Source organism: Phaethon aethereus (assembly GCF_964289735.1).
Source record: "Phaethon aethereus genome assembly, chromosome: 1".
Classification (NCBI taxonomy): Eukaryota; Metazoa; Chordata; class Aves; order Phaethontiformes; family Phaethontidae; genus Phaethon; species Phaethon aethereus.
The window spans coordinates 53939330-55049053 of NC_138575.1; the positions used below are offsets into that span (position 1 = coordinate 53939330).

The 1109724-nt window shown below is 39.3% G+C and overlaps 14 protein-coding genes across 21 annotated transcripts; 8 read left to right on the top strand and 6 right to left on the bottom strand.

Annotated features, from left to right (window-relative positions):
• Positions 1-430: 430 nt before the first annotated feature.
• SLC25A3 (solute carrier family 25 member 3) lies at positions 431-9701 on the top strand (the record flags this gene model as incomplete). Of its 2 annotated transcripts, none has more annotated exons than XM_082003775.1 (7): positions 431-578; positions 4213-4334; positions 7231-7410; positions 7528-7709; positions 8420-8592; positions 9161-9271; positions 9392-9701. In XM_082003775.1, the coding sequence occupies 7 exons, from the start codon at positions 431-433 to the stop codon at positions 9550-9552; spliced, it is 1077 nt and encodes a 358-aa protein (XP_081859901.1). In that variant the 3' UTR covers positions 9553-9701. The 2 variants fall into 2 exon arrangements, with proteins under 2 accessions (XP_081859901.1, XP_081859900.1); XM_082003774.1 differs by lacking the exon at positions 4213-4334 and adding an exon at positions 4499-4620.
• A 6000-nt stretch (positions 9702-15701) lies between these two features.
• On the bottom strand, positions 15702-16436 carry LOC309413519 (inhibitor of nuclear factor kappa-B kinase-interacting protein-like; the record flags this gene model as incomplete). Its single annotated transcript, XM_082010671.1, has 1 exon — positions 15702-16436. One exon carries the CDS (start codon positions 16434-16436, stop codon positions 15702-15704), a length of 735 nt encoding a protein of 244 aa, XP_081866797.1.
• A 2811-nt stretch (positions 16437-19247) lies between these two features.
• Positions 19248-22980, bottom strand: LOC309405701 (inhibitor of nuclear factor kappa-B kinase-interacting protein-like; the record flags this gene model as incomplete). The annotated part of the gene is made up of 3 exons (XM_082000550.1): positions 19248-20072; positions 20970-21087; positions 22787-22980. 3 exons carry the CDS (start codon positions 22978-22980, stop codon positions 19248-19250), a joined length of 1137 nt encoding a protein of 378 aa, XP_081856676.1.
• Positions 22981-26465: 3485 nt separating this feature from the next.
• On the top strand, positions 26466-60521 carry APAF1 (apoptotic peptidase activating factor 1; the record flags this gene model as incomplete). Of its 2 annotated transcripts, XM_082015431.1 has the most annotated exons (26): positions 26466-27074; positions 27363-27552; positions 28805-29002; positions 30040-30223; positions 33105-33217; positions 33756-33887; positions 34292-34530; positions 35083-35250; positions 36084-36215; positions 39727-39840; positions 40426-40604; positions 42491-42617; positions 44724-44849; positions 45451-45582; positions 47498-47623; positions 48722-48883; positions 49192-49320; positions 50088-50213; positions 51150-51269; positions 53502-53627; positions 53987-54112; positions 55761-55880; positions 56195-56320; positions 57061-57186; positions 57625-57771; positions 60378-60521. In XM_082015431.1, exons 1-26 carry the CDS (start codon positions 26937-26939, stop codon positions 60519-60521), a joined length of 3750 nt encoding a protein of 1249 aa, XP_081871557.1. In that variant the 5' UTR covers positions 26466-26936. The 2 variants fall into 2 exon arrangements, with proteins under 2 accessions (XP_081871557.1, XP_081871558.1); XM_082015432.1 differs by lacking the exons at positions 49192-49320; positions 51150-51269; positions 53502-53627; ... (4 more) ...; positions 57625-57771; positions 60378-60521 and having other exon boundaries at positions 50088-50501.
• A 20106-nt stretch (positions 60522-80627) lies between these two features.
• Positions 80628-553887, bottom strand: ANKS1B (ankyrin repeat and sterile alpha motif domain containing 1B; the record flags this gene model as incomplete). Of its 4 annotated transcripts, XM_082013916.1 has the most annotated exons (27): positions 80628-80738; positions 81921-82088; positions 89743-89880; positions 94478-94564; positions 104533-104604; positions 108723-108851; positions 114164-114238; positions 116791-116868; positions 127250-127429; positions 132778-132885; positions 249022-249174; positions 264121-264219; positions 291935-292041; positions 314925-314997; positions 317042-317625; positions 361700-361880; positions 377889-378025; positions 408935-409100; positions 436076-436216; positions 457847-458022; positions 461022-461132; positions 469516-469617; positions 471850-471925; positions 479720-480016; positions 491651-491807; positions 495968-496048; positions 553754-553887. In XM_082013916.1, the coding sequence occupies 27 exons, from the start codon at positions 553885-553887 to the stop codon at positions 80628-80630; spliced, it is 3921 nt and encodes a 1306-aa protein (XP_081870042.1). The 4 variants fall into 4 exon arrangements, with proteins under 4 accessions (XP_081870042.1, XP_081870045.1, XP_081870044.1 ...); XM_082013919.1 differs by lacking the exon at positions 116791-116868 and having other exon boundaries at positions 457850-458022; XM_082013918.1 differs by lacking the exon at positions 116791-116868 and having other exon boundaries at positions 114164-114235.
• Positions 553888-571274: 17387 nt separating this feature from the next.
• BLTP3B (bridge-like lipid transfer protein family member 3B) lies at positions 571275-628600 on the bottom strand (the record flags this gene model as incomplete). The annotated part of the gene is made up of 21 exons (XM_082013754.1): positions 571275-571400; positions 572110-572279; positions 574881-574989; positions 577146-577402; positions 581150-581300; positions 584399-584535; positions 585954-586129; positions 586576-588068; positions 590038-590231; positions 590980-591121; positions 592962-593080; positions 593179-593361; positions 599922-600005; positions 601360-601540; positions 602805-602975; positions 603550-603690; positions 606593-606782; positions 608323-608414; positions 611556-611594; positions 612692-612854; positions 628557-628600. The coding sequence occupies 21 exons, from the start codon at positions 628598-628600 to the stop codon at positions 571275-571277; spliced, it is 4362 nt and encodes a 1453-aa protein (XP_081869880.1).
• Positions 628601-634592: 5992 nt separating this feature from the next.
• Positions 634593-644396, top strand: ACTR6 (actin related protein 6; the record flags this gene model as incomplete). The annotated part of the gene is made up of 11 exons (XM_081996684.1): positions 634593-634731; positions 635333-635450; positions 637205-637273; positions 639078-639201; positions 640009-640144; positions 640235-640291; positions 640992-641090; positions 641278-641356; positions 642069-642240; positions 643167-643305; positions 644267-644396. Exons 1-11 carry the CDS (start codon positions 634664-634666, stop codon positions 644394-644396), a joined length of 1191 nt encoding a protein of 396 aa, XP_081852810.1. The 5' UTR covers positions 634593-634663.
• A 3536-nt stretch (positions 644397-647932) lies between these two features.
• DEPDC4 (DEP domain containing 4) lies at positions 647933-660925 on the bottom strand (the record flags this gene model as incomplete). The annotated part of the gene is made up of 9 exons (XM_082014346.1): positions 647933-648150; positions 650582-650660; positions 652079-652204; positions 652429-652571; positions 655270-655496; positions 657981-658167; positions 658730-658878; positions 659403-659829; positions 660835-660925. The coding sequence occupies 9 exons, from the start codon at positions 660923-660925 to the stop codon at positions 647933-647935; spliced, it is 1647 nt and encodes a 548-aa protein (XP_081870472.1).
• A 5244-nt stretch (positions 660926-666169) lies between these two features.
• SCYL2 (SCY1 like pseudokinase 2) lies at positions 666170-698974 on the top strand (the record flags this gene model as incomplete). 2 transcript variants are annotated; one of them, XM_081998880.1, is made up of 18 exons in its annotated part: positions 666170-666346; positions 673887-674044; positions 678057-678201; positions 678798-678947; positions 679543-679764; positions 680597-680713; positions 682974-683099; positions 684453-684629; positions 688217-688228; positions 688362-688484; positions 690626-690739; positions 691219-691351; positions 694668-694786; positions 695428-695528; positions 696249-696315; positions 696441-696530; positions 697607-697726; positions 698324-698974. In XM_081998880.1, 18 exons carry the CDS (start codon positions 666170-666172, stop codon positions 698972-698974), a joined length of 2802 nt encoding a protein of 933 aa, XP_081855006.1. The 2 variants fall into 2 exon arrangements, with proteins under 2 accessions (XP_081855006.1, XP_081855007.1); XM_081998881.1 differs by lacking the exon at positions 688217-688228.
• A 15447-nt stretch (positions 698975-714421) lies between these two features.
• SLC17A8 (solute carrier family 17 member 8) lies at positions 714422-744500 on the top strand (the record flags this gene model as incomplete). The annotated part of the gene is made up of 12 exons (XM_082004478.1): positions 714422-716008; positions 722704-722956; positions 725859-725977; positions 730735-730849; positions 731320-731407; positions 733756-733842; positions 734749-734888; positions 736711-736860; positions 740497-740629; positions 741914-742024; positions 743420-743547; positions 744162-744500. Exons 1-12 carry the CDS (start codon positions 715866-715868, stop codon positions 744498-744500), a joined length of 1806 nt encoding a protein of 601 aa, XP_081860604.1. The 5' UTR covers positions 714422-715865.
• A 24599-nt stretch (positions 744501-769099) lies between these two features.
• NR1H4 (nuclear receptor subfamily 1 group H member 4) lies at positions 769100-804461 on the top strand (the record flags this gene model as incomplete). 2 transcript variants are annotated; one of them, XM_081996470.1, is made up of 9 exons in its annotated part: positions 769100-769184; positions 779141-779503; positions 785622-785774; positions 789911-790044; positions 790569-790667; positions 791733-791832; positions 793327-793473; positions 802753-802866; positions 804223-804461. In XM_081996470.1, 9 exons carry the CDS (start codon positions 769100-769102, stop codon positions 804459-804461), a joined length of 1434 nt encoding a protein of 477 aa, XP_081852596.1. The 2 variants fall into 2 exon arrangements, with proteins under 2 accessions (XP_081852596.1, XP_081852597.1); XM_081996471.1 differs by having other exon boundaries at positions 785622-785762.
• Positions 804462-811247: 6786 nt separating this feature from the next.
• Positions 811248-822758, top strand: GAS2L3 (growth arrest specific 2 like 3; the record flags this gene model as incomplete). Its single annotated transcript, XM_082000267.1, has 8 exons — positions 811248-811277; positions 812259-812427; positions 812814-812932; positions 814386-814527; positions 818234-818297; positions 819002-819140; positions 820406-820513; positions 821245-822758. The coding sequence occupies 8 exons, from the start codon at positions 811248-811250 to the stop codon at positions 822634-822636; spliced, it is 2163 nt and encodes a 720-aa protein (XP_081856393.1). The 3' UTR covers positions 822637-822758.
• A 104205-nt stretch (positions 822759-926963) lies between these two features.
• On the top strand, positions 926964-1064342 carry ANO4 (anoctamin 4; the record flags this gene model as incomplete). The annotated part of the gene is made up of 26 exons (XM_082014280.1): positions 926964-927298; positions 946495-946605; positions 954778-954914; positions 961108-961266; positions 991122-991222; positions 994402-994446; positions 999131-999262; positions 1011557-1011663; positions 1013305-1013360; positions 1013884-1014005; positions 1019473-1019607; positions 1020363-1020459; positions 1020990-1021050; positions 1027650-1027732; positions 1033699-1033839; positions 1036508-1036672; positions 1041659-1041695; positions 1044267-1044378; positions 1045472-1045529; positions 1048208-1048305; positions 1052036-1052178; positions 1053186-1053338; positions 1055487-1055634; positions 1058059-1058178; positions 1061238-1061343; positions 1064151-1064342. Exons 1-26 carry the CDS (start codon positions 927229-927231, stop codon positions 1064340-1064342), a joined length of 2889 nt encoding a protein of 962 aa, XP_081870406.1. The 5' UTR covers positions 926964-927228.
• Positions 1064343-1071554: 7212 nt separating this feature from the next.
• On the bottom strand, positions 1071555-1096792 carry SLC5A8 (solute carrier family 5 member 8; the record flags this gene model as incomplete). The annotated part of the gene is made up of 15 exons (XM_082005046.1): positions 1071555-1071686; positions 1073196-1073281; positions 1075024-1075127; positions 1076313-1076506; positions 1077491-1077577; positions 1077869-1077936; positions 1079251-1079363; positions 1080416-1080504; positions 1081947-1082076; positions 1086061-1086201; positions 1087592-1087746; positions 1088616-1088683; positions 1090245-1090296; positions 1094220-1094285; positions 1096460-1096792. The coding sequence occupies 15 exons, from the start codon at positions 1096790-1096792 to the stop codon at positions 1071555-1071557; spliced, it is 1818 nt and encodes a 605-aa protein (XP_081861172.1).
• Between the last annotated feature and the right edge of the window lie 12932 nt (positions 1096793-1109724).

Consider the following 1109724-nt stretch of genomic DNA (forward strand, 5'->3'; position numbering starts at 1 on the left):
GGCACGGCCGCTGGCACAGGCGGCGACCGCCCCTTCCCACCGCGCGGGGGCGCGGTGCGCAGGCGTGGGAGGGGAAAGGGCGTTGGCCTCGGCTGCGCCTGCGCGGTAGTGCCGGTTCGCAAAGCCCCTCCGCCAATCGCCCTGCAGCTTCTTGAGATGTGGCTCCGCCCCTTGCGTCGGCGAAGGACAAAGTGACTGAGCCGGGCGCGCGGTCAGCCCCTGCACTGAGCTGCCGCCTGAGCAGCGGGTCGTGCGCGCTGCCGCCATCTTAGGAGGTGAGTCGGGGCGGTGCCGGGACGCCCGCCCGGTGGGACCCGTTGCTCGCTCCGGTGTGACGGGCCGCCTCGTGGGTGCGGGGCCATCCGGCCGGGCCCTTGGCTGGCCTCCCCGCCCCACGCCGCTCTGCTCTTCTCGCCCGCCTCAGGTCGCCATGTTCTCGTCCATCGCGCCGCTCGCCCGGCTCAACCCCTTCTACGCGCCGCACTTCCAGCTGGTCCAGGACGGGGTGAGGAAGCGCGCGGAGCCAGCGGGAGCGCCTACCACGCGGCGGAGCTTCGCGGCCGCATCCGCCGCTGAAGGTGAGAGCGGGCGGGAGGGGTCGCGGCGGAGGCGAGGCCTGTGGGCGGTGGAAGCGCCGGTGCCCGCGCTGCCTCTGCTTGCGCGGTACTGTGCCCATCGGGATGATGGAGGGAGGGTGAACGCTCAGCGGGGCCCGGCCGGGCCGGGGAGGAGCCGGTGCCGGGCCTACGCGCCCGCTTGGAGGACGAGGAAGGGCACGGGCGGGGGAGGCGCTGGCAGCCTCTTCCGCTCCCTCTGCGGGGTGTGCTGAGTGGCAGCAAGGATCCGGGGTTACTGGGAAAGGACACAGGAGCGTTCTAGTCAGAGTAATTACAGAGACCCCTGAGGGAGTCTGTCTTGGGGATAAGAGGGTGCTTTTTCTGGCTCTGCTGGGCATTCGGAGGCTGTAGGCCCGTATTTCTTTCTTCCGTGGAGAAGAGCAGCATGTGAATCTGGATGGATTTGAAAGGCTATCGCTCCCATCCTTTTTTCTTTTCCTCCTCTTTTTTTTCCCTGTTTATTCACAGCTGGACATCTGAACATCCAGACATATTAGAAGTACCTGCAGCTGTTCTGTTGAAGTTTTTTCTCCCGCCCCCCCCTTGTAGTTGTGCGCCATATACCATATAATTTTGCTGTCTGAGATGCAGTGATGCATTTTAGATTTAGTGCAAGTGTTTCCTGTACGTTTGCTTGTCACTGTAGTGAATTCCAAAGGTGGTCAGACCGTGATGATACTCCTAGTAATGAAGGTAGATGTTAAAAATTACAATTTTTTTAAGCTGTCAATAACTTAAAAGCATCTTTCTGCCTTTATTTAAAAAATATGAAGTGCTTTCAGCAAGATACCTCTTCTGAAGTACTATAATTACTTAAGTATGTTAGTGCTTTTGTGTGAATGTTCATGTAATATGTGAAAGAGAGGCAGAACTGGGTGTTGGATTTTATTAAGTTTTCAAGAAAGTACTTCTGGCTTTCAGTTTAGTAATGTTGTTGCTAGCTAACTAAAGTCCTAAATCACTCTTCGGTAAAGTAAATATATTCAGTAGGTGCACTTATTTCTTAAAAGCATTATGTTTAATCTTCATGCTGTTAGTAGACAGATGCGGTCAAAGGTGACTGGAGTTTCGTAGTCTTTGTAGTGTCTTCTGCTATATTCATTGTTTTACATACCAGTTCGTTCTTTGGCTTTTGTATTGGGAGAGTAACACGTTGCAGAAGATATCTGAGCTTGCACAAGGTCACACAAAGTCAGTACAAACCACAAGACCTTTCGAGTTCAGCTCAGGGCATCAACTATAACACAGCTCAGAGACAAAGTGTTTTATGATCAGCTCTTGGGATTTGTCCTTTTTAATGTGTCAGATCAGAAGAAATGAAATAGTTACGATGTAGCTGTCTTAATAGAGTAGAAGTGGTTTTGTGCTGTATGTTTATATTTGAGTAGCTTTAGGGTGTTTGACTGTCTAGGTATGTTAGAGTAACTTTCTTGCCCTTTGTACTACATGTTTAGCTGGTTGTCTCTTCAGGAAACAGTTTTCAGGAAATCTGACTCAACTTTTGAAGTAGAAAGTATGGGATCTACTATGGCTTTTTCCTAATATTGCTATACGACTACCGACTTAAGTACCTGTAAAGAGCTCAACCCTAATGGGTACCAGCTTGCTTTTCTTAATTACTGTTTTTGAACACCTAGCCGACAGGTCAGTATGAATACCATTGTACAAAGCAGATATGTAAAGCTCTACTTTTCTGTGGCTTCTACAAACGTCTGTCTCTGTCAGTTGAGGAGTATGACTTCTAACAGTAAATTGTTGTGAAAAAGGGAATGTGAACAAACGCTTCTGGTATCTGGGCAGCATGATAACTACTGCAGTACTGTTGTGATGCAGGCCAAAGATGCAGCTAGACAGAGCTGCCCTGTAATACAGAGCCAGAGTGTTCTCTGATTACACCTGCATAGAAAGCCTTGTGTGTGTTTATTTACAACTTGCCAGAATGACTGGTTGAACAGAATGTTACTGCTCTCTGCAAATCTGCTAGCATAACCAAGCTATTTTAGAGGTACGTGCAAGTCCTGGACCAGCATATTTAAAGTCTTGAGCAGTATCTCAATTAAAAAAAAACTGTCATAGGTTATAAGTTATTCTGTCTGTTAACTGATTCCTTGCTTTAAGTTTAGGCTTAATACAGTATCTATGATTTGGTATTAATTTTAGAATAAAGCAAAAATGACATTTTATTGTCTTGGTGATTAATTTTGAAGACTAAGGTGAGAAATGTGAATGTAAAATGCAGTGTAAAACTTGGAACATTTTGGGGAAGAAGTTCCCATATTAACTTAACGCAGGCTTATCCAGCTAGTAACTTCTAGTGTTAACTGGTGTTCTTTAGATGCTGTTGAATGTAATTGTAAATTTTTGTTGGTGTTCATGAAGGAATTTATTTCAGAAGCAAAAAGACAGGGCAAAGAAGTTCTGAATGAGAGGGATTTTTGCTGTCTTTTGAGTTTCATTAGTGTTTCTCTGGAGATAGTTCTTACTAAGTTGCTGTAACACTTCAGTGTCTATTCCATTATACTGGAGTAACACCACTAGAACTAATAGCAAAAGAACCTAGATTATCCCTTTCTATTCTGGGGAATATTTTCTACATGGTATATTGTTTTCTATATGCTTATTCAGTGTATTCTTTTACTTTTGCTTATATATTGAAAATGTTAGGCATAGTTAAGCATAGTAGCAGAACTGTGCTGCTGCTATGTTATGCTTATCTCATACTGTTGATTGTAAACTTAAGTGTTTTCTGGTTGCACCTAATCATACTCACTGTAGCTTCTTCAAAAATGGAAGAAGGAAACTGATTCTTGTTTTTCAGCTCCAGTAACTTTGCTCTGTTGGAATTTGTGAAAATCAATAACTTGCTCTTTTAAGACTGGATGGTTTTATACACAACACTGTATGGAACAGTGCAAATGAAATATCCCTTGATTAAATATGATCTGAAAGATTCTTTAACAAACCTTGTTTATGAGCATTGAATGTGATGATTAATAAAATTCTGCAGCTTCATTAAACAAGCTGTATAAATCTGAGGTTCTGTATTTGAAAGAAAAAAAAAATCTGTGTAAAGAATCCCAAAAAATTCCTGAAAATATATCTGTATAAAGAAAAATGCAACACTGATCTTATAGACCTGTGTGGTCTACGGAACTTGCACTGTCACAGAATATTTAACCAATGAAGCTTTGTCTCCAGAATACTAGAGAAGCACTCTTCTTGCTTAATTAATTCCTTGATATAATAAAATGTTAGATGTTGCAACTTTGAGTCATAATTTCTACTGACAGCTTCTGAGATTCGTTTCTATGTTTTATGTGTGCTATGAGTTAAAACTTGACTGTTTCTTCCATTGTTTTTTTGTTTTGAAGGAACAAACTCAATTCGGAAGGCCTAGAATTAAATCTTGTCCCTCCAAAATGTGTTAATTCCCTTGCTTTGAATTATTTTTTGGTATAATGTACAGTTGAATAATATAGTGTGGGAGATTATTTCAATTTAAAACTTCTGAGAAGGTAGCACTCAATTGTTTCTTTCTGACCTTTGTTACCATTTATGATTGCTCATATATATGTAATTTTTTTCAATTAACTAGAATACAGCTGTGCATATGGCTCAGGCAGATTCTTTATGCTTTGTGGATTTGGTGGGATTATTAGCTGTGGAACAACACATACAGCACTGGTACCTCTCGACCTGGTTAAATGCAGAATACAGGTTTGTTCTGCACGTTGCTATGTGGTGACATTGACAAAGCATGTTTAGTGTGGTATAATTAATCTACTAATGAATTGGAGGCATAACCTATCCCCTGGACACCATTGTCCAACAGTGCATGGAGTTTATGTAAAAGCATGGTGTGTCTTTATTTTTTGCTGCAGAATACAGTTGTGAATATGGCTCGCTCAAGTTTTATGCTCTCTGTGGCGTTGGTGGGGTCCTAAGTTGTGGCCTGACACACACTGCTGTTGTACCTCTGGATTTAGTGAAATGTCGTATGCAGGTTTGTATTAACTTAAACATTTCTTAAACTTTTTCTCTATGTAGCCAGCGTATTAAGAGTTTACAGCAGGGACACAGTCTTTTCTGCATGACAGGAAGTGAGTAAACTTGAATGCTACTTTATCAAGTCTACTGCTGTGAGACTAACAAAATACAACTTTCAAGAGAAGCAGAGGCATTTAGGATAATCTGGATGAATTATTTTTGATTACCTTTAAGGTGCATTTAACTGACTATATTTGCAAAAAGGCACCCACCACAATGTTAACTCTTTGCTCTCTGGTAGGCTATCTAGCACTATTTGTGTGCTTTTGGAGGAAGGAAATTGTATCTTTGGTGGTTTGAATATCTACGGCTTTAGCCTGGAGTGACATGCATGTATAATTTGACCCATTAACATTGTGTATGTCACTGCATGGCTTATGGATTGGACACTTTCTAATGATGCCACTTTGAATAGAATGTATAAAACTTGAAATGGTATTGGTAAGGCTGTCAGTGCTTGTGGCTAGTTCCCTTGAAGTGGTTCTTGATTGAACTGAAAGGAGTTTTGTCACATTGCACTTAATTTGTGATACCAGCTTCTGCATTAAAATAATCTAGTGAACAGCCATGGATAAAAACATACTAATGGATTTATTCAGGCAAATCTGTGCCTCAAGAATGAAGCAAATTAAAGCACACTTCTAAATTTTTGGAAATAGAGTGGTTAATGACTTCCCTGTTGCATAGGCTGACACCAATTATAAAAGTGGCGATTTTGTAATGACAGGACTCCTGAAATTAGGAGGGAACTATGAATTAGTCAGACTGACTAGACATGCTAGGAGTACTACAGTACGCTTTAAAATTTAATTTTTCTGGAAGGCCTCTATTTAGCATTCTTTACAAGAGAGGCTTTTTCACATGCTTGAGAACACCTGAAATCTTGGTCTCAAACTAGTAATTCTGTAACACATTGGACAAACACAGGGTGCATCAAATGAGGGCAACATGCTGCTTTCTGCAAAATTTGCATTGAGACCGGGCTAACCGTGTAGGAATTCCCTATTTCTACTAGTAGGGAATAGCTGTAGCTGAGTGTGTTTTATTTCTGAACATGTAGCTTAAGTGCACTCTTCTGTTGTTGCGGACTTCAGGATCGATAGCCGTGCCTAAGATTGAATTTCCTGAGAAGGAGGAGATTGATTATGGGTAAAGAGGACATAGCATCTTAATCTGACTGCAAATTAGGTTAATGGGCAGAAAGTCTGAGAGCTGTACAATGCTGCATATACAACTGAGGGCAAGGCCTCATGCTTCCCAGGCTTCAACTGCTTGGTAGGTATGTTAAGCTTGGGCTACCAGTCCTGGGCTACTTCTGTGGTAAGGGTGGTGATACTTCTTCCCCTTCCTTCTCCAGCACTTAGAGGAAGGTGCGAGAGGATGGTTCCATGTGGATTCCAGGTGTGGCCTTGTAAAACCTGCCAGCATTTATTGCTCTACAGAGCATGTTACTAATCCTTCCTAGATTCTCCAGGAAGAAAGCTGTCGCCTGCCCTCTCACGTCTTTTTAAGAGAGGTCACCTTTTATGTAGATGCTAATTAAGCATGGTTCTGACAAGAACATAGTCTCCTTTTACAGTGCCTGATTAAATACCCATTTTTCTGAAATCTGAATGTTTTAAAATTGACATGTTTAGGTGAAATAGTGCTCAAGTAGGTTGTTGCCAGGCTGCACGACAAAGTATCATTCACTGCAGGTTAGCATGCGTGTCCCATAGCTCTTTCTGAAAGCTTTGCTTGACTTCTGGTTTTGTATCTTCCTCCTTATCCCTCTGAGGAAATGTTGGATGATGTCAAATATGAAAAGTAACAGTGTGATGTGACTTAAAATTTGTCACAACGACCTGTTTAAGAATTTCTGTTAAATGGTGTCCTTTCACATGAAACAAAATTATTAAAGTTGGTCTTTTTTAATTTCTGATAAGTTATTAAGGAAATCTCACTCAGTTTTGTGTGCAGAAAATATTTTGTATGTAGCCTTTATTGTGAAGTCAAAGTACAAGCATAGAAGTTCTTGAGTACTCTTCGATCTGCTTTGCTCTGTCTTTGACTGTGTTAAGGGATCAAACTAACAGTGGACAAATAACCTTTACTGATTAAGAATCAAGTGAATTGTCAGGTTTGGTTTGTGGTGACACTTGAGTGTACATAGGTGTGATCTGTAGAGTGGATGAGATTTCTGACAAGCTGTCGAATTTTTAAAGAATCTGATCTAAACATAATTATACCCGTGTACTATTGGCGGTGTTAGAATAGTGATTTCAGTAATTCTTTTTGATATAGAAAGTCATACTGTTGATTTGGAGAATAAATATAAAGCAAAATTCAAACAGTCTGGTGGTTCCTGAGTATTGAGGAACATACTAGCTGTTAAAATAAGTTAGGATTTGAGACTAGCAAGTAGCAATTACAGTTGTTAGAGTAGCCTTGTGATGAGTACATAGTCTATCCAGGGAACCTTAGGAAGCCAGCTGTATGAGGAATTCAAGAATTTTATATTTTCGATGGGGGTGTGAGAAGGGAGATAGTGAGCTGTATCAAGCAATTAACTCCCTATTTTGTTTAGGTTGATCCACAAAAATACAAGAGTATCTTCAATGGATTTTCAGTGACTGTCAAAGAAGATGGCGTTCGTGGCTTGGCTAAGGGATGGGCTCCAACCTTTATTGGATATTCCATGCAGGGGCTTTGTAAATTTGGTTTCTATGAAGTTTTCAAAATCCTATATGGCAACATGCTGGGAGAGGTAAGCCTTAAGATATATAGCATGAGGCTATATATCTGCAACATAATAGTATGAGTAATGCAGATACTGACAAAAGCACGATTCATTAATAAAAATGTGTGTTTAAATTCACTTCAGGAAAATGCATATTTGTGGCGTACTTCACTATATTTAGCTGCATCTGCCAGTGCGGAGTTTTTTGCAGACATTGCTCTGGCTCCAATGGAAGCTGCTAAAGTTCGTATTCAGACACAGCCTGGATATGCCAACACTCTGCGGCAGGCTGTACCTAAAATGTTTGGAGAAGAAGGCGTCTGGGCGTAAGTATCTCTTGATTTTAATTTTTATTCAGGTTCTTGATGTTGAGTATTTTTTCCTAATGAAAGACTGTTGCTAAAACTAATTGTGGCTTTAGCTTGTAATACTTCTTGGCCTCTGTATTTCGAGATAACAGCTTAACATACTTCAGGGAATCTGTGCTGAACTGACTGTTAATTCTACATGCTCCTTAGATCCATCTTTGTGAGTATCTTTGTGCTGCGTTCTGCTAGATAACTTCAGTTTCTAGCAGTTCCAGTCAGAGATACTCAGCAACTTTTTGGTTGTACAGTCAAAGATGCTTGAGTCATTGGCATGTAAGAGTAATATAACTGCATGTTAGCTTTCTGTTCTGATAGAAGTGGCTGTAAATATACATGTCATTTATCACTATCGGGACTTGGCTGGTATGCAGACATGAACCTTACTGCACTTGTAGTATTAATACTGCATTACTGCAATGCATCGTTATCTGAAAAGTGACTACAAAACCAGCTGTGCAGCGTAGGGATTAGGTAAGTTATAATTTATGTTGCTGTTTTAAGGAGATAATGAAAGTTAAATTTCTCTTCTGTAGGTATTGAGACACTTAAGCCTTACAGTGTCAGTATTTAGAAGTTGTATTCCCAATAGCAACAATAGGTTTTCAAGTGAGAAAAGTACCTTAAATACTGGAGAAAATGAAACTGAGTTTGTCTGTTCTCTGTTTAAGTTTCTATAAAGGTGTTGCTCCACTATGGATGAGACAGATTCCATACACAATGATGAAATTTGCCTGCTTTGAACGTACGGTTGAAGCTCTCTACAAGTATGTTGTACCCAAGCCACGAAGTGAATGTACAAAAGGAGAACAGCTGGTAGTCACATTTATTGCAGGCTATATTGGTAAGGAATCTTTTAAGTTCTACACTTCATTAATGGACGACTGCAACTCTAGAAGCCTTTTCAAAATACGAAATACGTGTAACTAGAATGGGAGAATTTGTAACTTCAGAATATGCAGGGGAAAGAGCTATATTCAATCTTTAAGTGGAAAATGGGTCTGTAGTAGGACAGTACTCTAACTGTTTCTTTGTATTCCCAATGATAATGTCCAAGTTTAGAAACTGCAGCCTATTTCACTGAAGAAAAAAAAAAACAAACTTAGATCTTTGCTAGGCTGGGGAAAGTTAGAGGAAGGGGAGAGAAATCTGGATGGAAAGGGAATTTTCAATATACAGAGATTCAGAGGAGTTTTGTTTTAGCAGAAGGGGTGCTGCAACAGCAGAACTGAGGTGTTTTCTAATATTCACATCACGTTGTAAGTATGTATCTGCTGTCCTTTTAGGATACCAGGAGGCTTGACATAACTTCTGTGCAATTTATTAGGTGTGGTTTCAGTTGGTTGTACTTAATGTATGCAGTAAAGGTACAGCTAAACCACCACAGAACTAATGTCAAATTATTCTTTCAGCTGGTGTGTTCTGTGCAATTGTTTCCCATCCTGCTGACTCCGTGGTGTCTGTGTTGAACAAAGAAAAGGGCAGTTCTGCTTCACAGGTTCTTATGAGGCTTGGATTCAAAGGTACATCCTTACTTTCATGTATTTTGGATCAAGTGGTTGTGGTATTTTGTGTTTAGGGGAGGATTTTTTTTTTTTTGCCTGGCTTCCTAAGCTGCTCGTGCTTTATGTTTTGCTCTACAGGTGTATGGAAAGGTCTGTTTGCCCGTATCATTATGATTGGTACCCTGACTGCACTACAGTGGTTCATCTACGATTCTGTGAAGGTTTATTTCAGACTTCCTCGTCCACCTCCACCTGAAATGCCAGAATCTCTGAAGAAGAAGCTTGGTCTAACTGAATAGACAACTCATGGACTGACTATGCTGGCTGTCCCAGTGATGAGTTTCATGTAAACTTTTATATATTTGACTATGTAGAAAACAAACTATATGATGTCATTATTGGCTGTGCCCTCATCCCATATGAGGGTTTTAAATTCTACCACTGTCATTGCCTGAAATAAATGAGAAACAGAGTGCTTAGTGGTCTGTTTACTACTGCATATGTAAGCTTCATTTCATAGCAGCAAATACCTCAAATACCTCCCCCCCAAATCAAAAATTAACCTATTCTACACTTTAAGAACTAGAAAATGATGAAACAATTGTAACAAAAATAGACTTTCACTATTTCCAGAGAAGTGCCAAGACCCTATCCTTACAGAACGGCAGAAACTAACTGCAGTTCTATGCACTTTGGGCCACTGTTTTATCTGCCTGTAATAAGCTGTTACTGTAGAATAGCTGAACTCCTGAATGGCTGAGATGAGACTGCAGTCTGATGGGGTCTCCTGGTCATAGTATCTGTCTTCTCCATAGGGGTAAAAGGAACCTTATACAGATTAGAGCCATTTCTGCTTTGGGGTGGTCATCCCAATGTAACTAACTTACGCTTACTTGACTAATTTCTTCTGTTGGCTTTGAACTGCACCAAAGAATTTGGTCCTTTTGGTTGCACTGTGGAATTAAACTGTAGCTGCTACTTTAACAAAAGAAAAGCTGGTGTTAATAAGATTCTCAAAGATATCTCACCACTAAAAGCTTAGGTTTACAGTGAAATAAAAATGGCTTGCCTCTTACTGTAGTTTAACAAACTTGTGAGCTTTTCCTTAGTTTGTTGTTGTTTTCTGAATTAGTTTAACTGTAATGCTGAGTTTTGGTTGAACCAAATGCACTTCTGCAGCACAAGAAGCCTTTTTGGTTTCTTTTTTTGGCCTTACTTGATGTGAAATAAAAAAATCTAGGCTCCTAGGCATGCAAGAGAAGACACATGCAGTGTTTTGTTAAGGCAGTGAAATTGTTTTTTCCAGAATCTGTTTTTACAGAAAGGTGAGCATACTGCCTTCTATGTTTTGCCTGTTCAAGAACCCACAGTTGATAATCACATTGAGAAAAATCCAGAAAAATGCCTAATGGATTATAAAGGGTTCACCATACCCAGTACTGCTTTGTTAAGAGCTGGAGCATAAGTGTCTTTTGTGCAAAACTGTTTGGATATGCTGCCTTTCAGCATGTGAGCTGATGATGTTCAACTTGGCTTAACACTCACGTATGTTGTACTTGCTCCTTCTTCATTGTGTCCTCTAGAGTCCAAAGGACAATTAAAGTAGGTGCCATTGGAATAGCATAAAGAATACTGACTGCTGCATCTCACTGGAGTCTGATGTTCCTGATACCATTTTATGTAGTGTTGAGCATCTCGCCCCCTGGGAAAACCCTCCAATTTCCAAGATTTTGGATGGGCAGGCTAAACAAGCTGAGCCTTATTTTGAATTGCTACCTTTCAAAATGTGGATTAAAATCTAAAACTGCTCTATTGCCCTGTCTCTGTGACACTAAACTTACTCTTAGAGTGTTTGCTATCTAACTGCATTATACAGCAAAGTCAAGTTCTGTAAGTCTAAAGAAGGCATTTTTGTAAGTACTTTGGTGTTGAATTAAATCTATTTCACAATACAAGTACATACATCTTGTTGCCCTATCATGAGTGGGAAGCTTTGAAATTGTTTAACAAATCATTAGATGCTTTTAAGAGCTTCCTTGGAGAAAAGCATTAACTGTGACTTGATCTTATATCAAGACCATTGATGTTAAATGAGCTATTGAAGTTAACTTTTATGTCATTCATCTTTTTAGAAAAAGCAGTATCACTTTTGTATACTGAATAGCATTGTTTCTTTAAAGGTGTGTTTTAACTTGGTAGACTTGTCTTTTGTTTGCTCAAAACAAAAATATACAAAGTTCCTTCTAATCCTGGGAAAGTGAAACACTTTTGTCAACTTTTAAGGCTGGCAGAAGAGCGAGACAAACTTGGCTCATGCAGTGAGGTAGTCTGATTGTCAAGTAATCCAATGATAAGCTAATTTTCTCAAGACTCTTTCTTGTCATTCTATGTATGGAGCAAAATCATGCCATTTTTCTCTAGAATTGGGTTACCTTTTTGCAGCTGTTCTAAATATATGCAGTAATAAGAGAATCTTAAATCGATTTTATTACTGTTCAAGGTTAGACCTGAAACTTTTTAAAATGCTCAGATAATTTTATCTGAGATACGACTACAAAGGGCAGCTAGCTGTTCCCCTTTTCTTCTGTAACTGCAAAAGGGAAAATAATCCTTAGTGCTATTCCCAGTGTTGTGTTCCAGTGGCAAAGCCCAGAGTGGGAGAGAATTGCCTTGCAGCTGCTGACTTCATTGATGTTCAGCCATAGGCTTCAGATGCTTGAGATGAAGAGGTTTAATGTACAAAATGCTATTGCTTGAAGGGTCACCCACTGAAATGTTACATAGGCTTCAGTGGGAAAACTGTAGTATTAAAATGCATTTAAAAGGTCAACTTTGTCATGGATAACTGTGCTTTGTAGCATAATGTGTGGTATGTTTTCTGAAAGTGGAGAAGATGAGGTAGGGGAGCAGTGGTGCTATTGTGCTTTCATTGTAAGGAAATTCCCATATTGAAAAGGAGCACTCCATTTTGAACCAAATATAATCTAGATAACTCTAGACCAGTCACTAAACCCAAAAGTGCTTTGTAAAACATCGATCATGTATATGCTGCTTGTGTATATTGTTTTATGACGGGGAAAACATCCTTTCTTGCTATTACTGGAGCTGAGATCAGCTTTCTGGTTTAAAGCATACTGCCTGTATAAATTTGGAATAGCAGCTACATTCACACCTTGTTTGTATCAGATTGTACTACAGATCAAATGTGCCAATACTTGCCGAAATGCTTGTTACATATCATTTAAAAATGGGCTGTAATAATACAAATAGTTGTAATTCATTTACATTTCTACATATAAATTATGTAGTTCACAGTGAAAACAATAAACATCCTGCTTTTTTTATAGCAAAGATGAGTACCTTGGATAGCTGAGCTTAGTAGCTATGTGGCCTTGCTGCAGTATATGGTTTTTGTGACTTGAGTGATGTGGGAGAAGGATGTTGCTAGCAGAAGTTCCTTGGCTGAGGTGATGTTCCGGTGTCTAAAAGTAGATTTTAACATGTTTGGATTACCTTGCTCGTGTCACTTTTCAGCACTGATCACTTAATGCTGTTGCTGTTTTGTTTTTCCTGTGCAAGTTGCTGGCTAGAACGTAATTGGCCAGTTCTGTACCTGCAGACTAAGTTAAAAGCCAAGATGTCCTGAGTATCACTACAGGTTGGGCTGCATGGGATGATATGTTTTAAGTAGCATGACTGATTTTCATTATTACCTGACTTTCTCAGTCACTTAATAAAATTGCAGAGAGTATCGAGTACCCCTAGGAAATGAACTGAGGGGTTCTTGTTTTACTGAGCTGACACTTGCTCTGCTGCTGAGGTTGGTAGTCTTCTTTAAATGTATGGAAAATACCTTACACTGTGCCTTTTCCACTGTAGAAAGAGTTTTGCCTCTGTCCTTAGACCACTGTAATTACAAAGCAACTCTAAACATTTCATTTAATATTTTGGTACAGTGGAGGTGTGTGCTTGAAAGGCAAATGAAGATTTGTAATACCTGTGCAGGTTATGGGAGAATTACTGGTCGCTTGCCTTACTTCTGAGGACAATACAGTGTCTGTGTAAACTTTAGATCCAGATTTTTATTTTGAAAATTTTTTTTTCCAAGTAAACTCTATCTCTGTGACAAACTTTTTCTCTCTTGCTGGTAACAGCAGAGTTTCTGAAAGGATCATGATACTTTGGACCTGCACTTCCTGGGAAGGAAGGGTGGGTGGTCTGCATGCATCTATGGATAAAGTGAAATAAATGGCTCTGTAACATTTTTTGCGCAGTTAACTCCCCATGGGAACCATGAACAAGACTGTATACTTGGCTTTTCACTGGTAGATGAGTTCTAAGATTTGGAGGTTGTTCATTTGGCAGTTGAAAGTGAAACCACCAGTTGTTTATCCTGACTTATTTTCTGGTTACTGTTCCAAAGAAAGAGTGTGCTCTTTTCATCCAGAAAGATCTCTGCTGTGTCAAGACTTGTCTGATGAACTGTGGAGCATATTTTCCGCTTCTCTACACTTGTGTAGATAGTGCTCTGCTGGCTCTCCATTTCTACTTCTCCAGATTTTCACTGGTTACTGACCACAAATGATACATCATAAAGTTGAAAACAAAATAAATGATAGCCCATGATGCAGTTAAACCACTGATAACTGTTAACTGCATCATGTGGGCCATAGTGAAAGACGCATAGGATAGATTTCTCACACAGCTGTATCAGTGTTCTTTTGGTAGCCATGTCTATTGTGCCAGGTGCTCTCCTTGACGGGGCTAGCATGAGCTTGCACACAAATAAAAAAACCCAGGGATTGGTGAATTCAGTGAAATCCAGGCTTTAATATACAAATTAGATATATTTACTAGGAAAACCCCAAACTCTTACAGTGTATATATGTTTCATGTATGTATACTTTGTTTCATGTATGATAGCATGGGTGGTCGTTCTGGATGTTCTTTATTTTTTCTGTTTCCTTCAGCTGCCATTTGGTTATTTTCAGGGGCTTGCTTATGAACTCTGTGAAAGAGCAAAGGGGCACTGGTTGGTAAATAGTATCTGTGGATGCTTTGTAGGAAAACTTGCCTTTTGACAAGTTTATTCTTGCAGTCTGTCATGGGGATTGGAAGGAGGTAATAAAAAATTGGAGGTAGAAATGGACCCGTACCAAAAAGAGGAAAACTTGATGAAATGAAGCATTTATTGTTGACTGAGTGCAATGAAGCAAGGAAGGTACGGACAACTAGCAACATGAAGCAGGCCAAAAGATACAGAATGCTGAATGAGGATGACAGTAGTGAGAGAGAGGAATAATTATATCTGCCATACAATCAAGAGTCTAGCAGCTCCAAGATGTTCAGGTATGACCCACTAAACAATTAAGTTGTAAAGCCCTTACTGTCTGCTTATACTTCTTGATATCATTTCATTTATAGGGATTTTCTTAATTGCTGTATGTCCTATTTATTGTACTTTTCCCTCTTTCCTCTGCTAAACTCATTCCCATTATCTTGTTACTTCAGTCTACCACATACTGTGTTTTCAGATGTCTCAGATCTCTTAAACTCTTGCTCTTCACTGCAGAAATACTGCCAGTGGCTGTTATCAGTCTATAACCTTTTGGGACCTAAGTAGCTCCTCTTTGCTAATTCTGCAGCTCACTATAGTATTTTACAGGTTAAGAAATAATGGATGAATAACACTTCAAATTCCTGAACAGAGACCATACACTGTGAGAAAGCCATCAAGAGGGTTAGTAGGTCTTTCAAAGCATTGTCCCCATCTGTGTTTTAAAGATTAACAGTGCTGCACAGTAGTTATGATTTACAATTATAAAGCCTCACAGAAAACCTCACACAAATTATTCCATCTAAAGGTGTGACAAACTTTGTGCAGGGCATCAGCAATATTCCTGGGCATTGCTTTCTTCACTGCATTTACCTCTTTAAATATTATTTAAAAAAAAGGAAAGTGCCATAGTTTCCAAAAATCATGGCATGAATATATTGAGACAAATATTAAATTGCTACTGCAGTTTGACTAACTCTTTTTTATCTGGAAACACAATTTTATTCCTTCCTTTGGAGCAGGAAAGGAAAGCTGAAGATCTGTCAGCCTTGGGTCCTGCTTTCTTCATGAAAGCAAACTCTAAAGGTAAGAACAACATTTCAACTTAAAACTTTTATTATACAAAACAAACAATTTATTAAATACAGCATCTGTCATCCTTCAGAAAGACAAATACCTGCACAGAGACCTGTTTTTTGCTCACACTATAGCTTGTCCCTTGAAATCAGTATGACTTTTTTCTGTCCTTTCCAAAGGAAGAGGATGAATCTAGTTAAGCATTGGTGAGCTTCTAAACAAAGCCTTTAAATGTTGTCTGTCTTAGTACTACACATGATAGAGTTAACACTCCTCAAGTGCTACTATTCTTGAGGCAGTGACATTTCACAGTGATCAATTCATGTCTGAAATCTTGGTTATTTCATCTTTCATATCTTTGATCTCAGTTTGAACTTTTGTTAGATTGGCCAATTTCTCTTTTAGTAAAGCAATTTCCTTCTCCCATCGTAATACATCCTCCACTAATCTTCCTATTCTCAGTGTTAGGTCATTTATTAATGGCTCCAAGATGACAAAATCCTTTTTAAGTTTGTACATCTTAGGTTTTAAATCATTTGCAAATGTAACAGTCTTCAGAACTTTTGCTCTGTCACCTTCGAGATTCAAAAGTCTATCCGAATGCTTGTTAAAATCACTCCTTAGCTCAGATAATGCTGTCTTAATTTGCTCAATTTTTCTTGTGTTACTGGATGCCAAGCTTTGTAGTTTTGTACTTCGGTCGATGCTACTGGTAAGCAGGTCACCTATATTTTTTACTGTCTTCTTTTCACCTTTTTCTACTTTATCTTCTAGTGTTTGCAAAGAATCTGTCAACGCAGTCATATCTGAGACTAGGCCTGAAATGCGCCTTATGTCAGTTTTTACTGTCACAATAGTCAAAGTTATGTTTTTTGCTACAGAAGCTGCATTCTGTTCAGCACTTGAAACTGCGTGAAAGAGAGTTGTTAAATTCTTCTGCAGTTGTTCTTGTTTTTTAATTATACTGCTAGACCATGTTTTCATTGTATAAATATCTTTCTCCAGATGTTTAATGTGAGAAATTGTTTGAAGATCTTCCAGCTGTTCCATTAAGTTCCAAGTCTTTTCACACTAGAGGGATACAAAGAAAAATATTTTACAAGATTTCTAGCTTAACAACTCACATCAAAATTAAAGCTATACTCTAATGAAATATCTCAGTATTCTGATACTGAGCACAAACCCGTTTTAGGAAAGAAACTTCTGTTGCAGTAGAACAAAAAATTTCATTTTTTTCCTTTCAGCATACATACCAAATTCATACTATGTTTTCTATTACAACAAAAATGACAGGAAGGTGCTATATGACTTTCCAGCATGATCTCCAAAAACAGTGCCATCAAATGCAATCTTCTGATTTACTGAAATTTTTGTATTAAACCTATAACCTGCATGATCCAGAAAGACACATGTAGGACAATATTCAGAAACATTTGAGAGAGATTAAGAATTCTTAAAAATTCTCTTGTACAAAAATAATGGACCACAATAACTGATGTGTTTTTATTTGGTAATCATAACATGTATTTTCTACTCTTTTTCTATTCTATTTCATAGAAGAAAAAGCCAACAGAATTAGGCATGGTTCCCTTTTGTTTAAATAACCACCAAAATACTTTACAGGAAGAACATTACTTAAATAGTCTGCCTCCATAAAAGCTACATTAATGAAGGAACACTCATGCTACTGTTGGATTTTTGGCTAAATTTGCTAGTTCACTTTTTTGATTTTATAACAATTGCTTCTTGGTTTTCAAATTTGAGAAGAAAGGAAAATACCTGAGTGATACTATCCTGTTCAATCCCCAATAAGTCAGTGTAGAACTTGGAGAGAAAAAAAAACACTAAATGGGCAAGCTGAAACACATTCTAAGAGGCTATAATTAGTTTCATACTAATCCTTTTCTTGAAACTAATATTAAAATATTATGAAAGAAACAAATATTTTTAACTTTCTGGTAGTGTTGGTCATTTCTCACTAACACAGAACTGTTTGCTGAAAAACAAAATACCAAAATTTAGCTTGTGGAGAGTTGTACTGGTTTCCTAGTTAATGCCCTCTAAGGATGAGGGTCTCCTGTTCAATCACGTGTACTTTCAGCTTTCGGTAGGGTTGAGGTTGATGAAAGACATTAAACTGGGGAGCATACCACTGGCAATTTAGCCACCCTTCCCCAAAAATACACAAAGTAGAAACACACTTGTGAGAAGTACTTAAACATTTTTGTATAGGATAGTATTTCTTAATGGAACACTGAAGTATTTATTCTGTACCTTTTCTGGAGGAGCAGTTTATTTTTAATTAGATTATGCATCAGGACAGGGCAATCCACGACAATATATTTTTATTGTATATGACTGTAAACAAACACAAATCTATACATAAGTAATAAGTATATGAAACTGAAAGACCTAACAACATTGAGAAATGCTGGTTTAATAGCCTCTTGAATGGGCAGCATTAACTGTCTAGTGAAGATTTCAGTAGAGTTCTAGATAAATGAATGTACAAAACCAGAATAATTTAACCTAAGCCTCATTAAGTCATAAATGTTGTGGGTTCATACTGTCTCCTTTCCTGAGTTCAGAAATCAGGAACTGGAAATTATCAATACATAAGCCTGTAGACACAAATTTATGGTGGTCCCAAGATCGAAATTTTGCTGAACAGCTACCAGACCTATTAGGTACAGGTACTTACCTGTGTAAGCAGATCTATTAGACCTATGGATAAATTAGATATTCCCTGCCCCCAAGTACATAACTCCATGGCCTTCATTAATTGCTTTTACAGCTCTTGATTCACCAAGTTCCCAAAACTTTGGGAAACTGTGTCAGTGACACTTTTTTTTTTCCCCTTTGAAATGCAAAGCAGTAACAGATATGTCACGTAATGCCTAACAGAGAACATTATACTGAAGGAAAGGTTAAAACTTGTTCCTAACAGCACCATAGCAAACAAACACCCCACCACCAAAAAAACCCCAAACTAATCCAGTGACTGATCACACCAAACTTGCAAATTAAATAATAGAAGAATCTAACAGCAGTATCTGTTCATAAGAACTTCAATCTATATGTTGTCCAATGACTTCAATGGCAGAACAAAACTATACCAGTGATTTATAGAGTTTGAAAAGGCTGGAAATGAGGTCTGAGGAGGGTATTTGCATGCAGTCAAAGAAATAAACGATAATAGCAGCTGCTATGAAACCCCCTGCATGTAAATACCAGTACAAGAGAAGGTTCTCAGTAAAGGGGTGCTTTACTAGTGCTTTCTGTAATGCAGTTCTATGTAAGCTTCAGCTGTTAAAATGTACTTAGCGCTTTCCTGCACATAATAGAATATGTAGATCCCAGTAACAACACTGACATTGAGAAGTCTGTACCATAAGCACAAAAACATTATGGTATATAATACGTTAAAAGTGAGGTGCACGTATATCTGCCTAGAGATATGAACTTAATTGTTCATTGTGTTATAGTCTATGGACTTGTAATACAAAAAGTAAAAATATTTTTAAAAGTATTGAGAACTAAATATACATTTTATTCTGATGTCTCTGGTTTTGATTTTCATTTTCTTAAATCTAAATACTTTGCTTCAAATTCTGTTTTAATAAAAATGGTCTTTTAATAAATAAGATGAAAACAATCCTTGGTTAATTTAAGAAAATACTCCTTGCCTCCTCCAGCACAGTATTTCTTGTTCTCTATCCTCTTCATCATAAGTTTGCCTTTCAGTGTGATCCAATGCCTAAATTGATGACAGTATTTCAGCTACCCTTAACATATGTTGGAGTCACAGTATTTATAATAAATTAAAGCACTCTTTCATCAATGAAAATGCTAAATCCAAATTTACTTATCCCCATTCTGGTCATTTTCTAAGTTATAGCTTTCTAAAGTTATTTCTTTTGGTTTTGAAGGTACTTTTATGTCATGCACTACTTCTAAAACCACTACTTCATTTTGCATTTTCAGTATGTTGTCGTACTGTATGCCTTCAAGAACCTTTTGCATTGCCATTGTATCAGAAACAGTTTTCAGCATATCATTTTCCAAAGTATATAGCTGTGTTGTCAAGTCCTCTATCTTTTTCTCCATACTTAGCAATTCACTTGATAATCTAAGAATAGAGTGAATAGCATTTTCAATTGTTGGCAAATGGGTTTTGCACTCTTCGATTTTAGGTTCATAGCTTGCAAGTTTCTGATTCAGGTCTGTGTCCTTGGCTACCAGACTATTCTGTTGTTCTTCTAGTTTTTCAACTGCCTTTGCATGTAAGTCCAACTTTTGTTCAACTCTAGAGAATTCATCATCTTCTTGCTTTTTTAGTGTTTTAATATTTCTGGCTGTACTGTCTTCCAAATCTCTTACTCTTTCTGAAAGGGATTTAATTCTTTGGTCAACTTCATTAATCTGGGAAGTAACTTCTGTATGTATGAACTTTGCTTCAGATTTTAAACCACTACTGTTTGTGTTCATTTCATCCAAACTTCTCCTCCAGGAATTTGTAATATTTTGGAACTTCTCATTAATGGTCTCCATCTTTAGAGAGAGAGTCTGTTCATTGTTCTGAGTATCATTTATGATGTTACGAAGAGAAGATATGTCCTGCTCAAACTCAGTCATCACAGAGATGGATGAGGCAGCTTCTTGTAGGATACTTTCAGAAGACTCAAGCTGCATTTATAACACAAAACAATGTCCACGTCTACATAACAAAAGAATAGAAAACCACTCACATTTATTTAACAGAGAATAAAGTCCCTTAGAAGCCACTTTACTTACAAAGCTCCTATATCCTTTGTTTTCATATTTAATCTTTAAAATATTGTTGATTAACCTAGCATGAAAAAGTCACAGAAAAGGGTATGTTTGTTGTTGACTTTCTATAAAATACATGCCATTTTCTTTGTTGTCAAACCCTTATTTTCCATGGTGGCTTTGGGGTTGTTTTGGTTTTCTTTGTAAAATATATCATACTACCTAAATCCCATGCAACATTTTGCAATCTGAAGTGGAGTATATAAATATCCAAATTGCATCATGTATAAATGACATCAGTGCTAAACCAACATCACTGGCATAAGCTGTACTCCCATCATTAACTGTAAGATACAGGGGATAACTCAGCAGCCAGCCCAGGTTTCTACTTCATAATGTCATACATAGATAAGAAAATAAAATAGCAATGAAAAAATATTGCTATCACTTCATCACATCTTTTATAGTATTGGAACAGGTCTATGTATTTTTCTTCGAATTCTAATATGTATATTAGAATTATACACAGAACAGTACTGTTAAAATGAAGTATGTCCATAAATGTAAGTTTTAAAAAAGTTTAATGTCTAAAAAGTTAATACTGGGCTACAACCACTGTATTCACATACTTGAACAACAGTATGGATTGACATGTTTAGTCACATTAAATATTCTCCAAAGGCCTGTTTACAGGCAAGCAGAACACAATATGAAAATTTATTTTAAAACAGTCAGTTAAATTTAACTAAATAATAAATAACAACAAAGTAAAACAACAACAGCTGACTGCCCAACTAAGATGTTAATGATTACCTTTTCAGAAATAAAGTTAACTTTATTTTTCACATCCAGGAATTTTTCAGCTTCTTGCTGTAAGAAATTGTACTTTTTTTCCATATCAGCAAATTGATTTGACTGCTGAAATAGGAACCTGCAAATTACAAATAGATAAACAGTAAACATAACTACATACTTAGCATATATCAAGTGTTCCAGGATCTGATTCGCAGCAATCTGTTACTGCAGGGATTTGTGTTCACAGAATTTGCTAGATAAATACATGAGAGAAAAAAAAAAAAATTAGGATTTAATGAAGTTGTTCTGTCTTCATACTGGAATTATCTTCCAGTAGAGGTGGAAAAATAAGGAAACATCCATAGATGTGCTTTGTTTTTACACTGTATGCCATTCAAATGGGAAAAAAATCTGATAAAACTGCTGACACAGGGAGGCCATTACATGCTTGTAATGCATTGCCTCACAATACATTCTATGGATAAACTGTTATTTAACTGGTGGAAGTAAAACACAAAAAAAATAATTTGGACTTTCTTGCAAAGCATCACAAAATCACACATAGAAGCCTTTGGATTAAAAAAGGCTGGTTAACTCTAATGTTGTTTAATCGTCACCATCCAAGAAGATACAGTGCGTTGTGGCAAAACTCTAATGTTGTTTAATCGTCACCATCCAAGAAGATACGGTGCGTTGTGGCAAAGCTTGTATAGCTACTGTTATGATGATGCTAGCTTTGTGAACAGACAGTAGAGATCTCAATCCTGTACTTTTTATACATTCTAGATTCATTTACTATGAACCTGGGAGCTTTCTGTACTGTAAGCACTTTGTACAATTAGAAATGAAATGAGACAATCAAGCAAAAACCACTGAATTCAAATATTAATTTGAATCAATATTCTTTTTTAATCCCAAAACAAGGTTTATTGTAGACCATGCAGTGGTCCTCTCAGTAGTAAGTAATCTAGAACAATAAAGTTTGTTTAAAATACTTGTGCTTTCCTAAATTGGTATTTATTAGTATATTGAATAACAATTAGAAGTATCAAAAGATCTACATTATTCTGTATAGATTAAGTTAAGCAATAAAAGCTACAATGCTAGCTATAGGTAGATAAAGGCAAAACAGACATAAATGGATATACATAAAACATAAGCAGAAGCATCACCGATCATTTTATTCTTCTATGTTGTTTTGTTTCTCAGAGATTTATAAGAACAAATTTCACCTTAATTTTCAGATTTACATCTGCAGTGTAATAATCTGGACTAATTTCTTGCACTAGAGTTCTGAGAATTTAATCACACTATTTCTGCATGAAGCTCAGTTTCTGATGGAACTAAGGTACTGAGACTGCTAAGATATTCTAAAACGTCTTTTACAAAGGTATTTGACCTTTACTTGAAGACTTCACCTGATGAACAATTTACCACACTGCTGAGCAAATTATTTACAGAAAATTCTACTTTACTTCTACTGTTGAATTATTTATTACCTGCCAAATGAGCCTTGTTGTACTTATTTTCAGATTAAGTTGCTCTTCACAGTTTGATGTAGTCTCCAAAACAGCCATTTACAATTCATGAGCAAGGGACCTTTTAAACTTTCAACATGATAGAACAGAGAGCGCTTCTATAATCCCTCACTGTATACCAATGTTTCTACACTTGCAAATACTGCTATTCTTTTCTTGATCCTTCTAGCTTTAACAAGTTTCTACAGTCACTTAAACCAAACACTATATTCACATGTAACTAATCATATTGCTAGTGACTGAATATAGTATAGAACCAAAAGAAAATATTAAAATCCACTTTAGAGGGTTACCTACCAGGTCAGCACCAGGCAAGCAGCAAGGGAAATTACGATCAAGCTTGTCCGCAAGTCCATTGAAAAGGAACTCCAGTTACTGCTGGTCCTGGCACTTGCCAGCTTCCTACAATTACTGTGCTTCTCAACCTTCTGTGAACTTGCATTGGTCTCAGATGAAGAAATACCTTTTTTCCTCTGCTTAACTTCAGACATTTTGTGTTTTTAAAAAGTAGAAGCAAAAGAGAGAGCTAGGAAAAAACCAAAACCAAAAGCACTAGTTACTTCTAAACATCCCTAAATATAACCTTTTGCCTTTAGTTACACAAATACACCCCCAGAAATGTTTCCTTCAGTGGCTATTATGTTTTTTAGTTGTGTGAACTTTTGTAAAGTGTCATAATACTTTCATGAGACTTTGTGAAAATTTATTTTCTATACTATAGAGCACTGCTTTCATATTTTCTCAGACTGAACTGACTTCTCAAACTTTAGCTAATTTTACCTTTCCAGAAATATTTCATCTGTTGTACAATAAGTCCTTTAGAAGATATATTTATTTACAAAGACTAAAAGCATTACATTTCTTTTTATAGTTGATTACTGTCACAATTTCATCAGCAATTTCGCTATCCTGTTTTACCTGTAGATCTTTTTTTAAAAAAATTACTTAGTGCACATTAAAGAAAATGAATTTTCTCATTTTTAAAAATGGGATTGCAAATCAAGCTTTACTTTAGAAATAGTTCTGTTATAATGATTTAATGTCACCTGTAAAACCAGAGACATCAGTTAGTAGAAAGCCATTAATAGAAAAATACAGAAGATGAATGAAAAAATACATTTAGATAAAGGAAAAGCTAAAATTTCTTCTTTGCTAAAACTAAGGTTCAAATACACTCAGGCAATATGAATCTCCAGTTTCGAAGAGTACAAAAGCTCATATTCTACCCAAATGGAAGTAGAGTGGAACTTTTAAGCCTAAAATCTTCCACCATATAGACTAGAGCCTCGGTGGATTCAGTTTAGCACAATTTGGGACAAAAATGTTGTGCTTCTTTCTGGATCATTTTGCAGTATTGCTGCTTAGTCACATGTCAAAATATAACTCTTTAAATACTAGAGTTTTTTTTATTAAGACATACTTATATAATCACATACATGCGTAAAAGGCATTGTTTAAAAACTGAATCTGTCAGAAGAACGTGAAGCTTAGAACTGTTCGCGAGTCACGCTGCTAGGAAGCATGCTCGGAGTCTGAGGTATGTAGCAAAAAAACATCTCTTGCTCCCCTCCCAAAATAGCAAAAATGCTGTGTTGTCACTTTTAGAACACCTTTTTAGAAAGCACGCATTACGAAATTAAAATTTTTAAAAAAGAGACCTGAATGGCAGTTAGGGAAATAGTTTAATGTAGGAGCAACAACTCGGCTTTAATAAGGACAACTTCAGAGCACAACCCCGTGTACCAGAGGAACGCGTCCCAGAGGGACCTCTCGAACCGTTCCCCGTCCCTTCTCCCCCAGCCCCAGCCCTGCCCGCGCTCGGCTCGGGGCACCGAAAGTAACGGCCCGCCCCCTCCCCCCCAGGGCACTTCCACACCCCTTACCGCCCGCTGGGCTCTCAGGAAACCCCCCCAGCCCTCGGAGCAGGCCTGCGGGACGCCACCCGGTCCTGCCGCTCCAGCGGCCTCCCGTGCCGCCACCGACCCCCAGCGCTTCCCCCCACCCTCAGCAGCCCGGCAACCCCTCCGGCCGCTGCCACGCTCCTCCGCCGGGCCACCCTCCGTACCCTCAGCGCTTCCTCCGGCCTCAGCTGCAAGGCGGAGGGGGCGGGGAGGGCCGCTACCACGTTTACAGGCCCCGGAGCCCCACCTCTGGCCCGGGCCAGCACCTGGCGCCTCGCCCGTTGCAGCCGTTGGCAGCCGCTGGCAGCCGCCACCGCTCCCTCAGCCTGCGGCGCGCCACGTCAGGCGCGCGCCCGCTGCTGCCGAGGCAGCCGAGGCTGCGCGCCGGCGCAGGATCGCCAGGCTTTGTTCCGCGCGGAGCAGGCGAGGGCCGGGCCGGCCCGCTGCTCTCCCCGGCGGCCGGCCGCAGCCCGGCCCTTTTCCCACCCCCGGGCCCGGAAGGAGGAAGTGCTCGCGGCGCGCTGCTTCCCCGGTGCCGGCGTAGCGACTTCTCCTCAGGGCGAGGCGAGAACTTGTTGCTGGCGGCTCCCGGCGGCGCCGCGCTGCCCAGCAGGTGAGCGGCTGTGGCGGAGACGGGGGCAGGAGACGAGGAAGGGCCGTGCCCGGGCGGTTTCGCCGAGGCACCCCGAGGCTGACTCCAGCCGGCGGCTTGGGAGCCCTCCTCAGCGAAGGCCCTCGGCTTGCACCTCCCGCCTCGGAGGAGGGTTGCGGAGGTGGCCGGGCAGAGCCGGGGGGGTGGGGGCTGGCGGCGGGTGGCTGGTCCGAGCCCTCCGGTTTCTCTTTCGTTCTCCCGGCGGCTCCGGCGAGGCGTGTCTCGTGTGAGGTAACCCTTTGTTTCGTGTGTTTGTGGGGTGCTTTCTTTTGTGTGGATTGGTTATGTGTGGATTGGTTGTTGTTATGGTTCTTTTTTTTTTTTTTTTAACCTGAACGTTTTTCAACCGTGGAACTTTCACCTCCTCTTTCCTAAGCGGTGCCGTGGGGTAAAGGTGTGGTGGAAGACTTCCCTAACCACGTAATTTACCGTGAAAATAGGGAATTGTGTCAGCACGGCGAAGAGGCGCTTCATCGCGGGCTTAGCCAAAGGCAGCGGTTCTGCACCCAGCCGGCTCCTGGCGGAGGGAGTAAAGAGAAGGTGAACGCTTCTGCAGGCAGCTGCGGAGCTGCTCGGTGGAGGAGCTTGCAGTCGCCTACGAAACCATTGGTCGTTGTTCAGCAGTGTGATCGGAGAGATCATTTTGTTGATTAGGGACTCACAGGGGCAGTTGGTCAATACTGGAAAACCTTTACATGGTAGACCGTTGGTAGACCATGTCTACCACATGGTAGAGGTGGTCTTCACCTTCTTTTGTCTTCAGGCAATTTTTTTTTTTAAATGATATGGAGTAAGAATGCAAATTTATAGTTGTGTATCAGATGCTGACAAAGGAAAGTGTAGCGCAGTCATTGGCAGTGTTGGGTGCTCCATCTTCCTTTGTGTGTTGGGATTCAAGTATACTTCTATGGAGTCCTGAAGTTGGAGACACCATCAAGTTTATTTCATGGATCTTATTTTCTGTTATAGTTCTGCCCTGTGCTGTTGACCATGAGACCAGTCCTCTTTCTCATCCTGTTGCCCCAATCACATGATCCAAGGACTTAAAAAATTTGAGGGATGTAGTGGGCGGAGAGAAGACTTTTTCATAGAGACATTTAGCAAGTTCCTAGTATACTAGAAGCTTGCACTGACTGTGATTCTTTAGTTCTGCAGGTGTTCATAAACACAAATTCATAGAAATGTGGAAAAGAACTCAGACTTTTTTCTTTTTTTCAGAATTAGCAGTACATACCTACTTATTAAGTGAAAATTTCCATTCACATAGCGAGCACAAAAGTTTTACTATGAATCTGATTGTTAAAGATTGAAATTCTTTTTATACCTGCTTTGTGTGCCTCTAAGTGGAGCAATCAGAGAAATAATGTAGTCAGATTAATTATAATAATGCTTAGCTGGGGATTTTTATTAAACATAATAGCATATGGCATCTAAATAATATTTTAAGAGTACTATTCATATTCACAGTAGTTAGTGAAGTATTACAACCTAACTATTAATATGCCTTTTTTTACTCTGTTGAAAGGAATGATAATAGATTTCCCCAGTGTTTGCTTGATGTTACTGTAGTGTCCAGCCAAGGTAGACTAGTGAGTCACAAACAGTATAATTAAATTCATATAACAGTAGTATCAAAGTCTCTTTATCAAGACAGAAAGTAAAAAAAAAAAACCCCACCCCCTAAATTTTTTAGCTTTCTACAGTTTGTAGTATGAGCTTACCTGAAGATTTACTGTATTTTCCACTAATGTAGCTGCTCTACTATTTTTTCTGACTTTAAAAGCAAAATTCATAAGCTATTTTAAAACTTTTTTCCTTGTACTGGTAAGTTATATAAAGCTTCTGACTTGACTTTTTTTTTTTTCTTTTTTCCTCTTTTTCACACTGAAGAAATATGGATGTCAGGAGTAGAAATTACTTACTTATGAATCGCCAAGCATTGGAAAAAGACATCAAGACCTCTTACATTATGGATCGTATGATTTCTGATGAAGTACTAACATTACAGGAGGAGGAGAGAGTGAAACAACAGGTAGAATCGTCTCTCACTGTTATTTGTCTTCCTGGTCTACTCACATGTTTTATCATCCTTTTTAAACATAGCAATTTCTGTCTATCTCATTCCTGGATGCAGCAAATTCTTAAGCGTATGCCTAGCATGCAGTTTTTATTGCACTTCATAAGGTTGAGTTAAGGGCTTGGTCAAGTTGAAGGCTATTTCTGTAACTATAAACAGTCTATAATTGACAGAGTGGTAGATTAAATGATTTCTAAGGTCCCTTAGTTTTGTATAACATCCTTTTTAATGTTTTTTTTATAGACTACACAGAAAGAGCGAGCAGCTATGCTAATAAACATTATTCTTACAAAAGATAATAATTCATATAGATCCTTCTATAATGCGCTACTTCATGAAGGGTACAGAGATCTTGCTGCGCTGCTTCAGGATGGCATCCCTGCCATCTCCTCTGGTAATGGAAAGAGTTCAATGGATGGAATGACTTCATACGGTCAGTATAACTAAAGCAATCCCTGTGCTTGAAAGTAAAGACAAGTTGTGGGTTTTTTATTCCTTACTCAGTGACTGTCTATAATACCTGTTGCAATGAAAAAGGAGTAGATGGTGCATTCACTGGTTTTGGTAGTACAGTAGTCAGTATTTCTGTATTTCATGTATTTAATATGGTGGGGGAGTTACAACAGTTATGACTTTCATAGGTCATCTTGAAAATGTTCATATTTAGTAATGTTTATTTTAAAAGACAGGAAACCTGAAGCATGCTCTGTTTTCTCAAAATTGTAACATTTTTGTTGTAGGTGACAGAGAGACTCTTAATTGTATATATTAAAGAAGCGAATCTAACATAAAAAAGTTGTAGCCTCCAAAATTCTGACATTTCTCTTGAAGCATAATCTGTAATCTCTCAGCCTACATTCCATTAGTTGATCTAGTTATTAGGTTGCTTAATTCTCTCCACCAGATCTTTTAGTTGCCCTACATAAGTTCGTAACTCGCCTATGTTGTCATCAGTATCATCTTTGAATGACATGAAATGATTTGGTAGTTTCTAATGAGAAGCACCTTCTAGCTGCATATGACTAATTGCCATATTTACTGTCACTCTGCATTTTAAGAAGTGTCATAGACATGTGGAATTTTGATTACCTGCGTAAGATTTCCCAAAGCTTATCAATATTATATGGCACTGCATATGGCCAATTTGTGGACAGATAAAGTGCACTTTTCCTGCTATGATTTCCCTGCTCTATTGCAAGTTGTGTTATTCTAGCTTAAATCGTTGGACCACAATGCTGTGCTGTTAACTGCAAAGTAAAAGCCTTACACAGCATTGTTTCTTTTCTGCCACATCCATGGGGCGGTAACTTCAGACTGAGAAAATGACTTTATAGTTGGGCATAGTAATGTTAATCTCCTGTGTTTGCCACAGTTTTTACTGGAGCTCTTTATTATCTTTTCAATTCTAGGGATTGATGTAACTAGCTTGCAGAAAATGTAGTTATTAATTGGGACACTATTTTAGGTAGGAACCTAGTTACCTGTTAAGTAATTTCCAAAAAGCAATACTTTTTCAGTATTTGGTGTTGCAAATCCAGTAGTTTTTAGAGTATTTGTATGTGACATACAAATTCAGGGGGGAAGTTTTTGTGGGGGAAGCCAGTTATTTGGGATGGGGAGTTGTTTGGTATGAAGAGGCATCACATTTAGAAATTACTTTTTATTTTCTTGTTTCTTAATTTTAGTCAAGGCAATTCTCTGTGAAGGAGGTGTACCACAGAGACCAGTTGTGTTTGTCACTCGGCCAGAACTGGTAGATGCTATTAAACAGAAACTGTGCTGCTTGGGAAGTGATCCAGGCTGGGTCACAGTTTATGGAATGGCAGGTTGTGGGAAGACTGTTTTAACAGCAGAAGCTTTGAGGGATCATCAGCTGCTAGAAGGTACTTTTAGAAAAACGTCTATATTTTTATAAAAATTACTACAAATATATGCATATGGCAAAGTATCTTATGTCATCTTGTAAGTAATTTAGGATTTAGGTTTCTAAATTCCTTTTGTGCTTCTGAAATATTTTCTTGCAACTTAAAGCTTTCATAACCATTTAGTGCTCTACGATTACTAAATATTTTACGAATTTATGGGAAAAGATTCTGAATAACTTTTCACTTTGAAGTCTGCTTTGGTTTATGAGAGTAGATACATCCGTAATTAACTTGAAATTGTTATTTCTGTTAGTGCAAAATAGTCATATTTAGTTTATATTTCTCTTGGGCATTTCTTGTTAAGTCCTCAGACTCTTCCCCTTGCTATGTGAATTTAAAAAAATCTTCTTCTAACTTTTGCCTATATTCTAATAATGGCAGGCATTTGTGGTAATTACACTAGTATCACTTCAGCTTAAAGCAGATCATAAATAAAACCATTTAAGGATTTTTTTTTTTTTTTCCACACCTCCCACTCCCCCCTGCATAGGATACTTGGAGGTGAAAGTGGGAATTGGGCATTATAACACAAGGTGTAGGGATAGAAACTGCAGCATCCTCTCCTGCAGCTGACTCTTCTAGATGCCTTCTTGTTCACTGCTTTGGGATAATTTTCACATCTCAGACTCTGAACTCCAGCAGTGGTACAGGGTGAAAAAAGTAAATGCTAAGTCAGACTAGCAGGAAGATGGGTACAGAAGGGGTTGTCAAGGGACAGGCAGGAAGGTATGTAGAGGGGAGGGATGACAGCATCAGTGGCAGTGTGAATTTTCTGTGGGAACTGGCCCTACAGATCCTGTTCCTTTAAAAATATCAAATAGTGGTCTTGTAGAACCATCCTTCTGTGTTAATGATAGAGTTGCACGGTTGGCTTGCAATAGACTTTACAGTTATGTGTTTTAATTGAAATTGAGTTACTGATTGTTATTGTAAGCTGCTATTAAATATTTCTGATTTTAAATGTACAGCATAATTAATATTGCTTTTTGTGTTAGATTATTTTCCAGGAGGAGTTCACTGGATCTCTGTGGGAAAACAGGACAAAGCAGGGCTCCTAATAAAGCTTCAGAATCTCTGTAGTAGATTAGAACATGACTCTGCTCTTTCACAAAGGCCACCACTTAACATTGAGGAGGCTAAAGATCGTCTTCGTTTGTTGATGCTACGCAAATATCCCAGGTGGTGTCAGTAAAATGAAACACTATTCTTTTAACTGATAAAACTTGGCAGAGTAACTTTGATGTAATCTTCTAAGTTGTCTGTGTTGTGGCTACATGTCTCCGTGGTGTGTATTTTTTTTTTAAAACCAATTTCCTAACTTCCATTTTTTAGTCTCCCTTTTTCTGTTTTACTGTAGATAATTAGGAAGTCTTAGTCAAGGTGAAGCTAACAATACTTCTATATTTTTAATTCTTTTGTAGGGGTTCTTGTTAAAATTTCCTAAATTACTTACTTGCTTAATTACTTACTTAAAAGAATAAGTAAGTTCAGATGAGTGTACAAAAGCTGAAAGGTAAATAGATGTTAGAGGCAGATGTATAATATACATTGTATAACTCTGTCCCTGTTCAGATGTTTGTTTTTTTTTTTAATGGAGTAACTTAAGGGACGCGTTGAAGGCTTTTCCTGGATATATTTAGTAAGCTAATAAGGCTTTTGCTAATGAAATATGTTAGACACCTGTGCAGGAGTCAGATCCACTTGAAAAATTATTAGTTGTTGAATAATGAAGGTTGGGAATGAACAGTTGGAAATAAGAATTGCTTTAACTTTCAATGTTCTTCTTGTGTATGTAGAATGCCTCACTGATGTGTGAGGATCATACAGTAGTAAAAGGATGTGTATCACTGCAGAAAATTTTTCTGTTTCGGAACAGCTGGTGTCTTTTTAAAGTGTTTGGTCTAGGGTTATCAAAGTGAAAGCAGGTGTCCATGGTATGATCAGTTATCACCAAGAAGCCAGTTGTTTTCAAACCTCAGGAAAAGTGACTTGATTTAATCAGGCAGCATCTCAGTCACTGCACAGCTTTTTTCATCTTTGAGCAATAGTTTTTGCTATTTGTTGAGGATTTGATTACTCCCTGGGACAGTCTGTACTAAACTAAACAAACCTGCTTCTGAGATATCTCAGGAATAATACTCCAACCTTGTGATCTTTATAGATGACATAGAGTAGAAGAATACTGGCATTTTTGTACAGGAAAAAAAGTCTTTCTTGCAAAGAAAAGACTTGAAAAACACTGCCAGGTCCTCCACAAGAAATCTTTCATGTTTTGTGGAAGTCTTACATGAAAAGTGCAAACAAGACATTTTCAATTGAAAGTGCAGGTTTCCCTGAAGTATGTTAAGTGGTTGTCTCCACTGACACAATTCTTGTTATTTTTTTGTTTGTTAAAAAACAAAACAAAACTCTTCAGTACAGAAGAATTTGGATGTTTAATTCATGCACAACATCACAGTCTCTCCTAAGTAGAAAGGAGAACTGTGTGCTATTTCCTTGTAAGATGTATCCCTATGGCATCATGAACTATTCCAGAAGTGGGCGGCTACTGTATAGCCAAGTAACATGACAGCCTAACATGGTTGATATACTGTGCTATAACTATATTGTTTATAGTGCACAAAGTAACTTATTTAAGAGGTACTTACTGTGTTTTGTCAAAAGAGCACCTGTATGCTGAGGAAACTAAGGGGAAAAGAGAAGATGCCAGCTTTGCAAACAATTAGGCACTTGGTTTTATTTGAGGGCATTTCAATGCCAGCTGTGGCAATGTCTTCCTTATAGACTTCCAGATATCTCGTGTAGGATGCTGTTGGCCTGGCAATGTTCGTTAATCTGTTTCAAGATAAAATAACAGGTATTAGATAGGAGTACTGCAGAGAATGACTGTACCTCAAGGAAAAGAGGCAAGAATTGATTATTCTTTTGATTATTGAGAATTAAGTATTCTTGTAAACCCTCTGACTTATCAAAAGGATGTTAATAGAGGAATTGTATAAAAATGAGATGTGGGTATCCAAGACTTATACGCAACTTTGAAAACGTGGTATAATGTGTATGCATTTGTTTATGAAGGATAAAATCCTTATTTATAAGCATTGATGGCATAAGTGTCATTTAGCTGAAGAAAAATGTGGAAGTCTTGGCATGCTTCAGTGGGAATTGGACAGTTTAACCAATGACTAGTGTAGCTGAAAACTACACTAAAAAATTGTTTGCATTTACTGCCTTTTAGAAAAAAAAAAAGGCAGTAAAGGCAAACAATTTGCAGTAGTGGGTTTCAATAACTTTCTTTCCTCCACAAAACACACAGAATGCAAAAAACTGGTATTTCTTTTCATAAATCTACTTGCCAGCCAATGTTTTTTACTACTCGCTCCCTTGGAATCAACCTTTTAAAAACAGTTTTCAGTAACTTTGTCAGATATAGGCAGGTGTAGGGAAGTCTGATATTATACGTTATTCTGGTGAGATTCCATGTAGTAACCTACAAATGTGACTAGCCATAGGATTTGAATATGTAGTCACTATAAAATGTTGTTTATGTAAAAAGAGCCTCAGCATCCAAGACAATTCCTTCACAAGAGGATTAGTGTCATATAGCCTTCTTAAGATACAAGAACAAAACTGAAAACTCTCAAGTCAAAAGTTGACACTGAAATAGTTTCCCCCACAAAGCTTATCACTAGCTGGTGTCAAGCAGTGTTGTTATCTAGTCCTATACAACTTTTTCCTTCATTTATGATGTCTAATAACTTGAAAAAACGAGTAAATGTTTCTGGTTTTCCTTGGTGTCTAGTAATGGAAATGTTTCTCAAAACTATTGTTTATGCTTTAATTGTAGCTATAAAGCAATAAATGGTAAAAAATTTTTTTAGGTACTTGCATTCAGCTTTCTTGCACAGTGTTTAATGCCCTCAAGATATTTTACATGTTAATACAAAGAATTATGTAGTAATACATTGTGGATTCTGAAAATGTTCTTTCATTATTAAAATGCAATAATGTATTTAAGCACTAATAGTTCATCTGAAATCTGCAATATTTCTTCTTGCACTAGATCTCTTTTGATCCTGGATGACATTTGGGATTCCTGGGTATTAAAAGCATTTGATAATCAATGTCAGGTTCTTATCACCAGCAGGGACAGGAGTGTAACAGATGCTGTGGCTGGTAAGGAAGTGTTTCCTCTCCTGCATCACACATTCTGTGTGTATATGTATGCAATTTGTTATTGTAAACTTTTAAAAGAATCTGCTAGAATCAATGTCTTATCAATTTGTGCACAAGTGGCAAAGTTTTAGAATTCTGCTCTGTAAGACTTTATGATCTTTGTGAAAAAAATGTGATATGCTAATCCTGAAAGCTGTATGTCTATGCTGAAGAGTGCAATGATTCTTAACAGGATAAATTAACCTCTGTGACACTGCTGCTATTAGACTGAGTATCTCTATGCTATTAAGCAGTCACTGCTATAACATGCCCATAATGCATTTGTAGTTACTAGATTGTAGTCTAATTTTTTGGTCTCTCTAATACAACCTTGATTCTCCTAAGTAGAATTTATAGTCGTCTTAGTACTAAGCTTATGAAATACTACGCAAAAAATCATGAGCCAGGTCCTTTGCTCCAGATTTTGCTTGGAAAATACTCTCAATTTCCATAGGATTTTTTACATTCTTTTAAATTTTTCCCATGTTTCTGTGTCTAGGCAATAAATATGAGGTTCATGTGGAAAGTGGACTAGCACATGAGAAAGGACTGGAGATTTTATCGCTATTTGTGAATATGAAAATATCAGAACTGCCAGAACAAGCGAACTGCCTTGTAAGGGAATGTAAAGGTATACTTGCCGCTCTTTAACATACCATTTACCACCAAATTTATTTTTTTCTTCTAGGTTTTGACTTAACAGGTAGAGGAGGGAACATTCTTTAATACTGTAAGCCTTAAGTAAAACACAAGTGCTTATTAAATGCACTTTGTTTTTTTAAACTAAATAGGAGTGTCTCACATTGATTTTTGAGTATTTTTCTTCAGGGTATCTTCCCTCTACTCCCCATTACACTTAAATTTGGTGAGTTTGCAGATGTCTACATGGATGACGTATTTTGTTTGTCTGTTCTCCACACCTCAAGAATTTAATCAATGTATCAGGAAAATTACTGGATTTATTCAACCACTTGACTAAACTGTTGGATTGTGTTCCTTGAAAAACTCTAAGATTAATTTAATCTTTTCCTTCAGGTTCTCCTCTTGTGATATCCTTGATAGGTGCATTATTACGAGACTTCCCTAGTCGTTGGGAATACTATCTCAAACAGCTTCAGAATAAGCAATTTAAAAGAATAAGAAAATCTTCTTCTTATGATTATGAAGCCCTTGATGAAGCAATGTCCATAAGTGTTGAGCAACTGAATGACAATTATAAAGACTACTATAAAGACCTCTCTATCCTCCCAAAAGATGTTAGAGTACCTACTAAGGTAATAACAGCAATGCATAAATCTCATCATTTTTAGTGAGATACAAACAATAACCTTAAAGAAGTCATAAAATCTATAATTGTTCTTTATAACTTATGTGTAACTTAGTAGTAATTGCTAGGTTGAGTAGGTCAGGTCCATTATTGTATCATGACTTTTACTGTCAGTAGTGAAACTAAAAAATTGTAACTGAATAAATGTATTCATAATGTTAGTTTAATGTGCATTCCATATATAGCTCTTCAATTAGTTTGTAATTAAGCTCTCTTAAGGCTTAAAAACTGTTATATGAAATTTCTCTGCTTTAAGAAAAAGATACGATCACCATAAATCAGTACAAATAGACAGAAGCTGGGAATGACTTGTATTATCTGTCCTATAGGTTGGTATGGAAGAATTGGTAACATACTGAATTTATTGCCATTTGTAATATGTCTATATTTGTTAGTATGTATTTTGTTGTCAGTTAACTGTTAGCCTTTTCTGATATTCATACAAATTATATTACCCCTTAGTTCTGATTCTTTTCTGTCTTAATGTGCATATTTTTAGGTTCTCTGTATTCTTTGGGATATGGAAACTGAAGAAGTTGAAGATATACTACAGGAATTTGTTAACAAATCGCTATTGTTCTGTGATCGTAACGGGAAGTCATTCCATTATTATTTACATGATCTTCAGCTTGACTTTCTTACAGAGAAGAATCGCAACCAGCTTCCGGTAGGGTATTGACTAATCTACTTACTTTAAACTTTACTCTCCAAAGCTGGGCATTCTTCAGAAAATGTTCCTTTGTTAAATAGTATCCAGGGTAGTTTGATAGAATAGGTCCACAATGAAGCTAAACTAATTAAACCCAGTTGTTTTCTACTTGAAACTGTGGAGTGATTTCATGATTGGTTCCATTTGGAGATAAGAAACTAAACTGAGAGAAGACTCTATATCCATTATATCTCTGTCAAGGACATTTCTAGGAAGACATGGAATGTTCCACTGACAATTCCAAAGGCATCAAGACCCTACCACAATAGGAATTTCTTCTTTAATACAGAGAAGTGCTTTTTACTCCTTTTTTTTCAATTTAAGGCAATACTTGCAGGGAGAGGACCTGTAAGTTGGGCTGAGTAAATTTATCAGTTCTCAAGGACGGGCCAGAAAGAGTAGATAGTAAGAAAACGCAAGTTTTTAGACTTGCTTTAGATCTACATACATAAGGGTCCTTTTTTTTGGCTACCTACATTTAATGTGAAGAGTGATTTGATAGCTGTTCTCAACCTAAGAAGTAAGGTTAACAGCTTGCTTTTCTGTCTTTTAATATCCATAGAATGTTTCTGGAGAAGTTTTAAGCAATAAATTAGGTTAAGTGTACAGTTTTGGAAGGTAAGCTTTTCTTATTTCTTTTGTTGACGTATTATGATTCAGAAATAATAACATTATTCCTCAATACTATATAAAATATAGTATTAATAATATAATTGTAATTCCTCAATACTGAAACCAGTCCATACCTTGGTATAGTATTAACTGAAAGCATGTTTTGATTCGTATTGTAGGAGCTACATAAAAACATAGTAAATCAGTACAAGAAATATTACAAACTTAATACACCTGTTCCATCTCAAGAGGATTGCATGTACTGGTATAACTTTCTAGCATATCACATGGCTGGTGCCAACATGCAGAAGGTGAGTTCTGACTAGTGTCCTGTCTTTCCCTTCTCGACGCACCCTTACCCATGCCTTTCCCCCCAGGCTTTTTCCCACTTGAACCTCTCTTCTCCCAGGCTTCTGTGCAGATAGGTAAACGCTCAACACAGAGTCCCTTAGGGATTCCACTGATAATCGCTATCTGCTATGAAAACTACTTTATTTCTACCCTTGGAATCTTGTCTTTTCAACCACTTCTTGAGAATATTTTGTATCATAGTAGCTTCTGTTTTTCTGTTCCTTTTGAAGAACCTTTGATAAGAAATATTTGCTAAACTTTTTTGAAAACCCAGGCTCACTTTATTTTATGATAATACAAGTCAATTGATTTTTTTTTTCAGAGAGTTCGATTGGAGTAGTTACTTTTTTTCTACAGAAGTCTTGTCAGTTTTTTCCTCTTATGTTACACTGATTTATGTGTGAAAGTTCATTCTCTGTATTATCAGATTTCAACAGCCATAAAAAAACCTAGCAAGAGTTAGATGGACAAACCTCTTGTTTCCAGGATTGCCCTGGTGCCTTTAAAAATTGCTGTCATTTTTGCCACCTACTGTTCTTTGGGTACTGAGCTAGTACAAGATGCAAATTGTGCAGCAAGATTAATACTTCAGTAGTTTCACTTGAATGTCTTTTAGAATTTTTGCCTTGAATAGCATTTGGTCCTGGTTGCTAATTGCTTTATTTCACATGTACTCAAACCTTTTCAGTTGAACCTCTTCTGAGGCGGTTCATCTGAATCATTATATAAAATACACTTTGGGTACTTGTATCTTAGAGGAACCTTCGTAATTGTGTGGGCTACAAATCTACATTTTTTGGATCATACTTATTTCATTATCTCAGTCTCGTTAATTTCAATGTATTGGAAAAATGTTTTTATTTTTAGCCTTTCCACCTTTTGTAGAATCAGCTTCTCAGAGTTCTCATTATGACTGTATGCTTCCCAGAGCTTACGCTCTTTATGTTGCTTATTTCTCATTATTCAGACATGATTTCTATTTGTTGGAAGGCTAATAAAGACAGGAGGTATTCTTTTTCTGTTTAACCATGGTGATCTTTTAATCCTTGCAGTATTTACTGATTTTAAATTGGAATATATTTTGAGCCTGTGCAGTGTTGTCTCTAAGCAGTTTTTCTGATCCTAGCAAGTATGGGTTTTTTTTAACAAGAAGGACTTTTTAAAGGAAATTAATAGCAAGAGGAGATCTAAAGAAAACATTGGACTGATACTTGTTGAAGATGGCCATCTTACTAATAGGGATGAAAGAAAAGTAGAGGCATTCAATGATTTTTTTGCCTCCATCTTTAATAATACCGACAGACCTTGGGCTGCCTGGTCCCCTGAGTCAAAGGACTACGGATGTGGGAAAAGTGACTTTCCATTTGTGGACACTGAAATTGTAAGGGACCAGCTGTATCAGCTGAGTGTTCACAGGTCTATGGGGCCTGGTGGGATTTATCCCAGAGTACTGAAGGGGCTAGCAGGTGTTATGACAGGATCTGCCATAGGTCTTGGGAGTCTGGGGAGTCCCTGCTGACTGGAAGGTACCCAGTGTTATTCCAGTTTACAAGAAGGGTGTGAGGGAAGACCCAGGGAACTACTAACCTCAGTTCCTGGAAAAATTACGGAGAAGATTATACTGGGTAGTGTTGAAAAGCGTTTAAAGAATAATGTAATCATCTGGCACAGTCAGCATGGCTTCGCAAAGGGAAAGTCCTGTTTAACTAATTTGATATCCGTCTATGACAAGGTCACCCAGTGAAGGGAAGGCAGTGGATGTAGTTTTCTTGGATTTTAATAAGGCTTTTGATACTGTCCCTTACGGCATCCTCCTTGTTGTTGTCCAGCTGTGGGATGAGCGTGTTCATTGTGCGCTGCCTGAAGAACTGGCTGAATGGCAGGGCTCAGCGGGATTGTAGCAAATGGGGCTATGTCTGGCTGGTGACTAGTCAGCAGTGGTGTTCCTCAGGGTTCAATTCTAGGGCCAGTTCTGTTCAATATATTGATCTGGATGTAGGAGTTGAATGCACCATTAGCAAGTTTGCTGATGATGCCAAACTGGGAGATGCTGTTGACCCTCTAGAGGGACAAGAGGCCTTGCAGAGGGATCTAGATAGATTGGAGCATTGGGCAATGATGAAATTTAACAAGTCCAAATGCTGGATTCTGCACCAAGGACAGAATAATGCTGAGCGCAAGCATAACTTGGGAGAGGAGCGAGCGGCTGGAGAACGGCCCTGCAGAACGCGGTCTGGGCATGCTGATTGACAGCAGGCTCAATTTGAGTCAGCAGTGTGCCCTGGCAGCCAGGTGGGCAAACAGCATCCTGGGGTGCACCAAACACAACAGAACCAGATGGTCAAAAGAGGTGGTTATCCTGCTGTATTCAGTATTCGTGCAGCCTCACCTTGAGTATTGTGTGAAGTTCTGGTCCCCACAGTTTAAGGCTGTTAAGATACTCGAATGTGTCCAGAGGAGGGCACCAAAGCTGGTGAAAAGACTGGAAGACATAATATCATAGAATCAGTAGTTTGGAAAAGACCTTTAGTCATCAAGTCCAACTGTCAACCCAACAGCACCAGACATGTCCTATGAGGACTAAGGCTAAGGACTTTAGTTTCGATGAAAGGAGGCTGAGGGGTGACCTCATTGCTCTCTACAGCTTCCTGAGGAGGGGGAAGTGGAGAGGGAGGTTCTGGTCTTTTCTCCCTGGTATCCAGTGATAGGACATGTGGGAATGGCGCAAAGCTGTGCTGGGGCAGGGAGTGTTAGTCTCGACATTAAGGAAGCATTTCTTTACCAGGAGGGTGGTCAAACACTGGAACAGGGTTCCTAGAGAGGTGGTCAATGCCCCGTACCTGTCAGTGTTTAAGAGGCATTTGGACAATGCCCTTAATAACATGCTTTCACTTTTGGTCAGTCCTGAATTGGTCAGGCAGTTGGACCAGATGGTCATTGTAGGTCCCTTCCAACTGAAATATTCTGCTCTATTCTATTCTGTTAATTCTATTTGCAGTTTCTGATTGCCTCTTAAGTAGCTTTTTCATTTTTAAGTTAGAGGCAACTATAAGAGATTTTTTTTGCTTTCCTTGAAATTCATTTGTTAGGAAGAACAACAAATTACTATTAGCAGAGTGATCTTTGCCACACTGGACTACAAGAAGCTTTTTCAGAGTTGTATCTTAAACCAGGTCTTGTGACAAAAGTCAAGATTTGCTTTGTACCCCTATCCCTTCTCTGACTAGCTGTATCAAAGAGCAGTCCTTTGCATTAAAACAAATGCAAAGCCTTCTTAGCCTTCTATACCCAGAGTTTTCATACCTAATCAAGTTAGATGCTGGAAATAGGAAATTGCCTAAATTTTTAACTGGAGACAATTGTACCAAAACACATTAAATACCTAATGTATTTCTTGTGCTTTTCTTTTTCCTGTTAAGTAGATTCTGTTGTGGAACTCGTGCTCTAAACTTAAATTTGTATTTCTTGTAGGAACTCTGTGGTCTTATGTTTTCTCTAGATTGGATTAAAGCTAAAACTGAATTGGTAGGGCCTGCTCATCTGATTCATGAATATGTAGAATATAGCTCAATCCTGGATCAAAAGGTATGATACTGAAAGGTAAATGATCAGTCTGTTCCAAATATATTTCTCCATGTTTAATTGTATTTTGTGGCTTTTATGTATATATGGGAGATATAGTGAAAGCTTAAAAAAGCTGAAATATAAATCCAGTACCAAGTTAAACTTGGAGAAGAGAAAAATGAAGAAAACTTAGTTTTCAGTTTTAGTTGTAACTTCAGTGTGTGCCTAAATAATTGACCATGGAACTCAATAACTAAGGTGTGAACAATAGCTAATGGAAGGTACATATGGTACTCTGCTTTTGACGCGGTGCAGCATTTTGTTGGCCACTTGGAATAGTCTTTCTGATATTTCACATTGACTGCTTATTGAGTAAAGCACTGTTGCCCATATCCTTTATTTGAAAAACAGGGATAATATGCTTTCCTGAATAGGATAATGAAATATTTCAGTCTATCATACGTACTTGCTAATAGAACTAAACAGAAAAATAAAACTAAGTGCCTCTGTAAGAATATTAGCTGTAGAGAAAATTAAAGAAGCAAAGGGCACTTAAGAAAAAAATGCACTTTCTGTGTTATCAAATATTATTTGTTCTGTACATAGGATAGCACAGTACGTGAGAACTTCCAGGAATTTCTGTCTTTAAATGGGCACCTTCTTGGACGGCAGCCATTTCCTGACATTATACAACTAGGTCTTTGCCGACCAGAGACATCAGAGGTGTATCAACAAGCCAAGCTACATGCTCAAAGAGAAACAGGAGCATTTTATTTGGAATGGATGTAAGTAGCTGCAGCCTATCTGCTGATCCCTTGATCCAAGAAAATAATTTAATGTACAGCTAAATACGTTATATGGCTAATATAAATACCTTTTCAAGAGCTGCTGTGTTTTTTCTGGGGAAAGAAAGTGAAATAATTTTCAAGAACTTGTGGGAGGAGGGGAACTCTGTATATGTTAAGGCCACAAATTAGTGACAATTACATAGAAATAAATAGTGGAAGATATTTACCTCTGTACTTAATGATTGTTCCTTTTGAATAACTATACAAAGATGAAAATAAGATACTTTGAAACTTCTTTAAATACTTTTTTTTAAAGTTAGAATTGTAGTGCAAATATTGGGTATGGTACAGTAGGGTTTTATGTTTTCTATCATATATTTCTTAGCATTTGTGTTAACTAGCAAAGTTTTTGAAAGTGATGAGATGGGAAATACTAAAAGGCCTTATAATCTCTACCCAGTCTTGAAATCTCTCCTATTTAAACAATTTTTTTGCTGTTTTCATATTTTTGGAAGTTGTTAAAAGAAAAAACATACATATCTAAATATTTTTTCAGCATAGTCCGGTAGTCATCTGACCATGTAACTGTCTCTGTTAGATTCTTCTATTTGATGTTTTTTGTTCTGGTATCTGCAGTACTTGGTGGTTACAAAACATAATGACTCCGTATCAGGTAATTGTGGTAATAACTAGGCAGGTTAATCCAGGTATACTTGAATTCAGGTTTTTGAATATTTGGTTATTTTATTTTGTATAGCTAATGGAATTCTAATAAAAATGCTTGCAAGTTGCACAATTCAGAAGTGTCAATCTCCAAGTAGTTCAGGGCTTTCATATGGGTGTGGGAGACTTACGCTGAAGAACAGGGCTGAAATCAACAGAAGAGAGACTGATGTTTTTGTCTCCTATCCTAGGGGATGATTCTAAAACTGGTTTGTAGGATATGTAGGTGAATACATTTTTCTCTTGACCATCAATTTTAGCTTTATTAAAATATGAAAAAAAAAAAGTTGGCTTAGATGAGTCAGTATTTTGCAGTGAAAAATTGCTTTCATTCTAAAGTGCAGCTGCTTTGTTTGAGATGTTTTACACATTACTTAAATGCTAAGCATGAAGACTGAAACTGGTAAAGATAAAAACTTGAAGTATGTTGATTCATTTTGACTCTAAAAAAAGAATTAATCTTGTAACAACCTATTCATCACCAAAAATCATCTTATTACAGTGACAACTTTCTGTATTAAGATCTGGCTAAACAGGATGGTTATGATTGCTACTAATCCCAAGTTTTTCTTAAAGTGAGGCAAGAGTCATCTAAGGTGTGTTAGATTCTGTACTTAATCTCTGACTGAACTGCAGTGATAGTCATAGAATTTATTTAAATGTCTAGTGATAAGAATTGAACCATTGCTATGAAAATTCAGTAAATTTACTAAAATCTAAGCAAATTTATAAGTGTTTTTGAGTAAGCTTGAAAAGGAACCTGCAGGAGAACAAGAATTCTCAGGAAGAAATTTATATTTGGAGATAGCATATATCAGATCATAAAAATGTCATTAGGAAGGCTGTGTCTTGCAGTGCAACAGCTTTGCCCATGAAGTAGCATGTTAATTTCTCAGGCACATATTATCTTTCTTGATCTCTAAGCTGTAACTATTGGAGGGCAATAAAAACTCTGAGTGAAGGTTGGAATTTGTGTTTTCCTTATTACTTCAGTGTAAAGGCTGAGAAGTGAGGTACAGTGGGTTGGTTTGTTGGTTGGTTTGTTGTAAAGCTTGCTGCTCGAGATGTGAGAAAAAGTGTTAGCTTTTTATAGAGGAATTGAATAATAAAAAGGCACTAAGAAATCCTACTCATCTAAAATGAACTGTCTTACCCTGTAGAAATAAAAAATCCTTGAAAAACCTCTACCGTCTGGTTGTTCGTCCACACAGAGATGCAGTTTACCATGCCTGCTTTTCTAAGGATAGGCAAAGAATAGCATCATGTGGAGCTGATAAAACACTTCAGGTAAGATGTCTATGCATGAGTGAAAAGAGATGCTGTGTACCATTTTGATAACATTTGTTAACGGTCCCGTCACTTTTCTTTTGCTATTATGTGGAGGTATTAGGGGTCTAGGACACATTGGAGAGAAAAGATTGAAAAGAATTTTAGGTATTATTTATGTATTATTACACAGACATCAAGTTGCATGTTTAGAATAGTTCAAGTTCAAGCTTCTAGTTCAAAAGCTAAACTGTGATTTCAGGGTTTATACCCTTACTGTTGTAATACGTGAATGTGAGATGCTACAGAAGAGCTCACAGTTTAAGTAAGGCACCTAAGTATATTGAGTATTTGTTTGCAAAAATGTTATTTCCAGTCACACTAGACCTTCTACATAACTGAGAAACAGTAAGATGTTTTAGTTACAGCTTTACTATTTCTATGGAATGGTAATGGACATTATGCTACCTTGGTGTTTCTTTTGCATAAAAGTATTTACTAATTAAATAAATCTTGGGAGAAAAATGAACCCCTGAAGTTAAGGACAGTATTAGATTGGAAACGGGCCCAAAGTGCTTAGGAAGTGAATTAGGGGAGACAGAGAGGAAAGTGACTAATATAAATTTGCCAGCAGTCTGCCTGGAGGGGAGCCAGCCAGCTCTCAAGAAAACTAGCCAGCCAGCCAGTAACCTGGTAAAGTACCCATATTCCAGGCAGCCAAAGGTAAGGGAAAAGAACAACTTTTCTGCAAGCCTTTGGTATTGTTTTGGATGCTTGATAAGTTGAGTACTAAAGTAATAATATTAGTGGTGCTTAGTTGCTGTTCATTTGGCTACTTAATGTGTTGTTATTGTGTTTTTATTTATTTTATTTGCTGGCTTCCCAATGTTGTAATCATGACATCCACTTAAGGAGATGCCTAGTGGATGTACTCATTTTATGCTGTGCTGAAGTTACTGTGCTGGGCTTCTGTACTTAATAACCTTATTGAGACTGCAGATTGCTTATTTTTCTCTTCATTTTCTATGCAAAAAAAAAAGTAAAATCTGTGGATTGTGATTGCATTTAAATTAAATGTTTGTTGAAGAAGTAATAGGAAAATTAGCAATAATCCTTTTTTCAGTTGTTTAACTTTTAATTTATTCATGTTTTTTCTAATAGTGGCCTAAGCTTTTGAGGCTACTTTTACTGTTTCTGTAAAATAAAAAGATGATTATTGCTAGATTAAGAACAGATATTCTACAGAATTTACTGTAACTGTAGATTTCCTGTTACTTCAGTATTTATGTTCTTATTCGAACAAATATAAAACCATTTCATTGTCATTGGTACTCCCATGCAAAGAAAAAGTAAAGGAGAAATTGGAGACTTCACAATTGTAGTATCTTGAATGCTGCTGTAAAGAATACCTTGTGATTTGTTTTAATAATTTACAGTATGTAACCTAAGAAGGAAAAAGTTCTTTCCCTCTCCACCTTCATTGTAAAGTTAAATCCCAGAATTTTGGGAAATTGATTAATATATGACACTTTTCCCCAACTGTCATTTTATTGCCTTTGATTAGCTTAAGACTGAGACTTGTGTCATCCTGTTTGACTTTTCACTACTACTTTTTTCTTTGTTCCCTAAATCGTTAATTGCTGCTGAAATTCTTACTTTCCACAGAAATATATCACATATATAAAAAACCCTGGAATTTGTAGTTTTAAGAATAGTTTAGAATTTGTTAATAGATAGTGTTTTGCAGTTACTATTAAAAAAAACTGATAAAGGACATGGATTTATGCTTGAAGAGTGAGGGTAGAAAAAGTCATTACTTTGAATGACATTTAGAAAAATGTCATTACATGCAATGAAACACATTGGATACAGAAATCTTTTTTAAAATCAGTTTTCACTATTTCTCCCCATCACTATTTCTCTCCCCATCTCTCATCCTTACACAATTGAAGGTCAAATAAAATATTTTTATAATTATGTTATTTTCCCTGAAATTATAAATGCTTTCAAAAGTAAACCAATTTTATGAAGAGCTTATATAAAGAGAGCTGTTTGAGAGAAAGCAAACTTATATTTGTGTGTTAAAAGTGTATGCTAGTTATATGACTTTATTGTTTATTGTTTTAGGTGTTTAAAGCAGAAAGTGGAGAGAGACTCCTGGAGATAAGTGCTCATGATGACGAAATACTTTGTTGCGCTTTCTCTGCAGATGGTGAATTTGTAGCAACTTGTTCAGCTGATAAAAAAGTGAAGGTAAGGAAAAGGAGAACAATTTTTTTTTTTTTCAAATTAATAATTCTGACTTCAGTTTTAACCAACTCGGGTAGAGCAGATTCTTAAGACTAAGAGATTTTTTAACTGTCTTAAATCTTATGTGGGTAATTCACTACTTAACAGACAAACAGAAAAGCCTCACTTGTTACATAATGTAAAAGAAGCTTAATGTTAACATCATACCCCTGATTTTGTTTGTATTATCAGATGATTCTTTTAAGTAGAACATAATGTGTAAGTCCAATCCTGTCCATAACATGAGATGAATGTATCCATAATACTTTTATTTTCTGTTTCATATGAATTATTTGGAATTTTTAATTCCTCAGTATTATAGTAAAACCTTGGTGAAATTCCAGTATTTATCATATTCTAATCTGAATTATGACCTTTATCCTCATAACTTCTGTTTCTAATTGTAAAGATATAAGCTTTCCCTTTACCTTCAAAACATTTTTCATGTGTTAAGAATGTTTTAGGGCTTTATCTGTATTTCAGCGTAGTTTACAGATTTTGGTTTTTTTAAATTAAGTACTTTAAATATATTTAAAAGTCCTTTTCATTCTTCAATTCTGTCTAGATCTGGAATTCAAGAACAGGCCAGTGTAGGTGTGTGTATGAAGAACACTCAGAGCAGGTCAATTGCTGCCAGTTCAATAACAGAAGTGGTCAGTATCTTTTAGCCACCTGCTCAAATGACACTTTCATCAAAGTAAGTGGAAAAGGTTGACATTATGCTCATGCTGCTTATCATAACAGGATAATTATTGATGTATACATGTATTTAAACACTATAAATTACGGGTTTTTTTAATGAGCCTGGTAGAAGAGAGATGGCAACAGATTAGGAGTACTGACTGCAGCTCTGTAATCGGATTTCAAGAAAGCAGAACAGAAGGAGTGTTTATGCTCAGTGAAAAATGAGCAAGTCCTCTATTGGTAGAGCATGAAGGTGAGGGCTTTGGCAAGACGTTTAGAGGGTGGGATGGGAATGGGAGAGTAGGGGAGTGAAATACCTGATTAAAAACAGCATAAGAAAAAGGCAGAAATTCAGGATTGAAAATGTTAATAATGTAAAAATATGGATGCTGGAATATTTAAAAAAACCCAACATTATGGAATTCTATCAGGTACATTTTTAATTAAATAGATAGGGCGTAGTAAAGAAATGAAGGTGGAAGCCAAAAAAATAACAATAATCAAAGCAAGAGGTTAACCACTTGGCACTGTTCAGATTGGGAGGCTGTGTGTATACACAGGAAGAACAGAAACCTAGCAACTGAAGTCTGCATCTGAGGGAAGGAGGAAGACAGAAGAATCGAGTAAGACAAATGTGACAAATAAGAGTGCAATTTCACAGTACAACTAAGCAAATCATACAGCTAAGTGGCACCGGAGATGATGGTCCTGCTGCCCTGGCTGTATATTCTTGCCTTTGTTGCAGTGCATGTGCTGATCACATTCTACAGTGGTATGGTTCAAGGAGTCAACTTGACAAAAACCTCTGTTTGGTGGGATTGGTTTTCTGCTCGTTCAGTTCCCTGTAGTGGTTCTGTTGCCCAGTTCCAGTGCAAGAGAACTGCTGGGAGTAGACAGCAAGGAGTGAGATTGTTAGTGGGGGGACGCCTGTCTCTTCCAGCTGTAGCCAGCAGGATGTGAGGTGTTTTAATTGTAATGTGAAGTCTCATCTGAAGAATTCTTGCAAGAGCTTGTGCTTGTGCAAACTGGAGGTAAAATAAACTTATGGTCTGGTGTCAAGGTGGAAAGAGGAGGCTTTCCTGCTGACCTCCTGGATGTCTTAGGAGATGCATTTGCTGTCTGAGACTGACACCTTGGGACAGGTAGATTTAGAAGGGACTTGTTTAAAATGACTATTGTAAATGTGGTTAAGATTTTAGATAGTGTTTGACACTCTTGTGAGTAATGAATAACAGAACTGAAGTATGCGCAATAATTAACAGGGCCTGATTTTTTCCAGAGAACACAATACGAGTGGCTGTTCTAGTTTTGGGCTCTCACTTAAACACTCAAATGCATGATTTTTGTTTTTTATATAGGAGGAAGGGAAAGTGGATTTTGGAAACGGAGAAGAGAAGTGTGGGCTATAGGCTTGGAAAACAGTGTGTGTGAGAGGGGTGGGGAGGAGGACCCCTAAACAAAAAAAAACCACATATGGAATGTTTTTTTAAGTTTGTTAGTATGGATGTGGCAAGGGTGATATTCAGACTGTCCAAGACTAACATGAGGTGTTACATTTTTGTTATTATGTGCAAACTACATTATTCTGAACTTCAAAGGTGAAAGGGAAAGAAGCAAGAGGAAACTTTCCTCAGACTGAGGAAGAACTTTCAGTAGCTTTGTGCTGTTTAAGGGCCTTGTCTGCACTGTACAGAAAGTTTAACTAGTTCTATGTAATGCTGATGTTAATAGTTTTCATGCAAGTTAGCAGATGGAGTTAAATTGTGGGGTAGCCTCAGGGCATAGCATCAAGTTAATGAGCATGTGTGTAAAACTAATTAAAAAAAAAAATAGAGGTTTTGGTTGCCATTGCATGAGAAGAACGTGAACAATCTGTCTTTGAATAATTCATAAATATAATGATATTTATATGTTTATTTCTCATGCAGCTTTGGGATTTGAACAAAAAGTATTGTAGAAATACAATGATGGGTCATGTAAATTCTGTCAATCACTGTAGATTTTCACCAAATGATGAATATGTTGCTAGCTGCTCAACAGATGGAACAGTAAAGGTACACAATGTATTTTTAAATCAACTGTTTGTTTTGATGATGGTTATTTTTTGTACAAAATGCAAAATATGTATAAGGAAACTTTGTGTCTGCATGGTCAGTTTTAATGAATTAAGTCCTGAAACAGTTTTTTATTGGTCCCATTTTTAATGCAAGAGTTTTAAATTACTTGTCCAATACCACGAAAAAAAAGTGCCTGTCATTTTAAATAAATCCTAGCTAGCCTCATTTTGAATCCTTTACTTTTCACAAATGTACTTAATGTCCTTAATGTACTTTAAGAAAACTTGGTGGAGGGGAGTGAAACTTGTTTAAAAAAAACAAAGTAAAAAGTTTTTAGATTAAGTGAAAGTTCTGTCATGTCTGAAAATGAGTCATCAGTAGACATAAAAGTTAAAAGCAATTTCTATATGCCTTTTTTCATGTATGCACTAGTAGAGAATTGAGACATGTTTGTTTTTCCTCAGAATGTAAGTATTCTTTTTATTGCCTTTGGTTGCAACAGAACTATGCTGTTTCAGAACTGCAATTCTTAAAACACTGTTACCTTTCTATAGAGTTGCTAAATCAGGAAAGAAGGGTTGCTGTAGCTGTTGTCATTCAGAAGGAAAATTGTAGTGGAGGGAACAGAAATATTCAGTAGATTTTTGGCAGGTCCCTCAATGAAATTAGAGTGCAAAGTTAGATGTACAACAGATTTCTTAGGGTGAGTGGACCTTTGATAGAGTTGCAGAGCAGATACTATTTTTGTTTTTATTCTATTGAGAGACAGTGTTGTAGCTGGAATGATATGAGGGAAAAACTCAGGGAGAGTGTTCTGCTACAGTATAATCCTCTTTTTTGTTGTTTTTGTTCTTGGGTTTTTTTTCCCCTTTGTTTTGTTGGTTGGTTGTTTTTTCTTCCTTTCTTTCAGTCTAAACTGTCTGGGTTTGTGAATATTCTAATGCTATTTCTTGACGGGGGAAAGTAGCAAAGGCTTTTTTGTATTCTACGCCCTGCCTTCCTCTTTCCTAGAAGTGATTGGGAGTTAGCTCTCCCTGCCCTCTATCCACATTGGTAAAAAGAGGTTTTGTGTATTTCCTGTACTTTTTATTGCAGCTTTGGGAAGCACGCTCAGCAAATGAACTGAAAAGCATTGAGATAAAAGATTTCTTCAGAAATGCAGATGAGCAACTAGATGATGTGGAGGTCTTAGTAAAGTGTTGCTCTTGGTCCAGAAATGGTGACATGATTTTGGTGGTAGCCAAAAATAAGCTTTTGGTAAGTACTTCACTGCAATAATTTTTTTGAGGTATAGAATCGCAGAATCCTAGAATGGTTTGTGTTGGAAGGGACCTTACAGATCAGGTAGTTAGAAATTATAATTAAAGATAAAATTCTAGGCCATTAGGATGTTTCAGGTCCATTGTTTCAAGTGTCTGTAAAGTAGAATATATGGGGGCAACAAACCTGTCGACTGAGAGAAATACCTTCTAAATTCAAGAATGTACACTATTGAGCATATAAGCTATTTGTCTAAAGGGAAGTCATACGAACTGATGATAACTGTTATAATTATGTGTTCACAGCTTTTTGATGTTAAAACATGTGATTTGTTAACGCAAGTCATCATAAGTCATCACAGTACAATCCAATACTGTGACTTTTGTCCTGGTGATGAGTTAGTAGCAGTTGCTTTGTCTCACTGTTCTGTTGAGGTAAGTGATTGTCTTTGCTACAGTATACCAGGAAAGAATATTTGTAATATAAAATGTTACATTTGTCTTAATAATGTCTTGTATGCAGAGGTAAAACAAAATGTAGCTATTTTAGCAGCCTTTCAATGTGCTTATTCTTTTTAATTTTCATTTGCTTCTGAAACGTAAAGTATCAATTGGGAAATAATGTTTTAAAGTTATACATTCATTTTGGACAATGGAACTCATGTTTACATAAAAAGAATAGTCTTCTAAATTTATTTAAAGTTACTGTTATCACTCTCAGGAGTATTGCTTAATTCAAAACAAACCAGATGCTCTCTCCTTCTATATGCCGCTCCAGAATGCAGCAACTCGCTAAAAGGGAATGAAATAGCTAGAATAACTTTGGGACTAGCATGGCTAGAATAAGCCTGTACAAGTATCAGTTTTGGGTTTGTTGTTGTTTGGGGTTTTTTTTGTTTTTTAATCTACATGGTCAAGTTGAACTTGTATTTTTTTTTTATACTGTGAAGTGATTTTTTTTTTTCTTTCCTTTTTTTTTCCCCTTATCTTTTAAAATTATAGCAGTCAAAGAGGCTGCGGATTCAATATCTCTTATCAATGGGATAAGCAGGCACAGTTCTTGTTACATCTGATTTCAGAATGAGAAGTAAGAAAATACTAGAAGAAATAGTAATTAAGTATACTGCTTCTTGTTTTGCACTGTTTTCCCTATAAATGCAATCTAAATAAATTTGAGGTCTTCTTTCATATTTTTATTGTAGTTATGGAATATTAAATCTTTATCAAAAGTAGCATATTGCAGGGGACACATGAGCTGGGTTCACTGTGTGACGTTTTCACCAGATGGATCTTTATTTCTGACATCATCTGATGACCAGACAATACGTGTAAGATGACGTCTTTCTTTTTTGAAAAATGTTAATGTACATGTTATTAAATTACTCATTTAAGGAATTGTTTATTGTAAAAGTATTTGTAATATATACATAATATAGTTATATTATGTATTTTGTATTTATGTATGTTTATACCCAATATCAATTTCAATATTTGTTATAAAATATAAAATTACTTAGATTTATAATTTTATGTTTATTTTAATAGAGTGTGTTGTTATATTAAATTGTATAAATTACACTTACATGATTAAAATTATTACATGGGCTGGCTTTTTAACTTTATTTACTGTATATTTAAATTTACTGTATATCTATGTGATTTTTTTAAGTCCAGTGGCTGTTCAAGAGTAATTGTAACCTTCTATTTTGTTCTGGATTTTATCTGAATTGGGAATTATGAAGTTTTTTTTGAGGATCCTAGCAGACGTGATACTACTTTCATTGTTAGATATATTTGCATGTTAATATTTACGATAGATATCTATAATTGTAATGCCTCATTAAAACCTGTGAAAGTAGAACTATAGTTTGCCAAAGTAACCTTTCCTTTTCTCCCAAGTTAACACACTTGTTCTTGAAATTTTGAAAGCAATTGAAGTATAAAAATCTGTACTTGGTATTTTTTGTAATTGGATTTGAACGCTCGTCTTTGGATTAGAAAATTACGGACTTTATAGCTATGACTCCAAACATGGGGGAGTCTACAAGACAGCCTAGAAAAGATTAGTTCTGTTTCATCTGTTGGAATCACTATAGTAATTGCACAACCTTCCCCAGTAAATAAAAATAACAAAAGCATAATTTTCACTGATTTAAAAAATCTGTGTTGCTTGCAAGTTTATAAGACTTTGTTTTACAGGTACTTCAGCAAGTTTTATGTCTTGTCCTTTAATAAAACTAATGAAATACTGTGTTCTTCAACAGATTTGGGAAACAAAGAAGGTGTGCAAGTCTTCTGATGCTGTTCTAAAAAGTGAACTAGATGTTGTATTTCACAATGGTGAAGTGATGATTTTAGCAATTTACAATCAGAAGCATTTACAAGTAAGCTGTATTTCTCAATATGTTAGTACATTTGAATGTTACCTGCAAATCTCAGTAGGAAACTGAGGAAGTACTGAAAGAACTGCTTGTTCGTGGCTTTCAGCAGTTGAATCTGTAGCAGACGGTCAGTAATGATCTTAATGTATGGTAACATTTTTGTATCTAGAAACTCTGCCTAGTTTAGTAAGCAAAAAATGAAATTTGAGGGGAAATTTCCACACTGATGTTGAAACTGAAGCTGGATGCAGGGGAACAAAACTGTTTTGTCTTCACGACCGGGGCGACTGTGGGCCCTCTAAGTGGCTTAGCTGTGCACAACAATGTGTAATGTGTGCAGCATGTATAGACTAGGTGTTACACAGCATATGTATGTAATGCATCAGAACTACTGTGGAATAGCTGAAGGCATCATCTCAAATTGGGGGAATGAAAGGTGTGAGCCCAAGTTGGCCTCTCTCCTTAGGAGAGCATGGGGTCTTTTATGTCCTGAAGAAGATATTAATAGAGGATACACTCTTATTACTGTGGACCATGCCATACCTTTGGCCATGGGGTAGCTATTTCAGATGTTTAGCCCAAAGCAGCATCTGAATAGGAGCGAACCTTTGTTTTGCACTGTGAAAGCTGTGAATTCTTATTGCTGGATGTATAGGTAGGTGAGTATTGGGATAGATTCTGCTGCCCTGAACTGAGGGACACTGTGCAGATAATCTTTTTGTGTAGGGTCATGTCCTTTCTCCTAATTTGGCTGAAGGCAAACACGTAAACTATGTAATCCTGGTTAATCAGCACAACCATTGCCTTTATTTCTAGGCCTTAGGGATGCTCAGCTTTTCCTAGGCTGCTACTAGAATGAGAGCTTCCTTTGCAGAAACTGTTGTTCTTCTGTACTTCCCATTTCTCTCTTCCTGATTGTTTTCCATCCTCCTTCTTTTGTCTGGCCTGTCAACAAATTAGCCATTTCTTACTCTACTTAAAAATCCTGTTAAAAAAACCTTAAGTGGAATGGTGATGATATTTGAATAGTGGGGAATATAGATGTAGAAATAGCTAAAATGTCTCCAATGAGGCCTTGGCAATAAAATGATATTAGACTTTGAGCCAACAGAAGGCAGTCGATATTGAAACTAAAATTTATTTGAACAAATAATATGTGAGAAAAGAGAAGCTGGATCTGTTGCAGTGAAGAGATGTGAGAAACCACAGCGAATGGAGTTATACCTATTTATGTATGGGGAGCAGTTTAGGATAATTGCTACTTTTTAATCTTCCTGAATTGAAAAATCTGTAGCGACTATTATGTAATGGTGTAGGCTCTCATTTGAATTAGTAGACCTGATCTATTTATTTATGATTAACATATTTCTGTTGTAACTTTACTTGAACCATTTCCTAGAGAAAGATGGTGCTTAGATTTTCTGCCCTAAATACAATATTCTGACATCCTCTAGAGGAGCAGTTATGAGAGAAGACTCCATTGTAGAAAGAGAATAGATTTTTTTCACCCTTGGCAAGAAGAGAAATTGACTGAAAAGACAAATTGTAGTTAAGCGTGTGGACTATAATTTAACAGCATATCTCTGCTATCACAACTCTAATGGTAGTTTTTCTTGCAACTGTGATGTTTTGCCCTTCGTAATTTTTAATTTCTGAGAATTGGGGTCCTAGTCACTTTTTGATGTGCAGTATGTTCATTTTTAAACACTTCACGCTGCTGGCTTTCTAAACTTAAACTTTGTAAATCATTGTATTCTAAAGATCAATCTCCCCGCCCAGGGAATGGATTTGAGGGCAATACTGAGTTGAGATTTGGTATATTGTATGTGCTAATAAGTTTAAAGTCATGCTTAAAGGATGCACTTAAAGTATTTTATGCTGCATTTGGCATGAGCTGTAAAATCTCACTGGTAAGGTAGACTTGAGCTTGGAGCTCACTGTATGGCTTTTGAAATTTGGGAGTAGCATTTTGTGTTACTGTTTTCTGTAGTTAAACAAACTTTAAAAAGCCTTCTAATACTGAGGTGTGTTTCCTTCTGCAAACTTGTCCTGTTCAGAGAGCATTCTGAAGGTTACACTGACCTTCAAAGCAATTGGCTTATGAAAGTAACTGATCCTTATAATTCGAAGTTTGAAGTTGGTACACTGTTCTCTTCATCATTGTTAGCTCTGTATTGTAATTTATTTAAGTCTAAATTTAAAAATACTGTAATAACGTAACTTCCTATCTTGCAGCTTATCAATGGAAATACAGACAGTGTTATTATGCAGACAGCAGCTCAAGAATCCACCATTTCCTGCTGTTGCTTAAGTGAGGATCTTAAATTTGCAGCTTTTGGACATGAGAGTGGAACAATAAAGGTATTAAATCTTAAATTTTATTCTAAAAATGGTAGGAAAACACCTTTCTTGGTGCTTTTTAAAGAAAAGTAATTTGAATGGATTTGTACAATAATACTCTTCAACATAGTACTTTAAAGTTTTTACATTTGTGAGTGATGCCTAAATTACAATAATTTAAAGGTAGTGCTAATAATTTAGCTCTGTATTTCATTTTACTAAGGACTAAGCTAATATGAATTTTTTTGTTGTTCCAGTCAATTGACGGAGAATCATGTATTTACAATCTTGTGTTAATTTAAAAAGAATTTGCATGTTCTTTTTTTCCTTTTCCTCAAGTACGTGAAACAAATATAACTATTGCATTCTTCATTGTAAAGGTATTACAGTTGTTGGATGGGAAAGTTCTGAAGTCCCAAGAGGCCTACAGGACATCTGTGCAGCATTGTCGATTTACATCCGATTGTCAGACTCTCATTTCAAGTGCTCATGATTCAGTTATACAGGTTTGGAGGACTATTTTAAAAAGTTGTGACTGACTTACAGTTTATTTAAAAAGATCTTTTATACTATAGATAATGTAAATGACTACTGTATGGTGTATTGTTCCATCTTGGGGCAAGGGACTGTAGAAACTGTGGCCTCTATACTTTATATGATAGTGTGTATTACACAATTTCTATTTTTAATGCTGTGGATGGTAGAAAGGCACCAAGTCCTTTAAGATGGGTGAAAATAAAATAATTTTCAAGCAAGATAACTCAATAGTTCTGATTGCATAACTGAAGGGTTTGGGATGTGACCCAGAGCTGGCTATATATGGTACGTCTGTCAGTGGGCTTGCTTATACTGCCTGAACAAATGAGGTAGAGACCTGTCTCCGAGTGGGCTGGTGTGTCCACCTAGTCCAGTCCAGTGCTAGCTAGAAATAGAATGGCTGCACTAAATAGTCTCAACTACATTAAAAATCTCTGCCTCTCAGCAAGGTAGATGGCTACGGTGAAGCATTTTGGTGTGTCTATATTAGCATTTCAGCTCACCTCAGGGACGCACTTTTGAAGTGAATGTCCTGGTCGTTTATGCTTACTTGTGCTTTAGGTTGCACTGCAGAGAGCAGTTGCAGGCATGCTGACCGGATTCCTGAACTAGGGCATGTGCTTCAGCTCACGTGAGCATTCAGTCCACGCAACCGAACTTGAGCTGGTTTGAAGTAAAACCTCTAAAACACATGTGAGTGCTGGTCCTCAGCACTGTTTTGGTCATCAAATCTGTTCCAGCATTAGAGTTCTACCTGCTTGCTGATATACATGTAAGCTGTGCAGCATCCCATTTTGGTGTTGGTTTCGATCTGAAGCTGGCTTGAGTGCCATCACTGTGGTCAGTTAAGACCTACAGACAGCTCATCAGTTTATCGGCTTTTAGATCCTTCTTCCAGGTCTAACGTGGGTAGCTTTTCTTCTGGGTCCTCAGCTCCCTCCAGTGGACAGTGCCTCAGTTAAGCCTCCAGGATTGTCATCTGAGCACCTCTGCTTTCTGTTCTTTTTTTGATGTAGAAAACGTATTAATTTGAAAACTATAAAATCATTGCCATTTAAATTAGATTAATGCTTAATAGCTTCTATAAAATAAAATTACATTTCTTCTGTTTTCAGTGAATAGTTGAATTAAAAATGGAAGTGTCATTTTGTTATAAAAATGCAAACTAAAATGGTATTTCATTAAAAATACATTCTAAAATATAAAAGAAAGTTAATTAAGTATGGAAAATATGAGATCTGCCAGGTGATGAAGTCTATTGGTTGTAATAATCAAAGGTTTAAGACACAAAACTTCTGGGGTGCCTAGAAAATTGTTGTTTTGCTTTTTCTTTTTAAATTACCCGTGAATTTTAAGCATCAGATTGATTTTGAAAATCAGGTTATGTGTGTATTAGAGGGAACTCTTTCATAGGTTGACTATTAAATACTATGGCGTCCTTAATCTTCAGCACATCTATGATCGATATATTCAATATCTAACCTTTTAATTACTTGCCACCTCCATAAGAACTTTTTATTATTCCTGTGACTTAAAAGTCAATCAGCTAGTTCGTTCTTCTTAACTTATGTTTGCCATTAATTTTTTTTTTAAAATGTATTTCATCTTTATGATTAGGTATGGAATTGGCAGTTGAGCGAATGTGTGTTTCTGAAAGGGCACAAGGAAGCAATCAAGGATTTTAGACTTCTGGAAAATTCAAAACTTCTTTCTTGGTCATTTGATGGAACTGTTAAGGTAAATAAAATAACGTAAAATACATTTTACTGCCTTCTAACATTTGGCATTTCCTGCACTTTGTGTCGACACACATTTTATTGAATTGATCCTAAAGTGTAAGCTGACTTTTAAGACACAATTTTGTGTTTTCTGTTCATAGTAAGATTTACATTCTTGATGTATTTTAACTATACCAGTAAGTATAGCAAAATGTTTGCCATACTAGAACCATGTAGCTGAGTTTTATCTCATATATTGTTGTGCAAGATGCAGGTGTGTTAACCTTTTTACAGTTTTATGAAAGTAACCTGTTTTTCTTGTATATTTGGTAGGTTTGGAATATCACTACTGGAAACACAGAAAAAGATTTTGCTTGCCATGAAGGTGCTGTTCTTTCCTGTGCTGTTTCACCTGATGGTAGCAAATTTTCATCTACTTCTGCTGACAAAACTGCAAAGGTTCGTTACTTTCTGTACAAAGAGAAAAAATAAGGATTTGTCCTGAAATGGATGCTATATTTTTTTATTATGAGGTAACTAATGATTATTTAAGTTATACTAAAGGTGTTACACTCATTCACAATTGTTCTTGGATATAACTAGAGGCTGTCCTGATGACTTCTGTACAAATATAATCCATGTTTTATGCACAAGTTTTTGCAGAACACTTTGTGAAGTTCTCTGTATTGATTTGTTAATAGACTAACATTCTTAATTTGGAAACCTACATTAAGAAAAATTTCTGAAACTTCCAGTGAAAGTGCTGTCCATAGTTTCTGGTATTCCTGTTCAGAAGCAAGGTGCAGGAAGAAGTGAACTGTTTAATATTCTGGGGCTGCCCCACTAGATTTTTGAAGTGTCCTGTTACATTTTTAAATATAGCTTTAAGTTGATTGATGAACTCTTTTTCTATGAACAGCTTTAAACTTTCTTGTGAAGGAATGAGTTTCACTAAGGAGTATATTCCAAGGGGGAAAAAAAAAATGTACTCACAATTGATTCAGTAATTTGTAGCAAATGCATTCTTGTGTGATTCAGATAATAAAAACAGACTATAGTATAATACATACATAAACACACACACATATATGCATATATACAAAAAATATTATGTAGTTTTAAATACTAATGCCTTTTTAGAAAGTCGTAATTGGTTTTGAACTTATATTTTTCACACTTCTCTAATGTTTTCCATTTAGATATGGAGCTTTGAAAGTTCATCTGTTCTTCATGAGCTGAAAGGTCATGAAGCCTGTGTGCGGTGTTGTACTTTCTCTCCTAATAACAAGTTATTGGCCACTGGAGATGACAAAGGAGAAATAAAGGTACTGCTTTAACCTTGCTGTTTACTTTATAATTCAATTGATAGTCAGTTCAGAGACAAAAGAGTTCTCATAGTTTGTGTTCTGCGTGTCTAATTCATTAGTATTGTAGTGAACATAGGGGAGTTGAAAAGAGCAAAGATAGTTTGCCACATGAGACAGTAGCTTCTAACCATATTGATAGATTTATGTCTATGAATACTGAGGAACTGGTTCATGTGATTGACTAATAATTCTACTGTGAACTGCATGTGTGATGAATCCTCCATATATGATACAGTTGTAAGAGGAGAGTTCATTTTTTGGATCATTCTGTCACTTCAGTAGTATGTTTATTTACAAGGTTTTTTTACTTCTAATACAGAAAAATCAGCTTTCCTTACTGGAGATCTTTTTTCCCCATTAAGTTTATTTATATACATAATCTTCTCTCTCTTTTAGATTTGGGACATTTTAACAGGTGCATTACTTCACTTCTGTTCCCCAGTTACTGTAGATGAAGGAGAGCCAACACATGGTGGCTGGGTAACAGACCTCTCATTTTCTCCTGACAGTAAAATGCTGGTATCATCTGGAGGCTATCTTAAGGTAAGCCTTGAAATAATAAAGTATCCTAATATACCTAATTACATGGCAATACTCTCATAATTCTAAAGGAGAATGCAGACTAATTAAAAGAAACAAACCTGAAATGTTTTATGTAGCACAAAGCTGCTCCATTTTACATGACTGTCTAGCGCTTTTCACTTCTTTTGTTCTCAAATCTGAAAGCCTCCTGTGAAGGTCTCTTAAGAGCTGAGACTTCAGACTTGGATTTGTTTTTGAACTCCATATATTCCCTTTTTATTAGCTTCAGATTTTTATTAGCCATGTCCTTCATTAACATCTTCATATTAAAAATCCCAGTCTTTTTTGTCTGCCTTAATACCAACTCAATTTCAGCAGCTTTATAATGAGCAGAAGAATGCTCTGTCAGGCTTTTATTTTTTTAAAGATACTGAGCTTTAAATTTTTTCATAAATATAAATTCAGAAGGAATTGCAAGTGATAATTTTCTGCCTTGAAAGATGTTCTATAAGTAATCTTTGGAAGATGGCATGTTGAAACTGAGGAAATCTGTCTTCAGTCTTTCATTGATTCGGACATCTACTTGGGCATATGTTTTTTGGGAAGAGGAGGAGGTGGTCTTTCTTTCAGTCTATGAATTGGTTCTTCATAAATGTAAATTTCCCATGAGGTTTGGTTTTGTTTTGTTTTTCCTCATGCAATAGCTAATACCTATTAGTAGAAACTGTGTGTGTATGTGAAATGACAGTTTGTGGAGTTCTCATCTTACAGAGTGCTGGAGGCTAGTTGGTTGTTGGTCAATGTTTAGCTGTTGGACACGCTACCAGACTAACTCTTTGAAGTCAGTTAGTAAACATTTAACAAAGACAGTTGAATTTTCTGATTTAGCGTTGAAAACATCTTCTGACTTTCATTTCATATTACAGAACAAGACATGCATCCTGTTTCTAGCTTCCTTCCTATTTTGTCTTGCAGTTACACAGTATGGTGTTGTGGTGCTTCTCAGAGCCATAGAATGGTTTAGGATGTTAGGGACTTCAGTAACTCATCTAGTCCAGCCCCTTGCTAGAATCAGTTTGCAGAGTTAGGTAAAATTGCTTAGGGCCTTGCCCTATCAAGTTTTGTCACCCACTCCAACACAGGTGCCTCTGGGCCCTGAGAAGAGAGTCTGACTCTGTCATCTGTAACCCTCCTTTTGGTAGTTGAAGACAGCAGTTAGCTGCCTTCTCTTCAAGCTAAATAAATTCAATGCTGTGTTTCCCTCTGTGACATCTGTTCCAGGTGTCCAGCCATCTCAGTGACCAGTTCTGGACTTGCTCCTGTTTGTCAGTGTCTTTCTTGTACTCGGGTGGGGCTCAATACACAGTGACTGAACTGCTGACGACTGCTTTTTGAATCTAGCAGTCCATCCTGTTTGTCACCTACCCTGTGTTCCACCCATCCAGTCTTTATCTCTCCAGTTTGACTGTAGGGACACTATGGGAGAGGCTTGGCCAAAGTTGAGGTTAATCACACCCACTGCTCTTGCCATGGTTTTTGCAGAGCTACCGTTATTGTCAATAGAAGTCAACTGGGTGGTTCAGCATGATTTACCATTGGTAAATCTGTGCTAGTTGTTCATGATCACCTTCTTGTCCTTCACATGACCTGAAATGCTTCTAGAAAACTTGTTCCATAATAAACCCAGATGCTGGAGTGAAGATTACTGGCTTGTAGTTCCCAGCATCTTCTTTGTGAGAATTGGTATGGCATTTGCTTTTTTCCAGTCACTGGGACCAGATTCAATCACCATGTATTCTCAAAGTATTCTATTTCTACTTTTCTTTCAAGATCTACAGATGGATGTGTATGATGTGCATGAAAATGCACACATGCACCCTTTTTGTAGGGAGACGCTAGTTTTGGTATTTTGCTGCTACACTCAAGTGTTGCAAGAATAGAGAGTAGACTGCCTACTGGAACAATCAAGTAACATCTTTGTGCTTGATTGCATTTGGTTCAATTTTGCATTGGTCTACTGTTTTTTTGAGAAACATGAAATTTCAGTCTGCAGTAATGGAGTGAACAGATGGTTGAAAGTTTCTCTGTATCATAGAATCTTTGTTAGTGCTTAACGTATATTCTGAAAAAAAAAAATAATTCTAATCTCACTGAAAAAAGCCTGTTCTGCTAACAAAACTGCAAATGGTTTCACATGTGTACATGACCGATCCTCTTGTGAGTCCAGCTAAGTTTTTTTTAATCCAGCTATAGTTTCAATTATATTGTCTGGCAATGTGTTTTATGTATTCATTTGGTTATATAAAAATACATCATCTTTTACATTTTGGATGTGTTACAGTTTACATCTATTGACTGCTTTTGTGATGGGTTAGGGGAACTTATTACTTTGTATGCTTTCCTAAAATTGAACAGTTTGAGTCTTTTTGAAGTTTCCTTTCATCTGAAAGTCTTATATCTCTAGTAACTAGTCCTAAACATTTTCTACTTAAGATTGCTTCTATCTTTATTTTTAATTCTACCTCTTTGGGGAAAGCAGTCAACTGGGCTTGCCATGCTAAGCCTGTTTATAGAATTTATTCTAACCTTTCTTCAACTAACTGAAAGTGTGTTGTTGTATTTTATAGTGGTGGAGTGTAACTACTGGAGAATCCTTACAAACCTTCTACACAAACGGAACAAACCTCAAGTCAATACATGTGTCGCCTAATTTCCAAGTGTATGTGACTGTTGATAATCTTGGTATTCTTTATGTATTACAGAAGTTGTGATTAATGTGCTGAACACTGCAAAGATAATTTTTTTGAGCTGGAAACAAATCTGCCAAATGTTTGTCTGACGCTCATTAAGCTGTGAATTATATTTCATTGTTGTATTCATGATATTTTCATGTGTATGTACATTTGAAAAAACATGCATAAATGAACTTGCATTTAATCTTGTTTTTAATAACATTATTATAATCCTGAAGTCTTGATTTGCATCTTAAGTATGTTGCTTCCAATTTGGTAAGGCAATTATATTGAGATTTATTCAAATTAGTTGAAATTAGTATTAACAGCTGTGAAGAAAAAAAATAGGAATACAATACTTTGAAATTGTATTTTGTGCTAAAGCTGATGGCTAAATGCTCTCTAGCCATGAATACAACTGTGTAAGATACAAAAAAAAAAAAATTTTTTACTATGATGCAAGAATTTTTATTTAGTACAGAATGGGAAGAATCAGGGACATCCTTCATTTGAAAAATGAAACTAGATATCTTGGTGCTTGACATTCAAAACAAATCAATAGCTGTTCAGTTTACAGTAGCAGTGCCTCCCACTTGCGGTAAGAGCCTTCATGCTTCTAACCTTGTGGAGATAAAGTGTGTTGTAACACATATGAGCTAGTCTTATTAAGGGGAACGTCTTGAGTCTTGTTTTCTCAAGGCAAAATCTAAAAGGCTATTGCAATTGAAGTGGAAGAGATTGTGCCACAACATTTCCAGTCAAAGGATGAATACAGCTAAACAGCTAAACTGAGAGTGGAAATTGTTTAAAAGGTATATATTGAAAAATATAAGGAGGTGTGAATTTTAGTTATTTTTCCATCTGGAATTAGCATTCAGTTTATACTATGGAGACATTTTACTGTTGTCCGCTTTGTTTACATGGGATTCCATGCACAGGGATCTCTTGCCTGGTAATATGTGATTTTCTTTTTTTTTATTTTTTATTTTATTTTTACTGTCTATTTATAGATTCAATATAGAGTAGAAATGTTGACGTTTTGTACTAATTATACTTGATATATCTTTTGTGAATAATTAGATACCAATTTTTCTTAGGTACCTAGTAAGCCTTGTTCTAGTAAATTGCCTCTCAATTTCTATGAGCAACAAACTGCACAAGCATTAATATAATGATTTTCATATTTTTGTAGTTGGCAGTAGAATACTCCATCTAAGTACTTGATTGTAAAAAGTACATCAGCAAGTGTCTCAACTGACACTGAATAATGAAATTTTCACTTTTAGTATTTTTTGTGTGCATTTCAGAAGATTTAATATACATTCTTAGTATTTTCCTGGTTTTGACAATCACCAGTTTTTCCTTTTTTTTTTTTTTTTTTTTTTTTTAAACTTGAAATTCCACCATTTCTAAGGTGCTATTGAATACGGGTCAGTATAATCAAAGTACTGCTGGCAGAAATGTAAAGAGAAGAAATTAAAAACCCCCACGTTTTGTATTCTAAGTATGTACAGCATTCAATAAAGATAATCCAGGCAACATTGGCTGAGGTTGTAAATGAATTTGAATTCCTGAGTGGGTTTGTTTGGTTTTTTTGCAGAGTGGGTGGGAGGAGGTGTGCTGCCTCTTACTGTCTTTTATCGTGGTTTTATTTTCAATCTAAATGTAATGCTGCTTTACAAACTGCATCAAAAATACTTTGACGGGTAAGCAACAATATTAAATATGAGGATGGAGGAAAAAGTGAGAAGAGGGAAACTGAGGTCTTGGAACATGTTCTGCAACGCTCAGGACAGAGTTGCTTCTACTGTCTCGTTTGTACAGACCTCATCCATACCCTCCCTGAACAGCGGAAGATTCAAGGAGCAGGAAGCTCCTCTCAGCCAGTCCCCCGATTGTGCTGTCCTTACTGCCCGGGACCGTGTTGGTCTGAACTTAGAGAGCCAACAGGACAAATGTTTCTTACGAGGAACCAGGGCAGAAAATTGTCTTTTGTGACAACGCTAATGAAACTCTGATGATAGCAAAAACTGATCATGGTTTAATGAAGAAAGTGACCTGTGAATGGGTGGAGTTCATAGACCATTTAAATTTTGAAGTGACTAGGAAGCAGGTAGCTCAGAATGTTGAAGAAGTGTGAGATAAAGAATGCATTCTTGAATTATTCTGCAAGAAGGATGACATGGCAGCAGACAACTTGTTGCTGGAACTGAGGAAGCTGTGCTTCATGGAAGGTGGTGTTAATAGAATCAGGATGCTTGCGTTCACGTGCAAACGTATGGAGTTGGCTCTAAGTCTTTGTAGCTGAGGCGGAAGAAGAGAAATAGCAATGAGAAGGTCTGAAGAGACGAAGAATAGATACAATTCGCAGGAAGAGGATGACAAAATTTAAATTGAAATTTGTCAAAATAGGAGCCAAAACAGCAACTCCTTTAATTTAAAGTATTTAAGAAGGCTAAAGCAGTTTACTGTAATGAAAAAATAAAGTCCTCTGTCAGCAGATTTAGCTGTTCTCTTTGATGTTAGATGTATTTTAAAGGAAACAAAAGAAAGTTTGGCCACAAGCAATTTTTATGTAGATTGAACATTATCTCTTGTAATGCCAGATCAAATTGAATCAGTCTACATTTGAATTTCATGACCATTGCCAATTTTATCTAGTTCTTTAACTGAAATTGTTTCTACAAAGGCATACTGTAATTTTTAGGTACACTTCCTATTAATGATGCCTATCAGTTTCTGAAGAAGTTTTGAGTCTCTTTGCTTTGGCAGTTAGACCCACAGCTCCTTCACAAATCTTTTTTTCTTTCCTTTATTAACAAGGAATTGTTCCCACATGCAATACAGCTGCTCAAGAGGATGCTTTATATTGCCTTGAATTGTACAATTCCTTTAACTACAGTGTTCCCTTTCCCCCTCTCATCTTAACAGTTGTTTGAAATGGGACTAGGCAGTTACTGCCCGAGGTTTTTCCATGTAAAGGTTTATAGATCTCTTGTAGTGTTGGAATGTGTGGGTAGAGCTGGAACTGGTAACCTGTTGCCAGCAGAGGAACATCCTCCACCACAAAATTAATCTGCTTCCCCTAAAAAATGATGCAGTTAAACCCCTATTACAGAATGCTGTGCAAATTGCTCTTCCCCCCCCCCCCCCAGTTTTTTATTTAGTGAAGTCTCTGCATGGGACCCAGTTGCCCAGGTTGTATCTAGCTACAACTAGATCGATATGACAGGTATTATAGATACAGCCTGGTATCTATCTAGTGTGTGTGTCCTCATCTCTGCCGAGGACGCTGTCTGACTTGGGTGATGTCTTTTTGCCCTCCCAGAACAGAGCATCACAGGGAGGCCACTCTGCCCTGTCTTCAAGAAGCCAGTAAATCCAGGACACCAATAGGTCATAGAGAATTTGGGTGTATTCTTCCAATTGCTGGTAGAACGCGAATCCCTTACCGAACTGTTTGGTTGCCCTTTCTCCTTCACAGCAAGTACAGATGCCGTGGCAGTGCCGAGGAGTGCGAAAGTCAGCCCTGCAGCTGAGACCCTTCCTGGTATTTCCCTCTGATAGCACACACCCAGGTGTACGTGTCCACATTTTGCTTTTCTCCTTCTTCTGTCTACCGTGAAGACACAAATTTGTCCGGGCTCATGGATGGTGTAGATGATGCCCAAGAGCTCTGAGGACTTGGGATGCCTTATTTCTGTTGTGATGTCAAGGAGAGCAGAAGCCAAATGAACTTTACTGTTTGCAGAACAGGCAGCGTGCCAGCTACTCAGAACACTTTCAGTGTCATTTCTGTGCTCGGTTTCACTTTGCTCTTTCAAGCTAGGAACGGGACGCAACCATGGGCGCTGCCAACGTACAGCAAGCTGTTATGCTGAGACTCGGCGTGTTTGCGGCATGAACTCTGCAGCAGGCTGAGCTGTATTTTTCAGCGCTTCAAAGCTGCTGCACAGTGTGCTGCTACCTGCTTCTTTGCGTGTTGGAGTAGAGGGATTTCTTGGGTGGGGTGTGGAGAGGTGGTTTTGCAGAAGGGGTGTTGGGTTTTCTTGGGTTTTGAGATTTTTTTGGTTTGTTTTTTTTTTTTCCGAATTAACTTACTGTATGCTTTTTTTTTTTCCCCCCCTAAGGGCTTTTTTATGAGAAAGCTTGCAACTAGATTTAATAGAGGCCTAAGCTGGGGCTGTTCAGGTGCATCCTAAAAGGTCTAGTGAGTATAAAAGAGTAAGATTTTCAGTCTGCATGGGTCAGTGGCAACTTCAGCGCTTTCTGTATCACTTCCTACAGTTACACTTGCAGGATATAGCACAGCTGTGTGATAGTTGGACTAGCTGAACTATTTAAGTGCCATGTGTGTGTTTATTCAGAAGAAAGGGAAAGCTAAAGTATCTTCTAAGTGTTTCAATAGGCAGTTTCTCTCTTGGGGCCTGACTGTTTACAGAACAAATTAGCTTCCTGTGCTTGTTTCTGTTTACCAAACCATACATTGTACGTATAAAAAGTGCTTAGAGAATGGTTGGATTCAAGTCCTCCAGGCTAGAGAGGATTCTTGTTCTGTACTCAAGAGTAAATACATCTGAGTATTTCCTTAGGCTGCCACAATTAGACTCTGTGCATTTATATGTGTGGTATTTTTCATTTCTTCTACTTACTTCTTTCAGTCTATTTGTGTCCCTCTGATTTTTTTTTTTTAGCTTTGTCCAGTTTCTCTAACAACATACAAACTCAGATGAACTTTTAAAATCGTGATGTTTAAAATGACTCAAAATGAGGCAAAGACAAATTTATGCAATCCAACTGTGTAAAAGTAAATACAATGCTATTTACATACAGCATGTGTTATTCCTAATGCATAAATGCATAAAAAGTATGCTTAATATTTAACTTTTAAAAAGGTGTATTTTACGTTACTCATGTTTCTAAAGCAATACGCTCCTTTAATTGTTCTCTACTAATTAATTGTATAGAAAATTTCATTTCATTTCTATAGATAACTGGTACTTTTTAGCCCACGAGAGCGGGGATTTCCTGTAGTTCTAAAAATGACATTATTTGCCTGTAATATTCTCTAAAGATAGTAATAACTGGTCCATACTCACTGGTCAATACTGGTTAGTAATAACTGGTCCATTGCTCACTAGAGTTGAACCTAGGGGTAGGTTCAACGTGCCAGAGTTGAAATCGATAGCCCAGCTCAGGTGCATCTACACCAATGCACGCAGCATGGGCACCAAACAGGAGGAGCTGGAAGCCATTGTGCAGCGGGACAGCTATGACGTAGTTGCCATCACAGAAACATGGTGGGATGCTTCTCATGACTGGAGTGCTGCAATGGATGGCTATAAGCTCTTCCGAAGGGATAGGCAGGGAAGGAGAGGTGGTGGGGTGTCTCTGTATGTTAGGGAGTGTTTTGATTGCATAGAAATTGAAGATTGTGAAGACCAAGTCGAGTGCTTGTGGGTAAGGATGAGGGGGAAGGCCAATGAGGCAGATATCCTGCTGGGAGTCTGTGACAGGCCACCCAACTAGGATGAAGAGACGGATGAGACATTCTATAAGCGACTGGCGGAGGTCTCGCATTCGCTGGCCCTTGTTCTTGTGGGGGACTTCAATCTGCCGGACATCTGCTGGAAGTATAACACGGCAGAGAGGAAACAGTCTAGGAGGTTCCTGGAGTGTGTGGAGGATAACTTCCTGACACAGCTGGTGAGTGAGCCCACCAGGGGAGGTGCCTTGCTGGACCTGCTGTTTACAAACAGAGAAGGACTGGTGAGAGATGTGGTGGTCGGAGGCCGTCTTGGGCTTAGCGACCACGACATGATAGAATTCTCAGTTGTGAGCGAAGTAAGGAGAGGGGTCAGCAAAACTGCTATCATGGACTTCCGGAGGGCAGACTTTGGCCTGTTCAGGTCACTGATTGAGAGAGTCCCTTGGGAGACAGTCCTGAAGGACAAAGGGGTCCAGGAAGGCTGGACAGTCTTCAAGAAGGAAATCTTAAAGGCGCAGGAGCAGACGGTCCCCATGTGCCGTAAGAAGAGCTGGCGGGGAAGGCGACCGGCCTGTCTGAACAGGGAGATTTTGCTGGGACTCAGGGAAAAGAGGAGAGTTTATCACCTCTGGAAGAAGGGGCAGGCAACTCACGAAGAGTACAAGGATCTCGTTAGGTCAAGCAGGGACAAAATTAGAAAGGCAAAAGTCCAGCTAGAGCTCAGTCTGGCCACAGTCGTAAAGGATAATAAAAAATGCTTCTACAAATATATTAACAACAAAAAGAGAGGCAAGGAGAATCTCCATCCCCTACTGGATATGGCGGGGAACATTGTCTCCAAGGACGAGGACAAGGCTGAGGTACTTAATGCCTTCTTTGCCTCAGTCTTTAATAGCCAGTCCAGCTATCCACAGGGTATTCAGCTCCCTGAACTAGAAGATGGGGATGGAGAGCACAATGTACTCCTCATAATCCAGAAGGAAGCAGTCAAGGACATGCTAAACCACCTGGACACCCACAAGTCTATGGAGCCTGATGGGATCCACCTGAGAGTACTGAGAGAGCTGGCGGAGGAGCTTGCCAAGCCACTCTCCATCATTTATCAGCAGTCCTGGTTAACAGGGGAGGTCCCAGAAGACTGGAGGCTTGCCAATGTGACGCCCGTCTACAAGAAAGGCCATAAGGAGGATCCTGGGAACTACAGGCCTGTCAGCCTGACCTCTGTACCGGGGAAGATTATGGAGTGGTTGGTCTTGAGAGTGCTCACAGGGCATCTGCAGGACAACCAAAGGCTCAGGCCCAGCCAGCATGGGTTCATGAAAGGCAGGTCCTGCTTGACCAACCTGATCTCCTTCTATGACCAGGTGACCTGCCTAGTCGATGAGGGAAAGACTGTGGACGTTGTCTACCTGGACTTTAGTAAAGCCTTTGACAGTGTCTCCCACAGCATTCTCCTGGAGAAACTGGTCGCTCGTGGCTTAGACAGGTTTACTCTTCACTGGGTGAGGAGCTGGCTGGATGGCCGAGCCCAGAGAGTTGTGGTGAACGGCGTTAAATCTGGTTGGCTGCCGGTCACAAGCGGTGTTCCCCAGGGCTCGGTTCTGGGGCCGGTCTTGTTCAATATCTTTATCGATGATCTGGATGAGGGAATTGAGTGCTCCCTCAGTAAGTTTGCAGATGACACCAAGCTGGGTGGGAGTGTTGATCTGCTGGAGGGTAGGAGGGCTCTGCAGAGGGATCTGGACAGGCTGGATCGATGGGCAGAGGTCAGCTGTATGAGGTTTAATAAGGCCAAGTGCAGGGTCCTGCACTTGGGCCACAACAACCCCATGCAATGCTACAGGCTTGGGGAGGAGTGGCTGGAGAGCAGCCCGGCGGAAAGGCACCTGGGGGTGCTGGTTGACAGCCGGCTGAACATGAGCCAGCAGTGTGCCCAGGTGGCCAAGAAGGCCAACAGCGTCCTGGCCTGTATCAGGAATAGTGTGGCCAGCAGGAGCAGGGAAGTGATTGTGCCCCTGTACTCGGCACTGGTGAGGCCGCACCTTGAATCCTGTGTTCAGTTTTGGGCCCCTCACTACAAGAAGGATGTTGAGGTGCTGGAGCGTGTCCAGAGAAGGGCAACGAAGCTGGTGAGGGGTCTGGAGCACATGTCTTAAGAGGAGCGGCTGAGGGAACTGGGGTTGTTTAGTCTGGAGAAGAGGAGGCTGAGGGGAGACCTTATCGCTCTCTACAACTACCTGAAAGAGGGTTGTGGCGACAAGGGTGTTGGTCTCTTCTCCCAAGTAACTAGTGATAGGACAAGAGGAAATGGCCTCAAGTTGCGCCAGGGGAGGTTTAGATTGGATATTAGGAAAAATTTCTTCACTGAGAGGGTGGTCAGGCATTGGAACAGGCTGCCCAGGGAGGTGGTGGAGTCGCCATCTCTGGAAGTGTTTAAAAAACGTGTGGATGTGGTGCTTCAGGACATGGTTTAGGGGACATGGTGGCGCTGGATTAATGGTTGGACTTGATGATCTTAAAGGTCCTTTCCAACCTAGTGATTCTGTGATTCTGTGATACTCCTCTTCCTCACTAGAGTCAATATTCAGGTTTATGTGTGCTAAGACTTTGTAGCCTGATCATTCAAACTCTTACTCCAGCGCTAAGAAATCTTAGTTTTGTCATGTTTTGAGAGCAAGTTTTTCCCATCCTAGAGACACAATGACAGGGACATTTCTTTCCATGCTTCCCAGCTAGAACCACTTAAATTAATCTTTTATACTGTAATCAGTATTGCCTATTGTTTATAAGCCCCTTGGCAGAAGTCATGTAGGAAAAAAAAGATTAAGGAAACACTGAAAAATACACTTTTGGTTTAACAGCACTGCAATAATGCACGAGGGGAGTGGTGTATTTTTAATGTGAGATTTGGAAATGCTTTGCGTTTTGTCTGTTTAACAGTTTTTGGTTTGTTGGTTTGGTTTTGGTTGGTTTGTTTGTTTTAAATTGTAGTAGAGAATAGATGAAAGAACAGACATAAGCACAGGCCAGTGGAAATCTGTCTCTAAATACAGTCAAACATTTTGCTTTAAAGAATCCAATCTGAAGCCGATAGTCATGTCTCAGTGGTTGAGCACTCAGCATCTAGACAGTAACGTAAAATGGACTTATGCAAGTTGGTAGCTCCTAAATTTTTCCATGTATTTGCATGATTTCTTACAACGTGCTGTGACGTTCATTTATATTCAATATAGGATAGCAATTACACATTTTATATTTCCAGCTGTACAAAAGGGAGGTTGAAGGAAATGTGTGGAAGGGGTCTTATCCGTATGTGACTTGAACTTCAGAGCTGGAAAATGTGAGGAGGAACAATTTCAAAGGTTGTTAAATGTTAAACGTTGGTTAAATCTGCATTGGGTTTGCGTGGCAAGGTTTTGGTAGCAGGGGGGCTGCAGAGGTGGCTTCTGTGAGAAGCTGCTAGAAGCTTCCCCTGTGTCTGACAGAGCCAGTGCCAGCCGCTGGCCAGATGGACCCACTGCTGGCCAAGGCCGAGCCCATCAGTGATGGTGGTAGCACCTCTGCGATAGCAGAGTTAAGAAGGGGAAAAAAACCAGCACACCAGCAGCAGTCAGAAGAGAGAGGAGTGAGAATGTGTGAGGGCAACAGCTCTGCAGCCACCAGGGTCAGGGCGGCAGGAGGGGCTCCGGGCGCCGGAGCAGAGGTTCCCCGGCAGACCCTGGTGAAGCCCACGGCGAGGCCGGCTGTGCCCCTGCAGCCATGGGGCTCCACACTGGAGCAGATTTCCACCTGCAGCCCAGGGAGGGCCCCACGCCAGAGCACGGGGATGCCTGAAGGAGGCCGTGACCCCATGGGAGGTCTGTGCTGGAGCAGGTTCCTGGCGGGACCTGTGGCCCCATGGAGAGAGGAGCCCTGGCTGGAGCAGGTTTGCTGGCAGGACTTGTGACCCCATGAGGGACCCAGGCTGGAGCCGTCTGTTCCTGAAGGACGGCACCCGTGGGGGGACCCGGGCTGGAGCAGTTCGTGAAGAACTGCAGCGTGTGGGAAGGACTCGCGATGGAGAAGTTCATGGAGGCCTGTCTCCCGTGGGGGGGACCCCACGCTGGAGCAGGGGCAGAGTGTGAGGAGTCCTCCCCCTGAGGAGGAAGGAGCAGCGGAGACAAGGTGTGATGAACTGACCACAACCCCCATTCCCCGTGTCCCTGTGCCGCTTGGGAGAGGAGGCAGAGAAAATCGGGAGTGAAGTTCAGCCTGGGAAGAAGGGAGGGGCGGGGAGAAGGTGTTTTAACATTTGGTTTTAGTTCTCATTATCTCTACTCTGATTTGATTGGCAATAAATTAAATTAATTTTCCCCAAGTCGAGTCTGTTTTGCCCATGATGGTAATTGCTGAATCGTCTCTCCCTGCCCCAATGTGACCCACAGGTGTCTCGTTACACTTTCTCTCCCCTGTCCAGCTGAGGAGGGGAGTGATGGAGCGGCTGTGGTGGGCACCTGGCATCCAGCCAGGGTCAACCCACCACAAAATTTTACCTCTATTTGACTATATGTTCAACAACAGCAAGAAAAATGGTCACCTGAGTGCGTCTGAATTGTCTAAGCATTTAAAGACAGATTTTAAACAATTTGCAGATGTTGCACTCTCAATTTCTGAAAGCCCAACGGGTGTGGTTTTGTTCCCTCTAAAAATTAGAGAGCAGATAGTAATTTTTTTTTTTCTACAATATCAAGGATTCAGCTATTGAATTGCTGTTCTGACTCAGCAGCTGGTTTTTCACAGTCTGGAGCACTGGATTTCAGGTAGATCTTCTGGGTACGCGTCCATTCGAAAAGAAGAATGGTTAAGCGGACAAACTGAATCTGTGGAAGAATAGTTTATTTTTCACTGCAAGCTTGTAACAGCGAATACCTGCAGAGACAGGTACAATTTAACTGAACTACACATGACCTGGACTTTTCTTCATAGCCTATCTTGAGCATTTAAATGCAGTTAAAAATACATTAAACCCAGTAGATGGCAATAAGCTGCAAGTCTACTAATTTGATTGTTTTATCTCCTTTTTCCAGAAATATCTTTCCTCGTAGGGTTAAACTTTTGGTTATGGTAGACATGGGAAAAAAGTCTATTCCTTAAAGTTATGGTCTATTTTTCTTCTTAATCTTCTATTAGCTGTGGAGCTTTTTACACTTCGCAGTTTCTCAAGCTGCTTTACCCCTCACTACATCTCGTATTTAGTCCGTAGTTACTATTGTCAACCTGTTTTCAAATGGGGGGTTCCACTGTTCAGGGTTCTAGTATTGGTAATGTTAGGGGAATGTCTGCTGGAGCAAAGTTGTGCTTCACGATCCTTTCTTTTATCACAAAGTGGCTCTGTGGAATTGGAGCGTTTTCTCAGTGTGTGTTCTGGATCTCTCTGGTTTCTTCAGTATGTGTTAGTGAAAAAAAAAGAATGAATTTTAACAAGCTGTTAGCTAAGCGTATTATCCATCATATTGCTTTTTTATTTTTTTGCTAAAATACGATCTAGGAAATTAAGATCACCTTCTCTAAAAATGATAGTCCTTCCTATATTTTTTTATTTTTAGTTTGTGTACAAATTAAATCTCCTGCTTTTCAAAAATTAAACTACAGTGCCTCCAGCTCATGCAGCTTGTACCTCCATTTTGCATTACTTGTTTTTCTCCTTTTTTGTGTTCTGTTATGGGTTAGAAGTTATTTTAGGATAATACCATGTGTCTGTCCCTGTATTTGCTTTCTTAATTAGGAACCTATCTGGAAAATGAGAATTTGGTCACAGTGAATACTTTGAACAGTTAGTAGCAAATACAAGAGCTCTTAACTTTGATAAATTCTCCTTTCTCACAAAAACAAAGTTCAGATGTCTACACTGGAATTGATAAGTATGACAAGTAGTGAGGGGCTTTGAGCTTGGGTGCCTTCTGTTTTGAAACTTGTCTTTTGTGCAACGTTTGAGTTCTAACAAAGTGGTTTTCCCTATTGAAATGAAAGCACTGAGATATTTTTTGCTATTTCTAAGGTGACTGTCCATTCATGGCTGATGAGGTTCCTTGAAAGGAGAAACTGGAAGCTCCTAAACACAGTCGAAACTTCAAAGCAAGAACAGCTGAACAAGGTATCGCAACCCAAGGACTTGGCCCAAATGGGAGGACTGCAAAAATTCTTTCCCAGAGGAAGTAAAGACAAAATTTAAGTGACTGCAGTCGGAGATCAGTGGCACAGATAATCCAGGAGCAGTGGCAAGTTAAAGGTGTAATTGTAACAACGGTGTTTGTACAGTGAGTGACAGAAACAGTACTTTTTTTAAGGTAAGCAGTTTTTGCTTTCCATTTGAAATACAAGTTTTGCTCTTGCACATTGTTGCGCACTTTATTATACACATTGCTTTTTCTTTCTCTCAGCCAGTTTTAGAGGCTATTTTGAACAGGATATTCAAATAATTCTGGCATTTTTCCTTAAGAACTGAGTAGAGTTTGAAAACTGGGTACCTTAATTTATCATTCCCTTTCAGAGTTGTTTTTTCCTGACAGATTCTTGCTACATTAAACAAGTGAAGCCATATAACAAACATTTTGGTAATCAGGCCAACATAAAGTACTCATAAATTATCACCAGGCAGCTCTAAATCTGTCATAAATTCTTACTGACTTGTTCACAGGAATGTTTATATAATTGAAAGAAAATATAGAGAGGAAGTTAAGTCTCCTTTTTACAAGTTAAATCAACTACAGTGAGATGAAAAACACCCACATGCTTGGCTTTGGATCAGCGGAGACATTCTTGAAAAGCAAATCTTTATGAAATCTTTATTATGAAATCAAATTATGAAATCAAATTCAAGGTGTAAAAATTAGCAGTTTTCCAGGTGTCACCAATCGTACTCTGCTTGCATATTTCTTGTATAACAGGGTATCACCTCGATCAGGGAGGTACAGATTTGGAAACATTCCAGCAAAACAAATTTTGGTGTAGCTGGGAACATAGATGTAATGTGTTAAAGTTGGGAATTATTGAAAGGGGTCCAAGGAGTCACAGTTCTGCAGATGTGAACACCCCCCCCCCCCAAAACGTGCTGAATGAGATGTTATCTTACATGACATCCCTTAAAAAGAGGTGTAGAAACTGCAGTGAAACACAGATAATATATTAGGAGATGTTTAGGATATGTTAGAGTGCAATTACAAAGTCAAGTACAGGAGCGATTGATAGGGGTTTGTGCATCAACGAGGGGAATATAAATAAGCAGAGTAAATGAGAGGTCATTTAGTACTAAACACAAAGCAACTTAGTTCATTGATCACAGTGACACAGTTGTGAAATGTGATGTTGGAAAGACAGAATATTTGGAATATATTAATCAAAGGGATAGGAATTTTAATAATTTTAACAGAACAGGTGGCAAGGATGCATTTGTTCAAACTAAAGGTTTTTGAATCAGCAAGTCCAAACAGTAAATATCCAAGTATCTGAGATGGATAAGATGAAATGTCCTTTGATTCACGCCTGGTAAGATTTATCATATCTTGAAGGAATGAGAAGTTTCTAAAGGATTGTGAATTATGATGATTCTGGTATTTTGAAAGAGGTGATTAAGGCAACTATTGACCTGAAGTCAGTCCTGAGTAAAATAGTGGAATAGCAGGTTTTATGGAAAAGTAGAGTCTACTTTGAACATCACAGCATTTTTCGAGGCATCGCTGATTATTGTGGGTTTATGAGAGACTGGTTTCAGCAAACGTTACTGACAGATTTCTAATTGTTTTGTGTGTTTTTTTTTTTTTTAAACACATCAGTATTAATACATGAGCTTTGGATTTCTTTAGGCAATTTGATTTATCATCACACTGTGTTTTGATTTGAAAGATCTTTTCTATAGCACTGGTAGAGAACATATTAGACGGATTAAAATATGGGTTATGTTATTGGTATGGTGTTATTTAATGCTTTTGTCCACGGTCTATAAAACCTTTGACGATACAGCTGCAGATGATATAAATTGGCTGAAGAGTGAATGGCAAGAATAAGTAGCTATCACAAGATGATGCCTGTCTGTCTTACAAAAACATGCTGTTGGATGTTGATACCTTATGGACAAAGTACAGCATGTCATACATAGTGGACCTAAGAATGCCAGTGAGACTGTCTTGAAAATGGTGGTGTGGGAATGAAAATGGATGGTAACATCCACAGGAACTCCAAAGTGCCTGCAGTGATACGTAAACAGGGCTTGTGGGTACATAAAAAGGATCTGTTCTGAAGGAGTGAGGAAGTGATCTACATGCTTCATTAACAAGCCATCAGCTGGAGTAGTGCATATAGGTCTGATATTTGTATTTCAGGGACAAAATGGATTCAACCAAAATGTAGAAGAGGACCACAAAAAGTGATCCATAGGCTGGGCAAAAGTCTTGCAGTGTAAAGTTTGAGCTGAATTTGTTTTGCTGAATTGGAGAGAAGGCTGAGAAGTGACCTACTAGTGAGGTGTGGGAGAGAGGCAGGACATTTCAGCCTTACTGACAAGAAAATTACAAGTTCTGTTGGCTGGAAGAAAAAAACACCTTGTAAAATCACGTAAAGCAAGGGAACTAGTTCTTAATTTCTACTTCTCCACGTAAAACTGAGTCTAAACAAAGGTCTCAGAAAAACATTCAGTTTCTACTTAAATGCTGTTCTTTATGCTTCAAATGTTACGGATTATTATAAAGCTAAGATCTTTATTCCTTTGCTTTGCATTGTCTCACCTAAAAATAAGTACAGAAAGGAATTTAAGAGACCTTCTGATAAAGTTCCTTGTCTCTTGTCTGCATAGTCTGTGCTAGGAGAGTGATGAAACAGTAAGATTCGGGGGGTTTGTTGGTCATCTGTGTATCAGGAAGAACTTCATTCTTGTACTGTATAATTTGGCATTTAAATCATTTTGCCTTCCTTTGAGATTGGCTGCTTTAGGAAGTGCAGTATTGAACACAGGTGAGCTGTGCTTTCAGGTGCGACAGGTGTTAATTTTTTTTTTCATATCAATCAGCTTAATCTTCTAAGTTTGAGGTAGTTTGCCTAGGTAATTCTTGAAGCTTGAAGCAAGTATAGCTGAGTGAAATGTAATGTCTGTGATTGATAGAGCGATGGCCATGGTGAATGATTTAACATCTTTTTATATTGACCTCCAATCATATACAGCATTCCCAGATATTAGGAGATTTCAGTAGATTCACTCAACTCCAATGCAGAATTGTTCACCTAATCCGTCACTGACACCCTCCAGACACCATCTAACAGTATAAGGATATAAAGGTAAGTTAAAGTAAAAAACATTAATCTTCTTTGCAACATAAGCTCAAGAAATAACTAATGCTAGTCTCAATTATATACATTAGGATATTTTTGCTTATGACATGCCCAAGCGCTTAATTCTGCAGCCTAGCAATTACCATTATCCAATAATCACAAGCACAAGAATCAAGATTGCACTGCAGCTAATGTATCGTTAAAATTAATGTAGTCTATTTCTTTTTTCCTCATGGTGTCACTATAGGATAAAGTTAATGCTCTTTGGGTATTGTTTATACTGGAACATATTTCCATTTCCTTTGTCTCATCCTGAATTTCTGGGTTTTCTAATACTGGTTTAGAAAAGATGATAATAAATATCCTGCCTTCAAATGTGGACATGCTCTCTTCATCATTGACGCATCCTTAACATTGTGTGTGAATTTTTCATTTTGTTTTTTTAAAAGGATTTAATGTTAGAATAAATTTAGCTTTGGATAAGGATCTGGAGAATTTGAGTGGTTCTTCTAATGACTTGAAGGTAGGAATTGCCATGTTTAAAAAAATGACAAAAAGGCATGTATCTTCCTGTTAAATGAGGTTATGATGTTAAATCTGTGATATATTTTCTATGTGTGAGGAAGAAGTCTAAGGCCCTCAGTTTGGCCTAAGCTTCACATTCTCTTATGTGGTTGTAAAGTGTTTTGAATTCAGCTTTCTTGATTGATAGAAAAAGTAGTTTTCTTTTCCAAGCTCTTAGTGGCAAGAGGGAGAGAGAGCTTTGTTTCATTTACATATCAATAGTATTTTTGTCTGTCTAGTTGTTACCACTCTACCCAGACCCACATTCTCAAAGATATCTAGATACCTGACTTCCACAGCGGAGGGGTGAAAGATGTGGCACTAGCAAATACATATTCATGTTAAGTAGGACTGAAGAGAAATTTGCTTGTGGTATTGTACAGGAGTGGGGGCCAGGTATGGAGGTGGTTTCCCATTCCTGTATTTGGAGTACATCCTTCCTGAAAGGCAAGGACCATAGGCCATTTCCCTGCTTTCCCTTTCCTGCCTCTTCAGTAGGACAGCGGTGTTTGGCTAGCTGCCTTCAGGACTATGATGAGGATGAATGTGACTGTCTACTTAGTAGGAAGGAAATCGTCCACCAATTCCACAAAATCTACATCCTTGTGTGAACTCTGGCTGCAAGTGAATTGTTTCAGTCAGCTGAATTTGTGACCAGCCTCCATCTAGCTTGGGTTATCAGCTGACGGGTGTGAAAGTTAACTAGAACCAGTGCATTCAAGGCTGGACTTGGTAGCAGTATGGTCAGTTTGCTAATCTAGCAAAGAAGTTGATTCATCTAAAGTTACGGAGCATTAAACAGTTGCAGAGCTTTTCAGTAGAAGCCTGAACTTTTTAGTGAGCTGAAAATCCTGTCAATACTTCCAGCAAGTTAAGAGTCCTTTTTTTCTCCCACACTCTTCAGCTGGTCTTTTTACATGAGATAATGGATATCCCTCTTCTTAGGTAAGTGCCAACATTTAAATACTGTCTCTAATCCTTATGCCATGTCTCTCACTTACATGCTTGTCACTGCCACACAGTTCCTCCATAGCCAATTGTTCTTTAGCCTGGTAGTTTGGAGACAGCTGAAATTACTATTTCTAGGCTGTTGTCTTGATGACATCTTAGACATCATCCTCCAGTGAAGTGTGAAGCGGGACAGCTGAACAGCACACATTGGAAGAAATCTAGGGCAAGATTAGATGAGAGCTCTGCACATGGCATGAACTGCCTGTTTTAATCGAGAATGGAAGACAAGTTTATTAGTTGTCTAGCATGCTACTTTCTTTTCCAAAGGACTGACACAACCTTCTTCATGACCTTCTAACTCTCTCCATGGTAACCATTTTATGGCCATGCCAGTTCTGATGCGGAGATGTTGGGTTCAAACTGGAAGGCGTGTGTAACGTTCTGCAGGAGAAGCAGGCTCTCATAAACGTACTGGCAGAATACCAGATCCACATGTGCCGAGTGTCTCCTGCTGCCAGCTGTGAGCAGTAGCTCCTCTGGCTTTTAATAAACACCAGGCCAGGCTGGAGCAGTCACCATGTCCAGTCTCAAATACAGTATCTGCTTTAGTAAACCCTCCACCTCCACAACATAGAATTTCCCTGTTGTTTCATCGGGAGTTCCTCCAGTCTTTGAGCCTTCTCCCAGCAGTAGCTTTTTTTACCTTTTATATTAGAGACCTCACTACCCAAATAAGTACCAAAATCTTTTGTCACCCCCACTTACCTCACTTTGATTCCAACTTCCTTATTTTCTCATGTCAAATGCAATCTACTGCCACATCACCTCTTTTCTTTTGCCCGTTCTCCACCCTCCCGCTGTAAGGCAGTTGTTGCAATCAACTCCTGTTTTTGTAATAGCCAAATGCTCCAGTATCTTCACATACTCCCCTTGACTGCCTCTGCTTTCCTCTTACCTTGAGTAAAGATCAAGAACAGCAGTCTTCCCCACTTTCTGATCTTTTGGAGGTATCTGGCTTTTTCCCTACCGTACACTTTTAAGACTGACCATTGTCCCCTTACTGCCTGTACACTTCCAGCACACTGGGAACTTAACGAGAGGCCACCTTGACCAAAAAGGACTAAAGATCAAGTGGCAACTGCTTTGGGTTAGTACAGATCTGTAGAAGTCTCTTTGGATCTGAAGGAAGGAATGCTGAACCACTGTCCCATGCCAGAGGGGACCCCCATGGACTTCTCCCCAACTCACACTAGTATCAGTTAGCAAGGGAAATGTTTCCCTCTAAAATGCCAGGTTTCTGCAGATACAGAAGTGCCTTATGCCTGTTAACTCTTATCTCTCCTTCCAGTTTTAATTTGATGTCTGCTGTGGGGACTCCGGTCATTCATTGCCTCACTGTGTCCCAAAAAGTTTCTCTTCACACTCATTCCTTGCCTCACCAAGCCCTTTATCTGTCTCATCTTTCATCAGTCTTGCCAGCCGTCCTCAGACTCTTTTGCCCCAAGTCTCTCTCCCAAACAAGTTCAGCAGCTTACTGTGCCGCCTTACCTGCTTGCCATCTCTTTGATGAACCTAGATCAAATTCTTCCTGCAAGTATTTCCCTTACGCCTGTTTAGAGTTGTGCTGCCGCTCTGGTCTCATCCTTATAATTTTCGGGGTCATGCAGCTACCCGCGAGGTGCCCCAGTTTTACAGCCTGAAAATCTGGCCATTTTGTACTTTTGGTGCCTGAAGTGAACGTGCTTTAACGTAACTCCCTGTGTGACTCTTTACAGGGTGCGATTAAATATGGGAAGTCAGCAGTGCACCCAAGAACCAGTTAATTAAGGACTTTAAAGTGTGAAGTATTTACCATGTGTAAACAAAACCTGTATTCTAAACCAAAACTGCCTCCACAGCAATTCCTGGGTTTGTGCGGGACAAGATCCAAAGCCCAGTGAAATTGGGGCAAGGGGAAGACTTTTCTCTGGTTTCGGTATCCTTTGCATCAGGCCCCTTATGTCTTTTAGCAATGATAAAATGATGCACAAAGCACTGGGACTGTACAACTTCATTTTATTTTGTGTGCTTTTATAGGATATAAATAAATGACAAAATTACAAAATTTATAACTGGAAGCCCAAGCATATTTACATAAGTATTTGTTGCAGTGAGGCTACTATTTACTGTTCTCCTATACAATTTTCCTTTTGGTACCATATTTTTAGTGTTATTTTTTTACTGTCAGTTGACTACGTACATATCAACAGTGAATAGGCAAAATATGTACAAGGAACTATTTTGTTCAAGTAACTTGAATACTGTATTAAAAGTATGTATGTCATCACTCAGCGCTATGATTAGGTTTAACTAAACCATATACAAGTATCAGGTTTAAACCAAGTTCAATTATCCATTTTTTTGGAATTTACCAGCTGATGATTCTAACTGAAAACCTCAGCTGGATATGAAATAATAATTAAAAAAACATTAAGACAACCACACAATTTATCAATATCTCTATAATGAACTTCAAAATGATTCACAATTTGACTGGATAGAACAATATACGTTAAAATGTAATTTTTCTCCTATAGTGATATTTGTACTGTTATAATTTCAGTTCTACATAAATATACATCATGGTATTATACAAATACTCCACAGACATTAAAAAAATTAAAACACTTCAAAGAAAATGTAAGTAAATCTTATTTAATCAAATATTAAGCAAATGCTTAACTATTTTGTTCCATGAAAACATTTTTATTACTTTGGAATTTTTTTCTTTTTCTTGCTCTTTTTATTTAGAAAATGTTTTGCAGTAGAATTTTATCAACACTCTTCCAAATAAGCTTTCTATGACAGAAATTTTGATAGCAAAATCCATGGTTTTGACTTTTTTTAGAACCACTGAGATTATTTTTTAAAAATACTAGTAGAATTCATGGCTATAGCAATGTTGAACTGCATAAACTATACGTAGCTGTAGTAGAATGACAATTCCACTTTCATTCCAGACTGATCACACGGAACATCCAGTGCACTAACGCTACAACTCTTTTAATTTTCATAATGCTGCAATAGCAGTGTTTTACTTAACTTTAAAATAAACAATATTTGTCATAATTAATCTGGCTTCCTTCCATAAATATTCATATGTTTTCCTATAGTACTTCTCTTCCATAAAAATATCTAATAAATGTTTTCTGTGCATTATTAATACCTTTTTCTAACCATTCATAAAACTCTGATCCTTTGTTACAATGCAAGAGGTTCCTATTTCTGTAGAGGATCAAAGGACACCAATGATTACATATAAAACCAGCGCACACAGAAATCAGGGTACCTAATTTCTTGTCACTTTAATGAGCTCTTTATTCAACACAGTAATTATTAATGAATTCAGTGGTTTCACAAATACTCTATTTATTAATTCTGATTCTACTTCAATTAAAAACTGCCAAGATTTAAATAAAAAACCAATCAAATATTCTACTCATAGGCAGCATTAGTGTCAGTTTAGAGACCTTTTGTTTTTTTTAAAAAGTAGAATTCTAAAATAAGAAATCAAAGAAAGCACTGTGGCAGAGTCACAAGGGAGAACTGTGTGAAAAATAAGGTTTCTCAACTCCTCTTGTGGACTGTAATTTTAAAAGTCTTCATATAGTGTCATTCTTCTGTCAGTGCTGCAGGAAGAAGAACATCACCAGAAATGACTGTCAGCCTTTTTTTTAGTTACAAGGCCACTCATACAGTGCAGTCTTCCTCTCTGCTGGATTGAAACGTTGCCATAAAGGAAAGGCTGTGCTGTGACTGCTTGGCGTGCAAGGCACAACAGGGAACGGGGGGACAGTTTTGTATCAGAAAATGGTAGTTTCATACTTGGTATTAATGCCTCTTTTGGCTTCTTGTCCAGGTTCAACAATCCATGGTAGATTCGCAAGAGTCTTTTGTTCAGATGGATCTATCTGCTTTAAGACAAAGGCAAACATACAGATGGGTTACCATGTCTGTGCACAGCATTTCTAGCAGAAGTTTCTTCTTTAAATGAACAGAACACAGAACAAATCATGTATTGACCAAATCCTACAGCAGTGAGTGCCATGGTCTACACTACCATGTACCCACGGTTGCCCTCTTTACCCTGTTTAGATCAGAGCTGGGTCTATCCCCAAGCTATAGGTCACCATAGGTTGTTAAAGCTATGTGTAAAGCTAGACTTGATCCTGAGAAGTCCTTTTGTTACCGAGACAGATGACTACATCAGGAAATGTTCTTTCTCTAAAATTTTATGGATGAAGATTCATTCTGTGGCATTGGACAACGAAGTGTACAGCCATATTTTTTTTTTTCCCCCCTTCCTCTCATCCAGTAATTAAATATCACAGAGTATGGTTTTCATTTTATAGGCAGTAAATATGATACAGTGTGCAGTCATTTTCCCCCTTTCCCTCCCAAGTCATCCTGTGCCTGTATTCTCACTTGATTTAAAATAGTTTTCATAGTTTTTTTAAAAGCTCTGTCATAAAAGATTCTTTCTGTACACTTTAAAGGCAATTAATATGTAGGCTCCAATGAGTTTGGATTCTTAGGAGTTTGGGATTCCAAATAAAATATTGAAAAAGTACACTTTTCAAAGTTTTGGAAGAAGAGGGTCTGCTGAGGGCCAAAAAAAAAAAAAAAAGTTAGAAGTTGCTTGGTGTGACAAGATAATTGTAAACTGATTCAGATTTGTAATTTGATGAGGATATATATGCAGTGATTGTGTGCCAAGCAAGTTTTGCGCGGAGTTTATGTCTTGATAGGAGATCAGGAAAGTCCATGGAACCACACAGTTTTAGAAGTATGCACTGGCTGTGACCCTCAGCACTTAAAAGAGCACAATATATTAGAATTAGAGTGAATCAAAGGTCTGCAATTACCATAGAAGACACGCATAACACTAGCCAAGCAACATCCTAAGCTGGAGGAATCTGACATGAGCAGCTGTTTTGCAGTGCTGCAGTGATGGCTGATGAGCAGCGGTGGCAAGACGGAGACATGGACCATTTCTGACTCACCAGGTATATTTATGTATACAGCTTCTACATAAATCAACTCAATTACATAGCTGAGTTTTGGTTTTTTTGCATGCACCACTGCTTTCTACTTACCACTGACTTCCGAATACTAACACGTGGTTTGGGAATAGGCTTGGAGGGCTTATTTTCAAAGCTTTCTGGGAGGGTTGAAGAATGGCCCCCTTTTCGTGCTTGTAGTGCAAGCTGATAGGCCACCTCAAATGCTTGTCCTAGTGTAAGAATGATTTCGTAAGCTAAATTCTAGAACAAAACAGAGACAGGTAAAATTGGAGTGAGGTTGAATTACTGGCAGATACATGAAGTGGGGTAGTACTGTCTACAGAAGCTATTTGTAATGTAAATAATTAAAATCACATGTAATAATTTCCTAAAATTCTGCAGTATTTACATGCGTCATTTGATTTCTCATTGATTAAAAACAATCTAAATGTAATTGATTGTACTAAAAACCTTGAAAACATTATCTAACTAAACATGAAAACCAGAGCGGGTGAGGTGTGTCATTTCTCTTTAGAACAAGTTCATTGATCACCTCACCCTCCCAGCTCACCCCGTATCTGCTGCTGCCAAGGTCCCACCCATCGTGCCCTACGGCACCTATTTGACATTCCACCTTGTTCTATTTCGGACCTCCGCTGCTGACCCGCCCTCCTGCAGAGCCGGCAGCCCGACGCGGGCCTTCCCTGGGCGAGCGCCTGGGGATGCTCTGTGCTCCCACCGAACCGCACGGGAAGAGGATGCAGCGTTGGTGCGATGCTTCCGGAAGGACAAAGAGCGAACACCGAAAGCACGTGCCCTGCTTCACAGACGCAGCGCGCCTCCACCTGCGTGGGAGTCAGTGCTCGGCTTCAGATGCGCGTTTCAAGTGCTGGGGCAACCTTCTCATGGGTTTGTTTTCTAGAAGTAAAAATGTTTGAGCTTAAACGGGCATGCCAGAAATCTCTTCTAAGTGTGGGGGGTTAGCGTGTATGACCAAAGACAACAGGCTCTTAAGACTAAGACCAGTTTGGTGGTATAGCTTGAATACTTGAAGTTCTTGTTGCATAATGTGGAAGAAAACCTGTTGAAAGGTTTATAAAGCATGAATAAGGAACCAGGGGACGGGTATAAATAGATTTTCAGTACAGTTTTACATCAAAGCAGCTGTGAGTTTCAAATTCAACCTTCATCTAAACTGCAAGTGAATTTCTATGGTAATTTTTTTCAGGTCGGCGGGTTTGTTTCGTAGGCTCCTACTAGAGCCTATTTCTAGGCTCCTAACTTTCCAATAATGTTTTGATCCCCTGCAGGGTAAATGCAAGCCTGCAGGCTTACCTCCTTATGTCCTACAGTCTCCGTAGAATAATTCATAAATCTTTCATGTAATTCAGAAGTTACCGTCTCCTTCCTGAACCCCTGCAGCCCATAGTTGGAAGCAATCCTGCATTGCTTTGAAACTAGGCAATCCCTTAAAATTCCCACGTTTCTGATATAATTTTAAATGAGATCCCTCTTTAGCTCGTCTAGTCTAACTGTTGAGTTTGCAATAAGCCAGAAAGCAATGCAAGACGCTTGGCAGTCCACTATCTGCCCTTCAATCGTTAAAACACAGTTGAAAGGATAAGCATTTTATTTCATGCCATACACTATAGTTTCATTGTAGTCATGAAGAAATTCCATCTCTTTGTTATCATACATGTATGCTGAGATAGTATAGGCTAAATTCAGCATATTTAACTCATTATAAAAGCTTCTCACACAGGTGCCAGCTCTGGTCTCCATTAGGTCAGACAGAAAACAATTATACACCTCCACTGGGATATGCTCTCAGCCGCTACGACGGCAGTCACAACAGCAAGCTAGCCAAAGTTTCATAGCTTGTAAAATAAAAACATCTGCCTGATTTGATAGCAGCAGTCTCCAAATTGTCTCCCCTTTAACTTAAGGAAACTGGCCAGGACCAAGAAACACCGAGGATGCAGTTTGACAGTGGAGTAATAAATGAAAGACTAAAGAGACTTATAAAGCGCCCTGCCTTTTAGCAGAACACTGGCTATGGAATTAAGGCCAGAGTATAATTGTTTAAAATGTACAGAATAATATTATTTGAAATGGAGCGCGCCTATCAGTAAGACAAGAATATTATTCTAAAGACATCTTAATCGGCTGTCTTGACAGTAAGATAGCGTCATATATCATCATGGCATTGTCTACAGTGGATATTATTCTTGTTAAGGAATACATCAACCGGACAGGGTGTAGTAACGGGTTGGAGAAAAAGCAGATGAATGCTAGTGGGACTGAGAAAACGCACCATCCAGTGTGGCAAACAAAAAGGTCACTGAGATACAGGCCTGAAAATCTCTGAGATAAGAGTGGGGACAAGCAGAGAGTGTGCCATGCAGAAACTAGTAAATCTAGTCTGGGTCCTGCATCTTGTCAGAAGCCAGTATGATTTGTTTTCTTTTATAGTCTGTAAAATGAAAAAATAGGCCTGGCTGGAGCCTGAAAGCCATTGGAAACATGTAACTGTTTCTATGGTTAATAAATATTTGAAATCTAGCAAATAATAAAACAGAACATTCACTGTTCTGGTCAATATTTGAAATCTAAACTGAACCGCAACTTCTACGTATACTTCATACAGTGTGTACCGTGGTAGAGCCTTGACGAGAAGTCTGCAATGGAGGCTTTACAATTGTACCTTTGAAAATTTTAAAAAGCTGCCTGCAAAATTATATTATTTGGAAAAAACCCAGACGTAAGTGGGTTTGGTTTGAGGAATCTCTCACCTGTAGTACTGGGAGAGGAACATGAGCATCGTACGGATTCTTGCAGGGGCTATACCGGAGAGGTAAGAGCAGGGTTCCCTCGGGGCTGGGGGCAGAAAACCGCACCACAAAATCCATGGTGGAAATTCTTCCGATGGAACGAGGAGACTATCTGATTTTTTTTTACATGTGGCACAACAGGAAGGAAACAGGTCTGCCTCCCTGAAAGACACTTGGCACGGAAGTTTTAGACCCCCTGGTCACTGCAGAAGACATTGACGCTTACAGTGCTCCCTCCGGCTCCTCGGAAAGGAGGCAAAACTTTTAGGACCACGGTGCTTCTGGGGCCGCTACAAGCCCGTTCCTCGCTCGGCACAGCAGAGAAGGCGAGTGAGTATGCTAACGCCTCTGAGCAACAATTTCTGGGGGATGAGAAATTGAGGCCAATTGCCTTGTTTGCCACGTAATGTTACAATTCAATGCCCCGGTGCGAGTCTGCGTCAGGATTCTTCAGCTGCTTTAATTCAGTCGGCCTATTACAATGGCTAATTGTTCTGTGACATTTTAACCGACTTTTTTACTGTGCAAGTTGCAGCAGGCACTGCTGCTTCATTGTGTTTTCATGCTTCTGTAAAGCCATGTTGAGGCTTCAGGAATATTTTAAGAGAGGGAGTAAGATTTCTGTCTTTTGAGCTATAAAAACTTAAAATGTCACTTGCAAAGGTATTTTTTTGAAAAACTAACATTTTGCCTTTTTGGGAAATCACTTTTGATATAATAAGGATTTTACGGGTTTTTGCTTTTACGTGATGATTTTTTTCTCCCCTTCTTTAAGATCAATGTCAAATCTGGTCTTTTTTGAAGTCTGAATTTACTGAAGAAGCTTCCTTTGGAGTCTTGCAGATGATTAGTGTGAGCTACCCATCACATCAGATGTGTAGTAATGTCAATTAGACACCCTGTGTTGAAGGTACCGAACTTAAAATCGCAGCTGGCAAAATTGAACAGAAGAGAGTGTATGGAACCTTTACTTGAAAAATCTGAAAAATCCCAACCCAGTTCAAAATATCCATCCCCTGGGATGAAATCAGTTGCCTACTTCTTAGTCATACTAGAGTCTTCATATTAGAGCCAAATATTGAGGATTTCTACTATAAAAGCCTGACAAGAAGAGGTTACTCACTAGTAATGGGAGTTATGAGAGATGCAGAGCTGATGTACATACACCTTTATGCCGTTAAGTCTACATATGCTTTATCTCTCTAGACCACAAAACTTGTACATTTGGGGGGATCTGAAAAGGACGTGCATTTGTCTGTGCTCTCCAACATCAGCCTTTGTGCATTCAAGAGGAAGAAAGCTCAGCTCGCCAAAGGTGGTGTGATGAGACCAACGTGGCTGGCATTTGCTTCTAACAGCTGTGGACTCCTGGGCTGCATGAGGCTTTCATGACCAACTACAACTTAAATTCTTGATCCTTCCTCACTCTGGATTTAAAGCAATCGTGGATGGCAAATGCTTCTGAATCCATCCCTCTCTTTTAATGCGGCACAGAAAGACACCTTGTATGCAATGGGAGGGTGGAAACAGGCCTTCATGAGTGGGGCTTTTGGGCTGTTGCAAAAGCCATTGATGTAGATGTGAGAAAAGCGATTAATTTGCTCATGAGCTGAAAGCACCTTGTACCTGGGTGTGCTCCATCTCAGGAAGTTTGCCAGAAGCAACTAAAATGGTTTGACACATTCCACCTAATATTCCCCAGAGAGGAGACTGTCTGGGCATGCTGCCTCTGGGTACTGCAAAGGAAAGAAGTCTTCTGTTCTGGAGACATGGGGATGCCATGGTGATTGTACCTGGATGATCGTATGAACAGAGAAAAAGTGTATAAAGTTCCCTAATCCCCTGGAAGAAGGCAATGAACAAAACTTTGGAGACCTGAATGCATGCTTTTTCTTCTCTACTATGTATACTAGCAGTTTCCAATTCTTATCCAGCTTAAGTCTGTGCAATGAAGGACAAAAGAATACAGAAAAGAAAAAAGTCTTTGTGTTGTGCAGAGCATCGTTCTAATCCTTGGCATGAGCAAGAGCAGAAATTGTTCCAATTTATGCTGGTTGTCTTCTATTCATAGGTGCATTAGGCAATGAAGGAATATCTGATGGAAATTACTTTGGATGTCTCCCATATATGAACGAGAATTTGGTATAGGAACTGTTGGGATGGTTTCTCCAGAGGGAATCCTTCACTGGTAGTTTGAGGCCTGCTTTATAAGTGAGTAAGAATGAAGTGGATTTCAAATATTGAGTAATAAATCTCTTCCCCCAGACCTTGTCCCCTTCAATATTCTTTAATCAAGCCTGATGCTTTTGCATTTTCATTATAGAATTTTAGCTCTGAGTAGAGATTACACATACAGTCGCTCCTAAATAGTAAGTATCAGTAATGCTGGTAGCTGACAGGTCACTACACTAAAATGCTTTCCTATCTGCAAAAAAATTCTTCTTGCACACACTTCCTGAGGAACTGAAGGACTTGAGAGTGAAATTTTTTTCATGCCATTGCATATATTGTATTACCATAATATACATGATTTAAGATGCAACTTTTATACACCTTACTGTGGATTTCTGTAATTTCAAGCCTCATTTTTCTTAACATGGTTGGACTTCTATCCATTGACAAATGGGTAGGATTGTTTCTATTAGCAAACTGGAAGTGTTAGACTTTAACCAGAAAATTGAATTTACTGTATGCTTGTGTTCTGAATATCTAGCTATTTTTTATGGAGCTTGTACTTGCATCAGAAATGCTAGATCCTGAGAAATGAAACAACACAAAAAGAGAATATTTGAGTAGGTAACACCCCACTGAGAATTATGTTGCAGGAGAAAACTAAGTTAAGACAGTTAGACATTAAAGTTTCTGTATTGCTTAAAATAGCCATTTAAAGTTCTTTGGGTATTAAATGCTCCTCCTAAGGTACAGGAAGAGAGCAAGATGTTGTAACTATTCCTGGATTACCATTCTTTCCTTGCCAAGCAAGAAGAAAATGAATTTCATCTGCTATACCTGGGTCTATGTTTGTGCTTGATGATTAAACCTATAAATGAAACTGCAGTACTTTGAAACCATTAAGTATTTAAATGGATCAGGATAAATAACCACCTCCCTCAATAAGTCTAATCTCAGTCAATTCACTTATCACTAAAATCTATATAATGTAACTTCTTGTTCACCACGGTCTACCTATTTTTAACACATTTTTGAAGTGTTTTCTACTCCCTGTGGACACTAAAATGTCAGAAGAGAAGTTAAACAACAAAAGCACTGAACCAAAACGCTGAAATTCCTTCTAACCTACCTTCCTGTACATCTTGTTATTTAAACTCTCTCACATGCTATCGCTCTGCAATGTTGACTGTTTCCCCAGTCCCAAATAAAATGCCTCAGTTCAGACATCTCTTATTTTTTTGATTTAACTTATTTATATTCATGTAAGCGTGTTTCAAGAATTCATACACATTATACTATATTATAATATTTTTTCTTGAATGATTCTGAAGTTTTAACAGCATCTTAAATTTCTCTTGTGCTTAACTCAAAGGGCAAGTATTCCTGAAAGTTTTGGACAATAAGCCCTCTTATTGTCCTAAAAATTAGAGCCACTACTTATTTCACCAAATTTAGCTGAAAACAGTATGACTGATTGATATGTGTTCACGATTTCTTGAAACACTAGTAGTCTGTGCATCACCATCTGAAAAACATAAATACAGGAAGAACTTAGTAATTGTCCACCAAAATAGCAGGAGCTGTAAGGACTTTTGCTGAAATAACATTTTCGAGATTTTCAGGCAAGAAGATTGGAACAAGGCAGTAAGAATAAAAGCATTAACTTGCTATTTTCAAAATAAAGGCAATCTTTTTGAAAAGGTAAAGGTGCTGCTAAAATAAAACTTCCCCAAATTCCGTATCTGCATTATTTGTTAAGCTAAAGCTCCCACTGACATGACAGACAGCAGAACAGAGGGGCCATCGAATAATAATCATCATCTGTTGATGGTTACAGGAGTAACCTCTTACACAGGAACACAGAAAGGACAATGCTCCACACAGATCTCTGTTATCACAGATGTTTCAAATCATTCAGATTCAGTGTGGTGGCCAAATATTCCTAGGACCTCTTGAGATATGCAATTAGATATCTGTGTGGTCTCCTCTTTGTCAGACCTAGAAGTGTTTCAGTTCTCTGGTTAAAATAAATACAAAACTTTTCATACATTCTTCACACATTTGCAGAGGAAAGCCTCAGTTTACCACTTCATTCAACATAATGTCAAAAAGTCTAAACAATATTTAGAGAGAGACATTTGAGTTATTGGGACCGATCCAGCTTAACACTGAAACACTAGAAGTCATGGAACAGCAGGGTAAGAAATCTGAAGAAATCACTTACAGTGGTAACATCTGACCTCTGGTCCAAAAAAGCAGCCCACATCTGCTTCATTAAGGTGGCATGTGTCCAGGCTCAAAGGGCCCCACAAGAAAGTGTCCAACCCTCTCACCCCTTGTGGGCTGGCATGGACTGGATGCATGAGGGTAAAAACGACAAGGCTGGATCTCACCAAACCCACCTTTCCCTGACGGCACAGGCAGTACAACGCTGTCAGGAATGCAGGACGCCCTGCAAAGTTAGTTTAATCTAGTTCCTGAACCTACCTCTTAGCAGGATTGAGCACTGTATATAATGCACATTGATCCGGTTCTGATTTGTTTATTTGGTGTGTGCCGAGATGTCAGAATGGGTGGCCAAAGCTGCTTGCTACAAACTTCTTGGAAGGCTACAGCTTAGGTTAGAAGAATTACATGTCAAGACTTGTATGAAAAGCTACTTGCTAAGTTTACAGTCAACAGCTGAGATTACAGAAGTGAGTTATTTCAGATGGGAAGAGATAATAGTGAAGAAAATCCTTGCTCTTCTCCAGAAATGTCCTTTTACTATCCCATAGTAGATTAGTCTTTTCATGTGGTAAACGAATGGCCCCTTCTATTAATCATGATATACCCTGAAAATGTTTTAATAGAATTAAAGAACTATTACTATTACAAAGAACTATTAAATGAAGTATCTTCTATAAACTGACCACATCAAACGCAGTGAATACATGGCAGTAGTGGTGATTAGTCTTCAAGTCTTTAGTGATGTACGCAAATGTAGAAAGGTCCTCAGGGTCTTGTGCAGCACAGGAAATGTTACGGATTTCATGTTCAGCAATAATATTCTGTTTAAAAAAAATATTTTCAATCAATGTAGCAATTAAATTTAAAAGAGCTGTAAAAGGTGTGGTTTTAGATTTGCATTTATGTTCATCTGCTGTACTGAAGTATTTCAGGAGTTTCTTAATAAGAAGAGATTTAATACACCCCATGTGTGATCTTACACAGGTCATTGGAATTTTGACCCTCTCCAGTGATATCTAAAATTGCCAATCATCTGGTAGGAAACAATTACATTCTAGAGTCTTCCCTATGAGTCCGCTTGAGTTTTGTACAGTTTATTCAGTATCCTATGACAAAGAGACATCTTTCCTGGCATACAGCTGTAAATACAGTTTGTCAAGGCACTATATGAGCATCTTATGATGCTGCTGGTTTTCTGTATAATGATCACTACATGACATTATTTCAGTCTACTGCCAGACAGGATCTGTAAAACCCAACAGGCTCAATGTCCAGGATTTTGCAAGTGGTGTTTGATGAATTTCAGTTATACTTTTTCAAGAGAAAATCCATCAGACATCACTTATAATTGAAACCCTGAGCTCTTGAAAGGCTTCTGCTTAGTAAAAGGATAACTACAATAGGATCTGACAACTATTCTCCACTTACTGACAACAGCATCCTGTAAGAGAGATGTAGAAAAATTAAACCATTCATGCACCGAGCAACACTACTTGCAACAGCCAATGTAAGCTAGAGCATACTATTGAGATAGAGGTGGGGCATGTCTGTCTGATGAAATTAAAAAAAGCTGTCTTAAAGCTTCGGAGAAAATTATGAATATTCATTACATAAATTGCTCATATGTAATTATTGTGCTCAGGCCAAAGGAACCACGAAGCCAGAGAAGAAGATACTGCAGAGTGGCTTATGATGAGGCCTTGCTTCAGCAACACACACATTTTAAATGGTTTATTTAAACAGAAGAATGATTAATTGAATATGAATTTACTTAGTGATTAGTGTATGCGCTTTTCCGAATCGTGGCCCTGCTAGCTGTAGCTCTGGCTTATCCACAAAAAGCCAAAGTGAAGAAGCCTGCGGCAGCATGACATCGCTATCGCGCCACAGAACGCGTGACATCTGTAGTGTCCCAGTCCCTCGCAGAGCCACCGTTTGCTGCTGCCTCAGTGGCGTCTGTCCAAGTTAAAACAATCTCTAAGCATCTCTGGTTTTCCCTCACCCCTCTCTTTTCCTTCCCACCTCCTTTCATCCCCCTCTTTTATTTTTAAAGAACAGGAAATATGTGCAACTAAGTCACTTAAGATGCTTTGCCGTATCTTCTTTCATTTGCTAAGTGGCAACTTTCCCCCTTGCAAGTAAGTGTCAAATTTTCAAAAAGACGTATTAATATATCTAATTGAAGAAATCATGGCTTATGAAAAATCGTAATAAAAAGCATTCCAAATTTCAAATTATGGAAAAACCAAGATAAGGAAACTGTTACTGAAGAAATTAAATAATCCCCTTAATCTTAAATTGTTGCAACATCCTTGATTATTTCTGTTTAATGCATTATTCATAAAAATGACAAAACCAGTACTTATGTTTCAATATATGCCAATTTATAATGAGACATATAATCTCTGCTTAACAATCACTGGCTTTTTATGTTACTTTAAGCATTTTATTTTCTTTGTTCTCAAATTGATAACTTTTACCCTCAATAAAGATTTTGACGGGAATTACAGTAATAGCAAAATCAGGGTTTTAGATATCCACAGATATAGCTGTAATATACTTGCCATTAATGTTGTATTGGCAACATTGTAGTTTAGAAAGCAGAAAAAACTGAAGCTTGGAAGGTCTTAAAATCATGCGAAGTATTTATGCCAAATCATGAGCCACAAAGTAATCACCTGAATTTATGCAGTGTACGTGGAAAGAGCTCTGCTATGCTCTAACTTTTCCTAGGTGACCTGGCATTGACATGGGGCTTTGCACTTGAGTCAAAACTCACAGAGATCTTTTTAACGTTTTAACTTTAAACCAAGTTTGGAAACATACCCATATCAAGTTTGTTTTGAATAAAGGACACCTGAACTAAATCTTCTGGATGAAAATTAGTAGTGAAATAGAGCTTTTCCCTAGCTTCTATAGGATATCCTCTGTGACCTCCTTTCAAAATTAAACATGTTTTCAGTGCATGTGTTCACTGTTTCCTAGGGTCATCCACTACTCCAGCTGACTCATAGTCTTATTCTATAGAAATTGCAAGACTATGAACCAGCTCGCTGTTCTGGGTATGCTCCTCGGGCACTGACTGACACTGTAGAGTCATCGTTCTAAAAACTGTCACTCCGTTTGGCAAGAGAAACTCGGGCGCTTCTCAAAAAGCAGGGAAGCTGAAAGTCGCTTCTGGTTCTGCCAAGGAAATACCTTGGTGAGATCAGGTTTTTGCTAAGCAGCCTTCCTTTTGCTTGCCTACCTCGTGCCAGCTAATCCCTCTCCTGGCAGAAATCATCCAGAAGTTAGGGTTAGCTGTGAACCGTGAGAAAATTCTGCAAGCCTGCTTTTTGCTGAGCAGCAATTTCTTTCTGGCCTCACTTGCAAAGAAATGGTGTTATGTCAAAGTGGTGTCATGCCAAGCTTCAAGGCGCCACTGAAATAGCTGCTGTGGAACGAGGTCAGGGCCCCTTTGTCACCTGAAGCTCTGCCTGCTACGACTCGGAACACAGATTCTTAGCTTGGTGGCATAAAGGAAAAGGATGAACAGCCATGAGAGCTGAGTTTTCAAGCACATAACTGCTAGGCTATTTTTGTCATTTAAAAGTATGCATTTACTGCTAAATGGTGCCCAGCGCTGTCAACTATAAGCTCGTATGGAAGCGGTACAAGTCTGAACAGGATCTCACCTTAGCGCTAATCTGTTTTGGGTCTTGAAGGAATTGGGTACAGCACACTGTGGACAAGGATGATAACAACGCTCCTGGGAGAGTTGCAGGCTATTACCTGGTTTTTACAAAAGGGAAAGGCAGTGCAGATTTTGAACTGGAGAGAAAGCAATCTACCACTTGAGAAAAAACACAGGACTGTGGCATTATTTACCTCCATCAAATACATCTATTGCACTACTAGGCATAAGATTTCGGCGGGACTGGTCTAGAGCCAATGCAATTTGCCAAACTTCTTTCAAGTTTCCTGCTTACATAAGATGATATGCACTGTGCAAAGAGACACTGGAAGCTCCTTTTGTTCTGATTTTTTTTGTAAATCTAAGGACATTGCAGTTACATCCTTTACACTGCAGAGGAGATTTAAGAGCTGAAAACAGCCTTATCCAAGTTAGCGGTAATAGCATTACAATGTCCTGGTTTATGCCCTGCACATCAGAGAACATAAAGGAAACGAGTGTTGTAGAAGCTCAATTTTGAATCAATGGAAGAAAAAGGAGCTGACAGGAATCCCTGGCCTCTCTGCTCTGGCAAATATGCCAGACTTGACATAACAGTAATTTCACCACGGTTTTTCTTTCATGCCATCTTCTAATCCTGGATATGACTTCCGAACTCTAGCAGAAATTCACAAATCTGCTTTTGTTCCTTCATTTAATACCCAGTTCTAGTTGAACACCTTTAAAAACTGACTGATTTGGCAAGTTTGATGGATACTGGGTTAGATGTATTGTGTGGTCTGAATGTTCAGCAACACAAAGCAGTTATATTCATTATTAACATGGTCAGGTAGATGGGTTGTCAGATTTAATTTTTTATATTGCTTTAGTGAGTTTTAGTCACATAACAGAAAAGATAATTTCTTTTCTATTCATATGCAAGCAATCAGTACGGACTGTATTTTCTTGCCATTTTAGACATCCAAAGAAGGGAAATTCATGCACTACTTTACTCCTGCTCACAGAACTTGCACATTTTACTTTGGCTAAGCAATAACCCATTGCTCTATCCATCACTGAATTCTCTGATCTTTCAATTTCTGCTTTTTTTTTCTTTTTTTAAAAAAAGTGTTGGATGTATTTAATATGTAAGAAACAAAACACAGGGGCATTGCCACACAGGAAGATGAAAAAAATATGGAATAACAACTGTTAAGAAGATGCTGCAGTTCAGGGAGTTAAATGGCTAGTAGCAGGAAAACAGTTCTCAGAGAGGCTCTGACATTTGAAAAGGACACTCAAGGCTCATATTTCTTAGTCTTACAATAGCTGGCCCTGTATAAAACCTTGCATCTTTATTGTTCATTGAGACTTTTTTTTTTTGGACGAAATTATATTAATGAGCAAATATATATATATATTTTCTGCACATTTAAGGAACTGTACAGGGAAGAATATGGTAAAGGATTCCACAGAGGCTACCTGCCAAATGTCTTTTGTGATAAGCTTGCATTTTAATGGCAGAAGGTTGGACACAATGTTCTACAAATGAGCCATTAAAGCTACTTCACTTGTCCTCCAGACTGAGTTTCTGGAGAATGACAATAAGATTACATCCATTTTGGAGAGAAGAGAAGAGAAAAAAAAGAGAGGAAAGCACAATGTGCAACTCTGTCCCCTCTCTGGCCTGGTGCTCTTACGGAGCCAGCCTCATAGGTATTCCTATTTGTGAGAAATAAAGGCAAAGATTGAACAACTGCACATACCTTATTCGTTGCATCAATAAATTTGACTCCCTTGTAAGAGACAGACAGGACAATGGTTGGTACTTTCTTCATCTGTTCTGTAGACTTCTGAAATCAAAATGAAGACGTTGTTAGTGTTGTGTTGCGTTGCAAGAACGGCACTCTTTCTCCTCTTCTTCTGACAAAACACCTAAGCTAAACAAAAGGTACTTATCCAAATATTTGACTTTTACTTGAGCCACCTATACTCTGGGCTTTTGAAATAGCTGCCTTGTAGTTACAAAACTAAAAAGAGCTTTACAGTTTGCTGTGAGGATGGTAAAAATTCTCCTTTTTCCTAGCACAATGGGAAGAGAATGAAATAAGTTTGCCAAGCTTAAAAAGACCAGTCATACAGCCAGGGGTTTCCCCAAACCTGTGTGTTGAAGACATCCGTCTGATATGCCCCATTCATCGCTGCCTCCCCTCCCCTCTTCCTGCCCTTCCCAGCTGTAAAAACCAACAGCGTGGTACTTTTCATAGTACTGTTTCTTTGCTGCAGTTAGTTGTTATTTAGAAATATTTCACTCTCTTGCCGCCTTGCAGTTGTGTTTGCGACACGGGCTGTCCCTGCAGCCCTCTAGACCTGCCAGTCAATCTGTCAGTCCAGTGTTGTAACTTGTCATGTCTGACTGTCTACGCTTCCTCGAGTGCAGCTGCTACTGGGAGCTGCTTTACACATGAATTAGCACCGAGGCTTATTCTGCATTCCCTCAGTGCCAGGGTTTCCTACCTACAGTTCTTATCTTCTTATAAGGCTATTTTTTCTTTTAGGCTAGCCTACTTCTGTGTGCCTTCAATGTCATGCACACAGCAATGGTATTTCCTGCTGAACAGACTGGGCAAATATTTGGGATAGATTTAAGTTTTCTACAGAAAACCTACTGATTAGTTTACGGATTAAATTTACTAACAAAAGCAAAAACCAATCAAACAAACAAAAAAGCGGCGTAATAGTTTATAGCTAATTTGAATTCTTTTAAAGTGGAAGGCGATGACGGACAAGACTATTCTGTACAAAACTACTGTAGATAAGTAATGTAGACAAAGTTCAGAGAACACTCACTCGTGGTAGTATCTGCAGTCATAGAGATCAAGCAAACATTTTCTTGAGAGGAAAGAGTAAGTTCAGCTACAGTTAAAGATGAATAAATATCAGCACACGGAATGAGAGTGTAAACACATTGAAAGGTCTAGAATTGGCAACTAGAAAGATCATTAGAGCAGCTGAACAAAAGTAGCAGTGGTGGTTTTGTATTCTTCAAGAAAAATAAAATAGCACAGACATAAGCTTGAAAACACAGACTGTACCTGAAAAGAAATCCGTCTGAAAAATAGGTGATGCTAACACTAGAGAGCAAACCAAACAAAAGCTGAAAAGAAAAAAAACCTTGTAATCAAGTCCCCTTATCAGATCTCCTTCCTTCCAGATCAAATGAGACTCCATTTTTGCCAGCATAAAATTCAAAGCTACATATCCAGCTACATTCTGCAACTAGTGTCCTGTGCCATGAAGGCTAAAACCTCTAATTAAAGCCTCAAGGAGAGCCCCACCCTTCCGTGTAACGGAGAAGACTGTTGCATCTCTCAGTATCAAATGGCAGGAGACTCAAGATGACAACCGAGTGTCAATTTATCCTGGAGAAAGCTTCTTTGACCCAGAAGGCTAGGCATTTTTAAAAAATGAAAGTTTAAACGGTAAAACATCCTGAAGAATGTAACAAAATCTGAAGGAAGACACTAATCTGATTTGCATGTCTCTGAACCGACTGGAGAAAGAAGCATTATTCCTACCAAAAGCAGAGCAAGTACATACCTGTGTGTATGTGTGTGTGTCTCTATAATAGTTCTCAAATGATAAAATTCAATTTCAATGCACAGAGAGCACGACAGTGACTGTACGGAAGCAGCAGTACATACATCTATCAGAACAAAAAGCAACGTACCCCGCATATGCTTGCATCCAGAGAAAATATTCGCAAATATGACAACATCCCTGTAATCACCTGGCAACCCAGCAATCATCCAACTTTTGTCCCTTCTTTCTATCCCGACAGCTACTCTCAGGAGCTCTTTGTCTCCCATTTTGATTATTGTAATTATCTCCTTCCTCGCCTCCTTAGCAGCAAAATTCCTCTTCTCCTCCAACATGCTATACAAACTCAGCAACTAAGTTAATTTATTTTAGCTTTTTGTTCTAATTTTCACTATCTTCCAGCCATAAAGGTGAAGCTTCTTCCTGTTGGCAAGACCACGTTGTACTAACCATCTGGGACTCCTCTTTCATCTAGACCAGTAGTTTGTAATTTAATCATCTTCCTTACCTGCTCCACATTCACCTGGGTTTGTCTAGAGCAGACCTGATCTTTAGTATTTAATCGAGGTCGTGAACTGCCAGAAGACTGCATCTGGTGAAATAGCTCATCAAGATACTATTAAATTATATCTGCCAAATTAGGAAATGAATGAGAGACTGATGGACATTTATAATTTATTAAGCCAAACTGTCTCAGCTGGTAAGGAGCAGCGGATGTCCCTTATCAGCTTGCAATCCATACAAACCCCAGGATTAGTGTAAAGGTGTTCTGGAAGACTGTAGTCCAGCGTAGAAGCATGATTTTGGGAAGCAATTCTGCACTCATGCCCCCATTGGAACAAACAGTTGGACAGTGGAATAACATCCTTGGTTATTACGACAGAGCTATCATGAAAAACACACAGCTTGATTCCCCCCCCTCCTCTGGTTTGACTCCCAGTGATGGAGTAACTGAAGTTCACCATATAATTATTAGTTCCAAGCAGTTTCCACACTTCAACAGTTTTGAGCTGTCACGGTGAGTTCATACTATTTGCTTGCTGTTCCTTTCTTTTTAATGGAGGAGGTGGCTGCCAGGATGTGTAACGTGAGTTTTCAGAAATACAACCTGAATTACCATCCACTCAGACACTGTAACTGCTTTGGCTCTAAATTCTAGGATGTTGAGATGAAGTCCCACAGCTTTCACAGTCAGACATTTCACACCTCCCTGCGGGCCAACTGGACATTTCTGCCTGTGCCTGTGACCAGCATCTGAGAAGGTGGAATAGAGGAGTCAGCATTTGCTTTCCTTGGGCTTTTTAGGTTCTCGCCACAGTTATCAACAATGTGAGGACACGATGAAATGACAAAATATTCTTGTCCATCTGGTGCCTCTATAGGAAGCATATGGACTTGAGCCAAAGTTATAGGAGCCACAGCTGAAGGCTGGCATTGGATGTCATGTGCATGCTGACATACGGTCTAATGCTCCAAGGCATGTTCATACCATGGTAGCAGGATTAGATTTTATCTCATGTAGAAGCAATCATAGTGACAGGACCCTGTCTTTGGGTAAGTCCTCACTAGCCTGGAACTGGTCATAGTTCTTACAAACTCCATTGTTTGTGACTGCAACTTTGGCTCTTTGTTTTAATACACTTCTTTAGGAGAATCATCTGGATGAACAGCAAGCATATTCTAGGCTCGTTGCCACTGCCTGCCTCTGATCAGCTGGTCACCTACATCAGGACAGATGTGCATGCCCGGTCTCCTCAGATGCACTGCTCCTGCAGCGAGGAGTCTTAAATGCTGCAGAGTCTGCGTGCCAGAGAGACTGAGCTTTGGTCCCACTTCTGAAATACTTCCTACGGGACAAGTAGATGACTATGGGGAAATAGGCCACGTGTAACTCAAGGACCATAAAGTGGGCTTCACTGCAGACACAGGAAGATGGAAGAAAGCATCGTCATCCTACGTCTAAAGTGACGTTTCTTCAGCTTCCCCAGACCCCCAGAAAGACACAGAGCCTCTTGACCTTCAGAATAAAGAACACCAGGAACAGCAGCCTCTCCTGGGTTTTGATGCAGCTGCTGCAATGAAGCTGCTTCGCTCCCCCAGTACTCAGCAGGGAGACGCCTCCGGTGGAAGGAGGTGGAAGGCACCTCTTGCAGAACTGCCTAGTTATTCCAGTACTCGCTTTGCAATAAAGGTCGGGATTTAAGACCCTTCTGAGCTGGCATCTGAACCCACTGCTGCCATTATGCAGGACAGTGCCAAAACCCCGATTAGTGTGGGACAGGGCTGCTCCCAGTTCCTCCTTTTGAAACTGGTCATACAGGGTGCAAGAGCAGCAGTGCCAGAGAGAGAAAGAGTGAGAGAGCAAGCAAGCTTGCTTCCCATCTTGTTTATGAATTTTCTTTAGTTTCACTGAAAAAAACACCACACTCTCAAGCAGACTCTAAACAGATTTCCATAGTACAGTAGTACGGATTGTCTTAACTGAGTAAAGCATTTCCACCTGTATTTTGATGTTGAGTTGAAGGCTGTGCAGAACTGCCGGACATTTATTTAGCATATAAACTAAACTGCAAATAACTTGAGATCCGCCCAGCCAGTGTACTTAACAAATCAAGATAATTAATGATGGCTTAAGATGCAGAGGACTTTGTTCTAGGAATAAAGCAATATTCCTAGCTGTTTGTTTTTAAAAAGGCAATATATGCAAATACAAAACATATAACCTAGAGGGCCTTTCATCCTTTCAAGACAGGATTGTACTGCAATACCTTGTTCTGTGCAGAACTGAGAGCACTAATCCAACACTTCTGAATACTTCTGCAGCATACAAAACATGGTATCTCTGTGCACACACGCGCACAAAGCAGCTGGATAAGAACTTCAGGAGCACACGTAGAATGGTGTCCAAGTAAGATGCTCACATATTCACTTGATATACCGCAGCACCTGGTGTAATCCAGCCCACTCTCACAGTGCTTTCATCTCATCTATTTATCTCCCGCCAAGAGGAAACGGGATACACGGGTACTTCTTTGCCACACTGACCACTTTCATGTTCTTATATATAAATTTATAACTGGGTTACTCAGCTTTCATACAGTGGCCAAAATCAAACCATGTTCATTTTTAGGTTTTACCACATATGCAACTATACTCGATCTTGCAAATACACAGTAAAAAGATGTTATTCAACTATGCCAAGTCACTAACAATTTTGAGTACAAGTTTATGAGCCTGTAAAATCTTAAGATTTCACCTCAGCTTTTTACTTTTGCAAATGAATCTGCTCATTCTGTCCTATGCTGTTTTTTAATAGCTATCTAAAGACTGTAGCTGGCAATTTTACTATTCAATTATGTACTGGAATCCACTTCACTAAGAGAATCTGAACTTTTTCCCATACTGGTAACAGCTATTAATTCCAAATGGCATCAAACCGCACATTTCAAAATATGTATTGGTACCTACTATCATACCCATAAGTCTGTTACTTATGTAAGCCTTACGAAGCCTCATTAAACGGTTCAGTTCCTTTTGAGTGAATCACTTTGACAATATCATGCATGAGATGAAACGGAAATAAAAAGTCAAAGTTCACATTTGACCAGTTAGCTTTGAAGGCAGTTTTGAAGCTACAATCTGCCTTGTAACAACTATTTACTAACTTCTCTCTCAGTCCAAAAGGCTTAAAAATGCATCACTGACATTATTTAATACCTCTTGGAGTAAGATAGCATCTGTAATCCCTGTGGTACAAGACTGTTTACTTCTCTACAATTAGTGGATGCCTCCAAGATACATCATTAATATGAACATTGCACTGGGGATGCACCTGCAACTCATCTACTTGAGAATGAGAGGTTTTTTGCTTTTGCAGTATCTGTACACACTCATCTGCTGCTGAAAGGGCAGCGCATCCCTCCTGCACCTTGGATTCCTTTCAGCCAGAGTTCAAGGACATACAATCCTCGGAAGAACATGGGATGGCATGATGTGCATGCGCATAAGGAGTGAATATCTTTAAGACCTCCCACCAGTTCTTTTTTCTTTTTGAGTGACATCCAAGTGCCTGTTCCACTGCAGGCCCTCCTAGAGCAGAGGCCACACGAGAGAGACAGAGCCACAACTCCCAAGAGAACAGAGACCAAAAAATCTAAATTCTCAAATACAGTATTTGATCCTGACATGGTATTTGCCTGGTTAGTTTTACTAGGAGGCCTATGGAGGGCACTTCTACTTTTGGGGGAGAAATGGAGATTGAAGAGTAGACAGGGATTAGCAGAAACAAGGAGATTGCCATCTACATCCAGATCCTCTTTCTTTACGGAAGAGGAAATCAGGAAGGAATGCCCCAGACCCAGCCTGTCTTCAGTGAAAGAGTCAGCTCTGCTTCACCTTCATCTTCCTCTCCGGAGATAAGAGAAGCAGACTTGGTAACAATTCCAACTCTGACATTTTGGTCTTAAATCAGCGAGACATTTAAACACCTGCTTTGTGAATAGAATTATGTTGTTATGGTTCCCCAGAACTTTGACTTGAAATGTAAGAACCTCTTTTCTAACAAGAAAACCTTCACGAAAGATACATAATATTCAGGAAGGTGGCAGGATCCAAGAACAAAATTTAAGATCCCTACTGCTGCAGTAAATACCTGATTGCTTCAGACTGTGCAATTGGTGTATGCAGCATTAGTGATTTAACATGACTGCAAGGACAGCCTACCTGGCTGCTGTGCTTGCGCCAGTAAGTATAAAACTGGCCCCTTCCTACCTGGCTAAGGAATTCAGATGTGTAAATGCCAGGTGGAGCCTACTGTAGAGAACAAGTCCCTTCCTAGATCCAATTAAACTTTACTCCCTTTCTTTATTTTGATGTAAACACATTTTATTCTTGCTTTGTGTTCCTATGGTGATTCGAAGCGAAGGCAGTAATCTGATTAAAAACACAACTTGTAATATTGCCTGTTCCATGCTGAGAAAGATGAAAGCTCTTAAGTTCTTGAAGGCACCTCTTAAATATAATTAATAAATCTATTCTGGCCAGGACAGCAAGATTTCATCTCCAAGTAGCAAAGGTCAGTTTACAGCAGGTGGGGAACAGAGATAAGGAGACAGTGACGTTGACTGCAGAGGGAGTTTGTGACAGAAGATATCTGGAAACAAATAGGAAACCATAAAATAAAAATCCATCCTTGGAGCGCAAATATGTGAATGGAAAAATAAAGTATAATCCCTCTAAGAGGCACGGTTCTTGCCAAATATCCATAATTTTGGATGGCTGCAAGAGGCTGTAATTTGGGTGGGAACAAAAAGCATGTATAACCTTGAGCCTGAGCTGAGCTCAATATATTGCGCCTGCACGATTTCCCGCAAACAAATCCATCATCTGCCCTGCTGGAGCACAATGCTGAGAAGCACAGTGGATAGCCAAGACAGCTATTAAGACAGAAGTTCCCAGGTTTGGGGTTTGGGTTTTTGTTGGGTTTTTTTGTTTGGGTTTTTTTTTGTTTTGTTTTTACATTATAGAAGATTTAGGATCTCCCTTCACTCTTCAGCTATAAGAGAAGGAGGCTGCTCTAAGCCCCTCGGTGGAGAGAGGCGAGGGATGTCTGCGTAGCACTTCCCTGGAGAACGAACACCATCAATTGCAATAACTGAAAGCACAGGAAACATCTACAACTAACAGGGAGGGCTCTGCAGTCAGCAAACATGTCATTTTTGTTGTTTCTCTGTATCTATGAACGATTAAGGAAGATCAAGATACTTTTTTTCATTGAGAGGCTCCTTTTGTCCTTGTGCATCTGCTGGCTGGAAGACATCCAGTGAATATCAACACTTATTTGAGCAGCATTAATGATGGAGAAGCTAAAGCCAGAGTGACAGAAAAATTAGGTACCACATTTTTATACATTCTCCTTAAAAACCATTATGTGGCTGACTCCAGAAAGATTAAAAAATTGCAGGGAAGGACCTCAACATGGTATAATGTTATATATGATGTACGCTCCCCCAACATGTTTCAGATTGCAGCATGCTATAGATTTGAAATATATAAACGAAAGCAAAACAAGTAACAAACTAAAATAAAAAAAATGTTGCTCTATCACGTTAGTACAACCCTATGTAAAAATCTTACTGACTCTAAATTAGAGACTGGACAAGTGAGCAGTATTCAGTACCTGAGAGGCAGTCAAATAACATATCTATGTAAAAACACTTATTTTTTGTAAGTGAAATGACCCTTTCAGTACGTTTAAAGTAAAATGCCACATTTTCAATGACGACCCAGTGGTACTTAAATACAATAATGAACATCACAGCAAAATTTCAGGATGACTTAGGACAACCTGGACTCCCAATTCACAGACACCAACTTTCAGAACACAACCAGAAGGAGAAAGTTTGGGTAAAAGACACATTTTTCTCACCGGGAAACCTAGGCTAAACTAATAATCCGTTCCCATTAAGTCAATGGTTTTTGCTTCCAACTTGAATAGGAACATGATTAAAAGGACTACATAGAAAGAATAAATGAAATCCTGATTAAAAACCGTTTTATTCAAACCTCTTTGTACTAAAAACCCTTCAAACCAGAAAATAAACATTGTCACAGCATAATGGTTTCAAAAGAGAATGTAAAAAATATATATAGGTAATCCTCATTGCTGCATTATATAAAGTGCCCTGTATGGCACTATAGACTACTAGTGCAACTTCATAATTTTTACAGAAAAATTGTATTTCAAATTAAGTTTGTTTTCAAACACTTAATTTTTCATGTATATAATTCAAATTTGCCAAATTTATTACTTAAAATAATCTTAAAATGGCTGTAAATTATTTAGAGTGACTTTTTTGGTGTTAAGCTTCCTAGTTCAGTCAAAGAACTCACTGAAGTTGTCATATGCTACTATGGTGTCAAATTCTGCCCTAAGATCTGCACACGCATATGCCTAAAAAATTGAACCGCTAAGTCTGACAGTTTGAAAACTGGATTGGAAGATGGTATGCTTGCAGCCTCAATTAATTCCCCATAACATGTGTATGTGACTATAGATCCCTCAGCGTCAAGTTGGGGTTTTTTTAGAGGAGTTCAAGCCCAGGTAAGGAAAGATTAGCATGTAATTAGCTGCAAAGCCACAGATCTTCAGGCAATCTAGTTAAACCTGAACTGCTGACAGCCCTTAGCTAAGACAGCTTGTACAGAAGTCTGTGTGCTGCAGATGTGTAAGCAATAGGAAATGGTTGTCTGACTGCATGAATTTTACACACCTTCTAGCTTTCTAACTGGTCCGAATGCTACGTCTAGTGCTCAGAGGCCTCTTGCATAAAAGACACGATCCACAGAACTAAGGATTTCACTCATTCATCTATGTAATTTTACACGTTCATTAGATCACCAAACAATTGTATTCTTCATTAATGAATCATGCCAGACCACGATATGTTTGTCATCTCTATGAACAGGTGCACTCTTATTACAACTACAGTTGGGAATAAATCGTGTACTGGCCCGTGGCTTGTTATGAGTTTCCAGCAGCGGCATGTTTGTTGGAGATAGATAGACTGAGCCTCACTGTAATTTTCTACAAACCAATATCAAGCCAAAGAGCCACAGGAAAACATATTCTTACCAGTCTGAGGGAAGCCTAACTGCTTTTTCACCGTCAGGTGAAACTGAGTTAGTTCCCTTTTCCTCCTTCAATCAATAAACATGTAACTCACTCATAATAAATGGGAATACTCATGCGAGTAAAGGCATCCATGTGACTGTAGGATTAGACCGTACGTAAAAAACAATGGCTGTGGTGACATGTTAATATACTTACTAGCACATATTTTCACATAGAAAATTCAATCTAGATTATCATATACGAGCTATAAATTCTGTTTATAAAAGCAAAGTGATATGGGCACATTTAAAGTGTGTGGAAAGTACTTTGAAACAGATTCGAAGATTCAGGAGAAAACAACATATACATTTGCTTTTTTTCTTAGATATGACATGCAAAATAAAATCTACCTTTTAATTTTGGTATTACTTGAAATAAAAATAAAAGGTAGAACTGACTTCTTACTGAACACCAATGTAAATGCAAGGGCAATGGAAAACAAATGGGTAACAGAACATCGCAAAAGAAAAAAGGCACTGTACAAGTAATCACTAGCTAATATTAATTAATGTTATGATGACAGTGAAAGGAGTAGGTTTACTAACTTACCCTCATCTTTGCACATGCATCCTGTGTCGACTCTGTGCCTCTTAACTCCTTTACCAGCATAGAGCCTAAATACTAAAATAAAAATCCATTAAACTTAAAATTTAACTAAAATTCCAGAACAAACATCTGCAGAAATGCACTAAAAATGCATAAAAAAACATAGTGGTAGCAATCAACTTAGTATATGGCTTTAGAGGTTTTTTTTAACTCTGCAGTCCTCTGATAAATCATTTAAACCTTTGTGCTAACCTACGAAACAGGAATGCACAGCAACAAGTGTAATGAAGCAGGTAGAGCCCTTTGAAACGGTATCTGAAAGTCTTCTAGTGTATCACCTTAGCCACTTAAACAACAAGCAAATACTACAGATTCCATCTTAAAAATGCCATTTGATTAAAAAACGGAGAATCTGCTTTTTTTTTAGCTGCCATCTGCCAAATTCATATTGCTATGTGTGCAATCACATGGACGTGAAGGGCAGCAGCGATGTTAACCTCTCTGTACTCAATCTGTAGCTAATTTATGTGCAAATAGCAGAGCCCAATACCAGCAAACCAAGAAAATAAATCTGAACCGAAAACTAGTTTAAACCATTACTTCTTCCTAAGAAAAGGCTGACCCTGAACTATTCTGAAGCCTTTACTGGATCTGAAGGAGGGCTGGGTGAGAGGGAGCAGCAGGATGCTGGTGCTGGGTCCTGGCTCAGCTCGCTGAAAGCCACCGTGCTCTCAGAGGAGCCTGCTCATCTCCAAGGGTCCAGAAGACAGCAAGTGCCTTCCTGACATGTCCCCTTTCCTACCTGCCTCCTCCTCACCACGTCACTTGCTGGCATGTGCAGCCTGAGCCCTTCTGCACCCTGGCAGCAGGCTCTGCACCTCTGGATTTGCTCCTCTGGGGTCTCAGTACCTGTCTGCACCATGTCTGGATGGCGCTGCTCCTCCAGAGATGGAGCGGGCTGCACCATCCCCGCCAGTCGTGCCGAGCAGCCAGTGCTCTTGTGACGGCTAACAGGGTTGTGTGAGGGCCGTGCTCTGCACTTCCCCTATAGACACTATAGGCGTGTGCATTTGTGGATGTGCACGTTTACGTGGCTCTGTGCAAACAGGATGTTTCTGTATTTCTATATAGTGTCACATGCAAGTCTGGCTTAACTGGGGGAAGAGGACAGCAAGCTGCCCTCCCAGGCACCGAGGTGTCTCTCTTGGCACTCTCGCCGCAGCACAATGCCATGGCTTCTTCTCAGTCTCGAGTCCTAAGTGAGCAACAGGGGACTGAAAAGAAGTCACGCCGGTGGTGGGAACAGGGTAGGCGAGCTGCAGGAGGAGAGAAAGCACCGTGGGCAGGAGCCTCTTCCCAGAGAATGCTGCAGCAGCCCACCACCGCTGCCTGACCCCTTTCACTCTACCACACTGACTCCCCTTGGAAACAGCCTAAGCTGACCAAACCAGATACTGAACCAGCTCCATCTTGAACAAGAACCTATCAAAAGTAACTTCAGTTACAGCTGAACACAAGCTGGAACTGAAAAGAAAGTGTACTGGTTCAACTCTCTGGTCTCTTGACCTAACTGAGGTATTTTTTTCACAGCCTTCACATCACACTGTGTACCACAGGAGTCTCTGACCTGAAGGAAAATGCACAAACATTTCAATGTGGACAGTAGCCAACATGGTAATTAGTGAGAAATATTTTACCGGGCATTATAAACACAAGGGTGAGCAACACCAACACTACCAGATAAACACAAGCAGAAAGGAACAAATGAAGGGCATTCCTGGAGGACTGCAGATGTGAAAGATTCATAAACCAAGCAGCTGTGAGTCCAGCTGGGGGCTTGATGGTGACATGAATAAGGCTTTGGGCATTAATTTGATGGGATGGCTTGGTATCGTCCTTGCAGAAGAACAAGGAATTTAAAGCAAGCTCTGAAATTAGAAAATTAAACAAAAGCATATTGAGTTGAACTGTATCTCTCTGGATCCTGCTGTCTGACACCTTTGGCATCCTTAGCCTTCTCTGGGAAGGATGCAATCCATTTCTTCAATTTTGTTATTCCATTTTTTTTAATAGACTATGTCAAAAGAAATTAGTATTTCCTTGAATATTGTTGGAATATTCAGTTGGTCAGGCATAAGGGAATAAAAGCAATGCTTTTGAGCTCATGGCAGAACAAGAGGAAGAAAGAGAAGAGACAGGCAGCTGTCCTGTCCCATCTGCACAGCAGCAAAAAGCCTCAGCTGCAGGCATTCACAAATGTTTCCCAGCGTGGACTGTGGAACAGACGAGCAAATCACAGAGGTCCTGCCCAATTTAGTTGTCAGAAAAATCTGAAATCCTAGGAGGGAATTTTGCTTTTCTTTCACTTGCTGTACGTTTAGAAATGTTCCTTCTCAAAGATCCAGAGCATGTGGGAGCAACAGTTCAACTGAGTGATGTGGCGTGCAATGAAAGCTGCCCCTCTTATAACTTCCAAGCCAGGGTTTTACTCCGTAAGGCTGGGGTCATTATAGCTCAGGGAACGGAGACAGCACAGTGATGCACGATTCTTAGAAAAGGAAGATGTTCCCTTAATCAACAATAACTTGGATATTTTGATTTGGTGATTCCTTAGTCACCAGTAACTTGGATATTCCTGGTCATCCGAATTCAATTTCTTTAATGATCCACACACCTTCCAATCTACTACAAAGATTACATCTAATTATGAATTTACTCTGGATCAAGTAATGAGATAACAGGCACTCTTGAGATAAACCTGTTCGCTTTACTGAACACTATGAAAAATATATAAAGAGCTCGAAGTTACTAAGCTTCCTTTTCAATTTGAGTGCTGCACAGGAGGAGAGCAAGACCGAGAGCAGGCGAGCTGGACCTTGACACTGACTTGCTGAGGAAGGCAGAGGTGCTAGTTACTGTCCAGGGACAATCACTGCGTTCATGGCAATTTCTACCCCATGAAGGTCTGATGGAAGATTCAGATGCGGTCCTGCCCCTCCTCAGTGGGAGCCATGCTCACCTGCACTTAGTCTCTAATTCCTTTCCAGATACACTTTAAATCAGGCTCAGCAGCCCCAAACTCTCCCTCCAAATGCTCCAGTGTTTGGTGAAAAGAGGATTATCCTAAAAAGCACTTAAGGATCCAAGCTCCTTCAGGTGAAGAGGATCAAAAACCCATGTCCTGGACAAGTAGTTAACCTCCAGCTATTATGCTAAAGGCACTACAGCTAAGCTCGTTTTGTTCATAAAATAAGTCAGCCTTGCTTCATTAGGTGGCCACCTCCAAAGAGGACAGAGTTGTCTGGGCAGCACCTTCAGCAATTTTAACAGCACCTTTCAGCAAAGTCATAAGGGGAAATGTAAGAGTTTAAATAGGTGAGCTGAGGCACATCTTCAGCCCCCCACCCCATGGATGGGGAACTCAAGGCTTCAGAAAAGCATTTTTTATTTAAAAAACAAAGCCTTCCAATATGACTTCCTGTACTTCAGGAGACCTTCCTCTCCTTCACAAGAGTTTATAACAGCCAGAGAACACTAATCAACTTCAGCGGTAGAGTGAAGCTCTGTTTCTCCAGGGATGGGAAGTGGGAATCAGCCACAGCTATCGGGAGGTGAAAATATATATTGCCTGTCCTGAAGGAACTGACTGCTACTGGTACTTCAAGTAGTCATCAGTTTGGGAGAGATTTGCATGTGCCCTTGTCCCATGGAAGGAAAACACTACTTCAGGATGCTGATCTCCACCTTCCATAGCTCACTTCCCCAAAAACAGGTATAAAATTCAAGCAAGGCAACACTTATTTAACTACTGTGCACACAGCATTAAGGTAGGCATGAGCATCCCACATAATGTTTTACTATTTTTCCATAAGTACTAGATAGGGATTTGTGACAGATGAGAAGTTGTGGTGTTTGTGCTCACTGTCACTTCCTACAACACTTAGCCACTTATTCACAGTGTCATTTCTTGAGCACTATTGCTACATGCACTGCAATATATCACAAAATTCATACCAGAAAGTACTGTGCATCCTTGTTTCTCATATATTACAATTACAGTATTTCAGAGGAAGTGGCCTGTCTCATTAAAAGTGACTGAAAAAATACTATAAGTGAAAAAAAACAACAGTCTATCAAAATCTAAGATCAATATATCTACCACAAATCAAACCACTAAATTTATCAACACTTACAAATGCTTTATAATCGCATGACTGGAAGATGAGCTTCTCTGGATGATGTTGCCAATATTGTACAGGTGTTGATGCTGTGGCTTCATTTGGAGGTCGCAAGGTAATTGAAGGCTCTCCCCAGTCTCCCGTCTGAAAATCACAGTTGTTCGAGATGTAAGAGAAGTTCCAAGCAAATTCGCTACAAAGCAGCCCTCCATGGTTGTGCTCAATTAACAATAATTTATTTTCCACACATACAGCCATGTTACTAAAATAAGGGAATACAACTCCTACAATATTTTTTGTGATTTAATTATTAATCCAGAGTCATTTACTGTAGTGTTTAATGAGGCTTTAATTAAATCTATTTGCTTTGAGAATAAAATCATTAGGCACCGGAAATGTTCCTTAAAAATAAGTGTTTACAATACCTATATGAGGATGACAGCACTTGAAATAAATCATGAGGCACAAAAATGCCATTCACAAATTCTGCTATGTGTTTTACCAGCTTTTCTACACAGTTAATAAGTCTTCCATAATCCAGCACATACAACCGATAACTAACTTTCCTAAATGGCTAAATAACTGAGACTTTGCTTTGATCTTAAGACTTACTATAGATTCCTCAAATATATGAAGCATTCTTTAATCTCTTTATGAATATTTACTTTGATCACCTTCTCTTGATGTCTCGTTGTAGAATTACTAAAGTTGCCCTTCCACATTCATCATTCTCATTGATAGAGGTGATTTGCCTTCCTGAGCTGTCATCTTCCCTCTTTCCTCAAAGCCCTCAGAGAACATGGGTGGGACTGCAGTTTGCTGCCGAATCCCTTTGCACGACACTCTTCTCCTTTCCCGAAAAGAGCCAATGCAGGCATTGGTACAGGAATGTCCCCAGCATGGCAGTGCTGTTTTGGGTCTCATCTGCCATTGCATATTTTTTGGACATGGCTTTATTGGTCCTGGATTGACCTCTGGACCCTTGGGGACTCCTTTCACCTTGCAGGCCCATGCAAAAAGATTATTATTTATTTTTTAGATGGTATCTCCTGCTTTTGGTGCACATGTGCCCATGCTGCCCATGTCCTCAACACCAGCGATGCTGCCAAACCAGCACCAGTTCACTTGAACTGAATATGACCCATGGATGGAGTCCTGCTCCTCTTCGCAATCCCTCTTCCCTCTGTCACCACCCCCACTTCTCCCCTACCCTGTCTTGGCCTGGTCTGGTCTGTCTCTGAATTCCCCTCTCCTTCCCACCCTGGCTTTTGGGGATCAGATTTCTCCTTCCTGATCCTCCTTCCTCCCCTGCTTGTTCTCTCTCAAATTATTTTACCCTCTCCTGTGTGATTATTTCAATTTGGATTATGCTACTTCTTTCTTTACCTGCACTTATCTCTGTGTATTTTCTATGTGTGTCATATTGTTAAAGTATGTGTTGAAGCTGGCAAGGAATTCTCATCAGCATTTCACACAGAATATGGCTAGAAGTTAAGACTTTAAAAGCAAAAAGAAGTGAAGCATCAAAAACACATGAAAATATTCTTAGCGAAGACATTCAAAAGTCTGGCAAACTATCACATCCTACTAATTAAATCAGGACAAAGTAAACAAAACAAGTACATAATTTTCATGTGTCACAAAATAATGAAATGACACACATTTGCACAACTCTGCAATGAAAAGCAAGAGATAAATCTGGAAACATCAACATTACCCTGCTGATATGGTAACTTCAAGCAAGTGAACATCATAAAACAAGTTGAACCTAGTTAATGTTGGCACTATCAGCACATCTACAAGTTACACAGCATTGTAATTTCTGTTTTGCCTAGTTAAGTTGTCTGTATGCTATGGTTATGACTTCAACCTCAAATTTTGAAAGGAAAGCGGCATTAGCAATTGCTCCAATTTTTGGCATTCTGTATCCACAGAAATGAATCCTTCTGACCACTAACGTATAAAAACCTCCATCACATTTAACCAAAGTGGGAATTTGATTTCTTTAAGAAGCAGCAGTCCTCCTTATAAAATAAGGTTTCAATCATATCACAAGGGGTAAGGATCTGCATGCTTATTAATGGAGTTTGTATTTGGCTACAAGAGAAGATGGACTGCACCCATCACAAATTCTCAGTGTGCTCAGCTGTCTCTTATGAACTGTTCGAGGCCACAGCTAACAGACCACTTGACACAGTCCTTTTTTTTCCTAATGAAGATACACCCCTCCGTGTTCTGCATAAGAAGGCAGATCTCAGAAGGTACATCCTCTGCATTTAGTAAAGGTTATTACAATGGAACAGGAGTAAATCCGGGATAGAGAAGCTATAAAAGCTTTTGACCTCAGTGGAAAGACCAATGGAAGCACGGGGGTGGCCATGAGGTAGGAGCAGAACTACTATGGAGTAAGGGACCCCGGATAGTGCTCCAAGCCCTTCTCTTGCTCTGGTCTGCCAGGTCACTGTCCTCACGTGCAGAAAACGGGCAGTACTGACAAATTCAACAGGGTACGCAAGGAGTAAAATGAATACATCACCTTACAGGTTGAATCCCTTTTGCACGAAAGATACTAAAAGCATGGAGAACTGCATTGGTTCTGTCTGTAAATGAAGGGCAGTAACAAGAGGCACAGTGACTACCTCTCATATTGGTTCAATTTGATAAAGGAGCTGGGAAACAATAGTGATAATAATTAGGAAATGAGAAATAATCTTCAAGCAGGCTAATAAAACTAGCGTACAAGACACAGAGAGGGACTGTGTGGAGACCATTCATTTGTATCTGTTAATTGCTCTATAAATATATACAATCATCCAAGCACCTACTCCTTTTAAATTAGACAAAACGAAATTGATAGGATTGCTGTGCATGTCTAGGATGACCTAAAGAGGCAATACAGCTGAGGTTAAGGGCACGTGGAGATAGAGGATTTCTGCTGGTCCTGACAGACCCCTGCACCTTTCATGTATTTCACTGTGTCTTGGAGAGGGAGCAGCTACGAAGAAAAGCTGCATAAAATTAAATATTGTAGGTATATACTATTACGATAGGCGAACAAGACATGTTATACACTATCATAAAATTTTCTTTTGCAACTGTATCATAAGTGTTTTTAATATTCAGCAGACATGGCTTCTGGTCTCCTTTTGTTTCTTACCAAACTCCTTAGGTTTTTAAGCCATACTACTGCTAGTATTCATCACCTATTTAGGCTGAGTTATAACAGGGTAGTCTCCAAAGCCCATATCCGTGAAGACATTTAGAAGTGTAATTGCTATTACATATTCCCCATGCAATTTCCTTTGTTTTTTTTTTTTTAAAGGGAAGAAAAGCATTTAAACAAGATTTAGACAGCTAAATACTTTCATAAGTCTGGGCCTAAAAACCTCTACAGGAAGAAAAGAAGCTCCTCAGGTGACTGACTCGAGTCTGATACTGAAATTCTGAGATTTAGGATGTGATGATGGCGATTAACTTCAGGCAAAATACAGTGTAGGAACATCTTTGACCTAGAGAAGACTTGGAAAGACAAGTCTCAAGTCCAGAATAGAAAAATATCAATTACTAGTAGTTCTAAATCTGAGGAATTGGTGTGGACCAACTCATTGGTGATGTATTGAGATTCAGGACCTTCATAAGCACCTAAAATTCTTTCAAGCAGTACAGAAATGTTCGTGAATTGTCGTGCAGGACCAACTATGATGTTTGATTTCATTTTTAAAAACAGATATGATAGGATGAGAATTTTCCGGTTTGAATATTCAATTTGCAGTTATAAGAAATAATCAAACATTTACGCTTATGCATTTTTAATGACACAGTATATGTATGGAGATTTTTCTCTCTCTGATGAAGTAGAAAGGCAAGAGATAATTTACTCCTCGTCTAACTTTACAGCTCATCAGACAGCTGTGCAATTTAGCACATGTGTTTTGATGTACTGCCCATGTTTTAGTATTCTAACCTCCCCATGCCTTTAACCAGTGCCCTACCTGGAGATAGAAGATTTTTTGCTCCACATTTTGCAGATAAAGAGTTTAGAGTCACAAAATGGTCTCAAGTCAGGTGCCAGAGTGGTAAAGATTCAATCAATCCTTTTACAGCGACAACTTTTAACCATACAGGTCATAAAGACCAGTATCTCATGCTCTTGTAGTGCTTCATAACCCTGAAAATGGGCAGGTGTACGCTTCTCAGTGCTCTAGAAGGGGTGAGATGCTTGATGTCAAATGAGCTACGGAAGCCGGTTACTGCTGTTAGGTAATTTTTTACAGTCGTGGCACGTTTTTCTATCCAATGCCATTCTCTGAGAACTGTGTTTGACTCACATTAAAGGCACCTGGATGCAGAGGTAGTTGCGGGTAAGAAGGAATGTCAATACAACTTCTATAAAATCTAACACTTGCCTCATCTTTTTACAAAAATGTCAAGTTAAAAACCCTCCATGCTACATTAAAAAAAAAAGAAAAAAAGAAAAAAAGGCCTGGTTTTGAGTGGCTTGAATGTATTAGTTTTTAACAAGGACCACATCTTGCAACTTTTCACCTGTTAAAGCCTCATGCCTGGTTACCGTAACATGCATTAGTCACCATGACAACAATAAATTGGAGCACACATATAATGCTTCTGGCTGAAAAATTAATAATTTTCTCCCTGTAAGAATTTTAAAGTGTTCTGCGGACCAGCTAAATTTTCATTATTTGCTTGCGTTTTAAGTCCTAGAGTAAGTGAAATTTTTTTTAGCTCCTTATATCTTTGTTTTTTGAAAGAATGTAAACAGGTTTGTGGCGTACTTACATTTTAAAGGCTTCTAAAGCTCGGTGGCCAAAACAGCCCCTCTCTGGCAAAAATGCTCCAAGGAGGCAGTTACGGGACAGGAATTAGAAGGAATCTACAGCTCCTCTGAAATACTGCGCTGAATGACTGGCTGTCATCCTTAGCACGCTGCAATACGGATCACCAGGGTCGCTCTCACGTGCACAGCACATGTGACTGTCACAGCAGCGATGAAAGTTCAGAGCACCATCAACGTTACCTGCTAATTCCCCAAAAAGCGCCGCCGCGAACACGGCGTGCTCCTCGGCTAGGCAAAGCCGATCGGTTAACACAGAGAAGGCAGCACAACACATCGTGGGGGCGAAACTGTGCAAACCGAGCCGTTTACACGGTTTCTCGCTTTGGAAAAGCGAGCAAGCAACAAGACCAGGAACAGAAGTCAAAGCTCCCTCCGAGCGAGACTGCTGCCGGCAATTCCCCACGCCCCGTACGTACACCATACAGCCAACGGATGCTGACCACACGGCACGATACACGAATGCGCGCACACACGATCCCAAAGGAGGGCGGACAAGTTACGAACTTCGTCATTTCAGCGACGTGACACCCGTAGATAACACCACGGCAACAGACTGTACAGCCATAGAGTGACAACATAGCCATTTATCACTGTATCTTACATTATGAACCTGATGAATCGATGAGAAAGGATATCCTGCATTCTGGCTGGTCCAGATCTCACAGACAGAGGACTGCTAATATAAACAGAAAACTACATCTCATCTTGTAAATATTAATGCACCGCAACTGCCAAAAGGCAAGAATAATTAAGAAAAAGCTTGCAACAACATTAAAGAAGGAAGTAAAACAGCTGTTAAAAGTAATTTTTTATTTATTTGCTGACAAAATATTTTTGGACTGACTGGAAGGAAACAGCTTATTCAGAGACTTCAGAAGAGGTTTCAAACTGTGAGTACAAGAAAACAATTTAGTCAGAAGTGCTGGTGATGTAAAGCGATAAAGTTATGCAGGCATAAACAGACAATGCAGAGAGCAGAAAAAATTTGGTTACTTTCAGTTTTTGGCAGGGAAGAAGTTTGAAGTCAACATCCCAATTAAGTTTTGAGATTTGAATCTCTCTCTGTTGGAGACTTTCACAGAGAGAGAGGAAGAGAAAAATCTGGCAATACAGTCAACAGGAAAAATACATTTTCCTTGTAACAATTACCAGAAAAGAATGCATTGCAATTAAGTGAAGCAGTTGCCCATCATCTCCTTCCAACAACAGTTCCTTTGCATACAAAGATCCAGGTAATATTACCTTTGGTATTGACCATGACTCCGCTGTATAAACGAAAGGTTTCAGCCTACCCTCTACCTTATTTTATAGATAGTCTGTAGCAGCAAAGCAAAGTAAGCGTTCTGTAGCATCTCTAGCAAAAGCAACAGAACTAGACAAGCACAGCATTCACCAGCATCTTTTACATATTTCCTTGTTTGGACACTCATCAAGAAAGCATCTGTGACACCTCAGCAAAAGCTAAGATAACATTTTACAGTAGCCAGGCAACTAAAACAAAGCATCAGACGTAGGATCTGCCCACAGTATCTTCGGCAGGCAGCAACAAAAGGCAATAAACACGCACGAAAAATGCAACTGCAGCATCCAGACCAGATAGCAATTCATCTATCAGTAATTTAACAACAGCAAGAATGTGCATTGCTGGTTCTTGTCAGCAGCAGCAGCAGCAGGAATTTAGCACCAATGCTCAAAACAACCCAAAGAAGTGCAACTCTCCTTAGAAATATGACTCTCGCTCTTACCTTTTGTAGCCTGAAACCTGGCTGCCTGGCTGGTGACAGGCAACTCTGGTTACTGTCAGGGCATCCTCTGGACTGGGTACCGAGCGCTGCCAGACAGGCTGGTGGCTGCCTAATATTGTTAATTGTCCCTTATTTCCTTCATGATTTGAAATGCATGTGCACATTTCCCTTCCCCCAGCCTCAGTGATTCTTAAACTTTCCCGTGTCTGGTTAATGTCTTCTGCCCCATCTTGTTTTCGAGGTTATTTGCTTCTCCTTCGTGATGCACCAGGCTCTACATTTTGATAGCATTACCTAATAAAAACTTTGACTTTGGTTCACTGTCTTCTACCTCATCCTCAGCAACTTTCTAGAAAACACTCCTCCTCCATGTGACGAACACGTACGCTCAGTGCAAGGCCAGCAGCAAACACCGCTCCAACTACTTCTGCTGTGCCGTTATTAGGACACTGCAGGACATTGCACTAGTTGGCACTAATGACCTTTTTTTCTGTGTGTCAAGCAAACTGACTTCTGGATGCTTCAGCCATGCCCATCACTATAACGGTTGTTTGCCTGGGGAGGATTCCTGAACAGGAATCTGTGGCAGGAGGTTGTGCCTCTGCTTTCCAAGAGAAGAGTGAAAGCAAAGGCATTTCCATGCCAGGTGCAGCATCCCCAAGCATCTGGTGATCGAGAAAACATACTGCAGTGCTATGTGGACACACTTGCTGAGGTCCAGAAAGGAGTAAGGTAAGGCAGCATGGTACTGTACGCATTTCTCTCCGGTGCTGGCGACACTGGCGACGCTGTCATATCGTACAGCCGGTTCCCACCACCTTGGTATTCTGGAGTGAAAGGTGTACCCTTAAATCCTGCCCCTCCCGAGGACTTGCCTTCAGGGAAAGGCGTGGTGCCTCAGCCGGATCAGCTGTGAGCCGGTGCCTGTCCCCGCAGAAGAGGCTGCGGGGCTCTCCCTGCAGAGCTGCTGCGCCGATGCAGCCCTGCTGCTGTGACAGCCCTGCCGCGGTGACAGCCCTGCCGCGGTGACAGCCCTGCCGCGCTGCAGCGCGGGACCGTGTAAACGCACCAGATGTACCTACCGGCTGCTTTGGCGCCAAGTCAGTCGGGAACAGGTAACGCCACGCTGCAGTTAAGGGTCTCTGCAAGCTTCACGTTGCTCCATTTTAAAAAAGGGCAGGGAATCAATCTTTTCTTACAGATGCTGATGGTACCCACCCTGCCCCTCCCTCCCCAGCTCACCTTCTCCCAAACAGAAACTCACGGGTTAGCACCCTCCCGCCGGGAGTTAGGATCTCTCAATTTGATGCCCTTCTCTGACTGAGGGAATTCACACCTATGTATTTCACCTTCCTCTTTCACAGGTTAAAGCAGCAGAAGATAGGCTGTCTTCAACTCCTTTTATAAATGAAGGGAAGTCCTTATTATTTTTAATTCTTTTGAGAAAGAAGAGTGCATAAAAGCAGATGTTTGGAGCACTCGCCTGTGAGAGACAAGTTCTGGGTCCGGGTCTCAGCTCCAAGGACTGTCCAAGTGAACCACCCCCATCACACAAACCTACCTCCAGAATTAAAGGTTTGGAGGATCTAGGCTTAAGCTAAATCATCTTTAAATACAGGTGACTTGATTTATTAAGTCAATAATAAATCAAGCAGAGCAGCAGAAGCCAAGAATTTCCTGCGACTGTATGAATGCCCGGTCAGAAGGGCAGCAGTGCAAAACTCATTACTCAGTTCTGCACTCATTAATGTGTGAATGACTGAGGTACTGAAATGCAGTACAGAAGGAACATTAATTTCAAGGAAGGTAATGAATTCAAATTAAGAAACCAACCTTCCCCTTGCACCACTGTAAAAATATTTAGCATTTACAATATACATATTTTATGTCTTCAAAGTGCTGAAATTTTTTAATGAATTATGAAATTCCCAGGAGAAGTACTTAACGTCACATACCCCTGTGCTGAAGAGGAAGGAACCAAGGAAAGGAAAAAGGTTAAGTGGGTATCCGAGGCCAGAAAACAGGCAGTAGGAGGGAGAATTGGGGTTAGGCTTCAAACACTCATAATTTTCAGGTCCCAAAACGTATGCCCTCAAAAAGAAGGAAAAGAATTCAATCTGTGCATGCACTTCCACCATAACAAACACAAATACACTTGGGCACTTAATACCATTGACACAGAGGTATCTGTGAAAAAGAGAGTTTAACAAAGAACATTTTCCTAAGTAATGTGGTAAAGACGACCAAAAAAAATAGCATCAGCTATTGCCTAATTAGTATCAAAAATGCGCTTATCTTATTCTTCCCAAAAGATAAATGCTTATGAGTAACATTGCAACAAGACGATGGCATCATGATACCATTTTGGCGATAGCTATAGGTGTCCCACGCATAAAAGATTTCCCCATCTAATCACCATGGGACAGAACTCGGATGGGCAGGAAGGGCAAAGGAAGGGGGAAAGGGAACGGCCTGCACTGCACAGCTCCTGCCACCTGCTACCCGCGGCACAAGTGGCTGGTGAACGGCGCGAGAGGGAGGGAAGGAGGGAGGGAGGTGAGGCTCTGCGTTGCCTGCTCTCCACCCACCCACATCCCTTCCCTTCCCAGCAATCACAGTTCTGACATGGTCTCCTAATCGCTTTATGACTGTCGTTCAAAAGAATCATTTAAGGGCATTTTCACTTCTCCTCTGTATTTAACTTAACCTGCTTGATTTCAAGAAAACACACTCACATAAGAAATAATATTTCTTATTGTTCTTGCCAACTTCCTCCATGATAGCAGACAATAAGGCATAATTCAGACGTGTGTTGTGGTCAGCAGCCTACCAGGTTACAAAGTGTTTGCACATTCCCATCTGGTTCAAGTCTTTCTAACTGCTCATATATTTACTGGAAAAACTGTAGGACAGGACACACACAGGTCTTCAATGTTGAGGATTATGTTGGAGACAACTTAAGTGTTTCATAAGGTGAACAAAATTACCTAAGGAGAGCTTACTTTAGGCTTCCTCCCTATAGACAGGGAAGACTTGGTTGATAACCTGAAGACAGAAAGTAACTGTACTGAAAGTGATCACAAACCAGTAAGATTGACCATGGAAATTATAAACTTTCTAAGGAGAAGAAAGGAGGAAAGCAACAGAAAAGACTACCTGGATGGCATATGCAGAAGGAGCAGGAGCCGGGTGGAAGACAGTCCTGATGTGTTCAGCACAGCTCAACAAGCTTCATTCGATGGTGCTTTAGGCGATGTCAAAAGAACCTAAACTAGGAGCAATTATCCTTGGAAAGTCATAGAAGATATTGAAAGGACCGAAGAAGGGCTAAAAGAATATTTAAGATGGGAGAAAAGGAAGATTTGGAAAGTTATAGCCAGCCTAGCTGCAGGGACTGACAAGTTACTAGTAAAGTCGTTTAAAAATCCAGTCACCATCCCTTGGTCCTCGTGGCCTATGAGACCTTCTGACATTGCTCCTGGCCACCTGAAATAAACACTCAGGGACATGTGCACATATGTATATGTGTGTATATATATAACTATGCATATATTATTGGGGCTGACAAAGAAAAAGCGTGATCTTGCCTGCCATGTGTTACCTGACAGAGATTTTATGGGCCAAGAAAAATTCAAGATGTTTATAATGAGGTTGTTCAGTATGAATCATCACAGACTACATTTCCTTCCTTTCTTGGAAAACTGACCTACTAAATCAGCAGCAGCAAGGAGAAGCACAGCAGGACGTGGACACTGACTGTGCGACTCCTGATGCGGCGATGCATGACATGACCTGTACACAAACCAGCTTCAGTCAAAATGCAGTGGTAGCACAGGAGATTGATATGCGTATTTAGAGAATAATTATTCATACTGAAGCACAAGTGGACTGGAACACGCCGAGGCAATCTGCAATGACCAGCTCTATGCAGTGGCTTGGAGAAGAGCTCAGGCTCTTTGAGGAGGATCCAGAAATGAGAGACTTTCCACAACAGGGTAAGAACTAAAAATGGATTTGATGAACTGCAGAAACTCATCAGATGAAATACAGTTAGACAAGAGTATTCCGTGGGAATGTAAGATTAAATAGATAAATAAAATAGCAAATAAATTAGGAGAGCGATTTAACAGCGTGGTAGTGAGAAGACACAAAAAGATCTGAAAGTTTTAGTGTGCTTCAAATTAAATACGGCAGACTTGCAAAGGAATAAGCAAATAAATCACATGACAATTCAGGTTGGAAGAGAGCTCAGGGAGTTTCCATTCCAACCCCAGCTCAAAGCAGGAGCAGCTGTGAGATGAGACCAGGTTGCTCCGGGCTTCATGCAGTCAGGTCTTGAAAACCTCCAAGGACAGAGACCGGACAGCCTCTCTGAGCAACATATCCCCGTGGGGAGGAAGTTTCTCTTGCCATCCAGTCAGCACCTCTCCTTTTTCAGTTTTTGCACCCAAAGTCACCTTTTCTCCAGCTAGCGCTGGTCCCCCAGCCTCTCCTCAGGGGCAAGTGCTCCAGCCCCTGACCATCTTGGTTGCCCTTCACTGAACTCCCCTCTCCTAAATAAAAAAGGAGGTATTTAATAAAAGTAGCATATTGTAACACATGGGAAAGGAACTTTTCTGCCAGACACAGCCACCAGTGAGGTCTCATATGGGGCAGCATCCAGTTTTAGTCACTGCACTTCAAGGAGGATGGAGGCACACTGAGGGAATCCAGGAGAGAGTAACAACAAGAAGCAGAAGTCTAGAAAACACCAGGGCATGGCCCTGGTTAGGTAAACACGGGTCCCCAATAGTCTATTCACTCTGAGCTGGTCCGAGAAGTTTGCTGGTGACTCCTCATCTTCTGCTGCCTTCTCCATCTCTCCCCAGCAAGGCTCCTATGTCCTGGTGCCGCAGCCCAGCGAGGTGCAGGAAGGAAGGAAACAGCAGCAAGCCCCACTGATGCACGTTATCTAACTCGCTAGCTCTAATTCAGTCTAGCTCCAGAAATGAGAAGAATTTTGGATCAAATCCCAGAAAAAATCACTCTTGGCATGGTGAACAATCTTTAAAGGTGCAACAGCTGAAAGGAACAAATGAAAACTGGATGAATGGGGCTGTCTGGCCCCTTTTGTAATCGTCATTCCAAATGTTTTAGGACCGTGGGAGAGCAGTTGTGCTGTCTCAAAACACGCTGCTTCCCGTAATGTTCCCAGAACTCTGGGGAGAGCTTGTCTTACCGTCAGGAATAACTGCAGATCCTCCTTCGAAAACACGATCTTCAGAGACAGAGAGTGAAATTTGAAATTAGCATTTCTTTTAGAGAAGCAGAAATTAGAAGTAATACTTCTTATTAGAATAAGTACGTATGCTTTGCATTGGCATATTTCTTTTGCTTCTCCTGGAAATACTTTCCATGAAGATTTCCAGAAAACCCCCGGAATAGCTTTCTTGCGGGCAGGCAGCGGGCAACGGGCTGGCGCGCCCTGTCAGCCGCTCCCAGCGAGGTGTCACAGGAAGGTGCCCGACACACGCACTCCTGGGAGGCGACTGGCCCAGGACCACGAAGACTGTCCTCTCCAGCCAGCGGCAGGACGAGAAGGAAAGCCTCCCTCCCACACCACAGCCGGTGCCCTAGGTCCTGTGCGCCTCCAGCTCCTGCTCCACGCAGAGCCACGCTTTGCACATTTTCCTCCGATGAGAAGAAACTAAGAACAGCTTAGAGAAGCACCTCTCTCACCCAGCGGACGCTGTCCCTCACGCGATGGCCATCTTCTCTGGTAGGCGGTCAGTTGTCATCCAATTTCAGTCCAGTAGCCCAGGAGTTGGGCTCCGAGGAAGACCGATGGAGGGTCTTCCCAGGGTTTGCTCAGGCGACGGCTGTTCTGCCCAACTGCTGGAGGTACAGCTTTACAGCTGTGGCCCCAGGAACCCTGGTGAGCCACCAAGCTGCTTCTGATGGACAACACACCTTCTGCTGGTACTGCCAGCTACAGGTGTGCCCCAGCCTACCAGCCTTGCGCAGAGGACACAAACTTCTGGGCAAATACCACCAATAAAGATTAAGAGACTTTCGTCCCCAAACTCTAGGTACAGGTATCTACATTTTACCAAAAAACAACAACCCCAAAACCAAAACCAACTAAACAAACAAAAAAACCAAAAGAAAAAAGCGGGCTCTTTCAGAAAAGCACCCCAACTTCTAAGTACAACTTTTTTCCAGCAGCTCAAAAATGTAAGTGTTAGATATTAAAATTCAGCTTTGACTCTGAAATATTCAGATTTTCAATAAGAACAGTTTATTTGACAGTAGAAACAACCTCTTCTTCTCCATTTTCATGTAATCCTCCTCCATTTTTCATGTTATCTTTCCAATGTAGAGCTTCTAGCTCACAAGACTGAGTGTGAAAAACAGTAAATAAAGAACATCTGTCCCCATCTTGAAAGAACATCTGTCCCCTTCTTGGTGTCGTATTTATGGCTTTCGTTTGGATCATTAATACCAAATATAGAAGCAGCTTCCTTAATTCCATATGGTGAAGCAGCATGTAGGTATGATCCACATCCCACGACTTTATTTCTGTAACATTCTTGAAAAAATTGTATCTTTCTATTCAGGCAGAAATTACTTAGATTTTTCATAATGCCTTTATCAGTTTACTTGTCCATTAAATACATAATACTCAGGGGATTTACAGATGAAAGTTTACTGAAATTTACAGTTCAAGATACAGCCCTCTATGGCATTAATATCTATCTGAACTAAAAAGACAACTGTCAGTAACATCTATACCATGCAATAAAAATTGATTCAGTTAAGCATTTTTCTTTTGATGTTAAATTGAAGGTCTTCATCGTTCGGCAATCTTTCGATATTAAAAATAAAATGTACCTAAAAATAAGAACCTTAGAGCATTTCGTTTGGATTTTACATCCTTGTCTTTGAAATGGCTGTCTGTTCATCATCACAACATACACTATCTTACGTTTATAAAAAATGGAAGTAAGAAACCTTAGAAATAACAACAGAATGAAATGATCTAGACAACTACATTTTTGTATGTGTTGTTTCTTAAACCTACTAGTAAAGAAGTCTATTATTTCACCAGTAATTTCAACCACTGATAAAACCCATTCTTCATCGCTTCTTAGATAATCTAATCTTACACACCAATATTCTCCTGGGCATATTCATTACTTCATTCACCATAATCTTTAAATCCTTCCAAAGCGGAGGAGGAGACAGGAAAGCAAACAGGAAACAAGCAAATAAAAAAATGTCATACTGTAGTTAAAAGTTAAAAAATCTAAAGGTGGGTCTTATGAGACAAGAGTTTTATCTTTGGTTCCTTCAAACTTTCAGTGTCATCTTAGTCAACCTGCAACATCTCTGTACCGCCATGTTCTTCGCTGTAAAATGGAAAACATGATTTTAAACCAAATAGCCCCACAGTGCACAGGAGACTTGAATGCATTAGTATCTGTGAAGTATTTGGAAGATCTTATTGAGTTGAAGGTGTTATTTCAGAAAGCAGCAAAATAATTTCACAATTTTCCTATAAACCTGCCTTTGCTAATTCTCCTCTACTGTAGATAAAAAATCTCTGGTACTGACTCCATTTAAATGACTGTATCCTGCATATCAATTCTAACCCTGCAATGAATTACTATATCTCACAAAATAATGTTACAAGGCAGAATCCCAACAATCAGGGTAGCTTTACTTCAAGCTTACCACCCAGTCATTACAATCACTTCACATTCACTTTAAATTGTTTTAGGGGAAAACAAAAACAAAAACAAAAAAACATAAGAGCCCTCAGACCATGGGACCAAAGAACCCAGAAAGGCTTTCAAAATTAAATCTGGGTTCAGCGTCTCTGGGAAAGACCTTCTCCTGCCAGCCTTTGTGAATAATTTTTCCAACTCTCTGCGAACCTAAAGGATTTTCTTCCTTCCACCGCAGCCCACTGGGGTGCTCCCACACGGGCCACGACGAGGTTTTTCCCACCAGACAGCTCGCTCTGACTCCTCACCGTTTTTTCTCCCAGAGGCAGGCGCAGCCCGCAGCCTCCCCCAGAGCCCTAACGGGGCTCCCCGCACCCCCCTGCCCGCCTGCTGCGGGGGGACGCCTTCGGCCCTCGCTCGCGGCGCGGGGCAGGTGCAGCGCCCTGACCACCACGGTGAGGGTCTGACGGACCGCGGTGGCTCAAAGCACCGTACGTCACCGGCTGGAGCAATAGAGAGCGACAGCCTCGAGGCGGGCGGTCTGGGATGCGCTTGCAGCCAGTACCCAAAGCTTCTCTGCTGCCTGGAGAACTACAAATCCTGAAGACCTGACAATTTAACTGGTGTCTTTTAATGAACTTACCTATGCGTCCTTTCAACCTCCAAAGCTCTTCCTTGCAAATATATATTTCCCCCCGCTTGGCCCATGATTTCAGGGGTGAATGAAGAGCTCAGTCCCTTCAATGGGACTCCTCCTATTGATTTTGGTTCCAAACTCCTTAGGCTTTGCCTGTGTGATTTCAGTTCTATTTTAAAGGTTTAGGCAATCGTAAGAGCAGCCTCAGCTATTTTAAACTACATTAATTTGATCATATTAATCTACAGTTTGCAGGCTCAGAATTCAACATCCACAGTCAAAGATGACTCAGACTATTCAATCCTTTCCAGATTTTTTTTTTTTTTTGAAAACAAACCATCTCACAACATTCTGTATTACCTTTTTGGCAGCTTTTGCCAGATGTCAAAGACTTTCAAAGTTGGATGACCAACTGGAGAGTTGGATGACCAAACCTGTTTCAGTGGGGAATCTAAATTGGTTAGACTCATTGTTTATATTAGAATTTTCCCCTCTTAGGTCACAAACAGTCTGCTAGGGAACTGTGAATGAAGGTACACGCTGGCCTTGAGACAAAACCACCCACATTAAGTAAATTTAAATCAGTGCGTCCTCCAGGAAGCAAAGTGTTGTATTACTTACATGCAGATTTGATTCTGGTTTAGAGAATTGTTTAAATGTATTTAGCAGATCAAAGGAAAACCAATTTAAACTGATGTGCTCATTGTTTTAACAAACTTCGGTTCATATCTGATGCAAAGATCAATACGCTTGATGACTCCCATGTAAAGGTATAGTGAAAACACAGGCTGTAGTAAAGATGCAGACATCAGATCTCACCATTTTCTCAAAAGATCTTCAGATTTTAGATTTTAAATTGAGGCTAAAAATAGTCTTATCCTAACGTTTCTGAAATAAAATCAGGTTCGATAAAGCAATACCATGAACAAGCTGCTCTCAATACCGTGCTGGCCTCTCCCTTCAAGGCCATAAAAATACTTATTGATCCCATCAAGAACACACCTAAAACCCTTTCCAAAAAATCACAGCATCAAAGATATCTTTATGCACATCTGTCTACTACAGCATCCAGTAAACATGCAGATTCATACAGCAGCATGCAAACAGCCTAGCAAATAAAGGGTTAAGACAAAGACTATCCTCAAAGCAATTCCAATAATCCCTCTAGATCATTCTGTTTGTGAGAAGTATTCTAGTTGGAAAGCTGGACTGATATCAGCTCAAAGTTGTTGTTGATCTGACATAAGCCAAAGGAATCTCCAAACTGCAAGGAGGAAGTTGCTAGATAAAAAAACAACATGGAGCAAGAGGCTCATGTTAAGAATCAGCTGGATCTCCTTTATTTTTCAGAAATAATTATTTTACCTTTAATTTCAAAGGGACTTTGGGAGAAAAGATTGAAGGAAATAGAGTTCATTTTAGCAAAGCACATATTGCAAAAAATAAATTTAAAAACCTATTTTTGAGCTAGAATGGTTGAAGAAATCCCTGATTAGCCTCTTAATGGGGTGAGTCCCATTTTGGAAGAATGATCACCAGAGGGAGTCATTGACTCTCCCATTAAAGTCAAAGGGAATTTTACGTACATCAGGAGTACAGAATTTGGGGGCAGAGCTGAAAAAGACTCCAAACAGACTGGAGTTCAGGGACTAACACAAAACATTATTTTATGGATTTCATTTGAATCCATTTTCCCCTTTGGAGTCCCAAAGGATGACTGCTGTATTCCACAGTGAAAGTCAGAGAGAAGGCACTGAAGTCATTCATTCAGTGGGTACACACTCCCACAAAAAAAAAAACCCAAACAAAAAACCACCACCAACAAAACCAAACAACACTTAATTGGTTTTAAAGTGGTTTGGAGTGGTGTAAGTACTAACTGCTCAGTTTTCTCTTCGGATATGCAACATATTACAGTCCTTCTGGAAAAGCAATTTCTAACAGCCCAAATAAAATCTCTAGGTGCCATATAAGAGTGTGTCATACCTCTTGGGAATATCAGGACTTCAAACAGGAAACGAAAAGAGTGAAAAGGAGACAGAAAGAATTGCTAGTATTTTTGGGGTTTCTTTTCTTCAATGTTAGTGACTAGAAGAGGAAGTGAGAATAGGGAGGGATTTGTGAACCAAGTGATAAAGTGAACTAAGTAGATGAACCAGTCTACTCAGCCATGAGCAAGTGTGTATTTCACGCTCAAACACCTAAATTACGTGACCTTCAAAGAAATATTTTCATGTTAAGAACTGGGCTTCTCCTTGCTGGAAAACCTTGTTCTTGCTCAACCTTGTTCTTGCCATAAAAGCCCAGCAGACTTTGGTTTGAAACAAGCTCATTCACTAGGCAACTCTCCCCTTAATTCTGTACGGTAAGATTATACAGCAGAAATTTCGGAGATTAAAAAAAGGCAAGGAAGCAGTCCCACTCAACCAAATGCAATTTCACTTCCCTAGAAATGTCCTCTGAACAACTGGAATTCAATTTGTTTCTGTATTCCGAGGCAACGGCAGCACCTTCTTTTGCTTGTTTATTTAATTACTTCTTCTTGTTCATGCAATTAGCTGAGAGACTGCAGCCTTTTGTTCATTATGTTAACCATAACAGTTATTTGCATAGCTGTTTCAATTTTGAGGCTGAATTTTGGATAGAGGCTCTATTTTGGGCTGCGGCAGGCAGAGAACCGCTGGGAAGCCTCACACAGGGCAGCATGCGGCAACCTGCTCCTCCGTGGAGGCAGTCGCTTCAGGAACCGCACTGGCTGCCCGTCGGCTGCCGACGGCAAATCCAAGCCCTGTTTCCAACATGCACTGCAAAGCACCGCATGGCTCAAGACCCGTCTGTCTTTCACTGTATGTACCACCGAGCTCATCCGAAAGCATTTTCGCCAACAGGCTGTCCAAGCTTAACTTTATGGCCCTTTAGAACGGTACAAGACATTACTCTGGTCAACGAATGCTTCATTTAAAATTGTTGGTACTCTTATTGTGGTTGGGTGAAAAAATTTAGAGATGGAGGCTAGTTTAGGCTTTCTTTCATGAACAGGTTGATTTAACATCCAGTTGAGTCTAGCACTGTTGCAACGATCAAATGAGTTGTTGCGCAGTTAAATCTTTTTTTCAACATTCAAGATATATCCCCAAATGACAAAGTTTAGCAGAATGCTGACCCTCTCCATTAATAAATGAAGCAATCACCGCCCGCGCCCCGCCTTCCCCCCCCAGCCCAATCCTCTGAGTTTCTGGCAGTGGATGTCAGCTTATTTTTATCTAGGTTGCTCAAAAATTGAGGAATCTGCACCTTCTTACAGAAACGAGAGGCAGAGTCAGTGCCAGTGGGAGTCTGCATGCTCTGGTGCGCAGGAGGCTCCTTCATCTCAGCCTCCAGGCACCTAAACACCCTCAAAACTCTACCTCTCAGGAGAAACTGCACACTAACTTACACTACTTGAAACACAGAGAACTGGAACAGACAGCTTGGAAAAACTGTCAATCTTTGTCATTTACAATTCAGCCTTCATATATGACCCACAGCTATGGTTAGGATTAGTTCTGTAACCAGTTGGAGCAAGGTGCAGCCTTTTAATGGCATCGTTTTAACCCTACCTGTGCCATCTGCCTCTCCAGCTTTGACCGGGGAATATCATCAAAATAGTTTTCATTTCTTCTTCTCCTTGCATCGCCCTGCATGATAATGTGGGGAACGTCCAGGGAGCCACCAGTAGTGAAAGTGCTTTGGCTAAGTGATGGAGACAACTGAGGAGGAGTGTGGTTACCGCTGGGTTCCTGGACAGAGAGGAGAAAAATGCAGCATAAGAACAGCATATTGCTGACTTCAAACCACATATTTAAAAGTGTATTTGAATTATTCATACTGAAAAAATTAAGGGACAATTCCTGAAGTAGAGGTTACTGTGGATGAACTTTTGAGATTTGCTACCGAAGGTGCAGAGCCCGCATGGAAAGAAAAATAATTCACTGTCTACATGAACTAGTGGCAAATTCCCTCCGCAAAACCTCCTTGTGTAATATATACATCCTTCTAGGAATGCTAGAGAGATAAAACAGTGAGTTACTTCTTGTCAAGGCCCAAAGAAAGCCATGATTTAGGACTAGCTATTTGTAAGATGAAATACATTCTCGCCACTTCTGAGCAGCTACTCTGAGCAGTGAAAGTGATCTGAAAGTGATTTGAACTCTAGCAACATCTCTTGCTGGCAAAAAGAAAGGCACGAACACTTGCAAAATATAGGCACCTTATTCGCAATTTTTATGGGTCTTGGAGAACATCCGTTTAACCTGAAGTACTGGATATCAGAAACAAGCTAAATAACAATTCCTAGAATGCATGAAAGCATCAGAGTGCAAATATTTTATCAGGCTTTTCTTGTAATCTGTGCTGCACCGTGACCTTGAATCAGTCAGCGTGCAAATACCACAGCGACTTGATACATGAACTCTACCTAATAAACAGCCGAACGCGTCAACCTGACCATACATTTTACCAGGATCTGCCACCACACCGCTCGCAGCCAGCCACCGCAGCTATGCTTGGCAACACCTATTCTCATGCGCATCACGTCGCTCGTTCGAACGCCGGTTACAAATGTTGGTGCCCAGCTCCACCGTTCAACCCCGCCTCGGAGACGGGATCATCAGGGGCAGAGCTGCAGCGTACCGGCCAGCCAGCCTGCACGCGGACCACCCCGGCGCGGACCGCAAAACACCGCCAGAGCAACTGGATGGGGAAACATGTTCCTCTCTCACGACGTAGGTTACTGGGCTCAATTATATCTGACACTAGAGACTTCTCTGATAGTAAGTTCTCTGGAGGTAGAACGTACCCAGGAGTGTGTTTGCACAGTGTGGACCTCGTCTAAATTACCTACTGCTGTAACACTGCATTCCAATACCGAACAACAAGGGGGGACCTGAAGATATTAGAGGAAGAAAAGATCTGCTCCAGTATGCATGGAAAGTAAAAAAACCCTGGCTTTTTATTTAAAGAGAGACTTAAAAGTGGATATTTCATGCATGATTACATTGAAGCAAGCCTAATTCTGAAAAGCATCAAGGTACTTTACTCCATGCTGTTAAGAAACAAGATCGGGTGTAAGAAATCAGAGCGCTGTAATCTCTTCCAAATGGAAAGTTGCAATTCTCTGTATGTGTTCAAGTGATAGTAACAACTGATGTTAGTACCTGAAGTGTAGGAGTCTACGTGACGTTATTCCTTGCAATCACAATAATGGATTAGTATCTTCCATGTTGGTTGACTAAAACTAGGGATATATAGTTGTTTAGCAACTTGTAATTAATTGGGATTTTTTTTTTTTTGTTTTTTAATTCTCTAGCTTTCCTATGATCTGAGACAAGTACTTGACATTTCCCAGGGCAAAGAAAGGAGTGTTTTCCTCTTAGGAATAGTCTTTTCCCCTCCTTCACAAAAAACCCACCTACATTTGGCCCAGTTAAAAGCTTAAAAAAACCTTAAAAGCTCTGAAAAGCTGTAGTCTGCACACGCTCAGAAGGTTTGGTGAGGCATAATGTCTAAACCTACCCCCAGTTCTTCCACGGGCCCAATTCTGACCAGATGGTCCAGATACCTCTGCCGGCTTATCTTTATAACCTGAGTACAGGGGCACCAAATGAGATCCCTTCGAATGACTGCTACCTGCTGCTCCAGCCAGGTAGGTAACCTCTCTCTGCTCCGAATCACGATTCAGCCACTGCTAGTAGACTGATAGGGCCATCAGTGCATCAAAGTGACAGATGACCGTGCAATGGACATACAGATTCCAGCTCTCGTCAAGCTTTTCGCATTTTATCAAACTGCATATAAGGTATCAGAGCTGATAGATCAGACATCTATATTGGAAGATTGCTGGCAAGGCAATACAGACAAGAATTACAAAGTCAAGAAATAAAAGAATGATGGTGCCTGTGCATTATGGAACAGTATGTAATTGTATGATTTTATGCTATTTTCTCAAAGTCGCCCTTCACTGCACAGATGGATTTTCAACTGCGCAGCATGTTGTCATGTACTCAGCACTGTGTTATCATTAGTTACTGTGTAGTCATTATTCCATTTTCACCTTGTTTCGTGGCCCCAAACCCCTTCCTTAAATTCTATTCAAATCCTGCTCTGAAGACAGGATGACTAAAATTGTCATTTTCACGATGCTCCTAAGTGCTTTACAAATGTCAATCAATTTATTTTCACCACACCCTGTGACTTCTGGCATTTTATAATCACCATTTTAGCGTGGGGGACCTGAGACACACAGACAAAGGCCAGAAAATATCAGTCACTTTGGATGCCCAGTTACAATATCTATTGCCTGATTTTCCAAGTGCTTCTATTCAAAACTCGGCTTCTATTGATCTAATTTGCAGCATTGTGTGCTCAGCACGTGGGTAAATCAGACTCCAGCCTCCAGGCAAATATGCAGAATGTCAGTAACATACAATAAGTGACTGTTTATGAGGCAATTACCTAAATAACTTATCAAGCGTTATCCAAGGGCTTTGTGGCAAAAGCAGGTGTAAATCTCTGTTTTCATAGCTACTGCTATTGCTTTAATCATAAGACTCTCTCCCATTCTTCCTTCATCCCTCTTCCTCACTCCACACCCGCTTTCTCATCTCCTTAACAGATCTGTCGACGAGGCATGGGTGCCCGTGCAGGTGCTATCCTGTCCTCGGTACCGTGCTACGGCTAGTCACCAGGTATTCCTATCATGTTTCCACCCTGTTGTGAGTGCATGGATACATGCCCTGCAGGGATGCCTGATCATATATTTCACTATTGAAATCAGCTTCATCCCCACCTCTCAGTCCTGCCAGTCATGTAAAGCTGGAACCACACAGATCAGGGCTGGAAGGGAGCTTAAGAGATCCTTCCCCCGGCTGCCTCGGCGCATCTCATGCCTGCAGATGTTTGTCTAACTGGTTCCTAAAAACAGGAATTCTCTCTAGTGAATTAATTCTTGTGTTAAACTATCATTACTATTGTAACGCTGCTTCTCCAAGTTTTCAGCCTAAATTGTTTTCCTTCACTTTAAATTCCAGCCTCCAGTGCTGACCAGGTAAGGATGGAGGGTTCCATGAATAACATGGAAACTGGTCCTGTAATTAATGATTATAATGCACTTAAGGAAGAAAAGCAAGATTGCACAGGTAACCTGTGATCCAACGTTTTCTAACTTTCAAGTATAAAACTTTGAAATCAAACTAACTTTTCTCTAGTACACAGTCATTGTGGGAATAACATATTTTGTGGATATTTTTAATGTTTGTTGCTTTTCCTCAGTATTTAACAATTTTTTCCTTTGAAATATTTTAAAAGCTAATACAAAAAGAGCTGGAAAAGATGAAGTGTTAGCCATGCTTATGTTGTCCTTGGGACCTTAAAAGTAGACTCTTTAAAAAACATGCTACCTTTTCTACTGATCTAGAGCAACCTGATCTAGTGGAAAGTATCCCTGCCCATGGCAGGGGGGTTGGAACTAGATGATCTTTAAGGTCCCTTCCAATCCAAACCATTCTGTGATTCTATATAAATCGATCTCCTAGTAGCAGCAGACACTTTATTTAAACGAATTTTCAAGATAAAAATTATTGCAAACTACTAAATACTATGTCCTCCTTTCACATGGAATGGCATAGTAGCACTTGATGGGAAAGAAAACCTTAATCCAAACTCATGTCTTCCTCTTTAGGATTCTTTGTGAAGACTCCAATACCACGAGGTGATGAATGACATTTAGCACTTGTCCGCATCAGTAGCTGTAGCTGTGGAGCAGCAGACTGCTTTTTATCATTTTGACTACAGATGGAGGACATCCAGATTTCTCTTCACTATTAACTCAGAATATATAGTCCTAACCAATAGCGTGGGCTATAACTTTCCCACCTGCTGAATTGGAACTAATTCCCCAGTCCAGAGCACTGAATTACTCGGCAAAAATGTGCAACTTTCAAATGATTCCTCTTTCCAAGGAGTGTTTTAACACCTGCCATGCATCAGGAATCATTCACATAATACATAAAAAATAAAATACAGGAAAAATATCCACAAGTTTCTGCAATGTGCCTTGGAGTAGGACGTTATAGATTTGTGAGACCTTTTTCAACACGGCATTAGGAATAGGTTGAATTTGGGGGGTGGATCTAAAATGTCTATATGTGACATCTGACAATAAGCAGGGTGAAAACAGGCTGGTCACAGAATTTCTAAGTGTATGTAAAAATAAGCCCTCATTCTGTCTTTTTCCATTTCTCTTTACACCAGGAAATTCAACTTGGGAGCGTGGACACTCTCTGACATTTGGAAATTTAGCCCCAAATGAGATTCCAGTCAGAAATGCAGCCCCATGAAAATAAGCAGATCCAATCAAATGCAAAAGGTGTGACCTAAAATATCAAAATAGGAAGTGTTGACATGAACTCCCTTAGAGAGAACACAGTAGGAATGGGTCATCAGACCACAGCTCGGTAAGGGTAACCGACAGCAAGGAAGAAAAGGCATTGGATCAGAGAAACAGAGTGAAGGTGGTGTAACAAGAGGAGATTAAATCTGGTCAAGTGTGGAAAAAACCCAGGGCCATTGCAACAAGGTTTCTGAAAGAGGGAATACAAATGAAAATTAAAAACACGATGAAACTTTTGATACACAGAAACATCTTAATGGCATTTGTATCTCAACAATTTCAGGAGACTCACTTTTAAGAAAGCATAAAGCATATGTCTGAGAAGTGCAAGCATTTGAAAACGCGAAAGGAAAATGGTAACTCTCTTTCTGCAATGTTGATCGGCTGGGCTGGGATTCCTGCGGGCCAACGTAGATGTGTAGCTTGTACACAGCTGGTCTGGAGCTAGTTTCTTGAGCAAAGAAGATAAGTTGGTACTTCTCAGATACTACTTATCTCATCCTAAGGTAGACATCTGAAAGAGGTCAGATGAATCACCCTGTAAAAATGTCAATTTATCTCCACTGGCTATACAGGGAGGTGTGGCAGAGCAGGTCAGCAAGTTGAACCCCACTTGAAGCGGTCATCGTTTTCATGCGAATGTTATGAAACACTGGCTGACTTTTCAAGAAATGCAAACAAATTTTCATGGGGACTCACCCTGAGGGTTATTGACCGAGGTGGTTTCTGAGGAGGGTCTTCGTGAAGCCTGTCCCCCAAAGATGCCAGAACACGCTTCCGGTGGCCAATCAAGCTAATTTTTAAGACCTGAAATAAGAACAAAAATACCTCGTTAAAAAGAACATGTTGTAATCATTAAATGAAGATCCATTCAGAGTGAAGCCATTTTCTCTTTAAACCTTTTAGTCCACTTTAGTGGACTTCTCTTTAAACCAGTTTAGTCCACTACACAGGCTAAGGAGACAGACAGCAGTGTGAGGCAAACAATCAGCTGAGAAAATGAGAGGGAAGATCAAACAAAGGAAAAACCCTGTAAAATGAAGGAAGAAACCAAAGGAGGTATAGATGTGGAAAACTGGAGGGGGGGGAAGGCTCAAAAATGAGTAAGGGGGAAAGGAAAATGAAACAGGCAGAGAAGGCAGCAGAGCGAGAGAAAAAAAAAGGGAAAGGGAGGGAGGGGGAGACTGGAGAAGGAAATGTAGAGGTGCAGGCAAACAGTGAGTGATGAGTTAAAGGGATTCACAGGATGGATGAGGAAGAGAGTGAGGAACAGCCAGCAAATGCTTAGGGAGGGCAAGAAGGGAGAAAAGGAACCGCACAATGAATAAATGTTATCACTTTTAGATCTATTCACCACGCCTTTCACGGGTAATTTCCAAATGACACGTACAGTTTGCGTTATCGTGTGGAATCATCCTTGTGTAAGAAACATAGGACAGAAAAACTCTGTCCTGGAGGTCTATTACTTTGATCAGATGCAATGAAAAAATCTCTGTTGCACATAAACGTGACCATCAGTGGACAGGTTCAAATACCTTGTGCTTGTCCAAACTCCAAGAACGCTGCCAAAAAGGTGTTCCAAACTTACTGCAACTACTCCCCACTTGCATCTGTGTCCCTGCCACATACAAAACCACCACTGCTCTCAGGAAAAAAAAAAAAAAAAAAAAAAAGAGGGTAGAAGCAGCAAGTTGGAAACTTAAGCATTAGTGGGAAAAAAAAAAATAATTTTTCGATGCTATGTTTTCATGGCTACAATGGCTTCAAAGTGTAAAGCAGCCCTAACTGCAGAAGCAAGACTCTGCTCTGCAAACAGCAGTGTCCTCGCGTAACTCTTCCAGACTGTATATATGGTTTCATACACCTGAGCTGCCTCCATGCCCTCTCAGAAGACAGTACTTCCCACTATATTTAGGACCACTGTGTGTCAACACCCTTCAGTCGAGACGAATTTCTCAACCTCAAAAAAGTAACAGTCCTCAAAAAACACTGAAAATGCAACCTCTTAAGTCAACAGCTACCTCAGTTTAAGCAGTACCACAAAGAGCTACCACTCATGAGAACAAACAAACAAAAGCCAAACCACAGCAACTCCTGTACAACATCTCTTAGATCCAGTATCTCAGAAGATGGTACAGCAACAGGCCATCACTATTCTGGCGGGTGAACTCCTGCTTATCCACGGGCACGTGAATTCATCCACACTCCCTCTTGTTGGATGTTTCTGTGTTTTCTGGTACTGTTGAACATCAAGAACATCTTGTTTGCCCGCACCTACAAAGCGATGGGCTAGGACATGAAACAGATCAAGGCCCTTCTCCGAGAGGCAGCTTACAGGGTTGTTGCAGACCCTGCAGCTCAACAGTGGACCCAAGCTGCAGAGTCCCACAAGCCTGCTATGTGCTCTCCTGTTAGTCTAAATCTGGAGAAGCACAAGTGAAGCTGAGATAGCACAGCACACACAAAAATGCTGGAGGCGCGCAGGAGTCGTAGTTATGTATTCGGTGTACATTGAATGTTAAACAGAAGGGTGCACAGTTTATGAACTACAGCTGCTTTAAGCATTGCTCAGGTAATGCATTTCAGTGAACTTGCTTCTTTCATAATGCTCCCCCATCGTCAGTAGCATCCATCCAGAGATTTTTAAGCCAAGCTACAGTTCTTGGGTTGTTTCGAGGTCCTCAGCACCCTGACTGCTTTATTAGCTATATCAGACCACACAAAGCAATTCTCTTTGACTTCACAGAGCTGTTGAACAACAGGAGAGGAAAGCACATAAGTCTTGAGGGACTTCGCACGAGAGATCAGCGGATGGGTCTAAATGGTTTTATTACTTCAAAAGCTGCGCTCAGTTTGAAAGCAATACAGGTCTGTAAACACCATAAGCCCTGCTAAGCTTATTCCACATTTCGTTTTTCCATTAAAATGGTGGTCACCCCAAATCTGAAGCAGTAGTGATTTAAAGATGCGACCCTACAGAAACATATGGTCATCAGCCAACAGGCAGCTGTAGCCCGGTCTCACCTGGACCACATACTCCTTTAACTGAAGGCAGCTGTGTTCTTCTGGAAACGGACTCACCGGTCATTTTCTTACTTGGAAAACCTGTTACTCAACTTACAAATATAAAATACTCTTTTCTGGAACACTTGTATATTTGAGTTATGAGAGTTTAACAAACACCCTGAAACTCTGAAAACTTGTGTGATGGATTATTCTTGATGGTATTTATAAAAAATGTCAAATGTCACAAACATAGGTCAAAGGTGTGCAATGGTAAAGTTGCCTAAAGCAGTATCTTAGAAATACCTTAATGTTGTATACCAAATAATCGCTAAAAGTCTTGCACTTACTTAGCCCAGCAGTTAGCTCCCAATGAGTATTTTCTATATATCAGATATCAGTGAACATAGTAACACTGACATTCAATACAATGCACCTAAGTGCTATGCAGGGAAGCATTTTGTCAAATGGATTGTAGCCACACACGACAATGAAATGAGCTTTGCAGTGTGGCTGCAGAAATCAGCTACAGCATGTCATGAAACCATTACGAGTAGCTTAAGGCCCTCCACAGCCTGTTATTTTGTTACTGGGACAAAAAAACCCCCCAACAAATCATGTACATGACATGTCTCTTTCCACACCAACAGTAAAAAACTTGAGACAAAAATAATGCAACTCCTTCTCATGTATCTGCTTATATTTGATGCTGTGATAAAATTAAAGGAGAATGGGGCATGTCATTTGTCCAAAGAAATGATACATGCACACAAATTTAATCCTATTTTTGCCTCCATATTCTCCAATGATTAACATACAAAATGAAATTCCACTAGGAAAGGTAAGAAATGCACAAATGTAACCAATGTAACCCTTTGCATTTAGATTTCTGGCTTAATTGACAGATGTTTTACAGAACAAACATGTGTAGCCCAGTATCTCCCTGATGACTGTCTATGTGCAGATGCTGGAATTAACAAGTTATTCCATCTAAAACTGAGCAATTCTGCAACATCCTTCTGCCTCATCCTTTCTTCTGACTGAATAATACGATTCAGTACTGTATTTTTATAATTATTCTACTTCAAAAAAAAAAAAAAAAGAGAATCTATAAAGATTACTGAAATTCAAGACATCAATACCTTTTCTTTTGGAATAACCTGGAAAGTTACCGAATGGACTAAAATTAGTACCATAATAGCGCAAGCGGTCTGGACCTAAACACGCAGTAGCAATCAGACACTAGGAACCAGCTACAAAGTGGAAAACCAGAGAGTGATGAGAATAGTACTAGCGATTCTCTGGTAGCAGCATCAGACACTTCAGAATTTCAGAAGAAAAAATGGTAAATACAAGCCAACAAGGTGTGATCTTCCTATTTCTGCAAGCAAACGGCCCAAAACACTAGCTAAATTCAATTTTATTAGCCATTTTACCACTGGTCATATTGGAATAAGCTCCAGGCTATCTGGACTTCTAGAAGGATACATCAATTATTACCACTTTCCTGCCACAATGCCGCCCCACAGGGCTAATGCTAAAACATGGCAGTCCCCAGAACACGAAGGAAGCGAGCCCAGTCCAATGAGTACAGCTCACCTGATCATCATGACTAGTTTAACTGAAAATTGGAAAAAGGATTAAATACACTTGCCATGTAAATTCCCAGCATGGGTAATTGTTCAGAATTTTAAAATCCTATCCACACAACTGCTGTCAGTGATTAATAGTTGAAACAACAACAACAAAATCAAAAAGGCAAAAAAAACCTGTACCCCACATACTGACCAAGATCGCATGGTATAATAATTGGCGTATTTTCAAACATGAATATGCCCGAGTCAGCTGCGATATTGCATGCCCGGTGGCTTACCAATACCAGACACAGCCAAATCCAGTCCAAGCCGTATTAAACTGTTTGTTGCAACTGACTCCAAGGGGCAAAAGGATTCTTGCTTATGAACTGGCAGGCCTCATCGAGAGGGCTTTAAACTAGATGTGAAGGGGGGAGAAGGGGATAAAACTAGGCTCACTAGAGTTGAGCCTGGGGGTGGCATGCCAGAGTTGAAATCGATAGCCCAGCTCAGGTGCATCTACACCAATGCACGCAGCATGGGCACCAAACAGGAGGAGCTGGAAGCCATTGTGCAGCGCGACAGCTATGACGTAGTTGCCATCGCAGAAACATGGTGGGATGCTTCTCATGACTGGAGTGCTGCAATGGATGGCTATGAGCTCTTCCGAAGGGATAGGCAAGGAAGGAGAGGTGGTGGGGTGTCTCTGTATGTTAGGGAGTGTTTTGATTGCATAGAAATCAATGATTGTGAAGACCAAGTCGAGTGCTTATGGGTAAGGATGAGGGGCAAGGCCAATGAGGCAGATATCCTGCTGGGAGTCTGTTACAGACCACCCAGCCAGGACGAAGAGACAGATGAGACATTCTATAATCGACTGGCAGAAGTCTCGCATTCGCTGGCCCTTGTTCTTGTGGGGGACTTCAACCTACCGGACATCTGCTGGAAGTATAACACGGCAGAAAGGAAACAATCTGGGAGGTTCCTGGAGTGTGTGGAAGGTAACATCCTGACACAGCTGGTGACTGAGCCCACCAGGGGAGGTGCCTTGCTGGACCTGCTGTTTACAAAGAAGGACTGGTGGGAGATGTGGTGGTCGGAAGCCATCTTGGGCTTAGCAACCATGACATGATAGAATTCTCAGTTGTGAGCGAAGTAAGGAGAGGGGTCAGCAAAACTGCTACCATGGACTTCCGGAGGGCAGACTTTGGCCTGTTCAGGTCATTGGTTGAGAGAGCCCCTTGGGAGACAGTCCTGAAGGACAAAGGGATCCAGGAAGGCTGGACAGTCTTCAAGAAGGAAATCTTAAAGGCGCAGGAGCAGACGGTCCCCATGTGCCGTAAGAAGAGCTGGCGGGGAAGGCGACCGGCCTGTCTGAACAGGGAGATTTTGCTGGGACTCAGGGAAAAGAGGAGAGTTTATCACCTCTGGAAGAAGGGGCAGGCAACTCACGAAGAGTACAAGGATCTCATTAGGTCAAGCAGGGACAAAATTAGAAAGGCAAAAGCCCAGCTAGAGCTCAGTCTGGCCACAGTTGTAAAGGATAATAAAAAATGCTTCTAGAAATATATTAACAACAAAAAGAGAGGCAAGGAGAATCTCTATCCCTTACTGGATATGGCGGGGAACATTGTCTCCAAGGTCGAGGACAAGGCTGAGGTACTTAATGCCTTCTTTGCCTCAGTCTTTAATAGCCAGTCCAGGTATCCACAGGGTATTCAGCCCCCTGAACTAGAAGATGGGGATGGAGAGCACAATAACCCGCCCATAATCCAGGAGGAAGCAGTTAAGGACATGTTAAACCACCTGGACACCCACAAGTCTATGGGGCCTGATGGGATCCACCCGAGAGTACTGAGACAGCTGCCCGAGGAGCTTGCCAAGCCACTCTCCATCATTTATCAGCAGTCCTGGTTAATAGGGGAGGTCCCAGAAGACTGGAGGCTTGCCAATGGGACGCCTGTCTACAAGAAAGGCCGGAAAGAGGATCCTGGGAACTACAGGTCTGTCAGCCTGACCTCGGTACCAGGGAACATCATGGTGCGGTTCATCTTGAGAGTCCTTACAGGGCATGTGCAGGACAACCAAGGGATCAGGCCCAGACAGCATGGGTTCATGAAAGGCAGGTCCTGCTTGGTCAATCTGATTTCCTTCTATGACCAGGTGACCCGCCTAGTGGATGAGGGAAAGACTGTGGACGTTGTCTACCTGGACTTTAGTAAAGCCTTTGACAGCATCTCCCAGACCATTCTCCTGGAGAAACTGCCCGCTTGTGGCTTGGACAGGTTTAGTCTTCGCTGGGTACAGAACTGGCTGGACGGCCGAGCCCAGAGAGTTGTGGTGAACGGCGTTAAATCCAGCTGATTGGACACAAGTGGTGTTCCCCAGGGCTCGGTTCTGGGGCCAGTCTTGTTCAGTATCTTTATAGATGATCTGGATGAGGGAATCGAGTGCTCTCTCAGTAAGTTTGCAGGTGACACCAAGCTGGGTGGAAGTGTTGATCTGCTGGAGGGTAGGAGGGCTCTGCAGAGGGATCTGGACAGGCTGGATCGATGGGCAGAGGTCAACTGTATGAGGTTTAATAAGGCCAAGTGCACGGTCCTGCAGTTCAGCCACAACAACCCCATGCAACGCTGCAGGCTCGGGGAGGAGTGGCTGGAGAGCTGCGTGGTGGAAAAGGACCTGGGGGTGCTGGTTGACAGCCAGCTGAGTATGAGCCAGCAGTGTGCCCAGGTGGCCAAGAAGGCCAACAGCATCCTGGCCTGTATCAGAAATAGTGTGGCCAGCAGGAGTAGGGAAGTGATCGTGCCCCTGTACTCGGCACTGGTGAGGCCACACCTTGAATCCTGTGTTCAGTTTTGGGCCCCTCACTACAAGAAGGATGCTGAGGTGCTGGAGCGTGTCCAGAGAAGGGCAACGAAGCTGGTGAGGGGTCTGGAGCACAAGTCTTATGAGGAGCGTCTGAGGGAACTGGGCTTGTTTACTCTGGAGAAGAGGCGGCTGAGGGGAGACCTCAACAACTCTACAACTACCTGAAAGGGGGTTGTGGCAACGAGGGTGTTGGTCTCTTCTCCCAACTAAGTAGTGATAGGACGAGAGGAAATGGCCTCAAGTTGCGCCAGGGGAGGTTTAGATTGGATATCAGGAAAAATTTCTTCACCGAGAGGGTGGTCAAGCATTGGAATAGGCTGCCCAGGGAGGTGGTAGAGTCGCCATCTCTGTAAGTGTTCAAAAAACATGTGGATGTGGCGCTTCAGGACATGGTTTAGGGGACACGGTGGCACTGGATTAATGGTTGGACTTCATGGTCTTGAAGGTCCTTTCCAACCTTAGTGATTCTGTGATACTGTGATTTTTAACAGTGCAGGGATTTTCCTGTAGAGCCCTGACCGCCCAGCAAAGCGCAGGGCGCTCCACAGCGCCCTGCTGCAACTCTGATGGACGCATGGCGCCTCCGCCTTCCACCGCTGCAGCGGAAGCCATCGCTTGCTCTGCCTACGAAGGGACCTGTAAGAGACTTACGATTTCGTGTCATAACAATATGATGATTGTGTGTCATAACGATAGGAAATACATGCCATTATCCCCCTGAATTCACTACCCAAATGGAAACAGACGTCAGTTGTCTTGGTGACAGAATTTCACACAGAGAGATGGCTGCCTAGTAAGTCCCGTTTCTATACATTACCACGAGGAACTGATGTTTGTTTAGTCCCATCCCCTCAAGTATATAATTCAGATGCAGATCTTCAGCTTAATGGCACTGAGTAGCCGAAGGCCAAGGGTCTTCTCCAAGTAAACGTAATTTTGAATCCTGGGTTGTTACGCTCCTCTGGTCTGCATGCCAGAGCGGTGGCATTCCAGCGCTGCTCAGTCGCTGCCATCCCGGGTCAGGTTCGGGCGGGTGAGGATTCATTATTTTTTGCCAGAAGTTCTCAGGACAGCCTTTGGTATTACCGAGGCTGCTGCAATCTTTGTCCTGACTTTGCCAGACAAGCCGCTTTTGCCATTAAACTGTTTTCCAAATTCTCGTTAGTTTAAGAATTGGCTGTCTGAAAACATCAGGTGCTAGTACTTCTGGTTCCACTAAAGATGAAAAAAAGTAATTGCAATTTTGTGCTTGTAATTGATAACCCTTAAAAAATACTAATTTCATTTTTCATTTAAAAAAAACCAAAAAACCAGGAAAATATAATGAAACAAGACCTGGCCAGTCTTGAAACCTGACCACTTTACCTCCTGTCTCAGGCTATGTGCTGAACCATTTTAAAAAATCATTCTTTTTAATAAAAAAGAAGCTAAATCCAGAGCCTTTAAATAAAAATAATCACAGTTTAATGATTTTGCAAGCCTCAGATATAATGACATATATTACATATGTGCATTTTTATTACATGAGGCTCAAAAACCCATAAATCAGAAATCCTAAAAGTCTATTATACAGACTAACACAAAGATTATTACAACAATAATTACCTATTCTAAGAGAAAAGGCTGAAAATATTAGTTATGCGAAAAATAGCAAGTGCTAAGCAGGTCTGTATATAAAGTGAAAACATTCCTTCTGTTTTCACAGGCAGTAAGTGGAAAAAATATTGGGACAGTTTGAAAGGTGGAATACATTCCCAAACTGAGTCCTAGAAGACAGACTTCGACTGCTCCCTCCACTGGTGACTTGCATTTCCACCTGTGCGTTGAGCTAAGGACAGGTCCAGTCACTGGTTCAGATCAGATTCGGAAAATGAGTGGTCACAGAGACCAGGAGTACCATTCCCAGCCAACCACACCACTCTGAGGTCTTCAGTGCTAATCATACAGCACTACGAGAGCGCAACTGCCATACCAATATGTTATCCCACAATATTTTGCAGGATTACTTACATAGCAGATAAATTATAATTAAAGTTACTGGTACTACAACACATTTCGTAATGAGCTAATCATTTATTTATCTATTTTTAATATGCAATTATAAGCAAAGCACATTAATCTGTACACAAGCATAAAATATAGCTAGTGTAATGAGAAATAGGAGATAAAATACAAATCTCCATAGGAAATTTTTACAGCTCTAAAATTGATCCTTTTTCTGATCTGGATTCAATTTCATCATGGACTTAATTCCCAGCAAAAGGAAAAAAAAAAAATTCAAGTCTTTTTAAAGAATGGGACATTTGTCTAATAAATAAATAGTTTTTTTTTTTAAAGCCTTCTAATAACATACAGTAATGAATGTTTTCATAGTATCAGAAGAAGCAAACAGCCATTTGCTGCTTGGATTAATAATGGAGAGTACTCTAGCTCACTGTTAGAACCAAGGCAGTCATTAAAAGGTAAGCTCTGTAATCTGAGAATAATATCAGTTAATTATACAGATATTAATATATTGGAATTGAAAATTAATTGTTTATTTCTATATCATGCAATTATATAGTCTGATAAAAATTACAGTAAAAATAATGAAATACCTAAGATGGTGGTAAATATCTCCTCCCAAGACTAGAATTTAATGGAGGTCCTTCTATGCTTTTTTTTTTTTTTTAAATTATCAACATCTTTTAGATAGACAATGACTGCAGAAAGAGTGTCTTCAACATACAGAAAGAAAAGCCAAATATTGAACAGGAGAACCTGGACCAAGGATCAGAACAAATGTTGTTAAGAGATGTTATTCAGAGCACATTCAGTTTCCCACTATATTCGCAAGTTAACAGCTGCATGCACGAAGACCTAATTATTACCACATTAAAATTTTTTCAGTTTAATAAAATTATTTTTCTGTGTTGTAAAACGTTCACATTAGAAGCCAAGGGCTCCACCCTTGAATATCTAGTTCAAGCCCAATCTACGCTCAGAGGCTACCCATGGCTTGCACGTGGGCTGTGCTATGGAGCGGTTCGCACAGAACAGCGCACGCAGCAATCCGACATACACGTATCCCCTAAAGCATTAAATATCCCAGAGTTACAAATCTGATCCTGCGTTACCGTTCTACTGCTAGCATTAATATTTATCCACTTTTTTTAAGGGAAGAGCTGTAAAAGTATCGTAGAGACAAAAATGCTGAAAGTGTCTGTAGCCTTTGGTACTAGCGAGCGCCATTGCCAGCAACGCCAATACTCTACTAGTATGAACCGATAGCATGACGCTACGGACGCAACCCATGTCCACTCACTGCCAAATTACAGCTGAGTTGTCCTGTGAGTCTCGTGAACACCGCACGGAAATGCTTCCTTGGATGAAAGAAGAACTGCAGAAGAAAATACCAGGGTTCGGGGTCTGGCAGGAGGGGTGCTGGGCTGCGGGGCGGGAGCAGCTGTGGCAGAGCAACCTCTCAGGGACCTCACCCCAGGGATCCCCCCAGCCTTAAAAACAGACCTTTAAAAAAGGAGCAGTTCTGTGTACAGCCAGCTCCTCATCTGCTTCCTCACTTGACCACAGAAAAGCTAGCACTGGCACGAGTAGGTGGGCAGGAAAGCATGACCAAGGACGGGGGAAAGAGGAAGGGGTGGAAATCTCATTTTCGGCAGCTGCCTGTGCTTACAGTGGCGCAAGCCAAACACTAGATGCACCCACACAGTGAAATTGTAGCTTCTTTCACACTGGACCACCCAAAGGAAAAGGGCAGCTAGCATAAAAAAAAAAATCTGTAAAGAACCCTAAAGCCAACGTTTTAACAGAAACCACGGTCTACGAGTCTATGCTTTTTAGTATTCAGCAGTTACTAAATTTAGTCTGTCTGTTAGGTTTAGTTTGTCTGTTAGGTGTCTGCCATTTCATCCCCGAGGACTGGAACTAACCTGTCCGAGACAGGGTAGCCATTTAATGAAAAATGTTGTTCTTGTAACTGTTTCTGTCTTAGCAGTGATCAGTGTGGATTCACCGGACCGCAGGGTGGCTACGTGGCCTCGGCCACACTGCTTTCTCTGGCAGCATTTGGCACGCTGGATGAAGTAAAACGCATTTTGTGACGTGCTAGTATAGGTGCCGTTGACGCTATTTTGGATACCATGTGTTATGCTGTCCAGAGATGTTACCTCTATCAAGATCTTAATTTCATTACTTTACAGGAAATACGCACCCGATATACACAATATGCACCTCATATACAACATGATGTAAAGAGGGACCTCAACTATTGCTCCATCTGCTCCGTAGCTACTGCCAGCTGACCAATTTTATCACTTTTCTTTCAGCAAGGACATTACCCAAAAGAATAAACTCTGAATGACCTGTAACCTCAATACAGGTTAAGGCATGACATACAACCTTAGCATAAAAATAACAAATTAAAAAAATCCTCCAGCAACTTATTTTCCCAGTTGTCTTAAACTATCCTGGTTTTCAATCTTTGCATAAACTCATTAAAACAATTACTACAGGTTCTAGAAGAAAATCATGGCTTGAAATAAACTGTACCAGCTCCCCTCCCCAGGTTTCACCCCAACCTCCACCTTCACCAGTCTCATCCTTTAACACCAAATATAAGCTACGTATGTAAAAGCTACCAATTCATCTCAACTCCAGCTACAGTAGGTTACTGTTTTCAGGTAGTCTAGTTGATTAGCATAATTAAAATAAATTAAGAGCAATTTTGTCTAACCTACGTTCAGTCTGGATTGTGATATCTCCTGCCAGACTTTGAACCACAAATCTTGCCCATTTTCCAACTACATGATACGGCTTTAAAAAAAGCCGTTAGTTCTCCCTTATATTCTTGCTTCACCTATATCCTTTATGCTACCACAACTGTAGCCACGCTACTACTATCTTAAAAAAAGGCAATGGCCACCATGGCAGAGCAGAATCATACATCACAGGCAGAGCTGGCATCATGCTGTACTTTGACTCTTAATCTGTGAGGAGGAAGCACCGTAGGTGGCAGGGAACAGGCTCTATGAGCACAGCAGGATGGCTGGATTAGCTCTGCCAGGGGCAGCAAGGGGACAGCAAAGGCATTTCTCAAAATATCTTTTTCTTTCATGCCTTGAGCAGGAAGGAACACCGTCAAAAAGTGAGGTTACAAAAGGATACAAATAAAGTGGCAAAAATATTCATCCGTCAACAGCTCAAGTTAAGTTCTTCCCTCGTGGCTCTGAGCAACACAACAAATTCCAACAGAAAAGATTATTGTCTGCATGATTTGAGATAAATTGAAATCGCAAGGCCGTTCAGATCATACACCTTCATATGCAGATTCCTTCATTAAACATTCAACATTAGTCTGGCTTAAGGAAGAAACATTTTTGTACGTAACGAAATAAGAACAAAGCAAGTGGGCAAGCTGTACTGAAGAGCTCTCCGAACAGGAGGCTGATTTTGTACTACAGTTAAAAAAAAGGTAAACTGCACTTCACATTAACTGTGAAAACCACCAAAGTTTTGGTCATCTCAAACTTGTCCTTAAAGTTATTTTATAAATTAAAAAGAATATAGATCTGTGTATCTTTTTGGATTACACAGTTTGGGCAGATACATTATTAATGAAGTGTTCTGTCAAAACCCACCCGTGAATGGGTTATCATGGGAAAGGCTTTCTTGCTATAAATTCTATTTGAATTTTCTCAGTAAGAAGGGCTGCAGAGGACTCCTTGTACAGGGTAGCGTAGCATGTTTTCTTCACCTCTGTTCTTTCTCTCTTTTTTCTTCAGCCTTATCAGAAGTTCCTGAAAAAGGAAAGTTCTCTTCAAAGGGAATGTCAAAAAGACGATAAACCTAATCTCCATGGCTCAGCCTTTGCTCTTCTTGTTCTTTACCTTAGGCCCATCCAACCCATGCAATAAAGTCGAACGAAGAAGGGAAGACAGTGCCAAGGAGTTCATTCCCCACTTTAGCAGTCCTTATTTTACAGAGTGTGTTACATGAGCGGATTTTTGGACCTGCATGAAACCAAAATGACTTAGCAGACCCATGGATGCAGCCAACTGCAGGACAGCAGCCCCACACTGCAAGAAGTCAGAGGTCCCGAGTCACATCTATAATTATTACCGAATCACTCTCAACGCTGCCAACAATCTCCCCAATGTCTAGCCATGCCTTTTTATAGTTCTAAATATTGTAATTTAGCAAATATCCTTAATGCAATGATTAACTGTTCTGATTCTTGAATTATGTTTTCGTTAATATTTAACCTAAATCGTCTCTTCTTTAGCTCTTGTTCTGTTCTCACTGATTTATGAAAATAATTCATCATTATCTCCTTTATAACATCCACTTACATGTTAGCAGAAAGTTACGTTTGCCCTCAATCTTGTTCCCCCTAGAAGGAACATGCTCATTACACAAGGTATTTGGTTACAAGTTGAGATACAGTCATGATTTCTAACGTACAACATGAGCAAAAAAAATCCAACAATCCCTCTTCCCCTCATCTAAAGAGCTATATAAACACATAAAATTTTTACTTTAAAAATAAATAATATAAAACAGAAGAAAGAACAGTATTCCTTTCTTTTGCAAGTCATTACAATGTACATACAAGTCTGCAAAACTCTTCTACCAAGAATAACTCTCACTCATAAATTTGGTTTAACTGGACAGAAAGAAGAAAGAATCCAGCATATAAGCACATTATCCCAGCTGAAACATAAAGGGAACCGCACCAGGGGACAAAACAAGTTTTTATACACACTCCCCTTGATAGTATGCACAACATTCATCTATCACTGTTCTTCTTCTGTGTTATGCTGTTGACTGGTGTTCAACCAAATATCCAGTAGCTCTACTCCTGCCCAACCTATTCCCCCAGTACTGCTGTTCAGTAATATACTCAGAGCTCATTACATTCTCTCATGTGAGCTGTACTTCCAAAACAAACTGCTTTCACACTTCTTCAATTAAATCTTACATACCTGATTCAGCCCTTTTATGTGGTATGAAGATCACGCTCTATTTTAATCCTATTTTACAAATGTTACTACAACATGAAATAATCACCCTTCAGATCAGAAATAATGCCATGAAAATCCACATTTGTTTGGGACGACAGGTTTGCAGACCTTTAATTCTGCTAGAGCTTGAAATGTTAAAGCAGAAAAGAGATTAGTTTATATGTATACTTGTATCTATTAATTTATAGTATTAGGTATAATAGCCAGCAATATTATTGTGAAGCCAAGTAAGTTTCTACATCATCTGGTCACAAACATGCACTACAGTACAGGTCACAATAACTCACTATAACACAAGAAATCCTATCATGAACATTTTACACCAAATCACCACATGAACTATGATTAATAATGAAACAGAAGAGTAGATATATATGAATAATAAGCAAAGAGAAAAAACCCTCTTATTATGAACAATTAGAGGATAATGTAACTTACATATTTGCTATGTTCTAATATGTTCCAATATGTTCTAATATCCACTTGGGATACCTTCACATGACTTAAGACTCAAAATGTATTTCTGAGTTGTACTAAAGAATTAACTAACATTTTCGGTTTTTCAAATGAATAAGTAAGCCTAAATTTAGTCACTGTTAATTAAGTATAGTTTTAGAAACTCTACCATTCAGGTACACCTCTCATATATGCAGGATTTTTTAATTCTTCCTGTATTTGTGCTCCAAATATGGATCCAGAAAAACGTATGGCTTTTCTCATTTTAAGAACCCTGACATTTAAACTTACTTGTTTCTGCTGTAATATGAACCTTTGAATCATACAATATTTTCCATTCATGACTTGTGTTCATATTTTCTTACCAAACAGATTTCTCACAGACACTCAACATTGTAAGTAAACCAAATTTCTGGACAGAATTGAAAGTGAACGACTGTGTTACTTTAGTAGTAGGAATGAAAAACACTTAATGAGAAGGTTAAAATACACTTTTGAAATGTTATGTTTCTGTATCACATACAACAGACTTACTCAGCTGTGGGCAATTTCTTAACTTTCAGGAAACCATTCTGTGTTTCACCCTAATTTGGTCTGAGAGAGGTACAGCTGATCTTTTCTGAATTAATACCTACCACAAGGAATTTACCAAGTGCTGATGTTCCCACCAAACCCCCAGGACCCGGGTGCCCTCCCTGGCCGCAAGCCTGGAGGACAGAACCAACGTGAGCATGGTGCAGCCAGGTTCTCCCGTGGAAGTGCATCACGGACGGACCGGGAGAAATTCTCCAGATTCTTCATGCTGCGCTTGAAGATTTAGAACATTATGTAAAGTTAACAAAACTTTTTAAAAGAAAACGCTAGAGGCACTGGCACTTCAGAGATGCCCAGGACCTAAAAATACATAATTTGGTTTGGAAAACTGAGCAGAGCACGGTGCGCCCATTAGCACCTTGAAATTTCAGAATTTGTCCCCAGAAAAGAGCTCTCTGCTGGCAGAGCCCGCTGGGGATTGACTCAGCAGCCCCAGTTCAAAAGTGGCACACTGGGCAGTGGCTGGGTGAGGAGCCTGAAGCACAGCGGGATGCTCAAACGCGTGCGGTCCCCCGCCACCACCCCCGCGTGCCCTTCCCGCCCGGAGCTGCTTCGCAGCCGTCCCGCAGCCCGACTGCGGCAAACCAGCGCTGCTCGGGGTCACGCCGAGCGCAGCGCTGCATGCTTCGTCGCCGGGGCGCGCAGGCAGCAGCGAACATCTTCCGAGAGCGCTACGACCATACGATATTGCAATCTACGTTTGTGCTACGTACCGCTGTGAACCCAGACCTGGCAGAGGCCAGGGACTGCTCTGCCTCAGTGGCCAGGGAGCAACGGGGAAGGCAAATACATGATAAAACGCCGGGTGCAAATCAGAAACAGAAAAACGGCGAGAGATGGCATGAGCTACAACCAAGTCCTACCTGTACAAGTAATTATATCTGTTGAGAACTTAAAATGCAAATGTTAAATTTTATTAATCCACTTCTTAACTGCAGATACAGCCAACGCAAGCTCCTGAAATAATAAGGTAAAATGGGAATTTGGAACCTATGAGAGAGAAAATGAGTGCCAGCAATTTCAAGTGGATGAATAACACAGGAGAAGAACAGGACGACCAGAAAATGGGTCATTATAGTAATCAGATGAGAAACAGCTAACACTCTGAAACTTACATTTTACAATAAAATTAAAAGGTGACTATTTGAAGGATACCAGTAAGTGACATCTACAAGGCATCTGTGATAAACCAAAGTACATTATTTTATTTGTCTGTTCTGGCTTTTCAGATAGCTTCTCTATTTTCTTCTTTGCAAATTCAACTTCCTTCTCTCTCATCTGTCAACCTTCTCCCTCTCTCTCTTCACATCTTATTTGCAGCTCGACAGACCCGAAATTCCTTTTCCCCTTGCAGCTTTGCTCCAGATCCCTTTATTTCTTTACCACCTCTCACCCAGCTCAGCAATTTAATCTGCATTTGCAACCATATTCCCGCCTTGTCTGGCTGGCCACTACAGAGGTGTCAGGGAGAGATGACAACAAAAGAATGAGCAAAAACTGCTGACCAACGAGTACAGTAAGAAGCCCGGAAAGAAATGGAAAGGAAGCTGTTGGATTAATAATAAAATCAGATTTAACACCATCTGCTCTCCTCCATAAGCAGTGAAATAACCATGTAATAAACAATTTTAATGTGTGTTTAATGTCTATAATGTATGTATTTATGGGGAAAACCACCCAAGCTTGCAGAAAGACACCACCTCATTCTTCAGCAATCTCTGTCCTTATTTTGCACCTCTAGAATACCACTGAAATGAAGAGAACAAACACCCACACACGCTTCTATTCTTTCATAGTCTGTACAGTAAGTCTTCTGCACAAGCGGTGCTGCTAGGTGCCCTGCAACCAGCTCCCCTCAGCAGCCGTGACCTAGGATGACTTCATATACTATCAGGCATAGTACAATTGTTTAATTCTTCGTTGAGATAAAACATACAGAGAAAACAGTGTTTTACCAATAGGAAGAATTTTGCAGACAGTTATTCAATAAGGTTTTAAAGAAAGAACTGATTTTTGTGAACAAGGGCCCATGCTATGGATTTTTTTTAAATTGTGCATCTAATTTTTAGCTATTTAAAATCTTGTGGAATCTTTTCCCTAGGAGAAGAACATCTTCTTGCTGTCAAAACCAACAATTATTACAGTGACATGATGCGAGAAATACTTAGAAAATATAAAAATTCACTTCTGTATGTTACCATTGTGTTATTTTGCTAATAAATTTTGTAAGCCCCCTGGAATTGGCATATATGTTAAAATCATCTAGGGTCAGCTTTAGCAATGTACAAGCTTCAGTGGTTCAGAATTTTATATTTTTAAGAAAACGTGGCATGTGTTTGTATCAGCAAGTTTCATCCGTCATTATCCATCTTCCTCCTACACCTTTCTAGTATAAAAACCCCTTCTGCTTGCTGACAGAATACTAATTTGGCTTCATTTAAATGCTAAAGCAGCATAGTCCAGCTATCTCATTTAAAATGTGTGTAAAGCTGTGAAACAATTGACAAGCACAATGAAGAGTGTCTACCGTAAGATCCACATGGAATTATTTTTCAATAGACACTAAAAAGCCAAAAACCTACACTGCCCAGATTTTTTTCCACGCCCCTCTCTCAAAATCAGGGAAGGGAAAAGGGTATTATTTACCTGGCGGCTCACCACTTCATACCACCTGTTAAGATTGGGTGATGTATACCCAGAATATATATAAGGCCTCTATTTCTGCAAGGGCAGTCACTCATTCTTGTAACTACAACTACATTTCTATTCTGTGCGAGTAATACGAAAATGTGCATTAACAAAGCCTGCATCAAACATAAACCGAGGGCAAGTGGAATTTCCGTATATGAATAGTACAAACCCCCTAAATACAGAGCACTCTACGGACAAGGCCTGGGCTGGTATTCCCTCAGTCGTACCTTCCAGTGACTGGTGTTGACAGATCTCCCAAGCTACCCTCCTCGTAAAGCCGTACTTTTACGGCGTAAAACGGAGAGTACAACGAAACCTGGACGGCCATGATTCACTGAGCCGATGCCAAACGCTCGCTGCGCAAGTGTGGACGTGCCCCTGAAATACACACACCTTGATACAAAAACGCACGACGCGCGTTACCGTCTCCACGGACGCGCACGTGAACAGAAAGCAGGGAAGGAGAATGCGCAAGGGGCCCCGCGTACGACTGCAGAGCCACGGCGCGCCCGAGAAACCGTGACCAACAGGGCCTGTGTTTGATTAGCCTCAAGCTGCTCCACCTCAGAGCAAACCGGGAGCTGAGCCTCGGACCTCTGGGGCGCACAGCTGAAGAATCACTCGTTCAGATGAGCTCGGCGGCTCACACAGTCTGTTTCAAGTTCAAAACCAAGGCAGCTCAGCTTCCCTCCCCCCGAGCGAAAACGCAGACGCAAGCCGCTGTGCGGAAGTGGTCCTCACAATGGCAGAGAAGGTACACGGGCAAGTGATAGCAACGCCTGTTGAACCTCACAGCTGAGATTAAGATGAGAAGAAAGCAACTGCCTCTTCTCTTTAAAATCTCTAATTCCTGAAAGGTTAAAAAACCACAGCGATTTAACAGCAGAAGAGTCACTAGCAAAAACAATTTGTTTCAGGGGGTAAACATAACTTTTGTTGTTTAGATTGCAAGACAACGGTAGCTGTCGTTGGACGCCTCCGTATTTCTAGATACAAACATCTCATTTACAGTTCAGTATTTTAAAGAAACGAAAACATGGAAGACCTGATCATAGCTCTAAACCTGCTTTGTGCAACAAGACTCATGCAGGACTGAGTTAAGGAGCTGACCCATATGCTGAAAAATAGGATCTAAAATTAAATGGGAAAATGTACATCATTATTTTAACGTAGTTCAAAGTTGCACAGCTAAATCTCTGTGCAGCAAACTGAAAAGTTATCTATACACTGCAGATTATTATGCACTCAGTGAACACACAACATTTAAATAATTTTTGCTATGTTAGTGGTATTGAATTTTTCATGCATTTTAAAGTTGGATAAATGGTTAGGAAAATAATTCAATAGGTTAGACATTTCATTAACTTAAATATTAACAACAAAATCCTCCATGCAGAATAAAAATGCTTTTTTTTTTTCCCTTGCCTGTGGGCCTACGTACTTGTCCAGGGCAGCAGAACCCACTGAGAATCCTTCTCAGCTTGCCAGAAGCACCAGGGTGCTAGACATCTGGGGCTGCACAACCTATATTCCCTGTTGAAATTGTTCCTGTGTAGTTCGTAGCCGACACTTTGCCTTGTGTCTAGATTTACACGTATGTTGCCTTGTGCCCAAAGGAACCTTTGCTTTGCTTTAATTTTCCCATGTACGCTGAATATCGGCTTAGTACTATTTAATAACTTTAATCAAGCATACATGCACTAGAACTTTGATAGTTTCTACGGTATTTTCCACAAGTTTATAAATTACCTGCCTGCAGTGATCTAACACCAGTGAAAGAGGCTCTTTCAAATATCACTTGTCGTTAACAAGGATGAGATCTTGGTTTTCTTGATGTCAATGGCAAAATACCATTGACTTGCAATCAAGCCAGTGTCTCACTTGGACATGCTGTATTCCAATAAAATAGGGATTACACTGCATTGCAGAACTGAAAAGGATGAGTACAGTTAAAATGAAATGCTAGAATGAAAGCTGGCTGTGTAAAAATAGTATTTTCTTATTCAGCAGACCTACGCTACAAATATATTCAATCTCATAGCTGCTTATACTCACAGCTAGAAAAAACCCCTAAGATTACTTTTTATTTCCATTTCAGAGATGGCACATTTATCGTGAGAACAAGCAGACCGTGGTTATATTGTCTTTCATTCTTGTGATTTCATCATGAGTCTCACCAAAGTCTATCTTCCTCCCCAAACCACAAACTTTTGAATCTCAGCTTTCCTTAGGAAGACAAACGCACAAGTTCCACGACTGCATAGGAAAGCTTTGAATTATTATTGTATTGGTGGGGGAGGGGTGGCAAACACCCCCCCCCCCCGCCATCTTCATTTTCCTATGATATTTGAAGCCCTGAGGTTGACTAGCTTTTCATCATCTCTATAATCGCTAATTAAAGGACAACTGAACTTCTGAATTCTACACGCAGAACAGTCTACAGAAGCTGGAGCAGCCCTGCTGAAAATACTGCCTGCAGAATCTTTATTACCATGCAGAAGCGAGAAACACAGCCTTTCAGACATCAAATTAGACTTGCAGGCAACATGGACGCTGTAGGCAGGAGAAACCTTTTCTTTCCAAACTTGACAATTTTTACTTTGTGGTCCCTAAGACAAAATGAACACGACACTGTTACTTTCTTCAGCTTTTCACAGCACTGGGTTATGAAAGGTTCTAACTTTCACTTAAGTAAAAGGAATTTATAATATCTCAGGGATGCAAAGAAAAGCTTGAACGCAACCCAAGTGTGATCAAACTACTAAAACCAAAAACCACATGCAAAGACGAAGAAGAAAAGTTGTGCGGCGGTATTTCTCCCTGGCCGTGCTGCATAAAGGACACTGTTGTTAGCGCACATCCTCTCCTCCGAACCTGCTGATAGAGTGTGTAAAACTGAGGCAGATCTGAGACAAGCTGGGGACAACCTGCAGTTTTGACATGTCTCTCCTTCCTCTTGATCCTACAGCAACCACTCCCAGGCTGTTGGTGTCGGTGGTAAGCAAGAGCCACAGATCAGTTCATCCTAACCACAACGTTACTGATATACAAGTATAAGATGCAGATGATGGCAACTTTTACTAATAGCTGCTCTTTAACCTATATTGTCAACTCTCAACCCTTCCAGCCTGCTTTGTTAATACCTGTGTTTTACTACAGCGGAAGCCTGCAAGGAGCTAAAGTGGCCCGAGAAGAATGATGGCAATAGTGGAATGAAGGGAACTGGATGCATCCAATTTGGTAAGATTTGTCCTTGCATCTCAGGCATCCAGGACTTCTCTCACCCTATGGCAAAGTATGAGAGAAGACACAGCCCAGCAAGATTAAATGAAAAAAAAGTCTGTAAACTGAACATCAAATGAGTTTGCAACTGCAGAGAGCAGGGAACAAAGTACATGTGCTCAGACATGGCCTCCTGCTTCACTAGGTAAATACGAACAGGGTTGAGCAATGTGGTTTAAGAAGAAAATTATATGACACAGTATGTTTTATTTCACAGCATGCTAAAAAATGATTAAAGAAATGTGAAGAAGAGTAAAAGACTTGCTCTTTTAGCTTTACTTTCAACTACAGCATTATAACACAGAACCATTCTGATACGCTGCTGCATGCATCACTTCTATGCCTATTATCCAGCTGCTTAGAAAAATGAAATCCAAACCTACACATTTTATCTCAGAGCAGCAGCACAGGTTTTGTAGAGTGAGAGCTTATGAATGGTGAAAGAGGAATTTAGCACAGTGAAAACACAGTCCAAGCTCAGCGGTCTATTCTTTTCTCATTGCTTTTATATACTTCCAGTATTCAGGAAAATTATGTAGAAGCATTAAGAGTAGAATAGACTCCTGTGAAATGAGCTCACAAACAAAATTAAGAGAGGGAGAGCTGTGAATAACTGAATCCCCTGAGCCACGCTGGAGTGTCACAGGAGGATATACAACATGTGCTACTGTGCACCCTCTTTCCAGTCGACCTGTGTAATTTATGAACCTGACAGCAATGCCATACATACCCACAGGCTCTTCCTAACCTCCCTCCTGCCCATCAGCATACTTCCACAGAGAACTGCCACGGAGACTGACACAATGAAAATGCAGTGGTTTGGCTGCCTTTCAACCTTCTATATACCTTGGAGACAGAAGGATTACTTATTATTAGCAATTATGAAATTTAATCCACTATACTACATGGCATATGATCAAGCTTTATTGTACTCTAGTGAGTCTTACCATAGTATAAACATCAGATTATAAACCTATTTTCTAATGCATCGATTTTAATTTTATATAGTGTCAACTTTCCCTGTTGCAATGTGGTCACTTCATTCTGTACTGGTGATAGAGTGTAGCTCCTGAGTCATTGAACAATGTAAGTGTATGCTTCTATTGCTGCAGAGGAGGAAGAAAAAAAGAAAATTAACTTGATTTCTCATTCCTATTTTTTTTTTTAGCAAATGAAAACTCGAAGCACATGTGGATTAACTGATAAACTTAAGGTTGCAGATAAAACTTGGCATTCTAATAGGAATGAAAACCACATCTCCTAAACAGTAATGCCATGCTTTATTCACAAAATCTTCCTGGCCTCACTTGCTGTACCCACACAATCAGAATGGGTGAAACAGAGCCATAAAAAACATCCACCCTGTGTGCAGTCTGGCCAGGAACCGTTAAGAAGCGGTTCACAGTCTTCACTCTGCAAGCCTAAAATCAGATGTTCCACATTGTTTTCTTATACCGCTCTTCGTTCTCATTAACTAATGATGATATTTATGAAAATCACAACACTCTTTCTCACAGACCACTAGTTTAAGTGAAAAATGGTTATTATCATTACATAAGTGACTTTGCATTTACTGATCACAAATATAAAGGAAAAAAAATGTTCTAAAAATATGTACTCTTTGCCCAGTCAAGGATTGGATAACATTAATCCTTGTAAAACAGTAAAATATCTGATTCAAAGGAGATGAGAAAGCAAAAGTGAATTTTTAACATAGCCATCTATCATGCCACTCTGCCACCCTCCATTCCGGGTGGGAGGCGTATTTATCTGCCTTTGCTTTCCCTACCCACTACATAGCAACACGTACAATGAGGAACCCTTTCCCACGAACCGTAATGCTCTGCTGAATCCGGCTACCCTGTGCCATACGCTCTTTTCCTGGGCAGAAGACGAGAGTGCAAGGTGCTCCTGGCCCTTGTTAGTCACATCGCGCTACCGGAGGGCACTTCGCACAGTTAGGAGAGCGATACGAGGAGCTACACGCAACCCAGCAAGTGCTTTTACTTAAGCCAATATGCCACTCATCACACAGTAACGTATTTTAAAATGGCACCTGGTGATTGACACGTGCCACCAGAAGCATAAGTAACAGTGCAGTTTGCTATGGATTTGCACGTATGTCTCCACAGTCCTCCCCTTGCCTCGGACCACAACTCCTCCTTTCTCCGTACCTCTTTCTCCTCTGTATTATCTCCAGCTTTCCCAATCTTCATAGTAATTTCAGCTTCCCACCATGGCTCTACTGCTCCTTACCTGCAGTTTTTCCTACCCCCAGCACTGCAAGCCACAATATCCCCACCACAATGAGGATATTAAAAGGGTTCCCCCTCCTCACTTTCATCACAGTTGTGGGAACTTAATACTTCTGAAATAAACCATTCTTCCAGCTCAAATGCCCAGCTGGTTCTAAAGTTTGGAAGACTGACATGATAATTGCAAAAATTTCCCTCTTTAGGTTAAAAAGTATTCCCCAAAAGGAAACTTTAATGGAGTAAGTCAATGACCAAAAATTCTAAAACACATGTCTTTTAATAATAATTATAACTCAGAGCAAGGACCTCAAACCGTGTTTCTTACATAACTTCAAAATAACTGCAGTTATTTAACCATCGGTCATCTTACAAAACAAACTTGATACTCTTAATACTTTTTCTCTACAAACAAAAAATAAAGTACCCCAAATTTAGACTCAATTCTGTCCTTCAGCAGCGATAAACATAACTTGGTGAAACAAATCTAGGCTGTGCATTCATGTCTACATAAATGACATGACATTCATGTTGAGTGAATGTCATTCCACACTCACGCTAGAGCAGTCATTAATTAAGCAACTGTCTTCAGTGATTTCTCTCACCTGAACATGCACGTCCAGAATTTGTACACAGGATTCTTTTGAGCGAGACTGGAAAGAGAATTCTGCTGCTTATGACAAGCAAGCATCAGATTGATTTCTAAGCTTATAACATGCTAATACAATCATATTAAAGTATTTTGGAATGAGAAACAATCCAGTTCTTTGATAATTTCTCCAATAAGGAAAGCATTTTTATCAAAATAGCCATACAAGAAAGAACCAAGTAGTGAATCTGACTGTTCAGATAACAAAAACAGCAAGCAGGCAAATGTTGTCCTCTGTCAGAGTCCGATTCTTACAACTCGGGAATTTTAAACCAGCAGTGAAACGAATTGCACAAAGCTCACTAAAGCTGGGGAGTTAAGGGAGTCCTGTAGTCCCGGTCAGAATGCCTCTGTGTGCTAACGACCCAAGGACTCTCTAGGTGCTCCCGCTGCCAAGATAACGCACCCAGGGCAGCCGCACGTGCAGCACCAACGAGCTGCAGCTAGGCGCTGTCGTAAGAGGTGAAACTTCTGAAAGTGAAGGTGAGGATAAGCACACAGGTAGTGACCGATCATGGATGCATAAGCTTCCCTCATGCACAGCTTTCACTTGATAGTACATGAAAATGGAAAAAAAAAAAATACTTCCTCCTACTTCAAGACAATAGAATTGTATTTTCTGAAGGCCTTATCCTGCAACGGCTCCAAATACCTTCCTCTTGATGATTCACAGAAGAGTACCATCCTCATGTGTCCTTTTGACTCATGCTGAAGCATAATTGCTGCTCTTTTTTTATTGTTGCACACGTTTTCTTTCATTGTTCTGTTTTCCTTTTATTTCTTTTAATCTTCCAAATTTATAGATATAGAAATAGCTTTCTAACTTTTATTCTTTTTAACTGTCTTGTGCTTTGGCTCTTCTTTCTCTTCTGCAACTTTTCAGGAAGCCAGAAACTATGAGAGTGCCATTTTGCCTCTCTTTATTTAATCTACTCATTTCTTTTGCTGAAATGAAAGCCAAAGGATCAGGAATACTTTAGTTGTTAAGACACGGTCCAAGCCTGCAGCTATTTACTGATGAACTGATTATGTGAATGACTCTGTCATTAGAAGTCTAGGGGATAATGTCATGTACAATAGAATATAAAAGCTACAAATAAGTTTTCAAGCAGCAGTGTACTATGTTATCCACAGCTGCAAATGCTTGTTAGCACAGGTGAGGCACATCAGGATCAAGTTTGCCATCTATATTACCCTGGTTTTGCCTATCCATCAAGTCTGGCTTGTAGACTTACCTTACTCTCCATGACAGAGTGATAAACACCACTTTAATTCTGCTTAAATAAAGCAGGATCTTGCCTTGCAAAAAAAACCCAAATTGAACGGTCAGGACCATAGATACAGCCTTTTGAAAGGTAAATCCACCAGGATGAGAAAAATCAGTATGAAGAGTAACTCCTGAGTGGAGGTGAACTGTAGCTTTCTGGAGCAATGTGTGAAGGTCTGAGAACCAAGTTCAGAGTCCAACAGGTGAGCTTGCGGATTAAAAGGATTTGCAACTGCTAAAAATTGTTTGACATAGGGAAAAGGTCAATGTTTGCTCTAAAAATAGCAGAATTATACATGTGATGTACTATTAAACTTCAGTGCCTGCAAGGAGGAAAGGTGTCAAAATTTTAGGCAAGAGTGGCTTGAATTATACTTAAAAAATTCTCAGCTATACCACACTCATTTGGCTAATGCCGAAGACAACTTTCTTCTTCTTCTAGTCAATATGGCTTCCACCATCCAGAAAGAACAACTGTTCTTTAGTCTGGCCGCAGAAACCCTACTCCATGCACTCAGGCACAGTCCTCCTGGGTCCACGAACAGCAGCGAGATCTGGTTAACGCATCTCACATAAAGGACAGCGACCCGGCTAAGAGTAACCTGGCCTGAGAGGAGCATCAACACGATGGGGAACCCACCACCGCCATATATGCTTCCCTCACCCAGATAACAGCAGAACTGAACCAGAAAAACGGCAGTGACATTTTTGGTCGTGGATACAGCATCCAGCTCCACCGAGCCAGCCGCGTGCCGGGGGTGGAAGCAGGTGGCATTAGCATTTGCCCTGAAGGCAACTCTGACTATTCTGAATTTCCAGATTTGTGCAAGAAAGGAGGCAGTGGAATGGCCTGCAGACCACCTGCTGGTCTTCTTGGAGGCAGAACCAAGATGGCAGCCTGCCACCAGGAACAAGCCAACTTCTGCCCTGGTGACTGACAGGTTTGGTCTTGGTCCCTGGAGGAAAACGTATTGCTGCTGGAAAAGCAAGCCCGTCTGTGAAAGACCAAAAAAAAAAAAGGGTATGAATGGACAATTTAGGGAAATAACTACTCCTCATAAATCCCCTTTTTTCGTTAACACTTCTTGTTTTGTTTTTGAAATAACTCATTTTAAGACACTAAATAAACGATACAGATTCTGCTGCTTCACTAAGTAACTGGACATTCTGAGTAATAAGGCAGTTTTTCTACACACAGCAGAAGGAAATATTCTAATGAACTGATTATATTTTTTCCCATGGCACAGCGTACATAAAAATAAGCAATTTCAATAATCATTATTACTGCTACAGTATATATTAATACATTTCGGATAAATCATTGCCTCTACTATCAACTCAGTTACTGCTCCTGCAAATAAAGCAATACCTTGTTACCTAGCAACTGAGCAAGTCCCTGCTACGCTAGAAAAAAAAAAGAAAAAAAAAGAAAAAAAATGAATTCTATATATTTATATATCCCCTTGGTTTCACGTTGAGAGAACATCCATAAAGAACAAAGAATAATCCACTCAGCTGCCCCGAAATTCAATATTTAAATAAGATGGCTGATCCTCCACGTTTCATGAGTATCTTCAGTAGCTAGGTCTAGATTAAACAAGCATTACCTCTTACTGACAATATAATGTTCTTGCTATGCATTTCTTGGAATCTTTTTTAATGCATATATAAGTACACAGATATTACACGTATAAGTCATGACAGGCTCTTAATGCTACATCTGATCTCTGTTACAGGAATAGCTATCACAGGGCTTTTTCAAAGTCCATTTGTTTATGCTAAATCAGTTCCTTTCTCGTTTAACATAGCAACACACAGTATCACCTCTTACTGATGCAATGTCTCTTTTTAGTGTTCTGCAACCTGTACAAATTATTCCTTGTGTTGCGTAAAAAACCACCCCATACATACTACAAAACCCACCACTTCATTGCCTTATGTTTCACGTCTGCTTCTGACAGATTGCCAACACGGTGCGGGTCAAAAATGAACAAGGGTAGTTTAGAAGTCCTACTTGCGTGGAGGAGCTACTGCCCCGAGCAACACACAAATCCAGCAGCAGCATCTGAACCCTCTGGTTACCAGCGTGTGTCTGGTCCACACTCCACCCCGAGTTGAAAAAGGATTCATGGCCCCATGACCACACAGTATGAAGACATACCCTTGGCTGTGACACGGACTGCCAATAATCTTGTGCAAGAGAGAGAATATGACGTCATGAAAATTGGTGCCCTGAAGGCCCACAGTTTCTTTAGCAGGTAACTGTTCTCACATTCAATGTTGTCTAGGTCATCACACTGCCCTCAGATCCAACATGAAATACAGCTGAAGACAATGCAAATTTCACTTCAAATTTAGGAGCTAATCACAAACCACTGCTGCTAGTCACAAATAAGATGATCGCTAAAGACCACAGAAAAATTTTGAATGCTGCTCCTGGTAACAACATCTGTAGTGAAAGTATTCCTGAAACGTGCTGTTAATGTTCTCTTGAAACTTTTTAAAGTCACCTACCTCCTAGAATACAGGGATATTGGCTCAGTTAATCATAACACAAAAGCATACACAATCCATATCATGCTGCCTCGAACATCTGCTGCTGCTGTAATCCTTGATAATTCATAGCAAAAATATTCAGAAAATTATATGCTTGCACCCAAAGGCACGTCATTTTGTCTGGCTCTTACCGTTATTCTGAGTGCTATGTATTAGTTTGAAATCTTTTGCAGCTTGGTTTTGCCCATTTTTTAACGTGGTTCCAGCCTTTAACAACTAGGTACCACAGTTCACCTCCCAGAGGAATGTGTGGAGTTCAGTAAAATGCATAATGCATACAGATGGGCGAGGATGAAGTATCGGCTACTGCGGCATTCGGAAGCCTCTTGCAATAAAATTTTTAGAAGTTAGCAAAACACTACAACCTATACATCTTACAAGGATAAAGCAAACATCAGAGACCATACCCTACGGGCTTTGCATGATGAAGTCTGTGCATATCGTCTCTCCCTCTGGAACGCAGTCTTCAGTGACAGATGGCACAACCACTACCTACAGATGGCTCAAATGGGGGCTCCATAGCTTTGATAAATACTGCAATCAACTCCTAGGATAGGTATGGTTCAGGCAGCAGAGCAAACACAGGGAATAAATCCCTCAAAAACTTCTTAACTGTAGAATAATCACACACATAATATTATCCTAAACAGGCAGATGAAAGTCCTAGGCTCCTACTGAGCTGACAGAAATTCAGGACTACTTAAAAGGAGGTCAGTAGTTTAGGATAAAAGTGTTTGAAACAAGCGTCACTCAATTTCTTATCTACTTCATCCAGAAAACCATTTCCACTTTCATCACGGACCAAGTGCTCCTGGTGAAAGTATTCTTGCTTTCCAGTGGGATTTTTTATACTTTGGAGGAGCAATCAATGCTATCACTGACAGAGCTTTGGTTTGGTTGGTAGAAAAGGTCCTTGCCTCAGACGGATGATTCACTACAGTGAGCAGAAGTATCTGAATCACTATTAGAAGAAAATCAAAACTCATGGACTGATACTGGGGCTATTTGTAGCAGACTAGCATAATCTTTTCTAATCTTCTATGGAAAGCTGGGAATAACAGCAATCAGAGTGATTTCAAAAAGGAGCATTTCCTTTAGTTGAGCACACATCTCTCAGACCCTGCTCTCTCACTCCCTACCGCTGAAAAAACAGATAGAACTTTGCAATGTCTTTTGTGGCCACACAGGACTAATGATGGGTCATGCTTGTTATTTGCCTTCAGCCACTCACACTTTGTGCCATTTGGGAAAGAGTTTTCTACCAAGCGGCACCTACCAGAATGTTCTCATTGACCAAGCACTGCAACGCTATGGGCACGCACCGCAATAGAAAGTACACCAGTTCCAGAAATTTGTGGACACTCAGTTAAATAATAGGAAAATTGCATTTTCAAGTTGATGTCAGGACACAAAAGGGATGCTCTCTGAAGAAAACTAACATGCCCTTTGCTCTAATATGCCTACCCTATTATGCAGAAGTATCTTACATACCCAAGATAAATATACATAAGTATAAGAATATCCACCAGATACATTAGCGAGGATATTCTTATATATATCCATCCCCCAGACTCCATTCAGAGTCCTTGGATTACACAAGTTCCCCAGTCCACAGCTAGAGTATAATAGAAAAGAGTATCTTTGCAGAACCCTCACAAATACAGCTCAATAAGTCTTGTATCCCAGAAAGTAACATCACCCCACCCCAACGTTAACAGGCAGGATGATGTTTCAAAGCAATCCTACCAAAATCTAAATTGGAGTATGCCTACCGAATTCTTGTCTGCGAAAGAAGATACGAGAATACAAATAAAAACTGTAATAATTTAAACCTTGATTACAGTCCAATTACTACAGTATCTGGAATCTCTCCTGCAGACCAGAAGTTTCTGTTCCCTTCTGCCATCTCTATCTTGTCCAGAATACAAACAGACAACATTAAAATTGCCCATTTTCAACTACTCCTGTCCACACTTTTAATAAGTCTGCTGTCCTGAACTTCCAAGTTTCACAGCCTGAAAACGTACTGTAGAGTTAGGAGGGAGATCATTTTGTCAGAGCTTCACGAAATAGAAAAAACTGTATCAATTTTTTAAATTTATGATGAACTACCTCAACTTCTACATCTTTTTAGATTATAGAAAACTGTGACTGGCATTCTTCTTTTCAAGGAACTACAGTGTAGAAAAGGGAGACAGAGACTGCTATAGTGTCAATGTAATTTCTGAATGCATCACACAATCTTTTGTAATATGTCAAAAGTATAAACAAGAACACTCCATGTGTCATAGTCTACAAAAGGTATCAGGTTTTATAGCATAATAACGCATGACAGCTCTCGTAATTACTGAATTATCAGAGTATTATGCAACTAACTTCAAATTTGATTACACAGACACACACCCTCCCCACTAAAGTTTGAGCCAAACTCAAGACTGCTTTACCTGTGAATGCAGCAACATGAAAATTGACTGACTGAACTCAGCTATGCCAGTTTTCACACTGCTGGACTACAGCCTTTGCTCACCGCAGCAATGTGCGACAACTTGAAGTTATACTTAAGATCCCCTAATTCTCAGTTTGAACCTGTAGGACATGGAGATGCCTCAAGGCTGAGCTAAGCTTCAATCACCCGCTCCCTCCCACAGGCATAGACATGAAGACCATCATCTCATCCTCTTCAGTGAAGCCCTATGCTGAGGTGGGAGAGCCGGAATGGGAGGAACAACAGGAAGCTGGATGGTAAGATCCATCTTGGAGACCATCAGTCAAGGGGATTCTCCACACACACACACCACTAGGGCAGATCCACCTCTCCTTCACCCATGGAAAAGCACAAAGGCACCAGGGCATAAGGTTAGGATTTGTTTTTTGGAAATGGTAGATGTGAATAACGAAGTATAAGATGCGTAATATAAGTGTATAAATTTCAGACTAAAGAAACGGGGGAGAGTGTCAGAAAAATGTAAGATAAACCAAAACTGCTAAATTCCACTTAATTTACATGTTTGAATCAACTGTTTTCTTGCTACTACCACCTCTTCAGGAGCACCTGACGTGTAAGGATTTCCTACATTCCTAATAAATTAAGGCAATACCTCAGGGATGTTCCCAGCTTTTAGCTGGCCCCCTCACCCTCTTCGTTACGTCATCACTATATTAGGATCAACATAACAGGGTTTTAACCAGAACAGGTTGTGGTGGCTGAAATAAGATATTCTAAAAATAAGATTTATAAAAATGTGACACATCAGCCCCTAACAATAGCAACAATACCAGATACAGCTTCTGTATAATGCATGAACACAGGATTACTTCCATGAATCAACAGTTTTGCATTAAAGTATAAAATCGTCATCACATACAGATAACTGAAAGTGAAGACTGGTTAGAAAAGAAGAAATTTTATTTTACATGAGTATTTGTACCTCCAGTGGTATAATGAGATTATGAAGGTCAAATAACAATCCTGTTACTTAAGTTACATAACTCAAAATAGGGTGCACGTCAATGTAAGAACAACATGGAAGGAAGGTTGCTGTTTTGTATTTATTCACTGCTTTAATTCAGATTGTTTCTTTTACAGTACTTCTGTTCTAAACTGCTTTGGCAAAAGAAATTTTCTTACGCAAAGTCTGAGTTCTTATACCAAAAGGCAAGAAAGACATTTTTAAAAACAAATTCTATGCTATGCTCTGCAGAGAAAAAGGGATTCTTTCTCCTGCAAAAGTCCCAGCATAGATTGATAATTTCAGACACCAAAGAGCAGCAAGCTGGGGAATCATTTCCCAGTCTGACCAAGCTACTGTCCTCAGCCGGTGTGGTCTGACTGCTGCAAGGCATTACCAAGTCTTCAGGTACCACACATGCACAATGCTGCACCACACCAAGAGCCAGCAGAAGTTAAGTGGTAGCTTTTCTTTACTTGTGAAAATAACTGGGAGGGTTTGTTCAAAACTAAAGCAGCTTCTCAACTTTCTGTTGACTGGAGTGGTCTTCAGTGAAAATATAATCTCAATGCAGTCAACTACTTAAACAGGAAAAACTGCTGTTTTGGGGAATATGACTTGCTCTTTAGCTTATGTGTTAAATTGCATTTATTTTTTAATGAACATTATCAATACTCTTATTACACAAGTGTAGTCCTGCTGTACTATCTTTAAATACCACGACCAAAGGATTTCAACAAAATTTTTGACCTAGGAAGGTCACTTGCTTGTATATATAGTAGAATATGGCATATTTAATGAAATATAGTTCAAAGGGAAACGTAAGACTCTACAGCCAAGCTTTCCAGATTAGGACTGCCTAACATTAGTTTCCCATTTCCACAACTGGGCATTTACAGAGAATATAAACTACACTAATGCCTCCTCCAAAGGTACCTTTCCCTTTGAAAACCACATATTGAATTATAAAGTTTAGAGCCTAATTTTTATGCCACAAAGATGGAAAACATTGGTCTCAAGCTTTCCTGTTCAACATTTCATTTTCTCTGAAGTTCTAGCCAATTTATCAGTCAATGCAAATGAATAAAGTAGTAAATAAAATCACATTAAAAGATGGCATCTTTAGCAAGAGTCCATGGGGCTTCTATTAGTATTAGGGCTCTCATGCTAGTGATAGCAAAAGGGGCGTGCTTACTACCTTTAGAAAAGTATGTCAGGAGCTGCCCAAATACTTCTTCACTGCAGTTATAACTGAACTTACTCTATTGTTTGTTCTTCTTCCTAGTATCCAGGAATATTACTCCTGACACAGTATGTGGGACGCGATCTTCGACTTGCGCAGTCAATATGATCAGTGGTGCTATGACAATTTACACCAGCTGAGAACCTTGTTCAAATCTCTGAGTGCAACCACTCGGGGTACCTGATGCCTTCTTCTCCTGCCCTACGCTTCCTTGTGAGTATCATCATTGCAGAGCTACTGCTTAGTCCCAGACAGCTCTGTAAAGAACAAAAATGATGACAGCAAGCCTTGGAGAGGGAGTAGGAGCGGGCACAGGCAAATGCTAGAGGTGGAAAGAGCGTATTTTGTCCGGGTCAACCCCAAAGATTATTCTGCACTGGTAAACTCATGAAATGATGTGGATAGCACTAGATAAATACTTGTTATTACTGTGCTATGATCCTGACTAACACATCCACAAAGTATGTGAAGGACAAGTATGGAGCTCTTTGGTGGTATGCAGAGGTGGCTGGGTGAAGACAGTGGTCTGGAAGCACTCAAGTCACAGTACCACATGATGATCCCAAAATCAGTATCTTGTGCTAAGGCAAAGGGCCTGCTAGTCTCTCAAACAGGTCATAAAGATACTGTTTCAAACAACAAAAATTAGAATCAATAAAATCCAACTAGGAAATCATAGTCATAATATTTAGTACTCTTCCCATGCTTTCATGCTTAAAGAAATGCAACTTCGCAGCACTCAGACAATATAAGATTTATTGCCATTTTGCACAAGTACTTAAAACTGACATGGACAGTCAATTAAATTAATAAACAGTGGGGAAACCCCTAGATTTTCAAACCTGCGAGCACTTGTTAAGCTTAGTATTTTAACTGTGAGTTTTTAATGAAGATGAAGTTTGGAAGTCTTTGTACAATGTGCCTTGTGTAGAGCCAATCTTTGCTTCTGAGATACCTGAGCTGGGCATAACATGGATTAGGATTGAGAAGTACTCACAGAAATCCATCAGAATTCTTGAATTCTTGTTTCCTGCTAGTGCTAAGAGCAGGAACAATGTCGCATTCAGATTTTAAAGAAAAATAGTAACTTGCATTCAGTTTTGTAATGGCTTCAGTAAAAATACAAATGAGTCATACAGTACTTCCCTTAGGTTTTGCTAAAGTATTTTTCTGTGTGACAATTCACTCCAGTATCCACTTACCTCTGTGGTGGTTTATAAATATTAGTACAGAATGTTGAAGCTCTATGTATTTTTATCATATAACAACACAGGTGTTTCACAAAACAATTGGGTACTCATTAATAATCAGCTTTCTAGGTGACTGCACTATTAACAAAGTAACATTTTTCCTAGATTTTAGAATTACCTCTGAAAACATACCTGGAAAATAAAAGCATTAACAAAACATGGCAATGGTATAACAGCTCTTTGATTGCAGGATCCTGAAGGAGATAATTAGACAATTTTCAGTTATCTGAAATTTTAAGTATTTTAACTATTTGCAAACTGACATTTACCCAGTGTATTTATAATGCAATAAGTGACATTATCTAAGATTTTTTATAAAACAGTAAGAAGTTGCTAGATTATTTCTACAAGCATTTTTTATGAATCTACGTAAAATGATGAGAGCCTTAATATCAATTTCAGTGGGGAAAGATGAAGCCTAAAACCAAGTCAGATGACCATGCATGACAGCAGTAAAACTTTTACAATTAAGAAGTTATTCCTATTATACATGTATACACACATACGTTAGTATTATGTAACAAAACTTGACAAACACTGGAATCGACTTTGCATTTTCCTATATTAGGAGAAAATACCTCCAACCATTTTGGTGACTACCAATTTACCAGTGGCATTTATTGTCATTCACAAGTCTTAGAAATAAAAAGATACTATGTGTAATAAGGTTCTTGACTGAACAGATACACGAAGAAGAAAGAGATTATCTTCAGAGAGACTATGTATACCCCTGGAAAAAGAAACATATATTCTCACTGACATCTTTGCAAAAGCCTTACTTCAAAGTATACAGAACCAACCAGGGCACCATACATGCAAATACCCAGAAGGACTGAAGGTCTGGCTCCACACTGCAGTCTGGAGGACCATTCAACCAGATGAAGAGTTCAGATGATCATCCATAGTCAGACAACCAAAACAAGTGTTCATCACCTTCACATTTCACCATATTTAAATGTACTGAAAAGGGGGTACTGGTAGATTAAAAGCTGGACGTGAGCCGGCAATGTGCACTCACAGCCCAGAAGGCCAACCGTATCCTGGGCTGCATCCAAAGCAGCATGGTCAGCAGGTCAAGGCAGGTGATTCTGCCCCTCAACTCTGCTCTGGTGAGACCCCACCTGGAGTCCTGCATCCAGCTCTGGAGCCCTCGGCACAGGAAAGACATGGACCTGTTGGAGAGGGTCCAGAGGAGGGCCACAGAAATGATCAAAGGGATGGAACACCTCTGAGGACAGGCTGAAAGAGTTGGGGTTGTTCAGCCTGGAGAAGAGAAGGCTCCGGGGAGACCTTATTGCAGCCTCCCAGTACTTAAAGGGGGCTTATAAGAAAAATGGGGACGGACTTTTTAGTAGGGCTTGTTGCAATAGGACAAGGGGTAATGGTTTTAAACTAGAAGAGGGCAGATTTAGACTAGCCATAAGGAAGAAATTTTTCCCAATGAGGGTGGTGAAACACTAGCACAGGTTGCCCAGAGAGGTGGTAGATGCCCCATACCTGGAAAGGTTCAAGGCCAGGTTGGATGGGGCTCTGAGCAACCTGATCTAGTTGAAGATGTCACTGCTCACTGCAGGGGCGTTGGACTAGTTGACCTTAAAAGGTCCCTTCCAACCCAAAGATTCTATGATTCTATGATTCCCCAATGTACAGAAGCACTTTCTGGAAAAAAACTACTTCAGAAATTAAACTGGGCTAAAATCTGCTGTCAAACAGGCAAAACTCCCTGCTGACGTCATCTGCTATTACTGCAGCTACTATTAAATTTACCCTTTTTACAGCATCAGAACTTAAAATATTCTGAACAACAGAAAAACCTCTTTGGATGTTTGTTGACTGCTGAAACCAGGGACAGAATGAAGAACACAATAATTACATTTAACAAACCTCATACAAATCACCTTGGATCTCCTACATCAAAAAGCTAGAAAAACATAAGCAAAGAGATATATCTGTCCTTAACATGCCCCAGTTTCATGTTTCTAGAAAGAGCAAACTCCAAAGGCAAAGGCCTGGAAGAAAGAACTTGCATCTCAAGCTTCCTAAGGCCTTTCTTCCTGGCCAAACACTTATTTTGGGCACTGCTAATAAGCATATAGCATGTGTGGTACATTTAGAAAAAATAGGATGGTTACAATTCCTTAGTTCTGGACCAGCTGGAATTTCCAATTTGTTTTCCCAAAGGAAAACTGCCCTTCTTTTTGGTAGTTTAGCAAGGAATCATGCAAGTCTTGGAAACAAATCACGATATGAATATCTACAAGGGGGAAAAACAGGACAAATCTTAACCATCTGCAGAGTGAATATGTCCCAGTGTTGAAGACCACTTTATAATGTTGAGCAAGTGCCCTCAAGTGATATAAGAGCCAGAGACTTTACAAGATCCTCAGATACACTGTCCTCCCTCATCACCTCTTCTCTTGATCAAGCTGCATTTCAGTCATTTGACTTTAACCCAATCTCAGTTCTCAGTGCACAGATATATTGGGATTTGAGTCCTAACAAAAGAGAGACAAACACATCATTATCATCATTACACTGATAACACAGCAGCCTGTATGCTCTTGTGATTTCTCTAGAGGTATCACAAAGATACCATTCAAGTCCACAGGAATGGGCCAAGCAAGGACTATGCAAATACCATCTGTCTTTAACATAGGCATTGCAAAAACTCTCCAAGATGTTCCTCAGTCAACCGAGTTAGAAATATCCCACTAGTAGGAGGTTGAAGAGAGTACGTAAGGAATGGAAGAAGGCCAGAGATGGTCCTGGATTTTCTCCTTTGTGCTTGAACATTTCCATGACAGTAAGAACCTGTTCCACTCTGTGATCCAAGGACAGAGACAGTCTCCAGGATGTCTGCCAGCACCTCTCAACCCAGAATCACTATTCTTTTAGCAAGGAAGAAAGGCTATCTGATTTTCTTCAACACTAGTATCATCACTCCCTTACACTAGACATAATGATTGCTACTTGCATCTAACATGAAGTTGGACACAAATGCCATTTGCGATGTTGCAAGATACTTCAGAGAAATTCACTGGGGGGTGACAACATCAACAACATCCTTTCCTTTCTTTAATACCATGTTCAAGCTTGTAAGAGTGAACCTAGACCAAATTTGAGGGTTTTCTTAAATGAAGAATCTTTGGAGAGAATAAGAAATGTTTCCTAGTTGTCTGAAGAACCTTTAGAAAAATCCTGTTGCTCCACAGCACATAAACAGAAAGGCAGGGAAAAAACCCACAACAATATCGGATATCTCCTCTTCTTCTCCCAGACTACTAAGTAGTATATAACTCCATGTCAAAAGCAATATAACCACCGAAACTCTCCCAACAATGCCCCACTATCTTTACAGGTAATCCATAAACCAAGACTATCTCTGAGAGCAATTCAAACACAGGAGCAGACTGACAGTCTATAGAGGTAAACTGTTGAGAATAAGGTATGTGAAGACCTGCATCTTTGAATCTCAGTGTGCAAAATACTCAATTTAACAGGCTCAAACACTCTACCAAAATTATCACATTTTGAAAGCTTTTCCCCTCAAAGGCAAAAAATACATAAAGACTACGGATAGAGACAGCAATCAAACTATGACAACGAAATACTTTCCCTAGCTTGATTACCTTGTCAAAGCCAGGTTTATCTAAAGCATAACCCTTTGATACTTGGAAAGAAGACTACTGTCTTTTAGACAAGCTGGCATAGTTGGCACTTGGGCTGAAAGATCAAGTACAAGCAGCCCTCTGTTATTGCCTACACAAAGGGAAAAATTACATCGGATTGTGAAGAGTGCCAGGCTGGTACAATTTTCTGAAGGTGTTATTCTCCAGAATTTAACTGCGATTTCTTAAAAATAAGCTTGTAGCTCATATAACTGTGAAGACAACATTGAAAATGTGAACTAGTATAAACCAACATGTTCCCAAATATGAAAACAATCCCGACTCATATCTCTCAGAGTAAAAACTGGCCAGTTCATCACTGTTGATTTGGAAGCCTAATATAATTTTTCAACATTTAGTAAGCAAAGCATTGTGATAAAAGGATCATCAGGAAAAAAGTACAGTCTTATAAATGCAATATAGTCATGCCTGGTATTTGGCAAATGCGTAAGACTGGACCCAGAATGATACCATTCACTCTCACCACTGCTTTAACTTCCAGCCTGCATGCAGAGCAGGTCTCTCAGGACCAAGTGCCAAGAGAGCTTAAGTCCAAGGCTTGGCAGTTTCTCAGTCTGCTGAAAGCAAGGTGGAAGTTTACTGTTTGTGAAGAATATTATTCATTATGCCTATCACTAATTTTTAACAAATAAATACAAAGATCCTTACCAAAATGCCAGTTGTTCAATGTTAAAGCAAAATCTGCATCCTCCTGATTGCTGGAAATAAATTAAACTAAGCATTTCCAACACGTAATTCTGATTCTTCCAACATTAAAATGTCTTGCTCTCAGAATGTAAGTCAAATCACGACCGACCTGGGTCACAGCTCCTTCCTCAAGTTCCTCAGTAGCAAAACTCTTACCTAGAGCCTATCTGCTTTAGTTTCTTAGTTCGGTGCAGCCTTCTTTGACAGCAGCTTCATTGACAGCTCTGTTCCTAATTTTCACATTTTCTACCCTCCCTTTTTAACTCTATGTGCCCACTTCTAGTTAGAGGTGTCATTTCCAAGCCCCCCCAACTCTCCAAACAAAAATGCTAAGAGGAAAAGCATCAAGCCCTCAGCTTTTTTAATTCACTTAATTCATACTACATTTAAATGCCTTCTAAATAGGATGAATATGCATAGTATATTTCAATTTGCCTTCTTACTGGATAAATTTATCTCTTCCTGACTATCACATCTCCTTTCTCTAGAAAAAAAAATGTGAAGGAGTTCACCAATATCACAAAGCAGAGCTTACTCTGAATACATCAGCGAGTTCTTGCAATTCTCATCTGTCAACCATTTGCACAAATTCTTGAAATGGAACTTCTCAGGTGCATAAGGTTAGGAGGGTCTGTGAGCGACTGCACTACCACAGCTAGTATGAGTTATACACACATAGCAAAAAGAACAGACCTCTTAGCGAACAAGCGTCACCAAACCAAAATTCATCAGCTAAAATCACTTACTCTCCATTCTCCATTCAGCTGAAATTTTTAGGCTGCCATCAGAATGGAGTTTTAACTTGTTATGGTAATTACACACCGTAGGATCAAGGTTTTGTACTTGGCAAACAAATACCAACTTTATCTGAATGCTTACAATCGGCATTCATATTTATTCAGGAAAAAACGTCCCCGTTATCGTGCAACAACCTTCCACTGAAGTGGGTTTTTTTAGCAGATTATTATATTTTATATTTTGATGACACAATGAAGATGACACAAATCGGTTCTTAATGCGTATTCAAATGAGAAGTTACTATCTGTCATGTCAGGGTCTACTTTAACACCAGTCTGTGCCTCATTAACAGCGTAAGTTAAAATGTTCTTTAAGGAATCATTATGATGCGCTGTGTCAGTAATCCTGCCACCACGGACACCGTGGCTTTCCTCAGCAATGCCGTTGCTGCCGAGGACGGCGTGGAGCACACCTTGCTTTCCTGCATGTGGGCATAGGTTGCCACTGATCACAGAGCAAAACGAATTTTGCAAGGCACATGGCAACATGCATCAGCCCGCATGCTAAAGATCCTCAGGAAAAGCGTTTCTGCACGTGTGCAGCAAACTGAGCTCCAAATTAAATTCTCAGGTATCCTTTTTTTTTCCTTCCTCTCCCAATACCAACACTGCCTTCTCGACATACGGTAAAACAACTGTTCGTTAAGACGCATTTTTCAAACATGAGCCTTTGCCAAGATGCCGAAGCCTGAACCATCATTCTGATCTCTACATACTTCTGCTTTTCTTCTCCGCCCCCTTTTTTTTTAAACAACGGCAGCACTTCGCTCAACTAGCGTTCTTTAAATAACCGACAGGACACACAGCGCTGCCTCGAAGCCGAGACCTCGCTCGACAAGTTTTAGACCAGGGCACGTCACGGCCAAGTTACAAGACCTAAGAACGGAGAGGTCTGCAGCGCGAACGCCGGCGCGGCCCCCCCGAAGGCAGCCGCCGCAGGCCCTGCGCACCGTGCCACCGCTCTGCCGGCTGCAGCACGCGGCGTGGATCCCCACTTTCCCCCCCACCCCGAGATTCACCGCTGCTCGGACACGCACGGAGGGAGCTCCGCGGGGCAGGCAGCGCTGCCCGGGGCGCCTTCCGCCCCGCTGCCACGCCGGCCCGGTGAAAACTCACCAGCCGAGAGCGCCGGCTCCGTCAAGCGGCTCAAACTCCGGCCGCCTCGCTGCTCACCGCTGACCTGCCGCCGCCGCCGCCGCTTCCCCGCCGACCCCCGCCCGCCCCGGGAGCGGGCGCCCCGCAGCGCCGCCGGGCGGAAGCCGCCGCCGCCGCCCGCCCCAGCGCCGGCGGAGCGGACACCGGCGAAGCAAGAGCTGACATAATCCTGCGAAACCGGCAACTGCAGGCGCCGCCGGCTCCCGGCCGCCCCCCGGGGCTCCGCTGCCGTCGCTCCCCCTCCCCGGGAGGGCCCCGCGCCGCGTCCCCGTCCCCCGTGCCCCGCTCCGGGCTGCACGGCGGGGCGGGGGCGGCGCCCACTGGCCCCGTGCCCGGCCCCCCGTGCTGGCCGAGCCCGCCCCTGCCCCCCGGTCTCACCTAGGAGCGGCGGCGGCGGCGGCAGACTGAGCTGCCGAGCCCGGCGGGGGCGGAGGGGGCGACGTCTGCTCCGCAGCCGCTACCCCTCCGCGCTGAGCATCTTCCCCGCGCCCCGCGGTGAGTCAGGCAGGGAGAGCGCCGCGGAGCCGCGCACACCGGAGCCCCCGCCGCCCTCCCCGTCCGAGCCGCCGCCGCGCGCGCCCCCGCCGGCCCCCCCGCTCCCCCTCCCCGCCTTCCGCGGGGGCGCGCGCGCGCGCGCTCTCCACGCCGCGCTGCCCGAGCGGGGAGGGGGTGTGGGAGGGGCGGGGAAGCGCGGAGCGGAGCGGGGGCGCGCGCGCGCTCACCGCGGCTCGGTGCGGTCCCGGCGCCGCGCGGGCTGCGGCGGGCGGGGAGCTGCCACGGCGCCTCCCCCCTGCCCCCGCCGTTACTATGGATATGGGCCCTGCCTCTCCTCCGCGCCCACCCGCGCAGGCGGGCCGGGAGCGCGGCGGGCGGCGGGGTGCTCCCGGGGCGGGGGCCGCTGCCCCGGGCCTGGCGGAGGCCGCGGTGAGGGGCCGGCGGGGCGTCTCGGGGGGCCGAGGAAGCCGCCAGCGAAACTCTGTCCCCGCCGCCGGCTGGCGAACACCTTCCCTTGCTCCCTCAGCAAAACCACTTTTTTTTTTAACACTAGTGTCTAAATAAACCTTGGCAGAGCTCGAATTCCTGCGTTAATACGAACAAATAAGCATCCCACGGGATTGTTTACTTCAGTAAGTGCATCCCATTAAGCAGCACCCGCGCTGTCTAATAAAGGAAATAAAATACAAAAGATAACGCCCCTGTAATTTAACTTTACAAAATGCCAGAGGACAGAGTTGCACTTTCAGCCCCCCACGGCAGCTCTTATCTCTTTACTCCGCTTCCCCGAGGAAGTTATACGCTTGATGGCTGAGCACATTATCTGACAAGCTCAGCCAGCAGAGGCTAGAAGAACTATTTTACCACGTCAAAAAATTTTTACTGTGTTACGACAGCTAAGGTGATGGTGAGTATACGGTTTCTAACGCAGGCTGCGTTTCTCTGGCCTGCTCCCAGCAGACCTATCCACAGCACCAGCCGGTGAGGTGCCCCAGGCCCTGATCCTGCCTTTGGAGCTACCAAGCCTCAAGGAGAACTGGCTTTTCCGTTTTCTGTGGAATAAAAGGCTTAATAAAAAAGTGAAAGAAAAATTAAGAGTGTCACTCTCTGGGCATGGCTTTGCACAGCCAATTTACAGTGCTGAAATTCACAGTGACTTTCAGGCTCTGCAAGAGGAAGAACATGGATGAATAATGGAGAGGCTGCAGACCCAGTACACCAGCAAGGTAAACTTTCCCAGCTCACATACAAGTTCATAGTCTAAATTTCTCAGAGACCTCACACTGACTAAATGTAGAAACCTAATTCACTAGCCCTTTTGTTTGGCATGTCCAATTGCATGTGCTTATATAGAACTTCAGGCACAGATGGCTTTGTGCACCAAAATAAATCCTATTTGAGGCTCTTTTGCGTGTATGTCCCTCGGAGCTTTAATTAGGTCTTAAACTAGTGCTAAGCTGCATTTTTGCAAGAGTGGATCTTTCAAGAAGTAACCGATCGTATTCATAAATGGCTTGCCTGGTTACAAACAGTGTTGGTAACTCCGCTTCCCTGCAACAAGCACCACTGTGGCATGCAGAGAGCCACCGAGCTCCGCGACGTGGAACAGGTCAGCTGGCTTGGCTCGACTCAACCCCAGTATAGTGCTGGCTTTGAATGCACTAGTACGTGTGTGAGTAAAGGCAGTGGAGTAAGTTTGTCTGTGAATCACTAAGAGCAACTGTTGATTATTTAAGAGTTGAAAGGAATGCTTAAAGTAGTAATGCAAGCTCCTAAAGATACAGTTTTCTGTACCAGAAGTGATTTTAGTGAATTAGTCCTGCCAAATTAATGTCGGGGAACCCTAAGCATTAATTCAAAAGCACATCTTAGGATAAGGTTTGGAAAGTTATTTTGATTTGAACTGAATGTTTTCTGCTTCTCCCCACAGCTCCAGTTTTTCAATAAAATCTTACAGATGCAGTCTGGTATTTATATAGATTTGATGTAGCCCATACGGAGAAGGACTGAACAGAATACAAAAGTTTAGTTTCATCCTGAATCAGGAGAAAACAAACATTTTGCCATGTTTCCTGAATAGCATTCCAAAGACTTAGACTGTAAATCTGAAAATGACCATTTCAAAACATTCCTTTTTCATCTTTTCAAAACATGTTATTGCAGTATAAAATATTACATTTAAATTGTCAGTGTCGTTTTTGTTCTGACGTGAACAGGTCTTTTCAAAGCAGACATTTTGGCAGTATTTCCTTAAAATATCTGATGTTGCTTATGGATTTGTCTAAGCTTTTCCAATACTTTGGATTTCCACATCTTTATCCCTTCAGCTAACAAGACTTTCTGCACAGTTCCAACTCACTTTGTCCTGGATTTGGTGTTCTGCATTTGTAAATTGAAATCAGATCTGTAGTATAGGTGGGATAAGATCCATTAACAGCTTTTCTGAGTTAGGAGCAATACTTTAATGCAATTGCTAAGCCAGAGGAGGAACAAGTTAAGGGTGTCAGCATGAGCCCGATGTGATGATGGCAGAAGTGCCAGGCAGTTTCTGTACCTGCAATAAACTTCATTATTTCCATTGATTGTAACATATCGCAGACTATAGTAGCTCTGCATGAAGGAAGCAGGTGTGTAACAACTGGCAAGTCCTAAGAAAGGATGAAGGTTTCTGGCAAGATGGTGGAAGAAAGGGCTGGTTTAGAAATTCAGAAGGTCGGTGAGGAGGCAACCGTGAACCCAGATTGTTGTACTATTTTGACAGGGAAGATCTGCATGATTTCAGCAGGAGGTACATCTCCCATTCATCTTGCCTCAACGCCTTTCCAGCCGGCAGCTCTTTCTCTAAGGTCTGACCGCCTGGAGTTGAGTAGGTGTCATGGCTCTGTCAGCGGTGAGTGAGACATATCTGCACTGGCGTGCTGTCATCAGCCGAGACAGTGGTACCTGGTGCTCTCACCCTGCTCTTGTTTTGGAATTGAAGAGGAGGTTGGCTACCCTGCATCCTGACAGGATGTAAGATAAGTACAGATAAAAATAAATGAAGTGCTGGAGCATTCACCCCTGTCGCAGCAGGAACGTACATTAGAATACTTCACAGTTTGTTCTGTCAGAGAGATCTGTTACTATAAAGAGAAAAAATTTGCCTCCCTCCTGGCCATGAATGGGCCATTTCTTCAGTTAATGTTCCTGTGGTTGTTCCAGGTTGGGCAGTATTGGGGTGTGAGAAGTGGGGACTATTGGCAGGCTGCAGTCCAGGTTTGAGGGCTGTGTGGGCCACACGTGGGGTGAATGTCTCTTCCTGAAGGCAGATTAACAACTTATTTTAGTAATGGGGATCTAGTTAGAAGGGACAGGGATCCATTTAACGAGTTTTAGCAAATATTTTTCAAAGCTCCAAAATCTTAGATGTGTATGTTGGGTTCAAACTCTGCTAGTGATGGTATGGGTGGATCTGATCAGATCAGAAATAGAATCTTTTCTTTAAAATTCCCTGTGTTTTCCCTTGAACTGATCAGCAAAGTATGCTGATGTGCTGATCACAGTGATCAGAGCTTGGTCCAACACGTCATTCATGCAGTCTCTCTAGATGACTATGAGGAGCTGCTCTTGTGGCCATGGTTCTTCTTGTAAGGACTTAGGCAGCTTGCTTTCTCTTTTACAGCCACGGGACAATCCTGTCAAATTGTTCTTCTTGTGAATAGCTTCATAATTTTTTGGGTGCCATTACACTTTCCTGCAAGCTTCATCCCTTGCAGCTGATTTGTGGGCCTGGTTCTCTTAGTTGATGTGATCATAGAATCATAGAGTAGTTTGGGTTGGAAAGGACCTTTAAAGGTCATCTAGTCCAACCTGCTGCAATGAAGAAACATAGGTCCTAAAAGATGGAGAATGGTAGACACCGTGTGGTTCTCCTAACCTGGCAGTGGCTTAGGCTGAGCAGCAGTGATTCAACTAGGGCATGTTCAGTAATTTCGGATAAGCAGGGCTAGTTGTTAACATGGAAAGAGACCTACCATTATCATATTTGCTGAACGAAAAAAAAAATCTGCCCAACAAGGTAGTAAGATGAAGATGTCTCGATTCCTGTCTAGATCTAGATCTGGTTTCTTATGCTTGTTTTTGTATCCATATGTATCTTAAAATCAGGTACTTTAGGGCATTTCTCATTATTGTGGAAACCACTTCTAGGCAGAAACCTTGATGACCACAGACTCTAGATCTGAGTCATCTCTATTTAAAATAACAGAAATGTCTTATACAAATGAGATTTTAGAAATTGGAGGGTTAGATTATTTCTGGAAAAGGATCATTTTAATCTATACCAAAAAAGACCATCTTAAATAAAGAAACCACTTATCACATCCATAGCGTTAATTACATGCCAGATTTCCCAGGCTCAAACCACAGGTAAGTATCAACACACTGCTCGTTGATGAACAAGTCAAAATAGACTTAGATTTTTCACAAAATGGCCCCTGACAGTTACACATATTTTCAGGGAAAATGCAACCTGTTGGAACAAAGGGAGGAAATCTGTGTTCTACTTAAAATTCATTGTTAATAAACAGCTTCATAGTGGGAATTTTTGGTCATAGAAAACTATTGTACTTTAGCAATAACTTTTATTTCTGAGTATAAGTTGAAGCAGATTCTTTTTAGTAAAGTTTAAAAATATTATATCCTGATTGTTCAAATAACTTGTCTGAAAGTTTGTGCTAATTTTTTTTTCTTTCAACAGAGCTGAAAAGTTCTGTGTTATAATAACTTAACTTTCTGTTAGAGATAAGTATTTGCTAATATGAATTACTTTGCTGATATCCATACCCTTACTGGTTGATACTCTATCAAGGGATCTAGAAAGTCAGAACAAGATAAAATTAATTCTTGTTTGCAAGTAGGGAAGTGATCTTTAATAAAAAGCAAGACAAAATGTTCTAAAATACTTACCAGGACTGCTTTTGCAACCCTTTCTCAGAGCCAAATACATTGATTTTGAATTTGAGCAGACTGACTCCATATTATAGGTTATTATAAGTACACATAAACATAATAATGTTCAGATATTGAGGTAAAAGAATTCTTTAGGTATGTTTACTGAGCAAGCAAAATCATATGTTGAATCCAACAGATAAACAAAGAATATATTAGAAATTTTTATTAGTAAATTATACTTGCTGAAATGAGGTGCCGAAAGACCCTATAGCTGGCTAAGGGTGAATATACAGGTGAGAAAGGAAGCAGAGGAGAGGAAGAGCTGCAAACAAGAGTCGCAGAAGTCTGTTGATGCATAGTTATGTGCTGTACATGGTCCTTAAACAAAGTTAAGAATGCAGTGAAGACTATGCACTTGGTAAAATATATGTACATGATTCTTATGATATATGACTCAACAGAGACTGTAACACTTCCAACAGGGCTGTAACAGATCAGGAGAAAGGCAATACACTAACTGAAGACAGACGAAGAAGCTTTGTTGGCTTGGGTAAGAAGCAGGGACTTGAGTTTGAAGTGGGGAAGAGAAAGGAAGTTGTCATCTTTTGAACACAGAAAGCTAACAGAATGCTGTTTTAAGCAGGGAAGTCTCATGGGGAATTTACTGCCAGTCCTGCAAGCTGGCTTTATTTTCAGCTCTGGGTCAGCACTCAGAGGATGGGATCTCGCTGTATAGGACAAACACTTCTGATAACTTAAATATCCTAGAGGAGAAAAGTTAAGAACTAGAAATAAATTTAGCTATTATAGTAAAACCAGAGTTGTCTTTATACGTTTCTTTTCATTCCAATCTCATAATTAGAATCTCAAGTGCCTATGTTGTAGAATAATTCAGAATTAATTTTGATTTTTATTCTTAAAACTGTCCAGTATTGGAGATAAGTCCAAAGAAGCTGATGCATTTGGGCTACACAGTTTCTTTGGAAATCGCAGGTCCACATAAAGTTGTGTGGACATGCAGTTACTGTGGGACCATCCCCAAAGAGATAACCGGGGCCGTCATCTGAAACCGCTGGAGTCTCTGCAGGGGCTGGTGCTGTGGTGTGCTAGGGTTTGGGAAATAATTTTCACCAGCAGACACAGATTATGCTCTTTTTTTTCACCAGGACAATCTCATGGGTCTATTAAAAAAATAAACATCGATCAAAGAAGAAATCTAATATCTGAAGATCACCTGAATGGGCAAATAGCGGTGTCTGGTTCATACAGGCTCACACAACATCTGAGTCTTGCTTGCTGAGAACTAGCTAGTACCTGAGTGCCAAAAGAATGGCATCACTACAGACCACCTTAACCAGCCCTTGAGTAAGTGTCAAGAGATGAGCTGGGCAATTACTGGTGGCGGTGGTGGTTATAAACATGGAATATTTGTAAAGACAGTTTCTGTGAGAGCAGAAAGCACAAGGCAGTTCCTGAGATAGTACAGGTTTGAGGCTTTTTGGTTTTGATTATTTCACTGAAAGGACCCCAAGAGTAAGGAGGCATTACAACCCAAATCGATGCAAAAACGATACAAAAATTATTTCTAAAAGACCATATAGAATCTAGTTTGAAGCCTCTTTAATGTTTCCATATGCAATATCCACATGAGTATAAAGTATAGTCTGGTTTCAAGTAGGTTAATGATTCTTGAAATCTTTAAAAGAAATTTAGGAAAAGTACATTGATCAATTTTATTCTTGTGACCTCAATAGTTATTCTACCTTTGACTAACTAGAAAAGAAAATAAAGAGATGAACGGATAGATATAGTCTAACGTGTGACTAGAAAGCAAAGCAATGAAATAGAGTGAAAATCTGCTGTTAATCCTGACTAAGAAATGTATAAACTGGAGTATTACCTCAGAACTGCAGAACAGAGTATTTGCTTCCTAATGATTGGGTAACTAAACAGAGACCCATGAAGTGAATATATGTGAATGTTGGTGTGCAGGTTTTTACTGGGAGAAGGGAAACAATAACAGAGTATTGAAATTTAGGAGTAGAGAGACACCTGCCTTGGCCTGTTGGCTGTCTTTGTGTAGAAAAAGAAAGCATAAAATGGTAAAAATTGTTTTGTTCTACTATTTTTCCTGTAAATGTACTATTTTTAAAACCTGTAAGTCACAGAGGAAGGAATAAATGGTTCACAGAGAGTTAGAGATAGAAGCCTAGTTGACAAAATTAGTTTTGAGCTGGATGGCATAGTTAGTCCAAAAATACCACGAGGTGATCAGCTTTGAAGAGAAAGGAAACTTTCCTTGACTTTAGAAACGTGTATACGTGCTGAGGGTACATGAACACTAGATACATGGCTTCAAATGTATTTTTAACAGTACTGTAAGATGCATGTGCATGTTTAAAAAAGTGTAAATACTGGATATTGGTAATGGTGTCAAAGGCCAAGCTGCAATAATGGCTGTATTGTAATGGTGGCCATCTCGGCACTGTTCAAATATGAGATACAAACGGTCTATTTCTGAGACTCTGCAGTGTAAAGTTTGTCAATATATTATTAACAGGTTGATAGATGGATTATAAAGTAGAGTGAACAAGATACACAGTGTCATTACTAGGTAGCCTGTTTGGATATCCTAATTTACTGACAGATGTAGTTTCTTCATAATTAACATGTTCCATTAAAAATACTGAATTTTCATTTGGAAAATCTAGTTGAAGCATTTCTTCCTGGAATGGTGTGTTTTGAATAAGTAAAACAAAATTCAATATTCCATTTGAATAACTTTTTTTTTCCAAGTCAAAAAAACATTGACTGAATGTAATCAAAGACAAAACATACATTGTAAAAATACAAAACCACATTAATGATTCAGAAAATTCCTATCTTTTAGGGCCAGAAGGGATTGCTACATAATAAATGCAAAGCAAAGGTACAATGACCTTTAATTCTCTCCCCAGGACCAAGTATAAATTGATCCCATGTTAATATTTCACACTGCTGCAGAAGAGAGAAATGTGTTGTTTTTCTGTATTAAGATACTGGAATGTCATATCATGAGACAGTTTATGGTAGAGGGGATGATCTAAGGAACCTGCCTCTGCTCGTGGGAACACTTGTATGCAAGAAAGGTGATAATATACACACTCCTCCTGGGATCATCAGAACAACATCAGCTCTCGCTGTTCTGTGGTTACACCTGACTGACACGAATAAATCAGGGGAGGGAATTTCAGGCCTCTCCTGGCTGCTGCCCCTCTTAACATCACTCTTAACGTTCCCCTCAAATTGGCCTTTGCCTCCTCTGTGTTTATAGGGTTCCCTTTAGGCTCAGGTGTTATTTTTCATTCACTCTGGAAAAACACAACCCAAATACTGAGCAAGATGGCTCTGCAGTACTCAACAGTGATTAAAGATCAGAGAATCGTCTAGGGACACAGTATTTAAAAGGATGCGCTCTGGCCAAGGAAGCTGGATAGACTGGAACTGAACGGAGATGTTCAGGAAACAAGATCTATGTGGGATTATAAAGTTAAGCAAGTGGCATCCAGAGGAAAATGACATAACAGGAACCGTCTACAAATAATTAAAGGTATGTCATAAAGTAGGCCATTTTTTGGATTAATCAAAGAAGACTGAGGAACTCATTTAACATGTAGAAAGGAAAATTTAGGTTACACGGTAGGGCAGGCTGTATAATATCTGAAGAAATAAGAGTTCGTATACAAAACAGACAGTGCCATCGCTAGCTTGAAGTGAAAAACTGTTCAAGAAGTCTTTTATTTTTTGGGGTGGTTTAGAAATAATTAAATAAACCCTGTGCTTTATAAGCGAAGGTATCAGATGGCCCCCAGAGGTCATCTCAAGCCCAAGTAACCCTGTAGCTACAATAACCTTTTGTTAAAAGGCGACAAAAATATGAGGCTGATTTACACCTTTGCATTGTATACAATTACACTCTATTTTAACCACCCTCTAGGTACTTTAGACATTTACCACTACAGATGCAAACCATTCATTTTCATAAATGTTTTGCTTCAAATACTGTTGCATTATGGATGTTAGTGTAACCGTATAATATAAACAGAAAATGGTGATTTATGGGCATGAGTGAATGAAAAGCAGACTGAAAAGCCAGATTATGAAAGAATACATTTGGTTTTGTAAATAAGAAACTTTGCAAGGCTGTAAAAATTAAATATAAATTGCAGTAACATTGAATTGTGCATGACAGTGACTACTTAAGTCCCCAGTCTTGTAATATGCATTGTGTTGAGACAATCACCCCCAGTGTGCTGCAAAGTCCAGTCCCTGGCAACTGGCATTGGATGTTGCATATTTTCATCCATTAGAAAGATTTATAAGAAATTACTTTTCTCCCCTCTTCCATTTCGTATTCTTTTCTTTGGAGATCTTACAAATTTCTTTCTCATTTCTAATGAGCTTTTGTGGACAATGGGAATACACATTTTTCATTTTAAATGCTGCCTGTTCCTCCCAAATATGTATTAGTCAGCAACAATTTTAGCAATCACGTTTTTGTCCAGGTAAAATCTTGTAGATGCTTCAACTCATTATTTTTTAAATAGCATTCATTTACCTATCCAAATTATTTCTTGAATTCAGCATAGTATTAACTACAAAGGCCAGAAGGGCTGTTAATTAGCTGTTAATTAAATCTGAAGGTCTGATAGTTCTTATGAATATGGTTCCAGCATCACGTCAGCACTCCACGGTGCTCATGGCAGTAGGAATGTAGAAAGGGCCTCAAAGACAAAAATCTGTCAGGAGATGAAGATGTGACATAATTCTCTATCCCTTCATTTGTGATGGGGTGAATGCATGTATTGGCAGGTGGAGTTTTTAGAAAATGGATTTGACTGCCTGGAAGGAGACAAAAGAAGGGCAGCCATGTCAATTCAGACTTTTGTTATCAAAATTCTGCCAGATGATAAAGTACCCTCCCCACAATGAGAAAGAAAATAGAGAGGAGTTTAGCTGGCTGGATGACTTAGCTTGATTCACCTGTTTTATGCCAGTACACAACAAACTGCAAGCTCCAAGTATAAGCATGGAAAAATGTCACTCTTTGGTAATCCATTTTTCTGGGCAGTTTAATTTTATTTTTGGTCCAACAGCCTGAAATCTACCCACACCTTTGCGGTCCAATATAGCCTCACGTTCAGCAGCCACAGGGGTTGAATTCCTTTTCGTATCAGTTTTTCTCAGCCATTCTGTTGCTTTCATATTGTTTCAGGCAGAATGGGGCAAAATACCAGTTGGCTTTTTTCATTAAAGCATGGGAAGATTCACTGGTTACAATTTTCATCTTCACCTACAAATCTATAATAGCAATGGCAAGTGGTGATAATGAAACAAGAGCTTTCAGGACGTCAGAAAAGATAGCTCTGGGATAATCAGCATTTTGAAATTGTTTTCCAATCTGGAGCATGAAATCAAGCTGCTTCTGTACACCACTGATACAGGCAGTTTTGTTGTTGATAAATAAATATAATGTGTATAACCTTTTGCAGCATTTAAATAATGGATATATCAGCTGGTATTTACTCAAGTAAAGCAAAGTGTCTTATCAAATAAATGGCATCTTTTAGAGGCCAAATCACTAAAGCCAATTATAACATGAAATCAATTTTAACAATATATTTAATTTTGCTAAAATAACCTAACAAAAGACAATCTTAAATAGACATATTGAGCTCAAATAGAAAATCTTAACGACATTTGTAATGCTTTCAAATTTTGAACTATTTTTTTCTCATTTTTTTTCATAATACCTTGCATTTTTTCCACATGCACACCACTACAGATCTCAGCAAATAAAGAATAATGGAATTACAGAACAGAATAAAATTACTCTTTACCAATCTGGAGTGTAGTATAGTGATTAAAGCAAGTGGGCCATGCCACTGGAACAACACCCCACAACTATAAAATTATTCAAAAGCAAAAGACTTTTCTTAAATCTGAGCCTAGAGAGGAACAGAACCTTCCTGGATAAAAATAGAGGGGAAAATATGCTAATAGCTCAGTTAAGATGCTCGATCTGTTTTTGGCAGACAATTAAGGTAAAGAAAACTTGTTCCTGCAAAACTACTTATTTTCTTTTTAGCTTTTCTTTAGAAGTTACTGCTCTCTTGGGATTTATATAGAAATTAATTCAGCTTTACTATTTTTATATATCATTTTATAAGGACACAAACTGTTGCATTATCTGTAATTATTTTTTGCTATCCACTCTTGCATAATCAACAGTAGATAAATCAACATCTCTATTTTTTTTTCTCCCCTGTGTTAGCAACAGCTGAAATAGTGATTGGTGGAATGAAATATCATATATATTACTGGGTGACAACTTATGTTAAATTCTACCACCACTATGCTCAGACCTAACTATAATAGCTGGTTCCCAGAATTATAATTCCCATGTGAAAAACTAACTTTTGCTGATATTTTAGAAATATAAAATTAAAGTATATTTCCTTACGTCTTTTAGCAGAATGGAATACCAGTAATCTTTCAAACTTGAAAAAGTGATTTGCTGCTCCATATTTTTCATATTCGAGGACAAAAATTAAGTTCCTTTTCCACCTTTCCCTGGGTTCTTTGTTAGCTGCATTACAGTACTAGTGGCAGACTTCACATATTTCTCTACCTAGGCCTACTTCCAAGCATGCAAAAAAACCCCAAACCTGTGATCAAATAAAGTAGCCTTGTGAATGTCAGTGACACTACAAGTATATTCACAGTTACACGCTTATCTAATGTATTGGGTAAAAAAGAAATACAGAAAAAGGATAACAGCATCAGGGTAAGAGTCTGTCTTAAAAATATGTGGCCAGCCAGGGATACTTTAAATTAGGTCTTAAGCAATGACAGCAGCAGCAGCAAAGGCTAATAACATTGTCTGACTCTAAGATCTGAGCAAAGAGTTGCCAAGAGCAATAAGTCCAGGCTGGGGCCAGGGTGGTCTTCATGGAGCAGGAGATTGCCTTTCCAGGAAGAAAATAATTCAGTTAGCGAGAGAGAGAGAAGCTGGATGATTCATTTTCATGGAAATACTTTGGTTTATCAGTTTTGGAGAAACGAAGGCAATCACCAGAAATATTTACTGTTCTTATTCTCCAGGCAAGGCTGCCGAGTGAAAAATACTTCAGATCTGTTAACTAATTGCTGTTATGGTTCTCCAATGAAGGCCAATTTTGAGATAAGAAAGGAAGAAAATCTTCCACCAAGAAGGAACTTGCAGTAAGAACTTTTTGTGAAAAAGAAGTTCCTGGTCCTGATGGAAAGACTGAATCAATAAGATGATAGCTTAAATACTACTGTAAGACATTTTGGATGTGTTAAATTGTTGGGATCACCCTGCATGGCTCGACCTTAAGGAGAAGGAGCTGTGGCGTTGATCTGCACGGCTCGACCTTAAGGAGAAGGAGCTGTGGCACTGAGAAGCTGGTAAACAGCTGGATATCTGCACGGCTCGGCTTTGAGGAGAAGGAGCTGTGATAAACAACTAAGAAGAAGCGAGGAAAACAGGAACACCTGCAAGCAACAATCCTGACTGTGTGAGGGGCGCGTGGACAGCGTGTGATATTTTGTATATAGCCAATTGCAATAGTGTGTGTAACAAGCTGTAACCAATCATGAGTGTGTGCGCAGTGACTAAGCGAAAATTATGATATATATTGGAGTCAGACAAGACAATAAACGGCTTCGGAATATAACTCTCATAGAGTTGTGAAGTCCATCCTTCTCCCGCAACTGGTGACCCTGACGTGATACGATCTCTGGGATCCCATCGTTAAACACCGGTCGAGCGCAGAGGACGCCGCAGGAGAAGCCCGGTTGGAAGAATTGCAGTCAGCGGGACTGATGCAAGGAAAAAGAAAAAGGAATACGTTGCAACGGAGAAGCACCCAGCGAGGTGAGGTGAGCAACCGGGGCGGCATGGGGCAGAACACATCGCGTGAAGAAGGGGCGATAGTCAGACTCCTGCTGCACATGCTCTCTAAGAGAGGACTGAAATATGATGAATATACACTTAGAAGGCTTCTAATTTGGAGCCGAAAGAAAGGGTACCCCCCTGATCCGTCTGTGGCCTTTAAAGCAGAGACGTGGGAGGAGATAGGAAAAATGTTATGGGAGCGTATTGAGAAAACTGCCGCAGAGTTAGTGACGGCGTGGAAGTTGATATTAACCACATCTAAAGCCTTAAAGGCAGAGAGAAAAGCTGCAGCTGATGTGGAGGAGGCTGTTAAACTGCTTTCAACCAATCCCTTCTTAACCGAGTCAGAGGGTCCAGGACCTTCAGTGACTCCGACTGCACCTCCTGAGGTGCCAGATGCACCGGGTGAACTGGCCGCATTAGATAAGTCAGAGAAACAGATCTACGATGATATATGTGAGGGCAAGACGGGACAAAGCTGCCCAGAACAATGTACTCAATGTTCCTCTGTGTGCCCATGTGAAAGATTGATGGGGCGGGCTTCACCACCCCCGAAACCACCCAGACTTAACCGATCGAAAGCCGTAGTTTTGAAGCCCTCAGCCGAGCCCCTGCCACCTTTACGGCCCCCGTTGCCTGATAGCAGTGATAAAGGAGAAGAGCCTGTTGTAGAGACTATAGGGAGGCAAGAGCCTAGAATGAAAGGCGACCCTAGGGAGCGGTGGAAAGACGTTCTTTTAGGAGCGATGAAAGACGAGGAAACAGAGTTACCGATGGCATTTCCTGTTAGTGTACAGCCTCACGGGCCCAATCGCTGGGACCCATTTCACTGGGACTTGATTAAGAAAGTGCGGAAGGCAGTACAAAATTATGGCTTGCAATCACCTTTCACGCAAGCTCTATTAGATAACATATTCACGGGAATGATTCTTACACCATGGGATTGTCGGCAGATGATAGATATGTTGTTGACACCAACCCAAAGGTTATTGTGGGCAGACAGATGGTATAAACTCTGTATGCAAGAAGCCCTGAGAAACCTGGAGCGTCAAGACGGCGATCCACTCCAGAACATTACTATGGAACAAATGACAGGCCAGGGACTGTTTGTGGATGTTAGATTGCAAGCTCAGCTGCCCTTAGAAGCCTTGCAATTAGTTGGGCGACTAGCATTGAATGCGTTGCGAACAGTCCCTGAGGAGGGAAAGAGGCAACCATCTTACACTCAAATTAGACAAGGGAGAGATGAACCATATATGTCTTTTGTTGATCGTCTGAGAGACACTTTGAATAAAGTGTATACCAATGAAGAGGCAAAACTAGCACTGTTGTTGAATTTAGCGGTAGAAAATGCCAATGTAGATTGTAAAAGAATTTTCTTAACTTTGCCAAAAGAAGCAACGTTAGTACAAATGGTAGAAGCCTGCAACAGAGTAGGCTCTGCCACGCATCAGGCAGAAACACTCGCAAGTGCCTTTGCAGCAGCAATTAAGCCATTTATAAATAAAAAAGGGGAGAAAAAATGTTCTAATTGTGGAAAAAGAGGACATTTTAGAGCTCAGTGCAAGGCTACAAGGAAAGGACCTAGGCAGATTGAGACAGGTCATAAATCCTTCCAACAAGGACCCTTTCAGCAAGGAATAGGCCCAGCAGGAGCACCATGTAGACGATGTCAAAAATTTGGTCATCAAGCCTCAGAATGCTGTTCAAAGTATCATCGGGATGGTATGAAATTGGGAAACGGGCGACCGAGCGCGAAGGCACCCCGCACGAGGACACAAATGGGGAAGCACCACCAGGCTGCTTGGCAAGCCTCAGCGCCCAAACCAGAGGGAGCGCCGGAATGGACGTGGAAACAACACTAGAAGTTACCTTATGGGACATGTCGGTTTATGATGTCCCGACTAACGCAAATGGACCATTAGGATATGGATTGAGTGCTTTGTTATTAGGATGATCTTCAGCAACAAAGTAGGGACTTTTTGTTCTCCCTGGAGTCATTGACGAAAAAGGCCATATTGTGCCAACCACTAGTCCTTGGAACACACCTGTTTTTGTGATTCCAAAGAAAAGTGGAAAATGGAGACTATTACATGACTTGTAAGAAGTCAATAAGGTATAGTGGACATGGGAGCCTTGCAACCAGGGCTATCATCTCCCTTTATGATACTGAAGTATTGGAAGCTTTTGATTATAGATCTCAAAGACTGCTTTTTTACAATCCCTCTGCATGAAGATGATGCCAAACATTTTGCATTCTCAGTCCCAAGTACAAACAAGGCGCAACCCATGCAAAGATATCATTGGACAGTATTGCCACAAGGCATGAAAAATTCGCCCACGATGTGTCAAATTTATGTAAATTGGGCTTTACAGCCAATCAGAAAAAGGTGTCCTCAATATTTCATCTATCATTATATGGATGACATATTGTTGGCTGGTGATCAATTAAATCCGGAAGAAATGATTGGGGAGCTCGTTGAGCTTTTGAGGCAAAGTGGGCTGCAAGTGGCGCCGGAAAAGATACAAACTGAAGCGCCATGGAGATACTTGGGGTGGATGATCACTGAAACGTCGGTGACCCTCCAAAAGGTTGAATTAAGAATTCAGATTAAAACATTAAATGATGTACAAAAATTGGTAGGAGACGTTAACTGGATTCGACCTATTTATGGGATCACAAACCAAGATATGGAGCCTTTGGTTCAGCTCTTGCGAGGGGATAGCAGGTTAAACTCTCCTCGGCAATTGACCAAGGAAGCCTGGGAAGCAGTAGCAAACATTTCTGAAAAGGTAACTCAAGCATTTAGTTCTAGGATAGACCCCTCGATAAGGATCACTTTGGCAGTAATCAATCACGAGTGACATCCCTATGCGCTTATAATACAGTAGATAACAAAGCTAGAATCAAAAGCGGACCCATTGAGAATTTTAGAGTGGGTCTTTTTACCTCAGTAGCACAGAAAAACCATCACCGTGAAAGTAGAGTGTTTTGCAGATTTGATTATGAAAGGGTGCAACAGAATTATTGATATATCGGCAAAGGACCTGAAAACGATTTTAATACCATTACAACAAGAATATTTGACTTGGGCTTTGCAGCACTCTGTTCCCTTCCAAACTGCATTAGCAGAATTTGAGGGTGACATTTAGATTCATTATCCATCACACAAAATGTTTACCCTTAAAAAAAACAAAAAACAAAAAACAAAAACCCAAACAAAAAAAAAAAACCCAAACATGAAGTAGAAGAAAAATCAAAGTGTAGTCAATATCCAGTTCAAGGTGCTACAGTATTTATGGATGGTGGTGTGAAAACAGGCAAGGCAGCAATAGTATGGCGAGAGCATGGAGAATGGAAAGAACGGGCACTTGTCGTGCCAGGATCAGTTCAAAAGGTAGAACTACAGGCAGTAATTGAAGCCTTTAAATTATGGTCTGAAGAACCTGTGAATATAATTACTGATTCTTTCCAAAGATTGGAAGGTTCAATCCTCAGACAGGAACAGCTGAGGAACAGCTATATCAACAATTTAGAACGCTTTGGTTATTATTGCAGAAAAGACGACACCCTTATTACGTTATGCATATACGCAGCCATACCAACCTTCCAGGGGAATTGGTGGAAGGAAATGCAAGAGCTGATCGGCTGACTGCCGCAGTATGGGCTGGACCTGCTCCGGACCGTTTAGGTCAAGCACAAGCCTCTCATGCCTTTTTCCATCAATCTGCCAAAGTTTTAGTGAGACAATTTAATCTAAGTGCAGGTGACGCTAGAGCTATTATACAGACTTGTGCCGATTGTCAACAAATAGGCCCAGGAATCGCGATTACAGTTAGTCCCCGACGACTGCATTCGCTACAACTATGGCAGATGGATGTGATACATGTTGCTGACTTTGGAAGATTTAAATATGTTCATGTTTCAATTGATTGCTATTCTGCAGTAGTTTGGGCCACTGCACAAACAGGAGAAACTAGTAGGCATGTACAAAAGCATTTGTGAGCTGCATTCGCAGCCCATGGTATACCCCTACAAATTAAAACCGATAATGGTCCTTGTTATGTAGCCCAGTCAACCCAACCATTTTTTGCTCAATGGGGAGTGACGCATGTTACTGGAATACCACATCCCCCAACTGGACAAGCTATTGTTGAATGAATGAATCATTCCCTGAAGTGTTTATTGCAAAAACAAAAAGGGGGAGAGGCTACCACACCACCCCAAGAACGTTTGAATAAAGCCTTATATGTGTTAAATTATTTCCATCTAGCAGAAGGAGAAACATGTAAAAGGAATGACAGGAAGTCTGTTTGAGTTAACACAAAATGTGCAAGTAAAAGTTAAAAATTTGGAAAAGAATATGTGGGAAGGACCTTTTCAACTGCTAACCTGGGGACGAGGTTATGCTTGTGTCATTACAGATTCTGGAACTTGTTTGGTGCCCGCAAAATGGGTAAAACCATGGGTGGAACAGTCACCATCGTCATTGTCAGACACATCTTGATACTGTTAGGTGTCATCGCAACCTGGATGCCACCTCAGCCAAAAGAAAATGTGTGGGTAACATTAGCAAATCAAACAGGACAAGACACCTTCTGTCTGTCTTTTTCCTCCCCGGGCAATCCCTTTTCAATCTGCCAGAAGGGTCATGATGGCTGTGTGGAGATCAATGGGCTGGGAAACAGCTGCCCGGGAACTGGTCAGGGGACTGTGCTATGGGCGTCCTAGTTCCTAATTTGAGAATTATCATTAGACAAACATGGAAAGCTTTTAAGGCAAAGTGCTCTATAACTACAAATCCTTTGGTAAGATATAATATTGGTTTTCATAGCTTTATAGCTTCTATTGCTAGGAGTAGTACAACTAGAATTGTTTGCCTTGTAATATTCTGCTATTAATTTAAGCATAGTTGATATGTGACTGCTGGATTATAGTAAGATGCCATGTGAACAAAGCCTATGAACCAATAGACGGGGTGGCTGTGGCGCGTGCAGCACGTCTGGCCAGCGGGCACATGCGCCATAGGCTCCCTGTGTTGAGAGGTGGCAACCGAGGCGTGTTCCGACACTCATTGGCCACGTGTGTTGAAACTTGTTCCTTGGCAAACGTATAAATACCGGGATTTCCCGAAGAGCAGGGGGATCGGTGTACGGCAAGGCCACCGTTGCCTCCGTGGGGACGCCCACGTAAAGCTGGCACCTACCGACTGCTGGGCTGAGTTCGTGGCACAGGATGATACAAGAAGGTACAGATAGTCCATCTTCCTCACAGTCCTTAGGTTGCAAATGATCCATCAGGTTTTGTTTTTAGATAAACAAAAAGGGGGAGATGTTGGGATCACCCTGCATGGCTCGACCTTAAGGAGAAGGAGCTGTGGCGTTGATCTGCACGGCTCGACCTTAAGGAGAAGGAGCTGTGGCACTGAGAAGCTGGTAAACAGCTGGATATCTGCACGGCTCGGCCTTGAGGAGAAGGAGCTGTGATAAACAACTAAGAAGAAGCGAGGAAAACAGGAACACCTGCAAGCAACAATCCTGACTGTGTGAGGGGCGCGTGGACAGCGCGTGATATTTTGTATATAGCCAATTGCAATAGTGTGTGTAACAAGCTGTAACCAATCATGAGTGTGTGCGCAGTGACTAAGCGAAAATTATGATATATATTGGAGTCAGACAAGACAATAAACGGCTTTGGAATATAACTCTCATAGAGTTGTGAAGTCCATCCTTCTCCCGCATTAAATGACAAGGAACTCCCTAGCACATCCAAACGAGTGTTGACTGAGCATCGTTTTCTTACAGTCAAGTCAAGTCAGATGTTCATTTTTGTGTGTCTGCACTGAAAATGCCATTTGGCTTGTAAGTATCTGAACATGGTTGGTCCTGGAAATGGTGACTCAGTCTGAGGTCACAGTCACGTTTCTTAAGGCTATGGAGCATAAATTTAATGACACAAAAACTCCACCAAATCCACAAGTGTCAAAATAGTTAGAAAACACCTAACGCCAACTTGATACACAACAGACTTTTTAAATATCCTTGACTCATTTTTTACAGGATCTTTTCTTCTGAGTATCAGGGAAAAGGGTGCCAAGACTGTCTAAGCTGACAGTCTGCACACTGCTGCAGCATGTGCAGGGATGTCACAGTTCAGGACAAAAATTTTCTTCTTTTTATATTATATTTCTCCCCTCAGGTCCCCTCCCGTACAGAGCAGCTGTCCCTCGCTGCGCTCTGACAAAAACAAGAAACCGAGAAATGTATCACATTTTCTGGGTAATATTTCCCTTCCTGATATGCCTCTCACAATTTCTGAAAATCCACATGCATTCAAAACTGATCATACAGGATGAAAATGTTGAAGCGCTTTGTATTTCTAGAGTTTATGGTACGTTACAGTCTGCTGGAATCATAGTTAAATAGGTTTTAAATTTATCACTTGGATTGTGTAGTTGTCAGATCTAAATAATAGCAGTCCTCTTTATTGTGATGGATCTCCTGTTAGGAAAACCCGTCACACTGCACAAAATGCTTCTGTGGTTTAATGAATGGTGCTCCTTCTCGTGAGTAAATAACAAATTAGTAAACAAACCACAAGCCATATTATATAAACATTTTACCTAATTACTTGCAATTGTAAGGGGAAAAATACTTCTTGAAAGTTTCCCAGAAAATGGATAAATTTTGCTGACTGACTCTTATTTTGGATAATTTGCTTCACTTTATTCAATAAATTACCTAAATTGTGTAATTCTCATACTTTTTTCATTTGATACATCACTAACTCTTTGATCATTATAATTTTTTTTTACCTCCTTTTTTTTCTGCCTATTCTCCACATTTATTTTCTACATCTTGCATTATCTGCACTTAAAACTTTTTTTAAAAAGCTATTTTAATTTTAAAAAATCAGTTTGCAGTAATGTTAAAATACATATGAAGTGAGTATATTTCAGATAATTGAATGCAACACTTGATCTTAATTACAAGTCAGAATTTACAAAAGTTCCTAATGAGATATCAAGGAGTGGGGTGAAAATGTCCTTCTACTAATTTACTACAATTTTAATTATTAAATTTGTCTAGAAGCATTTTAGTAAAGGAATACGTACGCTGACAGGCAGTTATTCTATCATGTTAATCCAAGGGTTTGAGATTAAATTTCAGTCCTGATAAAATACAAAAATACTACTTAAAAAGATCAGAGCATCTAAGTAAAAGAGGTCAGAGAAGAGTCAGCAGCAATGAGACCCTACTCTACAGTTTTCCTTGGAATAACCACTTAAATAAACATGACTAATTTTGTGTGTGGTTGTAGGACAGAAGCTTAAGGTGGAGAAAAATTACCAGTAGTAAAGGGCAGACTGAGTACACATATAATATTGTTGTGAACTCTGTATTGGTCTGAAATGAGTTTTTATTACATCTTCCAAACTATTAGAAGGTTTGACCTTTTGGGAAATTTTCATTAGTTGTATAAAAAAATGCCATCAGACAGCTTCTATTTTCCAGTCAGGGATTCCTCTCAAGAAACTCTGTGTATCTGTTGGCTTTGATCTTTGTCCTATTACTTCAGTCTCCTACTTCCTCTTAAAGAGTCTGATAATATCCACTTTATGATAAAAATAATTTAACTGCCAAATAAGAACTCGCCTGATAAATGTAGAGTTTCTGGATGTTATTAAAACCATGATAGAATACAGTAAAAATTACAATAAACCATACCCTTTTAACATCTGAAATAAGCAAGACAAACTATATTACAAAATAAAGGATTAAAAAGGGGGTCTGGACAAAAGAGCAATCATGGTACAGATGAGCAAGAGTTACAGTAATATCACCTTTGGAACAGTATCTCAAGATTTGGTATAAATTAAAAATGTGAAAAGGAGTTTGTTAACAGTGGGGAAGTCTGGCATTCAAGATGCTTCTACATCCAAGATACAATCCTTTTCTGTCCTAAATTTCATGGTAGGAACCCTAAAAAGCTGATTGTCATGGAAGCCCAAACAGCAGGCATTTGAGGTCCATAAATGAGTGTCCCAAACGGAGACTAGACTTTCAAATTAAGACATTTAAGAGTCAAATTTTGCAAACTGGAATTGAACTTGCTTACGTTTTTCATATAAAAATTTTATAAGAGGGAATCTTACTTATTTTTTTTTCTAAGGAACATCAGCATAACAATATGTCCTTATAAGTAAGGCTTGCTCATCTTTACCAGCCTAAATTTTGCCTATAGTACAGTGCCACTGGCCAAGCAAAGTACTGTAGGTTGTATTACCGGATCTCTGTCTGGTAGTTTCTTCTCGCAATTGCTCTGGTGCTCTGCTGACACATCCCCGTAATTTGCTTACTTTCATAACCACTACAAGATATGGCATCAATGGCTTTAAGTTTCTATCTAGCATCAACTTTGTAATTTTTTTTTATGATCAGTGTCCATATCCATGACCACTTCAAGCATAATCTCTTTTGTCATTTTCTGTCTTGTCTTTGACATCAACATTTTGGACTTCGCTGCATTAAACTGACTCACAGAAGTTAGAGCTGGCAAAAATATTTTTAAATGTTCCATTAACTCTCTGCAAATACAGAGCTATTCCCTATATTTTCTAGTTTTTGTCCAGTCTAGATGAAAAGGTCCCAGATGAGGAAGTTTTGGTTACTTCCAGAACAGTCATATACACTGTATCTCAATGATACTTTACTTCACTGATACTGAACTCCTGGGGTTTTTTTCTTTTACTCATCTTATGCCTTTGCTGCCATATATTCTTCTGTGAATAAAATTCTTCTCCTTCTTTGGTATTTCAGTCATTTGCAGACTATTATGTTACTGCTCATGTATCAAAAGTTACACAAATATTCCCAAAATCTCTGCCCTTAGTCAAATCAGATCCATCTAATGCTTTATAATTTTTGTATTTAGTCTCTCAAGCACAAGGTTTATTTGTGCCACTGTAGTTTTTGTTATTTCCCTGACAATGTTTTTCTCATAATAAACCTTGATATTATTTTTGCATTCCATTTCTATATCCTAGATTCTAATAAAATTTTCAATTTGGTTTAAATAAAGCATTTACAAAGCTGAGTGAAACCACTGTTTTATCAGATTGACTGATAAATACAATGAAGAAAGGAACAAAAGACAAAGCTAACTCCTAGCAAACCACTAGAGCCACTGAGAATTACCACTGAAGAAATTACAAAAGAACTATGGCAGAAGATAGACTACAAAGTGAATATAACCAGATACTTCCAATGCAAATAGGTATGTTAGATCAGGAGCAGAAAGAAAGAAAGAAGTACACAACAATCCTTAACAAGTATAATATGCACACTAGAGTCATATAAATTCCTGATATCAATCTCTACAGTAGGAAAAGCAGATATTTAAATAAAATAACATTACACACTGACTATCTGTTGAGGATTTCCTGAATACAGAAGGCTGAACCCTGTCATGGCTGCTCTCCTCCAAGTCCCATATTCATTTATGTGTCCCCTTCTCTGTTCTATTCCCATTTCCTCTTCCCTGTTTTCCTTCCCCCTTCCCCACAAACATTTTGCTTGTGAGCAGAGAGAGATTCGCTTTGCCCAGGGTAAACTCTGTCTGCACAAAGGGCAAAGCAGAAAATATATGTCACTCTGAAATGGGGTGGGGTTAGTGTTCTTAAAAAAAAGCAAGGAAGAGAATTGGCACAAATTAGCTAGTTTGGATGATTATGATAATGAAGTTTAACAGACTAGTCTGAAAGTCACAGTTATTTTTGACATGTAGTGGACAGTTGAAGAAAAGCAAATGAGGAAGGAAGTGCAGACCCAGCAATTTGCTACTTTGTGGTGCTTAATCACTACTCCCAGCTTCTTTTCTGCGAGAACAGGGGGGAATCATGCTGCTACTTACGGCAGAGGCTGTTGTTTGACAACACCAAATGGAGCAGCCACTTTTGACAGGTCTTGTAACTTTTCTCTGAGAAGTTTTTATACTTCTACCAGAGACTGTGAATAATCTAAGTCACTTCTCTCCCCATGCTAACTACAGGAGGGAAGGAATGGTATTCACCTGTCTGGCATATTGAAGAAAACACTTGGGATTTTCCCCAAATTGAAGATGGCACAGAAGGACAAAGTGCTGGACGTAGTTACCAAAAAAGTCACAATCCAGACTTGTGAGGGGATTGTAAGAGAAGGCATCCTGGGCTTTTGTAGGACAAATCTTGACTGAAAACTTAATTCCTTTCTTGAGAGAATATTAAGATACTAGGAGAAGTAAAGGCACAAGGACAAAATTTTCACTGAGTCTTTGTTCAAGTCACTGGAAAGATTGAAGAAAAAAGGAGTTGCTGTTTTTGGAGAAGAACTGCTTCCAATACCACATTTGCTGTACTGTAGTGTTGCCGCTGTAGTGGGGTCAGATAGACAGACAGCTACACAAACCACCCATGAGCACAGACTTCTACGGTAGCCCAAAACTGACCGAAGAAAGTTGAGCAGGAACAATCTCCACCTGCAGATACCTGTGAATTTCTGGCCAGAGACCATTGCTATTCAGCTGCAGAGAAGAATGTTACTACCCAAGCACACAAACTGCTCGACTTAAGCTTTTAAATTAAATTACATCTCTTTATGCTAGTGCATGGATAGCACAGTAATGCAGTGCTTTTTAAATGCTTAGGAAAAATCAGATGTATTTGTGAAACTGCGCACTGCATCAAAAAAGGTTTTTTTGTCTTTCTTTATGAAAGAAGTAATCTCTTTTAAGGTGAAAAGGTTGCTTTGTGGTAAAAGGAGCATACTATTGAATATAAACGGTGCGGTGGTACATCAAACCTCAGGATCTAATGTATATTGCCATTTGTATCTGAGGACTTTAGTATTTGAAAATGTATTTTTCTGGTCCTGTTTCCTTCCAGGCCTCTCAATCGACAAAACTGAGAAGGAGGGAGTTGGACAGTGTCCACTCTTATGAGCTGTTAGTAAAGCCCCAAGCAGTGACACATGCACGTCAACCCTCCACATGAACAGAGGATGGGGCAACTGTGCTTGTTCAGTCCTGGGAAAAGAATGGTAAGTGGGGATGCTGTTGCTATCTTCAGCAACCTGCTGGGAGTGTATAGAGCAAATGTTGCCCGACTCTTCTTGGAGGTGCACAGTGATAGGATGAGGGGCCAACAGACACAGGTCACAACAGTGGAAATACTAGATAACAGAAAAAAAAATGTTCACAATGAGAGCAGAGAAATACTGGGATGGTTACCCAGAGAAGCTGTTGAATCTTCATCCTTGGAGATATTTATACTTGACTAGACAAGGCCCTGAGAAAGCTGATCTAACTTATTTCTCCTTTGAGCAGGCATTTAGCCTAAAAGACTTTCCAGAGGCCCCTTCCAAATTAAATTACTTGTGATCCTATGAAAGAGACAGGGCAGCACAGGAGTCAAACCAAATAAAACATGCAGTTATTTTGTTGTTAACTGTACATCAAAACAGAAAATCCAGCTTCAGTGTTCACAACTGGCATTTAGAAAATGTCTCTATCTGAATGATGAATTTATACAATCCAAGTTCTGCTCTCATTTACCCAGGTACCTTCCCATTGACTCCCTCAGACACTGGAACTTGTTTAAGCAGGATATAAATTAGTTCGGTAAACATGGAGTGCCACCAGGCCAGTTCATTCTGGGATAATTATATAATATCTTTTAATAAGTAAATGATTTGGGGTCAGACATTGATACATTTACTTAGAAGGATTTATGTGCCATTACCATTTAAGGGGAAACTCAGCTCACCATAACCAACAGAGAGAGAAGGTAACTTTGAAAGCTTTTTCAAAACAGAAAAGTATAATTCAAGAAAGTAGTCTTCTTTTTAACTTCATATTTGACAGCTAGCAATCATACTATTCTCAAATTACTGTTCCTTGTAATATTTGCAATTAGATGTGAGCATCATACAGTATCTTTATGTTTGTTGTATTATCATTTCTACATGAACATGTGAAGGCTTGCCTGTCAGTAAGTTATACAAAATCTCAAGCAAACTGTAATGCACAATAACAACTACCCTAGTTAAATGACAAAGTATTTGCCACATTGAATTGTTATTGCACAATAATTACCAGAAATTAATGTAACTAATTTAAAATGTTATTCTTTCACTGTAAACCACTCTGACAATGGCTACAGCACATTTTTACTCAGCACACTTGATCTGGGGAAAAGTCTACTGAATGTATTACTTGGCCTGAGGCTTTAAGGCAGGTATGGCTCAAGGACTCACGCCCAAATGGCAGGCAGGGTATTTGGATCTAAGCAGGGACCATGTCCAGATCTGTTATAGAATGACAACTCCCTGCATTCAACACAACAAACCCCACAAATCCAAGGGAACTGCCTTTACTGGTGACCTTTAGTCAAGTCCTGGATATGTCAGAATAAATTATTAAAGATTAATAATGCTCCTATCTGAATAGATAACTCTATCTTTTTTTCTCATTTCAGTAACATATAGATTTCATATCAAATTTACTGTGATAATTCCACCACTGTGTGTAATTCAAAATACTTTAATGGCAGTAAAGAAATTTGGGGAAAATACCTTGACTCTTCCAGTCTTTATCCATGGGGAAACAAAGTAATATGATACTTTCAGCAGAAGGTACTCTTACTTAAATTATGATCACGCATGTTCATTGTTCTCTGCAAATTAGCACTGGTCTGCCTTTTACCCAGCAAGGCTCAGATGGTTTGCTAGACTTTACTTCATTCCTTCTGAGTGACAGTAAAAAGCAGAAGCAATTCCTAAGACCAAATACCTGTACCAACAATGAGGTGCCATTCAGGATAAGATTTGTAACCTCCAGATTGTACTCCTTCACTTCCCTTTTTCTTCATTTGATGGACTTAAATACTGAGGTAAACTGCTATTCACAACTCTCAAACCTTAAAATCTAACTTGGAACCTCTTTTAATTTCCCTGTGCAAACATAGGTAGACTTGCCACATCATTTTGCTTCTATTTCACATATTAAATTTTTTTCTCCCCACAGTTTTTAGGTGTATAGGTTTTGTGAAATAAAATTCAAGTAGTTCTGGAAAAGAAGAGCTGTTCAGAAGAAATACTGATTTAGCCAATGACCATAAATACCTTAAAATTCCAAGATGAAAAAAATCAATGCATTTAGTGGCACAAATTGACAAGTTATGTGAAATGCAAATTTAAAGGATGCTAGAAGTTATTTCTGATGTGTCCACTAGCATGCCACAATGACTGTATTTTGTAAACTACTACATGTAAAGTATTACTATTTGATCCTTCAGTGAACATAGTAATCAATGATAACCTACGTCTAATCTGAATCAGAAACAACTGTCATTTATGCTTCCAAATGCACACGGAGTAACCGATGTCCTTTACAATCCAAATACATCCCATAAAAGGGAAGCAGTCAAAACACTAGGACGCATGCTAAATATAAAACATACCAACTAATCCAGGTAATTTCCTACAGTAGAAAGCACTATCAGCCATCACTGCTTCTTATTATCTGTTTTTTACAGTCCCAGTTTCAGCAGGGGCACAGTGTCTCTCTCTGGGCTTGTGCCTTTGGGTGTAGTGACCCAAAGCAAGCCAGTGGGAGCCACAGGTACTTGGGAAACTGCTTAGCACTTTGCAGAACTGGAATCATTAAAGAGTTCCTGGGCAAGCACGTTGGCAGTGTGAGGTACGGGTGATCAACCCTACAGAGTACGTCTGCGCTGCCAACAGTGGTACGGGGCGTACTTAGTTGAAATCAACCTGGTTTTGATGGTTCGGTTTTTGTTGTAGCCGAGTTCTGAATTTCTGCCACATTCTCTCTCCTTTCTATAGGAAATGTTTATTCTTGCATAATAAAACCAGCAATATCTTGTGGGAAAAGAGTGATTTAAATGCCTAAGGGATCCACCTCCCATCAGACTAGAACACAAGGTCCAGTCCCCCTCCACTGACATCCGTGGAGAAGCCAGTGACCCTGAATTCCTCCCTTTTGGACCAAATTCTAATCAGCTTAGTTTAATCGATTTACTGCTTTTAAAAGGACGGTCAGTGAGTTCTAATTCATTATGTTTTAATGATAGTTGTTCATACCTGGATGGGACATACCAAGAGCAAGGCTCCTCTAAAATAGCTTAAATTGAGCAACAGCATTCTAAAATATAAGATCAATGGTTTTAGTTTGGTAACATTTTTGAAGAAATTAAAATCTCCAAGCTACTATTTACTTTTACCTGAAACCATGCACATGTCTTAAAAAAAAAGTTGACAGTTGCTCCCACGGCCAACTGATAATTACTTTCCTTGCCATATCATGAAGAAGATTTAGCATCAACCTCATGCCCAGGTTTCTCAATTTAAAGATAAATGGGCTTGCAGATGCCAAATGCTTAATCCCTACAGGTGAGGAGGTGTCCATATTGCTCAGCGGTAACTCTTCCAGTTAACTACATGGTGTTAATGGGTTCTCAAGAGAATCTTATTTCCCTAGATCAGGAGTCAGTGACCAACATTAAAATGTTATTTAGGATCTGGTCCACAACAGCAGAAAGAGCGAAGCAAGACTTTTAAATTGGAAACCTGAGAAGCTCTTCTGAGGCACACTTTATTACCCATATATTCTGAAAAATACTCTGATCAAGTTTTCCTTGAACTTCAGGGGATTATAGATAAATCATGAGGAGAACACAAATGTTGCTTTAGCTTTTTCAAAGAATGAAAGCATAAATGAAAAGTTCTGTCACTGAGGGAGGAGAGGAAGGGAAAGGGATGACTAAGCCCTGCAGTTCTGGCACATTAAGGGGAGGGGAGGACTGTCCTGAAGCAGGAAAACAATAACCTAAAAAATAAGAAGAAAAGTTATTAAAGGAGGCAGAAGAATTCTTCTTTATTTGACTGCTAATTCAGTTCATAATCAGAATTTTTTTTCTATTTAATACTGTTTTTTAATAAGAACTGTGTGGTTTATGAATTTAGAAAAACAGTAATATTTCAGTCGGTCTTTTTCTAATTCCAAAAAGAGTTCCAGGGCACTTACTGGGCAGAATGTCACCAGAAAGGACTCCAATAGTTTCAGCTGTTAGCTCAAGATCCAGGCATGGCAGCTTTTCACAATAAAATATACACTACCATCCCTTCTTACAGAAATTTCAGCAACAAGGAATGTCTTCAGAAAGAAACATTCAGCTGCTAGCATGACAAAAGCTAGTTAAGAAACTAGACAGAGCATTCTAACAGACTAATTTACAAAAAAAAAAAGGATGAAGTACAAAGAATAAACAGACTTTTTTTCTTCAGAAAAGCTTTTCTAATTAAAAGTCAACAAACTTGCATTTGATAAAGCAGACCAATTTCTTTAACAGCTACATTTATAATCATCCTCACTTCATGCTTGCAACAGAAAATTCAGTAGAAAGGGGTTCAGATGTCATCTCCAAGGCGACTAATTCCATAATGAGCTGATGAGTTTCAGGAAGATATCATTACATTTCCTTCCTGTTGCCATGGGCTTTGGATGATGCCCATATTGAATTATAAAAAAACCACAACAGTAATACTTATTGCTGAAAATTTTCATATTATTTGATTAACTACTGGAATAAAGAACTGTACTGTTAACAGTTTTCTGCTAATCAGATAATATATCCAGTGTGAGGAAGGAGGAACTATTTTAAAGTGCTCTAAAGTTTATTTATTTATTTTCTATTTGGATCGTGATTTGAATTGACAGTATATGTTACTGCTTTGGCTGACACTCTTTGATAACCAGTTCCTCCAGATTTAAGAGAGGCTTTTGAAGTTGTTGCGGAAGTGCTTTTGCTGGCTTCTCCTGACCGATTATACTGAAATGTGAAGTTTTAACAAAAACCAAAAGTCTGTTATGCACAAAAATTAAATGTATATATTTGATTATGTGAAACTTACAGAGGGTTTTTATTCCTGAAAAGCTAAAAGTAAACCTTTTGGCAAATGGAGTCTTTTCTATCAAAATGTAGGTCATCATTTTCACCTCATGTAAAATTATGTCCTATATTAGCCTATTTTACCCTGAGTTAGGTTGTTATAACTGTTTCGATTACCGCTTCAAGTAATCCTCAGTACTATTCTCATGAACTGCATTGCTCCACATCTGGTCTGCTCTGCTTAAAGATCTTTGTGTTCTCTTCTGTTCTATGATCCCCTTCATCCTATGTACCACTGCATTTATTTAAATGTAGACATAGTCAAAACTTGGCAGTTACTAATTCCAGCTCATGCCAAGGTCATCGATGGTGAATCAGGTGCATGCAGAAGTCCTGTGCTTCTGAACAGCCATGACAAAAGATCCTGGTGTTTCATGCCCTTTCACACCCCAGCTGTCAATATGTCCTTAACTCTTTCAGGTATGTCCTAGCACGTTACAGCTAATGGAGCAAACACAGAAATCCTATTTCCATGAAACAAGTTCCTTGTCAAAGCGCCTAGGGCGAATTACCAAACACGGAATACCTTTCTCAGTGCACCAGTATATTTCCATATGGACTACATGAGAAGCTGGACCAGATTTTTACCAGGCAGTCACCACAGAACCATGATGTGTGTTGAATATTTTGGGTCTGACCTGCAATACATCAAATATTTCTCCGAGACCACATAAGCCATCAGAGAGTCCAGCCAAGAGAAATACCTGCTTTCAGCTGTCTTCAGCCTGTTATCTACCCAGTGAGAGTCCCAACATCAGAGAGCCTAGGAGAAAGCCAAGTAACAATACCGCAGAAAGTCTATAATCCAGTAGGCACAAAGCACTTTAAAATAATTAGGTCTCCCATTAGTGCTTGTTGAATAGCATTTGAAAACCTACCTCCATGTTTTGTAAGTAATGACAGGACAGAAGACAGATATATCCAAGACTCCAATGCCCTTAAGTCCTCCAGCTGCTTAGGTTTTTTTCTAATGCTATAGCACATTCAGAGTATTAATCAAGCAAGAAAACAGAGCAGTAAAAATGGTGCCTTTCTTTCCCCACTACATATTTTTAATCCCTTACCTGTAAATCAAAATTTAGTACTTCTCCCTCCTTTTCTGATTTGCTTGATTATTTCCTATCTTATAACTGCTTCTGATCCCCATTTTTCCACTCGGCAATGGAATACATTCAGAAATAAATATTAATGTCTTTGAACTTACCATGGCCATATATTAAAGCAAAAGAAAAAAAGTCCAAGAAATACACCAGTAGAAAATTAACATAAGGTCACAAATTTGGTGCTGTCCTGAACTTTTAGAGATACTAAGATTTTCTTATACATAAAATGAAATCAAACTGCACACTTGAGGTTAAATTATTTTAAGCTTTCTTTTAAAAAACATATAAATGCTGTAAGATATCATTATAGCAAGGATTATAAATGTTTTTTCAACAAACATTAATTTGTAAATAACACTTAAATTTGTGCCAAGATATGTACATCATGATAACCAAATAATTTCTACAGATATTACTACTTTGCTTTGCTCTGGAGTTGGAGTTATAAAAGAAAAGTCCAAGCAAAGAGATCTAGAGGCTTGGCTGCATGCTACAGAGGTAGTTTTCTTCCACTTCATCACTATCTTCTGAAAATGGGAGTTGCTTCTGCAGTGTTAAATCAGAGTTAAAAGAGGTCAAAGCTTCATACTCCAAAGAATGGCTGTTGTCCAGACTTCTTTTTAACAGGCTTGTGCCTCTATTAGCCCTCCCTTCTGAATTCATGCCTATCTTGAAAGCCAGTCCACTAAAGGAAGACCATGGTATTTCCAATGTCTTAGCTCTTTTTTTCTCTGCCAACTTGTGGACCTCTTTTGATCTTATTAACATTCTGGCCAGAATCCCTTTCCCTCCCACCAAAAAAAGATAAGGTGAGTGGAACCTGAAAGTACATGAATATGTAACATCCATTCCTTCTTCAGGTGTCCTCTCCATACACTGCCAGTCACAATGTATTTGAATCATTGTTGAATGGGTATTGAAACATTGTTCTGCCAAACTAAGCAGCTGACCTAGAAGCCAGATCTAATTAACACTGTTTTGTATAGTTTGAATAGAGATCCTTCAAGAACAGAAATATGTCAGAGACATGCTAACTATATGTCCACTCCTGCTCTCAACAATTTAATCCAAATTCTTGGAGAAGGAAGAAGTGATACTGCCCTATATCCCTTTTCTATATCGTGACTAATCCACCTATATAATGACTGAGAAGTAATATCTTTCTACAGTTGTCATAGAAATAGGAGATAAAACATAATCATAAGAAATACAAGCCTAGGCTTCTTGTATTTCTAGTTTTAAAAACTTTTCTTATTCATACTGTAAATTAACTGTTGATTAACCTGAAATGCATATTTATATTCTCCTTGATAGGAGAATAGGCAGCCTTAGAAAGATAAATGATAAATAAATTGATAAGACTAATATGATAGTCAGAGCCTGCCTTATCAAAAGGATTCTAGAGGATGTTAACTTTTTGAAAAAGAGTGGCTGCCACCACAGCACAGAGGAAATTCCTCTAACCTTGCAGATGTCATGAGTCCTAAAAAAGCTGTTGAAAAATAGATAAATGAAACAAAAATTAACTCACTACATTTTCAAATGGATCCAGGCTATATCCTTGCCAGCTTAAGTTCCCATGACATAACTTTATCTTTTACTGGTGAGTACAAATTAAGAAGACCTTTCATACATTTTTAAACTACATCATGTGCAAAAGCAAATTTATTGTCTGCAGGGATATAATGTGCTGCAGCTGCTCAGTGGTATTCTGACAGAAGATGGAGATTTGTTTAGACCCTTTAAATAGTGTAAATGTGCAGAAATGCATTGTACTGGCACTCACATGGCATAAAGACGCTGGTCAGGGTCTAGTTTAAACATTTAACTCCCATGATATCTTCCTGGAGTTAATCATTCTACATCTCAAAGAGAAAGTTTTTTCAAGGACCATTTAAATCCTTTATCCCCTGTATAATAAGAGGGCCTGGGTGATAAATTTTCTTGGCCTGCTTATGAACTGTATCTGGTATCACTGGCAGAACACAGCTGGAGAGATGAAGAAACTTCATGTATCTCTTTATCTTGTTCATAAAGAATCAATTAGTAATACTGTAAGTTATATCTCAATCATACGTTGTTTAAAAGTAGAGAGCATTGCTCCAGCATAATGTATTTTTCCCCCAGTTCAGAAGAATCTGATAACAGCAGCTTGTCTTTGGCAGTTTGGGGCTGAAGAAAAGGTGAAATATAACCCGTTGAACTAGATCTCTTTGAGCCTATTCATGCATATGCGCTGTTCCCTGCTGACTTGATCCTCTATGTCATTATCCTTGCCTACAAAAAGCAGGAAAATGTTGTTTAATACTCACTGGTCACTCTCAAGTTTTATGCCATTTGCTAAATCCTTGTTCTGAGGACATTGAGGAACTTTAAAGGAAGAGCTGGAAAGGATTCACAGGAACTAATAGAGTAATTTTCTGATGGTGCATCCTGAGATCAATATTGTGCAGAGGACACTCAAACAGTACAAATGCAGTGTATCTTTCCAATTTTTGCTTTTTTGATTAAGAGCATACTTGAATTCTGGAGGTACACTGGAAGGTACTATCTTCAGTGTAAGGACAGCCTGTTTTGGATGGGTTAAAATGAAGTTACTAGTCTTACAGTTTTGAATCCTTTGCTCCTGCTTAGGAAGACATGTGCTAGTCATTGAAAGGCTCTTGTTAGACTGTATCATAGGGAAAACGTACTAGAATGAAAAAAACCCCAACCTTTAAAATCTTAGTCTTCTTCCTGGAAAATACACCACAGAAAGGGAATAAAAAACGTTTCTTTTTTTAGCACCAATCACAGCACAACATGAAGAGAGAAAACTGGAATCATTTTGCTACATCTCTAAAGGATGAGAAGGGGAATGAAGGAAGAGAACTGTGTTGCTTTAACAAACCAAGCTATCCCTCCAAGTCAGCAGCTGAACAATAGCAGACATTACAGAAGAGACGAATGAGGGAGAAGAACTAGAAAAATGACAGAAATAGTCAAGAAAAGGAAGAGTGGATAGAAAAAGGTGTATTCAGGAATGGATGCTGGATATGATGCAGAAGAGGTTGATCACTGAAGAACAGTGATTCACAATGCATAAGTGGGTTGGCCTATCTAACTCTGTCCTGAAGCCTACTGAGAACACAGATCACTGAAACCCTTTCATTCCTTTAGTTGCGTGGGACAGACAGATCCTTGCCATGTGAAGAATCACAACTAGAATAGTTATGGTCCCCCCTACAAATTGTTGAGGTCCACAGTTGTACAAATACGCATTGATCCTGCACATTGACTATTTCCACGTTACTTTTGTTTTCCAGTCTACTGTGTTGTTATATGTCAAAGCTCTGGTTTTATTACTTCTTTAGATTTGCATTTAACTGAAAAATGCCATTAAGTTGCATATCTCCCTAATGATGTATTTTACTAACAAAATCAAAGTAGATACCGTAGTGTGTAATAATTTCACACACAAAATTACACATTCACAACATAAAATCTGCTTTCCAAATAAAGCACAGTGTTTACTTGGTCATGATCCCAAAGTCCAAGAAGACATCTGAGGAAACAGCTTTGCAGCCTATTGAGAGCATTCTGAGAGTCTCTATATCTGGTCCCCATCCATCACTTCTGTATAAACATCTTTCTGATGTGCAAACACTACAAATGTCTGCCATATGAAATGAATATCACTCCGCAATTTGGATACAAGTAACATCTTCTAGCATACAAATGCAATAATTTTTGTGAAATAGGGAAGCATGAGACCAGGTGGATCTTTTAGAATGAGGTCTGGAATTATAGCACCATAAACACCTATACCAGGCAAGAGTTACATTTTTCATTGTGTGGAGCAGGGTGAAATTTCAAAATGTCATGGTACAATGGACCTTTTTAGATATTTATTAATGTTAATGGATCAATCATACCTAATCCACTGGAACTTGCAGTGTTTTTTGCCCAGTGGGGAGAGGGTAAATATTAGCTATGTATGACTATGTAATTCAGGGACTAAAAACTGTAATTCATCTTTTCTACTCCAAGTTTTATGGCCAGTGCAGACATATTTTGACTTATCATAGTACCTGCCCTTATTAAAACACCTCCAGATTTACCAACATTAAAATGGCTGACTATAGGCTGATGCAACTGGAAAAGAAGCAGGTTTCCAGACAGCAATGGCTGAACATTTTTCACACCTAAGACGACACAAAATGCACTCCTATTACAACCCAAGACACAGCTTCATCTAGGTTGCCAAGCTATGTTCTGTGTTCAGCCTTCTATGTTCCGAAGTGTCAAAAAAATAGCCCTGTCCCACCAGCTGAAGCCATTTCAGAAAAATATCCTGTAGAAGTAATACCTGATCTCACCTCCATTTTCTTCTTGATGGATGAAGGTTCTAGTGATCTTCCTTACTTTCCAAAGTCATTAATCACCATGATTGCTAATCTGCTCAGAGCAACTTATTAATATGAATTGCACTGTTAATCACCAATGTCCCCACCTGCTGTTTAACATAATTTTGAAATAATGTTTTTAAATCTGTTTTGAAATAATTTGAAAATATTGCTAGCTAGGGGGTAAGGAATGAAGAAATCAGTGGAGTTTGATTGTAATTTCAGGAATTTTATTCAGTAGATATCTCAACATTCTCCTTAATGCAAAATCCCTTAATGTCATTATCTGTCCATAATATTATGTAATTGTCCTTAAAGGCACAGTTATCAGCTTCCTAACATCATAACTTGTAATAAGAGAATGAGACGTGCCTACAAAATTGAAACTTGGTAAAATTAGTTCATTTGGGAAAAAAAAAGTAATCTTGCTGGATGTCCCCTAAATAAACTACTGCTGATTTTAAGTGCGATTTTATGTACATGTGTATTTTTTTTTTATAATATGAAACTTGAACTATTTTTATAGTCAAAAAAGCAATGTCCCATAGTAGGATCTTATCACTGGCTACCACTTCAGCACTATCACCTTATAATTAACTTAAAAAATATGTAAACGGGTTTTTGTGGCCAGAAAAGATACCTTTTTTTTTTAATTGTTGGTTGTTGAATAATAGGTGGAGAGGTAAAAAATTACTTTTAATAGTTAAAATATACTTGAAATGTCTTTTTCCAGATACCATAAAAATGCAGAAAAGATGATCCAGCTATCTAAGTATACAGTATCTGTAAGTAACTAGCTTAGAGAAAAAATAGAGTTAAAATGAATCTTCTCTCAGGGGTGTAAATAGAAGTTAATTATATAGTAATTTTGAGATTTCCCCCCTTTTGATCCTATTCATTATTCATTGTCTTGCAAATTGTTCTAATTTTCCCTATAGTAATTATTATTCAGTTTATTATTGTATTTTCTTTTTTTTGTTCATGTTCACACTTAACTCAGCTTTTCTCTTTTAACTGCTTCCAACTGTCTATATTTTTCTTCAAACCTTTTTTGGTCATTTTGATCATTCTTTCAAGCTCACATTCCCCGACTGGATAAGTATATCAGTTCCCATTGCAAACTTCCCCACAGCCTTGCCAGCACTCTTCAAACCATTTTTGGAAGCATCAGCTCTACAGACATGCGAATAATTTTGCCTTTGAGTACACATTGTCTTTAACCAACAACACTGACAATTTGTGACAAATATAAAAGCAAGAATGGCATCCATGAAATATATTTCACATAGTCCACTCCAGAGTCATCAAATGGCAGTATTAACAACTCGGTATTAACAGCTTGTGTCAGCTTTGAAGGATTTTAGATCCAAAAAAGAAAGAACAGGTTCTGTATGATGTTCTTAATTCCTCAGCTTATCTAGCTGCAAGAAAATGTGAATATGTAGATATGACCTGAAAGGAGTTTACTCTTCCTTGCTACTCAAAAAAACAATACCCTCATCAGTGTAGACATAATATCATCACCTATTGCCATACTACACAACTAACAACACTGAGATTTTAAAACGATGCAATACTAAACTGCACCAGAATTATTAGGCACTGATATTACTGTAGTATCATGGTCACCACAACATGAATCTTGTTCTTGGTTCTGTACAGTATTCCCTGGTCCAATACTGTTCATCTGCTTTTGCTCCCTTGACCTCTTAATACAATTTCTCCTGAAAGCTGGGGAGATGCTACCTCCATAGTTACCCTACAGAAGGGATGTAAAATGCCTGAAACATCATTCCCCACAGCCTGCAGTGTTCCTCCCTCTCCCTCACAAATGCTGAACCAGATAATAGCTATGAGCTGGTGTCACAAAGCCCCAGAAGAGAGTGAATGAAAAACAGTTAGGAGCCCATATCCCAGGAAAGAAGGCTAGGAGGAAAGTAATATGATAGCATACAAACATGTCTAACTTCAGCCTTCACCACATGGTAAAGTTTCCCCATGATCCAAGTCCTGTGAGATGAGGCTGGCTGGACAGTAGAAGAGGAAGAGAGAGAAAAATCCCACCTATGGCTCCTGAAGCCTTGGTGATTCTCTGTCCAAAGATTTAATAGAGCTGTGATACTTAGGGCTACCATGATTCATTTTTTTACCATCTTATCAAGACAGCATCAAGTTATATAGTTCATTACTAATCCAATGATGCTTTTCTAAGATACTAATGTTTATCTACTGTGCTGTGCTCCATGAGCCATTTTCCACAATTATGTATCATATCAGAATACTTTGCTACAAGTCCTAAGCATTAAAAAGTGAATGAAAACAGTAATAACACTCTAACACTGAGCAACACTCTTTTGTAAGTAGATGAAGTGTCAATGCCTAAGCAATGGAATAGGTGGAGGTCTTACTAAGGATGTTTTGTTGGACTTCATGTTGATTCTTACTGCCACTTCTCTCTTTCTTGAAATCTTTTTTTGCTTATCTTTTTGTCTATTTTTACTTTTCACTCTTCTCAGATGTTCAGCATACCGTTCTTCCTACCGCTTCTAGAGTGACAGTGAAAGTAAAGCTATTTGGGCTGTGCCTCTGTACAACAGGCAAAGAGATGGCAATAAAGAAAGGCTCTCATCAGCATCACAGCATTGCTACCATGCAATCATGTGCACCTTTAAAAGTCTAAGGTGGGTTATCTCTTCTAAGAGAAAAAAAAAATGTGCCCCACTATACTTGGCAGTATTTATGCTCATTTCACTGCTTCTTGGTTATTTTTTTCCTGGTGAAATTCTACACTGCTGAAAGAAAGATAATGGTATGATTTCTCCCATGAAAACAAAACCAAACCCGTCTCTCCTTCCCTTCCAATGAACATTTTTTAGTAAGCTTGGAGGTTTATTAAACTTTTTTTCTTTTCTTGTATGCCTCTACAATTATGCAATAGTGATTTCTGAGTTCTTTTCTTGCCAGTCCAGTCTCTAAGATACAATGCCATTCAAGCTTCTCATTTTCAAAACTTTACTGTTTTCTATCAGTGCAAGGAAGTCTAAAATGTAACCTTGCAATGTGAATCCATCAAGATTACTGCCACCTCACAAATAAAAGGAAATGACAGAACATTCAGAGTTTTATTCTTATAAAATAATTTCAGATATATTTTTGGAGTCATCTGGGAAAAATGGCACTATGTTATCTAAAAATTCCGATTTTTACCCTGAGGCAGACTACCTATTGCAAATGAGAGACTTTTACTTTAAGAATGATTTTGAATTTTTACAGTAACTGTATTGACTAATTCTGAGTCTTATTTGAAGAGAAATGGAGGGAAAATCAGGAAGGAATAACATAAACAGTCCAACTGAGTAAAAGAAATCCTAAGATGAGAAAAGGAAATGTGCACCATCTGGAAGAGAAGTTTCTAAACAGAGACTATTAGGTTATATGGTTCATGATTAAGATCTGGCAAAAGCTTTCTTTTCTCTGGCAGAACAGACAGTATCTTGACTTTTGAATAATATTCATGATACTGCTACGGAACAAGGAAGAATATTAGCTTCTAGGGGTATGAAGTTCTGGATCCTCTGGGAAGAGGCCAATCTCTTGTTTGACTTGAATACATTTCATAGATGAAGAGGAGGAAGAAGAGAGAAAAAGATCTTGCCTATTTACCCTGGATATTATCAGTTGAGGAAAGTCATTTGGCATAGCTCCCTACAGTGGGCTGACATCTCTGGGCTAGCAAATAACAGTAATAGTTTTATTTCTTTGGTTGAAAGGACGTGACTATCTGAGTGTGTCCCATAAATTATTTGAATTTATAATTAATTAATATCTATAGTCCAAACTGAAGCAATGAAAAGACTCCTTGAAACATATTAAAAAATATAAACTTAGGTCTAATTTTCATAGTTGTGTTCTGTAGGCAGTTGTTCCTTATTAGTGAAATTATGCAAGATAATCTTGACAAATCTTCTGGGTATCACAGGGGATTTGAGAGTGACGACACCTGACGAATCATTTTTCCAGGCACTACACCAGAATTTCCTCTATGCGAGGAAAAAAGGAGACTAGAATGAGGAGTAGGTAATATCACTCAGAATAATGTATGAAAGAATAAAATCCTTTATAATTGCTTATCTTTCCGAGAAGAAACCTTTACAATTATGGCTATGCAGCACAATTCAGCACACAGCAGATCAGTGACTAGAAGCATCATAGTCACACCAGAGTGGGGATGTGCCTTGCCCAACATACACAATTTCTTGGCAGAACAGATTAAAGCAAGCAGAGTGCAATAATGCGGCTATATTGCTTCTTGCTAGGTAAGTTGTCTCCTGTAAATACCGTGGAGGTTAAGGCTTCACAAAGCCATCTGCATTGGGGACTGCAGCTCCCTTTAAGATTATGTGCCATGTTTAACCATTACCTTAATTAATGAAGAAACAGAAGTATTGAACTTAGGAAAATGCAAGTATTTTTCTAACTAATTCTTTAATTTTTATAGGTTTTTTTTGCAATAATTATGTCAATTATTTTTTGAGATCATTATCAATTCACAAATTTAAAGTATCAAAGATAAGATAGTCTTGCCTTGTTTTACATTCTCATCCTCAGATTCTAAATAAGTTACAGTGTAATATTTTCAGTTAAATTAGTATCTTGTCTTCCTTAATCAGTCTCCATGTGCACAATAAAATATGAGCATAAAGGTGCACGTGGGGTAGTTTATTCACCTGGGAAACATTTGGATAAGATCTCCTTGAATACTTAACTATTTTCTTAGATTTCTCAGAGGCTGAAGGATATTCAGGGTGACCTTGCCTTTACAAGGAGAACAAGCAGGCTAGAAATCTCCTCAGGTCAGGAACTATCATGAATGAAGAACCTCTTTCTAAAATTGATGTGAAAAAAAGATAAACCACAACTAATGCAACAGTATGGTAGTCTAAAGTTTCCAGCATGCAGGAATTTTCAGATCATGCATCTGGCTAAGAACCAGAGGAATTAGTTCCATGAATTATGAGAGATGGTTGGGTAGATTAGATAGCATAACTGTTAAATAAAATCTGATGAAAATAATTTAGGAAGATTTCATGAGCAGATTGATCTCTGTTGGTCTGTTAAGAATGTCAGCAATGTTTTCTTCAGCTGGATTATGGAAGCTTTTTCCCTCTTGAGAAGAAATGTTGGAGGTTTCTGATTTACTGCAGACCAGCTGTGTGCAGGAGGCACCTTCCTTTGGAAGGCTGCAGAAGCCACTTTTCACTGTAGGCCTGAGTTAGTAGGGAAGTGAAGAGAATGAAGGTAAAATGAGCTAATACAGCTAGGAAAGTGGCTTCTAGTATTTGAATGCAGAAATACACATACTGCAGCTGTGGCATTACAGAGGCAATTAAATGGGTGTTCCATAATCTTCGCTTGACTCACAAGCCGAATGGGATGTACCATTTTAAAATTCTGCCTTCATGCACTACATACATGAATAAGTGCTGTATAATAATGTTCTATCTCCAGATTAGTGGATACAACATGACTAAGCGGGCTATTTTAATCACCTTTACAATGATGATTACTCTACTGTAAGACACTTCTGAGAATCTTTAATCTAAGACTAGTCATTCATCTCCATTTCTTCCTTGTCACAATCCACCCAGATGCTGTCTTATGTGACCTTTCTGCTCTTAATTCACCATGCTGTTTGGCAGAAGATTATTTTTAATCTGTATATTCCTTCGTAACAAGTATGCCTTATCTTTCTCTTTATATAGACTGAAAAAGAGAGTGGCTATCTTGATATCTATACTAAACTGTTTGAAGTAGTTCAGTGAAAGGGACTGCACAGGAAATACTGTTATGTCATTTAATTCTGCCTCTTCTATCTGCTCCACCTTGGTCTTTAAAAAGGGAGAAAAGAAGCAGACACAGGATATTTTTTATGGAAGGCCAGGAATATTGAATAAAGCTGCTCTATTCATTAAAGGATTGTCAGTGGGATACTATCTCTGAAAAGCTATTCACTGAGGAAATAACCTTTATATTCCTTTTATGCTACCAAATTTGTATACTGATAAATAACGATGATCTTTAGCTATTGTCTGAGGATATGAAGTTCATATATGAAAAAAAATTGCAAAACGCGTGTTCATTTGGTTCCAGTTAGTTTGCTACATCTTCACGACCTCATTTTTACTTAATATAATAAAATAATGATGATCACAAACTGGTGATCTCAGAGGGCCTCAGGTAAGCCAGCAACATCCTTGTATAAAAATTATGTTAAAGGGGCTTACCCAAAATTCAAATGGAGGGCTGTGTGTTATCTTCTGTTCTTTACAGAAAGTGTAGAAGAGGTGATGGACCAAAACCTCCTATATATCTGAGAGCTCCCATTCTGCTATGCTCCAACAGATGGCAGGGCTTCCAGGAATTTCTAGGTTTTTTCCTGCTGGGATCCTATGTAAGGTATGGTTGTCCCTCTGCGTGAAAAAAAGGCAGAAGAACAAGCCATCATAAAACATAAGGGATATCCTTGTGTTTATTTTGTTAAATGAATTTACATAGTTAGAGAAGGAGAAAGCTATAATTACTCTTTTTGGTTGCTAGATAATGCTGCTGATTTTTTAAGCACATCTCTACAAAGGGCAAAATGTAAAAGTTCATCTTGTTCTAAAGATAGTGTTTGCTGTCAGAGCATTACTTGTTCTAAGTGGTGGAATAGCTCTGGAAAAATAACACGCATTTAATTGTGTCTATTGGATATTCAAGACAATAATTTATTTACTGGGAACAGCTTCATAGTTTTGTGTAAGGTTGCCAGAAGGAGCATCTGCTAACTACTTGAAATAAAAAACAGGCAAAAAAGATATACAGATAGGAGACAGGTAGTAGTTTGTGGAAATTTTGGCCATACTCTGCTCTCAGTTACCTTCCTGCAGTTCCAGAATAACTCTTCAGAAAGTTAATAATTACTTTGAAATAAGAATATGTAACTGAAATGAGTATTTGGTATATGTTATGGAAACACAGCCTTAATTTCTACCCGAGACTATAGAAGTGAATGAAAATGGAGGTTAAAATATACCAACATCAGTAATAATATCAGACTGATATTATTTAAGACACCACTTTTCTAATTGTCTTGCTGATAATAGTAGCCCTAGAAATGCTACTTGAAAAGAGTCTTTAAGATCACTGGCAATTAAGATGTATGAATAGATGTTTCTGAGGTAGCAAACTTATGGAATATTGGATTGGGTTGAATGAACTTGGTGGAACATTTAAAGCTTGCTGTAATTTCCTCCGATTAGACTAGTATATGCTTGTTTTTTAGAGCAGGAAGAGCCATAGTGGAAATCAGAGTATTTGCAATTCTTACATGTTTCAAGTCTACAAAGAATGTAAGCATATTCTGAATTTTGAATTAGTCCCACTTTTTTATAAATTGAATTACTTATGGTTAAAGTACATGATATTAAATGCCATTCTGGATGTGACCCTAAATGACATCAGGGTAAGAGTCTATACTAATGAACATATTCTCATACATAACTTCCTTTTAAAATTATACATAACACAACTGTGGAGTATGTAATCAATAGACTTTGTTTGTTTCTGTCTCTTCCACGAATTATTAGAGGTAAAGGGCAGGTCAACCAAAATGTAATAAACTATTTCATTCCAGTAGGGAGTATGTGAATTAGGTGAGCAGGCCAAAAGTGACCAGCTTAATTCAGCATGATGTATCAGCAAAACAGAACAGCTGCCTTGGGTTATTAGTGGCTCAGAGCTTTAATTTTTAATCAATACATATAATTACTCATATGTCAGAAATACACTTTTGATTTAATTATAGAACTTAGAGTAAGAAAAACATATATACTTCTTAGCCCCATCTAGAATCAAGTATTATTTCAAAGGCTAGTTCCTTTAGTCGTGTCAGAGTAGGCAAGCTGTGAATGCAAAAATGAGTATATAGTTGCATGCAGACATTTTGGGCTAGTATTCAGTGTTGATTATATGAACTCAGACACTAAGGAACACTACATGCCTTTCCTTAACCACAGCATAAAATACCTAAGAATTGCAAATTACTTTTTCTACCTTCCCTTCTTCCCCTGGTTTTCAATACTAAATACTCCAGTCATAAAATCACTTCAAATAAAGTATGTCCAAGCACATTTGAAATGGCCAATTGATGAGACATATATCTACCTGAGGAGAATTTCCAGAAATATTTACTTGGAAAAACGCTGACTCTACTGTGGTTGTGTTTGGACTCATTTTGAGTATAATTTTGTGTTCCTGTTCAGACAAAGGAGTCAAACAGCAGAATAGTTCACAGAAAAGGGCCCTTTAAAAGTAATATTAGAGAATAAGAACACAGCAAATTTTGAACTTGTAAATGTGACTAGTCATAAAATTTTATAAGTTTCTTTTAACCAGTCCTGTAACAGAAAAATACTATATGACTCATACATCCAATTAAAACAGCTCAGATGTTGAATTTCAAATATTTGCATTTGTGAACAATATATACACTAAAACTTACTCAGAGAAATTATCTCATGAATACATTTGAGAAAATTGTAAGATGTTCATGACAAAATCACATGCAGAAACAGAGCTAAAACTAATTAAATCCATTATTCACCATGAATTATTTGAAACTTCTAGTTATCGCCAATATCAGATACCAAGCTTGTGAAGCAAGACTAAATATACTTTAAAGCAAGAATAGTATCATTCACAGTAGCCAGCGTTCACACCCTTCCTCACAATTACATTATTTACATGTATTTGTAGATATGACAGAATACAATCAGTCATTTTTACATAGTCTTCCATCTTTATTAAAAATTTTTTTTGAAAGAGCTCAGCATTGTTACCACTGCTGGAAGTATGCTGCATGACTTACAGTACAAACAGAAGACAATTAACTTTGCACCAATGAGTTAATTGTAAGAATGTTTTTGCTTTAGCTTTCTGGCAATTTCTTGTTTAAAAAAAGACAAAATGATTGATTATTTGCATATAATTAATATGCACTATATATTTGGATAAACAATAGGGTCACAGACTTCTATACAAACAAATAATGAAGCCGCAAAAGAAAAACTTAATTTGTTGAATTTGATAACGTGCAGAAAAATTACTTGTAAACTTTAAACTGTTAATTTAGCATGAAGGCTTACATTGTAACGTAAGCCCAAGCATATATCCTCCACCAATGGAACAGTATGGTTTTAGACATGCAATCAGTGAAGTGGTCTGGGCATGGATCACTTAACCTTCACTAAAACTGTTTCCTATTGCTGGGTAGTCACTAGAGACAGAAAGAAACTTGAGTGAGAAAAGCAACCTTTAAATTGGAGATGTGCTAATGTTTCCATACCTCATCAATAACAAATGGCTAATGTGATAGTGCTTTGAGAAGGAGCTGTGAATTCCCCCCAAAGAAGTCTATTTAAGATGTGCTCCAGGGGATGAGGGAAAGTTGTTTGAGAGCCAGGACCTCCATTTGAACTTTGGGGATGATGGCCCACAGTAGGGCTTTTGAAGGTTTTCTCTCTCTACCCAAGAAACTGAGACTGCTCTCCCTCAAGTCTACAGAACAATTACATACAGTTGCAAGGTGGAACAGCTGGACTAGTGGGCATTAAAAACAATTTGAGTAATCTTTACTTCAGTGCTTGCAATTTTAAAATTCGTATTTCAAGTAGATGACTCTGAGGATGGCCTGAGAGACACAGTAATGCAGGAAGAAGAGACAGAATATCAGTTACATCATATAGGTGGAATCTTTTTGGAGTAAAAGGTAAAGAGAGAGAGTGAGGGCAGTGCAATGCCCTGCAAAGACAAGACATTAATGGACTAAATTATTAAAATAGATGTTAATAGTTGCAAAATGTGAAAACGGATTATTTCTATAATTCACTGCTGTCCTGTAATTTAGTGTCATGATTCACCATTGGAAGTAAACAATGACATGAAAATTTGCCAGTAGGTTACTTCTCATTCACCTTTACTTCTCCAAGAGAAGACAGAAGGATAATACGAAAGGCAAGCAGTCTATGGAAATGAAGAAAAGGTTTCAGAGAAAAACTAAGCTGCTCACTACCAGCAAAACTGTGATTCCCTCTTGATGTTTTGTTACAGTTTTGATGTATCTCAGACCAAAAGAGTGAGTCTGTGCTTACCTTTCCTATAGATATAGGTGAATGATGTCATTCTGAAAGAACTGAAAGATCGGGGTATTCCAAAAGACTTACTTTTATTCCCTGAAGAAAGGGCAGCCACACTATGCTGGATACATGGTAAACAGGAAGGTGTATGCCACTTCAGACTGGCACGTTGGCAGAAAAGCACAGTGTAGAGACAAATATGGATACCATTCTATAAAGGGCAAAAAGCTAGATAACTAACAGCAACTTGAATGTCTTAAAATACATATGTTTGTATGCTAACAGGAAAGAAAGAAGGAATTTGTTGCTTGCAGTTTTGTTTCTAATGAGAGAATCCAATAAAGAAGTGTTACAGGAGTTTGGAGGTCTTTGCCTTCTGGAGGGTACAGATTCCTCCAGAAGGTTCTCAGAGCTTTTTAGTCTCAAAAAGCAGAACCAAGATGCTCATAGAATATCACATATTGCAGAAGAAAGGACTGTTTCACATGTTATTTTTGCATATCTGGTTGGATAACAGGCGCTTTGGCTTTAAAGAAAATCTTTTTCCACCTTTGCTTTTTTTTCCTCCCTACCACTTTTACAGGGGACAGAAGTGTTCTGCTTCTCCGCTAGTTCAGATTTGATATACAACACACTTGATCAGGGACATTGACAATACAAGAAAATTGACAACTTGGCTAAGTATTTTGCTAAGTGTCTTCATTCTTCAACCGATCCTAGGAGGTTATTTTCTCTTTCTATCTTACTTTCTTCTGCAGTATTTCTTTTTGTTGTTGTTCCCATTTTTTTTTTGTCAGTGCTGTTTTGATATGCTGAGCATGCAGTCTCTACGGAAAGTCAAAGGGGTTCACATCCTATTCTTGCTTATGCTCTTCCCTTTCCTTGTTCTCCAGGGCTTTCACAATTCAGGCTATCTTCGTGATTCCTTGCATAAAAGAAGGAAGACACCATCCCTCAGTCTTCTCTTCTTCCAAATGTTCAGCTGCTGTGCAGCTGACCTCTCCTCTGGCCTCTTTCTGTTGTTGTGTGATCATATGTAATGTCTTCTCACTTTCAACTGCAACATCTTGAAAAAAAATGAAAGGTATGAAGGGGTTAGCAGTGATATTGTGTATTGCATTTCTCATAAAGTTTTACATATGCAATATGTGAAAGATAAGTTGGCAGTAGAGCAACACTGATTCAGATCCTCTGAGGACCTCAACTTCAATATTGATGAATCACCTCTATGGAAATTCTCCTTTTGAGAGGATCAAATGCTAAATCAGAGTACAGCAGTACACACTGAAAACCTGCACACTCAGTCCTAATCCAGAAGGTCCTGTTTGCATTGGTCAGCATCAGTTAATAGAAGATGTCGAAGACCTCTTGGCCTTGCGAGCTTTAGCTTTCAGTATCAGTAAATTCAGTAAACAGAAGTCAAACTTACTAAACCAGCACAGTGAAAAAATCCTGTTAATGTGAAGCAGCCAAGTAAGCAATTACAGATTGAAAACTGGATAGGCAGCTATTCCAGTGACATCATCCAAGGATGTTGGTCAATTCATTAATAGTAAATAGTAGATAGGCCACAACTAACTAAGTAGACTAGTTACATTCTAGTAAATGGATTTAATGTTTTCTATTTCTTCTCTGGAATACTCACATTCTGCAAGGCATGCATTTTTTACAGTAAAAATGAGATTAAATTTTCACTTTGGGGGCCAGCATACTTCTTACATCAGAAGAGCATATTAAAAACCAGCTTCTTAAAGTGAAATGTCAGACTGAGAAATGGTCGATAAAGGATACTGTAATTGACTTATGCAGGTGGTGGACAGAGACATTAATGAAAAAAAAAACCTCATGTCCTGGATGCTGTCTGCTGAATTTATAAAATATGGCATCTATTCCCACAAAAACCACACATCCTTAAGAGCTGTGACATTAAAAAGCAAAATACCTTGTCTGGTGGCTTCATTTTTTTCGATAGCTCTCTGTTTCACTTCTTATAGTAAGCTCTCCTGCAGGTCCAGAGAGGTGCTTTCCCTTCCAGAACAGGCGTGCTCTTTTTCTTGATCACTTTTTTGAATGCTTTCTGTAATACCTGCCCTCCCCTCATGATGCAGGAGATTGTTCTTTGGTGCTGTTCAATAACATGGTAGGCTCTGCAAATGCAAAAAACTTCACATTCTATTCCAAATCCTTTAGGAAGAAGCAGATGTATCACCCTACCACAGAGATTCGTTTGTCTTCCAAACTTAGTAAGACAGGGCTTAGTATTCAGTCTCATCACTCTTTGTTGCCGTGACCAACTTCTGAATGGTACCTGATGAACGCTTGAAATAATCAAAATGAGAAGTTGTGAGTGTTTCTTCATGTTCCTCCAAGATGCGAGAGCCAGCGCATCCTCTGGTTGGTTGAGGATTTTAGTAAAACCAGTTTATATAATCATAACTGACATGTAAATAGGTCTTTTGGTCAAAAGGAAGCAATCTCACCTACAAATACTGATAATACAGGTTGCAGTACCCAACTAAGTAATTAGAATGAATTCATTAAGCCTTAAGGGATCAGCATTTCCCTCCTCCAGGCTCAGGAAGGACCTGTTGCTGTAAACCATCCAGACGGAATTGAGAGTCACATCATGCTGGAACTACTATGGCACAGGAGAGTGAACTGGGGAAGAGTCTGAACAAAAGCTGAAGTCTGTGACTACAGTTTCATGTTTTCCTAGCATTTTTCTCTAAGCTCTTCTGGGAAAAAAGTCCTTTTTGTGCAGCAGGGAAAAAAGAATTATAGTTCTCATAAAAACAAATACAGACTGCTGCAAATCTAATTCACCCATTGCACCCAAGAGAAAAAGATCAGAGATCTGGATTTGATAAGCTGCTGTATATATATTCAAATATTTAAATTTTTTTTCTTCCTGTAGAATGGGACTTGTGACTGTGCGCCAGGGCATTTTTTTCTGCACACACAGAATTAGATTACTTGGCTAGGTTGCTCAAAAGTTGTCTTTATCTTATAACAAAAATGCAGTAAGACTGCATGAAAGAGAATGAGGTATAAACTTGTCTTTTACCTGCCATTTCAGGCACCAAGTTCTGCCAATTCTCCAACAGAGGCGCTCCCATCAATTTGTGCTATAAAGCAAAGCAAGAGAAGCAGACAAACACCCCACTGAATTGAGACTAAATCACAACTTGCCTTTGGATCTATCAGTAATGGCCATAGTGAGCCTGAAGCCTGTGGAGAAGAGCTGCTCACCCCAGAAAGGATACCTCCGTTTATGGCTAAACTGCTCAGTGGAACGGAGCCAGGGAGTGAGCCCAGGCACCACACTGCTGATCATCCACATTAATTAACGGATAGCCTTCTCCCTGGGATGGCCAATTAGCACTCTCTGAGGCATAGTTCACAGGACAGCCTGCTCCTCTTTTTTGGGGGGTAAGAAAGGGGTTTTTGCTCAACAGATACAAGTCAGCTCATGCCACTTCATTTCAGAGCCCACAAACAGTCCCTAACCATGTTTAGTTAGCAGTCTAACTCAGCCTCTGTATCACTAGCACTCTCAAAAATCTTCCTTTAAATAATCTAACCTTACCAGTTCCTATCTTACCCTATCTTAAGACCATCAGCCAAGAATGGCCTTGACTGCTTTCTAATACCTCTACACTTTTTCATCATAAACAGGCCCTAACTGCTTCCCCATAATCTTTAAAAAGCTCGTATGCTCTGCTAGTTTGTCAGAGTTCTTAAGGCAACTGAAAATAGGAAGAAAATTCAAGCTTCAAAGTTGTAACTACTACTTGGTAACAAGAAATGTCAACCAGAGGATTTCCACAAACCTGTTATATACTGTTATCATGAAAGCTGCATAAATATCAAACAGTACTAATTTTTTGGGAGTATGTATCAATTTTCAAACTCAGAAATATCTCCACAACTGTAGTATATATGACCTTTTCCTGAGTAGAAGTATTTTACTTCAGAAATAAGTTGTTTTCAAATAGAAACTTCCTGCCCTCTGAATTAACCCCGAAATCACAATCCCTAGAAGCGTACAGAGTCTGACTCTGGCTGTTGCCTGCTTCTGTTAGTGATTAAAAACATTTCTTTGCTCAACATATATGATGTATTTGATGTAGTAGAAATTCGATTGCAAGAAGCTCCCAGGTCATTTCAAGATGATTATAGGAATGATCAGAAACATTCTGAAATGCTTTCTGCCCTTCTCTCCAAATCAGCCCAGAGGATCTCCACACCACTCTGGTGACTCACAAAGCTTAGCTGTTTTCTGGCATATTACTCAACACCCAGTCACTGCTATGATGCAAACATTGCTCTCATCCCCAACCACTGCAGATGAGATCACTACCTAATTTTCATTTGGACAGAGCTCAGTAACATGGAATCCGGGTATCTTCCTGGCGTAATTTTTACTCCCCATCATATGGTAGCTTTTGAATAGTGGAGGTCAAAAGCACCATCAGAAAATAAACCAACAGTTTAGCCAACATATATATGGTATAAACCAACATAGGATGATTAGTCACAGGAAGTACCTATTTCCCTCCACTGACCTTGGAGAGTGCCTACAAAGTAGGAAGTATAATAAACTAATACACTTACACCAAAGAGTAAAATTACCAAATCACCTATCTACATTTTCATGTACTTAAATATTACAGTAACTAACAAATATCTTGCTTTGTTAATAATAAACACAAAACGTCATCTAACATAGCTTATTTTCTCATCCTTGAAACTGAAAAAGAACTGAACAGTAAGGATGTGATATTTTGTGGGAAGTGTCAGCTTTCTACCAGCAAGCATAGTCTGATCAACTTAATATCTAGAAACTTCTGACTAAGTTTGAAATCTACAGAAACGTAGACAAAACAAACAAGAATGAAATCACCATGCTTGATATTAAAAGGACTATCACACACAAAGACAAGTAAAAGTCAGATATCCTAGAAATGACTCTTGAGTAGAAACACTTAAAATGTTCCTCTATCATTACCTATATCCTAAAGATATTCTCAGTAGAAAATTGTCGCCTGCTACATCTACACACCAGTGATCCGCAGTAAAGTGATCTCTATTACACTCATATTTTGCCAGAAAGGATATAAGCAAGACGACCACTGCATCCAAATCTATGAACTTGTAGAAAAATGTAAACAATCTGAAATCACCAATACAAAATCGTGTATGGAAAATTATCGATATAGTATAAACCATGTAAGCAGCAAGGTCATTACATTCTGGAGGATTTTAACTGTAGCAAGGAAAGGAGTCACCATGCGCCATGCATCATCATATGGCATTCAGCTATCTCTACACTTCTGGTAATGGCCCAGAGCACATCCCCCCTGGTGTCTATGGGCTCACGAAGGCCCCCAGACAGTGCTGAGGGGTGGCCCTGCACAACCATCCCGGGGCCGTGTCTGACCCCAGTCCCCCCACCGTGCCTGAACCTGACACCTACCCATGGGCCAACATCCTGGCCCAGCCTCAGCCTGTCCCTGTCCCCAGGGAGGTGCCTGAGGCCTGGGGCTGGGGCTGCCCTGGTCCCCGCCGGCTGCCCCGCTCCTGGCTGGCGTGATGGGACGGCCCTGGGCTGCCAGGCCCTGCCCTGCCGGCCTGCGGAGTCCCCACCAGCCTGGCCCCAGCAAGCCCCTGGCCTTGTGGGACCCTGACACTTCTGGACTCTTGCTAAATCTTGTTGTTCCTCCGTCTATTTTCAAAATCCATTCTTTTCTTTTCATTGCTTATGGTAAAACATTCCTTTAAACCTTCTGCAAAGCAACTCCATAAAACAGACTGTAGATCTCTGTGGCGTGCATTACACATCGGCTTAGTTCATCTTTGAAATACTATTTATTTATTTTAAATAACAGTGCTCAAGACTTCCGTCAGTATTGTGTAAAAAAGTTGAGTCACTTCTGGCTCAGGCGCTGCCAGTAGTAGAGAAAGATGCTGCAGCCGCAATAGAGGGTGTTGCCTGCACCCACACCGCCCCACCTGCGAGGCATGTCCGCCTGTTGAAGCGTTGCAGCACAGTCAACGCGGCGTCAGGATCCCCCTGCGCCATTTCTGCCATACCACGAGACGGGCAAAGGATTCCTGACGAATGCGAGTCACAGGCTGAGATGTACGTAAGCACCAACCGAAGAGCTACCCAGATGTGTGACCTCAGCTTGCGCTGACATAGCCGGGTAGCGCAGCTACTGACAGCACCGCAGCTGTGATACCGCCGATTTCAACAATCTATCCCCCTGGATAAAACTTGGGATTGAACAAATCAGCTGTAAAGGATAAACCAGCTTCTGAAGGGTAAGGCAGGATGTACAGGAGCTCTGAAATCACACCTTCACACTGCACTGCAATCAGAGCCACCCTGTTGATGCAGGACAGCAGGGAGAGTCCGCTTCGCTTGCTTTTCACCTGATCAAGTGGAAATAAAATCAAAATCACCCATAATAAAATACAGATATTGCTAATTTTTCTTCTACTAGAGTGGATAAAAACGCTGATCACGACTCGGGAAGTCACTATGCTAAGTGCTGTGCAGACAATAAGGTGATCCCTGCTCTGAGGGGTTTACAATATTAATGTAGTAATGTCTACAGAGTGAGCAACAGAAGTAGCAGGCTTTAATTTATAGTTGATGTCAAAGTTAGAAAGCAATCCAAAACTTGGGTATCGCAGAATGTGAACTTGCTCAAAAACAGCGCAAATATGTTAGAAAGAAATAAGATTATAATGGAAGATGTATCACAGCAAACACCTAGATTATTATTGCCCATACTTTGTACCAACTTTTAAAGTCATTTTTTTAAAGTTATGTACAGTAATAAAGTAAAACAGAGTAATAAGAGCAGGCTGCCAAATAGTATTTACAACACAAATCAAAGGGGTATGCTGGAGTACACATTAAAATTTAAACCTTTCATCTGCTGCTTGTATGACAGTATTGTGAGAAAGACAGAAATGGAATACTTCTGGCACTAATTAAAACACCCTGTTGAGATCCAAGTCATTAGAATTTCATATAAAGTGTTGTTACAACAAGACAGTAATCAAGATGAGTTTTGGTATAACTGAGACAAAAAGGGGTAGTTAAATATACAGGCTTGTCATTGCAGATAGCTTAGGAGATTTTTAATGTGGTTTATTGCATGTATATATACCACGTATATATATCATATGACTCATGATACCAGGGCAAAAATCATGCTGAGGGCACAAATGCTCTTGCCTTTTCTAGACTACTCGGATACAATGCAATGAGCAGAAAAACAAAGGAAGAAATGAAAACGAATCTTCACTTTTTCAAGCAGCTCTTCTTAAAAAATGTTCTAAGAAGAACTAGTTTTGAGAGGACTGTAAAGAGGAAAAGTATAGTTGTTAGGTGTCATTGTTGACCTTTCCTAATAAATTACTGGTATTTAATTATTTTTACATACATATTTTACGTTAGCAATTTCATGGTTGCTCTATGTTGGTCTAGGAGCAATTCGCAAACTGTTAAAAAATGAGATAGCATGAAAAACAGAAATTCATCAAACAAACTAAAAAAGGACAGTATTATAAAAAAAGGTAGTTGAAAAAACCTAATATTCAGGTTGACAGTGTCCCTTTAAGTTCATAAAAGTGTCAGGGTGGAAATACTCTCCGAGTCTGAAGTGTGAATCTATAGCCATACAAATAAATAAAATATGCCCAAGAACATTACTGGGCATCAAGGTCAATTGTATGAAATGGTCTGCGCCTATGTTAGTAAACTCTGTCTCTGCAAAGCCAAGGGAAAATATGTCTGTTAGGAATGGACTCTAAAACATACCTAGCTCCAGATCTGTGTCTAGGAGTTGTTGGGGAGAATGGTAGTTGTTATATGCCAAAAGGGTACCTGGGTCCTTCTGAATGTGTGCTCTAGTGCCTGGGGACACTTTCTGAACAGTTTTATTTACTGATACAGACATAGCTGGGGAGTTCATTGTCCTAAAGTCACAACTAATTTGGTAATGGACCATGAGCCAGAGAGGCTATGTCAGTTGCTTGCTTGTTATTGCAGCTTGTACAAATCCATCAGGAATAACAGAAGCTTACGTGGAATTTCAGAGGTAATATCCTGGGTGGACCTAATGGAAATGCATGCAATAATGGCTTTGCAAAACACATGTGAAATCAGGATTCTAATCAAAACCATTCTTCAAAGCTTTCTCGCTCTAGTGGTGTGCTAAGGTTATCTTGGTGTGTTAATAACCACCAAGACAATTTAAAATCTGCCAGGCTGATCTCTGTCATTTTATGTGTTCCCCTGAGAAACACCATAACGTAAGAGGTTGTTCTAGAAATAAAGTGCACAGTGACAAACATCGTTTAAGATGTAATATTCTTTTTAAATACCAAGAGAAAAGAAATAAACTTTCAGGTTTCTGAGTCTGAGGTCAATTCTGGTAATACCAATTATGAACCATACTTCCAGAAGTATGTACTATTCCTTTGTTTAAGGTAGGGCTTGTTGGCAGAACTGAAGCACAGTACTATTGCTTCACCTATTGTACTGCTTAGGAAAAGAAAAGAAAAAAAACCCAGAATGCTCCTTCCTAGTTCTTCACACCCACAAATGCCTTAGTCCCTGGATATGTCAAGCAACAGTAGTCAATGTATTTGAAAAGTAAACTTCCACTAGTTGTTAACTCATGAGATTCTGGGTTTTAATCATAGAGACTGAGTAGTTTTTTTGTATTTCAAAGGCTTGTCTGTTCCAACTTCACTAACTCTGGCAGAAATAAACATTGCAAATCCACGCATTTCTGCACCCAGAACTTGGTACTGCGTGCTTAATTGCATTACACCAAATGCTTGGCTACAAAAAGAATTAATTTCTCTCCACATATACATTTCTATGTTGTAATATCTAGTTCTAAGCAGTCTTATGTCTTTCTAGAATAACAGAGTTCACAAGGGTGTTTCACACATAAATCACAATCCACTGCATGTTTTATCTTCTGTTTATGCAGCATTTTTAGGTGAGCTTTCTAGAGCTTAGAAAGCATTTACATCACAGCTTTACAATATTTCTGATATGGATGGTTGGCTATGGCAAGATGAAAGAATGAGTATGAGTTTTAGAAAAAGCGTACCACTTTTTTGGATAAGCATTTTCCTAAGGTGCCTTCACCCTTTGTATAGAAGAATAGAATGTCTGCCAGCCAAATCAGAGCGTTTTTAAACAGGTCATAATGCTTTTCAGATGGTTTACTCTTCTTCATGAATTTTTTTGGATGTGTTTGCTGTTGCGGTCTTTTGAGATCCTTGTGTACAGGGAAACACCTCTAGTTCTAGTCTTGTTCAATGACTGAAGTAGATCTCCATTCCACACCTACCATGAAAAGAAGTAAGGAGGTTATTCTGGTAAAGTGGGGTACAAATCCAGTTTAAATTTGCTGCATAGGTTGTGTGGCATGGCATCAGATAAATATAGCTGATGAGTAGGTGTTCTGCAAGTTTACATTTAATAGCAAATACACAGCCTGATTTTACAAGCTTTCTTAACAATGGGTTAAAGAAATGAAAACATCACCTGTAGAAAGTATCCACAAGTTTTGGAGATGATGATCATGTTAATTATAGAAGTGCTATTAAACCCTAAATACAAGCCAGCACAAACATGAACTCAGAAAAGCATGGTCCAATCACAAATTAGCAGTGATTGCATTATACAAACTGTTGGTAAAACGGACAATGTCCTCCAAAGGTAGGTTCAAGAACTAGAAAGGGCAGCAAAAATGGAAGAACTTACGCAATGTGCTTGCCTTTTGCTTCCTACTTTTAGTGAAATTTGATCCAGGGGATTTTTAAAAGACTTGTTTTTGTGAGTAGTCAATATTTAAATTGGAAAACTAATGGCAGATGAATTGTAATTGTTGCTAGTACATGATAAGAGCTCTCATTTCTGGCCTGATGGGAGTCTGTCTTGTATTGTGGAGCTCTGTGGGTCTGTCAATGATTTCTAATGGATCAGCAGACCTATTGTCAATAGGCTTATATTTGTTACATACAAGCCTACACCTCCACCAGAAAAAAAAGTCAGAGCACAAATACTGAAGTAGTTAAAAAAACATTAATGATCAGAATCAGTTTTCTGATGTGCAGTCTTGGAATTTATCACATCTGTTCTGTAGTATTCTCTGTAATATTCTCCATAATATTCTGTAAATTTCTCCCATGAATACTCCTATGGAACTCATTCATTAGCATATTAGGAAAATGCAAACACAGCTGAAGCAAACTGAGTTCTGCAGTGTGTTTGTGCAAATATTTGGAGTAGTTACCTAGCATTAATAACATGTACCATGGTAGCAAAAATAGCCAACTGTGTAACACCACAAATGACAGAAAAGACAGAAAAAAAAATCTTACTCTTATCTTTTTTATAATAAAAAAACCCCCACCCTTTTGTATAACCAGTAACACACTCTAAACCTACTCAACAGGGCAAGATTTGTAGAAACGAATAACACCTTTTGATAGACCAGATTGACACATTTGGGAGATACAGGCGTTTGGGCACAAAGGCCTTTCTTCAGGTCTAAAATAGCAACAGCAGCCTTTAAAGACAAATACAAGCTGAGAATATGCAAGCTGCATATCTCAAGTTGCATATTTCAGTCCATCTGAGAGAAAAAGTAGTTGCTATTTGTGAAACAGAGGATGTGCAAAGGAAAAAGGTGATAAGTATAAGCTGATTTTAATAAAAATGCAGGAGTGGCTGCGCTGGGCCATAGCAGAGCTCTAGAGCAGAGGTATGTTTAAATCAGTATCCTATCTTAAATGACAGCCCATACAAAAAGAAAATTCCCATGATTACACAGTTGTTCATGTTCTGTTGTCACATACCACCTTAGATGATAGCAATGTTTTACATGCAATAAACATACTAATTTAAAATTCTACTAGATTGATGGTACCTCAGATAAAAAACCTAATTACAAGTCCATTGTGATTACAGTTCAAGTTTACAGTTCAAGAAGGTAATTTTGAAGGCTAAAGTAAAACAGCTCTAGCAGCTTAACTGATAAATGCTAACTAACTACCAATGGAATTTCGCAGTATTAAACTCTCATACCATGGTCTTATTTGACCAAGGGTATTTTATCCTTAATCAAGAAATATATTATTATTACCACAATTTAGAATACAACTAAATGTTTGGATTCTGACATACTCAGAATAACTAGGAAAACAATACAGCAAAAAAAGAATATAGAATTGCTGTGCACTAACATTCTCTGTCCTTGTTAGAAGAGCACCAGAACCACCTAGTGGAATTTTTATTTATTACAATGACTTTAAAATGCCATCTTGTAAGCAGTATAGCGATATATGCTACATTGTGGGAAAGTTAATACGTGGCACCACCACTGCATCACAGACTTTAGGGCTGGGGAGACTTCTGCTAGGTTTCTGACCCGTCTTCCTGTCATGGAGGGCTATTACTCTATTGTACACTGTTTTTCACCTACTTTAAATGCACCAAAGGATGATGTTTACACTGCTCATTCTGAGAGACAGTCTTCTAACTTTTCACGTGTCTTGAACAATTTTTTTCATTTAATTAATTTAAAAGTGGATTTTTATGTAATCTAATTTTTTAAAGATTTGAATACATTACTCTGATACCTTTCTGGTTTTACACTTCAAAACTATAAAGTTCTGTCATGTCCGTTCTGTACTCCATATCAGTATTGCTAACAGTATTAAATTCTTTTACTGGTATCTTCTAAATTGGCTTTGTCAACTATCTGGTGAGCTTTTTGTTTCTTTTGTCAATTCCCAGAAGCACATCTTAGTATCTTTCTGGTGACATGTGCAAAACTGTACAAAAATGATGCACAGAAATATCAAGGGCAATTTAAAATATGTTTTGATAACATGTCTTTTTACAACTGTAACAAATTCCAACTTTTTTGTATTCTAAACTAATGTCAGGAATATGGGCAGGAGTTGGTGATTCTGCATGTATGGCTCCTCTTTCTTCAGTGAGTAGGAAAGCATAATCAAATTCTATTCCTTCTTTGCCATATATATACACATTTTCCAAGAGACCACTAGAAAAATGTTTGTAAAAGTTTTCTAGGTCTCAGATGTAAAGCAGATCTATTATGTGAACCTGGGAGATATACAGAGCTATACTTTCAGCAAGTGCTTGGTTTAACTGCCAAACACAGAATTAACTTTTATTATCTTGAAATGAAGTTTACAAAGTATCATCTTATATAGAACTTATCCTTAGGGAGCGCATATAGGTTCAATCTGTAGGCATAGCTGTAAAGAGCACAGCCCTTAGAAAATCAGGATCTGTGCTACTTGAATGGGATTCATCTTGCCTGAACACAAAACACAGGTCCTGGATTGGACACAGGAATTTAAAAAGAGAATCTGAAAATCTGCCTTATATGGGATTATTCCAGGCTTTTTCACTAAAATGGCATACAAGAAAAATGAGACCGAAGATGAAGTACTATTTCGTTTGGCCACTCTTTGAACACATAACTAACAGTGTGAGTTTAAAAAGATATGACAAAAGTCCTGTTTTGTGATAACAACTGCCATAGAAGTAAATGAGGCATACAGTTGCAGGACTGAAAAAAACCCAGATTTATGACATATGACTTTCCAAAGGAGTAGGCAGAATTTAGCAGTCTGGTATATCCAGTGGTTGTGAATGATAGAATGTGTTGGTATACGATGGTATGCTACAGTAACTCTCAGAACATACCATGTCTTCCCAGTATGTTTCCACAAATCAGAAACAGCTTTCTAGAGGGAACAGTATTCATTTTAGAATTTTTAATACTGGAACTTTTTCTCTTTCTCTCTTTCTCTTTCCCCTTCCATACCTCTCCCCACCCCCACCCCCCGACTATACCTTATTATTTTTCCTGGATATCACATTTGTAGTTAATATTTTCTATTTTCTCATGTATGAAGCCACATTCAGGTTTAGAGTGATATTCATCTTATGGAATGTAAAATACCCACAAGAGATACTTAATTACTCATATAAGGGTCCCTGTAAGTTAGCAGAGAGAAACAGACACCTTTAAAGCATGACTCATCTGATGTAATTTAAACACTTGCTTTACGATGGGATGAATCATATCAAAGAAATGACTGCATATCTTCAAAGATTATAGCAAGAACCTAGACATGTACCTCCTATGACTATGTCTGAGTTGTAAATATGAATATGACTGTTTTAGGCAGCAACTGAAATTTCACCCCTTCATAGGTCCCTCTTTTGCTAAAGTAGAGTATGATCTAGCATGTTTAATACAGGTCAAAAAAACACTACCGATTTCTTTCCAATTGTCTGAAATTTCAAGTGATCACCTACCTACATGAAATATATTTTCAAAACGATACATTTGTATATCTTTAGTATATACAGTATATATTCTGTATATACTTTTGTATACATTATATTTTTAATGTAATTTTTAAAACTTTATACATTTTAAATTTTTTAAATTTTGAAAAATAAGAAAGAAAGCAGAATTTTCTTTTCAAAACTGTGATACTGTTATGAAAAACAGTTTCTTAAGCCAATTTGTTCCTTTGCTTTACCAGAAATAAAATAATCTGGAAAGATTCCATGACTGAGTACTGTAGCACCAATTGTTGCAAGGAACTTAAAAATTAGCACATGTATATGAAAAGCATAGGCTTTTCCAACAATGCAATGTATTGCTACACTTCCACCCACTTAATGACTGGAATATGTAAAAAGACCAATTAATATAATGCACAGATGAAAGACACAGTTGTGAATTGTGCCCAACATTGCTCTTTTTTTTGCATGATTTAGTAAAGATGTGCCTTAAACCATTTTCAGAAACTTGAAGCATTTTGGGAATGGCTGGTTAGATGATGCACTCTAAAATACTGAACAAGGTAACTGAGGTTCCTTCTGTTTATCCATGAGAAGAGGGAGACTGTGGTCAAAACATCGTCAGAATGTCATTGGTCTTGTTTGTTATTGCTCATGCTGTAATATCATATGAAGGCTGGCAAAGGAAAAGTGTTAAAAAATAAAAGCCAGGGGAGGGAGGACATCAGCAAGTTAAACATAACACAAGAAGCTGATTGTTCAATGACTGCGTAGAGCTTCTTTTTTCTGTTACTATGTACACAGCTTTACTTATCACCTATAAACCTCGCAACAGTCACTTTAGTTCATACATTTAAAACATTCTCAGGAGCCTCAGGGCAAACAATGCACTGAATAAACATGCTGGGTTACTAAAATATTAATAAATTTTATGAGGAGATACAGAAGATCTCCAGAACTTAACACACTCACATGCACAGAACGACATATATACCACCAAGCCATTTTCAGCTGCTTGCAAGACTTCTTTGGTGAAAACACTGATGATAGAAAACCTCCAGATATGTCCCAGAATGTATATTGTACTGACCACTGTTTGGTCTTTACGCACCATTACAACTTACTTTCAGGATGTCAGCTAAACAGGGTTAGGAACTCAGGTGGGAAACTCACAGTGAGACCAAACAGAGCTCCAAAACATTTTCATTGAAACTGGCCTTGAGATAAAAAGGATGAAGCAGAAAACAAAATGAACAACAAAAAGATTTGATTCCACATGGTATTTTTCAAAGTCAAGTGTCAGCTACCTTCAGAAATAAAAAAGCATGCTAAATTCTTATTATTATTTTACTAGTTGCATGTAAAAAACTGACTGGGGCTATTATTAGTAATATTATTCTCTCTTACAAGTCAGTGAAATGATTTGTTATAGAGATATCCCCTTTACCACATCATCCTACATTCACTTTGACAGATAACTGGGAAAGGTATTATTATTTTTTTTAATAATTTTGCCACTTTCAAGACATCAGTAGGACGTGACAAAGATTGAACCTGAGCACAAGATTTCAGATATTCAGAATTATGTTTGTTGTGATTCTGCTGACAGATTTCTGCAGTATCAGTAAACACATTTCTGACTCTTATTCATTGAAACTTACCTTGGCATTTTCCCATCAGAAGATCTGTATTTCAGGCCCTCTAAGTATATTTACTGTCTTGATAATTGCTATATGCACAGTCAAACTAAATGAGTGAGTTTCAGGACCAAATAAAATTCTTCACTGCCCTATTAATGGGTCTGTGCTGAATTATAAGCAATATCTTCTTTGATTCTCAGAAGAAAAATACAGTAGCTTATTGCATACTTACACAGGAAAAAATACTTATGAGAACAAAACCAAATGGAATGCTAAAATGCTGTTGCTTATGGTAGTATAACAAATTGACAGCAATAAACACAAAACCTTAGCCATTTTGCTTAACAGCACCTCCTGCAAAACAGCGAGGGGGTTTTATCCTTGACACATTGGAATAACCTGTGTTAAATCCCTGGGGAAATGTAGAGAAGATAGCAGCCTGTTTGCTTCTCTTCCTTATCTGATTTTCAAAGACCATTAGAAATCTTATGGTGAAAAGCTGAAATACATTATACCAAAATTGCCAGGAAAATATTTTGCCTAGAAACTCAGCTTAAATGAAACACCTTCAAAGAACCATTTTTAAAACTCCTTCTCACATCAAGGTATTCTTGACACAAACCTTCTTACCTGAAACACTATTCAATGTTTTATTTCATCTACAATATAGAAGACATCTGGTCATCTATATGTGGTCATCTTTCACATTTTCTGTAAATCATCATTCTGATATCCTGTAATTTTTAATTAATAACAGTAGTAAAAATAACAAGAGAAACTACAATTTCAGATCATGTTTTAAAGAGTCTTCTAGGAGCTCTCTATCAGTCCATGAAGATGATTCCCTGCCACAAAGAGCCAGCAAGACTACAGGAAAACAGATAAAACCTAATTGTGAAAATAATCTTGAATATTTGAAACACTCTATATAGATGTGTACTCATTTGTTTACATTTTAGATAGATATAAAGTAAGGATGTTAAGTTAATCTTTCTCTGTTTTATATGATACTTATATACTCTGTGTGTGTTAGTTCATTATGTATTTCTAGTCTTTCTTGTTAAGCCCATTAGCATCTAATGGCAGTTGTTTCCCACTCTTGACATCTCATCCTTGCATATAACTCCCTCATTTACTACTAACTCCCCTCAGTTCTCAGTTTCCTTTTTCCCACGCTTCAGTTCCAGTGAATTTCCAAAGCCAACCACTCCATATGCTTAGAGACATATTAAACTTCTGTCATTTTTTTTCCTCTTATATTAAGTCACATCTTATGCTTCTGCTTCCCAGGGAGCCACAAATTAACAAAAAAAATGTTCACAGATCAGAGTAGATAACCCAAGATAATGAACTTTTTCTGTGGATGTCATGTACTGGTGGTATTGTATACTTTGCTATTAAAAGCACGTAGGAAGCAAATTGCTGTTCAGCTTCAAGAAAAGAAGTAGTGTAGATCTATCACTACTCTTTAATAATGTGAATTTATGAACTAGCCTGGTGTTTTGCCATCCATCCTCCTTGGCTATGGCTTTGATGCTTATCTATTGCTTATATAAATCTTACATACATTTACAAGACAGGAAGCACTACCTTGTGTTTTGTTACGTTCACTGAAAACAGGGCAGAACCATATTGCATGTGGGAACACAAATGTTTAAAATACTTAGCTCTGCATAATTTTGTTCTTCTGCTTTATGTGTGTACATGAGTGCATATGCATTTGTTTGAGGCTTACTGGAGGGATAAGATTTTAAAGGAAGACATTATGACTGTGTTTTCCATCTTCAAGTAGATCATGCATGTGGAGGAGGGGATGATGAGAAAACCTTTTTGATGATAGAGACTGCCAGACAGTCATTAGCAGCTCACCTGCAACTACCCAATATATTTCTTACTGAATTTGTTGTTTTAAATTGTAGCATGGAGTCTAGACCCTGAGCAAATCAGGATGGCTAGGAGCTTGGGCTGACTCCTCCAGAACGATAAAAGCTTCTACCTGGAAAACTGATGTATATCCTTTCCTGATGAGTATGTTCATGTGACCGAACTGTGTCTCAGCCAGGTTCCGATCCAGCTTTTAGTATCTGAACAAAAGTATAAGTAAGGTCTAACTATATTTTTTCCAGTAGCTTCTGTCATTACTGCGTCTGAATCAGGTGCTTAATTCATTGACGAAAAAACACAGATAAAACACTGTAAGAGATTTTGAAACTGACTTTCTGTTTTGAACCCCATAGAACTAGAAAGATCTCTCATTTTCTATTAATAGAGTAACAGATTTGCAACAGCTACATGGTAATTCATTATGTGAATACAATTTTGAGTATCATTGCACTTAGAAACATGTTTAACTGCATTTTCTCAAATTCTTTTTTGAAATGGTGGCAGTGAATTAAAATCCATACAACATACTACTTTTGGATGAATACTGCATTTTTAAGATCTCTACATGATATGCAGAACATTCTTTAAGATAAGCAATGAATGAGAAAAAGTACAAACTGAGGTAGGAATATAAATCAGGAGTTACATGTACATAACCTTGCAATGACTTGAACATTATGAAAAGGATTACAAATACCTGCCAATAACTATTTCAAGGGTGTAAACATTGAGGCTGCCAATGTGTTATTTACATCTGTAGAAAACTGATAACTGGAGATAATGGTATGTAATTTTGAAATAATACAGACTGAATATGAAAGGTTTCTCAGCACCAGCAGCTATTAGAATTTTGAATTGCCCTTTATGGAAAGTGAAACCTTATTCCTTTGAAAGTTAAAAACAACGAAGGATGAAATCCTTGAAGATGACTTTAAGGACTCAAGCCCTGTTGGCTGTAGGCTGCAATAGAACCTTTTATAGCTAAGTGAATATTTCCCTTCATCTTTATTGTGTTGAAAAATTCTGACCTTACTTCTATTGATAATCTCAGTATAATACTTTTCACTCTGTTTTGAAATCCAGGACTGTGTCTGTATGATACAAATGCGGTGGATTGCAGGGATATCCAAGCTAGCTCTGAACAATGAGAGGGGAGAATCAGGCAGAAGACCCAGGATAATGCTGCTGTCCTATTTCTGGCACATTAGTCACTCTGATTGGCCTACATGTCTATATGGCACAGGACTGCATTTGCTCTTACACCTGAGAATGTTGACAAAATCTGCAGTACAGGGAAAATGTTTCTAAAATGTTTCTGATCTTCAATATCCTTATAGCTAAAATGACTTCCATTCAGTCCTCTTCACTTTTAACTATTAAAATAAGTCATAACAGAAGACAAATGATGCTAGTCAAGACCTCATAAGCTCTAGGGAATTTCTACTGGAAATATCAACTCCTCACAATATCCTATAAAGCAACGAAGAAGTAGAAAAAAAAATTTAAATATTTTAAAGAGGAATGATTTCTCCTTTGCACACTGCTGAATAGAAGAGTTACTTGGAAAGCACAGTATTCTTTTAAAAGCATCAAAATAGTACTGCAGTCCTTGAAAATATTAAGTAATAATTTTTGCAGCTTTATTTCCTTGCAAACAAGGCATAGTTTTTTATGAGTTTTATCAGTAAAAATTTTCTTCACAGTAAAGACAGAAGTATTGATTTACAACATTAACATCACTGTGTTCATTTGTCTACTGCAAACTTCAAGTATTTTACATTGACCTTCAATCAACACAATCTGTTCCAAAATGCTGTAAGCTAGAACTATGAGAGGTAGGGTCTGGGGACAGCAAATGCAAACATTTGAAACAATAAATTTATTCCAGCAAAACTAGCACAAATATTGTCTAGAACACAAAATTTCAATATTCATAATGAAATTATTTTAGAGGAACTACCTTTACTACAATCTACAATTATTATTGTAATGAAGGATGCTATCCTAAGACTGCATGTTTAGGAGGCCAAATTCAAAATAGGGTGTGTCTAAAATGTCTAAATTAATACCAGATTAAAGAATCTGGAAAAGTACATTATTTTAAAATAGAAATCAAATTTTCTTGCAGGCTCACCAACACTGAAAAGGTTAAGCTGTTAAAATATAACTCTTTATCCAGGGCTCTTCTAAGCTGCTGAAGGCAGAACAAGTTGTTGCCTAGGACGACAAAATATTTAGTGAATATTTATTTTATCTGTTTTTGTAGGGAACTTTTAGGCTGGGAAGAGAGGTTATTTTCCAGCTTTAAAAAAAAGCATAAGAAGTCTTGGGTTGGGCTGCTTCTGCTGTACTCCCTGGGAAGGGGATCACGTTCTGAAATGTGAAATATGAACCTTCTTATAGAACACTAAGATTTTAGACAGAAAATCAGATGATAAGGCAATGTATTTGCTGCCTGAATGGATGGAGATTTTGTTAGAATACTTCAGAGACAGTACCCTCTCTAGCACTAGGCAGAGTAGGTTGCTTTAATAGAAAAATTATCTTGCATTATAAATCAATCATTTGTGCTACCCAGTGTGTTACAGGACAAGAAAATGATCCTGCAGGTGGAACACAATAGGTGCTAAAATTGCTCAGCTTTGATTATTAGTGCTAAAAATTGCTGCCAATCACTACTTGATTATAATTTGTTTTGAACAGAGCGTGGGGCAGAAGGAAAGAAAAAAGAGAAAAAGAGAGAGGGGGGAAAAAAGCTCTCATTTTAAGAATTCTAATATAAGAACAAAGATTTACCTCAGAAAAGAGGTAGAAATAATTGTTAAAAATTTATATCATTTTGAGATGACTAAAATCCTTAAATTTAAAAATAAATGCAGGAAATGGGAAACATTAAAAGGAATCTGCAAATTTCAATGGCTAGGTTTGCTGATCAAACATGGTTATTTTACTATCACTTTTTAATCAGAAAACAATATTTTTTTATTATTGTCATAATATAAGGAAATGTAAATATAGAATTAGGGCAATGATTTCAAAGTACTTACATAATCTCTTCTATTTAAATAACCTCTAGTGCAAAATGACACCAGATGGATTACAAAAGAATCATTTTCCTACCAAAAAATAAATGCTGTTAAAATGTCCACAGTGCAAATGCTTTCTCTTTCTTTCTTTACCATGCTGTGTTGTAAACTGAATAAAGCACTGTATTTGAACTAAAAGAAGTGTTTTTCCTCCCACTTGTCCTGAGTCTGAGCACTGCCACGATCCAAAGAGGGAGTAGGAAGAGGTAAACAGTAGATGGTTTGCAGAAATTACCATGGTTTATGTCATCTCCTGATCTTTTGCAAGTAGCAGTATAGAGGAAAGAGGATGACGTATTTAAAAAGTATTTTGCATTACCATGAGGAACAGATGGAAGCTTGCACATCAAATCACTCAGAGGCTACGAGTTCAGTACCTATGCAAAATGTGATACCCAGAAACTGTACAGAGGAGTCAAACGTTATGAAGTTAACAATACTGGCACATGGATTTGTTGAGGGTGAAGAGATTCCAATGAGATTTCTAGAAACATCCACTGCAATACTACAACATAACAACAGTTACTAAATGATCAGTAACATCCACAGTCATTTGAGAACTGAGTGACTGATGGAGATGCTACCAGTACACAAAGCAGAAAGATTCTGACTGCAGAAAGAATAATTTTCAAATGCAAGATCCAATGGAGCAAATTTACTATATGATTGCAATTGGTAAGTATTTAATTCTTGAAAAAAACCCCAGAGAGACCTCTGTGGCTGCCCTGGATAAACAAAAACCACGCAGCTATTGTGTATGGAAAAAAATTTGCTATTTGTATAACATCTCATAACTTTTTTGTACATGCAATGAACATACTGATCCAATTTCAAAGGGAAATAGAGTAATTCAGAGAGTTATGATTTGTATTTACAACTGTAACAGCTAACACATATTAATGTAATCTCATTCGCAGCATTGTTCTGCTAATGTAGGAGCAACTGAGGAAATCCATATACATGTCTTCATGAAGAAACAATACATCATGATCAAAGTTATTCAGTTCCAAAACCATCTTTGGAGTATTTGATTTGAAATATATAAGCAATTATCCTGTTGTCAAAAAAACGCTTCATTCTTGGTCCTATTATTTATGTTAATTAGGATAGTTTTGCAAACAGATGAGACTGAGAATTTGAATGGATATTGAAGGTTTCTTTCGTATTTCCTTAAACCAACCAAGGCTGTGCATTAACTTTTCAAAATTGTAGTTATTTAACATAAAAACCACCACAAATGTAGTAGAAAAGATTTTCTTACATGTCTTAATGCATCCAATACATAGACTACTACTTTACTAATGAGTGAGCAGACCTAAAGTTCAGTCTGTCTGCCAGGGAACTGTAAAGATTCTCATAAATCTTTCAAAGGCTAGAAATAGCTTTTCCTCAGTAAAACAGGCACATTTGTTTTTGCAGGATGTCAGAGAGATTCTCAAGAATTCTATGCTACTTAGAAACTTTGAAACACAAGACTTCTGATTTTGCACCAGAACATCACATGGTTGTCTCTACAGAGATGACATTTGTATTTGAAGTGTGATGGTCCATCATTTAGCTTGCTGGAGAATTCTTTACTTTCAAGTTCTATACATTTATATATAAATACATACATACATACGCACATATGTGGGTGTGCACATGTTTATGTATGTAGATATTTTTAAAGTATTGGTTCTCATAAATTAACCTCAAGTACTTTCTTAATCAAGTACACTAGTAATATGCTCTTGAATGTTTGGAAAGAGTGAACAAAGAAAAAGTCATACGGAGAATTTTCTAAACTCAACAACTATAGAAGTTATTTTTAATCACAAAATACCTAGTAAGTTGAGATCCTGCAGCCTATTGCTAATGCAGACTCAGTCTTGAAAGCTCTTCTGATTATCAAAACTGTTGGAGCCATTTAGAAGGCAACTACATGAACAACTATGGGCACCTTTATCAGTCAGCAATGTCTCTGGCAGATCGGAAAGGACTCTGGCTTCAAGCACTCTTAATTCTTTTCAGTGATCTGAAATCTAGCACAGGGCTCTGAGGTAGAAGGAATTGTAGATCTGCAATTGCAATGTCTAAGAATATGTTATTGAGGTGTAATGTTTCATTCCTCTTCAAAAACTGCCTCTGCAGAGTGGCACGCTTGGGAAACGAAGTAATAACAAGAAGAGTTGCAGAGTAATTTGTCAAACAGAATCTGAAGGACAGCCCTCCTAAGAAAAAGGTATTTTTTCATGCTGCAGAGCATGGGAAATTGAGCTGTCAAGTGAGCACTGTACAAAATCCATCCTTTTGGTATGTATTACCCAATGAAGCTGTGGACTTGCTATCTGCTTTGTTGGAGTAGATGGGGAGGCTGCTGAGACACTAACCTGGTCAAGGAATCTGAATGCAGTATGTAGTCCATTTTTAAGTTCTTTAAGCAGAGATTGTAAGTTGTACTAAGATTGTAGGTGCATTAGTTGGCTTAGGCCTCAGAAGGGTTTTGAGAACTAAGTTCAGTACACTGGTTGCTATTACTTAGAGCTATAGGCTTAAGCTAAATATGTATAAAGCAGTTTTGACTTTGAAATTAGTCATGTATAGCTGGCACTCTGTGTATTGGAGCTCTACAGAGAAGGACTAGAAAGATACAGAGCAAGGATTTCTGGAAGTATGGAATGGCTAAATAGACTAAGACTCTTCATCTGCAAATGAGATGACTGAAAGGAGAAATGATAGAAATGTGCAAAGTGAACCACAGCACAGAAAAGATAAATAGAGAAGGAATTCAGGGATGAACTTGCTAAATTGCTAGCAATGATGTGTAACTTTTCCCTTCAAACCTTCTTGTTTTCTGAGGACTGGAAGGTTACAAAATTGATGACAATTTTTTAAAAGAGTTCATGGAAGACTCATGGAAATACTAGCCTCTAAGCCTGTCCAAGGCAAATTAGTAGGAATTCAATAATGCATACTAGTAGTGGACACACAGACAAATACAACTGGGAAGAGTTAAAGTGACTGCATGTTAAGGCACCTCATCTCTCAAAAGCCTACTGGAATTCTTTGAAACAGTCAAGAAGAATGTTAATGAGGTTCATGATCGGCTTGATCTGCTTGTTTGCCTGGATTTCTAAAGTCTTTTGATGAAGACACTCCTAAAGGCTTTTAAGGAAAAAAAACAGCAACTCAGTCATGGCATTAAGACATAAGTAGAGGTTCTTTTGTGGATAAATAGCTGGTTAAACCAGGAAACTGTAGGAGAAAGTGCAGTGGAAGAAGGTTCTTAGGGAATTTCTGGAGATCTGTGAATGGACCTCTGCTGTTCAATATATTTATAAATTCCATAGGAAAGAGGCTAGTAGTATGATCACAGAACCTGATGATGATGATAACTCATTCAAGGTAAGAAAGACAAAGACCAGATGGGAAGCACTTGCCCAATCCCAGAAGTTCCTGAGCTAAAAATTATTAATGACTAGAAGAATGCTATGCAGATAGTTCATAATATGCTTGTCCTATCTGCATAGCCTTCCCTGGTCACCTGTTTAAGGCTATTTTTATAGACAGCACAGTGGGTTGGGCAGATCCTCTGATCTATTTCAGTATGGCCATTTTCATGCTCTTCCATTCCTACAGTACAAAACCTAGTGGGCTGCAGTGAAATGATGATGTAGCAGCCTTTAATATAACTAAAGAATCACCGTTTCACACAGTATATAATTAAATTAAATTGTGGAACTTGTCAATGATGTTGTGGAGGGTCCAGTATTTAGCTATAAACTAATGGAAGGCAGTCCATTGGTAGCTATTTTCTCTCTCTAGTATCTTTGATCTGATCCTGAGCAGTAATCATTATACCCTAATGTGAACCAGGAATGCAATTTGTGAGAGACAGCATCAAGAACACTTCCCCAAAAGCTCAAAATCTGGACAGTAATTGAGTTTAAGAAACCATTTGGTAAACATTAATTTTACAGGAGACAAAGACTGAATCATCCATGTGCAAGATGGATGTACAAAAATAGAAGAAGCTCGCAGTGCAGGATGAGCTAATTGAGAAGAAATGTAAACCAGGCCACTAACATGTAACCCTCCTCCCAGGAGTTCAGCTATCTGTGATTCAAGGCCTACTTTCAGTACAGGGCAACTGTGCAACCATTCTCAGTTTTCTTCTAAGAAAATTGCTAGGGCGTGAGAAGGAGCTGTGAGAGTGCACAGGCTGGAAGCATGGAAGATAAGAAAGGTAAAGTTGCAGACATAAGTAAGATTGTTGACACAGGGGAAACTGGCACCTCAAGGATTCAAGGATAACAACACTCACATGAAAAGGTATAAAATCCCAAGGAAAAAAGGGAAATCAGAAGACAGCAACTCAGCAACATCATAGATCAACCTGTTCCAGGAGCAACAGAGGCCAGCCCTTCCCTACCTGAGTGATGACTACTTGCCCAGTAGACTTAGTGACTCATTTTGTGGGGGTTGATTTAATGCCTAGTTCATTAGTCCCACAATGCATTGTGTGTGTTAGATGACAAATAACTTGCTTTGTGCTTTTAAGCTGTTTAATATCTTGCCTGAAGAATCTCTTTGGTAAAAGTAACCTGAAGAAAGTGAATCCCCAAGGGGGAGGGTTACGTAAGTAATACAGAGTAACAGACACGGATAATGTGATGAGTCATGTAGAAGAGCATTTATACTTTAAAGCACAGGTGCGCACTTTAGATGGGTTAGGGGATTTCAGAACACAGTGAACTTTTTTTCAGCAGATTATATATGTTTCAGAAAAGTTCCACATAGCTACAGCATTGAATAACTAATATCTGAATGTGGGTACAGAATCTGACCTCTCTAATGAGCCAAGAAACCTGGGAAACAAACACAGAAGTGTTGTGAAAGCCAATGCTGGGAGAAGGCACTCTGAATACTTGCAATCCCAGGATAAGGAAAATAGAACAGTACCTCCCAGGAAGCACGTATCTGAGAAAATAATGAAGCAAATGGATCTGGGAAGATTCTTGATCTAAATAACAAATTAATTAGTGAAACGGAATCTAAATTTCAAAGTCTGGCTCGTTGCAAAAGGACTGAGAATACTGATGGGAGCTTGTAAGAAACACAAATGAATAACTTAAAATGATTTCTTATTCAAATGCTTTAAGTAATTGCTGCTTGATTGTGCTTGAAGAAACACACACACTATACATGTATACATAAAAGTCTGAAAGAAACTAGCCTGTAAGTTAGCACAGACATTACCTTGCTGGAATAATTTGCAATAAATTGCAGGAAGCTGCATAATATATTTGTTTCTTAATGCCACTGAGGTAGCTGGAGGACCAGGGAAGCTGGAAGCAAGGATGGTCTTTACCACCAGTGTCTCAGACCTTCTCCCTCTCTCATATGCTTGGCATTCTCCTTGCAGCTTTTTTTAAAATGTGCTTGCCTAGATAGTAACTTCCAAGAATGGTAAAACAGTGTTGAAAATAGAGTAAGAACTGTTCTTTTTAGGAAGATAACAAGATTCAAAGCTCTGATCATTCCAGAGTCCTATGGGAGTAAGGGGTAACTCACAAAGGTTAATCATAGAATCATTTAGATTGGAAAAGACCCTTAAAATCATTGAGTCCAACCCTAAATCTAACACTGCCAAGTGCTCCACTAAACCATGTCCCTAAGCGTAACATCTAAACGTCTTATAAATACCTCCAGGGATGGTGACTCAAGCACTGCCCTGCGCAGTCTGTTCCAGCACTTGATAACCCTTTCAGTGAAGGAATTTTTCCTAATATCCAATCTAAACCTCCCCTGGTGCAACTTGAGGCCATTTGCTTTTGTCCTATTACTTGCTACTTGGGAAAAGAGACCAGCACCCACCTCGCTACAGCCTCTTTTCAGGTAGTTCTAGAGAGGGATAAGGTCTCTCCTCAGCCTCCTCTTCTCCAGGATAAACAATCCCAGCTCCCTCAGCCACTCACAGAATCACAGAATCACAGAATGGTAGGAGCTGGAAGGGACCTCTGAAGATCATCTGGTCCAACCCCCTGCCAAGGCAGGATCACCTAGGGCAGGTTGCACAGGAACGCATTCAGTCAGGTTTTGAAGGTCTCCAGAGAAAGAGACACCACAACCTCTCTGGGCAGCCTGTTCCAGTGCTCCGTCACCATCACAGTAAAGAAATTTTTCCTCATGTTGAGGTGGAACTTCCTGTGCTGCAGTTTATGCCTGCTGCCTCTCGTCCTATCACTGGGCACTACTGAAAAAAGACTGGCCCCATTCTCCTGACAGCCACCCTTCAGATATTTATAGACATTGATAAGGTCCCCTCTTAGCCTTCTCTTCTCCAGGCTAAACAGCCCCAGGTCTCTCAGCCTTTCCTCATATGGGAGATGTTTCAGTCCCTTAATCCTTCTCGTAGCCCTCCATTGGGCTCTCTCCAGAAGTTCCCTATCTCTTTTGAACTGGGAGCCCAGGACTGGACACAGTACTCCAGATGAGGCCTCACCAGCACAGAGTAGAGGGGGAGGATAACCTCTCTCGACCTGCGGATCACACTCTTCTTAATGCACCCCAGGATACCATTGTCCCTCTTGGCCACCAGGGCCAAACTGTCCCATGGATAATATTGTCTACCAGGACTCCAAGGTCCTTCTCCATGGAGCTGCTTTCCAGCAGGTCAACCCCCAACCTGTACTGGTGCATGGGGTTGTTCCTCCCCAGGTGCAGAACTTTACACTTGTCCTTGTTAAATTTCATGAGGTTCCCCTTCATGCAACTCTCCAGCCTGTCCAGATCCCCTTGAATGTCATCACAGCCTCCTGGTCTATCAGCCACTCCTCCCAGTTTTGTATCATCAGCAAACTTGCTGAGGGTACATTCCAATCCTTCATCTAGGTCATTGATGAAGATGTTGAACAAAACTGGACCCAGTACTGACCCCTGGGGAACACCACTAGCTACAGACATCCAACTGGACTCTGCACTGTTGACCACAACCCTGTGAGCTCTGTTGCTTAGCCAGGTCTTGATCCATCTCACAGTCCACTCATCCAACCCATACTTCCTGAGCTTCACTATGAGGATGTTTTGGGAGACAGTGTCAAAAGCCTTACTGAAGTCAAGGTAAACCACATCCACTGCTCTCCCTTCATCTACCCAGTCTACGCTCCTCATAAGACTTGTTCTCCAGACCCCTCACCAGCTTTGTTGCCCTTCTTTGAACATGCTCCAGCAACTCAATGTCCTTTTGTAGTGAGGGGCCCAAAACTGAGCACAGTATTCGAGGTGCGGCCTCACCAGTGCAGAGTACAGGGGCACGATCACTTCCCTACTCCTGCTGGCCACACTATTTCTGATACAGGTCAGGAGACTGTTGGCCTTCTTGGTTACCTGGGCACACTGCTGGCTCAAGTTCAGCTGGCTGTCAATCCCTGCCCTCATGTCCTTTTCCACCAGCCAGCTTTCCAGCCACTCCTCCCCAAGCCTGTAGCATTGCATGGGGTTGTTGTGACCCAAGTGCAGGACCTGGCACTTACTTGGCTTTGTTAAATCTCATAAAATTGACTGCAGCCCATCGATCCAGCCTGTCCAGATCCCTCTGCGGAGCCTTTCCACCCTAAGCAGATCAACACTCATACTAAAGCTAATCTTCTTAGCATCTCTGTATGTCAGTAGCGAGAAACAAACAAGCAATTCAGATAATTAACCATAATTTAACCACCCTGAATCATCCTGTGGATGACCATTTCTTTCGCCATCCTTTGTAGTTTATGAAGGGAATTTAGGGAGACTAGCTTCATTCAGCTGCAGGGAGACTTTCACAATATGCTTTCTTCTTTCTGCCTTTCAAAAAATGAACTGTTAACTTTAATAACTTAATTGAATAGATTTATGCCCTGAAGTAGAAGAAAAGTATCTTGGTCAGCATCACACATGGAAGTTCAGAGGCATGTGATAAATAAAACTCACAATAGTATACTGAGATGTATTATGATAAAGGATGACCTTATTACTAGTTTATAGCCAGGAAAAAAAATGTAAAAACTCAAGAATTTCATCCACAGGCATGTAAGTTGATGATCACAAAAAGTGTAGAACGTAGATGACAAAGAACCTTCATTTTTTAAGATGTAAAAAAGGGCTTTTGAAAAATTAAATGTTCCCTTCTCTCCCCTGTCCTTTCAGCTATGCTAGTTTACCTAACAGAAGATATTATCTCTACCTTCAAATTGGTTTCTACCCCTCCAGAACCCATGGATGATTTCCCAATGGCTTAATTGAAAGAATCACCAAATATGAACTACGGGATTCCTTGCACCAAAGCAGGAATGGCTTTTATGTCAAATTCAGTGGCTGCAGCTGTTTAAACTGATGGCTAAGATGAAAAACATATCATATCTGTAGCCCTTGATACTTTTTTATTGCATATTTGGCATAAGTACAAATGAAACTTCTTGCTGCAACTACAACTTAAGCACCAAGAACCACTAAACTAAGGGTACTCTGAATTCTTTTCAGGATGTTGAGTCTGTTTTTTCTCTTATTTATCAAGTGCCTGGATTCTGACCTACTCAAGTCAGGAGTTCTATTCCAGAGTTAGGGGCTTTGACCTTTATGCATTCCTTTATGAAAAACTTTCTGTAATAAGCTCATGTTTGCCATCACCTGAATGGGAAGTGAGACTTTTGAAATTGATTTCAGACAGCAGGCGTGCTGGTCAGAGATAAGTATCTTGTTCTGCCACACTGCACAATGCTTCAAACCAATTTTTTGTCCATTTCTGAAAGATTCCCCTCAGTTGAAATGGAAAAAAAACATTAAATACTTTTCTAAGCTACGGATTTTCTCAGTGAACATTATTTTATTGCAGTTAGCTACTACCTATTGGTGTGAATTAAGTATATACTGACTGGACTAAAATAGAAATTCTGAGAATGTAGAATTTCTACTTACTCTACTCTTGAACAACATAATCCAATGATATATCAGATGGGAGAAATATTTCTCTCTATGGGTAACTATAACTCGACAAATATTTAAACAACTGTTTAACAGCTTCGTCTTGCAACTCAGAATCACAGGATCACAGAATCATTAAGGTTGGGAAAGACCTTTAAGACCATCAAGTCCAACTGTCAACCCAACACCACCATGCTCACTAAACCATGTCCCAGTATGCAATGTCTACACGTTTTTTGAACACTCCACCACCTCCCTGGGCAGCCTGTTCCAATGCTTGATCACTCTTTCAGTAAAGAAATTTTTCTTCATATCCAGTCTAAACCTCCCCTGGTACAATTTGAGGCCATTTCCTCTCATTCTATCCCTAGTTACTTGGGAGAAGAGACCAACACCCACCTCACCACAACCCCCTTTTAGGTAGTTGTACAGAGCGATAAGGTGTACCCTCAGCCTCCTTTTCTCCAGGCTAAACAACGCCAGTTTCCTCAGCTCCTCCTCACAAGACTTGTTCTCCGGACCCCTCATGAGCTTCGTTGCCCTTCTTTGAACACGCTCCAGCAACTCAAATGTCCTTCTTGTAGTGAGGAGCCCAAAACTGAACACAGTATTTGAGGTGCGGCCTCACCAGTGCGAAATACAGGGGCACGATCACCTCCCTACTCCTGCTGGCCCCACTATTTCTAATACAGGCCAGGACGCTGTTGGCCTTCTTGGCCACCTGGGCACACTGCTGGCTCATGTTCAGCCGGCTGTCAACCAGCACCCCCAGGATGGAAAAAAGGGAGTGTCTTCCTAAGAGGTACAGGCCTTAAATGAGAACATGATGTTAAGCTGTAAACTTAGAGGGACAGACACTGGTCTGGTTTATACTAATTTTACAGAAGTGTTTTCCAGTTAACTTCAGTGCAGGTACTTCCCTTTTCATCAGTTTAAGCAAGTTTGGAATCAAACCACAAGCCTTTAATGAGGTTTTAATGATCCACTTGGGGGAGCTAAAGGGTAATTTGTTTCCAAATTGATTATGGCAAAATGTTTGGGATGCAACATTAAGTTACAGAAGAAATGAGAGCAGAGACTTCCACTTTTTTCAACTCAGTGCTGGTTGTTAATCTATATTAGGTTCTGGAGGAAAGGGTCCTCAGTTCTTATTAAAATTCCATCCACTTATAGAAAAAAGATTCACGGTTATAAATAGCTTACCATCAATCATACCCTGACTTCAGTTATACACCTGCAACATATATTGAAGGCAACAGACATAACATGTAAGGCAGAGTTTGGTCCTTACTCTTACTCTACATTTTTATGCTAGTTAACATTAACTGTAATGTGATCGCAAGAAAAGAAATTCTAACATGCAATGGTTTTGCCTTTCAGTTAATATGAAATACCTCCTTTTTTTTTTCTTTTCTTTTTTTTTTTCCTTTTCTTTTCTTTTCTTTAAATGCTGGCCTTGGGCTATACCTGCTTGTGTCTCATGCACCAGTTACTGTGTTGAAATATGGCTTCACACCATCATTATGTTCTCCATTTCTCCAGCCTGGGACTTGGGAACTGTTTCCCGGTACAAAGCTGTGTCAGCTGCTCTATCTTATGCTTGATTGCCTATGGTTACTGGTAGCCCTTTGGCTGTTCTGGGCAGTATCTCCTGTATTGGAAGGAAGAGCACAGCCTTTTCCCTGTGAAGAGCCAATAAAATCTGACATTGGTCTTTTCTCCATGTAGGGATTGCACTAAAGTTCAGATAAACTGACAATACCGTTGATTTCAAAAGCCACAGCAGATCCAAATCTATAATCACCTATCTTTTATAAAAGGAAAAAACTTACTTTCAGACACATAACTATCTTAGATGAAAATTCCACTTGCAAAGCTGTACTGTCAATGTCTTCACTGTAAAAGTACAAAATTCATCTCATTCCAAATTACTCTGCAGTGCAGTCCACATTAAAACTTATGGTTGCCCATATGTGGGTATCTAATTTAACTGACTCATGTAAATACAGTTTCAAGCAAAAGTGATAATTAAATAAAATACTTTGTTCCTTTAGCGTAACTTATTAACTATATTTAAGGTTTCCTTATTTTATGTTTAATTTAGCCAGAGCACATGGAAAAATTAACCTGTAAGTATCTTTACAAGAAGTACTGTTGTTAGGCACTTTAAAAGCAAAGTTATGCTTTGCAGCTATAAACTACCAAAATATATTTTTAAATGTCATTCAGCATCTTGAAGCAGTGACACAATCATGCTGATTGAATACCATTGTAAAGACAATGGCAAAGCAAATGGAAGCAAAGGGTACAGTCAACCCAGGTATAGGCATGAAAGCTGTAATCATTAACAGTACTTGATAACAGTATTTGTAGGGCAATTTGCTTTTGTACTTTCTCTTTGATATGTAAGGGCAAGTACTATAATGTATTTAGGAGGAACTACTGCTATAAATTGATCAACTTACATTAATTAATTCAATCTCCCATATTTTTTTCACAAGGTCCATCGATGTATAGCCATTAATTAGAAAGGATTTGGTATAGTCACCCAGTTCAATGGAATCCAACCATTCAGCTACAGAGGTGGGGTTGTAGCCATCGTGACCGATCTGCTTCATCTGTAAAACAAGAATGAGTAAGAATTACTTATAGCATTCATTAAACATCTTTCAGAACAGCAGTTATGTATATTATTTTCTTTGGGTCAGAGTTATCTGATCAACATTCCTTTAATGATTACTACAACATGAAACAATTTTGTGAGCAAAAGCATTAATAAAATTTAGGTTTCAATGGATCTTTTTCTTATGTCTGCTTGCCTTTTAAACCAGAGTATATGAAGACTGTAGCATGAGTTCAATTCTTACTACACATCAGAGAATCCATAAGTGAGGGAAAGCAAAAGAGAAAGAGACATTATTAATATCCTGACTGCACAAAAATGTCAGATTTGCACCTAAGATTTCATATAAAGGGGAGAAATTAGACTGAGGAATGGAACTTTTGGTATCAATCTGCAAATGAAACATACTGCCTTGGTTATATTATTCCTAATTTATCTCCCCTCGTAGGTTATCTGATATTTTATAATGGTTGAAGCTGAGCTATATTTTTTCCGCCCCCAGACAAAGCTTAAAAAAGTCTTTTTCCTCTACCTGGTCACATTTTTCATGTAACTCTTGGCAATTTAATATGTTTTAGATTCCTCTGTAAAGTTGCTTGAGATTGGACAATCAAACCAGATATTATTGGAATAGAATTGACAGAATCACGTACACAGAAGCACACCACCTGCATTCATATAGCAACGCAGGTACAGAAAGCATAATCACATAAAACTTGTTTTCATAACAAACTAAGAAACACCACTGGCATCTTATTTTTCTGAATTTTGTAAAGCTAACTAAGAAGTAAAGAGCTGCAATTTCTCTTTCACAATTGCCTCTCAGTGACACAAGTGAAGATTTTCAAGCTAGCCATTGAAGATAAAAATATACAAAGCCTCTACCTGTGCAGCTTGTTATGCCATGCTGGTTTTATGAATTTTAAAGTAATTTGCAATAGTGGCAGAAGTAGAACACAGTAGAAAAAGTTATGCAATAGCCTCAATTTTCAACAGTATCATAGGCATATCAACTTTCTATAGAAGTGTAACTATTGCTAACTTGATCATACACTGAACTGGTAAACTGTTTAAGAAGATCTAGGGGTTTAGAAACCTTGTGTTTTTGCACAGGATCTCCCAACTGTGCAAGATCGACACTGCACATGGTGAAAGCCAGTCTCCCATTTCTGCCTGCCTGTGTACATTCCTACTTTCTGAGAAACAAGGAAGGTGTGACAGAAACATAATGCTTTGAGTTTAAGCGTGAGGTGAGTGACAAAGTAATTTAAAAAGGAGAGAATTTTGATCTTAATATCTTGCCTGAACCAATTTATTTCTCACAGTTCATTTGAAATACAATTTGAATTCAAAGCAGAAAAAAAAATTAAAGTCTGCATTTGAAAGTCACAGTAGCATTCATTGATCTGTCTGTTCAAATGCAGAAAGCCAGCATGTCATGATCTTGATCTTGGTTTCCTGCATATCAGAGAGGAGTGATGCAGGCACACTGCATCGTGGATATGACAGTTTGGTCTTTTGCTGCAGATGTTGGATATAAAATATTAATGGCAATATTTAAATGATGTGGTGAAATCGTTATCTTAAATCATAAAAGACAGACAAGAGAAATCACATAATTAGCAATGGGAATCATAGCTTTTCAGGTCACTTCTGGAACAAAGGAGTCATATTAGAAAGTGAGTTCGGTTTTGTTGTTGATCTTGACAGTTTAGAATTTAGTTTCAGCCTAATTTAGAATGAAATTCTTAGATGTCAAAAGCATGGCAAATTCTTCTTTCATTATCATTCAGACTTAATTCAAATCTTAGATCGACAGTAGTCTGTCCAGCAGACTGAAAAAATGTTGGAAGACCCTGATAGCTCTGATTCCTGGGAAGCTTATTTCAAGAACTGATTTGAAATGAGGTATGCTTAAACAACTGACACTTGAAAAGAAAGGACCTGATAAACTGAAGAAGAAAAATTTAATACAGAGAAGACATGAAGAAGATGTACAGGGCCCACAGGGAACACATGACTTATGAAAGATATAAGGGATTTTCATTTTCTTTCTCTAACAAAGAAGAGCAAAGCACCTTCAAAACAATTTTCGACATAACCAGATGGGGCATGTTATGCAAATTATTTCTTTTGTTCATTACTATCTGATCTTTATGTTTAATAAATCCTGATTTTAACATGAGGTTTTTTTGACCTGCTGACTGAGAAACCTCATGAAGTCTGGTCCACAATTCTGGTAACACAGCAGCCTCTATAAAAAGCAAACACAGCATTGCGAAGTTTCTGAATTCTCAATTCCCACTGGAGATCTCTGTCAGAAGGGTTGTTAAAATAGGTATCACTCTATTACGGTGTGTTGCAAAGGGCTGCAGGCAAGCAAATGCAGGCAAACAATCCAATAAGCAAAAGACCAAGAACGACTGAAACATATGTGACAATTTGACTCTTTGGATTTGGTGCCAATAGTCAAAATTGTCACCAGGTCACTCAGCAGCCTACATGAAAATACACTGTCCTGTTGTCGGGAAGCAGCAGGTTCCACAAGCATTTTCTCTCTCCCTGCTCCAAACATTTGTCTGCTTGTGTTCAAGGCCATGTCGGGGATGGTGCAGCTGCGTAGCCTTGGGTCAGAACCATGTGAGAAAGAGCAGTGAAAAGCCTGGTGGAGGCCACCCCACCTTCTGCAGGAGCTGCATGTGAGCTCAGGTCTGTGTCCCTGACACTCACCTGAGCTATGCCACAGGTACATCTGTGCTCAGCCATGCACCTTGCTGATCTTCACCCACCAGCTTGCCCTCCCGAATCAACCTTGTCCCATCCTCATCCCTGTGGATCTGGGACGTGGCTGTCTGTGGTCACTGCCACTGTCCCTGCCCCATTTGTCCTGTGTGAGTTCTCCATGCCTGCCCCACTGTCCCCCGTCAGCTCTCAGTCCACCTGCCCTGGCAGGGAAGCCCCCTCCTGCTGCTCCTATCACAGCAAATTAATCTCAGAACTAGAATATTTGCCAGCAGTTGCAGCACAAAAGCAGTATTTGTTTTGTCATGAGCCAAGAACCAATTTCTTATCTAAACCAGATTTTCTAAAATGTGTCTAATATGTAATAAACTTTAGACATCCACCCTCTTGTATGGAAAGTTTTGTTCTGTCTGTTAATAACATCAACTAGCTTATTAACTGCCATTCATAGCTGGCTGAATGTTTTCCTTTCAAATATTTATTGACAGATTGGTTATCTAGATGTGACAGTATCATTAATAGTATCTGCTTTTCATATAAAACATTATGGAGTTTTTAAATAAAAACACTTCGAAGTATCTGTCTGGAAGTGCTACCCCTTTATTGGAGTTCCAGTTTAGTTGCATCTTATCCCAGTCCTCATTAATAGGTCATGGCTCTTGGGCTGTTTTTACTTTTTTTTCTATACTGCACCATGACCTAAACTCCTCTCACAGATCATTTATGCCCTGTAGGCTTCCTTGCTGATGCTATTTCCTGACTTTTTTTGATGAAAGAAAAAAACCCCTCCTATCTGCTGACTGTATTTCCATATATAATATTTCAATCATTTTGCACCAGCTACAACACATGCATTAGTGGTCTCAAACATCTAAGCAGCTATGTGCATGCTGTTTGACTCAGAGCAGTATAAAATCCCTAAGTTTCAAGTCATGACAGCCTTGCAAATATTAACTGCTCATAAATAGGGGCAGTATTGTTCTTCCACAGACACTGCTACTGATTCATTTGGTTGTTATCTTTAAAGAACAAAATCAGTGTGAGCTGTTTCATTGCAGATGATTTTAACATGCTGACTATGGAAAAGGCGAGGAATGAAGCCCACAGGATTTCAAGAAAAATAAATGTTTGAGAAAATACGATATAAACAAAGCATGGAAGGAGACACAAAACATACTAGATTTCTCTCCTAGGTCCTATTGATCTATCACTAATATTGCTTCCTTTGAAATTAATAGAAAGCAGAAGCCAGAAAGAGCTGTTTCTCATAATAAAATAGCAATGCCAAGTAGCATCCTAATGGGTCGAGAAACCCTTTACAAGAAACTGTCTGTACATCAGTCTTTTTACAGGTGCAACACTGCTATATCTATACAGTATTTTACATTAGGATAGAAGGTACTTGAGTTTTTGTTGCTGAAAGGTAGCCAAATAAACATAAACGGAACTTCAAAGTAATCACATATGCACCAGAAGCATCAAGGTGAATTCAGTAACATGGACTATTACCAGTTTTCTCTGATCTTCTCAGACAGGTGGGGAACTAATGCTATTTTCTCCACAGGTAATATCACTGGTGATTTGGTGGATCTCAACACCATGTGTATTAAAATCAAGCTTTTTATCTGCTGTATAAGGAGAAAGAGATGACTTGACTTTGACAGCTTTTTAAATGGTGACTATGATAAACAGTGAATTTATGCTTGTGTTTGTTTGCAAGAAAGAACTTTTTAGCAAGCACAGAATGCTTTCTTTTAAACTGCTGGCCTGGATGAGAGATTTAAACAGCACTTTTAGGAACTTGTATGAAACTATTAAGCACCAATCTGAGTAATTCTGGATGATTGTAATGGGGGAGGTATCAGTTCTTTTTTTTCCTGTCTTTGTGAGTTGTCTGTTATATATTATGTACTTCACAAATGTGATCAGTTGGACTCATGTTGTTGGAAGAGGAGCATTTCTCCTCTGGAGTAGCGAAAGAGAAGGCTCAGGAGAGTGACACTTCTGACACATGTGGAGCTGCTGCCTGCAGCGCCTGTGCAGAAATTGAGTCTGTGGTCAGGGGCAGAGAGGCAGCTCTCACGTGGGATGAGCACAACTCCCACAGGATCTGAGAAGACTTTGCATTTGCTGCTGTTGAGAAAGCCACTGAGCGAAAACAGGGACCTGCCTGCAAAGACACAGTGGGCAAGGAAGAGCTGCATATAAACTTTTTGGGTTTTTATTCTGTCTACCTTGTCATATATTAAAAAAGTTAACTATTCAAGCTTGTGTTGTCATAATGTTTGACTTTTCTTTCTGCTAATCAAAATCTTTCCATCTTCTTGTGGAGCTTACTATAAAAAGACAGTATAGGCATGTTCACTTCACAGCGCTGCGTGGTTCAGGATCCTGCCCCGACGGTAAATTCAGAATACCATGAACTGAGTTCAGAGTTTCCTGCCTAAGATTGCCAGCATTGCAAATTTCTATGATTTTTGCAGTTGGAATCTGTCTTCTGAATTTAAAGGAAAATGGATGCACACACACTTTTTTTTTTCCCTGGAAAAATTGAAACAGATCCACATCCAGAAGACTGAGAAGACCTCCTAGTTCTTCACCAGACACAATGTTTGGGACAAGGGAAGAACAGGTCTCATTCAGTATTACTGAGGAAAATGTTCAACATTTCAGATGTTCAACTGTTGATCTTGCAACAGTTCAGGACATTTCAACTGCATATAATGTAATCTTAAGAACACCTAAATATGGAATTTGTGGACTCAGTGGAAGCTGTGCCCTTTGATCTCAACAGTTTCTATGAATATAATTTCTAAAAGCAGTCCTGTGGGTATTTGTTGGTACTTCAGTGCATAGAGCTCTTGCTTTATGGGCATGCTTTCAAAAACTGGATATTAGCACAGACTGACAGCTCCAGTGTCAAACTTTCATCCTTTGCTGGATCCTGAGTAGCTCTGCCTGGTTTACTTTAGATAACATGCTATCAACTGCACCTTTATTTTTTTATCCAACTCACGGGTTGAACTAGTGGCAATCCTTTTGGCTCAGGAGTACTATGGTCTGGTGCCACAGTATGATTTAAAAGTAATCTACTTTGCATTCATTTGCTTTGCAGTATAGTCTGGGTACACAATATCCAGCTACCTTTCTGAAGGAAAGTAAAGCAGAAGATCAGCACCAGTCATGCACCAAATGCGTTTCAATCCCTAATAGTGACACAAAGATCTGAATCAAGTGATTGACAACCTTACCACCTTCCATGGGAGAAAACACACATGGACCAAACAGTGGAGGTATACCTTTGTATTTGCTGTCAACTGCCTTTAACTCTTCATGACTCATATAATTTCCTTCCTTGATGCTTTTTCTGATTTAATTGCCTCACTTTCTGTTGCCTAGCTCAGAACTGTTTGCTGAATTTCTTGTTACTTCTATAACAATTTTATTACCACTCACCTTTTACTTTTATGCTTTTTTTTACTTTTTTTTTAACCTTTTACTATTACTTTTATGCTATTTTTTGTGATGGTCACACCCATCAATCTCCTCAGCTTCACAGAAGATCCCACAAGGTGCTAACTAGAGCCCCAAGGAAACGATGCTGTTGATAAACCTGTGCTGCAAGAAAGCTGAAAGTTTCCTAATAGCAGGATAACCTGGTGTGAGTATCAGGAGGCTGCTGACCTCATGACTGCTGTGAGGAGTCCAGAGGTGTCTAATTCTGTGCATTAACCAGTGGGCCAGCTGCAGAAGCAACTACAGACAGATGAAGAAGGAGGCAGGGCCAATTCTGAGGAAGAAAGGCTGCTTCGATGGATAGGTACTCTTAGGCATCTCATTCTTGCAGGCCCTTTCTAGGTGTTCAACTTGCAACACTCTGTGGTGACTGCTGGAACCTCTTCTGTTCTTCCCACAACTGCAAGTGCTGCCCCTGCTTGTTTCATTAGGCCACACTGACCAGTTGCTGTCAGTGCTAGTCCACGGTGGGCTGTGCCAGCCCTCAGGAAAACGTCTGTGTCATTAGTCACTATGATTTTTAGCTTTTGTTTAATGCTGGATGTCTTCCTATCAAGTGTGTTCTCTGGGGCTGGGCAGCAGTGGTTATGAGCCATGGGCTGTTCATGGCACCTCTGGAGGCCACCTTGGTGCCTCTCTGGAGACCACCTTGGTGCCTCTCTGGAGACCTTTAGAATAGAATCATAGAATCATTAAGGTTGGAAAAGACCTTTAAGATCACTAAGTCCAACCCTCATCCCAACACCACCTTGCCCACTAATCCATGTCCCAGAGTGCCACATCTACATGTTTTTTGAACACTTCCAGGGATGGTAACTCCACCACCTCCCTGGGCAGCCTATTCCAATGTTTGACCACTCTTTCACTAAAGAAATTTTTCCTCATATCGAGTCTAAACCTCCTCTGGTACAACTTGAGGCCATTTCCTCTTGTCCTATCCCGAGTTACTTGGGAGAAGAGACCAACACCCACCTCACCACAACCCCCTTTTAGGTAGTTGTACAGAGCGATAAGGTGTACCCTCAGCCTCCTCTTCTCCAGACTAAACAAGCCGAGTTCCCTCAGACGCTCCTCAGAAGTCTTGTGCTCCAGACCCCTCACCAGCTTCGTTGCCCTTCTTTGAACATGCTCCAGCAACTCAATATCCTTTTGTAGTGATGGGCCCAAAACTGAACACAGCATTCGAGGTGCAGCCTCACCAATGCCAAGTACAGGGGCACGATCACTTCCCTACTCCTGCTGGCCACACTATTCCTGATACAGGCCAGGATGCTGTTGGCCTTCTTGGTCAGCTGGGCACACTGCTGGCTCATGTTCAGCCGGCTGTCAACCAGCACCCCCAGGTCCTTTTCCACCACGCAGCTTTCCAGCCACTCTTCCCTAGGCCTGTAGTATTCATGGGATTGTTGTGGCCCAAGTGCAGGACCTGACATTTGGCCTTGCTAAACCTCATAAAATTGACCTCAGCTCACCGATCCAGCCTGTCCAGATCCCTCTGCAGAGCCTTCCTTCCCTCAAGCAGATCAACACTCCTGCCCAACTTGGTGTCATCTGCAAACTTACTGAGGGAGCACTCAATCCCCTCATCCAGATCATCAATAAAGATATTGAACAAGACCGGCCCCAAAACTGAGCCCTGGAGAACACCACTTGTGACTGGATTTAACTCCATTTACCACGACTCTCTGGGCTCGGCTGTCCAGCCAGTTCTTTACCCAGTGAAGAGTAAACCTGTCTAAGCCTCGAGCTGCCAGTTTCTCCAGCAGAATGCTGTGGGAGACGCTGTCAAAGGCTTTATTAAAGTCCAGGTAGACAACATCCACAGCCTTTCCCTCATCCACTAGGTGGGTCACCTGGTCATAGAAGGAGATCAGATCGGTCAAGCAGGACCTGCTTTTCATGAACCCACGCTGGCTGGGCCTGATCTCTTGCTTGTCCTGCACATGCCTTGTGAACGCCCTCAAGATGAAACGCTCCATAATCTTCCCCAGTACTGAGGTCGGGCTGACAGGCCTGTAGTTCCCCGGATCCTCCTTCCGGCCTTTCTTGTAGAACCTCTGTATGTACAACAGCTACAGAGAACCTGGCCACAGCATGCTGTGCAGGCAGAGATCATTTCTGAGACTGAAGAGGTACAGCTGGGGACTCTCTGGAACACAGTGCCTTGAATACAAGGTATTGTATTCAATACAACAGCCCATCATAAGACTGAAAGGGGAGACTCATTCTCTGAATGGAGTGTTTCAACCAAAGGCATAGGCACAGGGGAGATGAATCATTTCTCTTGATAGATGCAAAGTGGGAGGGGATGGGACAAAAACTCTTATCTCACTGGAGGAGGGGGAGGAGGATATAAAAAAGGGTTTCTTGGTGAGAGGGAACATAGAAAGCTACCCTCTGACCTAGTCACCCCTGAATCTCTAGCTGCCTTCAAGTCTTATGCCTCCTGCCTTCCCGAGTCACGGCAGTCACTTACAGAGGCCTTGTTAGCCTTTCACTCCTCCCACCTCACCAACCATATTCTATCAGCTCCAACTGGAATTTTTTTTATAGTGAAATGGCCTACATAGTTTCCAGATGGCACTGGAGACACACCAGAAGGCAGAATAAACGTATCTATCAACCCAGTGCCACTGAGGAGAGAATGGGTGAAGCAAATAAACCTCAGAGGCCATGAATACATCTCCATTCACTTTGTGTGGAAGTGGGGATCGAAATTCAATGACACAAGCAGACAGAGATCCATTTCTTTGTAATCTTCCCATTACATTTGAAACACGGCAAAAGACATTCAGTGTTTATCATGTTTTCCTTGTTTTACTCCAGTCACTCCTGGTTGGTCTTCCCTTCACCTGGGAAGGTGCAGCTGCCTGTAGACAAGCACCATCCTTGATGCTCTGAGAAGATTCAAAGAGAACAAAGGGCCATCCTCATGTGTGCTGAAGAAACTGAGCTTTTCTATTTCAGTCTGTTAAAAAGTTAAAAAGACTTAACTGTGTCCTGGCAGGGGCTGTGCAGAACACAGCCCAGACCTGTAGTCTGGGAAACACTGGAAATGTTTGTGTCCAGTCTGTCATGCAGCCTGCTATCTTGCAGACAGATGGCAAAAGCCACAGTGTCCTTTCATACAGCATGTGACAGAGGTACAGTTAAACTGGGTACATGCCTCATTTCTGGATATGTGTGGTCTCATGATCTGGTGATGCAGAGGGTGCATAGCATTTCCCGTGAGGCAGGCAGTATCCAGATGATGCTAACAGTATTGCTGCCTGTAGAGAAGATGCTAGTGTTCCCTCTGAATCCAGCATTGGAATTATGGACCATATGGTTATCAGAAATCCTTTTCATGTCATGAAAGGTTGTTCATAAATATGCCTCAATGAGTAAAGGTGCGGGACAACTGAGTGGTAGTCCTTGTGGTTTATAGCTGCCTGCAGACAGGTTGCAGGTGGGACTGTGGATCCCATCAGTGGCCCTTATGGTACTCCTGAACACAGGAAGGGTGAAGGCCTGGGGCAGAACAGTCACACCAGTAAATACTCCCAGAAAGCAATTGTCCATGTCTTTTTTCTTGGACAGAAGGATGTGTAGAAAGTCTAAGTCAGCACATTCAGGTTGTCATACTAATCTAGTTGCCATAGAAAGATAATAGTGCTTCCTCTCTTATACCATGTTTCCTTGCCTGCTGACTATTCTCAGAGCAGGTAGTAGGCATTTGTATTCAACCACAAATAAGGAAGTATAAAAGAAGCAGGAAGAGAAATAAGACTTATTGTATGGGCAATGGTGTCAGGACCAGTGACATGCTGCTGTTATCTACATGATACAGATAAATGACAGCATGTCATGTCTAGAGCCGCTCACTGATAGGCTCAGTTAAGAAGGAAAATATCTGTGAGACTGCTTTCATCAGACAGTTTTGAAGCACATGCATGGAGAGAACATTTGGTCCATGGGATGAGCCTAAAGCTAGTCTGAAGTAAACACCCTGAGTTGTAGCATGGATGTGTCTAACTGCCTTGTTTTACTGATCCATTCCTATTGTGCTGCATTACTTAAATAACGTGGACTACACCTTTGTGTTTCAGAGTTGAAAAGTTATGTTTTATGCTGGATTCTAACATTTTTTTCTGTCTTTATGGTTAAAAGTCTTATAAGCAGTGCAATGATAGGTGAGTGGCCTCCTTCCAAATCAGGAAAGTAATTCCCAGAGGCATTAAAAAGAGGAAAAACAGCAGGGTAGAAAGCACTTCCTTTGAATTCTGTTTTTCACCTTCGCTTCCAGCAGACCAGAATCAAGGAGTCATAGCCAGAAAGGGTTGTAAACATTATGATATCTACTTTGCAACATCTTCTAGTTTGCACACTGTGTTTAGGAATGGAAGTTGGAATGATTTCCAGAGGGTGGTGAAACACTGGCACAGGTTGCCCAGAGAGGTGGTAGGTGCCCCATCCCTGGACACATTCAAGGTCAGGTTGGACGGGTATCTGAGCAACCTGATCTAGTTGAAGTTGTCCCTGCTCACTGCAGCGGGGCTGGACTAGATGACCTTTAGAGGTCCCTTCCAATCCAAGCTATTCTATGATTCTATGATCTACCTATTAGCTGTGCTGAATGGGAGAGGATTAAACACTGGGATTCAAATCAGCTTGATAAGCTCAGGGATGTCTAAGCCAAAAGCAATATAGCAATAGCAAACAAATGATGTGGTCTTTCTCTGTTACATACACAGCATAGTTAATGTTCACATGCACAGTAGTTCTGTTTTCCTAAATGCCAGACTTACTGTGCTTGCACAAGAGTGTTACATATGAGTAATAGATCCAGCACTTTCTGGAGGCACAGCTTTACTGCTCATATAACACCACTGACAGAAAGCAAGTGCTCATGGCCTTCTCATATCCTACTTCTTGTCTGGTTCTGCAAAGCACCCAGGAAAGAGGCTGGCTGCCCGCACACCACTGCTACAAGATTCCCAAACTTGCATTGTGCTGAGACATCTCTATGCAGGAAGGAACAAGCTGCACACTTTAAGAATAGCTCTGAAGCCAGGAGAAAGCTGCTTTCAGCTAACATCTTTCTTCCATCTGTCAAATGAGAGAATGTGTTCCCATTACGTGCCGGGAGAAGAAGCCATACACTGAGCATCCCACACAAAAATAGTCCTTTTTCTTACCTAAGATCTCAGATAACTGGGATAATTTTTATTTTCAAAAACATTTTAGCTTTTGAGGAACCCCTTGAGAAGTCACTTGCACATGGGTTTTGGATGCTGAAATGACTTCACAATGCTTCTTAGGTTTCCTATGTCACTTAAGCGTGGCTAAAATGTTACGTCATGACTGCTATTATTTTCTTAGTCAATTAAGCATATCCTGCACACAATTCTTTCCTCAGTATTAATTTTTTTTCTCAAGTTCTTGTACTTGCAATGTCAGTGTCTTTTTAGACATTGTCTCTAAGTCTCAACATGTCTGAACTACTTTTCAATAAAATGTATAAAAATTTTCTACAAGTATTTATTGATTTCATTCTTTTCACAGAAAAAAATCTTAAATGCAATATCAAAATCTGCTATGAAATTTGCTCTAAGACTGATGTCATGTATAAAATATTTCCATCTCAAGAATTAACTTTACAAATGATATTTCTCCTGGAATGTCTTAACCTTATCTAATAATAATAAGCCATAAAGTGCTCTAGTTAATATTAATGTGAAACTTGAATAACTTAACTTACAGTAGTGCAAGATGAGAATTTGGGCTACTAGCTCTAATCCAACAAAAATAATGGGTATTTTGAAAAGCAGAAATCTAATTGAAAGATTTCAACTCTGCCTATCTCTTACAAACATACCAGTTTACCCTCTTATGAAATGTTCTCCTCAAATACAGAATCATCAGGGAAAATATTTTGAGAAGTATAGGTAAACATAACTTTTTATGCTGGTTAAATACTGCATAAGAAACTACAATGATTAATTCATCTATATTTGGACAGATATGTGTGGTTTTTTCCTATTAAAAACTACTTCACGCTCTAGAAAGTGGTTCCTAAACAGGCTACTGGTGTTTGAATTACAGAAATTCATCACTCTTTAGGAAGCCAGCAATTATGAGTAAAAAAAGACAGTCTTTCTTTTCAGCCACTAAATGCCTGTTGCATTTTCAGGCTGCAGAGATGAATATTGATGAGAATAACAAAAAGAGCTTTAAAAAAAGAGTATTTTAAAATCTTGATAATAGATTTGTTGATTGATTTTTACCCTCTAAACTTATTCAATACTGCCTGAGTATATGTCTCTAAGAAAGTGTTGTTCCATAATGCTTTTTAAAGCACTTAACTTCCACCTCAAAATCTGAGTTAAAAAGTATCACAAGACAGGAAACATTAATAGTAAAACTAAAAATAACATCATCAGCAATGTTATTAAAGTACTAAAACACGAGTCATCAAGTTTTAAATTAAATGAGGAACAGAAAAGAGGTACAAAACAAACAAACTAAAAGAATTTTGATCTAATGAGATTCAAATTAGTGAGAATCCAATTATGTCTTGAGATCTTAAAATATTTAGATGGTATGCACTACTTTGAATGCATGACGACAGAACTAAACTCATCAACAAACAGATATACAGAAATGTTTCATGGTTCCTTGCAGGATGTGGAATTTTTTTAGATCTTCAGCAAGCTGTTGTGAATAGAGCAACGATGGATTACATTAGATAAAACTTGCCATGATCCAAATTTTTGGGCCCCATAACTATTCCATCAACTGTTCCTTCAAGAGAACTTAGTTTTGAATAGGAAATTTTGTATTTTTACTGTGTAAGCTCTCCTGTGTTGCTGAGTCATTTAAGTGAAGACCTGTAATGCACAGCTTCAGCTTTTGACTGCCTTTTGGTGTAACATTCTTGCATCAGACACGTTAAAAACATGGTCCTTCAGGACTGGTTTTTCCAGCTCAGCAGGGAAGGTGCTAAAGACTACATCACCATTATTCAGCCCATGCTTCAAGCCATTCTGTGTTACTTATCTCTGGTTTAGATGATGTTGATTATTCCAAGTAACTGCATAACCATCTTGTTCTCAACTGGTTTCAAGAGTATCTCTATATCTTGATTCTGTCCTCCTTTCTACATTAAGCATGTTTTAAAAAGACCTCAGTAGGAGTTTTATGACAGAATCTGGTCTCAGCATCGGTATACTCTTCAAAAACAGACATTATTAACAGTGTTTTAATAAAAACCTGTTACTGAGTGCAGACAGCACTAAAATTATGATATATTAACAATCCATTCATTAATTTTCTAAAATTTAAACAAGAGTACAAGAAAAATGATCTCTCAGAAGTATGAAAAACAGAAGAAATACTTCATCAGCTAAGAGTGGGGATTAAGATTACAAAATTTTGTTTGAATGATAGCATTGCTGAAAAATTAATAAATTCATAGTTAAACTTTAAATATTTATTGTAATTCATCACATGCTATTTTTATATACCCTACTACTTGTACCATTTATCTCACTTGTCTAATATGGTATGTGGAATATTATTGTCTTTAATAATCTTTGGTGTTTCAGTGCACAGACTCGTAGTATATATAGGTATTAACACATCCAGATACAGAAATTGTTCAAAACTTCTAAGTTTTCCCATGTAAAAGAAACCCTTGTTCTCTTTTATAAGTTATCCATCCAGTAAGCCATGATGCATCAAAAAGTCTCTTCCAGCAATGTCAGCCTTATGCTCTAGACTGAGAAGTACTTCAATAACTCTTTTCATTCTCCAGCATTATCAAACTGCAAGCAGACTAATCTCTATTTACCTCAATTATTCTACACATGCTACTCCCAGAACACTCCATGCACCTTACACCAGGTTTTATTCCTGCCCTAGTATCTTGTACTACGTATCTGCATCACATGTGGCAGCCTTCTGAGCCCTACTGGTGTCTACTTCTCCTCATTAATTCTCCTTATACAGATTTCCAAAATCAAATAGTAAGTTTTCATGCTAGGCCCACTATCTCTCTTGTTTGGAATGCTAGTAGAAGCCTCCACTGATACATTCTGGTATGCAAAATATAAGAACAATTCCTTTCTATCACTGATTAAAAAAATCTATAGTTTAAGTCAGCTAGCACCAAAAATGATTGGAAAAATGACTGCAAGTTATTCTGCCCACAGCTGAGAAGCAAAATTCATGTACACAGCAGCAAATCAAATATGAAGCCTGCAGGAAGTCTCCACATCTTACATGAAAGGCAGGTATTAGGAAAACAATGTTTTATCCAAGGCTTTTAAGAATACTTATATAAGGGGCAAAGTCTTTCCGGGCCAGCTTCTGTGTAAAGACAACATCTGAGTTTCATTGGCAGCCTTATTTACACATATGTAATGACAGTCTATAAACAGATTGAAAAGCCAAAAATCATTAAAATAAATTCTAAACAGTCATCACTTCAAAATACGGATTTTACTCTCCTTTGCTTTGTCAGTTACATCTATACAAAGTGAGTCCAATGCAATGACATTATGTTATGCCACATTTGCATATGCAAAAAACATGTCTACAAAAACAGTAGAGAATTATGTTTATCTCCATTCAAAAAAGTGTTTCAAAAACTTGGAAGCTATAAGTGTGAGTTCCCTCACTGGGATAATAACAGAAACTATACCTTTGGGAGAAGCTGGATTGCTTGGAGTATTCTCTGTCTGTGTCCAGAGTTAAGGATTCCTATTTCCAAGAGATCCTGGTCTTCCATTACATTGCTTCCCTAAAAGAGGGGAAAAATGGTAGAATAAAAATGAAAAAATAGCAGATGCCTTCAATAGCCTGAAACAAGCCCTTCTGCTGCATTTAAAAGACAACATTTTGCTTAACTTACAGTATCTGACAAGAATCGTAAATTGCTGATGATTGCATTCATTTTTACAATGACAATATACGGTGGAAGGTGCTTGAACTCACGGACAATTACTATACTGCTGGCAGCATTGCCAGTGGAGAAATTGTAGCTTTCACTCAAGCCAAATACCAGGTGTGAACCTTCTTTCTTTTGATTGAAACCAAGGACATGACTAGAGAAATGCTCAAAAAATTCATTTTTTTATTCCCCTTCTACCTCACCCAACTACATAAGGTTCATTTTGCTGCAGACTTAGCATAGAATAAGATGAGCAGAGTGGATGAGGATAAAATTATTTAGTTCCTTGTTAGTAAAATGGTGAAGAAACTGAAGAGGTTTCAAGTGGTATCAACAAACCCCATACAGTCCTCACCCCCCTGAATTTAACTGTACCAGTGCAGTCCTAACTTGACCCATCACTGCTCTCATCTCCCTGCTTGCGGGCAGGTCAGACGCAAACAGCTGAAAAAGACCATCTGCTCAAACAATGCCCAAAATAAGTGCACACAAAAGTCCATAAAATAAGACTCCACAATTCAGGCTTCTATTCTTAGGAGTTGCTACCAGTAGGAGAGGACCTATACCTCCACAAACAGGATAATACAACTCCTAAGTTCAAGGAGTCTGACACCACTTAGACAGTAAGTTCAGCAGTTGAAGGTTAAGGTACTTGAGTAGCTGGCAGTGACTACTGGGAATCACAGGAGGCACAACAGTAGCTCAGAAAGGCAATTGCAGCCAGGGATCAGATAAGATGGTTCAAAGTAGGCTGGCAATCTTGTACTGCTTTTTTAGACTACCTCACTTCAGACAAAAACTCAGTTGGTTTTGTTTTGGGATTTTTTTATTTATTTTTATAAAGTTTCTAACTATTACAGTTGTGAACAAAAACTGCAAAAAACAGGTGACCTGTCTGAACTCTTAGCCCTGTTGGAGTCTCATGACACTAATTTGCTAGAAGCAAGAATTCTTATTATTTGCACTCGTTTAACATCATCATGAAATAGGCTTTATGTGAGCAAATCCATGAAAAACTTCATCTCCACCTTTCCATTTTGCTTACTGCTTCTGACTCAGTAGAGCTCTTAGCAGCAAAATGAAAAGCTAATAGGAGCATAACAGAACATGCTTAAATACTTTGCTGAATCAGGGCTTAATAATGGATATGAATTCTTTCTGAATATCAAATCTCCTGTCCCACAGCAACAGCTTTCTTTAAAAAAGCACACTGGAATATGCAATACTTCACCCCGTTCAGCTGCTAAATCTTCACTCTTTTCAGATGGACTGATTAGTTTACAGATGTACACTTGAGGACTCTCAAGTGCTACTCTGCGGAGTATCCTGCAAAATCTAGGGGAGGTCTTTTTAAGGCAATCATGAACACTTTGCAAAACTATTACATTTAAAATTATATTTCACAGTAAGTGGTATGATTTAAGACTACAAGTCTGCAAATCATATCCTGAAAGAATTTCTGTGCAGCATTCAGAAGAGGGGCAGGCAGTGACCTGCTCTAGGGAGAAGCTGTGCAATCATGCCAGTTTAAGTAGATCACGTGGTGTAAGAGTGAATGCGGCACAGGCTGTGCAAACAGTGATAGTGATGAGGTGGGGTAAATACCCCCTTCATCTCCCTGGTAAACACATACAAAACATAATTTCCCCTTTCTTCCTTTCTCCTGTAAATAACCTCGAGGTTATTAAACTTAGAGGAAGAACTGGGGAAAAAAGCCCTGCGTTTTGGGCTGGATTCTCCAACTGTTGCAAATAGCTAGCGTAAGTGGATTTAAGCAAACTGAGCCAGTTGAGGATCTAGTTCGAAACAAAAGCTATACATTTTTGTTCATTTTAATAAATGCAGCTATTTTGTTTACAGCTTTTTTTTATTGCTTTCACTTCATTTTACTGTTTTTCAGATTTCAGCTTTCATCACTGCATGATGTTTACACATAATCACAGTATACTCATCACTGAGCTACTACACACTGTTTACTGGTGTCAGTAACCTTGGCATCCAGCTTCAAATATTGCAATGTTTAAAACCCAGTTCAACTAACACTTAGGCACAGGAAAAATCCATTTGCACAAAGTTGTGGCATAGCAGAGACAGCATTATTTTATTAATTCTTTACTATTGCTTTTTCCTTGTATGTTAGTTCATATATTTTGTTTCTTTGCAGTTGGTATTATATATTTTTTAAAGTATGTCAAGGTTACAGAATCAAATACTTAAAACTCAGGAGAGCCTGGAATTATGTTGCCTCCTTGTCCCCTGTCTGAGAAGGCAAGAACCTGATCTTTCAGTGTGCTCAGGTTTTGGAGCTTGTCCTATGTGTTACCATCAGTGTCAACAGTAGCATACACTCATCCCTCCTCTGAAACAGACTTCATTGTCTCCTGCCATGGTGCTAAACCAGCTCTTCATCTTTCCACAAGAGCAAATCAGGAAACTTTAGATATCTCAGTATTACATAGAGGAGTAAACTGATAGTAGTAGAAAGCTGCTGTCTGCTTTGCAGACATGCCTGTGAAGAGAAGGAAACAGCCTCCTTATTCCTATCTGGGTGTCTGCTCCTATTCTCTCCTTAATCCCAGTCCCTGATTCTTTTTTTTCCTAATTCCTCTTCTTGCGCTCCTCCAGTCTCCTTCCATAGGCTCCTACGTATAGAGTGAGGAAAACCTCACTTCCTTCTGCAGCAGATCAGAGACAAGAGGAGAAATTCTCTCTTTGCTCTTAGCTGCCAAGCACACATTTATTATCAGCTGGGACAAATTTAATCTCAACTAACTTTACAGAGATGACATGGTAAATGTAACTTAAATGAATATTAATGCAAGAATGTCTTTTCACATTATTTCAGCCTTAAAAATAGCTTAGCTATGTTAGCTGAAACATCATGAAAAAGAAATTATTCTAGTAGACACCTAGAGAATTTGAGTCCAAAGATTTAATGTTGATAAGCTTATACACAGAACAGATTCTTAGAACAGGAAATATGGGACAGCAATCTCTAGTGAGGTTTTTATTCTTTTACTATGTTATAAAAACATAAGAGGCTTTGTGATATTGTAGTTTCTTAAGTCTATATGAAAACTTAGTTGGAAGGAAAACTTACTTCTTGGAATTAAAGCAATAAGAATACATCAGAATTGCTTATACTAGGGCAGATTCAGATCTCATTCACTTCAGCTTACACTGTTGAAGTTCCTGTCTTGTTAATGCATAACAGGCTTACTTATGAATTAGAAAGATTCTGGTTCTGAAGTTCCAGTTAGGAAAGAGTGTAGCTGCCCCCTCCCCGGAATTTGTGGTTCTGCACAATTCCCAGGAATATCATCTTTTCCCCTGTAAGCACACACAGGAAGCCAGTCTCCTGAGTAAGAAGGCAGTAGTTTCACAGAACAGTTGGGCTTAAGAAGGAAGGGAAAACGACTCCGCATGTGGGAGACTGGAGGCATATGAAAAACAACACAATTTAAAAACCCCAGAAATTTTGCCAAAATCTGAGATAGTTCCTATAAATAAGTTCAGAACAAAATACATAATGGTACACTATGAGATAAAGATTTTACTGGCATTTATTTGGGTTTTTCCACACAAAAACACCTCTGGCACTCTCCACCTAAAGTTAATACAGCCTTTTGCAAAAATGCTGCATTAGACCTTTATGCCAGATTCCCAATGTATGTAAGTACAGATATACATATATGGAATCTTTAGAATACAATTTAATCTGGAACATGTCAGATGTATAGAAAAACACATTACTCTCAAACACTGGCACTGGTTGCCCAGAGAGGTGGTAGAGGTCCCACCCCTGGAAACATTCAAGGCTAGGTTGGACGGGGCTCTGAGCAACCTGATCTAGTTGAAGATGTCCCTGCTCCTTGCAGGGGGGTTGGACTAGAAGACCTTAAAAGGTCCCATCCAACCCAAACTGTTCTATGATTGTATAAGGTGGGGGATGCATGGGAAGCTGGGAGGGGACACAGCCAAGACAGCTGACCCAAACTGGCCAAAGGGATATTCCATATCATATGATGTCATGCTTAGCATATAAAGCTGGGTGAAGAAGAAGGAAGGGAGGAACATTTGGAGTTATGGTGTTTGTCTTCCTAAGTAACTGTTACATGTGATGGAGCCCTGTTTTCCTGGAGATGGCTGAACACCTGCCTGCCCATGGGGAGTGGTGAATGAATTCCTTGTTTTGCTTTGCTTGTGTGCGGCTTTTGCTTTGCCTATTAAACTGTCTTTATCTCAAACCATGAGTTTTCTCCCTTTTACCTTTCTGATTCTCTCCCGCATCACACCGTTGGAGGAAGTGAGCGAGTGGCTGTGTGGTGCTTAGTTGCTGTCTGGTGTTAAACCATAACATACAGCTTTTTCTATGCTCAGCTATGTCAGGTCGAGGAGGAAAGGTAGTGAATCTGGTGCCTAAAGCTGTGTAAGAGCTGCTACCCACCAGTCTGAGTTGAATTCATTTGCTGAGCAGCCACTATTGAGATCAAGTTCAAGTGGAGATGCCAAGTGCTACTGGGAGTGGCAACAGCTGGTAACCTTTTTATGCTTTTGGTGTATTGGGAATTGGTTTGCCTAAGAGCAGGGTTGGGGTGGGTAAGGGAAGGATGACTTCTGAGGCAAGTACAGTATTGATGGGGTAGCACTGGTGGTTGCATCACTTTGTTGCTTGGGGAGCACTATACGCTCGCCTTTGCCCTCTCCCAGACACCCATGTAGTGATCTGCTGCACCATCAACACTTTGTATTTGCACTGAATCTTACCCTGGCTGACTGAGACCTGACACTGCAGGAGCACAGCTGGGGGGATCTGAATGGAGTTGGGGCATCAGGCCTCATGCTTGAATTTTCAGGGTTGCTGGAAATATAACTTAGCACAGAAAGGAAAAAAGAGGTGGTGCAATTAATCACAGAATCACAGAATCACTAAGGTTGGAAAGGACCTTCAAGATCATCAAGTCCAACCATTAAACCAATGCCACCATGTCCCCTAAACCATGTCCTGAAGCACCACATCCACACGTTTTTTGAATACTTCCAGAGATGGTGACTTCACCACCTCCCTGGGCAGCCTGTTCCAATGCTTGGTCACTCTCTCCATAAAGAAATTTTCCCTAATATCCAGTCTAAACTTCCCCTGGCGCAACTTGAGGCCATTTCCTCTCGTCCTATCGCTGGTTAGTTGGGAGAAGAGACCAACACCCACTTCACCACAATCCCCTTTCAGGTAGTTGTAGAGAGCGATAAGGTCTCCCCTCAGCCTCCTCTTCTCCAGACTAAACAACCCCAGTTCCCTCAGCCGCTCCTCATAAGACTTGTGCTCCAGACCCCTCACCAGCTTCGTTGCCCTCCTCTGGACACGCTCGAGCACCTCAGCATCCTTCTTGTAGTGAGGGGCCCAAAACTGAACATAGTATTCAAGGTGCGGCCTCACCAGTGCTGAGTACACTGGTAGTAGTGTACTGGCGTATCTGAGAGTACTATCATTCCTGCCACTCAGATAAGAAAGGTGGGAGCAGGATGGGGGCAGATGGGAATGTTCTTCCATTATACATGCTTGGAGACTGAAGTCAGTGATAGAAAACTGAGACCAGCAGCATCAGAGAGCTCTGTTGTTCCTTACCTCTTCCACCCCAGATAAATAACTGGGAAGGAAGGGAGCCAGCATCTGGTACCAATGGGAGCAAGGACTGTTATGAAGCACATCCTCAATGGCTCGCTTAAAACAGTCCCCTCTTCATATTGCTTTGCTTCTCGCCCATCAAATCCTAGTATCTTTCCAAACTGCATCCCCTTGAAATAGTTGACATCTAAGTGTCCTCTGGCTGGGAACAAATTAAAGACATCTCATGAAATGGTCAAGGACACATTGAATAACCAGGTCTTTTTTTTTCATTGTCTAAATCGCATGCCAGAAGGCTTATAAATTTTCATCACAACATAGCTTTTCCACAAGGTAAAAGAGTTTATTTCCTAGAAACTTGCAAGAAAGGACTAGACAAATGTAGTTTTCAATAATGAAAACTGCTTCTTATTAGTGCAAAATTGCAAGCAATGTGTCACACATTTCATTTCCAGACAAGAACTGGCAAATTACCAGAATTGAGCAAGCTTCAGTATAAGGTTGCCTCTCACTAGTATTGCCACTGTTAACATGAAAACAAGATCTGTAAGAATGATTATTGAGTGAAATGCTTAACTTGTACTTTGAGGTCAGAAAAATTTATCAGATTCCTGGAGATACTGCAGAAATTGTTATTTCACCTACAAACCTGACAAGGCTATGTTAGAAAAACCCTCTGCAGAAGCATGAAATTTTGCCTTGGGGAAAAGAGATTCATTATAAAATATGTTAGGAAGAAAGGACCAAGCATGTTGCAAAATAACAATTTGATAACAGTATTCCAAAATTATTTTGCATTTAAATTACTGATACTGATACTCATCCTCAATCCTCACCTTGCTCTATGGTCAGTCTTTATACTTATGACTTTCTTAGCAATTAAAAACTCCACAAAACCAAAGAGAAAACTGGAAGAAAGTTTTCCACATTACTGTCATTTTGTCAGGAAGTAATAAACTACTATTGAAATGTTAACTAAAAAAGGCCATTCCAGTCATAGATAAGAGTGAGGTGATAGCAATTCAGAGTCCTAACTTACAAACTGTGTAAAGATAGAAGGTGATGTAAGTAGGATCAGTTTAAAAAGGAGTCCCAACAGACCCCTAGTCCCACTCTACCTGTGTTTAAAGATCTCTCTCTGGTTCACATTCAGCTCTTCCAGAAGTGAACCTAAAGTAACCAGTGCCATCAAAAGCTTTTCAAATATTGCTATTCAAATGAACATATATTCACAGACCTTTCACACAACAGTAAAGGTTAATTACAGTATAGTGATAATTAAACAATACTGATAGCTGGGACAAGGATCCCTGTAGGAAGAATTTCTGCTATTTTTATCCCCTTTTCCTTGTAGCACTGATTCATTATAACCAACACAATTGTCACATGCAAATTAGCTGCACAGATAAAGTGGCAATTGAAAAAATTACCTCTGATGTTGCACTTGGCCCACTTAATTACTAACGCTGTTGACCCAACTCTGTCTGTCTATTCAGTCATAACAATTCAGTAAAATAATTATTAGTACTTACCTAAATTACATCTTAATATCTTGAATGTATATCATGAAGATAATTTCACTTCATTTGAGTAATGAAAATTTCAGAGAGTCTGTATTGTACCATTATTCAGATTACTTGAGATAAATGCTAGTTAGCTTAGATGCTAAATTTCTCAAAGGGCCCACTTTAAAATCAATATTACTATGAGCTAATTAACAGACTTCTAAATTCTCAGAAAAATATTCCTTTCTCCAATAAGTGTGTAAGTTTGGGGAGTGCAGGAAGGGGTAAACATGATATTTTTGGACATAAAAATGCTGAATACCTGCTCTGCACATAACATGGAGTTCTGCTTAACCTTGGAGCTAACACTACTGTTTTTGTAATAAATGTAAAAACTCTGTTCACCTCCCAGAATGTCTCACAGAAGTATTTCCTTCCTCACATTTTTACCAACCCTCATCATGTTGTTTAAAAAGTGAACCACCCAAATCAGCCTGGAGAGTACAAAACACAGTCAAAAACTTCGACTGTATAATTCTGGGCAGGATCCATGTCTTAAAAATAGGTTATTCACAGAAAGCGTCTGTGAAAGAGCAGCAAGGAAAACATGTGCTAAAGAAAATACTTAAGCCTTCACACACTTACACCCTGAAGTGTGACTGAGGTCTTGGTAGCACTTGTTCATCTCCTGCCTGCAGCTGAATCCTGCTCACACCAGCAGCTTTACCTTTGGGCTGCCTGGTGTTCAAGCTCTGTGTTCTGAGCAGATGGAGCAGCCTGGAAACCACATCAGACCTTCAAGTGAGTCTAGAAAGAAGATCCTCCTCTTAGATGCCATCGGAGCTTGATCTGGTAGGGAGTCTCAGAGCATGCCCAAGGCAGAAACACAGCAGCAGCATGAATTGGCAGATGCTCTTTCTTAGAAATGTGACGGAAGGAGGAAGAATTGCTTTATCTTCCTTTCTCATAGCACAGCCCAGCCATTAGAGGATTCATGCAGAAGGTGGGAGATCAGATTAATGTGTTTTTCTAAAACTCGAATTTCCTAAAAAGTGCAGAAGCTATGCAACAACCGACAGGAAAGGGCATTCTTGGGATTGAGGAGGTTCACTGATCCTGCTGAAACTAAATTGCTGTGAAGCTTTGTGAGTAAGCCAGAAAGGAATATTATCCTTTAGATCAGTGACAGCTGGCTGTGGTAAATCAATCTTCTTGTGCTGTTGCTAGAAATGTTTCTGGTTTTCATCCAGTGACTGCCAAATATAAAAAGCAGAGAAGCAATAAGTCCAGGATTGTCTATTTCTTTCAACCAAGTATCCGAACTTCTGAGCTACAGACTCATGCTTCTGGCGGATACTGTAACTTGAAAGAAAACAGTGAGCCAGCTGTTCTCATCCAAAGGGATGACCTGGATGTCAAGATCCAGGGACTAGCATAGGAAATCCAGTCTCCAAATGGTGTCTAATACAGGGCTGCAAAGGGAGGCAAAATTTTTAATATGGTCTTGGAGGCCTCGCCTGGCTGTTTCAAGTCTGCTCTGTGCACTGCAAAACGAAGGCACTACCTAACTTTCAGGTGCCCAAACCATTTTCACAACCTAGCTGCTAGTAATTGGAGGCTGTTAGGTCAACTGAACTTGGTGTTTTGTTTAATCATAGAATCATAAAGGTTGGAAAGGACCTCTAAGATCACCAAGTCCAACGGTCAACCCAACACCACCATGCCCACTAAACCATGTCCCAGAGTGCCACATCTACACATTTTTTGCACACTTCCAGTGATGGTGACTCCACCACCTCCTGTTCCAATGCTTGACCACTCCCTCCATAAAGAATTTTTTCCTCATATCCAGTCTAAACCTGCCCTGATCCAACTTGAGGCCACTTCCTCTGATCCTATTGCTAATTACTTGGGAGAAGAGACCAACACCCACCTCACCACAACCCCCTTTCAGGTAGTTGTACAGAGCGATAAAGTCTCCTCTCAGCCTCCTCTCCTACAGGCTAAACAACCCCAGTTCCCTCAGCTACTCCTCCTAAGACTTGTGCTCCAGATCCCTCACCAGCTTCGTTGCCCTTCTTTGGACACACTCTGGCAACTCAATGTCCTTTTTGTAGTGAGGGGCCCAAAACTGAACACAGTATTTGAGGTGCGGCCTCGCCAGTGCTGTGAACAGGGGCACAATCACTTCCCTACTCCTGCTGGCCACACTATTCCTGATACAGGTCAGGGTGCTGTTGGCCTTCTTGGACACCTGGGCAATATGAAGCAGCTCCCAAAAATGAGAAATACTGGACAATGACTGGTGTTGTGTATGCGTCACTGATTTGCTATGTTTAAACTATTTCACGTTCCACCATGCTACTTTTGATCTGTAGTGGTGAAGCAAGGGTAAAAGGTAAGAGAGCTTGTAAGCTAATAAGGAACTGGTATATACTAACTTTCTCTAGGTGAAAATTAAAAGGGTGCAGGGAACATACGCAGTCAGGCTTGCCTGCTAAAATACAGTCATTATGTTAAGACCCATTTTAATGTATTCCTACAGATTTTGTTTGCTAAGGAAGGCACAACAAAGAGCAGGATTGAATAAGATATTGTCAACTCCCACTGCACACAGATGAGATTTCTGTTACATGTGATTTTTATAAAAACCACTGTGATTTATTTCCGTGGTATGTACAGAAGTATTGCTAGCCAGGTCCCTGAGGTCAAGACATAAGTGGAGGTGGCCTCCATTTTCTTCAAACACGTTCTAAAAATATGTGAACATTTGATTAAGGGTTGATAATTTTCTTTTCTTCCTTTGCTTGTTCTTGTAATTCATTTCGCTTGGGAAGTGGGCTGTGTTTTTATCCCTTCCAATTCAGCAGCCAGGCGCCTGGCTTTGCGGGCCCACTCCCGTCACCACGGCAACCATCAGATCGCTGTGATGTGATCCTATGCGCTTTATGTCACTACACGGTGCTATTGTTCTCCGTCAATGATTTGGGAGATGCATTTCCCTTTTCTCATAAAGGAGGATTAATTCTCGTTTCACTGCATGGTCACCCCACATGTTGCGCGTGGAATACAGCATGGTATTAGGATGCCTTTTGCTTTACATGTAGTGACTTCAAGAATGACTGATTTGCACCATGAAGCCTCTGTTCAGCACCAGGCAGACACTGCTCCTCAGAAACATGCTAGAGAATCTGAATTGAGGCTGTAGTTCTCAAGAATCATCAGAATGACCATACTAGCTGAGATCAAAAGTCTCTAACTCATTGGTTCAGTGTCTCTGCTAGTGGTCAAAACTCCCCAGAAAAGCAAAATATGTAAATAATTTGTTTTACATAATTCTTTTCACTCCCATCTTCAGGCTAATTTAAAGTTAAGCATATGGGCATTTAGCTACACTAGAGACTGACTGCTGGATATATAGCAGGCAGAAGACCTAATTTTGCTAAACACAAATCCACCATAGATTTCAATGGATACATAAGGCTCAGCTGCTCTTTGGCATTTGGAAGATGTTGATTTACCATCCCTTTTCTAGATTGCAGCAAATCATCCCTGCATCGAAAAGCTTATTTCTTTTTATGTGTTGCAGAGATGGCAGAAGCCCTGGACTAGCCTTCTTAGAAATTAACTTTGGAATGACACATTCCACAAGAATCAAAATAAGAGCAGTTCCTTCAAAACTGTGCTATGATGACAGGCACAAACTTGTAGAGTGCATGGAAGAAAGGATACTTAGAACCACAGAATCAGAATCACAGAATGGTTTGGGTCAGAAGGGATCCCCAAGGATTGTATAGTCCCCCCCCCCGCCATAGCCAGGGACATCTTTCATGTTGCTCAAAACGCCACCTAACCTGACCTTGAACACTTCCATGAATGGGGCATCCACAACTTCTCTGGGCAACCTGTTCCAGTGTACCACCGTCCTTATGCCCAATCTGAATCTACCCTCTTTCAGTTGAAAAGAATTGCCCCTTGTCACTACAGGCCTTGGTAAAAAGTCTCTCTCCATCTTTCCTATGCTGAACAACCCCAACTCTCAGCCTTTCCTCACAGAAGAGGTCTTCCATCCCTCTGATTTTTTCGTGGCCTTCCTCTGGACCTGCTGTAACAGGTCCAGGTTCTTGTTTGTGCTGGGGACCCCAAAACTGGATGCAGTGCTCCAGCTGGGGGCTCATCAGAGCAAAATAGAGGGAGAGAATCACCTCCTTCAACCTGCTGACCAGGCTTCTTTTTATGCAGCTTGGCTTTCTGGGCTGCAACTGCATGTTGCCAGCTCATATGCAATTTTTGACCCATCAGCACCCCCAAATCCTTCTCTGTAGGGCTGCTCTTGACCAGTTCATCCCCCAGTCTGTACTGATATTGGGAATTGTCCTGACCCAGGTACTTGAACTTATACTTAGCCTTGTTGAACTACATGAGGTTCACATGGGCCCACTTCTCAAGCCTGTAAAGGCCCCTGGATGGCATCCCTTCTATGTATAAAGGGGATGTTTCACTCCCTGTCCTTTACTGATCCCTAAAACACTTGAATGAAGTATAACTGGACAGTAAGTCCAAAGAATGAGGGAAAGAGATTCCATTTATGCTAACTTCATCTAAAAATTAAAAGTTCCATTTTGGAAAACAACTGGGTAGCCACTGATAAGTAAGAAGTGCACTCTGGAGTGATTCACTGATCACTGCATTTCTTAATATTTCTTTGTCAACCCTGACAACATGTTTTTAATATTAAACAGTAGCCTTTCATGTAACATGGTCTAGCTATGTCACCAATAATATAGCAACTGTCACCCAGAACCTATAAAAAACCCTGTGTAGTTATTGACTGGATCCCATATAAAATATTAATTACCACAGGCATCAAAATAGTTTTCCCACAATTTTTAAGTGTCTTGCCATTGAACAATAACATTTATAATTCTGAAGTACAAAAATAAACAAGCACATTCACTAAATAAACAAACAAATGCAAAATCATTTTTCTGGTTGGTTGAGCCAGACAGTGAACTGTCTACTTTCTGTTCTCTTCCTCCCTTCATATCTGTTTTTTCTCCCGGTGCAACTTATTCCCAATCCACATACTGTATTCAGATATAGTTCAAATACTGTGACCTTTCTTTCTGTTCACATTTTCTGCTTTATTTACACATTTTTTTCTCTTTTGCAGGTATTCTTGTATTATCTCAGATACAACACAAAACCAGTAATTAGTGTGACTACCATAGTTCTGTGTTTTCTACCCATAACTGAATAGTTAGAAGTTACAAATACTCATACCATATGATATTTTTATACCAAACCATAAATTACCTGCATATATAATGACAGGCATAATCTTTTATGACCAGTGACTATAAGAAACAAATTCATGCACTTGAAGAAGTCTGTTCTCAGAAATTGAACTATGTAACTTGCCTCCAGCCAAAGAAAATACTAGCTGTGAAGCTTAAAGTCACATATTGTTCTCATACAGACAGTCCTAGCACCTTGATATAGCCCTTTGAATTATTCTTCCTGCCTAGCAAATAGTATTTGGTTTCAAGAATCTTCTATATAAAGGTAAACTTGTTCTGTTATTTATCTGAGGGGCTGATTATTCTTCCCGTAGACCTGCTGCATTTTCTTAAAAATCTGAGTTAACATGTTCAAAATTAATGAGAGGACAGCTTGATATATTCTTAGGGTAGTATTACCTGTATGCAGACTGATCCAGTCCCAAAACAGTGTGGAAGGATTCTGCAATGTTGCTACACAACTGATTTTCCAAGTACACATGTTGGGATATCTACTGTCAGAGTCCAGCAATTTGACACTTGTACTTCATTTCCCGCAGTCATAGGAAAGGACTTCATGCAAGTCAGTCCACCTTGTATGGTACCCTCCTTCTTGATGCTACTGTGATGAGCATTTCCACAAATCCATTTCCTATACAAGGATACTGCATTTGACAACTAATGTTTAGGGAGTCTTTGGGTCCTCCCCTATCCAAATTCAAGCAGTTCTTTTACTGATGCTTTGCAAATTTCTTTGTGGGCAAGATTTTTCTAATTTAACTTTTCTTTGCAATAAAGAAATGCTCCTAATGGTCCTGAAGAACATTTGGGAGTTTCACTGATCCCTTCTGCCTCTAATATCAGGTCCAAAACACACCAGTGCTACCAAGAAATCAGATAATAAAACTGCGTGCTCCAGATCTAGTGACACAAGATTGTGGGAGACTAACTTTGCTTGATATAATTTCTATATTTCAGTGCATCTTCTTAAAAGGAAAAGTTACTGCAATGAATAAAATAGACAAAATAAGAGCTGCTGATCCCCACTACACCTTACAGGAATGTTGCAAAGTCACAAAGCTACAAAATAACAGAATGAAGACTGTTCAACACTGGATTACCACCCTTCACTCCAGGATACATATTCTACATGGCATCATACGCACATGAAAATTATGTTTATGAATAATCCATTAATTCAGTGCAGGGGGATGGATGGTACTTACAAAATAAGATAGCTGATATTTCTTTTTTAACCCTTATCATCCTCTGTGTGGGTCCATGTCCTATATATAGTTTTCCATTGAAGACCTCACCAGTAAGAATGACTCACTTCATACTTTTTTTAGGCATTCATTGAAATAACATTAGACAGCTCCAAAACAGGAATTAATATATTTTATAAGACTCCTTCAAGGCAAGATGGCATTTTTATACCCATTATACAGATAAAGAATTGAAGTAGGACTAATCAGGGCCAGAATTTAAAACAAAAAAAAAAAGTTCTTAGTGCCTAAATGCAGGGATTGTTTTCTTCCATTTTAATGAGTACTTGGTATCTATCTACAAATGTATTTGAAGGACAACTGTAGTCAAATTTGGTTTTAGCTGTGAGTATTCACACCTCAGAAAATCCAAATTCTGCTCCTTCTCTTGCGCATGTGTATCAAGGGGTTTTCAGTGCAACAGTTTTATCAGAAAAGCTTGTGACAATTTTTAGCTAGCTGTCCAGGTAAATCAGAAGCCTGAGACACTTTGGAAAGTGGAAAAATCTGAATAATATGGTACTACAAAGTATGCTGGAAAGCACAGCCAGCTTTCTGCAAGGAGTCAGCTTAAGCCCAGTCAAGAAAATTAGCTTTCACCCAGCACCCACACTGTTGGGCCAGAGCTCTTTCACAAAGAGTGACAAGAACTCCTCTGTGAAAACTATCCAGTTAAATGTCCTTCTGCTTTTGTTCAGGACTCCCTAATATGTTTTAACTCAGTAAAAGAACTTAGATGTGAAGCAGATATCCTCTGTCCCCCTCTTTCTTTTCTTTTACTCCCCTTCCTTTCTTCCTGTTCTTCCCTCCCTCTCTCCCTCCCTCCTTCCTTCCTTTGATTTGGAGACAAAAGAGACACACAGTAATTTCTACTGAGGAAAGAGGAAATGGAGAAAAGGAGGAGTTGTGGAGCACAAGAAGAGTCCAGCCTGCAGGGATAATGTGGCAGGGAGAGAGATCAGAAACATAAAAGCATTTTGGGCAACAGAGTCAGACACAGAGAATCTCAGAAGCAAAAAGAAATTAAGCGTGGTACCTGGGTAGCTCCAGGAGAGACAAAAGGAATGCTAAGAAACAGTTTCTGCCATGAGTTTGGCTTATAGAAGCATTAAAATGCATGTCTTCAAGATTGAAGTAATGATAAATTGCCTATAGCTAGATCATACACAGAAAATGTTCCTGATTCATTTTGTTTGGGGCATAAAAATACAAATAAGTATTAAATACTTGCTTTATTTTGTTTTCCTGTGCTATTTATAGCTTGAGTCCAATCATTGCCAGTGAACTTACTCAGAACTTAACTGAAGGTACTCAGTGAGATTCTTCAGGTGATCTGGTTACCTCTGGCTCAGTCCTGAGAATCACAGAATCATAGAACCATTTGGGTGGGAAAAGACCTTTAAGATCAAGTCCAACTGTTAACCTGGCACTGCCAAGTCCACCACTAAACCATGTCCCTCAGCGCCACATCTACACGTCTTTTAAATACCTCCAGGGATGGTGGCTCAAGCACTTTTGCGGGCAGCCTGTTCCAGTGCTTGAAACTCTGCTTTCCAACTGCGGGTACTTAGAAACCTGTCCTACCAAAGGACAGACACAAGCAGATAACTGGCCACAAGATAGCTCTTAATATACAGATATTTCTATCCCAGGATCCTCTCTTGATTTCATATATGTGGGCCGGCGTATTATGTAATTTCCTAGCCAGATAATTAAGGGAATAGAGAAGCATTTTCCCCAAACTCATAATCCAAATCAAAGGCTGACCTCGGAAAAGACCCTTAGATATATTTTCCTATGCATTCTCCACAGACTAGGCTTCTTCTGCATGTGCTAGCAAGTGTTTTTATTCTCTTTTCCCTTGAGTCTCCCTTTCTTACTGTTCAAGAAGAAGGAAATCAGCATGCACTTTAAACAAATACATACATGAAGCAAGATGCTATTGTATACATAGCAGTGCTAAGAGACAGAGACAAATCAAACCATACAAGCAGGAACAGAAGAATTTGCTGACAAAAAGCCTGATATTACAGGGAACCAAAGATTTGTCTGTACTTGGGTTCTTTGGCACAATATTCCACTCCTGCTGCATAAAGTTATTTTTCTGGGCAGAAAGTGAAGGTCTACTATTTCTACAGGCAATAAAACAAGTACTTAAAAAATCAGAATGTCAGGAAATAAAAAGTTTGTGGACAGAATAGCTACATTGCCAAATTCCAAGAGAGATGGAAAATGAAATAAAATAACTTGCATTGTCAATTTATAATTCCTTTCTGGCAACAACAGGGACGCCTAGGGAGTTCAGAGAAGCTAACAGAACTATAATATTCATACTATATTTAAAAATGGATCAAGGCTAACAAGCAACTCAGTATTGTGCAATCTTTTATCCTAATGCAGCATAGAAGCTAAGAACTCTTAATCCTTTATAAACACCATCTTAACTTCAAGAAGTGGGGTTTCTATGTGATTAAAAGGGGAGTGGTGTGGAGAGAGCATGCTGGAAGCACTGAAAAGCATACTGAAAAGTTAAATGGTGTGGCTGCTGAAGAACAGAAGCTATCAATCATTTCAGAGATTTTAAGTGTTGTAACCAGCTGCACATATATTTGTTTTTTAGTGTGAGCTGTAAGGTTCCAGTGAATAAGATGCAGATTTTTTCCTCCCTTTTCCTAAATGCAAAGGGGGATTGGGCACAGAGGGCCACTCTTTACCAATTCATGGCTGCTAACTACACAGTCAGAGAAAATACTGTTTGGGATTTGGATCAGAAAGGTCATTTGATAGGTGTTTATCCAGCATACTTTTATTCATGGTATTCCAGTTTTTAATATTTAAACTGACTGTTAGCACTTGTATCCACAGTAACCTTATCCCTCCCCATCTGCCACCTGGGCAAATACTTTGGCTTTTATATTTCAAAACTTCCATCTAGATCTGGTCTTTGCATCAAAAAAATTTTGAAGAAATATTATCCCATCAAAGACTTTCAGCACAAATCTAGAGCAGGTATTGTACATCTTGCTAATGTACCCATTATTGTTCCCATCAATAATTCTATTAAATCATATGGTTTCCAACAATTCAATAAGATACTGCATAAGATAATACTCATAAACATCAGATTTCAGTTAAGTCATGGGTTGTTATGTTCAACAAGTGGATATACCATCAGTTTCATCAGTACTAACCAGTCTAAAACAAATACAGTGTATTGTTGCGTGGAGACTTTATCCCATATACACAGTAATTGGAGCTTAATGAGGGACAGCAAAAGGTACACAATATAATATGTTCCATAGCGAAAAAAATGTTTGAAATATTTAATGCAGTGTTTTAAAGTCTACAGAAGTAAATTATTTGGGGAGTAAAGTACCATTTGTATTACTTGTTTTCCTGAAAATATTTCAATCAGGAGTGGACTAAGATGACCAGAGACCAGGTGTAAAATTAATTGTGTGACCTTGTATTTATGATGAATAAAAGCTTGTTGTTAATTCAATCAATTATGCTTATGCAGAATAAAATCATAGTTAAGACAAGGAAGTTTGCTTTGTCTGCACTGGTCCTTTCCCTTACTTTCAGTAGATGAAGAATATAACTTTCTTCCCATTGAAAGTCAAGAACATCAAACTTTCTTAGAACTGGACCTGTTTTAGACCTATGTAGAACACTCTGGCAAAGTTTTTGGAGATGACCTCTGAAGTGCTCAGCTTCTGAAAAGTCATTTTTAATTATCTAAAGTTATCATCTGAAGTGTTATCCTTTTATCTTTTCTAACTCTTTATAACCCAGTTTCTAAAATGCAAATGAGAAGCATGTTTGGACGTATAAGTACTTTAGAGTGATAACACAATTCTAATGTTCCAGAAGAACAATACTAGACAAGTGTAAATCACTGCTGAATGAGAAAAGGCGGCAGTTTGGGGGTCTCATCGTTGTTTTAAAACAACTATTGGGCTCAGGTTGTAAAATCATTAAGCAATGCAACATTAGAAAAATAAAAACACATTTTGTTTTTAACTGCTAGTTCTTTGAAATGTGTGCTTGAGCATACTCTAATCTCTGTACACTGAAGGAGGAAGGCATTTTGAGGGAAAAAATTAATAGAGAAACCTGTGATTGAAGACTGTATCATAAGGCTTATGAATGTGAGGGATGAACTGAGGTTGCAGAGGTACTGTAGCTTTCCAGTTTTTTATTTCTGAGCATGTGGAATTTTTCACTGTACTGAATTACCTTTTTCTGTAATACGTGTATGTGTGTGCAACTGCATGTGTGAATAGGCAGCACAGACAGCACGTTGTGAAGGGCAGGCAGAACGGACAACATGTTGATAAAGGCTTCTCAGGTTTCATTGCTTTTGTCATTAAAAAGGTTAAAACTGATGCTTGGGTGTTGGTACCATAAAAAATACATGGGCATAGGGTATGGAAGAAGGAAGCATTTTCACCAATGTGTGGGAAAACGGAAGATCTCTAAACTGAAGGAGAGAAAGTTTAGATGCCCAGGAAATTCAGAAGTGGTCACGCAAACTCTGTACCAGGAATGGCTTGCTTGCATGGCAATTGTGGCACATTATGTTCTAGAACAGCTTTTGAAAAGTAGCTGTAATTTTACTAGCAAAATTAAGCTTGTCTCCCTTGTTGGAATTTTAATTATTTTTGATGGAACAAAAGCTTCTCAGCTATGTGGTAAGAGGTACAATACGTTGTACAATGCATCTGTTTCCTTATGGGTTTCCCTTAAATATTTAGTTAATCTCCCAACTGCACAGTTACTTCATTTGGCTTTATTCGCTTCCCATTATGTCCCATTGTGACATTCTGCTCACTTCTACATTTTCTCCCCACCAGACTTGGTACTGATGACAGTAACTATCTGTTGCTAATAACATCACCATCCATTTCCTTCTTGAACAAGGCATTAGTAGTATGGTGAAAGGTTGATAACAAAGTCAGGAGTCTGGAATCTATACTGAGGATGAATTCTGTGATCTGAAATACATACTGGTGCTATATTTGTATTTTATTTGTCCTCTAATAATTCATTCATTCTCCAGGAGTTCTCAAGGATGATTTCTAAAGGACCTAGTATTTCCTCTTCAGTTTCTTAAGGCTCTTCATCAAACATCACCTAACTTAGATGATTCAGATATTTTAATTAACCAAGCAGTCTTTTACCTGCTTGCAGTATGATCTCTCTCTGTCTCTTTTTTTTTTCCTTTCCCTTTCGCTCTAATATCTCAGTGGTCTTCATTAACACTGTATTTCACTAATTCTCATACTTTGTTCTTTATGCTAAAACTAAAATGACTCTTACCTGACTTCTAGCGGTGGTCATATCTTTCTTAATATTCCTTTTAGCTATAGCATTTTGATAAAACCTTTTTTGAATGTATTCTACTCACATAGTTAGTGAAATGTCATTTTGTCTCCTAATGTTTTCCTTATTGTATTTTGGTTATTTAGCTATTCTTTCATGATGTATTCTCTCTATTCTTTATTTTAGATTGTTTCAATTTTATTCATCTGCATTAACACTTGCTCATATAACTACCTGAGCTTTTGTTACATCACCTAGTCTTCCTTCATAAAGTATAACATGTCCAAGAATCCTACCCTTATTTCCAGTTATCTGTTAGTACACATTAATCTTTACCTAATAACTCCTTCAGAATCCCACAATGTAATTATCTGTAATAAAGCTCCTCTGTACTGCTGTGTCCTTCAAACATCTTTAACTTAGTCAGGGAAGTCTGTCTTTTCTTGAGATTAATTTACCCATTGGTCCAGATTCCATTTAATTGTTTCTTGTTGGACAATCTTGTTCTAAAACAGTAATATACAAACTGTATATTGAGTTCCTTTTAAAATTCCTTTTATTGTATTTTGTGGGTTTTTTTAGATTTTAATTTTATTAAGAAGTATTCCCACATGGAATAACTAAGAATAAGCTGTAACTTTCTATTACAGACAGACCACTGGTTTTAAGTCTACCATTGCTTTCACTGCAAAGCTTTCCATTATTTACCTACGATGCAAATACAATTATAAACTGATTTCAGTTTTTCACTCTGAAGAGTAAAAACTCTTAGACTTTCCACCTCTCTTAACCTTTAAACTTTCTGTTACTTTTAATGACCTTTATATATTGTAATATTTTCCTTATCTTTAATAAGTTATGAATAACAGACTTATACACATAATTCTGTACACAAATATTTCTAACTCTTGAAGATTAGCATTGACCTTTTTGGTAACAAAAGCAGCTGTAAGGTTTTGGCCTTAAATAAATACATAGCAAGAACATTGTATCGGCATTATTAAATGTTATGCTTTATGTGATTATTAATTATAAATGATATAATTAGAATTTTCACCTGCTTTATCAACCTAACTTTCAGATTAAATATGTGCTACTAGTTTCTCATAAACTTGTATTTAGGGCCAACAGACAATTCCTCACGTATGTAGCCTCAGAATGCAGTTCATCAGTGTTTGTACACTGAGATGAAGGCCAGTCTCTGCACTAGGAGGGCTTTTAGCTCAGCATTTCACATTAACATTTAACATATTGTTATAACAGATGGGACCAATTCTAGTCCTCAGGAGCCATACTCACAGATCTGTACCATGAAACAGTTTCACTTCCAGTGGTGACTGTACATGCAATGGTTTTCAATGTCTGGATTTGGCCCTGTGTTCTTACTGAGGGTAAGACTGAGCCCAATACATTGATATGTACATTGGACGAGTTCTTTCCTCTCAGACTGCTGTAGAGTGAGCTTTCCAAAGAGGCACATATGCACTGGATGTCACTAACCTGAACTGCAGAGGTGAACGGAAGGGCATTCCACCGCATATACCGGCATCTGGATTGTCTACCAAGTGTACAGTCTGAAGTCCTGCCTGTGTGCCTTCTATGTACAATCTTGTGTGGAGCAAAATTTAAACAGAGATGGCCAAATATTCCAGAACAACCAAAGAAACCCTCACACAAATGTTAACTTAGCAGAACCTAGCAGACAGGCAGACGGACCCATCCCTGTTTATACCTTTAAGATACAACTGTCGAGACAGATTTAGATGAAAACATGCTCCCTCTGACTCTCAACAAATCCACCATACCCAGGATGCCTTAATGAAATCAACAGTCTGTTTGGAGATGGATTCTTTACGAATCAGTTGTTCAAGTGAAATACACAAAAACCCTGTCCTGTTTTTCTCTCATCTGTTGAGCAACCGGTACTGCCAAAATGTTCATAAAGTCCTTTGTCAAGTGCAGAATAAGTCACCAGCCTGCAGTGTCTGTGTTTTTCTCACACACACACACACACACACACACACAAGTGTGCGTGTGCGTTACATGTATAGATATATAAACATGAAGCAGATTCCTCTAAAATCCCTTTCCACCAAGGAATGAGTGCTGCCTCTCCAGATCTGCATGCATTCAGCACAGGACGATGAAGAATGCTCTGAGACCTCAAGACAGAAAGACAGGGCAAACCGTTATTTACACATGTGATACTGAGAAGTTCATTAATAAGCCCTTCTGGCTTTCGACCAGCTTGAGGAATACCATGACAGAAGCATTAACTGGAGCATGTGGAATGGGATTATTTGTTAGACCTGCTGCTGTTGCAGGATGACAGGCACAACCTTCATCTCTGGCACCTACCTGAGCTCTGCTTTGCAGGTTTTATATTAAGAATCCCTACTAGGATGAAAAAGAAGATCTTGAAGCCTCAGGGCTGGGTGTTCTGAGGGAGGAGAAAAAGCTTTAATGAAAATAATTTGCATTTCCTTTTTGGTGAACCCTGGATGGATTCTAGCCCAAACTGAGCCATGGAAATTTCTGTGTCTACATGACAGCTTGAGGAGACCTAGTAAAAAAAAAATCAATACAGCCTAGACAGTGATTCAGCTGACCAGATGAATCTACTTTAATTTATCCTGAAAAAAGTACCCTAATAGTTAGTCAGCCATTCAGCTAAATTGCATTCTATGCTCCATTGGCTTTAATGGTTGATTAGGTGCTTCACCTAGTTGCCCACAGATACAAATTTGGAGTCATTTGAGGTGCTGCAAATGTACATTGCCTGGAATCCAACTGGAGTTCCAGACAGGTATGGGTTTTCCATAGATCCTGTATCATATATTCCAGGTCTACACAGATGTCTCAAACATCTCAAGTGATTCCAATACATGGACAACTGAGCTGAGTCCTTAACATCTACTGACTGGTACACATGTAGGTGTCTATATTTGAAAATTAACTCTGCCTCACTCTATGTTTGGCTAACAGGTTGGACTAAGGGAACAGTTGGTTTGCCTCAGGAGCCACAGTTGCAAAAGGTTACCGAGGTGAAGGAGAGGAAGACTCAGAAGTGACAAAGCGTCACTTTGCTCAGGAAAGAAGCCAGGGCCACACTGGCACTCAGAGGAGCTCTACAGTTTTAGTGTCAAGTTCTGTAGATCTGCCATGAAACTAAAAGCCAAGTCCTGGCGTTTGCAAGTGAGGTCCAGATAACGGGATTGAAACTCGTGGTTCCAGGCATATATTCTAAAATTTTACTAGATGTACAGAAAATTTTAAACCACAGATTATTGCAGCATCAGTGGGACTTGTATTCCTTATACTCTACTAAAAATGTGGCTTGCTGCATACCACTGGCTGCCAGTTTTAAGGTTGCCTTAAACTGTTCTTCATTTCTGCGTAAAATACACACAGTCAATACTCTCTAAATCTTCTTATGCTTCTGCTGATGCATGAGTGCACTGATGAGTCTCTGCAGTAGCCATTATGGGCCTGGAATGCTCAGAGCCTGGATGTTGTAAAGGTTGATCTGCTCTCCTAAGCATGTTAGGAGTTGGCTTCTGAAAGCCACTACAGACCCTTGTCAAACATTGGCCTTTTTTTCATCATCTGTAGCATGGCTAATGTAAGAAAGGTGGTGGCAGACTGACTCTTTCAAGCTTTCAGCTAATGCCCAAATGATCAATCTCTGCACCAGGTATTTTTGGATAAAAGCTGTGGTGGTTTCTGGAAGTGCCGGTCTTGGAGCCAATGCACATAGAAAATTTTTTTTCAGGTGCATTTCACTGTAAAGAAATAAAATTGCTTCTGTCCTTTATACTTGATACAGAGTTTAAGATCCTCCAGAGAGATTAAAGGCAAGAAGAATTACAAGGTATTCCAGGACAGCAAATCCCAGGAATGACACCTGAGAGAGGAGAGCCTCCAGATAAACTTCAGCTGACTAATAAACCTCCAGACCTAGTAAAAAATGAAAGAAAAGAAACAAAGAAAGGAAGAGACAGAGGAAAGGACAAAGAAAAGTCAAAACTTGACTCAAAACTAAATCCAAAACAGGCAGCTAAGGGCAATTGAGAAGGTAGTTCATGCCTAGCACTGTGAAACCAGGTAAATACTCATGCAGCTAAGTTCAAAGGATGAATAAAAATACAGAACATTATTACAAGGAAGAGAAATGCATATGCAGCTAAGATACCAGGTGGAAACTCAAGACATTTCTATTCAGTTGCTAGACATGTCACAAGCTCTGCGTGATCTACAACATTTAAGATTCATTTCAGCTGCATAAACATCAGGACTCAAGCCATCTGAGATGGGTGGTGGTATCCCACCTGGATTCCAGCTGCTAATCTGAAGGGTCTGGCTGTCTCTGGTCCTTAAGTAATATCTGTCAGCCCTGTCTGGATGTCCTGGATTCCCTGAAGTGTCTCAATTGGTATATATACCTATGTTTAAGCAACTGAATTGGTCTGTTAAACATTATGTTAGTAGCTATTTTAAGAATTAGTGCCTCTTATCTCAAAGTGTAAACAGTTTTCGCCTCAGTTTCCCAACAGTGAAAAAGAGAGAATTAAAAAAAAATACTTAGGCAATACTAAGATACTCAGGCAATGCAAGCCATTGAAGTACTTGAAGGGGTGGAGGTGCATGTCTGTAAGCAATGTAAGCAATGAAAGTCCAGTGTCTAATACTAATTCAGGTTATTAATGTTACTAGTGAACAAGATTTTGGAATGTAAAAAAAAAAAATAATAAAATGCTTCATAGTTTTCTGTTAACTCATTTTGGTTGCCTGGTCCCTGTTTCCCTCATAAAGTGTTTTATAAAACTTTTGAAGAGATACTCTCTTAATCAAATAGCAATATTAAGCAAGTGATAAAATCTCAGAATGTCTTAAATGATTAAAACAACCTATAAATAGATAGTCATATGCAGTCCTTAATCAGAACTAGTCCCCACTGGGCAGTGATTTGATTGAGCTGCTTTTATCTCTGTGAATCCAGAATGGAATCTCTGATGAAGCTCCAGAGCTGTAGAAAGCTGCATGCAAGGATCCAGTGACCTCGCACATTTGTATAGTTTCATCTGTTTTCTCTGCAGTTTAGCTTTTTTTCTCATCACACTGAGTTACGTAGGCCTGCAAGTCTGCATAAAGATTATAGTTTGTCCCAGGTGTACCCGCGGGACCTATGCATCAAAAGGTGTTCATGGATTCATTAAGTTTCCTTATTGTTTATATCTAGTTTATATACTGCAACTTACGACTGATCTAATTGTTTTCTTGCTCTTTAGAATTAGGTTAACTGCAAAATAGCTTTTACGTTATGAAACTGCAGTATCATTTGCATCTTCAAATATAGAGTACCCCTGCACAAAGTCACCACAAATTTTTACATCTGAAGGACACTGCAGCCTATTACACAACAAATTATCAAAGTTAATAATGACTGCATATACACATACACATATTCAAGTATGATTCTACTACAAGCACATATGAACCAAGTCTTAGGACTGAATCTGCTTTGGGCCTACTAAATATTATGCAAATGTCATTCCTGCACAACACTAGTAGTAGGTAGGAATTGCACTTGCTATGTGTGCAAATACACTGTAAGTAGAAATAAAGTAGTTCATGAAAACACAACTGATTTTTTTAATACTACGTTTCAACCTATTTTTGAAACATATATATTGATGAACTATGGAAAAAATGTTCATACTGTAAAGTTAATAGGAAACAGGCTGTTTCTTACTATAAAGTCCACACACTTCAGGTAATATAAACAAATCTTCCTAATTCTGAACATAGTCTAGTGAAAAACTTTCCTAATGCCCAAGGGGGACTAAACACAAGGGGTTAATTTCTGTGATTTAACATAAATGATTAACCATGAAATCTTTTTATCTGAAAAACACCTTCTTATTAGAATGCTAATTTAATTAATAGAATTTTGCTGTTGAGAGTAGTATAAATAGGATATATTTGTTCTTAGATGTATGTTATTCCATGGACATTAATTATATCATTGTGATATTCCCTCTTCTGTTCTGAAGATCTAGTAAGACCTGTACTACTAAATCATACTTAATAGGAGTGTGATGGTTGTTGCTTAGGCAACAGAATGAATAAATGCAGGTCAGAATGTGCTTCCAGAAAAACAAAAGCAGGAATATGGTACAGACTAAAGAACAAATATGACTAACTGATTTTTACTGCATTGAGGTATTAGAGTTGTTCAATGTACAGTAGCTAACCTACCTGAAACAATTTAATGAGCTTGCAAAATATAGCTTAATATGTAAACTACCTCAATAAAGGTAAAGCAGTTCTCTCATATTAAGGAAGACTACAGTACATTTAAGTTTGGCGTAATCTGAATTTTTCTCTTAGCATAGCAGGTCTTTCTTCTCCCATTTTCCTATATACTTTCCAAGTTTAATTTTCTCTTTAACATTTTGGCTAGAATGGAAAATATTTTAAAAAACACTCATTCAATTTTTCAGGAGAGGCTTCCCTTACATAATGATGATATATTCAAAAGAATAATATATGAAAAAATTAGTGGGTTTTGGTAATTTTCATCTCCAATAAAATACAGGAACTATTCAATTTCTGGTACAAACAAAAACTGAAATACGTAACAGCATGATGAACAGTGTGAAATCAGTAAATTAGGAATTATTAAATTATTGAAAATATAGATTTTTTATTACTAGGCAATTTTCCAGCTTTTTGCTTATCATTGGATTTAAGAGTCTAATCTTCCATTCACATATGCATACTAGCCTAACCAATATTAACAGTAATTATGTATTTTACCTGCGATATATATTTAAAAACAAACCACTTTGGAAAAGGCTTAAATTAAAATGACTGGAAGACATTAGCTTACACACAAGTATGCAGGTATAACTTAATCTGCCTGATACCTGAAAAGTTTCATTTGTGCATTGAAGAATAGAATCTTGCATACAATTTGTATGTTTACTAAGTATACTAATGAGAGATGTAGGAAATGAAAGTCTTATAAATTCCCCCAGAATGGGGTTCAGGCCCTTCCAGAGCCAGGGGACGACTGGAAAGCCCTCCAGGGCAGTTTCTTTGGCTTCTCCAGTGCTCATCATTTACCTGTGGTAGGTGCACCCCTCTGCATTTTTTATGCCACCTACAGCCTCTTGTGAACAATTTCCCTCTGTAATCTCTTTAAGACTAAACGATTGTCTACTTATGTAACTAATGCTATAACATATATAAGAATATGTGGTTACATTTTGGGAAACTGTAGCTTGAAATGCATTTTAGATTTTTTTTTTTTTTTTATATTGCTGGGCTGACAGCACACCCTTGCAGCTTTGTTTGCAAGAATATTTAAAAGTAAAGATTCTAAAGATTTGTACTGATATAAGCAAAAAATCACATGGTAGCCATGTAAAAACAGTAAGAAACCTCTACACTATTATAATGTGTAAATGGAAGAGATCTGTGCCTTAATTTTCTGATCAGTAAGCCATAGGCATATAATGATGTTGGCAAAAGAAATTAAATAGGAAAAACACAACTCATGATGATTTTATAGTCATAATGTTCACTTCTGTTTCTTATATGCCAGGTGCAAGTTACGAAAAGTTAGAACTGTTCCACGATATACATGGTTACTAAAAATATCTTAGAAAAGGTCTGAATAATAATATTTTAAGCTCTTATAGTATATAAGAAATGTGGTCAGGATTTTTGCAAGAGGTTGAAGTAATAGAAATACTGAAGGAGGAAGAAAAGTGATTATATAACAACCCTACAAGTAAGCTTCTCTCTTTACTGTCAATATTAATTTCAGTTGAAAGTTTGTGCATGACAGGTCTATGTTGCTTTACACCAGATGGTAACACTGTAAATTCTGAAGTACATCAAATACGATTTCATTCCTATGTTCCCAATAAATGCCTAGACTTAAAACATGAAAATGGAACTATTAAAAGGAATGCATTACTTTTCCACAGAGGGCATAAGTTTCAACAAGTGAATCCCATAGCCTGATTATCTAAGATGCAAAAACATGTAACTGAGGCATCCAGAATCACTTACAGAGAGAGCACACTTCATTAAAAATAATTTTCTGGTATTAAAACACTTCTCAATGCAAGAATGGCATTGCATGCTATTTAATTATTATTACAATGATGTTAATGTTTAAATAAAAGTAATAACGTGATGTATTGCAGGTAGGGGTGTGTACAGCTTTTACATACTGTGAAAATACTGCAATGGATTAAAAGAACGGTGCTTTTTTCTTTTTAATCTGAAGATTGACAAGGGGCAGAGAGAACCTTAATATTCAGTTTTTCTTTTACCATATTTCTGGCGAGACTATTTTGTAACGGGTACAATTTGGAAGTTTACACAAGGACAGTTTCTATATTAATTTAGCTAGACATAGAAAAGTGAAACACTAAACAGATCTTCTTAGTGCAATGCAGAATAGCTCTAAGGTATTTATGAGCACATAAGAGACAGACAAAAAAGGTAGCTACAGTGTATATACACAGCTATGCACAGAAGATTTCTTACCATAAATTGCACATTGTCAAATCCATTAGCCAGCAAGTGGTTTTCATATTGAGGTAGCCCAATATTTTCCAACCATTGTCCCACTGTCTGGACAGGGCATCGGGGTCCTGTAGGAGGGTGAAGAGGGAGGCGTTTAAGCAACGAATAACCATCCACTGGATAATAGCGGTAGTCCTGGGCTGAGAGGTGGCATTGCCACATCGTGTTCCTGGGAAAGTTGGTATCAAAGGAGCCCGCCAGCTTGACAGATTAATGTTTTCAGCAAGCAGAAAAGTCAGAAGTAAAACATAGTTTACAGGGCAGTATGTAGCGTAAGATCTGATCCTAGCTCTACATTTCTTAGTTATTAATCTTTACTACAGACCAGTACGTCATACAGTAGGGGGAAAAAAAAAAAAGCATATCAAGCTGTCAGCTAAGCTGTTCTCCGTTATATGTGATTGTTGGAATACTCCACAATGAGCAATGCACTGCCAGCAGCAAGAATTCTTTTTATCAAGTACTCCTACACTCATCAGTATGCAGCTCCATGCTTCTTGCTCCCCCTCGCTCTCTCCCCTTCATTACCCAGCCTAGGCTACACCTCGCATTTTCAATAATAGCCATCAGATAAGGCAGATTTTTTTTTTGTCTGCAAGCTGTAAGCCTGCTGCTGCTGCTTCCTCCTACACACCCATCCAAGCGTCAATCTTGAATGATGAGAGCAGTCAAAACAAATGCAGAAAATAGCAAGATTCAAAAGCAACCTAGAGCACTTAAATCTGAATAGAATCTTCATACCAGTTACGCTTTACATATCTGTTGTAGATTTTTGTGTTTCACAAGACATTAAGTAATGCAATACATAAACCATAGCCATGGCATGGTTTAATTATGCCTTCCTCTTTCCCCTTTTAATACAAGATAGGTAGTGGTCTGCATCTCTGCTTATATAATAGCAAAACCCTTTAATGAATTGATAATGAATACATTTCACAGTTTCTCTCCTGTAGTACAGCAAAAGACATAAATGGCACAACAATTTTAGTCAAAGTAATTAGATTATCTGCATGATTTCTTCAACCGTAAAATACTATAAGACACAAGAAAACGTTCATGCCAAGATATAATAATTTTACTTGAAAAGGTCACCATTTCAAATGAATAATTAAAAGAATATTTTTACTAAATAAAATTTTAAGTTTATATACTTTTCTTACAAAAATGTGAAAGATAGCAGGCAGACATATAAGAATTACATGATTTCTAGAGACGATGTATATTTTATCAAACATAACTGGAAAAAATTTAATAAAAGATGATGAATTTAAAATGAAAGCAAAGTTCATTTTCTGCACAAGAAACCAAGTACCTTGTTATTGAACATTCCCATTAATGTTCAATTTTGAGACAGTTTCTCTCAAGATGGAAATATTTTACACCTTTGTTCCAAGACAAATGTTTACTAAAGTTTTGCTTTTCATAACAGGATCAAAGAACTTAGCAAAAAAGGCAGAAAGTGGGTATATTCAGGGCACGATTCTGAGAAGAATCCTGTTCAGTAGAACTTAATTTATTGAACACATTAATTACTTTTCTCTGTTTTTCTTGTCCATTGTGCATCTCAAGCAATGACCATCTCTAAGGAGGAAATTTATTCCGGGCGTAAGGAAATTATAGGTATCTATCAAGGCCATCATTTGGGATTGATGATACTATGGCAGAAAACTGTTTCACGGAAATCCAAACCTACCGTCTGACGGACACCTTATAATATAAAGTCTCTGCAAGTGACACGCAGAGGCTCCCTGCAGAGTTGCAGAGCAGACTCTAAACTTAGCTGCATATTTAAAATTAACAATATTATAAGAGTTTCAACTCCAACCTTACTAGTCCTTGGACTAAAACTGGATGACCTTTCACCCTGATATTGCTGCTTGGATTTGTGGAACACCTCATGCAAACTGAAGTCCATAATGATTTGGTAGAATAATTTTAATTGAGCCATAGAAGATTTTAATGAGGTTGGAAAGTTGCCTAAGACAGATCTATTATGAGATCTTACATTACTCCAGGTCTTCTTACTGATTTGATACATTACTACATGAAGTATGAAAGGTTCATTATGTCTCTCAAAAAAGTACCGAAAGCTTATCAGGCGCTGGTAAATCTGTAATTGCTGAATAAACTTTTAGGATTTTTGTCAAGTATTTAATAACAATAGTATGTGAATATATACAATATAGAGCTTCTATTTTTGGTAAGAGTACAGTGTGCACAAATAGTACACTATTTGTGTGTACTAATAGTGCATACTAAATGCATTTCAAACAGATTAACGGATAATTATTTTTTTTCTCAGGGAAAGGAGACATATCAAATTGATAAGGAACTAGGTCTCATGTAGATACAAATGCATTTGTTCACACCTGTCTGTAAATTTTCCCTATTTTGCAGAGTTTTTTCTACTGTGAATCAATATCTTTGTACATAGATGGAGCATAATCCCCTCAGGATTGTGTCCAGTCAGTATCAAGGCTGTAAGGAGAGGGTAGGCTATATGTTGAGTTGAAATATAGTGGACTTCCCTTTGGTAAGCAAATTTGAAAGGCTGGGCAAGTTCTTCAGAGAACAAATTGTGAACAAAATGACCTTAAACAAGATGAGAATTAAATCCTTGCTGAATTTTTCATAGTTGACTGACAAATTATGAATCCATTTGAAAAGGATTCCTGGCTTTGTCTTCCCCTTTCCCTCATAAGCAGAAAAATTGATATCAGAAAGAGACCTAGCAAAGCATAATACCACTCTTTGAAAGGATCATGCATGATTGACTCTTGTATTTCCCATACATGCATAGACACAAATGTCTCTGCATCTTGTGTCCCTCACCAACAAAAATGACCACAATAAGGCACAGCCAATAATCAATATACTAGTTTCATGGTCACACTGCTTCTTCCTTACCTTACTATAAACAGCATGGAAGTTATGCTGCCAGTGATGAGAAATGCTTGGCTCAATGCCTAGCAACAGTGTAGGCAAAATTCAGTTTTTGAGTGGCTCCCCAGACACATTTCCTCATGTAGCTGCTGGTACTGTGTCTAACTATCTCCATGGCCCCAGCACTGGATGATTAGCACTGCTGGTCCCACTGCACACTGTCCTCCAACTCTGTCCCCCAACTCTGTCCCCCAACTCTGTCTCCTGCCAGTATAACTACATCTGAGCCCATGAACACAACATAAGGTCACTCAGCAAAGGGAAAGAAAATAAGGAGAAATACAGTCAGCTTACTGCCTTGTCCTCATCCCTGACTAACATCTCATGGCTAGAGTATCCTGTTATCTGCAAGATTTTTTTTCCCCTCTTTCTTCCACCAAAGTTAGTAGTAAGGCAAAGGCAAAGAAAGCACAGAGCAGAGCCAAGAATGCAGGGAGTAGGGTCAAGTCTTTCATTACGGGAACTTGCAGCTCTTTACATCTTGTTCTTTGCCAGTCCAGGAGACTTATTTTAAGAGGACTGCTTGGACATTTTTTTCTGTGCCAGTGCAAGTGGAACCTGGAAAAGGTGCTATTGCTTTGAGACTAGAAGGCTATTTCTTCATTTTGCTAGACTGCCAGTCCCACCAGTGTGCTGCTGCAGGCAGTGCCTACTTTGCCTATGCCTAAAGCTGGTCCTGACACTGAAAAATGTCATACAGACTGTATGAGATGGTCTCACCTGCAACAAATTTACATACTACTGTGCTTTCCTATGATTTCAAAGAACATAAATCCCATGATAATCCTTCTGTGATACCACAATCAAAAAAAGATGTACCTATTCCTGCATGGGAAAACTGACGCATAAGTCTCTTACAGGGATAGCAATACTTGGTTCTTTCTTCTCCAAGGCAATAGAAGCAGCACACTGAAGTGATGTCTGCAAGAAAGATGCCATCTGGTATGCTATACGATAATTTCTACAAGACGTCTCATTCCCAGTGAGACTCAGAATATCTTCTTTATTGTGGGGTTTGGAATTCACTGAATCTGTGATATCAGAGAAAGCATGATTTCAAACATTGTTGTAAGGCAGATTTGCGCTAAATGCAAAGGAATTTAAGGTCTCTATTTTATTGTCTGTACTGTAAACAATGTGGATTTTTCTTTCTTGATTTTTCTTTGGTTTTTTTGAGTGAGGAAAAGAAAGAAATGCAGCAATTATTTGTGGAGAAGGTGCTCCCCAAGTCATCATGAATAGATTATTATGAACCATTTTCTTAGGTAGGTCAATACACATTGCTAAACAATTCTGGTGTTAAGGAATTAAAAACTGGAGAATTTTAGTAGCTACTGACCAAGAAATTTCTGAGTGACGACTATACCACAATACGAAAGGATGAATCTTTTAAGTAAGTTGGCAGCCAGGTTAGCAGAGCTGGAGAAGAAATTGATGCTACAGCAAGTACTGTAAACTTTTTTTTTTTTAAATTAAAGTTTTCAGCCCTGTCCAACACTAAATGGGATATCATTTTCCTCTTTGTACTTATGATTTCAGCCAAATAAAAAAGTTATCTCTCAACATTGCAACAGAACTTGTGCTACAGCAGAGTTAGTGTGACTCGGTGTTCTAGTGAATAAACTAGTCTAACAACATGTATTCCTGGAGAGGAGCTAAGAATAGCTAGGAACAGGATGTTGTGTGAGAAAAACTATGCCTAACATCCAGCAGACCAATATAATTAAAGAAAGTTTACTATGGGAGAAGTATAGTAAGTTCCAAGAAGTGTATGCAAGGTTCTGCTTTATCTTATGCATTTCAGTTATATTATTAGGCTGCTCAGAATGCTTAGATTTTAAATGATCTTTTTCATAAAACTCTGAAAAACCTGCCTGACCCACATAAAATTTGTAACTTCTGTCAGTAGCGTAGCTCTTTGGATGATGATGCCACTTTGGATGATCATGTTTCGTGATGCTGAATATTTTCCTGAAAGTACTTTTGGAGACCTTTTTCATTGCATATGCAGAAACAAAACAAAATCGATAGAAACAGCTTGAATTTAAATAACACTATCTAGTATCTATAATCTAAAGGTTACATTCCATTGCTTATGTGTGGCTCAGAACGCACAAAAATAATTCTCAGGCCACAGCTAATGCAAGCTAATGGAACAACCCTCATTGATTAGGAAAATCACCCTCACAGTTCTTTCCTGATTTTTATACCAATATTTATTATAACTCTATATTACCACTATGTAAGTACAATAACTGTATCTATAATAACTGTAACTACAATGTCAGCAAAGACAATTCGTTTTATTTGACAGATGATTTGTCAACAGTGAACTTGTACTTTGTGAACCCCATTGGCCTTTCTACGAGTTTGTGTTTCTCACTGTTGATGTATTAGTTACCCAGGAACACCCCAGTTGAAGTACTCCACTCCATCATGAAACATATACTTATTATAGCCACTTCAAAGTTAGGATATTTTTCATGTTCCGTTGATTGCTTTGGCAACCTCAATTTAGTCTCCTTCACAACCCATCCTGTTCAGTGAATGCGGGACAGATCTTACTGGAAAAGTAAAAGATCTGTTTTCTGGAGCACAACCACTGGTCTAGGACTCAGGGCACCTTGTTCTATTCAAGACTGTCATTACTATGATGCTGAGCAATATATATATATGGTATATGGTAACATATATCACCATACAGCAAGACTGGCTGAGATAACAGTCTTTCTAGATTCTGATTTTGTATTTTAAATTAATAAATTTGGGGGGATAATTTCTTTCTAAAGACAACAGGAAAATCAAACTACATTATATAGCATTGTAACAGCCATGATTTCAGACAATTTTATATCCTTGGCCTACAGAACAGAAATACAAGATGCAACCTACCGAATTGCAAGAATTACTTAAGAACAGATGGATGTTTCACTGTGAAACCACAGGATCAACTGCATTGGATTACATCAAAGCTTCATCTAGCTTCAGCTATTTACCAGCTTCATTCACCATGGCTACTATTAGATGCCTACAGAAAAGCATAAAAATAAGATGGACATGCAGTGATCCTTTCTTAGGATTTTCCCAGTTTCCAGCAATTTGCAGCTCAATGCCTTCCTGAAAGAGAAATAGTGTCTCTATGCTTAATAGTCATTCATGGACTTTTCTACCATAATTTTGCCTAATTTTAGAGAAAGACAAGACAGTTTGGTGGTTGATGAAATATGCTGGGAGAAGGAGGGTTGCAGGAAGAGCTGGATTTGTTTTCCACTCTCCCTCTGTAACTCTGTTCTATGGGAAATGGAGGAAATGGAACGAATGTAACTCTCTGCCTTTTGGATGCCACCACATGAGTAACCTTGTAACCTTGTATTGGAAAGATAAGAGGCAATTAGAATTCAGGTGCTTTTTTTCCCCCTTTTGTGAGCACTGAAGAAGCTCCTACTGCTGGAGGCTGTGGTGAGCAGGTGATAGGAACCCAAATCTCAGTGGATCCCCACTATACTTATGAAATTATTCTACCTAATACAAATTCTTTGGTCGGCCAAAGAGCTTTGAGTTGCCTGTCATTTTTTTCAGGAATCATATTCACGTCCAAGGGGTAAATGTGTACATCCTTATTCTGGCTTCAGTGAAACTTATTAATATTTTCTGAAAAAAGGAGTTAGTTTTTTAGCCCAATTTCTGTGCTTGCGCCAGGAACTTTTACAGGATAATAGTAACACTACACTCACCACCTATGAGTAATCATTTTCACTGTTTTCATCTAGCAAGGAAAAAAAACCTCGAAGATTTACACGACACCATGACCATTCAAAATAGTTTATTTAATCCAGTAAAGATTTTAGGCTACTGTTAAAAACTAATATATTAAGTGTATACATATAAAAATGTATATTGCATAGTCTTGCTAAAAATACTATGTAAGACCTACCCTTTATGTTGTAATTCTTGGCACCATAAAAATAAATTTATGTAATTTCAAATTTGAGCAAATCTTTGTACAGCTCTGTGCTAAGCAACGCTGGACTAGCAAAGAAGCAGAACTAGGTAACAGAGAAATATTTGAAGAAACTGTTCAAAAAAGGTTTGACAGAACACTCACTGCACAGAGATATCTCAAGAAGTTAAATACAGTAGTTAAATAAATGGTAACTGTAATTTCGTAGATTTGGTAACTGCTGCAAGGTCCTGTGGGAAGCTGTGGAAATGAGATGCCTGTGCTGACACTGCAGTAGACTATGATATCTTTGAAATTATGAATCTTGAAAGTATACATGATGGAAGGTTAAGGATTTCTCCTTGGGTTATTTTAAAATCAGAGTCAACTTGAGACAGTGTGGCACTTAGTCTTCTGTTTTCTTCTGCCTACTTGGGCTCAGGGCCTTTGCCCCTGATGGCACCAGATTTTACAGTGATATCCTTCTCTGAACAGCTGACCAGGTGAATTATTTTCTTTACTTCCTGTTTTTCTGACTTCCTTTTATAATTCCTTTCTACGCTCCCTATTTATCTCACTTCTACTTATTCTCCTGGTAAGTTATGATCATTTTCTCTTTTGTCATCCTTCATCTGCAGCTACAACAATCTGTTGTTTTGTTTCACATCTGCCTGTTTCCTTATTTTTTTCCTCCTGCATCTCCTTTCAAGCCTTTTAAAGGAGGTAAAAATTGTTCATTTAAAAATTAAATTACTTATCTGATATTAAATTCCCCCCTGAGATTTGTCTAGAGTTGAGAGTAGGTTGGGTTTAGGTATCTGAGGTAATCCTAACTTCAACAATTTTATAGATTAGACACAGGACAATACCTGCTACATGCAGTAGCTCTTCAGTGTTAACCAGCAGCTAATTATAAAGATGATACTCTAAATCTGTACTGGAAAAAGTATGTTTAAATGGGAGCAAAGGTAACTTGAAGCTCTTTACTAAAAAATAACACCGAACTACCCCTCACCTATTTCCTTCCCAGAACATTTGAAGTCTCAGAAAATAATAATACATAAATCAGACACAGCACACCACATTTCACTGATATCATAAGACAAAATTATAATAATGAATAAAAACCAGAAGTGTCAGGGCTCTGAGGGTAACAATGGGCCTTGCTGTCCATGCCCAGCATCTCCCAAGGCCTGCCACACCCTGCCCATGGCCCAGGACTCCATTTCAGCCCAGCCTGGGGCTGTCAGTCCCCGCTCCAGCAATGCAGCAGCAGGGCCAGTCTCTGGCCCTGCCTCTGGTCCTAACTACTGGATGGATGTTGGACATACACTGTAGGCAGTTTGTCCACTGGATGGATCCCTCAGACATAGAGAGTGGTTTTTTTCCAGTCCTATCTTCAGCCCTACCTCCTGCATAGACTATGAACCCATGTTACAGCCTTGTCTCCATTCCTGTCTCTGACCCAATCTCCTTTTCCTCCTGGCTGGGCTCCCTCAATGGACCCTGGACCCGAGTCATCCCTCGGGGGCCTGTCCGGGGTGGTCAATGGAGCATGTTATCAATTCTTGGCTCTGCCCGCTGGGTGCAGACCCCATGGGACTGCGCCTCGTGGGTCAGGGCACAGCTCCCTGCCATTAGGGAACAACAGCCCTCTCTGCTGCCTGACAGTAAGTCAGGTTCTCAATAGGAACTTGCTTTATTACATAAAAACTCTATAACCACCTTCTGTAATATTTATCCCCTGCTAACACAGGCTCTGCAACACCAAAAGAAAACTGCAGCATCTTTCAATGAATAATAAAGATGTTACTTGAGTGGGTGGCATACTGGCACAGCTCTGGCAACTCACTGGACTGTTTGCATATGGATGAGGTTATATAAACCCCGTTCATCCTGTCTGTGAGCTCCCTCATGCTGCCTGCTCGACTCCCTCTCCCACCTCTGGAGGAGGAACGTGGAACTGGCCTCCCCTACCCAAAGACGAAGCCTAAGATCCTGTTTCAGGAATCTGTCTTGATGCCTACAGACAGTGCAAATGCCTCTCATGGCATTGTACTTAGTCCTGCATGGTTTTTTGTTTTAGAAATTGGAATGATAGCAATGCAACTTTCCAGGCAAGTTTAATAAACTGTACTCCACGCATCATTCCTTCCATCGTTCCTTTGTCAAGGCTAATGGATCTCAGCAAGAGCTCAAGTGGTCCTACAGGCACAGGTTAGCTGAAAATGTACTCGTCAGACTGCTTTCGCTAATATTTTGTAACATGTTAATGATCATTTCCTATACTACAAACAAGACCAAAACTAGAGCTGGTTTAATAAACAAAACCAACACCTACAGTTATTCTCTTAAATTCTGGTCTAGAGCTGTTTAGCTACATTCCTTGCTATTCGCTGTTTGAAACCTTTCACGAACATGGATTTTTGCTCGCAAAATTTGAGAAGAATGGCGGGTCTCTATATGAATGCCATATTCATATGCAAATAGGAGGATTTGTGTACTGACAAGATAATTTATTCTCTGGAATTATGCTCCATAAAACATTTCAAATAGCCTACCAGAAAACAGAAGTGGCACTAAGTAACTGAGATGGTCCATCATATCCCATAAACAGAAAAACAGACAAATTGCAGAGTTCATTAAAAATATTTATCTAAACTCGTGAAGTCATGAATAATAAATATGCTTTAGAAACAGATACCAGAACAATTCACAACTTTACATTAGATGCTATTATTAGCATATTCAGGAAGATATTGTATTTGCATGCCTTCAAATCCTTCAAAAATTATTTGCTATTTACTACTTATCAACCCTACTCCATAACCCATGATACCAAGAACTTCCCAAAGCTGGTTTACTACTTTTGTCCTCTGCTGCTTTTAGCTCTTTATTTTAGGTTACTGAGTTATTACAAAACTGAGATGGCTGAGGTTAAATTATTGATTGCTAATACGAATTTGCATCAAATGCTGATTTTACTGTACGACCGTGAACTCAGGTTAATAGTCTGGGTTAGAAAGCAAATGAATATACTTTAGTTAGTTCAATATTCAAAATAACTTCATTTTCTGTAGGTGGAACTAAATCTAGAAACAATTCTGTGTGCTGTAAATTCTATAATAAGACAAAGATTTTTAAGTAGCATGTGATGTTCTTGTGATTACTAGAAATGTGAGCTTCGAAGGATTCATATCTATTTAAATCTAAAGACTACTAGATCAAGAAGGAAACATAAGTGAATCAACTGACCTTTCAAGAAACCATTATTAATTGAGTTTTAGTAGACTTAGATCTCTATGCATTTCATGAAAGATAAACTTTATCATAGTCTCACTTGCCACAACATCTCTGACCCTAACATATTTGTAAGAGTAATACCCGTATCATGTCATACAAAAGACCACCAAAGATACTGAACAAAGTTTTAGAGATCTGCCCTTAGAAATCACTTTATGGTTTTCATACAGTCTATTTTAGAAGCTAGGAATATTCTGTTCTCTTTAAAGTATTTGCACAGGTTGTGAAAGCCTTATTTTTCATCAGATACTTTTAACTCCACTGAGGTGCTAATTCCTATTCTGCATACATTTCTAACCTGGTATTGAACTTGATTCTGCTTTAAGGAATAAATGCTGTTCAATTTAGAGACATCAATTGAATTAAATATTAATATACATGGGTGTAAGTGATTACATAGTTGCAAGGTTCAGATTAAACTGCAAGTAAAAAGCTGAACCTAAGCAAATGAATGCTAAAACTCTCAAGTAATCTGATCATTCTTTTCATGTCATTTATCATTGCTTGAAAAAAATATCTCTTAGCCTCTGGAATTACAGTAGGATGATTATGAGAGCATTGCAGAATGAGGGCACTGCTAGCTTGTCACTTTTTAGGCGCACCAACAAACGCTCTGGCATTAACTTTGTGAAATACAGCCAAACTGTCCGTGTGAAGATGACACAGATTATTAGTACTCCCCCCTGGACTGTTGTGGCTCCGTGGAGAAACAGTCAAGGCCTCAGTCCTACTGGAAATAACTTTGGAAAATGTTTTAATCCATGTTTCTCAAGTTCTGAAGTCTGTAATATACCTTTGTTGATCCTTTTATCTCCTGTCTAGATGGGCATACCTCATGGAGCAAAAAGATACAGTATGCACAGCTCAGTGACTTCAGGGATAGATATCACAGAGGAGAGAATTGACCAAGAAGAGTAGATTGCAGCATTAACATTATCATCCTTAGATATGTTTTCAAAACCACTTAAGAGTTAGGCACCCATTTAATACCAATAGAATCCAGGAGGTAATGTGAGTAATATTATCTTTAAGCAACTTTCACAGCCAATTTATTTGAGTTCTGTCTGGTTTTGTTTGTATGAGTGCAATTTTGTAAGGCTACGCCATAGGCAGATACAGCCAAACTTTTAAAGTTAGAATAACTTTTATTCACTTAATTTGGCTTTCTGTGCAGTAATGTATACATGGTCTTAGCATGCATACTTAACATACATTCTTAGCATTGTCCCCCAACATGCTTAAACATACTATTTCACACTCAATTTTACTATTAGTTGTCAATATTTCTGAGCTTTATGCCCTTGGAAGTCACTGAAAATCTGATCTTCTGAGTTTTGCATTCTGCGTATCCATACCATTCTGCACTCTGTCTCAAAACAAATATTATGGGTGTATATGAATATGGTACAGATCTACTTCACACCATATGGACTTATTAACATGCATGTCTTCTTTACAACTCAATATTTCTCACTCCTTCTAACGGGAAATTATTTAATGTGAGAATATTTTAAAAACAGTGAAGCAAGCCTCTAAGAACAATGGTAAGTACACTGAATTTTCATAGATTTGAGTAGTGTGTTCAAACTGCAAATAAATTGTTCATGTCTGTGGTCATATAGACTTCTAACCATATCTAACATTAGAATGTAAGAATCGGATATTAGGTTAATAACAAAATGAAAGAAGAGATGGTAGGGATTCAGTATGCATTATTCCTCTTTCTGAGATTAAGTCTTTCTACAAAATAAAAAAAAGTATCTTCAGGTCTGACAAACATTTTACTATATTCTCTCCATGGAAGAATGCATCTTTTGTATTAATTCTGTGAGCAAAAAAGAATATAGCTTGGTTACTCAGAAATAACAGTACAACTGACCAGATTGTCAAGGTTTAAACTTTTTCCAAAGGAGAAAGCATCAGTACCGGAATGGGATCTGAATCTCCTATGCTATTTCACTAAAATGTTACATCTGATATGGGGAAATACCTCTGAAAAGCCTCATTGTATTAAGTCAGTCAAAATTACATGTTAATCCTCCAATTAAAAGAGAGTTTGTAGAAGATTCCTTTGCTCAAGCAGTCCTATTGCAGAGTATCTAAATTTAGCATGACAACATCTGATGGTCACAAGTAGACTACAAACAAAACTGACGAAAATTAGGCTATACATTTACTCACTGATGAATGTCAGTATTTATGATATTGTAGTTCCATTTTCTTAAGTTTCTCAGCTGCCAATTTTCTCTATTCCTTCTATAAGACATATGCCAGAAATAATTTAAGTCTGTGAATATAATGATTTAATTGCTTTGCAAACAATTTTGAAAAAAAAAGCCTAACGTTGAACACAAAAAGCATGGACAGAGATAAAAGGTATATATTGATAGGCACTTATAAGGAGGATGGAAATGTAAAAGGAAAATGCATTAGAGTTAGAGACTACATGGGTAAATATGGTCTGATGATGTACATTTTTACTGTCTTTTCAATTTAGTCTGTATCTTCATTTGTGTTAGGCTATTTCAAAAACAGCTCTGATTAACTGGTGTATTAAAAGCATATAGTTGAATATTACATTTATGACTCTACAGGGGAAAATTGCCAATATAATAGGAATATATTAATAACAGAAAATAAAGGAAATGCTTTCAGCTTTTTGCATCCAACTCCCATTGTGTTTATTATAAAATATAGCTACAAGTTCTGCAATTATCCTGCAGTTTGCCCAGTCTTCTGTAAGGTTTATTTTGGGATTCAATGGATCATTAAAACAGATGCATCTTTATCTCTTGTTTAGGCTTTTACAATGAAGTCAACAAAATGTTAACTCAATTATTTGTGATTTCTTCTGTAGAATTTATATGATTTTGGCGTAAGTTCAGTGGCATGCAATGCATTATGACTATCATGTTCTCAGTACATAAATGCCCAAAATATTTCTTTTACTTTTTTTACAGATATATGGCTTCTGTTCACCGTTTTATAATCTAGTCGATTACATACACTTAAATTACCATTCATTCAAATAATACAAAATGCAGAGATTTCTAAAAGAAATATGAAGATTAGTATGAACAATGCATGAATAGAAATGCATGTGTGAAAGCACCAGAAGAAACAGTGCTATGAAGGGTTAAAGGTGGGGCCTGTATTGATAACCAAGGACACAGCTGACAGTGGTAAAACACTAAGGAATGTGTTTCTGTCAAGAAAAGGAGTGTGCTCTTATAAAACAACAGCACGGGTGACTCATCAACAGAATACCCAACACTACACAGGAAGACAGCAACATTACAGCACATTGCATGTGATACTCTTCTTCCTGTTATTCCAAAAGGAAGACAGATTCTAGCCCTAAAATATCTGAGATAAGGAAGCAAAACCAATGAGCACCACTGAAGTAAACAAAATTTTGGATCAAAAGGACCATACCATAGCAACTGTTGACTCCTAAAGATCTATCCAAAACCCAGTTTGCTATTGTTAATCACAAGGAACCCAACAGCATGCAATGAGAATGCAATAGGCAGCGTTCCATGTCACACAAGTGACCATGGACAAGCAACTTGGACACACACACATGCACACATTGAGTGGGAGAGTAAATGACAGTTGTAAGAGACTGTTAGTGACTGTAAATAGTTTTGCCTTAAACAAGAAACACCTTCGCCTTCCATGACATTTCACATTGATGTTAGCTGCATTAATTCCCCACAGCAGTTCCGACTTTGCAACTTAAAATTCCACGTTCACTTTACAGTTCTTAATAAGATACAAGGAAGCGCAGAATCAAAACCAAATGTGTGGCTCTGTTCCCTACAATGCAGTCCTATAATCGATGGTAAAGAGTTCACAGACTTGCAGTTTAAAAATTTCAAACTGCATATGCATTTCCTATTGACGAGGCATCAAACAGCACTGGGAGCAGACACCAGCTTCTGGAGCTGTCTCCTCTCATCAGGCTCGTCTTCTATCAGCTACAGAGTCAGGTTCCCTCTGCCTTTTCTTTTTTTTTCCTCTTTATGATGCTACAGATATTTTGGTCTTTTTGCACAGCATATCAGCTTCAATGGGAAGGTGGGAGTTGGGAGGGAAGTGATGTTATCCTTATTTTACAGTCTGGTTGTTGCAGTTGGCTATTGCAAAATTAGAGTTGTGGGTTCAAAACTGTAAGCTTAAGAGGTCTCCCACTTTGTGAGAGGGTGCATGGCTCATTTTATTAAAATCTATGAATTAAATTCACTTTAGTTTAACCACATGGAGATTTAAAAAGGGGAAGTAACGGCTGCAAAACAGACACTAGATTATAATTAAAGTATATACTTTCAAGTATATAACTTACCACTGTGAAAACCGCCTTATGCCAACATGCCTACACATATCTAATTAAAATTCTGCCTTAATTAAGTACTTCTATTTTATCTGTTTTCTGCCCTTGGAGGAGGGAGGATATTAACAGCTTTGGAGGAAGACCACTTTGCCAAAACAGCAACCATATGGCAGCAAAGAGAAAAGGGCCAGCCTAACAAGGCTTCATTTGTTAAAAGAAAGTTTGACGACTTCTGAGTGAAATTTTAGCTTCCAAAAGGCAGAATCATACTAGGGAAGATGAAGGCTTAATGTCTGAGTAGCGGCAGTGGAACAGATGGAAGAAAGAGAGGAAACTGAGCATGTAGCTTCTGGCAGTCAGAGGTCTGCACAATTTCCATTACATATTACAGCTGTACAGGGCATAATGCGAACTCTTACTCCTCTCATTCAGCTTCTTAGGCTGTGGCCCCACCTGATTCCATCTTTTCCTAGTCTTCTAAAGTCATGTCTGCTTTACTTTCACAACTTTTGTGCTCAAACTCATGTCCCTCACAAATCTGAAAAGCAAAATCTCTTGCAGTTTTCCCCACATGGCGAAGGAGTCATCGATAACAACAGCCTTGGCCATATCAGTAGAGAAGGCAAAATAAACAAGGAAAATAACTTTTGTATCATGACTGCCTACAACTTTCATCCCAATATGAAAGATCAGAGAAAGTACACTACAAAACATATTTTAATACAGTGCCCTATGAGCTACTGTCAATCCTTGGCGTTAAATACGTATGTAAACATGACATAGAAACAGGCATATGTAGTGGGCGCATCCAGAAACAATAAAGTTTTGCTTGTGGAAAATACTCCTTCTGGACTTGTAGGGCTTATTCTGATTACAGCAAAACCCACTGCAGCTTTGCTACTTTCAAATGAGGTACAGCTCAGGTGGAGTCCACCCAGGCATAGCTGTCAGCATTCCAGAGTCCTTCTGGTTTCAAAGTAGCTCTAGAGGAGCCAGCTCATGGGTCGCTCCGAAGTTGTAGACATGATAATACATAATGCTAAAGTAAATGTTTCAGAAGATTCGCTAGCTCCCTTGAAAGTGATTTTTTTACATGGTATAATTCTGTTGCATACGCCTCTTGCAGTAACATTAATCTTTGAAAAACACTCACTCGGGTAGCTGCAGTGAGCAAAGTTTGGAGCCTTGATACTGATATTTAGACACAGATGCTGAATGTGATGCTAGGATAGGGAAAGGCACTGTTCTCACAAAAGGGCAACAAATAATCTTTGTAAAATCAAAACTTGCTAAATGTAATAAGAAATTTGCTTATTTCAGCTGTATGAAAAAGGCTTATTGGTATATTTTGTTCCAAGCCAAAACTATAGATCAAGAAATGGAAGGGTAATTCAGGAAACCGTACCCTGTATTTCTCTAGGTGGAAAAATGGGAGCACTTGTGGATCGGTATATAATCAGCTGACCAAAGAAATTTTGACCACAGTGCACTTGCATGCACACAGCAACTGGACAGTACATTTATGGAGAGCAAGCAAAAAAGAATTCATGATTAGCAGAATTATAAAATTGTAAATGACTCTCCATGTGCTAGAACATATTTGACGGAAGGGGTTCTCTTGAAAGCCCAGCTCAGTCCTAAACTGATTGTAGATTATTTTGGTATGGAATGACCTTCAACAATTATTTTCCTTGTCATTGTTTTAATTGCTCTGACTGGAAACAATTTTTACTTTAATCATGATGATGATATGACACCCATTACCCATGTGAAAAAAAAAAAAGTCTCTGAAGTAGATTATTTCTTGATTATTTCCTTTCAAGTGACTTGCAAGTGTAAGTAAATTCTGAATCACACACACCACTGAACAGTTACTGGGCTCCAACTAACATAGAAGTACTGCTATGCATGCCTTGAAAGACTTTTTTATTGTAAAAAAATTGTTTATAATGTTTCTTCTTTTAACCAGAGAAGTGCAGGATGGATGATATTTACACATATTATCTTTTTGAAATCCTTTGTGAAATGTATGTTACTAATCAGTGTAAGTATCTACTATGCAAAAAAAAAGATAGCTGTTCCATTTATTAAACTCTACCTTGTAGATAGGCTCCATCTAAATCATGTTACCACAGCAGTCACAGAATCATTACAAAGTAGACTCGAAGTGACTTAAACCAGTAGCCTAATCCATTCAACTGACTCAAGCCAAGGTCAGTTATACCCCACCTATTATTTTTTTTGATTCTGGCAAGTCTTTAAGATGCTGATGAATGTAGCAGAGATTATAGTCTCCCTAATAATCTATTTGGATGCTTCAATATATTGCCTTTATAATTTTGTCCCAGGAAGGAGAGGGACAGATTCATTACAGCTAGTTTTAGACAGCTGCATCTGAGGAGGTCCTCCAGCTCCATTTATAGTTACTTCTAGTGCCATTTGCCCTAGAAATGCAATAGATATGATGAACGATACCAAAGAAGTGCCTGCTTATCTAACTCAGTGTTAGTGGCTCGGATGTACTCAATGCAGTCTACGATGCAGAAGTCTGAATTTAGACATTAAGAATAAGATTAATCTGTCTCATCTACCATTATATTCATCAAGCCCATGTTTCATTAATTTGCTTACAAGAAAAAAACATGAGACAATGTCAAAACTTTAACTGAAGTCCAAATACTAGGCATTTATTGCTCTTTCCTTACCTACAAAATCTGATATCCACTCCTAGCAGGGAATCAGATTGCTTTAATATGTTTGCTTTTGGCAAATCCATGTTGTCTTTTACTTATTTCTTTGCTATTTTCTAGCTGCTTTAAGTAGCTTATCTGTTCAGCAACTTTTCTATGAACTGAAAATAATTCCCCACATTCTCCTTCCTTTCTCCTTTTAAAGGTAAGTTCTACATCATTCTCTTTTAGTCTGCTGGTACCTCATCCATCCTCCAAGAATTCTCACAGAAACCTACTACCAGGTCTAAATTTTTCAGACAGTTATGTAACACAAAATGAAGTTCATTAAATCAATTTTAAGTTACCTAACCTATATAATCTGTTCTTTCCTTATCTACAATTTAGTTTCTAGCCCTACGATTATCTGTGCATGTCATATGCTCACAGATGACCTTTTTGGTAAACGTGTGATAAAAAGGTCATTGTACGTTTTTGCCTTCTCTGCACCTACAATGAGCAGCTTTTCCTTCCCTGCAGTACTTCTCTTAGATGCCAGAGATTTCTTAGTTGTTCTTCTCCTTATTAACATACTAATATAATGCTTATATGTTATATTAAATCTTCATTTCTCTTGCTAGTTGCACCTCACTGAGTGTTTTGGCACTTCTGGCTTGACTCTACATGTGTGTATTATTCTACCATGCTTAGTAAATAAAGAGATTTTTCTCATTATGTCTAAGGTGAAAGAAAAGATGACAATTTAGCCAAGCTGGTCTTCTACACTTTCTTTTCTTCACACTGGTGAAGCTTGTACTATGGTCTTTAGTAGTGTTCTGCTGAAGAACCCACAGATTTCTCTTCAACTTGTACCCTACAAATTTTTAAAAAGAAATTCTCTGTATTTATTGACGTTACCTTCTTGAGACCTTTTCTTCCTGGGCAGTCCGTCAAGTGCTATGATAACTAAAATCTCCCATTACTTTCAAGTCCAATGGCTTTGGCTATGTACCAAGAACAACTATGTTCTTTTCTCCTTTCCTGGATACCAACATATGTTTAACAGCTCTAACTAACCCTATTTTCAAGATCTCAAAGCAACCATTATATTTTTTAAATACAAGCCAACATTATCTCTTTTCTTCCCATCTACTGAAGAAGTTATATCCTCTACATGACAGGACTACTAGTGTAATATATATGATAAGTTCTCTACAATGCCAACTGTGTCATAATCTTCAACTAATACTTGTCTATTCTTCATTGAATCTTCTGTTAATTCTTCGCTGTTCCTCTTTCTTTTACCATTACTGTACAAACAGCTAAGACACCTGGCAAGCTGACCCATGACTCTTTGTCTTGTCACTTCTTTAATCCTTTTTTAAATAATCCTATCTTTCTCAGGAGTAGACCTATGTTCCATTTGCATTATTTAAGATGAATATTTTTGTCCTTGCCACATGGTTCCTAATAATCCATGGTTCTCTTCTCTCAGAGTAGAAGGTATGTAGTTATATTTAGGGTCTATCTGACTGATGCTTGACTTGCACATGAGAGGAGAGGCAATAATATGACTTGAATCTTCAACCTCTTTATCCATTGCCACAGAGCCTTATAAGCACTTTTGTTTTGCTCAGGATCATTCTTGTCAGTATCATTAGTATTCTCTATCATATACTAGTGATTGGTAGAATTCTTTGCAATCTGGCAAATTTGGACTCTTGTGAAGAAACAGACCAGCCATAACGTGAGTGCCAGGTGGTGCAGATGTCTCCACACCACCTTGATTAGAAGGTCACTAGACAGCACCATCTTTTATTTCCTCTTGGTAGTAGAGGTTTTGTATTCTTTGGGGTAGTGTTTCTTTTGTCTGTTATCATTGAGATCAGTTCTTACTTGCTCCTTGGTCAGCACTCCTGCTTTTGATTTCAGTGTTAAGCTATTCAAGTGTTGAATGCCTCATGCCCTCAGAGGACATTGACAGCCATCTTCCTCTCTGTAGTTTCAAGTTTACTCTGCCAGTACTGGCATTACTACCAAAGGTCTGCTTTAATTTTTTTTTGTTTCTGAATGTGTGCTGTGGATGAAGTCCTCATGACCATACTCATCCAGTTTTGATTCTCTCCTTTCACTGTTCCTCTAATTGCTTCTTAAGAGATTCCCCTGCAGATCTAAAAGAATTCTTTCCAGATTTCACCAGAAAAACATAGGCCAAAGTTCCTATAAATCCATTCAAGGATTTCATCACAAGATGTCATCATTGTCTAATTTTAAATACAGCTATTAAATTTTCAATGATGATATTGATTATGACATATTTCATCTCAAATATTGTTCACTGAGAATGAGATACTATGTAGTATAAAAAACTCTTCATGCCTGGTAGATTAAGAGTATTTGTGCTGGAATTTAATATATTTTTGTTTTTACTAACAGTTCATAAAAACACCGAAGTATAATATGAAGTATAGGACTAAGTAAATACTAAAATTAAGGATTCCATATCAAACTGTATTTGCTCTTCATTATTATCAGAAATTTTACTGTTTGCTAAAAAGTTGTTAGGCAAGAAAATTAAAGTTTCCTGAATATAGTACTCAATAATCTAGATGCTTTCAGTTCAACACTAAGAGAAATCTTTGACTTGTACACTCTGAACATTAAATACATTATTTTTAATATCTACCTGATAACCTTTTTTATAGATATAGTATCATAGAGTTATGGAATAATTTGGGTTGGAAGGGACCTTCAAAGGTCATCTAGCCCAACCCCCCTGCAGTGAGCAGGGGCACCTTCAACTAGATCAGGTTGCTCAGAGCCCCGTCCAACCTTGAATGTTTCCAGGGATGGGGCACATACCGCTGCTTTGGGCAACCTGTGCCAGTGTTTCACTACCCTCATTGGGAAAAATTTCTTCCTTATACCTAGCCTAGATCTACCCTCTTCTATCTTAAAACCATTACCCGTTGTCCTGTCACAAAAGGTCCTGCTAAAAAGTCTGTCCCCAGCTTTCTTATAAGCCCCCCTTAAGTACTGGAAGGCTGCAATAAGGTCTCCCCAGAGCCTTCTCTTCTACAGACTGAACAACCTCAACTCTCTCAGCCTGTCCTCATCGGAAAGGTGTTCCATCCGATCATTTTTGTGGCCCTCCTCTGGACCTGCTCCAACAGGTCCTTGTCTTTCCTGTGCTGAGGGCTCCAGAGCTGAATGCATATATGTTCAAGTAAAACTAACAAAACTCATATATTTATATATAAACTTATGAAGGGTTTCAAAATTATGTTACCTGATACCATACTAAATTTTTATTCCTAAGCATAGGCCAGATCTTTACATTTAACTATGTTATGCTTAGCATGGAGCTAGGAAGGAAAAGAGAGAACAAGAAGTTCTGAGGTGGAATTTAGGTTCTCAGTACCACAACACTTGGGCAGATGAAACCCTAAGTAAAACACATAGAGATCCAGACAATGCCAGCATCTATAAGCAATTAGACAGAGGCTATCTGAGGCACCTCTGAGCAACACTGGTGCACCTGAGATGCTTTGTGCCGATGAACTATAGGAGCTTAAATAGAAGCAGCACACAACAAAGAAGCTGATTTGCTGCAGAAAACTTCAAAGCAACCCCTTCACTGTGGCCAAAGACCTGTCAAAAAATCTCTTAGGTTGTATTATCAGTAAGAAAAACCTGCATATTGCCTTGTGGTAGTTAATAAGTGGTAATTAAAACAGGCTACAATCTCAAGCAAAATCTGTTGTCAAGTATATAAATATCACTGTAATAAGGCTCCACTTGATTGGTTACTCCAGTCTGCTAATGGTGAGAAATAAAAAGCTCTTACTTTCTGCTAGATAACCCTATTACTTTGTTAATAAAAAAATAAGAATATACTTGAAGTTCAACATTTTTTATATAATGCAATTAATGCACTTGATATTATAATAGTTCCCTGTGCTTTGCTGCCTAAACTGTGTTTGGTAGAACCTGGAAAAGGCATAAATGCATGAAAAGTGGAAAACATAAATGTGAAGCTGCATATAGTCAGCGCTATAACAGAAATAAATGTCTTCATTGCAGTCTGCATATACAGCAAAATTGATTGAATTTAAAGAAAAGTAGTTGTACTTTGATTAATAGTACATAGCTTCATTTCTTTATTAAGAGCAAAACCAGATTATCATTCTAAACTATCTAAAGACCATTAAGGAGTTGACAGAAAAGAAAAAATGGTGGTTTTCCAGAAGCTGCATACTAAATAGAAAAAAAGTTAGGACTTTGAGTGCCCCCTGGGAAAAGACAAAGCAAATAAAAGAGTAGATTTGCCAACTGAAAGATCTGAAGAACCAAATGACACATCTGAATGCCAAGAAAAATAATGCATGCAAGTAGAGGACACAAAATGGCTGATGACAAGAGCTGTGAGATATTTACTGATCTTAAACGAAAAAAAGTAGAAAAAGAAAAGCAGTGGTCAGTCATAGGAAGGGATAGAGTAGTATTTAGGCATCACCAAGTTATGCAAATTTGCATATGCATACTGTTGCTTTTATCTACTTTTCATAGCTCTTACTTGCTCTGCAGCTTCTTAATGGATGCCTGATTTTGCATTTGGTACCTGTGTACTACCATGATAAAAAATTATTAGCAGCAAATCCTGAATTCCTTATAATATCTTCAGAAATTATTAATTATCTCCTAACCTAGAGTTTTTCTGTGAATAATTCTCCCTTCCAACAGTACAAGTTTCAGAAAGAAAAAATAGTCTGCCAGGTCAACATGCCTAGCACTTTTCATGATATTGTGCCTTGTAGAAAAAAATAATCTGAATCTGCTTGTTTTATCTGCAGTTATATTTGTATTCAAATCAGTTATTTTCTCTTTTTCCTAGATTCCCTTCTCACTGCCCAGCTACTGATAAAATAACTGTGTCAACTCTATTTACTTGGTAAGACACAGTTTTGTCCTGTACAGATATAATGCTTCATGAAATGGACAGTTTTAAAACACTTAGATTTATAAATTTTAAATTATAAGGTACATAGTCTCCTGCCCAATACACAAACCCAAGTAATTGCATGCAACTGCTAGCAGGGATGTACCGGTACTGGTGAGTTAACATAGCTTTGCCTCAAATCCAAATTATTCAGACATACAAATAATTGTATGATTTAGGAAGAAGACATAGTACAATACTTTCAAAATTCTTTTCAGCACAGTTGCATAGGTTTATGCTGACACAACAGACTGGTCATGACTTGAGTTCTTAGAATTCACCATGGTAGGGAAGGTTTGCAAATTTTCCCGTCATTGCTAACACCAGTCACTGGCTGTCAGCAACATTTTCAGCCCTGGGCCAAATATTTGCCCAAAGCAGCATTAGGCAATATAATGCTTTAAAAAGTGTCAGCACCTATGGGATTATATATACTCAGGGTTCCATCATTCCAAACAAAAACTCATCTGAAAAACATTGGAAAATATCCCCCTAATAGAAATGCTTCAGTACAAAGACATTAATGGAATATTTTTTCTGGTAAGATTTCAAAACAACATTAATGACTACAATATGCTATTTAAAGTAACAGCTCCAGGATACTGGGCCTAATGCATCTCTAACAGTAAACAACATTGATTCTGTTCACAGTTATTCAAATACCCACAAATGATTTCAACACAGTGGGTTACATAGTAATATCTTATCCAGAGTTTCCCTATGGACAGTTAAGTCAAAATTGAGCAATAATTGTTTTTCCTTACTTGTAGTGTGATCATTCATCTCCCCCAGTCCAGTATTAATTCCAGCATCTATTGAACTCATGATTTTATCAATCTACAAAAGAAAGAACAGTGAAAATAATTGATGGGCCCCATCTTTGTTATTTTATTTTAGTTTTTCATGCATAAAGTCATGGAATTATTATTCTCAGTAGGAAAAAAGCAATCAAGATTGCAAAATGCAAAAATTGAAGGCAGACAACTAATCTCTCAAATTTATTTTTATTTTGCCACATTTGTACAGTAGCAAAAGCTAAAGCTTGAGACTAGTATTTCTTTTTCTACAGTACAGTTCCTTTCATAATGACTGTCATCTAGGTATAGCTCATTGTCTGAAACTACTTTGTCATATTGCAGTATATAAATACAAAGGAGGAAAATGCATATATTAAAGTATACGATGGAATGGATATTAATTTTATAGGCTCATATCGTTTGATGGTATCTGTGAACCACGAGAGGTCTGTTCAAGCAGTAATATTAATGCATAAGAATATTGTTTTGTGTGTTATAAAGTACTAAAGCAATTGTTCAATTAAGATTTCCGGAGAATTTCCTAGCTACTTCTCTTCCATCTGCCTCAAGGCCACTGAAGAGGTATGAAACATAGCTGTGTCCCCACATACTGCAGAATGATATTTTTTGTGAAACAGCACTACATTGATCCCCAAACTCATTTGCACACTTCTAAATTACATTGAAATTACTATGTCAAAACTATTATACCTAATTTATTATCTATTTAAGGACAGGACGAAATAAAAAGTGAATCAAAAGGCTAATGTTGTCTAAGGCGGCAGACACAGAGAACCAGGTTTTACTGAGCTTAATATTAGGACTATTAAGAAAACTGTCTCCTTTTTAAAAACTATGTATTAGTCACTGGTGATAGGAGAAAATCTGGGAATTATGTCAGAATATGAAGATTTAGAATTCCCACCTTTTTTTTTTTTAATATAAACTTCTTTTTCTTACTCTTAAAAACAATCAAACCTTGATGTCCCCCTAAAAAAGCAAAATTGGACCTGATTCATTTCAGGATCTCATAACAATGTATCCAAGTTATTAAGGTCAAAACCTCATCCTAAGTACCTTTCCACTGAGAAAGTATTTCCTTTACAACAAAAAATACCTTCAGATGGTCTATCAAATCAGACATTTAGATGAGTTGGAAACCTTTTTTCTAGAAAAATAACCAATCACACAAACAAGCTCTGGGTTCTTTCTGAAATAAAATTAAATTCTGGAGATATATACATTTCCCCAATAGCAGTCATTTTAACAGGAAATGCTTGCTTCTCTGTAATAGCAGTAAAGATCTAAACATTTCCCACTCTTGATTTACCTCAATAAAATGGGAATTTTTGTGTCTATGATTTGATTTACATACTTGAAATTTCGCACAGGAGGAAGAAGAATTAAAAATAAGTTGTCTAAAAATTATTTTAAATCTAGTTCTAAAACTAAAATAAAGCCTCTTGTATGAACAAGCATGTGTGCTACAAACTCAGTGTGGACATTTCTTTTAATAGTCCCAAATTCATTGTAGCTATAAGTGTATTCCCACTTCACACAAGAGTCAGGTATATGCCAAGCATTCCGCACACAGCCTACGTACCAGTTAGAGGATATGTTATGTAGGAAGGGTTTGTAGAATGCATAATCAACCTAAAAATCTTGGACTCTCCATTCCTTCCATTTTCTTTTGTCTCCCACTGGCAGGTATTGCCATGGTGGGAAATAATTAGCAAATATGTGAATAATGGGCATAGCTACAAAGAATTTTACCAATTTTATGAGTGTCAGTAGTGAGGGCTTTAGTGCAAAATAATTGCAATGTCACAACAAATTGTAGAATTAATTCTGGTTAACCTCATTCACTATGAAAACAATAGACTTCATTAAGTGTGAGCATTTTGAACAGAAATGCATTGTATTTTGTGCCAGCTGTCAAACTACCACACATTACAGTATGACATACTCTCTGAGGATTTGCAGTGTGGAAGATTCAGTTTTTGTTTCATCTTTGAAACTAAAATAATAACAGCATTTTCACAATACCATATATTTTCTTGTAGTTAAAAATTAAAAAAACTTACTTCTTCCCATTCTGATGTGAAGGAAGGTGTTCTCTCCGAATTCCCTTTGGAGCACTGTTGGTTTGGTGTGGGTTCACTCCAGTTGCTTCTTGCTTTTTTGTCATTTGGTGGATGGGTGATAAGATTAGAATCAGATTTTGAAACATTTTTGCACAAATGCATTTCAAGCAAAGTCTTTGGTAAAGATCGTATTCTCCCAAGTGTGCATGCTCGCTCCACAAATCCCCCAGTAGTAAGAACCCATTGTTCACTTATCCGTGTTGACGTGCCAACCAACGTATGATTTTCTACTGGTTTAGTTTTAGTATGAAATATGGTTCTGTTTACAACTGGTGGCTTTTTTTTCTTAACAGGAGGATCAGTGTTGTTTTCTTTCTGTAGCTGTATCTGCTGCACTGTGCTTTTGCTCAAAATGCTTTTCTCTAGTGGACCACGGCACTGGTTTGCTTTGCTGTACAGCTGGAGTGGATTATCAGGTGGGTCACATGCAGGTGATGATCCATGAAGTAAACCTGCAAACTGTTCAGCAGGGTGTCCTTCAGGAAGCTCACTTTCAGTGGATGTTTCTCCCTGGCAAAGACGCTCTGAAATGAGAGAGTACCTTGTAAAAAAACAGGGTGATAAAATAGTGCAAACAACAAAACCCTTACTCTCCGCAAAATGATTTTTGTATGCTGCTTGGTTCTTATGTACAGAAACAAAAGTTACTTGTGCCATGAATTGATTTATTAGTCTCTTAAAAAACAATTCTCTCCTTAAACTTGACTATGTTATCCTGTTGAAAAACAGACAAAAGCACTCAGTGTTAAACATAAATTCGAGGAAAAAACAAATTTATGAAATAAAATAGGTAATTGCTAAACAAATTTATGAAACAAAATAGGTCATTGCTATTCCATTAACTTGATGGTGTCTCTTTTAATTTGTTATTGAGTTGAAATATTTACAAATTATACAGTTTAGCATGATGAATTGGCTAGTTACTTTATAGGTAGTAAAACACATAAGGAACCAGTGTTGTCATGAGTATTGTTAGTAATTTTTCTTTTTATAGTCATTGTAATAATAGTGAATTTACACTATGACATCTTTTTACTGCCAGTCTCTAAAGACTCGACCTGTGTATTTTTATTTCTGGGAACTTTTGAGAATAGCTTCAGAGTAATAGTAACTACTGGAAAAAAAGAATAGGAAATCAAGTCTTTTTGAAACAAATTTTATATGCAATTTAGTACACACACAAAAAAGGAACTACAGAAAAAAATGCACTTTCAGAGTGCCTTATTAAAAATTTATAGCCTTTTTTTGGCTGTTGCTGTAAGGACTAGGAGGAAAAAAAAAGAAAAGAAAAAAAGAGATCTTTTTTCTATCTGGGCTGCCTCTTTTAAAGTGTTGATGTGGATCACATCACTCTATCCACATGACATTAAATTTGCATATTTGCATTAATTTTGCAGTTCAGAATAACTATGATGTCCCCACTAACAGTTGCACCCCTACAACTACTTCATTAAAGATAAATACATTCATCTTTTTCCTGCTGTAAGTTGTATGTTCATATGTAGACTCTAACTGCAGGACTGTATGCACAGCACTACCTACCAGAAGGAATCAAACATAGCATCGTGTCATAATTTGCAAAAAAATTGAACAGATTCCTCCTATTTGCTAAAACATCTGCTTCTAAAAAAACTCCAAAAATCTCAAAACATCACTTCTAAAAGTAGGCAGTATTTGATTATATGAATGACAGAAGAAAGATCTTGGTGTGTACTTCCAAACACCATCACCTCTTTTACTATCAGCAGCTTAAAAGTATAAAATTACGTGTTTTCCTCACTTGTTAAAATATCAGGATAAAATTCTAATCAAGATTAGGCGTGCAACCTAAGAAAATCTACTTTTCCTGTTTGGGAAACAACTGACTACAATATACACTTAAGACATCTTGGATAATGGGATGGCCTACATGGCACCTGGCTTGCTGGCATCAGATGGGATTCACCTTTCTTGAAGGGGGAAGAGTGTCTTTGTTCATAAGCTAGCAGTGTTCATTTGCAAGGCTTTAATCTAGGCTTGAAGAGGAAGGCTGATAATATCGGGCTTGCCTGTGACAAGCTGTGGGATGACATGCCAAGGTTCAAAGGACGGGGTGCTAGCAAGGGCCCTCAGCCTGTTGCTCTGAGACCTGCTGGGTACACTGGAGCACACTTGAAGTCTTATGGAGGTGAGCCAGATTAAGACATCTCATTTTACATATCTACATAGGTAAGAAGTATGTAAGCTCCCACCATGGTCAGAGACCAGGTTGATAAAGTCAATGGATCCTAGAGAGTGATGCCACTCACCGTTCGTTGTGGCTGGTCAGCTGAATCAATTCCTGTACTGTTAACTGTATTGACTGGACTGCCAATGACTACAATGGGAGAGGGCATCCAGCTGGCATTCAGATACCTACATTTAGATGTCTTAATCATGAACTGAATTCTATTCTGCTGTTCCAGAACTAACAGTAGTCCATTGAACTTACTTAAGAGACAAATGTTTTTGTCAGGACAAAGTAAGCAAGGTGACTACATCAGGAAAAAGAAAAGCTTACAGGCACCTGGAATGCAAGGATTTCACCAATATCAAAATTTTCTTCACTAATATCTTTGCTACATTTATACTATTAAATAAAACTTTTATTTTATATCTTTTGCATTAATGAAGAGCTTTGTTAATTATATGACAAAGGAAGTATAGTAGCCTACCACTCACTGTATTGTCCTAAAGAAATTCCAGAAGGAAAAAAATAACCCATGCCAGAGTATGTTTTTCTTTCTTATTCCAAGTCAGTATTTGTTGACCTAAGACCTGAAGCATGAGATGTTAAATAACCTCTTCAGACTGCACCATATCTAAAACTGCAACTACATGTCTTCATGGCTCATGTAAATGTCCAAGATCTCAGGCTCAAGAACTTAAAGTATGAAAATCTCTAAACAGGACATATGATGTTTCTTCTGTATCTTTGCTAAAATAGGCAACTTTACTTAAAAAAACCAAAATCGTTCCTTAGCTTTTAATAATTACCCATATCTGAAATTGGTGTCTTTTTATTGTCGCATATTTCTGCCATAAATTTCAAGATAATTGATACTGAAATTGATATTTCTACTGAGGCTTCGTAGTGATACACAAAATGTGATATTTTATGTATTATTTTGTCTGTTTTTAAACATATCAAAATTATTCTTTTTCTTTTGAATACTGCTGTGTGTTGAAAAAAAATCTTTCATTAAGTTGTCTATACTGATGATCAATGTCCTGTGTGGTTAGAATTAATCTTAAATCTACTGATATATCTGAGAAATTCAGACTCTCCATTCTTATTGTGTTCTATGCCCTAAATTTATCATATGCTTTTGAACCTTTTCATTAGTTGCTTTATTTGTTTCAACCAACTTAACTGGCAGTAAGAAACTATACGATATGCAATTATATTGCATATACCCAGTGAACAGTAAGTTAACGCCAGTTTTGAGTTCTCATGGGCTTTTGAGTAAGTCTTCTGAGAATGGACTTAAGAAAGAGCGAGAGGATATCAGGGAGCGAGAATAGGTGGAGAAGTTCAAGCTCTTGGATTGAATCTCAATGGAGAGAAGCTTCCTGCTTATGATAGTTTTTTTTTCTTTTTGCAACAATTATTTTTGTAATATTAAAAGTCAACAAAAAGAGATGTTGCTTCCTCACCAGATTCTGCTTTTCTTACCACCTTATCTTTTTACTTGTAAATAGTATCCTAAATACCAAAACATAAACAGATGTCATTTCTACAGATCTTTAGTGCTATTAAAAGTGCACGTACAGCTTACCCATCTGACTAGATTACTTCTGAAAATCACTGTGATACTGCCATATCTGTGTTGCATAGAAAACATTTACATTTAGAACTACAAATAAATCCAGTTCTGCCACAATCACAAAGCCACAGATACATATCGCTATTATCACCAGTTTATATAGAACAAAACTGACATCTAGGCAGCAGATTGCAATTCAATCAGCTATTTATTTACACACTGGTGCACCCCAGCACAGCTGCTTGTGGTACATATATAGAACGCTGTGGAATACCGTTTCTCACTTTCAGTGTTTGAGACTTATATTTTACAGATGCTTCATCAAATTCGCCTATCTATTTTCTGAATCTGACTCCAAGACTACAGAGCACATTAAGAAAATCAGGAGCATACTACATACTGTGAATTTTGCATTCATGTAAGGTTGGAAATCAGCTGGTATCTGAAGAGATTCCATGTTAAAAACTAAAGTACATTCAGGAAAATAACAGTTGTTAGTAATGAAAAGAGCTGTAATAGATAAATTATAACGACAGAGTTACATCTTTCACAGGCATTGCTGTTGCCATGGCACAAGTTTCTAATGTAAAATAAAATCCACTAGAAATTTTTTCTATAGCTATGGTAACAACTGTATTGTGAAACATGCACTATTAATCTATTCAAGTTCTGGTTTAATTTCATTGAGAAGGATGTTTTTAGCAGCACACTGCACATGTGTAATATCTGCCAAAAAATGTATTCTCAACTCCCTTTTCCACACACTCAGTTGATTGATAAAACTAACAGTCACAGCTGAGTGATATTTGGAGAGTACCCTCTCACAGAAGGATGGTAAGCAAAGAAGTCATCTCATTTTCGCAGTAGAAATTGCTTTGGACACACTAGAACACCTTCAGTAGTCATTGTATTTGTTGTATTGCCAAAGTGATACGATAAAATGGGATGATCAGCAAGAAGAAGTGTAAGACAGAAAATTCACAGTGTTTAAAAACTGAAGTCGCAATATTCAGGAAGGCATTATTTCACACAGCAAACAACATGGTGCTCTGACCAAGCTCCAGCTCTTTGATAGCAGTATGCTGGCTGCAGATATATTTGATGAGGCAGTGCAATGTTTTCTCACTCTAGTAAAGGTTATAGCAAGGTACCATGGACCTGTGTGGGAGATATAGCAACACGATTACTAACAGCTAATGAAGAATGTGGGCTTCTACTGTCACCAGCAACAACACAGAAAAGGAGCAACAGTGTCCAACCAGATTGCTGTTTCTTCTTCTACTTCCTCCTAAATCTAAAGAAACCACCAGAAAGTGGTTTGTAAGGTTGGTGTCAGTGGTCTCCGGGCTCTGTGCCCAGGTTCCAACATTCCCAGCTTCTCATAGCCATATAACCCCTAAGAAATCACAGTAAAAGTCTCTGTGGATTATGTGTTTGCTCTTACTAGCTTAATAACTGCCAATTCAATCCTTTAACATCACAGTCTGCGCTTGACTGTGTACTGAAGGATTTTACTGTCTCGCTATCGCTGCCGCCTTGGTAGTTTCACAGTCCACATTTTACTCATCTGTTTCTCAAGGGCCCATCAGGAACTGCAAAAGATGAGAGAGATTTTGAGGGAAAGACAGATCCGTATGGAGTTTTCTGAACATTGCTTGCCACCCTCTAATGAAGAAAAAAAGCTTTCAGTGAGGAAGGAGATTAGTTCGTAACTACTGCTAATTCTAAGCACATCACAATATCCAAATATAGTTCTTGTCCCAAATTTAAGCAATAGGCATGTAACTGGGTGCAAAGAGAGTTAATTTTAACTCTTATAGAGCCGTATAGCCTATCCTGTAAATTTTCAGAAATTTGTTTTGATACCCATAGAGTATATTCTCTGAGGGGGACATAAATGTAATATTTACATAGATCACATAAAGGGTTAATATTTAACTGCAAAATTCAACGTAGACAAAAATATAGAGCTACAGCTGCCACCTCCATAATGCCGTTTCCATGTGAATTTCTTTCTATGTGACTACATAAGGCATGGGTCCTAGATGTCTTAATGACAGACAGCCTCTCATGAGCCATCACATTTTACAGCACAAGAATCTGCCTTATACCTGCTCATCAGAATAAGAATCTTCCAGAAAACTCACATGTTAACGTGTTTAAGGACTAAAAATTTCAGACAGATAAAATAATGTTTAACATCCCCCAGGTGAAACACAGAACTAATTCAACATCCATGTTCAAGTTAAAATTCTACTAGAATATTTCAACTCTACCATGCAGAAAAAAACCCACCAAAACCAACAGTAATTCTTTATAACACTCAAGCAATCTTTCATAACAAATTCTAAAAAAATGAATGGAAATTGGTGCAAAATGTAATTTTGCAGAAAGATCACATATAATTGCATTGAGAAATTCTGTGGTAATCTCTTTTTGCATGAGAAAGCTAGCAGTTGAGTGGGCTGTAGCTGTGCTCAGAGAGTACATGTTAATTTGACAATGTAGTACAGCAGGGAAGAGTAATAGAAGAGGAAAATGTGGTGACACTCAATAACCAAAATCAGTGCAAAGCAATATGAATGTGACAGATGAGCTCTTGAAACCATATCCTTTTGCTGAAGACTCTAATGAAACCTTGTTAATTCTTCCACTCCTGATATTTCACACATCAAATGCAAAGAAGGAATGCCAAAGTCCTCCACCAAGTGGGAACAAAACTTAGTAACTGTCAAGGCAAAAGAGACTGGAAAAATAATAGATGATTTTTAGAATGCTGTTTCTAAAAGGAGATAGTGCTCAACAATTTCAACACTTCCATTTGGAAGGAAGGATTTGCCTAAGTAACAATTCAGTTTCCCCAAGCATAAGACAAAAGCAGAAAGAATACAAAACATATGTTCTGGCATTTGCATTGATCCTATCCTTCTGTTTTTCCTAACCTTGATAAAAAACAGATTTCTGATCTGAGCAGTATTTTTAAGATACTTAAAATGTGGCACAAAGTAGTTTGCCTCTCCTCATTCCACATACAAACTCATCTATACTCTGTTTCATCTTATAATTGTGTTTCAAAGTCAGCAAGAATGGAATCAGTGATTTCATAAGAAATAATGCAAAAGGACCCTCCAACCCCACATGGCCTCATTTAATTTTTCCAATATTTCCTGTTAAGTGGTAGAAACAAAGCTGTAAGGACAGAAAGTCTATAAAAACTAAAATGTCTAGAAAATACCTCTGGCTGTAGACGTTCTAGATGCAGATACATGCAGTCATGGAAGATTACATCCAGAACTGCGAAGTTTTTCAACTCTATGTGGAACATTCACTGAAATTTTATTTAATTTCTTACATGTAAATGTTTTGAAACTAATCACTAAAAATCATGGGTCTTTTAGCAACTTGCAACTCACTACATCTTTTTTGTTATAAATACTGGGTGGGGAAAGTAAAGGAATAAAAAATAGATTCATTATATTCAGTTTCCCCTAATGATTTATTTGCAGGCTGCAAATGTGAAAGGATAACCATATAAATTCTTTTGAAAAGTACTTACAAAACATAAATGAACTTTAAAAATGTAAATCTATCTAAATGATTATGTACAAAAGAATTTAGCTAAGAATATTAAATTTCTAGGCAGATCGACAATCTCTAAAAGATGTTTACTTTTCACAAGTAAGTGTAGTTACTTTGAAAAGTAACATCACATGCAGATTCTGTGAAAAGAAGGGAAGAGATTTTGGTGACTAAACACAGATATATATGGCCATTTTAGACACAGTAAGGTATCTAAGGTGACTGCAAGGGCTGACAGACGCGACACACAACTTACTGGAAACCCGGGTCTTTCTGGAAAAGTAGCTAGAGGCCAGAAGGGGTATCTGGAGTGTCCAAATTGGTCTAGACACCTCTGTTTAGGCACTTGAATTGTTTCTTAGAGGTCAAATGGTAGCAGACAAGGAATACCGATGGTGGTACCCATGTAGACAATACATCTCAAAGAATCCATTACTGTAGAATTGTTGTGGTTTAACCCGAGAGCAACTAAGCACCACACAACCACTCACTCCCCTCACAGTGGTATGGGGGAGAGAATAGGAAAAGCAAAAGTGAGAAAACTCATGGGTTGAGATAAAGACAGTTTAATAGTTAAAGCAAAAGCCATGCACGCAAGCAAAGCAAAACAAGGAATTAATTCACCACTTCGCACTGGCAGGCAGGTGTTCAGCCATCTCCAGGAAAGCAAGGCTCCATCATGCGTAACGATTACTGGGGAAGACAAATGCCATCACTCTGAACGTCCCCCCTCTTCATTCTTCTTCCCCCACCTTTATAAACTAAGCATGATATCATGTGGTATGGAATATCCCTTTGGCCAGCTGGGATCAGCTGTCCCAGCTGTGTGCCCTCCCAACTTCTTGGGCACCTCCAGCCTACTTGCTGGTGGGGTGGTGTGAGAAGTAAAAAAGGCCTTGAATCTGTGTAAGCACTGCTCAGCAATAACAAAAACAAAAATGAAAAACTGTGTGAATCATCAACTAGTCACGGTCACTAGCTCACATAAAGGTATTTCCTTGATATTTCCATATATAGGTCAGTTCTTTTGGTTAGAAACAGAGGGTTTGCCATTTGTGTTTCTGAACTACAGAATTTGATACAGAGAAGCACAGTTCAATCCAATTAAAACCCTACTTACATAACTGGTGGAAAACTCACGCAACGTTAAGTACTACACACAGAAATCCTGAATGACTTATCTTCTGTTAGGATCATGTGAAAATTACAGGACAGAGTTTTATTTAGTGAATAGCTGTGGCAACAGAAAACACTACCAGCCACCCTGCTGCTCTTCAGCCAGAAGGTATCATTCAACAGCTCCACTGCCAGAGCTGTTTGTAAGAATGGCCTCTGATCTGCTCAGGGCAAATCAGGTGTGCCAATTTGGGTAAAGCATTTGAGTTCATGTGGCTTATTTTGCTTGAGATGGATTAGAAAGCACTCACAGCAACCCTTCAGTTGAAGCCAGATCTGGAGGTGGCCACTTATGAAAGAAGTGTAACGACAAGGAGGTGCTGGTAACATCTTGAGTCACTTCCACAGAATTCTGCCATTCACAAAAGGATGACGCTTCTCTGCAATGTAAGGGTCAGCTTTCCTCTCTGAAAGATATCAGGTAGATCCCCCCCTAAGGCACCAAATAGTTCTGCTTTTCAAACATGTTATACCTACTGAGAATACCATTTTCTTAGACAGGTGGAATACTGTGCATGATGATGATGAATATTAGCATGGTCTAATGCAGAGGACTATTTTACCAACCTAAAAAGATTTAAGATAGTACAGCTTTCAAAGACATCCTCTAGCCTGGTAGAAATACATGAACAAAATGATTTATGAGTCTAGGAACTGTAAACAGGAAAACAGAATGTGAGTCTAAGTGGTCAGAAATTACACTAATACCGGTGGGAATTGTCCCATTATAGGCCCATAATCGATAGCCCAGATTCTGCTCAGGTGATAGCCTGATCCGAGTATCAGGAATAATAGGTTGTAGAAAACTCTTCCCCTCTAGAGAGCTCCATCTAGTTATTGGCACATCTTTAATGTGCACAAAACTTCATTACTATGTAATTAAATACTTTGGATTTAGAAAGCAACTTATTTTCAGAGATAACTAGTTCTTATCTACAGTGTCAGAGAAAATAAATGCTTCAATATAGGCTATAACAAATTCAGCAGGTCCTTAAACCAGAAATATCTGAAGCAAGACAGGCCTAGAATGTTATTATTACTTCATTCTGCTCTACATTACTTACCTGTGAACTAAGGACTCTGATCAGCAAGATCTGAGAAATTTTCCTATCATACATGTATTTCTGGTGTTTAAGCATGTGTGCTTACATTTCACCTGAGGAACAGATGAGGAGAGAACAGATCACTGTGATCCTGTTTTGTAGGTACATAAATGGGCAGAATCTGCATCAACAGGGAAGTCCCATGCAAATACCAGGTGAGCTGATATATGAACATATACCTCCTGCAGACAGAGTTGGGAATTCTATCTCGGTTTACCAGTCTCATAGCTAGGGATTTCCATTTTCAACTGGAAACATCAGATGAAGCTGAAGATTTCACTTCTTGCCATAATGGATTCTCAAGAGAGAGAATGCTGACAAAGGGCAGGGAACTGCAACTAGGAAAGCTCAAAAATTGCATGGAATAATCCATACTTGTGAACTGTAATATGACACAGTTTAAAATGAAAGCATTTTTAAAGGAGGATTGTATATCTAAGAGGGCAGGGATAAAGGAGTGGCAAAAGTAGTACAGATTTCCTAAAAGCTTTGTACAGTCATGACTGCTATTCAGCTAGGCTACTATGAAGTGGACATTTGTATAAGTGCGGAGGAATAATTAGGGGATCACCACTGTCCAAGTTTTTTATTCTTCATCAGAAGAATCCCTTTAAAATATTTGTAGAATGAACCAACAGTTAGAAGACTTACATTTGAAACAATTTAGTAAGCTCATCCACCTCCTTCAAAGATCAGGGGAACTGAGAATGGAAATGACAGAGATGGCAATTTTTTTTATTGGATAGGTCATAATCTATTGGACCTCCTTGGACCCACCATTTTATTCCTAATCCAGTGGATTATTAGGGCCTTCCTCTAGTGGGACGTCCATAGGAGATATGATTCAAAGAAATTCAAACTTAAGAAATTTAAACTCAATAACATCAAAGTGTTATTAAGCAGACATCTTTATTGCAGCGCTGGACGCATGGGGGATATCTCCTCCTAACATGCGTGTGCTGAAACAAAAGTTCATCCTTTATATACCTTAAAGACATGAATATTCACAGATTTTCCAAGAAATCACCACCTCCCTGCTTATCTACTACATTTACGTAATGCTGGCGTTGCAAAACTACACTACGCATGCGTGGGGGTCTCGGGTGGTCATCAGTGGTCATTTGGGGAGTTAGCCCCCTACTCCTTTTTCCCTTTTATGGTCACAGGTCTCTTGAGGATAATTTCTTCCCCTTGGATGTTTGCTCCTTCTGTTGTTCAGCCAAGCAGTTCCTTCTTATCATCCTTGTTAGAGCATTCCTGCCAGTCTGTCTCTATGCTCAAGGTTAAGATATCTTCTCTGTTCTCTTTAATCTCTCAGTCCTTGCTCTTAACTCTTTGTACAAATTTTCATGAGGCCTGCTTTCCTGGTGATTAACTGTTTACACATAGTTACAATGTTAGCATTGAGGCAAATACAGTCTGAGGACTATGAGAACAGGCCATTAAACATAACCACACAGTTATTAGGCTAAAGAAATCTATGCAAAAGTTAAACTAATCACCTAATCAATAACCTTCCAAAGTTAAACTAATCATCTAATCCATAACCTTCCAAAAAGTATATATATTGAGAAATTGACCTTATAATTGTTTTAGATCCTTGTTTCAGATAACCTGGACTTTGTACCGAAAACAACAAACAATGAAGTTTTGTTCACAGGAATGCATTAGTCTGTTGGCTACACCAGAGTTTTGTGCATGTCAAATGCTGTCTATGCAGGTGTGTGAGACACCATTTGCCTTTTAGGTTTAATAGTCCCTTGTCCTTCTAGTTCTGATCACTGTGGTCAGTCAGGAAATAGATGGTTCTTTCCATTCATTTCCCGACTGTAAGGTTTGTGTGGGTAAGGTGAAAGAACTGCTACATTTCTCTCAGCATTTCTCACTGAAAACTGAGAGAGGTTGCTCTTTCATTTCACGTGACAACAAACTTCCAAATCTCAGTATTTTTCATAATAGAAGTATTTCCCAGACAATGATTTCAAACACTTCCTCAGTATTGGATGGCAGAGTCAAAAGCTAAAGTGTTTAGATTTCTCCTTTGAGCTTTTAGGATGCCTCTTTCTGTTGTTTCTGTTTTGGAAAGAGACTCACTCTCAGTAGATATATATTAATTTTGGTGAGAGTAGCCTGCTTCAAACTGTCCCTTCTGGAGTACTTCTTTTCAGTCACTACAGAAAAAATGTCTGAGTTCTTGGACTCCGCTTCTTTGCACACACTCCCTCTCCACTCTCTCCTTCTTTCCCCTTCTTAACCCCGAAGAAAAGAGAAATTATTAAAACTGACAGAGTGGCTAAGATCATCATTAGTCAGACACACAAACACAGTAGGAAAGAGTAGACCTACCGTTGTCTCACATACATTGTTTTGTAACTTGGGTGCTAAGTTGTCTCTTACTTCCATGGATTAACACCTTCGTACTGTGTTTAAGACTCAACACATCTTCCAGCAGAGTATTTCTAAAATGCGTCCTCTACCTGCCCACCTAAAAATTGCTACCCAAACCATTGTCTTGTATCTGTTAAACTTCAGGCCCTCTGATCCTGACCCATTCAAGAACTCCTCTACAAAAGTTACCTTCTTGGTCCATTGCGCTGAGCATGTTACAAGCTTTGGTTCTCACTGTTACTTTTAAGGCAATTTGTGGCATACAAATTCTTTCTTAATAAACCTTCAAAGTCATCAAATAATCGATTCCCATCTTTCATGTCCTGGCAATGCCCTGTTATTACTGTTTTGCTGTTTCTCCTTCTGTTGAGACATCATGTAGGAGAAGTGAATTGTTCACAATTTCATGATTCAAAGGGATTGTAAAACAACTGCATATTTCAACTAAATTGACAGCTGTAGAAAAATTAACATTGGTATACATTATGTTGCTGAAAAAGACAATTCCTTGCACTGCCTCAAGCCCACTGTTGCTGCTATACAGATCTATGGAGGTTCAGGATCAACTTACTTTGAAATAACACTGATTCTTCCAGTGTTTTCTTTGATGAAGTTCTTCCCTGGCAAATTGTCTAACCTACCAAACATACTCAGGAGAACCGAGTATGCAGAAGTTGTTCATTAAGTCAATCATAATTAAAAAATAATTGCAGAAACAATATTACAACTGTTTTAATTAGCATATTCTGCATTTGGAATAAATTAGAAATCAAATGATCACAGTCTCCTGAGAAATTTACACAAGTCACTTTTTCCTCTCTCTAAAAAAGCCAACAAACATCACTAGCAGCTCCACATATCAGACAGCACTGTAACAGATACCAGAGGAAAATATGGCAATTTTTTTCCTTTTTTTCCAAAGATTTTATTGTTAAAATAATGACAAATGCCAATCAAAACATTTTAATCGCTTTTCTGATTAAAAGTGGGCAAACACCTTATTGCTCTCCTTTTGTAACTAACAGGACAGAAAAAAGACAGGGAGAAGGGAAGAGAGAAGAGAGTAAGAATAAGAAGAAAAGAAAGGAGCCATCGTGGAGACCAAGGATTCTGAACCCAGAAACTTCTGACTAAATTTTCAAATTACAGTTGGTCCTAAAAGGGACTTTTTTAATGTGTGAAGGATTTTTATGATTTTTTTAATTAGTTTTCAAAAATATAATGAAGATTCAAAGATGAAATTACAAGTATTTAGCCAATACTTGTGTCTTGAAAGCATATTTGTAGGTAACCACCTAAGGCAAAGAAGCACAGTCAGAAAAAGTCGGGATGGTCACTCTCAGAATAGCTTACCTTAAACATTTTAGTATTATTAGCACTTCAGCTTACATTATTTAATTATTCTGCCTGTCTGCACCAACCTAAGTGAAAGAAGGCTGGTGAGGGTGGTGAGGATAAGTTGCATGCATTAGGTATTTCCAAGGAGAATGACAGGAATTTCTAAATGAAAAAGGAGTGGACTACTAACTAGGACATGTATACCGGCCTCTTTCTAGCCCAGTTTTCTAGCCCAGTTAACAGGTATTGGAATTTTCTTCAAGTCTTTAGATGGAAAATAAGGCATTAAGCTATTAAAATCTTCCCTGCTCAAAGAATAAAAGGTGATCCAAAATTTAAAGTAATTGGGATAGCTACAGTACTGGTAAACAAAGAACAAATCTGTGGAGAGAAAAGAGGCATATAGGCTTTTTGTTTGAAAGCAACTTCCTTTCTTCCAACGTTCTCTGGGAAAATTTATTACAACTCGGACAAACTTAAAAAAAAAAAAAAGTGCAAATATATCAGGAAATATGCTGTGTTAGCAAACCAAACAACTTCACAGGTAAGTCATCAGTGAAGTCTAAAAGTAAATTTTAAGTGAAACTTGGTTTAAGTTCACCTAACCTCTCAATCTGAGTGTCAATATAAAGACTGAAAGTCTGTAATTTGCAAGTGACTTCAAAATATCTCTAAACAATCTGAACATTTTTTTGTCATTTGACAGCAGCCCAAGACATGCAGTAATCACAACAGAGAAGTACAGAAGTCTGATTCAAAGTAACTGCCTGCTTCTTAAAATTGGCTGCTTTCTTCTACTTCAGTTAAACCACACTTTATACTGAAGTCAACACAGCAAGGTTTTTACTACGTGAAAGACAAATGTTCAGCATAAATCGGTAATTTCCAAGGTCTGATACATTTTGACAATTTTTGAAGACAATTCATTGATTGAGACTATTAAAAAAGAAAGACCATCACACTTGGAAGACTACTTTGCATTCTCAGATGAAGAGTTGCAAAGCAATATGGGTTTTTCCCTACATGGCTAACCGTGTAAGAATTCCTGTTGAAAAGTAAGAACTCTAAGCTTTTTTGTGATATGAGTTTGTAATTTATCTTGGCAGTTAGAGAGATTGACTCAGAGAATGTAAAAAGATTTCATCTTCATTGTGGGTGTGGAAGTATCGCTATACACCAAGATGCGAGAGGTGTATAGTGGTGAGGTGATTCTGCCCCTCTACTCCACTCTGGTGAGACCCAGTTGGGGGTCCTGCGTCCAGCTCTCAGGCCCTCAAGCACAGGAAAGACATGGACCTTCTAGAGAGGGTCCAGAGGAGGGCCACAAAAATGATCAGAGGTTCGGAACACCTCTCCTGTGAGGACAGGCTGAAGGAGTTGGTGGTGTTGAGCCTGGAGAAGAGAAGGTTCTGGGGAGACCTTATTGCAGCCTCCCAGTACTTAAAGGGGGTTTATAAGAAAGATGGGGACAGACTTTTTAGTAGGGCTTGTTGTGATAGGACAAGGGGTAATGGTTTTAAACTAAAAGAGGGTAGATTTAGACTAGATAAAAGGAAGAAATTTTTCCCAATGAGGGTGATGAAACACCGGCACAGGTTGCCCCGAGAGGTGGTAAATGCCCCATCCCTGGAAACATTCCAGGTCAGGCTGGATGGGGCTCAGAGCAACCTGATCTAGTTGAAGATGTCTGTGCTCGTTGCAAGGGGGTTGGACTAGATGACCTTAAAGGTCCCTTCCAACCCAAACTATTCCATGATTCTATGGTTCTATGCATTTTAAAGGTAGACATCAGACAAAGGCTCTCCACTGGTTAAAGTGTACTAGAACAGGCAATGCTGGCCTGTCTTTTCCTGAAGCTAACACGCATGGTACAATGTCTTTAAAAAGAATATGCACACAGCAGTTGGTAATACTCAAGGTCAGAAAGTGCCATTTGTACCTGTCCTGCATATAAGAGCATAGAATAAGGAGGTTCATCTCCCTGAACAATATGCACATGCAACAGCAGATCCAAAGGAGCTAAAAAAGATGAAGCCAGTTCTTAGGCATTGTACATATCAGTTACTGCCCCTACTTCAAGGCTACTAAATCTGAAAATCAGTTTTCAGTTTTAATCATGGGATCATTCTTTCACAATTTAATGTTTATTGAAGTATTTGTAAAAGGCAAAGTCCTTATGATCTCACTTAATTTCTATTTCACACTGCACTCTAAATGCAATATACAAAAAAGCTGCTTAAAGATTTTTGGGGGAAAAAAAAGAAGAAAAAAGAGAGCACTTTAAAGAAGAGCTAAAATGCCTGAGAAATAAAAAAATATTCAAGAACAGTGAATTAGAAAAGGAGAGTGGTAAAACACAGAAGCTGAAGCTAAGGGGGAATCTGAACTCTAATTCCAGGGAACTACTGCATGTTACCAGAGCTGCACTGCTTGGCAAGCACTTTCAGTCTTCTTGCTACGTCTGCACCTACTGTCAGGAAGCTCATTTGATCAATATATTGAAATTAGATGTGTCTGCCTTTCATTGCTGCCATGTTCCTCTCCCATATTAACACAGCTGCTGCAAATCTAAATTACTGTCCAGGTGCAAGCTGAGGTTTTCAAATACTTGTTGAATAGTATTCTGAATACAAAACAGCTCAGTTTGCTGTTTCTCCATAGCTGAAGTGAATTGAATAGCGTTATTAGTTTTACTGCACACCTTGCCTGAGGTCAATGATGTTTAAATGCAACCTTTGTTACACAAATAACAATGACATTATTTTTGGTATTACATTTGATTTTGCTGCTCTAATTAGACCTATAAATTTTTCATAGACAATTTCTGGGATAAGTCATAATAATGTCAGTATCACAATCATGGCAGTCATGGGAAAACTTATGAAAAAATCAATGACAAGTTTAAAGCAGCTGAAGTACCTTTGAAAAACTATATATTGACTGAACTAAAAATAATGGAATAACCCCAAATGTTTTATTTTTCTTTGCTATCATAATTACATGGCAGTTATCTTTTCGTATTAAAGCTTCATCTTCCTCACATGCTTAGCTGTGTTAACAGTGAGTTTTCTTCATATTTCCCTTATTCACTCACCAGTCCTTTCAGCTATGCCATGCAGGAAGCCCAGCCGTGCTGCTCTGAGTTCTAAACCAGGTTGTAAAGACAATTGATTGTTAAGCCAAGATAACCTTGAGTCATGAAGCCAGAATTTTTTCAAAGTAATCAGACACCTTCTCAGTCCTTATACAGTTACTCGTTTGCTGTGCAATCTTACATATGGCCTGTGTTTTGACTCCTGAGCAAAGATTACTATACTCATAGGCCTCCGCTCAAAATTCTCAGTCCCAAGTGCTTTCTTCTCCTTCAGTCATTTTAAGTGTCCAGAGCCACGTGAAAACAAACAATGAAACAACACCCCAAACCAAAGAAATAGTACAAAGCTCAGGTAGTAAAAAGCTGAAAGCCAGGCTTCTCGCATCACTGGAAGTGGATACCAGCATCATAGCTGATCTCTGGGCCAAGACAAGGAAAAGTCACCAGTCTGAGGCCTTGAAGGGAAATCTTCAAGAATTCTAGTATTACCTGAAACACTGAGGACAAAGGAGGCAAAGCTCAACCAAGCAACAGTTTGAAAAGAAGCCTGAGAGGTCAAAGTGAAGGACAGAATACCAAAGGTATTTCTGACCTGTTTCATGAACCCATGCCTTTCTTGTGAATTAGAAGATAATAATGCATTCTGAAAACTTACAGAATCTACTTTTCCTTATATTAACTTTACAGAGAGAACTTCATCCTTAAAATATAAAGTTTCGTCCTACATTCTTATGTGACTACAAAAGCATTCATGGAGGTTACACCAAGGAAACAGATAGGAGTGGAGGGAAAAGGGAAAAACAGTTTAATCAGGTAAAGGAGTCATTGTGTTTTATCACTCTATAAAGTGTTACAAAATCTAAGGATGAATTTTAGCCTTTTCACAATGCCTTTCAGCCTTCTGACAAGAAGGTTATTTGATGAGCTATGAAATTGCACACCCTATCTGCTGCATTCTTCAGAGAATGGAAACGCTGACAATATGGAGGTCCAATGTTTGTTATGGAGCACAAGAAAAGTTTGGAAGTGCTATGCAGGAGATTGTTATTGTTCTGCTTCCTCTACAAGTCCTTCCAAGACTATTAATACAATTAGGCTCCCATATATGTTTAAAATAAACTGGTTAACTAGGCAGACTTCTTTCTTAATTTGATGTATAAACACCATGATTGATCTGAAGGCATCAGCCCTGAGTGCTAGATGTAGCTATCACCCCTTGCACACCTTCTGTGTGACTAAACAATACTAACAGAGGGATAACTTGTAGAGCCTTTACTGTAGCACTTGCAACGGTATCGAGAGCACTTAATTGGCAGCTGGGATCTTGGAGACACCAACAGTCATTTGTTAGGTGTAGTTCGTCTTCTCTCATATCCCCCTCCAATGACACGTCTGGCATAAAAAGCACCACTCTCTACAGTGATCTCCAAGTGGTTGCTTCTAATAATCCTGTCTCCAGCTTGAAGATTTCTATCTTCTTACAAAAGAATTCCCTTCCCACAATTTCAGTGGGAATACTGCAAATCTGTCAGTAAGTACATTGTAAATGTTTCTCTCATAAATCTGTCATCAAGTCAAATTTCCACTATCCTAATTTAAGAGTAGTTTTCAAGGTAACAACTGCTTTTGCTTGAGAATTTGGGAATGCAAAGGTGCTTTCTTGGAAAATACCTTTGCACATGTGACAGACTAGCTGAAAAATAACAATGATTCAAGTACATTCACCAATATGAAGCCATTTTGTATCGGAATAAAAATGTAGTTCAGCTGATTTTTTCACAGTAGAACATTCAAAACCTACCAAATCAAAACCTGAGTATTTAGAAAGAAACTTGATTTTTACATATTCCACTGGAGAGGAATTGATTTTTTTGAAAGAGAGCAATTATTTATTGAACTTTACACATTGTCAAGAATTACGTAAATTAAGAGATTAAGATATAGGTCATTTATTTCTGAAGAAAACATTTTTTGCAGTATGAAGGGAGAAAAATTGAACATAATTTAAGCTTCTAGTCTTGGTATCAAACTAAGGCTGAGTCATAAAATCACTTTGAAGACAGCTGTAATGATATAAAATGTTATTGTGTACCAGCTGTTCACTGAGAGTATTCTGTTAAGAGATTGCTCCTTCTAAATATAAACTGTGATAGCCAGTGAAAAGTCTGCACTACCTGAAGTGGTAGCTTCCCTTCCACTAAGGAAAAGTTTTATACAACCCTTTCTAGATACAAAAGAGGATAGGCAGACCTTGTTTATGAAACATAGACAACGTTTTCATTACTTAGTTTAATGATAAATTTGCTCCTGGTGCAAAAGACTCTAGATGATGGAAAAAGTATGAGAGTTGAAAACTAATTTGACTGAAAATAGGAGTATATATTGAAATTCTGTAAAACATTCTTCTGCTCTAGGTATTAATACAGGTGTACACTAGAAATAAGCTCTACAGGAATAAATGCTTCAATGCTGTCTTGTTTAATAGCTGCATACCTGCACGTCTACAGAAAATCCACAAAAATCAATTTACTGTAACTTAAAACTAGTACCTTTGCATCAAGTTCCCTCATTAGTATTTAACATTGCAGCTGAATCATGATAAGAGGAGAAAAGGAACAGGTGACGTAAAAGGGAAAGGAATAAAACCAAAACTCCTTAAAGGGACATGAGATGTGACCACACTGCATTCACAATTACAGTGCACTGTACAAACCAAGACAGCTTAAAAAACCCCCTACTTAGTTATAGAAGTCTTGCGATATCATTGCAGTGCATAGAATAGGCTGTGAAACTTGCCCCAAACCCCAGATCAAATTAGACTATGCTATGCTGTATTTTAATACCAGTTCTCAAGAGAGAGGCAGTTTAAAGATGGCAGCATTGCCAGTTTCGTAGAAATATTGTCTACAATTTAAGTAAAATACTGGGGCTGCCAAGGAAGCCCAAGGGAGATAGCTTTTGCCTCAATTTACTTAGCTTGTTCAGATACCTTTAAAAATATGAACCATTATATTTTTTAACTTAAAAATCCACAAGAACAATATTACAAATTATTAGAAGCAACCTATTTCTCTTAATGGAAGACTGCCTAATTAAAGCAAATCATAATGCAGAAGAGAACACTGTAGTCTGAAGTAAAAACTGCTATATTGTGACTCAGGAATTACTCCCAGCCTTTTCAGTAGTTTACCAGGTAATTTCAGAAAATCAGTTTAGTATTAGTTTACCTAAATTTCCTTGGCTGTGATGGTACCAATCCTTCTAAAGGGTATTAAGACCTGCTAATGAAAAGAGCACTATATGAGAGTTAACTATTATCAGCATCTTTTAAGATGCTTATCAGACTTCACTATAAATGCTGAATTTTTCAGAAGTCCTTTAAAGCTGCTTATACTGTGCTTTTATGCTTCTCTACAAATGTCTGTAGGATTTTTTTTTAACATGAGAATATATGAGAAAACAAATTTAACTACAGATTATACAAAGTGTCATTATATATATAGTAAACTGAAAAATTAGAGAATTTTTTATTAAGCCCTTTGGCTATAATAATGATATGTTACTTCCAGGCACATATACTTCAAAAGAAAATGTGAAGTTTCATGATTATTGTTTAACTCTATTGTAATTATTTTAAAAGATTTAAAAGATTTAAATGATTAAATATTATTTATTTAATAAAGACATGACTTTTCACACAGTATGATACAATGAATTTAAATCAGAGGTAGATGGTACCTAGTATTCTTACAACTGAGAAGACTTGTATGTCAGACAATCTACTCCTTTGTTCTGTTTAAGATTAACAGGCTCTCTAGGGCCCTTGAAAGCCATTTTTTACTGGAAGAAGAGCTAGAAATACAGTGTTCATTTAAAGGTTGATTTATTGTGCTTGCAGCAGTCACACAGAGAAAAGTATGGAGAAAAATCGTATCAGGAGTCTGCAATGTTGTCATGATTGCCAAGTTCAATAAAATACTTGCCCCTTTTATGATCTCTTCCACCGCAACCCATTTAGCTCTTAGGACTTCTATTCATCATTAGATTTTTGTAATACAAACTGTATTCACCTTCTTTAATGCCAGCAACCAAATCCTCCTGGAAATCCACAAATTATCCCAGCAAACATGACCTTATATCAGAAGTTGTGCCCAGCTTGCTAAACAGCTATGACAAAGCTGGCCACTGACAAGACAGCTTTCTAAAAAACAAAGTAGTATTTATTTAGAAAAGACATTTTGAAAAAAAAGATCTTACAACATTATAAATCCCCTATACACATGTCTAGGTAACTATGCAGTCATTGAGCTTATTGCCTAGAGCCTGATATGATTTAAGGTCACCTGGATGACTTAAAGAATTTAATTCCATATGAAAAGTCACATCACTTGAGATTTTATACCCACATTGGTTACGATAGATAACCTTAGAAAATACGAGAGTCAAGACACTATCACAGATGCATCTGTGAAACGTCCATCTAAAGCACTGTCCAGCTTCCCAAACAGGTTATCAACCTTGTGCCGTGCAGTCTTCCCTCATTGCTCCAAATTATGACCCCAATCCATATCACCCAGAAAACAAAGACTTGGAAATAAAAAGCAATCACTCTGAGTTAATATAAATGTCCTTTTTCCCTCGATCCAAGATGAACAGATGGCACTCAGTAAAGAAAGGGCTAGTAAGATAGGTCTTATAATCTTGTATTAATTACTTATTCTTCCCAGAAAATGACTCAATCCCTACGCTTTCTAACGCTTCTTATCTGACATCACTACCAAGGAAGGCACACCAAGCACCAAATGCTGCACAGCTGTGTAACATGTTTAAGAACTAGATATTATACTACCACTCCTGTCATTAATGTTAAAGATTATAAAACTAAAGGACATTTATATTAACTCAGAGCGATTGCTTTTTATTTCCAAGTCTCTGTTTTCGGGGTTTCCTGGACTCATTTTTTCTTATTCCAATAGCAGCTAAAACTTCACAGACAAGATGCTTGTGCTGTACCGAAACATGTCATTTGTATTAACTACTATCCATTAACTTCAGTTCCAAGAGGAAAATTTGACATTGATGGAGGAAGACCATCATTAAAGGCTGCACAAAGGCACCCGGGATGGGGTCACTGCACCTACTCCTTCATAAGAACAGGCACTGGTGCTGCCGAATATCAGTACTGAAGAGTTCAGAGACCATCCACAGACATGCCATGAACTACAGGTCCCAAAACAGCTCCTCAAAACAATTTAAGACATACAGTACAAAACCTAGAGCTTACGCTGCAGTAAATTGGCAGGAGAGATCAAGAATACTTCAGATGTCCTCAGCTCTTTCATCCCCACAGAATTCTTTGGGTGAAAATACCCAGAAGATCCTCTGATACACCTAACATTCATGAAGCTGTTACAATAGTTCCTGACTAATCCAGATGGAGTTAACATCTGCCACTTTTCAATATCATGTTAATTATTTCCAGCGCTACATTTCTCACAGACAGCAGGAATGACTACAAAATAATGATTTTGTGGTAATTCTGCTTCTGAGAAAACACAGAATGGTGATAAACTGCCGTTAACTTTGACATGTGAAGCCATGTGCAAAGCCTGCTGAAGTCAACGAATATATGATACTGCCTCAGAAGAAATTTAAGGACTGTATTTCTTAACCTGACCATTTGCTTTAATTTTTTTACATTTTAGTGCTAATACCTTTTATTACAATTAAAATTTGTGGCTTTAATGAATAGCTAGTAAATAAAATAGATTGTCAAAGTATTTTTAGAAGCAACTCATTTTTTCCTAGCAATACACAACTACAACCGCCAAAATTCTCTGGCATTTTTTAGCAACAAATATGTAGTAATTTAATTCTTTATTTTGGAAGCCTACTATTTTATAAAGCTACATTTTTCTATTCTGTTCACAATACTAATATATAGAGTTTTAACAGGATACAAGCCTTCTGTTTATTTATTACATTTACTTGTGTCACATTGTGAAGACACACAAGCCTCTAAAAACCAAATCATATAATGAAACAGTTCAGTAATAGAATGTATACCTGTACATGGTTTAAATGCAGTTTATTAAGCTTTCAAATATTGAAAATTAAACAAGCCATGAATTCAATTCTGTTTGGTATTTACGTTTGAGTATAGATCTTTTTTTCAATGTGGTCTGCAAGTGATTAGTCAGTGTTTTCCCCTGCAGTAAGCGTATTAATATTTCTCATTAGCTATCACGAGCATAAAACACATAAAACAGATTTGTTCAGTCTGTATGTAGAAGGGGCTAATAATATGATAAACAACTAAGAGCATTAATTTTGCTGTCAATTCTATATCCTAGCAATTACCTCTTAAATAGGCTGCACTTTTCTTATGTTAATTAGCGATGTCTCAAAAAAATTAAATTGTGGAAAAACATTTTATTTATTTTTTTTACAAAAAAGCAACGTATTTTGACATTTCTTCTAGAAAAAGACCAGGTTTATAGAGATTAATTATGTGTATGGGTAACTTCATTCATTCAAGCTGACAAGTTAATTTCAATTTATGTGTGCATGAGCAAAGCAATCCATATATGGAACGGTTACATGGATCGGTGTCTCTCTGAAGACTGCCTTCTCCTGATACTAGAATAGCCACAGGCCTGTATTTTCAATTTAGCTTCAGTTTATACGAGCAAAAAGCAAAATCATCAGGTGTTTTAGCAAAAGGGCTGTTTTCAAATAATAAATTGCCTTTGTACACAGTTCTTTGGTAGCAGCGACATGTGGAATAGAGACATGACTTTTTCATACTCCCACCCAGCCTGGTTATGTAAGAAAAACTTGTAGAGAGCCCCTGTCAGAGTGTTTTTTGGAGGGACGGACTGCAAAACACTCTCTGTTACACTACAGACCATTTGGGTTCATAGCTGATGGAAGACGAGGAAAGGAAAAATAGGCCTTGAAACCCATCATCTCTCCCTCCATTTACCAGAACTGTGCTCTCAAACAAATGAGCTAAAAGCATCAGAGTTCCTTATCTGCATGCACAGGAAAGTTACACTCCATTAGTTTATAGTAAATTCATATTTTATTTTCTTCACTGCTTTCATTCATTTTAGGAATGGAAAAAGGGATAAAAGTTTTCATTTTTCCTTTCATTGTACATAAGCATCTTCTTAAAATGCCTTCTTATTGCATCAATTTTTACTGAAAATTAAATAAATGAGATCTGCTATTACAGCCCTGTGGAAAATATTCATAAAAAAAAATTGCATGACAAAAATTGCTTCAAAAATGAATGTGAGGTATAAAGTAATTAAAGCCAGGAAAAGCAACATTAGTGTAAGAATTTCAACTTTTCTCATTGCATAAACTCAAAAAAACCAAATATTTTTAATACATAATTTCTCTGTTTTTAATATTACAGCATCTGACCTGAAGAGTACTTAATCTAATCGATACATTTAAGAAAAAGTTAGGAATGTAACACAGTTATTTCTGATCTTCACATATTTCAACATATCCTACCAATGAAATTTTGCTCTAGATCAAACAGAGGTAGGAGATTTACTTCAAACAATTTGATATTTTCAATTTATACCAAAACAAATTAGAACAATAATGTTGTTGAAGTATTGGACCTACCGTCCACTTTCTGTTTAATCCAATAGGAGGAGCAGTTAAGTGGCTCCTTACCTAAAAATAGGTGAAATGTGAAAACCACCAACAGGACTCCTGAAAAATATCCTGCTGTCCTGGTTTCAGCCAGGGTAGAGTTAATTTTCTTCATAGAAGCTAGCGTGAGGCTATGTTTTGGATTTGGGATGAGAAAATGCTGATAATGTGCTGAAGTTTTGAGTTGTTGCTAAGTAGTCAAGGGCAGTCGAGCTTCTTGTGCTGGCCTGCCAGCAAGAAGGCTGGGGGTGCTCGGGGAGCTGCGAGGGGACACAGCCAGGACAGCTGACCCAGACTGGCCAAAGGTATATTCCATACCATATAACGTCATACACAGTATATAAAGCTGGGACGAAGAAGAAGGAAGGGGTGGAGGGATATTTGGAGTGATGGTGTTTGTCTTCCCAAGAAACCATTACGCGTGACGGAGCCCTGCTTCCCTGGGGATGGCTGAACACCTGCCTGCCCATGGGGAGTGGTGAACGGATTCCTTGTTTTGCTTTGCTTGTGTGCGTGGCTTTTGCCTTACCTATTAAACTGTCTTTATCTCAAACCATGAATTTCCTCACTTTTACTCTTCTGATTCTCTCCCCTGTCCCACCGTGGGGGAGTGAGCGAGTGGCTGCGTGGGGCTTGGTTGCCGGCTGGGGCTAAACCATGACACCTGCCCAGGAACACCACTTCACGGAGCTACATATCTTTTGGGCAAGACTCAATTTCTATGCAGATAAAGCGAAGGTCTAAGAAGAGTTTGTGATTGTCTGCACTTCTTTATGTTACACATATTCTACGTGTGCCTCCCACCAAGTCACACCACTTCTCAGTGCTTCAGTTTTCTCCCCCATAACTTCCCCGATGAGAACGGAGCAAATGAAGCTTCATGTTCTCAGGTGTGCACCCTTGGATCTCTGACCTTGTCCAATGCAACAGCTCCACCTCTGTATTTCCTAGGAGACCCCTCAACACAAAACAGCACAGCTTCTATCTAGTCCAGGGGAGTTTATTCACTTTACGTGTTGTAAAGTGTGATGGGCAATGCTTTCCTTACACGGGCACTCGATGTAATGATTTCCTTACACTGGGAGCTCTGCACAACACCGACTGTGTTCAGGCTAGGAGAGAGAGGGAGAAAGCAGTAGCCACGTCCCAGTCCTGGTATTTTACTGGTTGCTTAGGCAACCCAGCTCCACTGCGATGAAACAAAACATGGAAAAAGTAATCTCACTGAATGGGAATCCACTTAATTCAGAATCAGTAACCAGTTTCTGGAGTAGTACGTTTTTATATAAGATCAGAAAAACTGGTTTTTATGTGTATTTTATGCCAACAAAATTGGAAAAGAACTGGTATCAGCAACTTGTATTATTTCCAAAATGCATCAAATCGTTAAGGAAGTTGAATTTTAAATTCACTGTTCAGACAAAAATACTCACTGATATTTTGCAACATCTTCATTATACACAAAGCATTAAAATATTTTGGATTAATTTCTGTGCTATATTTACAAGATTTATGGAAGCCATTCTCTTATTAATTTTACAGGAAGTCTTATGTCAGTAAAACACAATGGATAAGCTTGAGCTGAATTACCCGGCTGATGCCCTGAACAGCAAAGCATAGGCTTTATATAATCACTGCAATCTAAACATTAGTACTATTGTACTAAATCAAAGTAGTCATAGCACAGTTCTGGTACCACCTTTCATCTTGTTGATGTGGTTCTGGTGATGTCTCACCAAAAAAAATTCCAGTAATCTATACTTGCACTATTTAAATATGCATTAATAATAGAATAAAGAATATTAATTTTAACATTACTTCCCCCATAGCATTTTAAAAGCAGTATTTACAATGAAGCTAGCTCTAAATTTAGTAACCATTCTATAGCAGTATCTTAAAGAGTGTAGTCTTCCTTGGCATTCTGAATTTTATTTGAACAAATGAATATCATTTGATACAGAAGAAAACGTAGTCAGGGTATGTTAAGCCAGAAGGACAATACAAGCAACTGAAGAGTCAACACAGGTTCACAGCCAAGAGCTCAGTATTTAGCATATTCGACTGAATTAAAAAAATAGCAGACATATGGTCATTCCTTGTGTTTTAGAACGGGAGGGACTCCATCTAAAGACCAGAAGATCAGTCGTAAAGAAATTAGAAAAACAGTGATTAATTCTCAGCAACTATGTCTTAGAATAAATCATTTTCAAAACATCAAACACAGAATAATCTGAATCATAGCAATAAGGCAAACATTAAAGCAGATACCAAAGCTGCTAACAGCTCTTCTTTACACAGCCTAGTTCAAATGTAAAATTCTAAGTATCGGCATTTAACCCAGTTTCTCAATTACATGGTAAAAATACGTACTTGATTTTTTATGTATGATTTCCACTAATAAGAAATCTGACAATAAATGTCACTTACTATAGTAGCTGCTTTTCATATTTTATGCTTAATATCTCTTTAAAGATAAGATGTTAGTTTCACACAATCATTAGTTTACTGGTGTGTCACAGCTTAGCTTACAGTCAGACATACTTCTCTACTGTTGGATATATGCTCTTTTCTTGCTCTCTTTATTTGATATAAATGCTCAAGTAGTCTGGATCCATATTTCAGCTTTAAAGATAAATGGAAATTAATACTTCTCTATTATTTTTTCTTCTTTTAAAATATGGTTTCTGTAAGCAACTCATCTTCGGTTGCTTTATAAAATGAACTGGATTAATCTCTCAATTTTTCAGGTTTTCCTCTAATATTTTACTGTCAGCTTAAAAAATAACCAAAACCAGAACAGTCTTTAAACAGCACCTTCATTTCCCAGTATCACAAACTGAAAGGCTTATATTGCTTGCTTTCACAATGCTGTACTATCTGTACACAGAAATGTATGCAATAATTCTCCTTGCAAAATGAAATAAATGAATAATTAGAAGCACAGTCATTCATACAACCGCTTTGATCCAAATACCATGAAACACATTTTAACTACCACTAACAGGCAACTACATCTGAAGAACACAATGGAAACTATTCAGCAGACTATGAGCAGCATCACATATTTTTCAGCAATAGAAATTAAACAATATACTTCCCCTGCTTAGCATTTCAGATAGACAAACTATTGTGACCTATATGGGTGAAACTGTGATCACCTTCTGAATGATGCATGAGCAAGGAGAGAATTAGGATCAGTCACAGCTGAAGTCCTTTTGCTCTTGTTAGTTTTTCATAAAACATTGAAGTTCTGTGTTCAAAATCATGGGGAAACAGGGCATGTCTATGCAGGAATATGTACAAGTACTTGCTTAACTTAAAAAAATCTTTCTCTGCATTGAGTTTATAGATATTTTAATTATGGAGGTACTTAATTTTGTCTTTTCAATGTAAGTCACATTTGACAAAGAATGTGCCATTTATTATATGCATTAGCTCTATTATGCTGATAATACCAAATTAAATCTGTTGTCTGTTCTATGATCAAGTAAGCACTACTTGCCTTGACTCAGTTGCATAAAGCACATACCAAATGTTAGGTAACAAAATGTTATGCAAAATTTGGAAAAAAAACAGGACAGTCCCTCAATCGAGTACTTTAGACAGCAAAACAATTTAAACTGGTTTGCAACATTAAGGAATTTGAAGAAATTTTATATTTTACATTAGTTGTTTTCCTAAACTGACTCAAATATTTCAAATACAATAATGAAACTTTTGATTAAAAATTTTTTTTAGAAACTGATATTTACATCAAGGGATTGTAAGAAATCTTGCTTACACCAAAGGATATGACTCTGTAACTAAATTAACTGTGACAGTTGTTTCATAAGGGCATGATGTTTTACTGATATTTCCCTGAAGAAAGCTCAGTTTCATGATAATATAGCTAAAATAGGTCAAAACTTGAAAGATGAGGATATTGTACTGCAAGATTTTAATGCAGGGAGGGATCAATTTTCCACCTGCAATTTTTGGGTCTATTTAATCTTCCCTGTTATAAATTACAGTACAAATGGCAGTGATTAGAGTGCCTTGCAATTTTCTTTTTAAAGATGCAAAAGGAGCTTCATGAACAGAGCAACATTTTGAGTATCAATTTAAATTCCTTGGAGTGAATTTTTACCATCTGGGAAGTGCTTCACACTTAACTTATTTTCAGTAACTCTTTGCAAAATATCAGGGCAGCACAGTTTTCACCAAATCTTTATCACAATTCTATAATTCCAATATGCTATCTAATTATTAAAAAAATATGCAGAATCACACTTGAACTGTAATTGGGACGTTTGCATCTGTTTTGCTTATTCAGGCTTTAAGTTCAAAACAGCTTTAGTAAATACCTTATTGGAAAGATACATTTCTATTGTTAAGCACACTTTTCAAAAAAACCTTCACATTTACTGTGTACTTCTGGGTCCAGACAGAATTTCAAAGTCACCAGAAGATAATCCCATAAAAGGATATTCCATATACTTCTATTTCCCAAACATTACGCCACATACCATTAAACAATGCAAACACCTTTTCAAAGTTTCGATAAACATCTTCTATCCGATTACACTTCCTGATGCATGGTATTCTAAAGCATTTAGCAGTACACCCATCTTACTCATTCCAGAAATCTGGATGCTAAGAAAAGAATGTCAGATTAATTTCCACATGTTTAATATATTTTTTCTCAACCGTACTTTAGATTTTATATCATCAACCAAATTCACTAATGTTTTATGCAGACAAAAGCTCCAATGATGGGTCCTCCCAACCTCAAGCCAGGAAGGGACTGTGGGATTTGCACTCAATCTGGGAAGGCTGTGAATAGAAGGGTGGCAAAATTAATAGCTTCAAAGATCCACTTTAACCACTGATGAAACCCTTTTCATATCCTGGACAACTCTAGAACTGTCTCCTGCATGACTGATAGATCCTATCCTTAGTGATAACATGCCCTGCCTTCACTTTATATGAAATCTCCTTATAATCTGTACTAACATAGGAAGATATAATTGACTCAATGCCTCAGCAACAGAGATGGTGACATAATGCTTCATTGTAATGATCTGAGAGTTATGCAGAAAATTGGTAAGAAAATGTTCTGAAAACTAGGTAGTAGTAATGTGACTATAGCTGTGATGGTCTGAACTAGATGTCTCTTTCAACTACAACATAATTCTACATTTTCTATTTATATGCTGCTCTGAATCTACACAGGGCCAGACTGTGTACTGTTCCTGATATTCTGTGTATGTGTGAAAGCCTGCTATAAGACCTCACACCAGCTAGCAAGACAGCTGTTCAAGAACAGTAGACAGCAACTCTCCCTGAACTCTTTTCATGCTAGGGACTGAAGAGATAAACCAATCCACTTTTCTTTTGGCACGTTATACATTACATATCTGAGAATACCAGGCAACGAGATAACAGGCTCAAATTATTTTGCATGAGCTTGCATTCTTAAGAAAGGGTCAAAAATACTGGAAATGGAAACAAAATTTTCTAATACCCCCATGCTTTTCTAATAACCACCTATCCAGCAGGATTTCAGTGAACTTCTTCATTGGCATAACATGTAATGGACAACAGACTCTCCTCTTTCTCTTATTTCCCAGAGCAGATTGTGCCCAACTGAGACAGATCGTCTTTGATGCACCTCCGTCAGAAGAGCTTGTGACTATGTGCCATAATTTAGCCCATAATGTTTTCTGAATGCTAAATGCTAAACTCTAAAATTAGGAGTTACATATTATTCTATTTTTTAAAATTGTATTTTTCCTAAGCAGAGATTGACTCCATATCTGAGGAAGCTACAGAGAATGAATTATTTCATCTAAGGGCAGAAAAAATTTTGCTTCTGGCATACACTTCAAACCAATTTTTAGAATCTGAAATAGAAATAAGTGATGTACTGTGCTAAAATGCCCCAAATTGATCTCTAGCCTTAGAAAAACAGGAAGCATGCAGATTTAAATGCTCTTTTAGAGCACAGAATAATCCCAAGTCTTGTCAGTTAAGTGTGCCAGTCCAATTCAAATCTGTTTTAAATGACTGTTCGACCTATCATGCACATGTTCTACTTCAGAATTATAGACTTAGTTCAGAATGATACCCCACTGGTTTTGAACTAATGTATTTGCCTCCAGTGTTTTTTAGAAAGAAAAGGCTCTTCCGCACTAGTAATTTTTAATGTATTGGAGTCTGACTCTATCTGAAATCTGCTAAACTCAATATGAATATTTCCACTAATACCAATAAGCTTAGGATCAGGCCCCTAGAGAATTTTAACTAGTAATCAGAATTTTAAACACATTTTCTTACTGAACTGCATATATTGTTGTTCTGGTTTCAGCCAGGGTAGAGTTAATTTTCTTCATAGAAGCTAGCGTGAGGCTATGTTTTGGATCTGGGATGAAAAAATGTTGATAATGTGCTGATGTTTTGAGTTGTTGCTAAGTAGTCAAGGACAGTCCAGCTTCTCATGCTGGCCTGCAGCGAGCAGGCTGGGGGTGCACAGGAAGCTGGGAGGGGACACAGCTGGGACAGCTGACCCAGGCTGGCCAAAGGGATATTCCATACCATATGACTTCATGCTCAGTATATGAAGCTGGGACAAAGAAGAAGGAAGGGGTGGAGAGACGTTCGGAGTTATGGCGTCTGTCTTCCCAAGAAACCATTACGCGTGACGGAGCCCTGCTTCCCTGGAGATGGCTGAACACCTGCCTGCCCATGGGGAGTAGCGAACAAATTCCTTGTTTTGCTTTGCTTGCGTGCGTGGCTTTTGCTTTATTTATTAAACTGTCTTTATCTCAAACCATGAGTTTCCTCACTTTCACTCTTCCGATTCTCTCCCCCGTCCCACCGTGGGGGAGTGAGCGAGCGGCTGCGTGGTGCTTAGTTGCTGGCTGGGGCTAAACCACGACAATTGTCAGTATCAAATATTCTATGACATCTTCTGCGGATAGTCATAGCCATAGGTATCTTACCAAATATTTTATTTTGCAAAATATATATTTGCACATTTTGGTCTATACAGTGACTTAAAAGAATAATATAGAATATGTAGCTACAGCATATAATTAAAGTTCCTTTATAAAAAGTCTAATTTATTTTTCAGGTTATGAACGAATGAGTGGTAGCATACAGAACAATTTGCTATATCCATTAAAAAACAGTAGCAGGAAATTTTCATATAATTTTCTGCTCTTTTTCGTGGAAAATGTTAATTCATCTAACAAAAGATTCATGAGATGTAGTTGTTGGTTCCTGTAACACTTTCCTGGCAAAAGATTTCTCAGCTCCAGAAAAGAATGTATGGATGAAACTAGAGAACATATAAACCTGTAAGACCAGGAGTTTAAGGTATTCATTGGTGATGTGGAAAACAGAGGTTTAAATCCCTGCTCAGCCCAGATACTTGAAAGAAGGATTTTATAGCATATGTAAGTATCCTAACCACCAAGCTGTTAACTATTTGCTTTCTCTTTCTCTTCTCTCTCCTGTTTTTGACCTAGCTATCTCATTTTTCTTGTTCTCTTCCTCACACAGTTTTGACAGGTGACAGTATTCCTAAGTCAGAATACAAAATACTTCTAAAATTCTCATCAGATTTAGTAAAATCATATCATTGAAATTTACTTAAGAGAACCATTGGACCTACTACCATATCTTCAGTTTATTTCAAGCTTAGCTTTCAAGTTTTCAGGGAATAAATGAGGAAATACATTTCTAAATAGAAATACATTTCTATTAGATGAAAATTTATTTGCTCAGAAACATTTTTTTTCCTGTATCATCAGTGTTGTTATTCTTGGGTTATCAGATTTAGGACTAAAATGACTAAGAGCTGTGAAATACAGTTAATGTCCTTTTACTACACTTTGTATTTTTTTTTCCTAATTCTACTTTAATGACAGTATTTAGTAACCAATTCTTTAAGCTTAATTTGCTTACAGATAAGATGCTAATCGTACAAGGTCTGTTGTATGTGGCGTTGAGGCAGAACTTATACACAGATGGATGGGTAGGTTTTTCTTTGGTCAAAATTATTGTAGCTCAGTATCAGTATATGAATATGGTGTCTAGTAGCATAAGCAGTCTTACTGGTTGAGACAAAAGAACAGAATGGAAGGAAAGTGCATATCCAATAATGAAGCTTGGTTTGTAAAGTGCTAAGAAGAGTGCATATAGCTCCCATAAAAAGAAATAAAGCTATCGTAAGGAAAACACAACACAATTTCTAATTATAACAAGAAGTTAAAAAATTATTCAAGACATGATGATCTGTGATTATTTAAATCCCAAAAAGGTGAAGAAGGGAAACAACTATCTAATACCTTCTAAAGTACTTGTGCTGATCATTTATGTAGCTGATATAAGTATTTAAGGCAACCCATGGAGTAGTAAGAGGCAGAGAAGTCTAGATCAAAACACATGACATTATTAAACTCAGAGAGTGTAATTTAAAAATCTAAAAACCTAAAATATGCATTAAGAGTGTGTACTTTATCAAGATTCCAGGTAAGCACCATCATGAGGTATTGTATGTACTACATTTTGTGATAGTGCTTAGCTTTCACTGCTGGAGAAAAAATATTTCCCCATGGCTACTGTTGCTATAGGTGATGTTTCAATTGCTGCTATACTGTGGAAGAATGTTCTTGAGAGAAAGAATATTTTAGTTCAGAATTGTCTGAAATCCTGAAATAATCATAAGTCTGATTATTTCCTGAAATAATTATAATTTTGACTATGACATTTGATTGGAACTCAAAAAAGGTCTGTTTCAAAATTTTTCTTCAAAATTAAGGCAGGCACTTACTTAGTACTTTGGTGCTGCTCACCTTATCTTTAATTGATATTAGTGATCTTTCCATTTCCCCATCCTTTTTCAAAGCATAGCTACATGGTAAGGGGCAACATGTCACTGGAATATCGATGATTTTGTCATAACTGGCCATGAATATATTCTTAGCACTCCTACATGGATGCTAAGGAATGGTACTCCAGGTCTGTTTCCCTGTGAAGTAGATTAATTTGACATTTGCTGTTGAGTAAAGGCATGAAGATACATCAGATGAAGTGAGGACAAGCTACTTGTTAAACCACCAAAACATAGCTACCTGCCTAAATTCTCTGACTACTTCTGAGTGAGTGATATACTGTCCAAGGAGAACTTCCCCTGCCCAACACATAGACGCACCACATAGATATGGGCTGTCAGTTCTGCTGACTTGGAATAACATCATCGGGGGTTTTTTGCCTATAGGAATTATTAGGTACGGCAAGTTCTGAAGGGGACTACATCACTCAGGGAAAGAAAAGATGCACAGGCCATATAACATTTTACAATATAGAAAAAATTTGTGATGAATATTTATTATTCTGTGGTCATGATATAAAACTACCTCCTAAGCTACGAAAAAGCTTAGGGTACTATAGTTCAAGCAGTCCATGTTGCTCAAGAGAAATAATGTATGTTTTTACCTTTGTGAAAAATGCCTGGTAACACAGGGAAAAGAGTCTTTCCTGTTCCCAGAACCTGTATTTTTAGCAGTATTTTTCTTTTTTATTTTGTTATCCAATTTCTTTCTTTTTCAGTGTCACCTTTCTCCTGCCTATGACAATGGCATAGGATACCTTCTATAGGAGGAAGAGGGCAATTATGATTATCATCTCACTTTTTCAGAAGGTTGTGAGCAAGCTAGCAAGCAGGTAGGGTTATTCTAATTGCTTGACTAAATAGCAAGTGATTCAAATAATTGAATATTTATGGTTTTAACAATTAGCTTTCCTGGAATTTAACTCAGAAAAGAAAAGCAAAACAATAAGCTTGGTTTTACAAAACCTGTATCTCATACTCAGCCTTTCTGACATTCGACATGGTGAAAGGGACAATTAGAGCTTTTTCTATAGCTGAAATAGTCAGAATCTCTCCTTTCTCATTGTTTTCATTCTTCTGATTCTTTTGTGGTTAATAGCTGATTTATACTGAAGGCTTACAGGTGCATCTACATTAGTGTTTTAGTTTGGCTCAGAAATCTCCTGACAGTTCCTGTTTATTGTGTTTTGGTTCACAACCTGGAGCAATCTCAGAGTGCACAAACTGTATTCCTTCTGGATGAAATTAAATGGGAAGATGGCCTTCAATGTGAGCGCTATACCTCTGTAGATTTTTTTTTGGTAGAAAATACACATGATTTTTTCTTCCACCATTTTTAAGGTGCCACTAAACATTATAAGATAATATTTTAAGATCCAGCAAGTACGTGATATACAGGGTTCATTTGAAGGATACCTGATTTTTACTTTTGCCTTAATAACAACAACAATATTAAGCTGTCTCTAGTGGCCTGTTGCATAGGTAAATGTAGATTTTTCATAATTTAAACCCATTTATCAGAAACAGAAATCCCCAACAAGAATGCCCCTGCCCTGCAATGGGAAACACCAAAACTAGTGAGAAAGAGTAAAATAACTTTTAGTCAATTGCTATTGAATTATTTCTACCGAAATATTTAATTATTATTGAAATCTAATATTGGTTTATAGTATTCTACAGAATCCAGTGAACATTAAAACTGAATAAATCTACATCTACCTTCCTCCTGATTATACCTCATGTAAGATACGCACAACAGGACAAGACAGCTCTCTAGCAAGAAAAAAAAAAAAAGAAGATATGATACCTTGATATCTTGATAAATGAAAAGCGGCTAGGGGAGCATTATATTTGAAGAAAAGCTTAAATTTAAATTTTAAAAAGCAAGCAAACTGGGCCCCAGAGAATTCAACTAAGCTGAATTTAAACTAAACTAGATTTTAATTAAAATGGTACTAAAAATACTACAATTAAATTATTTTTTGTACATATTTGGGTTTTCACATATAGCTTGAAGTTTTACATGGAGATTCTTCTTTCCTGACAAGTAAGCATCTTGCATACAAACTCCTCTCCAGCCACTTAAAGCCTGGTTAATACCAGAAGCACAAATCTCATTATCAAAGCTACAAACCATCCAATGCATTAAAAAAGAGACTGCAGATAGCATTGCAAATTATTGATTATTAGAAGTGTGACAAAAATTCCTTGGTAAAACTACGTACAAGTCTATGTTTGATTTTTTTTTATGACACGACATGTGGGTTGTCTTTACTGTTGCCAATATGAATGCTGGGGAGGATTATAAAGAATCCTGCCGTTCCTATGACATGTGCCTGGAGACAGCAATTCTTAAATATTTTCTTTTAAAAAAAATCCTTAGGAGATGAGTAGTATTTTTCCTTGTGAGTTGTACAAGATTGACCCTGAGTTCTTTCTTAACAGGGTACTTCAGCATGTCTTAAATATTAAGAAATAACATACATAAATAATGCTGCTACAGAGTAAGTCCTTAATTCTTTAGTTCTTGTAAATGTATAAACAGGAAATAGCCACTAATGAGCTCTACAAAACATCAACAAAAGTGGGAATAAAACTTCTTTCAAATGATTTAACGAAGAGTTTCTCTTGATAGAAGAAAAATATCTGTAAGCAGAAGAAAAAGTCACAATCCAAAAGAAAATGATTCTATGTCTCAGGAATTATGAATCTTAGTTCTATGAACAGTGCTGCTGAATTGCAAAAAGTTGGCATCAGCTGATGTCACAATCTGCTGGGTGCAAGTCACACAAGTGAAAGCTCTAGAACATAAACAATGGACCTACTTTTCAGCCTTCTGAATTTTTAAATTATCAGAAATAAAAGGTGCAACTCATGGAGTTTAGATATTTATTTAAGTGTGGAACTCCTTGCAATAATATCTTGTGGGTACAAAAACTATACACGGGTTCAATGGAGAACGGATAAATCCATAAAACAAAAATCTACTAAGGTTATGTAATACATAGGAAACATTCAGGAGGACATTGGGCTTAGGAGGACCTTGGCTGCAAATAGTTGAAGGCTGTAACGACATTCTGAAGAGGTGTCACTATGCATTTTTTTTGCAATTACGCATTTCCCAAAGGCATTCATAGTTGGTCATTGTCAAATATGATACAGGGTAGATAAAACTTTACTCTTACTCAGGCCAACCTTTCTAATGCTTTTTATTTTATGTACTTCTGTTTTTGTTAAACTTGTGAGAATTTATTCATTTGGGTCTTTGACAGTTCTGACATATTTTCAGAGTAGATTTGTATCTTCCCCAGACATGGCCACCTGCCTCTATCTTCTTCATCTGAATAAGTCCAAAATCTCAGTGAATCCTCTGCATAACTCTAAGAAGATAATGAGTCTCTCACTATGTAAAAATTAGAAATGGAAAAAGAAAATCCCTTCAATTTATACAACTTTATAATTAGAGTTACATTACAACGAGAAATACAAAATGAACATTCATATGCAAAACTTGTATGACCAAGTCCAAAACTAGGTATAACATAGTGTTTCTATAGATTTTCGAAGAAATCTCTTCACAGTTTCAATTTATATTATTTGCTATATCCTGAATTTGTGCAATTATTTACTTCTACCAAAGTGCAGAAATGCTCCTGAGAGCAAGGAATATTTTAATTTTTTTCAAATTTGCCAGTATCTTTTTGAATTCTTATCTAATTATAAACTATCAAACTAGCTACTGTAGAAGTTAATCAATAACATAGGAAGAAACAGATGTAAATATTTCATCGTGGTTTATAATAAGATCTGTTCAGTCATTCTAAAACCATTCATGAGAGTGTCTCAGATTTATTGACTAATTACTGCTGGAAAAAAGGTTTGCAACACTAGAATCAAAATTCTGGAACTCATGGTGTCATCTCCATTTTAGACAAAATGATAGTGGCTATTCTATAATGAGGGACATCTGGGTTTAATTTTCTTCTTTCATTAAATAGCATCAAACTTTCATTTTCCACAAGAATACTACCACCTGCAATGTACTCTGATGTGCCTCTCTCACATTGTTCACCTAGAGTTGGTTATAAAATACCTAGTTAAGAAGCTAATGAGTAAGACTGACTCTACCCTAGTTGTTGGATATTCACCAGAGATATAGATATTCACCAGATATTTCCCACCCTTATAGACCATTTTTTTATACAGTGTGGAACAACATAAAAAGAGAGATTTATTACAGCAAATGATAGTAGCATTACCATTCGATAGCAAGGAACAGGAAATAGAAAAAGATGTAGAGTTACATACACAGAGAGTAAGAGAGAGAAATAAATTTGTCTTTTATTTCAAAATGGTCTTAGGAGAAAACAGATAAAATTCTTTGTTACTGGTTGGTATGTGATATAGAAAGTTTTTTTTTAACTGAAAGTCACTAAGTATGCTCAGAAGACTACAGGTTCTTTTAGAAAAACAGGCACATTTTTGCCATTTCCTTCAGTTCTAATCATCTCACATAGGGCTCAGAAATATCGCTGGTGAGCAGAAAGCTTTCTAAAAGATATAAACTTCAGATAGTAAGGAGAAGAAGTAGAAAAGTGATTAGGTATGAATAAGAGGACATAATAACAAAAAGAAAAATAGATTGAAATGTAAGATAGAATAGTCTAAACAATGCTACAATCAGTTTAAATGCATTCACAGAGTGAAAGAAAACTGTACCACAAACAATACTGTGAGGAACTGAAGACTGGCACATCCTACTGCTCCTTTCTCATGGCCCTCATTTTGCAATGGCAATTCTTCTGACTGATGAAGTTTTCATGACCATCCCTCCACGGCTTGGTCAATCTTACAAAATGTCCAAAGGAAAGATAAGGGAACAATACAGGGCATGCTGATAGCCTAAAGACTAAAATGATCTGTCTCTGCAAATGGTCCCACTTCAAACTAACTATTTTGCTTCCAGCTTAGTAAAAAAAAAAAACAAAGCAAAACAGCAAAGCAAAGATATGACTAAGATGACAATCAGATAAGTATGAGTATTACCTATAGTTACTGTGCTTTTAAAAATGGCTAGGAACTGTAAATGAAACATTACAGAAAATATGTTTTCTTTTGACCTTACATGTAAGGATAATTATTATAACTGGAAAAATGCACATTAGATATATATAATTAAAAATGTATATTATATTGATTCTAACAATTGCATTCATAACCTGTTCCTCCAAAGAAGCTATTTAAAAATTCTTTATAGGGTTACTGTTGTAATATCTGATGTTCCTTCAGGAAATCATTTTATGATGTGATGAACCACTGTTACATGTCTGTTCTGTCATCTCAGAAAGAAGAGGATGTGTGTAACTAAATGAAGTGTAATAGATTTTAATAGCAGAAATAGACATGCACACAGACATGCATACATTATGTTTACTTTAGGGACAAAAAGAAAAGTCGAAGAAATAGCTAATACATGAAGCTGACTGTAATGTAACACATACTGTTCCTAAGGATCCTGAGGGAAATCTTTCCCAATTTTAGGACAGATTCTAAGAAATTCTCATGTTCAGCACTGGTCTATCTCCTACCTTCCTGCTTGCCAGATTGAGGTCTAAGACTATCGGCTTTCAAAATTAGTAAATCTATTTTACATATTACATGGGATTTTTGTTCCCCTGTATTGTCAACAATTGCTAATTGGCTTTATTCATAGTAAGCAAATAATGTGGGGGACAAGAGCAAATCCTCTGAAGAATAGCCATTTGACTAAAAGATCGGCACGCACATTGCTCAACACATGCCTATCCACATGGTTAGATGGTTTAGAATTTAATTTGAAAAGAGATTAGCTGTTCATGTAATTTTTTGTTTTATTAACACATCCAATGCTAAATCTGAAAACAGGGCCTAGAGACCCATCTGCAGTTTTATTCCTTCAATATGCCTGCTTCAAATTGTTTTATTTTCATATTAGTTTACTATTGACTTAGTAATCAGAATGTCCACATAGCGACAGGTGACACTATGTTTGGAGAACAGGTTCACACTAAGAGCTATTAAGTGGGTTAGGCCCAGATAATTCATTTAAGCATGAGAAAAGACTGAAAGGTAACACTGTACAGGCATTACTGAAGGGCTAGGTAACACTGTCACAAAGTTTAAGTTGGAAAAATATAACTACCTCCAACAGGACTATTAAGTTCAGGTGGCATGGGATTTAGGGGCTTACTGTATCTCATGTTTCATGCAAGCACTAGTACAGAAGATCAGTTTCTTGCAAAAATATATATTGTTTTTGAATGGAATGACAGGAGTCCATTTCATCTACAGGTTTCCAGGCCTCGCCTCACTTGGTCTTTCTGCTATCAGATTTTTGGACATTACACACCTCATGTTGACATATTTGTAACAGTGAGATATAATTATTATGAGCTTCATGAAGTATGTTGTTTTGAAACTGGAAGCTGTAAAGACAATCATAGTTAATGAATAATATTCATATTTATAATATGAATTAACCTTACATTTCTCTGTTCCTGTGGGACAGACTGTATCTTTGCCTTGGATAACTGTGCAAAGGCTGGAAGTAGAAGCAGCAAAAAGAAAGGCAACATAAGGAGACCTTAACATGCTACATCTGCTGGACAAGTTAATTAGAACAAAAATTAAATTGCTTGAGACAGTATCGAGTATGATCCCCAGTACCAGTTCCTGGAATAGTTCTACTACATCTTACTAATTGCACTCAGTTGAACTTGGCTATAAATTGAAGGGAAAAACCAGATAATCTTCACAGATGAAAACGCACAAATTAACCTGGTTTGAAGAATGCCTTGGCAGATTTTGTTGTATTGTAATCAAGAAGATAATGAAGAAAATTTAAAAAAAAAAGAAAAGAGGGCTTTGAATTTGACCTTCCCAGGCATTTCATCTGGAAAAGAGTTCTCAATCAATGATAGGTTGGTACATTGTAATACAATTTTTTTCACATGTTCCCTCACTGGAGGTGCAGGTGTCCATATACAGGAGATGGGAATGCTTTATCTACCAGCATTTGTTGATTATGCCTATTTCATTATATGCCAATATTTTCCCCTTTTTCTGTCACTGGAAAACTGTGTGTTCTTTTGGGAATTAGTACGGTATTGTTAACAGAGACAGTGTATCATGAACTTACATATAGCACACCTAAAAATACCCTCTAGCAATAAAAGGTATTTTCTTTTTTCTTTGCATTTATTTAATTTTGTATTTCACCTCTAGTAATTCCAAAACTTTTTATAATTGAAGAAACAAGGCTTGAAGAGTCTACATAGACATCACAGTTTGGACTTTTCATACCAGTTCTTAATAAATGAGATACTTGAATAAGAAAGTAATGTTGACAAATATGTGACCTACTTCAAATAGCAGCTTTGCTAATGTCACATACAGGAACATTCCTGCAGCAAAATAAATTTTGACTGTGTCTAGGAATGCAACATAGCCAGGAATGACCAGAACAGCCAGATCTGGTCAGACTAGACCTCTGAACCAAGTTTCTAATACTTTCTAACAGCCACAGTAATGTGCTCAATATCTTGATTCTCTCAAAAGAGAAAGACAAAACTGCAAGCTTATCTTTAAGTGTAAGGCTGCTTTCGCTTCAGAAAAATAGGGCTTGTGAGACAAAAATATTTGATCAGATATTTACTTTAAAGACAGATCTGAAGACACTTCTAAAAGAAACCTAAGGTGTGACTCAAATACTACTACTTCGTTGCAGAAGAGAAAAAACCATAGTCTACATATTAAAGATTGAATTCTTAAATTTTACATTCTGGGTTGTTCTAAGGAACAATGCATCCTTCTTAGATGAATGAAATAATGTTACTCGCTGTCAGAAAACAAGACATGTAAAAGAGTAAGAGCTACATTAAGGTTCTACAGAGGAGACAGATTAAGAGATAAACTCAGTAAATACCTCTAGGTACCACAGCAAGATGAGAAAAAAGATGTATGTTCTTTTACAGTGAATGGTATACAGCATTTATTGAAAATTTAAAGATTTCCATGGTCTGAAAATAAAGATTGCAAGGAGATTACCTACAGATAACTGCTGACATTTTTGCTGCATACATGCATCTGAATACAGATCTATTTTCTGATCTGAAACAGAACACAAATATCTGCAGAACTGCCTCTTTAATTTCAAAGCACAATTATACTCAGTACGGGAAGACATAATGAAGTATAGAAAGCTTAATAGTAGTAGCTGACATCATTGTTTGGATTCACGGACCTCCAACTGGAGGTGAAATGCAATGCTGTAAAAGCAGGATCACTCACTCTGTGTTTGAGAACACTTCTGTGAAGTCAATGTTCTTGCTCCAAATAAAGCTGTGAAAATAGGCCACGGCAAAACTGTGTTCACAGTCTGCTCTATGTCTACTGGAGTGAGAGAAGAGTTTCCATCAACTTGCTGCAGATTTTTCCACCAATTAAAGTTCAAAACAAATAACAGAATCTTTATCCTTACATCTGAGTTGCAGGCAACCTGATATTAAGGTTATCTTCTGCCACCCATGCAGGCAACATATACAGTTCTGTTTACACTACAAGGCTATCTGATCCCAAAGCTAAAGCACATACTTACCATTGTATGTGGACTGTTCTCCAGCTAGTTAATGAGAAAATGTTGTCACATGCTGTCAGTCAGATAATATAGTGGTGTGATATAGTTCAGTGGTTTTCTACTTGATAGAAATACACTTCTTGAAAATCAGGATGCCCATTTCAAATCAGGGGATGTAGGGAATTAGCAAACACCAAGAGTAAAACTGTGACCCCCAAATATAAAACCAAAAGTTACAAGAGGTTGATTCTTCTTTGGCAGCAGGCAATTGAAGCAGAGGTAAAATGATGAAGATTTTAGAATTAGAATAATTATTTTGTTGTATTCATCTTCTACTCTCATCTGAATAATAATGAATCATTCTAAGTTTCCTGAAGAAAACATAAAAAACACTGAAATTGAGTAGGGAAATACTAATGCCTTATTCAGATGGCAGTTCCTGATTTAGGAAACCTGTAAAAAGCATTCTGATTGTTTCAAAGAAGGCAACAGAAAACTATTAGCTGCAGTTACTATGAAAATGGATTCCTCCAGTATATTGTTTCTTTCTCATCAGCCAGAAGACCCTGGACCTCAATGAGCATGATAAAATAACTCGTTGCTTTTTTGCTGATGACGCTTTTAAAAGAAAAGGGACACATAAATGCCCAAGAATGCAATATAGAAGGAAACACTCAAATGCGCACAAATCCTCAATTGTTATTGAACTAAACATTCTTTTAAGGTGCAGATCTTCCATGAATTTTCCAAAGAAGTTGGCAATTCAGAGGATTACAATCAAGACATATGATGAATTGTAATTGTTGTCACTGTAGATCTAGAAAAGGAACCTTTCAGTGAAACAACAGCTAGCTAAAGCAGAAAAAAAGCTGTAGCAGAACACTGTTTCTGCTACTCCTTGCTGACCATTATTCTTCAAGGTTCAGCGTTTAACAATGTAGGTAAGAAACAAGTCTCAGAGACTTTTCCAAGAGAGACAATTTTGATCTGTACTTTCTGGATGTTGCTATTCTAGTACTCCTTGTCTCTTGCAGAATTACAGTGCATCATCTATCATTAAAGAGTCGGAAGGACCTTAATGAGCAAAATATAATGTTGGGAGTTTTTTCATTTAGAATGATTGTGTCTAATCTGTGATGCTATATATCACTTAAATAATTCTAGGATAGAAATTATGCGAGGGAGGAGTAATTGCACTACTACTACTATAATTTCATCTACAAATGGTAAATTAATGATTTACTTATGGTAAACTGTACTCTTGAAACACTGGTAGAAGATGTCCAGACCTTCAGAACCAGTCATTTTGCCTTTGTTATTTTTTGTTAGCTTTCTAGGCAGACACAAAAGGAAATTCAGCTTCCACTCAATCCATAAATCAAATCATCCACAAATTAGAAAAGTACAGTTCTAATAAGCATGAGATTATAGTTCCAATTTCAGACCAAATCAAATGCAGTGATAAAAAGTTACTGAGTGCAGTCCATTGTAAATTTAATCAAAAATATAAAAGTAAAGCAAGTCCAGATATTATGAGGAACTTAACCAGAACTGTGCAACAGCAGAAATCTGGGGAAATTAATTATCTAACTCCAGTTAATGTTCTTTCTGTTTTCTTACTTTTGCTTTTAAACACCAAGACATATCTAGTATCATTCAACTACCCAGAATAAAATTGTGATCACTGAACAGAATTTACAGTAGGGAAAAAAAAAAATCCACACAACAAAAACCACCCCAAACCCTAAAGAATCAAATGACCCCAGACCTAGGAATAAAAGATACTATTCAAATTAATTATTTCCAGTTAGGCTTGAAAAGATTTGTTATATCCATGAAAATGAGATATAGATAATGACACAGCCAGTCCAAGAAACCTAATATGAATAATTTCTGATCATCTTAACTCTTTCTTTATCGTAACAGGTGATTTCTCACTCTTATTTCACAACAGTTCTTTAACAATGTAGTTTACCTTCAATCTAACAAATTTATTATTTTTTAATCACTTAAAAGCAAGATTTTTCAGAATTTTTGAAGCCTACCAACCAGAAATGTAGAGGATTCATCTCATTTGAAGACCAATGCTGTAGAAGCCAACTGATAAGTTTGTACTGAATTTCAACATTTGTATTATTCTTTATTTTGTTGTAATCTACTTCTATTTATACCCTAAATACAGTATCCCTTTAAAAGAAATAATTCCATCTGCAGATCACATAAATTAGCTATCAAAGACATTTGTTTCAATACATCAGCTTTTCCAAATACTATGCTCTTCTATTACAAGTTTAGCCTAAATAAAGCAACTCGTATGTGAAATCTGAAGGGACAGAAGTCACTAAATGCATGGTTTACTGACACTTTCTTGCTCCTGAAGTTTTTATCTGTGAAGAAGAAAGTATTTTAATCCTTCTTAAAACATTTTCATTATGTAAACCTCTATATACAGATAAATCCTTCACAGTTACAATCACACTATCACTTTAGTCAATTCTTTTCATCAGAGCAAATATATTAAAATTTTGCTCCACTACTGCTGCAGAAATAATGTCAGGTTACCTAGAAATCTTCCCTTCCTCATCTTTACTGATGGTTACATGATGTTTTCTAATTACATTTGTCCAACTTAAAATTCATGTTAGAGTATGCTGATCACACAATGATGAAAGTAGACGTGTACCTGAATTGTTGTAATTTCAAAAACTACAATAGCTAAATTCTAGGCATTTCTGGAAAAACAAAGTTTGGTTTATGCAAAATAAACATTCAGGAACAAGTATATTTTAATAACATTGGTAATGAAATATAAGAACCCTTTGTTGAGCAGCAAAAATATAAATCAGGAATAATTTTGTGTGTTTATGATAAATGTATTTCATTACCAAAGGCAACAGCAATTCCAGCTTAAACCCACAGACCTATAATTTTATAAAGTTTTGTTGATAGGCAAAGTAAGCTTTTTTTTTCTATACCTGGAAGTTCTCTCTCTTCAATACTGTATTGCAGAGATCCAAAGGAATAATTAGCTGGACTTATTGCAGGAGTAGAAATAAAACTTGTACAGCCAACGGATGAGTTGATTTCAAAATAATTGTGGCTGTGATTCATTCGGTGAAATTCCAGAGAAGATACTATGGATGTGCGCTGCTTGGGCTACAAGAAAAAACAGAAGTTTGGAGTGAAACATACAGACTTTTTGTATAGTTTTCATTAGTTGACATTTAATAAATTTACCTAGAGTTTCTATCTTTTAACTGTTTCTATTTGGCTCAAAGATTAGTAAAAATAATTTCATATGACAAGCTGTGGTGTGTAGAGATAATTTCCTTCCAAAATTTGGATCAATCTTTATTAGAAAAAATGCATGTCTTCATTCTAATCAATTTAATTCAAAATAAAATAGGGTTTTACAGCTTTGATTATAATAATAGCAATCATCTTTTGACAAGAAAAGGAGCTCTTCACCCAGCTGCATTGCTGGGTACATCTTGCAAAACTATTAGACCACTGATGCCTGTATAACGAAACCCTCTGCTGTTTATTCAATTTATGAAGGGCTGCCTTAAATATACGAAAACTGAAATATCTAAAAGCTTAGGGGAAAAGTGACAGCTTAAAAAACATACATGAAAATCAAACTTTCTTCATGAGTTTTCACAGAATAGTGAAAAAAATTGATAGTAGTTTGTATCAAACTTTTATTTTTTAAGCAAACCTCTTCACTGACCCCTGGCTGTGCTTTGGATTGCAAAGTAGCTTCAGAGCATGAGAAATTCATTCCTTTTGGGTGGATCTACACCATAAGGTACATTACAGGATTGTACAAAACATGCTCCAACACCTTATGGCCTTTTCACCATAGGACCACACTAAAGCTATCCCAAATTAAAACTGATTAATTCTATATAGTGTGATCATGAAATCAGCCACATCTTTTTCACTACACAGATCTGTTCCCATTGCACTGCACTACTTATTAGTATAGACATATCCTTAATGCTTGATGTCATGGACTGTAAGCCACAGACCACTGATGGTTTGCAATGTCATGCTAAACAGTCCGTTGCAGCACTCATCTGGCTCCATACTCAGCATATCCTAACTTCACGATTCTCCTTGCTGCTTCAAGACCAGTGACCTAAAACATTAAATGTCTCCTTCAAAACAGAGGAGGCCCTGCATCCAGGTGTATAGCTATCTGTATATTTATTTCATGACAGTAAAAAAACATCTCAGAAGTTGCTGCCTTAGATAACTAAAGCTGGGAAAAGTAAATAGAAAAAGAGAGTAAAGGGTGCTTTAACACTTCTTGTTTTAGCGTGTTAGGTTTATTGTAAATATTTGTAAATAGGAATATTTGTAAAGGTCAAGAATTAGTTACTTATTAGTGTCAAGACCAAATTATTGCCCTGGGAACAATAATATCTTCCTTGGATCATGAAGCTGTTCACCATTCCTTACTTAGAACTACCTGTTAAAATACAATCTAGCCCAGTGGAGTAATTTCAGTTTTGTTTGTGGTCTATTTAATTTTTAGGTTATAAGCCCTGCAATGTTTGTGTTACAAACACACAACTAGACTGTTTTCACTAAAAATTCACTCTTTTTATCAGAATGTCAGACAAAAATTTGAATAGACTTAGGTTTGCATAATGTTGATTGTTTTTTAAAGTTGTGTTGGGCACCATGTGAATTAACTGTGTCCTGTTAAAACTGAGAAAAATTGCAAAGGATAGATTTGAGCATTCATCTAGAACCCATCTACGGTCTACTGAGGGGACTTACTTTCTTTAATAATTAAAAACAGATTCTGCTTTGAAAGGCTGATTCCTAGGGCTAGTAATTTCATGGGAGAATTCAATGAACAGGGACAGACTCCAACATCAAACAGTCTGGTTAAAAGTCATTGTTTGGGATCTAAGCCAAAATAGGTCTCTCATCAGACCAAAAATATTCATGTGTACTAATTAAACTTAAATTGCACACTTTTGCTAGACAACAAATTCATCAATGACCTTATTATTTCTAAAACTGAAAATGATCTCCGGTCATTCAGAAACATGATCCTGGCACTTTCCCAAGCAATGGTGTCTTTGTGGTTTTGCAGGAATTCAGTTTCTGAGTTGAAAAGGTGACGTTTCAAGTAATATTGATGTGCAGGATCTCTGATTGTTCCTAAATTGAGACAGTTCCTACTTTAAAAGGCAGCTGGGATGGTCCAGTTCAGTCTTCCTAAGCAGCTTCAACTGCTCTAGCCTTTGTCCAGTCAGGTCTCCAGCCACTGCTTCAACTGTATGCCCCTTTCTTGTAGCCCGAATAGCATCATCTGACGCATCATACGGCCTTTTACTGACTTATGGATGATCAACTGTTTCACTACACCTTAGTGTAGTATTACAACCTACTGCATTATCTTTCAGAAGTTTCAAGAAAACACCTGCAAGGTCTGTGTGGGGGGCAGGGAGAGGGGGGAAACAAACCAAAAACACCCCAAACAGTTCTGAAGTGTTTTTAAACCTCAGCTTAGTTTGCAAACGTTCACAGATTCTGAAAATGTTTTTGTCAATAAATAGCTATGATTTGCTCTGGAGAAATGAGTTTATGATATAATGATTTTCAAAGATCATTATGGAAACTATTCAGAAAACATGTTTTCTGTTTGTTCGTGCTAACATGCACCATCTGCTGACCTGGGTGATACAAAATACCTCCTATATTATTTTGGGCTTTGACATTATTATTAGTAATTCAGACAAACATATCTCAGTTTAATATGTCTTTCTAGTCTAAGGATTCTGTACAGAACCTCATGCAGCCTCTAGTGGTCTACAGTGTAACACTTCTGCTATACTGTTTGGAGTTAACAAGGTCCATCTGTCAACATGTGCCAATAATTTTTTTACATAACTACACAGGAATCTAGCATCTGAGCTTTTGTAGCTAACTAGAGGAGCCTTTTGCACCTTTGCCGGGTCCTGTAAAATGTTATGATGTTGAAGTATGCTAATTATTTATTAATACGTGCTAAGAGAGATGCAGTATATCAGTTTGTGTTGACTGTATCCCTCTGTCTGTGTCTGTATAAAGTACAGTTTGCACAAGAAGTATAGAAAAAAATGTTTCTTTCTACAATTAGGATTAAATTCAGTTCCAGATTTAGATAACTAAATTTACAGCATAGCTATTTACATCTACACCAGGTATCTAAGCTCCCATTACAGTCAGTTGAGACCCAGCCAATACAATCAATAGAGTCCGGAGAACAATTCACCTCACCCCAGTCACCCTGGTATTAGTTCACTTGCCTTAATGCAGATATCTACCATTACTGAAGACACCCTGAGGCATCCCACCTGGCCTCCAGCTGCCATCCAGCAGACTACAGGTCTCCCCTGTGTATGCCCTATATCATACCTGACAGCCTCCATGTGCATGCAAAAGACACCTTTATGGCACCTCATATGACATTAGATGCCTATTTTTAGGCACCTGAACTGAATCCTACATCTATCCTGAGCATGATGGGAGACCAGATATCCAAATCAGAGATTCTTATACACAGAGATGAAAGCATAGGTGTTTTAGTCCCAGACTGAATCCCACCTCTAGCTCTCATGTAGACACACTCTGGATACCTTACTTCATATGTTAGAATATGGAGTCAAATTCCAGACTTACTGACAGAATGTGTAGCCAGCAATTAACATGTCACTTACTGGAGTCTTGTACCTTGGTTTCTTGGACTGCATCTGCCAAAGCCACTTCTAAATTACATTTACCAAGATCTCTCGAGATAGGTCCTGAATAATTCTAAGATTACTTAATATAAGGAATACTATAACATCCAGGATATGTAGTACGGGATCAAGGTTTTATAGCTGTGGAGACTGTACAAACACAAAACTTTGTCCCAAAGAGACAATGCTTCCTTTATTCTTTGTACCAAAGCCAGCTTTGTCAGTCACTACATGTCTGCCTCATACAACTCAGAAGGTCTGCACACAGTTAGATAACTATTGTGAAACAGTTGCATACTTAGGGCTTAACTTCACCCCAGTATGTATACTACATAACCACATGCAGATTTGTCCTTAAGTAGATTTTCTTTATTCATTACATTCCTGTAGTTAATTTGCTTGTTATATGTAAATCTCTTTCATGACTGATTTTGTTTACTTTAAAATGTTTCTTCATGGCTATTATTTCAAGTGTCATAATACTGACCTAGAAGACCTTAGACCACCCTAAAATAGCATACCACATAGGGCCAGTGAAGAAACCTTAGCACAGAATCATAGAACAGATAGGATTGGAAGGACCCTTTAAAGGCCACCTAGTCCAATTCCCCCTGCAAGGAGCAGGGACATCTTCAACTAGAACAGGTTGCTCAGAGCCCTGTCCAACCTGACCTGGAATGTTTCCAGGGATGGAGCATGTACCATCTCTCGGGGCAACCTGAGCCAGTGTTTCACTACCCTCATTGGGAAAAAATTCTTCCTTATATCTAGTCTGAATCTGCCCTCTTTTAATTTAAAACCATTACCCCTTGTCCTATTGCTACAGGCTCTGCTAAAGAGTCTATCCCCATTTTTCTTACAAGCCCCCTTTAAGTACTGGGAGGCTGCAATAAGGTCTCACCCAGAGCCTTCTCTTCTCCAGGCTGAACAACCCCAGCTCTCTCAGCCTGTCCTCATCAATGAAAAAGCAAAAATATATCAATAAAAATCTTTAAAGATATGGCAATAGCAGGATCTAAATAACTTTCAAATCAGGTGTAGTAAGAAGAATGTTTTCCTGTTGTCAGTAGTGAACATATCAATGAAAGATACTGCTTTGAACACTGCAAAACAGGAAAAGCATCAAAATACACATACTGAATTGCCTTTCTATTAAAAAGACAAGTAAGGACTGTTGTGGTTTAACCCCAGCCAGCAACCAAGCCCCACGCAGCCACTCGCTCACTCCCCCAAGGTGGGATGGGGGAGAGAATCGGAAGAGTAAAAGTGAGAAAACTCACGGGCTGAGATAAAGACAGTTTAACAGGTAAAGCAAAAGCCGCGCACACAAGCAAAGCAAAACAAGGAATTCATTCACCACTCCCCATGGGCAGGCAGGTGTTCAGCCATCTCCAGGGAAGCAGGGCTCCATCACCTGTAGTGGTTACTTGGGAAGACAGACACCGTAACTCCCAAAGTCCCTCCACCCCTTTCTTCTTCTTCACCCCAGCTTTTTATAGCAAGCATGACGTCATATGGTATGGAATATCCTTTTGGCCAGCCTGGTTCACCTGTCCTGGCTGTGTCCCCTCCCAGCTCCCGTGCACACCCAGCCTTCTTGCTGGCAGGCCAGAGCATGAAAAGCTGGACAGTCCTTCGCTGCTCAGCAACAACTCAAAACATCATCATGTTTTCAACATTTTTTCATCCCAAATCCAAAACATAGTCTCACACTAGCTTCTACGAAGGCAATTAACTCTATCCCAGCTGAAACAAGGACAAGGACTTACTAAACGCTCCCATGAATGGAAGTCCCATGCAAATTCTGTAATGCTACCATGACTCGCATGTAACACTACAAGCGTGCAAGGGATCATTCAAATATTCCTCACCACATTTAGCAGAGGGAGCAGGGCAAAATTTCTTTCTCAGTTTAACACCAATATACTTCTCCAGCCTTGAAGTACTCTGTGATATAAGCTTGTGACTCCACCTTCTCTTATCTTTTGGATTTGTGCAGCTAGCATCATCACAGTCTTTACAGAATCAGTTCCCAGAACACTCCTTTGCACTATGGTAGAGCTATTAATCCCATTTTACAGATGCTGAACTAAGGTATAGAGCTTTCCCAAGGGTAAGATGTGTGGCTCATTAAATACTGAGAACCAATGAGCCCAGAGGAAAATCTGCAGTGTTCCTGCCAAATTCCAGCTGTCCTACATAATGCAGAAACTGGTTTCAGTTGGTTTATACCATGCAGAAAACGTCTGATAGAAGAGAACTGAATCCACATCCTAAGATTCTATCTAGCACATAAAATACAGCCTTACCAAAGAAAGAAAGGTGCTGAAACCCTTCCTCCAGGCTCATCTCACATACATAACAGAATATGAGTGTAGCCATGTGGCCACATAAATTCCTCATTTTGGTACCTGCCCACATAATCCCATTCTTACTCTCTGATCAATTCACTTCCAGTTCAGAAATTCTCCTTTCTCCAATTTTCTTCTTTCTTCAGATCCCATTCTCTTTCCACACACTCGTTTTCCCTTTCAGCCCTTTCCTTTAGGGTTTAGACAGTTTTCTCCTGCCTATTGTTATATTCAAATACTATTCAAAACGATTTGTTTTCCTCTAAAACACCCTTCACAGTATCCTAGATGATTCCAGTTCTACTTAGTCTTCCAAAACTTGCTTCTCTGCTTTCTCTGTGGTTTTGTCATCAAGGTCTGTCAAACCAACTACCTAACAGTCCTGTCTCCCATGGAGTTTATCAGTCACTGTATCCCTCTTATTGTCCTTCAATGTATCCAATTCTAACCTCTTCTATGGTTTCTTAGTGTCTGTCCTCTGCTTCAACAACCCAACATACCATCTCTGGTTCTATCTGTGTCTCTTTTGCTCATGTACACTTATATAAAATCCCATAAAATTCAGAATTTTCTTGGTAAAATACAACCTGTGAGAAGACAGGCTTCTTCACTTAATCCTGTCTTCAGAACCTCAGTTCTGATTTGCAGAAATCAGCAGGCCTGATACATTCTCATCAATCAATGCTGCTGCCAAGTTATTTGATTTATAGGATCTGAACTAAGATGATCAAGTAGCCTTGAAATTGCAAAAACTGGAGATTATAATGGATCTGGGTTTGATTCATCTATGTCACCTAGAAGTGAAAGACTGCACTGAAGTATTACTAGGCTCCTGAATCAGTTATTCTGTCAAGCCTCAAAATACAATGTTAAACAAGCTGAAGACACTGTCTTTTTAATAAAGTAATCTGATTTTCTCGTTTCATTTCATAGAACTTTATCTTACATTATGACTACAATTAAAATATAGGCAGTTTCAGCACCCATCTTGATGCTCTTGTTTTTACTTCGCAACATCTTAATTTAGTTTAAGAGCAGAAGGCAGAAATTTCACAGTGGCTGGCAACAAACATACCCCAAGCAGCCACAACAGGGATCTCACAAGATCACAGAAATTAAAAAAAAAAAAAAAAGATAAATAAATGATTTAACTGTTTTTTAACTGCAGATCCTTTTCATTACTAAAAGCATAATGCATTTTAAAACTAAATTAATTTTTAATGGCATCATAGTGCCAAAGTCCTAGAAATTTCTGTTTGACTGATTTTTAACTTAGAGAAAGACACCTCTTGCATCCTGAATGAGCAGCAAGCGCATACTTCTTTACAGTAATCTCATGGCCCATCAGCATACTTTGATCATTTCACTGTTACTGACACACTCAAAGATGGCACAGACACATAGCTCTTTCCTGTAGCCTGTGGTTAGGAAGTCATGCAATGTGACTCATATCTCCATAGTCTTTTCTGTTCCCGTGGTTCTGTTATCCCCTGTGCATGTTATACTAGGTCCTCCTTTAGGAGTCCTCCAGTGGAGTATGTAACTAACAGTCAGGGGGTTGCTGCCCCCTTCCATCTTCCACCTCTGAGCTTAGCTCAGATCTGACTGCAAATAAGTAAGGGAAAAAACAGATCTTCGCCCAGTTTCCATTTTCCTCGGTTTCTACTTTAATAGCAAACATATTGCAGCTGTGGGTTGTGATGTATAGCTCTTTGACAGATGTGACCAGATTTTGAAGATGAACCATTATTCCTACCCTGGGAAAGCATTGCTTGAAATGAGCTCCAAATTGCAAGAGATAAATTTGATAAATAAGAGGAATGTCTTATTCCTCAGCTATAAAATGTTTCTAACTTTCAAAGATTTAAAAAAAGTGTTATTTTCCCTGAAACAGTAGGAAAAAGGATGTAAGGCCATTTGCTTCAAAAAAAAAAGCTCAGCTTCCAGCTGTTAACAACATCCCATTTTTTACCTACAGATTATGAAAATTGCTTATAACATTACATTTCTGTATTACAAACTTTGAAGGGTGATGGCTGTTTTATAATTTCCAGGCGGATGGCATGCATGTATGAAAATGTGGTGTATTTTCAGATGATGATAAGAACGTTCAATAACTAAGGTGCTCAAAACTGCTTGGTACTACACAGAAACAAAGGAAAATGTTAGCAGTCTGGTAAGCATCAGCTTACCAGCTTACCATGAAAGCAGTATAGGTAAAACTTTAATCTTCCAATTTCTGAGTGTGTTACTATTTCCAAGCATTATATGTACTAGGGCAGGGCAATTGGCATGGATTGGTTCACACCCCTGCTATTAAACTTCATTAATCTTCAGAGCAGGGTCTTCAAAGCAGAACTACCTTCCAGGAATGGTCCTTGGCCCATTCAAAATCCAAATTAGGCCAGACAGTGAACACTTTTGGAGAAAGAGAATTGTACAGGACCAAAACTATACCCAGAACTGCATTAACAATTCAACCATATAGATGGCGACCTTCCAGAGCTCATAAGCTTATTTTACTAGTGTATGTACATGCCTAGCTTTCAGTATCTGAACTGCCTTTATGCTCAGTATTTCAGCAATTTGGTCTGTTACAAGTTCAGATAAGAAAAATATTAGATTCTTTGGTCTTATTTATGTTTATGTTAAATCAGGAAACACAACCTAGAGAATCTCTCCAGGTAAGCAACCAACTTCAATCATGAAAACATATGCATGTAGAAGTAATATTCTAAAAACATAACACTCCTGTCAATAAAGAGAGTTTATGCTTTAATTTATACTTCTGCTTTAATTTATACTTGTGCTTTAGTATTCTGTTGAACTGCAATTAAATGCACTTACACATACTGTTTGGTATTTTCATTACTACTGTGTATTGGCTAGATATGTTTATGTTTTCATATTATCTCAGCTCTAATTAAAATAATCTAAGTAGAATTATGTTTTATAGTTACTTGTCAAAAGAGATCTTTTACAGTGCATCTCTTTAATAATATTTTGGTTAATGTTGTTATTAAATAGTCACAGAGTATCCATTATGCTCTGAGAAGATTTTTTTTTAATAACCTCCTCTGGTGCTGTTACATGTCTTCTACCCATTAATACTGAGGTAATACAGGGGGAAAAAAAATCAGCCCTGTGAGAAAATTCCAACCATAACCTTTTTTTGTAATTGGTACTCAGTATTTTAGAACAACAGAGTTTCATAACGTCTGTCCTATTTTCAGTCATGCATCGATGAATTACTAACCACATCTTACTGGCATTGACAGTATATCTTTTACTACTTTGTTTGCCTTTTTTTTTTAAGGGCTATTTAGGAGCTTTATTTACCTGTTTGCTTCTTTGTTTATTTATTTCAACATCATCAGTCTGAGAAGATATCAAACTATGTGCAGTAGATTTGCATAGACACTTTAAAGGTTTACAAACAAAAATATATAGAGAAACAATTTTCTGAAATATATCTCCATACCTAGAATCAAGGTCACTGACTGCTGTCAACTACCTGAAAGTGCTTGCAGCCTTAATGGGTATATGCAACCTTGGGAACACTACATGACGCAGGAGAAATCTCCAGACCAGGCACACTAATGATGAGGGCTAAATCTGCCCATCTGTGGACCGTAGAACACATCTTTATTTTAGTGTGTTTTGAGAATCCTCAGCACCTTTCAAATACTCAGCACCTTTCAAAACTTCATAAAATCACGTACACAAGGGTGGCTTTTACCTTGGAGATGATGGGTTTGATCCCCCACAAAATTATAACTCTCAATTTTAAGTCTTATTTGTCTCTTGTGCTAAGCATGGACACTGCACATGGTTGCACAAAGTCCAGCACCAAAACATACTAGAAAAAGAAGTATGCACCTGAAGAGGAAGCATAGTGCGCCTGCAGAGTATTTCTCCATGGTGATTTTCCTGGTTGTTCCCTGCCTGGCTGAGCATTTTGTAACTTGGACTGAGCACAGAAAGCAGTTCATAGGAGAAAAAAGGTCTTTACATCCCAGCTGTCCTGTGATCTCATTCAGAAAGTGTGTGGTGAGAATTTATTGTATAATTGTGTTCCCCAGCCCTCCTTTTTATGATAAAATGTAACAAAGCACATTTTTTATGTTGCTAAACAAGTTCAGTGATGCATCACAGAGCTCTCATGCATTTGTGCACTGGTGCAACACCCTGCAGTAGGTATTTCACTAAGTTTGCAGGACAGGCATGTGACAACTCAAGCTACATGTGACAAGGGATGCATTTCATTTGGGAAGAACTAAGGGTACCCCAATAGGGTGTTGGCACAGGGGAGGAACCAGGGTTATTTCACCATGGGGAAATAGTGACACTAATCCACTTGAAAATCCTGTTTATGGAACACATAATTCTGAGAATTTATTTTCTGTAACTGAGACTTTCCAGAGCTGCCTCTAAGATGATTTTGTTTGTTTGTTTTTGTCCAAAATAGTTCCTGCACCTAACTGCAAAAAGGATGAGATATAATTTCCCTGAACATAAATTACTATCACTTTTTAGGTCAACTACAGAGGCTCTGGAGCACATATCTCCTGTGGTTGCTCTGTCCATTCCTGTCCAGCCTGCTACAGGGGGTGGAACATCGTGGTTCCTTGTCTCTTCGTATGCCTAAATGAACTACATCTACACAGGTATGCCAGGCTCACTGTGCATGCACAAAACAATTATACATTAGCCAGGGCACACCTGGTAGCCCAAACAAATGGGATAGGTCAATCAGAGGCTACAGATGTCCTGCAGGATTCTACTACCACTTGCAGAAAAATGAGACAATTTCTTTTGTCCTCTAACGTTTAAACTGTTATCTTCTATTATATTGCAAGATGTCTTAGCCAGAGGAATGGTGAACCACAGATGGAGTTGTAACTTTGTTTAAAGAAGTTAAAAAAGATAAATAGAAAAAATGATGACTAATGTAAAGACAGCACATCCAAACCCACAAGGAAAAAAAAACATATTAAAATGAATAATTATTGCAGATCTTAGCAATAAAACCAGCAAGAATGAGATGATGAAATTTTATTGTCAGAAACACTGAAATTCTCTGTTCCTTTGGCTTTCTATGAGAAGCCCGCTTTATATTACCAAAACAAAACTCTTAGGGAGTTGGGTTATTCACATAAAATGGGGAAAATACTAATTTAAGATTGATAAAATGCCAATCACTTTTAAATAATCCACATTTAGACATCAAAAGCTGTACCTATAGTTAGCCATTTGAAATATAACTTAGAATGACAACAAGAGAATATACAAATGCTGGATTACATTTAATAAAGAATTTAAAAGGTGAGAAGTCAGAATTCAATTTTATGAGAATTGGTCAATGACCCACAGGTGAACAGCACTGGCAAAAGAAATAGTTTCTTAGGAAGAAAGGCGCTCTTTCTCCCTGTATGTATATAGTTTATTTGTTCAAACAGAGATGAATAAATAAATAAGTAAGGAGAGTCTTATTAAATTGAGTGGCTCATAGAAAAAATACATGAAGCGTCATTTTGTTCGGGCTTCATCCAGACCGAGAGCTACAGGAATTGTGGTAGAACAAGCTCAATTTTACTATCACTTTCTAAAATTCCAGTCTGATAAGTTATATTTTACTATGTTTACTAACTTAACTAAGTTATAACTTGAAAGAAAGCCTAAAATCTCAGAGGATTTTAGTTAACTCATTAACCTACTTGGTCTCCTACCACATCTCATTTTCTTTCCCATGTGCTGTTAGTATACTTCACAAAGGCATATATCTTTAACGTGAAACTGTATAACTTTCTCAAAGGCTTCATTAATTAGCAATTCATGAGTTAAAAACTTACTAAGACTTGTCTGGACAGTCTGGAAAAAAATGATCAAGTGAGTAAACTCTGAACTAAATTCTGTTTGCTTCTTAACTGCATATATGTAACTTTTCAACAAACCCTTTTTTCAGAGACTGACCCTGTGAAAATTTGAAAACAAGACATGTGTTTGTACATGGTACAGGCCACAGCGAAGGTGCACAGATAAAAAGCACAGAGATCCCTGAATTACTGTTAAGTGTGATAGCTTCAGGATTGGAAGCAGTAGAGGTGGGTGGCACTGTGGCACTGAACTTAGTGTTGCTTCTGAGATCTGAGTTATCATCTCTCCAGAGTGCTGCACTGTGCCAGGGAGATAGACCATCTCAGTTAAAATAGTCTTCAGATTTAGTAATAGTACACTGAACTGAATAGTTGAGACATACACAAAGACAGATTTAGATAATTTTAGAGAGCGATGGAATATCATAAAGTGATATCGTATCATGAGTGGTAGGGTCACAACAAACTGCAGGTTTCCCACCTCAGGATTCATCATAATTAATTGAAGAAAGGATAAATATCCAGAAAAGTGAGTGAAAGGTTGGGGGAAAATAGAAATTCAGAGTCAGGTTTTGTGGTGGCATGTTTTTAATATAAGAAGGGGAATAATTAGGGACCAGTTAAGAGACAAGTAGAAGGAAAAAGACAACACAAGATTTGAGTGCACTCTGAGGAATGACCCAGACCCCTCAGGGTTCACCCTTTGTGTATGAGATTGTTCCTGTCTCATAATTCCCAGCTGTGGCACTTTCATCCCATGGGTTGGCAGTGCAGCATCCCAGCCTCCCTTCCTGGAGTCCTGCATCCAGCTCTGGAGCCCTTGGCACAGGAAAGACACAGACCTATTGGAGCAGAGGAGGGCCACAAAGATGATCAGAGGGATGGAGCACCTCTCCTATGAGGACAGGCTGAGAGAGTTGGGGTTGTTCAGCCTGAAGAAGAGAAGGCTCTGGGAAGACCTTATTGCAGCCTCCCAGTACTTAAAGAGGGCTTAGAAAGATGGAGACAGACTCTTTAGCAGGGCCTGCTGCAATAGGACAAGGGGTAATGGTTTTAAGCTAGAAGAGGGTAGATTCAGACTAGATATAAGGAAGAAATTGGTGAAACACTGGCACAGGTTGCCCAGAGTGGTGGTAGATGCCCCATCCCTGCAAACATTCAAGGTGAGGTTGGACAGGTCTCTGAGGAACCTGATCTAGTTGAAGATGTCTCTGCTCATTGCAGGGGGATTTGATGACCTTTAAAGGTCCCTTCCAACCCAAACTATCCTACGATTCCATGATTCCTCTTCAGGGACCACATGTAGCAGATGTAGGTGACGGTGTCCTCCACCAGCTGTGTTTGGTATGTGAGAGTCTGGAACAGGAGAGAGGAGAGGCCACTGTGCTGTGCTAAACCTCCCATTCATACAAACATCTTCAAAATCTGTCATGTGCTGAAGCATGTATATGCCCTGCCACCATGTGAGCTGGCATGCTGTCCTAGAAAGAAAATGCCAAAGAAAACAGGAGGCAGAATGACCCCCACCTCTGCCTTCAATCAAATCACCTGATTCCTCTTTTTCCACTCTCTGACACTGCCTGCCCTCACCAGATTGGTGGGAGGAAGGACTCTTTGGTCCCCTCTGCTGCTGCTTACACAGAAACACAGTGTTTCTCCTTACTGTGTGTAAACTGTTATAGGCACAACCCCCAGGAAAGATAAGTAAGGCTTGAAATGAAAATAACAACATGAGTTGAAAAGGCCAGGTTTCCCTGGCAGTTTCATCCAAGCTACCAGAGCCTGCCTAGTGCAAAAGTAGCTGCTGAGGAGTTTCCCATTCTGCCTTTCCTTGGCATCTTCCTGTGCTGGATGCAAAAGACATACAAAAAGGAGTGACAGCTGTTTTGGAAATTTATATGACCCTGGTTTAGACCTGTTTAAAATCTGTTTATTTTGGTATAAAAGTGCAAAGAGGCCCTGGCAGACAGAAAATTAATTATTTTGCATGCATTGTGTAACACTATTCATTAGTTTTACATGAGTAGTAAGAGGTCAGCCAAGAATAGAATCCCATTGTGTTAATCTTCAAAGAGCTTGCCATGTAATTGAATGCAGCAGGCATGGAATAAAGGAATTAAATATGCAGGCAGAATTAACAGTAACGGTTTGCAAACGTCCCATTGCAAATATCTACAACTTCTTTGTCCAAACTCTCAGGTTGAGATCTTGGGAGGAGGTAATTAGGCAAGGAACAAAAACAAAGAAAAGGAATAATACTGAAGGAATGTGCATAAAAATCATGGAGAAAGGACATGCATAATGGGATCTGAATGCTATAGCATATCCAACTTCTCATATATTAGTGCATAGATCTACATTAAGCACTAGCCTACATGTGCCCTTCTGCTGTTTTCTGTATGGGAAGTATGCCATCTCAAGTAGGGCCACATGAGAGACATTTTAGCAGACACGGTAAATTTCTGACTATATATATAGCACAGCTAGCTTTTGTTCTGCAGAATGATGACAATACTGGGAGTCAGTAAATGGTATGATTTACATTTGAAAATAGCTCCCCAGAATCTGCTGAATCCATTCAGACTTAACCAGCAGGAGAACATCACCATTCAGTGTTCTGGGTCCATCTGTTGGCGATATCATGATGGAAACAGCTTTTTAAATGCTATTTTCAATAAGATATCACAGAACAGCTTGTTCCAACAGTATTCCAATACCTTTCTGTTTGCTTGCAACCTACTATAAAAAACAGCTTAGAGGGAAGGAGGCATTTCAGTACTATACTGACGTAGGGTGGGAGGGACAGAGAGACTACAGGAAGCAGCAAAACAAAAAACAACTATAAGAAAAGGAGAAGCAGCTGTTATTTTAGACCCCCTGCAGTCTAGATTTAAACCAGGATGTGGAACCCAAACTACTGTAAAGTCAAAGAGGGATGGCCTGCACCAGCCCGTCATTAGAATTATCGTGCATTGACAGTGTCAGCCATAGGAAACTAATGGCTCCTAGAGAGAAATGGCAGGTACACCTAGTAATTGCCTTTAATTCTGCAAGCCCTTCTGAACTGTGTGCTCCAACTAGTACTGAAAGGAAGATCCACCTCCATCACTGTATCACGATCACTTGTCCAGCACCAAAACAATCTGTCCTATATAATTCTTACCAAAACGTCACGTATCCATCATCTTACTTCTCTAGTAAAACAAATGCCAGCAACATACTCATGATACAAAGCCTGCATCCACTAGTATTGAAGGGGCTCAGTTGCAGAGGTAAGTTCAGCAATGAAGAACAGATGGCTGCATTTGAAACCCATAACTGGTAGGAAAGGAACAGAAGTTCTTTTGGTTCACACAAAAAAAGTTTCACAATTAGTCAATTCAGTGTGTAGTTGTCACAGCTAGCTGTGAGACATCGAATGTCATGCCTTTTTAGGCAGGGAAATAGATAATGCCCTGAGATTTCTTCTGATCTATGTCATCCTAGGATACTAAAATAAATTCCTCTATGCTACAGATTATATCTACACTACTGAATCAAGTTCTAAGATTTGCTTATTTTAAAGCTTTTATTTTAAAAGGCTGCATTCCTTAAAGGGTTACAAGGGGCACTCAAATTTTCAGTGCATTATGCATCTTGTTTACCAAACACCATTTGAAATATATATATAGTCATGAAGGATGAAGGTTGAGAAGCAATACTATACAAGAAGGTAAACTAAAGAATGCATGAAACATTATGTGACCAGGTAAATGGAGATACAGAAAGAGGAAAGAAAACCTGGAAAAGTAACAGGGAATTAATACTGATAAAAACTGGAAATTAATACTGATATTACTGATAAAAATACTGATAAAACTGATAAAAAGTAATACTGATAAGAACATAAACTTGCAAGAAAATTAATAGCACATAAAAATACAAAATATTGCATCAAGACTTCATTCATCATTAGTGCTAGAATAAAAATGTAGTGATACCTCTCTGTATGTTGTTGCGCTTACTCGTAAAATATTCTAATTTGTCCTGCTATCCAGATTGCTTCCTAAATACAAAAACTATTTTGTGTTCTGTTTATCTGTCTTTGTCCTATTTGTATGCGCATAGTCATAACATCCTCTTAGAATACATGCATCATAGCCTGCTTTTAAAATTAAAAATACAACTAATAAGAGGATGCTTAAGGCAATCACCTACCTGAGGACGTATAACTTTCACTATGTTTTTAAGTGCAGTGTCTGGTGATGGAGGAGAGCAGTCAGGTGTTGGGCCTGTAGAGCTGTTTCTATGGTTACCAGATCCTGGTGTGGTAATTGCTACCTGAGGTGCATTATCTGTGAATAAAAATAGCATTTATGTGAACTTACAAATACTTCATACATTTTAAAATAAAAAAAAAAATTTGAAAACAGAACACTACTCAGAGCAATATTTCAATTTACAAAACCTATTATATTTTAAATGTATTTGGTAAGGAATATATTGCATATCTACACTTATTTTGTCAGCTCATACAGTCATTCTATGTTAAGGCAGGATATAGCACTCTCTTAAGACCTAAGTAAAATGACGCACAAACCAAACACACATAATTCGTTATCCTGAATTACCGACTGTGAATCCAGATACTGTCACTATAACAGGGGCAACTTGAAAGAGAGCTTTATAATGCAACTCATAGCTCATCCTGGAAAATCCTAACACATATGACCTGGTTCAATAAGTTATATAAACACACAGTCAACTTAGAGCACGCTAATAGCTGTCAGTGACAACTTTCCTGGACACTGTGAACAAGATAATTGAACAGCAAGGATTAATTACAGGAAAATATACTCAGCTTCTCAGATGAAATTTCCATTCTCCATAGACCTCTGCACTGTAGTAACTACCTTTCTAGCAGTATCTCAGCTAGATAACCTATTGCTGGCTTAAAAATTTCTCCATACCTGCAGGTACACGGGAAACTCTCATTCGGACATATATTGTGATGCTGTTACCATTTTATGGCACTTGTGAAGGACCATTAAAGGAACTTAAAATATCATTCTTGCCTTCTCTGAATGTTCTTAATGCTGTTTGAATAATGTAAAGTTAGTGAAAATCAGGTCAGAGGATAGAGAGGACTATGAATTAAGGCATAGCTTCCCAGCTGTGATGGTAACCAAGCACCAAAATGACTTAGTAGGAGGCCAAAAGCTCCACATTACTTCACGCCTGTAGAATTGTATTATTAAAGAAATGCTTTAGTTCAGCTTCTGGGGAAATTGCCATTGCCTGTGCATGGTTATGGTGGTCTTTACAGTGTCTGTGGATTTATAGAGTACATTTCTTTGTGGGTCACAAAGATATGTGCTCCATGTTCCTAAATGCACTGTAATACCTGCAGGTCTGCATTAAGACAACGATTACTTTCAAATCTCATGTCTGTGGGCCTCAACTGACAGCCTGCAGAGTTCACAGAAGAAAGCCTGTTTCTTTGTAATTGAGGTGGATCTCCGGTATGTGCTTTCACTCTGTGGGCAAATCCACTCCAAATAGAAAAGCCCAAACTCCAAATAAACAAAAGCAGCTCCAGTGCTGTAAGCTGGAGAATTTTTGCCTAACCAACTTCTGCCAGAACACACATAAGCTCCTCCATCTGCACACGTTGCAAATGCCTCTGTGAGAGCAATGACAGAAGCTTTTGCCTCTCAGTCCTACTGACCTGAAAGAATTCTTGGAAGTGTAACAGAGACATCAAAGGGAAGGAAATAAGCAGTTACATTAACATAGCTAACATAGGATAAAGAGGAATAGTTGCAAGAATGTAAACTTTATGGCCTTTCCAACTGACAGATACTTTCATAGCATGGATGATACTAAGAAATACTCCCTGGAGAAACACTACATATCTGGATGAGGTCTTAAAAGTTTCTAGTCAAATACAGACTGACAAACTGTTCTTATAAAGCAAATATCAGGCTGGAATGTTTCAGCAATACTGTTACACTTAATGAAAGTGTAAATGAAAGTTCAGGCAGCAGTGTGGCAGACATCCAAAATGGAAACATCCTGTAGATAACCTCAGATGTTACCTGACATCTGACAGAGTGAACCCTCCCCATCATAGAAACACACAGTTCCAACTTTGCTGAAAAGTATCTCATCAAAACTGAGATGTCCTTTAGGTACGCAGTCCTAACATATAGAAGGCCTCTTTCTGAATTGTCTCAAGTATGCACAATCTTGGATTTGAATTAATTTCATTCATTCTTCACACAGAAGAACTTGGATGGCATTCCAGAAAGCCTTAAGTCTCTCTTATGCTTTCCTGTCTGACCTGGTATATAAGTGAAAAACTATTCACATGCAGCATGTGAATGAGTATCCTATGATTTGAAAGTCTAGCTCACCAAAGGAGGGACAGAGATTTACAAGAAGACACCTCACCAAGGCCTTGCCATACTGTTTGTAAAACTCATAGTGAGGAAAAAGGTTAAATATGAGTGTTAGGAGCATGAGCAAGTGAGCTGAAAGTCTCACCTTCTTTTGCTCTAGAATGATACACCTTCTTTCACTCTATGGACAGCCTCATCAATAGATAATTATCAAGGAACCACCCTGACTGAGGAATCAGAGACTCGCTTTGAGAGCACCCTGCACTGTGTTTGTGGAGATACCAAACAAGGGACTATACTGCTGCCAAAGACATGTGGTAATACAGGCACCATCTAGGAATCTAAGGAATAACTTCTGGAGTGAGAAATGCTCCATGTGAGTCTACTTAAGTGTACTTAGTACACTTATTTACTTACTGGTGTGAGAAACAAACAGAACAATTGTCTCTAACAAACAGCTAAACCTATAAAGAACAGAAGCTCCCCAGTACTTCAGCAGTCCCTGAGTTTCCGTCCCCGTTCTTTTGCTGTGAAGCCGGTGTGGCTGTGCTTAGCTATTCAGCACATGAAAGCCTTCCAAGTGAAATCAGGAAGTCTTGAAGATGTGGAAGTATCTCAGAGATGCATCAGTCAAAAGACTGAGAGTTAGAAATACAGACTGGTGCTGATGGTAATGAATACAGCTTTCTGCCCACCATTTCACTCTGTTTCAAGGCCTTGTCGATAGTCACCTCAGCTTAGTTTACTCACACTTCATGCAGAAGAGTTTAACAGAGGGGTCAAGTTATATGAGCAAGATTTTGGTATTTCCACAGGATAGACTTCTTGTTGACCCTGTTCAATGATAGGTCACTGAGAAGTAGGTTTTTCCCCTAGATACAGTCCCACCTGAGAAGCATCAAACTGACTGGGAGTGGCATTCTTGGAATGAAAATTTACTGGGAGATATTCATGAGGGGAAGCAGGGCTGCTATATGCCCTGCTAGACAAGGCTGAGAAAAACTTCTCCAGCTACAGCGTGTGCATACGACTATAACCAATTCAGGAACATACATAATATGGAGCGATCTCAAAAAAGAGTAGTTACAGTCTTTCCTTCCAAGCAACATAAAGTGGTAATACAAAAAAGGATCATGCTTTTAGAATCTAAAAAGAAAGCTTTGCAAAGAAAAATTCAAATAATTTTCTTCGGAACAAACATCCCAGAAAAAATCCAACTGCTCAGTATTTCATGCTGTCACTCCTTTCTCAAAGGAATTAAGTGTCTGACATGTAACGGTTTCTTGTAAACAACTTCTTTATCGTGGACAGCTGTTTATTTTCACAGTAGGATCTTCCCATTAGGCAACCAATAATGATTTACTACCTGGGTCTGCTCCATCAGAGAGAGAATATCACCATGAAATTCATTCCTGCAACCAGTTTGGGCAATTCCTCCGTTTATGTATACAGTACTCATAGTTTCATTACGAATATATTTGAATATATTTTGTTTTGTAATTAAATTATATAATAATTATGTTTTCATTTTATTTTCTCTTTCTCTGGTAACAAAACTAAAGCAAACTTTTTTTCCCCTTTAGGTAACCATAATGGTAATACTGTAAGTTTCAGTGGAACATTTCATGACAAAAAGAACTTGGAAACTCAAGAACCTACCAAATTCACCTAGAAAAGATTAGCTCCCATGCTGAGTTTCTGACAGGTGCTATAAATGGGGCCAACAGGGAAGTATTTATGGCTGTCATTCTCCTCTAGTTCCTGGCTCAAGTTGCAATAAGAGATGTTTCTGTACAAGTCAGATAACATCAGGCTCCCAGGATCATGTGGCAGCTAAAAATTACTGAACTGCAGCATGGTCTAACAATATTCCTTCCTGCCTCCATCATATATGAGAAACTGTCACAAGGATTATGTAACTGGACCTTATTCTGATTTTCAAAAATGGTTACTTAGGACTTTCCATCCTCTATTTCCTTTGTTTCAGGACAAACGAAATAGAACAGGATAGGATAAAGATAATATACTATGTTACATTTTCTATGTCCAGAATAACCAAAACAATTTTATTAAAAGGTTAGATAAACTCAGGTTTTGGATTAACTGGATGCATCTAGTATGGACTATAAAAAAAGCTATGCTGATTTACATTCTGGCAAATCTTACTAATTTGCCTGCTTTGTTGGTTGATTAATTGGCTTAGCATACAAGGCTTTAAAGGATAGAAAGTATTATAATGCCATCATGATCACATTTACCATTGACCGTCTCATGGACATAGGAAAAAGATGGTGATTCTTAAATTTCTCACAGGATTGGACAGGTTCAGGTTTCCACATCTCAAATCTTAATACCTTTTAAAATTCTATTTTATACTTTTCCCAGTTTTTGAAGTATTTACAGAAGACGCAGACTCAGTATTTACAGCAATGGTCACACTAGTGCTTCATACAACTTGCCTGTGCTTATTAGTCTTTTCCTTATGCATCAAAAGACTCTGATTACAAATGATGAAGTTGAAGGTCAGGTTGTTCCCACCACCATTTTAAAAAATCTTTTTACTCTGAAGTCACACAAGCATTGTTTAAATTAGAGCTATACCCTTTGATTCTGGACAGGTGGCTTGATTTCAGTTACACTAAAACCTATTAATATTGAATCAACTCCACCAAATCCAGAAATATAGATTAGCTTTTTACTGGTCTATTCCAGTTATTCCATATTTCAGCAACAGTTATTTTATATATCCTCACAGGAAAATGATAAAAAGAAATTCAATAGCATTGAGCAAGAATTAATTCACAATATTTTTTTTTAATTTATGAATTTAAAAGTTTTAAGTAATTTAGTATGGGAAATGTTTATTTTTTACAGCACCTTTTATGAGAACATTAAGGGAGAAAGGGAGCAGCAAGACAAACACCTCACAAAATCTATTTTTCACTACACTGTCATATGTAATGCAATTGTGACAAAAGATGCTTTTTGTGCTTAGTGTTCAGCTTTATCTATTATCCAGTTCAATATTATTGAAACCTAGTTAACATAAACATAGTTATCTTGTTCATAAAAATGTTTAACTATGAATGTACACTAACCTCATGTCTCACACAAGAGACATACAAGAATTAACATCATAACCAATCCTTTCATAAGAAGAAAAGTTGGTCTACTATCACTGACATTGTAAGTACTCAGTGATTCATTCGCAATGCAGTCTTTCAGTACAAAAAGAATTTTTGAATAAAATTAAAACTACATTATGTAATGTGTTATAGATGTATCTAATAGGACTGATTTTTGGAACCAAAATTCAGGGCCTAAAGTTAAACCTCTGTATTCACATGCTAGTAACTAAATTACTTTCCAAAGAAATGGCATTAATTCTTTCTCAGTGTCCTGAGTGATTCAGAAACTGATCTTCAGACTTGCAAGGTGAGATTTCTTGAAATACAGCTACATTTTAGTGACCATGCTAAACTCTTCTTTAAGTCGATGAAAGCTACTCAAAACAGTATTAATTAGCATTTAAAATATATTTTATATTCAGATATATTATACAGAAGAAATGTTAGGTCAGAGGAACAAGACCTAAACTTCATTGATTATACTAAGATATACATTAGCTTTGAACGAAGTCTAGATAGCTCAGACACTTCTATTACAGGCAAACAGAGCAAGATTCAACTGACAAGACATGGTTAACTAATGCCATCTCAGTGGCCCAAGGAAATTCAAGGCATCTGCAAGAGGCTTGCAGGAACTGTAGAATTTCACTGCCCAAGCATCAGCTTGGGATACTCAAAAGCATTTCAAATGTCAATAGACATCTATGTACAGGCAACTGAATCAAGATCGTAAAATTATGAGGAAGGAATCCCAACTGACACTCTTAAAACCTGCAACCAGTCTTTCCTCAAGATCTTTGTGAAAATGATACTCAATTTGTTTCTACTGTCATGGTAAAAAACATACTAAGGTTTGGGGTTTTTTTCCTGAAGTTTACAGGATGACAGGAGGTCAACAGAAGAGGGGAGTGCAAGGAGCTCCTGTGAATGGATATGGTGACTGCTTTCACTCAGATTTGAGTCTGGAGAGAGCAAAATGAAAGTGAATATTATCTTGTTTTAGTATATTGTAAGCACAAACTATGGTGTTATTTTACTGCTATCATCTACTAAGATGTCAGACAAAAACATAAAAATGTTAACTGTTTAACTGAAACTATTAAAAAAATCACGCAGGGGGAAATTTGCCTTTTACCGTGCCATGTGACATTAGTAGTCAGCTCATGGATGATTGTCTTCATTCATATGGTACGCTGCATACAGAAAAAAGCCCTTATGGATAGTAATAGACCATATAACCACAGTTCAACAAAAATTTTCATTCCACAATCCATGTACTGTGAGGACAAACTGCTCACTGGAATTTTTTTCATAACGCACTCAAAGAAAAGGCGCTATATGTATATAATGCCACAATAGTAACTGTCAGGCAGATACCAAGTATACCAAACAGAACACTTCCTACCACATCTCAGCAAGCAAAATATCAAAAGCCAAAAGTCAGCCCATATTCCAGAGATATAGTTATAATTTCACCTCAGAAATAAATCTTCACAGCAGAACACACAGGTAATCTATAGTTTTCTACTTTCATTACAGAAACACGCTATTGTCCTTTTCAAAATCTACTGCGGTGTGTGTATTAGCTGTTACATCAGTTATTCCTAGTTTAGTGTAATAGCAATGGATCAGCAGATCAAAGCAGTTGATCCTCATGACACTCCATTTAGAGTATATGTGGGTTTGAATTTTTTAGGACTATATAGCATCTTATTTATTCTACCAAGCCTCCCACCATACATGTACCTCAGAGCTTGCGGACAGACCCCATACTTTTGGTGCCCACCTGAAATTAAGCCTCAGATCAAAAAGGAGTCTGGTTTATGTACTGCAAAACCAGCCTGTGACTGAAGCAATGAGTAGTAACTGAGAACTATGATTTCTTTCAAATTCACATCCAGTGCTCTGAACCAAAATGCAAATATATACTTAGCCTATTTTATTACCATATTCCAGATATCTGTGGAGTCCCTTAAATACTATATGCTCAGATTTACAATTTGCTATAAGAACAGAAGAAATGTATATTTAACTTTAGAGTTATGGACCAGTAATCATCTAGAACTAGACTATATGCTACACGTGTAAAGGTGTGTAGAAATATATATACACACTAAGTTCTAAACCCTCTGAAAATATAATACTATAAATGAACATAATACTTACAGGACAAAGCCTAATCATTATGACCTTGCAGAGCTTTACACTATAACCTCAGGGCCTGGATAGGTCTGTACACTGCAACTCCAGCTCCAGAAGAAAGAAAAAGAAGGGTGGAAAATGAATGTGCACATATAGATGTATGCATAAATATATATAGATACGCCTGCATACGCATATAGACAACAACTTCAAAGGCACCCTATTACTAGTACATAATTTCCTTTTATTCCTCAGGCTCTGCTCAGTGTGGTAGATTTCATGCAGTGTTTCAAACTACTTGAAGGTAGGCCGAAAATCTGCATCTGTTATGGACACCGCAGCATCAGGATAATGCAAAAATGTGAATAAAGCTCCAGATGGCTTGGTGCTGTCTGGGATAAAAATGCTTTTCAGTGTGGTATCAAGACAGACCTAAGTTTGATCAGTTACAGCAGACTCAATTTGCTAGGCTATTAGAAAACCACTACAAAAACACTTATCCAGTCTGGCAATTTCTATGGTTTTGGATCTGTCTTTAGAAAAAAGTGTTGGAATGCCTTTGTCTGTACATGTTATATGTCCTCTTAACATCAAATGTGTTGCATGGAGGCACAAAGCTCTGGAAAGAACATGGGAATGCTTATCACCTGTCTTGGACAGAAATTAATCATAACCACAATAGAAATCTTGGAAGAGTACAAAAGGATATAATATGGAAATAGTACTACTTCTGCAGGATCTGCCACCAGTGAACCACGAATTTACATAATCTCCTCATAGACGTCACAACCACCAGAAGGGCTAACTTCACGGACTGGCTAAGAAATGGACAGGGTTAATATCGGTCGCATCATAGATCGTACCATAAGGACCAGGTTTTAGTGCTCTTCAGCAATAGCAGAATAATCATCTAGTCCTTTAAAAAGCTTCATAACTGGAATGAAAGAAGACTTGCCACTTATAATTGCACTGGAGTGATAGATAAACCAGTATTTTCCAATTCCAGGGATAATCAAAGATACAGCAGTTTTATCAAGGATATGCTGATACCCTCGTGCTGAGAAGAGCAAGAAATTTGCCCAGATTCTGCCTCAGGGAATCTTTCCTACTGTTGTTGAGCTTTATTTAAAAGTGAGAGAGAGACCCAGGCCCACATGAAGAGTCATCGGAAACCTGTTCCTTATGGTAAAGAGAGTTTGGGCACAGTGATCTTCTTGAAGCATTAAAATTCAGTTAACCCTCTATAAGGCAGAGCAAGGAGAATGACCCCATTAGATTAAAACATACCCATAGATAGATTTCAGTGAAAGTCCTAAAACAATGTATCTGAACATTTTGTATGGAGCCAGCACTACTTAGGCTCAGTTCTTTCATCATTGGTCAATCCAGGCTGCTGGACTCCACCAGAAGTAAATTTAGAAGGCAGGAGCCCAAGACAAATAGGAATAAACTCTCAAAGACCCAGAACTAAGCAGAGTAGGTCACAAAATGTCAGGAATTGCCCTGATTTGATACAGAGCTGCCATGTGTGGATAGCATGTGTGATAGAAATGGGATGTCTCCTGTAAGTGGTGGATCCATTGCAAAGATTCACAGCAATTGCATACACTAAACTAAGCCAGGCTGCAGTTAATACGGAAATCTGGGAAAAAATTTAAAAATCGCCTGTTGTGTCAGGCAGATAACAAAAACGTTCATGTTATACAGCAGCCCCAATTGAGAGACTAGGCAATTTTCCATAGTGTAGGATTCAGCTTTGAAATTGTTCTAACTTGACTAAATCCCCAAAGCAAATCTTCTCTCCTACATTTCAAGGCTTCAAGGAAAGAACATTACAAGAGACACTTCAAAAGAGCAGATGGAATACTGAATAATGGAATCAGTAGGTAGCTACACTGGATGCATAGAGAGAACAGTTGGACTAAACTGTTTGAATTTGCTCTTTTGAACTTGTTTTGTTTCCCACACACTTAAACCTGAATAACCATTGTTCTGAGTAGGACTGTAAATATGTATCTGCAAGTGTCTTGCTGAAAGCACTTGAAGCTGTAACTGGCCCAGTCTTGGATACAGCAGCTATTTCAGGATTGTGTTTGGAATTAATTACCAGTGAAGTGCATTCCCGTGGCAGCAGGGGGTCTGCTTAGTTGTTTCTGCATCAACCATGAGAGTTGGGTATGACTATTATCAACTTTTTATTTCCTCTAATCACCCACCTGCACAAATAGACTTTGGAACTGCTTCAAGCTTGCATAACCCTTGTAATACCAGGCAACTGTCTGGAAAAACATCTCTCATTAAGTACTAATGAGAGATGATGGGTGATTTCCACCATTTCCTGAGTAACCTTTTGAGACTGCCTCTGCAAGCTGTTGATGTCTAATTGAGCATTCAAAAACAATGCTACACAGTTGCCATATACTTACTTTTTTGTGAAATGGATTTTTTGTTGGCTTTTCCATGTTTAAAAGGTTTGTAGTGAAATGACTGCACTTGCCTATGACAGATTATTTCATAGATTTCTACGTTTGCCTTGTCTTAGCATGCAGTCATCATGTTCCTGGAAGTTCAATGAAAAGGGTGTAGTTACAGGTGCCAAAATATTTTTGTTTATTTCAGTCATTCACTAAAAGATGGAATACCTAGTAGTCCTGTAAAAAAAAAAAAAAATCCTCCAAAAAAGTATTACATGTATTGGGGATGTCTGTGCTTATTTTTAAATTTAACTCATCAGTGAGAGGCCACTGAATACTATCATATGCATGCCTTAGTATTTCACAAGGCTTCTCCTATAATCCAAAGAGAATAACCAAACTGTGCTGTGCAGAGAAAGTATTCTGCTATTGGAAATGCAATAGACGATTAGTGAATTAGGCTACATTTTCAAATTATCAGAATATAAACTGAAAAAGGTGATGAGAGTTAAGTGCTCTCAAATAATTTAAATAATACTGATGATAGCCATACTCCCCAGGAAGCTGATAAATAATTTAAGCAATCTTGAAGATAAACTTTCCAATATGCATTTATCTTTAGTTGCAATGAAATGCAATTTATGGACAAAACTATATTTTCATAAGCTTCAGCTCTTCTGAAGTATCAATTAGTTAATAAAGCTCTTCATCAGAACACTGAAGTAATAAAGCTAACTGAAAAGTCAGAGAGCTAGAAATGATGTTTTAAAATGTTTCAATATCGAGTTATTCTTATTTAAAGTATCTAAATTTCTCAGCAACTTCAGAGAGCTCAGCTCTCACTCTGAAAATTTACATTTTTGTATTTAATATGTATTTACATGGAAAAAAAGTATTTTGTTGCAAACTAAAAACGTATATTGTATGCAGCGTAACACTATACTCACTAAGCATAAAAAACTTGTCCAGCAGATAGTGTGCACTAGTAATACACAGCCAGAATTCAGGGAATCTTAGAAGTCTGCTGCTCATTTTGAAAGCAATATGGAAACATCTGTACCAGAGTGGACCAGCTATCTAGTTCAATGTGTTGCCCTGATAATGTCCAAATGATTTGAGAAAGATCAAGGAAATCCTGTGGATAATTTGGGAATAACACAATCCGGTTTCCAACCATTAACAGCTAATTTATGGCACTGTAGCATTAGAGTTTTTAGTAATGAAATAAAATCAAACACTTGATTGTATTTTTTAATTTACAAATTATCTTTTTTATAATTAGCACACCAAAACAATTTTGCCAGATATTACTTTTACACATATTTATACTTCACATTTTCTTCTGAAAAATACTAAAATTCTACCCTTTTTGCTAATATTCCTGCATTAATTTATTTTCTACTGCTGCAATTTAGATTAAATTATATGTTGTAACAGTATTATGTATTTACACATTATTAAGCTTGCCTTCTGACTGACAAAGCAGGACTTACATAACTTCTGTTCTCAGTGTTTAGAATCTTCTATACACATCAGCATATTTAATTTAGTTACTGTCACACTATGCAGTTTGCCTCAGTGGTTTTCTCTTCTTGTTTTGGTTTTAGGTTCTCTAAGATCCACAAGCTGACTTTGCAGATGTCTTAAAATTCTTCCTATTAAACGTGGCCACTTATGCAACCTACTACATTTCTTATAACGACCACACATATGGAGTTTGGATAGACCTTGGAATTTTTGAGAGCTGCAGTTAACTATATAAAGGAATGATAAAGACAGCACTAAACTTTACATATATTGAAGAGGTATGCTATTTGTATTTGCTATTGACAGCAGATGAATAAATCACAATTTCTAGACCATGCAGATTTGGTCCATTTGATTGACATAGAGCCAAATCAACAGATTCAGACAAGAAAGAATATTTAAACACAGTGGGGCAGAAACAAAGTAGCTGATCCCATCCAACCACTAATACCAAAAAAGGATCATAATCAAGTGAAAGTATGCTTTTTTTTGCCAATTTTTATGGAGAAAAATATGGCTTAAAATTATCCAGCATTCCTTAACTTCAAGTCTTGAACTACAACAAAGAATTACAATTAGATTACACTAGAATACAGGTAAGTATTTAGCCAAAACTAAAGGCAGGATTCACAGAATTTCTGTCACTCTCACTGCCAGAACTCCTAACCACCAACAACTTCGTATTGCAAATGTCAGTATTTCATTAGAATATGAGTCACGAATTTATTCCACATTGTGTTTATCAGGCTGATATCTAGCAGTTGGACATGCAGTTTATAAAACATATTGCTTTTTGTTTGCAATGGCTTCACAAGGCATTTAACACTTTTGTTAAATATATCAATGGCAAATCCTTGTTGAAGCTATTACAGGTTGGATGAGAAAAACTCTGAAAAACAACCTATGTAACTGATTAGGGAAAAAAGTATTTTTTGCAAATTTTACTTACACAGTATTTACAGAAAGCTTTGATATTTTTTCATCATAATGTAAGACAGAAATAGATGTCAAAAATTTAATTTCAATCTCAGCACTACTGGTAAGAAACTGGTTTTAATTGTGCTATATTATTTATCTTCCAGCAGGGAAGGAATGATGTCTGAACGAAAAAGGACATGGAGTGAACAGCTGGAACTAGAGTGGAAATAATATTTTTACTGACAGCTGTTTTTAATATCCTCATCCAGAACAGATACTACTGCATACAATGATATATTATATTAAGAAAGAATATTACACCCTGCCCTGGAACAAAAAAATATTAAATGGTCCTTCTGAAGACTTTTCCCGCTTTCTGAAAACAATAAAGTAACTGAATGTAAAAACAGTGTTTCATGCGGGTTCTTCCAAATCTGCACTATTTTAAGGTATATCAGAAAAAAAAGGAAAAGACTAGTTTGATATCCTGCTGCAGAAGCAAATTATTCTATCATTAGCTGCTAGTAAAAATACATTGCATCTATACGCTTCTGGATTGGCAATACAAACCTATTCCCATTCTATTTTGATATACAGCAAAATCCTACATCTCTTGCACGCTTCAAATTTCCTTTTAAGGTGGCACAAAAATTAAAATGGTATAAAAAGAACAAAAATGAAATCTCTGTAAAGTAGTAGAAGGAAACTTTTTGGCAGCAAGCTAGATACTGCCATCAGGACTAGCAGATGCAGAAAGGCAGACAAACAGAGAAAATGGAAGTAAACGAGCGTTTTTTATTTAACTTAAAATAGAACAGGAGGAAAAATCTTTTTTTTTTTAACAGAATGCAACACTGATTACCTTCACTAGGAATCAATGTTTTTCTATTTTTTAATCATCTCTGACACTGAACAAAACAAATAAATCTGTTATTATGTAAAAAAATTATTTATTTTAGTAATTGCTTAATATTGTCACAAATATTTTGATTTTAACAAAATTTACCAAGATATGCCAGTATTTCTGCTTTCCAAATGTACTAAAGTTTATTAAAAAACTCATAAAACATATATTCTCATGAAAAAGTGAATTCCCAGTAGAATACAACTGAAATATTAATTGAAATAATATTGAAATACTAAACACAATAACTTAAATTTTTCTCAAAATTACCATATTTAAGTTGTTACTTTCTGAAGAAGTAAAGACAGTAGAAATGGGGGCTGATTTTCTTATCCTAAAAGATACTGTTTGAGATCTGATTCCAGCCAATGCTGAAATAAAATTATTAGTATGCATATTTATTTGATTGTATGATACAAGCTAAAATCATAGCCCAGTTTTAATGCAATCAGTCACAAAAAAAATCCTCCTGAAAACTGTTAGTCAGAAGGACTAGCAAAACTTTTTCAGTTTATTTGGTGGTGAGTAGAGGGGTGAGTAATTGCTATACTAGGTCTACTACAACTGTAGAAAAGACAGCAAGGTTACTAATTGCATTCATATCAAAGCCAGTGACTCTTCACTACAATATTTGAAAAAGCACAGTAACTGTTTGGTAGTAGATGATCCCCACAGAGAAGAAATGATAGAAAGCAGGGAGGGGGAGCAGGCAGACCTATGATCCACAGATCTCAGTATCTGTTTGCAGAGCCATCAAACTGACGTGTGAATGCAGTGTATTGTTAATCTTTTGACAAATTATTTTCACCATATAAAAACTGATTAATCCAAACTGATTTTCTTGTGGAAATGTATGATTGTCAGGATGTTTTCATCAGAAATAATTCTCAGAGCACGATGGAAGTCCTGGTGTGTGTTTGCAAGAAAGACTAATGGGAAAAAAAAAAAGACAAGACTGCAGGGCAGGTATCCCACAAAGCTGATCTTTTGATCATTCAGTTCATGGGTCCTGCTGGAGCTCAACCCTATTCTGACAGGACGAGGCAGGGACTGAGTTCATATTTCTTCATCTGATATGGAGCTGGGACGCAGACAGGACGTGAAACATGGGCCCAGCACTCAATAGCATTCTCACATCCTGTGATACAGATATAGTCACCCACACTGTAGCCAGGTACGTAGAGTTCTCAGCTTGATCCCCCACGTCCCAGATAGGTGCCCTGATAAGGAACATAGAAATAGCAGGGATTGCCTAAGTCATCAAATCTAATACCTAAATCGAAGGCAAGCACATAATAATAACTGTGCTACAGGGCACCTGTAGACTACACATCTATTCACCTTCTACTACAAGTCTCAAAACACTCTCTAATAAACTGTATTAAACTTGCAACCTTCAGTGCAAAATATCAAAAAAGCTTGAAAAACTACACAAGGAGCAGGAGACATCAGGAGCATTGTTAATGTCATAACTTTCTGCAACAGTTGAGAATGTCTAAATGATCCTAAGATATCACAGAATCACACAGAATCACAGAATCATTAAGGTTGGAAAAGGCCTTTAAGATCATCAAGTCCCACAATCAACCCAACACCACCATGCCCACTAAACCATATCCCAAAGCGCCACATCTACATGTTTTTTGAATACTTCCAGTGATGGTGACTCCACCACCTCCCTGGGCAGCCTGTTCCAATGCTTGACCACTCTCTCTGCAAAGAAATTTTTCCTAATATCCAATCTAAATCTCCCCTGGCGCGACTGGAGGCCATTTCCTCTCGTCCTATCACTAGTTACTTGGGAGCAGAGACCAACATCACCTTGCCAAAACCCCCTTTCAGGTAGCTGTAGAGAGTGATTAGGTCTCCCCTGAGCCTCCTCTTCTCCAGACTAAACAACCCCAGTTCCCTCAGCTGCTCTTCATATGACTCTAGAATATATCAGATGCATGTAAACTGTAAACAAATTAATGGCAAGATGAAGTTTTACTAGTACTGCTAGTATTAGCAATTTGATGGGTTTTATAGTAGCGTTATTCCTCATATATCTATTAAATTATTGCCACTTATATATCACTTACATGTGCTCAATTATACCACAATCTCAGCAGCATTTTGAAGCATAGTATTACTTACTAGAATGGAATATGTTGTATATGATCTATCTATATTTCATCCCTAGCTCAAAAGTACTTGCCAAAGATACTGCAACTAATAGTCTTTTAACAAAGAAAAACTCAAATCCTGTTAAATAATATTTGCGTATGTGCTTTAAAATGCAAAATACCTCAAAATAATTATGATCCTTTGAATTATTTTCTTGATTTGCAAAAGGGGTTTTGTCTGATAGCATGCAGTCAAGTGTATAATGAGATCATTCTAGACGGTAATCACACCGGGATGGATGAAATTGAGTGTTGGTCAGAATGCATGCACTTTGATGAGCACTCACTTGCAAAAATTCCCCAAAACTCCTGTGAAAGCTTATTTTTTTCAACTGTAATTTAATGAATAATAATAGAAAGTAATGAATCACCAGAATGTGTTTATCATATGTCAAGCAGAAGCCTTTTCCTCTCGCTTTGCAGAGAAATGTAAGCTAGTCCTATGGAAAGTTGAATTACTTTACAACGTAAACATATTTCCTGGAACATACTGGATGGGTCGAGACCTGCACGTATTTTGCCAATGAACTGGTCACATGGAATCAGTCATTCCCATGTGCTTTAACTTCAGAAATGACAGCGTATTTTTAAGAATAACATTTCATTGTTAAGGATGTTACCAGAGATGTGATCCAGAGGAGCATATGATGGGGAGCAATTATCTTAATTATATACTAAAAAACTCTTAGAGGGATGATAAGGTTGTAAAGGAAAGTACATTAGAGCTGAGATATGGAAGAATTGATGTGGCTTGTGCAACCTCAATTCAGCCTCGTGTGCATATGGATTCTGAAGTCTTTAATTATGATTATAATGCTGTTTCTCCACAAGATGTCTGACGCATCAAGGACATATAGGAGTGGGGGAAATGGACAATGGAACAAAGCAAATTATGGCACATTACTCTAGAAATGTGGCAGGAGAAATAATATTATAAAACAATACATATGTGAAATATTTTCCCTAAATATCAAACAGAAACTCATATAAAAATATGCACATATGAAAATATCCAAAGGGAATGATGAATGAGAGTTACTAAAGCAATAATTTTTTAATCAACAGATCTATCTAATTTGTATCCAAGAGTTTTAAAAGATCTGGCAAGAAGTTATCTCAACAAATGGTACTGTTTCTTCATAGCACTTGGAATATTGATAACATTTGAGAAGACTAAAAGGAAGCTAATGGCGTAACCTTAGTACTTACAGGCTTTCAGCCTGACACGAGGAAAAATGGAATAGACAATATGGATCACCATTAATAATAAATGAAAGGGGCATAGGTCATGCAAATTACCATTGCTTTGGAGAAACTGGATCTTATTAGTTAACTTGTTTTTTGAATGAAATTCTAAGTTTGTTTACTAAAAGTAAATAGAGTTAATTTGACGTTCACTTTTATAATACATTTGGGTTAATATTAGACTTGGGTTATTAAAATTTATTGAAGTGGTCCATGTTTGCAACTGAGGTAATTTTAAAAAGCTAAAAATGGTTCCAGATCACAGAATCACAGAATCACTAGGTTGGAAAGGACCTTCAAGATCATCAAGTCCAACCATTAATCCAGCACCACCATGTCCCCTAAACCATGTCCTGAAGCGCCACATCCACACGTTTTTTGAACACTTCCAGAGATGGCGACTCCACCACCTCCCTGGGCAGCCTGTTCCAATGCCTGACCACTCTCTCAGTGAAGAAATTTTTCCTAATATCCAATCTAAACCTCCCCTGGCGCAACTTGAGGCCATTTCCTCTTGTCCTATCACTAGTTACTTGGGAGAAGAGACCAATACCCTCGTCGCCACAACCCCCTTTCAGGTAGTTGTAGAGAGCGATAAGGTCTCCCCTCAGCCTCCTCTTCTCCAGACTAAACAACCCCAGTTCCCTCAGCCGCTCCTCATAAGACTTGTGCTCCAGACCCCTCACCAGCTTCATTGCCCTTCTCTGGACACGCTCCAGCACCTCAGCATCCTTCTTGTAGTGAGGGGCCCAAAACTGAACACAGGATTCAAGGTGCGGCCTCACCAGTGCCGAGTACAGGGGCACAATCACTTCCCTACTCCTGCTGGCCACACTATTCCTGATACAGGCCAGGACGCTGTTGGCCTCCTTGGCCACCTGGGCACACTGCTGGCTCATATTCAGCCGGCTGTCAACCAGCACCCCCAGGTCCCTTTCTGCCGGGCTGCTCTCCAGCCACTCCTCCCCAAGCCTGTAGCATTGCATGGGGTTGTTGTGGCCAAAGTGCAGGACCCTGCACTTGGCCTTATTAAACCTCATACAGTTGGCCTCTGCCCATCGATCCAGCCTGTCCAGATCCCTCTGCAGAGCCCTCCTACTCTCCAGCAGATCAACACTCCCACTCAACTTGGTGTCATCTGCAAACTTACTGAGGGAGCACTCAATTCCCTCATCCAGATCATCAATAAAGATATTGAACAAGACCGGCCCCAGAACTGAGCCCTGGGGAACACCACTTGTGACCGGCAGCCAGCCGGATTTAACGCCATTCACCACAACTCTCTGGGCTCGGCCATCCAGCCAGTTCCTCACCCAGCGAAGAGTAAACCCGTCTAAGCCACGAGCCGCCAGTTTCTCCAGGAGAATGCTGTGGGAGACGCTGTCAAAGGCTTTACTAAAGTCCAGGTAAACAACGTCCACAGCCTTTCCCTCATCCACTAGGCGGGTCACCTGGTCATAGAAGGAGATCAGGTTGGTCAAGCAGGACCTGCCTTTCATGAACCCATGCTGGCTGGGCCTGATCCTTTGGTTGTCCTGCAGATGCCCTGTGAGCACTTTCAAGACCAACCGCTCCATAATCTTCCCCAGTACAGAGGTCAGGCTGACAGGCCTGTAGTTCCCAGGATCCTCCTTCCGGCCTTTCTTGTAGACGGGCGTCACATTGGCAAGCCTCCAGTCTTCTGGGACCTCTCCTGTTAACCAGGACTGCTGATAGATGATGGAGAGTGGCTTGGCAAGCTCCTCCGCCAGCTCTCTCAGTACTCTCGGGTGGATCTCATAAGGCCCCATAGACTTGTGGCTGTCCAGGTGGCTTAGCATGTCCTTGACTGCTTCCTCCTGGATTATGAGGAGTACATTGTGCTCTCCATCCCCATCTTCCAGCTCAGGGGGCTGAATAACCTGTGGATACCTGGACTGGCTATTAAAGACTGAGGCGAAGAAGGCATTAAGTACCTCAGCCTTGTCCTCGTCCTTGGAGACAATGTTCCCCGCCATATCCAGTAGGGGATGGAGATTCTCCTTGCCTCTCTTTTTGTTGTTAATATATTTTTAAAAACATTTTTTATTATCCTTTATGACTGTGGCCAGACTGAGCTCTAGCTGGGCTTTTGCCTTTCTAATTTTGTCCCTGTTTGACCTAACGAGATCCTTGTACTCTTCGTGAGTTGCCTGCCCCTTCTTCCAGAGGTGATAAACTCTCCTCTTTTCCCTGAGTCCCAGCAAAATCTCCCTGTTCAGCCAGGCCGGTCGCCTTCCCCGCCAGCTCTTCTTACGGCACATGGGGACCGTCTGCTCCTGCGCCTTTAAGATTTCCTTCTTGAAGACTGTCCAGCCTTCCTGGACCCCTTTGTCCTTCAGGACTATCTCCCAAGGGACTCTCTCAATCAGTGACCTGAACAGGCCAAAGTCTGCCCTCCGGAAGTCCATGATAGCAGTTTTGCTGACCCCTCTCCTTACTTCCCTCACAACTGAGAATTCTATCATGTCGTGGTCACTAAGCCCAAGACAGCCTCCGACCACCACATCTCTCACCAGTCCTTCTCTGTTTGTAAACAGCAGGTCCAGTAAGGCACCTCCCCTGGTGGGCTCACTCACCAGCTGCATCAGGAAGTTATCCTCCACACACTCCAGGAACCTCCTAGACTGTTTCCTCTCTGCCGTGTTATACTTCCAGCAGATGTCCGGTAGGTTGAAGTCCCCCACAAGAACAAGGGCCAGCGAATGCGAGACCTCCGCCAGTCGCTTATAGAATGTCTCATCCGTCTCTTCATCCTGGTTGGGTGGCCTGTAACAGACTCCCAGCAGGATATCTGCCTCATTGGCCTTCCCCCTCATCCTTACCCACAAGCACTCGACTTGGTCTTCACAATCTTCGATTTCTATGCAATCAAAACACTCCCTAACATACAGAGCCACCCCACCGCCTCTCCTTCCCTGCCTATCCCTTCGGAAGAGCTTATAGCCATCCATTGCAGCACTCCAGTCATGAGAAGCATCCCACCATGTTTCTGCGATGGCAACTACGTCATAGCTGTCACGCTGCACAATGGCTTCCAGCTCCTCCTGTTTGGTGCCCATGCTGCGTGCATTGGTGTAGATGCACCTGAGCCGGGCTATCGATTTCAACTCTGGCACGTTGAACCTATCCCTAGGTTCAACTCTAGTGAGCCCGGTTTTAGCCCCTCCCCCCTCCAAATCTAGTTTAAAGCCCTCTCAGTGAGGCCTGCCAGCTCATGAGCAAGAATCCTTTTGCCCCTCGACGCCAGTTGCACTCCATCAGCTGCGAGTAGGCCCGGTGCCGTATAAACCGCCCCGTGGTCAAAAAACCCAAAATTCTGACGACGGCACCAGCCCCTGAGCCACGTGTTGATCAGGTGTGCTTTCCTGTTCCTTTCAGCGTTCTTCCCCGTCACTGAAGGGATTGACAAAAACACTACCTGTGCTCCCGCTCCATTGACCAGTCGCCCCAGTGCTCTCAAGTCCTTTTTGACTGTCTTCGGGCTTCTTAGCGCAACCTCATCATTGCCAACCTGCATGACCAACAGCGGGTAGTAATCAGTGGGCCGAACCAGACCAGGGAGTTTCCTGGTGACGTCTCTCACCCGGGCCCCAGGGAGGCAGCAGACTTCCCTGTGAGTTGGGTCTGGTCGACATATTGGGCCCTCTGTACCCCTTAGGAGGGAGTCACCTACAACAATCACCCTCCTCTTTTTCTTAACTAAGGATGTCTTGATGCGTGGGGCTCGTTGACTCACCCTAGGCACCCCCTCGGACGGACCTTCGTCAGGGTCCTCATGTTCCTGTCCCTCATGTTCCAGAGCCCCATACCTGTTGTGTAAGGGCAGCTGGGACGGTGAGGGAGGCCGGGAGGGAATTCGCCAACCTTTCCGAGGAGGGACCTGCTTCCATTTCCCCTCATCTCTTAGGTCCTCTCCTTCTGCCCGGCAGCAAGAGGACAGGGGATCTCCTGCTGCTTGTGGAGCCTCCACCAGCTGCCCCTGCCTCAGGGCCGCCAGGGTGTGGCTCCACCAATCTATCTCCCTCTCACACTCCCTAATGCTCCTCAGCCTCTCCACTTCCTCTTTCAGCTCTGCTACCAGGCTGAGCAGGTCGCTGACCTGGTCGCACCGCACGCAGGTGGTGTCCCCGTCGGTCTCTGGTACAACCGACAGGCTCAGGCACTCTCTGCAGCCGGATACTTGGACAGCCGCGTGCCTGAGCGGGAGCTCCGTCTGTGTCGCCACAGTCTTTCTGGCCCCGGTTTTCAGCCGAGTGGCGACCACGGCTGCGCCTCCTCTGGGAGGACGATGGCCACTTGTACTGTACCCCGCCCGCACGCCTTCCCTGCACGCCCTGCCCGCGCGAACTGCCGCGCAAACTGACGCGCTACGCCCTCCTGACGTGCCACGCCCTTTTTGCCCGCCCTGTTCGCCGCGCTCCGGGTCGCTCGCGCTCCCGGGGGCTGCTCTTGTAGGCGAGGGGTTTTGGCCGCCGCCGCCCTGGGCCCCGCCCACGCTGCGTCAGAGCTGCCGCTCGTTAGGAGCCCGCTCCGCCGGCCGGGGGTCGGGGGGGAAGCTGGGGCACTCTCTCGCTCCCTGTCCTGCCGCCTTCGCGGTTTGGCCGCCTCGGGAAGGCTCCCCCGGCGCGATCCTTCGCTCCGTAGCCCTTCGCCTCGGTGGCTTCGATGTATGTATGGCTTCAGATGTATGTGCATGAGAGGTATCCATTGTATATATCACTCACTTGCTCTTTCCAAACTACCCAAATGTAAAAAAAAAGTTAACAGTTTTACCCATCTTTATCCTACAAATACAACTGGGGATAGGAGGTGGGTCAAAACACCTGTATAAACCTCATTTCTCTTAATGTTCTTTGTTGGGATTCTGAAAGCTGCCAGTTAATAGACAAGAATCAGTCAAGAAAGTATGACACTAGAAACAGCAATCACTGAATGCTTTCACTGCCTGCTTCTCAGTCTGTGATACTGAAGTTATATTTTTGCTTTGCTGGATAAACTCTGGTTTTGTCGAAAGACAAGAAGCGAAATGAAACAAAAAAGCAGGACTTTTTTTATTCCCAACAGAGCAAATAATCAATTTTCAACGTAGTGCTTTGCAGTTAAGAGTCTGCCACTCAAGTAATGGCAAAATTAGAGAATTTCAATTTTCTAGTTATTGTTTAATTTGAGAATTTAATGATAACAGAAGTTTTTCCAAATACAAAATTGCTCTGTTTAAAATATAGAATAACTAAAGGAACAGCTGTGTTAGAGGAACCTATGACTTTATCTCACACTGCCAGGACTGCTTAGAGTGGAAGCAGACAGTGTATGAACTGTTATTGAAATCTTTCATTATTCATCTTCTCTCATTTATTCGTTTTGTTAATACATTTACAATTTGAGTCACACCCTAATGAAAATGGTGCTTATTTTGCACCACAGGAGTTAAATCCTAGTTTTCATCTCCCTTTGTAACTTCTGTCAAGAAAGCTGATTCCCACATTGTATGAGAAGTTGAAACAATAAAGAGTGGATATGTTTTCTTCAAGCTTTAGATAGGGGATATATGCACTGTTGGTATAACTCTACTGACAGCAGGCTACAGCCCTATCAAGAAAGAATATGGAACAGGACCTGTATACATAAAGTGTATATGGATCACCTAGATCTGTTTCTTAGGTGATATCAGAAACCTGGCTTACCTGACCTACCTAGGAATGAACTTCACTGTAGAATTTTCAGTCTGCCTCACTTGCCTCCTGAAACCTACCCAAAGGTAATTAAAATGGGTCACAGCTTTCACATACTGTCAGAACATGATTTTAGGGAGGTAGCTAACTCGGCAGAAATCAGGGATGCACACTGCACTGACCCATCTACAGCCACTTCCAACTACAACAGCACTGTAATACCTTAAGAAGTAATCTCTCCTGATTTCAGATGAAATCAGAAGGGAAACATTCTCACCGGCAGTACCTCATTTTTCATCTTAAACTGCAAGACACAGATTTTTCCTGATCTCATCTCAATAATTGACTAATTCATAATTTTAATAATGACCCTTCTTTGGGGAGAAGATATATACAGTGAAAATCTAACCCAACTGAAATCAATGGCAAAACATGCCCTAACATCAGTGAGGTCAGGAATATATGCCAGCCTCTGAGACTCAGATCACTTGAAGAACTACTGGTCAAAATTAATAGGTTAGTAACGTGTCAACGAAATAGTAATCAACATAGGACCAGAACCCTAGGTGAACTGAGCTCCTCTAAGACATATAGTTCTAAAAAAGCTAATATAAAGCATCCTAATTGTACTCCAAGAACCGTGATAATAAAGAAAATGGGTATGAAAATGTCATTATGATAAAAAAGAACTCCCAAGCTGCCCATATTTTGGGGATTTGTACTTAGAGAAAATAAAAAGTACTGTAAAATGCTGGAAAATACTTCAAAGTATAAAATAAATTATACATTTATATTACAGGAAAAACTGTATCAGCAAACATTCTCCAGCCATAGTTTTCAGAAATCTTTCTTCTATATTTTTTAAGGGTGGTTAAAACAAGTACTAGCTCTACTGAAGAAAAAACAACAAAATGCATGATAGAAGAGCTAGTGTATATTTTATTTATCCATCAGCACTCTTTTAACCTTTATTAAAATGCCATGTGAAATTAAAAAATCCAAACTGCAAACATATGCTACTGCATTAGACAAAATTGCTTCTGATAAGAAGTGTGCACTCTGGCAGTAGGAATGACAAATACGAAATGTGTCATCACTGAAACTCAGGCAGGAGACGGTTAGTTCTCTTTGATGAGCACAAACACTGTGTTCTGGCAACGGTTTGTATCCTGAAACTCTGAATGTGATCCTTACATCTTTATAAATTAACCTATTGAAAAAAGTAAACTGAGAAATTCTATGCAATAGCCAAATTCTCTCCATATGACTCAAACACAGGTTAAAGGAAGACAAAGAGGAGCAGAGAAAAACTATGTATAGGTCTTAGAACTAAGGCTGGGCATTATATTGCACTATGAATAATTTAATGACTGAAAAATGCAGCTGAAAATTGTTTATAATTTTCAATTTTCACTTTGAAGTAAATTTAATTAAGGAGCAGGTAAATAAACAGCAAAATCAAAAAATATTTTCAGCTGAACTAAATATAAAATTTAATTGAAAAAATACATCTGTTTTTTGGTTCAACCACTTCAGATCTTCTTATAACTTCACTCTCCTCTTCTTACACAGAAAAAGGGAAGGATATTAGGGCATAGTATGTAGATAATATCATTCAGATTTCTACAGAGGCCAATATCTTAAATGGACACATACCAGAAATATGACAAAATAACTCAAACATACTGTGAATCAGAGTAAACACCTTTGGAAGACCTCTATGCAACACTTCACCACCCTTTGGAGTCCTCTAGCCACCAATACAATGCAGTACATATAGACATGCATAATGTCAATAATAGATTTTCAGAATAATTCAGATAATAATGCCCAGAATTGCTTCTTGAAGAGGTGCTGGAGCGCTCTGACTTAGCCAAAGACAGTAGGTTAGGGTTGCTCTGTCTTGACTTCAGTTGGCCGTGAATACAATGAGGTTGGAAATGAGAAGCTTCTTAATCGCTATCACACAAATCAGTGGTTCTGAAACAGTCTTCTATTCAGAGTAACATGCATAAAACCCCAGCTACTTTTAAGAGGTATCTTGAGATGTTTATTAAAGGAACTACACAAAGCTAGAACCTAACTTTTCTCCCTTTAAGGAGAGTATCCTCATCATGTCAGGGCACTGTGACTCTTTTACTCATTCTTCTCATGGCCTATGAATCTTTTTCTGTACTGAAGGTAAAGAGGGATTAGACTGTATAAAACATCCTGAGAACTGGGAAAGTTTACTTAATAATGGGAGCATTTCTCTAAGGCCAAAAATTACTTAAGAGAAAAACCACTTGCTGCTTAAGAAAGACTTCAGCTATTAGGTTGTTATGGAAACACAAGCCTCTTTTATCAGTTATTTACTCCACCAAACCAATGCATGGCTCACATTATAACACACACCTGTGCTTTGTGTTCCTTATTGACAAGCCCTGAGTGGCTCTTCACTTCTCACTCAACATGCAGATGAATTTTTCTCTTTGGAGATACTGTCCCCTTGAGTAATAGATGGAAGAATAATGGACACTGATTATCATTCATACATCAACTCAGGCCCTGAGACACTAATAAACTTTAATGGCCTTGACCAGCCTTCTGAGGTTCTCGATTTGCATCCCCCTTCCTGGAAACACCGTTTCAGGTCAGCCTGAGGCCTTTAGTTCCTGCCTGAGCTATGGTAAAGGACTGCATGTGTTGCTCCTTATGCCTGTGCCTGTACCCTGTGCATCCAGACCCCAACTCATGGGCTGACTTCCCATCTTGACCTTGGACCTGGTCTTGTCATCATGAACCTTCATGGCCAATGCTGACCTGATCCTGACCTGCATATTGACTTTCCAGCTTGACTTTAGATTTACGTCATCAGCACAAACTCGATGATCTGGGCTCTTGGCTGAACCTGGCCATGATCTTTAGGTCTTCCCTGCTTATGAGTGGTGAGATAGAGCCCTGACTAGTGAGGCTGCTGCCCTGTCAGCCATGGTAGTCCCCTTTGCTCCTGCCTCCCCATCCCTGAAGAAGCAGCTGGCCCTTGCTGCTCCCTTACACATCAGGCCTGAGACTTAGTACTTAGGCAATTCAGCACTCATGGCAGGTAGGTAGTTAATGATTTTGAATATGCACCACAGTATCAAAAGCTTTCATGGACAATCAGTTGCTTCAAAAACACTGGTGTCAAATTAGGCTAAATTTCATAGACTCTATTTTCAGATGGTTCTAAACCAACTGTTATACACTGCTGTTACTCTGCTTGCTAAAAGACTCCTTCCTTTATTATGTTCTTCTCTCTACATAGCTAAAATGATCTTTCTTGATTACTGAAAGTATTTAATCCTGAGGAATTAGACTGTAGGTCATGTGTTTAAGTGTACTATATCCTGTTATCTCTGGTTTAAAAAGTGTACTTAATTGAAATACAGCTCTAATAGCAGTCCTTCTGTTTGAAAAAATTTGGGTGAGTGGAATTCAGAAAGGTTAGTGCATGATCCTTCAGATCAATTATAGTTTCAAAATAATGAAACATGGGTTAGTAAGGCTAGCCTCTTCAATTTCCATTCATCCAGGCAATTTTGTGTATCTGGCAGTGGGATGGTTTCTTCATCTGGCCACTCTGCACTGGTTTGCTTATAGCTAGAAAATAATTGCACAAAAGCAAAAGTATAAATTCATTAAACAAGAAAAGATGCATTTGCTATCTTAGTCTGAGTCTGGAGAATTGAAACGTCCAAATATTCAGGAAAGGTGCTTGTGAAGATTTGTTACTGAAGTCAATCAGAAACTGATGACCTGACAAATAGCACTTTATTTACCAAGCCAAGCATTTAATGATTTTGGAAACTATGTAGAAGATTCATATTTTGATTTTGATAAAAATGTTATCACAGCTAGGCTATTTGGCAATTCAGATTTCTAAAGAATTATCTCCTAGTTATCTGTATGAGACCGCTGACACAGTGTTATACAGTAGACACAAGAATGCAAGCAGAGGTGAGCTGACACACTGGCCACAAATTTTCAGGTTCATTTTCACTGAATGAGAGGAGAGGGATGCCAGGCTGAGAAAGCAAAAAACCCCTCATGTTGCAGTAGATAGGCCAGCTTGAGGACAGTTTGATATGTTGTAAAAATTCAGTGACAAACATTTTTTTGTTAGCTTCCCTGCTGTGATTATGAGGTTATTAAAAACAGGTATCATTAATTACAGATTTATTATCTTGCATGATCTTCCTTACAAGTTACTAGCACTTAAGAGCAAATTAAGTAATTTTTCTAATGACAAAAACGTCATGACTGACAACAGCAAGTTTTCTCCAAAGTACATTTATTTGGGTAGATGACCAGAATAGCTGCTAGGATAACTCTTCCTTTGTTTCAAATCCTTGACTTGTGTTTGCCTGCTACAGGCTAGTGGCAACACATCACATATCTAAGGACATTTTTATCCCCTTGACAGAGCCATATCTTAGATGTAACTGGGTAGAGTATTTGTACCAAAGCTATATTTAAAAGTGCTGACTTGGGAATTGCTGACTGTGCAGAGGCTGAGAGTTCAGCACAAGTGAAGCCGCTAAGTATTTACCTCATTTCTCAGCTGGATTTTGCAGCCCAGGCTGAGTTCTGCATTGCTACACCTGAGCTGTTTCCACAGTTGAAGATAGCTCAGTAAGGTCTCCTCAACCTGTAGCCATAGTAAAGTAACTGGAAAAAATAGGTTCTTGAATTAGAACTCCCTTATCTAAGGATGATTTTCATGCAGTTTACAGACAGCAATGTCTCTTCCTGTTATTGAGATGCTGTATTAAAACCTTCACTAATCTGCATGGACAGACCAACTTTTCCAAAGGAGGACTTTCTTTTCACCAAGTTAATAATGAAAAACAGAGTTTGAAAAGTCCTCTCTAATTCCTAACAATACTTAATGAGACCTAAAAATATTTTAAGTAGTACTGCCATCATTCCATATTATTAAAAATTTAGCACATAGACTGCCACCTGGTCTCGCTCCTAGAGAATTTCTGCAGCAGAAACCACAGAGGCAGACTGAAAGAGATATGATCTCTCTACTGGGTATGGACACACACAACTCAAAAAAACCCCCAAAACTATTAACATTTCTCCTGTATGTATCTCAGATTTCATTCAATATTTCTTCTAAATAAAGTGTATGACATCATGAGGTGCAAGGATGGAGTATGGTACAAAATGCCCAAGCTACCAAGCATGCAGGATAAGTCTGTAAGTGTCTTCAACAGCACAGGCCCAAAGTCAGCATGGTGCTCCACCGAAATTTCTGCTATCAGTGTTCTTGACACTAGATAACTGATCAAAACCACACTAACTTCACGAAGATACTTGACAATGCCTACTTTAGCATTAGAATTACACAGTGCCTTGAGCCTTAGCAATTTATTAAAAGTTTACACCTTTTCCAAGATGATTTGTTGCTATACTTCACAAAATTTATTTCCTTCCTTAAGATCAAAAGGGCAATACTAATGCATGCCTTATCAACTCATAAAATTTTATGGTTATTTTTCAAGGTTATATATGCCATGTGATTTCTTTTTTTAATAGGACAGTCTAAAAATTAAAGTTACTAGTACAAATGTCTAGTTTAAGGAATGAGGATACTGTTCTGAAATAGCCCAACAGAAAGATTAGTAAGGTTGATTGCTAAATCTATTAATTTATGAAATTAATTTTATGAGATTAATTTATGACATTTAAAATCCAAATTTATATTTTACTTAGCAGAAAAAATTGTCTCTAAGAGTCCAATATTTCAGAATATTCCTATCAAGTCTTAACTGTTAGTTTAAAAGCAGAGCTACTGAGACAGAGATGCTAACACACTCTGCCAACCTCATCCTATCAATCTACCACAGAAACAAAGAACAGCCTTAACTTGAACTCAGACACACATGCAGTCTTTTTTACTTAGACAGTTTTAATTTGAAGCAATTGTTTTAACTGTCAGCATAAATCAATAATGTAAATGTTGTTCTTCCTATATAAACCTAATTTCTTACAAACAGACATAAAACTGACACAACATAGGATTTCAGAAGTGGAAGTAACAAACTTCATGACTACTTTTATTTCCTTTCTGTTCAGTTTTCCTCCGTTATATCAAACAATCCTTTACCATTTGGTGCATGGAGTTCTCATCCTCTGCTATTCCCTACCAGTTCAAGAATGAGATTCAGGAAATTAAAAATAATATGGAGAACTACAGAGCAGTCTGTTTTTTTCCCCAGTAGGTCAGAGAATGATGACTGACAAGGTGACTATTCCCAACCTGTTAGGAGTTTACTGGCAGGGCAGTTACAACATGCAACTCTACAGCTTGAAAGGCCAGTCAGAATGACCTTTCCTCTCAATATAGGAAAGCAGAATTTTCAACCATTGAGCACAGTCTCACTTCTGCTGCCAAGACGTAGTAGTGCCCCAGACAGTGGGGAGGCTTGATCAGAAGGTCCTACCACCTAGGGAAAGAAGACTGACAGATGTAATTTTATGTTCAAAGTGCTGCCTCATGCTCTGAAATGAACTCTACACATGACACAGTACAGCAATTTGAAACAGTATTCTCAAAGTCAGCATGCCTCAGTGATACAAAAACTGGGAAATTCAGGAAAAAAGGTAAGCAAATTAGACATTTGTTTTAAATGAATGATCTCTGTAATCATACATAACATTCAAGCAATAAATTTGTATGAACTGAAGGGGCAGGATGACATCCACACACACTTATGCATAGTGTTAACTACCTTATATAACTGTGAGTGACATGGTTGATTTCATTTGGGCCATTTGTAGTATAAGATAGCAGCCAACATGATTAGAGATACGGCTTACAAGCCAGGCCAATTAGATAACTACTACATTTATAGCTTAAAATAAAATCACATTTTGGAATCTGCTTATCTATACAGCCAAATGTTCTTCCCAATAAAATGCCAAGGAAAAGATCATAATGGTATATGTAAAACTAAGACAGAAGGAATTATAGTGCATTTGTACTGTCAACTTGTTGACCTTGTTAGATCTTAAAAAGATGATGGATGCCCTCATGAACGTCCTACAACTTCCTTGGTTATTCTCTGGGCCTCTGATACACACCATATTTAACCACACACAAAACATATTTCCAGATCAAGACCTAAAAATGTCCTTTTTAGGATCTGTTTTTCATACTGATCTTAATGGACTTGCTATGCCTAAGGAAAAAGCCTATGTTCAGCAGACAGCACACTTCCAAAGCCTGCTATTTTAACTAGCAAAAAGTCTATCCTTTTTTTTAAATACTAATTACAGTTGAAAGCTTTGTAGTTGAGCCCCATTACTACAGAGGCAGATCATGAACTCCCTTGGACAATTTATGGGGTAGGGGTATGGCAGTCTTCCCATTGCAGTAAGTATGTTTATAGTGATTAATCAAGTAGACGTCTGAAAATTGAGGATAATTTGGCATTTTCTTCCTTTACTGAATGACAAGTCATAGTATTGTCCTACACAGCCTGCTAATTTTTTAGATTAGCAGAGCCAAAAAAATATCAACAACGAAAACAAAGCTACACAAGTAGTCATGCTGATGTTCGAGTCAGACTCTGGTCCACTCTGTGCAACTATGCTAGAAAGTTGCTATTCTATTTTATGCCACCTCTTAGATTACTGTTCATAATGCATGTTACCTCAAGTCTTCTTTAGCCTGAATTTTACGGACAGGTGAGAATTATGATCCACTCCACCTCACCTTGCAGACTCCAAAGTTGTATCTTGATACCTGACCCTTATACACTGTGCCTGATATAGCTCTGGCACTCTTTCAATACTAGTTCAACTGTGAAATCAAGAAGGTGCTTCCCCTTACACAGACTAGACAGGTAACATGATGTTAGTCAACAATCCTCTGTCATCCCTGTATATTTCCCAAATCATGATTCATAATCAAGATAGCACAGGTCGAAAAGTCAATTGCCCATTTCAAATAGGTCTGTGCTGCTGAGAACTGTCATTTGTCAAAGCAGACTCTCAGTTCAATTACTTATAGCAAAATCACTGTATTATGAAATTCTTGCACCAGGTGGTGACTAATGAAGAGTTCAAACATGGGTAACAGAAGAGAGCACATAATTTTGGCAAACATAAACAGAGTCCTTACAGATAATATAATTAATCTGACTCAGCATAATTCCATTGGTTTTTAACTATTGTAACTCATTGCTGTTCAAACCTGTATAATACAAACAGCAGTCTGACAAACTGTCATTTATTTCTATCAATTCTCATTCACTGTTTCATTTTCAAAAACGGAGCAGATATTCCTTTACATAACATGAAAATACAGAGTAATTTAAATTTTGAATTAGTTGTATAATGCTGTTGCTAAGCACTTCATTAAAAAATGAAACAAGTTGGTAAATAGATTACTGCAAAAGGCTGGGCTCAAAGAAATTCCATTTTTAATTTGGCTTTTTGCAATCTTTTTATATTTATCCAGGAAATTATTTAAACCTTTGATTTGTTTTCCCTTCTACAGCATTTTGCTATTAATTTCTATTTTGACATTAAGCTCTTATGATAGCTAATGTAAGACTGTAATCATGCTGTGATATGTAAACAGACTACTGTATTCTTAAAAATATAAACCTATACCTTCTATATATAATTCTATACCTTCTATAACATTACACTTATACCAGAGACTATGTAAAGGATTATTTGGTGATTTACCTGGTCTTGAGGAAGGAACTCTTGCTATCTCTAGGGAGCAAGGTTTTTTGGTCACTGCTATATCTATTGAATCACAAAGACTGTTGTCATTTTCTGATGGAACTGCATCCAGAGGTACAGAGGGTATTGCTTCCAATGCATAACCTCTCTTCTTTGAATAAGATTCCTGAAATGCAAAAATTTAAGTAGGTAAGAGAGATATTTCTTAGATGACACAGGAAAAGAACCAGGCTCAATAACTCTGGTTAGCAGGGTTTAAAATTCAGCAAATTAAATACCACATTCTGCTGAAATCCAAATTGTAACAGACTGGAAGAATTACTTGCATGCTAGATGATAACACTTCTTGTTTCTTTAATTTTCATGTGCAATGTAGTTCTTGTTTAGCTACAGAAAATTCTTTATTCATCAAACTTTGTATTTAGCAAAAGCTCTAACATAACTGGTCTTGCCATACCTGCTTTGCTAGGTTCTAATTCAGTGGCTATCTCTTATTCAGTTTTTGTAATTATATCTCATGAAATTGACAATTAATCACTGCAATTAGTTTCTCTTTGGGGATGGTTTTACAATATGTTTTTATTATATATAAGAAAGCTAAAGATATGCCATCTATATTCTGATGGCAGAATCCCAGGCTGTGAATGAAGATGTGTGACTGCTCTGTATTTGAGTGAACAGCAATAATGGCGCAAGGTCCCTTAAATATGATACATATAATGAATTCCCATCATTAGCAAATGTTGAGGGAGGGAAAAAAGGAATTAGTCAGAAATTTGCTGGTACACTAAACTGTCCAATCAAGCGCACTGTCTCTGCTTTAGAACGTGAATAAGAAGATACCATACAGTTTCGCCAGAGTTTCTGGATTTGTGGGGTTTTTTTTATCACGGCAGGAAGCAATTCCATGGGCAAAGACATATTTCCACATCTTTCTTACATTGGATGTATGGATGCCTGGGAAAGTCAAGCAGTGCACATAAATCAAATATGATATAATAAAACGCAAAGGGCCAGAAAGCACCCTGACAGTTAGATATTATCATAGCACTACTCAAAAAATTATTGAAGATTGTGATGACTAGAATAGCTTGTGCAATAACAATTTCTTCAACAAGAACTCATATTTCCTAAGGTAAACTATGGCTGTAGATAACAGTCCTTTTTTTAGGTAAATGATTTATACTGTTAGTGGATCACTACACTACTGATCTTCTGGCAGTTCTTCCTGATCATTGTGCTTTGACCTGATTTTTATGAGAGTTCATAATCTGGTAATAATTCAAGGCCTCTCGAAGGATAGGGTTGAGATGGCAGCAACAGGAGCTCCACTTCAAAGTTCTACTTGATTGCTTCAGTAGAACCAAATTTTAAATCCTACGTTAGACCACCACTGAATAAAGAACTTGAAAATGAATACTGGAAACAGTTAACAGGGAAAAAAAGTCATACAAAATAAACAGAATACTAACAAGCATTTGTAATAAATATTAGTACGTACTAGCAAACAATACAAGATTAGTGATCAGTGTCCAAAAAAGGTGCCTAAAAGAGGAATGTGATTGTGTCTCTACCTCTTTTATCCTTTCCTGTTTACGTCTAGTCAGAGCATAAGCTTTCTGCATTAGCAATTTTACTGATATATACTAATAGTAACTAGTTTCAGCTATTGGACTCTAAAGACATAACAAGGAACTGGAAAACTTTGTAAGCAGACTTACTGCAGTTCTAAATAAAACTTTTTAATTTAAGGAATGAGACAGCTTAAGTTTAAGTTAATAGAAAATGATTCCTGAAGCCCACATCCTGTAAAAAAAAAAAAAGCGGTTTTTTTTTAAATCCTGCAAATAACACTTGTGTAAAATGAAGCATGGGTATTAGGAAGAGTACAATTGAAATCAAGACGTTTACAAATACACAGTTTTATTACTGGAATAAATGTGCATTAGTTAAAACTTTAGGTTGAAATTAGAGAAGATCTTAAAAACCTTGTAATTCATGAATAACAGCACTGTTAACTCTGTATTATATTCCTGCCTTTTTATCATAATAAATATAGAAAATACTTCTCCCTACACTGCACTGTGTAATGTGGAGGCATCAAAGCATCTCAAGTGCAACGGCAGGACAAGAGGAGGATTCCTTCCTACCTTGAAAAAAAGGAATTTCTACCTTGTCCATCTAAGTCTACTGTAAGAAGACAGAGGCAAAAATTTATTTACCAAAGCAATGATTAAAACAGCAGACTTCAACTTAATCATTGTAGATGCAAGTTTCTCTAAGAATAAGTCAGAATGCCAAAACCCTAGTAATAGTAAATCTGCCTAGAGAAGCCCATGAAGAAATACTGCAGCCTTAAAATTGTCACCAAGCACCGGTGAAACCCTGCTCAGCTCCTGAATTCAGCTACATTAAAAAAACATTAAAAATTGATATATGAAATGTAAGAAGAGGCATTTGATTATACTTTATGTCTATGTCACCCGTATTCTGTCATGAAGGCAGCCAACAATGCTGGCCTAGTGAACAGTGAAACCAGCACAAGACCAGGACAAGCATGTAGTAGCACTTCTCCTCCAAACCTTTGAGGGTCCCACACTTCATAATCAAAAGCTGATTACTTTGTTTTGCATGTCCACGAATTCAACTTTCTGAAATAAGCTTCTCAAGTTGCCTTTAGAGCACATGTCACTTTTTACAGTTTGCATGCACCCCATTTTGTTTTTAACTATCTCATCAAGTTTGGATCCCTTATACTTGAGAAGACAACAAATGGTTGTTCTTTATTTATCCACTCCTTGTGATTTCACAGACCTCTATCACACTTCCCTTGTCCTCTCCTTTAGGGAATGAGAAATTCTAAGCTACTCACCCAGCTGTTCCAGGCTTTTGACCACCCCTGTCACCCCTCATCCTCTCAGTCTTCAGTGATGTGACAGGGATCAGATTTTCACATGGCATTCAAGATGCGGGCTCACCAAGTATTCATACTGACATAATGATGTTCCCTCTTTTGTACTCTATTCCTTTCCTAATTGCTCTTAACATTCAATTTGATTTTGTGAATGTTATTCAACATTTTGCAATTAACACTGCAAGAATATAAATGTCAGAGAACAATAAATAAAAATGATGGGGTTACTGAGAAAATGGTTGGAATGTAAATTACTGACAAGCAAATTCTTCCTAAATCTCTCCCTAATAAAGCAAATATGATAACAGTATGCCAAGCAGTACTTAAGTAAGTTAGAGTCAAAAAAGAATTATTAGTACTTTAAAAAGTCTGGAATTCTACCAACTGATTAAATGAAGATGATAAGCCTTAATTAAAAAGTGTGTATGTAGCAAAAAAAGACAAACCTCTCATTGCTGGAGGAAAGCAATGTAAAGTCTTCTGGTTGTGCAATGTGTTCTCCATTTTACAGGTACTGAGCATATTCTAGAAATTTTTAAGCTCTAAACGAATTAAAGTTATATGTTAGCAGATGACATTTCAAAATTTTCTTCAAGAATTGGGCATCAAGCAATGTGATTCTGTTTTTTTTCTAAGATTAAAAGTTCTTCAGCATTCTTCTCAATAGTATTAGTTCTGTTGTCTCACCTCACCTACTGCAATGAGCAGTAACTCTACAGTAATCCTACATGTCCTAGATATTTTAATCTGCATAATAAAACCTTCTAAAGAAATATTCTCCCATTATAGTTGAATAATCTTCAGTCCTGAAATCAAAATAAACTGAGTTTATTTTTTTTTTAATTAGAGATTATTCAATTGCAAATTTCTGTAAACTATTCAAAAAAGTTGAAGATGACACATGACACCACTATCAAGTCAGAATTAGTTCTTACTTGAAATTACCACTTCATAAAAGTAATGTGCTGGGCTGCCACTACATTAAAATAAGTATTTTTGTGGAAAGGATAAAAATACATACACAATAGAAGTGACAGAAAAAGAGAAGCATGAGAGTGGGTGAGTCACTGGGAAAGCATTAGAGAACAGTTGCCTGTACTGATAAAATATAAATCAGATTTTTGCCTTGTAGAAAGAAACAGCAATGTGAGATTGAAGTTGCAGAGCACATGATAGGGACACACCATGGCCCTTACTCAGAGGCCTCCAGCCAGCTGGGTCTCTTCTGAGCACATGCTTGATGGTATAATACCTATCATATGTAATCTGAAACCTAAACAGGACTAGAAAATAGAAAGGGGACAGGGAGAGGAGGATGTGATTGTTGATCAGTGGGAATGAATTTGCTTCTAAAACACCTATATGGCAATTGCAAGTGGTTATATACAAGTGTGAAAAAATATTCCATAACACAAGTAAATCTTCAAATACTACATGATGTTAAGCATTGTTTCCACATTTCTGCCAAGCTTCTAGCTGCTCTTGCTTCTGTTGTCTAGATACTCTTGCATTCCCTGTAAGAATCAATCCAAATGATGTATGCTCAAGGGCTAAATATATATACATATATTTTATATATACATATATAAAATTTATATATATAAACAGTATATACGAATTTGTGTTTGTACGACCCAAGAATAAAATGATAGAGGCTCAGTAGGCATCTAGTCTGAGCTGACATTCTGACAAGAAGATAGAATTTGTATTTAACTGAAAGTTTTTCATACCATCCACCTCCTTTACTATAGAAATCAGGTCAGTTGAAGTTTTATTACTTCCCTGGAACGTGAGACAACACATCAGAGTCAGACATGACTGCCAGCTGAGCAACAGCAAAAAAACTGTTCTTTAAAGATTAATTGTTACATCTTACTCGTCACATTCATCACAGTGATAATTCATGTAGGTATGTTGTGTCTCACCAGGCAATTATTAACTTATTTATAACTTAGAAATCTAAGTTTATGAACAGTTGTCTTGACCTCCTGCAGTCTGGGGTACTCACAGTGGAAGGCCACACCGTATCCTGTTATGTGAAAATTTACTAGATCTGGATTTGCTTAAGTCTCTCTTTTGATACATGACTTCCTTGTCATTAAACACTAACTGTCCTCACAATTTATGTAAGACACCTGATAAGAATCACAAAGGTTAGAAGAAATAGTTATTTTAGCCCTAAGGCACTTTTTTAGAAAGTGTGGGGAGCAAGAATGCCCCCATGCATATTTATACTTGAAAATAGAAGCTAAGGACACTGATTTAGAAAGAGAATTATTAGGGGGCAGTTTCAATGGTCTTAAGTTACATTTTCAGATAATTCAGACTTGTAAAGAAAAATTTATGGCTATAATTATTGACTATCTGCAAACACGTAAGAAAAAGAATTGGAAGATACCCAGGATTTCCTTTCTTCTGAAAAATAAACCTTAAAGGAGAAATATTCTCATGAATGTAGAAGGGAAGAATGCAATATATCTGCCATCTTTAGAAAATACCTTTTTCATTTATATAGATAATGAAGAACTGTTATTAAATTCTGACATGCCCCTTGAGATCCACCAGGGTACTGTATCTTCTCCCCTGGTTTGCTGCATGCCAGAGAACCAGCATGAAGAATCCAAGTGCCGCCTCTTCCATCACAGTGGGATAAATTCTGCCTAGTTGTTCTTTAGGAGAGTACTATGATAATTCTACTAATAAAAATTTTGAGAGTTACTGATCCTAAATACTCTGTCAACCCAAAGCTGATGATTACCATTAGAGTGAGCAATGACTATTGCATTTATCTCAGTTATGTCATAGAATCATAGAATAGTTTGGGTTGGAAGTGACCTTTAAAGGTCATCTAGTTCAACCCCTCTGCAATAAGCAGGGACATCTTCAACTAGGTCAGGTTTCTCAGAGACCCATCGAACCTGACCTTGAATGTCTCCAGGGATGGGGCATCTGCCACCTCTCTGGGCAACCTGTGCCAGTGTTTCACCACCCCCCTATGAAAAATTTCTTCCTTAGATCTAGTCTGAATCTGTTTGCATTAAAGATACTTCTTGATGTTTGTAAACAGACTGATGTATAACATTATTGGACTGGGACACTTCACACTGAAATATTCATGATAAGTAACCAAAGGTTGCTGAGAGGAATCAAGAATTCAAGCAAGAAAGACTTTCTGACCAGTGGCTGAAGAAAGTCAGGATATTTTTTTGACTTGCAGCAAGGTGGTAGGGAGAATGCCCGAACCTGAACGGTGTTGTGTGAGTTTGTCACAATACTATACTGAGCAAAAATCATTTATCAGCAGTCCTGGCTAACCAAAGACATCCCAGTTGACTGGAAGTTGGCAAATGTGATGTCCAAGGGCTGGAAGGAGGATCCAGGGAACTACAGGCCTGTCACTCGACCGCAGTGACAGGGAAAGTTATGGAACAGATCATCTTGAGTGCCACCATGCACAACCAAGTGATCAGGCCCAGTCAGCATGTGTTTATGAAAGGCAGGTCCTGCTTAACTAACCTCATCTCTTTCTGTGACAAGCTGACTTGCTTAGTGGATGAGGAAAAAAACGTGGATGTTGTCTACCTAGGCTTTAGTAAAGCCTTTGAAACCGTTTCCTACAGTGTTCTGCTGGAGAGACTGGCTGCTCATGGCTTGGATGGGTGTACTATTCTCTCAGTAATAACCTGCTGGGATAGCCAGGCCCAAAGAGTTGTGCTGAATGGAGTTAAGCCCAGTTGGTGGCTGGTCAGAAGTGATGTTCCCCAGGGGCTGGTATTGGGGCCGGTTCTGTTTAATATCTTTATCAATGATCTGGAAGAGGGGATCAAGTGCTCCCTCAGTAAGTTTGCAGACAACACCAAGTTGTGTGTGAGTATTGATCTGCTTATGGGTAGGAAGGCTCTACAGAGGAATGTGGACCAATGGATCAATGGGCCAAGGCCAATCATATGAGGTTTAACAAGGCTAAGTGCTGAGTCCTGCACTTGGGTCACAACCACCCCATGCAATGCTACAAGCTTGGGGAAGAGCAGCTGGAAAGCTGCTTGGTGGAAAAGGACCTGAGGGTGTTGGTCAACAGCTGTCTAAATATGACTGGCAGTGTGCCCAGGTGGACAAGGACAACAGCATTTTGGCTTGTATCAGAAATATCGTGGCCAGCAGGATTAGGGAAGTGATTGTGCCTCTGTACTTGGCACTGGTGAGGCCACACCTTGAATAGCATGGTCAGTTTTGGGCCCCTCACTACAAGAAAGACATTGTGATGCTGGAGCGTGTCCAAAGAAGAGCAACAGAGCTGGTTGAAGGGTCCAGAGAACGAGTGCTATGAGGAGCACCTGAAGGAACTGGGCTTGTTTAGCCTGGAGAAAAGGAGGCTGAGGGGAGACCTTATCGCTGTCTACAACTGCCTGAAAGGAGGCTGCAGTGAGGTGGGTGTGGGTCTCTTTTCCCAAGTAGCAAGTGATAGGACAAGAGGAAATGGCCTCAAGTTACGCCAGGGAAGGTTTAGATTGCATATTAAGAAAAAATTCTTCACTGAAAGGGTTATCAATAACTAGAACAGGCTGCCCAGGGCACTGCTTGAGTCACCATCCCTGGAGATATTTAAAAGACATGTCGACATGGTGCTTAGGGACATGGTTTAGTGGTGGACTTCACAGTGCTAAGTTAACGGTTGGACTCGATGATCTTAAGGGTCTTTTCCAACCTAACATTTCTATGATTCTAAAAACAATTGAAAGTATTTCCTATGTCATCATAAACACAATTAGATGATGAAATATTTGACTGCCTCTCCATTGAAAGAAATCAGGAATATTACTATAATTTTATGGCTAGTAAAAACACTTTTATCTATTACTAATAATTTAACCAAAGTAATTTTTATAGTATCGTGTAATTAGAACCGTTTTTCATGAGTCAAACTATGATAAATGTTCATTGTTATGACAGCTAGAAACACCTGAATGTGTAATTTGTCACAGAACAGATAATAAGGTTCACTTCATGATACATTACAGAATTTGGAAAATCCCCAATAATCTCATTTAAGGGTAATGACACTGGAGGATCTACTCTGGTCTGCACAAAGTATTTATAATATAGATATTTAAAGGGTATTCTCTCTTACCCTCTCAACAAGCCTCTGAAACAGTGGGTTTGCTGTTGTAGGAATAATACATGTACAGTTATCTGAAATAATTCTTTCCCTCCGGCACCTGAAACAGCCTTTGCAAATAAGTTTCAGTAAGCCTTCCACAGAATTGAGAAAAATGCTCATTTTAAAAACATGCTGGATTTGTTGTCCTGTATATTTATACTTTTGAGAAATGTAAATACGATGCATAATTTTTCAGAAACCATTCAAAAAAAGTTAGATCTGCTTTTTCAAACCTTGTGTTTGAAGAAAAATGAGCATTATTTACATAGCACCCCAAATGCAGGTTTATCCTCTCCTTTTCAAATGCATATTTTCACATATCTTGTTTAAAATCTAAAATTTCATATGAAAACTCTACAGATGTCCATCCCTGAAAGCTAAAGATTCTACAGAGCTTTATAATACAAAACACACTAATGTAGCCTAAACTATAAATGTCTGAAAATATGGGTAAATTGTGAGCATAATGAATGCAGTGTTAACCTCAGCAGCAGAAAGATATCACTGTATTTTAAGCAGTTTTCATAACTCTATCCAGTAGATATTCAGAATTTCAAATTAAGTTAGATTGTTGTAGTCATATTACATGCTTTCCCATGCATACAACATTCAGGCCATGAAAAAGAGCAGATGCTTCCTCTAATAAATAACTCATTGTGACAAAGAATATACTGCAAGTCTACATAATTGGGTTTATGCAAACACTAATGGTTGTGTGTGGCAACGTAGCATAACACAATAACTAGTTTAATAAATGATTCTTAGTTTAGCTGAACAAAATGCAACTACAAACTAGAAAGTAATTTCCAGGTTAAACACCCATTTTTTTTCCAGTTTTCATCAACAATGTTAAACAAAAAAAACCACATCTTGTTTGACTATCATGCTACAGGAAAATACTTATTTAAAATAAAGGCAATCATATTAAAAAGATAAAATGAGCTGAAACCTCAGCTCCATGGAAACAATACTTCTCTGCAAGTTGCTTATGTTCTAATGCCTAGGTTTTGTCACACACACACAAGCAATTAGCTCAATACATGGGACAAATTTGGGTAAATTAAAAAAATCAGGACAAAAAAATTAAGAATATAATATTATGCATTACTAAGTATGATAATAAAACCACTAATTAATCTTTGTCAAAATATTCCAATATTGTTCCATAGTCAGAGCTTCATATATGAAGGGGGGCCCATACAAACACTGATTTTCATATAACACTGTCTCTAGTAAGAGATAAAATAACTCATTGGAAAGTGAGAAGTTTGGGCCAGAAGATGTCTCAGCAGGTGAATGAAGAAACAAATAACCTTTTTTTACAATAAGCATGGTATTTCAGCAGTATGAAAACTGAACCTAACAATAAAAGAAAATAAGAGGGAACGTAAATTTATACTGTAAGTTAGAATCAGTATTTAACTACTATAAAATACATTACTCCATTACAACATGAGAAATATGCATAATAGTTGTAGACAAATATTAATACAATGTTGTCCGTATCTCCTGTGTTCTTAAAGAATCCAGTAATTTCCTATTTCAAACCACAATTCAGAACCATAGCTCTGAATGGGACCCTATGAACTCTGCCGTTTCCTGGCAAAAAATGTGCCAAAACCCACTAACATTCATAACATGGATATTTAGCTTTATGGATATAAAAAGTCCCATCATCAAGTGGAATCTTATCATACAGCCTACATACTCAGCAATTTTATGAGGACTGACTTGGCAATGTTGAACTCAATTAGCGAAGACTGAAATATAAGGACAATACATCAGCACAGTTACCTAATTCACTACTGATCACTGAAAGAGAAACATTCAGCTAATAAACATGTTACTTCCTTATGGCTCTTTAAGTAAGGAATCCCACTGGTTTATGTCAAAGCTTTACTGCTTTAATTGTTATTATAATGATTTCTGTGGTATGATAATCTAATTATTTATTGCAAATACTCGGCCTTAGTTATTGCATAATGGAAACTGAGAATGTGGAGATTATAGAAAATGAAGGGAATAAGGATTGTAAGGGAACCAATGTAACATTTCCAATGAAATTTGATCTTACAAAACTTTATATACGTTCACTGCAAAATTCCAGTTTCAGAACAGCTACTACAGAATCATATGTCTATTTGGCCAAAATTCAGGAATCTCGCCCCAGATTTGCAGTCACACTAGCTGGATGTAATACTTTTACTACAGATAGTCTCTATTAATGCTGTGTGACCTTCCTTCATACACGAACAAACCAGTAAGTCAATGTTTCACACAAATAACATGGTAAAAAGTTACAAACCTCTTCGCCTACTGATTCTATTGCTCTAGGTCCTGATTTAACTAATTTCTTGTATTTCAACAAATGAGTAACTCAACTTCAAAATAGCAACATAAATTCTTGAAGTTAACATCCACCCAAGTAATTTGCAAACTCAAGATCCTTTCATAATTTTACGATGAGGAAACAGAGTTGGTCAGAAAAAGAAAGCTGCTACTCAGAAAGCCTGCATGTCATGTGGAACCACCTAAAGCCAGACAACAGGAAACACTTGGTAGTGGATCTTTCTTTCTGGAAATTCTAGTGGATTCTAGTCACTGACAATCCAAACTGTGGAATGCCTGCAGTTCTTTGGTCATACAGTCCTGATGACAATAATTGTCCTTAGGAGAAAGATGTTGTGACGGCTACCCTCACAAGGCAGCTCAGGAATTGTTCATGCACTTTAGAATAGAACATTATTACATCCAAAAGAAACAAAAAAGATACGCTCAATCTGTCCACTCTGGAAGTGGGCAGAAAGAAGTGAAGGAAGGCCTTCTGCTTTGTCAGCTGTGTACCCTCAGTAAGTTCCCTCGTGTTTAATTTGCACACAAATTCCGCTCAAAAGCTAGGCCTGTAGTCAAACACATGCCTCTACTTCAAGTCTCACACTAGCTGGCTTCCCATTCAACATAAAAAAGCAGTCAACTGAACATCTTCAGAGATGTCCACACACTTCCCCACTGATACAGGGAGCACAAGCACACAGATGGGTTTCTGAATGAATTTTCTGCTATCAATTTTTATTCATCACAATTCAAAAACAGTAACTCTATAAAACCAAACTGAATAAGGCTGAATTTAGACACCTGTCCACATACAAATGGATTACAAGTTTACTCAAAAAAGCTTTATGTGTATATAGAACTTAAGTATTTGCTAGACATTAAAGGCTGATTAGGGATGAAGCTAGTGGATGGTAAGTACTTAGACAATTACGTAGGCTAGAACTGTCTGAGAGTTATGGACTCAATTTTGCTAAACTCAAAAATCAGTAGAATTAAATGGACTTAACATTGCCCAAAGATTTTATTTTCTCTTCTTTTTCACGTATAAAACGTTGGGAATCAAAAATTAGGACGCTATGAAATTATGGCGCCTCCAAAAAGAATACACTCAACTTGATACTGTCAATTTATTAATTTACCTCAATGTCTTCACACTTTATGTTGAAAAACTCTGCAAAACGCCTGGTCTGTTCTGGTTATACAGAGACATCTATCGCATGTTTGTAAAAAAAAAAAAACTATCTCCTCCTTTTTCCAAAGTAACACAACTATTCCCTATATTATTAGTAGCATTACTGTTTTTTCTATTTATTAGAGTGAGATTTTGTGGATCAGAACTGCTTCTGGAAAGTGAACAGAGCATTTCATTCTGCAGCAACACAAACTGGTACCACTTGTGGGGGCCGAGGGCAGACTTGTACGGACTCGTTGTCCCAGCCACCACCTGTGGAACGCTCTCACTCACCTCCCGTGTCAGGGAGTCTCTTCCTGCCGCCGACATACCCGGCGCCCGCTGCGTGTACCAGGCAAGGACAGAGGCGCGCGCGCGCTACCCAGGGCACCTTGCGATCACCACATGGGCGCTGAGGGACGTGTGAGACGTGCCGTTTCCCCGGGCAACCCGACTTAAAAAGGCGGGGTGAAGGGTATAAAAGGTGGTGCTCACCATGGCTGGGTGGAGTGTCTCCCACCGAGAAAAAGATGTGTAGGGCTTTGTGAGATGTTGCTTGGATCCACGGTGGTGTCTATTCTTTGCTGAACATCTAGCTTTGCTATCTTTTCCCTTTCTATCTCTCACTCCTTTCTTTGCCAATAAAGCTTGCAGCCTTCCCAACCGATACAGAACCTCGTTTGTGTTTTAATCTTGACTGGGGTGATCATATCAAGCTCTAAAGGTCTGGAGTCTTCCAGGTCCTTACACCATTCTAGGTAGAAAAACACAGAATGCAAGGTTCCTTGTTTCCTAGCTGAATGCCTTTCTGAGAGACCTTAATGTGAAAAGATGTATTTGACTAGAATTGGTAGATCGCATTTTCTACCAATAAACAAGGCCAAAATACCTTATCATGAAAACATGCAACAACATAGTCCTATGTATTTCCCTTTGATATCTCAAATATGGGCTCTTCTTTACTTCAGTTCCATTTTACTTGACTTCCAATTCATGAGTTCATCTTAATAATGAATTATTAATAGTGGAAAAATCATAACAATAACTTCTGGATTTTAAGAAACTCTTAGCCTTAGACTGGGTTTGGATTTTGGTGAACTCATAAGTGTCTCCCAATACAGTTCTGTACAGTCACGCTAGTGACCAGGCATGCTGTGAACAGAGGAAGCAAACAGAGCATGGCGTGGCAGTTTGTGCAGAAGGGCGCACAGGAATGGCGTAGTCACCCTACCAGCTCAAGAGGTGAGTTCAGTCGGTGGTCATTGCCCTCTCAGAAGGAGCTTAGCTATGGTATCCACCTGTCGGAAAGCCGTGTCCTCTGCACTCACCAAAATGGATGTGGCAACCCAGACAGAGCTCCCACGCAAAAATGCAGCTATCCAGGTCTCAGGCTGCAGACAGTGCCAGAGCCTCTCACTGGTAACTGATAGCAGTAGTGAGAACATCTGTGTGAGGTGTGACCAGGTGGCTGATCTGCTCAGCCTGGTGGCAGAGCCATGACAGGAAGTAGGTTAAAGAGCATCAAGGAGTCTGAGAAAGAAATTGGCTGGTGGAACCATGTTCTGCCCTCCCTGAGACAGAAACCGGAACAGCCACCAGAAAAAAAACAAGATCAAGGGGATCCTGTATCCTACCCCTGCTGGGCTGAAGGCAGCAGCTTAAAGGAAAGGAGCAAAGGGAGGCAAGTCCATGCTTGGGGCGGCAGATGAACACCCTCCTTGCCCACCTCACCTCCGCAGGTGCCTCTGCTCAACAGGTATGAGGCTCTGGATGTGGAAGGCCAGTTCATGGATGATTTGGATGACGATCAGTCTACACAAGAGGCATTGTTAAGGTCAGAAAGACCTACCCCCTGTATCACAACCTCTTCCACAAGAAAGAAAAGATGGGTTATAATTGTAGGTGACTCCCTTCGGAGGGGAAAAGAAGGTCCAATATGCCAGACAGACCCTCTTCTTAGATAAGTCTGCTGCCTCCCTGGGGCCCTGGTTAAGTACGTCACTAGGAAAATTCCTAACCTGGTACAGCTCTTGGACTATTACCCATTACTGCTCTTCCATGTGGGTGGTGATGAAGCCACGATGCGTAGTCCAAGGACAATCAAAAGAGACTTCATGGCCTTGGGATGGTTGGTAAGTGAATGTGGAGCACAGGCTGGTTTTTTCCCCTCTCCTTTCAGTTGCAGGCAGCAACATTGCAAGAAACAGACGGGCCCGCTCTCGTAATACATGGCTCTGTGGGTGGTGTCACCACCTCAATTTGGGGTTTTTCAATAATGGGATGGCCTACACAATACCAGGCTTGCTGGTGTCAGATGGGACTCACCTTTCTCAAAGGGGGAAGAGGGTCTTTGATCACAAGCTACAAAGGCTAATTGACAGGGATTTAGACTAGACTTGAAGGGGGAGGGGGATAATATCAGGCTTGCCTGTGACAAGCTGTGGGATGACATGCCAAGGTTCAAGGGACGGGGTGCTAGCAAGGGCCCTCAACCTGTTGCTCTGAGACCTGCTGGGCACACTGGAGCACACCTGAAGTCTTACGGAGATGAGCCAGGGGTCCTGAGGTAATAGGAACCAACAGGGAAACAGCAGTGAAAGACCTCAAAGGAATTAAAGGCTGTTTCTCTGAGAAGGTGACACATCCCCCAGCTGAAGTGCCTCAACACCAATGCACGCAGCATGGGCAACAAACAGGAGGAGATGGAAGTTACTGTGCTGCTAGAAAGCTACAACCTGATTGCTATTACTGAAACTTGGTGGGATGAATCCAGTGACTGGAATGTAGCTGTCAATGGCTACAGGCAGTTCATAAGGGACAGGCAAGGAAGGAGGGGCAGAGGTGTTGCCCTCTACATCAAGAAATGGATAGAGTGTGAAGAGCTGTCTCTGAAGTATAGCCACAAGCAGGTGGAAAGCTTATGGATAAGAATCAGAGACCAAGGTAACAAAGGGAACCTTGTGATTGGTGTCTACTACAGGCCACTCGATCAAGGAGGGTCTACTGTTGAAGCCTTCTTATTCCAGCTACAAGTGGAATCACACTTGCAGGCTCTCCTCCTGCTGGGGGACTTCAATCACCCTGACATCTCCTGGAAAAGTAGCACAGTGAGCTATAGGCAATCCAGAAGACTCCTGGAATGCATTGAGGATAACTTCTTAAGCCAGGTAATAGACAGCTCTACCAGGGGGAATGCAGTACTGGACCTGTTGGTCATCAACACAAGTGAGCTAATCGGTGATGTCAAGGTTGGAGGCAGCCTGGGCTTCAGTGATCATGCACTGGTGGAGTTCACAGTCCTGAAGGATACGAGGCAGGCAAAGAGTAAAGTCAGAACCCTGAATTTTAGGAAAGCAAACTGCCAGCTCTTCAAGGAGGTAGTCAATAGGACCCCATGGGAAAATGCCCTCAGGGACAAGGGAGCAGAACAGAGCTGGCAGATCTTTAAGGACACTTTCCACAGAGTGCAAGAGTTCTCGATCCCCAGGTCTAAGAAGTCAGGAAAGGAAGGCAAGAGACGAGCATGGATGAGTCAAGACCTGCTGGTCAAAATAAAGGGCAAGAAGGAAATGCACAGGCAGTGGAAGCAGGGACAGGTATCCTGGGAAGAGCGCAGAGACACTGCCTGGTTGTGTAGGATCAGGAAAGCCAAGGTGCAGCTGGAGCTGAACTTGGCAAGGGATGTAAAGCATAATAAGTAAGGCTTCTACAGGTGTATCAACCACAAAGGAAAGGTCAAAGAAAGCATAGTCCCCCTGATGAGCAAGACTGGCAGACTGATAACAATGGATGAGGAGAAAGCTGAGGTACTCAACGAATTCTTTGCCTCAGTCTTCACTGTCAGCCTCTCTTCCCACACCTCTCGAGGGGATGGACTGCAAGACGGGGACTGGAGGAGCAAAGCTGATCCACTGTAAGAGAAGATCAGGTTCGAGACCACCTGAGGAACCTGAACATACACAAGTCTATGGGACCTGATGAGATGCATCCCAGAATCCTGAGGGAATTGGCTGATGTACTTGCCAAGCCACTCTCCATGATATTTGAAAAGTCCTGGCAGTCAGATGAGGACCCTGGAGACTGGAAAAAGGGAAACATTGCTCCCATTTGTAAAAAGAGTAGAAAGAAGGACCCTGGGAACTACCGACCTGTCAGCTTCACCTCTGTGTCTGGGAAGATCATGGAACAGATCCTCCTAGAAGCTATGCTAAGGCACATGGAGGGCAGAAAGGTGATTCAGGACAGCCAGCATGGCTTCACCAAGGGCAAGTCCTTCCTGACCAACCTAGTGGCCTTCTATGATGGAGTGACTACTTCAGTGGACAACAGAAGAGGTATGGATGTTATCTATCTGGACTTCTGTAAGGTCTTTGACATGGTCCCCCACAACATCCTTCTCTCTAAATTGGAGAGAGATGGATTTGATGGGTGGACTGTTGTGTGGATGAGGAATTGGTTGGATGGTCACATCCAGAGGGCAGTGGTCAATGGCTCAATGTCCAGATGGGGATCAGTGATGAGTGGTGTCCCTCAAGGAACCAACTGGGGAATCTTTAATATCTTCATCGATGACATAGACATTGGGATCGAGTGCATCCTCAACAAGTTTGCAGATGACACTAAGCTGAGTGGTGCGATTGACACGCCTGAGGGACAGGATGCCATCCAGAAGGACCTGGACAAGCTCAAGGAATGGGCCTGTGTGAACCTCATGAGGTTCAACAAGGCCAAGTGCAGGGTCCTGCGCCTGAGTCAGGGCAACCCCCGGTATCAGTACAGGCTGGGGGATGAAGGGATTGAGAGCAGCCCTACAGAGAAGTACTGGTGGATGAAAAGCTGGACATGAGCCAGTAATGTGCACTCACAGCCCAGAAGGCCAACCGTATCCTGGGCTGCATCCAAAGCAGCGTGGCCAGCAGGTCAAGGGAGGCGATTCTGCCCCTCTGCTCCACTCTGGTGAGACCCCACCTGGAGTCCTGCGTCCAGCTTTGGAGCCGTCAGCACAGGAAAGACATGGACCTGTTGGAGCGGGTCCAGACGAGGGCCACAAAAATGATCAGAGGAATGGAGCACCTCTCCTGTGAAGAAAGGCTGAGAAATGAGGGTTGTTCAGCCTGAAGAACAGAAGGCCCCAGGGAGACCTGACTGCAGGCCCTCCCAGTACTTAAAGGGGGCCTATAAGAAAGATGGGGACAGAATTTCTAGCAGGGCCTGTTGTGATAGGACAAAGGGTAATGGTTTCAAACTAAAAGAGGGCAGATTCAGACTAGATCTAAGGAAGAAATTTTTCCCAATGAGGGTGGTGAAACACTGCCACAGGTTGCCCAGAGAGGTGGTAGATGCCCCATCCCTGGAAACATTCAAAGTCAGGTTGGACGGGGCTCTGAGCAACCTGATCTAGTTGAAGATGTCCCTGGTCATGGCAGGGGGGTTGGACTAGATGGCCTTCAAAAGTCCCCAAACTGTTCTATGATTCATGTACGGAAGCCCAAACGGGATGTAGAACATCAGTACTTATGCTTAAGTAGGCTTAATTAATTTGTTGAATCAGGGTTTATCTCATTTTCAGACTCAGTATAATGGGTACTGGTAATAGAAGCTTTCAGTGACATACAGCAGCCAGACATGACATTAAATCCAAGGCATGCAATTTGTTTTGTACAGCAAGAGAGGATTTACAGTTAGACTGCAACATTGTTCTTTTTAAATGCCCAGTTGTCAGGTCTTTTCTTCGGAAAGAAGTCACGTTCTATCAGTTTTACAGACTTCTCCAGGAACTGACTCTATGAAGCCATGAATTTCCCTACTACTAAACACTGAAGTAAAAAAAAAAAATCCATCACAGTTTCCAGTATTAGCTTGTCAGTGGTTCTCAAATGTATTTGTACCGCCATAAAAAAAACCCAAAAAACCAAACCAAAACCAAACCAAACAAAACAAAAACAACAACAAAACAAACAAACAAACAAAAAAAACCCAACCCACACCCAAACCTAAAACAGAAAAAAAGTTGCTAGGCTCAAAAAAAGTCCCAAAATGTCAAGTACCTTTAAACAGAAGTACCTTTAAACCTTCACAGAACTGCAACCCTACCACAGCATGACTTAATGGCTAATTGGTGGAGTAAAGTCCATGTCATAATCACAGTGCCCAGATATCACCACGCAACTGTTGTCTTAACTCCACATACCTCATATACCAGCTTTTTCGTCCATAAACACTTTTCCTCCTGTTACTGTCATAGAGGTAACAAATATAAAGTATCTGTGATGGCTTTTTTTCCCCAAAAATGTAATACTGAACAGTAAGCCCATTTGGGCAGACTAACCAAGAGCTTCTACGTAAGTTTTCAAGTTTCAACATACTGTTTTAATATTTCTGTTATGAAGCAGCTGAAGTTCAAACATGAAGTTTTTAATACAAAGTTGAAGTTCTTTCATGTACAAAACTATTTGCTATGTATTATTGCTATCCATTCGCTGTGCAATTCAGATTGATTTTTTTTCCACCTTCCCATAATTTGTCAGGCAGTCCTGAAAGCAAAAACATTCCCTTGAAAGTGTGTATTCTGGTTACCACTAAACTGCAAATCACAGAGTAACAAAGTGTAACATACTTACACAATTTAAGATCTTCCCAGTTGATAACTGTGCCATATTTCAGTTAGGAATGTGGCAGTGTTCAATTCAACATTAATTTCTACATGAATGTCTTTAATAGTAATTGAAGTCCATCTTGAAAACCAGTATGGTCATCAATACTTCAGGTTATTTCTAACTATATCAACAATTCCAGTATTGTTTGACACCTCTCTTTTTTCTCTGTCTCATCCCATTTAATTTTGCTGTTTCATGATCACACGAAGAGACAACACAGACCAGCAGTGACCAGAATTACACAGTGCTGGACAGGGATAGTCATACTTTCACAAACGGTAATTCACAAACTGAAGAAAATGGAGTCAGTCCTAAATTTTTAGAGAAGTTAGCTCATCTGAGGTCACATATCTAGAATTTTACAGGGAATTATTGAATGTAGATGTTTATTTGAAAGAGATCTCTGGAAGCCATCTCATCAAATCTTTCAGTCAAAGCAGAGCTATCTTAACCATTAGGTTGCTCTGGACCTTGTCCAGTCAATACTGAAAATACCCAAGGATAAATAGATTACAACACCTCTGGTTACATTACATACCTGTGTGGTGGTTTCTAGATTGTACAATTAGTACAGTAAAAATCCATTTGCCACAAGATATCTGAAGTCATGGGCACCTGGAAATTTACATTGGAAATTAAGAAGCTACATACTGTATGAAAGAACTAAACGCTCAGCTTCATTCCTTAAAACACAATCAGAAATTGTAGCATAGCACTAAAATAAGCCACAATTTTTTTCACTATACTTATTTCCCATCACTGTTCAGCAGGGTATAATCATCACCTGCTGATTCTTTCTAGGCAGAATACATATTGCACTTTTCAGTAGCTGCTTCAGTGTGTGGGCGGTGTGTTCCTGAAATTACCAATAAAACGTCCGCTTACTGCAGAAGAGACAACACTGCAAAATCAAAAGTTTAACAGAAATATTTTCTTATGGGTAATATAGCTCTCCATGTCAACCTCATTTAAGTAAACTCATCATTTAATTCACTGAAATAAGAAGAGAAAAAAAAATATGTTTCACTGAAGTTTAGCAACTGTAGGAAAATACTATAGGTAATATAACAATCTTACGCCTGCTATTCATGTTCCAGGTATACAGTGTGCCAAAGTTTTCCTGTCTAATGGTGGTCCTCCCTGGAAAATAATTCTGTCTCTACCATATCTATATCACCTATCAAATTAGTACCTCACTAAAAAAGATAACAGGTTTCTTCCCCTGTAACACATAAATTAGATAATGCCACAAGGCTTTCTATTTCTAATTTTGGTGAACTTCAACACCAAGTAATATTAGCCAAATCTGTTTCTTTACTGGTCGAATTTGAAATGTACTTCCACTGAATGCACTGAGAGGTAAAGTTTTTAGTGAAGGATGATACCATTTCTTGGGTCCAAGCTGTTAAAATACTTTAGCCAATAGTGTTCAGTTAAAAATATGCTCTTTGTTTTTCTCTGTTTTTATTAAAGAGCAAAGAAGAAATACTCCCTCTTTTATAATCCCTCCTCTGCACTTCCGGAGTTCAAAAAATTACTATAACACTCTCACTGAGCTTAAAATCTAAGAAAATTTTTAGAGGCAACTGAAAATAGGAGGAGTTCAAACAGGAAGAATGTGTTAAAATGAAAATAAATAATGTCCAATAAGTTTCCAAATATTGAAATTCTCCAGAAAGAGACAACGTAGAGTCATGCTGTCTCTCTCCAGAGAGTATCAGTATAAAGATTTTTTTAGGAATAGACGATCTCTGTGTGAAAACTGAGTTAGCTCCTTACTTAATTTTGTCATTCGTCTATCATGTATCCAGAACAGTCTTTGCAACTGTAAACATTAAAAACTTCTTTTTAAAATTATGTAAAAAGAAGTACAGACAGACATGATGATCTTCTAGAAGTCGGACATGAAATACATAACATTATTAACTGATGCATCAAACTGCAAACTCTAAATATTCCTATCACAGCCTATACTGGTAAAGAAACAGTATTATATACAGTTTCTCTCCTAAAAATGTAGCCAGGAGTCTACTTTCTCTTCCCTCCGTCTAAAAGACATTCTTTTGGGAAATTTCTCTTCCACAGGAGAACCCACGACAAAGTTGCTAGAGTTCATACCTCTAGGAATCCTAGGGTTGTAGAAGCAGAATATAGATCAGTCTTAAAAGTAAATGTGAAGGTCTCCCAGAAGTTCATTGCTTCTAAAATGATGAAAATCTGACACTAAGCTAGAAACATAGTGCTGCTTTAAGTATTTAAGTAAACTTTACGTATCTGTTTATATTTTTGTAAATAGCCATGCTTCCTGGCGACTGGCAACATGAAGATTTATACTTATGGCTGTTAAATCGAATTTCAGTTTTTCCATAGTAACTGCACTGTTCTCTTTACATTGTTTTCATTTTGTAATAGTTAGACAAATGTGGTGTTCCTGGTTTGACATATTCCCTATGTCAAACATAGGGAATAACTGTCAGGATTTTTTAGTTATATATACAACACAATTCAAGAGACAGTACAGTCAAGCTGATCCAGTGGATTCCTAAATGAGACATAACTAAATCTACCTTCTCTCACAATTACTTTATATCACAATTAGGAAAATATGCTGGCATGGCTGTCAAGATTAAGGTGTGCAGACTGCTTGCTTTGAACTGATAATATTGCTATGATCACGCAGGACACTGCACCACCCATCTCTCTGACATTGCAGGCAGCCCTGTATTTATCTCTGTACATCAGGCCCTGTTTGCCCCTTAGCAGAGAAATGTTCAAAGCACACTATCCATGATAAAGAAAATGGAATGAAATCATACATTTGGAGTATGTTGCTTTATTCCAAAGCAAATGTGAGTATGTATGTATCTGGGTACCGATAAACATTTTAAAATAACTATATTAGGAGCTGAATCGTAAATTAACCTACACTACAGAATAGATGATTAAGACCAAGAAACAATTCTGTTACTGGCACACAGGGTGCTCTACGCTTACTTACCATATTCCTTACCCCTTCCTTACCTTGTGCCCCTTAACCAATTGATAAAGCAAACAAATGCCCTTGCCAAACTGGTCTTTTCTCAAATTGCTTCCTACTACTTTACCAAAACATATGTTCAGGCAAACTAGGAGAGAGAGGACTATCCCTTGTTCAACCTTTGACATTTCTGCCATAAGAAGACTTTATGGGGAAAATGGCTGAAGTATTCCAGTACCTTTACCTCCAGATCTGAGCCGATTAATACCTATTTCACATTTAAATATAATGAGATTGTAAGAGTTCTCTGTACGAGAAGAGTTCTGTCTTCTCCATAAGGCAGGAGAGCCAGGAGTAGACTAATACGCACAGCTCTCTTCATAGTTCAGGCCCTGATGTTACCAGTATTGTCCCTGCACTTTGGTACTGCGTAGCTAGGCCCTTATAAGACACAAGAACATAGGTTTTTACAAATCCTATCTCCTCTTGCAGCATGCAGCACTGGGAGTCTTCAGGAAAGGATGCTGTAGTGGAATACTCCGTCTATACAAATGCCAGCCAAGACATGCAGGTGTAAATGCAGATGAATATGTTCACATACATATATGGAGAACCTGAATATGAAGTGCATGCAAAGCAATCTAGTACATCAGTAAGTGTTCCTTCTTGGCCTTACTCTTCTTTTCTGCAATAACAGGTCAAGTAACAACCACATTTCAGTTCAGCTTCCAGTTCATGTATTTTATTGCTTTTATCAATATCTGTCACAGTGCTGAGTGCAGCAATGCTCTTACTGTCCCTGAAGAGCCTCACCTGGGGCCCCTACACACACTCGTGCCCATGGGCCCAAGCAGCCCCAAGCCCCAAGCTCAGCCCTGGGCCCTCAGTTCCTGTCTGAGACAAGCTACAGGAGTACCCATCTCTAACTGCCACATCTGTGCCCATGCCTGCCCAAGGACCCCAATGTTCTGGACCCTGACTTGCAGACCAGCTTCCCAGCTTCACTGCAGACCTGCCTCACCATGGACATCCTGGTGATCTGCTCTTGGTTCCTGATTAGCCTCACCGGGCCTGATCCCAGCCCCAACATGTGGACTGACTTTCTGGCTTGATATTGGACCTGCCTCAGCATCATGAACTTTCCTGTTGTGCTGTGCTCAGGGCTGCCCCCGACTGCCCCCAGCTGCTTGCCCCCAGCCTGCCCTGCTCCCTCACGGGGCACTGGGACAAGCCCTCGCTGGTGAGGACCTGCCCTGCCACGCCAGGCAGCCCCTGTGGCTCCTAATGCCCTCGCCCCCAGGGAGTCGTCAGCCCTCAGGGCACCCTGACAATATCCACATACTAAAATTTTTTGCCTTGAATAAAGCAGCAAACATGAAACTCTGTAGTTTTCATTCCAGCTTGTCTTTTGACCAGTATGCACTGAATGTTACTCTATCAAGGGGCAGAACTTGGTGTGGCTTATCTAAACACATACAAGAAAACACAGGCTTTGCTTGTGCTAGGGCAGTTTGGGAACAGCTTTTTTTATCTCAGTATGTCTCAAAGTTCTCTTAATGACTTTGTCTCAATGTTAGTTTGCATTAAAACAAGGTAGACCAAAACCCTCTTGAACCTTTGTGAACTATCTAGATAGAAATACACTATGTAGGTAGAAGCGTGCTGCCTTCCCTGGGAATTCGTGATCTTCCTGTCCGTAGAAAATGCATCACATCCCTACTAGATGGGGCTTCTTCCAGAATACAATGGGAAGAGCTAGCTATGTTTTGGGTGGTTGTTTTATTTTTATTTTTAATCTAGGCTAGTAGAAGTGCCTGTCTTGCACAAAATAATACAGAAATTGGAGTACTCACAGGAGATACGACAAGTTTCAGGTTTTTTTCTGTTTGAGAGATCCACATCCACAGACCCTATCTACTACTAGATTATAGGCTTTTCTGACAGGGGGTTATTTTCAAACTTTTTACTATGCTGAAAAAAGTTAATATTTGACCAAATGAAAAAGCAGCACCCAAAGATGACCATAACTCTGTAGTCAAAAACAAAGCTGTAGTGTCAAGCCAATTATCTGCAAAACTTTGTCCTGGCAGCTTGTGTTTCTTTGGGCATCCTAATAACTGTAACTACCCATGTGCATATTAAACTGATTATGCTATTTCTACCTCTAAACTTTCCTATTCTACATTAAGCTGAATTACAAGTCTCTTGACTAATGCTTCTTCATTTAAGATGGTCAGTAATAATGACACTACAATGCTTCCAGCTTTTTTTATTGTTAGCAGGCATTGCTCAAAAATATTTTTTAAGGATCATATCTCAGTTTTCTTTCCAGTACTGACCTACAGCATAGTGAGATCTCTCCAGCTAAATGTTATACTTTGTCACATAACTTCTATTTTTGTGGCTACCCTGAGAGAAAACTATATATGAAATACCATATTCTTTTATTCCAGCTCTTGCACAGGAAGAATATTCATTAGTAACGTATTTTTATGCAACCATTAAAGCATTAAAAATCTTGGTAGTTACTGTAGGAAGATTTTACAACAACTGGAGATCCGTGGAAGAGAGTCTAGTATTAGCATACAATTTATAAAAGCTTTCTCTCAGTTTAACAGACAAGTCATTACAGAGTAAACTGTTTCCAATGAAGCCTGCAATGCTAGAATTTGAGAGTGCTGTAGAAGCACTTTTGGGGTTTTGTGTCTTTGAAAGTTTTCAAAACTGTTTTTTACTGCGCTGATATTTAAGATTATTAGAAATTCTGGAATCTGTAGAACTGTTATTCAGTTATACAGGTGGAAAAAAGATGTGTCTTTTGTACTGACTGACAGCCAGAAAATACAGAACCTGGAATTCCCTAAGAAATGTTTCTTCAGATATTAAATACACATTTGTGGAAGTCAACATTTTTCACAAAAACGTGCATCAGTTTTACCAAGAATGGAATTTCTGCCCCAAAAGAAAGATTAATTCCAGAAAAAAGTAATAGCCCCACATTAACCATAAATCATAACCTACAAATAGATTTCATTCTCTGCTAAAATAAGAAGAGGCATTTAAATTTTGATCTCCCAAAATCCAGCTGGGTATCCTTGCTCTCTGGCTTTTTTGTATTTTGCAGGTGGATGAAGCTGGTTGGTTGTTAGCTCCATTCTGATGTAGAATTGGGCATTTTCTAAAAACCCTGAAATTTTTACAAGACACGAAGATTTTCCATCAAGCTCTTCCAGGACTTCACCAATTGTGAGACTCTAACAGGGAGCTGCTTATTCTGAGAACACCTGTATTACTGCTATGTTAGGATTTAAATGGTATCTGCAGAACAATTTACACAGAACTTTCTGTAACAGCCCTTTCTAAAATGACACTTCCCAGCACATTACAGCCAGAAATGTCATACTGCGTGTCAGAAGTACCTCCAGCCAAGCCTTTTTCCATAACTGCAATAAAGAAATCAACTTCGTCAAGGAGATAACTGCCCTTTTCGTTGGCATATTTAAAACTGTTAGATCATTAGGTTACAGATGGACACTGTCATAATCACACCTAAAATTCACTTTCATTTTACCATTGTACCTCTGACTGTGTATATAAACTGTGTATAGTTTATATAACCCAGAATCAATCCCAGTACATAAACCCAGTACATAAACACAGAATCAATCTTTATGGTTGTTCTCCTTTGATGTGTAAACACAGTGTATTTATATAACTGTAAAATCTATTTTTAGCTACAAGACAACTGGAGAAATGAACTTGTCATTTGTGTTCAATAGTAATTGATAGACCCTTCTCCCTATTTTGGGATCTTTAGTAGAGTATGGATTTTAAGACATGATGTCAAACACCCTTATCTCATTGTTTCTTTGTGATGAAGTCTGCGTTTTCTGATATGTTAGTGGGCTGACATGAATATCAGAAACACATTTTTGTACTTTTACCTAAAACATGCTGTTGCAGATTATATAATAATTTGTTAGACCAATTCAAGTTATTGGTCTTAATCTAGAAATAAATAATTTGTGTTCTCGATCCCTTAGAACAAGATGTCCTCTGCTGCATCCTGAAGTAAATGTGAAAAATTCAACAGATTAGCCAACAACTTGAAAGATTGCATACAGTGATGGCAACACTTTATAAACTGAATTCACTGGTTTGTAATTTGGAGATTTTTCACTATTTCATTTCTTTTCTTTCTTCCGTAAAAAGAAAAACAATAGAAAACCAAAACTATCTTGCCTTCAATTTTTATGGAGAGAAACAATCTAGAAAGACAATCTGTCATTTCATGAATGAACATAGAATAAATATATTCTTTTGTACCCATAATTAGAAATCTTATTAGTTCTCAGAGCAATAAAGATGACATATTGTAAGGTTGAGTTTAAAATTTAAGTACAATGAATAAAACTAATTCAGGAGTCACTATCTTAAAATTTACATTGTTCTTGACATGAATCTTTCTTTATAAAAAAGAAAGTTATACCAACCAACAAAGCTAACTTTGTTCTATTTTTCAAATGCATTCCTCAATTTTATAACACACTTTACAAATACCTTACGTTAAAAAGAAACAAGGAAAACAACAAATTTTTTTAATTAGAAAATCACTCCAAAATGGCATATATGTTCATCATGGGAAAGTTTAACAATAACTAAACCATAGGTAATACATATTTAAATAAGAAATGTTCCACTTAAGAAATATTTTTTTAAACAAGTTTTTAAAAAATGAGGAATTAGTAACTACAGCACTCCTGTTGTAAATTGGGATAATTCCAGCAGCTCTGCACCTTGCCAAATGTCTAAAATGATAGATAGTATGAGGTAGAAAACAGCTACTGAAAGGAGAAACAAATATAAAAGCTCCTTATAAAAAGATAGGGCAGTGCTCATTGTTATTCAGGCACATTAGTTGCCATATCCTGTTTCCATTGACTGCGGTGGAAGCTTTAGCATTGACTTCAAACAGGTGCAAGTCCCATGAGACTAAAGGGAATAAAACGTACAGTCACGGTATGAAAGCAACAGTGTATAAAGTGTGATGAGACAGGATATGTAATTCCAATCTGGTACACGAGAATCTGACAAAGCTATTTAAATGCAGTGCCAAGTAAGGATGCAACTGGAAAAGCAGACATTTCTAAACAGAAATTTGGCAGGCCTCCATTCAATGCTAGAAGAAGAGCGCAGGAAAAATGTTACAGAAATGAGAGTGCTAAACTATAGTGGAGGGAGAGAACAAGGGAGACCCAGAAGCAGCAATAAGCATCATCCTGTTCTGTAGCAATACAATATCACTTGTTCAGGACACAGCTGTTGGCATGCCTTGGTGGATACTGCAGACTTGTCTGCTCTGAGAATTGTTGGGACTTAGACCCAAGTATATTACCCTTTTTTATTTATTCTCCTCTGTATTATCATGAGCTTTTGAAAATGTTTGGGGACTTTTTTTTAAGTTACATAATCTTCAAAGGGAAGTCTTAGGCTATATACTTACACCAGCTGAGCTATGCATGATGTCCTCTATTAATTCTATAAAGAAAGTAGCTGAGATGTCATTATATTAATTAGAAGCTGGTCCAAAATGGAGTACTTATCCCAAAGGAAAATAGGTGACTTCAAAATTTCTCCCAGATGGAATCAGAAGAGAAAGCTATACAACACAAAAACTATCTGTCTAAAATAGGGGTAATAAACATCAAACAGTCGCAATATTAAACTCATCTGGATGAGTATTACAGCAGGATGACCGAACCTCAACATTTAACTTTAAAACCAGATTTTGGTGTTAAAATGAAGACTGGTGCTAACAATTTTGAAGGAAATAAGGCAAGACTAGAAATGACTGTAAGAGGTAAGGCAGAAAAGAGATTAAGCAGCTCTTCTATAGTTAATATATTTTATGATGAAAAGGTAAAGATATACCTGTGCAAGCATGGGAAAACCGAGGTTCCTGCATCCATTGCAAGGTGTCAATGCCTCCCATAAACCTGAAGGACCACAAGTATTTTCACCTGCATCATCATCATCTTCCTCTCTTGGTGATAAACATGTTGAAGAAGGCCTCTGTGCATAAAGAAACAGTGCTTTCAAATTAAACACAGTGATATATTGTAAAGAACCATTTTACGCAATGAAAAGAACTTAAAAGATTCCCATTGAAAAATTCCAAAAGATAAACTGCTATTTTAATACAACGTAACTACTCAACTGTTAATCTGGTGTGTGAAAATCACACTCTAAGGAAGGCGCATATTGATCTAGCTGCAATTATACTTTAAATATGAGTGAGCATAATAATATACATTAAAATATGTATTTATTTTCTTTATTATCAATTAATTGGCAAATTCTAATTATTTTACTTTAAAATTTGCTTTAACATCATTAAGTTTAGGATATTCTACAGAGAATAAAAACTATAATTAAAAAAAATAACAACACTATCCCCAAGAAGGAAATAATATAAGCTAAGGGGATCTTGCTTCAACAGTCATCTGTGGAATTCAGAAAAGAAAAATACAACTGTATTACGTTTGCCTGGATCAGTCCAAAGGTTTTGCAAAAAAAAAGATCAGTTCAATACAAATAAGAGGTTTCAATTTTTATTTTATATTTACCAATAATAAATGTGCTAGCTTATTTTGTAGGTAAAAATTTTATTTTAAAATGACCTGTTATTTTGTTTCATCAGCTAGAAGGCTTCCATATTGGTCTCAGTCATAAGGGAGTAATGCTGATTTTTGCTTAAACCAGTATCCTAATCTTCTATGACAGCCAGAAACAGGAAGAGTGGAGAGTTCCTATTTTTGTATGTTATTTTGCTACGCAGGGTAGTCCACCTCAATGGATTGAAATGCAGTGGCAACTTTTATTGGTTTCGGGAGGAGGAGGAGGAAAGTTAAGTCAGTAGTGAATTGTTTTTAAGATCTCATGTTAAAAAAAAAAAGGACAACAAAAAAAAAGTGTAAATTTTACTCATATCTTAATTTTTTGTCCATATTTAAATTGGAATATGCAGTAGCTGTTCTAGCCTGCTTGACATTTGTTTGTGCAGCCTACCTGATATCCAGATGCTAAATGCTGTCTTTAGGAACACTTGTTTGTCTAAACAATCTTTCAGAAGTGTCTGAATTTTTGCTTGACCAGCATAATGCTGTTGGAGACAAATGGCTGACCCCATCTATTAATCTGGTGGTAACATTAGCTCTAAAGCACTGCTATAAGGCTCATATAAAAATGAAAAAAAAACCCCACAAAACACTTAACTGCAGTTTATTTTAGCCAATAGAATAAAGAAACACATGGAGTCTGCTGCAAGAAGGGGAATGCAGAGGTGAAGGAAAAGTAAGGGGGAAAAGAAGTGGAGAAGCAGCAGCAGGTCTGAAGATGAACACAAGCTGATGGAAACTGTAAGCAAAGGCACCAAACAGACAGGAATCAACTCAGATTGTATAACATCTGAGGATCATTTAACCCTTGATTCTTGTGCTAACTTCTTATACACAGATGTGGTTGGTAAACCATTAATTTAAGCAGAAAATAATATTTCTGAATTCCATTTCAGCTCACTCACCAAGGATGAGAAACACAATATATCCATCTGCACTAGTCTGATTCCCCTTGGTTGGAAAATGGTTGTTCCCTTGTGGCAGACTTCATTAATCTTGCTGTATCTTCTAAAGTTGGGTGGATTTATTTACTTTTTATTTTAGAAGTCAGTTTCTAAAACATTCTTAGCATGGTATTTCATGAGGTTATTTTGACAGTCAAGTGGTACCACAGAACATGTTGCCATAGCAACCAATATTCTTCCACAGATTATTAAAAGGATTGGGTTAACTCTGCAGAGTGTGGGTCGTGAAAGACTATTATTGCTATGCATTTGCATAGACAAAGGAAGCAAACTACAGGTCTTTCCCTTCTATTTATGATGCCATCTTCCATGCTGGTTGCCCTACGTTTATATTTTAAATCTCAGAATTGTTGTACCAGAGAATAAAGTGCTTCTTGCCCCCTGGAGCAAAAAGCAAAGAACTGCAGCAATGCTAGGTACAGGAAAGCAGGCAACACAGAGAGGCTGTGACCTTACAAGCCAATGTAAGTGAATTAAGACAAAAGTCACAGAACAATGTCAATGCACCTTCTAAAGGTAAAAAGTACACACACATAATATCAAAGAGGATTTTTTAACGCAACTAACGGAAGATGAATAATGAAATTCAATACATTTGAATCAGTCAAGGGAGAACATATGAGTATTTAGCCATTACAGGAACAGAGTAGAAAAAAATCATACCAAAATATTACTGAAAAATAGAAAAATACACAAGCGTTATAAAAGAGAGTTGTATTATTTCCATTAGATGTATTTTATATAAAAAGCCTACAATAGGGTGGGGATCACAGGAATTTAAATTAATGTCAATACAAATGACAATAAATGGGAAATATTATATAGTCAGATCTCTTGATCATTTGAGAAAGGACCAATGTCAGAGCTCATTAGACACCCTATTGGAATAAATTGACTACGACTCATATGCAGCTAGACAATCCAGGTATGAATAGCATGAAACAGGCTAATTTACAGATTACTGCAGAGTAGGGTTAGCTCTTTTTATACTGAATGACTGATTTCTGTCTTCTTGCACAGATTTCTGCCACTGATAAAGCACTAAAAAGGAGGCATTAGGAGAAATGTATGTGAAGGGTCAAGAAAGTTATTGTTATCACCTTTCTCACCCAGCCCTGCTGCCAGAAGCCCCGTTCTTCCCAGAAAACAGGCGCAAAGGGATAAGTGGGAGTTGCTGCAGGGAAAGAGAGCTGCATTTGCAAAGAGGAGGGAAGGAATTAATAGCTGCATGAGAGAAAGGAGAGCCAGAAGTCCCCCAAATGGGGTAGACTGGGTTTGCATACCCTGGGGAGAGGGATGCACCTGGAGGAGACAGGTGACATACAGGAAGATCTACAATCAATCCACGGACTTCAGACTGTCACACAAGCCCGTAAAACTCCCAACACACACCACCCGGTTTCCTGCTATTCTCTCCCAGCCTTCATCCCTTTCCCAGAACTCCCTCATTTTTCTTTTCTGTTATGTAATTTAATTTTGCCTCCTTAGAGATCCTTTGGACATGAAAATCTAATTCTGTGTGTGCTGCTGGGAAGCCTTGAAATAGCCCTGTAGGGAGAGTTTTAGTGAAACTGAAGTTATTTATGACCACTTCTCAGAAGAAAAAAAAAAAAAAAAGACAGAGGAAGATATTTCTGTCACCTAAAGAAAAACAGACACAACTGAGAACCTTTTATTCATGCCTGTTTTGACTCAAAAAAGAAAAAGTAAATGTTGTAAGAAAATGCCACCTAGATCATAATTGCTCAAATTGAATTTAACATGACGAAATGGTGAAGTCAATATAAACTGTAAGACTAAGCTTCAAAAAGGCCAACTCTGCCTAAGCTAGAAGAGACATGAGTATAAGCATCATATATCCTCAAACAAAACAGACAGAAAAACTTAAAAGGTATTAGATAGAATATGTAAAAAGGAAAAATTGGTAGAGAAACCACTTGACATTTATATAGAATAAAAGATTTAATAAAAGTTCTGTTTTTTACTGGAACGCTGAATTAAGTATTAAAAATTGCTTATAGCAGTTAGAGGCTAACAATATAATTTTGCTATGTATGAAAAAAGAGAAAGTAAAGATTTAGCAGTAAGGGGCTAGTAAAACCTAGCATAAGGACATTGGACCATTACAATTAGAGGCAAGTTTTCCTCAGACTCTACTAGGCCTGACAGATCACCTCTGTTTTTCATACCTAATGAGCATTTAGATATCTTCGAAAATTTAGGCATGGAAGTCTTCCTCTTCATGTCTGCCTTTACATAAAAGGCAAAATTTGCCCAGTAGGATACTTTAGACTGAAGGGTACTTTATTTTATAAACAGGCTGTTTGTTCTCCCAGAGAAGGTATGTATGTACATCAGATTGGCTATCGTAATAACTTGACATCTCTCTCCTGATATGAGAGCAAGCCAATATTTAGCAACAGAGGAAATGACGAATACGGACAAAAAAAGCAGAGAAAGACTGTTCCACTCTTAAAAGTCAACAGGAAAAGAAAAAGAGAACACCTGTAATCTTAACAGTTACTTAAAGCTACCAAGTTCACAGCTCAAGAAGCTTTACAGCATGTATAAAACATACATAGAGTTTTGGCCTTCCTTTTTACAGATGTCAATGATTTCCTGACTACCCTATGACGTTATATAGGCAAGGTTTTTGTTCTTTCTACTGTTTTCTCTATGAATATAGTAAGTCATTCAAAACCCTCATATTTCCTTTTATTCCCTCATTTTCCTCAGTTTTTACTGAAAATTGGTCTGCTTTCTGCCTTGACATTTGTAAGCAGCCATTGCTAGGCAAAATGTGATTTAACTCCATTTCAGGGTACAGAGGAGATTTTCCTGTAGAATCTAAAACCAAAACATCAAAATCTTTCTTTACTTCTTGTATATCTGTTTTTTCATAATTACCATCCATTTGCAGAAGTATTATAAATACCTTTCAGACAGTATCCACTAAAGTAAGATAGCACCAGCAAAATTGCTGAAGGTGTAAAATAATAGGACCTTTACTGTTTGCTGTTGCATCATCGTTCTGGACACTAATGTTAACTGTCCATTTATCTTGCAGCATATCACATATTAAGAAAATAAACTTTTTGAAATGGAGCAGCAAAGACAAAATCTGGAAGGCAATCTCCTTCTGCTTATGGAAGGTAGAAAGCAACCAGACATTTGATAAGCTAAATGCTACCACTCGCTCTGGAACAATGAAGGCAGTAGGAGGTTTCTTCTGAGAAAATAATTTGTCAGACATAGGACCATGCAAATATTTCATACGGTCCTAACTGCTGGAGTACAGAGGTGTGCCTCCACCTCTCCTTTGCCTGACCCAAACGATACGTAATTATGTTATGAAATACAAGTTAAAAAAATGCGGTTCTATTTTCTAATATTCTAATTTTACATTACACCAAGAACTAAGAGGGAGGGAACCTGTTCCTGAATATCCACTATAAATTAGGCTGAGCAGGTTGTGCTCTGCCGGGGCTGTTCCCAGCAGCCGTGGCAGCCCAGCCAGGGACGGCGGGGCCGGGCGGGTGTTCCCGTGCCCTCAGTGCTCCCACTGCTGCTGCCCAGGCTGCTCCCCCGGGAAAATGCCTGATGGATGCAGAAGAGAAAAGAGCATTCGGTCTGAAGTGTAACACCATCAGTTACTGTTTCTCCGCAGCAGGATCCCTGCATTAACCAAATGTACCCTTCTGGGATTTGGTAAGGATCCTGACAAGCAGGAGCCTCATTTACAAGACACATGCTCTTACAGACAAACGGCAGTGAAACGTTTTGGCGGCCCGGGCACACCTTTCCCACATCCCCCAAAGCAGTCTTCTCCCTGCTTTTTCCATTTGCCATCCTCGTTATCTTGTCCTTTCACCTTACGCTGCATGACTGCAGCCATCCTTTCAGAAATATGTTCCTAGTTTACCTCTTTTTAATCACTATGAGTCTGGTTAGAGTCTGACTGGACCTCCTGTACTCAGCAAAGGAATACTAGGAGAACAAGGATGGTCTTCTACCTAAAGCAGATGCATGTTGGAGAAGTGTAATCTGCACCTGTCTCTGCCATAACCCCTGTGGGATGCTGGGCATGTCATTTCAACTCCAAGATGGTCACTAAGTTAGTATTCCTTATTTCCTGGCTATATTGAAATTGTGAAGGGAAGTTTACAGAAGTACCGGGCTACCTCAGGAATCAGTATGAGATATTCTGTGACCATTTTCAGTGGTATGTGAGACTAAGTATTCTGAAAAACCAAGCTCCAGCAGTCCCAGGCAGGGAGAATCTTGACTTCTATACCGCTGCACATCAGCCAAACTGCATGTGATAATATTTTCTGACTGGAGTTCCTTAAAAAAAACACTTGTCTGAAGCAGTCACACACTTTGAACTCAAGAAGAGTAATGTCTGAACCTGGGAAGAAATTCCTGTAACTTGAAGTCAGCAGAGTCATGGTAATTGACTATATGCAACAACAGTAAAATGTATTAACTGTAGGCGAACATGATTAATCCACATATGTGATGAGAAGTACATGAATGTGTAGTTACTGCCCCTCAGTGGGCAAGTGCTATTGACACCTATCATGATGAGCACCCCAGAAATCAGTCATGCTGCCTTTAGAGCAGGACCTGGTAGTGTGCAGTAAATACACCCTAGAACTAGATGGCAAATACAATGCACACTGAATAAGGTCAAAATTTTACATAAAAATGAGATTATAAAATTAATTAGTATATCTGAATGCGTATTTAAAGCAGGGTCATATGTTAAAATTTTTTAATTCATCCCTGCATGCAACATAAATAATGACAATTAAGACAATTTCTGAATCTTTTTAAACTGTCATAAAAGGATGCATACATACATATGACATGACAAAAGTTTTAGGATTTAAAAACCTAACCAGCTATTAATTTATCAAAGAATACCATGCATAAACTAAAAAAATACCTTTTCTTCCATCAATAGAGGAATTAGTATTTTTCAAGACTTAGAAATCTTTTCATTTGAAAAAATTAACCATAAAAGAAAAAATGGCCCACCAATGGACTGTCATTTATTAATAAAAAGGTTGATCTTGGCTAACTGGTTTTTCACTAAACATTAAAGTTGTTGAACTGAGTGTGGCAATCTTCACATGAAGAGTATTTCATCTATATATAAAAGCCACTACTATGACACTCATATTTAGTGATCTGATACTTTCTGTGTATATCTTAAGTGCAAAACAAAAGACATCTCAATATATTTCAGTAAGAATCGTCACTCTTTTCTAACTCCTGTTTAATTTTTCCATGTGGGTGAAGATTTCCAAATGATAGGAAATTTATTAATTCAATAGATTGAACAATTGCAGAGAATGGAACACTAAGTGCTTTTAGTAATAATAAATTAACCATAATAAGAAGATACTCATTAAGAGTGATGTAATGCATGGAGCCTATAGAATTTTCATTTTTAAGTATCTTGGGAAGCATATACTGCATTTGTTTTTCAGTGTAAAATTAACAGGATGGAGTATTAGCTGCTTGAAGCTGCAATATGCACTGTGCTGGTTCAAAAAAGCACTTAGAACAGCATTATTTTAAACTAGTTTGAACTGTTTCAAAGCAAAGCATTTAATATGAACAATTTCTTTAACCTATGGATAAAATTTGTTTCTGGGTTGTTTAATCTATAGATTAAACTAGTTGTCTTTAATACATGGAAATATAAGCACTTCCACAACTTATTTACTCCATCCAATATCTGCATTGGGGACGGGATTGAATTGCCTTCCAAATTAATTTCTACCTCTTTAACATCAGGTAAAATAAAGTGAACCCGTGTTTTAAGCACTTGTCTAACTTTGAGCGTGTACCTAATACTCATAAATCAGACTATCTGCACACTTAATATCATATTTGAATGCCTAATATCAAAGCACCTCAAGTTGCTTGACCAAGGAAAAAGAACTTAACACATTGAAGCATAAAGCCCCAAGACAGAATTCAACCAGCAAGCCATATAGACTGCAAGGACACTGTATTTCTGGGGATGCCTTTCCATCCCACAGGCATAGTAGATTTGACCTAAGTTGGTATGCAGGAAGGGTATATTCAAACGTAGGCTGTGCAAAAATGCAGGAATTTGGAAACTTCTTTTTTTTTGAGTCTTGAAGTTGAAGCACATGAATACTTCCAATGAAGTTAATGGGATTTCTCATGTTAATGACAGGCTTATGTGTCTCCCTGAATCAATATGCACATGACTCATTCCAAAATGTGACTCCCTGTGAAAAACTCATGTACCAGTTGAAAAAGAAGAGACAGATAATGAAGGGTATAGGAGCCTGCAGAAAAGCAAAATCAAGTGTTAATATTTTTAGAAATATTGACTAGAAATAAAAACTTAAGTGTATTTACCTTTGCATAAAGGAAAAAAATATAATTCAAAGTAAAGACCAGCATTTTTGTCTTTAAATGCCACAGAAAGAAAATACTGCTTGGAGAATAACTACAGAGGCATCTCTGTATTTAACATCGCTATACTACCTGAATGTTATCATATAACATTTGAAAAACTCAGTGCAATGTAATTGCAAAGCAAATCAGCTGTAAAACATGTATTTTTCTTTTTTTAAAGTTGTGAAAGAGAGGGTGGATAAGTGGGTGGCAGAATGATGAAACTTATAGAAAATACATTATTTGTCATGAAATAGAGCAGAAGGAACAGGAATTAAAAGTAGGGGGAAAATCAGGTGGTAAGTGAGTAGGCAGAAGTCACCACTTTATTACTCCTCCAGTGCACAGATTTTTAGCATACATGTTCTCAGTAGAAGTGTGTTGCTGAAAATGCAGTTATTATTCCATTAAGTTGCTGTTGGCTTAATGAAGGACACAAGAGAAAATCATACCTGAATAGACAAAGCCAATCTAAAGAGGAAATACATACAACACTAAGTTAGTCATCTGAAGATGAATGGTAGTTGAGTGAATAATCAAAAAGGCCTCGAAGAACATTTGTACTAGATTATCTAGAGATCCATTAGTGACAAATCACTAGTAGTTTTCCATATTGTCACCTAAGTGCTAAATATAATATAAATACAATACAGTAGGATAGTTGACAATCAGTTGAAATGTCTTGACAGGTTACAGAAGCTGAAGGCCTAACTGAAACAGATCAGTCAAATAGTCATCTACCTTTTGATCTCAGTAAAACACGTAAGAGCTCAGACTCTTCTATTGGTATTATTAAAAATTATCATACACCCCCAGTAAGAGATACAGAATACTATCAGCTGGACAACAGCTCCCAATGCAGCCTGATTTACATGGCAGGTGAAAGTAGAATTCAAAGTGACCTTCACTAGGAAGGCAAAAGTTTTGCTATGGCTGGTAGGAAAACCTGCCCGTGTGAAGCTCACATACTGCAAGCTGCTCCTTTTTTCCTGTTTTATATAATTAAAACAGTCACTTCACTGTAGTCATCTCAATAACCAGTACTACCAGAAGATTTAGGACAGTGGTTGCTTTTCCTGTGCTAGCTCATCTGTACTGTTCTTTTTGCCTGCGTTAGATTCAACATAGTATGTACAGCTCTTCCGCAATACAAGCACACCTTTATGTTGTTTTCCAGACATACTCCTAGGCAGCTGAAGAGCTAATACTTAAATTCTTTCTTCAGCCAGTCATCATATAGTGTCTTAAAGGTCCTGTAAAATACAGATAAACAAGTCAGTCAGTAAGATGCCTTCATCTATATCTCCTGTGTAACACTAATGTAGTGTAATATAATATCACTATCAATATAGTTTAATATCATGTAAAGTATCTATGGCTAAATAACTGATCTGTTTAAAATTATTGAGATTCCTTAAAGGAAACACCATTTTGGGCAGACAAAAGGGCAAGGTAGTAAATATTCCAATACCCATAAGGAATCCACTCTTAATAATTAAAAGAAAGACCAGCATAGGAATAAAACATTTTTAGATTTCAGTATTATTTTTGTCTAAGATTGACAGGCAGTACTGAGGCTGCTTCTTTGCAGGCTGTGAACAGTTCATATTCCATAGATATTGGGCAGAGCACCAATATCAACAGAAATAATAGCAGTAGTATTAATAGAAACTGCTCAATCTCAAATAACTACTGAAGCAAATAAAATTGAAGAGCCTCTTCTGAGACTTTCCCTCATGACACTAAACAGAGACTTATAATAAGTTTAGGAAGGACAGATGCCAAGCGAAAAGAAAAAGAACAAAAATGGTGTAAACCATTCAACTCTTACAACCCTCTGGAAAAGTAAAGAAACTGGTGTAAAACCAGATGTATGCATGGTCAAGGAACCCTGGTTTCTGCTTCTCATCCCAATTTAAAAACTTTTACCACTGAACTCAGCCAAGGGTTTCAGTTTGTAGTGAAGTTATAGAAAAGCTAAGGGGTGCATTTATAGCACACTTGATTGTATTAATTCCATGGCAAACTTTCTAATGCATAGTAAGTATTAGGGAGTTGCCCCTCAACTCTGAATTACTCCTGATCTTATATTTTATAGAGGTACAAGAATCTGGTCCAATATACTTTTCTGCTATTCATTTTCTGCTTGCTGAGCTTATTCACAGGGACTGAAAAAAATCTGTCAACAGAATGCAATGAAACTATGTAATGAGTGGTCAACTACTACAAGATTTAAGGACAAAAATACTTAATATTTTTTATATATCAGTTATAAAATAAATATGCGTGTTGCCATTAGGATAGAATAAAAATGAAATTAAACAAATAGTCCAAACAAGTTGGCCAGTGTTCCAATTTCAGCTACTAAACAATTTTTAAAGACAGCATTCTTTTGTACTAACTTATCATGGGTGGTCATTTTGCCCTGTGAAATACAGCAAAATATTTATCATTACCATTACCTGTATACCTCTTACTAAGAAGAAGCAAAGAAGGGAAACTGAGATTGCTTTAGCTAAGAGAATACCTACTTACTCAACTTCAAAAGAATCATAGAATATGATATAGTGAAACCATACATTTATACTTCTTTCCACCCCTTGATGGATCCTGTAGGGGTTCACATAGCTTTGAGGATTAGTAGGCTCCATCTTCTGTTTACACCGTAGGGATAAAACTATGCTGCTCCTCTCACTATGGAAAACAGCTGAGATAGATACCCATATGGTTCTCACTTCTCATGCATCTCCTATCAGATGGTGATCATCGGGCTTTACTGTCAGTTCTAAGCTTAATGACTTTATTCTAATCCTAATAGAGTAGACATGAAATCAGTGTTGATTTTAGGTATATACAAAAGATATTTAAGATACTTTTTTTTCCTCTCCTGTTTGTATCCTGTTGTGTAGGTAGAACACTCATTTGTTCTAAGGTCACTACGTATTAAAAAACACAACCAAACCTGCATTGGTACCTGCTGATAACAGTGATAGAGTTCTAGAAATATTACAGAAATATCTACCTCTGTAACATACCAGAACATCAAAAGCTAAAAAGTTCTAGAATGATGTATGCCTTGTTTAAGATTGCAGGATAGAAAAGAGTACATTTTAAAGCATTCTTTCTCCTTCTTTCCTTATTAACTCAGTTATCTTTCCCCTAGGGTAAATATCTACATATGACTGTGAAAAATAGATCTCCCACATATTCAAACTCAGGCTTTTTCAAACTATCAAAACTAATTTTCAAGAGAGCAAAAATGTTTTCAGAAATTAAAATCTAATCATACTTAAAAGTTAGAGAAGTCCTTCATATTCCTTATAGATCTCATACATTGTTACATACTCTATTGCTCAAATGAGATAAACCAAATAGATTACTAAAGTTTCACAGATATTTCTCAATCCTTAATGTTAACACTGTCAATCTACTGGAGGGACATTTGGGTCTTGATTAAGTTGCCTCTACACTGAGGTCCAGTGTCTATCTTTGGGCACCCAACCCAGCCTCTAGCCGCCACTCCAGAACACTATGACTTGCAAGCCCTTTGGCACATCTGCCAGCCCCATGCAGATGTCTCAGCTGCTGACTAAAACAGCGCTAGATGCCTATGTCTATGCACCTAACTTCAGGGCTTATGGTGGGATTCAGCTGCCAAGCACAGACATCCAGTGTCATTTTAGATACCATGGGGTAGCTGTTGACCCTTATCCTTGCTCCTGAAAGCACGATTGAGCCCGTGTTAGCCCCGTGTAAAAGGCACCTTGCGCATTCACAGTGACATGAGATACTTAACGTTATGGCAGCTGGATCCCGCCTTTGGAATTTCAGCACCCCCACTGGTGATACTCTGACCCTCTGACCAAATAGGGAGAAAATGAATTTTAAGATAACCAAGGATGATCAAGATGAAAATAACTTTTTGTTCTCTTGTGAGGGAGAAATTGAAAACCTGATTCTGGCTGGAACGCTGGAGAAAATTCTAAGGAGAGGAGAAACCTGAGGGAAATGCAGGGCAGGAGTCCATGACAGATTGGCAGACCTCTAGGGAAGGTCAGGGCTTGAGGGATGCATCTCTGGTTAACTGATATCCTAGTAATAGCAAAAGTCATCAGTCTTCCTTATGATTGGTTTTGTAATAATATGACAAAGAGACAGTTGAAGATTCCACCTGTCTGGGTGGAAGTCTCATGGTATGTTCTCTTTCTGTTCTTCAGAAGTGACTGAAATTATCTCAGAACATCCCAAATGAAGTTGGAGACTGTAGCTTAAAAATGGACATTGTGTTGTACACTATTGCATACTCACAGGATGATGGACACTGAGGGTATAGAAGAAATGGAAGAGACAAGTGTTCTGCTACATAAGCCTGGCAACAGTGTCCACAATGGCACAAGGCAGCTCAGGGATGTTAAAAAAAAAAAAAAAGGCACAAATATGGATGAAAAAGGTTTTCTGAAGCACTGAATAACACACACACAAAAAGATACTTAATTAAAGCAAATATACTTTATATTAGGAAGATGATCTCAAGATCAATTTTGATTCCTCAGATCCTGGCTAATCTTGTTGAGATTAGTAGATTTCTTTGGTATTCGTCTAAGTATAATGAAACAGAGATTAGTCTTCAAATTACATATGTGCTCAGTACTACAACATATAACAGTCTCTAAACTAAAATGGTCCTTGTGAAAAAAAAAAAAAAGCAAAAATCTACTGCGGTTAATTTAATAAGACATAGCTGTCCAACGGGATTCTTGAGTAGATAAAATAGTACTAATCTTTTCCAGAGCACCCCAATTTTACACACAGATTTATAGCCATAAAGACAAACAAGCTCTTTGATCTGAAAAAGCTTATATTATAATTACTTTATAGGGGAAAAATACTACACCCATATCCAGGATCCTTATGTAAAAGAGATTTAGCTAACATGAAAGAGTCTACAGCAGGGCAAATGAAGTGGTTGGTAGCATGGCAAGATTTACATAGAAAAGAAACTTGAAAATTGTAGGATTACTTTGTCAGGAAAAAGAAAGCTTTAAGAACAAGCATGCCTGAAGTATTGCAAGTTGTGGAGGGTGCGCACAAACTGTTTGTTCTTTTCGACTGTCAGATTTTCCTATATAAGAATAAATGGAAGCATATACTCAGCAAATAAAAGAAAGCGCTTGTCTATATGGCACATATTCTACAAAACAGCAATACAGGGTCATCACAGTGAACAATGTGACAGATTGGAGCAAAAGGATTAGATACATGTAGGATTCACCAGTGCAAGCTAAACACGTAACAGTATTCAGAGAGATTCATTTGTCTCTGAGCTATTTTCCTGCAAACATCTGATAGTCAAGGAATTTGCCACACACATACATAATTGGAAAGACTGGTTAAATATTCTAGAAAATCATTCTAGTGGAAAAGGAGTAGGTACTTTTAAATGCAGATTAGATGAACTGGTGGCTTGGCCAGCACCTTCCCCTAGTCATACTTTACTCCATGTAGTTTAAATTATACTAAGTGTTGTCATGTTTCAGGGTTTTATAGTCTTAAGTAAGCGCTGACTATCTCACAGCGTATGTGCAGCACGCTGGAGGATTGTCTAGCAATACTTCTACCAGAAATCGCAGCAGCAGGGAGGTGCAGGCTAATTTAGTTAGCTGTGAAGCACGCCACTGGGCAAATTATTCTGTGTAGAGTTCCACATGGCTGCTGTTAGCATCCCTCTAACACAGAGATCTTTGCAACGCTGTACCGAAGCATAGCATAATCTATAGATACAAAAAATAACCTATCTTAATAACTAGACAACATAGGTTAGCAAAGGATAAATATTAAAAGTTAAAATATCTGAACTTCCCTTGGCTAGGTGAACTACCTAACAGAAGGAAAAAAAGTTTGTCTGAAGTTTCTATGTCTTCCTCTGCCTCTTTGTAATAACCAGCTCATGTTTAAATAGAATTTAGAAATAATTTTATACAGTAGCTTATAGCAAGTATATCATTCTATATTGACCAAGTGGATGCTTGGTACTGGACGTCATATTATAAATGTCTAATGAAAAAAATAACCAACAACTGTTCTTCTCTAGTGGGAAATACCACAGTATGCATTAGAAACTGGGACTAACAGATGGTTTTTAGTTGGGTGGTAGCTTTTAAAAACAATTTTTAAAGTTATATAATCTTATCTTCAGAGAGTGGGTAGATCTTTGCAACAAGGGAATCTTAAAAACTATGGTTTACATATCCTGGGAGAGATAGCCTTCATATTTTTACTTCCCACAGAAATAAAAGTCAATATATGCTTGCAAAATAAGATTCATAACTGAACTAAGTGTAAGAGTTAAAGAGCAACTTAATACAAAATTCTAGCACTGTCAAAATTTGGCAATACGTATCACTATTACAAAAGGGGAATTAAGTAAAACAATAATATTCCTCTTGGTACAAGTCTCTTTTTTTTTTCCATATACATCATGTATACCTGCAAAATACAGCAAAGCTGTATTATCAAATTCAATAAATGTTACTATATTAAATAATTTAAAGTTTATCTGCTTCTCTCCATGGAGCCCCAATCAATCAGGCCTGATTGTCTTACTATTCCCTAATGAATAAATAACCAAAATTGTTCCTGAATGTGTATTCAATGTATCCTCATTAGCCAGCCATTGTATATACTTCTGGCTTGCTCATTATCATTGTTATGTGGAATTTTGTCTCACTCTTTCAATAGTGCCTATATGCAAATGTGTGATATTGTTACAGGCTACCATGTTTGACCCAAGATAGTAATCATTTTACTCCAGCGTATTTGGTCACTCTTAGCCATTATAATATTTTAGCCCAGCCATTAATTATGTAAATGTTATGTCAAAAAACAAAGAAACAAACTTATTATTCAATAAACTCACTAAATTGTTTACCTCAATATTCTTCAAATTCCAGTGATTATTACTTTGTAAAATAATAAAAAAAATCTTTTTATATGCGTGTTTTTATCAAAAATACTTGTTTGCCTCAGAGAAATCAGTTATTCCGATTAACTTTTTTCTAAAGGACTATGCATAATTATTCACCTCTAATATATTCATTCTTAGCCATCTTCTTTCAAAAACACACAGTTTTATGCTTTCAGATCTCCCCTTAGATCTAAACCAAACATGGTCATAGTTTTGTTGCCTTTATATACCCTCATCTTCTTGATATTCTGACATGAGAGTAAAAAGTGAATATTCTCTCTGAATATGTACTATCACTGTTTTCAACGATGTTAATATAAGTTGTTTTTACGTATTTTCTTTTTTTCACTCTCTTGATGTATGTAAGTATCAACTTGTCTTTCCAGATGACAGAATAAAGCAGAAATTTACATTTATATGCCTCTGATGAAATCCAGATCTTTTTCCTGAGACTACACAGAACCTTTCTTGATGTTTAAATTAAAATCACTGCTGCCAGCCTTTATTATCTATTATATAACCACATAAAATTTAATCAGATAAACTGCTGCCATTTCTGTGAAATCCCTCTGTAGTACAGTCACTATACTCCTACATGTTTTTACTACCTTCAGTTTTATTCTATAAGTAAAAAAAACCAAAACACCTTATAACTTAAGTTTCTCAGTATTTATTCCAGGTAATTAAGTAAAATCCTTTAACGTATACTCTGTTTCTAAGAGCACGAAAGCACTTTCTGGAACTAAGTCTTTAATCTAAACTCATGTCACATATCCAAAGACAGTAAGATAGTGCATTTGCACTTGCAAATCAATAATGTAGTTTATGTATTGTGTTTCTAAACACGATAGCAAAAATAAAAAGCAAACATTGCAAGCAAACACCTACTACACAAGATTAAAGGGACTGATCTGAAGAAAATACTTGGAGCTTCAGTTTCATTAAGTGTATATGGCAGATTTTTATTACTTTAAAATTAGTTTTAGTCTCAAAATCAGTTAGTCTCAAAATATATGGAGAATAGTTACTGTTACTAAGTGAAAACAACTCTTTTCAAATTCATTCTTAACTAAGGACTAGAATAAACTTTTGAACACAGAAAAAGACAAACGTCTTCTAAGACTTAATCTAAGTCTTAATGATTAAAAAAAAATCATTAAAATAAAATAGCAAGTTTATGAAAGGAAAAGATTGAGATGTGTTATATCCAATATGTACATCTTGCAAATATATATATACTCATACACACACATACAAAAGTTAAGTTCTTAATACCCTACTTTTTGTTTTGCTATCACAGACTGTCCAAAGCAAATAAAAAGTAAAATATCATTCTCTGGTATCCACAGGATTTTTTTCTTACGTGGACAGAAAGCCCATACTTCCCTTTTCTGATTTTTCTTACATTAAGAAACACAATGAACAAATACATCGCAATAAATACAACATATTTCTTTTTTTAATATTACATTTAGACTAACTTGTTCTCACATGAATACATACACAGGAGCCTCAAACCTGACAAGAAACCAGTAATGATGTTAGTTAGTACTCCAAGGACAGAGGAATCTAAATTAAAGCAGTTTAATTGCAGGAGCTCAGGAAGATTCCTCACACTATACACTTCGACATTCTTCTGTCCATTTTCCTTACACACTTAATTTTTCGGGATCCCTGCTTTGAAGTTATACCTATTTGAATTTTCTTACTCGCTCTTGAATTCACACAGATTATTTGAATACACACTTGATGTGCAATCTCTGTGTTATAATACACCTCTAAATTTAGCCCTGATATCTTAGTTTGTAGTTTAAATGTATGCCATGATGTTCAATAAATTTTCCTCTAATAAGAGTTACAGGTGGGTTTTTTAAGCAGTTTGCACTATCAGTCATGTTAAAAATGCATGGTTTTAATGTAGAAATGAAAAAAAAAGTTGGAAAACTCTTATATAAGATGGCTGCTTTTGTTCCTGAAATTACTGAGCCAGACTGCCATCTATTGGAAAATAAATACTTTTTAAATTATACTTTTAAGACTGAAACTACTATAAGTTACTGTCAAAAGCTGATTTTGCTAGCCATCGTACTTAAGACAGCTTAGTTTTTTAAAAGGAAACACCTAAGTTAACTAACTGTGATACAATCAAGGGTTTTCCTACAGGTTTTTTCCACCTCATGTTTTCTGGAACATGTTTTGAAGCACAGCTCCTTTTCTGCCTTGCTGAACAAGCAAATCTTAGTTATTTGTGGTGAAAGCTTTGTACTTAGCAAGCATAGAAAAAACTGTAATATGCCAGCACTGAACAATACACAAGGGAAACAGGAACTCGCAGTAAAAATTTGTGAATCCACCATCAACCCCACGCAGTGTATAAGCCTTCGAGAAAAATGGGCAATTCCAACAAAAATGATGCCTAGGTGTATAAAGGCCTTTTTTTTTTTAGCACTCTCTGAAGTTGCATAATAACCCACATTTCCAGTTGCAAAATTATGTTCAATCCGGCCTTTAATTTTGTGGAGACAATGAACAGGGGGTTGTTGTCTGCTATCTCATAATATACATGTTTTAATGACTGGTGAAGATAGACTAGGAAACATGGAATTCATATTTTACATGATAGCACATCATAAGCACATTGAAACACAGGCAGAGTTGCAAAATCAAGCACTGATTATAGTCTCCAGTGTAGCTTTAACTTGACTTTCTTTAGTTTATTCTTTACAGTGTACTCTTCAAATAAAAGATCACATTAACGTATTCTCATCTGACTTTGTGCTGCTCAGCAAACAGGCATTCACAGTTTTCACCCTCTTCATTCATTGCTCTCCTCTTCAGGAAGCTAACACAGTCTGCTCTTCCAGCACCCCAGAATTTTCAGTTTCCCTTTCAGCTTTTGGAATGGAAGTGTCCTCTGGGGACATTTTCACTCATCTCCAGATCTGTTCCTATTCACGTCTACACTGTGGTGTCTATTCTGATTCTCCTTACTTTTACTTACTGCTCTGTTGTACCCTCCCCCTCCCAGATGTTCATACCTTCCAGTCCTCAAAATCCAGCCCTTCAATTTTCCTATTCAGACCTTCCATGTCTTCAGGAAACTTAAGAATCAACATAGAGCTGATTAGTGATTTGGAATTAAGATGCCTAAACCCAAAATTTTCATCCAGAAAATCTTTTATCAGTTTCACTTAGCCTCAGAGGTGTGCAAACTCTGCTTCCTATTTGACTTTAAAATACTGTAAGCACATAAACCTCTTTTTTTTTAAATGCCTTATGTCACGTGTCACACACCTGGTTGACAGAAACATATTTAGTAATAAAATGTGTAGTGTTTTCAATGCAAAATTTGATGAAAAGAAGGAAGTTCCTTAGTCCAAACATACCAGAACAACGTGCTGTGTGGTTGGATGACATTGTCCAATAACTCAGCAAATGGAAGAATGGATTCAATTCTGTCCTTGACCTAAGAGAGTTCCAACCCACAATTTCTTCAAAAGAAAATGTAGTATTCTACAGGTGCTGCATCACTGAGCAACAAACAAGGCAAGACATCTGAGGCCAGAAAAGGAACAGAATTTGCTAGTGAATAGGGCGTCCTAAGTTCTGCTCTCGGGATTGCACTAGTATTTTTCCAGTGGCTGTAAAATCCAGAAAAAATAATGGAGGGTATCAACAGGCTGATACTCTATCCTTTTACTTGGGAGACTATAAAAGTGATGTTAAAACCCACCCTTACGCCAGAGAGAGAACTGAACGCCACTCCCACTTTCCAGATGAAGCTTGTCAAGTTACTGCATTAAAAAGCAGGCATGCCCACTAGCCTTACAGTAAACAAAAACAGTGAGCCCTGCTCTTTCAAATAAAAGAGGGTAGCACTTAGATTCAGGAGAGAATTCCAGGCTGTGGGTCCTAGGTAGCCAGATACTCCTGTTGCAGTCCTGAATCAATCTAAACCTTATTTAGTCCGAGCAGAACCACAGGTGATTTGGCCCTCTTCCAAAGAGTCAGTTGCTAAAAAAGTGCTTTGAAATACGCTCTGCTTCCTGATGCTTTCTCTCTCACATGCCCATGCTATCCTCAGGAGGTGGCTCCTGATGGTCCTTGCTCAAACTTACTAAGTTTTTGACCCACAAGATACTATTCCAAACAGAAATTCCCCAGTCTTGTCCTCCTATTTCTCTGAACAATATTATGATGCAAAAAATGCAGATGTCTCCTAGCAGTCAATTCCCTTGCAGAATCTCCCTAAGGGTCACAAAGGGTCATGACTTGGGTCTTGGAACCTGTTCAGATCACTGAACTACAAGAAAGTTGAAAAGCCTGCACCGGTCATCGTCTCTGGAAACAGCATTTGCCCAGGAAACGGCATCGTGTGACAGTGTGACACATTGCCAACAGAGACCCGACTTCCACACCTCTTCAGAGCTGATGCTGGCACAGTCAGCAATGAAAGTTACGGGAAAAACTGCTGATTTGAACCTGAAGTAGCTGCTGGCTTGTAGAGGCTCATCAGGTGCAGTTCTCAGCCTTGTGCTGGAGCTGGTAACAGGGAAAAACAACACTCGGTTCCGCAGGCAGAAGGAGCGGGTGCCCCAGTGTCACCACACTCCTCTGCTGCTCCTGCTTCCATGGGGTCTTGGCATGTGCAGCAGCAAGGAACGTGAGCTGAAAGAATGCAGACAACAGAGAAGATCCCACTGTCCCTACTGATTTTTACAGAAACTTCCCAGGGAGGAGAAAACGAAAGTCAGAAGAAGCTGTAGGAATCTTTCTCTTCTTTCATACATATCCAAGGAATCTATTTCTGACTCTCTATACCTATCTATGTCTCCACTTCTCTCTTCCTCTCTGTATCTCCACGTTCTTACACATAAATACTCACTTAAGTTTCTTCATCACCATACTGTCACACTCCTTCCACCCCCATGCTTGCTGGTCCTGCCCCTGGAATAGTTGGGCAGAATTCACCTTTGCACCCATTTTCAGAGCTAAACATCCCCTTTGGTTTTAGCGCTTCTTTCTGACGGCTCTTACAGCGCGTGAGGGTTTTCGCATCACCCGTGCACTACACAGCGGTCTAGACAGCAAGGGAAGGCAGCACTTCCCCAAAACTAAAAGACAGTGTGTCATATATGGGAGCATCTTCCTTTTTTTGATGCAAGGCAGCTAGGTAGCAACGGAACAGACTGCGTGACCTTGAAATACTTCAAAAAATGAAATGGATGTTTTAGATCAAACAGGAAAAACCCACCTCACAGCAAAGTCCTCTCCATATAGGCCTGTACAGATGGGTTTACTCTAGGGGAAATGTGCTCTGCCCTTCATCCTGACTTCATGTTGAGAGTGTGTTCCCATCATTCTGATTCTGGTTTTCATTGAAAGAAAAGCTGGGTGCACTAATAGGAAAGTGCCACAATATTCTTTAAACAGTCCCCATTTTTAAGATTTGTTTTCACATTTAGTTCAACATACAAATAGATGAACTCTCAGAAAATGTATTGACTAATTTACATTTGTATGTGCCTCCTGCACATAAGTTATAGATCTAGTGTCTGAATACTTCCTATTCACATTGTATTTCATCTAGGTCTGTAAAAATTTCAGTTTGAGTAGACAGAATTATATGGATTACATTTTTGCCAAAAAAGCAGCTGAGCAGATTTAAATAGTTGTTAGCACCTAAATACAGAAAGACACTGGAAAGATGTATAAAAATGCTTAAATGGGATCAGTAGCTTGTTCAGACTGACTTCAATATGGGTTATGTATCTAATAACTCAGACATCTAGAAGGACTTCACAAAAGTATCTACTGCATTTCAGGGCAGCTAACCGTCTTTGTAAATCTCATTCTGTCTACACATATTGTGATAAATCCTCTAGAACACAAAGTCCTTAACTTGCCATATTTTTCCCCACATATGAGAGCATAATTTTTCCTAACTTAAGAACAACATTAATTGAAATCTAGCACTTAGCATTTTTTCTCTGTTCTGTGCTTTATTCCCTGGGCAATCCCATTTACTTTACTTATTGAAGAAAATTCAATTAAAAAAAAAAAAAGCCTCATTACACTGTAAAGAAAAAATGAATCCTAGAGCACTTTATTCACAGGATTAGTACTAATGAAGTCATATTTTCAACTGTAGTTGGAAATCACTGAAGTATCACAGCCACAACAATTTTCAGTATTAGAGACTCAGTCTTTAATACCATTAGGCTACTGGGAAAGCTATATAGTAATAAAATGTATAAGAATCATAACTGAAGATGCTTAGCTGCTTCTTTTGGGGGGCACTTCTGATCAGATTCTGCAAGCATTTAGTCTCCAGTATAGTATTGAGCATACTGATTTCAATTGTTTTATCAAAAAACCCTTCCTTGCACTCCCCATGCTCAAAAGAAAACTAACCTGAATTTTTGGTCATATTAGTGGTGCCATAAAAAGCCATTCAGAGGTGTGGTAAGCAATATTTTTGTAAATAAGGGGAACATTAAATTCTAAATCTGTAAGGGGCACATGCTATATTATTTTTTTCTATTATAACATTAGGCTTGTACTATTCTCGCTCTTGTACTATTTCTTTCTTGAATGTGCCATAAATAAAGCATATATAACTGAATATATTGTCTTTGTATCCCATCTTACTTACTACATTAAGCTTGGTTTGGCTTCCACTGGTCATAAGTTCTTCCTCTGATACTTTACTAAAATTGTCCAGATAATGGTCTGATATTGTATGAGACAGATCTTCAAAAGAGTATTCCTTTTCTCGGCACAATTTGATTTCATCTAAGAGCTTTGATAATTCTCCAGTCACAGCTTCACCTTTAAAAACAGACACACCATTAGTCAATAATTAGAATACCAGGGGTAATTTACGCCTAAAAATGAAATGCACATTCTTTAAATTTTATTGAGTATCTGTTATATTCCATGCCTTATGACCTAAACAGTGAGCTTCATGCACAATTCTCCCCTCAAAAATAATGGCATCTCATTCCAGAATGGGAATCACTGGAGGTAATCTACATACTTCTGCATTCCCCTATACCTTGCATTTAATTAGGATCAATTACAATATATACTTACCCTTTCTCTGTTTTCTAATCCTGAAAATTGCCTAGAAATAACAACTATCCAAGAATGTAAAATTAATCCAAGAACGGAAAGTTTCTACAAACATACAAAATCAGTGTCCCATACTCTGCATGGGGTTCGTGTTTGCTGCTGCAATCAGTTAATATGCTCTACAGGTTCCATGAATTGTACGTAGGTTGGAACTGAGTTTCCAAGAATGCACATCTGTCCCATCAAAATAGCTGTGTTTTATAAACGATTCTTGCACACTTTCCCAGGATTAAATGGAATGGTGAAAGGATATACTGGGCAAAACTCCCAAGTTCAAAACATGCCTCCCTTCAGCAATCTCTCAGAAACCCGCGTTTAGTACATTCTGCATTGTGTTTTGTGTTTTCTCCTTAATTTATCAGGTATCTTTAGTTAAGAAACCTACCAAAATTGTAAGACAATGGGCTTCATATGCCTGTAGTGACTGAGGGCCACTATTATAAATACTAGTAGTAATAAGTATTAGAATCATGTTGAGTGCTAACTTTACTGCAAATAGCCCACTGGCAGCAGCAAGACCTCCACAGAGTAAAAAGCTACTTGTTATGAACAACTGCATTAGGTTCTGATTGATAATCTCTTGTATGTGTTACACAGCAACCTTCAGTGATAGCAATGAAAATGTGAGTGAAAGCCAAGGTTTCCCAGGGGCAAATAAGAAACATCTTCTTTTGACTACGCTTACAAGATTTGTGTTGTTGCAAACTACAGTCCTTAGGCTTGATAAAATACAGAGATAATTCCATTTTACTCCATCTTTGGGAATAAAATGCTGAAAAGGAAAAAACAGAATACATACAACACACATATGTACATTCACGTAAATAAAGAAGCCCCGGAGAAGATTATATCTTTTTGGTCTAGAGATCTTTTTGTGACATTTTTCTTCATAGTCACTGTTTGTTATGCTAGGTCAACATAAATATCCTAAAATATTTTAAAAATTACAACTATGGCAAGTCATGACTAAATTTTCAGATCCAAGAACAGAAGTTGTTAATTAAAAGCATCTAATTGCCCCTAAATAGCTAAGTAACAGAAATTTACCATTGACTAAGAGTAACGAGTTTTGAATGAAAACTTTGCACAAAACTTGTAAATTAAACGAAGGTATAATCAGATTTATATTCTGCTTTTTAACTAACAAATTGAGATTATTCCAGATTAATATTATAATAAATAAAAATTAGAAGTAAAATACCTAAATATTAAGAACTATGCTAAAATCATTGTACAGTGCTCTGAAAAGAAAGAGGGTTATGATTTCCTACAGAATTGTGTTCATATCCCCAATCCCATGTTCTCCCGTATACGGCCTGCAATACTTCTTACTGGGCAAGAATGAATTCTGTGTGACAAAACCAGAAGTGCAAGGGTGCTAACTGACCTGTGAGCGTACGCTAACTGGCTGGCTGATCGCTGCCAGAATGAATAAAAGACAAATTTTGCCCATTTCTTTCAGTGCAAGTACTAATTAAGGTCTGTCTCCTCTATCTAACTTTTCTATTTTCATGAAAGTCGGAGAAAGGTAATTGATACTGTTATCCATCTTGCAAATTTGGTTTAAATTATTTGAAATTAGATTGTCAGAGAATGGCAGACAGATGGATGGGAAGCACAATCAAGTACAATTTCTTTCCTTTAGAACAGACAAGCAAAAGCCAGCTAGCATGTTTTACAGTATTTATACCTTGAAAGTGAAAACAAGGAATGCGAGATCATGACCTTATTGTTAAGGAGTAAAATATATTTTTAAGATATTTACTACTTAATTTCAGGACAGACATTTCTATTGAATAGGGTAGTTGACTTCATGATTCTACTAGTCTCAAAGGAACTATTTATCTTCATATACCATATGTCTGTTAAGTACCCCAGTGGGAAATACAAGGGGAACTAGAGCATTTGTTTACTATCTTCTTACGAATGAAAACCCCCTGTAAAGGTGTTGAAAAAACAAATAACCAAACAAAAACAACAACAAAACCCCACAACCTCCCACCCTCCAAAAAAACCCTTCACACAACAAAAACAGAGAGGCTTAGTTGTTTGCCAGCAGTCAATTACATTTACTTTGGATGATTACAGAAGGCAAAAGTCAGGTTTGGTTCTACAGGAGGATGATTTTCATGGAAGAGCAGGACACCACCACACTCAGGAAATGCCCTATTTAAGTGGCTGTGGTGTGTAAAGGATGAATCAGAAGATTCACGTGCACACAACATGATATGTTAGAAGATGAATGGAAGAGCAGTACACACATGATCTTTGAAAGAGGCATCCAGATGTAACACAATTGGAAGAAGTACTCACTGGGAAAGCTAAAGTAAATTCAATCTATAACTTGACTGTAAGCAATGCCTGCAGAGCATTTCAAAATATCTAGTTTTACTTGATTATGAAATGTGTATGGTCAGATAAATTAAAAAGATTTATGATCAAATAATCTAATACATTGGAATCTGTTGGTGACTTGCCCTTTCTGAGAATACATTTCTTTCTTTTCCTATATGACATGGATTACAGTGTATGTAGTCAAGATAGGTAATTCATGGTGGAAAAAAGCTTCTCAATACCAATAACCTTCTTAATCTGTTTTTCGTTTTGTATGTTTGCATGAATGAGTTAGCAATATAATTTGAATATTAAAGAGAATTTCAGTACAGCTTCTGTATTCACAGAGTACACGTATTTACTTTTAGCCTTTGGAGACGGAGGAACTTCTGGGGACAAAATGCAAGACTGATGTTCTGCGCATTCCAGTGGGCGTTCCTCTGAAATACTTGCATTTCCTGTTTCCATATATTCTGCAATTTAAAGACACACATACACTTAAACACCTAAATTAAGGGGGTTTATTCCAATCAAAAGTATACTTGCTACTTCATTTTTCATTAAAGCTCTTCCAATTTTTCATATTACAACCTTGTTAATTATTCATAAACACTGCTGCAAGGCAATCATTTATTTGAAGTATTATAAAACACTTTAATGGCCAGTTCTTTATAATCTGCTGAAACTTTTACAGAAATCTCATTGTAGGAATAATGATTTGTGATATCCCTGTGTTTTTCCCGTCTCCTTGAAATATCTGTGTAACTGCTCCATTATTACTGCTGAAGGCGTCTTCTTTTGTTCTTAACTTACTAAGAGTTTTAGTCAATATATTCAGGATGTGCACAATAAGTAGATATATTGATACTGTTAAGAAAACCAAATATTCTGCTTGCAGCACAGAGATAGTACATGAGAAAAAAAGAACGCAATCTCAAAAACTTAGTTAAAACTAGCAGTCTAAAAAGCAGTGTTCTAAAAATTTTGTGCTTTTCTTCCTCAAAAATTCCCTTGTCCCACCTTTATGATGATGTTTATAAAAACAGAAAAATGTGGAATGAGGAATGTGCTAAACTGCAATTTCATTACTATTATTTTTGTGTAAATGTATACATTATTTTCATGTGCTTTTGTATACAGGCTGGCTCAACGGAACACCAAGACCTTAATGAATGTTATTGTAGGACAAATATTAAATAATACTTAAGAAATTAATTTATGCAATAGTGGTGCTTTTTTTCCAGTAGAGGAGTGACTTGTTCTCAGTTCAGGTAGTTATTCTGTATCTGCATTTTCCTGATTTTCCTGAAGTTGCTTCAACAAGTTCTTTTTGATACCAGATAGTAACCACAACAGTACATACATACATACACACAAAAGCAAACTACAATAACTGCTTTCATCAATCTCACACTGAAGGACTAAAGAGTTTCTGGGAAGTGAAATCTCCCTGATTTAATTTCTACAGTCTACAACGCACTTGTTTACCTTGCTGTTATTCCTGATTAAATAACAAATCCCAAACCCCAAATACAATCTGTGATAAAATAGATATCTGAGAAAATTAAATTGGAAATGGCAGAGAATAGCATGTAGTTTCAGAATTCTTTGCAGGTTTTTGGTTTATTTTAAACAAATGTATAATTTGAAAATGTCATATCTTAAGTTTGATGGCTGGCAATGGTCCCCTAGATAATCTGTCACACATTTCTTCATACAAAAATGGGCACTTGTCTGTTTTTATGTACCGCTGAAAGCAAAGCAGCAAAGATGAGCTGTAAGAGACCATGAGAAAACCAGCAGCATGACAAAATGCTCTGGAATGTTTTCCAGCTCTGTCAGCGATACTATTTGTCAAGTTAATGTGCAAGATGCAAGAGAAAAAAAGGAAGCTAGACCTTTTTTTTAAGAAAAATAAAAGGAAAGAAGGAATTCAAGCATGAAAATATTTGCTTGATAATTGCACAACTGTCCAAAAGCCAACCTAATATGAGGTTTTACCAGGTGGGAGTGTTAAAATTATTGGATCAATACAGATATTATTAGGAAAGAAAATGCAGGGGAGACTGTGAAGGACTTTAACCTTGCTGCCCAATATTCATATAAGACTGTGGTTTTAAAATAATACTTTATTCTTTGTCAGGCCCCACTTTCAGACCAATGCACTTACCTGCTGAAGGCTAGTTCTGAGGAGGAATTCCCAAGTTCAATGTAAGTCTCATGAATATTTACTTTAAAAACTGCAGAGTTCCTTCCAGAAAACCTCTACAAAAGGACCAGCGCAAAGTGTGGTGTAGAGGTTTAGAATGGGCCAAAAGTACACCATCCTTGTAAAAGTGCAACTGTTAAATCTTTGGACTTCTACTCCTAACTTGGTTTTATACTGTTGAAAATTCTACGGGATATGTATGAGACAAATAAAGACATGGACTCTGTTGTGAGAGGCTTATAGTCTAGGTAAATGTATACTTACCCATAATATTATCAAAGAAAGAGGCGATCTATGTCAAGAACCAAAGACAAAGTGCACACAAGCAGTGGATGCTTTCACCAGCAATCGAATTCTATTCACCTGCAACTGGCTAGAAATTCACCTTCAAAGCCTGCCCAAACTTCTTGATAAAGAGAATACTGTTACCATCACCTGCTCTGATTACGGTGTACTTGAAAGACTGCTCTGGATTCTATCATTTTCCTCAAAAAAAGAAAGATAATTCAGAACAAAGCCAAGCTCAGTCAATTATACCACTTAATGACCAGAACAGTTTCCCCAGCTGTGGTCTCACAGAGTTTAAGAGAAAAGCCTATCGTCCTTACCATAGCAGAGAGTAAAGGCTGTTTGGGACACGACCTGTCAGATTCACAGTGCTTCTTTCACCAGCTTACTGCCATCCTGATCCATGTTTCAAAGACAGCCTTCATGACTAGCACGAAAGCGGTGAAGGAGGCATATGTTAATACGCACCTCAGAGATGTTTCCCCACCCTAGTGCTTTGAGAAGAATGGAGTATTTTACTTCTGTTGACTCAAACAGCAAGTTACAGTTCAGTGAGGATCAATACTAAGAATCTCAAAACCTTTGTATGCTTAGTAGCGTCCTTTTCGACAGTTACCTGATTTTAACATAGCCCCACTCAATCTAAGTAGGGCCACGTGCACAAAAGGTAATAGCGTAAAAGTGGTCACACAGCAGTGGAAATAAGAGCAGTGGGGAATATGAACCCAAGAAGGCAAGCAGCACTGGAGAGTTCAAAGAGCTGGAACTCCAGCTTTCTTAGTTTCTGTAACACCAGTTAGGCCAAAGCCAGGAAGAAGGGAAAGCGTTAACATGTAAGCAGCGAAACACAGCTGGCTCTGCAGAGCAGCCAGAGCCAGGAAGGTCAACCATGAAGAGAACATGGCCCAGCTCTGCTGGAGCTGCTGATGAACTTCCTGGAGCAGTAAAAACTCAGGCTCCTAGAGCACAGCTTGCTTTAACTTCAGCTTCTCTAGGTCCTAATTCCTCAGTGAGGTGAGAGGGTCAAGATTTTTGCTTTGTTTATAAACCTTGGCTTTTAGAGTAATGGCTACATTAGCCTCAGAGAACTTTTTACTTTTCCTTTTAATGAAAAAAAAAACCCCAAAAAATCCACAATTTCTTTTTTTTTTTTAAATGAAGTATGAGCTCCTTTCCCTTTTGTTTTGACAGCCTACTTTGGCCATGCCATGGGCTGGACTAACATAGAGTTCCTCCCTAGAGTGACTTCCCATAAAGAGACCAAAAAGCTTTTTAAACTCTAAAAAAGCCAAGTTTAATAACAACAAAAACCTAAACAATCACCTTCTCAAACAGAAGACTCTCCAAATAAGTAGATTAGAGGAATAAAACTGGTTTAGAAATCACTCCCCGCCATGGCCCAGCAGGGAAACCCTTACTCCTCCTTCACTCCATGCCTTCCTGAAAGGCAGAAATCTCCAGAGCACCCTTTGCCCTCCCCAGGGCTCCCGCAGCATCTGTCTGAGGATCCTCCACCTCCATCAAATCCTGTCCCAGCCCATGAGCTCTCTAAAAGCTCCTCCCAAAACAGCTCACTTGCTGCCCTGGGAAGGAACCCACCTGAGGCTTCATGACCCAATTCCTCTTCTCTTTACAGCCAGTTGCAGAAAACTGACTGGTAACTTTTACCTTCAGGTGTGCTGAGGTGACAGACTTGAGCTGAGATGGAGGCTGGCTGACTTCAGTCTCTTAAATTTCAGAGCACAATTCTGAATGACTGAAGTTTAACTTAATCCCAGAGAAACCTGAAATCAGTAGATGTTTAAGTTATAGGCACATAAGGATGTGCATGTGTTCAGGGAAGATAAGCAGAAACAAACACTCAGGTATTGCTATGATCCTGAGATAGGTAAGGGTGCAGCTAAACTTTCAGACCCCAAAACAACAGCAGTTAAATTAATTCATAAACATAGTTAATACTCCACAGCTTTTGCATAATAGCCTATAAAAGGCTGAGAAGTCCCCCTCAAAAAAACAACAAACGGGGATTGAGATCCCAGTTCTTTTTATCCCACACAGCTGTAATTAAATCTTTGACTGGAAACCTATTCCATCCTTCCAGTGAGGCTCGTCCTCCTGCACTCAAGGGAATGGAAGATCTACTTGTCCACAGAAAGAGGAAGAGAAAGAGAGTGAGAATACACAAAAGAAAGCCTGTGCTAATGACACCAAAGCTATTTAAGCAGAGGGGAGAAGAAAGGAGTCCTGGTTCTGAAGCTGCTTATGCATTTTCCATTTATGAATGATTTGGTAACATGGACAGACAATGCTAGGTTCCTAAGCAGCTTCAGCAGAAGAGAGAGGAAACAGCTTTCCATTACATCTCCTGCCACACTGTCTATGCAGCAGAGTTTATTGTGCCTTCCTGGGTCTCGTGTCATTTTTCATCTGTTTATCTACTATCTCCTTTTTTTCATAATAACAAGAATTCTGCTTCCAGAAATAGTAAAAGAGCAAGATTCTAACAGATAGCATAGTGGGATGTAGAGAAAGAGCCGAAAGATCGTTATAGTATGCACCTGCATCACATTCACATGTGCTAAAACTAAAACACAGCTGGTCGGTTTAATTTTAGGCCTACTAGCCTTGGCAACATCCCTTTTATCTTCAATGCCTAATTATAAAGCCCTAAGTGCCAATACTGTTAACTGCTTCGGCACGGAATACTGTTGTTTCACTACATCCATGAAATGCATCCAGTAGACCGGCCTTACTTGGCACAGTATTCCAATTCTCTGCTCTTTGAGTACATAATGCCTAAACAGCTATTTCTTCATTACCAGATAAGGAACCTAAACTGGAATAAGTATTTTTAACTGAGTTCAATGCAACTCAGACCTGAGCAAGACACAGAAAATTATGAGACATATATGAAAGACAAAGAATTAAAACTTGAACTGTCATTTCTAATAATTCCATCTATAATTAACAGGCAGTAAAAAAACATTCAGGTGGTGTATAGTTTACTCAGCCTTTTTTAAGTTGCTCCTTAAAAGTGATTTTGTTATTTATTTTCCTTCTATCAGATAATGTGCCAAAACCTCCAAAAAACCAGCAGACTTAGCAAACACACCAAAAAAATTGCAGAAACTTAAATTACTATTTTCTCAGGATAGTCAGAAAAGATGTAAAGATCGCAAAAACACTAGGATCACTTCTTAAACCTCACTGGCAAGAGGTTTTGTTTCTTTCTATAATCTGTAAAAAGTAGTTTTGTAAATATTCTTAAAAAAAAGAGAGAGAACACCAATAGAAACTTCTATCCATGATTCTTAAATGCTTGGGGGCCTCATTCACAGGAGGCTACCAGTCCTGTAGGTTTTAGTATCAGCTGAACGGATTTAGTATTACTGTCTCCATGAACTGCTTCTAAAGACATAAATTACTTTCTTCTCTTTCAAAGAAATATCTCATAAATATCCTCAAAACTGACTAATTTTCTTTCAAAACTTTTCTTACAATTCTCTTACCCCTCTGCATATAGGACAGAACTCTACCTACCAGGCCTAGCAGTAATACCAGTCACATTATTTCCTTGTCCATTTTTGTCAGTCTGTTTATATGCACCTTTCAGCCTTTGTTTTAAATTTTGAAAGATAATACCTTGTGGCAGGGATAAATATTATGCTATGTTCATACTGTAAACTGTACAGTAACACTCATAACAATGCAAAGGGGAAATAGTAAAAATTAGTGAGAATGCTAGGTGATAAAATCTTACTTTATCCTGGCAACAAGGTGAAAGAATCAGTTCAATGCCATTGTGTCTGCATAAAGAAAAGTTAGGAACTTACAAAATCTGGTCAGTCATTGTCTGACACCATTAATTTAATTTCTTTTTTCCGATAAGGCTACATGTAGGAGACACGTTAGTTTCTCTAGACAATCATCTGAAGGCGGGAGCTTTAGCAGGAATGTATTTGGAAGCCCCTATACCCACTGAAGTCAAACTCAATTACAGTGCATTCAGGTTTCCCAAAATCCCAGTGCCTCACTGACTTTTCAGCTACAACAGGATAAAAGCCCACACTCCAGTCAAGAGTACACTCAACTGGCTTTTTAGAGGAGGGTGGGTCTACTGTGTCATCAGCAGTGCTGGCACTGAATCCTGCCACTCCTGATGTTATTTTTCAACTTCGGATCACCGTTCAAATTTTATCATTGATGGTTAAAGCTTCAGTGAACCCCTTGCTGATGAAAAAGAATCTCAGTGGGTTCCACAAGGAGTTCTGAAGGGGCTCCTCAGGTTTTCTTAAGACTCAGAATGACATCTTTGTAAACATTTTTTGTCACTTCTGACTATAAGGCAGATGGAGCAAAAATAAACTGCTGCTAGTTACAAGCACAGTTTCGTCATACTAATATGAGCTGAAACTACCAAGCAGTCTTTATATTTTCAAGGCACACATGTGAAAAAGATTGCATGTCAAAGCACCAAAAAGCTTTGAAATTGTCGTATTTCTTTTTTGTGGTAAAAACTAAGGGCAGATACTGATGCATCAACACGACAAACCCTTGAGAGGGGTTTGGGTGCTCTATTTTTCATAGAGCAAGGGTACTTTGAAGAAACTTTGCTTATCAGTGGGGTTGAGACTGCAAGGTTATCACACTAAGGAGAAAATGGAACAATGCAGAGATACTAAAATGAAAATCAGTTTAGGTGGTGATGGGACATTATAGTGAATCTTAGATTAATATCTGAAGGATGATTGATTTGGATGTCAAAGAAAGTGGAAGCTGACTGATCCTTTTCCTGCCACTGAAGAAGTTTCAGTATGACAGTAACCCTCTTTTCCTCTACATAGTGGTATGTTCACGCTGCAGCCCAGTGAGGACATAAAGGCTGAAGTTTCACCATATGGTCTGAGTCAAATTAGGAACTCCCTTCTGCTGTCGGGGGACAGTCCTTCTTCCCTCACCCATATCTTCCTCCCCACTTTTTGATGCACATTTCTGCCAGTTATCTGGGACCTCAATCATACAGGTGGCAAGTTCATAAAAAGAAACAAATGTATATTTATATAATTATATTCTTATTTTTATTATTGTTACATATTATTAAATATAGGTAATATAATAAATCATATATTTTATATTTTACTGGTTCATGAACTGAAGCAGATCACTTTGCAATCTCCTGTAAGCAGGGAATATGGAACGGAACTGTGTAGCTGGAATTAGGGGAGAAGGAAGGGAGGGTATGGAGGAAAGGGAAAAAGAAAATAGGAAGGAGGGAGAGAGGGAAACCAGCAAGCTGTTAATTCAGTTCAGCTGTAACATGAATCTACTCCTTAAGAGAATACCTCTTCTCCAGCCTGCAAAATTTTCATTATACTTACAGGAGCTTTGTATCTTTGGTCCATCATCTCACTGGAAAACTTTACTGAAGCTGGCTAACAAGTTTGGAAGTTATTCAGAAAAGAAAACCTGAAGGAGATGGTGTGGCTACATGACCTCATTTTCTCAAGGAAATATTCTTACGAAATACAGTTATGCAGGAGACTGAAAGCATGAGTTAGTTCACATGAAGAACCAACACTGAACTGGTTAAAATGGCTTATTTAAAGATGGGAATAATCAATACAGGTGGAGATGCAGCAATGATACCTGCAGGGATCTTCTCTGTCAAACACACTTAATGAAAGACTAATCTGAAAATGCAGGGAACACATTCCGAAGAAGAGAAGGAATGATGTTTAAGACTGAGTTACATACTAGCTCATGTTTCATCACTTTACTGCCATCTTCTAGAGTAAAAAAATGGAGTAAACAATGGAGTTCCATCAGTCTTACACCATGAAAGTAAGATGAGGAATGAGAACAAATGTATGCACAAAAAAATCATATTATTTCTGCTATAATGACAAGAGTTACTGCCTGGTTTAAATATTTTTTTTAATTTAAGGAAAATGAAAAAAATGTAATGAAATGTTTTGAAAATTTGTAATCATCTTTCAGTCATAGTTGTTATTTATGAATGAATCAAGCATTTCAATTGTAGTTTACCATCACAATTTAATGGAACTGCAGTGAAATATTACAATATGTCATTTTGTAATGAAGAATGTACAAAGAGTAACTAGAAGTGACAGACCATACTAATGTCTATTGTCTGAAAAAAACAAAGGGTTTGCTCTGAAATTCAGATATTCCATGACTTATTATTGTGTATCTAGCAAACAAGAATTTTGTATTTTTCATTCAAAGGCCACACTTTTGTGTAATGAAATATTGAAAGACTAAATATTACTACATATCTTAACATTCCTCCGTACTATTCTGATCTGTCTCTAACAAATGTATAACTGAATATGACTTACCTTGAAGTAGAGCTGCAATTTGGAGTGACTGCTGAGATGGGTGTTCTTTAAGAATATCTAAAACCGTTCTACCCAAACTGTCCTTTATGTTGGTATCAATTCCTGAAAAAGAAAATGATCTGTGGTGGAATTTTTAAGCCCAAGTATTTTGGTTTATAAATGTAGTATATCAGGCTCAATTATCTGGAAAAATTTAATGCAAGCGGTTTCACAACTGTAGCAGATTAACAGCTGTGTTACAGTTGAAGTACAGCATCCATTTCTGTTTAAGCTTGAGTAGCCTAAAATTCACATGCTGACATGGATTGTTTTTATGTTTCTGTAACTCATGGAGACATAAAGTAAGCTTCTTAAACCAAACTTGGGATTATTTTAACAGACTGTTCCTAAGGAACATCCCTCTTGAAAATAATATTTTATAAAATCAAGAACTTCTCTGAATGTTTTTCTTACATTCCCGGGTTCTAATTCTCCCCAAACTGCTCCAATTCATTGGAGATTTTCTAGTCCGTAGTACCAGTATGTGTTTTGGGAGCAACACTGAAAAAGTTATCAACCTTAAAAGTTTTGAACCTCATGGCAACATGTTTGAAATTCATGCTCGCAGTAGACTGAAATGCCTGTATGTAGTATAAGGGCTCTGTGAACAGCCAGAGCATTTCCTCACAGGCTGTTCAGACTGTTGACAAAGTAATTTTTTGGTTCGAACTGCGAACGTAACCATAAATAACTTCAAGGTTTATCCTGGATAGGTCTCAGGGAACTGATACTGCATGACTCTCTACCTTTGCCTTGTAGGGGCTACTTTGGAAATGTTTACCTTATGGAAGAAGACTGAAATTATTTTTTAGTTTAGATGTACTTTCATAAAAAGTAAAGGCATGAAAAATCCTAACAAACAGAATGAGATTCTTCCTGGGATGCTGAATAGAGGAAATCAGAGGAAGCAGTGTTTATAAGGACATTCTGGAAGCATGGAAGGATTTGTCTACTCACCAGAAAAGGTTGCAGTTCTTGTACTTTCGTGACTGGATGGAGAACTTTGTAATTTGTTTTGTGAGAAAGAGATACTTGTTTTCACACTGAAAACAAAGCCAAAATATTGCTGGGCTAATAAGCAGTGGCAGCTGATTTTCAGAGGCCAGAGACACCAACTTACACCCTTCCTTTGCAGTAGCTACTTACAACATCATCTGAGTCTTTTTTTGAAGCAGAACTAGAGAGAAGGGGATTGTTAGATTAAAAAGGCAGAAGGTGGGGAGTGTTGCTGAAGTGCAGATCATTTGGGGTTGAAGGAGTTCATAGTGAAGATTATACTCCACTGTCTTGTACAATTGTACTCTGGCAGAGGCTTTAATGAGTACTAATCTATAAGAGGTATTCTTTATCTGTGGTCTAAGGGCTTCCTATGTTTGTGTGACGTTCTCCAGACCTTCCTCTTTTAGGTGACTTAATATAAAAAGGCCCTGCCTTTTTGAGGGCAGGTAAGATCCCTTTCTGCCTCTTTCTTATTCATCCAACAGGAAAGCATCTTGGAAGGAATTTTTTTCTGAAAACAGATCTCAGATCAAGTATGCACTAGCTGAGATTCAGATGAGGATCTGTGAGTAGGACATACCTTCTTTTGCAATAGCAAACCCCACAAGAACTGATAATAAAGATCAAAGAGATCCTTCAGTGTAATGGAAATTCACTTTTCTCAGAGAAGTAATTTCTAGATATTTTCATTTTCATTGGTCTTCTCATTTACCTAAGACAGTTGTTTAGATGAGCATTTTACCTGCAACAATTCTGAAACTCTTACTATGTAGTAATGGGTCTGTTGGGACTCTATAGCCCTGTCCTTTTAGGACAAATGCAATTCTTGCAGACACAGTGCCTTCCTCGTTCTTCACAGGCACTCAGACCTTATCCATGAAATGAAGGAGAAAGCAGGATGGTGTGTTTGTTAGGAAGCGCTAAATGAAGGAAATAGATGTGAACATGAGTCTTCTGGCCTCTAGATCAAAGAATATTCTTGGCTATCTTTCAGAGTGAATAACAAAATTTTATGTAGTCATTTTGTTCTCAGAATATATTTATTCTCAGAATACAGTGGTATACACTGAGTCATACGTGGAATTTCTGAGTCTTAGTGAAAACATTTCTTTTGTTCTCTGTGTATAGTAATTTCTTATTCTAAAAGAACATTGTTTTAAGGAGAGGTACATGTGATTAGATTTGCAAAGACTGAGAAAGATAACTGTGATTTTTATAACCAAAACTTGAGAAGGCATACACCAGATTAGGAATATTAAGGATATTGGTCCAGTGTTTCCTGTAAATAAGATTTACCTGTTTCAAGCAAAATGCGTACTACCTCCACCTTTCCAAATAGGGCTGCTTCATGTAGTGCGCTCCCTTTCTCTGTCTAGAAAAAAAAATAGTGTGACATTTAAAATGCAAATTGAAATACCAATGAATCCTATAGAAAAAAATGCATTTAAAAAAGAATTATTTCTTTTTCCCCTTTTATTTTATCTACACATAAAAATATTGAATGGGCAAGAACAAATACTACATTTTTTATTATTATTATTCAAGATAGCAACATAAATACTGTCAGTTCTACTAAAAAATTAATAACTATATAAGAAAATATAAAAGGGATGCAATACAACTCCCAATTAACAAGTCTGCATTTGTATAAAATTTCTGAACTCCTATTATAGGCAGTGAAAATCTGGTCAATACCGTCAGTGGAACATAGCTATTCAGCAGACTCAGCCAGTTTACATGTGGACATATACACTTAGGTGTTTTAATCTGAAACTGGATCACACCCTAGAAGGTCAATTCAGTTGCGCAGTGAGAGATGCCCTAGGATATCACACCTGGCCTCCAGCTGATCTTCCAGTTGATGCTCACATTTGATTTGCATCATATCTGTCCCATACAGATGTCTTGGATACCCTAAGGCACCTCCAACAGCATTAAATGCCTATGTTTAGATCATTTAAATTCTACCTTAGATGTCTGTGAACCTGATTTTGCAGATTTCTGAGACACAAAATTCTTTGTGAACAGACTTTAGCTCAAATAAAATTTACAGTACTGAAAAACAAACTACCTCTCTTAAAAAGCTACTTTTATTAGTATTTTATACTGTTGACTTAGTCAAAAATCTGAACAGAATGCCTTTCCATACAATACATTAACACTAGCTAAAGCACTACTAAATCTCACTGAATCTCTGGCTCAACTCCTTATTTTTGATAGTAAATTAGATTTTGAGTGTTTTTTATTTGTCAGCAAATGTTAAAGGTTTTACCACTTGAATTTGTTTTTTCTATATTTTATCCAAATGCACTATTGTCATGCTTGCTGTGGTGGAAAGACTTTAAAGACACATACAAAAAAATTAACTCTGAAATAAAATAGTGATTCATTATTTATTAGTTGTATCAGAATGCACCAGTGCTACAGCAATGCAATGACAGGATATTTAGAAGTAATGGGAGATCCTGAGATGGGATGTGAGCACACAGTAAATGTACATATGTCCTACCAATTAGGCCTGAAAACTCTTTGTTATGTCTATGATAGGAACACTTATTTTTTATCTTTCTTCATACTTAGTACATAGACGTATAAAGTAGTGCATGCCCAAAGTCATTTACATCCAGCACATCAGGTATACTAACAGTATAATGGAAGTCAGTAAGAGAATATACATGTGAAATACATATGTCAAAACAACCTCTAATCCTTCCAGTTTCAGAAGCAATCCAGATGAACGTTCACAGACTTATCCTGAACAAGAAAACTAAATATTCAGATTAGAGATGGTTTCAGAATCCTTCATTCAGACAATATCTACAGGAGTTTTCCAGTAACTGCAATTGCCTTTAACACTGGATAACTCTGCATTGACATAGTGCAACCACAAAGGTACACACAGAGCTCAAGATGCAGCTCAGAAAATTCTGGGAATGAAAACAGTTCTCAGAAAAGTCACTGATAGCTACAGGTCTGATTACTGAAAAAGGCTTGACATCAGCAATCTTGAAAAGGCTTTGATACAGCCTATTATCCTATTTGGTATTTGTGTGGATGTGACATTTCCTTTGGATTGGTCACTTACTGACATGAATAAAACTCAAGACTATTGGGAGGACCTGGTACTATAAACACAGAGTTCCCTGTCATCAAGGATGTGAAGTACAGCTTTGACTTTCAAAATATTTGACTTTGTAAAGACATGTGGTGAAATTCAAAGGCCACAATGGGGAGAAGTTTGACACGGTAACCTGCCAGAGAAGAGCGCCAAAACGGGGGCTCTATCACAATTGATCACTCACTGTTTTGAGAAAAGAGGAATGTCTCTCTCACATTTGAACGTATTCACTACAGTTGAACATATTCCATTGTATTTCAACATGTGCCAGCAATGTGTCCTTGCAGCAAAAAAGCTAAAGGTATCCTGGGCTGCAGTAGGAGTGTTACCCACAGGCTGAGGGAGGTGACCTTCCCTTCTATTCACTACTGGTGAGGCCACACCTGGAGTACTCTGTTCAGTTCTGGGCTCCCCATAGATAGATATGGAGAGATATTCCCACAAGACAGATACGGAGCTACTGGAGATCTCTCTATGGAGAGCATCTCTCCTATGAGGAAAGGCTGAGAGAGTTGGGACTGCTTAGCCTAAACAAAAGAAGGTTCACGGGAGATCTCATCAATGTGTACAAATATCTGAAGGAAGGGTGTAAGGAAGACTGAGCCAGGCTCAGTGGTGCCTAGTGACAGAAGAAGTAATGGGGAAAACCTGAAACACAGGAGGTTCTCTTTGAACACAAGGAAACATTTTTTGCTGTGCAGGTGACTGAGCCCTGGTATAGGTTGCCCAAGAAGGTTGTAGAGTCTCAGTCCTTGGAGGTATTCAAAAGCTGTCTGGACACAGTCTTGGGCAACCCGGACAACCTGTTCCAGGTGACGCTGCTTGACCAGGAGGGTTGGACCAGATGACCTGCAGAGTTCCCTTCCAAATTCAACCATGCTGTGATTCTGCCAGGGATAATAATTAGTGATGTATACACCAACAACGAAATCCACAGATGTTCAAATGTTATAGGAGGCCTGAGCACTAAATTTTAGTTCTACTGAGGATGAATTGCAGAGATGGGAACCAGCTGCACCTTGACTAAAAGTGTAGAGATCATTCTGTATTAATATTAATAACAAACCTTTTTTAATGGAAAAAATGGACATACTTTAGTGACAAGAGCTATCTAGAATCCATTGCTGTGGTGTGATCTGAGACTGAGAAAGATTAATATTCGGCATGGTGAATCAACAGCTTTGAAGACAAGGAAGAGGATCTACCCCCAGACTCCTCAGTTAAGGGGTGGAAAAGACCCTGGTATGATAATTGTCAGAACTGGCTGCAGTCCTTTCTATTGATCAAGATTCCTTGCGGGAGGAAAGGCAAGTAATATTCTCTTTGATGAAAGCATGAATCTCATAAGAAATGGAATGAACACTAACACGAGAAGAGGAAATTTCCTGTAGATGTCTAAGGCAAACAAATCTATCTGGGGGCAACTTGAGAGGCAGAAGATAGTTCTGTAACAATGAACCAAAGCTCTGCTATGCATAAAGGGAGTAAAGAAACTTAAGCCACCTTCATACATAATTTGTAATGTTGGGAGAGGAATCCAAAGCCAAATGCCAGGTTTTTAATTTTATACTTTCTCACTTCTTGGTCTGTTCTACCGTGATATTTCCTGTCATACCTGAACATGACCCTGAAGTGCTTTACAGGCATTCTGCATTGCCCTGAATTCTGAGGCAGTCTTTGCTTTAAAACTCCAAGGTACCAGACAATGCTAACAGATACCATATCCCAGAAATGAGGTATATATTACAAACAGTCTGTTTATATGAGGAATTTGAAAGGGATACTAAATTGTGGACACTGATCTATCCAAAATATAGCTGATTTTTCTGAGCGAGAGGGGAAATATTGCCACAAAACTGAAAGAAAATCAGCCTGGGAATATGGAGATTGAAAGCACACTTGTAAGATGCAGATGTGTAATCGTGCATGAGATGCCACAAAGATGAATGCTGACGTAAATCTTAAAAGCTCTAGGCAGGATTTCATGGTAATAGTGAATAACTAACGAGTGAATCAGATCTCTTGACCCAAAAACTGTCCAGAAGGCAGAAATGTCCTTGTTACCAGAGAGTTCAGTTACCAATCTCTATTTTAACATAGGGAAAATGCTGAGCCTCAGGATGAACAGGGCCAAGAGTTTCTCGGAGGACTGGCTGAGTAGATTATATATCTCATTGTAAATGTGCATGTGGACTACTACTTGAAGATAGAAATAATGTTGGGGATTTTTTTTCTGGTGCAATAGAGCATGTTACAGAAATTGCAAAGATTAAAAAAAAATGTCGTTTCAAATACTTTCTATATATTATTTAAGATGTGTTAGAGTTTTTAGGTAGATCTTTTTCACTTATAATGGTGTATCTGTGCAGTAATATATTCTCGTCTATACTACAGCAAGCAGCCTTTGATTTGTAGACAATAGTCACTGCTTTACTTCCTGAAGTTTTCATTGCCTTGGATCATATTTTCCTGGCAAAGTGAACACTACCATTATATTTGGAAATTCTTCTACAGTGATTTTTTATGAAAAAAATGCTGGTATTTTTTCATGAACACAGTGACCTAAAGACTGCTAGAGTTTGCATCAATGGATTATATATTGATTCCCTGACATGTTTTCTGTATATCAAATATAGAGAACTATAGTACAAATCATGATAAGTATATAATAAAGCAGTCCCTGCCCCAAGTAGCCTACAGCTAGAGTACAGTACAATGTAATAGCCGGACACACAAAGCAAGCAAGGATAGAAGGACATTGTCAGTAGGAAAACCAGGATACACAAATCAACTTGGTGTACAATTTGCAGGCTCACATAAAAGCATCAAGGGTTTCACTAATTAGAGATTTTTTTAACCATGTAAATACACAAGAGCTTGTAATTAGGTCACTTATCTAGTCCTTATTCATAGGCAGTTTACTATAGTTTTGATACGGATTTCAGACATAATCTGAAGGACAGAATGGTAGCTTTGCAAATTGATTCACGGAATATCCTCCACACATAGTGACAGCAAAAGGGAAGGGGCATAGCTCTTTGCAGAAGAACTACAGTGATAAGCAATGGAAATTGCCATCGTCACTGGAACAGACAGGGAAGGCAAATAGGGATAGATAAAAGTTGGATAGGCAGAGGGGGCCAGGTTTTAAAGGTATTTACAACTATAAAATTACTGTTTACATGAAACACACTGAACTGTGCAGTATCTTATTTTACTGAGGGCCCAAAATCTATCACTCACCCAAAACCTGTGTATTTTTCATATGTTTCAATTTAAATGAAAACTTCAAAGCATAAAGAGATGAAGCAGATTTGTATTGCCCACTTCTAAATAATTTCAGATTGAAGGATATTGGATAGACCTGGGAAATGAATAAAATGTGTGATTAATTCAATCAAAAATTAAATGCTGTCTATTGTTAGTTGAAATATTTGCTACAATTAAAAGTTCTCAGGGAGTACAGAAGAGAAACATAAGATGGCTAAAGTAAACTTCCCATTTAAACAAAAAAATATTTGCAATTACAGAGTGATAGCAGATAGGCTACTTCTATAATTGTCTCTCATCATTCTGGGAGCTCTTTACTGCTGATAAGCTGAATTTATTTAACGTGTATGAATGTGTACAATTTTATTTACCATATGGGATTATACTTTGTATATTGTTCTTTCACAATCTGTGATGCAGAGTAATTTAATTAATATTAGAAGAGCTGAGTTCAGTCTTAAGTAACAGGCTGGTATTGTATGCTCTGATCAGTTTAATAAGCTGCCAGTAATCATCAACAAAGGATTTTTCAGAGGTTGTAGAAGTAATAGGTTAACAATATGTACAGAGCCAACTTGCCAATATGCTAAGATGCTGAATGAAAAGGAACATATTGATGGAGAATATGTGTACTGGTGAGAAAATAAATAAATGATATTTCCTTATGGCAAGTAGGACAAACATGGAAGAAACAAGATTACCCAGTGCAAAAAAAAAAAAAAAAATTAAATTAAAAAATCCCCCCTGCCTAAGAATAACTAAGAAAAACAAGAATATAAATTACTTAAAACAAATTAGAATTAAAAAAAAAGAAAAAAAGTCCTAGAATTTTAGCGTAGGTGGCAAACAGATCACCATTACTAAAAGAATCTCTCATTTCTTAAAAGAAGATTGTAGAAAATTTGCAGCCACCATGTTTTTTGAAGATGAAGCAAAAAACTATAGATAGGAATGGCTTAGAAGGATTCACAGTAGTGCTAAAATTATATAGATTACAAAAGAGCAAGAACATATTTCATAAAAGCGTTGTGTAATATTCAACCCTCATGTAATGATCAGTTTGTAAGGTGCCATGACAGAGACTATTTTTCTTCAATTATTCTATTTCTTAAGCAGCAATTCAGGCATCAGTTTCTTTCTGACTTTTTCCTTATTCATTTGCTAGAGATAGAAGAGAAATTACACATTCAGAAATATGTATGCGAGGGTTCTGTTATGTGTTGGTTTAGCATTAAACTTTTCTAAATTACTGAAGATGTAGTAATAGTAAAGGACAGCTGAAACAAAGCTGCTGCTTGTATTAACCTTTGCAAGTGTATCACATTCTAGTAAAGAAAATCAAAAGCAAAATAATTGGAAGCATAATGGTAGGCAAATACACAAGTAGGCGAACCACAGGAAAGAAAAGTATTTCAGTTTGAACTAGTCTGAAGCAAGTAACAATACTAACTCAAAAGGTACTAGAGCTAATAAAAGTAGCAAAACAATTTTACCACATTTTCATTTTGAGGGCATTTGAGAATAACCATTTTCGGTCTTAAAATATGTTAATATTTTCTGGTTTGCTTTGTGGTTTTTTTTTAAATCTAGCTTTTCTTTCCCACTTCACATTCTTTCCCTCAAAACTTGAAAACCATGACCTTGATGGAAGAATCTAGAAATAACGAAAGTGCATGGAATCCAGGTCTTTCTGTATAAATGGGAATTATGTGTACAAAAGTGCTTGACTAAATGCACCCAAAGCTTAAAATGGTTATAAAACTTAGTCAAAATTTAGGCAAAGTTCACAAGGTTTTTTAAATCACCTATTGGTAAAGAATGCCTGAATGTGACTCTAAAAGATGCAATAACGTTTGTTTCTTTGGTTTATCTGAAAATAGATATAAAGCTGCAACAATTTTAATTCAAAGCATATTATATGTACCCAGACAGCAAGAAGGCTACCTTAAATCTGAAGATAAAGTACACTTTAAACCCAAATACAGTGCCACCAGTCAAATCAAGAGAAATCATAAGACTGAGGCAAGGCTTCACACGTGACGGAATCAGGTCCTCTCTGGTTAAAAGGCTGGACACTTTCCACTACAAAGAACTGGACCTAAAATTCACTGCTGCTGTACCTTGTATCTGTTCTCCTCTATGTCTCTTTTATTTGAAGTTACCCCTTTTACACCATTCTAACTTACTGTGCATAGAACTAGATGCACCAATCTGCTAACAGGTTGGAGTCAGTAGCTGCAAGGGTGTCTTGCTATAAAATTTTCTTTTAGATTTATAGAACAAGTGCTTAGAAAAGGGGAAAATCAAAATTATTATTACATAGCAACTTTGGGTTTAGAATGGGATAACCCTGTGCAAATGAGTTCTCAGTCAAACATTGTTTCAGATTGCTATGACCATTAAGGGCCATAGCTTTAGCAAGTCAGCTTAGTATCATCAAAGCCAATGTTGTAAAAAATATATATGCATACACCTACATGAACAGGTGAAATGATTTGTGTATCTACAAGTCTCAAGACAACATTAAAATATACACTCAGCTTTGAAGACATGTATCTTTCTTGAGTTACCCCTTTGAACACATAATTTGGGTCTTAAAAATAAATCTGTGTTATATGTCACCTTGCAGCATTTCTAACAAAGTAAATGCAAGTGAATTTAAAAGAAAAAACATAAGAAGTGATTTCATTTGAATCATATTCTAATGATAAAGGAAAGTAAGGAAAGAAAGCAAGAAAGGAGGAAGGGAAGACAGGAAGAAAGAAATTACACACTAACTTGGCAGCTGACATCCATTCCAGCCTCCAGAAGCACCTGTACAACAGCTTTGTGGCCATTACGTGCAGCAAGATGCAAAGGGGTGTGTTTTCTTGTATTACAGTTCATCAGGTTTGGATATGCTTTGATGATCATTTTTACAACACGCAGACGTCCATAAAGTGCTGCCAGATCCAGAGGTGTTTCTAGTTTGTTGTTCCTTATTGTAGGGTCTGTTAGCTCTTCTAACAGAACAGCAACTACTTCTGAATGACCATATTGAGCTGCACAATGCAGTGCTGTTTCATTTTCATTGTTCTGTTAAAACAAAACAAAACAAAAGCTTCAAAAATTCTTGTTTAATCATGAAATAGAACTATTCCACTTGTATAAATTGCCTCTGTGAGATCACTACGCAGGCAGGGTTTGCAAGATAATATATGGTAATGTATGTTAAATGCTTCATAATGACTCCACTAAAATTTTACTAAAAATCACAGAATCACAGAATCATTAAGGTTGGAAAAGACCTTTAAGATCATCAAGTCCAACCATCAACCCAACACCACCAAGCCCACTAAACCATATCCTGATGTGAATATTTCAGCTTTGTGGCTCTCAAGCAGATCAGGTCGCTGCATGTCCACATTGTTCCAAATCCATTTTTAACAACATGACCCCAAAAAATATGTTGCTCATGATATGCCAAAATCTGCAATACTTCTTGATTCAACTGTTTCTGAAATCAATCAATTCTCTGACTTAAGTATCTCTTCTCAGTATAACCGGTTTTAAATCATAGCAGTTTGTTATTAGAGCAGTGAAATTACAGAGAACAACTGTGTAATGAAAATGTATCAAGCACAAAGCTAGTTTCATATATCACTATAAAAGTTATTATCAAGACAACAATCAAAGCTTGAAAGATAGCGAAATAGCAACTGTAGATACTAGATAGACTTAGCGTATCATGTAAACAACTAGTCTTCTCAAGGCTCAAGGGAGATGGACATGTGTGTGTTTTAAGGCATATGAGTATTTGTATGTTGTGAATTGAGTAAGTTTTTGCTTTATAAAGCAATGTCCCCCAAGTCTTTCCCCAAACACTATTTAATAATCTTAATAATAAATAAATATTGAGAATAAGTAGTATCTTCTTGAATTGCTTTCTTCCAGTTCTGCCTGTATACTTGCAATCCCAAACAGACCAATAACTTCAGGCAGAGAGGAAAGAAATAATTTATAGAGCTCTCTGAATTCTATATGCCATCTATATTGTTAATATATCTTATGTAGTCTCTATGAAGCCTGAAATAGGCTAGACACTATAAATTTTGAAAGTATGTACATTGAATGAATCTTCTGATACATGATTTATAATATATTGTGACAGTTTTGAACATGTTGTAAAAGTAGAAAGCCAATAAGCTAATATGTCATATAAAGAAATAAAGAATTAATGTAAATTCAGAAAAGATACTAGAGAAAGGTAGAAATATAATTCTTAAGAAAGGAGAAGAGATAAATCTGAATCCGTAGGCTGTATTTATCAAGGAAACAAACAAACAAAAAGTTCTCCGGACAGAGAACTGAAAATAATAAAAAAAGATTTGTCCTTTGAAAGAAAGAAAGGGTGAGAGAATGAGAGAAATGAGGTTTTGGCCTCCTACTCAAAAGCTAGCTAGGGTAAGAAAATCCACATTGCACAGTAATACCTAGAAAAGTGGAAAGGCGGAAGACTTTTTTCTTTCTGGTAATAGCATTTCTAATTCTATAATCAAGAACTTAAATCTCAGATTTGTGGTTTTAACAACATTGCTGTCATTTTCACCTCATCTTGTAATTTAAAACAACTTAGATGAACCTGGGAGACAGAAGAGACAGATTAATACATTCAGATAATTTAATGTTGCTGACAAACTCCTCGGGTGTCTGCAACACCACACAAGATCGCAGAGACTGCTAAACTGCAAGAGAGAAGCTGGAGAAGAGCCGGGAAGAAAATGCGAAGTTTCCATTGACAGACATGGCTTGATGACTAATAAGTATTTGAATCATTGTGCATTTTGAGACCACCACGTCATCCTTCTCTGTTACATAGACCGATTCAGGTTAAAATATGTACCATCACAATTCTACATGACCGCAATGATCTATCAACTACCTGTGATACGGTTTTTGTGCTCCAGTGAATTCTGACATATCCTTTATATGGGACTGGGCAAAGCATTTTTTTTTTTTAAGTACAGTGGTATACCCACAAATCACAAGCATATTTTATTAGAATTAATTTTTAGATTTTTAATATTTCATGGACAGAACTGCATAGATGAACAGGCAATTGCAGTCTAATTTTGTGTACAGTTACCACAATTAAGTATGAAAATCAGATAATTGCACATAAAATGGACAACTATGGTAATTTGTGCCTACAGTTACTGTATTTACATATCCAATGGAAATAGTTACACAAAGAAATTAGATGTATAACTATATCCACATTCTGTGAGGTAAATAGCAAAATACACTTTTACTATACAATTGTCAAATAGATCTATCTATCTATCTATCTATCTGTCTATTCAATATCTGCTCATGTTTGAATTTTTTTCAAGCATTTCTGGATAATATATAAAGTATCTGGAATCTTGTGCCAATAGTCTAATATTGTAGTTTAAAAGTACTCTGAAGAAATTTTCAGAGACACATAAAAATTAAATTGGTTATGGCCTTTTTTCCAAAGCGTGGTGACTGGCCAAAAGTTCAGGCACAGATATAGGGACATAGAAACCAACCAATCCAAATCACTGCTGCTGCACAGCAAATTGAAATTTGGTCCCTCTAAATAAAGAATACCCAGCTGAACTTTCATGCAGGGGCGTATTTACAGAAAAGTATATCTTAAAACAGCATGGTACATAAAAGCATCTGTAAATCTGAACAAAATGTTATTATCTTCAAATCAACACTGTTGAACACTTTCATATGGTTTGTTTCTTTGCCTTTGCCAAATTAAAGCTACATTTCGGTTAATGACAAATCAAACTGATTCAAAATTTAAAAGAACTAGGTATTACTGAAATAAAATAGAGAAATCCAACCTGGACAAACATGATAATTAAATAACCTACACATGCAGTCAGAACAGGCATTGTATATATTGCATTATCAGAGCTGAGAGGTACTACCTAATTAAAACTTAATACAACATCCTTCCCTCTTTAAAATGTAAATTAATCAACTCAATTCAGGTATAAAAGACAGAATGATTTTTAAATTTCAAAGAAAGAGTTACAGCTTGTTTAACTGCCCTCTAAATTTATCTGCTTTGACAATTTAGTACTACTTACATAAAATAAGCCACCTTGGAAGCAAGAGGTTTTACTGAGGAGAGAGGACAGAGTTTTTAAGTAGGTTTTGACAGAATCTGCCATCTTCAAATTTAGGAAAGGAGGGAATGCCTACCAGATAGACACAGTTGGTTCAGCATTCCCAGAGAGACCCCTAAAATGGAGGAGGCTATAACAGTGTATTTCCTGGACTGAAAGAAACATTATCTTCCTCTTCTCACTCCTCATGGAAAGATGGACATGGATGTCTCAGTCAGTGTTATGAACTTCCTCCTTAATGCATTTTCTTATAGAAGACATAAAATAAGACAAAAAAAAAAAGCCAACACAATAACATATGATGATATATTAAGAGTTGAAGTGATGTGATTTCCTTGCTCCCAGAAATGCTGTTACTTTTTACTTGTCTTTTGGGCAGACAGAGCTAACCCAGGTGTAACTATTGATTTTAAGGTACCGTTTGTACTCATATCTGTAAAATAGCCTATTATTTTGAAGACGTATTTGAAAGACATGAAAAAATATTCCCAAAGAAATTAATAATAATTTAGTACTATTGCCTAAATTTTCAGTCCTTAATGTAAACAGTTGTTTCTGGAGTACATAAAGTTTAACATTCATTGCAGTGAGCTGTTCACCTGCTATGAAAATACAAATGTCTGCATGTGAGTTACTATTGTGCAATCAGATCTCCAAATCTGATATCCAAGGGCTAAATAATGCATCTAGTGCTGAAGAAAAAGACTAGAATGCTTTTAGAAATTTTAGATACTTCATTACGTGTTAGAAACTACAAGATAGATTCTAGGACTGAATGAGTCAAGAAAAAGAAAGATCTAGAAATTAGAACCAAGACAGACATACAAAACGTAAAACAAAAAGAAGAGTAGACCAATATTATGCAACAAGAGTATAAAGCAGAAGTCCCTAATACTCATAGTTAATCATATTTTACCCAAGTAGTTTTTCATATGGTCTCTCTCAGAAATGAGGAAGGCACCTTATAATTCAGCTTTTAACCTTTTATCACTTTCTTCATTATTTGTTACATGAGTCTCTTCACGTGCATGGTCCTGACGTTTTCTCGCCTTTCTCTGAATCTGTTCTCTTCCACGTACAGCCAGAACTCAGACTTCTGTTGAAGTCTGAAAACAGAATTGTGCCTTCACAGCATTGCATCTGGTCAGTATTGCAGGCTGCACTACATCATTTAGCTACTCAGAACGCATGCCACTGCAAAATGTAGAGCATATCTTAAGGTCTATTCATTAGAGGACAGGTTACTAAATATGTTATAGACACAATTATTGCAGCTTGGCAGTCTGACAGTGAAGAAGTACAGGAGATATCAAGAGAATGATTGGCTCTCATGAATATTATATAGGTCCTTGTGAAACCACTATTAACCAGTGGGTATATTTAGGACTTTTACTGCAGAGTTGTGTAGTCCTTCATTTTTGCCAAGCAAATTTTAAAGCTCCTAAAGTCCATGAAAGTACTATACAAGCAATAATGACTCTCAAGTAGTAATTTTACAGATCTTTCCAAAGAATGCTCAACTCCTTTATTATCTAAGCATTTTGATGATGAGCCTGAAAATGGAGACTTCCTAAATCACCGAGCCATTTCTTTGTCACGTAATCCCAATGTCAAGCAACTGAACAAGACCTTTTTTTATGAAAAGCTTTGTGCTATTGCCTCAGTTATGAAAGAATAATTTAAGTTAAAGAAGGATGGAGCAATGGGAGAGTTTGAAAAAGTCTATCTACGCCTCAATATACTCAAGAATAATCAACTAGAGAAAAAAAAGGTACCAAAAAAAAAAAAAGCTTTAATGATTAAAGACTTAAATAGAGGGAAAAATAGAGAAACCATATATCCAGGACAGAGAAAGGAATGATCTCAGAATGTTCTTACTTCATCTATTAAAACAGGAAGGCAGTTTCCTGAGAAGTTCCACCAATATAAGTTAATCGTTCTGAAAAAAATAAGGAAGTTTGCCTGATTGATTCCACAAGTAGCAAGTCACTGTATTTAATTACAGTGGGAATTAAAGTGCTTTCCTGGATGTCTAGGTCAAAGACTGAACAATGTTACAACAGAAACACAGCCAAGAATGAGGAGAGCTCTTGGGAACAACATTGTGACTTTATTGTCCATTCTTTTTGATGAAGGAAATGGGTTTTTACACAGTGCACAGATTTTTACAGTTTATGTGGAAAAATAACTAATGACATCCTTCTTCTTATGACATGTCATCAATGAACTTGTCTAATTTCAAAGTCATAAAAGAAATAAAAAGCCCATAAATTTCCTTATCAAGTATTCTCTTAAACACAAAGCCAAGCATCAGGATTCAGGCAACCCTAATATTTCCAGATATATTTTCAAAACTAATTTAAAAATCAAAACATTTAAGACAAGACTAAATATTTTCTTTTGTTCTGCTACAACTGTAAATTGTACATAGATGCAAAATTATTCACAACTTTGCTTACATTCAAGAATTAGAAATCTGAGAGTTCATACCTATTAAGTATTTAAAAGAAAGTTCTCTATATTGTATCACTGGATGTGTTTCTCTAACTTTGTTGGGTTTTTTTTAAGACCTACCATTCCTGATTGAATTTTTTCTTTCATGAGGTCTTGTCCTGCCACAAAATAATATTCTAGCTATGCCTAAAGCTGTCTGCCAAAAGTCTAGGAGTATTTTTTGACAGGCAGACCCCTGATGATTTTTAATACAGAAATGAGAAAGTCTAACTGTAATTTTGAAAAAGGACTACATTTGCACAAGTGTTGCCAAGAAACATTAACGAGACCAAATAAATACAAAAAAGCATTTGGGGAGATATGATCTTTTTCAGTGGAATCTGAATGAAATTCTGAACATGGCTCCATTGGGTATCAAATGCTACCCATTGTAGTATGAATGCTGAAATTATGTAGTGAATAATACTAATTATAATTAGTATTAGTATGTAGTCAATAATACAGAGAATTTGGCTACGTGCAGAATCTGAACACAAGTTTAGTGCATGGGCAATTGCCAATAAAAGCAAGTCAAGTAATCAGTCAAGTCAGACGTTTTAGTTTATTCAATCTGTTTTAAGCGATACAAGTAGTTTACAATTACTTGCAACAGAAATGTAATAAAACTAAAAGTATTTTACTTAAACTAAAAATATTGGTTGTAAGAGGAGAAATACTGATAAATAACATAGTTGGGCATTTCCTTCTCCCTGTAACACTACTGTTTCTTTATGTTTCTCTTTAAATCTACAACAAGTTGATACTGAGGTACTGAAATTCTTTATTGCATGCTACCCTGTTCCATTGCTATTTTTTCCTTCCTAGTGTAGTTTAAGGCTCTGTATTCTTATCTCTAATGAACACTGCAGTAACAAGTAGTGTTCCTCAAGGGTCTGTACTAGGACCAATACTATTTAGTATTATCATCAATGACATAGACAGTGGGATTGAGTGCACCCTCAGCGAGTTTGTGAATGCCACCAAACTGAGTAGTGCAGTTGATATGCTAGAGGGAAGGGATGACATCCAGAAGGACCTTAACAGGCTTGAGAAATGGGCCCATGTGAACCTCATGAAGTTCAACAAGGCCAAGTGCAAAGTACTGCACCTGGGTCAGGGCAATCCCCAATATCAGTACAGACTCAGTAATGAAGCGATTAGGGCATCCCTGCAGGAAAGGACTTGAGGGTACTGGTGGGTGAAAAATTAGACATGAGTTGGCAATGTGTGCTTGCAGCCCAGAAAGCCAATGCTATCCTGGGATGCATAAAAAGAATTATGGCCAGCAGGTTGAGGGAGGTGATTCTGCCCCTCTACTCTGCTCTGGTGAGACCCCACCTGGAGTCCTGCATCCAGCTCTGGAGCCCTCAGCACAGGAAAGACATAGACCTGTTAGAATGGGTCCACAGGAGGGCCACAAAAATCATCAGAGACTGGGAGTACCTCTCCTGTGAAGAAAGACTGAGAAACTTGGATTTGTTCAGCCTGGGGAAAAGAAGGCTCTGGGAAGATCCTATTGCAGCCTTTAAATATATAAAGAGGGCTTGTAAAAAAGATGGACAGAGAATTTTACCAGGGCCTATAGTGACAGGACAAGGGGCAATGGCTTTAAACTGAAAGAGGGTAGAGTTAGATTGGATATAAGGAAGACATTTTTTATGATGATAGTAGTGAGACTCTGGAACAGGTTGCCCAGAGAAACTGTGGATGCCCCATCATTGGAAGTGTTCAAGGTCAGGTTGGACAGGACTTTGAGCAACCTGGTCTAGTGAAAGATGTCCCTGTCTATGGCAGGGGGGTTGGACTAGATGATCTTTGAAGGTCCCTTCCGACCCAAACCATCCTATGATTCTATGAACCTGTTCTAATGAATATTTTTACCGTATAAGAACAATATTATGGCAGATAAAGATGCCATTGTCCCATAAATTAGAGAATACTTAGATTTAGACAGTAATATTTTTTCAAAAAGACAATTTTTGTAAAAGTTATTGGGAAAAATTCTACTGCAAATTACCTAGTTTGAATCAAAATCAAATCTACTGACTTCTCATTGAAATTCACCTTTACTTACATGGAAAAAAAATTTAAAAGTAATTCTGTAATTGGGTTGACTACTTTGAATAAATGTTTTCTTCACATTTATTGCTGCAATCAGCTCAAATCAAAAAGATTGCTTCTGCACATTTTTTTCTTCTAATAAGAGTCTAATAAGAGTTGCAAGGCAAATTCTGAAATTCATTATCATCGTCTCTGATTTAAGGGGAGGGTGGGAACATCAAATGCAGAACATTAAAATTATGGTTTTTGCAGGCTACTTTGTACTCCTAGAAGTCCCTGAGGTGTCACTGAGAGAAGTATATAATGTCTGTGCTTCATTTTGATGATTTGGGGGAGTAAATATGTTAGATGTTAGGCATTTACATATTAGGAATGCATCCTGAACTCTTTTCCTTCACATTTCAGAAGTGTCAAATGGAATTAAGGAAATGTGAGTGTTTTTTATGACAATTACAATTCGATGCACAGACAAATTCTATAGTACATTAAATACACAAATGTATGGAAAAACACATGCTATGTGCATAAAGAAAAACAAGCAGAATCACAAAATAGAAAACATCACCGAGAAATTTTAGAAGTGTTCACATTTTTTCCTGTAAATTTTTCACTATTCATATTTTGTATATATATTTATTAAAAATATATTTTGAACTCGACATTTATTCCTGATGTCATTCACCTTTTTTGAATGTGATTTCCTGTGTTAATACCAAACACTACATATTGACCTATATGTGGCTGTTATTTATTATTTATTTTTTCATAGATTAGGATTTCTTACCAATTTTATAATTTTATGATGAGAGTTGCTATAATAAATATTTGTGCTACCCAGATGTCCTTACATAAACAAACATGTAAGTAGTTTGGCTGTTAACAGCACACCTTTTTATTGTATTTGGTATTAATTTACTAACAAATCTTGATCTCATACTACCTACTTGATCTTCATTCAATTTATACTTTACATATTTTCAAGTCTTCATCAATGAAGTTTAAGCACTTACACGTTTTGTAATTTCACCATTTTTTTAAATTTTTTAAAACATAAATCATGTATGTCAGCTAAGACTCTTGTATTAAACAGTGATAGAATTATTCTTACATGTTAGGCTGTAACCATTTTCTGTGTGTAGAGTCGCCAGTCTACATTCCACCACACCCATAAAATAATTGTCATTTAATTGTTCACTTCTTTACTATTTTTTTCAGTTTTATGTAATGGGAACAGTAGGGGGCATTCAGAGCTTTAAATGCTGTGTATGGCTGGATATGATCCTATGATGCCAGTAAACTGCATTTTAAATGTGTAGAATGCAGTTCAATTAATTTCTATTATACCATATTAAATCCATTAATTCATGTAATATACATTTATGCATCATGAGCTTCTCATTTATTCTTTGTTGTGTTGTTTATTACTTTCACTTAAGTTTTTAGAAGAACTTCTTTTATCTAGAATTTTAACAAAATAGATGAAAAGCAAAGACGTATTACAAATAAGTTGCAACAATTTTTAAATAATGAACAAAATTATTTTCTTAAACTGAAAGCACATACATTTTTAATGTGAACCTTACCAAAAAAAACCCAGGAAAAATAGTCTGACTTGTGTATATTATTTGCTGTGGTGAAAAAGTGCAAGGAAAAATGGCTATCCTTCTCCCCAACTCTCAGAAGAAAAAACAAGGAAGAAAAATAGGCCAAGATTTCTTATAAGCTGTAGCTTCAGCTCCACAGATCTGAGAGAAGCTATGAGGAGCCACCTCATATAGAGCCTGTCAACAAATAAGCAAAAGCCTCAGAAACCTACAGACTCCTAAGAATGTACAATAGGTATTAGGGTGAGGATGCCACTCTGGTGTTATTTGAGGATATGTGGGTGGAGATGGCTGTATATCAACATGGCATTTCCATGATATGGATAATATTTGCCTGTGTAGAGTACTAATTAGCAGAGGAAAGTTGGTGCCAGCAAAGTGGTCCACCTACTAAAGCTGGCCATTGGCTAGAGTGGAACACCAGGGCATTTACAAAGTCAGAAGAACTGTGTGTGCAGGATTTGAACTTCAAGGTTTTATATGATGAAGATTCCCTTAAGAGACCTAAGGTCCAACATTTCTTGTGAGGGTTGTGCACGCATTTTCCATGAAAAAGATTTTGCATAAAATGCATAAACAGCAGGAGATCTGACAAGACGACCTTTTTGATTCAGTGGGGTATGGAATCAAATGTATCCCTGCTTATTTGCTCCAGTGATCAAACCAGAGAGACTAGATAGCACACCTAATCAAGCTCAAGAATATTTTAGAAGTTTGGATGTATGTGTGGTATTGGGAAGAAGTAGGTTTGAATTTACATTTCTCTTTCTGATCTTACTGAAATATATTTTTCACTATCCCTCTCTCTGAAGTTCCTGCACAGCTTCCAGTTTTCTGTCAGTAGAGTATAAGAAATCTCTTCAAGCAAATGGATAACATGCAATCAGAAAGTTGTTTTTTTATTTTGTTGCAGAAATAAAACTGAAAAAAAAGTTCTCCTTGACAAAAGGTAATCCTACAATTCAACTGGTTTTATCCTACATGCAACAGCTGATGAGAATGCAAAAATTTGAGAAACTCCTAATCTGCAACTGAAACCACAGAATGACAAGGTTTTTTTGTATTTTTTCTTGGATGAGTCAGAGTATTATAGGATTTCCCAGAAGACTGTCACATGGCAGTATTTTATTACTTTATTTTCCTACATTTCCTGCACTAATACTTGATATTCCTATCATAATTATATGGATTCCAATGGCTAAGTGTATAACCTCAAATACCAAATAGGTTATTCAAGGAATGGCATGTCACACAGGCTACATGTTTGCAATTTAGGTCTAACGTTTCTTATTTTCTCACAGTTTTCCATCTGGCCACACTAACATAGACACTGAGAGTGCAATTAATTTGTTAGATTGTACTTTGCCGTTTGAGGTGCTGTAGGGTACCCTACCTGGAGTCTATCAGCCACTCCACAAGGACATAGAAATTCTGGGCATCCTCTGTCATAGCTTCAGGCCCATACAGATGTCTCAGTTATTGCAGGGCTTTAGAAGGTACTGTATTTCTGTGTTTGGGCAAATGAATCCTGCCTTACTTTTGGTCACCTGAATAACCCTGTTGGCTCATGACTAGACCTCTATGGAATAAAACAGTGAATATATAGGCAATGTAGACACTAAAATTTGGATCGGAATCTGGAGCTGATTCCCACCTTTACATTCCAATAACTTCCTGATAACCCTGTCAAATTCAATAGCTTATGGTTACTGCTCATATTTCACAGTCTACTTCCAGTCCCCAAGCAGTTCATCTGATTATAGATGGTGTCAGGTTTTAATCGCCGCCTTTCTTTCTATTTCTAAATACTAACCCTACTAATGGACCATATAAGAATACACAGAATGAAAACAGGTGTGCCATATGTTTGACAACAGAATAAAATATACTTATCTTGCCCTTACCCACTGTAATACTCTCATCATTTTTTCCTGGTTGTTATGTGTCCTTTCTGCTGCACATGCATACATGCAGTCCATCTGGTTTGTCATTTATCTCTGCATATCAGTTCACTTAGAGTACACTCAAAATATCCCAAGAATATTAATTTTATCTCAGAGTTTTCCAGGAATTTGATATGTAATAAAGTAAAAAAGACACAGAGTTTATGCAAATTTACATCAATAAATATAAGATGCATAGAATATGTCTTCATACAATTTTTCAGAAACAAGTCAAAGGTTTTTTTCATACTTTCAAAATCTAATATCCTTTAGGTCAGTGCCCATCCAGAAGAAAGATATCTGGTATGCTTATATTGGAAGACTTCATCAGTCTTGGAGAAGGAATTATTGAAACAATGGAAAATAAATATCTTTTTTAAATTTGGCTATGAATTTGCCAGACCTAAAGAATATGTGCTACTCTTTTCTGATGATATACACAAATATTTTTTATCACTTCACCTGTTCATTCACTCTGGAGTGTGATGGCCCATGATGGATGAGAATCTTCACAATGTCTACATCTCCTCTCCAAGCAGCCAAATGAATAGGAAAATAACCTTTATTATCTGCCACATTAGTTGATGCTTCATACTGAAGTAATTTGAGAACTATATCCCTGGAAAATAGGAAGCAAATCTAAAAATTGACAGGAAACTTATTTCATTAAGCTTTTACACAAACATACATACTACCAAAATTTTTGCTCTGGATATCAGAAAAAAATCTGTATTTCAAGTGAAACAGCTACAAAAATGAAGACCAATCATTTCTAAGAATGAAATTGATAGTAAAACATAGGCAAAATGTCATTAATTGTAATGATTTTTACTTCTTATGAATACCCATCAGCAATATTAACATCAGTTCTCTGAATCTGCTTCTTTCAACAGGATCACCTGGCCATGGAATCATTTTTAGAATTTGCCAGTCCAGGCCACGTGCATCTCCTCAAGACAAACCTTCCAGACACTAAAGGCAGAGAAGTAGTCCTGTCCCCACCATTGCTGACTTCTGGAGGCAGGAAGACAAGAGGGTAGATTTATGGACATGGTTCTTGCAGTAAGGCTTAAAAGTAATAGAATTTCTTCTTCTTTAAGGCATTATCTCAAAAATGGAGGAAACAATTTAATGATGATCTAGTTAGATATATACTATCTTCTATGGAATAACTGCTTCTATTTTCATTTACCACATCCAGCTTCCTGAGAGCAGTGAAGAAAAAAGTGACTTTTATTATTTTAATTCTTATTATATTCTTTTCAGTATTTTCAGTGTGGGCTTATCATACATTAAACGAAAGATTAGTATGAGCTGGTATATTGCATCCCTGATTTTTAAGTCTCCTGTACTTACTTAACTTCAAAAGCTAAGCTTAAAAATCAACTGTGCGGTATTATCATTGGTTATCAAGCATGTCAGAAAGTAAATAAATCCTGTCTTATCTCTCCATTTGTCTTCTCATAGTTTGACACAGTCAGGCCTCATTAGTTATTATATTAATAGCATCTATGGTCCAATGTGGGCAGTTATACGCACATTTTTGCTGAATATAGAAACACTGTCTCTTATTGATTTGGCTCAAAAAATCAGGGGAGGGAGGTGGGGAGCGAGCTCAATGCAGCCTATATTATGACTGAAAATGAAGTCCTCCATTACAAATTAAGACAGAAGGTAAATCCCAAGGCAACTGTTCTCCCAACCTTTATGGAACCTTATTTAATTGCCTATTGAGAGAAAAATGTGGCAAGTAAGAGTGGATATATCCAGGTCAAAAAAAACTCTCAATCTATGTCTTCAATCTCAACGTCTTCAAATTAAATCACAGAGATACTGGAGTCGTCACATCTAAGCTTTGAGAGAAACTTTAAGCTCGATTTTGCTTACTCCTGACAAGGTCAAATAACATGAAAACAATTAAGAAAGAGCAGCTTTACTATAGAAAGCCTTTTGCTACACAGAAGATTCCAGAAAAGTGACTCCCGAGAGAAACTTTTTAGTACAAATAAGGTTTGAGAGACCTCTCATGTCATAATAGTTGGTCTTGTAGTAGACACTCTAACGAAGGCTAGATACACAGTGTAGCTGAAAGGGACAGAAGTCGAAGGAAACTAAAATTTAACTAAGTGGGAGAAAAACAGAAAAAAACCCCTCCACAACTGAAATCTATAGATAATGGACAGTAACTATTGGGAAGAGTATGTTGCAAGGTTCAAGCTACAAAATAGAACCTAGGTTTCCTCCATCCTTCAAAAGAATGCCCTGACACATCACACTTCTCTAAGGTGAGTCTTTTTTAGTGCTCTGTCAGAACTTTTTCACTTTGTACAAAAAAATTCGGAGGAGGAGACAGAGAGTCATTAGTGCAGTAACATTACTGGGCTAAGTAAAATTTCTTAGGGAGACTGAGATTAAAGTCCCTGCCCCAGATATGATTTAATTACTTCTATAAGGCAGAATAGTTTCAAAAGGAGAGAGAACTGTCCCAGAATAACCAAGGAGGAGGGAATTCATCACATACAATGATCAAGCAGGAACTTGCATGGGTGTACAACAAGTGTCCCAGCCACAAATTTTTGGCTGGGTCATTAAGTCTCATGTTCTCACTTTTCCTGTCTGAAGTTCATTCTAATGTAAAGTGTGAAAAATTAAAACCCCCAAAGTTTTCAAAAGACAAGAACTTCTCCGAAGTCGGAAGGCTTATGTGTCAAAAGATTGTACCCAATATTGATTTTTTAATATCAACTTTCAAATCTGAATCAGAGTGTAAAGCTATTTATTTGTTATTTGAGGTGACTAATGAAATTACAACCACCAGGTGTCTGTTCATTTCTCCTGCTGACAGTGCTACCATTGTAGCAGGATCAGTATGATGACTTCAATTGCAGGTCCCGAACCATTATGATTTATCATTATATACCTCATGATGTATTTCAGTTTACTTTAATACAACAAGCTATAAATGTGGTAACTGCTACTTACCCTGCTGTGAGGGTTCATAGCAGCCAGTGGCCATTATGATCTTTTCAAAACCAGCAGTCATATCTGCTGCTGTACATAAGTCCACCTCCTGAAGTTCTCTCTGACTTCAGCAGAAGTTTAGCCAACAAAGTGTGTGAAAACACTATTTGGCTTTTGTATGTCTTGGGATTTTATAGTCTATATTGCTAGGATTCACTTCAAATCTCTGGTAGATTCAGTGTTTATATAGCAATATTTTTACTTTGCTAGGTAACTATTGGTTTATAGTCAGTATTAAACATACTAGAACCAGTTTTCATCTATTTAAAACCAGCAATCTTTGCAAGCTAAAGCTTGGGCTTTCGTCAATCAAAAATGTGCAATGGCGCAAGAAGGAATCCATAAACTATAAACAAGAGAAATGTGACTTTCTCCCTTTTTAAAAAAAGCTGAGTTTAATAAACTATATTAAGGACTTACACCTAATTCCATGTAAGTAAAATATATTAATGGATGATTCTGAACCTTGCTACAGAACCAAAATTTTGGAAAATGTACAATATCCAGTTTAACAGTATTTTAACTTCATTCATTTATTCAGAAACAGAATATCCTCTATTCACCACAAGATTCATCTGGTCTAAAGAAAATATGCAGATCTCTAGAATGCAATTAAAGACACAATCTAAAGTTTTAATTTTTCCAAGGAAGACTTCAAAAATTGCAAAATTAGTTAACAAAATTATAATTATTATGGATTCATATGTTATCTTATGGACAGTCCAAAATCATATTAAAGTTAGTGCAAATCACTCTTAATTTCAGTTTGTTCCTTATCTCCCACAGAGAAATAACCCAAAGCCTCACGTCAAAATTTTCTTTAGTGAAAATCCAGACTGTTAACACCATCAGTTTACAAACAGGACAGATGGACTGCATTAAGTGGGGCAGCTCTTACCTTGGTTACAGTGGGGTCCGTCCCACTAGAACTAGAACCCACTCATTAAAATCTTTCTTTCTCATTCTGCCTTAATAACAACATGCACTTGGCAGCGTAATGCAATGAAGGTAGCAAGGGGCAACATGTAAGTAACAGCAACTACAACAGCAGTAACAGAGAACGAATTACAGGGTGTAATAACATAATATGGAACAAGTTTTCACTGTTGTTTACTGCCACTTTTATGCCTTAGAGAGTTCAGCTGCACTGGTACGCCCAGAGGGGATTTTGCAGGCTTTCCCCAAGCTTTTTGAGACGTGCGTGCAGTAACTTGGATGGACAGCAGGGAGGGAAAAGCTACAAGGTCCCGTACAAGGTAATACCTATTTTTTTCTGCTTTCAGGTGTATAACTACTAAATATTCTTACCATACTATTTTGACATTGATAATGATTAATCTATACTGTCCTTTTGTTTCACAATATTGCTTTCTTAAACATTCAATGCACTATACATGTGTACATAAACACACAAATATACTACAAAATTTTCTGTTGCAATTTTGCTTCAGCTAAAAAGCACTAGAGCCACCACTAGCAGTAACAATAATAAATTTAATGAAAATCAAGGAAGAATTTGGAAAAAACAGTATTGAATCAATAGCTTCTAAACTGCATTTCCCATTTGTCATTACTACATGCTGATATCAATGACAATGTCAAAAAATTCTTATATTAATATATCCTGTCAGAAATAAGATTATTTTATTAAGTCAAGGCTTGTCAATCTTCTGTGAAAATCTCAGTGATATGCCACAAATTTTTAAGTTAACGCAGTTAAATACCATGCTACGTAAAAACTAAACGTGAGGCACTTACTTGTGTCCATTTAAAGCTGCATGATGTAAGGCAGTATAACCTGAACTGTCTGTGCAATTTATATTTGGTCCTCGCCAGATGCTGCAAATAAAGCAGAATTGTGAAGTTAATTTTTCGGCTCAGCAAGTACAGAAATGTCAGAAATTTGATGTATAAATAATCTAAAGATCACTGCAACAAGTGTAGTTAAACTTTAGGAGAAAATTTATCTTGAAAAGAACTTAAAATAGCAAATGTCATGTTGATAGAAATATAATTTATTTATAAAAATAATTTTACACATTCATCTTTATAGCAGTCACGAACTTTATGTCGGGCAATCTCAAAGACTAATAACTATTCTGTCATTTCAATTAGAACAGTTCTCCCAATATTACTCTAGAAATTACACTGAGTTTATAATCTGATTTTGCACAACCTTTTTCACAAGTACATATTCTATTGACTTTAGGTCAGTTAGTCTAGATTGATACAAATGTAAGGTTAGTGAGAACCCATCATATCCTTTAAAGGTAGAGTAAATTTATTCTTCTTACTTGGGATATTTTAGCTCCCATTTTAACCAATTATTTTTTAAAATAAATTACATACACATAAACCAAAAGTTTAATAATTTTTTTTGTTATCTTTCTGTATTTTACAGCACTTATTTTATAGTCAGCTTCATTATATGTCCCATGTAACCAGTTCATGATCTACTATGGGCTGTTCACAAAACAGTAAAGAAGATTTTTTGTTTCAAAGTAGAAAAATGTGACTGCTAATATACCAAAAAAAAACCCCAACCCAAAAAACACCCCCACCCCTCAAATCCTGCAAATTGGATACCAGAGTGTCGTGGTTTAGCCCCAGCCGGCAACTAAGCACCACGCAGCCGCTCGCTCACTCCCCCTCCCGCAGTGGGACGGGGGAGAGAATTAGGAAAAACCTTGTGGGTTGAGATAAACACGGTTTAATAGGACAGAAAGAAAGAAGGAAACAACAATGATAATACCAACAAAGGAATGTACAAGAACAAGTGAGGCCCAATACAGAAATTGCTCACCACCCCGTGATCGACAGCCCGTCCCCGAGCAGCGATTTCCGCCCCCCCGGCCAACTCCAGTTTATGTACTGGGCATGACGTCGTATGGTAGGGAATATCTCTTTGGCCAGTCTGGGTCAGCTGTCCCGGCTGTGTCCCCTCCCAGCTCCCCGTGCACCCCCAGCCTGCTCACTGGCAGGCCAGCACAAGAAGCTGGACTGTCCTTGACGGCTCAGCAACAACCCAAAACATCAGCACATTATCAACAGTTCCTCATCCCAAATCCAAAACACAGTCTCACACTAGCTTCTGTGAGGAAAACCAGCTCTATCCTGGCTGAAACCAGGACAGTATCCACCCCTTATTCCATACCATTTACGTCATGCCCAGGTCCTATACTTTTCAATACATTCCAATTATTCATTATTACTCTTCCTGTCTTTTAATATATACACACAGATATCACTCTCTTAGTCCATGGGCCATCACTTTAAAATGTCTGTGTAGTTCATTCAGTCCATGACTCTGGGCTTCATCCATCATAGCAGTCTCTCAGGGCAGGGGAGATGGTATGTGGTGTTGGATTGTCATCTGGCACGGTCCATGTCCATGATCTGCAGGTCGAAGATGTCGATCTCGAGGGATTTGTTGGGCGCAAGCTGCTGAAGCCAGTTCTGGTTTCATCACTGCTGCACGTTGCTTGGTTTCAGTGAAGCTCATTCTTCATCAGTCTGGGTGATTCTTACTATAATACCATTGATATGGTAGATAGAATGTCATACTGAACAATTAACATAATACAATTCAAATCATTGACTGTTTTCACCCAAAATCAAGTCTCCTTGAGGTACACATCGGACTTCCCCATCCTTCCGCATTACCCACCAAGTGCACCCAGGTCCCTGGGCAAAGGCAATCCCACGAACGGGTTTGCCTTTTCCTAATGCAGGAGTAACCCAGACTGTCTTCCCCAGCATGTTTCTCACATGCACCACAGGGACTTTATCCCCTTCTACAGTACGTAGAAGTTTTGATTGGGCAGGGCCGGCTCTATTAGTAGATCCCCTAGTGTTGACTAACCAGGTGGCTTTGGCTAAATGTTTATCCCAATTTTTGAATGTCCCATCACCCATTGCTCTCAGTGTAGTCTTTAACAGTCCGTTGTATCGTTCAATTTTTCCGGAAGCTGGTGCATGATAGGGGATATGATACACCCACTCAATGCCGTGCTCTTTGGCCCAGGTGTCTATGAGGTTGTTTCGGAAATGAGTCCCATTGTCTGACTCAATTCTTTCGGGGGTGCCATGTCGCCATAAGACTTGCTTTTCAAGGCCCAGGATAGTGTTCCGGGCGGCGGCATGGGGCACAGGGTATGTTTCCAGCCATCCGGTGGTTGCTTCCACCATGGTAAGCACATAGCGCTTGCCTTGGCGAGTTTGTGGAAGTGTGATATAGTCAATCTGCCAGGCCTCCCCATATTTATATTTCAACCATCGTCCTTCATACCAGAGAGGCTTTAACCGCTTGGCTTGTTTGATCGCAGCACACGTTTCACATTCATGGATAACCTGTGCAATAGCATCCATGGTCAGGTCCACCCCTCGATCCCGAGCCCATCTATATGTTGCATCTCTTCCCTGATGGCCTGAGGTGTCATGGGCCCACCGAGCTATAAATAATTCACCCTTATGTTGCCAGTCCAGATCCACCTGAGCCACTTCAATCTTAGCAGCCTGATCCACCTGATGGTTGTTTTGATGTTCTTTGGTGGCCCGACTCTTGGGTGCGTGAGCATTTACGTGACGTACTTTTATGACGAGATTCTCTAGTCGGGCAGCAATATCTTGCCACAATTCAGCAGCCCAGATGGGCTTGCCTCTGCGTTGCCAGTTGCTCTGCTTCCATTGCTGCAGCCACCCCCATAGAGCATTTGCTACCATCCATGAGTCAGTATAAAGATAGAGTACTGGCCATTTTTCTCGTTCGGCAATATCTAAAGCCAGCTGGATGGCTTTCACCTCCGCAAACTGACTTGATTCACCTTGTCCTTCAGCCACTTCTGCAACTTGTCGTATAGGGCTCCATACAGCAGCTTTCCACCTTCGATGTTTGCCTACAATACGACAGGACCCATCAGTAAACAGGGCATATTGCCTTTCGTTCTCTGGCAGTTCATTATATGGTGGAGCCTCTTCAGCACGCGCCACCTCCTCTTCCGGTGATATTCCAAAATCTTTGCCTTCTGGCCAGTCCATGATCACTTCCAAGATTCCCGGGCGATTAAGATTTCCTATTCGAGCCCGCTGTGTAATAAGCGCGACCCACTTACTCCACGTAGCATCAGTCGCATGATGTGTAGAGGGGACCCTCCCTTTGAACATCCAGCCCAGCACCGGCAGTCGGGGTGCCAGGAGGAGCTGTGCTTCAGTACCAACCACTTCTGAGGCAGCTCGAACTCCTTCGTATGCCGCCAATATCTCCTTTTCAGTTGGAGTATAGCGGGACTCAGATCCCCTATATCCTCGACTCCAAAACCCTAGAGGTCGACCTCGAGTCTCTCCTGGTGCCTTCTGCCAGAGACTCCAGGTAGGGCCATTCTCCCCGGCTGCCGTGTAGAGCACATTTTTAACATCTTGTCCTGCCCGGACTGGCCCGAGGGCTACGGCATGAACTATCTCCTGTTTGATTTGTTCGAAGGCTTGTCGTTGCTCAGGGCCCCATTTAAAATCGTTCTTCTTCCGGGTCACTTGATAAAGAGGGCTTACAATCAGACTGTAATTTGGAATATGCATTCTCCAGAAACCCACAACACCCAAAAATGCTTGTGTTTCTTTTTTGCTAGTTGGTGGAGACATAGCTGTTATTTTGTTGATCACATCCGTTGGGATCTGTCGATGTCCATCTTGCCATTTTATTCCTAAAAACTGGATCTCTTGTGCAGGTCCCTTGACTTTACTTTGTTTTATAGCAAAACCAGCTTTCAGAAGGACTTGAATTATTTTCTTCCCTTTCTCGAAAACTTCTTCTGCTGTGTTGCCCCATACGATGATGTCATCAATGTATTGCAGATGCTCTGGAGCTTCACCCTGTTCCAGTGCAGTTTGTATCAGCCCATGGCAAATGGTAGGGCTGTGTTTCCACCCCTGGGGAAGTCGATTCCAGGTGTATTGGACACCTCTCCAAGTGAAAGCAAACTGTGGCCTGCACTCTGCCGCCAAAGGGATCGAGAAAAACGCGTTAGCAATATCAATGGTGGCGTACCACTTGGCTGCCTTTGACTCCAGTTCATATTGAAGTTCTAGCATGTCCGGCACAGCAGCGCTCAGTGGCGGCGTGACTTCATTCAGGCCACGATAGTCTACTGTCAGTCTCCACTCTCCATTAGACTTTCGCACTGGCCATATGGGGCTGTTAAAGGGTGAGCGAGTCTTGCTGATCACTCCTTGGCTCTCCAGCCGACGAATCAGCTCATGGATGGGGATCAGGGAGTCTCTGTTGGTGCGATATTGCCGCCGGTGCACTGTTGTGGTAGCGATCGGCACCTGTTGTTCTTTGACCCTGAGCAACCCCACCACAGAAGGATCCTCTGAGAGACCAGGCAAGGTGGACAGCTGTTTAATTTCTTCCGTCTCCAAGGCAGCTATACCAAAAGCCCAACGGTACCCTTTTGGGTCCTTGAAATACCCTCTGCTGAGGTAGTCTATGCCCAGGATGCACGGAGCCTCCGGGCCAGTCACAATGGGGTGCTTCTGCCACTCATTCCCAGTTAGGCTCACTTCGGCCTCCAGCACAGTCAGCTGTTGGGATCCCCCTGTCACTCCGGAAATACAGATGGGTTCTGCCCCTATATGGCTTGATGGCATCAGGGTACATTGTGCACCGGTGTCCACTAAAGCCTTATATTCCTGTGGGTCTGATGTGCCAGGCCATCTAATCCACACAGTCCAATAAACTCGGTTGTCCCTCTCCTCTGCCTGGCTGGAGGCAGGGCCCCTCTAATCCTGCTCATAGTACTCGTTACCCACTTCTTGTAAATAGGAATCAGAAGTCCCTTCAAGAGGATCAGAGGTGAGATCAGCTCTTCTATTCTTTCTGGGAAGCTGCCCACTGGAAAGTGGAGCGACGATTTTCCTCGAGGAACCTGAACCCCCTTTTGTAATTGTTTTTCCTTGCAGCTCGCGTACTCGTGCTTCTAGGGTCGAGGTAGGTTTTCCATCCCACCTCCTCATGTCCTCTCCGTAGTCACGCAATTGAAACCACAGGGTGGCTCGTGGTGTGTATCCTCTATATCTTCTCTCTTGAACAGAAGAGCGCTTACTCCTAATGGCTGAGACACTGGTCCGTATGGGTGGAGGGTAGGGCATATCCTCTTTGAATTGCCGGAACTCTCTATAGCAGAGACGCAGGCCCGTAGGGAGGAAGAGAGACTTTCTTCGTATTGCCGGAGTTGGCCAGCCAATTCATCCACCGTTGGTCTCTCTCCGTCCTTCCAGGCCATTACTGCTAATGAGTTGGCATATGATGATGGTGCACTCCGTACAAACTTCCGCCACATAGGTTGCGTGCAATTGACTTCATCTGGATCTTTGGAGGATTGTCCATTGTCCAAGTCACCATAAATCACTTCCAGCACCGCTAGCTCCCTCAGGTACTGGATACCTTTCTCCATGGTGGTCCACTTGCCTGGGTGACATAGAACATCTTCCTTGAAGGGATACCTTTCCTTCACACCCGACAGGAGTCGTCTCCAGAGGCTGAGGACTTGTGCACCTTTTCCAATTGCTTTGTCAATGCCCCCTTCCCTAGAAAGGGATCCCAGCTGCTTGGCTTCCCTACCCTCTAATTCCAGGCTACTGGCCCCATTATCCCAGCATCGGAGCAGCCAGGTGACAATGTGCTCACCTGGACGACGGCTGAAATCCTTTCGCATATCTCGCAATTCACTCAGGGATAGAGATCGGGTAGTTACCGTCTCTTTTATAAGTTCTTCCTCTTCCTCCTCTTCAAGTGATGACTCGCTCTCTTCCCTCTTCCGTGCTTGTGATGGCCCTGCTTCAGAGCACTCTGCCTCCTCACTCTCTTCCTCTGGCTCCTTCTTAGCAGAATCTTCCTCCTCCCTTACTAAACGAGCTGACTTCCGCTTCCAAGATTTCTTCTTTTGTATAGGGGCAACTGATACCGGGATGGGCTGGTTCTCTGGTTCAGCTGCAACAGTCTGAGTAGCTACAGTGCCCACCGTGGGAGTTGGAGTAGTGACAGTGCCTGCTACAGACGTTGGAGTAGTCACAGTGCCTGCCACATTGCCATCAGACCCAGAGAGCCTCTCTCCCCTTTGCACAGTGTTAAATAGGGTTCGGTAGGCATGGGCCAGGCCCCAGCACATTGCAATGATTTGTGTCTCCTTGGAGCTGCCAGGCTGACAGCATACTTCTTCCAGATATTCTGCTAGTTTATCAGGATTCTGCACTTGTTCGGGAGTGAAGCTCCAAAACACCGGAGGTGCCCACCTCCCCAGGCATTTGCCCATGCTGTTCCACACGCCCTGCCATTCATAACTATCCAGCCTTGGGGCAGATCTCCGGGTGATATTCTTAAATTGCTTGCCAACCTTAGACAAAACCGAAACAATGTTCCCCAGAAGTAGCAATAGAGGTATTTTAACCAGCCAAGGGTGTTCAAAATACTGAAAAATTATTGTGATGAAGGAGGAAATGTTATGATAGAGGGTAGCAAAGGTACCACTCTGCATTTCCTCCATAAAAAACCTTTCAGAGGCAGAAGTATAATTGCTAATCGTCTCCACAAAACTGTAGCCAAAATACAGTAACGGCTTTAGTACAGAGCTCAGATGATACCACATTAAGCTCAAGGTCAGTGTTCTAAAAACAAAACTCACAGGCGAGACATTACTAATCATTGCAGAGTGCAGCAGCCCGCAGAAACCAACACCGATCCTTAACATGTACAGCAAAGACGAGAGCATGATGCAAATCAAATAAACTGATATTGTGACCTGCAACAGTTATTATCTCAAGCCTCGGGCCCCACGTTGGGCGCCAAAAAGGACTGTCGTGGTTTAGCCCCAGCCGGCAACTAAGCACCACGCAGCCGCTCGCTCACTCCCCCTCCCGCAGTGGGACGGGGGAGAGAATTAGGAAAAACCTTGTGGGTTGAGATAAACACGGTTTAATAGGACAGAAAGAAAGAAGGGAACAACAATGATAATACCAACAAAGGAATGTACAAGAACAAGTGAGGCCCAATACAGAAATTGCTCACCACCCAGTGATCGACAGCCCGTCCCCGAGCAGCGATTTCCGCCCCCCGGCCAACTCCAGTTTATGTACTGGGCATGACGTCGGATGGTAGGGAATATCTCTTTGGCCAGTCTGGGTCAGCTGTCCCGGCTGTGTCCCCTCCCAGCTCCCCGTGCACCCCCAGCCTGCTCGCTGGCAGGCCAGCACAAGAAGCTGGACTGTCCTTGACGGCTCAGCAGCAACCCAAAACATCAGCACATTATCAACAGTTCCTCGTCCCAAATCCAAAACACAGTCTCACACTAGCTTCTGTGAGGAAAACCAGCTCTATCCTGGCTGAAACCAGGACACAGAGGCATATTGAATACCAGCAGGTTATATTCTGACTGCATTTGAATCTCACTATCCTTTGTGGAAGCACTTTTTGTATCCTGTATTACACAGTCATTGACAAGCCATATTTTCCCTTCACTTCATACCTTAGAATCAAGTGTTGCAGTTTAAAGAAAATAATCTGAAGCTAATAGGTAAAAAGAGGTTTTCATATTGACATTTTTCATGATCTACATCAATAAAATGACATGTTATGCTTAACATATGCTTTTTAAGAATTCTTTACTACTGAATCTGTATTTTATTACCTATGGAATACTGGTATTGCAGACTGGTCTCTTTTTCATTGTGTGTGTTTGCATGAGTAATTAGCTCATAAATTTAAGCAGTTGTTTTCCCATAATTAATACGGCATGCATACAGCATTATTTGTGTGATACATTGTCTTCTGCAGTGAGCGTTATTCTACATAGTGCTGGGTACCTCACCTCTCCCTGTGATTGAATTTCTTGGAAGAACAGTACTGAAATATTTCCTTGGGTGCAAAGAAGCAAAAAATGAAGTAATTTTTTTTTAATCTGCTCAGAATTCTACAGATGTTCTTTTCTACAGAAGGCAACTTCAGCTATGAAAGTCACTCTAACTTTTCCAATTAAAAGAAATTATTTTAACTTCATGAAGTAGTAAAAACTGAATCATCTTCCATACTACACAGATGTTGTTGATATGACAAAGACAGGCTCTCATCTATTGGAAGGAAAGAAGTCCTTATCTACCGATACTCTATAACCTCTTTTATACTTTTGCATAATACCTTATTTTCTTATTGATTGGACTCTACTTTCTTCCTTTGATTTTTACCAGCTTATAGGAGAATGAAGCAGAAAATTGAAACTGGTATAAAAAGTAATATTTTAAATATTGAAATAAATAGATAAACAACCAGAATATTAATTTACTTGGGTTTGCTTGCTCACTTGCTTTGGTTTACAGTTATTAGGATTTGCCTGTTCTTTGTTTTTCAAAATTCAAGGGATCCATGAGTTCATATATTACTCATGGTGCATTAAGACCTTAAAAAAAAAAAAAAAGCAACCAAAACCTAGTTCTTAGGAAATATTTTTCAACTGAAGCAGTACTGATTTTTTTTTTTAAAGAAAATTTATTAATGATTTTGTAAATACACCTATGTGAAGCTCCTCAGGACACTCAGATTGAGAGACAAAGGACAAAGGAGAATGTGTAAATCCTGATGACTCAGAGAGATAAGACAGGATGGACAGACTAATCACTCTCAGCTCCCAAACGGTACAGAAAGATATGCTCAAAATCAGAACTTGGTTATCAAACTAAAGAACACAGAAGACATGAGCAGGACTTGGCTGCAGGTATCTTTTTTCCCATGGGCCAGTGCAGAAGTACCCCCCTAGGAGGTCTTGCATTGCTTCAGTATTGCAACATTACAAAATGAGTGCAGATTCAGTATATACACTGGATATTTATGATTTAATAACTGACAATCAAATTCAAATTGGACAGTTTGTGAATAAAAATTCTGACACCCTAAAACTCCCAGTTGTGGTGAACAGTTCATCAAAAGCTCTTCCCTTGTAACCAGAATACAGCCGGGCAAAAGTCTAGTGGTGTGTTAGCTCCAGAAAAAGCATCTGACTTCAAAGTAGGCTGGAGAAACAGAAAAAGCCTAAAGAGCCCTTCTTTGGCATCAGAAGCACATACAATATATGAGGAATTATCAAATATATTGATTTATCTGTGTATGAAAACACTTCAATTGTTATTCTGGAAGCAACACTAAGGAGAACCTGGAACAAAACAAATTACCATTCAACCTCCAGAAAAGAATATCTCTTGACAAGATTAGCAGCTCTTTAGCTTACCGTCAATATTGAATGTTCTCAACACATGTTTCTCCTAATTCTTTGATGCAGTCAATAATTAAGCATCTTAATTTTACATGCATCAGTAAGTTAGGATTTCTTTTTCCTACGTACATCAGTAAATTAGGAAAATCTTTCTATCACTTAATGAATATTAAGAAAGTAATTGAATCGACTTTTTGTGCAAAAAAATCAGTTTTCAGTCAATGATGAAATATAACCGTGAATTAAAGCGTGGTCATCAATTAGTTTCTTCCGTTATAACTTGCCAAAGGAGGCACAAAGAAAATGAAGTCTGTTGTTCTACTTACACTATGGCCAAAAGCAGAAAGACCTTCTTACTACAGTTTGCTCTCACTGTGAACAAAGAATACTGACCTTTTGAACTGATGTCAAATATTAATTCAAAATACTCTTTACTTGGTAAGAAAAGTAACATTTTTTCTTTTTTATGAGCTGAAGATAATTACATATAAAGGGTATAATTTCAAAAGTGATATGAAAATGACAGACTAAAGAAAAAGATGGTTAGTTGATTGATTTGTTATTTTGCTGTGCTTTTTGCCATATGCAAAAAAATAATTGTGAAGTGGCTGTTGCTATACACAAAAGCAAGGAAATCAGATGTTAATTCAGCTAGTCTTCATCAGACAAGCACACTCACTATCAACAGTACAAGAACCGTGCATACATGCACAGAATGTCCATCACAATTTTAAAACTGTTTACATCATATTTCCTATATTTCCAGTCTCCAAGTCTACATATACTTGCATTATATTATTATTATTGTATTATTATTATTATTTCATTGTTACTTCATTATCCATGCACTAATATTTATGGTCTTTATATGTTAGTTTCACCAAGGTGAAAGTATTTTGGTGAAACAATGATAAAAGTTTTTAAAAGCCTGATGACATCAGTGTCTGTCTGCCCATTGGCTTCACTTAAACCTTATCTGACAACTGACTGGTAATTCTCTTTGGAATTTATTTCTTCTCTGAAATGAAGCAGCAAAGAATAGGATGACACTGTCTGGATGGAATCAGTTCCTCCAGAGGAGAGGGACAGAGCATGGTGTTCATGCCTGCGTATTTTAGGGTCTAAACTCTACTACTCTAGATGCTGAGAGAGACTTAGCACATGCCTAGTCCTCATCCCTCCCAGATCTCCTGGCTCTTCAGGACTATGAAAGTAGTGAACCATGTCTTGCCAAGTCAGTTTTAATAGTGGGAAATCCTAAGCTTCATCCTGTTCCCATTGATGTCAGTGGCAAACACCAGCCAGCTCAGATAAATCTAGTTTCCTTATTGTTCCTGTGTTCCATAGAATAAATACATATTACAGGAATTTGTGTTGTTCTGAGCCTAATCCTTCCAAAATGTCCATGTTTATTGTTGTGAATCTGAGAGAAACACATTGCCTAAAGTTATTAGAGCACATAGCCAGGCTCCTATATTCATTAGTGTTCTGCCTACATTCATATACATTTCCAGTCATGTAAACTGAGCATACACAAAATATATGGACAATTTTACACAGCATTTTTTGAAAATGCAAACTTCTACACAGTAATATGTATCACCAGTTATTCTGACACAAAATAATAATTTTACTTATTGTGAACAGCAGCAAAATAGCTCCCATTCTCTATTTTATGCATAAATAAATCAAACTGACAACAATGTTGCTCTAACCTATATAAATTAAATAATGTTACTTATCAAATATAAAAGTGTTTCATTTTAGTAAATGTGATTATTTTTTTTCTTGCTACAGATTCATCTTTGATGGAATCCAGTGTTATGTAAGATATATTATCCCGTAAAAAGAATGTATGTCTTTTTCATGTATGGTTTTACCTATTATTTACACTGCTTTGCTGAATTTGAGATACATTTTCAAATTACTTCAAGGAAAGTAAAGTTAAATATTTGCCTTTGACAGTGGGAAAAAAACCTTTTAGAAAGTCACATTTTAAAGCATAATAAAAAAATAATAAATAACAATAAGGAACTCAAAAGTTGTACAGGGAAAAACAACAAAACAATGCATTTTAGGATTCTTTTTTAGCAAGTACAGCTATAGGTCTTTAAATTACAAAAGTAGATGATGTCTTGAGTAAGGCTATCTTAGATCATAGAACCATAGAATCATAGAATAGTTTGTGTTGGAAGGGACTTTTAAAGGTCATCTAGTCCAACTTCCCTGCAATGAGCAGGGACATCTTCAACTAGATCTTCTTTTCAGTATTAAAAACAGCTGTTGCATGTAGCAACTGAGAGTTAAAAATTCAAAATGAAAATAATTTAAAAATTATTACTATTTTTAATTTTTTAACAAAATTTTAAAAGGAGGAGGGCAGAGGGATTATCAACCCAATTCATACTGACTGTATTTTTAAAGCTTATTGTATACATAATACCAATTGCTTATTTAAGTGCTTTTGTTGTATCAGTGTGAATTGTGACTCAAAACATTTCATTTTTGAAAGTGTGGAATGTGCTTATCTCATTTTGAGTCCTGCTGTTTAGTTCTCTCAATATAAGTAATACAACAAAATTTATGGTTAACTCATTAATGGGATTAAGTATGTTATTCAAGTACAGGCTCTAAAGGAGCTTATTCCACTTATTTTCTTTAACCTTGATCTGTTTACAGTCTTGGCCATAAATAGTGCAAAGCTGGGATGCTTCACCAAACTTAGATTTTATTTCCATACCGCTTCTGTTCAATTGGTAAGTGATTTCTATTTAATAAGAAATATTGAATATAATAAATATTATGAGTTTGATTTTTTACTAAACAACATTTACTTATTCCTACACTTAGAGTGGTTCCTGTACAAGTAGGTCTCAATCCTACACAGTGGTCTGATAATGAGATAAAGTTATGTATAATAAACTACTTCCTCCTTCAATAGCTTATGCAAAATTTTATCTATCTTATTGAGAAAAGTGATCAAAACAAAGAAGATGAGAAACCATAGGTCATTCTTCCTCTTCATAGGTGTATGATCAATTTAATCCAACAAATTTTATTTTGGCAAAAGGCCAGGGCTTCACAAAATCATTACCTGTACAAGAGCTACAAGAATGGCCTATATTCCATAAGTTTAAGATTTATCATGATAACATGAAATTATTACTCGAATGGAGTACAGATAATAATTAAAGGTAAATCCAGCCTCCACCTTTCTTTGGCAATGAAGATGTCCACAGGTGAAGGAAATTCTCTTGCGCAGCATATGTCTAAGATACAAAGATTCTGCTGATATCTTATGCACTTCAACATGGAAACTTGAACAAGTTGGGATACGCTAAGAAAGGAGCACAGAGAGATTCCTCATTAGGGAGATACAGTAGACATTCACAAAAAATACTACTGGGATGCTGCCAGGGTGTCTATCTGTGATTCTATGCCTCTCTGAAAGTCAGAAAAGGGTTTCTTCCTCCCAGCTGTTGTAGAATCCTGCAGTATACATATAACCCCTTTTGAACGTTAACTGGGAACAGAAATGGGAAGACATATTAGAAAAAAAAGAGTAATTCACTCCTAATCTCACCTGTGTAAGGCATAAGCATCAATAGCTACCTAATAACGCTCATCTTCACAGAGCATTCCTGCTGTATCTGTTGTGATTGAATTCAGAATCAAGTTTTTTCTTTTGAAAACCTGTCTAAGAAATGGTATGTGCAGTAATAGCAATATGCGTAAAGATGGGTATCAAGTGGTACAAAAAGAGAAAAATTCGTAAACTCACAACATTGTGAATTTAGTTATTTTCATCTTCTATGGATCATGCTTCCTTCCTCCATCAAAAGCTACAACAACGGTTGCATAGAAAAAGATCTTCTTCCAAATACACAAACCACAGGATCAGCACTTAAAGTGATAACACAAGCATGGAAGTTAAAAAGGTAATTTTAAAAAGCATGTAGAACAAAGGCATCATGTCCAGCAATGTAAGACTCAAAAACCAGTATCTTACCTGTAATTATTGTTTTTCAAGTTTTGTGAAATATCACTGCTAAATGAACACTGACAGATTTAACAGACTACATCTGCGCAGACTGAAACTTGGATTAGGGTGGCAGCTTTTAGAAGTATACAAATAACATTAGTGCCAAACAGAATAACATTAGTGCCAAACAGATAACCTAGTATATTTGTCCATTACAATTCTTGCTATTACTAACTATATTTTTGATTGGAGAAGGCTACAAGGCTAGTATAGTCCTGAATCCAATCTGCCATCCACACTTTCTCCAGTGGAAAGAACTAAGAAAAGGACGATCTTAAATGACAGAAGTTCAGCGTGTGGCTGAGGAGAAGCAGAATCCCAGACATAGAGACACCTAAGTCCTGGATATCCAGACTGCCCTTAGCCATGATGAGTATCACAGGGCCAATGTGACCCCTCACAGAGTCAATGTGGCCTTATCCTATGAATAACCTTAGGACAACAGAAGAGTTGCAATTGAAGGAAATAGAAAAGGTCTTATAAACATATATTTTGATAGAGTTAGTACTTAAGAGGCAACTCTAAAGGAATTTCTGAGGCAAGAAATTACAGAACCTGTATATGAGGACATTGCAGTTGTGAAGTACCCAAAGAGCAGGCTAGAAATAGATAGAAACTATACAAAATTTCATACATGTGGGTGTTAGTTTATGTGATAAACAGCTTCTCTGTACATCCACAAAGGAGCACAAAGAGACAACAATAGGTGGGAGAATCAAGTAATACCCTGGCCCAGCTACTCTCAAGCTCATCACTGAAGAGCCATCAGCACATTAAAGGCCCATCTCTACAAGTCCAGTAGAGCACAGCAGCACAACGGCAGGCAGAAACCTAAATTACAGACTCAGAGAAAGGCATGGCTGTGAGAACCTCTAGCCCACTGTCCAGGGGTGACATCCATCAAAGATGAAGCAATGCTGCAGCACGTTTCAGACTGAGAGGGGTTACTGTCTAGGGGTATGGGACACATGAGATTGAGCGAGACTTCCTGTGGGATGTTTATGGGAGGAAACAAAACCAGGGAAAGGGATGGATTTAGGGAGGAACAAGTCTGAGAAAACAGAGGGATAAGGGGACAAAAAAGGGCCAATCAGATGTATATAGTCTGCTTTGCAGTACATTTGTCTGGCCATGTCCTTCATCCAATCTTATTAAATTCCATTTCTGTTTCCCTGGGTGAGGAACTCTATTTTTGTGTGCATGTGTGTATATGAGGGTCCAACTGCTAGCAACTGGGTCAGACAATGGGTTAGTGAGCCCATGTGTCTGTGTTGCCGGAAACTGGAGCAAATGAGGTTCTGGGTACCAGAAACTGGAATGGGACCGGCGGACAGAGGGCCCATGTATCCATGGAGCCCACAACTGTAAGGAGTGTGGGTGTGCAAGACCGTGTCTGATTGCTAGTGAAGATTCTAGCCAGCAAGCAGGCGAAGTAGCCTGGGAGCCAGTTTCATCCCTGCATGTTTCTGAGCTCACCTGAGGAGCTGGCTCTCATATCTGACCATGGTGACGGTTAAATTTTGCAGACCAAAAGATGAATAGTAGGCTTCTGCAGAAGCCACAAAAAGTATCTTGTTTTTTTAGCCAACTTTGAACATCTGTATTAAAAATACTAGAGAAATAAGTGGTCTTGTATGGCAGACTTGGGCCACTGGGAGGTGTGTTCTAGGAGTCTGCGGATTAGACAGTCTGTGCATGTCTAAGTACATGAAAATTTAGATACGTTCAGTTTGGAAAAAAATCTACCTAGAAAAACATGTTGAGGAGCACTCAGTCTCTCCAGTTAAGTGCTTTGTACAGTAAAAACTAAATAAACTTCTGACAGAGTTAATAGTTACATCAGTTTAAGTGTTATAAAAAACAGGTAATATGCAAAAACATTAAGGAGAAACACTTTGACCTCTTGATGATATCATGCAAAGGAATAGGCAATAAATTAGTCATGCTTTATTAAAAGAATCTGTCAAATATAAGGTCACTTTCCATTTGACCTTTATCTAACCAGCTTGGCTTCATCATTCTTTACAGACTACTCATCTAGAAGTACACTGGCTGGGTATATGGCATAATACTGTGGCTATATTCAGAGCACAACATGTTCCTGACTAATACTGGTTAGTTTTGCCTTATCCTTACAGTCAAGACCGATTTGCCTGGAGTGGCAAAAAGAAAGCAAGCTTTCATCAGTTATGACAGCACGGTTCCTCTGTATTCCATTTGTCTATAGGGACAAGATGGGGTTTTGCTTAGTTCATAGTGAACCTTAGTAACTCCAGCTCGTCAATGATGAGTCAGACAGATCCTTGGATCCACCCCAGAGTTCTGTCCTTGAGAACCCAGTCATCCTGACAGGAAAAATGTTAGCTCTGATTTGGCATCATCCTGTGCAAGAACACTGTGAGAACAGCTACTAACTAAATTATGAAAATAGTCAGTCCAAAACCAGACAATAGGCAGTATCTAATAAGTAAAATCATTCATGTTTAAGCAATGTGAACCATGTTTTAAAACTGTTGTCAATGTTATCTCCAGGTACGATCTTACGTGATCTGAGCAATCTGCAGGGATGCCATATAGCTAATGCTGAAGATCAGTGCATCAGATTAACTGTTCCCACAGAGAGCAACTCCATACCCTTAGTATCACGAGTTTGGGCTCCCTACATGTATGAGGTAGATCGGTTCTACACATTTGTCATGAATCAGAATTACACGCTTTGTATAAGAGCTATAGATTGATCAAGATCAACGAGGAACAGGGCTCCACTGTGTTAGATAATATTAGGCCATACAATAGAGAAAGAAAACCAATCAGACATACTTGATTATATCTTTTTTCAGCCTATATATAATACATACATACATATGTATATGCATATATTGAATTCCCTTTATAAATAAATGCTGGGTTCTTTCCACTCTTCCCAGACAACTGTTATTTAGTGAAATTATATAAACAATAATTATTTTTCTGTAAGCACAGCAATGCAAGTGGATCTTCTGAAGAATTTTGAAAACCTTTGCATATGTCATGATTGTAAGATACACTTCCATGAATATACCTATGAACATTGAAGTAAAGCATATACCATCAGTATTGTCTTTGGAAGAACAGAACACTTTCTCAGATAGACCACTGCAACTTCTTCTTTTGTAAAAATTAGATTACACTAAAATAAAAAACCCCACTCAATATTTCTTATATGAGAAACAAACTGAAGCAAACTCCCATTTCTCTTTCTCTCAAGAATACAGATATGATGGCATATTTTGTTAGGAGAGATATTCCTTTAGCCATTCTTTTTCCTAATTCAACTGACCTTTAATCTTTAGTAAGAAAAGTTATAGAAGGTTTTTCTGGAATACATTTTTGGAGATCCAACATAGTATTCCCATCCATCATAAATTCATGGTATTTGCGATTTTAAACACATTCTTATAACAGACAGGCAAATTCAATATTTATAATAAAAGGAGATTTTAAAACCTCTAAATGATTAATTATGCATCCTAGAACACTTACTGACAGTTGTTTAAGTGGAATAAAAGTTCCTGAAGCTCTGCCACTGGAAGCAGCACCAGGAAGAGTAACAATATATATCACAAATTTTTGAAATATGGATGCTGTTAGAACTATGACCTCATTCCAGAATTAAAGATTTTTCACCCTAGAAACCAACCTGAGATGAGACTCTTTGTTATAGCTCTAGGACACACAGAACAGAACTTGCTATCTATAGAGTCTGCAATTCAGCTGCCTTTAATACCTTGTCCTTCCTAATCTGGGTTTCCTCAAAAGTAGAGTAATTCTATCAGACACCAGCAAAATAGATACCAGAAAAAATAGTGATTCCATTCCCTCTTGATTCTTGAAGGGCATCCCACACCTCATTCTCAGTGTATGCTGAGATTTGAAAAGGAGATTCAGAAATCAATCTATAGTAGAATCTTAATTCCTGCATCAATGAAATCAATCACTAGCTAACTTGGCATATGAGAACATAACAGACATAAGAGTCTCATATCTTGTGTTTACATCGACATGGTATTACATCAACTATCCATATGATCCCCATATTCTTAGTCCAAAGCTTCCACATATTCATCTCATAGGAGCAGCAACAATGTCCAACCGTTTGGACAACCTACCATAAGCTTAGCCTAAACTCAGAGCAGTGAAAGAGTGCAGCTCCAGCAACTAACTTCCAAAATATGAATCCTGAGATATTAAGGCTCTCAAAGCCCATCAACGACCTATAATGTACATACAACATATAGACAACATTTGTGCTTTCTGGTAGAATACTACCACAATTACTCAGACTTCATAAATGTAAGCAGACAATGAGCAAGGCAGAGAGTATCAGAAGCCTGCAACAGTACACTTTTGCAAGATATAAGGTAATTGAAAAGCACCTTGATCAAAATGAATTCAAAATAGTACTAAAAACCCCTTCTTATCCGTAACATGAAATATCAAACAATTTGAGCATGTTCTCTGGAGTAACATAGTTTCAAAACAGAGGTGCACTTAATGCCTTTGCTGGAACATCAGCATAGAGTATCTGCGTGTTACCTGGCTCCGTCAAAGTGCTAACACTCATTCTTTCCTTCAGCATTATATTAACTTTGTTAACAAGAACGCAGCCTAGGAAATACATCTGAGAGATAAAGGTAGATATGACAATTATATGGTAGAAATTATAGTTACTGCACAGAAAAAAAATTAGTACCTATTCAGATTACATCAATTCAGTATTTCTTTTCTTTACTTCTTTTAACTGGATTAACACATTAAATAAGAAATTTGATTAGTGTGAAATTAGCTATTGCAATAAACACAACTGAGCAAAAACAGTCGAATGATCATGTTTTCTCAGAGGCTTAAATATTGTATTACAGAATGGTGGCTATATCGGACATACTACATAACCTAAAATGGAATCTTTGCAACATCCAACCTTTAACACATAGAGCTATTATAATGTGACACGTTTAAATGTTGTTACAGTATAGAAAATCTAGATAAGAAAGATATTGGATGAAACTGTGTTCTCTGGGACAAAAATTACTAAACCAGGAAAAGATATTAACTAAGGACAGTTTGAGCATAAATCCTCTGTCCTATGGTCAAGCTAATCAGAATGGTAGGATGAAAGATTTCCAACAATAAAACCACAAAATTAATGCCTTAATTTCTCCTCTCAGCAACATGTCATGTCTGAAACAAATAATATCAAAACAGAAGTGTGCTACTGAGCACGCGTTTCATTTGCTGTGCTTTGCCAACAGAGGTCAGAATTACCTCAGGAGCATCCAAAGCATTACTATGACCATGTTGGGAATTACTTTATCAGCATAAATTTACTTTCACAAGGACAAATAATATACTTTAACTAGAGAGGCTAAAGTTTCGCAACTTTACATATTATACAGGTCTTCCAAAGCTTTTGGCTATGTGACGAGAATATCACCACTTCAAAATTTCATGAACACTATTACTGAAATAATTACAAACGTCATATCCATCACATCACCAACAAAATATTTGGTAAGATGTACTAGTAACCATTTGGATCACTCAGAAAAAATAAATTCATCCAACATGATGCCTTTTGTTGAGCAAAATCATTTATGACACGTAGCTTAGAAGGCAAAATGTGATTACAGTAAAAAATTCACTAAATCTGCAGTCTATTTATGTTAGGATTCCCTATTCAAAGCCATTAGGAGTTATTGTTTCTATTCTATTTAAAAGCCTTATCAAATGTAGAAATGAAATCCAAGACTAAGAGGTTTAAATGACACAGAAGCTTCTACAATAAAGGAAGATCTGGCTGATTTAGAGCTTCAAACAGCTTAAAAAGAACAAAACGCCGCACTTATTTCTAGATGCATCTAAAGTGAACACTATGTTTCTTAATTCTACAAAAATAATGAAATACTAACAAATAAACTAGATGTTCTTTGCACCTCAAGTAGCTCTACTGGGGCATGTTTTCTAGAAAGTGAAGCAGCCAGCTACTCTGTAAGTATTATAAGTGTTCTGTTCAGTTGCAGCCCCATGGATCGTGAACTTTTTAGCAATCTTAAAATAAAAATGCTAAATTTGGGGAAAATATTTCAAGAATGTTAGCCAAATCCCATCTTTCTGCTCCTTAAAATACAACTGATAGCATACTCTACAAAATCTATTTTGGCAAATACCTTTATGTAAAACAGATTATAAGACTCAGTCATTACAGGAATAATGTTCTTTCTGAACTGCCTCTTCACTAAGAGATATCTGGCGAACACAAATTTGGGTGCAAATATTCCTCCCAATAGCATAGATTTTGAGAAACACTGGAGAAGAGAACCCAGTTCCACAATAAGACACCATGTAAAATGATTCATCCCAGCTCTCTCTCTCTATAATCTACTATTAGCACCACAGTGCATGCACGACTCATGAAACAATTACTATGATTTGTTCAGCTATGTTTAATGCAAATAGTGTTCCTAGCTCTTTATATAATACAGCAAAAAAAGAACAATCCCTGACTAAATATCTTAGGTACTAACCTAAATGTGACATGTAAGGATAAACTGGCCTACAACATAAAAAGTTTAAGTGATACACCAAAAAAAGGTTATGCACTTGTGAGACGGCTGATTCCATCTTGTTTTCCTTTATTATATGTATAAACTTAGATCATTTGCAGAGAGGAAGGATCCTTGTTTGCAAAACCTCTAGAAAGCTGTACATTTTTAGAGAACAATGGAGATGGAAGGCCTGTGACATACGTATGGGCTAGGTTCTCTGGAAGCTACTTAACAGTAACTGTTAAAATAATCCAGACCCCAAAACTCCTGAAATACAGGCCCCAGTTGAATTTACCTTATACTGAATTCACTTTGAATTTCGATTATCTTTAATCTTGGAAAGACCTTGGAAAGACACTTCTGAAAGACCTTTTCTACATCTCATTTTAAGGGCACTTTCAACAAGTAGATTTGATTGTTAGTTCAACTTTGACAGTGTAATTATTCTCTCAAATGAGTAAATAATAATTTCACCAGAGTGTGCACATTTTAATCTCAAGTAGTAAGAAGAGGAAGTTTTTCTCCAAGTCCTGATGCCTGACAAAAAAAGTACTTCCCAGATTTATAGGAAATACCTGCATCGATAATGCATTTATGAGTCAAAATAATACTGTACCACAGTAGTACTCCTTTAATATTGATAGTTGAGACACTGAATTAATTGGGGATACATCACTAGCACAAAGAATTGCCAGCCATGATCAAAATAATTTCATACAGGCTTTGATCATGCCAGTTCAGAGTATTCTGAATGCACAAACAAGCTGTAAACATTTTCAGTAAAACAGTAATCAAACAAAGCTGAAAGGTTAACTGCTCCTTGGGCACAGAAACAGAATACCAGGAAGTAGTTTATGGTTGTAGAAATTTTAAAACTATACCAAATCTATGGCAAACAAAAATGGAAGCAAAACTTCTGTCCCTTTTTTGAAACAGAAAACTTTAACAGTTCAATAGCCAATGAAGGAATAGATTCTCATTACAGTGAAATATAAATTTTAACGTAGTTGACCATATAGTTCTGCCATGTAGGAGACAAAAATTTAGTAACAAATCCAGGACAAGACATCATTTCAGAATGGCTTTGGAGGCTTTTTTAAATGGCAAGATGATTTTTACAATTTCAGTTTTGTAGCCACTATGGTTACAAAAATCTTCACCTAAAGGTAAACTGTTTCTGGACTGTCTCTTGAAGTTTGCAAACAGAAACTGTTTTTCTGATAGGCTTTCATATATCCCCCAGTCATTCTGAACAATCTAAACTCCATAACAAATTTTCCAGACAACCATGTTTACGTAATGGAGTTCTGTGTACTTCTCTGACATATAACAGAGGTACAATTGTTTGAGGCCTCACTGCACATTTTGATTTACAAAGTGGCAGTGGGCAATCTGGAATCTAGAATGTTTATATACTGTTGAGTTTGAAGTACAATCTGGATCATTAAAACTATCTGGCTTTGCTTAGCTCCCAGAAGTTATGTCATGGGTTGTACGCAGGTTAGGACTCTCCATTCTGCCAGACTCCGAACGCCATGTCAGTTCCCTTGTCATTTCCAGTCTGAACCATCTAGGAACTTGGGCTGCATCAGCAATAGTAAATTAAACATGTTTGGAACTGTTTTCTGGCATTGAGGTCATACTGGCGTAGAATGCTCCACACCTACACTACTCAAACCTTCCAAACAGGATAGCTGCATCCAGACTGTCTATCAGGCCCTAGGCCCATACTAATTCTTCAGCTGTGCTTGGGAGCTCATTCCTTGGGAGAATGCCACATGGCACATCCCAGTGCCCAGAAATGTTGCCTAGCATGTTAGTTAGATGTGGCCTCACATTCCTGTCGTAGGTTTGGCAGAAGCCTGTCTCCCAACAACAGCATTTCTCAGCTTAGGGGATACAAAAGCAATACAGTTTGGATCCAGATAGATCTGATGAGCATCTGTCCACAGTTCATGTTTGTGCTTTATGCCTTTGATCCTCCCAGCAGAGAGCACTTTGCCTGACTCAGGGACAAAGGGTAAGGGGAAGGAAAGTTGTATATGGAAATATCCCAGTATACTGTTGCTGGTAAGTTAACTTTACTTCTTTCTCTGTCTTCACATGCACACTCATATTGATGGAATTCCAGCAATGCATCCATAATTGCACAGTTTACCTGCAAGGTAGTCTAGGAGTCTCATTCTGGTATCAAGCTAAGAAAGGAAACTAGAAGGGACTCAGAGTGACCTTGTTCCAGGAAAACATTGTTAATGGCTACAGCAGCATGAATCTCGTCCACTTCTCAGGAGAAAGAATACTTAACAAAAAAATCAGTCTTTAGAAAATGGTTCAGAAAAGACAAGATAGGCACAGACCTGAAAAATTCTCACATGAAAAATACCTAAATTGAAGTTCTATAAAGGAACGGGAGCTCTTGGAAAAAAACTCCCATCCAAATTGTATGGAAAGAACCCAGAAGTGACTGGGTAGGAAAAAAGAATTACTCCCACCAGTAGGAAATGAGCTGAAATTAAGGACAGCCAAAGCCCTTACTAAAGTGACAGATTTCTCACTTCTAATTTCCCAATCATCACAAATCAAGGAGAAAGAATCCTGCTTAGGTGGGAGGCACCTAGATAAACATTGTAAATTTGGCCTACTTATCAGTATTTTCTGTAATTAATTAGATGGTCTTTCCAGAAGGAAGACCAAGTCTGTGTCTTGTGAGAACAGGTCAAGGATGAAAGTGAGAGTTGGCTATCCACACCCATGATAAAGGATGTCCTGGAACTAGGCACTTCCATAGTGCCAGCCTACCATACTTTCTCTGAGAAATCCTGGAAGAAATGGAAATTAAAGAAAAGTATAAATCAGTGAATTTAATCAGTGAAGGAATAAATAACAGAGATTCCAAGGCCTGATTACAGTTGAAGAAGGACAGGGGACACTTTCTATTGACCTCTGAGACAAAAAGATCAGCTTCTGGAAGTCTCAGGTCATAAGACTAAATTTTAGAATGATGTCCTAAATCACCCACTCATAAGTTCACAAGCCCAAAATAGGTCACATTGTCCAATAGTGTATTCAGAGCTTCTAGGAATTCAAATCTTACACTGCATGTACCAATCTGAAAGATTAACCAGCTCCCAATACAGGAGAAAGAATTTAATATCTCCTTTTTTATGTATCACATTATGGCAGTACCATGTGCAAGCTCCTGTATTTTTTTATTTGGTAAACAAATATTTGGCATATACTTTGAACAGGATATTTGTATAGAGGTGAGTCTACCATGAATACCAGAGAGTCTTTGCTGCAAGGCTTAGTGGTATCTCTAGGGAAAGAAAGAGACATGGGCAGGAATTTGGTACAAAAGAGCATCCTTTTAGAGCTACTGAATGGGATGTGCCACCATTATGGAAAATTTAAATATTACAGGCATAATTATGGCCTAGATAGTCTTAAAGTGCTTTTCAGTGCCACAAGCAACCAAAAAATCAAGTTTATAATGTCTGCAGATTCTGGCAGGAAAGGTCATTAAATGACATCAGGTAGTCCAGCACAACCTGACAGAAATTTGAAGAGCTGTTGGAAGCTTCCTCGTTTTTAGATATTATGAGGAATGTAATTTTTAGGAACTCTTACTATAAGATTTCTGCATAGCAACTCTAGCCAACTCTACTCAACAGAGTAGAGAAGATGCTAATGAAAAATTAATACCTGTTCAAGAGAGCTACCTTTCCACACCTAATCATCATAGTGAGATTAAAAAGGCACTCCAGTCCATCTGAGAATGAGAAACTGTCACTGAGGACACTTGGAATCACAAAGAGTCCAAACTGGAGGACTATATAGTGGAACTGGTCATAACCAATTTTAAGTAAAAGGTATTTCCCACAGGTAAATCACACTATTGAAAAAAAGATCTTACAAACCAAGAAACACAAACCACTCCTGTTGATATAAATATAAAATAGCATTGTATTTCATCATTTGAACTCTCCCTTATGTTAAAGTTGGATCTCTGGTTTCTTTCAAACTTGAAAGTAGCTAGTTTACCATTGGTTTCATATGCAACAAAATGGAACTGACATCTTGGCCACTTTCATCCAAAGCTGAAAGAAAATGGGAATGGTTCTGTACAACAATGGGGCTGGGAGGAGATGCTGAGACCCGACCTCCAGGACTGCGTCCAGCTCTGGAGCCCTCAGTACAGGAAAGACATGGACCTGTTGGAGAGAGTCATTGGGAACAATGATCCAAGAGATGGAACCCTCCTCCTATAAGGACAGGCTGAGAGAGTTGAGCTTGTTCAGCCTGGAGGAGAGAAGGCTCCAGGAAGACCTTATTGCAGCCTTCCAGTACTTAAAGGGGGCTTATAAGAAAGATGGGGACAGACTTTTTAGCAGGGCCTGTTGCGATAGGACAAGGCGTAACGGTTTTAAACTAAAAGAGGGTAGATTTAGATTAGATATAAGGAAGATGTTTTTCACAATGAGGGTGGTGAAATACTGGAACAGGCTGCCCAGAGAGGTGGTAGATGCCCCATCCCTGGAAACATTCCCAGTCAGGCTGGGCTCTGTGCAACCTGCTCTAGTTGTAGATGTCCCTGCTGGTTGCAGGGGGAATTGGACTACTGGCCTTTAAAGGGTCCTTCCAATCCAATCTGTTCTATGATTCTATGATAAGTGGATGTTTTAACCAATGCCTGTGATACCCAGTATAAGATACACAGAAAATTAGAGTCCCCCAATACTAACCATAAATACAAATAATGATTACAAATAATAATAACTGAAGTTAGTTATAGTATAGAAGTCATATTCTCTTTGTTTACACTTTCTAGTGATGTGGTTCACTGTTAATTAAAAGAATTATACAGCTCTAAACTTAGACCCCAACCCATGGATCTCAAATGAATAATAAAAGAAGGACAATAATCCATTACACATACAGTGTTAGAATCTACAGTTAGAAACTACATCTCTTAGCACACTGTATAATGTAACCTTATTTTAAATTGAAATAATTTTATATTTAGTTATTGCTATAAGCAGACTTCTGCAAACACAGATTAAAATAATCTTCTAAATGCTACATACTGTGGAGGATTTTGGAAAAAAGAAGTATATGCATATAGTATGATTATTCACTTCTTCCCAAGACCATTTCCCTTCTTTGGAAATCATTTTCATATTTAGACATTAAGCTGCATCAAGCAGAATTCATATTTGTAACATATCTGAGGAAAAAAGTTTTATATTCTCCAAAAGACAATATGTGGATTTTATCCTTATAAACGTGCCTGTTTGAAGTCTTACTATACTGAACTCAACCTAAGCTTTGAATGAATAAGATATTAGACAAAAGTCAACATAGTTACTATACAAGTCATCATCAATATTTCAGCATTGTAAAGACAGCAATATAAAATTATTTTTTACTACAAGATTTGGTACTATCTTATCAAAAATAAATTATGCATAAAACATTTGGAAGTTGAATGAGCAAAGTTTCTTTGTCAATAATTCAGGCAATACAAGAACAGCAATTCCCTACATATCAGTGCTTCCAACAGTGTTTGGTTCTATTTTTAATGGTTCCATTGCTATTTCTTTTTTCGTTTAGTTAAGGTGAAAACATAAAAATGAGGGTAAGTTATAGTTGTGTAATACATAAATAAAATACTGGGGTTTTTTCCTGACAATTCTTTTTATATGAAGAGATAAAGTTTCTTTAAATAAAACTATCTTATCAGGATAAAAGAAATCAAAATAAAAAGATTTTACAAATTTTTTAAGTCCAAACTATCAGCATAGTTACTTCCCAATTGTTATGGATAAAAAAAAATATTTGTTTAACTTCCAAAACCAAGGGACCGGAGTATCTTTCATAAGAGTAGAGGCTGAGACTGCTGGGACTGTTTAGGCTGGAGATGACTTGGGGAGGAACTTATCAATAAGTATCTGATGGGAGCACGTGAAGAAAAAGGCAGACTCTTCTCAATGGTGCCTAGTGACAGGACAAGAGGCAATAGGCACAAACTTCAACACATGAAATTCCATATGAAAATAAGAAAATACTTTTTTACTGTAAGAGTGGCTGAATACTCGAGTGGGATGCCCCAAGAGGTTGTGGGGTCTCTATCCCTGGAAATACTCAAAATCTTACTGGGCACTGTCCTGGGCAATCTATTCTAGCTGACCTCTTCAGATGATCTCCAGAGATGCCTTCCAACATCAACTGTTCTGTGATTCTGTAAATGAATTTTACATGAAGATGTATTTTTTTTTTTTACTGAGGTCCACCTCTTGATGTCACACGTAAAAGTACACATAATAGAAAATGCATCAGTGATATTTGTTCTTCAAATCCAGAGAATTTAAATTCTCATCTTCAACTATACTGAACTTCTATTATCACAGAATCATTAAGGTCAGAAAAGACCTTTAAGATGAGCAAGTCCAACCATCAACCCAACATGACCATGCCCACTAGACCATATCCTGAAGTGCCACATCTACACGTTTTTCGAACACTGCCAGTGATGGTGACTCCACCACCTCCCTGGGCAGCCTGTTCCAATGCTTGACCACTCTCTCCATAAAGAAATTTTCCCTAATATCTAGTCTAAACCTGCCCTGGCACAACTTGAGGCCATTTCCTCTCATCCTATCGCTGGTTACTTGGGAGAAGAGACCAACACCCACGTTGCCACAACCCCCTTTCAGGTAGTTGTAGAGAGCGATAAGGTCTCCCCTCAGCCTCTGCTTCTCTAGACTTTACAATCCCAGTTCCCGCAGCCACTCCTCATAAAACTTGTTCTCCAGACCCCTTACCAGCTTCGTTGCCCTTCTTTGGACACGCTCCAGCACCTCAACGTCCTTCTTGTAGTGAGGGGCCCAAAACTGAACACAAATTACACAGATTACATCACGCAGATTACATCAAGATTAACTCTCATATTATAATGATGGAGTAAATACACCCAGTCATTTGAAATCAGGGAGGCTTTTTCCCTTCTAACACATGTAAGGAGGTGTACTACATGTCCCATCCTACATACACTTTCTATGAAACTTGGAGCTAAGATACATGATGCATTAGTAACATCTAGGCTGCTTTTAGCTGTCCTAGAGAGAAATGTGGGAGATAGATTAAACTGCATTCAGTATTGCCATAAAGTCCTCTCATTAATCACTGGGATAAGAATTATGAGACTGGTCAAAAGTTGATAAAATGACTTGTACCAAAAGTAAGGCCACATAACGTGACAACATCCAAGCAAACCTGCAAACATGATTATTTCTTTTATCCTGAAAATCTAAATATTTGTTGTCCAGATAGCAAGCCAATTTAAACAATTTCAACTTTTCAGAGTGTCAGTGACAACGTAGGTAAGGGGCTGACTGGGAGAACAGAAGCTCAGCCCCGCTAAAAGGTAATTTTCAGAGGCTGAAGGAACCTCTAGGTACAAGAACTGCTCTACTGTGAAATTATTTGTTGACAATGCCACCTTTAACAATGACAGACTTTGCAGCAGAAAACAAAGGGAACATGCAATCATCTTTATCAACTCTTAATGAAGAAAGTAACAGATGAAGAAATTTCCTAAATTAAACCACCTTAAATTAATTGATGAGAAAAAAAGACTATTGAAAAGATAGTTTGGGAGAAGAACAGCACTCTTGTCCATAAATCTCACTGCTTAAGAACCTGAGTAACAGTAGCAAGTAGTGGACTTGATCAATCATGATCAATCCTATGCCCAACCATGAGCGCTGAAAGAACTTGGCAGCTGTAGATATTGTTGCCTGAAAAGACAGAATGCTCATGATCAGAAAGCACATTTTGGAAGTAACATGCACAGAAGATGAAGATTCATAGAATATGTGAAACGGACCTTTGGAATCATCTGATTCAACCACTTTCTCCAAGGTGGGAAAACTTCAAAATTGGAGCTAATTTTGAGGTTAGATCAGTTTGCTTGGACAATTGCACAGTCACTTATAAACACCTTCAGTCACAGAGATTTCACCACCTGTCTTGCCAGTCTTTCCCAGTGGTTGATTACCATCATTGTGATTTTTATCCCTAATATCTAATCATAATTTTCCTTGTTGCAGTTTGTATCTGTCCCCCTCTTCCCTTTGCTGTGCACACCTGATAAAAGTCTCGCTCTTCTCAGCACCAAGTAAGTAGTTGAGGACCCCTTAATGAGATCCTGTTCAGTCATCTTTTCTTCAGACTGAACAAACAGCTGTTTCAACTTCTTCTATGTCAATGCTCCAGCCTCCTAATGATCTTGGTGTCTCTCTCTGCTGGATGTTCTCCAGTCTGTTCATGTCTTCTATTGTGGAGTCCAAAACTGTACACCTCTCTGAACAGAGGTGAATATGTAATTCCCTAAACTTGCTGGCCACGTATACAGTTGGCCTTCTCTGCTGCAAGGGCACTGCTGACTCATGTTCTCATCACATATGGCAGTCAGGTTAGCCAAGTACAATTTAGCCTTGGTAAATCCATGCTGATTCCTTCATTCATCCTCTTGTCCTCCATGTACCTGGACATGGCCTCCTGAAGAAAATACAGATACCCTGATGGGGCTGAAGATATTAAAACAACTGAAGGTCATTCAAGAAAGGAATAATTATTTTACATTCTTTATACATAGTTTAATAGAATTTTATGATTATAATGATTGGCTTTCAAATCTTGATCTTACTTCCTTATTGATAGACTGAAGCCTAGATATTGTTCTTCAATTCACTATTGCAAAGCCCTTTTATTTTCCCAGATCTATTCCAAAAAGAAGGGCACACCAAATTGTAAGCAAATATTATCTGGCTGAAGTTGAAAGGCTTCTATGTTCTGTGCTTTGTATTCAGATTCCCATGACCTGAAATTCTTTTTCATTTATTTTAAAGTGCAGTTTTGCTTTTTTCAAAGGCCTATAATTATGAAAAGGACAGTACGTGTGAGATAGATAGCTAACACACAGATTTTAGATATCTGTCTCCCCAGGATGAACCCTGAATTAAACACCTATGTTATCCACACATACCGTATTGCTAGAATTAGGCACCTCAGCTAGCATTTCAGCAGAGAATCATCTAAAATGAGAATACTCATTTTGCAGTTCCTTAGAAGTGGTCAGGAGGAAATACTGAAGACCTGTGTGTTTCTGAAAACCCCGCTTGCTTCAAGGATGAGGCACCTCAAGACTAAAGAAAAATGTCCTCCATTTAAGATCCATATTTCAGAGAACCTTTCATGAATATAAAAGCAGCCATCTCCTCTTCTTAAAGAATTGAGAAAAGCTGACTTCTTTCTTGCCAAGGTGCTCAGTGATGGTAGCAAATCCTTAAAAATGGAGGTTAGAGCACTCACCCGGGAAATATCCTAGCCTGCAGTCCGTTAACTAGTGAATGGCTCTGTATTTTATCTTTGGGTAATTCTAGATAAAATACAGAAACATTCATAAGAGTAATAGATCAGTTGACACTGGCTTTGCAACAGAACATTTCAAGCATAAAGAAGAGCAAGGATTTTTTCTCAGTAAGTATGGCTAGTCTCTATGAGAAAGCGTACATGGAATCTCTGAATGTAGGCTAATATCTTGCAGAAGATGCTGCAAATGGCTTGTGTTTTTAACAACAGGTAGTTTAAGTTTAAGAGTCAAACAAAAATAACAAACATACCGTTTGTGGTAAGATAACATATGAAAAAAATAATAGATCTATGGAGTCACATCAAATGCAAATTAGAACATCTCAATTTTGCCTGTAGTAGCTGTCAGAAGTTATTCCTGAAATGCACCATACTTTCATGATTTACTTGTTTCTTGGATTTAAGACTAATAGATTACTACATATCAGAAAGGATAAAATAAATATTATCCTACACTCCCTATGATCTGAAATCCTTCCAGACCCAAATAACAACTAATTCCATACTACTGCTGTCCCTCCTTGCAGGAAGCAGGAAAGGATGCATATGTCAGAGCCAGCTCAGAAGGGAAGAGAGGAGAACAAAGGATCCAGAATACTTCATCATTAAGGTGGTTGCTTACCAAGTGAGTAGAAAAAGCAAATGGAGGTGAACTTAATTTAGTTGTGTAGATTTTATTTGGGAAAAGAGCTGTAGGCATCACTCAGAAGAAAGAAGATTTAGAGAAGAGTAAGATTATGCTGTGAGACCATATGAGAGAAAACTGGGAAAAGATACAGGAGCTGTATTAACTTAGAACTCAAAGGACTGACACACTTGTCTTATGGGATTAAAGGGTTAAAGCAACAGATATTCTCATTGCTGTGAGCCTGGTCTGTCAGAGTTCAAATTTACCAATTATCCTGAAGCCAGCTGTCCCTACTATTCCATTCTAAATTTAATAGTCTTGAGAAAATGTTATCTTTCTAAATTAAAATGATTTGCAAAAGACAGGGTAAACCACTGCCAAGATATCCACTTAGCCACACACATATACACTCTTTCACTGTCACTGAACACACTCTCCCTGCTTTTACTATCTCACACTGTACACTTGTTCCTGAAGAGCATCTACACTTTTAAAGAAGACATTTCAGTTCTTCTATCCTTTCCACCTTTACTCCCTTCCTCCTACTTTATTTCTCCCCATGATAAATCAATTTTGATAGAAGCTTCCATGCTCCAGATGCTTATGCATATACTTAATTCTATGACTTTGGATGCCTACAGAAATACTAAATTTGTTCAGATTTCATTAAATTCTTGCTTGCTTTGTTTATCTTGAATTCTGCAATTGCCAATCAACTTACACATTTTTAATTCTGTGATCATAAATGGATTTTCACCTTTAAAATTGACTAAAATTAAGTTCAGTTGAAAACACTGCCATTAAAAATGTGATTTCAGGGCAAAAGTTCAAGATAAATAAATAATAATTTGATAATAAAACTTGCTATGATATTATAGTAATAACACATACGAGAAAACAAACGGTAACAATAATTATTATCCTTACAGGAACTACTCAAATCTTATTAAGATGTATTCCTAAAGAAAAAGTATTGAATGGTTGATATATTCATAAATAAGAAATTAATGATAATTTAAAACTGTCTTCTGAATTTTGATCAGTTTTAAGCCTCACAAAGAATGGGAGCTTTGTTTTACTTTGACCATAACTGCTATAAAATCACTTTAGAAGGATAACTATGCATGGAAGATTTTTGGGGTAATGCTAGATCTGTTTAAATTAAGCCTTAATGTATTTGATTAATCTGGTATCAGTCAACTGTATGATATATCACTGACATTACTCCTTGTAATTTCTAATTCACCGTCTATTACACTTTCCAGGAATTTTCAATCATGCACTTCACTAAATATATCCATAAACACCTGAATAGGAAATAATCTAATACACCTGCAATTGAATAATGTAATACAGAACTAACACATGATGGACCCATTCCAACTGTTTAAATACAATACTCTTCTCAGAATGTCAGTGCAATACTCTGAAGATGTGCTTAAGATCCTGTTGGCTTCAATAGCCTTGGTAAAATGCAAAACTTGTATCTCTTGAGGTTCATAGAAGCATTTTAGTTCTCAGATTCAGCCTCAGACACCACCAGCTGAAGGTGGTTTTGTAACTAACTTCATTGCAAATTGCATCTTCAGCGTGGAAGGACAGAGAGGGTATTTGTCACAGATGCAGTATAAAACAGAAGGATCTATTTCAAAACATGGGCACCTAGATGTCAAGCGTAAGTTATAAATAAACATGTTAGGTCCTGCCTATATTAACTAACTTTCATTATAGTGAAAGTCAGATTATCATTAGGTTTGATACAGCTTCTGAATATGCAATGGCAAACATGTAGATGCAGGGCATAATTTTATCAAGTGAAAGTAACATAAATTAGATCAGCAATCTACTATCATGAGAAAATTTTCACCAATCTGAGGATCAGCTTTAACCACAAATTATTTTAAAAATTATTGAAAAGATGTCACAACTTATTGCTAGTGATAATATGCTGGTCTTAATACACCATTTAAGCTTTAAAAAAGGTTCATTATTTGACATGCCAAGAATAGACCCTGGCGTATTGTGCTGGATCATCTACATGACTAAATAACAGATTTTGCTCTGACTACCCACAGGTCCTGCCAGATATGAATTCCTCTGGGTGTTTCAACACCCAGGATGTGTCCCAGGCACAAACTGTATAAGTGACGCTATTTTTATTGCAGACATCAAAGAAGAGGAAAATAAATACCAAGATGCAACAACTCCTACAGGGCAGTTGGGAAAAAAAAAAGACAACTGAATGTAGACAAGCTAAAGTTGAAAGGAACTAAATACAAAAATGTAGACACCTGAGGAAGTCTAGACAGACTCTAAAAAGACAAGAACCACTTGACCATACTAAAAGATGTGAAAAGAAATCACAATTCTGGCACACCCTTCTTTTGTAGCCTTGCGAAAAAATTGGGATAAAATGTTGGATTTTTTTCTATGACTTTTGTTTGCCTGTGTTTTTGTATTGTAAACCATTTGGGTTTAGTATTCTTATTATATGCAGTTAGATAATTTAGGTATTCTGAGCTTTCTTGAGACCTCTCAATTTGTTTGATAGTATAGACAGAAGTATCCGTATAGAGTGGTTATCTAAAGTATCTGATATCAACTTCTGTATACTCAGTGTTCTTTATATACTCTTTATAATTTTATTTTCTTTAATTATCAAACTGTTTTACTGAGTTCAACCCATTCCTGCAGATCATAAAGGTTTTACTATAGTCTAATACTGTCCTATAAAGTGTTTTTTAATTGTTTCCAGTTTTTCAGCATCTGTCAATTTGACTAATGTAATTTTAGTTTCTTCCTCCAAAATGAAAATACTCAGCAGAATCAAACTTCAGCATGTCCCCAAGTGACAACTTATTTCAAGACACTGAACAAAGGAAACAAACAGGTTGGAGGAACATGACAGCTTTCATAGCAGACTTTCTTGAGGTTAGCTTGGGAGTCAGCCACATTTAAATGCATCTTCCTCTTTGTTTTACTGTTTTAGCAACCCTCTAGTTATTAATCTTAAAATTTGGTAGAATGAGTTATCAATTTTAGTCTCTCTTTTTAAAGTCTCTTATCTACTAAAACTTCAATCCATTACATCATTCATATTCAAGCTAATGCAATGGGGTTTTTTTCATAATTAAGGTTTTAAAAATCAGAGTGTCATTTGATTTACTTAAATCCAATTATATATTTAAAATAAAAATGTTGCATATTCTATTTTCCTTTCATTACCTAATTTTATAATTCTATTTTATAATGGAACTGAGTTTTTCATAAATTATGATTCATGAATCATTAATGCTTTCTGCACAGGTTCTAGATAATGATTTATTTCTTCATATTCAAGGTAAAATGATAGTAAAATATTATATTAGACTTATGGAAAGCAATATTTATCATCATATTTTTCCTTTTTGAAAACTATAAACCATACTGTGGGATAATTTCAGTTCTTCACAATTTTCTTTAAAAAAGAATTCTCAGATGTGGAGAACATTTTCAAGCTAATATCCTTAATAAAATAAGTCATCCAGCCTATATAACAAAAAATTACTTAAGTATCATGTATTCTGAAATTTGCTTTTTTTAGAGAAATTTTACAAGGTCTTCTCCCATTACTTATCAGCTAAATACTCCGAGAATGTATCTTTCATAGTCAAAACTGATTTATAAAGTTGTTCAATGTACTGGCATTCTGAAGATAGTTCTTCACTTGGAACATGTTGCCAGTACAGCAGTACTAGTGTAATACATAGTCCCTGTAATATGCATATATGCTGGATGTAAGCAAAATGTCCAGAATTCCTTTGTGCCATTAGAAGATGGCACAAATGAATTCTCCCATTCAGTTTCCAGAGTAACTAGTTCAAACAATAAAACTAACTTCAATTACTGAGAGATTTAATTTTTCGTTTTACATATAGATATATACACACACATAAATAAATGCCCCTTCTTACCCTTTTAACCAGCAGGTTTTTAACCCACAAATTTTCATGCACCCTCATGCATGATTTTTTGAAAAGTCTCTTAAATCTTAGTATTATTTTAAGATTTCTCAAACTATTTCCATATTACTTGATTACAGTATTCCCTTCATTCTACTATAATAATTTATAAACACTAAGTTCCTTGAGTGTACTATTCATGCACTAATGCATTCTATGAATCTGTTCATCCTACCATGCAGAATTAAATAAATCATGATCTCCTGTACAAACCATGCTAAAAAGTTACTGCCCATCAGTAAAAAACAGATCCAGGGATGTTCTTTCTCTGGCTAACTTTTCTTCTTTATGGATGGTAAATTTAGCAAGTGCCCTAGCAACACTGCCTATTCTTAAGCATTACTTCCACTCCCCAGTGTGAAATCACATTTTACTTTGCTTGTGACTACAACTGCTTTATTTGAGTTGGAATTTCATATGTCAGACATCTACTTCAGAATAAAGATTTCTAAGAAAGGTAATCTAGAGTGGTAGAAAATAAGGGATTTCTGAGGGCAGGAAATGTGAGTGAACATATGAAGGGAAATTCACAGGAAATTAAAATAAAATTAAATGAGAAGACAGAAAAGATGACTGAACTAGTACAAGCAAGACCAGAAATTTGGAGAGGGGGAGTTGAAAGAATAAAAATAGCTGAGTAAAAAGACTGGAAGCATCAGCCTTCAGGTTAAGACTAAGAGCTGTGAAAGGACACAAAGACGCACAAGATATCTGGAATAAAGGTTAAAGCTAAGAAGACAGTTGGACAGAGTAGAAGAGTTGAACTTCCATTGAGTGAGCAGAAACATTTGCTAGACATTCTGCTAGAACATGTTTTCCTAAACTGAATCGCATGATAACTGAGGAAATGTCAGCAGCACTTCTGGCAAAATAATAATGCAGTCCTAAAAGATGGTTTCTTTGGCCATGAATACCTAGGTTCTTAGCCCCATCAGCTGTTACCATGCAGCTGGTCAGCTGTGATCTAAAAATTGCACACACCTAATGTATATGAGTGTTGATACCACAACCATAATGGAATTTCTAATTAATCAGTTGAATAGGAAAAAGAAATTACATAGATACAATTATGTCAAAGTATTGTAACAAGTCACAGTGAAAAGTCAAGAAATAGCACAAATAAGACGTTATGATCTTAATTCAATTCCTGCTTATGTATGCATAAGCCTTGATTCCATGAGGTATTAATTGCATGCATTTTTTTCCCCAGTAAACTTGCCTCAGCCTGTCTATGTAACCTACTCGAAAGGTAGGTCATGATTCTGTGGCAGCAGAACCTGTTGAATGTAAAGCTAAACAGAAAGGAGAATATATTCTGAACGAACTGGAGAACTGCAAGGGGAAAAAGAAGAAATTCGTATGCAAGATATTGCAGTGTTGCCCTAGAGATGTAGACTTTTTCTACCACAGAGGTTTATTTGACAGTAGGAAAGTCTCTTAAACCTAACTTTGCAAGAATGATCCTTAAGCATGTAACTTTCAGGGTGCCCAACTTCATAGCCTGAGTTTTGACTGTAAAAGCACTATTTGCAGTTGCCCTGGTAGTCAGGGGAAATCGTGCTTTGCACTTTTAAATGATATGTGATGACAAATATTCTGCAAAATCAGAAATCAGTTTTTAAGCATTTTGAACTATGCATCTAAAATTACCCAATAACATGGACCTTAATGTCTTAGGGCTTCACTTATCCATTTGTAAAATGGATACCTGTCATCAAACCTGTCATCAAACAAGCTTGTTTTGAAAATAAATGCATTATGTTTGCATTCTCTCTACAGAGAAGCATGTGAGGAAAATAATTCTCTTTATAGAAACGTCTGCATAACGTGCACTAAAGGCATAAACCCACAGTAACAATGAGAAAATAAAATACTAAACAGCAGATAACTAAGGGAGCACCATCCATCTTGTAGTACTATGAAGGGGGAATGAATTTTATCTGAAGAATACCATGCGATAATGTACAACATTCAAGGGTGCATACAACATGCCATCAACATACAGTCTACATGCCACAGTTAATGGGCAAACTATCTGCAGACAAACATGGGTACAGAGAGGTAGGAACTGTCTACATAAAGCCAGTTTGGATCTAATAGCGCTTCTTAGCCAACCACATGCAGTTATAATGCTTCCAAAGCTAGCTAAGATCTGGAAGAATTGTAGTCACATTTGCATGCCACTGAATCTGAGCTAAGAAGTCCTGCTAGAGCCAAGCTTGCTCTGTGTAGTTGCAGGCTGGGTGTCATTCCTCTGTGTATGTGAATCTAAGTAGAGCCATAGATGGATTATTAGCTGCCTCTGTTGACCCTGACACAGATAATGCCATCCACAGATAATATAGGTGAGTGCTTATGGGTCTAAGAGATCCTAAATGTGCTCTCCCCACTTCTATGGCTCTGTGCCTAGACTTAAGGTCTTTCAGAAGGAGAGAGGCTTAGGAAGTGGAGTACAGAAGTACATCACCTCGATCTTTGCAAGACAGCTTTTTTACCCATTACATGAATTACCTCTTTCTCAAGACAATTGCAAACTGACTGTAAAGAACTTTCCTTCCATATCTTCTCTTTATATCTCTTCTAAATAGAATATGCTCATCCATACTTACATTTTAACTCGCAAAATCATCTCCCCATGTTTGTTATAAACCACTAAATTAGCCAGTCACTGTACTTTTCCCCATTTTTTGCTTTCCTATACAAATCATTACTTTAATTATCTTATTCTTCATGCTTATTCCAAAGCAGATCCATTGTAAATCTGAAAAACTTCAATGTTAAATTCTTTTGTTTACAATACATTAAAAAGAAAGCTATTTGTGAACATGTGATACCCATCCAACACAATCTAGTAATATCACCAAAGTCAATCAAATGCATGTGAATCTAAAACTTTTATCTTTTTACTGCCAGTAACCCCTAGTTACAATTTTTTTCCTTTTCACTTGTAGCTGTCATCTAAATTATCTCTGAAAATATATCAGGCATTCTCATCTTAAGCTCTTTTCTTGAATGCCTGAAGTACTTAATGTTCCTACCAGGTATTTCTCCACAGGGTTTTATTCCTTCGTGAACTTAAGTATAATCAGTCAAATACTCCAGCAATTCTTTAGAATATTTGCTATTCTTATTATGGTAAGTCTGAGTTCACAGAAAAGAATATACAACCCAAGCAGATTTTCATATTCTAAGTAAAACATGTCTTCTCCTCTATTTCACTCTTTTCCTTTTCAATGTTGGATGGAATTATGGGTGACTTGTCCTGTTTTAGTTTAATCATACTTGTTATTGGCCCATCCTCAGGGAGGAACACCAAGTTTTTCCTAAACAAAGACATAAACTTCTCTCTTTTCAGATTACTTTTTGTCACTATATCCTTTCATCTAACTATTTCCAGCTCAATAGGCAATGCTTCCTGATTTGTGTTCTTGATTTACTTTGTTTTGGGTAATTCTCTTTATGATTTAAACTGGTAGAGAGAGCGGAAAAGAGGGAAGCAGAGAGACATGTGGATGGGGGGGAGAGAGATGAATAGGTTGGGGAGAGAAGTGGAGAGGGGCATGGATGGAAAGGGATTAGTGGAGAGAGAGTGATGGGGAGAGAAAGGCAGAGAGAGGCAGGGAGGGAGGCACAGGGAGGGGAGAGAGAAGTGGACAGAGAAAGAGAGATATGAGGGGAAAAGGAGAGAAAGAAAAGGAGATACTTGAGAGACGTCTATGCTTTAAATTGACATAGTTCAGTAATGTAATATCTTAATGAACATATTTTTCCCCAAACACTCCACCTAAAAGTCATATATGAACAGGAATTACTTCAGAAGATGAAAATTATTGTACAAATAGAAAACTTCACCATGGACAAGAATGGACTGATGATACCCATTTGAAAAGCGAACAGTTTTAAATCTTGTTCAGTGCCTAAACAAATCAAACCTACGACTGATACATGCATAATTGTGCAGTTCTTGCTAAGTCTATAAAAACATAGTCATAATATTTTGAAAAATTCAGAGTTCTGTACTTTGAAGTCCATGCCACAGAGAAAACTGCAAGTCCACTTCAAACAGTTCTTGCATTTCTGAAGCTACCATCGAAGCTCTATCACACTTCTTATTAAAAAAAAAAAATCACAAAAACTATGGAATTGAGAAGTGTAGTTTAGAAAGGATTCAATACAGTACAAACAGAACACTCCCTTACTTTGCAACATATTACATTTGGAATCCAGTAAAATATTTGACTTCTACTTTTTGAGTTTTGGATAATTCTACTTTTCTATGTGAAATTTAAACCAAGATTCATTCTGAAGTGGATTTTTGTTGTTGTTGTTGTTTTACTTTTTTTAAACAGGAAAGAACAAAATGTGAAATTCAGGACTGCTGGATTATGATTTGAAGATTAAAGTCACACTTGTTCTGAAAAACGTGTTCTGCTTTTTCAAGCAAGTGTCCTGACCAATAATGCTTGTAAGTTTTGTTTTTAACTTGTTTGAAACTATTTCAATATGTTTATGTAACATAGATAATCTTTGGACCAGGGAAAAAAACGTGTTGGGTAAACCAGTGGTTAGAGAGCTCTCTTGGGGTAATGACAGGCCAGAGACTTCAACCTGAGTCTCCACATCAGAGGTGAGTGATATGGTTATCAGCTTAACTACTGTTTTGGATTCTCTTACACTCCATGTTATTTCTATGCTGAGTATCATAAAACCTAGTACAGTTCAAGGGAAAAATATGGTACGTCTTCATTAAAGCTAGGTTAAAAAAAAAAAAAAAAAGCTTTATCTACTTTAATTTTACTACCTGTTTCAGTAGGACTAGCTGCCCTTCGTGGCTATGTCACGCATTCATGCACACCTACATACAGACACCTCTACTTTCTTGAATAAAGATCGGGGGTGGAGGGAAAAGGACACGTACCTTCAATGTCATCATATCATTTGAGGAATGTGTGCCTCTAGGGAAAAGAACTTGCTCTTTTCACTGAAGCATAGTTCTATAAAATGGATACATAGCTACCTAACTGTGACTACGCACATTTTCAGATTTTTTTCAACGTTTCCTCTATAGGCAAGACATCACTCAAATTTATTTGCAAAATTTCTTCAGTACGTTTTCTCCTACTTGCATTATTTTCTGGAGGATGGTGATATCAAGCCATGCCTCATTAGCATTTATGTAACATCCCTCAGCAGAAAGAAGTGTGAAGATAAAGTGAACAATTATTTACATTTAAGTCTTTAAGCTGTAGTGGAAAATACCGGCCTATTGAGAAATTGATATGCTAGCTCACTATTGATTAACAGTGAAACGCATAAACACAACTTGATAGTGTTTCAAATGGAAAAGAGAATCTAATGATCAAAGCACTAACAGAATTGGAGATGTGTAGTATTTAGCACAAATGGGAGCAGTAACACGCAGTTACACAGTATCATTAATACACCCAGTGTCTAGTTACAGAATACACTGCTGTTAGCCAAAACTCATTTTGTTCACTTGGAATGTGAATTAATGTTTAGGTGTGCAAGTCTTCAGCTGTTAAGGTAAATATAAAAAGATAAAGTTAAACGATCACAGCTTAAGCCTGAGAATCAACTTTAAGGCAAACCTCTCTTTGGGTACAGTAATTGCTACTCAGAGCATATGCTTTCTGACCAAAACATCTGTTCAAAAATCAATCACTTCAATATGATGGAAAAAATCAGATACTGTATTACATACAGCCAACTTTAGCACAGCAGCGCAATACCAAATTAAGACACAAATTATGTTTCAAATGGGAAGTTAAAGTCAAGCCAATATTTCCTTTTCTGTCAATTTTTAAGGTGGGTCACAAATCACTTACCTTAGTCCAATGTGTTTGTTTACAGGTTTTTCAGCACTTTCAAATCTAGTTAAAAATTCTCTGCATGATTCCCATCAAAACTAAACCAAAAACATTTTTAGAAAGAAAATAATTTTTCATAAATTAACCAAGAGTGTTTTAAATACCAACTTTAAATGAAAAACAAGTGCTTTAATCATTCATATTATTGTCAAGTTCTGTATGCTTAGATGTACAATAATGAGCCCTAATAGAGTTGCAAAGGGAAAGAGATTTGTCATCAAAACTATAGCGCATCTGCCTGTGATGATCTGAATGTTAGGCTGTGTGACTAAAATTGCATATGATTAGAAGAATGTACTGAGCAGTGCTAAGACAGACAGGACAGCCCCCTTCTCTGCTCTGATAAATCTGCACTCATTTAAAATAGCTCCTGACAACTCCCTATGTGAGTATCAATCCAACTGCTTTGAAAGGTAGCATCTGCCTTTTTGTTACAGTGAAAATAAAGCAATCCTTTGCAGATTTTCGTATGCTTTATAGGAGGCTCATCTGATGCCCAGTAAGTGCGGTAGTGCAATAGTCTGAAATGAATCTGGTATATAGATTGCTTTCTGTGGAGCTAGGAAAGGAAATCCCCAAAGACCCAAAAATAACTGAAGATACTTTTCAGGAATATAATGAATTGTCAGTTTTTCCAAAAGGTTCATTCTTCTCAGAAAGATCTCAGTTTTATTCCAGACTTTTCCAAGAATCCCAGAACACTATAACAATGCATGCTGCATGATGGTTGCTGAAACTACAATGTCACAGCATCTCACAAGTCAAGTCAAACTTGGAGAGAGATGTGTACTATGAGCTGACCTTCTGGAATAATTGTTCTTGTTTCCTCTTTAGAATTTATTGGGAACTTATCCAGAAATTGTGACATCTTTTGTCATTTAAGAAAGTTGTATTTTCAAAGGAGATTTGGGTAATTAGCTACTATGAATTAAGACTAGCCAAAGTAGTATACTTCCTTCCAAAGAAGTCTAGACACTCTGGCTCCATCCTTTAAAGAGTAATCCCAAGGCCTGCTGTCTCATTCTCTCCTGAGGATTTTTTTTTATAACCCAAGAACCCAGCTCCTTCCTTCTGCCTTTTTTCAGAGCTGGTGGTTTTGGTTTTGGCATTTTCCCAAGTAGCTAGACAGATTCATTCACATGTGCTACAGGTCCGTTGGGCAAAGACCAGACAACATCCAACCACTCATGTATTTTCTTGTCACTCTCTAAAGAAATTTGTTTGCAACTTCTTAGTTTTCATCAGTCTTTGAGAAAGGTTCTGAAAGTGGATCTCTACCTCTCTGACCAGGAAGTTATCATGCCTCACTTCCCAGATCAATCCTGTATCCCTGATTTTATCACTTTTGCCCAGCACTGTGTCTGTTCTTTGAAGCTTCTCAATGAATTCTGCCCTGATTATGTTCAATTTTTCCATGTCATGGTCAAACCTAGTGCCTTCTGCATACCCCAAAAGCATTATGTTAGATCTTTGTTTTTTTCATACTGGACTCCCTGGCCTTGGGGTGAGTATCTGCAGCAAGGTCCTCTTTGTCAAGTTTGGCATAAGGAACTTCAGAATTCTTCACTTCCTGACTTTTTCCCCCTTTTGAAGCTGGGTGTCACAGTGAGAGAAAGGAAGAGGAGAAAAACAGTTATACTGAGAAAAGGAGGGATGCTGAGGAGAAAATATTCTATGGAAACAATATTTAGTTACAGAGGGAAGGGAAAGAAAGCTCTGTTTGTCTCTTACTACTGCCATAATTAGCTGATTTATTCCCTGGAGGTTGTCAACTGAAGTAGGCAACCTAACAGAGAGGATGCTCCCTTGGCTCTTAAAAAAGCAGACATTTGTTAGCAACCTCACTTGCCTTTCTCAAAACTTATTTCCTGAGTCTGTGCCTTATTACAACCAGGTGAGCTTTAAAGCAGTAAGAAAAAAAGCAGCAACAGTTCATTTCATGGCAAAAACTATTTATGCATTGGAAACATCACAAAATTTCTGTTGCTGTTCCTCTTTTTCTGACATTTATACTTGTGTAACTCTTACGAAGTTTTGGAGCACTTAAATGATTCCTATGGCAAGGATACCTTGTCATAACTGCTACTAAGGGCCTAGGTCTCGGAGCGTTTCTATACCCTCAAGTTTGATCAAAAGAGTGAAGAGACCATATGATTAAAGTCAACAGCAAGTGTGTTTTGAAAACTGACAACAAAAAGCATATTTTTCCATTATACAACCCTCACCAACAGAAGAATTAAGAGTTTAAGATCTATCATTGTTAAAACTCACATCACAAACTGTCTCAATTTTGTTTAGCTATGAGATAAGAATCTAGTATTTTGTGAGAAACAAATTCAAACAAATAAAACTTATTCTTAAACACTAACTGAAGAAGTCAGTGGTCTACTTTGAGCCAGTGAGCAATACAAGCCAAAGATTCTTCTTCTGATTGGATGAGACACATTCAACAAGGGAAAATACAGGATGAAAAGAAAATGTTCTTATTTCAGCATGGCTGAGTCTTTTTTTCCACAAGTTAATGCCATAGATGTATTTCTGAAATCTAACAATTTTTTGTGTTTTGTTGCTGAGGGCCCTTTAATTATATAAATTCCCAGATCTCTCCTTTCAGCAAAAATGTACTTCTTTTAAACTACTATCTTTCTTTAAAATATAAATTTAATTGATTTTTTTAAAGAACAAAAGATTGCAATATTCTCAAATCTAGTGCAACATACTTCCGTCTTAATATGAAGATTCTGTCACTCTGCACACCTGGAGTGGAGAAGCAAATATCCAAAAATAAACTACTATTCTTTAGGGGCAACTCATTTAAGCAGTGGCTTGTTAGACGTAGAAGCAGGTGTAAAATACACCTACAGATCACTTGACCAAACATCTGGAAATTTAACCCTATGAAGCATGGAAACTTTAATCCTTGAATGGAAGAAAGCATCAAGGTGGCTTCTTTTTAAGTACGTGCTTCCATCTCCTCAAAGTAAATTTGCCTTTTGAGCAGTGTATTTTTTTAAATAATAGGCACATGTGGTCTAGATCTTAATGAATGATGAGTAAAGGAACCTTAGCCTATGAGGTTCTGGATCTCACTGTATTTTTCATGACTCTGCTCCCTCTGTCTCAATAGTCCTGTATCAATAGTCCATCTCTAAACCCAGACGATGCCCAAGTCTGAACCTGCTCCCCAAGATCAGTTTCTTGGGCTTTAGAAGAGATCAAACAATCACATCATACTGAGTATCTGTCCTGGTTTCAGCTGGGCTAGAGTTAATTTTCTTCATAGAAGCTAGTGTGAGGATATGTTTTGGATTTGGGATGAGAAACTGTTGATAATGTGCTGATGTTTTGAGTTGTTGCTAAGTATTCAAAGACAGTCCAGCTTCCCGTGCTGGCCTGCTAGTAAGAAGGCTGGGGGTGCACGGGAAGCTGGGAGGGGACACAGCCAGGACAGCTGACCCAAGCTGGCCAAAGGGATATTCCATACCATATGACATCATGCTCAGTATATAAAGCTGGGATGAAGAAGAAGGAAGGGGTGGAGGGACATTCGGAGTTACGCCATCTGTCTTCCCAAGAAACCATTACGCGTGACGGAGCCCTGCTTCCCTGGAGATGGCTGAACACCTGCCTGCCCATGGGAAGTGGTGAATGAATTCCTTGTTTTGCTCTGCTTGTATGCGCAGCTTTTGCTTTACTTGTTAAACTGTCTTTATCTCAAACCATGAATTTCCTCAGTTTTACTCTTCCGATTCTCTCCCTTGTCCCACTGTAGGGGAGTGAGTGAGCCGCTGCATGATACTTGGTTGTTGGCTGGGGCTAAACCACGACAGTATCTTTCATTGTTTCTCCAGGAATTACTCCAAAATCTGCATCTCGATCCAAATCCTCTTTCTTGGTTCCATTTCTGGAACATTCACTACATAATTCACCACAAAGGCTTGCCAATGTGACGTCCATCTACAGGAAAGGCCGGAAGGAGGATCCCAGGAACTACAGGCCTGTCAGCTGGATCTCAATACCGGGGAAGATTATGGAGCGGTTCATCTTGAGGGCGTTCACAGGACATGTGCAGGACAACCAAGAGATCAGGCCCAGACAGCATGGGTTCATGAAAAGCAGGTCCTGCCTGACCAACCTGATTTCTTTCTATGACCAGGTGACCCGCCTAAGTGGATGAGGGAAAGGCTGTGGATGTTGTCTACCTGGACTTTAGTAAAGCCTTTGACAGCGTCTCCCACAGCATTCTCCTGGAGAAACTGGCGGCTCGTGGCTTAGACAGGTTTACTCTTTGCTGGATAAGGAACTGGCTGGACGGCCAAGCCCAGAGAGTCATGGTGAATGGCGTTAAATCCAGCTGGCAGCCGGTCACAAGTGGTGTTCCCCAGGGCTCAGTTCTGGGGCCGGTCTTGTTCAATATCTTTATTGATGACCTGGATGAGGGAATCAAATGCTCCCTCAGTAAGTTTGCAGATAACACCAAGTTGAGTGGGAGTGTTGATCTGCTGGAGGGTAGGAGGGCTCTGCAGAGGGATCTGGACAGGCTGGATCAATGGGCAGAGGTCAACTGTATGAGATTTAATAAGGCCAAGTGCTGTGTCCTGCACTTGGGTCACAACAACCCCATGCAACGCCACAGGCTTGGGGAGGAGTGGCTGGAGAGCAGCCCGGCGGAAAGGGACCTGGGGGTGCTGGTTGACAGCCGGCTGAACATGAGCCAGCAGTGTGCCCAGGTGGCCAAGAAGGTCAACAGCGTCCTGGCCTGTATCAGCAATAGTGTGGCCAGCAGGAGTAGGGAAGTGATTGTGCCCCTGTACTCGGGCACTGGTGAGGCCGCACCTTGAATACTGTGTTCACTACAAGAAGGATGCCGAGGTGCTGGAGCATGTCCAAAGAAGGGCAACAAAGCTGGTGAGGGGTCTAGAGCACAAGTCTTATGAGGAGCTGCTGAGGGAACTGGGGTTGTTCAGTCTGGCGAAGAGGAGGCTGAGGGGAGACCTTATTGCTCTTTACAACTACCTGAAAGGGGGTTGTGGTGAGGTGGGTGTTGGTCTCTTCTCCCAAATAACTAGTGATAGGATGAGGGGAAATGGCCTCAAGCTGTGCCAGGGGAGGTTTAGATTAGATATTAGGAAAAATTTCTTCACCGAGTGGTCAAGCATTGGAACAGGCTGCCCAGGGAGGTGGTAGAGTCACCATCACTGGAAGTGTTTAAAAAAAATGTGTAGACGTGGCGCTTCAGGACATGGTTTAAGGGACATGGTGGTGTTGGGTTAATGGTTGGACTTGATGATCTTGAAGGTCTTTTCCAACCTTAATGATTCTGTGATACTGTGATAATTCATGAAGTACACAAAACTAGTATCACAATAATGTCACAAGCAAGTACTAATATTTTTAGACTGTTATAGGCAGCTCCAAATCAAACACATATATTGTCCTTTGGATCACACAGGATGGGTGTGCCCTCAGACACTGGCATTAGGTCAAAATTCTTGGGCTTGCAAGTGTATAATGAACTTTTCATTTTACCTTTCTTTCATTTTTTCTTGCCTGAATGACAGAGACATGGAGGCTGAATGCTGATGTTTCTCTCTTTTTTTTGTCAAGCGGTACCAACATGGTAAGCACTAGTGGTAAACTGGCTTCATCTACTGTAAAGCTTACTCCTGAAGTAATTCATTAACTCTGATTTGCCAGTTTAAATGGGGAAATGATACACATCCCATTTATGCCTCAAACTATCTTTCTAGAGGATGGTATATAAGAGGAAACATTTCATCACTGGGGAATGACCTTGCTCTTTCCTCAATAACTGTTTCCCACAAAAGAAGAGAGGAGAGTAACATCCGTACCCTACACGCAGCCGTTTCATTTCCATCCTAACAAATTACTTTCAACAATTAAAGTTTGATTTTTCTTGCCTCAGCTTTGCTTCTTCAGGTAATATAATGGGAATCTTGTTCAAATGCATATCATTACTTGTGAAAAAGAAAAAAAAAAGAAATATCCTCTAGCACCTCTACTTCCCCATCATTTTTAATAAGGATATTACATACACATCAGGAGTTGTATTTTTTGTAAATTAATAGAGGCATCTCCAATTTAATTATGTTCTGTTCACCACCACACAGGTAGTCTATATCTACATTCTCAAAAGAAATATATTTTTCTGTGGAAAAATATATATAAATACATATTAAAAAGTGCCTTTAAAAAACGTTTGAGGTTTCAAAAGCAAGGATTAAAGTGCTGGTGCTAAGTCATCCTGCTTACACACATGTATTAACTTTAATAATTACATGATTCCATATTATTTTCCCTGAAAGCCTATGCGCTATAATGGGCATGACTGAATAAGAACTCTTTTATTTCTGAAAATCGAAGATATTAAAAGGTGCATTGGTATTTACTAAATCAATTAAACAAGAACAGGAACAGCAGTTTAATGCTGCATCACAGAACCGCATTCTATCCATGTCTGTACTCCAGATACAAACCTCTGAGCATCTGAAAAGATCTTTATAAGTTTGAACATATAAAATGCTGCTAAATTTATAGGGAATGTTCTTCACATGCTTCATTAAGATGTGAAACCCTTGCTGTGAGATGCTATGAATGCTAAAAATTTGCATTGCTTCAAAGACCAATTGAACAAATGCATGGAATAAAAATCCATTTGAACTATTAAATACAAAGACAATACATCTGTCTTGGAAAGCTGCCGTAAATTGTTGGGAGCTGTGGGAGTACACTGGAGGAAGCATTACTTACTATATGCTTGCTTTGCTACTATATTCTTCTAAGACCAACCTCTTAACTCCCAGTCATTAGTGGAGAAAAGTACTTGGCTAGATGGACATTCATTCTGACCAAGAAAAGCCATTCTTATGTTTTTACACTAACTATATTAATACTGTGAAAAATAAGCTCGTTGTAGTCACAGGTTAGAATCACGAAGTCAGTGGATACTTCTCACCATAATCTAACCATGCTTCAGTTAGCATTTGTGAACTGCAGATATTAACACCCTTACTCAGTCACAGAAGTACTGTGACAGTAAACTCATTAACGCTGTGAAACAGTCGGATACTATAGTGACAAACACCATAGAAAAGCACAGGAGAAAAATGAATCATTCTTTTTCTAGAGAAGAGTTTGAATTTTGTGCAGTAAATAAGGCTCGGGGCTAAACACTGAATAGTAAGGATAAAAGATATTGAATAACTGCTTATTCAGTGAGCACTGTCTATCCTGGGCCAGAACTGAGGTAAGGACCTTGTGAAAGAAAAGACTAAAGGATTGTGTCACTAAAAAAAATACATATACAATGCCTATATCCAGGTGGCTAAATAAAAACTGCACCAGCAACCTTATTTTTACCACTAATAAAAAACCAAACTAAAACTCCTGAAATTTCACCATGTGGTTTCATCTTGGCGAAACTTTACCAGATTATTTAGGATCCCTATATCCATCACGACAACCTCTTCCACTTAAGCTAATGGAATAACCGATGGCACTTTATTAACCGCTGCCTATTTTAGCACTAAAAGAAAATGAGGCAGTTTGCAAGTGCATTTCACAAATATTTGTTATAGCAAGAAAATATGAAATTGTCTCTGAATGAAAACTATATTTCAGTGGATATACATTCTCTCTCTATTCTGCCGTATGTAACTCCTTTTGCCCTGTTCCTTGTATCTTGTCTCCTAAACTTGCATTTTCCGCTCCTCACTGGTGCTAACCTCCATAGTCAACCAGTCTCAATTCTTATTCCCAGTCTCAATTCTTACACCCATTTCCTTTACCAACTATTTCTAGCATTCCAGTCTTTTCAGATTTTTATATACAGCCTGCTTACCGAAACACTCCAAATAAATACCCCTATTCAGGTCTCCCTCCCTCCACCTGTCTTCTAGCAACATCTCTTCACCCAGGACACATACCTATTCCATTCTTTTACAGGCTTCATTTTCTGCTTATGTCATGACTCCTATCATTCTGAAATCAAGATTTATATAGTCTACATAAAAGTAAAAATAGAGGAGATGATCGATGGATTTAACCATTGTGACAGGCAAAAAACAGCTTTGTAACATAAAGCATATGGTATATCGCACATATGTATATTTCTACATTTGGTATATTTGGTTCTCTGAAATGTTACTTGTGCACATTATGTGAGACGATCCCTGGCAGATTATTAGACCACTTGGTTATGCAAGATACTGCTCTGCAGCAAATGTGCACATAACAGGAAGCAAAGTGATTGCAAATTATTTATAAGCATAATCTGACAAATTAGCTATACAGATGACAAGGAGGATACGGAAGTGGATAAATAATTACTCGAGAAAATTGAAAACTAAAAATAAGTGCAAATTACATTTTTTGGGAAACCTTACCAATGACTTAGTTGAGATTCTGGGGTCAAACTGCTAATATTAATGTGTTGGGAGTTTTAATCTACAAAAATAACCTAGATACACAGATTCACTACTCATATCCAGTGGCACCTAAAACCAGAAAACAATGACACTGACAAGTCAGCAAGTAAACATGGAAGACATTAAACTCACAGTTAACTCTCAGAACTATCAGTTAACAAACACACTAGAAAGTTACATCAAAAATGTTTGAAATTCAAGCAATATGGAGAGGGAAAACACCTGTTCCAGGAGATATTCCCAATTCTAATCTAAAAAACTCTTTTTTACCTTCTCTAAAAGCCATCTATTTCCTGGACACTTCTCATACTGTGACAACATGAATACTTTACAACTTAACCTATTTCAGCACTTGCCTGGGCTATGAAGTGTTAGGAAAAAATCCACATGCCGATCACACCTTTCTTATAGGAGAAAGAATTTACTAATGTGTAAACTCAAAGACTAAATGTGATATTGATGGTTTTGTAATGACTAATATGAGTTAAAAAGAAGAAAAACACAAAAATTGTCCAACTACAGCATAAGAGTCTGTAGTGGTGCAATTCAGTCCCAGCTGCAGGACTTCACAACAGTTTTGGATGAATTTCCCAAGGCTCCAATCAGCCTGTTTCTCCAGCCTGTCCAGGTCCTTCCTAATAAAAATTCTTCATTCATATGAATCATTTCTCCCCAATTTGGTATCATCTACAAACCTACTATACTTGATATACTGCAATAAATACTGGCCCTTGAATCCTGAGGAAACCCTCTAGTAGAGATCAACAGTTGGAGTTTGTACTGTTGATAACAATCCTCAGAGCCATGCAGTCCAGCCAAGATTCCATCCATCTTGTCATCCTCTTACTCACTCCATAGCTCACCATTTTGACTGAAAAAGACTGTTTTAAACTTAAACAGCATTCACAGTTCTCCCCTTGTCCAGAGACAAGCTATCTTATTGTAGAAATCAATTAAGTTGGTCAGGCTTGAGCTTGGTAAATCCATGCTGGCTGTCCTCAGTCACATCCCTGTGCTTTGTATGCCTGGAAATAAATTCCGTGAGGATATGCTCTGTAGCTTCCCCTGGGACTTAGGTGAGCCTGATGACCCCAGAATGCTCCTCTTGCCCTTTCTGAAGAAGGGCGTGACATTTTCCTTTTCCAGTCATCAGAAACTTCCCACGTTTGACATGATCTTCTAAAGATAAGAGTGGCCTCACAGTAACATCAGTCTCTTGAATTTAAGTGTTCCCCTGATCTTCCTCTACTGTGGGCAATGTTTCATTGCCACACAAATTTTGATAGTAGGTGCAGGAACCTGGGAAGTCAAACTTTACCACTGAAAAAACAAAGTAGAAAAGGCAATGAGTGCCTTGCCTTTTCTATGTGCTTTGTCACTAGGTCTCCTGCCCCACAATTTCTTTTGCTGTAAACGTATTTACTTTTGCCCTTCCCATTACTCACTAGTTTCAACTCCAGCTAAGGTTTTTCTAATTCCACTCTTGCATACTCAGCACATTTGTAACAAACATCATGTGACAAAACATCATGCATTTTATGTATTTTTCATGCATCTTTTAACTTCAACAATCCAGGATTCTGCCCCTCAATCTATCAGTTATCTCATCAGCACCTAATGCCTACTACTTCTGAATTCATCCAGTCAGCTATAAAATACAGAAGGAAAAAAATTCTACACAAATTTTGTTTCAACCTAGCTATTTAAGTGGTCATTTATATATATATTCTACATATACCTTCAACTAGAATTGTTTTCCTGTTCTTCACTGAAATATTCTTAACCACATCCCTAATTTAATTATTTTTGTAGGTCTGTTTTAAATAAAATCAGTCAATATCTACTTTGGGGTGAGCTGAATCACTCTGTATGCTCCCTAACTGTATTGACTAGAACTCCACTGGCTATAATGGGAACTTAGACACCTAGCTCAGACATCAACACCTATAGAAACACAGCTACCACTGTTTTTTTTAAAATTGGAACGAAATTGCACTCAAGATGTCATTTTTAGCATTTCTTCTTTCTTCAGAAAACATATGTGCAATAAATGGGAAATGGTATAAAATGATTTTAATAAAAGCACAACCTCATGGAATTAAATCTCACAGAACCTTTCTTCTATTAGATACACGTACATTATTAGAAATTCAGAGATGTTAAATTAGGTGCAGAAGAGTTGTATATCACTGCTTAAATGCAAAATGAATGTACTGAAAATACTTTCATCAGGAAAAAGCAATTAAAAAGTGATAAAAGTCTTCCCATAAAGGCTATAAAGTTCAAACACAATGTATTCCCTACTTCCCAAAAGGACCCATGTACATGAAAATGTCGTATCAGTAGGCAGGAATTAACACTGCTTATTATGCTTTACACATTTAACATTGAAAGTTGTCAAAATATTTTAGCTTGAAGTAATAAAAAGGATTGGGATGGGTACTCTGATTGGAAGTGGCCAGCAGAAAAAGTCCATGGCAGAAGGGAATTCCAGCTGTGGAACTCTTGTATATGTCACCTCCTCAGGCAAGCAGGCTAAGCTTACTGAAGGAAAGGGAATGTAACTGCACTCTACACTGTATTGTCCCTTAGGGATTGTATACCAGTAGCGTAAATTAAAGCAGTTTATAGGATGCTTCAACTGGTGCCTATGTCAGGGCAATAAGAAAAATGGCCTAGACTTATAAGCAGTTCCTTAACAGCTCATCCATGAATACCCATACAAACTGAAACTGAGGCACATAAAAGAATCTATTTGTAGATTTTTGGAAACATGGTTCTGTTCTCCTTGATCACTAGTGCAGTGACTGTGGAAATGCTTGTCCTAAAAGCATCTGTATTTGCTCATCATAACATTTCCAACCTTGACAAGTCACAAGATAGCAGACCTTTCAGATTACACCAGACCTTTCAGATTACATAATTCTTCATTTTATTTCATTTATTTCCCTTCTTAGTTCTTCTATAACACTACCATTTAAAAGCAGCAATGTCATATATCAATTTTAAAAATGTATAAAACAGCATTAGTTCTATTGAATTACCAAACTACTAAAATCATCCATGATGTCAGACAAGAGGGAAAACAAGATGGTAATCAAAATGCATTTATATGGTCCTCTACAGTTAGATATGTTTAAGTTACAGACACTTCAGCTTTCTGGGGTTTTTCCTTACCTTTTCATTAACAGGTTTGTAAAATTTCTCTTGTTAATCTTCCTGACTCCATCATAAACTCCATCAATTCTCCCAGTACTGCTACATCCCATATCTTGATCCTATCTATGGGCAGATAGTATGACCTCAGTAGGTTTTACACTAGATCTACAGTTCCTGCCGGTCATTTTTACATTTGGTTTAACATTTTAGAAAATTAAAAGAACATACATGTGAACAATACTCAAAAAACAAGATCTGGAGTAAGGAGAAGTGAGAAATTTATCTGCAGAGATTAACTACGGAGCTGTGAATCCAGGATCATGCTGAGCTCCTAGGGAAGATTTATTACACAAATTTTGTGAATTGCCTTGCCCTGAACAACGATATTTCTACTAGATGTCCTGGATACTGCCCCTATTGCTACCTTTACATATTGTAAATGTTTCAAACTTGCGAAGAAATCTAAGGAATTCCATAGATAAAATTTTGTCTAAACTTTGATTGAAAACATTTATCAGAAATAAGAATAAAAATAAGTCTAAGAAGGTAGAAAATAACAAAATGAAGGTTAAGTTTTAAGAGAAGCTTATACATTTGAAAGGGCAAACATGCAGAATGAAGGCAGCAATCAACTATTACTAATACCGAACAGCATGAACTAAGTGTTGCAGTGATCATTAATTTGCATTTTATACTGAAAGACAAAAGGAAGAAAAATTAAATATGTCCCCAAAAGACTTAAATTTCCTAGTCTAAGGGGATAAAAAAGGTAATTGGGAAATGTGGGAATGCTGGTCTCTGCTTGGGACATCAGTACAAAAACCTCCATGTGTTAATTAAAAATAGCGTAACTAAAATTAGAAATAAGCATATACTAATCGGATGCCCCATTGACCTATATGTAACATACTTGCCATTTTATTATCTGCGCTGGTTGTCTGAAACAAATACCTCCTAACATAGAAATAAGTGACCTCAGAAGTACGTGAGCCCAGAACCCTGCTACTTCAAGCCTCATATAATACATTCTCTTTATAAAATCAACCTAAGAAAGTATCTCTTACGTTAAACAACACTATTTGCAATGAAAAACAGAACTAGTGCCTTTATTTTTTGTTGATAAGGTGATCGATTTGATATTTAAATTGTAACGTGAAAACCACTTTGTTAAAATTTTAACTAAAGCTTCATAAGGTATTTCAATACTTTCTGCTCTACAAGCCATATCTATGTGTGATCTGATTTTGCACAGGAAGCTGAACGAATCACAGGGCTCTGCACAAGGACAGAAGTAGATTTGTGTGGTTCTCGGCATGCACTGAGGCCATCAGGCTAAACTTTGGCTTTGCTGCAAGCAAGACAGTGCTCTGAGAAACAGATGAGGAAACAGATTGCAACTCGCAGACTGACAATCTGCTTGCTGGGTTTCTTATACTTTAGAAGAGAAATATCTTGGGCCAGGCCTATACATGGTGTAGCTGCGCTAAGTAAGGATAAGCAAAGAATGGAGCCATTCCCTGCCACAGTCTGCCAAGTGTAGAAGGGGAAAAAAACAGCTCCATGCAGGCTGCTCCGCCCTCCCATGCTGTGTAACGGCAGTAGCCAACAAAGAGCAAGAAGGGGCCAACGCACCCTTCCCTATGACTCTGTGCCAATTCACATTAATTCGTATTCTATCCCATAGTCCTGTTAAAAACCCAAAGTTCTTTTAACATGTAAAGTTTAAAAAGACTAACAATTAGCATTTAATCGAGAACTATCCATTTTTCTTTAGGTTGTAACATATTAGTAGGGCAAAAAGACATGCAGTCGCATGTGGCAAAATGATATAAAGTCTCTGAGGTACATGAAAACCTTCAAAGTTATTTTGCCTAAAACACTTTGAAAGAAACAAAGCCTGTCTCTATCCAATAATGAAAAACTGGTTGGTCAATAAAACATGTTATGTATATACAGATAATCAAATTAAGTAAATTAAAAATACCGGTTTTGTTAGAAACACTTCACTCTTTTTATGTGTTAAATCGTTTAAGTATGTTTAAGGATTTGGGATACAGGAACTGAATAATATATTCTGTGAGAGGGACTGTGGGATTTCACTCTCAAGTTTTCATGTTTATACTGGAATAATATAAAAGCCAGTGAAATAATTTAAAATTGGTGAAAATTCTCTTTGCAATCTATTACACACCTAAAAACATTTTTTTAAAATATGAAACATAGTTAATATACTAATGTATGACAATTCCAGAAAGTGGAATCCCAGAAGAAACAGAGGAAAGAAACTTCCCTTACACTTCAGTCTTCTAAACTGAATGTTTTCTGAGGCATCTCAAAACATCCTTGTTTTGTAGTAAAACAACAGCCCTGCATTAATGTTTTGGGTTGGAGACTGTAGCCTGCACATACGTGTAATACAGCTTTAGATGTCCTAGTGTATACCACCTGGAATCTAGATGTATCTCCACAGGTCATGGTTCTTTGTTAAAGTCCATCAGGCCATGCAGATGCCTCAGAAACTCATGGGCATTTAAAATGCCACTAAATATCTAGGTTTAAGCAACTAAATTACTCTATGCCAAGTGTTTCCTGCAGGTTATACTTGCTTTAGTATGTTGCAACGCCTTATGCTAATTTTTGCATCTGAGGCATTCACCCTCAATATATTCACCCACAGTCTTCATATTCCAGAGTAAAGTATGGAGATTGAGGTAGGGAGCCACAAACTGATCCAGAGCCTTTCAATGCTGCTTCTGAACTGAAACAAGTTATACGGTCCACAGTCAAACATCACTGATTTGCTGTCAATGCTTTAGACAAATCCATTTGGGCATGAGGTCTTACATAATATCTATTACAGGTATCTGAGTACATATGACCTCTTAATTAAGCATGTACCATTTTTATGCACTTCGCACATGCTCTGCTTTAAGCATGTGTTTAAATCCTCACAGGAATTCATTCATATATTTATATGTGTTCTTAAATAGCCTTCTGGAACAGTGTTGTTCTCCTGAACTGTTGTCATCATTTAATATAATGACTTATAAGTTAGAAGTCAGCCCTTTAAAAATTAGATAATTTACTTTGTAATTAACATCGGTGAACAGGTTCAACTGTAAAACAACCATACAGAGGCTTGCCCTGTTTTTCCCCTAAGTTCAATAAAATACACCGAGTCAGGAAAAAAAAAAAATTATAAAAATGTAAATAGGAGATCAGAACTCAGAGAGTTCATTCCTTAGTTCAGGTAACAATCGATGTACATTTGCCAACTCATTAATATTAAATTTCATTCACAAGATACATAATTACTGCAAAGCAAATTTCCACAAAAAAAGGCATAAAGCCATGGAGTGTTCAGCCATATAAACTCTCCAGCACTTAGAAGAAACCTGAAGGGAAAGAGTACTGCTACTTAGACCAACATCTCAGGCAGAGCATTAGTCCATTTTATGATGAAAGAGTTGGACTTTTCCAACCTAATGCTAGGAAGAGCATTGCCAAAAGGAGAAAGAAACAGCAACATGGACTTTTCTCATCAGAAGAGGACAGATACAGTTCTGGGGCACCATTTTAGGAACTGAGCAATAATTATGATCATTGAAACACCAGGAGTTACTGTCAAACAGAGTCTCCTGAAGATTCCATAAAAAGAAGAAAAATATGTTCCTATATTTTTTTCTGTCTTTCTCTTTATTATAACTTTCAAAAGCAGTTTTTAGTGTAACAAGCTGTATGCAAAAAATACTAGTATAGCTCTAGCTACAGAAGTAAGCTACTTCAATTGGTTTTCTATTGAAAAAATCTTCAGATCACCCCAACCTTAAATTCAAACTTTTATACCCTATAATTATGGGCTCTTCTATAACTTTGCTATTTTTAATAATAGTTGATTTCCTAAACAGGATCAAGATGGTAGTATGACTTCCTTTCAGTATCTTCTTTTGTTTCCATGTGTTCTGTACCAAGATAAATCCAACCTTAATCTTGCATGTCATTCTGGACTTAATGCATAATTACTGGCACCAGTTAGATCATGCAACTTCTCCAAAAAAAGGGATGTTAAAATACCTAGCACATATAATATTTTCTTGAAAACATTTTCTATAATGCTATAGTAGCTTCTACTTTGAGCATCCCTGGTAAAGTCAGTCAAATTACTAAGATCCCCTCTAAAAAGCATTGTCTTCAATAGTGTGTTAGATTGTGAATGTTTATGCATCAATCCATTACTGAATTATTTTTAATTGTATTCAAATAGCTTATTTAAAATTAGAACTATTTTAGCACCTGTATGCTAAATTTTTACTTTTAATTTTTGGAGTTACATTTACAGAAGCTATAGACATTCTTTGTAAGATCAGTAAGAAATATCATCAATAAAGCAGTACATGCTTTACTTTGCTTTACTTCTCTTTAAGCTAAGTGCACTTCCAGAAAAAAAGGACTACAGTTGAGTTTACAACCTAAAATACTTAAATTCTAAGTAACAAAACAATGACTGTCATGACCCATCTGTATATATAAACACATGGTTAATGTGTTCTGTATACACAAAGTAAAACACTGCTTTTTAATAAAAAAGAAAGACAGAACCAAATTACACTTCATCTGGATATACAGAACTTTTGATATACAACATGAAAGTAGCAGTGAATAGCACAGGCACCAGCCCTGAAGAAAGTCACTACACAAATCACGCAGTAGAACTGGATTATAAACGGCTTGTCATTGTACTGAAGTGAATTTACTTCTCTACTTATCAGAAGAGAAGGCTATCACATTTTAAAAAGACTCATATTTTAAATTCAACCAATTATCTGGCATACTCATTGCTAAGCAGCCTAGTCAAGTACAGCACAAAAAGCAATCACATGGTGTGTTTTGATTTTGGTCAACGGGCTAGTAATTAAACAATAGTGCAATAACTAATTGAACTGGGGCACCACAGAACTTTGGTAAACTATGACTACCTGAATTGTTGTTGTTTATAGCACCAAAACCAGCTTTAAAATAACAAGATTTTATAAATAGTTTAGACAGGTATAATTTGGACAGTTATACTAAATTTTCTCTAATAGGGTACATTGAAGTAATACAAATATATTGACAAGGCAGTACTGGCAATAGAATCACAAATGTATTTTCATTTAAGCTATTTCCATTTCTCTAGGCCTTTTCTTTCCTTCCAGAAAAGAACACAAAACAACAACAACCAACAAAACAAAACCATAATTAATTCAAGTTCTAGAGCAATGACGTTTCAGTCCATTCTGTCTTCTTTTGCTATGCCTAGTGTAGTATTGAACACTAGCACTGGACTGTGTGCTGCAGACCTTCTCTTGTTTGAATACTGTCAAATGTCATAAATGGTTGTGATAATGCTTCTACTTAAAAGCATGATGAAACTTAACATCAAAACCATGTTGTAGATTGCCTGAGATACGACTAATGACTGAAGTTAAGTCCTTTCACCCAACATGGCTAGTAACCCAGTTTCACTCCACTAAATCCAGGTACCTTGAAAGTAACGCTGCTCTTACCTAACCTGCTCCATAAGTTTTACACCTCCTCCACCTCGATGATCTCTCATAAAAAAAGATTCCCTTTCTTTGTTTTGTAGGCTCATTACTACAGCATGCCTAATTTCTTCTGCAAGTGAGGGTAACAACTATGGGTGAGGGTATGGGGTGAAGCTATGGCTTTTTACACAGAATTCCACAATACAATGCCTTGTCTGTGATTAATGCTTCCATCTGTAATTAAAAGTAGTAATTTGAAGGTGAAATAACAAAGGGTGAATAATTGGTATATTGTGCATATTAGTCCCGAAATAAAAATATAAGTTCTGCACCACAGCTAGTAACAGAATGAACAACTACCTCACCGACGCATTGAAGGCAAGAAATTCAGTATCATTATATTAATAAAATGACTGTCTGTGACTTTAAACACAGGCACACTTGTACTTGGCGAGAGAGTGAACGATTTATTGTTACTATGAAGGATGCAGGAATGGAAATTAAGATGAGAGGGGCGATGATAATGATGATAGGGAAGAAGAGGTTAATATCCCCAGCATCTGATGGGGAACGATGTCCCTACCTCAGTAAGCTGGATAAGGGAATAGCTCCAGATCCACTGCCCAGGATCCCTCCTTTCCTCCCAGAGAGGAGTTTCTCCACCAGAGCCACATTCCCAGTGCGAGCAGCTTCCAGCAGTTCCTGGTCCTTCCCCATGGTCAGGAACCAAGCAGCCCCACACACACCCCGCCGCGCACTAGGAGAGCTACACCCTGGGCGACCGCGGCCCCCTCTCTCCACAAAACGATCTCCCCTCCCCAGACCCTGCCTCGGAGCACAGCAGAGCAGAGATTCCTGCAGTCCCTTCCAGACCAGCAGGAGCAGCAGCAGGAGGGAGGAGGAGAATCACCTCCTCCTAGTTTCACTGGATCATTTCTGGGTGGAGTGTGGAGCGGGGGGGACGGGGGGGACGGGGACGAGGCCAGTACAGAACCTGCTCCCCCTCCCATGCACACACCCCGCGCCCTGGCCCGGAGAATGGGGCGAGGGGGCGGGCAGACCCCGTGCCCGTGGCCGGCCGGGCTGAGGAGGATAACGACCCTCACGGACGGACGGACGAAAGACGGGAGGGACGGAGGGAGGGAGGGAAGGAGGAGGCGCAGCCCTGACTTGCCAGGCCCGTTGCTGGGGAGACGCGGCTGGCGCGCTCTCAGTGGCTGCCCGGGCTGGGTACCCCGCTGCGCCCGCCCCAGCCCTCCGCCGCCGCGGGCTCCCTGCCTCCGCCTTCCCAGCCCGCGCGGCCACGCCCCGCCCCGCCCGCCCCTCGCCAACGGCAGCGCCTCGCGATTCACTGCGGTGCCGCGCGCCGGCAGTTGCTGCGGCCCCGGGGGGGCGGGGGGGCGCGTGTAGGAGGAGCGGTTGCCGCCCGCCCCGGCGGCTGCGTCGCCCTCGCCCCTGGCGACGGGAGCGCTCTGGGGGGCGGCCGCGCCGGCGGGGTCGGCTGCCGCAGGTGCTGCGGGGCAGCTACGGGGAGGTGGTGCCTCCTCGTGCTGCGGAAGGGGAAGGGAGGGCCCTGGGTGCCGGGCCAAGGGCGGAGGTGGGGGGGTCCTCCTGCCGCTGAGGGGGCCGCGCCCGCCCCTTGGTGCGTCAAGGGTTGAGGCTGCGGTGCCCCGCGGAGGGCGGGCTCCTGAGTGGCGCGGGCAGGTCGGAGGTAGGTGCTGAGGCACACACCCCACCGCCGAGGCGAATTAGCGGCAGGTACGGGTGGGGTGGGGTTGAGGGGACCGCGGCATTACGCGTGTGCATGTGAGGAGATCCTCCCACCAGGGGTTCAACGCCATCCGGAGACATGGCAGGACACTCCAGCTTCGAACCTGCTTCGTTGAGCAGATCGGTCTAGACAAAAAGGAAAATCCAGGCCCAGCTGAGATGAGGGGCAAAACTGAGTTGCTGGCTTGGCGAACCGGGCAGGCGGGACTGCTCACACCCATCAAATGCCAGGATCGTGGCTTTTTAATGTTTCAAAGGATGAGAGGTATAATTGAATGTATTTTGTGACAGATCCAGTCATCCGTTCTGGTACGCTTTGTTCTGTTACAGGTTTCAAATGTAACCTTTTGAATTGTATGACTTTTCTGGGCACTAAAATGAATCATTCGTTATGGCTTTCGGGTTCTTACAAGCTATGCTGAAAATACTCAGTGCCGGCCAATTCATAGGCACATCCTTGTTTAATGCACCATTTGATACTGTGCATATGTGAAAAGCCAAAGTACAGCCCCATGTTCCTGCTTTAGTTTAGTAATTTGTGTAGGTAGAACCATAGGTACAACAAGCAAGTAAATTAAGACCCCCTACCGTTCCTCTGCTAAGGTCAGTGGCATTCTCCCATGAACTGTACTCACAAGATGTAAAGCACAGCAATGGCAAAATAACATTGTGGTTAGGCAGGTTTTTAATGTTATATTTTCAGAGAGAGTGTTATTACTCCAGACCTATGGTACATTCAAGTCAATGGAAAGTTCCTTGTTGGTTTCACAAATTGTTGGTTTCAGTCCCTGTCAGTAACAGTTTTACAGGTGTTTTCATATTTTTATTAGCTAATTGAACGATTTTAATCTCTTAAAAATCAATAGAAATTTCTTTCTGGGGTCAGATTGTCTTTCACAAAGGAAAAATTATTAACAGGTGGAGACTTATTGTTCCAATATAGTTGTCCACAGCAACAAAACAGTATCTATTTTTTGGCTAGAGAATGTAATTTACATAGTTTGGCATTTTCAGGATGAGAAATGATGTCTTCTCCAATGTTGTCAGCAGGACATGGAATTGAGCACTGGCATAAAATTATCAGGTGGAAAGACTATAACCATGGCCTTTCTCACTGAAAGAATCTGATATAAATAGCAATTTTAAGGTCTGATTCTGTGATCACAGATGTTTCATTATAGTCTAAATAAATAAATGTATAATCACATGAATTAGAATTTACAGTTTAAGTCACAGCAAAATCACAGTGGAAAGCAGTGATTTAAAGCTGGAGTAAAAAGTTATGTATCACGTTACCAGCCACTTCAGCATTAGCTAGTTCTAAAGAAGTTAGCCATAAACTGAAAATACCCCTGCATTCTGAAGCTTCTTGATGTCCTCTGTTAAAGTAGCCATAATTTCCCTTTATTTCTGCCTTGCATTTGATTTTGTATGCAATCACATGCATTTCCTGATAAATACCTTCTCACATGTATCTTCTGCATGAATAGATTTCCTCAGGTTTCCTGAGAGCCTCTGAAGAGGTGCCAGTATGCTGTGAAGAGCTAATCATAAGGCAGGGGTATGGGCATAAACCTGCACATTTCTGAAAAATTAGATTAGAAGCAGATACTAAGGAAAACTCAGGTTTTTAAGAATTTGGCTTGTTTATGTGGTTGGATCAGCAGATGGCAAATATGACTCAGTATAAATGTTACATAATTCTTGGGGAAAATGAAATCTCAAGACTCTGCTTTAATTGAAAAGCCCATCCAGAAAGGTGTTGAAGAACAGTATGGAGAATTGGGATGGAAATATCAATGGAGCAGATGCATGCAGTAGCCAGAAAATTCAGGAAGGTTTTATGAATGTAGCAAGGCTCACAACATACCTCAGTAAACCCATCAGCCTAGTGCCCAGCAAAACTGCAAAGGCCAAACAGAGGATTTAGTTTCATTAGCAAATGTAGCAGAAAACAGTTACTCCATCAATTTGAAAAGTAAAAACCTAGACTGAGTTGAATGTAAATGGTCAAACTTATTACATCTGGTGGACTCATTTGTGTTTTTAAATGTCTTACATTTTTTGTTCCTGGTAATATGAGGGCAACACTGTGGAATGTTAAAAATTATATGTACAATAAATATGTTAACTAGACATAGAAAGCAGAAACATAGCTTTATAATTTGCAGTAGTTACAGATAAGAAAAATAATTTGTAAAATAGCCAAGAGATCTTTCAAAACATTGTATGCTTTTCTAAGCAGTGCTGTTCCATACCACAGCAGAATTTTGATTCTATGATTTTAGTATTTGTGAAGACATTTTAAGTTATGACCACTGCAGCTGTCAGTGTCTAAGTGGCATCACACCTTCAATATCAAAATTTCTCTTAACACAACATATGCCTTACCTTCTGTTTTCTTCAGTTTTCTAAAATACCAGAGAAAGCAGTCAGCCTACTTAAAAATTCTTTAACTGTTTTTTCATTTGAAAAGACTGGGATTGACTGTAATAAGCACGGACTTTCCTTAATGTTTTTACAGTGCAACTATCACTTGGCTTTGTTCTCATTTCAGTGTGACAACTTCTCCATTTCCTCCTGCTGCAGCCTCCCTTACTTCAAGCAAATTAAATGGGTGCTTTCTAACATTCTGTGACTTTCCCCTTTTATTTCAAGCAGGAGCATGGAGGGAATATGAAAAACTGAGTTGCAAGTATTGAAAAAAACCCAAATCTGTGATATTAAAAATAGTTGTGTAGAATAGCAAACATATTAACATCATATGTCAGGACTGTCTATTATCAATTCTCCCATGTAAAGATATAAAGAAAATTTAAGATCCCTATTACAAATTCTGATAGGTATTCTCAGAGACAGCTCAAAATGCTGGAATAAACCATCAAATCAGTTTGGTGGTAGAAAATAATTAGCATTAAATAAGCCTCATTATTATTCTCATTTTTCTACACCCATGGAATGTCAGGGACAAAGCTTGCAAAGTGCTATTTCTCATGCACCTAGGTGGCAAGAGGTTTTTTAGGCTTGATACTCTCTTTTTGTCCTTACAGTATATATACAGAGTGTAAAAAAAGACACAGTGAACTTCAAACAGCCATGACTACCTTTCTGCAGGCACTGCTCATCTAGGAGATACCTAAACATCAGGCTCGGGGGCTAAGTCCAAATTGGAGGTCCCAGGAGCACGTCTGAGCTCCTGAGACTGGGCATGAATGCCCATCATGTCCTGGTTACCCATCAGGGTGAAACCAAGATGCACATCAGCCTTCCTCTGAAGGGCTTCCCCAGTGATAGGCTCAGAAGGTAGACAGGGCCTCAGTTTAGATAACTGGGACACACCACATGCTGCTTAGTTTGGCTCTCACCACTGAAATATTCAAAAGGACTTACATCCTCCTCCACTGTAAAAGAAAATGATGGAAACTGAAGGTACTAAACCTAACTCATGAGGAATATAAAAACACCAAGTGCTACGGTTTCAAAAGACCGCATGAATACTCGGACACATCAGATCAAGTAGAAGCTGAAGTAAAGTAGAAGGACAAAGCCATTTTTGATGACTTATTAGATCATGCTTTCTGTAAACACTTACTTGCTTTGACGTGTGTTGTCATGGTGTAAATTTGTAACAGAAAAGAACATGCAAGGAAATGGTCCCTTAGTGATACTGCACAGCAGCAAGATGCTGTCTCAGCATTTGCACTGACTGACCCCACTACATCATTCTCAGGGGGCTCTGAACACACTGAAGAAGAGCAAGAAATTAAACTGTTATTCTGTCATGCAGACACTGACCTACAGAGTCATCCGAACATACCATGGGAAGCATGCTGCATTCCCCAGAGGGCTGTAATCTCCCACTGCTCCAAAGTCTCAAGTACATACAGGCTGCAGGTTGTGTCTGCGCTGGAGAGCTGAGCCTCCAGAAAACAGTGATGGGATAGTACTGACAATAAGTCAAATCTGTCTGCTGTGCCATTTTCAGTGCAATTGCAATTTTGCTCTGATGGCAGATGCTAAGTTTAACTAACTGGTATATCTATACATTTCTTTGCATGTATTTCTTGGGTGGCAGCAGGTGGGATTAGCAGTATAATTATTCATCCAATCTTTCTGCTCTGTCATAGGTTTACATCAGTTTGCTATCAAAATATGCCTAAGACTATTTTTCATGCATTAGAGAGAAATGCAGAATGAAATGTGAGTACAAGTGGGTAAGAGCAGCATACTGATTAGATGCCCCAATCCAGTGTGTGCTGATAGATACAATACAGTGTTAAAGCTGTGCCTGTACTGCTCAATATGGAGCTTGTTGCAATAAAAATAACATGTTTCTATCTTTGAAACATTGCAACCCCTTTCGGACTTCAAAATATTTTCCCCTTCTTGTCTTCCCTTTAAGATGTGTACAACATTGCCTGCACATCAGATTGTGACTGCCTGAAAGAAGGATCATAGAGAAATCTCAGTTGAAACATGCTAGTGATGAGGGACCGCAACTGAAAGTACAGACAGCTGTTAAAATTGTGCACAAATATTATCCTTGAGTCTTGAAGAGTAGCATGCAGGAATGCGCTACAGGGCGACTGGTGCGCTATAAGGCAATAGCATAGCTAGAGGTATTCTGCCAGAGGTTTCCATGCTGTTTGTGTCTTTACTAATAGCAACTATTATATAGGAATATATATTGGTAAATCACTCCTCAGAATCAACAGAAATTGTTGAGCAAATACTTGCACATCATACATCCTTCAGGTATGTTTATGCTTGTGGATATGCACTGTGCTGACCAATAAGGCAGAATGTATTTGAAATTCCAACTGTGCTGCTCTGCAACACATATCTTCAGACCTCACTGTGTCCAAAAGAGAGAGTGGTTAGTGGAAATGAATTGTGCACACAGAAGAAAATAGAATATATTTAGCTAATGATCTCAGGAGGCTCAGAACTGTCTATATGTATTTAAAAGGTACAAATCTCAGACTGAGAGCTGGGTGGAAAGAGGTTGGTACAACTAGGGACAACTAGGAAGACATTTGAAAGGAGAAATGCATGACAAAGACAAAGTTATGACTAATGTTGCAGTGGGAATTAATATGAAACCAAATGGACACAGCACTGTTTTTTTTCCTCAAAAACCAAATGGATATAGCACTGTCAAATATACAATGAAGAACAATCTTCCACTGATTCTCTTACTAGTTGTAATTTACCAAATCCTTGCAACTTCTAACTTTGATAGTTATTTTTAAGACAAATGATGCAGCTAGCTAACTTTGCACTGGATTCTTGGGTCCGGCCAGGTTTTTTTTTTGAGTGAACATAAGTATTTGTGGTAAAAAAATGGTTGATATTTCAACTACCAGGGCCTTTCTTTATAGGTCAAGTCCAAGGGGTTAACTCAAGTTACAGTCCCATAAGAAAAGTTGTTTTGAAACAAATCAATAAATAAAAATAACTTGTCTGGACCAGATTAAATTCATCAAAGAGTCTGAAGGAACCTCAAATCTAACACTCATGAAATTAAAATGATGAGGTGCCAGCTACTGTTTCAATTGGCCTTTGTAGTAGATGAATGGAAGGTAGCAAATGTAATGCTAATAACTATTAAGGGGCTTGAAGGGGGATTTGGAGAACTACTGAGTCTGACTTCTGTGCCTGGCCAATTGTTAGACATCTGGCTACATACAGTAGTGAAGATTCAGTACAGCTTTTGGAGAAGTAAGTCATGTCTTGTATATCTATTAGACTAATTTGAAGGAGTCAAAGAACATATGGAAAATGGTAATTCAATCAATAGATTGTATTTAGCTTTCCAAAAAGCTGTTGACAAGATCCTTACTCAACACTTTTAAAGAAACTAAACTCTTACCGAGTAAGAGGGATAATTCTCTTGTGAATGGACCAGTGGTTAAAGGAGGGAAAGTAAAATGGAAGAATGGCCAGTTTTCACAATGGCGAGAGGTTGTCCAGACAGCTGTGTAGAGGTCTCTCCTAGGACCTGCACTGATCGGCAAACTCATAAAGAGTCTCTGAAGAGAAAATAAAGTGAAGTAACAGAGTTTGCTAGTGAAACAACAGGTTTCAGAATAGCTTGAACTAAAACTGGGTATGAAAGAGTACATCATGGCATTATTCTAGTAGGTAGTAAAATAGAAGGTGGAATTCAACATTGACAGAGGGAAGTAACAGTCCTCTGTTGCAACACAGCAGGGAGATTTTGGATTGCCCTTTTACAATTCCAAAACTGCTGTTGCTTCTCTGTAATCTCAAGTTATTGGGGATATTTCTATGAAAATGACCATTTAATGCTATATGGTAATGAAAATCACAATTAAAATAATTGAGAATTTTTAGGAAAGGAAATGAGCACCATTATGTCAATGTATAAAAGCACTGTGTTTGTCCTGTCTCAAAAAGATTACATAATAACTAAGCAAGATCCAGTAAAGGAGAGGAGGTATAATCAGATGTATAGTACAGCCTTTGTAGAACCTAAATAGACTAGGCCACTTCAGCTTTTAAAAAATGATAACCCTGGGGAGATATAATAGAAGCATATAAAATCATAAGTCGTATGGGAAAGGTAAATATAAAACCATTACCCATTATTTTTTCCTAAACAAGAAGTAGGGAAACACAATGAAATTGTCAGGGGACACGCTTAAAACACATTAATGTATTTTTTCATTCAAACGTTTTAATTTAGAACAGGCGTAGGGTTGCTTTGTATTACACTTGGTTGCGTGTGCTCTTATTCTGATATATTACCTTTTAGCACGGAGACTGTGACCTATGCATGCACACTGATAGTAACACAGGACAAGTAATAGGTATGTAAGCTTTGCTCATCATCTTGCTAATCTACCTTGATTCAGGATACTGCCTTGTGTAAGCGTGTAGTTTAACGTAGTCTTCATAGGTAAATTCAGATACACAGAGTATTGCTTACTATGTTTTTGTACAGTACATATACAACTACACAGTGATTCTGATGTTGAGTACTTCTGCTATCTGCCAAGAGGAACAATTAATACCAAATTTGTCAGAAATAGTGTTTTTGTGAAGCTGGTATTTTGCTCCTAGCACAAGATTACGGCCCCTGACATATTTTATTCAGTTAGCCCAACAGTAAAAAAAGGTTCTTCATCCTTAATTACTTCTCCAAGCCCCACAAAACAACATTCTAGAGTGTTTATTAAAATTTGAAAGCTAGTCCTGTACTGCCTAGGGAAGAAAGTTATTGCTTTTTGCATAAGAGGACGTGGTTATGCAGTGAATTTCTAAATCTCATTTATCTCTTGTGTAACTAGATTACAGAGGAAAATATTAGCATGAGTAATTTGTTTGCTAATGTGATGACTCTCTCATTTTCAGCCTTCAGACAATACAATAGATTTTGGTCAAAAATAATAATTGGTAAAGTCTATGGCTAAACCAGCCAATTCATTTGATTTACAGTTATTATTTATCAGAACCAAAGGTGACTATCGACCCCAGGCAAAAAGCCCTACGAATTTTAATTCAGCAGCTAAGTTAAAGCTAAGATCTCAGAGGCAGAAACATATATTAAAAAAAATTGAACGGAAGATAAATGTTTTAAGAACACAATAGCATATTGACCTACACCAGAGCATCAGTAGCAAAGGTAGCAAAGAGGATTACAGGAATACCATCATATCCATGACACTCTTCTAACTGGAGCTGATTCAGCAAAACACATTTGGGAATTAATCTTTGGATTCTTTTCCATAGGAAGAAAACTGGTACAGCTATTTGTGATAGATGTTCTATTTCCATATTCTATTAGCAAGATAGAAAGTACAGAGATGTACTCTGCTACGGATATGCAAATAGGCTGGCATCATCCTAGAAAAATATGCAATAATTAATGCAAAGTAATCTTTAATCAAATAATTAAGTACACCACAAATTGTAGCTAGAAATATCCCCTCCAATAAAGAGATGCAGTGTAAGAAGAGTGTATAACTGTATTAAAACAGGGTGAATAACTAAGGATGAATAATTCAAGTAGGAAAATTCTTAAGTTACATAAATCGGATAACTGCTGTGATGAATTTTTTTTCTTACATTTGTTTCTTCTTTCACACCTCTGAACTTGCCATGCACTGTAGCTTCTTGAAAATAGGTTTTGTAATGGCAAATTAGTGAGCTTCTGTGACACTAATATTTTAACACATCATTCCTTTTTATGGTGAAGATACTGTAAAATGTTTTTAATACTGAAACAACAAAATATGGAACTGCCCAGTTTTATTTTGATGTTAGTATTTCATCAAACTATTGCTTCTCTGAGTGATACCCCAGTGAAGACACTACCCTGCATTAGCCTAATACCTTTTCATGATGTAGTTTGTTTCCTCACCACTGCCATTTAAGCAAGGAAACAACAACTCAGATTCGCTGTAGAAGCCAAGTCAATTTCTTCTCTTTCAGGTAGGATTGTTTTTACATCAAATCATCTTTTCCACTTATTTTGAATCTTTTGATACATTTTGTAGTGTACTGGATCTAATGTACGTTGTGTATACGTGTCTTCATGGTATCTAAACATCATACCACCCAATTCATTATTCAGCATGTCTTCATTTATTGTGCATTCCTCTTTTGCCACAATCTTTAAACTTCCTTTAATAAAAATTCTCTTTTTCTCGCTTTTCTACTTCCTTCTCTTCTTTAATATGACTCCATATTTCTTTCCCTAACAGGGAAGAGTACCCTGTTAGGATGGCTGTAGTGAAAACAGATATCATGCTTAGAACATGTTTGAGTAACAGCTCTGCTGCATCCTTTTTTAAGTACGTGCGGCTTCAGTTAACTTCAGCCAGTAACTTCAGCTCCAGTGCTCCAGTCTCAGATTCTTCTAGCAGGCGCCTTTCCGATGGATCTCAGGAACGGCGCTATGGGTGAGATCTCACAGCATCTGACATGACATAACTCAATCTCCTGTTATTCATAAATCTCACTTTATGTAGGTTCTCCTGAACAACATAAGAAGTTTCAAAGTGTCCTTAAACTGAAGGGACATCAGCAAAGGGGGAGATTATGGCACTGCTACTCTAATGGGAGTGTCTGCCAGTTAGTAGCCAGCTACTACATACAATATGGTGTTGCTCCATGTACAAGTTCTAACACCAGATGGGGAAAAAAACCCCAACTTGTTACTGCCTATAAATCACTAACTGCTGCTAGGTAAAAATCTTGCTGTTTTTACTCCAGCAGGTATAGATTTAAAGGCTCCCACAATGACATTAAGTATGACAGACATTCAGCCAGATAGGAACAAGTTTTCACAAATAAGGTGCCCAGAATTTGTTCTTGTGTATTGTTTTCCCTACCCTTATTTCAAATATTCTCCCTTTTCCCTGTTTCCTGACAGCAGTGGCTTACAGTAGCTAAATAAGGGACATGTTTTGCACAATGGAAAGGCAAAAAAGAGATTACGTTGTCTTTGCCTGTTGAAATATTTTGTCAAGTCCCATTTCAAGGAGTCTTTTTAAATCTTCTTAACATTATGACTTTGAAGGAATACTTTCCTGTTGCATAAGCTGAAAATGCTTCCAATAATTGCAAAGGAAGTTTGAAGAACCTCACCATTCAGGGCATGATCACTCTCAGATATATCTTCAAATGAATACAAGTTGGAAACTTAACTTGCAGTTTTTTATGGGAGTTACATGTTGCCAGCTGTTAGTGATTTTGAAGGATTTAGGATGCAGTTAAAGCAAATAGCTCTGATACTGCTTTAAAGAATTTCTCAATGACTGTTTGCAGGTTACCATATTTCTTGCATTACTCCTGGATAAGAAATGAAATGCTGAAGATTGTATTTATTTACTAGTTTTTAAGAAAGCAGTTGTATAAATATTTTCCAGTTCTCAAGAAGTCTGTAAATGGATTTTTTTTTTTTGTGAATTCTGCAGAATTACTGAATCTTATGTTTTAGATGCAAATGATTTTTCAGGACTCTTCCTGCTACCTTTGACCAGAGAGGCTTCATTTCTACGCAGCTCAGGTAAGCGGCTGTGATTGTGTTGGTGTCCAGTATATTGTCAAATTCTGCAACATGTTCTAGTAGGTGGCATTGCAGGATGACACCTTAAACAAATCTCCATTGTACATGTCCTGAGTTGCAGCCTCTTATTAGGGAAAAAAAAAAAAAAGTAAATGGAAGGAACAAACCACATTAAGATTCCAGAGGAATGAAAAGACATCTGCTTTCTATGCTATTTTCTCTACTATTTGACAAAAATAAAGCGACCCCATTCCTACAGTAATTTTTATATAGATTGCTTTTCTCTCTGCTTAGTCATTCTGCCTGTAAGTTTTTGAATAATCAAAGAGGATATAAAAAGAAAGAACTCCAGATCACTTACCACACATAGTGTTAAGATCTTGTTAGATCACCATCTGGTGAAGGTGGGTAAGGTTAAGCATTTGTAAAGGATTACATTTGGTTATTCCCAAAGAAACATAGGAAACCCCTATATATGCTCCTTTTATTAAAAATGAGTAGAATAAAATCAGAGTTTTTTCTAGTTAGCAAGGAATTTGAACAAATAAATTGATGATATCAAGGTGGAGTTGTTCATCTATGCAATGATAGGAAAATTAGAAAAATTTCCTAAACTTTTTAACAGATAATTATGAAGCACATCAAATACGATAAATATTTTACTATAAAAGGCACAATATGTACAAAAGTGTGGGTTTTTATTTAAACCTAAAAGAGGGAAGAAAGTCTTTCTTCTAGCAATGTTCAGGCAGCTCGTATGATATATTTAGAAAGGAAAAAATTAATACACCATAAAGAAGGCAGTAGCAACAAAGATAAGCTAAGCCAAAAGTAAAAAAGTCTGATTTAAAATCACGTTATGAAATTAATAATCAAACGTTTATAAAAATCCCAATGCGTATCCTGCCATTTTCTAGTTTAATGAGACTGTTCATGAGTGAAGAAACAAGACTGACTGGTGCCCACGAGGAAATGAAGCCACAAGTGACTTCTCGGACTGCCATCTAGCGGTGGCTGGGTGGGGAGACTTCTGCTCACCACGGGGTTTTCATTCTCCTTTTCAACACGAGGGAATGAAAAAATTCATAATTCTGAGAACTGGTTAAGCACCGGTTTTCTTATTAATAAAACATTAACCGTCGTGGCCTTCAACATGATAATTCTCATTGCAAAAGTATTTTCCAGTGCTCAAAAACCTCAACAGTTACTAAAATAATATAATTACACTATGATAAAAGTATCTATGACAGTCGCACCTTCCATGGTTCTGGTGTATTGAGGTCTGCAGGCAATGTGATGACATCCAGATTTCTTCCACAGATAAGTTGTTTAGAGGCTTCTTTACTCAGCACTTACTGGCTCAGAGTACCACTTCTGAAGTGCTCATTTGTTCACGTGTCTCTGTCAAATGTTTACAATACTAACCAATTATGTAACTCAAATGAAATCATGGTGGTTTCAAACGTGCTGTAACATAGAAGAACTGTACTAACCCGGTCACGCATTATGCTCCACACACTACCAGCCTACTCTTACAGAAGATACTGCATTAGTCCTTATCTCATACACCTTATAAAACAATCAGGTTTCTTACCTAGTTGTGATGCACCTCATTTTTACTTTCAAAATTATGCTCTCAGAAATCCTTAGACCACGTAAGATTTAATACTGGGGGAAAAGCTTTAGGAGACACATATATTCCACTTCTGCTCATCTTAAAATGAGCAATGGCAACAAAAAGAAAGGTAGGTGATAGCGAAAAAATAACAAAATACAGATACCTTAACTGGTTAGGTATGGCTCGGACAATGACGGACGAAACCAAAATGGCCTTTTAACAAAATTAGTCTTTAACAATTTAAGTAGCTGGCAATATGAGCGATTCATCTCTTTGGGATGCGGAAGTTTCCCTTTATTTTGGGAGAGAACACAGGCTATCAAGTTTAGTTGATTTTTGAAGATTCACTTCCTGCAACTTGTTTCAGCTAGCAAGTAGTGCGAGACACACTTGCAAGATGTATGAATTTTAAAGTGTTCCAAAAATACCTTTCATAATTAAAATTGTTCTCATTTTATATCCAAAATACACAATAGCCAATAAGCAGATTTTAATTAGTAACCAGACAATTCAAAGATAGAATGTCTAACCCTTGTTTACACTTATGAAGCAATTTAAGCTGCTTGAAACTTGTATAAATCCATAATTACTTCACTAAAGTAACAGCAGATTTTGCCCTCTATATGCAATGAGGATTTAAATAACATTTAAATTATTCACTAAAACAAATTTCAAAGAAAAAATAATTTTAGAAATGTGAAGTTTTAAAGTTTAAATTTTTATACAAGGATGCTAAAAAATACATGGAACTGTAACTATGCAGCTTCTATTTACTATTGATCTTAAGATTTATGCTTTTTCTTAATTTGATTGAGAAACAGAGCTTTGTTCCTCCAGCACAAGACCGCTATTCCTAGCGTTTCACTGTACGTTTTTTGCATCCCTTAATACCGATTAACATGGTGGTTGTGCTGCTCATGCTCTCAGATTCCATGTCGTTAATAAGCGATACAAGATCAGGAGGTACACTACCACAAACCTAACTAGAGCGCAGCTTAGTGCGGATTGCCTGCACCTTTCGAAGCCACGTGTTTGCTTCAGTACATTAGAGATGTGCTTCAGCACTACAAAGCCTGCTACCAGGTTCACAATGACAGGTATCTTCACCGAGGCAGGGGAAATGGGGCCGCTATTGAAAAGAGAGTCAGCAAAAGTGAAGCAGCACAGGTCGGAAGAAAGAAGAGATAAAGTTGTGTTGCAGGGCTGCCAAAAAACTCATTTTCCTACTGGGAGGGATGAATTAGTGGATTTCACAGCAAGTGCCCACAACTTCATTGCTACTCAACATATTAGCAAGGTCATTTTCTGTTCCTACGATAAATAAAAAGATACTGCTTTATATAAACAGCTGAATGGGAATCTGAAGTACTCCCTAAAATTTGCAGATAGCAACAGTGAGCTGAAAGTCTGCTTCAAGCATTTTGCGATGAATGTTTTAAGAACTAGACCAATACAAGCACATTTTTTATACAGAAACCATTTTCTCCATCTTTACTTACCTGAAATGTGGTCACTGCAAGGAGTTTGCTTCTGCAATACATTCACACATTCTGTACTCTTAAAATTGTAGATGCTTGATAAAGTCTTCACCTTTATCATCGCATTCCCCTTACATTTATGAATAAGGACAACTGTTATCATTTCAGACTTAGGAAGCGTTCTGTAGCTCACATTTATCCTTTCGAGATCATGATCCCAGTTTAAGACTCCAAGTCAATTCCTAGGGGAGGCAGTGTACAAACAGATATGGCTAATGGGACCAGGAAATAATGAAAAGCCCAATGCAGTTCCCTCCCAGCCAGTACTGTGGTCCCCTGTGCCAACAGCCATGGTGAGTTTAATCTGGGGACTAGAATAGCTACTGTCATGAAGCCAGAGCAGGAACATCAGAGAAGAGGCATGATCTCTACAAAGCTGCCTCTCCAACAGGCTTTTTATATGGAATTTTGTAAGGCCACACAATTTTGATTTAAAATTGGTGCTTACCAACACTGTTAGTTACTGTGAGAACTGGAACAGTGCATGCCAGGATGATTCAATGACCCAGCCTGGGAAAGGGCACAGCCTCCCTAAGGTGAGCTAACTTGAAAGCTTTATTAGACATTATAACAGTATTTCTAAAAAAGCTGAATGAGTGTTAAGCTAATTGGCAGACCAGTTTAAATTTCCACAGAAAATGTAAAATACAACTTTGGTAACAGTTTGCCTGCAAGACTTCTGGAGTCAGTTTTCTGTATACATTTAAGTTCTCCAAACTCTGTTCTATTTAGTTAAGTGGTGATTCATTCAAGAGGCTCTACTGATGGTACACATTTCATATCCAGGATTTAAGGAGGTTCTGAACACAAGCAGAGCCCTAAGAATGAATTAAGCCTTTTTATTTAATCTGAGGCCTTTAACTGTTATTTTTTGTATAACCTTTTAAGGCTTAGTTTAACTTTGTACTTTCAAACTAATAAACTAACTCTCCTCCCTCTGCATTTTTTCAACAGCAAAACTCATTGCAGAGTGACACAGTTCTAGCACTCTCAGTAATGTCAAGTCCACAACCAAGCACACCCACCTCTTCTGGACTGTCCACAGGTGATGCTCATCACTGCAAAGCTGCCATGAAGTAGAAATGTATTCAGTTATCATGAAGTGCAAGAAAGTGATAGTCTGTATTCCAACATCTGTACTGAGAAGACCTGGTTTGGGTTGTTGTTTTGGGTTTGAGTTGTGTTTGTTTTTTGTCAAAAGAAGCACGTACTACCTTGAGCAGTAATAAGGACAGGCATTTGATATTGCTGTTTATTTCTTTTTAAAAATTAGACAATTCTCAATGTATTATTCCAGCAACATGCTACTAAGCACTCTATACATTCCTTCCTTTAGAATAATTCTAACTAGATCTTGGCAGGGATAAACAGAGTTAAAATTACTGACTTTAATAGTACCAGTCAGAATTAAACCAGTTGAGAACTCCCCTGAATCTGACATATTGGTGTGAAATTGGACTACTCATATTTAATACTGTGTTGTTTTAAATACCTTTTGAAATATAAATATTTAGTTTCTCTATTAGAAACAGTTGTATGTATATTTTTTCATCTTATTCAGAACAATAAGATGAAAATTTCCATGGGCGTTAAAGGGAGTTTCAACTAGGGTTTCGTAAGGCAGGCTTTAAAATAGTGCCTGAACCAGTTCTTCCACAGAGTTCTTGATTAAAATCTACATACTTTCAATAACTATTTTCAGCAGGGTAAATTATGTGTCCTCCAAAAAGTTTTAATGAAAACCATTTTAATTAAAACTAGTTTGAGAGCATGAATATGCAAAGTCAAACCACAGGATACTGAAGACTTTTTGAGATTTGTCTGCATATCTACAAACAAAACTTCCCTCAAACATCCCATGGAGCAGAAAAAATTGTGGTAGCAATTCAAAGATTTTCAGTTGTCAGATTCAAGGTCACTAGTTAAATTATTCAGTCATTTTTACTTCTAGCAAAAACAGACATGTATGTTTTTGTACGTTGTTTCCTAAATTGTTTAGAAGCACACTCTTATATTCTCTATTTTACAGTGTTGTGCTTTTTTATTTATTCATCTGTACCGTTTTTTAGCTGAAAATTATTGTTCAGTTTGTACAAACCACCCATGATTTAAACTGTATAATTACATTTCATGTAATCTCACAATTTCATTGGGTAATTAAATGATTCTCTACAGCTTTTTTTACCAAAAAAGCAATATACAATTAGTGAATCCCTGTAGGATTTTTCCCCCCTCACAAGCATTAACATTACATATTTAAATACACTGGACCAAATCTTTAGGCATGTCTGAGTTGTGCTGAAATCAGACATGCATGTAAAATGGCTCAAAGCTCACCTTTCACAAAGGGCTGGATCCTACTGCAGGACTATATCCTCATCACAGAGAGAGGAAAAAAAAAAAGTGTCTAAATTATACCAGCTGTACAGGTGCAGTGGACTTTCATGCAGGAGGAAAGCCCAGCAGCGTGCCCTCTTACATAAATGCTCCAGCATTTACTGTGGTATTTTAGGAGTGCATATGAAAAGGATATATGAAACTCTATAGCACCAGAGGATTATTCTTAAACTCCTCTCTGGGCAAATCACACTGAATTGAGGACCAGTTTAGGGCTGGTATTTTAAATTTTCAGTAGCTATACTATTCTAGAGGATCTAGCCCATGTCATCATAGTGCAAATGTAATCTCCTGTACAGATACCTTCTGGCAATAATAAAACAACACATTCTTAACAGAAGTACAGTTTGTTAATGAAGCGTGGTACATTTTACTCAGTTATGCACCTAGGCACCTTCTTTCATCACTGAGCCATCCATCCATTTTTCAGAAAACATTTTAAAAATAACATCTCCTTTGATAATATTAAAGTAGATTATATGGTTTTTTCTTCAGTAAATTAATAAAGTACAGTATAAACTGATTTTTCCAAAGTCATTTCAGTTTAAAATGGGCTGAAAAAAGTTACAATGTTTAATGATAATTTCCAAATAGTAACTAGATCACAAACATTCTCTTCATATGAGAAAACTCTGTCTGTGACAAAAAAAACCAACCATGTCTTCTACGGATTCACAAACAGTATTTTAGATGCCACCATCACCTGAACTTCTTTGATGATGCCTTGCATGAAGAGAACATTGTCCTACTGATGATCAACATTCATCTTTTTTATACGATGAAGCAGGGCATCTTTTTCCATTTGGACCTCGGCAAGAGCCATTTTAGCTTTGGCTAGTTCCTGTTTGAGACATTCATTTTCTTCAATAAGCTGAAATGATCAGGTTAGAAAAGAACATTATTGGTATTCCTGCATACTGACAACTTTTTTCATTACGGTAACTTTTAAAATACTGTATGCTCACATTCATTGCTGAGTGCAGGTTTGTTGGGGCTGAGTCAATTGTGACTGATTCCCAGTCAATAAGCGTAGAACATGGAGAGAGTTGATGCAGTTAGCTCAAAAGGCAAGAAACCCAATGTTTTAGCTAAGCCATTTCCATTCCTGAGTAGTGTGGAAATTACACCAGGTTCTGAGCTCTAGGAATGGATTGTTACCCAGTGGAAAAAACAGCCAAATTGATATGCAAGTTCTGTCATCATCAATTCAAAATCCAGGTATGACTGACAGATTAGTAAGTGTCTGACTTAACAGTCTAGTCCTTTGTCTTTGGCAGTTGTGTTGTACAGGGGTGAGGGAGATGGGGGGGAAGACTTGCTCCCTCATAAAACTCCCTTTGACGTAAAGGGGAAGAATTAGTCTGCAATGTATTATTACACTATTTAGAAAGTAGTATTAAATTTATTTTGCATGTCTGAGTACTGAACCATAAGATAATATCTATAATTCATACTTTCCATCCCCAAAAGATTTCTAAACAGATGTAATCCCCAAGCCCATCCCCAGATAATCTAACAATTATGATGGTTAATGACTGTAACATAATGGGGGAAGGGGGTTCAAAAGGAATTCTTAATACCTCATTTTTAAGGAAATCAGTTGAATCCCTCCTTGATTTAGAAGGTCTAGGAATTTCACAAGTAGTCTGCGTGGCTTGGTCCTGTGTTTTATGTCCAACGGGTCCAGTTGCTTGTTGCAATGCACTACTTGTAATCTTCATCTTTGAGACATCATTTACTCTTTGATTGTCTATATCACAGAAAGAGACTTAAGAGTAGTGCTCAGGGTTCTTTGTCGTCTTTTTTTTAAAGTTTCATTCTCATCAGCACAAAATTAAAACTATGTAAATAAATTTACCTGTAATATTAATTAAGTTTACATTTACCCCCCAAAATCAAATTTAAGGAAAAAAAGAAAAAAATTAAAAGTCATATACCCTTTTGGAGGAAGAGAGAAAGGACAGGAAGCATGAGAATAAGCAATATGTAGCTTCCAGCTTGAAGAAAATGATCACATTTTTATACTGATCAATATCATCACCACAGAACATGCATTCTGAATAATTAGAAATTTGACAACTATTAATAGTCTGTCTCCAGGTCCAGATCAGATCTGAAAACTGCATTTACGTTTGAAGACACAGTGAGATAAACCTGCAGGATCAAATTTTTAAATTAGAAAGTAACTTAAATGACTTGGCATTAAAGAAACTTTCTAGCATTTATACCTGAAGTGCATTTATTAAAATATAATGCTGTCCACCAAGGGAAAAAATGAGGGTCATGGTTCTTAGTAGTCAAAAAAAAAAAAAACCAAACCCCAAAAACAACCCACATTCCAGGGTGTTGCTTTTTTAAAGATTTCCTCCTAAACACGAGTTTTGTGTTCATTATATCCCACCACACACACGAGGACTCAAAAATGTAGCGCTGCAGATACATAAATCACTTCAGTGCATTTGATAGCATTTGACCTATGCCTTTGAAGTCACTGTATGTGAAGAGTCTATGGTAAGAATAGGGATCAAAGCACTTTAGCAAAAAGGGGAAAAAATATGAGCTGAAAGAAACCTTAAAACTATGTAAGTTCTCACTACATTAATATTTCTTCCAATGTTTAGTATAAAAAGATGACCAAAATACATTAAATGTCTTTAAACACTCAAACAATGTATTAGATAATGTGGAGAAATTAAAATACAAGCAAATCATGCCACAGCATACCTCTGAGAAGTCTGGTCCCTCTTTGCTATACTTTCCCATTAGGAAGGTGAAGGGGGCATTAAGATCACCCTGCAGCCTCCTCTTCCTCAACTCTGCATATTGTTGGATTAGTATATTCAGGACCTGGATGAAAGGGTGTGTACCCCCTCTGCAATTTTGTGAGCAATACCAAATTGAAGGGTGACTGACAGACTGAGGGACAAGGCTGTTTTTCAGAGGAACCTGGACAGGCTGGACAAATGGGCCGACTAGAGCCTCATGAAGTTCAGGTGAAGCCAGTGTGAAGTCCTGCAGCCAGGAGTAAATAACCTCTTGCTCCACTACAGGTTGGGGACCAATTGGAGAGAAAGCAACATTGCAGGAAATGACCTGTAGGCTTTGGTCAACAGGAGGATTTATCATGAGTCAGCAGTGAGCTCTCACAGCAAAGACCAGGCACATACAGACTGTACTTGCAAGGGTGTAGCTAGCAAGATGAGGGAAGTTATTATTCCCCAATACTCAGGATCAGTAAGAGCATATCTGGAGTACTGGATCCAGTTTTGGATTCACTAGCATGAAAAAGATGCTGACAGCAGAGGACCACCAAAATAATCATGGCTAGGAGCACATGATGTACAAATCTGAGAGAGGCACTTGTCTAATCTGAGAAGGCTATGGGGTGATCTTAATGCTGCCTTTGCCTACCTAGTAGAAAGGTATAGAGAAGATGAACCAGACTTCCCTGAGATGCTTAGCAAGTGCCCAAGCACTTCTGTCTTGACATGGCCAGACAGAAGGCAACAGGCACAAGCTGCAGCAAAGGAGATTCCAGTTAAACATTACCAAAAAAATTAACCATATGGGTGGTCAAACACTGGCAGAGATTATTTCAGGCAGGTTGTGGAATCACCTTTTTGATGCTCAAAACTAACTGGACAGGGCATTGAGCAACCTGATCTAATCTGCCCCTGCTTTGAGCAAGGAGTAGGACCATATGACCTCTAGAGGCTTCTTCCAAACTAGATTACTCTATGATTCTTTGACATATCTGTGAAAGACATCAGCTCTAAATGTATTGCCTTGTTCTGAGTATTTAGTATTTGCCCATACACATAGAAAAAAATTGTAAGTGTATAATATTTCATGAGAAGTACAATGTTAAATTGCTGTTCAAAATAAGTCTCAGTGCAATCCCAGCCATGAGCTGCCAGGACACCACTGTAATATACAGAATTGAAAACAGCTACTTGTACTTCTCAAATAGTCTTTTATTTTACAATATTCTCTATTACTACCCATAACACAAAAACAAAAGACAACAGGTAACCACCTTGGGCAATCTGTACAGAAAGGCAATTTTTTTTTTCTTTGGTTTGTAGTCAAAGGAATCTTAGACTTATGATGATGAAGTGATATGCACTGATGAAGCATATCCTGATGAAGTTATATGCGTATTTTTATTTCTCTCAGACTGATTCAGCTGTGGGTTGTTGTAACAGCCAATATGCTATTCAGAAAGGTAATTTTCCTCTATGTGATTGCACTTAGAATTAAGGCATATGGCAACACAACTTACGCAAATTATCATCAGTTAATAATAATTGGATTATAATATTGAGATATCAAGGTGCAGGAACATACAAACCTCTAATGAGAAAAGACCCATCATCATTTCTTTCTATCCAGAGTATGTCAATATGTAGTTTTATGGGTACCAGCTCAGATGCCTTGAGATTTTCACGTGGACTGTCATCCTAAAAAATGCAAGTATTCAAAAATCAGTTTACCAGGAAATCAAAATAGCTAATTAAGATGTTCAATTAAACATAACTGGACTTAACAAAACTTGAAAGGGAACATTTCAGAGTAGAATTTTCTAATGGGATCTCCAATAAACTTTTACTCCATTTTTTTTCCTGGGCCCAAATTTATCTCTGAAGTCTGCTGAACTCAATATATACAGTCTGACTAAAATACTTCAAGGTATTTTTACAGACATCTCAATAAGATTATATCCCAACTCAAGACATTCTTTAGCTCAGGAGCTCTTGGAGTCAGAGATAAGAAGCCCATGCTATATAGTATCTGATTTTCCTTTGAACTATTTAAAGACTGAATGGGTACAGCTATCATTCTTGAGCGGATTTTGTCTTTTTAGTATTTAATTTGGGATGACAGCAGCGGCAGTTCACTTCTATTACTGTACTCAACAGAAAAGAAACTTCACAGATTACTTCTTTTGGGGTCTCTCCAGGAAGAGTAGTAGTTCATCATCCATGTCAAGCAGAATAACGCAGCCAGCATAATCAGAAACTACATATATCAGCATTAAGCATGTAGCAAGAAAGCCGTAGATACATAACTGCCAAACTTTCTTGAAACAGCACTGAGATGGCAGCAGATAATGCAAAAAAATAAAATAACCTTTCTTAACTCCTTCCTCCCCCCAAGATACACACTGCATCGTCTCATGCAGAAGAAATAGAATATACACTGCATTGAATAGGCAATGCAGTATAAATTTGAACCGTATCCTCTCACTCTTTATTACCCAACCACTCTATAGAAATGAATCATCTGTATGTCAAATCTGCAGTTTGTGAACCATCACGAGTAACTTCACTGTGACTTGTGTGCACTGCTGAGTGAGCACTTCAGTGCTTTTGCTGCCAAACAGACTCCTATTGATGGTTTATTAATGTATATTCCCCACTTCAACCACCTGCTTTCTCTAGAACATTTTGCTTAAGTCCACCTTCTTGGCACTAAACCAGCACAATCCTGTTTTTAAATTTAAATGACTATATGTTAAGACTTTCCTTTTTGCATTTGGGCATTCATGTCTGTGATACACTGAAATCTGAGGAACAGACCCACAGCTCTTACAGAAAGTGCTTGTGCTACTCCTGTAGTAGAAACAGCCCTAAAGAAGTGCTTAAGGATCTTCAGGGGATGGAAAAGCTGCATCACCGAGGGAGGGAATACTGATGCACTTTGAGTAGAACACCATAGAGATAAGCATTGCCCTTCGAGTCAAGAATGATCTTAGCAGAATCAAGGCCCTGTCCCAGACGCAGAACTGGAGCTGCTATTCCAGTCCTCGCTTTATTAAAAGTTTATATGGCTGATTATTAATTTCCAAAGCAATGTTAACTTATCTTTACATTTGTTTGGGTTTTTTGGTTGTCACCGCTGCCCCCCCCCCCCCAAAGGTGTTCTTATCTTTATATTTAACGGTTGTGCAGCACAGAACTCACCATCTCCTTTAAATGTATGAAAGAAAATCCCCTAGGAGACTTGAGCAGGAGTGTCCTCTTAATGTTGCTATTTTAAGCCACAGTGGTGGAAAGGCTTGCATTATTTAGCATCTGTTTCTAGGTAGGGCAGAACATGAAATCCGGGTTCTAAGAAATAGTAGTCAAGTGGTTTGAACTGAATTCCCAATAGCCTTTTCCCTTCTTTTGTACTGAACTTTCATTGCAAGAACTATCCTCTAAGTAGGAGAGAGAATTAACCTCTAAAATCAGTGTTTTGTAATTAGAAAACGATTACTATGCTAAGTAGAAAAGCCCAACTGAAAAAAACAACATTGTGCCCTTAGGAACTTGGTACACCTTACCTCTAAAACTCCCAGACACTGTCACTCTACATGAGAGACTGGGAGAGCAGGAAAAAAGTATAAAATATTAACTCGTATAAATAGCTTAGTCATGCAGAGAATTCCCCTGTAGGCATACTACAGTGTTAACCAAATCTATGGATTTTTAAATTGTTTTAGTGCTATCTAAAGACTTTCCAGAGTACGATAGCAGTTTCTTTGAAGTTAACTGTATCCAGATTAGTAGTTTATCATCAAAGAAACAAGAATACAATTTCTTTAGAGGAGCCAAAGAGCTCATTGTTAACATACTTTTAAATTAATCCTTGCATTAGAAACTTTTATCTTCATAGGCATCACTTCTGCAACAGTTTCATCTTCTAGAAAATGCTGAATGTTTGTGAGAGAAGACGTTAGAAATTCAGCACTGAAGTTCTCTACATGACACTGAAGAAAACCGTTTTTTACAGCCAGCAGGGAATGTATGACAGCACTAGGCCCACTTTCCCATCTCAAACTAATCTCAGGTGATGAATTAACTGGTCCAGCCACAGATTTACAGTCAGAGCCTGTTGCAAAAGGAAAACAAATTTGCATTAAAATTTTGAAATGTAGAAAAAAGCAATTATAATGCAGTTACTTCTACCTCTACTGTCCAACTGATTTTCCAAAAGTACTTTAGAAGTATTATCCACAAATTACAGCATGGCAAATACAGAACTTCAGAGCAAATTTCTAAATATGTCACTTCAAAGTACTACAGAGAAATAAACAGTACATACAAGTACCGGTACCTCACTGTGACAACAGAAAAGGACAATACAGAAGTATCACCATGCACAGAAAAAAAATGTATGTTTCCTCAATGCCTTGATGATGGAAAAACAACTATTTTATATACTTTTCCACTAACTCCTTCAATTTTAATTCAGAAAAATATGTCAGTTCACTCTCTCAGGAGAGCAGATATTCTCTTGGAAAAGCAGAATTTCCTAACTCAGGAACTTACTTGTTAATACATAGGAACATAAGCAGCAAGGCAGTAAGATGGAAAACATGACCACATGCTGCTTCCATTGTTTGAGTGGCAGTAAATTTGAACCTTAAAAATACCCTAGCAGTTTCTTTTTAGTTTCAGTATCTTTAACCAGTAAAGACAACTGCAACATTCAACTAAACAGTTCTAAAAATAAGTAAAGTAAAATACAATAAAATATTTAAGGTAATCAGATATCGAGGGGTGGGGGGCAGTATCTATTTGCTGTACAAAAAAAGAGCGTTCACAACCAGAAATAATTACTGCATGGGATTCTCAAGTCATTTGGTCACTATGATGGCTGACCTACAGAAATTATCTGTATGACAAAAAACATACTCACAATAATTATATTAAGAAGCAAACATTCAATCTTAAAAGATGGCTGAAATCAAAGTAACTGAAGTAAAATCATCTGGATTATGTCAATTTATATTAGTAGAGCATCTAACTGTTAAACAAATTTGAGAGAATTAAAACAAAACAAAAAAAGGCTTCTTGGTTTAAACTGTGGTTCCCTCAGGGAAGTCCAATGTTCACAAGCTTAGTAATTGCAAAAAAGATGTGGATAAAGTTAGGTTTAAAGATGAAGTAAGACTTCTTTTTTTTCTATTTTTGTTTCTTTAATTCTATTCTTTTTCCTCTCCCCATACTACTGACATGCAGTTTATCGTTTTCTCCCCTTCTTGATTCCTGCTTGTGCATATATGAGTAATTACTGGAAAGCTGAAGAGAAGGTGTATGGGAAATCTACTAGCAGCCTTCCAATACCTACGATGAGGTTATGAAGACAGAGTACTGTACCATAGTGCCCGTCAGGAGGTTGAGAGACAATAGTTCAAATTGCAACAAAAGAGGTGCAAACTGAATGTAAAGAATGAGGAAAATTAAGCAGTGGTGCAGGCTCCCTAGAGAGGCTGTGCAGTCTCTGTCCTTGAGGTCCTTTTCAAGAATCCTTTTCAGAGAAAGAAAGAAGCAGGATGTGCCCTAAGTATTTCCAGACCTGAAAGGAGTGCCTGCATCATTGCTAGAAGAATCTACCAAAGTGTAGAAAAACAGAAGAAAAGAGCACCCATTCTGTCTCAGCCATAAGCTCAACCCTGGTTATCTTGTAGGTATCTGAAGGGCATGGTCAAGAGAGGATGGAGTAAAAATGGCATTAAACAATTTCGAAGCTGCTATGAACTGCTGTTCCTTTCCCCTCCAAGCATGACAACGTCTCAGTAAAAGCACTGTCCTTCCCAGAGTACCTCTGCCATACTCCATCCACTCTTCTTTTGTTATTTCTGCCACACAAGATCTGATAAAGGCATCATCCTGCAGCCCTGCAGGGAATTGCACAGCTGCCACATAGCTGGAATAAGTCTGAGGGCAATTAGGCACACTTTTCCCTTTTTACACCCACTGCATTAACAGTATAGTAGGTTTTAAACAGTTATTTTTACCCAGAACACTTTTGTATGCAGTAATTATGACTTGATTACTCATTGCTTTGCATGGTTCCTCAGTTTACTGGTTACAATTGTTAATTCAGCACTTGAGTAAGTTTTATTAAAGGTCCTGGGGGTGGAAGTTTCTTTTATTGGGATATTTTCTTACGCTTTTGCTCACTGGTTCTTTTAGTTGTATTTTGTTACCATTAACTCATTAACTTGAGAATTATCTCAAGATTTTTCCCAACCTTGATCCTCTGGAATTCTTTTATTCTTTTTTTAAACTGTTTTCTCCCTTAGTTCTTCTGTTAGAATAAGTGTGGGAGATGGGGAGCAGAAGTGGCTACAGAAGATTCTTGACTCAGTACAGAAAGCACAGCCCTACAGCGGAAAGAAGAAAAGATCAGTGGAGAGAAGAAAAGATGTACGTTACAGAATGGGAGTGATCAGCAATGTACAAAAAAAAAAAAAAAAAGTGTTGCTGGTCCACACATCCAGATACCCACCAGAAAGAGAAAGGAAGAGATATGAAGTGGAAGTATTTGGAAATTCCAGTCACATTATAACCTTTTGTCCATAAAATAATCAACCAGTGCAGAAGCATCTCATAAGCAGCTGAACCAGAAAAAGGAGGTTCTAGTTTCAGATCCACATGAGAGAAGGAAGGTGGCATGTTCTTACTATTTACTCCCTCTTGCTTTCACAGATGATGTGACAGATAATCAGAAATGAGTCTGCCTGCTGTATGAACTGAAGATCAGCCATGAGTCTTCCCTGCTGGACCCCCCTCTTGCCTTCAGATGCCTGAATGCACCTGCAACATCATGCAACAGCTGCTCAGGCAGCAGCTGCTGGCAACTGCTTAGCTTACCAGTAAATGGGTTCTTTAGCTAGAGCATCAGAGGCTGTATGACCAAGCACAACTTCCTGAAGAAAATCCCCACTGCTGCAAGGCTGGAAATAAATGGCAGCCAACAGCTGCTATAGCTGTTTCCTAGGAAAGGCGATGAACCAGAAGCAGGAAGCAGGTGCATCAGGGATCTGCCCCAAAAATCCTACAGCGCAACAGACCTGGCATCCAACAATCCATGTGGAAGGCTGGCAGAGGGGAGCAAAGCAAACTGTGACGTGAAGTTGCACGCCAATACATCATGCCAAGAAAAAAAACCCTCACAGTATGTGAACTAGGTTTTCTGGCAAAGAATGGGCATGAGTTCATACCCAAGAACAGCTCTCAATACACTGGTTGATCTAGTTCTGCAAATATCTGGCATGAAACTACACCCTGTGCTCCTACCACACTTTTAAGAAAAAAAAGAAAAACAGGAAAAAAAAAAGGCTGTCCTTGCAGCTCATCTTTCCTAACACAGAGTCAATTTTTAACTTTTCTTAAACCACAGATTATACATGTGTTTAAATTGTGGGCATTAATTTAATCTAGAGAAACAGATCTTGAAGAAAAGAAATAGCCCTTCAACCAAGGTACATTTAAGCAAAGTATTGTTAGAGCAGTAAGGGAGTTCCATCTTCATAAAACAATAACATAATGTAATGCAACTTACTTGATTTAAAAAAAAAAAAAACACAACTTGTGACCAGAATTCAATGCAATGCGTTTTTTTACCCTCACTATCAGAAATGATTCCATTTTTATGTCCTCCCCTTTCAAAGTATGGCAATTAGGAAAGAAATCAGAATAAATATTCTAAACCATCAGAAAAAGGATGCTATTGTACTAACATAAAACTGGTTTTGTGCTTTAAGGCTAATACAGTGGTTTTATTTACTTAGAACAAATGTTTCCAATTCCAATTTCACAACACTGAGATCTCATTGTTAGTTCTTACCAACAGTTCTGTTGCAAAGGTAGTGTCGAACGCTGATATTTCCCAGCTGATTTGGTATCACTTGGTTGACCTGTAGGCATATTTCTGTGTCTTCGCCTCTGATGTCAATTTCACCATTAACGCCAAATATTTGGAAAACCACAACAGACATCTGTCAATAAAGTTAAGATAAAACAATATGACATTATAAATTGAATTTACAGTGGTTATTGTTTTTTAAGTTCTGTCTAAACCTTTTCCCTCACAAACGGAGAAAATCTTTGTATCCCTAACCCTTGCTCAAAGTTTTCTCATTTCTTCTTTCCTTTTTGCACCCATTGGCTTGACAATGGGTTGCTCAATTGTCTGTGCAGAGACAGACACTTGTATTTATAACCCACTAATACCAAGTCAGAATTGTCCAGATAAGTCACGAAAGTGAGACAGACTTTCCCCTCTCTGACAGAGAAGCATGTGACCTCTGTGACACCTGAAATTTTCTAAGGCTGTATTCAACTTCATGCGTATCATAAGCACACCCAAGCATTTGCAGCACTGAATCAGATCAGGTTAAAGAACCTGATGGGATCCACCCAAGAGTACTGAGGGAGCTGGCAGAGGAGCTTGCCAAGCCACTCTCCATCATTTATCAACCATCCCGGTTAACAGGGGAGGTCCCAGACAACTGGAGGCTTGCAAGTGTGATGCCCATCTACAAGAGGGTCTGGAAGAAGGATCTGGGGAATTGCAGGCCTGTCAGCCTGACCTCAGTACCAGTGAAGATTATGGAGAGGTTCATCTTGAGGGTGTTCACAGGACACGTGCAGGACAACCAAGGGATCAGGCCCAGCCAGCATGGGTTCATGAAAGGCAGGTCCTGCTTGACCAACCTGATCTCCTCCTATGACCAGGTGACCCACCTAGTGGATGAGGGAAAGGCTGTGCATGTTGTCTACATGGACTTTACTAAAGCCTTTGACAGCATCTCCCACAGCATTCTCCTGGAGAAACTGGCGGCTCGTGGCTTAGATAGGTTTACTCTTCGCTGGGTAAAGAACTGTCTGGATGGCTGAGCCCAGAGAGTTGTGGTGAATGGCGTTAAATCCAGATGGCGGCCGGTCACAAGTGGTGTTCCCCAGGGCTCATTTTTGGGGCTGGTCTTGTTTAATATCTTTATAGATGATCTGGATGAGGGGATTGAGTGCTCCCTCAGTAAGTTTGCAGATGACACCAAGCTGGGTGGGAGTGTTGATCTGCTGGAGGGTAGGAGGGCTCTGCAGAGGGATCTGGACAAGCTGGATCGGTGGGCAGAGGTCAACTGTATGAGGTTTAATAAGGCCAAGTGCAGGGTCCTGCACTTGGGTCACAACAACCCCATGCAATGCTACAGGCTTGGGGAGGAGTGGCTGGAGAGCTGCCTGGCAGAAAAGGATCTGGGGGTGCTGGTTGACAGCCGGCTGAACATGAGCCAGCAGTGTGCCCAGGTGGCCAAGAAGGTCAACAGCATCCTGGCCTGTATCAGAAATAGCATGGCCAGCAGGAGTAGGGAAGTGATTGTACCCCCTGCAGCTGGTGAGGCTGCACCTCAAATACTGTGTTCAGTTTTGGGTCCCTCCCTACAGGAAGGACATTGAGGTGCTGGAGCGTGTCCAGAGAAGGGCAACGAAGCTGGTGAGGGGTCTAGAGCACAACTCTCATGAGGAACGGCTGAGGGAACTGGGGTTGTTCAGTCTGGGGAAGACAAGGCTGAGGGAAGACCTTATTGCTCTCTACAACTACCTGAAAGGGGGTTGTGGTGAGGTGGGTGTTGGTCTTTTTCCCAAGTAACTAGCGAAAGAAGAAGAGGAAATGGCCTCAAATTGCACCAGGGGAGGTTTAGACTGGTTATTAGGGAAAATTTCTTTATGGAGAGAGTGATCAAGCATTGGAACAGGCTGCCCAGGGAGGTGGTGGAATCACCATCACTGGAAGTGTTCAAAAAAAGTGTAGATGTGGCGCTTCGGGACATGGTTTAGTGGTTATGGTGGTGGTGGGTTGATGGTCAGACTTGATGATCTTAAAGGTGTTTTCCAACCTTAATGATTCTATGATTCCAGGACTCTATCTAACCAGGATAGCCAAAGTTTTGTAGTCTATCTGCATAGCAGTCAGCCCTTTTTCTCTTTTTGTTGGATTGCAGTATCTTTCAAAAACAACAACAGTTTCAAAAGTCAGCTTTGGTATCAGAAGATACACATCAATCATCATTACTACTATTGTGGTCTCCTTCTTCTAATGACTTTTTAGTGATATCCTACAAGTAGAAAAATATGCCAATGTGCATTTGCATAACAATCTGAATGAATTCCGTTTTTTTCCTTATTACCTATATGCAAAGATGATTGAAAATTTATTTAAAAGGAACCAATCACTTAAGTGAGCTGCTTTTTTATTTTTTTTTTAAATGAAGGTGATCCACAAATATTTTAAAGCGAAGGTAGGATTACATGATTAACATTACTAAAAAGGAAAATAGGTCAGCAAGCACACAACAAATTTCAGTAAATTTACTGTCTTTGGGCCCCAAACTCTTTGGTTTCCAGTTCATGACCTTAACTGATACAATAATGTAATTTAAGCATTGATTAGGGCAAAGATCAGCAAGGAATAAGTAGATAGGCAGACGGAAAACACTGGACCCTGCATGGTGTCTCAGGGAGGGAATCTCTTTCTACATGCCCTATTCTTATAATCTCCTCTAAATACTGGGCATTGTCCTCACATAACCCTGGATAAGAGGCATCTCTGATCTGACCCAGTAGGGCAGTTGTTATGCTCCTATTTGCAAATACTACAGAATGCTACCAGTGCTAAGTAAACATCTCCATGTAAGAGATGGCACTTTCTTTTATACATACTCGATGATGTTAAAAAGCTCATTTTAAGTATTATATTCAACAGACCATAAAAGAACATAACATTACAACATATGGCCATTACAACATATGGCCATGGCCATGTCATATGTTTTCTGACATTTTTAAGTGGCTGCTGTTATTTATCAACAGTGGCTATAGAGGAGATCACAAGGACAGAGAATGCTGAGTGTAACTGGGACTATAATCTTCATTTGAACTTAATACAAGTGCACTAGATCTACAGGCTTACATAATGCACTAACAAAAGCTCTCAAAACTACTTGAAAAATCACCTCTAAAAGCATTCATTTTAGTTCTGTTTTAAGGTTTAATTTCCTGAAGCATGTATTCTAATGGAATTCAATAATATTACCATTTCTTCACTAGTCTCATGGGCATTCTCTGAAGCAGCGCTCATGGCATCTGGAGATGACCCATCACAGTTTTCAATCACTGTGCCTCTGTCATGGGCATTTTCTGATGGGCTTTGATAGTTTCTGGCTGTAATACCTTCCATATATACATCAGAAAAAACATAAAGTTAGCATAGCATAACCTGAATCACTCCTGCATTAAGAATAAAGTCAGTGTCAGTTACTGTATGCATACATTAACTAATTTTTTAAGATGAGTTGAATGGCTTATTAAACAAATATTCCTGACTGAACTGCCAAATCCATTCCTCTTACAGAGAGTTCAAAGTTCTAGATGCTATGCAAGTAGGGAAGGATATAATGACAAAATCAAAATGGCACTCTATGTGCATTACTTAAAAAATTGCAAAGGGCCTTTTTTGGTCTTCCAAATCAAATATAAAACTGATCCAGCAGAAAAAAAGGTTAAAGATTCCAAGCCATGTATCTAAAACACTGCACAATGCCTTTAGAGCAAATGTGTGCAGTTTTATGTTTAGAGAAATAAGCTATATATATTTTCGTTACAGTGATCATGGTATTGTTTCCTTGACAACTAGAAAGTACGCAGACTTAACCTGCAGCTAAATATTGTTTAACAAGATAAAAAGAAATAAAAATGTTATTTAAAATGGAAAATTTATTTTATGGCATACTACCACATAAGCACATGCAAGAATACTCCTACAATCCAAATATATAACAGGTTTGCAAGTGAAGCATTCTTCTCATTATTGCTCTAGACTGAAAAGAAATCCTACAGAAAAAAATACTGTCATTCTTTATTCAAAGTAGAATTTGTCAGAAAAGAGGTACCAACGAAGTCTTATTGTATTTCCTGACATTAGAAAACTATCTAATCAGTTTTGCCAGAGACCTACTAGATCATTACAATTGCATAAGTCCACAATACTACAGACTATACAGACGTAATTAGCATATGCATGAATTAGTCCCTCAGATGAGGGGCAAACGCTCACGCACAGATGAGCAAAAATTGGACAAATACCTGCTGTTAGACAGTCAATAGCTAGGAACTGCTCTGTAAGGAATCAGCTGCAAGGAGACTACCAAATCTATTTGCCTGGTAATTAGCACAGTGAATATTAGCGACAAGCCATTACTTTTTCATTTATTTTAAAAATTAAAGCTTCTTTACCACTTCAAGCATAACACTGATTCAGGGTACAAACCTCTAAACACTTACAGCCAAAGCAACAGCTTTTAAGCAAAGCAGGGAACAGTTCTACTTAACTCAGAGTTGCAACATAGCACTGCAATGCTTTTACACTCCTCAAGAGAGGAAAATTAAGTGGTATTTAAGTAGAAGTACTTAAGCCACACACCTTATTGCTTTCCCTTGAAATGATGTGCTGTGAATATACTTGGTATTACTGACTGGAGACGCGAACAGAAATAGTGCTATACTGCTGCACTACAATCCTTTTGAGTATTATTTTAGCAACAAACAACATTTTAATGTATTGCTTAAAATTAGTTGTTAAACCTACTCACCTTTCTCGAGAAAGCTTTGGCTGTCACTTCCATCACTCTCGACCAAATGATCCTCTAGCATCATACTATCAATAGAGATGGTATCCAGAGAAACTTGTGATGGACTTCTCTTCATATTCTTGTAAGAAACAGAGAATGCAGGGAGGTTGGACGGGCAGCGTTCCTTAGGCTTTGCACTTTTTAAATGTAAAGATATTAGGAAATTATTATTTCAAATTAAAGGAATTACATAGAAGTTAATTTTAAAAATTCCTCTAAAACAGGCAAGATAGAAAAAAATTTGAAAACTCAATAACCCTTTGGCAAGGGAAAAATTTTTATAAAAAGAGATAAGCATAGAAACAACACACATTCCTGTGGATATTTGTGTCGATATTTTTCTCAATACATATTTCAAAACATTTAAACTGAAAACAAATAGTTTAAATCAATTAACTAACAGTTGGTTTTAGCTTTCATTGAATGCTGGGTAGTGCATATCTTATATCTTTATACACTTTTAAGTTTTTCATCTACTAGATGTTCACTTCTCTTGACCATTATGTGGCCAGTATGTGGCCAACAAGATTGATAAATATTTTCAAATAGCAGGAAAACTGATTTAGTATTAAATCTTCTATACCTTGATGAAGGCTGAGATGCAAACATTCTAACTGAAGTCACTTTGTTGATTTCAAGCTCTTCAGATTCTAAGGCAGTTTCTGTTTCCAAGTCAGTGACTTGGTTAGGACAGCCTTCATTTGTGCCTTCCTGTTCATTTAACTTATTTGAGAACATGTTTTTGTCATCCTCTTTATCAATGAACAATTCAGTAGAGTCTTCTCTCTTATTTAAAATGGATGCTGAATCCCTAGGATGCAAACTACTTTTCTCACTTAGAGGTCCACAGACCTCCTCTGAATCACTTCTGCTAAAAAGTCCACTGCTTCCTCCTTCACTCGTATCTCCCAAACCTTTATCTGATGCATCATCTGAAAATGACGTTCCTTTCTGAAAATCTGTAATACTATCTGATTTAAGCAAAAGAGGATCTGTTAAAATTTCTTTATTAACTTCAGCATTCAGAGGCTTGCAGTCATTTACATAATCAAAATTAGTAATACCAGCTTGCATCATCTTATCGCCAACTAATTTATTCTCTGAAGGAAGAGCTTCCCCGTTTCCCAAAGGGGAGAGTTCTGGTGCCATGGGACTTCCTTCTTCCACAACCGGAGACTTACAAGGGTTTCCCTGAGTCACCGGATGGAGTAGTAAGGCTACTTCTGCACTTTTCAGTAGGATCCCAATGCAGACATCTGTTTGCTTTGCAGGTTTTCCTGTCACTGCTTCTACATCATTCCTTAAGTTTTCCAGGAGCAATACGAGAGATTCATGGAGAAACAGCAAAAAAAGATACTGGTAATGATTGATCTGCAGGCTTACATGTTTTTGAACATGGACGAGAACATGTACATCTGCATCAGAGGAAGAGCTTTCAGAAAGCACTCCTGAAGTGTCTGACATTTGAATGCCATTGGTCAATGGCTCTGTCTCACTGCTGTAATATTCCTTTAGAAGTTTTTTACGTTGCAGTCTATTAGCAAGATCGCCAGATTCACTTTTTGGAATGTTCAAAGCTGTCCGATTATGTGATAAAAGCTCTTTTTGTGACTTTGCAAATCTTACTGGCTGGCAAATCCAAAGTGAAAGTGGGAATGAGTCTACAAAGCTTATTGGTCGTCCTTTCCCACTTTTCATTCCTTCATAATCTATCCAAAACTGAGAAAAATGCAAGGCCCAAACATCTGTAGCTGCAGATGTCTTTAATGCATATCTATTCAATTTTGGGATGATATAACCTTTATAAACATCATGCATTTTAGTATCTTGTTCATGAGCATGTCTCTGGAAGATTGGATGCAAAAGATTAAAATTCTTCTGGGACTTAGGAAAGGTGGTGAAAGTTCTACTGAAAAATTCACAGTCCTTGAAGTTCTGAAACAAAGCTTCTAGATCAGAGTGTCTGCAGTTTGGCGAGTATCTTGTATTCGTAGCAATCATCTCTGAACTTTGAATGGAAAGTGCATGGGGTTGATCTTTATGAATTTCAGGATTGTTTTCAGATGGGATGATGAACTGCAAGAGAGAAATATATTTTGTCTTGTTAGAAATATGTAAAGTAAGAATGTATACAATTAAAGAAACAAAGTAATAGCCATGACAGCTAAAATAAAGGAATATAATTTTATGAGAACTCAAGTATACTAACACAGAACAAGGATAAATCAGGCTCACAGACTGTCATTTGTATTTACCCTCATTTTTAAGAAGGACGCTATGGCATCTGAAACTCAAATGTTTGTACAAAAACGTAAAGGTCTCAGGTTTTTCTTATCAATTTAGAATTATGTCAGCTATATGAGGCTGAAGTGTCTCATTTCTTCAACTCAGAAACAGCCTGGCAGAAAGTTTCTTCAAGTGTTCCAAGTATTTACAACTTTGAAAAACAGAGAATTATAATTTGGAGTTCAATCTGATTTGTCAAATATGGTTTTTCACTACAGTGAGTACTACAGTATTTTATTTCTATGTTAAGATGCAAGGAAACAATTAAATGTGCTAACACAACTAATATTCTTACCATTGAAGAATACAGAATACGTATTTTGTGACCATTATCTGATAATCATAATTTTTTAATCATAAAAACAAAAATATACTCCAACTCCTAAAAACAACAAAATAGTTCAGTATGCTGGATTTAATTTAACTTGCATATCTTTAGTGCAAGTTTTAAAGGAAATATATATTTTACGGCAAAACCTGTATCTGATGTTTTTAACATGGACCTTGGCCACTAGTTTTGCTAGTATCAGTGACACTACCTTCTGTCACATCTCCATGCTGAATCTAGAAAGATCAGAGTGAAAAAGTCACCCTAAAGACACTTAAAAGATGGGAGTGATGAAGCTTCTTCATGTAAATAAAAGGACTCAGAACAAAATAACCAAATATGTAACTATATAATAATTAGCTATATGATGTATAAACAAACACACCAATAATAAAAGATTCATAATTTGCTCGAATAAAAATAATGCAGTTAATACAGGGATGAAACAATTAATATGAATCAAGGTTTGAGGGATTTAGGAATAGTTTTACTTTTATCTTCTCTTAGTTTAATGGGCTATTCACATACAGTAATTCAATATTAGATCAGCCTGTATTTGTAGTTGCCTGGTTGTTAGCTCTCAATAATTGTTTTCATTCAGTACAAATCACATCCTTTTAAAGTTCCATAGATATGCACCAAGAGCCTTAGGAAGATAACTTATGGAAAGATGGTTGACTTTTTAGAACCCTTGAAACCTCTCCTGTGGGCACCATCAAAAAGACTCATTGTTTTGCTCACCTCTGAACCTTGGAAAGTAATGCCCAATGCGAATTGAGGCGGGGGGGGGCGGGGACGGACACGGACAACGATGGTGGGGAGAGAGGGGGGATTTGTCTGATCAATAATCCTTCTCCTCCAAAGAAGATGGTAACACAGGAAGCAAAAATCTGATGTTCAGCTGCATTAACAAGCACCAGTGTGAATCAGAAAATAGTGATAATGGGTTTTGGAGAAGGAAATAAACCTTCAGATGAACTGCTTGCTTTACTCCAGGCATTCACTAACAAGACTAAAGAGTTTTGATATACTACTATCAGAGGAACACAGGAGGGGCCCTTGCATTAATACTAAGTGCAAATATAAATTTTTTGCTAGTTATTTTGACTTCAGTGCTGAATTTTTTTTCTCCCACTATGTCAGCTTCATTGAACACAGTGAAATAATTTGTTAATACTCCCATTCAGGTCTTCAATATAAAACCAAAATACCCCTAGGACATATAGCTGGTGTAGTATGGAAGACAGATGTTTTTCTTCAAACCATCATATTCTGCATTGTTTTCCAGAGTAGCAATTTTTATTGCGTGGGTTGTTTGTTCATGTATTTGGACATTTATTCCTTAAGCTGCTTTGCTAACAGCTTTTCAGAATAAGAGAAAAATTATTTTCTTCCAAGCAACCACAAAATCCCTCCTCAATGACAGTGTACCTTTAACATTAGTCCATCAACTCTAACATCAACATGTTCATCTGATTTTGAGTTGTCATTTAACTTGTACATGGCCATGAACTGAATAAGACTCTGTTTCAAATCCAACACAAACTGATTTAGCCACAGAATACTCCTCTCATCCAGGGTGAACTGTAAAGCATTCAGCTGGCCATACAAATTTGGACATGGAACTAAAAGAGAAAACAAAACAAAATCATGAGATTAAGTAAAATGTTTAGGGGTTGGATTTGTTTTTAAAACAAACTAACAAGTGCAGACTTACATTTTACTAGTATTTTACGTCACAGAAAGAATGCAAACCCACTCCTTTCGTCCCAAGGATACGTAAAGTGATGCTTCTTTTTCTCACTCCAAGCAAGTAACTGAATTTTTGAATGTAAAAGCTAGTATTAGACTAGAATGAAGTCTGAGGAGAGGGGGAGAATGTCCTCATTACAGAGGAAGGGCAGGACCAAGAAGATTTGCTGTCCTCAAGTCCCATCCCCAAGAAATCCATTGACATTTCTGTATATAAAACAGGGACAGCCCCATAAAGCATTAATAAACATAAGTCCAGTAGCATTTTGTTGCATCTTAGATACTACTGCAATAGTTTGAGTTCTTTTATGTAGCCATTGAGTTCTTTTACGTAGCCAGACAGTGGAACTGCAGAAACAATATATGTATGCTGGAGAACGAATAATTTATGTGCCAGTAAAAATACTGTGAGTGTTTTCAGACTTAAAAAACATGTTTATAAAAAAAAATATTTATAGAAGTTTGCCAGAAGCAAGCACTATGGAAATGGAGTAGTGTTGTGTTTTTTCCATTTTAGAAAGTCATTACCTATTTCTAATTGTCAACCTGAAATCAGTATTAAGCTTCGTAAAGGTGAAAGTAACAGATAAAACTTATGGTTCAGTAAAAAAAAAGTCTTACTAGGAAAGTCCTTTCCATCTGGGTAGTAATATTCAGTGAATTCAATATGAATAGCTGGCATTTCTGGTGGAAGATAAAGTGACTTTTTATTGCAAGAGATCAGAGCTTTAGGGGAAGAACGACACTGGTCTGCTGTTGAAACCTGTAAGAGATAAAAGATTAATTTCATTAATACATTACATTGTTATGAATCATTAAGCACTTGTATTTGCAAGGCACTGCCCCTAGTTTGGTAACATTCCACTGCTCTCAGATGCAGATCCTCAACTACATGAGAAACACCTAGTTGCCTTCTAGTAAGAAGCAATCTGAATAGAAGTTTCACAAGAAAACTGTATAGTATTAACAGTACCAGTTCCCCTTCCTTCACGTGAGGTGGGAGGCAGCAGGTCACTTTCCAAGGCATTCAGTAGAAGCCTAGAGTGATCTGATATCTTTATTGCAAACACTACAGCTCCTGTAGAAGCAATTATGGTAGGACATGGTATATTTGCATACCATCTGTCCAAAAGGATCCCATATCTAGATGATAAGGGATAGATAAGCTAGATAAGCTTATTACACACGTGTTAGGAAGTCCTTATGCTGTCATAAGGACAGATTCCAGTACATGGACCAACTCTCAACTGTATACTGCTATGCAAGGTGTTCAGCATGCATGTGGCAGAGATACGTATTCTTGACTATGCCCGAAGGTCTACTTCACAGGAGAATCAAGACACTACAGAACAGTAATTCTCCATTTCTGTTTCCTTCCAATGTAAGTTAGGAAACAAAAAGAGAGATCACCTTTTGATATATGTGACCTTAAATTTCTTGTAATGTACACTAGTTTAAAAATTATGTTGTCAAAACAAAGCTCTTTCATCCAACACTTCATAGGTCAGACTGCTAGATTGGAATTAGCCAAACTATTAATACTGAATGTATGATGATGTCTACTTGTATTAGTTTCACTGGAAATAATGAATATATAACCTTTATAAGCCTGCTTCACTCTATGTAGCTGTTTTCAAGCTGCAAACATCTCTGTATTAACACACAGAAAAACTCAAGTACTAACAGGTCTATTTAGAAAAATAACTTTTTGCAAATTTTATAGAAATAATGACAATTAAAAGAATTGAAAATTGATTTGTGTAGGGAGGAGACAAGCATCTGAAGAGTAGAAGGCAAATGGAAACATCAACAGTACAAAATGATATTATAAAAGACTTCAAACCCAGATGAAGGCTCCTGGCAGCAAACTGCAACCTCCCACTCTACCAGAAGTGATATAGCAAAAAAGCATTGAAAATTGTAACAAGAGCAAGTAGAAGTCACAATGACTAAGGGTACACACTAAGCTTTTCTGTTAGGACCTGAACTTTACAGTATGGGTACAGCACTCCTCTACCATTACCATTCTGCCTTAGAGATATACTCCTTTTCTATTCCAGTTGCCTCCTATCTGCACCAAAGGGTGAATCTGGACCACGACCAGCAACTAAGACTATTAACTCAAACAAATGGGGGTGGCAGAGTGGGGGGAAGAACAGTTAAGGTGCCTACTCAAAATACCACTGGGGGAGGGAGGGGCTGAAGAAAAATTTTTAAAACTCTTAATTTAACATTAAAAAAAAAATCCATCTACTTTGAAAAGATAACAATAAGAAAAGCATGAGATACAAAACCACATATTAAAGTATTGTGTACCTAACATAGCACAACGAAAACGTGAAATTCCAAATGTCAGGATTTGGGGAACAGTAGAACTTGGATCCAAAACATAATTGTGATAGGTTATCATCTAATACACAGTCAATAAGAAAATATCCACCAATTTTAACAAAGAAGAAGCAGGCCCATAAAGGTCTAATCCAATAATGAATGGAAAGACTTCTATTAATTTCAATGGGCTTCAGAATTGTCCCTTAAAAACCATTGTTATGTAACAGTCAAGGGCTAACTAGCCCCAGTTTTACTAATTTGAAGAAATGTACCTGATATATATTGAAATCTGCAAGTCTAACCACAATAGGACTAGACATCAGTTTGCCCTTTGGTTGTTGGGAAGATACAGAGGAAGCCCTAGATGTTCCTTTCGGTATCTGTTCCTTGCCTGTAGGAAAGAATAGTGATGGAATCATTGAAAAGAACAGTCTTTTTTAGAATAGTTTTAACATTTCATGGAATTAGAGCATTAGTGATGCGAAGTACCTGTTTGCAGGTTCTGAGGAGACACAGCAGGTGGTGATCTGGGAGGAGAATCTATGACCTGGTCCTTCACAGCCTGCTTAAGCAAGTCAACATTGCTTTTGAATTCATTTAATAATTCTTTGGCCCATCCACTTCTGGTTTTAGTGGCATCACTATAATGCATCCAGTGATTGCAGCTGTCTCCTGCAAATAAGAAGAATAGGGAAAATATTAACTCATTTGAAAGTTTGCTGCTAATTGGATAACAAGTTTCCACTATTTCATAATTGTTCAAAATATAATCTCACTGCATGCTGTAATTGAACAGCATGGACACAAAATGGAACAACAGAATAACAGAAGTTATAACAGACATTAAAACAGAAGTTATACATTACACAAAAACAAGTCTCACCGATTCACAAAATCACTCAGAAAATAATATAATATTGCCACCTGCCTTTTAACACCACTAACTAATGCTCAAAACATCATTGAATATTTCCAGTTCAGAGAAATTTGATGACACATTAATGCTAGAGGTGAGAACATGCAAAAAAAAGTTTTATTGGGGGAAAAAAAAGTGCGAGCAAGTAGCAGAAAAATGTTCTCATGCTCACTTTTTCCAAGCTTATCTTTCCTGCCAGAACTGTGTCCTAAGAAGTTCCTGGTCCCTTCCCAGAAATGGAACTTTTTGTCTTGGCTCTCTAGCACCTTTATGGTACACAAACAAGAAGGTAAGTTCAATCAGTGCTGAAGCACACACAGCCTCAAAAATAAAGCCCACTGGAAATTCTTTTATTGCGAACGTGTTTCTGTTGGTCAAGCATTTAAACCTCTGGAAGAAATTGAGATCTCTTCAAACAGTCCCTGAAAAAACAGTTTACTGTTTGATAATAAGGATGCAGTACAAATAGCTTCTATCAAGTGGTACATCACTCTCTAAATACCAGCATGTAAAAACTTACTTTATTTGGGACTTAATGAGGTTTTGGATACTTACCCTGGAGATGAGTAGATATGGTTGCTATTAAAATAGGTAAATGGTTCAGGAAAAAGTTGTGATTTCAAGTATAAATGCAAAGATTTCAGCATGGAAAAAACTTTAAGGAAGGGGCCTATCACACAAGACAACATTTTTCCCCACCCTCCAGCCTCACAGCTTTTTGATGGTTATTCACATCTTTCTAGCTAAGGAAGAAGAAAAAGGAACACAGAAGAAAACAGAAAGAGAGCAAGAGAGCAAAGATATGTTCAATTCAAGTCCATGAAGCTGGAATTCTCCAAAACAGGCCTGAAGTGGGGTCACCCCAAGCACATGCACATATATTCTGAAGTACTTACAGGACAGCCACATTATAGGGAAAGCTGTCACATCCCTTCTGGGAAGTCAGTATGGGCAGGTCCCGCCCTGAAGTGCTTGCACACTAACACATGCAGCACGAGGAACATGTGGGAGCAGGAGGAATTAGAGATCTACATGCAGTTGCAGGGCTATGATCTCATTGGGATCACAGAGACATAGTGAGATAGCACACACAACTGAAATGCTGCAAAGGATGGACACAGGCTCTTTGGGAAGCACAGGCCAAGAAGGCAAGGAGGGTGAGTTGCCCTTTCAGTGAGATCAGTGGGAACACATGGAGCTCTGCCTTGGGATGGATGATCAGCCAGCTGAACGCTTACAGGTCGTGATTAGAGGGCAGACTGACATGGATGATGTTGTGGTGGATCTGTTACAGACCATCTGATTAGGAAGATGATGAGGCCCTCTCCAGACAACTGGAAGAAGTATCATGTTCACAGACCCTGGTTCCTTCTCATTAGGAACTTTAGCCACTCCAGTATCTACTGGAGGGACAACATAGCAAGACACAAGCAACCCATGCAGTTTCTGAAAGTGCATCGATGACCACCTCCTAACACAGGTTATCAAAGGGCCAGAGAGCACATGCTTCACTGGACCGATTCTTACAAAAAAGGAAGAAGTGGTCAGGGATGTGAAGGTCAGGGGCAGCCTTGGCTGCACTGACAGTAACATGGTGGAGTTCAGGATTCCAAGGTGAAGGAACAAGGCAAAAAGCTGAATGACACGCAGGACTTCAAGAGAACAGGCTTCGGCCTGCTTGAAAGAACCTCATGGGCTATAACCCTGGCCAGAAGAGGGGTCCAGGAGAGCTGGCTGATGTTCAAGAATCACCTCCAAGCCAAAGAACAGCGCACCCTGAAAAGCGGGAAATCTAGCAAAAGTGGAAGGAGGCCTGTGTGGACGAACCTGGAGCTCCAGACTAAATTCAAAGATAAAAAGCAAGAGTACAGGATGTGGAAACAGCATTGGGTTACCCAAAAACAATACAGAGGATGGTGTTAGAAATGCCAAAGCCTACCTGGAGTTCAATCTAATGAGGAACATTAAGGACAGCAAGAAAGGCTTTTACAGGTGTATCAGCAGCAGAAGGAAGAGTAGGAAAAGCTTGGGCTTGCTGCTGAATGGGACAGGGGACCTGGTGACAAACAACATGGAGAAAGCTGAGGTACTCAATGCCACCTTTGGCTCAGTCTTCACTGGTAACACTCGCCTTCAGAATTCCCAGGTCCTTGAGAACTTTGGGAAAGCCTGGAGCAAGGAAACCTTCCCCTCAGCAGAGAAGCATTAACTTAGGAAACATTTAAACAGATCAGACATGCACCAGTCCATGGGATGGATTCTGATGAGATGCAAACAAGTGCTGAGAGCTGGCCAATGTCATGGGGAGGCCACTTTGAATTATCTTTGAAAGGTTATCACTGACCAGCAATCAGGAAAGGTTCCTGAGGACTGGAAGAAAGCATATGTCATTCCTATCTTCAAGAAGGAGAATAAAAAGAATGACAGGCTGATCAGTCTCACCTCAAAGGAGGTACTGGAGGAAGGCAACAGAGAGCAACACAAGCAAATAATCCTGGAAACTATTTCAAAATACAATAAGGATAGGAAGATGATTGGGAGTACACATGCAGGGATTTATGATGGAGAAATCAAGTCTGATGAATTTTATAGCATTCTACTATGAGATGACTTGCTTGATGGATGAGGGCAGAGCAGTGGATGTTCTTTACCTCAACTTTAACAATGCTTTCAACACTGTCTGTAACATGCTCAGTGACAAAACAATGAAGTACTGAACAATGAAGTACTGACTAGGTAAGTACACAGTGAGGTGGACTGGAAACTGGTTAAACTGTTAGTCTTCAAGGATTGGAATCAGCAGCGTGAAGTCCAGCTGGAGGCAATCACCTGTGGTATAGCCACAGGGCCAATACTGGGGCCAATATATCTTCATTAATAACATGGATGATGAGACAGAGTGCACCCTCAACAGCTTTGCAGATGGTACAGGACTGGGAGGAATGGTTGATACACCAGGTGGTTGTGCTACCATTCAGAGGGAGCTCAAAAGACTAGAAAAGTGACCCAACTGTAATCTCATGAATTTCAAAGGGAAATCAAAGTCCAGCACCTGGAGTACAGGCTAGAGGCTGACCAGCTGGGAAGCAGCTTTGCAGGGAAAAAACCAAACCACCACACAAAAAAAACCCCAAATCCCCACAAACCTGGAAACAGTAAGTTCAATATGAAACAGCAATGTGTCCTTGATACAAAGAAAGCCAACAGCACCTTGGGCTGCTTAGGAAAAGCACTGCCAGCAGGTCAAGGGAGGTGATCTGTGCCCTTTGCTCAACCCTGGTGAGACTACATCTGGAGTGCTGGGTCCAGTTCTGGGCTCCCCAGCACAAGGCAGCCATAGATTTACCAGAGTGAGTCCAGCCAATAGTCATAACAATACTTAAGAGACTGGAAGATCTTTCAAGAAAAGGCTGAGACAGCTGGGATCATTTAGGCTGGAGAAGAGAAGGCTCAGCAGGATCTTATCAATGTGTATAAATGACTGATGGGGGGAGTAAAGATGAGGGAGCCAAATTCTTCTCAGTGGTGCCCGGTGACAGGACAAAAGGCAATAAGCACAAGGTGAAATACAAGAAATGCCACTTAAACACTTGTAAAAAAGAGCTTTTCTACTGTGAGGGTGGTTAAACACTGGACTAAGTTGCCCAGGGAGGCTGTAGAGTCTCCACCCTTGAAGCTATTCAAAACCTAACTGGAAAAATCCTGGGAAGCTAACTTTAATTGACATAAATTTAATCAGAGGGGTTGGACTAGACAATTTCCAGAGGTGCCTTCCATCCTCAACTATTCTACAATTCTACACATGGAGATGTCAGTTCCACATTTATCTGTGAAAAGTGAAGAGCAGGCCAGACTGTAACATGAAAACAATATTTTAGTGGAGCTAAAATCAGGGCTGGCACTGATGTTGCTACCATCTGAATTTATTGCTGGTTGCCCAAGAAGAAAATGCTTTCCAATTTCTCATATTGTCTCAGTGATCAGCTTGATCAAGAATTTCCTGTGCTTCAAAATGTCCTGCAAGATGGCAAAGCAGCAGCTTTCTCTGATCATCATCCAGCAACACATCAGCTGCACAGATAATGGACCTGTGAGCGCAGGTCTGGGAGGACTAGTAAAGCGATGGATTGCTGTGCAGACAGGTTTACAATATCCAGTAAGTCTAGTTTATGTTAGGGTTATCACAGTCAATGGACACACAACCTGCTTCACTCTTCTTAAGTACTATGAAAGGCTGTTCCTGGAAGGCTTGATTTTCAATAGATTAGGAATTTACCCTACAGCAATTGTGCCTCAGACTCCCTTTAGAGTCTTTCTGGGTGAGGTCTGTTACAAAAGCAAATAAACAAAAAAACCCACAAGAACCCAATCTGCAAAACAATTAATTGTTGAGGGCTTCTTCCCAAAAGATTAATCGCCATTTCCAAGAAGACTATACCAATAGAGCTATTTCTAAATATTCCATAGGACAGAGAGGTACAAAACCAGAAAACAGTCTGGTAACAGTCACAGAAATATATAGCTTTTTCCTCCTTGCCCATTGCTACAGAGTATTAATACGGTGTTGTCCTTCAGTATGCAATATTGCAGAGCCACTACTTCAGGGTAGGAATGCTCTGCATATCAGGTGATAGCCTGATACAGCAGTATATAGAGGCATGATACCAACACTGTTAGAGAACTTTCAAGATTAATATGTGCTCCTTTTGAGTAAAGGAACTCTCTCTTCTGTGATAGTTTGCCTATAGAATTGCCACACCCTTTTAAAACAGTGAGAAGATGATGACCTCTTAAAGTGGAAAAAGAAACTTTCTAGCATGTTCCCTCCTGCTCCACACATACACCCTATTGGATCAAACACCACTACCTTTGGCAGGTTTTTTTTCATAGCTTATTAGTGAGACCTAGATTTCTGCTACTTAAACATACTTGTACAGAACACCATTTAAGATTGCAGGAGAACATTACCTTTAGAGGCACCACAAATGATCTTTTCCATCTCTGGTTTCATGTACTAAGAGTTATGTCCCATGTAGCCATTACCTAAAAGCATTCTCAGTGAGCTTCTAATGTACCCATCCAAGAGCCTACAGTGCATGGGTCAATCTGGCTAAGAATCCTTACAAAAGAAACAATCTATTTATTTCCCGGGTTCTCTACATCTCTAAGGAGAGCTCACAGAAATCATGGATAGATCAGACCCTCACTTAGACATAGGAATCAGAAGTGACAGTAAGTGAAAAACACAGCTGGGTCACAAGACAGGCATGTGTTAAACCTCTGTAACTTAAGGTCCCACTTTTATAGGACAGGACACCAATATCACAAATCTGAAATCATATTAGGCCAACCTATAGTAAGGAAAGAAAACTGTTTTTTCTTAAGCATATTCTTTTCTGTGGCTGTGTTTATTTGTTTTGTAGCAAAGCAAAATGTTTATTTGATCTATACTAAATTACATTTTTTAAGGTGCAAATACTATACTTGCTACTTATGAATGAAATAGATTGATATTACAGGATTCCATCTGCAACCATGAGTGATAAGAAGGACATGAGGCAAGCTACAGCTAATTCACACCTTTAATCTGTGTGGACAATCACTCTGAAATGACTGGTCTGTGTTAGTAAAAAGCAAAACAAAGCACAACCAAGCCCCCACCAACTAAAAGCCTCTCCACTGTACTGGATTGCCTTTGATCTGAAATTCAACAGCAAAACTATTTCACCTCTTCTAATTTTTTTAGATTTCTGAAAAAAAATTTACTAGTAATTATTTGTAAGAAATGCTTCTTTGGAAACTGCTAACATCGGTTTAACAACAATTCCTTAACAAAAGGCTATACAACTGGACCTCTACACACTGGGATTTTTATTTAGCAAAATAAAATAAAAACCAAAATACTGCTTAGAAATGGACATAAAATGATGGACTTCTATATGGAAAGATATCTAGCAGATTGACTCTTGAAAATATGCAGTTAGTGAATTCTCAATCCACCATACTGACTTCCTCTGTCAACACACAATTCTTTTCATGTCAGAAATGTGTAAACACCATTTTGTTGACCAAACAGAATGTGAAATGGAAAAGTGTTTGGCCTAAAATAGCTCATTCACAGAAATTAAATTGGTTCCCAGGTTATTGCTTTTGCTGTTTGTTTTTGCATATAGAAGGAAATAGAAAGGTGCGTATTTCAAATGCTTAGAACATTATTATCCAAGCTGTATACATATACACACACAACACAAATTTTTTGGTATTCAAGCAAGATAGTTACATTCACAGGTAATTCACAAAATGCTCACTTTCATACCTGCTTTGTGAAATGGGTAATAGTCCACTGTTAAATAGCTGAAGGAAAGCTGCATGGCCCCTCCTGTAACACGTCTATTTGAGCCTGTAAAATAAAACAACGCTCAAGTCTGCAGACACTGTATTTAGCATGGTAGTCCTCGTGTTGCTGCATAGCTTTAAACACCTAACAGCTACTTTTTCCTCCCCTTTACTGGTTCTCCTTACAACCTCATTATCTTCCCTCAAAATTTTCATTCAGGTAGTCTTGACTGGTTTCTAAAGATCAGCTTGTAGAATTCCTTGTTCTGTACTCAGTCACTACTAGCAACTTGCATATTGTTTTAAATGCTATTAAAAAGTAAAGACAACTTTTTGAACACATATTACTGCAGTTTTTCTGAAAGAAAACTTGTCACACTGAATATGATTATGATCAGTCATATGAAGTCAGTATTTAGTTTCAAGAATATTGTAAATATGATTTGGTTTATTTTATTTGACAGATATTATGGCAGTGAAGAGGTCTTCTGAGAATCCTCTATTCTGATTTTTCCACTGCTAAATTTAAACTTCATGGCCAAAAATAAAGGACCAATAAAGAGATCTCACAAAGAATGATAAATCCCAACTGCAGTAGATACACTGCATGTAAGGAAATACCTCTCCAGCCGGAGAACCTTGTGCTCTCCTGCTCTGCAAGTGTCTTCCCTAATCAAGGAAATACATTAGCTAAAACCTAAGTTTTTCATACTCTTTTCTTCATCAGACCTTGCATGCCTCAATAAATTTTTCAGTGACTACCAGCTCCTTGGATATACATTGATATGTCATTCTCTTCTGATCACTTTTAACATACATGAAAGAGGTGTCATTTGTCGTCTTTTTTCTGATTCTAAATATGGCTATATGCAATAGACTACCATTTAAAGAAAAAAGTACAAGTATTACACACAAAATAAGGCCACAGAACACTTGTTCCATTCTTCCTATGTGTTGCAGAGTATACCAAATTCTCTAAATTAGTAACGCAAAGAGGACTCCTCCTTTATTAGTCTGTATTTTATAAGCATATTAAAGCAGATTGTATAGTGACCTTTTCAAGCCACAGTAATGTTGCCACTGCATTCTTCATAACCCAGTTAATATAAAAGAAAAAACCAGCAGGAACAGTCAGACTGGACAGAATCAGTTTGTAGAAGACAGGAAAATGACTGAAGCTTCTAGCACTCTTAGCAGTTTTTATTGCATTTATTCTAAAATAATTACATTTAAAAATGAACTGTTGTCTTGATGGAGGCATATAGCTAATTTTAAATGTGTCTACAGACAGCGAAGACAATTCTGAATATTTCTCTAAAATAAAGACAGATTCTTGACTAACATTATTGTATTCCTCAAAATGTCTTGTAAAGATGATTATGGTTCACAGGCATGTTACTTAAAAAAAAAAAAGTTACCTTTTTCTTTAGAATGGATATCATCACATATGTGTAGGTCCAAATGTGAAATTACTAAGTGATGAGAAGTCTCCTTAACATCAAAATCATTAAACAACTTTACTATTGCATCATTTTGATCAGGTGCTGCTGTTGTCTGGTGCGCTTTCACCTGCTGACAGCTGGGTGCAGGGGCAGAACTCTGAAAAAATATTTACTCATATCAATTTATAAAGTTTATCCTTCCTTTCAAGCATAAGCATCCTTTCACTTACTCAAAACATGCCTGTGAAATAATGAAAAATCTGCACCACCTTGGATCGTTACTGAGATTTAAGTGTGCTGTTTTAGAATAAAGCTAAACCGAGCTAATGGCTAGGTGTCACAAAGAGGCAATTCCAGTGCGTTCCCCATTCTCCCCTTCCACTATGCTTCTTTATATCCCTGTCACTTGCAGCAGTGGTGTTTTTCTAACTTCTGTTGCAAGCTGTTGAGGGAACTAAGCCAGCAGAAAACTATCAATTTTTTCTTGGGCACATTTCTGCTAGTTTAGTTCCCCAAACTACTTTAGAGTAGCCAGTACCATGGAATTGGTGAGAAGCTAGTACAGGGAACTGAAGAATCAGGACCTCCTTGCTCAGTTACAGCTAACCATTTGATTGCGGTAGCTAAACCACCAAATCACATCATAAGTCATCAGGACCACAAGAACGGAACTCTCCATTACAGTACACTAGCTTTATTGTAAGAGATTCTATACAAATCACTTTATTCAAATCAGTCTTAGTACTAAATTATGTTTTATTTTTATAGGACTATCTTTTATAGGTGTCTGTGAAGAAGCAGCACAAATACAAGAAAAGGTCCCTCCCCCCAACACTCAAAGCCCAGTTAGCTGGTCTAGTCTGCTCTATGTGTTGAAAGAAGACCAAGATTTACCTAAGACTGTCTTACATGCAGCATCAATATCACATCTATGCCAGCAGAAATATATTAAAAGTAGAATTATTTTTCACTATATATTCCAGCAAGAGAGCTGCACGAAGGAAAGCTCTTACTAAAAGTTAGTACCATGAAAACAAATTGGACAAGCACTTTAAATCATTATATCTATCCACACATTAAGGTTACCTTATTTTATTTTTTTTTAATTCATAACCAGAAAATATATAGATACCAAATTCACTAAACAGCTAATCAACATAAGCAAATACAGAAGTCTAAATACTCTCTACATAGATAAAGAACTACAACTTTTTTCTTTCCTGCAATTAACATCAACACACAAAATCTTGTAAAATAAAGTCTATTTTACACTACTGTGATTCATTCCTGATGTAGTTTAAGATATAGAGCTGAATGAAACTGAGTAACTGAACGTTCTCTAAAATAAATTAACACAATTAACCACACTGTATTTTTATTTTAGAGCATCTGGTAACGATATAGCAAGACAATTAGCATACCTGTGTTGTTTCAGAAGCCAAGCTTTTTCTCTGTTCTGTTGATTTTTCTATGGCTTCACTAAGAGATTTGGCATACTGTACCATGGCTTTCAGCTGGGAATCAGTCAAAACCCATAGCAAATCATCCAGAATCAGAACCAGTTTTGATGCCACTACATTACAGTCCTTTAACTGTAGAATAATAATTTAAACAAGTTAAACAGGTCCATTTAAACACTGACATTTCTTACATCAAATACAAGGGAAAAAAAAAGTTGAAAGCAAAACCACACTTCCCAAAAAGCCAATTTTTTCCACATAAATAACAAACATATGTTTCATTTTAAACTGTATTCCTGTCACTAATTGAAAAGTACCAAACATATAGTATATTTATGCCTCACTTGTTATTTGTTTAGCATGCATTGGTTATTAAACCAATGCTTTTCTCTAAATGTAAGTAATGAAAATATTGCCTGAATCTAGAGAGGTGAGACAACATGCATCATCATAAACAAAGCTCTGCAGATCAAACAATTTCATTAGCAGGACCTCTGCAAGGTCTTAATCTTCAAATTCTGGCTGCAATATATCTTATAAACTCTACAGTCTTACTTATTACATGTTATTAAAAGTTTAGTTCAAGGAATTCTACATTTTACCGGGTCTAAATTTAAAATCTTTACTATGTGCACGTATGCATTAAAAGCAGGAGTTAAAAATGAATTCATAAAATAATAAAAGATTTCAAACTTTTCAAGTTTACCCGTCTTTTAAGCGTGACCCTAATTTTTGATTGGTTAGTAATCAGACGAACTGGAGCACTCATGATTTCATGCTTAGAACTCTGGATTGCATCTGCTTCTATTCTGATCATCTGCCAGTTAATTTCTTTAAAAGTTAAAACCTTTAAAGAGAGATAAAAAGAGAAACACACCTTCATGCAATATGACAGTTTACTTGCACCTAAGCATGTACATATCTATGTACATATCTGTACATATATACACACACACTCACACGTAACCTTCATGCAGAGCCACATGAACAGAACAAATACAAGTCACCTGTTATTCCCTCAACACGTATCGGGAAGTAAAGCCCTGATCCTTCTCTCTACCTCCAGAATATCACCAAAATGTTAAGCTAGTTCCAAGCAGACAGCAGTAAAAAGCAGCATTTAAAATATTCAGAAGACGACAAAGGTCACAATGATTGCCTTCTAGGTTGCTTTTGGTAGAGGAAAAAAAAAGAAGATTGTGTAGTTTAGTGTCAAAATGCTAAATCCTAGTATATAGGAAAAGGGAGGGAAGCAAAGCTACAGGATAGGAAAGGTTTTTAAAGTGTTTTATTTCAGTTAAAAGAGAAAGTTAAACATTGAGCACATTGTATGCCATATAGACCCCACAAGCTTTGAATCCATTACATGGATTTCTAGAAGACACAGCAAGCAAATGTTAGAGTAATGATACGTGACCAAATACAGCTGCGTAATGAAAATCAGCTATGGGAAAATGAGTGGCTGTCCAGCAGCAACATCATGGAGAACATCAAATGAATACGACATCAAGAGGAAAAAAACATTAATACTAGTTTCCTCTAAAACTCCTTCACAGAATCACAGAATCACTAGGTTGGAAAGGACCTTCAAGATCATCAAGTCCAACCATTAATCCAGCGCCACCATGTCCCCTAAACCATGTCCTGAAGCGCCACATCCACACCTTTTTTGAACACTTCCAGAGATGGCGACTCCACCACCTCCCTGGGCAGCCTGTTCCAATGCCTGACCACTCTCTCAGTGAAGAAATTTTTCCTAATATCCAATCTAAACCTCCCCTTGCGCAACTTGAGGCCATTTCCTCTTGTCCTATCACTAGTTACTTGGGAGAAGAGACCAACACCCTCGTCGCCACAACCCCCTTTCAGGTAGTTGTAGAGAGCAATAAGGTCTCCTCTCAGCCTCCTCTTCTTCAGACTAAACAACCCCAGTTCCCTCAGCCGCTCCTCATAAGACTTGTGCTCCAGACCCCTCACCATCTTCGTTGCCCTTCTCTGGACACGCTCCAGCACCTCAGCATCCTTCTTGTAGTGAGAGGCCCAAAACTGAACACAGTATTCAAGGTGCGGCCTCACCAGTACCGAGTACAGAGGCACAATCACTTCCCTACTCCTGCTGGCCACACTGTTCCTGATACAGGCCAGGATGCTGTTGGCCTTCTTGGCCACCTGGGCACCTTCCTACATTACTCTGTGAAGAAAAAAAGATGAGCTATGGGGAAAATGGAAGAGGGAAGTGTTTGTCTGGTATGTGTCTTATTTTTCATCTGTCATTATCCTCTTGTCAGTTTAAAAACTGTACAGCCTATGTCCTGCGAATATAAGCAAAGACTTCAGTAAAACATTCCCAGTGTGTTTCGGAAGGAGGCACACACAATGAAGAAAGCAACACAGAAAGGCACAGTGCAAAGCAGTTGGAAAAATACCATTTGCAGAAAAGCAGAGTACCTACTCTCCGCATCCAGGAGATGCAGTGCAAATGGAAGCTTCTAAAAAAACCTCTAAGGAGATGCCTTTAAGAGTGTAGTTACAGTGTAAAGCTAAAAGTTTACTCCCTTAAAATGTAGCTTGACACATTACTCTATAGTACAGTATTGGTTTTGTTTTTCACCTTTTCATGCCATTTACTACATGACAAAGAACTACATTTTCTAGAAATATGTGTTTCCAGAACTCATTGCACTAAAAGCAACACTCCCAAAGGAAAGCTCTCTTGTGTATGGGGCCACTAGTCAGAATCAAATTCTTCCTAAAAAGCAAAAAATAAAAAAATATGGCCATAAAAAAATCCACCTAGTCAAACTTTAGACTTCATTAACACATGCGCATTAGCATACAGATAAGCTGCAAGAAAGGCAAACTGTCAGAAAAATAGTTTTCAACTCATTATTTTGTGGTATTTTTAAAAAACATTCTCTTGGGGTTTCTTTCCCCTCAGTAAACTCTGTTCTGGAATAATCTTCTCTAAATAGGCAAACATGGGCAAAATTTGAAACACCTAATTATCCAAGGCCAGACGAATGCTAATATAAGTCTTTCTCAATACAACATACAATATTTAGAATCAACCTTGCACTCAGTACATATTTTACTTTGGTTACATGGGACAAAGCAAAAGAACGGTGTACACCTATCTAGGCCTTCCATGTTAAGTTCTCCCAGACAGTAGAAAAGGATACGCTTTACTGCTATTACCTCTTTTGTATACATATGATTTAGCTATTCCAAGAAAAATATTATTGCATAGGAATTTTCTTAAAATTCAGTTAAAACTGCTTAAAGAAAAAAAACCCTTATTAGGCAAACCCTCACAAGCAAATAAATAACCACTTAAAGCTTTAAAAATAATAAAAATAATAATTAAAAAACCTAGCACAACACCTTATCCTTCCACATTTAATAGACCATCCCTTTTTCTTTCAGTACTCTTCAAGTCTGGTCTAGTTTGCATTTTAAAATGGTCACAAGCTTGGAGAACATAAGAGGGGAACACTACGTATGCTTGCCCCAGTCTTCGTTCTTCCCTAAGCATCCACTCTGGCCACTGCTAGAGACATGACATTTGATCTGACTCACATCCACCATTTTTACATCCTTGTGTTCCTAGAGGACAGCTGAAATTACTCAGCACAGAATGTCTCCATTCGCAGAAAGAGCATGTTTCCTAGACCGTATAAGGTTGCACTTCAACCTCCTCCTCCTTTACCACAAAAACAAGAAAAAAAGAGTTAACAAAAGATAGTATTTACCTCTCCACGTTGAGCTTCCTGTATTCTGGTAAATCTGAGGTCAGCATGTTCCCAGTTTGCGTTTACACTGTATATTCTCAGCTGGGAAAGTTCAAATGAAGCATTAAAGGCTTTCGCGCCAATCCTTATTATAATGGAGTTCACAGAAACTGAAATGCCTTCCACCACTTTTTCAGCAAAGCCATATTCACTAAAAAGTGAAATGCCAACATATTAAATACACACCTAATGAAAGGGCACAGAATTAAACTTATTAAACAACTGAAATACAACATGAAACAAACCATAAAATAAGTACCTAATGTATTCTCCAGTCATGAATTTTTGTTAAGTATACTTGACCTAGTTTACAATAATTTCCACCCTATGATCCTAATCTCAAAATAGTCATTAAAGAACATATTTTGGACCAAGATCCATCTCCATGAAGTATAAAAATTACTGCAATTTTTCCATGATAAGGATTTTATACATATAAATAAATGTATAAAAATAAAATATATATTATATGTAAGAATAAGTCTACAGCATTACGTAGACATACTCTTCTTTAGGTATACATAAGGAATAATGCATGTCAAATTAATTAGACAGTTCCAATCTGGTTATTGCTAAGTTATTCCATCCATTAAAACTAATATCTTTCATAGATGCAAAATATAGTAAAAGGTATAAAGAATTTGCTTTGCTTCATTCTATAAAAGAAAGGCATCCTAAATGGTGGTTACATTTCTACACCAAATTAACACACATTCCAGTATGAAAAATGATAAAGCAGTTACCATTAATTTTTTACTGAAAATCTTATGTGTTCTGAATGTTTTAATTAGTCAATGGAAAATTGTATTTTAAATATTCTTTTAACATCTAAAACTTTTTGCCTTCGGGTTTATTTTTTCCTGCTTGTTTTAAAAGTACAGTTTATGTGGTTTGTCATTCCTTTTCCTTTTTATAACTTTCATCCTACACAGAATCTCTATGGCAATGATTTTCAAGCTGCACCCTAGGAGATGTAGAGGCCCATGGACTACTTCTACGTATTATGCATGAGTTAAAATAAGAAATGCAATTGTACCAGCAAATTCATTCCTCTGTATATGGGTCCCTATGCCCACTGAAAAATGTTTTGGGTCCATAAAAAGGAAATCATTGGGGGTAGAGGTTGTGGGGATGGAGATCACGGACGCAATGCTATACTGTCCCACCAAACTACTTGATTTTTGAGCTATATAGCGTGCATGAAATCTTTTAGTAAGATCTGGCTGTTACAATAAAGGAAATAGAACTTATAAATACCCCACTAACAAATAGCCCTTAATACTGTTTTTCAGACCAAACAAAGGAAAAATAAAAATTAAAAAAACACCCCAACATTATAGATATTTTCCAAATAGATTGAAGGCAAGGTATCTTTAATTTTCATAAAACATAATATTAATTAAACTTGGTAAATTTTTGATGCAGTAGTTGCACCCATATGAAACATGCCTAGGAAGCTCCAACACATAGTTCAGACATTCATTCCAGGCTTGGGTCTGGACAGTTCCATTATCACTATACATATGAAACTCCACCACAAGTAATAAAACAAAGTTTCGGAGAGATGGAAATGGCAAGATGCCACCCTATATACCTTTGAAAATTTACAGGGGATCCAACTGTTTCATAGTCATCCAAAATGAGGAATTTAAACGTGTTTGGATCAATTAAATCTAAATATCATCACCAACCTCTGTCCAGATGCAGTTGCTATAGGAGAGGGACCATTAGGGGCACGTGGCTCTTCACATGTGCTCATTTCCATGACAACTTTATCCAAGGACTTGAAAGACAAAACAAAACAAAAAATTGGAGACCTAAGAGGTAACAAAGTAAATAGATGACATATAATGAACAAAAACCAACCAACCAAAAAAAACCCAAACAACCACTTGACAACTTTTTCTAATATACATAAAACATTTCTTACCATGTCAATTTTCCCATAAACTTTTGTAATGTGCCAGACTTACCTTTTTTTAATTTGTTCATATAAATCTTTACATTTTGTGAATTCTAACAGACCTTCCCAGTCCAATATTGGATTACAGAATTCTTGATCCCTAAGTATTATTTATCAATCACACACATTTTCAAAAACTGCATTTCGAAAAGGGCATGATTTAACGCATGCTTATCTGGGTTTTCTTCCTGTTCTTCCTATATTTTCCTTCAGGGAAATACTTAATACCTCCCAAGTTTTCTAAATGGTTCAATAAGTTCAGAAAATTTAAATGGAAAATACTTGAAACTAGTCCACTAAAATTGGCGATAGCAGATGAAGTTCTGCGCTGCATCTTTAAAACAAAATCTGAATATATATACTGTATACACATGAGTGCATATGCACTCTTGTGTGTGTATATGAATATTCAACAGATCTAGTAAAACAAGTAATTTCTGAAAAGATATATTCTAGTATAATTTGCAACGCACCATACTGTAGTAAAATTGTATGCTATTATTGTATTCTTTGTACTTGAGGTGGGACCCTTACAAAAGATACTGGGAATTAAGAGAATTCCTAAGTCTCATTCCTAAATCCTATTTTAACTGAAGGCTATATTTAAATAGCAGAACTATAACACACATTATAAATAATGCATACTAACAGGGGGATGAACAGAATGGGAACAAACCAAATGCAAAACCTTATTCCCAGCAAGTGAATAAATCCAAGAATCCCCTAACTTACAATATTTGTGACCTAAGTTTAACATACAACCTGGGAACGCTTTTAATTTAAGGCTTATCGTTCTGAAATCTTGTCCCACTGGAAGCTCATTCAAAACACAACCGCTAATATTACTTCCCTATCTAGTTCTGACTTTATACCACCCCTTCCGAATTCCTCCATTTACCCTCTCTCAGGGCAGACAAACCACACTAAAAAGCTCTGTCCTCAGTTTTAGATTTTTCATGATTCAACCTGCCCTATCTACTGGACTTTATTATCATATTGTGTTAATTGTGCCTGTCTTCATAATCACTTGGTCCACAAACGTTTTTTTGTGCTACTCTTATCCATGAAATGCCCTTACTACTACCTAGAAATTCATAAACTCTCTACTCTGGATTTATTTATAATTCACTACCTTTTGATGGTTACAGGGAAGCATTAGCTGTTAACAGTAAATTTTTTTATTTTCTCAGCTGTCTCAATGAACAACTTGCCTTGGAAAGTGACAACAGAGGAAAAAACAAGAAAAAAACAATCCCTTAATTTGAGGATGGTGGGGGGAAGTCAAGATTTCTCCTGGTTACCCTAACATTTCTGGATGTTTGACCATTCTTTTAAGGTTTCTTAAATTAAGACTTCTAGAACAACTTCCCTCACCACAATTTTCCTTCACCACCTACTTTGCACTAGTGCAAAGAACAGTAGGGCAGTGATTTAAGGAGGTTGAGTAATAAAAATAGGAGTTAATGAAGAACATCTGGATGTAGATATCTGTCTATTCTTTTCTCACTCACAACACTGTACTTTGATAGAGGAAAAACTGCTGCATAGCATCCTTGGGTCCCCAAAGCACTCCTCAAAATTATATTGTTTATCATATAGAAACAGAAATTGATTATGAGCAAAGGTAACTTAGTATTTGCCACTGTGTTAACAGACAGATTTTCACAAAGGGCAACTCAGCTCGATGAAAGTACCTTTGGTTAGACAAGTGGGTTCTAGTTATTTCTTAAGCTATGCAGAGGATGCTATTCCAATTTAATCAAACTCTCAGTAGCAAGAATATCCCCACCAAAATAGTGGGAGTTCAATGATGTAATAAAGGGCTGAAGTTGGACATTTAGGCCATTGACTTCACATTCCTTTAGAAGTCAAAAACGCTGTTGTACAGTCTACCATTGAAGAGTGAACTTTTGTTATCAATTTAATGCACTTGTTCAAGGAAAGCTTTATGTAAAAAAATGTGACCTTGAAAGTTATCTTAGCCTCAAAGATTGCTAATGTAAGTTCAATAGGAGCAAAGCACACAATCAGGCCCTGCTACCGTAGGTCAAAGTATGTAATCTTTTAAGAATAGCATGGCTTAAACTGATTTCCTAATTTGGGAGTTGCATCTTACAGTCAAGAGGCTGAATCATCCCACCTCAGCATTACCACACTTTAAGCCCTGCGTGTCAGGAAGAAGCGGTACAGATATTAGTACATTACAACTGGGTCACTAGCAAATGCATAAAGTATTTAAAACAACATGCCTTTTCCAAGTCTGATTCAGGACTAAGGAATTACAAGGACATTCCGGAATTCATTGCAAGACTGTGAAGCATGACAGTTAAAGGAATATTCATTCCTAAGTAAACACACTGAAGAAAGTTTAGCCATCATCAAGCAAATAATTTCTTGTGCCACCACATTTCTTAGTATACTTAAGAACAAAATTAAACAAATACAAGAATTAGCATTACTTCTAATTGTTGTTGAGTCCTATGCACACATTTTACATCCTATTTATAACTAGGCTGAATCCTAGGCTATTACAGAAACCCTGTAAATGTTATGTTATCAAACCTGCTATAACTGAAATCATTAAGTAGAGTACAGATGTAGACTAGAAAAGTCCTTAGAAAAGATGGCTCCAAAAGACAGGCAGGAACTTGTAAAAGGGTTAGATGGACAAATAACTACCCTTCAGGTGAACCCAAATTAAGATGTAATAACTGAAGAACTTGACAGAAATTAGCTAATAGTCAAACATTATAGCGATGATGTCTAAAGCCATAGATTAAGAAAACAAACCTGCCAACAAAAACATTAACGTATTTTGTCTTCATCTGTCACTATCCAGAGGACACTTAGTAAAGACCTGTTAATGTTTTTATTTCTAAAGTCAAGGCTAGAGACCTATATAAATATGTGAGAGAAATTCGGCTACACAGAGTATACTTAAGAGTTGATCTCAGAACTCACCAAAGAGATGGGATGTGTTTTCAATTTTGTCCATGGTATCTGCAAGGGAAAACATTATTCTAAAGCAAAGTAATTATTAAAAACACAGTAAAATAAAGCACTTGTTTAGAATGTGTTTTATGTATACAAATTATATTTGTAACTCCTGAACTCAGAATAATATTACTTTGAAAATAATCAAGTTTATCTGAAAATACTGTACAGTAAATTTATACACACACAAAAATTTATTTTAGGTGTTAAAAACAGAACTTCAAAGTCTACTCATCACTGAGCAGAAAACAGAGGAACAAAATAGAATCTGTCTCTTTAATACTGAGTTGTCAAGCATCAGAAAAAGCAACAGTGACTTCCACATTCTCTTCTGTAAAAGGAAAGAAAATCCACACTTGCTCTGTTGGCCTACAAGTAATTGGATGCTTGCAACAAAGCATCAAATTCACTGCATTCAGAAAAATCAGGACAATCACCCATTAGGAAAAAAAAAAGAAAAAAAACCATGAAAGACTGAAGAGGTGCCAAAGTTTGACCAGATCATAACTTCTGTCAAAAACAAGCCATAGCTTCATTCTGTACTCTCATATTAGTATAATCTAGGAAAGATGATATACATTGCTTCAATTCTTAGCAGCCACAAGGACAAAAAAAGCAATGTTTATTAGATTTAGCGGGTTTCCACATTACCCACAGAGACCAAAATCCCTCAGAAAGATATTTCTGGAAATAGGAAAAGAACAAGAGGGAAAGCAATAGAAAGAGAAGGGTACAGAGAAGAAATAACACATAAAAAAAGAGAATAATAAATCATTATAGTAAACTAGTTACCATGGGTAAATACAAGGTTTTACCTCTAGCTCTATTTCAGAACATGCATGAATAAATTCTACTCAGAAAGAAAAAAAAAATTAAAAGTATCACTGCTTATTTTCATAATTTCCATACGTATTTCATGTCATCACATGAGAACAAAAATTAGTATGAAATTATTGCCGGTAACATCTTTGTTTTTCTCTGAAATTTTATCAAGCACTCATCACAATTTTCTATTAATACAAAGTAGCTTGAAAGTTTACAGAGAGAGAAGGAAAAAAAGAAAGATTTGGCTAATTACCATTCCAGCACAATAAAATACTCACCCTAATGGATGCTTTATTGCAAAAGACCTTGTTTATAGCAAGCCATGTTGGAAGGTCCAGCATGTTCTGAAGCACCTCTTGATCCAGTTCTAAATTGGTCAGCTGACCTTCCCCCTTCAACGTGCTCAGGTTGATCTTGTCAGGTGACAGATTTTTGGTGAACCTAAAAACAAATGTGCACCTGAAGTAAATGCATATAAAGCAATCAGAGCTGTCCCATATATAGGTGACAATTTAACTTAAAGCAATGGTCTGGGAGTGAGGAAATAGTCTTAGGATCTCAGGTACAACTTCACCCTGGAAAGAAACGGTACCACAGAATTGTTTTGTCCCTCTAAATTTTTGCATCTCATTAACTCCATTTACAAATTCATAAACAAAATTAAATATATTATGAGGTATCTTTTAATTTGTCCATCACCCAAAATCACAAATCCTTGATTCAAAGTATTTAACTACTTATTTTAAAATATATAAGGAGAAGCGAATCTATTTCACTCTTCTTTAGTTTTTTCAAAAGGAGAAAAAAAAAAATCCCAAACCTCTACAACTTACACTGTCATTCTTAGAGCAAGCAGGAATGGCTTAGAAATCACTCAGCCGGAGTAACAAGCTACTCCTTATAAATAGTACCTTTCTACATATATTTACAGTTAAATCTTGAAATTAAAAGTTTTATTTACAATATTCATTAGGTTTAATCATAGAACAATAACAAATTAGAAATAGACATACACACATATTTACACACACATAGCAGCATGCTGTATATAAAATACTGGATGAAAACTTGCAAGGTCAATCTGATATACAAGGGCTAAAAAAGGTAACTATTTAAAAGAGCACATATGCAATAAATTTGATTATACTTCAAAGGTGCTATGACTTGCTGATACAATAGAACAACCTATGCGACTGTGTTAGATGGTTCACATCCTTGTGAGTTAACATGACAAAAATCGTGGGTACTCTACCCTCAAATCAACAGCTGTAACATTAACTACCACAAGCTGAATAATAGGCCACACTTAACCACACTTGCATTCTGCCATGGAAAATAATTTCCACTCATGAATTGGGTCTAATTTCACAAGATTAGGTAGTAGAAAATACTACTGTTTGCATTATGCTTTGTGACTTTTCCTACCTGCCTCCCCATGCTGATATTCTGCAGGCAGGGAAAGCAATCTCAACAAAGAGCATCATTTCCCCCCCCAATTTCTACATTATTTTTTTAATTCTTTTGAGAGTGTTGCTTTGAATTTGTTACCTCTCCTGAAGTCAGCGAAAGGAAAAATGCTCTGAGTGCTGCTTTATTTAGCACAGACCAACGTAAGAGGATCTCCACCTGGAAGACTGTACCTTTCATTTCAAGAGTCACAGAAAGAAACTCTTAACAGGTGAGTGGTGAGAAGGTATTTCACATGTAGGCACCTCTAGCAGCAGATCTCTCCATTCTACTTCCACAGCTGCAATGAGTGGATGCTGATGACACTGTGGTGTTTCCCCAAAACCCACAGTAACTTCACAATACACAACAGCCACATCTGCTTTGTCTACCTGCTTTGTCCAGAGCCAATTTTCCACTGAGGATGCCAACACTTCACATTTCTGTGCCAGTTCCCTGCTCCTTCTAAACTCAGTTGTTCCACAAATACACTTTTGTTTGTCTGTTGGATATTTTCAGCACTTTCGAACCATTTCATACTACCTGATGTAAGAGGAAGACCTTTTAGTTTTATACGGTAGCCTGTAACTTAAAAAAATTTTAAAATTAGAAGTTGGCCTATTTGGGCAGCCAGCCCTGCAAAACACAACATGATCATACTCATTAGTAAGAATTAGCAAGAATTTAGATCTTCATGCATAAAATTAAAAGAAGAGCCAAATGACAAAACACCCCAGCATTTTTATTAAAGTTTTTTAAAAAGCCTTGGGGCAACCACAACCCTCCAAAGTGGTACTGTTCTAGGATCCCACGGTACATCAAACCAGGACATGCCTCACTGAGCCACAGGGCTTTGACTATTCTTTCTGGTGTGCTTCACATTCAGTCAACAGAGACTCGGGGAGAAATGTACCACAGACACACTCATGTGTATCTAGTGCAAGTTCTAATGGACTTGCCAGGAGCTGGTATAATCATCACTGATAAAGTTGTTACCCAGATAAAGTCTGCAATTTAATATTTTAATACTATTAACTTTTAATTTTATTATTAAATTGAATGTTAATATTATTCTGAATATTCTGGTGTTGGAGACATTTTCTAATATTTATTGCCAGGCAAAATCTAGGAGGAGACAGCACGGCTTTGGAGGCTGGCAAGTTATCTCTGTATCTAAAGAACTACCGTATCTCTCAGTACTATAACCTAGAATGCTTGATTGCTTGAACTTTGAGAACTTATTAGGCTATCATATTTATGATACAATTTTTATGTAAAGCAGAAAGGTACTTCCCATAAAGTTAGGGTAGAATCATGTAATTCTAAATATGTAGTAATTAGCAATCTTTGATTGCATAATGATGTTGCATAATTAGAAATCTTTGATTAGAGAAAACCATTTAAAAATTCCCTGTGAGCTTTTCATATAACTGCTCAGAACTAACAATGTCACCAACTTAATGATACACACACATTCTTTCCTCTTCCTTGCTTCCTCCACAAGCAAGCAGCTCCCCCCCAGCTTGCCATTTGTTTTTCACCCTGGTGTTCATTCCCTAGAATGAGTTCATCACTCCTTAAAAACTGGGCCAAACTGGGAGCAGAGGCCTCAACAACAGGGCCATTTCCCTGCACAACATCCCATGAACTCCTGACTGATGTTCCTTTTCTAGGGAACAGACTGAGTGTTAATACCCAGTACTCAGTACAAGAAATTAATAAAGCAGAACAGAGAAAAATAAAAGGGAAGGGCAAGAAGAATGGAAATAAAGGACATGGGTGAGTTCACCAAAGCTTTCTTTTACACTGTTCTTGAGGCAATACGTACTTGGTTTGCTAATACCACAAGATATTCTTAGCAAAACTGTTTTCATGGATTTAGTTTAAATTTTATAAACTACCCTTCCTTTCTCAAAACATACAATTTGAGGTTTGAATTATTATTTCTGATAGCATGAATTTCAATTCAGTTTTAATATTCAATTCTATAAGGTAGATTAATACTATAAAATATTTTACACTTTAAATGCAAGAATCCAGAAATATTAAGTTATCAATACCACAAGCAGCCTGACATAGCTCCCTTGGGTACATATATATATACACACACACATATGCACTAAATATTACTATGCAGTCAGATAGATGGTTCAACTTTAACTTACAGAGTACAGACTAAGAGTTTAGTGGAAAGTGTAAAATACTGCACAATAACAGCACAGCAGTAAGAATCATATGTAGAGTAGTAAGTTACAGTCATTGTGTTTTGTCAGGATTATAACAGTGCTTTTAGTTCTCTTCTCTCTAAAACAACTAAAAATCTACACAGAAGATGTATTTTTTTTTCCTTGCCTGAAATACCTATTTTCTAAAGGTTTGTTTGTGACAACGCAGACTTGGAGTTCTGAGTGGATCACTCCACCATGCTTGCAGAGAAGATGGCCAAGAAGTTAAACTAGAGAGAAAAGCAACCAAAAAACGGTAGAGAAGGAGAAAAACACTCCTCTGAAAGCACAAGCTTATGGTTTGTATAATGAAGGCCACAGACCACATGAAACTTAGGGCAGCGCTCTGCAAAGGTTTGGAGAGAATACCAGATGCCTTGTCAAGGTCATCAACAGAAATTCCAAACTCTGGATTTAACAGAGTAATAACAGAAGCACGGACCGCATTTGGACACAGGATTCTCAGCTGTTTTGCACATCTACTGGATATACAAACTCTTCCAGCTGGCTCCACCATATACCTCCCCTGCTTTTTAAATAAAATTCTTTCAGCGATTTGATCCTACATGTATGCTCTTATCATAACAGACTATCAAATCATATGTGCCACATGTTTTGGTTATCTCCTTGTTACAAACTAGAACTCCTTAAAAGACGTATGGTTTAAAACAACTGGCTCTCAAAAAGGGAAGTATGGCCTACCAAGTACTGGCAACTGTATCAATAATAAACCAGCAGAAATAGAATGGAAAGATAACTAGTTTTTTTCCTGTTTCACCTGGTTGAACCGTGTTACTGGATCACTAAGGAACTCTATATGATTTCTGAAGCAAGAAATACAGTCTTTTTTCCATTGAGTTTCTGAGGAAGATATTGGCTTCCCATGACTCTAGGTAACAGAGAGAAGGAGGTCTACTATCATTCTGCTCGCTGTACCACTTCAAATTTTAAGACTTTATGTTTAAATAGAAGAGGAACAAAACCAACTTTGTCAAATCTGCCACAGAAACAAAACATTGGGATCAACAGAGTGTGTACTGTTATGAGCAAGTTCCTCTCATCCGGTGTAGCACCACAAACCAAAGCTGATTTTCAGTAACTGGTTTGATCTGAAAAAAACAAAAAATCTAAACCACTCCCGCCTACCCCTAAACACCTACATAAGGGGTGGAAAAAAAAGTCACAGCAAATAGCTTGCTGCAGGCAACATAACGATTTCCTCTCTCTGTAAAAGTTGCCTACTTTAATCCTTCAGACCTATGAAGTAAGATTAGAATCAAGCAACTGGTATCTTCTCTTGGTACTTTAAAAAAACTTCAATCAAAAAGCAGCTACAAAAATTAACTGTACAGTAAAGGCTTAAGGTTAGTAGAAATTGGTCAGATGACTGCAAGAACAACATTATCTAATATGTCCAAAGGATACTTAGAAATCTGAAGGCACTGAATATATTTAGTAATGCCCTAGAAAAAGCTGGTGAACTGAGAAGTAACAGAAACCTTTCAATGAATCCTGGCTGTCCTAGGGATGTTCTAATTTTAACACAGCTTATTAAAGTAGTATTTAACCCAGCAAGAAACCATTAACTATGATTTATGTAAAATTTGGGGTAAATTACTTTTAGCTCCACAGGCTGAGTTAAAAATGTGTAGAAGTTGACAGGTAGCATTAAAGTCACATTCATCAAGTCCATAGAAAACCAACCTCCTGAGGAACCCAGGACATCAGAAAATGGCTTTGCAGCACAACTGACTCATTGATGATACAAGATATTGAACTTCTGAAGATGTAATTCATGGAAACTACTGGGTTTTAAGTGACAGATACATTTTTAGGAAATAAAGCTGGAAGAGACAATTCATGAAAAACTGCCTGGGACATATGAAGGTTAAGGTACTTTATGTATAAATATTGAATAGTAAGTAGTACTAAATATCACCACAAAATATGATGGCATGCCCTCATCTTGGACATATCTCCATTTCTGAAAATATTAAAATTAATTTAGAAATGGAGAGGATAAACAAAAACATTAATGACACAGTAATGAACACTACATAAAAAGTTAATTGGACGATCATTTATCTTAACATAAGAACACACACACAAAACTAAAAGAGAACACATTTAAAGCCAGTAAAAGGAAACACTCATTGCAGAACATTTTAATGCCCATGAAAACATCAGGGCAGAATACAGTAACCAAAAAAAAAAAAAAAAATTAAAAGAATAAAAAAAAATTAAGGCACTTGTGGTAGGGTTTGTAGAGAGAGGCAACACCTTTTACGCCTACAATATAGTAGGATTAACCAGACATACTCTGACACGTAAACACTTAAATTCTTTACTTAAGAATATACACAGTACGTTAGGTTGAAAATAAACACTTGTTAAGAAAAAATTTAGTATTTCTGGACAAAAAAATAAACCTCCCACAAACAATGGCACTCTCACAGTCTGCACCAGGAAGAGAACACTGACATACCACTGTAAAATCTCACCATCACTGTAAGCAGCCAGTGCATAACCAGCAGGCAAGTCTACAGAGGATGTAACTTGGGTGATCTGAGAGGCTATCCTCCAGCCTTTATCCAGAAACCATCTTTATCAGCAACGTGGTGTCCTACACGCATTCCCAAATACTATGCAGTTTCCTCCCAAGAAGTCCCTTCCTATCAGTAGGTGAACTGCAAGGGCTACCACTCCTTCATTCTGCAAGCTACAGGCAACCACAGGTGACTCCCAAACAGCAATACCAATTGCAGCAGCTACACCTGTCACCAGACTTTTCAAGTACACCCCTCACTACCTATCATACCTGACTGGTACCTTCTTACAACCTCCAGCATCAATTTGTACAGGAGAAGGGTATCAGCCCTTTACCCATGGGTAATGTGGCCACCCCACACAAATGCTTGCACGCTCTATTTAATCACACCTTGAACTTCTCTAGAATTGTCAGCTGTGTATATGGTGGCTGGGTACAAGATGGAGAACACTGCATGGCCTGCTGGATGTCCAGCATGGAGAGGGTCTGCATGATCTGCTGCACAGCATCTTATGAAGGTGCTCACAGGCCAACCCTCTGGACCAGGACAGGGCACTCCCCTGTTTGCACACCCAGACTGGACCTACTGCTCTCAGCTGGCCACGAATTAAAGCACACTAGACAACGCCAAAACACTACCTACACCCCTACAGCTTCAGGTGGGGCTTTTCAGGCTACCACACAGGACCTGAACCATCTAATACTCATCAGGCTTTTTGACTTATCCTAGTCTAAAAACAGATCTTCCCTTCCAGGCAAATCACTACTTAAGACCCTGACTCAACCACCAGCCCATACTTGCGTAACGCATCTGGGTGCAGCGTCATACCACCCCCCTTAGCGCTCCACCTCCTAGGATGTGAGAGCTGCATAGTACTTCTGCGTTGCTGATGCTTTACAAGTAATTGCTTCTATTTCATCACGACACAGGACTTCAGCGTGGACTCCTACTCCAGCTGACTTAAGACAGCTTAGTACACTCATCTATTAACTCCTAAGACCTATTCCATACTTTCTCAAATACTGACATCCCCGCCAGCTCTCTTGACAGTATATAAAGCTTCCCCTAGTTAATTCTGTAATAATAAATAAAGGAAAATATTTTCTTTCTATTTGGAAAAACTGTATTGCTTGCTCTTTGGGTACAGGCAGAACTGAAACAGCTGCTGTCACCAATGGCTATTATCTAATTATGTGTCATGCAGCAGATCATCTCAGACATAGCCAAACGCTGTGGATAAATGAGTTTACACCGCATGAATGATAGTCATCTTGTAAGTAAAATATTGCTCAAGCAATTTCTGTTCAATTTATGATAAATCCTCACACAGACCAATATTAGCTTTTCTATTCCGTAAGTCTTTTCACATATTATTTACACAAGCATAGAAATGGTCAATATTATCAAACCCCAAAAACTTGTTTCAAACATGACAACCCTATACATGACACACCTTAATGCACTAGCTGAGTACAAGAGAACATAATTCCTTAATATACTAAGCCATATGTGGCAAGGTATATGCAACTTCCACACTGCAGGCAGCAAAAATAGCACCTCACATTCTGAGAATTTGCTTACACATTAACTATTAAATTCCACTCAAAATACAACATTCTGTACCTAATGCAAAGAAAAGCCACTTGATGCAAAATAATCTCATAAATTTAAAATCAAGAAATACCAGCACAAGGTAAAAGCATGACAACATCTGCCTTTTGGAAACTGCATCATTTATTTATGTGACATTAGCAGATATCTTTTTAATGCTAACTGATCAGCACTCCCAACAAAGATTTTTTTTCAATAAGACATTAACTATAAGGACTATTTTAATGTAAAAAAATAAATAAAAATCAGCTATCCTCTTATGTAAAAAGCGGACCAATCCTTCAAATACCTATCAATACAGAGGTAATAAACATCAAGTTATAAAAAAGAATTAAGTAGGTGCAAATGTTAAACAGCAAATATCAAATAGCTTACAGACACTGAGAAACACCTAGAAGATTACATTTTGAAAATAGACATAAAGGTATGTTTATAATGGGATTGCTGATTTACTTCACAAAAAGTTTTGCAAGTTTATTTTAGGACCTAAAAAAAAAAAAACCCAACACAAAAAAAAAACACACCAGAAAAAACAAAAGACATAACTGCATAGCAAACAATTATTTTTTTGCAGAATTGTAAGTTACAAAAACAACCAGGACAGAAAACTCAGTTAACATTTTATAGAGCTCATTTCAGTCCCAAATTTATGTAAATGCATACCGCCTCTTACAGGTACTCTACAAAGGTGGGAGAGGGGAAGTTACCTGAGGGCAAGGTATTCAGACAAAAGGCCCCTATTCCTGGTGAAAGCAAGTGGTCAGTTGCCACGGCTTCTGAGAAGCTTCTGGTACTCATTTTGGTAGTAAGGATATTCACAGCAAACCAATCTCCACCAGAGCCAGCTGGGATCGCTGCAGGGAATGGGACACAGGGGACACACAAGGGATCAAGTTCAAAGGGGAAAAAGGAGTGATACAATAATGTAAGAGAGTTTTAGCTAAAGATTAACTGCAGTTACAACAGTTTGTTACACATCATGACATTATAGAACTAAAAAGGGAACAGACCTGTGTAAAATGCTAGATTCCCATGAGAATATCCCTCCCTGTCTGATAGTACAATACTGCAGCCATGTTTAAATGAATGACTTACAGAGAAAATTTCCATCATGCAGAAGAGGTCTATATAATATAGCCAAGTGGTTTCAGAGATACTCAGTAAGTATATCTGGAATGTGAGAAGGAAGATAGTCCAGAGATGCAGCGTAAGAGGTTTTTATTATATTTTGAAATGGGAGACAACTTTTCAGTTTTGTTTTGCCTAGCCTGAGATTTCTCAGCCCATATTATTTGTTCCTATTCACTGTGTCTCAACACCACCTATCCAAAATTCACACTGACAAAACATGACTCTAGAAACATAAGGGAATGGAACTTCGCAGATTTGTTTTTGTATTTGGGGCGGTGCTACAAAGACCAGCACACATTTGACATTCTGACTTTGCAGGCTATGAAATTTTAGTACATTAAACTTCTCAAAAATTAAAAGTTAGAATCTTTACTTTGGCAAACCATGTGGTAACTTTAAAAAAAAGACATTTTTTATTAACTGTCTTCATTTTGAAAAGATGCCTCAGGCTAAATATGATTAATTCCTACACTTTTACCCTTCTGGGTACAATAAAATCCAAGCATTTGGACAGTGCCCTTGGTAGGCAGTTTATTGGGATAATTGAATAACATTTAAGAAATTTATCTCTAAAGTGAATTACAGATACCTAGTTACAAATTATTATTTTTTCTCAGGTCTCCAGATCCACAACAATGGGAGAAACGACAACATGAAAGTTGTTCCAGAAGTCAGCAACCACATAACTTCCAGTTTCCAGGGCAGCTGGATCCCAAAGTTGCTTCCTAGGGAGTCTGGTAACAGAAGCTGCCAACTTCTCTGAGAAAATAAAAGCTCTGGTATTCAAGCTACATGGTGAGCTGCATGGCAGAGCTGCCAGAAAAGCTGTGCTGGGGTCATTCTTCACACAGCAAGGCTCGCACATCCACACAGGGAAAAGTAGTAAAAGCCACAGCTTGGGTTGGAGCTCTTTTCTTACTCTCCCCTCCTGTTTCTTGTCATGAAAAGAGGAGAGAATGAAGAGATCTGCACCCTGGTTAGCACCAGCTCCACAAAGGTGTACAGAAGAACTCCTGCAGCAGCTAAAAGACTGAGAAACCTGGGTTCCCCCACAAGCAGACAAAACCTAGATAAATTGCGTAATTAGTTGTTAACAATTATTCTCATGACTTGCAAAAAAGTCTGTGAAACAAATCACTTCATGTAAGCCTTTATAATTCCATTTATGTTTCATCAGAAATTATCTAATCTCCTTTGCCCAGTTTGCTTGTAGAAGAAAGCAGAAAATAAAACAAAATACACTTTAACAAGTACCTCTCACTCTGAAAGTTATTTAGTACATACCTTTATACCCCTTTGATATAAAAAAAACTACCAAGGCTTTGGCAGGAGAAATACCAAATTTCAAAAAAATGTAACTGCGGACTTTGTTTTGACTCTTACGTACTCCATAATCATAAGACACAATTTTATTCCTCACAGGCTTTATTTAAATACCCTTTTTCCTGAGAATGCTTCACACTAGCATATCAGCATATCAGCTACTTGAACACAAAGCAATCTTCAACATCATTTTCATTTCTGAAACTTATTTCCCAGTAAAACTATTCTGAGAATCATTTAAAGAAAATGATCACATACTATACAAGTAAAATTCTTCTGATCAATTCCTGTTGATTCTGCAAACGCCTTAATTTTTACTACATATACATAAGTTGTCTGACTTTAACAAAGCTTCAGCAGAACTTTAATTGTACAAATAAAATGTCTGCAGAATCAGCATCCAGATTTATAATATATTTGAAAAGTAACGTAAAACAAACTGAAAACTAGAAGTCAAATTCTCAGTTTATTTTATTAACCCAAATGCTACTGGAAGCTTAAGAGATCTTTCTGAGAGGTAACACAAGATTGAATATTAAATCTTAATAAATGTAATGATTAAGAATTCTACCACCAAATACATTATTGCTGGTTTATCTCCAAAATACCTTTATAATTTCACAAAGCACCACAGCAATTTCCGAGAAAGTTTTTTTTATTTTTGTTGAAAAAAGCATGTATTGATTCCTTTATGCTCATCAGAACACTACCAACACGTTCACACAGACAAAACTGTTGGCATGAAGTTTCTACTTAAATACAAAAAGTATTGATTTTCAAACATAACAGAATTTAAGAAATACAGGATTATAATGAAACTGTAAAATGCTTTTTCTCCTCGTTCTCTTCTGCTGTCTCAAGCAGTTCTGCTTTACTACCTGCCTGTTTTCAGATTTGTTCATTCACTAGGTGCAGCATTTGTTCAAGAGAGAGATTTTGCTAATGGTTTCCATAAACGTTCAGATTCAACATAGATTCATTCATTTGCAATTTTCCCACATACTACACAAGCCAATAAAGTCAGTCACATAGAATACACTCTGTAAAATCTCCAGTACAAGCAAAGACAGGAGCTGTTTTAAGTTTATTCTAGGAAAAGTATACACTTTGTGTCCTTTGGCTGGCTAAAATTAATTGGATAACGTTCACAAAACTGAAGTGACATAGAAGTGGAATACACAAAACTGAAAATAATAAAAAATTCTACTTCTTTTGCTACTAGCAGAAGTTTCAAAGTTCATCCAAACAATGTTAGCCATTTAGTTACAGGAAGGAACAAGCCCGTTCTGGCCAAATTAAGGTGTTATATTGGTAGATTGTAAAAAGAGTCACCTCAGATCTCTTGAGATGGCAACATCCCTCACCAAACAGGCACGTCTTACTGGTATAAAAGCAGGGTGATATGCAGGTCAAATATTTAGGTAGGACATGTATCAGTGAAGTTGTACCAGATGATGTAGGATAACACTATTCATAGAAGCATCAGCTGATTCCTGATATCCATACAATTAGCATGCTCTTTTTTGTAAAGCCAATCTTCATATGCATTTTAGAATGATTTCCCAACTATGAGGTGAAAAAAAATTCTCCCCATATTTACTGTAGTTTTCTTCTATTGAAATCTCAGTATTTTCACATCTATCGCTTCAGGTGAGCAAAAGCGAAGAAGGTCTAAGTTCATGCAGAACATTGACTAATGACACAAACTGAAAACAATTTGGGTTTCTGCCATACCAAACACTTTTAAACTCTTACTGATTTCTTTGTGAAAATAGCAAATAAGATTCAAACAAAGAATGTAATTTTTTAAGTTGAAGTATGCATTTATCATCGGTAAACTTAAAAGTTAATATATAATTGAGATGAAGAATGTCATATTTGGTAGGGTTACTTAACTCAACGTAGGGGCAAAGTTAGTAAGCTTTCCTTCATGCTGCTTAGACATATTTTGATAAACAAAACTGTGTTTTTTCAGAAAGGCAAGGATATTGCAGGTGCTTACACAGAAGACTCAGACCACTCATTAACTAGAAAGGGAATTTCAGTCAATGATACTAAAAGCCAAAACCAAAAAACACCTGAAAAGAACCTTATAGAGGTCTGTGTCAGTAATACCCAATCTCTGTCAATATCTTGGAACCAAACAACTCAAGATTCAAACCCCCGTGGTGGAGATGATCCCCTTATAACCACAGATAGTATAACAGGAACATTCTTGTGAACTTGTGTAGTGCACTCCAGAGTCCTACTAGAAATCTTTAACACCATTGTTTTATACACTTGTCTACAAAGTCTAACTGAGGAAAAAGAAGTAATGCTGAAGGATATCTGCTGTCATCATAGCACAGCAGTGCACAGAAATATCTTGCAATAGAAAGTGCTGTTCAACAAGAAATCTCTCACCTGTGAAAACATCCAACAGCACGTATAAAGATTCAAAACAAGTTTCAATTCACTGCGAAAGACCTTGGCAGTAACTGATCCCAACACTACACAGAAGACTCCTACACAGAAGACTCCTAGGTACAGTGCCTCATTCCCACCTTTGTAAAGGATAATGCAATTATCCAGATACTTGTTTCATTTTAGGACACGTATAGTATGAAATAAAGACACTCCACCATCTGCATTCACAAAAACCACACCTAACACAATACGGACCTGACAAAAATTCAAGCCTCCAAATGACAAAATCATCTCTTCAGCTTAGTGGCTAGCGTTTAGTTTCATATCCTATGCCAAGCACCACATGAGCTGAAGAACAACAAAAACATGTATTTTGTTCCCCCCACTTCCCTCCTCATTTTCTTCCACAGCCTTGGAGAACAGCAACACATATTGAAGACAGAGGACACATCTTCTATTCTAAAAGTTTTTAAAAGACTGTGAGAAAGCTAAAATCTCATCACCAGGTCCTGTCATACAGGTTTGTTACGATTTGAGCAAATAAGCTCTACTACCTTCACTGTTCTTAAGCTGTAACACAGCAATAAGAAAAACGTTTTACAAAGGTAAAAAGTCATTTAGATACCAAAACTGTTCCAAAATGCAGTTTCAGTTTTCCTCTTCTTCTTGTTCTTAGACCTTGAAGACTCATACCTATGCAAAAATTTTCCCTAACAAACGTAGAATGATAAGGCTCCTTCACAACACCAGAGTCCATATCAGTTCATCTAAAAGCACTGTAAACTGCTAAATGGAAACTACACTGCTGAATGACACAACACTTTTAAATTTGCATGTGCAGTATCTAGATAGTAAGAAAGCTGAAAATTGCTAACACGAGTGACATACTGCAGCAATCTTCATGGCAAATGTTGCTAAATCAATGATGATTCGGAGGAACCGGACAAGATGACCTCGAGAGATCCCTTCCAACCTCAACCATTCCGCGATTCTGTGATTTGTGGCAAAAAGGGAAAGTACTTCTCTGTAACTGAAGGCAGAAGTTCATCTCTTCTATTTGTTCTTTGGCATACATACTAGATTTGGCTTTGTTCAAACATAAAGAGAAATACAGTCATCAAAAATGAAAGTAAAGTGAGATAACAGGATGATCTTTCCACTCTTCCTTTATTATATACTGACTTCTTCCAGTGCATTTTAATCCTGCCACTAACACCTGCTTTGTTGAAGATAGCAAACAGGCATCAGTTTTGAGGAACTATGAAAATTGCAGAACAAGAACCAATATAGTAATAGAGTACAAAGTGAAAGTGTTCTTTGGCACCCTCTGTATTACAGAAAATGCTTTATGTATCTGGCTCCACACTGAAATAGAACAGTGTGTGAAGCCCACCTTAATCATGTTCTTAGAAAACATACTAAAGAAAATCCTGTAACAAAGAACAATATTACCGCTTTTGTTGAAAAACCAGGTTCCTGAAATTTAAGAAGCCACCAGATTTACAGGTGCTCGTGTCACTTGAACTTTGTTTTCCTGCGTAACTAACTTCTGCAACCACTGAAGCACCAGTTCTGCAGGGAGGAAAGATATTATCTGATCATGTGATTAAGAACACCCATAATAAGGGGCTTAATCATAATACTGTCTATATTTTAGGTAGCAAGCACACCTTTTAATGTCAACACATGTCAGGAACCTCAACTTCAACTTGCAAACCTCAGATTCTTAGATATACCTCATAAGCTTTTCAAAAATTATGAAACTTATCACAATCATTTGATGTAGTCTTGTTGAATAAGCATTATCACATCACATAAGAAAAGAAACACAAATTCATCAACATTAAGAAGTACTTAATTCTAATCTATTGAACTGTTTATTTTAAAAACTAGACAAAAACCAGCTCATGGTACTCATGCCCGGTTCACAGACACATTTTTAGACTTTAACCTACAGCACAGAGACTAGAGTTCACTTCTCTTTCCATACAGCTTGCTGAATAGCACTATAGGAAGTGAGCTGTATCAGTCAATTAAGTCCAGTGATTCCATGCACATCTCTGATTAGAAGACTGACTCAAGGCTGATGACATCTTTGTGTTGCACTTCCATTTGCCCAGTGCTCAGTTATTTTCAGTGAAGACAAGATTTCTTTGCCTCCATTCCCACCTATAAAACTGAGTAGGGTGGAGGAGAAAAATTTTTCTACTACTGCTTCATACATCATCTTCAGTGGATAGATACCAAAGGATTTGGAATGAGAACTGTGTTTTCCTTATGCATCATCAACAGATTAGTCAAATGGTAATCTGTCACTTCATTTTCCTTGATTTTCTCTATTTCTTAATACTCATGAAAATAAACACCTTTCACAAATACCACACAAAAATAGAATAAAAGATTTTTTTGGGGGAAAAAAAGGAAATAAAGGACCAATATTTCAGTTTATTTTTTTTAATTTATAGAAGTAAGCTCTGAAGAATAACAGTGCTGTCGTATCAGATCAAGTACCTAATAGGTTTTTGCCTGTCTTCAAAAAATGGGAGAAAAGTTGTGTGGCTTTTTAAATTTATATCAGTCAGATTGTGTACTTTCTGCAGTTTTTCCATCTTTGAAGCACACGACATCGACAGCTAGGAAATTTTACAGTAGGACTTTGGGGTTTTTTGTTTATAGTTTTTATTTTAACCCACGAGACACCTTAGATACGATTTCAGTCACCCAGAAAACGTCAAACTTCTTTCATCGCTTTGCGCGCACCGGAACGGCTCTCTCGTGGTTACGCGGCCCCACCTGTATGCGCAAGAGCTCTGGTGTGGCGACCAGACCTGCCAGGACACACGCCCCGCTCCCACTCCCCAGCCAGCGAAAGAACCGAGACGGCTGGTGTAAACCGCGCCGGCCGCCTTCGCATTACGACGGGGACTGGGGTTTTCCCCCTTTCGCTTCCACCTTCCCCCTCGCACACCTTCTCGCCGCCACCGGCTGCTCGGGGACGGTGGGGGGTCGCCCCGTGGGCCCCGTCAGCGACCCCCGCCACGGCAGCCCCAGCCCGGCTCGGCGCCGTGCTGCAGGGCCGGGCACCGTCGGCCCAGCGGGGAGGCGACCGGAGCCCGGCAGTGACTCACACGGCGATGCCCTGCCGCGCCAGGCAGACCAGGCGCCCGCCCGCCCCCCTGCGCCGCCGGGCACCGAGCGAAGGTACTAGGGGCCGTTAATGCGGCTGTCACCGCCGGCCACCCCCTCCACCTCCTAACAGTCACCCCGACAGTCACTCCGGAGAGGCGGCCCCAGCTCCACCCTCCACGGGCTGAATGAAGCCCGGTCCCCCGCCCCGCGCCAGGCCCCGGGGGCCGCTCTCCGCCTGGCGGCGCGGGACCGGGAGCTGCCACCGCCCACCACCTCCCTCCCCACCCCTCCCCAGCCTACCCAGGGCACGGCGCCCCACTGACCTGGAGAGATGCTTCAGGATCTGCTTCTTGATAATCCCCGCCATGATGCCTGCCGGCCCGCGCCCCTCACGACGACCAGCCGGAACAGGGGACGCGCCTCATCCCTCCGCTTCCCCCTGCCCAAGGCGGGGAGACCGCCGGGAGCGGAGCCGCTGCCTCCGCTCGCGGTCACTGGGCACCCGCCGCCATCTTGGCTGCAGCATCGCCTAGTGACGGGGGGCGGGGGCGGTGGGGCGGTAACGGGGAGGGCCGGAGCCGGAGCCAGCGCCCCGCGCGGGGAGCGGCAGCCCGGGCAGGCGGGGCAGGGCGCCTCCTCCCCTCGCTCCTTCTTGGCCCGCATGCCCGCCGCCGTCCGCCCTCGGCGCCCTCAGCCTCTGCCCGCCCCAGGCCGCACCGCCCGCCTTTCCTCCGCTCTCCTTCGCCGGCTGCTTCCTTCCCCCTCGAGCCCTTCCCATCTCCAACACTCCGAAAGCGTCTCCCTGCCTCCCCGCCTGCGGCTCCATCTCCCCCCCCCCCCCCGCCCGCAGAGCGCGTGTCCCGCGGGCCCGGCCTCCCCCTCACCCCCATACGCCCAGCCCGCTCTCCCCCTGCGCCCTGAGTGGCTCGTACCGGCTGTTATTTTTGTCGAAAATCTGTTACAAAGTGGCCTCTAAAAGGTGTTACGTGTAACAAGAACGACAACAAAAAAAAATGTTATTGATACGTATCAAGAATTCCTCTTGACAAAACTCTTAGTTACCTACGTGCTTTAATACTTGACATTAATACCTGCACGTCATGCTCTTCCCAAGTGATCTGCGGGGCTCCTTCACAGAAGCAGTACTTAAAGTTACTTTAAATTTTTCAGAAAATCTCCATGACTCTAGCTCTTTCGTAATACATCCACCTTGATTAGCCAAGTGAGATGTTTATCCTTTTTACACCTCTGTCTTATAAGCAATGTTAATTTCCAGCTACAAAAAGCAATCCTCAAACTCGTTTCCATCTGGGATCCCCAAAATCATTCCAGTACCCTCAATAGTAGTATTAACTGGAAAAAGGAAAAAAAGTAACAGCTATAAAACTAATTCAGATGTGACCTGTATATGAAGATGGCTTTCTGCCTCTATAATATAGTCTAGAGCTGCAAAGGAAAGACATCAGATACTATTTTCTTTGCTTCTCATATAGATAACAGACTAATAATTTACATGCAATGAACCAAAACCCCAAGGACCTTTAAGTCAGAAACATGAAGCAATAACAGAAAAAATAGGTCAGGAGATGGACGTTTTCAATTGATTTTTCCAGGCATTTAAAAATCAGTCAGTTGTGTAACACTGACCTCATTACATTCTTTAAAGAGATTTATGATGTGGGAATGAGCTGTGTATGAAGCTAACACTGTTATTCCTGTTTTAAGTTCAATTTTCTCAACTAGAAAAAAAAATCGACCAGTATCTTGAAGAAACAATGTTCATCATAATAATGGATCATTTTCTCATCAAGAAAGAAAATACAAGGGGGCAAGGAAAGCAGGACCCATGCTGTGTGTTCCCTTTCAAGTATCCTGCAAGCATGGCTCTGGTAGAAAAGGGAAAGTCCAGAGGCTCTTCACTGACATCAGAACTGGAAACCAGAAATATTCCTGTCTGGCAGGGTTGATCTGAATCATGACCTCACGTTCTCCCCCATCTCCTGGAGCACACTGAATGGAGGAATGGAGGAAAATGCACACATCAACTCTCCCCACCCCAGGGAATTAGAAGGGCATGTGGTAATGAGCCCAGCTTACCCCTTGGTTCAAGCAGAGTCTCTGACACTTCTTTTTAGATCCTGATGCAAATTAATATCAGTATGTCCCCAGACTATGTTTATTAAGACTTTGGCCTGATTCTCCAAATCAGAGTCAACTGTTTGCCAGCAGATGGATTCCTGCTAGCATTTTCACCACTATGTGAAAATGGTGCATGATACCAAGTCCCAAAGACTGACTCCTGCTCTGAACAGAGGAAGGCAACCATTTTTGAAGAACCTTGTGAAAGTGTCATCAACTGCCACCTGGATATGATAACCACAAAGAGGAAAGAGTGGTTTAGCCTTCCTGACTACTTTGCACTTACAAACATTGCTATGCAGAGTTCTTCATCTAGCAACCAAGGCTCTTTGCTCTTTATTTAGCAAAATGACTCCCCACCCAGTGAGGAGAAACTGTGTCTGTGTCACAGGAGAAGAAAAGGGGCAGCTCTATTAGCAGATCATCACAAGTATTGCCATGGGTCCCACTGATCTGGGTCCTGCTGATCTGGACCCTGATCCACCAAATTTCCATGTTAACATCAGACCAGCCTGGTCACCAGGACCTGCCTGGTGATTCCCGGGCTATGTCTGGCTCTTGTTCACCCTACCAGACCAGATCCTGACCCTGACTTGAATATTGACTTATGTGCTTGGCCCTGGACCTGCTTCACCATCACACACTTGTCTGATGACCTGGGCTCTGGGCTGCCCTTCCATTCCTGCCTGCCTTGCTCCCTAGCTGGAGGTGGTGGGACAGGCCCTGGCTGGCCCACAGCACCCCCCTCAGCACCTGTCTTCCTTCCCTTATGGAGCAGCTGCCACTCATGTCACCAAGAAAGAACCCCACCTGTGAGTGCATCCAGGATACTAAAATGATCTCAAAGAAGAATTTTGGCTTGTATTTAAAACAGGTAATTTCTAGGGCCTATTTGTGAACTCCCTCAATTCAATAGAAGACCCAAGAACCCAAGGATGTAGAGAGTTTCCCATCAGGCAGTCATCTCATCCACCAGCCTGGCCTTCACCATCACCTAAATGTGATGCACCTAAAGGTGCGCAGAGTTCAGTTTATGGATGCCAAGTCCAGGATAACGCCCACCTGTGTCAGGGTCAAAGAATGCAGTAACTTCTTCCTCAAGGATAACTTTCTGCGGATGCTCCACAAAACCTGCAGATTCTGTAGTTGGCACCATTCAATCATTCTGAAGCTGCACGTTCCTGCAGAGCACAGTGAATAAGCAGCTATGTGCTTTGTATAGGGTGTGTAGATGGAGTTCGACTTTTCATATAGTCACGTGGATTCCTTAACTGTAAAAAGTGGAATAGAGTTGAGAGGAAAAAAAAGACAAAAGCAGCTAGAGCCCAAGCGACTTCAGAAATGTGAAGGTCACAGAATTAACAAACAATATTCATTGTTCTTCCCATCAAATAAAGCAGTAGGAAATGTGGAAGAAGAACAACTAAAACATGACCAAAGAAGTTCTGATTTAGTTTCAGTGAGTGCTTTGTTTCATACTTGCAGAATGAGAAATTCAGCATGGCTTCATATGGATAATGCAAAAGAGAATGGTCTGTCTTCAAACGCAGACAGGCAAGGCTTAAGTAGTCTGGCAGACCATTACTCAGTTAAAGAGCATCACAAAATATCAATTCTAAGCTACTGTAAAGGGCAATGTACAAGGTTTGCTGCCATGCAGACGTTTGAAAGTCCCATTTATGTGTCCCGGCTCTGTTACTGGCTTTGTCTTTGTTAGGTACTCCACCAACAACAACAGAAAGTAGTATCCGAAGTGTCACTGCAATATATGGGTGAATATGTAAACAAACTCAATAAATATGTGAGTTGCCCTCAGTTAGCAATGACAGTAAATATACCAACTTTAGTTCCGAGAGAGATTTTAAATATTTATGTATATTAATCACTACACATAAATCTAAGTGAACTGTTAAAAGCCTGGCACTTGTCCTGTAGGTCTTAGGGGAAAAAAAAAAAGCAAAAGTAACTCTGAATTCAATACAAATCATTGAATAATAACAGATGATGTCTCAGAGAGCTGGAGCCAGTATCTACAAGAGAAAAAGTAATTAATTCTGTCTTTCACCTTTATTTTCACAAGGCAAAATTTAGCAATAGCTATAATGAATTTTTGTGTCTAAATTATTTTTCTAAGAACTTTATTTTATTAATAAAGGGATAAAGTAAAAATTATGTGATCTTATGAGTAGTATTTTATATTTATCTGTAACACTATGAATACCTAAAGCATTTGTCACAATTCTATGTTTTGTGTATTCTAATTACAAAACTAAAATTTACTATTACTATGCCTGTCAGTGGGCAAAGGAGGAGAACAACCAACACTTTAGTGTTTTTTAAAAGAATCCAGAAACTCCTGAACTTGAAAAACAGGCTTTTGATAATTCCTGTGACCTCTCCTCAAGAACCAAAGAATGTATCTGCTAGAGCAGGGATTAAGGATGCTGTCCTTAAGATACTGACAAGCACATAAAGAGGATTGGTCTAAAATCAGATTGCTGTGCGTTCTGCTGAACATCCTGGCACATGCAAAGACATTTGATATTCGTTAGGGTAAAGAGTCATCATACAGAGTAGCATTTATTTTTAAGTTCCGGTACTTCTGGGAAAGCCAATTATATACAGATGCAAAACTCTAATGCACCTTCTATTTTACAAGGATACTAGTGCTGGTAAGTAGAACATATAAGTAAAGCAAAATTCATCATAAAGACAAGTGCAAGATCCTGCACCTCAGTCGACATAACCAAAGAACCCAGTGCAGGCTAGGATGTGTGGTGGGCGAGTGGCCTTACTGAAAGGGACCTGGGGTCCTGGTGGACAGCAAGCTGAACAGGAGTCAGCAGTGCGCTGCTGCAGCAAGGCAGGCACATCAGATCCTGGGCTGCATCCGCAGGGGCATTACTAGCAGAGACAGAGATGTGAATATCCCACTCTGCTCAGTGCTTGTCAGGCCGCACCTGGGGTACTGTGTCGAGTTCTGGTCCCCCCAAGTCCAAAATGATGTGGACAGATCAGTAAGGGTCCAAATGGAGGCTATGAAAATGATCAAAGGGATGGAGAACCTGCCCTATGAGAAAAGACTAAAAGAGTTAAGTCTTTTCTGCCTGGACGAGAGAAGGCTCAGGGGGCACCTTATCACGGTATTCCCGTACTGACAGAGTGGCTATAAAGAGGACAAAGGCTCTCTCTTCACCAGGAGAAGACAAGGGGCAACAGGTGTCCATAGCACCAGGAGTGGTTTCATCTTGATATAAGGAACTTTTTTTACAAAAAAAACAATCAATCACTGGCACACTCTCCCCAGGGATGTGGTGGCATCCTTGTCACTGGAGGTTTTCAAGATGGGGTTGGACAAGGTGCTAGATTCTCTCATCTTGGCTCCCTTTCCCATGGCACACTGGACCAGACGATCTTTCAAAGTCCCTTCCAGCCAGGGTTGTTCCACAGTTCCCTGATTGTATAAAGGTGCACAGTATTCGATACAGACTTCAGTAAAACAAAAACTAGTCAGCAACAGCGAATACCAATAACACCACTTTTTACTCTGTTTATAATAAAAGTCTTAATTACAGCACACTTAGAACAGTAAAATAATGATGGTGGAATTTAAAGAGTCTTCTCCCTTTTCATGTTGTAACACTGTTAGACAGCAAAGGCCCGCGCTGCGTGCTTAGTTCTGGCACACAGCGACTTTCACCCACGACAGTTCTCCCCGACGCGCTGGGCTCCCGTAGGGCAGCAGCCACTGCACTGAACTGCCAGGGTCACCCGCGGTCCACCGGAGGGCAAGGCCGCCCTCAGCAGGGGGGTGCTGTAACTTTATACGCACCGGAGAAGGCGTCCCGCCCCGCCCACGGCTCTCGCGCCAACGGCCCCGTGCCCGCTGTGTCCCTGCCGGGAGGGCGCGAGCCACTGCCCCCGCAGGGCTGGGGCTGACCGGCGGCCGCCCGTACCCGCCGCCTACGGAGCTGCCCGCGCAGGCGCAGTGGGCCCGCAGCGAATGGTGCCGAAGCTGACGCTAGACGAGGTGACTCCACCTTGCCTCCCCCGCCCGTCTCTCTGGCGAGAGCTTCCGGGTCACGCCCGTCCAATAGCCTTCGCAGCTCCGCCAGCATCATCAGCACCACGTGAGCGGCGAGCGTCTCGCGCCAGAGGCGGTTCCCGCGACACTCCTGCGTCCCGTCAGGCAACGCACGCGCGCTGCTCCTCCACTCTATGGTAACCATAGAGATCCACGGCGGTGGCGGATCAATACTGGGACGGCGGCGGCCGTGGCGCCGTGGGGAACATGGCGACGCTGGTGCTGGATAACGGCGCCTACAACGCCAAGATCGGCTACAGCCACGCGAACGTCAGGTGAGGGCCCGGGAGGGGGCGGGACGGGCGGGCGTTACCTCCCCTTATCGCTCCACTGGCACCCTCTCGGCGCACCTCCCCTCCCGCTGCTCCCCGCCAGAGTCTGGGCGCACGGGAGGTCGCCGCCGCTTCTCCCTCAGCCCCTCACCCGCGAGCGGGCCGCCAGCGCGCCTGCGCTCGCCGCGGAGAGGCCCGGCCTGGCCCCGCCCCTGCGGCGGGTGCCGGGCCCCGCCTCTGCGGCGCGTGCCGCCCAGCCCGGCGGAACCGTTACGCCGTCCCCCACCGCTCACGGAAGGGGCTCAGTCCCGCGGGGCGGCGGTGCCTGAGCGCCCTCTTTGTTGTGCTAGCGGCGGGGTGCTGGCTCAGTGCAGCGGGCAGGGTTTGTTTTGTTTTCCCAAAAGGTGCCTCATCTGCACCGGAGGTGTCAGAAATCAGAGATTTCCCTTGTAACTGGCGCCTATAAATCGCTTAAAACCAAAACACAGCAGCAAAAATATTACTGAAGTTATGTAATTATTTATGTAGTATTTATGAAAGTAGTGTAAAGACAACGAATGTGTCTCGTATCATGATGTACAGGAAACTTCCCAATCTTTTCCAGTGTTATTCCCAACTGTCAGTTCAGATCAAAGACTGCACGCTTGAAAACCTTTACGGCAAACCAACTGGATGAAATTAAAGATCCCTCTGGTCTTTTTTATATTCTCCCTTTTCAGAAAGTAAGTAAGATATCCTGAGTTTAACGTTATAGACAAATGTAAATTGGTGTTTTAAGAAATAGTTTTCATACAATATGCCCAACCGCAGGGCTATATGTAGTATCATACAACAATCAAATTCAGCAGTGTGAAGTTCAACAATGATTGAACCATTTAGATTGGAAAAGCCCCTTAAGATCATCGAGTCCAACCCTAAAGTGACCACTGCCAAGTCCACCCCTCAACCATGTCCCTAAATACCATGTCTACACGTCTTCTAAATACCTCCACGGATGGTGACTCAAGCTCTGCCCTGGGCAACCTGTTTCAGTGCTTGATAACCTTTTCAGTGAAGAATTTTTTCTTAATATGCAATCTAAACCTCCCCTGGTGCAGCTTGAGGCCATTTCCTCTTGTCCTATCACTTGTTGCTTGGGAGAAGAGACTGAGACCCACCTCACTGCAGCCTCCTTTCAGGTAGTTGTAAAGAGGTATAAAGTCTCCCCTCAGCCTCCTTTCCTCCAAGCTAAACAACCCCAGTTCCCTCAGGCGCTCCTCATAGCACTTGTTCTTTGGACCCTTCACCAGCTCCGTTGCTCTTCTTTGGACACGCTCCAGCACCTCAATGTCCTTCCTGTAGTGAGGGGCCCACTGAATACAGTATTTGAGGTGTGGCCTCACTAGCGCCAATTACAGGGGCACGATCACTTCCCTACTCCTGCTGGCCACACTATTTCTGATACAGGCCAGGATGCTGTTGGCCTTCTTGGCCACCTGGGCACACTGCTGGCTCATGTTCAGCCGGCTGTCAGCCAGCACCCCCAGGTCCTTTTCTGCCAGGCAGCTCTTCAGCCACTCTTCCCCAAGCCTGTAGCATTGCATGGGGTTGTTGTGACTGAAGTGCAGGACCCCGCATTTGGCCTTGTTAAACCTCGTATAATTGACCTCAGACCATTGATCCAGCCTGTCCAGATCCCTCTTGTAGAGCCTTCCTACCCTTGAGCAGATCAACACTCCCACCCAACTTGGTGTCATCTGCAAACTTGCTGAGGGTGCGTTTGATCCCCTTGTCCAGATCATTGATAAAAATATTAAACAGAACTGTCCCCAATACCAAGCCCTGGGGAACACCACTTGTGACCAGCCACTAACTGGATTTAGCCCCATTTACCACAATTCTTTGGGCCCAGCCATCCCACTAGTTTATTAGCCAGCAAAGAATACACCTGTCCAAGCTGTGAGTAGCCAGTTTCTCCAGGAGAATGCTGTGGGAAACAGTGTCAAAGGCTTTACTGAAGTGTAGGTAGACAACATCCACAGTCTTTCCCTCATCCATTAAGTGGGTCACCTCGTCATAGAAGGAGCTCAGATTAGTCAGGCTTTCATAAACCCATGCTGACTGGCCCTGATCACCTGTTTGTCCTGTATGTGCCACATGATGGCACTGAAGATGATCTGCTCCATAACCTTCCCTGTCACGGAGGTCACACTGGCAGGCTTCTGTCAAAGAGATTAATGTATATAGGAAGCACAATTTACGTTGTTTTTGTAGTGTAGTAATTAACATACTGATGGGTAATATTTCTAACATTCTTTACCCTATGTAACATTTACTCCTTAGCATAGAAATGTGAATTTAGATGTTTTTACTCTCAAATTTCTGTGTATTACCAGTCTATCAATCACTTGACATTTTTTGTTCTCTAGTAATTTATTCTTTTTAAGTATGGTTTTATTTTCTAAATAGGGTAATTTTTTTTTCTAAATTCCTACAGGGTTACTTGGTGAACTGGGATGTCCAGAGACAGGTTTGGGATTATCTTTTTGGAAAAGAAATGTATCAAGTAAGAGCTTTTTTTTAGTTACAGATTTTGTGCAGGTTAAATAGTGACTAATGGAATTAACGAAAGTACCTCAAATATTAAATAGAACTGGTGTGCTTACTGTTGCCTTTGAAAGTGCCTTCAATTAGAAATCACAGGGATTTATTTTTTTGCAAACTGAAGAAAATTTTTACTTTGAGATCTTGGTGTAGGAATTTCATAAACTTACACTTTTCAATCTTGTGTATAATTGTACTGAGTTCAGTTCACATACACTAAGAAATTCACACCAGTATAATTAAGAGTTCATCTTAGTAAAAATAATAATTATTATAGACAGGTACAATGTGGTTTAGAGATCAAGAAACTGTTGATGTAAAAGAGAGTGATGAGCTAGGTCAGTGGGCCAAAAGATGTACACATTGAGTAACCATCTTTGGCTGACCATTTTCTGCGTACGAGCAAGTTGAATGTATAAAATATAAATATCTGATATTTAATTTTTCTTACTTATCACATGAACTGGGTTTAGCACAAGAAGTGTAGTGAGGCTTCCTTTTTAATTTTTCTTTTAAAAAATGTATTGTTACATACTCTGAAAGTTTTGGGTTTTTTGTAACACCTAGGAGGCAGGATAGTCCTGAGTAACGCCTCAAAATATCTTAGTCTCCATACATAAAAATATACAGTACTGGCTTTTGATACTTAGGTTTCGTTTTAGTTTTGGAACTAGATTCAATTTAGTCATGGTTTCGAGGAGAGTTTGTTTTTAATTCTTTTTTATGAGTGACTACAGAGGGGTACAACTGGTAATATGTTTAGGGCCATATCCAGTTAATGACTGAAGTAACCCTCCTAAGTCCTCTCTAAAGGAGTTTGAGATATCAGTAAATGCAGAAAGTCTAGAATCTTTTGCTGGCCTCATTAGAGGTCACTGGGAATTTTATTACTGATTCTACTTTGTGCAGGACTTCATCTTTGGTTATTAGGTAAGTAATTTTGTGATGCAAGTGTTGAGCCGTTGAAGAGATTTATCTTTCTGTAGTTAGCAGGATTAGTGTAAAATATCTTATGTTAGTATTGTAGTGTTTCTTTATGGGTATCTCTTTAAAATGTTGGATTACAATTTGTAAGGATGGTAACAGGAGCAGAATATGTATGAGGGTGTTGCCTTCTATTATGTTTTTACCCATTAGTTTGACAAAGTTGTCTCACTGCTCATGAAGTCTTTAAAAAACCTAAAACTTTCTAAGCCTCGCATCTACAAACAGATACGGCAAGCGGTAATCATGTTACAGTAGTCACTTCCTAGTTCAAATGGAATCCATTGTATAGCATTAGTAAAAAGCCTTAGGCTGCAAGCTGTAAACTTGCACCTAGATACTGATGAACTTATACTGAACTCTTAGTTACATGATTTATTTGGGGTCCCTCTCCAGAGGCACCCAGCTAGAGCTGTTCTTCACAGCTGTACCACTCAATAAATTTGTCAGGCGTACATCATGTTGGAGATTCTACTTCGGGAAACCTAGGGTTGAGCCTGAGGGAAGAGGAAGCGCCTGAGAGCGAGAGTGTGTGTGTGAGAGGAGTCAAAAGGGGCACCTGTCGGCTCATTGGAGTCGCCAACTGCGAAGGTACTCCTCCGGTCCAGTGGGTGGTGTGTGTGCGACTCCTTGATTGGCATGTGAATGCTCGAGCAGCGGCTTCTCCCTTAACAATCAATCATGTCTTCAGATTTACCTGATCTTCAACTGCTGCAAAATATGTTAATGGAGTATTGATTTCTAAGTTTTGTACAATGACAATCTTAATATATTTTTCATAGGTGGATTTTGTAGATACCAACATTATTATTACCGAACCTTATTTTAACTTCAGTTCAATACAGGAATCCATGAATGAAATCCTATTTGAAGAATATCAATTTCAAGCAGTTCTTAGAGTAAATGGTGAGTCTGTCTTCTTCTAGTTCACATTTACATATTTTGAAGGTTAACCTTGAAAATAAATAAATAAAAGCATATGCACATATATGTATGTATAAAGACAGTAAAGAAATTACTCCATTTCCTTCCTGGCTTTTGCATAATATGCTACTATATGTCTAACTTGATGAAACCTTTTCTTTTCTTTTTTTTTTTTTTTTTGCAATTCCAGCTATACTCTTATACTACTTTCTTAAGAGCGTCATGCTATTTAGTTAAAGGAAATCTGAGGAGAGTCAGGATGACAGAGAGAACAGATGAAACAGGATAGCATTTGAGAAAGTCTACCAAAGATCTGCATGAAGACTTTGATAGCTTTCCTTTTTTTTGCGGGGGGGGTGGAGCATGGGGGTGGTTTTTCTCTGGTTTCGTTCTGTATTAGCAAGTAAAGTGCAGCATTACAATCATGAAATGTACAGTATCTTACAGGAAATGTGTAAATAACATCACAACCCTTCTGAAAGATAGTTGGACATAGGATACTCCTTTAGACAGGTTTCGTAAATTGTGGTATGACCAGTCTGCTTGGACTTCATGAGAGAAAACTGAACATTGACTTGAATTCTTGAAAAAGAATAAATCGGGGCATATATGATACTTAATTTTATCCACTGTCAAAATTAATTCATGTGTTGGCTGTAGTATTATGTATTGAGGTCTCAGAAATCTGTCAAAGGCATTTAAAATATGAAGCAAGTAGACTTTCATATCAATGTAAATTCTAAAAGTGTATATTAATATAAAAATTGAATGAAGTTTTCTGTATTTCAGCTGGAGCTCTTAGTGCACACAGGTATTTCCGGGATAATCCATCTGAATTATGTTGTATCATTGTGGATAGCGGATACTCTTTTACACACATTGTACCTTATTGTAGAAGTAAAAAGAAGAAAGAAGCAATCATCAGGTAAACTGTAGTATAAATTTTCTAGAAGAATTGTTTGCTATGCCTGAAGTTAATAATGACGCAATTCCTTGTGTTACTCCTTTTCTGTAGGATTAATGTTGGAGGAAAACTCTTAACCAACCATCTGAAGGAGATAATCTCTTACAGGTAAAGCATGCTGATCACCATCTTGAGACCTGGTATTAAATGAGCTAGAAGTTTGTGGGGATATTCTTACTGGTTCTGTGAATTGTAGATTAAATGCTGTTTAAAGGAGAAGGGAATTTTTGTCTCATAATCTGCTAGCTGCCATTTTGAGCTTAAGATCAAGATGAATTAAGATGAGTTTAAGCTCTTCGAAGAATTAGGCTGTGAGTTTTTAAAGTGCCAGTGCTTTTGAAGTCGCTGAGGTTACCTGTGTTTTCACAATTATACAAGTCCTTCAATATTTTCTGAGAAGTCTCAGTAGATCATCAGTAGATCATCAGTCAGAATCATTGATTCTATCAATACCACAAATAAAATACAATAGGATCAGCTTTTCATTAGGATCCTTTAGCTTGGAACTTTATCTAGGTAAAGGTCTTTGCTAGTAGAGCTAATTGCAGGATTATGGCTATACTTGTTATGAAGACATTTGGCAAATGCAGGTAGATGTTTGTATTTATTGAACTGTGAAACAGAAAAATACTAAACTCCAGTAGGCCAGGAATGCTTTTGTAAATTGAATACAAGTTTTAGATATTGAGACAGTAGCTTTCTGTAATTTGAAAACTATGGTTGCTCATCTCCAGTGGAAAACTGGACAGGTAATGCTAAGACTGTATTATTCTCAGACTTCTGTGGTTTTGTTTTTTGTTTTTCACAGGCAGCTACATGTTATGGATGAAACGCATGTAATTAATCAAGTGAAAGAAGACGTGTGTTACGTTTCTCAAGACTTCTACAAGGACATGGACATTGCCAAGTATGTATACAATGGTACTGAATGTAGAAATTGGTACTTCTGAATAATCTACTTGTACAAACAAATAAAACCATACTCTTAATTAGAAAATTTTCCAGTTAAGTCAAAGGAAGTCTTGTCAGTATAAAATAGTTGAGATTTAGAACTTGGTCTTTATTCTGTTGTATTGTACATTCTTCTCTTTTAGATTGAAAGGAGAGGAAAATACTGTTATGGTAGATTATGTTTTGCCAGACTTCAGCACAATCAAAAAAGGATTTTGTAAGGTAATGATAGTATGGTTTTTGAGGTATTTTCTGGACTGTTGCCCTCCACAAGCCTAATAAAGAAGCTAAAAAGACTTTATTTTTTCTAATGGTGTGTTTTAACTTCTTTCTGTGCTATGCATTAATTGGTAAAGTTTTCCTTAGTTGAGGTGAAAATTAAATACTATTTTTCCAACATAGCATTTTATGTTCTATTATTTAATACTTGTAGGTTTCTGTGCTTGTGCTCTGTCATACAATCTATCCATTGCATTATTGTGTGGGTTTATTTGAAAAGTTAAGTTGGAAAATGGTTTTTCTGCTTTGTTACTTCTTTGTAAGTTTCTCTGACTTTCATTTGAATACCCTAATAGGTAGAAAGTTCAAAGTCATGTTATATAAGAGCATGAAAAGTCTTCACACCAATGAAGACAATTTAACAATTTTATCTCATTTACTGAGCTGAGCATAGTTTCAAAAGCAGTCCCAATATTTTAAGGCCACTCTTGTGCATACCTATTGTATTTTGCTTCAGGCAAAACTGCAGTTGATAAGTCAAAGTCACCTTAGATTTAATACCAGAGTATGTATTATTCTTAAAAGATTTGTTGATAATACAACTTAACATAGACTATACTACCTACCTCTGCAGTAGATGAAAAAGATTAGCTGAATACTCCAGGATGTAATTTCTTTTCTTAAGCAGTAGCTACTATTCATGTCTTTAATTTAGCCAAGGGAAGAGATGGTGCTAAGCGGAAAATACAAGACCGGTGAACAAATTCTTCGTCTAACAAATGAAAGATTTGCAGTTCCAGAAATACTCTTCCATCCTTCGGATATTGGTATTCAAGAGATGGGAATTCCTGAAGCCATTGTTTATTCTATTCAGAATTTACCTGAAGGTATAACCTAAAAGTATTTTGAAAAGTGGGAGTGTGTATGTTTTTGTTGTTGTTTTGGGTTTGTTGGTTGGTTGTGTGGGTTGTGTGGGTTTTTAGGCATCCAAAGTGTCTTAAGAAACTAGGACTCTCAACATGCCAGTTATTACGTTATTGTGAACTGTTCTGTTTTCTGGTGTGTGTCATATACTCTAGAACTGATTGTCTACAAGATTCTCTGTTAGGAAAACACAGATTTGTGGCGATTCATTGATTGGTTTCTATTCTTGTTTCAGTTAATTCCTGTAGACTTAATTCTTCTTAATATCCTTTTCTAACATGACCTATCTGTCTTTGATGCCAATGATGGAGTATACTTGAAATTAGTTTTAGTTGTGTTTTAAAATACCTTTCTTCATGGCAAGAAGAGAAAAATCAAACTGATGAGAAAAATTAATCTGACCAAACTCAGTAATTTAAGCATCAAAGTATAAAACCTTTCGGGCTGCTGTGCTTGTTAGAAGTAATATTAAAACTTTTATTTTATAGACAATGTACATGTAATTAATATTATTATTACAAAGAATTTTGTAGGTTTTATGATATCACGTAAGTATGGCGGCATTGAGGCTATAATTTTGTACTCTTAAAAAAATAGTATAATTTAAATTCCTTTTTGAAAGGGGAATTGTGTTGGCTGACATGAAATCTAATAGACAATGTAAGAAAACATTAGTTATCAAAGCCAAATTCTAAAAATCACAAAGAACAGAGTGTGATTGATTACTTTGTTGTATTTCTCAAGAAAACATTTTAACTGATGGGATCATTAGATGATCATAACATTCTTCTATGCATATTTCTTCTGTTCCAATTCATAACAAAGTTGTGAAAGAAACTTTAAATATATATTTAGTCTCTAATGACAGATTTACTTAATTATTTTACAGAAATGCAGCCTCATTTCTTTAAGAACATAGTTCTCACTGGAGGAAACACCCTTTTTCCAGGCTTCAGAGATCGGGTTTATTCTGAAGTTCGATGTCTTACTCCAACTGATTATGATGTTTCCGTTGTTCTTCCTGAAAAGTAAGTTCTGAACTGTCCAGAACAAGCTTTGTCCTTCAAGCAGAACAAACTATAAAGTCAAGTTTCTTTTGCTGATTAAAAAGGTAGATTGAGTAAAGAGGTTAATTTAAATATTCATAGAATTATAGAAACATTAAGGTTGGAAAAGACCTCTAAGATCATCAAGTTCAACCATCAACCCAACACCCACCATGCCCACTAAACCATGTCCCGAAGTGCCACATCTGCACATTTTTTGAACACATATTAATTGAACCAGCATTTTATAAGAATGCATTTTGCATTTTTTTCATTTTGCAATGAAAATCGGTGCATTTTTAGACAAACCAAATACATTAGAGACCCCTTGCCTGTCCTGTACTTTGGCTAATAAAGTTAAGCAGATGTGTTTTCAGGACCAGTCTTTTTATTGTAAACAGATAAATAAGACTCTATTGTCATTAAATGGATACATAAGTATGCAAGATTAGAGTTTAGTCTTTTTACTTAGAAGAATTTTCATCATCTGAATGCTGACATGTTATTATTAATGTAGCCACTTCAGGGATTTGGAAGGGATAACATCTTTGTAGAGACAGTATACAGTTAAGACAAAACAAGTACATCTTGAAAGTACAAAAAAAGTCTTTACTTTTTTTAAAGCATTATAGAGTATTTTTAAATATTACTAAAGAATAATTACCTGTGCATAGTAAATACAAAGACATCTCCACTTCCTGCCCTTTTCACACCTGCCTCCGAAGATGCACTTGCTTATAAAAAGCAAAGTCAGTTAGCACTGCTAAAAGTTGAAACTTTGTCTCATAACTTGTCTGGAGCTGGATAGTTTGATTTAGCAATCGAAGATATATTTCTAAATAGGTGTAAAATTTTCTAAATAGAAGTCTTGGCAATCATCACTGCATGCTTCTACTTTAAATGAACTTACAGATGAGTAACAATAACTTTGTTCATTTTTCAGCCCTATTACTTATTCTTGGGAAGGTGGGAAGCTCATTTCTGAAAATGATGATTTTGAAGACATGGTAGTAACTAGAGAAGATTATGAAGAACACGGACACAATATCTGTGAAGAGAAATTTGATATATAGGTAGTGTACTTGGATACATTGTTATCCCATTGTTTTACTCAGAATGGAACTCTGAACTACAACCTGTTTTCTGTCAGTTAGGATTGTGTTTTAGCTCTCCTGTACTTAAGTGGGAAAAATTAATTTTCAGAGTTTAAAAATAAAGTTTTACAAGCCTAATATATGAAATACATTCATTATAATTTCATTATGTTCTCATCTTTTACTGATAGCTTCATTGTATTCTTATTGCAAAGACCTCAATGTATGAGGCAATAAAAATATTGAATGCTTGTACTGCTGTGAGTAAAAATACATAGTGAGAAAAAAAATCAAGATTTTTTTTTTCCCAAAATTAGTATTATTCTAAGTGGTGCATGCAGTTGAATGGACATTAAACAGATCTCAAAAGGTCTCTTTGAGATTGCCTATCCTGAAAAGGAATACATGAGTTTTATTTGGTTATTTTAGTGAATAGCCATGAGAGGAATATACTTGAAATGTGATGACTGCTACTGAAAGTATACTTTGGCTTTAAGAAAAGAGTAATTTGAACAATTCCTTTTTAAAAAGGGGCTTGGGGTTAGTGGGGTGTGAGGTTTGTTGTTTCTTTTTTTGTTTGAAACAATGGCTGAGCAAATAATTATGCCTCCTGACGCTCCCCTTTCTGAAATCTCTGCCAGGCTGGTGTTGGAGGTGAACCAAGCTTGCAGCTGTGTCCTGGGTAATCCCATCTGTGTCCTATCTGTGCATTCCAGAAAAACACAAGTGCCCTAGCCTGTACCTTTTATTTCCATTTGCAGAGCAGAGGTGGCCTCAGAAGCTCTGTTACCGTACCATTGCATGCAGGAGGGGAAAGAGCAACGGTACAGGGTGGTAGCCAGATAGAAGCCTCAGAGGGCTACGCTAGTAGGGGGTGCCCTACCTGGCTTACTTGGTTGCCAGGACACAGGCAGGCACTTGCAGAGGGTGGATAACAAACACACAGGTGCCCACACAGATCTTGACCTGATGCAGCTCAGGGCCATGGGGGAATTGCCCTTATTGGTTGGGCTGGTGATACTCGGTGGTCTTGGATTTGCACGGAGTATCCTATTCTCAGCTGATATTCCCTCTCTTGTCTGCCCCTACGTAAAACCAGTAAGTATACTTAACTCAGTACACTTACCTAGCTTGGAACAAAGAGCACTGACTGACTTGGACAGTTGATAGCAGGGATTAAGCAGAAGCTTTACTGGATTTCATGCCCCTCCAGTGGTCCTTGATAAGGTCCAGAGAGGGGCACTCTGAAGCACAACTAGATACTATTACTTTCTGAAAATTGTGAAGATCTGAGACCCAAGACATAGTAATTGATGTCCTTGAATGGTCAAACCCGTGAACAGAGGAGACAAAGGTGTGTACTACCAGCCCCTGGGCTCACTGATAGCATTAAGATAGAGAGGTATCCTCATCTCTGGCTTCCATTTCTTTTCTACTTCAGACAAATACGTGGAGTTAGAGCCATGTTCTGATCAACATTCCAGCTTCTCATGAGCTGCTCCTGTTGCTACCCAGAGGTCTCAGCATAAGTGCAATATAGAAAAGATGCCCCACCCCTAGAAACATTCAAGGTCAGGTTGGACAGGGCTCTGAGCAACCTGATCAAGTTGAAGATGTCCCTGCTCACTGCAGGGGGAGTAGGACTAGATGGCCTTTAAAGGTCCCTTCCAGCCCAAACTATTCTGTGATTCTGTAAAGAGAAGCCAACACTCCAGAGAGTAAGAGACCTTGATGATGAGCTGCCACAATTAAAGTTTTCTGAGAGGATCTTTCTTCCTAAATATGATCTTTTTTACTTTAGACTGCCAGCACATCTAAAGGCCCTTGTGCCTAACCTTTAGTTTTGTAAGTAACAGCTTCACAAAATGATCAGCACATTTTAGCTAGAACTTAAAAAAGAAATACCTGTGTTGTTCCCACAGAAGCAACAACGAACATTTTCCTTGGTAGCAGCAAACATGAATGCTCTATGAATAGAAGTAAGCCTCCTTAGGTGGAAGGTGGCATCACGTGATCTTTGATAAGACTAGACTGGAAAGTAGTTTGGGATTAAATTTTTTCTTTTTTTTTTATACTTCAAATACAAATTCATACCGGGAATTAATTTGGTAACTCTATGCTAGAAATCATAAACAGAAACGAGTGAGAGGTCAAAGTTTCCATACCAGATGATTCTGTGTCAAACATTGTTAAAACTATATATAAAAGAACTTTCCCAAGTCCTATGAAGTTTTCCTGAATTTTGGAATGTAACTGAAAGTGTAACAATGAAAACCAGTAATCTGTAGTTCACCAAACTTGTTCTGGTCAGCAGGCCCTTCCTTATTCTTATATTTAAAATATCAGGTTTCTTTCAACAGAAGATTAAAAATTACTAAATCCTCCTGTCAGGGTAGATGAATAAAATAGGGCTATCAAGAGCTCTTCATTTCCTTTGTCTGCAAAACTTGATCAATCTTGACTTCTTGTCCCCTGAAGCAAAGCACGTGGCAGCTATAAACTCCTGCTGTCCACTGGAAGCATTTCCCATCTGATGCCTGGTTCTACACCTGCTCAGCTTCCTCTTCCGTATGAAAGCACTATGAAATGATAGACTGATTAATTGCTTTTTATGCAATGCTTTATTATCATCTTTAAATTAGCACAAGCAACTGCTAATCAAGTCAAAGTGCAAGAGGTTGTTTTAAAAAACACATTTTTTCCCAAAGCAATTCCCAGTCCATCTGCCCTATAAAGTACCATGTTATCATCCCTCCCTGTTACCAGGTTCAGTGTTTTGCATGAGACCCAGTAAAGGCATTGAAGAGAGGAAAAAAAAAAACAAACCCAAACTAAAATCCCCTTCTCCAACTATTCAACACCAGAAGCATTTAATCAGGAGATACTTTCAGGTTTATAATTCTCAATAACCTACTTCTGTACACGCTCCTTTTCTGGGAGAATGACCAAAAAACCCCACACAGGGCTAGAAAAAGACTACATGTGGCCCAGCAGTCTAGTAATTAAGGCATTTACCTCTGAAAGGTCAAACTTGGTCTTTTTTCCTCCTCCACAAATCATTTATTTTACACTGGACAGTGTATTGGGTTTGCATGGCAAGGTTTTGATAGCAGGGGGGGAGTCATAAGCTACAGTTTAAGATTAGATTACAGTTAGATTACAAACTACAGCTAAAAAAGATTAAAAACCTTATTGATTACCAACCCAAGCATGGCTCTGAATGTAGACTTGGCTCAGCTAGAAATCCATGGGGTTGTGCAACAGAAGAAAAAGTGTGAAGCCCTGAAATCAAAGCAGCACAGGCAGCGTGCTATTATTACTAGCTTAAAGGTAATTAAGTACATTTTGCTTAAAAGAATAATTAGAATGAATACTTTTTAGCAGCACAGTAATTTTGATAGCTGTAGTTTCCTGTAACTGAAGATGTAAAGACGTAAGAAAACGGTTTGTATCATAAGCAATTTTCATATGCACACTCCACTTTTTAAAAAAAAAAAAAATGGCTGTATTGATGTCTAACCATTTAGAGTACAAAACTCACATGTAGTTTTACAACCACTACAATAGATGAGAGAATGGTATTTTTGGAATTCTTTAATTAATTTCTTCTTCTGCTTCAAAGGAATAGTGGGGTCATTGTCCATCTCCTGAACCAATGCAAGAAGATACTCATTTGTTTGTTGTTTTTGATCTTCATATTCTTTAATTGTCACACGCTGACAGAAGGTGAAGCCTTTGTAAGAAATCAGAGGTTCAGATTAAGTTTAATGCATCGTGTAAGAGCCTGATTAAAAATGTGATCAGAAACAAAGGTATATTGATATTCCAGTTCAGATGTGATTTTAATTCTCTACAAACAATGTGAAACATATAGCCCTCCACCAGGCATGGATGAACATCTAAACATTAATTGCAAAAATAAAATTGAAAAGCAGTGTTACAAGTGCAGTATCACAGATGATTTTGTATTGCAAACAGGACTGCAAGACAAAGAGCCAATACAGTTCTAGCAAACAGAAACCATCATGAAGAATGCTACACAACAATAATAATGCACCTTACAGTTGTCACGATCCAGTGATTCCCTATGAGTGAATCAGATCTGTAGCAAGGTCCAGTAAATAATTCAAGTGAATAAATACTTTGGCGAAACAGTTGCCTCTAAACCACACCTCTGAAATCAGGAATACAATTCAGGAACTTCTGGGTGACTTTACAGCTCAGCATGGTTTGGGCACCAGAAAAAAAGAGGTGATTTAACAGGCAGTGGGTCAGGGTGAGGGCAGAGCACGGAACTGGACCCCAAGATACATGCAACTCAAGCACAGCTTAGCCATAAACAGATTGTGAAGCTATACGGTAGAGTACTGCCCTGCAAGGATCCAAGCCCTGTCACTGGGCAGGTGAGTTCTGGCCTGAGGAAGGACTGGCATTCAGCTACTTCTACAGACACTTTTCCCTCCTATACATGTTAGGGAGCAAGTGTCAATTGCCTAGAGGGGAAAAAAATTCTTCCTATTCCTTCTGTACAAACACCATCTTCTTAAGGCTTCACATAGAGAGTAGTAATAACTTGAGGTGCCAGAGTTTTCACATGGACCTGTTCTTCCCTCCTTTTACAATGAGTCTGTCAAACACCAAATGTGAAATACTTTTTATGGTTTAGTAGAGTCAAATGAAGAAAAAGAGAGCTCTTTCAAAAGGGAAAGCTTAACTTCCGGCAAAGAGATTAACTCTTAAAACTTCATGTGGATCCTTTAGTCCAGTGGTTTCAAGTGGTTTACTAGATTAAAAACAGCCCCAAAGTTCCCTCAGTGTTTTTAGTGTGTTATATTTCCAGCAGACCTAAGGATTTTACTTTCCTGCCATAGACCGACCCCTTTTCTTACCAGGGTCCCCCAGCCTTCCCTGCTGCTCCCACCTGCATTTCAGAAGTTTAACAGCTAAGAATGCTCTGTAGCTCCCAGGAAAGGTTTCCTCCTGTCTCCTCCATGAAAAAAGGGAAAATGACACCAGAATGAGGCAGACAGGAGAAAGCCATGCTGGAGAGCTTACAATCAGCTCAAACCAGCTATTTCAACAAGCAGGTGGAATCTATATGCATTTATAGACTGAAATGCCAAAACTTAGTACGGAGAATATAGTATGGGGTTCGTACTCCAATTATCTGTTCAGTGTGATGGAGATCACACAGGCTCCAGGAATACTGCAGACAGGCAACTCCTTCCTCTGTTGCTCATCTCTCTATTCTTTGGCTACACAATACGCAATACTCCTAACACCGAACCAGAAGCAATTTGGACACATTCCAGAACCCAAAGACTGTAAAAGACTGTACCAAAACTACTCCTCAGGCAGCTGCTGTATTAAATGTGGTATTAAACAGCACAATAACTTACAGGCTTACTCCATTCACTAATGGTTTCTCTTCAATGTTTAAGCACATAATGTGCTGGCAATACAGAAGTCAAAAAGGAAGAAGGTAAAGAGTCAGAGAGAAATTAAATTATTTAAGCCAACGCTTTTAATCACAGTGCTGAAAGATATTTTTGGCAGCAAGGTCAGATGGAATGTTAGCTCACAAAAGAAATGAGCTGGAAAGCACTAATCCCACATACACACCAAATGCCAAATGCCTTGCTTTTAGGCTACACTACCCTTCTATAAGTCTTAAGCTCTCAATAAACTTTGTGCTTACCCAGAAACAGAAGAGAGTTCTTCAAAACACTAAACAGTCAAGGTCTGTGCTCGAGACATCGATCAGAACATCAAACTACTGAGCTCTGTGAGAATTTTTAGGTGTCTTGTGGCAGAAACAGAAGACTGCTGTTCCCAAGTATTCAATCACATCAAATTCACAAACCAAAGTCACTTCAGGAAGCACATTTTGCACTAATTTCTGAAGTCGTAATTATTTGGTAAAAAAAAATTGTAACGTGTTCAAACTAGATAATTAAGAGAATCCTTGTTCTCTAATAATTCAGAGATCAGTGTTTTGCTTATACCAGATAATTGAATTATTTAGTGAATTAGTCAGTAATTGCTTTAATGCCTCACTTCTAATGAAGGAAAAGAACATAGTGCATGCAAAATTGTAGTCAACTGATGGTAAACCAATTTGTATAAAATGGTTTATATAAAAAAATGTGTATCACATCATCTACCTGAATTGATATCTGGATCTTGTCCTTCTAGCAAACTCTCAAGTCTCTTACTAGTTAGTTCCAGAAGAGTTAAAGGAGTCTGAAAATACAACCCAACAAAGAAAAAAATTACAAAAGCGATACTTCTGTATTTTGAGAATCTAAAGCTTTCAGATGACCAATTTAAAACCACATAATTAACTGCAAAAGAACCTATGCCTACATTTATTTAGGTACATATTCAAAGTCTCTCACAGTATTGTACTAAAACACAGTTTTCCTAAAATACATATGCTTATCTCTGATATTTCCAGCCAAAGAAATAGGAAGCAAGATGTTCTAGATGCAAAAACTGTAGTGTAGACCTTAAACTGATTTCAGGTTGCATAATACTGAAGGCTCTCAACTGCAGCTGTTAGAGTGAGCCACCATCCACTCTGCTGCCACTGCTGTGAAGCAGTGGGCACTTCATTTCTCAGATCTGGCTCCATCTCCAATGATGAATCAAAGCCCTAACCCTCATGTCAGAACCCTTAATAACAACAACAAAATTTGGTTTGGGCTGCATATTAACACATACAAAACTCACACTAACCCCTTGAAAGTCTCAAACTAAACTAGGTCTAATTAAAAACAAAAAAACCTCTCATGTCTCTTCAGCTGAGGTCAGAAGTAGAAATGAATGTGTTGTATAGGAATTAAAAAGAATATTTTACTGAAACCAAATCAGTGTTTCTGTAAGGCTAATTTGTAACCGGACAATAAATGCCTACGGCATTTTACAGCTATCTTGTAACAGCTGAGATAATTAGTTCATCTCTATCTAGTTTAATGTTTTAATGAGGAATTTTATAATTGAGGAAAAGAGTAGAGAAGCATCACAACTGCATGACTTTCTGCACTTCAGAAGGTCAATATAGGGTCTGGGAAGGTTTCACATGTGTGACAATATGACGGAACGTAAATAAGGATGACTACAAAATATGACTGAATATTTACATAACTGATCAAGTTCAGTAGAAAGGCCATTTCATTTTGTGGTTCTATTCATTTTGTTTAATTTAAAAGTCAACATTTCAAAATACCGAAAGGAATTCCTAGAGTTGTCAAAGCTGCACAGGTATGCTGGGGCACCAGAGCTTGCCATCTTATATACTACTCAGAGTATGTTAGCTAAATTCTAAAGGTGAAAGACACTAACAAGACTAAAAATTTAGTAGGCAGCCATCAGAAACAAGGTGCCAAAAGGCCTCTATAAAAACTTATTAATACTTTAAAAATTTTATTTATGTCATTCACATTAAGAAAGAGAGATGGTATTATATATAAAGGATTGCAAAGCTCTCACAAAGCTGTCCTCCATAGTCTGGAATAGCTTCTTGCCCTGCTTGACTATACCTTCAGACTGTAGCAGATGGAACACTAAACCCTACTCCTCAGAGCTGTCATCTCCAAAAAGGCACTTTATGGCATTTAACATTTAAAATTATAAAGCCAATGAGATAAGGAAAATGCTACCTTGAAGAGCTCAGTGTGGTTGTCCATCAGAAACTGAGTCAGCAGTTCTGCCTGTGATTTTGACAATGTCTTATTTTGCAAGATGAACTTTGTGCAAGTCTTGATGATCACTGATCTGTTCTCAAACTAGAAAAGAATGAACCCAGATTTGGCATTAGATTTACTTGTAATGTGTTAGCAAAGACTAAGTATAACAGGATGCTATCAGTGGGAAGAACATCTTGATATTTGTTTTAAAACAAATCACACTGGAAGGCAGTAAACAGAATACTTCTAACTCTAGACAAAAAAAAAGTTAGCTTTACTAGGGGAAAGTGCTACTTCCCACACTAAACAAAAGAGATACTTACTTGTTTTTGTAATTTGTAGCCCTCAGATTCTGATGCAATGGCTATGAATGTCAGGAGTCTATGTAGTTCTTCTCGGATATTTGGTGCTAATAATTTTAAATAAAGTTGTGATGCCTCTAGAGCTTGAACTGTTTTTCCCTTTTCTGCAAAGGAGTAAAACAGCGTATCCAGTGCAACTGTTCATTTTCAGAGTCAAGAATACATATTTAAACCCCAATATTATTCCCATTTGGGGGCGTGTCCCTCCAAACAAAGCAAGTTCTCTTCGTGACTTCTAAAACCTTTTGACAAGACTCAGTACACTATTTCAACTAGATTAGTTTAAAGCCTTAAGTTCAGAGCCTTCAACTACGTAAGTTTAAAGTCCCATAGCTAGTCAGGGAACAGACTGTGCTTGGACAATACATAGAGGACATTACTACGTTCTGTGTACAATGTGCAAACACTGAAGTGATGTTTGCCCTGTTTATGTCTACACATCTTCATATTATATTCCAGGATTCATCTCAAAGTAATTAATGATTTGAACAATTCTAACTTCCTATTGCTTTCAGTTTTGTTTGTTTGTTGTTGTCATTTGGTTGGTGCCCCCCGCCAAGTCCTTAGGTTATGAGTTTCTCAAGGAAATGTGATAAGGTGGAAATAATCTCCAAGAAGAACCCCTTTAGATGTTACTTCTAATTATCTTCACTTTGAAAGTTAGAAACTATCAAAAAGTCAAGTAACTTTCTTAAGGCAAGAGCAAGATGAGTGCAGACACAGGAATAGAACTTATATGTGATTTTCTGGCCTCTGTCCTATTACTGGAACAGACGTTATATTTTAGAAGAAATAATCCAGGACTTTTGAGGGTGTACCACAAGCTATTTGAAACCATCTTTGTTTAAAAAGAGCACCAAAAGAGCAAGTAAGTGACCCCTTTATAAAAGAAGGGCAGACAGAAGAACAGAAAAGAGAACTGCCAAAGGACATGGTCAAGACAGGTAAAAGCATAGCTACAAAGACCTGAAGTTAAATCATTTCTGGAGAAAAGTTAAAAGAGTTTCTCTGATCTGTGATTAAAGCTTTACTGAGTTACCTTAAAAGACTGTAGGAAAAAGTTCCAGTGTAAAAAGGTTCAGCAAACCACATGGACCAGTTTGACCAGCTGCATTCATTTGTATCCTAAGTATCCCAGATCTATTTATTTTAAAGGCAACAAGCACAGCAACATGCTTGCCTTCACAACAGATCTGTATTATCAGCCATTTTAAATGAAACTGTTTAAGAACTGAGGAGAATAGAGTTATAACTGTATATACACTAATAACAAAATGAAGTTGTACTTTAGCTCACTTCAGCACTTTCCAAATTAATTATCAAAGTATTTTAAATATTTAGTTGTTCATAGGTAGTTCGAGCTACCTCTTGCACAAAAGTCAGAACAACAGCACTTTATCCAAGTAAGGTTAACTGCACTGGATTCTACCTGAAAATTACTATTAGAATCCAAGTTGTTAGGCACTGACAACTATAATCTATTCCATAGCACTGACAGGGAAAAATGGTTGTAAAATGGTTATGCACAGTCTCCCAACAGTGATCTAGTATGAATGAGAACACTGCTGAGAACCCAAGAACACAGACTAATAGATTCAAACAGAGAATCATTTCCTAATAATAAAATTACGGCTACCACTTCGTCTAAAAGAAATAAAGCATTAGAAACTGGTTGTGATATAGTCTTACTTAAGTCAGAAAGATGACAAAATGAAAGCAAGAATAAGCAAGCAGAATAGCCCTGGACATTCACGGGTCATGTAGTTTAGATCAAGCAGGTACTAAATTAGGAAAAGACCTACAGGCAACTAAAGCATTAGAGTAATTCAGCAGAATTATGACCCTGTCTTTTCCCTTGCCTACAGCTTCGGCTGTTTTGATTCTCAAATTTAGTAATATTCTATAATATTGGTTTATATAAGTATGTACTATGACATCTTTAATTTAAGTGAACATTTAGCAGGAGTTACCAGTAGCTAAGTCAGTTATTTCAAATTAGCATTCTTTTTTTGTGGATGGGTTACGTAATTTTGCAAGTTTCCCTTTCATTACTTCTTTCATATTTTTTTTTCCCCTTAGCAAAATACCACTGATAAAGATATTGCCTTTTGTATTTTCATGAGGTTTTGGCCACAGGATCCACCATTCTACTCCAATTTTTACACAGCCCAACTGTGTTTCTATGACAGTAAGCTTGTCACAGTTCTCCAAAAACTTAAACTTTTGATAACACTCCATAAACCCTACAGAACTGAAGAAGTAACAGGGCCTATCTAGGGTAGGATTAGTCTTAAACTTGTATTTGAATTAAACCTTTCTGTCTTACTTGTGAGCATATGTAGGGAGGGGTTTTTTTAAGATTTTAAATAACTACTATTACTTTAAAAAGCCCTAAGTCCAGAACTTAAAAAACCTAATTCTTGTTAACAAGAAAACAATGATTTTACTTCTATATCATTAGTCACAAGTAGCAATAAGGGAAATTTTAACTAGCAGTAAGAAATTTTCACAGTGACAGTAGTTATATATTGAAACAGGTTACCGACAGAGGTTGGTGAATATTTATCCTTGCAGATTTTCAAAACTCAGAGGGACCAGGCCCTAAGCAACTTGATCTAACTTTGCAATTTGTCCTTGCCTTGAGCAGAGGTTCTGCCTAGTGACCGCAAGCGTTCCCTTCTAACCTATAAAGTGCATCTGCAGTAGCATTGCAAATGGTGTTATGATTCAGTCAATTAATGCTTAATAAGTTACGTCTTTATACAGCTTTCACTTGTATTTTTTGGTCCAGGTTGCTCTTACCTACAAGTTCTATAATTCCTGAATGAATATTGAGATCCTGAGTGGCAAGAAGGGAGTCCTTCTTTTGACTATAATACTTTATTATGATGTCAAAAAGAATCTTCTTGTATGCGTTCAGACTGTTTGGTTTGTTAGTGCTTTGATGCAACTGCTGACTAACCATCACTATGAACTGGTCTGGGAAATACTCCAAGCATTCAATTGCAGCATAGAGCCATTTGTCAAGCCTGTAGAAGGAAAAGTTAGTTTTAGTACTTACTTGAAAATGCTCTGCCTATTCTTATTTAATCCTTTAAAGAAAGTTAGATAGAAATAATCATGCAGGCATAGTCATGTATTTGAACCATAGCATTAAACTTGTTGCTTATTAAGCAGTTTACGTAATTTATTTCACTATAGTAGTTCAAGAATCTGCTCAAAATAAGCAATTTTCATGGTTTTCCTATGCTACAGGCAATACACCAGAGGTGTATGCCCAGATCAAAAGAAGCTGCAATCATGCCAGACTGTCATTGACCCTAGGCTACGTGCCTGATTCAGCTAGTATTTAAAACCAAACACCACCCCACTATGACTCCAAACACACACAATGAAAACCCATCAGAGCTAACCAGAGTGAAAAAGCAAGGGACTGGATCTTTAGAGAAGAGATACAAGACAATTACTTTGACAACGGAGAAAAATAAAAATAGTTTAAATCCCAGAAGACTGTGGAATTGGTTTCTTATATGACTATATATATTATGTATTATAAAGGCATGAATTTTCTTAAGCATTTGTTGCCTGTATGACTTAATTAAGGAGAGAAAGTGTAAGGAGAACCTAAAATTCAGGCAGGCAACTCATTGTTCAAACAGGCTGGAAGGTCAGAGGAAGAAGTCACTAACAACCATTTTGTACAGAAGAAATCTAAAATCATAGAAATGCAGGTGGTGGAGGGAGAATTACTTTTATCTGACTCTGGATATAAAAATGATTTGAACTGAATCACTAACTTGTGAGAAGATGCAATATTATTTAAGATCCATGGAATCTTATTTTTATCATGGAGAGCAGAAACGAAGATTTTTAACTTGCTGCTGGACAGCTAGATAAACATGAACTTTTGCTAGAACTGCTGTGGCTGACAAGGATTGTGTAACTCTTGGATGCATAAATGGAAGAATACAGTAAAGTAGAAATGGAATTATGACCTCCTTTTACTTATGATCCCACGAGTACTGCAATCATACTGCCTCTAATTTTATAACCTGTAACAGAAACATTCTAAAGATAAAATAAACTGGAAAACATCTTAAGTTAAACATTCAGAAAGCAGTCTAGCTAGCTTTATAAAAGAGGGTGGATAAAGCAGGATTTGATTACAGTTTTTAAGTACCTACATGGAGAACAGGTATTTGATTATTTCCAGCATAACACTACACTATTTGAAAATGGAAGACAGAAAATTTGAGATATAAATTATGCTTCCCCCTTCATATTTTGGGCAATGAATCCTTCAGCAACTTGTAATACTGGTGGTTATTCTTCATATCTGGAATTTTCCGTTTCTCAGACATGCTATCAGCCAGACCTAAATAATATACTGTCTACGAAGATGCTGCTCCAGCCCCCCACTTCAGTAATTACAGAATCATAGAATAGTTTGTGTTGGAAGGGACCGTTAAAGGTCATCTAGTCCAACCCTCAAAAGAATAAAGTGATGAAGCAAGAATTTTCTTTATGCTCATCTATTAGCAAAAAAACAAATGTTAGAGACACTTAGTACAGAATAATACAGAGTAAAAACCACATACAAGAGATTTTAAGAGACATAAACCCATCAATCCCCCAAGAATCATGTACAGCAGAAGTACAAAGCTCAAAAGAAACAGTTTTCATTAAGCCATTCTGGGAGGAAAAAAATCCATGGAGTTAAGATGCGATCGAGCAATAAACCTAGTTTAGAACCAAGAGTTTTATTAGCTTATGAAAAACTCTAAACATGTAAAAATATTAATATTTTCTCCCTAAAGCAAGAATATATAAAAATGGTAAGAAAGAGTCTCTTTAGGTAGACAGATTGACCTCAGTTTCACAAACAGATAAAAATTGTATTGATTTGACAGAAATAAGCATTACTAAGACATATACACATAAGGAGACATGCCTTAGCATGTACTTTCAATGAATATGTCAAGGTAGTGATAAGCCCAAGTGCAATCAACAGACACTATAAAAATAAGAGAACATATAAGGAAAAGCGCACTAATGACTTGCAGATACTTTCACTTTTATATTCTCATGATATAAGCATTCTTCAGTGCTACAGCTTAGCTTCTCCTTTTCTGTTGCTAATAGATGCCTTATTGACTATATTTTCACAGCGCCACCAGCAGGAACTGTGACAAACAAACAAAAAGCCTCAGAATAATTTTTTTTCAATTTCTAATATCTGCTATAGAGACCTAAAGGAGAAATGTCTGGTCTAGAAACTAGGAGTGTTTCCAACACTTGAGGTTAAAATTTTAGTGTATACTTAAAATCCTCAAATGTCCAGTTGTAAACATAGTTTTGGTGAATTCCCTTACCACTTCTGAAAAGAGGTCAAAGGAAAATACACTAGTGCCACCCCTGTCTACAAGGATAGAACTGTAACAATGTTTAATTTGTTCACTAACAGTAAACGCTTTATTTCACTAACAAATCCATTTTATAGATGTATAACTTACTCAGGCAAGTTTAAGCTACATGTAACCTCTCTTTCCAGGAAAGTATTTGAGATAATCAGGTCGTCATCTTTGCCAAAAGAGTCTGTTTTTCTGTTCACTGAAGACACCAAGATACCTTCTAGAAGTGGAACATCAATTAACTGCAGCAGTCGTAGCAGAGTTTGCTGTTTCCAGACATCTTCTATTACTGATACCATAAACAAACAAACAAAACACCCTCAGAAATAAGGTCTTATGTAAAGCACTAACCTTTGTTTTTATTCACTCAAGAATGTTTTAAATGTTCAAAGAAAACAAGGTAACAGCATAGTGTGAAGTTTCTATGTTGGGGAAGAAGGGATCAAAATAGGAATGCTAAGAAAGAAGGGTTTAAAGAGAACATCTCTCTCCCCCATCGTATTAGAATTAGTAATAACCTACTCTAATGAGTAATATGTACAAGAAAAGACAAGTGAATAGCAAAGGAATCATATAATACAGATGTACTTAATCTTAAAACCTATTTCCTTCTGGAGTGGTATTTGGATAAATAGAATAGCACCATCCTGCAAAAACTTAATTCTGTTTTGTTTCCTTCAGTTTACTTACTATGAGCATTTACCCATTTAGCACTCATTTAAGTATTTTGTTATTATTGACATGTTAAATTTAGGACTCTGAAGGGCAGTGTTTAACAGAGGTGAGGTACTCATTCCAAGCAGATACAGTGAAGAACAATCAAGTTTTAAAAAGAAAAATTCAATCCTCACCTCTTTTTGAAAGCAGATGAGTTGGTTCATTAACCATGATCTTTGGAGGTAAAGATGTGTGAACACTTATTGATCGAAGAAGCTCCTCTACCCTCTTTTGATCGGCTGCTTCTAATGCTACAGGGTTTGAAAGTGTTTCACATTTTGTTCTGCTTGGGGGAAAAAACCCCACATTAGATGTATAACAAATACGTGCAGGACACATTTATCTTCCTGTCACTTCCTAAATCGCTGTTAAATCAGGACTTTAGGGCTTCATTATATCTGGGGTCTATCCTGCTGCTAGAAAACCAAACATGCACATCTGCTTTGTGGAAAGGGCAAGGATATTGATTCCAAATACTGTTCCATTTCTACAGCTTCCAGCAAGTAGCTCATTCATGCTAATTCTCAGATTTCAGCACAATAGATTGCAAAATAAAATGATTCCTAGTTCTTAAGCTACTGTGCCAGACTCTATTCTAAATAAAAAAGGACAGATCAATCCAGTTTAGCATTACCAAGAAATATTAGATAGTAGCTTTGATTTAGGCCTGACATTTCTCAAAACTGGCACGTAGTTTTCAAAATTCTCCAATATCTGGGTTAGACAGACATAACTTCATCTACAGTTAACCCACCTTAACTTTAAAAAAAAAAAAACAAACAATCAGAACAGTTCAGAGTAACTCACTTGGAATGCCTTTTTGTCTTCTGTTTGCAGATTTGCTCAGGAGACAAGCTCTCATTGTCTTTATTCTTTCTCGGAAGAAGAGGAGTAAGACTGCTATTTACAAATTTATAGAGACTAGCGTTTGTGTCTTCAAACTCTGTTTCTTTCTCATTCTTGAATAAGGAAAACTTTGCTCCAACTGGCTCAAAAACCTTGTGATCCATCAACGCTTGGCATACACGGACTCCCTTCAGCCGAGAAATATCATTGCAGCTTAGGTACATGCTTTGCATAAGATGGCTCAGTACCACATCAACAGCATTTGAGCCAGTGAAACAGTTTTTGTATGTTTTCAGATGTTGTCTACGTCTTTTGATTTCCACCTGACTGTGAAGAGCATGAATAATACTATTCCACAGCTGAGTTGCTTGAAAAGGACCATCACAATCTGCAAAATATTTATATGAAAGTTTTACAGATGTTTATAAAGTTTTACTTTAACATTTTAAAAAATACTTTTACATTGTGAAATTCGTTATATATATTTTAAAATTCCTCAGAAATCAGATCAATTTTATGAAGAACAGAAAATGATAATACTCACGAAACAATCCTTTTTCTAAGCTGACTCACACCCATTTAGGGTAGAGTCAACAGAAGAGAACAAAGAGACACTAAAAACAGGCAAGGAAGGGGTTTTTTTTTGTTATTACCACATATACTGTATGTAGGTACACATACACATTAATTCATTACAGAATCACAGAATGGCTGAGGCTTGCAGGGACCTCTGGGGTCCATCTGGTCCAACCTCCCCTACTCAAGCAGGGCCACACAGAGCTGGTCGCCCAGGACCATGTCCAGACAGCTTTTGAAGATCTCCAACGGTGAAGCATCCACAACCCCCCGGGCACCACTGAGAAGCGCCTGGCTCCGTCCTCTTTCCACCCTCCCTTCAGGTACTTGTCGGCATTGAGGAGAACGCCCTGAGCCTTCTCATCTCCAGGCTGAGCCGTCCCAGCTCTCTCGGCCTCACCGAGGGGAGATGCTCCTCCAGTCCCCACTTACTCCGCCACATACCGCTCTCAGCTCAGCAGACGACAGACTCATTAAACCTGCCTGCCCCACAACCTCTCGCTCCGAACGCTTCGGCACAGCTGCACGCCCAGCCCTGGCAGCGGCGCCCCCCTGGACCACCGCTTCTAGGGGCACAGCCGGAGGAAGCTCCTGTCTCCTCTGCACAGCGGCCGCCCTCCGCCCTACCTCCTTTCCGCCCGCAGGCCAACGGCCCCTCCCGCGGCACCGGCAGCACCCGTCCACCGGGCGGGCACGCGCCGGCCCCTCAGAGCCCGCTCCGCTCCCCGGCAAGGCGCGGAGCCGCCGCCAGCCCCACAGGCGCTGCGGTAGAAAAAACTGCGGCAGCGGAGAGACGGGGACGACTCTCTTCCCCCACCTCGCCGCCGCCACCGCCCACTCCCCCGCCGCGGCTCTAACTCGCTCTGACTCTGGAGCCTCCTGAACCGCGGAGTCAAATAAACCGCCATCACTGCGGCCGGTGCCACTGGCGGAAGCCGGCAGAGTGCATCACTTCCACCTCCCCCAGCCGCCACCCCAGCACCGCCCCTCCGGGGCGGAAGTGAGGCGCGCTCTGGCCGCCCCCGTACCCCGCCGCTGTGGCTGTCGCCGTCGCTATGGAGTAGCTGGAGCAGGACGGGGCCGAGCTGGGGCCGGAGCGAGAGACGGAGCTGGCGTGACAGGCGGCTTGCCGGGCCCACAGGCCGACGGGCAGCCGGGCGCTGCGCCGGCAGCTTCCCGCGGGCTCAGGTAAGAGGCCCGCGCCCCGGGGCAGGAGCGGTTGCCCGTGGCCTAGTGCCACTGCGCGGGGCGGGCAGGGCCCGCTGGCTCCGCAGGGGCTGGGGCGGCGATCTCGCGTCCCGGGAGCCCGGCGCGGAGGGGTGGGGGGGAAGGGGGGCCGCCCTGGAGGCGCGGTCGTTGCGTGATCAGGGCCTGGCGGGGACCGTTGGGCTGCCCGCGCCGGCGGGTCGCGGATCACCTGCCCGCAAACGCCGCTCGCCTCTGACCTCGCCCGTCCCAGGCAGGCTCCGTCCCTCCCTTCCTCGCTCCCGGCTGCCCCGCGGAGCAGTGAGCGCAGTCACCGGCCGTTCGGGCAGGGGGAAGGAGGGGATCCCCTGCGCGCCGCTGGCGGGGGTTTCTCCGCGGAGCGGTGCGAGTCCGGTCACGCTGTAAATAACAGCAAATACTTTGCCCGGGAGGGCTGGCCCGCAGGCCACAAGCCAGGGGTTTGTGCACCATATAGATTAGGTTTTGCCTGGATGAAACAGGCGACAGACAGATCCTCGTGCATGGACCTCGTTCCCTGGGTTTTTGTTAGGATTTCAGTTACAGCTCAGTACCAAAATGCTGAAAAAACCCTCGTGAAGGTGACTTGCGATGAGGGCATCTACACGGTACACAGTGCATTTGATCCTCCCGTTGTTTTTATAACAAATGCAGAAGCTTGATTGTGCCTGATTTTTTTTTTTTTTTTTTTTTTTTTTGGTGAGGCTCAGTTCTTCTAGCACCTATTTCTTCTATGAATTCAGCATTGTTTAGGTCAGACGGGTAGGTTGGAAGTTTGGGTTGGGTGACATGAAGTCCCCATGCACCTGCCTGCTGCCTTGGTTCACAAAGGGGAATCCCAGCTTGTTATACGTCAGAATACTGACAGAGTGTATGATGCACAGCTGTACAGTGTGCACCCGTATCTGTACATCAGATGTAGCTATAAATTAGTTCAAGGATAAACTAATAGTTTTAAATCATGCAGTTGTTTTACATGAGTGAGAATTAAAGAATGGTGAGGAATCTGTATTTTGGATGTATCTTTATTTCAACATTTTGAATGTTTTGCCTCATTTCTTATTGCTGTGTTGGCTGTCGCTTACTACCTTGCTGAGTGATTATGTCATCATTGTGCTGACGTATTGTTGCTGATGTACATCAGCATAAAGACTATTGCCGATTGTGAGGGGAATTCATGAAAACAAGACATCGACCAACTGGATTTCTTTTTAGGATTAGTTCCAAGCTTCATGGACTTACTATTAGTAGCATTAATATTACCCATGAAATTAAAACAGGAATAAATCAAAGTTCTTAAACATTTATTGCACGTTCTGTGTTGCTTGTCTGAACACTGTTACTCATAAGATCTTGTACTTTCCTCATTTATTACCTTTTAACTTGAAATGAAAGTTTCATTGTGGGTGACTGACTTTATTGTCCCATGGTTGTTAATTTTTCTATAAATAATAGTTCAGTCTTAAAAGAACAGAACAAATCAGTTTTCCTACAGTTGAGAACTAAAATTGCCTATTTCAGATACGGTTAAATCATCATGATTTGTGGTATTATAGGTATTACCCAAAATAGATTTTTTTTTTGGCATGCATTTTCTAGGTACATTGTTCCTGTTGACATATATTGAGTTTTTACTGAAGTTGGTAATAACAATTGTTTTTATAAAGCAAAATACACTATTTTAGATTACAGTCCAAACATTGACATGAGGATTTCTACAAATTTACAGTGTTAGATGGACATAAATTTGAAACCCAAGCTGCTTATTGAGAAGTAACTTTCTCAGTACTCCCTACTCAGTAGCTAAATTAAATAGTAGTTTGCATACTGTCAAGCTAGAACAGGTTGGACAGGGTCTACCAGGGTTGATTTTTAAATTCTAACCCTTCAGACACTGGAATGCTGTTAACGTTCTCACCTAGTGGCTTTTCCAGGCCTCTCACTGCAGTTAGTCTGTCACTCATAGCAGAGGGCTCGTCTCATTTAGTCAGTATTACACCATTTTTCCACCACCTGTGTAGAGAAGCTCCCTTTCAGATTTATATAAAGGAATTTGAACATGCATGCACATGCATTTTCTCCGCAACTAATTTTGCAAAGCATCTCTGTAGTTTTGCGTGTTCTAACACAAGATTGTGTTGCACTGATACTAGAGAAGGTTTGATAGCTGGGAGTGAATGAAACAATGAAAAAAGCATGCGATTTAAAAACAAATAAATTAGACTTGTGGTTATCTTAAACTCATTAGGATTGATTTTATAGTCTTCTAGCATATAGAGTTTGCCCCATGGAACAGCTGCAGAATAAAATGCTGGAAATACCTATAGCTCCTGTTTAGAATACTCTGTGATCCTTGTTTCTGCCTACTTATCAGGTTAATGAAAAGTTCCTTTATACAGGGGTATTAGCCAGTGTCTAATAGCTGTTTGGTCTTGGGCTGCACAGTTAGGAGTTGCATGCATTTTTCCATAGCACAATTCATAAAGAAAAATTAATATATTGTAATAAAATGTCACATAGTATAACAAAATTACTTAATAAAGGAATTCTATGTTTCTGAAATTTATTTCCAGCTATGTTCTTAACAAAACACCTAATATATACCAAGCAAGTACATAATTATTCTTAGAATTATCTCATTGCATTTAGACTCAGCTTCTCGTATCTAAAACTCGGAGTCCCCATAATCAAGACCAACTCCATGCTGAATGTGCTTGCACTCATATCTGGTTCTGCTCCTGAGTAGTCCCGTTGAAGCCATAACTACTATTTCTGATTTTAAAGTTGAGTATTTGCAAGATTTAAGATCTGTGAAGCTGGGTACCTTTCTTTTTTGTAGTATATTTTCTTAAAACTCCAAGTCTAGTTCTTCATTTAGTAGCACAGAGGAGTGTCACCCAGCTGACATGGAAATTGGAGAAATATCTATGGAGCCACAGCATTACTGTTTTCTACATTTTGCTATGGAAGAGTACTGAAGGTGGGATATAACTGCAACAATAAGTCAAGATAGAGCAGCATAGCTGTGTTGCTTCCAGCACTGTACTAGAGTTTGTTTAGGACTAGGTTAATATTGTTAACACACGTCTACACTGGAGTGAATTGTTCAGTAACTCATGCAACTTTTTAAGAAGCTTTGTTTAGTATGTTTATTATCTGTTTTAGAAAACAAGTCTATCTTTCCAATTTAATACTAGTGAGATTATTTGTCCTGATTTCTAATGGAATCACATCTATGGTAGCAGGGGGAGAAGGTGTGCATGTCCAAATAACTTCAGTGTGGTTGATTTCAGTCAAGTTTAACTGAGGTATACAGGTGTCAAAAGTAAGTTGCTACAGATTTTGTGAGACTTAAGGAGCTGTGAAGAGGAAACAAACTCCATTTGTGTCTTGAATGTAGAAAAAGCTGTGGCATAAATGCATGTATTAGTAGACACCACATAATCTGTGTAGACCAGAACATTGATTTTTATATATATCTCTAAAATACAGTGGGGGAAGGCTTTAATTCATAGAAGCAAGCACCTGACATGCAATCAGAAGGAATTGGGGCTGATTAGTCCCAGTGCTCACCGAGTTACTTGTTAGTGCCTTTTGCTTCTTTTGTCCTTGTTACTATGACTTGGCAAACAACATCCTTATCAGAGCAAAATCTTGTCTCTTCCATTTGAATAGGAATTACATTCTCTCTTTTTCAAAGAAGTGGTTTTACACAAATTATATGCCAACGAGTTGAGTATATGACAAATAATGCTGTAATTGAAAATAGTATTTCTGCAGATTTCAGTACATTTGCTGATGTGCTATCTTAGTTTTATTTTACTAAAGGTTGAAGAAATAGTACTCTTCACACCTTATTTGAAAGAGAGAATGAAGAAATATCCTTAAATGTTGCTTTTGAGTATACCACTTAATACTGATCCCGGGAAGTAAGTTCTTCTTGCATTCTCTCTTCATCTTTGCTCAAACCGATAAGGAAGATGAATGTCTCTCTTTTTTTTTCCCCCTCTGTTTCCTGTCTTCATTCTTTCTTGTGTATCCATTGTCAGAGAGACAATTGTATACATGGGACATAGGCTTCAGAACTTCTGTCTGCCAGAATAGGCCAGCCAGATTTTTTTTTAACTAATTATGACAACTTAGGAAATTCTGGAAGTACACACTTCAGGGGAAGACAAGCTAAATTGTAAGCTCTTAAATTTGCAAGGTGATGTGAAAAACTTTCTTGTACAATTTTGTTAAAATACAGCAGAGAAATATGATTTCTTGTTTCCTTCCCCTGTAGCAACTGATTAATACTTAAGCTCATTAATACCTAGATCATACAAATAGTAATATCAGCAATCTGATGGGAAAATACTGAAATTTGAGCATGTATTTTGACAAGCACAGTGTAGGAAAGAACACGGTTTTTACTTGCCATCTGTATAATACACATCTATTCTTTTGCTGATTGGGGATCTCAAGCAATTCTTCCCTTCAGAAAATGTGTAGTTCCATGAGCGCTGGAATTAAAGGAGCCGGCTTTCCTTCAGATTTGGTTCTCTTTGTTGATTGATATTGATATACAAGGTGTGAACCTTTCCCTTAATGGGAGCAGGTTATAGATTCTCTGCTTTATTCAATTACCTGTTTTCAAGAAATGGTTGAACTTCTCAGTCCTTAATTGCTGTTATGAATGAAGAATGATCAAGAGATTCAGAAGTTTTTGAGGAGGAGTAGAAGCAATATAAACCCCAGGCACGCACACAGGTGTGTGTGTGCAGTGTGCATATGTATAACTGCAAAGCCCTGGAAGTTATATTTCAGTATTCTTTTTGAGGGTTGCTCCTGTATCCTATTGGATCTTATGTTAACAGAAATTGTGAGAGGACTGTGAAGCTTTTTTTTCTTGTCTTTGTAGGATATATTGGTGCACAGTTGAGACAATGGAGTCCATGCTGAATAAATTGAAGAGTACCGTTACAAAGGTAACGGCTGATGTCACCAGTGCAGTCATGGGAAACCCTGTTACCAGGGAATTTGATGTTGGCCGGCATATTGCCAGTGGTGGTAATGGTCTCGCTTGGAAGATATTTAATGGAACTAAAAAATCAACAAAACAGGTGGGTTGTCAAGTAAAGACCTAAGTTTATAAGCATTAGATAACAGACTGGGTTGGATGGGGCTCTGAGCAACCTGATGTAGTTGGAGATGTCCCTGCTTATGGCAGGGGCTTGGACTAGATGACCTCCAAAGGTCCTTTCCTTCCAAACCATTCTATGAGTCTATGAGTTGGTAAGTGGCATTTAAAAAGGAAATCCAGCTGGGCAGACTAATGCTAAGGGTAGTACTATCGGTAAAATGAAACGAAGAACTCAACATTATTTAAGTATAATGTTCTTGGCTACATAGGTTATAATTGCTCTAAGCCATCACTGCTGGAGAAAGAAGTGGTTCTGCATTCATTGCATACAATTCAAGACCAAGATCAAGAATTAATCTGAGCTGACAGTGATCTGACAAAAAGGAAGAAGTTTCTTCTAACATGGATCAGTTCCCCAGTTTGTTTTACCTTGTAGCTTTTTTTGGCAGCAGTACTGTCTTTTTACAGTTTAAAATAATTGTGAAGTACGCCATCATTCGTTCTCAGCAAAAGAGACTGCAGTTTTTTGCTCAGCTGCCATACAGAAACTGAGGGGTTAGAAACGTTAAGTCATGAGATACAGTAGCAGGAAGGCGTGGTTTAGGGGAGAAGGTTGCAAAGGAACTGAGTTGTGCTTTCCCTGTGCTGCTTTCAGATCAGTATTGTTCCCGTTTAGTTTCCTTAAAGTATTAGGGTTTAGAGCACTAGTATATAAACTTTCGACTCACTTGAAGTCACATGTGTAAGTGAAAGTGGGATTGTGACTTTGGAAGAAGGTTTGCCAGAAACAGAGTTTAAGAACTGTTATTATAGAAAATGATTTTTTTTTACTGGAGCAATGTGAAAAGTCTTCTTTCAAACTTGGAAAGGAAATAACATTTTCAACAAGTAAATAGAAGTTTTAATAAGTTATGGCCTTCAGTTACACTTGATGCTGAAGTGATGTGAAGTCACTTAGACAATGAATCATTTTGCTACAGATGTACCAAAAAGAAATGGACACAAAGGAATAACTTTGGAAAACTTATATATAATCTGTTAGATGGTAGGAAAATAAACTGTAGCAAATAGGGAAGAAATATACTATGCAGACTAAATAATCTGTGGAGAATGTGTGATCTGATTGTGACAGTATCTGAATAATGTTAAGCAGGTACTTTTGCCATGGCATCTATCTAGCTGTTGCAGAACTCTATACAGCTTATATGTACTGAATTTGCCCAATGTACCAATTGAGGTTTTTTTTGGTCTTACTCAACTCTACAAAGAAGTGATAACATTGAAAGTATGGTAGTTTTGATAGGTTTTATACAATCTCTGTGCCTTGTAATGCCTTCTTTCACTGCCTAATTGACAGAGTGTATGTAACCAGGTTCCTGTCAGGTATGTTTTTCAAGCTTTGAATGGGTGTCCTGACCACTGATTTTGCAGACTTTTAGGTCAGGTACCACATGTGATCCTGCAGTATCTCTGTAAATCCTGACTAACATCTGTACATTTGTATGCCATTGTTAGTCATTTTAAAATGCAGCAGCAGTTGTACTGCAGGGAATTTCAGATGGCTGGTGATTTGACATGCAATTACCATTCATTATTAATATTACCAGCTAGGTAACATCATGTCAACATTCAGTTTGCCATTGCAAAATAAAACTATGCAGCAATACTGTTTATGTTGTGTTGTATTGCAATGTATCTGTTCTTTAACATTATTTTCTATTTCTTTTGCATGTACCTTTTGAAAGTTGGCAGGGCAATATCGAAATGGCTGGCTGTCGTTTTCCAAGTGGTACCAGTCACTTTTGTGAAGTGATGCACATATTTTCTGTATTGCAAGTATCTGTATCTAATTTGAAGCTACAAATGCTTAGCTTTTTTACAGTAAGTGTGTATTTTAATCAGACAAGCAGGATGTAAGGGCTTAATTGGCCATGTTGTTGTCACTTTACAACACCACAAGTAATAATTTAAGTCATTGAAGCCAGATAAAATAGCTAAATTTGGAGTGCTAGCATTACAGCAGTAGAGCTGATCAGAAATCTTTGTTCTCAGGACAAATGGAAATCAGCAGTCTTAGAGAAGTTGGTTAGCTGAAGTTAAGATTTCAAATATGGATTAATTTGGTTCCTATTTTAAGTCAGTGGATAGTTACAAATATTCCATCTCCGGTGACAGTAGATATGTATGATTTTATTCGTCTTTTCAGAGTTCCGCCTGGTTCCTGCCTCGCTGGTTTTCCTGGATTTCTGAATGTTTACATATTTATTTTTTTTAATGTGTCTTGTCTTTTCTTGCTTACTTTGTAGGCAACTGAATAACAACAGAATGTGAGGAAATCACTTACCTGTGTGCGTGTGTTTGTCTGGTGCTCTTTGATAGCTGATTTGCTGCTGTTTGTTTGAAAGATTTATGAGTCTTTCTGGTTATACGTGTATACATGAAGTAACTTGTTGCTAATTTTACGGTATGTGTTTCTGCTCAAATTGGATTTGTTAACCTTGTCTTTATGCACTTACATTTTTTCTGGCATATTATGGCACTTGTCCTTTTTTCTGCTTAGAAAGTGCAATCATAAAGAAATAGATAGCGTAAGGTCACTTAATGTTCTTACTGGCAGCTCAGTCATAAAAACTAGCAGAATTAAGGAGGTAATGGTTTGCACTTCAAGACTACTGTAGTTGTGTTTAACTTTTATTGTGGTAGTACTAAATATATTAATGGCAGGTAAGTCAGTTTTCTGTTGTTTTGGCTGTGCATACAGTGGCTTTGAAATGAAAGCTTCCTACTGTTCAAACTTTAAAGGCTAACTAATTTTAAAACTGAAATATTTGTATACCTTGTGACTGAAACAAACTGATGGGAAAGTAGGGTTGCAAAAAAACATTGGCAAGCTTCTAAAAATAACCCCCCCAAAAGCTGGAGGGAAATCTTTTTCTGGCAAAAGACCAGAGTAATACTGGAATGCTTTCCAGTATTTTAGTTCAGAGACTATTTTGCTTTGCACAGTGGGAGGCTTTGGTAAAACATCATGTGTTTGCATATTGAGTTACATTTGATTATTCATGGAAACAAAAATGAAAGAGAAAACAAACATGAAGTTTCTAAAGTCAGGCACTCTGCTACCTTAAAGTTTCCTTTGCTTTTATGTTCATGACTTACTCTGTAACATGATCATATTTAATTCTTTTCCACGAGAGCACTACATCATTCAGTTCACAGGATAGATGGTGAACTGTACCTATTAAATATTTGGAGGGTTTTTTTCCTTCCTTGTTCTGTGCTTAGTCTCTGGCATTATTACTCCACATTATTCAAAATGTCATTGAAAATAGAAGGATTTGAGTTTCTGTAGCATTCATCAGTATAGTGCTTGAATGTTTTACAGGTATTGTTAACATGGTTTCTTAGTATGCAGTGAGATGAATAGGAAGAGGTACTGCTATTCCATTATTATTACACTTCCACAGCTTTTGGAGTATTTAATTTAGAAATACTTCCTAGTTTTGTTTGCATCTTTTTTGACACGCAGACCCAGTGTGTTTTTGAATTCTTGCCTTCCTCTTAGGGGCAGGAGAGAAAGCGTGACATGCTTTGGTTGCCTGGTTGCCCTTTTCTGGTTAGGGAGAATTATTTTTTTCTCTTTCTCCCTTCCTGCGTTTCATTTTTTGGTTTTTTAGCAGTTGCAATGCTAAATGCAATGCAGGATTTTCGCATTCTCTTTGGTTTATAAGGTGTTTACATGGGTAAATAAGGACACGTGTTTTAAACTATCATTGTGTGTTTCAAACTAGTGTGTGTTTCATAAGGAATGCAGGATTGCATATGGACTTGGAGAATGTGGTGGGCTGACCCCGACCAGCAACCAAGCACCCGCACAGCTACTCAGTCACTTCCTCCCCGCCAAGCAGTATGGGGGCAGAAAATAGGAAGAAGAAAAGCAAGAAAACTCATAGATCAAGATCTGGACAGTTTAATGAGTGAAGGAAGAGGGAGGGGAAAAAAGGCAAGGCAAAGGAAATTGCTCACCACATCCCACAGGCAGACCCATGCTCAAGCTAGTCTCCAAACAACAGCCACCTTGGAAGCCAAAACCCACAGCTTTTCCTCTACCCTGGTTTTTGTCACTGAGTATGACGTTATGTGATACGGAATAGTCCTTTGGCCAGTTCGGGTCGGCTGTCCCATCCATGTCCAGTCCCAGTCTCCTGCCTACCCACAGCCTTACTCACTGTGGGGGAATAGTGGGAAAAAGAGAAAGCCTTGATCCTGTGCAAGGGCTGTTCAGCAATAGCGAAAACATTGGTGTGTTAGCAACACTGTTTTAGCCACAAATCTAAAACATGGCACCATATTGGATGCTATGAAGAAAGTTAACTCCATCTCAGCCAGACCCAGCACAAAGGAAAATTGCCCAAAAAAGCTGGGAAAGGAAATTGGGGCATTTAGTGATGAAAACTACAAGGATAAAAAACCTTTATAAAGGGGTGTATTAGTGAATACCAGGTCTTTGTGACAATGGTCAACAGTATTCCCCTGAAATACATAAGCACAATCAAAGAACACTTATTTACGCTTTTCTGTTCAGCGTCTAAAAGTGTTCTAGAAGACTTAATATGATTATAGCCTAGTTAAACCATGTCTTGTGTCTTGCATGTTGTGGACAATGCTTACTCCTGTTTGCACAAGTGACATTTAGTTCCTTGGCAAAAGCATTGTAGAACTTAAACAATGATCTTTTCAGTGATTTATGTTAAAAATTCTAAATTCTTGGCAGTTACAACAGGTATTTTCTTGAAGGTCTTCATCCTGGCAAATATTTACATGGTACACATGATAACATACAGCTGTCTCAATGTCATCACTGAGCTTTACCTAACACCACTTTGAAGTAAAGCACTTGGGTTAAATATGTGGGAGATGAGACAAAAGGTTCAGACTATCTCCTGTTTGTGTACAGAACGGAGATATAAACTTAGATCTCTTGAGTGGCCGGTCTAGTCCCCTACACGCTTGTCCATATTTCTTAACCCAGGTAGTAACATTACCAGTATACTGTGTTGAGACAAGAGCATGTTGAACAAGGTGTGTATACTTCCTATCACATAATGAATGAAAATTTGTGTCATGAAGCATAAGCGTTGTTTTGTCTCTACTTTTTCACTTTTTTTGTGGACACCAGTAATTTTTTTAAAATATGTTTTAGTCTTTTTATGTCAAATTATTTTTATATCACAAACTTGGAATTATGACTGCATAATTAAATAACAAGCAGTCATCTGCAGGAGGAAACTACTCTTCTTTCAAACCTATGAAATGAAAAAAACAACTTGGAAGCTCCCCTAGAGCTTTCTGTGGAAAGAAGGAGTAACTATGTAAGTCTTCGCAGCCTTTCATCTTAGTAAGTCTCCACCACATTAATTACAGGAGATGGATTCCCTATCAGCTACAGTCAGTAGCCCTTCTTTTTGGGGTTGCATGTCAGTTCTTGTAAAACAGAAAAGGCAAAACAGAAATAATGTGTTCATAGTCAACATTTGACAGGGTTATTTGGTTCACGCAGCATAAAACCATGAACACTTTTAAATGTTTGCAGGCACACTGTATGGTTTCAGTAATTTTTGTGCAGTGAGAGTGTGTTCTGTGGCCCATGACTCAGCTACCTCTTCATGCTTCTGTACAATAATACCTAGTGACTTATAGGGCTTAAGATACTGTGTTGTTGATATGGCATTCTGCATATAAAAATCAACATTGATTATGGAATTGAATTTCAGAATGCCATATTTTGAATTATTAATGTCAGAACACATTTAACATTTTAGTGTCCATGAGCAGACAGATAGCTGTGTGCTTTCTTCTTATATCACGTGTTACATGAAAATGAAGGTGTTGAAAGCACGTTGTCACACAGCTCAAATTATTTTGATTCTTGACACTCCACAATAACTTAAGTCTACAAAATTAGTGTGATAGCAATCATTTTCATACTTAGAATACTACAATTTCATATACATACTAACATGTGAGCTAATTTTGGATATGTAAAAGTTCTGTCAAACTTCAAACAAACCCTGCAGGATTCCAGCAAGCACCAACAGAACTTATTTATAGCTATCATAAAGTATTCAAACCATAGCTGATGTTCTATACTATCCAATTTAAATACTCACTTTCTGACTCTTTTGACTTGTCATTAAACAGAAGTGCTTTCAGAAATGCTATATTAGTTTGAAATTTTGTTATTGGTCACGTACTGCTCAATACATTCACACTTTGTACTGGAAAATGTGTATTTTTTAAATAGTGGGTATAATGTGTGTGTTCCATCTCCTATCATTGGTTCCTCCCTCCCTGCCTTCTGTCAATGTTAATGTTTGATCTGTCATGCTTAAGAGATGCAGCAGGGAGCTGGTATGGATAGAAGCAGGAAAAGTGTACTTAGTTGATTTAGTTATAAATGTTCACCTGCTAACGGCTTAATGAAACAGGTACCAGCTAAAAAATATAAACCAATTTTTTGTGTATTGGACTGAATTTCTTCTTTTTATATATCCTATTTCTAGAAGTCTTTTTTAAAAAAATCAATGGTGTAATTGTTCCTGTGAGATTAATAAGTGCAGTACAAGAGCATAGACTTCCTCTTGGGACTGAAAACTGTATTTTCATATTATTTTCTATGGCTTCTAGCGTCTATTATTATCCATAATGCTGTTGTAGGAGTGTAAAAGTCTTTGTTTCATGATAAAGTTTTAAATTCCTTTTTTCTTAAATTGATTTATTTCTCTTTAATGGCTTCCAAGATGATGATATAATCTAATTTTTTATTTCACATCCATCTTTGTAATTTCAATGTTTCATATAAATTCCTTAATTTTGTCCCAGTCCATTTACAGAGGTTGGTTGGAAGAACTCTTTTCTCTGTTTTTAACACCTACTGCATTTCTGGGACTTCTCTTTACACATGTTTAAGCATTAACAAATTCTTAATGTTTTATCATGTGAGTAATTAATTACTGTGACTATAATTTATTTTTTATGAATGTGTAGTTTAATATAGCTTGTACTGGTTTGGAGCAGAATGCTGAGACAAGGTCTGGTTTAATAAAGCACCACTTGATACATTTAATGCCAAAAGAATGCATATATGCTCAGAATATTTTAATTGTTCATAGTTGATGTAAATACTTTAATCTACTTAAAAATCAAACTGATTTCTGTCCTGTGGATCTGCTGCTTTGTCACTGTGTAGATAGTGGTTATAGTTCACGTATTACTCTTTGTCAGATAAGGAGCAGTAGTATCTTAACTCTTAAAATATATATTCCAAAGGTTATATACAGTAACCTGTGTGATTATGTCTGGGACAAAGTACAATATACACATATACATTGACATACTTACTGCATCGGTGGGATTGTACTGTTGATTCAAAAAAATGTGTGTGTGTGTTTATGTAATTGTGCATAGGCTTGATTTTTGGCTGTGTTATATACCAAGTGAATTTTGTTGCTTATTTCTAGGAAGTGGCTGTTTTTGTCTTTGATAAGAAGCTAATAGACAAGTATCAAAAATTTGAAAAGGATCAGATTATTGATTCTTTAAAACGAGGTGTTCAACAGCTAACCAGGCTTCGACACCCTCGACTACTTACTGTTCAACATCCATTGGAAGAATCCAGGTGAGGTGTAGTAAAGCTGAGAACGGGCTTTCTTAATCATTGTTTTGTTACTGGATGTAAGATATCTGGAACATTCAACACATATATTTGATGAGATTCAAGTTTACTGTATTTACTCATGTGAGAATAGTATTTGCCCCACACTCAGGTATTTTTTTTTTCCCCCAAGCCATAGGATGCATTTCTGGTGTGACTAGTGAATCTAATTCATCATCTATGGTATGATCTTAGTCTAGTTGCAGCTATAAGGCTACACATGACACAGCATGAAAATTTGGTAGTTCAATTAATTCCACTTTTAAAGAACGCTCTTAAAAATCATTTTCTGACAAAAGTTTTTTCATACATTTGTTCTATTTATGAGATGTATGTACTTAGTGCACGTGAGATTGGAGATTTTTGGTAAATTGTACGTGTTGTGGCCACATTTATGTTTAAAAGATCCTCAAATGCCAATCAAGGGAGACAAAATTTAGTGTGCTTTGTTAGTGCTTAGCTTTATGTAAGGTTAGTCACTAGGCACAATAATGGGTTAGTCTTATAGATTTATCTTTCAACTGTAGTGATAACAGCACACTAAAATCTAACAAATAAAATGAAGTTTTCATGTTAAAATAGAAAGCTGATCCTGCTGAGGAAGATTGTGAAGGTTTTAGAGGGTTTTTCCAAACCAGTTTTTCTAAATGGTAGCCTAATAAAGATTCATGTACATTACCTTCCAAACTTCTACATTTTTGATTGTGTCTGTTAACCTGCATTTTTCCAGAGGTACTGGCTTCTAGGAGCTGAGAATACTGTAGGAATGCTTCTTCATCTTTGTGATGCCTATTTTGGGAAAAATTTCCTGGATTAAATGACACTTGCATATTCATATATATATATCTTTCTAAAGATATATATATATATATATATAAAAATATATGTATAGATATATATATATATATCTAAAGATATATTTATATATATATATATAAAGTACTAAACACTTTTCGAATTAACAAGGGTTCAAAGCTGTCATTGCCCCTGTGGTTCAGTATTCCCCTCACAAAAGCCTGAAGAAGATTAATTAGATAATTGAAGACAGTTTTCAGTACTCTGCAACAGTAAATAAACCATTACACACTAAAGGGCCTAGGGTCATCTCAGTCATAGGGTATGCAAGTGAATCCTAGAGTATACCCCAGGCTTCTTCCTAAAACTATCACAGTATTTCAATTGACTCAGCAACTGCATCTGTAATTAGTTTTTTCCTGAATGCTGCACTTCAGAAGAAAAGGCTAAGATTCATACCTAGGGCTGTTAAGAAAGCTTTGGTGTTCTTCTTGTGAAGAATTTAAGCCTTTTGAGTAAAATTAGCAGTCTAGTTATGTCAGAGTTCTCGTTCATAAGTTTTTAGTAATGCCCTATGCTTTGGGGGCATTGTTCTTCTTCTTCCCAGTTGTTCTTCTCTCCATACTTGGTACACTCAGCTACTGGTAAAAACGTGAGTAGCACAAAACCTGTCCAGTTGCTTTCTGTGCCAGAAAGTGATGTAGCAGTTTCTGGTGGAGGTTCATAAAAGAAAAGTTTGATTAGAATATTTGTATGTGTAGCCTCGTGCAAGCATGCTGTAAGATTTCTTTAGAACTTCAGGTCCTCACAGAGTGCTTATTTTTGAAGAAACCTGTCATGGGCTCCTTCTGGCTAGGCTGTACATAGTCTTTTTTTGTGTCTCCAAAGTAGCATACAATTGTATTGAACTGCATGCAAGTCACATTTTGTTCCTCATTAGTGGGACAAAGGGATACTTGGTGCACCTGCACAGCTGAAGTAGATATAGAAAGAAAGGCCATACGCTTTCTGACCCTTGTGTAGATAGCTTTTCCACTACTAATAGAATGTTTCTACTCCAAATTATTGGTATTCAACATAATTGTATTTAATATAAATATATACTATGATGTATACATTTTTACATGCATTTATATAATGAATAACTATTTATACTAAATGTTTAATATAAATCAAATATGTTTACTTACAACTGGTCTTGAATTCCAGCAGAGATGAGCAATATTATTCTATATTTAACTTGTTATTGGAGAAAAGGATAAAAAAGCCAAATTATAAGTTCACTCATAATGCCATTACTACCCATTAAAAATAGTAGTAGTTTGAAGAGTCGCAGATACTTAATTTACTAGACAGTCCATCTGTTGCAGTTTTTCCCAAAGTGTAGGCATTTTTTGCCATCACTTTTGTTTTTAACTTGTTTTCTTTTTGTTATGTTACTCTGAATTTCATTTTGATATTATTCAGGGAACTGTTAAAGAAGCTGCACTCTATGGCAGACATCAGCTTCTGCAATATTCAATTGTTTTAATTAGCTTTGCCTCATGCTTCCATTACTCTAGTTTGCGTCTTTATTTAATTAGCTCCTAAAGTAAAAAATAAGCAATTGTCTTTTTATTCCCTCAAAACAACAGCAATCAGAGAGTTTATGTTACGAAAAATGCTGCATAACTCTTCCCTAGGTATTTTCTATCATCTATGCCTTAACTGTAACTAAATATATAAGCTCTGTGCTAAAGTTGAAGTCAGACTGAAAATGAAGGACTTTGTCTTTCTGTGCTCTGATTCTTCCTTCTGACTACTAAAGAAACAAGTTTTATAGCCCTAGTTGTGTTCATAGAAACATGAAAGAGATGGCGTTAACAGCATGGTAGGGAGGAAACCAAGCAAAGAAGTTCTGTCAGGTTGGCTGACATTTATGATTCAATGAATTTTAATTTTTAGTTGTTTTTCCTTCAGAAAGGCAGTAGATAAAACTAAATTAAAACTAAAATCTGGATAAGTAATAAGAGGTTTGCATGTTTTGTCAGCCTTATTTTACTTCAAAGAGCAAGCTTGTTAATTATTGAGATACATAAAAACTATGTGGTAGATTCATGCTGAGGCATTGTGTCTTCTGGGATATTTTTATGGAATGAACAAAAAGTTAGGCCTCTGTCTTCTTGCTTATAACTTTATATTCAAAAATATATCTTTATTAGTTACTCAGTCTCAGTTTTCTGTGTTCATACTGATGCAGTGCTTAGTGTTCTCATGAATTACTCATTCTTAAACCAGGTATGTGTGTTACCATCCATGTAATGCTTTCTCCAAAATAATGTTGCTTTAAAACAATTAAGACATGAGGTCCAATGACTATCCAGGGCCTCCAGTGCTGTGCAGACCAGTATGAAGAACATGGATATAAAGAATGACTCTGTGCTACATGAAGTTTGTGAAACTGAGACGTACATTGTTTTCAGGACTTTGAAATTCAAAATTTTGAAGCACATTGTTACAACCAGACCACTTTATGTGTGGAAGTTTGCTTCATCTGTGATTTTCCAGCACCGTTGACACAAAAATGCATAAACAAGACCTGTAGTTTTTCATCAATGAAACAGTAGATAAAATAATTTAGAAAACAGTCACTTCACATGCAAACTGCAGTTCATACAAGAAGCGTATATTTTCGTTTGTACCTCTTTACTATTCATTTGCAAAGTAAAAGAATATTCAGGTGCTACCTTACATTTTATTAATTTTGTTCCTCATCATTGTCTGACCACAATAAGTATTGCTTCAGTCAGGGGCGTATCAGTTTTAGGCACAGTTAATAGCCTGATTTTACAAGGTTTAATAACAGTAAGAATTATTTATTCCATTTTCCTGGATCAGTACAAGAAAAGCATTGTTTTGTTAAAACTTTTAAGGAAGCATTATGTGTATAATTAGTGATATATGTGAATATTAGAGAATAAAATGACTTAAGCTGATTTCTATATTCTAATATTGTCTGAATACTTCAGATATTTATATATTCCTCTTCAGTATAATATTACTTATAAGAATTCAAAACCTGAAATAGGACATTGTTTTAGGTAGCACCAAGTGCTCTGGTAATATATAATATGATGTTTGTATGGTGCAGTCAAGAGATTTACATTTTTTACAAGAATGTTTTTATGTATTTCCTCTACAGGGATTGCTTGGCATTTTGTACAGAACCAGTCTGTGCCAGTTTAGCTAATGTTCTTGGCAGCTGGGACAACCTACCTTCTCCTTTACCATCTGACATTAAAGAATATAAACTTTATGATGTGGAGACCAAATATGGCTTGCTTCAGGTATGACAAAGGTTGTCCTTATAATTTTCTTCTACTTGTAGTGTTAATGATTATTTTATAAAGTTTGTAAACTGCTGAAGTTTTGTCTCCCTATAGTAAATGAAATAATTGGGAAGTGAGAGATGTTAGTGCCCTGATCACTGTAAGTATAAGAGAGGATGAACACTGGAGGCTCCAAGTTGCTACGATTTTTGCTTATTCTGACATGGAAAACACAAAATCAAATGAATTTTTATTTTCCATATAAATGTCTATGCTACAGCTGTTTCTCCCATATGTGAATCTTTTCTTTACCTTCTGCAGAGGAACAGTAGCTCCCAGGTTTTGTTTGGTGAATGTTTGTTCATCAACTTTGAAAAGCCTATTTGTTCTTATGCCGTGATAGTTAATTGGCCTTAGTAATCTCATCTGCTGATTTCCCATCTATGTTCCATTTCCTCCATACACAGTTTTTAAGATATAGCCTAAAATAGTGATGAAAAATTGTTTCTTAGTTAACTTACCAATTTAACCATGACCACAGAACAGGATTTTTAGAAATGTCTTACAGGATATTTGGGGAAATATTTAACCTGAAATGATACTCTTATTAACAGGTTTCTGAAGGCTTGTCATTTTTGCATAGTAGTGTGAAAATGGTCCATGGAAATATTACTCCTGAAAATATAATTTTGAATAAGAGTGGAGCATGGAAAATTATGGGCTTTGATTTTTGTATCCAGTCAACAAATCCATCTGAACAGGAGGTAACAGATCTTTATATTTATCATCATTAAATTTCAAATTCAGATCTTTGTCTAAAACCAGTTTCATGACCTTGCATTTCAGTACAGAGTCATTTAGCTAATATTCACCTCAGTATTTTGCTGGTTTGAACATATGGCACTGGTCTGGATTGAAGTGCTCCCTTTGGTCATCGCAGAAAAAGAGCCTGCATTGGCTCAGTGGAGTCAAAATAGACTAGTGATGGTTTCAGACAGAGGCTGAAGCCTGTGCCACTTCTGCTCACTTGCATGTTGGATGATGTGCAAAGCTACCTAATTTAGTCTGTTGCATGCACTCAGTGCCTGATTGCTACCTCCTAAAATGAATTCTCATCATTAGCTCGTTTCCCTCTTATAGCACTACTTCGAATTTACATTACACTTTCCAATTCTAATAAACATCAGCTAATCACTCTAAGCTGCAGACACAGATTCTTAACAGGTTTGCCTTACTCCTTTTCCGTTTCATTCATAGTTGAATTTGAGTGGATTAATTATTTCTTGCTGCTTGAGTTTCTGATTTAAAATGTTCATTAAAAATCCCTAATAAATGTACTTTCTTTTGCTTCTCCTGTAGCCAAAGTTCCCTTGTAAGGAATGGGATCCAAACTTGCCATCCTTGTGTCTTCCAAATCCTGAATATCTGGCACCAGAATATATTCTCTCTGTGAGCTGTGAGACAGCCAGTGATATGTACTCTCTAGGAGCTGTTGTGTACGCAGTGTTTAATAAAGGGAAACCAATTTTTGAGGTTAACAAGCAGGATATTTACAAAAGCTTTAGTAGACAGCTGGATCAGGTATTTTTTCTATTTGTAACTATTATTCATTGATTTTCATATCTGAAAAGTTACTGTTTTAAAATAAATTTAAGTATTTGGAACACAATACCAGTGCTCCAACGTAAACCATCTGATAATGGTATCTTACCTTGCATGCTGTCTTTATAACAAGAAAAAAGAATCCTAGCAAAATATGGGAAATAAAAATATGTGCAGAGGTTACATGTACCAACTTTTTAAAGTACAAATTTCATTTTTCACCTGATTTCTCTGTAAACCTGTTGAATGCTGGTCTTGTGGAATAAGTACTTTACCTATTGGGGTGAACAGTGTGAAACACAAGGCAGTGAATGACCTATGTAGGACCATTGAAGATAGCTGAGCTTAGAGTGATTTGACCACTTGACATTGCAATTGGTATCCACTTAGCTATCAGCTGTTTCACATTTTTTGTGGACTATGAATATTAACAGAAGACGGTTACTTGGATCAGATGACATGATGTACGTTCATATGCAAGTTTCCTTTGTTGTAACTTCTTCAGGTGCCCATTGCCTTAGTTGCATGTGCTGTATTTTAATGTCTGTAGACAACATCTCAGATAATAGCATGTACCTGTTTAAAAATACTGGGCATAGGGGAATGTGACCTGAAGGAGGTAGGCTGGTGGGAGACAGAGACTATCAGGGATCAGAAGTAAATGGGTTATAAAAGGGGAGAAAGGAGGGATATCAAAGGTGTGGGTAGAGAAACCATCAAGAGGCCGAAGTATAGTCCTGTTGTATACTGGAAATAGTTACATGCAGAATTTTCTGACTTCATGGTACATGTGCTTAAATTCCTTATGCAGCTGAGCCGTTTAAGCTCCAGTAGTCTTCAGAATATACCAGAGGAGGTGCGTGAACATGTAAAGCTGCTCTTAAATGTAGCTCCAGCAGTCAGACCAGACGCAGATCAAATGACTAAGGTCAGTTCATGGAAAATACAGTAGCCACAGGAAAGAGGGAAAATAGTATTTGATTTGTAGAAATATTAGAGCTATTTTAAAGTGTTTTCCTGTTAATAATTTTAGTTGAAATGTTAAATATTATTTAACTTTTTTGGAAATAATGATGTTAGTTGATGCCAAAAGTTGTCCTTAAGCTGACCTTTATTAATAAGCAAGAGGTGGATGCTCAGACAGAATTTAGAATAATCATTCAATGCAACACTGTTTTGTTGCTTTCCAATACAGTTGGAAGTATTTTCTATGCTATGTTTTTATACAATTCAGTCTTTAAAATTGTATTGGAAGGATTTTAAAGTCATAAAATGATAAAGGGCAATAAATGTAAGGATTAACTTTTGGCTTATGATTTTTGGTGTATTCTTAAACATGCAGAAGAAATTGCTTAAAATACATTCAGACCTTACTTATAACAGTAAAGCAAAAATTAATTGTAAGTAGAATAATTTAAGTTTTAGTTTGGCAAACTCTTCCTCTGTTTTCTTATATGAAAGTAGAACTTAAAAGCATGATTATTCCTTTGCCTTATACCCTATTTTCTCATATCTGATAGCCTTTCAGGTTCCTGCTTATAGATTTGCTTAGCTAAACAATTTTCTTCTTTTCCTGTCATATAAAAAGATTGTATGCAGAGACAGAAATCAGTGTCTTAACAGTTGGAAGAAATAGTGAAGAAGGGAGGGGGAACAGGTAATGGTTCTGCCAACATATATGCTGAAAGATGGGAAGTGAGGAAATCTGCAAATATTACTCAGTTATCAACTCACTTGTCTGAGAGACTACAACAAACAATCTGTAAATGGTTGTATTAAGCAGTATGGTTTGATAAAGATGTTAAGTCCTTTTTACCATGTCTGCACTGCGGACTGAATTGTAGGGTAGAGATATTAGAGCTTTAGTTCTAAAAGCAGTTTGTTATGGCCAGCATGACATGAGCTAAAATGGAGCTTGACATGGGCAAGTATTAACTAGTTCTAACTTGTTTAACTTATGTTAACTTGTGTAGAATTCCACGATCACATACATTTTGGTGTGTGATCTAGAAGACAGAATTTAAGTCCACAGTGCAGACAACCTTGAATTCTGTGATGACAGGTTCTTTTCTTCTGTATTACCCTACTCCGGTCCACTTCTCTGATTCTTTTTTTTCTTTATTGCACTGCTCTTATTGGCTTCTCTTTCTGCCTTACAGCAGAGCTCTCTTTAAATGTTTTTATATCCTTTCTTTTTGCATATTTTTTCAACCGAAAACAAGAGTCTAAATAGTCTGGGAGACCATGCTTTGTCTTAACTGTTTTGAGCCCATGAGGTTTGATATATCCCTTCCTAAAACTGAGAGCTAGCAGGAAGGAGAAGTCTTACCCATGCAAGTTTTTGAATGCAGAACTTTTCATTCCAGTCTGTGTAAGTCTGGGATAGACACTCTTCTAATCTTTTTGTTCATCTGCTAACTGAAATCTGAATATTTGGGGATGGAGTTTTATATAAAGAATCTTCTTATCCTCATGCATTTTTATCAATCTTTGATTAACAATGAAGCAGCTCTGTCAGTATTAATATGATATAGCATGGCGATAGATGAAACCCCCTGGTATTTTGTTGGTGCCATCTTTATAAGCCTGATCTGTGTATACACATTGTTACACAAAACTTAGGAAGGCATGTGCCCTCTTTGCAGAAGTACTGCAAACATGGGAGATCGTGTGAGAAATTATAGTGGACAGGATTTACAAGAGGGTCTGAACACTGGAAAGAAATTTATATAATTATACATTTATTGCATATAAATGCTTGTTGGTTCATTATAAGTTTCCAGGTGACGTAGCCAGATCTGGATGGCCTAAGAGGTAATCCTTTGTTGTAATATTAAATAGCATAATTATTCCTAGGAGAACTTTTAATCAAGGTTTTTACTTTTCATTCCATTTTTTTTAAACAAAACATTATTGCATATACAATAAATTAACTTAGATACACATAACATGCATAGGTTTCTTTAAAATGCTGGGAAAATTCAGTCATAGTAATCAACCTTTATCTGTGAATATTATACTACTTAGTACGTGAAAATATACTTTTCTAATTGTTAGTTACAGGCATGTCATTGTAAAGGTTTACTATAGTGCATTGAAAAGGTAAATAGATTATTATATTTTGGAATCTTTGTAACATTGTCAATGTTGTCTCCCTCCAGATCACAAGCTTTTAATCTTGTTTTTAGATACCGTTCTTCGACGATGTAGGAGCAATGACGCTTCAGTATTTTGATTCATTATTTCAAAGGGATAACCTTCAGAAATCACAGTTTTTTAAAGGGCTGCCAAAGGTTCTGCCCAAACTACCTAAGGTATGTCTGTATGATGTCTTGAAATAGTGAGTTTAAAAATACGTGAACAACTGTTAACTTTCTGAATCTCGGAATGCTGGACTTTATGTAGCATTGTACCATAATAGACTGCCATGAGACTGTCAGAATAGAGTAGTAGGAAAGAAAGGAAGATTAGAAAATAGTTGGTGTGGAAATACTCCTCAACTATTAATAAATTTTTAAACAGAAAATGGCAAATTGTGCTATCAGTATGTGTATCAGGAACCATCATTTGCATGTCTTGTAGTTTATCCCAGTTTGACAGGGAGTTGTCTTCTCTCCGCTTACAAGGCTTTCCCTTTGTTTCCAGATGCCATCATAGCTCTTTGAAGTCATCTTGCCACCTTTTCTCCCAATAAGCTTTGCCTCAGGTTTTTCATAGCAAGGCAGTACTTGAATGATGCAAGCTTCCTTCCCTCAACAGACTAAGTGCCTTCTTGTACTAGTAGTGCCCAGAAACCTCAAAGGCAAATGTCTGTTACTACACATTTCTTCTGTGTAGTGTTAGACGCTGTGTCTAGACTGACTTCTTTTCCTGTTGTGGTATTCTTTAATTTATATAAGGCATAATCCATACGCAATTAAAAAATAGTATTAGTTTAATAAATAATAGAATAGCTGAGCTTCTCAACCATTGCATTAAATTTATTTTTAATTTTGTTTTGAACTACACAGTGCAAAATTCAGACTTCATGTTTAATATTCTCTTCTTTTTAATTTACTGAATTTTTTCTTTGATCAGAAATTGTTGATGCTTTGAATTTGGAAGTAGACTGTGCCCTTGAACTGTGTATTTCTCTTTATTGACTTGAAATGCGTTTAAGGATGCCAAACTCTACAGTAGACATCCACAGGTGTAAACACCTTATTTCATCAGCAGAATCCCATTTAGGGAATGTACCTGGAGTTTTACAGGGAAGTTTAGTAGGGTTGTGTTTGTTCAGTGAATGATAGGGTTCTGAAAAAATTACTATTTTTGGGGGGTGACAGGGTATTTTAAGGGTCTTTTTAAAGAAAGCATACAGAATAAGGTTTTCATAATTCATGTATGTGCCTGAAAGTCCTATTTTCTGTACAGTTAATTGCTTTTTGTTGACCTTCACAGTTGTTATAGTCTCCAGTTATGTTTTGAGTGCAAACAGAGAAAAGTGAGCAAAGTAGCACAGTGTAAATTAGCTAGAGTATGTTGTGAAAATAAGAGTTCCAAATTGAAAATTGTCTGTCTGCTTTTTTGTATATATCGGTTTAATACAAAAGCTGTTGGGCTGGCACAATAGCAACTTACTGCAACGCAGTACAATGTGATGCATGCTTGTTTTTTTTTTCTTTTAGCGTGTTATAATTCAGCGAATTTTGCCTTGCTTGACTTCTGAATTTGTGAATCCTGATATGGTGCCCTTTGTCTTGCCTAATGTTCTCCTAATCGCTGAGGAATGCACCAAAGAAGAATATATCAGGCTTATTCTGCCTGATCTTGGTCCTGTTTTTAAGCAGCAAGAACCAATCCAGGTATGTTAATATTGTTCAGATTACAATTTTTCTCTTTGGTGTTTTCTTCCCTGAAAAATGACAAATTGTTCCATTTCCCTTTTCCAGCTTCACACAGATTGCCCAGCCTGCTCTGTAGTTGTCCAGGCAGTCAGTTTTGATTCATACAAAATAGATTTTTTCCAGGAAATTCGCAAAGCCTCTACCCCTGCTTTTTCAGATGGTTTTTCTGACAGTATATTTGCATTTACAGATGAGATTAGATTAGCAAAAAAGGAAACATTTAATTTACCACGCAATTCCTCTTTTTGGTTGGTTGTAGAAGGTATATTTGTAAGCATTTTATCACTTATCTAGCCAATCTGAGCAGGGTTTACAGTGCAACATTTGCACATATTCTACCAGTAGCTGAAGCTATGATTTTTTTTTTTTTTTCTGGTATACAGATTGCTGACACTGGGATCGGGGATGGAAAAGTTGTAACTTTGGGAAAAAAAAAAAGCGCTGTTTACTGATGATAATAAAGTAGTGTTTATTTGAGGTCTGTGCACAAATTTGTGAAATGTGTTTCATTTTATTTGACAACTATTATGTAAGTAGAATAAGTTTTTTTGGTTGTTTACATGCATAAAACTAGTAAGATATTATTATTACTCTAAAGGAGCAAAACATTTGCATCCTTTTGTCAACACCATGTGCATGATGATTCCTAAGAATTATCATTAGAGTTAGGCATTGTGTCTCCACAGATAAAAGGCATCTATGCATTCCTTCTAGCTCACCTCGTTTTACTGCTGGATGCTATTATTTCTCTGCAGAGCACTTAAGGGGCCAGATAAACATAGGAATGAACAAGTAGACCTTTTATTTCTGTGTTTCAGAAAACTAGATCAGAGAACTCTCATTATACTGGGGGGGTGGGGGGAAGAAGGGCTACAATTGTGTAACTGAGAACACCTCAGAAGGTTAGAACTACTTAATGGTCTCTACTTTTGGTACACTGAGGCTTTATTTATGTTAGCTTTGTTGTTGTCTTGAAAAAATTAAACATCTAACTAACCAAATGTCATTGAACATTTTATTTGTGCTGTTTCATCCTAAAAGGTAACATTGTGTTTTGCTGCCTTTAACATCAGATTTGTGAGACAGTTAGTCCTCACTGCAAACAGTTTTTCTCAAAGTTATATCTGGAGCATAATGGGCCCGAAGGTTGTTTTATTTCTTGAGAAATGAGGGAAGCAAAATACAGTGAAGTTTTTCTGTAGCATTCTAGATACTATATATTAAATTTGTATGTTGACATTTTTAATGCACATTAAGTGCTAGATGGCATATTCCACTATTATTTGGTCTTTTTAGTATGGCAAGGTTTGTTTAAGTAATCTAGGACAGATTGTCAAAGTTAATATACCAGGAATTCAGGAAAAAAATACAAAGGTTCAGAGTGCCAGAGGACAGAATTCTAGGTCTGACTGTCTTTGTGCAAGGCAAAAATGTCCAGTTCCTGTATGTTTGTAACTTATGGGCTGGGGTGGACGGGGAAGGTGCCAGTGTTTCTTCCGAATGCTCTCTCAAGATGCTTTAGGTTTGTATGAGGAACCTATTGCTTGGCTTTCATAGGGTACTTGAGTTACGACGTGAATGTATCATAGGGAAGCTGCTGTTATGCAGTATGAAGTAATTGTTATCCAGTGTTCACTGTGTCTTTGAATGAGGGAATTTATAATATGAAAATGGAATATTTAGTTAAATTACTCATTCATATTGGACTCTTGGAGTTAGCATGAAGTAACAGTTATGCTGTAAATTAACATCTTAGCTTAATCTGACATAGCTTCATGGTGTAGACAAACCCTTAATTTATGATTAGGGGAATCCATAGAGAGTTAGGATATGATGTGCTGTAAATCCATAGTCTGATTCAGTTCAGTGTATCCTGACAAGTACTGGTCTCTGTATTAATGAATGAAGAACATCTTTAGTATTATTCTTTAGAGTGCAACTGCTGTTTGCTTATTAGATGGTGTGTGTGAATGTGTGACTGTAACATCTTAATTTCTACGTTTATAGATGATAAACATCAAATATGACCCTAGAAAGCTAAAAATAAAAGGGGTTCATTGGAACAGCATGAACTACATTCAAGTTGAAGACAGGTAGAGAAGATATCAAAAATGATTCAGCTTTTTGTTATCTTAGTTGCAAAGCATTGACAGTTGAAAACAACTGAACTGCTTCTGTGAAATCTAAGTGACTATATAGTACAATGTTTAACTTAAAAGCAGTCTGTTACATGTTGAAACATCTGTTTCTTATTTTAAAGGAGCTTTTCTAGTCATTAAATAACAGGTTTCATTCATGTTCTTTCCAAATTTGCAAAAACAAATGATCCTGCTCCAAAACTGTACATTTAACTAACATAGAAGCTGTCATGCCACAGTATTATTGGGTTGCTAGAGAAGAGAACAACAGCGTTACGAGCACAGGTTGGTTTCAAGTTTAGGACAAATAAAAATCCTTTATTCAAGAATAATTATAAAATCTAACTTTAAAATTGATCTGGTCCCTCTCACCCTAATTCTTCCAAATTTGGGGATATTGCATCAGAATCAGTGTTCATGGAATGAATGAATGAGTTTGTGTGTGTATGTGTACAGCTTAGGTAATTATAAATATACAATAATAAAACACATATTAGCTGCAGTTTAAAATAATTTATTTTTCTTCCCTGTAAAGGAAAGCAAATGAAAAGGGGAAACTTGTAATGTGGTCTTGGTACACTTGTATTTCTACACTTTGGTGCCTCTGTTTATTTGACATAAAAGCACTGATTGCTATGTATTTTTAGACTTAAAATTTGAAATATTTTCCTCCTGTGAAATACTTGGCTTTTTATTATTAATGTGATATCATTTACCACAATTTATCCATCTACTCTAACCTATTTTCTGAAAGGAGCCTGGATATCAGTGGATAGTGAACGTCACCTGTAGCAAGTTGTCTCACCTATCTGAGATGAGACATGAGTCTTAATGAGTTACATAGCACTCTGCATTGGAGACTGAGCCTGGATGAATAACTTACAATAGTGGCTAACTTTTAGATGACTAAGCCTAAGCAAAGCGAATCCCACTATGTAAATGTGCTACTCTAGTCTTCCTTTTTAGGTTAATGTGATGTGATTTTTTTTGTTTGTTTGGGAGTTTTCATTTCATTATACAATTTCCATGTGAAATAGTATAAAGGTATTTTCTGTCCATATAGTAGCTGAAATATTCTTTTCATTGTGTCCCTATTTTGATTCTAGATACAGATGGAATAGAGCTTTCATGTGTGGAGTTGCGATTGAATGCTTTGAGGACAGCATTTGAGATACAGTTTTTTGAAAGTTTAGCTTTTTCAATTGTGATATGTGTATAAAGATTTTCGGGGGGGGGGATTTTAACAAAAGACCATGTTGTAAATAGAAACAAGAAATCCTTCTGTAGCAGTTATGATTTCTTACTTCAGAAGATTAGTCTAGAACATGCATATTTTGTTTGATTTGTATTTGCTGTTTTTAAAATGCAGTAATATGTCAAAGTGTTTTTTGTCTTCCATGCCTTCAGGCAAGCAACATGGTAAGTGATCACATTTACTGAGTTACAAGAAAACTTGTGAAGTTTTAATGATATGATACAACACACTTCAAATTGTAAGTATATGTTTCTGGCGTTAAAACTTTTGGTTTCTGAATTGTCCTTCTTTTAATAGATCTTATTGATCTTCCTGCAAAAAATGGACTTGCTTCTCACCAAAACTCCACCGGATGAAATAAAGAACAGTGTTCTACCGATGGTTTATAGAGCCTTGGAAGCACCTTCAATTCAGATCCAGGTATAGTAATTGCAGCCTTTATTTAAAACATTTTTTCTCTTTTCTTTAAGCTGGTGTGCCAAATTTTTGTATACTTCATGTGTTTGTTTACTTGAGGGGAAAAAAAAGTTAAAGGTGTGTAATATTCCTGAATGTTGAAAGAGGTGAATGTTTTATTAAAGAAAATTTGTTTTAGTAAAATAAAATTTAGTTCCCTTATTTTCCAGGGAGTAACTACTTGACTGTTGTTCTGATCTGCTTATCCTAATTTCTTACTAGCCACAATAGCAAAAAGTAGGGTGTGCATTTGTAATACATTGCCTGTGCTGCAGAAACTATGCAGGCATGCATGGTCTTACCAGTCAGTGAGAGGTGGCTTATTCTGAGGTCCTGCTGGTAAGAACATGTATGCTGACAGTTACCTTGGAAGAGCTGATTTCCTGTAAAATCATATTAATACACCTTCTGGTGATACTTTTATGTATCCATCTTTTAATTTTTTTCTTTATGCTGCTTCTACCTTTCTAAGGTTCTTTTTTTAAAAAAAAACATTCTTCTGGGGAATTAACTTGCAGTTACCCAAAGGCATTCAGGAGTGTGAGGGGGAGATAAACAAACAAAATATTTCTTAAAGAAGGATTTGGATAATCAGATGTGACTTTTACCTTTGCAAAGCCTTTGCAACATGATGGAGAAAGGTTTTTGTTTTTAGATACCTGATGTGGGTTTTTTTCTGCATCAGTAGTTTGGTTACTCAGGTATTTACTTAATATTGCTATCTCTTATTTTTCGAGATTGGGTTGAAATCGTTTTTTTTTTCCTCTGTTGCTGAAGTATGTTTAATCTTGATATGCCCTTTTATCTTTCAGCCTGTCATTGTGCTCCTGCAGTGTTCTTGATTGTACTCATTCAGATTTCATAGAATCATAGAATCCCAAGTTGGAAGGGACCTCAAGGATCATCTGGTCCAACCTTTCTTGGCAAAAGCACAGTCTGGACAAGATGGCCCAGCTGAATCTTAGTGTCCAGTGTTGGGGAATCCATCGCTTCCCTGGGGAGATTATTCCAATGGTTGATTGTTCTCACTGTGAAAAATTTTCCTCTTGTGTCCACTCGGAATCTCCCCAGGATTAATTTAAATTAATTAATGATTAATTTAATCATTACCCCTTGTCTTTTCTGTGTGACTCCTTTTAAAAGGGGGTCTCTATCTTCTTTGTAGCCACCCTTTAAATACTGGAACATGGTGATAAGGTCTCCCGTAAGCCTTCTATTCTCCAGGCTGAACAAACCCAGTTCTCTCAGCCTTCCCTCATATGGCAGGCTTCCTAGTCATTTGGTCATCTTTGTGGCCCTTCTCTGGACCCTCTCCAGCTTGTCCACATCTTTTTTGTATAGCAGGGACCAAAACTGAACACAGTGTTTCAGGTGTGGCCTGATGAGTGCTGAAGAGAGTGGGATAATGACTTCTATATCTCTGCTGGTGATGCCCTTGTTGATGCAAACCAACATCCTGTTGGCTTTCTTTGCTGCAGCAGCACACACTTCACTCATACTGAGCTTGTAGTCCACCAGAAGCCCCAGGTTCCTTTCCACAGAGCTGCTCCCCAGCCAGGTAGATCCAGCCTGTGCTGCATTCATGCATTATGTTTTCCCAGGTGCAAGACCTACATTTGTCTTTGTTGAACTGCGTAACGTTCTTGTTAGCCCACTCTTCCAGCCTATCCAGGTCTTCCTGCAGGGTGGCTCTGCCCTCCGAAGTGTCCACTTCCCCACTCAGTTTTCATTTGCTTGATTTATATAGGAAAATGTTACAGTTTGATGTAATAAAAGGTTTTTTTTTTAATATAAAGGTGTTTTGTGAAACTACAAGATATTCTTTCTAGTCAAATATTTTATTACAGATTTATGAATACTCTTTTTAAAATCCATTTTCTGAGGTTCTATCACCATACAATGATGCTTTATTATTCTGGCTATTTTTAAGTGTGTCTGATAGATTAAGGTCATTTTAATTGAACATGGTATTTCCTCAGATATTTCCTTAAAAGGAAAGCTTATGAAGACATTTTAAAACTAATTTTGAACTTGAGTAATATTTGTACTAATTTTATAATAAGCACACGTTTCTTTTTAAACTTACATGGAATTTTTTTTTGTAGGAGCTTTGCCTAAACATAATTCCCACATTTGCCAATTTAATAGATTACCCATCAATGAAAAATTCATTAATTCCAAGAATTAAAAATGCATGTTTGCAAACTTCTTCTCTTGCAGTAAGTATCCTAATAATTTTACCTCTCAGTTCTCAGAAAATGTTGTTACCTTTAATTACTTTGACTGTTCTGCTGTTAAAGAAAAGCCCATCAATGTTCTCTGATATCTTTTTGAGATTTTTTTAAACTTTTTACAAATACAATAGCACCATTTACTTTTTTGCTCCAACAATTTTTAAAGTTGTTAAGAACTTACTGTGTTAACAATACTGTAAAAATTGTTGAAGTGTGGTCGACAATAATATATATTAACAGTGTTTCTCCTGCAGAAAAGCCAAGGTTTTGTAAGTAGTGTGTAACTATATGTATTTTCCTTTCATGACACAAAAGGGTTTTTTTAACTCGTCTTGAATTTTCAGGTATGAAGACTGTAGTTTCAGTAGCACCTGTTTTCTTCTAAGTATGAGTTTTGTAAGGGGCTTTTTTTCTTAGGCAAAAACATTGTAAAGAGTTTGTTTAATTCATATCATACTTCACAGGTCCGAGTAAACTCACTAGTGTGCTTAGGCAAGATTTTGGAGTACTTGGATAAATGGTTTGTGCTTGATGATATTTTACCTTTTCTACAACAAATTCCATCCAAGGAACCTGCAGTGCTAATGGGAATTTTAGGTAATTAATACTTTCAACTTTCTCCTCTTTTGTGCTTTTATGTTGTAAATCTGAGATATTTCTGTATTATCGTTGATAATGTTTACATAGTGTATCACTAAAATGACTATTAAAAACTTCCTGTTTCTGGTTCTTAAGTACGCCCCTGTTCAGTTACCTTATGTATTGCTGGTACTTCCAAACACTAGTACATATATTGGGTCTTCAAGGCTCAGTGCACTTCTTGGGCTGTAATACTTTCATGGACTGCATGGTCTACACAGACAGAGAGGCTATTTTCCTCAGAGGATATGATCTGTCTTCTTTCAGATGCTGCTGGAGCTTTTAAGATGTTACTGTTGCCTTCTCTTACAACTCTTGCATGTCAGATGCTATAAATGGTTGTCTACAAAACTAGTCACTGCAGGTTTTGTTAGACATTTAAGCAAACATGGCTGTCTTTGTACTGAAATGGAGCATGGTCTGGGTGAGGTTTCACAAAATAGCTAACAAAACCTAATGGCTTGTTACTCCTGGAAGGGGAGGCCTCAGTCCCAGTTGTGCTTTCCTAGTGCCACTCTGGTGCTTGCCTAACTCAGGATGTATGATTTTAACAACTTGAATGGGCTCAAGGAGACCAGATGACCACAGTCATTGCCAAGAAAGAGGTGTGACTGTGTGGCCAAGTCTGGAAGACAGTGGCCATTTCTCTTACTGACAACATAGTAGTAGACAGAAGACAATTTGTTACAAGCTGAGCTGTACCAGCAGTAGCCCTCATTCAACACTGTAATGGTATGTGATGGTCTATGGGGCCTGATGGGATCCACCCGAGAGTACTGAGAGAGCTGGCGGAGGAGCTTGCCAAGCCACTCTCCATCGTTTATCAGCAGTCCTGGTTAACAGGGGAGGTCCCAGAAGCCTGGAGGCTTGCCAATGTGACGCCTGTCTACAGGAAAGGCCGGAAGGAGGATCCTGGGAACTACAGGCCTGTCAGCCTGACCTCTGTGCCGGGGAAAGATTATGGAGCGGTTGGTCTTGAGAGTGCTCACAGGGCACCTGCAGGACAACCAAGTGACCAGGCCAGCCAGCATGGGTTCATGAAAGGCAGGTCCTGCTTGCCCAACCTGATCTCCTTCTATGACCAGGTGTCCCGCCTAGTGGATGAGGGAAAGACTGTGGACATTGTCTACCTGGACTTTAGTAAAGCCTTTGACAGCGTCTCCCACAGCATTCTCCTGCAGAAACTGGCGGCTCGTGGCTTAGACAGGTTTATTCTTTGCTGGGTGAGGAACTGGCTGGATGGCCGAGCCCAGAGAGTTGTGGTGAATGGCGTTAAATCCGGCTGGCTGCCGGTCACAAGCGGTGTTCCCCAGGGCTCGGTTCTGGGGCCAGTCTTGTTCAATATCTTTATTGATGATCTGGATGAGGGAATTGGGTGCTCCCTCAGTAAGTTTGCAGATGACACCAAGTTGGGTGGGAGTGTTGATCTGCTGGAGGGTAGGAGGGCTCTGCAGAGGGATCTGGACAGGCTGGATCGATGGGCAGAGGCCAACTGTATGAGGTTTAATAAGGGCAAGTGCAGGGTCCTGCTCTTTGGCCACAACAACCCCATGCAACGCTACAGGCTTGGGGCGGAGTGGCTAGAGAGCAGCCTGGCGGAAAGGGACCTGGGGGTGCTGGTTGACAGCAGGCTGAACATGAGCCGGCAGTGTGCCCAGGTGGCCAAGAAGGCCAACAGCGTCCTGGCCTGTATCAGGAATAGTGTGGCCAGCAGGAGTAGGGAAGTGATTGTGCCTCTGTACTCGGCACTGGTGAGGCCGCACCTTGAATCCTGTGTTCAGTTTTGGGCCCCTCACTACAAGAAGGATGTTGAGGTGCTGGAGTGTGTCCAGAGAAGGGCAACGAAGCTGGTGAGGGGGGTCTGGAGCACAAGTCTTACGGGGAGCGGCTGAGGGAACTGGGGTTGTTTAGTCTGGAGAAGAGGAGGCTGAGAGGAGACCTTATCGCTCTCTACAACTACCTGAAAGGGGGTTGTGGCGACGAGGGTGTTGGTCTCTTCTCCCAAGTAACTAGTGATAGGACAAGAGGAAATGGCCTCAAGTTGCAGCAGGGGAGGTTTAGATTGGATATTAGGAAAAACTTCTTCACTAAGAGAGTTGTCAGGCATTGGAACAGGCTGCCCAGGGAGGTGGTGGAGTCACCATCTCTGGAAGTGTTCAAAAAACGTGTGGATGTGGCGCTTCAGGACATGGTTTAGGGGACATGGTGGCGCTGGATTAATGGTTGGACTTGATGATCTTGAAGGTCCTTTCCAACCTAGTGATTCTGTGATTATTTTGATTTGCTCAAAGTCAGCAAGAGGACTTCTATCAGTACTAATTTAAAGCTGCCTCTTTCCCTTAATCCTTGCAGCTTCGACTTGTATTTGCTGTCTGACAGTGAGAGACAGCGTGTCTTTTACTTTAGTTGCATTACTCCTCAATTCTCCTTGGATACAGTGAATAAGTTAACCCTAGTTTGGACATGATGGGCTGAAATCAATTTTATATACTCGAGCTGTCCTTTTTTCTGCAATCATGATGCCTTCCATCTTGTGTGTGATGTCTTTGTTGGCCAGCTGACAGCTCTGTTCTAATACTAGCCATAGAAAGTGAGGAAACCTGCTGCTTTTATGCTAGTATGTTCAATGTTTGCCACTAGAGGTGAACTATTTAAGCAGAGGAATCCTTCTGTCAGAAGCACTATAGAACTTGTAGGTTAACACTGGGTCCCTCATGCCTGCCAGTATTCTTTTTTCAATGATTTTAGAACAGATAAAGACTATGCATGATTTCTGATCCTGTGTGTAACACTGCCCCAAACATTTAGGTAAGAATCTTGGTAAAATGCAGTCAGAGAGCAGTGTGATAGTTACTTCTAGACACTTCAGTATGCCAGGAGAGAACACATCCTTACTTAACTCAGCTTAATTTCTTAGTGGCAATTTGTCAGTTTGTGGTAATTCAGTTGCTTGTGATATGTTCAAAGATGCATATTCTCAGCTAATTGACCAGGACAATACATTGGCTAATATCAGGTTTCATAGCTGCAAAGTATTACTTTGGACCTCCTCTCGTTCTGAAATTTTGCAAAGCCTCTTGCTATAGTATCTTTGTGTTGTGGATGAGTACATAGCTTTTATGATTCTGTTGGTCATGGTTGTCCCTGCTTGTACACAAAACCAGTGTATGAACACACATTGATACATTGATGATCGATACGTATAGAGAGTGCTACTTTGTTCACATTGTTTACTGAACTTAACAATTTTTGCTGTTTTGATGTTGCATGTCAGGTATTTACAAATGTACATTTACTCATAAGAAGTTGGGAATTACCAAAGAACAGCTTGCAGGAAAAGTATTGCCCCATCTGATTCCTCTTAGTATTGAGAACAATCTTAATCTCAATCAGGTAGGAACATGACTATGTTGTATGCTTTTACTTGATAAATTGGCTGAGAATAGATTTAAACTTGTCAGAGAGAAATTCATACATTACTGTATGTCTGTGTCTGTTGTAAAAGCAAACAAACAAACCCAAAAAACCTCTCAGTATTACTGTATTTGCATGTTTAAACCTTGTTATTTTTCAATGGATTTAAGTGATCTAGCATAAAATTTTGAAATTAATGCTATCACCTTCTAAATATCCTGCAAAAGCAGTTAGCTACTAACATAATTATAATTCAGGTTAAAAGCTAAAATGCAATCTTAATATTTCTTCCCTTGCTCTTGTTTGTAAATCTTGCAGATAATGTAGAAGTGCAATCATAGGATTTTTTGGGAAAATTAATCTGGTAATATGCATCTGTGGGGTTTTTTGTCTGGGTTGCCCCACTTTCTTTTTTTGGTGATAGATACTTTTCACTGTTTCTGTATGCGCTCTGCTTGTTGTTGGGTATCTAATGGAGGGTAGTGAAGATGGATTATAAATTATTTAAAAATACGCGGTTTAGCTGATATTGTGTATTGTAAGTTTTATGAGATATTACCTTTTAAGTTATACATGTCCATCACTGCAAAATCCAAACTTCTTGTATATTTCTTCTACAGTTCAATTCTTTTATTTGTGTTATAAAAGATATGCTTAATAGATTGGAGGCAGAGCATAAAACAAAACTTGAGCAACTTCATGTCATGCAAGAGCAACAGAAGTAAGTGTCTATCTACATGTGCATTAAAGAAGGAACAACTGAGCAGAGATAAATTTCAGTTAATTTTTTAGCAAATGTGAGAAAACTCTAGCCATAGCATTAAAAAATCTAGGTAGTTCTTACTTCAATAATTGAGAATTACATGAAGTAAGCACAGTTGTCAGCAAGGATTTATTAGTCCTAAAATGATAATAATATTGTGGTGTAAAATCCTTTTATACAGTTCAGTCACAGTTTATTATTTTGAGTCAATAATTTTTAATCATTAAATGTGAAAGTTCATCCTGAGTTCCACTGGTACAGTTTATGTCTTGCTTCTATATGCTAAGTTGCATTTCTGTAGTTGTTGAGAACATTAACCATACTGGAGAAACAGTCTTTTAGATGACACTGATATTTGAAGGTATTTAGAGCTTTTTTATGGAGTTTGATACGAGGTGAGATTTCTGAGTGAAATTAACTTGAGCTACGCAAAGTCTGTGTCACCCCATTCCAAGGAGGAACTAAAACCATGTGAAATGATCATTAGGAAACCTTTACAATTCAGAACGTTAACATGTTCCAGTATCCTACAGGCATTCTATAAAAATGGCAGTGGTCTTATAATACATTTTTTTTGTATTATTTAAATGCAGAAGAATAATCTGCATTGCTGAATTAGTGTTGTGGATGTGACCATCAAGTTATCTTTTTGTAATATGTATACTCTGCACTATATAGATCTTTGGATATAGCTAACCAAATGAGTGCGTCTGAAGAGTCAAGATCTAGTAGTACAAGTAATCAGGTAAGCGACAGTATTTTATTGTGTTACTTACATATAGAAATTTGAAATTTAAGATTACTTAGTCAATATTTATGTTACCTTAAACTACAACATTTCAAATAACAAAGTTTTGTTTCTTTGAACAGATTGATAAGGTATTTAATACTAGTGGAACTGACCTTCTAACTAGTGGATCTGATAGTAAAGAGAATGAGGTGTCATCAAAACAGAAAAAGGTGTGTTTTACTTTGTTTTGGAATCCTGTTACATCCATCTGTCTAATACAAGCCTAATATGGTTGCATAAAAAGAGTATGTGTAAATATTTATCATATTTAAAACTTTAAAAGAAAAACTAACTGCTTTTGTATAGCACAGCATCATACATAGGTGAAAATGAAAAATGTTCAAACCATATCCTTGAATTTCTGTGAAAGCCTTTTCTTGAAAATAGCTTTGTACAAAGTAGGCATCAATTAGGATTATAAGCTTTTGGTCATTTTCTTCCTCCTTAATTATAGATTTCAATGAAACTGAAACTTCAGCAGTAGATTTAGATAGGAAAATCAAAATAGGCAACTTTATGATAAAATTACAAACAGAGATGAAGATAAAATGTAGGATTTCGTGTAGTAGCAGAGACTAACTTTTACTGTACAATTCAAAGTTAAGTGAAAGTGAACAGTCAATATGGAGGTAAATACAAGAAGCAAAGAAAAAGCATATAGAATAGAATATTAAACATAAGCGTAAACTATTGTAAAATTCTTTTCATGCTATGGCTCCCTAGAATCTATACATTTTTTCATTTACATTTCTAGTTATCTGAACCCTCTCACTACTTTTAGACTAAGGAGGAATGATGTTATGATTTTTTTCTTCATCATTAACAAAAGTAGAGTTAAAATCTTGAAAAGCCTCTTAAGCAATCTTAAAATAAAATTCCCTTTCCAACCCCATGGTCAGTTGCAGTTCTATATCAAGTGCCAGCTGGTAACTATGAAGAACACTTTTTCTTAATGCTCAACATTAAGAAGCCCAAGATAAAATGGTTTTGTTGTGATACCCCTTTATTTGAGATCTGCTCAAATTTCTCATTATGCTACTTTTGATACTGTATTTATTTGCTTTAAGTACTTTTTAGCAATATGATAAATAATAGATTTTGTGCTTATCCACATTCTCTTTTCTATAAATAATATGTATTGTTCTACCACATAATGTTGAAATGACAGTGCTATTTATGAAATAAAAACGTCAATGTAAGAATAACCATTCTGTGCAACTTAGTGTCAGTACTTTCCCTTTTGAAGGCATCACTTACACTTGAAGAGAAGCAAAAGTTAGCTAAAGAACAAGAACAGGCACAGAAACTGAAAAGCCAGCAACCTCTTAAGCCACAAGCAACTGCAATAACACCTCCAGTGAGGCAGGTGAGAAAGAACAAACTACTGCAGTGTTACTGTTGGAGCTGTGATGCTTTTTCTTTTCAAGTGCTGTATGTATTTAGCATTTTTTTCTCCTGTGAGTCACCTTTGTTTTCACTGGTAGTACAATGGCACAGCTGAGAAAAACTAGAAGTAAATCTTAATCTGCCTTCCATTTACATTATTAGCAATATTTCCCACTTTTGAAATTGCAAGAGTTTCCAAATGAATAATTATTATTGGAAGACCATTGTTCTAGAAAAGGAAAAAGTACATCTTAAAACATGTTTTGCTCTGAAGAGTTTATTAACTAAATATATCAAGGATTTGAGGATAGGAATGGGCCATGTAGGCAAATGTCACAGTAGTACTTCATGTATTGTCTTAGTTGTCAAATTAAAGCTGCATAACAATTAGTTCTAAGTAGCAGAGAATGAAAATAACCTAATTGCTTTTGTGTAGAATTACATCTCATGCCCAATTCCATGCCGTAAATTCTAATTTCTGAAAAATGAATGCAGCTTCTGTAGGAGCAATGATAAAGACTGTTGCTAAAGTGTTTGTACAGGAAAAGCATTTAACAGCATTTTATGTATTTTGCAGACAAAAGACTTGACAGATACCTTGATAGATAATATGTCGTCTTTGACTAGCCATTCTATCAACAAAGCTAAAGTTGCATCTTCAAACAGTTTCTCTTCTGTTCCTCCTATGGCTGTTGGAATGGGGTTTTCATCACCTATTGACAACACAAAGAGAAATATAACAAACGGACTGAATACTAATATGGGTTTTCAGACTGCTGGATTCAGTATGGGAGCTGGTCCCACCACTCAGAATTTCTTCAGTGGTCCAAGTGCAACAGCAACAAGCAAGATGAACATTGTACCAACTGCCAATATGCCAAATTACAGTCCAATGAATGCTGCATCTGCAATCTCTCCACTGGCACAACAAAACAGACCCCCAGATATGTCTGCTTTAGATAATCTTTTTGGTCCTCAAAAACCCAAAGTTAGTATGAAACAGTTGGCTCAACAGAAATCAAGCCAGTGGGTTAATCAGTTTGTACCCCCGCAAGGGTCCCCAAGTGCAAGCAGTTCAGTCTTGGGACCTCAGATGAACATGATAGGACAGCCTGGCTTTGGTATACAGGGTAATCCTTTCTTTGCTCCTCAGAACTTTGCACAACCAGCAAACACAATGGCAAACAGCAGCTCAGCTAGTAATGACTTAAAAGATCTTTTTGGGTAAAATGTTTTCTTCTTTCAAAGATGGATGAAATTTGGATCATGGGTAAGCTGATTAACATCTCTTTTTGATTAGTAAAAGCATGACTTGGGGAGGCTTTCAACCCAGCAAAGTAAAGACTTGCACTGGAAAAAAGACTTCATTTTGCATTCACCTGATACTGCAGTGGAAGTGCGTAAGTGCAAAGTCATCTTACATGCTAAAGATTTCCTGTCTCTGCCAAACATCAGAGCACTGAAGGGTAGGATGCATATATTCAATTGAAAAAGAAGCAGCTAGTTATTTCAAAAGTACTCAGAAGTGTACTCAATCAACTCCTATGAAATTTCCTACAAAATTTTGTTTCTTAAATTCAACAGAAATGCTTAGGGGGTAACACTCATGAACATAATACTGCAGCCCAGTCCTTTCAATGTCTGCTAAATTCTTATTGATGATTTGTGTTGCCTGAATTTGGCACAAACTGTCATTTTGCGGTATGACAGTTTGCAAAAAGTAAATTCTTACGCTGCCTCAAAAAGTTTTGTTAGCCATGTCACATAGAAAGATCTCTAACGAGTAACTGTGTAAGAGCCTACGAAGAGAAAGTATTTTGTATTTCTTCTCTTATGAGATGATTAAAATTCATGTGGTAATAAACAACAAGATTCAGGAGCCATAAGAAGTTGTTTTAAAATTTTGTGTAAGTTTGGGTCAGAGTAAGAACACTGCTCTGATGGTCATGCTGGTTTACAATCTGTTGTCTTATACCAGATTCTTGTTACCAGCGCCATAGCAAAAGCAACATACCACTTAAGCAGGATTTTTAAATACATGTGGTGACTTGATCACATTTATTATATATTCCAGTGTTTTGTCTAATTTGATACTGCTTCTAACTGGTGTGAAAAAAGAATATGAGTAGTTATAGAACCTCCTATAAAGAATGTTCTCTGTAAAATTCAGATGTTGTCTGCCCCAACTGTGTAACTGAGCAGTTCTGTGTAACTAAACACACACTGTTTAGTTACACAGAAATATCTTTAATTACTTCATAACTTTTGGCTGCATTGAGAAGATGGAAAAGGATTGCCACGTACAATGTGGTTGTGTGAAAAAATTGACATAAATTGCCTTCACTAGAATAAACTATCATTTTAATTTTGTTTTAACTCAAGTCCTTATGAAGAATAGATGAATATGAAGTGAGTTCTCAAATACAGATTTGTAAGCTCTAGAATATATGGTAAATACACAGGTATTTCAGATCCTTTTTATTGTATTACTCCAAATTTAATAAAGCTATCCAGAAAACCAAACAGTAGTTTCTTCTACTTCCCAGAAAGTATATGTTCAGCTTGCCCATGCTAGAATCTCTGCTCTGTCAGATACTACTGTGGGGTTTTAACTTTTTTTTTTCCTAGGAATTTCAGGAGCTTTCTTACATAATATTTTGAAGACTGTAGCTGGCTATTTTGAGAAGGAAAGATCTAGTTACCTTTTTTATGGAAAGCCTACATGCTTTATTTTTCAAAGCCTTTCACTGAAGAAACTGTTCTTTCATTTGCTGCTTAAGAAACCAAAGGGCCTTATGCTGTAAATGTGACTTGTATTTTGTTATATTTCCATGGTTCTAAGTGGTAATAGCGTTAAGCATACTTCTTAAAGAATTGTTTATGTATTATAGCTGCTGCCTTAGTCCTGTTATTTTAAAATACCTGGGACCAGTGAAATTATGGTTTAGAAAACAATACCTAACACATTGTGATGCTTATGTGCTGTTAATATTAATGGTAAACATTGTAGATTATGTTAAGATATCTGTGTAAACTTAAGACAATACTAGAACTGTTAACCTATTTAAGTTCTTTTACGGTTACTAGTACTATACTCTCAATCACACTAATGTCTTCTTTTATGTCAACTTTTGAAAGCTGTGTTTTGTTAGGGTAACTTAAGGCAAGCCTTTGAAGAATTACTTGAATCTGTATTCCTCTAAATTATTTGGAAAATAAGTTTGTATTAAAAATAACATCTCTTAGGACTCTAGTGTATTAAATTAATACATCCATGGTAAAGGCAGTCTTAAATGTCAGTGTCCTGATCGGGGGTTTCAGTCCCTGATCCCCCTGGACTCGGGGGCTTTTCAGAACTGGAGGGGAAATTAACTGAAAAAAATTACCAGATTTTATACACTAGACGCCCTACACTGTGGGGCTTGGGGTATGTGCTTTTGGCATGGGCTATGTGAGAATGTAATTATTTTGTAAGGACAAAGTCAAAAAATTCCTACAAGTTCAAATTAAGAAAGGCTTTTCTATGCAGTGGTAATGTGATGGAACAAGATCTTTATCTGGCTCAGGTAATATGCTTTTTTTTCTATCTATATTTGAGAACATAATTTTGATTTCCCTTGTTGCTGCAATTTTCAGAATGACCAGAGTAGAAGAATAACAACAAAGAAAACTGAAAAGGGTGCTTACAAAAGTTATAACAAAATTTTCCAGTTAGTTATAAAAGAAAAAATAACTTCAGTTAAAATGAGAGGGTCAAATCCCTCTTCCTTGTAGATGCTTCCTGCTTAGTGTGTCAGGAAACTTGGTGTGCATGAAGTTCTCTAATTATTTCTTCTTAACTTAAAGGAAAGAGGAGTTGCAAGAGGTAAGTCACCAAGGCCATGTGCCACTTGGCTCCTACTACAGTAGTTTTTCTTTAGGAAGCCTTGTCCAGTTGATCTCTCCGCTTACAAGTCATCATTCTGAGGCCCTGCAAGAGGCTGGAAGACAGATGTTGTGGCCAGAGTGAATACCATTGTTTGAGAGCAGCAGTTGTACTTCACATCCAAGTTCTTGTTTCAGAAAGAGTGAGAGGAAGGGACAGTGTTACAAAATATGGACATTTCAGGGTCCTTCTGTTTCTGGATTTGGATGGAAAGCAGTGTTGTATCTAGCTTGGCCTGAAGCAGAGGGACTATCTATCCCTAATGCAAAACAAAATGGGAGAACACAGGTTTGAAACTGGTATCTGATGAAGAAATTTCAAATTCTGTTACTGAAAAAGTAACCTGATATAAACTAAGTTCATATTATAATGCCTTGAACAATACTCAAAATTACACAAAATCTCTGCCCTTTGTATTCAACCTAATTTAAAGGAAAAAATGTGGAAGCCTGGCAGGTTGTATCATCATCTTACAGCCTCCACCCTGTGCACCCACTGCGAGCAGATCTTCATTCCCCTGTGGAAATTAGAGCAGGATCTGGGCTGAACTGCCCAGCGCACCTGGTTTACGTTACATTCATTTGTAAAGAAGAGGTAAAGAGAAAGGAGTAAGTTCCTATTCTTAAATTGATTTGTCTATATTGTGTTTACTACAAAAGGAAAAAAGACATGGAAATAGCTGCACATTTTAAGTATAAGCATCAGTTGTCTTTTGGCTGTGCTGGTGTATGCTAAATGAACGTGACTGCACCATGACAGCAGTGTTTTCCATATTAGAACTGTTGGCTCCATTTGGTTTTAAGTATAGAAGTCTCTGAAGCATCCTCTGAAAGCTCAGTCATAGAAGACAAACTAATCCTGCTAGATGGAAGGGCTGTCTTAAAGAGGCTTGAAAAACCTCTGCTGGGGCTGATGGAGAGGAAACCTTGAAACTACTGAGTTACAGATTAGTTTAGAAGCCCCTAGGTCTGCCTCTCTCCAGAGGAGAGAAATGGAGTGAAATGGCACAAGTGCCATTTCAAGGATGGAGGAGAGAGCAGATTTTCTGTTCCTTTTCATCACACAAGTGGTGTAAATAAGGCACAGAACAGACTGTGGAACCTGCTCGTGCAGGAGGACAGCAGTACCAGAGGAGTCTTTAGAAAGATAAAGGAGTCCACTAATTATCTGGGAGATGGGGAGAGAAATTTTACTGGGAACGTGGATAGAACACCCTGTTTGTTTTAATGAAGATACCACGTCTTCCTCTCTCGATGGTGATGTGAATTAGAAATGTCGTGAGGAAGTTGTGGCCTTACAGGTCTGCACAGATGCTGAGTACCCCAAGTAAAAGGCTGAATTTTTGGATGTAGAGGTGCACAACATCTCAAGCCTTATTATTTAAAACTTTCCTTTTCTGTTAAGTTTTGTCTTTCTAGCAACACCTGTTTCACATTTATGTGGAACCTTAACAAATACCCCGATGGCCTTTTAAAGTAAGAAAAGTGTGTGCTAACCTTTGTATTATAACCCCTGTTACCATGTTACCGATGTCTGTAGATAGATAAGTAAGTGTGTGTATAGATTAAAGGATTTTAGATTTTTCAGTTCAGTTGCACCAAAAGAGCAAAGATTAAATGAGTAGTTAGATTTCAATCAAATTCCACAAGGCTTCCATACAGACTAACCGTTATACAATACGTTTGTTATCTATTATAAATTTACATGCTTGGTCTGCCTACATCTATGTGACTTGAGCAGAAGAGGAAAGTTTTTAAAATGTAGGTATATGAGCACTGGATAGCTCCTTGCAGATGAAGTTTTTGGGCTTTAGAGTGACCTTTGTTTATTGATTAGGAGTTTTTTAATGGGGGTGGGTGGGATTTTGCTGATTTGTGCCATTTCCAATGAAAGAAATATAGGGAGGGGAGTACAGAAAAAACCACCCTGTTATGTATGTGGCCCTTTCTTGTTCTTTGTTAAGAGATATGCTGCATTTTATATACTTATTGTGAACTTTTACTCTGAAATAGCTGTGAGGAAACCCGTCTGGAGAATTTCAGATGAGTTAGCGGATTTTCAAGTGAGGTCCTGCCTTGTACCTAGCTTTCCACTAGATTTTGACTGCTTTTCAAGAGAATTACACAAGGCAGTAAAACCTTGGCTTCATACACCAAATCCTCTTGCTTTCTGGGCCTCGCACTTGTATCAACAGAACAAATAAGCCCCTGAAGTTGTATTGTCTTTAAGTTCTCTGAAACAGTTCTAACGGCTGTACAGATTTCTGAGATGAAGTTGTAAATTAAAATGTGTTATAGTGGACTCAGGCCTTGTGCAAAATATTTAATACTTGTTTATTTGTCTAATCTTAGAGTCTGTGTACTAGTGGCAGTTTTATGTTTTGATTGTAAAACATTAAAATTCTCATGAGATTTATAAAGTGGTGTTACTGTAATGTCAGCTGTGATTCATAATTAGAACTGTCATAGCATGGCATTAGTATATATCTGGTTTACGGGACAGCTCTTCAAAACCAAATTTATTCTTGTACCAACTTTTAGATCATCTACTTAAAAATATGTAAAAGGTACAGTGACAGTTTCAAGAAATTCATATCACTTTGTACTGTGAATGAAGTTGCCTATGGAAATAAACGAACTTTTCATATTTTCATGTCAGAAGATATTTTTATTTAAAGTTTATATAAAATTAACCGATAGTAACTTATTTAGAAAACTTTATCAGTTTGTATTTTGTTTGAAATACATTTCATCCGAAAGTAATTTTGAGTTTATTTCTTGCAGTGGTTGCTGTCCAGACATCTGTAAAATGTAATCACACATTGCCTTCATGCAACAAATAAGTCTTGGGGAAAAACTGATGTACTGGGTTTCAAGACACACAGCTTTGTCAGGCTTAGAAATAAACTCCTACCCATGTACAAACTCGAGAGCAGCTGAGTAAATACTAGTTATTCAAGCTCTAAAGTAATTCACGAAGTATTCTAGGCATAAATTTGAGAGTTAAGCTGTAAACTTTAAAAAAATACTTTCTTTTTTCTCTCTGTAGGACACTCTCTATGAATTACATTGTTACCGCTCTAGTGCAGTTTCTTACTGCAAATTCAGGCCATCGTGGATGTGGAGCAACATGAAACTTAGAAATGAGAGAGATTTAATGGTCTGCCTGTATCTACTTACCAATTTTTGAAGTTCTTTTTGGTCAGGCTTTTTGCCTCTGCCTTAATCATTATTTGGCCTTTTAAAATGGAATTTCTTAAAATGCCTCACCGCCTGCAGAACGTTCAAAAGGTTAGGTTTTACACTGTTCTGCAATAATTAGCCATTCAAATCAAGGAGAGTCAAAGCAGAAGCGCCATTTGAAACTACATCAATGAAAACAATATTATCTTTGACCTGACAACCGAGGGCCTCGGTGGTGGGAGGGTTGTTGCACAGGCGGGGGGTTGTTGACGTCTGTCCGCCTGTCTCCTGCGGGCTGGCTTAGGGCTGCTTTGTAAGCGTGCCGTGGTTCAGCCCCCGCCGGCCGCGAAGCGCCTCGCAGCCGCTCGCTCACCCCCCCCCAGGTGGGGTGGGGGAGAGAGTTGGGAAAAAATCCCGTGGGTTGAGGTAAAAACAGTTTAATAGGACGGCAAAGGAAGAGGAGGGTATTATTATTATTACTGAGAGTGTACAAAAACCAGTGGTGCACAGTGCAACAACTGCTCATCTCCCGGTGATCGATAGCCCGTCCCCGAGCAGCTATTCCCACCCCCCGGCCAACTCCAGTTTAGGTACTGGGCATGGTGTTACGCGGTGGGGAACGTCCTTTCGGCCCCTCTGGGCCAGCTGTCCTGGCTGTGCCCCCCCCAGCTTCTTCTGCCCTCCCCGCGGGCAGAGCGTGGGGAGCTGAGAAGTCCTTGGCGGAGTCCAAGCACTACGAGGACTCAGCCACAACCAAAGCCATCAGCGTGCGATCCATGTTATTCTCATGCTAAATCCAAAACACAGCACTGTAACAGCTATTAGGAAGGAAATTAACTCTACCCAAGCTGAAACCAGGGCAAAGAGTAAACAGAAATAAAACTTTGAAGAGTTTCCTTTCCAGCAGGTGACTTAAGAACCAGATACCACAAGGAGGAATAACTTGGCTTAATTTTCAAACAGGAAAATCAAATACTAGAGAAGAGAACTGAAAAAATTAGAAAAGAGAAACAAAAAACTAGAAAAAAGATTTCTCCCCTGTCATGTAGGGGGAGAAATATAATAAATACGATAACAATATTTTGTAATATTATTATAATATAATAATATTTTAATAACAGTATCTAATAAAATTATTATATACTGTATTATAAATTATTATGTAGAATTTTATAACATTATTATAATAGCATTATGATAAATAATATGATAAACAATATAATAAGCACTTACCTCCGGCACCAAAGCTGAGAGTAAGTGCTTAGCTGATGTCGCAGAAATGACTTCAAATAAATGCACGTAAACAAAAATGCTAACGAAGCAATCGGGTATGTCCGTAACTATAGCAATGAAATTTATCTAAAGAATCTATCCTAACATGCCACCAGATAGATTTTCTTTTTTAAATTTTTTTTTAAAAGAATTTCTAAAAATAATAGTGTCTTACAGTGAGTGTATCTTACAACAATTGAATTTTATAAAATCAGAGCAGGAGAATCAGGAAAAATAAAATGACACTAAAATGTTTTTCATACTTTTGTTGTTAAACAGAAGCTTCAAATGTAGCCTTTTCCCCAAAAGCCTTATGGTACAAACCCTGGCTTTACGTGGTTACAAAATAGAAAAAAATCTATGCAAAAAAATTAAAAACATTATTTAAAATATTTGGAACACACTACATACAATTTTGATGCTATCTGTGCTCAAAGCCTTGATCTGTCGTATAAAACTAGCAACAGAAATAGTTTTTGGTGTGGATTTCTGACTTGATAGGTACGGAATACCATTTCTGCAATCTGAGTGATTTCAATATAAAGTACTAACGTATTTTCATTGTTACCCCGTGCAGGATTAAATTATTGATTAATCTGGTCTTTTTTTATTATTTGGCAAGCAGGAAACTCTTTAAAATTAGTTGAATTTTTTGTAGTTTGATTGTGCAGCTGTGCTTTATGTTTCCTAAAGAATTCATCGCTTGATTCTTACTGATGGACAGCCGCTGCAAGAAGATTTGCAGTGAAATACCACCTTTGCCTTGTACTCACTGCCACGTTTTGCGAACCAGAACCATGTAGTTGAAGCTCTTTTATTAAAGACGCGCCATAAATATTACTGAAGCTAATCAGACCATTAACTGGCTGATGGGCAGGAGGTGTTTCCTTATTCTTTTCATGACACAGATAGTACAAAGCCTTGATTTTCTGTACACTGGAGAAATTGATTAAGTGGAGGTCTCTTCACACATAATTGCCAGCTTATCTGGGCTCAGATGTATAGCACTTCTTTTGTCAGAATTTTTCTTAGGACTCCGTGCCGGCTGCTTTTCCAGGCCCTCTCTGGTGCAGCCATCTCTTGCAGCACCTCTGGTTTTCTTTCCCACATAGATGCCCCCAGGCAGCGCATGGCTGTGTAAAATCGTAGAAGGGCAACAGATATCAGAGGGCTCCCATGTTTTTTTTTTTTCCGGTGGTGCTGAATTTCTGGAGAACGCTGCATTTATAGACGGTGGCGGCCTGAACTTCGTGCCTTTTTCTTGCTCTTCAGCTGGAGATCGTTGCTTTGCCATCAGGGGCCGCGGAAGGGAACCCGACCTGAGGCTCTGCATCTCTGCGTGACGGTCCGGCACGGGCAGGCGGCCAGACTGTGCGACGGCGGCGGCCGGTGAGAGGGGACGTGTTTCCTTTGCTACCCGTTCTACGGGCAGCGCGAGGCTGAAGGAGCAATGATGAAAGCAGATGCAGGTACCAGTGGTCCAGAGGATTACTGAACCCGCATCCTAGAGCGACATGGCAACCGCTGGGAGCAGAGAGGCGGGTTGCAGGGAATGGACGGGCAAAAAAAAGAAGAAAGGAGAGCGGAAACTGCCATCTGACAAAATGGCAGAATATCCAGTGCCAGCCTCGTAGGCATGGACCTGTTCTCTTTGAGACAGGGACCCCCGCCCACCCGCTCGGTTCAAGCCCCCGGGCTGCCTGCGCAGAGGGTGCTGGTGCCGCTCGCTCGTGGCAGAGCTTCGCTGGCCAGGACAGCTCTTGCTGCTGACGGGCAGCTGCTTGAGCTCAGATTTAATTTAGCCACAACACACTCACTGAAACGTTCCATTTCTACATGTTTGTTTTTGCTGGAAAGGACTACTTCGTTATGTTTAATGATTGCGATTAGGAAGTTGAATAATTTACTTATATTTTTTTCCCCGATCTGCAGTAGCAGACGTTTTCTGGTGGAAGGTGGGTAAAATATTCAGTATATAAAACTCCATAGAGATTAGATTCATTTAAAATGTAACTTTATTAAGCCTGTGTGTTTTAAAACAAATTTTTTTGAACAAAACTATTAGTATTAGTGATTACAAGCACTGTCCTGAACTGTGCATTACTGCTCACCATGTCCTTCAAGATGCCTCGGTTGATGAATTGCATTCTTCTTCAGTTCTTTTTTATGCATGCATTGTAAGAGAAGAGAAGGTTTTGCTTCTTCAGTGTTGCTCAGTTTCTTAACTTTGAAAAACTAGCATTTTCAAATGGAAATAGAACTGATATCCTTTCCACTCTGTTGCAAAAACTGCAGTTGGTGCTAGGTGCTTAGCCAGTGATTTCAGCTAGCTCACCAATATGAATATCTTTGAAAGTCTGGTAAAAACATGTGGGGTTTGAATTTTTTTATTTACAGTTTGTAAGAGATGACATAGGTTGTCAGGACCTAAAATATTAATATTAAACTGACTTATTTTTCTCAGTAACACAGAAAGTTGACTTACCTTTTTAAACTGTGTCTCTTTCTATACCATAATAAATTTTTTAATGAGAAGAGGCTACACAACAGGTATTCTGGAGCTTGTTTTATTCCAATATAAATAAGCCTTAAATGCAGTGCAGCACAAACACAACTCCCCCTTCTAAGGAAACTGTAGCATATATAGACTTTCAGCTCTGTTTTTAAGATAAATGTGACTGCTCAGTCATCCCTCTCCATCATTCCCTCTCAGTCCTGTGCAACTTCAAATCTATTGCCCACTTCCAACGCTTGTTTGATGAGAGTGTGATTAAAATACTAAAGGTATGTAAGTTTTATGGAAACCATTGGCTCATCAGAGGAACCAGCTTTGCACTTCAAGTGAGGGAAGGTTACACACTAGAAAATTCATGTAAGGGAGAGCCCCAGGAAGACAGGTTTTATAAGTTCTGATCTTCACACAGAGGCTGGTTTGGATATTTACTTACATATGTGATAGATTTGCTTTTCATCAGTATTTAAAAGGCAATAATTTTTTCATTAACTTCTATCATGATATTTTCTTTAAAAGAGTTCAGATCTGGGATTAGAGGGACAGAATGAACTATATGGTATAATCAATCCAGTAAAGGACTGTATTCACAAGTCAGGTATCACCACAGATAGTTTTGAATAGCATGTTATGCACTGCCTGGCATACATTATCTGTTAAATACGGAGAGAAGACAATACCAAAGACCATTCCCCTGTAAAATCTGTTTTCCTAGTAAGGGCGAAAGGGAAACCTGACAGATTTTAAGAGATGGAATGATCTTTTGAGTAACTTGTAACAAAAAGATTTCTAAAAACATCAACGCAGTTCCTTACTGATAGTGACAGGCTGTAAAAGGCTGTAAGAGAGCGTAACTGTCAAAACGATCTGTAAAATGTAATAAAACTACCATAAGGTGTCACTATAACCCAAGCAATTTTCAAATAAATTGCAAACACTATAGAAATGTTCTTCTCCAGCTACAAGGCTTTCCTTATACTGCTTTGGGAAAGTAAAAAAGGACCTATTTTTAAGTAACATAGTGTATTCCTGTATGCACAGAAATAATCATTAAATATATCTGTAGTAGTTAATGCAATGCTACAGAAGCTCTGTCCTTTTCTTTAAGGGGAAACAGATGTACTTCACATAGTAACTTTCCACATAAAAGTGCTTTAAAAAACCCTCCTACTTACTGTGGAAGGTGTAAGAAATTACCACTTAATTAGCAGTTTCTGGTAAGAAAAGCTATAAATAAGAATTTCCATTGCTATTATTGTTTTATTTGTTGTTATCATCCCAGGAGCCTCTATTTTTATTTCTTGCCCAATAATGATCAAATTTCTTTCCTATCAGCTACCTGATCAGGAAGTGGAAACTAGAAACTAAAGACGAATTTTTTTTTAAATATTTGAAATTAATTCTGGTTTTACCACAGACATCAGGGAAACAAACATATCGTCTGAAAATGTGACTTGGGCTGACTCAACACAGCGTTTTGACACGGCAGGAAAGGCCTCGGTTCTCATATACAGTAAAACAGAAATCAGAATCCTCAAGTCTTTGAATCCATCTTCATTTATGGGGGAAAAGTGCAGACATTGTAAAGCCATAGATTTCAAAATCCGAGGGACCATTTTGACCAATTAATCCAAACCCTGGTATAACATGGGATCCCAGGTCACCCCTTTTATCTTTGGCATCAGATGCTCTAGATCTTGAAGGCTGAATTCCTATAGTACCCTTCTTTAATGTAATGTCATGATGACTCTTGCAGATGCCAGTAGAAACAGGGTCTCCAGTACACCCGGCACTATACCAATGCAAAGGGAGAAATGTTTTTACCCTGAATTTTCACATCTAATGATAAAATATGCTTGTCATCTGAGTGGACCTTTGCACGTGCAAAGTGCTCAAAGAAACTCCTTTGAGAAGGCAATATGGAAACTCGCCTAGGAACCCCGGCCTCACCTTCTGAATCCTGAACTCATCATCATACCCTGATGCCAATAATTCTGTGTTTCCAGGGAACACGTAGCTGACACAGGCTCCCACAAGCAGATACTGTGGTAGGATTTGCCATCTGAAAAGTGTTATCGCTCAGTATCAACTCTGGTTGATTGATTGTCAGCTTCATGATGAATTAAATAATTTTTACTCACGCTTATCTTTACATGGCCACTTCTGCGACATGTCTAAATGTGTGTTCTTTTTGTCGCGCCTGGACACTCCGTTTCTTGTTTCTCTTATTTACTGTATCTAGAATTGTGATTTCTGTTGGAAGTATAATGAAAGATGATAGAGACTGTCATATGAAATCCGCAGTTGACCATTTTTCTTTGGAAATAATTGGTTTCAGGAGAAAGCTAAGGCTGTTGCAGTTCCCTCCCCTGAAGGGGCTGACCATGGGCAAGAATCATTGTGAGCATTTTTGTTCCCCAAGTGCTGTGCCCTCGTCTCAGGCGAAGTGCAGTGTTACAACTCTTGCCCCCTATTGTAGGATTTTTATTTTCCATATTTGATGCTCTGCCTCCTGAGGTGAATTGACAATTTCAGCTTTTTTCACTTTTTCAGTGACTTCAATGCTCCCTGAAACTTCAGAAAGGAAGCAAGTAAAATAAACCTATTTGGAGAAGAACTCTCATGCTTTCTAAGCTGTAATCTTGTAATGTCTTGGGGCCCCAAATGTGATGTTAGCTCTGTGTCCTACCGAAACAAAACATATGGGGTCATCTTGTCTCTTCCCCTGTGTCCCCTCTTAATTTTTGAGCCCATTTCTACCCTTTTTACAGCAGTAAAATTTCTAGGATCCTAAGTTGCTACGTTCAATTGAAAAATGGCAGCAGGGTAGCACGCACTTGACAAGACACCAAAAAATCTACCAGACAACTTTTACAAAGGTCTTGTCCATGGGAAAAGCATCATCAAACTCACACTGCTGTAGACATCAAAGTCTACCAATTGTGTGGCCTACGTGCAGATGAAACCAGTGTTCATCACTTCTGCTTCATTGCTTTGCTCCGTTTGGAAGAAAAGGAGGTATTTAAAACTTCCAAAGAGACTTAATTTTGAAATACCAAAGTGTTTTAATTAAATTTAATTTTAAGAAATCTTAAGTTAGGGAGACACGGCAACTGGGATTTTCTAGCCTTTGAGCTCTTGGCAAAAGTTAAAAGACAAAGTCACCTGGGAAGCCCAGAGATAGGTACGTAACTTGCTTTATCAAAGAGAAGTTCCTCCAAAGGAATAACAAAACCAAACTACAATCCAACAAGCTGCTCACAAGCACCGGGGATATGATGACGTGGCCTTCAGCTGAAAAGAAAATGATAAAAATTAACAAGGTCCTTCGTCTTTCGAGTCTGGCCGCGACTGCCCGGGCTGGGATAACGCTTTGCACTTGTGCGTGTTTCCACTGGAGGACCCCGGCAGCCTTTGGTTATTCTTAAGGCTGACCACACAACATGAAGTGAAGCATCTTCATGTTGATTCAGCAGAGACACCAAAAGGTTAAATTGACTTTCCCAGGATGTTAGTGTCAGGGTGATTTTGGTGATTAAATATTTATAAAGAGTTCGCAATTTTGTATTTTACAGACATTGGGAGAAGCGGCTGCTTGCAAGGCTGTATCGGGCGTGCTCAAAAACCATTACAAAATTCTCCCTTTAAATGTGGCAAAGCCTTTACCCCAACCATTATTTTGAGGAATCAACAGCAGGAGTAATATAAAGATGATTTTTCCAGGCTTTTCAACAGAAGAAATAACTAACAAAGTAGATAGATAGTCTCTAGGTGTACATTTACATGCACCTGTACAAATTATTCTTCCAGCTGGGAGTTACGGTTATTGCTAGCTCTGACATTTTCATGCCCAGTTTTCTTAAGGGGATGCCGCAGTCCCGAATCTAGCCACAGGTCTGCAAGGCACAGCCAGTTAGCACGGCACATCTCCTGTAGGTGCACTCGACCAGTTTCCAGGTTTTTTCACAACTCATTTTATTCTTGAGCACCCGAGGTAATGACGGTATGCGAGCCCACAGCAGTGTCTGCCTGCATGCTGGTTTTATGTCCGTATCAGCTCTGAAATACAGTTTTAACATAGACTTACTAAAGGTCTTCGGGGATCGGAGTCTGTAGTTTCAGCTGTGGCCACAAGTTGTATGAGCCAGGAGTAGTTTTAATTTTGCAAGGTATTTCTTTGCAAGTGCACGCCTAAATCATTCCGTGTCTGGGACTGCGATTCCAGCTTGCAAGCAGCGAAAAGCTCGGACTTAACAGTGGTACGATACAATGGGTTTTAAGAAGGTCTGAGACATCAGAAGGAGAATCGCAATGGGGTAATTCAATTTCTGCAAAAGAAAATTAAGGCATACGGTTAAAACAGGAAAAAAAAGTAGGGACAATGACAGCTGGGTCCATCAGGGCTATTGCTTTAGGTCTTGTTAAGGAGGAAAAGAGATTTCCTCAGCTGGCGCTCCAGTCGCATAAGGATTGCCGTGGCCTCATCCAGCGCACCCTTGTTGGGAATTGGGTGCTGCCCCTCTGGACGGTGCCCCAAAGGGGCAGGGCATTGCGAAGCTGCTGTGACGCTCTCTGCGGCAGCGTTTTTGGAGTCCGGGCATTTTACTACCCCGTGAACCTCGGGAAGAGGAAGCGGAGAAGCAGCGCTGCTCCTGCCCAGCAGCCTCCCTGCAGAGAAGCAAGGGTCAGTAAGACCCCTTATGCCTTGGGGAGGGGTCAGAGATTGCAAAAGGGACCACCACTGCAGCACAGGAGAACCGCAGGCAGCGGGAAGATGGCAAAGTGTAAAGAGGAGGGAGAGGTGAAACCTGCTGTGAGAAATGGACAGTTCTGCTAGTGGTGAGGTGGGCAATACTGGTAACGAGAGCCCCTCCATCCCTGAGGGGAACATACCCTGCCAGGCGCCGCCGGGATGCGTCTCTGGGGGAGCTGCCGAAAGGGTTCCCACCTGCACAAAGGACGGACTTACATCTTTTGTGCTGAATATAATGAAAGGATGTGTGGGTAAGTGAACGAAGCATGACGTTTTGAGCCTAGCTCCTTTCTTGTGCCTGCTCTGTGCTCTCTTTATCTGGAGCAACACCAGAAGTCCAGAAAGAAGGGCAAACTAAAAACCTCTGTTCCATAGGCACTGGGAGAAACGGGATTTGAACACCACTTTCCAGCCTGAGCCCCAGCCTTCCAAGGTGGTTTCCTTGCAGTGGAACGTGCACCATTTCCAGTTTGGAGCTGGGTTCTTATGTGGTTTCAGCTGCCTTAAGAGCATTCAGGAATCTATCCAAAAGGCTGGCAAATACATGTTTGTTTAAATAGAAGACAATTTCATTATATACTTCTATACGTATATATCCCTAAAAACATACATACCTCTCACGTCTGGCAGTTAGCCTGCTAGGGTTCATTTTCTGTGTGCCCTCTGAAAATTGGAGACCCTGTTTTAATACCTGCATGTGACTCTGTTGAGCCTGTGCTCCCTTCCACAGTGGTGACCTGGCTGCTCTGGCTGTCAGCATGTCCCGGTGGGCTGGGGTGCACCAGGGCCAGGGGTCTGGAGTGAGAAACTAGGAGGAGTTGCGTCCTCTTGCTCAGCTGTGGAGATGGCCAAATTCAAGCCTGAGCAGTGTGAGGAGGAGGAGGTGCAGCTGCTCCCAGGGCAGCAAGGCGTGCCGCAGGGAGGGTTTACCTGGCAGTCCTCGAGTTGACAGCGAGAGCAGCTGCTCTTCAACCCAACTAGATGGAAATACACCCAGAGAAGCCCTGCTACAGGCGTGCGGGTAGGTTGTTCTGGGAGCCGGCTGCACTTGCTGCTTGCTGGGAAAGGGCTCTCTGCTAGGACCAATGCACGAGTAGCTGCGCTGAGCCTGGAGTTTTCCAACACTGCTCTACAGCATCTGAATTATTCAAAGCGGCAAAAGAAACTGTAATCAGTTCTGCAAGGAAAGAGACTCCAACCAAGCAAAACTTACTCAGCTCCGAAATACTGCTTTCTCCTCTTCCTCTCTTTTCCCTTCCCCTTCCCCTTCCCTTTCCCCTTCCCCTTCCCCTTCTCCTTCTCCTTCTCCTATCCTCTCTTTTAACTTTCCTTTGGGGAGCGAGGGGAACATGCCAAAACCAAAGCTTTCTAAGCTTTCTATTTTTCTAATGAGCAGGAAGGTTTCTGCTTTCCCCTCCACCCAGAGAACAGGGAAGGACAGGAGCCCAAAGCCAATCTGAACTGGAGCTGCTTTTTTTTTTTTTTTTGTCATCCATAAGCCAAAGCCAATAACTGAGGTCTTGCCAAAAGACTTGATGAGCATTCTGGCGGGCTGCATCTCCACAAGTGTTTTGATTAAATGCTTGTACGCCGCGCTAGGAAAAGTGCATTGTCGTCATGAAATCACGTTGAGTTGGACTGGCTCACCTCTTTCAACCACTTTGTGTTTCAAAAACCCAAAGCATTTAATTTATAGCCGGTCTTTCATTGCTTATTCAGACAGCAACGCACCGATGCACCTCTGCATCTGCCCGCTCAAGGGCCCAGGAACATCAGTAACAAATGACCGCACGGGGGAAGGTGGCCCTGGGTTCAAACCGGCAGGTCCATCGGGGTCGGGGGCTCATCTGGGCGGGGAGCGTATTGTGAATGGGAACTGCAGCTTTCAATAGTTCCCTCCCTGCAGAAAGGACTCGTAAATGTTTAATAAACTTCTTGCCCTTGCCATAGCCGCGCTCTTCCTAGCGGAGCGGGGCGGCCTGAGGGCAGGTGCTGTGTGCGTTACTATGGCACCACCTCGCACGGGATCCGGCGTGAGAGGCAGCGAGGGAGGGAGCGAGGGAGGGAGCGAGGGAGGCACCGAGGATGAGCCCCGGCGAGCCAGCCTGAGCTTTGCCCGTGGAGCAGGCGGCCGCGTCCCGCCCAGGGACACCGGCCCTCGGCAGCACCTCCAGCTCGCCCGCGGCGGCCTCCGGGCTAGTTGTCCCCGAACGGGTACCCGACCCCGCGGGGATGCACGGCAGAGCTGCTGCCAGCGCACCGCCGGGTCCCTGAGCGCTTCCCAGGGGGTTTCGCTCCAGAGCTCTTCCCGGCTGACTTGCTGGCTTTGCAAGATTTGGTTTGATTTTTTTTTTTTTTTTTTAATTTTCCCTTCCATGCTCCTTTCTTGAGCAACTGGTTGTTATTGCAGAGGTCACCAAGGGGACCGGTGGAGGGTCCCGAGTCCGGCATCGGGAAATATGACAACAGAAGTGAATGCTTGTTAACACTGGGGATTTACTGAAGAAGAAAGACAAAATGCCTTTCAAAGGGTTCGGTTCACTGAAGGAAAGATTTTTTAACCCAGGAAAGGAAGAGGTGAAGAACACCGTTAGTGACTCGCTGGGGAATCTGAGAAGGTAAAATCCAACAGAAAATTCCCAGGCAGATCCATTGGTTCCATTTATTAAAGAGAAACAAAGTACAGAAAAATGTATAAACACAAAACAGAATTTAGAGTTGCAAAAATAATATCTGAGTTCAGATAGTGAGAGATACCTTGCTGCAAGACAAGAGCACTGTTACAACAGCATATGACTACAGATGATAGAATATTTATATTAAACAAAAAAAAGGTGAAAATAAGTTATTAAACAGTGTTCTAATATTACAAAGAGCAAGAAAAAGTGTTTTAATTTAAAAACTTTCAAATAATTAAATGTGAATAATTATGTGGTTTAGCTTGCATGAGAAAAAAATCATGATTTAATGGGAATTAACACTCCCAAATGATGCTACTCTTGAAATTAGATTTAATGTTCCTAAATTACAGGAGTTTTTGGAAAATCTTGTTCTGAATCAGTAAGAGAAAATGTATTAAGTAGAGATGTGTACGTGTGTGTTTACCGAGACTAACAAATTAGAAAAAGAAAAAGGAGAAGCTGCTGTTTGCTAGAAAAAAAAAAAGATTAAAGATTTTCATCTGAATCTGACAGTTTATGAAACAACAAACTGAAAGATCCTTATTTTGTGATAAATGAAAATACGATGTAACAAATGGCCAGTTTCATAAAGGGGAGGAGGTTTCTCATTTAAATGGAAGATTATTTCTATTAATAATGGCCACTGACAACATTTACTTGTGTAATCAACAGATGAGAGCCAGAGGGTTCAGTGGCATTTCTTGCATGCTTGATGTTAAGTGTTTCAAATCTTTCTAAGGATCAGGCCAACATTCTATCTGAATGTATTTTTGGCTTCCATATCTGTCCTGTTAACTTCTTTTGGGGATGCTATTTTGAGTTGAGATGCAGTTCTTGGCACACCTGAACATGCCTTTGATCACAAGATAGTGTATAATATTTTACATGTCTTATGCTACAGCATGTATATGCAAGAAAATAAGCACGTATACTCTTAAAGAAGTTACTAATATACACTGATACATTGAATTACAGCATAGTTACATTATTTCTTACCCATGTGAACAGAGTATAAATGAAGTCCAACATTTTGCTTTTTTTATTTTTAAGATATTGTACAGTGATTTCAGGGATTCAATTTTTCTTTCAAAACATCAAGTTAAGTCATTTATTCAACCGTAAATTCTCTTTGCTGTGGGCTCTGCTGGCCAATTTGACCCAATACATGTAGGGTTTGTATTTAGTGAGTATGTAATGCGGCAGTACGCTGGGTTTGCTGTGCGGAAATGGTATGCAAGCTTTCGATTGCCTGGGTTACTCTCCTCTCGTAGCCACGTATCAAGGATGTCGTGCTGGCGCCTATGCAGTTGATGGTACTGGCATCCAACTTCAGCAACTGAATCAAACCAAACCAAACCCAACCTGAGGGACAAGAAAGCTTGCTGGACTTAATTATTTTCTGTTTTAAACGTATGTATACCAGTGCCTTTCTTAGATGTACTAGCTAGTAGAGGAAAAAATCCAAAAAATAAAAGTTTTTTTTTTACTCTGTCTACAATCAGATCCAAATAAGAATTGCTGCAAGTTTAGCAGTCTCTTAGGAAATGTGCACTCACGTTTGAAGGCTTCTGTAAGGAATGAAACGTGCATGTGTTTAACTTGAACTTCATTCTTTACAGCTTAGCCTGCAAACAAGAGTGTACACTTCTTTTTTTACATGATACACATATGTGTATGTATCAGATGCAGTCTCAACTTTGCTGTTCATCCAGTCCAGTTGGCTTTAATATATTGCAAATCAGCAAAGAATTTGATTTATCTCCTAGCATTTGATAGGTGATTTTATTAATGCACAGTCTTTCTTTATATTAAAGCACATTCTTGATTAGGTCTCAGAGTGTGATGCTACTGACTGTCATGTGTTGATGTAGGATCAAAACTAGCAAAGTGGATTAAAAAATTCTTTATGGCTTTGGTAAATACGATGGATCTATGCCTTCCTACCACATTTTCTCTGCCTTGCAAACAACAGAGCAAACGCAGAAGCCAGAGTCTTGCAAGACCAGCTGCCGGATACCGGCTCAGCTGCTCCGTAGTGTTTTCCCATAGACAATATCTAGTGCTAAAGCACACGCAGCATGAAGTGACTTGTGGCCTCCTCACAGGTGGGCAGCAACCTCAAATTATTCTGTGGGTGCTGCCAAACAAGAGTCTGCCCACAGGAGGTTACATTAGGGTAGCTGGATCCTGGAGGTGAGGCAAGGGGGACGGAACTGGCAAGAGCTGAGAGATGTCCCCTCTCCAGGCTGTTGCCAACAGTTTCATTTGTGAGATCTTAGAAAAAGACTCCTTTTTTTTAGATTATCATCAGCTGGAATAAATTCACTACATGTTTTAGAAAGTAACCATGTACAAAATAATTTTTTTATGCAAAATCGCGTTTGTTCTTGATTGGTAAAATGGAGTGGGGCAGCAAAAAGCAATTTAGAGGATTCAAGGCTTGGGTGAATGGATATCAGATCTGGGGCTCTGCAAGACTTCTAAGTTTCCCAGAAAAGAAAACTTTTCCTCCAGAGCTTCTTGGCAGTCTCGAACACTTCAGGCCTCCTGTGAACTTAGGATAGTCAAAGAAAAATTCATGAACTGAAGCAAAATCTCAGGCTCTGCCTGCTCTGAGGTTTTCTGGAGTCTTGGACCAGCTAACGGCAGCTGTGGTCTTACTGCTGAAGCAGGAAGTGACTAAGAGGGTTTACAACTCAGTAGTACCACTTGTACGAAGGTGTTAGCGCGAGGGCACAACACGCTGGTGCAGCGCCGCGCCGCAGCACCCGTGGGGCATCCATTCGGCGTGGACAATTATCATCTGGGCAAATCCACAGGGAGTAAGTGAAGACTGTATCTGCTTTTGGATAAACGATATTTTTTGATAGTCGGCGTGTAGGTTTCTGAAGTTACGACGGGGCCATCGATAACTGTTGCATGTGATGGCTGATGCTGGATTTGTAGGTGTGAGGTCTGAACGTTGTGCAATGATTGTCCTGTAGCTGCCTGTGAAAGACTGTAATATCTGGTAAAAGTCTTTCTAGAATGTGTTCTAACAAGGCAGGTTTTAACATTTGCCCATTATTGTAGAATCTATGTGTTTTTAACCAAATGAAATGAAATGGTATGATTCTAGTCCACCTACCTTATCATTTGAAGAAATAGCTAATTCCTATGCTAAAATCCCATTAATACAGATTGGCAACTCTATATGTGTTCCAAGGATTTAATTTATTAGTGATAGGAATTTTTGAAATTTCTTTCATTCTTCCAAAATTCTGTATATGCCAAAGTCATTCAATAAAGGAGAGAAATTTTGCATACAGTTATTAGGACATTTGGATACAGAACATAGACACAGATATCTTCAAATAGCTTAGCTCTTCTTATTTGCCAAGTGTTGTATGTTTGCTGAAAAAAGTAAACAGATTGATGTAAGGGCTGAACATTTCCCATGCAGCAAAATGCCCTCCTGTGCTAGTCAGATAATTAAAGCAGAGCCCTGGTTCTGAAGCAGTTTTCCTCTAAGTCATTGGTGTACAACAAGTGAAAATCTTCAGTGGCTCTACCAACATATATGGAACAATTGGAAGATACATTCCTCATCTTTGCATGGAATTGCCTTACCTTCATTATACACCTGTTCAATAAAATAAGGCCAAAAAGCTAGGTCAAACGCTGGCTCTGTGCACGTCTGCGCTGCTAAAGCTTCATCCCGGCTCCATTTTTGGACTGCTGTTGAAAAATAGTTTTCTCCAAGAAAAATCTGCTACAGAAGGGTTAACATTAAGCATTGGGGGTGTGAAAAATACCGTGTGAATTTGGGGTCATGGATCAGTCCTCAACCTGCTTTTATTAATGAGTAGTTGAATACAATAGCAAAACAATTAATTTCTCCACAGATGCAATGTTGGCCCATAGTGCCAATCTTGGCTCACCACTTCTAACAGTGAATTTGGAGCAGAAGGATGTTTTCATGCCTATCTGAGTTGACAGCCAGCTGAAAATGTCCAGGTCGGAACAGATGTTTTGGCCTTGCTTGATGTGTCTAATCTTTGTCAACTGCCCAAAATAATGCACCAATTAAAGTCTAATGTCTCTCTTATAAATAGAGACCCTGGTAAAGGTATAAAACTTTGAGGAATTGTGCTGTAATTTAATCAGTATCTTAGATTACGTGAGAGGAAGACAATTAAATTACTTCTTTTGTTTCTTAATAACTCTTTTGAGATGACAACAGTGCTAAAAAATAATTATTCAATTGTCTTTTCACTTCCTGAGGTCTTTATTTCTGATATTTCATTCAGTTTACACCTACCTATACACAGAGCATGGAATATATGGTGTCTTCTTTTTAAAGTGCCTGACTGCATTACTCTCTGTACTCTCATTTTACTAACAAATGCTGTTTCCCTGCCAGTGAATCATAAGATCTCAATCACCTTCAATAACACCACAGTAATATCACATTTCCTGTGTTACCTTGCTTTAATGCAAAGTCTTCCCTCCAGCCTGACAATGAGCTAATGATCTAACTTTGCAGTTAGCACTGCTTTGAGCAAGGGCTTAAAGCAAATAATCCCTGGAATTCCCTCCTGGCCTAAAACACTCTGATTTTAGTGTTTCTTGGAAATGTGAGCTGATGAGCTGCAACATGCTTTTTATCTTGTTGGTTAGAATAAAGCTGGAGTAATGGTTTGATGATACAATGTAAAAAGGAGTAATATAGTAAATGATGCAGCAGTTAGCCTGTAGCTGAAAAGCCTAGAAATGCTGAGATTTTTAAGTGAAATTCCATATTGGAAAATGAAATTTCATATGGCACCGCAGGAAGCCATACTTACCACCCATATTTGCAAAACCTTTAGGATAGAGTACTATCTGTTAGGTTATGGGTAGCACATTAGATTTACAGCAACTGGAGAAAGTTGTGATTAAACCAACACTGTTCTCCCAAAAAACCCCGATCACCTACCGTGTAGGTTGGTCAGGTGTAGCCCATCCATATATCCTCTGGCAACATTTCTTTATCGCTGATTTTTATATGGAAAACAGAAGTGCATTAGTTTTCAAACACATTCAGCCAGATGTGTGAAAGAAGGAAATAAGTTACTCCTTATCAGAACAGAGTGAATGAAATCATTTCCTCATCTTCTGTGGCAAGCTGGGCTTCCTTTAGATCAAGTAACTCTTCATACTTTCAGAGTACTGAGGGTAACTCCATGGCAGACACAGGGGCTGGATCCTGAGCTCACTGCTTCAGAGCAATGCCAAAGCTGAACGGCTTCGTAATGCTGATTGAGGCCATTCCTTAGCAAATGCTTAACCGGAAGCTGGCGCGTAGTGTTCAGTGGGCTGGTCGTGTATCCCCAGCGAACCATGGGCTTAGGTGTTTCAGCATGTCAGAAAACACATAATCTGCATTTAAAAAAAAGGCAGGGGAAGTTAACGTTAGGAAAGGAAGTATTCAGCCATGATCAATTCCTCCCGACCTCGCTTTTTCTACCAGAGACCTGGTCCTGCAGCACAGGATGTTAACATCTCCAATCAGATTGGGAGACCAAATTAATTTTTAATTGCCCTATCACGCAATTCCAGATAACATGGAAGTGCCATTTTTGTTTGCTGTGACTCTCTCAACTGGGTTGCTTCTAGGAAAACGAAAGGCTGGATACGCAAATCCGGAGGGGCTGCCCTCCCGTGTCAGCAGGTAGCTGGCGGGCAGCCTCTGGCAGGCTGACGGGGCTGGGTACCATTTGCCCCTACCCCGAGAACACTGGAGAGCCGTATCCCTGGCCCCTTCCCTCCCAGTTCCTCCCAACCCCACTGCAGTGGCCACACCAAAGTCGCTGAGGGCAAAAGCCCTTCCAGCCTCCGCTGCCGAGGAGTGGCGAATGAAGAGCCCAGGAAGTCCCTGGTCTTCCTTCAGATCTCATTCCATATTAAAAGTTTTAAAGAAAAGTTCAACACGTCCAGCAACAGGAGTTGCAGCTGTTCGCTTTGCAGTGACCCAAGTCCTTGTGGTGAGAGGGTGTTTCAGAGAAGAGGGGACACATGGCTTCGAATCCCTTCAGGCAGAGAAGGTCTGGGTCTGGCTCTTCTACACCTTAAGTAGGCGCTTCGACGCCAGAGCCTCTTCTCCTCTTCAGTATAGCCCTGGCTGTTGTCTCACATGTGAAAACAAATTCACAGGGAGTTTTGGGCTGAGCAAAACCATGATTTGTAATGTATTTGATGTATTTGCCCTTTTCTTAAAACCCATTGCCAGCTCTGCTTTAGTGGATCTAAGTACAAATGATGATGAATTTATTCATATGTATATTTTCATAACTACCTGCAGAATTTATAACCACAGAGCTCAGTCTAGCTCTCATAATTATGCTCATGAATAGCCTGTGAACATTTTTCCAGCTAGCTGTCCGGCCAGGTGGCTTGGATTTATGACCTTCGGAGGTCGTTCACGAAAAAGTGCAGGCTATCCTAACGTTTCAAAGCCTGCCCAGCATCAGCTCGTCGCGCCGCCGAGGGACAAACACCTCGCAAGGAGATTCGTTAGCATCTGACTGGAGCGCGTACCTGCCCATCTACGTTTGGGCAAGTCTTACTGGGACGGCAAGGCGTTTTCATCTTCTCTTTCTTCATCCATTTAGGAAAATCGATGGCAGCAACGTAGAGGAGGATCACATTGAGCTGACGGCAGAGGGGCGGCCTGTGCTGGCGAGGACCCGCAAGCCGGCTCCGTGCGACTGCTACTGCTGCGGGCTGCCCAAGCGCTACATCATCGCCATAATGAGCGGCCTGGGCTTCTGCATCTCCTTTGGAATTAGGTGCAACCTGGGTGTTGCCATCGTGGAAATGGTGAACAATAACACTGTTTATGTTAATGGCAAAGCAGAGCTGCAGGTGAGAAAACATCTTCTTTTCACAGTTGTGAGCAGACCCCGTTGCACGATCATCGAAGTGCCACGTATCAAAGTACGCTACATACATGGATCAAAAACAGAGACGTGAATCTGGATTCACATAGATGTGTAGGCGCTTAATTCTTATTTAGGTCTCTAAGTCACATTAAAAATCCATAAGATCTGAGAATTTGCAATGTCATAGAGGATGTAAGTAGCAGAAACAAGAACTGAATTGACTTGCATATCTATCAGGTCCCTGATGTTTCAGTCATGGGCAGATTTTGTTGTGGTGGCAGAAGCTTTTACTATTTACTATCTCTCAGGGAAGCATGCTCCGATGCTGCTGCAGAAGGAATAATTAATTGCTGTATGTAGCGCTGCACTCACTCTATTCAGATGAGTAGATAACTTTCAAGACCTTAAAGTAGTCACTGGCAATAAGGCAACGGGGTTTTACAGGTTATTGACAAAAAGGATTGCTGTCTAGAGGTATTCGTAGCTAGGTGCCAAGCTGTTTTCAAATTTGCAGTAGATGGCCTGTGTTTCACCACAGATGCCTACAGTCCTTGAGCGATGCACCCAAGGAACTGCAGGTTCAATGCGTATCTTAGTTTCCACAGTCCTGCACATGGCTGTGATATCGTGAGTCCCTTTATGGACTTTAGGAACTTGAACCTCATTCACATTTGCTCTACTTGTTGGCTTATTTTTGGATACTGCCGTAACAAATTATTCACAGGAATATTGACTCTAACCTGCGGATTCCCCATGTCTGAGGTCTAGGAGGAAAGCCTCTACAGAAGGACGAAGTATCGTCAGAGCCTCCCAGGGAACAAAGGTTTCCTTCAGCCCATGGATACCCTTTGCTTATCAGCACATTCCCTGAAACAAAACACATCTCCCAGAGAGGCAGATACCTTCTGTCATGTTGCTAGAGATGAATGAAAACCTGTGTAATCATTCATTTTCTCCCAAATATTATATTAAAATAATATAATAATAAAAAAATAACTTTCTGTACAAGAAAATTGCAGAACGTGGCTATAGTAAATTTCCAAAGTTAAAGGAGTGTTTCTAATCAGACTCAATAAATCTGAGAAAGATTTACCAAAGTGAATGAAGAGTTTCCTAGTTCTTTCTCATCTTCAATCTCCTCTGACCAGCTCCTGCTGCTTAGACTTGCTGCTGAATTTGTATTTTTTCAGTCTAATTCCTGCTCCCCGGGGTCCTGCTGTGGCTTTCTGATTCCATACTTCACTCCTGGAGCAAGAGAAAGGCCTGCACAGGCTGGGAAACTCAGAAGAGGTAGCTTGAGGAAATTTGAACAAACTCATCTCACAAATCTCAAATTATTCTTCTTGGGCACGAGCACTTCCTGATACAGGAACTTTTTCCATGTCTCATGGTGTTTCTGCCTTCAGAAATTAACACTACCTAGAAACTAAGGTGGAAATCACTAGTAGAAAATTAGGTGTTTAAAACAGAAATGTAACTCAGCACCGGAAAGTGGGTCTTCTGTCAGAATGCATATTGATGGAGAGAGAAATCCTTCAGCCCTCTGTAAACATGCCTAGCTAATTGATGCCATCTTTCTCCCTGCAGGTCAAATGAGGACTTGTTCTGTAGTAGTTCTGCTTGCTTGGGAAAAAAAATCAACCTACTGGGGAAAACTGGTTCTTCTTTTTACACACAGAAAGTAATACAGAAAAAAGAGATGTTAAGATTTATCACTCTAGTTTTCATTTTTCTGTAGTGTTTTAGTGACAATTTTAATTCAGAATTTAAGACACCTGTGCTACTTCCACATGTGATGCTTTAGCCACCTTTCCCTGCCATGTGATGAGCATAAAAATGGTCATGAAGCAAAACGTCATTTCTCTTTGCCCCAAAACAGCTCTTCTGAAGGGTTCAGGGAGGAAAACTTGACACTGACCTTACATTAGTGTGATTATACTGAGCCAGGCCCTGTCTGACCTCCCAGAATGGAGGTCAGGAGGGGCACCTGGGACCCACCTTTCTTTTCTTCACTTCCTCTATGTTTTGCCCTGGGCTTTAGCTATCCCTCCCCTGAGCAAAGTATGTCAAGCAGCATGATCAGAGAGCAGGAATGTCCTTGTTCAGGAAGAGCCTTGAGAAGACTGAAACTGCTTGGTATCCAAGGATGAGGTGTATGGTAAAAGCATTCCCCTTGGCTGCAGACATTTTTGGCCAGGAACCGCCTATGACCAGCCTGTGGGTGGCCTTCTGTATCCAAATCCAGCTCTATGACTGGCATCACTTTTAATAAAAGATAAACTAGTCAGCTAGCTAGTGTAACCTAGTTTTATTTCCACATTACCTTGTCTTCAGATGTTACTCCCCCCTCAACACTCCCCCCCGCCCTTTTCTGCTCCCGCGCCACTTAATGTAGACGGTGGATGGTCAGAGTTTGGGCCTTACAAGGAGAACCAAGGATAATACAGGATCAGCCTTACCAGGCAGCTGATCAACCCAAAAGACCTAAGCAACCTTGGTAATCTTGGGGAAATGGGTATGTTCATTGAAAGGCATCAGCTACTTGTTATAACACTGTTGAAGACAAAGGTTTCATAACTAAGGAGCCCAGGGGAAAGCAGCGACAAGTGGCAAAGGTGAAGGTCCAACATTAGCTGCCTTCTGGCTGAAACCTTTCCCCCCTCCTATCCACCCTACTGAAAGCCAAGAGCAAAACCAGGCATCTCACATGGGAATCTGACATCCTTCTGCCTCAACTGTGGGGATTCAAGCTCAGCAACACCAGCCAGCATAAAGAGGCTGCCTTGATTTGGAGGATGGGGTGACTTCTGTGTGACTTCCAAACAGTGGTTAGCTTACAATTAGTATGCTTCATCTTACAGCATTTTTTTCTGTTTCCTTTACAGAAAGCCCAGTTCAACTGGGATCCAGAAACAGTTGGACTCATTCATGGCTCCTTTTTTTGGGGTTACATTGTGACACAAATTCCAGGAGGGTTCATCTCAAACAAATTGGCTGCTAACAGGTAAAAAAACAATAATCAAAAGAATTAAGATTTACAGCCTGGTGACTGTTGTACACCGTTTAAATGATGATTACCAAAATAGCAAAAGAATGTGTTTCAGGAATACACCTCTGAAACTAAACGTGCAGTATTTATGTCTATAACCAAAAATGGGACTAGATTTCCATTATGGGTCTATTGCTGATTCTCACAATTTAGTTTGTTCATCTCAAAAATTTACAGATTCATTCTCTAAACAATAATGCTTTCTGGAGAGTGTTAAGAAAATCACACCTAATGCTTCAGATAATGATTGTAGCATTTGTCTTTCAGAAGTTGCCTTAGTGCTTTTTAGCTCAGCTTAACACAAAATAAAATCTTTCCAACAAAATTTGACTTTTCTCCTTTAAAAATTGCCTGTGTACTGAAGCTGAGCATGTACTAATTACAGAACTATTTATGTTCTGAAGACATAAATCCATCCTCATGCACACAGATATCCTTGGCATGGATGAATACAGTGCTGACTGTCTGTCATTAGGTTTGCCTAGAAATTCTAATAGAGCCTCATAATTTCTGTTTGGCAAACTCTGAGCATCTATACAGACTTTTCTATATTCATTGTGTTTGTGGGTTGATTTTTTAAAAATTCAACTGCTTTTGACAATGAGAGTAAAAAAAGTAGCTAATTTTGCCAAAGCTGACTTTGGTTTTGGGCTTTACTTCAAAAAGTCTTAAGAACTTGGAACATGATCACAAGAGAGAGGGAGGTTGTCTGAAGACAGCTGGTTGTGGATGAGCTCATGAGATGTGCATGATTAAGGGTGTTTTGGGATCTACAGATAAAAAAGGTGGTTGGTACTCATTTCATTCTTTGCAAACAAGATGTGACTTATCTACAAAACAGGATTGGAGAAGTTTTTTTATACTAGTTATATATTGTTTTGCCCCAAATCAAAGTACTTTGTTCTCTGCATTCTGCAAAAAGCTGTAGGGGTTACAAGACGGCCTGGGAGTTCTTCCCACCCAGATGCCCTTATGGAAATGACTCAAGGACAGGGTCATCCCGCAGAATTGTCCAGACATTCGATCCCAACTCCCCTCTGTCCATAACCAGAACTTACTCAGAGTTCAGTTTGCACTTCAGCACTACTAGTATCCTCAATTATTCATTTCTCTACAACACAAAAGTGCCTAAGCAGAGTATTTTTCCATCTGCTGAATAAGCCAAACAGATTAAGTTTTATCATTTCCCCAGCCCCTCTAGTCTTGCCACCAACTTTTGCAGGAGAAGGGCCCCAAAACACAGATGTGCACACTGTTAGCTGAATAATTCATGCTTTTGTTTGAATTATTTGAATAATTTGGCTTTTGTTTCCTTAATTTTCTTGCAAACGGTAAAATCAACCATGTTTACGCTGTAACTCCGTGTATTCTGTCAGCTGTGCATATGCACAAAAAGCTGTATTTCTGTATCCATGAGACTTTCAGACTCAATCTAACTCTATAATGCAACATAAAATTATGGATTTGACTATCATAACTGAGTTTAGGAGTAGAATTTGCTGAGGAGTAACAATATCCCAGAAGCTGGGCTCAAAGAGAATTTCTGTTCGTAGTAATAGGATTCACAGGTCTGGCTAACACCATGTTTTTCTTTTATTCCTTGTTTACCCAACCAGTTTCAGCTTGGGCAGATTGAACAGCGATGCTGAGTTTCTGTTTCAGAGGGGTTACTCGCTTGCTAAGACACAGTGCAGGAAACCAGGAGATGTGGGGCCAGGCTGTGAACCCACCACTCCTAGAAAGACAAGTGTTTTCTTTTGTCCCAGCTGCCCTCTGGCAATGAGATGTATTATTCTGTCCTATTATTGACATTATAGATTTAGGTACAGACTCTTTTGTCACCTGTTTAAATCCTGCTTAGCACCGTGCAACCTTGAACATAAATGGACACCCCCACCTCAGGCACTTCTCTAATGCAAATAGTTATCTGTAAGAATGAGGGATTCAGATGGATCTCAGAACAGCTGGAAATACTGAGTGCTTTACGGTTTTGCACCAAAACCATCTAACACCATGTAATTTAATGTATACATTCATCCAAATTTGTGTAGATCTGCCTTCCACCAAGAAGTTCATGAACTACTTAGTGACAACGTCCCTTTAACTCGCTACTTACCCTCAAACATGCATCCCAACGTAATTTCCTCATTGTTTGGTGGTGACAAGGAGAAGTGAAACAGCAGGCACCTCCCGATGCTGGTGTTCAGTAACAGCACTCTGCTGGGCAGGAGTCCATTGCTGAGGAAGTCTGTTTTGATCCTGAAGTGGCAGCTGGCCAAGGATCACAGCAGTGAGGAGAGGAAAATACGTGAATGAATTGAACAGAACTGGGATATTTTTAGTCATGGTGGAGACCAGCTTCTTTGGGATAAAAGGCAGTGAACTGCTGGAAAGATGCTGACTCTCTGTGGAAACACTACTCGCCCTCTTAAATAGTAGCAGAAGGGTGGCTGGTTCTCACTCAGCAGAGAGGAGGCATTTACAACCCAGGCATACCGAGAGCTGGCGCTAAATGAAGTCGCAGAGATTGGAAACTCAGTCTTCAGAGCTAGCTGTTTGGATAATTAAACATGTTCTCTTTCCTATGGCTTATTCTTTCACGTGCTTGTTAATTTACATTATTTGCTGTAGTTCCCTGAGACTGTCAATAACATTACAGTAACAGACCTGATATTTCTGTTAGTGGCAAGGAAGCAAGGTGCAAAACTGTTCTCTTCACCGATGGTAATGGAGAGCTAAGTAATACTTATTTCTCAGCTAAATGCTTCTTTGTGAAAGCAGTCTCCTAAATGTCAATATATGATCACAGGCATTGTATTCTAGTTCAGATTTTCAGACCATTTTCTATATAAAACCATTTCTTTGTCACTTCCCTCTGCCAGCCTACTCAGCCTCTTTGCTTTTCTGTTCATCTGTTCAGTGCTTTCTTGTCATTCAGATTATGAGCTGCCTAGGCATGGACTGTTGTTTTTGTCAATAGGTGTACAGAATTTAGATAAAAGAGTGTTGATCTCCGTCTGTAGATTCTTCATGCTATAATACTGCCATTAATACTATTGTGAATAATAAGCCTCGAATCAAAAAATGAGGTGACATATATTTTCTGTGAATAAATTCAAAAAGAGACTGAAATGTAAACAGTTGAAATCTCTATTTAAAAAAAGGAGAAGAATGACAACAAAAGGTTTTTAAATGTTTATAAATATTTTGAAGCAGAGCATGATACACAGCTATGCATAATAAGATCTGTATATGTCTTTGGTAGAAAAATCAAAAGGAGAGAAATACCGCTGTTGTCCAAATCATACGATTTCAAATCAAATACCTGTCTAATACCATTCATACATCAGAATGAAGATTAATGTGTCTTTTTGAAATGCCACACATAACAAGACAACTCGAAACTTGTTAAACGTCACTGAATTTAAGTACTTTGAAAAAGGAACATGAATGGTGGTCCACAAACAGCAGCGTGCTGCTAGCTAACATCAGCGTAGGTAGGAGTTGAGGGCCTTTAACAAAAGGGGCTGCTTTATTCTCAGGGTGTCACCTTGAGTCTCACAGCAAGACAGGGCAGCTTTGGGCTGACCTTCCATCTCCGAAGTGCTGTGGTCCCCAGGGCCACCAGCTGCTCCAACTTTCTATCTGCAGAATGAAAGTTCTCCTGCACAAAGGCAGTCTGCAGGGAAGCAGACACGGTTGCTTTGAATTGCAGGCAACACGAAGGCAGTAAACTACTGCGGGCTAGCAGTAATCCATTCAATTTAAATGGTGCTTGGCAGTTGTGGAGAGCTCCTCCTGCCAGTCCTGATCTTTTTCAGTGCTGTAACAGGATCTTAGAGGGGATCCTCACGTATATCAGCTTCCACAGATGATGGAGTAATGAACTCTTGATATTTAGAGACTACATGGTGCAGCTATTGAGCCCCATTCGTTGCACAGAAAGGAAACCTGAGGCTTCAGTCAGCCAGATGTGACTATCTATGAAATCTAATAAACCAAGTACAGCTCATTCCTACTACTGGTAGTAATTTTAGTGATTGTTCCATCTGGTTGTTTCCAGTCTCTTTCTTGGTTTCCAGTGGTGTTTCTCATGGTGCAGCAGCCTCAGTTTTCAAATGAACTCCCCCAATGTCCTTTCACAAGCTGGGCACGCAGGGACGCTTCTCCCTTGCGCCGCAGCGTCGGCGCCTGGCAAGGCTGCAGCCCATGCCGTGCTGAAATGGCTGCACTGTAGCCCAGCTGTCTTTCACGTCTAGTGACACTCTTGTGTATTATTAATACAGGCAGCACAGTAAGTGTGCACCACTCTTCAGGTAAACATAGGAAAGCCCGTGTCTGTGCCGGGAAGAGCTCCCACAGACTGCGGTGGGTGAGGCTTTGAGTGCTACCCCAGGGTCTCCAAGTGGTCTGGACTTTCAGGGATGACGTGTGGATCCATTACTGCTACACAGAGGTTTCTGCTGCCTGTTTCTCTAATGGGTGCTAACATTTGGGAGGCTGCAAATGATTTCCCAGCGGCACGGGGACCCAGGTGCATTTAGAGCCTTGACTGATTTGTGCCCCGCTGCAGCAAGTGCTCTTCCCAAGCAGGATGACAAAATGTTGGGTTGGTGAGATTGTGGTATGTGAACTTGTCTCTGTGACTGTGCCCAAGAACAGCATTTCTTCTGAAAAAATTATCATTAATTTCATGTTACTTTTTTCCATAGGGTATTTGGAGCAGCTATCTTTCTAACATCTACACTGAACATGTTCATCCCTTCTGCAGCAAGAGTGCATTATGGCTGTGTGATGTTTGTAAGGATTCTGCAAGGTCTGGTGGAGGTAGGACCACTCACCATTTTGGTCCTTTTGTACATCATTTGGTTTTGGAGATTTGGTTCTAAAAATCATAAGGGTTTTTGGTCAAGTTTTCTGCTCAATCTACATTTTTACTTGCTACTCATACTTAGGATGACAATTTTTTAATCATACTGATTTCTATTTTAAAATTTACTAAAAAAAAAAAAAAGTGTATGTTTCTGGTGCTGCAGTATGATCTATTTTAATCTACTTTTGCCATCCACTGCATGTACCGAACAGTATTTTCACCCCAGAACGCATTACCATTTAAGTGATTATCCCAATTAGTTTGACATCTTCATATCCAAACATCGGAGCTCTTCCAGGCTTACCTAACTCTTCCTACATCATTCCACGGTGACAAACAGCTAGACAGGCTGGACAGTATCAGCAACTGCTTGAAGTAGGAATGCAGTGAAAACAAATTATATGATGTGTTAAATGTCTGCCAGGGCGTCACCTACCCCGCCTGCCACGGAATGTGGAGTAAGTGGGCTCCTCCGCTGGAGAGAAGCAGACTGGCCACCACGTCGTTCTGTGGTAAGTTGACAGGCTTATATGGTTTACGTAAGTACATATTCCTATTAGACGTATTTTATTAATTTCATTATTTAAAAAAGAAATGCAAACCGTCTGCCCTTTGTTGCATTTGACTTGTACTCTGAGCTCAGGAACCTCAGAGTCTTTTTGTTTAGTATGTCATAATTTTATCATTCAAAACCAACCCTCAGAATGACTCTCATAATAAACGAAATGGCTCTAGAGCTGCCACATGAGAGAAATCACACCTTTTTTTTTTTCATTTGCTCTATCTTTAGGGATTCCATTTATTATACATATTGAATTGACCCTCCTAAACAAGCCTGCACTTAAAAAAATGATTTTAAGAGGACTTGAGTACTTTAGGTTGGCTGCTTAATATACATCAGTGGAGGTGATGAAACTTGTTGCCACTGGCTGTTCCGCTTCACTTCGTTTTGAATTATGATCAGGCTTGTACTTTGATCTCTTCTGTGGGCCACTTCCCAGTGCTGACAGCTGGCCTTCTGGAAGATGGCTTCTGGGAAATTTCAGAAGAAATTCTGAAGAGGAAAGAATTTGGGGAGAGGAACCCAGTGGGAAGGTGGGAGAGATCAATCTCTCTCATTCCCTTTGGAATGGTTTCTAGCCTCTGGCAAGAGTTTTAAACCTTGTTATGAAGCAGGAACCAGGAAAAATACTGAGGTTTTACACTTTCTTCTTCAAGGAATATACCCTCTTTTTGCCTACAGCCACACTAAGGAAAAAAAAAAAAATTTTTTTACTTTTAATTCCATCCTCCAGGTAGCAGTTTTTGCCACATGTCACTCTGTGCAGAAATAGTAGGACTTTGAAGACTAAGCAGTTGGGAAAAGTGGAGGAGAAAACAATGAAAATAAATGCAGGTGCTGGGGTAAAGCCAGCTGAAGATGAACATCTGTGTGAGAGAATACTCAACAGGAAATGTAAAGTCAGAGGGAAAAACAGTCTGTCCCTCAGCAGTGGAACTGAAAGGCTAGGGAAAATACAGCACTAAAATACAGGAGAAAGGGTAAAAGGAGGAGTGACATAAAAAAAAAAAAACCCCAGCTTTTCGTATTATGAGAATTTTATTTTTACCACAGATGAAACCAGGATTTAGTGATTATTTGGGTGTTTCCATTTTCTGTAAAAGAACAGACCAAAAGAGAAGACCCTCCACTCTCAGTGCTCTCTCGTGAAATCCTAGCACCGGGTAGAGAAAGATCCATCCTGCAGCCCAGCACCCATTTTAGTGGCTACAGATCATTGATTCTTGCACTCAAAAGGTGCACAGGAACAGTGGAAAAATTAGGAAACCCCACGTTAACCAGGTTCTTTGTTTCTCTGACTATATTCTTGCCTGGGGCTTTGCTATTGCTGTAGGAAAAATGAATTACACAGAGATAAGGGCGAAGGGTCACTGTGAACCATTGCAGAGAAATATTTGCTAATGAACAGAGCATTAGCAAATGTTCATTAACAAAGTGTGTTTGTGTGAGATATGTTGTGTGAGATACTTGTCAAATCTACAAATATCTCATTTCCTAGAGTAATTCAAAGCAACACTTCTCACATGTGAAGCCACTGGCACCATCTTGCACTGAACCCAAATGTCCAGATTGCATGAATTCTCCCTAGGCCTGCATGGAAATTCCTTTCCAAGCGCTTAAATACACGTCTCTTTCTACAAGTCACTTGGAAATATGTTTCAACAGTATTATGTATTTCCCAATCAGAAACCTTGGTACAGACAACTTTTTAATCCTTTTTTTCCCTGTCAACTTTTGCCTATTTATTCCAGCTCTTCGTTCATTCTGCTGATAGGAAGTAAACACGGTTGAACAGACTCAGGGTGGGTCTGAACCCTCCATCCACTAGCTGCACTTGTGGGATCATGGGGATATATCCATGAGAAGAGCCTACTTGCATATCTGCAACCAAGTTCTGGACACCAAGAAGGCTTCTGAAATTTGGGCCATTAGCTTCGCTGGAGTCCACCTCATACGCCACAGGGTTAGGAGGGATTCCCCACTTCAGTGCATACCGCTTATGCCTGCGTGGTGGTTTACCCTCAGTTTCAGCTTTGCAAATTGCAGTTACCTACAGGGCACAGCCCTTCTAGCTGCAAAATGAGACTGGTGATCCCACACCAGTGAGGGACAGTCCTTCCCACCACCCCAAGCTAAATTTTACCCTTGCCATCCCATTCCCCATGTTCACAAGAAAGCATGGTGCCCATCGGTCAGAGGCATCCCTCCAGTTCTGCCCCCATGAGCACCTGCCTGGATCATCTGCACTGGATCGCCTATCACACCCGACATGTTTTCTTAATCCTTTTTTCTTCTCAGGGTCTTATGCAGGTGCAGTGGTCGCCATGCCTCTGGCAGGTGTGCTGGTACAGTATATAGGATGGTCATCAGTCTTCTATATTTATGGTGAGCTACTTAACACGAAGGATCTCTGCGACTGGGCTGGTACTGCCAGCAGTTTTGTTAAACCTATGTAACCAGTATGGATCAGAGTTGTTCTGGGGAATGAAGAAGTTGCAAATGATTATTCTAATTTATTCCCTACTTATTGCAGCTTCTGAAAGCTTTTATTTTGTAATCATCTGTTGTAAAATGTTATAAAATTGTAATGACCAGGCTACAGCCCCTGGTCACCCAGTGAGAGGGTTGGATGCAGCTGTAAAGGTTGCGCTGCAGCACGAACGCTGGCGTGATACGCGTCCCAGAGCGCACACCAAAGCGAACGCTGCAGCATATTCTGCTGATGGGGAGCCAAATGCCTCTAAAACCTTCTGCCCTGAGACACCTGCCCATGCTGCCCACCCTCGGTAAAAGCACCGCAAAGTGGTCCCACCACCGGGGTACGACCCCGTGGCTGTGCTCTCATGCCCCATGCTTCCCCCCACGGTACGTGGCAGAGCTTTTCTCGGACCCGGCCATGCACGTCAGCAACCAGCTAAGATGGGTTTTCGCCGTTCTTTCTGGAGGCACAGAGCGCACCGTGAGATCTGCCGTCACAATCTGGTTGTGAAGTTCTTTTACAGAGATTGCAACCATGTTATGACCGGTCTGCTTTTTCCCCTCCCTGGGTCCCCACATCGAGCTTTCCTTCTGCCTTTTCTCTGCCCCACGCCTATCATGTAATACAGGTGGCAAAATGCTCGAAAGCTTTGCAAGCAGGCATACAATATACACAGTTATCATATTCCCTGACTTCCCTGGGCATATTTTCTATGCAGGTTTGGTTTAATTTGCTCTTGAAACAAACTTCAAGACCTGCAGATACTGAAGTGTGGCTTTGAAAACTGAGCTTTGCTTTTCCTGCCTCTCCAGGAATGTTTGGGATTGTTTGGTACATGTTCTGGCTGCTCCATGCCTATGAGAGTCCTGCTGCACATCCAACAATAACCAACGAAGAAAGGATATACATAGAAACAAGTATTGGAGAGGGAGCCAGCCTGGCTAGCGCAAGCGTAAGTAAAAAAGGCTTTTCTGCTTTTCTGGTTATAATATGTGAGCACTTTGCAACAGATGAGCATACGACTGGATGGATTCTATTAGCTGCATAAGAGCAGCAGAACTATTTGGTGTTGATGTTTAGCGGCTTTTCCTTTCATGAAAATTAGAGGATCAAGCTCATGCAGCTGGGCAGGACAAATTCAGCTGCAGGCAAAACACGTAGTGCTGTTTCAGTTCTCAGGTCTAGGGAGGTAAAGGAGTGGGGAAAGAGGGGGAACAACACACTCTGATCTCCTACTCTTGAGTAACTATTGTGTTCTAAAATAATATTAATCGAAATTGCTATATAAGAAACTAGCTGCAGATGTTAATTATTCAGCTGCCTTCTGAGCTCTTATTAAGGATGATTGAAATTCTGAAAGCTCAAGGACTGGGTTTCTGCCCTGCTCATTCTCGCAGCAGCTCATCTCCTTGTTTTAAGACTTCCATTCTCCGTCTGAGAAGATCTGGGAAGATCCTGGAAACTTAAAGATAAAACCTATTTTCCCGTTAAATTCATCTCCATTCCCTTAAGTAACTCATTTTTTGCTAGTGGTGAAAAAAAAAGCTGTTTCTTGATAAGCTGTTCCTTCTTGGCTTTCACTCTTGAACATTTTGGAACAAAATAACTCCAAACTTTTTCCTCTACATGTTCTGGGTAATAGCCTTGCTGAGAGTACGAAGGACCAGGCTCTCCTTTTGGGCATGCTCCTGAAATTTGGCTAAAGTCACTCAGGTCTTGGCTGGAGACACACATACTTGTTCCAGGTCATCGCAATAGGATGAGAGGAAATGGCCTCCAGTTGTGTCAGGGGAGGTTTAGACTGGATATTAGGAAAAATTTCATCACTGAAAGAGTGGTCAGACATTGGAACAGGCTGCCCAGGGGGGTGGTAGAGTCACCATCTCTGGAAATGTTAAAAAACCATGTAGACGTGGCATTTCAGGGCATGGTTTAGTGGACATGGTTTAGTGGTGTTGGGTTGATGGTTGGACTTCATGATCTTAAAGGTCTTTTCCAATCTTAATCATTCTACGATTCTATGATTTTTCTTTGCTGTACGGTGGCTTTACTGCAGAGGACACTAGTACCACCATCATGTGTTCACACACAACCGCAGGCACACAGTTGCCTGTAGAACACAGCTACCATTTTACAAAAAAGAAGAATGTCAATGTATATTGCCATAGTTAAATATTTCAGCTTCTGATTTGAATTCTATTAGGTGAATACAACTCTGAAGTGTTCTTTGTTCCAGCTGTATAGAGTATTGCAGCATAAATAGAAACTGGAAATGCCAAAAGCAAGTTATAGAAATGAAACCCTTTACCATGGACTTTTTTTGCTGAATTAAATGAATCATGTTGAAGCAGGTAGCTGTCTGTTGCTGTGCTACTGTATTTTTTTTTTAGCTTGGATAGTTCTTTTTTCACAATCCTTTCAGTGGAATGTCTCAAACTGCATCATTCCAAAAAGCGGCAAACAGCACAAGGCTTTCTCTAGTTTTCTTTGCTTCTGTTATTGATCCTGTTACCCCAATAGCAGGATTCCAGAAGACCCTGTGTAATTTCAGTAAGTAGAGTAATAGTAGCACACTGGTCATCTTGAATACCCTAACTATTCTAAGAAAGTTTCTCTACCTGTTTTTTGCCACTAAACCAGGAAACATCTTTCACTTGCATTGTAGTGTAAATTGGGTGCAATGTACCGGATAATCCTGATACAAAAAGATACTTATCTCTTTATTTTGCCTTCTACCTACTCAAAAATGCCTTCAATTTTTTTTTTCTTCCTAGAAATTTAGTACTCCCTGGAAGAGATTTTTCACTTCAATGCCAGTTTATGCAATCATTGTGGCAAACTTTTGCAGAAGCTGGACTTTTTATTTGCTCCTTATAAGTCAGCCTGCTTACTTTGAAGAAGTCTTCGGATTTGCAATAAGCAAGGTAAATGTCTGAGATGAAGCAGTGACCTTCAGACCTCACCCTAGGAGATGCAGAGTTCTTCAGGATCCCCAGATGACTATGGAGTCATTACAGTAGATTATTCACAACAGCTGGGATGACATACTTCCGGTCATCTGATAGAAAGGCTTGCTAGCATCAAATTATTAGCAAAAGGAAAGAACTGAAAAGTTGTTTTGAGAAGGAGTTGGTTAAAAAAAACACAGGTCATGAAAACTACAAAGTAAGTAAATAGAAATGCACATTTTGTTTAGCACTGGCAGTTGAGCATTACTTGCCGGGTAATTTTTATCCTCTTTTTTTCCCCACTACTTTTCATTGACAATGAGGGGTCAAATTCTGTATGGGTTGATATTCCCTGCCACTGCCACTTCATTAAAGCCAGTATTGTTACACTGCCTCTTCAGAGCACGAATGAGGACCTCAGAATGTTTGTTCCAGTAGAGTTCTTTCCACCATTCCTCTAAAAAACTGACTTGCTATATTGTAAATTCTCTTCAAGTGTAAACCTGCAAACCAATAACAAACAACATCATCATCTGTGTAATGGTCTGGGGGCACCGGTGTGCTCTGCAATGCTGTCATGGTAGCAATGACACTCAGAACGGCCAAGCGCAGTGTGGAGATGAACAGAGGTATTAAGACAAAATGGATTTGTTTATTCTGAAACTGCCTTCATAAGTGTTAAAGTTGCATCTCTGTGTACCTCACTAATTAAAAACTAATGTAAAACTGACTCTAAGGAGGTTGCACACTCTAGAAAATAAACTCAAACTTCTCACTAAATTACTGCTTCAAAGAAAAACTTCTAGAAGATCACATGCTGATCACTAAAACTCTGCAAAACAGTCTTTTCACATACCTGGGATAAGTACCAGAGCTAACAGAATAGGTAATAACTCTTTGGCAGAAAATTCACCAAGGAGAAGTCGCGCTTGACCAACTTGATAAACTTCTGTGATGAAATGACTTGCCTGGTAGACAAGGGGAAAGCAGTGGATATTGTATACCTAGACTTCAGTAAGGCCTGTGACACTGTCTCCCATAAGATCCTCATAGACAAGCTGTTGGTGTATGGACTGGTTGAGCAGACAGTGAGGTGGAGTGAAAACTGTCTGAATGGCTGGGCCCAGAGGGTGGTAATCAGCAGCACAAAGTCTAGTTGGAGGCCAGTAACTAGCGGTGTACCCCAGGGGTCAATAGCGGGTCTGATCCTGTTTGACATCTTCATTAATGATATGGATGATGGGACAGAGTGTTTGCTGATGACAGAGAACTGGGAGTGGTGGCTAATATGCCAGAAGATTGTGCTGCACCCAGAGGGACCTCGACAGGCTGGAGAAACTGGCTGACAGGAACCTCATGAAGTTTAACAAGGGGAAGGGCAAATTCCTGTACCTGGGGAGGAATAAGCCCATGCACCAATATATGCTGGGGGCCACCCAACTGGAAAGCAGCTTAGCAGAAAAGGACCTGGGGGTCCTGGTGGACGCCAGGTTGGACATGAACCAGCAGTGTGTCCTTGCAGTAAAGAAGGCTAATTGTATCCCGGGCTGCATTTAGGCAAAATGTTGCCAGCAAGTAGAGGCAGGTGATCATTCCCTTCTACACAGCACTGGTGAGGCCACACCTGGAGTACGTGTCCAGTTTTGGGCTCCCCAGCACAAGAGAGACATGGACATACTGGAGAAAGTCCAATGAAGTGCCTCAAAGATGTTTAAGGAACCGGAGCATCTCCCCTATGAGGAAAGGCTGAGGGAGCTGGGATTGTTCAACCTGGAGAAGAAAAGGCTGAGGGGAGATCTCATCAATGTGTATAAATACCTGAGAAGAGGGTACAAAGAAGATGGAATCACAGGCTCTTTCCAACGGTGCCCAGTGACAGGTCATGAGGCAATGGACAGAAACTGAAACACAGGAGGTTCCCTCTGAACTTCAGGAAACGTGTTTTTACTGTGAGGGTGACTGAACACTGGAACAGATTGCTCAGAGAGGTTGTGGAGTCTCTATCCTTGGAGACATTCCAAAGCCATCTGGACACAGTCCTGGGCAACCTGCTCTAGGTGATCCTGCTTGAACAGGAGGATTGGAGAAGATCACCTCCTGACGCTTCTTCCAAACTCAACTGTTTTGTGATTCTGTAATTCGAAGAAAATGAAAAGAAGATATCATCAATTTGTAGGCTATAATCCCACAAGAATAAAAACATATGCATGCCATTAAAAGTATGCTTAGTTAATAATTTGTAAAATTATATCATGTTTTATACTGTATGTTCATTCAGTCCATACGCAACGTGCAGGTGCTGCCTTCATTTACACAGTAGCAGGTAACAGGGATAGAATTGTTAAGGAGTTCCTTAAGAACATGAATTATGAAAATACATAAAAGCAGTTGAAAACCAAGATAGAGCACTCTAATATCAGGACACATAAGACAGGACTTTTTGATGTCTACAGTAGAAGTTCATATTAACAGTCCTCTATCCCTAACAACTCTTTAGTGTAACCATGGAAAAGCAGGGATATTGCATGATATTTCTAAGGTGAGATTTTCAATTGTACTTTGGCTTCTCCTGGGCCATAAGGAGATATTCCTTCCTTCACCCAGCTTTAGGCATCTACTCTAACAAGCTAAATTAGAGCAGTTCTCTTGTGTGCCTTTGCTGGTCCTTGGAGAGAGAAAAAAAATCCATCAGAGCACCAGCTATAGACTCTTTAGATTTTTTTTTTCCTTTTTGTTATTGCTTGGATGCCTTCCTTCCCTGTGCCTCTTGAGTTTCTCCTGCTGTCAGGAAAGAAGTAGAAGGAGGAGGGAAAAATCCTACCAGGTCTTCTGGCCTTCAGAGAGAGAGAGAAGGAGGGAGGGAGGGAGGGAGGAAGGAAGGAAGGAAGGAAGGACGGATGGACGGACGAACGGGAGGGAAGGAGGAAGGGAGGGAGGGAGGGAGGGAGGGAAGGAGGAAGGGAGGGAGGGAGGAGAAACACCACCCTTCCTCCCAAAAAATTAAGGAAGGTGCCCAGGCACTGCCCTAGGCGCTGCACAGCAAGGGGTGCTCTGCACAGGTCCAGCTCCCTGACAGGGGCGAGTTACTGACAGCCCCTTTGGAGAGGGCACTGTGTGACCCCAGCAGGGAGCAAACAGCTCTGTTTCTGACCCTGTCTGTCAGGGACAGTGAATGAACAGCATCTGGCACTCCAAGGAGCATCCTGTAGGCTCCAATTCCCAGTTACAACATCCTGCTGAGACCCACCTCACAAGCCCCAGCAGAGATGGTGGACCAGGGATGAGGTGAGTAGCTTCTGGCCATGCCGTGGCTCACATACTGCCATTACTGGGAAGGCTGGGGAGAAAAGCTGCTACTACCCGGACAAGATTATGTTGGAGTCTCTCAAGCTCCTAGAAATCCCTAAAGACAAAGGTAGCTTAAGGTCACCTAGGTCTTGGTTGCAGGTCCTCTTGGACCTGCCTGCAATTCTCCCACACAAGGATCCAGGATAAAAAACTGTCTGATTGGGAGGAAAAAAAAAAGGTGAAGAAAAGGTATGGTTCCTGTTCTCTTCCCCCTAAATACTGAGGGAGGATATGAGCAGTAAGCATTCTTTTGTCTAATTGCAGGTTGGCCTTTTGTCAGCAGTTCCTCACATGGTCATGACGATCATCGTACCCATTGGAGGGCAACTAGCTGACTTCTTACGGAGCAGGAAGATTTTAACCACTACCACTGTAAGGAAGGTCATGAATTGTGGAGGTACTACTGGATCCTGAAAATATGATATTTCAATTGTGTGCTGCAGTTGATGTAAATGTCATAGTTTGGTCCATGTTTAATTGTAATGAGGCAAATTAGTCTAGACTGCATTTGCAGCTGGTTAATCTGAAGCATTTAATGGAGAGTTCATGTTCGATGTCCTCATGGTATAAATCCTTACTCATATGAGTGTGCTTTTAAAAAGGGAGGAGGCAAGAAGTCTGTTTAATAATTAAAAGGGCAATAGGGACCGTCCCAGAAGAGTAGTATTATCAAATAGGCCTCATCCTGCAAACTTATACAGACAAAGCTAGCCAGGTGCCATGGTGCTGGAGAGACCCTTTCCCAGTGAGTACAGTCTTGCAATAACTGCTCCCATGTACTACTTCCAGCAGAACCCACTAGCAGGTTTGGGCTGCATTAAAAAAAAAAGGTTGCGTAAAAAAAAAGGTGAGGGATGGACAGACTCATTTTTACTCAGCACAAAATAATTTATTTCTAGTTCAGTCGCTGAGCTAAAAAAACAATGACATCTACATGTAGGGATGATGCTAAATTAGAGAAAAAATTCAAGCCTGTGAAGTCATTCTCCACTGCCAGTTCCTGGCTTACATTTTTTATGGATGGCATAGGCAGCCTGAAATAGAGATGCCAGCAGTCAGAGATGCCATGCAGCTTGGCTATGCATCTTCACAAAGGGTTCTCAAATCCATTGTATTTTCAGGGTGTGTTTTCAGTGTCATTCAAAAAAAATAAAAAGAAGGTTTGTAATGTTACACATTAGAAAATGTTAATTTGCAGTAATGGCAGAGACTGGAAGTTCCCAGGGATGGTCAGGGATGTCCTATTGTCTTGATGGCACACTTGTATGTAAAACCCTCTTTTGTTCCATTTACCAAGAACAACTCACGTTGCTACAACCATGAGAAATTGAAGGCAGGAAATATTTTTCTCCTTTCCCTATCATGTCTGTGTGTTTGTGAATTTTCCAGTGCTTTGCACAGAGTCACTTTCTCATTGTTTCCCTGTACTGCTCAGTAAGTCCGCTTCACCAATTGCTTGGGTCATTTACACAGCAATGAGAAGAAAAAGGTATATTCTCAAACAATAAATATTCAAATATTTCTGCAAAGCCACAAAGCCTCCAAGTATGTTCAAAAATAGCTATAAGATATGAAAGAATTTTGTCTCATTTTAAGTTGCTATTCTGGCAAGACCTTGTAAGTATCTTTGTGACCAATTATAATTTAAAATGTAATTTATTCCCATGTGTTTCATTTGAAGGCTTTGGGATGGAAGCAACCTTGCTTTTGGTTGTTGGTTATTCTCATACAAAAGGTGTGGCTATTTCCTTTCTGGTGTTAGCAGTAGGCTTCAGTGGATTTGCTATTTCAGGTAAGAACTAATCTTATTATTGGTTTTAATATTAGTTATAAAAGTGATGTTACTGTTGTTACTGTCATCATTTCTATTATTCTGTTTGTTCTTAATGTGGCTGCTTACAGGGTATTCCTATTTCTTCCCATATCAGAAATAATTTACTTCAGTATCTATGAAATGTGTTGCACATAGGACATGAAGCTTTGAAAGAACCTGCTCTTTTTTGATTCCATTTTACATCAGCTTTGTGATGTTATTTTCTAATATACTTTTACAGTGTCAGCCACCTTTTCTTCTTGCATAAACAGTATCCCTAAAAGGAGAGAGAGAATTAATTACTCTGGAATGAATAGTTGCTCACAGGTTACCTGTTGCAACCCTGCTCCCAGCTTTAGCTGCCAGTTTCTGCTTTCTAGGGTCTCTCTCAGTTGTGTCCTACAACCAGCCCTTCTCCTGAGCAGCTGTTTCTAACACTTTCATGGGTCTCACCAGTCTCAGACCGACTTTTGTAGCTCCACCAGTACACTTGTTATTAAAAAAACCCCTTTTGTTATGAAGATGGAAGACCATCAGCTATCAGACTTCCAAGAAGATTGATCAAAATTGACCAGCAAAGTAACTGCTGGTCTTCAGTTGTTTTTCAGGATTATGCAGTTGGTAAGTAGTTTTGCTACTCAGTTATGAAGTGCTTGCATAGCAGGTCATTTCTATCAATCAATTTTCATTGCAGGATTTTCCCTGTACTCAACTTTTTACTGTATTTAATCCCATGGACATGGAATTCATCATCTTTTCTTGTGATGATCCATAGCTCATATGACTAATTTTCATTACCTAAAGCAAGATAATCATCTGAGCTGATTTTTACTATTTGTTTTTATTTCTTAATAAAATATGTACCCAGAAGATAGGTTACAGCAATGGTAATGGTTTTTCCTACCTGTTTCTATTCTGTTTTTTTAATCATGTTGTTAAACTGCTGCTTAAAGTACCGGAAAATGTGTATTAAAAACCACTACTACCTAAATCAAAAGATATCTGACACTTGACAAATATGAGGCAATCATTCCTTAATTAAAAATATTTGTTGAGTGCATTGTTTCAGTATAAGAAGATGTGAAGCACAGATGCTTTAAATGAGGCCAAAACAAACTATATTTTCTATACAACATGATCCCCATAGGTGGAGGAGAAAGGGATTTTGAAAAAGAATAAAGAGTTGCAACATATCCTCCATCCTTATTGCTCTTTAAATTATTAAATCAAGAAAATACTAGCCTTTTTCTCATATATATGGTAATGGGGTTTCCTACTTTTTTCAGGCTTCTTCAGCCAGAATGGCTGTAGAAAGCCCTGTTGGCCGGGTAGTGCAAAGCTGTATAGTTGACTATTTTCTCTCATTTGTTGTAGGGTTCAATGTGAATCACTTGGACATAGCCCCACGTTACGCCAGCATTCTGATGGGGATCTCCAATGGTGTGGGGACACTGTCAGGCATGGTGTGCCCGCTCATCGTTGGTGCAATGACGAAACATAAGGTAACGTTTCCCCATGATTTCTAGGAAGAGGATTAGTTGATGCAACAAAAGTTAAGACATTTCGAAGATTCCTGGGAAATCCATTTCATCATCAATCTCTGCAGCTGTTTTCTGTTGTTATTTCTTTTAAATATTAATTTTAAAAGTGTCATGGGGGCCAGGTTCCCTGTGTAAACTAATTATTTGTGTAGGGAGATATTGTTTTATACCACCTGAGGCTGGGTCTCTGTAATATCTCCATACTACTGGTTAATGCTTCTAGGACTTGGGAAACTCCTCTACAATGCATCCCTGTTAGGGTTCCTAAGGAATCACTGATCTACAATAAGATTAACTTATTTGTCAGAGAAATCCCTGAATTTCCAACTCCATGAATATTTCACATGCAAGAGAGAAACTTCCCTGTGAGAAAAAATAACTAACATGTTTAATTTTTTATCTGTTGTTATGAAAAAAAAATCTTCACAATGACTCTCATAAATTGTTTTATCTGTAACATCAGGAATCAAACAGTGATCAAGGTCATTGTTCAATATGTGCTAATTCATGGTCTAATTCAGAGAGTAATATTTCTTTTTACTGCAAATTTAATGAGACCTGTACTATTCTTTCAGACCCGGGAAGAATGGCAAAACGTCTTTCTGATCGCAGCCCTGGTGCATTACAGTGGAGTGATATTCTATGCTATCTTTGCTTCTGGGGAGAAGCAGCAATGGGCTGACCCTGAAAACCTTAATGAAGAGAAATGTGGCATAATTGAGCAGGATGAACTAGCTGAAGAAACAGAGATGAACAATGAAACTTTTGTAAGTCCAAAGAAGATGTATGGTGCTACCAGTCAAAACAGCGAAGTACAGAGAGGGGAATGGAGAAGGCAAAAGCAAGTAACTCAAGACATGGAAGAACAGACTTCTTACCATTATGAAGATGGAAATTTTCAAGATTTGTCATAATACTTGAAACTGTAAGGTTTGTACAGCAGCTACTCCCATCCCCTCTTCTGCCTAGCTGCCCCAAATCAACTGGTATCCATATTTATTTTCTTATTTAATCATGTAACATCTGGCCATGTGGCTAGATGCAAGATGTGGTAGTTCCTTTTTAATAGTATGGAAGAGGGCTAACAACAATGGGACTGGGAGAAGTGATACCAAACCCTTGCTCAGCCATCCTATTCCCTTGGGAGGAGCTCCTGCACCCATCAGGAGATGACCAGCCCTGTCAGGGCTCCTGCCTGGTGCAAGCTTATGACTGTAGGAGCAGGGAGTGCCCTTACCTTCTTGCCTGAACAGAAAAAGGACAAGGTTGTATCAGATGGCGGATCCACAATGATACACATAATTACTGGGGCTCCAGTGGCATGCAAGTCTGCCCTGAGTGGTCCTGCTTTGCCATTTTAAGATTCCTGTAGGTTGGCATTTGAGCTGCTTAACCCATGTCAAACTGCAAGCTCATGCTGAAAGAAAAGCAGTTTTATAGCAGTAGGCTGTAATTAATTACTAATGGTCACCCAACAACCGGAAGAGGAACATATAGCCGAGATGGCACAGTATTGCTTCAACAGTTCCTTCAAATTAATTGACAGTCTGCTTTATATGCATAGCCCCCAGAGTCTGGATAAGGCAATAAAATGGATACTTGTGAGATTTCTCTCCCTCCAAAGATTTTGTGCTGGTATGAAATGATTTGAATACAAAATCATTGTTAGAGATGCATCCTTATGAAAGGAAATCGTAGTCATGTTGAGATTAGGTTTCTCCCTCAGTTCATTATTGTGAAGTAATTTAAATATATTTTTTTAGTATTATACTGATAGAGTTCCTGACCTCAACCCCAACAGTCCTCATTTAGGTGAATGAGCTTACTTACACAAGTAAAGACTTTAGTTCTGGCTCTGTAGCTTTTCAATGCCTCAGTCCTGTTGTTACTACAAATGAAGTACTGTACCATTTGAGAGTTAACAGAATATCTATGTCTGAAAGTAATTTTCTTTTGCCATTGGTATATGTTTGACAGTATAAAGTGGCTTTAGCCTTTTTCTACCATTTTTAGAATCAACCAGTGGAGCATGCTGTAATATCCCAAACAGTTAGCTGCAACTAAGAGACTCATTGTGGCATTAATACTCTTTTCAGAATGGAGAATTTCAGTAAACTGTGATTTAATTTGTCTTTCGTTATGATTACTGCCTCATTAAATTCGAATGAAAGCTCTCCTGTCTAGCCTACGATGTGCTTTGTGATGTTTCAGTATTATTGCTCTCATGTACCACATATAGCCACTGTGATGCACATGAGATTTGAACATTTCTAACACGCATTTTGCTGTTTTGTTGAAGTGCGATTGAATACCATAAGTGGAATTACACTTGTACATTCATTTGAATCCATGGGTGATTTATCTTCCCTACAAATGTAATTAAACAGGGAGACCAGGAAGTTAGCTGATTCTCTTTTCGTGTCTCTGGTTCCTTTTCTACCCAGCAAAATCCAATCTACAACTGTCTACGAATGAGAAGTAAAGTAAGGTGAATGAATGCATGCCTAATTTGACTCCAGTGAGGATTTTTAAATTGGTATCAGCAGATAATTTAATGATATGAGTATTGTTATGGTACAGCTCAATCCTACCTTGCCACAATGCAGTTTATTAATAAGCCACTCAAAAAATTTATAGTTCTATTCTGTTAGGACAGAAAAGAGTATTTTTTCAAAATTCTAAAATTCAATTTAGACTGGAGTTTCTTATTTCATTACTGATGTTTAGAACAGGCGGAAGAAAATACCTTCTTTCTTGCAGGTTATAGTCAACATTTGGGGATTTAAGTGGCAGGAACTTGAGTCAAATGTTCTCACCAGTTTATCAAAAAAGCTGGACCAACTGCTGTCAAACTATTTTGCAATGTCCACCACATCTTGTGAAAGAGAAAGGGCCACTTCTTTGCATATGCGCAAATCAAACTGCTGCTTCTTCTCCCCTCACCCCCCCAATCACATAGTGATGAAGTGTAAACACCAGCACTGGTTGGAAGTTAGTTTTCTTTCCTGGAATTCTTTGTTACTTAATCAACTCTGATCTACACAGTGGCTTCCACAGTACCGTATGACCAAGAATAAAGCCAATTCATTGGGATTCAAACAGGCTTTGTAACTCCAGTTATGCTGGATGTCTCTGCTCCAACAGCCTTTTCTTGTGGGATGGGAGAAAGTGCAGTCATGGAGGTGTTTCTGCTAAAACTGACTTCATAAAATATGTTAGAATTTGGAACATTTAAATATTCAGGCAAACAGCTGGCATATCTGAACCTGACTCCAAGAAAGTCACAGCTCTAATGCTAGTGGATGTGAATAACTCAAATGATATTTTCTAAGGAGAAATATTAGAATCATAGAAGCATAGAAGCATAGAATCACAGAATCACAGGACAGTTTGGCTGGAAGGGATTTTTAAAGGTCACCTAGTCCAACCCCCCTGCAGTGAGCAGGGACATCTTCCACTACGCCAGGTTGCTCAGAGCCCCGTCCAACCTGACCTTGAACCTTGCCAGGGATGGGGCATCTACCACCTCTCTGGGCAACCTGTGCCAATGTTTTACCACCCTCACTGCAAAAAATTTCTTCCTTAGATCTAGTCTGACTCTACCCTCTTTCAGTTTAAAACCATCACCCCTTGTCCTATCACTACAGTTCCTGCTAAAAAGTCTGTCCCCATCTTTGTTATAAGCCCCCTTTAAGTACCGGAAGGCTGCAATAAGGTCTCCCCAGAGCCTTCTCTTCTCCAGGCTGAACAACCCCAAATCTCTCAGCCTGTCCTCATAGGTGAGGTTGTTCCATCCCTCTGATCATTTTGGTGGCCCTCCTTTGGACCTGCTCCAACAGGTCCATGTGTTTCCCGTGCTGAGGGCTCCAGAGCTGGATGCAGGACTCCAGGTGGGGTCTCACTAGAGTGGAGTAGAGGGGCAGAATCACCTGCTGGCCACGCTGCTTTGGATGCAGCCCAGGATACAGTTGGCCTTCTGGGCTGCAAGTGCATGTTGCCGGCTCATGTCCAGCTTTTCATCCACCAGTACCCCCAAGTCTTTCTCAGCAGGGCTGCTCTCAATCCCTTCATCCCCCAGCCTGTACTGATACTGGGGGTTGCCCTGACCCAGGTGCAGGACCCTGCACTTGGTCTTGTTGAACCTCATGAGGTTCACACAGGCCCATTCCTCGAGCTTGTCCAGGTCCCTCTGGATGGCATCCTGTCCCTCAGGCGTGTCAACTGCACCACTCAGCTTGGTGTCACCTGCACTCGATCCCACTGTCTATGTCATTGATGAACATATTAAACAGTACTGCTTGATATTAGCTTGATTAAAATTCATTTATTGCATTATTTGCATGTTTTTCTTTCCCCATGTTCAAAATAACTTCAGTATATTTTCAGATATAAGTCAGTGCTCATACACTCAGTTCCCTGACAGCAGAAGGAAGCAAAATTTGATCTTAAGGAAGCTAGAGGAAGTGTTAGCTCTCCATAACGTGAATAGGTAGGCCACAGAATATTAAGTCTGAGGAGAGAAAAAGTAGGGCAGTAAGTCCTAGCTATGTGTTACTCATTGTTGTTATCCACTGATCTTTCTTAAGAAAAAATTTTATTTCCTTGACACCTAATGTTTTCTAGGCACTACTAGCAGCTGTTTAATGGTAATTAATACTCCTCTTATATTTATGTAAGCGTTCTCTAGTGAGAAAGGAAAAAATAATGACAGAAACGATGAAAATTCACCTGAGTAGAAACTTATCCAGGGAAATAATTACTTGGTCCAAAGGAGTATGCAAACTTTTGGGTAAAAAATATAACAAGAGCATCCAGATGTTAACAAAGTGCCAAGAGGAGTCTCATGTATGTAACATAATTAATTTGAATGTAGCAAGGCAAAAATTAATTCAAGGTCACGCAAAATGTGTCATTGGCTTCACATGAACGTTTCCAATTGACTCCTGCTGTCAGATAGTTACAGAGATCTTTAAGTTTAGTCATTATTTTAAGGATTTTCCTTAAGGAAAATTTTGTGAAAAAACAGATTTCTTATTTTTCTACCCATTTTCCTTTAAAGACCTTAATTTGAGAGAGATATTTAATTATTCATATTTTAAGAGAAAGGAGTAACGTATTTATTGTGGTTAAAATAATAGAAAGGGGAAAAGAGAAAAAGAGAAAGCAAGCTGCAGCTAAGAATGCAGAGAGAACGCTAAGGACAGACACGAAATCAGCTTCCAAATTCTGGAAACAGAACTTGGAGTTCTCTAGATTTTTGAGTTAAAAACCTACAGAATGGGTCAAGACCTGATGTTCTGCATCATCCCTAGGTTCAGGGAGTTCTCTCAGGTCTCGTTTCAAAGCTTAACTTTAATGAAATCAGGAATAAATAAATGGAGAGATTAAAAACTCCTCATTCTTATGTCATCCAAATGCTTATGTTGGATTAGATAACACCACTAGTGAGGTCACACGACTAAAACGACTGCAGCTGTATATGTACATGCAGAAGACAGTCTGGCAGGCTTCTTTGTGAAAATGCTTTTAATTACTCACATACTGATATCAGTTATTTCTTAACTTCCATTTGATAACAATGTTTAGCTGTGACAGGAAAAATTGTCCCTTTTTTATCTTAACATTTTTTGGTTTTAGTGTTTATACTGCTTATCATTTTTACGGCTCTTCTATATGCAAAATTATCTAAGTAAAGAAAGAAATTTATGGAAGAAATGTAGTGAGATTGTACTTCTTTGTGGTGACCTATCTTTAAAAATAACATAATAAAAGCCAACATATTTTTCCCCAAGAGCATACCAATTGGATGTTTTAAGTCTCCATCCTCATAAAAGCTTGACTCATTTAACTTATTTCTCCCCCTCATTTAATTAGTGTATTGGATATCTGCAGCAGCCAACAGACTACATTTGTGTATGTATAACCACATTTATCTGCTCAATAAAGTCAGTGCTCAGACTCTTGCTGTGTAAACTTTTGGCATCTACTTTGCTCCTTGTTTTAGGCTTAGTTCTACCTGCACAATAAATTCAGAGCTCCTTTGAGCAGGTCATGGCTGTTTTGTTAAATATGTGTTAGAAAACACTGGAACTCATGAAAAATAAATCTCTGTTGACTCAGAGCTGTGATTTCCCAGAAGTGTCTCACGAAACTGGAGCACCAGCCTTGGGAAGACAACAATTTTTGTAAATCAGGAAATATTTAAGATATCCAATAAAGATAGCTCTGCTCTCAGGAACTGGGAATCATTACCAGAAGCACCATGCCAGGTGCTTTCCCTCTGTTGGGCATAGGTGTAGTGAACAGCAAGGGAATTAGTTGGAGAAACTTGCTGATACCATGATTAAGATAAGGGGAGTGGGACTTTCTCTTGTTTTAGGGAGGGGACTTTGATCCCATCTGCTTGTTCCCTGCCCTGTGTGTAATCAAAAGAAAGATGTCTGTATGCCCTGAAAGACCCAGTGCATGGCCTGACAGTGACCATTTCTGCAGTTTGTGCTGGTGGAAATCTGCAGGGGGGTGGAAGCGGCTTATGGGCCCCTGCTGATTCACGGTGGGGAAGGGAAAAATCATAGTACTAAAGTGCAAACCGAATTTCAAAGTGAAAGACAATAACATTAAGGAAAAAAACAAGGGAAGGACAATCAATCTGAATGGATGTAATGATACCCCTGTGGAATAACGCTGCTGTATGGGGCGGGCAGAGGCAGCTGGGGGTAACCCCAGCAGGTAGGTTTTCCCTCAGCAAGGGAATGCAACATCCGCTGTCCCGCACTGTTCGCTTCCCATTTCCCATTGCTCGGTACTGGCTGCAGGTTTCCCTATCACCGAGCTTTGGGCATAGTGCAGAAAAGAGCTACGGTTGCCCTGGACCTTATCTTTACTCTGTATTTTCTTGCTTTCATGTGTGGCTTCTCCTGACCCTTGCTAATCCGTGGAACACTACATGAGACCCTGGGACAACACAGAGTCAATAATAGCAAAGGTTTGCTCTTTAGTAAATTCCCGTTTCGTTTTTTTTTTTTTTTTTTTTGCCAGAAGTGGGGACATTTTGGGCCAAGGTTCCCGCACGCGGCAGCAGCTGCAGCAGCCAGGCCACGGCAGGCAGCTGAGGTGTTAAAGGTCAAGGCCACAGTGGCCTGCTCTGCACCTTCTGCTCTGCCGGAACACAACGGGAAACATCATGCTTGGACAGAGCCGGAGGGCAAAGCTGCTGACAAAGCTGGGAGGGAAAGTGCAGTCAGGATCCCTGCCCCACACCCTCGCTGGCTGCAGTGACAGGAGCTGTCAGAGCACAAGAAGCAGCCAGTGTTCCTCAGTCATTCTCTGCAACCCTCATCCACATTTTTACTAATTCCAAGCAACCACCCTCTATCCCAAATCCATTAAAAGCTGTGAGCCGCTTAAAATGCCTCCTGCTGACTGTCACCCTCTCCTGCTGTATTTGTCGAGCAGCCCACAGCTAATTCCTTCTGTCTCCCCAGCTGCATCCAGAGCCAAGTGCCCGTTCTCCCCAGTGCTCCCAGTCCACCCCTCCTCCAGCGCTCTTGAGCCTTGCCTTTGGCGCGTGCACCCCTCTGCCCACCCCCCTGCACGTGGGGCGGGAGGACCCATTTTAGACCCTGCTGTGCAGGATCTTGCATGACTTCAGCTGGCTCTGGTGGCTCTTCTCCTCCTTAGCACTGCAGGGTCCCCACAGACTGCAGGACGTATAAGGCAGGGGTGAGGACAGGCCCAAAGCCCACTAACCTGCTGCCTCTCTCGTGCCATGGCTCAGGCGGAAGGATTATCTAACAAACAATTGTTCTTGGGCAATTTTATGTCTTTCAGAGAAGATATGGTGCTGACTCGTGCCAGTTATTGGGAAAGACTTCCCCAAAGTTTAACAAAAGAATCTACCTCTTCAAAAAGGTACACGGGAGAAGCTTACTAACAGGTTGTTCTCTGGCTTGTGTCAATGGTTGGGAGTGGTCTTAGAGGACACAGGCATGCGTTAGTTTGAAAAAAAATTACAGGATGTTTCCTTGAGCCATCAAATTACTGCAATAGCCGAAGGTCAGCAAACCCTCCAACCAAACACGCCACACATGCAGATGACCTCATCAGGAATGGTTGGTACAAATCCTTCTAGGAAGCATAGCATTTCCTTCAGTAGTATTTTAATTTGTGCATCCCCCAAGACGTTAGCTATGCGCAATAGCTAAAGATAAGCAACTGAAATCTGTCAAATTTGTGCAGAGACTGAGTTTCCACACCTGGTGCACCCCCCAAAGTTCAAGTAGGCTTAACATTTTAATTTATTTTGTGATGTTACATTTCTCTGGGGAGCTGTATTTCTGTAGCTAGTGCCTTGGTGAAAAGTTAGTTTGGTTATTCCACAACACATCACTTCTTACAGCATCACAGAATAGTCGAGGCTGGAAGGGACCTCTGGAGACCACCTAGTCCAACCTCTCCTGCTCAAAGCAAGGTCAGCTAGAGCCAGCTGCCCAGGACTCTGTCCAGCTGGGTTTTGTATTTATCCAAATGTCGAGACTCCACAACCTCTCTAGGAAACCTGATCCAGTGTTTAACCACTCTCACAGTGAAAAAAGTTTTTTTCATATGTTTAAATGTTTTTCCCTGTATTTCAATTAATGCTTGCTGCCTCTTGTCCTGTCACTGGACATCACTGAGAAGAGTCTGGCTCCACCTTCTTTACTTCACCCCATCAGTTATTCATATATATTGATGAGACTCCCCTTGAGCCTTCTGCAGGCTGAACAGTCCCAGCTCTCTCAGCCTCGTCTCACATGTCAGATGCTTCAGCCTCTTAAACATCTTCATGGCTCTTCACTTGGACTCATTCCAGTAAGGCCACATCCTACTTGCACTGGGGAGCCAAGAACTGGACCCAGAAGTCCATATGGGTCTCACCAGGGCTGAGCAAGGGGCAGGGATCATCTCCCTTGACCTGTTGGAAATGTTCCTCCCAATACTGTATGTCTCATCAGATACAATGTCAGATGGGCTTTGGCTTTATTAACACCATCTCTGCATGCTTCCTCCTGGGTCACCTGACACTGCTTCCACCACCTATATGCCTCTTTTCTATGTTTGATTTTAGTTAGGATCTTCTTGTTCATCCATGCAGGCCTCCTGACACCTTTGTTTGATTTCCTGCTTTCCAAGGATGGACTGTTCTTTAGCTTGGAGGAGGTGATTTTTGAATGCTAACCAGCTCTTCTGGACGTCTCTTCTCTCCAGGGCCATATTCCATGAGATTCTTCCAGAATAAAAGTCCTCAACGGGCCAAAGTATGCTCTCCTGATGCAGGGTTATAATCCTGCTTTTTGCCTTGTTTCTGCCCCTTCGGATCTTAAACTTCACTATCCCATTGTTACTGCAACCAAAGCTGTCCATGACCTGCATAATCCCAAGCAGTTCTTCCTTGTTTTAAAGAATCAGGTCCAGCAGAGCATGTCCTTTCTTCAGCTCCTCAATCACTTCTTGTCAGTTATAATCAGTTATCAGTTATCAGCAATGCACTCCAGAAACTACCTAGATTGTTTGTCCCTGCTGTGTTGTCCCTCCAACAGATATTGGGGTTGTTGAAGTCTCTCATGGCGACCATGGGCTGCACACATGAGACTTGCAGCAGGTCTCATCTACTTTTTCCTCTTTGGACAGTCTGTAGGAGACACACACCACAACATTTACCTCATTGGTCTACCTCTAATCCTGACCTGTCAACTCTCAGCTGGCTCAACATCCATCCCAAGGCAGGCCTCCATGCATGCTTGCTGTTCTTGTGTACAGAGCAATTCCACCTCCTTGTTGACCCAGTCTGTCCTTCCTACAGAGCCTATATCCACCCGACGCAGCACTCCAGTAATATGAGCTATAGCACTATGTCTCCATGAGCCCAATGAGATCAGAGCCCTACAATTGCACACAGATCGCTAATTCCTTCTATTTCCCGCCCCCATGTTGCATTAGGGAGCAGCTAATTTTTCAGCAGGAAGCGCGTGAGTATCCACCATCTAAAGGCAAAAAATTGAGGCATCTTAAATTTTTAATTAAATTCTAAAACTCTGGACTAGGTAGTAGATTGGTAAAATACGGTTAAATTGTGAAATCATGTGGAGGGATCAAGGGTGGGTACAGGAAAACAGTGTTTTTTCACACCTCAGTTATTGCCTTGAAGTAATCCAAGGTCACGTGTAAAAGCAGTCAAGATCTCATTTCATTTCAGCACCTACTTGCTGACCTTCCTGTTACAGAAATCATCATGTCTCTGCCCACTTTTACTGGCACTCTCAAAAAAGAGAAGAACTATATCCAGGCCATTATAGATCAGGGTTTTCCGCTTGAAGAAATGAGGAGCAGTATATTTACAGAACAGAGGTTTATTACATTCAAGAAGCTTAAAGTATTTGGTTAATTACAGTTAAATTCCTGGAATAAATTGACAATATTCCAAACAAGACTTTATCAGCTTCTTTGCAATACAGTCCATTTTACTGGCATGCTGTTCAAAGGTTTCTGTTGCAACTCATATTTAGGAGAGTTACGTAAAACTTGAGGTAAGAATGAGTGACAAAGGTTTTATTTATTTCGTATTATTATCTGTTGACTTTTAAAGACCTGAGTAACAAGACAGGTTAAGCAACAAGTCAATCATTAAACTGATAAAATAAGTATCAACTATGTTAGTTTTAAAAGAGGTTTAGAAAGTATGAAGTATAAAAAACATAGTTCTCTGAGTTGTAAGTTGAAGTACTAAGATTCTCAGCAGTTATATTTTTCTGCTCTACTGGTTATTTACAGTCTCTGGTATTTTTTAATTATCTTCTTCCTCAGGCAATTAATTTTTATGTAATCTTTAATGTCAGAGGAGAGATGTATGTTTGTTAAATTTCATTTTTAGATCAACTTTACCACACAACTGGGTTATGCTTTGTCAAGTTTTCCTAAAAGATTTAAGAAGTGATGATTGTTCAAGCAACGATTTTTTAATATAGAGGTTATCATGCTATAGTGGTGACATTGAGGTCTTGTATAGTTGAAGGTTACAGTTCATCACCTGCTTGAATAGCGCTTCTGTCACTGGGAAAATAGCAGCTCCCTCACATTTTCTAATTTTGAGTTATCTTTCTTGGGCTAAATTGCAAGTGGTAAGAGCTAAGTATACCTTTCCTTGGTCCTCTCTGGAATGAATTGGATGTGCAGGAAAAATGAATGCAGTTCCAGGGTTTATGTACATTTTCAGGTTGATATCACATATTCAGGAGAAAAAATATTTTCTATTTTTAAAAACTGATGTTGCTACAGGCATTTTTTTTCCCCTCTATCAATCTTTTATTTGGCAGGATGCATATTTATTGGCTGCACATTAATAAGACACAATCTGAAATACGGAATCATCTGCTAGTACCTGGGTGATTTCCATGCATACAGGAAGGAATTCCTTTGGTTGCGTTTACTTGAGGATGACTTTCTGGCAGCATCCATTACATGTGGGAAGTCATCAGTTTAATAACATTAGAACAGCATCAGTTGTACCTACTAATCATACTATTGCTCCAGTATTTGGTACCTTTGATGCTCCCATCAGCTTTTACTTCTGTGTTTATCATCATCAGATGTTACAGGGGAAAGACTACTGGAAAAAGAATAGGGCACAATTTTTGCCCCTCAGCTGTCAGTGACATGAATTTTTTTGTTAATCACATTGTACAGATTCTGTTTCCTTTGAGTAGAAATAGCAACATTTGCACATAGGCACACACATCTGCTTCAGCCAAAAAAATTTCATGTGTAGTTTTGCTGCAGCTAAGACCCAGCTGTAGTGCACACAATAATCAGAACAGCAGCTCCCTGGTTGTCGATCAGTGGTGCTGCCTTGTTTTAACTTTTGACTTAAATTTAAGAGATCAGAAACTGGAACTTCATTCTCCATGCTACATGGGAGATGGTTCGCATGGGCTGGGGATGTTTTTGTTAAGCAGTTCTGTACATCAAAGTAGTTGGTAGGAGAACTCCTGATTCCTGCCGGACCCCATTTCTCTGCTAGTTCCTGCCAGACAAAAGAATTAACACCAGGGCTGGCTGCTCAGCCCAGCCTTTGCTCCGAAGAACTCCCTACCCACTATTCTGTAGCACTAACACCTTCCTTTCCCCATCTGCCATTGTGGTAATCAGTTTCTATGTCCAAGAAATGCAAATATGGCTAAAATGGACTGGTGAAACATAGCGACCAATCCTATGGGCTCTTGAGAACTTGTTTCACCATTGGTTAGCAGCTGAGAAAGGGCTATCTTCTCTACGAGCATGGCTCATCCTCTGGGTAGGCAACTCCGTTGCTCAGGGGAAATATCAAGTTTGGGGGAAGGCTTGTAAATTCAGAGAGTTATAGCCACAATTCCCCACAAGCTTGATGTGATTTTGAGGAAACCATGAAAGAAAGGATAGAAACCTCTAATTTGGCTCCGTATTTCTGAGGAGCCAGAACTGAGGGAGGAACAACAGTTTATGCTGATGAGTAGGTGAACCGCCATGCTTTGAACTGTTTTTTTCCCTTTTCACATAAATTGTCTCATCCTACACACCTATTTAGAGAAACAGTTAAAGCCTAAAATTCATCAATTTTTAACACTCTCTTCCTTGGTAGGAGGTCTCACTGAAGACAAGAAACAGAACTAGAGAAATTTCCAGTGCATGCAAACTACTCTACCACTATTCTCTTGATAACCTGTTTTTGTTATACCTTTTCTGTTGTGGGATGAGATGGGAAAATGAAAAGTATCTGCCAAGTGAGATTTGAGATAAATGAGGGATCTGCCAATGCAAATGATTCATATTTTGGGATATGACCCAATTTTGGACAAAAAGGGTATTCAGATTAGGTTTTGATAAATGAAGCTCTTCTCCAGAATGAGCCCAAGTTAATACTTTTATGAGATAAAGAACCTCTGCATTTCCTGATTTGTGTTATTTAAATTTAATAAACTTTATATTGCATTTAATTTCTTTCTTCCAAAAGGGGGAATAATTTGTTTTCAGAATGCAATGATGTAATGATTTAGGAAAGAAAGAAAAATACACTAAATCCTTTAATTCTCCCAAGAGCTATTGTTTAACATCCCCTTAACTTCCTCTTCAACCACCCCACTTTTCTTTGGCCTTCAGATGTCTTCCTCTCCTCAGTACCAACTGTTTCCTAGGTGGAAACCAAGAGGACGCTCTGACTGACCTGGGCCCTAGTACATGAAACAAGGATCCTCTGCCCAGTTGTCTGTGGCCTCCCTCACTCTCTTCCATTTCACCCCTGTGTTTCTTAGCCTCCAGCACATGGGCACTGCCTGCCCACTTGCTTGTTACTGCTAATAATGGCAGAGAGTACTTCGTGCTTTGTTTGCACCCCCGTGGCTAAGGAGACAACTGTCCTAGGAGAGCCATGGCCGAGCTCTTTGCTATAACGTGCCCAGGAGCTGTGCACCAGTTTCACCAGTCATCCCACCAACATCTTCCACAATGAGGTGGGAAGGGCTCCACCAACAGGGTCATGGCTAACCTTGTTGGAATTAAGGTGGATGCAATTGAAAAATAATATGATATACTTCTCACTTTTCTGAGTTTGGCAATACTCAGCTATGTCCAGGACCCAATGTTATCTTATTTCCAGCCCCCTAATTTTTCCTTAGCTGGGTGGAATCATGAGTACTTTTCAGCTGAACTTGTGACATTGACTTTCTAATATCTCAGTCTTTCCAGTGCAAGATGGACATTAGGAGTTGTCCTGCTGCTGCTCCTCTTGCCTGCCACAAGTGACCATAACTGTATTCACCATTTGTCCAAGCTTTAGTAGGGAACAAGGAATAGCCAACAAAAGCTTTGTGAGCTACTCTACATCAGGGTCCTGAGGACACTAATAGGCTTTAACAGCCCTGATCAGCCTCATGTGGGGCCTCCCATGTAGCCTGCCCACAGGCTCAGGATGCTATTTAAGCTCAAGCCTGTGCCTCTAGTCCTAGCCTGTGATCAGCTGGAGGTGTGCTTGGTGCTGCCTGCCCATGTCCTGGCTCACTGGTGCATTTTTCCATGTGGACTGCAGGTGTGAGATGTAGCTTGCATTATCTCCCGTCCTGCTTCTGCTCTGGCTCCTGAGTGGACCTCAGGTGGATGCTACAGGTAGTGTGTCTCCAGGCCTGCATCTGTCCTTATCTCTTCCTGCTGCTCTTGGCTGATCCCTGGGTGGCTCCTGGTCCAGACTGGCCACCTTGCCTCCTCTGCGCCTGTTGCTGTCAGCACCATGGCCCTTCAGGTACCGCAGGACTATGCCCTGTCAGTGGGGCTATCCTCAGCTCCTGGCTCACCCTCCTCATGGTGCAGCCCTGCTCCTGCTCCTCCCTGATGTACAAGTGTCTTTCTTGCAGAAGGAAGAAGGCAGGTTCTTCCAAACTGAGTCCTGCATGATTCCTTGTAGCCAAACCTGATGTTCCCCCTCCTGGATATACAGGCAGGTGTAATGAGCTTTCCATCAGCTGCTGAGTGTGTGATGCCCCCCTGTTCCCTGGGTGGCCATGGACCTCTTGGGGTAGGTCGGGGCAGTTCCCCTGGGCTTTGCTCTGGGTACTTGTCTGGGGTCCTGTGCTTGCTCTGCAGTTCCTCCCTCTCAACAAGCAATGAGAGTAGTCATCAGTCTGCAATGCTTCAGAGCACGGTAGGGCCTCCTCTAGAACAAGGAAGTATAGAACTGAGGGTTTAAAAGCCTAACAGTGACTCTGGCTGGCAAAATAGCATTAGCAGGGGGTCCTCCTGCACCTCCAATGGCCTACACAGTCCATTCATATGATGCCTAGACTACATTTCCTCTCCCATCCTGAAAAATTGCTTTTTGTTAGCGATTGAAAAAGTCCTTTTAAACATCTTTGGTTTTCCTTGATGCTAGATGCAGTATGAAAAACAAGTAGAGATTTAAATGTTTGCAGAATGAATTTACTTAGTGTGAATGTTTTAGCAATTCAAAAGCCCATCTAAAAATATCCCAATATTTATTTATTAATAATACTTCACTCATCACCTTTGACATTTAGTTTAAAAGAACTACATATTAATGAAAGGACAGTGCATTCATTTACTGGAATAGATCAACATTTCATAATATTTTTATCTCTCCAAATATTTACATAAATGAAGGCTAACCCTTATTAACTCAATTACTATCATACTGTATAACATCAAAATGTCAAGAGGAAAAAAAAGAATAAACTATATATATATTTACTCTGAGGCCTCTAGGAGAACTTCTTATCAGCTAATACTGTAATAACATATTTAACTTAAAGCTGTGATTCCTTTAGGAACTTTTAAATTTTTAACCCCTAGCAAGAGGGAGGAAAAAAAAGCATGTCATATAAGTGCTTTAATTAAAATTTAAAATAATGAGAGAGAATCTAATGTGGAATAACTAGAATTGGTTTATAGAAAAATATTTTCTTAATTTCAGTTGAAGTCAGCTAGAGGGATGTAGACCAAGCTGCTCGTACTGAAGTTTAGTATCTTCAATACTGCAGCTGATTCCACATATGCTCAGGTCTCCTCTTGCGCGCAGAAAGCTGTAAGATGGTATATTGTTAATAACATATATGTCTTTGCTAGAGCATGTTGTTTAACTATTAACTGCCTGCTATCAGGGAGGAATTCCACCCATTAGGACAGATTATTCCATGCTCATTTTACCCTTTCATGACACTCCACTTTAAATATGTGAGTAATAAAGACAGAATATTGAATTGCATCAGGGCACAACATGGGATTGTTGAATAAATTTTGCCTTGTTCAGAGGCTGAATGGTCAGGGAGCAACTTATAATGAAAAGACTCTGATTAATGAAAGAACTATTCAATAAGCTAAACTAATCTTGAAAGTGGAGTTATTCCTGCACTTTTGAAATGCCGGAGGAAAAAGATGAACAGCTAGAGTTAACCCACACAGAAGCAGCCTTATCTATTAAGATTACTTAATTATCTTCATATGATAAAATTTATTGTAAACTGGTGATAATTTTGGCCATCCTTCAAGAAATGAAAAGCTTCCTTTATTCATTAGAGTGGTGAATAGTGATAGTTCTGAGAGTACCTAAGAGTAAGGAATGGCCGGACTGAGGAGACAGACCGTGACCCCAAGTAGTGTAGATGATGTGTGTCCTCTGCAATAATAAATAAGAGGTGCTGCAGGGATGAAAGAAAAGGTGCAGGTGACTCTCCTGTTTAGTGGCAACTGTTTATAATCAAGCTGGGCACACTTTCTAAGGTGTAATTGGTGGCTTGTGCTGAGGCACAGTCTGGTTTGGATGAACCCTCAGGGGTCTGCAGTACCATTATTGCTGGGAGCTGTCAGCACAAGGGAAATTGGTTCTTGAACACAAGCAGATGTCACTCAGACACATATCCCTTGGCCTATGAAAGAAACACAGACCCAAGGTCTCCCACTAGCTGTGACTGGTTGTCATCTGTACAAGGCTGCTGGAGCTCCAAGCAACTGGCTGTGAGTAGGCAGGAAGTTGTACAGATGTTGACAAGATTTTTCTATGTAAAAAGGAGAAAGTACTGGTCATTTGTGGGTGTATTTTTTGCATATTTTTTACTGTGTCATATATGCATTCATAGATGTGTGAAGAGAAGGAAACATTGAAGATGAATGCCCAACTTACCTTTTCTTCCTTTCCATCTACCTCTCTCTGTGCTAGATTTTCCCATCCACACTTTTGATGACAAACTATTCTGTTGCCAGGATTTGTCTTGCCTTTCCATGGCTGAGGTCATGGAGCTAACTTGTCAGTGCAAGTGGGGGATGGCAATTATTTCAGTGGAGAAAAGGCAGAGTAGCAGGAGGAGGAAGAAACAGGAACTATGACAAAACTTCCAGTTCTTTCATGGAGTGTGTATTTTATGAAGCAGTATTTTCTAGGCAGACAGATTTGTAGCCCTAAATGTTTTATATATCCCTATTTTTGTAGCTGAACATGTATTTGCACTGATAATGGCATGGATATATTTTAGAACACGTGCTATTTGTCAGTTACAGAAGTAACATTAGTATTGTCTACAGATGTTTTAGGATGTCAATTTTCTGAAATTTAAAAAATTATAGTATGTAATGCTATTTTAGAAAGGATAGTCTTTTTATAGGTAACTGGATTTGCATCTTTTCTCATTCTCTTCTCTCTTGATGCTGTGTAGGTAGCCTCTTATAAAACTACAGAAGATATATTTGACTTGCTCTAATTCCTTTCTGTTCAATTTTCATTTGCACATCAGCCACAATAAAATACAAACACCTGCCCTGAACTAGTAATGCCACGTGTCGTTGCTACAGGCAACATTGCCTCTTTTGATCATGTGGATCCTTTCTTTCCTTTTTCCAACAATGTGTTGAAAGTATTGATTAGTGGACAAAGCACCACTTTTTTCCTTTCCTTACAATAATAAAGAGGCAAGTGGCAATGTTTTAATGCAACAAATTCGTTAGTGAATAGGGGTATTAAATTCTGCTTCCTTTGTGAGCTCTTCTCTGTCTGACAAATATCACCCACACAGAGGAAAATGCTTTTTGGGGAAGAAACTTTATTGAAGGTTGGTCTCTAGGGACTTCTAAATAGTAACTGCTCTGTGCCACCAATTGTCTAGGACCAATGCTGCAGGAGGCTGAAAGCTGAAAAAGGGATTTAAGGTTTTCAGAACTAGCCAAGAGATGGAAAGCTCCATGAGACATAATATGACTTTGTTGGACTCCTTGGCTCAGCCTCCATTTCTTCACCTGGTAAGGGACAAATTCCATCACTGGCCTCAGGATGATCAAGGAGAGAGGAGTTTCTTTCAGCATGGGTTTCCTAGGCACCACGGGAGTGGACATTTACTGGAAAGTGTCATATGAGATGTTGGCATGTTTTCCAGCTGTGGAGATGACCCGTCTCTTGTGGGTAAGGTTGGTTTGGAAGAGTTATCTTATTTGAAAGTATTTTGTCAATTTTGCTAAACATAAATTTGTAAAACAGAAATCTCATAATTAGTGATGTCTTTCAGAGAGTCAGAAATGAGGACTGAGAGAACCTTGGTCTTAAATGTACTTATCACATGGCCAGTGCCTACTGGAATGAGCTGTAGGTGTAAATCACTGAAAACAGTACCCCCCTGGGAGTGCTAGTGTCCAGTGTCAGCCTTACAGCATGATCCTCCCATTGATATCTTCAGAAACCTGTCATATCACATGTGTGTGGCTGGCTGCCAGATGAATTTGCAAGGGACAGAACACATGAGAACGACCCTTTATTAACTACGTTTTAAAGAGAAGGATAGAGACTTTGTTTCCTTGATACAAGCTTGAGGATGAATATACCCTTTATTTTTTTCTCTTAAGCTGGGGGAAAGAAGGGAATTTTACTCTTTGTAACTTCAAGGCCAGTAGCTGTCACCTTTCTCCTAGAGAGGACTGTTTGCTGTCCAGTGCCTCTGTTTTCTGGAGTAGGAGGTACAGCTTGTGTCTCTGCGTATTCACTCTTGATCGGACAGTGCAAATATGTAGAGAAGGACGGAGAGCATATACTATGTGGCAGACATGAACTCACTTTACCGTGAGTTCAGCTGTTTCCTCTGGCTGGAATTTGCCTCAATACCACTGCCAGATCAACCCATCCCCATTGGATATGTTTAGCAATGCAAAACAGGGAATTATCACCCTTGCTGTGTAGGTGGGATGTTGAAACAGAACAGCTTGGATTCATTCCACTTTACTTTAAATTCCTCTGCTGGGTAAGCAGGGACATAGTGGATTAAGGTTGCCTTTCTGTCACTGGCAAGAGATGAGCGTTTTCCGGTGTGGTGCAGCCCACCCCGGATGTGATTCACCATGTACGGGTACCAATTTCTTCCCACAAAAGGCGCATAAGTATACTAGGTTTAAAGTTAAGGGCCTCAGTTTCATGCCTAAAGCTTTATGGGATGAGCCCAAACCAAAATGATGCAGTTTGTTAGAGAGTGTGGCAGATCCAGGAACCAAACTTTAATGTCCCCAAATCCCTGTGATGCTGTAGTCCCATTCTGCTTCTTCAGTACTCAGTGTAATGCTCAGTTCCCCTCAAAAGTGTAAAGAATAACAAGAATACTTAGAAGTCAAGTATATGTCTTGGAATGACATCTAGGCTCCTTGGGTGGGAAAGACAAGGACGCTGAGGGTGTCATAAAAACGTACATGAAAATTCTTATCAGCAACAAGGTACTCTTACCCCACTTTTTGAGTCAACTTCTCCCCTGCAGCCAGCCAGAGTATTAATGAGCATCTCAAGTCTCCGTGCGGATGGACAAGCTGGGATTCACAACATTTCAAAAAGCCTGTGTTTGGAGAGTTTTGCAAAGATAGGATTGTTAATGAGTAATCCTTGTCCATTAGGGCATTGAGCCAATGAGCCCAAGCTTTGATTCATTGTGTTATCACTACAGGCTTCTGCTAAACCTAAAAAAAACCAAAACAAAAAATGTTCCTGTGTGAGAATCGTTAGGATACTGAACTGAGCGCAGAACTGTCTTACATCCTGCCATCCACAGTCTTCCAGAAATGAACAGTAAGTAATAATTCCTTAAACTGACAGCTCTTGCTGTTGTGTAATATAAAAGCAATTTTCTCAGATGAATTATTTAGTGGATGTTAATGGATTTTTGACCAGAAAAAAAGGATTTTTAGAGCTAGTATTTTGTTGAAGAATAATACAAGGAGAAATAATTTCAACTACAAAACTGGCACAACAGCAGGAATTCCCCTTGGGAAAAATGTTACAGTCATGAAAAATAATGACAGTGTTGGAATTTGTCTTTAGAAAGCTGGCTTCTGTGTCTGTGTGTCACTGGAAGAGAAAGCATAACTTTGATACCGAGTCTTTCCTGCAATAATACTAACTATCGAGTTAATTATGTGCATCAGCTTTAAAATAGTACCGGTTTGTTTATTTTTTATCCTTTTAGGAAGAGAAAGAGTTTTAAATCGGATTAATGGGAGAACAGAGGACATTCCAGAATGCGACAGTTATATTTGTTTTATGTAATTTCTTTGTTTGACAGTCTTGTGTACAGATCCCAGGTGCATCTTCTGAAGTCCAGGACTTTAGCACTTATTTCACATAACTAGCACAAGCAAAAGGGGGTTTCATATTTCAAGAGACTACTATTTGAATCCATTTAAGTCTTTAAGAAAATGCCAGTTTATTCTGAATGTTTCTGCTAGCCATTTATCTTCAGAAAACTATAATTTTGTTGAAACACATTTGTCTTTTATTTTTATTGTTATTGCTTGTGTTACAGAGAACCTAGATATCCCAAACTAGATTGGGATCCCACTAGGCTAGATGGGAGTCAAAAAACAGGTTAAGAAGGGAGGGTTTGCAGTTTTATCAGATGAGACATGAGAAAGATGCTGAAGAAAGGAAGACCCAGAGAAACTGTGTTCAGCAGGTCATCCCAGGGACAGTTAGAAGCTGGCCCCACTCTTTGAAGTTACCTGCCTACCTGCAGAAATGCCATTGAGACTGCCGGTAGAGTTTCCAGTTCTACTTGTGGCTGACTTAAAGGTATTCATTTTTGCTTCAGAATTAAGTTGTGAGAATACCTTATATTTTTTTCTGTGTCCTGTGTCTCTTTGCTGCTCTGGTTTTAAATGTCACATTAAAAAATCTAAACAGTAAATTTCAAACAGACACAGTAACACCAGTCCTGCCTCTGGTTCTCAGTCTGGCTTGTGTTGTTGCTTGAATTTTGCATCAGTTGCTGTGTAGCTGCCTGTGGTGCCACGCGTGCCAAAATGATCTAGCAGCAGAAGGCTAGAAACACGGAGCACAAATCTTCCTAATGCTTTCATGTCTCTTTGATACACTTTAAAACAAACAAGAAAGCAAATAAAAAAGCCTCTCAAATAAATGAGGCACTGCATTAAATACTCTACAAAAAGGCTATGAGGCCAGATCAAAAGCCTGTGAACTAGATGTGAATCTTCCCATTGATGTTAACAGTGTTTGGATCGGGCCATAGAGTAATGACGTGACTGAAATTTCTCTTTGAGCAATTGGCAGCCAGATGTGTAAAGAATAGGACAATATTATGAGACAGAAGGAAATGTACCTCACTAATATTTGTGAAAAATTTTGCCAGTGCTTTGATATATTTTCCTTTACTGAGTAATTGAAATAGATTTAACCATTCTTCTGACAGTAAAACACAATTATATTATCATGGAGACTTCCTGATGATCAAACGTATTTTTACTTTACCTGGAAGTATGAGACTATGATGCTTTTGGCTTTCAGTGAACCCAGTTGACCTTAATTATTAAAAGGCTTCGTTTTGTTTACACAGAAGCCAGGGGAAGTTTTACTGGTGACCATAGTGGGGTCAGAGGTAGTCCACAACAACTTTGAAACCTACACCCACATGCATGTGTACATATATATTTGCATACACCCATAAACATATACCCCATAAGAAAGATGAACATGCATGCACATACATATGGTGAAAAAATGTTACATATATAATCATAAATATACCAATTTTCTCAGTTAAACATAGAATACATAATCATGCATTGATTGACTGTCCTTAAGTATGCTAAAGGATACAAGTAATAAAATTATATGTAATTCAGACCTCTTAATATGCAAGTGATGAAAATAATTTCAAGCAATTGGGCATAGATTTTACTTTACACATACTGATCTTCGATTTTCTTTCCTGTAGAATTTTGGCCTCAGAAAATAATCTAAAATGGGGTGGAGTAAATAGGTTTTTTTAGAAAATTAACTAAAATAATTCTTTGGGAAAAAACCCCTCTAACTTTTTCCATGCCTCTCAACTTTTCGTGAGGGGCTTTTATTTTGGAGAGTAATATTGATTTCCCGTGCATCTATTGCCTTTATTTCAGCTTTTACCTGACCTGATGCATTTTTTTGTTGCACCTCAGGATGGAGTATCAGTCAAATTGACTAAGATATTCCAGATTCATCTTGATAGAAGTGGCTAAAGGATGCACTTCATGTAGGAAAGCAAGCATGAGGTCACAACACCTGTGAATGTTTAGTCATACCAAAGATGCCTGCATTCCACTATTATGTGGTTTTGGTGGACGAGAAATCTGAATTAAGAGTGGTTACTGATCCTAGTTCATGTAGATGAACTGATTCTGAAAGCTGAGATGACATAGCTAACATGTCACCAGCCAAGAAAATAACCCAACCCTACATCTTTGGAAGGAATACTTCTGCCAGAAGGTTATGTGCATAGGGTGCTGCAGATGGCACCCTTTGTCACCTGGCCATGTTGCTAGCAATTTGGGTGCCTCTGTATGTCTGCTTGGTGGGACTATCCCGCCTGCCAGAGCCATGCTTCTGGAGTCGCTCCATGGGAGCTGCAGCCAGCTGGGACCACAGTGTTTAACCACAGCAACAGCCGGGGAGGATTAGGCTGAGAAGAAGCTCATGACGGGGTGTGCGCTGTGGAACCGGCTCTTTGAAAGTGGAGTCCACTCCTGGGTCTGTGATGCCTTGTAACACCGACTTATGGTGACCTATGCTATTTCCCAGAACCGAACAATATGCGGAACGTGGTGTTCAAATGCTCTATATTGTGTAGCTGGTTTAGGTCTGAAAGCTGGAAATCAGTAGCTGCTGCTTTTAAATACTGGTGAAAATAATTGGATAAATCTAATACAGGATAGATGGCTCACAGCAGGCTGGATTGAGGGGCAAATCAAAGAAAAATGTCAATTGGTATTTAATGAATAGTTTGGTGGTCAGGCAAATTTACAGTAGCAAAACTACATGTAATGGAAAATATATTTCCAGCCTTTTCAATGGTGATCATGTCTTGTGCCTTGCAGAAATCTTCAGAAGACAGGATTAATTTCTCCCATGAAATCCAGTAAATGGTCTACATCAGCTGAATGTATTAAAGAAAATGAAGTATTAAAAGAAAGGTGGGAACTGTAAAGTCATCACAAACATCTGACTCGAACTGAATCCATCCAGATCAAAACTAATGTGGCAGGAGGGCTAGAGTTAGAAAACTTGTTACATCCTAGTGTACTGAGAGGCTGTGACAAATATATCCATAGGTTTCTTACTATAAACAAGGCAGCATTAAAGGAACCAGGGGTTTTTTTGTGTCTGTAAAGAATAGATTCGAACAGTGATGTTATCTGACATGTTAAAAAATGGAACAGCCTCAAAGGAACAAGAAATAAGTTTCTAGACATTTCAAAGAGACTGTAACACATACACTATATCAGGGTTTAAAAAGATAGCTTGCTTGCTTTCTCCTCCTTTGCAGCACAGACTAGACAGATGCAGGAGATATATAAGTGTGTGTATATATATATATATATACACACACACCCCCCTTCCAAGTTAAGAAGCTAGGCATTGGAAGTCTGACTGCATACCGACAATCTGACAAAATGTTTTAAAACAGATGTTTTATTGGGACTGTCTTTAAAATATCCTGATATAACATCCAAAATCCTCTAAGAAGATAGGTTCTAGGCTCTGTATGAACTGTATGAACAGTCCCTAGACTGAAATATTAGCTGTTGCAGTGTTACCTCCTCATATAGGGTCTGAGGAGGAAACATGGGAAGAAGTAGTAGTGACGGAACGCAATCTTCAAGTCTGTCTGCAGGGAGAGCTAATCCTGCAAGGAACGGCACGGCTGCAAGGGTTGCGTGCCTGTGGGCTGCAAGAAAGCTATTGAAGGGATTACATGTGAGGATCGGGTGGAGATCACCCCATCTCCTCTGGTCTTCAGCAAGGAAATCCAGAGAAACATTCAGGACCCCTCTGAAGATGCCTCATTTTGACATTTCTCTTACTGACCATTATAAGGGTCCTGACTGTGCTGCTGTCTTCTCCCATGGCAGAACCCTTGTAAAGGCTGTAAGAGGAACCTCCTCCCAAGGGTCCATCACGGGCAGTTCATGAGAAAACCGTCTTGCAATTCCTGACAGCCCTTTGCAGCCATGTGGGCAGCCCCACCTCTTGGGTCCGGCAGATACCTTCCCCAGCAAATATGGTGGCGAGGCTGTAAAATGGATGGAAGTAGATGTGGGTCTACCTTGGGTGCCGACCCCCATCCCAAGATATGTGGAGTTTTTTGCTGTTGCAAAACTGTGTTTCTGTGCTAGATTTGAGACTGTGTGTTTACATGTTATTTGCCACAAGAACCCTATCTGGTCTGTGATACAAGTAGCTTTTGACATTTCTGAGTAAACTGTTTAAATTATCTGTGGGCAGAGATTTAAAATGCATCTGTCTAATTAGAGGGCCTTTGTTTATGTTAGGAAAGAACTTAATGAATCCTTATGGACAAATCTGAATATAATTACACAGTGCGCTTGCCGCTCCCACAAGCAGCCTGCTCAGCACTGGGGCCTCCTGCTGCATTCACGTTTTTGTCAGATGACTTCACTTCTGCTCAAGAAACATACTGAGACCTCACTGGGAAGCAGACTAGGCTATGACTCTCAAATGCCTTCAGTGAGTGGAAACGGAGTCCCAGGGATAGTCCCACGGGAATAACACCAAATGAAGAATTAAGACTAAAACAAAACAAAACAGATTTCTGTCAACGTTATGCAGAACCCTCCTGGTGTCTGCATAAACCCTTGAGACTTCTTGTTGGAGCTGTACGTTCTCCTGTCACTGATGGTCCTGCCCCAAACACAATCTTGAGTTGCCCCATCCCACTCACATGAGCCAGACCTGGGCAAGGGAGCCTCTTGCACGCCTTCCTCCTGGATGAGGTGCTGCTCTAGCTACAGCCTCTGCTCCAGTAGGAGGCAATGGCAGGCCTCTTGCCTCTTTTTTAATAACCCAGTGGTTGGAGTGAGAAGAAGACCTGGGTACAGTGCCACTGTCAGCCTCAGGAGATGAAAGCTGCTCTATCTGACCCGCTAGGAAAGTATGCTAGTGAGCGGGCACAAGCATCGCCCGACCTCCCCGAGAGAGTTGTACGGCTGCTTGAGGCCACAAACGGAGCGGGTGGGCGAGCTGGTTATTAGACCAAGGCTTTGCTTTCTGTTTTTGCCACCATTTATCTTGTTCAGACAGTAATTACTGAAGGCAAGATAAAGAGCCAGTCACTGGAAATTAAACTCAAGTTTCCTGGCTTGGTTCTCCTGACCTAACCATAAACTTGCACTTTTTCAGTAAGCAAAAACAATGAAATCATAAAAGGGTGATGAAAAAATAATGCAAACAACTGGTATTCCCTGGAAGGGGGGCTGGGCAGCATTTTATTTAAAGGCTGAATGAGGTATTGTAACTTTAAGCTAGTGTTTGTTACAGTAAATGTTGAAGCAACCTCCAGAATCCTGCCTTACAATAGGTACACAAAAATAAGTGATCTTGTTTTAAATATTCTTTTGACTTATATCTTTCAGGGTCTTCTTTCAGCCTATTGCTTAATTAGCATATTCCTCCTGCACTGAAGAATAAATGGGATCTGAAATGAATTTAATAGGACATCACCAGCTAGGCACTGCTGATGGATTTTCTCTTGCTGAAGGTCCTCATTTTTTTGGTAAGTCACCAAATTAGGTTAAAATAGCAAGTTGTCCTTTACTCAGAAACCTAGAAGAAAATGGACTGAAATTTCAAGTCAAGGACGTGTGGTTGACATGTGCTAACCTTCTTGAATCTTCAATACCTATAGAAGGAATAACAAATAATGGGTCTGTGGTGTTAATGTAATCCTGAACACTACTGCTCTCATCAGGGCTCATAGCAGAGCTTGTAGGTTGTTTTTACAACTTTATTCTAATACCTGAAACGATTCAGCAACGAAAGACCTTTGTATGTAGGCTGGATGTTATCTTCATGTGAGTCATTTAAATTAAGCTGAGCAGATATATTTTCAGTTAATTTGTAACAAAATTATACTGCAATGTATTTGCATTGCTATATTATGCAAATTTATGAAAGTAATCTCACCTAAATTAAAACCGTTGTCTTACTGAGACCATTAAAAACTTGGGCTATTAACTTCAACGCACAAGAAAATGCAGGCTGGAAAATTCTCCTTGCTCCAGTTCCACTGAATTTTTCAAGGCTAAGCATGGGTTTGTTAATGAATGAAGAATTCTTGGTCAATATTTTATAAGCATGGGGAAGCTGTCTTCTGTTATATGTACTGCTAAGAAAAAAAAGAGAATACATTTTTCAGCCTTTCTTTTGGCAGCAGAGGGGGACCTTCACTGAGTAACATGATCCATTCAAGGCCTCACACACAGTATAGACCCCCACAGAAAGCTGCAACCCTTCAGAAGTTTCCAGTCCAAATAAGACCAGAATTCTGGTCTTTTTGAGTGCTGGAAAAAACTGAAAACATTTCAGTTTCATGTCCCTGTATCAAGGATAGTGGCTTGGGTGTGGTGGGACTCTGACACATGGAGATGCTCCTGCTGCAGAGCCCTCAGAAGTCAGGAGCATCTCCCCAAATCAGACCACTTCCAGTGTCCTGGCTCCATTCAGCTAAACTAAAGCACTATCCCTAATGATACGCAAAACCCATTGCATTGCTGTGTGTTATTGCTTTTTTTTTTTCCCCTAAATGTGTTGTTTTTTGCTGGGAGAAATGTTTTTGCAGTTTTTAAAAAAGTTTATGGAAATAACTAAAACAGTACTTTGCTACATGTTAATTCCAATGTCAGGCCATGATATACAAAGAGGAGCATGATGTTCAAATCTAGGGTGCCAAATTTTATATCCAGTCATCCCTTTAAAAGTCCTGCATAACTGAACTACTTCAGATTTTTGCTAAGATTTTCCCCGATGTCTACTTTTTCACTAATAATTTCATTGTTTTTAAAGAGTAATGATGAGGTAGCTTCAAAATATAAGGAAGCGTGTTCATGTAAAATACTTTCCCTCCACACTGAAATCTTAATCAGAAATTGTGAGGTATTCAGAAGAGGGATTGTGTCTCCTATTATAGGTATTCAGAGCTTAGCACAATGGAGATTTAATTCAAACTGACATTTCTGTAACAGAAAGAAATAATGTATTAAGGGGTTGAATCAGGGGTCCATTAGGAAGGAGACTTAGCACTCCTGCTGTGTTTCACTTAAGCTGACTTCTGTTTTGTATGGCTACTTGGTCCTGTTTTGCAGGATGTCACTCAAGTCTCAGAAGTGAATTCTTTACAAATTTGGTGTCTTTAGCTTTTATAGCTAGAAAAAAAATATCAGAAATAATATGCAACTGAGTCCACAGAGAAAGTTACTCACTGTGAAGATACAACTCCATCTCTTCAAGATGCTTGGAGGAAATGGTTTTGCCTCTCAATCTTATATTTGTAAACAACTTGCATTTTTTTGACATTCAGTTTTGGCAGGTAGAGACTTGTGAACCCAAGGAAACAGGAAGAAAGCTTTTCTTTTAAATGACCCTTAGAATATATATTTCTCCCAGGACTTCTCACAAATTACAGCTCTGATGTAATACAAGTGAGAAATTGCTGGCTTACAGATGTCAGCCTTTATACAAAACAGTCTCCTTTTTCAAATTTAAATACTCACATTCTGTAAAAAACCTTGGAAATAGATTATCTTTTCATTATGCTTTGCTCAATCTATGGGGAGAGTGTTCTTAGACCTTCAAAAACAAATCTAAGTGCATCTCCAAACATTAGCACCAGGTCTAGGTCTCTCAAAAGAAATGTTGTCAGTTGAGAGCTGCTTGTGCTGCGAGCATCATCACAGGTAATTCCAGGGAAATTCTACGTACTCACCCTCCAGAATTGTAGCAGGTGTCAGAAGACCTTAAAGAGAAAGAATGTTTTCTACCTTTCAGTAGTTGGAAATGGTATCTTGCCATTTTAACAGTACATGTCTAAGGTAAAGTGTCTCTTTATGTCTTTGGAGTTAGTGTGTTTTAACTGTAGTTTTTCACTTCTGTAGTTATGAGTCCCTGGAGAAAGGGGCTCAAAATGCAAATGAGGAAGGATCTTTAACGTAGCAGAAGTGAGGGTTGTTCCCTTCCACCCTGTCTTCCTGGAAAACTGTTTCTGGTTTTGTACCTTAATACTCAGATGACTTAGAAACATCCTAGATCTCTTTACAGAAAACATCTTTTTGAAGAAGTGGCCAAAACCAAATATGTAAAATGCATCCTCTATAGCATCTGCATGCAAGATCAGCTTTTTCTTCCTTGCAGCTCTGGTTTTCCCAGTGAGGGAAAGGGACTCTTGGTGTCACGAAAACCCAGGGGTGCATGGGTCTCCATGGGACCTATCCTGTTAAGATATTTCTCTTCCTTAGTCGAACTTTTTTTTATTTCACAAGCCCCATTGAATTGAACAAGGCCAGCTATGTGAAGACTGGTCCAATTTCACATCCTGAACTAAAAGCAAGTGACACACCTACCAATCTGCATTTTTGAACCCCTGTAATTTAGGACTGAAATCCTGATCTCCTTTAGAACCTTTGGGAGCTTTGTAGTTCACTTTAGAGTAATGAATTTGTCCTGTGAACCCTGCTACCGTGATAGACATAGACTGATCTGAGCTCCTCCGCTTTGCTCCAAATTGGCTGGACACAAGCTGTGACCTAGAAGATGCTGAGATGCATTAGCAGAGCGCTGTGCTGAAGCTGACAAGCCTTGCTCTAAGGCACTAAGGCAATTCATCTGGGACTGTTGCAGAAAGGTATTTGATAATGTCTTCCAGTTGCCTTTGAAAGTTCTTCATATTAGGGCCAATCCACGTGTTAAATACCCATATCTCCATTATCTTATTTCTTCCAGTGGTTAGCACTTGCCCTTTTTCATAAGGGACTGAACTAATTTGCAGACACCAAAAATGTCTCCTTTATATTTTAAATGTGGAGTGTAAGCTTATATATTTGTATGGCATCTGAAATATATACAGCATTTCACTCAAATTGCCATTTATATGATAAGTAAGTAGCAGGCCTTTAATAGCCCTATTCTATTTTCTGTGAAAGCACCTTATACAGAAGTTATTAACATGCAAGTTATTAAGTGTGAAATTTTAGCTGTTAGAGATGGATATTTTTCTAAGAACCTGGAAAGATAAGTCAGTATTATTACAGATTTAATTTGAATAAAGACCTATTTTAAGTATTTTTCAATGGCCTGACTATGTTTTCTTGTAAAGTAACATCAAAATACAACAGGAAAAGAAATGCCACCCTCATTGTACATGTCCCTATCTGAGAAAGAAGTTCTTTGGGGTGAATGACCACTTTTAAAAGCTGTATTGAAATGGACAAGGAAGGATAAACAAAAAAACTGAAACAAAGGGGAAAAAAAAGTAATACATCTAAACTTATCTTAAATATTTGGCAATGTAAGAACAACAAAATGCCATTGAAAATTGTTGTAGGCATAGAAGAGTGCCTAAGATGAGGTTAAAAGGCTGAATCCTTTTAGATAAATCTGTGTTTGTTCTGGTTATGTTTTTAAAAAAAAAAGCCATAGGATCAAGTGTCCAAACTGATTAAAGAGCTTCAAGATCACAAGATATGTTAAATAACTGCTTGTCTTTAGCACCACCCGGCAGATGATGTGACATCTGGCTTCATCCCTACAGTTAAGATAATTAGGCCCATAACAGACCCCCAAATCAAAAGGAAACAAACGAACACAAATTAAAACAGAAAATCATGTAAGTATAATAATTATGAAGAGATCCAAACTAAACAGAGTGGAAATCTGAGGAAAAAAAAAGAAATAAAGAGAAGGAATGCAGATGAATGGGGCTCTGAGGGTGAAGGTTGCATCACAAAGCAAGGCAAAACCAAAATGCATTTGTGTGACGCTTCCTTTTGTGCTTGTGTGAGTCATTTGTGGATCCTAGCCTGGAAAGGAGACTATTTTGGAAAATAAGGGGAATCTTGCAGTCTGGGGCTTGATTCTCTGCCTGTTTACTTCCAGGTATTGTTCTCAGATATACTTCTGGTCACAAATCTGATGTTGGGTCTTAGTGAGCTCATCCACAGTGCTGAATGAAAGAGGCTGAAGAGTGGGAGAGGCACAGCACCCTTGACTGTCCATCTTGACACTGTTCAACTCCTAGCTTGCTCTGGGGCTCTGTTTTAGATTGCTTTAGTAGGTATCTTTAAGACATCGGCTTACTCCAGAGACTGTTCCCAAAAAGGCAGCATGGACAAGACTGCAGTAGATTTGGCTCCTTTTACCCTACACTGTCTTCCAACAGTGTCTCAGTGGGGTTCGTACCTTCATACCTTAGCTGCCATCAAACCAAGGCAAGCCATACAATCTTCTGACTTCATGCTGTCCTAGTAGTGCTGTGGTGGCACCCAGCACAGCCCGCACAATGTTACAGGTGCTTTGAACTGAAGTGACATATATGAAACAATAATTTTGGAGAGTCATGGGGAGGCTCTATGGGCCCAGAGGAGTAAGGCCAACAATAAAAACCATGTAGTGCAGATGCATTCTGCCCACTCTAGAGAGAGTTAGTTACTCCTAAAACACATAGCTGAGAATTGACCCTTGACGTTCGATCTTGGGGCAAGGACATCTCTCTGGCACTCTTCTCTCTTATCATACAGATGTGTCCAGTATGGCCTGAGCACTTTGGCCTTTTTTGAGAATACAACATTTCTGTACTTAAAAAAATCTGTTAATCCAGTCAGCTAAAATGTGCTTCTTGTGGTACTGAAGTGGTTAATCTTTTGCACAGAATCACTTGACATTACTAAACATTTATTGGTTAAAAATTTGTTGTAAATCACAACAGGTACAAAATTACTACTTGGAGGCATCCCCTTGAATGGTAACCAAATTGTATCCAGGTAAATCCACCGGGAATGGACATTGCTATTGTTTCAGACATTTACAAACAAGTTTCTCTGTAATGAAGTTAATCAGTAAACTATACAACCTCTCGCCTGTGTCACGCCTTTGCTAGTCTTAAAGAAGTTCTCACAGTAAAGAAGTCAACAGGATACAGACAAAGCAGAATTAAGAAGTTTTATTTATCCATAGTCTTTGGGGGGGAGGGGGAAAGGAGAGGGAAAGGAGTACTCGGTACCTTAAGGAAAGTATTTTTCTTCAAGAAATGATGAGACCAAAGACAGCCTAAGGTAGGATATTGTTGTGTTCTCGCTTGGATGTGTTTGCTGTCTGATCTGGTATTCTTGCTTGAAACTGTAGGATGCTAGAAGGTTGTTTAAACCAAATGACCTTTAAAGATCTGCAAATAATTTGTTTGGAATTAAATCAGGATTTCATTAATGGTTATGCTATGGTTTCCAAATTACTTAATCCTGACTCTTGTTCTTATTTCTTTAAATTTCTTCATGAATATCCTACGGAGAGAGAGATTCATATTTTAAAACTGTTTTGAATTTTTTTCTCCTCAGTTAGCTTTGTACTAGTGGAACAATAACTTTTACATTAAAATGTGATCTCGTAATTTCTGTAATATTCTGAATAAAAACACCTTAAAACTGCAAAATAACCTCATTATAATTCTGCAAACTGACAACCTTTCTTTAGTTTCTACAAGGAAAATTCCCTTTCATTTCCACAAGTGGTTAAGCCTACATCAAATATTTTTTCAAGTCTTATATAAAATACTTTGTGTAAAATTTAAAGGAACAAAAGCAAAACTCTCCAACGAGTTTCAGCGGCAAGTGCTATTGTGGGAAAATATTTGCAAAATGATGATCACATCGATCTGAAGGTTTCACTTTGATATTAGTAAGGTTTCCAGATTTCTGTAAAATGTTTTTCATTGAAAAACACTTATTGCAAAACATAATCTAAAAGATCTACAGCTGTAAGTAACATCACATGCGCTTAAGCAGTCTGTCTTCAAAAATGTAAAAGGTATGCTTCCAAAAGGAAAAAACAGATGTTTCAAAATAGTTAAGACCCCACAAAAAAAAAAAAAATCACTGTATTCCAGTGAGATAATTTCTGATTTCACTTTCACTGTTTTATACTGCTGCAACTCCAGTGATTTCAGTGGGCTGGCTCATGCTTTACAGTGGCGTGAGACCAGCCCATCTCAGACTTCTACCAATACATATCTGAATAAAAGCATATGTACATTCCGGCTGGCAAGATAAGATTAGTTTTCTTTTGTGATAAGAAACTGTTCTAGACTCGCATGTACTTTGCAAAGCATAATTCCAAAAATCACTGTGGTTTTCTAAGGTCACACAGGACAGGGCAGGGCATCGTGTGCCTCTGAAAGTAGAACCCCTTCAGCTTTTGTTGGAAGACTCGTGCATGCAGAGGGCTGGGGAACATGGCTTAGGCCACACTTTTTTGATCAGGTCATAGAAATACTTTGTCCCAATAATTTCAAGGCATTCAGTTTCTATTTCAACCTGATAATTTGTTTCAATTCTTTAAGATAATATTTCAGAATAAAAGGACATTTCAACTAAAAAATGAGTTTAATTTTGAAATTGTCTTTATGGAACACCTCCACAGTTTTAAACAATTATTTTTAGGAATGATTTTGGATCACTAATGCTTTGGAGCAGATCATATTTTGCAATGTTTAATTCCAGACTTGTTGACAATTTTGTGGGAAAAAAAAAATTGACAACTGGTTTTGATCTGCTCTGGGTAGAGAATGGTGTCTCACTGAGTCAGCTCAAGTTGGCTGATTTCTAAGGATGAAATGCAGATACCCACCCAGCCCTTTAAACAGGACTAATCAGGTCTATTAAAAAAAAAAAAAAAAAAAAAGCTAAAGTGGGAAAACCTACATAGTTACAACCTAATTATCTTTAAAAATCAGTCTGGTCTCTGTAGTATCCGGGCACGTCCTAGAGTTTTAGCTGTAAACTTGTTTTACAGAAAACAAGACGACCATGTTCTCTCAGTCTCTTTCAACCCTGCCTGTTCTCCCTTTTTGCTTTCGTTGCTCTGAGAGTGGCTTCAGTTCAGCCGAATTCTTTAACTGTGTGCCTGACCCATAAGGAAAAAGGAGGAGAAAACACGGTGGTTGGTTTTTTTCCCCCCATATTTAACTTCATACATTGAGACTCAGATGCGCTTTTTTCCTTCTAGAAGCAGAGTAGAATTAATGATGGTGAAGATTTTTCCAAACTTATCTGCAACCCAAATGGATCTACATAAATAAACACCCAATATTGTCTCAGCATGTGCTGCATTTCTTTAGCAGTCCTGAGTTTTTTAACAAGCCCTGAGATATTTTTTTTTTTTGCTGTGGAAGGAGTGTTGCCTTCTCTTCTTGCTCTTTGAGAGGCCCAAGCGGTTCAGGAGGCTGGTCTAGAGCTTTTGTGGAATTTCCTGTGGATGGCATAAAGTTAAAAATCAACAGTTTCTTGCTTTTCATTTTGGGATTGTCCCACTTCCCTTTAGCAAACTCAATCAACTAAGTGATTGCTAACTAGCAAATGACAACTTAGGTCTCCATGGTGAACAGATTCCTCTTCAAAGAGAGACTGAATGATTTGTATGATTGTGTATCTCTCAATTAACACCAGTTTTTGTACCTGAAGTACCCTGACCAGTCTTAATGAGCAGCAGTCTCAACAAATGGTAAATGTAATTAAAGAAAGACCACCCACTCATTAAACCTATACTGAACAATAAAGGTCATCATCAAACCACTGCTGTCCTCACCCTTGATGTGTTTTGTCATCGCTGCAGCTGGCACCTATCAGTGACAGTTTGCCTTTGACGCATGAAGCTGTGACTTCACCTCCAGGCTCTTCAGTAAGAGTAGCCAGAGGCCTGTGTTTTGTCTCAGGTCTCTGTATGTCTACGCTGTTTATTTGAAGGGCACCAACTTGGGTCTGGGGAGTGCCTTCTGCTGCTCTGCTTCTGTTAGTGTAGTACTCAGGGCCCCTTGGCCTCTTCTGGAGCAACTAAACACAACCACAATTAAACTAATTGTTAATAACAAACGGCACCATTATTCTCATTTGGTTTTGTGTCACATTTTTCCAGACTTACGTCTTGCTGCTTATTCTTGAACTGGGACCTCCACATTTGCTATTGGCAAAGATGTGCTGTGGACAATAGAGCAATCAGGCAAATCCAAACCACTTGTATGGCTTCTGCAGCACGGTAAAGGAGGAAGGGCAGAAGGCTGCAGAGCAAGAGCATGAGACCTTGAAAGTGAAAAAGTAGGTGAAATGAAAAGGTTGGTTTCTGGCACTAATGGAAGTGAGACAAAGGAGAGGGAAGAATCCCCTACTACAGATTTTTATTCTTTTCTGTCATTACAGATGTTCCCTCTTCTTAACTGTCAGCATTTCTTCATTGCTTCTGATTCCTCAGAAGTGAATGAGACTTGCCAGGGAACCAACTTTATGTCAGCAAAAATGTTTTTGGAGGGTTTCTGAAGCACTGTTAAGTAGTGGTCACCAATGAATATTAATCTATGATTTCCTTGTAAATACTGCTGTTGACTCCAGCATCTTCCTGGAAATATGCACTATTTTTCTCAGACTCCCTTGGAACTAACAAAGGAATTGCGTCAGTGTTTTCACAAAACAGCAAGATGTGGCTTTCTCCAACAGAAAATATGAAGTAGTTTTCAAATAACTTAAATTACTCTTCTCAGCTGGTTGACATGGGCTTGATTTTAATTACACCATCCAGGGACTGATAGATGTTGTTGTACTTGTAGTACAGGGGGGAAAAAAAAAAAGAGACTTAAGTTGTTTACATTTTTAAACCGGCTATTTAACGGGCAAAGTTAAGGTAGCCTCCAGATACTGTGTCAGTCCTGACAGGAAAGGATGCCAGGTTTGTTGTTGGCTCAGAGGTGCTTCGTGTGAGAACGACACAACTGCACTGAGTGGCACAGGCTCGTAGGGCCTGGGGACCAGGATGCAGAGGCTGGCTGGGTGACCAGTGGAGGCCAGATGGCAAGAAGGTTGCATTTCACCACTTACATTAGGAATATCCTCCCTGCTCCTTCATGGTAACCTCACTTTCTGCTTTCAGGCTCTTCTAAAAGGTTTATTTCATGTTCTCCATCTTCTAATTCAGCCTCACTCTTGTCATCTTTCCCCAGTGCAGTTTTCCCCCATCATGACATATTCATTCAATGTTAAATAGAAACTAACCTGATGCATGAGTCTCGATCTAATTTTCATCAATGCCATAGGATTTTTTGCTTTTGTTTGGATTTCTTTTATTCTACTGTGAGACCTAATTCAGGTTGCCAGCTTCTCTGTGGTGGGAATTGCTCTTTCTTCTAAACTGAACATTTATACGATTAGCTGCACAGTTTCTCCCAACTTTTTATTACGTAAGTGGTAGTGCAGGACACTTCTACCTATAATAAAGGACTAGCTGAGAATGGCTGGTTGCTTTTAAAATATCTTGCAATGTATTTGCATAGAACCAGGACTACAGGAAAGCCGAGCTCAAATAATGCAATCTTTGTGACTACGCCTTATTGTTTTTGAGGTGGATGTCTGGAAGTGGAAATATCTCTGGTAAGTGCAGTTTCATGGTAGTAATAGAAATTGGTTTTGCATTATTATTTTCCAGGTATCCTTCCAGAGCCAATGAGTTCTCCAGTGCAAGAGGCAGATGTGTCACCTTACACACAGTACAACAGTGTGCCACTTCCCCAAGTTCAGCCTCAGATTTCATCACCACCTTACTACTCCAACCTAGGCTTCTACCCTCCACAGCACGAGGAATGGTATTCCCCCGGGATGTACGAGCTCAGGCGAATACCCTCAGAAACCTTTTTCACAAGGGAGACAGAGATAATAGATATTCCTGCAGCCAAAAAGCCTAGACTGGGTCACTCCACGGGAAGAGTGAAAGGAGAAGAGCTCTGTGTGGTCTGTGGTGACAAAGCATCTGGGTACCACTACAATGCTCTTACTTGTGAAGGATGCAAAGGTAGGATGAAATCAATTACAGAATACAATTCAGCTAATCAGCACAGCAGTTTCTGAACTTCATTTTTTTCTTTCTTGTTAATTTTATCTAAGTCATTAATCATTTTAGACATTTATGTTTGGATCGGGTATACACAATTATATATTTTCCCCAAGACAGATTGGCAGCGTCTTCCACCACTGTCCTGTGATTACAGAGCATAATTGGCCAACCTGCGGCTCTTGAGCCATTATTAGCTCTTGGTAAAAAACAGCTTCTATGCAGGGGACTGGCAGCCTGTCTCTGCTGTCTTGGAGGCTGTTCATGCTGATCTCTACCTGTGGAAGGAACCAAACCCATGGAGGTCCCTGTGAGTTCAATGCTAGGCTGCCCTAGAAATCAGTTGTGAATCCAGCCCAAATGCCTCCTGAAGTGCACATTGCATGCCAGCTCCCACCTGCAGACTGTTCCCAGAGAATCTCTTTCCCTCAGCTCCCCAAGGACATGGTGGGTGTCTTCAGGTTTGTGAATTGAAATTATTTCTAATTCATAGAATCATCATGGAGTCATAGAATCTTTGGGTTGAACAGGACCTTTTAAGGTCATCTAGTCCAACTCCCTGCAATGAGCAGGGACACCTTCAACCAGATCAGGTTGCTCAGAGCCCCGTCCAACCTGACCTTGAATGTTTTGAGGGATGGGGCATCTACCACCTCTCGGGGCAACCTGTGCCAGTGTTTTACCACCCTCATTGTAAAAGATTTCTTCCTTATATCTAGTCTGAATCTACCCTCTTTTAGTTTAAAACCATTACCCCTTGTCCTATTGCTACAGGCCGTGCTAACAAGTCTGGCTCCATCTTTCTTATAAGCCCCCTTTAACTACTGGAAGGCTGCAATAAGGTCTCCCTGGAGCCTTTTCTTCTCCAGGATGAACAACCCCAACTCTCTCAGCCTTTCTTCATAGGAGCGGTGTTCCATCCCTCTGATCATTTTTGTGGCCCTTCTCTGGTCCCGCTCCAACAGGTCCATGTTTTTCCTGTGCTGAGGGCTCCAGAGCTGGACGCAGGACTTCAAGTGGGGTCTCACCAGAGCACAGTAGAGGGGCAGAATCACTTCCCTCAACTTGCTGGCCACGCTGCTTTGGATGCAGCCCCTATGCCTAGAGAGGGAGCTTCAGGAAACAGTATCTGTAGGATAAACATCTTGCTGCTTAGGAGAACTCTATTCACAAGTTGGTGTCAGGATAAATGGGATGTAGAAAATCATTGTCATTATTGGAAACCTGATCGTCAGCTATTTTAGCAGGGATGGACAAAAGGTTATGCTGATGGAGTAACTATTATACCTGAAGTCAGTTACTCCGTGACAGGGCTGAGGTATGTTATAGAAAGAAAAATAATGCCCCTGTTTTCCATTCTATTCTATGAATAAATATTTCATTATAATTTCTGTTCTATGGATAAAGGCTAAAGCATGGACATTACTGAAGCACTAGAGTATCTTAATGTGGATCTCACTGTCACTAAGAGTGGACTTGGAATTAATTAATTTGGGGTTTTACTTTACCTATTACAAATTCTTTTCTGAGGGCACAACAGACCACGCTGGTCAACCACTCTAAACATGCATACAGTCAAAGGTCATATAGTTTATCTCAATAATTCCAATAAAGAAGAGATTTGTTTCTTTCTGTTGTCCATGTGAACAGTCTCAAAGTCAAAAAATAATAATTAACTCATGAATGCTGTCATTAAAAACCAGATTAAACTCAATTTTAATGTGAAGATTCCAAGTAAAGCTAGATTTACTCTGTTAATAAGCTATTCCTACTATTTATTAACTTCATTATTAAATGTCCTAGTAAATTTTTCAAAGATTTACAATTACAAGCTATGGAATTTGTAAAGAACTATTCTAGGAGAGAGGTTAAAACCACCAGGTAACTACTCAGACTAAAAACCATGGTGAAAGGCAATATGTGTTCATCTCTCTGTTGCTTCAGTCTGAGTCACTCTGTGTAACCATAATTTTATTGTTTTATTGGGATAATTTATTTTATGCTTTTGCTCTGTTTCATGACTGCGACATCAATTAAAAAGAATAGTATTCTTGATCAAACATAGTAGAAGTTGAATTATTTAAAGATAATGCATTCTGTTTCTACAATACACTTTAGAGGTGATTAAAGTACCAGCTGATTCAGTAAAAAGATGTGCTGAGGATAGTAATTGTGTTTGACAAGGTGAAGAGGATACTATGTTTTCTAGACCTCTGATCATTCTTGTGTATCTGTGGAATTTTTCACATGGGTATACATTACACTCAGAGCACGGTGACCAAAATTGGGCTCAGTACTTCAGTTGTGCTCCTATCAGAACAGTAGAAGGACTGCCTCACGTGTCTCATATACAAATATGAGATTAGCCTCTCTTTTTGGAAACAAGACTGTTAATTCCTGTTCAATGTGTGTCCAAAATAATACACAGATCCCTTTCTGCAGGTCTGAGGCTCACAGCACCTCTGCTCTATTGATGCTGTGGACGTTCTTATTCAAAGGGGGGCTTTGTGCATAGTTTTATGGGCTTCAATCCTCTCTGATGAATATGTGCAATATTTTTTTCATTTCTTTCTTGGGTAATGCATTCAGCAACAGCCTCCATTGTTTTTGGTCTTTTTTCTAGAGCAGAAGGAACAATATTAAGATCTTATTTATCGTCCCTCATCAGAATATTTATTTAAAGATATGGGCAGGAGTATACACTTCTATAAATATTTTTTAATACGTTACTATCCATTAACAAATAAGTATGAACTATTTCATTATTATGTTACATATTATGCAAAAGCAGATTAAAGAGAATATTTGCTCTCATACAACATTTGCCTGCGGTACTGCAATAAAAACAGAAAATGCTTCCTTGAGGTTTCTCTCACCTCTAATATATCACTTTAGAAAACTCTGCCTTGATTAACAATAATAGTGTCACAGTTGTGGTCCATAACGGAGGAGGCGATTTACAGGCATTGCTACAATATAGTGACCAATACACAATGCCTTAAAGCCTGCTGCTATAGACATCATTTCCGAGACAACCTTTGCAGAAAGACATCCAAGACTTTTTGATATAGCCTTTGTATAGTGATACTGGGCTTTAAGGGCCACCTTCAAGTGTTGCAAAACAAGTGGGACACAGTATAGCGCTTGTTCAATAAAGCCACAGAAGAAGTTCTGCCGAGAGAAAAGCTAGTTGTGAATTCCCTCTGCACAGGCTGGCGATATGAGTTTTTGCAATCTTCAAACTACTCCTGGTAATGTTTAATGTTTCCTATGCCAGACTGAGAATACTTTCTGCAAAGAAGGGTCCCGCTTTAACCTTCTCCTTGCACTAACGCCCACCACGTGGGCACGGAAGCAAGGAAGGAATGCTGTAGCACACTTTGATAGTCTGACTGAGCAGAGCTGGCATTTTGTTAGCGGTCGTGAACTTTTAAATTGAAAAACCCAAAGCAGTTGGCCATCAGGATGGTAAACGGAGGTATTTACACAGCTTTCATCTACACTTTTAACAGCTGTCCTCCTTCAACCTTCATAATTTCTGTAAGAAAAATCAGCATCAGTAACATTGGAGCAGCTCTAGCAATAATTAATCATATTCATGACTAGCTAAGAGAACAAAGCAAATTCACATTTCCAGCCAACATGAGCTTTTTGTAATTTGGCAAGATCAGATAAAGGTTAGACTGTGCCAGAAAAACCTTCAGTTTTGGGGGCTGCCCTTTCATTATTCTAACAGATGCTATTTCTGATTTACCTCTGAATTTTTGTAAAACTCTTCCTGGCATAGAAGGTCACACATAAACTATTTCAGGCAGTTTAAGTTCATTTTGAATTATTAGTGAATAATATATATAGACATTCCACTCATATCAAAAAGCTAATTTCAAAATTAATTATGAAGAAGTCTGTTCAAGACAACAATAATTCGAAACTCACTTCATGATAAAACTAAGCAAGAGTAGCGTTAAAACTACTTTTTGCCGAAAGATATTTCACTTTTCATTTCACATCATTCGCTTTTTCAAAAACTTTGTTTTCAAGAGAAAATATTTGACTGCTTGTATCTTATTGCCTCCTATCTTTTTGCATCCCTAGTTTTGCATTTGACTTTCACATTCTTACATACCGATAAAAAATGTATTTACTAAAGCTCTTTTTCTTTGCTCTTCCACAAAAAAGCAAACACATATCTTGTGAACAGAGTGAGGGATAAAGTCATCAATCAGACTTAGAATGTCATAAATATTTGCACAGAACTTTTCAACATTTGTTACTAATTAATGTAATGAATTACAGGATTTAACAAATAAATTTTATAAATGATGTAAAGCAGATGAAGTTGCCTTTAGCGGACACTGAGAACCTACAGCTTAAATCCATGCCTTTTTCTTCCTTCCCTGACCAGTAAATGGTAATGTATTAAACACCATGTGAATGATGAATAAAAATAATGCCTGGGGCTGCTGGAGGTTCTAAGCAATCTGCATTTCAAAAGAGACTGATGCCAGTCAAGTGTATTTATCTGAAAAGAAGCCAGTAAAACAGACAGCATGGAAGAGATTTGAAGCAGCAAATACAGTAGATTCAGAGAAATGCCAGATTTTTTCCCACCAGATAGTGGAATTGTTTTACTGGTAGTTACACACCGGTGCTTGGAAGAGATTATGCAATTATAAAAACATAGGCCAAAGTTGGGAAATTATCATCTGACAATGGCAAAATCATCACATCATCTTTTTTCTCACCTAGATTCAGCGGGATGGTATCTTAGCTCAATGTATTCTGAAAACACACAGACAAATCCTGCAATGGGCAACAATTCAGATTCACATCTGAATTTTCCCTACCATTTGAGTATGGGAGACCGAGCCTTATCTGGTGTTTCTCTTAATGCATCAAATTGCCAGGTTGGAAAACAATGGTGTTTTTATTGTGCCAGCCAGTGGCAATGAGAAAGCAAAAGGTTTGTGAATAGCTCTGGTTAATGTAAATTTCCACAGAGCTCTAGTTTGAAGTACGCTATGTATCAGTGACGTGCCAGCAGAAGCTCCCAGGAGTCTATTTCAGAAACCTGCCTTCAGATGAGGAGAAGAACTGAGCTTCCCTCCTGTGCCAGAGAGAGTTGATTCCCTCTGTAGCTGATGCTAAGTAGTCTCTGCCATACAAATGACAACGTAAAGAGATTGTGATGGTGCAGTGAGTCACACCAAAAATTTAGGAAACATTCAAGTCACGCCTGGCGGCAAAGACTGTTGTTTTGTGATGACTTCAATTACATTTCATATCTTGAGCACTCCACATTTTGCCCATGGTCCCACTCCCAGAGGTGTGATAGGCAGCAGCCAAATAGGAGATTTGGACAGACTGAGGAAGGGTCCTCTCGATTTCTTGGATCTGTTGCTGCTTGCACTTACCACTGTGCAATTTTGGAGTGAATCCAGTGACGATACCAGTAGAACTGTCTGTGCAGGTGAAATTAGGTGACTGCTTGACTCAGCAGGTGGACAATATTTAGTGAATGAGGCTGGAGTATCCTACAAACAGGGAGGAGGCCACATGTGCAATAGGTAGATACAATGCAGCTTCCTTATTAAACTTGGGGGGTGGGGGGACCAGTACATGGAGATCCTGCAGCTCCCAGGAGCTGATGGTACTGTGATAAGTTACTCAACTCTCCTTCTGTGAGTCCTTTACCTTAAGACACTTAACAGATTCATATATTTTTCACTGGCTATTTTGTATGGTATTACCCTACAGCTCTAGTGCTGGTGCTCCACCTGCTTCTGGCAGGTTTCAGATTTGGGTCTGAATTTTCTTGACATTCACAGCTCCAGGGTCTTACTTTGGGATAATGCTTAATGTTTGGGCACATGATTTATGATGTTGATTTATTAAATTATATTACTCTGATACTATTCTCAGTACAAATATCAAGAATATAGTCATCAGGCACTGAAAGAAACTCACAGTGCAGCAGAACATGCATCATTCAGAAAACCCAATGGAGAGGGAGGTGCACTTCAACTTGACTTCTTTGGTTCTTTGAGTGTTTTATCTCCGTCACTTCTGTATTCTGCAGGGTTCTTCAGAAGAAGCATCACAAAAAATGCAGTATACAAGTGTAAAAATGGAGGCAACTGTGAGATGGACATGTACATGAGGAGAAAATGCCAGGAATGCCGCCTAAGGAAATGCAAACAAATGGGCATGTTGGCTGAATGTATGTATACAGGTATTTGCATCATACAGTCAGAGTGAGCAGTGAACACCTGAAATACTGTATTTGTTTAATTGGGCTAGTTTTAATAATAAAGTTATAAAACATATCATCTGACAGCTGGAAGGCACATTAAAGATTATTATGTGCTTGTGCATCAAATCCTGTTGAAAAAGGCAAAGGCACTTATAAGCAACAGGATTTATGGAATCATTAAGGTTGGAAAAGACCTTTAAGATCATCAAGTCCATTTAGTTGGTGGTCAGGGGCAAAAGTGTATAAGAGCTGAGCAAAGGGTGAAGGAAGAGCTGTCCTGCACTAGATGACAGCCATTAGTCTGCTTGAGTGCGAAGGAAAAGCAGCTGTGGGAAGCAAATCTGCAGGAGACTCCCCAGGAGTGAGGAGTTTGCACTGCTGTGGAAGCCAGAGCAGGAAAGCCCTGGTGCTTCCCTTTGCTACTCTTCCTGGGGCTCTCCCTGTCAAGTTCTTGCTAATCAAGTCCAAATTTCGGCATTCAAACAACGCCATTTTCAAAAAAACAGCTTATAAACGTTGTTGAGCTTCACACTGGATATCTTAGAATAACTAGTGTTGGAGTGCAACTTTAAACATGTTTAAAACTCCATTTTGAGTAAAATGTTGGCCAATACATTATTTTTGCAAGTTTGCTCCTGAAAACAGTCTGTAAACTTCGGTTGTTCTGCCTTCCATGAGCAGGGGTACAATTTATATTTCTTGATGGCTTCAACTATTTTAGCATACACGTATGTGTGAAAACAATTTAAGTTCATACAGGAAATTAATCTACTTGGAATTTTTAATATACTTCTATCCCTCAATCTGATCAGAAGATGCTATATTAACTGTTGATTTTGTGAGAAACAATAAGCTCCATCAATATGTGGAATGCGTTGCCAGCATAATGTAATTAATCTTTCATTCTGCAAATTGAACAGGCTACAAAGATCCTGAGATATGACATATTCTCATGCAATTTGTAAATATATGAGCAGACACCACCACTGTGATGACAGCACTCAATGCGTCCCTAAGTGTCAGGGGAAAATAACTCCCCTGTGGTGCTGATCCCAGATCCATTGTTGCAAAATTTTGAGGGTTCAAAATAGCTTGAGTGACTCAGTACGACAAAAAACCACACATCACTGCAAAAAAATAGGTCAGCGTAAATAATACCGACAGGGCCTACATGAAACTTTTAAACTGGCCTATCGTTTTCACGAACTGGCATATGTGAAATAAAAGACCGCGAGTGCCATTGCCATCCGACTCCCTCTGGAATGGGAACACTGGGTATCTTGTGTTGCTCATGACTTAACTATAAGCGTGCTTTAATGCACTGCAATGAGGATGTTTGGCAAGGTGCTACTTAATGGCTTTTAAATAGGAGTGTGCTGTATAATTGCTTTTAGTTCAAGGCAATCCAGGACAGTAAAGCATGAAGCTTCTAGTGGTATAGAGCATTTATTTGAGGGGGAAAAAAAAAACAAACTAGGAAATAAAAGGCTACCTTGAACTTTGTTTCACTTACTCATTTTGTAGGATTGTAATTGCAAGCTCTGTGGATTCTTTTTTCCCTCTGAACAAGGAGGTTAAGTTTTATAAACATTTATGGCACGGCTACTCAATAATCCTACTCCTGCCCTTTATACACAAACCACAGACAGGTCAGAATTACTAACCATCAGTTTCAGTCATTTGCTGTGGTTTTGATATAAACTGGAAGTTTCTTGGATGAGATGTCTACCTGGCAGACCCCGGTTCTGCCACTCTTCCTGGCATTTAATACTCCCTTAATACCCATTTAAACCTAACTATCTCTGAGGTAAAATGTAAAGTCCTGTCTCTCACACGAGTTCTCCAGCTGACTTAAATGGAGCCTGGATAAGATGCCAAGGCACTACAAAGTAGCAGGAAGCATGAGAAAATCTAGTCTTACTGCTTAAGGCAAAATTAAATAGAATTTTCCATAGGAAGGTAGTAGGCCAGATCCTAAGCTGGTGGAAAACAGTACAATCCCATTAACACCACCAAAGGATACACTGAATAATTTAGAAAAAGAAATCTATGGTGCTGTGCGGCAGCACAAATTACATGGCTCGATACCAATTATCATCTCCATCATTCCTATTCCCCCCTTTCAAGGTATTATTTGCAGGTCTTATTTTAATCATGTAAATTTCCTCTTCTCTCTGTGGTTCAGGTGGGTTATTTTATATAGTGTTTAAACAGGAAATTAAAAACATTCACAACGAAATTCACTGTTTTCATGATATCTTCCTCCTCCATCATATACTCACTGAATAAGCCTCTTTCTCTGCTCTGCATTTTCAAAGGTGAGGAATGGGAAGGATACTTGACAGAAGCTTAATAAAGAAAAGAAGAAACAAAAAAAGTCATGTGCTGATAGGTTTAGTTTTAGATGAATACTTAGCTGTTTACTTTCTGGCTGTCTTCCACAGGTTGTGGAGGGTACCTATTGTCCCTTTCTTTTGTTAGCACAAGCAAATTGCTAGTTTTTATGACATTCACACGAGGATGCTCCCTGGTTCAAGGTACTGAAATGTAGTCTAGAGCAAAAAAAAAACCAAACCCATAAATGCAAAAATCCTTTCATTAGGGCAAATGAAACTCTACAGTAAATCCAGGGCTTTATTCAGTCCTCTAATACAATGCAATGCAAACCAGCAAGGCCAGCTGGGTAAGATTTTAAATAAATACATTTTACAAGTTCCTTTGCCAGCCTGAGTTACTTCCGAGCTTACGTTTTCAGCTGTTGGTCTATCTGTATAGTGACACTGTAATGGCTAAAGGCCTGGAGTCCTCTCTTCTGAGAGGGATTTCTGTGCGAAGATTGTGCATTACACCTATAACATTGCTTGAAGATTGTTGGTAACATCCAGTGCCTTTTGTGTAAGAAGAGCTGCACCTCCATTACTGTTTTGGATCGGACAAGGAACACACTTTTGATGACAGTCTTCCAACTGACCCCATTTATTGCTCTTTGGTTTAGGTGTTAGAGCACAACGGGGTTTTCATAGAATCATAGAATCACAGAACAGTTTGGGACCTTTAAAGGCCATCTAGTCCAACGCCCCTGCAATGAGCAGGGACATCTTCAACTAGATCAGGTTGCTCAGAGCCCCGTCCAACCTGATCTTGAATGTTTCGAGGAATGGGGCATCTACCACCTCTCAGGGCAACCTGTGCCAGTGTTTCACCACCCTCATTGCAAAAAATCTCTTCCTCATACCTAATCTGAATCTGCCCTCCTTTAGTGTAAAACCACTACCCCTTGTTCTATCACAACAGGCCCTGCTAATAAGTCTGTCCCCATCTTTCTGTCATGATGTCCCCATCATAAGCCCCCTTTAAGTATTGAAAGGCTGCAATAGGGTCTCCCCAGAGCCTTCTCTTCTCCAGGATGAACAACTCCAACTCCCAGCCTGTCCTCACAGGAGAGGTGTTCCATCCCTCTGATCATTTTTGTGGCCTCCTCTGGTCCCGCTCCAACAGGTCCATGTCTTTCCTGTGCTGAGGGCTCCAGAGCTGGACGCAGGACTCCAGGTGGGGTCTCACCAGAGCGGAGTAGAGGGGCAGAATCCTCTCCCTCGACCTGCTGGCCACGCTGCTTTTGATGCAGCCCAGGAAACTGTTGGCCTTCTGGGCTGCAAGCGCACGTTGCCGGCTCATGTCCAGCTTTTTGTCCACCAGTACCCCCAAGAACTTCTTGGCAGGGCTGCTCTCAGTCCTTCATCTCCCAGTTTTGTCTGGTATGAAACTAAATCAAAGACACACTCCAGCACACTCCCATCACTTATGGGTTTTCTGCCTGTATGACCAGATTAGAGCTGGTTCAAGACCCCTGCCAGGCACACTGTGTGGCTGCTGGGTCACCAGCACCAGCTGTTCTGCTCTGCAGATGGGCTCCCGCTGGGCTAGACTACTCATTAGTGTGTACTTAGCATGTCTCATTAGACTCACATCCAAAGATAACGACATGTTCAGGAAACTATCTGCACAGGTAAGTGAGGTTGTTAGTATAAAGGGCATTCATGGGCATGTTTATGTACCTATTCAGTGCCTGAGGCATATATAAATCCAATTGTTATCTGTTGTATTATGTGTCCTAGGTCTGTTAACAGAAATACAATGCAAGTCAAAAAGGTTACGGAAAAATGTGAAACAACCCCCAGATCAGACGGTCAATGAAGACAACGAAGGCCATGACATGAAACAAGTGACATCTACAACTAAAATATATAGGGTAAGAAAATTCTTGTAACAGTTCGTACGGTAGTGGTGATGTTTCAGCTAAATGTGGCTGTACAGTGAATGTAGAATACTGCAAATTCTCTGGAGCTGTCTGTATTAATTAAAACTCTGTCTCCCACCAAGTCAAGGCAATACCTTGAGTATAGAAGTAGTTCTGATATTTTTAGTCAAAACTCAGTGAAGCATCCAAAAAACCCATAAAGTATTTTTTCTGTGATACATATTTCAGGTATATATCACATACAGTGAGGTGTGATATTAAAGTTTGAGCATATCTAGTTGTTTGCTAAACATGTCCTTATTTCTAATAATAAATCACACAAACTCATGCAGTTTAGAAGCATTATACACCTCTCTGCTGTGCAATTCTACAGAAATTTCAGTGACAAGCAAACCTCTTGCCTCCTTGGTCTCCAAGTATGAGAAATAGATGTATAGCTTTTGCCTAAAGCAAGAGATGCTAGATAATTTCTATGACTGCATTTCATGATGGGCTTTTTTTTTTTGCCAGTATAGGAGAAAGTAGAATTTACCCCAGAGCAGCAGAACCTTCTTGATTACATCATGGATTCATACAGTAAACAACAAATACCACAGGAGGTGTCAAAAAAGCTAGTAAGTACGTTGGTGAATTAATTTTTGAGATGCAGATAATGAAACTGAGGATTACACGGCAGAAAATATTTGTACTCAGCATAAGTAGGTGTAGTAAGTAGTAAAGCAAACCATGGGTAAAAGCTTACAGATAAAACATGCTGCAAGGCAGGCAGAATCTCTCCCATTCAGTCAACAGTTAGACCACATCTTTGTTTATCGAACTTGAATGCTAAGAAAAAGCTTTCAACTCTGGAAATACACTTTTATGCTCAAATCTAACCTTTGTTGATCGGAGCATTGGTTTTTGCGTTGTCAGTACAGGCAGTGATTTGAGTTTGGCTTGCGGCCAAGCTCCCTTTCTATAAAGACACCAGCCTGTGAGCCTGAAAATATTTCATTTTCTTGAACCCAAATTCCCAGCGTTTTCCAGGTTTGGATTTTTGTTTCATCCCCTCTTCTTTCCTTTTCCTCTCCACCTTCTAGAAAGTCCATTTTCCCTTTAAAAGTGCCAGTATTCATGGTAGGATGGTAAATGGTTGGAAACTGGTAGAAGAGAAAAAAAGGTTTCAGAGAGATTTTTTTTTTACAAAACTGTCATGTTCAGTCTTAAAAAAAAAAATCTAAAACAACTGTAGAAAATTATTTGCTAAGTCATCAACTTTGAAAAATAAAAGACACTTGCAGGAGGAGGGCTGAATAACCCATAACTAACTTGTGGAACTTATTTCCATGGGAGGTTGAGGAGGTCAAAACCAAAAATATATTCACAAAGGAAATAGACAAATTCATAAACAACAAGGCTTTTGGTTGCATATTATGGTGCTCATAAAAATTCCAGCTCAGATGCCTAAATTGTTGATTGCTAGTCATGACATTGAAAGTGAGACAGGTATTCCAGAGGAAAGGACACTGTCTACATCTTTTCTTATGTCGCCTTCAAAAATACCTGTTTTTGACAACCATTGGAGACAAATTACAGGGCTAGATGGACCTGTTGCCTGATTCAGTCTCATAATTCTTGTATTTTATGCTTTTAAATGACAATGAATATTAACAGATTTTGTTTGCTTTGGTTTTTAACAGTTACATGAGGAATTCAGCGCTGAAGGAAATTTTCTGATTTTAACAGAAATGGCTACCAGTCATGTGCAGGTTCTTGTGGAATTCACTAAAAAACTACCAGGTATATCCAGTGTGTTTAAGCACATTTTGTTATTGCAAAGCTTACATGCCTCTCAGTTGCCATTCAGCAATTGCTTTGTATATTTTGGACACTTCATAAAAATGGTTCCTCCTCTGACACATATGCATTCTTCAGACACTGTCTAAAGAAAAGGAGCTTTGTGCTCGGAGGAATAATATGTTGAATAATTCAAACTCTGCCACTCTGAGATGTGGCACTCTTTACCTATTGACAAAGAAAACACTCAGAAAAGGGGTTGTGTCCCGAGAGAGTTTTTATTTTCATCTATCACTGCCGTGCCAAATAGTCTGCCTTTAAATTACCATTAAGACTTGCCAGACTCTGGTTCACTCTCTTTGCTACCTTTCTAGCAAAGCCTCTAGCCATGGCATCCACCGAACGGTGAGTCCTAACCAAGAACTTTCAGTAGCTGATAGCACCAATATTCATGGTGTGTTACGGACAAGCACTGAAAACCTGACTTTATCATCAGTATTTTTTTAACTCCCAAGCTGACGTTACCTCAAGAGTGAACACTGGGCATGGTACGAGTTCCGTGTAATTAAGAAAGGTGCACTGTAACACTGAGCTGTATGAAAACATTGTTTTCCTGGCATACCCGTCATATTGACCCTTCTTCTGTGTGTTACAGGCTTGCTTCAAAGCCTGCAGTTTTAACTATATTTTTTATGCTAACTGGGATACTGGCTCGCAGGAAATGAAGAAGGGAGGAGCTTTGTAATTGAATAATCTGCTATTTTCAGTGTTGACTTAGAGTACCTCTGGCAGGATTTATCACCTTTTTGTTTCATTCTCCGCTTTATTTTTTCCTGTGCTTCCTCACAGAATCGGGGGGTGGGTATGAGGTGGGTACCTGCATTGGCAACTAAGAGGAGAGTTTCCCAAATTCTTCAGCCCCTCATTCTTCTTCAGAGGAGCAGCTGTATATTCACACAAGTTACCAAATTCCTTCTGATTTCTTCAGTGGATTTTAGAGTCCTTCTGCTCCAAAAAGAGAAATGCATATTTAAAAAGCAGCAGGAAGCCTGTATGTAAACTAGTCCAAAGGCAAGGTGAAACATTTAAAATTACATGCTTCAAACGGTGATTTTTTTCCCCTTAGAGCATTGAAAGGGCTGGAAGCAGCATGGCAGAGGGAGAGTCAGGTAGAGAACTCTAGTGGAAACATGGCAGAAGATGTTAGGTAGCACCATCAGGCTAGACAAAATCTCTACTACTGGTTGTGCTACACCGCTAGCTTCTGCTCATCGTGTCCCTCTTAAAGTACCATAAATGCTGAAACACAAGTCTAATTCTCATAAACTTCAGTTATTTTCTGGAATCTGTGTTTCAATTTCCACAGCACTTGTCACCCCCCCTAACATCGACATCAAGGTTACGCAGATGTGTAGCACCTCATGTGCAAGAACTTCAGGACAGAAGGCAGCAGGGACTTTTCTGTTGCTGCCTTACTTATCTCTAACATCTCCCCAGGCTTCCAAACCCTTGACCATGAAGATCAGATTGCTCTGCTGAAGGGCTCAGCAGTAGAAGCCATGTTCCTCCGTTCAGCTGAGATCTTCAGTAGGAAACTTCCTACAGGACATACTGTCCTTTTAGAAGAAAGAATTCGCAACAGTGGTAAGTATCTTGTGTAATGAGGAAAAAACAATCCACACCATTGCACTTCTGTGTCAATGTTTTGCCCTTGAAAAGCTAGTAAAATTGTTTATTAGCACTGAAACAGGTTTATCTGAATGTTGTTCTTTATATTAACTAGAACAAATCTAACTCAGCCTTGAGTCTAAAGGTCATAAGGTAAAGGTTTCTTTATAAGTACATTGCAAGTATTATGAATAATGCTATATCAAATAAATCCAGTGCAAGTCTCCAATGATAAGCATGAAAGAACAATGAAAGGGAAATATCACCATTTCACATTATTCACATAAAATATCAGTGTTTATGCTTTCAAAGGCAATCACTATATATAAGAAAGAAAAAAAAATTTAGGATGTTACTGGAGATGTCTGAAGGGAACCACCTATTCTTAGAATTAATTTGGTAAAACTGAATCACACTGCACAAGATGCATAGAAGGATTATAAACGTGGCATGTTTTCAGTATGTTTTCTGTGTTTTAAGGTCCATACAAGGCTCAGCTGCTATGATAGACTCTACTGGTTCTAGACATAAATCTTAATAATTATGAAAAGCTGAACAGGGCTGGATATTGTTTGTTCCTCAAAGCATAAAAAGTCATGTTTTGCATTGTTATGTAGTCTTTGTGCTCCACTGATACAATACTGACTGTTTTGCCCTTTTCTGTATTGACCAGCAAACCTTATCCACCCCTCAGCTACCTATGATTCAAAATTCAAGTATAACAAAAATCCTGAATCAAAGACTCTGTCTGTAGTCAGAGAGAGCGCTTTGATTCTGGCTTCTGGACTTCTTTTTTAATAGTCAGAAGGAGAAGAGACAGGAGAACGTTTAACGTTGCTACTAGTTATAGTAATGGTCTTGAACTCAGTTCCAAAACTCTTTAAGAGCAGAAACATAAAGGTACTACTGATGTATGCAAAATTAGGCAAATACTTATATATTTGAAACCCTGAAAAGGAGTTAGAAAACGTGACAATAACTCACTTGCTGAAGGTATGGATTTAGTTTGGCTTAGCACACTTATTTCTAGGTTTCTATTTTGTACTTTTTTTATATTTCTTTCATCTTGATTTATTATAAGTGGTAGCTGTTTGATGGACTGGAAATGGTGACTTTGAGAGTGATATAGGTGGCTTCTGGTCCAGGTTCTGCAGGCAGAGAAGTATGCCAAGAAGGCCAGAGATATTTCCTGGAAGCTGTAGTGAGTTGTCATGGATCCAAATGTCTTCATTAAGAGATTTTTCTACTAGAATATAAGATATTTTTTTGATTAAAATAGGTCTTAGAGAAATTAATCTATATGAATACATGATTACTGAAAGCTTCTGCTCCTCTAATCTATACAGTCAGCATTAACCTTCTTGGTCAAGGTGTCAACTGTTCATAAAAAGCAGAAGCAGGAAATGCTTTGATCCAGAACGTTTCATAAACCATTATGTCATACCAATATTTTTTTCCTTACTCATAATTTTAAAATATCCTGTTAATTCTCTGCAACTATTGAGTCCAGATGAGATGCAATATCATATATTTTTTGCAAGCTAGTACTAGACTTAAAGATAGCATTTCATACCAAAACGTGATTAACTAGACTATGGCATTGTATCCTGCAGCAATATTATTCACCTGTCATGAAATAGATTTTAAAAAATAGCATTTTATGTAGATGAAAGTTTCAAGACAAATAATGATTTCAAATGTATTATTTATTATATGTATTATTTATTCCAAAGGAAGATTTCCTGCAATTCTTTTTTTCTGGGGAAAAAAAAAGACCAAGGTAAATTGAAAAGGAATTCTGGATCAGAACAAAACCTGAGCTGAAGAGTTTGCAAGAAATGAAACATGATAACTTTTAAAGTGTGTGTATGTATATATATACACACATATATATCTTATTGCCTTTTGCAAAAATATTTTCCCTCAGGACAGGATCAAGTTGGGGACATAAGAGGAAATACTGCTGCTAAAATTGCTCCCTCCCTATGTTACAAGAGAATAATGTGTTATCCAGCTTACTTGCTGCTGGCTGCATTCTTTCCTTCCATTAATAACCAGAATACAGGACAAAGTACCCTTTTCCATGTATTTTATTTCTCCACTCTGTGCAGATTCAAGCCTACTTAAAAACATTTTCCTTGGCTGCACTTAATGGGGCTGAGACAGTAAACAATAAAAGCAGCTTGTAAATCTTTGCATTTGTAGCAGTGTTAGCTTAATTGCTGCTCCTGATGCTATTCAACTTTTAGTGCTACTGCACAGACCCAGAAGTCACTCAAAATTTCCAGAGTCTCTCATTTCGGACTTAGACTGCTGCATGCTAGAGCGTATCTGTCAACCTGGAAATGTCTCTTGCATGAAGAAGCTTCAATGTGTTTTTTAAATGCTCCTCTGCCTATGTTTTCAGTGCTGGTAACTGCCTGCCAGTTAGTGGTATCACTTCTTTTGCTCCAAAAATGCAAGCAGATTGGTTTATAAGAGGAAGGATTTTTACTAGGCAGGTTTGGCTCTCTCCTGTTTCCCAACTGTATTTCTCAGTGTTCACTGAATTTTCGTAGGAATCCTGTTTGTCGTCACAGAAGCTAGAAGAGTTTTTTATTTTGACTTTAAGAGCTCACATTGGTGCAATTTTTCTGCACATTTTGTCTTAGTTTATGATAAATTGTAGAATTACACATTTAAGCAAATCGGATAATTGTTGGAAAATACCTACTATGGAAGCTTCTTATTTTTGTGGCTTAAATCATGGTCATTTTCAGGTGTCTCGAGTTTAAACAAAATGAAAGGCAGGCATCCAAATTCTTCTGTTATTGTTGCTTACGCATACAGTTTTCAAAAATATTAATTATGCAGTTCACACACCTCCATGTCATAGGACTCAACACCGGGGTTTTAGGTTGAATAATAGCCTGTACTAAATGTGATATTAGGATAGAAACTTAAGCAGCCTGTTCAAGACTTAACCAGTAACGACACTAGACTTGTCCAAGAGAATAAATGGCCAGAAGAGATTAAACCTAAGTCAAATAAAGAAGAAAACCCAAGAGAATTACACATAAATTTGGAGAGAAGGGCTTTTTTTTTTTTACATACACCTCACTGAAAAACAAGACTAAACCCAACAAACTGAAACACCCTGCAAAGACAATAGGGAGCAGCAGAGGAAATGCAGTGAGAACTGAGTGAGAGTTTAGAAATTAAATTTATAGGCAATGAATGAAGAAGAAGCATCAGCATTATTCATGGCTTAGTGAGGTCTTAAACATTGTCATGCCATCAGCCATAAATTAGTGCTGTTAGTCAGAACTTCTGTCCACATATTTTTAGGTGCAATTGTCTGAATGTCACATAAGTCCTATTGTCAAGCCTTGATGTCTGTATCCATAAAATCGGGGGTGGGCATCTTGCCTAAAAGTCACAAGCTGTCCAGACTTCTGTCACCTGCCACCATGTCCACTTGGAAGCTGCTCTCACCTATTAATATTTATGCCTTCCCCAGTTTGATTGTACAGAATGGATTATTTTTTTTCTGATAAAAAACCCAGAGATCTGGTGGTGATGACCTTTGAGCACTAGCAGCCTTCGTTTTTATTCTCATGCTGATGAAGTGTATTTTTATTTCTTAGCTTGAGCATATTGCTCAAGTCCTGGCGCATTTCAGTGACTGCGTTGTTTGTGCCCTTATGGTCTTTCTCCATAAGGTGTGATGGAAATTCTTTCATTAGCTGCTCCTGAGACTGAAATCCTCTCCTACTCACTCTAATATTGAGACTTAATGAGAAATACAGACATTTTATTTAACGTTAATGAGAGCTTGTGCCACTTACTCATCTTATTTGATGTTTCCCTATGCATACAGCAAGTTGTGACCGATTGATCCATTCTGTGAGACTGACATGCTAGTAATTTAATGCTTAGTTTCTTTCTGTTATTTTGAAAGCAAACCGTCCCCATTATCTAGCAGTACAATATTTTTTAAAACAGTGCTGAAATACTGAATGTTTTCTCAGTAAGCATTTATAACTTGTTTTCCAAAGAACACCTGCTTTCAGCGGTCATGAAAACCCACAGATTTTTATTTCATCATTTTATTCTCCAGAGCAGTTCTACTAATTTCAGTATTGGGGAATAAGATACTATCTGATATGGACACAAACAGAAGAATCTGGACTGAAATTTTCGGTTGGCAGCACGACACCTGACATCATTGTGAAATATACTGTTGTCTTCCTGGATGGGTTACAGGTGCTGAGATACAGTGAAATCCAAGGAAAAAAAAAGAAATAGCCACAATTTCAAAGCATTGGCAAGGGGCCACTTTTTGCCCTTGAATGTGAGATACAAAGTTCCCATTGATTTGGACAAGACTCCTGCAACCAAGGGCAAAATTCGGCACTGGAAAATGGATACCCAATCACTTCCGCTGCCTTTGGCTTTTATCATTTGATTATTAGTACTAGGTAACAGTAGTGCTTCAAAACCCCATTGTGCGGGGGTTTGTGCAGAGAAACAAAATGAAACGATCGTCACTGCTGAGTCCAAATAAACTAATCTAAGAGATAGCAACCTGGCCAGTATCTAGCCCCTTCTTTCTAAACATACCTGCAAATCACAGATGTCTAATCCTCCAAATGGTCATATGCATCCACACAGAAGGAGACACTTACCTTCCTGTGTCTTGACCCAAAACTAGCACACTTGCCAAAATATTTAGAAATTAGGACCACTTTAAATTACAGAGTATAGGAAAGAGCTTTTCTGTTCATATGCGGTACTCCACAATCTACCACACTGAATTAGCCAGTGACATGTTCCTGAATTACAAATAAAATTGATAAAACTGTTTAAATAGTATCTACAGAGCTAATTTATATCCATGAAAGCAAGAACAGATGTCGGAGGACCCAATCTCTTTTCTTCCACGTAAGTGTGTTCCTCCAGGCCAAAAACTTATTTAAACAGGCTCAGCCTATGAAGACTAGCTCAAGGCGGTGCAGATGCTGCTGCTGTGTGCCAGACCACACTTCCCTCCTGACTGCAGGCACTCAGGCCACTGCCAAAGGATGGTATGTGGCAATGTCATTTGCATCCTCCTTGCAGGTTTGGTTTGTTTGTTGTTTGGTTGGGTTTTTCTTTAAACTAAGTTTTCTTTGCTTGCAATGACGGCTTCACAGTGGTCCTGTTGATTGCTTTTGAAAAGATGGGGTTTTGCTACCCCGAGTGTGAGTTGTCCTTGGCACATGCTAACCTCTCATTCAAATTGGGCATTTAACCTCTACAAGATGATGATAGAGGAGAAGTTGCATGACCATGCTCTGCTGTATCTTCTCTGCTGGCTAGATTTTCCCCTTTCCAGCTCTCAGCATCAACATGGTGAATTTGGTCAGTGTTTTTAAACACTGATACATTTGAACAGGTTAAAAGCAGAGCTCATAAGCATCATGGAGAGCAGTTCTGGTAGATGAAACTGAAAGATAAGATGTAATTTTGCAAGTAATTAATATATTTTATTTTCATAAAACAGCTACTAATACACCTTTGGTTTAATATCCACTGGCACCTCCATGTTTATCAAGAAAAAAAATCTCTTTATCCATGTTAATCACACAGTGCTAGTTACTGTTAATTAGTACTTACTCTCAAGCTTTCCTCTTGCAATAGATTAATCCATTAAGTTTTATTCAACAGCCGAAATAGAAGAGAGAATACAGAGAAGCTGACAATACTGACTCAATATCACAGTAAAAACATCTATGCCAAAATTATGTTAACCAGACAATTATTTATGGCCTGAAACTGCGAACCTTATGAAAGTAAGTCATCTTACCTTCAGCGAGAAATCATAGGAACAAAACCCTCAAAAACGCAAGGTCTAAAACAATGCTGTGTGTCTTAAGCTACAGATAGGAATGAAATTGTTCAAGAAGTGCGAGGTGCTAAATGAACAACACTCATGGGTTTAAATCTGCTTCAGTCTAATGCCGCAAGGCCGTCCTCAGTAAAGCTAGTATTTCCCATTGACTACCCTGGGGTTTACAGCCAGTCATCCATTAACTTAGCCAAATCAATCAAATGAATTGCAGTATCTTCTGCAGACGATAGAGTTGGGCTGGTGGTTAGGTAGAAATCTGTGTAGTTCAGAATGATGCACAATGAAACACAAAGGAGGGGCGTGTTCTTATTGCCATAACACTGCATGAAACAAAGTTTTTGAAACCTTGCTGAAAAAAAGTTACGAAGGAGGCACCATTAACATGGACCAGGACGCTCCGTCTACCTGACACAGCACTGTGCAGTGCTTTGGTGTGATCTAAATAAAAAGGGCTAGATGGAGCTAATTTGTCTGTTCTCACTGAGGCCAGAATACATTATAACTTTATCTATTGGATTTTTTTCACTTTTGGAGTATGATTTGTAACAACGACATTTGACGAATCATATGTGTTTCTCCTCTAGCCTTTCCAGTTACGAGCACCAAATTGCCTTTAATTCTTTTTCTGATAACCTGAATTGAAGTGACAACATCTTGTACAGTAGATAAGAAAACAAAAAGCAAGAACTATAAACACCCTCTTCCTGCTTTTTTGCTTTCTGGTGGAACGTATTAAATCCAAACTGAAGCGTTTCAATCCCATTAGAAAACAGCCCCCTCTTGTGATGGAACTGCGGTTTGTGTAACGTGCATACAGGATGATGAAATAACAGCGAAACTCCAGCACAGATGGGATGGGGGAAAAACTAGTAACCAAGAAAAATTTCCATTATCCTAGTCTCCAAATTGCTCGTTTTGCATGGTTTCATTCATAATTGTCTTGTGACATATATCTGTTTAAAGATTTCGAAGCTTTGTTCTCTTTAGTAGAAGCAGTAAATCAGTTGCATTGATGAAACCTCCCTTTTTACTCCCTTCCCTTTAACTTCTTCTGTTTTATTTCTCTGTTTGCAGTACAGTAGTGCAGAAAAGCTCTCTGCTATAATTTAATTTCCTTCCACATCTATGCTCTTTTTTGCTTCACCCACCCATGCTTTAGTTTCTTAATGTTAGATTACAAGCCCCTTGTGGGGCAAGGATTGTTTTCCTGCATGCTTATACAGTGCCTGGACCAGTGAGGACCTGAATTAGTTATTCCACACCCTGTTCATCAGCATCATTTTCATCCCACTTCTGCTATATTATCAGTAGGACTTGAGGAGTTTCGTGGTAAGCAAAACAATGAATTCATCCAGCTGAAAACTAACCTGACCACCCAAAAAAGAGAAAAAAAAAGTCAGATGATATGAGAAACAAATGATGGGAGTCTTAGTCACAGCTCACTTCCTCCCATTTCTTGTCTGTTGCCAAAACGATCATGCCCAGCAGTGCGATACCTTGCACAGAGACTTCTAAAAATATCCGGTTTGTCTTGGACTTTTCTCATGTCATTGCTGACCTATTCACTTCCACAGAAGGAATTCATTTGCTCTGCTTTAGGGCTCAACCAGACTATTTTTCTTCCTGTTTCTTGAGTCACGTGAACTTTAAAACTTTGGTGTGTCATAGGTATGTGTTCCTTACATATGTCATATTGTAAGGATCTTTGGCTTTTAAAACTGCCCAAGAGAGAAACAGGCGGTTCCCCAAAAGTTAGCAATAACAAGTTATTATTATAATAACAATAAATAGTTAACGCTGATGACTAATGACATAAACCTCGCAGAACATTAGATGCTATGACTATTGTTTGCTCTGTATAAAGTTCCAGCTGTGTTACTAACTTCCACAGGATGAGCTGACTCGCATCATATATATTTGCTTAATTGACTTAGACTCTTCTTGGTGGTGTTGAACTTGTTACAAAAACAAGATTTGTGGCTTATAATCTGAAGTGAACATAGGTTGCTCATGTCACATGTTTAAACACATCATTCAACCACAAAATAAACCACACCCTGCAAGACCATACTTTCACTCCGTTGGGACACATAACTATTCCATTGATTGAAGTAAGTTCTCACTGTCGCAGCAAAATGTGGCTGTTTCACAGTTAAGTCACGTGACTTCATGTTTCTTTTCTTTGAGTTCCACCTGCTGAGTTTCATTTTTAATTTCCCCTACTGGAGGCACTCCAAACCTCATCAGTCCTGGACTTCAGCTTCATGTTGTACACAACACTCAAAACCGCATTATTTCATGCAGTTTCTACACCTACTTATAAAGTCTTCTCCCAGAACAGCTCAAAATTAAGAGTAAAATCACAAGAAATCCTACGGCTCTCATCTGTGGGAACATAGGAGGTTTGTATCCTTTCAGTTAAGGAAGGCCAAAAGGCTTGCTGAAGAACCACTGGTTCAGATCTCTACACCTCGTCAGTGCCATCACTTCAGAGTTGTGAGCAGCCGTTGTCAACAGTCTAGTGGCTGCTCGGAGTGACTCACACACCAGTTAAAAAAAAAAAAATTGAAGTCACAGGACCTACTTCTCTTTTACATCAAAAAGCAGAATGGGGTACATCTGTAATTTAAGGCTAAGTAAGAACATTGTGACCTGATGACAAAGTCAGTAAGAGGAAGCCCAGTCGGCATGCCCAAGTTCGGTAACCCCAAAGGGTTTCACTGATGGTGAGAATCACATGATCCCATCCTTAAACTGGGGTGGATTTTAATTATTCACGGCTCTGTACTTTATAATACACTAGTTTATGCTGGAAGGCAGTAGTATTTGCAAGCAAGTTGATCTTGGACTACAGGTAATCCTAGACTAGCTAAAGTTTCAGGCTACATAAAAGGAGCAATTAAGACTCTTATGGAGACAACTGAAGCCCTGCCCAAGGCAGTTAGCTGCAGAGTAGAGCTGGGCTAGAATTAAACCATTCACCCTGAGAGATTTCCATGTAACTAATGTAAAGATAGAGAACATGGGGACTGTTTCACAAACTGTGCATACTGGAAACAGAAGACGGATAGAATATCAGCAGGCAGCGAGAAAAACATGTATGAGGGTTGTGCTGAAGAGCTAGACAGACAAACCTGTAGAGGAAAAGGAATTGCTTGAAAGACAGACTTTGAAACCATGTGAAAAGAAATTGCCAGCACTTGACTGTTTCTACTTTGATGGTTGCACTTTTGTAACTAATTGTCTTGTATCAGGCCTGATTTGTGCAGTAAGTTTTTCCCACCAAGATAATCAAGGCTTCAAATACTAAATAATTGCTCTGTGACAATATATCAGATTATTGCAATAATTAAAAAATATCATAACCTTTTTTTCTCTCACAGGTATCTCAGATGAATTCATAACTCCCATGTTTAATTTTTATAAAAGCATTGGAGAGCTGAAGATGACACAGGAAGAATATGCGCTGCTCACAGCCATAGTTATCTTGTCTCCAGGTAACTTCTAATCCAGAATTAAATATTAGTGGTTTTGGAAAGAAAGCAATGAGGAGTGTGACCCGAGACTTGTAAAAACTTACATTCTACATAGAGTAAGTGTGCATACGCACTTATTCAGTATATTCAGCTGTTAAACCAGAAAACAAGCACACATATCCAAACACACAATGTCTTGCTACACCATCTGGTTCTGCATACAAGGAAAAAAGTGCCTAAACACCCTGCTTTAAAAAATTACTGGTACCTTATTACTGCTTAGCACACTGGGCTCCTTCCTTCAGAAAATCCCAGATGTGGTTACATCTATGTCACTACAGCCCACTGTGGAATGCCACATTTTTTAGAGGGAAATTGGGAAACCCTATAACTCCGAATAAAGAATGGCAATGAAGATTTTTATTGAACAAACACCAGCTGCAAGAGCGGAAGGACAGTAGCGAGCTGCCCTCTCTACCGTAAAGCCTTGGAAACCGATCTTTCAGAAGTATCGGCACATAGTGTCTCAGCCCTGATTACAGGCTTTGCTGTGAAAATTAGTTCTTTGATAACACAAAACTAACCAGCTCTACCTTCAAAATACAGAGAAATTGTATAGTGCCTGGAACAAACTGACTGTCACAGGAATGGGAGAAGAGAAGCCTCATGCTTCAGGACAAAAGACAGGCATCAAGGTCTCCAAATCAGGTTACATGCAAGATGGGAAGGTGAAGCAATTGCCTGGATCTTTGAGCCAGAGCGGCTCAGGAAATTTTTTTACATTAAAAATTTCAGTCACAAAACCTCCCATCCTCCTTTTTCCTCCCTCTCCAAATACCTAAACACATACTTCTATATGAACAAAATTAAAAGACAAGTATTTTCTAACAAAGAAATTTCATTGAGGATGAAGATGTTTGATTTCTCCTTGATGACCTGTACACACATGCTTCTCTACTGGTCGAATTTCGCGGTTGTGCTATACCTCCAAGAACTTACGCTGTGCTGCTCGGTTGTTGCAATGCATTACAGGACGTACTCAGGTGCAGGACTGCATTGGAAGGTGATGATACAACCCAAGAGAAACATTTCCAAGTTAAACCTCTTCATTTTTTGACAAAGTTGAAAGTTTTCCCTAGTTAGAAGTGGGAAGCTTACATGAACACCCCAAATCAAAAATACAGTGTTAGAGCATTTTTATTCCCTCTTAACTTGAAAACAAATGTTCTTGGTAGGTGTGAACATCAGTGCCCAGTGTAAATGTTTGAATACGTTGATATTCATCTATCGGTGTAAATATTTACTTTGTATCAGAGCATATATGTATATATATAATATATTTGCTAATTACTTATTTTCTTTTAAAACCATAACCAGATCGACAATATATAAAGGACAGAGAGTCTGTGGAAAGGCTTCAAGAACCTCTGCTAGATATTCTACAAAAATTCTGCAAACGTCACCACCCAGATAACCCTCAACACTTCGCATGTCTTCTGGGCCGTCTTACAGAATTACGGACATTTAACCATCATCACGCGGAGATGTTGATGTCATGGAGAGTGAATGATCACAAATTCACACCTCTTCTCTGTGAGATCTGGGATGTGCAGTGATGAATACTTTTTATTTTATTTTAGGAGAAATATCTTTTTAAAGGACCACATAGCATTTATTTTCATAGAAAAATATCCCACAGTACATTAAATTTTCTTTACTGCATTTTTATAGCAACGTGCCATGAATTCATAAAAGCCATTTTGTTCACTATACACAGAATATTGTATAGCTATCAGATCTTCACACGTGAGTGTAACTTTCTCTGTATTTATATTCTCTGATCAGAAAGAGTCCACCAGCTCCTCAGAGGAACCCTGTTAATTCCTGCTACAATTAAGCTGATTGCAGTTACAGTTCCTCTTGACAAATGGGGAAATGCAGGTTTCCATTCATATTTTTTCATTGCAGTGCTTTTGTGCTTGGCCTCCGTTAAAGAATATATTTCAGATAATAAACCAGCTCAAATGGTTAATGTTATAGTCATTTGCTGTTCAACTGTGAAACGTGTTCACCTAAGACATACAAGCTCTTATTTCATCAGAAGATGAAAAATTATGTAATGGAGAAAAACCACACACACACACACACAAACTTTTCACAATATAAACATGTAACTTCATTTGTGTTATTTCAAAGTAAAAATTATACAGTATCTATACTTTGTGAAAGCGCATCACACGTTGTTTTACTTAACACCTTTCGATTGTTGATGCTCAGCGGCTCTGAAAAACACCATCGCCAACATCCCCGACACAGGTGAGCATGTGCGAACGCTGCGCAGGCGGCGTGGGGTCCCCCATCCTAAGAGGGGCTCTAGGCCGGGTGGGTGGTTTCCTTGTGCGTGCGTCTGTCCCGAGCAGCGTCAAACCGGACGGCTGGGACACTGATGCGCCGACCACGCTTGTCTGCCAAACTGTGGCCCCGGCACCGCTGGCAGCGCCAGCTGTGCGCGGGAAAGGCCTTGGGTGCAGAAGCGGCCCTTCGCCCTGCTGTGAAAAGGCGACTTCGGGTGCAAGCGCCTCTGTGGGCGGGCGCTTCCCTTGACCACCGGGCACCCAGCTCCCACCGCCGATGAGCAAACCCGCCACCGCTGCCCCCGGGAAGCAGAACTGCTTTCAAACGCAGTTGGTGACACCAGATGGAGGGGACGTTGAGACCCGTGCTTTCATGACAGCCGAAGCGGCCGGCGGGCAGGAGGCCCATCTGCCGCAGCGCCGGTGCAAGCGGCGGCCGGGACACTGAGGCCTTGACCCGGCCTCCGTGGGGGCCTGGCGGGGCGGGGGGGCCGGTACCCCGTGACCCCGCGCCCTGCACCGCCTACAAAGGCCGCATCCCTGGGGGAAGCCGGAGGGGCGGCTCCGCTCCCCAGCGCCTGCCCCGAGGCTGGTGGGAGCGCTGCGGGGGAGCCTCGGGCTGCCTCGAGATAAATCGGGTACCGCGGAGACCCAGGTGCGGCAGGCATGGCCCCACCCCCCCCGCCCCGGCTCCTCCCCGCGGGCGCTGATTGGTCCTTTCGAACAGAGCGGCCGGCGCGGGGCGGGTGGGGGCGCCCTGGTGCGCGGCGCGGGGGGAGCGCGGCGCGGCGGCAGCGGCCGGTGAGTACCGTGGAGTGCGGCCTGGCCCGCCCCGGCGGCATGAGGCCGGGCGGCGGCGGCGGCGGCGGCGGCAGCGGCAGCGGCAGCGGGGCAGGGGGGGAGAGCAGTGGCAGCACGGCGGTGCACAGTTCCCCCGGAGCGGGGCGTGGCCGGGGGGTGGTGGTACCCTGGACCCGACCCGCCGGGAAGGTGAGGGGTGCCTGAGCGGCGGCGGTGGTAGCGGATCCGGTCCCGCATGGGAATCGGGGCGCCGCTGCGGGGTCCGGCATGCGGCGGTGCATCGGGCGCGCAGCTCCGGAGCGGCGGCAGTCTGTCAGTTACGCCTATCTATAGGGGCAGCGCTGAATAGGCGTTGAGCATCGCATGTCACGGGGAGCCCCGTGCGGCGGGGACAGACCCCAGTATTGGGCTACCCCTGTTACCGGGATCGGCTCAGTCACCCTTCCAGGGGCAGCGGCTCCCATCCGGCCGAGTTAGCCTCTCTGGCATGGATGTGGCGAGTGAAGAGCCGCGACACTTACCCTGGGGAAGGGAGAGGGCAGAGTTTTTGCATAACACCCTTCAAAGCAGCCTCTCCTGTGCCTCACACAAACATTTGAGGACGCGGTGCTGTTTTTGTAGGAAATTTGCCCCAGTGCTCTTGGCTAAAATACTCATTCGTATTGTCTAGTAAGCCGAAAAACGTCTGGCTCCTTTCTTTCCCCAAAAGCTGGCTGTATTCCAGGGATGCTGTGTGTCACCTTTGGCATAGTATCAGATCAAGACATGGGAAAAAGTACATGTATACCTTTAGGACCTATAAGGCATTGCTGGCCTATGCATTTGTAATTCTAAATGTACTGGGTGGGTCTTTCATTATAAGACAAGATTTTATATTTAAGTCATCATAACTTCCACCTGACTATGTCCAGCCAGCAGCCCGCTTCTTGGACATCAAGCGATGCTCCCCTCACTGTTGTTTTCCTGGAAGAAGTGTGGTGTGGAAATGTGAGGGAGAGAAGAGTTTGTGGGCGAGCGGCAGGGGTAGCACGTCTCATGTTAACCTCTTCCCAAACTGGATGCTCTGGTGGTAAAGGAGCCGTCTGCACGTCTCCTGCGGAGATGCCAGCTGTGGAGACGAAGTGCTCCTCCCCGATTTCAAGTGGGTTTCTCTGCCCTGACAGGTGAATCCTGGGCCTTTGCTGTTCTTTGGAAGGGGAGAGCAGGCTCGCTGCTGCGTGCTGTGTGTGCTGTCACCGAGAGGTGCATAAAGGCTGTCCCCGAGGTGAGCAGTCAGTGTGCCTTAATGTAAGGAATTGGTTGCCACCTTAAAGCCGTGGACCGACCAGTCTGGTTCTTTCTCTTTTGTGCCTCTGAGGCCTCCCCAGGGAAGCAGAGCTCCTGCTGACTCAGTAATGCAACAAAAGGGCTCTGTAATTGCTTTAGTGACAGAGAGAGTAGTGCTCCGTGAATGTCTCTTGTGCCTACTGCTTTGCTTCTGCATGTTAGGGTATGTGTACCAAAAAAACCACAACATCTTGGCTGTCCTCTAGGAGGTTTCAACAGATATTCATTTGACAGCTTCTTTCATTTCAGAGTCTTGAAAAACATGGGTTTCGGTAGGGACTGTCAAGACCAATCTACAGTTTCCAGCTGCTCTGGGTTAGTCTGTTGTGACTGCCTTTGGGTGTTGATGGAATAGGAGATGATGTGTTTTATATCTTAAATAAAGGGTGAAGATGTAAAAGTGTTTCTACCCAAGGTTTTTTTAATCAGTCTGTGAAGCCAAGGCTTTTTAGTAAGTCTGTGAATCCCTTTAGATTCCACTTAAGCTAGGTCAATGGCTGCTTCATCCATGTTTTACGTATCTGTGGAGTTCTGGATTTTTTTTTTCTTTGTAAACTGTGCAGTTGAGTAAAATGGGATTTGGACTCACTTCTTGCGCTACAGAATGGCTTGTAATTAGTGTAGCGTGTCTTGCTGGTTGGGCCCCAGTGAATGATCTATAAAACCTGATACCACTGATACAAAGCCAGCTATCTTGTGTACCATCTAAGAGCATGTGCTTAGCATACTGAAGTATTTGCGTAAAGTGCTTTAGTATTTGCTGACTTTGCTGTTTCTCAGATTGCCTGGGGGCAAAGTGGTGGGCTTCTCTCTGGAATGCAGAGGCAGACTGTGGTCTTGTGAGGCTGTCTTATGAGGGTCATTTCCTTAGAAATGCCCGTCTCTATGCCATGTGTGAGTAGATAGGAAATAAATCTGAAAAAAAGGTACTTAATGTTGATCCATAGCTCTAGACCTTTACTGGAGGTTTGGCAGTTGGCCAGCCAAAGGCAGCTTCTGCCTTCCCCAACATATCATTTGTGGCTGATTGCCCATCTCATAGTAAATCAGTGTCGCTGTATCAATCAGCCATAAGGCGCTACTAGGCAAAGTTTCTCCTCTCCCATTCCATGGAGCCTGTTGGCAGCAGAAGCGCCAGCAAAAATGAAGTGTTTTCTGGGAGTGATGCTGGGGGTCGGGGACCTTTACATTTGCTAAGGTGAAGCTGGGCTGGTTGCACCACTGGTTGGGAAGCACTTGCAAGTTTCTGCTGCTTCCCTTGTTTTAAGAGATGAAGAAAGTAGAGAGCCCTTGGAGGGACCTTGGGGATGTCAGCTGGCCTGGAGATGGGAACGGCATGGTCTGAGGCTGTGTGTGGGACGTGATACAGTGCATTTTCATTCTGTGGTCTTTTCTTTCACAACTGTGAGCCCTGAACACCAAATGCCTGTTCTACGAAGGTGAGGTGATGAAATGGGCATGCGTAGAGACTGATACAGTTCTATCTGGAGCTGCCTGAATTCAATATCAGATACTTGCTTCATTCATTATGTAGGGCTTTTTGATGCAAGGAACCCAACTGGTTTTAGAAGAACTCAGATTTGGTTATGACTCTACCTGGTACTGCAGTATTTGCCTCACCCCAGCACCTTCTGCACCTTTGCAGGCTGACTACTTGAAGGTGGCAGGCTTGTGGATCTTCTCATCCCATACCTCTCTTTATAAGTGATGAGGCCATGTTAATCTCTATTCCCTGAATCTGAGAGCTGGACTGTTTGGGTTCTGAAAATGGCTAATTGTTGCCATATTAATTTTTCAACTCAAAATTCATGCAGGATGGTCTGTATCATAAGCAGTTTTTTTGTTAAATGTTATTCAGATGATAATAAGTGAAGCCGCTTGACTTTCTAGAGAGCCCTTTGGCATATGGGCTTACAAAATAGCTTGTTTTAGAAGAGCAGGCCCTTGAAGTTCAAGTGCCACAATTTTCCTCCATCTCCTCTTTTTTTTTTTTTTTTTGACTAGTTTTTGTTTGGCATGTCACAAAACTGCAGATGCTGAGCATTCTTGCGATAGCTGCTGTGTGAATATTTTGCTTTGTTCGTGTTTTGAGTGCTCCCTGTGAATTAGGCTGCCTTTTGTTTTCCCTTGGCAGTTAGTATGCTAGAGCTCTTGTTAGCCTATATGGAGTTCCTTATTTTAATGAGACCAACTTCTCTACTGGCTGTTCTGCTGTTGTTTTATTTATTTTTTTTAATCAATGAAGCCTCTTACTGCGACTCTCTTGGGACAATAGCTTTCTTATGCTAAAGTAAAATGTATTCCCCTGGACAAAGCTGTGGGAAGCATAACATGCTCATTAGTAATGCTTGGTATATACTCTGCCCTTCCCTTGTTCATTCATAGAAGGAAAAATGACATCAAGGAGAGGATGACACTTCCCCCCCCCCCCCCGCCTTCTTCCCTAGAAATAAAAGGAAGGGGAATGGTATCACTTGAAGTGTCTCTGATAAAATTTGATAAGTGCTAGCAGTCCTGAGACAAGGACTTGTTCAAGGATTCAAGGATACAAGGAAGGAAGGTTGCTCAGTTGCCTGTTGTAGAGGTAAGTTGTTTGAAGTGCCTGACGTGTGTGGTTCTGTGTAGTGTGTGAAGTTTAAGGCAGTGGAAGGCAAAAATAGGGGGGAAATGGTACCATTCTGCTTTCTGGGTAAAAGGAAGGGGGAAAATTTTTAAAAGCATTAGAACTGCTGTGATGTCTATTCAGCCTTTTGCTGTAGGAAGGCCAGGTTGTGCAACAGATGGAGGAGGAGAGAAGAATGCCATCTACATATAAAGCTGAAACATCTGGGACAGGAGAGGGCAGTTATTTATTTTTAAAGGAAAACAGATGAGTTAAAACTGTCTGAAAATGTCTGCAATCTGCTTTCCAGCTTAGTCAGTAAGATGAAATTTTATCATAGCTATTAAGTAACAGAGCAAGAAAGTTGTTTTTAACTGGCTTCAAGACACAGATAGGCGCATTTTGAAGTTGTAATGCCTTCCAGTACCACTGTGGAGAATTATGCGAAGGAAATTCCTTCTAGTAGGTGTGTAACACAGCTAACCCGGTAATACTGTGTATCTCTAGACCTGGAGCCTACATAGAGAGACTTGCTGATTCCCAGCCCAGTGTACAGTTTGTGCTGGATTTTCCCATGATTGAAAGCATTGCTGGAAAATACTGTGTTGGCTTCAGGAGTGAAAGCGTTGACCAGTTTGCCTCTAAAACCTTCCTTAAGAATTGTTTTACCAGGAGATTGTCCTGGTAACCATATTGCTGCAATGGTTTGCAGCATTCTGTTGGAAACTTGTGCACGTGCTAACAGCCCAGAAATCAAAGTCAAAATTCCAATCGAAATTAATAAAAACATTGATTTCTCTCATGTATCTATGCAAGAAGAAATCTCTTTCTTCAAAATTATTTCCTTGCTTTAAGATTTTCATAGTCTTCAAAGTATTTAATGTAAACTTGGGATGCATATATGTGTGTGCACACATGTACAAGACATACTTGTGATAGCTTAGAAGGAAAGAATGAATGCCAACAGTGTTAAATCCCAAAATGGTCTGGAGTATTAAAAATTCTATTTGGCAAAGTAAATGCCTTACAGCTCCTTAAAATCATGCAAATCTTTGAGTATCATTTATGCGTATGAAGTTAGTTGCTACTGTGTGCTGTAATAACTGCTACTTTATTTAAGGGCAGAGAACCGAAGCTGACTGAACGCTGGATCAAAACCTTTGCTGCCAAGGTACCTCCCTCTTTCGCTCTTCCATTCCCTATTAGACTCACTCTCATTTTGCCAAAACAGGAAAATAAGTTTTCTTGGGATTTTCATGAAAGCTGGACAGACTGTATTAAAAAGTCTCTTCTTTTCCCAGGGGGAGAAACTAATGTAAATGCAGCTGACCATGCAGAATGCAGTTCAGGTAAATTCCTTTTGTAATGTTTGAATTCTGCATAATACCTTTTTTTTAATGCAAAAATCTACCCTGAAGCAAATTAAATGCTAGAATCTCTAGTTATTAGAGTTTTATCTATCATTTTAAAAAAAAAAAGTAATAGTTTTTCCCTTTTACAAATAGAGCAATATGACAAGATAGATAGCCCAGTGTTATTTCAGATAGGTGATCCCTTCTCTTCCTAAGCCCTCTTACATAAGAAGGTTTTGAAGTCAAAGGCTGAGATTATTTAAAAACTTGCTTGATGATTAAGAGGTCTTTTTAAAACCCCTGTGTTCTAGTTAATCACTTAAATATAAATAAATGTATTTTATAAACACACACACTTCCTGGACTGAAGGAAAGTATTTAAGAGTACCAGAAGGACTCTTTCTCTTTGGGAATTTTGTACATGAAATTTCAGTGTGGTCCTTTTCTTGAAATGTAAAGGTACTCATCAGTTTGAAAATATGCAAAGAGAAATGCTAAAGATTTATGTTCAAGAAGTGTTTATGTTCTTGCATGGGAATATGTTTCCTCTTTTTAACATCATCATTTTAATGATTTAACCACAAAATGCCTCTGAAACATTTGATCAAAGGAATCAGTAGTCTGCAGTAAATTATATGATAAACTGCTGATTTCATTACTTAAAATTTGCTGAGGGGTGAAAAAAACCCCCACAAATTTGATACATGTTTTTTTAATTTAATATCCAGGAAAGTATGTAATTTTAAACCCAAAGAAGTCAGAAGAATGAATGTAGTGTTGCTTTTGATGCAGGAGTTACTAATGAGACCTGCACCATTCCCGATTGCTGTTCAGTTGGTTTGGTGTATCTGTCTGAAGGGGAACGAACACTTACTCTTTGAATAATAGATCTTTAGCATAAATCAGAACTGCAAGTTTCCAATATCTGACTGCAAAAATTAGAGCTCGCTGTCTTCAGCTTACTGAAGTCTTCTGCAGGTGTGGTTTGGCGATGACCTTCCTTTAAGTCCCCGAAGTCCTCTGACTCCCAGACATGGGCCAGGTTTGGCAGATGTGTGCCTGTATGACCAATGGATATCTGTGCGGCATGAAGCAACTTTGGTGCCTATGCAAGAAGATCTGTCAATCTGGCTGTCGGGCTTGCTGGGTGAGGTTAAAAATAAATCACACTCTAATAAATTTCAAAGCATTTTCCAATATTCCAGTCAACACTGACACTTCATACCTATAGTATTATTAGGATCTGGTATATTTGAGTCTGAATGGCTGGGAGAATTGCATTAGAATGCATGCTTCGGTTTCAGATTTTATTAGCTGACACCTCTTAGAGGTAGGATGATTAATAATTCTAATTTGTTTGTGAATCTTGTTAGTCTAATTGAAATCTAATTAAGTGGATATTTGATTTTCGTTTACCTACATATTTCTACTAATTTTCAGTCCTTAACCCTGGAATGCTGTGTGAGTTGCCTTTGAGTTCATATGAAACTTCTTCGCGTTTTGTGGAGTAACTCTAAAATTGACCTTTTTTAGGAATAGAAGTCACAGCAGAACAACTGCTAGAAGAACTTGATAATGGAGTGCTACTCTGCCAACTGGTTGGTGTTCTTCAAAACACAGTTAAAAAATGTTGTAGCTCAAATAATTTAAGGGTGAGTCATATTGTGATTTTTTTTTTTAATGCACATATAAACTTTAATTGTAAGAACTAGTAAAAGGAAAGCAGGTGAGTGAGGCTTCCCAAAGTGATGTATGCTGTGTATGCAGAGATTAAGGATAACGTGGCTTTATAGATGGATAAACTGGCCTTATGCAACAAATTACTTATTCACTTTGTTAGTCAAATCCTAAGTTTTAGTTTGATTTTGGTAGAAGTCTTGCCAGAGGGAGATTTAGTCAGTCTGGAGTTTGATTGTTCCCCTGATAACATCAGTGTGGGTTGCGAACAAGATACCCATTGATACTTAGTGGTATGTTTTATACCAGAAACTGGTGGCTAAACTCTAGCATATAGGCTAGCCATGAAAATACCCATGTTGAGATGTACCTGGAGATGAGCTTCAAGTGTTTTTCTTAGGAGCCAAGGCTGAACTGAAACATAAATCTCAATCAACTTCCAGTCTGTGCTTGTACAACGAAAAATAGTGGTGTGACACTTCGGAGTACGAAACTGCATAATGCTGGTGCAGGTAGCATACGTTCAATGTACAAGTGCCCAGTATAGCTACAGCAATGCTTGGATTTGTCATATAGCAGATCACCAACTAATGTGCCGCGGTTGGTAGTGTTTCCCTTGAGGGCAGGAGGAACTTTTTCACCATATCCAGACCATTTTTTTTGGTGTGTGTTTACCTTTCACTGTTTTATCTAGTAAAACAGTAGTTTTAAAAAAATGTTATTTACCAGTAAGCAATATAATTACTAATATTAGAATTATTATTAATTGGAAGGGGGACAAGACAGCAGTCTTAGGATGCCAAATGGTATTTATACAAGAGCCATACGAATGCTGCAAATCCTTAGGGATTTTTTAAGAAGGACAAGATGCCCAACTTGCTTACTTTTTAACTGATTCTTTAGTTTTGAAGATACCAGTTTAAAAACAAGTACGTACTGAATTGTTTTAAAGGAGATTGCCCTTTGCTCCCTTCTGATTCCCTCCACTTTCTAGAACAGGCTCTAAAATGCTGAAATCTGGCAGCTAAGTATAGTTTAGTTGATTTGGGGTTCTCTCCGTTCATTCTGCTGCTATGAACGGAGCCTGGGAAGGGGGAATAATTATCTACACCTGTGAAACCACCAGTAAGACTTTTACCCCAGCACGTGGGGAAATGGGGAAGCAACTGTATGGGCAGTTCTGGGAGAGGTTGCAGAGCTAAGGATTATTCACTTAGTGACTGTTCACAAAAATAAGATGGAATGCCTTCTGCATTAGCGTAGGGTTTTTTTTTTTAATAGAATACATGGTGGGTTGAACACAAAATACTTAGTAACCACTGTTTGTGTACTCTGAGTTTAGGGTTTATTTTCCTTTGCAAATATGCTTTGAAATCTGTTGGTAATGTTGATGTGCACAATGTACTTTTTGTTTTCTTCCCTTGCCAGAATTTTCCTATGAGAAAAGTTCCATGTAAGAAGGATGCTCCATCAGGATCTTTTTTTGCCAGAGATAATACAGCCAACTTTCTTAACTGGTGTAGGGCCATTGGAGTTGATGAGACTTATCTCTTTGAATCTGAAGGCTTAGGTAAATCTATCTTTTTGTAAGACTTGCTTTGATCTGTATGTAGATAACTACCTGGTCAGGGAGATCTCTTCTGTATAATCTTGTGAAGCCTTTGTCACAACTGTACTGGTCTTGTGCAAGCTATTAATGCTTTTATTTAGTTTAAGGCAGTGTTCACGTAAAAGCCTTGAAAAATCAGTTCAGTGACTGCTCTAACTCGCACAATGCTTTTCCAGCCTTCTAAGAGTTGCCGTGTGGGAGGAAGGTGGGGAGTGACAGCTGTACAGCAAACTCACATGTTTTCCTTCAATAAAAAGGCCTACTGAGAAACAGAGGAGAAAAGTGGTGTTTCGCTTTCCCTGTGCGGGAAGACCACAGGGCCATGGAGTCAACTCACAATAGGATCCTTTATTCGGTATTAGAGCTCGTTCTTGTTGCAGAAGGCCCTCGGAATAATGCATTCATGACAGCTAAATTTGGTAACTACATCAGGGCGTTGTGCCTGAAGTGACAACAGTCTGTTGGTAATTAACATTTACTTCAGGACCTACTTGACGTGACTCTAAACCATTTGTATTTTCCCATTTAATAAGATATAAAAATAAATACTGCCAACTGTGTGTATGCCTGCCCCAGTGCACAGTCTGTCCCTTATAACAAAGAGCTTCTAGACTGATATTCCAGATGGAATAAGATTTTTTTGACTGCTAATTAAGGGGAACTGTGCTTTCATTGCATTGTAAATAATGAAATACTCTTCTACCAGCTATTGTGTCAGTAAAAATTAATTACCTTTTGTGGCAAGCCACATACTGGGTGTTTTTGGGGTTTGTTTTTTTTATTAAAAAAAAATAAAAGCAGGCAAAATACCTGCCTGTCAAGCAGAATAACAAAAAATTGCAAAGTACCTTTGTTTTCAGTAATCAAATGAATTTGACACCGTATTTACTAGATTTTCCTGAAGTCTTTGTGCCTATTTAAATGAGAGGCACTGTTTTCATTAACTGATTTCCTTTCAAGCTCTCCTCCCTGCTAGTTGGACTGCCCATGCCTTCTCTACTGGATAAGTCATCTTTAAAATAGTTGTGAAAACCTCCCTATTTGCATCTGTCTCATTCTGATTTAACTAGGGAGTGTATCTTTCTTCAGTGCCATGAAATACAGATGAGTAGGAGAACTGAGCTATAAGAAAATCAGTTTTAATATTTTTTTCAGTTCAACTTATATGAATTGGATTGCTTAAACATTGTAGTTCCTTTAAGTGGATGGGTAACTAGAACCTGTTTAGCCTCCCTGAGATAAGCAGGCGGGATTTCCTAATGCTGTGGCTTTCACTCATAGCCAAGAAGTGTTTTGAAGTCTGATTGTAACTCTTGACACAAGCTTGCTTTGTGGCATAAATATGTTCTGTGAGCCCTTTTGGCAGTCAAAATGAGCAGACTTGCAGCCTCCTTGATGAAACATTCTTTCCACTGATGTTCACCATCAAACTTGCAGCTATTCTTTATGAATGAACTAAGGGAAAGACAATTTGACAATTGTCCCTTTCCCATCAGATATATGTAGCAACACTTCCTGAAAAGTGTGGATGGCTGTGAAGGAAAAAATTAAGTGGCTCCTGAGACAGCAGAAAGGGAGAGTAACCATCATGGGATGCCCTTTGACATCAAGCCGAAACAAATGTCTTGATCTCGGCGAGGGAGAGATTTGGATTCAGGCAAATTATGCCACTCCTGTTACAGCTGACAAAAACACAGAGATTAAATGACCTCCAGTACCTTTAGATTATGGCTGAATCAACTTTCTGTTTTAGACTTACACTTCGTAATGAGATCTTTTAAAAAGTAGACTTACAAACTGGAGTAGATGGTATAAACAAGAACATCTGACTTCATACTCAGCTTATACTTTAGGAAACACTTCAGTCTTATTTAAAGCAAAGTTGTTTTAAATACCAAATTGAACATCAGAAAGATGTTAGATTTCATCTCTTAAATATAGAGCTGGCTCATTAGGTTTCTTTTTAGAGTGAATTTCCAGTTTCAAATGAATATTGTTGCTGCACGGTGTGAAGAAAGTCAGACTTTGTTCATGTAAATGTTACACCATATGAAAACGGTGTCTGTAGCTTTTCTCATGTCTTATGTTAGATGGGGGAAAGAAACATGTCATGTATTGGGTTGAAGGGACTTGAATGACCTTCTCGTCCAGCCTTTGGTTTCTGAGTTATTAGGCAGCATTCCTAGTTGCCTAAGAAAGCACAAGGGATAGTTTGTTTTCTAAAGCATTCATACAACTGTTCTTAGAACACGTTGAGGCTTAAATGGGGACAGAGGAGGAAGTAGTTACTTCTGTGTGAGATCTTAAACTATTTTCTTTCTCTTTTCACGGCCTTGTTTTTTTTCCCCTTTTTCTTGCACACCTAAAGAAGGAAGTTTCAAGAAACCAAAGCAGGCATTGTTTGCCTTCTGCCTCTTCCATTCTTCATTGCCACAGTAGAAATAATTGAATACTTACATTTCAAAGTTGTCAAGAAAACGCAGAAGACCTGCCGTGGTCATCTTCACACCGTGTGGCTATCACTCCACTCTTCCATCTCATTCTTCAGCTCTCCTGATCGTGATTTAGTGTGCCTACATGGTGGAGCGCATGCAGCTGTTAGAGCTGCTCTGAATCGAGGGTTGCAAAGCAGCCTCTGTGTTTGGCACTAGCTGGGTTAACGTGGGCACAGCCTTTGAGAAGCAAAGCCTAGGGCAAGCCTTTGAGAAGCAAAGCCATGGGCAAAACTCTGTGCTACTAAGGTGTCTGAGAGAGTGTTGTTTCTTTTCTGTGATCCCAGCCAGCATCTGATGTTCAAATATGAGTGTTTGTCTCTTAAACCAACGTCATTCTCCCCTTCTTCTTACAGTCAGGGGCTTTGACCCTCTTTCTCAGGTAGAGCCTCACAAAGATACCAAATTCTGAAGAAAACCTTTGGGTGGGTGGGGCAGGAGGTGGGGGCTGATAGGGAGGGGGAAATGAGGGTATAGCATGGGGTAGGGGAGCTGCCACTGGCAAAGTGGTATCTACTGGAATTGGGTGAATCTGCCATTTGGATTGGATCCTGCTAGCACCTAGAACTTTTAAAGTGATAAGAAAAAAGTTCTGTTGCTTACTGAAACGGTAACAATCACTCAGATTATTCTTTCACAGCCAAGGGTTTAAACCACTTAGGCTGACGGGCTGCATACCATCCACTTGTCAGCCAGGTCCCTTGCGGTGTGTTCTCCTACGGTGGTTCACATACACAGTGTGTGTATTCTGTGTCTGTATGCATGAGCATGAACGGATGGGGTATATTTTCCTATTTGCAGCTGTTGAGTGCTTCTCACTTTTAAGACTGCTATAATGCATTTGGGGGTAGGGAAGGGAAAGCTCTCGGATCTCTTTCTTTCTATTTCACATCAAGAAGGAACATCATAAAACCAAATAAAGCCTATTTCTCTTAGGAGGTAGAGAAGAGTTTGATGTCAGGAGTCCCACGATGGGCTTAAACACTTCATGGAATAGAAAATCAGAGTTGGAAAGCATATAGTGCTTTATCCATGGTAGCGTAGCTTGCCTCTGGGTAGAATGATGGCAAAGTTATAGTCATCTATTCCTTACCTTCCCTTCTCTGTACCAAATTGCACAGGCCTCCCCACAGTAAATATCAGCTGTAACTCCCTTTTATTCTCTTGCCTTTTAGTTTTGCACAAGGATCCAAGACAAGTGTATCTTTGTCTGTTGGAAATTGGACGCATCGTATCCAGGTATGTGATCCATACATGCTCTTAACAAGAAATTGAAGAACATACTCTATTAAGTAAAAGCTAAGACGAAGTTAAGACAATCTGTGGTCGTTAAGTGCAATGCAGGAGATGTTAATTCCGTGCAGAAAGTAACGAGTAGCTTTTCTAGAACCACCATACGATACGAGTGTTTTTTCAAGTATTTATCAGATTCTTTTCATGAAAAACTGCTGATCCACACTGCTTTGTATAGCTGTATGCTTAAATGCTACATTCAGCTTATAGATATGTGTGCATTTTAGAAGAACTCAGTGAACATTAAATATGATTTCAGGGTCTTTATTTTTTTTTAAGCTTTTTGGCAGATATGGAATCTTTAAATATGAATCAAGTCTTTATCATTCTCTAAATTTACACTTCTTATTTATTTCTAGTGCAGAGCAGGAAGCTTTAAGGTAGTTTATCTAAATAGGATGTGAGTTGTGTAGTTTTGACTATTTTTACTGCCTTCTCTGGTAGCTCTAAGACTACCTTTGGGAGAGCTTCTACTCAAAAATCAGAGCAGCTCCTTCCCTTTGGATTATCAAGGCAGTTATTCCTCTGACTGATGTAGTGCAGTTCCCTGTCAGTTACGCTATCCAGAATTTTCCATGTTTGATATCATCAGTTTCTTTTTGTTTTCTTTAGTAAATTTGCAATTAAACACGCTATGTATTTGTGTTGAGGTATGGAGTTGAACCTCCTGTACTAGTAAAACTAGAGAAGGAAATTGAGCTAGAAGAAACACTGCTGATGACCTCTGGACCACCAACAGCTATTAGCACAGCAAAGTCATGTTGTCATCATGGGGAGCTACATGAGGCAGTAAGTACTACTTATTTGTTGTGATATGGGCTTTAAATCAAACTCTAAGTTTAGTACTTGTATGATCTGGCTCAGTAAGCATAGGCTGGTTTTCGTCTAATATTTGTGAGCCTCCTTAAATAAAAGGACAGTATGCACCTCATTTGAACAACTATTTTTTGTTGCTCAAATATGTAAGCAAAATGCTGTCATATATTTTGGAGTTAAAGCCTCAGTGCATATAACTTGCCTTGATTTCCTTGCCCCCGCTTCTTTGAGTATAAGAAATACTCTCACTCAATTTTTATGATGTGTCAGTATTCTATGACTGTAATGTATGCCGCTCTTCAATTTGATATTTTTGTAAAACTTCCTCAAATGTTAAAGCAGGCTTTGAAACTCTTTTGAAAAAGACTTTAAATAAAACCTCTGTAGCTGTACCAATTGGAAATGAATATGTTTGCAGAAAAGGAGATTATTTGTACATCTTGTTCATCATTCCTTTTGGACCAATTCACTACTTCCCTATTTTGCTGAAAAATGCATGTTAAGACTTTAAAATTAATTTATTTTAAAGTTCCTTTGTGTTGTAAAGTAAAACTTCTGCTTCTTTGGGAATGTCAGCCATCAGGTCCTCACGCTCTCTGAAAACTCTCACTATTTTTCCTGCTTGGCAAATAATCTTGACCTTCCAATTTGTTACATTTCTAAGTGGCTGTAAGAGGCACATCTTCTCTAACTCTGGACTTATTTGGGGACTACCTTTCTCCTTTTTTTCAGTGGTTTCTTTCTTGGGTGTCACACAGAAGATTAACTTATAAAAGCCTTACAAAAAAATTAGGAAGAAAGGTGAAGTAGCCCTGGGTCAGGTGTAGCAATGGATTTGGTCACAGGAGAGACTTGGGCACTTGTTGCAATTTCAAGAGACCATAACAGTGTCTTTACAAGGTCCTGGCTGGAATTTGATGCTACTGTGCATAGTGTTACGGACAAATCTTAGAAAGGAAAGTAGAAATAGCTTAAAATTGAAGAAATCATGAAAACTGGATCAGAACAACTTGAAACATTTGTCTGTACATACAGTTAGTTCTTTCTTTTAATCTTTTATTCTACGTTTTGAAGCTCTATGTAGCTGAGACTCTCTTGTGAGGGAATAGAATTCTAGTGTTTTCTTAGATTATGGGATGAAGAGATCAGTATCTTTCCTTGTATAAAATATTTCAATAAACTGTTAATCACATGCTTCTGTCAAAATACTAAGAAATGCTTTCAATTTTAATAACTAGGTTAAACATATAGCAGAAGATCCTCCTTGCAGTTGTTCCCATCGATTTTCAATTGAATACTTATCAGAAGGACGTTATAGACTGGGAGATAAAATACTCTTCATACGAGTAAGTAGTTTCTCAGAATTCCAATTTATATTCTTAATGGGGAGAGAAATGCTTTTAAGTGGAATACTTCATTTTTATAGTATTGTTTTAGAATTACAGAATGATTTAGGCTGGGACACCACGTCATCCAATCAATGATTCAAAGCAGATGTAGCTAATTAAATCTTATAACCATTGATTTTTACAATCAGGCTAGACTAAGCAAGTTAAATGTTTTGCTGTGGTGTTTCTAAAATTTCAGTAGCAACTTGCAATATAAATAAGGATAATGAACAAGCAACGTTCTCAGGATATTCTATTGCAAAACCTGTATGCTTGGGGTTTATAATTTGTAGGATCGTTGAGCACTGTCTTCAGCAGGTGTCAGAGTTTCTGGGATTAAAATGTTATGAGGACATCCATAATTTGAACAAAACCTATATCCAAAACTTGGTATACTAAATAAAGATGCTGACAGAATGGTTAAAATGTCTTCTTTACATATGCTTTCGTTATTTCCCCACACATAATGACTGTCTCTGCAGAAGAAACTACCTAAGAAAAGAATTGGGAAGCATAAACTTATTTATCACATAATTTCTCTTTTCTAAAATGTTTCTCTGTAAGAAAGGAAGTCCTATTTTTAGTCGATTTCATTGACACTAATGTAAGATGAAGACATGATGCCGCAAAAAACAAGATAAAAATTTCTCTTGTTCTTCTGCTCCCGCCCCCTCTGCCTCCGTTTTCAGATGCTACATGGCAAGCACGTGATGGTACGTGTTGGTGGAGGCTGGGACACTCTTCAAGGTTTTCTGCTTAAATATGATCCGTGCCGAGTGCTTCAGTTTGCAACTCTGGAACAAAAAATCCTGGCATTTCAGAAAGGGGTCACCAGTGACAACGTCCCCAACTCGTCAGTGAGAACTCAGGAGCCTCCTGTCATGAATCCAATGTCAGCTGTCAATATGTTTCAAAAGCAGCCATCGAAACCCCCTACTCCTGTTCCAGCTCTAAAGGCTGTCCACGGGGCCAGTGCCAAGAAGGTTGTAGCTGCACGCCCTCAGTCCCCTGCCCTGGCACCACCAAAAGTGCCAGCGCACCCATACTCCACAGCCAAGTCAGTGTCAGTCAGGTCCAAATTACAAGGGTCTTCAGCGACAGGCGCGCAGTCTCCTTTCAAACCAGTAGCTGGCACCTCAAAGAAGCTGGAGTCTCCTGCACACAACTCACCAGCTTCTGCTCCTTCGCAGCCTGTAAGCAAAAGCTCTTCAACTGCCGGAACGAGAACGGTCCTTGTTCACTCCGAAACGTTACGCAAACGTATTCGGTCCCCTGATGCTCCCAAGGTGAAGTTTGCCCTGCCTCAGGGCTCCCCGGCACCGGCGGTGCACCCTGCCCTCTCGTCCTCTAAAAAACAGTCGTCTCGCTTGCCTGGGACAGCTGAAACGATGGCTTCAAAACAGAAGCGTGTCCCTGCTAAATGCAAACCTGTATCTGTCACTAAAACCAAACCGAATTCAGTTGCTCCGAGGGCTGCTTGGCTGCCTGTGACAAATCTGCCTGCCGTCGCCAAGTTTGCACGTTCTCAGCAGCTCCTTGCAAAACCTCCTTCTGAAAATGCGGTTCAGACCTCAGGAACTGAGTCTCGGCGTCCTCAGAAACCTCCACAAACAGCTTCTGACCTGGCAAGGAACCCAAAAAGTGCTTCAGTCCTAAAACACTCAGCTTCTGCGCCTTCCCTTGCAGTTAGCAAAGCATCAAAGTCGCTGGTATCTACAAGCAAAAATGTATCATCAGCTGTCAATAAGCAGCCAAATGTCAGTAGATCTCCTCAGGTTGGACCTGCTTCATCCAAATCTCCTGAACGCACTCCCTTATCCGTTGTACGACTTCCTCAAACTTCAGCCAAAGCGGCAGTGACCAAAAAGCCAGCGCAGCCTTCCGCAAAAGATCAACCTTCAACCAAAACCTTGCAAGCTAACGAATGCTTGGCCCCAGCCACCAAGAAGCCTCTCCCTAAGGGAAAATCAGAAACAGCATGTAACAAAGGAACGCCTGGTGCATCAAAAGGTCCTCTTGTGAAGAGCAGGCAAGATGATCACTATTTTGTTATGACAGGGAGTAAAAAACCCAGAAAGTAAACTTACTTGTTACTTTCTGTGGAAGTCTTCGTTTTCTTCAAATGGGTCTCTTGTATCTGCTACACTGAGGACAAGGAAAAAAGTTAAACAACACTACATTTGCTGTGAAACACTAGGTATAACCTACATTTTGCCGCATTACTTAGAGCGAGAACTGTATTTATTTTGCGGTTTCCAAGCTTCTGTTTGGATGTATTTAGAAGTGAGCTTGCTTGCTGTGTAGCACCATGGAATAGAGAATATCCCTATTTGCTGCTAGCCTGACCTGCCGCGGGAGAGGCGGGAGGGCAGATGGGAGCTAGGGCTGCTGCTTTTGCTGCCGCTCGTTTTCAAGGGAGCGAAGGCTGCTCAGGACATGCCTGCCCAGGGCAGAGCCTGAGCGATTCACGTGGTTCTGGCACATCTGCATCGAGGCCTGCGGCAAGCGACAGAGCGCTGTGCACAAGCTGTAAAAGTTCTAATGCCTCAAACAAAGCTGCTTTTTTTTTTTTTTTTTTTTTTTTATTTCAACAGTGTCCCAGAACCCAAATTTGGGTCACCTACAGGTATTGGAGAAAGAAATTTCTAGTCATGTTTAGATTTGACAGCTGCCGTGATCTGTGTTCACTCTGCTCCCCATATGCCTTAAAGCAGCTTTAGCTCGCTTGGAAGTGGAGACTTCTTGGTTTGTGTTAAGCTGGACAAGGAAAATCATGGCCTTGATCGCTCTCCCTCGTTGTGCCTTAGCCTCTCAAACTCATGACGGGTCTCTTCAGTGACCAATGCTACTTTTGAGACCCTGGGCAGATAACCTGATTTTAGCCCAGTCTTTTCTAGAAAGCTCTTGTTGCACGGAAAAAAGCGCCGGAGTTGCTGGGAGGGCACTTTCCCCCGGAGATGGATCCCCAGAGCAGCTCCTGCTCCTGGGATGGAGCCCCAAGGCAGCTCCTGCTCCTGGGATGCAGAGCGGCGAGTACTGCATCTTGCTGCTCTGCAGGAGTGGCCTTTACGTGTAAAACTGAATTGCTAAATGCTTCCCAGTGCTACAGTTAGTATTTGTGTGCACTCTTAGTCTGCAGTGGCCTTTTTTGTTTTATTTATGGAAACCTCCTTCCTGGCTCTCCTGTATTACTTTCTGGAGGTGAGGAGTAGTTTCCCAAAGAGCTAATGAGGGACTGCCTTTGTCTTAAATTTGCCTTTAAACATCTGACAGTGCCAGAAAGCTATGCACTGTCAGGCTCTCAACTCCTGAAGGCTTTCAGTGGGTTAAAAATCTGTGGTACTCAACACCTTTACCCTTAACAGAAGTGAGTTTCATGGTAGATGAACAAAAAGTACTGTTTTTGTGGGTGGCCTTGTTTGAGATATTTTGGGTCTAATGAACAGTCGTTCCTACAAACACTGAGGAGCTCTCGGGTTCCGTGAAGAGCCGCTGCTGACTTCCACAGACCATCACTTTTGCTCTCTGCTCCCAGGATGTTTACTTATGGGCAGGAGAAGAGATGCATGGAAACTGCAGCTTCTGATGTTGTATGTATAATTTTTTTTTTTCCCCTGGAACTAGAGTAAGCAAGCATCACAAGCTAGTAATGAATTCTCATGCTCAGTGGCAAAGTCATTGAGCTGCCTTTCTGAGCACCTTTGTTAGCTTTTTATTTATGACTCTATTTATGCGTATCTACTGTACAATACTGCTTACGACCTGCTGGGAGTAAGCAGTAAATAACAATATCCTATATATCCTATATATACAGTAAATAACTGTAGGAGGAAAACAGATCAATTTTAATAACGTGGACAGAAGTCCCACAAATTCACATACAAAGTTGTATGTTTGGGGAAGGCTTCCCTGCTTACTTGTTTTATAAATACACTGGTTAAATCCACTACTGCAAATGTTAAGAATAGTATTGACTGCAGTGGACTGCTTTCGGGTTTGATAAATTTGGCACATTGTTTCATATGCTGAAAGCATTTATGACTTTGCTTTTGATTTTGGGCTTCCAGATAGTGAGCTATGATGTGATCTATCTCATGCAGATTAATAGCTGAATTCTTGGGGTTTCTTTCTGTACTGGGTCTGGCGGAGATGGAGTTAACTTTCTTCACAGCATCCCATATGGTGCTGCGTTTCAGATTTGTGATTGAAACAGTGTTGATAACACGCCAGTGTTTTGGCTGGTGCTGAGCAATGCTTGCGCTGGGTTAAGGCTTTCTCTTTTTCCTGCTCTGCCCCCACAGCAAGTAGGCTGGGGGTGGGCAAGACTTTGGGAGGGACACAGCTGGGACATCTGACTTGAACTGGCCAAAGGGCTATTCCATATCTGATATTCCATATCTGATATTCCATATCTGATATTCCATATCTGATATTCCATATCTGATATTCCATATCTGATAACGTCATGCTCAGCAATAAACACAGGCTAGAGGAAGAAGCGGGGGGGAGGCTTCCAAGGCAGCTGTTGTTCACAGGCTGGCTGGGCTTTGGTCTGCCTGTGGGAGGTAGTGAGTGATCACCTTTGCATCACTTGGTGGTTTGGTTTTTCCTCTTCACTAATTAAACTGCCTTTATCTCAACCTGTGAGTTTTCTTTCTTTTGCTCTTCTTCTCTCCCCTGTCCTGCTGGGGATGGAGGGGAAAGAGAGTGAGCAGCTATGTGGGTGCTTGGCTGCTGGCTGGGGTCAACGCCCCCATACTTTTTCAACCTTTTGCAAGTTTTTTAGTAGTAATTTAAACAGTGACTCTTGCACCTCTGTGTAATGCTATCTCAGCATCTACCTTTTTGAAATATAACTTCAGAGAAAATGAGATGGATGGCTTCATCTTTGTGATCCATTATCTCATGGAATAGACTGAATTTTATGGTTCGAAATGAAATAAAAAGCGTAAGCAGGGAAACTGGCACTGAAAAAGGCAAAAGAATTCCTTTTGCAGTTGAAACCGTAATCAGCTAATCTAAAGATGGCTCACCTGTTAGATGTGGGTAGGCTTGGTTTGGTTTTATTACAAAAAATAGTATATTTGAGCATGGTCCAACTTCTGTGAATATTGTTCCAACTTGTGGTCATATTCTAACTACAGGTGTCATGTAACATGAGGTGACCAAGAATTAAAATATAACAAGTACCTCCTAATGGCAACACATACTCTTTTTGCGATGTTTACATTGCCAAACAGCAAGTCTAATCTTCAGCTTGTATTACTTTTTGGGAGGGAAAGATAACTTGGAGCAAGAATCTGACCGAATTCTCCGTGTGTTATCGATGTCCTTCTGTATGAGTACTTATTTTAAATAAACATATATTGCACTTTTTTTACACGCACACATTTTTTTCTACTGTCATCTTTTTGCGGGGAGGAAAAGAGAATGTATTTCAGAAGACCTATGCTTTTGCTCTACAGCAACATAAGTAGTAGCTTCCATCTCAGGCTATTATAAAGATATAAATAGCTGCTTCTAAACCATTGCTTTATTTTAAGTTCAAGATCTCTTTACTCTGATCCTGGTTTCAGTATGACAAATTGAGTGGAAGCTGTTTCCTACTCTTTCCTAGCTGACAATGTTCCTGAGTGGTTTCATATATACCTTTGAGAGTTTTATTCTTTGCAGCTCTACTTGAAATATAAAACACTTGTGTGCCAATATTTTCCATGTTTACCTCTTGTCAACAAACTTTAGACCCATCTCTGGTTCTGTTGCCATCCATAACAAAACTTCATTGATTTTACTGAGGGGAAAATTGGGTCTTCTAACTGGGGTCACCTAATTAACTTTTTTTTTTTAACACCCTATTTGATTTTTTTTTTAATGTTTTAATACTTGCAGTTCTCTGCCTGTTCCAAAGTGGCTTCAGTTCCTGCCAGTCTGATGCTGGTGCCTAATCATATTGATCTACTTATCCTTCCACTTCAGCTTTGTCTAGTAAGTGCATTCTTGCGGCATCGACCATACTCGTTCCTACAGGACCAAGCTCTGCAGAAATGTTAGTTACGGCTTTCCTTTATGAGGTGGTGGCATTACAGCTGGCCAATAAAATACAAAGACAGCGGAAGACTCTCTCAGGTAAGTATCCTACCCATCAGACTACAATATCATGCCTCCTTGTCCCAGTGAATCTTAAATCACTCACTGTCCACCAGTAAAGCTTTAAAAGGAGATGTGGAAGATGGTTTTTCCTCCTACTCCAAAACTGCCTTCATTGCTGGTAGGTATTATACATTCTGGCGAAACTGCATGTTTTATTCTGAATGAGGATAAAGTGAGGTCTCCTCTTTCCTGGGTTAACTTTCCTTAATAGAAAAGATGGGATCATTCACACTTTTTACGGGTAGGTATATAGGATTGGTATTTGCCTTTTTGAAAAAAGGGCTTACTTCTAGTATCCACAGATTGGAGAGGCATTCCTGAAGTCTTAAGCTCTTGCTTCTCAAACTCCATTCAGGTTGTGGCCCTGCTCACAACTAGGCAATGGGAAATGCTAGTTCCTCTCTAAACCTATAGGTGCATCAAAAAAAAAATCAGAATAGCCTCTCTGGGGCATTCTAGGTGCTTAACTTAGGGCTCTGGCTATCACTCCCGCATGGACTTCCTAACCTGGGGAAGTCAGGCTTTTCTGCAATCTACCTTGTGTTGACAGTGCGCAACTCCCCAACAAAATGTTCTGCAAGCATGTTTCCATTTCCTTTGCCAGAAGTATATTGCTCAGTGCAACTGTCATGCTCTTCACAAAGTTATCCATACTTTTCTAGTAATTGCATGGCTGTTATATTGTCTTTTATTTCACATATTTCCTACAGTAGTCACCAAAATGCTCTATTCCTCATTAAAATACTGTAAGTCTGGCTGTCAGAAAAGCACTATTTTTTGTATTGTGACAATTTACATGTACTCATCAAAAGTTCAGCTGTTCGGTCAGAACACCTTTCTTTTCTCCCACTTGTTCTCATCATGATCCCTCTGTGGCCAAATGAAGTCTGGATCCTGTATGCCCTATCATTTTTGTAGATCTAACTACAGTCCTTAAATCTCTTTTTGGATCTGCTGTTCTGAAGAGAAGGAAGGAAAGATGCTTGAAGTAGTATCTACGCTCCCTTTACTTGCTAGCACTTAAGCTGGAGAAGTGCTGCGAAGAGTGATCCTGCTTGTCACTACTTCATGATAGTGTGAGCTAGGTAAAGAAAGTTTATGACTTGCTTTAGTTAGACCAGATTCCCTTTGGTACAAGGAGAGAATCCTTGCAATACTCTGTTAATATTTGCTTCTGGAATGGCAAGCTGGATTAGATCCTGTTCTTCACGTTGATCAAAGTATGGCTAACAGTGACTTTTATTGTACTAAAACTTGAGGGAATCTAAGCATACTCATGCTAAATGTTCCCATGTAGTCACCTCGGTCTAGTTCTTTCAGCTTGTGTAGGTCTCATCTGAAGCAGCAGAATTGCCGCCTTTGATGCCATTGCTATCAAAGTCCTTTGCTAGCCAATGGTCTATCACCCATTACAAGTTATGAACTCCATCAAGTACCCTGAGGGCATATTGGCAAAAATGTACCTCACTTAGGACTGACAATAAAAAGCTCAAGAAACAGCAGGAAAGTCACTGAGAATTGTATCAGTCTTATACATATAGACCCCTGAAAGCTTTATTTGTATGTGGCTGATACAAGGGTCCTGCATAGCTGGGCTGCTCTGTGACACCTCAAAACTTCATTCTCCTTCCTTTGCCAGTATCTGACTCAGGAGTAACCCCAAAACATGAGTACCATATACCTAGTAACATTTGGAAAACTGAGTTTGAACTGGTGAAGTACACATGCATGAATACTCACTAAAACATGTATGCAGTTCAAAGACCTTCCATTATGGTTTGGCAGTTTCACATATATATATATATATATGTATACACACACACACATATATAAGTCTGATAAAATTCAAGGCAGTTTTGCTTCTAAAACTTCAAGCATCCATAGCTTCAAACATCAAACTCTACAGCTCCTTCTCCATTTCTCTACCAGGAAACCAAAATACACAGTGAGTGCTATGGGGCCACCTGGTGTCTATGAATTTAATAGACAACGTAAGGCCTTTAACTTTGTTTAAGATCCACAGGAAAAACCTTTCTCTTTGATTCAAACTAAACCTTTAAACTTTGACATGCAATAAATAATGCAAGAGACTTTTAATTTTGTAAGACCCGTTCATTTCATGCAAAGACATTTTTGAAAGTCTCCTTTTCATTTTTGGTTTTTAAGAGCCAAGGTTGAAGATCACTTCCTTACTAAAAGCTTAGAAAAATAATTTGTGTGAAATTTAAATAATTTCAACACTTTTATACATTTCCGACATCTCAAGAAAAAGTAAAACATTAAAATATTTGAGAGGTGAAAGCTGCTCACAGTACAGATCTCGCTAGTCAGAAATCCCCGTTAACTCTGAAATGAACTTTCAGGTGTGTCACTCGGTGGCAATGCCAGCAGCGGGTGGCTTTCTAGTTGAGAAGGGGAACTGATGCTGTTTACACCAATGCTGTGAGAGCACTTCGTGCAAAAAGTACTGCATTCCAGATGGAAGAAAAACCTTACAGGATGGGAGCGGCTGGCCATTTCTCTGAGGAATGCAGCTAGGCAGAAAATATTGATAGATTAGTTATGCTAAGAGTTCTCAGGAGGTAGGATTGCAGCATAGAACTTACTTAGGTATCAAATTGGCATGTAGTGCTGAGTCAGAAAGTATTGTGCAAAGCTGAGGTCCTACAAAATAAAGCCAAACTTGCATGTTTCCTCAAAAAAAGACCATGTTTGGATATATACACAGGACAAGTAGCATGCATTAGTGTTTGTCAAAGTACTCAAAACGTGGCACCTCATAAGAACCATGTTGAGATCAGTTACATGCATATTTACAGTGTAAATATGTGGCATATTCTTTACCTCTCTTGCATTTGAAAATAAAAGTAATTGTTGAAAATCAGGTTTAGAATCTTATAATTTGCTGATCTTTTATATAAGCATTACTATTTTTTACTTTTCTGAAACAAGTCTGCTGTAACAGTGAGTTCCTTGTACTGGAACCTATATTCCCAGAACATAAATAATTACCATGGTGTGTCATTCTGATGAACGGTATGCTTCTTCACAGTTGTTTTGTTTTTTTTTCTTTTTGCTGAGTGTACTATTCTATAGACACCTGTGAAACAAGACCATAATAAATTACTTTTACTGTGTACATACTGCAGCATTGGCCCTTGCAGTACCTTGACGTTATTTATTGCTGCATCCAAAGAAATGAGCAGCAGAATGAGTTTATTAAAAAAATCAAACTAAATATGCATGCTTTGGGTCTATAGCCCTGGAATTAGCTCCTGTACATTACACAAGACTTGTGAGACTTTTGTGAATACAGACAAGTTCGGGGAAAGGGCCTGAGTGAATCTCGTGACGTTCAACAAGGCCAAGTGCAGGGTCCTGCACCTGGGTCAGGGCAACCCCCGGTATCAATACAGGCTGGGGGATGAAGGGATTGAGAGCAGCCCTGCCGAGAAGGACTTGTGGGTACTGGTGGATGAAAAGCTGGACATGAGCCAGAAATGTGCACTCACAGCCCAGGCGGCCAACAGTTTCCTGGGCTGCATCAAAAGCAGCATGGCCAGCAGGTCAAGGGAGGTGATTCCACCCCTCTACTCCACTCTGGTGAGACCCCACCTGGAGTCCTGCATCCAGCTCTGGAGGCCTCAGCACAGGAAAGACATGGACCTGTTGGAGAGGGTCCAGAGGAGGGCCACAAAAATGATCAGAGGGATGGAACAACCTCAGCTATGAAGAAAGGCTGAGAGCGTTGGGGTTGTTCAGCCTGGAGAAGAGAAGGCTCAGGGGAGACCTTATTGCAGCCTTCCAGTACTTAAAGGGGGCTTATACAAAAGATGGGACAGACTTTTTAACAGGAACTGTATGATAGGACAAGGGGTAATGGTTTTAAACTGAAAGAGGGTAGATTCAGACTAGGTCTAAGGAAGAAATTTTTCCCAATGAGGGTGGTGAAACGCTGGCACAAGTTGCCCAGAGAGGTGGTAGATGCCCCATCTTACCCATGGAAACATTCCAGGTCAGGTTGGACGGGGCTCTGAGCAACCTGATATAGTGGAAGATGCCCCTGCTCGTTGCAGAGGGGGTTGGACTGGATGGCCTTTTTAAAGGTCCCTTCCAACCCAAATATTCTATGATTCTATAGTAGGATATTCAGCTATGTCAAATTATTTACAAAAATATACATGAAGAAGCATTTTTGGTATCCAGTGATCTGGATGGATTGGAATTTCTATGATAGATTTTGCCTGGTTTTGACTGTGTAAAGAAAAATGTCGTGAAGTTTTTGGTGATTTCCTGCTTAAAAGCCTTCTAGTTTTGTCTAAGACTTGGTCCTTAAGTTATAGTCTTTACATTTTAGAATGTAAAAGTAACATATTAAGACTGTGAAGTCAAACATTCAAAGTTTAGAAGATGTTATAATTCAGATGGACAGTGCAAGTGTTTCACTTGCACGCCTGCCTGCATTTTGACACACACTTTAATTTTAAGTTATGGTCTGTTTTCTTTTCCATCAGGATACTGTTTCACTCAGCACATAGAAGATACAGCTCTGACTGCATGAGCAGTTGCTAAGTATTTGAGATTCTTGCTGTACTTCAGCATGTGACCCCTTGCCTAATTCTCTACCATGTGCTAAAGACAATGATTCATTGTCACGAGTCCTTCCAGGATCTCATCACTAGCACCTGAGTGTTTCTTGAGCTGTAAAGTAAAACAAGCTTTTTTCTTTAAATAGAAAGAAAATCAAGCCTTAAAGTCACTGAGATTAAAGCAGCCACTCAGCTGATGTCATTTACTAGAGTTGTCTTAACTTCACCGTTCAAAGTAGTTAGTGTGATACAGGACTGAATAACTCAAAAACTTCAAGTGACTTTACTTATAGTTGGGAGTGTTTAGCAGCATTGCAAACTGGAATAATGGGCTTAGGTCAGGCACTTGTATAATGAGGGAAGAGTAGGGGCCCTTGTGAAAGGGTGAGCTTATTTGTCTGGTATCATGCAGATTGGGGAGAGAAAGAAAGAAAAGAATTTATAAATCTTGTTCCTAGATGCTGAAATTAGTTGCATGAAGCAAGATAAGAGAGATTCATCCAGCTTTGCTGCATTACCTAAGCGTGTTTATCTCCATCTATCAGTCCTATGGAAGCAGAACCAATCTTCAGGAAGTTACAGCTCATCTCATCTTAGATGCATGTAAGACATCTGAGTTCAGAAGTACAAAAAATTCTGATCAATTTAACTTTGTTATTTCCTAAATTTATCATGTCTGACTCCTCAATGTATTTATTTTTTTAATATGGTTTTGGGTGTTGCTCTGTAGAATGAAACCTGAAGTATCTCTTGGTGTTCCACACGCTCTGGATCACACTGTAAATATTGTTGGACTAGATGATTGTTGTAGGTCCCTTCCAACTGACTTATTCTACGCTATATGTCACTACCACAAATGTTGCTGTCCAAATCAAGCAAAAGTAGGTGCTTGTGTTTGTGAAAAATTAAGCTAGATTCAGACAGCGTTTGAGTTATGTGGATGGGTTTGGGCTACAAGGGGACAACAGCCCCTGTGCCAAAGATGAGAGAAAACCATAATGAGTAACTGCATACAGCATGCAGCTGATGTTTTATTACTTCCCTTTTGGGATTATTTATCTTCTCAGCCAGTGATTACCAGCTTAGTCTATAAACTTCTTGTGAACATTTTAACAGAAATGGATACCTGGAGAACTGTAATATTGCTCTTACCGTGTCTGTGCAAAAAGACGTTGACTGGTTTTCCAAGAAGTGAGTTTCAGAGTGAATTATAAATCTTTTAAAAAGTACTTAAACTTATTTTAGGTTTTTTTTACTGTCCTATCTTTCCCTCCCCACCTCTTCCCCAGTAAGATAATGGTATTCCAGAGTCACAAATTCATACTTATGGCCTCAAAATGCTATGTTGAAGTTTCTCTAACAACATGGTTCAGACCTTGCCTTCTCCCTCTTCACCCCCAGAACAGCAGTCACAACCACCTCAGCCATGTACTATACTCTGCTCCCTGGGACAAGATGAGTTGTCATACTTGAAAGATTAAAGAGGTCTATCTCTGTAACAACTCTCAAAATCCAAAAATAATAAACTAAGAAATTTTGACCAAGAACAACTTGGTGACTAGGTGACTGCCAATAAGTGGATTAGAGGCGTGTTGCCTTTGTGGTGCTGAATGACTGAGGAAGATTTCTGTAAAGCAAAGGCACTCAGTTTGCAAGTGAGCTTGTTCCTGCTCTCAGCTCAGCTTTTTACTTTCCTGGGAAGGCTCTTCTTTGAAAATACTCATCACTAAATGTTCTAGTAAGTAATGAATTAAGGTAGCCAAGGTAGAATGTATTTTTCTTCTCTTTAAGTAAAAAGTTAACTTTAAACTGATATTTAAATAATATGTAATTATATTAAGTCATATATTACAGGCAGCTGTGCATCTAACAGGAATGAAGGGTTAGATGAATTAGGGAGTTGCATTCATAACTTGTACCCTAACCCACAGTTAGATTTCACAAATAGATTGTGATTGATGTTCTCATTTATTTTTTTGTCAAGGTCTATAGCAACCCCTATGATATCCATTTGTCAGCAACAAAGCTGTTTTCTGAAGAGTTCTCCTTCTTCTAGATATGAGAACTTAGTTAAATAGAGACACCTGGATTAATTTCATGCTGCTGTGAAGTCTAATCTTTTATTCTCCACTTCCATAGTAAAAAGTAAAGATTCTAGGATTTATTTCACTTTTATTCATCTAGAATATCATGGTTACTGATGGGAAGATAAGCTGTTAGGCTTGTGCGTTTTGGTACTGTTAGATGTCAAAGCATTTAAAGTTTCTTCTGTGTAGGCTACAGAATGCAGCAAGCCAGTCTCTTGAGCTGCTTGTCTTCTAATTAAAATGCTAATATGTATTACCAGTAAAATATTTTTTTTAATTAGTACAGATGACTTTAAACCTTTATAAGCTTCTACTGGGAAAGAGGACAACTAGTAACTCCTCATCTTGAGTCATCTAGGTTCCAGAATTTCTGGATACTTTCTGCTTGAGTCTGTCCTTCTGTGCCTTGGCCTCATTTGAATGCACCTGGCAAATATATGCCACGTGTAAGGACATGAACAAAAGAGAATTAAAATAAAACTAGCAGAATGCTTCTTGCTGTTAAACGCTTGATAACGCTGTTGAACTACAGGTAATCATGAGCAGACAGAGAGTTGAAGAGCTCTGTTCCTGCCTGGACTCGAGCAAAATGCCTGGGTTTGTGCTTGGGACCGTAGATCAGTGGTGGTGGGGTGGGGAGGGGGTGTTTGTAGAATACTTGGGGGGAAGGGGGAGTCAGAGAACATTTTGTATTGCCGGCAGTGCAGCAGACTTAAGTGGGTTTTAGCTGCAGCATGGGGGGGGCTAAAGGGCTTTTAGAGACTCTCTTAGGCAGCGATTTTGCCATCTCGGTGAGATATGAAGGACATGAGTAAGAAGAACTCCATTAGGCTGTGCATTAAGCATTGTCAGGGAGGATGTGTTTAATGATTGTTCTCCTGGGCTTTTTCTGCAGTGGAGATTTTTAATGAAGTCACAGCCCCTAGTGTAGATACAAATTAGTGTTATAAATTAAATCTTTTTCCCATGCTGTATGATCAAACTGTCCCCAGTCCGCTCTACTATGTTATAACAGGGATTTGCAGTGCTCCGACCACACCTTTTGCAGCTAAACAGACTATCAAAAAAATGCATCCTGTGAACCCCACCACTGATACAGTGGACACCCATAACAGTCTAGTCTATTGCACTAACATGAAAAGACTCACCAAGGGCTCTCAATCAAGTTGAAGCCATCTGACTGATAGACACAGAGTTAATCAGCTGAAGATCAAAGCTTTTGTTACTGACACAGATCCTTCCGTGTGTAAGCAGAGCAAAAATTTTTCTTTTTCTTTCATTTTAGATGTTTCCAAAACTGCTGCTTCAACTCTCTCCTTCCATAGGAAGCACTCTCAAAATCCTTAGGTATGAAGTTGAGGAACTATTTCTCCCTGCCCCAGTTTTTGAACTCTTTGGCTGTTCTGGCCCTGCCAGCTGTTCTGCCCACTGATCTGCAATGAGAGCTGGGGAAACAACACCCTGTCCTCTATCACATTTTGCCTTGAGCTGTAGAGATGGCCAGCGTGACCGCCATCATCTGCCTATGATTTGCTCTCTGTCCTGATCTTGGTGCATCCCCTGTGTAGAGGAAGACAACTTGCGGTGGTGGAGGCTAGCGCTGCTCTTTCCTGCAGAACTAGGAAATGCACTTGTGGAATCACCTCTCTGCAATAAGCTCCTCAGTGCTTATTGAATTCAGCAAAAATTGGAAGAAGACTGAATCACAAAGTGGATACTTGGGGTGACTGTTCACACTTCCCATCTTCAGGAAACTAATTTAGCAGGCTAAATTAAGTAGCTAGTTCCTTTGTGCTGAATTTGTACTTAATGGAGATGGAGAAAATCTCTTGGTGAGAATGATTCATAGACCAGAGTTATGATCTTACTACAAATTACTTTTGAGTTGATCCTTGCTCTCTCCATTTATAATAGAGAAACTTATAAAGACCAGCCATCTAACTGAGCTAAGTGAAGTTAGCAGTGAGAATATGCCCTTCTGCTGTATGCCATATGGTCTGCTGTGTGCCTCTTCTGTGGTTGAACACAAAACTCTGTCCTTGGATGTGCATGTGTACTCTTGACTTGAATCATAGCAAATGACTCGCACGTCAACAGGTGCCATGTGTCCAGGGTGTACAGTAATAATACTTTTCTATTTGTTTCTTACATATATGCATAAATGGCATATAGGTCTTTAGTAGAGGAAATGTAAATGGCTGTGTTTATTTTCTGCCAAACATTTGCATAAATTTCAGTTCTTGTCTAGTCTAGATGTGAAGCAATTAATAACAACCATGGAAAATCTGACTCTCCCTTGAGAGTATGTATCCAAATGAGAGGCAGCTAAAGGATAATTCCCTTTCCACAAAGGGGAAAGGAAAGTGATTGCCAAGAAAGAAAATAAAATAGTCACATCAAATCCCTGACAACATAACATGGTCAAGTTGCTCTTTATATCTGTTTGGTAGTCTACCAGCTAATGCCAGTACTTGAAAGCTCTATAAGGAGCAGTTAAGCTCAAAAGCTTGAACTGGGGCATATGTAAACAGTATAAAGCTAAAACCTGCTTTTTCTGCTTAACCTAAACTTTGGGGAAAAAAAACAACCCTACGTATGCACTTTCAGTTTTATGCTGCGTGCAAATGTCAAATATGCTTAGCTGGAAAGGAATTTCTTTAAAGTAATTATTGTCATCCCATTTGGCTAAATATATCTATATATATACCAGAAATATGCAAGACTAGAAATGCTGATACAGACTTATGAGGGGGGGTTTTATTTAAAGGCTGGTACGGTTGGTCTGTTATTGTGATTTTTTTGTTTGTTTGTTTGTTACCATGTTACCTAGATGTCATCTGTTCCCAAAATGTATCTTTCCAGTGGAAAGAAATGCAAAGGTGTATTCAAAACAAATTATTTCAAAGAAGGAAACTAAATTTGGAAATGAGATGTCTCAACCCCTCTAACTGCGTAGAAGAGTCAGAGAACATTTTCTGGAGTAGCTATCCCTAGGAAGTATTTCAGGTCAGGTTTGTAAGCAAGCTGAGTGGGCAGCAAGGCAAGCCGATCCTTGGCATGGTCCTGCTCCTGTTGTGCCCTCCTTTTGGGCATTGCAGAGCTTCTTATCAGCCTCCTCGGACAAACCCAGAGCTGTTACTACAACTGAAGGGAGGCTTTACCCCAGGAGACAAGGGGTGTCCTGCCTCGCCTGGTCCAGCTGTGACCAGCAGTGGCAGGTCCTCCCCAGCATGTTGAGGCATCTAAGAAGGTTACTCTGTTAGAGGGGTTCAGCGAGATGGTCTGGGAAGGGGTTTTAGGAGTTTCCAGCAAGTCTCAAGCTGGGCACCCTCAGCTGGGCTTAAGCTTTTGGAGGAAAGCAGCAGGGTGTGTGACTCAGGTGGCCATGGTCTCCTTCCTGTGGCCTCAGCAGAGGAGATTTGCTGGCTGAGGCCTGGCTCTATCCCTACCCACTGTGGCAGGCACTTAACATCAGGCCCAGGGCTTTCTGCCTCCTGCCCTGAGCGGCAGGTGAGGTGGGAGAGCATCTCAGCTGGCAACGTAGTGCTGAAACTTGTCACCCAAGTCTCTTGGACTCAGCTTTGTTTTGTTGTAGTACGTACTATGTCAGGGCTTACTCTCCATATATACATTTCTTTTTAATGTGCCGTCTTTCACGTGGATGCGTTTGGCCCATCCTGCAGCAGCCTCACGTCTCCGTGCAAGGCGGCTGTGCCTGGTTACCCCGTACCACCCTCGTTCTGGGAGGGTTTTGCACCAAGAAGGCGTTAGCTGAATAAACACGTGTATCTGCAAACCCTCTCGCACCTCTTGGTGCCCTCCCACCCGAGCTGCCGCCCCCGAGGGAGTTCGGCTCCCCGCGGAGCAGCCTGGCTGGAGGAGCAGCCTGGCTGGAGCAGCAGCCGCACGCACTGCGCGAAGCCACCGCAGCTCCTGCTCCCCCTCGGCTGCAGGAGGGGAACCGTCTGCCTGATTGCCGGGAGCGGGACTGGCTGCAGAAGCGGGAGAGGAGGGAGGGGGCGGCGGGGGGGAACAACAAAAAAACCAAAAAAATCCGCTTTAAATGGCAAGACAGAGCTTATAGCATGTGGCCGCGTGTGCCATACAGGCTTCCGGAGGCGGCAGGAGCGCACCGGAGCGGCTCTGGCTGGGCGGCAGCAGAGGGGAGAAGGGGTGCGCAGGATGGGGGATTCCCCAGCAAACAGGCGGGATCTGGAGGTGCACAGGGCACAACTGAGGATCCGTTGTCACCCTGCAGCAAACTCAGCCTGGAGCCCAGGTAGGGTGAGTGCGTGGGCTGTGCAGCGTATAAGTGTGCGTTTTGGTTTGGTTTGGTTTTTTTGTCTCTTTTAGATATTTTTGGCTCATTATATTACGGGGCAGAGGCAGGAGCTTACAGAGTTATGTGGTTGTTGTATGGCATTACTGTGTTTGTGGGGGTGCAGGAATATTAGAGGTTGTTTTTGAGGATTACTGCTTCAGGGGGATATACAAAACTTCAGGTGTTCAGGGACAATTTTGGGGCATGGTAGTGTTTGAGAGAGAACAAGCCTGGGGCAATCCAGGCATAGCAGAGGGAAAACTGGGAGATGCAAATCAACCACTTCACAGAAAACTGCTGAAAAAAAGGGAACCATCTGTAACAGACAAGGGAGTGCATAAAAAGTGGTTGTCTGATAGGAAAACCCGAGGAACTGGGGTAGACAGCTTTGTATCCGTTTTCAAGCTTTAAGATTTACTCCTCAGGGCATTGCATCTGCAAAGCTCTGAGCGACTGTCGAGTCCCTTTCAGTTCGCTTCACCAGGAGAAACAGCGATTAAATTTAATTTCCATATTGCTAATAAACAGTGCATGTGCTTGTTTTTCCACGAAGCATACTTGTATCTAAACACCTGGGAAAGACATCAAGCTTGTGGCAGGAACATTGTCTGCCAGATTCGTCCCTGTGTTTCCAACCGCAAATTCTATCAACGCTGCAAAAAAGCAGCCTCCTTCAGCAGGTCTCTGCGACCCTTTCCCTGCCTTGCCGTCCAGAAGCTGTGTTGAGAGCTAGATACAGCTTTCCTTTGCTGTTATAATTGTGAAACTCCTGGCACAACTTAAAAAATATGTAATAGCTGCTGCTGGGTATTTTCTGTTTCAGCTGTTGGCTGGCTGTCAGCTGGTAAGGCAAAGCAGGCAGCAACAGCCTGGGCAGGTATCGCGCGGTCAAGCGCATCTGTCTATACTGCCGCAGGGTTAGCCAGTTCCTTGCCTTTTGCAGTGAACCAGGGTGTTGCGCTTACCTTGGAAGATAAGTTTTTGAACTCTGACAACTTTTTCAAGTGGCATTTTTCTTTTTTTAAGTGAAGTATCTTCATGGCCTATTTTGGGGAAGAAGAAAAAAAGCTTTCTGCAACTTCGCAAAGCACAAAAGAAACTACTGCTATGGTTTTGAAATGTAATGATTTAGAACTATTACATTTTCTGAGTGTCCCAGCTGCTCGTACACACGCATGCTCTCATGCTTTCGTGTGTGTGTATATATGTTCATATCTAGGTACACTTATATGTATCATCAATATGTATGCATTTCTGTATGTATTACTTTTATTAGGCAATTATTTTAATGTGGCTACAAGAAGTGGTTATGGTGAAAGCTGCTGTTAACCAATGGGACTAATGAGATTAAACAAAGTAAAAAAAAAAAAAAAAACCCAAACAAATTTTGAGTGTTTGCCTTCACTTAAGAATTTGGATAAGTTTTATTTATAAACTTTCTGTAGCGTAGCTTATTCTTTCAGTCTCAGAGTCTGTATGTTATATGCTCTGAGCTGCAGCATATGCTCCCTCACGGACAAAACTCGAAGTGAAGCTGAAAGTTTTAGTATAGGCACAATGGCTTTGCCCTGGTGAGCAGAAAAATCAGACAACTAATAGTCTTTCAGTGTGACATATCTGTGTTTGGCTTTTTTCCCCCAAAATGATCAATTCCAAGTACTTTCAAGTGAGTTTATGGAATGACTCTTTATCGGTAAAAGTGAAAAATCAATGTCTACTGGAAATGATAATGTAGAAAGGAGTGACTGCAAGCGTATTTAAAAAAAATCTGAACGTGAAGTAGGATGCTAAAGTGCTTATGGATTTTTTCATTATTATATCAACAATTAAAAACAGTCATAAATTTCATATCTTATACACACATACATATTAATGCTCTCATGTTCCTGAGCGTTCCTGATAAAGCAGTCGAGCATTATGGAATAAGCATAATCTTTAGTTAGTAGGTATCTTTATACAGAGAAATCCAAATGACAGTTAGGAAAGCAGAGTAAAAAGTTGTGTCCTTTTAGGTGTAGCCAGACAAAGCCATGTGTTGCGAGCTCCACAGTCAGTATTACCAATAGGCTCAAATGGGTTGGATATTTGCAACAGAAATATTATTATATGTTGGCTGGTAACTCCCTAGAAAATCCATCAATCTTATGTTGCCAAAAAAGCATGAACTGAAGTTTTGTATAAAGAAAGGGATAAAAATAGGGAGGATGGGGGCTTACTATTAAACATGGTGTCTACTGCAATACTGCCTAGTGTTGAGCAATATTTTACCACAGTTCACTGAACTTTCTGCCGTGCAACCGGGCTCTTTCTCTAGAGCTGACACACTTGAGAGCTCTTGATGTATCTATGTGTCTGGCTAGTGGGTAGCTCAAAAAACTCCTGATGCACATGCATTTATTTAAAGAGGTTTATTCCTAGAGGCTTCTCTTCTGAAAGATCTGTTCTGTTGTTCCTTTTTAAGGGACCTACATTTAGACAAGTGCCACTCTCTTCATATGCATTTCTGATATCACTTGCAGCAGAATGACCTCTACAGGGCAGCTCTCTTCCACAGTCTTGTGACATACTCATAAACACTACTGGTTTTTGTCACAGTGTAATGTATATTTGAGCTATTAGTAAGATGGAACATAAATGTTCAGAAAGTGCAAAAATATTTAAAGAATCCAAAGTAAAGAGTAATTTAAAGAAAATCTGCAATAGACTGACAAAATTCCAAGCTACTGATTGATGGATAAGAGTATTGTTGAGGACTATAGCTCAAGAGCAGAGGGCTGCATCTGGGCAGAGCCTCACACATCTAAGCAGCAGAGCGGGATCTGAGGACGCAGTGGGGTGGCTGTGCCTCCCAATTCCTGGGTTCCACTGAGCTATGAACCTCGCAGGGATTGGGCCTGTGGCGACAAGATGTTGATTTTTTAAGAAAAAACTTTCAACATCATCTTTCTAGTCTCGCTGAAAAACCTCCAGATTATAATGTGAGAGTGAGGGCCCACAGACATCCAAGTAAGGCTGCAACAAATTGTAGATTCATGTTGGAATTGTGGTGGCTTACTTCATGTTAAATGCTGTCAGGAATACAAGGACAAAATGTACTGACAGTATACTTTCAGAGTTACATTAACATTTAACAGAACTACTGATAGTAGACCAGACTAAAATATGGCTTTTGTTTTCAAGGGGCAGGAATTGATATTACCTTATTATAGCTCCCTTCTCAAAAATTATAACCTGCTACAGTAAAAAGGCACAGGTTTTAACTCCTGATGTTTGTCGCCAGATACTGATGCTGCTGGCCCTCTTGCGATAGGACTGCTTCACTGGAAAAATCCATATGTGTATGGGAACCCTGGCCTCCCTCTCGCCTTCTCCGAAGATGCCTATGTTCCTGTATTTCAGTGTTTCCCTACACAAAATGACTTATCATATCCATTGTCCTGCCCAGCTTCACTTTCTATCACTCCAGTGCCTTCTTACAGCAGCAGTAGTCAAGAAACTTTGAGTCAAAACTCTACAGGTAAGTGATTATTTCTTTTTTTGACCTGTCAGAGCTTAGTTTTTTTTATGTGTCGGAGCTTAGTTTAACCAGCAGTTTTAGTGTTGTGCCAGACTGCTTTGACTGCTCCTAAGGAAGGATAAGACCACAGAAACTTTATGAAAGAATTTATGCTTATGTCAAGTAATCCTTATTCAAACAATTTGCCTCATGGTTTAAAAAGTAACAGAAACAAAGAGCATCACATTCTCAGCCACAATAATTAGCGTATGTTTGCTTTAAAAACTTAGACCAACTGTTTGAGGGTGGATCCATAGTAGCACATGCATTTGAGGACGGTATCCTCTCTTCTGTGCCTGTCGTAAAACCGCATTATGGCAGATACCCTGATACGGCCGTCATGTATCCAAAATGCTCCAAGTACCTGGCTAATCACAAAATAGGACGTATAAGGTGCATCTGATTACATCCATGGGAATGCACTTGTGCTTGCACCCTGTTACACAGCTTACATCCATCAGAAGCTACCGGAGACGGCAGCATGCTGGTGAGCAATGGGATGCTTCCAGTATAGTGTTTGGAGGTCTCTCGGGGTCTGCAGAAAAGGGGATGGCTGATAAAGTGGTTGTGGTGTTAGGACAAATCACCTGACGTAATCACACATACAGATTAGTCTGCTTCCATTTGTATCTGAGTCTTTGATTACTATGATGACAGGAAGTGGTGTCATGAGCTCAGTGAGGTTTTTCTGGCTGGCAGATGAGGGCCTGATCTACACGCTTCCAAACTGAACCCCTGTGAAAGGGTTTTGACTCATGTTGCCCTTTTTTTGTGTTGCTAAGTGGAAAGGATTAGCAAGGTTCTGCCAAAGTGCCACGTAGCAGAGAGGCGTCTATAGAGTGGGGGGTCTTGGTGGATGCAGCATTGAAAGGGGTAATGCTGGAAAAAGGCTGGCCTAAATACCTAGTGCTGATCTAGTTCTTGAAATGTCTGTAATATGTGCTGACAACAGTGGCTTAATGTAATATGTAGTAAAAAGTATGATCAAATACGTGTATTACTGTTGTTTGTATTACTGCTTTTTTCATTCTAAGTATTGTAGTACATTGATGTCCTGTGTAACTGAGGTAGTCGTTCCTGCACGTTGCCAAAAAATACTGGTCCTGAAACTGTGGTGCTGCTGAAATCCAAACAAAACCGATTTCTCCCGTCGCAGAACCTTCTAACAGCTCATCCTCTGGAGCTGTCTGGATGCTCATGGCAGCCGAAAATCTTGGGCTCCAGCACTTCAAGTACCGTTCCCAGGGCCTGCTCTCATGGTGACAGTTGCAAAGCAGGAATGTTAGGGCACATGCTAAACAATTCATGCGAGGTTAAATGTTGCGACTTTCGCTTACCTATTTCTCTGTACCCAGTTAAGAGCAGTGTAAACCTGCACCTCCTGCTCACAATCCAGTGTTCTTTGTATGAAACTTGTGACTACATTCTGGAAGTTTAATTTGTGTCATAGTTTATTTTACCACCTATTTCAGTGATAGATACACTGTGTCTGCTGTGATATACTTAATATTTTTCCCATATGAGGAGTGGCAACTCTGGCTTTAATTGTGAAGTTGTTTTGGGACAGCGAGGTGGCAAAGGAGCATTGCTGTAAGGTTCACGGGCACCTGCCACCTAGAGGTGATGTTGTGGAGGAGGGGAGAATTAATGTTAAAAATAAAATAAAGTAGTAGTATAATAAAACTGTAATAAAGCTTGATAAGGAGCTGCTAGCTGTGCAGAACAATTTCCCAATTCTAAAGTATGGCTGCATATAGACAAAGGTGCCAGTATGATATTATATTAGCAAGTCAAATATGAGTGCCCCAGTTCTGACCTTAATTTAAGAAGCTGCAGGGTCTTTGAAGAGGTCTCGGCGAGATGTTTATGAAAGTGTTGCATTGAAGAGCAGCGTGGTGAGAGGTCAGCACAGTTGTACTGAAGGAAAGTCCATTCCCAACAGGCCTGGGAAGACCTGGTGCAAAGCATGATTTGTAGCACAAGTAGGTACAATATTCATCCTGAGGAGTTAATTTCCGAATTTCTAAACACAATGCAACAACTGATAACCCGTGTGATTATTTTCAATCTAGATGTGTGTCTCCTGCAGCAGAGGAGAGGGTGCTGCATAGAGGCAGGTGTCTTCTCTGCTGAATAGACGTGCTTCACCCTGTTGCATGGAGGTGGGAGGGTCTTGTGCCAGCAGCTTCTCTGTGGGGCTGGATGTCACGTCTGCAACATCAGTGATAATTAACTTCTAATGCAAAGATTCCTCAGGTTTTTTTAAATGTTACCGGTTTTCAGGGACAGTCTTGCCGTGATTGAGCAGCTTGTTTGCAGCGACGATAACGCAGTTCAGCAGCGGACAGCGTGTCTATGGAAGCTCCGGCAAGGGTAATGCATCAACTGAAATGGGGAAATGTCTTTAAAAGGCAGAGGGTAACTTAAGAGATTGATTAATGAGGTAGGGGATATCTTAAAGTTGTATCCAAGCTCATTTATGTCCAAGGCTACTTGATCACCTTGTTTACAGGAACATGATATGCAAAAGAATACCATGCCACATGCTTGCTGTGCAGCTTCTCTCTTGTGAATTCACAGCAAACTCTCTAACATTTTAATAACAAATTCTTAAACAACAAGCTATGCTAAACCACCAGTATATAATGCATACAATACATACTTTACAGTTTCAAAAGAATTATTTTTCAGCTACTGATGGTGGCAAAATTCTGGCTGTTTCCTCCTGAGGAAGGCATGTTCAGGACCTTGTAACAAGCTGTGCTTGGAGATGTCTGAGCTGAATTTCAATCTTCAGAGCAACAAGACAGTGATGCAGAAATAAGGTATTGACACAATAAAGCTCCATGTATTAGGATACACCATATGAAAGAGAGAACTGCAGTGAGTAGTATTTTGTGAGCAGGTCTTAGTGGGTGCTTTGCATCCTACTTGAAACATTAGTCTCAATTTAATACTCTTGTTGCTTTACAGCATTCTGCAATGCTAGATAATTTACAGCGTAGTGTCAAATTTTGTCCTTGGATGTAGGAATATAATTGACATCAGAATCAATCAATTTCATGTACTCTGGAAGGGAGTTCTTGAACCTTCAATATTACTTGTGATTTGAAATAATGTTTTTTGAGAGGATTGTACTGTTTAGTAAAAAACATGCTTCTGTTGAGAACGGGACAAAACATGAAGAATTATTCTGTACTGATGTCCTAACCTGGCAATCTTGTGAGTAGTAGAGAGGAACGTAGTTTTTGATAACAGTTATGTATCAGTTTTTGAACTGAGTCCTGAAGGGTTCCTGTTGATTAACTTTGTCTCTTCTTATGATAATTATCCAGTGCTTAATCACATTGAACAATATATTCCAGAGTATCCAGAAGACTTTGCTAGACAACACCAGCTGGATTGAGAGGAACATATCTGCACTGCATAGAAGTGAGTCAGGAGCTGAACAATACCTGTGAAGTTTGTGTCACCTGCAAATTTTAAACAAACACAAAATATCATAATTCATGAGAACATTGAATATAACAAGACCTCTATGTCTTCTTTAAATGAATTCCCATTTTTACCAATAATAATCTGAATCTTTTCTTTCAAGCACATCTGACCTGAAATTAGTGCACCTTCATCTAGATTGTATTTCTGTTGTTTGTTCATTACAGGGACCTGTCCCCTTGTATGCTAGATCAGCTGTTTTTAAAACAGTTATATTGATTTGCCACAAATTGTTCCTGACAAAACTGTTGGCTCTTTGTTATCATCTTGCTTTCTTCAAGGTGCTTACAGACAGATTGATTTATTGCTTGCTTACTAATTTGTCACCATCTCTTTTCAAATATTGATGTTAGGCTGACTTGGCTGTAATTACCTCAAGTACTTTATTTGCCCTTCTCCACTGTCACAGGACCTCACTCCATCCTTGCTTGGATGGAGTCTTCCTGAAAATGTACTTAGGTTCCTAAATCCCAGCAAGGCAACTGAAATGTGAAGTAGGCACCTACGTGTCTCTTCTGGGTCTGTGCCTGATCCCTGGTGTGGGAACGTATGGAACAGAGCTATTTCAGGGGAACTTGTACCCCCAGCAGAGACAGGGAAAATGTGGAGGACTTGAGTCAGCTGGACCGTCTTCAGGGATGCACCTGGGTCTGTCTTGTAGTTGATCAGAAACACACACTTTGGGGAAAAATAGTATTCTCGCCGTTGTGGTATACAACTTCTGGCAAACATAAGAAAATCTGAAGGCGTGTTCTAGCGTCATTGCTCAAATCCGTTGGAAGTCTGGCTGCAGCATGAGTCCCCTGTTTTGTTTACATGAATTCCTGCGACCTCTCCATTTTATTTTGCTGGTGTGATCAAACCTTGTCCCTTTGTTTCTACACTGTAAGATATTGCCAGCTGCTGTGAATGCTGTATTTGAGGTAGACAAAAGTCAAATTAATTTGTTATGTATTTCTTTGTTTGTATGTAATTACATACTTAAATGGACTCTTTGATTCTGCAGCTTCCATATATTTTTGTTTTTTGACAGAGCTGTCTCATCTCATGCAGCTTTTAAGGCCTGTTTTAAATCACACAATACCAGTAAAACGCTATGTAAACAAATAATTTGTGATACTGACTACTTTTTAGCATGGTGTAGGACTCCAGTTAAATTTATTTGATAAGCAAAGGAATTGAATGCACTAGATCTAACATTAGCTGAATTTTGTAAAAGAAATAGTATTGGCCTGCCTAGGAAGTTATTTGTTCACCTGGAGAAAAATGAGACTTAGAAGAATTATAATGTGAATAAGGAGATGATTTAGGGGGACATGACAACAGTCTTGGGAGGGGGGGAGTACTAAATGGGAAGAAGATTAATAGTGGAGTTTTCCCAGTACTGGTTTGGAAACAAGGTTAATATTTTTATGGATGACTTCTGCCTGCAAAGGAGGAATGCATTGAGATGTGCTGATGAGTCTAAGCTGGGAGACATCATCACTACAGAGGAGAACCTGAATGTCAGGTAGGAAGAAATGGGAACCGAATAAGGGAAAAGTGATGGAATACACTAGTGCAGGTTTCAAGACTGTGTATAACAGGAAATTTTGTTTCTCCTCTTAGCTGGGAGTCCTCAGCTGGAAATGATAGAGGAAGATAAATCCAGCTACTAATCAGAAGTGTGCTGCAGCTGTGAAAAGCAAATGGAGGCCTAGGGTGTCTCAGGTGAAATATTTGCCACAGAGGGAGAGATTAAAGCTGTTTATTCAAACTGACTGCTTATTTTCCAAAAGGATAGAGATGTACTGGAACTTAGTCAGAGAAGAACTACCGGAACAATATGGGAAGGGAGAGCTCATCTTATAAGAGGAGAGTAAAAATGTTTGCTGTTGTTAGACTAGCAAAACAAAAGCCCTTTAAAAAAAGAAAACCAAGACAGTAGGTTTCAGTTTCTGTTTATTTAATAACTTAAATGTTTATAAAGGCTGGGAAGTGGCTGGTGCTGAAGAACTGGCATGTGATCTGTTCACTTAGCCTGACCAACAGCCTTCAGAGTCTGAAAAAAATGCTTAAGCTGCCCTGGAGATTCAACTGCTAGCGTTAGCACTTCAGAGTTAACGGATTCTAGTTGCAAATCTTAATTTGAAGGGTTTATAAACTGCCTAACTCCTGGGGATTGCATACAAAAGGGAAAGCCACAAGATGGTGCTGACACTCCTTACCATTGTCAAGAGCATTATCAAAGATGCAGAGCAACATGCAGTGGCCTGGGTGGAACCAGACAAAATTTCCAAGGAGCTCGGTGCGTGTTAACCCTTAAAGAAGTAATAGGGTCAGTGGCTCAGTTCAGTCTACAGTTTGTAGTTATGCGTTGATTTTTGTTAGAGCCCTGTATATTGGAGGGAAGGTGAAGGCAGAAAGAACGGGACTGGAAAGGTGATGGTTGTTTCTGAGGTTGTACTCTTTTTGCTTGTCTTTTAGCTACAAAGTGATTGATGAAATTAAAAAATTGAGAAATAAAAAGAAAACACATCTCTCTTCTCTCTGACTAGAATCCTTACTTGAATTTCCATGCTCTTCAACTGCCAAGCCCCAAATCCGCTGTACCTAGAGCATTGCTGACTGCTTGTGCTTCTCTGCCTATTTTCTTTTTATGCTTGCATTGAGGCAGGGACCATTTTGGGAGGTTTGTTTGGTATTCTCTGTACAGTGTCTTAAAAGGGAATGGGATAGAGATAGGTTTCTGCAGTTTATGGCTGTCTAATGGAGAGCTCCTAGTGAGGTTTATAAAGAAGAAAAATATAGTTTGCAAAAATGTTACTTGGGAGCCCTGAAGTCAGCTGAACCCAAGAACTGATGCAGCCCAGTTGACAACTGTGTAGACTTACCTCCGTGCCCTGACTGCCAGCAGCCTGCCCTCGCTGCTCTCCCGTCCTGCCTGCTACCACAGGCATCCTGTCTCTGTTCATTCAGCAGCCTGGCCGCGAAGTGGAGACGTTTATCTTTCTCAATTCTTTCACTCAGCCACCAGCAGAATCTCCCCGTGTTATGAACGGCAACAGCTAAACTACTTTTATCAAAATTAGGGGGGAGTGCAAGTTGTTACGAAATGCCTTTCCTGCAGTGCTGTGTCATCTTCTGCTCCTGAAATGCAGTGTATGCATCTTTCCCCTAAATAAAATGAGACTAAATGTGTTTCAGTCTAAACCTGAAACGGCTAAAAAGCATACTGCATTCAATAAGTATGATGAATGGGGATCTTAAAAAGAACATTAAGTATTTTGGTGACATTAGTGTCCTTGCTGACTCTTGGGACAGAGTGCCATCAAGCCTATACTTCCAAAAATCTAAGTATGTGTACTTAACCAATTTCAAGGCTCTGGCTACCAACAGAATTGCTTTTATGATTCAAAGATGTGTACTATTGTTTATTCAAAATTTTGGCTTACATTAAGTGCACAGATCATTTCACACACACACACACACATACATATATATATAAAACTCATGTTTAAAGGGAAGGAAATAAAAATTGTGAAACTTCTGTAGCCTTTTGACCTTATCATAGGATCAAGCCTAGATGCTGCTGAGCTGCCTGGTTCTGCTCCAGTAAAGCAATTAAGCGTATGCTTAATTTTGGACTTGAGAGTTGTGCTATTAACATCAATTTATCTGATTCTCTAATGGTTCTTACCACTTACCAATGAGAAACCAAAATTTGCTGAAGCACAATGAGCTGGTAGTTCCTGTTATAACCTGTATATTGAAATCCTAACCAGCACTGATCATGCTCTGGTTGAAGGCATTTAACACTGGCAGTGCGAACACGTGCCTGCTGTAGTGCTGTATTGGTGTGCTTCCTTCTTGTCTTTAGACAGCATCTTTAGAGCTGGGTGTGCGTTTACTCTCCAGCCTTCTCTTTCTGCTAACATTTTTTTTTTTTAAATTAACTACAAGGCCTGGCATTTCTTTTTAGCTAGAATGTGGATATTTGCCCTTTTTGCTGATCTGAGGTTGGCACATTATTGCACAAGTTTATACTGGAATCTGATGCTATCACTATTTGCTCATTGCTGGTGCTTCATTATAAACTTAAACTCAGGAGGGTCTATAATAGTGTCCTCCTTACATTGCTACTTATAAATCAAAGTCTGTGATAGCTAAGTTCTTATTCTTTTTGGTTGCCTTATTCTTTCTTGAATATATTTCTGCAAAGTCCATTGACCACAGCTGGTGCAACAAGAATTGATCTGAATGCCAGATTTCATGGAGGCTCCTTTTCTCTGGGCAATATTCTGGTTTTGTGTGCTAGTCAATGCAGAAGAGGATTAGGATGGAGTTCTGGTCAGTAAGAGAAGAACCGGGTTTTACATAAGAACATGTCTTTGTACTATTCTTCCAATTGCAGCCTTCTAGTGCTAGAGAATCTTTAAGACTTACTGCAAGAAGGAAATGTTTAATTAGCTCTTTAAATCTAAAAGGGATTTACTGATGCTGTGCAAAACAGCAATCTGTTTCACTCTTCTGTCAATGACATGCCTTTCTTTGGGAACAGTGCATATTTTATAACCAAAATACTAGTGTATAGTACAAGACAAGCATAAAATTATTATTTAATATCTTCTTGTTAACTTTACAGAATCAAAGTAGGACATTTCCCAACTTTAACTCCAGAGAAATTAAGTGTCTGCAAATAGAATGCTTTTTATTTTGTTGCTCATTAAAAAATAGAGCACTGTTAAATCTTGAAGGATTGTATTTGTAAGTAACTGATATATCCTTGTGCTAGAAAAAAACTGTTTAAAAAAGGAACTTCCTAATAAATCTCCTTTTGATAATCATGTTAAAGAGAGTGAACCGGAAAAAAAAAAAAGGCTAACGTTGGAAAACCATGAAGAAAACACAATTTTTTAATGAGCTTTTTCAATTTGATATGGATAATAGAGTCTTGGTCCTTTGAAAGAGAAAGGCCGTGTCAGAGTTTCAGATGTCAAGTAGGAAGCGTTCATGTGTAGCACTGCAGTACAAGACTGAGAGAGCAAGAGCCATATAATGGAAACGGAATGAACTATGCACAGTAGCTCCAATGAAGCCCTTATTTATTTTCTTCCTCTATCTTAAACCAAGCTCTAAACACAACTTGTTTTGTTTCCCATCACTTCCCCATTAAAAGGAGAATAATCAATTTCCAGAAAAAAGCCTGCAGATGCCAATTTGAAAAATGCGATGCTGCCTACTCTTTCACCTGCTGTATTTCCTTCCCATTGCTCACTTCCTTGCATTTTATATTTCTTCCTCTTTAGTCACCTCCCTAATATTTGTTTCATACCTCTGAAAATATCTTCCTATTTTCCTTTTCTTTCCTGCTGAGCTCTTTCTTCTGTGTACATACTGTGAATTTGTCCTCCCTTTTCTACCTATTATTTTACTTTCCTCACACAGTTTCCAGGAACAGGCACTTCCAGCCATGTGTCTCTGATGGCCCTCAGCCTGCTTCTGCTCAGCTCTGAGGAGGGGATAGCTGGAGGAAGCTCCATGTAGCTTGTCCTCTCATGCTGGCTGCTGCAAGAGGACTGGTTTCCCACTCCCTGGCTCACAGGCAAGGTGCTTTGCTTAGCTTGTGGCTTCAGGAAACCAGGAGGTTAAACCTGAAACCAATAAGAAGAGCCAACCATGGTGCTGCCTGCGGCTCTCGCTTGGTCGGGATGGATGTCCATGGGCCCATGGGGGCGGCAGGCTGCTGAACTGGCTGATCAGGGCCGAGGGGAGCGTGGATCGCCGTGCTCCAGCGGGCTGGTCCGTGGCTGGCCGCCAGCCGTGAGCCTCTCTTCCTGCAGTAGGTAAGCAGGGGCATTATTTGGCACTTGCTGATCTGGTGGCCAGTAAATTATCTGCTGCTTTCTGCGTGTGTCTGATCAGTTTTAGTATTTCCATGGCATCTATATCTACGCGTTGTCTTCTGGTTGAGAAGACCAAGCAGCATTTATTGTGGGGGGCAAAAAACCCTCAAACAGAATCCTAGGTCTACTGACCTGCTCGTAGTCGAATGCTAGTTGGGGAGTGCAGCAGCCCTCTTCCTTTGAGTTTCAGTTTGAAGTTCAGGACTCCCTTTAAACTCTGTTGGAATCGATGGAAAGGACGCACTTGTGCTGGGAAGGTAATCTAATGCAGGGTGAACGAAGCTGTTGTTTGAATATAGTATAACTTGTTTACACGTATTTTAGAACCACCTCTCGCTGCCTCCTGTCAGTCCATGCGTTTGCCTTTGGTATTAATGTGTTTATGGAACAAGCCCTGTATTGCTGTTGCACAACTGCTCGCTCTCTGCGTTGTCTATGCTTCCTTTTGTCCATTGTTTCCTACCCTTTTGTTTCCCTTCTATCCCAGAAATAAAGCTGCAGAAAACCCCTGAAATGGGCACTTACTCCCTGTTGTCTGCATGGCGGGGGGGAAACCCAACAAAAAACCCCCATGACAAAAAATGCACATATCAGATACTACTCTGGGATTACAGATGTAATTGCTGCTTTACAATTGACGCGTTCTCAAAGCCGAGTCATCTTTTGCACATCAGGACAGCAAACTGCAAACACACCTCATGCACAAATACCTACATGTTTTTTTCTTATTCCTTCTAAATACTTCCCCTGGGTTCTGCTTTCTCCCTTGCCAAAAATACTGTCATTCACCTACTTGAAAAACTGAAATCTTTAAGGTGAAAATACCGCGTAGTGGAAATACATCATTGGAGATCAAGTTTGTGGGGAAAGGGAGAGCATCAGTTCAGCGCCATACATAAAGATAAGAACATGCTGCACCTAGAGCTTGTTAAAAACAGGCTTTTTTTTTTTTTTCCCTCCCTTTGCTTAGGTACTAACTATGCCATTCTATGGATGGTAGGCGAGGGAGGAAGAAACAGAAAGGTGGAGCCATTATCCACCTATTCTGCAAGGTCACAAGGGTAGTGTTTGATAGTCAGAGCAGAAATCAGATCTCTCTAGGTGATCTTCAGGATATCAGAGTAAACAAAATATTATCGCTTCTGTTATTAATAGAGCTGATAGTTTAGAACCCGTATTAGTAAACATCCTCAGTTATACTGGAGTAAAAGGCATCTTTGCCATAAATTATGAGCAATGAAGTGGTAGCAGTAAAAATTTTTAGCTCTATATTTTGCTGGCTTGAGTTATATAATAGTCTTGAACTGAGACCGCAAGAGGGTGAGGATGAAATTAAATGAGTCATTGTTAAAAATAGGATGTGGATTTGAATTGGAAGTTGAGTGTGCTGGGGAGCTGAATAGAGGATGCGATTTGCTGTGAGGAATAGGCTGTGTCTATACCATATAAATTTTGGATGCTACGTAAACTCAGAGTGATTAGGGGGTACTGGTGATTTTAGTTAGTTGTTGTAGAAACTGCTTGAAAATGGAAATAATTTGGGAATTGTGTGTATTGTTACCACTGGTAGTGCAGGGACAAGAAAAGCGTCTGACCAGCCCAGTGATAGGTGTTTCCTCCTGTGCATTGAGATGAGGCACAACACTTTTTTTTAATCTTTCTTTATATTGAATATCATTAGTGGCAAGTAGGGAAGTGACTATATAAGCCAAGTAGAAATAGCAAAAGTGAAAAGTGGCTATGTTGATGTATATATAGGAAATCATGAGCTCAACTTGGTTTTAAGCTATGGCTGGTGAGAATGGGGTTCCTGTCATGGCTAGGAGGATGAGATGGTTCCATTTATAGGGTGAGAGAAGTGATCATTTTAATGATGATAAAGATGGTAGGAAATTATGACTTCTGGCTACTACTGGGGTCAGAATGCTTCAGCAAGTGGGCTAGAAGGCTTTTAGTCTGACCCCGTACACCAAATTTAAGGTTATGTTCCTACACAATTTAAAGCTGGTGCATGATGAGCTTGAGTAGTGGCTCACCTGCTTGTCACTGTCATCCAGATGGCTTTAAAGAATTCTTTGACAAACATTTTCATCAGAGTAGCTACTAGTAACTCTGTTGGATGGGTGAGTTTTCATAATCAGGTCACATTGCTTTAGATAAAAAGCACCATGCATTATGCTGATGCTGTGTGGGCATCTAAGTCCTTCATTTGGTTTAGATGTCGGAGGAAAAATAAAAATCACATGTATTTGAGCTCATTTTGCATCCTAATTGTGGTGACAGGTGACATTGAAGAGCAAGGTCTTTAAAAAACAAAACCGAAAAAACCCAGCAGAGGATGTGCTGGTCACTGTGGAAACCAGGCTTTTGATGAAGAGGTGGTATATCTGGTAATACTTTATACTGACTTTTGATTACAGTAAAGATCCACATTATTTTATTCATATTCTTCCATTTCCTCTTCTGCTCTATAGTTTACTTTTTAGATGATTGAAAGGAAGAAACTGCAAAATATGGAGATTTGTCTTTAAAGTACAGTAAAATACTTATTTCAGCAAAACAGTAACCTATTTTGCTGAAACAAGGTTTTTATGTAAGAGTAGAACATGCAAATGGAAGCTATAGCAAAGGAATTCAGTGCTTAACAACTCTTTGGACATGCATCAAGTTTAAAGGCAAATTACTTCAAAGAATATGTGGAAAATACTGTCAATAAAGAAGTGGCTAAAATTGGCCATTTGTAGAAATAATGCCTCTGCATTTGTAAACATCCAGACATCCAGCACAGTCTCCTGATCTCGGAGGTATTCATGCATGTCTGCACACTGTGGGCTCTTAGTCCAGAAACACTATCTTCGTAAAATATTCTAACCCTGAATTTTGTGGTATGCTAGAAATAGTCATTAAAAATATTATTGAAACTCTGTCAGTCAAGGTTTTTCTGAGCTCAGGTATATGAAACAGGCAGTAGATATCTGAAGCTGAAACAGAAGAACCATCAATGGGTGAATAAAAGCTTTATGTAAAAATCTGAGGATTGACAGATGTAAGCTTCAGTGAAACAGCTTCTGAGACACTTCAGAAGAACATCAGACAAGGTTGTCTTCCCAGAAATGGGCCCCTGAAACTCTCATTTAGTGGGCTTATGTATATAGGAGAACTGATACAGGACTCAGGTAGTTTCAGTGCATGTTTTAGGATGCAGACTTTCCATTGTCTGCAGTTTTATGAGCATAGTGATACTGTTCTTGCATCGTGAACACACTGTTCGCTCTTGTTTAGAGCAGCTCACTAACTGAATATTGAAGTAAATCCAACCCTGAAAAAAATGTAAATGCAAATTTTAATGCATGTAAACTTGACTGGTAATATAATTTTTTTCTTTAAATAAGGAATTTTTATTATCAATTATTATCAATGAATTCTTATACATGACTATTAAATTATATCTTAGTATAATTTTAATACAGTAATTTTTAGTGCAGTATTTCCTGATCAGATGATAATATTGCTGATCAGAATTGTATGTGACAATGACACCATCTTCTTTCACTACTTCCTGTGGGCAGTCTTGTTTTCTTGAGCTGTGGAAAATACTGTAGGGTTTTGCCATGCTATTCTTTGAAGTTGAGGTTCTGTAGAATGAGTTGTCCCCCGTGACCATTAGCTCAAGAGTAATCAAACACATTTTTCCTTTTTATTGATAGAATCCTTTTTTAGCAGACAACTATAGTACCTTGTTTCGTAATTCTTTAAAATATCTATATGTCTGTCATATACAGGGGAGGGTTTGGCTCAGAGGAAAAAGCTTCATTTTTTATTTTCAGGCATACTGTTTGAAATTCTTTGGCAGCTGAGGAGACATGATACAGAACGTTGCAAGACCTAATAGGTGTATTTTATTCTTAACATTGTTTTACACTGCCTTAGGTTCCATTCTGAAGCGACTTTTAAGCAAACTTAAAACTCAAGCGTATCAGTTCTCTAGAAATTGCTTGCATGCATGATTATTTGCAGATTTTGATATTTCACTTAAAAATATGTTTCTACCTGTTTCAACAACTGTGTGATAAACATTCATTTGACTCTGCAGATCCTGTGTGTGGCTGTCTTTAAAAAAAAACAAAACCAAACAAACTTAAAAAACCCCAACCCTCTAGCTCTGTATACAGTAATCATCTTTACAAAAATATTTGTTTTATAGCTTTTAATTTTGGGGTCAAATTCTTCCCTTTCTTTCAATCTGTTCCTTCCTTATACAAAGTAGAGACACTCTTGCTTTCTATGGTGCATTTGCTTAATAAATTTAGAATTTTGTATGATGGTGACAAAAGTATTAATTTAATAAGCTGGACTAATGCTCTGTATTAATATAACTTTATGCAGTGCACTCTTGGGAAAAGTTAATCAGTGTAAATGTGTAAACCAGTCTGAAAATACTAATATCTGATTATTCTTGTTTACTTTAAATAAAGTTATTAGAATAGTTGTTTTTGTTTTTCTAACCAAATTAAAACTTAAGCATATTTGAGGTCTAGACCTTACATTCAGTCCTCTGAAGAGGCCCTTAATTTTCTTAGATAAATAAGCCAATTAATCATACATACTGCTGAGACCATCGTGGATGATCTAGCAAAACGTTTTAGCTAATGTGTGGTTTTTAGCACGTGAATAATCTTTTTACTTCAGTGGTGCACTTGTGTGCTTTAGGATTAATGTTAAAATGTTTGATCGACGAGGTCTTGAATGCTCAGTATCTTGGCTGATGCCTCTCCAGTGAGGGCATTTGGTTCTCTGTGCCTCTGACCTCCAACGGCACCTTTGCTAGTGGCAGGGAAACTTGTCAGTAGGAGACTTCTGGGAGGTTTTACTTATGGAAGTTGTTTTGGCAGCTTAAGTAATGAAAGAATTTGGTCTCCATTGAAATAGAAACAAAGTCCTTCACTGATGCTACAACTTTTTGCCAAGAGGTTGGACTTAACGCTCTCAAAATGCATTTATTTTTAAGAAATTTTGACATTCTGTAATGTTGGGTATCTGTAGAAACACTCTCAGGTATTTACAAATCTTGAAGTCTTCTGATTGACTTCCACTTCCAGACTTCAGAAGGTCTTTCCCTCTTCACTTTATTCAATAACAAACTGCAGCTGAGAAACTCTGTGCTTGACTCTGCTGTGCACGGAGGCAGGTGTGCTGAGGAAGTTAGTCTGTACAAGAAAAACAAACTTCTCCGAATTGTCATTCAGTGGGACACCTGGAAGGCTCCTTTTGCATGCCAGACCTGTCCCCTGCACTTTCATTCTGCATTGTGGTTGGTCCCTGTGGAGGGCTGAACGCAAACCGAAGATGCAGAGTTTTATAAGGTAAGCGTATGACAAATTTTCCTAAGGGTTTGTTATTTGTGAAAAGGCGAGATGGTCCGGAGGGCACCGCAACCACCTGAAAAGCTACCTCAGCTGGGAGAAATGTAGCAGAGAGCACGATGGCAGGTGATGCTGCCCTGACGGGGCGCTCGGGGAGGCTGCAGGGCCTCACGGATGTGCTTTTGGATTCCAGCGTCTGGGGAAGAGGCTTGGAAAATGGCAGCCCCGCTTGCTGAAGAACACGAAGCCAGGGGTGGCTTTCCTACTTGTTAAGAAAGCAGATGAGAACAGCAACAGCTGTGAATAAACATGGGGGTGAGAGATGGGAGGCTCTGCTTGGGCAGGAGGCAAGTGGTTTGGTACAGCAGCCCCTCGGGTGCCTGTAGGGCTCAGCTCTGAGGGGATGCGGTTGCCCCGTTTTTTTTCTCCCCTACAGCAAAACCGGTACTTGAGGGTGACAGCTCAGGGAAGGATCTGTCATCTTATAAAACAGGTTTTGATTCTCATTCTCCTCTGCAACTTTGTCATCAGGAACAAGCCTTTGGCTCTGACAGAATAAATTTACTTCTTTCACCTTTTCGGTCTTGTTATTAAAAATGAATCCCAATGAAGCTGGCAACCTTAATGTACGTTACTTCTCCAGTTACAGGGAGTATCTATAGGCAGCCACCTGGGAGGTGTAAGAGCAGGGGATGGATGCCTTCTGCCAAGCTGCAAGGGCAGTTTAGGACTGGTATCATGAGAGGCCAAGTTACAGGGTGAAACTTTCCTGTCTGGCATAGATTAGTGTGTCCTCACAAGCAGAGGTGGTGGAAAAACAGCTCAATTCTGCCTTGGCCACCTCACGTTGCGTGTGAAAAAGGTCTTGTAGAAGCTGAAAGGGCTTCACTTCCATGCCGGTCTGTTGAGGGACTTTGATTTTTGCACTGAGGAAACACTTGTGCTGTCCTAGCACTGGCTGTGCAGTCTCTTCAGTGGGATTTGAGGCTTGCAGCCCCTTTCTCCCACAGCAAGTGCTGCTGCCTCAGCAGAGGCAGGGTGGCCATGGGGGCAGGCGCAGAAGGACGTGCCACGCGGCAGGAGGAGCAGCAGCACTTTGTGAGGAGAACTGCGCCCCGGCCCTGCAGCGATGAAGCTGTGGGTAGATCCATGGCAACCTACTTCGTCTCGCTCCCACATCTGCCCAGAGAGAGATGGCAAAACCACACCGCTCACCACGAGCGCGTGCAAGGGGCAGAACAGCTCGGCCCACTCGAGGGAGAGAACATGGCCGCTGGGTTCGGCCTGCCTCTGTCCTGGAGGGATGACCGTGTGTAAGAGCATCGGGTTGTGCTGCTCTATACATCCTTCTGTGCTTAATGTCTGCATTCAGGTTATGGAGTAAATATCCCGAAGCAAGGCAGCCGGAAGGCAGCAGGGCAGCCTGGGTCGTAAGACATCTTAATGTCTTTTGTCATAAGACATCTTAACCCTCCATAAGGGAGGGGGACAGGCTGAGGCTGACAGGTGAGAAGGCACTCTAGAGTGGGTGAGATATTTTTTAATCAAATATAACAGTAGTTACAATGAAAGTAATAAGAAAATAATAAATTATAGGGTCACCACCAGAAGAGATTGTCGGGGAGGCAGATGGGAATGGGAACTAAAACAGTGAATACAGGTGAAATTTAGTGAATAATCTTATTCAAGCAGAACTGTTGCAACGTCAGTGCCTTTTCACTTTTGATGTTTTCAGAATGGGGTGTTTCACTTGGGAAATACTGATATTTCCCAAAATCTTGGTACTTTGGGTGCTTTTTTTTATCCCTAGACTAAAATTTTAGGCATGTGACAGATCTCCTCAATCTTCTTGACTGGTCCTGCGTGTCTGAGCAGCATCAATATTGCACTGCCCATTTGGCTTCTTAGTGCCCTGAGGTTATTAATTTCTCAGCAGGCTCCCAGGATACGTTCTGAAGGTGGATGGGCAGAGCACATGAGAAATGTTGTTTTTCAAGGTCTGTCTCCCAAAAACATGTTTTGAAAAACTGAAAACCAGATGTCAAACACCTTTTTTTTCAAAATTACTGTCTTTTTCCACATTAAAAAAAAAAAAAATTAAATTAGGGGGGATGGGGGGAATCAGTACAATGGTTTCATAAGCCCAGAACTAAATAAAGCACTTCTGTCTGATTCAGTCAAAATAGCTTACACTGTCTCATAAAGATTCTTTACTTAACTAAGCCAGCAGAACCTGTAAAAGTATTGTAGAAAACCTTTCTTTTTTTTTTTTTTCTCTCACTGTAAGTCTTCCATTTACCTGCCAAGCTGAAGAAATAGTTGCATTTACATCTTTAGGATCTTGCCTTTTTGTGACTTTCTACATTGCAGAATCAACAATGGTCTAAAAATACTAAATTGTGTATTTTAGTTCATACTTTTTTGTGTGTCACTGTAGTATAGAAAGGGATGGTCATCAGTAAATACACACAAAATACTGGGTTCATCACAAACATACTTATTTTATTACATTTTGTCTATTAGGTTAGGTATTAAGTGCCATGTTATACCATCTATTTCTTGGTAGGGAGCCAGTTCTTTTGAGCTCTTTTCAAAAGATCTTTTACAAGGGGATGTGAGCTGCTATTAAAAGGTGGTTTTGAAATACCGTTGTCAGTGGCGGGCAGTATTTATGTATGTGGCCTGGAATGATGCATTTATAAGTATAGTTCCAACCATATCAACTACTTCAGGATTTCTCTTTTCATTTCCTCTTGCTTTTCGTACTACAGAGATCTAACAGGATTATTAGCAGTGACACATTTAGAATTTATTTTTCTTACATTAAAAATCCATTAAAAGTCAGAAAACTCAAGTAAATCATGAGTCTTTGTGGTTAATTTGTCTGTTGCGTTCTTAATATTTCAAAAGTTGAATGTCCGAAAATGGAGCCAGTTTAAATGGTCTGTGCTTCAGAATGAGCTGAAATAACGGAACAACTAAATAGGTAGTAAGTTAATTTAAAAAATAGCTCCCCTTTCTGGGAGAACACTTAAAAATAAACCTATTACTATTTGTAAGATGCACTCAAAATGTTTCTATAGAAGAAAAACTCCTTGAAACTTCAATAAAGGACTAGGACATGGGGAACTCATCCCAGCCTTGGTATGCGTGGTGGTATTTAAAAAGTCATTAGGTGGGGTCACTTTCCAGAGTTTGATCAGCCAATTTTTGGAACTTCTTGGTATGGGCCTTTTGTGTGGGTCCTTGCTGTGAGGAATGACCTAGGATAAAATTCTTTTTTTCTCAATTCTGCCTGGGATACCAGTTGAAGATATTCAGGCTGTTTGTTTATGGTGTGTGTATGTGTGTGTTTATGTTCATCAGTGGTTATTATTATGGTTATTATTAGTGGCTATCATTATCAATTTTGCTGTTGTTTTTGTTTCTATTTGGAGAGTTTCTTTGGTTGTCTAGGTTTTTTTTGGTTTTGTTTGTTTTTCTTATTTTAGAGTTGTAGAGTAATTTAGGTTAGAAGGCATCTCAAAACCATCTGTCCAGCCCCCCCCACTGAAAGTGGCAACATCTTAGATAAGTTTAGATTTTGATTAGCTCAAATTAGATTAATATCCTTTAATAAAAGGTAAGCCTCAAATCAAGAGTTACTTAAACACTTTGTCTCTTCACAGAGAACACGCATTCTTAGTTACTGTGTTTTATTTTAAATGATTCTTTATCTAAACCTCTTAAAAGTTATCAGTGAAGGTGCCAAGTGTTTACATGCTCAGCAACACTCCCTACTATTGTAAACTCTCAAATGCTTGTCACACACGTGTATGTGTGCACATACACCTCCTAACTGATAATGTTTTTGTGTTTGCTTCGTCCTGTTGGGGTGTCTGACCCCAGTGGACCTGCTCTTCAAATCTCAGTGGCCCGTCTGTGGCATCACAGGCTTTCTCCCATATCCCTGTGCTGTGTTCTTAATATTTTGTTTGCAACTCCTCTCACCATCTATTTTGCGAATTACACCAGAAATAGGGCTGGATGCAGCCATGAAACTGTATCGCAGAACCGGCGGTGCGCGAGGTACGGGACACAGTTTACCGGGTGATGCTCTGCTGAGGCCATTCTGATACAGCTGCCCGTGCTGGGTCCTGCCTCTCTGCTTCAGCATCACCTTCAGTTCACTTTCCTGCTCTCATGGAGATTAACGATTAGTGTATGATCACCTCCGATTTGACTAATGGTCTGGCACGGCTTTAAGCCACCTGCTTTAACAGTGAACTGGAAAGCCCTCATGGGTGTCTGGAGGCCTGTCTGCTCCTGGCATCTGGCCCTGTGCTTTTGAGGTGGCATCCTTCTCGTCATCCCTTTCAGGAGCTCAATATCGCAGCCTCTCCCTGCTGTGTGACCTGACGTGACATTGAAGAGTGAAGTCTTACTAAGAAAAATACAGTCATTTTATAACTGTAAGGTAAAAATGATAAAATAGAAAAAAAATATTTTCCGCATTGGCAGCCGTGAATATTAATGTGTGTTTAATACAGTAGAAAATAGGCAAGGTGTCTCTTATGACCAGGAAAGATTTTACAGTATGTTAGGAATTGAATTTTTACTTAAAATATGTTGGTCTGTTATAGTCCTGTTGTAGAAATGTAGAATTTTCCATAACAATGTTAAAAGCAGAAATATTCAGTAAATATTTCTGTTCCGTATTTAAGGGGAAAATGATATCATAACCTGAAATACTTCATTCCAGTACTCACTCAATAGTTTCTAACTAGAAACCGCAAATTAAGTTATTTTAGAATCAGCAGAGAGGTATCTTCTTTAATGTGTCTTAAAAAAATTGCTTAAATTCCTATCTGACCTAAAAAAAAAAATCCTGAAAAATTGCAAAAGAACCATGTGACAGACTACCAGACCAGAAACCATCTAAAACTACCAAGATGACAACTAAGGAGAGATTTTTGTCAATGCTCAATAGATCAATGTAGAGGTTAAAAATCTGATAACTGAAAGCATTTCAATCTAACGCATAATAAAGATAGCAAAATCAGATAGTTGAAGGATGTTCAAGCTGAGCAGTACTAATTTTCCTCAGTCACCTTCAGCAGAGATGAAGTTAGCAGAAACTTTCCTGCTTTTCGTTGCTCCCACCAAGCTCCTCAGCACCAGGCACAAGAGCTGTGCTTGAATGCCTTGGGGAGGCTCACAAGCGCTCTGACCGAACAGGGGAGGAGTGTTTTACACATTTCTTACCTTCTTGGTTTTACTATTTAATTCTTGCCTGCTTCATTTAATTCACAGCGTGGGAATTTTTTTCTGCATGCAGGAGTGATCCTGACAACACGGAGAAACAAAACATTTGCACCTGAAGTACCCAATGGAAATTTAAACATCTGTCCCTGTAATCTATGTTTTATTCCTTTGTACTTAATGCTGCTTCTTCCCTCTCCTGTCTGCAGTCTCTCCTGTTCACACATTCACCTGCTGGCGCACGCTGCTGAGCTGGGACCCGTGCACTGGCAGGCTCCATTGCCCTTGTAGCTTCCCAAATCCTTCACTTCTTTCTGAGAGCTCATTTGAGGCTCCAGTAGTGAGATCCACGTTTTACTAAATTCTGGCTATCACCTTTACCTTCCCGTTCAGGAACGTTGATTTGAACTGTTGTCCCTTAAATTATTGGGGAGGAATAGGACAGCTCTGGACCACCTAGTCCTGAGTTTGTCCAGAAAGCAAAACAAACAGGTAGATAGGTAGGATAAAACAAGCCCCAGTCTTTGACTGGCAGCATGCTCTTGGCTCTTTTTAACAAAAAAAAAAAAAAAAAAAGAGGTAAGTGAACTTTTTCTCTCCTTTAACTAGATATAGAAGAACAGCTGGTTTCAGTAATTTTTTTCAGGTAGCAGTTGCTTTGCTGAAACGGAGGAGACAGATCTTCTTTCTGGGGACGTATGTGCGTTTTTTCCCCCCATTACTCCTAATCCCTGAAATAGTTTGAAAGATAACACTTAAGCAGGTTGCCAGTGTCCCTGGCACATAGTTATGGCCTCACCAACCGCAGTTCAAGGCCTATCGAGAGGACCATCTGCAAATGATGGAGGAGAGGAAAAATTAAGTTTCCAAAGGGATTTACTGCCATTCCCTCAGCTAAATTGAAAGCACCACAAAGAAATTGGGATCTTTTGTTCACCAGAAACAGACCCTGCACTAAATCCATTCTGAACATCTGTCAGAGACTTCTTCCAAATTCCTGAAGGTGGCCTCAATAGGAGCTTAAATCTAAATTACTTGAGTGTTCAATCCTCTGCTCTTAGCTGAAAGCTTGAATTAATTACTCTATTAGCCTTTCTTCGTATCTCTTTGTTATAGCTGTCACCAGAGAGTATGCAGATGAAAGAGCTGCTGTGATTCCTACTTCTGTGGGTGCAGCCTCTTCTCACACCTCCCAAGTTTTCAGGGGAAAAGTGGGGGACAGCCCCCCCCCCCCCCCCCCAATCCCTTCCTTTTTACAAAGTTCAGGTCCGGGTTTCTTTGCTATGAGGCTCAATGCAAAATATTCATAGCGCTGCCCACTAAATTCTGCCTATGACCTAGCTTTCTTCTCTCCAGAGAGCTGCTACACCAATGCTTGGTTTTGGTTTTGGGTTCTTTTTTTTCATGTATCCTTATGGGGGGGGAAAAGGGAATTGAGAGTTTTGTTTACACAGGGTTTGTCTCTGATTTCAGCTCTGTTTATTGCCTAGTTCGGGATCTTGACTATACAATGTGGGGGGAAAAAAAACTATTATTTTTTGGCTGTGGAATGAATATTAAAACATGATCATGGGGTGTGTGGACAGTCTTTCTTAAGTAACGGGTATCTTGAGATGCTTTTTGAAGGTCTCCCATGCTCAGTTTCCTGAAACAGAAACTGCCTACGTCACCAAGCATGTGGTGTGCCAAATAGTAATCTTTCCGCTAGCATTGCGATGTCTTTTGAAAGATTACAGCAGAGTTTAAATGTATTTTCTTCCGCTGCTTCCTCCTTCTCGTGTGCTCACTCCTATATTGGCTATATTTTAAAATTTGGTTGTCTAGATATATGTGTGCTGTTACCTGTATATATCCCACGAGCATTATTTGTATATGGTAGTTGCCCTACTTTCTTGTTTATTCTTTTGATCTGTCCTTCACCCATGGCTTCTATGTCACATGCCAGTTTTCTTGTGTTTTTTGAACTAATGTTGTTTATGAAAAGTGAGGAATAAATACAATGCATGTTCTGTTGATAGCATGAAACAATCCTGTTAAAACCTAAATGAATTGCAAGAAAGTAATAGACCTTCCAGTGTCCTGTCATTTGAAGGGAGAAACTTTATTTAAAAAAAAAAAAAATTATTATGACCAACGTAGTATGTCTGCGTGGCGTTCTGTGAAAATTACTGCTACCTACTAGTGGAATATGTATGCTTTTGCACTATATTCACATTTTCAAGCATATCAGAACAGATTAGTTGTATTAAATTGAACTTTAGATTGTTAATCTGCACTTCAGGCCGTAGAACATATGATATTTTATTTTTTTTTAGCCCCTCTAATATGCTTATGTTGTTATCTGGTATGTTCTACAAGTACTTGATACGAGTATCACTGCTGGGAATGCTATGAGGTTTGTTTTCCCCACATTCCCTCCCTTACACTACATAGCCTTTTCATCTTTTGAAATGTGAGTATCAGATGGATGATACTCATGTTTTCTTTGTGATACAGCAGAAATCCAGGATTGACTGTTTTAAAAATATTTTGAAAAGCTAAGCATCTAACTTTGTCTACTGGCAGAGTGTCTGCTCTAAATAAACGCAAGTTTGCATGCTGTATTTAGGTTTGCACTGTGGGCTTGCACTATGCAGTAAGACGAAAAGAATTTCTCCCCTATAGTCAAATGCAGGCATTTTGTATTTTAGAATCAGCAGCATCCCCTGGAAGTTAATGTTCGGCGTCTTTAATGTTGACTGCATCATTTTCCTGTGAGTATTGGTTCGGTGGGTTAAATGCCATAGAAAGATTTGTCTCCAGATCCTGAATATTCTTATTGCAAATTAAGTTGAGGTCTGTCTTTTTTTTTTTTTTTCCTTTTTTTGACGTCCGGCAGCATGGTAGATAACAGCACAAGCATTTAATCCAGTTGTCATATTGGCAGGTGGGGGCAGACAGACCTTAGTTGCGTATCTTCTGTGGATCTGGTGCCATCAGGGGTCTATGATGTCACGTCAGAACCAGCGCCAGCTCTAACAAGGCAGTTCACAGCAGCGGGGCTGTGCTGTGAGATCTCTTTCAGACTTCCTTCTCCTCCACAAACCTTTGAAGAGGAAGCAATGGTTAATGTATATTTTATATAGGGAAGCTACCGGATAATAAATTGCAAGTTAAATGACGCTGATATTTAAACCTCCAAACTTTTCTTGCTTTTGTACTACTGCACAGCTGTAGGAAACAGCCTGTCAGAACAGCAACCCAGAAAAGCTTGTAGCTTTCAAAAGGCTGCTCCTCGGAGGAGAAGACAAACGCTTGTTCACGTGCGGGCACGGAAAACCTCGCTGGGGTTGAGGAGCAGCGTAGCCCATCGGTGGTCTTGTGCAAGCCAGGACGGTGCTGGCGGCTGGCGCGCCCGGCTGCCCTGCGCTGGACCGCTGTCACGCTGGCACCACACAGTTCCGCCGACTGGGTGCTCCCAGCGACTGATTAAAAATGCTGATGCTGTTTCGGCTCTCCTTTCCACTTGGAGGAGAAATCTCTTTTCCCCACCCCCAAGCCCACCTCTAGGATGTAAGTAATGGTGGGAAGATGAAGATGAAAACAGTGCGGTCTGAGTGACTGGAAATACAGCAGTCTGCTTTAGCTGCAGCCTTATGTAGGGGTTGTCTTCAGGATTCTTACCTTTGGTTTTTCAGCACAAACTGCTCGCAGGTTTTGGAAGGCTGTGAAAGGACTTACCGTTTGTATGTTAGTGTTTTCTGTCTATCATCATATTACCTTGCTTTTCCCTGGACAGCTGTGTTCAGAGCTTCATGTGGAAATCTTTCTATTGAAGAGAGATAAAAAGGATCCTTAATCTGATTCTCTTTGGATCTTTCTATTTTTATGGTAAGTGCCAGCATGTATTGGCTGAGCATAGCTTCTTTGCTGCAGTGCTCGTGCTCTCTCCCTCTCTCCCTCCCCCCTCCCCCTTCCCCCATCTGCTTTTCTCCCCTATATTCTTAGATAAGCCTCGTGACCTTCACTCAGTATATCTAGTCATCATTTTTAGCATCTTCGTAGCAGACGTTGACTAACTAAAATACAAGTTTTCTCTTTATTTTGCTCTTTCCCCTCTCCGACCCAGAGCTCTGAAGTAGCGATTGCAATCTGAGTGCTGCCTCTTTGTCCTTGAAACAGGAGGCTTCAGCATCGCTTGTGATTGCCAGTGGCAGCAATGGGGTAAGATTCTGGGGAACTGGAGTTACAGATTTGGTGAAGGTGACTGATTTCTTTAGATCTGTAGCACTGTGCTGGAAGGGCACAGAAAGCCCCTGCTTGACTAGCCACCTAGAAAAGTCTGAAGCCACTCAGTGTTCAAGTGTGGGGCATACATGTGGTTTAAGCTGATACTTGCTGTCATTGGCATAGGAAGGACAGGCATTTTTCAGCATTTTCAATATAAGCCTATGTCATCAGGTGTAAGTTTTGCATCGTACAAGTGCAGACTGGCTGGGACAAGAAGTTACAGAATAGGCAACGTAATAACCTTCGTCCCTCTCTGGTCTACGCAGTTGCGATTCCTAGCCTTCTGAAGTGCTTTTACAACTCCGCGGTAGAAAAGTGCATTTAAATGTTTGAAAATCTGTGCTTGCTGAATTCATGCTCTCAGCTGTTTTAACAGCTCTGATTTTGTCAATTGGAAAGGTCATTATTTAGTCCACAGTAAACTATGCCCTTAGACATCCTTTTCTTTTTTCCCTCATTTGTTGCATGAGATTTAAAGTGAATGCAAATACGTGATTTCTGATAGATAGATACATTCCTTTGCTTTTGGTATGAGAGAACTACAAAAATATTTCTTTTAACTTAAATGTGTTTCATGTTGCGAATCCCCATTATCTGGATTGACTATGCATAGCCCTTACACACTGCAGGAATAATAAAGACTTTACTAAATCTTCAAAGGTCCACTGAAAGCATAGATATAGCACCAGCTCAAAGTCATCGCAGGCTGGTCTGCCTTCAAAGCAAGGCAAAGAGGTGATGTGTTCTTATACCGTTGTTTTACTGAGGTAGGGGAAGAATAAAGCTTTTATTCTGTCTCTGCATTGCCTTTTCTGGGTTTAAGCAAGATATATGCTGATGTCTGGAAATTGTTTTCTTTGTTTAATGTGTCTTATATTGTGGCTTAATAAAATTGTTCCTTATTTATCCTGTAATTCAGAGGGTTTTGCTTCACATGAGCTGTTTAGTTCAACGGAGTTTGTGCACCTTCTTCCCTCCCCCAAATGACTAAAAACTTTAAAACACTGCCGTTATTTTAAATACCCTTCACTTCTTTTCTGTACTTGGGTGTAATGTCTGGTTGTACTGACAGCGTGTATGCGTGCTGGGAGTCGGGGGGGGAGCCCAGGTTAGGCAATTGCAAGAGGTACTGGGGGGAGGAGGATGCTTACACAGATCTGCAGGTAGAGGACTTCATGGTGCAGTGAGGTACCTGTTGCCTTGCCTTTCGCAAAAAAGCGGTAGTGGTCAGCACGTAGCCCAGATGTCAGTGGTCCAAGTCATCTCCCCCCTCTGACCATGCCTTTTGCCTGGTGCAGCTGATCCTGAGACCACGGGCGCGGCGAGGGCACGCTGCAAACCTGCCTCCCTCCCGCGCTCTGGCAGGGAGCAGGTCTATCTTGGCACCTCTGCAGCTCAAGGAACTGTTTAAAACACTTACCTCTGGAGCAGTCCTCTCTGCTGGCCGTTACAAAAAGGCTTCGGCACTATGTAGAGTCTATGTGTTAATTTTTTTTTCTTTAAATCCGTAACAAAGGTGCCTGAGTTTGTTCTCGTCCTGTTTCAGTAGGTGCTGACACAATGACAGCAGCAGCGAAGAAACTTTTTGCTGTGCAAGGAGACCAGCAGTGGTCTTAACGCACATGGGGAGGCGGTCCGAAGTGGCCGCAGGTTGTGACATTGCCTTGGGGAGACCCGGCTTAGGCTTTTCTTGATTAAATGTAACAGCAGTTGTGTCTGTGCGTCTGCACGTGGAGCCCTTTAGTGTACTATTTGTTTCCATATAAAATTACTGTAAACATAAGAACCAAGAGGGTTTGCAAAATACTTGCACAACCTAAATGATTCTGAAGATCACACAGTTCAGTATGGTACAGCATGTTTTTATTTTTTAAATTATTATTATAAACCCAGATATTCCTGTACCTTAAAATCATGTGCATTCTACTTCACATTTAATCAAAAGGTCTGTTTTCACTTGGAAAAATGACTCATGTCTAAGCAAGACTATCTTGCAAAAGCTAATTGTTAATCTAAATGCATAATCATATCTGTCTTTTTCAATAAAAGTTTAAAAGCTAAAGTGCATAATGTAATGTGCTTTCTCGCTAGCCTTGAGGCAAAAAGGAGGAAGAACAATAATCCTGAAATATTTTCTCCAACTTAAACCACATGAGCTTGCAATGGGATGTTTACATTTGGAACCTGACGACTATGTACTGCAACTAAGAAGTCTATGCACCTAAAATCCATGTCAGCACGTCCTGTTGCAGGGCAAGGGACTAAAAAATAAAGATGCAATCCTCTGTAAAAGCCTTGAGAGGTAGGGTGAAATACCCTAAATAACATGAAATTCAAGTAGGTAGATGTGCTTTTCATTTCTTAGGAATCCCATGAACGCTCCAAGAGCGGAATGCATACATAGTACTTCCTTGTTTCACAGCATGGTGTCATGTTAATTCCTTTGCAGGGTGGCTGAAGACTGCATAGCAAACAACTGCAGGGGGGAAAAAAAAAAAAAAAAGCTCTGTTCCTTAGCCAGCCAAAATCACCCAATGGCCTGATGAAGTCACTGCATTATTTTTTTTCCTGTATGTGTTCAGTATGTGTTCTTCACTTGACTTGTCCGTAGAAGTAAGTTCTTTAAAGCTTTATACTCCACAAATACTCAACCATATACATTTATATTGCAAATATAAACGGGTATGTTTTTACAGAAAGCTCGCTCATTTTTCTGTACTGCTTCAGTAGTTTTATGCTTTCCATCTGCTCACATGCTTTCTGACAAAACCTGTGCAGGCAGCTACTGATTATCACTCACTGAAGAATCCAGGCAGTGGGTTAGCCATGCCATAACTTCCCCCTCTGCCCCAGTCTGGAAAGTGATACAGGGATATGCATGATGCAGTGCTAAAGTCATCAGCACCTGGTGGTGCTCTGGTTAGTGATTTTTTTTTTTCAAAACTCCTTCTGAAAGCTGTTTATAAATGTTTTCGAAGGTAATAGACGACGTCATATTTTTACAAAGCATATATAATTATAGTATACATATTCTGTGTATATGGTACGTGTTATATTAATTGTGGTTTTATACCTGGCTGTTTCTTCATACGTACTGAGCCAAGCATGAACACACATGGATAGTCAAAAGTTGGCTGCAATTTCTAGGCTTTCCCTGTTATTCATAGAGCTAACTTTTATGGTTTTCCTGGACACATTCATTTAGTCTGCAGATTTTGTCCGGGATGATTTCGAGCTCTTTATAGCTCTAATGTTGCAAATATTAAAAATCTGTCTGTATATGTCTGGAGACCTTAACAGGTGAGCTTTCTTCAGTCCAGTTGCTACTTTGGCAGTTCATGGGTGTCTGGAAGTCCTGTGCGTGAACACTGTGCTGCATAACCTGTCAGAAGTTCGGTGGTTTCGTGGAGGTACTGGGCAGGGTGTTCGTGTGCTACATGCTTTCTCTGTGTCTGTGGGGAAGGATTAGCTTTCAGGCATTGTTAAACGTGTCTTGGGTCTTACGCATATGCTGCCCTCTTAGTAAGTGCATGCACTCTACGCCTGTCATATCTCGGGGGGGGGGGGTGTCGTATTTTCTGCATTTGTACAACTGCATAGCATTTGTGTAGATCTGTCTCATTCTTCATGGAAACTCTGGCCTTTCAGTTCATGCCGTGCGGATTTGGCCATGTGTAATTTCTGCATAGGAAATACTGGGCAATGAGGTGAGAGGTCTTCTGTGTGTTAAAGAGCTTTCTCCTGCATAGCCTAAGTCACAATTATGTTGTTCCAGATTCAGTGTGATAATAATGGAGCAGCATTAGGCCTGCTTGCTTTGGGGAATGTCAAAGGGCTGAAGCATTCCCGAGGGACCGCTCTGTCTCATAGACTTCTTTATCACCTGAACACAAAATGTAATGAAAAATTTTAAAAGTAAAGTGTTTACTTTCAAGTGATTGTGGAAATGTTCTTATCTTTTTTTGGTGGAAGATGTGGAGAAGGCAAAGCTCTATCCTAAGTTGACTCAACCAACTTTAAGTCGTCCCATTCTGGTAATCTGAGATTACTAGACTCAAGAACTGTACATTGTTCTGTTTGCAGTATAAAGTAAAACAGTAGTCTGGTTAAAAGTTATGGGCTAGTTCCTCAGCATCCCAGTGAAGGGATCTTGGGAGTGGAGCAGGTGTTGCAAACATTCAGTCTCTATGAACAACACTGCTGAGCAGGATGAATATCACTGAACCGGCAATCAAACCCCTAAATAGGGGAGATAAATGGTGCACAGCTTTCTGCACGTAGATGGATTTTACTCTAGGAGAGCACAAGATTGAGAGAATATTTTCAGGAAAGCCTCATGTTTCTAAGAGCTGTATGTAGACACTTAGAACACTGCAAGGCCCATCTCTCAAAATAGCTTCCTTTTGCCACCTCAGGAGGAGCTACAGCAAGCACAGCTCCAAATGTGCCTCCAAATCCAGCCCTGAGAAAAGTCTGGTCCCCACCAGACGGAGAAGTTTGAACATGAGTTTAGAGATTTCCAGATTCAGTGTTTACAGTCTGACTGTCCAAAGGCTTGCTGTCCAAGAGTTTTGCAAACTTGGTCCCTCAAAAGCCCCTCCTACCCATAGAAAAATATTTTTAAAAAAAGAAACCCAATGAATTATTCTGAACGTACTCCCTGGAATCACTTCAGTATTTGTGTTAGCTCTTCATAGTGGTTGTTCCATGTCAGATCTGAGCTATTGGGTCATCCACATGACATTAGAGCCACCAGCACATCTGGGCACCAGTCTGGCACCGTAAAATCAGCTATTTTCCAACAGTCAATATTTGGATGACACCACAGAGCCATGTCATGCTGGCCATAAGTATGCTCTAAGATCCCAGGTTTATGAAGGTATTGATGATGATTGTAGGAAATGCGATTCTCATGCTCTCTGCAGGGGTAGAATAGCAGAAGTTAGCGGTTCTAGAGCATGGTTTGAAACACGTCTAACATAGATTTCCCAAATCTCCTTTAGGAGCCCATTACTGTTTGATATGAAGCTAGGAAGAGTAGGCTTCTGTATGATTTATCTGTAGGTTTGATATCACTACTGCTGGGAGATGATTCAAATAGATGCCTGTTTCAGGAAAGCTTTTTAAACTTCATCCTTTTGCTCTTGTTTGTAGCCCCCTGCAGTATTGACATGAATTTTATATCATGCTTACAGCCTTCCAATATAGAAAAATGATTGTGCCTCCCTTTGTTTTTGGAGGAGGAAGTTAATTAACAAAGTCACTTGAGAAGAGCAAGACTGAATCTCCTCTGAGCCAGTTTGCTGTAGAGAAAAGCTAGCCTGGTGATTAGCTGTTTTGGATCACCAGGAAAGACATTCCCATTTCAGATAATTTTCTTTGACAAAACTGTTTTTCATTAAAATTAAGCATAATATTTTATACATGCTCTATTAGACTCCTAGAGACATTTTCCAAATGAGCTTGGTGCTTCTTGGAGAACCACTTCTTATAAAAAGCCAGCTGAAACCCACAGCTTTGTGGATTCCATCAGTATGTTTCCATGTATCCTGGCAGACATGCAACTTCCCTCTAGGTTGTTCATCTATCCCCCAGGCTCATTTCAGATCTTTTCTTGTTTATGCTCCATGTCACTGCCTCTTTCACTGTTTTCCCTTGACACATACTTTTTTGCCTTTTCAGATATTGATTTGCCTTCACGTTTTTCTTAGCTTTGGTTTTCTTTTGTTAGTTTTTCTTTGTTCTTCATAGAGATGATATCTGTTAGGTTCTTTGGGTTTTGTTTTTCATACTGATTGTCCTCTTAATGTTTGGGTTTTTTTACCATACTTGTTGCCACCCTATACTGTGTTCGGTCTAGGCTCTGATTCAGGGACTGGGAAACAGCAAATACGTCTTTCCTAAATGAAGAGCTTGAGCTGCAGTCCAAATATACTGTGAAGCTTGTGTAGAATGGAGAACAGGAGGCAACGATAAGCAGGTTTAGCGGGACAAAAAGGCTGGAACCTAAAAGACAAATAAAACGGCAGCCTCGTTAGCATGAATACTCTTTTCCTTAATCTGCTAGGGAAATAGTATATTCTGTAGCTGAGGTCAAAAAATATCTAAGAAGAATTGGGCTGGTGGTACTGGTCAGAGTTGTTTCAAGCTCTCTGTAGTTTCATGCAGGCAACACTGCTTTGGTTTATGGTTAATGTTTTTGAGGTCATTGCCATAAAAATTCTTTATTTTAGATGAGAAGGGGAAAATGAATGAAGTTGAAGGCTGCTCTGCCCTCAGGAAAAGGCAAAGAATACCTCTTCTAATTTCTTATTGTCCTTTGTTCCCATAGAAACACCTGCAGTATTTGATTTTCTAACCTATGTCATTTAGATAATGAACTCTTCTAGAAATAGATGGGGGGAAATTCCTGATCCCATTAATAGATTAAATATAAGGTAGTCAAGTTTCTACTCATAAACTTATTTTTGTTTTGTATGATGCTGAGTGTTGATAATTGTCCTGTTTTTCTCTCTCTGCATCTTTATGTTGACCACTAGGTGAGCTTAAGTATAAGAAGTTCTTTCTAACTGGTCACACTGAAATTGCTGTTGAGCCATAGACAGAATTTCCATATTTTCCCTGATAATGTAGAATTCATGTGTTGTGGATTTCAGAAGTGCCTTGGCAAAAGATTGGGTAAGCTTCTGCTTCAGCATACTTCATGAAGTTTACTTAATTTACGTTTCTAATAATAATATACTCTGAACTGTTCTAATTAATATGTTATGGTAAAATTCTGGCTATAAAAACAACTTTTGTGAAGCTTACATCAGTACTCAGTGTCCCATGGTGAAGTTGTTACTGCAACTTACCGTTGTATCTGTCACCAGATATATTTCTGCAAACAATCTAAACATTCTTGTGCAAGAAAAAGATGACTTTTTACCTAAAAAGCAACATGACTCAAACATGACTCCGGGGAGACATTATAGAAGCCTTCCAGTACCTGAAGGGGGCCTACAAGAAACATAGAGAGGGACTTTTTACAAGGTCATGTAGTGATAGGACAAGGTGTAATGGCTTTAAACTGAAAGAGGGTAAATTTAGATTAGATATAAGGAAGAAATTCTTCACTGTGAGGGTGGTGAAACACTGGAACAGGTTGCCCAGAGAAGCTGTGGAAGCCCCATCCCTGGAAGTGTTCAAGGCCAGGTTGGGTGGGGTTTTGAGGAACCTGGTCTAGTGGAAGGTGTCCCTGCCCATGGCAGGTGGGGTTGGATTTTTCAGGTTCCTTCCAACCCAAAACATTCTATGACTTTTTTTATTAGTACAGAGAATTATATGGTAGCATACCGCAACCTAATTTATCAGTGACAAACTCTTAGGCCTAAAATGTCCACTTGCTTTCCTTAAAGCTCAATCAGATCAGTGTTCAGGTAACTCTCTGCAGTTTTAATTCTTCCTCTTCTTTTTCAGCTTCTCTCTCTCTCTGATCTTATTCCTTCTAATTCTCCATTCTGTGCTTCTGCTGTTTGCAGGGCCTCCTGCCCTTTGAGACTCTTCCAGGCTCTGCTCCATTCCTCCTCTAGCATTTCTCTTTCTGCTCCTTCTGTTCTTTCCCTGCTCCTCAAGGCTATTTCTGTGTCCAGGTGTCCCACTCACAGACTGGTGTTTATTTTTGCCTTGAAGTCCTGAGCTGCAAAAAGATGAACTCAGACCACAGCGTTACGGTAGTTCAGCAGTGCTTGTTGCACAGGTTAGAATTCTTTGCAACAGCAATAGCAATATTCTATGAATTGTTTGTAAAAACAACGCAATGAGCGTCTTAAGGGTGACATTACAACGTAGAGACGTATCAGAGCAGGAGTGCGGTGCCAGATTTCAATGTGGTAACCTCATTTCCTGAGCTTAAGGTAAAATGTTAGAATTGAAATTTAATGTATGTTACAGTGAGAATGTGTGACAGGCCCGTGCTTGTCCTGATGCTCCTTGTGTGAGATTGGATGCCAAATGGTGTCACCTCCGCTCATGAGTTATATTGAGAAGGGAAGTAGTGAGGAAAAGGGAGGTAGGCTGAGAGTATGTGCTTCGTTTCAGTCCCAAGAGGGAGGAGAGTGAGAAGGAGGGAGATGCGTGTGGCACAGATTCACTGATTCTTGACATTTTGTTTCAAGATCAGGTTGTGATGAAAGAAGCTTTGCACATCTGGGAATTGCTATATGCTTTCAGCTGCCGCATGGTAGTATGACAGTTACTGTACAGAAGCTTGTTCATTATCAAAGATTTAAGTGTCTTGCTCAGGATCATACAGAAATTTTGTGTCTTAGTTGAACTCAGGGCTCCTGAAACCTGTGTCAGTACCCTGATCATGCCAAGATAGCCTATTTTTTCCACAGGGACAGTATAGGGAAAAAGGGAATTTCAGAACAGATAAACTCTGTTCAAATAGGCAACGTAAGGTATAAAACTTACAATCTCCCAGGTTCTAAACCAGACCAAAAGTCCTCAGAGAAATTTTAACAAAGAAAAAATTACCGTATTGTTACAGAACGCGGAGTAATACTTAGGATATTTGCCAAATAACTTTGATATCATTGCTGCTTGTCATTGCCTGTCTAAACATTCCCAGTTCTTTGCTTTCCGGGGCATAGCATGACATCTGGCTGGATTGCGATGTGCTCTGAAACTCTTACTTGCACCCTGGTCGCAGTACACTCCGGGCTAAGTAACTAGCAGTTGACGTGGTGTTTCTGCTTCACTGTTGTCAAACATATGTCCTGTTTGCTTGATAGGCTCCAGGGAAAAAACAAGTTCTGGGGCCACACTGTTAGTGCTTATATCTTTTGAACTGCATTTTTAGAAATATCTGTAAGCCTGCAGATAGATTTTATACCTCAGGTATGGCTTTGTGAGTACTTCATCGCATTCTGGGGTACTCGAACTGTGCAATCTACATGTTTTATGATATTAAAAAGCATGGGAGGGTGCAGCTTCGAGGATTTAAGAATTAATAAATGCCAGAATTTTAGTTGGCTGAATTTATGCATTAGCCTGGAGACTTTAGCCATATGTTCACATGCAGTGTTTTTCACTGAGTTCTCTTTGTTTCTTTTTGTTTTCCTTTGTTCTATCTCATAGTTAGTGTATATAATTCAAACTGTGCTCCAAATTTGAAACAAATATTTCTTGATAGACATATTTTTATGGCAATTGCCACAACTTCTGCTAATGTCCAGATGGCAAGTAATTTTTCTCCACAGAAACTGAGTTGAGATGATGTTATTTTCCCTGCTGATGTTGTCTGTTCTTTTTACTTTGTAGATAAGGAGCTGAGGTTCAGCATGAAAGAGAGAAATGCTCATTAGCTTAGGGTGCTGAATGTGAAATGCCAAAGGCATGATTTTTTCCATGTCTTTAGCACATTATAGCATTTCATATAATCAGAATAAGGTTTGAATTGACATTGACCGCAGCTATGAATGCCGTAAGTTTGATTAATCAGGTGTTGTAAGCTGGGTGCTTGGACGCCCACTGAAGTCCCTTCCTTAGCAGCACTGAAGGCAGAGGTGGGTATGCAATCAACTAACTCAAATTAAAATTCAAATTCTTTAATCCTGAGACCAACATTTCTCTTCATGCAGTTTCAAACTGTGTTTCTGCATCCACCTCCCAGTACAGCTTCTCCTCTGTGCTGAGGCTGGGGAGAGACCACACGGAGCTGACAGTTAGCTCAGAAGTGTGTGTCCCAAGCGCGCACCGAGGATAAAAATTCTGTGTGCTTGGGGATTAAAACCCATATTGTATTGCATAAGCACAAAAATGCTGAGCATATTTCACAGATGCAGCCTTAATCCTGGCACTTCTTTAGGTCTGATGGTTTAATACTGCAAACTCAACACTCTCTTGATACAGTTGTATTAAATGTCAACACCTAAATATTTTAAAAGACAATATAAAATCCAGAAACGTCTGATATTGGAAAAAGAAAAACATTGGCAATATATGTAGGACAGATATTTAAGAGCTTCAATTTTCTTCTTCTTGGGCTTGAGCATACTGTGGAGTCAGCCTGGCAGCCACGGTTGTCATTCCCTAGGTAGACCACTCACAGCAGGGAAATGCATCTTTTGCTACAGAGTTCCCTAATCATCAGTTGAGGGTAATTTGATGGAAGAAAATGTCCTCTACTGCCACAGGCCTTTCTACTTTGCCATTAGGGTAGTTCTTCCTTCTTCACAATGTGGTGTGGCCGGTAGCAGTGATATCCCAGGAGAGAGGGTCTCTGCTCTTTCACTCCTACTGTTGCAGTGACCGCCTTGAGCTTTAAGAGGGGCAAATGCAGGGGGGAAAAATTGCCCCTGTTGAAGCGTTCTTGACCATGGCATGATGATATTTTCATCCAGTCACCAGGAAGGAACAGGATAGGAGCACAGCATGGCAAGGGCAGGGAGATCTTTAGAGAATTTGGATGCCAAACTACGGTAACCTTAACTGTACATGAGAAATGCTCATTTTTTCTCACGTGTTTTTTCAGTGAGAAAAATTTGGTAAGCCTGCCTTACTGGAATAATGAGCATCTATCAAATATCAAATCCCTGCTCTGGCATACAGAGAATATTATCATTTTTTGGCGTATCAAAGTACATTTCTTCTTACTTCTGTTATCCTAAGCATCTGAGTATCTTTTGCTTTAGAATTAAATAAACCAATATAAAACAAGCCACTGAACCAACCTACGGTAAAAGCTAGAATCAACTGTTTCACCCAGAGAATACTTTGCCACATCTATTGTTGAGAGAAAAAAATTAAAGACCTTATAACTTTAGGTATTTTTTCTTTTTTACTATAATATCTATCTCTCTAGATACAGATACATAGATACTGAGAGAATACATCTTCAACTCTTCAGAAATGACTAGTGTTTTTTTGTGGCTAAGATGTTATAAAAAAGCCTGAAATATTTAATGTTCTCCCCCTGAGTAAAGTAAATATGTTAAAGCAGATGTCCCAAGTCAGAAATGGCATTTTAAATTTTGACGCACCTCTGCTTGTATGTGCATGGCCAGATTTTATAGCATATTCACTGATGCGGTTAATACTTGAAAGTGGCTGTTTTAAAAGAAAAGTCAACGTTGATTAACTATTCTGTGAGTACGAATTCTATCTTTATAGTTTGTGTTATAAGTAAATCCAATTAAATTATGAAAATGTTTTCATTCCACCTTATTAACATAGTTTTTAGTAAAGGACATAATATAACTAGTATAATCGCAATCAATTAAATGAAAAAAAAAAAAAAAACACATCACAAAAAACTTTTCCTGTCCTGTTTTAGGTGTCATGAATAAAGCAGCTAATACTTTACTCTTGTGCCCTTGAAAATAGCTCAGGCACTGCCTTGTTTCAAAAGCTTTGCCAGAGGGTCTGGCTGGTGAGCCAAGGTTATGGGAATGCAAATTTTGAATCGGCAATGCCTGCAGCTGGAGTGCCCTTTGCAGGAAGATGTCACAGCACGGTGTCCTACAATGCCTGTGGCTTTGCGGGGGTTTGTTACCCGCACTTTGATGTCCCAGGGCAAGAACAAGAATTGCATTTAATGCTTGGTCCCAGGAAAGGGCCTGACCCTTTCTTTGCCCATTGGGCTTCATTACACGCCTTACTCTGACTTCAGCTGAAGGAAAACCATGAGTTAAATTTTCCATGCTTTAAAATAATTTTTTTTCAATAACTTTAGGTTCTTTCTAGATTTAGATATATCAGTGGATACATCATGGGCTTAATATACTCTGAAGCCAAAGACAGAGAATTGCAGAGCTCAGGAAACAGGACTAAGGATGTTCCTCCAATCATCATTTATCACTTAAAAGTATAACTTGAATGTGTCATTTACATGTTTTTACATGTAATTACGCTTAGGTTGTGTGCTGAAAATACTGACACTCAGAAGGTGGAGGCAGCCATTTGCATAAATAGAAGCACAGAGAGTAAGATGGTAGGTTTAGTTACTCTACATGTCAGTTTTAAGGCCATGAGTACCTAATTTTGTGTCAAAGAAATTAGAGACGTACTGATTTCCACTGAAGGATATACAAAATGCTTGTTTTCCCACAAAGACTTTTCAGCATAAGCAGGCACTTACTAGTTGATGTACGAAGAGTCAGGTTTGTAACCTTCAATACCTGTGCAAGGGGTCACTTCTGTGTTGCATTTCGTTCTTTGGGAAAGTCTGGAGAAGTTTCTCCTTACTCCTCATACGAAAAGTCTGGCACACCGCTAATATTATACCCTGTTAACTGCCAGGTGCTGAGCAATTTGGTGCAATGTTAATCCTTCTGGGTTTAGTATTGCTGTTTTGCTGAGCAAGCTCAGACTGCAAGTGCCATAAAATAATTCAGACAGGTGCTTTCAATAAATGGAGTCATGCAGGAGGCATTGCAGATCTTCTGATCCCTTATAAGAACATCAGTAGGAATTGATGTAATTGAATATCTTTGAAAGAGCGAAATAGAATCTAGTGCTGCAGTTTGTCAGGAAATCAATTATATGTAAAAATGCATGCTTGCCGTTTTCATTCTGCTCTTGCACCAGGGTATTGCCTGTCTCAGGCAGAAGTTGCTGTTCAGCTGTAGTCAACAGCATCCCTGTGGTTGGAATTTGCGGCCTGCAGTGATACCTGTCCAGTTGATTTTAGAATAAATTTACAAAAAAAATATTAAAATTAAAAGCTTAACTTGGTGTAATATTTTTGATTGTAGTCACATCTTCCCTCATAGATTGGTATCAGGTTTTATAAAGCACATCTTATTATTTTGAAAGTTTTAGTAAATAGTCCGTACAATTAACAGTAGCAGGGAATGACTGAGAGCAAATTAGGTTTGTTCCAATTCCAGCTTACCATATTAAGTGCATCCTAGTTTCACTCTTTTGCTTAATTTGTCTCCTTTATACAAAGACAGAAAGCATTTGAGACAAGAGACTTTTGGTTTTTTTAAAAGCATGTGATGCTGGCACCTGGGATTGTGGGATCCTGAATGCTGTTGAGAACCAAATAATTTTTTGTGCCCTTTGTGGATTTCTAAGGTCCTAAAATTTTTTAGGCTGTTTTGGGTAATTTCTAAGTTTTGACAGAGAAATCTCCACTGCTTGCTGAAAGCCTCAAATAATACAGAGGTCAACACAGCAGCCTGTGTTGGGACTGAGTCATTCTGTGTCTGGTTTGGACAACGGACGGTTGCCTTAACTAGAAATTCCTTGTCTCCATGCAAATTTTTGACTAATTCTGACTCCCAGTGTTTGAAGAGGAATGGGGCTGCTAATGCAGTAGAAGCAAATGGCAGTAACAAGTGGAAATGTGAACGATGAGAAGTAGCAGGGTCAAGAGTTTCTCAGCGCGGTTTGTGAGCAGCGCACATGTATTGAGCTTGGAGATGGATCTTACTGAGGACATTCAAGAAATCAGGTAGGTGGGAAACAGGCAGAATTTTTTGAGTTTTTCTTGGCCATGCTGGAAGGATAACTTATGGCTGTTGGTCAGCACACACTTGTGGTGATGATTGGGTCTCACTCTGTAGGTCATCGGGCCTCCTGAAGTCTCTGGGACTCCTCCTGGGTTAAAAAGCAACCCAGCCCCCTGCGCAGCCCCAGGGGCAGGACACTTTCTGATGTGTACCAGCATGGTCCGCATAGAGCAGTTACCTGCTATGGGGAAATGCATAAGGCCAGGAAATTCCGAACAGTGTAATTTTGTGTTTAATTAGGCTTTTATATTCCTCGCGGTTAAAAAAAAGATGGGGAGGGGGAGTGTTTTTTCCCCTTCTTTTAGGAAGAAATGTGCTTTTTTTTAAATGGGAATTGAAGGTAGAGAACAATGAACTAGGATGGGCAGTACATTTTAGATATAGCATTTGCACAGAAAAATTGTGGAAGTGTGAATGAAGATAGGATATAATTTACCAAAACTTCCGTTGTTCACTGCTGTGAAGCTCTAACTTCCCCTGAGGTACATTTTTCTCTTTCAGAAACATACTTAAGCCAGCACAGAGAAATAATTGGGTTGTTACAGTCAAATAAATGGTCTACATCTTTATGTTATGATCACAGAAGACCCATGGATTTTATGGGCTCTAAATTCTACATTGAGTTTGAAGCCTGAATTGCTAGAAATTAGCAATGCCTTGCTTAAAGTTTATGGAATGATCAACTAAGAAAAGAAAAAAATAAGTGCTGTTTTATTTTAATAATAGTATTATTTCAGGATCATTGGATAGAAGGAGCCCTGAATTAATAAACAGTTTAATTGACAATTAATTTTTAATGCAAGACATTAATCTGCAGACAGAAAAAACTCCTCAATTCTAGCTAGCTGATTCCCTGGAAAGACTTCCCACAGTTTTTTGTGTTATGGTTTCCAGGAGATTAACATGGGGCAATGCCTGATTCAGGGTTGAGGTGGGGAGTTTTTCTTGCCATGGTTAAATCTACGAGCAGCCAGGGACTGCCTGGTTTGTAACGGTGGAGTCTCTGAGGAGCCTTTATGAGGACTATAGTGTTTATGAAATTGCAAACAAATGAAAGAGCTGATTCTACCACGACATGAAACTGAGGAAGTTGGCCATCTCTAGAGCTATTGATACCAACAATGCTTAGATGAGACAGTCTTGACATTTGTTGACAACCCACAGGTGAAAGCTACCTTAGCATGGAGCAAAAGCATCATTCAGACTAGACAGGCTCAGTGCTGGTTCGATCCTTTGTAAACCAGGTTTCAACTTGTGCAGAATTAATTTGAACAGAATTTAAGTAGTATCATGAGGAGGCTAAGTTCTCCCCTGCCCCATTTCCCATGGTCATTTTTCAACATTATCCAGGACAAGGTTTGGATTGTATCTCTTACTTTATGTAGTGTTTTCATTTTTATACTTTCAGTTGTGAAAATAAATATGTAGGGGAAATCCTGACACTAAAGAATTGTGATAAACAGCATCAATAAAGAACATTTTCTTCTTTCCATAAAGAGCTCAAAGTATCCGGAGAGGAGTCGTACACTTTTATATGTCTGCTTATGCAGTGAGTAAACTAAAAAAAAGGAAGAAAAATGGAAGGCAATTATAGAGTTTTTAAAAATACCACAGTTGCCACACCATGACCTCATCACAATCATAACAAGACGGTATAAGAAATATAAAATATAAGTGCTAGTTTCAAGACAAGGGGTCTTATAGATTGTCAAAGTGGCCGTTTTTGAATATCTAGATTAGGTGAGTTTTAGTTCTCTAACATCTCATAGTGTACTTTGATAAAAAATGTTTGCTGATTTGTTTGTTGTTTCCCCTGCCCCCCAACTTCTCTCTCTGAACATAAGAATTAGTTTGGGATGATCGTATTTAAATAAAATTCCCATGGATATGATGTTGGCTTGCAACTTTTCAACGAAAAAGAAAACAAAATATTGACATTTAGGCAAGGAATATAAGTACTGTTGAAAGCATTTTTGAACTGCTTCATAAAACTCCATGTGAGATGTATCTAGACTGTACAGGATTTTAGAGAAAATAAGTCAAATACCCACTAGAATGTGATATATGCAACAATCAAGAAGGCCCCTCAGTGGAACCCAGCAGCGGATACAGTAAGTAATTTCTTGTTCAGGAATTCATCCCTAAATGTAGTAAGAAATTAATACGATTTGAATCGGTTTCGATAGTGTTTGTAGCGTGTGTTTGGTTCTGAATCGCTGCGGTGCAAACTGACAAGAATCCTTACCCTGCTCTTGAAACCCAAACCAAGAGGAGCTGCAGGGACACGGCACAGGCCGTCTGCAGACTAGCGGAGAAAAGCGCTGGCTTGGTGGAGGTTTGTCCACTTTGGGTAGCTTATTGTGTTACATTGAGATAGATAATTTATTTGGGTTCTGTTAGCCAGAGATAATGAACATAGAGACAGTGTACATTGCTGTGCGTCTGTACCCTTCATGAACATCTCGGACAAACCTTCTTCATTAATACCACAGTTATATCAAAAAGATTGAAACTGTGTCAGTAACAGGATGGTGACAAAACCATCCTAGTGTTTCTGCAGACACAGGAAGAGACTGCATCTTTAAGTATGGGCTTCCTTGGGCTACTTCAATAGAAAGCAAATACTTTCAGCCAAATGCATTGTTGGTAGATTTCTTTAGATCAATTCCCCATTACAGTGAGATCAGTGTTTTGAGCTGTGATGAATCACTGTGGTTTTTCTTAATTATTTAGCTACTCCTTTATTTTAAGTATTTATTCTAGAGCGAAAGAGAAAATGAGGCAGTGGACGGATCTCAGCATAGTATATATGAAGGGTGGGGACCTCCTTTCTGTTTCTGCCAATATTTTGCAGTTTGATTTTTGGTCAAATCTCTCAGGCCTTGCCTACTACTTTGGTGATTAGGCTCAGTTACAGCCATTGCTGTAACTGCACCACAACCGTATAGAAATGAGTAGCACATACAGGCAAGATACAATTTTTCCTGTTCATCTTGTGAGGATCCATCAATAATGCTACACTAATGACTGAAACATAGGCAGCCCTTCATATCTTTTCTTCTTTTGTGTATGTAAAATAAAGTTTGTCTTGTGGAAGAGGTTTGAAAGATGAATTAGCCAAAGTTTGGAAACAGATGATAGAGGTGTACGTTCAAAGTTGTAAATTTCTATTGCAGTGTACTTTGGCTCTAAATTGAGGGGAAAATAGCACAAGTTTGCTTCATTTAATTACTTGACTACAGGCATAGTTATTTGTAATAAGTTTACCTGATGAGAATTTAGCATCTGCAGTGGGGTATGGGAATGAGAGTTTGCAGCAGGTTACTGGTGATGAAGCATTATGCAACGTGCAGATTCAGCACTCTACGCTGCGCCGAGTACAATCCTTGAATTTAAACTGGGGTTCATCACCTCACTTTCAGTGCACTTTTACTTATGTTTGCAAGTGAGTTAGAGAAATGCTTTACCATGCTGTCAAACCAATGACATCCACGAACTTACTGAGCTTCTGATAAAAAGAAATTGAAGGTCACTTATTTAGATCAGTGGGTTTATCTCTAACCCAGTGCAGTAAACTAAACTGACTGTGTATTTTTGCAACAACAGCAAAAGTTTCAGGAGAGCTGGAGTGTAGCATCTCATCCACTGCTACAATAATAACATTTGAGAGAACCATGAGGAAAGGCCATAAAATTTCCATGATGTCTTAAAACTAATGAACTCCCCGAGAACGAGGTTTTGCTTTGACTTTCAACTTACTGTCTGAGCTGTTCTGACAAAATCACTCAAAGTCAGGTGCTGTTTATGGCCATATTGTTGCTAAGATCTCCATAACTACATTATTCTTACTGAGGAAGATACTGAAGGTTTTGTCTTTATCATTCTGTTGTATTTTGAAAAATATATCCAGGGGCAAGAGCAAGCAAAATGTCTTTTACAGCTGAAACCTGTTGCTAAAGTGTGAACGGATTGCTGTCTTCATAAGTAGAAATATTTAAAGTATTGGTCCAGATTTTTCTCAAGTGCCATTCTTTGCTTGGAAGAAGGATAAAAACAGTAGGAGCAACAGTTCCCAGTTCTTGCACTGCCCCATCCTGATACCTGACTTTTAGCAGGTGCCTCTTTGTTGTCAGCACCAGCAAACTGCAGGTGAGGACTTCTGCCTTCTGCTGTAGCCCATTGCCTCTGCCCAGTCTGTGCAGGCCACAGCGCTGGCTACCTTCCCGCCTGCTGAGCGTTCCCCTCCATTGCTGCTGGTCTCCGTTTGGCTGCTAGGACCAAGTTATGTCCTATATGTAATTATCAAATGACGCAGAGGGGAAAGAACTGACACTGCAGGTTTATGCTTAGTTTGGTCAGGACCGTTGCAAAGCCTGGCATTTTTGTTCATTGACGGCACTGGTGACAGAGGTTTATTCCCCAGGGGACTGCTGCTACCCTAGAGGCTGATCCAGAACATTTCTTATTCATTCCCAAAGTCAATTAAAAAAATTAACATCGTGGCTCTTATCAATGCGCACGCACAAAAAAATAAAATAATTTGGAATGTGGTGCAGTTAGTTGGCTTCTGACTTCTCCTTAGATGCTTAAAAGGATTAGTAAAACAAAGGAGCACTCTAGTTGCATGTAACACATATGATAAGCTTATGTTTCAGTTTTGGATAGGAGTTGGTGGTTATTGCCTTCATATTTCTGAAGCCTTGCTGATCAGCAAGGGAACAGTGGCAAAATTTTGAAACAAGGCTGCTGCCCTGGAAAATGGTTCCTCTTCTGTCCACCATTGACAAGGCAGGCAGGAGAGGGAGTTATGGGCAGTAAAATAAGGAGACATTGACTCGGTTATGTTTTAAATCTTTTTATTCCTGTTTAGTTGTGGCAAAACACTGTTGTGAAGCTGCAGGGAGAATGGCCTGTGATTTTTTTATTCTCCTCAGTTACTTTTTCTGGTTTGGATGTTTTAATGTATTGCCCTAGAGGCAAAGATGGTTGGAGACATTATGGTAGTACCTGTGAAAGTATCCACAGTATAAAGACCAGTTTTCTAAGCCTGTTCATGCAAATGAGTAGACCTAACAGAGCAGCAAGCATTTATCGGCACATGTCAACTGGTTTCTGGACTTTTTTTTTCTTTTTTTTTGCTGTTTGGTCATGCATTGTAGCCTGGCCAAGGCTGGAGGTTGCCTTCCTAGTAGTAGGTAAGAAATGGACTGGTGGTTTTAACCCTGCTCCAGTCATGTTTAGTATCCGTGTGGTCTAAGCCAAGAACTTGAGAGCTGCCTGAACGTTGGCATGTCTCTAAGTCACAGCCAGTGAACCTGAGCATCAGTGCTCATACTGCAGTGCTTAATCTGTGGCAGCTTTGGCATCACTGGAAATTGCTGACAGGAGGGAGGCAGTAGTAGAGTGTGAGGAAGCCCCATCTATTTCCATCTGGATTGTTTGACTTCTCAGAAACGCATGGCAACTGGTTCGCATGGTGTAAGACAACAATCCCTTTCGCTTCACAGGGTATTTGGGCCTGTTTCTAAGCTCTGGGAGTAAGTTCTGCAAGCACTTGGTAAAGCTTCAATTAAGTGTTCATCCTGCAGCCAAGCACTAAATTACCTGTCTTTCCAGGTCACCGACTGTTTGCTGATTAAGCTCTGCTCTCTACTTTGAAAGGACTGCCGTCATTGAAAAAACTGCTGTATCTCCCGGTAGCTGAAAATAGCACCTTCTCCCGTCCCTGTGCTCTGCTCAGCTCCAAGCAGGGAAACCTCCGGAGCAGGTGGAGAGAGAGCAGGAAACACGCCTGTCTGATACACCGCTGGGAGATGAGGGTGCATCCTCCCACCTAATGCCCTTCCTGACTCCTCTCTGGCAAGATGCAATAAGTATTGCAGCATGCGTCAAAATTCTACACAGGCCTAAGTTCAAAAAATCATTTTGCTAAATGAGGGGGCTGTATCCTACCCAGGACAGCTGCAGCTGCGCCGGGAAGGCAGGACTTGCAAGATCACGAAGCAGGATTCATGCAGGGGAGCAGGTACCAAAACAGGAGTTGGCACCACTGGGAACAAGCCATACGCAGAGGGCTGTCCGGTGCAAATAGAATAAAACTGCTGAGTAGACAGAAAATATTGTTTCCTTCCTCTAATCCAGCTCATCTTCAGTAATCCCAGGCACTGCATGGGCCAATGCCAATTTAATATACAGCAGTGTAAATACAGAATGTCTCCTTACCTCCAAAAAACAAAATGATAGAAAACCTGAGATTATCAAGTCAGTACAGCAGAATAAGCAAATCTGTGAATGATTGGAGCAGAAAGTGCTAAACCACACAATTTCTTCATCTCCTGCATTGCATTTTTTTAACCCTTTGAGGTGATTAGTTTGTTTCTCTGAAGGACAAGGTCTATTTTCCCATGTGCCATTGCCAGAACTTGCAAGATTACCAAGACATTGAAATGATCCAGTGCGGATGGAAATCCTTCTGTGCTGTTGGTGCTTGTTTCTTGGTGAGTCTTGCAGGTTGTCAGTGTAACGGATTTAAAATGAGACAAAACCTCCTTATTGATCCCAATGGCTTCAAGCAGCAATTCTTAGTGTTGTCTGAAGTGTAGGACTCAAGATGGGGAAAGGAGAACAAATAAGAGAGGATGGCTCATATGAACTGTCCTCAGTTGGCAGGTCTCCTTTTTTCTGAGTTTAGGAGGAAGCAGGTTTCTTTCTTCTCCTTAGGCTTTTCCAAGATTTCTGCATGCAGTTCTGAAGAGTTCTGGGACTTTTTCTTCCTGGTACCTTGTACTGAGCTGAAAACCGTATCCCTTCTGCCACCACACACCCCTGGGTGAGAGGCATGGTGGGATCCCTTCCCCTCTGCAAGCCCAAACCTGAGGTGGAATGTGGCCTCTTCCACCCCACCAGACTTTCAGAGACCTGGAAAAAGGAGGAGACGGGCATTAATGCCTAGGATCTCAGAGTAAGCATTTCCATGCAGGGAGTTATTTTAGGAAGAGCTGTTCTCCCTCAGTAGAAGAGCTCCCACGATGCGCGTTTGTGAAAAGAAATGATCATCTGAAGTCTGTGGGGCTACTTTTGTAAGTCTTCAGCTGTGAACATTTAGGCTGTGCTGCCTATCAATTTTTGTCTAGTAGCTGTTAGATCTGTAGTCAGTCTTGCATTAAGCAAATTTTGGTTGATTTTTCTTGCCATTATGCTTTGTATGCTGCTTTATTATCTGAACATCAAAACTGAATGTAGTGCTGTGAACAGAACATTCTGCTGCAAGTAACTTGTAGTCTAATTCAGGCACAGTGGTGCACAGGCATACATAATATACAGGATAAGGATGCAAATTCAAAGTAATAGAGGTGTCTGGGGAAAAATCAGTGCTACAGGCTAATTTACTACTCCTGAAGAGCTACTAGGCTGCAGAACATAGGGAAAATATTGAACAATACAAAAGATGTCTTCTCCCTTCTTTTTTCCTCTTTTTTCGAAATGTTAATTCCTAATGTGTCATCAAATAGAGAGGAAACGCTCAAAGAAAACAGAGTAAGATAGGGATCCTCTCTATGTTTAATAGATGGACTTGAGGTCTTTTCCAACCTAAATGATTCTGTGATTCCTGTTTTCTGAACTGGACCCCAGAAAAGGAATTGGAGATTTCTTGAGTATGCCTTGTAAAATAAGAACTTCATTAAAAAAAAAAAAAAAAAAAAAGTGGATTGAACCTGGATTACAAACCAGTATTGATGTAGTTAGAGCTCTGTTGGCAATGCACTGTGAGCTTTACAGAAAAGATTTAGTCTGTATTTGTGTTTATATGTACCTGTAAAATTGAGACATTGACCATTGCTTTTCTTGCAGACTATAGCTGCAGACTAATGAGGTAACGGTCAGAAAAGGTAGATACCAGGGGTACCCAAAGTGAATGAATCCAGGTTTTAATCTGTTCCTGATCTAAATGTCTAGTGGAGATCCAGGCAGTTACATGCATGAGCAAAATGTGGGAAGCAGTGATTCTATTGAACTTGCTAGCAGTCTTCTACTTTGCATTTACACTTTTGTCTAAACCTTGATTTTCTGTCATTTATGGCACATTTCTTCTGTTTCAGGAGTAGTAGCCAACATTTCTTAGGCCCAGTGCCTAGCCTTTCAGTACTGAAAGTGTTTGTGGGTCTAATACACGTTTTATTTAAATGGTCAGTGATGGCAGTGAAGGAATTGTCAAACATACCTTCGTGTACCAAACTTATTAACATCACATGGCAATTTTCTCCAAATGTGTCCAGCAGTGACTGGAAGATCAGAAGAAGCAGAATCATAGAACCTTTGGGTTGGAAGGGACCTTTTAAGGTCATCTAGTCCAATCCCCCTGCAATGGGCAGGGACATCTTCAACTAGATCAGGTTGCTCAGAGCCCTGTCCAACCTGACCTTGAATGTTCCCATGGGTAAGATGGGGCATCTACCACCTCCCTGGGCAACCTGTACCAGTGTTTCACCACCCTCATTGGGAAAAATGTCTTCCTTAGATCTAGTCTGAATGTGCCCTCTTCTAGTTTAAAACCATTACCCCTTGTCTTACCGCAACAGACCCTGCTAAAAAGTTTGTCCCCATCTTTCGTATAAGCCCCCTTTAAGTACTGGAAGGCTGCAATATGGTCTTCCTGGAGCCTTCTCTTCTACAGACTGAACACCACCAACTCTTTCAGCCTGTCATCACAGGAGAGGTGTTCCATCCCTCTGATCATTTTTGTGGCCTCCTCTGGACCCTCTCCAACAGGTCCATGTCTTTCCTGTGCTGAGGGCTCCAGAGCTGGACGCAGGACTCCAAGTGGAGTCCCACCAGAGCACAGTAGAGGGGCAGAATCACCTCCCTGGACCTGCTGGCCACGCTGCTTTGGATGCAGCCCAGGATACAGTTGGCCTTCTGGGCTGCGAGCGCACATTGCAGGCTTATGTCCAGCTTTTCATTCACCGGTACCCCCAAATCCTTCTCAGCAGGGCTGCTCTCAATCCCTTCATCGCCCAACCTGTATTGATACTGGGGGTTGCCCCGACCCAGGTGCAGGACGCTGCACTTGGCCTTGTTGAACCTCATGTAGTCCACACAGGCCCATTCCTCAAGCTTGTCCAGGTCCCTCTGGATGGCATCCGGTCCCTCAGGTGTGTCAACTGCACCACTCAGCTTGGTGTCATCCGCAAACTTGCTGACGGTACACTTGATCCCACTGTCTATGCCTCTGATGAAGATATTAGAGTACTGGTCCCAGTATGGACACCTGAGGAACACCATTCATCACCAGTCTCCATCTGGACACTGAGCCATTGACCACTGTCCTCTAGATGTGACCATCCAACCAATTCCTCATTCACCCAACAGTTCAACCATCAAATCCATATCTCTCCAATTTGGAGAGAAGGATGTTGTGGGGGACCGTGTCAAAGGCCTTACAGAAGTCCAGATAGACAACATCAGTAGCTCTTCCTTTGTCTGCTGATGTGGTCACTCTATCATAGAAGGCCACCAGGTTGGTCAGGCAGGACTTGCTCTTGGTGAAGCCATGCTGGCTGTCTTGAATCACCTCCCTGCCCTCCACATGCCTTAGCATAGCTTCTAGGAGAATCTGTTCCATGATCTTCACAGAGGTGAGACTGACAGGTTGGGAGTTCCCAGGGTCCTCCTTGCTACCTTTTTTAAAAATGGGTGCAGTGTTTTCCTTTTTCCAGTCTCCAGGGACTTCACCTGACTGCCATGACTTTCCAAATATTTCCAGTGAAAATTGAGGCAAAGTAGTTGTCGAGTACCTCAGCCTTCTCCTCATCCATTGTCACCAGTCTGTCAATCATGCTCATCAAGGGGGGAATGCTTTCATTGAATTTCCTTTTCTGGCTGACACACCTGTAGAAGCTCTTCTTATTATTCTTTGCATCCCTTGCCAAGTTCAGCTCCAACAATGCCTTGGCCTTCCTGACCCCATCCCTGCACAACCGGGCAGTGTCCCTGTACTCTTCCCAGGACACCTGTCCCTGCTTCCACTGCCTGTGCATTTCCTTCTTGCCCTTTAGTTTGACCAGCAGGTCTCGACTCATCCATGCTGGTCTCTTGCCTTCCTTTCGTGATTTCTTAGACCTGGGGATCAGAAGGAACACAGTCCAAACATATGTGGGCAGAGAACTTCTCTGCAAACTTGCAGATGGTGTCTGCAAGTCCTGACGCCAGCTGTGACTCTGATATGCAGTGTGGTCTCAAACAAACGACCTAGCTTCTCAGGCATACACTGGTTTCACGTAAAGAAAAATATGAAATACAGGACAGTTTTTGCAGGGCAACTGCCTGAAATGCAAGTGGAGTTATGCACACACAGACATACAAACACCTGTGTTCCTGTGGGTTATTTAAATGCAGAAGCACAAATTAGTTTAGTTAATTCCAGAGAAGTAACTAATTATTACTAGTGAGATCAAGCATACAGGTTTATTAGCAGTTTGATAATACTACAACTGAGACTACACACTGGGAGTCAAGAGCTGCTTTAATTATGTTGGTGGGCCGGCACCTGACTCTTGTGGTAGATGAGCTATTAGCATCACAGCCTTGAACTTTTGTACTATGCTGAATACTCTTGTTTTCTTTGTTTTATGTATAGGTTGAAAGTGATAAATTTAAGGAAGGTGGGTGTACAGGTCTTTACAGCAGCTGTTTCTAGACTCCTGGTAGTCTTCTAGTGTGACCACAGGGGTCACGCAAGAAGAGTGTCCATCTCCACACTAGAGGCTGTGTGCATCTACTAGGTTAAAGCCAGTAACTTCTCGGCCTCTTGTTTTCTTTATGAGCATAAACTCATTAAAGACTTCAAAACATTCAGATCCTGTGGGGCTGAGCCATATACCTCTTTAAGATAGGTTAATGCTAGGAACATAAGCAGTATGTCTTTCTGTGGCATCGTTTCATGAGGTTGCAGTAATTCTTTATTATTTTTTAAAAATGTAGTTAACATAAGTTATTAGAAATCCCACAAGGTATCCTGTCCATTCATATTTTCTTATGTGTATTTGCCACTTCACATATATTGCGTTGTCAGGAAGGTACTCCAATCTTTCCTGAGGAGTAAGAATTTTTACGACAGTCTGGTCAACAAATGCCAGATGCCAAACGCTGATTTGAAAGTATTCATGTCATTTTGTACTTCTGGCACAAGTGGCAGCATCACACCATTGCATTTTTCTCTCAATGCACTGATAAGTATTTTAGCACTGTGAAAACTAGAGATTGAAGAACAAGTAGATAGATGTTTATAAATACCCTTGAAAACAGCAGAGTTGTCTTTCTTTTATTTGATTAAGCCAGTGTTTTTGAAAAGCAGAGTTGCCAGGTCTGTATCTTTGGAGATTAAGTACATGGTCTGATTTGCAAAAGAGCCAAGCACTTAAGAGTTGTCCACAGACTTCTGCAAGAGAGCAGTTAGCTCTCTACCAAGGGCATTTCAAAGACCTAGTCTTGCAGTCTGAAAAGACTGCTCTTGGCAAATTGGGGCTGAAAAAACTGTGTTCCAAAGTTAACAGCTTTTAAAGTGAGAACAAGACAACAAACAAGAGCTGCAGACCCTTTAGCAGCCAAACAAATGTCCGTCTGGTTCTTTGCATTGTGTGAGGGCAACATGCTGCAATTTTGCAAATAGAACATTTTTATTATTTAATTAGTCTCAAAAGCTAAGTGAGTCAAAGAAATAAACTGAGTCTATGAAAAATTAAAAAAAATAGTAACAGCAGGCCTGGTGCCTAAGGGCCTTATTCATGAATTTAAAGATTTTGTTACCAGCTGCATACTCTGGTAAATAATGGGCTTCAGCTTCTAATTCCCTATTCATGTGAATATTTCCTCTGCTTTTGTATTAGCCAAGATTACTCATGAGCTTGCAAGGCCAAGCCTATTTGAACATGACTGGAGAGAGCATTCAGAACCTTGCTGTGAAAGGGAGTTCTGGGTTTCAGCTTTTTGTGGTGATGCCTCTTTTGCTGTGAGCCTCGGTCTGCCCTGCTCGGCGTGTGAAGGCAATACTCCCATGGGGAGTTAATGTGCTGGAATGGGTTATCCAGGGCATTATCAGTCTTGTAGGTTTTAAGCTGAGAGTCAGTTTCTAAGAAAGAAAAATTTCATTTATGAAGGTGTATGGAAAGTCCATCATGCTAGAAGGGTCATAGGGGTCTTAGAGGAAACGGATTGTTATCTTAAATGCAAATAGCATGGCCCTTGTAAGGCTAGTATGTTTGGATATCTACTGTCTAGTTTGCAACATGTATGGAAAATGCAGCATCAATTCCTCTCCCAGACTAGGAATCCTTCTGGAAGTATTTTTTTGTTTGCTTTGCAACTGTGATGTCAGTGTCAGGGATTGCTGTGGCAGACCCATGTTTGAGCTGTTTGCTTATAGTACTGAGGTTTGCATGTGCTGAGGTTACTCACCTAAACAAGTTGTAAATTAAGAACGAAAAAATAAAAAGCCAATTTGTTTTCTCTGTTAGGTTGTTCCTGCTGTGAGATGTTGCAGGCCTAGGCAAGTTGGAAAATGCCTGCTGCTTTTTGTACCAGATTATGTACTTTGTGCTTGGTCACCCATACTCAAGAGATGCCAAAGACACATCTCCAAGAACTGGAGGCAAAATCAACAGTAGCTGGGACGGCGTGGGAGAGGGGGTTTCCTTAGCCCTCTATAGCAATTGCTCGTAGGACTACTTTCTGAAGTCTTGTCTCTTGTACATCAGCACCAGAAGTATTTTCAGGTAGTGACTGTGAGGGTCCAAGTGTGGCAGCTGCTGTCAGCAGTGGGCTGTGAGTTAGGTAGTGGCTGGCCCCACTGGTGGCAGCTGCCACAGGGCCATTCTCAGCCGTCCCCGGAGAGGAGGGCAGCGCGCCGAACCTGGGGCTGGGCGAAGCAGCTGCTGCTCCTCTTGACTGCGACCGCGGGCGGTAGGTGGTTTCCACCTTCCCCTGTGTTTTGATTTCCCTGTGAATTTATTTGCTGTACTGCTCCAAAATGCCCTTTCAACCTCCGTGGTCTTATAGCAATTTGCTTTATCTGGCTGTTGTATCCAGAAAAAAACTAACAGAAAATTTGGTTAAAGAAAGGGATGAGTTAAAAATTGCAGGCAAGCTACAAATAAGCACTAAGAATACTTGTACTGTTGTTAATACTGAATATAATACATACCCAGTGCAGAAGTTCGCAGGGCTGGAAAGGCATCTAGATAATAATAATGGAGGTGCTTAAAATGATGTTACTATGAGTAACTTAGCAGCAACTGCTGGAAGAGAGAGGTTTTTCTTAACACAGTAGAAATTCTTAGGTTTTGATTTTGATACTGCTTATGTCTTTGTCAGTACAGTATTTTTGAATCCCAAGTGACCCTACTGTATGCTGTGAGCAGATGGTGTATTTGTTGCAGGATTGAGGAAAACCAGTGGTAATTTGAATAAACTGGAAACAGAAATATCTTTAAATATTTATTTAGAACATGAATGTATTTACCTTTTTGGATGTAAAGCAGTGGCACCATAAATCAGCAGAGCTCCCTTTCACCTCTACTCCATAAAAAAAACAAATGCTGGTAACATGAAGCGGGCTGAAACACAGTGGAAAGGCAGGGACTTTAATTGGTACGTTGTTCCTCTGCTCCCCTAATTCCAGCAGCAGGGACTTACCTTGCTACTTTAACTTTTTTTGCCATCAGGGTTTCCTGAGGTGTAGCACCATTTTGCAAGGTAGAAGGGTGCTCGCAGGGAAAAGCCACAGGCTATCGAGGGGAGAAGCCAAGGAAACCTGTCGCTGCTGCTGTCTCTCTTACACCCTTTACCAGCTGCTGCTTTAATTTTTTTTTCTCTCTGATTGTTAAAACTTGTATTAAAAATTCATTAACTTCTGCAAATACTTTCTATCTCTGCTTTAAGATGACCAGATTTCTTACTATTTCTTTTTGCAGGTGTAACTGTTGAAAAATAACATCCTGTCACAGAAACTCCAGTTTTCTCATACAGTATATATCATCCTAATTGATCATTTAATATCTTTTTTTTTTTTTAAGAAATGTGAATGTAACTAAATGCTTTATCCTTAGTCCATCACAACAGTAAACATATTGCTGTTAAACTGTATCTGTGTTATTCCTTTCTTGTCTGGCAAGTGCCATCTAATCTCATTTATTCTTTTTCCTCATTCACTTTCAGTTTGGCTCCCACAAAACCCCATACCAAGGAGTTATCCATGACATTGCAGTTTAATGATCAATATAAGGCATGTAAGGTTCATAATAAGCTGATCATACTGCAATCAGTTAATGAAGATCTTTGACAATAGAGCTGAGTATTGCTGAAGTCTACTCCTTACCCTGTGAGAACATTTTCTGTATCTTGCTGATGAATTGACACAAAATCATTTGTTCTCCTACAAGTTGTCCTAAGGAAATATTTGGGAAATATTTAGAACTGATTAAATTATTCATTGTCAATACCTGACCAAAACGTTTACAGGTTTTTTGCACAGTCCTGAAAGTCTGAAATTATAGAAGTCATTTTTTCAGTTAAATGGGCCGTGTACTGCAGAGTGCATGTGTATCTTCCCAGGAGGAACAAGAATTTATTCCCTCAGGCAGCTTGGCTGTAAATAAATGTAAGTTTATATATAACATTGCAGGAGGGAAGCGGAATCCAATGTAGTCAGTGAGAAGTAAACTAAATAAATAGGAAATACCATTAGCTCTTTGGCGATATATTTGTATAATTTTAAGTTAACATCATGTAATGAGGATTGAAAATTGCGTGGGAGGGAATCCAGGCACTTTCAGACCACAGAATTAAAATGTCTGATGAAAAAGATTAATGCAAAGTATCTGAGCTAATCCAACATTTACTAGGAAAATTCAGGTCAAACCTGGGATTAGTGCTTTGTGTTCTCTACTGATAACCTTGATGTTTCCCTACTTACCTCTCTCGCTCTTGTAGAGTTACTTAAGCCCCATATTTTTTATATTAAGAAAAAAACCTCGTGTCTCTTACAGCTGCTCTCAGTTCTGTTAGCTCCAACAGAACAGTGCTAGCCTGCTGCCCTGAAATTTTGGTGGAAGAAGCTTCAGATGAGTAAGTATCAGAGATGGCACTGAACAGCTGTTTATCTGCATAAAACTTATCTGTGCATCTGTGAGTAGTTCGGCTTTTTGTTATTCGACGTCTGAGTGGCAGCAGCAAAGCGAGGGAGAAGGAAGAGGGTGGATTACGAAAAAAAATCCCTCAGTTTTTTTGCCAGATATTTTTACCTCTCCAAAATTTTCGCTAAAGAGTTTAAGTTATTTTATATACCATTATAGAACTGTTGTTTTGCTAGTATTAAGAAGAACTTAATATTTCTGGAGAGCAGGTTTTGCATATCTTTGCTTTGTAGCAAACCTTTGTTTTGTAGCAAACGCTCTTTGACACGGTGGCATGTCCTTGCTGTTTTGACAAAAAATTGTCCTTGTTTTGCTAAGATATAAAACCTTATAAAAATCAGAATTAGTTCATAGACAAAGAAAAAGCAATAAAATTGTGCTTTGAGGCAGAAAACTGAGACACAAAGCAAACATTTCAGAGTTTATTTGCCCCCAAATAAATGATAGCATATGTAATTTTAGGCAGATTTAAATGATTTGCAAACTTAAGTCAAATTCAGCGTTTAGAGCCTCATGAAACAAATGGAAAATATTTGAGGAGATGGCAATGCCTTCTTTCAACAGGAGTGAGGCCCTTCGGTGTTGCCTCGTTCACTTCAGCATCAGAGAGGTGCTGTGTTCTCACAACAGTTCTCACTGTTGAGAACAGCTTTGCTCTCAAGTGCAACAAAGGTAATTTTTAAACCCTCCCCTCCCCAAATTCCCAAACCCAGGCACTCACATGAAAAAGTTCCCATGAAATTGGAGGAAAAATTGCTTATTCAAAGGAAACCATACACCTCTCTTTCCCAACACCTGCCATGTAAAATTCCAGAGTCTCAATACTCTGGTACTTCAGAGGTAAGGGCTACAGGTAAGACTTAGAGGTGTCCCTACTTAATTTACATTTGAGCCAGGCTAAAATGCCATGATAATGGAAGCTCTTGGATATGTGCAGCCACAGCGGCAAATGGGAAAAACTCAACCCCTCAGCCCCACCAACCCTGTCTAAAAGCCATCTGCTGCTTTTCTAGGTGTTTCAAACCGAGCAGCCTTCCAGTGCAGAGTCCTGGTAGAAAGGAGTTACATTTTAAGCAACTAAGAGATATTTTCAAAGGCAGAAAGAACAGAAAGAGGAGAGTCTGGCTGAAAAAGACCTGTTTAGGGTAATGAGAGGGAGAGCACAATACTGCCAAGGTGGCTTGCCTGTCTTAAGAGTACAGACAGAGGAGATAATTTGGCCTTAATGTGTTAAAGAGGATTAGGGTCCATCAAGACAGTACAGGACTGTTTTACTAGGGAGGAAAAAAAAAAGGGGGGCAAAAAAACTTAGCACCTTTGTGGAGGAAGAAAAAGGGGAGCCAGGAGATTGTTGACTAGTTAGTTTAGCATTAATCCCTGAAAAAAAAAATGGGAAAAGATACTAAGCAAGTAAGCTTTTGATACATAGTTAGAAGATAACAAGGAGATAAGCAGCAGCCATCAGATTATGTCAAAGAGAAATTGTGAAAGCCATCTGATTTTCTTCTGGGACAGAGTAACACATTTTCTGGATATGGGAGAAATAGTAGTTGACATATTTCTTGGCTTCGAGAATGGTTTTTGACAAAGTCTTTCATGATGCTCTATTTGCAAACTACTCATGAAACTCTTACAAGTTGGGTACAACATTGTTCTAAAAAAAAAAAAGGCACAGGAGAGATATCAAGCCCGTTACCCTGAAAGACTGCGTAGTACAGGACTTTTTAGGGATGTCACTTGGTGTTTGGTACTATACAATCATTATTTTTTTTTAGAAACCGGGGTGATAGAATAGGATATACTCTGAGTACATTTACACATGACACAACCTGTCAGATATGCTGCAGATATGTTGAAGGGCAGGAGTCAAACTCAAAATGGTCATGATAAACTGGGAAAATGGTCTGGAAAAAAATGCAATGCTACTAATTTGGGATGACCACATTTAGACAGAAAAAAATCAACTGCAACTGTGCAGGATGGGGAACAAGAAGTAGCTGTTTTCTGGAAAGAGATCTGGGGGTGGGGGAGTTACAGCAATAAAAAAGCTGGGTGTGAGCCAATAACGTACTGCTGAAACCAGGCAGCATACTGGGATGTAGGAGGAGGATAGCTGTCTGGAAGATACCTGGAGAAATCCTCCTTCTGTTGCTGGCACAAGGAAGATCTCAGCTGCAGTATTTTGCCTAGTTTGGGGCAGTACCTTTCTAGGAGGAGGTGGAAAAGCTGCGGGAAGAAATTTTGGGAGAGAGCAGCAAGAGCAGTCAAGACCTGGAAGACAAGGTGTGAAAGAGTACAGCCAAGAAGCTGTGGGTGCTCAGTCCAGCAGAGCAAAGACACCGAGGGTGCGTGTTTGTCCCTTCAGTTATGTCACATCAAAGGTGATGGCAGACAGGAAGGGAATAGTCTGTTCTCTCTGTCCACAGTGAGTAGATGAAGGAGAAGCGACCTTAACCTGCAGCAAAGCAGCTTTGGACACCGAGGAAAACTTTCTACTTGTGAGGAGAGCAGACACTGGAGGACACTGCCTGGGCACGAGGCGGGGGCCTGTGTAAACCTCCCCTGGAAGCTTTCCAGGGTGTGTTAAAGTGGCCTGTGTCCCCCATGACTTTGGTCTCCCAATATGGAAGGTAGAGGAGAGGCTGGGTGACCTTGCAGGCCCCTTTCTGTCCTGTCTCCCAGGTTGCTGTGACACTTGCCCTGATCAAGCAGGGTTTGTACTTCCCCGCAGAGCCAAGTCTGAGCTTTGCAGGGAGATGCCTGAAGGCAAGCATCACCCCACCTGGTGCTGCTGGGGGCATTACGGCACCAGGTTTTGGGCACCGTTTTAATGTCATTCTAGGCATTACCTTCTCCTGTTAAGTGAACAAGGTCTCAGAGCATCTTTTATGGTGCTGCAGAGCAGCTTTACATTAGGCTCAGCTCTGACCTTTTGAATCCAGACGAGTGGTCAGGCTCTGAGCTAGGTCTGCTTTCATGCCTGTGGCCCTTGCAATGCTTTGTATCTGTTAGGATTAAGACTATAATTCCTGGTCATGTTTCAGGTTTCGCAAGGCTATGTGTGAGACTTCTTCAGGATGCGTGTCTCCAGGCAATAGCTTAAAAGAGCCCCAGCTACTATGTAACCTCATTTCACATAATGAGGTTTATCTTTCTTATGCCTTACTTCTTAAATGTCTCTTGCTACATCTGAGAACAGGTCTAGGCTAAGAAATTGTGTCTTCCTCCAGTATTACAGTGGAACATCTTGGTGAGAGCTCGTTCTGCACTCCCAGTCACTTGCACTTTGTTGCTAAACTACTGTACAATAATCCGCTGTTATTTGAGCAAATATCATTCAGTGTTTCAAAAGGGCTTGTACGGTTTAGATAGAGTGATCATATTTTAACGGACAATTTCAAAAAGTTTGTCATCCAATAAAAGCTGGTCATAGCGTATCCTCAGTAAAACGTTAAGTTTTAAGCAAAATTTATTAGCAATGCCCATGTGCTTTAAACAAGAAGGGGTATGGATTCTAAGGATATAAGGTGGCAAATGACATAAAACCTAGCGCAATGAACTTATGATGACGTTTTAATTCAGATTTGTGCTGAGAAAAAAAGATGAGCTCCCTTGCCATCTCTTCCCTGCCTTCAACTCTTGTATAGGTTCAGTATCTACTATTAACTCTGGCTTGCTATTGTGAATCTGAAGGAAAGTTTTATAACATGCATAGAATTAGATAAGCAATGCGCTGACACTTCCAAGGACTGTATAGCAAAATCTTGCTAGAGGCAAGCCAGGTGGTAATTATGTAGTCAAAAACCATTCCAGTCAAATTAAAATGGATTTTCCTCTCTGAGGCAACTGACGACTGCAGAAGGCTCCATTAGTTCATTGTGTTTCATAGCCTCCAGGTAACAGTATTTTTCATAAGGAAATTTAAACTTTGTTGCAAAGATTTTGTGAACAGTCATTTTTGTTCTATTTACAGTAGATACAATTGTGCTAGAGAAAAAGATGTGCTCAAGAAGGGTTGTCATATAAAAATGATCTCTTTTCTTACACACTTTAGTACCAAATGAGTGGCTTTTTATTATGTCATTTCAAGTCCTACATCAAAGAAAACACAGAAAAGTTTGGTGGGGTTTTTTTGGGTTTTGGGTTTTTTGGTTTTTTTTTTTTTAAGTAAAGACCATAGGCTAAGATGGCTTCAGACAAATAATAATAAAAGAGAGGTTAATGTATAGTAAGACAGCAATTGTCTGTGTTTTATGCTGGGAAAATGTGGATTTATTGAGATATAATTTTCGTATTGACCGTTTGGCATTCAGCTAGATCAACCTTGACTTCCACAGTCAAAAGCAAAGAAAAATAAGATATATCTTCATTGAGAGTCATGACATACATACTGTGAGAGATCACAATATCTTCGAGGGCTTTGCATGTTGCTACTAGTTTCCTGTAAAAATATTAGGTGAGTGTTCAACCTCTCCACATGCATGACTGGTATCACTGATGATGTGATTGGGGGCATTGCAGCCCATATTGCACTGATATCATAGCTTTAATGTGGTGAAATAAAGCACTGAATGAAAAATCTAATGAAATGTAATGCTTGCCATTGTGGTAGGTCAGGAAACAGATAATCATGAGACTGCCTAAGGCTTAGTCATTTTATACTGAAATCAGTATTCCTGAAGTCACTTCATTTCCTGGCATTTTACACCTTTTATCTCATTCACCTCTGATTAATGTATAGGGAGATATATTCCCTCAGTTTATTCTAAAGAGGAAAGCTTTTCCACATTTATATAATAAAAATAAGAAATTCGTGATGCAGTATGAGCACAGACACAATTAGAAGTCAGTATACTTTGGAAGTCTGCTATAAACAGAAGATACAAAAAAGCGATCTCTTATTCATGACTTCCTCACAAAGAAAATGTATTTTGAAAATAAGTAATGAGCTATCTTTCTTGGCCACAGAATGTAGTAGCTGATTTTTTCGTTACTTAGTTGCTAACTAGATCACCATTAGAAAAGCCAAAAACAGGATTAGGAAATAAATCACAGATAATATGTGACCATCAAAATAAAAGCTGTACTGAGACTGAAAGATTAACTTTGAAGTGAAAGATACAAAGATTCACCTGGGCTCTGGATTGTCAGAACATGCCAATATTAGATTTGATGTTGTGCTTTTAATGTGTGAATGAAGAGTTGATGTTATGGAAATATGGGTTCTTGATGAGTTTTTGCAGTGGTGCTTCTAACTGCACTCTCTAGTTTTTCAGTTTTGGCAGATGGTGCAATGTTTATCTACATTATCTGTGGCCCACAGTGGTGTTGCTTTGCACCTCGCAGAATACGCTTCAGACCCATCCTGTGCATCTCTCCTAACCCCGCAGGGCAACAGCTGAGTTGAAGCTTCATTTTATTCACTTGGCCTCTCCACTTGCCTCCGTGACGTCTCTTAGTCTTTTTACTTCCTGTGAGTTTAGGTGAGCTTACTTACCCGCTGCATAGTTTTCTGCCTTGAACTTTCTTTTGTTGCAGTCAGCTGCTCTCGTGGTTTAGCCCCAGCCAGCAGCCAAGCCCCAGGCAGCCGCTCGCTCACTCCCCCACGGTGGGACGGGGGAGAGAATCAGAAGAGTAGAAGTGAGGAAACTCATGGTTTGAGATAAATACAGTTTAATAGGTAAAGCAAAAGCCGCACACACAAGCAAAGCAAAACAAGGAATTCATTCACCACTCCCCATGGGCAGGCGGGTGTTCAGCCATCTCCAGGGAAGCAGGGCTGCATCACGCGTAATGGTTTCTTGGGAAGACACATGCCATCACTCCGAACGTCCCTCCACCCCTTCCTTCTTCTTCCCCAGCTTTAGATACTGAGCATGATGTCATATGGTATGGAATATCCCTTTGGCCAGCCTGGGTCAGCTGTCCTGGCTCTGTCCCCCTCCCAGCTCCCCGAGCAGCCCCAGCCTTCTCGCTGGCAGGCCAGAGCATGAGAAGCTGGACTGCCCTTGGCTGTTGAACAACAGCTCAGAACGTTAGCACATGTACAACATTTTCTCATCCCAAATCCAAAACATAGCCTCACACTAGCTTCTGTGAAGAAAATTAACTCTATCCTGGCTGAAACCAGGACAGTTGCTCAACGGTCGTGCGTTGAATGTACCTGTGTCATTAGAAATGGTCTGCTTTGCCAAGTACCACACAAGTTAACAACCTCACGGGTAATCTTCAGCTCCAGTATCCTGTGTAGTTTTGTTTGGAAGTGTTGCTCTACCTTCCTTGTCATTAATTTTTGCAACTTTTTTTGAAACAGATTTCCCTGAGGGAATTATGCAGTACGGCTAGATTTTCCGGAAGCCTGGAATATCTTCCTTCTTGCCATACTGTTCCCTAGGGAAATCAGAAATGTTGTTAGATTTAGAATATCATTATGACTGTATTTTGCAGAGATGGCAAGTATGACTGCTACTGTAGTAATATTTAAGATGTCTGATGACTTGTTAAATACATATATATACTTTTTTTTTCAAAAAAATACATAGAGAGGCAGAAAAATCCTCGTAATGCACATTCACTTTTGTTTGGTGTTCTGATTAATTTCCTATGGATAGGGCAGAGACTGCTAGTAGATGACTTTTATTCTGTAGTGGTTTGGTTTTGGGTTTTTTTACCAGCTGGGTCTTTATTGCTTTCATTTAAAGAAATGTCAGTAGTGCAAGTTTTCTCTGGAAGCCAGGTATGCAAACCTCTTTAGTTGTTTGAAGATGCCTCCTGAATCAAACACGTTATGGTTGGAGTTCCCTGGAGCATCACAGTCAGGGAGATGTCTGATAATGGTATTTGTGACATTATAATATCTCCAATGTTGTTAATTCAAGCAATGACTATGAAACATTTTAGCTGGTTGTAAGATACTTAAATGATTTCTGCCTGTGATGCCAGAGACTGCTATGGCATTTTGCTGGAAAAATAAGGGGGGGTGAACTCTCAGCCCCTGGGAATGAACTGAACGGAGAAGGCAGAGATGAGGGACGGTGAGCATGGAGTGGAAGCCGTGAAGGAAAGCTTTATCTGATGCCTTGTCAATCCAGGATTGCTTTTCTAGGAAAGAGAGATAGCTCACAGTGACAGGACAAACCAAAAATACATGTTTCCAAGCTAGTTTAGGGCGAAGTAGAAGGTGCAAGGCAGGAGGTGATGAGGCCTGACTGGATGGCAGAGGCTGTTACATGCATACGGGGAAGCAGGAAAGAGAGTAGACACTGCAGCCGAGAGAGAAAATGGAAAGTCTCTCTGTAGGGTGAACACCAATGGAACAACATTTACATTGTAAAGAATTATTTAGGTAAGGCAAAACTAGAAAAGACTGCAAATCTCTAATGGGACCCAGCAAAGTGAAGTTAATGAGCAGCATGATGGTAGATGTAATTCAAAGCAGATGGACCCTAAATTAGGTATATATTAGGTGAAATAATTTGAATTATTTGGAAGAAACGATGTACTACATCAACTATAATTCTTTAAAAGTACTCTAAAGCAAGTTTTTTTTTTCTCTTGGGTTTTAATTTCTTATGCTTTTTAAATAAGAATTTTAGCCTTACCATGAGGATACCAGAGGAACCTTGACCTTAAAATCCCAAGTGGAAATTGATGTTTAAATTAGGAGTCTGCACTGAATTCCAGAAATCTGGCCTACTAGAATAACTGCTGCATTAGGCAATCCCAGATGCAAGCTGGTACCCAATATACAGAAACCTGTAGGCCTAAACTTAAACAGTAAGCTGCCGTAGAATCCTCGTCCAAATAAAGTATTTAAGTTTACATTTATATCTTTCAACCGGTGTAAGTCATCAGCTAGTAACCAGAATGTCAGCATTGGCACAGGAGTCCTAGAGTCTTGCAGCTGGAATCCGTAAGTGCGTATCATATTAATCCTTTTATCAATACCTTTTGTCTGTGGTTGTGGAGAAGGTATTCTGGTGGAGAAATTAATTTACTGACTGTAATCAATAGCAACACACTGGAAGGAAAATAATGGTGGTCTCTGATCTTCTCTGCTTTCTGCTGCAACCTGAGGTAGAAATATGTTGTGTAAGGATTCAATACATAAGGATTTCCCTGCGTGCCAGGAGAGCAGGACAGTGCTGCACGGGCTGCAGAACAGACTTTTGTCCTGCGTTACACCGGTCCCAGCAGGGCTATTTCCCAGCTGTTAGAGGAGGAGCAGGGGTTTGCTTTCATTAAATAGTAAATACCTAAATACCATTTGGCATACTAGAATATTTGTGAATGACATACAGTTTACCACCTGCTGGAACAATTTTTCTGAATACTGAATTTAAAATGTAATTAATAGATAATTTTAGTGGGTGCAATTATATGAAGATGTTTTTGTTTTGTTTGTAAATTGTTTTTACTACGAAACCTACCTTCATGGTTTTGGGAGTCAGGTGTTGTTTGTAACTGGATATAACATGTGAACAGTGGATGAAATCCACAGCATATTTCAGTGCTACTTTCACAATGACATCTTCATTTCTAGTGTAATCTAAAAACCTTCCTAGAATTATATGATGTCCTGTAAAGCCGTCTCCAGAAGGCTTTAGAGAATTAAATAACTGAGGCAATATACAGTACAGAAAATAGCACTGCAAAGATATTGTACTACAGTTGAACAAATGAAACCAGATTAATTAAAAGATCAAAGATAGAGGAAATGGAGGAAAGTACGTTTTAAGGGAACTGAAAGGAGATAGAGAATAAGTGAAGTGGGGGACTTTTTAAAAAAGAAGGGAAGTCTTTGAGTGACAGATGAGATTGGCGGGGGAAAAGGGTAGCAGGCTCCCAAGAGGGGGATCAGCGGAGGAAGCCGAAGCAGCCCCAGAGATGTGGCAGCATGGGTCGAAATTCAGCAAAGCGACGGTGTTAGCGCTGGGAGGGCAGAGCTGGCTCCTGGCAGCGGTACCCCGGGCAGCTGCTGGGGCTGCGGAGGGAGCAGCCAGCCTCGCCTTTTCTCTGCTTGTGCCAGGGTCCTGGAAAGGCAGCCTGTGCACAAGACAAGGGGATGTGAAGCAGCAGCATTTGAGGTTGAGGTGTCTTCTCAGAAATGAGGTTGTTACTCCACCCCTTCATCCCCTGGGCAGCAGCAGAGCGGCAGACCCTGGCTGTCCCTGTTTCGGGACTGATTTGGCCCTCCCTTGGCCCAGCCCAAGGTCATGTCGGGGACAGCATCAGTCTGGAGCCAGGGCTGCACAGCGCTGTCAGCAGCTCATTGCAATGCCCTTCCTAAGTGCGACAGCTTGTTTCTTGCCGGTAGTGGTCAGCGAGCCCCCCAGAAGGACACCGCCAGCTTCACTTTTTAAACAGTCTTACTCAGTACTGGGCTGGTTAACAGGAGGTGGCATCATTGACAGCAGGAGCCGAGCCTCATCTGGGAAACGTGGCTGCTGGCTACCATGGTCGTTCGCCCATGATTTACTATTTTTCTTTTTCCCTTGTAAAAAACACAGGTCAACATTATTATACCATTAGCATGAAGTAGGTCAGTATGAAACCGTAAATGTCTGCATTCAGAGCAAATTACAGTGTGTCAGTGGTGCTGCATAACCTATTACAGTGTGACATTGCTTATGGCATAACTCTGCTGAGGGAAAATGACTCTTCAGGAATGAAAAATTATTAACAAGCTCTCAGATAAGTGAAATTTCTTAACAAAACATATATGACAGTCACGAGGGATTTTGCTTTTGTTTGAGGAGAGGGGATCTCCCCCTCTCAGCTTGGAAGGTGGGTAACTTTCATAGGGAGATTTGTAAGTGAGATGCATTATCAGATATTCACCTTCATCATTGTTGCTTCTCTTTTTGTTTCCTAAACAGTCTTGCAGTAAGTTTTCTATTTCTTGTAATTCCAGGTAAACCTGGTGAAGAGAATCTGTGGTGACTGGAATCTACACCTGTTCTTAACTTTGCTGCAGTGTTGTGCAGTATCATTAATAATAATTTTAATATTTAATATGAGAAAGTTTATTCTTGCTCTCTCTGACATTATATGCTCTAAGTTGTTGTTAGTATAAAATCAGCATAGCTCCAAAACTGCTGGATACATGGCTGAAGTTTAAAGCAGATTACATACTTTCTATTGTCTTTGATAATGCATTAGCAAACATAAAAGCAGGGAAGGAAAACTTTTATTTTATCAAAAACCCAGGGAGGAAAAATCAGAACTAGACAGAACTAAGAATGACTAATTACAGAAGTGGAATTCTGAAGGAGAGCACCACCCCTACCCCTTACCCCATTTTGGAAAACTTAAGCTCACTTTTTTTAATAACTTCAGTATTCCTTGTGTTGAATATGTAGAAATAATGTTTTAGAATTTCCCAGCAAGGAAAATAAAACCACTATGTTTTGTGAGTCATGTAACAGCATCCATCTAAATAAGCTATTTGCAGAGGTGTTGGAAGTATAGCTACAGTGCTAGCCACGGAGACATATGTAGACTGATCACTCCTCAACCAGCTTTCTCTGTAAGATTTACTCCTCCCTCTAAGTGTTATGCAGGTTGCTACAGGTTTCTATTTTCATTTTTGTCATGGTAGGGCAGGATTTTCTTTGCAAATGCTTGCCCTTTTGTTGAGGCCAGGGGTTGCTAGTGCTTTGCCTGTCAGCCCAGACACCCCATTTCAGCCCAGACTATCTGCTAGGCTTCAAATTACTCCAAATAAGCTCTCAGTAATCTCCCACTTCTAGCTGGTCTTTAGAGGAAATACTAAAATTCTCCAGCCGGTGCTGGGCTGCTGTGTAGTTCCTGGGAGTTTGCAGTGGAGTCATCGAGCTTTAAAAGATGTTGATTCCTTCCTACTTGCCTTGTCTTTGCCACTAAGCTCTTTTTATTGCTGAATATCCAAGTAAAGATGATGTGTGCATAAATTTCTGTTTGGGGTTGAACTGCTTTATTCTAACATATTGTATTTTGGCTTGTCTTTTGAAGGTAGTATGTTGGATAGCATAACACCTGCTTCTGTTTACATATGATAATGCTAGCCAAAGGTGTTCTGCTCCAAGTACTTGTTAAGAATCGGATATAGCTTAATATGTTCCTGGATTGCCTCTACCTCAGCTCTGTTTCTCCTACAAGTGTCCTTGCTGAAGCTTTTATGCTTGGTTCAGTTTACACTTCACGTCTACACCCTGGCTGGTGGTTGCAGCAGATCAAAGTCAACAGTACTTATGACATCTCTGTCAAATCTACTGAGGAACCTCATCACCTTTTTCATTATGATGGGACTTCTCAATGACACAGGAAGTGGTACTTTTGTACTAGGATAAATGGGGTTTTGTGTCCTTGACAAGTACTAAATAGGAATTATTCCTATTAAATAGGAATTTATATCAGTGCTTTGGTCCATGGTTTTAGACCCATGAAGGCTTTCTGCCAGAAGGCTTCCTCCCTGAAACTAGGCTGCTGACTGTTTCTGTAGGAGTGATGGCATTACAGTCAGGCCAGTTACTTTTTCAATGACTCTGCTGTGGTTAACACAATCAAGTGTTTCAGGAAGCTTGGGGCTGCATAGAGGGAAAACAGAAGACTTATTTCTTGAGCTGTAGGCATCCAGCACCCTGGGGACACCATGTTGCCATTGTCTCCCAAAACTACTCTCAGACCCTGGCTTACCCTGCACTTCTGCCATGCAGTGTGGAGGATGTCCATCATGTCTACTTCCACAGACGCTGGTAATGTCTGCTCTTTCATGGGTATCCTAGAGGCTGTACATTTGTGTAGTACTCGCAGGTTACTTTTATGGCATATTATCATAGAATCATAGAATGGTTTGTGTTGGAAGGAACCTTAAAGATCATCTTACTTCCAACCCCCCTGCCATGGGCAAGGACACTTTATACTAGACCAGACTTGCTCAAAGCCCCATCCAACCCATCCATGAACACTTCCAAGGATGGGGCATCCCCTGTGGGCAACCTGTTCCAGTTCCTCACCACCTTCATGAGAAGAAATATTAATAGCAGTTGGCCACAATTCTTCAGTCTAATGGTGCCACTTAGCAGTGCTGCAGAAGGTTACATTGCAGTGGCTCCCCCATCCAGCTGGAACTGAATTGGTCATATTGACCTAATAGCAAAGTTGCAAATTTAGCGGCTGAATTGCTGGCAGCTTGTTCTGGTAGTGCAGAATACCGAGTCATTTGCTACATTATTCAGCCCCCTGAGCTGGAAGATGGGGATGGAGAGCACAATAACCCACCCATAATCCATGAGGAAGCAGTTAAGGACCTGTTAAGCCACCTGGACACCACAAGTCTATGAGGCCTGATGGGATCCACCCGAGAGTACTGAGAGAGCTGGCAGAGGAGCTTGCCAAGCCACTCTCCATCATTTATCAGCAGTCCTGGCTAACAAGGGAGGTCCGAGACGACTGGAGGCTTGCCAAAGTGACACCCATCTACAAGAAAGGCCGGAAGGAGGACCCTGGGAACTACAGGCCTGTCAGCCTGACCTGCGTACCGGGGAAGATCATGGAGCAGTTGGTCTTGAGAGTGCTCACAGGGCATCTGCAGGACAACCAAGGGATCAGGCCCAGCCAGCACGGGTTCATGAAAGGCAGGTCCTGCTTGACCAACCTGATCTCCTTCTATGACCAGGTGACCCGCCTAGTGGATGAGGGAAAGACTGTGGACGTTGTCTACCTGGACTTTAGTAAAGCCTTTGACAGCGTCTCCCACAGCATTCTCCTGGAGAAACTGGCGGCTCGTGGCTTAGACAGGTTTACTCTTCGCTGGGTACAGAACTGGCTGGGTGGCCGAGCCCAGAGAGTTGTGGTGAATGGTGTTAAATCCGGCTGGTGGCCGGTCCCAAGCAGTGTTCCCCAGGGCTCGGTTCTGGGGCTGGTCTTGTTCAATATCTTTATAGATGATCTGGATGAGGGAATCGAGTGCTCCCTCAGAAAGTTTGCAGATGACACCAAGCTAGGTGGGAGTGTTGATCTGCTGGAGGGTAGGAGGGATCTGGACAGGCTGGATCGATGGGCAGAGGTCAACTGTATGAGGTTTAATAAGGCCAAGTGCAGGGTCCTGCACTTTGGCCACAACAGCCCCATGCAACGCTACAGGCTTGGGGAGGAGTGGCTGGAGAGCTGCCTGGCAGGAAAGGACCTGGGGGTGCTGGTTGACAGCCGGCTGAATATGAGCCGGCAGTGTGCCCAGGTGGCCAAGAAGGCCAACAGCGTCCTGGCCTGTATCAGAAATAAAGTGGCCAGCAGGAGTAGGGAAGTGATTCTACCCCTGTACTTGGCACTGGTGGGGCTGCACCTTGAATCCTGTGTTCAGTTTTGGGCCCCTCACTACAAGAAGGATGCTGAGGTGCTGGAGTGTGTCCAGAGAAGGGCAACGAAGCTGGTGAGGGGTCTGGAGCACAAGTCTTATGAGGAACGGCTGAGGGAACTGGGGTTGTTTAGTCTGGAGAAAAGGAGGCTGAGGGGAGACCTTATCGCTCTCTACAACTACCTGAAAGGGGGTTGTGGTGACATAGATGTTGGTCTCTTCTCCCAACTAAGTGGTGATAGGATGAGAGGAAATGGCCTCAAGTTGTGCCAGGGGAGGTTTAGATTGGATATTAGGAAAAATTTCTTCACCGAGAGGGTGGTCAAGCATTGGAACAGGCTGCCCAGGGAGGTGATGGAGTCACCATCTCTGGAAGTATTAAAAAAATGTGTGGATGTGGCGCTTCAGAACATGGTTTAGGGGACACGATGGCACTGGATTAATGATTGGACTTGATGATATTGAAGGTCCTTTCCAACCTTAGCAATTCTGTGATTCTGTGACACATTCACGCAACAGCTCGGTCTCATCTGGAAATAAAGGGGTAAGTATAACTATGGTCAGGACTGTAAAGGGCGAGATTGACCAGTCACACTGCCCAATGCTAATGGGAAAGGCACTGGGGGAAGGGAGGAACTGTGTTTTTGTTCTTCCTTCACAGGGAACTTCATTCCTCTTATTTCTGGGTTCTGTTAGTTTAAGAGTGCTACTGGCATAGAGTTTGAGTGCTACTGGCATAGAGTTTAAGTGCTACTGGCACTCCTCACTTTGATTCAGTCCCAAGGTGGCTCAGCTGACCTTCCTATATGGAAGCATTTCTTTATGTTTAAATCTGTCTCTGCAGTGCCTTCTTGTAAGCTGGAAACATCCACAAAAGGTTTGTGTCTAATTAAATGATTCCTTTATGTTTCCAAGATTATTTATAGCATGGGAATTCCAAGTTTATAATGAAAGTATCTATTCCTCATACTGCGTCTTTCCCTCTTTTTGGGAAGAGAGTAAAACAATCCAGTATCTCTTTTTATTCCCATTCTGTGCAAGATCAAAAATTGTCCAGAACTTTTGCCGTGTCTTCAGATGCTTTGGACACTTCATTCAGCAGTTGTGTCTTTGTTTGCTTCTTACCACCATTTCCAGGTGGGAAGCTCCTGGGAAGACCTCAAATGTGTTTTAAGGAGGGAAGGGAGATCACAACACAGTTCTGAGCTGCCATATGTCTGTCAGTGGTGGCCCAGGGATCTCTCTGGCTGGTTCCCCAGCCACCTGCATCCAAGTGCCATTCTCCCCTCTTTTATATGCTTGCGGGAGTCCCGAGCCAACAGGTAAGGCCTGATATCTCTCTCTTTCACGTTCCTTCACTGTCAACTAATGCAGCTTTCTGGAGCACCAAAACACTTCAAAGTGCTTTGTCTGCAAGTTATGATTTTGAATTTGTGCATCGTCTGATGCCTGTTGCAAACACACTGTTGCCTTTCAAATAAAGTGGCTGTAGCAGGCTTTGCTGATCTTTTATTGACCAGTATTTGGACTAGTTCCCACCTTGCTTATGTCCCTTCTAAACAGTGGTGTTTCCAAAGCAATTCACAAACACTCTGCTTAGGAAGAAGCTGTTTTGGAATCTGCTGAAGCAGAGTAAATGAGAAGCAAGTCATAGCCTAAGGAAAATGCTAGTCAAAGGAAAGGAAACGTAGAGAAAAGGAAAGAAAAAAGGTACAAAGCACATGAATGATGCTTCACTACTGTTCTTAGCTTATCTTACTCCTGAACAGAAAATTAGTCTCAGCTTTCAAAGACACGTCATGGAGCGATTTAGCTCTGGTCATTCTCAGCTTTCTTCTGAGCTAAAAGGTGCTGCATGGAGACCTCCAGCAACTTCTCTGCTCCCAGGTGGAGCTTCACCTTTGTATTTGGAAGCAGCCGGCAAGGGCCGAATGGGTTTTTAGACCACTGAAAATGGTTATAGAGGAATATTAGCAACCCAGAATTCCCCTTGCCATCTCACCTCAGTCTCTTCCAGTGACATACCGTGCTTTTCAAGTCTGGTATGAACATTCATATCTTTAAATGAAGATAAGCCAAGAACACAGAAGTTGGTCTTTGGTGATGAGTAGCAAAGCTGAGTGGCAGATGGAGTCCTTTATCTCCCTTTTGGCATTTCTTTCTCAGTTCCATAAGTTCTGAGCCCAGCAAGGGTACTGTGCGTATCTGGAGTTTAAAAGCATATGATGGTAGCAGCATGGGGTTGCTGATGATCTCTCTGAAAAGCTCTTCTGCGACTTCCTGGGACAAATATAATCTTCATGAAGAAGAAAACAGAGCAATGTGCTTTTTCAGACAAGCAGCTTCTAAGAACGTGCCACCTCTTGCAATTTGAAGGATTTAATATTTCAAATTCCTGCCTGTTTTTCACAGATTTCAATCTTTTTGTTTCTGGAGCTTTGTAGAATTTAGAAGTCTTGTGCTTGTTAAATCTGTAGTTTTGGTTCTGCTGTGTGAACGTGCACTCCTGAAATGGCCTTTTGACAACATGTTTGTGTATTTTTTTTTTTTTTTTTCCACTGAGCTGAAAGCTGTGTGTGTGATTTCAGGGCTAGGAGCAAAATCTCCTTGATGAAAGTCACAGTAGGAAGATAGCACTAGGGATGAGGCTGTTCTTGTTATGCCTAATCTCTGCCCTGCCACCTCTCCCAGGACTGATGCTGGTAAATGCTGTTTTTTCTTAACTGTATTAGATAATCTTATTTCCAAAAAAGTAGAGGAACACTGGAAACTATCAGCCTCTAAGGAGACTTAAGAAGTTCTAAGGTTGGGTTTTTGGAGTGTGGTTTGTCTCCATAGTTCTTAAAAAGACTCTTATTCAACACTGAGTATAGAGAATAGTTGCAATTTCATCTATTTACTTTCTCTATAAAAATTAGCCTGTAAAAGAATTAACTTACCTGCTAATGGCATGCATAACAACCTTGAAATGCTTGTACCAGGTTAGCTGTTTGCACGTTGGACTCCAGTTTTCTCCTTCCTCAGCAAATGGGTTTTTTCGTTGCTTAAACTCTGTGTGCTGCAAAATACAGTTCTCTGGGACTTCTTGGACGTTGAAACCAAACTGGACATTCTTTAGGGAGCGGGGAGTTGCTGATAGTTGTGATCCTTCCCTGTGAGAGGAGGCAAAAAGGTGTGGGCACCAGTAATTTAGGAGCAGCATTGCTGCTCTGGGGGCGAGGGAACGAGATGATGACTATTTCCTACCCAACTTTCATTGCATTCATACCTGTAACTCTGATGTCGTGCAGATAACAGTTTTCCCCCTGGAAGTCCTAATGGGTAAACACAATGGATTTATTAAACTTTATGGTAGTGCAGAGCAGCAGTAATAATTAATTTGTGTGTTCTGCCATGTTGAAAAAGGTGATTTCTTTCATTGTCATCATGACCTTGCCTCCTTAACTTAAAATAATTTGGTATAACTTAGAACGTCTTACAGTTACCATGACTGATGTGGTAGTAGATCAAGTAAAGAGTCTTTTCTGGGTAGTCATTCAAGGTAAAATGAGTGACACTCAGACAATGCACCATATGAGTTACAGCGTGTTTTTCCTTCTCTCTGTTTAAACCATAGAGCTTTAAGGTCAAACAGGTCTCTGAAGCAAATTTGATTGATTGTATTAAAATCAGCTCTGTCTACGTCAGACATTTTAATTGTGCTTCTACAGATACTTCTGTCTAGAGAGATAAAATATTAAAAACATAATGAATAATGCAGCTGTCTCACAGTACTGTGATCTTTATGTGAATAAGGAAGCCATAAATTGCCTGGGTATTGAACTGGCACAACACTTGCTATTATTTCTGCAATGACAACTTATGCAATGACAAGTTGCATGATGTAATGCTGAACATTGTATGTTTTCTAGAGAAGAAATGGTACTTTTCCATCTCTCACTGCGGGAACAGAGCTGTGCATTTGTCTGCTCCCTGGCAGCTCACACAGTTTTATGGAGAGCCGAGGCTTAATGTAGCTCTGTGCAGCATCGTGCAGAGGAGAAGTCAATAGATGGAGACTTCCATGTGAAATTGCATCTGGAGCCATGAAAAGAAAACTGAAAATGCCTTAGGTAAAGATCTGTTCATTAATGACCTTCGGCTTCTAGACTCGTTCTTTGGGGCTGCGGTTCTCTTCTCTTTCTTGCCACGCGATGACACTATCTCAGCTGACTCTGCTGTTTTTCTTCTGTGGAGCTCCAGCTATCACTACCATTCCTCCTTACCTTTCCTCCTTCATTTCACTAGTGTAACCTGCCCTGCTGGCTGCAGTCCGACCGCTGGAAGATGTTGCTTTTGTCCCTCAATTCTTTCTGCCATGGATGTATTTTTCTTTCATCTTTAGGTAAAAATAGATATTTCCAATATTTTTCTGAAAATGTCTCGGTTGCTGAAGTTTCAGTTACACAGAGGCTATGTCCTCTAATCTTCAAGATTAAGATGGGATTTTCACTCCCATTTGCCTTGCTGAGGACTGGGCCCTAGTACGGAGCATTTCTTCTTTAAAGAAAAAACTTTAAAAGGGGAGAATTTCACTTTTAAAATTAATCACCATGGCAACCTTTACAGTGAATTTCCAAACATAGAAAGTTGCCTTTAAGAAGCATGCTCGTCTAAGAGAAAGGTGAGTTTTTACAGCTTCTAACAATGTTCCCAGAGAATATAAGATTTCGTAAGAATCAGTTTAAAGGGACTTTTATATGCATAAAAGAAAAGTTATATGATCCTGATGATGTTTGGGGTTTTTTTTCAAGGATGTTGCATGCTAACTAGTCTCATCAGAATGCTGTCTTAAAATAGACTTGGAGAACTAGATAGAGCCTGGTGGTAATACTTGTGATAAGATATCACTAGAGATCATCTAGGTGAATTTATAGTTAACAATTTGCCAACGTTTCTCTCATACTTAAAATATTATTTTTCCTTTTCCTGGCTATGGGCTGCCTTTTCATGCATATTCAGAATCTTATTGGGAAATACTTCTTTAAAATTTAAAAAGAAAGTGAGGTATCACAATACAGGGGAGAGAAAAACAAGTCACTCATGCATTAAAAGAAGAAAATCCCTCACACATTACAGTTCAGTGAAATGTAACTTTAGCACTCATCTCTGTGTTCCTCTGATTTCTCTCAGTACTCAGCTGGATTATTTTATATCCTATTATTTGTGTGTATTAGATCCAAGGAACATGGAATTTCTTTTCCCATTGGAAATTCCCTAGGGAAAATATTGTACATCAGATGAAATCTTGACATTTTCCTTGAAATGCGAACTCTGGTGTATCATTCTGCAATCGCCAAAATAAGAGCATTTTAGAATGAAACTTTCAATGTCCAAAGGAGGTGTGAGACTGGGAGAAGGAGCTTACAGACAGAGAAGCTCAGTCTCTGCAGATTTCAGAGGGTGGTAGGAAGGCTGATGGACTGGCAAGAGACAGCTGCTTTTAACCAAATTGCAAAAATACCATGGAGAATATTCTGCTAAAAAAATTGCAGTTGACTCTACCAAAGTTGAATATAATGATTCAAAGGTGTATCGGGGTGTGGGGGAGCGTTCCCACACTGCATGTGTGGGGCAGGTCAGTAGAGGACTTTCCTTTTCCCCTTTTTTTGCCATCTCTGATTTTAGTTGTGAGGTCTTCAGCTGCCCACGGGTGGCTGCCTGAGCCACACTGCTGACGTCTGGAGCGGGCAAGGTGGGCTTCAGCCACAAGCTCACTGCCTGGTTTTATTTAGCTGTATGGTCACAGTTCATTTGTATTTCGCTGGTCTTGTCCCCAGCTTGGAGAAAGCAAGCCAGTTCTGCTGGACTTAGGGCTGGGTGATGCGGTCAGCACTCCAGAAGTATGTCTCTGTGCAGTGGGTATCTGGAAGAAATGGATTATAAAGCACCTCTAAGCAAGGGAAAGTTTTGGAAAGACTTTTTCAAATTTTATTTTATTTTATTAATGTAACAAGTCATTTAAAGGTGACAGCCTTAAGTTCAATACTTCAGTAGTTGAATTAAAAGTGAACACACTTAAAAATAAGCTCAATTACTGAATTATTCATGTTATGTAACATCTTTAAAAAACTTTAAGAGCGAAGTTAAAAGTAAAGTTAGTAATAGTTCTCCCAAGTGTGTGGTTTTTTGAGATACCTCTGCCATCATGCAGTGATATTTTTATTTCATGAGAAATGCGGGTAAGTAAAAAATTGCCTTTTGTGCTTTTGTAACGGAGGATAGTATCAGTGTGATCTGAAGGGCTGTTTCTTCTCATGTGTACAGGGTCCTGTCAAGAACTTTATTGTAAATTCCAAAGTCAGCTGAAAGCTTGACAAGGTGTCTGGTCAGCAAGCAGCTCAGGAAGCAGGACATTTACAAAATACCACTGAGGCATGGGATTGCGTCTGCAAGAAAGCTGGGAGCAGGTCATGCCAAGTGATTGCAAGTTGAATAAGAATCTTTCAGAAAAGAAGCAACAGTTGTGAATTACCATGACCGAGTTTCTGAAAAATTCACTGAAGGATTGACCTTATGCAGGTTGTCAGATGTTTTCCTTCCCCAACACTTCTGATAGATGGGATTATAGCTAGGTCAAAATATTTCAGCACATAGCAAAACCTAGTACATAGTCTTTTCACTGAGAAAGTTGGATTTGGGATTTGCAGTCGTCAAAAGTGCATCTTTATTGTCATGTTTTTAGACAATACAGATTCATTTCATCTTCTTTAGGAGGGGTGAACAGTAGACTTTACACATCATAAATAACAATTGTGGTTTCAAAATTAAGGAGAAGAGATGAGCTATGGCATAGTGCAATAACAGAGGGAGAATAACAGTCAGGGAATTATCACTTTGCATGAATTAAGAACATTTGTGGTCTTTGTGTTCACTGAATGTGAATTTAGTGTTGGGGGAATAATCACTGAATTCTAAATTGCGGATATTCACAGAGATTGGATTAAAGTAACTGCTTTGATATTTTTTTTTTAATTGAGGGTAATATATAAAACATTTTGACATATACCATTACATTCTAAGAATGAAAAAGCAGTTTGGAACTGATAATAGCACCAAGTATCTCAAGAACATTTGGACGGTAATTTTTAGAACTTATGAATTCTTATTAATCATCGTTGTTTGGTCTAATATTTAGGTTCTGATGTATTTACCTATAAAATGGATTGTTAACTGGAAAGGCTGAGAAGAAAAATAAAGAAAGGCTTAATATTGTCAACAATGAAATTTCTTTATCTTGATTGGTTTAGGTTTACTTTTTAAAAGTCCAGGTGGAGACCCATAATTGAGAAATGCATGACGAGAGGAATAAGTTTGACAGTTGCAAAGGCAAGAGCAAAACTAAAACCCAGCAGTTTATGAAAAGGGAGAGAGCGTAACAATCATGTCCTTGTCATGGCTTGATCACTGAAGGAGGTATTGTCAGTATCCGTAAAATGAAGACCATGCCCAATTTTCAACAAGGAGAGATGTCCTATAAGGAGACTAAAAACTTCATGAACATTATCAGGAATTGAGAGCAAGTGCTCTCTAACAGATTATATTCTTATCTAATGTTCATGTTCTCACAAGCCTTCATCCACTCCAATTCTAACTCATCTACTTCTTTCACTCCTAGGCACATAATATACTTTATTGATTGAAGCATTAAGATCATCGTTGGCAATCTATTTCCAGATTGCTGTTGATGAAATTGTAATTATGACTGCTGTGATCCATTAATAGCCTTTTCTAAGCAGGAGTAGGGTACACAACCATCTTAAGTTGTTCAGAAGCTGTGTATTGCTCAAAGACAGTCCCAGTTACTGACACATTAAGCTCTTCTCAGAATCACTACTAACAAGTTTCAGGATTGTATAGGCAATTTTGATGATGAAATTTCAGTTTAGGAATTGTTCATAAAGACTGTGTTCTACACACCTCTTGAACTGCATGTTCTTGAGCCTGGGCAATATGGTATCTGTGAAGAGAAACAGAAACCACCTCTCTTCCTTAACTATGTGGTCGGTTTGAATCCTCAAAACTTCTGTCATATTCAGAACAAATTCAGCATCATTCTTAGACTGGAATGTTCTTACAAATATAATTTTCAATATATTTGGAATACTTAAATACGACTTACAAATATTTGCAATATTTGTTACATATGTATTGTCATATTTTAAATTTTTTTTTTACTTTCTATTCATGGTTTTGAAAATGAGTGAACACTAATGGGACATTGAGTGTCAGAGGTATGAGTGAAGAAAGGAAAAGTTTTATGAAAGAGTATTTGTGAATCTCCTTTCACTGAGAAGACGTCAGTCACAGGAGCTAAATTTAGGCACATGTTTCTTTTTATACCTTCATTTTATAATCAAGCTGCTTTAGGTGGATTCAGACACAGTTTGTGTCTCTTCTGTGCCTCCTTCTGTAACTTTTAGGACCATCCAACTAACATCCAGTGTTTTATGTAGTGCATAAAACATAGCTTAAAGTCTGTCTTACATACTTTACATGTTTTTATGAATTGCTAATGTATGAGAGAATTATTTACACATGAAGGAACGGTGGGCCTTGCCCTCACACAAGGCTGTTATCCAGTAAATGAGTTAGAGCGTGGGCTGCCTTTTACAAAAACGAATCTGTATGCTATAGTCCTGGCATCCTACAATGTAGTTACTACCTTTTCATATCCTCCTACCATTTCTTCTGATTTTGCTATAAAGAGCTCAAGAAATTAAAATGGTATGGATCAGTAGAGTGCTTCTTTCCATCTCTATGTACTAATCTGCCAAATTCAGAAAACCATTATGTGATTGCTCTTGTCTTTCAGAGTTTATTGGTCTTTTATCGAAATACAATCTAGCTCAGAAGTAAAATAAACAAGACCTGTGCTTTCTTCATTCCAGATCAGCTAAGTCGAGAACAATCAGTTGGATCCCTATGAGGAATGTATGTACAAATGTGGCAGGTTTACATATTCTTTTCAATAGCATCTTGTTATTGTTAATTGCCTGGAGTCTTACCAGAAACATGAGGTGGCAGATGAACACAGATTTTCACTGGCATCTGCTGCACACTACAGCTGCCATCTCCTCTGGGGATCGCCCTTACTTCATGACCATTTAGAAGGCTTGGCACCACAGGCTTTATTACAACCAAAAGCATTACTTGCCAAGAGACAGCGTGCTGGAAATTAATGATGCATGAAAAAAAGACAAGTAGTACACGTGCCTCAAAACTTCTGATACAGCTGGCCCTTGTTAACATGTCTCTTTCATTGAAGAGGCTGATGGCAGGCTTAGGTGTTTCAGCAAGCATGGCTGTGGAGGCTGGTGCTTCTTCCTGGCAGAGCAATGCTCGTCCAGGCTCTGCTAGAGCATGCCACAGCACGTCCTTCCAGCCCATGTGAGAGCCCCTTCCCTGGGAGGGGGTGGGAGGCTTCTGCGCCTCCCTCCAGCTGGGCTCCATCGTCAGGCCCTGGACATGGCGAGGTGTGGGGTACGCCCGTGGGTGCCAGGCTGTAGGAGCGTCTGCAACGGACAGTCGTTTCGCAGGGCAGAAACCCTCCCAGGCAATGGACTTGACCCGGCACGTGTGACCTGTTTAGTCAGATATACGTCCGTCCAGATGCACATCTACTTTAAAAGTATTTTATTCAAGTCATATGCTTTGCTGCAATATGGGATACAAGATGGTTTTTCCCATTTGGGGGAGGGAGGAGAAGTAAATTGTGTTGTCTTAGGCCCTGCCGCTGAAGGCGCTGGCTGCACAGGGTCTAAGTACGACTATCATTGACGTAAAAGTCAACTGGTGGTCAATAAAACTATCTGCAGGCGGAGAGCATTTTGACACCAAGCCTGGGAAAGGGCCTGCGGGCTGGGCAAGGGCAGGGGCCTGTGTTCGACCCCCCGCTTGCGGGTGCCCCGGGAGCGCGGCCCGGGCTGGCCCGGTGCCGGAGCGTCGGAGAGAGCAGCGATGGCGAACTGGTCCCCTGAAACAGGCCGCAAAAAGGCGAAGTTAAATTAAGCCCAGTTGCTGTGCTGAAAATCGTTGCTGTCTGTGCCGAGGAGGCAGGCACATTCAGACGTACCCTGAGCTGTCTTCTTTTCCCATCTGTGAAGTCTCCTGGGTTTTTTTTCCTGTTTTGCAGATGATTTCTCGGATTGATTGCACTGTTCTGCGTTATAGAGAATATCCAATTAAATGAGATAAAATGAGACTTGTGGTATTTGAGATGTAGCAGTTGACATTCAGGTAGCACTTTAATATGTTAAAAAAAAAAAATTTCTCTGCTTTTAAGTCTGCCTACGTTCAAAATATATCTGCGTGGCTAGTGCTTCACTTCTTTCTTCAGCCAATAAAAAGCATCTGGGACCTGACTCGGTGCTTTGTTTCACAGGGCATTGTGGTTTGCCCTGTTTGTACAGTTGCAGCTCTCTGTGCGGGTACCTTTTACTGTACGTGTATGGGCAAAAGGCTCAAAATCAGTGCAGACAGGTTTAATGAGAATGCTCTTGATTTTGAAAATCAGAATAATAGCTAGTTGTTAAGACAGAAAACAATTTTGAATGCAGTGCTTAACACAAGTGAAACTAAGTTTTAAATCATCTCTGTGTTCTGAATCTATTTTTGGCTAGTAAATGCTGTGCATATATAATAAAATGGGTAAGACGAGTTACTGCATAGTTTCCCACTTAAGAAGACAGATGCAATCTTCCAATTGTTTTTTTTTTTTGAGAAATAGATATTCCCTCAAAGAAAGAAGTGTTGACATGGTGTTCTTTATTGTGACAGAAACCTAGATATTGATCTATCATTTTTTGTATGAACCTGCTTTTATGCTAAGTGTAAGTCTATTCCACTTGCTTATAGAAATGGTGACTCAAAAGCCAGAATATACAATCCACAGAAATCCTAATATTATTGCAATTTTTTCCCCTTTGAATCTCTTTTGAGTACTTTCTGAAGTCACTTTTCAACATAATGCTTAAAATATTTCTGTCAGAATTTGCTTCTGGACAGCTGAAATATTTCACCTGGACTTCTTGTTTTCACTGTATTTTGTTTTATTATTTTGATGTGTTTTGCATTGTGGTTTTAATTTTTATGTTTTGAATTATTTACTACTGTTTGTATATTACAGTAACTTTAATTGATGATTGGTATTACAGATGGTGTTTCAGTAATTGAAATGATAATTGTTTTTTGGCTTGCTTAGAGGCAATCAGTATTCTATTTGATAATTTGTATTCTATTTGATATGTTAGATTACATTTTTCAAAGTGTCAAGTCATTACAAAATAAAAAGCCAGGATATTCCAGTCCAGATAAGGTCAGATTTATTTTCTAAACAAAATTTTTGACAGAAAGTCTTGATTTTGGTAATTTTTTTTTTTCCTAAGAAATTGACAATTTTTTCATAGAGAAACATTCTACTGAAAATGTTTTATCAGCCTTGGGTTTTGATTTCTATTATGTCTATCAGATTTCAGGAGAAGGTATTCTTTCACACTGCTATTTTCATAGTGGTGCAAGCAAAGGAACTTTTAAAAAAAATTCTTTTTGAAATTATTCTTCAGAATGCACATGGTTCTAATACTATTAAAAGTCTGGTTGTAACAATGAAGTAAATCAAAATAGCTAACAAGAGAAGAGTAATAAACACCACAACAAAAATGCAGGCAACACCAGTAAGAAGTCAGTCAGCTGGGATGGTGGCAAACACCACCGACTACAGCTTGTTGGGCAAGCTGAAGGGGGGCACATTTTACATACGATTGTTGTGCATTTATCCCAGTAGCCTGGAAAATATAGCAGCATAAAAGCACTATACAGTGCATTTTCTTTTTGTAGAGAGGAACTGAATAATGAATTGTTATAAATAAAAATTCAACTCAATCAAATTAGGCATCTTGGGGAAGAAAGTTCCATTTATTCACATGGGCTTATACGACTTGCGTAGACAGACCCTTGTGTTTGGCACTGTGGTCCTGAAACATGCGCATCACAATCACTGATAAGTCAACAGCAACGAAAAAGAGCCTTATATTCTCTTAGCTAAGCTTTTCACTCATGCCTAAGGCAGGCAAGTGGTTTTTCAGATTTTCATGTAGACCATTAAAGTAGGATTATTATGACTCTCTCCAAGACATTTTCATGACTTCAGGTTGTAATCATCTCTGTGAGCACTAGGGGAGTTTTTCAGTCATACTAGATAATCACTGTTTAATGCTAGCTTGTTGTAATTTAATAAACCACCTTCAGGGCTATAAAAGCAACCCTTTGATGGTGGGCCTAAGGTAAACATGATCTTTTTATCCATTAGGACTTTGAAAGACTTCAATTAACACTGGGTCTGGATGCAGTTATACCACAGGTAGTGTAGCCACTTTTGTAGGGGAGAATAAGCTATTCTGCCCTAAAGCACATTTGCAAGTGTGAACCTATGTCCCCCCGGAGTCTGTGGCTCTTCCACTGTTCGTTTCTAAATTGGTGCAGATAAAGCTGCGTAAACCTAGCGTGTACACAAGCCCCTTCTTCATGGAGTCCTGATTCTAGTTGAGACGCGCCTTTAGTCACAGTTCAAAATGCGGATTCTACCACCACCAGCGACTGGCCGGCACACTACCCTCCTCCTGTTGAAGGAGGGTAATTGAAAGAGAAAAAAAAAATGCAGCGGCAAGTAATACACCTTTATGAAGATTTGTTTTGCTGATACAAAAGGGCTGTACAGTGGTGATCTTACAGAAGTGATAAACATGAGACCTGGAAAGCAACTGAAGTGGAAAAAGATGCAACATACAAATGAGAGAAATAATACAGTATTGTTTCCTGCAGCCTTTGCTTGACATAGAGACCTTGAGCAGGTGGGTTAGGAGGGAGATCCCTGATTCACTAGAAAATTGCCTGAAGAGCTGTCAAATGTGACAGGGAGGCAGAGCCTGTCTACATCTTGGGACAAATGAAATTACAAGGGAAAGAACAAAACCAGAAACATCATTGTGCCCCTGTGTAAATCCTTCTTGAAGGCACAGCCTGAACATCAAGGGCATTTCTGGTGCTATTTCTTGAAACTTTCTTGCTGTGCATTTCAGGTGTTCATTTCTTGAAAAAGGAAAGGAACAGAGGAGTGACCAGGTATGGTTGGAGGTATACAACAGCATATTGGTGAGGAGCAACAGTGCAAACCAGATCTCCTAAGCTTGGGAATAGAAACAACAGAGAGGGGCTATGATAGAGCGCAGTAGTATCATGAGTGAAATAGAGAGGTAAAGGGAAGTGGTCATTCACGATCTCTTTCAATACAAAACTTCAGGGATGACGTTTCAGACAAAGCTATTCCTTCACAGGATGTATATTTAAGCTCTGTGGTTTCTTTCCATGGAAAATTATATATGCTAAAAGTTACGTAAATTCAGAAGCCAGCTGGACAAAACTTTTGATAGAAAATGGAAAAAAAGTAACATTCAGGGAACAGTTTCTGAAACTACTAGGGGTCTTGAAAATCCTGCCCTCCAATATTTGGGACAGAGTGAGGGGGAAGACCATGCAAAGCCTCAGAGAACTGAACACATGTAATTTGTCAAAACGGACAGTGTTAGTGTTTCTTTTCAGCCAGTCCAGTTCCAGGGAAGTTCTGTAACTAGTAGCTTTTCTGTTTGCTTATTTAAAGTTTTGCAGTTGGCGGGGTGGGAGGGGAGGGAATATTACATCTGACGTAGTCAGAAGTAAACGTTTTCAAAGCTATACTTGAAACATATTATGAGCTTATATACGATGTTGTGAATCATTTGTTACCAATGGCAAGGGACTTGATGCTGTGTTAGAGGTGATACTTAAACTTCTGAAAAAATTTTTAACCTGATGTGGGAATCCTAATGCTGTTGTAACGTTTTTTCCCCAAGGTGTAGAGAAAGACAGCCATGCTTTTCTGTATGTGTTTGTTATCTAAGTAAACCATAGGGTGGGAAAAAAGGAACTGCCTTTAGATTGTGCTTTCAGGCATATGTACAGAGGGCAGCAGGTGAATTATTCTCTCATGCTCGTTCATCTCCACCTAGAATCTGGAGCAAGCAGAAGAGTCCATCATGGCATCAAGCATAGCTGTCTCTCTGCTGAGTCTTACGCAAACCCAGTTTTAACTGAGAAACCTTTTATGGCGCTTGCCCTTTCTGAGCTTCCCCTTATTAAGGCTAGCTTAAAAATGTGAAAAAGCTGAAACTGTCTGCAGAGCATCATTGACTTTAATGGGAAACGTGGCAATTTGCACATGGTGAGGAAAGGGTGCTTAGCTTTTTAAGGTGGACAGATTAGCTCACTTTCTCCTTTCCTTGGTGTAGAAGTTGAAAGCACTAAATATGTAATTTGCCCATTTATGTACTGCACCTTAAAGCCTCATTTTCCCCTCTCTGCCCATGCTTACAGAGTGCTTCCTTATGACCTTGCTTATCTGTGCCTTGATGACTGCAGGCTTTCCAGAGCTGCTTTACTTCCTGTGGCCTTACATGACACTGCAGCTGAGATTTTCACCCTCACTTCTTGCTCTGTGCTCCCCTGCACTTGCTCTGCTCTGAAAGTGGCCTTAAAGAAAGCGTCTACCTCAATCTGCCTCTAAAGCTTCCACACAGGGCTGAAACAGAATAAAAGACCCACATAAAAGAGAGAAATGTCTGGAGTAATTCGTCTCCAGCATGAGCACTGACACTCTGATGATACCAAACCAAAAGGACTTACTGCACCTGCCAGCAGCACTCTGTTATCCCAGAGAAGGTCTACAAAGCGGGTCAGGGCACTTGCGGCTAATTAAGCACTTTTAGCTAATGAATTGTTTATACAGCTCTGCACTGCATTATTATTGCTTATTCATGTTCATATTATCTCTGGCTAGCGACGGACACATCAGGAAACAACCTATAAATATATGCTTGTACCCCAAAGTGGTACAGGGTGGAACAGAACTGGGGCTGACCCGAACCTGACAGTCACTACAGGGGGGTGCTTCCCCAGGTGGAGAGGTGTCTTAGTCCTGGCACAGTATAATTTGGATACAGTGCCTTGCTGACCCCAGTTCTGGTGCTAGAGCCGTCTCCACCAGTAACAGAGCCACTTGCACTACGCTCAGTCGAATAGCTCAGGCGTGCTGGATGAGGTCCACTGGGTGAAGGTGTTGTTCCGTGCAGAGGTGTGTGGTGCACAACACCTGCTAGCCAGGGCTAAGACATGACCAAAGCAGATGCCCCATCAGATGCCTTGGCAGAGTGACTTCGAAGCAGCACAAGATGTGTTTGTTCGTCACTGTAGCATCTAACGAGTCAATAAAACAAACACCACCATCGCATAAAACTTTGCATGCAGGCACACAGTAGCGTCTTCTACTTTTAGAAATTTCTCCCTCCTTTTTCTTCTTTATGTCTGATTTTATTGCTTCCTGACTTGGAAGTGCTTTAGTACTCCACTTTCAATAATCTCATACGCAGGTTTTATCTGGAGTGTTATAAATTCTGTAGTGTCATAAACATATTACCACTTTATAAGAGGCAAAATATGCTCAATGTAAAAGAAATACTGCTTTGAAAAATTTATAATGAAAAGACAGCTGGGAGCAATAAAAGTTAGCCAGAAGCAGGAGAGAGGTTGCTCTTTGCTGCTGGCAAACTGCACAGCTGATACGTGTTGGTAGGAAGAGAGTGAAGTTGTTTCTCTGATATGAACCTGCAAGCTCAAACAGAGGCATCAGAGGACAAGAAAAGGGCAGCAAGAGGAGCAACTCCTCATGGAGACGAGGTTTGTATGAGAAAAAAAGACAGAAATATAGGTAACGAAGGGAAAGGCATGTGAAGATTTGAAAATACAGAGAAGGAATTTTGCTGCATGCAGGAAGGGAAAAGAACTGAGTGATATACACAACACTCGAAGGCTTAAATCGCATCCAGCTTCAAAACACTGAACTTCTACTTCCCACTCTTAAATACTTGGTTTGCAGCCAGCCAGGTGCAGGTTGACTGAGCCCTGTTGAGAGGCCAGACCTCCAAAGTGAACAGTAGGCTGTGGCTACTAGCCAGCATGTAAGCCTTTCACTTGCCTCTGCACTGCAGCCCTGGGTTGAAATGGTGCTCATGATGCATTATATTAAGCCAGAGGGAGAGGCAGAAGAAACTCCTGGGTTTTGTAGTGTCCATAGTACCTGCCAGTGTGCTCACACCCAGCTACCGAGGCTGCCAAGCTCACTTAAGAAATGACCACGCTGCAAGGACGGGCACAGTCAGAGGCTGCATAGCCAGGTATGCAACAGCACTGGGATTTTGGTGTCAGCAATTAAATGGCCAAGTGTGAAGGCAGGAGAAAAACTCCACCAGACATACTTTACTGAAGACCCAGTCTGCAGTACACTGCTGGAGAACTTGTCGGTCTTTCTAGATGTCTTGTAGGTGTATTGTCACACTGCAAAAAGTAACTGATGTCAAATTTAACATGTACTTTTCAGAGATATCTGCACTGTTTTTGCACATCTGTAACCCGCAAACCCCAAGATTCATCAACATTGTGGGTTATTTGCAGGAAGAATAGGAGGAGTTTACTCTAGAGTCTGCTTAGTGCCAATAGTTTACCAGGTTTTCATCTCCCATAAGCTACACGCACTATTCCCAATCGCTTTTCTACTTCTGATTCCCCCTCCTTTTGTCTCTGGTTTTCTGCATGTTGTCTAAGGATGTATCTTTAACTGCCAATATCTCTTTTAAAAGGACTTTCGCCCATGTGAAAACAAGGTAATACCTCAGCTTACTGCAATATCACTGTCTTACATTTTTTCAGACCTGCTCATTGCAGGGGGGTTGGACTAGATGACCTCTAAAGGTCCCTTCCAACCCAAACTGTTCTACGATTCCATGATTTGCTTCTAGTTTAACAAATGAGACATACATAGAAAAGCAATCTCTCTGGAAAAATCTGAAATGGTAATTAAACAAGGATGCTTGCATCTTTGTTCTTTACCTTGTTCTCATGAAAATAACAGAAATTCACTCTCCTAGTCAAGAGAATATCTATGTGGAGAAAATAACTGCAGTGGCAAGGAGAGTGTGGTGAAGAACTCCCAAATATATTGAATATATTGCTGACACACCTTTGGTGTAAACTATGGCAGTTTTGGACCACTTTTAAGTTTTAAATATTTCCAGAGAATAATCTGTGAAATTTCCAATAATGCTGGCATGTTATTCCTCATGTAGTTTGGTGTTACTATTTTATAACACCACTTTTTAGTGGAAGAAAGAAAAGGTCACATATAAATAGAGTCAAATTGTTGATTGAACATAATTTTGGATGTGATCAGTCTGCAAATTTTGCATTCTTTAGGAATAATGATCTGGCTGCAGTATCCTTTATTTGGATGGCTAAAAAAAAAGTGCTGCACAAATAGTTTAGGAAGCTGAGTCACAGCTGCACAACAGTTTATAGACTGTTTTTGGAAAGCAAAGAAGCAATTTACTTGAACCTCAGAGAAATGTAGCAGTCAGTTTATGTTTGGAACCAGTTCCTAAAATAGATCACTCATTTCATGACCCGATGAAAGCACAGTCTTACTGAGATCCAGCTAGTGAGTAAGTGCCCGTGCCAGGTTAATGTTTAGCATGGGTAGGATAACTTCCTGACTCCATTGTAAGCTTCGAGGGATAGTTGTTTTAAATGATATGACAGCCAGTGGTGATGCTAGAAGAAAACAGTTGTGGTTAATTTTTTAATACCTTAGTGATAATTGCACAGTATTTTGAGCATCATGAGCTTCTAGTGACTGTACAAGACGAAAGGGCTCATTTTACAGCTGAGGCTTAGCTTCTCGCTGGTTGAAGCCCCTTACAGCTAACGTGGTCAAAGAAATGTGTTGTCCAGGCACGCTCATTGTCATTCTGCTCACGGGGATTCCTACGCTGCCTTTCCCAAGATGAATCTACTGAATAAGGTGACTGGGATTTGCTGTCTGTGCTAAAGAAGATGTGATTTCAACAGTCTTATAAACAGCCAGCGGTTGCATCAGCCCTGTAACCGGGAGGTACGTAAGCAGTTGCTGCAGGAGAGTCCTTATCCCTTCACACTTTCTGCGGGAGATCAGCTCTGGTGGAGCGCAGCAAAATCTGATCGCGAGTGTTCAGCTTCGATTGTGAATGCATAAAGCCATCTTAAAGGAGAACAATTTGCACAGCCTTTCTCCACGTGTGCAACCCCACTGTTTTCACAATTTGTCTGCAGAAGTGGCAGTTCTCTTCCCCTTGGTAGTATATTATGGATTAAAGTGTATTAAGATTTCAGAGACTCAAAACCTCTTCCGTGACCTGGAGGTTCGCATATATTGATTTTCAGTGGAACTGGAAGAGCACAGTCATCAAGGCATTCTTGGACATTTCAGTGAGGGACACCTTTCACAAAAATGAGCAGTCTAATCCATGATGTCTAATGATTTTGAGTGATTGCAGCTTACAATGTGCTTACAATATCCACATTTCCAGTTTTCAGTGTCTGCTTTTCCATTTGCTTCGCAGTTTGCCCATTTATAGATATATAAATTAGGGGTTTTAATTTTTTTTAAAACAAAGAGTGGTTGCTGATAAAAACAGTAAGAATCACAATTAAATTAAGCATAAAACAGTAGCATAGAATTATTATTTGTTGCCCGAAAGAGATTGTCTAAAGGTTTTCACCAGAGTATGCTGAGAGTAATTCAAATTAAGTTGGAGCAATTGCATCAATGTGAACATCAGGAAGTCAGAATCAGCATTTTTTTAGTGTGAGATAATATTTCTTTCTAAGTCTGTACAATAGACACATAGGAAATTTCAGCTTTGCTTTTCTCTTTGGAAAAGCAAAGCGTGTTTTTCATCACAATTTCTATTTAAAAATTGGCCATGTGACAAATTTGAGAATGTTTGGTGTGAAAGACAATTTCCAGTGTTGTAGGTAATGTTTCACAGAACTGGTGGAAGTGGAATTGTTTTTCAAGCTTAAGGTCATGTTATTGTTGCTTGTAGCTTTCCTGTTTTTCTGAAAACAGATGTTTATTTTTTCCTTAAAAGCTAGTCACCACCTGAAGTGTATCATCTTTTCCATATGATGAGACTTCTTAACACTTGTGAATGCTCAGAAGAAAAGAAACCATTATTGCCAACTTCTAGTCCACCAATCAGAAAACTGTCATTTAATAAACTCTGTGGTAGTTACCTCATTAATATCATCCTGTGTGAGCTGTGTGGGTTTTCTGAAGGAATGGAAGATAATTCCTCCTGCAGGCCAGTAATGCAGTAAACCATGACTGTGTATTAATTTAAATATCTATTAGTGTGGCTGACTGATGTCTGCAGCACAGCAGCAAAGTTGTTCACAATTTTCATTTTAATAGAAAAATCATGTTTTTACAGTTTTCTTTTTTTCTTTCTTCAAGAAGGCTATTACAGTTCCAATTTAAACCTTGTCAATTTTTATATTTTAGTTATTCCATGATGGTCTCTTGTATCTAACAGTACTAATTCCTATTCCTGTCAGGTATAAGTTTATCTATTCATGGGGCTGAAAAGTGTGTGCAAAACTGTCAGAGGAGAACTGCAGCAAGCTACCCAGTGTCACAGCGTTCACCTGTGGTCAGGCATCCTTCACCCCCACAAGTCAGAAGGTCAATAAAAATGGAAGCCTCGTCTTCTGGATCTAGTATTTCGGCAGTCACTGGTGGAAAAGCAAAAACCCATCAGCCAGGTAAACAGATTTGGCTTCACACCTTTTTCAGTTTCATTTCTCGTGTGATGTGCAATGATGTTGTGAAGCTGGTATTAATAGCAGCAGATCATGCTTGCATATATTGATTGTCAGAGCTATCAATTGATGTTTTGTCTATGTTTGGTATGTTTTTGTCAGTTGTAGATTATAGGGAGTAACAACAGTTGGGACAGCTGAAAGTAGGAAATAAAAATGTAAGTTTAATCATAAAAAAAAAATGCAACATGTAGCAATATCCAAAATGGCAATGCAGAGAGAGCTTTGGGCTGTTGTTTTTTAATACTGCTCCCCTTATTTATGTTTAATTTTGATAAGCCCTGAGCTAATGGCAGTGCTCTAGAGGCTACAGGCATCCCTCATGGAACTTGGTAATTGACACTAACGTTGGTTTTGAACGAAGGCACAATCCAGAGAGTACCTCAAAGTTTTGCTGCTAGAATGCAAACAAAAACTCTACATCTGAAGGAGGTTTTAGAACATACATTAACTGGTTAACAAAATTAAACTTTTTAAAAGCAATCCAGAACCTCCTGGGAACCATCAAATTCTAATTGACATCATGAGTTCATTCCTTGTTATGTTAATTGCCGAAGCTATTTTAGAAGTATCTTTTCTTATGATAGGGGAGTACATTTGTGCTGGCCATGTTCAGTCAATTTTCACAGCAAAAATTAAATTCCAAATTTGTTTCCCACGTAGAGCAAATTAAGGGTGCCCTTGAAGTCAGTTTGTAGCTTCTATATTGAAGGGTCTCAATAATCTTCCAGCATTGCTGCCCAGGAAAGGGCATGCTGCACCCTGTATGCAGCTATTTGGGTGCTGTGGGTCAGAGTCTATGTGTGTGAGACAGACAGTTCTGCCTGCAAACCTTTAACGTGCTTCCACTACCTTGCAGATGTAGTAAACAGCTTAATTTTTGTAGAAGTTGAAAATTTAGATTATTGTGGGTTGCTATGCAGGTCTACTGCCATGAGTTTCATGCACCCATACTATCTGGTCACCATAATATTTGTCAACATAAATTAATTAAGAATTTACAGTGACTCGTAACCGTATGCTTTGTTTATTTCAGTTCCTCTGTTCACTTGTATGTCCTTCCATTTTTTCAGCTTCTATATTTTTTCTTTGAAGTACAGAAATTACTATTATAGAAATGTTATTGTTCCTAAAGATATATAATCATGACTGCAGCATGTTAAAAGGTTGACAAAACACTCTGCATCACAGTTTGTGAAAAAAGTATCTTGAACATGCAAAATAACAATGTTCATTTTGAACTGCTACACAATCTACTTCTATGTGTTGATGGATATGGCCTGTGCTTTAATACTAAATAATGTACAAGCAATATATGCTGGCTTCTGATTGAGAAAAAGACCCCTTTTTAGGTAGACCCCAGAGGTTTCCTAAAATGGAGCTCATTAGTGAGCATCATTTGGACGATGATTCTCTGGGAATTTAGCTTTCAGAACAGTCATATGAGATTAGTTTTGTCTATCATATTCTGCTTTTTAGACAATAACAGCATCTATGACCTATGGAGAACATGCTTGGCAGCTTGGTTCAAGGAGGCATTTAGTATTATGAGTTTCACTGAAGTTAAGAGGAGTTGATTGTACCCAGAGCCTTAAAGGCTGCAGATTTTTATAAATACATTGTATGACAGGAGTTTTCACTTAACCAACATACAGTCATATGAATGAAATATGTTTTAATCATTTGGGTCTGACTTTGTAATTTTACACAAAACATTTAATTTGTCTCTGTTTCCAGGTTAAATTACAACCATTTGAGCTGTATGCAAGTAGAGTCTAAGCAAGATTATATGTCAGGCAGCAATAGTATTAAACAGCACACCTAGAAGAAAAGTTTAATTTAAACCTAAAGTCATATGTTATTCATTCTTAGTCAGCCACAAATTAACAGCTGTAGCTTCATAAATAATTAGCCCAATACACTAGCTGACCAACAGCCGTATCTTATCTAAGGCTTTACATTATAAATAGTTTAGTATTTTAGAGAGAAATTCTGACATTCTCTTGTCAGAGAGAGAATGACAGGTAATTAATTAATTACTCAGGTAACAGAGCTTACACCACCATTTTCCAAGCTATCCTCCTGCTATTGCATACAGTAAATTCCTCAGATTTTTGTTCAGTCTAATTTTAAATAGCTCATACAATTTGGGTTCTTCTTTCCATTGGAGTGCTGTTATCACAGTCAAGTAGATCTCACGTTGGAGTAGTATACATTATATTGTCTGAAATTTCCTTTGTCCGGGTAACAAATATTCTGAACACAAAGATGGTCTGGCATAATAAATTGTACAGAAAGGTATTCTGAAGACTTAAAATGGCATTTCTCATTCTTATCAATCAGAGAGGCTAGAACCATGGAAAGAAAGCATCCTTGATAAAATGACAGAGTTACAAATGAATGTATTTTTTCCCTCCAACAGCACACTGCTGCTGTTTTCTCTGTACCGCTTTGTTTCCCTTGGACACTTTTCTTCTTTCCAGAACGACACCTTTTATTATTTATCAGGAATTCTTTTTAATTGACAGCTATTTCCTTTGCCTGAAGTTCATAGGGAGGTGCGTGCTAAGGAGGAGGAACTATAGATATTGTTCAGTGTTACAGCACTTCTTTTCAGCTTGCTTCCCTGCCAGTTTTATTTGTAGCTGGTAAGGAGCCTAAGGTTGATGACTTCTGCTATTACACTGGGTGTTAGAGTAGCTAGCAAGCAGTGCGTTGTCTGTAATGTTCCTTTAAAAAAACCCAAAACAAAACAAAATTGTCATGTGCAAGCTTGCAAAGAAGTACTGCTCAGTCACAAGCAGAACTGTAACTTCTGAGCTCTGATTTTAAGCAGATCAGAAGGTATCAAGTAACTGAAACAAAACGCAGAGGAAAACAGAGAAATGAGTGGAGGAAAATGGCTGTTAGTGGTGAAAACTCATGATACCTCTGCAGGTGCACCTGTATGAGGAAAGTTCCTCTTAGAAAGGAGAAAAGCAAAGACAAGTAAAGCAATCAGATTTAGATGCAATGATATTTTATTTAGATATTTTATTTTATTTATATATTAACTTAGATGCAATGATGCTAAGGTGAATATGCATTCCTTCCAGAATCATGGACGGACACTATTTTTAGTTTTGAGAAATCTCCGGTTACCATCTCGCAGTTATGTGAGCAGTTGTGGTATATTGTGGCTAATGGGGTACTGGGCTACTGAAGTACAGGGTTCAAAGCACTTGGGGCAAACATTTGGCTCGTATAAATTGTTACAACTCTCTTCAAGACAGTTTATGTTCCATGTGTCTGTTGTTGTAGAATTTCATTTATATCACTTGTACAAATTAGATCTGCAGGCAATCTACACATCCAACAGGAAGGGTTATCTTTGAAATACTTTATTTCCGGCATTCAGTAAATATGTTCTGTAAAGAGTCTTCACTCCAGGAAACACATAAAGGTGTTCTAGAAATGTCTGCCTTCAATAGTTTACTGTTTAAAAAGATCTCCTTCAAAGCCAAAGAGTGGCACATTTTGGAGTTGCTACCTGAAATGATATGGGTATATCCATGATATTTGGAAGGACTTTATGTTCAGTGGCAAAGAAACACCTGCTGAAAGGACTGGTTTCCAGCATTACGGTGGAAGTCTAGTGGGGTCATTGAAATTCAGTGTGAATCTTTTTTTGGCAATTTCTTGCCTTTTATGACAAATAGTACCTGATAGATATGTTATAAATGTCAAAAGGAGATGTGTTTGCCTTAGGCATGTGTTTCTTGACTTTTGTATCCTTTTTTTTTATTGCTCATCAATCTGTAGCATTTTTATTGGTGCCTGTAGTTACTGGGCATGAAAATAACAAAGAAAAACTAGTGGTGTTGGCCAACAGAACAACTGACTAAAGAGGCAAGGAAAATGCATGGTTCTTGAAACTGTGGCAATCAAAATTAAAACAAAAAAGGAAATGTATGTTTAATGAGCTTAGTCACAACTTAATGAACTTTGAATCATCAAGGAAGCTAGAACGGAATCCTTAAAAAAATGATAATTTACTGCACCTAAAATATCCTTTTCTTGTCACAAAATGTACATGTGCTTGTCAGCGTTCACATTTGCTTGTGAATGGTCTTTAGAAGATCTGTGTTAGTTAGATGTGATTTGTTGGTTAAATCACATTCTCTTTGCTGACTGGCAGGACGTGTGACATGCATCTCTCTCAGAATAAAAGAATAAACTCCTGCAAATAATTCTGCCAGAACACTCTGTCATGCAAATATTTCTTGGCAGCAAACGTATGCATGTTGTGGGAATGGCTGATGTAAACTCACCTCAAAATTTGAATTCACACTGACAGTAGTGTTATTATCTTACTTGTCTCACATTATCAGAGGAGCAGTCTTTTTCAATATGAGTTCTTCTGGGTGTACATAGAACTTCCTCCCATGTGGAAGCATGTAAAAAGCAAGCAGATTTTAAAAAAGTTTAATATTCCCTTCATTAAGCTAATTTTCATATTACAAAAAAAAATGTTTACAAGAAACGTCCATATGCAGAAGGGACATTAATGTCAAAGAAACCAACCTGCATACTTAACTTTTCTCTTTATCTACAGCCTGTGTTCAATACATTGCAAGTTCAATGCACTGAACAAAATTTTTCCCATGTCTGTACCTCAAACTCGAGCTAGAAATACATCCCTGCTGAACACAGAGACAGTTCATTCTCCTGACTGTTGGTGCTGTGGAACCTCTGCAGAGCTCCTAACGAGAAGAATGGTTTGCCTCAATTACAATGAGGGCCTTTTGTCACTGGGCCGAGTGACAGGTTGTCACATGGTCATTATGCAGTACTTTGAACTTAAGAGCTGAACTAGCTAACAGATGATGCAGAGCCTGAAATCTCCTATCACTTTGCTTAGTCATTCAGCCCATTTCATTCACCACTTTACTTTTCTGGGGCAAAAGCCACTTTGAAAATTCCTGTTCCTAAGCTGAAGTCTCCTAGAATGTTCATTCTAGCAGTTTGGAGAACACTTTTGCAAACAGCATGTTAAAAAAAATAACAATAACTAGAGGATAAAGCACTGCTTTTCAATGCTAACTATCTTGTTTAATTTAAACATTTTTTTTTTTAGGCAGAAATTGCATCCCTCTATCAATTTGTGCTGCACGTGACACACACAAGTACTGATCCTACCTGGGACCTGTGCACATCCTCAATAAGGGACTTAAATTTATTATTATTATTATTATTATTATTATTATTATTATTATTATTATTATTATTATTATTAAGTGGTGGCTTTGAGGGTGTTCTACTTCTCTGTGGAGTATGTATTTTTAAACTCATCTCTTTTCAAAGACTTTTTTTTTTCCCTTGTGCTTTGATCAGTCTCCTGTTTGTTGTTGTAAAATGATCTTTCATCCACTTTTGCAATAAATTATGTATGGTTAAGTTAAAATCAGTACAGCTCACCCTCAGATTTCGACCCCCATAAAACTGTTGTTAGTTTACAACATGTAGTTGCCTTAGGAAGGCTGCAAAATGCCTCTCTCCGTGGATGTTCTCGATCATTCCACCCTCAGAAAGTTTCCTCTCAAGGGGAAATTTCTCCAAAATAGGAACAGGCAGCCAGGTGTGGCTTGGCACCAAACAGGGAATATTGCTGATTGCAAGGTAAGGTTATAATGTCCTGAGACCAGTGTACCATAATTGTCTTAAAACAATTAAGAAAATTCTTGACCCAGTCTAGCTTTTGCTGAAGAAAAGAGACAATATAGGTAAAATTTTGCAATGTTTCTGACAAAGTAATGACCCATTTTATTTAAAAAATCACTTATTATTCAAGAAGCAATGAGAGAGTCTTTGAATAATCAGTTATTATGTTCCTGTAATGCTTGACTGAAAAATGTGCTTTTTTTTTTAGCTCTATAGTTCTTGCTTAAAAGGGGTTTAGTATTATGTAAGCCTCTATTTCTAATGTAAAATATGTTTCATATATTCCAAGGAAAGATTCTTGCAGGTAGACTGTCAAAAGATGGAACAAACTAGCTTCTGCGTTGGCAGAGATGCTTTTAAGATCAGAAAAGGAATTTAACTGCAACAGGTTTGCATGGCATTACCAATTTCCACAAAATGTTTTTCAGTCCAAAAGATAGCAAGACCTCTTTCCTAACACCAAGCCTGCTGGTTCACTCTGAAATCTCAAAATTAAGCCAGACCTTTCTTTACAACTTAAAAAAAAAAAAAAAAAAAAGGGCGGGGGGGGCTCGCTCCTTGGCTGAGTAGATATGATACAGGTAAGTGCCTCTAGGCATCAGAACCCACTAGAAATTCCAACCAGTGCGATGTACCGTGGTGCTGAAAAAGCCCAAAAGAATTGCATAAACCTCGATATTACAGCTTACAGCAGGCGTAAGGGCAGCAGCGGAGCAAAAGGTCACATCATTTTTGATCTGTTCCTTGTTCCAGAAGGGAACTCCCTTTGGGTCATGTAGACGGCTGCCCTGCCCTGTGCCATGGGTGGCTGGATGTCTCAGGAAAGCAGAGGTGTTCTCTGCATGCTGGGTAACTCCACAGAGGCACAAGATTTGCTAGTCACATCCTTGGGGTGTGCAGTTTTGTACCATGCTATGCTTCAGAGGCCCGATGGAGCATAAAGCATATGCATTTTTGAGGTCTTCGTTACTGCTAACGTTCAGGGTATTTAGAAAAAGGGAGATAGCTCTACAGTTTAGTACTTTATTTTGACCTTGCTTTAGGAATGCACCTAGCAGAGGAAAGGAATTCAGCACCTGTTAGACCGATGGCATAAAGAAGTAACCTGCACTTCAATGAGACTGGAAGATTTTTAAGGGTCATCAAAATGGCACATACTTTCAAGGCCTTTTGTGCTGCCAGAACACCTGAAAATTAAGATCCTTGCCATTCAGATGCTCTTCTCTGGCTGGTGAAGGAGACTCTGTTTTAATACCAATTACTGAAAATAGTCTTTATTGGATAGGCATCCTGTGTGAACAGCCCAAAAGTGTTCCATGCATTTTAATGGCAAAGTGCTCTATTTCTCCTTTGTGGGTCTTTGCAATTATAGTAGGGTGCAGGGCTTTATAAGAAAGGTCACCTGCACCAGTATTAGGGGCAGGATTCCTGCTGTTTGTGGGGAACTTTAAAGACAAATTAAAAATCTGAGAAAGAATATCTTTACACAATGCATATATAAATATTGCCTCCATCCTTCATCTCCAGTTTGTAACTGAATGACGATATTTATTTTAACCTCTCCCTAATTAGGTCTCCACACACTCAGAGTGATAAACTGGAACCGTATCCTCTCCCTGTGATAGATTAGGTTGGGATTCACTGCTCCCCCCTTAGTTTCTGTACAGGAAGGCATATCTCATGGGGTCAGCATGGTAGCTCTTGTCTGAGACTAAAGTAGGAAAGATTTTGTGATGACAGTGAATTTCTGGGCTTCATTGCCCCTAGCCGGGATGTTAGGGGTTACGATGGCACTGTAACCGAGGAGCAGGCCCACTAGCTCACAAAGGCTGGAAATAAGACAACTAAAAGGGGGAGGGAGGAACGTGATGGCTACCTGTTACCTCACAAAGGACGTTGAGTATAAAAGGAACAGATTTGTAGAGGAAAAGGGCATTGGTAGCCGTGAATCATTATCATCCAGATGAAACCTTCTACTCCAGAAATCTTTAAATCTCTGCAAGCTGGAAGGGTCAGACTGGGGATAGACTGGATATGCTTGCCTTGTTCATATTCCCTTTGCCTAAGCATCTGCTGTCAGAAATAGGATCCTGCACTGGATAGACCTCTGCTCTGCTATCCTGTCTTTAGGATAACCATTTTCATGTTCCTATGCTATGTACATTCCTCAGCGGTCTCAGGACAGCTGAAGTTCCCAAAGTGGTTTAGCTGCTGGTTGTTTCTGCAGGAATGAATTACCAGGATGTGTTTAGACTGTGAAGGCAGCAATAGGCTGTGGTATAATGTGAGTCTGTAAAATTGGTTGTGTTACATTAAAATCCACCTGGAAGAGACATCTGGTATCTTGTAAAAGCTGTCTTGATGTCCCATGTTATAATGAAGTAAACCTTTGGTGCCTTGAAGTTATCTGTTAGGTCATGTCTCATCCCCATGCAGCCAGCTTTTCTGCATCTCATCAAAAAACTGCTAACTTGAGAACTGGGCAAGCTTTTTGCAATAAACAGTACAGGGATGCTGTGTAGGAAGGCCATGGCACCGCTGGAGCTGAACTTGGCAAGGGATGCAAGGAATAATAAGGGCTTCTACAGGTATGTCAGCCAGAAAAGGAAGGTCAAAGAAAGCGTACCACTGCAATGACAAGACTGGCAAACCAGTAACAACAGATGAGGAGAAGGCTGAGCTACTTGACGACTTCTTTGCCTCAGTCTTCACTGGCAATCTCTCTTCCTACACCTCTTGAGGGGATGGACTGCAAGACAGGGACTGGAGGAGCAAAGTCCCTCCCACTGTAAGAGAAGACTTTTTCTTTTTTCTTCTTTCTGGTGGTTTGAGACCACCTGAGGAACCTGAACATATATATGTCTGTGGGGTCTGACGAGATGCACCCTAGAGTCCTGAGGGAATTGGCTGATGCAGTTGCCAAGCCACTCTCCATGATATTTGAAAAGTCATGGCAGTCAGGTGAAGTCTCTGGAGACTGGAAAAAGGGTAACATTGCACCCATTTTTAAAAAGGTTACAAGGAGGAACCTGGGAACTACCAACCTGTCAGCCTCACCTCTGTGCCTGGGAAGATCATGGAACAGATCCTCCTAGAAGCTATGCTAAGGCACAAGGAGGGCAGGGAGGTGATTCAAGACAGCCAGCATGGCTTCACCAAGGGCAAGTCCTGCCTGACCAACCTAGTGGCCTTCTGTGATGGAGTGACCACATCAGCAGACAAAGAGCTACTGATGTTATCTATCTGGACTTCTGTAAGGCCTTTGACACGGTCCTCCACAACATCCTTCTCTCCAAATTGGAGAGATATGGATTTGATGGTTGAACTGTTGGGTGAATGAGGAATTGGTTGGATGGTCCCATCCAGAGGGAAGTGGTCAATTGCTCAATGTCCAGATGAAAATCGGTGACGGGTGCTGTCCCTCAGCACCTAATGGGACCGTTACTCCAATATCTTCAATAATGACATAGACAGTGGGATCAAGTGCACCCTCAGCAAGTTTGCAGATGACACCAAGCTGAGTGGTGCAGTTGACACGCCTGAGGGATGGGATGCCATCCAGAGGGACTTGGACAAGCTCGAGGAATGGGCCTGTGTGAACCTCATGAGGTTCAACAGGGCCAAGTGCAGGGTCCTGCACCTGGGTCAGGGCAACCCCCAGTATGAGTACAGGCTGGGGGATGAAGGGATCGAGAGCAGCCCTGCTGAGAAGGATTTGGGGGTACTGGTGGATGAAAATCTGGGCATGAGCCAGAAATGTGCATTTGCAGCCCAGAAAGCCAAGAGTTTCCTGGGATGCATAAAAAGAAGCGTGGCCAGCAGGTCGAGGGAGGTGATTCTGCCCCTCTACTGTGCTCTGGTGAGACCCCACCTGGAGTCCTGCGTCCAGCTCTGGAGCCCTCAGCACAGGAAAGACATGGACCTGTTGGAGAGGGTCCAGAGGAGAGCCACAAAGATGATGCGAGTGATGGAACACCTCTCCTTGACGAAAGGCTGAGAGAGTTGGGGTTGTTCATCCTGGAGAAGAAAAGGCTCCAGGAAGACCTTATTGCAGCCTCCCAGTACTTAAAGGGGGCTTATAAGAAGGATGAGGACAAACTTTTTAACAGGGCCTGTTGTGATAGGACAAGTGGTAATGGTTTTAATCTAAAAGAGGGTAGATTCAGACTAGATCTAAGGAAGAAATTTTTCCCAATGAGGGTGGTGAAACACTGGCACAGGTTGCCCCGATAGGTGGTAGATGCCCCGTCCCTGAAAAGATTCAAGGTCAGGTTGGACGGGGCTCTGAGCAACCTGGTGTAGTGGAAGATGTCCCTGCTCACTGCAGGGGGGTTGGATTAGGTGACCTTTAAAGGTCCCTTCCAACTCTTCTATGATTCTATTCAGCAAATGTTTTCTCCCTCTCCTCTTTATGAATTGCCTGCTAACAGCTCCTGATATTGTTGAAGGTAGATGGCAAGGGATTTATTCAGAAGTAGTTAGATTCTTCAAACACGGACAAATGTTTGAACATATGCGATAGTGATCTTTGATAGCTATGTTTTTATGTGTGCACTCACAGTGTAAGAAGAAAGAGGTAGAACTGAAAGATAATCATTCCTACTGTCATTCTTATATAAATAAGAGTAATAGGAAATGGGCTGAATTGTTCAGTGCATTTAGATCTCAGACTTCTTTCTAGATTCTCATTTGCAATATTCAACTGTTCGGAAATGTCTCTGCTTAGTTACACACTGTGGCTTTGTGCCATTTTCAGACTGTCTCCTGTGGCTTCCTATGCCAAGCATTGTGGCACCTGAAAAGGATAGCTTTGTTCCCAGAGGGCACACACTTTGGTGCCGTGTCTCTTTGTATCATCAGTGAAAACAAGTGCTTCTAGGAGGTAGTTCTAAAGGCCCATTGTGCAACACGGTCCGTTTACTGATTGTGTAAGGGTCTGCACAAGGGCCATGTAAAGCCAGGCAATTGGAAATATTAGGCATAGGAATATGTGACATGCTACACTTGGGGCTTTTCTGTGGACATTTGGGTCCTTTCAACTCTCAGAACATTGAGGCATCCTTTGAGCACAGATGGGAGATGAAGAAGAAAGAGGTTGTGTCCTTTTACACAACAGTCCAGTGGTTTGGGTGCTTGTCCTTGTGGGAGACCTGGATTATGAGCTCTCCTCACCTGTTGCCCAGTTTGAACTCGCTGCTTAAGAGAGATGCCTCCCGCTTGATGATAAGAGCGAGGTGTTGGGTTTGACTGTCTGTTGTTCATTCTGGGCAGTGACAGAATCAGAAATGCAAGAATTGAGGGTGAGCTATTTGGGCTATTTTAGCAGGTGAGGAAGTTTTCAAGATGTGGCTTTGCACCAAGGGACATACATCCATTTTGTCTGTGAAAAAGGCATATACAGCACCATAAGAGAGAGAGAGAATGAGACTCCCCTCTTCTCTGTAGTTAATTGGCTGGGTGGACTTCTCTGCATCTGATGCCAGCCAGGGTTTAATGGGGGGAGAATGGACACCATAAGTCTTCAAAATACCTTAGTTTGTGATAAGTTAGTGTTAGGTGTTTAGAAATCCCCCCTTCACCATTGCTGTTTCTGAAAGATAAGAAAAAACTTTTGTATTGACATGATTAAACATATATCATGCCTTACAGTGTATCACAATACAAAGGGAAACTATTTTTAAGTTGCCTTTCAAAAATAATTCCATTATTATTACTACCATACCCTTGACATGGCCATGCAGAGAGGCAGCTATGGCATAGGTTCTTCATGCTAAACAGGATGATTTGGGTTTTGAATTCCTTTTTTTTTTTTCCCCTAACTTTCATTGGACTTTGCTATGGAAAATGAAGTACCCATATGTATTTATTCCAATAATTTTCAAAGCATTGTTAAAACTAACATGCCATTTTTGTGTTTTTGAACTCAGCTTTTGATTCCTGGACACCAACATGCAGACACATTATTTTATCTATAATCTGTGAGAAAACCATTAAGCAAAATGGTATTTTTCTGCATAGTAGAAGATTTGGTGAGCTATGCTGAATAACAACAGCGTATACTCTTTTTTAAAAGTAATTGGTGAACCAATTAAGACTATCAAGAGTTATATCCAAGTCCCTACATATTTACAGACATATATGGCAATCTACCAGGTCAGAGGTTTTTCAAAGGTCTGCAAATACTTCCATGGGGTACCCAATTTTTTCAGTCTTGGAAGCACATTATGTATTAATGCTGTTATGATGGAGTGCTTTGATCTAAATCATAAGTCTTTTAAAGGCCTCTCTTTCAATGTGTATCATTATTATTCATAATTATTACAAAACCACGGATGTGCTTTGTACATGGATGGTAGCAAATCTTGTGAACTACACAGGTAAAAGTAAGTGCCTCAAAATAGGTAAAACTGGGGCCTTTAAGGTACTCCCAGTTTGTCACTACAGGTACATATGTGCAGGCACTGCCACATCACACGGAAGCTACTGCAGATGTGGCAGACAGCTGGTCTTACCCTTATATGATGCACTATATTAAGTATACAGATATGTCAACAAGTTCTCCGAAACAGAGAATTAAACACATGACTTTTCCTGTCTTTCTCCCCACCCTCATCTTCAAAAGGAACTCAGGACTGGAAACAAGCATCAAAATGAAATAAAAAAGGAACTTGTCATCCCCCACTCCTTGTGGAAATCTGAATTTGTGTTGAAGCTAGGGGAGGGGAGTCTTAGGGCTACTGGTAGAGAGCAAGGACAGAAAGAAAGCTTCTGGGTAATGGTTTTGTTCCAGAAAAGAGTCAAGTGCTGGGCTGGTGAGTCAGAGAGTTGCAGGTTGAAAACAGCCTTTTTCTTCTGTGTGGAGAAGGGGCAGCTCAAGGCAGGACACAGGGTATGTTTCTGCACCATGTCCTGAGGAGATACTTGTGAAAGAAGACATGCAGCCTTTGCCCTGACTTTAGTGAGGCTTTTGGTGGGAAACTGGGGCGGGGGGGGTCTGAGGGAACTGCCCTCTTGAATGGGTGGTGGGATCTGCAGCCACCTTGCTGGTGTGTGGTGGCTCAGCTGGGATCGAGGCCTCAATGAGTAGAGTTCATGCAGGGAGCAAGGGCTGGAGGAGAAAAGGTGAGTGTGACTCAGCAGCGTCACTGCCCTGTGCCCTGGCAGCTTGCAGGTCAGCAGTGTTAACCTGAGCTCCCAAAAGACCTTCTGACATTTCCAAACATTCTTGTTCTTAAATCCCTGTGGGCAGGAGAAAAGTAGATCTTGAAAAAATGCTGATATTGCGTTTTTCTTTCTGTTCAAGAGGAAAACAAACACCGAAATACAGTTATCCTTCACATTGCAAAACCCATTTCTACATAGACTCAGCCTGTACTCTCAGGAACTGTCTTAGCTGTATATGGAGAGGACAAACCCTTCCACCTGGACAAAAGAGTTGTAAGGAAACTCTGAAATGTCCTCTTCTGTGAAGACAGTATCTACACTAGAGTTAGTCAAGAGGAACCTGTATTTTATATTTAATATAAAACTGACCAGGATGAAATCAAATGATCCTGCTGGTATTGAATTTTGGACTTCTGTAATTACAGTCCATAAATTATAATTGATTATGTTTTCAAAAGTGGCTACTGGCCACATGTATTTTAAACATAACTAATTTTTCCTTCTCCTGCAACTCTATTTCTTTATTTCTCTGTTTCTTCTCTTCAATTGTTATTTAATATTTTATCTTATCAACAATGCATTTCCAGTGTGGAAGTCTGCGATATTGTACATGACAGTTTTAAGAGCAGCAATAAGAGATTGAATAATTTTAATATATAGGAATATATCTAATACAATCATTGCAGTAAGACTGAAGCACAGAGTAACACTGGCATCCAGTTTATGCTGCCAGAGAAAAAAAATGCTTAGTCAGAAAGAATATTTCAATACTTTGCTGGTTGGTGACAAGCAAAACAAAATATGATACAGGATTTCGTATGGAAAACAATCCGAGTTTCTCTCTGACCAACGTAGGAAAAGCAGCTCTCTTAAAGACTTGCTGTGAGACATGCCAACCTTCCACCTAATGATATATAATCAGCTCTCTCTGAGCCACTGCTTTCAGGCCAGCTTTATCTTGCTAGGAAGACAGGTGTATATTAGTATCTATTTGCATACATACTAGGACTCAGAGAACAGCTTCTTTTTTTCTGATGCAATAATTGAAGCAATATGTTTTTCATGCATTAAGGTGCTTTGTCCAGTGCAGTCATGGGATGGATGGTGGGAGGACCCAATGTTGTTTCATTCCTGTCACAGAAAATGTAATGCCATAACTGAGATCAGTAAAGCTATTGATTTCACGTGCGTATAGCTCCGACTATCATGTATAGATAACACTTTAAACAATTTCCATTTGAAACTGTGCTTTTGCCGTAGATGACCTGCCTAGTAGTCACAGTGAGAAGCTAGTAGAAAATGTACCTGTGCAAGGGTCATCCTTCATCCTATGTTGACCTGGGGCTGCCTTTAGTGAAAAGGGTACCATGCACAGCAGCTTTCTGCTTGCTCTAAAGAAGAGGCTCTGGTGAGAAGAAGAAACTCCTCTGTAAAAACTACAGGCAATACTTAATGCAGCAAAGCAAAAAAAAATGCTCATATTAGAATTATATTTGCACTTGACTGTTGGAGGTAGATGGCCTGGCGACAGGAGGAGCATGTACCTACATGGCATTCTAGTTATTTGCTACTTGTATTTAATGTCCATGCTGAGGTACAACCATTGGAAAAGTACGTTTGCTGCCAAAATTATTAAAAAAAAAAAATCATCGCACTGTACTGATAGAAGTCACTGGCTAGCTGCCTTTTCAGAAAGATCTTTTGAAGCTGTAAATTTTTCTCTACAGAAACTTCTAGAGCTGTAGACAAAATATTTGTTTGCACTTGCTGAGTTAATTGGAAGTGAGGGAGGGCAAAGAAGAGAGACTGTGATTTCAGAAAGCAACTGAGCCAGATATTTCTATTCTGACCAATGAGCAGAACCTAAGTGCTAAAACTCTTCAAGAAGCCCTGGCTGCAGCAGTGAATTACAAAAATCAGCTCTGTTCTCACATGTCTATACAAAAAAAATGGAGTAAATATGAGCCCTTTATTGCACATTGAGAAACAGCAGCACTTGTTCCGTCAGCTTAATTTTATATACTTTATTTTGGTGCCAAATACTGAAACTATGCACATTTTTCTGTGCACCCAATTGTTGGGATCACCCTGCATGGCTCGACCTTAAGGAGAAGGAGCTGCGGCGTTGATCTGCACAGCTCGACCGGTGTTCAACGATGAGATCCCAGAGATCGTATCACGTCGGGGTCACCAGTTGCGGGAGAAGGATGGACTTCACAAGTCTATGAGAGTTATATTCCGAAGCCATTTATTGTCTTGTCTGACTCCAATATGTATCATAATTTTCGCTTAGTCACTGCGCACACACTCATGAGTGGTTACAGCTTGTTACACACACTATTGCAATTGGCTGTGCACAAAATATCACACGCTGTCCATGCGCCCCTCACACAGTCAGGATTCGCTGCTTGCAGGTGTTCCTGTTTTCCTCGCTTCTTCTTAGTTGTTTATCACAGCTCCTTCTCCTCAAGGCCGAGCCGTGCAGATATCCAGCTGTTTACCAGCTTCTCAGTGCCACAGCTCCTTCTCCTTAAGGTCGAGCCGTGCAGGGTGATCCCAACACCCAATTGCTCATGCTCATTTTCAGACCACAATGTGAGAGTATCCATATGCAAATATGATTTACACATCACAGTGCATGTATAAAAATGTTCAGGCTTCAAAATCTGGCTCCAGGTGTTTCCTGTGCAAGAAAATAGACTTTTGCTTGTAAAGTTCATGTCATGTCTAAAAAGCTGATTGTCATAATTGGCTAGATACTAGATATGTGTAGCAAGGCCTCATCTAGCAAAGAACCTGAGTGTGTTCTTAACTTTAAGCAGGCACAAAATCTCCCTCACTGCAGTGGGAATGACCTTGTTTACCTTCAGTATCATATTAACTACCTTGCTATGTAATTCCCTTATTGAACACATATGATCATTTTAATGTTTAGAAGTATGTTAAAATTCTGGTTTAGAACAAATCATCTCAGCCTTGAAAATGAAATGCCTTTTATTAAATCTCATTTGTTTTCCTAACCTCATTAGTAGAGACTCTTCAAAACAACGGAAAAAGTATGCTGGTTTATGCATTATTTTATGCATAAACGAGTAAATCAGAATGAATGCCATGAGCGAATTTAAAATATGACTTCAGTTGAACTAAAATGTCTCAGTACATTGAGAAAAATCTCAGACTGATCTTTTAATAAAACCACATAAAATTGTATAAATCTAATATTTACTTCACTGTGTTTCTTTCTCATGTTTCTATGGAAGGGGGATCTTTCCCTCCAAACCTCCCAGCGGCAATTTTGCTCAGACTTTACTTAGTGAGACCTGTCACTGATAAAGCATAAATCAGCATCTGCTAAAGCAAGAAGGAAATTCTAAAGCCAGGCTAGTAATTCCTCAATAGCAACAGTGACACCAGATACTATCTTGGTTTGTTGTATTGGAAATGTGTGGTATGATAGAGAAAATAAATCTCTTTTGGACATGGGAGAAAACACTGTGTCCTTTTCCAAAGAGCAGCTGGGCTAAAACCTCTGACTGCCAACAAATCAGCAATCATTAAATTGGCCAGTCCACGAGCCATCACACAGGGGTTGTTTCTCTCAGCTAAAAAATGCAGGGCTCCCTCCTGAAAAATGCATGCTGAGAGAGAGGGATGAGGGGTAGAGCAAATGTGCCCTGATTGAAGTCTGCTTATTGACACCATGAAGATCATGGGAGAAGAAAGTGTTCCTGCAAACACTTACTTAGAAGCTATGATGTTGGCAGATACATTTCTTTTTCTCCTTGTGTCATTGAAAAGAAGTTCGTGATTAGCCATGCATTAAATCCCAGATGACTGGTGGAAGATTATGCCTACAATTTTGAGTGAAATCAGAGGATGATGTTGTTGGTCTGATACTTGTGCAGTCAGGCCAGATATAAAGGCTACTGTGAATCAGAGAGGCATATGACACTTGTTCATGTGGATTTCTGGAAGCTCCCCGTACTGAAAATGAGTCAAATACAGGAGAGGAGATTTGAATGCAGCAAAACTTGTCTTGAATTCATAGGCTGTGTTAGACTGAACAACAGTCAGGTCTAGGTTGGACATTTTCTGTCTACTTTCTAGACAGTGTTTTTCATTAATAATTTTTTCATTAATAATTAATATTAAAAGTAACATTTCATTAATATTTTTCATTAATATATTGAAATTGAATATGTACAGTGTCCAACAGCTTCATTTTATTAAGAGGCCTGTGGTTAAATAGTCCATCTGATACCAGCACTTCAGGACAGCCGTTGCTGGCTGGCTGTCACATCCTCTCTCCCCAGCCCAATTAGTTCTGATCTGTTGGAGGTGCTGCAGGGATCACGCTACCTTCATGTGTTCTGAGGAGCAGTGATTGAGTGTAACAAGGATGGAGGGGTTTGGGAAGGAGGAGATATTTTTATGTGTCATTATTGTACTTGTTTTCCTCTACTAGAGTTAAAATGGAGAAGAAAGGCTGGTGGATTTGAGGATGGAAATATGTAACTGTGTATGTTAAAAGTGGTAGCTGAATATTTAACAAGCAACTGAATGGTATCACTTGCAAAGCTGCTTAACTGAATTGCTGTCCATTACTTCTCTACCTCCATCCTATTGTTTAAATGTCTTTTCCAGCAGCCGCAGTATTTTTCCTTTGTACCCAGAATTCTCTTCTGGGGCAAATCCTAGCCTCCCACCTCTGAGGCCATCTGCAGATTTCCCTAGGCTGCTATTATACAAATAATCAGCTGTCTCACTTAAGAAATTCTCTTTGTTCTACATCATTAAATGCTGACTCCTGCTGCTTCCATGACAGATCGCTTTACAGGAATCTACAAGGGGAGCTGTCTCTGATGTTAACAGTGGGTCTTTGCCATGGAACAAAAGAGTATGCTGGGGCAAGCATGAAATGGTTTGAATTTATAATATTTAACAGTGGGAAATAAGAAAGGATGAAGCTGGTGTTTGTATAGCCATTTTGAGATCTGTATTTCCAACAAGTGTCGAAGGGTCTTTAAAGTAGGATTGAATAATTTTGCGCCCAGGAATATAATTCATAACTGTCATCAAGGCAGTAGTGAGATAGTCATTTGGCAAGGGGAGGGGGAAGATACAGCGCGCTAGAAGGGAATTCAAAACAAGACCAGCATATTATAGGCAGACTGCAGAAGAAAGGAAAATGCTTCCATCAAAAGCATGAGTGATAGCCTCTAGTGAAGGCATAGTAATGGACTAAATGACCTGAAGGTTTCTTCTTCCACCATGGCCTTTTGTTCTGAAGTCCTTTCCCAGGTCTCTCCCTGACAGCTGCAGTTCTCTGCTAACTCTGTGTATTAGTTACTCAAGAGCATCACTTTTAACAGATGCCTTTATGAAAGGGCAGGTTTTCCTGCCACTTTTCAAAAACCAGCCATATGCCCAGCAGCTCCCTCCTGTCTGGCTGTATCAGAGTACCCTGTAGCCAGCAGTTTAAGCCTGTATGCCCTGGACCTTTTTGCTGTCTACTCTTGATGTGCGGCTGCCTTTCTTTACATGGAAAGGGTGTGTTTTTAAAACTTCCTCCTTCTTTGCCTATGTTAAAAGAACACTGAAACGGGCAAATCTTGCGCATATTTACATGTGCAAATAGTTTGAAACCATGACCCGCTAACTTACGTTTTCATTCTGCAGTGCTTTTAAACAGCAACCATTACATACCAGTGTGACCCCCTTCGAAATGGACTGCAGTAGTGGAGTACTTCCTAGACCATGGCATGCCATAAGCTTGGCATGTGAGAACGTATGGTGTCCTGTGGATGAAACATACTGTCCGTGCTCTTTTTGTCCTAATGGTTGTTTTCTGTCTTGAGGCTTGATTTGTCCTGTGTGTGTTAGTGTATTTTATTTTAGCCTGATTGTTCCTGTAGTGCTGTGTCATTTGTAGCACTGCCTCTCGTCTGTTTTCACATTTCAGAGTTAGTTTTGTAGATGGTATGGTGAGGGGATGCTCATGGCATGGCAGCATATGTTCACCTGAATGAGGGACTCTCCAGTGGTGACTCTGCATCATTGCTGATAGCGGAGAATGTTGTTGTTTCATTGTACGTAGCTTTAAATCCGTCCATGTTATATCTAAAGCTGCTTGGTTGAAAGAAAAATTGGTTGTGCTAGGAGGGGGAAAAATTAAGTAGCTTTATTCAATGTGTATGTTCCCTAACCTGAAAGCACCTTCGCTGGATTTTCTACCACACTGTCACAAACCCCATCAATCTCTTCAATTTCTTCAGAAGGAAGAGAGGATTTTCAGGTTAACCGGGTGGAAACGCAAATATGGATAAAACCAGACACACAGAAGACAGATGTGGACTTTTCACAAATTTTTAATGCAATACAAGAAAGTAAGTTATTCCTTGGATGCAATATCAAGCTTATGGTAGAAGAATCAATTGAGATGCATTGAAATTGTAACTGAAGGAACACACAAAGTGATGAACTGAATAACTGAGTATGTATTACTAAGATCTGTGAGAAAGTTAAATGGCTTATTGAGGGCCAGTAAGAAATCTTTTACTATCAGAGAAATCATAGTGAGATTTGAATCATTATGTACCGAAGGATTCCAGCAGTATATATTTCCTATGCAGAAGTAATCAGAAAAAAAAGCTTTTCCCATCAGGAAACCTTAATATGCGATCTTGCTTTCTTCCCTCTTCTCCTCACCCACAAAGCCCAGATATAGGCCTGGGGGCAGTTGCGATGTGGACTGGAGAGCCTGAAAAAACTCTGTAGTCTTTTGGAGGCTGAATAGATGAGTTAGACAAACAAGGATAAATAAATTCAAGTTGGGAAGAGACCATATTTAAATATGAGAAACAGTTATCTTCTCCATTTCAAGCACGTGGCTGAGGAGGATAAAAATGGATGATTTCTTTAAAACAGTTAGATGTCAAGATTAGAATTATTAACAGTGTTTGTTCAAAGCAGCTTCTTTTTAAAATGGTCATATCTTAACTTGCCTTGGTACTGTGTCATACTTCAATATCATACTCTCTGATGATATCCTTTTGCTGAATAACCCCGAATTTTCATTCATCATGGCACAGGCTTGCTTATAACCTCAAATGTTAAACTTCCAGATAAAAAACCTAGTTTATTTTAAATGTATGCCATTTTTCTGTGTCCGCGAAGGCGGCATTCATCTGACTCGAACACAGGGGTTTGCAATGAAGGTGTCAGTATCTGAATTCATTGTCTAAGCTCCCTTTGCAGTCAACAGAATGTAACAAGCATGTCTAGAGCCCAGTTTGGGCTGGTGTCTAATAAGATTAGACAGCCTGTGACTTGGAAGTGGCTATTTGCCTCTCTTGCCTGCAGATTGAATTTAGGCAGATAAACTAACTTGAATCTCTACCAAATCTTAGACACAAACATCTGCACTGTGGATATGTAAATGTAGGTGAATCCTGCCCTCAGTAAAGCAAATATTTACAAGCGACTAATGGATATAAACTGAATATCCCAAATTGTTTTAGCAATTTTGATATAATTTCAAAACTAAATAGCATTAAGCAACGAGTCTTTTAAGAATTAACGTTTTTATTTCTAGATTATTTTAGAGCCATTTGATAAGGATGCAGCTTTTACACCCTTGGAGACAGTGTTTTTTCTTTATACAGACCAGATACAGTTGCTGTTGGGAAGTTAATCTCTATGTCCTTCAGCTACATTCTCTTTTGGAAAGACAAAAGGATTGCTATGACTGTACAACCTGGTTTGCAAAGGCTTGTTATGTGTCCAGGAGAGTGTCTTGTCACCTGCAGTCTGTTGTGAATGTCAAATAATTAACTTAAACATGCCTAAATATTCTTTCTAGGGCAGTTGCTTTGAATAGTCATTGTTGCTTTTATTCCCAATTGTTCTAAGCATTGAATGAAAGTTTAAAATGCTAATGATGCTTTAAAGACCACATATTTTTTCTTGCTAACATGAGTTTCCTGAGTATTTCCCTTTTCAGGAGCTGCCTTGGGTAACTTTAGCTAGCTGCTATATCTTTCTGTTTGGTAGACTGCCAAGAACGATGATTCAATAGCAGAGATTTTATTTTATTTTTTTTAATTTAGTTACCTAAAACAAACATTTTGCTCTAAAACTACTTTCTTTTTTTTTCTTTTACCCTACTGAATCTTTTAGACTGCAACTGCCGAATAGAGATTCACCATCTCATTATTTACTTTTATGTGAATATACTACTGTTATAAAAGACTTAAATGTAATTTCTACTGCATCAGAGCTAAATTCTGCATTGAAATACCATAGTAGAGTCTTAAACACATTTTTCTAAATATTTCTGGTAAGCCATTTATAAAAGTTTCTTCTTGACCACAGGATATTCCGAAATTATCTATAGTTGTTGTGGTTTAACCCCCGCCAGCAACTAAGCCTGACATAGCCCTTCCTGCAATGGTGGGATGGGGGAGAGAATCGTAAGAGTAAAAGGGAGAAAACACGTGAGTTGAGATAAAGACAGTTTAAATAGGCAAAGCAAAATCCGCACACGCAAGCGAAGCAAAACAAGGAGTTCATTCACCACTCCCCATGGGCAGGCAGGTGTTCAGCCCTCTCCAGAAAAGCAGGGCTCCATCACACGTAATGGTTTCTTGGGAAGACAAACACGATCACTCCAAACATCTCCCCCTTCCTTCTTCCCCCAGCTTTAGATACTGAGCATGATGTCATATGGTATGGAATATCCCTTTGGCCAGCCTGGGTCAGCTGTCCTGGCTGTGTCCCCTCCCAGCTCCCGAAGCACCCCCAGCCTTCTCGCTGGCAGGCCAGAGCATGAAAAGCTGGACAGTCCTTGACTGCTCAGCAACAACTGAAAACATCAGCACATTATCAACATTTTCTCATCCCAGATCCAAAACATAGCCTCCTACTAGCTTCTGTGAAGACAATTAACTATCCCAGCTGAAACTAGGACTATAGTCTATTGGAGACAGTTCAGAAACAGTAATTACTAATCAGAAAATTGATATAGAGACACACTGTAAAATAGATTGCAAAACAGGATGATGCATCTGACCTAAACCAAACTGTAAAACTAGACAGCAGAGGTGTCAAGGATCTGTACAAACTATCTGTTGGATATAAACCAGAATTCCCTATTTCTGCCTACTCACAGCCTGTATCCATGCCACAGCCACAGCCAGGAGCCGAGCAGCCGGGGGGCACCAGGGGCAGCCCCAGCCCTGGCCATGGGGTACCTCCCTGGTGCAGTGGGGCTGTGGCCAGGCAGGGCAGGGCTCTGGGGAGCTGGAGAGTGATGCTGCTGCAGCATCACTGGCGTGGGGGCTGACAGCCCTGGGGGGCTGAAATGGGGTCCTGGGACCTGGGCAGGGTGGAGGGAGCCCCAGGGGTCCAGGCAGGGACAGTTAGGGCTCTCAGGGCCATGGCAAAAGCTAGCAAATAACTGTTTCCTAGTTATTACACGGAGAATATGGACTTCTTGTGGAAAAGCACTAAATAGTTTTATTTAAAAAAAAACAACTCAGATTTCAAGCTTTTTTCATTAATTCCTATAACTGACTTTTTAGAATATTCTTCAAAATCTATTTTACATTGACTGTCACTAGATTTAATAAAAAATAATTTGATCCTCTCATTTTAATTCTTATAATCTGGAAGACAGAAATCAGTGAGTTTCCTGAGACAGGGTTGCTGATCCACTGTGTAGTTACTGAATTTAGTATTTAATGTGATAAAAAGTTCTGGGCTGCATGGTATTTGTAGGATGGCTTCCTTGAAGCAAAGACTTGTAAATTGTATCTGCCAGCCTTATTGAGTGCAGAAAAATGTTTATATCCAAAAATCCAAATAGATGCTGTAAAAACATAACATTGTAGTACAATAAGATGCAGAAGGGTTCTTGGTTTTTCCTACTTGAATTTTTCTGCTTTGCAAGTCTCTGCAAAACGGATGTTTTCTACTCAGGATTTTTATTAAGGGTTATTCACCAATACTGGTGTTTTTAAACTCAATCATTTTTTCCACCACCGTTAACATGTGGAAATGCTCTATACTTATTATAAACATTGCCAGTAAGATTTTTTAAGGAAATTCACTCTTCAATGTTACTGACAGGCCTAAGAGGTTCCAAAGAGCAGTTTCTGGAATATTGATCTTCAGCTTGCATTATCCAAAGCTAGAGCATACTCAAATGGCTTGGTGCAATTGGTAATAAAATGACAATTAATTGAACATGATCTCTGAGCATGCTTCCCTCTTGCAACACAGAAACATAGTCAGGTCCCATTTTTTAATGAAAATTCTTACTTAGGCACCTCTTTTTTTGAGCATCCATCTTCAGAAGGTTGAAGAAGTTATCTCATCTTATGTTTGAACTCTACCTAAAACATCCTCTTTATCCAAAGTGACTTGTGGACCCACTGAGATTGTGCATGGACTTTCACTCAGAATTTCACAGCATTCAGTTTTCAGAATATGTAGTTCTACTATATTTGGGATAAAAATATCTGTACATGCACATTTTTTCATCAAGGGATTCTGAATTATCAAGTAACTTTGGGGTTTTTTTCCACATAATGGAACATGAGGGGGAGAAAAGAACATGCACAGTTAAGCTGATCTAAAACCAGAGGGAGAATTCTTAGTATCTCCTGTAGCAATGTTCATGCTGCTCTGTATTGCTGTTAAATTTCACTGCTTAAAAAGACATGACTATACACTATCACCAGTCTGTCTCCCAAATAGCATATATATGATAAATTTATTATATATCGTTTTGTTAAGGTCATTTGTGGATATATGCATATTATGAACTGAAGGGGACAGAAGAGATGGAGCCTTGATTATGCCTTTAGCAACATTTGGCAGCATAGGTGTTCATGCTCATTGGAGTGAAGTGGCTGAGCTAGTTATAGGCAGCAGGAGAGTTAGCTTGGAAGTACCATTACCATTATTAAAGTAAAGCAAACAGGATTTGCTTTTTAAATTGTTTATTTAGTTTTGTGGACCAGTATTTTATGATTTTTTTTTTTTAAGTATCCAATGAGACTTGGGGTAGAAGAATGTTCTCAGCGAATGTTAGGGCCCCGTGTTTAGTGTCAGTGACTGAAATACTAAGAGTGTATTTTCAAAAACATACACAGCAAGGCAACTGCAGTCTAAAGAGCTCAACTTTCTCACCAGCAGCACACTTTACTGCAACTGGAAGAAGGTAACAGACACCTTTAGTGCTGATGAGGTAGTTCAGCACATCACTACTTATCCTATTTGCTGAAGGTACCAACCAGCATGCCAATTATCTGTGTACTTCTGATATAAGCAATTTTCTACTACAGGCACTCTGGACAGGTCCTGGTAGCTAATTCACTAACCAGCTGAGATTCACTGCTTCCACAACTTGTAGTCACTGCTGAGATGGGCTGGATTTTAAAGTGACCTTGAAATAAGATTTTCCTGCGCTTCAGAAGTCCCCAGAATAATGCAGCAGTTCTCTGCTTGAAACCCCAAAACACATTCTCTCTCTTACAAATCAAGTTGTGTATCTCAAAACACCCACTTAAAAAAACCCATCTATTTTGCAACGTAAAGCATTAGTGGCACTTCAGGAAGCAGCAATTCTAGTAGCTCAAAGGCCTCATCTTTCATGCCAAAGCAGTCTTAATGGCAAGAAAAAGCTAGTTCAAATTCCCTTGAGTATAGCATACAGACAAAACTTTCATTTTTATATCTTTCATTGCCTCTGTCTGCAACAGATATATATCTTGCATAATCCTCAGAAAGCTTCACTATTTAATTATAGGTGTTGATCATATACAGGTTCTTCTGTTGCTCTCATGGAGGCACTCTGATAGGCTTTAGTTCAGTGAAGTTTCAAGTCACTCAAAATGTTTTCTGTTTCAGTCGTTCTTTGAGTATTCAGATGAATTCTTCTCATATGAACATGTATGCAAAAGCTGTTCATGATCTACATCCAGGTTATCTATTATCTGATGGGGTGGAGTGTTTCAAGTCTTGCCCTTTGAAACAGTAAGGAGAGTGAAGGGCGGGTGGTTAGACTGTGCTGTCTTGTGGTGGTTCCCCTGTCTTTTATTGGCATCTTTAGCATGATTTCTGTGGATTGAAACAGATCAAGGTGTTGTATAATTCTTTAACATTGCTGCTGCACGTGGTACAAGTTGGAGTCTGTTGTTTGCTTTCTAAGTCTCCTAGAACCTCTGGGGTTTGTCCTAGGACAAACCTAGTGGCTTTATAAGCGAAAGTATTGAAATGGAATATTCAGTGTATTTCATTAACCCTGTCCTTATTTTATGCATGAAAATGAAAAAGAGTTCTTGAATATGTTTATAGGGTTTTCTTTTTTACCTACCTACAGCTGTAATAACAGACTTTAGATACTGTAAAAGACAGCTACAAAAAGGGAGTAATCTCTTCACCATGTTTATGATTGTTTGATAGGAAAAGAATAATATATTTAAATTGCAATATAGATGCATGTTCAGGATGAATATTGTAAAGAAAACTTTCTCCTGCTTGTGATAGTGAAAAATAGGCCACCTGCAGAGACTGTGGAGTCCATAGCACCAGAGATTTTTTTAAAAAGGTTTCTTAAACTGGGCTATAGCCCCTAAAGAAAGGAAAGGTTAAAAGGAGGTCAGAAAATGCTCATGATGGCAGGGAACAGTTAATGACCTTTAATTGCTGGCAGCTGTTCAGTCTCTCCACAGTGGGGGAATGGATTTTTAAACCTGTAGCCAGGAGTTAGAAATGGAACTACGTTGCCACCAGCAATTAGAGATTTTTGGCTCTTCCCTGTTAATATAAATTCTTGTCAACAGGAATTGCAACTGCCTGTTACTAAGTTAGGGGAGTTGCAGAGAAGCAAAAAGGATCAAGAGGTTATTGCTCAACAGAAAAATGATTCCAAAAGTCAGTCAAGTTTGAAAAAAAGTATGAGGGATAGTGGGTTAGACAAATTTCTGTCAAGAATGATGGATGTTTGATCCTGCTCTAGTCAGGAGAAGGGAAAGGTAGCTGACCTTTGCAGTTCCCTTCTAACAGTTATGATTCTACTGTTGTAATTCTGGATTTTGCCTATGAAACATGAGGTTGGAGAGATGAAGTCTATCCACAGCTGAAGCTTGATCCTCAGAAAAAGCGGTTTTCTTTCCGCCGCCACACATCTCTTCATCACATTTTCACACCAGACCTACAGCGTATGGGGTGCCAAGGTGGGCCTCGCTGGCTGCAGCCTGCCCGCCTCGCGTCTCCCATCCAACAGCCACTCGGTCAGCAGCAGATCTATGGCTCTTACGTGGGACAGTGGACTTGCACAGCAGCTCTGCCCACAGCTTGTCATCACCTCCTTGCTCAGCAGAGCAGGGAACATCACCTTAAAGCTAACGCTGCTCTAATCCTGAGTAAAGTGCCAGCCTTTAACTCATTCCTTCTAGTGTTGTGTTTGGTTTTTTTAAGTAGAGGAAAATTATCACATGGTGTGGCATTGCATGAAAGGTGGAGGGAATTCAACCCATTTACTCAAGCAGGTATCTCCTGTCATGGCACCGCTGGGCCCGGGGGTTCCCCATGGCAGGGGGCAGGGCAGGGCCTGGCAGCCGGGGCCTGTCCTGCTGTCCCAGCCAGAGGGGAGGATGGGAGAACAGACTGCCAGGCCCTGCCCTGGCAGGGATGGGCCAAGGTCAGGCCAGGGTGTCAGCCCATGGGTTGACATCAGGATCTGGCCCAGTGAGGAGAACCGGGGTCAGACACAGCCCCAGGATGGCTGTGCAAGGCCTCCCCGTGGTGCCGTCTGGGGGCCTCCCCCCACAGACACCAGAGAGAAGGGGCCACCCTTGGCTGCACTGGCTTCGTCTTGGTCCCAAGCCCCACTGCCAGATCCCCAGGACCGGGTGATGTGCTCCAGACCCTTACGTCCCTTCACTTTTTATCAAGGTGGGTTCACTACAGCATCCTGTAGATTTAAGCTATTGCTACATGCATGACTAGGGGCTGTGCAGTAGGTAGATCTGAATATGGAGCTTTATACACATCAAAACATGCCAAACTGTGGAAGGACAAACTTCTGCCCAGGCTCATTTATTCAGTGCCTTTCAAGTAACAGTACCTACTGGAGGTCTGCCTCTGGCTGCTCTAGAGGTCTGTACAACTTCTAAGTCAATATTTTATGTAGTAGCTTATTTAAAAAATGCTTCTTTATAGTAAGAAATTTTCAGAGACCATAATAATCCAGAAGGCAATTGTTTAAGCTACTTACCCCAAGAGAAGCCAAGCAGATGGCTAATGTATGTTTTATTGTGACAGGAGATTACATATTTGTCATCAGAGAGGTATTGTGGTATCCTAAATCTGTATGTGGCTCACTAGTGAAGAAAGCAGTCCTCCAGTGTGCATCAGATTTTAATTTTAACATAGTAGGTACTTAAACCATAACTAAAAAGTGGGATTGTTGATAATGTACCATGTTGATACTCAGTATCTTCATTTGGCTTAATGGTGATTTGAATATGTATTTTTATTTTTGTTTTTAGTAGCTAAGGATGTCAACATTTTTTTTGATGAGTTAGAAGGTGTGAACAGCCCTTCCAAAGATGATGACTCCCTGCTTCACCATGGTAATTTGACCAGTACTTCTGATGATGCCAGCAGATTGGAAGTTGTGGGAGAGGTAAGAACACACAGAATTATTAATATAAGAATTATTCGTGCCCATTATAGAGAGTGAATAAATGTAATTTGATCTAAAATCTTATCCTGTGCAAGACAACTGGTATCTGACCTTTGTCATGGGGACTGTTTTTCCATTCTGAGATTATAATGCTGAAATATAAAATATCTCAACGTAAAAGGAGGTTTTATTGATTTCATGCACCCTCACTGAAAAGTCTATACAGGCCTTTGTTGTCTGCTTGTTTTCTGAACCAGACAAGTCTAATGGTTCACTGCTCCTGAAAATAATGGAAAAGTTTTCCCCATATTAATCCTTTGGGGGGAAGGAGGGATGAGGAGAATTTATCATAAATCTCTCATGAGAAGCATTGGATATCGGGTATGTGACACATTCCCTTCCAGTGAACAAGTGACCTCATGGTGCATAATGGTGATTCAGAGAACATGCCAGGGAGGAATTATTCAGCACAAAGTCCCTTTTAAACCTGTAGTGCAGGTTCTTTTGTGAAACACTGCTGAGGAGAGAGATTTTCCTTGTGCTAGAAATTCAGCCCATAGAGAGCTGCACTCCTGGAATGTTTAGACAGATAATTAAAGCAACAAAATTCAGGGCACCCAGAGATATGTTTGACCTTGCTTACAATTTCATCTTCCCCTTTACTCATCACTCTTCCCCAGCTTCCCATGCAACTTACAAAGGTCCTTATTTGCCTGCTTGCACTATAGTGCGTTAACTTGACATGATATTTGTGTGTTGCATTTGGGGATCATGTACCATATGGTCTCTAACAAAAGGACATGGATGAAAGGCACATGATCTTTGCATGTTGAAGAGGAAAAGTGAACAGAAAATGGTCAGAAGGACAGAGGATGAGATAGAGCAACATAAGCTGCTGTTACGGCAAAACCTTATTTTTGTGTTCAATGTATCCTTTGTTGTTTTTTAAAGGGAAAGGGAAGACATCTGAGGAATATTTTCCTAGTTGAACAGATTATCCCTTTTTTTCACATAATCATAACTGAGGAAAATAGCAATGTAGGTCATGTATATGTACAGGAGGAAAAAAAAAAACCCCAGAAATTTGAAAGTCTTAATGGGAGCTAAGGAATGCTGTAGGCTACCAAAAAGCTTCAAGGCACTTGGCCCCTGCCTAATTTCAGAAGGAAAAGATACACTGTTTAGCTGTGCTGTGGTTTGCACGGATGAATACGGGAGCTCAACTATACAGCGGTGGATGAACTCTGAAGCTTTAAGCTGCCTTTCATTCTTTCAGTTTAGTAGCTAAGAGAGCCTGTTGATCCTGCTTAATGCCATCAGGATAGGGGATGTGGCCCCGGTGAAAGTCTTTCTGAGTGTATTGATGTTTGTTTGGTTTAGTTTTAAAGCTAGCATTGCAGCCAAATAATTCAATATGGTTTCTGTCTGAATTCATTAAAATAAATTTACAATCAAAAAAATTTACAAGTACATAGCAAAGTTTTCTTATCACTTTTGTGTGGCTGACAAGTTGAAATATTGTTTGCTTCAACTGTTTGTTGTTTGTACTTCACCAGAAGATCCAATGAAGACTTTACAGATGGAGCTTTATCAACAGCTCCTTAACAGATGCAGAGCCAGATTGGGATTCAGCTTATCCTTTGGCTAGAGATGTTGGATTTTTTCTTTTGTTTTTTGTTTCATTCAAACACAGCTACAATCTGAGCAAATTAAAAATCACATTTCCCTTTGCGTGCATTGATCAAAATACTTTTTACATATGTCAATATAACAATTCAGTATACACTTTACAATTTAAATACAGGGACATATTATCACTAAAATATTGTATTACTTCCACTGACGTTTCATTTTCTGAGAACTGGAAAAGCAGCAGAAAAAACACAAAAATTAAAGGAAAATGGTTTAGGACCTGTACTCTAGATATTCATCCATTCTGCCTTTCTTTCTATGGAGTAATAAATTGGTTGTCTTTATCCAAACAAGGAGAATGGTGAAGATGAGATGGGACAAAATTTGACTTCTTCTGAAATGAGCTTATATGGCCCATTCTTGACATTCCAGCTAATATAGGTAGTTTTGAAATTAAAATTGTAAGAGTCACTTCTACAGTCTTCACTTTAAGCATCAAACTCTCTTGATATCTGGGGGCAATTAACATTGCACTGAATAAAGTTTTTTTTAACAATCTCTTTTATAAATTGGAACTTGCACTGAAGATTATGGCAGAAAAAAGGTATTCATGTTAAAAAATAAGAATTCTGACATTCTTTATGGCACTTACGATAGCTTGTTTAATTTCAGCTCAGTTTTCTTGTGTGTATTTACCAGAACACAAGCAAACTACATAATTTTTTTTCACCAAATCCTGGTCTTCTTCAGTGATCAGGGTGGATATGGAAAGACATTATCTAAGCTTTCTGAGAAAACTACAGATCTGATACTTCCTAGCTTTTGAGCACTTGATTTTGCAGCATAGATAATTCCATTATTAGAAAAGCTTCATGTAATTAGATATATTATGGTGTCAAGAAGAATATCCCAACCAGTGAAGGTGCATGGAAAAATAAAGTTGCAGCGTCCACAGATTTATAATCTAAACGGGCAAAAGGATATTAAGAAAAAAGAACACACAGAGAAAATATACTCGTTCTTTGATTAGAACTGTGGCTTAAAAACTGGATGGTTCTGGGTTATCATTGTTAGTGGTGCAGGTATTAACCCCCTCCACCAGCTGTGAAGTCATATGCAGGGGACTTTTAGTTTCAAGTAGCAACAAACAACAGGAAAAGACGATTGCTTTAGAATTCAAAGATCTTATCTTCATTGAGCATCCATACTGATAATAACCAGGTACCAAAATAACTAGGAGTCAAGAATGAATCTAATCTGTTATTAAATTAGTGAACATTGGAGTCCCTTCTGATTTATTCTTTTAAAGACTTGTGGGTAAAGTTTCAAATTTCCTTGATATCCCTAACTGCACTTTTGTTTAAATATTCCATTTAAAGTCTCTATAGCTGTTAGGGTTATGAATTCTCTGATTTTGGATCATGAAACATTTGGGGTAAGCCCTTTAGTATAAGCTCTCCTAGCATGTATGTGTCTAAGAGTCATAAGTCTATAAATGTTGATGGCTCCCAATTGTGTGGGTCTGAGAATATGAAAGAAAACTAGTGCATTTCTTGGGAAAGAATTCCCAATTATACAACTTTAGATATGCGTATTACAAATAAAGCTGCAAAGATAGCCAGAAATGCTGAACTTCTTCCTAGAAGTCCTCCCTGTTCTTCATAAAATCATAGAATAGAACCATAGAATACTTTGGGTTGGAAGGGACCTTTTAAGATCACCTAGTCCAACCTCCCTGCAATAAGCAGGAACATCTTCAACAAGATCAGTTTGTGCAGAGCCCCGTCCAACCTGACCTTGAATCTTTCCAGGGATGGAGCATGTATCACCACTCTGGGCAATTTGTACCAGTGTTTCACTACCCTCATTGGGAAAAATGTCTTCCTTATATCTAATCTAAATCTACCCTCTCTTAGTTTAAAACCATTACCCCTTATCCTGTCACAACAGGCCCTGCTAAAAAGTCTGTCCCCATCCTTCTTGTAAGCCCCCTTTAAGTACTAGAAGGCTGCAGTAAGGTCTCCCCAGAGCCTTCTTTTCTCCAGGCTGAACAACCACAACTCTCTCAGCCTGTCCTCATAGCAGAGGTGTTCCATCCCTCTGATCCTTTTTGTGGCCCTCCTCTGGACCCTCTCCAGCAGGCCCATGTCTTTCCTGTGCTAAAGGCTCCAGAGCTGGACGCAGTACTGCAGGTGGGGTCTCAAAAGAGCACAGTAGAGGGGCAATATCACCTCCCTGGACCTGCTGACCACACTTCTTTTGATGCAGCACAGGGTACAGTTGGCCTTCTGGGCTGCGATTGCACATTGCCGGCTCATGTCCAGTTTTTCATCCACCAGTACCCCCAAGTCCTTCTCAGCAGGGCTGCTCTCAATCCATTCTCTGCCCAGCCTGTATTGTTACCAGGGGTTGCCCCAACCTAGTTGCAGGTGCCCCCCAACTTAGCCTTGTTGAACCTCATGAGGTTCACACAGGCCCATTCCTCGAGCTTGTCCAGGTCCCTCTGAATGGCATCCTGTGCCTCGGGCGGTGTACTCCAGTGAGTCTCCTGGACCATACTAGAGTGGGCCCAAAGTAAGCCCTCAAGCCTATGTAGTGTGGACAGCAGGTCCTCAGCACAGGTTGTTTTGCTCCACACAGCCTTTCCTATTACACCACTTTACTTGCTAAAATACACGTAGTGACTCTGGGACCTACAGACCAGGAAGGATGGCTTAGCAGGAGGCTTAGAAATCAAAACAGGACCACCAAGCTGACCCACTTCCTCTAAATCTCCTACCCTTCCTTTATTGAAATAACCTTAAATATCCTTCTGTGGGTTTTTTATGTCTTCTCAGCATAGATATTTTATGGAAAAAATAAACTGTGCTTCCTTAGCTCTTTTCACATTTAATGCTCTCTGAAAAATACTGATATCCTGATAATATCATTTGCCAGCATGATATGCAGTATACATATAAATGGTTATTTCCTTAGGGCTTAAATCTTTTTTCTTGCCTTCTTTTTTAGCTCAAAGAACTGTTCCACTATATCAAGCCTGTGTTAAGCTCTGTCAGGAGTCAGGCACTGTAATAAAAGAATCTTAGAAAAATTCCCCTTTCTGCCTTCAGTAAACTGGATATACCAAGGGGATGGGACATTTAGGATGCTTTCATTGTTTTTTCCATTTAATCAAAATGCCTGCTAAAAATCAGGAAGATAGCTTACACTAAACACTTTGGATGGGAATATTCTTTTTTTTTTTTTCTGTAAGAAATTCTGTAAGAATCATTTGTCCTATTACTATGTTCACTTTTTATGATTTAAATTAAGAAGCAGTTCTCCTATGAAGAAAGTATTTTGAAAATTCCCTACTGTTCCCAGATGTGAAAGGCAAAATATTCATTTTTCTCAGAGATTTCATCATACATTATAGGGCATGGCTATTCATGGCAAGAATTGTTTTCCAGCAATTTCCAGCAAATTCTGGGAAAAAAAGAGAGGAATTAGTGTAACCCTCCTGTCAGCTTGGAGCTTGATTTACCTTGAGGTCCCTGAAGGCCCCTGCCCATTATACTGCCCTGAAGGAGTGCTGTTTGTTCCCATATATCATTCACAGTGTACATTTCTTGTATGAAACACTCCAGCCCACAAACTGCCACATAATTTCAACTTGTTTGAAAGCGAAAGCTTAAGCCCTGGGCAGGAGTTGTATTATGTAGAAGTAGTATTAAATTGTGAGGAGAGTCTGTAGAGGGTTTCATCTGATGAATTTCTGAAAGAACAACAGCATTTTTGTCTTTCAGATCTCAGGAGAGGGACCTGCTTGACTTCTTATTAACAGCGAAATCAAGTTGTTTCTTTCTGTCAGAGCAAACATTTGAACAGGCACGTTCTTTGCAGGGAATAGCCAAGGAACAGTATTTATTGCGTTTAGATACTGGTAGACCAAACAGCAGAAATTATTTTCAAATAAATCCAGTGGGTTTCCTCAGCTGTTCCTTAAGCCAAGAATATACTGTACTTAGTCTGATGAGGTATGATGAGTTAGGTACAGGACCTTCATATCCTTTCTGTGTCCTGTGAGGCCGAGGCACTATGGTCATTGCAAAGAAATGAGAATCTGTGCCAGGTCTTAGTGTTTCTCACCACAGTAAATATTCATGCTGTTGTTTATTCTTCTCACATGTACAAAGGCATTCTACCATACTAAGTTCTTAATTTTAAATTGACACTTCAGTAACACTATTCTCTGCTTTATTTTATATATAAGAGGTTTTTCCTAATTTTCTGGAGGGTGGTGGTGGAGGCAGGTTGTCTTGCATTCTCTATTCTCCTCTATCCCGTGCCTGTATGACCAAACATCTGCGTAGAAGACCTCCTGGTTTTGCAATGAGGAAGTCTCTACTACTTTCAAATGACCTCAGAAGCACTGTATGTAAAGCACCTAAGAACTTGAACGGCTTGTTCAGATTCCTTATCTTTCTTGATGAGTATTACGGAAAACTGTTGATGCAAACAGCAATGCAGCAATTACCAAGGCAAATTAACATTACTGAAATGTTTGACTTTCTCTTTACAGGAAGTGCCTGATAAGAACAAAGCCAACGGACTATATTTTAGAGATGGAAAATGTCGGATTGACTACATCCTGGTATATAGAAAATCTAATCCACAGACAGAAAAGAGGGAAGTATTTGAGAGAAATATCAGAGCAGAAGGTCTTCAAATGGAAAAAGAGGTAAGAGAGTTTTCTTGAAAAAAACTTCCAACATTTAAAGCTGTGTAGAATCTGCAGGTATGAGTTTTGATTACTCTGAAACCCCTTTACTCTGTTGCAGCAGTGGAAAAATGCTTTTAAGAATGCCTAAACATAGTCTATTTATTTGCCAGAAGAGTGGGAAAGCATAGCCTAAAGGAAAATCAGACACATGAATTGAAGGCCAGAATAGGCCATTACAGTCATCTTTTTCAACCTTACGCACAAGTAGGCCACAGAATTTCATCCACTGTGCTGTGCAGTAGAGGAAACAAGTGCTGGGTTTGGATGGCCTAAATTCTACTGAGTGCAATCCACATTACTGCACCTGCATTTCCTTTTAGCTACCTGCTCCAGTGTTTGCTGAAGCTTTTGGTACTCTTTCCAGATACCTAACTAGACCCCTGCTTTCATTTTCCTCTCATCTTAGGCATAGGGACTTGAGCAATATTTTGGTAGCTTAAAAGCAGCCTAAAATCTCTCCTCCTGTCTTAATCCTAAACATTGAAATAATTGGACAGTACATATGAGTCATTTATAATAATGTTATTTCCAGCACTATGTCCTAAGCCAGTAAGTCTTTTCTGGACAAGAGTGTAAAAATAAATGCAAAGTGTCTAAAAGTGTATTGATGTGATACCTAGCAGGAGCAAGGCTTAAGGAGACTATCTCTCTTTCGCGTAGGTTATGTTCTTAAACTTTCATAAGCATGCTTAAACAGGGCTTAAGTCTCACTTCCATGCAGAATAGATATTGCTGATTATTTAGCTTTATTTGTGCTTGATTGACTCACAATCATGCTAATATGCATTGTCATGCTGCCACTGATGGAAATGGTAGAGGAATATTCAGGTTACAGGCTTTGATCAATTATGTGGGTGCTTGTTGTGGTTCAGCCCCAGACAGCAAACACTCTCTCACTCTGCCCCTGTTGGGATGGTGGAGAGAATCAGAAGGGTAAGAGGAGAAAACTCATGGTTTGAGATAAAGACAGTTTAATAGGCAAAGCAAAAGCCGCACACGCAAGCAAAGCAAAACAAGGAATTCATTCACCACTCCCCATGGGCAGGCAGGTGTTCGTTCAGCCATCTCCAGGGAAGCAGGGCTCCATCACATGTAACGGTTACTTGGGAAGACAGATGCCTTAACTCCAAACATCCCCGCTTCCTTTTTCCCCCAGCTTTACATACTGACCATGATGTCATATGGTATGGAATATCCCTTTGGCCAGCCTGGGTCAGCTGTCCTGGCTGTGTCCCCTCCCAGCTCCCCGAGCACCCCCAGCCTTCTCGCTGGCAGACCAGAGCTTGAAAAGCTGGACAGTCCTTGACTGCTTAGCAACAACTAAAAACATCAGCACATTATCAACATTTTTTCATCCCAAATCCAAAACACAGCACTATACTAGCTATAACGAAGAAAAGTAGCTGTGTCCCAGCTGAAACCAGGGCAGTGCTGTACATTGTCTCCCTTTCTTTCACTGAATTTGTGGTACACATGTAGATATTCTGCCTGGGTACTTGAAAGGCATGCTTCTTTGGAGAACACTGGGGAGGAAAAAATGGAAGCTGTTTCTCTCCAGAATAATGAAAATGTTTCCTTTCTTTAATTGTTTTTGAATGAACACAGTTACTGGTGAACATAAGTTTGTAAGACCATATCACTGGTTACATCAACGAGTTACCATAATCTATTCCTTCAAATAACCTGGAAGTTAGCATCTTTAGTGCTGCAGTAGTTGAAAGATGTTTTCAATGGCAGCCATTGTTCATTTATTACATTTCCTGTAAACATACCACTGTCTCTAGGTGGTGTAACCCAGCATCCAAGAACATGAAAGTGTTGCTGCAGCTGTTTAGCTTCACATCCTCAAAATCTGCCTTGCTTCCACCAAGAGAAATCTTGAAGAAGTGTCTGACATTTGGGCAGTGTAGAAAATGAATGTGGAACGAATTCTCCCTATTGATACATCTGTCCAATGGTTTTGAACAAATCTTTTCCTGCTTTGTGATTTTTGCAGATTTATTACTGTGCTAAGGTCAGCAGTGAAAGTTATGAAATCACTTTATATTTTAAATATTATGAAACTTATTGCAACATTCTGCACTGAAAACTTTTTCAAATTAATGATTTAAGTGCTTACTATAGAGTTTTCTGGTGGCTTTAAAGCCCATTTAGTTGGACTTGCTGCCTAGGCTGCATGAATGTTCTGCCCATTTGATTATTCATTTCAGTTTCTATTATGCTACTGACATGCAGTTTTACTTTTTATTAATCTCATTTGGCCTTGGTGTGACTTCTTGCCAGCATCAGTAATTGTACATTTTCTAAACTCAGAATGATCAAAATGAGGTTGTGTTACATGACTCAGACTAATGTTTTTAAAATCTAGGGTAACAATCTTTTTTAACATATGACTCTGCCCTAAAATTAAACCCTAATATGTATATTTTATGATCACGTTAGTTTCCAAATTTAATTATAATCCTGAAGGAAATAAGTACGTTCTTGGTACACTCCCTCCCCCTCCCTGCAGAGTAATGGTTGTGCTGCATAACACTTAGGTTTAAACTAAGCGGTGTGATCGGTTAATGCCTAGATTATTTATCATTATTTTTACTTCTCCTTTTGGTGAGACTACGCATCATTCTGATTTTCAGTTCTGGAAGATTTTAACAGCAGGTTTGTTTTCTAATTGTTCGTACATAATATATTGCTTCCACTGGGAAAAGTTTGCTCCCAGATAAAATGGGACAATTGTCTGTGGCTTTGGCCACAGAACTTATACAGAGGCACCAGACTGTAACTGCTGGACTGAAAGAAACTTTTTACCTTCCGTGAATTTTATGTGGTTGTTGGTAACTGCTTTGACTACTGTTTATATATTGATATTCAGTTGTATTAGTCCTGTGTTTCCAATGTGAAATCAGTGGCAGAGAGGAAAACTTACAGAGCTGTTCACACTGCAGTTTCAAAACCACATTTCTCGGTAACACTGCAGAGAGAGAAAAATGCACTGTAGTGATGCACTGACAAATGTAGCACAGCAAAATACCCAGGAAATAGTGGGTGCAGGGAGCAAAGTGTTCACTTAATAGCATGAAATGAGAAAGTCAATCTGAAATGATATGAATAAATGTTGATATCACTTCAGGCACAATGTCAAGATCATGTAGTTGAGAAAGATCTGAACAGGTATATGTTTCTGACTCTAGAAAAAGATGATAACATTTTGAAGATATTCCTCAATGAATTCACAGTTACATTCTTCAGCTATACCACACTACTCTCCCATGGAAGTTTTGCCAGGTTTGGTGCTTTATATAACCAGTAGTGAACAACAAGGGGATCCCAGACGAAGGAACAGATCATTGACTTAGTGAAGGTATGGAAAATGGAGCTCTAAGAGCGAATGCTAGTCGAGTGGAACAGCATAAAATATTTTATGACCCTTCTCCCTGCTTTTTAGTGTATATTGGGTCTGGATAGGATGACTGTGTTGTCCCAGTCCAACAGGGATCACATCCAACACATATGATCATATGCATAGAAGCGTTAAGTTAATTGAAAATATAGGTCACTCCAGGAAAAGAGACTGTATTTGCTTTTCAGCCAGATATAAAATTTCCTATATTAATTTATCCTTTTCCACAGTGTCTCACAAGTGAGATAAATAACTATGATATCCTGGCTCTGGGATTCTTGATGACTCCACTGTTTTAATTTTTTAATACTCTTTGAAACAGACTTACGTATTGGGTAAAATGGTGAGGGCAGTCTTCCAAATGGAGCAAGTTCTTATCAGAGATGAGGTACCAATAGCATTGCTGGTTTGTAGGCACTGATACCTTCTGTAAATATTACACAAGACTCATACCTTCCAGAGTTGACTAGCGAATGGTTAACAGGAGACAGAGTACTACTGTCCACAATCTGAGGGTATATTTTGTGTTTATCCAAATACAAGATAAACCTGAGACTGGGATCAACCGATTGCTTCTCAAAAAAAAAAATTTGCTATCACTTTTTTGTAAAGAGAAAATACAGATAGCGTCTGTCATTCCAAATACAGTGTTCATTCCTCTGGGACAGTAAAAACCCAGCATTTTTCTGGAAAACCTATCTTTTAAAGAGAGAATGAAGAGTCAGAATTACACTGGGCCCATGGTATTTTTCACAGGAATAAATATTTATAAGTTCAACCTGTTGGCCAAAATCTCGCTAAGTTCCATATCCCAAATTATTCCTGCAGCTTCAACTAATGTATATTAATCCCTGTCCTTAATGGCCAGGTAGAAATAAGTTGCTGTAAACAGTAACTATGCTGTGCTGGTACGTGAATACAGTATTACAGACATCTTTCAGTAAGGTACTTTAGATTATACTACACTAATAGAGCAATCACAAAGGTAGCCAGCATGGAGTAGCTAACATACATAACTTCTTCACTTGCAATTTATTTAAGCTGGACTGTAATGCAATGCAAATGCATGGTAGAGGTAAGGTAGTTCAAAGAAATCTATGCTGGATGAACAAAGACAGACCACCCTTGGATTGTAATTTGTAAAAGAGAAAAAGGAGGTCATCTTAGATTTAAGTAAATATTGTGTATCCAAAATGAATCTGATGTTGGGTAGTATCTGGTCATGTAGCCCTAGGAATAGACTACATTTAGTTTGAGCTTCGTGTGTTTTGGGGTTTTTTTCGCTCCTCATGACTGCACTAAACTAATTCATACAGAGTAGTTCTACTACTAAATGTACTTTATATCTTTTGTTTAATGATTGTGTCCAAAGTTTTTAATTTATAATTTGTAAGTTGGTTTGATATAGTTTATTTGAAAAGGCGTTTGACATGCCAGTAGAAATTGATATATAGAAATGTAGTAAAGGGGAACATAAGCAGTGAAAGTAGTATGCAGGCCCTTTATTTTTTATATTTTGCATATTACTGTATACTAATGTTTCAGTATAAAAGCAATTAACTGCTTTAAAGCAATAGCATTCCTTACTGCCTTAAAAAGCAGGGCTCCTCACAGCTATTGGATGTGAAATATGTTTCAGGAACTAGTTTCAGATATTTTACAAAAAGCAGTCAGTCCATTTGGGCTTCTTGTCTGCGCATTGGTCTTTGCATCTCCCGGATGAAAGAAGATGTTAGTGTAGTGTATTGGTCCAGTTTTCAGGAGCAATCCAAATAGTGTGTTTTTTGTGTTACATGCCTGATTAAAAATTTAGACATTGCCACCATAAATGTCAAGATGTCACCATGGCATCTCTAATTGCATTCACTCCCTGCCTCAAGCAACAGCTGACATTTCTGGGGCAACATCTGGCAGCCAATATGCAGCTGGTGTATACAATAGGCAGTAGAAATATACAATAGAGGTTCTCTGGCGAAAACCCCAAAAGATGGGGAAGAAAAGCACAGTATAAGCTTCACTTTTGTTGTATGAACAAATGTCTACTAGCAGGTATAATCTGAATCTGAAAGCTATGTTTTGAGATCTTTTTCAGTAGTTGATGCAATATAATTACAGGATACTATTATTTCATGACTTTTTAAGTTTGCAAGCAGATGTAGACAGGTTCATGGTGAGGTAGCAGGAGTTCTGTGAAACAGTTTCTCTTAATTTGGCTGTAACTTTGCACTAGTGGGGCATAATGTTAGAGGCTAGAAACACGTATTCAGTAAGACTTATATTTAGCAGCAACTTGGAGCCTGGTTTAAAATGATGAATGTTGAGAGAAATTACAGATGACAGAAAGGGCACACAATATAGTATCTCTGTGACTCTTGGCTCATCCCTGAGTGTAAAACCAAAATAAACTTATGACCATGTCAAAGTGAAGTAAAAGTTAGAAATAAAGAATGAGTATGAAAAAACCCAAGAACTTCAAACACTGAAACTTTAAATATAGTTGTGTTCAGAAAGTGATGATGTGAAAAAGAGACGTTATAATCAACAGCTATTCCTCCTGAGCACAGTCAAATATTATCATCTTTCTTTCTGGAAAAAAAATATGTCTACTACTTTTTATTGTTGTTGTTAGTACTGCAGAGCCAAAACAGTTATGTGAGACTGATCTGCTTTTTTCTGGTTTGTGCGTCATTGCTGCAATTGTTCATGAAAGTCCTGTTACATAAACATTATTGCTGATTGTGATTCATGGGCAGAAAAGAATTAAGCTGACTTCTAGAGCCCAAGTGGTGTTTGCAGATCTGAGTGAGGAAAGGTGTTTTATAAACTTAGCTTATGTAATTTGGTTCTCTGAGAAGCAGTGCACAATAAAATCTCTGTGCCTTTGGAGTGACTCTGAGTTTCTTTTTTGCTTATGACTTCAGTTTATTCAGTTATTGAAAGAACAGTAACTTGTTTGTAACTTATTGCTGCTATAGATGTTAATTTAATCAGCCAGGCATACAGTTCATAACAGAGTGCTCAGCCTATGGCCCAATAACTATTTGCAGCTTGCCAGAAGAGTTTGTGTTGCAGGTCAGGAATAGGCTGCAGGTCCGCTGGGGAATCTTTTCCTGGCTGCTATTTTCCTTTAGTGCTCATATCCCTTCCCTGTCATGTTGAGTTTACTCTGCACATACCAAAGTCCCCTATCCACTAGAGAAAAGGGTGGCTAGGGAAAGCTTCCACCACCAAAATTAGACCTTCTGCCCTCTGAACTTTTTTTACAGAGGAAGATATCTGTGTGCATGCACTTGTGACATATATGCAGTATATGCCCTGCCGCTAGGAAGCACCAGGACAACTGTGCATGTGATGTCATCCATAGCGTGCAGGCATGGTAGGTCAGGCCATGTGGAGGATGTCACCTATGGCCAACAAGCTTCCATTTAGGACAAACTCTATAGCTCACTACCTAGAAAGATCAGGGGTTGCTGACCCAATGAGTCTGTCAATTCCAACACAGTTCACATCTTCTTTTTGTTCTGTAACAATGTATGACTCCTTTAATTGCAGTGGGGCAGATTCCTGGCTATCACCTTATCATTTAAGTCAACAGCTCAATGGCAGAGGGATCACATGTAGTTCAATGTTAATCTACCACTAACTGATATCAATCATTCAGTAGCTTTCATGCACTCTAATAAGTTGTTTCAGTCTCTCACTTTTCTGATCCTATTATTCAATATGTAAATAACTACAGCTAATGAACGTACAATACAAATTATGCAACCTGCAGGAGCTGTGGTTTCACAAACAGCATAGTATCCCACTATTAGGAGGTGCAGTTTGTTATCTATGTTTAAGCACTGTGTCTGACTGCATCCACAAATCATGGATGCAGACATAAAAGTGACATAAACTATGCCTGCAAAAAGGGAACCAGACTGAAATGCAAAACCACCACATGCATTATAAGTGAAAGTGCTTCCAGCTATTTAATTTAAAACATTGGGCTGCTCATTTCATCCAAATTCAGCCAGAGCAAGTTAAAAAGAGACTCGTCTTCCAAAGATTTATTGTTCGTTATCTAATGCAAATAGCAAGTGCAGTCTCTTTTCGTCAGTGTTTTACAGAAAAATGTATAGGTACGAACAATGTCCTTTTCCAGAGAGTGCTCTGTAGCAAAAAGCGTAGTCACTAAACAGTGGAGGAGTTTCCAGCTACCTGGGCTTCTAAGGGAAAATGTTTTAGCTTTCAGATACTATGTCCACCATACAGCACAGTGACAATTTAGGAGAGAAATTTGAGGAAGTACATGGAAGTCTGGATTGATAGAGTCTGAAGTCAAACTTCAGTGTGCAGTTTTTAGAAGTAACCTTGTTTGTCTGAGGGAGCCCAAAAATTAATATGTTTCTGAGATTACAAATTCCAGCCTTTAACAAGACTTTGTAAAGCTACTAGACTAAGGAACTGTTGCTGAAATATTTATCTACATTTGAAAAAAGTGTGGCTTCTTCATGGAATATGGAGATAATATAGAAAATATGTAGATAAGTGAAAAAGGATAAAAAGGCCCTTGAGAGACTTCTTTTCCTTTAGGAATGTTGAGTAGGGTTTTGTTGTCAAAAGAGTTTCCTGTCATCATTCTTCACAAATCAGAATGTCCCTGCTCACTGCAGGGGTGTTGGACTAGATGACCTTTAAAGGTCCCTTCCAACCCAAAGATTCTATGATTCTATGACACCAGGCTCATGGGAAAAAATAGACAGGCGATAGATTAAAAAAAAGATGATGCTTACATATGAGGTATCCCCTATATGTCAAAAGTCACCTTTCCCTTTACAATAATTGGTCTTAAACTGCAATTATTTTTGAGATGTTGTTTGCCTGCCAGTGGCATCAGAGACAAGTGTAATCCACAAGGCTACAATCACTTAACGCACAGCGAGAGTCTTCATTGCCCAAAGGTGAGATGACTGGTTTGCTGCAACACTCTCTGATAGTACTGGCTTAATGAGCAGAAATCTAGAGCTGTCTGTAGGGAACAGAAAGACAGGGTATACAGAAATGCCAGCAGTACATTTTACATTCTCATTTCATGTTGGTGATTTTGGTGTTGAACTTATTATGAAAAGATGGCATTGTATTTGCAGCATTACGCTTCTGAAGGAATAATAATGAGTTCAAGCGGCCACAGCACCTTCTTGGTCTAGGGGACATTTGCATCTTGCCCTGCAGTACGAAGTGGTGCGGGGCTGCCCTCCCTGGAATTAGTCCCAAGAGGGAAGTACGAATCTGGAAAGGACAGTTCCGTTTCTCACCTACTTTTGGCACAAGGGCCTCTCATTAGCCAATTACTTACTTTATGATACCAGGGTAATTCATTCATGGAGCAAGTGGAATAGTGGCACCATGTGCCTTGGATTAACTCTGCATTAATTGCCTAAGAGCCTCACAAAATAGAGCTAGTCAAATTACCTCAGTGCTCAGACTTTATTGAAAAACACATTTCAGTTTATGGCTCTCTGGGCCCAAATTAAATCCAGCATTATCCACTGCATATTTACATGTTTGTTTCTTGCTGCTTCAGAGTGGTAATGAAGTGATGTTGTAAATGAAGTTTAATAAAACCTGACCTGAGGGAAAAACGTTCCTGAGATATCCACATCGACTGAAACCCCTGACAGATGACTAGTCATGTCCGCCTGTTTGAAGTTTTATCTGGTTTACAAAACTCTGTTCTGTGCACAAATATCTTTCGTATTCTTATATGAAAGCTTTTCAAACAATCTCTGAAAGTGCTTTGTAGACAAAGCAGTGTAAAGACCCATTTCTTTCCTCTTGGAGGTTTTCATGGTACAGTACATACTACTTTTCTTAGATACAACTTGTTCTTTCCGTTAATAGACCCAAGTAAATCTTTCTATTTATAACAAATAAGATTGACCCTCCTTTCTGAAGTCTCCACTGTCAAGCACTAATATAAGAACTTCGTGCTTACTGTTTTTAACAACTATCTCTTACACCTTCTTAAAATTAAAAACTTCCCATAAAGAAGGAGACTTCCACAGTGAAAATGTAAGTAGGAGAAGAACAAACAAAATGGAGACATGTAAATCTGGAAACCATGACTATACGTTCTCTTGCAATATGCAAAATTCATTATATTATTAATGACTGGTAGATTTGGAGACATTTTCTCTTCATTTCCAATGTGGTTTTTTGACCTTCCCTTTTCAGGTTAGTTTATAAATGTCATGTTTTGAAAAACTGACATTGTAGGCTAATAATAATAGTATAATATTGAGGAATTTTCACATTCACATACTTCTATATATAAGAAGTAGAAGTATATAGTTTTCCTATATCTTTCTGTGTCTCTGTAATATCATGTCTAATGTTGAGTATACACTATTTCCTTATGTATAAAATTTAAGGGTTTGAATTTAGATATAGATAGGTTTTAAAATGAAATTGGTTGGAAAATAATCTCCCATAATATGTTTACAAATCATTCATCTAATTTCAGTGTATTCTTTTCACATTTTTAGTTTAATTGGCTTCGTTTCAGAAGCAGAAATCATTTTTTGAAAGAAGTGTATCAGCAAGTTTATTTGCTTGACTGGTAGTTGCTAAATTCCAATTAATATATTTTTCTCCACCTTTAACATTCTTCTCTTTTCTTCTTTTTCTGAGGAAAATTGCATGAAGGCTTTTTAATCAATCTATTAAAACCTCTTTTATTCAGGCCATTCCCTTTAAAATGGCCATTTAAATGAGACACTTATTCTCATGATTCTACTAGTTGTGCAAGTCTGATTTTCTCAATTACCAAACATCAATAAAAATAAAGTTCTGTAATGTAATTTTCAATTTCTTTAAAATAGAAGCTATAGTTATCCACATTTAGGAGAAAGCTATTGAGACATGTTTACATGCGACAATTATTCTGACTTCTTTGTAGTGCAGGCATATAAGATAATTTTGGATATAGACTTCAATTTGGTGGTCTGAAGAGGATTTAGCACCTCTGGAGTGTACAAATTGAGTCTGAAGGCCACTTCACCAGGTAACACCAATCATGCTCCAGTTCAGGATCCTGCACATTATTTTGACTAGGGAATGAAAAGCAAAAGGCAGCTGTTTTTTTCTTTGTTGTAATCTATTTTATTTTAAAAAGGAATGTATAAAGTTTCTGTGGAGATCAGAAAAATCACATGTAAGATACTTGATTTGCTTGTAAAACTGAGCACTTGTCAACTGGCTCAAAGCCTTCCCGTGTATGCACATTGACTAGGTAGGTAATGAAATCACCATCTCTTAAGTTTGTTAGCAAATCAGAAAGCACTCTTGCCTAGTCCAGATGACTGACTCTTTCCCTGCCTTTTTATAGAATCATAGGATAATTTGGGTTGGAAAAGACGTCAGGAGGTCTGTAGTCCAACCTCGTGCTCAAAACAGGGTCAGCTATGAAAATCAGGACTCTCTTGCCTCAGGACTTTCATGTGCCTTTTTCCAGGTGGATACACCAATTCATTTTTTATGTCTGGTTGGGGTTTTTTTGTCTTTACAGTCCATAAAGGAGCCCAGCTACGTTCTACAATTATCTTACATGAAAGGCAGACGTTCCACTCAGTTTTTATATGGGTTAGCCTAATGTCCAGTAATTCCAGTAACTCAAGAGTTTTACTGCATTACTCTTTATATGCTCTTCTCCACTCAGAAACTTGTCTCTCCATACCTAGAATTCTGTGCCGTTCTTTGCCTTGTAAATTAATAATCTGATCTGTGACTTCATTTTCTGAGAATGTGGAGAAGTTCAGGCATGAACTTGTCATGGGAGTGTCATGGGAGTGCTGTTGGCAAGGCACGTCTGAAGGTCATCTTCCTGAAGCAGAACTGTTGCCAATGCTAGGTCAGGATGGCCATGGCTTTTTTCTTCTGTATCTGTAGTTCAGTGTAGACTTCAGCCTGGCCCTTCATCTCCAGAGTTCTTGAGTTTGTACTGTGTGTGTTACTGCTATTGGAAACGGTGGCTTTCTGAGACAGGATTGGATTAAACAAATGTCCTGAAACAGCAGTTGAGTGGATGGAAGCTGTGGTATGCAGAACATCCACGATCAACAGTCTTGTGCAAATTTATGGATTCTGTCATGAGGTTCAGAAATCCACAGGGGAGAAGAATTCAAGTAGTAAAATACAGAAAGTACTGACCAAAATCAAGAGGCCTTCTGAAGTGCAAAGGACACTAGTGGGAAGCTTTGCTATTTACAGATATGTATTTCCCTATGTATTCTCTGTGGGCAGAATGAATAAGGTGGGATGGGGAAAACGGGTGGCAGCCAAGGCCTTGTAAAATGTTCTGAATCACTTGCTGTCACTCTGATGTGTCCCAGACAGCTAAGCTGTGAACTAGAGCCACCTGTGAAGGTGCAGTTGCAGGAAGTAATGTGTAGATGCTGCTGCAGAAGTTGGGGTGGGTGGTGAGGAGAGTAACAGGAGTCCAGGGAAAATAAGGTGGCTGTACTGCAGAGACCCAAGAGGGAGAAGAACCATCGTACTGACTGTAGCTGTTTGCAGTGTAGGTATCTGGCTGGGGAGGAACAAGCCCTTCTGGGCAGCAGTTCATCTCAGTCTGGGAAAAATAGAACAAAGGAATTGCACCCTGAAGGTGCCTGTTCCTTTGCAGACATCTAAACATAGTTGCCCTGAATCACACCTGTGATGCCTGCTCCTTGGGAATAATCCTTCAGGCAGCTTCTCAGGATCAGTGGTCTTAGAGCCATGATAGTACCAGTGTTTTGATACAGATATGACAGCCTACCAGTGTCCAGCAGGGGAAACTGGATCAGATATATGGCACACACCATATCTGTAAACTACTAAAGATCAGTGTTTTTGTTTGTCCTGTGCCCCAGGTGATACCTGTGGACTTAGGTTAGTAGATCTGTGGATTGCAGGATCAGCCCCAGCAGTGGTGGAGTGTAAAGCAAACAGCTAACAGAACTGTGTGACAATTGTAACATTTAATTCTAAAAAACCCAAGCTATGGAATAGATTAATGCTCTGCAGATTTTCCATTCTTTGACATATTCTGTTCTTTGCTGTTTTGACTGTGAATCAATGAGTGCTTGCCATGCCAATTTACATTTCCATCTTGGCCTGAAGGTGAGAACACTGGAGTTTTGGGAGGGGTCAGAAAGACTACAGTCAGAAAGCATTAAGAGGAAGCTAGTATCAAGGTATGGAGGCGTATCCACATTAAATCATGTCAGACAAGTAAGAAAAGAACCCTTCTCACTGTAATAACTCCCCCTATAAAAATCTGAGTGTAAAATCTCTTTAGAAATACAACACAAACCCTTAACATCTTGAAACAAATCTTTTGTATTTATGGAGGATAACTTACAAGGCAGGGAGGAGAAAGGCGAGGAATTAATAGTCATTAAAATAGATTAGACCCAGCAAACAGTTTTAGCTGAGGGAAGAGGGAAACATTTTGAAAATATGAAAACATCTCATTTAAACAGATTCAAAATTAAATGCCTGACATTAAAATGTCATGCTAGTTGATAAGAAGGGCTTATCTTTACAAAAGAGAAAATGGAAAGAAGAAAAAAAAAGAAGAGAAAATGTTTAGAAGTGATTATATAACCCAGTAATACACCAAAACATGCTATTTTGTGTGAACAATATTTAAGCGTAAATCAAATTGAAACTTTTCATGTGTTTACCTACCCATTTTTAGAAATCTTGTTCAATTTGCCTCATTTTCATATAATTTATTCAGTTTGGTGCTGAAATTAAATGCATTTCTCTCTTAAATGCATCACAGCTGCTCAGCAAACTGTTCATATAGGACTAACTATGCCTATCTAATAAAAGTTTTTATTTACTGATCCTGTTCTTAATTTATTTCATAGACTACCTATAAGGCATCAATAATATTTTCCATCAGATACTGTGCAACATAAAAGAAACCTCTTTTCCTAAACTCATTGCTAGATTCCCAACTCAGAAATGAGCTGACAGCAGCCTGTGCAGTCAGATTCACTGCACAGACATTTTACTTCCTGTGACTACAGGAAAGTAAAAGTAGATCAATAGCCTGGGACACGGTGCCAGGCCCACAACTTGGTTCAGATCTCATGAGGATATACATGGAAGAGAATGGATTACTTGCACTTGTATTTCTTATCCCATGTTCAGAGATTATCACAGTCAGAGCCTAAAAATTTGCAGTGGAAACATGAATATGTTTCAGATTTTCTTGAATACCTAGAATTTGTATTTTCTAAAAAGTGCCTATGCACCTCTCTAAATGCCTGACAAACAATCTCCCTAATTCTATCAGTAAGACACCAGAGCACTGTCAACAAGCTATTACCAATATCCAAAAAACCCGATGTTTCATTGCGTTACTCTTGAGTACCTAACCTCTTGTAAATTGAATTGTTCTAAGTGTATGTCTTTAACAAAGGGAAAACATGTTTCTGATGCCCTTAAGTGCTTAATTTTGACCTTGAAGCCTATAGAACCTGAAGATCTCAGAAATTCCTTTTAAGTAAAATAATAATAATATATTCCACACTAAGTGCTGCATACAAATACTGTTCAAAATATCCTAAAATTATCTCTGAAGGAAATTAGATGGCTTTGGAAAAACTTGCACTTTAAATACCATTTTTGCCTAAATCGTCTTTAAATTTTGTCAAATAGCTCTTTATTTCTTTATTGATTTTAGTATGACAAAAGCAAAACAGGGGGGAAGGGGCAGGGCAGGGATGGTGGGTTTAGTTTTTCCAAAGGCAGGAACCATCTCTTCATTGCTGCCTTCTTGAAGAGATCATCATAATAACATCCACATTGGGAGCATTTATCCCAGACTAGACACTGTCAGCACCCCACATCATCTTTACAGCCCCACATCCCAACTCCTGGAAATCCCAGGTGGGTGTTAGATAGGATGTGTGGACCCACTTTAGTTGCATCTGTTGCTTCTGAGATGGTGCTATGCCTTGGTCTTTTCACATTCACCTGAGGTTCGTATAAACACCACAAAAGTTTAATGTGCAAACAAGTCTTGTTTTACCAAAAGATTAGATACCGGAACTAAAGAAGAAAATACAGTGAACAAGACTTTTAGCTCATATTTACTGCTTAAAGCTCTCCCTGCTTGAGCCACTGTCTGAGCCACACTGAGGGAACTAAGGAAGTCTTGTCTTGCTTCTTCTGCTCCAGATCTCCTAGGACTGACTTGATCTGTGGAGCATTTTGAGATTGCTTCTTAACCCTTTTCTCCAAGGTTGAATGCCCCGTCCTCATTCAGACATCTCCATGTCTCTTCTAGATCCTGTGCCCTACTAGGAATGGCAGGGATTTATGCCTTAAATACTGATGTCTAGTCCCCAGCCCTGCTCTTTATTGTTCTGACCCCTCTTTGGAAGTTTCTTTGAATTTCCTTTGCCAATGTAATCACAGAATCACAGAATCACTAGGTTGGAAAGGACCTTCAAGATCATCAATCCCTAATTATTAACTCAGTCCTGAAAACACTATAGGGCTTCAAGGCTTCTTGTAGCAGCCAGGTACAAGGTGTAGCTGCATTGGACATAGGACCACTCTTCCAGATCTGTGGTCTTTAAAAGGAAGTGACACCATTATTTGCTCTCTGAATTGCCCCATTTTCTTTTTCTAATACTTGGTTTGTGCTATGCTTATTTTTCCTAGTCTCTCAAGATGAAATACTCTGTTTCCTGAATCCTGTATTATCACATCTTCCAGGGCAGAGTGAAGGTGAGCTGTGCCAAATAAGCGAGGTTTGATTTTATAATGTTTTACAACTACTTGATTCCCTTGAAAATCCTAATAGAGGAGACTGGAAGGGTGTGGGGGTCTCAAGAGTCTAGGAGTGCCTCCCACCCCTCCAAGGGCAGACCAACTACATACTGCCAATTGTTTATCCAATCTTTTCCTAAGTGCCAGGAGCTTCCCATGCCAGATCACTCTATTGTTCAGTATTGTTCAGCTCGATTTTTTTTTAACATACCTGACCTAAATCTTCTGTGCTACAATTTAATCCTGTTATTTCTTGCCTGATTCAGAAATAACACGGAGAGCAGTTCATTCCCTTCCTATTCACAACTATTTGTTACTTATTTTTAAAATGTTACTGTGTTTATCTGCCTTTCATTTTCTTCTGTATTTTGAATCACCCTGGCTCTTTAAATTTTTTCCTCTAGGTCAAATTTTCCCAAACACTTGATCATTCTTATTGCCCTGCTCTGATCTTTCTTTAATTGATCCATGTCTTTCTTACTCAGATTAGACTTTAGCCCTGCTGAATAGCTATACAAAATAAAGGACCAGGGAAATTTAAACCCTATATGTTCTTAATTTGATATTTTTTTCCTCTTCATGTACCTTACCCTACTTTTGTTTCTGTTGCTAACTTCACTTCTTGATCCTAACAGTGATGTTTTGTGTGTTCATCTTTTCTGCATTTTGTACCTTTCAGCCTCCTCACTATCTCTGCCTTCTGTGCTATGATAGCGTGTTTGTCAGACGTAGAGAATTGTATGAGAGAAGCCATTTCCTTAACCACAGAGTGTGATTTTTCCCCTCTTTTTTTCTTTGCTCTTCGTTATACATTAAAAAATTTCATACACGGAGATAAGTTCATCAGTTTAGGGACTTGGTGACATTCTGGACGTTAGACTTTCTATTTTCTTGTCAGTGTTGCTGTCAATGTGCTTTCCACCAACCATGTACAGTGGTGGTGATTTCTCAGTTGTTATCCAGAGCTCTTTTCTTATTAGTGTTTTCTTATTTTCCTGTTAACCTTTCATTTTCTAAAGGAGAGATGGCATCTGTGCTGCACAGGCCCTTTACATAAATGCTGTCAGAAACAAAATTGTTTTCAAAACTTTCAATTTGCTCCCATTTTGTGCTTAGATACCACCTGGGCACATCTTCTTCCCTTAGTAGTTTGTGGAATGATATATATATGTTTATTTTATACAAGGTTCCTCCAGCTCAAAGGTTAAGATGACTTCCTTTCACTTCCTCACATTGAAACTTGGAAAAAATAGAGATACCTGTAATTTGTTGTGCTCCAGAGGTTGTCACTGGCAGAGGTCTGGTGTTGGAAATACCTCCATCGTACATCATACATATCAACACAGAGTTATGTGTAGGACTAGTTGCCTTCTGTGGTTGTGTGAGGGAACCTGGTGAAAGAAACGTGACATCAACCATGTGGAGGACAAAGGCAAGCAAGACAGAGAGATGGGATTCTGGAGGAGGAAACAAATAAATCAGTGGGAGAAGTTTTTCAGCTGTGTCTATGTTTGTGTAAGACATGGAAACGTGGAGAAAGAGATTATGCCTGAGGGTGCATGTGTGTACAGCAGAAGAAACTATAGTGACTCTGTAAAGTTGCATCCTGCATTCTCCTGGAGAAACTGGCGGCTCGTGGCTTAGACAGTTTTACTCTTTGCTGGGTAAAGAACTGGCTGGACGGCCGAGCCCAGAGAGTTGTGGTGAATGGCGTTAAATCCAGATGGCAGCCAGTCATAAGCAGTGTTCCCCAGGGCTTGGTTCTGGGGCCAGTCTTGTTCAATATCTTTATCAATGATCTGGATGAGGGGATCGAGTGCTCCCTCAGTAAGTTTGCAGATGACACCAAGTTGGGTGGGAGTGTTGATCTGGTGTAAAGTAGGAGGGCTCTGCAGAGGGATCTGGACAGACTGGGTCAATGGGCCGAGGTCATCTGTATGAGGTTTAATAAGGCCAAGTGCAGGGTCCTGCACTTGGGTCACAACAACCCCATGCAACGCTACAGGCTTGGGGCGGAGTGGCTGGAGAGCTGCCTGGCAGAAAAGGATCTGAGGGTGCTGGTTGACAGCCGGCTGAACATGAGCCGGCAGTGTGCCCAGGTGGCCAAGAAGGCCCACAGCATCCTGGCCTGTATCAGAAATAGCATGGCCAGCAGGAGTAGGGAAGTGATTGTGCCCCTGTACTCAGCACTGGTGAGGCCGCATCTTGAATACTGTGTTCAGTTTTGGGCCCCTCACTACAAGAAGGATGTTGAGGTGCTGGAGCATGTCCAAAGAAGGGCAACGAAGCTGGTGAGGGGGGTCTGGAGCACAAGTCTTATGAGGAGCGGCTGAGGGAACTGGGGTTGTTCAGTCTGGAGAAGAGGAGGCTGAGGGGAAACCTTTATCGCTCTCTACAACCACCTGAAAGGGGGTTGTAGTGAGGTGGGTGTTGGTCTCTTCTCCCAACTAACTAGAAACAGGACAAGAGGAAATGGCCTCAAGTTGTGCCAGGGGAGGTTTAGATTAGATATTAGGCAAAATTTCTTGACCAAGAGAGTGGTCAAGCATTGGAATAGGCTGCCTAGGGAGGTGATGGAGTCACCATCTCTGGAAGTATTCAAAAAACGTGTGGATGTGGCACTTTGGCACATGGTTTAGTGGGCATGGTGGTGCTGGATTAATGGTTGGACTTGATGATCACTTTCCAACCTTAGTGATTCTTGATTCTGTGAAATGGTGCGAAGCATATTTCTACACTATATTTCTTGGACATGCTAGGTGTTATATTTTAAATATTTGACAGGAACTACAGCCTGCAGTGTATGAACAATTATAATTCCCTAAGTGGTGGTTTGCTGGGAAAGTGTTGTGCAGTTTGCATAATTTTTTCCCATTGTATAGTGATGTAACACTAATGGAATTTTCCCCCATTTTTAAAATATGTTTTCTAATATTCTTTGGGCCCAAACTGTTTTGGTTGTAAGCAAGTTCCCTTCAACAAAATGAGTGAATTAATTATAAGTTATAGAGCCCTTGATGCATGAGCCATATTGATTTTTTCAGAAATCATCTAATGGAATTATAATTTTCCTGTCAGGAAATTTTTGTAATAGAAGAGAAAGTCTATAATAGTGCATCCACAAAGTGTGTAGAAAAACTGGGATTATTAAGTGAAGCAAGATTTTATGTTATTTTTCTTTTCATGTTGCATTTTTACACTCCCCATATAAGAGAATGAAGCAAACTGCTGTAAGCATGCCAAGTCTACTAGTTCCAGAGGTATGATAGGTGAGAATTTCAATTCAACTCCAAAGTTTTACACTGAATAAAAGTATCCAAATAGTACTACAGAACTAAAAAACACTTTGGTGACTTCTGTTCCACCTTTGGACTGTGAATTCTCTGCCATAGCTCTTAGAGGCAGAGCCCCTCTATGGAAAGTGGGCAAAGTAAAAAATTCTAGAAATGTTTACACCTACCATCATTTCTATCAATGGCTAAAAGAGATGTTTTCACTTTCCTAAGCTGAAGAAATCTGCCTTTTGCTAGCTTGGGAACTTCTTAAAATGAATGTTTCTTCATCTCTAGAGAAAGATAATATTGTCTGTTAAGTGAAGATATTCATTGCAGTTGGTTTCCGTGGTGCAAGTGAGTTTGGAGAGGGGGATTCTTTGCCAGTCTATGTGTTACTTGGGGCCTTAGTTTTACAGCATCATAGGGATCTCAAATATCAATATTATCCAGCAAACAATTTTAGGATTAGTTCCATCGCTTTGTAACATATGCAATCAGATCAAAACTAACATTACCTTATTTGATAGTGATATTGGCCTTCAAGCAAAAGAAGCCTTGATTGTTTTCTGTAACTAACTCCTCTTATTTAATCTTCATGTAAGAACTGTGAACTAGGAGAGCAAATCATCTTCGTCCTCTATCACATTCGTCTGAACCATTAAAATATCAAGCACCATCTGGTGCTGCTTTGCTCTTCTGTTGTCATACAGGAGGTGTTTTCATCCAGCACCTTATGTCACTAGGCACATTGGGGATGGCACTAATTGATCAATAGTGGAGCTTGTGTTTAGGTGCCTGCCTTGTCAGTACATTGTGCCATGAATGGAAGTTGCTTTATCACAACAAATTAGAACAGTCCAAAGCAAAATAATAATTTGCCCTTGTCATGCATGGACGCTGTTTCATTTAAAGCACATCTAGCAATTGAAGGGTTTTGTACAGAGATGCACAAAGGATCCAGCATTCTCCCTTCTTAGTTTAGAGATATTATTACATAGTTCGATTTTATCTTATCTCCAGTTAAATTCTGATTATGCTTCCTTTGATTAAGAATCTTTTATTTTTCTTCTATTTCTGATGTGATGTACATTTTTTAACATCAGATGATCTAATTATATACAGAAGCAAAACTACTTTGAGCTTAGCTGAGTAGAGACAGATGAAAAATCATGTAGACCATCAATTGTCAGGAATTTCCTCTCTGCACGAGACCGTAAGATTTCTTTTCATGATTGACTTGAAACTGTGACTTGGTGAAGACAGCACATTAAGATAGACTTGCCTTTACCTCTTCTTGTTTTGCATACTTAATTTTTTTGTGGGAAATCTTACACAGTCTGAGCATGATTTGGGATTTTGAAAAAGGTAAATCTACCTAATTATATTAATCTGAATTGTGAGCTGAACAGTGGTAACCATGCTTATTCTGGTCATCATATTTTCTTTGGAAAGCACTTCCTTTTTATGTAATAATGGTGTTATGCCCGAAGAGGTGGCTGCTCTGTCATATGCTTTGTCAGATTTCCAAGACAACTTTATAGAATCATAGAATCATAGAATCATAGAATCATAAAGGTTGGAAAAGACCTCTAAGACCATCAAGTCCAACCATCAACCCAACACCATGATGCCCACTAAACCGTGTCCTGAAGTGCCATGTCTACATGTTTTTTGAACTCTTCCAGTGATGGTGACTCCACCACTTCCCTGGGCAGCCTATTCCAATGCTTGACCACTCTCTCTGTGAAGAAATTTTTCCTAGTATCCAATCTAAACCTCCCCTGGTGCCACTTGAGGCCATTTCCTCTCGTCCTGCTTCTAGTTACTTGGGAGAAGAGACCCACTTCACCACAACCTCCTTTCAGATAGCCGTAGGGAGCAATAAGGTTTCCCTTCAGCCTCCTCTTCTCCAGACTAAACAATCCCAGTTCTCTGTGTCCCGATCCAATGTCAGGGAAGGTTTTGATATGATCCCGAGAGCAAGATTAAGACACAAATGAGGTCAAATGCCATATACCCAAGACAGCTTTATCTTGGATAAACAATCTTTGAGACAAATGTTTTACGATTCAGTCTCTCACACTGAGCCACTCCTTATAGCACTTGTTCTCCAGACCCCTCTCCAGCTTCGTTGTTCTTCTCTGGACATACTCCAGCACCTCAACATCCTTCTTGTAGTGAGGGGCCCCAAACTGAACACGGTATTTGAGGTGCGACCTCACCAGTGCAGAGTACAGGGTGACAATCCCTTCACTACTCCTGGCCACACTATTTCTGATACAGGCCAGGATGCTGTTGGCCTTCTTGGCCACCTGGGCACACTGCTGGCTCATGTTCAGCCGGCTGTCAACCAGCACCTCCAAGTCCTTTTCTACCAGGCAGCTTTCCAGCCACTCTTTCCCAAGCCTGTAGCATTGTTGTGACTGAAGTGCAGGACCTGGCATGTGGCCTTATTAAACCTCATACAACTGCCCTCGGCTCATCGATCCAGCCTGTCCAGATCCCTCTGCAGAGCTTTCCTGTCCTTAACCAGATCAACACTCCCGCCCAATTTGGTGTCATCTGCAGACTTACCAAGAGAGCACTCAATCCCTTCATCCAGATAGAATGATAGATTTATCAATATCATCCATTGATAAAGAGAGTAAAGAAGACTGGCCCCAAAAGTGAGCCCTGGGGAACACCACTTGACTGGCTGCCAACTGGGTTTAACTCCATTCACCACAACTCTCTGAGCTCAGCCGGCCAGCCAGTTCTTTACCCAGTGAAGAGGACACCTATCTAAGCCATGAGCTGCCAGACTAAAATTTTACTTCCCTTGTAAAATATTTGTTTACATCTTTTCAATGCATCAGAAGACTTGAGTACCTTTAGTAAGACTATACAGTGCAGTTGCTCAGAAATTCACTATGGTCATCTTATTAAAAGGATATAACAACTCATTGCATAATGGAGAAGAGGAAAAGGAAAATGGCTCACTCATGTCTCTGCCTACAAAGGAGACAGACGGGAGTTTTACAGCACTGACTTGAACAATATGAAATTAATTATCAGAAGACAGCTCTTCAAACTCTTTCCAGTTCTAATGATCCTAGCAGTAAGATAAGTAAAGCACAGAGAACTGAGGTGTGAGCCAGGGGAACAGGCATTTGAGTCGCCCAGACTCTCAGAGTATATGGGGAACTATAACTGGTAGAGTTGTGAACGATTCATGTTCTTCGCATGCATCTTTCCCTTTCATTTAACTGGGTCTCATGTCTTCTCTCATGCCTTTTCTTTCCTGGAAAATGGGAACCTGTGTTAAGTCTGAGAAGGTTCTGTCAGAGTGGTCTGCTGTGACTCTCCCTGTCTTGCAGAGCAGAGCAAAATGTGTGTCCTGCACAGCCAGGTATGGTGCAGAGACCCCTGCAGGTGTTGCCGAGTGAATTAGCTTGGGAATTGCAGGTGTTACAGTCACATCAGCGTGGGATAGCACCCAGCCTAATCAACTGTGCTAACATGCGCATGCACTAACCCTGCTACTCCCTCTACAGCCAGGGCTAACATCTCTCTCTCTAATTCCTCATGTTGTGGATGCGTAGCTGACTTGAAGAACTCAGGCCTTCATTGTGCCATGTGGACTGAACTAAAGCCTCTCTCCTGATTGATAGTGTCATTTGGAGTTGGCTCTTCCTCAGCTGTGGTCTTGTTGAATTCACTGGCATCTCTCTTTAGAAAGAATTTTGCATTACGTTGTCAAATACAGAGGTATACAAACTGTAACGGATCTACAGGACAGTTCACTGCATCCTGGAAAGTGTTGACACTGAAAAGACTTTGGAGTCTAGGTTGATAATCGTATAATTATTTCTTGTCTTCCTTGATTGTATGAGCTGAGAAACAGGACTGTGAAGAGGGAGTTGAAGAACCAAGTAGCTTCATCTTGCTGGAGCATAGGCAGGTGCTTAGAACCTGGGCTGCTGCGAATACTTCTGTGGCCACATGGGAGGGCAGTAGTGGCCTTTCTGTCCTGAGATGCTGGGTGCCCAGAGGGTTTGTGAGGTCTCCATCCACAGAGATATTCGAGACCCCATAAATCACTCTAGCTGTCCCTGCATTGGGCAGGGGTTTGGACTAGATGACCTCTGGAAGTCCCTTCCAACCACTATTATTCTATGATGCTATGATAAGCAGCTTGTTCAGTTCCTCTAGGTTATTTGTGTGCAAAAGCTATAATAAGCCTGCCTGCACATTTTGTGTGTTTGATTGATTATTAAGTTTGTGAAATTAACTGTTGGACAAAAAATAAATTGCCTTTTTCTTTGCCAAAGCAATGTTTCTCCAATAAGCCTCTAAAAGCAAACATGAATATTTAATACACAATTCATTAAATGTAAGTATTTTCTACTTCAAAAATTATTAATGAGCCAAATCTGTACTGGAAAAATATTGGTTTTATATTTTACACCTGGGATAAATCAAAATGGAATCTGCCTGATAAAATGTAGTTCAATTGTACAATGTATTTTTAACAGCCTGTGATGCCAAAAGTAAAATTTTATACATAAGAGACTTTTTTGACCCATAGTACAGTCAAAAACATTTGATGATCTCAAATATCACTGTATAAAATATTAACATTTTAAATCTAAAATTGCAGCATATAACTGATGCCTCATGTAAAGAGACTTAATTTCAAATAATATCTTCATATATAAAAAAACATTATTCTGCTCAGAGGTTTTAGCTATCTGCTTTTTTTAAATCTGCAAATCATTAATGTCACATGTTTATACTATCTTCCAGTCCAGAGGAATTAAAAGATGTATCCTATCTGTTTGTCAGATTAAATGCATACAATTTGCTATTTTAATTGTCACAGAAATCTCACCCAGATGGGTCAAACCTGTATTCATTCAATATTTACTAATGGGATTATCAGGAAGTATTTTATCGATGCCTCACATTCCCATCAAGCTCTTCCATTAACATGGTCATGCTGCAGGTATTTCTAATCCTTTTCTCGAGGAAATGGAGTCCAGGTCAAAGGATATGGTTTCCATGGTAGATTTAGTACACCTAAGTTACCTTACGGTGAAATCCATCCTGTCCATCAAAAGTGAATTCAGATTATTACATTACTTAGAATTAACTGTAAAATCATTGTTGCACAGTAAACTTGAGCAATGAGATAGTATTTGCATTTTACTTCTACTCAAGTAACCTACCCTGTTCTCTAAGTTGCACGCCCACTCATACATTTTTTGTCTACATGAAAGGACATTTGCAAACGTTTCCCCTTGTTACTAACTCTGTTCTGTACCAGCGTTGAGATCCTGTCAGCTGCTGCCAGAAATAAAGCACTGTAACAATGACACCTGCTCTGAGCTGGATTAGATAACACATTGCCTGAATGCTGGCAATAGCCAGCCACCTGCCTGCATTACTAACTCCGCTGGAGCTCAACCTCTGGAAGTATTTTGCAAAGTAAAGATAAAGCCTTACCCCATCATCAATTTTTGTCATGAGATTTCATATAAATATCATTTTTAATTGTAATCATGTGACTCTCTCCTTACATCAAGTTATTCTATATTTTAAATGTCAGTGTCCTCTTATGTCAAAACCATTTTATTAACAGCTTCCTATTTATTAGTTAGTGCTTTCTTTTTCTACTATTTTCATCCTTAACTGCTTTTGCCCTACAGTCTCTTGTAAGTCAAAAGCTTCTTAAAATCCTAATTGAAATGTGAGCACTATATTCCTCTTTTTCACTAAACCTGTACTTCGATTGAAACTATATATGTGAAAGGTATTGGCTCTCTTATTTACTAGATTCCTCTGATCTATGAACGTGGAGGTTAAGGCTTGTGAATATGTAATATTTTCCCTGAAACTGGACATATATTGACAGTATCTAAGTAACCGGTGGTAATATATGCACTTTTTAAAAGTTTGGCAACATATTACTTCTGCTTTCCCAGTTCTATGGAATTACCCTTGTGAATTTACATTTACTTCGGTTTTGCAGAGGAAGAATGGTTTAATCAACTAAAATTTGCTGGGTTTTGTTTTTCCAGTTAATTCACTCCACATGGCAAATTAATCTGTGCTGTTAACAGACTAATTCTCAAAAACACTGGGAACTGTAGCAGTTACTATTTACTACTGTGCACTCAGATGTCATACAAAGCTTGATTATAGAGAGAGTTGTTACTAGAGGAAGGATGTTGATTTTCTCTCCTTTTCTGGCTTTTCCTGCATTATGGTCTTAACAGAAATAAGCTATGTTTGCTGTTCCCATTCTGGCTTTTTAACTTGCCTTGCAGGGTCTTGCTAAAGTGGGCAAGATTTAATTCTGGTTGCTGGATCTGTTTCAAAATCTTATTTTTCTCCTTCTACTTTTATGAGGAGGGTTTTAAAAGGTAAGGAGAGCCCCAGTCTTGAGTATTTTTCTCTTAAATGATGATAGGGAAAACACCTTAATGGTAAATCCTGATGTCTTTTCCTTATTGATATGCAAACATAAATGAGAGCATTGTTTTTTTTTGCAGTTGCCTGCCTAGTAGCCTCAAGGAAAATAAACAATTACACCATTCAGTTGGAGACACTAATTTTATCCATCTTCAAGGTTGTATGCTGTGAATCTCTTTTCTCAACTTCCTTGACTTTTAGAGTCGAGAAATGCTTGCATTGGGTCCTACAGTTGTTTTTGTCTTAAAATGACTTGACAATATTATTGATAATGAACCAAAAAAAAAGTCTTTTTTGGAGGAGAATGTTCAAGAGGGTATTTGACAAAAGCCACTAATCTCCAGCCTTGATCCTGGAAGAAAGCCTGCAAATACAGCAAAATGCAGGCTTTTCAAGAGACATTCAATGTCAGCATAACTTTGCTTCCATTCAGACTAACAATCATAACTTCAGAAGGAGCACAGTCAGATCAATAGCGAATATATATATATTTAAATCCTGTCATCAAAAGGAGTTAGAATGCCTGCGGGAGTACATTTGAATTTACTAGCCAGAACTTAAATAAAACAGCAGTTAAAACCACTCTGTGCCCACTTTCAGAAGGAGAATAAGAACCTGCCCTTTACAAGTTTTTCTTGGCCTAGTTGATGACTGTAACTCAACAAAGCAGGTCTTTATGCTTTTGGAATTACATAAATGGCTGCTACTTTAGTCTATTCCACTCCTTACATAGTAAGAGTGGAGAGGAATATGGTGCTTATTTTTTAGAACATGTTTGTGGTCGATTTGTTTTCTTTGGAAATACAATGTTTGTATAAACTTGGTAAAAGAGAAAGGTAGTTTTGCCAGAAGGGCAAGTCCACAATATGTGGGCCTATGATACTGCCTGTATTCTAGGAATGGCAGCAATGATATGGTACTAAAATGATTTGTCAGTGAAGCCAGAAAGTTTGGGAATTAATTAATCTCTCTGATACAGAGGTATGGGCTATAGAAACTTAACGATTATCAAATAATGATATTTCCAGCTGGAAAAGGGGGTTGGGGATTAGAAAGAAGAAGGAGGGAAAAATTACAGCTAGTGAAGAATAGTAGATTAATGTCATTAAAGACTGAAACTCATTGTATATTGACTATCTGTAACCCAGACTCTGGTGATCTGAATTCGACCATATAAACCTGTTTTGAAGGTCAGGGTTCAATTAAACTAAATACACCTTGCTAGTGCTTCTCAATCAGAATAATAATTTTTAAAAAGTTCTTGTAAGAAACGAGTCGTTTTATAAAGACTTTATAAAAGTCTTTATAAAGACTTTTATAAGTCGTTTTATAAAGTGCCACCTTTGCACTGAACATTTTGAATTTTCGTGAATTTTCATGTCTAGAGACTTGTGGTTCTCAATCAACATTTCTCTGGAGAAGGGTACAGTTCTTCCATGGGAAATATTCTTTTCTCTAACCAATTTCAGTGAGTGGCTTGACCAGAGGCTGTGAAATCTTTGCCTGTGGAGACATTCAGGACTCAGTGGAACAAGCCCCTGAGCAACTTGATCTAAGTTGGCCCTGCTTTAGCTAGAGAGTTAGCCCAGATGACCCCTAGAAGTCCCTTCCAACCTAAATTAGTCTGCAGTTCTCTGATTCTGATAAGTCTCTTGTCACACTGGGTTTGCACTGCTCTGAAGACCAGCAAGAATGCCATTACTGACCAGAAGAAAAATCTGTTTTGCTACAGATATTCCTCCTCAAGAAATCAGTTTGAAACAACCGATTTCTTTGAACATTGGTGGCCTGGCAATTATCATATGGCAATAAGCCTATAGGCACTGGTGCCACAGGTCAATTCCAAACACTTACTCCACTTTTGTGTTTGCAAAGTGTTTTATCTTACTGTCTGTCCACTTGATTTCTCTGTTTTTCTTTCTTCATCATCTAGACATCACTTTCTAGCAGATTGCTCATGTCAATAGTCATCTTATTTAAATTTCCAAGGGTAGCAATGTTACATTGATTTTTGTTTGCATGTTCCCATAATGTGAAATTGAGTTTACTTCTCCAAACCATTTAATAAGCCAAGCCTCAAAAGTCAATTAAAAAAGAAGAATGCTCCTCTCCTCTTAATGAAACATTTAGAAGCTGAAGGATGCTTAGTCTAAACACTAATCTAACGGAGAGAGTTTAGCAGATTCCGTTCACTAAAGTATTTTGGAACTAAGATGGTGCTCTTGATATTTTTTTCAGGTATTTTGATTAGCTATTTTCTCCTTAAATTAAGAGAATGTGACATTTCATTCTATTACTCCTCCATCTGGATTTGTTCTTCTCTTTCTAATCTTGTTTTTCTCAGGCTTCTGTAGTGCTTTTCTTTACAAGCACTTAACATGAGTAAACCCAAGAGAAATGGGTTTCCATATTAATAATTTAGCATTATTACCCCTTTCTTCTAAAAATAACTGAACCTTCCAAATGTATTTTGGTTAGATCTTCTGTTGACAAAGCTGATAAAATAAACACTGTATTTATATTTGTGATAACTATATCAAAGTTTTTCGTGTTTCTGTGTGAAAACATCTAATACATAAGAAGACAAATTTAGGTGAAGGCAGTGTTCACTTGTGAAACAGCCTCTCCACAAGTCATGTTACTGTGGCTGTCATATCTAGTATGGCTTAAACTACAATGTGCTGGAAAGTGCCTATAAGCTTCCTGTTTAACAGCCATCATGAAATTTACAGGCTGTTTTTAATAAATTTCCTCCATTTCTCAAGTTTAACTGCTGTGTCAGGACTATAGTTTCCTTCTGTGTATTGGTCTTACTAGACAGTTCTTTGAGTTTTGGTGGTGTTGTTTTTTTTAATCCGAGCTGTTTATGTCAAAATTGCCACTCCACTGCTGACTTAATCTCATCTTTGCAAGAGTAGTTTGCAGGAAATTTTTATAGTAGCAGTACTTAATCTTGGGTTTTTTGGTATCTACTTGAAAAAGTCTCATGGGAAAAATAAAAGATAATTTGTGAAATATACCTATAAAGAAAAACATCATTAGAGTCCTGATTTAGAATCCATAAAAGTCAATGGGAAGAGTACAACTGAATTCATTGTCTCTGAGGCAAGTCTCTTGAGGGCATTTGGTTGCTGTTGTATCATTTCATGTTGAAATACTTTTCAGAAAGTCATCAGCAGAAGAACAGCAAGATTTTTTTCTGAAGTTTTTAGTATCAGAAAGTCACTTGTTCCATTATGCACTAAATCCATTTTTTCATGCAGCCCAATAGTACTTTGGGTACTAATATTTCCCTGTGTCCATTTTTGAGGATTCCAATATTCTGTTTGTTTAAAAAAAATGTTAACTCTGTAGTGACTAGGTTGGGTTTTATTTTTCCTTTTTTTTTCCCTGTGCTAAAGAAAATCATATATATGTATCTTAACTGTTAGAGCTTTCATTCCTATCACTTCACAAACTAGTAATAACATTCTAGCTACTCTAAGGACATGAACTGCTATAGCAGTTTCAGTAATTTCATCATCTATCAGGATAGTGGAGGGAAGAATCAAATAGGCATCAAAAGTACCAATGTTAGTGTCCCACCCATATAGTCACTGTAGCTTCCAGATAAACAACACTATATTTAAGAACTCCCAATAAGTTGTATTAACCAAGAATTGTGAGAAACATTGAATATAACACAATGTCTAAAAAACTAGGCAATCATGCCTAAAGCCAACTAACAATTTTCTTGCCTGGTTTTCTCAGTCTCACTTTCCATTCTTATACCCTGTACACCTTTACATATTTCCTGGGTATTCCTCAAACTCAGCCTGTAGTAGTTGTCCTTGTTAATGTGATCCATTTATTTGTCTAAAGCTGTATTGTATGCAATTTTATGAGAATGTCATTGATTTCCATTAGAATTTGAATAACTCGTTTTCCAGTATTAACATATGGCTGACTGTGTTCTCACGTTGGCTTCAGCTGACCCTGCTGTAGCTTTCTTGTAAAGTACTATTTCTCCTCCTGAGCGCAAACAGAGCTAAATTTCTCCCCTTTTCCTCTTTACTGCATATTGTCTGTTCTTCGCCAGACAGCCTTCTATTAGGTAGCAGAAGTTCTAGTGTGAACATCCTATGTAAAGCCCCCTCCACACCACATACAACCCACAGAAAAGAAGATGGGAGCACTGCAAAGAGATCTTGCTGGCATAGTCATTGGCCCTTGCCCTTCCTGGGCAACAAATCTGTACAATACTATGCTGTGGGTAGCACCAGATTTCCTTTTTCTTGCTGGCTTCAGTACTAACATTCAGAATTCATGTGGCCAAGAGTGAAGCTTGGAGGAAGGGAAGCTGGAGACCATGGCTGTGTAGCTGGGACTTCATTATTTGTCCATGTGGGGCAACCATGATGAGACCACAATGTCATACAAATGTTTCTTGATTGCCAGATGTGTCTCCACACATATGCCCTTCTCTGTGAGTGCCGAAAACCAAGTCAACTGGCAGAATCAGATCATCATTACTTGCCATTTTGCTTTTAGCTAAGGTTCAGGACCAAGCTTCCAGACCTAGATTTACCCACCAACCTTATTCCCACCCCACACTTGGGTAACTGCAAGTCAGCCTCCCCTCCATGTCCTCCTTTCCATGTGAAAGAAACACATGCGCAGGCCAGAACGGAGTCACAACACGGCTTTCAGGAAACCAGAAGGAAAATAAATTGACAAAATACTGATAGAGCTACACATGCTTGAGGAAGAATCAGGAAGAGGGAAGGGTGGCACAAGACCAGAAAAATAAATATCGACCCCTGACCACAGTTTCTTTCTTTTTACTTGAAAAAGTAAGCCCTGGTGGCTGTTTTGTTTTTCTTTTGCAGTCATCTCTAACAAACAGTGACATCATCTTTGTGAAGTTGCATGCCCCTTGGGAGGTCCTGGGCAAATATGCTGAACTAATGAATGTAAGAATGCCTTTCAGGTAAGTGTAGTTGTATTTTGTCTCAACCTTCAAGGTCACACTGTACTGTAAAGCTAATATAATAATAACACCAAAATGCACTGGGAAAAGCTCTTCTATGAGATACCACACATCTTTAGAAAATACAAATGGAGTACCTTAAATACTATATTCATTGTTGTTTCTTGTTAATGCCTGCAATTTCAGTACAATACTGGTTTGAAATTAAGGTGAGCTGTAGCAGTGCAGCTGTTTTCATGGGGTATTCTATCCTTAGGCCCTTTAACCCCTTCAATGCTGGAGCCCCCTGCATACTTGTGCGCTGCTGTTTTTTAAATGGACATTTCATTGAAATCAATGGGAGGTCAAGAAGATCCAGGTACGTAAGGCAGCACAGAAGGTGCATGTCTGTTGGGCGTATCTGGTATGTTCAGCACCTGTAAATTGCTTATTTACACAGTGTGTAATTATGGAAATACAAATTATAAATAAGTATCCCATCTAATAGGGGAATAAGTCAGACTATAAATGCTTTTTTATGTGGAGAAAATAAATAATTTATATTAAATGCTACTGATAACCAAATTCATTCCACTTCATCATTCAGATTATTTTTATCATTTATTTAATATTATTTGCATGGTGGGCTGTAAAATTTTCTATGTAAAATATTGATTTTACTCCACTGGTTATCAGAACTGTTAAAATAGCATAAAAACTTCTACTGGAACTGGCCAAAAACAATGAACTGAGAGGTCTTGATTCTTCTTTCAATTAGCAGGGTTTATAGATGCATAACTCCATTGATTTTAATGGAATTACTCCTGAGCAAGAAAAAGATCAGATCGAGAATATGCAACTAGTGAGTTGGTGTCCTTTGTAGGTTTTCTATTCCTGTTTTCTTCTTACTTAATGATGAGAAGTACCTCTGAAATGAGACAAGCTGTAGCAGTACAGAACTTGCTAGGAAAAACGGGTATGAATTAAGGACAAAATTGCAGGCTTATTCTGTATGTATTTTGGTTTTCATTTTCACAGCAAATCTTCAACTGTTTGTTCTTGTGCTTTTAGTGATAAAGAGAAAAATACAAAAGCTATCACAAGTCATTGCAAGATATTAATATTCTTTTAGAAAGGTGTTCTAGCCATAGAAACAATGGGCTGGGCCAAAAGCGTACCTTTTTTGACTTCTGTGGCATTTCTTGAGATAAACCTGTCCCAGTAGGAGGATAAGGTCTCACGATTAAGAAGCACACCAGGAACTCAGATTTTAGCCACTGTGAGCAGCTTATTCTTTCCTTATCTGAAGTCCCTTTTTTGAGATCTATCTCTCAGCAGAGAGCAAAGTAGATGCCATACAGATTATATAGAAAGCATCGAAAACACTGAAGGTTTCTTGACCTGTTTCAGGACCACGGCTTCTTTCCACATCCACAGAGAGAGAATTATTACAGTATCGTTAAGAGGAAGCCATGGTGATTTACTAATGTCTGCTGGGCACACTCTTAAATTTTATTTTAAGAGCAACAGTACTGTTTATCATTTGAAAACAAGGACCAACATTTTACAAAATGTCCACTAGCCTAGACTGCCTGCTTCCAGGTGCTTTTGTCTGACCCCTTCTTTTAAGGGCTGCTGATTGCTTACAGCTCCCGATATTTTAGGTTGGAATTGTCCAAGGTCCACACATCAGTGAATAAAATCCTTGCTGTTTCAAAGCAGGGGTGCCAAAACAGTGCGTACCTCTAAATATTTGAAGCAAAATCAAGAAGTGGATGGCATCTTCAGAAACACTTAGCTTTGACCCTTCTCTGCTTCTGCTGAGTAAAGCAAGATAAATAACATTATCTTGTGGAGGAGTTGGCCAAAAGAGGCTGGTCAACATGAAATTGTTTTGAAAATTTCACTTCACCGGCACAATATGAACACTGATAACAAAAGTAATGTCAAAATATTATGTGTTATGTAAATTCTAAGTTCTGAAGATTAGCTTGGAATTCTAACCAGGTTTTTTTCTATAGTTTATAAAGCATCAGTGCTGTCTTATTTTAGAAAGCTCCCAACCATGCTTGCTTCCAAGGCACTAACAGCATTCCTAGAGTACAGTTAACATACACAAAAATTCAGAATGAAAAGTGTGGTGTGAGCCCTTCATTTTCCAGAAGTGTTATAGTTCAGCATTACACCATGGAACTTCTCAGAATATACAGAAACCACCATGAATTAACAATGACCTCCAGTGGATGACAACGTCAGTCTCTAGAGGAGGAAACCAAGTTCAAGCAGGCACCCAAATCTTCCAGTAAGGAATCAGCACCAAACCTATACCTAAAAGCCCTCAGATTTTAACTTTCATGAAGGTGTGATCTTTCTGCTGAAGATGATGGGTCCAGTCCTCACAGCTGTGGTCTTGTAGGCACACATGAGGTGAACAAGAGCTGCCAGCAGCCGACTGGGACAGAAGATGGACTCCCCATTCTGGATCTAGACAGGATGGTTAGGGGACTGCTCCACCTGCCCGCCTCAGGCAACATGAGCCCTACAGGGCTGGTCAGGAAGCAGGCCAAGAGTGTGGTCAGCATGTGTCTGCTTGTGCACCTTTGTTCACTGGTTCCCCACGCGCACTCCCACCCAGCTTTTTGCACTGACGAGAAATCAGCTGTGCCTGTATGAGGGGCAGAGCAAGTGGCTGCATACTTGGGGGGGGGGCGTGCCAAGCACATGCTCATCTGCTTGTGTAGCCTATATTCTGTTTCAAGCAATGGTCCCAGTTGGTACTGCACGTTTTTAGCATCAGGTACCACTTTCTTGGATTTTCTAACTGATTCCTCCTGTGTTTCACCAAATGCAGTTTTAATAATTCACTAGTGGATGTGAGATAATTTATCCATATTTGTATCAGGCCTATAAATTTTCTGCAATTATTTATGAAATTCCTTGACATAGAAACATCCTTGGGTCCCTGTCTTTCACACATGACAGTAGCAGAAAAAGGGAAGACAACGGGAAAACAGTGACCTTCTCATACGCCACCAGAGTCTGTGTGGCTTCCTGTGACAGTTCTGTTAATCTCTCTTTTAGTCTCTTCCTCCACCTCTTACAGGCTTCTGTCTTCAATCTCCTTTCCTTCCTTGCTAGTTCATACTGTAACTGACGATGGGTTTTCTTCTCGACTGGCTTCATTTTTGCTGTTCTTCCAGGAGAAAAATCTATTACCTGCACCGCCGATACAAGTTCATGAATAGGTGAGTACAATTCTTGTGCCAGTCCAACTTATGTTCATTTGGACCCAATACAAAAATAATGGTTAAGGTCAAGCTGGAAGGAAAAGTTTATTAGCTGTGTTTGTAGGAAGGGTTGCAGGAATGATTACACACTCAGACATCTGCAAAAACGAATACAGAAGATACATTTTTAAGTCATCTGTCATGTGAAAGAGGGAATTAATTTTATCAGTGTTGCCTCTTTCAGGAATAAGGAAATATTTTTCAATTGATGGAGTCTTTTAAATAAGACTAAGTGTGTTAGTGTAAACACTTTATCTCCTTCTTTTCATGTAGCTCATTAGGGAGTTTCTTGGGGTTAAAATACCACAGTTACAGCTTTTTTTTCATTTCCATGCACCTTGCTTACTTTTAATAGCGGTGGCATTATTTATTTATTGCTTCCTCTGTGGGGATGCTTAGTACTTTGTTGGTAGATAGGAAGGCAATGAACCAAGTTCATCTCTGGTGTAATGTTATTGAGCTTGAGAGGTGAGTATTTTTCAAGAATCTTTGAAGGACTTTCACTCAATTGTTATTTATCTTTAAGGTTATGTTTCATGCCTGTTTTATGCCTGACAATGCAATGAAAAACTTCCAATGCTGCAGTTCACATTTTCTTTTTATACCTTGGACAATTAAAGGAAAATGTCTCCAAAAAGCCTAAAAATATACAGGCTTGGGAAAGACCAGATCATATGTTGGCATTTAATGCCACAGTGCTGTCGATGGAGTTTTCAAAAGATTCGAGCATTTTATTTACAGTCTCACTCTGAGGTCAGTGGAAGAACTCCCATGAACCTCTGAGAGAGAAGAATTAGCTTTGAAAAATGTGCATTTTGGAGTAAACAGCTGTATCACTCTGCAGCTAATGTCAGCAGATGAACATCCATAGGAAAATAAATCCCATGTTATCACATTTCTGTATGAGCATGTTAAAAAGCATTTTGTATATTAAATTCCATCACACTGTGCTGGTGGCTTGAGAGTACCAGCATTGATCTCATGTTATAGTATTTGTTTCTTTATATTGGTAAGAACCAAATGGGGTCTTTGTGGAGTTCAGATATTTTACCTAGTTGGCACAGGCTAATAAATGGACATAATTTTTCTAAAACTTGTTGATGCTCCCCACTTTCCATCTCCACCTTACAATAAATACTATAGTGCCTGTTTCCTTTGGAATTTGTCTTGATTTTAATTAAGACATGGATGCTTTGACTAAATCAATAGATTAAAAGGAAGGGGTAGATTAAGATTCTAACATTTGTATGTGGTATATACAATTTTGCTTTACATGAGTCAGGATGTGACTTGAAGTCAGTATGGGAAGAGGTATGATCTTTTTATGATATTTTAGTTCCTGAGTGATGGTAACACTTGTCTAAATTAAATTTTTGTGTGCAGGTCTATAAATAGCTACTTGAGGTGGAAAAGCTATAACTGAATAGTCCCAATGGAAAAAAAGAAAATATATTCAGCTTTATTTTCATTGATTTGAAACTCAGATATACAGCTTCAATAAAAGTATCTATTTCCTCTACTCTAGTTCAGTAGAAATCAGAAGATTACACGTAACTGAAGCCTTGGTCCACTTTTTTTAGCTAAGCCAAACATTATATTGACATTCGAGAAAAATTCATTTTAAAGATGACTTTTATTACAAGGTAAAGCTCAGAGCAAGTCACTTGCAACTTGTAAATCTGACTTGAATTTTCCTAAAATTTAAAATAACAAAAATCTCCTCATATATTCTAGAGAAAAGGAGGGGTATCAGGTACCTATACAGTACCTAGAACTCTACCTGCATTGTGGTTAAAAGCTAAAGTAAGACAATATCTAGCACTACAATATGCATTAAGCTCTATCAAAGCTGAGCCAGAGATAAAAACCAGTCTTGATTCAAAACTTCTTTTTTCCCCTAACTTCCTCTTTCCTTTGAAAAAAAGATTCTCTCCCTACCCCACTTCCTAGTGAGAAACCAGTTTCTCTGAAATTGTTTGAGAAACCCTTTGTGTGAGTTAAGCACAATATGTATCTTCAGAAAGAGGATACTGTGTAAAGACTAGACTTGGAGAGCAGGGGCAGGATTGAAGTGGAAGAGACTCTGTCTTTGACACACTATGTGAATTAAGACAATGAATTTTTGCCATGTGAGGCTAAGAAGGGTTTTTAAAGAAGGAATTTAAGAAGGATATTAACATCAGATCTTCCACTCTCCTCTTTTATTGTGGCTAGCTCTACAGTGCCTCATCACTCCATGGACTCTGTTGTTCTTGTGTAGGTTGCTCTGCTTTCCAGACACCATTTCCCTATTCAGCTGAGTATGTAAGTTTCTCCATAAGGGAAACTGAGGCATAGGTTAGCCTTGAAGAAGCAATCAAATGTGGTAGATTTTTAACACTGTGTCTCTGTGTTTGTTAGCACCAACACCACTCTTTCCGTTTTTTTTCTGAGAGATGCTCCTGTAGAGTACAAAACCTGCACTGCTGGCTGATGACACTGTTGGAGTGGCCTGGAGGCAGTTTAAGAGTTTGGTCATTTTTCTTTTCCAAAGGAGATAACTAGGGTTTTTTTCCCTAGGAATGGCTTGCTGCACTGTATTTTCTGGGCTTTGCAGAAAGGCTTTGCAACCTCTTCAGACCTGTTTGCTGGCAGGGAAGGAGCGGGCTCACTGAGCATGCCAAGTAATCTGAGCCTTGGGAATGGCAAACCAGTAAAATTCTGGGTACACTCAGTGAGATGCCAACATGAATAATGCATTGCTCTTAAGTGGGGAACGCACTCTGTGCGTGCTGTATGTGCATGCATAGTGTGATAAACCTGCAGCACACATATCTCAAATGTGCACATTGACTTGCAGGATGAGTGGGAAAGGATTGCAGATTAGCAAGGGTGTTAATAGTTTAGTGAATTCAAACGATTTTAGTCAACAAATAAGCATGGAATGGGTATTTAGAGAACCTGCCTGACTCCTCTTCCCTTTTCCATACCCAGTCACTGAGCCTGGTGAATATACAGTAATGCAGAGCTAGTGACATTTACAGAGAGAAAACTGGAGGCTGATTGAGAGGAAATCCCTCTGGAGAGAACTTACTTTTCCCCTGTCATTCCTGTCAGCGTCTGTACAGACTAGCTCAAGGCTGTCAGGCTGGATGCTGCAGCTGAGTTACAGTTGTCAGGCCCTTTACAGTGCTGGGATCTGACATCTCACCTGTGCTCAGGCATAGACATTTGCAAACTACCTTCTCCCACACTCTGAATTGCTGGGCCAGTGAAAACACTGCCCATGAAGAGTTTATGATTATTTTAGTATAAGTCTTATGTTATGGTCACATACACATTCCAGTTCTTCCAAACAGTCCTGATGGTAAATTCCACCCCCGCTTTCTCAGAATAGGAATGCACAAATGGTGCCGAAACAAGTAAAGCTAATTTATTTACAATTTTTAAATATGCCCATGTTTAAAAATTGGCATTAGCTTTCTTATCCAAGGTAAAAATACCTGATGAGAGAATATTGAATATTCCAGGAAATATATGTATTTTAAATTAAAATATATAATAATTTCACATCAGTTTCCCACACACTCAGCTGCATGGGTATGGATTGCCCTTCCTCAAAGTGACTGTACAGAGCTCACAGCATTTGCTGGTTATAGAGTTATCGTGCTGACTTCTGTCAAAAGGAAACAAACAACTACATTTCCTTCGTCCAGAACTGGGCTTAATATTCAAAGGGTGTTGATTATGCCCTTTCATGTCCTGGAAATATTAATCCACTGACTGAAGTACGTGCATAGTCCATAATTTGTAGTCTATGGTTTTTGCAGGCAGAGATCACTGCTTAGGACTTGAAGGTGTCAGGAACTTCTGAGAGAGCAGGGATCATTGTGCCAGAGATATCTCATTTTTCTTATGTGTTTTTCATTTTAACATTTTAGTTTGAATTTTAATTTGGTTTAGATCGTCTTCTGCAATCGGCTTTGGTTCTTCCCTTTCCCTTCATTTCAGTGTGTATCTTTGTATGAGTGCACTTGCAGTTAAATCTGCCCTTTTTCCAGCTTGATCTTAGTTTGCTTTTCCCCTTCTAAATGTAAGAATCTGCATGGCAGGCACTTATTATTCTATACACTGAGTATTTTGATTTTATCGAGATTATAGTATTGCAAGACACTACAGTTGAAACAAATGAACAAAGTAGCCTATTTTTTATAGCATCAATTGGGAGGTAGGAATCTGTATGGAAAGCAGGAAAGGAATGGAACTTGCCAGGGTTTAGCTGCCAGAGCTCTCTGTGACAGTCTGCTGTTATAATGTTTATATGTCCAAAGTCTAAAGTGTCAATTAAGCCTGAAATTTAAACTAACTGAAAAGCTGAGAAATAAAGGTTTAGAGAATTGCCAAGAGCTTACTGGGCTTAATAAGATTGTAGCAGCATTGTTTTTCTGTTGAGACAAAATACAATGTTCCTCAGCTGAAAGCTAGTTATTAATAAAGTTCAGCATGTATAATTTGGTCTTCCTTGAAGAGTTCAAAAGACACTGCATCTTTTCTAGTTGTAAATATTCAGTGGCCTAGTTTACCAGCATGTGTTCTTTGTAAGTGCTCTGTAATGTAATGAAAAAACACTATCTCAAATGCTCACACTTTTCACGTGCTGCAGGATCGAGAAACAAATAAGCAGGTTTCGAGGATGGTTACCTAGAAAGCCAATGAAACTGGACAAGGAGACACTGCCAGATCTGGAGGAGAATGACTGCTATACTGCTCCATTCAGCCAACAAAGGATCCATCAGTGAGTATTTTATTATAACTTAATTACAAGATGAGAACTTTTCCTTCTGGATTCACTCTAAAAAAAAATCAATTTCTTAGTTCATGTCTTAAAGACTAGTGCCTTCAAATTAGTTCTTTGTCACAAAAGGAGAGATAGAGGATCCTGAGAGACCATAAAGTCTGTCTATGTTTCTAATAATTAAAGGTCCAGCTCAAAGCTAAAGGAAATCAATGGAAAAGTTCCTTTTAATTCACTGGAATTACAATTACATCCCTAAAGTAGTCAAATGTCTAATTTGCTCTTGGGTCAGATTGTAATTGCTCTTTGTCACTTAAAGATATGATTAAAACTTCTTTTTCAGCATTTCTATGTCTTTAGCACACTCAAAATTAGTCCTTCTAACACTGATGGTAGAAATAAACTGATACCGCGTTTCATTCCTAGTTACAACTGTAGAACAAACAGAACTCTAAAGAAAGCAGAGAATGTAATTTTGCTTGTATTTCTCTGTCTTTTATTTTTATGGAAGCAAAACTGCTTGCAAAATACCAGTGTTAAGACATCAGTGACACTTGTCCAAGCGTACTGATGGCACCAGGCTTGCACTAAAGTCACTAGGTAAATCGTTGGACTACTAGAAGATTTTATTCACTTGCAAAATGCAAAACACAAGAAGCCCCACATGACTTTCAGATCCCATGTTGAATTTCAGGGCTGTCAAATTTTGGAGAAAGAGGGTGTCATGAGTAGTTATAGTGTTGGTGACACGGGGAAACAATGTCATAATGGGAAACAATCATTGACTAACTGAGAACAAAATCACAAATAGGCAGTGCTGACCAGGGTACTAGCAGAAGACACAGAATGAATTACAGACAGCTCAAAGTCTAAAAATCTGAAATATGTGATTTTATTCAGGGAGAAGCCAAATTGATGTAATGTTCTTAAATGTCTCACTTTGAATAAACAATTTTTCAGGGATTGGATTTATTAGTTGTAATAGGAATGAACAGACCTCCTCTGCCATAATGCCCTCTGCCATTATGGAGGGCTGCATGAAGCCTCCATCATCCTGGGGGAAATGGTTAGCAACCTGCTATACTGCGGAGACAGGCACAAGTCTATGGAGCCAGATAGGATCCACCCAGGGGTACTGAGGTACCAACCCACCTTCATTCATCTATCAGCAGTCCTAGCTAACTGGGGAGGTCCCAGGTGACTGGAAGTTAGCAAACATGATGCCTGTCTACAAGAAGGGCCAGAAGGAGGATCTGGGGAACTACAGGGCTGTCAGTCTGACCTCGGTGCCAGGGAAGGTTATGGAGCAGATCATCTTGAGTGCCATCACACAGCACATACTGGAAAACCAGGTGATCAAGCCCAGTCAGCATGGGTTTATGAAAGTCAGGTCCTGCTTTACTAACCTGATCTCTTTCTACGACAAGGTGACCCACTTAGTGGATGAGGGAATGGCTGTGGATGTTGTTTACCTGGACTTTAGTAAAGCCTTTGACAGCATTTCCTACAGCATTCTGCTGGAGAAACTGGCAGCTCATGACTTGGATGGGTGTACACTTCACTGGGTAAAAAAGCTGGCTGGATGGTCTGACCCAAAGAGTTGTGTTGAATCCTAATTGGAGTTACATCCAATTAGCAGGTGGTCACAAGTGGTGTTCCCCAGGGCTCAGTATTGGGGCCAGTTCTGTTTAATCTCTTTATCAATGATCTGGATGAGAGTATCAAGTGCACCCTCAGTAAGGTTGCAGACAACTCCAAGTTGTGTGTGAATGTTGATCTGCTGGAGGGTAGGAAGGCTCTACAAAGGGATCTGAGCAGGCTGAATTGATGGGCTGAGGCCAATTGGGCGAGATGCAACAAGGCTAAGTTGTGGGTCCTGCACTTGGGTCACAACAACCTCGTGCAACGCTACAGGCTTGGGGAGGAGTGGCTGGAGAGCTGCCTGGCAGAGAAGGACCTGAGGGTGATGTTTGACAGCTGGCTGAACATGAGCCAGCAGTGTGCCCAGGTGGCCAAGAAGGCCAACAGCATCCTGGCCTGTATCAGAAATAGTGTGGCCAGCAGGAGTAGGGAAGTGATTGTGCCCCTGTATTTGGCGCTGGTGAGGCCACACCTCGAATACCGTGTTCAATTTGGGGCCTCTCACTACAAGAAAGACATTGAGGTGCTGGAGCGTGTCCAAAGAAGAGCAACGGAGCTGGTGAAGGGTCTGGAGAACAAGTGCTATGAGGAGCCTCTGAGGGAACTGGGCTTGTTTAGTTTGGAGAAGAGGAGGCTGAGGGGAGACCTTATTGCTCTACAACTACCTGGAAAGGAGGTTGTAGCAAGGTGGATGTGGGTCTCTTTTCCCAAGTAGCAAGTGATAGGACAAGAGGAGATGTCCTCAAGTTGCACCATGGGAGGTTTAGATTGGATATTAGGAAAAATTTCTTCACTGAAAGGCTTATCCAGCACTGGAACAGGCTGCCAAGGGCAGCACTTGAGTCACCATCCCTAGAAGTATTTAGAGCCCACATGTAGACGTGGCGCTTAGGGACATGGTTTAGTGGTGGACCTGGCAGTGCTAGGCTAATGGTTGGACTCGATGATCTTAAAAGTCTTTTCCAACCTAAATGATTCTGTGATTCTATAGGCAGTGTCTTTCCAAATACAGCATAAAAACAAAAACAGGTGCAAATCTCCAGGGAAATGTCAGTAGAACCCTGCTCCTAGCACCAGTCACCAGCCAGGGTTATCTCCACTAAATCTTTGTGCCCTGAAGAGACATCAGGTTCAGACTACAGAGTCTACTGATGCTTGAGCAAAAAGATGGGTCTGTTATTGTGCCCTGCAAGAGGAAGAGTAAGGCAAGTTAGTTTGAGAATAGACCAGTGATAATAAAAAATTAAGAAATTGGAATATCTGGGTTGGTATTTTTATTAATAGTAATATTAACTGTTAACTTCCCTTAAAATTACAGCACATAAGAAAGTTTTTTTTTTGTGTCTGGAAGGAGAATTGGCATATATGAACCAGAATATTTTTTTCATTCTTCTGCCTTGCTCATGTTTCTGTTCATAGACTGGCAGGGGGGTTTATTAAATACTGTGTTAGCTTCATTAACATTCCTGCTATTGTTTGGCACTTCTTTTACATCACTGCAGATTTTGAAGCTCTACTCCCCAGCAGACCTAACATTTTCTGGTTTGCTTTCCATGTAGTTTTCCATTCCTTTTGTGTAGGGACTGATCAAATGCTGGCTGAGCTGCCTTCCTTCTCCCAAAAGGTGCCGAGTCTGACAGGATTCTTGTGTTCCCATCACACTCCAGCCTGTTGGCTGTTTCTGCCTTATTCTCCTTCACTAAAATATTGAAATATAATGATTTGATCAATATTTGTCTACTGAGTTGCATGCAGGCATTTTAATTGTTCCAAGAATTTCAGAGTGTGTTGGTAAGCAGAGAATTTCAGCAACATCTTTAGTATGTGCTTCTAATCTTTGGTTGTGGAGTGCAAGTTTCAAATAATTGGAAATGTAGAGTTAAAAAGAATTATTTTGTTAGTATCAGTTAACAGTCAAGAAGTGTATTATGCTGGGGATCACTTACTTTGTGCAAATTACTGCTTCTTCCAAGATACACATAAACATTCTGTTGAAAGACCTGTATATAATGAGCCAGTAGTAAAGATGCCCACCTATCCCCAAACATGGGAAAAGTATGAGTAGAAATGGATTTTTTAATTTATGTTTATCCCAACACATATTAACTGATGTAGCAATTACTGTGACCAGCAGCTTCATTTGTTTGAGTCAGTTGTGCCAGGTGAGGGTTCGATCACTAAGAAAATGGTTTCTTGTTCACCTCTACCCACTACTAAGTGTAGTAACCCATCATAAGGGCAGCACTGATAATTGTCACCTACTCAGAACAGTAACAGAAATCCTCTGAAGTTGATAAAAGCCTGCCTCCATATTAAATTAAAGCTTCAATTTTCAGTTGTTACTATTGCATTATATAAGCTTTCACTTGCTTTTTAACAAGTAAAAAAGTTACTAATTGAATATAATATTTTTTTTAAAACCTGTCAGGGCTTTTATTTAAATTTCTAACCCAGAGCTCCACCATACTGTTTTAGGAATGTGAAGATAAATGGTCACTGACATTCTTGAGCTACAGAAATTAAAAACTTCCATCTATAATAATATTATGATAATTTAGCTTGCAGTTTGTCAGTGGTAAGAAAAGTCCATGCATTTTCATATTTGGTGTAAAGTTTTGCTAGAGTGCTCTTACCATACCATATTGCCATTACAATGCAATTATAATGGAGGCTACATAATTGTCATGGACAGTTACTCGTGGAGTTCAGATTGTCTTCAACAAGTACATCACCCTGTAGACTAGAATAACAGTGACAGTCTCTTCCCTACTCTTGGGCTTTTAGATGTGACTCTGCATCCCTCTCCAACACCCAGTTGTGCCAAAACTGATTCAGACAGAACATGCACAGAATGGGGGGGACCCAGTACCACATCGATGCTCAGCTGGCTGACCTCGACGTAGTTTAAGACTTTTCATCCTACACAAGGCAATTGTTTGAGGAAGGAAAATGTTTATAACATGTTGAGCTCTTGAAGTCCTCAGAGAGTGGAGAATAAATGCAAGGCTTTCAGTCCTTGTGCACTGTGTTAAAGTGGTAGCTGAAAAATGTCACTACTGTTGGCTTTTTGTCAGATCTTATGTACAGATTTTGAGTTTCACATTTATAGTAAAAAAGATGCAATTTTCTTGCAAATCTGAAATCCTAAGTGAGAAGAGATGAGTGGGAAGTACATTAAACTGTTCTTTAAGAAATATCCACAGGAGCCCAAAACATATAATCAGTCTTTTAATTACACTAATGAGGATTTTTCTGGCTATTGTACAAGTATTTCTGGAGAGCAAGATATGTGCTTTTGCGAGCTGAACGTATCTAGGATTTCAGTGTTGTCATAAATCAATGTTTATCCAAGACATGCTGAACAATTGCTTAATGGCCGTGTAGTAAATAATTCACAAATAAAGCCATCTTGGAAGTATAAATCTCCATATACTAAGTTTTCAGGTAAGATCTCCATGTTCTCTCTGTGGGTTTTGCCACATACCATAGCTGGAGGTTGCAGAATTCTTCCTTCTTTCCTAGTTTTATGTGCTCTTTATTTTCTAAATTATTCTTTAAATATTCATGTGAGCTTGTCCATGTTTGATGTTTGTCCAAATATTGCAATATTGCAATTTGGGTCTGGAATTCCTTATTTCCTCCTTTCTTCATAGCCTCAGACATTTTTCACCTCAGCAAAGAAAAAGCAGTTTATCTTTTTTGACCTAGCCACAGTTTTCACATCCAAGTCTCCAGTCGGATACAGATGATGTTTGAAAAATGGTCTGAGTACAGTCTTCATTTGTGATAGCTCCTTTTAAAAGCATGGAATCACAGATGACTGACAGTATTTACAGCGTGGGGTCTCGGGAGGAAAATAGTTAAGACCAAAACCAGTAAGGCCTGATCAGATCTTTTTTCAATAGGAATTAATATCTTTTAAATACTGATATACAGTGAGCATGTGCAATTTTAGCAGATCATATTGATGATCATTTTCTGTCTTGCATTTTTCCTTCCCATTCAGGTGGAAGAGGCCAGATGTGGAGAAAGGCTAGCTCCCAGAAAAAAAATTAAATTTCTGTTAAGAGACACAGGTCTGCCTACCCCCAAAACAGGCAAAGACGAAAACTGCAAGAATGACATTTGTGAGATGTCCCTATAACTTTAGCAGCATGGCTTCAGGTTTTCATTTAAAGGGATTATGGCATACCTTATAGGGTATATCACAAAATTGTCAGTACCGAGAAGACCAAAATTAATCTTATTTCTTAAGTAATAGGAGATCGCTGTTTGGAGGAAAGAAACTCTGCCTGGCTGAGGCAAGTATTTTGCTGGAAATGTGTGGAATACAAAGTGATAATTTTCAAGATAGACTTCTTGGTAGTATCTCTGTCCTGCAGCCACAGCTTGGAAAGGGCTTTATTTATGCCAAAATATATCTTCTGAAACTTTTCAGTTACAAGAATGCACAGTTCACAATATGTGAAAAAATGTTTTCCATCAGACATGATGATAATTAGTTATTTTTCTACTACGTCTTAGTTATTTTATGTAGCAAACTGCTAGTCAGCTGGGAATACTAACAGTAGTAATTAGCTGCAGTTTCTTAGATAGCTGTATACTAAATAGGAAGATGCTTTTAATTGCTGCTTAGAGATTTCAAACTTTTTAGCAGGAGCTATTTTCCCCTTCTTTTTCTTCCAAAGGTGATAAACTCTCTGGTTAAATATTAATTTAATATATAATTGAATAAACCACTTCAAAATAAATATTTATTACTTCCATGTGAATTAAATTAAAAATTTATATAATTAGGAGGACAAGGACAGTATTTGTATTAATTAAACAAAAATGGCTGTGCATACCAGAGGTTAATGGAGTTACTCTCATTTGTACTATGTCCCCTTGTGGTACATCTTTGTCAGATTTCCAAGATACGTGTTTCTCAGGGCAGAGCTACATTTTAAGCTTTTTCTGATGCTCAGTTTGGCCCTAATAAATCCCATCCCCACCAAGATGATCTGTGCTGATGTCCCCCTGCACTGCTTCACCGCAAGATCATAGATGGGTCAGAAAGCTGCCACCACTGGATATGAGGCACAGGACTGCATGGACACTTACTTGTTTTGAACCAGGATTGTCATTCTTGTATTTATATACATCTACAGTATAATAACTATACATTTGAAAATGGCTTTTTATAAGCAGGTAATCACAGTTCCGTAAGATTCCTACTCTTAAACAAATCTTTGTGCAACCAGGCTTGGAAACACTCTGTAATGGGTTCTTTTAATTCTCTCTGATTCTGGAAGTTTTAATTGCCTGGCAAACTGGATGAAACAGGGCATCCCTGAAAAATACATAAAGCTTGTTCTAGCTCAGCTGAATATTCCTGAGTGAACCAATTTAAATTAAGAAATTATTTGGGTTGCAGGGTGATTCGGGGGGAAGGGCAGAGGAAGGTGGAGGAGAGATTCAGCACTTTCATGACTCTCTATTTTACTTTAGCAGTTTTGAGGCTGTGATGTGCCAAATCTGAAACAGACAAAGCCAATGATACATTCTTCATCCCAAAGTGATCCTGTTTTAAGCACAGGATGTGAAAAAATCCCTCATAACCATTAATAAACATTTTCTTTTAGACAAACAAAGTCGTCAGCTGCAGTCTTAAAAGTCAGGCAAAATGAGAGTGAACAGAAAGTGATAATAATATACTTATTTTCAAACAAATAAGCCACAGGGATGTGTGGTAATATTCTCACTGGAGTACTGCAGGCTTATCTTGTTGCTGCTACTACAGCTGATGATTTTCTTTCTCTGATGTTAAATGAGGTAAAAACCTACTATTGCCTCAGCCAACAACACCTATCTACCACCAGTGGTTTACCTGGGAGTGCAGAGGGTTGGTCATTTTTCCTGTACTAAAGAATACACCTATCAGGTATGATTACCACTTCAGACAACATCCGTGCTTTTGGTTTGTACTGCTTCCAGCAATAGACATTTGCTTGGAACATCTCTTTTCACATGGTGAGTGTCAGACATCAAATCTTTCAGTGTCTGGGGATCCCATGGAGCAAAGATGCACATTGATACATGCATGTACACATCTTTACTTTGTAGCTTTGTCACCAGATCATGGGTGTTCAGCTTTTGGCTTTTCTATCTTACCAGTACAGCAGAAAATAGCCTTTTCCTGCCTTTTGCTTCTCCAAAATAAATTGAAAAGTAAAACCTTTTTTTTTTTTCAATTGGGTGTTAAGACAAAGATTCAATAGTTAAATTTACCCCTAGAGGGTTTGTACAACCTGCAAAATTACCAAAGAGAATGTATGACCAGGAATTCATTGGCAGTTTGTTCTTGGTTGAATTCACATTAATTTGAAGGCCTTCTTTAGATGACAGTTAGTTTTGCTGTGCTTTGATATCCATGGAAAGATAGTTTGAAATCTCCAGTTCAGAGTCTAATTAAGAAAGCTACAAATACAATTTCAAAGCAATTAACCTTCACTGGCTCTTCATGTTTCTTACAGTATGAATGTAAGAGCAATATTTCCACAATGACATTTTTAAAAGGGACAATCAACTCTGCAGAAGTGCTGTCATTATTTTCATTGGGATTTTCCTTTTGAGTAAGGACAGCTCACACAAATAAGACTTACAGGACCAGGCTAGTGGTTCCACTGCTGTGGAACAAATCACTGGCGTTATTATCTTCCTATACATTAACTTTACAGGTAATAAAAATAATAGCATATTAATCCTTACTTATTTTTTATCTTACAAATGATGTGACTAAATGATCAAAACCTTCAACTGAACTGTCTCCTAAATAAAGCCTGAACCCTTACTGAGCCTAAAAAAAAGCTGTATTGCTCTTATGAATATTCAAGCCCTTGTGCATATTGAAATTCTAATAAGGGCAGCCGAAACAGAACAGCTGAGGAAACTGTTCCATCTGAAAGCAGCAAGGGTTAAAAAGCTCTCTAGAAAGCCTCTGCCTTGTGCAGTTTATAGCTCAGTAATGTCTGATGAATGTTTATCTACACCTAGTTTGGAAATGTCTTCAGCTCTGGCTCCTGTGAACTGAAATTTGAAGGGTGAGATTCTCCGTAGACTGAGAAAGTCTTTCTTTTCTGAATTCCTCATTGGATGCTGTAGTCCACGAAATAGACTGTGAATATGTATTTACCACCCACATTCAGAAAGAAGACAACTTGGAGCACAAAAATTTTGGAGGAAGAGGTGCCCGTGAAGTGTGAGAGAGAAGGTTGGTCATAGAGAGGGGTAGGTCCTGCACTGAACTGCATGATTCTTACCTGACAAGAGCAGCTCCTGTGATTTTGGAGATAAATTGAAATGTCCCTGGCATTGTCCTAATTTATATCAACCTCTAACTGGGATGTTGTAACACATAGTTACAATTATTTGAGATATTCTCAACCTTTCAATGCCTCGTGCTCATGTCTGCCTATTTTTGTTTCCTGTGCCAGAGCTCCCTGCCCCCTTGGTTATGGTGGTACTCCTCTTTCTGGGCTACTCTTGAGACAATTTTGCAGAAATGATCTGAGTATTTGAGTTAAACAAAAGAAGAAAAGCCTGTGATTTTTATATTCAAAAATATATGAGGGTTATTTTTAACCTTTACCACATGCAATTCCATCCCAAAACAATTACATTGGTAGGGATAGTCCAGGACATCAAGAGGACCCATTTTGGACCTCCTTTTTCACCTTTGGTGAACTCTAGCATCAATTCTGCATCCATGTCTCCGTGAGTAATGTTGGAAAACACTGAAGGACATGTTCTTGGCCTACTCAGTCCTGGTGAGTTCTCCCTCTCCTCTGCCCCTCCTGCCCTCAGATGCCTTTCACTGGCACAAGGATGGGCAGGGCAGAACCTCTGCAGCTCTTATACTCACATGGGTTTTAGGACTACTTCAGTTAGTTCTGGAATAGGAGGAGTTCTTTATGGCAGTTGTTATACTGAGGTGCTGACATCTGCTTCTCAGACACATCTAGTTATTCCTTCTTGTCCATGTGAGATCAACAGCTATAACAACACAATTGCTAAGTTTACAAGTAAATGCAAATGACTAAAGTGTTTGTTTAAACAAGTAGTTCTTATTTCTTTTTAAGATTGCATAATGCTTGGTTTTTGTCTTTTTTTCATTCATGACTCATGAAAAAAAGAAGTGACTAAATTCAGAAAAACTATTAACCTATTTGTCCAGAAGAGTTGTTGAAATAACTACCTGTTAGCTGCAGTATGACATAATAATGATAACAGATGGGCAAAATAACCTTGTATCACAAGGAGAATAGATTAACATTATTGGTGTTACCTGGATCAATGTGGCTAGCTTCCCAGGTAAGGTGATTCAATTCTCAATACAAGAACACAAAGCTAAGTCAGAATGAAAATTACTGTGCTGTTATGATTTCATAACTTCTCTTCATAGTTCTTCAACATTCAATGATGTCTGGGAGGTGAGATCTTGGAGAGGAAAGTCAGCCATTAAAGGAAAATGAAACAAAGCAGGAAAAACATTAACTGTTCATTTCTGGTTTACTAGTGTCTTTTAATTTGTTTCTGCTGCTACTAGAACAGCCTAATACAGAGCTCCAGCTTCAGCTGGAAACAATGCTGTTCTAGCTGCTTCAGAGTTTATGTTGGTTTTTTATCTAATTTCCTTAAGCATTAAGACTTATGTGTTGACAGTATTTCCTTTTTGTCAAAGTCCTTCTAATAATTATTATTTTACATACTGATTGCTTTCAACTAAATTGGGTACAGGTGTAACTGTCTCAAAGGTAAGCACAGTCTTATTTACTTTGTGAGTAACAGCAGCTTGAAATGGAATAGTGGCCCAAAATTGTGCCTATACAGAAAAGGCAGTGGCCAATGCACATCAATTGTATACGCTGTTTGGTTGCAGCCCACTGGTAAACCGTCACGCACACGGTGGTCAGCCAATATGCATAAACCAATTTACTTTCAATAGGTACTGTAGAGCACGTGTAGGACTTTGGGAATAGTAGAGATGTGGGAGGAAGCCAGAAGTACAGTACAGAGTAGATTGTGGACACAGAAATTATCTGTGAATATCTGGGGTGGAGTGGGAAAGGAGACATGAGATAGTAACCTCTAGAAAACCAGGTTTCATTAATTATCGTGCTCTTGGAGCAGCTTGTCTTTTATACCTTTACTTTGGGGATTTTTCTATTATCTGGCTTTGAAGCTGAACATAAGGAACTTATAGATTGTCTTGTGTGGAAAATTCGGCAAAGAATTTTGGTAATAATGAGGGATCATGTGGAGTCCCCAAAGTCCAGAAGTTGGACTCATTGCCTGTTTTTCCAAATGACTGTGGAGGTGCAAAGCCATGTATGATATCCTGTAGGTAAAGATTCATTCTGAAAAAGTGGGTTTTCATTTAGGTAAAATTACCTGAGGGGAAAACTGAGCAGGGGATCCCATGTTGTGCAGAAGAGGTGATGCAAATCCATGCCAAGCTCCCTATTAAGATGATCTCTGTTAAAGTCAGATTTGTCTCGTGTGCAGTCCTATAGGCTGGTCTCTTTATCTAATCTATATGATTTTACCATTTTATTTATCAGTTTATTCAATTCCCTAGCTCTTCACCAACACAGAGGAGGAAAATAATCTTACCTCCTATCTAAAGTATTTTAAAAAATATGAACATTTCTATTCAGTCAATTACTAAGGACCACATTTTTAAAAATACTTAATTTCCTCAATATATGCACAGGCCTACTTAATCAGAAACTCCATCCACTTATCTGCTTATTCAAGTGTCTGAATGACTTTCACAGTCTATCCTGAAGCCCTACACACCTCAAGCAACTCTTAAGAATTCTTTAACAGTATTAACTGACAAGCTGAAACAGTATTTCTAAAACACTTATATTGTTTGCATTTTTCCAGTGATATGATTATATGCTCAAATACCTTGTTTTCCTTGGGTATGTATTTTGGGATTAAGAAATCTATATAAAATATATTATGCCAGCCAATCTAATCAATACAATATATTTTGTGGTGTTTGGGGTTTTTTTTAAATTTCTGGGACTCATCACAATTCTGTCTCAACTGTTGAACCTGCATTCATGCATGGCACCATAAGTAGCTTCTGAAAGCTAATTTTCTACTCTATTTTAGCTTCCAGGACCAAACATAGGACTATATAATATTTTCCATTTCTAATGTAGTACTTGATTTTCATAAGAGTGGTTGACCAAGTAGATGTTTCCATCTGCCTCTTAATGGTAAAGCATAATAAAGAAGCCTGAAATAGAAATCAAACATGAATGTCTACAGCTGCACTTACAAATCTTATGCTTTTGCAAATTTTTGTGCAAGTATTTTGTAGTTTTCAGTGAATTATCTACAAGTGATGCTTATTGTAATAAATACTTAAATATCTTTGATCTTTCTCCAGACTTCTCCATGTATTTATTAGGGAATGAATACTGTTACTGACATAATCTCATCTGATGAATCATCTCACTAATCTGGTGTCCTTTAATGTTCCTTGCACTTGCTCACATACTGTAGATTTTCAGTGTGCTATAGAAAGTAATGGAACTCAGTATTTGCTTTAAACATGCTACTATATATTCCTGAGATGCCCTTTGTATTTTTATATAGCTTTATCATACACAACAAAGATACTTTCTTCAATAATGCTACAAGAAGTAGAATTGTGCACCATATCTTACAAAGAGTGAAATACGAAGAAGGGAAAAACAAAATTGGTAAGTGCTGAGCAACGTGCTTTTAAACATGGGTGCTGAGTCCCACCAAAAAAAGAGAAGTCTCCCTGGGCTCATAACAGACTCTTTTGCTTCCTTTTTAATCACCTCAGTTTTGAGCTGTTTGCATCTCACCCACTGTTGTCATAGGGGCTTTGCCTGGAAGACCTGATCATGTTCCTGTAATACCAGGCTGCTTTCACAGGCACATATGTCAACAGATGGGATTTATCACCACTGCAAGGAAAGAGACTGACTTAAGTAAGAAATATGTACAGATTAAGGGCTCTGGAGAAGTCAATGGACTTGTGCAGAAAAGCTTTTACTCCTTCATAAAAATGTACTTGGAAGGATGGCAGGATTTGTGCTGCTGTACATCTCAGCATGTAGGGCTTTTCCCTGCTGCTTAAACCCTATCCTTCCTCAAGAGATAGAGAAACATCCCAGAACTTCACTTGTATCTTCCTCAACTCCTGGGATGAGGACAGCCATAGCTCTGAGCAATGGCAGTGAGCAGAGGGGAGAGAAGAAAGGGAAAAATTCATGCGGTGCAGGCAGGCATTGCATGTAGCACTCACACTTGCAGTCCCTGCCTGCCTCAAGATCCCAAGCTCTCTCACATATATACTCATGTTGTACCTATCATGAGCAAAACCTTGCATTGATCACTGGGCAATGCAATGCCTGGCTCAGCTGTACAGGTTTTGCTTTTCTCCAGAGACTTTGGAAGAAAGCGTATTCTGCCAAGCACATACTAATGCAATCACTGAAAGTGCTATTTACATTGCATTAATACTTCTCATTGCTATGTTCTTGCTGCTATCATTCCCCTGAGTTAGGAAAGGAATCAGGATTCTTTGCTTATTGGTCAATGGGATTCAAAAGTCTTCAGGTTGTTAGTGCCAGTATTTAGTTTCACATTGCCTGATAATTGTTCAGTCCTATTTTGGTGACTTCCCAAGAGAAAAGTGCCCACATCTCAGCGATCATTCATTATTTCTCTTGAGCTTCTCATTAAAGAGAGACAAGGCCTGACTGAATGGAGTGTGTGATTACTTTTTGGTGCCAAATAGCAATCCTTTTGGTTCAGGTTCAAGTATGTTTTCTGGACTTGTGCTGCTGCAGCCTGTCTTGTTCCTGTTCTATCTGTTAGTCCAGCAGCTTTCATAAAACATAAACTGAACATATTTTAAAATGTTGTTATCATGTGGAAATTAAGAGTCTCAGTTGCTTTACTGGCCTGCAGTTCAAAAATATAAAGATCTTGTCTGAAGTTTTCAGCTCCCAAGAAATAGAGCCTTTCATCTAAATAGCTTCCTTAGGCCATAGTTTATGGAGTCAGACTTCAATCCTGGTGTGAGGTCCCTGATTTCACCGAAGTTACTCTAAAGATGGATTTGGCAAATGAATCTTTAAACCTCCAGCATAATGAATGACAGATTATTATTAATATTTGAACAAGTCATTGCTTGTATTATATCTTAGTTCATCAAAATCTATGAAAGATTAATTTTTTATATGTATCTTTTACTGTCAGTGGGCTTCAAACTTCATTAGACACCTTATTATGAAAATATATTTTGCTTTTTACTTAGCAGTTTTTCTGATGCTATTGGTAAATAATTGGATGCTTTTGATTCTTAGGTCTGAATCGATTGCTCAGTAATGGCTCCTATGAAGCTGCGTTTCCTCTTCATGAGGTATTTTTCTCAATTTTTTTGTCTTTGAACAGACATTTCCCACGAAGTGAATTCTGTGTAATCATTTATTCTCAATCTTATTCATGTTATTAATCTCTTTTGTATTCTGTGTCTGCCTCTGACATCCCTCCTGTTTAGTAATGCTTTTTTCTTGGAAAAAAATGCTTTTTTTCATGCAAAAAGAGATGAGTAAGGAGAGTTGTTCTGGATCTCTTCTGTAAAAGTATTTGGTTTGATAAAGTAGTGTGTGTTTTCAGAGGGGAAAAATATCATGCTGTGGTTTTGTCTTTGAGATTCTCCAGTTTGTAGCCTTTGACTTGAACACCATTTATCATAAAGCTTTTAGGAAGAATAATCTCAAATCTTACTGAGGTCAGAGGAAATTGTCTTTTTAATGTGATAGCTTCTGGTGCACAAGTACGGAGTTTGCACAAATTGTGTGATCCATAGCATTAGTGAGAGAGATTTCTTAGATATTCTTTTTTGCTGCTGTTGTTCATTAATGTCCAGATTTGTATTTTAGGGAAGTTACAGAAGCAAGAATTCGATAAGAACCCATGGGGCAGAAAACCATAGGCACTTGCTCTATGAGTGCTGGGCTTCCTGGGGAGTGTGGTATAAATACCAACCACTGGACCTCGTGAGGTAAGACTTTCCTGTATGTCACATTATAGGTCCTTTGAGGATAGATTATCTCTCTTCTGAAAAAAACGTGAAAAGCTCAGTTAATTAATGTGGTTTTTAAAAACTGATCCCGAGGTCATGGGAGTCCATTTCATTCATGATGTCACTACATTCAAAGATGTATCTGTAGAGGAGCTTGTAGGAGGAGCTGAAAGTGAAGGAAGAGTTTCCTCACACCATTACTTCTAATGAAGGGTTTGCAGAAAATTTGAGAGAGAAAAAAAAGAAGAGAGAAATCTGTGGAGGCGGGGTAGACTTGGTTGCATGTCTATCCACTGGAGAAGTTCTTCTTCCTCCTCAGACATCCACAGATTTTTCCACAGCTATTTTACACGAGAAAAAAGGCAATCAAAATAGCAGATCCCTTAGCTGAGATCATGGGCGTCCTGTGGTGGTTCAGAGTAAGTGTTTACCCAAAGAGGAGGGTGTCAGGAGGATCTTGAGTCTCAGCAGCCATCGAGCTCAGTAGGGATCAAAGCTGCAGCCCAACCCAACCTGCCATTTGCTGCCTGGAGTGCACCCATGGCTGCAATGAATTCACTGAAGGAGGGGTGACAGGAAAGGAGAGGGAATGCCTTTTTCTTCTCACTTCACAGATGTTAGGTCCCTCGCATTTTTAGCTCCTGCCAAGTCTTCCCTGTCTACTGCCGCTCTCAGCAGCTCACGTGTCTAGCGAGCTGGAGATTTTTCCTTGAAGAGCTGACAACACCAGCAAGACCTGTTGCTCATTTCACTTGGAAGTATCTCAGTGTGCATACTTTAAGCAGAAGCTTTTTTAGTACCAGTTCTGCAGCAGGCAACTTTTTTATTTGTTTCCCATAGCTATGTGGGGTGTGCTTGAAGGGAGTAGTAGTGTTGCCATCTGTACAAAAGGAGTGGATGGATGCTAATTCTTCCACAGACATACCACTGCTAGCTGGAATTCCCCTTTACTATATGCTTTAGAAAGGTGAAGGAGTAAATTAGACGTAGATAATATAATGATCTCATTAATAGATATATTACTTCCACTTTAAAGTCAAGCTGCCACAATGGTAAGAGAAATTGTTCATACTTTGGTGCTGTTTTATTTTTTCCTTAGCTGTTAAAATGAGGCCTTACATCTCTAGTGCTGTCAATTTGGTGCCTCACAGATTTTATTTAATTTCATCAGCTGGCTGTTATGGAGATACTAGTCACTAGAAATATATGAGGAAAAAGTCATTTGAGGGCAATTGCATGGTTCTGCTTTCACTCTACTTTGAAACACGTGCAGTATGAAGGCGCAGATTTGGCACAGTTGCAAAGGCGACGCTTATTAATCAACAGATGTGGTACCAGGATTTTAATTACACTTCCATTGGAATTTAGGATCCATACTTTACAAGAATAATTTAAGATCCTTAGAATTGATAGCAGTTGGAAAGAGCCTGGATTTACTGTATTTATGTACTCTGGGGCCATGTAAATCAATGGAAACAGTTGCAGTGATTCCTGGGGTCTTTGGGTCATCTCCTTCACACTTCGGTGCATAGCTGCTTTCCTCTACATTGTGCACAAACTGCTACTGCCACTGCTTGCACATGTTATTTACAAGGTAAAAAGGGAGGGAGAAAACTATATTTATAAAATGATTGTAAAGCTACCTAAATGAACTGGAAAGCAAAAGTAATTCCTGAGTAACTTGCATTTTACTCCATGTTTACATTAAATGACTTGATTGCAAGCTGACAACTCCCTTTCAATCTCCTGTCAAGTCTTCCTCCTATGCCTCTGACATAACATGAGAGCTTCATGTGTCCAAAACAACTGTTGAAAAGGTCTAGCTCCCTCACAACTTGTTTCTGTCAAGTAAAAAGTTCTGTATAGGATTTCATTCTGATGTGCAATAGGTTTAATGAAGACCAATAGGTTCTTAGCTTGAGTTCAAACCCGTCTATATTCTAGCTCCATGACTTCCTTCTAGGCATCCTGAAAGCTAAAGATTTTGTAATGAAGGTTGTTAAATACAGAGGAATCCAATATCACAATATATGGGTCTGAAATCAGACTTTGTACTGTAATATTTTTCAAAAATGTGCCTTATCGATAAATACGGAGATTGAAATCTTGGCCCAGTTAAGAAAGACAGTGATAGTTCCACCATTGGGATGGGGTGAGGGGAGAGACAGTTCAACATTAAGATAGGTGATATAGGAGGGCTAGTATACATGCTAGCGTAAAATTGAGAAGCTGAATTTTTTTATTATTATTCTAATGGTACAGCATATATGAGGATAGGAGAAAGGTCCCTTCCAACCCAAAGATTCTATGATTCTCTGATAGCAGAGGTGGATTATTCTATTAGATGCTTGCGGGGGGCTTTATGTCTCTGCTGCTTAGGTTAGTTGTGGAGGAAATTTTCTGTGGGAGAACCATCAAAGACACAAAATATTTTTTTCTGTTCTTATTAACAATCTGAAAAATTGGATGGTGTAAGTTAACAAAGTTAACAAAAATGCAAATGTTATCAAGGCTGGAAAACTTCAAGGAGGCCTTCAGTGAGCAGACTGGTAACAGGTGAAATTTATATATAAGTAATATACCCTAGAAAAAAAAATCCCTGGAATTCTACATGTATATTACTGAGTTCTGGCTAAAGTGTCAGCATGCAGGTGAGAGAACTGCCATCACTGTGGAGAGCTATATGAAATTCCTGTTCTGTATATAATGACAGAGAAGAAAGAGGTTATCCCTTGTATTAGGTAACAAAGGGAAAGAGTGGCAAAGGTATCTCTAAACCATCTTCGTCTCCTGAGGGCCATTATGGTCCAGACTAACCCAATTATGGATTGGAATAAATGTGGAACTGCTCTGAATATGGCACCTAGGAAGGTCTCCAAAGACCTTTAATGGTTGGACTTGATGATCTTAAAGGTCTTCTCCAACCTTAATGATTCTGTGATTCAGTGATTCTGTGACCTTGTAACTGCCATAGTTTGTTTCTGTAGCACTCAATCTAGTGGTATCCAAACAGACACTTAAAAAAAAAATATGCTTACTATGGGGCTAGAAGAAATGAAATATTAATTTCATCCTTATGCAAATTACAGTAGTACAGCCTATAGAATACCAACTGTGAACTAAAGGGTAACAGTGGAAAAATGAGACTGTTTGTCCATATTTAAACCAATATATATCAAAGTAATGTCAACATCCTGCACTTATTTTTAAAACCAGGCTCACAAATGGTCTCAGATGCTATTTCCTTACACTGCAGAGATTTAGGTTGCTTCCCATTATTTCCATTCTTCTTTATGCACACACTGAACCCTGCTTGGGTCTTCATCTAGGATGAAGCTGTTTGATCTCTAGATCAAAAAAGAATACTATCATTTACACCATTAGATGGAAAGGCTCAATAGGATAGGAGGTGAAGTTTGTCATGAATGTTTGTCAAGTAGGGGGTTGGAATGAGGAACCATTCATCCTTGAATGTAGGGAATGAAGCAAGAAAATAAATCTTGGTGAATGTTAGGTTTACTTCACTACTTTGAACTATGTACATGGAAAAAAAAAAAGGTCGTAAATATTCAGTGGAAGTAAGCTCAAAATGTGAGCTTGCTTTTTCAATGGAGCAGGCACAGCTTGACATCCTAAGTGTCAGGAAAATAATTGGGCTGAAGGGTTCACTAACACCCAGGGCTCAAAAAGCACTTTCCAGTGTGTCTTTTTACAGACAGACCTACTGCCCTTGTCAGAACTGAGCACGTTATCTTTAGCTTGCCATCTCTTTAGCCTGTAAATTTGAGTCTCTGTTGAATGACAGAATAAAAACAACATGACAATATTTGGCTTCTCATACAGTACTGGTAAACTCAAATGAGATAATAGTCAGTGTAGGTCAGTATCATTCAGCAGAGCATGAGCTCAGCTCAGACAGATATTGCTCACGCTGGAAATTTTTTTATATTCCTTTGAAAACTGATGATTTTGTCCATTCTAGACCAAGTGTTTCTTTCTCTTCTCCACTGAATCCAGCCCTAGAGCTCATCATGGGTCTTTCCCTCCTCACTGTGAAAATTTGACCAAAGATGTTTTCTGGCAGCATAAAGGAGCCAGCAGCACTGGCTCACTGCATTCTTTGTCTCTGGACAGATCAGAAGTTTCATCGTTAGTGTAAAAGCGGGTTTTCATCAGCAGCTATTCTCAAGTTCAGTTGATACGCAAGTTTAAGTTGCCTGCAAAGTCTCTGAAGTGCAAGAATGTCATCTGGCCTCATTCTTTAAAACTAATCTTGCGAATAATCTCCTAAAATCTTCATTGTAATCATGGTAATTGCATATTGATTTGTAAAGCATCCTAATCTGATCATCAGCCTACTGTGCACAAGACCATCAAACACAGGACAAGGCATGCAGCCTGCTCCTATGCTGATGAGTTCAACCGGGGTTTTTTGTGTGCTTGATGTATTCTTTAACACATAAATAAAGGTTTGGTTGTGTCGTGGTTTAACCCCAGCTGGCAACTAAGCTCACTCACTCCCCTACAGTGCTATGGGGGAGAGAATCGTGAATAAAAGTGGGAAAACTCGTGGGTTGAGATAAAGACAGTTTAATAGGCAAAGCAAAAGCCACACGTCCAAGAAAAGCAAAACAAGGAATTCATTCACCATTTCCCATGGGCAGGCAGGTGTTCAGCCATCTCCAGGAAAGCAGGGCTCCGTCATGCGGAACGGTTACTTGGGAAGAGAGATGCCATAACTCCGAACGTCACCCCACCCCTTCCTTCTTCTTCCCCCGGTTTTATAGGCTGAGCATGATGTCATATAGTATGGAATATCCCTTTGGCCAGCCTGGGACAGCTGTCCTGGCTGTGTCCCCTCCCAGCTCCCTGAGCACCCCCAGCCTTCTCGCTGGCAGGCCAGAGCATGAAAAGCTGGACAGTCCTTGGCTGCTCAGCAACAACTGAAAACATCAGTATATTATCATCATTTTCTCATCCCAAATCCAGAACATAGCATCATACTAGTTTCTATGAAGAAAATTAACTCTATCCCAGCTGAAACCAGGACAGAGGAGGAAAAATACTAATGAATATATTATTTCAATCCAATTATTTGTGAAGTACCGTTATACAGCCAAAAGGCAAAGCAGGCCATCCATTTCCTAAACACAAAGAACTAACTTTTTAAAATGAACTCAGTGTTTCCTTTCTGAGTTCTCCACTTATCTCATTGTAAACTGTGGTTAGTGAATTTTTAAATTCACTTTTTAAGTTCATTCATGAGGCAGGTCCCTCAGTGCGGATTTAGAAGCTTAGTTGCAGGCTTTTTCTTTAGGAAATTCTGACTCTGCTCTCTAATCTACTCTTCAGATATTATACAAATATTTATTTTCTATTAACAAGCATGGTTAAGCAGATTTATTCTAATTAGCAGGTAACGTCACTGTGTTGTGTTTTAAAACAGACGGTACTTTGGTGAGAAAATTGGGCTGTACTTTGCCTGGTTAGGCTGGTACACAGGGATGCTCTTCCCAGCTGCCTTCATTGGATTGTTTGTCTTTTTGTATGGAGTCACCACTTTGAACCACTGCCAAGTCAGGTAATGTGGGCACTTTTATAAGGGAAATTACAGCTGTGGGTTATTATGAATAATTTAAGAGCTCTTCATATGAATTGTTAATTATTTCAGTTTGAACTGTTGAATGAATACTCAGGAAAAGACTGTGCTTGGTTCTCATAAAATACCCAGTATTGAGCTTCCCTTGTGTTGTGCTCCTGAATTGGGATGGGAGGCAATGTTTCCTGCCCAGCTCCAGTTGCTGATGGTGCTGACAACTCAGCATGAAGTAGGGAAAAAGTAGGGTTCCTTCATTACTATTGTAACAAACCAGCAGAAGAGTGAGAAAATTTCACTCTCTTCAAGGCCTTTCCCAAAGATCTACCACAGGGAGGCATTCTTCAGTTGAAGAATCCTGTGGACCTTCTGCTGAGTGCTGCATCTCTCCATCCTTGCACACTTAAGTCACAAGAATAAGTCAAACTTAACTTTATCTGTAATCATCCTCACCCTCCTCCTACCAAAGGTCGCTTCTGACTCAAGGAGAAGCTGGAAATGGTAAAGAGATGCTGGTAGGCTGGCCCTGAAGAAGTCCTCTGCAGTTATGATTGTAAACTCTGAAGTGTTAGATAGCCAACAAATATTGATTACAGGCATGCAGTTATGAACATCTTGGCTTCAGTTACAAAACCAGTATTTTTCAATAAGTGATTGAATATTAGTAAAACTTATCAATCCATTTTAAGACTGATCATTGTGTATCAAACTATTAGTTTTTATCTTTTCTATTTTTTCAGTAAAGAAGTCTGCCAAGCTACAGATATCATAATGTGTCCTATATGTGATAAATACTGTCCCTTCATGAGGTTGTCAGACAGCTGCGTTTATGCCAAGGTACATTTTAAACTATGCAAATGGAAATGCTTTCCTTGTAAAAGCATTAATTTTGCCTTTTGAATTTGTCTTTAGCGAGCTTGGGCAGATAAAATCTTGAAAGGACAGATCAAGTTCAGCCAATATTAACATTCATTGTCTTCTACCAGGACTTAGTTTGGATTGTAAAACACTTGAATGCAATTTACACTTAGAGATTCAGCAGTCCCAGAGGTTGTGTCCTGGATGTATGTGCTAGGGTGTCCTTGGCATCAGCCTTTATCTTATGATCCATCCTTTGTACATGGCTCCATAAAATGAATGCTTTGGGTCTGAAATTATGCTTACATCACCTGGTCTTGGCAGGGGTCAGTCCCAGGCCAGACTGGCAAATAGTCCCGTCAATTGACTGGTGCATTTCACATGTCAATGGAAGGATCCTCAGGACTATCAGGCCAACTGCACTCATGATCACATTAATTATATGAGGCAAAAATAGAAAATAAAGCCTTATTATAATAAATTGATCACACTATTATTATATCCCTCAGGTAACCCACCTTTTTGACAATGGAGCTACTGTCTTTTTTGCTGTTTTCATGGCGGTGTGGGGTAAGTTGTTGTTCTGATATTAAATAATGGCACAATCTTTTTCTTAAAGATTGTGATGCAACATAGGCCTTTGTAATTTCCAGCACACTTTTTTCAGACACTGAGAAAAACAATATAGGCTTGATTCTTTCTGTTTCTGCAAAATAAAGATGGAAGTGCTTGAAATCAGTTTTTTATGTGATAATAATTCTAATTAAAATAAAAACATGGATGCAGTACATAGTGTCTATGTAGACAGTTACATTCTGGGGGTAATTTTGTAATTGTTTTTCAATCTTTTGGCACTGAGGCCTTTTCTCTGTTACTGTTCAGGGTTTATCTTAGCTTAGGGCAGCTCAGTTTAGTGTCTATGCTAGAATGTATTCATGTACTGTTTCTCCCACCTTGCAGAAAAGCAGTAAAACATAAATACATGTAAGCTGGTTGTAATTAAAGCAAAACTCTGATGAAATAAATGGAAGATTTAGTTGAATGACAAATTGATCCAAGAATGGTCTAACTGTTGCCATGGAGGCTGAATTTTGCCCATAGGACAGTTCTATTTCTGGCTCGACTATTTTTCCTGCTGTGGTCTTGTAGGCAGAATTGAAGGCAAGAGGAAACAATAATTTCTGGCAGCACAAAGAGTCCTTCAAACATGCCCTGAGCATGCCCAGGCTCTTAGCTGCTACCATGTCATTCTGCGAAAAGGTTAACACGTTTAGAGAATGACTTAATGAGTTGCCTCAAAAGTGGCATCCATCTCACAGCTCTGGGTGGTTGAGCTATCCTGATTTAGCCATTGTTCTCCTGTTCTTAGTCACACATCTCCAACTGCTTTGGAAAGGTGTCCAAGTAATTCTTATAATGCTCATTTTAAACTGCAAATCTCTTTACTAAGCCACAAGAGATATCCAGGAGACAACATCAGAGCCATCAGGACAACATAAATTAGTCTACCAGTCTGTCTCAGTTACTTCCTCCGAAACTATGTTTTTGTCTTAGTTAACTAATAAGATTAGGTCATACATTGATCAAACCTATTCATACCATTTCATATAATATTGACAGTATTAAAATATCACATCTTACATTAAGGAAAAAATCCACAAATCATACAGATTTTTTGTTTCTCCTTGGTATTTCATCTTTGTTTTAGAGCTACACCAGAGCTCAGAATAACCAAAAACTTCTAAGCCTTAAAGATTTTTTTTAGATGTTTACTCAGCTTTTCCAGCCTCTTTCTCTATGTGTTCACTGAAGTTGGGAATTTTCAAGACAGTTTAGAGGCAGAGACTTCCATCTCAGCTAGGAAAATTGATGGGTTAACACTATTGAACATTTACATCACTGTTCCTAACTGCTTGTGAGCATGTCTTTGGAGTGCAGCTTTTTGCGCTAGTGCTTTTGTTCCTTCTGAACAGTAACACTGTGTTCAGGAAACGTTTGTGCTCACAGCATTGGACCTGTGTCTTAGCACTGCCCAGAACCAGGGCTGTAGGAAAAGCAGCTCTGGGTAAGGGGAGTCACTCACTCAGGTAACCATGCCTGGTCCTGCCTCATGGTCACTGCCTGGGAGAGGGCTGAGCAAGCCTGCCTACAAAATGATCTAGATCCTCTCTCCTTCCTGTCCCTAGCTGACAGGAGCTGCACCTCACTTCGGTTAGCCTCTTCTTCCTCCTCCTCCTTCAGCACCACTGTCAGACTCCCAAACCCAGTTCACCCTAAGGATATCTCCCACCAGGCTGCCAGGACTGGGAAATGCACTGCCCATCTGTGCATTTCCAGCACCAACACCACAGAGAGATAAGAAAAAATATAATAAATGTTGCTCTCTGAATGATTTGACGAGTGGAGAAGAAACTATATGGCACAGCGGCTGGGTGAGAGCTTTCCCCACCACTTCTGTTGGCTTACACTGTGCTTGTGAGCTTGCCACCAAGAGGAATGTAGGGGTAGCAACAGGAAGGAAGCTGTGAGTGTAGGGTAATGGTTTGGGGAATGAGGCGATCCTGTGGCTCCACCCAAACTGTAGTTTCTTAAATAAGACTTCACTGAGACAACAGTGAGATTGTGGAGATATTTTCTATACAGTTAGGGCTAAAGCAGCATTAGAACAAAGCAAGCCACACTTCTGAGGGATTTTCTGGTATTGTATTTATGAGTTGGCTTACCACCTGTCTTAAATGGATTTTCAATCTGCAATAGGCCTATTGGCAGCTGCAGGCATTACCATCACCTCAGTAAATCATAAGGGAAGAGAAGAAACAGTGATAGCAGTTTGATTGCGGAAATGTTTTTTCTGTCAGCATGGAACAACTGGCAAGTGCATGACAAATTTGCTGTGAAAAGTTCAGCCTTCTAGATGATCCAGCTTGACAGACACTAGCATATAAAATAATGATGGCAGTGCTTTTAAAAAAAGAGAATGAAAGCAAAAAAAGGCAGATAGAATTGTGTTACCTCTTTAGCCTGAGCTTAGCCACTGTCTAAGTACCTTCTTTACTGTCTTTAGATCCATTAGTGAACTCCCATCTTGAGGGAGAAGCCTCAGCCATTTGCTTGGGGTTTTCAAAACCAGGCGTGGCCAGGTTGGACTTTCCATGAAGAGGTGGTCTGTGTGGTGGTTTCCTTCTTTTACTCTAAAGATATCTTTTATTGATGGGCAAAGTGGGTTGCTCACTTTTTAAATAGAAATAAAATGCTTCTCCAAATGATGAGCAAACTGCTGTGGCCAGGCTAGGGTGAGGAATTACCACGACAATTATCAGTATGGGCTGCTTGATTTGTGGATCAGCAATGAGCCTGGCTGTAGGACTCTGAAGCATAGGAACCCATCTTTTATAATGCTTCATTGTGGGATAAGTGGGTCGTGTCAAAGTAAGGTTGGAATTGTCAAGTGCACCAGGAGATATTGGAATAGAAACACACTTTTCTTCAAAAAAAGATACTGACCCATCACCTCACCTACTGTATTTCTGCCCAGTTTAAGCAAAGTTCTGTGTAAGAAGTAAAAGTAATTGATATAATAGGAAAAAAAATACGATACTTACTAAGGTATATCCAAAACACTTAAGACAACTTTCATTTTAAACTGATGTAGCAAAGGACAAAAGATAGTCTCCCTTTGGTACACTGAACGAATTCACTGGTGGTTTGTATAAGCTTTTCTGTATTGGAGCTTCTGTTGAAAGGAAAAACCCTTTCAAAAGGATTGAAGACATAAACCTCTGTGGTTTATAGGACACAGTAAGTCCCTATAAACACTAATACTTTTTTTTATTGGTGAACAGATTGTCATTGATGCTCATGTTGTCATCTCAGAAGCTGCAAAAGAATTTTTCTTTTTGAGAATCTCTAGTCTTATGATATTTTCCAGATGTTCAAAGCTTTCAAAAAGAGGGGAGCAATAGCATTTTTTGTGTTTCTGTGCTGAAGGGAGACACCTACACTTTGTCCTTTATGTATGCCTTCAGATATATCAACCCTGATGAAAAGGTAGGTCCCATTTCTAGGAAAAACTCGTCTCTTTTTACTGTCTGAACTGGATTCCTACCAAAGACAGAAAATGAGAGAATGTTAATTCTAAATAAATGTTGACATTTAAAGTGCAGAAAAAAGGTAATTCTCAGAAAAAAATCTAGGTAAATTTGATAATCAGTTGACTCCCATCATGTTGCTGTAAAGCTAGATGGAATTGTAGCTTTTGCTTTTCCAGCTGAAGTACTGAGGAAAGCTAGTGTAAAGGTGTCAGTGACTAGATGTTTCCTGAAGCTCAGTAGCAAAGTTCTGTAACTGTCAAACAGGATCATCCAGCTGTTTATCATTTCTAATGCTTTGCTAGAGACAAGGTGGGCTGGTGGTAGTTTCTCTTTCGCTGCATATCTTTGGGGGACTAAGGCACACAAGAAAAGACCTTTCTGAAATTTCTTCTTGTCTACCTACAAGCATGTTTCCTTTGATAAAGGAAGTAACTTTAGAACACTTGCTGAAAGGCAAAGTTGGGAGGGGAAAAAAGGCCTGGCATGAAGAATTTAACACTTTTTTCAAGCAGTAAGAAATGCCAACATAAAGCATTTTTTTCTAAATAAATCCATTAGTCTAATAAAAGATATTACTTTTCTACAAACCTTGCCTCTAGCATAAAATATTCACATTGCTCTCTCTGAGGAGACAGAATTCAAGGAGATTCTTCAGCAATATTCCTGGTATGTAGAATATATTGCAGAAATCAGGATGGATATATTAAATGGTGTCCTGAAATACAACAGGGAGAGGGTTTCTGAGAGAAGATCAGGATTAAGCTATTTGCTGCAAGAGGCCATTTGCATTACTAAATGAGATCACAACTTGTTTCAAAAGCATCTGAGGAAATGATGTTAAAAGACATCTGTTTGTACAAGTGGATATTGAGGACTGAGCTGCAAGGTTGAGGTCTGAAGCAGGGCAAGGATAGTATAGAAAAAGCTAGCAAAAGACCTGGGAGTTAAGGCCAATGAGAAATTCAAAATTCCAAGCAGGACTTTTGGAGAACTCTTAGCATCTGGTTTAAACATACCAACTGGAGAATGGGAGGATAAGTACAACTGTGTTCTGTTGTCAAAGTTAGAAAAGAATGCTGAAGTATGATATAGGGTATTAGTGATTGCTTGACTAGAAAAGAAGCAGAGAAATTTCAAAATACAGTACTTTATAGAACACCTCAGTAGTGCAGTGAATCAATCAAAGATGGTTATTTATAGCACATTTTAAAATATCTAGCAAGAGAAAAGTCCATACTGACCTGAATAGAGGGAGATGAGTGTAGCACAGTAAAAGCTAAAACAGAGCTGTGCAGATCATCCTATTTACTACTTAATGATTTGAAAACAGCTTTTTAAAGAAGCTTCAGGAACTGCACATACGTACTCTGACAGGTGCTAAATATACTAAATATAATATGTATAGATTCCTCACTCCAGGTGTGTGAAAAACAAGACAGAAAAGAAGTATGATTCATATCTGAGAGGTTCATGCCAGTGGACTCATATGCCCACTCGAGTCCTGCTTCCAGCCACTCTTTTGGAATGGAAACAGAGTGGTAGTAATCAATCAAGCTTGTTTCTCCCAGATCTCCAAAAAGTGCATGGCTACTTGTTCAGCTGGTACAAAATAATTCAATATGGGCTGCTAGAAGAGAAGCAGCTCCACCAGAAGACACACCAAGGAATGAACTATGTGTCATTCAGCAGCAGTGGAGCCTAGTACTTACTAGTTTTGCTGATCCAAACCAATCATACTGCAATTATTTAAAAAAGTCATAGAAACATTAGGATCAGGAGATTGAATTTACTTTCTTTATTAGATTAAACCAAAGCAGCTGATCACTGGCATAACATAACTCCAGCTTTCAGAAAAAGGATGACGTGATATATGAAAATGCCTTCAAACCACCTAGCTGCTTCCTTAAACGTGTTTTTGATATCTTACCTTATCTGTTCATGGTGTTCATTTTCTAAGCATATCTTAGCTGCATTGGCTAATACATTAAAATATAATAATTCTTACTGGCTAAAAATTCACTTTCACCAAAATTATGCCAGTGCTTAGTGTCATGTCACATCATTATCTATGTGCTGCAGTAGGGCAGATAGTCCATTAAGGAGATCCTTTAAGGACTAGATATGGAACATACCGCCAGGCTATTGTGACACTGTTACAGCTAATACTGTGCTAGCTTGTGAACAAAGAGGTTTATGTTCTCTGCGGTTATCAGCCTGGTGCTTTTCAGCAAGCAATAAAGGGAAGAGCCAAACCTCACAGTGGGAGAGGAAGCCTTTCCATTGATTTGTGTTAGCTTTAGGCAGCTTCTACATTCTGTTAACAAAACAAATTTTAAAAACCTGTAACCATAAACAGGCTTCGTATTAATCTCCAGAATATGAACATACTATTTTATAACTCAGTGCTTCCTTGGTTGTTCTTTCCATCACAAAACAGATGCATGGTCATGTATGGGTATATTAACACTATCTTGAACTCTGTCAATAAGGGCTGTACGGCACAGAATGTTTAGTTGTCAGATGTTAATGCCATACCATATATACATACTCATGTAGTGTAAAAGAAATGGTCTGGATTAGAAAAGTGTAAGACAAAAGTTCCCCTTTCCTCAAGTAGTACTCTACAAATTTGCACATACACTGGAATGTGCTTGCTCTGGGCTCTGGCTTCTGTGTTTTATAAATGGTCTTCAAAGAAGGAAAGTTACTGATTTATCTACAATAGCCCCAAGAAACCATTAGCTTCATCAGAAATCTGCTATATCTAGTAATGATGACTCACAGGAACGATTTTATTCTTGGAGAGTCCTCCCTTGGTTGGTTAGAAAGAAAACATTCTCATTTTGCACTAAATGAAATCTCTAAAGCTTCAATCACACTTGAAGAAAGCAAAGTAATCCTTAGAAAGCAATGCTTTTTGAAGGCAGTTTTGATCATCAGCATGATTTGCTGTTCAAAGAACACATTTATGCAAAGAAATGGAAATCATGTAACAGTTTCATTCAACAGTTCTGTGATAGTAGTTAACATTTTCTTGACTTAAAAACAATTTTGTTTTTTTTTTTCTATTTCCTCCAGCAACTGTTTTTCTGGAGTTTTGGAAAAGAAGGCGAGCAGTAATTGCTTATGACTGGGACTTGATAGACTGGGAAGAAGAGGAGGTTTGTATAAAAAAAAGTGCTCCTTAATCTTTAATATAAAAAGATTTGGTAAAAATGTAAGCATGTTTTTCTTCTGGATTTATTTTCAATTCATTCTTCAAATCTTCATAAACTAGGAAATAAGCATTTTTCTCCTCAGATGTTTCCTCTGGAATGTGAAGAAACTTTCCCCAAGCCAAACTGTCTTCTCTTTTTACACCTTGGTGAATCTAAATTAATTTCAACATATCAGTGGTTGTCACTGTGGGAAATTTCAGGAAAAAAATGCACTTTGGAGGGAACTAACAAATTTTGCTTTTGAATCCAAAGGAGTTCTTGACAGCCTAAGGTGCCATAAATTTTGGCAAATGGGCTTTTATCTGTTGTTTTAGATAGCCACTAAGAACGTTGATGGAGAGAAAGCCTTGTGAGGCTTGTACCAGCTTCTGAATGTTCAGATGCTGGTTACCTAAGTGTACAGTGCTGTGGAGAGACTGAGGGAGGTGAACCAACTCAAAGGACTTAGTTCATCCTCTGTTGGAAGAGACAATCCCTTTAGGGAGGAAACTAAACAGTGAAAAATAACCTTAACCTTTTTCTGTGGTGATTACCAGAAGGAAACTGCATGCTTTTGGGACTGAGAGCTGAGATCTAAGTGGAACTAGCAGGTTTTATTATGCAGGAGAAAAGCAAGATTCAGTGTGTGTGGCGGAAAAAGTGCTCCTTAAGTGGGGTTTGGACATACAGCTGTCCACAGAGTCTGCTCTCCTTCCTCTCCAGAGACAGTCCCAAAGTTCTTGGAGGGACTGCAAGAGGCTTCTGTAATGGTCTCAGTGCAGTTGAAAACTTCTATATCGCTGGCTCTGTGGAAGAATTTCTTTTTCATTAATCTCGCCAGCAGAGAAACAGGCTTCTGAGTTATGGGATTTTTGTCTCTATGAGGCAATGTAGTTCAATGATGCCATGAAATGGTACAATTGCTTGTTTGCTGGTAGAATTTTTTTTAAAATGCTTAATGACTAAGAAAATAATCCAAGAACATAAAATGAAATAGCTTACACAACTGGAAATTGGTTTCTTTATAGCAACAGGAACATCATTACTTGTGCATATATGCTGTCAATTCTTGGTGCTACTTCAGGACTGTTGTCATATATTTTGAAAATACTCTAATACTGATTTAACTCTCCTGAGATTAGCAGCCTGGTCTTGCCCATGCCAATGAGTCACAAAGAGACCACACTGAGATAGTCCCACCTGAGGTTCAGATATTGATTAGAATTGAACTGCAGTGATCATGTGTCCTCATGGCTAGTTGCAAAAAAACCCCTGCTGCTGCTGCTGACAGCTCAGGGAGAAGACAGATGTACCAAATTGCAATTTCCAAGTCAGAATTACAGCTCAGTGTCCCCAGAATGAGAAGGAGCCTTTAAACTAACAAAATACACAAGCAAGCACAGTTTGAGGCCCTTTTTATGTTTTTTCCAAGGAAGCCTGGTCTTGCAGACGTTTATAGTTTGGGATGTTCTATATCTACACCTTTCACCATTTAACCTACCTGGATTTGTGATTTTGCTGATCTATAAAGCCACTCACCTGAATCTTCCATGATAAGTTCATTTACAGATATTGAATTTCCTGGTAAGGTTGTCCTTAAGTGATGCTTTTTTTTTTCTTTCTGCATAATAATTCTAAGTGATTTATGGCTGCTGTAGTAATGCTTGGAGGAGTCTTTTGCTCAGGTGTGAGCACAACAGCTCCAAACCCATTCAGGACCACTCCCCATTCTGTTTCCCTCTCCTCTTTATGCACATGCCCAAACTCTGCTTACAACCTTGCTGCTAGAACTGAAACTGCATGTCTTCTTGCAGAGCCTGGGGGAGGGCATCCTCATGGAAGATTTGCTTTCTGCTTTCTACGCTTTTTTGGAAGAGCATTACCACTCCCATGCAACAGTCTTTAGCTGGAATAAACACTGAAAAAGACAGAAGAGAATAGAGTTGCTAGATTTTACCTCTTCTAGTCAGAAAGCATGAAAGAGCTTCTGGTAGTTGAAACTATCCTCATAGAAATATGATATGTTTATTTTATGATGTCTATCAAATAACATTATTTTTTATAAGAGATGCTTATGTTCCACTGGCAGATTATTTCAGTTGGCCTGTAGGATGCATGTTGGTAATTTTCAGAGGATAACTGTTCCCTACTGGTGGTCAGATGGTCTTTTATTCTCACACCAGTCTTTTCCCAATGAGCTCTGTCAACGAGACCTCAGTCAGGTGCCCTGGGGCAGTGGTGAGTGTACCTGCTCCAGAGCTATTCATTGCACCTTCTTAGAGTTCCAGAGGGAGTTTTGTAAGTCTCTACAGCAGTGGGTAGCAGTCTTTTCAGAAGCAGTGTGCCAGATGATAGCTTTCTCTCTCAAATTAGAGGTTAAAGATGCCAGTAGGAACTCAGCTGCCTGCTTCTCAAAGATTTATGTGAGCAGTCATCAGAGCATCAGTATCTTATTGGCATTTGAGGCATCAGTTCCTCCATTCAGAGTTTAGTGGGGTCCCAAGAGTGGGAGCTGATTGCCTCCCAGAGGTATCTACTCTGAAGATGCTACAACTGCCAGTGCTTATACCTACTGCACAACTCAAGCATGTCCTTGCTTTAAGGTCAGCTCAACGGATCACTGCCTTCATCTTCTTGATGCTGTACTTTTCCGTAGACGCTGGGGCCTTTGCAGGACTTTGCCCCTGAGACAGTCACAGTTTGGAAGCAGGTGTTCCAGGTGAAAAGGTGTTGAAATCATTTCCCTGTTCTGTGGTTCGAAGTCTACCTCTTCACTTTGCCATTGCCTTCAGCTGCAAGCAGGATGACCTGCAAACGACAGACTTTGCAAGGAGACTTTCTTCTGGGGGTCCTATCATTGTCCCAGTGATCAAGATTCAGATTTTCAGCCTTTTACAAATCCCTTTTCTATATCTGGGCTATAGAGGACGATATATCCTTGGACTAGAAAGGATAGGACTCCTGCAAGAATTCACCTGTTGAAGGACTCAGCACCTCCTGAAAGAAAAGGATATATTTCACAAAATAAAATTAGAGTAGCACTTCTAGTGCAGCAAGACCTGACCTAACGCACTGCACAAAGATCTGGTCTAAGGCAATGCACATTAATCTATATCTGATACTCCAGAAATCAGTATGGTTTCTCCTGTGAGTAAAGAATTAGAATAATCCATGTTTGAGAAGCAGGAAGGAAGGAGAATGTTCTGTTTTATGTAGATTGAAAAAGACACATCCTGTGGAGTTTGATCATGAAGTTGTACATGTCAGTGAGATGTCACTGAGAATTTTGTCTCCATAAGGTGAAAATTTTACTCCCAAAAGTGCTTGTTTTCTAATAAAATCACTGCTAATTAAATTTCCTCTCTACGTTCCATTCAGTTATTACCAGACAAAATCAGCTGATTTCTTTTATTAGCTATTTCAAAGAAATCAATTAAAGAGGTCTAATTACCATCTTAATTCACAAGCTTTTGTTAATGAAGGTTGATACTTTTATTAACATCATCTGCCATGTCTAACTTTTGCTTGCTTTAATTTTCATTGTCAAATTGGAAAATAAGGTTTTGCTACAGAAGGAAATTTATTAATTCCTACCAACAATAGATTGGGAAAAATCACTTCATTATCACTTTTCTGTTCTAATTGAAGAGGCAAAGAACTGAAACAATGAAGATGATGGGAACAAGAATTAAATTTGTTCAGATATGCAACCTTGTGAATTCCTCACCAGTTTCGAATTTCACCCAAGGAAGGCATGCCACAGCCCTTGCAGAGGCCGGGTTGCCCAGCCTGGGGACATGGGCTGAATGTGTTCTGGCTCTTTTCAGCCCTGCTGGAATTTCCTTTTTGTGTAAATGAGGTACAAGGTGGGAGACATGGACATGTAACTGGATCTTGGCTGGGTGTGCAACAAGAAAGCAATTGCGCAGAGTTCCTGGCACTCCCAGCTGAAATATGGCTTCTGTCGCTATTTACAGCATTCTTTTTTCTTTTTCTTCAGTGTCACTTTCTTTATATCATTAACCTCAGCCAGATATAGTACTGTTCACTTCCTGCCCCAAGCTGTGCTCAGCATTGCTGGGTGTCATTAAACAGGTACAAAGGTTTATGCCAGAGTTTTGCGTGAGATGTATCTGTAAAAATAGGATTTGCATTATCAGAGTTGACTGGAGATCATAGCAGATACCTAGATTCATGGTGGATATGATAAGGACTTCCCTATAGCGCAGATTGTGAAAGATAATCAAACCTTGGCTTCGAGAGAGCTGCAGAGAAGAAAAGGCTTCTTGTATATGACTCTGTAAATTAGCTGGCAGAGCCCTTCCACAAACTACAAGGTGCAATTTTCAAGCACCCTGCTTCAATGCTATCACACTCTGTCCTTTTGCATGTCCCACAAGGACATGCACACAAGAATACTATTTGCATTGTTTCTCTTGCTAGATTATTGTATCCTCAGCAACCTTCAGCCCTGATATGGCAGGAACAGCTTGAGCAAGGTAGAATAAGAGCAAGATGTTACCCTGCCTCCACAGAAACATGCTTAGCCTTTGTATATGGCTAATATAGGGCTGGTTCCCTCAACCACATAATTAGTTACACAGGCATTGCAGCTGAGTATACATGCCTCAACTTCTTTTAACACAATCTTACCAGGTTGCTGCTTGAATTTGGAAATAAACTGTATTGAGGAAGTGCCTTCAAATTTTGAGAGAAGGAGAATGAGACATGACTTTTTTTCTTTTACCAGGGGAATTTTATAAAAAGGATGTAGGATTTTAGGATTTCTTATTTTTATTCACATTCTAAAGACTTGTATGAGCAATCAACATTCACCTATTTCAATGCAGTCATTTAAGGTCCGGTCATTTACAACTTTGAGTCAGTGAAAGTTCAATTAAATGCAGCTGAAGGGCTGGAAGTGACCAAAATCGGTTAGCTGGGTTATTGGCTGCTTACAAAGAAATGCACAGCAGAGGCCTGGTGGAAAAGCTGCAAAGACAGTCCATAGCTGCCTTTGTGCTCCCTTGTAGCCAGTTGTACCATGAGCCAGTTCTCTAGCATGCATCAGAGCACTGTAAAACTTCATCTAATGTATATGGACTGCCAGCAGCTCTTGGAAGTCCATCTTCGCAGCCTGGTGCTTTTTCCTCTCTCTGACAGCATCCCTGATGCCAGACGGGTGAGGTGGCACAGGACACGTGGCTGCTGGTGAACATCCCAGGTGGCAGGGCAGTGGGTAGCCCTACTGCAGCTGAAAACCATGAGGTCTTACCTGAACTAAGGGTGAACCCTGTCTTCTGACAAGGCTGTAAACAGATGTAACGAAGCCTCTCCCCAAGAAATCCCCAAGTTTCATTTCAGAATAAGTTTTTTATGGCAAAGCAGGACTTGACATTTCTGCTGCTGAAAGCTGTTCCTGCTAATAATATTGTCCAAGTTAGGAAGGAAATTAGCAATATCAGATGGCATTGCTCCTTCTTCAAATGCTGAGAAACTTTTGCTGATGATGGGAAGGTACCCCCCAATTACCTAGCAAACAGCAACTGGGTTTGGAAAAAGGAGTTTTGTTTGGGGTTTTTTTTTGCTTTTTGCTTTGTTGTAGAATTCCAGTATCAATAGGATAATACCAGGCTGGAAAACTCTGTGGTATTAACCTTAAAATGATTTGGCTTACAGCCATATGGTTTGAAAGAGCATTGTTTAGATGAGTAGGTAATTGGGGAATTTGCTAAATACTTCCAATATGGTTTTATGGGTACAGTGATTTATTCTAGTTCTCATGAAGGAGACCTGATTTCCCAGCTCAGCTTTTATAGTAGTGCCAGCTGCTGAATTCAAAGATGTAATTCCCAATAGCACTGATTTAACAAATGATCTGAATCTTTCCTAGTTGTGCTGTACGTGAACATTGTCTGTCTGTTCTTTAGGAGGAAATACGTCCACAGTTTGAAGCCAAGTACTCCAAGAAAGAACGAATGAACCCCATATCCGGGAAGCCAGAGCCTTACCAAGCATTTGCAGATAAATGCAGCAGACTCATTGTTTCTGCATCTGGAATATTTTTTATGGTTTGAGAACTTTTGTTTATTTACCAGTTGAAAAATTTCAAAATATCGTTATCGCTGCTGAAAGAGTATGGAGATATTGGATATGGCTGCTTGAAAGTGAAATGAGCTCTAGCATGTTTACTGCAGGCTGAAAATCTGTACACGGCAAATAGCCTGAGTTTCTGTAAAGTTCTACACTAGTTTACTCTTCACCGAGTCTCGCAGATTGTTAAGTCCTTCCTTCAAGGCTATACATGTAAGGCTATATGTAGTGACACACATACTGCAACAGTGATGCCATCATGTTTAGGCACCAACTTCAGCTGACTGAATTAGCTCACTGATTTCTTTGCCTTGCCTGTGTAGACAGCACAGAGTGATGGGGAGAGATGTCATGGAAGAGGCAGGTTTTCTTTGTAAATTCTACAGAGGACATAACTAAGGTGCCTAGACTGCTTAATGGTGTTAATATCTCCTAGTTTTTCAGTGTATTGAGGAGGTAAGGAAAGAGGGTTCATATTGCTAGTGCAATTGAAATGGAGAAACCGATGTTCCTTGCCTAGAATGAGGCATCTCTCCTCCTTCCAAAGTGTAAGACTAAATGCAGCAGCAGAATCTCTCTTGAGAGAGTCGCATCCATTTCTGCTGAAATGCCCCCATCCTCTAAATTCACTGAATCTGTTATTCACTGTTATTCACATGACAACAGCAGTTGTAGTACTGGTCTTGAAAATACAGCTGGCATCAACTCAGACCCTCATGTAATTTACTAGGGCTTTTCCCAGAGGCTAGAAAATTATATGTGTGTATAACTTCAGGAGCTCTGGAGAGCCAGGTGGGTGAGCTAGCCCGGGAAGTTTGTGTTTGAATGAGACAGGAGGGAATTAGGGCAGAGGGCTTGTAAGAAACTGATGGCTTCAAAATTGCCTAAAGCAATCTTGGAAAGAAAGACAAGAGCATTACCGAGATGAGCTGTGCTCTGGCACGTCAGGTGGATGGACAGAGGCATACAGAGAAATACGGGGCACGAAGAGCCAATGTACTGTCTGACTCAGCTCTTGAAGACACTTACATCTGCTCAGGATTGCAATCCCTGCTCAGAATTGATTGTACACCTGAAACATTTTACATTTTCCCTACATTTTTTTTCTTGAAGAGGGGAGAGTTTTCATTCACTACCCTTTGCAAAGGCAGTCACTAATCTTCTTAGCCTAGTGAAAGATCTTGCCCAGTGTCAGAGATAGCAGCCTTGCTCTGAATTGCATGCACCACAAATTGTCCCCATAATAGTCCTTGAAAAAGGACAAGGATTATTTTCACTGAAGATATGTTTTATTGCTGGTGTAGCATGAACTTCCAATGAATATTCCCCCATTTAAGTAAAAATATTCCTTAAAAATTATAGCTTTAAGCACAGGAGATATTACTTTTATCAAAACTTTGAGTTAGAGCAGTTCTCAAAGTTTCACATCATTGACTCTCACAGTGCAGTTACTAATACAGCTTGAACCAGGTTATTCCATGTTAACAAAGGGAAGTGGTCCATCTTCCCGTCAGCACTACGCAGGGAATCCAGAGGCAATCCTCTAGCTCAGTAACTTTGTAATGTTTCTATGTGCTGCCAGTGTGCTAGCAGAGAATCTAATAAACTAGCCCTTCACATTAACAGACACACAACTTTTCTTTTTCATCTGCACTGGGATTATGTCAATCAATTCAGTAACTAATAAAATATGAAAACAGCTTGATTAGCATTCAGTGTTTCCAAAATCATTTTGACCATTCAATTAGCTTAGATACACTTCAATTTTGATAGGTTTAAGTTGTCTACACATAACCTTGGAATACACCTATCTTTTGGAAATAATCATCTGTCTCCTACTAAAGAAACTCTCCCTCCTATGTAATAAGGTAGCTAACAGGTACTGTGTCAGCATTTCTATGAGATGAGTCACCCATGTTAATTCCCAACTGTTTGTCCTTCAGGTGTCTTGCTAAACTGTGACATAAATTGGTCAAGATGGAAAACAGTTGTCATTTAGTGCTCAACTGTTGCATATGGAACATCAAGTGATTTAGCAGCCTGGCTCAGCTGCATGGCTTTCACATTATAACTGTCACATTTGCTGAAAGTCTCATCAGAGGAGAAATTATAAGGGCAATTGAATTTGTTACCTTCCCTAGCTAGAATCTTTCCAGAACTGTAGCAAGAAATAGCTTGCTAGGGTAGCTTGCCAGGGTTGTTGAGGCAGTGCTTACAAGTGGAGACATTTTTTCCTGTAAGTGTAAAGTCTATCAAAGCACAAAATCCATCCCAAATATGACACCATCAAGCTAGGACATTGGCTTGACACTAGCCTTTGCACATTGCAGAAGATGCATGCAAAGAAAATTTCTAATTCCCAGCACTGGCAACACTGTTTCCCACATTAATGCTAAGGAAGAGATACATTTTCAAGAAAATGTTTAAAACTAAAAATTATTTTAATATTAATTCAAAGATATTATGCATTATGGAAAATAAAAAGGACTTCACAATAAGAATATTAATGTTGAAACATCTGGAATCAAAATGGATGCATTTTTCAAGTCTTTCATTTCATTTTAGTTTTCAGAGTTTCAGGAAGAAGTTAACTCCTCTTCTATTGAAAGTTTTCAGGTTCTTCTCTCTGATTTTTTATTCCTTTAGATCTGTGTGGTGATTGCTGCTGTTTTTGGCATTGTTATTTACCGTGTTGTGACTGTCAGCACTTTTGCTGCCTTTAAGTGGGCTTTAATCAGGAATAACTCTCAGGTTGCAACTACAGGGACTGCAGTGTGTATCAACTTCTGCATCATCATGCTACTGAATGTGGTGAGTAAAACTAACATACTCAAAGTTATACCCAAGCCATCAGATCAGTAGATATCTCAGCCTGCAGACCACCAAATGCTTTTGGTTCCTTTTTTGACGGGAATGGAATGTCTTGCTAAGCCAGACATGGCATTATTGTTTATGGGCATCATTCACTATATATGTAAAGTACAATTCCAAACCCAAACTATTACGTAAAGCACCTTTGAGTGTTCTAAAAAATGTTTTAGGGAGACATGCCCATACTCCTGTTTTACCTTGTACCTCTTTCTTTCCTTTCATATGTTTGCAGGTTTCAGTCCATTTCATTAATATTCTTCTTTTTAATTAGTATTTTGATGTTACTTTTTAAATACAGTATTCAAGCGTAATTCTTATTTACACTAGTTCATGTAATTTCAGCTTCAGTTTTCACAGTAGTTTACCAGTGAGGATATGCATATATAGACACAATGTCCATGTGCAGGACAACTCCCTTGGGCTGAAAATGTCAAGAGACTTGAGCAGATATGACTTGTTCCATGAACTGCCTATGACCTTTGCTGGGGTACACCAGAGACATGCTCTGGGTGCATTGTAGGGGGACTGGCTGAGGTCAGGTTATTTGCTGTGAACTGGTTTGGAGCAAGACTTGGGACAAAGACAAAAATTAAATTTCTATGTGGCAACAGCCCCAGTAAGACAACATCATAGCATCAGAGTGACTGGGATGAGAAGGAACCTTAATGATCATCTAGTTCTAACCCCCCTGCCATGGGCAGGGACACATTCCACCAGACCAGGTTGCTCAAAGCCCCATCCAACCTGGCCTTGAACACTTCCATGGATGGGGCATCCACAACTTCTCTAGGCAACCTGTTCCAGTGCCTCACCACCCTCATAGTGAATAATTTCTTCCTTGTATTTAATCTAAATTTACCTTCTTTCAGTTTAAAGCCATTACCCCTTTTTCTATCACTACATGCCTTTGTAAAAAGTCTCTCTCCAGCTTTCTTGTAGGCACCCTTCAGGTACTGGAAGGCTGCTATAAGGGCTTCCCAGAGCCTTCTCTTCTCCAGGCTGAACAATCCCAACTCTCTCAGCCTGTGTTCATAGTAGAGGTGCTCCAGCCCTCTGATCATCTTTGTGGCTCTCCTCTGGACTCACTTCAACAGGTCTATGTCCTTCTCATGTTGGGGACCCCAGAGCTGAACGCAGTACTCCAGGTGGGGTTTAACGAGAGGAGAGTAGAGGGGGAGAATCAACTCCTTTGACCTGCTGGCCATGCTTCTCTTGAGGCAGTCCAGGATACAGCTGGCTTTGTGGGCTGCAAGCACACATTGCCAGGTCATGCTGAGCTTCTCATCAACCAACAACCCCAAGTCCTTCTCCTCAAGACTGCTCTTAATCCATTCTCTGCCCAGCCTGTATTTGTGCTTGGAATTGTCTTGACCCAGATGCAGGACCTTGCACTTGGCCTTGTTGAAGTTCATCAGATTCACGTGGGCCCATCTCTCAAGCCTGTCCAGGTCCCTCTGAATGGCATCGCTTCCCTCCAGCACGTCAATCACACCACACAGTTTGGTGTCATCAGCCAACCTGCTGAGGGTGCATTCAATCCCACTGTCCATGTCATTGATTAAGATATTAAACAGTACTGGTCCCAGTACCGACCCCTGAGGAACACCACTCATCACTGGTCTCTGCTTGGACATCAAGCCATTGACTGCAACTCTTTGAGTGTGACCATCTAGCTAATTCCTTATCCACCAAGTGGTCCATCTGTCAAATCCATGTCTCGCCAATTTAGAGATGAGATTGTCATGCAGGACAATGTCAAATGCTTTGCACAAGGTAGATGACATCAGTTGCTCTTCCCTTACCCACCAATGTTGTAACCCCATCATAGAAGGCCACTAGACTTGTCAGGCACGATTTGCCCTTGGTGAAGCCATGTTGACTGTCACCAGTCACCTCCTTATTTTTCATATGCCTTAGCATAGTTTCCAGGAGGATTTACTCCATGATCTTGCCAGGCATAGAAGTGAGACTGACTGGCCTATAGTATAGCATAGATTAGATGGGGAATGAGTTTCATCCTTCCATTGCGATGCAGGTACTTCTGTATATCGCTGTGATAGCAATGTGTCTTCTATTAGTTGCTCTTGGCAAGAGGTGTATGACCTTTTATTATGAGGTTTTCGTCAACTGATATTATAAGAATGCATTTTAAGGGGGAGGAGGGATCAACCTACAAACCCTCCAGGTACTGGAGCCAGGACGAAGTATCTCTACCCACTCAGTAGCAAGTGTCTTCTGCGAAAAGCATGTTAGGCTTTACTCTAGGAGATACGCTGATTTACTTCCTAGGGGAGGTATAAGATGTTATTTCAGGCCTGCACATTCCAAGTGCTGGCTTGCAGACTACTTTCTTTCCTGTGCAATACCCAAGCATTTCCATAATTTAAAAATTAATTTTAACAGCCCCTTATTTATATAACAGGAAATTCCAAGATGCTTTGCTGCAGGACTTCATTTCTCCCTTTGGCATAGGCAAGACTGGATTGGTGACTAGGACAGTCTGCCAAGAACTGTTGACTTTCCTGTTTTCCCTAAGGTGGAACTAAAGGCTGAGAAAGGGCAGAAAGAAGAGGTGGAAGCTGTTATTGTCTCTGAATTTGTACTGAGGGATAACTTCTTTTATGTTATTTTTTATTTATTGTTTGTTGTCTGCAGCTTTTGGGGGTTTTCTTTAATCCACCTAGAGCACACAATAGTGTAGAAGAAATAAAAAGAAAACTATATATAACTATGTCAGTAAAACATTTATTTCCAAGTTCTCAATATGTCATTGTGTATGCAGTGAAGCAGCAACAAAGAAATACTGCACAAACAAAATTATTTGGTTCCCAAAGAGTTTTACAGCTTAGAGAAATTTTTAAAATAAGGGAAGATGGCTTGAAGGTGCCTTTTGAGAAACTTTGTTTTACTTCCTAAAATACATCAAATAAATAGAGTGCTGCAAAGATGGATTTCTTAAGTCCTGTACTCATTATCATACAATAAACACCACAGCCTTAGGTCTGGATATAGCTCATGGAAACAAAAGATGCCCAAAATATGAAACTGCATGAGCTTTTCAAAAGAAGGACTTAACAATATAATCCCTCACTTCCCATGATGGATTAATGTAGTTTACTGAAGGACAGTAGTGAGATTCTTTTTGGGGAGCAAAAAATATCCCTAGGAGCAATTCAGGTAGTTGAATCCTCTACAAACTGTGACTCAAGAAAAGTAGCAGGAGAGCAAGCAAAGATACAGTAATAAAAACAGAATGGACCAAGGTGTATATAACAGTAGGGAATTCACTGTTTGGAAGCCTGGAAAACCGCCAGTGATTCTGATACGAGTTGACAACCTCTCTAAGCAACAAGGGAAAGGTCTAGACCACAAGTAACTTGTACACAGGATGCTCTGAAAGATGGGTGCATACACTGACACATCCATCATGACAAACTAAATGACCTTCAAGCATAATGTCTCCCAGATAATCTTGCAGCCTGACCTGGGAACAATCATTAGCTTTACCTCGGTTAATAAAACCTGTTAATTCCAGTGATACTGCCCATAGAAAATATGAACACAGAACAGAGTATGATCCTAAATGGGGCCCCTTGAGACTAGTAGTGATAAACTGCAGTAGCAGATAATTAGATCCAAACATTGTTAACAGAATCTCTAACACAGTCTTACTGTTCCAGGAGGAATAGCAACAAAATGCGGTTTGATAACCCGCTTCTGCAGAGCAATGTACGTTTATAAAATAGCACGCTCTCTGCTGGGATCAGGATATAAACCACCCAGACATTTAGCACTTTTACAGTTGCCCTTAAGAGATGCTTTTAAACCTAGAAGAAACCACCTTTTTTCTTTACTTGAAACAAAACTGTTTACTCCAAAGGCAGCAAAAAGCTATTCTAAGCAAGAAGTGGTTGTTAACATGGATGAGATTAATTCACGACGACTTCAGTTCTTAAGCAGGCAGTCTGTTCTGTAAATAGTACATAACTCAATTTAAGCAAGAGTTTATAAGGATAACTGCAAATGAAAAGAAACATTGCTCATATGCGCTTCAGGAATAAGTAAGTACTTGAGCCTGAAATATGAGGATCTTTGAATCCCTGCAGGCATCAGTGAGAGTTAAAGACATTTAGCGTTTTGTGGGAACAGGCTCCAGACTAATTTAAAGCAAATGGAAGTTGTTGTATTAATTTACACTAATACTGATGTTTGTGGTGATGTACTTTATACGTTCAAAACTCCTTCACAAATACTAATTGTGAAAACCCTCTAAGTTAGTTTTTGTAAGCTTTATGAATTTAGCTAGCAGTCTCCTGGAGGGTTTGAGAGCATGGTATCTGCTAAGCGCAGAACGTACCACTTAGGATTTAGAACAATGCCACTGACTCAAAGTAAGAAATGTGTCTTGTGGGGGGGATTACTAAAGACTTTCTCCTAAGTAACCCTGTCTCCACAGTGTCTTTCCTTTCAGCCAAAAAAATCCCAAACAAAATCAAAAGCCCAGAGTACCCAACATACCAGAGGATGCTCTTACTTGGGTGATTTTTTTTGTGAGATAAATGTTCCATAAGTAACTGGAACAGAAATCCCAGCCATGCTATTGTTCTACTTTGTGTTTTTGGAAAAGTTACCATCTGACCCTTTTTCACTGTCTATGTAAAATAGGGACAGTGACAGCATTATTTTCTTTAGATATTGTGAATGAAAAGAGCTGAGTATAAACTTTAAAGTATTACTGTTCCTTGGTTGATTATATAATTATTGTATTATTATTACTGTATAGTTTTATTATCATCATTATCAGAACATCAGAGAGACCATCTGGATGTCAGATTTAACATGTAAGAGCAGTTACTCTACTTAGAAAGTAGTTCTATATTTTTGAGCTGGTCACATATCTAAGAGGGTGTTTCTTCTCTGTTACAGCTGTATGAAAAGGTTGCTCTTTTCCTGACAAATTTAGGTAAGCAGTGTTAAATGCAAAATTGAATGATACTGTACTGATTTTTTAGTCCCTATACTGTGATAGCATTCAGACTGTCTGTATAAACATGGAAAATCCTGATTAATTTGCAATCTATAGAAATTAATGTTTTTCTTAGGTTTATTATAAAGTAGTATATAAACTAAGCTATAGTGCCATCCAGTCAGTGGTGAGAACAATCATCTACCTGCCATGCTTCGTTCTTGTTACAACCTCTTACCCTGTAAGAACTTTAAACAAACTGTTACCTTGGGGAAAAAGCATGAGCTTTCAGAGAGACTGTGCACTCACAATCCCCAGGGTTTGTGAAGACCTGGAAATGGAGGAATTAATTCCAGAAGCAAAATTCATAGCTTGAAACTAAAGTGCTGATTGACTATCAAACATATGCCTTTAAGGGGGACAGTAATTCAGAGGGAAAATAACTAGGTGACTCATCAACTCTACCAACACCTAAACTCTAATGGTGTTCTAAAGTTTCTGTCATCTTTTCAGCTCACCCATAAAGATGATGTTTATGCTGGAGTAAGGACAGCATGTACTGTTACTGGGGTAGCAATAGGCTATCACTCATATATCCGTGGCTCAGGCAGAGTCTCTGGAGATCCTGATCATGCTGGAAGAGCACAGTAGTTGGTGGCAATTGGCAAGGGCTCCTTAGAGTCAAGAAGCCTGAAATGAGACTCTTGCTGAAGGCCTATTAAGTGAACTGTATTATGGCATGTGTAGAAGTGGTTTGAGGAGATTGTTTTGAGCTTCTGCATACCTTTGTACATTGATGATGTTTGGTAAGATATTTTGAACCAGGTGGACAGATTTTGGTTGTCTGCTCAGAGGAAACACACAGCTGCTTTTAGCTAGTGTCAGGGCTTTTCTACATCTGGGAAGTCATATAGGTAATGTGTTCAAAGCATGTCTGTGTAAGGTAGCATTTTATTGTGTTGGTTTGTATTAGACTGAGAGTTCTCATTTGTGTGCTGTAAAATCAAAATATTTTTGCCATCCTGTATCCACGGAAAAGATACTGGCTAGTTACAGTTGAGAAATATGACTTTCAAGTATGTGATTTGCACAGGCTATGCCCTTTTACTACCTGTGACACCTGGAGACAGTAAGATATGGTCTAGAGACCTTGAAGATTGATTACTTTCTGCCAGGTTATCATCAAGGTAGGTCTCCATACAGAAAGCACTTGTATGAAAATTCAGTGGGTCAAGCTGTTCTGACAGTGTTCAGACTCTGGTGGCCTAAGTAGCTGATTTGGTTTGAACAATCTTTATCAGTGTAATAAGCTCAGAGTGGGATTGGCAGCAAAGCTACATTCAGGATGTCCTTCTTCAGCCCTTATATGACCTTTTTCAGAGCTCACGTCCGTGCTCCTCCAGAGCATTGCCATAGTCTGTGATGAGCATATGAGCAAAGTTTCAGCTGCAGCAGCCTTGTTAAAGTCAAACTTGTCCTTCTAACAGACAGGCATCAAAAATACACAATGTTTTATTTCTTTCTGCTTAGCTAAATACGTATGTACTGGCATACACAGAAACTTGGGTTTCTTGACAGGCATTTCCAAATCACTAACACAGTTGTTAATCTAGGGTCTGTTTTATGGTTTTGTTGAGCCATCTGTTTGAAATTTCCTCATGGGTAGGGCAGCTCTAATTAAAGAGAATCTGGTTTATCACTGTTGTTTTTGTATTTCCAGTACTTTACTGGATGCTCCTTTGGAAGTAGTATATAAGTACTACCGTTATGATACTCAGAATCACCATTAGTACCTCCACTTCTCTTCTGATTACGCTTGTTCACAGTAATGTTTGACTAATAACAAGCTCCTACCAACTGGAAAGTAGTACCAGGACACGATACTGGTGTGTTGGCATAGAAGTTGTTTTGTTAACTTCTGTCTTTCTGATATCTTTTTAGATGGAGATTAAGGGCCTACATGAAGGGAAGAAGATGTCTTCCCCTTTCCCAACTGCCTTATCCTATCCTTTGCAAAATATTTTTTCTCAGTTTTCTGTGATGAGCTCCCTAGGGCAATGAAAGGGAGTCATGCAGTGGCTCTCCACTGATACCTGTGTAGAGTCCTCAGGTGCCAGCATGGTGGGCAAATCCATGAAACAGAATTACAAGGAGGATTTGCTCCAGCTCAGTGTGACATCTCTAACAAAAAGGCAGTTACATACCTTGTAGTGGGGTGCTTTCGGGCAATGTCATTATGATAGGTTGCAGGAAAGGAAACAAGAGCCTGAGCCTGTAAAGCACACAGGAATCCAGGAGAGATGTTTAATGTACGTATTTTCTTGACCACTTCCTTACAGTCTCCTGGGAATATACATATCGAGATAATCAGAAGAGATTTCTAAGTCTTTACAAGCTCACTTGCTGTGTGCTGCTTTTGCATACAATTTCTTCTGTCAGCTTATATTTTGAAATCAGCAGGCTAATTTACAAATACATTGCCAGCTCTGATAGGTGTGTGCAGCCTTTGTGCCAAGGGAAATTGTTCATCTGGTTAACCCTCTGAAACTCTGCTCTCTTTCTTCACAGAGCAGCCTCGTACTGAATCCGAGTGGGAGAACAGCTTCACTCTGAAAATGTTTCTTTTTCAGTTTGTCAATCTGAACAGCTCTACCTTTTATATAGCATTCTTCCTTGGAAGGTAGGATTGACATCTGTACCCTTATATGTACAAAACGAAGAAGGGAGAAGAAATAAAATTGCCTATAATGAAACAAAATGGGACCATATTATCACACATCTTAAAATACATATTCCATACTAGTAAAGCAGAACAGATTGCCCTTTTATTTTCCTTTCAAAAGCCCAGAAACAGACATAGTTTTCATTTCCTAGCACCACATTGGCTCAATGCTAACTTTTAACAGTTTCACTGCTGGGAACCGATGCATCCCACAGTACTATACGTGCAGTTCACTTCACTCTGTCTTCATGTGTGTAATTTGCACAGGTAACTAAATAACTTAACACTGTGTTTTTCTTTCAGAATAGCATAGCATAGCATAACATTGCATAGCATAACATTGCATAGCATAGAATAGAATAGTTCAGTTGGAGGGTACTTACAGTGATCATCTAGTCCAACTGCCTGAATACTTTGCTGCTTCTATTATATGATTTGGACTGTTAAGAGTGAATTATGAACTATTAATTGGGTTTTTTTCTGCAGAAAATTAAATACATATATATTTGTGTGTGTCTTTCTGCAAGTCCTCTAAAAACAAAAGAAGCAGCTTTGAGTAGAGATGGCTTGAGTAGAAGAATCAATCAGTATGGATTATTTTTGTGTGGGAAGTTGTGGTATTCATTGTTTGAGAAAACATGAAAGAATAGTGAGAAAACTATGTTTTCCTAATGAAAAATAACATTTTCTCTGATTTCACAGAAAGGCAGATATCACAGCCCACATTAGGCTGTAAGGAAATGGACTGGCACTTGAAAGCCATTTTCCAAACTGACATCAACAGTTTTATTCATATTTTCTCTCTTCTCTGCATATGCTAAATATCCACCAGCAGAGTATTTGATATTGAAATAAAACTGGAAGTAAAAATATACTTAGCACTTCATAGAAATTATTTCAGGAATCTCCCAAAACTTTTTGCAGCATAACATCTTTTATAGTTGTATCAATCGTGCTAAGATGATAGTAGATTAAAACAACAGTGTGAGCTTTCTTCTACTGTGAACAGACTGCTTACACAATATAGTTGATATATATTCTTGTGTTAAAGATTTACAGGACACCCTGGTGCCTACTTAAGGCTGATAAACCGGTGGAGACTGGAAGAGGTGAGTGTTTGTTAACTATACACTGATTTATCTGCCGCCCACAGATGCAGTGAATGCAAGCAGAGGCAGACATATAACTAAGTATTTTTGAGTGTGTTATTGGGTTTTCAGTTGCCATCTAACTCCACACTGCTGACACCACCATCTGCTACAAAAATATCTACATGTTGATATACATGCCCTTTTGAATGCTAGCAGTTTTAGTGTTTGCATCACATTTGAATAGTGGTATCAAATAGTTTAAACATTACTCACATTTTTACATTGGAAATACTTCATCCTTGAAATGAATCAAGTCAGATATGAATCTGACAACTTTTTGCTTCTAAAAAATTCCTTTCTTCTCAGTTTTTCTAGCCTTGCTGACCAGGGAGCTAAAATAATAAAATAATAACTTAAAAATCCAGACACATAAAATGGACTTGAAAACCGACAAAAACAACTGAACAAAATTCCCAAAAGAGCATAATGTTCCATGTCTATAAAACCAAATGGATTTGGAGAGCAGTACGAGGTTGGCTTTGCAAGCCAGTCAAAGACCAATCCCATTTTTTTGGCAAATATATTCAGAACTCAAAAACCATACAGCTATTGGAGGTGAACAGCAGCAGTTTCTGGATCAGTCATGTAGCTTCCAGTGCTGCTATTTGCACACTCAAATCCCATAGTTTCTTTCCTGCTTCACAGCTGAATAACTGTGATAATTTGCAAATACACGACAAATGGCAAGTGGAAAATGCAGGTCTTACACGGCCAACATGAATTTACAAACACTTCCAGATATCTAAATATTTTGGTTAACAGAGGTCATCCAAACACTAGCAAAAAAGGAATAATTTGAAAAAGCCATCCTAATTTTGACATAGTGAATTCTGAAAGAAAAATTGATAAATGGGTAGACAGAAATTCACTGAACATCCCTCCAAAGTCTGAGAGGGGCTAAGCTGACATAATACCTTGCTGGTGCCAAAAGAGGACAGTTCTGCTATTCCTTTGACTTCCCCTAGAAGTTTGCTCCTTCCTCTTCTTCTGCACTGGCTCTGGCTTGTCCAACCCTGTGAGGAGCCTATTCAGTTCCCTGTATCAGCAGGAAACACTTCCTTTTTCTGGCTGCATTAGTTTTCTGATGAGTTACTGGGCTGAATCATCTCACAGAGGCATCAGAGAACAGGGCAAGAACCTCACTTGCAGGAGCAGAGATGGGAGGAACAAAGAATCAGATTTGGGAGGGAAGTACAGCAGCGAGGTGTTACAGGTTGGGTCAGTTGCTGGTAGAAGCTACTATTAGTAGTCCCTACTGTTTTGCCTTTCTCAGAGAAAAAAAAAAGGCTAATAATAAAAGAAACATCTAATTTAAAAAGTCTCAAGTTTATTGACCCTATCTGTGTTAGGTCTTATTAGAACCATAATGTAGAATATCATGCCCAGATATCCCCCCAATAGCCCTCTCTTCCACTGTTGGATGAAGCCAAGTGTAAGACATTTAATAACATGATATAGTCAGGTCCAGTGTCGGTGGGCATATTCAGACCACGATGTACAAAGTGCATTAGTGATGTTATGGTTGTAGCATCACTGGTACTTCATTAATACTGCACCTACCTCTCTTAGGTTATATCAGCTCATGTGACTGATGCCTGAAACAGAAAGATGATGATTTAATAATATGCTAGAAAAGTTAATTTAAAAAAAAAATATCTGCCACCCTGTTAATCTAAAGAGAAGCTGAATGAGGTCATACAGAAACCTCAGCAGGGACCCTGGTTCTGAGCACTGTATAACGCAGTATGCATTAAAAATTCATATCAATCGCATTTTGTTACAGGTCATAACTAATGTCAATTTTTTTCTCCCTAAAAGTTAAACAGAAATAGTTCCAGCTCTGTGACAGTGATCTGTTTGACTTATCCATAATACCCAGAATCTAATAATACAGCTTGGACCTCCGCTGTTTGGATCTGCAAAGTCAGTTGTGCAAAATGCTATTGGAGGGCAGAAAGTTTTTTTGCTTTTCTTTTTTGTTTCTTCCAATACTAGTTGAAAAATTGTGGAATTACTTAGATTTGTACTAGCTGAGCATCTCTCCCAAAAGCAGCACCACTACTTCAAGGTCTGGAGCCACTGCTAAAGCAAGCAAATACTCAGCAAGAGACACTGAGAACCGTTGTTTGACTGTTAGAGATTTTTAGTTCTTCGAGAAGGTAATAGCTTTGCATAGTCCACTTGATCATATAGATTAAATAGTATTCAGTAAACAGTATTAGGTCTATCCTTTAGGCATAAACTGTTTGCCTGTGCAGCCAGGAGGAATTTTCTTTTCATTCTTTGACTTGAGGCACAGTCACCTTCCCCAAAAACTATTGAAATCATTGAAGAAACTTGTTAGCCTTTGCCTCTGTCCCACCCACAGTTGCACAACGTATTAGCATCATTAATGTGAAAACTGCATTGGTTTCAACTGATTCTGACCTCTGCAGAGAATTAGATTATAGGCTTAAAAGGCTCATGGTATGATACAGTCTCATATGCTCCCATGAGTTTATATTTTTCTAAAAACTAAAGAGAACGACATTTAATTTCCTTTTAGTAAATTATCTAATATGCATTTACCGTCTTTAAGAAATGCTCAGAAACTCAGCATAATTTACATTTAACCTTTTGTTTCTTTTTTTCTGTAGTGCCACCCTAGTGGATGCCTTATTGATCTCTGTATGCAAATGGGTATTATAATGGTGCTAAAGCAGACCTGGAATAACTTCATGGAACTAGGATATCCGTAAGTAAATATAATGCCCGTGCTTTCCTACGTCACAGAAAAATATGCTTTTATGCTTTGCTTATGACCAGTTACATAAAAGCAAGATAGTCATTCCAATAGAAAATCCCCCCTAGGATACAAAACTCTTAATACAGATTTTCAGATGTATAGAGATAGATGATGTTTGGGTTTTCTTTTTAACCTTGAACATAGTTTGCAAAAGTGAAAGTGTAATATAAATATTAACAAATAAATAATATATTTAATATTCTTTAATTATATTTAATATATAAATATGGGAAGTACTTGATTTCATCAAATTGTATTCCCCACTTTAAAACTCCTTAAAAATAACTGTAGGACTGCTGTATTCCTTATACAGGAAATATACGTATCATTTTTTAGCTATGCCAGTAAGTTCTATATTGGATTTCTCCTTGCTGGGTGATAAAAGATGCCTGAAAGGGCAAGTATGAGCTGGAAAAAATGCACTGCTGGCATATACACTCTCAGAGATAGAAAAATATACTGACTGCTATATAGGCAAGTTCCCTGGTGATCTTTAGGGTATTACAGAGATGTCGCCTTGCTAAAAAGGCTGACAATTATTCATTTCCTATTGGTCCCTTTCTTATTGATTAGTATTTAATGAGCATGTTTAATATGATTAATATGGACAGTTGATGCTAGAGGCAGTGTGGCAGGTCATCAAGAGAAATTAGCAAGTGTGAAAATATAAGAGAGAGCTGACATTGTCAGAAAGTTTGCCCTTGCAAAGTTCAGAGTGATTTGCTTCGCTGCAGGATCCACAGCAGAGCTAGTGCAGAGTTTGGTCCCTGAACTGCAGAAACGTGTTGCGGAAGAGATTGCAGGCAGCCTCAGTGTTGATCACATCCAGCTGTAACGAGAACAGAGTAAGTGCTTTAAATGCACAGAGTAATTGGCAACGAAGGTACTCAAGGCTCGCTATCTCTCCATCTTCCCAGGCTTGTGCCTAGTGCTACTTGCCAGGATTTTGCAGCTGTTGGGGCTGGAGGAATTAGCCAGGGTGCAGAGGTGGGAACAGCAGCAGTATTGATCCTTCTCTTTTCACTCCCTACCTCTTTTGTCAGTTTTCATTAGATCTTTCTGCTACCTATTAACAGGGATTTTGAAAGCTAATAGAGAACACAAAAGGGGATTAAAGAAGGTGACTGAAGGCAATAAGAGGAGATTGTTTAGGAACAAGTGATTTAATAGGAATAAACTGCTTCAGGTGACGTCAGGCTCTTCACTTTTAGAGTCACAACGAAAATCACAACACAAAACACACAGTCACAACAATGTGAGATGCTTCAACTTATTCTTAGAGATGTATTTGCTCTCCAGATCTTTCAGTCCACCTTCTAGCCCCGAAATGCAAATGGAATTTGCATTTCATTGCAAATGCATTTCCTTTTTGTGTGCAAAAACTGTGATCATTTCTGCTAAGAGCATGATCGGAGCCAACACCATGTGGATGGCCAGAGGATTTGGAGGCAATCTTATAGCCTGTAGTAGAACATCGCTGCACCTCCAGCCATGTGCCAGCTACTGCCTGCTGGGACGCAGGCAGAGCCAGTACTGTGCAGTGCCAAGACTGATAGCAAAGATTATCTCCCCATAAGCCAGCCCTTGGGGAAGAGCACCAGCAGCCTGTTCTGGAGGGTGTTGTTTTGCACCATTTCAGGGTGGCAGCCCATCTCTGGGGCAGGAATGTGCTCCCACAGGGACAGCAGAGACACGCAGGGCAAGTCAGAAATGCCACCGTGTCTTGCTTGGTGACAGGAACCCCCGCACCTGCTGTCACATTTCTCACTGATACATGTGGCATTGGCTTGTCTTCTGAAATTTCTTCCTGAGAGTTAAGAATGAGGTTTCAAAGATATGAAAAGAGAGTCCCTAGGGCATGTGCTAGAGCATTCATTGTTTAGTGGTTATATTTTTAATACAAATACTGGCATGTCAGAGCGGTGCTTCTGCTTCATACAAACACCACCTCAAAACCTCTGAAAGTGTGCATCAGTTCTCCTCTCCTGCATAGATATATTTGCAATAACTAAGAAACAAAGCATAAATTATTGCTTCATTTGGAGGTGGAAAACTACAATTTCAAGTCGATGTTTTTCTTGGAAGAATATAGATCCATACTAAAACCACATTACATCGCATTGCTCACATTTTGCTCCCACATATATGAGAAAATGACATCTCTTTGAATTTTGCTAGGAGTCTTTGATATTTAGTAACAGTGGTTATGGTTTTCCCCTCTCACAAAGGAGGAAGTTAACCGTGATCTGTCTCAGCATATTGGTCTCCCACCCACCTCAACCCTCAATTTGCCACTTTTGCAGGAATTCAGCTCTCAACCCTCTCACTTTCTCACGGGCACAACAGGAGAGGCAAAGTCCCAAAGGGTGCTGTGGACTGCAAAGATGTGCCCTTAACTGTCCCACAGTTCATGAATCACAACCATGGTCATTCACAGGAAAGGCCTTTTTAGGCTTTTCACACACTAGTGACTGGCTACAAACTGCTAAAACCAAATACTTCAGTGATTTCATGTACTTCCAAACTTTGGCTTGAAGTCCACACTTCTAAATTTTTTTCTTGCTCTTCTAAACTCTAGATTTTAATGCCCTGCACTCAGTTGTACCTACAGTTCTTTAAAGAAGACAGGAAAAGCTATAATCTCTTTCATAAATGGCCTGAATGGAAAAATAATCTCTAAGCTTTAAGAAAACAAGCAATTGGCCAAACCCTTATCCAAATCCAATGGCCATTTGCCTACCATTCACAGGCCAGGCCAGGCCGCTGTGAAGGCAAGAAGCGAAACACAGTGAGGGAAAGGATTGAATTATGTGGGTAAGCCATCACTTTCTGTCTTGCTGAGATGAAGGGGCCAACTGCACCTTTGGAGGCAATCTCTTTTTTCTTTTTTTCCTTTGCTAACTGTAACTTGTGTCCTTTGCTGGTTAAACCAGTGCCACTCCCTGACCTGGAGAGGCAAAGGTGTTTATTTCAGATGTGAGCACTCATTTCTCTTCTGGCTCAGTGCCTCTCACAGTGGAGGCACACGTGCATTTTTTCAGAAACAGTATCTTCCCCCTGAAGTCCAGTACAGCTCCCCCACTTCTTGAGACGGAGATAGCTCTCGTGTCAGCCATCGACCTCTTGGCCACCACACGTTGTCAATAGTCCACACACTTCTTTCTGCCTTTTGTTCCTCTGAATGTTTGGCTGCAGACACCATTCAAGGTTGCTTTTACCCTTCCAGGATTGCCCGGGGACTGTCAGCTTGCACGCTGTAGAGCTGTGTAGAGATGCCAGCTCACACACAGGAAAGGATCGAGCAGCATTAGCACTCTATTTACTGATTTCTCAATTAGAGCTCACCTATCTCCACACAGCATTGCATTCTGCCATATAAACAGACCCTGACGTGATTTGCCACTCTGTGTAGAGAAAAAAAAGTAAATAAATAATGAAAAGGTGTCAAAACCCCTCCACCATTTCAAGAACATCTAGGCCTGGATTACAGCCCATCAGTCCTATCTGTTTTCATACCTATTATTCTGTGTCATCAGCCACCTTTATTACTAATGCTCTATTTTCCTGTGCATTGGGAAATTAATTTTGCAAGTTATGTTGTGCACACTCAGTCTCTTCCAATTCTGTGATAAACAACCACTAATACTATTTACCTTGTTTCTTTAATTTGAAAATATAGGCTAATTCAAAACTGGTGGACCAGGAGAAAACTACGACAAGAGTATGGCACACAGAGAAAAACAAGCTTCCCACAGTGGGAAAAGGACTACAATCTGCAACCTATGAATGCTTATGGACTCTTCGACGAATACCTAGAAATGAGTATGGCACTGACCTTCATTCTCTCCTTTTCACTGGATTTTAATGTTGTTGCTTTTTTGTTGATGTGGGCTGGTGTATTCTTTTAATTTTTGCTCTATGAAGCTAATGAGGCTGACAAATGGTTTTCATTCTTACAGGTCAGGTGAGGAATGGGAGTGAGTTTGTAAGAACCAAACCAATGTAGCTAACCACACTGCTGCTGGTTTGCTCACCTTGTGTTTATGAAACACTTCTTATTCTGGCTTTGTGTGGGGAAGGTCATTTTCCAAACCAGAGCCCACCTTTCCACCTGCATACATTTTTTAAGAACTTTGCTGCTATTTGCTAAAGGAAGTTCCCTTGGGCTGTTATTTTTAAACTGCATGGTACAGACCTGCATGCTTGTTTATGTTTAAAATTCACCATCATTTAGTACCTCACATTTACAAAGTAGCTTGCTGCCAAAAGGCATTGCTCTATCCGGAGGAGAGGGGAGGATAACTGTTTAAAGAAATGTTAAACAAGAACTTTTGCCTTAGTGGCTGAACTGCATATCTCATGACTTTGGGGTTTTTTCTCCCTCACACAATGCTTTTCAAATTAATGGGAAATTTGGCAGTCTGAAAACCTGCCTCTAGGAACTTACACAGAGTTTCAAACTGCTGCCCATCTGTACTATAAAAAGGAATGTATTCAGCCCTAATCTTTGCAAGTATTGAGAGATCCTAGTTGATGCTGGAGTAAAAATGTCCCTGTCTAAAAGCACAGCTTGTCAACTTTCAAACTTTGTTGCAAATTGCAAAATCTAGATGTTGCTGTCCATCCCAGGGACAGATGTGCTTGTCCTCCTTGCTTTGAACTTTTAGCCAGGAACTGCTGTACAAGCATCATTAGACTATTGTGTGGTACGGCATAATAAGAAATGTTTGTATATTTATAATAACTTTGTATGCATGTATTACTTGGTATCCTAGACCCTGGGATTAGATCTTAACAGTTATACTGTGATCTTTCCTTTTTTTTCCTAGTTCTTCAGTTTGGGTTCACAACCATTTTTGTGGCAGCTTTTCCACTGGCACCACTTCTGGCCTTACTTAACAATATTATTGAAATTCGGCTTGATGCATACAAATTTGTTACCCAGTGGAGAAGACCTTTAGCTTCAAGAGCCAAAGATATAGGTGAGCTCTTTGTATGTGTGTTCTGTGTATGTTATTTTTAAGGCAAAGCATTGACCACTTCAAGTAGGAGCAGATTAAGGTATTTTCAGTCATCTTCCCCATTAACAACACACAATTTGATTGTTCAAAAAAACTTCAGGTATCATCTGATGCCAATCTACTTATGCAATTAGTAGTCTATATTGGAAAATGCCTTTTAATGATTTTCTGGGTGATTTAATAGCCAAGATGTTTTAATGAAGTGATCAGTGTTCTCTGCAGGTTTTTGCTTGTGGCAGACATACGGTGTGAACACATGCCACTGCTCAGTTTGAATATAATAACCAGACAGAGCAGTTGAAACATGAAAGTCAAGTTAAAGTGGCCACCATCCAGGAAGGGAGCTGTGTGTTTTGTGTTTACCTGGTCCCCTGTGACTCAGGTGCTATGCCCATTAGGTCCCTGGTGGGTCAGACAGGGCGGGTCTAGATCCCAAGAGATGACTTGCTCTCGGTGAGGCACACCTACATTGCTAAACACAGGGTTCACATAACTTTGAGGTCACCCAGTCACACACTACTGCAAGGGCTCTCTGAGCATATTTTGACTATAAATCTCTTCTGTCCTTGCAGTGTGCAAAAGCAGAACACCCTTAGGAAGGACTCTGTAAAACAAAGTCATCTGCCCAACGCTGAATCCCTGGTGTCGTTGGAGGGGTAAATAGGATACCTCACTGCCCATCTGCATTGCAAAAACCAGTAGCCCACACCACAAAACAGAAGCCCAGGCTTTGTGCTTTCAGAATGGTCTACCATGTACCTAAAGTTTGTGTCTGAATAAAGCTTTGTATGTCACAGAATCACACAGAATCACAGAATCACTAGATTGGAAAGGACCTTCAAGATCATCAAGTCCAACCATTAATCCAGCGCCACCATGTCCCCTAAACCATGTCCTGAAGTGCCACATCCACAGGTTTTTTGAACACTTACAGAGATGGTGACTCCACCACCTCCCTGGGCAGCCTGTTCCAATGCCTGACCACTCTCTCAGTGAAGAAATTTTTCCTAATATCCAATCTAAACCTCCCCTGGCGCAACTTGAGGCCATTTCCTCTTGTCCTATCACTAGTTACTTGGGAGAAGAGGCCAACACCCTCATCGCCACAACCCCCTTTCAAGTAGTTGTAGAGAGCGACAAGGTCTCCCCTCAGCCTCCTCTTCTCCAGACTAAACAACCCCAGTTCCCTCAGCCGCTCCTCATAAGACTTGTGCTCCAGCCCCCTCACCAGCTTCGTTGCCCTTCTCTGGACACGCTGGACAGTGTGGATCTATGAGTTTAGGTACAAGCCTGGACATCAGCCTGTACACAGCATACACTGCAGACATAATTCCTGAAAAAGTTACATAGTGTAAATAATAAAAGCACAGAAAATTAGATTTTTTTTTTTCTAGGCTGATTCAGGTGTGCTTTCTCAAAGTAAGTTGCATTTGCTCACTATTCAGCAAAGTTTTCAGGGACAGCTTGATGCCTCATTAAAATCAACGGGTATGTCTAACTTTCCTTTAGTGTGGTTCTCAGTGATGGTCCTCATGACCAGAGTTGCTGTGTGCCTGTACCACAAGATCTGTCAGAGGGTTGAGGATGGGCCAAAAAGCTCACGTGATGCCTATGGGCAGTGTGCCATTGTATAGCATTAGCATACCATGAAGATTTTGATGCTGATAGATGCATGCTGACCAGCTGTGCACAAGTTACACACAGGCCCCTGTGACAGGCAGATCATGGATTGCATATATTCGTGGCTGCACTGGAAGACCCTCCTCCAAGGCTGGATAGCCATCATCATAAGCAGGGAGGCTTACAGCATGTCTTAAAACTGCCCACATGGTTTTATGGCTTGGTGGAGCCAAGACATCCATGAGCATTTTGGTGGCTTCCTTGAGGTTATTTGCAGGATAAAACAAAATTCCCATCTAGTGGAAACAGAAATCTGGTCCACTGAGGTCCTGCTGTTCAATAAAAAAAATTATTTTTACTCAGCAACTCTTGGATAGAAACTACATAGGAAGACCTTGGGTGGTGGGGACAACTGCTCAGAGCATGCAGTATCTCAGGCACTTTGGTTCTTGCTTTTCCTGGAGCTAACATACTCTCCTTATTGAACAGGAATCTGGTACGGGATCCTGGAAGGCATTGGAATTCTTTCTGTTATCACAAATGCATTTGTTATAGCTGTGACATCAGATTTCATCCCTCGTCTTGTTTATGCTTACAAATATGGACCTTGTGCTGGCCAAGGAGAAGCTGGACAAAAGTAAGCTTTTCTTTGGGAAAACAGATGCGCATGAAAACCACTTACTACTTGCATAGATAGAGCAGTATTGTCTGTGTGCTCTGTTTCCACTGACCCAAATTCGTTGCTTGTGCTTAGGTAACACGTATCAGCCATAGATATTGATGCTTTGCATATTCACAGAATGGGTTGCTGGGTGACTATAATTTATGACATTAATTCAAGGAAAACATGGCAGAGCTGTTACAGAGATTTGCTGTGTGCAACAGTATGCTGTACAAGCTGCACTTCGCAGCTGGTGTACATAGATATAACCCTCTTTTCATTCTGAAGCAATGCTGATATTTATCATTTATGGATTTAATGAGCATTTTAAACTTACTCAGTAGGCTTTTTTTCCTAATGTATTTTCAGCATGTATTGCTCAAAAAAAATAGTGTCTAACAAGAGGAAGCAATTCCCGACTAATACATCAAGGTATACTTACAGAGCAAAGTAATTTGTTGTTCTTCTAAAACTAGAGACCTTGGATTAAATTTTTCAGAAGACATTTTTTGAACTGAATCCCTGCTGCCTAAGTGGATTTTCTTTCAATGTTGCTAAACACTGAGATTATATTAGTGTGTGCACACTACTAGCAAGTATGAGTACAGCTACTACATGGCAACTTGTCAAATCTAGGCTGTTGCACTCAGGGAAGGTCATTGAATCCAGTGGAACACAGATAGACATGGTTTGCAAATGATCTCCTAGCAGCTCCATTAGCAAGGACCCTACTGTTGAAAGAAACCCAAGCTAAACAGTAGACAGTGACAGAGAGCTTACATTCTGCTATTAGATATATGGCAGATTGATTTTTCTTCCCTGCTACAGGAAGTGAGTTCTTCTGTTGCTGCTTTTTTGCCGTCTTTTGGTTGTCAATACTGTTTAATCATACTGATGGAAAAAGGGCAGTTGGTGTGGCAGCTCCTGATCAGCAGTGCTGCTAACTTGCTGTCCTGCAAGGAGTTTGCCATTTTAGTCAGTGCCGGGGGAAATGTTCCATTTATGTTCATGAAGAGTTAAAGTTCCTTCATGGGTGAAGTGTTTGGTCTGGTGCCAGTTGTTCCTGAGCACGTGCCTCTGCTTATGCCATTATGAAGATCCATAGGTCATCAAGGCAGTCAGCAACTTTCCTTGCTACTGGTTTTCACAGGACTACTGTGCATGAAAAAGCACCACCTTTAGAAATTTTATTTTTATGAAGACTCAGATATGACTCACTGGCTTTGAAACTAGTTCTGCATAGGAGAAGTAGCTTGGCTCACAGAGGAAGCTCTTATCATCTTCACAATCCTCTTTTATAGTGTTTTCACACTTCTGCTGCTTTTCTGAGTGAATTTCTAGAGGAAACCATCAGACAGTAATCCTTTGAAGGAGCCAACTTGGATAAAAGCTCTTTATGTCAGCATTCTGGATATTGTTATATAATAAGTACTGTTACAAAAGCAGGAAGCTGTTCAAAAATCCACAGGAATATTGAATTTTCTCAAATTAAGGAGTAAAGAACATCTGCTACTGAATAAGTTAAATGAGAGAGGTGCTTCTCTCTTCCAAAAAACATCTGCAGGCATTAGATCCATATGACATCCAGTGATATCAGAAAAATTTTGTAATTAAATTAAGTTCCAAATCCAATCAGTATGGAGATTTTGAGACAAAGCCAGATGGCATTTAAATGTAATTTCTCAAAGACTGTAACACCCATAATTTAAACAAACAAACCAACGCATACTGTGCATTATACTCTGCACCAAGCTGAGCAGTGTGCCCAGACTTACCTGTGCTTCAGCAGTGCAGAGTGAACAGCACAATACACTTACCATATTTCTCCTCAGCTTTATTAAGACCAAACTTGAGCCTCCTAGTGACTCCCACAGCCCTTCGTCAGGCGACGTACATTCTCCCATACAGTGTTCTCCAAACTCTGCCTGACCCTCCCAGTGTTCAGCCACCCTGGGATCTTTTAGTACTGAGTTCCTCTGAATAACTCAACATTTTGTAAAAATCTTGTTTAAGTGTTTTATCTTTCTATCTGATTTAATGTCGCTTTGTGCTAGTATCGTGAGGGTAATAGTGGGAATATTCTGATTATCTTCCTAGTGCTACTCATTATTTTCTCTACCTCTGCTGTGCCACCTTTTAGGTGACTTTTTTCTTTTCAAAAGTAACCAGTCCCAGACTTCACCATTTCTTCTCCCACAGAAATCTACCACTGCTTCATTCTTATTGTCCATCTGACCTACTTGAGCATTTCTTTTATATTGCCTCATCATCCCTTTCAAATATTAGTAAGCATCACAGATATACTGTGGATTTCATGAAACCCAGAGAACATCCTCCTGGGTACAACAGTTAATGGAAAAACCTTGCTGTGTCCTGACTACAGGATTTTTTCCCCTCTAGGTGTATGGTTGGCTATGTTAATGCCAGTTTATCAGTATTTCTGGTGTCTGACTTTGAAAACCGTTCAGAGCCAACGTCAAATGGAAGTGAATTCTCTGGTTCACCATTAAAATATTGCAGGTAAGTATTGATCAAAATAACCTCTCTGCTTTAAGACATTGCAAGGGAGAAGCATCATGATAAATTTGGGGTTGGAACTGATTTTCAAACTTTAAAATACAGTAATGGAAAGAATTAACTGTGCTATTCAGGGACATGCTGATGGTACTGCTTGGCTGTTACCTGCGTGATTCCTTCCTTAGATACAGGAGAAGCTGAAAAGTGGGTATCTGGCAGGTGTTCCTAATGCAACATTTCTATGGTGTCATCGCTTGAATCAGACACAACCATCATGGAGAAATATGGTCTCAAAGGGCCAATAATAGGTGACTGATTACTTAGGTACCAGTGAGATGAAACTGTAATCAGATGATATCATAGCACATGCACAAGGAAGTCAAGGTTCCACGGAAGCGACCACACTGAGTTTTTTCACAGGTCTACCAGGCATAAACAGGGTCTGTCCTAAGCTATCTTTACAAAATCTCAAATCCAGCACTTCCTAATTGCTGAATGGTTAATATGTTTATGTCATTGCTTACAGGTGTAAATGTAATAATGTTGTTTGAATAAAAATAAAATGAATAGTTAATTATCTTTATGTCTTTATCCTCAGATTGGAGAAATAGCAGTCTGAGACTAGTCTGTAATGAAAGATTTGCACCTGATTGATTTTAATGGTCCAAAGAATCAAGGATCTACATAAAGGTCTTAAATGGGGTCGCAACCAAACAACAAATTACAGCTACCATTTTTTTGTTGTAACATTGGTTTACAAGCATGAGTCCTGGTAGCTGCAGATACACTTAGTCCCGGTGTTTTTCACTGTGAAGAATTAAAATATCCTTTCATGAGTGCCTAGAGAAAATACTCTGTGATACAGAAAAAGTCAGTGATACTTTGTGATATTGTGGCATTTTTATTAATAATAATAAGTTTGAGTGGTATAGCATAATGAACTGGGGGGGTTGGCATTAATGCTTTCATTTAATTAACTGGTATTTACGACTGTTGCAATGTATTTGGCAGAAAGAACATCCCAATGTTGAATCCATAGGTAACATTTTCTGTGGAGCAGAACCACTTTGAGGATATTCCACTCTACAATGTTTGCCATAGCACTGTTTAATAATGTTTTGTAATTCTGATCATTCTCTTCCCTGCTTTAATTCCTTTCTTCCCCAACTTCAAGCATGAGGTTGCTGCTTCTTAAAGCCAGTGGTGGAAATCCCATCAATTAAAAAAGTTGTCCTCTCAATATCCCGTAAACAGAACACTACTAAAATTGGTGCCATAAATCTCCAGAAGATAAACCTGTTCTTTTGGGGGACACTGAATTGTTATGCATATCTACCCTTGAAAGAAAATGAATGTCTGTCTTACTTTCTTCAGCTGAGTTTATCAGCTACTCAACCCACCTGAGTTCTGCTAAAACATCAGTCATTTTAATTGTCCTTCAAGCCAGATATTGGTAGTGAGGTAAGGAAACATTATGTTCTACTGTGCAATAGTGGAGGCATTTTTCCAGGAAGGCAGTCCATCTGAACAACAAACAGTGGCCATATTCAGCTAACTTCTGCTTGTCTGGAACATTTATAACCATTTCCTCATTTCTTCATGTGTAGTGCTTGGTTCCTAGCAAGTACAAAAAGAACTCTACTGACTTGGGACTTGCTCCAGGGACTCCTGTTTTCAGGATGCTTAGGATATTGTAAAACATCCTAAACTCTGAAGTCAGCATGCTGCTTGCGGAAGGGAAGATCATCTCAGTTTTAAGAGCTTGCACTAGAAAGACTGCAATGAAGCGAGGTTTGTTGCTGACTAAGATGTCAAGACAGTTTATTTCATTTTGTGTAGCACCCTCTGCAATCTAAGAAGGTGAACCTTCAGGGAGAAATACAGATTATCAGAGAGATGAATTAACTGTTTATTTCTGTTGCTCATCTGAGTTTTCTTTAGTTTCTTAAAACTTAGACATCAAGGGTTAGGGTTATTAGGTGTATTATTTACTATGTGTATTATTTAAGTGTATTATTTACTATTATTTGCTCTGTTATTTTCAATAATTTTTATAATGGATTTTCTGTCCTATCTAGGAAACCGATTAAGGAGGAAACAATTTTTACACTACTTTTGAATTAAGTTTCTGCAATAGTATTTTGGAATTAACATACTGCTAGTAGAAGTGGACTCCAGAATGTGTGACTTAAACAGATTCATGATTTGTTAATGTAGTTTTGGAGTCATCCTGGATCCAGCTTTCCCAATAGATATCTCTAGTTATGTTATTGAGACCTGAAGTCTTTAAAGAAACATTCTGTGAGACAAAACACTAGAACTCTTTCGTACCCAGCCATTACCCTGTTGGTATACCAAGGGGTGCAGTTCTGGCTCCACTGAAGTCAAGATGAGTCATGCTTTACACCAAGGTTTGAGCAACTAACTGACAAAGGGCCAGATGGAGCCATGAGGCAGTTTTATATGGACTTTGGGACAGCTGTCAGGCTGACAAAATTGGGGACATTTATAGTTTTAAAATAAACTTGTGGTGGGAAGAAAGTGGCCTTCAAAAGAGCAGAGCATCCCACCCTGCTCCATGTTCTGAGGAGGTGCCTGCAAGGTACACATTGCGCTGCCAAGGGAGATGCTGTAGGGTCAAACTGCTGGTGCTGAGCACCCAACATCCTCTGTTGTTGCTTTAGCAGTTTTGCTTCATACAGGCTCTGCCCTGGTCCTTTGCACTGAATATTTCCATTAGCAGCTGGAGCATGAAGTGCACTCCTGGAATGCATCTTACCATTAGGTTTCATCTGAAAGTAAACCCATCCGGGTGAACCGAAGCATGACAAGTGGAGGTGATCAGGACACTTGCTTCAAAAGCATGCACCTGATCTGAAATAAAACCCTAGCATAGGCCCAGCCTGAGAAGCAAGCGGTCTTGTGGTAACTTGTACAGTCTGAACTGAGATCATTTTGGTGCAGAAAATGCAATAATCAAGAGCAGCTGGGTTTTGGTTTTGCCTTCCTCCCAAGCAGCACGGCAGGAACTTGCTAACTACCGTACTCTGCTTGTCTTCCAGGTACAGGGACTATCGAGACCCTCCTCACTCCCCAGTGCCCTACGGTTACACGCTGCAGTTCTGGCATGTCTTAGCAGCGCGGTTGGCTTTCATTATTGTATTTGAGGTCAGTGATCATTCAGGTGGCAAGTACGTTTGTTTCTCCGTTTTAATAAAAACAACAAAAAGAAACAAATTTCCCTTTGAAGCTTTTTCATTAGGCTGATCTATGATGGCAGCTGTTGGTCTTTTTGTGTTAGTTTCTGCTATTTATATTGTGCTTTATATATATATACACACATATACTCAGATCTGTTTTCTGAACAGTCACAGGTATTTAGGTTCTAACAAAAAGGGGAATGTAGCACTTTGAAAACTATAACAGTAGCTTGCAAAGGGGGGAAATAAATAAAGCTTTTATTTACTTCCTGCGTTTTGGCATTTGTATCCTGACTAGTCTGGGAAGCCATATGCTGACTAGTGTGTGAGGAAGGGGTGAAGGAACATGAGAAGAAAAGATGAAATCTGAACAACTGGAAAATGAAAATGGTTTAAGTTACACATCTATCTTTTTTCTCTTTTTTTATTACCATTCATTTCCCGAGAATGATTAGCATCACAAAGATGATGACGATGAAAAGGTTTCAATACATTTGCCAATGTTCATAATATTAGTACTTACTGTCAGTATCTCAGAAATCTTTAAGACAAACCAGAGAAGATAATACCAGCTTCACATGGCTGGTATTCCCATGCTGATTTTGAGAAAGAGAGACAGGAGGGTAGATAAATACGATGAGACCATTTACAAAATAAAATGCAGCTCTTAAGACCTGAATTTCAGGTGCCTGAATATCCCTGCCAGAAGCTAGGTGCTCAGCATCTCTCTACCATGAGCAGTTTGAAATGCCTTTTACACTGTGAAGAAGCCAAACAGGGAACAAACAATTTTTAAAAATTCTTTACTCAATCCTCTGCTCTGAAATCATAGCAACAGGGCATCTAACATAGATAAGGAAACTGTAATCACCATAAATTATTGGCATAATTTTCATGAGCACATACTGCATTTCTGACTCAGTACTGTGTAAATTCATTCAGAACTGAGCTTTCGAAGCACCTCTTTGGATCACAGAACAGAAGCATTTAAATTAGATGAAAGGTGAAGGGGAAACATTTTCTAGATTATTTCTTATGTGGGGACGTCTTGGTGGCTCAGCAGAAGCCCGAGGTCTGCAGTGAATTTCCCCCAATTGTCACTTTCAGCCCTTCCCAGAAGGGGGTGGAATATGGCACTGCAGGTTGGGTTCTCGGCTTTGTCTACACTGGGCTGACTCATTAGAATTGATCCTAAGGAGATCAGCTCTTCCATCATCTCTGCCACACTCAGGGAGACATTAAGGGAAAGAAAGAAAGATTTGATAGAGGCCTCCTGGGCTTGGTATCTTCTTTGTTTCTTGAGCTGTCAGTATTGAGAACCAGGGTATCTGTCTCCAGACATGGCTACAAGAACGGCCTTGGCATGTCAGCCTAAGCAGTTTCAAGATGGAAGATAGCCTGGCTTCTTGATACACACTTGGCATAAAGGCAGCATGGCATAAGGGCAAAGATAACTGAGGCAAGAAAAATCAGCCCTGCTCAAGCCTCAGTGCCCATCCAAATTTGCAACCTGCTGTAGAATAGCTTTTTGTGTCTGCCCAACACTTGCACAAGAGAATTGACTTTGCTTTGCCCCAGCCAAAGCCATAGGGTGGCTCATAGCTGTCTCCCTCGACAGGGGCCACTGTTAATGGCATTGCAAACTGTTTCCTTAACTCTATCTGTGAAATCAAAAAGGTAATTGTAGCGGAAACCATGACTGTCTTCCTCTGTGGAAAACACTAATGGGTGTATTGTGATTGTTACAGCAATTACAGTAAAAGATTGAGCTAAGAGATAACTGATTCAAGGTAGGTTTTTTCATAAATTAACTACCTAAGCTCAGACACCTTTTTGATACTGTGGGTGTGGTTATTTTGGCTATCTTTACCTCCCTCAAAAACAAACAAAAGTTATTTCCTATCACTGCAAAAGGAATTATTTGTCCAGGCTAAACTGACAGAAGCAGCTCTTTTTTTTTTTTTTTTTTTTAGATTTGGAAAAAAACCCTGCAATTAAGGTATTGTGTGTTATTTCTTAAGAGAGAAGAATACATAGGAAAACATATTAAATTTTCTTTTCAGTAGCTCTCAAGGGAAGGGTTCTGCTTGGAGAAGAATAAATACCTTTATTTCTCCAATCTAGAATGAGTGTCCTTTCTGTGACGGAAGATTTTTCTGTTTCTCTGCTCCTCCTCTCAAGTGGAGTGGGTAAATCTCCAAGCGGCATCTTTGATCAAACGAAAAAGGACACGCAAGCAACTTTCCCTGCTCACACTCAAGCTTTTCTGTGGCATGCCTGAAAGATGGGGGACAAAGGATCACTTACCTTGTACTTAATTGTGATGTTTAGTAAATGGCAATATGGCTTTGGATGAGAGACGCAGTATAAGAAAAAATGTTTTGTTTTGCATAGGTTATTCATTGTTTCCGATACTGATGCAAGGGTTTTCTGATAACAGGAAAGATATCATTTGACCCCACTCTTCCTGCAGAGCAAGCCACTAATACCAGGCGCTGCCCAAACAACCTTACAGCAAAGCATGGCCTCATACAACAATTCTGGGGCCTTATTTAAACCCAGCCGCTTTTAACCTTTGCTGAGATCCATACCCCACTCATTTTGGCTGGAGTTTTTGTGGGGAAAAATCTTCATGGTTTGGTTTCCTCAAATTTAGTAGTAGATTTAGTTCTAACACAGCATCTTTTTGTGAACTGGAAGGAGAGGGTTTTCAGAAGATACAGAAAGTACTTCTTCCTAAGATTTTAATTTTTCATCCCTTTTTTGTTTTCACAGCACCTTGTCTTTTGTATAAAGCACCTAATTTCCTACTTAATCCCAGATCTCCCAAAAGATCTGAGAGATCGGATGAGGAGAGAAAAGTACCTGATTCAGGAAATGATGTATGAAGCTGAACTAGAACGTCTGCAGAAAGAGCGGAAGGAAAGGAAGAAGAATGGAAAATCGTATCACAATGAGTGGCCATGATGGGGTGAGGAAGAAACTGCTTAAAAGAAGATAGGAATCCTGTTTATAAAAATTTCCTGAGTTTCTACAGTGGAGAGTGCAGTGAAAAGAATAGTCAGTCAGTGTTGTGTGCACTTAGCACATGTGCGCCCATGTTTAATGCGGTGCACATTGTCATAAGCCTTTTGAAATTAGAGGTCTTGCAAGGCTTAGTCTTCTCCAGAGCTAATGTCAGCATGAGTAGATCAGACCAATGCTTAAGTGTCTGCACTCTTTCCAGGAAGCTCCTAGGCCCTGACTTAAATTCAAGGCCCTGAACATCAAAGCAGTTGTATATCTTACAGTGCTTTACAGAGCTCAGTGATCATACGGCTCATTCTCATGACCAGATTGCTACTTCATAACCAGTAACTGCACAGTAGCACCATGGCGGTACCTGTCCATGTGTGTGGCCACCACCCGCAGAACATGCATGGCAATGTTGCCCTCTTCCACAGTGGACTAAACTGTTAGCTTGCATTTACCACGAGTTAAGGTCACATATGTGGACCATTTCCATAACTGCAACAATACTGAAGTATTTTTTAGGAGGAGATGCTTGATCATGAGTCTAATCAACTGGTCTAACAATGCTGAAAAATTTAGGTGTGCAGAAGTGCTATCAGATAGACAAGCATCTAAATGTGGCCAGAGGTATCTAACTGTAGGGTCATTTATCTGGAAATGATACTGTGGAAAGTTGGTAATTTGAACAGTGCCTTTTCAGCTATAGGACTGTCTGGTCTCTGAAGGAAACAAATCAGGCTAGGGCATCTTGCCCAGAACTGCCCGTGTATTTGTATTGCAAGATCATCAGGAATTGGGGTGTATGATACACATAACAGAAGACAGACTGTGTCTTAAAGACCTATCTGTGTAAGTAAAACAAAAAAACCCAACAGATGAACAAGGTCAGCAGAGCAAAAGAACACGGTCATCCAGAATCTCTACTCTTTTAACATTTTCTTTATTCATCCTTCCGTTACCTATGAAGGGGTGGAGGGTAAAAGAAAAAAAAAAAGCAACAGACTGTAGTATAAAATAGCTTGAAATCCTTCATGCAGAGCCATTCTACACAGGCTGCAGAAATAGATTTGGCCAAAATGGGCCATTGTTTATATCCTTTGGCAAATTCTTTATCATTAAGACATTAAAAAGATTCCCAGATCATTAAACCAAAATAGATTGTAAGTCTGAAAACTGCATAAGTGTTGGATGGAGCAACATAAATCAAAATGCTGAGTGTTGTGAAAGCTCTACCACCTCTTGCCTCAAGGAGATAACACTGCAATTCTTGTAGAACATGCAGTGGCATAATCAGCCACAACTTGAAGAAGGAAGTTCAAAAGCCAAGACTGTAAGAAGTCAAGTGGAAACAAGCCTATGTCCTGGTGAGGGTACAGCTAGACACAAAATACTGGAGCTGATCAATTCACATAGCCCTTTTCCAAATAACTGGAGCTCCATAAAAATTATAGTTTTCTCAGAAACCTTGAGGAACTGTGACCTTGCTAGTTTGAAGATATTTAAGAGGCAGGAAAATTCAGCAAGTTGTTTCTACAAGTTCTTCCAGAAATCATTCAACAGAAGGGCTAGAAGTCCTTCTGGACAGACCACACAGTGCAAGACCTTATGGACAGATGCCTTAGGCTCCACAAGACATCAGGACCTCTTGCACCAAGATCACATATTGCCAAATTAAATGTATTCACTTTTTTCCATGGCAAAGGAGAACTGTGCTATTTCCAGGGGTGGGGGATAATGAAAGGTAATATGGGTTGAGGAAGGAGGGGGATGGAAGAAAATTTATGCACCCTCATCTCTGTAGCCACTGTCTGCCTACGCTTTGCTTCCTTGCAGCAAGGAACCTCTCCAATAGTGACCTATCACCCTACATGGATAAATGGCACAGCAGCTCCCATTTATCAGGTGCTCCTGGCCCAAGCCTGAAGGTCTCATGAGGCAACATAAGCACTGAAGGAATTTCAGGATTAAGCTGTTCTCTCTTGACTCGGTGCCAGAATGAGTGAGGAACATGACTAATGGTTGTGGGGTGTATTCCTGCCTCATGAGGAAGTGAACTTGCTCATCTTTGCTTCAGCTTACAGCAGCTGTGGACACATCGCATGTGGGCAGCGGAGAAATGGGAGTGTTTCTGTCTCTGTAAATGGGGGTGGGGATTAGGCAGTGTCATCCTCTGATACACACATGCCAGATGGGTTAGTAATTGACCATCCACCACCTACGGGTGCATACTGCACTTGCAGTCTGGGGACTCTCAGGCAGGATTTCTGTGCAAAATCGCATTCAGACCGAATTCACCTGAGCAATTGGATTGGGTTTGCATACCCTCTGTTTAATATCTAAAACAACAGCTGACAAGAGCTTAGGAACTATTTGCTAAGTAGTAAAGTGAGATGTGAATCATGCGTAAAATCTGTGTCACCCATATGAGCGTGAACCTTCGCAAACTCCTGCAGTAAGATACAGCTTTGTCAATGTAGGTCTCGACAACTTCCCAGAACTGAGATGAAACCCAGTACAATATAAACTGACTTCAACTCCAGAGGAACCACTGCAATATAATGTGCCAAAACAAATGAAGTGCAGCAGAAATGCAATAGATAATAATTGCTTTTGAGACTAGTGTTCAACATAGCTACATTATGATGAATTTTCATGACAATACATTGCTAGAAGTTGTCCCTCATTCTGTTCTAAATGAGAACATAAGTTGGCTGCTTACCAAGCTTGTGCTGAGTATGATGCTGAACGAGGCTCTGACCTCACTGGCAGACCCCTGAGTACATTTCTGTCGCCTAACGTTGACCAGTCAACTCACTGAGGTTTCTGTGCTGCTGGCCTGCAGAAAAGATTTCCCTTAGAGTCCTTCAAAGCTGTATAGCAGAACACTCAGGAAAAAGGACCCACTTTTATTTAATTAATTAGGAAAATATAATACAAATAATAAGCTAACAATAATAAATGGAATTTTAATGGTCTCCAGATAGCAAATTTATGCCATTCCCTTTCTGATCTGATAATGGGTTTTGTTTAAACCTCCAGGTGACCGTCCTATATGTTGTTTACTTATTCCAGCTCCACAAGAGCACTACCTTCAAGGGAATGAGGAAAAAAGCAACCTCAGTGCATGCCTCAGACATTTTACATAGTGAGCAGGACAGCACACATCAAAGGATTTACTGTGAAATCATCTTGCAGTCAGCGTAAGATTGATCTCCATACACCACTCGTGACAGCATGTACTACACGCCAGTTTTTAAAACCAAGGGGAAAAAAATTGTATACTGGGACTGTTTTTCAGCCTGTTTGCTATGTTTTTTGCATTCTGTCCCATGTCGGTTTTACAGATCTTAGAATAAAAAATGTAAATCAACAACCTGGATACTTTCACAAAAAAAAACCCTAGGTATACAACATCATCTGCGTTAAAGCCACCAAATACTACAACAGAAACCCTGTTTACAAATCAGTTCTTTTTTATTTTAAATCTTTCTGAGGGGAGTTATGTTATTTACCATATATATTATATATATATATAAAAAATATAGAGAGAGATTGTTTATTTGTAAATAGAAAAATCCTATGGAGAAGAATGTCAAGTTTTCACACTTAAGAAAAATCATCAACATAAAGCCATGTTTAATGCTTGTATAGTGTGACGCAATAAACTTTAAAATAAATTATGCATATGAAATATTTGCTGTTTGGCATTCATGAATTATTTTCTGTTTACCTTATTTGTTCAGAAAGCAAACAGATCAGTCAGAGGAAGCAAATTTAAATGCAGACCAAAAAGGGCCAAAATCCATCACTGCTTTCTCTCTGTGGATCCTTTGTGTATTCACACTGTCAAATATTGTTCCTGTTGTGGTTTTAGTTTTTTAATGTTCCTACTTGTTTTGTCTCTTGACCCTGCCAGATGGTGCTTGAAATTTGGACAGTGTGGAGTGCTCCCGCTCCCACAGAATTAATCGGCTTTAAGCATCCTGCACTTCTTTGTCGGGTGAGCTTTTAGCTGGAAGAGATGAAGGATCAGGGTGCAGGCGTGTGATGGAGACACCAAGAATTATCCTGCTCCTTTTACACCAATGAGGCCCTGGCTGAGAGTCCAACTAGCAGAGGACAGTACATAATCCCAGAGATAATATTATGCAAAATTAATTGCTTTAGTGATGCCAATTAAAACAAGAAGCATATAGAAAAAAGTAAAGCAGAAAGAGTCACTTTCTAGTTCTGCAGCAATCATGGGAGGTTAGTCAGCAAGAGATGGCGTAGTTGCAGGGATCATCTGCAAAGCTTGGGAATGTTTGTCTCTAAACCTCTTACAGCAAGATTCTCCCCAGTGAAAACTCATCTTGATGTTGTGATTGTGGACCAGTAGATATCACCTGGCCCAAACTTTCACTTCATCCCAAAATTAGAGTTAAATGTCTGCTCAGTGCTTAAATAGTGACTTCAAGCAATAAGGGAAGATAAGCTGGTCATTTACATGTTCTCTCTGTTTTAAACAACTATGTGAATTCAAAGCACTGAGGAAAAAAAACTCAGGGGTGCTAATTTTCTTTCTTAACTATGACAACTGATAAGATTAGTCTTCACTCCACGAACAAAACAGGCAGAAGTCACAGACCATCCAGGACAGTTTAAGGCAGTATCAGTTACAGCGCAAACAGTGATCTCGGCACAGAGTGGTGCAACGAAGGCCATGCCGATGCTGTTTAACACAGCAGTGATCAGTCACCCTCCCGAGAAGCAACATTCAGATGACAGCTCAGCATGTGTGTTGGGATTGGGAGGGCTGTAGCTACACCAGCAGGCACACAGGTCAAGGGCTTGCTACAGGCTTCTGTTCACTCTGTCTTACCAAGCACACCCGTCCATTTCAGCAGACTGCAGCAGAGGGGAGATTACCTGTACTTACCCTTTTTCAGATCTGTGGGCTGAAAGTACATGGGAAGTGCAAATTATTATACTCTAAGGCTCAAGAACTATTCTGTAGCACAAAATGCAGTGTGTACTTCTGTGTCATGAAGGCAAGGCACAAGGCTGGATGAGCTGCACTTGCCTTCTGAGGCTTCAGAAGCACAGCCAGCTCATTCACTGAGTGGACAAGTTGTCTCAGCATGACTAGGACAGTACCAGAATGGAGACTCCTGTCCTGAATCCCAGAAGACTTTATTCAGGATGCTATTGTTTGTCTCCAATCTTAGATATATGGACACTAATTCACGGGATCTATCCTGCTCGCCCACAGCCCTTCCACACAGTGGCTCTAGGCACTTGCCTGGTCACAGAGCTGCAGCAGAGGAATAGAAGACAAGGGACTGGCCCTAAACTCTGCATTGGATCATGCAAACCAGAGCTTCAGGAGGCAAAGGGGAAACCTGCCTCCCCTATGTAGTTTTGCACTGGGTAAGCCGATGGAGACATGCCCCTGGTGGCAACCTGTACAGTGTCTGTCTGGCCTGCAGTGCTCTGGTACGGGTCTGCTCCTTGGAGTCCATTTTTGCTTCCTAATGTTTTCTGATCCTGTCAGTTCATCTTATGCAGTAGATCATCAAGTGCCCTCTGTCACAAGGGCATGGAATAAATTGATTTAAAATGCTAAAGGGCCCCAGTCAAGGTTGATAAACTAGCAACTGTGTCATATTCCAAGTTACAGCAACTCAGCACATGGCACAAATGCAACATAACTTTTAGAAAGCATTTAAGATACGCAGTCAGTTTTTCAGTTGATTCTTGAGTATGACTGCTTTATAAGGTGCACAGCTTGACTTTCCTGCAACGGCTTTTATTTTGCAACTTGATTCGGCTGCTGTAGAGGAGTTTTAAATACCCACATGTAGCCATAGCAAAAAGTCTGCAGTACAAAAACTACACAGTGGGTCAGAGTCTGTTCCCTGCTGCACCAGGAAGCACGCAGGGTAAGGAAGCAATGGGGGTTTTCACCCTCCCAAACCACAGGTACAGTGCACGGTGTGGAGTGGATGTGCTGTTCAGCTTCTCTTGGTAGCCCAGCCAGAGGATGAGCTGTCCCATGCCCTGCAGCCCTGGAGAAGCCTTCACCAAATGATAGCCTCTGTGATCCCTTCCCCATCCTGGGGGACTGCGCAGTGGACTCTGCTTGCCTGCCAAAACACACAACGTGCTTTTGCCTGATCTGAAACAACCTTGAACGTGAATCCCCAGAGTGGCAACAGCGACTGCATGAACACAAATGGCTACATGAGGTTTCAGCTCACAGCTCCATAGGTAACAGCAGTGGCAACTGCAGATGCAACCTTCCCTCTTGTCCAGTACAGCAAAGAGGGCCCTCTTTTTGCATTAACATCTCTGCTGTGCTATGCCCAGCCCAGTGGAAGAGGAGGCCTAGGCCAGCACACTGGGCATGAAGTAGAAGACTAGTGTAGTTCTGCTATACGGCATTGAATTAAAAGCCCAAATAGCTTGTTTCCTTATTGAGGACCAGCTCTGTAAGGGCAAGACAGGGAAGAAGAGGGAGATGGGGCGTGAAGGGAAGGCTATTTCTGACTCTTGCCTCTACCCATCACCAAAGACAGTCTGGTAGCTTCCAGCAGTGAGCACAGAGGAAGAGATGCAGGTAACCATGGAACAAGTGGCTTGACAAAAACAAACATATATGACAAAAACAGCAAAATAAATATGCTCTCAGGATCAGTTGGCACTAAATACACCTCCAGTATTAAAAAAAGACCCACTGTTTCTTGCAATCTGATAAGATCCCGCAGCCCTAATCTCTTCATACCTCCAATGCCTTAAAAGAAAAAAGAAAAAAACAAACCAGAAAAACAGCCATGTCTGGGGGAACAGTGCTCTTACCAAATAAAAAATTTACTCTGAGAGTGAACTGAGATTAAAAGCAGATATTTTCCAGGAGGCTCAAGAATATCAGGCAAATATTTCACATAGAAACTTTGCCTTAAGCCCTGTCACCAAGATCCAGAGTGAGAGAGAGAGAGAGAAAGGAAGTGGAAGAAAGACCTGATTCCTTTCTTGACTAATGTCAAGGTCATGCAAGGGTGACAGTGCCACAAAGCTCAGCAGACACCTGCCCATGACCCCAGCAGGGCTGATAACTGACCCACCACAGGAACGTCAGCAGTGCTTTACGTGAACAAAACTGTCGTCGTGGGCTGACCTGGCCCCATGTCATATATGAAGGCCATTGACTTTGTCCTTATCGCTTGCAACATCCATTTCAATGTGGCTGAAAGCAGGGTTGTCAGTTCCTTCAGCTGCCACAGTAAATGGTTTCCAGTTCAACACTTCCACTTTCTCTGGCTAAAAAACAAAAGACAAAAGCCATGCTGTGAAGTGGAAGAAACAGTCTTCCTCTCTTCGACCTGCAGGCAAGAAGAGTCAGGCCGACATACAGGATGCCTTGCAGGAAAACATGCTGGTTGCTGACAGAACATAAATAGTTACTCATTGGAATAGCTGGTATTTTTCTAGGGGCATGGAAAGTTTCTTATTGCATAAGGTACTAGTTGTGTAAAATGTTCTTGTCACATAAATGTTCTTGTCCTGGGAAGTGTCTAAAGTATCTTTGGGTGTGCAAAGTTCTAATTGCTGTTTTCATGCCTAGCAATCTGTCACCACTAAGCCCTTGAGCTATGGACTCCCAGCCCTTGGTCCTTGCCCCATATTTTCACATGAAAGCAGATTAACACCCATCATTGCTTTTATGTTCCATCTCTGTTAAACATAATGAGATGTTGAGCTCTTTATGTGCAAGAAGTTGCTCAGTTCCCCCTGATTTTTTTTCTCAACAACTTTCTGCATTTTTTGTGATGCTAGCCACGTGTTATCCAGCTCCTAGCTGTATAACCAGGCAGACACTTGTTTCTGACTCTGGGCGTAAAAATAGTATGGCTGTGGACATTAACTTCTATGTGGGTGAGTGTTTTTTTGTTTTTTTTTTTTACCAAAAGACTTCAGGTATTAAATTCCCAGATAGTGAAAACAGATGTTGGCCCATTAAAGACAGTGAATGACAATAACTGGATAGCTGGTCTCCAGTCGTGACATGGGCAAACAGCATCACAATAGTATTGTAAAAATCCTTTTCTCTCCCTGGTGTTCATATGCAGAAGCTGAAATATATGAGATCATGCTAAAAGGAGTTGCCATCATGGAGGAAAAACGTTTTGCAAACTGGACCACCTCAAAGGTATGATCATTGCCTGTACTGCAGCACTCGAAAAGCTCTAAACAAAGCTGAGCTTGAATGTTCAGCATCCTGGTGATACTGATTGAAAAGTGATCTATAGTTTATTGTAAAAACAAACAAATTTCCCCTATATTCTCCCTTCTAAGGGATGTTATTATCCAATAATGTCTCCCCTTCTCTTATATCTTAGGGAGGGAGCTAGGAAACAGTTACACCGACTAGAAATGTTTTCTCTCAAACAGTAGCTGAAGTTCCAAAAAACCCACAGACTTTAGAGAACACACGTTTACAAACAAAGGAAACTTTGCTGAGTCCAAAGTGTGCCTTGGGCCAGCTTCCAAGAGGCTAGTGAGGGAGTATTTTGGCAGAAACCTGGAGAACAACTGTCCCTTGTCTCAGCTGCTGCTCTGTTGTTTGCTGAAGTCAAGCTTTGGTCAAACGTAACTTCCCTGCCTATGCCAGCTGCTTTACTCCTACCTGCCTTGCACTCTGCTACTACCTTAAGGGAGACAGTCATATGGTACTATTCATCCTAGTGGGAAAAAATAAGCCAGGGACTGTTTGCCTTTGTCCCCAGGAGGAAAGATTGATTTAAATCAGAGGTGCATAATTACACTTACTGTCTCAGATTTAGACCGTGAGAAGTTGGAGAGGAAATCTTCCTTGGTCAGCAGGAATTTACGATCTGTGTTCTGCTTTAGTCCTCCTGCAAAACAGGCATGTTTCAATCAATCATCAGACCTGTTTGCGCATGCAAATGATATGTCAGAGCCCAGCTATGGGCACCAGGCCAGGTGAGCAGGAAAGAGTCATGCAGCAAAAGCCATCAAGCAATCACAGGCCTTAGGTATCATTTCTTTACAACAGTGTATACCCTGCACCTCTCAAAATATAAAATGAGCCCTCAAGGTCTATTTGAAATGCCTTAGCCGTTTCCCAGATCCTCCTCAGATTTCTTATTATGTAAAAAACTTGAGACAATTGTCAGAAACGGAGGAATCCCATACAATGATATCTGGCACCATGCTGCCAGTCCAGAAGCTATGGTACCAAGTGCTGCCCTGGAGACTGAGCCCCAATCCTCATCCCCCTGTTAGCAAGACTCCTGTCTCCAGTCACCAGCAATTTTTATAGTGTGTTATTTAAGGGCAGCCCCAAGGTAGGTGGATGAGGGTTAATGGAATGTTTTGGCACTTTTAAGGCATAGAAGATTAACTATTCTTGTGTAGGAATGTGTGTGGGAAAGAAAGGAGATGCAGGTGCTGGGAATTAGCTCTGAATGCCACCTGAGGCTTAAATGGGATCTTGACCCACAAAAAGTAGAGTGACATGGTGGTTGGGTTAGGGGTTTTTGAGGGTTTCCGTTTCTTGGGCTGAGACTATCATCTCATCTGGATTTACTGAGTTGCCCAGTTTCCATGCTTTGTTTCACGGCCTGTGAGTGACCTGATCCCAGCCTAGTAAGAAGCAAAATTTGTTTACAAGCATCACTATAGCAATAGGAAGAGTTTGTGCTCGGAAGTAAGGATGGAGCAAATCCTCTAGGAACTCACAAGGAAAAGAAAATAGTAGAAGTGTAACTTGTGCTTATTAGTTGCGAGGCATGGGGGAGCTAATAGAAGCAAGTTTGTCTGCTGGGTTTGGAGTTTCATAGTTCTGGAGCAGTTGTAGGTCAGACTAATAGGTCTGAAATCTAACAGCTGTGAAGATGAGGGTTGTCATAGGAATCTGGCTGGGCATAGGAATCTGGGGAAAGCTGTGAGAGCAGCTGCTTTTGTGCTATTTCTGCCATGCATGAGGTGGATGACAGATGCACTTTGCATCTTGCCTAGATGCAAAAATAGCAAGGCCATGGGCTGAAACCAAAGTCCCCCCTTTTACCTGTGGGGATTGCTGCTTTTTGCCCCTTGTACAAATAGTACAGGGGAAATTGAGAAAGAAGGTAACAGCTGTGCACAGGGTCTGCAGCTCTTAGGTACGTGCTTGGGGACCGTGGTGAAAAACATGCACTGTACAGATGCAGACAATGACCCTTGAGTGCTCTGAACTCACTCAAGGTAAAACTGCTTTTGTCCTCTAGAAGCATGGGTGCATCTCCTTGCTTGGAGTTGTTGCAATGTTCGGGGACAGCCCTTAAACCTCCAGCCCCTGCTGGCATCTAATAAAACAGGAAAGATAGATGTCTCATGTATTTTTCCCCTCAAGTTAAAAAACTGTTGACATTTCTTTCTTCTTAGAAATTTGAAGTAACTTTTGATGTGAGCAGAGACCAAGAGTGGGATGCAGAAGGGCTGAGGGGAAGAAGTGAGATTTTGGATGGTAACCTTTACCAATAGGGTCACCTTTGCAATAGGGTCACCAGCACTTCTTGTGGCAATGTCAGCTCTCTGGTCATCTTAGTTTGAATGAGATCTAAGAGACATTCAGTCACAGCTCTGGAACTAGTACCTGTTAGGAGGCTGATAATTATTCCCACAACTACTGTGATAAGTGTCCCAAGTGTGCTGAAGTAGAGATAAGACAAGGAATACCAGTTGTCTGCCAGGGCAGGCCTGAAAAAGAGCAGAAGAAGTGTTAATCTCTGCTTTCCTATTCCAAGCAACTTGAAAATGTTGTCTGTTTCCAGACAGCGTATAAATATAGTTACTTCTGAACCAAGTGACCTGGTAGTCTTGAACCATCTCCACACAATAAAATGTGCACAGAAAATTTGTTCTAAAATTTGCAGGACAAGTTCCTTTGTAGGAACTTGAGACTGGTCAGTTCAGCAAGGCAACGCACGGAACAGTCCTTTCTCTGCTAGGAATCTAGTGCAGAGCTGAGCACTCCATTTATCCAGATGAAGGGATAAATTCTTTAGAATGGGGACATTAATTAAAGAAGGAGACACAAAAAAAAAAAAGTAGGAAATCATCCATGTGCAGCTCTAAACAGCCAAAAACAATGGGGCAACTGTCACATCTCAGGTTACACCTTATTTTATTCTCCCTGACTATGTGCTCTGTTGCAACAGTTGCTTCCCTGCAGCCATGAGCAATGGTGGAGGGCTGGTGTGAGAGGTGTAGTATATGAAACTGTATGTTGGGCACCATGTACATGTGTGTATAATGCTCTAAGGTGTAAGGATTAGGAACCCCTAGAAACGTGTTTGTTCAGCTTCTTTCCGTTCCCACTGTTCCCTATATTGTTATTCATAACTGTTACACTTAACTGTAACTGTCCAAAGTAATGGACATATGGTAATTGCAGAGGGGAGAAAGTCCCTTCTGTTTTTCCCATTACACAGATTATGCCCTCTTCTGAATTTCCTGCATGGAACTATTTCTGCACAGACAAGCTGTTGTCAGTGGAGCTGTTAAACTGCAAATTGCCCTTTAACTGCCTACGGCTTTAATTCATGTGACAGACTGTGGAAGTTAATCCAATAACTATAAATGTTATGCTTTTTTTAACACCATGGTTCACAGTAAGGTATATCCAAGCTTTTAGACTCAAATATTGAGCTGTAGTTTTTTGGATCAATAGGAAGATTCACTTTGACTTCTGCTCTGGGATAACTCAGACAAACTTCACTCTGACAGGAAAAAAAAAAAAATCAGAGAAAACCGTTTCATCTTAAACAGCCTGGTAGGTAAAACAGGGAGGGATAGTTATAGTAACCCAAATGCTAGGCAGATGTTCATGTTGCTTTAAAACAAATAGATGCTTTGTTGATTGCACATGATGAACTTGTGTACCTCTCTGCAGTTGGTGTGTTGAAGACTGTTGTTAATGGATTTTCTGTTGACATCAAATTTCCTGAGGATATATTACAGCCTGCAGTTGAGAGATATAGTGGCTTGGTCCTCTCTGGGAGTGGAGGGTAAATCTGAGATCCAATTCCAACCCAAAGTGAAATAACAAAGCCACTGATAAGACCCACAAATGCACCCTGCAAAACAGAAAATGAAACTTGGATTTACATGAAACGCAAAAGGATATTTGTAAAAAACAACACCTAGGTGAGTAAGAAACAGTTAAGACAATCTAAACTGCAGGCTCCATAGCAAAAATGAAATACACAGCTGGGGAGAGCTGGGGAGTTTACTTCATTCCCTTTTTGGGAAATACAGTATTTACTCACAGCTCCTGAGCTTACCTCTTTTTCTTTTGCCACTATGCCGTTAGAATCAAAGGATAGCTTTGGGTTGGATGGTATATGGGAAAATAACGCTTTATTTGAGGCCCTCCTTGAACAAATACAGAAGCATTTTTTTCCCGTTTTCTCATGTGATCTGTTTTTGCAAAAGTCTCTTCTACATAAGGGTGGGGATTTTTTTGGCTGACAGCTAGCAATTTTATTTTTTTTTAGTATATACATAAAATTTGCAACTGCAAAGAGGTAAAGGTTAGTGATTAGTGAACCTTACTAAATAGCAATCCTGCCAGACCCATGGACCATATTCTCAAAGTTCGTCAAATCCATTTTTTGATGGAATAGCTTCTTCCTGTGCAAATTATAATTTCACGATACTGAAGCACTCTGAGAACACCCCAATTCAGTCTGCAAGTTCTTGGGCCCCATTTATCCCAACAGCATCCTCTGACTCTACTGGCTCAGCTATATCTCAAGCCACATTGTTCCCTGCTTCTAAAATTCGGTTTTCCAGAAATCCTTGCCAAAGTTTCATTTTCATTCAGATATTTTTCCCCTGCTCTGGTCATGTAAATCTCTTCATGGGATGGAAATTCAAATTCCTATATAGCCCTGTTCATCACTTCCTTGGAATAAGGAGGAAAGGGAGCAAGGGGAAATGTCCTCATGGAAAGTATCAAAGACATGCTGTCTAACATAAAATTATTGGGGGGAGAGGAGGAAGGAGATGCCCAAAATGATCAAAATTTTCTATGAACAAGGCTTTAAATTTCTACTTACAATTCCATTTGCAAAGGAGCAGAGGATTCCCAAGGCAAACAGTCCTAAAAGGGGGCCACCGATCATGCCAAAAATGCTGAGCGCTGCCTGAGGAAGGAAGAGAGTCTGCTATCAGGCGCTGTGCAAGAAAGTTAAAGCCTCCAACATGGCAAGAAGGGAAGATGTTGAGAAGGAATTTAGGAGGTTTTTTTTAACTGGTGTGTACTCAGCTGGCAGGACTTGGTATAGTTACATGCACAGGATGAGTCATGGGCTGTTTGAGGCCAGTACCCAACAAAGAATAAAAACTAATCTCATAATGGTATCCAGCAATTATTTTCTTACATAATTCATTCCGGGTCATTCAACATGGGCATGAAAAAGCAGTCTGACACCTACCTGCAACAAGGCTCCCAGGAGAGATGCCAGTGCAGCCATAGCGATGCAGACTCCGCCATAAAACAGGCCTGTGTGGGAAAGGCAGAATAACGTGTAAATCTGCCAAAGTTTGAAAATCACTAATGGAAAGGTTTCCATCTAACCCAGCATGGCCCCTGACATCTTCAAAACAAACCTGCTAGCATCTGGGGTTTTTCTAAGGGAGCCTGAATTGGACAAAAGGTCAGGTTTCTGTTTACATTAAGAGGAGATTATGCAAACTTGAAAAAAATCCTCTTTCTGTATATTACTAAAGATTAGTTACTAAATGGCAGCCATATGGATTAGCTATAGTGGCAATATGACACATATTGTTTGTATTTCTCAGATAACCTCCTGTGTCATAGTCCTTCTTTTGAGGGAATGATTTTTGCTTCTCAGTCTAAAGTCTTTGGAGCAAGAAAGTAAATGCTGGCAGATTACCGGGAGCTGGCACCGTGACAAAGAACATCCCGGGTCACCAGGATGTTGTATCTCTTCCCAGGACCCATAACACTGGCTTATTTGTTTTTTCAACATCCACCCCTGTTGAGTTTCACTGCACAAGCAATAGGTTAACCTCACTGTTTAATGTGATATGTCAGGCAACTCATGATAAGACCAGCAACAATTTTGGCATAAACATTGTTTGCAATGTTGTTTAAGAAACTGCTCTCTGGTGAAAATATTTAATACTTGTCATCTGCCACCAGTGGTATGAGTGGGTTACGGCTCTGTGTTGGGATTGTGGTTTTTCCATGCTTACTACAAACACTGTCTTGGGCTACACCTGCAGCTGGTCACAGACAGTGCAACTAGCAGAGACAACCTGCGCTTCAGAGATTTAAACCATCTGCTCAGCCTAGTTCTGACTTTCTTCTTTGAGCTACATTAAACAGAGAAGCTAAACAGATTGAGAGTCTGAGTATATCAGAGAAGATGTGAAGTTTCTCATTATCTGGAATGTTATTGGGACACAATGCTATTGCTCACGTATCACTCAGTTCAAAAGGTTTGTTACAAAATTGTTTCCTATGCGCCTCATTTGTGACAGATGAAAGAAAAATAACAGGAGACATTTGGCTTTGTAGTATTGCAAATCAATATGGAATACAGATGTCGTGCATCTTTCCTGCTTAAAGATCAAACAAGGTGGCTTCTTTTTTCCTTATGCTCATTTGAAATAGCTTGTCCCCCATTCTGTGCAAAACCTACACAGCTGATCTTGTCTCCCCCAAGTATTGCACCAACATAGTCCTACTGGTGTGAATGCACTTACTCCTGACTTACACTGCCATAGGTGAGATCCAAATCAAACCCTCACTTTATAAAGCAAAAGTGGAAAAGATATTTTCCAGACATACTCATCCCCATGGAAATCCATGACAACTTCTTTTCAGAGAGGGATCTGAAGTATGGCCTAATGAGGTCTTCGACAGTCACGGCGGCCAGAGCATTGATGCTGGAGGACACTGTACTACAGGAGGCAAGATTTATACAATTTTTTTATCTTAGCAGGTGAAATCATAGGTAACAGATGGGTTGCTGGCAGAAAGAAACTGCCACTGTCTAGAGCAGTACCAGAAAACTAATGTAACTGCTGTATTAGTTGAAATAACTTATTATTCCAGGTGATGCAGTTAAAGCTTACAAAAATGGTTTAAAATAACGCTCTTAGTGAAGACAAGGCAAACCTTGATGAAAAGATGGGCCTCAAGAAGTCAATGAAGATATCTATTACATGTGGCTAAGCTGTAAACACTGCTCGTATGTGATACTTTCACAAATGGTCTACACATTATATACCTGGGTAGGTAAAATTTCCACATCCAAGTCACTGATTACTTTGAATGCATTCTCAGAGGAGGATTCAGATAATCTAACTATAGTCATCTAAAAATTAGGCATCTAGTCCAAAATGAACTATTCCAGGCTCCCTGTGGGGTCAGAGAAACCAGCACTCCTAAGGCACAAAGCCAGTCAGGTGATCTTGTGTCTATGTGTACCTTGCTCTCAAAAACTACCAGCTTTCCCTCAGTGCATAAAAAACAAATATCCTGGGTGTTCCTTCTATTTAAAGTAGCTACAAGGACTCAGAACAAAAAAATTACTCTGGTGTCACATTCTTAAGTTTCTTCATTTTTATCCATTTACTATAGTTCATAGCCTTCCTCGAGAGAGGCAATGTTTCCTAAAAGATGCTCCTTGAGAAAGCTGAACAAAACACTCCCCACTATGGAATAGAAGGGGATTGATTTGTCTCCACTGGTAAAAATATATAATGATCGCTGTTTTGGGGTTGCTGGTAGGGAACCTCAAACAGCTTTGTGTCCTAGGACCTCAGAGCACCACTGTTGGAAACTATGGATTTTTAAGCTGCATCATCAAAGACCTTATAGTACTTTTTTAAAGAACAAAAATTAGGTAGACAAAGAAATGAAATGCAAAAGTTTTAGTATAAATGTGACTTTAGCGCTAACAAAAAAGAAGAAAAAAAAAAAGACACTAGGTTCCAAATTATTAAATTACCTTAATGTTCCACTGTAGGCACTAGCCACAAAAAGCCCTGGCACTCCTGGAAAATCGTGGAGAATATCCAGCGCGAGGTATGGCATTAGCTGAAAAATTCAAAGTAAGAAATATTGTCTTACCCTGATCTTTCTTTTTGTCACTGTATTATTTTTGTTACAGCTTTCTCACTGGCATTGAGATACAGCAAAGTCTGTTTAGACCACCTAGCAGAGGTGAGCATACAGCCATGCCTTCAGGCTTGCTTTCCAGTGATGACGGCATAGGAAATGGCATCTACTGGGCAGCAGGTAGTCTGTATTGGGCTTGGGTGCCACAGTAGATGCTTCTGCCTGCTGTTGACTCCACAAAAAGGTTTTTAGATACAGTCCAATAACGTCAGGGTACCCGAGAACAATTTTCTTATTGGAAACCATGTGTCATTTGTTGACCTTTGCAGATATGACTGCTGGAAAGAGATAGGAACGTTAAGATTTTTATTGCTGTGAACCATTTTTCACAGACAAGTTTTTAGTATCTTGCTTCCAGTTTTCACCAAAAGAATTTGACTGACAGGAACTTAATTTCCTTTGGGTTTCCACCTTGGCTTTCCTTATCTCATTTTATCTACCCTTAAAGACCAAGTGGTCCTGTCTTAGCTACTGTTGTCTGTGCTCTTCTCCTGGCTTTCTAGCTATTGTCCGTGGGGCATTATCCAGAGCCTACGATTATCCCAAGCATAAATATACCAAAAAAAGACTTGTATGATTTCCTTGGGCCCTAACTCTGGTCAGTCTACGGGCTCCCAGAGCTCTTGTTCCTCAGGTAAATCTGCTGCTCAGGGGCTATTTAGGGAGAGGCCACCATCACTTACAAGGTGGTTTCTCCGCAGCACGGTACAACATGGTTTGATTGCCCAGCTCTCCTCTGAAGGAGGGAAGGATGCACCATCACTAGCAAAGAACTGCCTGCTGGTAGCCTTCTCCCAGGTGTATGCTTTGGGCACGATTACGTTTTGAATCTGAAAAGGTTTTCTCCTCCCTTGGCACAGAGCGGTTTAGGTCGGGTGGTACCAAGCAGCTCACGAGGGCCTGCAGTCACTCACACAGGCACCGCTCGATTCGGCTGTCTCCGGCAGCAGCCTCTTCCCCTCGCTTCTCTCTGAAGCGGTTTCATGCAATGCTGCCACTCCCGGGCCCCTTTTGAGTGAAAAACCCAAACCCCTGCAGACGTGGGTGGACTGAGCACTCTCCACATCACTGCTCTCCCTGCCGCCCTGGTGCTGAGGGACCTGCAGCTCCAGCACAGCTGGGGATGCTGTGACCAAGCAGTGGCAAGGACAGGTCTGCTGCTTTCTCCAGGGTATTCTCTCCCGCCACGGTCTCATCTTAATCCCTCAGTGTTACAGACTTACCTGATATTAGGTGGGTATTAGGACTTAGGCATCTCATTATTCCCAACCCCTTGTCTCTTGAACCACCCCCGTCTGATTATTATGGCTGCAGAGGAAGGCAGCCCCCTCACCACCTTCCCCTGAAACGCGGGGCTCTACCTGGTCGAGTGCCGACACCTGCTTTGACGCCCAGGGGTCACAGTCCTTGTAGATGGAGTAGAGGGCCAGGCCGCACAGCACCGCGCAGGCCAGTATGGCCCAGAGGCCCACCAGGTTGATGTAGAGCGACCTGCAGCAACACACACGGAAGCACCGTGTGAGAGCTTGACGTCCCACAAGACCCCGCCGGTGACAAGCGAGCAAGCACCCATGCCAGCACTGAGGAGACCTCCTGGTCGGTGGCTACTCACCGGAAAGGGAGTCATGATACAGCTCCCAGCATTTCACCTGGTGTGAGATCACGTTTTTAAATACTGGTTTTGGTGGTATGGTCTGAGCGCCCGACCCCTGACAAAGTCTGCTCAGGAGACGATGGGAGCATTATGGCAATCCCCACGTTTCATCATGCGCACGAGTTTTACATTGCAGGCAGCTGGCAAGATGATGCTCTTCCTCCCTTGCCACACCCCTCCATAAAGACAAACTCTGGATAGATTTGTAAGGCGGAGTGCCCCAGATCCAAGTGTGGGGTACCACCTTTGAGTCAGCACCAGCACTCCTTTGCCTCTGGAGCTGCAGTGCTGCGCTTACACAATGCTGGAGTTGTCCTTGTAAAGCAACAAATCCCCCATTTCCTCCCAGGACAGTCTCCGTGGGAGGCAGCAATGAAGCACTTGGACCTGGGACCTGGTCTGGAGCCACCTACAGCTGCCACTTCCAGAAAGCAGGGGGTTACCACCATCCCCAAGGCTTCCCCTTTAGTAACGAAACAACATGGAGCCCGGTATGGTCCAATAACCCCATTGCCTCCCCACATCCTGACAGGACCTTCAGCTAACGCTGGAGCAGAAATGCGTTTTCATCAGACATTAATGGTACTTTTGCCACACACAAAAGGCAGCCTCTATTGGCATTGAAAAACAACTGTTCTCCCATCCCAGTGAGGGCTTTTCCCGTCCATCTAACTATCCGATCTTCTCAAATGTTCCTCAGCTCTTGATGACTCCTGGGTCACAAAGTTGTTCTCACCTACGTTGGTCAGTTCAAGCAAACATACCCACCAGGAGCTTGACCTTGAAAAACAGCGTTCCTTTCCAGCAGTTGCCTCCTGGTTATCTGTGTACCATCTGCCGACAGTGATTTAACTGCCTGACAGATCACATGACCTGTGCCAACTGCTAAGACCTCCACTGGGAGGACCTCTGGTCTCTGTGCAAATATATCCATGCTTGCAGTGCTTCAGGAGGCCTTTTAGTGCTTTCTGTTCCCATGAGGGAATGGTGCACGAGCCTTTGGACTGCTCTAGAGGACCATCAGGATGAATGAAGAAGCACACCTAACTTTATAGGCCTCATTAGGCATTGAAATGGACATTTTCAGAAAGGCATAATGTAGATTAACTAGTTGACGTATCAGTTTTATACCATAGACAAATTATTGGCAAGCACAATGTAAACTCTTTAAAACAACCTATATAAATAAAAGCCAACTTACACATTGTAGGGGAAACTCTGCATTTATGCTTTGTATTTGCAATGAGGGGTGGTCTAAATAAAAAAACAGCAGCACTTTAAATTTCTCTCTAGACTAATTTAGTAAAAATAAAGTAGTCCTCTTCTTAAAGATGCTTACATATTGATTGGATGTCTTGCATCCATTTAGCTGAAGCTGTTCCTGCATTGGCATAATCTACCTATAAGCTGATTTAGTACAGAATTTAACCAATGAGTTAAATCAATCCAAATCTTTTGAACAGGTATAATAGCAGTATTAGCATATAGCCTGTAGTAAAGATTAGAAGGTCAAGAGAAACACATGGAAGTAAAAGAAATTGTTTGTCTGAATCCGGCAATTCTTGTTTGACATTGAAAAGAAAGTGTTTGACACTGAAAAGAAAGCTGTTTTTTTTCTTCTGATTTACATCCCAGCTCATGGTGCACCCTATGACTAAGCACTGGAGTATAGTAATTGTAGCACTGGTGGAGGGAGGTGTTCCCATTAATTCTGGGTGAGTAACATAGGGTGGAGTTTGGGTGAAGTAGGCACTGTGACTGCACAAGTCTTATTTTCTGTTGTTTGTTTCAGGCTGGCTCTAAGATTTTAGCACTGAAACATGCCAGATGATGACCTTGAAAGGAAAGTAGAGAAAAATGTGATAGTAGCCCATATTTTTCTGAAAAATCTCCTGGTCTAAGTGCCTAAGTTATCATTCATATATGAGTGTTACGTTCAATTTGCCTAGTTACTGTTTGAGGATGACAGCATGTGCTCCTACCTACTGGTGTGTTTCTTGAATGGGGTGAAATGCTTTCCAAAAGCCTGAGAAAATTCCTACTCTTATGCCACTGTTAAAGGCCTTCCCAAAACCTGCAAGTTGAGATCTGTGAAAGAATTATTTTTTCAGCTCCAATTTATTATTGTGCTACCTCCTATAAAGCCTTACAGTAAATGCCACAGAGGTACAAAACCCTATTACTTTGACATTTTACACTTCTATGTACAGGTTAAATGGCAATAAGAGGTGCAGGCCACCAATATGACTTGCCAGATGTGTCTAATTACATTTGCAAATGGACTAGATGATAGTCACCACCGAATGGCAGCATTTATAGCTGTGACAAGCTGCAACCATTTCACAAAATGATTTCTCCATGCAGGGGAAATTCCCTGCATGAGCAAGGCGCAAGCAAGACGTCACAGAGTCCAACCACCCACGTCAGCAGGAGCGGACTCCACTGATTGATTAAGCCTGTGCAACCACTAACACAGTATGAGCTATACATCCCATCCAAACCCCTCCAGAACCAGATAGCCTCCAGCCCTGGTCAAACCTGCTGCAGCAGCTCAGAAAATCTGCCCAGAAGCTGCCAAGGTGCCAGATTCCCCTTGGCCACAGTCTCCTTCTGGGATGCCCTGGAGGTGTCCCTCCTTACAAAGAAGGGAGGGAGGGTACTAGAGAGGAGCACAGCCCTAAGTGGGGCGGATGCTCAGGAAGATCAGTCTCACCGGCACACAAAATCTGGCAAAATGTACGTGGCTGTTTTCCTATACGCAATCATGCCAGGCAGCATTACAGCTGTGGGATGCACCTCCTGCCTCTGCAGCGCCGAGAAGCTGGAACCCAGCCACGCACCAGAGATTGTGGAGAAGCCACCTGGTGTGTTGGAGATGTGGCACTGTACACTTGGAGATGTGGCTGATGATGAGCATCAGCTCATTCCTGTCCGCAGCGTAAATGACTGAAAAGTAGATTTTTCATTATTGCCATAACCAAAATATTTCAGTTATAAACTGTGCACAATTTTGTGGGTATTCTGCTGACTTTATGAAGTGAAAGCCTTCATAAAACTCCTTCTCTGTATGTCACTGCATTATAAAATTTATAGGGACTATAAATACATTATGTACATTTATATATTATGACTTTATGAGCTTGCTAAAAATTCTTAAATCCTGAGTTATAAACTCCTGGAATGATACTAAAGATAAAGGTAAGATAATAGAGTTAGTAAATGTACTCCATTCTAGAGTAAAGGCTGATCAGAAATATTTAACTGAAGGGAAGCAGAACTCTGCCCATTTCCGTAGTGAATTCCTGAAGAAAAAGTCATGATTATTATGGAAATAAAATATATGATTCCTCAGCAATTTTACCACTGAATAAAACATTTCTGCATTTTCTCATGCATATACTCATTGGTACTGAAAAATCTTTTAGTCTTTATTTACGCAAAATTCCCACGCAATGATTTAGGTTTAGTAGAGCAGCAATTCACAATGCTGTCTTGATATGGCTTCAGCGTTAAGTACTATATTATTTGGTCTTTAGGTTGCATATAACCTTAATGCAGCTATTTGTATGCAAGAATACTGGCATAGTGAAACATTCTGGCACAAGGTTCAATGTTAGAGCAATTACATGTAATTCAAATACCGGTATTTATTGTGCTGATTTGTCTTCTACCTACCTGGTCCACAAAACAGAAAGCGAAAGCTATTACCCTTTACAAATAGTTTTTATATAGACAAAAAACATTCCTTTTAAAAAAATCGCCCTTATAAAGAACAGTTACTGCTAAATTCAGAGATTAAGAGTTACTGTAGGCAGACTTACATTTTTGCGTGGAACCTGCTTTTGCACGCGATGTATCTCTGTACTTGAGATTGGTTGATCCCATATATGCTAGTCCATGTGAAGGTCCCACCTATAACAATCGTCCAGAAGGTGTGCCTTTGCAAAGGATTGGGATTAAAACTACAATGAGAAGAAAAAGAGAAAACAAATTTGGAATATGAAAATATTCTCATTATGAGAAGACCTTGATACCTAAGAGAAAAAATTTCCCCACACCTGTTCTAATACAAACTCTGTTAATTTGGTCAGATTTTGAACAGTCAGATACTCCAACTTTACATGAAAACAGGGAAAGCATATTTTACAACTCAAGAGCTGAAATCCTGATCCAGTGAAACACTCTGATCTGTCCAAAGGTGAAGCTTAACTAATTTATTTGCCTATAAAGTATAGTCTTAAGTAAAGCCGTACCATGCCTGTGACTGTTGTGATGAAATGATGCTCCAGTAAAGAGTCTAATACGCCTGCTTATCTACAGGGACACCAGTCTGATACCAATTTAAAGGAGTGTTTGCACACCCAGCCTTTGTGGACAGAGCCTCTGTAAAACATTTTGCTGGCTTAGATCTAAGTGAATAACAGATTGTGAATGGCCATAAATATATATTTTTTAAAATCACATTTTAATATAGCAATAAATTATGCTTATTTTGGGAACAATGTAATATTATTTTAATCTATTACATTACTTTATTCCTTTTCTTTTCCCACCTGTGAACTCTATGATTGGGAGAAGAAGCAATGCAGTATAACCACTGCAAATCAGCCAAACAGATTGAAAAAATGACTGTTCGCAAGAAGAAAAAAAAATGCCCACAGATCAATTATTTACTGAAGAACTTGGGGAAAAATTTTACAGAACAACCTGATGGGTATTGTGAACTGATGGACAAAAGAAATACTTGTCACATGAAATTCTCACTAACAGCACTGGGTGAAGTTTCTCAACAACAGTACAATAACTTTTTTCTTTTTTTTTAACTTAAAGTGGTTTTTGATTCAACACTGACAGAATGAATATTCTTGACCTTGCAAATTGATATTTTTGGGCTATGATTAGTTATAGTAATGGAGAGTAAAATACTGTTAAAACTACTTTTAATTTTTCTTTCAGGGAAAAGAAAAACATTTCCCTGTTTCAGATTAGACAAAAACTATGGTTTCCCAGCTGTTTTCGTTCAGCAGCTGAAATGCCCAATCAGCTGTTTGCAAATTAGAAGAACAAATATGACTGCCCTCTCCTATACACCATTCACTTTCAGTAGAATCTAAAATGTAGCTTTAAAACACCTACTTGACAAAATGAAAAGGTTTTGCTCCTTACAAGATTTTTCATGGTGTAAAACCTAAAAAATATCCCTCAGACCAGGTAAGCTTGTTTAAAAATATATAAAATTGGGTCACAAATCCTCCCCTCCTCCTCCTTCAGTAACAATTTAATTTCACAGTTTGTCACAGGGGCTCTGTTTGTAGGAATAGAGAGGCACATCATTTGCAAGTCCAAACTCACTCCCAGAAGTTTAATCTTCCTCCGTAGTAGGAATCATTTACAATGCGTCCAATCCCCTCCTGAACCACCACAGCTCGTATAATCACCGAAGAAAATCCAGCGACCATGATTCCAACCTGGAAAACGTCTGTCCACACCACTGCCTTCAGACCACCCTGTATGAGGAACAGCACGTTATCAGGTACAACAGGGCAGCAGCACTCTTGCTTTGCACTCACATTCAACTAAGAGAAAGGTTATTATCCATATTATGCATAATAGATGCATTTCATCTTCTTCTTTAATAGAAATAATTCTGTACTGGAGTGTTTAGGAACTGCACCCTGGAACCTATGCAGGACATCCTGGCCCTTTTTTGAAGTGCATTAGATTTTACTTTGGGCATACACATAGTTTAATCTAGCATTTCTTTCATCACATAACCTGATTCAGAAGTTTGTATCAAAAGATAAATTGGCAGACAGTGCTCATCTCACATATATACAGTACCACTAACTCCAGAAGGCATATCATTCATGTGAATAAAACACAATTTAATCCAACATATACAAATAAATTTGTCACTGAGGTTTCATTTAATAATTTCAAGACACTTGCTCAATTAACACTAACCTGAAGACCAATCTGTTCCTATGACACTTGCTATTTTCAGTGGCTCCATTCAGTAACAGACAGGACTATTATAGTTGCAGTAAGCAGGTTCTTGACAAATTACACAGCTAAACCCTACTAAAGTAGAAGAAAAATTACAGGAGGATTTTTAGGAAGGGAAATCTATCTTTTTGCTGTTCTTTCAGAAATAACAGAATTTTGAATGTATCAAAACAGAAAAGGTTTGAGTCACATCGTGGCTACCTTTGCATCCAGAGACATCCCTGGGTGAATATGGCCCTGAGGCTCCAGCTACACTGCGAAATGTACTCCCATGGGGGAACCCGTTGTTAAGCTACTTTCCAATAAATTCCATATTTGATGTGAATGGTGAAAGGAACAGAGATTTTTCTCAGCCAAAGGGCCCACATACCAGCGTGCAGTAGAAAGTGCAGACCACGCCAGTCGCCACCACTGCACCCCACAGGTCGAAGCCAGTGACTGAAAAAGAGGGAAATGGCACCAGTGTGAAAGCCATTGGGGACAAAAAAGTTAAGGTCAATTTTTCACCCTCAATCCAGTTGTTGAAAAAAAATAGAAATAAGTTAAATGCAAAAGTAGGAGGTAATAAAAAATGGCAATGAAAATATTTGACCAGGGGATTCGCCCTAACCAGTTCTCAAAATGAAACAGTTGTTACAGACATTGGAAACTGCTAAAAAGTTAGATATATTTCAGGATCTAAGAAGCTATTTGTCTTTAATGTGAAATCTGCCAATCAACACATCCAATATGTTCGTAGGCCTCAACTCAGGAAGGTTTAAAACACATGTCCTTCCTTGAAGCCTGGGTAGTCCCACAGAGTCCTTAAGCAAGGATTTAAACAAGTAAACAGCATGGGGATGCTGCACGGAGGCAAAGTGGTTCAAACACGGTCTGGAAGAAATGTGTCAGACTAAAAGCCTTTCATTTATTCTCCTTTCTTTTAGGGAAACATGATAGTATGTCTACGCCAGACAACGTTGTGCTGCGGTCGGCACACAAGCTGTCGCTGCCCCGGCTTGGCACGCTCACGTGCTGCCAGGCAGGGCACTGGGTGCTCCCCAACAGGTAGCTCAGGCTCATGAGAAACACTGCAGCAAAACTCATGAAAATCATTGCTTCTAGCTGGGAGCCAGCTAGGTCCGTGGCTTGGATTAGTGTGTATTTGCAGGGCAAATACAAACATCAAGGACATAAAACCTGTGGGACTTCCACACCCGTGGAGACAAATGCAGACAGTGTTGGGTTTTTTCTTCCTTTTTGTTCAATGAACAAGACAAAAAAACCCCCGACAAACAGAAAAAGTGTGATTTTCATTCAAGCCAAAATGATTAACTTTTTATTTGCCTTTTGTTATTGCCTTTTCTTGCCAAGTGGACAAATTAATTGTGTCAGATTAAAAGGTTCATTTGGCTCCACATAAAAGCTTTTTTCCCCTTTAAAAATAAATGCGGCTCATTTTCAAAGCAAAGAGTCATTTTGAAATAGAAAATGGAGATATTTCATTTTGTAAATATCATTTAAAACATCTTAAGTTCAAGATCTCTTTGCTGTTGATTTGTTTTTCGAGGAAAAATGATAGGCTGATTTAAACAGTTCTGGGCAGCCCAAAATAATATTTACAGAACTTTTGCCTCACTCTCCTCTTGAAGAAAAGCACTTAACCATGGGAATTAAATGTGTGTTTAGTCTCTCTATTGCCTTCAAAATTTACTTAAGTCTTCTTAACTTTTCTGAATGTAGCCATGACCTAAGGATACTGCATGAGAGGCAGAGTAAATGAGAGCAGATTTTTTGCTCAAGCCTCTTCTATAATCCCTTACAGATAGCGATTAAGGGACTAGGATTACAACTAGGCTTTCCGGCAGAATTCCCAGCAGGATCAACAGAAATCCTAGAAGACTTCACAGTCAATCCTTGTGCTATATTTTTAAGTGTGCATTACCCAAAAAAACCATACCAGTGCTATATGCAGAAAAAAGTATAACACAGAAGAACAGCTGGAGTATATTCATCTTACCTTGATTTAGTGCTAAAGCTGGAGCATAAATGACAATACCAGTGTATAAAGTCTAGAAGGGGAAAAAAGATATGAAATCAAAAGCAATGTAAATTCCTGGAAAAGGTCATAGCTTTCTGACATGGTTTCTCATCAAGCATTTATGCAGTCCATAATTCCTAACAGTCAAGAAATAATTCCAATTGTTAGAAGATGAATGTCTGAGACTAACCAGCAGTGCAGTCTCACAGCCTAACGTTCTTAAAACAAATACCACTGACTTTTGAATACCAAATCCCTCTTCAGCTTTTCCTGGCTTTTATAATTAACTTGTTTTATTGCTTTAAAACTGCAGTCATATGGCAGAAACAAGAGCAAAAGGAAGTTGATGAGGTTTACACACTGTTTGCCAAGGAATCTATTACAATTTATTTTCTCAGTCTTGGGATCAATACGCCTCTTAGTATGCAACTATAACACACATGAGTAAGAACAAAAAATACAGCATTAGTTAGTCATTATGGATAGCATTATAAGTAAAATGAAGCCATGTGTGATTATCATCAGATTTGTCTTTTCACCCAATACAGGAAAGATATAAGCAAATGAAGGAGCTACTCCATCCACTTTTAAGGGCACACTTAATCTGATATCCTCTGTAATTTCTTTATGCACATTTTTAAATCCTGTTTGCCTTTTTACCACTGTTATTACTGCCTTGTACTACTAGGACAAGTTCAACTGTGGCATGGTTCAGGGGAATACAGCTTTCAGTGTGCAGCTTCTGTGAAGGTCAGTGGTCTTGATTCAAAGGATCACAATCAGATCCTGAGCTGACTTGTATCAACTTTCCATGACTGAACTCTTCCAACTCCCTGATTTACAGAGGTGGGACTTGGGCATGGAAAAGCAGCAGAACCAGATGTCACCCGGCATTTAGCAAGCCTTTGCCCTTCCCATGAGTGTGGAGTTCGGCACAGGCAGTAAACCAGAGCAGGATGGCTAACTGGTGGATCACTTGCTGTGGCTTTTGAGCAGGTCAAATCCAGTCCTCATTGTGGAGCTCTGCCACATGGCCAGCAGCTACGCTGGGGAGAGAGCCAAGAGGTAACTGGAGTGAGCAGTAATCCAGCTGTAGGAGAAAATGAGTATGGAGGGGCTACTTCACCCAGCATGACCAGATTGCCCTGGCCCCTTGCTTGTGCACAAGCACAAGCACAAGCACATGCCAGAAAGGATGGTGGGGCCATTGGGAAAATAGTTATTCCTACCTGTGTACTACTCCCCGCCTGTGTGTGCACATGTTTGTTTCTCTCGGTGCCATGAGTCCTCTCTAGGTTTTCATATATAGCTTGTAGGCCAAGAAAGCTGCCAGTCCTGACCAGTCCCTGGGGAATGTCTCCTCAGAACTAGCTGCACCTCTTCACAGCCACCTACTGAAACTTGTCAAGCCCAGTCAATGTTTGACTTGCTGTCCACACAGCAACTGTCAGCATGGACTGCTAAATCATAGAATCATAGAATGGCTTGGGTGTGAAGGGTACTTTAGAGATCATCTAGTCCAACCCCTTGCCATGGCCAGAGACATATTCCACTAGATCAGGTTTGAACAATTCCAGGGATAGGGCATCCACAACTTCTCTGGGCAACCTGGTCCAGTGTCCCACCACTCTTATTGCAAAAAGTTTCTTCCTTCTATCAAACATAAATCTACCTTCTTTCAGTTTAAAACCATTGCCCCTTGTCCTGTCACTACAGGCCTTGTTAAAAAGCCTCTCTCCATCTTTCTCATAAGCCCTTTTTATATATTGAAAAGCCCCAATAAGTTGTCCTTGCAGCTTCCTCTTCTCCAGATTGAACAATCCCAACTCTCTCAGCTTTTCTTCATAGGAGAGGTGTTCCCAGCCTCTGATCACTTTTGTGGCCCCTCCTCCAGACCCTCTCCAACAGGTCCATGCCCTTCTTATGTTGAGGGCCCCAGAGCTGAATGCAGTATTCCAGGTGGGGTTTCATGAGAGCAGAGTAGAGGGGGAGAATCACCTCCCTTGACCTGCTGGCCACACTTCTTTTGATGCAACCCAGGATACAGCTGGCTTTGTGGGCTGCAAGCACACATTGATAGCTCATGTCCAATTTTTCATCCATCAATATCCTGCTCTGCAGGGCTGCTCTCAATCAGTTCATCCCCCAGTCTGTACTGATATTGGGGATTGCCCAGACCCAGGTGTAAGACCTTGTACTTGGCCTTGTTGAACTTCATGAGGTTCACATGGACCCATTTCTCAAGCCTGTAAAGGTACCTCTGGATGGCATCCCTTCCCTCTTTCAAATCAGCTGCACCTCTCAACTTGGTGTCATCCACAAACTTGCTGAGGGTGAACTCAATCCCACTATCTATGTCATTAATGAAGGTATTAAATAGTATAGGTCCCAGTACAAGGGGACCTGATGTCTTCAAGGACATCACTCACTACTGGTTTCCATTAGGATGTTTAGCTGTTGACTGAAACTCTTTGGATGCAACCATCCAGCCAATTCCTTATCCATTTAATAGGCCCATCCAATAAACCCATATCTCTCCAATCCTGCTAATTCAGGGATTCAGCATGAGAAAGTGGCTTTCTCATAGGCAGCAAACAAGTGCCAGAAGCTTTGAACCATCAGAAATTAAAATGTCATGTGTATGATCACATTTTTGTGAAAATTAAAACAAGACTGATGATACAATCTTTCCACTTCTTCAGTGGTTTTTCAGGTTGTATTACTACATGCCCATTTTTTTTCTTTTAAACACATGCCAATATTCACAGAACAGTTAAAATTATACCATTAAAATCTTGGGGGTTTCCTTTCCTCACAATTCTTATCATTATTCAGGTTAAGTTGTTAGTGCTTGGTAAAGAAAGACACCCATAAATCTTTAGTTAATTTCCTTGGGCACATATTTAAGTTGTAAAGAATTATTTTTCTGATCTTTGCAAGCTAAGATTATGCTCAGCTTGTTCCAACTTACCTAACTGTGGTATCTTTGTATTTGCTGGTGAAAGTGTCAGGATTCACACATGCTAGCACTCCAGTTTTCCTATGGGCTTGTGTATCTATAAATGCCAGCTAAGCAGCACTGTTCAAATAAGTAATTAGCACTGCATTGACCACCATCTTATTGGTGCAAGTGTGATTGCCCTGTAAGTCCTGGTGTGTCTTAAAAATACAAAGATGGCCAAAAAGCTAGCATGTAACTTGAAAAGCTTTCTGATTGTACATTCATTCTTGCTTTGAATTCCCCAAAAAGATCACTTCAAAATTGTGAAAAGAACACCTTTTTGTTTCTTGTGCATTTGGCACATGCTTGCTGTACATTTAAAAGCTATGGTCTCATACTGAGTCACCAAATGGGCTGGATACAACAAACTGCACCAACAATAACTGCAGGCAGTGCTTTAGTTTAACATTCCCCAAGGCAGTAATTCGCAACTTCTCAGTTCGCAGACACCCAGCTTTTTTCCAGTGGTGGTGGCACAAACCCTTGTACAGCAAATGACAGCTCCTGACAGCTTGTTTTGTCACCTTTCACAGACCCCTGAGAATTAGTCAGACTCCCAGAATCCATGGACCACAGGATGAAAACTGCTGCTGTAGATAATTGGGGCATGTTTACATTTTTAACTTGCTGTGGGTTTCTCAAGCGGGCAGGCGAACAACTGCTCTTCACACTGCTACCCTGCAGTGAAGGGTCGCTCGTCTCTTGGCGTGGCGCTGATGCCAAGTGACTGCTCCGGGGGCTCAACAATGCACACAGAGACCAAAGGGGCAGGTAGCCCAGCATCCGCTCCCCACCTCATTCCTTTGGAGCAGCAAGAGCTTTGTTTCTCCCATTCCCAGCCACCCATGCACTGTGGTAACCTCATCAACCATTCAGAGAAAACAGCCAGTTACACTAAGCTGAAGAATCCTGGTGGCTACAAGGACCACAGAATGGCTTTGAGGTTTACTTGCCGTTTGTATAATGAAGAGGACCGTTCCACAGAGGCGCAGGTATTTATTAAATCGAAGCTCTAAATACTGCAAAAGAGAAGAAAAAACAAATGTTTATATCAAAACTCGCATTATCAACTACAGTGAAGCAATGAGCAATACAGAAAGGGCATAGTGACATTTCATGAATGGCCAAAACTGTTAAGAGTCACCTTGACTGATATCTCATTCAACTTGATTTGATATTTCTCAGCAGACCTCACCGCTGGGTAATGACACATGAGCAAGTGAAGTAGACATAAGCTTGTCAGTATATTACAGAGTCTGCAGAATGGAAACTGGTGGTATCCAGCTGCCTCAAGGCACTCAATATACAAAGAGTTGAGCACTGTGACTCGGCAAAGACCAGCATGTATTATCACAGAATCACTGAATATCCTGAGTTGGAAGGGCACCACAAGGATCATCGACTCCAACTCCTGACTCCACACAGGGCAACCTAAAAGTTCACAACGACGTACCAGCAAACAACAGAACCCAATTCTATTGTGAAATCAGAGAGAAAAAGAAAACGTTATGGCTATTCCTAAGCCTCAGTTGATTTGGAAACTCTGAACTGCTGTGAGAGAGGGCAGGTTTTCAGTGGTCAGCAGCTTCCTCCCATGGCACCTCACCTTCTGCACTGCCCAAAGCAGCTCACCAGCTTCTACCAGTAAGTGGAAATCTAGCCTTTTGCAAAACAGGAACCCTCACTTTTCTGTATAGCCTGGGACAACAAAAGCTCTGAATGAGCTTGTCATGCTGTAGGGAAGATTTCTTCCCACTATCTGTCCTAACAACCATCTAGGGTGTGTGGTTACACAAAAGGGATTTCCTTTACCTGCCAGTCTGTTCAATCGACACAGACAAACACTGAAGTATCTCAAAGTGCTCACTCGTGAATTGAGCATTTGAAATGTGATCTGCGAGCATGTCCATGCAAGGAACCAGTGCGGAACCCCTGGACAGACACAAAAAGTTGTTTAATTGCTGAACTCTGTTCACAAATAGAAGATATATCTTTTATAGGTGCATTACTCTGATTTAACACCAAGATTATCAGTGAGTTTCCAGTCCTAAGTCTTTATTTAAGAGAGCCCTATATTAAGTATCATTGTAACTGATAGTCCAAAGATTAGTAGTTTAAAACATACTGGAAGCCACCAGAGGTTTCTGTTGGTGAATTCTTATCTAAATCTACCAACAGATACCTTGTTTTCAGCCTCCAGTGCTGCAACGCCCCAGTTCAGTGTAATAAAATGCAAAAGACTGAAATAGCTAGCCAAGGACTTTCACCTGCACCAGTGTCCCTTTCCCAATGTTCCCCTGTGAAAAGAGCCATTTGCCTCCAAATCTGCAGCTAGGAATTATCTCCACACAGGAAGATGAACAGGTTACACACACCTTCTTAATCAGAAGAAAGTCCGGACCAGATGCTTCCTCATCCCAAAACAGTCAGACTTGACCTATGATGTGTCCCACCACCCCAGATGTCTCTGTGCTGCTAGCCATAGTTTTAACTTACACACCGAGCTGAAGACCAGCTCAGCCATATTTTGGTGGAAGTAACGAAAACTCTTGCAGACATAGAGCACTTGCTAACCTCCCTGTATAAGCATGAGGGAGAAGACATTCACCAGTGTGAACAGCCTCAGGTGGAAAGGGTGTCTCCCCAAAATCTCTAGGAACAGCACAAACATATACTCTGGCAGCGGGGGACTTTTGTGGCAGCACCTGAGCTGGAAGGCGCATGATTTGAGAACTCTGGTTTTCTATGTTAGATGCTCTTGCACCCTACTCTTGGTATATTAATTACATACCATTAACCACATGTCACCATCCAAGCTGCACAAGGATTAATCCACCTGCTGTACTATCTGGAGTGAGGAAATGGATCTGGCATGGTGCACAGCTCCTGAGCCAAGACAGCAGGGTTGAGCATCTCTCTGCAGAGGCAGCGTGGGCAGACTTCGGGACATAGCAGGTTGCAGCCTGCCCTTGGGAGTGTGGAGATACTCAGATGTCCCTGCCCATTACAGGGGGGTTGGCCTAGATGACCTTTCAAGGTCCCTTCCAGCCCAAATTATTCTACGATTCTATGGACAGCACAGAGTGCAAGGGGATCTGGGGGAAGAGACTAAGGAGAGACAGATAGAAAGCAGGCATGAGAAGCCCCCGAGCTCCGTGAAGGCTGTGGAAAGGCTCCTTCTACTCCACCTTACCTCGTAGGTGCTGGTAATGCCCAGCTTGTAGAAGACTGGCAGGAAGATCTCGGCACTGCACAGCACCACCAGGCTGTAGGTGATGGCGAAGATGCAGAAGATGGCACCGTAGCGGTAGATCTCAGCCGGGGTGCCCAGCACGGTGACAGCTGACATGAAGCTGGCGGTGAGGGAGAGCGCAACAGGGACGGCGCTCATGCTGCGGCCTCCCATGAGGAAGTCCTTGGAGGTCTTCTGCCCCCCTCCCGCGAAGGCGTAGTAGACCCCGATGACGGCCGAGACCAGCAGCATGGCCGCAAAGACCACATAGTCCCAGACGGTGAAGCGCTCCATGTTACCTACCGGAGGGACTCGCCCTTGGAGCCGAGGATCTGCCCCAAAACCAGAGAGGCAGCTGCCGCCCGCGCAGGGCCAGCACGGGCCGGTCGGCGCAGGAGGAAGGGGATGGGGACGGGACCCCGCGGGGGTGCCGCGGTACCGTGCGTCCCGCCGGGGCTGGCGCGGAGCGGAGCGGTGCGGTGCGCCCCGTCGGGGCAGGCGCGGACCAGAGCGGAGCGGAGCGGAGCGGTGCGGTGACCCGCGCCGGGGCTGGCGCGGAGCGGAGCGGTGCGATGCGCCCCGCCGGGGCAGGCGCGGAGCGGTGCGGAGCGGTGCGCCCCGCGCAAGTCTCCGCCCGTGTGTCTCCGGGGGGGCAGGCGCGGGATGCGCGGGGAGCGGCAGTGAGAGTGCCAGAGCCGGGACGGCGGGCGGGCCTTATACGGCCCCGGTGCCCGCTCCTCCCCGCGGCGGTGAGTGCCCCCGCGGAGCGGGAAGGGGCGGCGATCTCCGCGGCGCGGCCCCGGCCGGGCCATCCCAGGCTTCTGCCTCCCGCCCCGTGCCTGCGGGCCCTGCGGCGCCGAGGCTGGCGGGAGGGCCCCGGTGCAGAGCCCCGCCTGAACGGGGTTACACCGCAAACTTAGGATCACGGTCCAGGGGTTTTGGAGGGAAGGCAATTCACCTCCTGCCGGTGGTGTTCCTACCCTTCTGCATTAGCACAGGCCACCACCTCCCCAAATGAAGACGGTGAAAATATGGTTTTATATATACATTTCTATGGGCTGAGCAATAAGATAACTCACTGAATCAGATATCATAGCAGATTTGCCAAGGCGAGTTGCTGAACACTGCAGTTATGTGAGAGGGAAGCCCCACTACCTGCGCTGTGCTCACGGAAGTTTTGCTAACATTCTTCAACTAATTGCAGGTTCAAGAGTCAAAGTGCACAGGAATATCACAGATGTTGCTTCACGTATCTTACCCACAGGGGAATACATCAAAAACACCTATGGGATTTCGAGGCCATGGATGTCAAGTGGTGAAGATGTGCTTGTTTCTATAGTTAGCAGCACATCCAGGACTAACACAGCAAATACTACATTTGGCCACTTTGCCATATATTAGCAACCCTGCATGCGTGATTAAGATCTAAGGATGCCAACGCTGACTGAAGTGGGCCTGACAGCAGCACAACTTGTGGCAGGACTCAGTAGCTTTGCATTGAGGCTTTCTGGCTTCAGCTGTGCATTGGCAGAGTGCTATGCTGGAGGAGATTTCCCAGCACGTCAGCACCAGTTTGAGGTTACAAATTCCTTGGTGGCGGGTAAGGAAAGCCTCTTTCCTGCCCAGCCTCTCCCAGCTCTTATCTACAGCTGGGTTTGCTGGAAGCAGCCTCTGCTGCAAGTGCTCTGGGTTCAGCACAAGACACTCTGACCTGCCTGCATCTGACGAATTTGAGACACAGTTTTCAGCAGCCTTCCGTTTCGTAGACAGAAATGATTGACCAGACAGCCAACAGCCAAACTCAGCTCACAGAGAACTTTTGTCTCCTTGGAAACTCTGGAGTTGGTGGGCCGTTTGGAGGTATTTCTGAGTGCATGTTGGAAGGAGGGGATGCCGGTGGAAGTCCAGTCTGGCAGGGTTATTAAGTTGAGCTGTGAAATCATGTCTGTGTTGCTCTGGCCTCTAGATGCCCATCTGGGAATATAAAACATACAGAAGCTGGCCACTGTGGTGCAAGTGGCATGTCCTAATCTCACCACAGCAGGCTAGGGCGTCAGTCTCTCTGGCCCAATTACTCTTTAATTACTTATACAATGAGTAACAGCTTCCAGATGTCCTGCTGAGGAAGAGCAAAGAAACTTACTCTGTACCTCTACCAATCAGGCTATTGAGATATTGATTATCTGAGGTGGTTGCCCTAACTTGCTATCGGCTTTTGACCACATGAAAGATGATAAATGCTCCCGACAAAGCTTCAATCAAAACCAGCACCTTCCCACACAGTGCAATGAACTGGTGTTGTCCTGCAAAAATATGTGTTGTCAAAAATATGACCCACTTTCTCACAGGAAGGACATAAGAAGTCTCCTGCCCAGGACCCACAGCTTGTGCCTCTCAGAGCTCCATGCTTGGTGTCACTTGTTTGTACTCTTTCAGGTATTATGTTGCTCAAACCATTCAAACAATGACATGCATTTAAAATATTAACTACACGGGATTAATACAGTTTTGATTCTGCTGCTTTATCATTTTTGACATAATGTAAACACAGCAAGTGATAACGTGTTGGAAAACAAATCACGTTTCTTAACTGAAACACAAGCAGCTATGAGGAAATGCACGCCACTCTGGTTTCAGGTGGCATCTTTGATTCTTTTTACAGGAGTGTTAAGCAAATCTTCTTTCAAATGTCATCATGACCAATATGGCAAGAAAGGCTGGATCCTCCCATTCAGATGCTTCCGCCTTAGGAACCAGCAGTGAATCTGTATGATGCCCATGTCCTAAATCACAGTAAATGGACCTGGAGAACAAGGCTACATGTTTTTCTCCTGGATTTTTCACACAGAAAATCAAATCAGCTCCATGGAACACGGTGGGCTGGCTTTTTCTTTTTGCTACAATAAATATTTAATTGTCTTCCAAACTTGGAGACCATATTTCACTGTTTTCTTGTAGCACCTTGTCCCATCTCTATCGGGTCTTATGTGGTCCTTCGTCTCACTGGCTCAGTGACTCTGTTCTTGTGAGATCCACTGGCATCAGTGGGATTTGGTGTTTAATAGCAAGACATGTAAGACTTGCATCTCTCTAGCACCCTCAAGGTAAAAAGGCCATGAACCTGCCTAAACAAACCCTAGACTGCCCTATGGGGTCTGAATGGTTCCTTCCTTGTGCTGGTATTGGGCAATTTCCATTACTGTACACCTCCGTAAGGTGTTACTGGAAGTGTCTGTATTGCTTGGAAGGACAGCCCTTCCCTGCTCCTCTTCATGTTGATGCATTGGGAGATCGGTGGGATGAGTTTCCCTCTATAGCTAAGAGATAAATATATCAAGCCCTGCACCTGAAGAGGTGCTGCCCACCTCTCTGAACTAAGTTGTGGAAAATACACTTTGAGGGATTCTACTGCTTGTAGGCAAATGTGGGCATGGGCAAAAGCAACTGGAAGTGAGGTAGGAGAACACCGGAGGCCCAGTGAACACTGCTTGTCAGTGCTGCAAGACCCTTTGCAATTTGCCTTGGCAGCCTGGGAGCTCTCTGATTTCCAGTGGTTCCTTGCTTGAGTGTGCAGTTTCAGATTGGGGGGGGGCTCAGCTGTATCTACACCAGCTGAACTGAGTTTGCAGATAAAGAGCAGATAAAGAGCAGTTCATGCTCAATGCTACTCCTGTGTAGTGCCATGTTCATTAAGTCTGAGCTCTGTTCTCTTTTGCTTACATAGGGATTAGTGTGGAAACCTTGCCAGAGAATGGTTGGCCACTGGTAAAAACAAGTAAACAAACAAACAAGCAAACCCATTTCAAAACAAAATCTATAAAAAATAATTTTTGGCCCTTTCTGTACTCAGTTTGGCCTTTTCTGGGAACAGTGTTATGAATTGTTGTTTTGGAAAACTGCTTGTTTGTATGATTTGCTTAGGAAATGAGTGGCGTGGGATCATGCTCTGTGTGTATACATACATGTATGCATGTGGAAGGTGCTTGCTGTCTATCCAATAACCACTGAACACCAAATTTACAGAGGGGTAGGCGCCTCAGATATTAAGGCACTACCAGCTTCACAAAAGTAGATGGGCAAATGTGTATGTTCTTGTTGAAAGGAAAACTGCAACAAGAGCTGAACCTCTATTAGATCAGTGAAATCATATGAAAGAAAGACCTTAGAACCATCCAACTGCAAACAAAGCTTCTCATCTTCTTAAATATACAAGCCAACCAACACTAAAACACAAAGCTATGGGGATCCAGGTTCCATTTAATCCATCTACTCCTAACAGGCAGTTCATGGAGCTACCTGTTAAATTTCCTTTTGGTCATCATTATTATTAGGAATATTATATCAAAATTAATCATTGAACCCTAATTAGATTGATTTTTCTCACAATGCAATGCTTCAAGTCAAAATGCAGTTGTTTTACTTCTGGAAGTTTTTGATTCCAGCAAAATTAATAGAATCACAACTGCTTCCTGCACAGCATCACTTATCACCTTGAAAAGCCTCCTTGGATTTTCATGTAATGGAAGTTCATTGCTGATGGTGTTTTAGATTTCTGAAGACCAGTTAGTGTTTGGTTCCACCCTAATCTCTCCTGCTTGCTCTGTTTGTCCACACACTGCTGTTTTGAATTGGTGGGCTTGGTATAGCTAGTTACCTGACCACCATCATCATTGACCTTGCCTCTCCTGGTTTAATGCTATCTTAGAGAGATCTTCCACAGTGTTATTTAGTGATGTTCACAGTTGTTTAATTTTTTTTTTTTTTTGGTGAGTTCTTATTCTGTTTCATAGTATTTGGACATGACAGAATGATCCTGCAAGGGTATTCAGAAAAGCAGTATTATCATCAATATTCCTTGTGAAATTTGGATGAGTTCTTTAGAAATAGTCATGTGGCACCTGTATTTTGAGCACTGGGATTTTCTTGTACAGAGATGTCCTGCAATTATCATCTCTTTATTTCCAAGAATATCACTAGAGTACATTTCCAAGCATACTTTTGGAAACTTCTTTCCAGCTAGTTGAATTTGCAGTGCCCAAAACACAGAATGGTATATTTAGAAGCCCCTCTTGCACAGACTATGTACTGTTTGTGGGCAATAGCAAGAATGCGATGCAATTTGCAAGTGTCTTATGCCTTAAAAGACCATCATAAACATAACAAGTTAAATATTTCAAGAAGCATAGTTCCCTAATTCTATGTCGGTAGCATTTCCAATCCTCTTCCTATCCAAATCCTAAATTTGCAGGGGCATAGGTTTGCAAAAGGTCTTTGCTTAAGACCCTAATCATGGGAAGTCTTTCAGGGTAACAATTTGTTTGCTTGAAATGCTTGTCCTCTCATGCTTAGCTTGCTTGGGACACAAAGAGAGATGGAGTGACTTCCAGAGAAGATGAATGGGGGAAAAGAGTCAGAGAGATGCATAAAAGTCGTCCCAGAAATAAATCATGTTTATATTGACACTTTGAATGAAACCACCTTGTTTTTTTGTTTTTTCTATTTTTGCCTTCCACAGAAATTTGAACAAATGCAATTTGCAAGCAAACTCATTTAAACGTGAGTGCTTAATAGTCTTGAGAAGGAAACTTCAGATTGTGTAACCCCCTAATACTAACACACCTTTTAAAATCAATAGTCAGTGCCTCAGGATTGAAGGAAGTACTGAAGTTAGCCTTGAAACTGAGCACTTCAATCTGAATGATTTGGAGACTATAATTTATTTGCTGAAGAATTCTGCTCTTCCATTTAAAAGAAAAAAAATTCAAAATTTATTTATGGATTGCCCACACAGTTAGATGTGGCATGCATAATTATTTGCTCAAGAGAATAATTAGTGTGGGAATAAAATTGTGGTACAGATTTCACTTCTTTAACTGAAAAAGATAAATAAGTTACATGCTTGAACTTTATTCTCATGGCTTTGGGATCTTTTGTTTATTTAAAGTGTTCAATTTTGCATCAAGAGAATTACAATTCAACTAGTTTGCTTACTTGCAGTTAATGTATGAGAAAAGGCTGTCAAATGTTCACCAGAATGATCAACAAAAAATTTATTTTCTTCTGAGTAGATCTTTTCTCATTTTATTTCTGTTGTTTTCCCTTTTCCACTACCTGCTATCCAAACTATCTCTGCTCACATGTTCTAGTTGGTGTTATTTTGAGATGTGTTTGCTTTAGGTGCACACTGTAGTACTTCGGTTATGCAGTTTGGCTCCCTATGTTTCCTCTCTAACTGAAGGAGAGAGACAGGCTTTTCAGAAAGAAACTTTGCTGCTTTGATATGCTCCCTGGAGGAGCCTGTCTCCATTATCTGCAGAGGAAGCCTCTGGAAATGAACCTGCTAACTTTGGCACTTACTCTGAAATACTCTGAAAAATCTTCCCTGACTCTGTCCCAGTGCCCTACGTAGCTCTTCTTTTTGATTATTTTGATTTATTCTTCCATTCATACTCCAGAGTGTCTGTCACCGGTTCTGACATCTCCCTTGTCACCTGCCTCCTGTCCTTCTTTGTAATTCCTACTGCTAAATCTCTTGGGCTCCCTCACTCCTTTCATCCCCCTGTCTCCTTATATTAAGAATTTATATTATATTAAGAATTTTTCTTTTTCTCCTCCCTCCCACATTTCTCCTGCCTGAATCCCTTCTTTTTTGGATGCCCAGTCCCGAGAGGCACTTCCCTCAAAATTGATGTTTGCTATTCAGTTAATTCTTCCATTTTTTGAGTGTCTCTATGAACTGACTGCCTTGCCTCTCTTTCAAACCCCTTTTTCATCCACTACAGTCTCTCTTCTGCTTGCTGTTGAGGCTGCTTATGCTTGAGATCACGCAGACACATACATTGCATGGAAATGTTTGAAGGAAGTTATGCATACTTGCACCAGCTCTGTATGTTTAACTGGTTTGCTTGTCAGACATCCTCAAAGCTACATTCATCACCAAATGTAGATAAGAAAGGACATTTTCCCTCAGGTCCAACTGTCTGCAGCTGTTGGCTTTGGTTTGGTTTATTTCTTGTGTTTTCCTCTATAACATGGGACTCATTGCACCTATTTTCAATGTTATCTGGACATTTCAAATAGCAAATCTCTGTTTTTTCAGAGAGCAGAAACACTTCAGCGTCCTTGGTCTCTCCCAATACGCTGCTGGGACACACCATAGTTTTTGTGGTCTCTGACTGCAGTCTTACGGCTATTGCAAGGTGGTGGGTGATCTCTGGTGCATGGTGGACAGTAAGCATGTGTTATGTCATTTTTCATCACCAAATTCCATAGAAGTGGGACTTTACCAATCCAGGCACACTGGGACTTTTACAGTCAATGTCTACATTATTGTAGTGTGTTGGTTTTCAGTGTTAGTATGCATTCAAATAGGCTGCTGAGGGGTTTTTGATGAAAATGAGGATTGTGGGCTAAGGCAAAGGGGAAGGAATAATAATTTTAACATGCATTTCTGAAGATGCAAAAAAGAATGGTGCAGATCCAGCATCATAAAACTTCTGCACAGTCAGGTTAATAGCCGTAATGGAAATTCCACGTGATAGTGTTAGCAATTCACAAACTCAGTGAATGCCATGATGCACAAGGAAGCACAGAGGGAGAAATGGTAGTTGAGGGGAAGCACTTTGGCCACAGCTGGTTTTAAGGGAACCCATCTCTTGGCACAATAGGTGCTGTGTATCTGTACAGTAGCATTAGCTGATCACCATTTGATGAGGACTCAATTCATCTCGCTTCAAAATAGGCTCTGGTGTAGCACCTCTTAACTGACCTGTGTGGCACCCTGTAAGTACTGATCTTCCACTGGCTCTGAATGCCAGGTCAAACGTAGCCCTCTGTGCAGGGGGCTATAGCCGGAGAGGTAAGTTGCACCCTTTTGGTAAGTGCCTGTCCAGTACAAGCAACGAGGACTTCACCTGCTTTAGTGTCATTGTTTTTCATCACTTAGAGGGTAATGCCCACGTCCATTTTCTCTGTTTCTGAAGTGTCAGTCTCCACCTGGTATCTTTTACACAGGGATCTATTATTTCAGTGCACGTTTGTTGCATCACTTGTTTTAATGGCTCCTATTTGATCTGGTCATAATTCAGACCCACAAGTCAGTATTAGAGGCAGCAGCAGTGTCCAAAACCTTATTTAACTTTTGTGGAAAGAAAGGACAGCTTCGTTTCTTTCCTTGGCATTATCAACACCTCTATACTCAGAGCATCAATAAAATTTTGCACCTCTTCCCCCAGAGAGAATTATTTTCCAAGTGCAGTGCAGTTGTTTCTCCTCATAGGGCTTTTATCACAGACAGGGATTGATTGACTGGCAGAAACTTGGTGTGCTAGGAGTTAAGAACACACACCTAAGGTATTCCTAAAAGTCCTACTGCAGTATGACTAGGGACATTGTTTGGAAGCAGAACTGATTCTAGTGGCAGATCCTTCTTCTTCAGGTAACATGGAGTTTTGGAAAACAACCAAAGAATCTAGTCGTGGGTTTTTTTCTGGTTTATATAGACCAATGCTGGAACTTTCTCATGAACATCTATGATTTAGCAGCCAGTACCAACAGTTGATAACACAGTGGAAGTAGCAAGAAGGGCTTCTTTGTCTCTCAATGTTGTATAAGTTCTTCCATTTTGCTAAGTTACCCACAAATATTTAATCAAGCAGTACATACCAAAATTAGACTGCTTCATTGCAGTCTCAGCTTAAGGGTACGTAGCAGTTTAAATGTTTTTTCCCTAAAGGGCTCTGCAGTGCTGAGATTATTAGGCCTTTTCTTGCAAGTTTCAGCTTTTTTACACTATGCCTCTTGGCTCTATGGGGCCAGGAATGGTTAACTGCAGTACTTTCTCTGTTGGAACCTGAGAGCAAAATTAGAGCTGCATGAAAATTAGGACAGCTCAAGTTACAAGCAAGAAAAAAAAAATTGCAAATTAATTAGCCAAAACCTCAAATCTAGGTACCTCACTTTTGGATCAATCTTGTGTGAACCAGATGGATGCAGAAACATGAAGAATAGTATCAATCGCTTTGTATGTTACCTTCTATTCAGGGGAGGAACATCCCATTCCTTTCAGTAACAAAATGCTGAGCCTGGCCTTATTTGCCCCTGAATGTAATGCATAGCTGACTTTGCAAGTTTGAAGGCAGAAACTATTTGAGAAAGGAAATATCCTTGACCCCATCTTTCTATGATTTTATGTTTTCTACTCACAGTTGAATGACAACAGTGGCTTCTCAACATCACTGTGAAAATTGCTGTCTTGGATTATTCATTTAGTATTTCCTCAGTGGCCTTTTACAGTTAAAAGGACCAATAAAGACAGAGCAAAAGATGACAAAAAAAAGAAAAAGAAAATTGTATATGGGAGTTGGCAGTGATTTTGAGGGAAACATTGCCTTGTGTGCACCTGTTTCTAAGAGATTTTTACCACTTTCCATCTTCCCATTTTTGGAAGGTTTAACTTTACCTTAAAACTTACAGTTGTGATCCCTCAGCCCCAATTCATCATCTTATACTTTCATTTCAAGCTTCCAAACAAATGGGGGATTTGGGATGGGGTGGAAGGTGAGATTTTGAAGCTTCAGATTCACTGCTACAGGCTTTATGCTTTGTTCTTGGACATGCCAAACAGCAAGGTTTTGGGACGGTTGTCAGAAATCTGAGTTAGACCGTAATCCTACTCTTTCGTAGTCCCGGACAGTTGACAGCCTGCCTGAAATCCAGATGCTCTCTGTCAAATCCAGATGCCCCTCGTTCTACTGGTGAGGACAAAATGCAGAAGAGAATTCACATGCCTTTTGGTAACAAGACTCCATCCTCCTTGTTCATGTTCTTTTCCATGTGCCCTGCTTCCTCTGTGGGTCCTCCTCCTGCTGCCCCTGTTGCTTTTAACAAAATTGAAGCCAGTTCTGCTGCTGCTGTGGCAGACAAATAGGATGAAGAACAGCAGCAGTAGTCACCACTGCAATCCCTTCCTGTCTCAGGGCCATCTGTATAAATGCTATCTGGGCAGAAATCATACCCTTTTAATTTCCAACACAAATTGAACTCTGAAACTTTCTTCCCCGCCTCAAAAAACAACAAGCTGTGGCTTCCAACTGGGCTGTAGGATACTACCTTGGAGTAGTACTAGTTGGCATGAAGCAAAATTGTGCCAGGGATTGTCTTAATGATTAATTGATGTGGATGATCGCTGTGCTCTGGCACTACTCAGTTTAATTCTAGGGATGGAGCTGGTACAGCCCACCTGTTCCAGCTCTGCAGCAGGACCCTGTCTTGCAATAGAAGAGCCACTTGGCCTAGATGTCACGAGGGGCTGCATCAGGTTGTCCGTGCCCCTTTCTGTGAGGGAAGTCCCAAAGTTCAGGATATTTCAGGCATGAACGGTCACCATCCAACCTCACAAATAGCTGCAGAAATCGGAGATCTATATTTCAGCTCCTTGCTCAAAACTCTCTGATCTGCAAACCTAAGGGCAGGTGAAATTCTCCCCAGGACTCAGCTAGCATTGACCTGGACTTGCATTATTTGCAGAATCTCTGTGCTTCAGGCATATTAGAAAAAATGTGGTCAAACAGTTCCACCATTTTGCAGAACAGGATTATCTTGTCTGCTTTGTTTTTGAAAACGCAAGTGCTCTCGACCACATCCTACATGAACTTGTGGGGTTTTCTCCCGCAAGGCAAGGCAAAATGCCTGCTAGAAGCCGAGGAGGAAACTGGCAGTGAAAATAGGTCATTGTGTTTCAAAGGGCTCTTCTTACTTTGCAGATAAAATAAAAAAAAATCTGTTTGCTTCAGTTGAAAGAGTACACCAAAGACATTATGCACTTGTATAACCTGCCTTCAAATCCATGCCAGCTTCCCCCTTGATGAGGATTTGGGAGAGCTCCTGTGATGCAGCAGGGTTCCAGCCATATGGACCCAGCCCGTGCACCCCAAGTTGTTCTGTGAGGCAGCTCAGGACAGGCAAAGAGAAGGGCTTCAGGGTTCACAAGCAAGGCAGGTACCTTTCATCACTTCAAGACTCCAGCTACTTATTTAGTGTCTTTAATATTGGCTGAGGAACCCACCTTTGGGCATCCAAGCTTGAAAGTTGTTTGGCTAAATTCATAGGTGTTTCTGTTAATCTACTTGCCTATTATACTGCATTTTGAAAAGCAAGATCTCACAATGAAATTCCCTATGTGAACTCCTTTCCTGGCACATCTCCACCATGCCCATATGAATATAGTAGAAAATTGAAAATTTGATCTTACACCTGTGCATCTATGCAATCTACAATATCTTGAGTTTAAAAACAGGCTGTCCTGGATGTTTGGCTGCTCATTGGCTTGTATCAGATAGCATGTCCTTTAGGTTAGAAATTCAGTGTTGTACAGGCTTCACAGTATGCACTGTGCTTGTGATCAATACACATTAAAATATAATGGAAGTAGGGCAACTCTGCAATAAATTGAATACTGCATATTTACGAAGTTATTGAGCCATGTCACGGCGGTCAGTTGTAGATATGCGCATATAATGGGGTCATCTAGACTCTGAGGCTACCAATTCTAAGGCATGATTTATTGTGTTCTAACACAGATGTTTCAAGTAGAACAATGTGCTTAGATCTGCAGTGAATATAAAAGTCTCCCAAGTGACTGCTCAGAGGCAGACGTGCATTGTAAACATTGCAGGTTATGTGAGATGAATTCTGCCCTGTGAGACCATCCTGGATTAAATATTGAGGTATTTTAGCCAAATTACTGTTATTAGGCTAAATTGACAGTGCTCATTTAAAAAAAAAGAAACATTTAAAAAAGAAACCACAAACCCAAACTGAACAAAAAAAAATTGGAATGTGTAACACTTACTCAAGGTAAGACACATTTCCAGAGGACAAGCCTGCTTTGCCTCTACATAGAGTGGCTCTGGCCCTTGCCAAGTCCAGCAAATAAATTCTGAACAGTGGGACTAAAATGCCCAGGAATGGAGAAGACACAGGAATCTTAAACCTGCCCCAGAAGTGCTAATGGATTACTGTCACTGACTGGTGGTGCTAGCCCACAGGGAGTGTTTGAAGAAGTCAGATCTGCATAGGTGACTATTTTGATAGATATGTACATGTTGTTTTACGATGGTTTCCTCTACGTGCATCTACAGGAGTTACTACCAATCAGCCATCACTCTTCAGAAGGCTATCTGCTTGCCGTTAGCATGGATTTCTGAAGAAGACTTGCTGACAGCTGGGCCTACCAGATAATCACAGGGTGTTGGAGCTGGGGCCTGCCCAGAAGTGGGAAAGCCACATCTCTTCCTGTAAAAGTAAATGACTAAGGCCTGAGGCTTGAGGCATTACAGAGAGGGGTACTTGTAAAAAGGATATTAACGTAGCTGCAGCTCATACAGAAGCAGGTAAGGGACCTTTTGGGTCACTGAACCTTCCCAGCTGAAACGCCAGACCTACTTCCACGGCCATACTGGTATCGATACCAGTACCTACCCTGAGGCTCACTCAGATGTATCTCCAAGCACTGTAGTCAGTGCTGGCTGAAATGCAGTCCATCAGTAGTTCTTGTGGGCAGAAGCTCTCATGCACATCAGCAGCTGCAGGTCTAGCCCGTCTCACTCTTTGGAGAAGCTGCCAGTTTTTAAACATAAAGACACATTTTTAACTTCTAAAAACTTCCTCTAATGTATTTTATTTTTGCTGGTGACTCTTCTTCTGCAACAGGCAGAGCATGCCTGAGCTCTTCTCCCTGTTGCTTCCCGTTAACGTTAGATTTTGCTCATTCCCTTGGATGATTTTGGAGCACGTGCATCCCAGAAAGTTCCACAACTCTACAAGATGATATTCATAATCGAAAAAAGAACTTGTGGACTGTTTTTCACAAGTTCACAATATGTAGGAGACATATTAGGTAAATTTACTAACCATGCCTGGAAAGCTATTTTGTGCTCTTATACAGTTGCATATTGGTGCCTAAGCTCTTTTGTGGATCTAGACCTCTCCACATGCTTTTAGCTGCACTTTCTCATGGAGATATTGGGGCTTGAAAACACTTAGGCCAACCTTTTTGAACTCAAGTGCCTAAATTAGGCATTTGCTTCCCACTTAATGCAAATGCCAGAAGTCGGTTTCTATTCCAGCAGCAGAGGAGCAAGCTTTAAAGCCAACAGCTGTCTCTGTAGTTCTCTGACTTTGCAGGTGCTGGAGTGAGCACGCTCCCCTGCCTGTCCAGATGGCTA